At 39.3% G+C, this 857,500-nt stretch overlaps 2 protein-coding genes, 4 long non-coding RNA genes and 2 other non-coding genes across 35 annotated transcripts in view; 4 read left to right on the top strand and 4 right to left on the bottom strand.

The window, feature by feature from the left end:
* APC (APC regulator of WNT signaling pathway) overlaps positions 1 to 50,394 on the bottom strand; it is a 151,419-nt gene extending 101,025 nt beyond the window's left edge. For 6 of the 7 annotated variants that reach the window (XM_019838005.3, XM_011285189.4, XM_019838035.3 and 3 more), the window contains exon 1: positions 50,227 to 50,394. In XM_019838005.3, coding sequence (XP_019693564.3) covers positions 50,227 to 50,394 — 168 coding nt within the window. The remainder of the gene's footprint in view (positions 1 to 50,226) is intronic. The other variant, XM_019838018.3, reaches the window with a different exon arrangement.
* A 184-nt stretch (positions 50,395 to 50,578) lies between these two features.
* LOC109502682 lies at positions 50,579 to 89,817 on the top strand. 2 transcript variants are annotated; one of them, XR_002744645.2, is made up of 3 exons: positions 50,579 to 50,716; positions 52,000 to 52,187; positions 89,560 to 89,817. It is a non-coding gene; the product is annotated as an uncharacterized LOC109502682 (long non-coding RNA). The 2 variants fall into 2 exon arrangements; XR_002744646.2 differs by lacking the exon at positions 89,560 to 89,817 and adding an exon at positions 56,528 to 57,018.
* Positions 89,818 to 222,538: 132,721 nt separating this feature from the next.
* Positions 222,539 to 471,422, top strand: EPB41L4A (erythrocyte membrane protein band 4.1 like 4A). 6 transcript variants are annotated; one of them, XM_019838056.3, is made up of 23 exons: positions 222,539 to 222,956; positions 329,027 to 329,131; positions 354,854 to 354,905; positions 362,244 to 362,322; positions 370,349 to 370,446; positions 371,598 to 371,718; positions 374,167 to 374,254; positions 376,481 to 376,569; positions 377,172 to 377,235; positions 393,683 to 393,774; positions 395,167 to 395,244; positions 400,650 to 400,771; positions 421,671 to 421,761; positions 424,913 to 424,996; positions 425,750 to 425,860; positions 433,722 to 433,769; positions 434,771 to 434,848; positions 447,353 to 447,472; positions 463,073 to 463,120; positions 463,660 to 463,728; positions 464,980 to 465,090; positions 466,121 to 466,202; positions 469,309 to 471,422. In XM_019838056.3, the coding sequence occupies exons 1-23, from the start codon at positions 222,858 to 222,860 to the stop codon at positions 469,441 to 469,443; spliced, it is 2,064 nt and encodes a 687-aa protein (XP_019693615.2). In that variant the 5' UTR covers positions 222,539 to 222,857; the 3' UTR covers positions 469,444 to 471,422. The 6 variants fall into 6 exon arrangements, with proteins under 6 accessions (XP_019693615.2, XP_019693619.2, XP_019693623.2 ...); XM_045034650.1 differs by lacking the exon at positions 222,539 to 222,956 and adding an exon at positions 327,815 to 327,969; XM_019838060.3 differs by lacking the exon at positions 433,722 to 433,769.
* On the top strand, positions 280,684 to 280,787 carry LOC111557039. The gene has a single exon (XR_002736787.1). It is a non-coding gene; the product is annotated as a small nucleolar RNA U13 (small nucleolar RNA).
* A 974-nt stretch (positions 471,423 to 472,396) lies between the features above and the next one.
* Positions 472,397 to 472,530, bottom strand: LOC111557018. Its single transcript, XR_002736753.1, has one exon. It is a non-coding gene; the product is annotated as a small nucleolar RNA SNORA13 (small nucleolar RNA).
* Positions 472,531 to 473,418: 888 nt separating this feature from the next.
* On the top strand, positions 473,419 to 779,447 carry LOC109502629. The gene is made up of 12 exons (XR_002161354.3): positions 473,419 to 473,645; positions 474,059 to 474,178; positions 498,906 to 499,019; positions 513,141 to 513,273; positions 529,367 to 529,410; positions 551,264 to 551,327; positions 561,191 to 561,278; positions 615,344 to 615,489; positions 625,460 to 625,640; positions 625,898 to 625,958; positions 676,474 to 676,622; positions 779,157 to 779,447. It is a non-coding gene; the product is annotated as an uncharacterized LOC109502629 (long non-coding RNA).
* On the bottom strand, positions 672,326 to 724,477 carry LOC109502642. Its single transcript, XR_002161373.2, has 4 exons — positions 724,417 to 724,477; positions 723,799 to 723,853; positions 697,592 to 697,726; positions 672,326 to 672,431 (listed from the first exon to the last, which is right to left on the bottom strand). It is a non-coding gene; the product is annotated as an uncharacterized LOC109502642 (long non-coding RNA).
* Positions 779,448 to 811,407: 31,960 nt separating the features above from the next.
* Positions 811,408 to 857,500, bottom strand: part of LOC111561785 — a 161,053-nt gene continuing 114,960 nt past the window's right edge. For 3 of the 16 annotated variants that reach the window (XR_006583657.1, XR_006583650.1, XR_006583660.1), the window contains 5 exons: positions 852,892 to 852,956; positions 852,089 to 852,164; positions 837,090 to 837,297; positions 831,372 to 835,963; positions 821,616 to 826,532 (listed from right to left, as the gene is read on the bottom strand). This is a non-coding gene — a long non-coding RNA (uncharacterized LOC111561785). Of the gene's footprint in view, positions 817,891 to 821,615; positions 826,533 to 831,371; positions 835,964 to 837,089; positions 837,298 to 852,088; positions 852,165 to 852,891; positions 852,957 to 857,500 lie in introns of those variants that run through there. The other 13 variants (XR_006583655.1, XR_006583662.1, XR_006583669.1 and 10 more) reach the window with 10 other exon arrangements.

Here is an 857,500-nt window from a genome sequence, read left to right as displayed (position 1 = left end):
TTTAAGGATTAAATGGATAATTTTGGACAGATTTTATAAACTACAAAATACTTTTTTAAAGTAAAGGATTACTAATTGCTCTATTGGTCCAAATCAAAGTTCATCTTCAACATACATTTCCATGAAGTAATCTACCATCCCATCTTGAATCAATTCACCCTCCTCTTCTCTCCATTGTTACTACCTCTTTTATGGCACAAACGCATTTTGTACCTTTGTGTGCACATTTTCTTTCCTATTCCTGACTATAATAATCTTAAAAAAATTTGTTTAATGTTTATTTTTGAGAGAGACAGAATGCAAGCAGGGGAGGGGCAGAGAAAGAGGGAGACACAAAATCTGAAGCAGGCTCCAGTCTCTCAACTGTCAGCACAGAGCCCGACATGAGGCCTGAACACACGAGATGTGAGATCATGACCTGAGCCGAAGTCGGCCGCTTAACTGATTGAGCCACCCAGGCGCCCCATGACTATAATAATCTTGAGGGAAGAGCCATACTTGATTTTATCTAGCATGTTTCATGGTGTGTAGCACAATATTTTATGCATTATAGGTACTTATTAAATATTAGTATAAGGAATGATTCAAAATTAATCTCCAGGGGTGCCTGGGTGGCTCAGTTGGTTAAGCGTCTGACTCTTGATGTTGACTCAGGTCCTGATCTCATGGTTTCGTGAGTTCAAGTCCCACATCAGGCTCTGTGCTGACAGCGTGAAGCCTGCCTGGGATCCTCTCTCCCCTCTCTCCCTCTGCCCCTCCCCTACTGGTGCTTTCTCTCTCTCTCTCTCAAAATAAATAAACATTTAAAAATAAATAAATAAGATTGATCTCCAAAGGTATCCAATGCAGATGCTGTCATGGAATAAAAGTAGAACAAATACTGAATAATGAATATTATTGCAAAATAACTTTCTAAGAGGAAACAGAATGCTTTAAATAAAAACCCTGGGCCCTGTAGATGGGAAAAATGCGATGCAGCCTTGGGACCAAATTTTTAAGGTTAGGTGGCTGCACACTAAGAATCACTTTAGGAGCTTCAAGAAGTTTCAAACACCATTAAATCAGAATCTCTAAGAATGAAGCCCAGGCATTAGTATGTGCTGCCAGGATTAAGTACGAAGCAGTTTCCTAGCTTCAGCTGCCAAAGTTCCCACTGCACTATGGGAGGGAGGCCATTTTGAAATGCCTTTTCATTTAGAGTGCTATACAGCTTGAGGCATCTGCTTAGAGAAGAAAAAACTTCTTCCTGTCAAAAAGCTCTCTAGGCCTATATTAGCAGTTAAGATGAGAAAAAATATGTAGAACCAATAAATATACAGAAAATGTTCTACTACATTAAGGAAGCAAAGAAATAAAAGCAAGAATATCATTTTCACCTATCTTATTCAATAGGTGAAACTTAAAATAATATTGTGGGTCAGTAAGGATACATGAAAATAAGCAGCAGTTTCAAAAGTCCTTAAATACTATGTTTAAAATGCTCATACTGAAGTAAGCCCAGTTAAAAGAAATTATCCTACGTACAGATACATGCACAAAGAATTATATTCAAAGACACTCAGTATTGTTCACACTAGGGAAATGTTAACAAACAGCCTCAATGATTGAAACAAATGTTTGGTTCATTATACTTATGTTACAGTTAAAGAGAATTAAAATTATGTCGGATATACAAGTGCATAAAAAGGGATAAAATACTTAGGAATAAATTTAACCAAACAGATGAAAGATCTGTACACTGAAAACAATAAGATACTGATGAAAGATATTAAAGACACAAGCAAATGCAGACACTCCATGTTTATAGAATGGAAGAATTAATATTGTTAAAATGTCCACACTACCCAAAGCAATCTACAGATTTAACACAATCCCCATCAAAATTCCAGTGGCATTTTTCAAACAAACAGAACAAATAATCCTAATATTTGAGTAAAACCACAAAAGACCCTGAGTAGTCAAAGCAATCCTGAGACAGAACAAAGCTGGAGGCACCACACTTCCTGATTTCAAACTATGTTGCAAAGCTATAATAATGACAACAGTTTGCTTTTGGCATAAAAAAAGACACAGGGATGCCTGGCTGGCTCAGTCAGTAGAGCATACAACTCTTGATCTCAGGGTTGTGAGTTCTAGCCCCATGTTGGATATAGAGATTACCTTAAAAAAACAAAAAAACAAAACAAAACAAAGACAAAGAAAAGACACATAGATCAATGGAACAGAATAGGAAAAAATGTGTATATGGTCAGTTAATTTATAACAAAGGAGCCAAGAATATAAAATGGGAAAAGGACAGTACCTTTAACAAATGGTGCTGGCAAAACTGGACAGCCACATGCCAAAGAATGCCCTATTTTGCACCACGCACAAAAATCAACTCAAAACGGATTAAAGACTTAAATTAAGACCTTAAAGCATAAAACTCCTAGAAGGAAACATATAGGAGGTAGGTTCCCTGACACCGGTCTTAGCAATGACTTTTTGGATTTGAAACCAAAAGCAAAAAGAAACAACTGGGACTACATCACACTAACAAGCTTCTGCACAGCAAAAGCAACTATCAACAAAATGAGGGGTGTCTGGGTGGCTTAGTCAGTTAAGTGTCTGACTCTGGTTCTGGTCATGATCTCACAGTTCATGAGTTTGATTCCCGCGTTGGGCTCTGTGCTGACAGTTCAGAGCCTGAAGCCTGCTTCGAATTCTGTGTCTCCCTTTCTCTGCCCCTCCCAGACTCTCGTGCTCTGTCTCTGTCTCTCTCAAAAATAAACATTAAGGGGAACCTGGGTGGCTCAGTCGGTTAAGCATCCGACTTCGGCTCAGGTCATGATCTCGCGGTCCGTGAGTTCGAGCCCCGCGTTGGGCTCTGTGCTGACAGCACAGAGCCTGGAGCCTGTTTCAGATTCTGTGTCTCCCTCTCTCTCTGACCCTCCCCCGTCATGCTGTCTCTCCCTGTCTCAAAAATAAATAAACCTTAAAAAAAAATTTTTTTTTAAATAAAAAAAAATAAAAATAAATAAACATTAAAAAATTTAAAAATATATATTATTCAACCATGAGAAAGAAGGAAATTTTGCCATTTGCAACAATATGGATGGACCTTGAGGGCATTATGCTAAGTGAAATAATCCAGACAGAGAAAGACAATTACTGCTTGGTATCACTTATAGGTGGAGTCTAAACAAAAAGCCAAACTCATAGAAAATAAAAAATAAAATGTCACAGAAGATAATTATGTAATATATAAACACATAATTTATACAATATTAGTGAAAGTGTAGAGTATTGTATGTTTAAGATGATACCAACTAGCTTTTTTTTTTTTTTTTTAAAGAAGAATGATATATGTGCACAGATAAACCAAAATATGTCTCCTCCCTGGGTATAGGATTTAAGAAATTCTAATTTTTCTGAATTTTGTAAAATTTCCATCATGTAACACACATTTCAGTATATATTATCTGTAATTTCTTTTTAAACTTAAATACTTCTAAGTTGAACACAATTTGAAATCACATTTGAAGGAGAAAGAAATTAAATTAACATTCATTACTCATCTAACCTGTGTCCAGAAGCAAATACAGATTTTGTGGGGATCAGAAGCAAATATAAATTGTGGGGGAACCCTCCTTAAGTACAAATTAATTCAAAATTGCTAGGGCTACAGCAAAAGGGCTTAGGAAGGGCCCATGGAATTAGGGCATTAACCTTCATTAGTTTCATGATAAATTTGCTTCCAAATCAATAGCAGACATTACATTAGGCAAATACATATAATGTCATCTAATCCTAATAAAACCTCTGAAGAAATTTTTTTTTAAATCACTATTCACAAACACACAGAATTGAGGCTTAAAGCAATTTAAAGACTCATCCAAGTACACACAACACTGAAGTGGCAGTCTGACTCCTGAGCCAATGTTGATCACACTGCTCACCTTTCAGGTCTCGTGAACACTTCCCTACACTAAATTATATCTAAGTATGTTATCTCCCAGAGCAGCTTGTACTTCTTGTTTAGAACCTCATGTCTCATAAAAAGTTACTTGTTCAGGGCACCCGGGTGGCGCAGTCGGTTAAGCGTCCGACTTCAGCCAGGTCACGATCTCGCGCTCCGTGAGTTCGAGCCCCGCGTCAGGCTCTGGGCTGATGGCTCAGAGCCTGGAGCCTGTTTCTGATTCTGTGTCTCCCTCTCTCTCTGCCCCTCCCCCGTTCATGCTCTGTCTCTCTCTGTCCCAAAAATAAATAAACGTTGAAAAAAAAAATTAAAAAAAAAAGTTACTTGTTCAATTATAATCCTGATGATTATTGCAGCACCTGGCTGTGCAGAAGGTGCTCAATAAATATTTATTATATGAATACATTTTTAATAATAATCAGAATAAGTGAAAATGAGAAGACTCAAAATAGTTTTGAAAATGTCTATTTGGAATCTACAATAAATCCCCTTTGCCCATATCAGTGAGTAACCACAGATTTCTCTATTAGATACCTAGGACAAAATTTCTTTAAATGCAGAAGACATTTCTGTGTTAATTTCATTAAATAAAGAGAAACATAGTTTGGAGTTGTTTTAAGGGGGTATGGCAAATACAAGCAGTGCGTGGTAGTAGGCACATCAGTAAAGGCAAACAAACAAACAAACAAACAAACAAACAAACAAACAAACCAAGAAAGAAAAACTATGAAGAACTTAATCATGGTTACTCTGAGTTAATTCTGCTTCACTGTCCTTGTACCATTTAAAATATGTTAACTATGTATTAGGTTAAACATGCCCTGTTGTTACTCTAGTGAGTATGCTACATTACATGGTAAAAAGGACTTCGCAGATATAACTGAGGTTATTAATTGGCTGATTTTAAAATTGGGAGATGTAACTGGAATTAAAATAAAAACTGAAAAAAAATAGGGAGATTATCCCGGGTGGGTGCAACGTAAACAAATGATCCCTCAAAAGCTTCAACGTGGTTAGTGACTTCCCAAAGAAATTAGAATAGAATTTCAAATTCCTCACCTTGGTTTATAAAACTGCATAATCTAGCTTTTGTCCTCATTCCCACTCTCCTCTTCTGCTTTGCCCTTTCGTCACTCTTTCTTATGCTTTTGTACTGCCTTTCCTTTAGCCTGAAGAACTCTGCTTCCAAATCTTCAAATGACTGCTCCATCGTTATCATTCAGATCTTGGCATAAATGTCACATCTTCAAAGAGACCTTCCATGGTTACCTTATCAACATTGGTACTGTCCTTAAACTTTCTACCACATAATCCTGTTTTGTCCTCAAATCATTTTAAGATCTGAAAGGCTCTATCTATGTACCTATTTATCTATTCATTTTTGTCTCCCACATTGTTTACCAAAGTAGAATATAAATTCCATGAGGACAGGAACCTAGATTCTTGTGCACTGCTGTTTCCTTCACACCTGGAACAGTGCTTCGTGCACAGTATGCATCAATACATACTCCTGAAAGTATGAATGTAGATGATATAAAGATGAATTAGGCATTAATTTAGAATCAAGTAGGGGATCTAAAACATTTACAACAGAAGTTTTAATACAAGGCAACATCTGTATCAAAGGATGAGAGATTAGATGATTTCTGGCTAGATGATCAAGAAAAATTTCAGACAGAAAATAGCAACAGAACTAGCCTTGAAAGGTATTTAGGCATTTTTCAAGACAAAGATTTTGATTTTGTCTGTTAGGTTAAAGAATTTAGACTTCATCTTATAGGTAAATGAAAATAAAGATGTTTCAAATAAGTTAGGATACACAATTAGAGACAAGATTCACAGAAGTTAATAGGACTAGCTTCTAGTTCCTACTCAAGAGGGGAGATAATCAGAAATTATATGGATGTTACTATTAGTTTATAGTTAAATGTAATGACCAAAGACTTTTTCAATTGGAAAATATAATGGCAGGGAAAAATATTAAATTTTATATTCTGCAAGAAACCTAACTTTGCTTTATTTGGTGTTATTTTAGCAATTTTGACAACACATTTATTAATTTTATGTTGTTAATAAAACAACAACAAAAAAAACCCACAAGGTCACCTTTGGCAACCATTGTATCCAACTAACAAAATATTCAAATATTTGCATGTAAGTAGGGGATATTTTGTTTTCTAAATTCTTAACATGTCCTAATCTGGTAAAGTGTCAGAATCAGGACATCCAATGTTTTAAACTATCCCCTTGGGGGAAAAAAATCCTGATCAATTTTTTAAAATGAAATGTTTAAAACAAGACTTTATGCTTGCCTTTTTAAAATAAAAAAAAATTGTCTTGCTTAATGTTAACTTTGCTCTTCACTGAAAACCAGAAATAGCTATAAGATTGCTCCCTAAAATACAATTTACAATACAAACTTATAAACCCTATTCATTTTAACACTAACAGCTCAGGGACATAAGTCACCAAAACAGTACCAAGTGTTTATGGTATCACTGTGAACACAAGAAAAAGAAGCATGCAGAGTGAGTTTTTGAAAATAGTCTTTCTCTAAGAAAAACATAATTAAAAATTAAAATCACATTAACATTTAAATTATCATAGGGGTGCCTGGGTGGCTCAGTGGGTTAAACATCTGACTTTGGCTCAGGTCATGATCTCGTGGTTCATGAGTTCGAGCCCCATATTGGGCTCTGTGCTGACAGGTCATAGCCTGGGCCTGCTTTGGATTCTGTGTCTCCTTCTCTTTCTGTCCCTCCCCCACTCGCATTCGCTCTCTCTCTCTTTCTCAAAAAGAAACATTAAAAAATTTTTTTTTTTATTAGCATAAACTACCTAGATTACCTGAGGAATCCTTTATCAACTTATATACATCGGCCTTTGAAATACATAAGGATCAATAAGGAAAACCCCAATTTTAATTGAGGTTAAAAACAAAATTTGGTGTACATAAGAAAATAAATTATAGCCTAATAATGGCACTTACTTTATTTATTAGAACCTTAAACCAAATCTTTGAGTCAAGACTTTTATTCTCATTCCAATATCCCCAAATCCTTTACCTTAGATGAGGAAATAATCACTTTTTCAACACCCTATATACCAATTGCATTTGATATTGCCTAATGCTGTATCATTTGCTTCCTTTTTGAAAGTGTTCCCTTCTTCTTGCTTTATGCTAAATTTTAAACATAGAAGGCAAAGTATAAACTAAAATTATTTCACTTCTAGGTACTTAAGGATAAATGTTTGCTAAATAATCCGAACTTATTATTAAGTAAAATGAAAAAAGAAAATCTACCTAGCATTACTGGACTGTGTCAATCAAATCAGAAACCTCTGGTCACCTGGACTATCTCCAGTAGTACCATATAGAGTCATTTTAAGATTTAGGATAATGAGTCACCTAATAAAAGAATTCAAAATGAATACTTAATATTATGCTCTAAGAGGAAGAGGGAAATGAAAATGAAGGCAAATGAATAAATGTAATTCCCTCCTTCAATATAGATTAATGTTTTTAAAACTGAACTTCACATTTACTTTGTAATGTCTTTTTAAACTTTCTTAAAAAAATTTTTTTTTGACAATTATTCATTTTTGAGAGACAGAGAGAAACAGAGCGTGAGTGGGGGAGAGGCAGAGAGAGGGAGACACAGAATCCAAAACAGGCTCTAGGCTCTGAGCTATCAGCACAGAGCCCAAGGCAGGGCTCGAACCCACAAACTGTGAAATCAAGACCTGAGCCGAAGTTGGACACTTAACCGAATGAGCCACTCAGGCACTCCTTTTTAAACTTTCATTGTCAAGTCCTCCAAGAATGAGTAGAATTACTTGAAGTGTCACATTGCTTTTATAGAAGCACAAAGTAAGATTTCTTAAGAACTGGACAAAAATTCATTTCACATTCTAATACCTTTCTCAGTAGACACCAACAATTAATCAATAAGCATCATGGTCCCAAAGCAGTCTATACCTAATACAATATGGAAAAGGCATTTTCTTAATCTTTTCACAAAGAAGGTCCAAAATTTAACTCAAACAAATAGTTATATCTGCTCAATAAAACACTTGAGACTTTCACAGAGATCTTTGTGATATTTATTGTTTTACAAAAGAAAACACAAAGTTCTTTACAAAAAAAAAAAAGTCTCCAATGAAGTGATAAGACAACTTGACTGGATTTATCAACCATTTATTTTACACAAAAAGTCTATATAAAATATTATCTGTTGAGAAGCTTGGAGGGTTGATTCCCACCCTCTTCCCATGGTCCCTGACCACTTGCTTTGAAATAGTTTGTCTAACACTCCTATAATATTAAGAATGCTATGCTGCTTGAAAGGTTTAAAAAATAAAACAAACTTAACAGTGGTTTCCTCTGGAGAGTAGAATTGAGTGGTGCTTTAATTTTCACTGCTTAAAAAAATTTTTTTTTAAAGTAAGCTCTACACTCAATGTGGAGCTTGAACTCACAATCCTAAAATCAAGAGTTGTATGTTCTATCAACTGAGCCATCCTGACACCACCTTTACTTCTTAAATTTTTAACAGTGACCTGTATTACTTTTATATTAACAACAACAAAAATAGCACTAAGCTATACTTAACAAAAAAATAATCCTTAATTGCTGGCTTCTACAAACACCCTTCAAGATCAGTATTTTTTACCTTTCATAGAGTTCAATTGGTGACAAAATAAAAGTTCAAGCTCATTAGCAATACATGTAAGGTCCTTTATGATCTGAGCCCTTCATACCTCTAGGCTATGCAACTACTCCAGCTACATTCCAACTGTGATTCCTGTGCACTTAACCACCAAGTCATACTATTTTGTCTCCTGGAAGGTTCTCACCCCCTTCTTTTTCACCTACCTAATGCTGACCCATTTTTAGGACTCAGTTTAGATGGCATCTCCCAAAAGCCTTCTCTAACTTCTCTTGCCAGAGTCAGATCCCCTCTCCCTCAGTATGCTTCCCCAAGTCCCTGAATTTACCAACTACTTCTTTAACCATTCACTTGGGATTATTTACTTACTGATCTTTCTGACTCAACTCTTTCAGAACAAGACTCTCATCTTGTATTTCAACATTGTATTCTCAAGAGCTAGCAGCCTAGTCAAAAGTAGTTGCTTGAATGCTTGGAATATGAATGAACTACCTCTTATACAGCAAGATACAATTCTGTGAAGCTGTCTTTATTCCAAGTAGTCAGATGCTCTTACCTCTATGCTCCTGTAGTAAGTACTTAAATCATTTACCAATTGAAATTACACCTATTTCCCCCATTAGCTTCTTTTTTTTAATGTTTGCTTTTTAAAAAAAAATTTTTTTAACCTTTATTTATTTTTGAGACAGAGAGAGACAGAGCATGAACGGGGGAGGGTCAGAGAGAGGGAGACACAGAATCTGAAGCCCGACGCGGGGCTCAAACTCACGGACCCCGAGATCATGACCTGAGTCGAAGTCGGACGCTTAACAGACTAAGCCACCCAGGTGCCCCAATGTTTGCTTATTTTTGAGAGAGATAAAGAGACAGAGTGAGAGCAGGGAAGGGGCAGAGAGAGAGAGAGAGAGAGAGAGAGAGAGAGAGAGAGAGAGAATCTGAAGCAGGCTCCAGGCTCTGAGCTGTCAGCACAGAGCCTGACGCAGGGCTCAAACTCACAAACCGGAGATCATGATCTGAGCTGAAGTCAGACACTGAACCAACTGAGCCACCCGGCCACCCACCCCCCATTAGCTTCTGAACAAGAATCTCTGCCTTAATTTTCCTAACTATACAATCCCTGTCGCAGGTATCTAGTAGAAATTAAATTGTGTTGAGTAAATGAAACAAATATTCCTTAAAAAGTACAAGTGAAAAAGGAACAAGGATAGGATAGCCTGCTCATTTCTTATTTATTTCTCTATATTTACAATAGTAATATATCATAAAGTTCAAAAAACATTTTGTGTTTGTTTAGGATTAGGGACAGGCAGCCATTAAAAGAATGAACTATCCCCCAGACAGCTCCTTATCCTCTGACTTCCTAAAACTCTGCTCTCTTTTTCATCTAAATTATATTCTCATTTTAAACCATTACTCCCTTGACCCAATCAAAAGTGTATTTAATAAAACAGCAGAGAAATGTATGTAACACATATAATCAAACAATATATTTTTTTAAATGTTATTTTTTGGGAGAGCGCAAGCAGGGGAAGGGCAGAGAGAGGGGGACAGAGGATCTGAAGCAGGCTCTGTGCTGACAGGTTGACAGCAGTGAGCCCAATGTGGGGCTCTAACTCACAAACAGCAAGATCATGACCTGGGCCAAAGTCGGACACTCAACCCACTGAGCCCCCAGGTGCCCCAATCAAACAGAATATTTTAATATTACGGTATTAAAAATATGAAACTAATAAAACAATAAGTTAATCAAATACCTCCCCACCTTCAAGCTTTTCAATGAACATCCTCACCTATTTATCTTAGTTTAAGTCTGATGACACCACTTTCTTTGCTACTTTCTCAAGGGAAGTCTCCTTTCCTCTCACATCCCCTTAGGCAGGGGTCGGTGTGGAGGTGGTGATGGTCAGATAATGGAGCTGGCTGGTTTCACTTTAAATGTACAACCATAAACACACACATATTCAACACTGCCTGGCAGCACTACTGTGTTTCCTAGGAAGCCTGCATTCCCAGTCTCTGAGTTAACTTCTTGGTACCTTTTTTCTCTTCTAAAACCTACAACCCACCTATTTTCCTACCTATGCCACTTTCAGGTGAAGACCTACTTCACTCCATTGGAGAGAAATTCTCTCATATCTCCCTGTCATGCTCACACTGCTTCCCTATTAAAATGCATAAAGCACTCCTGTTCCTATCAAAGACCAATATCCCCTTTCTTGGGCAATGGATTCCAACTTCTCTTGGCTATCCAAGAAGTCATCTTTGAGCAGTCCCTCTCTCATGCATTGCCAATTTCTCCTTTGTACTTGATCATTCTCATGAACACACAAACAGGCTCTAGTATCACTCATCTTTACAAATCCCTTTCTTGACCTTAGTGTCCCCCACCATACATACACAAGATATGACTCCTTTTCTCTGTTCTACTCACACCAAAATTTCTTGATTTAGTGGCCATCATTTCCTGTCTCTATTTTCTCACCTCTGATTCACTCTTTTTAAAAAATTTATATCCAAGTTAGTTAGCATATAGTGCAACAATGATTTCAGGAGTAGATTCCTTAATGCTCCTTACCCATTTAGCCTACCCCCTCCCCCCGACAACCCCTCCAGTAACCCTCTGTTTGATCTCTATATTTAAGTCTCTTATATTTAGTCCCCCTCCCAGTTTTTACAATATTTTTGCTTCCCTTCCTGTATGTTCATTTGTTCATTTGTTTTCTATCTTAAAGTCCTCATGAGTGAAGTCATATGATATTTGTCTTTCTCTAATTTCACTTAGAATATCCTCTAGTTCCATCCATGTAGTTGCAAATGGCAAGATTTCATTCTTTTTGATTGCTGAGTAATACTCCATCATATATCTTCTTTATCAATTCATCCATCGATGGACATTTGGGCTCTTTCCATACTTTAGCTATTGTTGATAGCACTGCTATAAACACTGGGGTGCATGTGCCCCTTCAAAACAGCATACCTGTATCCCTTGGATAAATACCTAGTAGTGCAATTGCTGGGTCCTAGGGTAGTTCTATTTTTAATTTTTTGAGGAACCTCTAAACTGTTTTTCCAGAGTGGCTGCATCAGCTTGCACTCCCACCAGCAATGCAAAAGAGATCCTCTTTCTCCACATCCTTGCCAACATCTGTTGTTGCCTGAGTTGTTAATGTTAGCCATTGTGACAGGTGTGAGGTGGTATCTCATGTGGTTTTGATTTGTATTTCCCTGATGATGAGTGAACTTGAGCATCTTTTCATGTGTCGGTTGGCCATCTGTATGTCTTCTTTGGAGAAGTTTGTATTCATGTCTTTTGCCCATTTCTTCACTGGATTATTTGTTTTTTGGGTGTTGAGTCTGAGCAGTTCTTTACAGACTGTGGATACTAACCCTTTATCTGTTATGTTGCTTGCAAATATCTTCTCCCATTGTGTCGGTTGACTTTTACTTTTGCTGACTGTTTCCTTCACTGTGCAGAAGGTTTTTATTTTGACGAGGTCCCAACAGTTCATTTTTGCTTTGGTTTCCCTTGCCTCCGGAGACATGTTGAGTAAAAAGCTGCTGCGGCCAAGGTCAAAGAGGTTTTTGCCTGCTTTCTCCTCAAGCATTTTGATGGTTTCCTGTCTTACATTTAGGTCTTTCATCCACTTTGAGTTTACTTTTGTGTATGGTATAAGAAAGTGGTCCAGGTTCATCTTTCTGCACATCGCTCTCCAGTTTTCCCAGCACCACTTGCTGAAGAGACTGTCTTTATTCCATTGGATATTCTTTCCTGCTTTGTCAAAGATTAGTTGACCATAAGTTTGTGGGTCCATTTCTAGGTTCTCTATTCTGTTCCATTGATCTGAGTGTCTGTTCTTCTGCCAGTACTATACTGTCTTGACGATTACAGCTTTGTAATACAGCTTGAAGTCTGGAATTGTGATGCCTATTTTGGTTTCTTTTTTCAAGATCTCTTTGGCTATTTGGGGTCTTTTCTGGTTCCATACAAAGTTTAGGATTGTTTGTTCTAGCTCTGTGAAGAAGGCTGGTGTTATTTTGATAGGGATTGCATTGAATATGTAGGTTGCTTTGGGTAGAATTGACATTTTAACAGTATTTGTTCTTCCTATCCAGGAGCATGGAATCTTTTTCCGTTTTTTTTGTGTCCTCTTCAATTTATTTCATAATCTTTCTACAGTATTCAGTGTATACATTTTTCACCTCTTTGGTGCTATTGTAAATGGGATCAATTCCTTGATTTCTCTGTTGCTTCATTATTGGTACATAAGAATGCAACCGATCTGTGCATTGATTTTATATCCTCCAGTTTTGCTGAATTCATGTATCAGTCCTAGCAGTTTTTTTGTGGAATCTTTTGGGTTCTCCATATAGAGTATTATGTCATCTGCAAAGAGTGAAAGTTTGACCTCCTCCTGGCCAATCTGGATGACTTTTATTTTTTGTGTTATCTGATTGCTGAGGCTAAGACTCCCAATACTATGGTGAATAACAGTGGTGAGACTGGACATCCCTGTCTTGTCCCTGACCTGAGGAGGAAAGCTCTCATTTTTTTTCCCCACTGAGGAAGATATTAGCGTTGGGTCTTTCGTATATGGCTTTTATGATCTTGAGGTATGATCCTTCTACCCCTTTTTTCTTGAGGGTTTTTATCAAGAAAGGATGCTGTATTTTGTCAAATGCTTTCTCTGCATCTATTGAGAGGACCATGTGGTTCTTGTCCTTTCTTTTATTGATGTGATAAATCACATTGATTGTTTTTGCAAATATTGAACCAACCCTGCATCCCAGGCATAAATCCCCTTGGTTGTGGTGAATAATTTTTTTTAATGTACTGTTGGATCTGGTTGGCTAATATCTTGTTGAGAATTTTTGCATCCATATTCATCTGGGAAATTGGTTTACAGTTCTCCTTTTGAGTGGGGTCTTTGGTTTTGGAATCAAGGTGATGCTGGCTTCATAGAAAGAGTTTGGAAGTTTTCCTTTCATTTCTATTTTTTGGAACAGCTTCAAGAGAATAGGTGTTAAACTCTTCCTTAAATGTTTGGTAGAATTCCCTTGGAAAGCCATCTGGCCCCAGACTCTTGTTTTTTGGGAGATTTTTGATTACTAATTTGATTTCTTTACTGGTTATGGGTCTGTTCAAATTTTCTATCTCTTCCCATTTCAGTTTTGGTAGTTTCTATGTTTCTAGGAATTTGTCCATTTCTTCCAAATTGCCCACTTTACTGGCATATAATTGTACAAATTTTCTCTTATTTTGTTTTTATTTCTGCTGTGTTGGTTGTGATCTCTCCTCTTTCATTCTTGATTTTAATGATTTGGGTCTCTTCCTTTTTCATTTTGATCAAACTGGCTAGTGGTTTATCAATTTTGTTAATTCTTTCAAAGAACCAGCTTCTGGTTTCTTTGATCTGTTGGTTTTTTGTTTTTTGTTTTGTTTTGTTTTTTTTTTTTTTTGGTTTCAATACCATTGATTTCTGCTCTAATGTTTATTATTTCCTGTCTTTTGCTGGCTTTGGGTTTTATTTGCTGTTCTTTTTCCAGGTCTTTAAGGTGTAAGGTTAGGTTGTATATCTGAGACCTTTCTTCCTTCTTTAGGAAGGCTTGGATTGCTACATACTTCCCTCTTAAGACTGCTTTTGCTGCATCCCAGAGGTTTTGGGCTGTGGTGTTGTCATTTTCATTGGCTTCCATGTACTTTTTAATTTCCTCTTTAACTTCTTGGTTAGCCCACTTATTCTTTAATAGGATGTTCTTTAGTCTCCAAGTATTTGTTATCTTTCCAAACTTTTTCTTGTGGTTGATTTCGAGTTTCACAGCGTTGTGGTCTGAAAATATGCACAGTAAGATCTTGATCTTTTTGTACTTGTTGAGGGCTGATTTCTGTCCCAGTATGTAATCTATTCTGGAGAACGTTCCATGTGCACTGGAGAAGAATGTATATTCTGCTGCTTTAGGATGAAATGTACTGAATATATCTGTTAAGTCCATCTGGTCCAGTGTGTCATTCAAAGCCATTGTTTCCTTGTTGATATTCTGTTTAGGTGATCTACCCATTGCTGTAAGTGGGGTGTTGAAGTCCCCTACTATTATGTTATTATTATCAATGAGTTTACATTCGTGATTGATTTATGTATGTGGGTGCTCCCACATTTGGAGCATAAATTTCTACAATTGTTAGGTCTTCTTGGTGGATAGACCCCTTAATTATGATATAATGCCCTTCTTCATCTTGTTAGTCTTTACTTTAAAGTCTAGATTGTCTGATATAAGTATGGTTACTCCAGCTTTCTTTTGCCGACTACTAGCATGATAGATGGTTCTCCATCCCCTTACTTCCAATCTGAAGGTGTCTTTAGGTCTAAAGTGGGTCTTTGTAAACAGCATATAGAAGGATCTTGTTTTCTTATCCATTCTATTCTCTATGTCTTTTGATTAGAGCATTTAGTCCATTGACATTGTGAGTACTAAAAGATATGAATTTATTGCCATTATGTTTCTTGTACAGTTGGAGTTTCTGGTGGTGTTCCTTGGTCCTTTCTAGTCTTTGTTGCTTTTGGTATTTTTTTCTCATCTTTTCTCCCCTCAGAAAGTCTCACTTAAAATTTCTTGCAGGGCTGGTTTAGTGGTCATGAACTCCTTTAATTTTTGTTTGCAAAACTTTTAATCTCTCCTTCTATTTTGAATGACAACCTTGCTGGATAAATTTTTGGCTACGTATTTTTCTGATTCAGCACACTGAATATATCCTGCCACTCCTTTCTGACCTTCCAAGTTTCTGTAGATGGGTCTGCTGCAAACCTGATTTGTCTTCCCTTGTAGGCTAAGGACTGTTTTACCCTTGCTGCTTTCATGATTCTTTCCTTGCCTGAGTATTTTGTGAATTTGACTATGATAGGCCTTGTTGATGGTCAGTTTTTGTTGAATCTAACGGGAGTCTTCTGTGCTTCCTGGATTTTGATGTCTGTGTCTTTCCCCAGGTTAGGAAAGTTTTCCACTATGATTTGCTCACATAACCCTGTTACTCCTTTCTCTCTCTCTCCATCTTCTGTGATCCCTATGATTCTGATGTTGCCCCTTTTTAATGAGTCACTGATTTCTCTTAATTCTTAAATCGTGCTCTTTTGCCTATTCTCACTCTTTTTTTCTGCTTCATTATTCTCCATTAGTTTGTCCTCTATATTGCTGATTCACTGCTCTGCCTCATCCATCCTTACTGCCATGGCATCCATTTGAGATTGCAGCTCATTTATAGCATTTTTTATTTCATCCTGACTAGCTTATCTTTTATCTCCACAAAAAGGGATTCTAGTCTATTTTCGACACCAACTAATATTCTTGAGATTCTAAATTCTGATTCAGACATCTTGCTTGTATCTGTGTTGACTAAATGCCTGGCGGTCATTTCTTCCTGATCTTTCTTTTGGGGTGAATTTCACTTTGTCATTTCGAAGGAAGAAAAGAATTACTAAGGTAAAAAAACCCTAAAATTAAAAAATTAAAACAACACACACACACATACACAAATCAAATAAATGATGGTAGATCATAGGTGTTTTGGTCTGGTTGCTGAAAGGAGCTTGATAGATAAGAGAAAAAAGGGGGAGAAAAAAGAAAAAAAGAGAAAAAAAAGGAAAATGGAAATTTGAAAAATGAATACAATGAAATAGAATGAAATGAAATGATGGAAGTAAATCAGAATTTGAAAAATTTACAAAAAAGTAAATAATATAGTAGAAAACAAACAATATTTTTAATAAAAATTGAAAATAAAATTAATTTTTTTCTTTCTGTATTCAAGAAAAAAGAGAAAAAAAAGAAAATTGAATAGATGGACCAGCGAACAAACTAACATACAATTGAAATTACATCGTTTTCCTCTAGAAGTCAAACTGTGAAGCAATTTACAGTCTGTAAACTAAGCAGGTGGAGAGACCTGGTGTTCCTGAAGTGTGAGGCCAGCTCAGTTGGGCAGGGCTTAATGCAACAGCTCCGTTCTCCACTAGATGGTGTGGCACAGCTTACTGGGGTGGATTTTCATGGCGCTTGTAGGTGTGTATGTGCATGCGCAGGAGTGAAAATGGCATCACCCAGCTATCCATTCTCTCCTATTGGAACTCTGTTCTCCCTGATCAGCAATTCTGCACCTGTCCTTTGTCTCCGGCTTCCATCCACTCCCTGCTTTTACACTGTCCGTGACCAAGCTGTCAGGTTGCCAGGCAACATCCCCCCCCCCCGAGTTTTATCTCAGATACAGCTGTATTTCCCAACCCCTCACTCCTGATGGACTGTGGCTTTGACCTGTTCTGCCCTTCTGCGGGAGGGTCTCACTGAGCAATGACCGGGTGCCGGCCACACCCAGGTATGTCTGCAGGACCACACTGCTGTCTATGCCCAGAGACTGCGGCTGGGTGCAAGCCCACCCCAGAAAAAGTTCATGTGATTATGTGGCAACAGTGTTTCAGGGATTATGAAAAATCACAACATGCATCTGGCACCAGGGTGTACCCTTAATGACCCTATTCCAGCACAAGCGAATGTGGTTATTCTCCAGGGTCTGCTGGCACCTTTGACTGGGGTGGTGGGGGGGGGGTGGGCCACAGCGCCTCTACCAAATGTCCTCCCAGCAGGGGAACTGCCTCTCCCCGTGTGGCCCAGGGAACCCCAGACCTCACTATGCTCCTGGGGATTCACCCTTCCCACCAGAGCACTGCCAGGTATTGAGCTGCAGAGTTTCAGACTCCGCGCTCCCTGTTTATAGAGTCTTAATGGAATTTAAACCCTCTCCTTTCTCCCTTTTTAGTTCAGTCTATGCAGCTGTTTACACTTTTCCACTTTCCAGCTGATTTTGGGGGGTGTGTTTTTCCAGCACTCTCCCCCTTCCCCATCTCCATCTTCTCTCTGCAAGCAAAAACAGTTCCCTGCCCTCTGTGGCTTCTCCCTCCCCCAGTTCACCTCTCCACGCCACATATCTGCTGAGTTCTGTGGTTCAGGTTGTGCAGATTGCTGTGGTAATCCTCAAATCAGTTTTCTAGGTGTGCAGGATGGTTTAGTGTTGATGTGGCTATATTTCATGGATGCGAGACACACAAAAAACTTCCATGCTGTTCCACCATCTTGGCTCTCCCCCCCCCCCATTCATTCTTTAACCCACCTCAATCTTAAACAATTTCCTGAAACTCAACTGCCAAGGTCACCAATGACCACCATGTAGCCAAATTCCCCTGACCTTATCTTAGTACAATACTTTCTCGGTAACATGAGACAAACCTGATCTCTTATACCTGAAATAGACATCTTCTCTTGGCCTGTATAACATATTCTCCTGTTTTTCCTCTTCCCTCTAATTTCCTTTAATTGTTCTGCCTTTTCACTAGTCTTCTCAAAGATGGGAGTGTCTCAGGGGCTCTTGGGTGGCTCAGTTGGTTAAGCGGCCGACTTCACCTCAGGTCATGATCTCCCGGTTTCAGTTTGAGCCCCGCACCGGGCTCTGTGTTGACAGCTCAGAGCATGGAATGTGCTTTGGATTCTGTGTCTCCCTCTCTCTCTGCCCCTCCCCTGCTCACTCTCTGTCTCTGTCTCTCTCTCAAAAATAAACAAACATTAAAAAATAAGTAAATAAAAGATGGGAGTGCCTCAGCAAGCGTTTTAGGACTACTTTTTCTCTTCGATGTTTTCTCACCCAGTCCCAAGGTGTTTTAACCAACATTCATATGATGTTACATCTCAAATTCATATCTCTATCCTAATCCTCTCCTCTGAATACCAAAGTATCTCATATGTCATCTGGATGTCTCAAACATTTAACCTAAACAGACACATGATCCACAAATCTCCCTGCCTCCACCCTGCCACACTTAAATCTTCAAATTCTTACTCTTCTAAATATTACTCTCAAACATTACACATGGGGGATTTTTTTTCTGTTTTATATTACAGTGGCAGTCTTACTCTTCCAAACTATTCCAGCAGCATAAATATGCCAGCACCTTTAATTTCTGCAGATTATAGTCAGAATTCATTATTTTTGTGAGTGAAAGATGCCCTATATCCATTCCAATTTCTGGATGACACCTGGATTCAAAGGCTAGATTATAATAGTAACTTCTACATATGAGGTAGCAAAGACTTCAGCAATGTGTTAGGGCTAAAGGATATATCCTACAATTTCTAAGAGGAAGCTAGTGTTTGTTTCTTTAAACAGTCCCAGTTTACGTGAGTTTTCTTCTCATCAGACATCAAGCATAATAAAAAATAAATCACTGCAAAAAGCTTAGCAATCAAACATGCATTTTCTTGAGCAGCACATAAATAATAGAAAGGTGTACACCATCCTGAAAGCCTTAGGCTTTTCTGCATAAATTCCCCTTAAGATTACCACAATATCAAATGTGAGAATGCAGATCCAATCCTTATTTAAACGGGGGTGAGGTGCTAAGTTAGGAGGTACTTCAATCACACTCCAAGATTATCCCCAATAATCTTTAAAAAGTTGGTATACCAACTTTTAAAAGTTGGTAAGTGTGCAACTTCGGCTCAGGTCACAATCTCATGGTTCATGTGTTTTTGAGTTCAAGCCCCGTATGGGGCTTGCTGCTGTCAGGGCAGAGCCCCCTAAAGATCCTCTGTCTCCCTCCCTCCCTCCCCCTCCCTCTCTCTGCCCCTATTCCACTCACATTCTCTCTCTCAAAAATAAATAAACATTAAAAAAAACTGGTATTCAAGTCTTTGGATGGTACTCTCCCATGCTTAATAGACTTGACCTATAGATCAGTAAGATAGTGCAGAAGTGACTTCTGAGGCTCGGTCACAAAAGACACTGTAGCTTCCATCTTGATCTCCTGGACTGCACACCTTCAAGTTAGCCACCATGTTATGAAGATACTCAGGTAACCCTATGGAAAGGCCAACATGGGGCCCAAACCAGCACCAACTTGTCAGCCAAATGAGTAAGTGACTGACCTTGGAAGCAGATTCTCTAGCCCCAGTCAAGTGAACAAATGTTGCTCATGTAAACAGGGAAAATGCAATACAGAGAGATTCTCTCACCTACTGTAAGCCACAATGGATTCTCTCACCTACTGTAAGCATATTTATGCTGCTGGAATGGAAATTCCTCAGAACCACCTTTCCATCTTTTTGTGTGGCTAGTGAATGAGCTACTCTAGTCAGATTTTCCCAAATTAACTTTTAATCATGGGACTACTTTTGTTAAACTCCAAACAAGTAGGATTTTCACAATGAGGTATCGGATAATCAGATTTAAACAGAAAGTTGTTTATCCTCTTACAGTATCTGTTTTATACTTTTTAAAGTAAAAAACTCTTCTGGAGCTTGAATAAGAGTTCTCATTACGATTTAAAATTCTTAAGTACATCATCATGTTCCAGAATGCTAATTTTTGATGAAAACACAAATCACTTTACCATATTAGCATATGTATTTGCCTTCCTGAAGAATACCCACAGATATGTTTGTGAAATTTTGAGCTTCTGTGAACTATAGTATGAAAGGCTAAACATGAAAGTGGTAACAGAGTTTGCCTCTGTGGACAGGATGCAGGTGGCTGAAGGACAGCGCTACAAGATTTATTTTCGTTACATTCATACTCTCTTGGACTTTTGGAAATGTGTGCTACATGCATGTGATATCTGTTTATTAAAGATATCTTAAAGTCTCTTTTCTTGACAAAGCTGTATTTTTTTAAAATGAGAGATACATAAAACAACCTTAGTACTTTTCAAAACCATGCTCATTACTTTTTTTTATGTTTCCTAAGTGTGACATTATCTCAGTATCTTATTAGTGCCTATACTTAAGTTTGAAGTCAAGAAGTAAGTTATGTGTTTACAACTCTGGAAACAACCAAGATGATATGACAAGAAATAATCTGGCTTTGATAATATAAAAACAGAACATGATTATTTTAAATTTCACATGTAGATAAGCTTATCAGCTTTAGAAAGTTACCTGAGATAGTGGTTCCTTATACCACTTCAGAAAATTATTTGAAAAAAAAAGGAGTTACAACACAGTATGCACTCATTTTGTAGACATAAAAGTTAAATCACAGGAATGTTAAGTGATTTGTCTTGATCTAGCTGAAGACAGCCAAATATTTGACTCCAGGTTTCACTCTCCACTGAACCAAAGTTAATTATTTCTGATTTAGAAATCTAAATATATTTATTTTTAACAAAGAAAGATTTTTCTCTACCACTGGTTGGTCCTTAACTGAAATAAAAAATGGACAAATATAATGTGGATATATGTACTAGGTAAAAAATCATGGGGTGCCTGGGTGGCTCAGTCAGTTAAGCATCTGACTTTGGCTCAGGTCATGATCTCACAGTTTATGAGTTCAAGCCCCGCATCTGGCTCTGTCCTGACAGCTTGGAGCCTGGAGCCTGCTTCAGATTCTGTGTCTCCTTCTCTCTCTGCCCATCCCCAACTTGTGCTCTGTCTCTGTCTCTCCAAAAATAAATATAAAAAAAAAAATTTTTTTTAAATCAACAAAAACAGGTGAACACCAAGACATATCATAGTGAAATTTGCAAAACACAAAGATAAAAAGAGAATTCTTTTTAAAGCAGCCAGGGACAAACCTTAACCTATAAGGGTAGACATAAAAGGTCAGCAGCAGACATGCCCACAGAAACTTGGCAGGCCATAAGGGAGTGGCATTATATATTTACTGTGCTAAGTGGGAAAAATATACAGTCGAGAATACTTTAACTAGCAAGGTTGTCTTTCAGAAAAGAGGGAGAGATAGTTTCCAAGACAAAAATTAAAGGAGTTCAAAAACACTAAACCAGCTATGCAAAAAATAGTAAAGGGGACCCTGTGAGCAGAAAGAGAGACCAAAAGCAACAAAGACTAGAAAGGAACAGAGATTATCTACAGGAACAGCAACTTTACAGGTAATACAATGGCAATAAATTCATACCTATCAATAATTAGTCTGAATGTAAATGGACTAAATGCTCCAATCAAAATACATAGGGTATCAGAATGGATTTAAAAAACCACACCAATTGATATGCTACTTGCAAGAGACTCATTTTAGAATGAAAGATACCTCCAGATTGAAAGTAAGGTGTGGAGAACCATTTATCATACTAATAGACATCAAAAGAAAACTGGAATAGCCATAATTATATCAAACAGATTTTATTCATTTTTTTTTTTTTTTAATTTTTGAGAGAGAGACACAGTGAGAGCAAGGAAGGGGCAGAGAGAGAGAGGGAGACACAGAATCTGAAGCAGGCTCCAGGCTCTGAGCCGTCAGCTCAGAGCCCGACATGGGGCTTGAACTCACAGACTGCAAGATCACGACCTGAGCCAAAGTCGGACGCCCAACTGACTGAGCCACCCAGGTGCCCCTCAAACAGATTTTAAACCAAAGACTGTAATAAGAGATGAAGAAGAGCAATGTATCATAATAAAGAAGTCTATCCAATAAGAAGATCTAACAAGTGTAAATATGCCCCCAACTTGGAGGAAGCCAAATATATAAATCAATTAATAACAAATTTAAAGAAACTCATTGATAATAATACAAGAATAGTAGGGGACACCTCACTTACAACAATGAACAAATCACCTAAGCAGAAGATCAACAAGGAAACAATGGCTTTGAAGGACATACCGGACCAGAGGGACTTAACATACATATTCAGAACATTTTATCCTAAAACAACAGAATACACATTCTTTTCAAGTACACATGCAACATTCTCCAGAACAGATCACATACCAGGTCACAAATCAGACCTTAACCAGTACAAAAAGACTGAGATCATACCATGCATATTTTCAGACCACAATGCTATCTATGAAACCTGAAGTCAACCACAAGAAAAAATTTGGAAAGGCCACACATACATGGGAGTTTAAAGAACATCCTACTAAAAAATGAATGGGTTAACAAAGAAATTGAAGAAGAAACTAAAAAATACATGGGAGCAAATGGAAAATGAAAACATGACAGTCCAAAATCTCTGGGACATAGCAAAAGCAGTCATGAGAGGGAAGTATATAGCAATACAGGCTAATCTCAAGAAGCAAGAAAAGTCTCAAATATACAACTTAACCATACGTTAGGGGAAACGCTAAAAAAAAAAAAAAAAAAAAAAAGCTAAAAAATATCTTTAGGAAAAAGTCTAAACCAGCCAAAGGGAAGTAATAAAGATTAGAGCAGAAATAAATGATATAGGGGCACCTGGGTGATTCAGTCAGTTAAGCGTCCAACTTTTTTTTTATCTCAGCTCAGTTCATGCTCTCATGGTTGGTGAGATCGAACCCCACATTCAACTCTGTGCTGACAGCGAGGGGGCCGCTTGGGATTCCCTCTCTCCCTCTCTTTCTGCCCCTCTCCTGCTCGTGTTTTTTTTTTTCTTTCTCTCTCTCAAAATAAATAAGCTTTACAAAAAAAACAACAACAAATGATACAGAAATCAAAGAAACAGTAGAACAAATCAATGGAACCAGGGGCTGGTTCTTTGAAAGAATTAACATAAGCCCCTAACCAGACTTACCAAAAAGAAAAGAGAAAGGGCTCAAATAAATAAAATCACGAATGAAAGACAAGAGATCACAGCCAACACTGCAGAAATACAAATGATTATTAGAGAATACTATGAAAAATTATGTCAACAAACTGGACAATCTGGAAGAAATGGACAAATTCTGGAGTGCCTGGGTGGCTCAATCAGTTAAGCATCCAACTTTGCCTCAGGTCACGATCTCATGGTCCGTGGGTTCGAGACAGCTCAGAGCCTGGAGCCTGCTTCGATTCTGTCTCCCTCTCTCTTTGCCTCTCCCCAGCTCATATTCTGAATCTTTCAAAAATAAAATAAGCATAAAAAAAAGAAGAAATGGATGAATTCCTAGACACTGACACACTACCAACACTCAAATGGAAGAAGTAGAAAATCTGAACAAACCCATAACCAGCAAATAAATTGAATCAGTAATCAAAAATCTCCCATGAAACAACAGACCAGGGCCAGGGGAATTCTACCAAACATTTAAAGAAAAGTTAATACCTATTCTTTTGAAATTGTTCCAAAAAATAGAAATGGAAGGAAAACTTCCAAACTCATGCTACAAGGCCAGCACTACCTTGATTCCAAAACCAAAGACCCCACTAAAAAGGAGAATTAAAGGCCAATATCCCTGATGAACAAGGATGCAAAAATTCTCAACAAGATACTAGCAAGTCAAATCCAACAGTACATTAAAAGAATTATTCACCATGATCAAGTAGGATTTATTCCTGGCCTGCAGGAGTGGTTCAATATCTGCAAATCAATCAGCATGATTCACCACATGAATAAAAGAAAGGATAAGAAACATATGATCCTCTCAATAGATGCAGAAAAACCATTTGACAAAATACAGCATCCTTTCTTGATAAAAACTCGCAAGAGAGTAAGAATAGCAGGAACATACCTCAACATCATAAAAGTCTACGTGGCTCAGTTGGCTAAGTGTCCAATGTTGGCTCAGATCATGATCTCATGGTTCGTGGACCTATGGAAGACCCACAGCTATATTATCCTCAATGGGGAAAAACTGAGAGCTTTCCCCCTAACATCAGGAACACAAGGTGTCCACCCTCACCACTGTTGTTCAACATATTACTGAAAGTCCTAGCCTCAGCAATCAGACAACACCAAAAAAAATAGCATCCAAACCAGCAAAGAAGAAGTCAAACTGTCACCCTTTCTTTGCAAAGAACATGTTATTCTATGTAGAAAACCTGAGAGACTCCATCAAAAAATTGCGAGAATGGATACATGAATTCACCTAAAGTCACAGGATATAAAATCAATGTACAGAAACCCGTTCCATTTCTATACACTAATAATGAAGCAGCAGAAAGAAATATCAAGGAATCAGTCTCATTTACAATTGCACCAAAAACCATAAGATACCTAGGAATAAACCTAACCAAAGAGGTAAAAGATCTGTACTTTGAAAACCATAGACCACTTATGAAAAAAAAGACACAATGAAATGGAAAAACATCTCACGCTCGTGGACTGGAAGAACAAATACTGTTAAACTGTCTATACTACCCAGAGCAATCTACATGTTCAATGCAATCACTATCAAAATACCAACAGCATTTTTTACAGAGTGAGAACAAACAAATCTAAAATTTGTATGGAACCAAAAAGACCCCAAATAGCCAAAGTAATATTGAAAAGCAGAGCAAAGCAGGAGGCTACACAATTCCAGACCTTAAGCTGTATTACAAAGCTGTAATTATCAAGGGAGTATGGTACTGGCACAAAAGCAGATACAAAGATGAATAGAACAGAATAGAAAATCCAGAAATGAACCCACAATTATATGGTGAATTAATCTTCAACAGAGCAGGAAAGAATATGTAGTGGTAAAAAGACAGTCTTATCAACAAATGGTGCTGGGAAAACTAGACAGAGACATGCAGAGAATGAAACTGGACCACTTTCTTACACCACACACAAAAATAAATTCAAAACGGATGAAAGATCTAAATGTGAGATAAGAAACCACCAAAATCCTAGAGGAGAAAACAGGCAGCAACCTCTTTGACCTCGGCCACAGCAACTTCTTACTAGGCATGTCTCTGAAGGCAAGGGAAATAAAAGCAAAACTGAACTACTGGGACTTCCTCAAGATAAAAAGCTTCTGCACAGCAAAGGAAACAGTCAACAAAACTAAAAGGCAATCTAGAGACTGGGAGAAGATATTTGCAAAGGACATATTGGAAAAAGGGCTAGTATCCAAAATCTATAAAGAACTTATAAAACTCAACACCCAAAAAATAAATGACGCAGTTAAGAAATGGGCAGAAGACATGAACAGACATTTCTCTAAAAAAACCCCAAAAAACCCAAAAATATACTAATGGCTAACAGACATATGAAAAAATGCTCAACATCACTCATCATTAGGGAAATACAAATCAAAACCACAATGAGCTACCACCTCACACCTGTCAGAATGGCTAAAATTAACAACTCAGGGAACAACAGATGTTGGTGACGCTGTAGAGAAAGGGGAGCCGGGAATTGAAACTGATGCAGTCACTCAGTAAAATAGTGTGGCGGTTGATCAGAAAGTTAAAAATAGATGGGGTGCTTGGGTGGCTCAGTTGGTTGAATGTCTGACTTCAGCTCAGGTCATGATCTCATGGTTCGTGAGTTTGAGCCCCACGTCAGGCTCTGTGTTGACAGCTCAGAGCCTAGAGCCTGCTTCAGATTCTGTGTCCCCCTCTTTCTCCGCCCCACCCCTTCTTGTGCTCTGTCTCTGTCTTTCAAAAATGAATAAACATTTAAAAAAATTAAAAAAAAAAGTTAAAGATAGAGCTACCCTATGACTCAGCAACTGCACCAATAGGTATTTATCCAAAGGATACAAAAATACCGATTCAAAGGGGCACATGCACCCCAATGTTTACAGCAGCACTATCAACAAGAGCCAAATTATGGAAAGAGCCCAAAGTCCATCAACTGATAAGTGGAAAAAGAAGATGTGGTGTATAAACACACACACACACACACACACACACACACACACACACAGGAATATTACTCAGCCATCAAAAAGAACGAAATCTTGTCATTTGCAATAATGTGGATGGAATTAGAGTGGACTGTGCTAAGTGAAATAAACCAGAGAAAGACAAATACCACATGATTTCACTCATACATGGAATTTCAGAAACAAAACAGGAGAACATAGGGGAAGGGAAGGAAAAATAAAGATAAAAACAGAGAGGGAGACAAACCATAAAAGACTCTTAACTATAGAGAACAAACAGGCTTGCTGTAGGGGAGGTAGGTGGGGTAATGGGCTAAATGGGTGAGGGGCATTAAGGAGGGCACTTTTTGGGATGCACACTGGGTATTACATGAAAGTGATGAATCACTAAATTCTACTCTCGAAACTAAGACTACGCTGTATGTTAACTAACTTGAATTTAAATAAAAACTTGGAAAACAAAAAAATATATGTATCAGCTGGGATTCTAACAAGATAGCTTTTGCTATAATTGATAACTTATATGAAAGATATAAAAAATAAGTTACGTTTGGAAAAAAGTAAAACCACAAGAAACTATCAACAGTAAGAGATGTGGACATTAGGTCATTATAACTTTAAGCAAATCAAGTCACCCAGGCTTCCTCAGGCCTCTGTCTTCACACTTTTAAAATGGGAGAAGGGAGGAACAGAGGGCACATGAAAGACCTGTTATCTGGAGTCTCTTCCAATTTTAAAATTCTGTCACTTCATTTCCTTCTTTGGTTCTCTGAAGGGAAGTGAGCAATCCTAAAACAAAGAAGCTATTTAAATCTGACAGAGTAAGGAAGTTAAGGAACTGTAATTAACAAGAAACTTACTAGTTTCTTTTAGCAGAGAGAAAAAAAGAATCAAGTAAACAAATACAAGAATTCTAGGTTTCCTGAAAATAGAACTGCTTTTGTATTTTGTTGTTTTATCAACATAATCACAAAATGCCAGGTGGTATTTCATGGTAACACCTATGATTAATACCAAGTTAAATGTTTTTAAAATAAAAATATACTGGTATGTTACACCAAATTTTCAACACCCCTCCAACCACAGAATGTTAATTTATATAGATTACTACATTTTGCCTGGTAAGATTTCTAACCTGTATGTTCAACCTATTTAATAGATTTAATTTCTGAAATCAAATGCAAATTATACATATAATATTTTAAATAGATATGGGTAAAAACGTTCAAATATCATGTTCTATCCCTGAGATATACCAAAAAATATTTTGGAAAATAAAAATAGACATCACAATATCCACATGGCAAACAGAAAACTGTTACAATTACTGGAAATGAATCCTACTTTCAACAAAAATACTAAAGGACAACTGTTTGCAGTCTTCCTTCAGCTGTGTATTCTCCTTCCCTCTTGACATATCTCTGCCTCAAAAGCATTCACATTATATCTCTTTGCTCACAGGAAGAATTCCTCTCCCAATGTAACTATCTGTATGTTACAAGTATTTCTGACTTCTGTCAAAGAAAATATGTCTGTCTCCTACCCTTGAGGCTTTGCAAAGTAATGGAATAATATGGTAAATAACATATGCTGAAGTATTAAAGGGCAAACATACCTTAAATGTTTATCTTTTCCAGATATCTCATTTATAACATAAAAGAGCCCTTAACACGAAGAAATAACTACTGTAGAAATGTCAATTCCTCCCTGAACAAGTTGGTGAAAGAAGGAACCAGAAGGTGGCCCAGAAATTGGATTAAGATGGTATCATACTCCAAGGCACTTGGCAATAGCAATTGAAAATCTCTAGAGAAAATTAACTTCATCTTATGCGTCCAATTTTTTCCACAACAGACAACAGAATCAGACCCACAGAGTTGACATGTTGGAATTACAAGACACAGACTGAAAAATACTATGCACTCTAAGAGATAAAGTCAACCTTAACTATTTTTCCATGGAACTGAAAACTGTAAGAAGTGGCATGGTAAATATGAAAAAGAACCAAATAAAAATTCTAGTAACCAGTAAAAATAAAAAAAGGTAGTAACTTTGAAAAAATAAGGGGAAAAATCTGAAATGATAAAAGAGCCAGCTTATCTAAATGGCAAGAAAAGGGGCACCTGGGTGGCTCAGTCGGTTAAGCGTCTGACTTCGGCTCAGGTCCTGATCTCGCGGTCCGTGAGTTTGAGCCCCGCGTCGGGCTCTGTGCTGACAGCGCAGAGCCTGGAGCCTGTTTCAGATTCTGTGTCTCCCTCTCTCTCTCTCTGACCCTCCCCCATTCATGCTCTGTCTCTGTCTCAAAAATAAACGTTAAAAAAAATTTTTTAAAGTAGAAAATAAATGTCAAGAAAGTAGAGAAAAAGGAACAAATAGGGCAAATGTAAAGTATACAGCAAGACGGGAGAGTTAAATCCAACCATGTCACACAGCAGACACCAAAAACAGACAAAAAGGTTAGAGGTAAAAGAATAGAAAAAGGTATACCACACAAACAATAATGAAAAGAAAGCTAGTATTGCTATAGCAATCTCTGACAAACTAAACTTTAATGCAAAAAAAACATTATCCAAATAAAAGATGAAAACTTCATAACAGTCAGTAAGAATATGTAACTACTGGAGGAGTCAACATGGCGGAGAAGTAGAGGGACCTGAAGTTCCCTCCTCCCTCAAACACAACAGTACTGAGGCCAGAAGACTGGGAATTCCAGGAATCTGGGCTACAGAGTGACAGAAACATCTCCAGGGGCCAATGGGGACAACTGGGTGAATGATTGCAAACTGGGAGAGAAGAAACGGGCAGTGCAGGCATGGAAGGGGAGGGATCCCCTTGTGTTCGGAGAAACAAAAGGAAGGGGAAGAGAGGCTGTGGAGGTGTAGGATTGTATTTGGACACGATAAAAACCACAGAGCGGGGCACAGAAAAACAGAGAAAGAACCAATTTCTACCTTATTCTAGGGTTGCAGGGCTTTCTCAAGACTGGGACAGCTCTGTGCACACACCTGGGGAGGAGGGGAGCCAGCTGTGGGCTTGGTAGCCACCTCAGAGGTGCAGTCGGAGAGAGCAATCCTCTCCCTTGAGTGCTGTGGGAAGAAGGCAAATAGCCTCCAAAGACAAAAGACTCTGCAGGCTCCCACCAGCCAGAGGCCTTGTACAGGCTGGCTGGGTGGAGTGGCACTTTGCTGGAACCGGGGAGTGTGGAGCAGGATCTGGACTGCTTGCGCCGGGCAACACTATGAGGGGCCAGAGGCCCTTTGTCGGCTCCCAGGGTGGAGTGGTACTTCCCTGGAACCGGGGCACGAGGAGCAGGATCCTTTAAGACATCAGGGTTTGAATCCCAGCCGAGCACCTGGGAGGCAAGGGAGACTGTGGAAAGAAACAAACTGGTGCACTTGCACGGCACTGTGAGGACGGCCTGAACAGAGTGGTTTGGGACACTTGGTGGGGAGTGGGGAGAGACTGGGGTGTCACCATTATTCTCCCCATCACCAACAAGGTGAGGCTTCAGGGAACAGGCAGTGGGCCCACAGCGGAGGCAGATCCGCCTACACCAAACCATGCCCCTTGTACCTGGTAATTGCATATGTACCTGAGCAAGACTGACACTGACCAGACCAGACAGCCCCTCTTCCAGACCAGCACAGTCATCAGTTCCAAGGCACCATCAAATATCAGTCCAGCAGTTTTGCATTTTCTGATTTGGTTCTTGGTCAATTCTTATTTAATATGTATATATTTTTCTTCTTCCTCTTCTGCTTATTCCTTCCCTTCTCTATTCTTGTTATTATGGTTGCTGGTTTGTTTAAGCAGACATTTTTAATCCCTTCTTTTTACACCTCTTTTGTATCTCTTTCTTCATTTTTCTCTGTCTCTTTCTCTCTCTCTCCCCCTCTGGATCAAGCCGTATAGTTTCTCTGATTCTCTGCCTGGTCAAATTTTTCTTTTCCTTTTTCCCTACCCCTGTCATTTCTCTCTGCATGGGATAAAGCTTCTTCCATCACCACCCCCGCCTTGCTTTTTTTAAAATTTTTTCCAGAGTTACTTCAATGAACAAATCAAAGCACAACTGGTGGAAGGCCCAAACCACCAGTACCATCAGTATAAAGCAACCAGTCACAACAATAGAGGGCACACAACACACTCCAAAAACACCTCCTGAAGGACCAGGCCCTGGACAGTGTATGACCCGTTTTTAATATAATAGTGCTCACAGATAAAGGACACATAATAAGCTATTAAAACACAGAAGGGTCAGAAAACTAGTCAACCTGCCAAAATGGAAGAATTCTCCCCTAAAGAAATTCCAGGAAGAAATGACAGCTAGAAAATTGCTCAAAATAGATATAAACAATATATGTGAGCAAGAATTTAGGATTAATAGTCATAATAATTAATAGCTGGGCTTCAAAAAAGCATAGAAGACAGCAGACAATCTATTGTTACAGAAATCAAGGAACTAAGGAATAGTCATGACGAATTAAGAAATGTTGTAACTGGGGCGCCTGGGTGGCGCAGTCGGTTGAGCGTCCGACTTCAGCCAGGTCACGATCTTGCGGTCCGTGAGTTCGAGCCCCGCGTCGGGCTCTGGGCTGATGGCTCGGAGCCTGGAGCCTGTTTCCGATTCTGTGTCTCCCTCTCTCTCTGCCCCTTGCCCGTTCATGCTCTGTCTCTCTCTGTCCCAAAAATAAATAAACGTTGAAAAAAAAAAATTAAAAAAAAAAAAAAAAAAGAAATGTTGTAACTGACGTGCAAAATAAACTAGATGCAGTGATATCAAGGATGGAGGAAGCAGAGGAGAGAATAAGTGACAAAATAAGATAAACTTATGGAAAACAATGAAGCCGAGAAAAAGAGCGATAAGAAAATACTAGACCACGAGGAGAGAATTAGAGAACTAAGTGATTCAAGAAAACATAATATCTGTATCATAGGAGTTCCAGAAAAAGGAGAGAGAGAGACAGAGGTAGAAGAAGGTTTACTTGAACAAATTATAGCTAAGAACTTCCCTAATTTGGGGAAGGAGGTAGATATCCACATCCAGGAGGCACAGAGAACTCCCCTCAGATTTAACAAGAATAGGTCTTCTCCACAGCAAATCATACTGAAACTGGCAAAATACAAAGATAGAGAATTTTGAACACAGCCAGGAACAAATAGGCCTTACCTACAAGGGCAGACACTTAAGGGTAGTAGCCAACCTGTCCACTGAAACTTGGCAGGCCAGAAGGGAGTGGCAGTAAATATTCAATGTGCTTAATAGGAAAAATATGCAGCCAAGAATCTTTTATTCACCAAAGCTGTCATTCAGAATAGATGTAGAGATAAATGCTTTCCCAGACAAAAACTGAAGGAATTCATGACCACTAAACCAGCCCTGCAAGAGATCCTAAGGGGGATTCTGAATGGAATGCTGCAAAGACCACAAAGGACCAGAGACATCACCACAAGCATGAAACCTACAGATAACACAATGACAGTAAATCTTTATCTTTCAATAACTCTGAATGTAAATGGACTAAATGCTCCAATCAAAAGACACAGAGTATCAGAATAGATTAAAAAAAATGACAACAAGATCCATATATATGCTGTCTACAAGAGACTCATTTTAGACCTGAGGACACCTTCAGATTGAAAATGAGGGGATGGAGAACAACATATCATGCTACTGAAAGTCAAAAGAAAGCTGGAATAGCCATACTTATATCAGACAAACTACATTTTAAACGAAAGGCTATAACAAGCAATGAAAAAGGTCATTATATCATAATTATGGGGTCTACCCATCAAGAAGAGCTAACAATTGTAAATGTTTATGCCCCCAGCTTGCAGCAGCCAAATATATAAATCAATCACAAACATAAGCAATCTTATTGGTAAGAATATGGTAATTGCAGGGGACTTTAATACTCCACTTACAACAATGAACAGATCATCTAGGCAGAAAATCAATAAAAACACAATGTCCTTGAATGATATACTGGACAGATATATTCAGGACTTTTCATCCAAAAGCAGAATACACATTCTTCTCGAGTGCACACGGAACATTCTCCAAGATAGATCCCATACTGGGTCACAAACAGCCCTCAATAAATATAAAAGAACTGAGATCATACCATGTATATTTTCAGATCACAATGCTATGAAGCTTGAAATCAACCACAAGAAAAAATTTGGAAAGCTTCCAAATGCATGGAGGTTAAAGAACATCCTACTAAAGAATAAATGCATCAACCAGGCAATTAAAGAAGAAATTTAAAAATGTATGGAGGCAAACGAAATGAAAACACTACAGTCCAGACACTTTGGGATGCAGCAAAGGCAGTCCTAAGGGGAAAATACATTGCAATCCAGGCCTATCTCAAGAAACAAGAAAAACCTCAAACACAAAACCTAACTGCACACCTAAAAGAACTGGAAACAGAACAGCAAAGAAACCCCAAAGCCAGCAGAAGAAGAGAAATAATAAAGATTAGAGCAGAAATAAACAACATAGAATCAAAAAAAAAAAAACAAAACACAAAACAAAACACAAAACAAAACACAGAACAAATCAGTGAATCTAAGAGCTGTTTTTTTGAAAAAACAAACAAAACTGATCAACCAGACTTCTCAAAAAGAAAACACAGAGAAGACAAATAGATAAAATCACGAATGAAATTGGATTTATCTCAACCAACCCCTCAGAAATACAAACAATCATCAGAGAATACTATGAAAAATTATATGCCAACAAACTGGACAACCTGGAAGAAATGGACAGATTCCTAGACACCCACACACTTCTAAAACTCAAACAGGAAGAGAAAATTTGAACAGACCCATAACCAGTGAAGAAATTGAATCAGTTGTCAAAAATCTCTCAACAAATAAGAGCCCTGGGCCAGATGGCATCCCAGGGGAATTCTACCAGACATTTAAAGCAGAATTAATACCTCTCCTTCTCAAGCTGTTCCAAAAAAAATAGAAACAGAAGGAAGCTTCTGGACTCATTCTATGAAGACATCATTACTTTGATTCCCAAACCAGACAGAGACCCCACTAAAAAGGAGAATTACAGGCCAATATCACTGATGAACGTGGATGCAAAAGCTCTCAACAAGATACTAGCAAATCGAATTCAACAGTATATTAAAAAAAATATTCACGGGGCGCCTGGGTGGCACAGTCGGTTAAGCGTCCGACTTCAGCCAGGTCACGATCTCGCGGTCCGTGAGTTCGAGCCCCACGTCAGGCTCTGGGCTGATGGCTCGGAGCCTGGAGCCTGTTTCCGATTCTGTGTCTCCCTCTCTCTCTGCCCCTCCCCCGTTCATGCTCTGTCTCTCTCTGTCCCAAAAACAAAATAAAAAAAAAAAGTTGAAAAAAAAATTAAAAAAAAAAAAATTCACCATGATCAAGTGGGATTCATTCATGGACTGCAGGGCTGGTTCAATACTTGCAAATCAATGTGATACATCACATTAACAGAAGAAAGTATAAGAACCATATGACCTGACAATAGATGCAGAAACAGCATTTGACAAAATACAACATCTTCTCTTAATAACAACCCTCAAGAAAGTTGGGATGGAAGAAACATACCTTAACATCATAAAAGCCATATATGAAAAGCCCACAGGTAATATCATCCTCAATGGGGAAAAAAATGAGAGCTTTCCTCCTGAGATCAGGAACACAACAGGAATGTCCACTCTCACTGCTGTTATTTAACACAGTTTTGGAAGTCCTAGCCTCAGCAATCAGACAACAAGATGAAATAAAGAGTATCCAAATTAGCAAAGAAGCCAAACTTTCACTTTTCACAGATGACATGATACTCTACACAGAAAACCAGAAAGATTCCACCAAAAAGCTGCTAGAAGTGATACATGAATTCAGCAAAGTTGCAGGATACAAAATTAACGTACAGAAATCAGTTGCATTTCTATACACCAATAATGAAGCAACGGAAAAAGAAATCAAGACATTGATCCCATTTACAATTGCACCAAGAACCATAAAATACCTAGGAATAAACCTAACCAAATATGTAAAAGATGTATATGCTGAAAACTATAGAAAATTTATGAAATACATTGAAGACGACAAAAAGAAATGGAAAAACATTCCATGCTCATGGACTTGAAGAACAAATATTGTTAAAATGTCAATACTACCCAAAATAATCTACACATTCGATGCAATCCCAATCAAAATTGCACCAGCATTCTTCTCAAAGCTAGAACAAACAATCCTAAAATTTATATGAAACCACGTAAGACCCCGAAAGCCAAAGTAATGATGAAAAAGAAAACCAAAGCAGGAGGCATCACAATTGTGGACTTTAGCCTCTACTACAAAGCTGTAATCAAGACAGTGTGGTATTGGCACAAAAACAGACACACAGACCAATGGAATAGAGACTCTAGAATTGGACCCACAAATGGATGGCCAACTAATCTTTGACAAAGCAGGAAAGAACATCCAATGAAAAGAGACAGTCAACAACAAAATGCAGAAGAATGAAACTGAACCACTTTCTTACACCATACACAAAAATAAACTCAAAATGGATGTGAGACAGGAAACCATCAAAACCCTATAGGAGAAAACACACAACAACCTCTTTGACCTCAGCTGCAGCAACTTCTTACTCGACATGTCTCCGAAGACAAGGGAAATAAAAGCAAAAATGAACTACTGGGACCTCATCAAGATAAAAAGTTTCTGCACTGCAAAGAAAACAATCAAAACTAAAAGGCAATTGACAGAATGGGAGAAGATATTTGCAAATGACATATCGGATAAAGGGTTAGTATCCAAAATCTATAGAGAACTTATCAAACTCAGCACCCGAAAAACAAATAATCCAGTGAAGAAATGGGCAAAGGACATGAATAGACACTTTTCCAAAGAAGACATCCAAGATGGCCAAACATGAAAAGATGGGTAACATCACTCACCATGAGGGAAATATAAATCAAAACCACACTGAGAGACCACCTCATGCCAGTCAAAGTGGCTAAAATGAACAAATCAGGAAACAACAGATGGTGGCAAGGTTGTGGAAAAATGGGAACCCTCTTACACTGTTGGTGGGAATGCAAACTGGTGCAGCCACTCTGGAAAACAGTGTGGAGGTTCCTCAAAAAATTAAAAACAGAACTACCCTATGACCCAGCAATTGCACTACTAGGAATTTATCCAAAAGACACAGGAGTGCTGATTCACAGGGCACTTGTACCCCAATGTTTATAGCAGCACTTTCAACAATAGACACATCACAGAAAGAGCCCAAATGTCCATTAACTGAAAATGGATAAAGATATGGTTTATATATACAATGGAATACTACTTGGCAATGAGAAAGAATGAAATCCTGCATTTGCAACAATGTGGATGGAACTGGAGAGTATTATGCTAAGTGAAATAAGTCAGTCAGAGAAAGACAGATATCATGTTTTCACTCATATGTGGAACTTGAGAAACTTATCAGGATACCATGGGGGAGGGGAAGGGAAAGGAAAAAAACAGTTTCAAACAGAGAGGGAGGCAAGCCGATAAGAGACTCTTAAACACAGAAAACAAACTGAGGGTTGATGGGGGGAGGGGCAGAGGGGAAAATGGGTGATGGGCACTGAGGAAGCCACTTGTTGAGATGAACACTGGGTGTTGTATGTAAGCGATGAATCATGGGAATCTACCCCTGAAACCAACAGCACACTGTATACAATGTATGTTAGCTAACTCAACAAGAAATTATATTAAAAAAAAAAAAGAATATGTAACTACTATACATTTCCATACATATACTAGCACAGCCTCAAATACATAAAGCAAAAATGGAAAGAACTACGAAGGGAAACAAATCCATAATCATAACAGGATATTTTAACAGGATATTTTAACATATGCTTCTTCATAACTGATACAAGCAAAAAAAAATGATACTGAAGATATGAAATACAAGATTAACAAACATGACCTAATGAAAACATAAAGAACACTGCACTCAATAAATGTAGGGGGAAAAAAGGCAATATATTGAGCCATAATACAGATCTCAAATTTTAAAGGTCTGAAATTAGAAACTGTTGAAACAGAATATATTCTCTAATTATCTTGTACAGTTGTTAGAAATAAAATTTAAATTTAAAAATAACCAGAGTATCTCCATGTATTTAGAAATTAAAAAATATAATACTTCCAGCTAATCCAAAAGTGAAACCAATAAAACCAATAAAAATTAGAAATAATTTTAAGTGAATTATAAAAATACTGCATATCATAATTTGAGTAATATAGCTAGCTAAAACAGCGCTTATACGAAATGCTTAGCCTTAAATGCATGTAATTAAAAGGAAAAAATGGTTAAAAGTAGTGAATTATAAGAAGTGAATAAAAGAACAAAAAAGTAACCCCCAAAAAACATAAGGAAAGAAATAAAGCAGGGGCACCTGAGTGGCTCAGTCGGTTAAGTTTCTGACTTCAGCTCAGGTCATGGTCTCGCGGTTCATGGGTTTGAGCTCCGCGACAGGCTCTGTGCTGGCAGCTCAGAGCCTGGAGCCTGCTTCGGATTCTGTGTCTCCCTCTTTCTACCCCTCCCCTGCTCATTCTCTCTATCTCTCTATCTCTCCAAAACAAACAAACATGAAAAGGCAAGAAAAAAGAAGAGAAGAAAAAAAGAAAAGAGAAAAGATATCAGTTCAACAGAACACAAACATACAATAAAAAGGATCAGCAAGGGGTGCCTGGGTGGCTCAGTGGGTTAAGCTTCTGACTTCGGCTCAGGTCATGGTCTCAGGTCATGGTCTTGCGGTTCGCGGGTTTGAGCTCTGCAACAGACTCTGTGCTGGCAGCTCAGAGTCTGGAGCCTGCTTGGGATTCTGTGTCTCCCTCTCTCTACCCCTCCCCTGCTCGTTCTATCTCTCTCTCTCTCCCCAAAAGAAATAAACATGAAAAGAAAAGAGAAGAAAAAAGATTAGAAAAGAAAAGAAAAAAAGAAATCAGTTCAGCAGAACACAAACATGCAATAAAAAGGATCAGCAAGGGGCGCCTGGGTGGCTCAGTCGGGTAAGCATCCGACTCAGCATCCGGCTCAGGTCATGATCTTGCAGTCCGTCAGTTTGAGCCCCACGTCGGGCTCTGTGCTGACAGCTCAGAGCCTGGAGCCTGCTTCAATTCTGTGTCTCCCTCTCTCTCTGCCCCAACCCTGCTTGTGCTCTCTGTCTCTCATAAATGAATAAATATTAAAAAATAAAAATAAAAAAAAAATCCATCCACAAAGAAAATTCCCAGCCCAGATGGCTTCTCTGCCAGATTGTAGCAAAAATTTGAGGAAAGATAATTCCAATCAAACACAAACTTTTCTAGAATAGAAAATAAGGGTCAGTTCACTTTATGAGGCCAGCATAGCATAACGTTGATTTCAAATCTTAACAAGAATATGGCCATCTCATTTATGAACACTGATGTAAACTCCCAAACAAAATATTAATAAACTGAACCCAGCAGTAATTTAAAAAGATAATATAGTAAAACCAAATTAGGTTTATCCCAGGTATCAGATTAGGTTTAACAGTTAAATAAAATATAATTCAATATATTAAGTTCATATGGTAATGAAAAGTCACACACAAAAAAAGAAAAGCATTAAATTCAAACAAACAGAACACAAAATTGTTAGTAAACAAGACACAACAGAGAACTTTTTTTAAGTTTTAATCACCCAGTGCTTATCTTAAAAAAATTTTTTTTTCAACGTTTTTATTTATTTTTGGGACAGAGAGAGACAAAGCATGAACGGGGGAGGGGCAGAGAGAGAGGGAGACACAGAATCGGAAACAGGCTCCAGGCTCTGAGCCATCAGCCCAGAGCTTGACGCGGGGCTCGAACTCCCGGACCGCGAGATCGTGACCTGGCTGAAGTCGGATGCTCAACCGACTGTGCCACCCAGGCGCCCCCACCCAGTGCTTATCTTGACAAATGCACTTCTTAATCCCTGTCACCTATTTCATCTCCCTCCCACTCACCTCCCCTCTGGTAACCATCAGTTGGTTCTCTATAGGTAAGAGTCTGTTTCTTGGTTTATCTCTCTTTTTTTTTCCCCTTTGCCCATTTGTTTTGTTTCTTAAATTCCACATGAGTGAAATTATATGGTTATTTGTCTTTCTCTGACTTGTTTCACTTAGCATTATACTCTCTAGACCCATCCATGTCATTGCAAATGGCAAGATTTCATTCTTTATTTTATAATTTTTTTAAAGTTTATTTATTTTGAGAGAGACATAGAGCGAGCAGGGGAGGGGCACAGAGGGAGTGAAAATCACAGCAGGCTCTACACCGTCAACACAGAGCCCATGTGGGGCTCGAACTCACCAAATCATGAGATTATGATTTGAGTTGAAACTGAGAGTCGTATACGTAGCCACCCAGGTGCCCCATATTTCATTCTTTTTAAAGGCTGAATAACATTTCATTGTATATATACTACTTTCTTATCCATCAGTGGGCTGTTTCCATATCTTGGCTATTTTAAATAATGCTGCTATAAACATAGGGGTACATGTATCCCTTTGAATTAGTGTTTTTGTATTCTTTGGATAAATACCCAGCAGTGCAACTGCTGGATCGGAGGGTAGTTCTACTTTAAACTTTTTGAGGAACCTCCATACTGTCTTCCACAGTGGATGCACCAGTTTGCTTTTCCACCAACAGTGCGGGAGGGTTCCTTTTTCTCTACATTCTCACCAACAGCTATTGTTTCTTGTGATTTAACTATTGTGACAGGTGTGAGGTGATACCCCATCATAGTTTTGATTTGCATTTCCCTGATGGTAAGTGATGATGGGCATCTTTTCATGTTGGTTACCTGGATGTCTTCTTGGAGAAATATCTGTTCATGTCTTCTGCCCATTTTTTCATTGGATTATTTGGATGTTGAGTTGTATAAGTTCTTTATTTATATTGGATACTAATCCTTATCACATAGGTCATTTGCAAATATATTTTCCCATTCAGTCGGTTGTCTTTTAGTTTTGTTGATTCTTTTCTTCACTGTGCAGACACTTTTTATTTTGATGTAGTCCCAATATTTTATTTTTGCTTTTGTTTCCCTTGTGTCGGGAGACCTATCTAGAAAGAAGCTGCTATGGTTGATGGCAGAGAAATTAACTGCCTGTGCTCTTTTCTAGGATTTTACGGTTTCAGGTCTCACATTTAGGTCCTTCATCCATTTTGAATTTATTTTGTGGATGGTGTAAGAAAGTGGCTCCATTTCATTCTTTTGCATGTTGCTGTCCAGTTTTCCCAACACTATTTGTTGAAGAGACTGTCTTTTGTCTGTTGTATATTCTTTCCTGCTTTGTTGAAGAGTAATTCACCATATAATTGTGGGTTCATTTCTGGCTTTTCTATTCTGCTCCACTGATCTACATAGATATGCTTGTGCCATACTATTTTGATTACTACAGCTTTGTAATATAACTTGGAAGTCCAAATTATGATGCCTCCAGCTTTACTTTTCTTTTTCAAGATTGCTTTGGCTACTTGGGTTCTTTTGTAGTTCCATACAAATTTTAGGATTATGTGTTCTAGTTCTGTGAAAAATGCTATTGGTATTTGGATAGGGACTGCATTAAATCTGTAAATTGTTTTGGGTTGTATAGACATTTTAACAATATTTGTTCTTCCAATCTATGAGCATGGAATGCCTTTCCATTTCTTTCTTTTTTTTAATTTATACTATTTATTCAATATTTGAAAAAATAAAACATACAGGTATGTTATTTTGTTATATTTAAAAGCTCAATGAATATGATTGAACTGGAAAAATCATTATTTGTGGTTGTTATTGTTCTAGTCATTTATCCTTCTTTCCCCCTCCTTCTCTCTCCTCTTCCTCCTTTTTTTTATGTATTTCTTTTTATTTTATTTTATTTTATTTTATTTTATTTTATTTTATTCTAAAATTTACATCCAAATTAGTTAGCATATAGTGCAACACTGATTTCAGGAATAGATTCCTTAGTGCCCCTTACCCATTTAGCCCAACCCCCCCCCTCACAACCCCTCCAATAACCTTCTGTTTGTTCTCCATATTTATGAGTCTCTTCTGTTTTGTCCCCCTCTCTGTTTTTATATTATTTTTGTTTCCCTTCCCTTATGTTCATCTGTTTTGTCTCTTAAATTCCTCAGATGAATGAAGTCATATGATATTTGTCTTTCTCTGACTGACTAATTTCACTTAGCATAATACTCTCCAGTTCCATCCATGTAGTTGCAAATGGCAAGATTTCATTCTTTTTGATTGCTGAGTAATACTCCACCGTATATATATATGCCACATCTTTATCCATTCATCCATCGATGGACATTGGGGCTCTTTCCATACTTTGGCTATCATTGATAGTGCTGCTATAAACATTGGGGTGCATGTGTCCCTTTGAAACAGCACACCTGTATCCCTTGGATAAATGCCTAGTAGTGCAATTGCTGGGTCGTAGGGTAGTTATATTTTTAGTTCTTTTGAGGAACCTGCATACTGTTTTCCAGAGTGGCTGCACCAGCTTGCATTCCCATGTCTTTCCATTTCTTTGTGTTGTCTTCAATTTCTTTCATCAGTGTTTTATAGTTTTCAGTACAGGTCTTTCACCTCTTTGGATAGGTTTATTCCTAGATGTCTTGTTATTTTTGATTCAATATAAATGGTATTGTTTTCTTAATTTCCCTTTCTGCTGCTTCATTATTGGTGTATAGAAATGCAACAGATTTCTGAAGATTGATTTTGAGCAGGGAACTTCATTAGTATGATAGAAGTTTAAATAAAAACAAAATAACAAAAAACAAAGTTTTGGCCAATGTACTTGGAAGTGAAATGTTAAATGCTTTCTCTCTGAGATGAGGAACAAGACAGGGAGAGCAGCCCTACGATGATGCAGTGTTCTATTTTTTGACCTGGGTAATAACTTTGTGTATTTACAATAACACATTAAGTTCTTCATTTTATGTTTTATATATAATCTAGAATATATGTTATAGGAAAAAAAACAAAGAAATACTTGGAGATGAACAAAAGGCTGATTTAAGACAGTCACTAAAGGTCAGGAACTCTGTAGGTCCTAATTTCCCTCCCATTATGATTAATTTCCAACCAATTAACATTTATTGGGCCTATAAGACATTATACAAACTGGCAACATGCATTATTAACCTTAAAGATGTTTGCAGCCTATCATCTAGTAACTCCATTATCTATGAACTCATCTTAAGGGAAATGGCCAAGATAAAGAGAAAAAGAAATCCATAATGTGCTAAGATGTTCACTGCACACATGAAAATAAAATGGAAAATGACTAAATAACTACAGGGAACAGTTAAGAAAAAGGATTCTTGCAATGGGATTATTATGCAGTCAATAAAAATACAATTTACAAAATAGTCTAAGAAATGCAAATAACCTAATTTTTTAAAACTGGAAATATATACACACATACATTTGTACTATGACTAAACGGGGGGGTGGGGTGGGAATGTCATAGGCACAGAAAAAAAGACAAAATGAGAAGGAGGGAGAGAGGGGTTGGGGGAGACAAAAACTATACTGGTTTTCTTCATATGATGAGCTTATGGATGTTATCTTTACTTTTTAGTTTACTTCCTGAATTTCCTTTAATGACTATATAAAGCTTTAATAATGTGGTACACAAGAACTGAAGAAAATAATCACAAACCTAATGTATCCTATTTTTTAATTACTTCAAAATGTAACTAAAATTTCAATTTTAATCTCAGTATGATATTAATCAGGTAAATTATTTTCTAACAGTTAAACTGTGTAAGCGTATAATTTGCTATTTATAATAATTTCTAATTATAACTAGTGTTTTAAATCATATAACCTTAAAAATTAGATAGTCACAGATATATCATGTCCAATTTTCTGGCCATAATTCTAAACCAGTTTGCTCCTTGACAGCTAAAAAAGAAAATGATCTATTAACAGGCTTCAATCAGTCATTTCCATAAGAACAAAATAACTGTTAATCTCTGAATAAAAGATGGTCACAGCTCCTCATTTTCAACTTCAGTTTTGCCAATCCACTGGTATTTTCTGACCAGTTGTGAGGTATGTCTCAAGTAATTTGTTATCAATCATAAAATATAAATGTTTAATGCTTATCATTAGAAATAATAATAAATTGAAGCAAACGTAAGGTTAACCCTGTATCACTTAACATAGTTTGCATTCCAGCGTACTTTAACGAGAAGAAAAGAACACAGTAGATATAAATCTTTCATTTGGGAATTCCATATTCACTTTTTCAATATTTACTGAGCATCTATTAGAGGCCAGACACTAAAGGCACTGCACAAACAACAGAAACAGACTTGAAATCTGTTAGGGTTAAATATAACTGTCATTTTACAATTTAAGCTTTGAACTACCCAATCTTACTTTTCACTCTTTCCCAGAACAAACTTTCCTTCTCTAGTTCTCTGAATTTCTTTTAAAACACTTTAGGCTTCCTTGCTACCAAACCTCTGCTCCAGCTGCTCCTGAGCCTAAGTGCTTTTTGTTCATTCACCAGCATCTATAGAATGCTCACTACATGCTACTACAGTACTACAAGTACTGTACTTGGCATGAGAGAAGGAAAAAGCCTTTTCTACCCTATCCATTCTTTGAAGTCCAGGTCAAGTCCTGCCTCTTTCTCAGAGAATTTCCTCATTATCCTTTCCAGACTCTGAATGTTGTAACTATTACTATTCAACACAGTGGCTCCCAATCTTTGATACAAGAAACATTTTTAGTATTAAAAGGTTTCATAAATCTCATTCTCACTCCTTAGGTGATACCTGGTGCCAGGGCCCTAAATACCACCTATACACTGATAATTTCTACCTCTTCCTTAAACTCCTCATATACATGCCTATTCAATGTATCCACTTGAATACTATCTGATAGGTATCTCAAACATAGCCACATTCAAAACAAAATTGATTTACATCTCCAAACCTACCCCTACCCCTGCCCCATAGCCCCCATCTCAGTAAAATGTGCCACCTTTCCCCAGTTGGTCATGTTGAAAAACTTGGGAGTCGTCCTTTACTTCTCTTTCCCTCATACTCCACATCTAATCCATCAGTAAATCCTAAATACTCTACTTTTAAAAAACATTTTATTTGAGAGAGAGTACGCACATGTGTAAGCAGGGGAGAGGGGCAGAGGGGGGTGAGAGAATTCCAAACAGGCTCCATGCTCAGCACGGAACCTGACATGGGGCTTGAAACCATGACACTAGGATCACGACTTGAGCTGAAATCTAGAGTCAGACACCAACTAAATGAACCACCCAGCCCCCCTAATTACTCCGCTTTCTAAGTGTATCACAAATCTGAACGTTTCTTTGCTCCTCTACCATTAAAGGGGCTGCTTCTCCAAGCAGCGTATTTCCAACCTAAATTATTTTCCTAACTGGTTTTCCTGCTTCCATTTTGCCTCATACAATCAATTTTCACCATGTAGTCAGAGTAATCCTCCAAAATAACAAGTCAAATCTGGATATTCCCATGCTTAAACCCTTCAATGATTACCATTTCACCCAGAGTAAAATCCAGTCTTTCCAAGACCTTCAATGCCCTACCTGATCTAGCCTCTGCCTGTCCTACCACTCTCCCCTTCACTGGCTCTATTCCAGCCACACTGCTGGAATGTTGTTCTTCCAATATGCCAAACACATTTCCATTCAGAAGGTGCTTGCTGCTCCCTCTAAACATTTTCCCTCAGTTAGCTCCAAGGCTTACTCCATCACTTCCTTCAGGTCTCTTAGCTCAAAGGGCTTCTCAAAAAGCCCTTCTCTCACCAACCTATCTAAGGTAGCATCCTGTTACTCTTTAAAAAATTTTTTAATGTTTATTTATTTTTGAGAGAGAGAGAGAGCGAGCGAGCGCACACGTGACAGTGAGCGCGGGGGACGCTCAGAGAGAGAGGGAGACACAGAATCTGAAGCAGGCCCCCGGCTCTGAGCTGTCAGCACAGAGCCTGAGGCAGGGCTGGAACCCAAGAACCATGAGATCACGAACTAAGCTAAAGTCGGACACTTAACTGACTGAGATACCCAGGCGCCCCCTGTTACTCTATTATCCACTGAAACTTCTTTATTTATGTCAAAGCCTATTAACTACCTCATGTGTCTGTGTGTTCACGTGGATAATGTTTATTAACTGCATCCCTAACATTCACACTCAGAGAGAACACAGGTTAGGTTTTGTTCACCATTGTTACTACATTACATGCACATAGCAGACTTTCCAAAATATTTATGGATGAATGATAGTTACTGCTTTTAGTTTTGTTGAGAAAATAATGAAAAAACACTACTAGAATTTAGTAAGGCTTTCAAATGATTTTACACACTATTAATCACAAGAGCATTATATACCTGCTTTGGTGGTAGAAGGAGTACAATGCACGTAATTCCAGATTCAATAACAACTAAGGGATGGGGCCTTCTTATAATTCTCTGTCTCTTCCCACATCCTTCCTTCCTATGTCATTCACTGATTCTTTCCATAAACAGTTATTGTATACCTCTAAGTCAGAATATTCTAGACATTAAGAATACAAAAACAATTAACACGAGGTAATGCATGAGACATAGAAAAACAATACTTACAGAATATGACATACAATAGAGATACAAATATAGATTAAAAAATTACAGCACAACAGGGGAAATAATCAACTTTGGGGGGTTGTTTAGGGAAGGTTTTAGTAGTGATGATACTCAACAAATACTTGCAAAAAGTATTCTCCAATTTACTTTATATGTGAAATGAGGGTTTTAAGTCTGACAGTGCTCCAGTAATGTGCTGCCATGTGCTAGCCTGAGAATGAAACGAAAACAAGAGGAATGACAGAGCGGAACAAATCACAGAGAAACTGAGCCAAGTCCTTGATGGTTTCAGGCAGGATAAAGCCTTAGATAAAGTTTAATTACAAGATCTAATCATTCCCTTTATTGTTTAAGCAGTTTGAATGTGATTTTCTGTCACTTGCAATATAAGAATACAGATGAATGTTTACCAATTCTTTCAAAAAGCAAAGTATATTTCAAGGTATAAGGCCACTATTGGCATATATGAAGGGATGAATCCTGTTTTGTGGGCAACATCACAGGACTTCTAGTATATCTGATCTGTATCCACTAATTGTCAGTAGGAGTTCAAAATCATTGTGACAACCAAAAATGTCCCCATGTATTTCCAAATGCTTCCCACCCCCAAGGGGAAATACAAACCTATTTCCTAAGAGTTCTATATGTACCCATTTCTCACAGTGGTTCCACCATCTATGCATAAATGTACTTAACATCAACCTTAGAATAACTGGGATATACCACTCAAATACCTTAATTTTACATAATCAGATTTTAATCAGTTATTTATGACTATCCTACATATAGCTTATATCAACCCTTGCAGTGCTATAAGTTTCCTCCTACTATCGGAAAATTCTTATTTATTTAAACTTACTTCTCCATAAAATACTATCAAGATATGTCACCAATCTTGTTGGTTACCTTCCTAACTTCCTCTTAGACTGAAATGCCAGACAATGTATTTTCCAGCCCCCTTGCAAGTAGGGTCTAAACGTGCCAAGATGACATCTGACATAGGGTTTCTGTGAAAGGTTTACTTGCCTAATCAAGAGAGGACAAACTTCCTCCTATCTTTGGTGGCTGTGTGAGAATGTGATGTGTGGAGCAGCAAGAGCAATGTACAACAATGAGAGGACAAGGGCACAATGAGCACAAAGATGAGCACGCTAAGGATAAAAATGAAAATTACCTGGATCCTGGATATAACATCACTGTACAGCTACAGTGACTAACCAGGAATCCTCCCACTCTGGGCTTTTTATGTGAAATACTGTTTACTATTGGTCGGGTATTATGTAACCTGAGGCCAAACTAATACAAGATATATTTAAGATATGACAGATGCTGAAAGTGGGAGAAGAACCAAGGTTAGAGTGGGTTGCTGGGAGAAAGGTGTTTAGAAGAGAGAAATTAGAAGGAAGAGAAATACATATACACACATGCACACGTAAACACACTAGGTGAGGATAGGTACATGAAAATCAAATTCCATTTGACTCCCACTGGTTTGAGTTAAGCTTACAATAGTACATTTAAGAGAAATATAGCAAGCAATGTAGGTGAGAAGTCAAGTTGCAGAACTGGGGAACATTCCACATAAAAATGATTTGTGTCATTAAAAATAGGATGGGGCACCTGGGTGGCTCAGTTGGTCGAGCATCCGACTTCAGCTCAGGTCATGATCTCACTGCTCGAGAGTTCGAGCCCAGCATTGGGCTCTGTGCTAACAGCTCAGAGACTGGAGCCGGCTTCGGATTCTGCCGTCTCTCTCTTTCTCTGCCCCTCTCCTGCTTACGCTCTGTCTCTCTCTCTCTCTCTCTCTCTCTCAAAAATAAATAAACATTAAAAAAAAAAAAAAAGGTTTCAAAAACAGGATATAACCACCAAGAAAACACAGTGAAAAGCACAAAGACCCCTGAGTACACTGGTTATCTCTCCCTCATTTTAGATAAGTTTCATCCATGAGTTAGGCCAATTAGAATAATTCCACCCCTCTTGACAAAGACATTGTGACAGATTTGGCAGCATGATCCTTCTAATTTGTTCAATCAGAACAGAGCTTAGGACTTTTGGGAAAAGGCTAGTCGAAAAGAGAATCCTTCTCTTTACCTTTGGAAATAAATAAAGAAGGCTATCACATGAACATTGCTGATAGCCATTTATTTATTTTTTAGGAGGGAAGCCAGTCTGAGCATAAAGCCCAAACAGTAGGACAAAATTGAGATAATAGCAGAAAAATGGAGTTTCAGCCCCAATGACATAAGCCCATGAACAAACTACTCTTGAAGCCAATTCTATCTATGCACTTGCCAATCACATGAGCCAATACACTCTTTTTTGCTTTTAAATCCAGTTTGCATCCTAATATATGAATCACTATGTTTTGGGGGAAGAACAATGCAGGAATGTGAAAAAAAACTTTCAGATATCTAAAAGAATCAGGACATACAATGCAGAAGAACCAAGAAATCAGATAATCTTATTCCTATGGTGTATACGGTTTTAGGAAACCAAGGATGACTGAAGGAAAGCCAATAGATGCGGTGATTAGGAGGTCATAGGGGACTTTTAAAATAGCAATTTCAGTGCTGAAATGGTAAAGGAAGTGAGAGTGCAAAGGAGAATATTTTATATTTATTAGGAACTCCATAATGTACCAAACACTTGGATGGATATCTAACATGTGCTAAACTCCTTCAATTATGACTCTAAGTTTAACACTCTATTTTATAGATAAAGAATAGAGTCTGAGTAGTAACTTGCCCACAGCCACATAGCCACTAAGTGTTTTTAAGAGACTTCAAACCCAGATTCACCTCGGTCAAAAGTCAAATATTCTTGCTACTACACTAGGCTCCTGGGACTAAAGAATAAAAATACAGTGGCACAGCAGGCTCAAAATTCAGACTGGCTTTACTGAGTTACACAGCACTGTATTTGGCAGCCTTGAGAAAGATATAAGTATGTACATAGGCTAGAGAGGGAGAGACTGAAGACGAAATGATAATGGACAGTTCTACAGAAAGAAGGATGGGGGGGATGACTGTGGACACATCAGGAGGGGAGAATATTTCCTTTTGTGAGATAGGAGTAAATAAGGAAATAATACAGAGGATAGAAAAGAATATACCCCAGACAGTTGAGATTTTTCTCAAGAAAGGAAGGTATCAAGTTATTTGCTATAAAAACCTTCCGGAAATGAGACAGAAAGGTACACGACCAGCACTTAAAACCCAGGAGAGAACAGGGCACCAACTTGTATGGAAATGAACCTATATCCTCATACAACGGTCTCTTGCATCCTTTAGGATGTCAGGAATCAAACCGAAAGAGCTAGTGATAATGCTTACTCTGGACTGGGCACTAGAAAGGTAAACCTACAGAAAATAAGGCATTCTAGGGCATCAGTGAGAGCTTAGTAAAAACTGATGACAGTGAGATCCTGGTTATGTAGGGAGGCAAATGAAATCAGCAGTAAGCTAATGGGTTGGATGAATAGAGAGACAAAGAGGGGTTCATAAAGACAGTGTGAGAGACAGAAAACAGGTACCATAAGAGTGGAAGAGTGAGAGATTTTAATGACAGTTTGTGATCAGAGATGTGTTTTGACACAACCCTTCGAATTATTTTGCCAGAGGCAGAGAGGCACTGACTGGAGTTAGTCCTACTATCTCTTCAGCCAGAAGCACAGAATTGAGACATAACCCCCTTTAAAAACATGCAGTCCTTAGTTGTAGAAAAATGAAGGCCTAACACAAACAAATGAATGAACTAGCCCATACAGGAATCAAACATAAAAATATCTCCTCTTTTTTTGAACTAAACAATTCTATCTCCAAATTTAGGAAATTAAAAAAATAAAAATAAAAATAAAAATAAAAATAAAAATAAAAATAAAAATAAAAATAAATTAATTTAAAAGGAAATTCATTAAGGTCAGAGTCTACAGCAAAGGGAAAAACAGATTATGTGTCATGAGGCAGAATGAAAAGTAAACAAATCTGTCAGGCCAATTATATAACCCACATATTAAAGACTGTTAGTATAGAATTCCAATAGGGCAAGGATAGTTTGTGCTTTCATAACCTGGGAGAGCACCTAGCATAGTTTCAACAAATGATATTATGCAATTTAATGTTAATAAAAAAGGTCCACCTATTCGTAATCTCAAAGGAGAAGCTATCATTCACATCTATAATCTCAGTTTTACAATTTGGGGGCTCTTGAGAAATTATCCAATTAGTTCTCCGTATGGAAGTAAATTAAGAAGGCTATCACATGAATACTGCTGATAGCCATCTTGTTTTGCTAGGAGGGAAGCCACTTTGAGCAGGAAGCCCAAACAGGAGGACAGAGCTGAGATAACAGCAAAAAGATGGAAAATATGGGAGAAACAGCCATGGCAACTTCCTCCACTACTACTTCAATCCTGTGGTTTGCACTTATAAACTCTGGCAAGGTACCAGGTTATTCAGGACAGTTTCTTACACCATTAATTCTGAGTACCCTTGCCCCAGTAATAAAGAAAGAACTGAGAATGGCACAGCCTGAATTTTGCAAAAAATAATCAGGTCTTACAGGGACTGTTAAGTAGTAACAACAATTGAGAATCCAAGAAATTTGAGAAGTTTTTAGTTTAAAAAGCTTTTCTCCATTTTAGCCCTTTCTAAATAAAACAAAGGGCTTGTACAATACGGTATTCTAAAGCTTCACTGGGCAATTTAAGCGAACACTGGATAAAAGAATAAATCACTTAACCTTTCTTGTGCCATTACATATCTTACATTCACAAAGCCTTCCTTTTAAAAACGAACACTTCCCAATTCTTTCACTAGACCTAGAAAACTTAAGCCTCTGCCTCAAAAGTTAGGAGACCAAAGATTTAGAGATTAATTTCCATGAACAATCATTTGCATCACAGGCACCAGTCTCTCCTTTGCAGTTCAATGGGCCAAGGAATTCAACTCTTCAAACCACCTCTCCTGGGGACTGGACTCCCTCATCAAGGTGAAGCTTTTTCTTTGTAACTCTCTCTATATGAGAGGCTACCGGGTAATCTTCCCAGACAGTTAAACTTTTAAAGGAAGCCAAGAGGGTCGAAACCAGGAAGATGGGGAGGCGACTAAAATAGGAGGGGCGACGACCCACCCACCTAACGCGAAAGAGAGACCGCTTGGACGCGAGAAGCTTCACCAGGAGTCGGGAAAGATGCGGAGGGCGGCAGGCGTCGCGACCCCCACCCACTGTGTGAGAATGGAGGGCTTGCAAAGCCAGGGGCCAACTGGAGGCCTGAAAGAGGGCGCGGGGCGGGGAGAGGGTGGGACGTGGAGACAAGAGAACGGCAGACTCGGGCCGAGCACCGCTAGGGTCTGGAGCAACGGTGGGGCAAAGACGCCAATGCTCACGCTTCACTCACCTGCCAGACGTTCGCCCCGCGGCCAGAAGTACGGACGCCGCCTGGGCGCTTCCTCTCCTGCGGGACACGGCAGCCGCCGCCGCCGCCGGAGCTCCAGGACCCGAGAGTAGAGGGTGGTGCAGAAGCAGGCAAAACGGCGACCGGACCCGAGCCCAGACAGGCGTACATAGGGGGCGCCGGGGGGCCGGGAAGGCAACTGTGCTTCACCTTCCTCACCAGTAACCAACAACACTTCCCGGGTACAGCATCGTGCCAGCCTCGGCCCGCTGCTCCCCGGCCTTCTCCCGCAGCTCCCCCCAGCAGCGGCCGGGTTTCCGGCGGCCACACTCCGCCCCCTCGCTACTTGGCCTCCGCCATCTTGTTGGAGGCGGGAAGAATGTAGCGCGCTTGCGTGCGCCGAGATTGCCGGCGCTCTTCTACCCCGCAAGGAGGGGCCGAAATGCGCAGTCGCGTTGTTGCGGCGCTCAGACCCTCGCTTCTTCACGGTCCGGTACGATGTGCGTTTGCTACTTGGGAGGCCGAATCTCAGTTCACCGGACTTACTTGCCTTTTCCTGAGCTGTGCTGCAGCCGATTTAGTAGAACCCGTCTGCACACCCATAGTCAAGTTATTCTGCAAACACCTGGGTAGTGCCTACAATGTGATAGGTTCTAGGCCAGGTGCTGAGGGTAGATTAATAAAACCTATCTGTAGCCCAAAAGGAGCTCATAATCTAGTGAAAAAGACCGATGAACGAGTAATTCCCCAAATTCTTGTTTTGTAGCTGCGCACCACCTCCTCTCCCTTGCTCCCACTATTTTAATTCAAAGCATACTTCCTAGGAAGTCCTCCTAGTTTGTCTTAGACAAACTTTATCTTTCATTACCTCTCTAGCTTAATTTCATTCAACATTGATTCAACAAATAATATTTGAGTTTCTATTATATACTTAATATTGTCCTAGGCTCCAGATTTATAGCAGTAAGAAATACATTCATGGAATTTACATTCTGGTGGGAAAGAATGGGCAAAAAAGACAAATCACAGAATTAATGTTTGATAGTGATAAGGGATGGGAATGATGGGATTTTGGGGTGATGATGGGGTTTGGAGCTGAAGGTCAAGAAAGAATTCTTGATGACATCTTTGGCGCAAAAAGGTGAATTTACTTAAGCATGGGGACAGGACCCTAGGGCAGAAAGAGCCACACTGGGGTGGTGACAGGTAACTGATTAAATACCTTCAGGTTGGAGGGGGGTTGGGGATAGAGTAAGTCTCTAAGGTATTTGGAAGCAAGGTTTCCAGGACTTTGAGGGCCAGCTGCTGTTAGGAAAAAAACCTCAGTCATGAGACCCTTCACATGTAGATCAGGGGGCCATAAGCTTGGGGTATGATTGCCAGGATATACCTTGGGGGAGTTGAGATACAGGAAGTTTCCAAAGCAATTTTTATATGTTAAAGTAGACTTAGAGGATCCTGAGGGGTCAGGATAACATTAAGCCAAGGTTCCCTTTTGCCCCTAGCAAAGTGTCATCATTGAGGCAGCTGAGGTCCTAGAAGGACGTCACTCTGCCGGTTTCAAGGACTTGTCAATGGGCAGTAGGCAATAAGGGAATTTAATTTTTCGTTTGCCTTTGTTTCCCACATCACCACGGCAAGCACTTAAACCCCTTTCCTTTGCTCTTGGGTAGCCAGGGGTGTCCAAAGAATGTAACACATATCCCACCTGGCGGGGGGGGGGGGGGCCTGTTAGCCTGTACTTTGCTCTCACCTTGCCCAACATTCCCTCATCAGGCGGAGAGCAAACCACCAAAAGATGATGGCGTGAAGGACCATAATTAGCAATCTCTCTCCAGAGATGACATTTGATCTGAGGCCTGAATGACCACAGGGGCCAGGAGCCAAGAGAAGATCTGGGGCAGAGCCTTCCAGGCAGAGGAAACAGCTAAAGCAGAGGCCTGAGGTGGGAATGAGACCTGCAGGTGAGAGGGACAAAGAGAATAAGTGGCATGGACAGTGGGAGGAGATGAGGTCAGGGAGAGGCAGGGGTCAAGTTAGCAAGGGCATTGAGGGCATGGTAAGAGTTGGATTTTACTACAAGGGTCCTGTCTAGCTTGTTGACACTGCCCCAACTGGTTTTCAAATACTAATATTTCCTGACAGCCTCATTGCTTTGCACATGCTGATCCCACTGTTTTGAAGAACTTACTATTGTTTTTTATGTGTGTAGCTTGTCATCTTCCAGGTTTCAGTTGAAGTGTCACTTCAGAAAGGCCATCCTTCCTCAGCTATGTCTCCCTTCTGCTCTCTAATTAGTTTTCAGTGTTGCACCTATCATTTTTTCCATGGCACTCAACATTTTTGTTTTTCTATTTCACCTATCTCCCCACCCACCTCTCCTATGTCACCCTAGTTTGTTCTCTGTATTTAAGAATCTGTTTGTATCTTTTTTTCTTTTTTTTGTTCATTTTTTTCTTAATTCCATAAGAGTGAAATCATATAGTATTTGTCTCTGACTTTGTCATTTAGCATTATACCTTCTAGGTCCATCCGTGTTGTTGCCAATGGCAAGGTCTCATTCTTTTTTATGGCCAAGTAATATTCCATTATCTGTATCTATATCTATCTATCTATCACATCTTTATCCATTCATCTATGGATGGACATTTGGGCTGCTTGCATGTCTTGGCTATTGTAAATAATACTGCCATATACATAGGGGTGCATATATCTTTTCAAAATAGTGTTTTGCTTTCTTGAGGTAAGTAACCAGTAGTGGAATTACCGGGTCACGTGATAGTTCTATTTTTAATTTTGCGAGGAACCTCCATACTGTTTTCCAGAGTGGCTGCACCAGTTTGCATTCCCACCAACAGTGCAGGAGGGTTCCTATTTCTCCACATCCTTACCAACACGATTATCTCTTGTCCTTTTTATTTTAGCCATTCTGACAGTGTGAAGTGCTATCTCGTTGTAGTTTTGATTTATATTTCCCTGATGATTAGTGATGTTGAGCATCTTTTCATGTGTCTTTTGGGCATCTGTAGGGCTACTATGGAAAAATGTCTATTCAAGTCCTCTGCCCATTTTTAATTAGATTATTTGGGGTTTTTTGATATTGTGAAGTGTAGAAATTCTTTATATATTTTGGATATTAGCTCCTTATTGGATATATCATTTGCAAACATTTTTTCTCACTCAGTAGGTTGCTTTGTCATTTTGTTGATGGTTTCCTTCACTGTGAAAAGCAGTAGTCCCGATAGTTTAATTTTGTTTTTGTTTCCCTTGCCTGAGGAGACGCATCTAGAAAAATGTTTTTATAACCCGTGTCAAAGAAAGCACTGCCTATGTTTCCTTCTAGGATTTTTATGGTTTTAGGTCTCACATTCAGGTCTTTAATACATGTTGAGTTTATTTGTGTGTATGGTATAAGAAAGTGGTCTAATTTCATTCTTGTGCATGTAGCTGTCCAGTTTTCCCAACACCATTCATTGAAGAGACTCTTTCTGCATTATATATTCTTGCCTCCTTTGTTGTATATTAATTGACCATATATGGATTTATTTCTGGGCTCTCGCTTTTGTTCCATTGATCCATGTGTCTGTTTTTGTGCTAGTACCATACTGTTTTGATTATTGCAGCTTTGTAGTACATCTTGAAATTTGGAATTGTGATACCTCCAGTTTGTTGTTCTTTCCCAGCATTGTTTTGGCTATTCAGGCAGGGTCTTTTGTGGTCTTAGGATTCCTTGTTCCACTTTTGTGAAAAATGTTGTTGGTATTTTGATAAAGATTGCATGAAATCTGTAGATTGCTTTGGATAGTATGGACATTTTTTTTTTCAACGTTTATTTATTTTTGGGGCAGAGAGAGACAGAGCATGAACGGGGGAGGGGCAGAGAGAGAGGGAGACACAGAATCGGAAACAGGCTCCAGGCTCTGAGCCATCAGCCCAGAGCCTGACGCGGGGCTCGAACTCACGGACCGCGAGATCGTGACCTGGCTGAAGTCGGACGTTTAACCGACTGCGCCACCCAGGCGCCCCTAGTATGGACATTTTAACAATACTGGTTTTTCCAATCAATGAGCATGGAATATCTTTCCATATGTTTCTGTCATTTTCAGTTTCTTTTATCAGTGTCTTATGGTTTTGGGGGTACAGATCTTTCACCTCCTTGGTTAAGTTTATTCTTAGGTATTTTATTATTTCTGGTGCAATTGTAAAGGGATTGTTTTCTTAATTTTTCTTTTGCTACTTCATTATTAGTGTATAGAAGTGCAACAGATTTCTGTATATTAATTTTGCAACCCGTGACTTTACTGAATTCGTTTATCAATTTAAGTACTTTTTTGGTGGAGTCTTCAGAGTTTTCTGTATATACTATCATGTCATCTGCAATAGTGAAAGTTTACTTCTTGTTTACCAATGTGGATACCTTTTATTTTTTGTTGTTGCTGTCTGATTGCTGTGGCTAGGACTTCCTGTACTAGGTTGAATAGAAGTGGTGAAAGTAGACTTCTTGAAACATATAACCTTCTAAAACTGAATCAGGAAGAAATGAAAAATTTGAACAGATGAACTACCAGCAATGAAATTGAATCAATAATCAAAAATCTCCCAACAAACAGGACCAGATGGCTTCACAGGTAAATTCTACCAGACATAAAAGAAGAATTAATAGCTATTCTTGTCAAACTATTCCAAAAAATATAAGAGGAAGGAAAACTTCCAAATTCATTCTACAAGGCTAGCATTACCCTGATATCAAAATCAGATAAAGACTCTGAAAAACAACAACAACAACAACAACAACAACATCAACAACAACAGCTAACAGGCCAATATCTCTGATGAACATAGATCCAGAAGTCCTCAACAAAATATTAGCAAACCAAATCCAACAGTACATTAAAAAAATCATTCATTACGATCAAGTGGGATTTAGTCTACGGATGTAAAGGTGGTTCAATATTCACAAATCAATCAATATAATACATCACATTAACAAGAGAGAGAATAAAAGCCATGTGATCATCTCAATAGGTGCAGAAAAAGCATCTGACAGAATACAATATTCATTCATGATGAAAACCCTCAACAAAGTAGGTCTAGAGGGAACATACCTCAACATAAAAAAGGCCATATATGAAAAACCCATAGCTAACCTCTTCTCAATGGTGAAAAGTAGAGAGCTTTTCCTCTAAGATCAGAACAAGAAAATGATATCCATTTTCACCACTTCTATTTGACATATTTTTAAATTATATATTTATCGTTTCTTTTCTGTCCCATAAATTGTGAACTCCACAAGGAGTGAAGATGTTCTGTTTATCAATGAACACCCTGTGCCTAGTACCATGCCTGGCATGGGTGGTTACTTAATATTTGTTGAATTAATGAATGTGGAAGTGTGTCAGCACCTAAAGTAATCAGTGACATACACCATTGTTTTTCATTTGTTAGTTTTTAAAATTAAATGCAAGTCATTTCCTATTTATATGTCTCCTCAACTAGGTTACAAATAGGAACTTTAGAAAGAGAGAGGGGGAGAAAGAATAAGATAGAGAAGAGTAGGTAATGGTGGGGCAGTGGGCAGATTATATTGCATATGTTTGCAGGGCTGGGAGAAAGCTTCAATTTAATGGAGCACCTATTATATGTGCTGTGCACTATGCTAAGTACTTAATCCTTACCATAACCCTGCTAGGTAGTTGTCCTCATTTTTACACATAGAAAAATTCAGAAGGATTAAGTCATTTGCCCAAGGTCACATATGAAGAGATAGTGCTGACCTGGGGCACCTGGGTGGCTCAGTCAGTTAAGCATCCAACTCTTGATTTTGGCTCAGGTCATGATATCAGGGTCATGAGATTGAGCCCTGTGTCAGGCTCCACCCTAGGCATGGATCCTGCTTAAGATTCTCTCTCTCTCTCTCTCTCTCTCTCTCTCTCTCTCTCTCTCTCCCCCTCCCTCTCCCTCCCACTACCTCCCCCTCCATATATTCTCTCTCTCTCTCTCTCTCTAAAAAAAAAAAAAAAAAAGATAGTGCTGCCCCTAAAGACCATGCTCTTCCCATCTAGAGAAACTGGATTTGGAGGTGGGCCTATTTGGTGATTTGACTCTGTATCATTAGCATGCTTTTGTTGGAGACTTCAGCTACAGTCATTTACAAATCCCAGTCATATTGCTATTCTTGTATAGGCTTTCAACAAAGGGCCTGATTGGAAATTGCTGTCATTCTTTTCTTTTGGATTGAAGCAGAGCTCATTTTACCATTTCCTTTTCATGTTTTTTAAAAATTTGTATTTCTTTTTATTAATAGGTTCTATATGTTTCATCAAAGGAAAAGAAGAGATGGCGGAAAAATGGGTGTGTATCTTAAATGCTAGCTGCACCCCTTGGTTAGGCTTGTTCCTGTACAGCTAGCTCTCTCATCTAGATCCCAAATAATGCTTTATACATCAAAGACAGTTCTCTGGCAAAGAGTGACAGGCTTACCATAACAGTCACTTATCCCATTTCCTCATCAGAATTACACACCATCATTTCCCTCTAAACAGGAGAGCTGCCTCAGAATAGTTAGGGAGAACTATGAGAAAGGATGAACTTTCTCATAGGGAGAACTATGAGAAACTTATCTTATAGTAGCTACTATAAGATAGTAGCTACTATCTTATATCTGGGGCCATTCAGTCTTTATATGAGGGCAGGAATACACTATATCTCATGATAATATACACTTTCTTTTTTTTTTTTTAATTTTTTTTCAACGTTTATTTATTTTTGGGACAGAGAGAGACAGAGCATGAACGGGGGAGGGGCAGAGAGAGAGGGAGACACAGAATCGGAAACAGGCTCCAGGCTCTGGGCCATCAGCCCAGAGCCTGATGCAGGGCTCGAACTCACGGACCACGAGATCGTGACCTGGCTGAAGTCGGACGCTTAACCGACTGCGCCACCCAGGCGCCCCTATAATATACCCTTTCAACTTAACCCAGATAGTCCATGTGCAAGCCCAGTAGTAGGTGGGAATACATACCTGAGAAGTCTCACCTTCTACCCTGCTGTAGTGTAATTCTTCCTTGGAATAAATCCTGGATACAAGATGATGTCTTCAGTTTCTATGGTATTCTCTCCTCTTTCTTTTTAATTTTTTTTAACGTTTATTCATTTTTCAGAGACAAGAGTGCGAGTGGGGGAGGGGCAGAGAGAGAGGGAGACACAGAATCTGAAGCAGGCTCCAGGCTCTGAGCTATCAGCACAGAGCCTGACGTGGGACTCGAACTCACAAACTGTGAGATCATGAATGACCTGAGCCACCCAGGAGCCCTGGTATTCTCTCCTCTTATGGTGACCATCTGTTATAGGCTGAACATGCTCCCATGCCCCCCCCCCCCCCGCCAAATAAAAGATATGTTGAAGTCCTAATCTCCAATACTAAAGAATATGAACTTATTTGGGAATAGGGTCATTGCATATATAATTAAGTTGAAACAAGTTCATACTGGAGTAGGATGGAGGCCTAATCCAATAGCTAGTGTCCTCATGAGACAGCCACATGAGAGAAGAGACACACAGAGTTGGAGTTATACAGTTACAAGCCAAGGAACACCAAAGATTACTGGCAAACCATGAGAACTCCCTACAGGTTTCAGAGGGAGCATGGCCCTGCCACCTTGATTTCAGACTAATAGCCTCCAGATCTGTGAGACAATACATTCCCATTGTTTTAAGACATTGGTTTGTGGCACTTTGTTATACCAGCCCTAGAAATGAATACACCATCTTATGTATATTGCAGGGCCTGAAATACAAGAAAGGGTTGGGGATGGGCAGTGAGGAGGTCTGGGCTACTGTCTCAATTTGTCAGCACACTGGCTATGAGACCTTAGGCTAGTCACTCTACCCCACTGAGCAAGCTTCCTCCTCTGTATGAAGGGATAATGACAGCCGCTCTGCCTACCTCAGAGATCTGCAGTGATAACTAACAAGTATTCCTCTAGAAATGCTGTGACCAAGATGGCCTGACAGCTACTGAGAAACAATTATGTAAAAGTCAGGATTCCTGCCATGAGGAATTTCATTTCAGAGTCTGACTGAAAGGCATAATTTCCTATAACATAATTTGCACAGGCCAAGTGTGTGGTTTGGATCTGATAGACTATTGATGTTGAAAGGAGGAAGGATCACTGTGGACTAGGATGGAGAAGAGAACCTTCATGAAGGACCTGAGCTGAAAAGTGTTTATTAGAAGACTACTGGATACCTGCAGGATGTTCAGGGACAGTACTCAACATTAGGCCTAGAAGTGGTCTCAAGAAGCCTCCCCGGCACCCACTGCTGGGTACAGACACCAAAACTAGGACCACCAATACCACTTGCCTTGACACTGGCTGATGCCACTTCTACCTGGAAACAAGATACAGTCTTTATTGCTGCCACTGCTCTCACTAGAAAAGAGGGTCACCATGACTTCACTACACTTGCTTTCAGTCAGAAGCTTGGGGGCAAATGATTCACAGAGCCCAGTCATATGTTAACCCTCTAGCTCAAGGCTGACCAATAGAAATATAATGCAAGCCACAAACATAATTCTAAATTTTCTAGTAGCTACATTAAGAAAATCATAGAAAAAAGTGAAATTAATTTTAATACTATATTTTATTTAACCCAGTGTATCCAAAGTATTATCATTTCAACATGTGACGTTAGCTGCATTTCAAGTATTCAATAGCTATGTGGCCAATGGCTGTCAGATTTCCCAGCCCATCTCATTATGCAAATTAAGACAATGATTTCTGATAAATTTTACTTTTGTGCTCATAATTTTTCTTTAACCAATAAGAATTTTTTTTAATACATTGCCTTATGGTCACAAACATAAAATCTAATAGATTAAATTCAATTTGTTTCTAGCAGAGATGTATGATAAGATTATTAATAAGAGACTTTCAGACACTCACTTCTGGTTAAGTTGGAGTAACAAGTACCACATATACACCATGCTTTAAACCACCCCCAAACTGGGCACAATATGTGAAGCAATGTTTTTTGAGGCCCTGGACACTGGGCAATAAAGAACATTGAGTCCTAAGAGACAGGAAACAAATGTCTTAGATGCTTCTCTTGCTCATTTGTTCTGAGGAAGCCAGCTCCCATGTTGTGAGCTGCTCTATGGAGAAGCCCATGTGGCATGGAACTGAGAATGTCTCTGGCCAAAAGCCAGTGAGGTACTGAGGTTCTCATTCTAACAGTTCGCAAAGAATGCAATACTGCCAACAATCATGTGAGCGAACCTGGAAGCGGATCCTCCTCCAGTCAAGCATTTAGAGGACACCACAGCCTCAGCTAACAGCTTCATGGGAAATTTTGAGCCACAGGCGGCCACATAAACCATGCTCAACTCCCTGACATATAGACTGTGAAATAATAGCTGTTTCTTGTTTTAAGCTAAGTCTTACAATGATTTGCTATATAGCAATAGATGAATATAGGAAGACAGAAATGCAGTATGAATTCCATTTCTAACACTACTGGAATTGGTCAAAGAGCAGGCTTGAAATTCTCTCATTGCATGACCAGTTACACATTTTCAGTCTTTTCCTTCTATTTCTTGTACCTGCTTTAACTTTTCATTCATAATAGAATAAAATGCCCTTCCTCTAAGCTCCACCTATTCCTTTAAATCTTTCCAGCTAAAGTGACTGAATGTAATAAAGTAAGTAGCCAGAGATGCTGTGCTTTTCCATCTAATGACAGAAAAAAAGCAAACACTCCATCTGGGTGAAAATTGATAATTAACCATATCCAATTCCTGGACATCTGGCTTTTAAATGAAACAGAACATAGTAATGTCTGTTTCCCAGGGCATTCTTTTACCGAAAATGCTATTTATTCTTCTAGTCTTTGAAAGGACAGCACCAATGTAATTTCAAATATTAAGTTACCAAGGATTTGTCTCAATTTTTTTCATACTACCTTAGTGCTATATATTTATTGCAGAAAATTTGTAAACTACAGAAAATCACAAGAAGGAAAAAATTTTCACCATCTAAGGTAAGTGTTAACATTTTGATGACTATCTTTTCAGATTTGAGTACAAAAATAAAAGGCATTTTGGAATAACAATTTTTCTCCCTCAACAAATCCTCTTTAAAAAAAAAACCCAACAGATAATTTTAATGAGTGAAATTTGTCGAAGAACACCAAATCATTTTTTCCACTGAAATCCACCTGCATTTCCTCATGTGGTTTATGGTGTGGCTGATGACACTGATATTTCAGCCCTGATAACCAATCTGCATAGCTCAGGGAAGGATCCCATACAGTCAAAGCAGTTCTGGCAGCATATTGAGAGTAGTGGGGTCCAGGGAAACAACATATGTTTGCACTCTCCCTTCCTGTTGCCACTGCTGCCCCAGAATTTGTGGTGGAGGAGGGATTCATAAATGTGCATCCGGATCCTTAATGGGCTAGAGCCAGCTCAAAGAAGTGCTAGAGACCTGACTGTTAAATTTTAGGAATTTCCTAAACTGATTATTAAACACAGTCATTAAAAATTAAATGATATAAACTTACAATTAAATTACATTCAAAACAAAGGTAATAAATACTCAAAACTCATTGCTTTTTAATAATTTTACTACATTTGACTATTACCTATGTGCCTGGCATTGTTTCTATCAATTTATTCTGTGTGGTGGAGATACTATATAATGGTTTGACGGGGCACATCTCTTTGTTCTGTGTATCAGTAATTCATTTATTTTTATTGCAGTATTGGATTGCAGTATATAATGCTATAGTTTGTTACCATTCATGGGCCGAAGAATATTTGGGTTGCTTTTAGTTTGGAATGATTATGAACAATTACACTTGGTTTGTTTGTTTGTTTAAATACTTTCTTTAAGATCTTATTTTTGGGGCGCCTGGGTGGCTCAGTCGGTTCAGTGTCTGACTTCGGCTCAGGTCATGATCCTACAGTTGGTGGGTTTGAGCCCCATGTTGGGCTCTGTGCTGACAGCCTAGAGCCTGGAGCCTGCTTCAGATTCTGTGTCTCCCTCTCTCTTTCTGCCCCTACGCCACTCTCACTCTGTCTCTCAAAAATAAATAAACCTTAAAAAAAATTGTAAAGATTTTATTTTTAAGTATCTCTGCACCCAGTATGGGGCTTGAACCCGCAACCCTGAGATCAAGAGTTACATGCTCCACCGACTGAGCCAGGCAGGCGCCACCTAAAGACTCTTTTTTAAGAGCAGTTTTAGGCTCACCACCAAATTGAGAGTGAGGTACAGAGATTTCCCATATACTCGCTGCCCCACCGTACATGATCATATTATTATTATCAACATCAATCGCCAGAGTGGTACATTTGTTATCAGGTATGAACTTACAGTGTCATGTCACAATCTCTCAAAGTCTATAGTTTACTTTAGGGTTCACTATTGGTGTTGTACATTCTATGGGTTTGGATAAATGCATAATAACATACATCCATATTATAATACCATACAGAGTATTTTCACTGCCCTAAAAATCTTGTATGTTCTGCCTATTCATCCCTATACCCCAAGCCACTGCCACTCCACCCCTGGCAATCACTGATGTTTTATTGTCTCCATAGGTTTGCCTTTTCTAGAATGTCATATAACTGGGATCATATAGAATGTAACCTTTTCAGATTGACTACTTTCACTTAGTAATATGCATTTAAGTTTTCTCCATGTCTTTTCATGGCTTGCTAACTCATTTCAAGTTCTAAATAATTATCTGTTTGTGTTATAGTTTATTCATCCATTTACCTACTGATGTATATTTGGTTGCTTCCAAGTTTTGGCAATTATGAATAAGCTGCTGTAAACATTTGTGTGCAGGTTTTTGTGTGGATGTAAGTTTTCAATTCCTTTGAGTAAATCCAAATTGTATGATGAGAGTATGTTTAGTTTTGTGAGAAATTGCCAAAATGTCTTCCAAAGTGGCAGTGTCATTTGCATTCACATCAGCAGGAATGAGAATTCCTGTTACTCCACATCCTTGTCAGTGTTTAATGTTGTTAGTGTTTTGGATGTTAGTCTTTCTAAGATCTAAGAAATCTTGCCTAACTCAAGGGCACAAAATTCTGCTCCTATGATACCTTCTAGAAGTTTTACAGTTACAAGTTTAATATTTGTCTCTATGATCTATTTTTGCATATGATACAAAAGAGGTTCTCTCTCTCTTTTCCTTCCTTCCTTCCTTCCTTCCTTCCTTCCTTCCTTCCTCCCCCTCTCTCTTCTTTCTTTCTTTTTCTTTTTCTCTTTGTTTTTCTTTTGCATCTGTATGTCCAGTTGCTCCAGCACCATTTATTGAAAAGGTTATTGTTTCTTCATGGCATTGTCTTTGCATCTTTGTTGAAAAGTCAGTTGACCATATGTATGTATATGGGTTATGTTAGAATTTTTAAATAAGACCTTCTCTGTCAGAGACTATGAATGACTGTTTTCTGGGGGAGGAAAGGGGTAACTCAGAAGGCCATAGACACTATTCTCACCCTCCCAGGTTTTAGTAAATTCTTGAAGCAGGAAAGTTGGAGGAAGGCTCAGGCCTAGGCTTCCTTTACTGTGAACTGGAGGAGACAGGCAAGTTTTTGGTTGATTACTAAATGCCCTGCTTATTATATATCTTATATGCCTGAATACAAGGGCAATCCTAAATATAAGGAGACTCCTCATTTTTTTTCAATAAGATACTTTTAATTTTTATTTATGTTTTAGAGAGAGCGAGAGAGAGCGAGAGCAAGCATGAGTGGAACAGAGGGGCAGAGGGAGAGGGAGAGAGAATCTTAAGCAGGCTCCATGCTCAGTGCAGAGCCTGATGTGAGGCTCCCTCTCATGACTGTGAGATTATGACCTGAGCCAAAATAAAAAGTCTGAGGCTTAAATGACTGAGCCACCCCAATAAAATAATTTTTAAAGAAGTTCTTTAGGCCAACTTGAATGTAATATATACTTCTAGAGATACAGAAAAAAACAGTCAAATGTCTCTTTTTGAAAACTCTGTTATAATTAACAATTATTTAAAAAATCTATATTGTATAGTGTGATATATAAATTTAGGAATGTTGCTTTTTTTACTCTCAGTTATCAGGACATAGTTTCACTTAAGTTTTTTACATGTATATTTATCAGAATCTTTGCCAATACTATAATTAGTTCTTGTGTCATCTAACCTAGTTTTTTTCAGAGCATGTCAGCAGCTCTGTTATGTGAAACACCATACTATGTGAATCTCTGCATGAAGCTGTCTTCAGCAATTTTATCACAAGCCACAAGCACCTATTTGCATAACATTAGAGTAGTTGACATTTTTATTCATTCTATACTCATGCATTTGTGATTTCTACCTCATAATTATTTACAGTGGGTATCTTTTTAAAGAAAATATATCTAGGAATTTTATTGTGCCTCTTCCAGTCTCCCTATCAAGAAGGATGGCAATAGAAAGGGGGAGCAAACTAAGGCACTAAAAACCCTAAGACTCACAGTGCAGGGATTGTGCAAATGCGGAACTGAGGAACAGGGATTGATAAATGGGGTTGAATCAACTCCTAGGAATGCCTTCATGGGGCAGGAGAAAGGTGAAGCATTCTTGGCTGCAGGGTGATAAGGAGAGTTTGGAGTTCCTGGGGGCTTTGCTCCTTACCTGATGGGGCAAAGCTGGATTCAGAATTAAGAGTCTCACCAGTATTCCCCAGCAGTAGAACTTGTCAAAGGGCTTATGTTTTGATGGCTCATTTGTAAGTCCTGGGATTTATTCCTGAGCTCTGACTTGGAGACCTTCACATAGCCTTATGAAATGGAAAGCTGTGAGTATCTGGCTGTTTGCTTATGAATCCATGGATGGCAACTTAGTACCTCTGTTCACGTTCCTAGAGAGAACAAGAAAAGGTTTCTTGTGGACTAAAGTCACTTTGCCTTCTGAAGTTCTTCATATTTCCCTTTGGAAAATCACTTTTTTGTAAAGCTGAGCTCACATGGGTCCCCTCAGTGTCTTGTGTCCGGATTCTTGCCCTGTCCCATCTTCCCTGTGTCCTGTAGGAATGTGTCTCTGTGTGTGTCTATGTGTGTGAATGTGTTTTCCCCACTAAATCATGAGCCCCTAGATGACGAGGCCCTTCCACAGACAGACTAAACATCATGCTAGCTGGCAGAGGAGAAATATTTAGAGTCCATCTCCACTATCACAGAGTAGATGATGACTGTGAATTCAGAGCTGAGAGTGGATAAATTGGTAACTAGCACAGCATCTCATGCCTGAAAAGTTCAGGCTTCCTTCTCTACCTTCTCAACTGAAGTCAGTCTTCCTGGAGACAGGGAATTTTTTCAGTGTTCCCAGCCCTCACTGTATATACTGGGGTAGAGCCCTGTCCTAGGCCACGGGGTTGTATGTTGGGGACAACAAAGAAAGTCCCGTCACTAAAAAAAGGGAGTAGCAGTAGCATCACTAGATGCTGTGTTCTTGGTGGAGGTTGGGTGCTGGTGTGGATTCTGTTGCTGTTTGCAGACAAAAGCTCTTATGTCTGCAAAGAGATAGGGGGCCACCTCCTAGTTCTACTTTGTATGTAATGAATTCAGTCAGGTGGATGTTGAAAATTTTGTTCTTGAGCTGCTCAGCTGAGAATCATTGAGGTCACATGTAGTGGCCTCTCTCTTAGGCATGTCCAGTGATGCCACAGACATGACAGTAAAGTCCTGAGATACTGTGCATATAAACAGACCGGTGGTAAGGCAGGTGTCATTGCTATCACCGGTCATCTGCATAACATTACCCAGTGCTGGGTGGGGGATAGGTGGGCAGTGGCGAAGGTGGGAGGAAGCCCCAAGTGTTCTGTGCCTCCAGCTATGGAGACCAAAGATACTTCGTGAGACTCCCACAGAACTGCCAGTAAGTAGGTGTAGGCTGTCCCAGGATACCACTCCAGGAAACATAGCTCCCGTGACACTTGAAGGTCTTCCAGACTATACCTCTATTCCTCTAGCCTAGCTAGCTTATTCATTTTTGAGCAAAGGGGATCCTCCAGGCCTCAGTGTCCCTCGCTATCCCCCATTCTCACATACCAAAAGTACCCAGGCCTAGTTCCCAGATCATAATTTTCTATTCCAAGAGCACCTTGGGGAGAAATTGCTTGGAGAGTGATGGGTCAGAGGTGCTGAAATTATTAATGATCAAAGACGTGTCTGTTGCTGCCCCTTTGCCCATAGAAAAGAAGCTGAGATCAGCGAGAACCAATTGCTGCATGAGTCATCAGGTACTGGCGAAAATGATAGAATTTGAAGCTTCAAAGATCTGCAAGCCCAATTAAAACACACACAAGATTTCACCAGGAATACTTTTAGAATTTAGATTTTAACTATTATTACTAAGAATAAGAATAGTATTTTAAAATATGGTACTTGAGTGCAATTAGATTTTTTGTTTTATTTGTAAGCCTGCTTACAAACCTATCTGCTGCTTGTGTTTGAAGGAGTAGTTCGAAAGTTACTCGATTTTGAAATAAAGAGCAGGCTGCGTTAAGATAATATACCTTTTTAATGTCTCCAAATAGTAGAAAAGAGTCAATGAAAGAATCTGGAAAGAAGAGAGCAAGAGAGGGGCACCTGGGTGGCTCAGTCGGTTAAGTGTCTGACTTCAGCTCAGGTCATGACTCACACTTAGTGGGTTGGAGCACTATGTCGTGCTCTGTTGACAGCACAGAGCCTGGAGCCTGCTTCAAGTTCTGTGTCTCCCTCTCTCTCTGCCCCTCTCCTGCTGTTCTGTCTCTGTCTCTGTCTCTCTCAAAAATAAAATAAAACATTAAAAAAAAAAAGGAAGAGAGCAAGAGAGTTTAGCTGAGACTGTTTGCTGCCCCCCACCCCCCAGGCTTTCTTCCCACCTTCCCCCACTCCCTTCTGTCGCAACTTCCTGCTGACACCTCTCCTTTTTCTCTGTAGGGGGTAGAGACCGGTAGATAAGCTTAGTAGCCCTAAAGCAGAGGGTTTGACCCTCTTTGGAACCCAGAGTGGAAATGGGAGTATGGCAGGGGAAGCAGAGAGAAGGCTGGAAACAGTGCTCGGAGCCTGAACATGGAGCTCTCCATGGAGTTTCCAGCAGAGGGCAGGGGTCCTCTTGCCTTGGGCAAGGTGACCCTATAGTGCAGGATCTTGGGAGGGTAGCCCAAAGGATCAAGATGAGGTCCAGTCTCCACGCTTCACTAGAGACAGGAGGCACTGAATGGTGGTGGGCGTGGTAGACTTCATTACATTAAGACAACAGACTACAAATTATTCAGCTTCAAAACTGTGAAGCAAAGACAGGGGCATCTGGGGCACAATCAGACCCTTCCTTGCTGTTCTCCCCCTGCACCCAGACACAGCTTGAGGGGTAAGAGGAGAATCCTTGTGAATGGAAAACACCTCTGATGTTGAATGTGAGCTCCAAATGGATTGAGCTCAAGTCTTTTATTTGACTGAATATTTACTCCAAGAGGCTAACTTTGAAACTGCAATGAGAGTGACAAGACTGAGTCTCTCCCCCTCATTGAAACTGGAGATTTTAGAGTTAAATCTAATTCATTTATAGAGCAATAAGCTAACTTGAGTTGAGTTGTTTGTTGACTGTGAATTTGAAATCCACTCCACTATCATAGTCTCCCTTTGAAGTCCTAAGCCACGCACCTGGTATGAACAGGTATATGACTCAGGTGTGAGCTCAGTAAAACAGTATGGGCAGTGTCTGTGGGTTCTGTAGTCCACACTTGGAGCCCTTGGGCACATTTCACCCATCTGAGCATCTGGCTCAGAGGCTCCAGAACTTTTCAACTTGCCCCAGATGACAATAGTCCAATGATGACCTAGCTTCTTCAGAGGCTAGGATACATTATACTTCCCACCAATTATCTTTATATGACAAAAAAAAAAAAAAAATAAATAACACTCATTATGCACTTATGGTATGCTAAGTGCCAGTCTGTAAATAATATGTTGGAAGACAGGAACTTCCTTCAGGAAGCTCACTGAGGGAAACAAGGAGATAAGACATCAGACTTGTAAACGCATCCTAATAAAAGCATTTGCTAAATAATCCAGGCCAAATCTCTCAAATAACAAACTGCTTTTCCCTCTCCTTTGGTGACTAAGAGGACAGTGACAAAGAGCAGCAAAGGGGCAGGGTGTAAAATCAGGGGCAGGAGTGGGGCAATGAGTAAAGTTGGAGGCGTCAAAGCAGGAATGTCATAACTGTAAGGATGAAGAAACAGCTGTGTCAGCATTCGCCCTAGCAAGCTACTTGTCTGATTCCCCTTCTCCATCTGGTTTCCTCCTCTACCATCAGCCAAACTCACAGCATTGCCAATGAGAATTCTCCCCTGCTTCAAGTCTCATTTGACCTGTGGGAGAGTCCAATGGGGTGAAAGCTGTAAGGGAGAGGGGCCTGCAGGTGTAGGGCAGCGTCAATGTGGCTTAGGAGGGCAGCAGTAAGAGGTTGGAGGGGCTCGTTGAGTGGATGGGAAGGCAGGGAGGTGCTGAGAAAGAAAGGCATTATTTCCTTTCTAGTGGAAGGAACAATAGGCCTTAAGAAAATTATTATTTAAGGTAGAAGTGTCTTCTATTACAGGGCTCTGTCTTTTCTCCTGCATTAGTTCCCCCCTCCCCCTCCCCCCAACCTAGAGAGACTAATCTACTATTCTGAGGAGGAAGAGTTCAGTTATCTTCCTAAAAATACTTTATGCTGGGACATGCAATGGAGGTCATTGTAAAATACAATAGCCTCATCTCTTCATTTGTATGAAATTTCCTTTCTCGAGTAATAGGTCTTTTCAAATAGAGTTTGCTTTGGTCTAATCCTTTAAAATGTCCCTGCCACTAAGCAATAATGTGAGTACAAAGGTGAGTACCCATTAATTCTAAAATTGATTCTATTTATTAAATGTTTTACTTTTTTTTCAAATGCTTACTGTGGTAATACTTATGTTTCAAACCCCTGTACTGACTCAGGCTGTCTCAGTAAAACAGGAATAGCATAGCATTAAATTAATTTCCACAGCAACTAATATCATAAACACCAGATTATGGCTTTGTTACAAAATGTAGCAGATGGGAGAAAGAGCTGAGAAAAACAAAGCTCCCTTCAAAACATGATATTTTTAAAACAGTTTTTTAAAACTGATAGTGAAAGGAATACCAAATAGTAGCTTCAAAGTTGCATAACATTTACCTAAATTTCTTATTTACTTCCAAGAATTGTGGTTAGGACTCAAATCTTATTTCACAAATGAGCTCATAGAGGTTGTGCAAGATTGACATAGAACTTTTTGGTAAAATCTCCCCATAGGGAGTTATTCAGATGTATCGTTTCTAGGTGTATTACCCCGGATCTGTTACAGATTGTCTTTTTAGGTGTCAAATAAAGATGCTGGACTTGCCTTTAGTAAGGGAACCAAATGGCCCATTTGGGTACCAGACTTTAATTTGTCTGAGGCTGAGTTTGGAGAGATGTGATGCCCACCATTTGCTGCTGGAGGAAGGCAGAAAGGAGCAGGAGGTGGGGGGGTGGGGATTAGATGGGGCGAGGGCTATGTTACTTAGAACAACCAAATCCTGACACTAGGAATTTAAGAAAGGCCGCCCTGGAGAGCACAGAACTCCTCTGTGCTTTCTGAAACAAAGGAGAGAAGCCAGCTCTCCAATGGCCTCTTGTCCTGGACTTAAAACTTGCAGAGAGAGGGCTGCATGGAGGACAGTGGGATGGGTGGGTTTAATCTCCCAGTTCTGCCACCAGCTCCTCAGCTGGAAGCTTTTTCTTTGGACTTAGGGTCCCCAGGGTGGGGTCATCCAGAGCAGCTCTTGGCTGAAACTACAGAGCATCAGCTGGGTCAAAGTGATTCTGAAAATTGAGGCAAATGGTCTAAATAGTTCTATCAAAATTGTCCTTTTGCTCAAACATACAGCTGGCTGAAGCAAAAGTGGTCTTTTTGGCTTATCTTAGGTAACAATAAAAATTATTTGCATCATTGGTAGGTATAGATGAGAGTTAAGATAATTCTTTTGGAAAAGTATATTAATATAGATGAAGCTGATAGAATACATTTAACCATAATGTTTACTAAGAGCAAAAGACAATGTCCAAGCTGTCCAAAAGACAGCTTCTGATGGTAAAATTATAGAAGTGTGAAATGTGCACATATCTCAACCTCAAGGGTAAGAGTCATAATAGTGACTTACTCCCCTGGGTTGACAGGAGGCATGTGATATCCCGGATAAAAGGGCAGGTCTTTGAGCCAATCAGTGCCTCCAATGCCTCCAACTTACTCAGAATCTCATAGCATCTTTTTTTTTTTTCTTCAAGTTTTCTATCTTGGTTTATTTGGCTTAAAGCTAATGTCAAACAAGGTATATTCTAATCTGTAGCAAAAGAGTCAAACTCTGGGCCTATGGAGTCCATGCTAATGCAAATTACTCACATTCACATCTTGCCCTTCTATTAAGTACTAGAGTGACAAAGCCTGACATAGTTGGCAAGACAATGAAGGGCCTGCACAAAAGAATGTCCTGCTTCAGGCTCCACCAAGGACAATTCTTCAGTGGAGCATACCAGCTGCCACAGGAGAGCAGAAGCAGAGTCTGTACCAGTGAGTCTAGAACCCACACTTTCCAATTTGAAAGTACGTTGGTCTTTGTTGAGAGGTCACTGTAAAACTGTTTATTGTTAAGTTCTCATGGTAAAAGAAAAATAGAATCTCTTTTCACCAGAAAAAAAAATGTTCATAATAAATAGGATACACTTAGAAATGGTTTTTATTGTGGAAGATTGAGCAGTTTAAGGTTAGCATTATCTTAATTTAAATATCTATAAAATGAGCTTCATCATTTGTACATTCAATGACTCTAGCTGATTTTCCCAAAATACATCACATAGGCCAACATTCCCACCATGCTAAGAATAGGAACAAGCTGTTAGTAACAGAGAGGGGTTGCTGAGAACCGGAGCTGCCAAGACTGAATGATTAAAAATGATCCTGAGTTGAAAAAAGCAGAGATCTCCCCCACTCAGTTATATGATAACATCTACAACAGTAGCACAAACGCTTCTATGATTTACAATAAAAATGGCAGAGTTTCTTAGGCCCGGGGACTTACAAAATAAATTCTCCTCCCATACTGGAGCCATAGTGGGACAGGTGCAGCTCTCTTGCCCTATGGCTTTTTCAAAAGCAGCTAATTGATTTTTTAAATATGCCATGTATTTCTTGTTTCTAATAAAGTAAAATGAAACCTTATGATAAAGAGAATGTTGATTAGCTGTTCCTCATCTCTGGTGTAAATAGGAAGATGGGAATAGGGTTCAACTTCATTAGAAGGGGTTCAGAGTAGGAAGAATGTCTTGAATCCAGGAGCTGTGCAGCACAGAGCAGATGCTGATGAATATGCTTTTCCTGTCCCTGGAGAACTCACAGGGATGATAGGGGATACATCTGAGGATAGAACCCGCAGGCACAATATGGCATACATTTGGGGGAAGGGAGGAGGGGGTGCTAAGTGTAGTAATGGACTCAGGAATGCAAAATATTAGCTATGGAATAACAGGTTGTTCAGTTGCTAAGGAATCCTAAAAATAGGGATGAGTGACCAGCTGAGAGCAGTGGGAAGGAGTGAATACTTCTGTGGGTCTCACTGGGCAGCCCAGGCCTGAGCAAGGCAGTGCAGAAATGCAGCAATGAGCATGGCAGCCAAGTGCGAATCCCAGTCATCTTGTAGAGGTATTCCTGGCAGTCGCCCTGCTTCCTTGCAACTCCGGCCAGACCCAAGTACGTACAGCTCTTGGACTCACAGTAAGGGTTAGAGGCTCAGTTCCCAAGGGGAAGAATAGGGGTCTACATTTGCACAGCCCTACTCCCACCCTCATCTACCTTCCAAACTAGTTCTCCTGCTTGGGAAGAGGTTGGATAACAGACGCAACCTATCTTCCCACAGTGTGCAAATCTGACCATCAGGGAATGGATGAGAGGACGCTAAGTGGAGAGGAGCAGGATGGATGATGTTATTTGGGAGCAATGCAGTTTTTGTTTTCATTTGAATAGGTTGACCTTTCTGGTCTGATGATTTTTAGTCTGATGATACCCTCAAAATGTTTTAAATAAATTTCACTGCATAGCAAATAAATGGAGAAACTGTCTAGGGAATAACATGCCGGAAATCTGCCTGCACATTTTCTGCGTCCTCATGCTGATAGGCTATCAGTGCTGTGCTACTTGTTTTCTCTAAGGGAAGTGCCATTAGAGATTGTGGTTTTCATCTGTTGTTTCCTTGCTTGGTGAGGTTTAAAAAAATGTTCTTATGTTGTTATAACAAAGGCTTTGCTCACCAGTTTATTTTTCTTTTATTGATGATAAAACATGGTACAAATGATATTTGGTTGCTGTGTTGACACCAGGCAGATGGTGGGAAAATGGAGAGAAGGGAGGGGGAGGACATCAGCTGAGAAATGGAAACCTAGCTCTCCTCTTCTGAGTAGGTGTGGCTATAGGACACAGCAGGTTGGATTCATGTTCTCTCAATCCCTCTGATGCCTTTTTTTTTTTTTTTTTTTTAAACTGGCTCTCAGGAAGAGAGCTCAGGACTGTTTACACAGATTCCTACTTTATTATTATTAGTTTGTGGGCCTGGACACGAAGTAAGTGACTTTCTGTTAATGGAGTTTAATCACAAAGGGCATTCTAATGAAAAAATAATCTTTCTCTAAACTTTCATTAAGATTCAGTCTTTAGCTAAGTCAGTATCTTATCTTCTCCTGGAAGTTCTGTTAAATTCAAAAAGCAATAAAAGAAATACTTGGTAGGGAAGAGCTATTTTATATCATTATTAGACATTATTACCTTACAATATGATGACTAGTTGATAGGGTAGAGGACACGGAATAGGATTTTTTTTAATCTTAAAATTTAAGTATAATTTAAATGTTATCTCTTTTAGTGTAAAGTTCTGTAAGTATTGACAAATACAAATAGTCATGTAACCATCACTATAATCAGAATATAAAATAATTCCATCACACCAAAAAATTCCTTCACATCCCTTTGTGTCAAACCTTTCTCTGTTCCTTAACAGTTATTGATCCGTTTTCTGTTTCTGTATGTTTGCTTTTTTTCCAGAACATCATATAAATAGGCTCATACAGTAATATAGCCTTTTAAATCTGGTTTTAGTTGCTTAGCATAATGCATTCGAGATTCATCCATGGTATTTTATACTTCAATAATTTGTCCCTTTTTATTTCTGAGTAGTATCTCATTGTATGGATGTAATAGATTTTCTTTCTTTATTCCCTAGTTAAAGGACTGCTACAGACTGAATTGTGTCCTTCCAAAAGTCATATGTTGAAACTCTAACCCCCAATGAAACAGTATTTAGAGACAGAGCCTTTAGGAGATAATTAAGGTTACGTGAGATCATAAGGGTGGGGCCCTAATCTGATAGGGCTGTGCCTTTACAAGAAGAGGAAGAGACAGACACCAGAGCTCTCTCTCTCTCTGAGCACACGCATTGAGGAAAAGCATGTGATCACATAGACATGAGGCTGTCTGCAAACCAAGAACAGAGCCCTCACCAGAAACTGAATTGATTGGTACCTTGATCTTAGACTTTCTAGATAACACAACTATGAAAAAATAAATTTCTGTTGTTTAAGCCACCAAGTCTGTGGTATTTTGTTATAGCAGCCTGAACAAACTAATACAGGGACCCTTGGTTACTTTTATTTTTGTGATTATGAATAAGCTGTTATAAGCCAGACTCAGTAAGATTTTAATTTTTTACTTTAATTTTTAAGAACAGCTAACACAAGGACACCTGGGTAACTCAGTCAGTTGAACATCCGACTCTTGGTTTCAGTGCAGGTCATGATCCCAGGGTCGTGGGATCGAGCCCTGCCTTGGGCTCCATGCTGAGCGTGGAGCCTGTTTGAGATTCTCTTTCTCTTTCCTGCTCTCTCTCTCTCTCTCAAAAAAAAAATAAGAATAAAAAATAGTTAATGCATTTTTGTGCTTCAAAATTTAAAAAGTAATATTGTAGTAAATCCAATAGATGGGCTTGTTCAGCCTGTACGCCAACTTTCTATAAGGTACAGGCTGAAAAGTGAAAACTGTATTTAAATAGATCCTTGAAACTACAGTTTCATATACGAGTTAGATTTACCAATCAGACCGACTTTTATAAAATTTGAATTTGGAAATAAATTATTTGGGGCAAGAAATGGCATGTCAGTCATCCATTTAGCTGATGAGAGTGGTATCAGCTAAGTTGCAGCTAAGCCCAAGTTCTCCTCTAGTCAGCTGTAGTGGCTCTGACTCTGCCTTCTGATCTGTGGAATGAAACTAAGCTGGATGAACCTGGAACCAGAAGTCAAGTCCATAAATTTCTCTCCCTCACTGCCCTCACCCCGGTTTCCTGAGAGTGGAAGAGTCAGCAGTTTCCTTGAGCATTTGGTGTTTCTCTAGGAGCATTTTTTTTTTTTTGGCGAGGGGTGGGGGGGCTATTCTAAAGTCTGCTCTTCCAGCATTTCCAGTGAGTTTTGTAAGAATCTAAATTTTTGTCTTAAAGGCACTTCTGTTAAAACTAGCCAGGGGGTTTCTTTTAGTTGTAACTGAATCCTGACTGATTAAGATATACAGTGGAAAGACATCCTTTCCCAGCCACTCAGTTCCCCTTTCTGAAGGCAGTCACTATTATTAATTTCTCATGTATCTTTATTGATGCATTTTATATAATCAAATGTAAATTTGTCCTCCCCTTTTTTAAAAAGAGGAATTGCAACATATAGCATACACTCTTCTGTATCGACTTGAAAAACTTTATATCCTAGAAATCTTTTCCATATCTGCACATAGAGTTTCCTAATTCTCTTTTATAGTTGCAGAGTATTGCATTATATATATGGATGTGCCATAATTTATTTAACAAATCCCTTTTTGGTGGAAATTTGTTACTTCCAATAGTTTTCCATTACCAACAATATTGCAGTGAATCTCATTTGTATACACTTGCATGTGTACTGGTGTATCTGTAAATTCCTAGAAATGGACTTGCAAGGAACATACACATTTCTAATTTTGGTAGTATTGTCGAATTTCTCTTCATAGAGATTGTCCTAATTCTTTCTCCATGCCACCAATATAGTGTATTAGGATATTTTTATGTTGCGCCAATTGAAAAGGTGAAGAATATTATGTTATTGTAATTTTAGTAGGCTGTTCTTGAGTAAAATTGAAAATCTTTTCATATGTTTAAGAAACATCTGTATTTTCTTTTCTGGTGAATGGTTTTTCTTTTTTGTCTGTTTTTCTGTTGGGCTTTGGTTTTTCACTTAGCATTTTATTTATAACAGTTGTATTAGGTTAATTAGCTCAGTGTTTCTGATATGACTTGTAAATTCTCCTCCCCAGTTTGTTTCTTGACTTTGTTTTGGTGATTTTAGCATGCCCTTAAAATTATGTTATAATATTTTTGCATCATAGTTTAGTAAGGTCTCTGCCATTTTGAGTATTCTTTCTTTCTATGGTTCTTTTATTGTTTCCTTTTTTAAAAGACTTTATTTTTAAGTAATTTCTACACCCAACATGGGGCTCAAACTCACAACCCTAAGATCAAGATTCCCATGCTCTGCCAACTGAGCCAGCCAGGCACCCTCCTTTTTTTGTAAACGTTTAAGTTTTTGAACCATTTTGGATTTATCTTGGTAGATGAGGAAAGGTGTGGATCTGTTGCGAGTCAGTTGTCCATGGAACTCTCAAATATCTGTGCATCTTACAACAACTTTCGTTCTGAACTCTCTTTGCAGGGATGCTTATGTAGTGATCAGCCTTGGGAGATAGAAATAATATTTCTCTCCAGGTCAAAGGGCAGATTTCTTTGCTGTCAGGATAATAAAGATGTTTCCCTCTAGGTTAGATAGGTTTGCTAGCAGTCCCCTTATGAGATGGAAAGTTTCCTAAACTCAAAGTTCCTCACCCTGTGACACAACCTACTGTGTGGGGCATCCCCCGGGCCAATCTCTGCACCACTCTCAGGGTACTTAAGGAGCAAGGGGAACTGATGCCATTATGGAGCTCATGCTTCTTTTGTCTTTGACCCAGGAGTCTCTGTCTTCTGAGAGCATCTCTGAAACCCTAGCAGGCTAACTTGTTGGGTACGATCTCAGGCTTGTCACAATTCTTGACAGGATCTATTTCTATTTTCTCATAGATGGCTATATTATTACCACATCACCGTCTAAAAAAATTTAATAGTTCCACCTTTCCCAGCTGATACTAATGACAACTTTTTTGTACCTTAAATTCTTGTGTGTGTGTGTGTGTTTGTGTGTGTGTGTGTGTGTGTGTGTGTAGGCTCATTTCTAGGTTTATATTCTATTCAGTTAATCTATGTGTGTGCTAGTATATACTTTTGAAAGACAGACTTTCTAATGTTTAATATCTGCTGGAACAAATGGCCACTTACTCTCTTCTTTTCCAGAATTTCCCTGGAACTTCCTGAATGATTGTTTTTGCATATGAAATTTAGAATCAGCTTATCTAGTTAAAAATATTCCTTGCATTTTATTAGTGATAGTGACAGACTTATAAATTAACTGAGGGGGGATTAACATCTTTATGATGCTGAGTCTTCTTCTTTAGGAACATGCTATGCCTTTTTTAAAATTAAAGTTTCAGGACACCTGGGAGGCTCAGTTGGTTAAGCATCTGACTCTTGATTTTGGCTCAGGTCAGATCTTACAGTTGTTGGGATCTACACTGGGTGTGGAGCCTGCTTAAGATTCTCTCTCTCCCTTTCCTTCTGCCCCTCCCCTGCTTGCTCTCTCTTTCAAAAAAAATGAATAAAGTTTAAAATTTAATTTTTCTTCATATACATGGTGTCTATTGATTTCTGAATGTGAATTTTATACTCTACTATTTATAGAACTTTCTTATTGGTTTTTGGTAGTTTTTCAGGAGATTCTCTTAGATTTCCCAGTTTTATAATTACAGTAACTGAAAATGTAGATAATTTGATCTTTCCTTTTAATACCTCTAAATTCCCTTCTCCTATCTGTTTGGTTTGTCTACTTGTCTAGTACCTCAAAAAATAATGTTAAATAATAATGATGATAGTAAAAAGTTATTGAGTATTTATATGCCTTGTAGTGTATAAGTACTTTATACTTGTCAATCTATTTACACCTCTTAGCAAGCAGCCTTAAGAAGTAAGTCTCATCATTGTCTACATTTACAGAAAGGGAAATTCAGCACAGAAATAGTAAGTAAATTTCCCACAGTCTCATAGGTCCTAGGTGGCATTTGAACTTTGGTGGTTCAATACCAAAATCCATGAAAGTTATTTTCCTATAGTGACTTATGAGAGTTAAGAGTAAATAAATATCCTTTGTTTATCTGACTTTGGTGAAAATGTTTCTAGTAGCCCCCCATTAGGTATGATGACGGCTCTGGGGCTAAGACAGATCTACTCAATCATGTTGAGGACTGAGAGTTTTTCTGAAGAACAGATGTACATTTTTTTCAAGAGCATTTTTAGCATCAGTGGAAATGATCTTAGGTGACTCTTCTCAGATATATTAAAATGAATTAAGTTAATAGAGTTCCTAAAATTGATTTACTTTTGCATCTCTAGAATGAAGCTCACTTGGCCTGAGTGTGTTATTCCTTTGATGTGCAGCTAGATTCTGTTTGGTAACAATAAAAATTGATTTCTGCATTGATATTGATACATGAATAGTTAAAGCTTTATAGGAGAACACATTGTGATATACAGGAAGGAGGAGAAAATTTTAGCTAGAGGCCCCTTTTGAGGGGCACCCGGGTGGTAGCAAACAGAGAAACACTTAGGTCTTCTCAAGAAGAAATGGATGAGAAGGTGGGGAGTTCCAAGTCAATAAGAAAAGCATTGAAGAGGAACTTCACCTATTTTATCCAAGTTTCTTAAGATGTGGTTTCAAACAGAGAATGCCCCTATACCTCCTATTATTTCCTATTATATGCTTTCTCTTCAAAGTGTCTAGTGGTCAGAAGGGAAAAGTTAGCTAGCTAGAGTTCTAGTCCCTCACTACTAGTTACTAATAAAGGAATAATCATATGATAATTGAACTGTTGCCTAAACATAGCGGCCACGGTGGATAGCTTTCTGCTCTTTAGTGAAAAATAGTAAAATAATAACTGAGATCTAGAGCTGGAGCCAACAATTCATTTCTTCTTGGAGAAAAATTGAAGAAATACCAGAATGAGAAAAGAAGATGACTAAGTTGACATATGTCAAAATAATGCTACTAACTGCTCTTAATTCTTTTTTATGAGTAGTTCTGCCTAAAATCCTGAAGGAGTGTAGATGCTCATTTCATCCTTCCCCAAGGGGGAGAAGAGAGCTCAGGTCCTCTGAGGGGCACTTCGAGGGGGTGCTCTGCTTGCTCCTCAGGCAGTGTGCCTCAGATGAGAGGTGATGGGATCACCTGCATCAAAATTTCGTTGTTTGCGAAAATGCATGTTCCCAGGCCCTACCTGGGATGAGAATCTGAAATCTGAATAAAAAAAAAAATTTGAACACTTATTCATTTTTGAGAGACAGAGAGAGAGAGACAGAGTGTGAGCAGGGAAGGGGCAGAGAGAGAGGGGGAGACACAGGATCTGAAGCAGGGTCCAGACTTTAAGCTGTCAACACAGAGCCCAACCTGGGGCTCGAACTCATGGACCATGAGATCATGACCTGAGCTGAAATTGGACACTTAACCATCTGAGCTACTGAGGGACCCTGAGAATGTGGTAATTTATTTCAGCTTTTTTTGTGTGTGCAGAGAAAACCAGACAAGTTGATATTACTGAAACAAATTCATCGAGAGGTAGACAACTGACCTTCCAGGATCCATAGGCTTCTGTGCCTAAAATTCTCCAGTCAAATCCTAGATGTCGGTGCTGCTAAATGATGCATATCCTTTCACACCTTTTAGCGTGTTGAATGCTGAAGGGAGAAAGTTCCTGTGGGCATTACCATGGGGCATCAGAGGAAGACAGCTGTCTCCGGCTCCCAGTCAACAATCTGCAATGAAAAATGAATGTTTCAGTACTTCTGAATAGTCTGCTTAATAATTTGGAAAGCAGAACCCATCTCTCTGATGCTCACTAAGCATTTTTGGCAAGTAATTTGGATACATTTATCTTCTCTGACATTGCCTAATGGAGCTATCTACTTCCCTGGCATATGTTGAAAGTGACTAGCTAAAATGTGTGCATTCTGCACTCTACAATAAGGTGTGTGTGCCCTACAGATGGAAGCAGCCCACCTTGGGCACCCAGCCTAAAAAGTTAAACTAACCAGTTCTCCAGTAGCTGTTCATTGGGTATTTATTATTTTAACCTCTTAAGTAAGGTCTCAGATTTTTCAGGGCTGGTCTCTGGGAGTTAAGTTTTAATCCAGGACTGCAAAAATATATTCCCGTATAAAAAATATTTAATTTTAAACTGAGTGGGAAAGCAAACATTAGAAGTTAATTAAAAGGAACATTATAAGTGTTTTACCAATGTTCCAATTCTTGAACCTAGAGAAAGTGGTCACAGTAGAAAAATGTGACTTAATAGGATATTTATATAAGAAGCTTTAAAATTGCCATAAGAATTGAAGAAGAGGAAGGAGAAGGAGAAGGAGAAGGAGAAGAAGGAGGAGAAGGAGACCTATGAGGATTTTTGTTCATAATATCTTTTGTAAGTCTGACCAGAAATTAAGAAAAAAAAGAGGGAGTAGCAGGCAGCTAGAGAAAGGAAGACTCTAAGACGCATGCTTACATTTCAGCAGTCCTCAAATTCATCCAAGAAATGGCATACACTTGTAAAAGAAGAGGTGAAGCTGTGGGTTTTCATTGGTAGAGTCAAGTGTGTACAGGCTTCTTCTAACTACTTGAGGAGAGAGAATTCTAGGAGACAGATGGCTTTCACTGAAGGGGCAAGTTCATACTCTGATTATAAACTTTGGCATGGCAAGCCTTCCAAAACCTGTCTTTACAAATTCATACCTCACAATTCAACGCTCATCACCATCAACTTAGTTTTTCATTCCAAGAAAGGTGATAAAACCAAATATCACTAAAATTGCTTTTCATATAAAAAAACTTATTTGCATTCATATTCAAAACTTATATGCAGTTTCATAGAATTCCTAAGCAGCTATTGAAAACTGAGTAACTAAAAGTTACAGATGGATATGAATATTTCAATCATCTGCCATTATAAGTGTAGCAAATAAATGCTCTTGATGCTTTGGGTCTCTTGTCTTTCAAGATGGATTCCAAATGTTAAATGCTACATGTTAGAACTAGGATTAGAAAATATTCAGAGGAGGCACTAGTAAAGTCAGCCAATACCTTTTCTTGAATTGTGACTATTCTCATTTAACCACCAAAACAGCTTCTCTGGAGCAATCTTTAAAACTCTTGTTTTTGTTGTGCTTAGTAAGTATTTATTTCCACTACTTAGTGGAAGTTAAAAAAAAAAGAGGATTTCCATTTCTACTCCTATTCTAAGCCTCAGGCCACTGACTATACTTCATCCTCTGGATAGAATCCACTGTTGGTACAGCACCCTCAGCTGTTGAAGTCACTATATGACTGCATGGAAAATAAGTAGAATATAATAATTATAGAAAACAAGGTTCAAAATTGGATTCATGTGATGATTTATGATTATGTTGAAATGATATATACATGCAGATAAGACTAGAAGAATACATGGGAAAAGTTAGGCCAAATGATCTATTGGGAAGTGAGATTTGAAATGAATAACTTCTACTTTTAAATTTCTAAAACTGTTGTTATTGTATTGTTTGCAAAATAATTTCTTTAAAAAAAGAATTTGGTTGACTTAAACACTGAAAACTAGAAAACCTTGATGAAATAATTAAAGAAGACACAAATCAATGGAAGGAAACCCAGTGGTGATGGATGGGAAGATGTAATATTGTTAAGATGTCATTGGGGCACCTGGGTGGCTTGGTCGGTTAAGCATCCGACTTCGGCTCAGGTCATGATCTCACGGTCTGTGGGTTTGAACCTGCGTTGGGCTCTGTGCTGACAGCTCAGAGCCTGGAGCCTGTTTCAGATTCTGTGTCTCCCTCTCTCTGTGACCCTCCCCCGTTCATGCTCTGTCTCTCTCTGTCTCAAAAATTAAAAAAAAAAAAAAAAAAGATGTCATTACTACCCAAGGTGATCTATATATTCAATGCAATCTCTATCAAATCCCAACAACATCATTTGCATAAATAGAAAAATCCATGCTAAAATTCATGTGGCATCTCAAGGGACCCCAAATAGCCAAACAATATTGAAAAAGAAGAAAAAAATTGGACATCTCATACTTTCTGATTTCAAAACTTACTACAAAACCACAGTAATCAAAACAGTATGGCACTAGCCTAAAGACAGACATATAAGCCAATGAAATAGAATAGGGAGCTCAGAAATAAACCCTCTCATATATGGTCAAATGATTTTCAACAAGGATGCCAAGACCATGGAATGAAGGAAGGACAGTCTTTTCAATTAATTGTGTTGGGAAAACTGGATATCCACATGTAAAAGATTGAAGTTAGGCCATTACTTTACACCATATACAAAAATTCAGTCAATATGGATCAAAACCTAAATGTAAGAGCAAAAACTGCAAACTCTTGGAAGAAAACATAGAAGAAAATCTTTATGATGTTGGATTTGGCAATAATTTTTTTGGATATGATACTAAAACACAAGCAACAAAAGAAAAAATAGCTAAATTGCACTACATCAAAATTAAAACATGTGCGCATCAAAGGACACTATTAACGGAGTGAAATGGTAACCCAAGGAATGTGAGAAAATATTTGCAAATCATATAGCTGATAAAAAAGATCGATATTTATAATGTATATAGAAATCCTATAACTCAACAGCAACAAAACAAACAACCTGCTTTAAAAAAAAAAACTGGGTAGGGGCGCCTGGGTGGCTCAGTCAGTTGAGCATCTGACTTCGGCTCAGGTCATGATTTCACAGTTCGTGAGTTTGAGCCCCACATCGGGATCTGTGCTGACAGCTTGGAGCCTGGAGCCTGCTTCAGATTCTGTGTCTCCCTCTCCCTCTGCCTCTTCCTGCTCATGCTCTGTCTCTTAAAAATGAATAAACGTTAAAAAAACTGAACAAACTGGGTAAAGGACTTGAATGGACACTGCTCCAAAGAAGAAACACAGACGGCCGAGATGCTCAACATCACTAGTCATTAAGGAAATACAGATCAAAACCCCAATAGGATACCAGTTCACACTCATTAGGATAGTTGTTATTAAAACAAAACTCCCCAAAACAGAAGATAAAATGTGTTATCAAAGATGTGGGGAAATTGGAATCCTCATGCACTGTTGGTGGGAATATCAAATGGTACAGCTGCTGTGGAAAATAGTTGGTAATCTCTCAAAAAATTTGAAAATAGAATTACCAAATGATCCAGCAACTCCACTTCTGGGCATGTACTCAAAAGAAGTAAAAGCAGAGATTTGAAGAGATTTATGCACTCATGTTCACAGAGGCATTGTTCACAATAACCAAAGGTGTAAGCAACCCAAATGTCCATCGACAATGAATGGATAAACAAAAGGTGGTATATACATAGAGGGGAATATTATTCTGCCTTAAAAAAGAAGGAAATTCTGACACATGCTACAACATGGATGAACTTTGAAGACATTACACTAAGTTAAGTAACCCAGTCACAAAAGGGCAAATACTGTATGAGTCCTCTTATATGAGGTTCTTAGAATAGTCAAATTTATAGAGACAGAAAATAGAATGGTGGTTCCCAGGGGTTGGAGGAAGCGGAAAATGGGGAATTATTGTTTAGTGGGTATAGGGTTTCACTTTTATAAAATTAAAAGTGTTCTGGAGATAGATAGTGGTGATGATTACACAATAAAATGAATGTATTTAATATCATTGAACTGTATACTTAAAATAGTTAAAATGAGGAAGGCATGGGTGGCTCATTCAGTAGTGTGTGACTCTTGAACTTAGGGTTGTGAGTTCAAGCCCCACATTTATTACTTAAAAATAAAAAATCATAAAAAAATATTTAAAAGGATAAATTTTGTTATGTATATCCTACCACAATAGAAAAAAGTCTGATTAAGTGCACATTCTAACTTTCTCATTCTAGACAGTACTTCCTGTGGTTCTGTCCCTTTCTTTATCTACATTCTCATTTCTCTTAGCGTTGTTCTTTTTTTTAATTTAAAATTTTTTTAAATAAAAAAAATTTTTACATTTATTTATTTCGAGAGAGTGAGAGGCAGTGGGGGAGGAGCAGAGAGACAGAGAGAGTGAAAGAATCCTAAGCAGACTCTGTGCTGATGAGCCTGACATGGGGCTCCATCCCACAAAACGTGAGATCATGACCTGAGCTGAAATCTAGAGTCAGATGCTTAACCAGCTGACCCATCCAAGCACCCCCTCTTAGCTTTGTTCTTAATGAGATTGTTGCAGATAAAGCTTATTTATTTATTTTGAAAGAGAGAGAGAGAGGTAGCATGCACATGCAATCAGGGGAGGGGCAGAAAGGGAGAGAGAAGATCCCAAGCAGGCTCTGTGCTGTCAGCACAGAGCCCAATGTAGGGCTCAAACTCATGAGCTGTGAGATCATGACCTGAGCTGAAATCAAGAGCTGGATGCTTAAGTGACTGAGCCTCCCAGGCGCCCCTGCAACTCTGCAGTAGATCTTCTCTGACCCCTTCAACTTCCAATTTCTTGGCTAATGGGATCATCTTCTGAGTTACAAGTATTTACTAACTGGGTAACATATGGAGGGCCATGTATTTGGTGCTTTGGACAATAAAGTAGAATATAGGCTTAGTGACTTATAGCAATACCCTGACAAGGTAGGGCACATGGGACATAGAGCACTATCTCCACAGGAAAATGACACTTGATACACCCCCTGGGAGAGGTGCTTTAAGACCAAAAGTGCTTTAAGAATTTGATTAGGAGAGGCAGAGTTGAAGAAGTTTTGGAGAATGGGGAGGATTTGATTACATGTAGAGAGGCATTGAACTGACAGGGCAACTAATGAGTCAACTACTAATATGTGCATTGTTTCTCAACCTTGGTACCACTGACATTTGTACTGTAATACTTTTGTTGTGGAGAGCTGTCCTGTACATTGTAGGATACTTAGCAGCATCCTTGACTCATGTATACTAGATGACAGTAGCTCCCTTCTCCACCCCATTGATTGGGACAATCAAAAATATCTCCAGACATTTCCAGAGTCCCAAATCATTGATATAGGGAGCTTTTCCCTAAGCCAGGAAAGACACAAATTTGACCAGAGTAGAAAATATAGTCATGAAAGTGTCTTTCATCCAAGCATTCCAATGTCTCTTTTGGCCCCTGACACATAAGGAATGGTTTATAAGCCTTCTCGTTCATTCTTTTGTAGTGGTTCTGTAAGAAAGTTGATCTGAAACCTTTAAAAGAGTTTGGATAAGGAGAGCCTACAAGTAGATGGACCATTTAGGAAATGTTTTGTGATAATTCAGAAAAGAGATATAAAGATTTGAACTAAGGCTGTGATAAGTGGAATAGAAAGGTATAAGAATTTGTGTGAAGGAAGAATAAACAGAATGTGGGGGCAGCAGGCAATACATCTGGGTAAGCTGGGTAGAAGAAAGGGGGGGGGGTCTGGTCTTTATTGAGAAGCAAGAAAGTCAGTGTAGATGTAAGCAGAAGTCTCTAGAGATATGAAGGTTGAACGTGAACAGTTATTGATTATTTCAAACCTGAAAATAATTTTTATAGCAAGGAGTCAAGCCAATGTGGAGTCACTCTGCAGGTAAAGGAGGCAGGCAAATTTAGACTTTCTTTAATCTTCCCACAAAAAGGAAAAAGAAATGTAAGAAGAAGGACAAGGAGAAGAGAAAAGCAGCGCAAAATTGGTTTTTCTTTGTCGTTGTTGTTTTTTTTGATCAGTAATATAAGTTGGAGATGTAAAGATGAATAATCTCTGATTTGGGATACTAAAAATCCACATTCAAAACTCAGCACGTCCCTTTAAAAGCCCGGAAAGAATTAAAAAAACACAACTTTGTGCCTTTTTAATATTCTAAGCCATTTCCCCATTTTCACGGAGGAAATACAGACAAAGCAAGGGCAAAATTTCAGCATGAGGGCCTCCCCCTGGCTCCCAGCCTTGGACGTTGCTAAGCTGGTGAGCATCCTATTGTCATTTGAGAAAGCCAGCTGCACAGCTAGATAGAGTGAGCCTGTCTCTGCAACTCCAAGACTGTAATTATGCTAAAATGGGATCTTGCAGCAGTGAATATAAAGAGAAGCCTTGGAATATCTCTCCTACACTAAACAACTTTATGGTTGAAAGGAAGCAATTACTGAGAACAAGATGAGACTAAGAAAAAACAGCATAGCTTTCCAACTTTTCCAACTTGGATAGTGACAGTATTGTGCTGACCTCAAATAGTCTTTGCTTTTTTCTCCCTAAAGTCATAATAATTCCAGTTTTCTAGGCTGCAAACTAGAATTAAGTGGAAATAATTTTTAAAAACCATCTCCCACTCAATTTAAAACAACTTTCTAGATTAGCTTAAGAACACCAGTAATTCTACCAAAATCTTCATGTTTGGTTATCTTTCCCACCACGACTTGGAGAGGCACTAGCTATACTAATAAGTTCTTTGCTACTCACTGCAGCGGCTCTGCCTTCCTAAATGACCACTGTCCAGCCAGGAGCCGAGTTGCCTGGAGATAACATGGTTGTGAAATAGCAGAACTGGAGGGTTCCTAATTCTTTTTCTTCTCTTGTGGTAGAAGGTGGCAGAAATAGGAAATTGGGGAATAGGACAAGATTATGTCTGAGGCTGGGAGTTACAAATTAGTACTACCTACCATAGTGTGTCCACCACCTCCCCATTCTGCCTTTGCTGCTTGCAGTTAAAAATGTCCACCTTGGGGCACCTGTGTGGCTCAGTTGGTTAAGTGACCAACTCTTGATTTCAGCTCAGGTCATGATCTCACAGTTCATGAGATGGAGCCCTACATCAGGCTCTGCGCTGACAGTGCAGAGTCTGTTTGGGATTTTTTTTTCTCCCTCTTTCTCTGCCCCTCCCTGGCTCTCACTCTTTCTGTCTCTCTCTCAAAATAAATAAATAAACATTTTAAAAAATGTCCACCTTGAGGGGCACCTGAGTGGCTCAGTTGGTTAAGCATCCAACTCTTGACCTTGGCTCAGGTCATGATCTCATGGTTTGTGAGATTGAGCCTCACATTGGGCTCTGCACTGATGGCATAGAGCCTGCTTGAGACTCTCCCTCACTCCCCCTCTCTCTGCCCCTACTCAGCTGGCGCTCTCTCTCTTTCAAAAAATAAACAAAAAAAAAAAAACGTCCACCTGGAACTCTCCATCTCTAAGATACATTATCAGATTAAGAGAAAGCAAGGTGGTACTTGAGAACAAGCCCACTCAGGCCAGGTCTACATAGGTTAATTAGATAACCATCTTTCTAAATAGTTCTAGAACCCAAAAGATCAACTTTTACCTAAATTACATAGCTGGACATGCTCAGTGATACTTATTCTTCTGGAGGTCTTAGCCAAAGCATAAGACAACAGGAAGAAAAAGGATGAGAAGTATTGAGAAGATACAAAAGTGTTATGATCTCTAAATGATATGATTGTCTTCCTAGGAATTTTAAGACAATCAAAAGAAAAGCAATTAGGTCCAATGAGAGGTAGGAATCAGGAAGCCAGCTATAACTATAAGCATGTCAAATCAGTAGATTTCTTATATAATTAGCAATAATCATCAGTTATAAAATGTAACATAAGAAAGATTAAATGATAATTCTTTAAATAAATCAACATATGTCCATCCAATGTAATTTATATAGCCATTACAAAGATGAAGTGTCCATGTCTTCTTATAGAAAGATGGCTATGATATTTGGTAGAAGGTACTAGTGTGACCCAAAACAGAATGTAAAGGATTAAAGCAAATAAAATTACATATATGTGTATGTGTGTGTGTGTGTGTGTATGTGTGCATGTAACACATGTATTTCATACATGGAAATATAATCCAAAAGTATATAATCTAGTCCTTTAAAATGGTTTTCTTGGGGCGCCTGGGTGGCGCAGTCGGTTAAGCGTCGGACTTCAGCCAGGTCACGATCTCGCGGTCTGTGAGTTCGAGCCCCGCGTCAGGCTCTGGGCTGATGGCTCAGAGCCTGGAGCCTGTTTCCGATTCTGTGTCTCCCTCTCTCTCTGCCCCTCCCCCGTTCATGCTCTGTCTCTCTCTGTCCCAAAAATAAATAAACGTTGAAAAAAAAAATTAAAATGGTTTTCTTGGGGTTGGGGGAGTGGCTAATTTTCTCTTTCTATATTTTATATTTTTCTTAATATTCTTATATGAAAATTATGTATTATATTTGAAATCCAGAAAAAGCAACAACTGTTTAAAATTTAAGAAGAAAGAATCTTCTTGAGCTCTCCATTTGTTACAGCTAGACAGTACTTAGGGTTCATCAGCTAGCCAAACACAAAACACTTGAAAGCTCATCTCCTTAAACCTGAAATAGGAAATGAACAGCCCCCAAAATGGAATCAAAAGTTCTAGGGTTCAGTTCATAAATAAGAGTAACTGTGTACTGATATTGTTAAATCAGAACATATTTTAAAAGATCGACCTAGCATAGGGAAATTTTGCATTTCCCCTGGTGTTTAAATAAATTTTTTCAACATTACATATTCTTTTTATTATGTCAGTAATTTATGTTTATTCCAGAAATTTAGAAAATACCAAAAAGTATAAATAAAAATAATCTATAATACTATTTTTCAGAGAAAATAAAGATTATGTGTGTGTATGTATGTACACACACACACACACACACATTTTTTTAAGTAGGCTCCACCTGCAATGTGGGGCTTGAACTCACAACCCTGAGATTAATAGGTGACATATTCTACCAACTGAGCCAGCCAGGTGCCCCATAAAGATTAATATTCTCGTGTATATATTTCCCTTTACTCTTTTTTATCAATACATGTGTATATTTTTAAGAAGGGATCATGGCTATTTTCCTCTGACAACACATGGTGAATAGCTTCCCATGCCATTCTTTGAATATCACTGAGAATTTCCTATGGTATTTATCATAAATAATACTATAATGAATATACTGATATAAAATTTTTGAGTAAAAAAGATAAGCTCCATGAGCACAATGACTTTTTCTGTGTTGTTTATAGATTTACAGATGTGTCCCCAGTGCATAGAATTGAGCCTGATTCTTAATAGGGACTCAGTAAGCATTAATGAATGAATCTCATTTGCTCAGGTCAGTAGGGCTTAAGCTTTAGTGTATATAAGAATTATCAGGAGATCTTGTTATAGCCAAATTCTCATATCTCAGTCCGAATCAGAGATATTGATTCAGGCATCTTTAGAGAGGCCCATGTGATTCTGATGCTGGGACCCAGTGTTGGGAAACACTGCCTTAGGCTATCTATGTAGAAGCAGAATTACCAGATCAAAAGCATAGATATTTTTAAAGCCTCTGATTTATATTGTTAATTTACCTTCCTGAAAGGTTTTACCAACTTACCAATTTACAGCTTTCCAGTATCCTCCTCCCTGCTCTGTAATATATACAACTTATTTTGCTGCCTTTCATCAACACTGTATTTTCAATTTAAAAACACATTACTGATTTGGTAGAGATGAGGAAGAGAAAATCATTTCTCACTAAAAATATAAAAAGTCATAGAAGAAAATGTATACTCACACCATCTAGAATGAAATACTCTGGTTCACCTCCTAGCGTATTTGTCTGTAGTCTTTGTTTTTTAAAGAATAAAAATCATTATTGTTTTTGTAAAAATGGAAGATGCTTATTTTATAGAATGTGTACCCTGTAGAAAAGGACAAAAGTAAAGGTTAAAAACACTTCAGGTTGCACCATCTAGAGATAATTAAACTTAACATTAGAAAAGCATGATTTTAGACATCTTTTTATGCATCTCTATAGATAGGGGAATAAGAGATGGATGGTAGATGGCTGGTTGGGTGGATGGGGAGCAAGAGAAGAGTACTTTTATAAAATAGAATCATACTACAGATAATGATGAATATGTTCTCTTTGACACTACCTGGGTTCTACTCTTTCTTTTGGGATTTTATTAATTGTTCTATGCCACAGTTCATACTTTTCATCTGAGTGTATATTCTATTCTTTTCAGTGGTTCATGGTTTGTGGGTTGGGTTTCCACAAAAGCTCAACCCAAGGCAAGGAAATGAGTAGAAGTGGTTTATTTGGGAGACGACCCCAGGAAGCACTGGTAAGGAAGTGGAAAAGTGAGGGAGGGAAGGAAAGGAAGCCAGTAAGTGGAGGAAGCCAGAGCATGCTATGGAGTAGAGCACTCAGGCGGCCATCAGGAGCTCAATTCCACCAGGGAACTCTGGTAGACTGCATAGAACACATACCAGAGTTAGCATAATAAGGAGTGAAAGAATTGGATATTTATCCCACCTGTTGTCAAGTCACTGGTTGAACTTTGCTAGGAGGAGTCATTAATTCCCAAGTACTTCCTGCCTGCCTTACAAGAGGCTAAGTAAGCCTTGCTGGTCAGAAAAGCCCCCAGAGAGTTGGAGATGCTTGGAACTGGAAGCCTGAAAAGCAAACATAGTAATTATGAATGCTGGGGGTGGGGTGTGAGTGGAGCACCAACAGTGTTGATAGATACCCTTGGGTTTGGGGTTGTTTCTCCAATTCAGTCTAGAACCCTGGAGCCTTTAATACTTTCCAGAGAGAGAGTCAGTAATGTTGTTGTTTTCTGTATTTTTTCTCTCCATATCCATTCCTATTATTCCTCAGTCAGAAGATCAAAGAGAGATACATACACATTCCCTATAGATCTCTCTTCAGATTTGGGAGTATTAGTGAGAACGGTCAGGATTTTGTTGACTCTTCTCCAGTTTCTGGGGGTGGCAATGAAGTTGGGTGCAGAGCTTTCTTGTGTATCCAGCTTCTCTGCTATTCTAGAAGATGGTGTCCCTACTATACCCCCAATTCCTTAGTTTTAAAAGCTTATTGTACAGTGGTTTAAAAATGTATCCACAAAATCTTTGACAGCCTCTTCCTAAAAGGCAGAGGTGAAGTCCCCTCACTTTGAGCATGGACTGGACTCAATGACTGTCTTCTAATAAGTATAATACTGTAGAAGTGAAGGTATTTGTCCAGGTCATGAAAGTCATCCTAATTTTCTTCTTGCGCTCTTTCTCAGATCATTTACTCTGAAGGAAGCCAACTGCCCTATGGTGAGGACACAAAGCAGTCCGATGGAAGTCTCCATTTTATGATTCTGTGAACAGCCAGTGAGGAGTTAGACAATGGCTATTAGGCTAATGGGTGAGTTTGGAAGAGGATCCTCCAGCCCCAGTCAAGTCTTCAGAAGGAAAGTCCTGAGCCAGAACCACCCAACTAAGCTGCTACCAGGTTCTTGACTCACAAAAACCATGGAAATAAATATTGTTTTAAGTCACCAAGTTTTGGGGTCATTTGTTAAGCACAGTAGACAATGATACAATAGCATTAGTGTTTTCTACTTCCTAGTTTGGTTTGTTTTTTGGTAAATTTGGGGCTGGTTTTTATACTGTTTTTTGCCCTCCTTTTTAAATATGCAGTTTGGAGAGGCTGGGTGATTGAGTCAGTTAAGTGTCTGTCTCTTGGTTTCAGCTCAAGTCACAATCTCATGGCTCATGGATTTGAGTCCTGTGTCAGGCTCCCTGGTTGGGATTCTCTCTCCCCCTCTCTCTCCCCCGCCCCCCCCCCCACGCATATGTGTGTGCTTTCTCTCTCTCTCTCAAAATAAATAAACTTAAAAAAAAAAGAACCCCAGGCATCTTAAAAACAATAAAAATAAATAAATAAATAAATACACAGTTTTAATTCACCATATTAAACAATTTTGATAGTGTCTTGTCTTGAACACGGCATAATACTTAAAGCTTGGCTCTTTACTCCTTTCTGTTATGCAGAAGTCCCAGGGGACCTAGAGCATCATTTGTCATATTATTTCTTGGACAACAGTGAAGAGTAACTTGTTCAGTATTTCCTTTTTCCTACATATTTTATCTGTAAAGAGAATAAGGTGGGGAGGTTAATGCTTTTAATTGATAGAGGTAGTTTAACAAGATCTAGGCAAAAGACAGCTTTCCTGCTGTCTCCAAAAACCTCTTTATTTTACCCCTGTGCTTCTAAAAATCTCCTTGGTTTCTTTGGATTGTGAAATCCCTTAGTCACCAACACCACTGCTGACTTTCCCTCTGGTTCAAGATAATTGGAATTGATTGTTCTTCTGTACCATTGGCGTCATAGTTTCAATTTTCTCTGTTTGAAATCTATTAAGAAACATCTTTCTCCTGTAAAGTTCACATTGGCATTTCATTTTTAGAAATACTGCACGAAGGACATAGAGCAAAGGGCAATAGCAGACAACTAGGGAGATTATGACTCCATGAAGTTTCAGTAGCATCTTTTAACCCAGAAACGAAATAAAGCAGATATTCCACTTGAAGCAATACTGGGAACTCTGTTTTATAATAATTTAATCACTTTAAAATAAAAATTTTCGGGGCTCCTGGGTGGCTCAGTCGGTTGAGCGTCTGACTCTTGATTCATCTCATGTCATGACTCCAGAGTCGTGGGATTGAGCCCTGAGTCGGGCTGCGTGCTGACAGTGTGGAGCCTGTTTGGGATTCTCTCTCTCTTTCTCTGCCCCTCCCCTGTTCATGCTGTCTCTCTCTCTCAGAAAAAAAAAAATGTAGAACACAAAATTGTGCATATTCAGTGAAAGAAACATGTAAAAAGTGTGTGTGTGTGTGTGTGTGTGTGTGTGTGTGTGTGTGTGTGTAAAGATTAGGAGCACTAAAGGAATGTAAATAGTTATTTCATTTAGGCCTAGGCATGACAGGTATATTTTTTGAAACCATAAAAATAAAAATCTTTCTAGAAGAAAGAAATATAACTATGTATGCCTGAGTGGATTTCTGTAAACATACCAGGCTACAGAATTTTTAAAAGTAAATTGGGCCAGCATTACGAAGGAGAGAGAAAGAGAGACTGTTCTTTCATTCTGGCTGAAGCAGGCTTCTGAGTTAAGACTTCCCTTGTGTTGGTGAAGAAAAGTTCCCTCACTTCTTTCCCTTTTCTACTTGGCTCCATTTTGCTCATAGTCTGCTTTTCTTCTCTCTTGATAGAAAGTCTTCAAATTATTTTATGTTGAGTGTTTTGCCTGAACAAAAATAATGATAATAAAACTTCGAAAAAGTGAACTGTGGTAAGCCCCAATTTAAAACAATTTTTTCATGTTTATTTATTTTTGAGAGACAGAGACAGAGTATCAGTGGGGGAGAGGCAGAGAGAGAGAGAGAATCCAAAGCAGAATTCAAAGCAGGCTCCAGGCACTTAACTGTTAGCACTGATTCTGATGTGAGGCTCAAACCCATGAACCGTGAGATCATGACTTGAACTGAAGTTGGATGCTTAACCACTCACCCACCCAGGCATCCCAGTCCCAATTTTTTAAAAGTTTTATTTATTTAAGTAATCTCTACACCCCACATGGGGCTCAAACTCACAACCCCAAGATCAAGAATGGAGTTTTATGCTCTTCCAACTGAGCCAGCCAGGTGCCCCTGTGGTAAGCCCAATTTTAAAATTAGACTGACTGAGAGCTGAGCCTGCTGTCACTTTGGCTTCTAAGAGACGCCTGCCTCTCTCTCCTAGGTTCATGGCTCTTGTGAGTGTGGAAGTGACCTAAGGGAGGCCAGCAAAGGAGCCTGCAGAGCAGTCTTGCGACTGGAAAAAATAAGTAGGCCTGCTTATTAGGTCTCTCTATAAAACTCTGATCTGTTACGCCCCGCTCATTAAATAACATAATAAGCACCACAGGTTATATTACAGATGTGCATGTGGTTAACTTTAAAAACGTGACTATCTCCAGAAGGAATTACGTTTGGAGAAGGGCCAGTTGCAGGGTAATGTCAAACTGTTTCCATCTGCCTAGGGAACTGTCGGACACTGATCATTTATGCCAGCTCTTAGCATGGGGGTCAACAAGGCCTATTTCCTTCATTGGCAGGCAGAGAGAGGGTGGAGGTGCACATCAAGCCAGTGGTAGTAGATCTCCACACAGAAGGCCCCAGGCCTGACCTTGGTGCCTGAGTAGAGGTGAACGTGCAGAAAACTAGGTGTGTTTTTTTGTTTGTATGTATGTATGTATTTATTTATTTAGAGAGAGTGCAAATGAGTGAGGAGCAGAGAGAGAGAGAGAGAGAGAGAGAGAGAGAGAGAGACAGAGAGAGAGAGAAGTGGGGCATGAGCTCACCAGATATGGGACTCAAACTCATGAACTAAGAGATCATGACCTCAGCCAAAGTCAGATGCTTAACCGACTGAGCCACCCCCAGGCACCCCAGAAAACTAGGTTTGTTTTTTTTTTTTGATTGTTGTTTGTGTTTCATTTTTTAGCTATTTATTATCAGTTTATGTCCCTCATCCAAAATGTAGGGGAATAGAGGGTGTTCTCTGTTTTGTTCATGCTATATCCCCAGCACGAGTGTCCTATAAAATGGTTTGGTCAATGTAGCCAGGCTGGGTCACATGCCACTGGAGAAAAGGGGGCTTGAGGTCTGGATTGAAGAAATTGGATGATGTTTTCCCAAGACTGTCACGGCCTCAAGTTAGGAATCATCATCGAGAGAAGATGATCACATAGCTGAGGATCTTGTTAAAATGCAGATGATGTTGGTGTTGCCGGTCCAGGGACCACACTTTGAGCAGCAAGGTTCTGAATTCAGCTTTTCTATCAATGCCAATGGAAACCTGCCTGAAGCAGCCTGGGCACACTGGAACAGCAGTGAGACAAGAGTGAAGTGCTGGGCAGGGGGAAGGCCAGGAATGGTCTGCAGTGGCTAGCCCAGGGAGTGGCTGGTGCACAGTCTTAGCTGTGGCATTATTAACCGTGGCTTAGTATCTTTGGGAGAGGTCTTTTGTCTGTTTAGAAATCATTTGTGGCTTAGTTTCTTAGGTTCCATTTCATCCTGTGACTGACCTCCTCTTACAAGGGTCAACATCTCTGTCTTTAAAAATGAAAGTATTTTAGGGTGCCTGTGTGGCTCAGTCAGTTGAGTGTCTGACTTTGGCTCAGGTCATGATCTCACAATTTGTGGGTTCAAGCCCCACATCAGGCTCTGTGTTGACAGCTCAGAGCCTGGTGCCTGCTTCGGATTCAGTGTCTCCCTCTCTCTCTGCCCCTCTCCCATTGCACTCTGTCTCTCTCTCTCAAAAGTAAGTAAACATTAAAAAGATTTTTTTAAAAATGGAAGTATTAACTACTGGAACTCACTTAAACTATAAACCCATATCATTTTTCATCTACACTTCATTTTTTCCATTTCATTCTTAAAAGTATCAGTATCTGTATTTTATTATTTGTGTCTTTCCCAGATTTTAATTCCAGGTTTTATGACTCTCACCCCATTAGCACTAGATACTTTATTTCTTATCTCAAATGTCTCCCCACTGCAGGGTCTGTGCACATATGATCTATCCCTTCTGAAACATTGTCCAGACATTCTACAGTAGGAATCAGACTCTTGCTACCTGCAGACCAGACTTCACCTCTGTGGTCACATACAGTGGAAGACACTGGCTGCTTTTCCTGTCAACCTCAAAAAGGGAGAGATTTGAGGGCAAGACCATGGTAGGTGGCTTATATTTTCTTTGTACTTTCAAAATTTCCCTAAATGTTCGGGGCGCCTGGGTGGCGCAGTCGGTTAAGCGTCCGACTTCAGCCGGGTCACGATCTCGCGGTCCGTGAGTTCGAGCCCCGCGTCAGGCTCTGGGCTGATGGCTCAGAGCCTGGAGCCTGTTTCCGATTCTGTGTCTCCCTCTCTCTCTGCCCCTCCCCCGTTCATGCTCTGTCTCTCTCTGTCCCAAAAAATAAATAAACGTTGAAAAAAAAATTAAAAAAAAAAAAACAAAAAAACAAAATTTCCCTGAATGTTCAATAATAGGTGTTTATTACTTTTATTTACAATTTTTAAAAAAGTTTTATTTATTTATTTTTAGAGAGAGAGAGGCAGAGAGAGCAAGCATGAGTGGGGGAGGGGCAGAGAGAGGGAGAGAGAGAATCCCAAGCAGGCTCCACACTGTCAGTGCAGAGCCCAATGTGGGACTTGAACTCACAATCCATCAGATCATGACCTGAGCTGAAATCAAGAGTCAGATGCGTAACTGACTGAGGCACCCAGGTGCCCCTACAATTAAAAAAAAATTATTTTATTAAAAAAAATTTTTTTAACGTTTATTTATTTTTGAGACAGAGTGAGACAAAGCATGAACAGGGGAGGGTCAGAGTGAGAGGGAGACACAGAATCTGAAACAGGCTCCAGGCTCTGAGCTGTCAGCACAGAGCCCGACACAGGGCTCGAACCCATGGACCGCAAGATCATGACCTGAGCTGAAGTTGGATGCTTAACCAACTAAGCCACACAGGCACCCCCCAAATTATTTTATTTTAGAGAGAGAGAGCATACAGTGTTGATGGGCAGAGGGAGAGAGAGAGAATCCAAAGAAGGCTCCACACTCAGCGCAGAGCCCAATGCAGGGCTCGATCCCATGACTCTGGGATCACGACCTGAGCTGAAATCAAGAGTTGAACACTCAACTGACTGAGCCCCCAGGTACCCCTATTTACAATTTTTAAAAATGGGATATTTATCACAAATATCCTTGGCTTCCTTTCATAAGCCACTGTGGATCTATTATTTTATCTAAATTTTTTTTGAACTTCTATATTTTACCTTTTTAACTTCTGAGCTAAAGAACTTTGTAAAGAAAAAAGCCCTGTAAGTCTTTGATTTATTAATGAAAACTTTCTAAGTTTATCATTTTAGAGAATCATGTATGCTATGCCTCTTTAGTCAAACATCAAATATTAAGTTATGATCCTCATAAAAATTGCAAGTGAACATAAAATATCTAAACGCTATTCTACTTTAATTTTTGTTTCTCAGTGTAAGTGGTAAGATGAGTTACAGCAGAGAGATTGATATCCGTTTGGTGACAGCTGAGGGGCTGTCTGACTTGGTGGTTAGGAGTGCAGGCCTTATAGTCAGTGAGACCCAGATTTGTGTTCTCACCACTTCCTATATCACCTTACGCAAAATTTCCATCATTCTGGGCCATGTTTTTCTCATCTGCCAATTGTCAATGATAGCAGTACCTACCTCGTAAGATTAATCATATGATTGTTATGAGGATTACATAATACAATTGACAAAATCCAGTAGTGAGGAAACTCTGTGAGATGAGCTCAGTGACCCAGTTTCTTCAATAAATAAATGGAAAGAAAAGTAAAGAAAGATGTTTTGCTTTGGGGGAGAAAAATAAGGTGAAGTTGGGGAGAGACTGAGTTCAGGTCCTGGCAATGAAAATGTTAGCTATTATGATTTGTCTTCCAAATTAAACCATACAGCAGCTTTCTTAAATTAAGTAAATATTTATGACATCCTAGTAAGTGCACTTCTAGGTCCTACTGTAACTCCATGAACATATTGGTCTACCAGCTCATTAAGGGGTTACAAAGAAGGATAATGATAGACCTCGCTCTTGGTCCTGGCTTTGATGATTATTAGATGCGACATGTAGGACAAATCATTTCTCCATTTCTCTATCTCCTTAGCTATAAAATCTGGATGAAAATAATGATACCTGTCTCATAAGGCTGTTGCAAAGATTCATGACACCTGGTATGGAAAGCGTTTAGCACCACACCTACCACTCAGTATGTATTCAACAAAAAGTGCTTTCCATTATCATTACCACCACAGTAAATATTTTTCCTGCTCTCGGTAAGCTCATGCTCCAATAGGGGAAATAAGACATGTCCACAGAGAACCATAACCCAAGGCCCAAGGTGAGGAATGTTGCAAGAGCTGGGAAAGTGCTGTGGGAGCACAAGGGAGAGAGATGGAGGGGACTCCTGAACTCCTTCCTCTATGGCCTCACTCACTTTTGCTTTCGGAGCAGGAGGCTGGCCAGCAGGAACACAAAATCAAGATGTTTGTGTCTGGACTGTGGACATTTCTTGAAGGATCTGCCCTCAGGGCCCTCAGGCTGCAGGAGCTGCAGTGTCTGGGTGTTGAGTCCTCTCTCCAGAGAGCCACAGGGGAAGCTGCTGGGGGTACAAACTCCATATCCCCCCAGATGGTACTTTTCATGCACTGGGTGTATTGGGGCCTGACACCATTAATGCTGTCACTGTCAGTACGTTCAGGTTCCTGTTGCACAGCAACTAGTTGGTGGAAGCCTGGCAGGAGAAGGGAGCCCTGCCTGAGGTGAAGGGGGAGGGAAATCAAGGAAGTAAAGCTCACTTAGGCACCAAGAGCACTAGCATGCGGGAAAAGGTGGATGCCTATGCAGAGTGGCCAAGGGACCTGGTCAGAAACAGGGGCTTGAAGCCCCCTAGACAGTTCTCTGTCTTCCCACCCTCCTTGCCCCCATCTTTTCCTTCTCAAGCAGCCTGGTATCCTGTGTGCAGTGCCTTGGACACTAGGGCTAAGATGGAGTGAGGTGAGGCAGAGGAGTCCTGGACTTGGGTCAAGAGGTCAGGTTGAGTCCTGGATCCACTCTTTACAGAGTTGCTTTGGATAAGTTGCATAACAGCACTGGCTTGCAATTTCCTCAACTATAAAACAGGTTTAGTAAGACCTGCCCTGAGTATCTCTTGGGAGTATTGGGAGGATTGAGTGAGTTAATGTGTATGAAAGGTGAATTATTACATCAGTGGCTTTGCTCCCTTTGCCCTTGACTTTGGATATGTCTTGAGCCTCCTGAAATGAACATATCACTCAAGTAAGTATTTCTACTACTGGCCTTGGCTGTACATATAAACAGCAGGCTTCTTTCTGTAAAGGTCATTTACATTTGGCATGTTTAAAATTTTTTTTTCATTTATATCTTCCCTCAGGGAAATCTCTGTTCTCTGCATGATAGAATCCTTACTCATCTTTTTCTAATTCAACATAAATACTGTAATCGCTTTAAACTCACTGGTAGAAAAAGCAGGTTTCTTCAAGACTCCGTCATTTTCTATAAAGGGTAAAAGATGACCTTGTCTGAAATATAGGATATAATTATTTCTGGTTTTGCAAAAACTGTTCTTTGAACAGTCCATGCCTCTCCTTTGCATGTTTCTTTTAAAAGAACTGCAACTAGTGAGAAAGATGCCACAAAAATAGAATTGCCAATCTTTCAAGATCTCAAGGCACTTTCAAAATGATAAATAATTAATTCACAGCATCCCTGATATGATTTATCTTATTTTAGAGATGAAGCAAGGGAGGCCAAGAGAAGTTAGGGGACCTGCCCAAGGTTATAGGCAGCCAAACCTGGAATAGAAGCCAGGCTGGAACTTCCAACACCCAGGTGCTCAGTGTAGTACATTTACTCAGCATGATCTGTGTCCTAGGTACTGTGGGGTCTTATTGTCTAGGACTCATGATCTGGTGGGGAATGCACACACACACACACACACACACACACACACACACACACCCCTAATAGAAAGCAAACAGCAATGAATACAATAATAAGATACAAAATATAAAAAAGAGGAGAGGAGAGATTAATTATGCCCCAGGCAGAGGGGAAATCTGGAAATATTTTTTACAGATGAGCTGAGGCTTGGAGAGTGGCTTGGACATTGAAAAGAGGACAGGATGGGGAAACAAAAGGACATTACTGCAGGCAGACTATTCTGTTTTGAGTCAATAACCAGGGTTTGGAAGGCATAGGAGACACCCTTATCAGACAGCAAAGGACTGAGGTGTGCACAGAGTAGGGAACAGATTGCCAAGGATTTTGAATTTGAAATGAGGCTGGATTTTGTTGGCCATGAAGAGTTATCAGTGGCTTTTGGGTAAGGAAGATATAAGATATCTGTTCTAATAGGAAGGTTACTATGGCACTGCTATGTAGGATAAATCAGAAGGAGAAAGAGCAGACAGGAAAGCAGTAATTTATTAATTCTTTCAATCATCTGCATTTTCCTGGGACCAGTCTGTATATATATGCCTGATGAATTACTGTGCAGCAGGCCAACAGTGCAACAAGTTTAAACTAAAGTGATCATAGCAAAGGCTCAACAAAGAACCAAGGAAAGCTCAAAGGTCACATGAAAGAGGAAGCAATGAGTAGAAGACAGAAAGTCAAGAGGCAGAATTTAGAATTTGAGTAATTGTATAGATCTGAGACCCGGACACCCAGGAAGGGTAGGCCTATGGCAGTAAGATTCTTAAATTGTGGCTAGGATCTGGAAAGAAAAAATACTTGTTATGGGATTCATTGTGTCCTCCCCAAATTCATATGTTGAAGTCAGAATGCCCAGTACCTCAGAATTTCACTATTTTTGGAAACAGGGCCTTTAAAGAGGTCATTAAGGTTAAATGAGGTCATCAGGGTGGGCTATAGTCCAATATGACTGGTGTCCTTATAAGAAGCAATTAGGACATAGATACACTCACAGAGGAAGACCATGTGGGAACACAGGGAGAAGAAAGCCATTTACAAGCCAAGGAGAGAGGCCTCAGAACGAAACCAGCCTGCTGACACCTGGGCTGGGACTTCCAGCCTCCAGAGTAGTGATTTAAATTTCTAAGTAACCCAGTCTGTAGAATGTGTTATGGCAGCCCTGAAACACGAATACATTACCCTAGAAAACTAATATAATAAATAGCTTTCTTGGGGCTAGAAGAAAATCAAGGACTTGGACTGGAGCCAGAAGTACAGTCAACAAGAAAGGGAACATCAATTTAGAGAAGTACGAAGAGAGAGACCGAGGTAAATGGAGGCACTCAGACCTAAGGATTGCCAAGTAAGATGTCTCCTAAACCAGACAAAATATTTAGTTACTGCCTCTAGTCATCTGCTTGCTTTCAGGACTGGCTTTGTTGAACTTGAGACCCCTGGCCTGAGGCTGTGTACCTCTGTGATTTAATGCTGATGGGGAGAAATGAGAGATGATAGTTCTGTGTCCTCAAATTATTGCACCTCTGAGCATCATTCCAAACAGTTGACCACCCCTTCCTTCTTGAACCCCTCTCTTTTCCTGGATTGTGTGGTATCATAAGCTTCCTCTATTTCTGGCAGCTCCTTTTTAATTTCATCTACTGCCTCTTCTTTCCCTACCTAATTTTCAAATGTTGGCATTCCTCAGGGTTCCATCACAGACCCTGTTCTCTTCTCTGACTATCCAGCCTCTCCAGGTGAATTCATCCAGATGAGTTATAAACAGATGGCCCCCAAGTCTGCAGTTCTGGCCACTCCCTTGAGCTCCTGCCTCATGTATCCAAGTGTGTACTTGGTACTTTCCACTTGGATGTCACACAGACATCTCAGGTTTTAGGAATACAAAATCACACTCTGAGTTTTCCGCCCAATCTTCTTCCTTCCCTATCCTTCCATTCTCAGTTAAATATTACCACCATCCACCTAGCTGTGAAGATGAAGTACCCACTGTCAAGGCAGGGTGTGGTAGCGGGGGGCGGGGGAGATGGTGTCATGGCAGTCACAGGAACTTATAATTGGCAAAGTGATTGGAAAACAGTAAAGCCCTGGGCAATGTGAGGCCTACCTGGTTTCTAAGGAGGCTTCCAGCCTTTTGAGCTGAGGCATTCATAATCGGGGGGGGGGCAGGAGCAGGGAGGGTGTGAGGATCTGAGGGAGATTCTCAAACTCTTTAAATGCAAGAGGTGCTTAAAAATAATGTTGCTTACAACTCTCAAGTTCTGCCCAGCACTTAGGAAGATGGTTTCAGATTTAGAATGCAGCTGTGATTCTCAAGTTGGGGGGAGAATGTTGGTTCCATGCCGCTTTCTCTGTGGTAACGAGTCGTTACATAGGATTAAGTTGGACATACTTTCTTTTGTCTACACGTTCATGATTTAATCAGTTTTTCTTTGTAGTAATAGCCAAAAATGAGTCGTAACATGGAGTAAAATTTGGTGTAACTTACCTCTGGACTTGAGACTCAAAAAGTACATTTTTTACGTTAAAGATATTCTGGGGCAACATTTGCTTGAACTACAGAATCTACTAGTGCAGTATCTGAGTGTTCAAACACCCTGAGAAACAAACATCCCTCGCTCCACATCTATGAGAGACTCTCCCACACTGCTTAGTGCAGACTCTTCATTCACATCTCAAGTCTTCTTTAGAACTTCTCAGGAATTCAAAGAGACAACATTCTGAAGGCAGTGGTATGTCACTGAGGGTAGGGGCATGAGCAAGCGTGTGGGAATTGGGAGGCTGGTGTCTGGTGCCACTCTGCCACGAGCTGGCTGTGCAACAGTGAGCACAAACCCTGTGGTCCACTTGCCCAGCTGTGTTTCCTGGTTTCTCAGATCTAATTGTGCACAGAAAACACAGAGAGGCAGTACAGCGTGCTTGGTTAAGAGCTTGGGTTCTGGAGTTAGACTGTCTGGATTCAAATCTGGGCTCTACCATTTCTACCAAAATGGAGTAATGATAGTTTCTATGTCATAGAATAGTTGTGAGGATTAACTGACTTCGTACACCTGAAAAACACTTTCTAAGCACTTTATCATTTTTTGCTAGTATTGCTTATCTTAGCTTTGTTTATAACAGAAAAACCTGGATGTAACCTAAATGCCCATCACTCGGGGACCAGTTAGATAGACTGTCAAACAAAGAAGGAGGTCAGCCTCTCTATGTTCTTATTGAAGATCTCCAATTGAAAAAAGCTAGGCAGAGAGCAGGGAAGAGCCTGGTCTTGGGTGTGTGAATTCATTTTTAAAAGGCACAGATAGATTGAATTGTGCGAGTATGGACACTGCAATTTCTGAAAAGTCACATGGAAAAACCCCAAGAGTAGTTATAACTCAGGAGACTTGGGGGCGGAGCAGGTTAAGAGGGACTTAATTTTCAATTTATGTCCTTGAATTTGTTACTGTATATATGAATGTATTTTTCAAGAAATCAGCTAGTTAAAAACAAAACCAAAAATGATAATGCTTGCTGTGTCTGCCTCAGATCATTTTGAGAAGTGAATATAAGATAATGAATCTAAAAGCATTTTTAGGGGTGCCTGGGTGGCTCAGTTGGTTAAGCTTCCTACTCTTGATTTCAGCTCAGGTCATGATCCCATGGTTTGTGAGTTCGAGCCCTGCATTGGGCTCCACACTGAGAGTGGAGGGCCTGCTAGAGATTCTTTCTCTTTCTGCCCCTCCCCTGCTTGTGCTTGCTCTCTCTCAAAAATATGTAAACATTAAAAAAAGAGCATTTTTAAAAACTGGAAAATCCTATGTCAATGTAATGCATCATTAAAATGAGAGTGTTTGGCTGCAAAAATCTAGAAGTCCTGAATGTGCATGGTTGCTGAAATAAATAAGTGTGGCTCTAGAGTATTTACATACTGGTTAATAGAAACTTTACCAATAGTATTAACCATACTGTTGACTGTTGACTATTGACAGAAAGAACAATTGGGGTACGAACATGAGTATTAAAGTTGTATTAGTGGCACCCAGGGGTCCCAAGAAAACCAAAGTTTCTCTTCTAGAAATCAATGTGTTTTTTTTTCCATTTAAATAAAGAGTAGGAGTCCCTCCCCAAGAGTTTTTGCTTTGGAGTCCTCATTATTTTGCAGTTTTGGGGAAAAAAATCCAATACTAAAATTTCCAGTGTTTTAAATATTTTTTCCTTCCTTTGAAGAGGTATACCTAATTAAGATGTTTCCAAATTAAATCTCCTGCATCCTTCATTAGACACTATGTCAGTGAAAAAGATTTTTCTAAATGAACACTTTAAAAAGATTGAACTCCATAAGACGTTAAAGAGCAGGCTAATTTCAAAGGTGAAGATTATATAAATGTTTTGATATTGGGCCCAGAGAAGACAAACCTAGTAGGGAGGAAGGTGAGAACAAAGTCTCTCCTCTTCCTTATTTCCCACAAATAGGGAAATTTAGAGTCAACCTTAAGGGAACAGAGTTCCTGCCTTATGGCTCAATTCTGAAGACAGAAGTCCTGGAAGTGTGTAAAAATTTCGATTCCATGCCACACACACCAGAATGATCCTTGAGACTTGCCTGCTGCAGGGATTGTGAGCCTAGACACTCAGCTGCAAGTTACGTGCTTTCCAGGCACAGCAACTTCAGTAGCTCAGCCTCAAAAACATGGCCTAGAATGCCAAACCCCAGTGGGTTTGCAGGTCCATATACAATTCTGCACATTGGCTATCTCAGCTTTGTTTGCTCTCTCCTTGCACTTCCAGTTTCTGGTTGCTAAGCTCCCCCTGGGGCCCCTGACAGATCGGTTTCCATCTCTGCAGTCACAGCCCCTCCTTTGCCCAGAAAGCCGCAGCAGAGCTCTGTGTCCACTGCTGGCCCCAACCATCTGCTTAGTTTCGAGCCTCAGAGACCGCCACTTGGAAACGTGGAGTTCTGCCTCTTTCCTACTTCTTGCATCCTGGACAAACAGAAGAGCATCTAGGATGGCTTCTCCATCTTCCTCCCCGCTCCCAACCCTCTAATCTGGGTTGCAAAGAGCTGCTTTCCCTCAGCAGGGGATTCTGCCTGTCATCCTGATTTCTCTGGTTGTCTGGAGACAAAATACAGAAATGTTGACAGTGCATCCATTCTTTCCTGTTTCTCCCAGAAAGGCCCTCTTCCAAGCAGTGGTGGCTGGGTGCAGTGACCCTGGCCTCTCAGCTGCTCTGGGCAGCTTCTCACCTCTTCTCTCTGCCTAGGTTCTAACCATTTCTGCTTGCTGAACTGCATGTCACAGAAACGTCATCTCTCAACTGATTTGGAGAGAAACATTCAGATGCTTGTGGTAAATTTATAAAGCATTCCTTTTTCCAGTGACACAGAAATTCCACCACTTGACTCCTGTCAGGGTTTGGGAAAGGCAGCTGTAAGAGAGGAGAGCCCTTAGATAATGTTGTGTTTCTAGGCACAGATGCCTCCCTGGAGATTCAAGGGAACAAATGCCTTAGGCCACATTGCCTAACAGCCAAGAATGGCGACAAAAAAAATCTCTGCCCTGGAATAACAACTGGCCATTGAGCTCTGATTTTGACTGGGGTTCCCCCCCACCCTTTTTGCCATACCCCTGCAACACCACTCTGTATCCCTAATCCTGAGCAGACATTCTCGCAGCCTGGATAACTGGGGGAGGACACTGCCCATGAACAGGGACAGGCAGCAGCTGATAGAGGCCTAAAGCTGAGTCACTTTGTCCACTTTTGGGGTAAAAATTGTGGATCAATTATAAAAATGTATAGCAAAGTCCATATTTAGGTTTTGAGGTCATTGTGATAATAATAGCTACTTTATAGTGCCCTCTGTGTATCAGACACTGTCTTAAGAGCTCTACTTACAGTCAGTCATTTAATCATTATAATAACCCTTTGACGTGGTTGGTTTCATTATTAGCCTCGTTGTAAAACTGAGGAAACTAAAACTTGGAAAGGTTAAGTAACTTACGTAGCATTACACATTCAGTAAGTCATCCAACCATAGCTCAAATCCGAGCAATCTGCTCGTGCTGCACCACCTTTCCCAGGGGTGGCTGGTTGAGGGTTCCCTAAGGTTCCCAATCTATGTTTTTTTTAATGTTTTTATTCATTTTTGAGACAGACAAAGAGAGAGCATGAGCAGGGGAGGGGCAGAGAGAGAGGGAGACACAGAATCTGAAGCAGGCTCCAGGCTCTGAGCTGTCAGCACAGAGCCTGACACGGGGCTCAAACCCATGGACTGTGAGATCATGACCTGAGCTGAAGTTGGATGCTTAACCGACTGAGCCACCCAGGAGCCCTGCCCAATCTATGTTTTACAGAAAGACACATGAGCAGTTTGGAGACAAAGGAAGCTACCCCAGCTCAATGAAGGGTGATGACCACCACAAGAACCCAATGTGTGGAAGTGTTGAGATGAAGCTTGTTTTGGTCTGAAAATGAAATGAAATGGAGGGAAACCAGGAAACAATGAGTAGGGAAGGAAGATGACAAGAGAGAAAACAGGAGAAGGATAATTAACTACATTCATTTATTTATGTAGGTAATAAATGAGTGTCTCCTATGCATCAGGCTATGTGCTAGACATTAGAAACCAATAGCTAGCCAAAAAAAAAAAAAAAAAGACAAAATCTTTGCCATTGGGGAACTTGTAGTTCAGTGGGGGAGAGTGACCTTCATCAGATAAACCATGTATGTAAATTTCAAATGCTAACTCTTACTCAGTGCTGTGCAGGAAGACATCATGGGGCTTAAAATCACATAAGAGGAGAGACTTTGCCTAGTTTACCTCCTGGTTAAAATGTGGAGGGCAGAGGTTTAACACATTACCTCTCTCAGGGAAAAGGCATATTGATTCTGGTATCCTTGACTAAATGGATCTTGCAAACATAATGATCATCTTAGTTTTTCATCAGAGGAGGGTTTTTAAAAATTTTTTAAATATTTATTTATTTTTGACACACACATACACACACACACACACAGTGTGAATGGGGAAGGGCAGAGACAGAGGAAAACACAGAATCCGAAGCAGCTCTAGGCTCTGAGCTGTCAACACAGAGCCCAATGCTGGGCTTGAACTCAGACTGGCTTGTGAGATTATGACCTGAGCTGAAGTCAGACGTTTAACCAATTAACCTAGGCACCCCTCATTAAAGAAGGTTTGAAAAGGAAATGTAATGGGTGTGATTTTTGCCTGTAAACTACCCATGACCTGTTGTAATCTTAACTTTATTTCTCCTGGTTCTGTATTCCTTTCCCTAAATCCCTGTGCCTCTAAATCACTATCAATTCTTCTTCTGTATTAGTTTCTCATTGGGCAGTTGTCCACTGAAAGACTCATTCGTCTGTGATTCTGCTGTAACACCCTCGTTTTGGCAAAAACATCTGGGAGCCAATTGGCTGACTTCAATTTCCCTTCAATGTTTATTCCTGTTTATTCCTAGATGGTTTACCTTAACCAAAATGCTGTAATAATCTTCATTGTTTATTAGACTCACTTTCTCTTTGGCATTATCTTTTACCATATACAGAATGTATAGTTTCTTACCAAGAGAAAAGTACACAGTAAATCCTGTTTCTTCTATTCTCCCTTCACTCCATAACAGCAAAAGTTAGAACACTCAAAATAATAAGACAATGATGAAAAACAACTAATTGTATACCAGTCCAGAATAACTTATGTCCTAGGTAATATGGATTTTATTTATCAAATGCAATATTGATTTTCAAAAATTTTTTGCATGTCCAAAAAAATCTGATTAGCTCATAGTGCTTTAGCCATTAGGAGTTATATTTATTTGAGAATTGTGAGAAGGATCATTATTTTTACTGCTATGCTGTAAGTGCTCTTTGCCAAGAATATTTTTCATGTGGACATTGAGTCTAACATGGAGGGTCATTGCCACCCGACAGGGGCTTCTTGTGTTAGAATTTTGGAATTTACAACCTCCATAGGCATGAGCAGGTACCAGGAAAAAAACACATATACTCAAAACATATTCTCATTTCCCACCTTCTTATTAAAACTACAATACACAACCAGGGTATAAAAATAGACAGGAGAAGCTGAGGGTCAGTATTTCCTATTTCCTTTCAGACACACTGGAAATGCTGGCAAGACCCTTTCAACTAAGGGTGCAGAACCCAGCTTCCTCTCCAAGACACTACAGGGCATCAAATGCCTAGTTTTTGAAGGGATGTGTCTTTCTCATTCTGAAAATGTTTCCTAGTTGGAGGTGGGCTGTGAGACTCTTTCGAGAATTTCCTGTTCTAGGCACTTGAAAGGGATCTTGGCTGACTGTCCTGACCCCTTTAAACTGAGCTTTCCCTTCCTCTAATTGCCCAGCCCGCTGGTACTATCTCCCAGGATAGTCTTGTAGGAAGTTCACTATCAAAAGTGTCAAGTGGAAACTACTGTTTAGCTAGAAAATGATACTTTCCAAAGGTTGTAAGTCAAAGTAAGTAACACATATTCTGTCATTCATTCAGGCAATATCAACTGAGCAGCACCATTCGCAGTCCTGGCCTGGGCATAGGGTGGTGAGCAGATAGCCCTGGGCCCTGTCCTGGTAGAGCACACTACCTACCAGGGAAGAGAGAGAGATTGCTCAAAATAATTTCACAGATTACAGCTGTGAGATGTGCTGAGTGAAAAGGTAGGAAGCCAGGAAAGTAAAAGTGGGTCAGGTGGGTTCTTGATGAACTGAGACATGAAGGACATCACCCTCCTTATGCTTTGCATTTGGCTGGCTCCTGCTGGTGTCCATGCAGTCCGCTCTGGAACATGGACACCTACTGGGTGGGGCCTTCATGGGAAGTAACTAATTCATGGTGACCAGAACAGAGTCTTTGTTCAGCATTTGGCAGATGGTATGTGGTCCACTCTTGTATCTTCTGGAACCAAAGCCTGGGCTCTCAAAATAAGAGGGATATTCTTACAGATCTTTCTCTGCAGCATTTAAATTATTTCAGTAAGGGATTTGAATAGGATAGTCTACTATCCAAGAGATAGTAGATTTAACAAAGCATTTTAACCACATCATCTCATCTGGTCCTCATGCCAGCCTTGGAGATAGACATTCTTTTTATCATCCCCATTTTTATAGGTGGGGAAATAGACAGGTTGATGTTTCAGCTATTCATCCCTTTATCTTCCTTATCATAACACTAATCCACCCTATTGTCATGACTTATTTGATGTCAGAAGACGTTAAGCTTTATGAAGGCGTCTATTATCACCACCATGTCCCAAGCACCAAGCAAGTGTCAGTATATAAAAATAATTATTTGTTGAGAGAATAAATAAGTGAATGAATGGTTACAAAGAAAAGCTGTGTTCTGGAGGAAGAAAAAGACATTGAACTAATTTTCCAGTGGGATGTAACCAAACAAAACTACTTTGTCCCAGATGGGCTGGAATTCAAGGCAACAATAAACGTAAGGGCCAACCCAATTTTTCACATGCCTGAACTGAAAATCTGTAAGACATGTGAAAACACACAACACTCCTCTTAAGCCTCTCTTGCAAAATTACTACCTCCACCTCTGCTGTTGTTAGCCCAGCTGCCAAGAAACACAGTGAGAACCCCCTCCCTCACTTCACTTTCCTGCCTCTGCCTCAGCATAGTCTCCGAGTATAGCCATTTTACCTGTGGGAGCTGACACCAGAAGTCCTGCGTGGCTGTGTTAGAAACACGACTTCATCAGGACAGAGGTACAGGTGACTCCAGATTAGCCATGCTGTGCACTGTGCCCCTCTACACACCCCTTCTCCTTTCTCTACCATCTCCCCTCACCCTTTCAAAACCGAGGTGCTGTGTTAGAATCCAATGCCCCCCGTTTGTTAGAGCTCTCCCCTGGGTTTTCCACTGGTAGGGGAAAGACATTCAGGCAGAAGAATGTAGCAAATAGGAAGACTTCAGGGGTCATTTGGTTATACTAATTAGACTGGGGGGATGGGTATCTCCGAGTTTCATGCTGAATCCAGGCGTTCGCTATTCTAGGCTTTTGCCCCTGGATCCAAATCAGAGCACTGGTAATTCGAGAGCTGAACCCTGACCAGCTTGTGGCTAGCAGCGCAATTACCCCAGCTGTTACACCACCACCTCTGTTGTCACTATTCTGGGGTGTTGAGTTTCCCGCCCTAACAACTGTGCAAAGACCTTCATTCGAGTAAATTGTATGAAACTATTTTATAGTGGCTAAGGCAGAGAAGACTTGGAGTTAGGCCTGGGCATGATGGGCTCAACGGTGCAGTAAGACCCAGTGAGGGTAGAGCTCCAGGCCCCACCTGGAGCCCTCAAACATTGTTTTTATTTGAATGGAAGAGTTGTCAGGATAAGGCTAATGAAGCAGAGATCCACACAAAATTTACTATGAATACCTAGGGAAGAAAAGCTGAGGGTCAGCACACAGGAGGTCTTGAAAGGGAAAAATAGCAAAATGAAAATGAGTTTTTAAAGTTCATCTTCTCCAGATTATTCACTATAAAAAATTACGTTGCATTAGAAGCCATGAAAGTGCCTTAAGAGTATTTATAAATACAGTTTCAGTGATTCTGAGCCTCTGAATAGTCACAGTCAGGAAAGTTATTACTAGTCTCACTTCTAGCTTTAACTACGTGTGTAACTTCAGGTAAATCACTTCCCTCTTTCTTTTTTTAAAAATTTTTTAATGTTTTTATTCATTTTTGAGAAAGACAGAGACAGAGACAGAGACAGAATGTGAGTGGGGGGAGGGGCAGAGAGAGAGACACACACATAGAATCCAAAGCAGGCTCCAGGTTTTGAGTTGTCAGCACAGAGCCCGATGTGGGGCTCGAACTCATGAACTGTGAGATCATGACCTAAGCCTACGTTGGATGCTTAATCAACTGAACCACCCAGGTGCCCCAATCACTTCCCTCTTTTAAACCTAAATTTCCTCAATACAAATCAAAACCACACTGAGATACCACCTCACGCCAGTCAGAGTGGCTAAAATGAACAAATCAGAAAACTATAGATGCTGGCAAGGATGTGGAGAAATGGGAGCCCTCTTGCACTGTTGGTGGGAATGCAAACTGGTGCAGCCACTCTGGAAAACAGTGTGGAGGTTCCTCAAAAAATTAAAAATAGAACTACCCTATGACCCAGCAATAGCACTGCTAGGAATTTACCCAAGGGATACAGGAGTGCTGATGCATAGGGGCACATGTACCCCAATGTTTATAGCAGCACTTTCGACAATAGCCAAATTATGGCAAAAGCCTAAATGTCCATCAACTGACCAATGGATAAAGAAAATGTGGTTTATATATACAATGGAATACTACTTGGCAATGAGAAGGAATGAAATCTGGCCATTTGCAGCAACATGGATGGAACTGGAGGGTATTATGCTAAGTGAAATAAGTCAGTCAGAGAAAGATAGATACTGTATGTTTTCACTCTTAGGTGGATCTTGAGAAACTTAACAGAAGACCATGGGGGGAGGGGGAGGGGAAAAAAGTTACAGAGAGGGAGGGAGGCAAACTATAAGAGACTCTTGGATACTGAGAACAAACTGGGGGTTGATGGGGAGTAGGGGACAGGGGAAAGTGGGTGATGGGCACTGAGGAGGGCACTTGTTGGGATGAGCACTGGGTGTGGTATGGAAATCAATTTTTCAATAAATTATATTAAAAAATAAAAAATAAAACAGAAAATTTAGTAAAAGTAAAAAAAAAATAAACCTAAATTTCCTCATTTGCAAAATTATGGGGCTGGGTTGGATAATTTCTAGGGTGCTCTTTGCATATAAAAGAATTTTGTGGCTCATTGAAATATTGTAAATATCTAAAGGAAGCCAGTATACTCTTGTTGTTTTCGGTGAAGTGAAATTAGCCTCTGAGATCTCACTTAGAAGGAATTTCTTAAGCCAGAAACCAGTAAGTGGCAATTTCAGTGAAACAATCTGTAACCGAATTTAGGTTACATTAAAAAAAAAAAAAGCCCAATCCTTTTGGAGTATGTCTGAGAATGTTGAATTGCACTGAGTATTTCAACCTGACATGGGAAAAACAATAAAATCAGTGGTAATATTAAATATTACAATATTAAAAAGAGAGATAACTCTAGCAGCATTAACTGCACCACAAAGAAAATACAAAACAATACGACCCCTGTTATTAGTCGCTGTAGGGTTCAGTTATTGCCTTCTGCCATTGCAAAGCACGTGTAGCCAGGAAAAGAACGTCTACTTCAAACCCTATGAGAAGAATTAAGGCAATTGGAATGTTGAAAATACTGTCTCCAGGACTCAGAAAGAAAGGTTCTTCTATAATTTTATATAAAAGAGTATTTCTCAAGTGAGGCCCCTGGTGTGTGTGTGTCAGAATCCCCTGCGGTGTGAAAGTACATACCCCCAGGCCCCACTCAGACCTATGGAATTAGAACTCTAGAAGCCAGGTGTTTTAACAAGCACCCCTATGCAAGAAAAGACTTGAGAACTAAAGGTCTAGAAATGTACTTGGGGGATAAAAATCTTCTTTATAGAAAATACCACAATGGCTCTCAGAAGCAAAAGAATCTTCTAGGTCCTTACAAATAAGAAAAGATGCTTTGTGTTCATTTGTCAGCATCCAGTTAGGAATAAGATTCATTAGATCCCTTTCTTAGAATGAAAAGGGGCACAGGCCTGGGCATTTGCTGTGAACTTGGCGTGGTAGAAGCAGCAAAGTATGGTGTTAAGAGCGTCGGCTTGCAAGATGGCCATGCCTGGGCTTGACTCTTGTTTCTGCTTAACTCCAGGCAAGAATGCAAGCTAGAATGTTGGTGCAAGCACTTAATTTTGTCACAATTGTATATCCCAGCACTGCATGATAGGATCTTGATAAATATTTATTAATGTTTGTATTAGTTCCCTATTGCTGCTATAACAAGTTACCACAAACTTAGTATAAAAAACAACACAATTTCAAAAATGAATTATTGGGACCTCATCAAAATCAAAAGCTTCTGCACAGTGAAGGAAACAATCACCAAAGCTATAAGGCAACCGAAGGAATGGGAGAAGATATTTGCAAACAACATATCAGATAAAGGGTTAGTATCCAAAATCTATAAAGAACTTATCAAACTCAACACGCAAAAAACAAATAATCCAGTGAAGAAATGGGCAAAAGACATGAATAGACACTTCTCCAAAGAAGACATCCAGATGGCCAACCGACACATGAAAAAATGCTCAACATCACTCGTCACCAGGGAAATACAAATCAAAAACACAATGAGATACCACCTCACACCTGTCAGAGTGTCTAACATTAATAACTCAGGCAACAACAGATGTTGGTGAGGATGTGGAGAAAGAGGATCTCTTTTGCACTGCTGGTGGGAATGCAAGCTGGTGCAGCCGCTCTGAAAAACAGTATGGAGGTTCCTCAAAAATTAAAAATAGAACTACTGTACAACCCAGCAATTGCCCTACTAGGTATTTATCCAAGGGATACAGGTGTGCTGTTTCAAAGGGACACATGCACCCCAATGTTTATAGCAGCACTATCAACAATAGCCAAAGTATGGAAAGAGCCCAAATGTCCATCAATGGATGAATGGATAAAGAAGATGTGGTATATATATAAAATGGAGTATTACTCAGCAATCAAAAAGAATGAAATCTTGCCATTTGCAACCATGTGGATGGATATTATGCTAAGTGAAATTAGTCAGAGAAAGACAAAAATCATATGACTTCACTCATATGAGGACTTTAAGACACAGAACAGATGAACACAAGGGAAGGGAAACAAAAATAATATAAAAACGGGGTGGGGGGCGCCTGGGTGGCGCAGTTGGTTAAGCGTCCGACTTCAGCCAGGTCACGATCTCGCAGTCTGTGAGTTCGAGCCCCACGTCAGGCTCTGGGCTGATGGCTCAGAGCCTGGAGCCTGCTTCCAATTCTGTGTCTCCCTCTCTCTCTGCCCCTCCCCCGTTCATGCTCTGTCTCTCTCTGTCCCAAAAATAAATAAAAACGTTGAAAAAAAAATTAAAAAAAAAAAAAAACGGGGTGGGAATGAAACATAAGAGACTCTTAAATATGGAGAACAAACAGGGTTACTTGAGGGGTTGTGGGAGGGGGTATGGGCTAAATGGGTAAGGAGCATTAAGGGATCTACCCCTGAAATCATTGTTGCACTATATGCTAACTTGGATGTAAATTTAAAAAATAAAAATAAAATAAAATAAAATATGTTTTTAGGACATTGAAAAATTAAATTTATCACCTACAGAGCCCTTCATGAAGGTTTGCTTTTTAAATACATTTTTGATGCACTTTAAAAAAAAAACAACACAATTTATGCTCTTACTGTTCTAGAGGTCAGAAGTCTAAAATGGGTCAACAGGACTGCATCCCCTTTTTTTTTTAAATTTTTTAAATGTTTATTTATTTTTGAGAGAGAGAGAGTGTGTGAGAATAGGAGTGGGGGAGGGGCAGAAAGCGAGGGAGACACAGAATCTGAAATAGGCTCCACGTTCTGAGCTGTCAGCACAGAGCTGGACACGGGGCTCAAACTCACTCACCAGGAGATTATGACCTGAGCCGAAGTAAGATGCTTAACTGACTGAGCCACCTAGGCACCCCAGGACTGCATCCCTTTTGGAGGCTCTAGGGGAGAATCCATTTCCTTGTTTTTCCAGGTGTTAGAGGCCACCTGCAGTCCTTAGCTCACAGCCCCACCCTCCATCTTTGAAGCCAGCAGTGTGGTATCCTCAAACCTCTCCCTCTCTGATCTCTGATTTGGTTGTCACTTGTCCTTCTACTTTGGCCTCCTGCCTCCCTCTTATCAAGACCCTTGTGATGACATTGGACCCACCTGGATAACTCAGGACACTCTCCCCATCTCAACAGCTTTTATCAAATCACACCCACAAAGCTCCTTTTGTCAGGTAAAGCGGCATAGTAATCAGGTTCTGGGGATTAGGATGGAGGCATCTATTAGGGGATGCCATTGTTCTGTCTACTCCGATACTGTCAAACAGAAGTTCCTTAACTTCTCTAACCCTTGGGGAACACCAGGGTGGCTCAGTCAGCTAAGCCCCTGACTCTTGGTTTCAGCTCAAGTCATGATCTCACAGTTCATGGGTTTGAGCCCCACATCAGGCTCTGGGCTGACGGCACCGAGACTGCTTGGGATTCTGTCTCTCCCTCTCTATCTGTTCCTCCCTGACTCACACACATTTGTGTGCTCACTCACACTCTCTCTAAATAAATTAATTAAAAAATATATTTAACTTCTCTAACCCTTGGGGTTCTCTTCTGTAAAATGGAGTTTTCTATAAGGATTAAATAGAGTAATGACTATAAATGCATAATAAAAGTAAGCTATTATTATGCCTTCTAATTATTCTAGAATAAATTACTTATGATAATGTGACTTAAATATACTAAACATTTATTTCCTTCTTGCTAGTACTTCATTCCTAGGGGAAAAATTTAAATTCAGAGGACCTCAAAAACTTTTAAGGCTCTCCTGTATCAGTCAGGGTTTAGTACAGGAAACAGAACAACTTAGGTATTTTATTTTATTTTTTTAATGTTTATTTTTGAAAGAAAGAGAGACAGAGTGTGAGCCAGTGAGGGGCATAGAGAAAGGGAGACATAGAATCCAAAGCAGGCTCCAGGCTCTGAGCTGTCAGCACAGAGCCCAACGTGGGACTCAAACTCAAGGGCCATGAGATTATGACCTGAACCAAAGTCTGATGCTCAACTGACTGAGCCATCCAGGTATCCCAACTTTAGGTATTTTATTTTATTTTATTTTATTTTATTTTATTTTATTTTATTTTATTTTATTTATTAAGAAAATCTTTTTAAATGTTTATTTATTTTTGAGACGATGTGAGAGATAGAGTGCAAGCAGCGGAGGGGCAGACAGAGGGAGACACAGAATCTGAAGTGGGCTCCAGACTCTGAGCTATCAGCCCAGAGCTGGACGCAGGGCTCGAGCTCATGAACCATGAGATCATGACGTGAGCCGAAGTCAGACGCTTAGCCAATTGAGGCACTCAGGCGCCCCCCCAACTTTAGGTATTTTAAATAGAAAAGTAACTTAATACAGGGCATTAGATAGTTCTAAAACCATTGGATGGAAAAGCAGGGATCAGCTGTGGCTACTGGCAATATTGAGTTTAAGAACACACAGCTATAGAGGTAATATAGGGACCAAGAAGCCACCACTGTAGTGAACATTGCCTCTTCACCTCTGTAAGACCTCTCTACCCTCTTAAAGCTGGAGACTAGACATTGGAAGTCTGAGTCCAGCCACCACCTGCTGCTTGACACTGAGACCTTGTTTGTCAGTAGAAAAAGTCACAGGAAGATGTTCTTGGTTTCATTCCCATAATCTAAATCAAATGTAAGTGCAATCCCATTGCCAGAACCCATGTGACATCCAGAACTCTGGCATCAAGGGAGTCTAGAGAATGTAGATTTTACTGTATCAGGCTCTGCTGCATGGAAGCACAGAGAATGAGACTGAATGGATGCTGAGCAACAGTCAGCCATACCCAAGACAGCCCCACTCTAGCACATTCTATTTGTTATTTGAAATATGTAGCTTGGGAGGAAGTCCCCTTCCTACGATGTGTTGCACTCTACAGGGCTTGAGAACATTCTAAAACACTTTCGACTGGAGCATCTAGATCTCAGAAGAAATTATTCTCCTAAGAAATTAAAACTTCTCCTTTGGTGAAATTCCCAACTTCTCTTTGTCTAAGTGCTGTAGATTATGCAATACATTTTTTTTAAATTGAATATTTAGAGGGGCGCTTGGGTGGCTCAGTCAGTTAAGTGTCCAACTTTGGCCCAAGTCATGATCTCAGGGTTCGTGAGTTTGTGCCCAGCATCATGCTCTATGTTGACAGTTCAGAGCCTGGAGCCTGCTGCGGATTCTGTGTCTGTGTCTCTCTCTCTCTCTCCGTCCCTCCCCCGCTTGCACTGTATCTCTCTCTGTCTCAAAAAAAAAAATGAACATTAAAAAAATTTAAACTGAATATTTAGAAAAATCTATTATGTAAATTAATATGGATTCAAAATACAGAAAAGCTAAGATGGGCTAGAAATTGTCAACAGCATTCTTTTTTTATTTTATTTTTTTAACATTTATTTATTTTTGAGACAGAGACAGTGTGCAAGTGGGGGAGGAGCAGAGAGAGAGGGAGGGAGACATAGAATCTGAAGCAGGCTCCAGGCTCTGAGCCGTCAGCACAGAACCCGACATGGGTCTCGAACCCATGGACCATGCTATCATGACCTGAGCCAAAGCTGGTCACTTAACCAACTGAGTCACCTAGGCGCCCTTCAACAGCATTCTTAACACAAATCTGAAACATAGTAGGTACTCAATAAATATGTTTCCTTTCCTAAAAGGGGAGGTGGCCAGCCTACAGATTTTCCATATTGTAACTGTTAAGAGTTTGATTAATGAATTAAAATATATATGGCTAATTTAAATAGTGAGGCATAGTTCTTAAAGCAGGGTATGGTGGGGATTGATTATGATCAAATATACACCTTGCATCAAGTGGGTTCTCAACAAGAACCCTTTTCTTCTATTCCCTATATAACTTCTGCCTACCAGGGCAAAAATGCAGGGAGCCTTTGATTTGGGGCTGCCCCAAGCCCATTTAGCCATACTTCAGTTCCAATGAACCTCCCAACTCTACTATGCCACCTGGCCTCAGCCACATTAGCCACTCTTTTGGTGGCACCTTGAACATTGTGCACAATTTCTAAACCCTCTAAGAATCTTGGAAAGCATCAACACAAAACAGAACAATAACAAAAGAGCACACCACATAGGTCCCTTGCATGCATTTGTTCTTCAGGGGAAGAAGGATAATTTTGAACTATAACACTGGAATTATATGATGGGAAATGGGAAATGACTACTCTTTACAGAACCTGAAATTGCTTTTTTGGCACCTAAACACCCAACCCATCAATTTGGTAGCCTACTGACAACCAAAAGAAGGTCTATTTTTTATTTTATAAGAACATGACCATCTCTTCATTACACTAATTTACATAGATTGATGTCATCTTTAATACTATGTAAAGTGTAATTTCTATTTAATTATTTACACTGCTCCATTTCTTTATATAGGTAAAGATATCTTAACCTCAGATGTTAGAAAGATATCACACTGAACACAAAGCACTGGTTTTTATGTATGAAGTGAAGTATGAGTTTACAGCACTGCAGCAGACTGGCAGGGACCCCAGTAGAACACCTTGGGCTGGTTGGTCCGTGATGTGAACAGCCTTCGTGGCTTCTCCCCCACAGTGGTGTGTTTGAAAGGCCTAGCAAATCTGGCTCTGTGCCAAGCAATTGAGGGGCACATTTTTTCCTGGGATTCGAATGAAACACCCCTAGGCAGACCCACCCATGGAAGGCCCCAGGAACAGCTGGGTGGAATTAAATGGCATTTATTCCTATATTGGTTATGGCCAGGAGCCAGGAATCCTACACCCAAGATGCATACAGCCTCCAGCACACATGAGCCTCACTATTGATTGTGGCTGGAGCTCCACTCTCACTGTGGACAGGATGTAAATGATTGATTTTTCTATTAAAAAATTCCTGAAGGATATGGAGGGACTGTTTATTTTTTACTCTGGGTCTGGTTTCCCTGATACCCATGTAATTCTCATGTGCCTACACAAGAAAGGGGAGAATTGTGTAATTATGCCATAGATTCAAATGACTCACACAAACTAATCTAGTCAGAAATGTCCACAAGGATTTGGTCTCAGGTTCACTAAGTAATTATCTAGTGATTTCATGTGACATTTTGAGGACTGGACTTAGGGTCAGAAGAACTTGATAGTATAAAAATATCATTTTCCTCAAATTATCCTGTACGTTCTTCTGGAAGATTAAATATTCTGAAATAGCTAAGAATGTTTTGTAAAGAAAAAAAAAAGCACTATGAGGTGGTGACCAGCCTCATCAGCTGAAAAATATCTATAAAGCTATAGTAACCTAAATGTGTATTATGTGAGAAGAGATATTCACATATATAGAATAGAATAGATAAGACCTATTACCTATGGGAATTTAGAATATAATATACTTTATAATTTAAAACAATTAAGAAGGTATAGATTGTTCAGGAAGTTCTATTAGGACATTTGGGAAAATAATTAAATTACAGTCTAACCTCTCAGGATAAATCACCTTATTTCTACCCCCAACCAAATCCAAATGGGCTAAAGATTTACACATTTAAAGATATATGAGAGACTAAAAGAAAATATAGGGGAGTTTGTGTGTGTGTGTGTGTGTGTGTGTGTGTGTGTGTGTACATGTTTGTGTGTAACATGTGGAAGTAGAGAAGTCTTTCTTTTTAAAAAAAAATTTTTAATGTTTATTTTTGAAAGAAAGAGACACAGAGTGTGAGTGGGGGAAGGGAACTCGTGAACTATGAGATCATGACCTGAGCCAAAGTCGGACCCTTAACCTACCGAGCCACCCAGGTGCCCCAATAGAGAAGCCTTTCTAAACACAACTCTAAACCCTGGAGTCATAATAGAAAAGATGGCTTCATTTGACTCTACCAAACTAAAATAGATGGTTCATAGAAAAAGAAATACAAATTTGTATAAAAACATGCTAATTCTCATAATTAAGGAAATGTGAATTAAGCATAAAAAGAATACTTTTTGCCTATCAGGCAACTTTTTAAAGTTTCAAAATCAATATTGGTGACAGAGTGCAGAAGGAAGGAGTTGTTTCATATACTTGTTGAAAGCATAGCCTGATACACCCTTTGTGAAGGCAATTTGACACTATCAATCATATATATATATTAAAAAATTTTTTTTCTTAATGTTTTTATTTATTTTTGAGACAGAGAAAGACAGAGCATGAGCAGGGAAGGGGCTGAGGGAGAGGGAGACACAGAATCGGAAGCAGGCTCCAGGCTCTGAGCCATCAGCACAGAGCCCGATGCGGGGCTCAAACTCACAGACTGTGAGATCATGACCCGAGCTGAAGTCGGACGCTCAACTGACTGAGCCACCCAGGCGCCCCTATATTTTTAAAGTTTATTTATTTATTTTGAGAGAGAGAGAGTGCATGCACAAGCAGGGGAGGGGCAGAGAGAGAGGGAGGGAGGGAAAGAGAATCTCAAGCGGGCTCTGCACTGACAATGCAGATGCGGGGCTCGAACTCATGAACCATGAGATCGTGACCTGAGCTGAAATCAAGAGTGGGATGCTTAACTGACTGAACCACCCAGGAACCCCATATCAATCATATTAAAAAAATTTTTTTAATGTTTATTTTTGAGAGAGAGAGAAGAGACAGAGCACAAGCAGGGGAGGGACAAGGAGAGAGAGACACACACAATCCAAGGCAGGCTCCAGGCTCTGAGCTGTCAGCACAGAGCCTGATGCGAGGCTCTAACTCACGAACTGTGAGATCATGACCTAAGCTGAAGTCAGACTCTTTTTTTTTTTTTTATTTTTTTTTCAACGTTTTTTTATTTATTTTTGGGACAGAGAGAGACAGAGCATGAATGGGCGAGGGGCAGAGAGAGAGGGAGACACAGAATCGGAAACAGGCTCCAGGCTCTGAGCCATCAGCCCAGAGCCTGACGCGGGGCTCGAACTCACGGACCGCGAGATCGTGACCTGGCTGAAGTCGGACGCTTAACCGACTGTGCCACCCAGCCACCCCTGAAGTCAGACTCTTAACTGACTGAGCCACCCAGGCAACCCTCAATCAAATTTTTAAATGCACATAACATTTGTCTAACAATTACATTTTGATATTATGGTAAAAACATGCCAAGGTGTTTATTATACCATCACTTGTGCCAACAACTATAATAGAAACAACATAAATGTCCAGCAAGGGAAAAAGTAAGTTAAAATATGATATATCCCTGTGACAGAATATTATCTAACCATTAAAAAGCCCATATGTACTGATATATAAAAATCACAAGATATATAAATAAAAGGGAAAAGTTCATGATATGGAAAATTCTTAAAAATATGTAATACATAAAAAGATGATCACCTAGGTAAATTTTTTGAAAAGCAATGTGCATACAATATAAATGTAGGCATAAGCACATTATATTTTTTCTGAAATGAAAACTATTAACAGTAATTATCTTTAGGGAGAGGTTCCAGGGATAGCAGTGGTTGTGTATGTGTGTATCATGCATGGAGGGTAGGAGTGGGGAGCTTAGTAGGAATCAACTGTGGAAAGACTGATTCGAGCTAAATTGTAATTTTCCTTGAATGCCACGTTAAAGATTTGGAACATGAATGTAGGCAACAGTGAAGAAATGCAGATTTTTGGGTCAGCCAGGAATAAAAGAAGTAAAAAAGCACATGGAAACAAATGGATATGAAAATCTAATGGTTCAAAACCTCTGGGATGCAGCAAAAGCAATTCTAAGAGGGAATTTTATAGCAATACAGGCCAACCTCAAGAAGCAAGAAAAATATCAACTAAACAACCTATCTCACACATAAAGGAGCTAGAAAAAGAACAACAAACCAAACCTAAAACCAGCAGAAGGAATGAAATAATAAAGATTAGAGCAGAAATAAATAATATAGAAACTAAACAAACAATAGAGTAGATTAATGAAACCAGGAGCTGGTTCTTTGAAATAAATCAATGAAATTGATAAGCCTCCAGTCAGACTTATTAAGAAAAAAAAGACTCAAATAAATAAAACCATAAATGAGAGAGGAGAAATAACAACAAACACCACAGAGATACAAACAATTATAAGAGAATATTATGAAGACTTATATGACAGCAAATTGGACAACCTTGAAGAAACGGATAAATTCCTAGAAACATATAACCTACCAAAACTGACATAGGAAGAAACAAAAGATTTTAACAGACTGATAACCAGCAAAGAAATTGAATCAGTAATCTAAAAACTCCCAACAAACAAAAGTCCAGGATGAGATGGCTTCACAGGTGAATTATACCAAAAATTTAAAGACGACTGAATATCTGTTCTTCTCAAACTATTCCAAAAAATTAGAAAAGAAAGAAAAACTTCCAGATTCATTCTATGAGGTCAGCATTACCCTGATACCGACACCAAATAAAGACAACACACAAAAAAAAGAGCACTACAGGCCAATTATTCTGATGAACATCGATGCAAAAATCCTTAACAAAATACTAGCAAACTGAATCCAACAATATATTAAAAAATCATTAACCATGATCAAGTGGGATTTATTCCTGGATTGCAAGTGTGGTTCAAGATTCACAAATTAACCAACATGATACATTATATCAATAAGAGAAAGGATAAGAACCATATCATCATTTCAATACACAAAAAACATTTGACAAAGTACATCCATTCATGATAAAAACACTTCACAAAGTAGATTTAGAGGGAACATACCTCAACATAATAAAGGCCATATATGAAAAATCCATGGCTAACATCATCCTCAATGGGGCAAAACTGAGAGCTTTTCCCCTAAGGTCAAGAACAAGACAAAGATGTCTACTCTCACCATTTTTATTCAACATTGCGCTGGAAGTCTTAGCCACAGCAGTCAGACAACAAAAAGAAATAAAAGGAATCCAAATTGGTAAGGAAGAGTAAAACTTTCATTATATATATATTATTTGCAGATGACATGATACCATATATAGAAAACCCTTAAGAGTCCACCAAAAAACTGCTAGAACTGAAAATGAATTCAGTAAAGTCACAGGATACAAAATCACTGTACAGAAATTATTTATTTATTTATTTATTTATTTATTTATTTATTTTTTTAATTTTAGAGAGAGAGTGCATGAGTTGGGAGAGGGGCAGAGGGAGAGAGAGACAGAATCTTAAGCAGACTCCACACTCAGTGTGGAGCCCGATGCAGGGCTCGATCTCATGACCCTGGGATCATAACCTGAGCCGAAATGAAGAGTCAGATGTTCAACCAACTTAGCCACCCAGGCACCCCTCAGGATAGCTTTAATATTTAATTTTCTTAATAAGAAATCAGGTGAAAATGAACATTTCATGGGTGCCTGGGTGGCTCAGTCAATTAGGCCTCCAACTTTGGCTCCGGTCGTGTTCTCACGGTTCGTGAATTTGAGCCCTATATCCGGCTCTCTGCTGTCAGCACGGAGCCTGCTTTGGATCCTCTGTCTTCCTCTCTTTCTGCCCCTCCCCTGCTCGTGCTCTCTCTCTCTCTCTCTCTCTCTCTCTCAAATAAAAACTTAAAGAAAAAAAAAGTGAACATTTCATATGTTTTTTTCCCTTGTGAATTGGATATTTATATCTTTTGCCTTTTATTCTATGTTATTCTGTATGTTGCTGTTTTTTTGTCCCTTGCTGATTTCTAGGAGCTTTTATGCAATAGGGAGATTAGGTTATTATCTATGATATGAGTCACAGTCTGCCCCACCCCCAGTTAATCAATTATCTTTTGGCTTTGTTTCTGGTGTTTTTGTTCCATGCTGAAATTTTTTTCTTTATGGCTTCTTGATTTTAAGTAATAATTAGAAAGTTTTCTCCTACTCCAAGATTATAATAGAGTTCTCCAATGTGTTCATTTAATAGTAGTAAAGTTGTCTCATTTAATTCTATGATCTACTTGGAATTTCTCCTGCTGCCACCTGGGAGGTCTAACTATATTGTTGGATCTACCTGTATTGTTTCATTCAAGATTTTTGCAGTTTGCCTTGTGTGACATCATGGCCATTTCCTATACTGGTGAATGATAAACCTGACACAAAAATTAGTGATATATTTCCTACCCACTGTCTGGCCACCTATAATTGGCATTTGTAGGAGACATTGCTGGCTGCCCAGTTGACAGCTATTTCTTTCATTTTCCTTGCTACAAAGCCCTAACTACGTTTGGGTAACTATCTACACCCCCCCCCCCCCGGCCCCATGATGTGACTTAGGGTGAATCTTGATTAACCTGAGCCTATCCTTATTATCCCATTTCCCTTCTCCGGGATTGGTTTTAAAGGTGGTGTATGACCTCATTCTAGCCAATAAGACGTAGGAAAGGTCTGCTGGAAAGCTTCTAAGAAGTAGTTTCTAAACCTTTTTTTTTAATGTTTATTTTATTTTATTTTATTTTTGAGAGAGGGAGAGAAACAGAGTGCAAGTGGGGGAGGGGCAGAGAGAGAGAGGGAGACACAGAATCCAGAGCAGGCTCCAGGTTCTGAGCTGTCAGCACAGAGCCCAATGTGGGGCTTAAACTCAAGAACCGTGAGATCATGACCTGAGCTGAAGTGGATGCTTAACCGACTGAGCCACCCAGGTGCCCCAGCAGTTTCTCACTCTTAACATGAGACCAAAAGGGAAAAAAATTTCCTCTTCTCTTTTGTGAGGCCCTGTCAGATCTGTGTGGGACCTGAGGAATCGAGCCAGCCACTTTCTACCTATGAGAGGAGCCAGCCCACAATGAAGCCAACTGTTTGGCAGAGTAGGACGATGAAAAGGACCTGGATCTTGGTTGGTGCCATTGAGATGTTGAGCTCACTGTTTCTTGTAGCCCCGCTTGCTCTGGACTTTTTACTATCTGAAAGCAAATTTTTTTCATCATTAAGTAATGAAGTATGGGTTGTCTGTTAACTGTAGCACCCTAATGCAGTGGTCCACAAATGTTGTGTGTAAAATAAAATGTGGTCCCAGATTACCAGAATATCCTTGACAAGAGGTCTTAACGTGGCCTTCAGCTTGGTTTTCCAGCCTTGCATATCTTTAATATCTTTAACACGGCTGGGCTAGTTCTGTGCAATGCTATCACAGCAGAGCTCTGGACAAAACATTCATATAGATGAGAAAATATTGAAGACTGGAAAGGGAGGCATATGAAAATTCGCAATAGTATTTTAAGTTTAAACATTTGACTTCTGCCACAAACAGAATTCTTTTATAATTTTACTTTCCTGGATTTAATAGAAGCAAACTAATCAGCAATATATTCAAAATTGATTTCTAGGGGAAAAAACCTACACATTTAAAAAACCCACAAAACCATATTTGTAGGGGTATGCATTGTTCCTTTTGCCTCAGGCTCCAATATGACATGGCCTGGCATTGTTGGATCCTGTTTTTATTTAAAATGGTACTATGTTGTTTTTATAGGCTTTTGCCTTAATTTTGAGTTTTAAAAATATTACATAAAGATAGTATTTGCCTTGATCACTGAGCTTCTTTGGTGCCACCTTCTATTTTGCACCTGAGGTTAGTGTGTCACTGCACTCATTCTAGTCCTAGGCCTGCTGGGCATCGTACCCCTGGGGCAACACGATGTGTGTAAGTTTTCTAGATGCTGTGACCAAACTCTCTGCTGTCTAACTGTGGAGATACATAGCTTCCTGTTCTAAAGATGACTAGTTTTCCAGAATCTCTCTGGGTTGCTCCTCCTATTTTTCTCCTTGCTTTACTTAGCATCTTCACGTTAGGAAAAATGCCAAAAAAAAAAAAAAAAAAAAAAAAAAAAAAAGGAAAGAAAAGAAAGAAAGAAAAAAAATCCCCACTGAATAAGCCCTAACAGCAATTCTGTGTGTGGAACTTTGAAATATGATTTAGAAATGCAAAACCCAGTTGTTTATTTTGGATCAAGTCAGCAGATTGTCAGGCCCAAGGCAATACATGTACAAAGCTCCTTCGAAGTGAAATTTGTTTTATTATAATAGCAAGTGTTTTCATCTTTTCTAACCCATAGGCGACTGAAGTATTTTCTGCAGTCAGGCTGAGACAGGAGACACTTTCAGATAAATTACCTCTTACTACACTCCAGAGACCTGTTCATGCTGCTGCATAGGAACTTGTAACAAGAGGCTATTTGGTGGATCCTTAAAGGGGACATAGTAAAGGAAATTGAAAGAGTCTTTCCTGATACAGTGGTCATTTAGATAACAGGTTTGGGGGAAGTGGTTTTTACATTCAGGGCTTCGATATCTTTTTCAACCTGGGATTCAAATTGACTGGTAAATACGATGACAGAAATAAAGAATTGAAGTCGGTGGGAACATGTCAATTTCTCACTTAACCGCATTTTGAAATGTCTGTTCAGCAGGAGGCTTAAAATGTGGCCGCTCTACTGTACAGCTTGTGTAGATATAAGACAGCCCACGGGCCAGCTGAGACTTTGTGCTCCTGTATTTTAGTCTTGCTTCTGTCAGACTACCAGCTCATTAGTATTTAAATCAGCTCATAAATATTTCCTGGAAATTCACAGTTGCTTAAGCTTCACCACTATTCATCGCCCGTTCTCCTTCTTTAGCCTTACTTAACGCCTTTGTATCTTAGGCTGATAATATTGCAGGAGGGTGGATTTCATTACATATTAATCTTACTGATGTATGGTGATGAAAAAGGAATGGAGGAAGTCCCGTTAGAGGATGAAGATGAGAAATAGATAAAGGATGTAGAAGGAAATTTTACTTCATTTCCTTTGCACAAATAAAATTATCTAATGATGGACCAAGGAAGTCTGTATAAAATAAGAACAGCCCAAAAGCATATGCCAAGGCAATTCAACCTGAATGAATGTTTCTTTCACATACTCTTTAAAAGCTTTGAAACACATTTCACTGGGGGCAGGTCCTGGATGTTCCCACTGGGGAGATGGTTGCATGGTTACAAAACCTCTTCTGTTCAACAGAAGAGTTGTATTTCTAATTACAAAATAATGATGACAGAGAGGGGCCAGTTCCATCATGATATTCCGTATGGTTCTTAGCATTCTGCCAGAGTTCAACACTAATACCTACATACAATGCCAACAGCCAGCTCTTTAAATGAGAGCGAATAAAACTGAACCAGTGGCAAATGAGAAGAAAATAAATATATCATATTTCATTAAATTTAACGTGCCATTGATTGTGCCACTATTTTGTACATCCCTAAGAAAGAAAAAAGGGCTGCCAGTGACACTAGGACATACTATCGATTGTAAGTTCATCCTGATTTCAGAGATGTGAACAAATGGGACTCAGGGAAATACGTTAATTATAAAAACAGGTTGTTTTGGAAAGAATCAAGATCATTCAGTGGCTATACCTGAAAGAATGTTGATAATAGCATTAATCTCTTTAGGAGGAGCACCCACTCTAAGAAGTGATGGCTTTTCCAATATCATATACCTGAAAGATGTGAGGAGTACAGTGAAGCAAAACTTTGGGACCCTGAGAGTTTGTCTAGGATGGGAGATATTAATGGCGCTTTGTCACTGACAGTCTCATGTCATTCAAACTTGTGCTGTAAAGGTCTTCGAGAGATAAAAATTCAGCATACATGGAGAGATCTGCCATGCCCAGGCAACTGAGGTATAATTTTGGCCTAAGAAGCACCCAATCCTATTAAATATAGTTTAGACAAACTTAGCCTGCCATTCAAGACCCTACAAAATCTGGTCTGAAACTCTTTTTTGAGTTTTTTCCCCCCTTCTACTTTTCTATATGTGACCCATTCTTGCACCAAATTGAATTATTGAATTTTCTTAAGCCACAGTGTATTATCTCCATCCCCTGTCTTTGCTTATACTAGAGTTTCTCAAACTTAGCACTATTGACATTGTGGTTTGGGTCACTGGTTTGTGGAGGGATGTACTGTGCTTTGCAGGATTTTCCTCAGCATCTCTGGCTGCTGTCCACTAGGTGCCAACAGCACCTCTTCTCAGCTGTAACAACCAAAAATGTCTTTAGATTATTGCTGAGTGTCCCTGGGCACAGGGGGACAAAATAACCACTGGTTGAGAACCACTGCTTATATCATCCTGGCCTAGTTAAAGAGTACAAACTTTGGTATCAAAGCTTGAACCCCAACTCTGAGGTGGTCATTTGAATTTTATGGCCACTCAGTCCCCATTCCCCCTTTCGAACAGTGCTCCATTTTCCTTTGGGGGAATAACCTTTTCCCCACTGTATATAGACTTGATGGGAATCTAAGTCTTAGAGAAAATGTCTTGCTCTCCAAGTGGTGGGTATGTGCAACTGAGGTTGGGCAATCTTGGCCAATGCTTTTTGCTGGGACTTTGACCATCTTGATCAGAGTAATGGCAAGGATAGGGGAAAATGTTTGCATGAATTGACTCCTAAGTGAGATTATCAGGTAATCTCTACTATCTTTGCATCTGTCCTAACTCCTGGCCTTTTTTGTGCTTTGGGTTTCTAGATTCCCATCTTCTCTGTATGCCAGTATCCCTCCAGTAAATGATTTTTTTTTTTTTGTTAAATATGCCAGAATTGTATTCTGCTGCTTACCTGCAAAGATGCCAAATTAAAAGACTGTATTGACCAGCTTTGCATTTTGAACCAGTCTCTTGACATCTCCAAACCTATGTTTCTCTTTTGCAAACCAAAAATAAATGTGATTTACCTTTTGAATGTGCAAAAGGTGCCCTCTCCGTAATCTCTGCCTCTCTAAATTGAGATTCTGTGCTAAGTCCTGGAAATGAATGAAATACTACCTCTGCCCTTATGGGTTCACTTTCTTCCTCTGACAAAATTAATAGCAGGACCCAGACAACACAACAAAGCAGAAAAACAATCCTGAGTAGAAACATTACCAGCAGGTCAATTTCGGCATTGGCTGAAATTACCCTTTGTCCTCCTCTGCCTACATATCGTTTCTTTTTTGTGCTTACTCCTTGGTAATGGCCTCCCTCCCTCCAGAGGGAAGAGAAGGTTCCTGTCAAGGAGCTTTATGCATTCATTATTCTGTACCCCCAGCCTGACTAAAGCTGCTGAAGCATCTGAGATTCTGCAGTACTGCTAGGTTAGCAGCAGGAGCAAATAAAAGAATTCAGGGTCAGCATTTTTGGTTTCTCATCTGACAAACAAGATCAGGTACTTCTTTGAACAATCCAGTTCCAATGGCTGTGAAAAACAAAGAAACAAAGAAGGGAAGGTTTTCCAGAAATGGTAGTTAGGCGCAAGGTAGGTTTAAGTTTTCAGCTTTTGTTGTGGGAGAGGAAAGTTCTCCTCATCCCAGGCTTCACCTTTTCAGAGTGGGGAAAAAGAATCCAGGGTGAAAGTCTCTTTTGTACTCCTTTGCTCCCTGTGCTGAAGTGCCAGGTGCAGAACTCTGTTCCCAAGGGAATCAGAACATCATGGCCATCAAGGTTTATGGCCCTTCATCCCAAATCGTGCCATTAATCACCCTGTAAGGTGTGAGCCTTCAAAGAGAGAGAATGCTGTACCAGCAGGTGAAAGAAATGGGTGTTCTGGGTTTCAGAGCTGAGAGCTGAGGTTCCGGCCAGCTGGGAGGATTGTGAGTTCCTTTGTCTCTCCCTCAGCAATTCTCGGCCGGATAATCCCTTTAAATTGAAGGCAACCTGTGTCCCCAAACACCTCTCTGTGTACCTTCTGTTTTTAACTCTCCCAGGAGTACGTTTTTCAGTCTCTTTCCTTATGGCAAAATACACAATGTATGTTGTTCTTGTTAATGAAGCAAGAGGATAATGTTTAATAGGGAAAGCTGGCTCTAGGACAAAACCATCTCTGCTGGGCTCCCCCTCCTCCGTTAAGTTAGTAAGCACTAAACATTCTGTTGTCTGAGGACTGGCTCCTTTAAAAATGTCAATGAAATATTGGAACCTCTCCCTGGGTAGGAAAAAAAATGAGACCTTACTGCAGACCCCAGGTTTTCTGTTGGACATCTCTGCCAGGATGATCCAGAATATCCTTGAAATCAACATCTGAGGATGAGCCCATAACCTGCACCCATGAACTTCTTTTCACCTTTCCCCTCTCCAGATGACTGGCACCTGAAGTTGCCTATCCAGCTACCTGGGGTTGTCTTAGAAACCCCCTCTCCCACACCCCACCCTCCCTAACATCCATAGATAAACTGGGCCTGCATATCTCTCAAAACCATCATCTGCTCCTCATCCCTCCTGCCCCTCCCTTGTTTCAGGAGTCATCATTTCTCATCTGGGCTCTGACAACAGGCCTTTGACTGATATTTGGTTCAGCATCTTGTTTTCCTCCATTCCATCCTTCAAATGGCTGTACAAGTGGCCTTTCTAAAATGTAAACCCTATCATGTCTCTTACCTAGCTGATGTCTCTGTTAGCCAGTGAATAATGCAATTTCCTTGCACTGTGTATGAGTGGACACTTGCCTACCTTTCCAATTCATCTCCTGCCACTCCTTTTGTTCCAAGCACTGTGGTCATGCCAAATGACTTGAAGTTTCCTGATCGACCCATGGCCTCTCACAGCTCTTCATTCATTCATTCATTCATTCATTCCATAAACATGCCAACAGCCCCTCTTCATTCATTCATTTCATCAACATTTACTAAGCACCTGCTAAAAATGTGCCAGACTCTCTTCAAAGCTCTAAAGATACAGTAGTGAGCAGGATAGTCAAAGTTCTGTCCTATTGTTTTGGGATTTCTAGTGAGTGGAGAAGGGCAACCATCCTCAAATAATATAGAAAAATTCGAAATCCCTTTCTGTTATACCTCCTCTCCAAATCCCAGTCTCTTCACCAAGTTAAGCACTTACTATTTTTTAGGACTTTAGTGTGCATCCTATAACATTTCCATGCATTGTTAGACATACAAATGTATATACAGGAATATATAATTTATATGGTAAGAAGCTATTGCAGGGATCTCTGTGGGAATGATGAAGGCCTTTCCAAAATCAGTACGGACAGTGATATAAGGAAAGGATTCAAGAGATATTAAAAAAAAAAAAAAAAAGGTTATATTACTTGGTGGTGGATTACATGTGGAAGGTAAGGGAAAGCATCTTTTTGATTATATGAAGGCTTGCTGAAACCTTCCCCGATTCCCATTGTCTACGGGGGTGGTGTTCAACCAGGAATAACTTTGCCCCCAGGGAATATGATAAAGTCTGGGGACATTTCTGGCTGTCTGAAGAGAGGAGATAAAGAGGAGAAGAACACCATTAGGCCAGGGCACAAAACAGATGCACAGGACAGCCTGTGGAAAGAATTATCTGGTTAAAAATATCCATAGTGCCAAGTTTGAGAAACAGCATTAGGCAGATCTCTTACCCTGCAATGTAAGGCTCTTCAAAATATTGCCTAACTTCCTTTGCAAACTAGATTCCTGTCACCCTGCAAGTGTTGTGTGACAAACAAAAATTACTTTTTCCCGGTTTCCCAAACACATCTCTTTCTTTCTGCCTTGCCAACCTTGTTTTTACTATCATTCTCTCATCCAGCAACATTTCTCACTTCACCCTACCCCCCACTTAAAACAGAGAGAGAAGGCTACTATTTATTCACGTAAATACCACCTATACAATACTCCGCAACTTTATTTTACTCAACACTATGTCTTGAAGTTATTTCCATTTCAGCATAAATAAATCTTTTTATTTATGCTGTATAGTTTTCCAGCATGGAGGACATATTTCTTTTGCCGGTACCTTGATTTTCCTTTGGGAAACCACCTCACTCACTGTTCATGTGGCTGACCACCTCACCTTCTTTTAGGAGCAGGATAGTGATCCATATTGGGCTGAACAGTGTCGTAGGAATGGTTCAGGGGTGGATGTGAGCCCCAGTTGGGGCCAATGAAAAGTCATCTCTTGCTGTTTTCTAAACTGATGGTATCCCAGGTCTCCTTTGCCCTCATGTCTAAAACCTGTGAGCTGGAACATTCCAGAGGACACCCCCATAGTTTGTAGCAGTCTTCTTCAGTGAGTACTCTGGGTCTGATTTCATCTTATGATCTGACTCTGTGTGTCTCCCATATCTTAAGGATTCTTTATAATTCCTGGACCACAGAAAGCATTACATTTTGGTTTTTAGGTCTTTTTTAAAATTTTTAAAAGTAACTCTTCTGTACTTCTGTTATATATTAACTGGCTCATTGCCTGGTAATTATCTATGTACCTACCTGTCTCTGGACAGGATTCTTTAAAGACAAATAATTAATTATCTGCCTCCCTGGCATTTGGTAGTCATTCATTAAGTATTTGTTGAATAACTAAATTCAAAATTGTCCTTGCATTCATCTTCCCTGGATAATTCAAGAGACTTTAGTGTTTTCCAAAAAATTTTTTTAATGTTTATTTATTTTGAGAGAGAGCAAGTGGAGGAGAGGCAGAGAGAGAGAGAAGGAGAGAGAGAATCCCAAGCAGGCTCCGCACTGTCAGCACAGAGCTCGATGCCGGTCTTAAACTCACAGTGTGAACTCAAGAACCGTGAGATCGTGACCCGAGCTGATATCAAGAGTCAGACGCTTAACCGACTGAGCCACCCAGGGTCCCCAAGACTTTAGTGTTTTTCAAAGTACAAAGTTTATGTACTACCTTGTGAGGAATTAAATTAGTGTTCAGCATTAGGATGCATCCCCATTAGGATGTCCTCTCCTTTGACTTTGGTCCTGTTACCTCCTTTGGCCAGTGGGATGTGAGTGAATCAGATATGAGTGGAGGCTTGGCATGTGCTTGAGTGGAGAGCTTGCCTTCTCCCACTTCTGCTTTTCTCCAAGAGAAGAGCCCCTGCCTTAGGTAGATGCTGGTTCAAGGAGGATGAGACACATGTGGAACAGACCTGGACCTAACCAACAGCTTGGAGCCTAGTTCAGCGTGGATGAACCGTACTCCAGTTAACTTACAGATGCATGGATGAGTGAGAGGTAGATGTTTATTGTCGTCCCTGAGATGCAGGTGGTTTGTGATACAATGTTATTGTGGCAATAGCTCATGGAGACACGTGTGCAACCGAACTACTTGGGTGCTTGTTATGAATAAGATGTTTGAGCCCCACCCTAGACCTAATAATTCGTAATCCCTGGGGTGTTTTTACAAGTCTGTATTTTAACAAGATCCCCAGGAGATTCTTATTTCTGACTGCTGGGCTACACCACTTATCACCAGGCTATATTTGGTGATGTGGAAAGAACAGTAGGTTATCACCCAGAGAGCTGCGACATTTACCTACAAAAAATTATTCTGAGAAATTTGGGGCTGTAGAGAAAACAGGAAACAAGATTTTTCTCACCAAATTATTTAACTAAAGGGGTGGGAAACTTCAAGTCTTCTTGAGGTAATTTATAAATGCAGCATTTCTCAAAAAGCTATCCCTTTATGCAAGTGGCCAGTTCATACCACGTGTTTAAACTTGTATAAGTTAAAACTAATTGGGCCCTAGGGCATCAATGATAACACAATATTAATTAATTTAACACATGTAATAGGCTTATTGAATATCAGGCACTCTGGAAGACAACAGAAATCAAATATGATCAAGAGCTTCCAGCTTACTTAGCTATGTTCCTTTTGTGTGCACAGGTGGCTGTTTGAGAGTTTCAAGGAAAGTGACACAATTATTGCACTTTTCGTGGGATGCCTTCTGTCATTTCTTTAGGCACCCAATCATGCTTCTCCCCATTTGTTCTCTTTGGGACCCACCCTATGTGTTGTCTATGGAGAGAATTCTTTTCAGTAGTTGCAAGACAAAATGCTCTCTCCTTGACCCTGAATTCATCGCTGCACTCTTGCCCCAGGTTCCTTCTGCAGCGTACTGCATCATGCCAGAAAACTGCACCTGTCAGCAACCGTGCAGGTGGCCAGTGCTCCCAAATTCAGGCTCTCCAGCTCCATTCAGAGCACCGGTACTACCTGGCCCGGAGCACGGACTGTGACCAGGAAACATTATAATGGAGCACTGTTATAACCATCCTTTCAGGTCATGAAATCCATTCCTCCAGAAAGCATAGTAGCAGATGGAATGAGAATTGAAATCTGCAGGGAGTCTCACTGTGCTTAATATGCTTCAGAAACAAATACTTGTTTGTGTTATTTGCTTACCTGAAGTTCATCTGCTAACCCCAGAGAGTGGGTTACTGAAGTAACCTTTGGTACTGAAACACAGAGCATACAATGTACTTATTTTTCTCCTAACAATATAACATCATGTCCCTAGCAAATTGCCCTGCGACTTTTTTCATTATTACTCATCCAAACCACAGCTTTGCCCTGTGAGACTTAACTTCTAAAGGAGACAGCTAGACTCCTATCATCATGATGTCATCTTATCATTTTATACGGACAATTCCTAATAGCATCAAGTGTTGTAAAATGTAAGCATTTCTAGAATAAGAATTGTGCGTCTGATGTGTTATTTTCTACCTGGAGTAGCCTAAAAATATTTAATAACAGTTAAAATAGGGGAACGGAAACAGTACACTGTGGGCTGAACATTTCTGTAACTCGAGTTCTCTGATAAGTTGGTACCACTTGGCAGCTCTAATTTCATCACTGAGAATTCAATTACTGAGCATTCAAGAGCTGCTGGCATTGATCCAAGTGGCATGGCTTAAGGAAGTTCGAATTACCTTTAGGGTCTGCTCCTGGATGAAGGTCTAGCATTGGAATCACCATTGCCATTTGTCCTCTGAGGCAGATGCTATTGGTGTCCCACCCAGATCCTGTTTTTCTAGGCTGGACCTCCCTCCTCACAACACCCCACCCGCATTTGCTGTGGGTGTCGGCTGCTAATAGCAGCTCACAGCTGTCCCCTTCTTTGGGCACCTGCCCTTGGCCAATGGGAGCCCCCTTGTCCAGAGAAGCCAGGGAGGTTCTCCCTTCCTGGGAGGGTGGCCTGTGGCCGATGACTGACTAAAGGGGGTGCTATAACCACCACCCTCCCCCACCTCACCTCAAGGCAGAACAAACTGGTACAATTCATGCTCCAGAGTTCCCCATGAGATCAGGCTGAAGTGAGACTTCTGCTGAAACCACATCCTTTCCTAATGATTTTCCTTCCCTTGTTCTGCTTTCCTTACTCCCTTACAGGTTTTTCCTGAGAGTACTCTATTATTCTGCCAATAAATTGCTTATATAAAAATCCCCACCTTGGGGTGCCTGAGTGGCTCATTCAGTTAGGCGTCCAACTCTTGATTCGGCTCAGGTCATGATGTCACGGTTAGTTTGAGCCCTGTGTCGGGCTCTGTGCTGATGGCACAGAGCCTGCTTGGGATTCTCTCTCTCCCTCTCTCTTCCCTGCCTCTTCCCTGCTCGCACACACACACTCTCTCTCAAAAAAATAAATGAATATTTAAAAAAAAAATAAAAAGAACCTCCATCTCAGTTTTTGCTTCCAAGGAACTTGTCCTAAGGCATCCTCCCAAATAGGGTTAGAGAAATCCTCCCTAACACTATACTGCTATTGAGAGCAAGGTGGCTGAGTCCCAAACACTAGTTTGAAACTCTTAAGATGCACTTACCTACCACTTGAAATATAAGAGGCTGCCAATTGGTCACATACAGTTACAATAGACATTGATCTGGATATGGTATTCATAGACAGGGGTCTTCATTTGATTGGAAATATCTTAATATCCAGCAGAGTTGCAAATAGAAACTCATCCTTCACATAATAGTCACAGTTATTAACCACTGGACAATTCACCTGACATAACAGCTCATGAAGGAACGCAAGCCACAGGTCATGTTCACACATTTAAAGAACAACAGAATAGCAGAATTTTCAGAAATGAATGACAAAATGATCAAATGATAGTAATGATTGATATTTGTTATTTGTCACAGATTGGGTGCTAGGCCTTGTAACCAAACACCTCAATCTTTTCACTACATAACTCTATGGACATTAAGTTAATATAGCAAGGACCCCATTTGAATGTGATTCATCAAAGGCGTTGGTCTCTGTGGCTGCAACATAGTTGGAAGATGGTGGAAAATTGCTACATTGGCTGGAGCCTCCCACTAAGTGATAGATCAGTCTTCTTCCTTTTGAAACAATTAAGGTAATCATTACTCCCATCTTCTGAAGGCCTTTTTCCTTCTCATTTCAAGCACTTTTAGACCCTTTCTTTTATGCTTCAATTTAATGTGCCACCTGCTCACTAGAAGCTATGCTTTTAGCTGAGCTACTAAAAGCAAGAAAGCATTAATCAAACATTAGCACTTTTTTGAAGTCAAGCATAATCTCAAAGTGGCAGACAGTAAAATCCTGACACATAATTACCTCTAACCTTTTCTTTCTCTCTTTTTCTTTTTTTTGGGGGTGGGCGGGGGGAAGGGGGGAGAAACTCATTTCCCTAGAATATTTACACCCTTCAGCAGGTTTCCTTGTTTCCATAGCTGGAGTCCTGGGTTTCTAGGTATGTACTCCAGCTTCCTTTGAGAGATCGAGGATGCCTAGAAATTTACTAATTGGTGACAGGTCTCACAGCAAGACACATGTGTATATGCTGCCTTAAGAACAATGTCAAGGTGTTAGTAATGAACTTGCATGGACAGGGAGATGGCAGGGCCTTGTGTATCTGGGCACTGCCCCCTCACAGATGCTGCTTACAGATTCATAAACTTCCTCCTTTAATGGGAGAAATGTTTCTCCTATCAAACGAGAGCCCTTCTACTTGCATTCTGGATGCCCTCCCAAGGACAAGACCATAGTCATTTCCCCTGTCTCTTCAACGTTCTCTCTCTCTCCTGGATAATCTTACCACTGGACATATTGGTTTTAATATTACTCATTTTAAAACACATACATTCTCTTCCTTTGATCTCAAACCAGCAACCTATTGATTTAACTCCTCACTGCTCAGCAAAACTTTTTGAAAGAGTTGTCTCTACATAGTGTCTTACTTCCTCACTTTTACTCACTCCTCTCTCCAGGTGATGCTTCCATGCCCACGTCTCACTCAATTTCTCTTGTGCTGATAACCCTGCAAATAATAGGTTTTTCTATCCCTGTCATATTTGGCTTCTCAGTAGCATTTCATGCTGCTGAATACTCTCCCCTCTTCTCAAAACTATCTTCTCCTGGCTTCCATGCACTAGTGTGCTGGTTAACTGGTGGTGAGGGGGAGGGGCAGGACTGGTTTGTAGCATTTTCCTTTTCCAAAGTGTGAATCAGTACTCCAACTGTGGCCAACATCAAGCTACCAGCAGTTTGACAGGGCTCACATACCACTGCTTCCATGAATGGAATGTTAGCACCATTTATTCCTGGTTCTCCTTTCTTACCTTCTTGCATTGTTTGGTCCTTCCTCTGTTACCAAATTTCTAAACGTTAACCTTCTTTAGGTCTTAGATCTAGGCCCTCTTCTCTTTTCCTTTCTTTCTTCATAGAAGATCTCAACTATCCACATGGTTTTCTTTCCTTAAAAAAAAAAATTTAACTGTATTTATTTTTACCACAGCAATAACTTAAAAATTGAAATGATATAAAAATATTTTAAGACATCTCCTGTCTACTCCTGTTCCCAGCCACCTCTATCTACCCCTTTGCCTTTCAGGTAAGCACTTTATTAGTTTCTTGTGTATTTTTCCAGGGTTTCCTTTTGTAAATGTAGATGTATGTATATGGATGTGTATGTGTCTATATATACTTATTTCTCCCCTTACACAAAAGGCAGTATCATAAACACTATTTTGCATGTTTAAAAAAATTTTTACTGTATATGCTAGAACTCCTTCTATATCAGTAGAGATATTCACATGACTTTTAAAAATACCATTTAGATACTAACCACCACCATACTTCTATGTCCCATATAGACCTCTTATCTGTGTTCTAGATTTCCTGACTGCTTACTTGACCCTTGATATCTCAAATATGTCTCAGACTTACCATGTCCAAAATGAAACACTTGTTTTCACTTCCTGTGGTGTACCTTCTTTTGTTGGCCCACCCATTTCTCGTTACCGGATCAGAGCACCCTTTCCCCAGCTGCTGTGAGTGTTGGATGCTAATGGCTCACAGCTGCCCCTTCTCTGGAGAATTGCTTTCAGCTGACATGACCCGCCTTGTTCTGGAAGATATCCTCACAACCAACCACCAAATGATACTGAGGCCTCTTGCCTTCCTAGAGGACAGACAATTCCACAAGGAGGTTTATGTGGAACATAAGCTCTCCTTTGCTCCGTTCTTGCCCCTTCCCTGTCCTGCTTCCCTCACCCCTTTCATGCTTTTCCTGAATAGCGATTTTCCCAAATTTCCCAATTTTACATGTAGATACATAAAAGATCTACATATTAATAAGTCCCCAAACCCAAAGGTCAAGTGGACAAAGTATATAACAGACTGATTACAGAACGGGTAATACAAATGGCTCTTCATACTGGAAAATATACTCTCATTTGTCATAAAACAAACATAACGTTATACTAAGACAACAATTTTTTGCTGATCAGATTTTCTATATATTGTAGTGGCGACAGTATGGGGAAACAGGCATCCTCAGGTATTCCTAGAGGGAGCGTAAGTTGGTATGACACCACGGAGGATGAAAGGCACTGGAATCAAAATTGAAATGCACCTACAGTGTACCCCAGAGATGGTGTTTCCAAGTGTTCATAGTAGCAAAAGTTTGAAAACAACCTCAATGTTTGTATGTTGGGACTAGTTACATGAATTATAGTATTTCCATGTAATGGAATATAGTCAATAAAAAAAATGAGAATGTGCTTCATGTTCAGAAATGAGTTGCTCTCTAAGATAAACAACTAGATGAAAAAAGCCAGATGAAGTATAGTGTATATATATTATTATTAGTATACATTATTTTCACATTTATACTATTATATAACATGTTTTATATATGTAGATATGTAAATGTTTGTTTGTATATGATTAAATGTCTCTGGAAGGATCACAGGATGGTATAATAAAAATATATGTTTAGTCTTTGCCCCAGTTCCTGGCACAGAGCTCCTAAAACCTTTGGAATTTCCTGAATATTAGGAGTGTCTTCTGTTATCCTTAACAAGCTCCTTCCAGCCACATCTGAGTTTACGCTAATGAGGCAACTGAGGGCAGGGCCCCTTGATAGCTTCAGGATAGGGGCTGGTCACAAAAAGAAGCATGTGGTTAGAGGGTTGGAAATTTCAGCCTTCCCTTCATGGTGAGGAGGCCGGCTGGAGATTCAGATCGATCACCAATTGCTGATGATTTAATCAGTCATGCTTATGTAGCAAAACTTCCATAAAAACTCTTGAATGATGAGGTCTGGAGAGCTTTCAGGTTGAGGAACAACACATCAATGTGTTGGGAGAGTGGTGTGCCCAGAGAGGGGATGGAAGCTCTTCCTGCACCCCCGCACCCCGCGCCTTGCCCTATACAATTCTTCCATCTTGAGTTGTATCCTTTAGAGCAAACCAGTAGTCATGAGCAAAATACTTTCCTTAGTTCTGTGAGCCATTCTAGTAAATTATTATCAAACCTGAAGGGGGTAGGACCCCTGAATTTGTAGCCAAGTCAGACAGAAGACAGGAAATTCTACATCTTACTGCTTTTCTAAATTAACCTAGTGCACAATTTTTGAAATAGAAATTTTACACAGAATCAGAATTATCTGTAATTCCACAGGTAGGTAATCGTGGTTGACATTAAACAAATAATAAGCATGAAACATGGACTTGGTTAGAATATTCAAAGTGTAGAGAAATTGTTGGCAGTTCAGATTACTCCCCCAAAATATATTTTCTGTGAATACATAGCACTGATATTTACATATTACATGATATACTTTATTTGTATGAAAAGGATCATTGTACTCTTCAATTTGTCCTGCACATTATTTTTTTCAGTTAATAATATATCTTGGAGAATTTTCCATGTTAAAATATGACACATCATTTCATGTTTGTCTTAAACTGTTACATAGTATTTGATTATATTGCTGTACTATAATTTCTTTATTTGCTTTTGATAGTCCTTTTGTTTCCATTCCCATCCTGCCCCTCCTCTTTTTGGCTGTTCCCAGATAATCCCACAATGATTAGCCTTGTTCATATTATGATGTACTTTTGCAAGGGGCTCTTAGAAACATATTTAAAATTTTGATCAATTTGCCAAATCTATCCAAAAACAGCTATTCAGATTTATATTCTCAAGAACAGTGTAACATCTTTTTCTACCCCCTAACCAATTACTAAGTTTTACATATTTTTTTCACTTTGCAAAAATCTAGTAAGTAAAAACGATATATCAGTTTTTTTTGATTTGTGTTTCTGTAAAATTGAGTGAGGTTCTTTTTATGTTTTTTGCCATTTACTTTTATTTTTTTGTTAACAGGCTATCTGTATAGTTTGCCTCTTTAGCTTTTTCATGAATCCTTTCACTATCACATGTGAGAAATTGTTTTCTTTTAGTTCCGTCATTTGCCTTTTCATTTTGTTTATAGAGTGTTTTTCACCTTAAATTTTCATTGGTATCTGATTGGGTTTGTCCATTTTTTCCTTTATGCCTTTTCAGCAGAGGTTTAGTTGGATGTTTTTCAGATATTTTTACTGCAGAAATAGAAAGCAAAAAAGTTGACAGTAGAAATTTGAAAAATGTAGGAAAGGTGGTATAAGAGAAAAAAAGAGCTTCGATATTCCTACTATTGAGAAAAAGTCTGTTTTATTGTGTCTAGTTTTTTATGCAATTTTTCTTGACAATAATAAGTGAATTATAGCCAGACTTCCCAGCTTGCCAAGGTGTATGGCAGAATAATATTTTTGAAGTGTTCATATATTTTAAGTAGATTTTGTGTGTTAATAAATTTAATTTAAATTCATTACTATCTGTCCAAAGATTAGTGTTTTTTGTCCCTACTCTGTCCCCACATTGAGCCAGCATTTTTCCTGTTTACTCTGACGGCTGAAGACCCATGGGCTGGGAATGAGGGAGAAGAGGGAACACTGCTGTGTATCTCTGAGGGGCAGCCCAAGACTGGCCCCTTTCTGGGTTGATGGGAATGGGGGGCTCAATGGCTGACAAGAGCTGTTTTTTCTTTCCGAGGGAACCCAGGAAAGTAATGGAGGTCTGAGATTATCTCACCTTTTTGAGTCAGGGAGAAGAAATTTCCATAGCAGGTCAGTCCTGAGTGTCCCACAGCTCGGAGTGGCCAGAAGTACATCCATGTTTATCTGAGACAGGTACAGGAGTACCTCCTGGCAGATTAGGAGATGCTGTGAATTGGGAAGAGGGGCCCAAGAGCAGATGTCAGCACTGTCCTTATATCAGAGGCCAGATGGGAACTCAGTTGCCTCTATGGATGCCAGTGGGGAGAGATGCTGGCAATTGGCGACTCCTAGGAATAAGCACAGGGCAGAGGATGCCAGCATGGACAGATGACAACCAAAGACCAGATGAGCCCCCTCTATGTCCAGATGTTCTATCAATCTCCCCCCAAATCCTGGGGGGCAAAGGCGGGAGGGAGGAAAACCCTAAATGGATCGAGATTCCTTGGAATTGACCTTTCTAGCTCTGCCATCAAATAGTATGGGGGCTCAAGACAGAAATTGGAATCAGTTATGGAAAATATAGGGTTTTTAAAACATTTTTTAAAATTTTATTTATTTTTGATAGAGAGAGACAGTGCACAAGTGGGGGAGGGGCAGAGAGAGAGGGAGACACAGAATCCGAAGCAGGCTCCAGGTTCTGAGCTATCAGCACAGAGCCCGCCACGGGGCTTGAACTCATAAACCGCGAGATCATGACCTGAGCTGAAGTCGAATGCCCAACTGACTGAGCTACCCAGGCTCCCCAGAAAATATAGGTTTTTACCTGAGTTTTGTTGCCAGAATATTATGACCACTACAAAGTTAAGGCTGACTTGAGACACCAGTAAAGGCCTTTGATAAAAAGAATTCTGGACTGTAGAAAAATTTGTGGACAGAAGAGAGCAGTGGGATTATTTCTCTTTGTAATGTAGATGGGAGATTTGGTGATACTTGCAGTTGACAGAAAAATGTAGTGGAATGTCAATATGTCACTCAACTGACTTTATCTTGATGCTCTAGAAAGCATGGCCCCGTAGTTTGCATTCAAGATTCACAGTACCACAATTAATCTACAGGTGGAAACAGGTATCTGTAAATGTCTAATGTCCCGGTATTTCCCACCTCTGCTCAGAAATCCAGATAACTAAGTCCAACAACATATAAAGCTTAGAAGGAGGAAGGAGTGACCACATTCTTATCCTAAAACAGATGTATTCATTAAAAACTAGAGGTTCTCAACCCTCGCTACTCATTAGAGTAATCTGAAGAGCTTTAAAAAATGTTGAGCTTAGGATCTGCCATTTCCAAGGCTCTAGTTTAATCAGTCTGAATTCATTTGCAATTGTGGGATTCTAGGGAACCAGAGAGGACAAGAACCTTGACTTTGCACTAGTAGTTTGGATCCTCCTGTGGAAAATACTGCTAGTTGTTCCCTTACACTAGTAAGAGATCTTTCATTTTTTAGTTGGGTGTATGGTAACCTAAAATAAAGGCTGTATTTCACAGTGCCTTTTACATCAAGGTCTGGCCATTTGATTGAGTTATTCTGCCTCCTCTTGCCTTTTCAGTGAGAATTTAGGATGTTTTTGGCTATGAGTGGCAGAAAATCCAGTGCATGGTGATTTAACAATAGGGCTCATTTTTCTCCTATAACAATAAGTCTGGAGATTGGCAGTCCAGAGCTGAAGAAGCAGCTCAAAGATGTCATCGAGTCCATATTCTTCCTATATTTCCACTCTGCCATTCTTAGTATAGTGGCTTTCCACATCACGGTAGATAGCACAATGGTTGCCATAGCTCCAAGCATCACTTTCTTGTTTAAGGTGGGAGGGATGGCTCCAGCTTTACCTGTCCTTTGTATTACTAAGAGAAGCAATGTCTTTCACAGAATTCCCTCTAGCAGACTTCCATATTTATCCCATTGGCTAGAACCATGACCTATGGCCACCCCCAGGAACAAGAGAGGCTGTTAGAGAGTATTTACATTTTCTAGCCTCTAAGAGGGAGTGGAGGGAGGCAATGGATGTTGGGTCGGCCAACCAACAGTGTCCATCATCTTCACCTACTACATGTATTCATTCATCACTTCTGTTCATTTCACCCCACAGAGTTGCTCTTGAATCTCCACAGCCACCTCTCTAATTCAAAACCACCTCATCTTTTGCCTCCCCTTTTGCAAAAAATCTCTAAAATGGTCTCTCCTTGCAATGTGCTTTTGCTGTAGTATTTGAGGATATTCAATTCTTCTCTAAAATAGAAAACAAATGGATAGTATGGATGCATACTTAAGAAGTATGAAGCATTGGGGCGCCTGGGTGGCGCAGTCGGTTAAGCGTCCGACTTCAGCCAGGTCACGATCTCGCGGTCCGTGAGTTCGAGCCCCGCGTCGGGCTCTGGGCTGATGGCTCGGAGCCTGGAGCCTGTTTCCGATTCTGTGTCTCCCTCTCTCTCTGCCCCTCCCCCGTTCATGCTCTGTCTCTCTCTGTCCCAAAAAAAAAAAAAAACGTGGAAAAAAAGAAGTATGAAGCATTGGTAGTAAGTAAACAAAGGGCTCATGAGACATAGTCAAAACTCATGTCATGTGGTAAACATAGAGAATGATTAAACAAGTAACATGTGAGACTTAGGTAGAATTCATAAGCTGTGTTCAAAATAGATAATAACTACTAACCTATGAGACATGCAGGGGATACATGGAAAAAATAGCAAATATGATATAATAAGCAAGAGAGTTGCTGACAGATGATTGTGTTTTCACTGGGCTGACAGTGATATGTCACCCCTAATCAGTCACCCAATGGTGACACTCAGTATGATTATGATTTCCTTCTAGCTCCATGTGTGCTTTGCCCAAGAATTGCAGATAAAACTTGTAGCTGTGCAGCAGCTTATCTGAACTGCTACAACTCTGGCAGGTACTTGCTTGTGCCCCTTCAATGGGACAAGCATGCCCTAAGTCTCTGGGACTTTCCCTCTGGGGCCCCTTGCTCAAACCTCGAGTGTGGTCTTAACCACCACATCACCAGTGGGGAACACTGATGCGATGTGGGTGGGTGGAGGAGGGTATGTGAACACAACTCAGGCACCATGGTCCTTTCACCTGCTCATGCCCCATCCTAACTGTGTTGACATAGTCCATTGACTGCCCCTTGTTCTCACCACGGGTTTCAGATTGATCTAATGAACAATGTGGTTTGAGCCTTTTAACTTGTGCTGTGAGCTTTTCCATTCTGTGGGAGAGCTTTGTTTCTGGAATAGCGCTCCTGGTTGTATACTTGGGGCTTCATGGCATCAAGGTCATTTCCCACACAACACTATTCCTCTGTGTTCGCCGACTCCAAAATATCCTCCACATACTGCTGTAGAGTAAGCTTTTGAAAATGCAAATCTGATCAGGGTTAACTTGTCTACACCCTTTCAGTGTCTCACCACTGCTGACACAGAACGACTACTCTCTGCAGCATAGTGTTGTAGGTTGGGCTCTCTGAGAAGTGCAATGTGAGTTGCAGATTAGCATGAAGGAAATATAGTAGGGGGTGTTCTTGGGAACCTTTATATCTGCTGGACCCCCAACATCCACAAGTTATTCAATGTGGGTGGCTCCTGGGGAAGTGGGTGTGGCCTTGGGTGAGTGACAGCTACTGAATGTGACTCTCAGTCCCGGAGCGGGGATCAGGCAGCACAACACAGTGGTCAGTGCCTATTTCTCCATCTTATCTCTTGCTTTTTCTTCCATTAAGTGCAGAGCCACTAAAATCTAGTTGCACTGTTCAAACATACTATGCTCTTCCTTCCTCTATGCCTGATGACTCTGTTCCTCCCGTTTGCTCAGGGTATCTGCTGCTTCCACCCCTTCTGCACCCCTCCTGCCAATCCAGACACACAGCTTATCAGGTCACACCTCTCTCCCAAACCACACCCATTCCATCTGCAGGCCCTGCCCCAAACTCCTCTCTCAGTCTGCAGTTTACCTGAAGCTCCAAAGGGGCTTTGTTGAAGGAAGAATGGGGCTGATGAGCTGTGTGAGGCACAGGTGATGAGTGCTTGGACAGGAGGGATCGAAGGCCACTCATGCCCCGCATTCTAAGTTATCTTCTGTCTCTAAACATCCCCCTTCTCTCTACTTCGTGCCCCCCCCCACCATCCCAACTCCAGTAATGAGAAACCTGGATTCATTTTGTAACAGAAGACTGCACACTGTAGCTCTAAATTGTGCTTTAAAATGTTAATGGTAGGCTAAATCGAAAAACACATAGGGAGCATTTTGAAGATGTCCTGCAGCTGGATTTGTTTTATGCTAGAGCAATTTTGCTGCCTGGTTGCTTCCCGCTGAAAGCACAGAGGATGTGCTGAAATGCTGCCACTGTAAACAAAACCAGATCAGGCAGACGCCTTTCTCCTGCACCAACAGACCTACCTTATAAGCTGTTGGCAGCAATGTTGTTTGACAGGCACAGTGCTAGGAAGCAAGTGGCTTCCGAAACGAAAATTGAAAGGGAGGAATTCCTCAACACCAGCTTGAAAAATGTAAACGCTAGAAGGAACTTTAGCTATCATGTAGTCCAGATGCCATAGTTTGTAATTGAGAAAACTGAGGCCCAGGAAGATCAGGGTAACTTACCGTAAGGCACACAGTTTATGAGTGGCAGCCTGAACTAAAACCCAGGTTTCTTGGCTCCTAGTCTAATCTTCATCCTGCTACATTGTGTTCAGGTTCATTACTTTACCTTAGTGTTTTTATTGTTGCCATTGTGCATTTCAGATCATGTGCAATTCCCATGATCCAAGTACTTATAATATCTAACTACATATGGAGTGACTATGGGTTCAGTCACTGGGAGGAACAGTTAACAAATTCACTAATTGGACTTTTGTGTTCATTTCTCTCAAGGCTAATTACTTGTGTAATTAAGGCATTTTGCCTTGATCATAAATGCAATCACATAAAATATTTGATGAATCTTGACTTTGTGCTGTGAGGATCCAACATATGTATGAAGTATTTTCATTAAAACTTATTAAAACTAAACAACTAATTAGCTTTGAGGATGTTTAAAGTTTAAACAGGAGCAAATTAATAACTTTTAGAATTATTCTCTATTTTGTATATTAGCTCACGCAAGCATGAAAAACCATAAAGGAGAGTTGAACTTTTTGTGGACATCGTGATTTACTGTTCCCTTATTATTTTCTTTGTGAAGCCTCCAACATGCCACTGGGTTAAAGCAATTTGTTTGGCATTTAATGCTTCTTTGTGTTCCTGTGACACCTTTTCCTCCCTGTAGCGCAAAGTACTCAATACATATCAACTCAGTAATCCTCACCACAGTACAGCCAGAGAGAGTAGATGGCAGATATAATCCTCTTGGTACAGAAGGCCGAGAGTCTGTTTGGAAAATCCAATGTACAATTGACTTGCATGCTATAACGCATTATCAGAGTGTCTGCGCGCTGGTTGGAAACTGCTGTCCAAACTATAGGTGGCTAGTTATTTGCTTCTGGCATCCTTTCAATTGAGAAAAGAGAAAATAAGAACAATATGAGATACTGCTGGGGTTAAAAACACCAAATTGCAAGCTATATGGATTAACATAGGCTTCATGTTTTAAGGATGTCTTTGGCTGTAGTGAAAAGAAAACCAGAATGATTGAATAATAATAATGATTATCATTTATTGAACTCCTCCTCTCCATCAGGTACAGAGCGAAGTACTTTCCACATAGTTCTCTAATCCCCACAACAGCCCTGCCAGACAGGCATAATTATTCCTATTTTACTATTGAGGAAAAGTGCTGTTCTGAGAATTTAAGGCACAACATCCAAAGTGATGACACTGGTTAAGGGGACTCTGGGCCAGATCCACTGTTCAGAAACATTTCTTCCCCTCTTTTCTAGTTTTCTCCCCTGTGTACCCTCCCTCTCTTTATTCATTCAACAAACATTTATTGAGCACACACTATGCCACACAGGCACCAGGCACAGAGTACATGTTCGTGAACAAAGCCGCCAGAGTTCATGCCCTCCTGGAAGCTTGCCTCCTAGCCCAGAGTGTGTGTTTCTACAAGGAAGTGGTAAGAAACAGAATAAACATAGGTGTGAGGTGATACACCTGAGCAAAGAGAAGAAATGGCACAAATAAAAGCTGGAGATTGTCTAATCAAATCATGATTTCAGAGTTGGAAAGTGTTACACTTTTCGCTTCTTCTCGTCAGTGATTTTATTTCGGTCATTTTGGTATAAACCCAGCACCCAGCCCCTTATTGTAGAATGCAAAGGTTGTACACTTTGTAACAAAATGGCACGGCTGTAAGCCAGTCCAGCACAACATGGAATCTTGGAGAATGTTCAGTGTTTAGGTGAAATATTCCGACCCCAGTAACCTAACCAAGTGTGTTCAAGATGTTCCACGTTGCACCGCGCCCCCCCCCCCCGCCCCAGTCCATGAAGCACTTTCTTTGTCAGCTGACAGCATCTCTCCCACCCTCTACCTCATGTCCTAGTGGGTTCGATAGTCTCCTTTAAAAATTCATGTCTACCCATCACAACCCTCTACAACCTTCTGTCATTTCTCTCTTAGACACATTCTTTTCCACGTTCAATTCACATTTCACAACCCTTTAGCACCTGCTCTGTTACCCAACCTGTGGCCCCATGCTACCTACAAATAACTGTAGCTTTTGGTAGCTGGTAACATCCAGAGTGAACTATAGCTCTCTGTATCTCCACCCAGGCCAGCCATCTGAGGGCCCAAACTGGCCACCTCTAAAACTGGCTTCTGATCGTGTCTTTCCCTGACCTTGCAAATACTGCCCATGGAGATTCCTTCTCTCTTCGGAAGTAGTTCAACATGTGAAAAATCATTATAAGTGGGAGTTTGTGAATTTAGCCAGCTCCTTTACAAGCATAACGGCCTTGCCCTGGCATCTCTTGCAGGAAGGTATATTCATACTATGACTTGTCTGGTATTATTAGAGCAGGCAAGGCCATGTGGAATAGACTCTATTCAACAGAGGAAGATTCACTCACCTTTATTCCTTAATTAATTCTGGCACCAATTCCTAATCTTCTCCAGGGAAAAAAATCTCCTCACTAGCACAACCTAATAGAATGCTAGCAGGAAATTTACCATCACTCCATGTGCACACAACTCCATTTTGTCTAAAGCTTGCATAAGCTTTCAACTGAAGCTCCTTTTTCTTAGGAAAGAACACTGTCATTGTTCCCTAGGCTGTATTGTTTTGGGGTTTTTTTGTTTCTATTATACATGTATTTGGGCCTGGAGATTATAAATAAGATTCTGGTCTAGACAAGAGGGACAGGAAATAAAATTAGGAATGTCTCACGATGCCAGGAACAAAACTGTTGTAGTGATACTGGGTTGAATAGTAATTAATCAATGAAGTGATTATGTTTCTAAGAAGGACAGGGGTATAGGAGGACAGAGAAGAACTTGTTTGCAGAAAAAAAATATGTATACATATATATATACATATACATGTGTGTATATATATACATATGTGTGTGTGTGTGTGTGTATATATATATATATATATATATATATATATATATATATATATATATATATATATATATGGCTTGATTCCTAACTTGGGAATTCCTGGCAATTTTGAGGCATAGGTAGGTAGGAAAAAAGAAGAGAGAGAGAGAGAATACAAGACCTGATTCCTGATTTGGTGGTTCTTAAAATGTGAGCAATGGCACACAAGCATTAGCATCATCTCTGGGACTTGGTGGGAAATCAAATTCAGGTTCCATCTTGAACCTACTGAATCAGAAACGGAGAGTGGGTCCTCAAGTAAAGCTGTGCTTTAGCAAACCCTACAGGTGATTTTGACACATGCTAAAGTTTAACAAGCACTGGGTTAAACCTCCTCTTCTGTAGGAAGAATACTTAATTCAGGACACCTGGTGTAGGAGAACACTGGGGCAAAGAAATCAAGAGTCAATTTTGTTCCATGTGGGGAAACCCATCCCACCCAGGTCTCTGGGTCAAGGCTGAGGAGAACACAGGAGTAGAGGCCCAGGTGCCCCTGCCGATTCCTTTAGAATTCAAAGGAGGGCTTCAGAGCTGAGCTGCCAAAAACTTTGTAGCCGGACTAATTAGTCTCTAGGAATTTCCTGTAAGGGTTTGAAGGGCTGGGTTGGAAACTCACAACCAATTGCTCTGGTGAAGTGAGAAAAAAGGACCAACCACGCAGCTGAGTACCACAAAAGCCCTTCTTCCCCAAGAGGGACTGAAGGCAGTCTTGTTTCTGTGTAGTAGGCTGTGAAAAGCCATTCCTTTGCTCTGATGGGAACTGGGCTCAAGGGAGTTTCCCTTCCAGCGAGATGCTGAGAATAAACCAAATGCCGGCCAAATCTCAAGCCAGGGTCACAGGCCAGTCAGCCTGCCTGCTTGCCTGCCAGCCTGCCTGCTTTTCTTTCCATATACCCCTCCCATCTTTCCTATGCTTTTTCCTTCAGCGTGGCCAGAGGCTTTCACTGAGAGGTCATTCTGTGTTGACTGCACGGCAGGGGATGGGGGGCACCCCCGGACACAGGTCCTGAAGCTGGAGGCCATCATTGTAGCCGCTAGGGACTGAATTAGATGCTCACTAATGGCCCTTCCAGTTCTGATCTTTTTCTGCTGAAATGTTTCTCATGATCAGAAGCTTCACTCTAGTGAGAAATGCAGCTAGAGTTCTAAGACCTCTCATAAACCTTCACAAATTCACTGGTCCAGCCACTGCTTTCTGTCAGATGTCACATGTGAGTAAAATCAGCTCCTCAAGACTGTCTCAAACTTGACATCAATGCTTTACATTTCTTCTCTAGGCCCTCTCATTCCTGTATGCTTCTGTGCACTCAGCAAATGCCTTCATGCTATGCTCCAACGCTTCCCTGCAGGAGTGAGGGGAACAGTGCCCTGTGTCTTGTTCTCCACCTTTGCTTTTGTGGTTCCTCTGCCCTCTGCCAACAACTACCTTCTCCCTGTCCAGCTGGAAACTGCTTACTTCACCTTCATAGATAAGTTAAAATGCTATCTCCTCTCTCTGGCTTTCTCTGATCACCCCATGATCCCAAGTGTATGGATTGCTTTCTCCTTCGAGCCTCCATTCTGTCTGCCTGTTTGTCTATCTGGCACATCTCTATTTTAAATATTATTAGACTTTATTCAACATAGACATTTCCCCTTACCTAGATAGGCTATGAAATCTGTAAAGGCAGGAATCACGTTGTATTGGTATCCTTATGCCTAGCACAACCTCAGTAATTCCATGTGTGGATTGAAGTACACTTAATATTTATGTTTGTATACTGGTTTTCAGCATAAAGAAAAGTTGAACGTTTATTTCTTCTAACTTGTCCATAGGTATTTGTTTGTTTATTTATTTATTTATTTATTTATTTATTTATTTATTTATTTATAATTTTTTTAGCATTTATTTTTGAGAGAGAGATGGAGACAGAGCACTAATGGGGGAGGGGCAGAGAGACAGGGAGACACAGGATCTGAAGGAGGCTCCAGGCTCTGAGCTGTCAGCACAGAATGTGACGCGGGGCTCGAACTCATGAGCCATGAGATCGTGACCTGAGCTGAAGTGAGATGCTCAACTGACTGAGCCACCCAGGCGCCCTATAGGTATTTATTTTTAAGTAATTTTCCTAGAAGTGGACAATAAATACATGACTATAGTTGTTTAATAATTGTCAAAGAAGAACTGGAGCTGGAAGGCAGGTAAAGCAGTAAAAACAGATTATATTCAGGACTATTGCAATAGGGGAAAAGAGACCTCAGAGTAGAACCAGGCTCAATTCTGAATACAGCACGGGCAAGTGGCAATTCACAGCCAAGAAGCAGGGTGGGGATCAGTGGATAGAAAATCTCTAAGGGGAAACATCAGCGTTGATGGGAACGCTGGCTACCCTGACCTAAAAGGATCACTGCTGAAGACAGACCAGGGTGGTCAGACATCACCTGGAAGACAGTGGAGGATGAAGACCTTGATTAGATACTGAGGCTGATCAGATAGTGGGAATGGGGCCTCTTGTGAAACTGACTTAGCAGGGTTCTTGCTAAAATTAGATTTTACAAGGACGTGCACAGATGAACCTAGGAGAAGGTCCAGGAACCTGATTATGATTAAAGTTTGGTCAAGCAAAGAATATTTTCATAACCTAGGGGGAAAAGACCATAATGAACTCTGAGAAAGAATCCAAGGGAGTTTGAGTATCACCCTCAAAAGAAATACATGCCTTGAGCCAATAAAAATGTACAGGAAATTATTTATGGGATAGGTTGCTTTCACATATTTGGTCAGTAATACGGATGGTAAATTCTGTGGGAGGAGGGCATAGATAAAAATGTATTTCGGCCCATGAAGTTTTTGTTATTATTGACAAAGTTAGTGCACATGCGTTTCTAAAATCTGATTAAAGTCTTTGTGTACTTTAGGGCTCTGTTAATGGGATATGTTGGCAGAGAAAAGTAAAACCCAGGAAGAGAAGTTAGTATTATTTATTCTCCATAACTGGATGTTAGAGTCTCAAGCTAAGAACCGCTAATCTCTAGGCTGTTAACTAGTACATAATTTGACTTCTTTCCTACATGGTTACAGCAACTTTAAAAACTGTCAATTGAGGATATAAACTAAGTTAGCTACTGCATTAAGGTATACGTGTAGAAAAGAGTTATTTACATGCCTCTAAAGCACTGTCAGACCAGAGAGAGCACGTGAAAAGCCTTACAATGAATTGGTGCCTGTCAGAGCCTTTGAAAATGTTAAGTACCATACAAGTGCCCAGCAGGGCTCCTGCTACCATTGTTTTATTGTCCTACCAAATAACTATGGCAATATCATGCCATTCCCCCGCGGAGTTTAACATATCATTTGCATTTACAGTGTAAAGTTGTTATTAAAGGCAAGATATTTTTACAAGTGCAAATGTTGTATCTTCTGTCTTCCTTCTCTTGTAGTGAGTGGCACAGTCTTTAAGAACCTGCTGCTCAACCACCTGTTCATGTTTACTGCTGTGAGAACCATGTTCCTGTCATCAGCAAATTTCTTTTTTTTTTGGTTGCAATATTACCCCAACCTCATTTTGGATGGTGGTCTTCAGAAAGAACATAGAGTTGGGCACCAAGATCCCAGGAAATGGGTGGCACAGTTTTGCCTGACTTAAAAGGGATCCTCACCATCCCCACCCCAAGAACATACACGTTCTTCCTTTTGATAATAAAATCTCTAGGGAAGGACAACTTCTGGTTCTCATCTTTAGGGCATGAGATTTTCAACTTGCCTGTTTTCACTAAAGGTCAAGCCCTGGAGTTTTTCTTCTCTGGATCACAAATATCCATTGAGTCCAGAAAACTCTTGAGCTGGCTCGTTAGTTTGAGAGCATCCTGATGAAGATGTGAAATGTTTCCTGCAGAAGATCTTTTCCACCCATCTGTAGTCAATTCCAGTGGTAGTTTTACCTATGTGAAGGATGGTGAGAAAAGATGGTTTGTTTCATCACCAAATGATTCATTTGGGGTGACTAGGAGACTCTGTGGGATGGTCTTGGCTTTATTGCAAAAAAAAAAAAAATGTCGGTGAAAGGCTAGAATCCGGGTTACAAGTTAAACAAACAAAGTCTCCTGTTCTTGTGGTCTAATCTATATTCACACCTCTGTCATTAGCAGGAGGAAAGGACTAGAAAAAAGAGAGGAAGGAAAGGAAAAAGTAAAGAGGATAAAAACTGGACAAAGAAAAAGAGAAGAGACACATCTGTGCTGGCCTAGATATAAATAGTCATTTAATATTCAGGGCTCTAACAAATGCTAAAGACCAGTGATTAAATGTAGCAAGAATCTGAGTGTGGTACTCCTTCTAAGCAGGAGGAAAGGGATAGAGAAATGAATGTAATCTACATTTACACCTCCGCCATTCTGTGCTGACACAGAAGGGTTCTCGTTCCTGTGAAGGCTCCAAGGCCACCATGAAGGAGACATGGAGTTTATAGCCAGGGGGATTACGAAACAGGATTAAAGGAGGGGAGATAAAACTGTTCCTGGACACCAAAGCAGAGAGCATACTCCAGTGTAAAGGACTTGGTCAAGGCCAAGGGAACTTGGATATTTTAATAGTTTAAGCCAATCAAGTCTTTAATGACCAGACAGCCCCCATGCTGTTTAAACTGTTCAAGAGTGCAGAGAAGCAAAGCCTCCAAATTACTTTATAAGCATAGAATAACGCTGATGACAAAACCTGTCAAAGATATCACAACAAAAAGATATATGAATACAAGCGTCTGAGATGAAATGTTTGCAACCAGAATCCAGTGGAACTTTAAAAGAATACACTGGGGTGCCTGGCTGGCTCAGTCAGGAAAGCTGGTGAATCTTGATCTCGGGGTTGTGAGTTTGAGCCCCACGTTGGGTGTAGAGATTACTTAAATAAACAAAACTTAAAAAAAAAAAAAGAATAGACTTCATTTGGGGAAGGCAAAAGTAGTTCCACCCTAGGATATTGAGTAATACAATTCTTCATATTTCTGAAAGGAGTAAAACCATTTAGTTATTTCCATTGGTGCTAAAACAAGAATTTGATATAATGTAACATATATTCATTATTTTCTAAGGTGTCTTTAATAAAATAGAAATAGATACTTTCTTAATATGTTTAAGATATAGATGTAGATATAAAGCCAGCATCATGCTTAATGGTGAGACAGAAGAATTCCTGTTAAATTTTGGAATAAGACAAAGATGCCCCCTAAATACTCTTAGTTAACACTGTCCTATGTAAATATTAATCATACAAAGACAAAAAAAGAAATGAAGGAGTAAAATAACAGTTGCAGAAGATTTGATTCTATATTTAGAAATTCCATGACAATGAGTTGATGTGTCATTACAGAAAAGAAAATTCAGTAAAGTGGGTACTACAAATGTAATGAGAAAATTATAGGTCTCTATATACAAAGAGCTATTAGTCGAAAATATAATTTGAAAATCCCATTTGCAGTAACAGTCAACACAAACTATTAGGAAATGATCTAACAAGGAGTGGATAGGAGTGGATAGACTCACACATCTCATACTCTCTGAGAACTGATTTTATGGTTTAAAAATCAGTAAAGACTGACTGCCAGCAGGTTTAAAATTTTTTTTTTTAATTGTTTATTTTTGAGAGAGAGACCGACAGAATGTGAGCAGGGGAGGAGCAGAGAGAGGGAGACACAGAATCTGAAGCAGGCTCCAGGCTCTGAGCTGTCAGCACAGAACCCGAGGCGGGACTTTAACTCGTGACCCTCAAGATCATAACTTCAGCTGAAGTAGGACGCTGAACTGACTGAGCCACCCAGGCGCGTCTGTGCCAGTAGACTTTTTGTACCCATTAAAGTGGAAATGAGCTAAGCTGGCTTGTCTCCACAATATTTTAGAAGGGAAGGGGCACTGTACAGGGAATCCAGACCCCAAGAGGTCCTACTTATTCACTGACTGTGTGACCTGAATAAATAACAACTTTTCTGGACCTCAGTATCCTCAGAGTTTAAGAAGGAGTGGGCGCGGGTATTGAAGCGAATGTTGTAAACTGGAGTTCCCAGAGGTATTTTATTAGACCTGCTTGAAATTAGTTCTGAGTAGTAGTCATTTTGGTATATTTCACATAAAATCTCCATTCTCAGCTTCCTTTGGAAATTGCATGACCTGATGTAACAGGACTGGTTCTTGCATTGCTACGATTCGCTGCAGCTGCAGAAGCTGTTACTCCTTCTCTCAGAGCGTGGCCACAGTTTTCCGGACCCTCTCCCTCCTTCCACCACCGTGGGGTCACTGGCCTGATAATTTACCTGACTGGCTGATCCTGAGGGTATGGAGTTACAGCCTGTGGTCATTCTGTAATTCTGTCACTCTTACAGTGTAATGATTTAATGATTCTAAAATTTGGTTTAGCTGTCATTCTAGAAAAATATTCCTTTTCCATATTACTTAAGAGCCTGGGCATTTTGAGCTAATGTGGGTGCAGCAAGCTCTGGCTGATGGTTTTCTTTCTTCCTTTGCTTGTAGCAGACTACCCCTGGTTACCATGGTGATTACCATCCCTTAATGATACGCTGCTACCACACGGGAAATGTAATTTTTTTAAGCTCAGTGGAAAGCAGTGGGGGAACAGTAGTAGGCATAACAGCTTTCTCTCCCCACTCTGTCCCTAGGTACTCCTCAGTCGCCACAAAGGACGAGAGCAGGCTGCTGATCCATCTCTCCAGACGAGCCAACACGAGAGCTGCTGTCAGGATTTAAATACTTTTCTTGGTCCCAGTGCACATGTGGGAACCCTGAGAAAGACTATTTTCAACCTTTGAAAAGTGTTCTGCAGTAAGTCTCAGGGGACTTAATTAAAATAATCAGTTTTCACAGCCAAGGCTTTTGACTCTAACCTCCCACACAAAATGAGCATCCCATGTGCAAAAAGTCGTGCTCACACATATTCAGCAAGTGATAGCTCTAACTGCACACTCTCCTCCCAGTGGGGATCCCAAGGTCTGTGTCCAGCCCTTTCTGACTATATTGAGGGCAGTGCATGGTAATCTATGGCATGCCTGAACCTTCCAGGCCTCACTCAGGGGTGTCAGAGTTTCTGTATCCAGACAGATGGGAGAAGCATGTGTGCTCCACAAACCCTCAAGGATCCAGGGGCTCACTTCTCAGGATGTCACTTGGAGAGGTAGCTTCTATCGACCCAGGGATGACTTGGCTCACCAGGGCTTTGAAATATGTAACTCCTAAGCTCCACCTAAGAATCATGGCCAGGGGTACCTGGGTGGCTCAGTCAGTTGAGTGTCCCTGATTTTGGCTTAGGTCATGATTCTAGGATTGTGGGATTGAGCCCTGTGTCAGGCTTCACACTCAGTGTGGAGCCTGCTTGAGATTCTCTCTCTCTCTCTCTCTCTCTCTCTCTCTCTCTCTCTCTCTCTCCCTCTGCCCCTCTCCCCTGCTTGCATGCTCTCTCTCTCTCTCAAATAAAAAAATAAAATAAAAACAAAAAGAATAAAAATCATGGCCAAATAGAAAGCTGGATGAAAGAAGTTGAATTTTAAAATGTTATTATTATTCATTTTATTGCTGGTGAGAACACTTAAGATCTACCCTCTTAACAGATTTTTAAGTGTACAATACAGCATTGATACCTATAGGTACAATGTTGTATAGCAGATTTTCAGAACTTAACTCATTTTGTTTAGCTGAAACTTTACACCTGTTCATTAGTCATTCCCCATTTCTCCTGTCCCTGAAGTTGAATTTTAAGAAATGAGTTAATAGACTAGAGTCACCTCTGCAGGACTTTCTCTCTCCTTTCCTCTCTCCTGCTCCTTCAAATTTCCATAACAGTTAAAATTTCTTTAAAATAAGTAGCTGAATAGGGATATATGACAAAGCAACTAGAATCTAGGTTTTAGATATACAGAGGTGTCCGTTGTAAAATTATTTTGACTTCTCTACACATTTGAAATTATAATAAATATTGGAAAATAGAAGACTGGAGTTTACAAACCAGTGGTCTATAGGCCACATAAGGCCCACAGAATGGGCCTTAAAAATTTCTTTTTATTGAATCACTTGCAAACATTTTATAAATTTTTTAAAATTAAAAAATTGTTTTTAAAAATTTTTTGAGAGTGCGAGAGAGTGAGCACGCAAGGGCAGAGGGGCAGAGGGAGAGGGGGAGGGAGAGAATCTCAGGTAGGCTCCATGCTCAGTGTGAAGCCTGACGTGGGGCTTGTTCTCAATACCGTGAGATCATGACCTGAGCTGAAATCAAGAGTCGGAGGCTTAACTGAGCCACCCAGGCGCCCCAGAATCAGTTGGAAACATTTTAAAAAGCAGGAGACTTCACATTAAAATCTGGATTTCTGGTTTCTCTAGAAACATCAGGAGACCTTATAACATCAGGCTCCACATTCTTGTATGGAAACATCTGACGGGAGCTGGAGTGGAGAGTGGCTGTCCTCTCTACTTGGACATGAACCCCACTAGATAGACATTCCTCATTCCTGTTACTTGAATGGGCCAGCTTCTCAGTTCGTAATACTCAACCAGAGCAGCCTTAAAAAGCAGGGGTGGGGGAGTCGTAAAAAGGGGGCTTAACTCTATGTGAGTGTCTGTGTGCACCCATGCAGTTGGCATGAAAAGCAGTCCTGCACCTTCGTCTTTGTTCTGAGTGCTGAGGGGGCAAAGCCTCCTCCTGCCGCTTCCGCTCACAGCCACCGGAGGTAGGTGCTGCTCAGAGCTACACCTTTAGGCTAAGTGAGCAGAATAGCCCATAAAGAGGTCTCAGTGTGGCTGTATCAAAAGGAAAGGCTTGAGACCAGCCGGGCAAGGCTGCATTTATTTTAGAATGTTTGCCTTCTGGCTACAATGCCTCAGTTATTGCACTAAATAGACAATCTATCGGTTAGTTGCCATCACCGTTTATCATAAAGCTTCCTTAGGAAAAGAGAGCCGTGCTGAACTGAGGTGTCCTGGAGCCTGAATTTGATTGTGCATATCGCGATGGGAAAATTCTACCTCTTTTGTTTTTCTTTCTGGCATAAAGGAGGTTTGTGTGTTAAAATACTTTCTCAGCAGGAAATGGTTTTTTGTCACAGTGTTCAGTGTTTCCAAAAATTGAATTTTTCCCCCCTGCTTATGCCTTTTTCTTGCAGGGATCTACACTCAACAGGATGCCTTCATTGGGGTGTGCTGTGTCCTCAAAGTCTTTTCTTGGTTGGGAGGTTCTGGGGGGGAAGCCATATCTACCAAACTGCTATTTAAAAATATATATATTTATTTTGAGAGAGAGAGAGAGTGCAAGCAGAGAAGAGGCAGAAGGAGGGAGAGACAGAATCCCAAGCAGGCTCCACACTGTCAGTGCAGAGCCTGACGCGGGGCTCAAACCCATGACCTGAGCAGAGATCAAGAGTCAGGCGCTCAACTGACTGCACCATCGAGGCACCCCTACCAAGTCTGCTATCTTAATGGTCAGTCCACTGTGAGCATTGTAAGGAACTTATTACATCCTTGTGGGTGATAATGGTGAGGGTGAATTCAGGTCTCCTCACCACCTAACTCTTCCTCCAGTGTTTTCTATTGAGCTGGGAATACAATACTATCTCCTTCGTTGGCCCGCTGTCCTTATGTGGTCTGACCCCTGCTTATCGTCCAGCCTCATATCCCATTCTTTGCTCCCCTCCCCATGCTCAATCCACACTAGCTTCTTTCTAGTTCTTTCATACTTAAAGCTTGTCCCCTCCTGGGCCACTACACTGATTTTCCCTCCTCCTGAACATTGTTTCCCCAGTTCTTGGCCCCGATAACTCCATCTCTTCATTTGGACTGAGGGTCATGTACTGGCTCCTCGGAGGCCTTTCCTGACCACCATCCTTTTCCCCTCGTGCCCACTTGCTATTACACTATGACGTCATGTTTTCATTGCAGCTATTATCTACAATTATTTCTATTTGCTTGTTTAGTGTCTACCTCTTCTACTTCTGTGCAAGTTCTGCGAAAGCAAGGACCTTGCTGTCTCTTGTTCACCATGGAATTCCCCCATAGCTCATGTTGGTGACACGAAAGGCAAGGTTGCCACCTAGTGTTGAGATGTGTAGATGTGTGGCACCAGCAATGCCTTAAAAAAAAGTGTCCGAGTCAGTACAAAGTCAAATTTCCATACCCTGCTGTAACAAAGACCAGAATTTCTCAAGGGAGCACAGTTCCCCACAAAGTATCTCTTAAGAGGCCCCAAATTGGTTCTTTCCATTTTCGTGGGTTTTGGCCAAAAGCAGAGGTACTGTCTTTGTTAACTACTAAAGAAATCCAAAGCAACCAAGACAGATGTCTAACTCAGTTTCACAAGGTAGCAAGCATATTCTCCAGACTGTGTTGCCTTCAATTCCACCTGCCTTTACTGCCAAGATGTGCTACTTATACAGTCAGTGAAATCCATGTTAAAGAAAATGGCAACCCATAATCTCAATTGCTTTTTGCCCTGCTAATGGGGAAGGATGTATCTTTAATGTTCAGGAACACATGGACCCTTCAGACCCTTAAGTGGTTGTGACCAAGCATGAGACTTACCCACACTAAAAAATCTTGGTGGTCTTAGGCTGGTGATTTTCCACTCCCCAGCCATGCTGAAGACTGGCAAGACAAAGGGAAACTGTGAAAAGTGGCCAGAGGAGGGTGGTACCAAGGGAACCCATTTAATAAAGAGCCTTAGTTAGGCTCCTAAGATATCATGCTGGGAAACTGGGTTACTAGAAATGATGGAAAATGGGTGGTGAGATGAGCCAGTGGATGGGAATAACCATGGCAACCAAACTATCCATTTTCTTATTACTTCACTTTTCTTGAGACTAAAAATAGATCAAGTGTAGGTCATCGCAAATAAGACCAGCAATGGTTTCCATCTCCTACTATGGCTTTGGCTGGCTTTTTGTGGGCTTATAAGGAAATGCCTTTTTAACATAGAAAAATTATTTGTTCTACTTATCTAGTCTTTGTTCTACATACTATTTTTATTTTTATTTTAAAATATATTTTATTTTTATTTTAATGCATATTTAATGCATATTTTTATTTTAAAATATATTTTCTAGGGGCACCTGGGTGGTTCAGTCGGTTAAACATCTGACTCTTGATTTTGGTTCAGGTCATGATCTCATGGTTTATGGTTTCAAGCCCTGTGTTGGGCTCTGTGATGACAGCACAGAGTCTGCTTGGGATTCTCTCTCCCTCTCTCTCTTTGCCCCCTCAAAATACATAAATAAACATTAAAAAAGAAATTGTAAATAAATAAGTAAATAAGTAAGTAAGTAAGTAAATAAATAAATAAATAAATAAATAAATATATTTTCTAAGAGCAAGTAAGAAACAATTGTGGAATAACAAAGATGAATTACAATGTATTTTGGAAACCACCTGCTCAATGCAGGATTTTTTTCATCTTAAGAGATCTAGGTTCTATTTATTCACTCATTTTTTTTCTAAGTAGGCTTCATGCCCAGCATGGAGCCCAATGGGGGGCTTGAGCTCATGACCCTGAGATCAAGACCTGAACTGAGATCAAGAGTCACTGAGCCACTCAAGCATCCCTACGTTCTATTTAAATCTCTGCAGTGACAAGGAGATCACTGTTTCACGATGTAGCAATTCCAGTATTGAACAAATCACTGGAAAATGATTTCTCTATTTCTATTTATTTATGCATCTGATATTAATTTAGCAGCTATGCTGTGCCAAGCACTGTGCTGAACACTTCAGATCTAGTGGTGGACAAAATTAACTTGGTCCCTGAATATACAGAAGCTACAGTCTGCTTCCCTGTGACTTCCCTCTGGATATCTGCAACTAGAAGCATTATAAAACAAGACAGTGATTTTTTCCTATCTGAGAGTCCTCTAAAGTTATAGGAAATCTTAGATTTTCCCTTACCAATACAGTTTGTGGAGTCAGTGAGGATTCCTTGGCTGCAAACAAGCAAAATAATGAACAAAGGCTCTGGTAAAAAAAAACAAAAACAAAAACACAAACACATACACGCATGCACGCGCGCGCGCGCACACACACACACCCCAAACAAAAAAGGATCTATTTGAGGGAAATAGGGTAGCTCAGAAAATTGAGGGGACAGTGGAAGGATCAGGCTTGGAGAGAGCAGAACAGTGGCAGCTTTGGGCATCTAAATAGTAGGACTAATGACCTGTGTTTTCAAGGTCCTTCTATTGTTTCAGCAATAATTGTTTTCGGTTGTCCCTCTGATCAAGACTGAAATTTTGAGGAGAGAGAACCTGATCGGCTTGGCTTGGGTCTCATGTCCACCCATGCTGGGGGTGGTGGTAGAACTTCTCGATGTTCACACAGAATGTAGCCAGTGAAGTAATGGGGGTTCCTGCAAACAAAGATCAAGGAACTGCCAGAAGGAGGAGATGTCGATGCTGGTGACACAACCAACAAAGGACCACACGGTCACCATCTTAATCACCATCCTTTGGGCAGACTTGGAAACAGCGATGCAAAGGGACCCCTGGAGTTCCTCCCTTAGAAAGTAACACTTGACTGCAAGGTCTGATAGATTTATCTAATCTCTCAAGTAATAACACCCAGGTCTGCCTCGCCTTCCTCATGTGATCCTCAGGGTGATTTTGACAGCCCATCCTTATTGGCATTACTCTTTCCTGGATTCATTTTCCCTGGAGGCACAGGAGAAGCCCAGGTTGGCAGAGTGATGAAGGGCTCTTGGCTCTTCCTCTTGGAAACTGCCTGCTGGGTCCAGCCCAAACACCAACGCTGCTTCTAACCTTGCTTTATTTCAAACAAGTATGTTTATTACCCCAAATTGGGATCTGCATCCGTTCCTCATTTCACCGTTTACCCACGAACATATCATATAGCACTTTGTGAATGTAAATGAGCTTAGTTGGTTTCGCATGCTTGTTCTTGGGGATCAGGCAGTTTTGTTAAAAGTTTACACAAGACATCCTAGATATTTGCTGGAGATTAATGTGAAAACTAAATATTTATATATCTATTTCACAAAAGGGAAAAGCCATTAACTCCCCCCTCCTATTCTATTCTATTCTATTCTATTCTATTCTATTCTATTCACCCCCCTCCCCTGCCTTTTTTTCCTGGAGATTATTATAGAAGCTCACATCAGTGTTATAAAGTCTCTTAAGGCTGCCAGGTATGCTCACTCTTGTATTTATTTCCATGGCCTACCTTGGTTGAACCCAGTCTCATTTGAATACCTGTCTCCTTGCTAAAAGAGGCCAGCAAGCTATTGACTAGATCTGCCTTCACCTTGCAGAGCTCAGGAGTGTTTAAATGAGGAAGTGCTTGAGGCGCCTGGATGGCTCAGTCAGTTAAGCATCCAACTCTTGGTTTTGGCTCAGGTCATGATGTCACAGTTTCGTGAATTCAAGCCCCTGCTGGGCTCTGCGCTGGCAGCATGGAGCCTGGTTGGGATTCTCTGTCTCTCTCTCTCTCTTTGTGCCTCTCTCTCAAAATAAATATATAAACATTTAAAAAAAAAAAAGAAGAAGAAGGGCTTTACAACCAGAAAGACCTAGGTTTAAGTCCTATTCCTGTCTCATACGAGTTGTATGGCTTTGGTCCAGTTATTTACCTATTCTAGGTCTCAATTTTCTCATCCAGAAAATGGATATAACCTTATGGTGGAGGGGTTGGATTGATTACATCAGTTAGGAGACAGAAATCACCCAGTTATTTTAACAGAGAACTTCACATAAAGAATAGTCAACCAAATACTGAAGAAATGAAAAAGGCAAAAAAGGAAACACTAAGAAAGTAGCAGTTTTAGCAAGGGGCTACCACCCTAGAACTGGGGGAATGAATGGAAGATTTGGGGACTGTTAAGGTTGAGAAGTCTGAGGAGGGATCCTGCAGAGTTGAAATTCAGACCTCTCAGAATGGTCACTGCTCAGCTGTCCTGTTGCCTCAGGAGCTTGAAGGCTCACCTGTGGGGCGAGGCCCAGACCTTCCTCTGAGGAAGGATGCGGATTTGCTGGTGCTGGGGTCTGTCACTAGGGGATGTGATGGTGCTGCAGTGTTGGAAGAAATGCAAACCAGAATCAACTACACTGCTGGAGCAATCTGCTGCTGGCCCTGGAGTGCAAATCCTTTGCTAGGATGGTGCTGACAGGAATAGTAAGACAGAAAGAAACAGGAGGTACCCCGAGGGAGCAGGGAGCGTGCCTCTTTCCCTCCAGTCTCTAGTGCCGCCTATTGACGAACCCCAGCCAATAAGGGAGAACTGAGGTCTGTGGAGTCCCAGCCCTGCAATCACAAAGGATATGAAAGGCTGGAAAACAATAACTTTCTAACTGGCCACTCCTTTGGCTACTCAGCATCTTTGTTCCACACAAGAGCTTCCCTAGGGTTTCCATACACGGAAAGGAAGATGTTCTCAATCACATTGTATCTCAATTCCCAACAGTCCCCTCAAGTTCCAGCAGTCCTTGTATCTATCTCTGGGAGACAGTAACATCATCCATCTTTGAGCTGTCTTAGTTACTCTCAAATTTGAAATCTCACCAGAACATACCGTTAATGAAAGACTAAATTTTCTTATGTAAAATTAGTAAGAGGAAGGAGAAGAAGAAATACAAAATTAGTTTACATCAGGAGTTGATAAACTCCAACCCACAGGTCAAATCCAAATAAAAAAATGTTGAATTATTTATTTTGAGAGAGAGCATGGGGGAGGGGCAGACAGAGGGGGAGAGAGAGAATCTCAAGCAGGTTCAGTGCTGTCAGCACAGGGCCTGACACAGGGCTCAATCCCATGAACTATGAGATCATGATCTGAGCTGAAATCAAGAGTCAGACGCCTAACTGACTGAGCCACCCAGGTGCACCTGGGATGTTGTCTCTTAACTGGCACCATGACCTAGTTTTCAGTGAGCATCCATGATTCTGTTGGGCCAGCTGCCTCTGGATGATGGGAAACATGGTAAGACAGACAGGCATCTGGTGTGTAGTGTCTTCTATACCAACTGGTACAAAAGGCATCAGTGCCAGTGCCAGATCAGGCATTCCTCCAAGTTGGGGGGCATTTACTATGTTTACTGTGATCTCACTCAAATGAAAGAGGCCAGCTTAGCCAAACATCCATGGGATAGTCTCAATCTCTAGTTCTATCTGGATGTACTTTGTGCCCCTTGCTTTTCTTTCTTTTTCTAGAAATGGTCCTTTCATGAATTCCCTCCTCCTGAGCCTCTCATCACTGCTCTCAAAGCCTTCTCTGACCAGGACCAGCTTCCTCTGCAGGGACCTGGGAGACTTCCAAGCCACTGAGAGAGTTATTCCTGTTAAACAGCCTGGGCAATGGCTTTCTAGACCCCTTCAGACTTTATGACAGCTCCATCCTAATTGGCATAATTCTCCATGGCTGTTCAGCCAGAGTAGGTATCATGGGCCTAGATAAGGAGTTACTTTTTTCTTTGTGCACAGGCACTGGGTCAGGATGAGGCCAGCCTCATGTGTCTGAACCCCAGGCAATGTTTTACGTCCACTATGCCTGGCTCTATGGCCATTGTTCAACCCCTTCTGTAGCATTGAATGTAGTATACTTGGCATGAATTAAATTCTTATATTGCTCATTTCTGCTAAAGTCATGCTTAATGAAAGTAATTCCAAGTACATTATTATCAAAAGGAATGGCTTCATTGGCCCCAAATAATCATTACATGGTATCCTGGAAAGGAACAAAAAGCAAGATTCTAAATAACCTCAAATATTAATGACAATTAATTTGTAATTATGTAACTATGTAAATGCTTTCTAATCTAATAAGAACAATAGAGTTTATGTGTTGCAGAATTTGAATAAGTTTCCCAGTTTGTAGTTGGCCTTTTAATTTTCTTTAAAACAGTTTAATTTTTTTTTTCAACGTTTATTTATTTTTGGGACAGAGAGAGACAGAGCATGAACGGGGGAGGGGCAGAGAGAGAGGGAGACACAGAATCGGAAACAGGCTCCAGGCTCCGAGCCATCAGCCCAGAGGCCGACGTGGGGCTCGAACTCACGGACCGCGAGATCGTGACCTGGCTGAAGTCAGACGCTTAACCGACTGCGCCACCCAGGCGCCCCAAAACAGTTTAATTTTTTAAATTCGAGGCTAATTTGTCATTTGATCAGAAAAAAATTGTAAATATATCCAAAAAACATTACTTTTATTTCTTTGGATTCTTTGAGTTATTATGCTATAAAATCAGGCCAGGGCCAGCAGCAAGTCACAAGCCAGGTCCTGCTGTGCTCTCAACAGTACCTAATGTACTGTGTGTGACTCTGGGATTAATTTCTCTGGGTCTCAGTTTCCTCCTCTGTGAAATGAACTGAGTACGTGAGATGGTTTCAAGGTTTTTTTCATTTTTAAACTGTGATACAAAATGATTAAGTGATATGATTTCATACAATGTGATGGATAAAAGGATAAGGCAAGGACTAAATTAAAGACCATAATTTTCATATTTAAATTCAAACTCTTTTGAGCCTAACAAATTTTTCTTTTTTTTTTTTAATGTTGTATTTATTTATATTGAGAGAGAGAGAGAGAGAGCGAGCATGCATGAACTGGGGAGAGACAGAGAAAGACGGAGAGAGAGAATCCGAAGCAGGCTCTGTGCTATCAGTTCAGGGCCTGACGCGGGGCTTGAACTCATGAACTAAGAGATCATGACCTGAGCCGAAATCAAGGGTCAGATGCTTGACCAACTGAGCCACTCAGGTGCCCCGACCTAACAAATTTTTTAAGTGTTCAAGATAAAGCAACTATCAATTCATCTGAAATAAAAATGGCCTATTTGAGTACATCTTGTTTTTATTTCTCCAGAGAACTGGTAGAAGATCTCTCTAATATTTACTGGTAGCACAGAAATTCAATCTAGGAGCTTATAGCCAGAAGCACATGGCTGGTTACTATCAAATGCATATAGCTTTCTCAGATTACTCTGAAGGGTATTACAGTGGCTTTTGTTTGATTCTTTCTCTTGTTACGGCTGGATCTGAATGCCTCTTGTAAGAATAATCAGGGACTTCCTGTACTGTACACAGACTAACTTGAAATATGAGTTAGAGGATGGAGCTAGAGAAAGTTAAGGAGGGAAAAAAGATATAAAGAGAACGTCTTGGATGAAGGATGTCCTGTTAGTTTTGTGCATGTATTGGGATCTGGTCCAGCACTCCTCTTAGGAGCTCAGGCACTTGGAAATGTTCTGGAAAGGGAAGCAGAGACTAGCATGAGAAAAGTAAGGCTTGTTCATTTCCGGTCCTGAGGTACTTGTTCATGTTGAGTACATTTCCAGGGAAGTCAGACACACAAAATATAGCAAGAAACCCAAGGAATAACTGGACTGAGTTCTGGATTCTGGTCATGAGTTTACATTGTTTGTGAAGGACAGTGTCTGGATCAGATTCCCTCACAGAGGACCAGGGTGTTGGCTGAGAGGCCCAAATGGGGATTGCATTTTTCCCCATTCAAACGTTAGAAGGCAGGGCTCATGCACCATGAGCGCACGAGTGCTGTTGCACAGGGCCCGCTGCTCAGGAGGATCCTGTGCTTGAAGCTTAATGTTTTGCGATTGCTATCTTGAAATTTTTACTAATTTTATCTTTAAATTTATGTTCTATAAGTGAAGTTAAATGGGACCATGAAGCATGACCAGGGACTTGGGGCCTTGGCTCATAAGCAATTCTGTTTTTCACCATCTCCTGCTCCCTGGTTCTCAGCTGCCAGGGACCCCAGCAACCATTGGCACCTAGGCCCTGGTTGGGGCCTGGGTGTGAAGCAGGAAGGTTCGGGGTGAGGTATGTTCATGCTGCACATGTGCCACTTGTTGAGTTGTGGGACTGGGCCTCATTTGTTCCTCATGTATCCTGGAGCACAAGGGAGTACAACATCAAACAGCACAGAGAAAAACACCATGACAAGTCAAGAGAGACCACAAAATAAAGAAATAGATTTTTCTTTTGTTTTTTAGATGACAGGCCCCACATTTTCATTTTGCACTAGGTCCCACAAATTTTGTAGCCAACACTGGTGAGAGGGGTAGATAATGACTGCCCAAGGAGTGAGCTAGGCTGACATTAGGACACAGGAGGTAGTAAGGGTGAACCCCAAATTCATGGGTTGAGTATGGAGGCCAGAGTTGGGCAGTGGAATCAGGAGTTTGAAGCAGGGGAGATAAGAGAAACTGAACAAAGTTGAAATCAAGAAGAAAGCATGGCTAGGGTATTCTGAATATAAATTTAAACAGTGGTTGGTGTTTTAATCTTGTTTTCTGTGTGGGTGAGAGTCCATCTGACTCAAATGGCCAAAAGTGAGACCAAACAGTGTTGACTATGTTCTAAGTCCATGTTAGTCCTTCAGAGGGGAAATACAGACAGTCATATATTTTTCTGATCCTGAAAGAGTTTACAGAGGGCTCAAATGTTCTTTTAGCCCTCTTGTATAATGGAGTGAATTACCATAATAAAAATTCAGTTGTCTGTTAGGCATTTAATGTAATTCTTTTTTTTAATGTTTATTTATTTTTGAGAGAGAACACAAGTGGGGGATAGGCAGGTGGGGTGGGGGGGCAGAGAATCCCCAGTGGGATCCATGCTGACAGCACAGAGCCTGACGTGGGGCTCAAACCCACGAACCGTGAGATCATGACCTGAGCTGAAGTTGGATGTTCAACCAACTGAGCCACCCAGGTACCACTAATGTGAGTAATTCTTGAAAAGAAGACTATTATATAATGTGTGTGTGTGTGTGTGTGTGTGTGTGTGTGTGTGTGTGTTTTAACCTGTGGGGGAGAAAAGCCCTTTATAGTTTCTTAAGTTTGGCATCTTTAGCCATATATAAGAGAGACATTGATATGAACTGTTGCTCCTGATAAAGGAGACTGGAAACCAGAAAGCAAATTCTCCCCATTTGGGATACCTTGAGTAGCACCTTGCTCAGCGCCTCTGATGTTGTACTGGGTTTGGGAAAGAGGTGCAAACAATACTTACCACCTCCACTTATTTTTAACAAAATGGAATTTACACACAATTTGTACTCTTAATTTATTCTGAAGCCTTCATGGTTTCAGTTGCTAATGCTAACTACAGGCTAGTGGTATGGTTTTTCACTATATTTTGAAGCATAATTTACTTATCGGAGTGACAGGGGGAACAGAAGGAAGTCTAGAAGAAAGTAACACTTGCCTTGTCTGACACTGTACATTTTTATTTACTTAACAAACACTCAAATAGTGCCTACTATAGTGTTAGACATTGTTCCAAGTGCTTTACCAACACTGGTGAATTTAGTACTCTTGACAATAAGGGCTGGCTTATCCAGTGGGCACAGTGCCTGGCTAGGGTCCATGAAAAAAAATGCTTTAATTTCTTTCAAAGTCAGGAGACAAAAATTTAATAATATTGAATATATAATAAGGAATCCAGCCTGGATTATATGTCCTTAGACCAGTGCAGCTCTGAAAATATAATTTGTTTTATTATGTTATGGAAGAAGAGGCCCATGAAGGCAAATGTTTATAGGGCCCACAAAAATCATAATGTAGTTCTAATTATCTTAATTTTATAGATGAAAAGTATGAAGCATGATCAAGTGACTTGCCAGTGATGCACAACTAATAGCGAGAGAGCTGAGATTCTAGTCAAGCGTTGCTTCCAGAGCTCTCTAGAACGCTGTGCTGAGCTATGCTGCCATGCTCATCAATGAAGTATTTCACGTGACTTTTCCAGCTAGCTAAAAAATTATCTCTCTACAAACCAAAACTTTTTGCTTTAATAATTCTGGAAGGTCTTTGATATGTTTGTTACTTAATTCCTGCCTTATTAATTAGGTTATCCTGAACATAATCTACTCTTGTATGATAACATAGTATCCTTATCCACAGATAACTTTATTATTTTCTATGTACTTGACACTCTTCTAAGTTTTTTTTCTTTCTTTTTTTTGACAAGTGTTAACTCATTGAATCCACACTCCCCTATGTGGCAGATAGATTTTATAGGTGAGGAAACCAGAGTTAAGAGAGGTTAAGCTACTTGTCCAATTGCACCCAGCCAGTTGGTTACAGTGGAACCCAGGTGGGCCCTCTCAACCAATAAAGAGCAGCTGCTTTGCACTGTGCAGTATACAGTGATGGTCTCAGGAGCTTTACTCCTACCCCTAATATTTTTAGACCCAGATGTTATTTTATTATTTTATCATTTTTTTAATTTTTAAAAATTTTGTTTGAGAGAGATTGAGAGTGTAAGCAAGGGAGGAGGGCAGAGAGAGAGAGAGAGAGACAGAGTGAGACAGAGAGAGAATCCCAAGCAGGTTCCACACTCAGCATGGAGCCTGATGTGGGGCTCAATCCCACGACCCTGGGATCATGACCCAAGCCAAAATCAAGAGTCAACCTATTGAGTCCCCCAAGTACCCCAAGATGTTATTTTAAGTCTTGTGTCAACTTTTCAGGGTATCTGCCTTCTCTCTTCTCTCTCCCTGTTAGGCAATTGGCTAATAATTTTAGCTATGCTTTCTTTTTTTTTTTTTTAATTTTTTTTTTCAACGTTTTTTATTTTACTTTTGGGACAGAGAGAGACAGAGCATGAACGGGGGAGGGGCAGAGAGAGAGGGAGACACAGAATCGGAAACAGGTTCCAGGCTCGGAGCCAGCAGCCCAGAGCCCGACGCGGGGCTCGAACTCACGGACCGCGAGATCATGACCTGGCTGAAGTCGGACGCTTAACCGACTGCGCCACCCAGGCGCCCCGTATGCTTTCTTACTACTACTCACATTTATCCCTTAATAAAATCATGTAGTGCCTATCAAGTGCTGTGTTGTGTTTATTTGCTGCTTTAAAGTGCCAGAGACATCAACTCTTTTAAATTAAGAACCAGAGAGTCCATTTTCTCAGTATTGTGTGCCCAGTAGGATCCACATATGCTGTGTGGAGGGAGAGATGTTCCTGTAATCAGCCTTGTGATCCTTATTGCCTGGGCTTGTGAAGATGATTTTGAATGCTCTGAGGACCCTTGTTGGTTAATGTTCATTTATTTCTTGGTTTTTAGCCAACTTTTTAATAGCAAGTGCTGGTAAATCACATGGTGGATATTATTATGTATAAGGAGAAAATATTTGTCATGATACCTTAATTGAGCAAATGGGTCAAAAGAGTTCATTTGCCAGGTAACTGTACTAGCTATATGATATTAATTGAATAGTGTGACAAATGATTTAAGTGGAAAATAAGACTCCATTGGGCTATTATGGATTATCCCTTCGTTACAGCTTAATCTTGAATACTAGTTCTAAAGTTGGAAGGGACTCAATCTCCCTATTTGTCTGCTTTCCCATTGTTTATATGTAGAAAGGAATGTTTTTTATGTCTTGTCCTTTGCTTATACCCAAATATCACATTAGGCATATCCTAAATTTTGCCTTCGTGACTATTTTAGAGTTTATAATCCAATTGACCACAACTCTAAGATTTGAAGACTGCTGTCTGCCACCAATTTGATTACTTTTTTTATTAACGCCATTTCAGTTCTTGGCCTTCATGGCCCTCTCAGGAAATGCTGCTACCCTGCCCAAGACTGTATTCTTTATGACTAGCCCTAGAATGCTCAGTTAATGGCAATCAGTTTACAACCCTGCAGAAGCTTGACAGTTTCTGGGTCCTACTGCTCATTCACCATGGAAATACCCAGAGCCCTGTGTAGGCTCTAGAACATTAAATGGCATTTTATACAGGAGGAAAACAAACAAGAGATAAGCCAGTTTCCTGAAACAATCTATTTTTGAAAGAAACCAAACAACTCCAGACTACTACCGAAGTCAGAGTTTACAAATTGGTGATGGTGATTCACAGGTTAGATTTAAGCCATTGACATGATTTGTTGGGCTTTCATGTTAAACTACAGAAAATTTAAATCAATTGCTTTCATTTAAAAATCAGGAAATTTGGGGGTGCCTGGATGGCTCAGTTGGTTGGGTGTCCAATTTCAGCTCAGGTCATGATCTCATGGTTTGTGAGTTCAAGCCCTACATTGGTCTCTGTGCTGACAGCTCAGAGCCTGGAGCCTACTTTGGATTTTGTGTCTCCCTCTCTCTCTGTTCCTCCCCCATGCATGCTATGTCCCCCCACCCCCAAAAGTAAATAAACATTAAATAAGCAAACAAACAAACAAATAAGTAAAAATCAGGAAATTTTGCCCCCTAAAATCTCTGGATTTCTCACTTCTTTTGGAAACTGGGTCATCTGACAGCATTAGAGCCATATTCTTACATGGCAACAATTGGCTAGAACTGGGTAGTCTCTGGCCACTTTAGACAGAGTAGGTACTGCCTCACTTGCCACAATCCTCAGTCCAGTTTGCTTAGTTACATTACCTGCTTGTGCCCTGGAGGCATTTGATTTTGTATCCCCTACTCTGAGTCAATGAAAGACACAAGCTCAAATGTTCAGGACCACAGGGGCGCCTGGGTGGCACAGTCGGTTAAGCGTCCAACTTCAGCCAGGTCACGATCTCGCGGTCTGTGAGTTCGAGCCCCGCATCGGGCTCTGGGCTGATGGCTCGGAGCCTGGAGCCTGCTTCCGATTCTGTGTCTCCCTCTCTCTCTGCCCCTCCCCCGTTCATGCTCTCTCTCTCTCTCTGTCCCAAAAATAAATAAAAGTTGAAAAAAAAAATTAAAAAAAAAAATGTTCAGGACCACAGTACCTCTGCTTAGTTTTCTCCTTAGTTAATAAAATCTTAAAAATTGAAATGGAAAAGTAATACATGCTCATAAAAATTAAAACAGTGCATAAGTGTGTTCAGCAAAAAGTACAATTTAGTGACCTCACTGATCCTCACAGTTCCTTTTCTTCACTCCCCAGAAATAATACTGGTAATAGTATCTTTTGTATTCATTTATATATTTTCTATGAATATGATTATTTTTTATCCAACTGGGGTTACCTGCTTTTTGTGTATACAAATATTGCATTCTACACGTGTCAAGAGTGATATGGTGTATTAAGGTAACTATCCATGTAATTGACAAAAACTATTGCTGAAATGTCCAATTAGAGAAAAATGTTTTAAATTATCTGACTAGTTGCCTTCATTAGTCATCCTTCTAGCTCTTTTCTTTATGGAAGGAATCCATCCTTTCAGTAGACATTCACTGAGTTCCTATTATGGTCAAGGCACTCTGCTAGGTAAAGTGGGAAATACAAAGATAGACTGAAAACAAGATCAACAACAATAACCCAAACCCGAAAAGGTAAATAAGAAAAAGAAGTTCAGCTGAGTGGGGAGGATGTGGGTGATGCAGGGTTAGTAATCTACCACCAAGTGAGGTGAGTTACAGAGGGGAGTTCAGTGATAAAGCATGGCTTCCCAGGGTACACCTGCAGGCATTTGGTCTGTGTTCAGATAAAAACCACCCTGGCCCCATTACTGCCGTTCCTCTTCTCTCCCAAGTAGATTTCAATAACAATTTTGCTAAAGTGAAGCTGGAATAAGAGAACCACAAAGTAGAGATAGAATTAGAGATGTACCTATGGGAGATTTAAAGGAAAGCAATTTTGCCTTTGAAAGCTTAGATCTCAGTTACCTGGGAAAAGATAATTTTTGTTTGTTTGAATACTCTCTTGAATTAAAGAATGAAAAAATTCTCTAATAACCAAATAACCAAAGCCAAACCAAAAACTCCATCAGGTTACCTTAAGGGCTTTTTCCCACTATAGTTTTTTGACAGGTGGAGCCTCTTGGAAATAATAGAAAATATCCATTGTTACAGATCTGCAATCACTTGAGGACAGAGCATTATGGGGGACACAAAGCACACCCAGAGTTCTTTCTAAATAAATATCACCCTTCAAAAATCCTTTATTTTGGTCTCCAGCAACCTGATGCTTTTATATGCTCAATGTGGATGAGGAGTTTAAGAGTTATGCAACCCTGTTTTGACACATATAATGGCTATGTAAGATATTCATTAACACTGGATAAAGCTAGGTGAAGGGAACATGGGAACCTCTGAACTGTTTTTGCAATTTCTTGTGAGTCTTAAACTATTTCAAAATATAAAGTTATTTTTAAAATGATCATTCAATAAATTTTCATCTTGCTTTGGAATATCTTATCTTTTGTCTTGAATGCCTCAATTAGGAGTTCTATTTTTAAAACCTCTTGTGTAAATTATTTTGTGGATAATGCTAACTGAAACATCAATGAAATTGTCTGAATTATTCAAGCAAAAATATCTGACTTTAGAAAAGCATTTTATTCTCTCATGAGTCATTAAGGTTAGATTTCTTCAATGACAAAGTTCACAGGATAATTGGCCAATCGCAATTTCTCTTTGCTTTGTGTTAGAACTTTAGACATGAAAGAACATGTTTTATAATAATCCCATAAGTCTACATTTTTTTGCTCTTTTGTCTCAGAAGCATATGAGTTGTTTGAAATATTATGAGAACCATAATCAACAACTATTTTTTTGGTATTACTTTGCCAACAGCCTTTTCTCTCTATAATACATGTTATATCAGTCTATACATGTGTTATGTTTTATAATAAATTACATAAAACAAATAAATGCCCAGTTTTATTAATTCCACATATTAAACATATTATAAATTCACTTAGAAATACCATTAGAGCCCACTTTAAAAAATTCAATGCTATGGTCTCCGAAATAGTGCTCACATGTCTCAGGGGATGTTCAGGTTGATTCATACCAATTGTCTAAATTTGAAAAACTAAGATGGGATCCAAAGCAGTGGTAGCCAATATACTTTGCCAATGGTCTTCAAGATTCATTTAGCCAACATTTCTCCACAAAATTCTTCATAATCAATTAAAACATTTCTTGTATTCGTATTTCAAATAGGCAGTAACTATTCTTTTGGGGGGCATGTATCAGTAGTTTACATATTTCTATAATTTTCTAAAAGGCACTATGGCTTTTTTAGTGAATCATCAGAATAATTGTTCATCCTTTTCATTCAAGAAAACATATAGTTTCTGTTTAAAAGTGATCTAGATGCTTTCTAGCCCAATGACTGCCTACTGCTTAAATCTGCTTTTTTGAAATTTTCACCAAGCATTCATCTAGCTTAGAATATGCCATGATCCGGAGAGCCTCAGGCTTTCAGAGACAGTGCTTTAAGGACTACTGTGGGGAGGAGGTGAAAAAGTGAATGCTGACCTGGCATGGATCCAGTTCTCATTCACTCATTGAACAGGAGCAGCTGGGATAGCATCTGATTCACTTACTCAGCTTCTTTGTCAAATTTAATTTGCAGAAAGCATTCCATTGCTCAAGGAAGTGACCCTTGAGCTGAGTCTTAAGGATGAGTAGGATTTAGCCATCCAAAAATACAGTAATTGGATCCAATCATTTGAGTGGCAAAATATGTCACCCCCCCAAATATGCTGCTAAGGAGGGATGGCAGAGAAAATAGGAGAGTAAGGACTCCACAAATTCTTCAAAAAATTAATAAGAAAACTGGAAAAAAGTCATCAGAATCAACTTTTTTTCCCGAACTTTAGCTATTTAACCAAAGGCCTGTAGCAATCTGGGAAGTGTTTCTTCAAGAAAAAATGGCTGAATCTCAGTAAAAACAGTGAGATTTATGGCATTTTAACTTGTCCTTTTCCCATCCCTTCTCTCTAGCTCTATGATAGCTTTAAAAGTAAACAGCGCGTAATCATGTTGAAAACCGGCAACCTGGCAGCCACTGGAGGTTGCAGAATGGAGTTGGAGCTCCTTCAAAGCCTCGTTCCCAGAGAATTGTCAGTGTTTGACTGGTCTGGTAGTTCTCTGAAGTATGCTACTTGCAGAGCTGTCTTTATTTGACGTGACTCAGAGTAGAGCTCATCTGGTAGAAAAAGCCTTTTCACCAGCAGTGTTTATCAAAACAATTAGTGGCAATTGTTTAACATTTGTGGCTGCCAGGGGTGATAAAGTTAGGATAAATAATAGGCTAACCAAAAAATTTAAAGGAAAAGATGGGGAATAAGATATTATCCATAGAGACCTTGAAAAGCTCTGACATATTCCTAGGAATCTAGAAGGTCAAGTGCATGCATACGGTTATGTCTGCCCAGGAATCTGTGCATGCTGAAGAAAGACCAAAGGAGACCCTAAGCGCTCAGCTCTGGATGACCTTGAGAGTCTGTGTGAGTAGAAAGTGAAGGCTAACGCAGAATTTTAACTTTAAAAGAAAAATTTTTTTAATGTTTATTTTTGAGAGAGAGAAAGAGTGAGCACAAGTGGGGGAGGGGCAGAGAGAGAGGAAGACACAGAATCCGAAGCAGGCTCCAGGCTCTGACCTGTCAGCACAGATCCCCATGTGTAGCTGGAACCCACGAACTGTGAGATCATGACTTGAGCCAAAGTCAGACGCTTAACCAACTGAACCACCCAGGTGCCCTAGAGTTGTTAACTTTCTGACTGAGTGCTGAAGGTATGCTCCAATACACAGCACGTGGCCCCTTGAGAGACTCCTTGTCCAGGCATTTAAGGAAATCTCTGCCCAATCATTATCTGACCACTAAGCTACATGAGCAGAGACTTCAGCAGCTATGTATGACAAAGAACACAGACTTTATCATTTAGAAGTTACTAAAACAAACAAGTAAACAACAAAGAGCAACAAATCCTGAGAAGGAGTGAATCTGATTTCCAGAGTTGCCACAATTTATTATTTAAATGTCCAGTTTTCAACAAAAAAAATTTTAAGATGTGCAAAGAAATAAAATAATATGGTCCATAAACAGGGGGAAAGAGTACTGATTAATAGGAGCAGTCCCTAGTAAGGCCCAAATGATGAAATAACTAGATAAGGACTTTAAATCAGCTATTGGCCAAGAAACAATGAAAAGATGCTCAACATCATTAACCATTAGGGAAATGCAAACAAAACCACTTCATACCCAGTAGGGTGGCCATAATAAAAAAGATAGTAATAATAAATGTTGGAGAAAATGTGAAGAAATCACTGCCACAGAACACAGCAGTAGAAAAGGGTCCAATTTATCTGATAAAACTTATTTTGATGAGTGTAATCTCCTTCACTTCAGAGGCAAGAAAAATATAGGTAATAAGGCACTTTCTAGCATTTCCCAAATTGCTTCACATACCCACAAATCATATTGAGGTGTCCCCAAAGCATCTACTTGAAAGAGAAAACACTTTATGGGATAAGTTAGTGGATTAAATGCCAGAGGCATGTTCTTGAGACATGCATTCCTATTGTATATGCTTGACTTCTCTTTGTTATGAAGAACCATAGATCCTAGTTGAAGTGATTTGTCTAAAGCTCAAATGAAGTACCTAGCAGGCTAGTAATGTTATGTCTCTAGTGTTATAGGTCCAGTACAATTCAGCTGTGGAGGCAGATGCTATTTAGATTTATAAGGTTTTATTTGGATTTATAAAACTGATTAACCTCTTCAACTCCAGGCTGTTGTTCATTTAAATCTTTTCTCAACAAAAAATAGATTAGTACTTTCTGTAAAATGTATGACAAACTTGTGACTATATGGGTTAGGATAAATCAAATAAAATACTGGAAAATAAACCACATTAAATATAATTTAGTCCATTATTTAAATGATGAATATTAGTGGGGTTTCCTTATAGGCATATATTGAAAGTTAAGTGTAGTAGCTTTTGTAAACCTATTGGCCAATTTTGAATTCCCCTGAATAGCCTTATGATTCCATTATTTCATAAGATATTTCTAACTGGTAACCACAAATCACCTTGTATTATATTAAGGATTCTGGCTGTGATGAATGTGGCAGTTGCCCTCTGGGTCAGTAAAATGTATTCAGGTGTTGCCAAGTCCTGTCAGATGTTCAACTAGTTGAATGTGTCTCGTTCTGCTTTTGCTTCAGAGAGAGTAAATTTTGTTAAGTCAGACAGATTTCTTGTTTCCATCTTTCCCACTATCCGTTAAAATAGTTATTAGTAAACTTTAGTAGGAATAATCATTATTTTTATGTTTCCTTACTAATTTATGTCTCTCTCAGTAAGTTAAAGTTCTAAGGACTTGAATGGTATCTTCAAACACAAAGAGAAAAATGGGATTCAAATCGGTTTTAATCTTGTGACATTCAGAAAAGCACAAGAGCAATGTATTGGCATGGGATTAGCGTTGAATGAGGGATCTTGATAATTGTCTCCATTATCCTCTGAATTACACACCTTACAGTGGAAAAAAAACTGCAAAAGTTAAAAAAATTTTTTTTGCATTTATTTATTTTTGAGAGACAGAGAGAGACAGAGAGCAAGTGGGGGAGGGGCAGAGACAGAATGAGACAGAATCCGAAGCAGGCTCTAGGCTCTGAGCTGTTAACACAGAGCCCGACGCAGGGCTCGAACCCAAAAACTGGGAGATCGTGACCTGAGCCGAAGTCACATGGTTAACCAACTGAGCCACCCAGGCGCCCCCCAAAACCCAAAAGTTTAAAAATAGAATAAAATATTGTTTTAGCATGTGTGTCATTGAATTTTTAATACTTCTTTTTTTTTTAATTTTTTTAATGTTTAGTTATTTTTGAGAGAGAGACAGAGCACGAGCAGGGGAGGAACAGAGAGAGAAGGAGACACAGAATCTGAAACAGGCTCCAGGCTCTGAGCTGTCAGCACAGAGCCCGACGCAGGGCTCGAACTCACAAACCATGAGATCATGACCTGAGCCGAGGCCGGACGCTCAACCGACTGAGCCACCCAGGCGCCCCGAATTTTTAATACTTCTTAAGGCAGCTCTTTACATTTAGAGATTTTTCTCCTCCAACCAAACCATTTAATAAATGGTCTCAGAAAAATCCCTCATTGGCACCTTCCTTACCCTTCTTCAGGGCCAGTCTACATTGTTGGAGCCCCTGGGATGCAGAAAGCTGGCAGCCCACCCTGGCAGATGGTCAGACTGAGAATACCTCCCACAAGTCTATTCTTTATTTTTTCTCTTTCTTTTCCAAAAACTCCAATCAAAGAAACTGAAATTCAAAGCAAAATCAAGGGCACCTTGACTGAAACAAGATTAGAATAATAGCCTCCAATGTAGAGCTGTTTTTTTTTTTTTAGCAGACTCTTATCGTCCAGTATGTCAGATCATTGCAGTCATTGCAGGTTTGTATAGGGGTGGAATAATATCCTATCTTTCTGGATGTTAAAAACTAAAGAAAGTAAAAAAAGAGGTGGAGGGATAGATTAGTCAGTCTTAGAAGACCAAAAATATACCTTGAGAGGTGACCAATATTTCAAGGAGCCACTTTTTTCATAGCTATTTAATAAATAGCCTTTGGTGTTAGGCTCCAAAAGCCCCACCTGTATTGTCAGGGTTTCCCCAGCTGGGGATTTGAGGGTTTGTGTCCTTTCACTGCCATTACTGATGGTGCTCTCTAATGGTCTCTGTGGGGTCCTGCCACAGTGGTCTGCTGCTGAAGTCCCAGCAAAGATGTCAGAAATGAGTCATGAAAGCACCTAATTTGGGGTGAATCTCATTGTCAATTATACTGATATACCACTACAGTGGCGATTTTCTGATTGGAAATTTGAGTAGTACTAGACCTGCTATCCTCACCTCCAAGCTCCAAGAGTTACATTAACTACCCTGCATGTGATCCTATCCACCCTCCAAAGCGAGTCTGGGTTCTAGGTGGTGACCCAAATTACTACCATGAAATTCATCCTTATCGTTCCTCTTCCTTTCTCTAATCAGAACTTTCATTTTTTTGCACTTTACCCCCCACATTATCAGTTCTGTTTTTAATAACTAACCCTGACTGATAATTTCCTTGAAGGACAGAAAAAACTTAAGTAGAAACCTAATGACTGAAAGGGGTTAGCGTCAGCTACAACACACAAAATCACCTGCCACAGTTACAGAAACAACTTCAGATTCAAAAAGCCCAAGTCATAAAAGCAATTTTTCTGCACCTTTACTCCTCGTCTGCAAAATGAAGAGGTGGACTGCATAATTAGTTCTCTAACTTCTAATACCCCAAGCATCAGCACATTACAGAAGGTTTTAATTAAGATTTTAGGGTCTTCTATTTGCTTAAATCAGATACCTCATTTCCATCTCCATTCTTGTTGATGTCAACTGTATCAGGAAATGGCTCTTTATTAATTTGGTGGATACTTATCAAATACTTACTTATAGAATACATATAAATGTATTAATTTGGTAGATATTTATTAAATGCTAACTATGGACTCTTGTGGCTACTGAAAGTACAAAGACTCTGCCCTCAAAAAGTTTTTGGTCTAGTTAATGCATGCCCTTGTCCTTCTTTCTTCTCCCATCTCTTGTGGTAGTAAATTATTATTTACCCATCTCTCTCACCATCCTTTCTCTGTCTCCTTTAATGGCTCCCTTTTCTTCTTGCAGTTCTAATTAATCCTAAAGATTAGTCATTCCTCTGTCCTTATTTCCCTCCACTTTTCCCCTTGAGGTCTCTCCTAATGGCCAAAGAACATATACTTTCAAAAATGTTCATTTTCTTGGTTACTTTAACCTTTAGGCCTCAAGCCATTCAGTCACACCCACGTGCCAGGACAGTAACGCAAGGCACAAACACTAGTTCTATTTATCTACCAAGAAAATTAATCACTTCTGCCTAAACCTGCTCATTCTACCTCATTCCTAGATCTTAGTTTTGTCTCCAATTTTGAATCTTCTCCCATCTTTCACACTGCTCACTGAACTTGGTTTCTATATTGGTTTCCTGGGGCTGCTGTAACAAATTACCATGAACTATGTGGGTTAAAACAACAGAAATTAATTCTCTTACAGTCCTGGAAACCAAAAGTCTAAAAACAAGGTGTCAGTAGGGGCATGTTTCCTCCAAAAGCTTTTGGAAAGAATTCTTTCTTGCCTCTTTGAACTTCTGGTAGTTGCTGGCGATCTTTGGCACTCATTGGCCTTTACATGCATCATTGGAATCTCTGCCTCCATTTTCATGTGGCCTTTTTCCTTGTGTTGCTATCTCCCTCTTCTTCTTTTTTTTAATGTTTATTTATTTTTGAGAGAGAGAGAGAGAGACAGAGCATGATTGGGGAAGGGGCAGAGAGAGAGGGAGACACAGAATATGAAGCAAGCTCCAGGCTCTGAGCCATAAGTTCCCCTGCCCTCCGATGTGGGGCTTGAACTCACAAGCAGTAAGATCATGACCTGAGCCAAAGTTGGATGCTCAACCGACCGAGCCACCCAGATGCCCTCTATCTCCCTCTTTTAACAAGGACATTGGATTTAGGGCCCACCTTAATTGAGTATGACTTCATCTTAGTACATCTGCAGAGACCCTATTTTGTGTGTGTGTGTGTGTGTGTGTGTGTGTGTGTGTGTGTGTGTGTGTATCCTACCCGTTTTTTGGAGGAAAATTTACTAATACAGCATTTAATTAACATTTAGTGAATGAATGAATTAAATGCAAAAATAAACAAGTCTTCTATATGTACTGATTTCATTTTCTCAGATTAAGTATATTTTGCCTTTCACTAACAGATCAATCTTCCTTTGAGACCAATTTTATCATTTATTCATCTTCTAAGGCATTGAATTCAAACTCCTTGTGGATTTCCAGGAGCTCATAATCTGAGCATTCTACCGAGTAGAAAGATCTAGTGATTAAAAACATAGCCAAAGTGCCTAGGTGGCTCAGTTGAGCATCTGACTCTTGATTCCCGCCCAGGTCATGATCCCAGAGACGTGGGATTGAGTTCCATGTCGGGCTCCACGCTGAGCATGATTAATCCTGATTAAGATTCTTTCTCTCTCCCTCTGCCCCTCTCCCCAGCTCATGCTCTCTCTCTCTCTCTCAAATTAAACACACACACACACACACACACACACACACACACACACAACATAGTCTATGATATCAAAAAGACCTCAGTGCAGTCCAGGATTCATTATTTACTAATATGTTATCTTGAACAAATTATGTTATTCCCCTGAGCTTCAATTTCCCCATCTATAAAACACATACGTTAGTACTTACATCTAAGAACTATGAGAAGTAAATAAGACAACATATTTCAAATTATTAGCTGAAAGGTACTAAGTACAAAACAAATGGAATATTCTCTTATTATTATCTTCACTCTACTCCAAAATGAATTATTCATACTAGTCAAGCTGGTCTCTCTCAGGTCCCAATCCTATGTCCTCTTAGAAGTGCCTTCTTTTTTTAAAATATATTTTTTATGGTTTGGTCTCTTTTACTTTCTCACTCTCTTCATTTACCATTTTTCCAAGCTAGACTCAATCCTTTTTCCACCATGTCAGCACTCATTGATCCAACCTACTTTTCTGTGGGCAACATTTTATCTATATTGAAAATGTTAGTTTTACTCTAGGGTGATGGAGTGTTTTTCCATATTCTTCCTGCCAAATCCAACTAAAAATCCTGGATATGTATTTTATTCTATATATAAAATAAATAGAAGACGACTTTGGAAATTAGAAAGAAAAAGGCAGAGCAGCTAAAGACTTAGGGGCACAAAGAACACACAGTGTGAGTTCCTTGGTATTTCTTTTTGTCTCATATATCCCAAACTTGGATCTGAAGAAGGAATCGTCTCAGAAATGCCAAATAAGCAGACAAAATCCCCACACAGAAAAAATCCCCAACAAAAGCCTATATCCAAAGAACTATTTATTCAAAGGACCAAGAAAGCGGGAGGCTGGCAAGATAGAAAATTTACAGACAATAACAATTCTACTCCAGCCAAACATGACAGAAAACACTATGCCTTCACTCCCACCCATGCCAGCAAAGACCAAATGGAGAGCCTAGACTTCCACACTTGTGAGGCGTTAATGAGACACTTTCATTACTCATTCCCAGTGGGGTGTGTCAGAGAAGGCCAAGTAGGGAGCCTGGGCTTCTATCCCTCTCCCTTTCCCTGGAGCCATCTCAGAGGAGGCCTAGAAGAGAGTCAGGGCTTTCACCATCACTCATTGGTAACAAGGAATGAACACATGAAAACCAAAACTGAAAACACAATACAATTTATATTTGCTCAAAAAAAAAATACTGAGAATTGGGGCAAGATGGAAGAGTAGGAGGACCCTAAACTCACCTCATCCCACAGGTATGACCAGATAATGCCCACATCAATGTAAATAACCCAGAAAATGGCCCCCAAGACTGGCAGAACAAACTCCATAGTTAAATGTAGAGAAGAGATCACACTGAAGAGAGTAGGAAGGGTGGACCTGTAGGACTGTCCACAAGAAGGAGTGACCCAGGGGAATGGAGAGGGGAGAGAAACAGACTCTCACACTGGAAAGCCTGCATAGGCAAGATGAATCCCCATAACATTTGGCTTTGAAAACCAGAGGGGCTGAATTTTGTGAGTTCTTACAACCAGTGAGATTTAATACCTGGAATTTAAAAAATCATTGCATTCGGCTCTAGCACAGCCAGGAGGGGAGAAGAAACTGAGTCCATGCCCCTAAAGAGACAGCACAACAAACAGCCTGCAGAAATATAACACAGAAGCAGCAGTTTGAAAAATACCTGTGGCATATGGAAGGGAGAGTAGTTTACTAATCTCAGAGCATGTCCTGGAGGGACAGAGATGTTGGGAGACTCCTCTAGGATCAAAGGAGCTGTCAGGCACTATTTCCTTCCCCTGCCCTTCAAATAAACATATGGTCATCTGTGGGAGCCAGTGCAACTCCAACACTTTCTATCTAACTTGCTACCACTGTTGCCCAGCACCCTCATGCTATGGTAGATCAGCCCTCTCCAATACACTCTTGGCCAGAACCCATGCAAAGAAATGCCACAAGCCTGTCAGCATGCAAGCAACCCAACAGCAGTACAAGCAGCACTACTCCCAAGTGACTCCTGCATCAGGGAGAGAGAGAGAGATAACTACACACACCAGTCAGACTGTGTCCCTAGCAGAGGGCTGGAGGCAAACAGCTGGTCTGACTGCAGGCCCTGCCCACCAACGAAAGCTTCTCAGGGGACAACACAGGGAAAGCACCCTGCCATTTGGTGCTACTGCATCTCTGGCAAATGCCTGGTCTGACTCAAGCCCAAGGTGGCCCAGACTGGCCCACTAACACGACAGGGACCAAGCATTTGCCCATAACAGCCACTGCAGTTGACTGGACTGAAGGAAAGAGAAGCTCAGCCACAACAGCAGGGTGAATGCAACACACATAAGAGACACCCCTGAAGCGCCACTTTCCAGTGAACAGGGGACACTGAACTGCAGAGCACTACAGGACCTCTTCTTCATAATGCCACTACTTTCAAGTGCAGGAGATGTAGCTGACTTTCCTAACACACAGAAACAGACAGAGAGACAAAATGAGGAGACAGAGAGACAAAATGAGGAGACAGAGAAGTATGTCCCAAATGAAAGAACAAGAGCAAGTCATAGCAAGAGACCTAAACAAAACAGATATAAGTATTATGCCTGAAAGAGAATGTAAAGTAATGACCATTGGGGTGCCTGGGTGACTTGGTTGGTTGAGCATCCAAGTCTTGGTTTTGACTTGGGTCATGATCTGGTGGTCCGTGAGTCTGAGTGCTGCATTGGGCTCCATGCTGTCAGTGCAGAGCCTGCTTGGGATTCTCTCCCTTTCTCTCTGCCCCTCCCCCCCTTGTGCTTTCTCTCCCTCTCTCTCTCAAAATAAATAAACTTAAAAAAATAAAGTAATGAACATAAAGATACTCACTGGACTTGAGATAAGAGTGGAAGACATCAGTGAGATCCCTAACAAAGAGATAAAATAGAACCAATCAGAGATGAATAACAGATTAAATGAAATTAACAATACACTAGATGGAATAAATAGTAGAGAAGAGGAAGTAGAAGAACACATCAGCAACCTGGAGGACAGAGTAATGGAAAGTGATCAAGCTGACTGAGCACATGAGAAAAAAGAAATTATGCAAAACAAGAATAGACTTCGAGAACTCAGTGACACCATCAAGTGTAATAACATTCACCTTATAGGGATCCCAGAAAGAGAAGAGAGTGAAAAGGGGATGGAAAATTTGTTTGAAGAAAAATAGCTGAAAACTTCCTGAATTTGGAAAAGGAAATAGAAATTCAGATCCAGGAAGCACAGAAATTCCCCCAATAAAACCAACCCAAGGAGGTCCACACCAAGACATATAATAATTAAAATGGCAAAAAGTAGTGATAAAAAGAAAATTTTAAAAGCAGCAAGAGAAAAGAAATCAGTTACATATAAGGGAAACACCAGGAGGCTATCAGCAGATTTTTCAGCAAACCTCTACAGGCCAAAAGGGAGTAGTATGATATATTCCAAGTGCTGAAAGGAAAATATCTATGAATGAATACTCTATCCATCAAGGCTATCATTTAGAATAGAAGGAAAGATGAAGAGTTTCCCAGACAAACAAAAGTTAAAGGGATTCATAACCATTAAACCAGTCCTACAAGAAATGTTAAAAGGGACTCTTTGAGTAGAAAGGAAAGACCATAAGTAAAAGTAGGAAAAATGGGAAGTACAAAAATAGGTATGTCTATAAATATCAGTCGCAGCACTTACAAAATAAAAAGAATGTAAAGTATGACACCATATACCTAAAACATGGAAGTGAGAGGAATAAAGAATGGGTTCATCAACTTAAGCAATCATCAACTTAATATAGACTGCTATATGCAGAAGATGTTACATACACACCAAATGGTAGCTACAAATCAAAAACCAGTAATAGATACACAAAAAATGAACAGAAAGGAATCCAAGTATAACTAAAGAAAGCCAACTTATTATGAGAAAAGAGACCAAGGGAATAAAGGAATGGAGAACTACAAAAAAATCACAAAGAAAGTAACAAAATGGCAATAGATAGATACCAACCAATAATTACTTTGAATGTAAATGGACTCAATGTTCCAATCAAAAGACACAGGGTGATGGAGTGGTTAAAAAAAAAATCAAGACCCATCTATCTGCTGCCTACAAGAGACTCATTTCAGACCTAAATATACACTGAAAATGAAGGGATGGAGAAGTATTTATCATGCAAGTGGATGTGAAAAGAAAGCCAAGGTAGCAAAACTTATAACTGACAAAATAGACCTTAAAACAAAGACTGTCATGAGACAAAGAAGGACATTGTAGAACAATCCAACAAGAATATATAACAATTGTAAATTTTATGCACCCAACTCAGAAGCACCCAAATACATAAAACAGTTTATAACAAACATAAAGGAAGTAACTGATAGTAATACAATAATAGTAGGGTATTTCAACATCCCACTTACATCAATGCACAGATCATTCAATCAGAAAATCAAGAAGGAAACAGTGGCTTTGAATGACACATTGGAACAGATAGATTTAACAGATATATTCAGAACATTCCATCCTAAAGGAGAAGAATACACATTCTTTACAAGTGCACAAGGAACATTCTCCAGAATGGAGCACATATTAGTCCACAAAACAAGTCTTAACAAATTAAAAAAGACCAAAGTCATACCATGCATCTTTTCTGACCACAATGCTGTGAAAATAGAAATCAACCACAAGAAAAAAAGCTGGAAAGAGCACAAATATGTGGAGGTTAAATATCATGCTACTAAACAATAAATGGGTCAACCAAGAAATCAAAGAACAAATAAAAAAAAATACATGGAGACAAATGAAAATAAAAACACAGCAGTCCAAAATCTTTGGGATGCAGCAAAAGTGGTTCTAAAAGAATAGTTTATACAATATAGGCCTACCTCAAGAAGCATGAAAAATCTCAAACAACCTAAAGGAGCTAGAAAAAGAAGAACAAACAACCCAAAACCAGTAGAAGGAAGGAAACAATAAAGATTAGAGCAGAAATAAATGAAACAGAAACTAAAACAAAACAAAGCAAAACAAATGAACAAAAACATTAGAACAGATCAATGAAACCAGGAACTTGTTCTTTGAAAAGACCAACAAAATTGATAAACCTTTAGCCAGACTCATCGAGAGAGAGAAAGATAGAGAGAGATGGGACTCAAATAAAATCAGAAATGAAAGAGGAGAAATGACAACTGACACCACAGAAATACAAAGGATTGTAAGAGAATATTATGAAAAGTTATATGCCAACCAATTGAACAACATTGAAGAAATGGATAAATTCATAGAAACATATAACTTCCCCAAACTGAATCAGGAAGAAATAGAAAATTCAAAAAAGACAAATTACTAGCAATGAAACTGAATCAGTAATATATATATATATAATATATATATATAATATATATATATAATTATATATATAATATATATAATTATATATATAATATATATATATATATATAATATATATATATATATTACTGATTCAGTTTCATTGCTAGTATATATATATATAAACAACTCCTAACATTGTGTGTGTGTGTGTATGTGTGTGTGTATATATATATATATATATATATATATATATATATATATATATATAAACAACTCCTAACAAACAAAAGTCAAGGGCTAAACAGCTTCACAGGGGAATTCTATCAAACATTTAAAGAAGTGTTCATACCTATCCTTCTCAAACTATTCCAAAAAATAAAAGAGGAAGGAAAACTTCCAAATTTATTCTCTGAGTCCAGCATTACCTTGACACTAAAACCAGGTAAAGACACTACAAAAAAGAGAACTACAGGCCAATATGTCTGATGTACATAGATGCAAAAATCCTCAACAAAATATTAGCAAACCAAACAACACATTAAAAAAAATCATTCACTATGATCAAATGGGATTTATTCCTTGTATGCAAGAGTGGTTCAATATTCACAAATAAATAAATGTGATACATCTCACATCAATAAGAGAAAGGATAAAAATCATATGATCATTTCAATACATGCAGAAAAAGCATTTGACAAAGTACAATGTCCATTCATGGTAAAAAAAAAATCCTCAACAAAGTAGGTTTAGAGGGAACAGACTTCAACACCACAAAGGCCATATATAAAAAACTCACAGTGAACATAACACTCAATAGGGAAAAACTAATAGCTTTTCCCCTAAGGTCAGAAACTAGACAAGAATGTCCACTTTTACCACTTTCATCCTCATAGTAGTGGAGGTCCTAGCCATAGCAATCAAACAAGAAAAAGGAATGAAAGGCATCCAGATTGGTAAGGAAGAAGTAAAATTTTCACTATTTGCAGATGACATGATACTATATATAGAAAACTCGAAGGACTCCACCAAAAACTACTAGAACTGATAGATGAATTCAGTAAGGTCATAGGATACAAAAATCAATGTACAGAAATCCATTGAATTGCAATACACTAATAATGAAGCAGTAGAAAGAGAAATCAAGGAATCGATCCCATTTACAATTACACCAAAAATGATAAAATACCCAAAATTAACTTAAAGAAGGAAGTGAAAGACTTGTACTTTGAAAACTATAAAGCATTAATGAAAGAAATTGAAGATGACTCAACAAATGGAAAAAGATTCCATGCTCACGGATTGCAAGAACTAAAATTGTTAAAATGTTCATACTACCCAAAGTAATCTACAGATTTAATGCAATCCCTATCAAAATACCAACAGCCTTTTTCACAGAGCTAGAACAAATAATACTAACATTTGTATGGAACCACAAAAGACCCTAAATGGACAAAGCAACCTTTTAAAAATAAACTTAAAAAAATTTTTTAATGGGCTCTGTGCCCAACATAGGCTTGAATTCAAGACCCTGTGATCAGAAGTCACATTCACTACTGACGGAGCCAGCCAGGTGCCCCAGCCAAAGCAATCTTGAAAAAGAAAAACAATGCTTGAAGTATCACAATTCCAGATTTCAAGTTATACTATGAAGCTGTAGAAATCAAAACAGTATGGTACTGGCACAAAAATAGACACAGATCAATGGAACAGAAGGGAAATCCCAGAAATAAACCCATGATTACATGGTCCATTAGTCTTTGATAAAAGAGGCAAGAATATCCATTGGGAAAAAAACAAGTCTTTTCAACAATGGTGTTGAGTGCTGTTGCATGAACAGCTACATGCAAAAGAATGAAATTGGACCACTTTCTTACACCAAACACAAAAATAAACTCGAAATGGATTAAATACCTAGATGTGAAACCTGAAACCATAAAAATCCTAGAAGAGAGCATGGTCAGTAATTTCTCTGACATCAGCCATAACAATATTTTTCTAGATATGTCTTCTGAGGCAAGAGAAACAAAAGCAAAAATAAATTATTGGGACTACAATAAAAGAAAAAGTTTCAGCACAGAAAAGGAAACAATTAACAAAACTAAAAGATAACCAACTGAATTGGAGAAGATACTTGCAAATGACATATTTGATAAAGGGTTAGTATCCAAAATATGTAAAGAATTTATACAACTCAACACCAAAACAAACAAACCAAACCAAACCAATTAAAAACTATGCAGAACACTTGAGCAGACATTTCTCCAGAGAAGACACCCAGATGGCCAACAGACACATGAAAAGATGCTCAACATCACTCATCATCAGGGAAACGCAAATCAAAACCACAATGTGATATCACCTCATACCTGTCAGAATGGATAAAATAAAAAATACAAGAAACAGCAAGTGTTGGTGAAGATGTGGAAAAAAAAGGAACACTTGTGCACTGTTGGTGGGAAAACAGTATGGAGTTTCCTCAAAAAGTTAAAAACAGGAGTGCCCTAGATTCAGAAATCACACTACTGAGTATTTACCCAAAGAATATAAAAACACTTACTCAAAAATATATATGCACCCCTATGCGTACTGAAGCATTATTTACAACATCCAAATTATGGAAGCAGCCCAAGTGTTCATCAATAGGTGAATGGATAAAGATGTGGTATATTAATCAGCCATAAGAAGGAATGAAATCTTGCCATTTGCAAACACATGGATGGAGCTATGAAATATAATGCTAAATGAAATAAGTCAGACAGAGAAAGACAAATACAATATGATTTCACTCATACGTGGAATTTAAGCAACAAAGCAAACAAGTAAAGAAAGAGAGGGAAACCAAGAAACAGACACTTAAATATAGAGAACAAATTGATGTTTACCAGAGGGGAGGTTGGTGGGAGAATGGGTGAAATAGGTGATGGGGATGAAGGAGTACACTTATCATTATGAACACTGGCTGATGAATATAGCTATGCTGACAGCTCAGAGCCTGGAGCCTGCTTTGGATTCTGTGTCTCCCTCTCACTCTATGTCCCTCCCCTGCTCATGCTCTGTCTCTCTTTCTCAAAAATAAATAAACATTAGAAAAATTTTAAAAAGGCATATCATGTTCAGGATTAGAGGACTCAATATAATAAAGATGTCAATTCTATTCTGTTGATATACATGTTTAACATTCTCATCAAAATTCCAGCAAGATTTTTTTTAAGCTAAAGACAAAGTTATTCCAAAATTTATATTGACAGGTAAAGGAACTAGAATAGTTAAAACAACTCTGAAAAAGAATAAAGTGAGGGAGGGAGGCCTGGGTGGCTCAGTTGGTTGAGTGCCCAACTCTTGATTTTGGCTCAGGTCATGATCCCAGGGTCATGGGATAGAGCCCTGCATCAGGCTCCATGCTTGGCATGGAGCCTGATTAACTCGCTCGAGCATGGAGCCTGATTAACACACTCTCTCTCTCTCTCTCTCTCTCTCTCTCTCTCTCTCTCTCTCTCTCTCTACCTCTCTCCCCCAGTCACACAAACACATTCTCTCTCTCTCTCTCTCTCAAAAAAGAATAAAGTGAGGGAAACCATTTATCCAATTTCAAGACTTACTGTATTACTGTAGTAGCCAAGAATACATAATATTGGAAGTGGGATAACACATAGATTAATGGAACAGCATAGAGAACCCAAACAGACTTATAGAAACATGCCCAACTGTTTCATGGCAAAGGTACATAAACAGTTCAATGGAGGAAAGATAGTCTTTTCAAGAAACTGTGCAAAAAATAAGAAAGAAAGAAAGAAAGAAAGAAAGAAAGAAAAGAAAAGAAAGAAAAAAAGAGAGAAAGAAGACAGAAACTTGACAGGTCTCATTCCTTATACAAAAAGTAACTAAAGTAGATAATGGACTTACATGTATAATGTAAAACTAAAACTTCTAGAAAGAAAGCATAAGAGAAAATCTTTGGAATCTAGGACATGACAAAAAGTTCTCAGACTTCAAACCAAAAATATGACCTATATATAAAATTAGGGGCTCTTGGGTGGCTCAGTTGGTTGAATGTCTAACTTCAGTTCAGGTCATGATCTCACAGTTTGTGGGTTTGAGCCCTGAATCTGGCTCTGTGCTGACAGCTCAGAGCCTGGAGCCTGCTTCAGATTCTGTGTCTCCCTCTCTCTCAGCCCCTCCCCTGCTCGCGCTCTGTCTCTCTCTCCCTCTCTCAAAAATAAATTAACATTAAAACAATTAGTTATATATAAAATTAATAAAATGACTTCATCAAAATTTAAGATTTTATTCTGTGAAAGACCCTGGCAAGAGGATAAAGATACAGAGTGAGAAAAAAATATCTGCAAACCATGTATCTGAACAAAGCACTAGTTTCTAGACTATAGAAAGAGCTCTCAAAACTCAAAAGTAAAAAAGGAAATGGTCCCTTTAGAACATCAGCAAAGACGTAAGAGAATTTTCACCAAATAATAAGAAAGTGGCAAACAAGGACATGAAAAGGTATTCAGCATCATTTGCCATTAGAGAAATACAAACTACAGTGAAATATCACTACACACCTATTGGAATGACTAAGATAAAAAATAGTGACCACATCAAATACTGGTAAGAATATGGAAAAATAGGTTACCCACATATTATTGGTGAGAATGTAAAGTGGTACAGCTACTCTGGATAACAATTTGTCAGTTTCTTAAAAAAAAAAAGGTGCAGCTACCATACAACTAAGTGATGGAACTCTTGGGTATTTTACCCCAGATAAATGAAAAGAACATTTCTCAAAAAAAAAAAAAAAGCTTATGCAAGAATGTTTGTAGCAATTATATATATAATTGCCCCAAACTGGAAACAACCCAAATGTCCTTCAACAGGTGAATGGTTAAACAAACTGTGATAATCCATGCCATGGAATACTAGGTAGTAATAAAAAGAAGAAATTATTGGTATAGACAACAACTTGAATGAAGCACCAGATAATTGTATGAGTGAAAAAAGCCAATCCCAAGTTGTTACATATTATGTGATTCCATTGAAATGACATAGTTATAGAAATGGATTAATGATCAATGGTTGTCAGAGGTGAAGGAGGGTGTGGCATAAGGAGGAAAATGGGTATGTCTATAAAAGATAACTTGGGAGGATCCTTGTGTTCATGGAAATGATTGAAATGTTTTGTATCTTGACTATATCAATGTCAATATCCTGGGTGTGATACTGGACTATTTGTAAGATATTATCATTTGGAGGAAACTGTGTAAAGGGAATTTCTAACAAATGCATGTGAATCTATAATTACTTCAAAATTAAGTTTAATTTAAAAAAGTTATCACATATTATATTGTATATTGTTTACTGTTTGTTTCAGGTGAGATGGTCTTGACTTCCTAACAGATTTTTAACTGCTCAGAGTAGGGACTACTTTACTAATCTTACTTCTGCCATGGTGTTTGGCACAAATTAGGCATTAGACAGCATTCATTGAGCTAATGAATATGGTTAAATGAATTCTCCTCTGTGCCTAGGACAGATCAATATAAACCTATAGGTTGAGCTCATTTGTCAAGCCAGATGGAGGTAATCTGGGGGCTGTACTTTTAGCACTGCCCAATATCCTTGCAATTTCTCTCAAGGATAAGATGTAGGAATCAAAGCAACACAGAGTGGTCACAATAACTATGTCCAGACAAAACCCTTTTCCTTTAAAAAAAATTTTTTTAATGTTTATTTTATTTTTGAGAGAGAGACAGAGCGCAAGAAGGGGAGGGGCAGAGAGAGAGGGGGACACAGAATCCGAAGCAGGTTTCAGACTCTAAGCTGTCAGCACAGAGCCCAACTTCGGACTCAAACCCATGAACCGTGAGATCATGACTTGAGCTGAAGTTGGCGCTCAATTGACTGAGCCACCCTGGTGCTCCCAGACAAAACCCTTTTCTAACGCACCTCACCCCATTAAAATGTTGAAGGAAGAGAAAATGACATGGGGTAAATATCTCAATAATTATTTTCCTGCTTGGAGAAGCAGAGGGGAAGTGGTTGGATAGAATAATGCAGTAGAAAAGTTTGTATAAACCCAATATTCCAACGTGGAGCGGAGAGTAACCAAGTAGAAGTTTCTCTGTAATCTTTCATCACGCTGTCACTGTAGCTTCTGAATAAAGTGATCATGGACCCTGCATGCTTCCCTGATTTGGTGCAGATGCTTAAAGGGGTTAACTGAGCTGGAAATAAACCAGAACATTTTTAGGACGTAATTAATAATACACCTTCTTTTAATTTATCTTTCTAAGGTTCAATTTAGGGAAAACAGGTTTTACTTCTTTTGTTGTTATTTTTTAACATCTCTTTTTGCTTAGCTTTTAGTTTTTTATGTATGTATGCCTATATTAAATCTTAATAATTGTCTCGATACTGATAATAGTAAAAATACTAATTGGGTCCTAATATATGTAATTGCTAATGACAATAAAGCCCAAAGAAGTTAATCTACATTGTGGCTAGCTGTGTGGATGAGTAAATAAAGATATAATTAGATGGATATTTGTAGATTAGATATTAATTGGTCCTTCATTAAACGTCTCATTATAGGGCATTAATGAGGTTGAATAAGACAAATTTTTTCTTTGAAGAGCTCACAGGGCAGAAGACAGACACATAGAAACAATTACAACACTACAATAAAAGCTATAAAAGGGGTGCATTCACAGTGTTATAGAAACAGAAAAAGAAGCTAACTCAACCTGTATGTGGTAGAAAGTTTCTTAAAGTCATAGAATCCTGTGGTTTTCAAAAGATCTAAGTTTGTTTCACAGCTCCAAAGTGGTCTCCTCACTTAACCATGAGAAATTACAGGACACCATATGGTTTCAAAATTTAGGATGTGAGATTTCTAATATGTGTGCTATGCCTGAACCTGCTTGAGGTCCAACTACTTGCAGGCACTGTCTTGAGAATCAATGGGTGACATTAAGAGTTTAGGCTTTGGAGCCAGACCCTGTGAGTTCAAATCCCAGCTCTCCTGCTTAATTGTTTGACCATGGCCAAGTTACTTACCTCTCGGGACTTTTTTTTTTTTTTTACTCTCCTCAACTGTAAAATGGAAATAATAATAGAACACTTATCACTAATTTCCAAAACCACCCACGTATTTAAACCACCCATACACCTAACTGCATTCTTATTCTATTATTTTCAAACATCTACATGATCTCCAGTGGTATAGTTATAATACATTCAGCTCTATTATAATAGTAATCCATAATTGGTTTGATTCTCCCTCTACTATATAAGTTTCAAGTTTCTCAAATATCTCACACTACTTTCCATGACATTATGCAATTTTCCTGAACATACATACCTATGTACATACTTGATTAGAAGCAAATAAACTGGAAGTTGTAGCAGTTAGAATCCTGGCAAGAAATGGATAGCACACTGGATTTGGGTAATTTGAGGAGAGTTTTAAAGGGGACTATTGACAGATGTGAAGAGGGTATAGGGAAATCACAAGAGATAGGATGGCACCCCAGATGGAGTAATACCAGGGAGCCATTGCCATTATTGAACGTGAAGGGCAAGGAGAGGAAACAGTTAACATAATTCAGAGAGGGCCACTTGACAGGAGCTGTGACCTTTTGTAGTCCCATGGCAACCCAGCAGAAAGAGACATGGGGGAAAAGATACCCTAATTTCACACTGCCTTTTCCCTATGACCTCCTGCAGGTTTCTCCCATTGGCCAAACCCAACAGAAAGCTAGACGGCAGGGGAATCACTGAAGCTGTATATACAGATCAGCTTCCCAGAGCACAGAGCAGGGCTGGAATGAATAGAGAGGAGTGCGGGGGGACAAATGAAAGAAAACCAATACAGAAGCCTAGCTGTTTTATGGTGAAATTCCATTGCAAAAACAACAACAGAAACAAAACAAAGCAATGAAACAAAAACTCAAGACTGGTTGACAACTTGTCACCAACTGGCCTCTTAGACTGAATTAAAACCTGTAGCAAGATGGTGAAAAACTGAGAAGGCTTTAGAAACAGCATTCTTCTAAATGCTCATGTCAGATGTGGCCATGAGAGACAGTCAACAGGGAATATCTTCTTCCAAATATATAACCACAAGGCAAAGGAAGATAATCAAAGTGGATTTCTCCAGAAGGCAGAGCCAGTGTCTGAGGCAAGAAACTCTACTGCCTAAGCAGATGGGCCTCATCTTACTGTCTCTCAGGGTGTAATATGGGCTGTGTGTTTCACATCAACCTTTCCAAATGGGAGTCTTCATTGTAATTATCATGTTTCTCCCCCAATAATTGTACCAGGTACATTTGGAGCAGGTATCTTTACTTTCAAAATTAAGTTTGCCAGGCCACAAGGAACCATAGCTAGACCTGTTGAACAGAACTGGATATCACACAAAGATGCTGGATTTTGATCGAGATGTAGTAAATAGACTTGTATTCTTTGGGGGAGGAAGCAAATGTATTCCATATGAACATAAATATATGACAATAAGAAAATGTGTGACTGTGGTATAGCCAAAGGTGCAGACTGTGGTGGACAATATGGATGGCCTAACCAAGAGCCTTTCATTAATCTCTTTTCTTTTGCCTTGCTCTACTAACGAGACTGAAAAGCTAAAATACATACCTTTCCAGATTCCCTTGCAGCTATATATAAAACAGTCAGTGGACAGTGAGATGTTGAAATTCTCTAAGATGTGGCACAAGAACAGACACTCAGATGAATGGAACAGAATAGAGAACCCAGAAACGGACCCACAAACGTATGGCCAACTAATCTTTGACAAAGCAGGAAAAGACTATCCAATGGAATAAAGACATTCTCTTCAGCAAGTGGTGCTGGGAAAACTGGACAGCAACATGCAGAAAGATGAACCTGGACCACTTTCTTACACCATACACAAAAATAAACTCAAAGTGGATGAAAGACCTCAGTGTAAGACAGGAAGCCATCCAAATCCTCGCGGAGAAAGCAGACAAAAACCTCTTTGATCTTGGCTGCAGCAACTTCTTACTCAACACATCTCCGGAGGCAAGGGAAACAAAAGCAAAAATGAACTATTGGGACCTCATCAAAATAAAAAGCTTCTGCACAGCAAAGGAAACAATCAGCAAAACTAAAAGGCAACTGACTGAATGGGAGAAGATATTTGCAAACAACATATCAGATAAAGGGTTAGTATCCAAAATCTATAAAGAACTTATCAAACTCAACACGCAAAAAACAAATAATCCAGTGAAGAAATGGGCAAAAGACATGAATAGCCACTTATCCAAAGAAGACATCCAGATGGCTAAAAGACACATGAAAAAATGCTCAACATCACTCATCATCAGGGAAATACAAATCAAAACCACAATTAGATACTACCTCATGCCTGTCAGAATGGCTAACATTAACAATTCAGGCAACAACAGATATTGGCAAGGATGCGGAGAAAGAGGATCTCTTTTGCGCTGCTGGTGGGAATGCAAGCTGGTGCAGCCACTCTGAAAAACAGTATGGAGGTTCCTCAAAAAATTAAAAATAGAACTACCCTAGGACCCAGCAATTGCACTACTAGGTATTTATCCAAGGGATACAGGTGTGCTGTTTCGAAGGGACACATGCAGCCAATGTTTATAGCAGCACTATCAACAATGGCCAAAGTATGGAAAGAGTCCAAATGTCCATTGATGGATGAATGGATAAAGAAGATCCATTTCCTGTAATATCTGGGAAAGAAAAAAAAAAACCAAATTGTCTTTCCAGTGTAACACTGGTGCAAGAAAAAGCAGAGAGGCAAGAGCCATCATTTGGGATTCTGTGGGTCTTAGAAGAAACTTGATTCCCTGAGTGCATCCAAATGGCTTCTGTTCTGTGCAAAAGGGACAATCTTTCTCAGTGTGATTGGCTGTGGCTGCAAAGAATGGGCAGATTAGTGGTTGCTGGTCTACCTCAGTCTATTGTTTTAAGTTACCCTGAGGCAGAGTCCAACAGGGTGGTATAAAACTAGCAATGGCACCCAGGCCTTTTGGTAGGATAAAGAATTTCAAAGGCAGTTTCCATTATAGCCAGTCTATGATGCAAAGGGATCTAAGGCATTGGTTCATAGCCTATGAAACTGAAGCCTACTAAATTAGGCTTAAAACCCCTTAAGCATGGCTGTTACACTTCTTGAGCCTCCAGAATTCACACCAATAGAAAGTGTTTTCACAAAGAGGTATAGCCACCAGAACAGCCCCAATTTCTGGTAGTTCTAGGTTATTATACAGTGAGATCTTCAGAAAGCAGAATCAGTGATCATGGAAATCAGTTAGCAAAGGAGATTCACCCTCCAAGATCAGAAGCTGGGGCAGCTGGCAGGTAGACTAAGGATTGCAAGGGCATGGAGTCTTTTATATTCCTGTCCAGCAGGAGAGAATATATGGTGTGGTCCAGGGACAATTGTGTTCTCCCCTTGCCCAAATGGCAGTTGTTACTGAAGTTATTCTGTTCTCTTTCCACTCCACTAATTTTTATAGGGCTGTTTGACTCAGCTAACTATGAAGAGCTACATTGGAGGGGGACTGGATATCATGCAGACACGTGGTCTGGGAGCTGGTTCAAGTACATAGAAGACACATAGTTTAACTCCCCTTTGGTAGTTTGCCAGCAACTAGCTTTTTGATATACATCGTCCTGGAAGTCCACTGAGGCTCTACTGATGTCCTGGCCAAAGTTGCCGCCTCCTAACACCCAAAGCTGCAAATTACCAGCTGTGTTGCCGTTTTCTGAGTTCTCAGTGTTCCGAAGGCATGCTGTGGTTTGTGCCTAAGTGGGGAGAGGATCCCTCCTCCTTATCTGGGCACAGAAGCTACACTGCTTACACCTCATGCCTCATAGTGACACACAGAGCCCCTTATGAAAACAGCTCCCTCAGCCTCCAGCTGCAGTCACTCTCTCCATATACTCAACCCCAGGTCTATGGGGCTGTCCAAGTCAAGAGAACATCACTGAAATTCTGCCATGTTCCCCCACATCTCATTCCCTCCAGGACTCGGGCACCCTGCTTCTCTTCTTTTTCAACCAATGAGACAAAGCCAATTCTCTGGCAGGCCTGTCCTACCAGTTCAGCAGACAGGCCTGGTCCTGTCTGAATCCTGATTAAGAGTCACTGCAGAAAACAGACTGACCCAATCATTCATACGGTCTATTTAAGCAGAAGGACCTTGGAGTAATTGAGCAGAAAACCAAAAGTACTTGAGATCGGCTTGCCATTTGATTTTCAGGGTAATCCATTGGAATCAAGCAGAGACAGTAGAGGAGAATTATTTCCCAAGTGAGGGGTATCGTGCATAACAGCAAAATAGGATTTTTCTTACTTTCAACTGAGGCCACAAAGTCGAGAACAGTAGATGGCAAATACTCCCATAGTGACCATCACAACAGGACTTACTAAGAGGTGACTCAAAACTGGCTCTGCTCCCTCTTCTAGCTTTAGTGAAAGACTGAGAATGAAGATTTCTTCAAGTCTGGTAGGTGCTGAGCTCTGTGGTACGGCCCCTACCCTCCTGGTAGAGGAGTGAGTGCTACCCTCTCCCACTTCAGGCCAAGAAGCTATAGTGCTGGAATGGAGCCTGGTGTGGGAGTTCTTAGGAGATTTTGACACATGACTCTCAGTTTGGAGGATCTGGGGCTTGACTCTTGCCTAGAAACTTCTGAGGTTCAGGGTTCTCTGCACTTGCCCCTGAAGCAGGGCAATGTGAGCAGCTGCAAGCAATGGTGGTTGTACTTTCCTCAAGGTGCAGAAGACTCCTGGGGCCAGAGTGGCCCATGTGGGACATTCCATTGGAAACAGGATCTGGGGTGGTGGGAGGAAGTAGCCATCTGGAAAGCGACTTACCTATGTCAAAGCACATAAAGTGATGGATGTATCTGAGGACAGAGTCCCCAGAGAACTCCCAAAAGAGAAAGAGCCAGCTTTGGTGCATCTGCCATGCAGGGCTTACTAACACCAGGTTACAACAGGACTCATCAGGTCAGACCAGTTTGCCTCCTTATCTATCCTCTCCCGGCCGTCTCCTACAACAGTGGAAGAACCAAAAGGTACACAGTGAGTGGGAGAGGAAAAGCGGAGGAGCCAAGAAGGAAAATTGTGGAGATGAGAGTAGACCATGCCCCTTCCCCCGCTGTTGGCCTATGGATGGTGGCAGGGGGAAGCTGAAGAGATCAAAGTTTTCATTTACATCATATAGAATTTGTTAATACCACGCCTGAAAATACTACCTTTTGATATCTGAAAAGGACTGCGAATCTATGCAATCTGCCTAAGCTCTTGTTCAGGGGCTGAGAAGGAAGATCCAATAGAGGAGACACCTGAAGACCAACATGAGAGAGAACTGAACATGATTCCTGTCTGTACCCCATGGGGTCCAATGCATTCTAGAAGTCGGTTACATCTGCGATGCTGGAGAGAAACTGGAAGAAGTGGTTAACAAGTCTGGATTGCAAGGAAACGCTTCACTAGAGAAAATTTGAATTGATGTTTGCAGGGTTGTATTTCACTATCAAAATTATAACATTTGACCGGGAGACATCAAACACTGATTGTTCTCATAGTTTCTGTCAATGACAACCAACATTATTTTCTTCACCTCAGTAATTCATCCCATTGGGAGAAAAAAAAATCCAAGGACTTGATTTTTGATGTTAACATTCTATCATAACTATTTCCCATATATTTCTCATTTTCTTTGGATTGTAGTTTTAAATGATTTTATAACCACATCCTGTACAGATATTTAGATTACTAACAGATTTTCTCACTTATAAATAACAAATCATGTAGATAGAACTTTTTCAATATTTTTAAAGCTTATTTCCTTTGGCTATATTCCAAGAACCAATTGAACTGTTTTAAGTCTCATGATTATTTCATTTTGGATTCATGATAATTCAAAGTGTAATTGGTTCTTATTAATTATAATTGAAGTTATTTTTTTGCTTTGTGAATTTCAGGGCCCTACTGGTTCAAAAGAAAGGCAAGTTCATCTAAAGCTCATCACTGTTTTGTTGTTGGTGTTGTTTTTTCAAATCAAAAGCTCATAAATTAACAATTTATTCTATAAGTTTTCAACTTCTGGTTTTAGCAATAAACTATTTTGTGGAAATGGTTTGTGTTTATTGTTCAAACAATAGTATTTCATTTTACTCATTTCTTTATTTTATGCACTATATTAAGAATACATTGCCTTTAAAAATATTTTTTGGAACTGAGAACAAACTGAGGGTTGATGGGGGGTGGGAGGGAGGGGAGGGTGGGTGATGGGTATTAAGGAGGGCACCTTTTGGGATGAGCACTGGGTATTGTATGGAAACCAATTTGACAATAAATTTCATATATAAAAAAAATAAAATGCCATTTACTAAAGTTGTAAATTCAAAAAAAAAATTTTTTTTTCGGGGCACCTGGGTGGCTCAGTCGGTTGAGCGTCCAACTTCGGCTCAGGTCATGATCTCACAGTTTGTGGGTTCGAGCCCCACATCAGGCTCCGTGCTGACCGCTTGCTCAGAGCCTGGAGCCTGCTTCAGATTCTGTGTCTCCTTCTCTCTTTGCCCATCCCCCGCTCACGCTTTGTCTCACTCTGTTTCTCAAAAATAAATAAATGTAAAAAAATTTTTTTTTAAATATTTTTTCAGTTAAGAATTGTCACTTGGGGGGGTGCCTGGGTGGCTCAGTCGGTTGAGCGACTGACTTCAGCTCAGGTCATGATCTCACGGTCCAGGAGTTTGAGCCCCGCGTCAGGCTCTGTGCGGACAGCTCAGAGCCTGGAGCCTGTTTCAGATTCTGTGTCTCCCTCTCTCTCTGACCCTCCCCCGTTCATGCTCTGTCTCTCCCTGTCTCAAAAATAAATAAACGTTAAAAAAAATAAAAAAAAAAAAAGAATTGTCACTTGGTAGAATAGCCATTTCCTTATTGTTTCCAGTTTATGAGATTTTATCATAACAGACTTACAGTATGTTGGTTTAAGAGCTCACAGTAATTTCATTTCACTGGCTAGACAGTTCTGTGGAAAGAAAGTAGCTTATACTATATATGAGAAAGTTTGGTGAAATAATCACATTAAAATTCTCTTATACTTAATAACAAAATAATGTTAAATAAGTTGTATGTGCAGAATGAAACATGTTCTACATCATTTTGCTTATAAATGTAGTTTTATATTGGGGCGCCTGGGTGGCGCAGTCGGTTAAGCGTCCGACTTCAGCCAGGTCACGATCTCGCGGTCCGGGAGTTCGAGCCCCGCGTCGGGCTCTGGGCTGATGGCTCAGAGCCTGGAGCCTGTTTCTGATTCTGTGTCTCCCTCTCTCTCTGCCCCTCCCCCGTTCATGCTCTGTCTCTCTCTGTCCCAAAAATAAACGTTGAAAAAAAAAATTAAAAAAAAAAATAAATGTAGTTTTATAAAACAAAGAAGTTTTCAATTGTTAGAGAACAGGAAAGAAAATGGCAACAATAATAGACAATGCCTGATCTAACTCCATGATGTGTAAATATTAAACAATGTCTATACATAAGACTAATGTTTAAGGACTTGCATTTGGCTTCATTGTTTTTAATGTGTACAGTATAACACAGGTAAAGGTAACATAATTTTAAAGTTTAATTTGAATTTTTGGCACTATGTCTTTCAGCAAAGAAAACTTGACTCTCCCCAGTTGCCTTTGGCAATAAGCCCCACAGTGACTGATCTTCATGACCTCATCCTGGAATTTGGCTTGAGTGACCAGTTTTAATCAACCTGAAAATAATGCCCCTTTGTCTATTGGAAAACAAATAGCGACAGATTGGCTCTTTCTGCTATAACCATAGCTCATCTGACTAGCTTTGCCCATGAAGGTCTAAAAAAGTATGGAATACAATTTGAAGAGTCAGTTGTGTGTGAAAATCTTAATGAACTCAGTCACCTTGTAATATAATAGCCAAGAAGCAGCTGTCTGAATAGATTAGCCATTAAATCTCAGATGTGGGGCTGTTTGACCTTAATTTGCATATTTAAAAAATCTGATTTTGCAGGCTTTCTTGGCTCTCTGGAGCAAGCAAGAAGTCTCTGAACACTGCCTCACTCTGTCAGGTTATAAGGTCGCACTAAGCTGGAGCTGGACCAGTCACTAGTAGAAAAACAAAATGTGGCACTGCGTTCCTTTATTTTATTAAAATGGTTTTATATAATTAGTGTTAGCTCACTGGTCACTTTTGTTTTCTGAGATGCTAAATCAACATTCATTTACAGCAGTAGGGAGAGCTGTGGTGGGCAATAAAACATCATTTATGTTGGTCTCTATGGTATATTTCTGAATATAGATAGGACAATGGTGCTGGGATTCAGAAAACTGCAAATATAATAACAAAGACACTAAAACAGTGTTGCCAAAGGAACTGTCTAGAAGAACCAAGCACATAAAAAAGTTGGATTGTATGAGTGACTACTAATGGATCTTCAATATTAGTAATAATAGCATTCTGCTCAGAATATACACTATGCTTCCCAGTCTCCCTTGCAACTAGGTGAGGCCATATGCTATGGACTGAATTGTGCCTTCCTAAAATTCATGTTATATGAATCCCCCCCCCCCCCATACCCCATGTGACTGTATCTGGAAATAGAGTCTTCAGGAGGTAATTAAGTTTAAATGAGGTCATAAGGGTGAGGCTTTAATCTGACAGGACTGTGGCTTTTGAAGAAGAGGAAAAGATGTCTCTGTCTCTCTCTACCTGTGGGGACACAGCAGGAAGTTGGCCATCTGCAAGCCAAGAAGACAGCTCTTACCACAAACCAAACCAGCCACCACCCTGATCTTGGAGTTCCCAGACTTCAGGACTGGGAGAAATAAATTTCTGTCATTTATACCACCCAGTCTATGGTGCTTTGTTATGGCAGCTTGAACAGAGGACACCCCATGGTTAAGTCCTGCCAATGAGGTATGAACAGAAATGATAAGCACAACTTTTTTGTTGTGCCATTATAGAGAATGCACACACTCTACTCTTCTCTTTCTCATCAGTAGGAACCGGTTCATAGTGGCAGACGGCCATCTTAGACCACTCAGATGACAACAATGCCTGAGCAACAACCTAGAAGGGGCCTGGGTTCCTCCTACCATGGATCTGCATCTTAGCTCTGTACTGCTTATGCTTAAACTGTATTACATAAGCAAAAGCCAAATTCATTTCACTTAAGCCACTGTTACTCTGGGTCCTTGTTTTAGTGGCAGAATCTATTTGTGAATTAACATGGTGTATGAGACAATTAGGAGTGGTTACAATCTTAAAAGCATTAAAATCCAAACTTTAGAAAAAAATGTGCAGGCAAAACCAAAAATAAGTAAACTATAGTCTTAGGGCATACTGAATTAGTTTATAGTTGTGGCTTCCAATTTTCAGTCTTTTTCCTAAAGCCTGGACTCAAGAATCTCTGGAAAGTGCCGAATGCCATACTCCTTCCCCTCTGTTCCAGTTTGTTCAAATTGTCCCTTTAACATAACCCAATAAAGGGGACTCTGCCTGTCAGTCCTTTACAAGATCTAGACCTGGGAGTGGGGATGGATAAACATAGTTTAGGTCCTTCATTACTGACTGCTTGAGGAAATGGGAAGTTGGAAACCAACGGCCATGAGTTTATAAGGTGCCAAAACAAAACAAAACAAAATGGGAATTTATAGATGGATTGGAGAGAAAGTCCCTAGAGGGGATGGGCACAGAGTCACCCCTTACTGTTGTGCACCTTGTGTGCTGCACAACTCTAAGGGAGAATATTCATGAAGTCAGAGATTTGTATATTCTAACAACCTTCCAACAAGTGTTAGTGAAGTGCCTTGTCAAGGGGCCCTTTTCCCATTTGCACACAGTTGCGGTATGGGCTAGCACTACTGCTAGGGTGGGTGCAACTCTCTGGCTGAGCGTGAAGACCAAGAATGGGAGCCTGTCTAGGAGTAGAGAGAGAGACGATGGGGATCCACAGAAAAAGGAAACAGTTACCTTTCCCTTCAAAAAATCAGTGAGGATTCAGAGTACCAGAGGGCCCTGAGTTTCAGATATGCAAAGGGGGAGCATCTCGATCTTGAGATAGCCCCAGAGTGTGTGGTGGACAACAGGAGGCCCACTGGTGTGTAGGCAGTAAGGACACTTGGTTAGAAGGGTTCCTATACTTTCAGGAGCACCTGGGTGGCTCAGTAGGTTGTGTGTCCAGCTCTTGATTTTGGCTTAGGTCATGATCCCAGGGTCATGAGATGGAGCCCCAAGTTGGGATCTGTACTGAGCATGGAATCTGCTTAAGACTCTCTATCTCTCTCCTTCTCTCTCTCTCTCCCTCTGCCTCTCTCCTCTGCTCTCTCTCTCTTTCTTGAAAAAAAACTGGGGTACCTGGGTGGCTCAGTTGGTTAGGTGTCTGACTTTGGCTCACGTCATGATCTCACGGTTCATGAGTTCAAGCCCCGTGTTGGGCTGTGCTGACAGCTCAGAGCCTAGAGCCTGCTTGAGATTCTGTGTCTCCCTCTCTCTCTGCCCCTCCCATGCTTGCACTCTTTCTCGCTCTCTCTCTGTTTCTCAAAAATAAATAAACATTTTAAAAAATAAAATATAATTAAAAGAAAGTTTCCCATATTTTCAGTCATTGCAGAGGGAATCCTAGACACTCAAATGGTGGTGGGGGAGCGGGGTGGGGAAAGATTTATAGCATTATATTCCAGCAATTTAAAAAAGCTGGTTTTAAGTCAAACTTATCTAAAGAGTAGCTATCCACATTTCATTTACTTCTAAGAGCTGAGGGGAGAGGGAGAGGGTAATGGCAACACTGCGAAATTCATTGTTCATGTTTTAAAATACTATATACTGTTCTGCATCGGAGGTTGTAAACTTGCTGTTCAGCTCCAATTTTGCCTTGCAGTCATGTTTTGTTTTGGTGACATAACATTTTTAAAAAGTTTGTATTTTGTTGCCAATGTTTAAAAAAGGAGAAATTTCACAATAAAATTGGGATTGGAGGACTGTTTTTTTGAAAACTGGAAAGTGTGGCAAACTGAGCTCACATTCTCTTATGGAAATAATCAATGGAACTGAAAACAGGCAGCCCCTTTTTGATGGAGCCTCTACTCTTCAGTCTACCTCAGTTCACAATTCCCACCCGGCCTGACTCATTTATGTTACCGGCCTGGCTTCTGCAGGCATTTCACTTGGCCACCCTTAGTAGATTTTAAAATAGGGACCGTTCCTCCTCCTCTCCACCTCCATAATATATTACTAGAGAATGTGCCCTATAAATATTCATTGAATAATGAATGAACAAACGAATTGATCCTGTTCAAGTTTCACCAAAGTCCAATGTCAATGATCATCCTCAGGCTAGAATAAGTTATAGACAGTGTTTTGATCATCTCGTCTAGAACTCTGCTTCTGGCCAGGAGACAGGTGCACTTGGAAGCCAGATGCCATGGATCCATCTCCAGGGAAGCAGTGTTTGTAGTTATTGCTGAAGAGATCATGGAACCTGGTCTGCTCTTCATTTTTTACTAAAACCTTTACTTTCTGATTGCCTAAGCCTGGTATTTTGGTTGATTTCTAGATGGAGGCTTTTCTGTTTGTGTGTGTTTGTAAAGCTGCTTTATTTTTATTTATTTATTTATTTATTTATTTATTTATTTATTTATTTATTTAATTTATTATTATTTTTCTTTTTAAAAGCTGCTTTAGATTCTCTGTCCAAAAAAATAAAATGACTTTTGCCTGGTAACCTGATTTTGCTTATCAGCTTATTCAACAATTCTATGATTTTAGTTATTTCCTCAGGAAACTGTCTGATTCCAAATGAAACACTTAAGTGTTTTATCTGAGGATAACACACAAAGTGTCCCAAATGCACTGAGTGTAATTTCCGAGTCATTTACGAAAAAGGACTGCTAAAGAAAAACTGGGTGTGCGTATGGTGGGGGGAAGCAAGAAGGAAGCAGGGAGGTTGTTTTGTAGTCTCAGCAGCAGGAGTGGGGTGGGATCATGAAGGAATAATTTAATCTTGAATTACACTGGGGCATGCTGGTATAAATTCAAATGCAAAGCTCTTCTAAAATTAAAAGAAAACTATCCAATTCATGCTTTGGGGGTAAAATCTCTCTCATTTTGGTTTAATATTTTTCCGCCTTTCTACTTTGCCCAATTGTCATGGATTGTGCTCCTTTTTCTGGAAGCTAGAACAGGGAAGAAATCTCTCTGTAGAGTTCTGCAAGCTGGCTGGTGCTTTATAAATAAGCCAGAAAGGATTTTAAACTCCTCTCAGAAGGATACAGTGAATTAAAGAAATAACACTAAAATTTTAGTTGCCTCATTGCCAAGATCATTCACGTCCTTATGTGCTAGGCATATCATTTTCAAGTAACTAATAACTGCACCCTGCATACAATTCACAAAACAAAAACTGTTTTCTCCTCTCATTTCGAATGTGTTCCCTGAGCTCTTTTCCAAAGGCCAACATTTAAGGGAGAGAAAGGCATTGACATTCTGAAAGCATTTATTAAGTGTCTCTGGTGTACCTACTACCTGGCCAAACAAAAGGCAGAGAGTGGTGGTTGGAAGGACCTGGAAAGGAGATAAAGAGGCACAAGAGAATACAGAGGAATCTTAAGATGAAATAGCTTCTGATCAAAAACCCAGTCTTTGGGGGCAGATAAAATTTACACATTTCATTCATTCAACTTATTCATTCATTCATGCATCCACTATTCATTAAACATTTACTGATTTATACTTAGAAAAATATAACATGAACAAAATTAAAAAGATCTACTGACTGGGGAAACAGTGCATAAAAGCACTCAATAATTGTTAGCTGTTACGTTTACTAGGAAATCAAAACATGTCACAAAGAGCTTCTACACATTAATACAGTGGTAAAAACACTCTAACAGAAAATTAAGCAAGGATTATGAACAGGCAATTTATAGAGGAGGAAATCCTAATCATAAATAAGTGTATAAATACATCTGGGGTGCTTGGCCGGCTCAGTTGGTTAAGCGTCTGACTTCAGCTCAGGACATGATCTTGGAGTTCATGGGTTTGAGCTCTGCCTCAGGCTTTGTGCTGATAGCTCGGAGCCTGGAGCCTGCTTCCGATTCGGTCTCTCTCTCTCTCAAAAATAAATAAACATCAAAAAAAATTTCTAGCTACACTAAAGGTGAGGGGAATCTTATTTAAACACCAATGAGATATCACGTTTCACACATCGGGTTGGCAAAATTAAAAAGGGCTTAGGGGCACCTGGGTGGCTCAGTCAGTTAAGCAAGCATCAGACTTCGGCCAAAGTCATGATTCATAGCTCATGAGTTTGAGCTCCACATCAGGCTCTGGGCTGACAGCTCAGAGCCTGGATCCTGCTTCAGATTCTATGTCACTGTCTCTCTCTCTGCCCCTCCTCTGCTTGTGCTCTGTCTCTCAAAAATAAACATTTTTTTTAAAGGGCTAGTGAGGATGGGGAGAAATAGTTGCTACATCTTTGGGAAAAGAAATTTGGTGGAATCTGTTAAAAATAAAAGTGCACATATCCTCCTTTGGCTAGTGGTTCATTTTGGCTAGAACTCACAGGTTTGTGAGCATTTGGTAGGAAAAGTACACAGGGTGAGAATCAGCAAACGCTTGGGAGCTTGAATATGCAGGGCAAAGCCCTGGCAGAATTTTATTCTGGGAGTGGAATAAACAGGCCAACAAGGTGATGAAGATCATGTTTAGTGTTTCCGAAGGACACCCTGGCTGCACATAGAAAGGGTGGAGGATAGTCACAGGGCTGGAGGCAGGGAGATGAGGTAACTGCCTGTGAAGAGACAAGTCCAGAAGCAAGAAAATAAGGGTCGGACATTAGGGCAACAGGCCTGGGTACTGTCAGAGCACCTGGAATGTGACATCAACAGGCCACCTATGTGAAGAATACAGATTAGCATGGCTTAATGCAGATGTCTCCAAGACAGAAGTGAGAAGACCAAGAAACAAGGCTGCCCTAGATCAACTTGTGAAATAGCTCAAATTCACACTGAGTTCTTCCTTACCTTTGTGGTCTGGGCCCCATACTACCCTGGAGTACCCAGAACTCTCTACCACGGGGCCTCAGCAAAGCTGCCTCCCTCCCTCAGCAAAGCTGCTATAGGCTTCAAAGGGTGCTAGGCTCTAAGCTGTGAGCCACTAGACGGCAGCTACTGCATCCTACTAACTACTGTGATCCAGCCTCTAGCTTCGAGATTGTCATGTAGTAGATGCTCAGTAAGTATATTTTGAGCTTTCATCTGATTAAAAAGATAATTAACTAGATCACACCAAAATATATAAGACAGCAACTTAACACGTGACCTCTCTGGAGTTGGTTGTTAACCCAAAGGGATATATTAGTGATACTGAAGTTTCTTAGAGATGGAGAGCTTTGGAATCTGGGTCTTCCAGGCCTGTCACTACACAACACTGGCAATCATCTAGATAAGCCGTATTAACCTGGCTCAGCAGGAGAAGTTCCCGAATACCAAGTTCAGTATGAGAATCCAGTGAAATAACCACCCCCCCCAAAAAAAACCAGTTTAGAAGAGGGTAAAGTAAAACAGAGATTCAAAATCTATCACAATCTGATTCCTGCCCTGCACAGAATTCATTGTATGGAGCAGCAGAATCTATGTATATTTAAGGGTTTTGACTTAGTTACATCAATCCGTGGCAGCAAAATACAGAAAGTTTACATGTTAAGAGCTCTGCAGCTTGGTCTTCAATCTCAGTATTTCATACTATAGCTGCTTTGGGCTTTCCACAGCCCAGACTTGCCCTGAGTTCATGAATTACCCATTGATTCCACTGAATGTCTTTTTTCTTCACCCCTTTGCATGTTCCCAACTCCACAGGACCCAGTGATGTCCCTCATCTGTGTCTACACTGAGTGGGTGTTAGTTAGTCTCTCCCCTGGAAACCTAGAAACAACTCCTGGAGAGCAGAGGCCTGTGCTCCTCATCAATGTATCTTCCTCAAGGCTCTGTGTTTGGCATCCAGTTGGAGCTCAGTAAATGTCCAAATTTCAATTAGCATAAACCATAGGAGGGGTGCCTGGATGGCTCAGTCAGTTAAGCGTCCGACTTCGGCTCAGGTCATGATCTCGTGGTCCATGGGTTCGAGCCCCGCGTCAGGCTCTGTGCTGGCAGCTCAGAGCCTGGAGCCTGCTTCGGATTCTGTGTCTCCCTCTTTCTCTGACCCTCCCCTGTTCATGCTATCTCTCTGTCTCAAAAATAAATAAACGTTAAAAAATTTTTTTTTAAGTAAAAAATAAAAAATAAAAAAAACCATAGGAAAGGGGTGACTTTCAGTGTCCTCTAATTGGGTTGAAAGGAAGCTATGTCTAGAGATGGGAAACACATTCTGAAGTCACAAATTTATTGTTGGTTCCCAGGGAGACCAGGCTCTTGTCTGCAAGACACTCCAATTTTTTTTTTTAATGTTCATTTATTTTTGAGACAGAGACAGACAGAGCATAAATGGGGGAGGGTCAGAGAGAGAGGGAGACACAGAATCTGAAGCAGGCTCCAGGCTCTGAGCTGTCAGCACAGAGCCTGATGTGGGGCTCGAACTCACAAACTATGAGATCATGACCTGAGCTGAAGTCCAATGCTCAACTGACTGAGCCACTCAGGTGCCCCAAGACACTCCAATTTTATGTACATCATTCACATCAACTACTCAGAAATGGTGGTCAGGAACCATAACGATATCATCATGGCAGCTATTATTTATTGGGCTTTTTTTGTCAAGCAGTATGCTAGTATTCTTTGTTTTAATTCTTTTCTCACAAAAACCTGGCAAGAGGAATTATTATTCATATTTAATCATTGAAATAAGATCAGAGAGGTTAAATGACTTGCCTTATGTGACTGGGCTAGTAAGTAATAGAGTCTTCTGGTCTCTAAAATCTGTGCTTGAGGAGCTGTTTGTTTGCTTCCTCCTGTCCCCATTCCATGCTCATTTATTTCTTTTAATGTTTATTTATTTTTAAGAGAGAGAGGGTGTGAGCAGGGGAGGGGCAAAGAGAGAGAGGGGGGACAGAGGATCCGAAGCAGGCTCCATGTTGACAGCATTGAGCCCAATGTGGGGCTCAGGCTCCATGTTGACAGCATTGAGCCCAATGTGGGGCTCGAACTAACCAACCATGAGATCATGACCTGAGCTGAAGTCAGATGCTCAACTGACTGAGCCACCCAGGCATGCCCTGCCCCCGCCTGCTCATTATCAGCATGTCAGGCATTTCCCTTGATGCTGGCAAGGTAAAGAAGTGTCAGGGAATTGTTTATAGTAAAGTGTGCTTAGTGCTCTGAAAAAGGGATGTGGAAAGTGCTGGGGCAAACCAGGGCAGAGATAAAGTAGACTAGGTCAGGAGTAGGGCAGTCTTCCCAAGGGAAGAGATCCATGGATATAGTTTTGAAAAATAGTAGGAGTGTTATAGGTGGAGAAGGGAGATGAGTCTTGTTTGGAGAACTGCTAAGCATTGGGTTTATATCTTTAAATCTTGATTTATCTCCACACTAGTTGTATGACCTTGAAAACTTATTTAAACTCTTTGAGCTTCAACTTACTCATCTTAAAAACCTTAAGCAGGGCCCTGGTGAAAGACAATGGGATAACACAGGTGGAGCACCCAACTTGTTGCCTGCTTTGCAGAAGGTGCTGGTAAATGGCTGTGGTGGTGGATGGTGGTGGTGGGGTGTTTGTTATCGCCATGATTGAAGGAGGTGGCTTGAGGTAGAGCCTCTGGCACAGGCAAGACTGGTGAGTGGGCTACTGAGTAATGAGAGGCAAGGCGAATGAGGAAGCTTGGAAGGACAGGCAGGGCAGATGTGATATGGATTTCAGAGGTTGTAGGTGACATAGAAAGAATCTGGTCATTGCTTGGATAGGTTACGAATTGAAGGAGAGGGAGAAATCTTCTACCAGGCTACTGGCTCAAGTGCCAGGTGTGGTGACCCCAGAAAAGGGAGAAATGTTTCTAGCATGTCTACTGTCAAGAGCCCACAACCCTGTGGGGTCAGGAGAGACAAGAGCCCAGTCACTTAGATTTGACATAGTGACAGTGAGAAAGAGCTCTGCCTGACCATAGGTGCTGCATCTTTCTAACCCTTAACCTCATGTCCCAATTAGTTTCTGTGATCTTGAAGGAATGTGAGCATGCTCAGACAGTAACTCTAAAATTACTTGGGCTGATTTTATGTCCTTAATTTTATTTTTTAAATTATTTTAAGTTCACTTATTTATTTTGAGGGGGGAGGGAGAGAATTCTAAGCAGGCTCCATGCTGTTAGCACAGAGCCTGATGCAGGGCTCAGTCTCACAACCCTGAGATCATGTCATGAGCCAAAATCAAGAGAGTTGGACTCTTAACTGACTGAGCCACCCAGATGCCCATATGTCCTTAATTTTAAAGCATATTTTAACCTCAGGAAGATTTAGAATTAGGTATAGAAGCAAAACCCGGGAATCAATGATTTTTGTGCTAAGGGACCTGTGCATATTTGGTACTTAAGTCTTTGTAATATTTAAGGGAATTGAGTCTATTAGAATAAACAAGCAGCCTTGTTTCCAATGTAAACTTGTAAGTGAATAATTAATTTAAACTTGTGACTATAAGCTGGAAAATATAAGAATATCTTGCTAAGTTTAAAAACCATATTAGAAATCTAAAGGCATTTAAAAATATGCTTAACATCCAAAAAAAAAAAGAAAAAAAAAGAAAAATATGCTTAACATCCATGTTTAAGAGTAATTTAGGTTCTTAAAAAGGTTTTACTTGTTCTTAAGATAACTGAAATACTCCAGATAGAAAAATGTATAAATACAGTTTAAAATGTTTAAGGGTATTTTTTATTAACTAAGTTTTTATATTAATTCAATACATTAGTCAAAACTGCCTTAAAGTACTTGTTAAACTTTGTTACTTTTATGAACAGAACAATAAGATTTGTAAATGAACTAAAATCTCAAGAAAGACCTAGATTTTTCATTTTTAACTTCAATACATTACTTATTTTTTTAAAGCAATGTTCCCAAATAATCCTTTCTGTTTGCAAAAGCCTCTGTTACCAAAAAACACAAACATATTGATGTGGTGTATGCCTAATTCAAAAGAATACCATATAATGTTTCCCAAATAATATATAGGATATATTAATAATATGCTTTCAAATATGTTACATATTATATATAATAATAACATATTCCCAATCTATTTTTATGTGCATACGTGTGTGTATGTATTCCTTTTTCCTCTCATAGGGGAAGCAAATGCATGCACACATTGCACACTAAAGATTGGATGGTCTTGTCTAAAAGCTGTTTTCCATGGCTCTGATATTCAGTAACCCATGTAGAGAACAAAGGGATTTTGTTCCGTAAAGCCTAATTGCCTGCTGAATAAATAAATAAATAGATGAAGTGCTGCACACGTTTAATGAAGGTAAATATTGACCCTGACACCATATGTTTGCTGGGGTGCCAGCTGAAGTGTGCTGGCAGCTTCTATCAGTCAGGGGATCTGCCAGCCTAGCAGGCAGGGGCCTCAGTCATTCAGGAGTGTAGTCTGGGGAGAGACTGAAATATCAATAAGGCTCTCTTGCTTATGCCTTAATCTCCCCCCCCCCCCCCACACACAAACCAATTCTTCCACCAAAGGCCGTTTGCAAAATCTAAAATCCAAGAAAGGAAAAAGAGAATAGGTATTGATTACTCAACTTCAGATAGTCCCACGGGAGCCTTTGTTAAATCAGACTGAGCAGGAGAAGCACATCTTTTTTGTTTGTTTGTTTGTTTTTTCTTTTTGCTTTTACTCAAGAAAGTGGTGTGTGGACAATGATAGCATGACTTAGTGGAACAGACTTTCTCCCCCTGCAACACCATTTACTTGGGAGGTACTGTCACCTCCCCGAGCCTGGGTTTACTAAACATCAGGAAGATAATAATACTGGTCTGGTCTTTGTTGTAGAGTTTAGAAGTTCGGGTGAGGTTAATTATATAACAAGGCATGGAGAATAGGGCTGTAGATTTTAAAAAGTTAATTACAATGACTTCAGAGAAGAAGTCATTCTGCAGTATACCTTCACCCCACCTTTGCCTTCTGACCCCCTTCCTGTTTCCCAAGCCCAGAGTAGCCAAAGGAGGGGCAAAGACAGGACAGGCTGCTTTTGGAGGTGGCCACGGTGACTTTTGCAGGTGAATAAATCCCTTTTCCTCTTAATTTTTTTTGAAGAATTTTCCTCTTAACTCTTTCTGAATTAAGAAATTCATTTATAGATTTTCAAAAAATGAAGTTTAGTAATTTAAGGATACACAGAATCAGAGAAGTTAAATATTTTCATTCAGTAATAGACAAAAATTATTTCAAGAGTGGCATATAGCACATAAGCAAGTGGTTCTTAACAAGGTTATGGAGGTTATTTGGTTTCTTGCTATCTTACACAGTTGAGTATATGGGTATGGATTTCAACCGGGATTACATTTGGTCACCTATAACAAAGAGACAACAAACAAGCAACCCCCCAAAAACAAACAACAAGGATGTGAACAGATGGACATTTTTTTCTTCCATTCTCATAAAGCAGCCCAGGGCACCTGGGTGGCTCAGTCAGTTAAAGCATCCGACTTCGGCTCAGGTCATGATCTCATGGATTGTGAGTTCTAGCCTTGCGTCTGGCTCTCTGTTCTCAGCGTAGAGCCTGTTTCAGATTCTCTGTCCCCCTCTGTCTTGCCCCTCCCCTGTTCGCGCTCTTTCTCTCTCTCTCTCAAAAATAAATACACATTAAAAAGAAGAAGAAGAAGAAGAAGAAGAAGAAGAAGAAGAAGAAGAAGAAGCCGCCGCCGCCGCCGCCGCCGCCCAAAGATAGGCTGCCAACCTTGGTGTTGTGCCTTCATGCTCGCTGAGTACAGGCTCCTTTCTTCTTCCCTTACCATCATCTTTAGCTGGCTATTTATGCTCTAGTCATCATATTCAAATTCCAGCCACTAGGAGGGAGGACAGAGATATTGCATGTCTCGGTCCTTCTTTTTAAAGACTTTTGGGAAGACTTTTGAAAGACTCTCAGGAAGTATCATTTAATACTTAACACATACATTTCATTGGCCAGGTCTGACCCACATGGCCATATGTACTTGGAAGGAAATTTGGAGAAAATGCCCAAATGAAAATTGGGGTTTATTTTCAGAGGTGGATTATATGCCATATTTTGCTTAGATAATAGGAAGGAAAACTTTAACCTCAAGTTATCATAAATTGCAAAATCAACACTATCTTTTGGATACTCAGGGATTGCCTCTCTACCTCTTACCCACCCTAGCCATACACACTATTGCTTTGGAGTATAGACCAAATTAATTAATTAAAAGCTGTAGATACGTAGGGTGTGCCAGGCAGTATGCTAGGTGTTACAGATAAAAAAAGCGAATAGGGTATTGCCTCTGCCTTCAGGCAGCTTATAGTCTACTAAGAAGATGGACACATAAAATGCATTTGTATTTACAATACTGTAGTTAAAAATAAACTACTCAATAAAAAAATTCACATATTGATTTTCTAGGGTCCTATTTGTACTTCTATTTTATGTAATAGTGATGTAGCTAAAGGAAGATTAATACTTGCTGAGAGCTGGCATTCTGTTACACTGCAAACTCCATGAGATCAGAGACCACGTCTGGTTTGTTCACTGCTAAGCCTGGTACATGGTGGACTGTCAATGAGTACTGAGTAGCAAAATGAATGGAAATATGCGAGGACAAGGAGAGTCTGCATTTGAAAAATGTCTAACTTATATAACATGGAAATCTGGTGAATGGAAAGACATATTTGTCAAAAATGAAAGGCACAGAATAACTAGTTACCTTGAACACATGGTCTTCATCTTAGAGTATGACTTGTCAAACAACCCTGTGTATTTATTTTATTTCATTTTATTAAAACATTTTTAAGTTCATTTATTTATTTTGAGAGAGACAGAGACAGTGTGAGTGGGGGAGGGACACAGAAAGCAAGAGGTAGAGAATCCCAAGCAGGCTCTGTGCTGCCAGTGCAGAACCTGACACGGGGCTCACACCCATAAAACAGGCTCATGACCTGAGCCAAAGCCAAGAGTCAGATGCTCAACTGACTGAGCCACCCAGGCACCCCAGCACTGTGCATTTAAACTATGATTTGTATAATGGACATTTGTAGGTTACTTCTACTTGTTCTTATGCCTCATTGCCTAGTCATTCCTTCCCAGTGCCCCTATTTGGGGACTCATGTGATTCCACAGAAGCAAATTCTGCCTATCACTCTGGAGGTATCTTTTAACTTAGGCTAAGCCATTCAGCACAAGTCTCCTTTAGCCACTGTCATTGCTTCAGGGGTGGATGACATCATCATCATCATCTTCATCATCATCATAAACAACACTTTCATAGTGTTTACTAAGGGCAAGGCACTGTTTTCAGCATTGCATTAGTCCACTGAATCTTCACAATAGCCACATCATGTCGGTGCTAATATAACCCCTTGTCTATGATGCTCTGAGGCACAGAGTTTGTAAATAGTGAGGTGGGCTGGAGTCTAACTCAGTCTGTTTGACTCTGGAATCCATGTTCTAATGACTCCACGGAACTGCTTATGACTCAAGCTGGTCAATCAGAGTGAACCTGGGGCCTCCAACTAAGAGAGTTAGGAAGGTTGGCTCCCTTTGCTGGGTGTAGTGTGGATACCAGATGTGAGTCTTGGAACTATTCCAGCATCTGACTGCTTCAAGAGAAGCTGGGCTGAGTTCAAGACCAATACATGGAGGTGGTAGAGGTGAAAGGACAGACAGAATCAGAGTCAGTTCTTGGATGTTGTTTGAAATTTATAGTCAGTGAGGCAATAAACTCGATTTTAAAGATTGGTTTAAGTTGGATTTTTAAAAGCACCCTGATATCATTTGATTTACAAAAAAAAAATTATATACATGCATTCTTTCTTATCTGCATCTGTTACATGAAAATATTTGTACCTGTGTCCACCACTTATATTTACCAATGAACATGGTAAAAATATACAGACATTAACAATATTAAATATATTACTTTAGGAGAAAAGAATAGTATAAACGCAATCCTAACAAACACCATACTTCTTCAATTTTCAAAATGACATTTTTTTCATGTTAATATTTCTGAAATTGGGCTATTTCCTACAATTGATAGTATCTTCAATTAGCTGACAGTTTTTCTTTCTCTCCTAGCAGTAAAATAAGTTGTTAATGTAATTGGTGGCATCTTAGATTCAATGAAATACAGTAATTTAATTATTATTGGATATAAATCTCTTAAATATTACTTTATCCTACCTATGCCTGGACTAAGCATACTCAGATATACACTAGTGATACATGTATTTTACACACACACACACACACACACACACACACACACCAAAGCTTAAATTAATTTCATACTTTCCTAGAGTTCTGGCTGGGGTTATATTATAAGTAGTGGAAAGTTATAAATTTAAAAAAAATTAATTAATTAAGACTTAAGGGCAGGAGTCTTGTGGTCAAACTCAACTCTGCCAAGAGCTATATACTTCATTTCTTTGTGTTTCAGTCTTCATCTGTAAAATAATTAGTGGGTGGGATTATGTGATCATTAAAAGTTCTTCCAGATTTCATATGCTACAGGTCCTATGTAATTGTATGACTTGCTGCTGTTTCATAATGTCACCGACAATAACTATATAATATCAATAAAGCATGCTCTAAACCCAGACTGAATGAATTATTAGATAGAGATTGCTTTTCATTTTAGGCAACTCAACACAGCCTTCTAAAGGAACAGATTACTGCAACTCTTTTATCACTATATCTTGGTTATCAGCTCAAGTGCAACTTCTAATAGCATTCAGTATTTATTCACTACAACTTGAGTGCAAACTCTGGTCTATAAGTTTGCACTAAGGTCTAAAGTGTTTACTATTGCCATAATTGCTCATCCAAGTTAATTTCTACAGAAAATAAGGAACTATCTCATAACACTTCAGATATCTAAGTGCCAACCAAAGAACCCAGTGATGTACAGGGCAATGAGAACCCATTAGGCTAACATGCACATTTCAGTATATAGCAATGGTTATATGCTTATTCCAACTCTTTATTACCATATTAGCAAAAGTTGCTTTTGGTTAAGAAGATGGATAGCTGGGAAAGTAAGAGTTTTCTAGAACAGAATCAAGATAGAGCCCAGGTGACAGTGCTCAAAAGAAATGTGCATGTAGCATGCCAGAAACAAAGCCTGTACAAGTAATCTCATTCATTCAACACATATTTATTGAGAGTCTATGTCAAGCACTGTAACAGATGCTTGGGAAACAAAAGTGATCAAGCCAAACATGGTCCTGATTTCAGGAACTACAATCCGGTAAGGGGGTAGTAATAATGCAGATTGGATGGGGACCCAAAACAAACTTGGGAGTCAAGGGAGCTCCATGGAGAAGGAAGAGCAAAGTGGATGCCTCAGCAGCAAATGGATGAAAGCGGGGGAGCAGATGGGGGTTTTGAGAGAGGAGGGTTTTAGGAAGAGGGGGGCTTTAAGCTGAGAAAACAGCTCACAGTGAGAGAAGGCATGAGGATTCAGGGGCTGAAGTGAGTGATTCATAGGCCATCTACTCAGCACTTGCCTGTGTCAGGTGACATGGTTGCTAATGGAGATTTTATGGCTTCCCCTTTGTTTTGGTGTACTAATTTGTCCCCATTTTGTTCTTTAGTTTACATTTTTTATTTTATGTAATTAATGCTTAAAATAAAAAACAAAACCTTATCTGGCCATAGGAGTAATATTCATGGAAGAAAATTTATAAAAAATAAACAAAATCATAGAAAAGAAGACAAAATTCACTCACACTTTGACAGAGATAATTGCTGTTCATATTTTTTTAACTTTTTTTTTTAACATTTATTTATTTTTGAGAGACAGAGACACAGCACAAGCAGGGGAGGGGCAGAGAGAGAGAGAGAGAGAGAGAGAGAGAGAGAGAGACAGAATTTGAAGCAGGCTCTAAGCTGTTAGCACAGAGACAGATGTGGGGTTGAACCCACGAACCGTGAGATCATGATCTAAGCCAAAGTCAGAGGCTTAACCGACTGAGCCACGCAGGCACCCCTGTTGATATTTTCACATACATAAATCTAGTCCTTATTCTATGCATGCCCATATAAGGAAATGAGATCATAAACTACACTTCATTTTTTAAAAAGTTATTTAGGGGCACCTGGGTGGCTTGGTCGGTTAAGCGTCTGACTTCGGCTCAGGTCATTATCTCATGATCCGTGAGTTCAAGCCCCGTGTCGGGCTCTGGGCTGATGGCTCAGAGCGTGAAGCCTGTTTCAGATTCTGTGTCTCCCTCTCTCTCTGCCCCTCCCCTGTTCATGCTCTGTCTCTCTCTGTCTCAAAAATGAATAAACGTTAAAAAAATATTTAAAAATATTTATTTATGTACTGACTAGGTAATACATGTACAGAATAATAGGATTCAAAATTCCAAATGTACAAAGGTGAACGTAAGAAAATGGTAAGTCTCTACTCTGTTCTTGTCCACCAACCATCCATGTTCCCTCCCTGGAGTGAATGACTGTTTTCAGTTTTCCTTGGCAACTTCTTAATGTCAGAATAAGAAGGCCAGACATTGAGTTCAGAGCTCAACTTCTTCAGATTTTTTTTTTTTTTTTTTTTTTTTTTTTACCAGATGTTATACTGGGTTGTTCCTTCCCTGGGATACCACCCTCACAAGAAGGCAATGTGTTGTTTCCAGAAGAAAAGGATGGGAAAGCAGCATGCTGGGCATGAAGATCTAGAAGCACCAGAATACAAGTCCCAGGTCCTTTATAGAAGAACATTCCGAGGCATAGATGATGGGACTTCTTTAAGATCATGTGGCTAGTTAGACCTAAAATCAAAAAAATGTGGGGTAACTAAAGCTAATTTCCCCATTCTTTCCTCAAATTTCTATAGGTGGATAAATATCCATATCATTAAATTGATGTTAATGAAATTAACCTGATATGCTTTATTCAGGGTATGAACGAGAATATACGAAGCAGGTAAAATAGTCATTAGAGTCCAGGTTAGAACCTAGAAAGGTAGTTCATTTAAAAAGAATTTTTTTTAATGTTTATTTATTTTTAGAGAGACAGTGTGAACGGGGGGGAGGGGGGTAGGGCAGAGAGAGAGGGAGAGAGGGTGACGCAGAATCCAAAGCAGGCTCCAGGCCTTGAGCCGTCAACACAGAGCCTGATGTGGGGCTTGAACTCATGGACTGAGAGATCATGACCTAAGCTGAAGCAGGACGCTCAACTGACTGAGCAACTCAGGTGCCTCAAAAAAAGTACTTCATTTTTAAAAGAAGGTTAATTTTGTTAACCACTAATGACATTCTTTTACTTAATGTAAAAAAATCTATTTTCATTTAAACTAATGCTCATTGTGAAAAAATCCAAACTTTCTTTAAAAAACAAAAATGGACCTTTCTGATAAGGAGCGACGTTGAACATCTTTTCATGTGCCTATTGGCCATCCGGATGTCTTCTTTAGAGAAGTGTCTTTTCATGTTTTCTGCCCATTTCTTCACTGGGTTGTTTGTTTTTCGGGTGTGGAGTTTGGTGAGCTCTTTATAGATTTTGGATACTAGCCCTTTGTCCGATATGTCATTTGCAAATATCTTTTCCCATTCCGTTGGTTGCCTTTTAGTTTTGTTGGTTGTTTCCTTTGCTGTGCAGAAGCTTTTTATCTTCATAAGGTCCCAGTAATTCACTTTTGCTTTTAATTCCCTTGCCTTTGGGGATGTGTCGAGTAAGAGATTGCTACGGCTGAGGTCAGAGAGGTCTTTTCCTGCTTTCTCCTCTAAGATTTTGATGGTTTCCTGTCTCACATTCAGGTCCTTTATCCATTTTGAGTTTATTTTTGTGAATGGTGTGAGAAAGTGGTCTAGTTTCAACCTTCTGCATGTTGCTGTCCAGTTCTCCCAGCACCATTTGTTAAAGAGACTGTCTTTTTTCCATTGGATGTTCTTTCCTGCTTTGTCAAAGATGAGTTGGCCATACGTTTGTGGTAGTTCTGGGGTTTCTATTCTATTCCATTGGTCTATGTGTCTGTTTTTGTGCCAATACCATGCTGTCTTGATGATGACAGCTTTGTAGTAGAGGCTAAAGTCTGGGATTGTGATGCCTCCTGCTTTGGTCTTCTTCTTCAAAATTCCTTTGGCTATTCGGGGCCTTTTGTGGTTCCATATGAATTTTAGGATTGCTTGTTCTAGCTTCGAGAAGAATGCTGGTGCAATTTTGATTGGGATTGCATTGAATGTGTAGATAGCTTTGGGTAGTATTGACATTTTGACAATATTTATTCTTCCAATCCATGAGCAGGGAATGTCTTTCCATTTCTTTATATCTTCTTCAATTACCTTCATAAGCTTTCTATAGTTTTCAGCATACAGATCTTTTACATCTTTGGTTAGATTTATTCCTAGGTATTTTATGCTTCTTGGTGCAATTGTGAATGGGATCAGTTTCTTTATTTGTCTTTCTGTTGCTTCATTGTTAGTGTATAAGAATGCAACTGATTTTTGTACACTGATTTTGTATCCTGCAACTTTGCTGAATTCATGTATCAGTTCTAGCAGACTTTTGGTGGAGTCCATCGGATTTTCCATGTCAAAAATGGACCTTTCTATATGCACTATTATATAAGCTGTTCTTTTTTTTTTTTTTTTAACCTCACTGTGTACCTTGGATAACTTTCCATGTCAGTTTATATACATCCATTTCATCTTTTCTAATAGCTGCTTGGAATTTTATTAGACACATCCACTAGAATTAATATAACAACTCCCTATTATTGAGCATGTGGATTGTTTAAAGAGAGTTAATATTATAAACATGCTGTGGTAAATCTCTAAATTCCTAGATGTTGAATTTCTGGTTTAAAGTGTACACATATTTAAATTATTGTATTTATGACAGATTGCACTCCAGAGAGCCTGAATCAATTTACAACCCCACCAACAATGTATCAAAGTGCCCTTTTTACCCACTCTTGGCCATCTTGGGATCTCTCTCAATCCAATAGGCAAAGAATGTTAATCGGTTCTTTAAAAAACTAAAAAAAAGGGGTGCCTGGGTGGCGCAGTGGGTTAAGCGTCTGACTTCAGCCAGGTCACGATCTCGCGGTCCGTGAGTTCGAGCCCCACGTCAGGCTCTGGGCTGATGGCTCGGAGCCTGGAGCCTGTTTCTGATTCTGTGTCTCCCTCTCTCTCTGCCCCTCCCCCGTTCATGCTCTGTCTCTCTCTGTCCCAAAATAAGTAAAAAACGTTGAAAAAAAATTAAAAAAAAAAAAAAAGTCCCCAACGGGACTAGACTTATCAACTAGCTTTCCTGCTCCTATTTTTTTTTTTAATAGCATATATATGAACAGTGAAAGGGAAACTAGGGTATTTTCAAAGTGAAAGTTCCAAACCATTCAAACTAAATACAAACCATATCACTGCACTTACCAACAAGGATTAAAAACCACAAAATAAGGATTTTCAGTGAACCCCAAAGAACATTTATATGGAATCACAAAGATGAAGAAACAGATTAGACTGTTGTCTTAGGAGATGACTTCTCTTGAAATGTGGGTAACACCCTTGAGGCATTTCAGTAAATGGGATCTAAGGCTTTAGGAGAAGAGAATGGCTGGTTAGTGACATATATATGAAGTGAGTCAGAAGGCAGGATGGTCTTAAAAACGGGATGTGCCTGAGCACATACTATATTAGAAAGAAAAATGAGCAAGGTGTTCAAATAGAATAGGCAGTATGTCAAAAACTAAAACAGGGATTTTTATCTTCCTTAAAAACTACTCTTTCTGATATAGCCACTTGGCAGGGTCTTCAATACTCTTTTCCTTGACAGGCATTATTTTGATGAATGGGATAGATTGATAGGGAGGTACAGAATGAGACACCCCCTTTGAAAAAATTATTTATAGGTAATTAGGACCAACTTTTATTATTTACTGGAGAGATAAGCTCTAGAGCAGTGGTTCTCAAACCAGCACCATAAGCATCACCTGAGAATCCGTTAAAAATGCAGAGTTTCAGGCCCTACTTCACAGGTACTGGATCTGAAACTCTGGGGGCAGGGCCAGCAATCTGTTTTAATAAGTCTTCCTGGTGATTCTGCTGCATTGCCTTCGGGTAGTTAAGTAATTAAATTATTTACTGTCAGTGTTTTATATGGTGTTTTTTCCTTTTGCAAATCACAGTTAACTTTCTGAAGTTTGGAAAATGTAAAATTAAAAAGGATGATGAAAGACATAGACTGTTTAAAGACATCTTCCTAAAAGGAATATGGTGCTTTAAAAAGAATTCTGTCTGGCATTTTGCAGCGCATGTTTCAGCAAGGGGTGGGAGCTTGCTCCATGTAGAGTGAAATTGCTTTTTCCAGGATGGAAGTTCCTGCAGTCCTTCACAGATGGTCTACATATTTCCATAATATTATATCTACTATGAACTTGTTTGTCATTTGACTCATCTACATAGGCTTATTATGACAAAATGTCATCTTGACCAAAGAAAGTATTTTTCTTAAAAATCTCTGAAAAGAGATCAAAGGCTTTGGCACAAGGCTTTAAATTGGCTGTATTATGTTATGCACATGTTGAAAACTATACTATTTTCCTGGGGAAAAATGTGTTTGAATAGTATCTTGTTAATTTATTTCTTTGGCTAGGCAGAGAAAGTCCTCCTCCAAAATCCTGTGGAAGGTCTATGTACAACTTTTTCAGAAACTGTCAAAGTGTTACCCAGAGTGATTGTACCATCTTAATCTGTACTAGCAGTGTATGAGAATTCAAATTGTTCTGCATCCTTATTGATACTGGTATGGTGGTATGGTAGCCATTCTATAAGGTCTGTAGTGGTGCCTTATGGTGATTTTAATTTACATCTCCTTAATGACGTTGAACATCTTTTCATGTGCTCATTTGCCATTTGTAGATCTTATGATCCAACTAGTCTACTCTTTTTTATCTCAAGAGAAATAAAACCACATGTCCATACAAAGATAGGGATCCTCACTATGGTCTGAACTATGTCCCCTCCAAATATACATGTTGAAGCTCTAACCCCCAATGTGACTATATTTGGAGGTAGGACCTATAATGAAGTAATTAAGGTTAAAAGAGGTCATAAGGGTGGGGCCTTGATATAATAGGTTTAGTGTCCTTATAAGAAGAGACACTGTAGGCTTGTGCTAACTATCATGCTTCCCAACAAAGAGGAGGTCATGTGAGCACCCAGTGGGATGGCAGGCATGTATAAACCAGGAAGAAAGGTTTTATCAGTAAGCAACCATGATGGCACCCTGGTTTTGGACTGCCAGCTTCCATAACTATAAGAAAGTAAGTGTCTGTTGTCTAAGCCACCCAGCCTGTGGCAGTTTGTTATGGTGGCCTGAGCTGACTGGTACAATCCTTATAGCCCCAGGATTTGTAATACTTCTATTATTTCTAATAGTAAAAAACTGAAAAGCACACAAATGAATGGATAAACAAATTGTGGTTTATACATACTAAGGAATACTACTGAGCAATACAAATGAATGAACAGCTGATATATACAACAACAGGGATAAATCTCAATTATGCTGAATGAAAACAGACCAGATTAAAAAAAAAAGCTGGCACTATTATCCTATTTATAGAAAAGTCTAGAAAATGCAGAGAAGCTATACTGGCAGAAAGCAGATCTGTGGTTGCCTGGCAGGTGAGATGTGGTGAGGAATGAGAGAGAAAGATTATAAAGGTACAGGAGGAAACTTTAGGGGTGATGAATACTTTGCTATCTTGATTGTAGCAGTGGTTTCATGTATACATATGTCAAACTTATCAAACTATAAACTTTAAATATATGCAGTTTACTGTATGCCAATTATAGCTCAATAAGGCTGTTTTAAAAAAAGAAAACAACACGTGGGATCTTCCTATTATCTCTAGGACACTCCAATTTTGTGTTAGATTTTTTTTCTTTTCTTCAATCTCTCACAAAGAAATGGAAAAGAAAATGCCTCACTCAGAAAGGGCTGTCATATGTATGAGACTTCACAGCTTTGTACTTTCCCTCCTGAGGGGCCTGGAACAGAATCCTTGTCCCCACCTCAAACCCCCAGCCTTTCCACTACCACTGGTGGTAAAACCAGAACAAAACAAAGTCAAAGGGCATAAAACAGGTAGCAACAAAACTCTAAACTGGAAAACAAGTCATTGCAACTTGGACTTTATCTTTTGTTTTTGCAAGCACAGGTGACCCTATTGGATATTGTGGTAAAGAATGGAAGTCTGTTATGAAGCCTTTCAATCACATTTGGTAATTTATGTCAGGAACGTTCTGTTACAGAAAAGCCTCCTGAGGTAAAGACGCTAAAATTCAAAATAATGTGTTGGCTCATGTCATTGACAGTACAGCCCAAAGTTGGACACAGAATTTGATTAGGAATTCAAAACCTGCTTCAATTTCACAGAAGGCTTGGAAGATACAACAGGGCTTGGTTCTTAGCTTTAGGTAAAATTCGCATTAAACATGAGGGTTTATCTATTGCACTTTGGGGATTGTGGTAATTCATGTTTAGAAGGGGCTGAGATATCAGGAAAGGAGAAGCCTTAGAAGGTCCTTTGTGGAAAATCACTATGGAAGGAAACTCCTTCTAAAGTTGCAAATTGTTCATTTCCATTCTCGGTTTTTTTTTCTTAAAAAAAATTTTTTTTTAAGTTACTAATGTCCTAGGTTTTAAGCAAATTTTGTGAGTTTTGACCACCTAGCTTGTAAGTGGTAGAGGAGGGAACTCAAAACTATGTTTGATGCTAAAGCTCTTGCTCTAACACTCAATATATATAAAGTAGGGAAGTTTTCTGGGAGGCCTACCGTCAACCCCGGCCCACGTCCTCTCGGCTCGCATTAACTCGCTGCTGGTTCCCAGCTGGAGAGCACCGACTGCACCTGCTCCGAAGTCCAGCGGGGCCGGCCTCATCCTGCGCTCAGCCTCGGCTGCTTGTGCACGGACTCGAGGACCCACCAGGGGTCACTGCAGCCTCAGAGCTATTGTGCCCGCCACTCTTGGACACGACCCGCCGTGCGGAGGGCGTGGGACTGGGAGCGCCGAACGCCAGGGTCCGAGCAGAACTGCGCCCGGCCTTCCTAGAGCCAACCTTCCGTCTCCCCGGGAAACGGCTACAGCAATCAGAACCAGGGCTCCGAACAGCTGAGCGGCCGGGGTGGTGCGCGCGGGTTCCGGTGCGGACCTGCCCGCACCTCGTCGTTGGACCACCTCCGCTCCGCCTTCCGCTCTCAGCCGAGACCCCGCCCGGAAGGGGCGCCCCTTCCCGGCCTCTGGGCCCCAGCTTCGTTCCAGGGCTCTCTGCAGACACTCGGGCCCGGCCCAGCTGCACCTGGGCTGCTCCCGCCCCGGGCGCCACCCCTCGCGCAGCCAAGAGAACTTTCCCGGGAGCCGCCGCGGCCTGCGCGCCCAGGGCACACCCCCACCCGCCCGAGAGCGCGTTCCCAGCCTGGGCGCCCGCTTCTCCGCCTGCCGGCGCGCCCGCAAGCCCTCTGACTCCCCAGTTCTCTGAAAATCCCGGAGGAGCAGCGCTCCGCCGCCGCAGCAAAGGCGTTCTCGGAGGGCCAGCTTGAACTTAGGCACACGCAACCCCCCGTGATGAGTTCCACGGTCCCCAGACGGGAGCCGCGTCCCGCCACGAGCTGACTTGCACTCGCCGGTCTTGGTAAGGAGCCCGCTGCCCTTTCCGATACTTCTCGGGGTTCCGGGTGGCCGAGGTAGACTGAGTGACGATCCTCGCCACTGGCCCTGCCGTGGGACTGGGACGTCGCGGGTACCCCTGACACAAAGGAACAGCCGAGTGTTCCCCAGTCGGCGGACCGGACTGGGGGCTGCGGGGTGGGGTCGGAGCTGGAAGTGGGAGCCCTCCGGGGACTCCGCAGGGGAAGGAGGCCGGGTGTCTCGGTAGCACTCCGGCCGGGGACAGGCGGAGGGGGCTGCACAGCTCCCAAGGGCTTCCTCGTCTGGGGAGGGCCCCGAGCTCGCATTCCTCCCTTTTCTTGCTTCTTGCCCCCATTGCCAGACGACTTTTGTCGTCCCCAGGACTGCGGGAGGGGCCGCGGCGCCCCCGCCTTCGGAGGAGCCCGAGCCGCAGGATGCGCGGGGACGCGCCGCCGCCCTCTGTGCTCAGTTCCGCCGGCGCTTCCCCGGCGGCTCCCGGGCGCTGACTCCCGGGCTTCTCCGCCCTCCTTCCCTCCAGCCGGCGCCGGGCGGCTCGTCCGCGCGGCCCTGGACCTCGCCGGGAACCGGTCCCGTCGCCCTGGCCCCGGCGCGGACAATAAATTAATGCCTCGCGCTTGAGGGGAGGGGGCGGCTCGGCGCCTGGGTCGCAGCTTTCTCTCCTGGCTGGAGACGGCCACAGCCAACATGGGCTGCTTCTGCGCTGTTCCAGAAGAATTTTACTGCGAAGTTTTGCTTCTGAATGAATCCAAGTTAACCCTCACCACCCAGCAGCAGGGCATCAAGGTAGGCGCGGGCCGGGGGCGTGTTCCGGGGATCGGCAGCCGGGCGGGCGCGGGGGTCCTAGGCTTTGTCTGAGGGCTGTCACGGGTCTCGGCCGGCGACTGCTCTCTGCGCGGTGGGAAGGAGCCGCAGCTGCCCTGCGCTCAGGTGGAGTGTGGACGTGTCGGGGTGGATTCACTTCGAGTCCCTTCATAAAGGGAAGTAAGTTTCACGTCTCAAAGGGTGTTCGCTCATCGACTCTCAGCTGCAACCCACAGTCCTGCAACTGAGACCCAAACTCTTCCCGGGACCGGTTTCCTCCAAAAGCATCTAAGGCCCCCGTAGCTCCAAAGACGCGCAAACCTGAATATACAGGCTGAATACAGTGTTGAAGGCACGATTTCCCGTGGCTTTGTTGAGGCTTTTTTCTGTTAGTGTCATTGGGGAAGTAATCTAGTTGACTCGCAGAAACACATTTACTGGGTGGCTGTGATTGTGTTCCCTGGGTTTGTAGATGAGTAATGCTACGTTTGGACGGAAGATAATTTCCAGTTCCACAAGCGAACTGGTTTTATCCCCATATTTAAGTAAACATCTCTCAAAGCGACTCGGTAAATAACTTTGCGCCTGTCTGTAGGTCATTAAAATGGAATCACTACTATTAACCTAGAGAACCCAAATAAAAAGGCTGTGGGAGATTGCAGAGATCCACTTCCTTAATTTTGAAGAGTTCTTATGTTTATGGTTGACAACCTGACCGACGCGCCTGCGCGCTTGTTTTGCTCTTGCAACCACGTAGTTACCAAAAGGTGATCGGAATTCGGAACGTTTTGTTTCTCTTTCTCCGTATTTAAATCACGGGAGCTTTTTAAGTAACCTTAGCAGCTGAGTCTGGTGAGGGGCTACCCCCCCCCCCCCATTTTCTCCCACTCTCCATCCTGGTAATGCTGGAGGTCTGAGAAAGAAGTTCAAGCTGCCAGTATCCTCTTCTAGTCTTGTATGTCAGAAGTTAATCCTAATGGCGTAGGCCCTGGTCATTTCCTTGTGTGAATCAGTTTTTACATAGCTTTATGCACGCCAGAGTAACTGTTCCTGGCTAAAAGCTTCAGCTTTGATGTTACCATTCTTGGTGTACAGAATTCTAATTTCACAGGTGTCGTTCTTCTGCTGGAGATGGGGGCGGGGGCAAAAATGATCAATTAAAGTCACAAGATAAAGTTAACCCTTCCTTTAGGAAATTGTTTTGAGCAGTTGTTTTCCAGTAATTATAAAAAGCAAAAGTCAATCAGATTCTCGTTTGGTGTTTCCTTTAAAAGCCAGGAAAAGACTCTTGGAAAAGGGTGTTTCATATTTTATATTTTCACCTTTTGCTTTGTGTTCCACCCCCATGAAATCAGGAAAAGAACTTTCCAAGATGATGTAACATTCTTTGGTGTACTGTGCAAATAGGCAAAAATAAAAAAAAAACCCATAAATTTTTGATAATACATAGATTCTCTTTGGCTTGGGGAAAGAAACCATTAGAAAAAGATAACGGATGATCTGATACTAAACCAACAAAGAAATCTTTCTGAAGTGCAAAGTCTATAAAGTCATCTGGAGTGTGAGCTTCCTATTTAATCATGAAAGCCATATCCCTGTCAGCTGTGGAGCATGTACATTATTCTGTCAAGAGAGCAGCCAAGACTCAGGATCAAATGGAATAATTTTGTCAAAGAAACATGAATAAAAAATCCTGATCCATAATTGCTTTTTATAACCTGATGGTGCTTATCTTGTTTTACAAATATGTTGAAAATTGGTGAGTGATTCAAAGGCAATAGCAACTTTATAATGCTGTAATTTTGGATATGTGCCATTTAACTAAACAATAATTTAAGCAGGCTTTTGTTGGAAGTAATCATTTTGCAACAGGCTTGGCCTCTTTCAGTGTCACAAAAGCATGCCACAATTATTTTGATGGCCATATGTGTAACACAGATGTTGTCTGCTGAAGTTAACCACATTATCTGTAACTACCAGGCTACCATGAAATGCATGTGTTAAGCACCTATCTACTTGTGGTATGTACTAAATTAAACACATATGTGTATTTATAAATGGAATAATGTACGAACAGCATCTCACGTGTAGATGGTATTCAAACGTTGAATGGATATGTGTATATTATTATTCTGTACATCGCGTTTTCTTTTTAACTCCTTTAGTTATGAGTGAAACAGTAAACTAAAATGTAAATGAAATAGCCAATAACTATAATGGTGTTTCCCCTTGGAAAAGTACATTTGAAAACTTTTATTATCATTAAAGTCAAAATTAAGCATATGACATCAATTAGCCCATTTCCCTCCTGAAATTAAAATAGAAAAATCTTTTTGTTTTTAAAAAGTATTTTCTAACATTTTGAGATGACCCTTTTTCATGTTCTATCTCAAATGAAATAAAGACCATTAATTTTGCATTAAAATTACCAATTTCATTCCTTCATGGAAGGTATTTTACTGATTATTAAATAGTCACTTAAGAATTTGCTTGTATTGCTGTTATAATAATGTATTGTGAGTTTAAAAAAAGATTAATTATAGTAAATTTAAGTAGAAGAAATAGAGAAGCGTGGTAAAACATATTTTCTGTGTGCCATTTTGAAAAACACTTTCTGGATTTGTTTAAGCGCCACATTACAAAGTTAGTTATGAAGTGATTTTCTGCAACTTAGATCAAAGTCTTTCATCAACAAGAAAAAAAATTGATGTGTTTGTTCCCATGGAAAGGCACTTCAGCCTTGAGACGATGGTTACACGTCTTCTATGTCAAGATGAATAGCAACTAAATGGAAAATAATTTTCTATTAAAAAAACATATATTTGTATTCATATTCATACTAACATTATGGAGAAATTTGCTTCTTTTTTTTTTTTTTAGAGGCAACCTCACCTTGACAAGCTGGAAGTTTTTGGCATGCAGTTTGAGCCCTATCTAAGATTTATAAGAATCTTATAAATAAGGTTTATATAAACTGAAAGCTATTGGTGGTGTGTTGACCCCCACACAATAGCTTTTAGCTATTTGTTCTATGCTGCTATCTCTGTTGTTTATTTAAGTAAGCATTTCTGCTGTGGTTGGTCTTTTGGTTTTTTTGAGCAATGTTTGCTCAGGGAAACTTTTGTTACGTCCTTTGTTGCTCTCTGTGCTGGGGGAAGTAAGGATCTTTCTTTTTGTTGTCTGAGAGAGCAAAATTTGTGGCTCAAACTACTGGTGTAAGTTGACATTTGATTAGCAAAAGATTTTCAGGGAAAAACAAATCACAAGGTTTTATTAGAAATTTAGTCCTCAAAGTTGCTGCTACAAATATGAACTGGATTAATATTTTTGTTTCAGGGAGGCTGTTGTGCTCTAAGCAGTAATGTAATAAACACTGAGGTGCTCATTTTTCCCTTGTTGTATTTGACTAAATTAATGAAACCAATATGACAGCAAGATGGAAATTCCATTAACTTTTTAAAAGGCATTATTGAGATACACAATTTCACACATTTGAAGGGTACAGTTTACCCATTAACTTTTAAATGAAGTTACTTCCTAATCATCCTGAGGTTTCTGAGGGAATATTGTGAGTCAGTTTTGATGCTTCAATCAGAAACTTCCTAATAAACTAGAAAAACAGAAAGTGGAGACTTAAATTATATGCATCTCAGTTACCGAGAATTATAATTTTTCCTCCATTTGGACTGGTGAGGAAAACGCCTAAGAAGATTAAGGAAGACAGTGAAAAGCAGTAGTGTTTCATAAATCATATTAAGTGTATAGGTGAATACCTGTATCTTTTAACATCAGCCTCATAAGATACAGAGTCAGGGACCTGATAAACGTAAGATGAAGCAAGTCATCGTACACCAACATTACTGTTAATGTGAGATTGGCTGTGGGTCTTGATTGGTTGGTAAATTAGATGTGACTGGGTTAGATGTAGCCGTCACTGACACTGCGTCTTCATTTCTGAAATTCAAATAGAATGTCCATGTTGTGTCTGTTTAAGATGGACTCCTATATTAATCCTCCTTCACAAATTCTTTTTTGTTTTTAAAATTATTCAAACTGTTTTCAGCTTTACTAAGGTATAATTGACAAATGAAATTAAAGCGTACAACATGATTTTGTAGAATATAAGTTGTGCAAGGATTCCCACCATCCCACCACTGAGGTAATTCACATAAATTACCTTTTTGTTATTGTTGAGAGTACATAAGTTCTGCTTTCTTAGCAAATTGCATTTCTACAATACAGCCTTATCAAGATCCCCAAACTGTAAATGCTCTCGCAGCTAATGGCTGTCCTTCTCCAAGTGCTTCTAATTTCCTTGTTTTTTGGTGGACCACACTTTTTTTTTTTAGTCCTGTTAATATAATTTTTCTTGAATTCTGTAATGCTAAACTTGAACTGACTTTGAACTAAACTTCAACTAATGCAGAGCTGTTAGGGGGCGCCTGGGTGGCTCAGTTGTAGGAACATGCGACTCTTGATCTTGGGGTCATGAGTTCAAGCCCCAAGTTGGACATAGTCTACTAACAATAATGATAATGATAATGATGATGATAATAATACAGAGCTGTTGTTGCTCTTGAGCATGGGTGGTGTGTTCATCCATTTGGGCTGCTATAACCCATACTGTAGACTGGGTGGCTTATAAACAAAAGAAATTTATTTCTCATAGTCCAGCATGGTCAGGTGAGGGCCTTTTTCTGGGTGAAAACCTTCTTGTGTACCCTCGCATGGCAGAAGGTGTTGTGGAGCTTTTTTGGCCCTCTTCTGTAAGAGCAGTAATCTTGAACGCCCCAGCTCCTAATGCCTTGGGGGTTAGGTTTCCAACATAATGGATTTTAGGGGCACACAAACATTCTGACCATAGTAGGTGGTGATAAAGTTAAATCTAAATAGTAGAGACAGAGGTCCAGACTCTTCTTTTGATCAGCCAGATGGACAGTAGTTTGTTATTTTTATTAAGACACTTACAAAGAAAGTGGGAAACTCTTCTCTGATGGTTTGTGTCAAGTTGTATCTCAGTGTAGGGCTAGACAATTCTTTGTTGTGGGAGGTTTTCCTGTCCATTGTGGGATAACTGTGTTCCTAGCCTCTACCCACGAGATGCCTGTAGCACCTCTTGCCCATTTGCGACAACCAAAAATATCCCCAGCTGTTACCAAATGTCTCCTGAGGGGCAAAAGACATAAATTCCAAACTGCGTTGTTTGCGTTAGCACCCTACCTTATCTAGACCTTTAGCAGTTCTGAATGCCTACCCAAATGACTTGGTCTGTGGGTACACGGAAATGTTCCCTTTCCCAAGTGTACCAGACTCTTGTGCCTTTTTAGGCACTGGATTCCTGCTGAGTGGTGTACCCTTTTACCTTTCCCTAAGTACACACTCCTCTGGATTCATCCTTTAAGACTTGAATCAAGTGTCCTACTTGCCAGGAAGCCTTCAACCCAGGCTGACCAGGCAAACTTAAGTGCTAGTCCTGGCCTCACATACGCCCTGTAATAGCACTTAGCGCCTTGCAAGCATTATTTCTGGATACATCTGTCTCCTCCGGTAGCCTGTGAGCCCCTACCTGTGGTCCCCTAGCAGCTAGAGCTACACACCTCATGCAATAGATGCTTATTAACTGTCGTTTGAATAGAGAGTTGAAAGGAGTGATGTTACAGCTGGAACAGGGCACATTGAAAATCTTATGGATAATGAGGTTCCTTTGCCATTTTATTTCTACTAGAAAGGGTCTCAGAATAAAGTAAACCTCACTGTGAAAAGTCTGTTGCCAAGATACTCTAATTTTTATATTGATAATGGGTGGAAAATGAGATGGTGCTGTGGACTGAATGTATGCAGCACACCGAACAGCTGATGAGCGGCTTTTTCAGAAAACCCGAATCATACCTTTTTTGTATCATAGAGGTTAGTATTCCGTCTTTCCGTCTCTCTCTTTCTTTATTTCTAAAATAAAGAAACTTTCCACTTAGAACTTGAGTCTTTTGGAAGAGGGGCATGTTTCGAGAGTGGAAGATAGATTCTCACACATTAGTTACTTTTTCTTGTCTCCTATTCTGTACACCACGTGAGGACATAGTCCGTTGGTTTCACGGTGTGGGTTTACACAATCTGGGGCCATTGTGTAATTTTTAATCTTGCCATGCCACCCATTTTACTCTTGAAGCTGCGTAAACCTCATCTGACACTGCTGTAAGGCTTACTGGCACAGACAGTGTCAAAAGTTAAATATTATGTTTTTAAAATGTTTCATTTATTTGAGAGAGAGAGACAGAGAGAGAGAGAGAGAGAGAGCGAGAGAGAGAGAGAGAGAGAGAGAGAGAGAGAGAGAGTATAAGTAGGGGAGGGGCAGAGGGAGAGAGAGAGAATCCCAAGCAGGCTCCATGGGCAGAGCTCGATGCGGGGCTCAATGTCATGAACCGTGAGATCATGACCTGAGTCAAAATCAAGAGTCAGACACCCAAATGACTAAGCCTACCCAGGTGCCTCAAATACTGGGTTTTTATGACAAATAAGTTTTCAATTCCTATGCACAGTGTATTTTTCTGCAGACCAGATATAAACACGACAAGTCAGAGGTCAGATTTACCATGCCTCTCCAGCTTCTCTGGGATTGACTGCTCTGTCTGAGCTGTCTGCAATATTTCAGCCTCAGTGCTCCTCATCAGCCTGCTTTGGGTTGTAATGAGTAACTGCCATTTTCTTCTGCATCACAAGATGTGTTTCTAAGTTTCATGTATTAAGATTGACCAGGCATCACTTGTTTAGGTATAGCCTAGGTGCGTTAAGGTCAGGAACCAGCCTGTTTAGTGTATGACTTGAAAAGCCTGTTAACTACATTTTGGTGAGTCTGTACCATTCTAAAAAATGTGGATTGCATTCTTGCATCCTCTGAGCCATGTATGTAGTTCTTGTTTGTTTGTTTAAGTGGAACAGCCACTGTTCCTTAGTGCTGCCTACTGTTAATCCATTACTCTAGCTAAACATTTTGCTTAGGAGATTCCCCAAAGGCTGAGATGGCTCCCCCAGAGGCTTTCCGAATAATAATCCTGAAGACATGAAAGGGCCTAGCAGTGGCTTCCAAATGTGTGAGAAGTTTGTTTTTAAGGGTATTGAGATGCCAAGAGGAAGTTAGGACAAGGGAGATGGTGGCAGGCAAGGAAAACCAAGAGGTGCTGAGTGCTAGCCCCCATGGACAATAACCAAAAGGTCAGATAGTGGGGGAGGAATTAGCCGACCAAGACTGAAGACAGAACCAAATGTAGCAACAGACTATTTAGAAATGACATGTGTAAGAACATGAGAAAGCACAGTTTATGATGCCAGGGGTTCCCGGCATTGTGGGGATGGTGTCCCAGAATACAGCTTTCCAGACAAACAGTGGCCCGAGAGAGGGTCAGATTCCTGGGCTAGCCTAACAAAGACTGTTTGAGTTTTGGGTCCCACCTTGGTCTTCATTCAGAGCTGAGTTTGAGAGGCAGTCTTGGAGCCTCTGTCACCTTAACTATCACTTGTCAAAACTGGTTTTTCTCTACCATACTTAATGATCCCAATGTAGTCATGGCCCTCATGTGTCACACATGAATCAGGCTTCTAACCTGGATGCTGTGTGACCACCTTCAGCCTCTCCCGTCTCACCACCCCCATCCCGTGTTCAAACCCTGCTCTGCTTGACTCTTCCCTGGAACTAGGCTCTGCTTCCTCATCTGTAAGTTGGGGGGCATGATAGCTGCTGGATGACTGTAGAATTTGAGAAAAAAATTTAGGCACATAGGATTAAAAGGTGCTCAATAAATGATAGTTATTATTATGCACTATTATTTGCTAATAAATTTCTTTGTGAATTCCAGTTTGTGATATCTAACCCCTTGTTCCTGCCCAAAGTGATGCTGTCTCTCTGAGGGGGTGGGTGGGTGTTAGAAATTGGGGAATAGGGTGGTTGATATTCATATATACAAGTGATCTGTCAGATCTCTTTCGCCTCACATTGCCTCGGCTACCACTGGAAGGCTGAAACTCTACATCTGTACCCCTAGGCCAGACTTCCTTCCTCTCACCTGAATTTTACTTCTGATTGCCCACTCGGTATCACACAAGATGCTTAAGCCCATCATCACTACCCCTCTGCTCCCTCTAGTCCTGCTCCTTCTGTGCTGCCTAGTTTGATGAATGAGACCACACTTGGTCTTTACCAGTTAAAATGCTTTGGTTTATAGTTACAGAGATCCAACTGCAAACAGCTTTAATATGAGGAAGTTTGTTTGCTCACCTATCAGGGACTCTGGGGACAAGGATAGGAGTTGAGGGTGGGTTGATGACATCAAGGCCCCAGCTTCTCTCCATCTCTTCTGTGCTCTGACATCTTGGGAGGGTGTCATCAGCAGGGGGTAGCAGACGTTTGTGGAGGTGATAATCGTACGTGGCAGTATGTGAGATAGGAGTAGAGATGGCCTATTTTTTAGGAGAGAAGACCCTTCCTCCAGAAGTCCCTCAGCAGACTTCCCCTTGTGCCTTTTAGCAGAAGGAGTCTTGTGGTCATTCTTGAGCCATAATGGCAACGGGATCACCTTTGGAGTGCCGTGTCCTCCATGGGGCTGGGTAGGGGTGGAATCAGTTTCCCTGAGGCAAGTGACCTCGTGGGGGAGAGGCCCAGTCAGGAAGGAAGGAGGGAGTTGTGGGTGTTGTTGGCCATGACAGTGTTCACTCGATCCCTTGGGTCAGGATTCTGGCACACATGCTCTCCTTAAATTTCCACATCCGTCCAGGCGTTGGAATTCCCAACTCCTGAACATCTTCCGGATTTGTTTCTCCTCCTCACATTACTCCTGCCGTGGTTTAGACCTGTCTCAGGTGTCAGCTGGACAGTTGCAGTAGCCTTCTCACCACTGCCCTTGTCTCTAGCACTAACTCCTTGTGATTACCTATAGGGTGGTCTTTCTCATCTCGACCCCTACAGCTCAGGTTTAAATTCCTTCATGGTGGCCGCAGGGCGGCATTCCTGCCCTTTAGTGATCGGACTCACCTCCCTCTGTTCTTTCTCCCACCTTTTCCTTATACCTATTTTGTATTGTAGCCAGACTGAGATGCTTCCAAGTCTGAATGCTCCACATTCTCCCTTGCCTGTGTCTTTTTCTCAGCCTGTAAAGCCCCACCCAGCTTCCTCTTGTTTGATTGAAGTCCCAGCCCTCAATGAACTGTGACCTTTTCTGAAGACTTCTCCTTGGTGTAGCACAGGAGAGGCCCTCTTCTGATCCTGATCAAGCCTGCATTTCGTTGCAGCAGTTCCTCTGCTGTCCTGTCCACCTCACCCTGGGAGGAATATAGTAAGGTGAAGAGAGCATGGGCTTTGTCTAGGTAGATGTGGCTTCGGGTCTCCCTCCCATTTGTTCAAGCTATGAACTTGGCCAGTCATTTACCCTCTCTGAGTCTGCTTCCTCATCTGAAAATTAGGGTAGGCCTTCCACCTTATCCTGAGATACTGCATGTATAACCCTTAGTTCCGTGCTAAGATGAGTGGTAGCTGTTGTATTAGAGATGGAAAGCCTTGAGGGAGAGGACTAAGTCTTTTTTATGGGATATCTCCAGTCAAGCCCAGTTCCTAAGGAGTAGTAGATATCCACGAGTTAATCTGAATAAGAAAAGATACCTCTAGATTGACATAAATGAATGAACCTGAGGAAGCAAAGGCATCTTTCTACTCTTTACTGCCCAGGTTCCCTGGGTACAAATAGTGCACCTGCTTGAGTGCTTAATTTCTTAATTTAAGTTTTTAAAAACAGTTTTAAGATATAAGCCACACACTATACAATTCATCTATTTAAAGTGTGCAATTCATATATCCACAGAGTTGTGCAACCATTACCGCAATTTTAGAACATTTCATCACTCCAGAAAGAAACCTCATACCTAGTAGCAGTCCACTCCATATGTCTTTCTAACCTTCCCACCCACACCCCCCTAGCTAGGCAACCACTAATCTTTCTGTCTATATAGATTTTCACACTCTGGACATTTCATAGAAATGGGTTCATGTAGTATGTTGTCTTTTGTGACTGGCTCCTTCACTTTGCATAATGCTTTCAAGGTTCATTCCTAATGTATCAGTATTTCATGTCATTTTATTGCTGAATAATATTCTACTGTATGGATATGCTTTATTTATCCATCCAATAGTTGATGGACTTTGGCTAGTATAATAATGTTGCTGAGAAGATTCATGTTCAAGTTTTTATGTGGACATAGGTTTTAATTTCTCTCGGATGTATACCTAGGAATTGATGGGTGTAACATTTGTGAGGAACTGCCAAACTGTTTTCCATAATGGTTGTGTCATTTTACATTCCTACCAACGTGTAAGGTTCCCAATTTCTCCACATTCTCACCAACACTTGTTATAATATGTATTTTTGACTGTAACTATCCTGTTGTGTGTAAAGTGTTATCTCATTGTGGTTTTGATTTGTATTTTCCTGATAAATAATGAAGTTGGGCATCTTTTAATGTGCTTATTGACCATTTGTATATCTTCTTTGGAGAGATGTTTATTCTTTGCCAAATTTTGAAATTGGGTTGTCTTTTTAACATTGAGTATAAAAGTTTTTTTTTTTAAGGGTTGTATATGTCCTTTATACAAGTCTCTTATCAGATATTTAATTTAGAAATGTTTTCTCTCATTCTGTGGGTTTTTGTTTTGCTTTCTTCACAGTGTCCTTTCATGTACAAGAAGTTTTAATTTTGATGGAGCCCAGTTTATTTTTTCTTTTGTTCCTTGTGCTTTTGGAGTCATATCTGAGAAATTGTCACCTAACACAAGGTCATGAAGATTTACTCCTATGTTTTCTGCTAAGGGTTTTATAGCCTTGTTCTTACATTTAGGTCCATGATTCATAGATATAGATAGATCTGTGGGTATCCAGTTGTCCTAGCTTGTTTTTGGAAAGATTATTTTTTCTTACTGAATTGTCTTGGTACTATTACCAAAAAATCAATTGACAATAAACGTGGAGATTAATTTCTGGACTGTCAATTCTGTTCCATTGATTTACATGCCTATTTTTATGCATCTTTTATTAGTTCCTTGGTAAGGTAGGTGCTTGTCATTTATCAAAGAAACACTCCAGGTTAAAGCAAATTTGAGGACCGACCAGTGGGATAGAGTAGTGGAAATGCAACAACAAAGAGCACACAACACACTTCAAAAACGCTTCCTGAAGTTCCAGACCCTGGACAGTCTCTGACCCCTTTTTAATATAGTAGTACTCGAAGGTGCAGGACATGTAACAAGCTATTAAAACACGTGAAAGACAGAAACCTAGCCAAAATGATGAAATGGAAGAATTCTCCTCAAAAGAAAATCCAGGAAGAAATGACAGCCAGATAATTGCTCAAAACAGATATAAACAATATATCCAAACAAGAATTTAGAATAACAATCACAAGACTAATAGTGGGCTTGAGGAAAGCATAAAAGACAGCAAAGAATCTATTGCTGCAGAGATCAAAGACCTAAGAAATAGTCATGATGAAATAAGAAATGCTCTAAATGAGATGCAAAATAAACTAGCTACAGTGGCCGTGAGGATGGAAGAAGCAGAGGAGAGAATAGGTGAGATAGAAGATAAAATTATGGAAAATTATGAAGCTGAAAAAAAGAGGGACAGGAAATTAGACCATGAAGGGAGAATTAGAGAGCTAAGTGATTCCATGAAACAAAATAATACCCGTATCATAGGAGTTCCAGAAGAGTGAGAGAAAGGGACAGAAGGTTTATTTGAACAAATTATAGCTGAGAACTTTCCTAATCTGGGGAAGGAAGCAGCATCTAAGTCCAAGAGACACAGCGAACTCCCTTCAAAAGAAATTTGATATGTAATACTTTTGAAAAAATATCCTGTAAACTTCCTGTGGGCTGTAAAACATTGTCTGTTTTATCCACTATAAAATCCTCAAGAATCTGGAAGGGTGTCAGGCACATGGTGGTGCTCAGTAAATATTTGTCATATTTGAAGGGCTGATAGAAGGATTGTTTTAGTGAAGTTGCAGCTACTGCTTTTATAACTTGAAACCTTGGTTGAATATTTAGATTTCCAAAAACTGTTCTGTGCATCCTTTGACTGTTGCTATTTACATTGTGTATAAAGGATTTGCCTTTGATTCTTATATACTCTTTCTGTAAACCACTTGATAGAGGACTAGAAAAAGGGTATTTGCATGTTTTATGAATAATTATATTAGTTTTTCAAGTTTATTTATTTTGAGGGAGAAAAAGTGAGTGCACACGTGAGTGGTGCTGGGGAGAGGCAGAGAGAGAATCCCGAGTAGGCTCTACGCTGTCAATGAAGAGTCTGATGTGAGGCTCAAACTCACGAACCATGGGATCATGAGCTGAAATCAAGAGTCAGCAGCTTAACTGACTGAACCACCCAGGTGCCCCAATTTTGTTAGTTTTGATAGGTGAAGGTGTAGCATGTTAGATGAGCTAATATTTAAATAGGTGTGTGGATTTTATCTGTTACCTTGAAACATACCAAGAGATTGCTAGAGATTTGCCCTGAGCAGTGTTCTGTGCAAGGTTTTCCTTCTAGGAAAATGATGTAGATGGTTTCAAGACTACTTCTGAACACACATACCCTCTCCTCACCCTTGTGACGTCCTTTTGACCCTGAACTTCTAGGATTCCTAGCAGGAGTGCAGGTTCAAGCCTAGGAAGCAACTATGGCTTTATGGAATTAGACTAACATCCCCCATGACTAAGGACAATTGTAGCAAATCTTAGTGGTATTGAAACTGGCATCGGGTACGCTTTACAGTTGTGTCTGGATTGCACACTTTGAAAGTTGGTAGTATTGAAACAGTTGAAACATCCCAACAGATAAGCTGGCGATAGGCAGTTCCTTAGCGAAGAACACCTCAAGTGTCTAGAATCTAGGTAATGCCATAGCAGGACAAATTTTTCACACAAACCCGTTTCTACCTGTCATTGTTTTTTCCTGCCAGCCACTCATTCTTTTGCCCAACAGTTCAGCCGTCTGATTCTCTGCACCTAACCTGTGTGTGGTCACGTGGCCTCACTTCATGCAGCCCCAAGATGCTGCCAGAAAACACAGCAGACACCAGGGGGAGAATGTGTAAGAGATGGCGTGAATTATAGCAGACCGGATTTCACTTAGAATAGAGAGGGCTGGCATGGACGTTCGGAATTGTTCCACCCAGTCTTCTGATTCTACAGGCGAGGGAACAGAGGACCAATGAGGGGCGATTTGCCAGAGCCCAACATAGGGTCCTAGAACCCTGTCTCTTGGTTTCCCATCTGGTCATTTTCTCGGTGCTTACCCGCCCCTCATTCCTTTGCCGCATGCAAGGAGGGAAGGGCTGGGAGCTGATTATAAAGGAAGAGGTCAGAACTGATTGAAAATCACTTAGGTTTACTGCCAATCCCATCCCCTCCCATGTTCCCAAGCCCTCCCTCTTCCCTCTCTCCTTCTCTTTAAATCTTTATAGGCGTACAGTCTGGCCTGATTTCCTTCTGCAGTCTTGGCATGTGGATTTGTGGCTCTCTTTTCAGGTAGATTATAAGAAGGAGAGACCCTTTTGTCTCAAGGAATCTTTTTTTTTTTTTTTTTTCCAGTTTAGAAAAGAGTTTGCTTACATGGAATTTCTTTTCAGAGCGACACTTACTACATTGCATTTTAATTATTTTGGCTTAAAAAATGCTTATTTATCTAAAAGGTCTATAGTTCTTCCTTGGTCTTTATTTTGTAAAGCTTTGCCCTGAGTTCTTACAGCTCCGTTCTGAATATCTCCTTAGGAAGGAAAATTAAAAACTGATTAGTGACCCTTCTTTACTGCCTGAGGGCGGGTGCAAGGGAGGAGAGCAGAAAGGTAAAATTGCTCTTTCGTTGAAAGGTTTCAGATGGGCCAATCATCAGGAGGCTAATAGATCTTTTCCCTTGATAACGATTATTTCATGCATCTGCAGCTGTTTACAAGGGCACTTGGAGGATGTGCAAATTTTCCAGAATTCCACAGAGAGCCAGTTTTTTTTTTTTTCTTTCAGACACTGTTTTTACATCATGTTCTGGGACAGTTATTTAAAGATAAATAGTTTTTGAGTGTGAGAGTATGGGGAGGTGGGGTCTGGACTAATACCATGTGTCTGGAATTGTCGGTATGGCTTTGTGAACTCAATTCTACAAGAATTCATTCAGAGCTTGTTGTGTGCCCATTAGCATCCAGGATTTCTGGCGGGGATGATAAAACAGAGGGAGGACTCTTCCCTGTAAGAAGTTTAGCTTTTAGGTGGAAAGACAAACGTTAACTTATAAAACAACAGACCCAAGAAAAGAATTTGTAACCAAGTATTGAGTTATGTGGTGGAGATTCTAAGAGGTAAAGAAATTCTTATAAAAAATCATATTTCTAATATGCCAAGGTGGGGTTAATAAAAAAAGGGGTTTTAAAAAAAGTGAATACAAGTTCACAGTACCTTACCTGAAACCTTTGGGGCCAGGGGTGTGTCAAGATTTGAAAATTTTCAGATTCCAGCTAGGTGATATGGTGTATATACCATGTATTTTGTATCATCCCTGGCAGGTCTGGGGTGGCACCTCATAAAACAAGCACATTAACATTTGTGCAGCTCATCTTCTGGATATTCACGATAAGTGGATGTGTGTGTGTGGGGGGGGGAGGGGTATATAAATAGAGACTGTAAGTAGCCTTATGCCAGCGTATAACAGATTTTGTCCCTGTGTTAGTTACCTATTGCTGTGTGGCATGTTACATCCAAAAGTTAGCAGCTTAAGGAACAAACATTTATCACCTACTGACTCTGTGAATCTGGCATCCAGGAGCGGCTTAGCCAGATGATTCAGGTTCAGGGTCTCTCATGAGGTTGTACGCAAATTGTAAGTGAGGCCTCAGTCATCTTGGGATGGTGGAGCTGTTCCAGGCTTACTCACGTGCATGTTGGCAAGCCTCAGTTCCTCACCACAAGGGCCTCTTCGTTGGCTCCTGAGTGTTCTTGCAGCATGGCGGCTGGCTTCCCTTCAGAGCGAGTGATCCTAGAGAGACAGAAAGCCCAGGATAGAAGCCACAGTCTTTTTAACATCCTCCTACTTTTGCAATACTCTGTTGGTCACACCAATCAACTTTGGTGTGAATATGGTGAGGCAGGGGTCGCTGGGAGCCTTCTTGAAGGTTATCCAATGGGTTTTAGCATCAAACTTAAAATACAGAGTTTTCATAGCTTTTTGGGTTTTGGATTGTGGAAAAGAGATTGTGAACTTCTTTGTAGACTTTGGTCTCCTCAAAGTGATGACTTGTGGGGATAGACTGTGCTTCTGAAGCCAGTTTAGGGTGGCAAGTTAGCATGAACATAGAGGAATAAATTTGGTGGAGGAAGAAGGGTATCTGAGAATACTCAGACTCAGTCTACTGCATGCTAGGCACTGTACTTGATGCTGGAGATAAAAGGGTGAATTAGATATCACGAGAACCATCTGGAGCTAGAATTATGCTTTGAGAAATCTAGAATTTTAATTTTTTTTAACGTTTATTTTACTTTTGAGACAGAAACAGAGCATGAACGGGGGAGGGTCAGAGAGAGAGGGAGACACAGAATTGGAAGCAGGCTCCAGGCTCTGAGCCATCAGCCCAGAGCCCGACGCGGGGCCCGAACCCACAGACCGTGAGATCATGACCTGGGCCGAAGTCGGACGCTCAACTGACTGAGCCACCCAGGCACCCCGAGAAATCTAGAATTTTAACTTTGAAAAGTGATCAGTGCTTGATGAAAATATTTTTATTGAATATCTACAATAAAAAAAGGCAGCTTGTGTAGTAGGAGAAGGAAAGAATACAGACTCAGAAAACCTAGATTCCTGTTCCAGCTCTTTCATTTTTAGTTTGGAAAAGTCCATGTTTTGGAGCCCTAGTTTTTCATTTGTAAAATTGAAGTGATGCTATGTTATCCCATCAGTATCACAAGCATTGTGAGGTTCAAAGAGGATAATGGCTGAAAAAACTGCAAAATGCTGAAGTGTTATGGAGTGTCAATTTACTAACTAGTGGACTTTGGCAAATTATTTAATTCTGTGCCTTGGTTTCATCATCAGTGAAGTGAAGATGATAATACTACCCACTTCATAGACAGCTATGAGGTTTGAGTGAAATAATCCATGTAAGGGCTTAGAGTAGTGCCTAGCATATGATAACATGAGAAATACCAAATAAATATTAGCTGTTATTATTACGTAGCCATATAGTGCTAATCCTAATGGGAGATTAAAAAGAAGTGAAATGATGACTCAGAGTGTCTTTAGACAGTTCTAAACAATGAGTCAAATTACAGTTTCCCTGAAAAGGCTTTTTATTGTTTGTATTTGCATTTGCTGACTAGAAAACTGATTTATTGTGTTGGACAGAGATCACTTTGAAACCAACTACCAGCTTCCTCCCCACCCCCTCTCTTTTTTTGAGGTTGATCTTCATGTGCAGCTTTTCAGACTTCTGAAGGTCGTAGCTGAAAATAAATCCCTTTGCATTAATGGTAATGTAGTAGTCAGTTTGCCTACCCAAGCATAAAGAGTTAAATTCAATTTAGATAATCTTGATCACTTGATGAAGATGTGTTTCAAACACATGAGGCTTCGGTTTGGAAATCTGGCAGGATTTACTCATTAAAATTCTTTGTAGGACTAAAATTACGAGTCAAAACTGAAGCTTGCAGGGTTTTTTTTGTGTGTGTGAATTTCAGTGATGATGACAATTGAGCTTATTACAATTTAGTCTTTGTAAGGATCTTAATAGCCTTATTTTGAGGATCATGAGAACTTAAATAAATCATTATTTTCTAGAATCTTTTGTCCCATAAACCTTGAAGAACTTTTCCTTAGACTGCTTTAAGCTATTATAGACACCCGGGTAGAGAAGGCTGTGACAATGTCATGGAAACGTCAGTATTGACACGGGCATGATGGGGACTCCCAAAGAATGACTATAAAGGAAACTAGACCCTAGGCTGACAGCAGATGAGTCCCCTTAGGTCCTGTGAATTGGGGTGAAAAAACTTGGGCACCTTGTATGCTTTCAGGTTAAAAATCTTGAGTTTCTCTCCTGCTTGAAAATGCTGAACCATGTGTGTGAATATGTGCACATATATGCCCACCAGCAGGAAAAAGATAAGTGACCTAACATTTAAGTACCATTTTAATATTTGGGTCAGTTGTGTTGAAGAATAAATATATGACTAACTGCTTTAGGAAGCCGCTTATCTTCCTTTTAAATATTGTTTTCAAATGATGAACAGTATTTATGTCCTGAGACAATATATATTTTTTTAAGTATGAAGATCAGGGCAACTGAAAACTGGTGTGCATATTCAATAAGGTGTACCTTGCTTTACTCAACAAATTATTTTTCTGAAAATTTTCATTGTAAATTCATACATGTTTTAAACTGCTTCCCATCTGGTGTCGTTGACAAGTTGAAAGAGACATAAGGACTTTTCCCCCTAGGGGAAGGGTGGTGATTTTCTGTGCTGAATTGCTTACAGTTTCCTGGGTCTGCCATGTGCTTTTCCCCTTGTCACTGTCACTCCTGAGTTGACCAAAGCCATGTTCCCAACAAAGAGTGCTGTGGTTTTCAGCACAAAGCAGAAAGCAGGCATCCTTTATTTGGCTTTACAAATATACAAAGGTATTTACCAGAGGACAAATTTCTGCCTCTGTCCTCAAATGGTTAGATAATTTTGTGCTTTCTGCCTGAGTTTGGGGTCACAAAGTGACAACAAAATGACCATTTCCCCACATGTGTAATAAATGCTGCTGCTGTGAGTGGAATCCGTGGCTTATTAGACATGCTGAGTTGTTAGTTTTCTAAGCATGTTCCACCAAAAATGATGATGAGCTAAGATAGCTTAAGCTGACTGGCGTATTTTGAGTCTTGTTGCATGTATTTGTCAAAAAGCTTGGCTCTCATTTTGGTTAGTCTTTTCTCTATCGAAGATTCATTGACACTATTTGGGTCAGTTTGGCTGTATTTCTTGTGTTCGATTCCTAGTGCAGGCAGAAAAGGGAGTAAGAGCCAGTGAGAATCCAAATATTTGGAAACATCTATGATTTTTTATAATGCTTACTGATACATTTTACACTCCCCCTTAAAACTTTTGGGCTGAGAATATAGCATATACAAACTACATGCACATTTGCTATACATGCATCTGGTTATTTCTGGTTGTGTCAGTGCATGCGGAGATAACATTTAAAAAAAATTCTTCAGGGGCACCTGGGTGGCTCAGTCAGTTAAATGTCCGACTTTGGCTCAGGTCAAAATCTCACGGTTTGTGGGCTCAAGCCCCGTGTCGGGCTCTGTGATGACAACTCAGAGCCTGGAGCCTGCTTCAGATTCTGTGTCTCTCTCTCTTTCTGTCCCTCCCCTGTTCACATTCTGTCTCTCTCTGCCTCTCCAAAATAAATAAATGGTAAAAAAAATTTTAAAAATCTTCAAAAGTAATGAGACCCCCTTGTCTGAGAAATAGTTTCCTCTTATGCAGAAACTGCTAGTTCTTAACTGAGTAAGAGATAGGAAAGGATCCTGCAGATCCTGGGTAATGAGTATGTTAAATGCATGTTTGATACATGCATTTGAACATGAGGATAAATCTTTGAGTTTCCTTCTAGCTCTGAAAGACTGGTGGGTTGTGTCTGATGTGGCTGTGGTGACAGGTGCTGGTTTTCAAGCCTGTAGGTCATGTCTGTGGTGTATCTAGTCCGGAGCAACAATTAACTCTTCATTACTCAGGCTTCACAGATTACTGTTGCTTTTCCAGTTCCCCTCCTAAAGTGGACAGGGCTCGGGAAAATCAATTACATTTCTTTTTTTCAACAACTTGGATGATTGATTTAGTAGGGAAAGGAGATGGAAGCAGTTCTTTCTTGGACTCATGAGCATTTAATTTTTTTAATTACTCTTTGGGCGCCTGGGTGGCTCAGTTGGTTAAGCATCTGACTCTTGGTTTAGGCTCAGGTCATGATCTCAGGGTTCATGAGATTGAGCCCCGAATTAGGCTCTGTACTGATGGGGTGGAGCCTGCTTAGGATTCTTTGTCTCCCTTTCTCTCTGCCGCTTCCCCACTCACGTATGTGCTCTCTCTCAAAATAAATAAACTTAAAAAATAATTTTTAAAAATTTCCCTTTTTTTCTGGATTTTATTATTTTCTTCTTTAAGACTGCTTCATTAAGACCATACACAGTTAAAGGTTGTCCATAAAAAAATGTGAGTCAGTAATTGAATGAAAGTTTTAACAGTATTTACTATGTACCAGATGTTTTTAAAATTTGTTTATTCATTTTGAGCAGGGTGGGGGAGGGACAGAGAGGGAGGAGAGAGAGGATTTCAAGTAGGCCCTGGGCTGTCAATGCGGAGCCCAATGTGGGGCACGATCTCACAAACCTTGAGATCATGACCTGAGCTGAAATCAAGAGTTGGACGCTTAACTGACTGAGCCACCCAGGCGCCCCTGTACCCAGATGTTTTATATCTCATGAAATGTCTGACAGCCAGTGACATCCAGTAAAGGTTAATAACTTTCCTTTCCAGCTAGTTGTGTGGGATACAAAACGAACATATGTAAAATTATAAGAGAATAGTTAAATGTAGACAAGGCCTGGAGGTGAGATATTGCAGTGTGGAGCATGAAGGTCTCATGAAGAAGTGTGTCTTGAATTTTGAATTTTACTTTCAAGGATAAGTGGGCTTTATTTTTTTTAATTTTTTTTTAACGTTTATTTATTTTTGAGACAGAGAGAGAGACAGAGCATGAACGGGGGAGGGGCAGAGAGAGAGGGAGACACAGAATCGGAAGCAGGCTCCAGGCTCTGAGCCATCATCCCAGAGCCCGACGCGGGGCTCGAACTCACGGACCACGATATCGTGACCTGAGCTGAAGTCGGACGCTTAACCGACTGAGCCACCCAGGCGCCCCAAGTGGGCTTTAGATATACAGAAAGGGAGGAGTTGCCCAGTGGAACAGCTGAGATGATGAGGCGGCTGGCTGACTCTGGAGGCAAAGGGGAAAATCGCGTTGCATCCGTTTGGTGTTATTTGATAAGGGAAGAACCTGAAAACCAGTGAAGGGGAGTCAAGACCTGCTGTGTGATAAGTCAAAATGGGGGAGAGTCCTGGCGGGATTTTAGAGGTAAGCTGGCAGGTAACTACCACTGCAGGCTGGATTGCAGTGAGAGGAACCTGGGGTCTGGGAAAGCAATAGTGGTGAGGTGATGAGAGCTGGGCTGTGACCATGGAGTGGGATAGAAAGAAACCACACAGTTTTAGACTGTGGTGAGGATGCAGTGGTGAGGCCACCTCACATGGCCCCTCCCAGAGTGGAGCTTACAGCTTACTGGGAGAGCAGGAGTGTGAGTGCACAGGTGTGGGGAAGAAATGTTGGTGATGACACAAGACTGTGCAACAGGGACTCTGATGGAAAGACGGGGAGGCTTTCCTGAGGAAGTCATATTTGGGTTGAATGGTGGTAATGTGGAGGCAGAGGGAACAGTGTATGCAAAGGCCCTAGGGCAGAGAACCCCTAGTGTTTGGAGTGTAGTCAGGGGATAAGTGAAATTGTTGGTGGTATGTTACTGTCATAAGCAAGGAGGGTATGGAGGGGAATATTGGTGGAAGCTGGTGGTTTAGAATGTTTGATTTGATGGGGGTGGACATACCTGCTGGGGGTGGTGGGAAGATAATGGATTTAGACTTCTATTGCTTCTGTCCTCTCACCTGTATATCCATCTGCCTCTAGGTGGGACCTACATACCAAGGTTCATTACCTAGAACAGCGGATTTACTTAATTATGACTGTATCTTTAGTTGGTGTCTTGTTGAATGTGACCTACCTGAGATCAAAGTCAGGGCAGTTTTACATAGTTGTGCTCATTAAAAGGCATCCATTTTCTAGGGAAATGTGCCTTCAAAATAATACTATTTTGTTTTGGCTATCCCCTTTAAGCATGAAAAGCATCAGGTTTATCTTTTTAAGAAAATTCTTGACAGACAATAAAATGATTGATCTTAAGTATTCTGAGTTCTGAGACTTAAGATTCATGAAGTTGTCAGAAATAGTCTATTTGTTTCTCAAACTTGCAACTTATTTCTGCCTTGGGGCCTCAGCTCCTGCTGTTTCTTCTGCCTGGAATGCTCTTCCCCCAGAATTCCACATGGCTTACCCTCACCCATTCAAGTCTCCACTTAGATGTCTCCTTTCTAAGGCCCTCCCTGACCCTCTGCACTCACTTCCCCTAAGTCTTTTCTGCTGTTTCTCATCATACCTACCACCTGCTAACATACTGTATAGTTTACTTACTGTTTTTGCTTGTTGCTTGTCTTTTTCTGCTAGAATGTATGCTTTATGAGGGAAGGGATCTTCTTTTTAGGATTTGTCCAGAGGTCTCTTCAACACCTACTACAATGTCTGGCATATAGTGGGCTTGTAGTAAATATTTATTGAATGAACATCTCCTTTTAACATGGGCTAACCTTATTTTTCTGATTGGCTCTAATCAAGGTGTACTGTCATACCTCCCCTTTCCCTTCCCTCCCCTCCCCGTCCCTCCCCTTCCCTCTGCTTTCTTTTCCAGGATAGGTTCCCATTACCTTCTTTCTTCCAGAAAACATCCTGACAGTGGAGGGGTGGGTGGAGAGGTCTCTGACGCACTGGATGAGCCACCTTGAAGCCCATGCTTTAAAGCCCATATACATTTCACTTGGAACGTATGAACTGAAGTCAACAGTCTGATTTTATGAGCACTCGCACTGGTTAGTTGATCTGATTACCGAGTCTGTGGCAAAGACAGGTCTGCTGGAAGGACTGTACATGAAAGCAAGCAAGCCCAAGTTCTAAAAATGCATTTATTATGGGGCCATTAATTACAGAGGCTGATAGACCTTCTGGGTTATTAACTCCTGGGGATAGAAATTGGACAGCTTTAGGAAAAAGAAAAGGAAAAGCCATTTGTTTATAAAAGGATTCCTCTTTTGTCTCTCCATATTGGAGAAAAACAGTTTGACATTTTTTCATTCTGGATAATTATCCCTGTACAGTGAATAGGTTGGATTGGACTAAGTAATGTCTAAAACTATGCTTCCATTTTGAAACTGTATGATCCTATTCTGTCTAAATATTCTGCTCTGGCCCGTTGGTTTTATACACCATTGTATGAACATGCCACGTGCATTCCTTAGCTTAGTGGCTTAGCTTACTTTGTCTCCAGTCTGAATACTTGAGAAGGGGGATTTCTAGATCCAAATGCTTGGAGATATTTGAGGCTTTTGTTTCATAGGGCCAGGTATTTTTTAGATAGGCTGGTCTGTAGAATAATGGTTCATGCTTTGGTTATTGAATTAGGAGAGGTTTGGTCAAATACTGTATCTGCCACTTACCAGCCATGATAAGGGCTTACTTAATTCTAGTCCCTTAATTTCTTACCTGCCTTCCTTATAGAGGCATTATGAAGAGTAACTGGTGGGTGGCTGGGTGGCTCAGTCAGTTGGTTGAGCTTCTGATTTCGGCTCGGGACATGATCTTACAGTTCGTGGGTTTGAGCCCTGCATTGGGCTCTGTGCTGACAGCTCAGAGCCTGAAGCCTGCCTCAGATTGTGTGTCTCCCTCTCTCTCTGCCCCTCATCTGCTTGCTCTCTCTTTCTCCTCTCAAAAATAAATAAACATTAAATAAGAAAATTAAAAAAAAATAACTGAGACATTGTGTGAGATAACAAACATTTGTTGTTTGAACCCAGTAGATCTTGGGATAATTTGTTATACAGCAGTAGAGCCCCATAGTTGTCCTCTAGTGTCCTATAGATGTCTGAGTGTTTAAAACTAAAATAAAAACTCAATATGACTTTCTAAAACAACAAGTATATATTGGAAAGAAACTGCTTATGGAGGCAATATAGTAAAAATAAAATTAAAAATATGTAGACAATATAGTAAAAGTGTTAAATGATTTTCTAACAGTGGCCTCTTTTCATATTTAAACAGAGATGCAGAATTCACTTATCAGAGCTGAGTTACAAGGTTGGAGTCAGACAGACCTGGTTTTGCATCTTGACCCCATCCTCTCCTTACTGTGTGAAACTGGACTGGTTGCTTAGCCTCCAAGTTTCCTTCAGTTACCCCCTTTGTAAATCACTGGTGGTTTAACACCTGCTATCAATTCTAGCATTGTTATGAGGATCAAATGTGATAATATTTATGACAGTAAATGCTTATTACACAATATCAGTGGTATAGAGTTCATTAGTTTTTTTAAAAAAATATTTTAAATGCCAATGCAAATCCAGTTTTAATACAGGGAAATAACAAGGATGAACAAAATTGATTTCTCATGTTAGAAAATGTGAGAACTTTGATTTTTAAATTATTGTACTTTATTTTATTTTCCCTCCTCTCTTGTGCTCTGAACCTCCTGCTAAGCCCCAGACATTTTTCTTTTCGTGTCAAACAGTTCTCTTCTGGGGTATGAAGTTACTTTAGTATATAAGTTTATAGCTCATTAAATTAAAGAACCAACTGTTTCAGAGGCCCGCAAGCCAATAATTTACTCTTAAGTGTGTGTTTACATTTAAGAACTCATAGCAAGGGGCTAAAAGGGAAGAGTAATGAGCCTGGAGACTCCCCTAGCTGTCCCGAACTGGCAGTGTTCCACATTCCTGCTCTGTTTTCCTGGGTCCAACCATGATGCCTTTTGAATATTAAAGATGGCTGTTGTGCATAGCACGCAGTGCTGGAGAGCTAGAACACAGGGAGAGAAGAGCTCCAGAGCTGAGCCTGCACACGGTAATTGACCAGGTGGATGAGAAGGCTGGACCAGGTCTTTGAGAGAGGTGGGGCACAGAGCAGCATCTTGTGTCGGGGCAGCCGGTGGACTTGCGCTTTTCCTATACACCGCTGTCTGTTCCTCATCCTACTTCTCTTTCCTTCAGTCTAGTGGTGCTGACCCCCGAATGCACAGTGCAGTCACCTGGGGGACTTTGAAACCAACCAGAAGTTCTGATTCAAGTGGTCTGTGTGGGATCTGAGCTTGGCTAAAGTTAAAAAACCTCCCCTAGGTGATTCAGCTGCACCCCAGGACCTGAGAGCCAGGAACCCAAGCCAGGTGGGTTGGTAGATCTCTGCTTCCAGATTTAGCCTCTCCAGGCTCCTCCCCTCCACTTCACCTCCCTTAAATCTGTGTATTTAAGGCTTGACTCTGGCATCAGTTCTGCACTTTTAAACTACTGTCTTCGACAGCTTGTCCTTTTATATGGTCAGGAGGAAGGAGATTTATTTTTATGAGAATTCACAGGCTGTAACCAGATACAGTAAGGGTAAGTTGTTAGTTTGCTGCCCTGTTGAGTTTTGAATTAATTTAATGATCTGTGAATTTCTGCTGAAACAATTTGAATTTCTAAGTCTCCTTGGGGCATGGCCCCTAGAGATAAACTCTTGGGGTTTGGTATTTTAAAATTTCCCTCTGCCAGGCCTTGTGCAGTGATAAAAGATTGAGAAATTTTACTTTTCCCCCCTTTATTATTGTTGTTAAAAACTGGGTGGATAACTTTTACATTGCCTAAGTAGAGAAGGTGGAAGATTAAGAATGTATTTAATGAGTTCTGAATAAATCTCTTAGCGTTAACTGGAATTTCAAATTTTTCTCTTGAAGGTGGTCGTATCATAATGTCAGCCTTTTAGCAAAACGTACAATGTACAGAACTGCCTCATTTACAGTCTCATTCACAGATAGTGTGGAAGCTTTCTAAATATGCACTTTGGAGGACTTTGTGATAAATCTAAATGTTATTTTGCAATTTAAAGGAAAATTCACAAATTATTTAATATAGTTTCTTTAAAATATTACCACCTGGTAAGAAATTCAGTTAGTAGTCCAGTCCAGCAAAGTCTGACACTTATTTGTAGTGGCAGTTTCTTTACCTATGAGACAATTAGAGTGGTGGAAGAGCCTTGGCTCTAATGGCAGCTGGGGCATCTTGTTGGGATGGTGGTCTGGATGTGCTCGGGGAGGGTACCCGTGTTGGGCATGATCAGCATCAGGTGCCAGACATTCATGCAGCTGCCTTAATCACTGGTTGAAGCTAGACGTGGCCAAGCCAGTGCCATGAGAGTCAGCCTAGGGACCTTTCTGAGCAAAGTTATCAGGTAGAGACCAAGTGGAGACAGCGTTAATGGCACTGCACCCTGAGCATTGTAGGACCTTAAACCAGCCCCTTAGGAACATTTGCTGCTAGAGCTGAAGGGCAGACAACCTTCAGGCCTTCCTCCCAAGGCTCCTGCTCTCCTTGGTGACTGGGTGGCTTTGTCTTTGCAAAATCTCAGCCCTTTTATGACCTCTTTAGTCCCAGTGGAAAGGGAGATCTTTTCCATAGGCTTTTGATTTTCGTATCAGATGTGAGGCCAGGTGGACACATATACTCAAGGTACCCAGGTAGCAGTTGGTGCCTTCTTTTATGGTTTGTGTTTATTTTTTCCTCATCATCTTTTTAGCAAAATCCGGGACCCGCTGGTAGGCTTGGTCAAGGGTGAGGTCAATGTGGAGTGGGTAGCAGAGGGAAAGAGTCGATCATCATCTTGTTTGTTTTCCCCCTAACTCAATTGTATTTGCTTCTTGTAGAAGAATCCCTTTCCATTCCCACTGAACATAGTCTACCAATGTCCTGACCATAGTATCTTCCTTTAATCAACTACCCAGTCGATGTAACAAATCTATAACCTCAATTTTGAGATGTATCCTGTACTTATGATCCTAAAAACAGGACTAAAAACAAAGTTGATATCAACGTTTGTTTGTTTGTTTGTTTCTTTTAAAATTTACTTATTTTTGAGAGAAAGAGAGAACGATTAGGGGAAGGACAGAGAGAGAGGGGGAGAGAATCCCAAGCAGGCTCCACACTGACATGGGGCTCAAATTCATGAACCGAACTGTGAGGTCATAACCTGAGCTGAAACCAAGAGTTGAATGCTCAACTGACTGAGCCACCCAGGCACCCCAATATCAGAGATTCAGCTAAAAACTCTATTTCTGTAATATGTCCTAAAGTTAGTTGTCAGTCCAATCTCTTAAGCCTTTCACAGCTCAGAGCCTGACAGTGAAATCCAACAATCGTTTACTGTATTAAAACAACTTGGAAAACTCAATTACCCAGAAAACGTCATGCCCCAAGCATTCTTTTAAATCAATATTGTGTCATATAGATGAACTCAGAAATCTGTCTTCTTTAAAATAATTACTGTTAGATGTGTATGCCTTTTAAAATCTATTGAAATCAACATTATTAATTTTTAAGCTAATAAAATTTATTACTGAAGGTTTGTCCCATTGGGAATAACTTAGGATCAGACAGAAGTAATTTGCTGTAACAATATTTCATTTAAGGTTTGAGCATTTTTATGGGCTGGGTTTATGAGGCTAGTGCTTCAGAGGCTGTTGATTTCTTCACTGTGCATTTCCAGGATTTGACATATGGCGCCCCTTCGTGGGTGATAGTGCCTTCGTTGGGTATTAGCGCAAACAGCTGTGCTTATTAAATACCTGACTAAAGACAGGAAGGGATACAAGGCTTTGCTTCATTCCATCATGCCTTTTAAAAATGTAAAATACTGGGGTTGAATTCTTTATTAAAGTAGCTAGAAATAATTGTAATTAAAAGGACTAATTAAGCCATATTAAAAAGTTAATCATTTGGCTAACTGTGAGCTCACAACTTCAACTATTTCTGAGATAGTAGAGATCAGAAGAAGAAAGGAGTAACAACCTAGTTATAAATAAATCAATACATGTTGCCCACATTATGTTCAGAAACATTCTCCCAATTTGGAACACCCACTGGGAGCTTGTGAAATTGGAGACCTATCTCTGAGTGATATGTATTTGAAGACTTAAGAAATACAAATTTAAATATATAAAAACTTGTGAGGTTGGATATTACCCATTTCTGTTTTCCTCTTTTGAGTTTTGTGTCCTTTGACCCATTGGGTCTTCTAAAATGTGCTGGATTAGGCTATAGTTTTAATTCTTTTAGTATAGATGAGATAACTTCAGTGGATGAAAATAAAGAGACTGGTCAATGGGTTTTTTTTCTCTTTATTTCTTCCATTTTTTTAAAAATTGACTATGTTTTTGGCATTAGGTAGCAGGGTTTATTTTTCTGCCAAAATAACAAGTCTGGAGGTTGGCAGTTAAAGATTGGTTCAGAGGTTTTAATGATGCAGGGCTCTGGAGTGGCTTTTCTTTGAGTTTCTCACCCTTTTTCTCATGATTGCCTGGGGTGGATAAAAGCTTTGGATTTTGGGATTTTGCTTTGGGATTCTGTGTTACCTGTGATGGTTTTCCCTACCCTACCCATGCTTTCCTATGCCTTTGTTAGACTTTTTAAAAATTACCCAAATTTAGTCTATTATGTGTTTCTTCCTTGGGCCCTGTTACAGACATGTCTGTTTCTATCAGAGATGAGCATTCTCCCCAGAAGCCCCACATCCCAGTCAGAGTTCCTTTCCCACTGGCCAGGATTGGTCACATTCAAGTTCTAGCCTGTGGAGGGTACTGATAGTGTCTAGAGCCACGCAGCCTCTGCCGGCAAGGTTATCACCAGCTGTTTATAGAAAGTAAAACTGAAACCAAATCAAGGATTGAACGTGCTATTTCTAGCCTTTTCCCACCGAGGGAAGCCTCAGTGTGCTGAGGGGTCATGGAATCATGCAATGATGAAGACCAACCACAAAGGGAATTTCCCAGATAACACTCTAGCATATGGATAGAGCAGCTCTGTGTATTATTGAGGCCGCAACAAAAATTTATTTACTGTCCATGCTGAAATCTCTCCAAATCCAGACAAAATCCTTCATGACTTTTCTTTTTCTTCAGTAAACAAAGGTGCTTAAAACAAGGTTTTGACAGGTTACTCATTCTTCCTTAGTTTGAAAATGTAGATACCAATACTGTCTTCCAGGTAATATAAACTTTCCACTCCCATCTGTTTTCATGAGAAGGAAAAAATTCATATTTGCCTGTGACAGAAAGTTCTCAAGCCCTAAATGGGGATTTTACTGACTTTTATAAGAGGGTTATCTTTTTATTTTTAGAGTTAGCCGTGATCTACATGTTAATTGTGAACGTGTTTACCATTTTTTGCCTTTAAGCTGAGATTAAAGAAGTTCTAATTAAAAAAAATTTTTTTTAATTTTGAGATAGAGAGCGGTGCAAGAAGGAAAGGGGTGGAGAGAGGGGGAGAGAAAGAATCCCAAGCAGGCTCTGAGCTGAACCTGATGTGGGGCTCGAACTCACAAACTGTGAAATCATGACCTGAGCCAAAATCAAGAGTCAGAGGCTCAACTGACTGAGTCACCTAGGTGCCCCTATAAGTTCTAATTTTTAAACAAATTTTTAAAAATGTTTATTTAGTTTTGAGAGAGAGAGAGAGAGAGAGAGAGAGAGAGAAAGAGAGAGAGACAAAACACGAGGAGGGGAGGGTCAGAGAGCGAGGGAGACACAGAATCTGAAGCAGGACCCAGGCTCCGAGCTGGAGCTTGGAGCTTGAAGTCATGAACCACGATATCATGACCTGAGCTGAAGTCAGATGCTTAATCAACTGAGCCACCCAGGCATGCCAGGAAATTCTAATTTTTATTGAATTATATTTATGATTATTTTTCTTTTTGGATTTTTAAAATGTTTCTAAGGTAAAATCTTCTTTCGGAGCAGTCATCTACATTTTCATCTTTTTTTGTAACAGCTTTGTGATACAGTGCCCACATTATAGCATTAGAGTTGTGTGACCATCACCCTAATTCACTGTAGAACATCTTTATCACCTTGAAAAGGAACTCCTTACTCTTAAGCCATCACCCCAAATCCTCCTCCACCCCTGGTCAAGTAACCACTAATTTCCTTTCCCTATCGGTTGGCCTACACTGGACACTTACATAGGCTAAATCATACAATAAATGTTCTTTGAGAATTTCATTTAGCATAATGTTTTCAAAATTCAACCATGGTATAGCATCTATTAGGACTTCATTACTATGGCTGTCTTCATTTTTTCTTTTTTGCATTTGAGTTTTAGTCTGTCTAGAATTTATTTTGATACATGTAGATGCAAATTATATATTGACAAGTAACTATTCCAATATAATTTGTTGATTCTTTCTTCATTTACTTTGTTTAAATCAAATGTTAATGTCTTATACATAGGACTTAGTTCAGATTTTTTCCCCTTTAATGATCAGTCTGTTACTGTATCATTAATTGTCTGAGTTACTGTTGATTTAAAATATATTTTACTCTTGATTTAGTCAGCACCCACTCTCCTAACTTATTTGAATTGTTTTTAAGCAGTTCCCTCATGGTTTCTTTTTTCTGTTTTCTTTAGGCCTTAAAATACTTTGTCTTTCTTAAAATTCTCATTAGGTTTTAAATCTGGTTGTGGTAAACCTGTAATTTTGTTTTGAAAGAACTATGAAGTATTCAGACTGGGCATTCAGCAACAAGCTATGACTCTCCATTCAAATTTTCTTCTACATCTTCCAGTGAAGTTTAATAATCTTTTGTCATTGAAATCTTTCATCTTCCTTTTTAGGGTTACTCCTAAAGTCACATTTTGGTTACCTTTTGAATGCAAATTTTATTTCATTGCATTTTTTTTGAAAGCAGAGTATTGCTGGCATATATGAAAACTAGAGAAGAGTTTTAATTTTATTTCTCCATTTTTTTATTAAAAAATTTTAAGTGTTTTTATTTATTTTTGAGAGAGAGAAAGAGCACGTGTGCGTGCAGGCAGAGGGACAGAGAGGGAGACACAGAATCTGAAGCAGGCTTCAAGCTCTGAGCTGTCAGCACAGAGCCTGATGCAGGGCTCAAACTAATGCACCTCGAGATCATGACCTGAGCCACAAGTTGGATGCCTAACTGCTTAATCTACTGAGCCACCCAGATGCCCCTTATTTCGCTATTACGCCAAATTTGATTATTGGCTGCTCTAAGTCTTTAGTTGGCTCCTTTGAGTTTTCTTGAATATCCCAAGTTTTCCAGTCTTTGGAGTCCTACATTGCTTAAATATCTATATGACATGAAACTGAAGGCACCTCCTACATAAGTGAAGGGTGTTCATTTACCCTCCTACACAGTGAGGATCCTCTGAGGAGAGTGTTGACTTCCCACCGCACCTCCCCAGCTTTTACTGAGATATAATTGACGTATGATGTGTAAGTTTAAGATGTACAACATAATGATTTGATAAATTATATATTGCAAGATGATTACCACAGCAGGATTAGTTAATATCTACGTCACCTCACATAATTACTGTGTTTTTTTAGTGTATGTATGGTAAGAACATTTAAAATCCACTCTATCAAGTATATGATACAGTTTTGTTAACTGTAGTTGCCATGCTGTACATTAGATCCCTAGAGCTTACTCATCTTATAAATAGAAGTTTGTACGCTTTGACCAACATCTCTCTCTCTATTCCCCAGCCTCTGGAAACCATGATTCTACAAATGCAGTTTTTTAAAGATTCTACATATAAGTGATATACAGTATTGGTCTTTCTCTTCTCTGATTTACCTCAGTGTATTGCCCTCAGGGTCCATCCATGTTGTCACAAATGGCAGGACTTCCTTTTTTCTCATGACAGGATAATATTCTAGTGTGTGTGTGTGTGTGTGTGTGTGTGTGTGTGTGTGTAGTATGTTTGTGTGTATATATAATATATAAAAGCAGCCGCATCTTTATCCATTCATCCATCCATAGACATTTAGGTTGTTTTCATGTCTTGCCCATGATAAATATGCTGCAGTGAATATAGGAGTGCAGAGTTCTCTTTGACATCCTGATTTCATTGCCTTTAGATGGAGACTCAGAAGTGAGATCACCAGATCGTAGGGTAGTTCTATTTTTAATTTTTGGAGGCAACTTCATACTGTTTTCTATGATGGCTATACCAATATGCATTCCTACCAACAGTACACAAGGGTTCTCTTTTCTCCACCCTCTGGCCAACACTTGTTATCTTTTGTCTCTTTGATGATCGCCTTTCTAATAGCGTGAGATGACAGTGGTTTTGATTTGCATTTTCCTGATGATTAGTGATGTTGCACACTGATTCATGTACTTGTTGGCTATTTGTGTGTCTTTGGAAAAAAATGTCTATTCAGATCTTCTGCCCATTTTTAAACTTTTAAAATCAAAACTGTTTTGTTCTTCAGTTGTATGAGTTCCTTGCATATTTTGGATATTAACCCCTTAACATATAGATGGTTTGCAAATATTTTCTGTCACTGAAGTAGGTTTTCTTTTTTATTTATTTGGTGGTTTATTTCGCTGTGCACAGACAGTTTGATGTAGTCCCACTTACGTGTTTTTGCTTTTGTTGCTTGTGCTTTTGGTATCCTATCCAAAAAATTGTTGCCAACACCTATGTCAAGGAGCTTTCCCCTATGTTTTCTTCTAGGAATTTTATGGTTTCAAATCTTAGATTTAAGTCTTTTATCCATTTTAAGTTAATTTTTGTGAGTGTGTAAGATAGGGGCCCTGCTTCATTCTTCTGTAGGTGATTATCCAGTTTTCCCAGCACCATTTATTGAAGGGACTGTTCTTTCCTTATTGAGTATTCTTGGTTCCCATGTCAAATGTTAGTTGACCATGTGAGGTTTTACTTCTGTGCTTTTGATTCTGTTCCATTGATCTATGTGTCTGTTTTCATGCCATACTGTTTGAGTACTATAGATTTGTAATATAGTTTGACATCAACAAGAATTATAGCTCAGGTTTTGTTCTTCTTTCTCAAGATTGCTTTGGCTTTTCAGGGTCTTTTGTGGTTCCATCCTAATTTTAGGATTATTTTTTCTGTTTCAGTGAAAAATGCAATGGAATTTTAGTAGAGATTTCATTGAAAAGATGGCTTTGGGTAATATGAATATTTTAATAATCATTCTTCTGATCCATGAACACAGGCTATCTTTTTATTTATTTGAGTCCTCTTCAGTTTCTTTCATCAAAGTCTTATAGTTTTCAAGGTACAGATCTTTTAGCTCCTTAAATTTACTTATTAGTATTGTATTCCTTTTAATGCTACTGTGAATGTTATTGTGGGAAGTAAGGGAGATGATTCATTTTCAGAAATACAAAATAAAAACTGTGCTGTCTAGTTAACAGCAGATTACAACTTATTGGAAATATGTATGAACCCCACCCCCAATGAGTCCTAAACCCTTAGACACTTCACATCCCGGTTTTTTTCCCCCTCTCCTTCTCACGGGCTTAGTTTCTCAGGCTTTGCAATGAGCATGCGCCAAAGAACAAAGGGTGGAAGGACTGAAAGTCTCTGTATCACCTCAGGGAATGTACATTTGTTCTAATCAGGCTACTTTTTACCTTACATGGGCAGAGGCAATGTGTAGGTAAGACTGTAACCTCTGTAGTACTCAGCCAATGAGGGACTTGCATACTAGGAAGTAAATTGTCTGCTGTAACTGCCCTGAGTGTGCCTGTCCATCAGACACCCGCTCTTGCAAGAACGTTGATTAAAGCCCCACTTCACTAAGCTCTGAGTCTCTGTGTCCCACTTTTGATTGGGTTGGTGGGCTTATTTCTCACAGTTATTTTTTTTTGTTTTGTTTTTCAGATATTTTGCTGTTAGTGTATAGAAAAACAACAGATTTTTAAATATTTTCGTATCCTGCAACTTTAATTCATTAGTTCTGATGGTCATTTTGGAGTCGTTAGAATTTTATATATATATATATATATATATATATATATATATATTATATAAATACATATATATGTATATTATATATATATGTATATATAAAATATCATATGCTCTGCATACAAAGACAATTTAACTTCTTCCTTTGCAATTTGGTTGCCTTTTCTTTTTCTTGCCTGGTTGCTCTGACTAGGACTTTCAGTTCTATAGTGAGGATGTAGTGAGGGTGGCCGCTCTTACTTACCCTGTTCCTTTCAGGACAAAAGCTTTCAGCCTTGCAATGTTGATCTGTCAGGTGTAGGCTTGTCACGTATGGCCTTTATTATGTTGAAGTGTGTTCCTTCTATACCCAATTTGTTGAGGTCTTTATCCCAGAGGGATGTTGTGTTTGCTCAAAAGCTTTTTCTGCATCCGTGGAGATGGTCATAATTTTTATTGCTCATTGTGTTAATGTGGTGGTTCTTACTTTTTGTGTGTTTGTGCATTTTGAACCCTCCTTCTCCGAGATGAATCCCACTTGGTCATGCGGTATGATCCTTTTAATGTGCTATTGAATTTGGTTTGCTAATGTTTTGGGGAATTTTTGCATCTATCATCAGGGATATTGATCTATTGATCTGTAGTGTTGTTTTTTTTTTTCTCCTTGTAGTGTCCTTATCTGGCTTTGGTATCAGAGTAATGACTGGATTTGTAAAATGAGTTTGGGAGTGTTCCTTCCTTTTCAACTTTTTGGAAGAGCTTGAGGATTGGTATTAATTTTTTAAAATTGTTTGGTTGAATTCACCAGAGAAATATCTGATCCTGGAAATTAACTTCTCTTGATTGGCATTTATTGGGTCTTGTTCTAGGCTTTTCTTTCTAGCTTCTCCAGAGTCACTCCTGGCTTCTTATAACTGCTTTGTCATTGCTTCTACAAGTCTCAGCTTTGACCCAAAGCCTTCTCCCTTTTTTACTCAGTTGCTTTTAATTCAAGTCTGTGTTGAGTATAATGTGATTTTATTCAGGTTTGAGGATAATCTAAAAGAATTAGAAAGCAGGAAAGGAAAGGAGGGACGTCTGGATGTCTCAGTCAGTTGAACGTCCGACTCTTGATTTCGGCTCGGGTCATGATACCGTGGTGGTGGGATCGGGCCCTGTGTCGGGCTTTGCATTGATTGTGGAGTCTGCTTAAGATTCTTTCTCTCAGTCTGTCTCCTTCTCCCTCTTCCTCTCTGTCTGCCCTTCTTCTCTGCTCATGCTCTCTGTCTCAAAACAAAACAAAACAAAACAAAACAAACAAAACAACAAAAACAGAACACAGGAAAGGAGATTTGACAACTGTATCAGACACACATGCTTCCTATACACTCTTTATTAGCTGACTCTCAAAGCCCATGTGAGAGTCCCTTCTCCTTTCCTCTTTCACTGAATTCCTGGACACCAATCAAGTTTCTAATCCCTTCAAAAGAAACCACTCATTCAAAAGAGGTCAATTCTTCGAGAGATACTCCTGCATTATAAAATAGAATATTTGACATCAAGTCTCAATAGCTGCATTTGTATTACTCCACTGGGTCAGAATTTCTCCAAGAAAAGCCAGGTGCTTGACCTATACGTGCAGGATTCATACAGAGGCCACTCCCAAGGGTAGATTTTAGCCTCCACTCTGGGTTGTAGTCTCCATCTTCCTTATAGCTATGTAGTCATATCATCTGCTAAATAATGACAGTTTACAACCCTTATTTTCTAGCCATTGGTTAGAACCCCTTCTAATGACATGGAAAAATGGTGGTGACTAATTGAAAGGCCTTTTGCCTTGATCTTTTAAATAGGATTAGATTGAGGTGAAAAATGTCAAGTTAAGGAAAGAACTTGCTTTTCCTAAGTTACTGAGAGTTTAAAAATCAAGAATGGATGTTAAATTATATCACATATCTTTTTAAGCACCAAATGACTTCTTAAAAATGTTTTCTTGAGTAACTGATATGAATTATCATATTATAAATTTATAAAAATTTATTTCTGGAAGAAGTCATACTTTATTGCATGCCATTGAATATTTTATACAAATTTTATTTATTTATGTATTTACTTACTTACAGCATGCTGGAGGGGCAGAAGGGGAGGGGAGAGAGGGAGAATCCCAAGCAGGCACCGTGTTGCCAGCACAGAGCCCAATGTGGGGCTCCATCTTACCCACTATGAGGTCATGACCTGAGCTGAAACCAAGAGTCAGTCACTTACCCGACTGAGCTACCCAGGCACCCTGTTATACAAATACTTTATTTAGAACGCTACATTGTCACCTCCCTTATAGGTAAATTACCCAGTTCCCCAGCACCATTTCACTTTGGGAAGACCCCGCCTTTGTGTGGAATTGGTGGGACACAGTGCCTTTTTCACACTTTGTAAGCACAGAAGAATGTGGCTGCTTAACCAAAGTGCTGGGACTTTGACTCTTACAAAGACCAAGGGACGATTTAGAAAGTTTTCACTCTGTGCTTGGTTGTCAAGAGTCCAGTGGTGATGTGTATCTTGGGATAGCAGCATAAAGGCAGCAGTAGTGGAGAAGATGACAATGGAAGCATCTTGATTTGAGGACTTGGCCTTGGTCATGGCTTCTGTAGCCTTGCCTTCCTTAGCTTTTACTCATTTTGTGGACTTGTTTTCCCAGGTTGCCTTTCCATCTTGTGAGATCTCACTACACTTCCATAAAATTGCTTCTCTGCTTAGGTTTGCTAGAGTTGCTTTCTATAACTTGCAGTCAAGAACCTGAATGTATAAAGCATAGCGGATGGAGTGTGAACAGATACTGGTTCAAGTCCTGATTCTTTTAGTAACTGGCTTTGGGGAAGTCACTTAACCTCTCTGAAACTCCTTTCTAAAACCTTGCAGGGTGATAGAGTTAGAGATAATGTATGCCAAGTACATCCTGTCTCATAGGAGGCATTCAGTAATTATTTATGGAATGTTCTTTAATGGGTCAATCTGTTTTCCATAATTCTGAAATCCAAAAAGTTCTGAAAATGTAGACTTTTTTTTTTTCCATAACTCATTTGACTGTAAAACCTGCCCCGTCTTGGATATATTTGAGGAAAATTGCCTCTGATGTGAGGCAGTTTAAAGTCTTTATAACATTAGTGTATATATTCATGCATTTTTTGCTGGAGAAATATCCTAGCTGCCCAAGACTGAAGGCATGTGAAGTATACTGAAAATGCCCAGAAGTATCTTTCTGGAAAGTTTTTGAATCTGAAAATACATCTGGCCCCATGAGTTTTGGGTAAGGGATTTATGAAGGAGTGTTAATGTATTTTTCCTTCCAACCAGACAGAGTATCAGAATGGTCTGAGGGAGTTTTTCAAAACATCTGTGTCCTTTGGGTGAATGGGATCCGTGCTTCCCTCTTCTTTCCCTTTGGTTGAGTTGTGTGTTCATGTGTCTTTATATGTGTAGGGGAATGGTTTCTCTTACTGGTTTTGGTACTGAGGTTATGCTAGCATCAGAAATTAATTGGGGGCAATTTAGTCTTTTTCCTGTGCTTAGCAATAAGCTGTGTAACTGGAGACTTACTGGTTTTTGAAAGTTTGAAAGTATATACATTGAACTATCTGAAACTAGAGTCTTTTTTGTTTTTTCTCCTTTGAAAAAGTTCCTTTTTCTGGGAACTTAAATATGCCATTTATGAAGGAAGAAGTTTTTCCCACAGATTCATCCATTGGTCAAAGAATTTTCAAGTAGTAGCATATGGATGAGAAAAAGTAAGCATTCACAATCAATTCCTATCTATCAATTCCTATCTTACAGGGTATCATGAATAAGGTTATAACAACTAAGTAATTTGTTAATGAAAAACATTTTAATAGAATTAGAATTTTATTGAATAAATAGGGAGAGAGGAAGCATTGTATTTAAACATAGGTAAGTAGGTACCCTTTGATAATTTTTTTTACTGATCTTTAGTTATTTTCAGTCACTTCTTAATCTAACTGGTTTTTTCTTAGGATTCCATAGCATAGACTCATGTTGAGTTTCCTAATTTGGTATGAGACCCTCTTAGTTACTTCTGTCTGATTCTTGGCTCTTGCACTGTTCTCTGGGACTAGGACTAGGCTTTCCATTAGAGAGGACACTTTTGATGACATACCACTTCTCCTTCAGGTGATGATGGTTAGTCTGCTCAGAAGAACAGATTCAATTTTGACTCAAATTTTATGCTCCTAAGATTCTAAAATAGAGAAATTGTATGGCTTTCAATTTAAAAAACAAATAGTCTTCTTAAATTTGAGTAGGTCAGTGCTTTGAGCAAAAGGCAGCTCAATTTGCTTTCTTTGGGTCCTATAGAATTATAGTAGCAACTCCTATTTTGGTAAAAGTGATTGGTTTTAGATTGGGAAAATTTCCAGTAAGCAATTATCTTGATACTGTCATGTTAACTGCTAGAGAATTTTTCATGACTTTGGGTGGGCCTGAGATCAAAGTCTGCATTAGTTTGGGAAATGCTACACATGGTTTTTCAGAGTGGTTGGGTTTTCTCTAAGAGTAGATGGTCTACAGTTTGCTGCTGGTAAAATCTCTTCCTTTACAGATGAGGAAGTAGGAGTGGCGAGGCATGTGAACATTTCAGTGCTTCTCTGTTACTCTTTCTTATGGACAGACTCCCAGGATGGTCTCAGTGCATGTTCCAGACTCTTCTCCTGCAAACAGCTCTGCTCTTTGTTGGCACTTCTTCAGCCTGGCCTTTGTGTTCCTCACCTTTTGTTTCATTAAAGCCTGTCCTTGTGAAAGATAATTTTAGACCTTCATTTTTTTCCCAAAGCATTTGGCTATTATTTCCCAATTTATTTGTGGGAATACAGCACCTTGTTTTGTAAAAAAGAAATCCTAGGTTTTCAGAATATGTAGGGAACATATTCTGTTTTACAGGTTTATTACATAAAAGGAAGTGCTTAAATTTCTAATTTTAAGTGTAAAATTCTAAATGTTTGAGGGGAAATATGTATGTTCCTTTGCCTCTGTTACTGCCCATTGAAAGCTGGTGGGCTGTTTTGGTTTTGCCAGTTGCTAGTCCCTCAGAGAATTAGTGTCTACATAGATGAGGAAACACTGGTTTGGTGCTAGCACAATGTGCTCCGCCATCTTTGAAAAGGCGTTCATGTACATGCACTCCTATACAGTTCTGCACACATCCAATTCACAGGAGAAGGGTAAGCATTTACGGGGAGCATATCCCAGTGGAATGGTTTCCAAAGTCAGTCCCAGATGTAAAAACAGTGCTGGTCAATAATAGACTTATACCCTTTAGGAAGGCTCCACCACAGAAACTGCCCTATTAGTCATTAAACATGGCCCATGTTTACTCTTGATTTGGAACAATTACTATACATTCTATTGAGCATCAGATAAGGAAGGAGTTTGTGTTGAGAAGCTTTTGTGTTGTACAAAAATAAAATGCACTTAAACCACTATGATCAAACTCAGTGTTTCAACACATACCTAAGAGAGGCACCCAGGAACTGAGACTGAGGGAACAGGAATGGCCCATGATACTTCCTTCCCTTTGACCGTCTGTCTCTTTCTCAGATTGATCTAGCTCAGTTTGCATAAGTTAAATGTTCTACACTCTCTGACTTAGACAACCTGGCATTCTTAGGAGTGATTGAAATTTTGTATAGATCAACTCCTACAATCATGAGGGGAAACAGATGTAATTTTTACCAAGATGTGATGCAGAAGGTAGCATGAGTTGATAAATGAAGTTTGTGAAATATCAGAATAAGTATCAGAATGGATTATAGATTTTCCATCCCTGGAGACCTTTTAATTCAGGATATGTTTTCACCTTTCCATGTTGAAATAAGTTTCTTCCTGCAGATGAGGTGCCTGGATTCTCCTGTCTGAGGAAGTCTTAGGTACTATACTTATGGGTAGAAAGTGAAGATTACAATTTGTTACGTTTTTGGACCTGGTAATTGTGCATTCTGAATCCAAATGTGAATTAAGCCACGGAAGAATTCTTGTCCCAAATACACTGTAGAGTAATATCCTTTTTTTGTTTGCCTAAAGAATTGGGTGTATTGTAATATGAAAGCTGAAGAGTTGGCAGTGGTGATTTTATATCCAGTTCATGGGAAAATGTCATTCTGAAAGACAGCACTGGAAAGGTCATGGGACTAGAGAGGGGCATTTAAGTATTTTAGCATCTTTCTCTGAAGAGGTGGAAGAGAAGAAAGCAAGTAGCGGCATAGAAAGTGGTCACTTTAGGCAGTAGTGTGTGTGATGTGTGCTTGCTAGCTAATACTATGTTGAATGTCACCAACAAAATAATCAGTCTTGGCAAGGCCACAGAGTGCCCCATATTGAATAAAATTAGGTTTCTGGGCCTCATGAATTGTGTGTGAAATACTGGAACTAAAAATGGCCAGTAAATAAAAATCTGGAACGTGAAAAAAGGTCAATTCCAACTACTGACTCTGTGCTGTGGTCAGGGTTCAGTGGCCCAGTAGCATTATTTTTTATTTAAACTTTTTATTTTGAGATAATTCTCAGGTAGTATAAGAAATAATATACATAGATCCCAAGTCCATTTAACCAGTTTACCTCCAAGGTAACTTTCTGTAAAATTATAGCACAAAATCAAAACCAGGGTGCTGACATTGATGCAGTCAAGATACAGAGCATCACCACAGAGATTCCTCACATTGCCCTCTTATAGCCATATCACATCCCAGCCTCTTCACATCCCGGCCTCTTTACCCTCTTCTTAAACTGTCAACCACTAATCTTTTCTCTAGATTTCTCTATTTCGATAACTTTATCATTTCAGGAATGTTATGTCATTGGAATCACACCTTTTAGATTGGCTTTTTTGACTTAGTGTAATTTTCTAGAGAACTTCCAGATTTTTGCATGTGTTAGTATTTATTGCTGAGCTGTGTTCCGTGATCTGGAAGGACCACAGTTTGTTCAACCATTCACTTAAACTGTCCTACAGTTTTGGGCTTTATGAATAAAGCTGCCTTAAATACTCGTGTTAAATTTTATGTGTGAAAATAAAATTTCATTTTTCTGGGATAAATGCTAAAGAGTGCTGTTACTTGGTCATATGGCAGTTGCAGGTTTAATTTTTTTAAATACTGCCGAATTGTTTTCCAAATAGTCTGTATGACTTCACAGTTTTACCAGCAACGTGTGAGCCACCCAATTTCTTTGTATCTGTACCATCATTAAGCATTATCATTATTTATTTCTTTCTTTATTATTATTTTTTTTACTTTTGCTATTGTGTTTGGTACATAGTGGTGTCTCATTGTACATTGTACTTTTAATTTATGTTTCCCTAGTGGCTAATTATATGGGTTATTTATTTATTTATTTATTTATTTATTTTTGAGAGAGAGAGAGAGCAAGAGGGGGAGTGGGGAAGAGGGAGAGAGAAAATCTTAAGATGGCTCCATGCTCAGCATGGAGCCCAACATGGGGTTCCATCCCACCACCCTGGAATCATGACTTGAGCCGAAATCAAAAGTCAGATGCTCAACCTACTGAGCCACCCAGGCACTCCTGGATTATCTTTTCATGTGCTTGTTTGTGATCTATATATCCTCTTTGGTGAAATGTCTCTTTACATCTTTGCTGATGTTGTAAATGTATTTTTTTTGTTGTTGTTGCTGAGTTTTGAGAATTCTTTATATATTCTAGATACTAGGACTTTATTTGGATATGTAGCAAATATTTTCTCTCTGTCTACAGTTTTCTGTGTTTTCATTCTCTTTAGAGGATATTTTGCAGAGCAGAATTTTTGAAGAGATTAATTTTGATGAAATCCAATTTATATTTGCTTGGTTTCATAGTTTCCATGTCAAGTAAAAGCCAACCCTGGGGTCAGTCAGCTTGTCTCTTCTTCCTAACCCTACCTCTTGGGGAGACAGACACTGTTTAGTATAGCTCCCCTCTGTGGGTTTTCATCTTTAACTGGTTAAACAGTCCCATTCAGAAAGTTAGATCCATTGAGCCAAAGGTGAATTACAGTACACAGGCACTAGGAAACCAGAGGCCAGCCTACAGCTGGGTTAGTGCCCTATGGGATCCTTCACTAAACAAACTTTCCAATCTGTACAGCCCAGACCTGCATACTTCTGTCTGGGCCAGTGATGAACCTACTTCGAAGGCTTGAGGAACATGATGGCATTTCCTCTAGTTCATTTAGCATGTTCCTAAATTCTCCTCTAAGAGTTTTTATCATGGCTGCCTTAAAATTTTACTCAGATGGGACACTTTGCATGGCTCAGTTGCTTAAATGTCTGACTTTGGCTCAGGTGATGATCTCATGGTTCATGGGCTTGAGCCCTGTGTCAGGCTCTGCTCTGGGATTCTCTCTCTCCCCCTCTCTCTCTGCCCCTCCCCTGCTCATTCTCTGTCTTGTGCTCTCTCTCTCAAAATAAATAAATTTTTAAAAAATAATAAAACTTTTTTTTATTAGATAATTCTAACATCTGTCAGGTTGATCTATTGGGATCTGTTGGTTGTCTTATTTTCATTCAGTTTGAGATCTTCCTGGTTCTTGGTATGAAGAGTGATTTTTTAATTGAAACCTGGACATTTTTGTATCATGTTTTGAGACTCTGGATCTCATGTCAACCTACTGCTTTTGATACCACTGGATACAGGATGGGAGAGAGTTGTCACCTATTTACTATCTGTGTCTCCAAGGGGTTGTTAGGAAGAAAGGGCAAGCGTATTGACCCCAGGGATTGGCTTTGGTTTCCAGCATCACTCTGGGACCTTACATTTCTTTAGCATCTTCTAAGCAGTGGTTCTCACCCTCTCTGCCCATTAAAGTCACCCAGTGCAGCTAAAAGCAACAACCAAAAATGACGGTTTCTTTCTTCACCCTGAGATTTTGATTCACTTGGTCTGGAGTGGAGCTTAGTCACTGGTATTTTTTAAAAGCTTACCAGGTGATTGTAACATGCAGCTGAGAGCTGAGAGCCACTGCTCTGCAGACGAAAGAATCTGAATGTTGAATATCACGCTGTGGTTTCCAAATTTTTAAAAAAGCCTTGTTCTCAAAACCAGAGTTTTATCTATTTCCATTCTCTGTGGTGGTGGGGGGATGTGAAAAGCTGCAGGTAAGCTTGGCCCTTCTTCCTGGGTACCTGTTTTGCCTGATAGAAAAATCACTTTAAACTACCTTGCAAAAAAAAAAAAAAAAAAAGGAAAGAAAGAAAAGAAAACACATTTAAAAAAATAGAGTAGAATGTAATTTTTAAGGAAAACAGTGGGATTCTAGAGAAAGCTTACATTTGTGGTAAGTCCCAACAGCAAGGATGTGTGTTTGTAGGGCTCTCCTAGTGGGGTCACTTTGAAATTATTTTGAAATGCACCATGAAGGCCTGGGTGGCATAATACTGCTGTGTCTGAGTGATGTTTATACTTACTGTTATGTAACCTAGGTGACCTGACTAATGTGATGTTTTAGAGTATGAATCATTTTTATTTAGAAGACTATACCTTTTCATCATCTTTAACTATCAAAGTAATCATTTCACTGAATACTGCTATTTCATATATAGAAATATATATATGAGGGTGTGTGTATATATATTTATTATTATTTTTTTTGTCTGGAGCTCTGGGTGATGAGAACCCCATGGCTCTGAATTCTAAACTTAGGAAGCACTTCTGTTCATTTTTGGAAGGTTAAGCCAGAGAACTGTTGGGATAATGAAAACATTCTCAGCCCTTTTGTTTCCATTCCCAAACGCTGTCAACATAGATGAACTCCTTTCTTGAAGGCTACAATTGGTCACACCAGTTTAATAGTCTTGTTGGGGACCTGAGTTATTCCATGGGGATGCTTCTGACCTTTGAAGAATCCCATTTCTTTCTGAATTGAGCACTCCTTCCACACTAATGATTCCCTTTCTGGAATGTTCTCTCAGAAGTTGGGTGCTTCCTACCCTGCGGGGTTGCGCTCTGGCAGAGCTGACAAGTGTATACATGAGTTGCTCTCTTTTACCACATATTAAATGAAAAATGGATGTTTTCTCTTCATCGCATGGTAATCTGATTTTCTGGAGGTGATCCAAAACTTGATGCAAACAAACTCCTGTAATTTCAGCACTATGGGAACCACATAAACACTCACTGCGGCTTTTCTCCATTAAAATGTAAAAGCTGGATGCTCTCTTTGAATTGAATTGTGGACCTTTCTGTGGTGGTTGACTGCAGTTGTTTGATTTTATTCCTGAAACACAGGACTTGGAAGCCGGACTCGAGAAGCAGGGTAGCTCAAGTGGTAAAAGCGTGGGGACTGTGAGCAGACCAGACTGCCTGGGTTCTGGTCCTGGCTCTGCAGCTTGCCAGCTGGGCAAGTTACTTAACTTCTTTGTACCTTGGTTTCTCCTTGTATAAAATGGGAATAGGATTTGTATGAGGATTAAATGAGTTAATACATTGAGAGCTCTAAAACTCTTTTAATTGAGAGCCACCGTTCTGCAGACGAAAGAACCTGAATGTTGAACATCACACTGTGGTTTCCAGATTTTTAAAAAGGCTTGTTCTCAAAGTCAGAGATTTAACTATTTTCAGGAGTTTTTGGATCACCTCCAGAAAATCAGGTTAACATGGCCTATCACATCAAGTGCTCAATAAAGTAGCTATTTTTATTTTTTTTTAATTTTTTTTTCAATGTTTTTTATTTATTTTTGGGACAGAGAGAGACAGAGCATGAACGGGGGAGGGGCAGAGAGAGAGGGAGACACAGAATCGGAAACAGGCTCCAGGCTCCGAGCCATCAGCCCAGAGCCTGATGCGGGGCTCGAACTCACGGACCGCGAGATCGTGACCTGGCTGAAGTCGGACGCTTTAACCGACTGCGCCACCCAGGCGCCCCAGTAGCTATTTTTATTTTATTAATAAAACTTTTTAAGTGCATTTCCTTATTTTGAGAGAGAGAGAGAGAGAGAGAGAGAGAGAGAGAGAGCGCGCACGCACAAACAGGGGAGGGGCAAAGAGAGAGAGAATCCCAAGCAGGCTCTGCGATGGCAGAGCCTGATATGGGGCCCAAACCCAAGAACCACGGGATCATGACCTGAGCTGAAGTCGCATGCTTAACCGACTGAGCCATCCAGGCACCCTCCTATTTTTATTTTAAATGGACATAAAATATAGATGGCTGCCACTTGTGCCCACCTGACATATGAAAAGGAATTCAATTCCAGATTGGGCAACAGGGGAAAAGCAGCCACATCAAACAGCCCTTGATGGCAGTAGAAAGGGAAGCACGTGGATTGGCTCATGGGATCTCAGGAGAAAAGAAAAGGGGACTGTGGTGACAGGGAGCTGGCCCGCAGGGACCCTGGAGACACTGGTCCTATCAGCTCTCCCCTTTCACTGTCCAGGGCCTGACTAATGTTTGCCACAGGCCAAGGGTCAGGAAGTAGGAGCATCTTTGCTCCCCCTCCTTCGTTGGGCAGATGGGTGGAGTGGAGTCCCTGAGTGTCTTGCTCAGCCTGCGATGTGGGGACCTCTATGCTGGGGTGCTGAGTTTGTATCTGAATACATATTTTTGGGAAAAGACATCATTATTCCTTACCGTTAAGCTCTGTATTGCTCCAGAAAAGAGCAGCTTAGTCATATTGGTGTTATGTCAGGTATTTTAAGGGTTAGTGAGCAACTGCGGGCTGCCAAGTCCTGTCACTTCTGTCTCCTCCAAAATATCTGCCCATCTCCCACCACCTCCACTTCCACCTCTTTGTCAAATGCCATTGTCTCTGATCTTTTAAAACAAATTTTTTTTAAAAAGTTTGTTTTTGAGAGAGAGAGAGAATGCAAGTCAGGGAGGGGCAGAGAGAGAGGGAGACACAGAAGCAAAGCAGGCTCCCGGCTCCAAGCTGTCAGCACAGAGCCCGATGTGGGGCTTGAACTGACAAGCCGTGAGATCATGACTTGAGCCAAAGTCGGACACTTAACTGACTGAGCCATCAGGGCGCCCCTCGTCTCTGACCTTCTGACCTGAACTGCTGCAATAATCTCCTACCTGTCTCCCCTGCTCACCTCCTTGACCATTACAGTTCATTTCTCTACTTAGTAACCAGGGTGATTTTTTTTTCTTTTATTTCTTCTTTCTTTCTTTCTTTCTTTCTTTCTTTCTTTCTTTCTTTCTTTCTTTCTTTCTTTCTTTCTTTCTTTCATAATGTGTGAATTGGAGTCTGGCAGCTTCTTAAAATTCGTAACGTGTGAATTGGAGGCTGGCAGCTTCTTAAAATTCTTCAGTGGCTTCCATTTTACTTTGAATAAAGCCCATACTCCTTGCTATGACCTACCAAGACCTCTAAGATGCATAAGATACAGTCTGGCTCTTTCTTGTTCTTTCCAGTCCCATCTTGTGCTGCTCCCTTCTGTAAACCATCCTCAGCCACACAGGTCTTTCATTTCTCAAATGCATCCTATTCTTTTTCACTTTGGGGTCTTTGCCTTTGTAGTTTATTATGCCTGGAGAGTTCTCCTCTCATGAGCAGTGCTCAGCTCAGATACATATCCTTTCCTGAAAGGGCCTTTCCTGACCATTCTGCTGATTTCCTTCCAAATAGTTATGTGATATGACCTGATGACAGACCAGCCAGCTGTCTGTGACTTACGCAACAGAGTCTGTGAGGAGTGGAGAGACGCAGGATTGAGAGGTTCCAGATCTTGAGCAGCACATTGCAGGGGGTCAGATTTTTGGTCTCACCAGATATCTTATGTCTTCTTGCAGACAGGGAGTTTGTACAGCCTTAACCAACCTTTATCTTCATTATCTTCAACTCTGTTCCTTTCTCAAATGAAAGTTATTTTTAACAATCTCTTTGCTCAGGGCACCTGGGTGGCTCAGATGGTTAGGCATCTGACTCTTGATTTCAGCTCGGGTCATGATTCCAGGGCTGTGGGGTGGAACCCTGCACTGGGCTTCATGCTGAGTATGGAGTCCGCTTGAGATTCTCTCTTTCCCCCTCTCTCTGCCCCTCACCCCCACTTGCACATGCTCTCTCTCTCTAAAATAAATTTTAAAAAATCCCTTTGCTAATTAACAAACCTTTTGTTGTATTTTAAAATAGTGATATTTAAAGTGCTAAGCAGGAGTGTGAACTCCTGATAACAGTACTTGAAGTGCTAACGAATGACTGCTAGGGTGTCAGTAAAGTCTTACTATGTAAACACACACATAAAATATGCTTTGTTTATACCAAAGTTTTCCGAAATTACAGAAATTATAATAGATGGGGACCCTGTCTGTTTTATTGATCACAGTATCTGCATTTAAAATAGTGCTTAGACCATGATCGGTGTTGCATGAATGAATAAAACCATTTCTGACAGGGGAAAAAAAAATCTGTGTTCTAAACAACCAGCTTTTGGAACATAACTCACTTTTAAATTGAGGATTTGTAACTTGAAAACTCAATCTTCTTAAAAAATCCATGAATATTTTTATTTAATCTAGATCAGGTTGACAGCTGGATTGTTTATCATCAGTCAAATGTCTACTTTGATTAGGACATCTTATAAATATGGTAAAATGAGCACATCCGTTACCATCCATATGCTGACCAATGCTACAAAAATGACAATTTTTTAAAGAAAAAATAATCCTTAAAAATTCAAGAAAGATATATAATGCCATTAACAGATTAAAATTTTGGAGTAATTCCTGAAAGATGGACAAGTTATCAGTTTTGCAGAGAAACGAAAGTGGTTAAAGCCAGGACAGAGGCAGGAACAGTTCTGGAGACCTACAACCCAGAGCTGGCAGGGAGCCGGAGCAGGTGCCCTGGGGTGTTCATCAGAATTTAGAGGTCAGAGAGCCTTTAGCGGCAGTGGCTTTTGCTTCAGGCTAAAGTGGAGCCAAGCGATCTGTGCTCTGTGTCCTCTCCTTCTACCCTGAACACTGGGAACTCCCAGATGACAGGCATTCCTGCTGCCTCCCAGTAAATTCCAGTAGCAGGCTGGGGACCCCTCAGTATGTCTTCAGTTACACAATATTTCTTTAGCCATACAATGTAGATAAAACAACTATCTTAAGAATGTTGTAAATATTAAGTAAACGAATGAAAAAAAGATACTTAGCACAGCACACTGCTCATGATAGAAATAAGTGGTCATTGAGCCCCACACTACGTACAGTCTGCACTCAGTGCTGTGTGGATGCAAGTAAGTAGTGAGACCTTGGCTTCTCAAGTAGTGAGACACACGTAAATGAATTTAGTTAGCTTTTTCAGACATGATTTCAGGTGCTTTATTTCTTAACATTAAAGTAGGAACATGTCATAAATCGTCATTTAGTAAAAAAAAAAAATCACAAGCTCTTTCTTTCTTTGAGAGAGAGAGAGAGAGAGAGGGCACAGTGAGCAAGGGGGCAGAGAGAGAATCTCAGGAGGGGCAGAGAGAGTGAGAGGGGAGAGAGGGCAAGAGAGGGGGAAGCAGGGCTCACCCAAAGCAGGGCCCATGCTCATCTGAAGTGGGGTTTGAACTCACCCAAGGTGAGACTCGAACTCATTCACTGTGAGGTCATGACCTGAGCTGAAGTCAGTTGCCTAAAGACTGAGCCACACAGGTGCCAGGACTTACAGGTATTTTAAAAGTAACTCCCAAGTACATTCATAAGATTTTCTGATTAATTAAAGAAATACCATGTCTGGATCTGACTGTACAGCTATTTCTTCAAGAACATCTATAAGAAAAATAACCGTTCTTTGAAAAATCTATTGGAATGGAAACAATGAAACACGCTAACCTGATTTTTAGTATTGTTTTATTTGCCATGATAATAAAGGGAAAGATAATATTCCTGTGGCTCAACAAAGCTTCTAAGAATTTTTCTTTTGGTCCTCTTTATTTACCAGTAATTCAATGCAAATGTAAATGGTATTCAAAATACTCTTAAAATGTTAAAATTTTTTTTTAAATGTTTTATTTATTTTTGAGACAGAAGGAGACAGAGCATGAGCAGGGGAGGGGCAGAGAGAGAGGGAGACACAGAATCTGAAGCAGCCTCCAGGCTCTGAGCTGTCAGCACAGCAGGGCTCATACCTCTTCATGAACGCATGAACCGTGAGATCATGACCTGAGTGAAAGTCAGATGTTTAATGGACTGACCCACCCAGGCACCCCTGCCTCTAAAATGTTTCAATGCTTTTAATCTTAGTAACTTTTGCTTAAATAAGTCAAATTACTTTTATTGTGTGGTGTGGTGTTATTTGTTTTTTTGTTTTTTGTTTTTTACACAGCAAGTATTTCTTGTGTCTCTCTGCTATGCTATGCATAGAATAGGTCTGTATAGGATATGGTCTCTGCTCCCTGGCAGCTTAATCTGTTGGGACTAGCAAGTGATTTCCCTTAATGAGACCAATAAGGAAGATTCCTGGAGGAAAGTTCTCCTGAGACCAGAAGAATGACTATGATTCTCAGGGAAGAAAGTTCCAATGAGAATTCCAAGAATATCAAACAGCATGAGCAGACACAGAGGCATGAGATAGCATGGGGAAACATGCAGGTGACAATTATCAGCTCTATTTTACCAGCGAGGAAAGACCAAGTATAGAATAGGTGGGAGTGAAGTCTAGAGAAGATGGAGCCTGAAAGAGGAGAACCTGGAGCGCCTGGGTGGCGCAGTCAGTTAAGCGTCCGACTTCAGCCAGGTCACGATCTCGCGGTCCGTGAGTTCGAGCCCTGCGTCAGGCTCTGGGCTGAGCTCGGAGCCTGGAGCCTGTTTCCGATTCTGTGTCTCCCTCTCTCTCTGCCCCTCCCCCGTTCATGCTCTGTCTCTCTCTGTCCCAAAAATAAATAAACGTTGAAAAAAATTTTTTTTAAAAAAACAAATGGGGAATAGGTATCTTTTGTTTTTCTGGATATTTACCTTAATTCTTTAGCTCAGATTTATTTTACTTTAGCATGTAGTACTATATGCTCACATTAGGTACTAAAAGTTCTATGTATATAAGGATGTATGTATTAAATTATATTTAGACCTAATATACATATTGCATATTTATTTTACAGTTTATGTTCAATTTAAGAAGTGAAAATAGACTTAGAGACTCTAACCTTACATACAGATGGGAATTATGAATTGGGAAATAATACACCTTTATTTGCTGTAGTAATTAGTACAAAAAAGTGCTGAAAGTCTGGTGAGAGAATGTTTAGATATTTCTTCAGAGTCAGGATTTAGAGAGAAAGGCTTCTTAAGAAATCAGGTACCTTTTATCAGACATCCTAATTTAGGGAAAAAAAGCTGCATACCTATAGTATGATTTCCTTTTGGGAACAATACTTGTGAAAAAAGTACCCCCCGCCCCATCCCTGCTTTGAGTTTCTCAGGTTATTTGCCTTACCTTTAATAAGAATGTGCTTATATCATGGCGTATATCCAGTAGGAATTTGGCAATAATGTCAATATTATTGGTGAAAAATGAAACAGTATTAGCAGCAATTCCAGATCAATACAATAAAACTGGAAGTGAAACATTGTAAATGTAATGTAAATGTTGTAAATGTTCTACATAGAATAAATGTGCATAAAAATATTGGCACAAGTTCATTATTACCTCTCTTGGAGTCCATGCTGTTCTTTTTTAAAAGTAAATTTCATTATTGAATACTTTATGAGAGTTACACTCTGAAAATTTACAGGCACATACCACTGAAACTACTTAGGTTGTGAAGCAAATGTCTGATTTAAGTAGGGGAAAACACTAACATGCAATTTTAATAGAAACGGCTGAAATGTGCATGCAGTGGGATTATATAACAGTTTAATTTTAAACTGTAAACTTAATATTTAAAATCTTAGACTATAAGAATAATTGAATAAAGATACAGATAAAGGCATCTACCTCCTAAAGGTAACCTCCTAAGCCGTCAGATGGCTCTGAAAACCTCCTGAGCCATCAGATGAAATTTGGGATGAGCCCTCAGAGTTGGTATCATTTTACTACATTTATTATTTTAGAAATGATGAATTGTCTTAAGGAGGGTAATGTTTGGAAGAGTGGGGTAAAGACCATTGTTAATGATTACTTTAGGGAACTTTAGTTGAGTGTTGAAGACTTATCTGTTGTCCCCTAAGGTTTAATTTTGAGCAATGTTGACATTAACCTTGGCAAACTGAGGTCAATGTTTTGGTTGACTTTTAAAATTAATGGTCTGTTTGTTTTATAAATCTAAAACAGGATCCTTAGTCTAATGGTAAGCTCATCCATTTGGTTTGTTATTACCAACAAGCCCAAGAATTTAAATTAGTTTACCTTGATAGCCTGGCTTGTCAAGAAAGGAGAAAAAAATGTCAACGTAATAAAATATTTTAAGAATCAGATGCTCTTATTTTCTCTGATAATCACTTTTACAAATGTATTGGATTTCTATTGGCTCCCTAGTGTGGATAAAAGTGCTTTATTTTTTTAATGTGCATTTAAGTAATTCTAGAGTTCAAATGGATATTTTGAGATTTGAAACATGGTATGTTAAGATGGAAAGTGAAGATGCTATATCATAATCATTTAGGGTAACTTTAAAGTAGTATATGATATAGGACTTACATTTAAAATTAGCTCATCAAGGCTTTCAGGGACATTTTTCCTACTTATCCTTGAAACTGAAGCAAGAAATAAGTTGGTTCAAATTAAACACTTAAGTTATTCCAGCCATATGAATATTAGAGAGCATAGAGAGTGATTGAAATTGGCTGTATTAGATGATTGGGTACATCTGGCTATGTAGGAAGATGGAAGTTTCTCTAAGCAAGCTCTCAATTGAAAATTTGATGAATTATCTGTTTTGTTTTTGTTTTTTACCTTTGTTGGATCACTGACCATTAGAGAACTGGAAAAACCCCCACAAAAACTCCTCTAGATTCTCTCCTAACTAATCCATACATATTAATAAATCTCTTAAAAACAATTTTATTGATATATAACCTACAGTAAAATACACAGTTGTTAAATACACAACTGGATGAATTTTTGCGTGTAGATACAATTATGTAAATACCATCCAGAACAAGATACAGAATATTTTTGGTACCCCAGGAGGCTCCTTTGTGTCTCTTTGCAAACATTACCTCCCTTCCCACTCAACTCACCCACCTGGAGGGACACCACTACTTTGACCTTTAGCACTGTACATGAATTTCACCTGTTTATGACATTGTATAAATGGAATAGTACAACATGTATTCTTTTCTCTGTGACTTCTTTTGCTTAGCATAATGCGTTGGAATTCTTTCATGTTATTGCTCATAGCAGAAGTTCTCCACCCCCCCACCCTTTCCGTTTTGGTGTGATGTTCTTTTGTATAAATATAGTACAATTTATCCATTCTACTGGTGACGGACCAGGTTTAGCTATTATAAGTTATTCTGAGCATTGTTAAAGAATGCTGAGTCTTTTTGTGGACGTATGCACTCATTTCTCTTACATGTACAGCTAGAAGTAGAATTCCTGCATCATAGGGTACATGTGTGTTTAACTTTAGAAGATAATGCCAAACAGTTGTCCAAAGTGGATATACCAGTTTAGTCTCCAGTTAGCAATATATGAGAATTCCAATTGTTCCACATACTTGCCAACACTTGGTATTATCAGCCTTTAAAAATTTTGCAATTCAGGTGGCTGACTTGTTTTTTCCCCCCCATGTGATTGCAATCCATTAACTATGGACAGCAGGATCTCTGATTAAGAACTTAATTGCTGGGTAACAGTTAGTTATTTGCCTCTGGGTGAAATGATCTTCTCTAGTATATTCACAATTCCAGAGGAATAATCTGTAACCTAGAAACTAAACTGTAAAGTTAACCACCATGATCAATTCTTCTTGAAAAGGATGAAGAAAGGAAAAGTGAAGAAAAATAAATACACGGGTTATGTGTGTATCTGCATGCACGTACATTTGTGTAACTGGGATATATACAGTGAGGACAAATCATTGCCTCCTCCTTGATGGAAAGGATCCAGTGTAATCCCTCTGCCACTGAGTGGTTGTCTGGTCCTCCAGGGGAATGTTGCCATCTTGGGCACTGAGGACTGGTTTCACTGTTGGCATATTAGGTACTCATTATTGACAAGAGCCACGTTAGCCTTTGTGAGAAGTCCATGTTGTTGAATCCATACATATGCTCTGTTGCTGTCACTGTGGTCACTTCTACTTGAAGTCTACTGAGGAAGCATGGGGGTGGCTGATGAAAGGGGTTGACATCCACAGATTGGTAATTTTGTTCACCTGGTTATTAAGAGGCCCTTCTGCGTTGGAAGGCCTTTGGTATACATTCACATGGAACAAAAATATTTTTCATACACTGTGCTCATTCTGAAAGTTCTATCCATTTGCACCTTCCCTAGGTCTTCTTACACCCTTTCTTCTGAATGCAGTTTTTTCACCAAGTCCTTGAATGTCCAGATTAACCATTAGCCTTTGCACATGACTCAGTGTAGATCTGTGATCCTGGCCATTTCTCAGTATCGATGGAGTGGACAGGCACATGTACTGGTCACAGTTCTATTTGCTGGGATGATTTCTCTTCATGAAGTATATTTTAGGGACACTCTTTATTGGGGATGTAAGGCTGTAGGAGTCCACTTTTGCTTGGTGCGTGGATACCATGCAAACTGTCTCTAACCCAGGCCCAAGTTTCCTTCTCAGTCAGCTGGTCATAAGGAGCTCTTTGTGAGGCTCTAGGTGTGGTAGTACAGTAGGAGTAGATATTAGACCTATCTGAGCCATCTGCCCATGCAACTTCTTGTGCCTTGTAGTCATGCTTGAATCTGATCGCTTTCATACCGTTGTCTTTTGGTGACGGATTGCTTCTGTACATGCCCAACCTTATGACCAGGGGGGTCAGATAACATTTAGATTGCCACGGCAGCTCAGGTCACATGGTTACTTAATAACCTTTAATCAGGCCCTGACAAGACCTAGTGGCAATCCAGGAGTCATTTCTTAAAAGGACTGTTATCTGCAGAAGAGGACTTGGCTTCGTTCCAGAACCTGAGAGTTTTGTGCTGCAGTTCTCTGGATCCTACTGGATTCAGTGAATTGGATATGCTGCATGGTAAGACCCAAGTGCATAGTGGTTTGTGCTGCAGACCAGACATGCTGCATAACCATCTCTTGCTCTGGGCCCTACTCAATACTGATGGTCTTATAGGTTACATAGTAAAGGAGTGAGCAGATTATTAAATGTGGTATGCATTGTCTTTAAAATGCAAAAAAGGCCCATGAATCATGTGCCTCTTTTTTTAGTGGGAAGCAGTTCAGGGTTCAGCAACTTGCATTTCACTTCGGAGGGGATATTCCAACACGTTCCAGACCACTGGATTCCCAGACACTTTACTGAGGTTGCAGTCTTTGAATCTTCATGGTTTTGTTTTTCATCATCAAGCTTGAATGCATTTTACGAAGACATCTGAAGGATTTGTTACTTCCTGTTTATCAGGTCCTGGCAGCATGGTGTAATCAATGCAGGGGCCCAGTGTGATGGTCTGCGGGATGTGAAGACAAGCGACAGCTCTGTAGATGAGATTATAGCTGAGAGGAGAGTTGTTACAGTTCTTGACCTTGCAAAATAAAAGCAAATGGCTTCATGTGTTCTTTACATATTGATAAAGCATTTTCCAGATTAGTAGCTTCATATCAGGTATCAGGCACTAGATGTGCTCCAGAAAAGTACTTGATTTGGTAAATCAGCCACATCGGAGCCACTGCCTGAATGGATTTAGGATAATCCCTGGCCATTTTCCAAGATCTACCTGCTTTCTGCCCAGGCAAAAAAAGGTGAATTAAACAGGAATGTGATAGGAATTATCTGTTCTTAAAATGTCAAGCTTTTGGTGGTGGTATGATGGGGTTTTGGAGTGGTGGTGGGGATTCGGAGCCGACGGCTAAGAAAGAATTCTTGAAAACGTCTTTGGTGCAAAAAGGTGATCTTGTCGAAGCATGGGGATGGAACCCCTGGGCAGCAAGAGCTGCACTGAGGTTGTGAAGAGTGACTGCTTATATACTGTGGAGTTGGGGGAGATAAAAGTCAAGAGGGAGTTTCTTAAAGGGATTTCCATATGCTAAAGAAGACACAGATTACTGAAGGCCTAGCTATTGTAAAAAAAAAAACAAAACTCAGGTTGTTTTTCCCTCTACCAAAGCATTTTCATTAAGACAGTAGGGAGTTCCTGGAGATTAGGCTGTCGATAAGATCTCCTTTTTCTTGTAACATTACTAAGATATTTGTAAACTGAAGGAGACGCTATCAGTTTAACCCTTTGTTTTCTGTCCTTTCCTTTGTTCTTGGGCAGCCAGGAGTGCCACATATCCCACTTTGTTGGGGGTGGTTTGGTTTGCAGGGTATCAGCTTGCCTTATGCTTCTTCATCAGTGTTAATGTCTATAGTTTTCCCCCAGATGTGGCATTTCTATTGGTTTACTGTGCTGGTAAGGAGGGAAGTTCAGGACGTTTCACTTGGTCATTCTTACCATAATTGCCCATCTTCCATAGTCAGGAAGCCATTGTGGGAATTCTCCCAGTAGTTACATATGTTTACTCCGGTAATGCGTTGAGAAACTGCAAAATAACCATAGGGTGGGTCCACAGATTTATTGGTTCCACCATGAGATGGAAGAGGCCAAAACATCATCAATCCCCTGACCACAATAAACTTGACTTAGACTGGTTGATGGTGGTATTTAGGTCCCTGGGATTTAATGGAGCTCTAACTTAAAAGAAAAGTAAGGATTGCTTGCTGAAGGAATCAAAACAAATAGAATGTGCATTGGTTATGCTTTTGTTTCCAGCTACCGGATCTCAATATAGCTCTGAGACAAGCATCTCTAGTGGGCAGTTATGGGAGGAACAGCTGAAGGAGTGGAATTCTGCATGCCTGGTAGTCTTTTGTAAAAGGTAGTCCCTGCAGAGCTTGTAGTTGTGTTAGGATTGGGTTCGGAAGAGTGTTTTTATTTTTACATTGTCAGTGCTCTCAAACTGGCTCCTGATAAGGAACTAGAAATGAACTTCATTGTATTGGAAATTGTGTTTCAGCAGTGAAACTGCACTTGTGCTGATATATAAACCCACTTAGCAAACCCAAACCATGTGAAATGTCACTTTGAAGTGTGACACATGCTTATAGGAAAGAGGTTGTAGGTGTTTATCTTTCTCATGGCAAATAACTAGTCCATAAAGAAATTTCAGACTTAGTTTTTTTTTGTTTGTTTGGTAAAAATATAAATATAATGGATCCATTTGAAACACTTAATCTACATGCACTGTATTGCTTAACTTCAGCCAATTGAGTTGCATAGAAACTATCTTTGAAATAGCTGTTGAGCTTCTAGTAACTTGTCTACCTAGTTACCAATAACTGAATACTTTATTACTAATTTTCATTTGCAAGCTGAAGAAATAATCTGGTGGTGACATTGAAATTTGAGTAAAAATCTGTGTTCATTAAATTATGTGGAATTCTAGAGAAATAGAAAAAAAATTGCAACCTAAGACATTGACTGGTGGTTACTTTTCCCTTCCACATCCACCTGTTCTTAAAATTTTTAAAAATACTTTTAACCTTAGTCACACATAATACTCATTTTTCTTACCCGAAGGTAATAATACTGTGTTTATTAGTGGCACGAGTGTTCCCTAAGACTTAAAAAGACTTAGTTAAAAGGACAAATAAAATAGGTTTGCACATAGAGTCTGGGCATATGGTTTGCAAAGACGTGAACCCTGATGAAGCCGGGTTTGAACTGGATCAAGTATGAATCATAAAGTATTTACTCTTAAGTTGTGCAGAGGTGGCTCTTCCTGTGGAGTCCCAATTAGAAAATGGTATTTTCACCATCAGAAGTCCTTCCTGGATGTTTTCATAAATGGTGAACTGTAAGGCAGGGGGGGAAATATGAAAATCATTACTTGACTGATAATTAACTTATGTTAACATTTTGGGTGAGGAGGTAGAATTCTGTCAAATTGAACTAAACATTTTTTCCGTGTTCTTCCCTAACTAAGATTTGGCCTTCTCCTGATACATGGGTTCCCATGTTCTTTCTCCTTATGTGTAGTTTCCCATTTTGCCACAGAGTAGGGTCTGCATTTTCTTGCCTTATTTATTACTGCCTCTTCCAGGTTGTTTCTCTTCCCTTTATTTATTGTTCTCTCTTACTTTCTTCTTACCCTCTACCCTGTCATTTCCTGACTTCCAGGTACCTCCTCAACATAGATTTAGGCCTTTGGCGACTCCCATCCACTGTTTTCTCCTTGAGCTGTCAGCCTCCAACATCTGTTTGGAATAGTAATGACTAACATTTAAGGAACTAAGATGTGCCAGGCACTGTTATCAACCACTTTTATGTATGTCATGTAATCTTCAGACTAGCCCTATGAGGTAGATAGGTCATTATCCCCATTTTACAGATGAAGTTACTTGATCAAAGTCACAGAAGTCAAAATCAGCAGATTTGGCTTTGAACTCATGTCATCTGACTCTAGAATCTGTGTTCTTAACCCCTCTACCAGTGGTTCTCAAACTTGACTGCATCTGGTCAAGTTTAAAATATACTGACACTGGGGTGCCTGGGTGGCTCAGTCGGTTGAGCATCTGACTCTTGATTTTTGGCTCAGCTCATAATCCCAGGGGTGCGGGATCAAGCCCCATATTGGGTTCTGTGCTGAGCATGGAGCCTGATTAAAATTTCTCTCTCTGTCTCTCTCTTCCTCCCTCTGCCCCTCTCCCCTGCTCATGTGTATGCTTTCTCTCTCAAAAACAAAACTAAATTAGAAAAAGATATTTAAAATATACTGATGCCTAGGACCATGCCCAACTAATTAAATCAGTCTCTGGGGAGTGGGACCCAGGAAGCTGTATGTTTTAAGTCTCTCCAGGTAATTCTGTTGAACAAAGTTGAAAACCATTGTTCTACATCTTCATTAGTTGTATGGCAGCTTCTAGTCATGTGCTTATTTAAGTTTAAATGAACTCTAAGTAAATAAAAACTCACTTCATCAGTCATACTTGGGACATTTTAAGTGGTCCATTGCCACATGTGGCTGGTGGCTGCTGTGGGACCCCATAAACAGAATATTTCTATCACTACAGAAGTGAAGTTGTGTTAGGGAGCACTGCTGTATACCGTGCTATCTCCCATCCCTCACACTGCTGCCTTGACCTCATGACCCTGACCGCTATTCTTTATAGCAGCCCACAGATGAGGCTAAACCCTAGACCTTGTTATCACCTGAAACTTGTCTACTTTGCAAAATCTTAAACTCATAACTCCCTCTTTGATTGGAGCCTCCTGTCCTCTCTCCAGTTGATTTTTATATGTCAGCCTCTCTGCTTACACATTTTCCCCTTGTCAACTTCTTCTAGGCTTTCTTTCTTTTTCTGTTGAATTTTGGATCCCCTGGTCAGTCCTGTCCTGGACGTATTTCCTGCTGTGGCTTCCATTTTCTCTTTTCCTGCCATACCCAGATTGGCCAGCTCTAATGCTGGATGTGAATCTGTATACATTCTCTGCTACCCCTGCCCCAGTGTTGCTAGAGAAAAGCTTGTCTTCTAACAGATGTCAGCACAGTTTTCCAATCTCATTTGGGAACTCGTCTCTGCGTGGCAGTCCTTTGAGTCTTCTGTAGCTCTCTCTTTTTCCCCACAGTGGCTGTTGTAGACCTTCCCCCTCTCCACCCTGGGCTTCCCATCCTGCAGGCCTGAGCACAGGACCCCTGTTCACTCAGGAGAGCCTGAAGGCAGTCTGCAGAAACTCCCTGTGCTTCCCTCCTCTCTGTCTTCACACCCCGCTGCACCCATGCTTCTTTTCTCCTTCATCTCAGAGAAGGGGCCTGCCCCTTCCAAGGCTCTTCTCCCTGGTTGGCTATGCAAGCCCCGTCTTCCTATACCAGGGCTTTGTCAAGTCTCTTCCATCCTTAAAAAAACCCAGAAACCCGATCCTTTTGTAATTCTTAAGTGTGATGATTGGGTGTTCACGCTGTTGTGTGACATGTGCCACTCTTAAACCTTGTTACAACATCAGCACATTACCCGTCTGACGTGAAAAACAAAACAAAACAACAAAAAACCAAAAACCCAGAAACGCTCAGTGTTTTCTTCACTGTGCATCCCCATAAAATGGTGTCCTTATCCCCTTCTTTTCCTGTTTTGCAAACTTCAGCTCCCTTCAGTCTGGCCTCCATGCCTGCCAGTCTCCGGAACCTGTTCCCTCCATATGATGAGGGGCCTCCAGATGCCAGACTGGTTCTCTGCAGTGTCATTTGAAGCTGTGCCACTGCTGCTTCACTGAAACTTCCTTCTCTGTTGGGATTCATGACACGAGCCTGTTCTCCTCCTGGCTCTCCAGTTACTTCCCAGAATCTTCTGCATGCTCTTTCTGTCTCCCCACAGCCCTCATTACACCCAACTGAGTTATTTATGTGGATTTGGACCCTGTCTTAGTCACACCTTCGTTTAAAAATCCTCAGCATTAGGCCTGGTGTGTGGTATGAATATTGTGTTTAGGAACATTTTGAATGAGGTGACGCTCCCCAGTTATGTATAAGGGATAAATAGTTTGTCTGGGGATACCTTGAAACACATTTTTGACTTGCACATGTGTGGTTCTGAGTGGACAGATGCAATCCCTCATATATGTTTGGGAGCCCACTGTTAAGGTAGGTTTTCTGCCTCCACTCCTGAATGCTTTGTCAATGTCAGTGTCCTATCAATTACAGACGGTCTCACTGTGCAGATCTGCCTGGAACCCAGCCCCCCACCTCCACACACACACCTGCCTCCTCTAGCTGGCCTCCAACTTGCCCTACAGGGTAACTCATGGGACTTCCCAGATGTTTTAGGTTTTGTCCGTAGCCAAGAAACATTCAGATCTACTGTGTTTTTAAATCATATTTTCTAAAAAAAATGGCTTCCCATAAAGTAGGATTTGGGCACGTTATTTTTGATATCTGAAAATGATTCTTAAAGCAATTTGAGAGGACTGTCTGTTATTAGACATTGAAAGAGAAATAAAGCATGAAAGCCATGGCTTTTGAGGTGACAGTAAGGCGATGATTATAATACAGGCACAATGTGATAATGGACAGAGGCGGGATGTTGCTTGGAAGGTTTCATGAAGGAGGTGACTTGAGGAAGACCTTGAAGGCTGGGCAAGCCTTTCAGTAGGCAGAGACTAGAGTGAGGATGGCAGTTCACATGGAGGGAGGGATGTGAGTAAAGGTGGTGAAAAGTGGCATGTGTTGGCTAATATCAAATATTGCAGTTTATTGAAAATAAGGGCATATGGGGAGATAAACGTGGGAGGGTAAGTTGAGCCACAAATTGGAGAACTTCAAATGCCAGCCTACATAATGCAGATGTGATAAGTGCTGGGTGCTCTTCAGGGTTTTTGTCAGAGGACAGGTGTGATGATCAGGCCCTGGGAAGCTGCATCTTGCAGTAAGAGTTAAGTTGGGTTTGAAGGGATTGAAGCAGGGCACCTATGGCTGGGTGGCTAGCTAGCCTAGGGTGGTCGTGATCCTGGACTTCTGCCAAGTGCTGGGGGCCGGGAGGTGGAGGCTGCCCTTGGCTGTGCTCCACTCTGATTTGTGACTAAGATTGTGGCTGCTCAGCTTCTTGCACTCAGACTTTTCTCTAAATTGCAGCTACTTCAGTCTTTCTGTTGCTTACTCTATTCCACAGGTATCAATTATGTTCTGAATGGAGATCCAAAGCTTAGGTAGCAAAAGGGAAGAAGAACAGCTACTTAAAAATGAATAATTAAAAGCCATCTGAAGGTCCAAAAGCATGATGTGAACACAGCAACCACGTGTCCTTAGGTGAACCCCTGTAAGGTCCAAGATGCTAGAAGGTCATGGCTGTAGGAGAAAGAATTGGTGAGGGAGGGAAAAATCTCTAATCAAAATGTTAGTACTTACCTAAATTCCACATTTTAATAAGCAGATCAAAATTATTCACATGGCCTGAAGAATTGCCAGAGTGTTCCTCAGTTTTTAAAAATTCAGTTGATTCCTTCTGCATGTTCCTCACCCTTTTCCTAATCATTGTATTTCCTTCATCAGTGCAGATGTCAACACAGTGAAGCAGGCAAGTAACACCTTATAATTAATACAAACACAGTTTTGACCTCCTGAACCCCTTAATGGATCACACTTTGAAAATGCTTGTGTGTGTGTGTGTGTGTGTGTGTGTGTGTGTGTGTGTGTGGTGTGTATCTAATGATCCTTTGGTTATTCCAGCCCAGTTTGATGTCTAGATGATAGTAAATATTTGTAGATTTTAGTTGCTTTGCTATTCACTTAGTGTTTCTTCAGAATTATGTGTAGATCTTAGTGTTTCTATCCATGTTGTGGCTTAGGACACAGTTGGTTTACTGGTTTTGTGTCCAACTTGGATTTGGGGTTAGGGGTTAGGATCAGACATGTAGCTGGCTATTTGGACTATAACTGTCAAAATGCCAAATATTGGGTGCCCACCCTCAGATCTCCACCTTGATGTTTAGAAGGCTGGAAAGAGTACTGGGGTTTTAAGAATTCATATAGATGTAGCCTTGCTTTCGAAGTTGTAGCCTTAGAAGTCTCAGGATTTCAGTGGCTAAAACTTGTATTGGTTGATAGAACAGGGAGATGATGATTTGCAAATTTGTTTCGCCAAAATTTATTTTTGTTTATCTTCAGTTATTACTGTGAAATAACATGGTAACATTAGAAAGCATTGACAGTAACATTTCTACACTATGGTGTATATGGCTGCGATGTTTCTGTTTATGAACCTCTGGGACTAACATTTTTTATGAGAACCAGAAGGAAGTACCTTTTCTCAGTTTGACTTCTTTCAATTTCTGTTTGTTAACCTATAGGCATCTTATAAGTTCTTTCTTGTTTGGTTTCTTTTGTTAACTTTAAAGGATCTTTTCTATCAGATGTTTGAAAATACAACACCCCATATCTGTGTGGGTAAATGATGTGACATACAAAAACACTGAGAAGCTTGAAAAGAGAAAGCACAAATAATTGTGGAGTGCTATGAATTAACAGTCTTGCTCCTAGTATTTCTAGTAAACTAAGATTTCTGGGCAAATGAATTAATCTCCCTTGTCCTTATCAATCAAATCAAAGAACTGTATACCATCCTAACTCTTTAAAATAAAAGAACAAAACATCAAAACTTCTTATACATACATGTTTATACTGGAAATTTGGAAAACAGAAAGATATAAAAAGAAAATAAAAATCATCCTAGGTTGCCTGAGATGTGTGTGAACATAGTGACTCTAAAGGGGCTCTAGGGAACTTTCTGGAATGATGGAGCTGTTCTCTTTTTTATTGGGCTTTGGGTTACATGGGTATATTTGTCAAACTCATCAAACTGTATTCTTTAGATATGTATATAAATTATACTGTAGTACAGAAAAAAATTATCATACAGTCTCAGTACCCAGGGATAACCATGGTTAACATTCTGTATATTTCTCTGTAGTATAGTATGTTTTTTTTTTTAATTTGAGATCTTATTGTGTATATTGCCTACTTTTATAAAAAATTAACACTGTGTTTTCAGCATTTCCAAATGTCATTAAATATGCTTTAAGTATAACAGCCCATTCTATCTGTTAGCCCACTGTATCCAGTTTTATTTAATCAGTTCCCTATTGTTGGATATTGAGGTTGTTAAAATCCTTCACTTTTGTATATAAGACTTATAAACTTAATTGCATAAAACTTTTTCCTCAGCTCTGATATTTTGTGTATGTGTCAGTGTATTCTAATTAGGGCTGATTCCATTTAATTCAAGAGCCTGTGCAGAGCTGTGAACTGTTCCATCCATGCCCGTAAGGGAGCCTGTTGTCACGTCAGCCAGATAAAGTGAGATGGAAATGAAAATACTAATGCAGGTTGTTATAGCATGTGAGTATTTCTGTGTCTCAGGAACTACAAATTTTGGCAAAATAAGATTATGTTGGGGGGCACCTGGGTGGCTTAGTCGGTTAAGCATCCTACTCTTGTTCTCAGCTCAGGTCTTGATGTCAGGGTCGTGAGTTTAAGTGCCGCATTGAGCTTGGGCATGGAGTTGGGGTTGGGCATGGAGCCTACTTAAAAAAAAAAAGATTATGTTGACATAAATGAAGAAATAATACTGTAATAGTCAGCATTTACTGAGACTTACGTGGTAGGTACTGTGTTAAGATATTTAGAGTTGTTATTTTCACAGTATCTGTGTGAGGTAGTGTGAAAGAATCAAATGCTACAGAAGTACACTCTATCAGTTAGGGTTTCCTAGAGAAACAGAATCAGTAGGATATGTATATGAAGAGATTTGTTGCAAGGATAACTTAGGCCATCATGGGGGCTAGATAGGCAAGTCTGAGATCTTCAGAGCAGATGGCCAAGAAGGGCAGACTGGATCTCTTGGACATGAGCGGAGCTGCTGGCCACAGGTCGAACTTATTCTTGCAGGAATCCTCAGTTCTACTCAAGGTCTTATAACTGATTGATTCAGATCCATGTAGTTTATCTAGGATAATCTCTTACACTGATGATAGACTTTAATCATGTCTGCACAATACCTTCACAGTAACACCTAGATTAGTATTTGAGTAACTGAGGACTATAGCCTAGCCATATTGACTCGGGACACTTTAATGAACCCCCCACCATGTATCTCCCCTGCAACAACCATAGACCAGTTTTACTTCATTCACACCTTCATTCGTGTCTCTCCTTCCTGTTTTATTTTGAAACCAGTCTTAGTCATCATATCATTTTATCCACAAATATTTCAGTAGATATGTATCTCTAGCCCAGTGCTGTCCAACAGAATTTTCTGTGATGACAGAAATATCTTTGTCTGTAGTCACTGACCACATGAAGCTATTGAGCGCTTGGCTTCTGGATAGTAGACTGAGGAACTAAAATTTCACTTTTAATTAACATAAAGTTAAATAGCCACATGTGGGTAGTGACAATGGTACTGGAGAGCATCGCTTAAGAATATATGAGGTTTTTACGGGGCACCCTGGTGGCTCAGTCAGTTAAACATCTGCCTTCAGGTCATCTCACAGTTTGGGACTTCAGTCCCTTCATTGGGCTCTGTGCTCTTAGCTTCAGCTCCTCTCTCTTTGTCTCTCTCTGCCCCTCCCCTGCTCATGCTCTCTCTCAAAAATAAACTTTAAGGAAAAAAAGATAAGAGGTCTTTATATAACATAACCAAAATCCTATTTAGTAGTACTTAATATAAAATAGTCAATACTAACATTGCTGGCTGTTTCATAAGTGAAAATGATCAATTGTTTTATATTTTTTAATAGCTTGGATCAGAATACAAACAAGAGCTATACACTGCAGTTGGTAGCTATGAAACTGTAGCTTTGCTTTCTCTGATTTGCTGTTTGTTGAAAATACTGGGTTATTTGTTCTTCCTAGATAGTGTGTCCTACTCATTTTATAATAGATGGTTTGGTGAAGGTTCAGTTGTGTATGCTGAGCTCCAAGCCAAATCTGACTCAGAACCTGAGCTCTTAACCTTTCCTGAAATGATGTTGGGGATGCTGGTGCCGACGATGGCAACAACAGCATAGCTAACTGGGAGTGCTCGCTATGTGCCAGGCAGGGGAAGTCCTGCCCATGTGTCCACTCATTTCATCTTCACACTATAGATGTTCCCGTCTTCCAGGCGGGTCAGTTGACTTCCCCAACATCAGACAGCTAGTTAAATGTCAGAATTAGAATTCAAGCAGTCTGCACCCAAGTTTGAATTCTTCATCACTGTGCTACGTTGTCTCCATGCTGTATTTTTTCGTAAGCACAGGGGATAAGAAATTCATTTTGGCTGCCTCCTTCAACCTGAGAATGTTTGAAATTATGAAGCAAATTTTACCAAATGATTTTCCAGGGCTGTTGGGAGAATGGAATCAACAAATGGTTGAAAGCACTTGAGAACCCTTAATGTAAAAGGCTCTTATGGAAAGTGTATGTCTGTAAAGTCAACTGCCTGCTATTCCCAGATTCTTATTTGTGCTCTGTATGTCACTTGCTTTAAAATGGAATCTTGTCCTACAGGCCACATTCTGAATGTGGCATTTTTGTTTAAAATCACTTCAACATTACGGAAAACCTCTCAGAAACCTGTTTAGAAACCATCCTTGCCAAAAGTGCCTCGTGCAGTTCCTAGATGAGTCTTCTTTTCTGGGTTAGGAGAGGTTTGTTTGTGCTCACGAGATGGACTGCCAAAATGCACTCTTGGAAGTGAATGTCTCTGAAGTCTAGCAGCTTACTGCAAAACCTGAGTATCTGTGTAGCTGGAATTTTCCTACTTTGTATGCCGATCCACTAACCGGAAGCACTGAAGGTAATTGCTGTGAGTCTTGGTGGTTGCTCTTTCCTCAAGACCGCCTCTTCAGATGTGAGCTCCTCACTTCTTCAACCTAGGTGGCCATGGAGCTGGCTGCTCCCACTGCGGCCCAGCATGCTAAAAGTAGACCCTTCCAGTTCTCATTCCTTTCACAAGGATTGGGTTAAACTGATACCTAAGTCAGCAACGGGGAAATTGGCCTGGCTGATGAAACGGAGCCTAGAATATGTTCCTCTTACAACTCCATAAAATCCACTGCCAGCCCACCCACTTGGGACTGCCAGGCTTCTCAAACCCACCCGACTGGATTGGGCTGAGCACAGCTCCTATAAATCCATGGCAGTAAATGCTTTAGAAAAGTCATCAGGAAAGACCAGTGATAAGATAAGGTATATTTCATGGGTCTACAATTCAGTGGAAAGAGAGATAGGAGAAAGAATAGGGAAAAGAGACAAAGAGAGGGAAGGAAAAGAAATAGGCGAGCCAGCTGGGATAGCATTTCTTATGTCCAATAAGCACGATTGCTTATTGCACACTGTGTGTGTTTCTCTTTGTTGCCTGTATATCTAGCGAAAAAGTGTTACTTATTAACTTCTCTTTTTTTAAAAAAAGAATTTTAAATGTTTATTTTTGACAGAGAGATAGAGATAGAGCATGAGTGGGGGAGGAGCAGAGAGAGAGGGAGACACACAGAATCCGAAGCAGGCTCCAGGCTCTGAGCTGTCAGCACAAAGCCCAATGTGGGGGGTGAACTCACAAACCACGAGATGGTGACTTGAGCCAAAGTTGGATGCTTAACCAGGCACCCCAACTTCTCTTTTTATTTTATTTTAATGTTTATTTATTTTGAGAGAGAGAGAATGAGCACACACTCTTAACCAACTAAGCCACCCAGGTACCCCTAACTTTTCTTTTTAGAAAGTGAAGTTTTTAGCAGCTTTTGAGTAGATGTCTTCCAAGAATATTTCTCTGACAATTTTACAGTTTCTAGTGCAGATAATTTTTCATAGTGTTTTATGAGTTATTTTGTTCCATTCTAGAGGAATGAAGTTGGTACATGGCTTTAAATAAACCTATTTGAAAGAATTTTGCTGTTTTTAATTTGCATACATAATACTGTTACAATGTCTTCACCTAAGCTAAGATGATATACAGAATTTTGGGTTACTGTGCAAAAATATTTTCAGTATTTTTTTATTTTTATTTTTTTCGATACAGGGATCTATCCTATTTTTAAAACATGTAGTTAAGGAGGAGCAATATAGCTTTTAACATTTAAAATTACTTCCTTTTGGATTGTTGGATGTGAACCCTCAACAGAAATGTTTACAATGGTTTACATGCCTTGTTAATTTGTGAGATCATGAAATAGGTATTAGGGAATCCTATTACTGTGATATTTAGTTGGCAGCTGAAGCATCCTATACTTTAAAGCTACATTTGACTTCTATTAAAATAATTTTATATGTGCATGCACACACAGTATATTTTTGTAGACACATTCTTTGAAGAATTGGTTGTGAGGGAAGTAAGCAACATTTGTATCAGTTTCAAGTAGGAAGATTATAATCAAACACAATGAATTGCATGTGGGATTTTTGGAACTTGATAAGGATTCATTGAATAAATTGGACTAAAAGTCGTTGAGTGTCCTTGTGTCAGGCTATCCCTGTTCCAGTGAAACTTACATTCTGGTGGGAGGAGACCATTACACAAAGAAAAAATATACAGTAGATGTTAAGAAGAAAAAGTTGGATGAAGGGGACAGGAGTGTTGGGAGTGGGGAGGATGGAGCAGTGTTTGGGGACAGCCTTTCAGATGAGGACACCTTGGAACAGAAACCTGAATGAAGAAAGGTGGCAAACCACCTGACTAACTGATGGAGAGAAGGAAGTATCCTTGCAGAGTGAACAGCATGTGTGGAGACCCTCGGGTGTGTGTGTGTGTGAGTACCTGTTTATGATCAATATAGAGGATTATTTTAGGGCTGAGTGAGTGTTTGGGGCTTGCGTCTAAACGGGATCTTTATCCAAGGTGTAAAGTACTAAGATATACATTGTTTTAAGTGGATCTTTTGCAAACAAAATTCACATCACAAAATGAAATTGGCAGAAAGGTATATGTAGTTGTATCAGAACGAGTAAAGGTAGGGGCGCCTGGGTATCTTAGTGGGTTAAGTGTGTGACTCTTGATTTCAGCTCAACTCATGATCTCACGGTTTGTGAGATTGAGCCCCACGTTGGCTCTGAGCTGACAGCGTGGAGCCTGCTTGGGATTCTCCCCCCATCCTCTCTGTCCCCCCACATGCATGCTATCTTTCTCTCAAAAATAAATAAAAAATCTTTTTTAAAAAAGAACTAGCAAAGGTGAAAGGTAAAAATAAAACCTTAACATGTTATTATGTAGCATTTAAAAATTGTTATATTCAGATCAGGGATCTGTTATTACTATTTAATATTTACATGAGAACTAGAAAATCTTTTCTTATTAAAAGAGGTGATATAGGATATAGGGGCGCCTGGGTGGCTCAGTCTAATGGGCATCTGACTCTTGGTTTTGGCTCAGGTCATGATCTCATGGTTTGTGAGTTCGAGCCCCACATCAGGCTCTGTGCTGACAGCGCAGAGCCTGCTTGACATTCTCTCTCTCTCTCTCTCTCTCTCTCTCTCTCTCTCTCTGCCCCTCCCCTACTCTCTCTCTCTGTGTCTCTCTCAAAAATAAATAAACTTAAAAAATATTATTAAAAAAAGAGGTGCTCTACGACTCCCTATTAAGCATTGTAATGGGTTGAATTGTGTCCCTACAAAAGATACTGACGTCCTAACCCCAGTACCTGTGAATGTGACCTTAATTGAGAACAGGGTCTTTGCATATGACCAAGTTAAGATGAGGTCATTAGAGTGGGCCCTAGTCCAGTATGACTGGGTCCTTATAAAAGAGGGAAATTTGTACAGAGGGAGACGTGAACAGAGGGAAGACAATGTGAAGACATGGGGAAAATGCCATCTACAAGCCAAGAAAAGCCTGAGGCTACTGGAAGCTAGGAGAGAGGCATGGAACAGATTCTCCTTCATGGCCCTCAGAGGGAACCAACCTGCCAACACGTTGACCTGGGACTTTGAGCCTCCAGAACCGCGAGACCATAAGCTTCTGTTGTGTAGGCCACCCAGTGTGTGGTACTTTCTTACAGCAGCATTAGGAACCTAATACGGGCATTAAGGAATATTTTGTTTTCTTCTACAGCTGTCAAAACTGAAATGAGAAGATAAATCTTAAAATACTTTGTGTCTTGGCAACTTGGCAGTTAGGCATAGAATAGGGCAAATATAGATGCCCACATAACCTTGGGATCATAACCTTGGCACCCTCAGGGTCTCCTTCTATCCGGTGAATACTTCATATTTGGATGTTGATTTCTTTATCTAAAATGGGTAATGTGATTTTTGGCAATATGGCAGTCACATAAAATGTGCAATGGTTGAAAGATTCTCCAATGGAAGTGTAATGCATTTCCAGGAATACTGTCTCTGTATTACATTTTTTTTCTATTTTTTGCCTTTAGTACTTTATAAGGCTGCTCTCTGATAGTAACACATGATAAGAATGAACTGAATAAGCTTCCTTCTCCCTGAGGAACTAAAGCACATGATCATGTCTTCTGAAGAGGACAGTTGACTTGGGCCTTTCAGAGGGAGGGGAAAGGAGTAAGTTGAGGAAGTCTTCTTAAAAACAAAACTCAAAGATGCACTGTTACGTTTTCATACTAGGAAATAAAGGCCTGATGGTGGAGGTTTAGGGTCATCGCCAAGGAAGCATTTGCCTGGAGTGCTGTCAGGCAGTTTTAAAGTGCCTGTGATTTGGATCCTTGAAATCTGGCTGTGTGTTTGAGGATGTGTGTGGTTAGGAGAATGGGCTGTGAGTGACATGGCTTGTGTTTTAATCCTGGCTTCATGGCTTGTTGTCTATTTGACCTTGAGCAAGTTACTTCTGTGTCTCAATTTTTCCTCCTCTGAGAACTGGTATAAAAGTATTTCCAGCCTCAAAGAGTTTCTGTGGTAATGAGATGATCCTTGTAAACTGCTTTAGGATAGTGTCTGGTCACATTAAGTGCTCAGTAATTTATGGCAGTTATTAGTGGTAGGAGTAATAGAAAATCAACTTAGAAGACAAAGCATAAAATAAGCTTCATCGGCCTTGTCCTTCTATCTGTGGGGGAGAGGCAGTGGCTCAAGTACACTGGCCAGAAGGGGCTTTAGGAAGAAGATGCTTGTGTCCAGTGCTGAAGAACAGAGGCTTTACTTGGTCCTAAATCCTGTTTGGAAGAAGTAGGATTTGTGAAAGTACCCATTGACTCTTCTAGGTTTCTGGAGCTGGCTTTAGCCCTCATGATCAGAGAGGAGGGGGATGATGGAGTATCGGGTACACTCAGGCTCCAGTGGGACATTCTGACCTTGGCTGATGCATTAGTGTGATAACAATGTCAGCTCTCATGGAGGGCACCCTTACCGTGAATTAGCATGTGGCAGCCAAGCACAGAATCTTGTCATTTAATTCTTTTTTTTTTTTTAACGTTTATTTATTTTTGAGACAGAGAGAGACAGACCATGAACGGGGGAGGGTCAGAGAGAGAGGGAGACACAGAATCCGAAACAGGCTCTCAGCTGTCAGCCCAGAGCCCGACGCGGGACTCGAACTCACCGACTGCGAGATTATGACCTGAGCTGAAGTCGGACGCTTAACTGACTGAGCCACCCAGGCGCCTCGTCATTTAATTCTTAAAGCAGTCCTGTGAGGCAGTTTTTATTACCAGTTGTGTTTTTAAAGTGGGAAATTTTGAGCTTTGGAAGGTTGCTTGTCTGAAGCTACACATTCAGGAAGTAGTACAGCTGGGATTGGAATGGAATCTGGCGACAGAGCCAGGGCTTTCAGCTTTGGGGGAATCATGCTAATTTGTCTCCTTGCCAGCACCTGTTTTATCATCGAGGAGCCCTCTTCCAGGGACAGGGAGGTGATGACCTGAATTTAGAGACCCAATACTGTTGGTTTTATGGGAGGAGCATAAAGAGGAAGGTGCTGGCAGGTCAGTCTCTGTCATCTGTTCTTTACTATGTATCTTTTGTTTGGTGACTTAAACATCAATCTTACAGTTAGGAAATTGTGTGGCCAATTTTAAGAAAACATATCAGAACTGTGTATCTATGTGTATTTTTCAGCAGAATTTGTGTATAGCATAATGGTACTCCACTGTTGCTTACAGAACTTTGGGGACTTTTCTTCTAGATTTGTCTTATGAACCACTCTGAGTCATATATATAGTACGCCTTTTAAAAATCAATTACTTTAAACTTATATGTTATTTTTTTTACTAGAAAATACCGTGTTATTCAGTGTGCTCAACACCTTTATTAAACTGGTCTTCAGATAATTTTTGCATTTTTCCCAACTTACAGCTGCCCTCAAATGGCAATTTGTAAATGTTGAGGATATATAAAGAATGTGCTGCATTCTCAGAAGGCAATTCTAGACGCACTAAACTATTTTGACACATGTCAGCCCTGTTGGCAGAACAGCATAATAATCACAGGAGTTTGAGCTGGGTAGCATTCATCTTGAGATATTCATCCCGGCACACTTGTAAAGTTATTCATTCCTTGACCTCCAGAGCACTGAGCTTGTCACTACTGTCTGGATAGATTCTGTCCCCTCCTGTCTGTTGTGACGCCTGCCATCCTTTCCGTCCCCACATTTTACCATGCCCTCACCAAGAGCGGCTCTTCCTCCTGTGTGGAAGATCTCAAGTCCTTTTTTTTTTTTTTTGTAACTTCCTTGAATTTGCACCAGCCACCACTCTATTTCCCATCTCCTCTTCATCGAAGAAAACTAGAAGCCAGAGAGGGAGGTGAAGAGCCAGGTGAGAGAGTATCCAGAAAACCACAGCACAGGTCATAGTGATGGTCACTTGCTACAGCAGTGGTTCCCAAAATGTGATCTCCAGATCCATAGCATCAGTGTCCCCTGGGCCCATCCTAGACCAAACAGATTAGAAGCTCTATGGGTAGGGCCCCAGAAATTAGAAACTCTACCTGTTTAAGGAACGTTACCAGCTGACTGTGATTGCTCCCTAAATTTTAAGGACCACTGTGCCACAGAAGGGTCAAGTTAAATAAGGGCTGGAAATCCCCATTGGAGTTCCTAACTTGCCAGTTCTTTGTATCCCTCCCTGGCTCCCTCAGTCCTGGGAAGTCTTGCTCTGTCCACAGCACTTCAAGAGAGTGCTCTAGGTTGGCAGGGCCCTGACCTCTGTGCTGCTATGAGCGTTGATACCTGGGAGGAGCCCTGGGCGCCTAGTCAGGAGCTGTGGGTTCTGTTCCAGCCTCCTCCAGTCAACCACCTGGGTGGCTTGGTGTGAGTAGCTGACCAATCTGGGCCCCAGTTTCTTGTTTGTTAACCCAAAGTGAGATTTGCTAATTATTGAAGGATCTCCTCCATCAGATCTAAGGTTTTCTGTATCTTATGAATAGTTTAGCATTTGAAATTTTTAAGTTAATATGTTTGTTTGAATGTATTTATTTGTTACTATGTTGTTAGCCACTCAGACTTAAGCATGTTATCTATAGGTACCAAAACTTTGAATCCTCCAACACATATTTCAGTCATCTAGTTATAAAGCCAATTCATTCACGGGGGCTGTGCTGTCAGAAACAGTGACTCAGCTCGCTGAGAAGCCCGACCTCTTCATCTTACACCCATCAGTGGGAAGATAGCCAGCCCTGATGCGAAACTTGTATTTGTGGTTTGATGGTTAGAATCTCCTCCTTTGACCAAGGTACACAGCCACATGTAAAATGCTTCTGCCGTGTGATTCCTCCTCTTTTCTCTGGCACCCAGACCCAATCACCAGCATCTCTTGCATCCATTTTCTCCTTTCCTTTCACACTTTTCCTGCTACCTCTTACTTTGTTTAACTCATGGTTTCTCACTGCCTGCTTCATGCTAGATAATGTACTAAAAGGGCTAGAGGTAAACTGTGAGCACAGCAACAGAGGCAACAGGGATGGGGAGTTTGCTGCACATTCCAGAATTGGATTGGCTGAGCTTTTCTGGAAAGGATCAGGTAAGGCATATTTTAGGCTTTGTGGGTCATGAGGTCTCTGTGGCAACTATTCGACTGTGCTGTAGACAGTATGTGAGACAATGGTGTGGTTTTGTTCCAGTCAGAGCTTAGGCAGCAGGCCAGATTTGGGTATGCACCATAGTCTGCCAACCCTGATGAAGAGTGAGGCAGGCCATTAGCAAATACACAATGAAAAATGTGTGTGTGTGTGTGTGTGTGTGTGTGTGTGTGTGTGTGTATCAATGTGTGTGATGAGTGCCATGAAGAAAATAAAGCAGTATGAAGGAAATGAGGAAGCTGGGGAGTGTTTGTATAAGGGGGTGTTCTTTTTTAAATTGGTTGGAAGAGGAAACCCCCTCTTCGGAAGAAATTGGGGACCCAACATGGGGCATGCAGTAGAAGAGGCTTCCTGGAGTCAGGGAGCCGTAGGGAAGCCAGACTGGCTGGGCGGGGGCGGGGGTGCCAGGGTGAGAGTGGGCAGGGACTCTGAGGCGGCTGCCAAGGGACAGGTTGGTAGGAGTTCACCAGCAGAGGAAAGGATGTAGCCTGTGCAAGGGTGTGGAGGTGTGAGAGAGGACAATGTGCTTGTGGAAAGTAAGAGGTTTGGTCTGGCTGGAGAACAGGTTAGATGGGGTACGTGGCAGTGGAAGGAGCTGAAGTTGGTAAAGTAGGCTTTGAACGTCATGCCAAGGCATTTGGCTTTCTTCGTGGGAGATTTTAGAGAGAGGAACACTGACAGCTTGTTTCAGAAAAGGTGAGAAGTGGCCGTGTGGGGAGTGAGAGGCAGGGATGTGGCAGAGGAGATGGCTTGAGAGGAGACTTTACACTCGGTCCGTGGAGTCCTCTTGTGTCTCTTCACCAGCCCGGGCCTTCCTGCAGTGGTGCCTTTTGTTCCAGCCATTCCTCCAGGAATGTCTGCTCCTTCATTTGGAATGAAGGGCCCAAAGGCTTCCCCACCCTGATCACTCCCACTTGAGGGTCCACCTCCTCTTCCTTATTCTCATAGCACCTTCTTCCTGGAACTTCTCTTACAATGTGGGTCAGAAAGGGCTATTTGTTTACATGCTCTTATCACGTCTTAGGCATTTTAACCTTCTTGAGGATAAGGAATGCTTTATTGATATTGGGATTAAGATCCCAAAATGTATAGTGTGTTGGGAAATAGGTACTCAGGAGTTTTGCTGTCCCACCACTTGCTGTGTGACCTTAGGTGAGTTACTTTGTTTCTCTCAGCCTGCGTTTTCTCATCTGTGAAAGGATGTAGGAGTATTATCAGCCTCTTGAGGCTCTCATGATAGCTGAGATACTGCACGGATGCACTTAAAATCCAGTCTTCGTGTTTTATGTGTCCAATAAATTTTGTCAGTTGTTAGTGGCATTACTGTTACATTACAGTAATGCTTCATACAATGCCTGGAATATAGTAAATGTTCAAAAAACATTGGTTGATGGAGGGAATGTCGTACAGCTAGAGTAGATGGATACAGGCCAACTCAAATTTGGCATAGCTGACTATAACAGTTTGGTTCTGTAACTATCCAATTATGGGATTTCAGAAAAACTAAAATACAGCTAGATATCTTAGAATGTTATTGCAGAAGACAAGCTGATAAAATTTCATTTAGTACAAATGCATTATCAGTATTAATGATCAAATATTCTTGCATCTTACAAAATCTGCACAAGACAAGTTTGAAAGACAAATTATTGAGGGGTAATAATATCAGCAATGCATAGTGGTTCCACACTGTGTTGGGGTTCTCTGTGGCCCCAAGCACTACCTACACACAGGTGGTATGTCTTGCATTGCTCAGAAGGAGAGGACTCCAGAATGTGGGCAGACTCTGAAAGAGAAGCCTCTACTGAAAAGATGCGTTCGCTCTGGAGAGATCAGAAATAGTTTTGAGGCATGGCCTTGAAAAAGTTGAAAGGCATGTAATTGTCCCCAGAGTACCTTTAGGTTATTTGTCAACTCTAAAAGCTACCACCTACTTGTTATACCTGTAACTGAAAGTCTTTTCCGGTCTGGCCTTCAGTAATGAGAGGTTGCACTCATGGTACCTCAGTGGCACAACCACCTAGTGTTTGGACCTTGTGGTCGTCTTCTTTCTGTACTGTTGCCTCCCTGATGACTCCTAGCTCTGTGGTCTCAAAGTTTGAATCAGCACAGTGGTAAGCCCTAATCACAGGGTCCCCCCCTAACCACCAAGTGCCTGTCCTACCACTGGGCATGTTCCGTGAGCGGCTGTAATGACTACCACAGGAATGTGTGTAGTGGAAAGAAAGTCACATGACTTTGGAGTTTTTTGACCTGCATGTTTCCAAATGACAGTCCATACAGTCTCAGTTCCCTAGATAATTGACAGCTATGCCCTTCAGTGTGTGTTTTGGTTACTTAGCTTCTTAGTATACTACTATTGTTGACGAAGTTCTAGCCCAAACTCTACTTTGATTAGGATTATGCATAGATTTCTACTACCTGACTCCTATTCATTTTTGTTGTTAAAATTAACTTAAATGTGGGTCTCTGCTCTGCATAGCTCTTTGAACTACGAATGTTGTGTATATTCTAATCCTCCACTGTATCTTCATTCATGTTTTCCTTTCACCTAGAAGGCCTTTTCTTTTTTTCTGTCCACTCATCCAAATTCTCCTCTTTCATTAAGGTTTCCTCCAGGGAGCCTTTCCTTGCTGAGTGCGGGGAATCAGGAAACATAACTTTGTGGACATTTTAAGGGTGGTGCCTGATGGATTAAAAAAGACTGGGGAAGAGTCCTTTCCAGACAAAGGAAATAGCAGGTGCAAAGGATGGAAGGAAAGAAGTCAATGTGGCTGGACCTTAAGAGCAGGGAAGAGAAACACCAGCTGTGACTGATGAGGACTAGATTATGGTGACCAAGGTGAATTAATTAATTTTTTAAAAGTATATATATACACACACACACACACACACACACACACATACATATACATGTATATATATAAAATTTAATTTTTTAAATCATTTATTTATTTTTGAGAGACAGAAGGAGACAGAGCACAAGTCGGGGAGGGGCAGAGAGAGAGTGAGACACAGAATCCGAAGCAGGCTTCAGGCTCTGACCTGTCAGCATAAAGCCCGATGTGGGGCTTGAACCCACGAACCATGAGATCATGACCTGGGCTGAAGTCAGATGTTTGACTGAGTCACCCAGGCACCCCAAGGTGAAGGTGATTTATAATGTTGGCACTCCATTGAAGAATTTTAAATAAGAAGGTGTTAAGGTCAGGTTTATGTCTTCAAATACTCTGGCTGCTATGGGGAGGCCACTTGCAGTAGTTCAGAAGGCTTGGTTTAAGTGGTGGAGTTAGCCATGGACAGACTTGTGTCCACCAATCTTGTCCAGTCATCTCAATTAGTCTAGTTGGTATAATGGGGTAAAATGAACCATCTGGAAAATGCCGATTTGTGGGCCAGGGTTAATGGATTCAAAGTCTAGAAGCACCCAGACCTATTCAAGTGATTTTTCTCATATTTCTCATTTCCTTTGTATAGATCTGGCTAAAAAAAAAAAGGGTTTCAAAAACCAAATAAAGGTAATGGTGGTATTTTCTGCCTATAAATCTGTATTAAGTTTACCTTTTCTTGTTAAGACAGATTAATTCTTTCTCTTAGAAGGCTGAAAAGATTTCTGATGGTTAAGACGGATGGTCTCTCTATGAGGTCAGTGCTTGGGTGGATTCAGACTCTGGTGGCAGAGCCTTTGTTTTTTTGCCTTTTGGTGATGGAGATCTCTCCCCTTGGCCAGGTCCAAGCGAGGCATCCTGTGTCCATGGTTCCTTCTGCCCAATCAGTGCAAAGGCTCCTGGCTTCTTTCCTCTGACAGAGTGGTCATTTTTGTGCTAAAGTAACTTAATAGAAGTAAGAACAACTTTTAGGGTGAGGCTTTACCCCAGTCTAGGCCAGAGTTCAGTATTGTTTCCTAAAATTGTCACGAATGTTTTTTGTAGTTCTTTTCTCTATCAAAGTTGAATGGTTGGCTCTTACCCACTGGGGTGTCTGTGAAACTTCCGTTCCTCTCATCTTTTACTTCTCATTTTCTTAATCTCACTGTTAATCATGCACTGCAGTCCTTGAGGTGACCTGAAGTGGGTGCTGAGCAAGCTGTTTGTATATATTCACAGACGAAACTGATGCTAACAACATTGAGTGTGAACATAGAATAAGTCAATGTGATATCCCTTCTGGCTAATCAGAGGCCGTGGCAGACAGCCAGGTTGCCAGAGAAGCACTTATGCAGAAGGAGAGCTGGTGACATGTGTCCTGGAAAGGGTGGCATCAGATCTGCTGTCAGTATTTAACAGGGGGAGAGAGGGGTAGAGACCCTCACAGAACACCTAAGTGGAGGGGAGTGTGTGGAAAGAAAAGAGAACCAGAGGAAGTCGGGCAATTTTGGGAAGACACATTTCCCTTCATGGCCAAGGCATCCATTGTGAGAATAGGGACTGCAAGCATAGCATCCTGGATTGCCTCTGCTGTGTGTGTGTGTGTGTGTGTGTGTGTGTGTGTGTGTGTGTGTGTGTCATCAATACCCCATCTCCTGGGGCTTGGTGTCACAGCCATTATCCTTCCATCTGAGGCTGGCTGCAGCTTCCCCTGGAGACCAGCAGTGCATCCCCTTAATTGGCTGGTAGGGTCAGCGCATTGACATGCACATTCCTACCACTTCCCTTCCCTCCCCCTTTTCCACACCTTTCCCCCTCCCTAGTGTATTTCCTAGAGAGGAAGGCCCAGCAGAACCAGGAGGAATTAGGAGTCTTGCCTGAGAAATTAAACCTGCTCAGGGATGTGGCTCCTTAGCCAGAGGCTCGTTCCCAAACTGTGATATGCTTTAAGCCTTTGAGGGGGTACCTCTATTTTAAACTGATGGAGAAAAAAAGTCTTGCAGTTATTAGGAAGCTATTTCTCAGCAAAGTGGCTGCTGATGATGTTAGTATTTGCAGCATTTACCGGCATCAGCGACTCTGTAGTATTAAGAAAAACCATGAGTTATGCTTAAGTATGAATACCTACCATCTCCCTGCCCTCTTACACCACATACTGTGTGTGATTGGAGTCTCTGAAGCACCTTTTTCCAAACCTTGGACACTAATCTCTTGATGGGCATGTTGTGTTGCTTTTAAAACAGTAAAGGAAGAAAGACTTTGTTTCTAAACAGCCACAGAGTACATAAGCAAAGCTACAAGAAATAATAATATGCTTTTTGGAAAATGGGGTCAATCCTTAAAAGCCGTAATTCCTAATCTTAACTGTACTGTTGGTAACCGTGGTTACTCTGAGAGCTGTCAGTGGGGCATAAAGTACAACTTGGGAGTGTCAGTCAAATATAAGACTTAGGAAAGAAACCATGCTCGAAGGGAGAGGGAAATGGCAGAGAGCCAGGGATGGAGATAGAACAGTGTGCCATGGTTGAAGAGTGGAAGAGTGAGTGCAGAGACGATCAGGGTGTCATTCAGGAATACCTGTGCCCTACATCTCTTTTAGCACAGAGTTTTAGTGTCGCCCTTTAAAAATAAAAACCAATAAGCAGTTATCTCAGGACAGACCTTTCACACTCTGAAATGATCCTGGGTGGTCCCCAAGCTAGATAATGTCTCCAAATTACAACCTAAGGCTTTGTTTAAGCAAGAATGGTTAAGGGGTAGGACCAGAGAGTTTGACAAGATAGTTTGGATTAGAGAACTAAAAGCAAAAAGACCATTTTACTCTTCTCCCTGTCCTTAAGGTTTTGGAATTTGAACTTTAGAGGCAGGAGTCCTGTAATGTTGCAGCTGCCTCCATGAAGACAGAGTTGGAGGTACAAATGTCCTGTGCTTCCTTTGCTCATTCCACAGACCAGATCCATTAGGTATCTTGAGTTTCCATTCTCTGTCCACCTCTTTTGAGGAGGAGCTGCTTGGTAGCAGGCCTATTTCCTAATAAGAAACACTTGCTGTGAATCTAATGCCTGGCTGCCAAGGGCAGTGGAGGGTGGGGGTTGAGGGATCAGTATTTTGAAAAAGCAGCCCAGGTGGTTCTCACATGAGATCAGAAGTGGGCACCCCGTGGGGGCCAGCGTTCAGTTAGTATCTCTCCAGCTGCTGCCGCCGCCACCCATATTGGTTTGGGGACTGGTGGGCACTTGCTTCTGGATGCTGAGACACGCTAGTAGGACAAGTCAGCCCTCTGAAACCCCCACTTCTCCAGTGCTCAGGCATCCCCAAGGGCATGTGCTCATTGCCCAATATAAACAAGAAAGCCAGGAATCAGTGCTTAACCACCAGTTTGGGGCCATTTGGTACAGCAGGTCAACACTTCCTAGTGGTTTATGTTTAAAACCGATGTATCAGAGGTGTAATAAGGGAACTGAAGTAATGTTTTTGAGTGATAGCAGGAGACCAGTTTGGGACCAAGTTCTTAGTGTGCATAGATCTTCACTATAGGCCTGTGAGAGGGTAGCATGTTTTCCTTTTACAAGAAGATGCTGGGTTAACAGAGGGTTAAGGAACTTTACCTAATTCATATGAGTATTTAGTAGTGGGAAGTGGAATTTGGGCTTGGATTTGCTTGACACAGAGTCCGTGGCTTTCCTACCATGTTGGTTTAAGGATTTGCAAGAATAGAAAGTAGCTGCTTAACATGTTGAAAGGTGACTTCCCTTACTTGAAATAGTCTGTTAGCATAAGATGTGCAAGGTCAGAAAATTGAACCAGGATAGAAGTTTATAACATGAAGAACCTGTCTCCCTGTCCACCCCCATCAGTAATTGCTCTCAAAAAGTAATCACTATTAATAATTTCTTTCAAACCATATAAAATATACATATATTTACATATATTGATTCACAGACCCAAAAGTATTAGCTTTTTTTATTTGTACCAGGAGAGTTTATTGTACATATTAGAGGCAGGATGGCATGGTTGCAAACATGGCCTGCATAACAAGGCAGTCTGGGTTCAAATCTGGCCTCTTTTTACTATGTCTAGAGCATTAGGTTAGTTCCATTCTGTACCTCAGCTTCCTCATCTGTAACATAGGTTGTTCCGATCAAATCTGATCATGTTAGGAAATAGAACACTGCTTGGCACGGAATAAATAGCGAATGAATGTAAGCTGTTGGTTACTCTGCATCTTCCTGTTTTTTTTATTTTTATTTTTATTAAAAAAATTTTTTTTTAACGTTTATTTATTTTTGAGACAGAGAGAGACAGAGCATGAACGGGGGAAGGGCAGAGAGAGAGGGAGACACAGAATCCGAAGCAGGCTCCAGGCTCTGAGCCATCAGCCCAGAGCCCAACGCGGGGCTCGAACTCATGGACCACGAGATCGTGACCTGAGTTGAAGTCAGACGCTTAACCGACTGAGCCACTCAGGCGCCCCCCTGGTTTTTTTTTTTTTTAACTTAAAAAAATATGAGATCTACATCTACTCTTTTTTCCCCCTAAACATAAATTCATTTAGCGCATTTATCAAACGGTGCTGTTATTGTTCAGTGTTGCAGAGCCTGGTTCATGCAAACTGTGCTGTGATTGTGTGCTGGCTAGCATTTCATGATAGGTATGAGACTGTAACTGTACTTTGTGCTTTGAAAGAGAGCTTCCAGGTATGTTTTATTTGATCTTCCAAGCCAGCCTGTGATGTGTGTTAGGCAGGTATTATTAATGCCTTTTGCAAATAAGGAAACTGTGAATGTGATTCAGCAGACTTGCCCTTAGGTCCCACAGCCTTGCCTAGAGCAGTGGGGATGCCCAGAAGTCTGCCTTCCTTTGATACTGCAGATAACCCCATGGGCCACCTACTGTGGGAAAATCCTTACCTTCAGCCAGGATGGGGTTGGGAGTGTTGAGAGTGTTTCCACCCACTGTGGGATAGGCTTGCTCCTTTTCCTAAAAGGAGTGACACATGTTTCAGGACAGTCCCTAGGATTAGTACTGTGGGGTCACTGAACAGATAAAATTAGGAAGGGGTTTGCTGCAACTGTGCAGCGAGAAGAGCAATGAACTAGAAGTCAGGGAGTATAGTCTCAGTGTCTTCATTGTTTAAGCTGGTGCCTTGGTATTAGATGTTGTCCTAGTTAACAGATGAGGAATTAAGGCCGAGAGGTTAAACAACAGTTCCAGGTCACTCACCTAGTTAAGAGCAGAGCCACCACCAGATAGGGAGGGCCTGTAGTAAGGGAATTCATAATCAGGGCTATCAGAACCTTTTCTCCAACCCTGGCAACCAGCTTTCAGCAGTTGTGTTCCTTTAGCGAGAAGCATTTTAGTAGAGTGCTGTCTAATAAAAATACAATGTGAGCCACATAGGTAATTTTTAATTTTCTAGTGGCTTCATTAAAAATAAATGAAATTAAGTTGAACAACATATTTTATTAAATCCAATATATCTAAAATATTTCAATGCATAATCACTATAAAGATTATTCTGTTTTTCTTATTGTCTTCACAATCCAGTTGTGTATTTTACATTAGAGCTCATCTCAATGTGGACCAGGCACGTTTTAGGTCCACACACACGTGTGATGTGCCTGGTGGCTACTGGATTGGGCCTCATTGCTCTTAGAAGGTAGGGGCTAATTAAATGCACATTTTCCAAGTTGTTTTGAAACAAAGCCATCCCTCTTGGCCTTTGTCACTGTTTCACTGTACGTTTTGGTTAGACTCCTTTAGGATGGAGAAACTGGATGAACTGTTTTAACAAGTGCCACAGAAAAATCTGTTTTCAGAATCTGTGCATTAGGAGTTGGTGATTTATGTTATAAAAATAATTAATTGTCTAAAACTTAAAACATTTTTTTTAATGTTTGTTTATTTTTGAGAGAGAGAGACAGACAGCGTGTGAGCAGGGGAGGGGCAGAGAGAGAGTGAGACACAGAATCCGAAGCAGGCTCCAGGCTCTGAGCTGTCAGCACAGAGCCTGATGTGGGGCTCAAACCCACGAACTGTGAGATCATGACTTGAGCCGAAGTGAGATCATGACCTGAGCCGAAGTCAGAGCCTTAACCAACTCAGCCACCCAGTCTCCCCCATTGTATAGCCTTTAAGAGATAAATCACTCTAGAACATTTGTGTTTCCTTCTAATGTATTAACTATTTCACCGAAAAAAAATCCAAGGAATTAAGAAATTTTATTGGGTGCTTTGCTACTTGAGGATTAATGAATAAGTATTAAAATGTCAGGAAACAGCTAAGTCAATGTATAATATAGTTCAATTGATTAAAATTTGATTTTTCTCACAACTTTTTAGGGGAATTGATTGCTTACAAAGTGTTACCCTAATGGCATTTTAAATCAGTGAGCATGATAAACATTGAACAGTTAGGAGAATTGGATTCTAGTCTCTACTCTGGTTATAATATATTCTGGGGAAAATTGTTTAGGTTAGATCTTTTTCATTAATTACATAACAATATTGAAAGTCACTTCATTTTTTTAAATGAGGTTAGATATAACCATTAAAAAATGGTTATCAGAGGGGCGCCTGGCTGGCTCAGTTGGAAGAGCATGTGACTCTCTATTTCAGGGTTATGAGTTTGAGCCCCATGTGGGATGTACGGATTAATAAATAAAACTGAAAAGAAATGTTTTTCAAATTTACAACCTTTTTTTTTAAGGTTTTATTTTTTATTTTTGAGACAGAGAGAGACAGAGCATGAATGGGGGAGGGTCAGAGAGAGGGAGACACAGAATCTGAAACAGGCTCCAGGCTCTGAGCTGTCAGCCCAGAGCCCGACACAGGGCTCGAACTCACGGACCCCGAGATCATGACCTGAGCCGAAGTCGGCTGCTTAACCAACTGAGCCACCCAGGCGCCCCTCAAATTTACAACCTTTTTGTGCTCAGGACTACAGGTCTTTATTCATTATGTTCTTTCTTTGGAAAGTCAAATTCAACTAAGATTATTTTAATTTATAGAATCTTTCCTTCCTAATAGTTTATAGCACCTTTTTTTAAAGGACTGTAACTTGCCCAAATGTTAGAAATGAAAGGATGGTATGAACCAGAAACCAAACAAATTGTTAATGGAGACAGCCTGTAATGAAAATTTGTACATGTGTGGTGAACATGAAGCATGGAGTGGCTGGACAGCCAGACCTCACTGCAGGTCCAGTGCTTTCCTGCCCTCCTTTCTTTTCTTTCTGTTACTCAGGAGTAGTTATTGGTTGCTTACAATAGTCAAGGTGCTTCTATTTATAACTTGAGTTTGTAGTTTGCAGTTCCTGTTACAAAAGAAGGAAATGTCTTACTGAGTAGGTACATGTAGTTTTTACAGTTTACCCTTAAACATAGCTTTAGAAGATAATTAATTTTTAGGATCTTTGAATCTAAACATGAGAGTTCTTTCTTGATAAAAGTTTTGTTGGTTCACAATGAGTTGACTTTCTCCTCTTTAAGGAAGCCTTTTCTAATCTAGCCAGAAATACTATCTGCTTTTCTCTGTGTTAACATCACACTCTGGAAGGACCATGAGCATGGCAGCCCAGGGCACACACCTCAGCTTCAGCATGTACTGGTTCCATGGTTTGGCAAATCACTTAGTTTACCTCTCTGAACCTTAGTTTCACAATTGGTAAAATTGAGGCCACTCTTGTCAGACACAATTGTTGTGAGGTCTAAATGAAGTCTTAGAAGTCTTTAGCACATATATGGATGGTGGGTGCTTAGAGAATGTTTGCTTGGTGAAGAGATAAATAATTGGTTCTGTGATGACTGTTAACTACATGACTGCCTCTGAAGATTTTTGATTGAATGTAGAACTTAGTGTAGGTGTGCAATGGCTTTAGTCATATGGCTGATTCTTAAAAATGGAGGACAAGGAAAGGAGTAAAGGAAGAAGGAATGAAAGCAAAAGAGGTGGGTGGGTTGAGAAGAGCACCAGCCTTTTGCACTGTAACCTGCTGCCCATTGCATTCTTAGCAGGGGTGCTGAAATAAGGAACAGAAATGAAATAGCAGAGCACTGAAACAAGATCCTATCTAGAGAGGGGGGTGGTTATTGCCTTTCTTGTGAAATTGGGAGGGCCGGTTTGATGAACAGGCTCCGTGTCGTCCCGGTTGGTCCTCTTAATAACCCTCTGGTGGAATTTCCTCCTGGGTGCGGGGTTAGGCATGCCTTCATGGTGGATCAGGGATCCTTGCCCAGATCCTGGATAAGTTCGCAGAGAAAAAGGCAGTAAGTGGATGTTTCCAAAGGATTCAGTGTGTGTTTTTTGTGCATCTTCATTGACTGACTGAAGACAGTCAATGATGACTTCATTGACTGGCTGGGAGGGATTGTTATTTAGTCCACTTATCCCACTTCATAGGTGAAGAAATGGGGACTCTGAGTGGCTCAGCAGCCCTCCTGAGGTTGCAGGGTGAGTCAGGAACAGAGCAGAATTAAACCCAGGTCCCCACAACTCCTTAGCTGCTTCTGAACACTGATCTATGCTGTTCTTCTACCATGGAATGATCCACAACCCCCCCCCCCCACCATTTCTTTTCTTATTGTAGATGTTTTTGAAATTGAAAAATCTGAAATTTTGAAATTTGAAATCACCAAAGTAAAACATCCTGTTGTATGTAATAAGTAAAAACAACAGAAACGCCCAGAAAAAGAGATGCATAAAGAAAAAAGTTCATAATTCCTCATTGTCCATTTAAAACACTACTCTGCTTTTGGAACTAAAATACCTTATGGACATCAACTCAATACATTTATCCAACTCTTTTTATCCAGTTGTTGCATAATTTCTCACGGTGTGGATGACTATCATTTATTCAATAATTCTTCTATTGATGGCTATGCAAGTTAGGGGATTTTATTACACCACTCTCAGAAAATGCTGCAACAAACCTCCATTGCTGTCTAGCTGGTGCTTTTATTTCCATAGGATGGTTTCCCCAAAGTGGGATAGCCAGTTCTGAGAGTAAGGGTGATACTTCCTGTCCAATTACTCTTCTGAAAGATTGCTGAAGCTCCTCCACCACTCACATTTGTCATCCATCATAAAAGCTATGTTTGTTTTTATTATTTCCATCTATTTTTAATGTACTGTTCATTTTACTTTATTGCTCATTCTTCTCTTGTTTTGCTACATGGTCAAATTTCTCTACCCATCTCATCAGGGACATGGAGGTCCTTTGCTTTTCTGTCCTACCTGTGATTACTTTCTCACCAGATATTTTCAGAGCAGCTGTAATTAAACATTCTATCTTAACATATAAAAATTAAGTAATATTCTTTCACCTCGGGTTTTACTTAAGTTAGAATTTTTTGTTCTTGACTATTAAATTGCTTTTTATTGGATATCTTTTAATAAACATTTAAATGATAAATTGTTAGTTCCTAGTCATATTAATTACATCTTGTAACACTGTTCTACTTACCCCCTCTTTGTTTTCCATATCGTGAGATCTCTGTCTGGTTAGAGCACATCTTCTAAGATTTCCTCAGATTGGGTTTATTGGTTAAGTGATTTCTTCATTCTTGCGTGTTCAGAAAAGAGTGTTTGTTTTCCCTGACAGGTGAAGAACACGGTGGTTGGGCTTTTTATCTCTGTAGTTTCTGTTTATGTTCTAGATGCTAATCTGATTCTTCTTCCTCTGTTAGTCCCCTGTTCAGTTTGTTTGAATAACTATATAATCTTTAGAGTCTCTGCTGACTCACAAGACTGCAGAGTAATCTATAGATAAAGCAAAGTCAAGTTGACTGCTTACTGCAATAAGGTAGGTAATGACCTTGAACATTTCAGAGGAGGGAGGACAGAGATGAAGAATTTGCTAGGGTTTGGTTTGAGGCAGATTGTTAAGTGCAAGGACGTGGAATTAGACAAAATTTTTGACAAAATAAGATGGGTGAGCTAAGTAAGGAGTATTTACTTGAATAAGGATTAGTTGAGCTATTTATCAGATGAATGGGATTTTGGAAAGTTTTTGAAACAAAAAGTAAAATTATGTGAAACTTCATCTTCCTGGGTAAGAGTTTGCTGAAATAGTGAAGTCATGTTAATGCACATACTAGGATGTGTGGTTGCAGATGATTTTCCTTCTCTGTTTAAATATTTTACAAGTCTAGGCACATGTCTTTTGTTTCCTCATTAATGTTGTCTGAGCTTGTTTGGGAGTCCTTATCCCTTCTTTCAGCTCAGGGAGCTTTTCTTTTGTTTTGTCCCCACCGCCCTCCCCTTCTAATCATTTCTTCTCTGTTACTGTTTCTGTTTGAAGAAAACCTGTTTTGTGCATGTTCTGTCTTCTCATTATGTCTTCCATGTCACATATTTTTACTTACAATATCTGTTTGATCTTTGAGGACACTGAATGTTTTTAAAACAAAATTTTTTTAATGTTTGTTTATTTTTGAGAGAGACACACACACATAGAGTACAAGTGGGGGAGGGTCAGAGAGAGAGGGAGACACAGAATCTGAAGTGGGCTCCAGGCCCTGAGCTGTCAGCACAGAACCCGATGTGGGGCTCAAACTTAAGAACAATGAGATCAGACCTGAGCCAAAGTTGGATGCTTAACTTACTGAGCCACCCAGGCACCCTGAGGACACTGACTGTTCTTAGTAGTGGCCATGCCTTTTCCATTTGTCTATTGAAATTTTAACTTTAGAAGTCATGTTATTTGGCTTTAGAAAGCCTTTTTTTGGTGTGTGTTTATCTCTTTGAAAGTCCTCATTGTTTTCTCCCCTTCTGTTTTCTTTTGTCTTTTTCATAGATAAATAGAGACAACACTATTTCTGGTTATTCATCGTGGTTTTCCTCATTGAAGTGGCTGAGTCCCCTTACATGGGATGTTACTGTTCTTTGTCTTTTAATGAGTTCTTCTCAGCAGGCTGAGAGGACTCTTGGGCAGTGGTATATCATTAAATACTGGAAGAAATAAGAGTCTGTGTGTTATAGTGGATGAGTATAAAACATCAGACTGGGTCCCATCATCTGAAGAGTGGGAAGGAGACCACTTGGTTTTTAGGACCTGTTTAGCTCACCAGTATAGTGAGCTAAACAGAGGTCTGTTTGGTGTCGGGTTCAGATAGTCCCTCCAGGGACCAGCCACAGTGTCTTCTCAAATACTTAGATTTTTTTAGAATTTGTTTATTTTGAGAGAGAGAGAGAGAGAGAGAGAGAGAGAGAGAGAGAGAGAACAAGTGGGGGAGGACCAGAAAGAGGGAGAGAGAGAGAATCCGAAGCAGACTCCACACTGACAGCATGGAGCCCATTGTGGGGCTTGAACCCACAAACCATGAGATTATGACCTGAGCCAAAACCAAGAGTCAGATGCTTAACCAGCTGAGCCACCCAGGTGCCCCAACAAACTTAGATTTCTGACTGGGCCACTTCAGGGAGCTTTAAAATCTGTGGTTAACTCAAGTGGGTCCTTGTCTGGGAAAAGGGAAGAGTGCTTTTAAAATGCCTAGGAGTTTTGAGAGCACTCTGGCCTCATACTCATTCTTTAGCTCTCTTGGTACAGTATGAGAGCATTTTGGAGCCCAACTTCTAGATGCAGAAAGCCTGACTTTTAATCCTGACTCTGTCATTTATTGTCTGTGTTCTTGGGGAAATTACTTAACCCATGGGTTCCAATGATTTTGTCTTTAAAATGAGGAAAAGAGGGGCGCCTGTGTGGCTCAGTCGGTTAAGCAGCTGACTTTGGCTCAGGTCATGATCTCACGGTCCGTGAGTTCGAGCCCCGCATCGGGCTCTGTGCTGACAGCTCAGAGCCTGGAGCCCGTTTCAGATTCTGTGTCTCCCTCTCTCTCTGCCCCTCCTCTGTTCATGCTCTGTCTCTCTCTGTCTCAAAAATAAATAAACGTTAAAAAATAAAATAAAATGAGGAAAAGAATGACACCCATTTCCTTGAAATGATATGAGAAATAAATGAATATCACATCTATGGAAAGATGTAGTGCTCTTAGAACATTGCCTGGCACACAGAAATAATAAGTGTTAGGTATTATTACCTCCCATATCCTAGGGCTGCTGTGAGGGTTAAGTGAGTTAGTATATATAAACTACTAATGTGTACCAATGAATGTCAGCATTACCAATTTTATTATTTTATAGGATTCTGGCTTATGTGACCTTGAAATACTATGGCATAATGAAAATATTAACAAGGCCTCACTTAATTTTTTAAATTTGGAATTTCCCCCAAATTAAATAAATTTCATAAAAAATGATGTAATTTTAAAGTTGGGAAGCTGAGTGTTTATGGTACAGCCACCCCTTGAGCTGCTTTAGCTGCCAAAAAAAATATGTATGTCATCTTTATTTCATATCAGTTTAAAACCCCTGTGTGTTGGAACTTCAGTAAATTTTAGCAAATACTATGCTGTTATTTTCTTATTTGCTGTTATATTTCAAAAAGCTCTTTTTATTTTGAGAAAAAGGTGCCTCTCAAGTATTCCTTTGTCTGTGGTATGTAGGGCCATAAGAGAAATGCTCCCATAAATCAGTAACTTGAAGCAGAAGTTAGATGTGATAAACAGCAAAATAGCTAAAAATCATCATGGTAAGATGTACTGTTAATTCAGGAGGCTGCATTGTGCAAATATTATAGATAATAATGCAGTATTTTTTTCATAAACCAAAGTACTAATTTAGGCAATCATTGTAGATTTATGTGCCTTAAGAGAGCATCCCATGCTTTTCTTTTATTCCTGTGGGGAAATGAGTTTTGGATTGAGAGATTCCTTAAGGAATGTGTTCCTTGCACAAAATTCTTACCTTGGTCATTGTGTTGCTGTGGAGAAGGTGGGAAGAAAAGCAGGTCAGCAGTATGCTTTGTGGTTGTCATCTTCTCATGGTCTCTTGACTTCCATGCCCATTAGTGCCTCATGCCCATCCATCTTCTGATCCAGAAGAGCACCTCCTTCTCGTTGGTTTTCTGATTCCTCTGCTATCACCTCTCTGTTCTGTTCCCAAGCTTTTTGTTTTTTCCCTGGGGGCAGGGGAGAGAGGGGCAGAAGGAGGGAGGGGCAGAAGGAAGGAGAGAGGGAGGGGGGCGGGGAGAGAATATGAGAATCTTAAGCAGGTTCCATGGCAGCATGGAGCCCAACGTGGGCTGGATCCCACGACCCTGAGATCATGACCTGAGCCACAATCAAGAGTAAGATACTCAACTGACTGAGCCACCCAGGCGCACCCCAAGCTTTTTGAACTGTCTCTTCATCTAGCACCCTGATATAATCTAGCTTATAATTATGAATTTCATATGTATCCAAACTACTACTAGTGAGATGACAACACTCTCAAGTTTGTGTGATCTGTAATTAACTCTTGTAACTCTTCCTCTCAAAACCTCTTGGGAAACTTTAGGTCACTTAAGCTTTTCTGTTAGTGTTAATGTAGAGGTACAACTTGGGTGCCCGCACAGGCCAGGGAGTGCAGCGGATTGATAACCTGGAGAGCTCATTCCCACACAACAGGGTAGCTGAGGGGATGCCCCAGCTGATTTTTGCCTTGTGCTTGGAGCTGCTAGAGGAGGCATTTGTACCATTTCCTGACTTCTCATATCACTATCTGCTAGTGAACAAAACATGGTCTTCCAATTTATGGCCTCTATGTTAACTGCTTAGAAGGACACAAAGATTGAGCAAGCGGCTTGTTCTGTCCCTACTTGACCCTGGACTCAGACTGGTCTCCTTCAACCTCTCTGCCTCTCGGGCTCTTATGTTTCACTTCCCAAGCTATTTCCAGTGAATTGTTCAGGAGGGACAATAGACCCTTAACGGGAGGACATGCCAGCTGCTTGTTCCAAGACTGCTGCAATTGTGAATTACTCTGGTGTAGGAAAAATATCTTCGCATAAGAGAAAGAGTAAGAATAGTTGTAAATATTGAAATGACTTAAGTGAAATGTTTCTTGGGTCACTTTGAGGGCTTTTATGGGGCAGAGTTATAAAGTGTCATAAAACCCGTACTTGGGGCAGAACTCTATAGAATATGGACTACCGACGTGTAGGGCCTTCACAACTGTATCGTTCCACTTTTCCCACACATTTCTGTCTCCCTCTGATCCCTGAAGAAGAGGACCTAGAGCCAAGCAACGATGGGAAGAGGCACTGGGGGACTGAGAAGCGTTCTGTTGGGTGGAAGAGTGACTGGTCTGGTGCTTTTGGGGTGCCTCACATGGGAGAGGACAAGATATTTTCTTGAACTTTGTATTTTGAAGTAATTTCAAACTTAAAGAAGAGTTGCAAGAACAATGCAGAGAGCTCTTATGTACCATTCAACACACAAATTCAGGTGTTAACATTTTACAGTAAAGGCTTTATCATTTTCTCCTCTCATACTGAATTATTTGTAAGTTGAAAGCCTGAGACTCATCATCCCTGAATGTGTTAGTGCTTGTTACCTACAAACAAGTGCCGTCTGCTGCATAATCAGGGCCCAACTGTCTCCATGTGAGGAAATGAGGTGCACTATGGCCACTGAAACCACAGTCCCCATGTAAGTGTTGTCTCTTGTCTCTGTTTTGTCCTTTAGAGCAAAAGCATCCAATCCAGATTATTCTTTGAATTTTATTATCATGTTGTGTATCTCTCCTTCAATCTAGAGCAGTTAGTACTTTCATGACCTTATTATTTTTGAAAAGGATGAGTATTTTGTACAACGGCTCTCAGTTTGGGCTTGTCTGATGCTTCCTCATTATTAAATTCAGGTTGTTAAGTACTTTTGGCAGGAAAAATGCGAAATTAACTTTGATGGTTTGTTTAAGGCAGAAGCTGTCAGGTTTTTCCATTGTGATGTTTCTTCATCCTTTGTAGTGAATAAGTATTTTGTGGGGAGATATTCTGAGACCTGGTAACTATCCCACTCCTCTGACTTTCACCCATGTGTTTTCATATTACTGATGATTCTTCACTGAATCAGTTATACCTGTGATGATCATCATCTAATTCTGTTGTTCCTTCTGTTTATTGACATTTTACTATAAGGAAGCACCTTCTCCTCTATTTACTTATTCATTTTTATATTTATATTAATTTGGATTCTTCTTGGGGTTATAATCCAATCCTTTCCTTTATTTTGTTGCTCACATTATTCAAGATTTGACCAGAGTCCCTTCATTTTAGCTCCTGTGTTCTTTGGAAAGGTCCCCCTCATTCTTTGAGAACTCCTTTCCTTTTTTCGTACCAAAAATTATTTTGGGCTGTTTATTTTCCTGTCTCAGTCTTGAGTTCATCTGTATTCTTGGTGAAGGGCGATAATTGTATTTAGAAACCAAAGATATGGATACTAGATGTGGTCATTACTGCTGGGGTATCACTACTCCCATGCCCTCTTGGCACGCAGACCTAAAAGGCTGAAGTATATGTGTATAAATACCTGTATTTACCTAAACATATTAAATCAGGTACTCAAACCAGTACCTCCATGTCCAAAGCACATTCATTCTTGTTTTCTCCTTTCTCTTATCTAACTGGAGAAACCTGTCTTGTATTTTTCTCAATAAATGTACTTATTGCTTCATCCCTCAGTGTATAACCAATCTCCCAACTTGCACGGCCACTACCCTCCTCAGCAGCTATCCTCGCCCAGATGCTTGTTTGGCTCAATCTCCAACCCTGCCATATAACCACCTTGTTCAGCCCTGATCTGCTGTCCATCTCTAATAAGTACCGAGGAAGAGGAAGGGACCTTTGTGGCTTTTCAACTGAAATTTGCAAGTACTCAAGCAAGAAGGGAAAAAAGGCAGAAGTGATATCTTAGGCCCCTCTGTTAAAGAGATGAAAGCAAAAAAATCATTCACGTGGGGCCCTGCATTTTAAGTCTGATACCACACTTGTCATTGTACTGTGGATTCACAGCAGCATGTGTGCCTCAGTTGCCATGGAGTTATCATCTGACTGAAGAAAGGTGGCCTGCTCTACTGAACATATATTGTGTTTTGTGTGAGGGAGTTTATATTTTACAGCACTTTGTTCACTTGCTTACATTTGAAGAAAAAAGGAATGGTAAGAATTTTTGTATTATATGGGTGGATTTTATACAGGACAAAAACAAATTCCTCTTCCCAATCCTGAAAAAAATTCCAGCAAAATAAGGCCTTGATCATGATAATATATTGAAACAACACAGGAGTCTGGGAACATGTGCTGTGTCTTACTCACAGGGAGCACCACTTAGGAAAGAAAAAAACATTAGTACCAAATGGGAATTTCTAGTTAAGAAAATCAAATATTGGGGTGCCTGGGTGGCTCGGTTGGTGAAGCGTCCGACTTCGGCTCAGGTAATAATCTCATGGCTGGTGGGTTCAAGCCCAACATCAGGCTCTGCATGGGCAGCATGGAGCCTGCTTGGGATTCTCTCTCTCTCTCTCTCTCTCTCTCTCTCTCTCTCTCTCTCCCCCCCCCCTCCCCTGCTCACATGCTCCCTCTCTCAAAAAATAAATATTAAAAAAAAAAAAGAAAACCAAATATTTATTATGATAACAATGGACACTCTTAAGAGTTCCAGATAACAAGCTAATGCCATGGCACTCAGGGATAAGCTTCAAGATATGCCAGAAACAAAGGTGGAAAGAGGGGCTACAGTGCAGGCAGATTGAAGGTGGGTACACAATAGTTTTTAACCAGGAGTTTTTGAGGCTCTCCTATCTAATGTATGTGTTTTACCTATCTAACCTATAATGGGATGACACAAGTAATAGAGTGTTGGGTGTATGCTTTGACCACTCTTCATGGAGATCTGCATTTCTAGGCTGAGAACAACTGAGTTTTACCATTATTTAGTTGTATAACAGACTAACCAAAGTTGAGTGGCTTGAAGCAATAGCCACTTTATTATGTCTCATGTTTTGTAGGTCAGGACGTTGAGCAAGGCTTGGCTGGACAATTTTTCTCCTTGTGGTGTTGACTGGGGACACTTGTTGGTATTGACCAGGCAGTTGTGCTGTTCTGGATGTCTTTGTTCACAGGCCTGGGGTCTTGGCAGGACATCAAAAGGTGGGCCCAGCTGAACCCCACTCCTTCTTAGATAGTCTCAGGATCTTGCCACATGGTCTCTTGATCTGGGTGGTTAGACTTCTTTCATGGTTGTCAAGAGTTCCAAGACACCAGCGAGGAAGCAGTTTTAAAAGCTACCTTGGAACTGGCTTAGCAACACTTGCACAATACCGTATCAGTGAAAGTGGTCATAGGCTAGGCCAGAATGAAGGAGCAGAATTAGACCCGCCTCTTGATGGAAAGAGAGTCAACAAGTTGGCAGCAATCTTCACTGCACCATATTTGGAAAAAACTGAGCATGAGATGGACAGGTTTTTAAAACCTAACCTTTCTTTCTATACAAAATATTGTTAATAATTGTTAATAATGAACATAGTACATTTAAAGTTTTGAAACAGTCCTTTCATCATTCAAATTAAAGTTTAAATGATTATATCTTAAATGAGGGATTATATTTATAAAACCCAGATCTTTGGCTTAACACATGTTCTCCTGTTCTATAAAGTTTATGAGCTTAAAAGTAATCACTTAAATGTCCTAAATCAAGGTTATTAATGAATCCTCAAGGTTTTCCTTTTGAAGATATATAATCCATTTTTCTTAAAGAAAAAAAAAGACGTTGGTTGTGAAATGTCTTATATTGCCCAGTGTTTCACTGTTGAGTTTACTCTTTGACCTGTAATGAATAGACTAGATTGACAGTTTCCATTCACTTTAGGGTTCTCTTTATTAACTGTGAATTTTTTTTAGCTCAAAGGTTAAATTTCAAATCATATTTACAGAAGAACTGCGAAGAGTAAGAGATATTCTGAACACCCTTCACTCATTTTCCCCTAATGTCAGTATCTTAATCATCTTATATTTGTCAAAACCAGGAAATCATACAGTCAATACACTGTATACAGTACTAGTAACTAAACTGTGGATTGTTTTTGGATTTCAAGTTTTTCCACTAATGTCCTCTTTTTGGTGCTAGCATCTATTTCAGGATACCACAGTGTATTTAGAAAGATTAATTTTTGAAATTCATAACATTCATGAATTTGAAACCTTTAGAAGGTGTCCAAGACATAAAGGAGAAAGATAAAAATCTAACTTGTGTTACAGGCATTTCTGCTTATTGGGTCTTAATTTTTTTTTAATGCAAATTTGATGAAACTAAAGACTATGCTTTATGTTAGTTTTGAAATAGCTCTCCACTCTGGGAATTCGGATTTCTGTTGGCAAAGAATGCTGCTATCTATTATTTGATCTCTGAACTTCCTTGTGGACTGCTTGTTTTTTCTTTTGGTTTTATTACTGACAAGATTTTTGTGAACTCCTGTTCTAACAAAATTTATAAGAAACTAAGAAGCAAATGTTTGTTCAGTGGCAATTATGTGGCATTGGTTCTATTCCTAGAACTTCAGGGAGCTAGCCCTGTGACCTGTGGGCACCTCACTCATCTCTTGGGTCCCAGTTTCCTCATCTGCAAGCCTGTATCTCCCGATACATAAGAATCAAGAGCACAGTCTGTTTTACAGCACAATCTATGTGTCATCAAGAATGCATCCTTTAGTACAGTATGTACCTGTTTCCAAGATTTTTTGTCTCAGGATTTCTTTACATGCTTTATTTTTTTTTAGTTTTTATTTATTTTTAAAATTTATTTTGAGAGAGAGAGCGAGCGAGCATGCATGGGGTGGGGGGTGAGGGGAAGAGAGAGAGGAAGAGAGGGATAATCTCAAGCAGGCTTCACCTTGTCAGTGCAAAGCCCTATGAGGGGCTCCATCCCACAAACTGTGAGATCATGACCTGAGCTGAAACCAAGAGTCAGACCCTTAACTGACTGAGCCGCCCAGGTTCCCCACCTTACATGCTTTAAAATTACTGAGGACCTGAAAGAACTTTGTCTATGAGGGTTATCTCTATGTATATTTACTGTATTGTAAGTTAAAACTGATAAATTAAGAACTAATTCATTTAAAAGAAACTCATCACATGTCAGTGTAAATAATGTTTTTATGAAAATGGTTGTATTTTCCAAAACAAGACAATTTTAGGTGAGAAGAGAGTGACATTGTTCTTAGATCTTTGCATTCTTTAATATCTATTTTTAAATTTTTAAATTTATTTTTTCTTTGTTTTTAAAGCTTATTATTTTGAGAGAGAAGGAGGGAGGGAGAGAAGGAGAGGGAGAGGGAGAGGGAGAGGGAGAGAGAGAGAGAGAGAACATGAGCCAGGGAGGGGCAGAGAAAGAGGGAGAGAGATAATCCCAAGCTGTTAGCACAGAGCCCAACATGGGACTCCATCCCATGAATCATGAGATCATGACCTGAGCCTAAATCAGGAGTCTGACACTTAGCAGAGCCACCCAGGTGCCCCTATTTGCTTTTTTAAATATCTAGTTTAATAGAAGACAGCTGATTCTCATATCTGCCTTATACATTGTTGCGAGATCATATGCCATGTAATCTCTAGAAAATTGTATACTTGAGAGAGCAAAAATGATAAATAGCAAATTACTGGCCATACAGGTTTGACTCATGGACTGCTGGAAAGGTCTCTAAGTCTTTGCAGGGATCCTCAGGCCACACTTTGAGAACCTGGGGTGTAAGAGAATGAACAGAGATTTTTGAGTCTGATATTCCTGGATTGGAATCCTGCCTTTACCATTTATTTCTGTGTGAAATATAAAAAATTTCTGTGTGAAATAGCCAAACCGCTTATCCTCTCCCAACGTCTGTAATCTCATTTGTAAAATGGGAATAAACATGCCAAGTTCACACAGCTCTTGTGGAGGGAATGAGATGAAACTAAGTGTATGAAAGCATTTACCATGTTCTGTAAATGTCGATGCTCAAGATTTACTCTCTTTCCTTAAAGATGAGTTGAGCAGAAGAAAAACATCATAAAGAATATGATAGGTTTAGAGAGGAAAATCAGGGAGTGAGATGTGGTAGTTTGTCAGCAAAGACGGTAATTCTTTCAATCACTCCCTATGTGCTCATGTTACTCCTCTTATCAAGAGATGGAGTGTGGTTCTCTTCTTTCTCCATCTGGGCTGACCCTATGACTGACCCTATGACTTGACTGATAGAGTGTAGCATGAGTGATGCTTTGCTGGGTCTGGGCCTGAAGAAACTTGGCAGCTTCTGCTCTTGCTTTCTCGTTGCCCTCAGTTATTATGGAAAGTCAGACTGTACTTCTGAGGCGAGAGGCCCGAGGTTAGGAGAGACACTGAGGAGAAGGACAGAGACCAAACCAGCCTCCAGCCATTGCTCAGCCCAGCTGAGGTATCAATATGTGAATGAAGCCATCGCGGGTTCTCGAGCCCAAGTGAACCTCTCCAGCCAACACCAGATGGAACAGACACTAGCTTTCCCTTCTGAGCCCTGCCCAAATTGCAGAATCATGAGCAAATTCTTGCACGAAGCCACTAAGTTTTGAGGTGATTTGCTACACAGTAATAGATGGCTAAAATGTTAGATAAGTATGAGAAGAAGTTAATCAGTATGAACACACATATGAAAAATAGCACTTTGAAAAACAAACATTTTACTTAAAGTAAATTTTTTTAATGTTTATTTATTTTTGAGAGAGAGAGAGACAGAGCATGAGTGGGGGAAGGACACAGAATCCAAAGCAGGCTCCAGGCTTTGAGCTGTCAGCACAGAGCCCAAGGCGGGGCTCGAACCCATGAACTGTGAGTTCATGACCTGAGCCAAAGTCAGATGCTTAACTGACTGAACCACCCAGGGGCCTCAAACATTTTACTTTAAAAAAATTTTTTTTAATGTTTATATGAGAGAGAGAGAGAGAGCGAGCGTGTGTGTGTGTGTGTGTGTGTGTGTGTGTGTGTGTGAGAGTGTGTGAGTGAGTGGGGGAGGGACAGAGAGAGATGGAGACAGAACCCAAAGTAGGCTCCAGGCTGTGAGCTGTCAGCACAGAGCCTGACGCGGGGCTAGAACTCACGAGTCATGAAATCATAACCTGAGCCGAAGTCAGATGCTTAAGCAACTGAGCATCCCAGGCGTCCCCAAACATTTCACTGTTTTTTTAATGTTTACTTATTTATTTTTGAGAGAGGGAGTGCACAAGTGGGACAAGGGCAGAGAGATAGAGGGAGACACAGAATCTGAAGCAGACTCTGGGCTTTGAACTGTCAGTACAGGACCCGATCTAACTCATAAACCATGAAATCATCACCTGAGCCATGAAATCACCACCTGAGCTGAACTGACTTAACTGACTGAGCCACCCAGGTGCCCCAAATATTTTGCTTTTTTAAAAAAATGACTAAATGGTTTTTTTTTTGTTTGTTTCTTTTTAGTTGCCTGGGTGGCTCAGTCGGTTGAGTGTCCAACTCTTGGTTTCAACTCAGGTCATCACCTCATGGTTGGTGAGATTGAGCCCTGCACCAGGCTCTGTGCTGACGGCACGGAGCCTCCTTGGGATTGTCTCTCACCTTTTCCCACTTGTGCACATGCTCTCTCTCAAAAATAAATAAATAAGCTTAAAGTGTTACATATATATTCCTCACCTAGAGGATGAAGGTAATGTAGTAAAAAACAAGCAGATGATTGTTAACAATACTTGGTCTGAGAAGAAATTACCATTGGTGCCTGAGGAATCTCTATTCTGTGCCTCTATTTTGCCTTATCCTAACAGGCCTGTGCTAAAAATGTTTACCGTCATTTTTGTTTTCTCACAGAACTTGGAATCTATTTTGTTAAAGACACTAAATAAGAAATAGTGAATTTTTAAAGGCATAACATTAAAGAATTTTTTAAAGGGTTCATTCCTCCTTTGTGAAGGAGTAAACTCAAATGTAATAGTTATCATTCTGTGCAGCTGGTAAAAACCTGCCTTTCTGGTTTGTAATGTCACGTTAATCTGTAAAGGTGTTATTACTCATTCGAAGAATTCTTTGTTCTGGTTGAAAGCTTCCCTGATGGTATTTTCAAATAAACTTGTCCTATTTGGGATTCTTTCTCAAGATTATAAGTCTTTTGTAGCTCTGTTCTTGCCATAATGCTGCTAGTGTGTCAGTAATAAAAGTAATTCTATCTCTATTTGCTGAGATTTAAGTGGCATCTAATTCACAATCCAGAAATATGTCACAGGCATTTACTGTCATTTGAAAAGTAAATTGATATCTTGTAACATTAAATGAACATTTTCTGAATGAAGTTGGAAAAGTCAGATGCTTCTTTTCTTCTTACTGTCTCCTATCCAATCTCTTCTGATTTCCTTATGATAAAAAACAAAAATCCTGTCAGATTTTATCGCATAAAGAAAATTATATATCTCTATATAACTTTTATATATTACAACTTACTATAAGACCACTTTATTTTTTCAGATCTTACAGATTTCAGATATAAGACTTATTTCTTGGGGTGCATGGGTGGCTCAGTGGTTAAGCACCTGACTTTGGCTCAGGTCATGACCTCATGGTTGGTGAGTTCGAGCCTCGCAGCGGGCTCTGTGCTGACAGCTCAGAGCCTGGAGCCTGCTTTGGATTCTGTGTTTCCCTTTCCCTCTGCCCATCCCCTGCTCGGACTCTGTCTCTCTCTCAAAAATAAACATGAAAAAAAAATTTATTTTAAAGACTTATTACTTAAATGCTGTTTAGAGTCCATTGAGTTTGTTGGAATTACATAACACTGAAACAAATGTTTAAGTAAAAGTGAACTGTGTAGCTTTGACTCAGTGGGTATACTGTGGTCAGGATAAATGAATCCATCCATCTTTCTTTTTGCTTTCATCGCTCTGACTGGTCAGGAAAATGGAAATCTTGACAACGGACAGGAATCGAGACTTAATTCACAGGCTACCATATTTCCAGTATTGCATCTCTCTCTACCTTGTTTGCTGGCTCTTGGTATTCAGAGAATTTTTAGGGAGTTCTTACCATGTGTAAATTATTGAACGGCATGGAAAGGAAGTGGTGTATGCTCCTTAACACCTGCTTTCAAAATGTCTAAATATTAGTAGAAAAGTGAAGAGAAGTATAAAATAGCTTCAATAAAGAAAATAGTGTTAAGTCTCAGAGGCAGGCAAAAATAAGAGGTTGAGTGGAGGCAGAGGTCATAATGAGGTTGAGGAGATAAGGACAGGCTTCATGGAGAAGGTGGCATTTGAACTGGATCTTGAAGGATTAAGTGGGGTTTTGATGGTGTCAGAGCAAGAACGGTATCCCGTATAGAGAACAGCTCAGGCAAGCCAACGCCCGAGGAGCCCTCAGGAATTCCTTTCCTGAGAATTGTGTTGCCACACAGCTCATTCTCTCAAGTCTCACTAGTGGAGAGCCATTGTAGGCAGAAGACAACATTGTAACTTACTCATCTTTTTAAACGTTCTTGGACATATTGCTAAGTGCTATGATTGCAGTGATATCTTATTTTCTAGTCTCTTGATGATTTTCTCATTTTGGTAGAGATTTTTCCCAGAAATGGTCAGAAAAAACTGATTTTGCTAAACACAATCCCATTCTTAACCCCCCTCCTCTTTTTTTTCTTTTGCCAAGTACTGAAAGAAGTAAAGCTAAAATTTTTTTTTCCTTAAACTTAAACTAACCATCTGACTTAGAAGTGAAGTCCCCAGTGCCTCAGCATTTTAAGGACTCGGGGGCATGTAGCCTCCATGCTGGTATGTCATGGCCCGTAATGATAAGGGTTCCCTGCCCAAAGAGCTTAGGAAAAATTCAGATTAAAAAGTCTTATAGTAACTTTTTTGGGGGTAAATAGGGAGCATGAATTATTTATCTGTAAATATGGTCAACAAATTGACAGCTAAACACCATACCCCTATTTTGTCTGTGTGTATTTTCCTTAACGCCTCACAGTGCATGAACCAAATCCACAAAACAACTATCTCTGTGAACAAAAACAAGTAATGAATGACTCGTTTCTACTTGGCATATTTTTTCTTTGAAAAAATATTTTAATGCAAGTAAAATGTGTGCATCGTAACTACTCAAATATGTAAAAAAGCTGATGATGATCAAGTCCTTCCTTGTCTCACTTCCTAGAAGTTTCTATCACTCCATGTTCCCATGACTTCTTCAGGGTTCTGATAGGGCAACCAACCGCTTACCCCATGGAGGTTCTTTGTATTAAATTCTGGGTGCATCTTTTTTTCTGGCATTTGTTAGCATGCTTTTTCCATCTTCTGGAAATTAATCATTTGCCGACATGTAATGGGTACTCAGTAGATATTTGAAGTCCTATGTTTCTTTCATAATATCCTTGATGGTATGTACTCATTCTTTTCTAGTAATAAATCCTGCAACTGGCCTGTTCCTGGCCCAGTGTACTTCTAGTTCTTACTTTGGCTCTCATGTCCATTCTCTGTCAGTTCTCAGTTTCTTTATTCAAGAATGATTGCTTCTGAACTTGAAGACTACCAGTCTGAACTGCAAAATACAACCCACAGGCAATCTCTGAAGAATCCACATGAAAAGTGCAATTATCCCTAAGAGCAGGAGGAATAAATAATGGAATACAAATTGAAACAGGGTGACAGGGGACAGTGGACAGGGTGATTGGAAGGACTCAGGGCAGGACTGGCAGAAATGTGAGCTGGTGATGCATACCCCCTACCCTAGTAGCTAATTGACTGCTAGCACGCATGCTTTTTGAGTCTTGTCATATTACAGTGTGAGAGATGAGAAGTTAAGAGGTTTTCATGTACGTGTGTGCTTGAGGTAGTAACAGAAATATAATATCTTTGAGGTTCATCTGCCTCTGCTCCATGTTCACGTGTAGACATACAATATACAGAAATCTGTAGAGGGAATCTTGGGATAACGTGTTTGTTCTTAGGTCAGCTCTGGATTCATTGTGTAAAACTGCCTATTTTCCTTGTGGTTTCTCTGTAGAGGATGACAATGAGCTAAAGGATGATATTTGTAAAGAATTGTAAGCACCAGATTCTATAAATACAAAACCATTACAGTTCTGGTATTTTTGGAGTGATAGTTTTGGAAAATGGTGATTCCTTCTGTGCATGAAACTTCTGCTATTTCCATATACTTTCCGAATTGCTAAGCAGGTTTTCCAAGCATGCTTTTGTGTATATTCTTCATTAGCAGACTATTATTTATGCTTTAATAATAGATCATGTGTATGAAAAAGCTAACATTTCTCATGGAATGTTAGTTTCCATACAGGCATAAAGACAGCCTTGGTTTATATATATTTATGTATATGTACATGTATTTTCTCTAAAAACTCTGCCCCATTTCCGTGCTGTGATCTCAAGCATAATTTGTTCCTCTTCTGTTCACGAAGCCCTTCTTCACCTGCTTGGGATTGAGGATACAGGGGGAGTTGTGTGCTTCTGCTTGCTCTAGTGACTCTGTCCATGTCCAGAGAGAAGAAAGGATCCAGAGGAGAGGTTAGATCAAGATGGAACACTAGGATTGTACGTCAGCCTTCCAGAAATATTTTGAAGAGGACAGATAATGTGCGCATTTTCCACAGCAGCCTGGAAAATAAAGAAGGCGGATCTCAGCCAGAAATTACAAAACAACAAAACAAAACAACAAAATTCCCGAAGCAAAAGGCAATGTGAAACAACTGTAGATGTAAACTGGAGCCCAGAACATGGCAGGAGGACTATGGGAGGGAGATGATAATGGAAGAAAGGTTGCTCCATGCTTAGTAATTGTGGCTGTATTGGGATTAGGAGAAGAGGCAAGCAACCATGAGAGTGATGCCACAGGGGAGGTGAGATAACCAGTGTCTTTGCAGTGATTTCCTTTCCTGGTCACTTAGAGTTAACTACTACTGTTGGCAACCAGGAAACCTGCCTGTTATGCTTCTGTTCCTACAATAAACCGTTGGTGTTCACAATATTTTTAGATACCATTCGACCCAATTTTCTGTACTCTGGGGATTTTTATTGAGGGCCCTGACATGGCTCTTAGGTCCAAATGTACATAATCAATGTTCCCATGGGGCAAGGGAAGGGAAGCTGGTGGATTGCCTGGCTGCTCCTATTTAGTACCTCAAGAATGCTGGGAAACCTGGCATGGGAATCAGTCACCACTGCTCCTCATCCCATTTGATTTCACTTCCGGATGCCTCTGCTATGGGACACCCTACCACTGGGAACCATTGCCATGAATGAATTTTCAATTGTTTGTCTGTCTTTGCGTTACTTGCTCAGAAGTCAGAGTCCTTGGCTGAAACCAGGTCATGTGCTGTGGCTCAGCTGCCAGGAGTTGTGGTACGGAGTCTATTTCCTGCCTCTACCAAGACTCACATAGGGCAGGACTCTTTTCAAATAGGGAGGGGGTTTGGTATTATATACCTAGAACAAAAGAACTATACTGGGAAATTATTTATTAAGAATATTTGACATTAGAACTTCTTTTAATGTAACTCCTAGATGATTACATGATTTTTGTCCTTTCAGATTTCCATAAATGACGTGATAAAATTATCACTCATTTTTTATTAAAAATCAAGACAAAATAAAACAAAAAAAACCCCAAAAAGACCAGAAATCAGGAATAAAAGGAACCTTCTATTTGATAAAGGGTATCTACAAGGGCTATGTAGCATCAGTATACTTAGTAATGAAATTTTAGAAGCAATTACATTTAAGTCAGGAAGAAGATTGGGATTATTGTTCTCACAACTATCAGTTATCCTTCTGTTGAGGCCCCAGCTAATGCAGTAAGAAAAAGAAAGAAGTATGGAGGAGGAATTTTGAAAAGAAGGAACTAGAACACTTACTATTTGTAGTAAATGTTACCTAAAAAGATTCCACAGACAAATTCTTTTCACTGATACATGTTTAGCAAGATGGCTGTGAAATAGACCAATGAAGAAGAATTATTTGCTTGGCTACTGATTATATATTAGAAATCAGAAAGTATAATGTAACAACAATAAAACTAAAAAATAGATAAGAATACACCCATATTAGTTCCATTGCTGCATAACAAATTTCTAAAAGTAGCTTAAGTATACGCCATTTATTATCTCATGATTTTGTAGGTCATAAATCCAGGATAGCATGGCTGGGTTCTGTGCTTGATCTCAGAAGGCTAAAATCAAGGTGTTGGTTGGCTGGGCACTAGTGTGAAGGCTCTGGGGCAGAATCTGCTTCCAAACTCAGGTTATTAGCTAAAGCCAGTTCTTGTGGCTGTAATACTCAGGTTCCCATTTTATTACTTGGGGCCTACTCTAAGCAGCTTGAGGCTGCTAGCATTTCTGTCTTAGGTGCTCCCTCTATCTTTCAATTGGCAAGGACCTGTGGAGTTTTTCTTCTGCTTTGAAAAATCTTTGACTTCCCTTATGCCTTAGTCTTTTGCTGGAGAAAGTGCTTTGCTTGTTAGAGTCCATGTGGTTAGGTCAGATCCCCTCTAATGATCTCTTGATATTAAGGCCAACTGTGACCTATAACATAACACAGTTATAGTAATGACAGTTTATTTTACCAGATCCAGGGATTAGAACAGGATTTATTTTTAGGGGGAGAGGGGCACTTTATAAACTCTGTTTGCCACAGTGCCTGAGTAGAATTTTATAATACCAACATGAAAAAAAGTATAAAACTTCCTTGAAGGACATAAAAGAAAACCATATAGGTTTCACTTTTTTTCACTCCCCAAGTCATCTAGTCTGTCAATTCAATGTAATTCCATGCAAAACCCCCTACAGAATTGTTTATTAAATTAGCAAGCTGAACATCATCCTTAATGGGGAACAACTGAGAGCTTTTCCCCTAAGGTCAGGAACAAGACAAGGATGTCTACTCACACCTTTTTATTCAACATAGTACTGGAAGTCCTAGCCACAGAAATCAGACAACAAAAAGAAACCCAAATCGGTAAGGAAGAAGTGAAAGTTTCACTATTGGCAGATGATGTGATACTATATATAGAAAACCCTAGAGTCCACCAAAAAAACCTGCTAGAACGGATAAATGAATTTAGTAAAGCCATAGGACATAAAATCAGTGTACAGAAATATGTTGCATTTCTGTGCACTAATAATGAAGCAGCAGAAAGAGAAATTAAGAAAAAAAATTTAATTGCACCCAAAATAAGATATCTAGGAATAAACCTAACTAAAGAAGTAAAAGACGTGTAGTCTGAAAACTATAAAACACTGGTGAAAGAAGTTGAAGGTGACACAAGGAAATGGAAAGACATTCCATGCTCATGGATTGGAAGAACAAATATTGTTAACATGTCCATACTACCCAAAGCAGTCTACACATTTAATTCAATCCCTATCAAAATACCAACAGCATTTTTTACAGAACCAGAACAAAGAATCCTAAAATTTGTATGGAACCACAAAAGACCCTGAATACTCAAAGCAATCTTGAAAAAGCAAAGCAAGGCAAAGCTGGAGGCATCACAATTCTGGACCTCAAGTTATATTACAAAGTTATAGTAATCTAAACAGTATGGTACTGGCACAAAAATAGACACATAGATCAGTGGAACAGAATAGAAATTCCAGAAATTGACCCATAATTATATGGCCAGTTAATCTTCAGTAAAGCAGGAAAGAATATGCAATGAGCAAAAGACAGTCTCTTCAGCAAATGGTGTTGGGAAAATTAGAAGCGTGCAAATGAATGAAACTGGACCACTTTCTTAAACCATGCATAAAAGTAAACTCAAAATTGATGAAAGACCTAAATGTGAGACCAAAAACTATCAAAATCTTAGAGGAGAGCACAGGTAGTAACCTCTCTGACAACCACTGTAGCAGCTTCTTTCTAGGTACATCTTCTCAGGCAAGGAAAACAAAAGCAAAAATAACCTATTGGGACTTCATCAAAATAAAAAGCTTCTGCACAGTGAAGGAAACAGTCAACAAAACTAAAAGGCAACCTATGGAATGGGAGAAGGTATTTGCAAGTGACATATCTGATAAAGGGTTAGTATCCAAAATATATAAAGAACTTACACAACTCCAGCAAAGCAATTCAGTTAAAAAATAGGTAGAAGACATGAACAGACATTTCTCTGAAGAATACCTATAGATGGCCAACAGACACATCAGGGGAATATAAATCAAACCTACAATCAGATACCACCTCACACCTGTCAGAATGGCTAAAATAAAATACATAAGAAACAACAGGTATTGGCGAGGGTATGGAGGAAGGGGAACTCCCTTGCACTATTGGTAAAGATGCAAACTGGCACAGCCACTATGGAAAACAGTATAGAGGTTCCTCAAAAAGTTAAAAATAGAACTACTCTATGATGCAGCAATCACGCTGCTGGGTATTTACCCAAAGAATACAGAAACACTAATTCAGAGGGATACATGCACCCCTCTGTTTATAACATCATTATTTACAACAGCCAAACTATGGAAACAGCCCGTGTCCATCAATTGATGAATGGATAAGGAACACACACACACACACACACACACACACACACACACACACACACACACTGCAATATACTCAACCGCAAAAAGAATGTGATTTTGCCATTTGTAACAACATGGATGGAGCTAGATAGTATTATGCTAAGTGAAATAAGAGAAAGACAAATACTATATGATTTTACTCATGTGTGGAATCTAAGAAACAAACTAGCAAAGGAAGAAAATAAGAAAATCAAGAAATAGACTCAATCAGGAGCACCTGGGTGGCTAATCAGTCAAGTGTTTGACTCTTGTTTTTAGCTCAGGTCATGATCTCACAGTTCTGTGGGATCAAGCCCCGTGTTGGGCTCTCTGCAGATGGTGCAGAGCCTACTTGGAATTCTCTCTCTCCCTCTCTGTCTGCCCCTCCTCTGCTCACTTTTGTGCATGCTCTCTCTCTCTCAAAATAAACATTAAAAAAAAAAAAGAAACAGACTCAATTATAGAGAACTGAGGGTTATCAGAGGGGAGGTGGGGGTGGGTGGGTGAAATAGGTGATGGGGATTAAGCAGTGCACTGCTCATGATGAGCATCAGGTGATATGGAACTGTTGGATTACTATATTGTATACTTGAAAAGAGTTTAACACTGTATGTTAACTACTGGAATTAAAATAAAAACTTAAAAAATAATTAGCAATCTGGTTCTAAACTTCCTCCAGTAGAGAAAAATGTATAAGAATTTGCAAAGACAGTTTGGAAAAGAATGATGGATACCAATACATTACATTAAAATTGAAGTCATTAAAATCATTGAGGACTGGTTAAGGAATAATCCATGGGATAGAATAATGGCTACTTTAGTAGATGATGAAGTTTTTATCACATCAAAAAAGTAATCATGACCTATTCAGTAAACAGTGGTGCTGTTGTCTATCCATTTGGAAACAAAATTAGGCCCTTATCCCAAGCACAAAAATAATTTCCAGACAGAATGAAGAAATATACAAAGTAAGGAGAATTTGCTCATATACCTTGGGTTAGAGCATGCCTAACCCAAATGCTAGAAAATGCAATTGGTTAGTAAGCAGATGATGGAACACTTACTTTTGTAAGTATATGGAAAATGCAAATTAGAACAGTTACCCTCTCCCCTGTTTTGCTCAATCAGATGGGGAAAATTTTGCTCAGCCAAATGTTGGCAAAGGGGAAACATACTTCCATTGAAGAAATTGTAATGGTCTTTTTGGCAGTGTCCATTGTAATGTTAAATATGTGTATCCTTAGAAAGAGTAATTTTGCTTCCAGATTTGTACCCTAGCTAAACACCTAAGTACATGAGCACAAAGAAGCATTTACTGGATGTGGCACTGGATGTGGAGAACATGTCCCAAACCAAAGATCCATCATGGAAGTGCTTTTGTTTATAAATCATCCAATGGATTTTGAAAAAGACACCAATTAAGTTTAATGAAGGTAATTTAGAGGAAAACAAAAATACCTATGGGTTTTGTAACAAGAGCTCTTTTCTCCCAGTGGGTACTTTTATCACCTCTTATCATCCATTTTATAATACATTTAAGCAAAACATTTCCCTTACATTACAGATTCATTTTCTAAGAGCAGTGCAGTTTTGAGTACCCTCCATATATGAGCAAGCACAGAATGGTAATTCTCTGGGGAAAAATTCAACTGAACAAAGCCTTACTTCCTTAACACAATGTGTCACTTCTTGGGGATTTCTCTTAACTACCCTGTTGTACCTGCCAATGAGGGGCAAAAGAAAGGAAAAGTCTGTACAGAGAGCGCTGAAATGGATTATTTTCAAGATTAATGTCATATGTGGAGTGGTGCTTGCTGATTAAATGTTTACCTTATATGTGTGATAATTGGTATTTAATATTTTAGATCTTAATATATTAGATCTTACAAAGCAGCCAGGGGAAATGTTCTCTTTACGTCTGTGCTCATATGAAAGAGATAAAGTAAAATTTCTTCACAAGGGCTTTTCAGAACATTAACTTTGGCAGCTCTAATCTATGGGTTTAGCAGTTGAGGATTGAAAATAAAAGCTTTGGCTATTGTCATTTTAATTCTGTGTATCTTCTGTGTTAGTTGTGAGAATGATGCTGGAGGTGAAAATTGCTTTTTAAAGTGAAAGAACTGTGGGATTTTAACCAAAGTGAGTGGTGTCTGATAAATTCATTAGATGCTTTTCATATAAAAGATTATCTTTATTAAGAGAAGAATTTTGTCCTGAAGATAATTTACAGTCCCTTAAGAAAAGAAGCTTATATTAATTAAAAACCCACTACAATTTAAAAATCGTTTTACAAAGCAATTTCTTGAATACACTTTACTTGAAACCCTATTTTTCTTTGTAATCGAGGCAAACCTTAAAGAGGGAGCTGTGGGCCACTAAAATCACTTACACTGTGGGCAAAGCTAATAGAAGATGAGAGCTGTGCCCATGTCCCACTGAGAAAGAGAAGACACCTTGTTAAAAAAGTAAAACTGTGAATTATTTTTGCAGAAGTCAACGAAAGGTTCTGTTGTCCTTGACCACGTATTCCGACACATAAACCTTGTGGAGATAGATTATTTTGGGCTGCGTTACTGTGACCGAAGCCATCAGACAGTGAGTACAATGACTTCATATTAAATTTTTCTGGTTATAAATTTCACTCTCTCTCTGGCTTTTCCTGATGTGGTTTTAGGTAGGCAGTTTCTTTGTAACTGAAAATGATGTTGAAAACCTTTAACATGTTTTCCCTTGCTAATGTTTTTTTTTTGCATTTTGTTTTCTCTTCTGCCAAAAGTTTGTAGAGTTGCAGGATTCACAACTTCTTTGTGTGTGTTTCTGTTTGCAGTAGACTTTCCTGGTTTACATTTTTAGAACCATATCCTAGAGAGTACTTTTCATTTATGCTGTTAGGAGAACTGAATAAGCCATGTAATAAATATGTTAGGAGGCAAGTGGCTAGTCTTGTTTTTTTTCTTTTTTGTGGCTAGTCTTTTGAGGCCACAGATATTTACTTACTGCCTTTTACAAAAGTTAATGGTTAAAGAGAGAAAAAATGCAGTATTAAAAAGGTACTTACCTAAGTTTTAGAAGTTGGATGAGTAATTATAAAATAAATAAGTAGGGGCTTTCATTCATGAGCTTGATGGAGTAAGTAATAAAGGCAGCCAAGTTTTTGGTGTCTGATGTTAATCATTCACGAAGGTTTAACTTATCTTTCTGGCTGGTTGGATAGTAGAATTACTAAGAAACTCACTACATTGGTTAGTATAGATTCTATATGGTTATAAGGCTGAAAAGCGATTTCTTGGATGATAAATGAGGAAAGACTTTGGAGCTGGTGGTTTGGGGTATGAAAGGATATTCATTAGTGACTTCCGTTTTAGTCTGAGGAATATCTTAACCTCAGACACAGTCTTCTTGTACAAAATGCTTACCTTACCTTAAAAATCCTGTTTGGCTTTTATTTTCATGCTATTCAACTCCTGTTGGAATAAAGATTTCCTCTTCTTCCTTCCTCATTTCTCGCAGCCTCCAGTGGATCATCTGGGGTCTGTTCAGTGAGGCACATGATTGTCTGAGTGGGTTTTTTTCTGTCCTGGTCACAGGAATGTGCTAGGATGAGAAGAGACAGGCAAATGGAATGCTATTCATGGTGGTAACTTGTGATTTTTCCTGAGCTAGTTTCATAATCTGTTTTGTTTCACAGGAGGATTTCACAAAGCAGGAATAAAAAATTGGGTGTGTTGGTTAGCTTTCCATAGAGGGGAATAGCTTTCTAAAGGCAAGCAGTCATTAAGGCACACTTCAAAGAAAGGGAAATGGACATCTTCAGGAGTTGCCTGAATTCTATCCTGTATAGGACATAAGTCAATACTGCAGAACTGTAAATCCATATTGAAAGATTAAATTGAAGGCTATCGAAGCTATCTTGCATCACATTCATATTTTTGAAAGAACATTTTTCCTAGCAGAGAACACCACTGGTTCCTGATCTTATCTGGTATGTCAGACCATGCCTGGAAAGATTGACTGTCGTGCTAAAATTATATAGACTTTATCTCCCTCCTTTTTTTTAAACTTTGCAAAGGAAAAAAACATATGAAAAAAGCCAGAGATGTTCAAACAATGGCCTGTATCATTGCAAAAAGAATTAGCAGTTGATACTGATAAATAGTCAAAGTTTTCTAGGGTTTATATTAAGATCAACATTTTTTTTCTCCTACCTTTATTCCTAAGGGTTGGCATTTGTGATAGGGTTTGCGTTGCAGGTTTTAGAAGAAAATAAATTACAGTTAGAATGAGAAAGCTCTTAAGTCATGTTTTTTGATATGGTAAGAACATCAGGTGTGTAAATCACATGCAAAATCTATTTTTTGCCTCCTGAATTTAGTTCTTTGTAGTGAACAAAGATAAAGTAGAAGTGATTTGTAAATATTCCTTAATCTTTTCACATCAAAATGTATTATCTGATTGCTTTATATATATATTTTTTATTGTAGGAAGCTGTGAGAATAAGGTCATGAAAATTTGCCCCTCCTTTACGTAACCATTACATCAAAGCATACTGGAGGGCTGAAGTATATATCCAGGTAGAAATGTGATTCCATTACTGCTTCGCTTCTTTTGGGTATTGAGGCAGAACTAAGGATTTCCCTCAGGGAATAGCTCTAGCAGGCTTTTCACTCCAGAAGGGCAACCGCCCAAGGCACAGCTTTGTTTCTAGGGAAATTGTCAGTGAACCCAAATTCACATTTCTCTATCTTCTATGTTAGTAGGAGCAGCCCTACATAGCTCTTAGTTACTTAAGGTAAAAATTTAAATAATAACCATGTGTTAGAATGGCACAGGACACAGTGAAAAATTTGTCTTTAAAAATAATGATTTCTGTGAATTTGCTTGAATTACTATCCATTAGATTGGATTTTCTGCATTGCTTTGATCTTTTTCTGCACCAAAAGGTTTGCTTTTAGTAGGGAATTCTTTGCAACAATCTTGAACATAAATAAGATCTACATAGAAAAGACTTGGAGGCCCTAAGAGGGACCTTTTAGGTCAACTCTTAAGACAAATAAAAAGAGAAAGTAGGAGAAGGAGCTAGGGGTAAAAGGGAAGAAAGATGAAGATTAAGAAGTGTCTCATATCAGTGAGAAGCCCTAGGCTCCCTCCCTCCCTCCCCTTGGCAGTGGATAGTGCCTTGGGGCCATGCCTAGACTCTGGCTGGGGGCAGACTGAGAGGCATGTCTCTAAGGCACATGGACCTCACATAGCAGGGAACTTGTCTGTCCTAGAGGAGCAGGGTAACCAAAAGGCTGGACCTAGACATGTTATCATCACCACCATCCATCACCATCTTTGTCATCAGTGCACCAGAAACTGTTGAACATTTTCCACATGTGTCATTACCTGCTCAAAACAACTTTGCAATCTAAATATTATTATCATACTATCAGAGATGAAGAAATGGAAGCTGAAAAGGTTAAGCCACTTCCCCAAGATCACATAACCAGCGAGTATTAGCACCAGAATTCAGATGCAAGGCTTCGTGTGTCCAAGACCTTCAATCACACAATATCCTGACTTGCTTGCATGTAAGATGGAATGGTTTTGCAGATGTAGGATACTAAGGAATTATCTTCCCCAATTTATATACTTAGGGTTTCTTGAGAGGAGTTAAATGGTATGTTCCAACAAGTCCTCTTCTCAGATTGACCTGTGGCAAGAGGGTTTATTTAGGCCTTTGTGTATTTATGCTTTTATGTGGTCGTTCAACAGCAATTTAAAGAATGCCTAATATGTGCAGGCCCTGTGCTAGAGCTCTCTCTGTTTTTCACATAGTCTCAGGAATTCTGAAGAAAGGAAATTTGCTGCCTGGAATATTAAATGAAACACAAGTTTTATTAAACTGTACATTTCATAAAACCAAGGCCTAGGAAATTCATGTAACAAATGCATTGATTCAGGTGTCACCTATGTGTAAAGGGTAACAGGTAGGCAGAAGCAAACGTTTGTAAAGCAAACTTCTCTCCACGGAGTACAGCTGACTTGGTTTGGAAGATTGGGTACCATAATTTCTTAACTTCACTTTTGAGGTAGGGTCTATAAAAGAACCCCTAGGAAGTAAAAGCATTTCTTCATGAAGACATGCTTATTGGGACTGAATTAACACACAATGCTGTCTGCCTCAATTCAGGCTTAGTTTTATAAAACAGTCTCTTAAAGATATGCAGTGGGGTTCACATACTCGCCCTTCCTTTTCCTAACAATACACAGGAGACCACTTAGCCTGGGCATACATCCTACTTTCTGCTCTGCTTTGGCTTGTGTCATTCTGGTTCTTTCTTGATGAAGACTGACCTGTGCAAGGGATGTAGCTCTTTCATATCAGGACCTTGGTTCAACTTAACAGAAAATTCCCAGCCTCAGTTTAAGGTAGATGGAGGAATTACGAGAACACACATAACAGAAAGACCCAGATTTATTGAAGGACCCTGCCACTTACTAGCGGTAAATATTTAAAATTCTCGTATATACTGACCATTGCTCTAGAAAAGCAGAACTTCCAGAGAAGATGGCTCTCCCCAGTACATTCTAGGACTGACTGTCTTCAATTTGGTTGCTAGCCCAGCAGGAACACCTCATTCTCTGCATATGGTGTGTAGCTTGGCAGTTCAGCTTGGTGTGTCTTTGCTTTGAATGGGTTCCAGGTGTCTCTTGGCTGAGCATCCTAATCCCCAGCACCTGTAAATATCACCTTACATGGCAAAAATGACTTTGCACTTATGATTAAGGATCTTGTACAAGGACATCATCCTAAATTATCCAGGTAGGATCATGTAATTAGAAGCCCCCTTAGACATGACAGGAGAGTCAGAGAGACAGAAATATAACAGTGGAGGCAGAGGTCAAAATCATGTGATTACTGGAAGGGGGCCTTGATCCAGAGAGTGCAGGCAGCCACTAGAAGCTGAAAAATCACAGAAACGGATTCTGCCCTGGAGCCTCCAGAAGAAACAGCCCAGCGTCTTAGTTTAGGTTGGCTCTAACAAATCACCATGGACTGATGACATAAACAAGAACTGTTGATTTCTCATAGTACGGAGGCTGGAAACCTGAGATGAGAGTGCCAGCATGATTGGGTGAGAGCCCTCTTCCAGGTTGTAGACAATCCAGTTCTCCTTGTAACTTCAAGTGGCAAAAAGAGCGTTAGCTAGCTCTTCTGACCTCTTCTTGTAAGGGCACTAATCCCATTCATGAAGGCTCACCGCTTGTGACCTTAATTATCTCTCAAAGGCCCCACCTCCAAATAACAACATATTAGGATTAAGGTTTAAACATATGAATTTGGTGGCGGAGGGAGCAAACATTCAGTCCATTGTGCCCCGTGAGACCATTTTGGATTTCTGACCTTCAGAATTGTAAGATGATAAAATTTTGTTGTTTTAGGCCAAGTTTATGGTAATTTGTTACAGCTGCAAAAAAGAAACTAATACACGTGGTTACAGCGGGAAGCATTTTAATTTTGCTTGCTCAGTGGAAATATAAAGGCTTTCTTGTTTACATTCACCAATTAGGCACAAACCTGAAAGACCATTACTTTCCTGGGTCATTATAGTCTCCATCCTCCTGCAGATGCTCAGGATTTCTCTGTGATTAGGGCTTCATGTGCATCCCCAACTGTCTGTGAGCAATAGTAGTTGCTTCTTCACGATTAGCCAGGTTCCTTATTATGGGGGAGGGATGATGAGATCTATTAATGATAGGCAGCGAATTGAAATTACAGCACAGACTTCTTTAAATAATTGGATGAATTTGAAATTACTCTGAGACTAGCAGAAACTTGAGCCATCTCTTGGGTGTTCAGAAGTTGCTGTAAGTGGAATGTGATGTGGTAGAACAGATAACTAACTGCCTTTGGAGTGACAACACAAGTCTGAGTCCTGAATGCTCAAGTCACTTAATTTTTCTGAATGTTAAGAAGAATAATGCACCCTCCCAACTCTCAAGATTGTTACAGGACAAAAGTAGAGAAAATGTGAAGGCTCTTTGTAGATTATAAGGTGTGAAATGTGTAGAAAGCCTTTCATGTTGAAACTGGGACGGAGGAAAATACTACTGGTGATGTATTTTTTTTAAAAGGTAGAGTAGGGGAAGGGAGGAAACAGTCTGGAGGACAGAAGAGACAAAGTCAGATAAGCTCCATACTCTTAAAGATCTCTGGAGATTTTTGAAGATGAGTCTAATTGATATTGAAAGCAGTAGTAAGGAGAAATGTGATATCCCAATATTACTTCGGGTTTTAAAATGAACAGTTATCATGTCTTACGTTAAGGTTAGCCCTTGGATCCCCTTTACAAATTTCTCTTTCAAAGGCAGAAGTTCAATATATGGAGTTTTTCAGAGTATGGACTTCAACCTGGCTTTGAGACTGAGGATGTTGGATCTTCTGCCCTATGACTTCAGAGGTCAAAGGAGGAAAATGTGTAGCCTGGAGATACAGCCAGCATGCAAATACCCTCTTCCTTCAGTGAACTCTTCTTTTGCTTCACCAAGACAATAAAGACAATCAGATGGTAGCTTCCCAACTTCTTGACCCTCCACACACTCTTTATTTTTATTTTATTTATTTATTTATTTATTTATTTATTTATTTATTTATTTATTTATTGGGACAGAGAGAGACAGAGCATGAACGGGGGAGGGGCAGAGAGAGAGGGAGACACAGAATCGGAAACAGGCTCCAGGCTCCGAGCCATCAGCCCAGAGCCTGACGCGGGGCTCGAACTCGTGGACCGCGAAATCGTGACCTGGCTGAAGTCGGACGCTTAACCGACTGTGCCACCCAGGCGCCCCGACCCTCCACACACTCTTAGTCACTTCTTACTCATCCTTCCTTTTCCTCTCACAGTAGAAGAGCCCCAATGCCTCTGACCTGGATCTTCTCATTTTATTTTATTTTTTTTAATTATTATTATTGCTTTTTATCACTAGCCCTGGCCCTCTCCCTCCCTTTTCCATCCTTTCCTTTAGAGTTTGGGCATGCTCAAGTCTCTATCGTTTAAAACTAAGCTTACTCCATACCCATGCCCTTATCTGTCTATCGCCTTATTGACTCCCTCTGTGTCACACCTAACCTCCAGGAAGCATTGTCTAAATTCATTGTCTCCACTTCTCAAATCCTGTTTATTCCTAAACTTCTCACAGTTCAGCTTTGATACCTATCATGGCACTGAAACTGTCCTCAGGGTTTCTGGTTGCTAAATCCAAGTGATAATGTCAACCCTTGTCTTTCTTGACCTTATGGTTGAGATGACCCTAATGACTCACCCCTTGAAATCTCATTTTGTTCTTATGACAATACATTCTCCTGTTTTCTTCTTATTCAGGTTTTCTTCTGGTTATTCCTATTCAGTCTTGATGATCATTTTACCTTTGCCCCTTCCTAAAAATGTTGGTATGATTTTGTCAATGATTTTCTAATGCTCTACCTGGATACAGGCTCACCCATTTAATGCTATTACTTCTGGCACTATTTGTCTCTGAAATAACTTCATTAAAAAATATAAACTAAACTATGTATACATTTGTATGCTTCCCCTTCTCCAAATACTCTGTTACTGAGCAAAAATGATCCCTATCCATTGAGCACTAGCAGGTAGGCTCTGCCATATAAGTAAACGGTGTTCTTCTTTGCATCCTGATTTATTGTATTTTGCAGTGTGAGATTTCACTTTCTGTAACTCTGTGTTCTGACAAGTACCCATATTGACCTATAAGATGTGTAAGTGATGTGAGTCCTGTTTGTTGCAAAGAAAGACAGAAAGTTGGTCATGCTGGATTATTACAAGTTGAAACTGTTATAGCCAAGACAGGGAAACAACCTGTGTCTATCAATGAATGAATGGGGTCAAGATGTGAGATTATAGTTATATATAGATTATGTATGTGTGTGTGTGTATATATAACTATATATATATGTATATGTAATAGTAATATATATGTATATATGTGTATATAGTTATATACACACACATAATATATAATTATATATAGTTATATATATAAAATATGTATATAAAATGGAATATTATATAGCCATAAAAATAAGGAAGTCCTGTTTGTGGCAATGTTGCAGTATTTTTTACCTCAATACCCGAGGTTTGTTGTCTCGCTGCTTCAAGGAGTAAAGAGGTGGGCACAAAATGAGCGGCAGGCAAAAGTTTATTAGAGAAAGGAAGAATAGTATGAAAGTTCTCCTTACAGAGAAGGGGCATTCAAAAGTGAATATCCATGACAATAGACGAGGGTCTTTGTTTTATAAGGTTCTGGTCAGCCCTTCCCCTACCATTCCCCCTTATTCCTTCTCAGGTTCTACCCTTATTGGCTCCATAGCTCTAAGTGCTGGGCTGTTCCATTCCTGATTGACTATTTCCATTGTATGAGGGGCGGTCTACGGTCATATCATTCCTTGCGGGTCATGTGTTTTATGGTCTACTACTTACTTTTAATTAGGTCTTTAGTCCAATTCCTGAGGGAAACCCGAGGTGGTGGTGTCATTCTTATGAGGAACTTTATGCCTGAGGGGGTTTGCTGTGGTCAGACATTATTCTAAAATATGTGTTTTTTCCCCCCACCCATGGACCTCAGGTCCTAATCTTTCCCTGTCTGCTTACTGAATCCTATCTTTTCCTATCATATTACAACATGACAGACCTTAAATGCATTATGCCGAGTGATATAAGACAAAGACAATTACTGTATGATCTTATTTATATGTGGAACCTGAAAAACAGAAACAAAAACCAAGCTCATAGATACAGAGAACAGATTGGTGGTTTCCAGGGGGGTAGGGGAATGGGATGGGTGATGGTGGTCAACAAGTAAAAACTTCCAGTTATGACTTCTGAGGATTAATGTACCACGTGATGACTGTAGTTAACAATATTGTATATTTGAAAGTTGCTAAGAGAGTGGTCCTTGAAAGTTCTTATCACAAGAAAAAATAACTAAGGTGATGGTTGTTGACTTCTGTGATCATTTCACAGTATGTACATATATCAAATCATTATATTGTACACCTTAGACTAATACAATGTCATATGCCAATTATATCAGTAAAACTGGGCGGGGGTGGGGCTTGTACTATTTGAAACATCTTCAAGCATCCAGTGGGGCATAGAGGGTAAAGATCAAGAAGCGGAAAGGTTTTCTTCAGTAGCCCTTTGATGTTATAAAGAGTATCCTAAACAGTGCAGCAGCCTGGGAGGACTGTCACCAACATATGAATGAATGGTACCTGGAAAAAGAAAAACCTTGAGAAACTATGGCTGGAGGCTTTTCAAGAGTTCAGGGGCCTGCATTGGAATGCCAGAAGCATCTTCATAAAGACCCCTAACATTGAGGCTCTCATTTTCCTGCTGCTAAAAAAATGTCACTCTCCCTACCTAATCTCAAATGCTTCATGGTTTAAGTTACTATCTAAAGGCTCACGTGACCCTCAAATGTGTATTTCCAATTAGACCTCCCAAGAGGCATTATACTGTGCAAAGAATACAGACTCTTCATGCCAACTGTCTGGATTCATATATATTCTACTAGTTGGGAGAGCTGTGTGATATTGGGTGAATCTTTTAACTTCTCTGAGCCTCAGTATCCCCATTTCTAAAGTGGTGACATTAATAGTACCACTTCAAAGGGTGATAGTGAGGATTTAAGGAGTCTGTAGAAAACACCCAGCTCCATGCTTTAAACTGTGTGATAAGTAAGTTAGCTCTTACTGTGCACTTGGATGTCCCTCAGGTGGTACCCACAAATGCAACATGTTCAAAACTGAAGTCATCATCTCGCCCTCCAGACGTGTTCTTACTAAAAAAATTTCTTGACGGTGATTTTATAGAATTTTTTAAAAAACCTATGTGCCTGTGTTGAGAATTTTAAGTTGAGGATAAAAATTGTGTCATAAATTTAAACAGATACAAGTTTGGGGGTTATAAATATTGACATTATAAAGTCTGTCACATTACTCTTAAGTGTATCCACTGAATCTATATATCCTAGCAATTTTGTACTCACTAACCTTTAAAAAATATATGTGAACAAGCTCTTCATCAAAAGTCAGAAAATTTTCTTTACCCCTTTTATCTCCTTAAACTTGCATTCGATTTCACTTTCTTCATAGAATTTTGCCGTATATTTCTATTAATAAAATGTATTTATCCACAATAATATACATATACATTAAAATTTTAAAACTTCACTTCATGAGACCTTAAGGCTACAATTGTTACTGAGCCATAAGAGTAGTTATTATTACCATGGTTATCATTATATAATTAAAAGCAAAATATTATATATTCTAATAATTACTAAAAATAAAAAGTTGGAAATGCATCTCTTAATGAAATGGATGGGGCTTTTTCTTCTTGATTAGTCTGTGTACCTCCCCACCTTCCTGGATGATTATAATATATTCCTGGAGTGAGATATGGCTCAGTAACAATTTAATTTTTTTATTTTGATTTTTTACAGATATGAGCACTGAGTAACCTTGTCTACTATGGAAGGAAGATAGAAAAGGAAGGAATTATATTCAATTCTTTCAATTCCTTGAACTCCTGAATTATATGCCAAAAATCACATGATGATCCATCATCTAAAGATATTTTTATTAATCTAGTACCTCAAATGCATTGTCCCCTGTAAATTTGCTCTTATGTTCCTGAGAGCAGTGATTTCTGAGACCACTAATTGCGTTCCCTTTCAATTTAGTTGAAAGCAATGAATTCAGAACCACTTGACTTACAATTTGTTAATCATTGTAGTAATTCAACTTCACAATTTCTGGGAAATGAATTAAAAATATTTTTCTGTGAGTTGCTTGGGTGGCTCAGTCTGTTAAGTGTCTGACTTCAGCTCAGGTCACGGTCTCGCGGTTCTTGAGTTTGAGCCCCGTGTCGGGCTCTGTGCTGACTGCTCAGAGCCTGGAGCCTGCCTTGGATTCTGTGTCTCCCTCTCTCTCTGCCTCTCCCCCACTTCCTCACTCTCTCCCCCCCCCCTCAGAAATAACGTAAACATTAAGAAAATTAAAAATTTTTTACTGTGATTTATCAAAAGAGTGCTAGTTATGTTTTTTCTTCCCTTTTACTTGGAGGCACCAGATTTTATCCAATTTAGTTGGAAAGGACTAGGAAAATTAAAAATTGTTAATTTTAATGTGCATTTGCCAATGCAAGATTTTTGATAAAATGCTTTTATCTAATTATGTACTTTATATTTTCATCAGAGTCTTGGAGCTGCAGATTTAGTTCATTCAGTGTATGGAAAACATCCAACATAAAACTCTTTGGCAAACCAAAGAGTCATTGCCAAACCACCCAGCCAAACCAGTTGCTTTCTGTCATTTGTCAGTTTAAATAAAAATGTTAACATGTGCTCTGTGAAAAGTGTTTCACTTTTGAATTTTATTTGAGACAGATGGACAGATAAGACATGGTGTTTTGTCACTTAGATGAGATAGGCCTACCAGAACTTTGATTTATTTTATTCTTATGTGGATCTTCTTCATGAGCCATGCATAATAGTTTTAAGATGGAAGTTGCCAGATAATTAAACAAAAATCATCATTTCTCTGCTGCTCCCTTTTCTTTCCTTCCTCCCTCCCTCCCTCCCTCCCTCCCTTCCTTCCTTCCTTCCTTTCTTCCTTCCTTCCTTCCTTCCTTCCTGTTCATTTTTGTGAGAGTGAGTGGGGGAAGGGTAGAGAGAGGGAGACATAGAATCCAAAGCAGGCTCCAGGCTCTGAGCTGTCAGGCCAGAGCCCAACACGGGGTTTGAACTCACGAACTGAACTGTGAGACCATTAACTGAGCCAAAGTCGGACGCTTAACAACTGAGCCACCCAGGCGCCCCATGCTGCCCCCCTATTCTATATATGACATCCAAATAACTCAACTATGGGCCAAAATACCATTTTTCTATCACCTTGCCTAGTCCTTACCAGAAATATGTAGGGAAAGATATAATTAATGGTGTCTTTATTAAAGGCAGCTTCGCTAATACTGGTATTTGAAAATGTTGCCATGTTTCTTCTGGGATTTTTCACACCCTGGGGCAGTGCGCCAGAGAGAGATTCAAATGGATAAGAAGCGTGTTTCTCCGTTGTTTTGGAAAGGGGGAACTGTGCTAGGGGAGCTCAGTGGAAAGGAGAACAGGTGTGGCATCTCAATCTCAGGGCTGTTTTAGGTCAGTTCCAGGCAGGAATGTATGTGGAAGCTGAGGATCTGGGAATTCAGTCCCTAACAACTACCTGTTGCCTTTGTGCCCTTTGGGAAATCCTCAGGTGCATATCCCTGAGGGGCCTGCATCAATACCTTAACGAAAGCCACCACCATCCTCACTGCTCAGAATAGGGTCATTCCTCACTCGATCGTCTCTCCCTCCCCTCATGGCTATCCAGTCCCCAAGCCCTTTCCATTCTGCTGCTTAACAGAGTAACTATAGAGTTCACCCCCAAACCCAGGGTACTTTGGAGAGTGAAAAGGGCTACTGTGACCCCAACCCTGGGATAGCAATGGTGAACAGGATTGATGGTCACCTCTTAACCTCTCCAGAACCGATCTCCGTCTCTGAATTCTAGTTTCGGTCAGCACATGAATTTGAATTTCTGTAAAAGCTTTCCAAGCCGGCTTCCTGTCTTTACTGATGCTGCCTACAATGTTTGCCCCGCTGCAGATGCAGTTTTCTTCCAGAACATCAACTTTATTGATGTCTTTCCTCTGTGGCTTGAAATGCTCTAACAGGTTCCTAAGGGAAAATTCAGGAATTTCTTAATGTGGGTTGCAAGATATGTGGCCCTTGCATGCTCTTGAGCTGCTTCTCTTGCAGTACAGCTCTTGTCTCCACCCACCCCCTCATCCAGCACCCACACCGCAGTCCTGGTGGGGGAACCTAGGACACAGCTGCACAGAACTGCCTGCTACTCCCGACCTGTGTGTCCCAGGGTGGAGTGCTTCCCCTACCTGAACTGTCTACCTGTGCTCTTCTGCTCCTCATTTTACCTGGTTCAACCCCGTTCTTCCTCACCATCGCAGCTGAGATATCTCTGATGTTACCCTTCTTCCCGAAGCTTTCCGTTACTTTCCAGAAAAGCCTTAGGCTTACTCCTGCCTTCAAATACTGCATTGTTTTTGCCTGTTCAATAATATCCCCACTTGATGGGATACTGCTTGACAGGGATTGTGTGCTATGCTTCACTCTGTTAGCACCTTTTATCCCTGCCACCTGAGTGATCTGTCATAGTAGTAAACAAAAGAACTCTGACCTAGACAAGAGGACTTGGTGAGTACCTTCCCCTGTCTTGTCTTCCTATGTCTGCTATCTCCTTCCTCTGCTGTTCTTTGAATGTATTGCCTCGCTTCTTTTATGAAAGGCTTTTCCTGTTGTTCATTTTAACCAGATTTCATCAGTATTAAAAAAAAAAAAAGCTTTACTGAGATGTTAGGAAGTTGGGTGGGAAATGCATGGGATTATAAGGAATTATAGGTATATGATATTAGTGTGCTGGCAGCTACTGCGTGCTATGTAGAATATTCTTCTCCAGTGGTAGGTCATGTGGTAGAAGGGATGAGAATCTGAGTTCAGGTAATGTCATAGGTAGCTCTATGGTTGTGGATCCCATAATTAAAAAAAAAAAGTGCTCCTAATAAATACTATTTTTTATAAAACAGTAGCTTTTTCTGTTTAGAGTGACGAACAGTTTCTATTTAGAAAGGAAGAGATGTTTCTCTGGAATTATTTTCTGTTTAGAGTGGGTCTGATCTCTTCTGAGCACAGTCATGTGATGCATCATGAGAATTCAGGACCCAACATGCCTGAAAGAAGTGTGGGAATTGGGGAGAGGGAGCCTACCAAACTGCCAGCTGCTCTGTGTGTGCATGCTTTCCTCCCTGTAGCACCTGGGGAGAAGCAGAGCACGCTTTGATTGTTCTTTGGTTTCTTTGTTGTACGTGTCGATGTTGACCTGGTTTCAAAAATGTTTTTGAAGGACCTAGCTTTGCCTAGAGTCCACTTGATGGTGTATCTTGAACTTAATTTTAATTCTCTTCCTTTTTTTTTTTCTCCATCCTTTTCTCTTAGGTGGTTGATCACAATAGGCACAATCCATCGGTCACGTATACTATACTATTTTCTCCTGTAGCTTTCATAAGTTTGTTGTTTTTCAGGTTTAGGGAGATGGGGAATTGAATTGAATTCTGTCTTGCATAGAAAGTTGTTTCTTCATTAATGGCACCCAATGCCCTTTTCCACCAAAAAGAGATTTAAAAAAAAAAAAGGAACAGGTGAAAATGACAAGGGCACAAAATACGTTAAAACAAAACTGTCAAGAATGATGGGTAGGAACCTCAGTGCATGTGCATGTGTGTGTGTGCGTGTGTGTGTGTGCATGTGTGTATGCCCCCACATAGGCTTGTATTTAAATAAAGTATGTGGACATGCTAAGTGGTTTTGTCAATGAAAACAGGCTTTCTGTGACCCACATCTTCTTAGTTGCGTAAGTGTGTGACAAGAATATTGCTGATTTCTTTACTAAGAACATTTTATTAGGTTAGACTGTTCTTCTCCCTGGTTAAATCAAAATGAACTATACAGGATAGAATTTCAGACAGTTGATTGATTGGCTAATGAGAAAGCAGTGGTTTTAGAGTTAATGATTCTAGACATTTTCTTGATTATCATTGGAAGCTAGTTTTTTTTTTTAATTTAGAGTTTTGATACAAACCAGTGATAAATTGACCTTGAGTTGACTTTATTCTGAATCTTAAAAGGATTTTCTCCATGAATATAAAAAGATATTTGATTGGGATATGCTGGTAGCCTACTTGAAAAGATGTATTTTATGTGTTGTTCCTATATTATTTTGTCTTAAATTTTATGAAGTTTCAAATGTATTGTATGCTCTAAAAGCTAAGGTGACCAGTTTGCCTACCTTTTGTGTGACCAAGTCCAGTAAAGAGGTGCTCCAGGAATTGTTCAAAATTGGGCAGGTGCTTGTGGGAGAGGTGGAAGGCAAGACTTAGCCATTTTCTCTTTTGGACTGTGTATTTTGCTGTGAAAGTTACTTTTTGAGTCAACAAAAATAGGCCCTTTAAAAGCTGATGGTATATAGGAGCTTAGTTTTTTTCTTATAAGATACCCATGGGGTGCCTGGGTGACTCAGTTGGTTAAGCATCTGACTCTTGATTTTAGTTCAGGTCATGATCTTGTGGTTCATGGGTTCAAGCCCCACATTGGGCTCTGTGCTGACAGTGCAGAGTCTGCTTGGGATTCTCTCTCTCCCTCTATCCCTCTATGCCCCTCTCCCTCTCCCTCTGCCTGCCTCTCTCCCTCCCTCTCTCTCTCTCTCTCTCAAAATAAATAAATTTTAAAAAAACTTAAAAAAAAGATATCTATCAATTTTTGGAGTTGCAGGATATTTTACAGAGGATTTTTATTGAGGAAATTTCTTGTTTAACATTCTTTAGTGTTCTTTTTCTCTTCAGCATCCCTGATCTGGGACTGTGAGGAAAGAAGAGCATTTGCTATTTCTCATCTCCATTTCAATCATGCAATAAATATTTACTGACTAACCACTGTGTCTCAGGAACTAGAGTACAATGGGCAGCAATAGTCTTAGAGTTTATATTCTACAAACCACACATGTATGTTCAGATATCAGGTAGTGATAGGTGCTTTGGAGAAGATGATATGCCAAAGTGACTGGGATGCCATTTCTCTTGTGTCAGAAAAAGCATCTCTGAGATGACATTTAAAATGAGATTTGCATGGCAAGAAGGGAAGGTCCTAGTGGACAGAAGGAGCCAGCAGGGCAGTGGCCCTAAGGCAGGGACAAATATGAGGTGTTCCAGAACTAGAAGAAGACCAGTGATGCAAGATCGTAGCAAGAAAGAGGGTGATGAAGTGGGATTGGTAGGGTTCACATTACACAGGGCCTAGCAGCCTGGGGTGGGCCACATAGATGATACTGTTAAGAATTCCAAGCGTGGACGTGAAAGGATCTGACTGAAGAGCTGGGTTTTGGAAGGGGTGGAGGAGTCAATAGTTGTGTTTGGGATAGGTGAAGCTTAAGATGCCCAGTGGACATCCAAGAAGAGACGTTAGGTGAATAGTTTGGGCTCCTGAAAGGCTAGAGTCACATTTAGGAATCCCTAGGTTTTTAAAGTCATGAGATTTTAGGGGTTTTAAGGTTGTTAGGGAGAAATAGACTATAAATGCAGAATAAAAAGGGCAAGGCTGCCATGTGCAGCTGTGCTAGCTGTGTGAGTTGGGCATAACCATGCAGTGGCGCTGAGCAGGGAGTCTACATCCTACTTACTTTATAATCCCTGGGGTTGGCTTGGCTCCTCTGTGCCAAGTAACATGTTAGTTAAAGCTGTGTTTGGAGCACCTGGGTGGCTCAGTTTAAGCTCAGTCAGTTAAGCGTCTGACTTCAGCTCAGGTCGTGATCTCATGGTTCGTGAGTTCAAGCCCTGCATTGGGCTCTGCACTGACAGCTCGGAGCCTGGAGCCTGCTTCGGATTCTGTGTCTCATTCTCTCTCTGCCCCTCCCCAACTTGTGCTCTGTCTCTGTCTCTCAAAAATAAATAAATGTAAAAAAAATAAAATAAAGCTATGTTTGTGTTCAGTTACTAGTACAGAGTTTAACCAAACCCTAGCTAAACCACCTGTGTACTTTAATTACTACAGTTTCAGACTATGTCAGATTTAAGACTTTATTTCAAGATGAAATGATCCCTAGTCTGAACAGTGATACCTCACTTATGCAGATGCTAGGAATGTGTAGGGAGCAACTTCAGCTATCTGAAATGTCAGCAGAAATTGCTAAGAAAGAACAAGTGTCTCCTGGGCCACACAAAATCATTGTCTTAGGGCCCACTCATAGGATTCAGCCCTTTTCTCATAGGATCTGTCAGTCCTGAGACCTTGGTTATTTTCATTTTAGGAAATTGGAAAAGAAGAGAGAGTAGATTATACCATTTGATGGGAAGAGTGTCAACCAGTTTGCAGACAAGCTTTAAAACAGGAGTCTAGGGGCACCTGGGTGGCTCAGTTGATTAAATGTCCAACTTTGGCTCAGGTGATGATCTTGCAGTCTGTGAGTTCATGCCACGCGTTGGGCTCTTTGCTGACAGCTCAAAGCCTGGAGCCTTCTTCGGATTCTGTGTCTCCCTCTCTCTCTGCCCCTCCTCTGCTTGCTCTCTCTCTCTCTAAAAATAAACAAACATTAAAAAAAATTTTTTTTAAACAGGAGTCTGTCTCCTGGCCAAAAGTATTTGTATTCTTCCTGCATGTAAAATGCACCTGTCCTCCCAAGGTCTCCCCAAATCTCATTTATGATGAGATTTGGAGGTCATACTTGAGGTCCACGTTTTCATCAAATCAGGCTCTGGTATTGTTCTTCAAGTTAAAACCCTTAAGTATGGCTCCTCTCAATCTGAAGACCTGTGAATTAAAGGGGTAAGAAAGATAAATTCACACCCTCCCACACTACTATTCAACACATAGGTAGGATAACTGGAAAGACACTTTCATTTAGAATGGGGGGAGACAGGCACATAGCAGTCGCCCACCTGTAACAGTCCCCAAATCCAGCCAGGCACATGTAGCCTTTTCTTTTAATTAGAGCTTGGTCTTACTGCCTAGGAGTGTTCACGTGTTGATTGGCTTGGCTGGGCTTTTGGTTCTGTTCTCTGAATTTTTCTTCCCTTTCCATGAAAAGTGGTGTGTGTTAGCAGCTCAGTAGTGTTCTCAGCCTACTTTTTGCCTGTCGAGGATTGGAGGTCCAAAAGCGTCTTTTCAGTGTGTAGTGTCTCTGTTCCTTTAGCTGAGGCCGAACTAATTCTGTTTAAAAACACTGTGTATTTCTTATTAATTGATTTATAATCAGCTCTGTTAGACAAAGGCAACACCCACAAACCACTTTGAAATAACCTCTTCTATACCTGAAATTCCTTGTGAGGCTTTTAGCGAAGAATGCCCTTAAGATTCCTAGAAGACCTTTTGCTAGTTTGAAGGGGTCATATTTGATCTTTTTGAGAATTAATAAAATTTTAGCTACATCCATGGTTTCCTGACAGCACTCTGGATTCAGTCTTTGCCCAGAAGCCATTTCTTAATTGTAGCACACTGTTTGCCTTCTGATAAACCTAGGGATGAGAGTTTTATTTTCAAACCCAGTAAGACCTGGATCCTTTATATTTAACAGTTCTTTTCAGCTTATCTCTCTGCTCTTGGATTTCATTGGAGGCAGCAAAAGAAGTCAGTTTGCACTTTGAACAGTCTGCCTGCACATCTCCTTATCTGGATCATCCAACTCATTAGGGACATCTTTTATTTTCCATGTTGCCACAGGCAACAGCATTGCTAAATTCTTTGTCCTAGTGAGGGTCCTCTTTCTTCTTGCTTCTAACAGCTTTCTCTTTGCTTTCCTTTAGGCCCTCCCAGCAGCCTTCTTGAGGGCCCCAAGGCTTTCACTTACACTCTCCTCCAGGTCCTTCCTGCTGCCTCATGCAAAAACACGCAATGGAGAGTGAGGCCAGATCCTGCAGGGCCTTATCAGCCATCATAAGGACTTTGGATTTTACTTTGAGTGAGAAGAGAAACCACTGCAGGATGTTGAACAGAAGTGTAAAGTGATCTGATCTCTCTTTTAACAGAATTCCTTTCAATGCACAGGTAGATGGAGGGCTTACCAGTAAAGGGGTTGCCAAAGAAATCCAGGTAAACTGGGATGACCGCTTGGATCTGGGAGTGGTGAGAATTTACCAGATTCTGTTTACGTTTTCAACATAGAGCCAACAGGATTTGCAGATGGATCAAAGAGATAGAAGGTAAAGAGGTTTTGACCAGAGCCAATGGAGGACTGTTGCGTCATACATGGGGATGCGGGAGACTGCAGGAGAACTGGTTTTTCTAGGAGGGATTAGAACCATCATTTCCCTTTTGGACTTGTAAAGTTTGAGATTCTGATAGACATTTAAGTGGAGATGTCAAGTAGGCAGCTGGATTCTGGGGACAGTTCTGGTCTGGCTATGCATTTGGGAGTTGTCGGTACATAGATGGAATTTAAAGCCAGGAGCCTTGCTGTAAGTATGAGCCTGGGGCAGTCTAGCTTTCCTCCTGCTTAAAGAGATAATGAGCAACCAGTAAGGGAAATTGTGAAGGTGTATACGGCCTGTAAGGTGAGAGCAGAAGCCATATGGACAGGTGTCCTAGAAACCACATGACAAATGCCTTTCAAGGGTGAAGGCGTCCATCACTAGATTTAGAAGTAGGTGGCGGAATGTGTTCTAAAGGGAGTTCAAGAGGGAGGAGAGCAAACATAGTATAGAATAACCATTTCTTCCCCAGAGATTTAAAATGCAGAAGTGAAATGGGCAGATACTGGGGTCAAAAAGACCTTTTGTTTATTTATTTATTTTTTAATTATGGGAGAAATAAAGGCATGAATTGTGCTAGGAATGATTTTATAGAAAGGGAAACTTCAGTCCTGGAAAGGAAGCAGAAAGTTGCTAGAAAAATGTTCCTGAATAGTGGAGAAGGGATGAGGTTCAGTGGAGCAGGGACAGCTCATCTATAGTGATAGAAGACATCAGCACAGATGCAGGCAGGTTTGGTAGATGTCATGAGAAGCCATGCACATTGTCTTCCAACTGCTTCAAGTTTCTCTGTGAAATAAGCAAGGTCATCAGCTCAGAGTATGAGAAGAGGAGAGCAGAAAGTGTGGAGTTACCTAGGCAAGTGAAAGAATAAAATGTGGTAGGGTTCTCGGTTCCCCTGGGTTATTGATAATGAATTTAAAATGAGCCCATCTAGGAGTGCCTGGGTGGCTCAGTTGGTTAAACATCTGACTCCTGATTTTGGCTCAGGTCATGATCGGTTCAGTTCGTGAGCCCTGCATTGGGCACTGCCCTGATAGCGTGAGCCTGCTTGGGATTCTGTCTCCCTCTTTCTCTCTGCCCCTCCCCTGCTCATTCATTCTCATTCTCATTCTCTCTCTCTGTCTCTCTCTCTCTCTCTCTCTTTCTCTCTCTCAAAATAAATAAAAATAAACTTAAAAATAATTACAAAATGAGCACATTTGTGGCTGTACAATTTGAATCTCCGTTTATGACCAGCCTCCTAGGTGCTGGCACAGGGAAGATAGCGAGGTAGAGGGCTTTTTTCAGTGGATATTATGGAGGGAAGATTGTGCCAGGGAAATGAGGAAGACTGGAAGTGACACCTTTGCCTGGCATGTGATGCAAGTGAGGACATGGGTGTGGGCTGGGAAGGAGGGACTGTGAACAGGCAGTAGGATGACTGAATTGTGTGTCCTGATGGAATCAGAATTTTAGAGGGAGTGAGCTGAGAAAGGAGGAATTGGCAGTTGAGGGTAAGAATCTTGAAACTGAGGTTATATGTTCCTATCCAGACAGTGCCCCAGAGAGTGGCTTGACCTTAGGTTAACATGGAAGGGGGGTCAGTTTCTTGGGTCTTCTGTTCTATAATTTGGGGCAGGTTATTTAAATATTCAGTATTTCAGTTTCCTAATTTGCAAAATGACAATTATAGTAGTTCCTACTTCATACAGTTATAAGAGGATTAAATGAATAAATACATGCAACGTCTTCAACCGTGCCTGGCACATGGTAAACATTTAATAACTGTTGTATGTTACTATTACCCTTTTTTTTTTTTAACCATTATTTCTAGAACTCTTAGATTGGTGCCAGGGTCCATGGATGGGAACTGAGGAATAGTCCCTGGGGCCAATGACACCTCATGAGGAGCCAAATGAACCAATAGTGAGACATTGGAATCCACTTTCATTGAAAAATGAGGTCTAATTACGACCCACCCTCCCCCCAGTCCCATGTAGATTGTTCAGTTTCAGGCCCTTATTTCTGTTGCTGCTGTGACTTAGCTCCATTATGGTGGTTTTACCTGAGGAGCTACAGCTTCTGTGATTCATACCAAGGAGCAAATTAAAATCACATTCTGTTCATGTTGCTTAGAGGTCATGGGATCCGTCTACAGAGGCACTGGGAAAAGCACAAATAACTATCACAACAGTGCTGGATTTCTTAGAACATATGTGCAAATTATGTCGACTCCTCAAACTCCCTAGGAATGAACTGTAGTATCATTTTTTGTGGCTCTGTTGTCCCCTATGGATGGTCAATTCTTTTTATACTACTCCCTTAGATCAAGAGATTGCTTTTTTTTTTTAACTGACAAAAACTGTGTGTGCTTTTAAAACCTTTTTTGATCTCCAGGAAACATTATTAAATATCATTGTAGCATTCTTAAAATCTCCAAAGAGAATCAGCATTACAGCCAGTGTGAAATAAGATGCAGCAAAGTTTTTATTATTTTATGTTGTCCTTGCTTTATCTAAAAAATTTTAGGGCTTGTTGTACCGTTAGAACTCTAGGACTCTCTGAAAGAACAGTTGTCAGATGAAAGGTCGGACTGTGAATTTAATATATATCTTCTGAAGGTTAGGATATTGATTTACTGGATAGTGTTAGAGTTTTAAGATCTAATTCCAAGACTCTTACCTAGGAAATTGATGAAATTGAGACATTATCAGCCAAGGTGAATGAAAGACGCTCAGGGCATTTAGCCAAGACTGTCAGAGAGTAAGAAGGAACTTGGGCCTGTCTGTCATTTCTTCCCAGGTCACATAAATGCTGTTATTAGGATTGATAGGACTGAAGAGGTAAGAACACCTAACTGCTCACCTCTTGTACCCTGGCAGAGGGCCAGAGCCAAAGAGGGCTACTGTCTTGACTCCTTAGTGACTGTGTCTTGGGGCTGTAGTCTGTTCGTATTGTCTTGTGTGAGGAAGCTGACAGTAGGAATTAGAAAGAGAGATGGTTCCATTTTGGTTAACTGTTACCATTCTACAAAGGAGGATCTAATCCAGCTTGTGAGGATATACAAATTACAGGATATAAATTTGAAATAGCAGGGTAAGGGGAAAGAAGGGGAAGAAAGTGATAGATTTTTCTAGAGAACGAACTGCTTAAATGTTGAGAGAGAACGAGAGATGAGGCTGTCTCTCCTTCTGACCATTGAGGTAGGCAAGTAGGCTTTACACCAAAGTGCAATTCAGAAAAGCCACTCTCTGCAGCCCAGCCCCACAGTGGACAGTGATCTGCTCTCTGCTCCTCCCTCCCCCGAACCCAGAGCAGATGGAAAGACTGGATGCACCTTTTCTCTTAGTGGAAGTCCTCTGTGAACGTTGGTTTCTTAGCTGAGTGTTTGTTAGCTATTGGGCAGCGCTGATTTCAATGCCATGCTTAGCTGTAAAGGACTTGGAGGAATACCTTCTATGTTGTCACTTAAAAATGCTTTAAGATTTTAGGGACAGCTGGGTGGCTCAGTTGGTTAAGCGTCCAACTTCAGCTCAGGTCACGATCTCACAGTCCGTGAGTTTGAGCCCCGCATCAGGCTCTGTGCTGACAGCTCAGAGCCTAGAGCTGGCTTTGGATTCTGTGTCTCCCTCTCTCTCTGCTCCTCCCCTACTCGTGCTCTAACTCTGTCTCTCAAAAATAAATAAACGTTAAAAAAATTTTTTAAAATGCTTTTAGATTTTAAAAATGTATTTGCTTAATGAGTTGCTGAGTTGGTAGACATCATCTTTATAAAAAGTTAAGGCTCTGTTCTCCATTTCTGTATTTTGGAAAAGTTTTTTATTCATGAACTGCTATTCAAAGTTTTTCTCTTCAGTGATGCCTTCCTACACTTAACCTGCAGAACTAGTGTTTTAGTATATAATTTTGTCATCTCATACGTATTCATCTCGTATACATTATTATCTCACTTCGCATATTGTATTGTAATTCTATGTCTGTGTCTCTTGCTAGGTTGTGAGTGCCTCAGGGCTGAGTCTTTGTTACCCCAAATGCCCCAGGATAGGGTCTGATATGACATAGAGCACATATAGTGGGTATTCCATAAATGTTGAATGAATAATATCCCAGTTTTAGAGCCTACATATGTTCTGAATGTAGGCCTCAAAACTGGAGTATCGTGTTCATTGGCAAATTCTTGTGCCCTTTTTACTTTTGGGTTATGGGGTAGCTGCCTGATGTGTTTTGTGGTGATCAGACACGTGCTATGTTTGATGGCTTTTTCATAATGAGCCGTGGCAAGGGCCATTATAGTATGACTCCTTGGTTCCAAGGTCATTTCTTTCTCTTGGTTGAGTGTAAGTGGGTTTTACATTTTAAGATGTTAGCTTGTGAAACTGGTGGCTCATGTTTATTATTTATGTTTTGGTGCATTTATCATCGTCTGACCTCTGTAACCCCTGGTTTCCATTTGAATCAAATAAGATTTGTGCACGGCGAGCGCTGGATTGACGCCTAGCATATCTAATGTGCACTGAGCTGATTGAACAGCATTTGACTGTCCTGATACCCTTTTTTTTTTTTTGCTGCAGAATTGTAATTTCTAACTCATCTCAGAAGCTTCATTGTACTTTTTCACCACACAAATCTGATTGCTCTCAAAGAAAGAGATTTATTTTGAAATTATATAGATTATCATTGATGGGAGATTTTTGTCATGTTAATGAGTCTTTATTAGATTTAGTTAAAAGCTTCCTGTTTTTTGGTTTTTTTTTTTTTTTTTTTTTTTTTTTGTGACTTAAAAGCATCCTGGAAGGAAAGCAAAACCAAAAATGAATTAGTTTAAAGAATCTTTTTGTAAAGTTTGTTTTCTTGGGATGATGATGTTAGGAGGAGAGAACAGGAAGCTGTCCTCAAACTTCAGTTTCTTTTTAGTTTCAAGTTGAGATTAGACAGAAAACAGTAAGACCAGTGGCCCATCCCATCCCCTCCTTTCCTGTCCCAAGCACTTGGTAAGGCTTCATGTGTAGATGTGATGTAGGGCTGAAACTAAGGCCTCATACTATGTGTGTCTTGAAATCTAGGGAAATGGAGAGAGCTTCTAATGGCCAGTAACCCTCAACAACTTCAGGTGGCTGACACCTTGATTTTGGCTTTGGAGCAGAGAAACTTTGCTCCAAGAAATCTAGAACTTGGAGATGATAAATGGACATTGTCATAAACCTCTAAGTTTGTGATAAGTTGTTATGACAGCAATAGAAACCTAATGCAAGTGTTTATGGTTATTTGTGTGTGTTTTCCTCGGTTTTATCCTCTTTGGAAAAATCCAGGAATAGTCAAAACTTTTTATTAAACATGAATGGCAAGAAACATTCCATCCACCTGTTTCCATGTTATAGGAAGCATCCATAACTTTATATACTTAGAGGGAAAGGGTCTGCTCTGTGTTCAACACACAGCTTAACATTTGGATTGATTGCACTCTATTTGGATAAATCAGCGTTTCCCTAGGATCCATTATTATAACACCAAAACCATATCTCCTTAGTAGTCACTGTGAGCTCTGAAAGCAGTTAACAGATCCTGGCCTCTGTTCCAAATGCCTTTATTTAAAATTTTTTTTTTTCAACGTTTATTTTTTTGGGGACAGAGAGAGACAGAGCATGAACGGGGGAGGGGCAGAGAGAGAGGGAGACACAGAATCGGAAACAGGCTCCAGGCTCCGAGCCATCAGCCCAGAGCCCGACGCGGGGCTCGAACTCACGGACCGCGAGATCGTGACCTGGCTGAAGTCGGACGCTTAACCGACTGCGCCACCCAGGCGCCCCTCAAATGCCTTTATTTTAAAAGTGAGTGATTCTACACCTTTAAAAATTGAGAAATGATAAGGATCAGAATAATGAGAATTGTGTTACAAGTGACTACACTTACCTATATTGGTTACTTTACCTTTTAAAAACATGGAAAAACAGTAATTGCTGTATGAGTGGAAAATCGTGAAGATGATACATACAGGGGATAGACTTCAGTACTGTAATAAAATCATAATAATATGACTATGACATACATTTAGTGTGAATAATTGTTCTAGGAATAAGAGGTGAGGGGGTTGTATAAGATATTACAATTACACTGTATACTTACTGCTATTATTGTACAACAGATCAGGTACTTCTCCCCTCAGTGAAGGGGCAGGGAAAGGGGAACCTGGCAGGAAGATTCTCTTGGATCCTCCTGTGACCTGTGATTCCTGACCCAGAGGTGTCAGGAGAGTGTGAATGTTTTCACCATGGTAAACACAAAAGTGCTGGGAATAAAGTGGCTCAAGGTGAACCAGCTCCTACTCCCTGTTGTGAGAATTGCCTCTACATTGAGGAATGTGTGAAAATGGAAACTGGTCAGTTTGGCCCTTGGGACCTCCAACCCTTGACCCGCAGGGCACCGGAAGCCCTTCTGCTGTGCACTTCTATGGGAGACTCTGATGCTCCCCCCTGTGCTTTATTGCTTCTCCCTTGCTGTTCCCCCACATGGAGGGGCAGGGATAGAGGATTGTTCCTTTTTTTTCTTTTTTTAAAGTGATTTTATTTCAGAAAAGTAAGATTTAAGGAAGGCCTCTCACTAGGGCCAAAAATTCTCCTATTACTATCTAAATTTCTGTTCCTCAAAGATTAACTTGAATTCATAAACAAGTACCTTAGACTGGCTAAAGACATTTAATAAGAATTTGACCCTCAGACCTTAATAATAATCATCACTAGTATGTGCTGCATATTTAGTATGAACCAGGGACTATTCTAAAGACTTTAGGAATTCATGTATTTAATCCTCACAGCAAGCCTATGAAGAATGTTTGGAGAAGTCAAGTAACTTGTTCCAGGTTCCATGGTGATGATGAAGGAAGAGCCAGGACCAAATCCAGCTGGGTCTGCTCTGGGACTGGGACCCTCAGCCACTGTGCTGAGTTGCCTTTCCTGGATACTTGATAAGGATTTGATTTAATTTGTTTGCTTTCTTCCTAATATCTAGCCGTACTACCTATAAGGGATGGGGCCGCAAGTGAAGAGGGTGAGGGCATTTGAAGGAGAAATGGCTGTAGGGCGGTTGTGATGGGACTTTGGAAAGAGACTTGGGGAGCATTCTCTGCAACCATTGTTTTCCAGCTCATCAGCATCTTGAAATTACTGACCTTATAATCAGCATGAGAACTTAACCAAGAACCTACAACTACTGTTTCTCTTCTCTGCTCCTCTCTGAACATCAGCATCATTTTTCTTCTAGTGTTCTAGCCACAGAAAGCTCTTAAGTATATTTCTGTATATATGTAATAAGTTAAATATTTATTAAGCATTTAAATTTCATTTCAAATAACACTTGGCAAATATTCTTAAAGTGAAGGCCAATGAAAAACAACTAATGTCTATAATCACCCTTTTTTTCCCCCTCACAGTATTGGCTGGATCCTGCAAAAACCCTTGCTGAACACAAAGAACTAATCAACAGTAGGTATTTAATGTTAATTTTTTTAAGGGGTGCCTTGAAAATGATACAATGTCTGTGATTAGTTGGATGCAGAGATACGCTTTAGTGCTACAGGAATGAGTACTAGTACTCGAGTACCAGAATATGGAAATGAGTGTTGTGTGCATTGCCAGACTCTGACTCCAAACCCCGATTAAATTTTTGGTTACAAAGAAACTGACTGGATCTAAATATTGAATTTGGCTTGGGTATGCCTGTGCTTGACTTGTCAGTGATTTTTAAAATTTTCTTGTCTTAAAATTTCACATTAAAATGTAGAGAGGCATTGATTTGGAAGAAAAGGTGGACATCTGACCTTCTAAAGAGCTTGAGTTTCTTGGGTTAAGGAGTGGTTTTGTCATTCACACTCTTATTTGCTGAGGCAGTAATTAAGGACTGCCCTTATGTCCTGAAAGATTTCTATGACTGCAGAAAGGATCCATCTGTTTATAGGGACTACCTTTTAGTTTTAGCAATATGAATCTTATTAGGTAACTGAGAGTATAATTAAGGTTATACTCCATAACACAGATTTTTATTTATAAAAGTATATGCCCACGTGCACATACATGTGATCCTTAAGTATGTGAAAGGGTAGTTATATTTTAATTATCCTTTTAAAAATATGATAAAATATATAACATAAAATGTACCATGTTAACCACTTTTGAGTGGCATTAAATACATTCATTGTGCAACCATTACTACTTTCTCCAAAAATTTTCCATCATCCCAAACTGAAACTTTGTACTCATTAAACTATTTTGCTTTAATGTGAAAATTATTTCTAATAAGATGTAGTAGATTCATTGGGCCTGTATGACTCCCCATTCTGAATCTGTACTTCATGTGTTTATATAATGGCTTATTCATGGTGATAAAATTGGTCGCTTCACGGACCTGAAGGGCAGGAACAAAGCTGTGCCTCAGAAAGGAACTGGAAACTAGGAATTGCAAAACTATCAGGAACTCAGCAAGTACTATTTCTCTGAACATTAGCATCATTTTTGTTTCTCTCTGTTTATCCATGTCTATGGGGGAAGCCTCCACAGTTTCCAGGTTACAGCTGTAGCCACAGGCAGACTTGACTGGCTGTCTCTGAATGCAGGTCGCAGTTCTATGGGAGGGTACATCTGACTAGCCCAGTTTGAGTCAGGAACTCACCTCAGTCTATTTGGCCATGTCTGGGCTTCTTCAAGGTCAATACAAACATAGCTGCTAGGGGGCATTCTGGATTAGATTGGGCAATGGTTTCAGAAAAGGGGGCTTGGGGCCAGCCTGTGGGGGTGGGAAAGAACGCTCAAAATATATACCTTAGGTATCACCAAGTTCTGCCTACTCAGCCTACGCAGGAGTAAGTCGTAATTCATAAGGGGTTCATGACTTGCCATGGGTGAGAAGCTAGTTGGTAGCAGAAGTCTTCTGATTTTCAGTGCTTCTGTATTTCTAGTCCTCTTCCTGAATGAGCTGCCTACTAAAGGCCAAGAGGGGAGGGATGAAGATGCAAGGAGTGAGCTATGAATGCAGGCAACTTCCATGAGGTATCTGCATATAAATGGTGGGAGTGCCAATTTAAAAAGTGCCATCCTTCAGGAGGTAGAAATCTGTACTTCCCTCCAAAATTCAGGTATAGTAATAAATATAGTAAATCTATCTTTTTGAACCAAATACTTAAAATAAATACCAGTTTAAAAATTAGAAAAATGTCAGGAATGATTATTTTAAAACAAACTCACAGGGTCTTTATTAATAAGTTGAGATTTCTATCCAAGTGGTGAAGAAAAGTGTAAATTATTTAGGGTACACTATTAGTGTTCCTAAGTACATTTGAAGTATTTATTTCTTCACATGGTATGAAATATTCTTTTTAAATATCTAAATCTGTATAATTGCTTTTTAATCCTAAATAAATATCTTCCTATCAAAAATTTGATGCATAGTAAGAATAAAACACCGATAGTAAAGGAAGATGATGTAACTAAAGAATACATAATCTTTATATTTCATCTCATGAAATAATTTGATAATTAATGAAGGAAAATGGCTGTCATGCCTCAAGTAGATCAGTCAGAAAGAATGTCTGTAATAATGATGGAGTATTTGCTAATTACCAGGATTCTCATGGGTGAGTTTTGATTTTTCTTGATATTTCTTGATATTTCTCCTTCTCATTGAAGACTTACTATTATTAAAGGCCTTGAAATTAGTCACAAAAGGTATAGTAGAGGATTTCCATTTTCTTTTTTTTTTTTTTAATTTTTTTTTCAACGTTTATTTATTTTTGGGACAGAGAGAGACAGAGCATGAACGGGGGAGGGGCAGAGAGAGAGGGAGACACAGAATCGGAAACAGGCTCCAGGCTCTGAGCCATCAGCCCAGAGCCTGACACGGGGCTCGAACTCACGGACGGCGAGATCGTGACCTGGCTGAAGTCGGACGCTTAACCGACTGCTCCACCCAGGCGCCCCAAGGATTTCCATTTTCTGACTTCTGTATTTTTTGCTAAACTAAACAATATTAATTTACTTTACATGAATATTTCTTAAAGGTAGATTCTGTTGAAAGAGATTCAAGATAATAATAACTTAGGAGTTTTCTTCATCAGTGCCTAATATTTATAGTCAGTCGTAGAACAGGAAGCCAAAAAATATCTGATCAGATGTATCCTTGCTCCAGAGTTTCCATTTCTATAGCCTTAGATTGATCTATAAAACAGTGATGTGTGTGAAAGTATTTGCTTACTCTGAAGGCATTATAATTCTTTTCCCTGAGAGGCTATAAGGAATAGTGGCCATAAAGCACTGAACTCTAGGTATTAGCAAACTTGGTTCTCAACCTTGTGATCTTGGCCATGTTGTTTACCACTTTGGATATTTACCTGTCTTCCCTATGTTACCAGGTGGTTTTGCAAAATCACATGCTTACGAAATGTTTTTATACATTATCAAATGCAGTCAAATAGTAGTGATGCCTTATATTTAGAACACAAACCATTTTATATGCAAGTGGGAAATAGCTGATTTGAGCCAAAAGTCCTTAAAGAAAATTTGCCAAAACTGAATGTTTTTAATTGTGTATTTTTTGAACTTCTGCTTAACTGCTCATCATTAAGCACGTTTGAAGCGGCGAGGCTTGGTCAGTAGGGTGTAATCTGTCACGTTGCAGAGAATAAAAGCAACTCTGGAATCTGGACAGAGCCTTCTTCCCTTTGTGCACTGTCTCCACAGCATCTGTGCTCCTCCCGGCCCCTAGATCCCAGCCCCCCGTGGCCTGCAGGCACAGGCGGACCCATCTGCTCAGCAACACAGAGCTGACTGACAGAGATGGATCAGCAGACGGTGGACTTCCTGGTTCTTCTAAATATTTAATAATCTGTGCCTCCCTGACATCGATGTTCAGGGGTAAAGGTGTATTTGTCAGAAATATAAACATAGTGATTAAGTGATCATAGAAATTAAACATATGGAATCAACTCTAATGCTAAAAAATTATAACAAAAAATTTTTAAATTCAGTTTTTAAAAAAGCTCTAGCTTAAGGAACATCTTGTCCAGAAAGGCATAGATGAGGGGAGAGGAGCAAGGCCCTACTGTCGGTTAACTTCTGTATGCCAGGAACAGGGCTTCCACAGACACAGCACATGTGTGTCATGATAACAATAAATAATAACAAAATTTGTATATTAAAAATGCATTATGACTTTTTGACCTGTTCAGCTTAACTTCCTTTCCCCAGCCTCTAAATTTGTCCCTTTTTTTCTACTCAGTAAAAATGAAAATAGACTGGGGTTACTTTGTGTCAGTTACACACTGTCAGAGACTTGGGGTCACAATATGTAAGTGGAAATATTTTTACTGACATGTATACTTGACATCCTTTTTTGTGTGGGAGAGCTTTTGTTGAAGAAAAAAATTAGAAATTATGACCACTGATTAATATACCAGGTAAGAAATACATTTTAAAACAGATTTAATATAAGATCTAGTTACTACACTGCACAGAAGTTTTGGAAACAGTACAGGTTAGATTCAGACCCTCTGAAATAGAAATATGTCTAGTGAGAGCATAATATGATGTTTTTGGCACCCAGGGGGCTTGTGTTCTCTTTCACAATATGAATGCTGAATTATATTTTATGTTTCCCCATGTAAGTACAATTCCAGCTTTATTCCATATATATATATATTTGTGCACATTGTTTTTTTTTTTTTTTTTTTTTTGGTATTTGTGCACATTGTTCTTCTGTGTGTAGTAAATGATTGAGATGAGAAATGTCTTCTTAAATATATAAGAACACATTCTCAGGGGCGCCTGGGTGGGTTGGGTGTCTGACTCTTGATTTCAGCTCAGGTCTTGATCCCAGGGTCATGAGATTGAGCCCTGCATCAGGCTCCGTGCTAAGTGCGGAGCCTGCTTGAGATTCTGTCTCTCCCCCTCACTCTGCCCCTCCCTGCTTGCTCTCTCTCTCTCTCTCTCAAAAAAAAAATTTTTTAATAAATAAATAAAATTTAAAAACCCACATTCTTAGATTCAGAAAAGTTTACGAATGAGACAAATATTGCTTATAATCCTACCACATAGCCTCACTGATGATCTTTTTTTTTTTTTAAAGGTTAGAGATACATATGGAAAGAAAATTATTAGTTTTTCTAAGAGTGGAATTTAAATGTTCTCACACACAAATAAAAAAAAGTAAATATGTAAATATGTGAAGGACAAATGTGTTATAGGCGAATCCTTTCATAATGTTTACATATAGCAAATCATCACATTGCACATTTTAAATGTGTTGCAATTTAATTTGTCAGTTATACCTCATGAAAGCTGTGGAAAAAAAGTTCCCAGTTCTGCTTCTCAAAGTTTGCCAGTGTCTTTTCTTGTGTATTCTTCTAGGGTGGAATACATACTTTCCATAGATAATTTCTTCTTCACAAAAGGGATATTTCTGCCATCAGAAATAGATTAGTTGGGGCGCCTGGGTGGCGCAGTCAGTTAAGCGTCCGACTTCAGCCAGGTCACGATCTCGTGCTCCGAGAGTTCGAGCTCCGCGTCAGGCTCTGGGCTGATGGCTCGGAGCCTGGAGCCTGTTTCCGATTCTGTGTCTCCCTCTCTCTCTGCCCCTCCCCCGTTCATGCTCTGTCTCTCTCTCTCTGTCCCAAAAATTAAAAAAAAAAAAAAGAAATAGATTAGAAATCTTTCCCAGTCAGCACATGGAGTTCTCCCTCTGCCCATTTAAACAGTTGCAGGGTGCCATATATACTTCCTGGGGTTGACATAAACGGTCCACCTGCTGCTAAGCATTTAAGTTTGGATACTATATCCGTTTATTTGTATCAGCTTTTTACAGATGCATATTTTTGTACTTTTTGCAATAGTAATAGGTGGGTGGTTTAAAAACCATTTGTTTTATCATTAAATTTTCTTCATTATGAAGAAAAATACATGTATGTTGTAGAAAATGTGAAAATGGGAAAATTATGAATAAATAAAAACTGTGCATAACCTCACTAACCATAGATAAGAACTGGTAACATTCTGATATATTTGATCTTCTCTTTTTTTCCTGTGTTCATGAACACATAGATGTGTACCTACTTAAATACCAATAGTTGTCCTACTGTTACATAATTCTCAATCCTATTTTTTATTTTATATTTTCTTGGGTGTTTAAAAGTTCTTAGTATAATTTTTTAAAGTTTATTTATTTCTAGAAAGAGTGAGCAAGTGTGTGCATGGGGCAGGGGCAGAGAAAGGGAGAGAGAGAATCCCAGGCAGTCTCTGCACTGTCAGCGCAGAGCCTGGTGTGGGGCTTGATTCCAGGAACCACAAGATAATGGCTTGAGCTGAAATCAAGTCAGACGTTGAGCTGACTGAGCCCCCGGGGGGGCCCCATGAGTGTAATTTTTAAAACAACTTTATTGAGGTACCTTTAACATATAAAAATTATATAAATTTAAGGCGCACAGTTGAATGTTTCAATATATGAGCCGGGCACGGTGGCACCCGCCTGTAGTCCCAGCTACTCAGGAGGCTGAGGCAGGAGGATCGCTTGAGCCCAGGAGTTCTGGGCTATAGTGCGCTATGCCCATCGGGTGTCCGCACTAAGTTCGGCATCAATATGGTGACCTCCCGGGAGTGCGGGACCACCAGGTTGCCTAAGGAGGGGTGAACCAACCCAGGTCGGAAACAGAGCAGGTCAAAACTCCCGTGCTGATCAATGTATGTATATACCATAAAAAGATCATCACAATCAAGTTAAATAACTTATCTATCACCTCTGCATAATTGCGTGCATGCGTGTGTGTGTGTGTGTGTGTGTGTGTGTGTGTGTTTGCATGTTATCATTAACTGTAGACACATGCTGTTCATTAGATCCCCAGAACTCACTCATCTAGCATAACTGAAACTTTGTACCCTTTGGCCAACATCTCCTCATTTCTCCCTCCCAGATTCCCTGGCAACCACCATTTTACTCTCTGCATCTATGTATGTGACTATTTTAGATTCCATATATGAGTGAGATCAGGCAGTATTATTTTTTCTCTGTGTCTGGCTTATTTCACCTTGCATAGTGTTCTCCAGGTTCATCCATGTTGTCTCAAATGAGAAGATTTCTTTCTTTTTTATGGCTGAATAATATTCCTGTGTGTGTGTGTGTGTGTGTGTGTGTGTGTGTGTGTGTGATGTGATATATGTAGATAGTATCCATTAGTTCACTGATGGACACTTACGTTGCTTCTATATCTTAGCTATTATGATTAATGCTGCAATGAACATGGGAGAGCACATACATCCCCGAGATCCTCATTTCATTTCCTTTGGATAAATACACAGTAGTGGGATTGCTGGATCATGTTGTAATTCTTTTTTTAATTTTCTGAGGATTTACATACTGTTTCCATAATGGCTGAACCAATTTACATTCCTAGCAACAGTATACAAGGGTTCCCTTTTGTCCATATCCTCACCAACACTTTTGTCCTATTGCTAATTGCCATTCTCATAGGCGTCTGGTGATATCTCATGGTTTTGATTTGCATTTCCCTGATGATTAGTGATGTTGAGTATCTTTTCATGTGTCTGTTGGGCATTTGTATGTCTTCTTTAGAAAAATGTCTATTCTGGTCCTTTCCCCATTTTTAAATTGGTTTGTTTTTTGCTATTGACTTGTAGGGGTTCCTCATGTATTTTGGGTATTAGCCCCTTATTGAATATGCAGTTTGCAAATATTTTTGGTGAGTGTAATTTTTAATAGTTGTATGATATTACACTTCTACTTTGACTAATTTTTAATATGAAATTTAACTTTTCTTATTTTAGCTGGACCTCCATATACTTTGTATTTTGGTATTAAATTCTATGCTGAAGATCCATGTAAGCTTAAAGAAGAAATAACCAGGTATAGTATTGACTTTGCTTTTGAACAATTCATGTATGGCATATACAGAGGGCTTTATTTAATACAAACTGGGGTCAAACATTTGGATGTGTGTCTACCTTGTTTTGTAATGCATCTCCACTGAGAGTTAAATTTAAACTAGCATTGCATGAGGAAGATCAGTGTCTGATGATAGATGTGTGTGAACAATGGCATGAACCCGGGTGACATGATGATAGATTTTGCATCTGCTGTGATGGGATATTTCTGTATCATTATTGTGAAGACTGCATTTGGCCTTTGTAGTCAGTAGCCGTTTGAACTGTGTAAAAGAAGGATATTTTGATACTCAGTTTGCATATGTAAATACAAATTTGAAGAGCCAGTTATTTCTCTTTATTTGGTTATAGCTTAAATGTGAGTTGTCCAGGGCTTTTGTTTATCTCCACAGGAAATGAAAAGATAATTGCTTTCCGTATAAAGGAGAAAAACAACAACAACAACAGGGTTTCACAGTGTATTCTTTCACCTTCATCATCAAATATTTTATTTCAGTTATGGCAGAATTTCCAGTTGGTATTGATTATATTATTAAAAATAGTCCTTGCCAACATTTGAAAGTGGCTTATAAAGAGCAGGCAGTAGTGTTAGGTTTTCACTGAACTCCACTAGACTGTATGTGGTAGCAAGCAAAAGCATTTTCCCTGACTTAACTCTAAGTGGTCAGCTTTCTTAGTGAACCCGTATCACTGGCTCAAGGAAAGCTGAATGCGTTATTCAAAACCTTGGAAATTGTGTCTTTGATAACGAAGGTGGTCTGTGGTTTTGTTCCTATTCCATCCTTTCATGGTTTTCCTTAGATTCTTTTGTCTTGATTCTGGACTGCACTCAGAAGAGTGAGAAAAGAGGAGGCGAAGTGGACCTTTCCTGTGCTTCTCTGGAGTGCTGTAATTAGGCCTCGTTTTTAGAACTGTGCCAAGCTTCATTCACATCTTCCATCTCCACTTTATAAAGGACCACTTTTAAAGGAGGGCTGTCCTGTGAGGCCTTCCAGGAGCACACCTCTATGGGGGAAGGGCCGTTGTGTTGGGAAGGAATTAAGGAGAGGGGTCATATTTACATTAGAGCTTCGTGAATAATCTTTGCAGTTGAGGGATTTCTGAGTTATGGGCTCATGGGGAAACTGAGTCCAAGTGGTAAACACACACAAAGGCACACACACCCATGTTTGTAACTTATTAGGAAATTGCAAGGAAATAACATTTTATGAAAATACCAGGAAAGTCCTTCATTTTGAGGTTGTCAGTAACCTCTCTGTGCCTCACTTTCCTCAACTGTAAATTTGGAGATATACCTGTCTCATAAGGTTTTGTAAGCATGAAATGGTGTACTAAAAATAATGTAAAGCTTGTGTTAGTTGGCTGCATTTGGTCAGTAAGTGCTTGATAAATGGTAGCACTTACTATATCATTCTCTCCTCGCTCCAGCAGGTCAGTGGAGTTACATCTTGGGTGAGGGTTGGGTTCCAAAAGATACTCGATTTATTATTCATAAGGAGAGAAATGGGTGTTTTAGAATGCATTATTTTAAACCTGTTCACCTAATATTATGAACAGAAATTTCCCTTCAGAATCTACTACCAGCTCGTGAGCAGAATGTATAGATTTGTGGGTAACGTACAACCTCACGACATATTCCCTGCAATCTTCTTTTCCTCACATATTAGACCAGATCATGTAGCTAAGAACCAGATTACAGAGTTGGCTTCCAGCTAGTAGCCATGACCTAAAATAATTTATTTTTATTGCCCAGAGCATATAGTTGAGCTTAGGTAAGTTTAATATGACTCAATATGATATCACTACATACTGATTTTTAGAATGTCCTGAAGATTAAGTCATTAATTTGCATGAATAGGTTCCTTTAAATGGATAGGCATCATGGACCTTACAAAGGGAGTCAATTGCATGAGATGATTTTGGCAAAAGTGAAACTAAAACCCAAACCCCAAATCTCCCAATATATGCTATTAAAGGAAAAGTATACTTAGGTCAGCATTTGCAAGTTGAACATTTATCTTGCTTCAATTCTCTGGAAAACTCTTCTAGCCTACTGTGTATTGGCTCTTGGGTTGTTCGTAAGTTTTGACATGAAAATTAATGCTATCTAAAGTCTCTTCTCTTCATCGGCTCTTTAGATAATTTGTGTCCTCATGGTATCTGTTAAGCTTATTTTTAATCCTGATTCAAAATATCACAACAGCCTTCCACATATTCTGGATCATTTATAGCTCTGTATCCCCTGCACACTTGATAAGCATAACACACATTTTGGTTAAGAAGACAGGCTTTGGAGTTAGATAGGCTGAGGTGTGCATCCTTGCTCTGCCACTCACTAGCTGTGTAAATTTGAGAAAACTATGTAACCTTTTAAAGTCTCCGTTTTCTCATCTGCAAAAACGAATTAAAGTATTTTTTCAAAAAGACAATGAAAGGAATATATAAGATGATACACAGGCCAAGTACTGACCCTAACACAAAAATATAATGTTCCATAGATGATAGGGGTAGTTGAAGTAAAAATAATGATAAGTACTTTATGTTTTCAAATTATTGATTAAGAAATTAGGGAGGAAAAGACCAGCTTGGATTGGAGCCCTGAGATGGGTCTTCCAGCTTAAAGTCAGTCCACTAGTCACAACTTTCTGGGTATAGTTGTTCATTTAATTATGAATCCTCCTGCGTCTGCCCTCTTGCCTACATTTCTTGAATTTGTGTGTAAGGACAGAACTCACTCATTCAGCTACCATCATTTAATAACTACATGGAGCACTGTGTCCAGTGCCCTGAGTACCAAGTAGATTCAGTAGTGACCCAAGAGAGAATTTCAGTCTTGCAAAGAGGGAGGACAGAGAGACTGTCTACTGCTTTGCTGGACGACCCTATCTGTGATGTCGCTGGAAGCTTTCTGAACCTTCAAGGATCTAAGAACAGTTTCTAAAAAAAAACAATGTTCCAAATGACTCGTTCATAATGGACACTCTTTAACTTCTAAACATTGGTATTTGGGGGTGTCTAGGTGGCTCAGTCGGTTGAGCATCCGGCTTCGGCTCAGGTCATGATCTCATGGTCTGTGAGTTCGAGCCCCGTGTCGGGTTCTGTGCTGACAGCTCTGAGCCTGGAGCCTATTTCGGAATCTGTGTCTCTCTCTTTCTGCTCTTCCCCTGCTTGTGCTCTCTCTTTCTCTCTCTCGAAAATAAACATTAAAAAATTTTTTTAACATAGGTATTTGATTTTTTAATTTTGTTTTGTAACGTTTTAGAGCAGCCTTTGGAGACTGAAATTAAGCTTATTTTTTTTTAATTTTATTACTTTAATGTGGAAATTCCTATTTTTCACTTTGTGAAGATTAGTTTGTTTTAGCTTCTTTACCAGCTGAATGGCCTGCAGCTACATGTTCATGTCCAGAGTTTCTGTCCCCTCTAAGTGAGGATAAGGGTTTTCGATACAACACAGTTGAGACAAGGGTCACAGTCTGGGATGGATGCAAAAGAAATCTGTGAACCTTAAAGGATTATACAAATGTAAGGTGATATTATTGCTACTTGTTCCTGTATTGTAATCATGAGTTTTATACTTTGAGATGAAAGTGTTATTCCTGATTTTGCCACTTTTTCTTGAGAATCAATGTGTGCTTCCTCTACTATTTTTCTCCTTCTTAAGCAATACATGCCATTTTCCCCTGCAATGTTCAATATTTTGTGTATCATAAACATTTCCCTCTGTCCTTCACAGTGAAGTTTTATCTGAAATGATTCCTATCACATGCTAGGTTCCCTCTGTGTGGGAGGCAGAAAACAATCCTGCTTCCCTGTAGGTAGCTACTCTCCTCTTAGATTCTTCAGTGTCAAATTCACCTGGCACTGAAATCAGACTTCTCCCTGTCCCCAGATTGCGGTTTTCTCACCGGGTCCTAAGTCGCTGGAAGGTGTGCTTCAGGCGTGTTGGTGTAAGCATCTTGGGCCACTGAATTTCAGGGAACCTTGTGTTTGGGCTCTGGAAAGAATGGGGTGTCTCTGCCCCTTCTTGAAGCAAACCTCTGATACTTGCTAAGCTGTTAATGGTGCTCAACAGCTTGTACATCGTTGGTGTCAGCTCAGCTCTTTGCAGTGAATGTCAGATAAGCAGAAAACTGTGAAGCCAATATTTTAAGCCCTTCACTTGTGTTGTACTGGGAGTAGTGCGGTGACTGTGGACAGGGTGGAAGACCCAGCTTTTTTACCCCAGGGCTCATGATCTAGCTAGGAAGACAGTGTGTATACACCAAGATAATAATTTACATGAAAATATAACCAATACCTGCTTTAAGAAGCCTCTTCTTTGCACCAGAATGCCTGGAAAGCTTCCTTATTAAGTGGATCATCCTTAATGAGTGTTCCATTTTTCTCCAATAGGGGTAGAGTATAACCAGGGTCACAGTAGAGTTGATCATCAAAACCCTCACACTTTGGAGAATGGTGAGAAGAGCTGTTAATAGTTATACATGTATAACAGGCATAAAGAAGATCTGTCCTAGGCAAACTGGCATGCAGTTTCCCCCTAATTAAAACCACAGATAAAAAGGATTCAAGCATCCAATCATAGCCTTAAGCAGAGTAACAGAGGGAAAGACTCACCAACTCTAAATCTGTGATTTAAATAAAATATTAAATGTACACCAAGTCCCATAAAATCGACAAAATAAGTTATATGCAGTTAGTTAAAAATAGGCCCTGACATAATGATAAAATATTTGTTTAGTCTATGAAAATATGATTCTACTGTATCATGAATTTGTCTTATAAAAAACTGATATGATGCTTGCTGTGATAAAGATTAAGCAAATTCTTAATTAAAAATAGTTTACTTGTCTTTTGATTTTAGTGGATTTTTCTTTAATGCAATGACTTAAAGATCTCTGGTATCTTTAAAAGGCAGGCTGTCCAGAGAAGTTTGAACAGATGTCCTTTTTTCTTTTTCTTTGTGAATTTCTCAGAGACAGCAAAGAGTGTTCAGTTTTTTCCATTTCAGCCATCTGTCTACCTATTCATTTGTATATCTATCCATCAAGTCAACATTTATTGAGCAATTACTATGTGCCAGACCTATATACTGAGACTACAGTCACTGATGGGATATGGTCCATTTCTTTGTATCTGTTTGCTTTCTCTCAGTTTCAGTTCTTTGTGTTTTCATCCCCCTCTGTTTCTCTTTCCTTTTCTCTTTGAAGCAAACTCTTGTGGGATTAGGTTCCTCTGTTTCTGTATTTGGCAAGCGATTTGACTGTTCAGTCAGATGTTATAAAAGTCTTAATAGAACAAGACAAATATGCATCTGTGACCCATTTCCTTAAAAAAAAAAACACTTCAGGGAAAGAAATTCCAAGTTAACAATAGAGAGAGTGTAGCTAAATAAATGTTAATTTCCAACAAGCAGTAGTAATTCTAGCAAAATGTGTCTTCAGTGTATAAGCTTTTGTATTTAAGTTCTGCTAATAGTACTTTACTCTGCTTTTTTCCTCCTCAAGGGGAGGATAGATGATTATAACAAAGTGGATGTGATATCCAAGATGAGCATTCAAGGCATGGGGAGTAGTTAAGTAGGGCTAGAAGAGTAAACGCAAGTTAGGGAGTAGAGATAGTCATTGGTTAATGGCAAGAAATTTTGGCTCAAGAAGCACAAGTCTTCCGAGGATTTTTTTAAAACTGGTTGTAGTTTATTTTTCTCTTGGTGCAAGCCACCGAGGTGCAGAGTGTCAGGAAGGCTTGAGTGTGGCTTGGAGAGTAAAAAGTGGGGTTCTCTCAACTTCCTTTTTGCTGTTTTGCTGTAGAAGAACCCAACCACTTTTGCTGGCTGCAGCTTGCCTACTAGTGGGTAGCAGAGGGGAGGGAAGGGCTCTGATGAGCCCAGCACCTCCTGAAGCCTGCTGGCTGCTGGTGGCCACCCAGGACTGGGGCCCGATGTTGGCCGTTGGCCTTGTCAGGCTGGCCACCAGGTTGCCTCCTCCTGGCTTCCAGAGCCAGGTCACAAGTATTAGTGCCGTTGGAGGCCTGGGGGAGATTCTGAGCATTCTGGGGACTCCCAACACTGTAGCCATGGACTGGAGGGTGGACTTGGTGAAAAAGAAGCTTGCCTACCAGGATTTGGGTTGGTGTTGGGGAGACCCGGGTGGTGAGGCGTGGCTTCTCCAGGATGCCCTGCATTTCCCAGGAGCTGTTATTGGACATGGAACCTTGGTGGCACCGGAAATAATCGTGGGTGGCCAGGAGGGAGCCATTGGAGGGGATGACTGCTGTGCTGTCACTTGTGGGCCTGTGGAAACCAGTGCAGCCACCTCTTGTGGGCCTTGGTGCATGATCACCAGTGGCAGGGGTGCAGATGGGGACCCTAGGCCATAGAGCCCAATTGCAAAGGAGACTGAGGCAGGCCACTCCAAGACCGAGGCCTGCATGTCACAAACTCTCTTAAGGATCTGAATTTTATTCTGAAAGCAAAATGAAATTTTTTAAAGGTCTTATTTTTTCCAGGGAGTGATATGATCCTATTTTTCTGTTAAGAATTTCATCTACTTTTCGGGAAGGTTGTTTGGAAGGGAGGTAAGTGTGAATGTTGGCAGAGCACTGAAGGTTTCAGAAATCGGGTGGATAGTGACCTGGAGTGGATTCCAAAAGACAACAGATTTAGTGACTGAATGCACATGCCAGGGTTGCACATTGTTGGTAGGTTTCTCTTACTTGGATATATGGAGACTGTGGTGCTGTTTACTAAAATGGGAATTCAGGAAACACAAGGTGTTAAGAACATTATCTCTTAAGCTTGTGGATGCAATCAAACTTGGTCCAGTCTTCTAGAAATAATCAGAGTAGTATCTAACATTTGGATTCCCTCACTATGGCCTTTGGTTGTGAGCATTTGGAGAAAAGAAACTTAATACAGCTGACTTTTATAATTCATTTCCTTTGCCCTTTTCCTGCCCTTCCCAGTGACATCAAGAGTTGGCTTGCAAAGAAAGAGAAATTACAAAGGACACAGCCTGGTGCATGAGTGTGTGAATGCATGCTGCATTGTAGGTAATGGTGGCTGAGGATGGTGTTGATGGTTCATTGTATTGGTTCATGTATCTCTGGCTTCTCTCACCCTCACTCCACAGGCAGAAAGACTGGATGGGGGAGAGAAGGAGGGCAAGCCAGCCAAAGTTGCATAGCATCCTGATTAAGAGGTTCTAGAGTCGTATTGCCTGGGTTCCAGTTCTGGCTCTGCTGCTTAACTAGTTGTGACATCTTGGATGAGATACTTGACTTCATCTCTTTGTGTCTATTAGTTACTTCATTCTGCAAAATGGAGACAATAATAGTAGTGGCCCTATTTTAAAGTCTTAACATAAATTACTGTATGTAAAACACTTAGAATGAGTTACTATATTAACAGTATTTGGGGCACTGGGTGGCACTATTCTAACAGGTTCTTTTAGGCAAATGGAATGAACAAAGCCATAGATAATGGGCATGAGAATTGATGGAATTGCACCATAATGACCTTTTTATCCTGTACCCATGGTTTTAGACCCTGTAGGTAACACATCATAAAGGTTGTTCCTACCAGTAAGACCGTGTCATAGTTGTAGTGGCAGTGGCGTTAATGAGAATGGTGAGAGTAGCTTTTATGTAACTTCCACATTGACCTCATGAGGTGTAGATACTTTGCTGTCCCAGCTCTGCAGGTGCAGAGACTGGCTGTTGGAGAGGGTCAGTAGCTGCCCAGATGAATACTGGAGCTGGGAAGCAATCCATCCAGTCTCACTTGAGAGCCTACACTTTTGAGCCACTACCCTGTATTGCTTATGTGTGTTTAAATAGTTCCTGTTCACTCAACAGCCCCCTCATAAAAGCACAGAAGTGGCTTTATTTTCCTTCAAGGTGATTGGCTGTTGCTGTGATTATCAAAGACTGAAACTTCAGGTCTGGGTAGTGTAAGATATCATTAATCTCTTTTTTCCATTTCTCTTTTAGATATCAGTTTTTCTTGCAGGTGAAGCAAGATGTCCTTCAGGGCCGGCTGCCCTGCCCTGTCAACATCGCTGCTCAGCTGGGAGCATATGCCATCCAGTGTAGGTTCCACTAAAGCATATTGAGAAAAAAAATGTGAATGTTTCTTTTTAAGCAAGTTTAGGTACTAAAGTTCTTCTTATCAAGTGATATTTTCCTAAAAAAATATTTAGTCAAAATTCAAGTTTTAATCAGTGTTTTCTCAGAAGAGTTAAAAGTGAAACCAGTTACATATCCCTTGTAATAGGTCACATTGGAGTTTTAGTCACAGGAACAGCATTGATTCTTAATTAGGTGGAGTGTCTGAAAAGCCCTTCTAGTCTACATCCCACCTGAGTTTTATTGATCCCCTCAAGCTGTTTTGTCTCAGAGATCACATTGCTCCCAGGCAGCTGTTGTGAAGATTCCATGTGGTCAGATGCCAGTGACCGTTCAGGGTGTGGCACACATTTGTCACTCATTGCGCTTCAGCTCTTGGCATCAATATGGCAACCATGTGGGGGAAGCTCCACACTGCATTGTCATTTTGGAGGCTGAGGATGTTTCCACTTACAAATACTGAGTCCTTTCTAAGAATGAAGCCAGGGATGGGGGCAATGAGACAGCATTTTCCTTGCCTTTACGGCATTTCCAGTTCAGAGATGGTGTGGAAAAAAATGTCCTAGGAAAAATCGCACATAGTTGAACTGGATTGGACTTGGAAGGTGGATTAACATAGGGAGGAAAACTTTAATAAATGTAATATGATGAGCTTCTGGTTTGATTTTGCTTCTTTGTATAAACTAATATACAGCATTATGTTAAATTTCCCTGACTGCTGTTTGGGGCATATACATTTTGATTCGTATACTCTTGATGCCTTTTTCTGAGAGGATATGTTGACATCATCATTGTTTTTTGCCTCTAGCTTTTCTAATATATGCACAATAAATTCTATTTATGCCATTTTATTTCATGCAACCTGGTAAGAATAATTGAAATGAAAATGATAATTATAGTCTTTCCGAAAGCAAAAATATAGAACTTATGTTCTTAAGACAAGATTTTATTTATACCGCTCATATATACTCACCAGTTGTTTTTTATTAAAATTAGTTATGTATGAATTTATTAATAAGACATTTGAAGAAAATTTTTTGGCATGATAGGAATATTTTTGAGTATTTTTAGGAATATTGTTCTAAAGTGGAAAAAAATACAATTTGTTTTTTAGCTGAGCTTGGAGATTACGACCCATATAAGCATACTGCAGGTTATGTGTCAGAGTACCGGTTTGTTCCTGATCAGAAGGAAGAACTTGAAGAAGCCATAGAAAGGATTCATAAAACTTTAATGTAAGAATCACATTTTATTAACTATAGTCAACATGCTGTACATTAGATCCCCAATACTTCATTTTATAACCAAAAGTTTATATTCTTTAGTCAGCATCTCCCCATTTCCCCCATCCCCAGTCCCTGGCAACCACCATTGTAGTCTTTGTTTCTATGAGATTGCCTTTATCAGATTCCACTTCAAATGCTCTCGTAGTGTTTGTCTTTCTCTGTCTTATTTCACTTTGAGTAATGCCCTCAAGAACCATCAATATACTTGAGAGTTGCTAAGAGAGTAGATCTTAAATGTTCTTACCACACGAGAAAGAAATGTAATCATGTGACAAAATGAGGGTGTTAGCTAACCCTATGTTGGTAGTCAGTTTGCAATATATAAGTGTATCAAATCAATACATTGTACTCCTTAAAATTGCACAGTGTTGTGTATTGTATTTGATATACAACCAAAGCTAGAAAAAAAAAATCATGTCTTATGTTGCATCATCCATTAAGTATCATCTTTTGCTTTTGGTAGTCTTAAGAAAAGTTTCTAGAATGATAAATTCTTCACATATGCCTTGAACATTCTAGTATTTTTTCTTTTAAGTTTTTTTTTTAACTGCTTATAACACTAAAATGCTCATAGAAAACCCAAGTAACTTTAAAAATGTAAAGGAGAGAGTAAATTTCAAAACCTAACGTCAATGTATTTTTGATTAATGGCCTTCCAGACCTCTCTTTATGCATAAATTCACATAAAGAAAATTTATTTTGTGTAGATTTATGTATGTATGATTTAACATTAATGGAATCATTCTGTATATATTGTTATTTTGCAATTTCCTATTTTTTCAGTCATCAGTACCTTGTGAAATTTATTCTTTTAGTTATAAGTATATTTTAAAACCACAAAAGCCTTAATGTATTCTGGATTGGGTCTGTCTTAAGGATGTAAATTCTTTACAGTTATAAGCAAAGTCCTATTCAGTCTACAGCAATGAATCTGGAAATCATGATGACACCTTGGAGGGTATTATGTTAACACCACATGCACTTCTGAGAATATACACACTCCCCTAGTAGGATTTTCAATTAATGGCCTGCAGCATTGAAGTTATAATTTAATTATAGTTATTTTGGTTAAATCCTCTATACTGATTAATTTTGCTTTATTCCCTCTTATGTAACATTCCCTCTTGAATTTGCTTGGTTTCAGATCTATTATAGTTAAGAAAAAAAATGTAGAATTAATCTGGTCAACAAAAAATGTTTGCCTAAAGGATCTGTTTCAGTGAGTAGCAGAAGAAGTCAATTGCTGAATTGTAATCAGAGAAACCAGGCTTTCCATCTTGTATTAGCATGCACCAGAATGCTCTTAAGCCTGATTATAGAGTCCTTCATTTTAAGGTTTCCCTGAAGTGGATGCTAAGAAAGTGCCTCTTATAACATTATGAAGGGCAGTGTGTTTGGCACATTCTGAGAATACTAATTCCAGGAGTTTCAAAGTACAATTACATTTTTGAAATTATCAAGGAGCTTTGGGTAAAGGGCCTTACATGTTTTATGTGATGGTATTGACAGTGTGACTGTTATTTCTAAGAGAATAAAGCTTGATCAAGATTTAGTAGCTTTCTTGTGTCTAATTTGTCATGAACATTCTTTATAGATTTCAAAATTGAGGTATATTGCTGGATTTTCCAGGGTACCATGGCTGAAACATTGGATGCATCAAAGCAGGATTTATTAATTAAAAAAATTCATAGCTCCTTTTGTTAACTAAAAATCTCTCTTACACACACACACACACACACACACACACAGAGTTCCACTCATCCATGGAGATTCCAGGCAGATGCTCACACTCATTAGGAATGAATACCATTTATGTAATTATCACCAATGAAGATTTTGGGATGATTTCTATACTTTGTGTTAAGAAAATGACAAGTATTTTTACAATTTATAAATATTAATGTATTTTCAAACTACATACGTAGTCAGGAGATGCTGAGTTAGGTGTTGGGGAGAGACCCCAGTTAGGTGTTGGGGAGCCCATTCTCTTCTCCCTGCCCACTACTATTCTCCTTTTCCTCCTGATGGAGAGCTGCTGGTGCGTGGAGATGTTTTACTCTTTGTAAAGGATATATTCTTTAATTCAAGTGCTTATATTCTGAATCTCTTTGAGGGTTTCTGAAACAGAATTTTTAATATATGCTGGGACATTGGGATTGGCTATAATGAGCAAAAACAGATTTGGTAAATGAAATTAACTTAATACAAGTTTCACCTCAGAGTGTAAAATTTTGTCACCAAGAAGGCAAGGGACTTCTTCAAATACTAAGACTTAAGTTTGCATTAGGACAAAGGATTATTTATTTCTCCAGTGAATATGGTGAAGATGGTTCTCATATCCTGTAAGTGCAGTACCTATTAGTAAAGTAAGGCTCTTTGTTTTTATGCTGGGTGTAGGGGTCAGGCTCCTTCTGAAGCAGAGCTGAATTACTTGAGGACTGCTAAATCTCTGGAGATGTATGGCGTTGACCTCCATCCCGTCTATGTGAGTAACATTTAATTAACACGAGATATTTTAAGCTGATGACATTTTTCTTAAAAAGTCACCGAAACTCCCAAAGGAAAGCTGTAGTCCTGTTGTTTAGCAAGCAGATGATACTTTCTCATCTGTTTTTCGAACACAAAGCATCTCTTGCATGGATTAAACCCTAATGAGTTTTGCTTAAAAGTCTGTGATTATATTTCCATGTGTAGAAAACAATTAACTGGGCTTGAAAACACAATCTGGATAACAGCTCCATAGGGCTTAGCTAAACGTCAAAACAATTTAAAATTGGTCTATAATTGATTGTATGAGACAGAAAACAGGAGGATTTTCCAAAAATAGATTTTATGACCGAAAAGCATTCGTGAAATCACTTACCAGAAAAGTAGCCTTTAGGCACCAGTGTAGGTGCAGGTGTTGATGGTTCTATGTTGGATGTACAGGTTCTCTCAATATTAGGGTTACTGCTTACTATAGTTATCACCACTGCATTAGAAATGGTTTTGCAAATTTTCTTTAGTGGCTGATGAACACTGGCTGAATATAGACAGAGTTTATACTAAATCTGTGTTGAGTGTTTTGGAGCCATGTCTTAACCTTGAAACCATTTCTCAAAGGTTACCAATTGACAGTTCTTTGCCTGTGACATTGAAATGCCATTGCCTTTCATTTTGTAAGAGTTGAGTTAGCAATAGTCCAAATTTGATGATTTGAGAAAATGAGCCAGGTGCCTTATTCTTTACACAAAATGAATTGCTCAAGATTTTCTATAGACAAGGTCAATTAAATTATGGAATGTGATTTTTAAGGAATGCTGATTAAACTTACCATAATGCAAGTAACTCATTTATGGATTCATTTTGCAATATTCGTTTGCTCGTCAGAGTTTCCTAAACCAAGAAATCTTCTCGTTTTCTTCGTAAAAAGTAGAAGCACCTCTGGGTATACTGTTAGTATGGCAATAAAAGTTACATGTTTGGGTCAAGTAGTAGTTTCTTGATATAAAATATCCAATCTCATTACATCATTACATGCTCTATACTACTGTCATTTAAGAACACCTCTAAAACTTAGTGGAATAGTTACTGTTTTCCCTTCTAGCCACATTAATCATGTTGAGCTTTTAGTTTTTTAAGAAATATATAGGAAGTGTGTAAAACAGAGAATCTTTTGAAAAACGGCTCTGCTTTTGTGTAATGCTTATCCTAATTCATATACACTTTTTTTGTGGATGGTAGGAGTTTATGGCAAATGAACTGGATTCAGTAGAATCTTCCATACATTCCTCTGAAATTAATTTTCAGAACTGAAAGTGGGCAACAGCTGGGATTCTTCAAAAATATATGAGTTGTCTTATATTCTTGGGAGTATGACTTTACAGGCTGTTATTTGACTTTAGAGTAGAAATACAATTCATACAGACGTGTGCATGTCCTTCATTACCCACAGTGTTTGTGACTTTGTCATTTCAGAATCTCATTTTCTTAATTAGGATTTATCATCTCCTGGAAATTGAGGGTCTTCAGTCTTTACCAGAAGAGATGTATTTTTAACTCTTTTGAGTAGTAAAGTCACAAATGGAAGTAGGAGGGAGCATGATAGAAACATCAGAAAATCCAGGTGTGTGCCTGAAGGCAGCTGCCTGAACTCAACTTTCTGGAGAAGGGTGGTGGAAAGCCAGGTTTCATGATTATCTACATCTAAGAATAAGATCGAGATGAGCCAACCCTTGGGAAGGAACTCTTGATAGAAGCCAGTGGTTCTCAATCCTTGGCTGCACAGGAGAAATCACCTGGAGTATTTATGTATTTTTGATTCCTAGGCCCCTTCATTACAGATTCTGATTTGACTGGTTTTGGTAGCACCTGGGCATCAGCATGTTAAGCTGCACAGGTGATTTCAGTTAATGTGCAGCCAGGGTTGAACTGCACTGTAGGTGCAGTGTGGGGTGAGTCAGTCAGTGGCCTGATTGGTAGTCCAGGTTCTTTTAATGAACTGAAGTTCTAAGTATGAATATATTAAGAAAAATTTTCATTAAAAAATTGAAAATAAATGAGCAGCAAGCTAGCTATTACCATAGCTTAGCTAGCTTTCTAAGTTGATGTCTTTGACAAAGTAGACCCAATATTAATACAACATATTATGTTTGTATGGCCAATTACAGTTTGACAAGGAGCTGTGACATGAATAAATTCATGGGTAATAGGCATATGCTTGTTTTTGCAGGGAGAAAACAAATCTGAGTATTTCTTAGGATTAACTCCAGTTGGTGTTGTTGTCTACAAGAATAAAAAGCAAGTGGGGAAGTATTTCTGGTAAGTATAACTTGAGGGCAGAGTTAGTATTAAAATTATACGCTGTATATACTAGGCTTATGGGGCTTACTTGTCAGTGAAAACAGGTACGTTTCCAGTGGTTGATAAATAAATGAGTAAAACTGGGTATACATTTTCTCCCAGTGCATCTTGGTATGTATTTTCTCTGTAAATTTTAGGTACTGTGATTCTGGCCTCTCTTGTCCATGCAAATTATGTGTAGTAGGATTTCCTATCCATTCCAGTGTATGCTGGTGGGCTGTGGGCCCAGGACTACTTTGAGTTTTAACTCTAAATGCGGGAGGCATTTGGAGGGCCTGGGAGCCTGTAGCCCTACACTGTGTCTGGGAAGGCAGACTGCTGAGACTTTGGGGATTCCAAGCTTGTCTGTATCTACTGGAGAAGTACAGGAGAATGAAAATGGAATTTTATTTAGGAAAGTGTCCAGAGCAAATGACATACAGGGAACTCTCTACAATTACTGGAGCAGTATATACAGAAACTGAAACGAGCCAGTCTTTTCCCACTGGATACTTCTCTGAATTTCTGAAAGATTAATTCTTAAAAACTACACCACCGCTGCCATCTGCTTTGTTTTTCAGGCCACGGATTACAAAGGTTCACTTCAAGGAGACACAGTTTGAGCTCAGAGTACTGGGAAAAGATGTAAGTTTTTGTTGACTGCTCAGCTTCCCTTAACTGAGGAGAGAAGTCTTGTCTGCTCGTTGAGAACTTAAAAATCATTGTGAAATAAAACTGCCATGTTTCTTCAGCTGCAGCCACATGGAACCAGGTTAATGGACTCATGTGCACAACTTCTTCTCAAGGAAGGGAAAGGGAAGTGAGTAGAAATGAACGAGTTGATTATAGAGGAGTGTCATTTTAGTTTCAGCAAAAAGAGAAGAAAACCCTTTCTAGGGCACAAGAGAGAAGAGGAGGTGATTATCATTATTAGAGTAGTTTGCTTTGAAGTACTGTCTATGAAGGTAGGATTCATCTCATCAGAAGCGTGCAACCTGCATATAGGATAAAGAGTGTCCTAATTTTGTCCCAGGGTAAATTAAACAACCTGTAGGGAGTAACACTTCTATTTTCTCTGGCATGGTGGATAAGCTAGATGGGAAATTCTGATGCTTTCAAAGGAGAATGTAAGGCAAGGGTGCAAAAATATCTTTGCCCTGCAAGCTGGCAGTGTCCTCCAGGATTGTTTGGGTCACGGGCACAGTATTTATCAGAGTCTGGAGGTAGCTTTTAAGCAGCGGGGCCAAAAAAGGCAAGAATGTGAAAGCTTCCTTTTAATCTACCTGTGAAAAGAGTGCTCCCTTGAAGTGCGATTACTCTAATTTGTATTTATGGGATAAGTTAGTGGAAATACGATGTACGAGAACCATCCTTCTGTCTCTTTGGTAGTAATTTTATGTAGACCCAAACCCTGAGTGGATGCATTGAATGGACTTTCTGAGGAGATTCTGTTGTAAAAATGAGGCAAAGAAAACCTGTGCTTCTGCATCTACACGTTGAGACACGGGAAAGGAGTGGCCGCTGGCTCAGGTGCAGCATGGTACCAGGCAAGGCCTCACACATAGCAGGTGCCTGCTCAGGATTTGTTGAACAATCTGTGAACGGATGGACTGAGATTACATACTGTCAAATCAGAAAGCCTGATTTTTCTAGAAAAATACAGCGATCCTTCCCTGAACTGTGTGACATGCTGCCATTTATTGATAAAATTAAAATTAGATTTTGAAATGAGTTTTAACTTGTAAGGAGGGAAATTCCAGATTAGATAAAAAAAAAAAAAAATGATAGTCCCAACACCTCATCATAGTCCTTAGCAGCCTAGTTTTCTTCAGTTCCTGATTAGACACATCAGTGGTAAAAGATGTGCTGTGAGATTGAATTAAAGTCATCCCAAAAGTAGAACAGCTAATTGGATAGTAGGGCTATGTGATTTTTTTCCCTTTCCTGCCACTGGTTTCACAAGAATTAATGCAAGGAATAAAGTCTATTCAATACGTTGAAAATAATGTTTCACGTTTTTAATAAGAATATTATAATAAAATAATAAGACTTTTCTGTGGAAGCATTACTATTATTTAGAGTCATTTTTCCCCCTCATACCTGTTATTTTCGTGAGTGAGGTCCTTTGGTCAACTACTTTTATGTTATTATTAGAGTGCCTTAAAATGTCTTCTGCCTCAGGATAAACATTTGTCAGAGTGTCAGCTAACTTGAACTTCTAACTTCTTAGATTTTTTCATTATTAGGTGAAAACAAAACAACAAAATTGATAGTTTTCATGTTATTTTTTTAATGGCAGTGTCATGGTGTGACCTTGTTTCCTCCCAACCCCTCTTTGCCTCAGTCCATTCTGCAGCTTTGAAAAAGAGTGGGTGTGGGGCACCTGGGTGGCTCAGTGGGTTGAGTGTCCAACTTTGGCTCAGGTCATGATCTTGCAGTTCGTGAGTTCGAGCCCCACATCGGGCTCGTTGCTGTCAGTGCGGAGCCCACTTCAGATCCTCTGTCTCTCTCTCTGTCTGAAAAAATAAATAAACATTAAAAAAAAAAAAAAGAAAGGAAAGAAGAGGAGTGGGTGTTTGGGTGTCGCCTGAGGCACTGCGTGCTCCTGGTTCATTAGCCTAATGTCACCAATCTCTTACGGTGAAGCAGGTCACGTAACTCAGGCTTGAATCACAGGGATTTGTTTTTTTTTTAATAGGACATTAATTTAACCAAAGCACTCCTTTTCCTGAGCGTTCTTGCTTTGCAGTCTTTTTTCCCTCTCCACCTGGGTATCTGTGAGGAATGATTTACATAATGGTGGAATTAAGCTGATTATTATGGAGACCTAACTGTAATCATAGATTATATATAAAAACCCCATGAAACCCGTCACCTGGAACAGTAATCACAACCAGCTCGCAAAATGGTTGAAATGCTTATTCTGGTTTTCTGCTCCACTGGTCCAGTCAGAGAGACTTAACTCAGTATGTTCAGTGCTCTGAGGGCCAAATTCAGACATTCAGCTCCCAAAAGATCAGCAATGTCCTACAGGTAAAAGATTTTTCCTGTTGTCACACTATGCCACTAACACTGTCCAACTCCACTTTTTAATATTAGCAGTGTCTACCAAAACACCTTATCATATCTTAATAAATATAATGTGCTAACACATAGTATTTATTCATATATTTCTTTGCATCCACAAATAACAGTCTCATCTTTCTCAGATATAACCTTAGTGAGTTCACTGATTCAGATTTGAGAGAGGAACAAACACTGGTTTTGTAAAACTAAAACTAAAGTCTGGTTTTGTAAAAATTTAGTCCTCTGACAGATTCAGCAGGTAATTATAAATACTTCTGTGGATTAGTTAAGCTTCCAAATAGGTACTATGGCTTAAATAATACCTCTCAGAAAAATAAAAACTTTAAGTATAAAGGTCTTCCATGATGATTGTAGAAAACCTGGGAAATATACTGTAAGGAAGAAAATGAAAATTACCTCTTAAAATTCAGAGGTAATGATTATTATTTCAGAACAAGCCCTTTCAGATTTTGCTCTGTTAGCATGAATGTGTAATATACATATATATACACATATATATGTGTCATCCCCTACGTGGTTCTATACGTGGGTTTTATACTTAATTTCATATCATAAGCATTTTTCCTTTTATTTCATTTTTTCATATATGCCTACACAGTGTTTGATAATGTGTTTTACTGTTTTATGTGTTTGACCTTTTTTTTCTTAATGTCGCAGATCAATGTTTTCGTCCTATTGTATCTTATAAATGTGTTCTGCTGGTAGAGGTGAAAGCTGTGGAATTTTATTTTTATCTCAAATCTGGCTGTTTTGCTGAACTCTTGTGTGTTAGCCAAGAGTTCTTAATTTTATTCTCATAAATTTTTGTAGGTATATAATTTTGTTGCTTGCAAATAAAAATAATTTATTTGCTCCTTTCTGTTATTTATGTTTCATATTTTATAGTGTTGGTCATAACTTACAGAAGAGTGTTAAGTGATCTAGTAATATAAAGCACCTTTGATTGGTTTCTGATTTCAGTGAAAATACCACTGTTCCACCACTTATGTGTTAGCTCTTGGTTTGAAGAACATGTGTTTATTATGAGAAGTTTAAATTTTTTTAAGTCTATTATCAAATGGTTGCTGTTTACTGAATTCCTTGAGAGCAAAGATTGTTGCTTGTTCACCCATTGACCACCTAGTGTTTATTTTCAAAATCTAGACAAGGAGCGCCTGGCTGGCTCATTTGGTAGATCATGTGACTCTTGATCTCGAGGTTGTGAGTTTGAGCCCCACATTGGGTATAGAGATTACTTAAAATCTGAACAAAATATTATATTATATTATATTATATTATATTATATTATATTATATTATATTATATTATATTATATATAATCTAAATGAGAGAGGGTAGTGGCTCAGACCAGGGTAGCAACATTCAAGGTGCTGAGAAGCTGTTGGATTCTGGATTCAGCTACATGGTTGTGTAAATGTGAGGAGGTATAAGAGAGAGGAGTCCTGGTGACTTACAGGTGTTTGGCCTGAGAGGCAGGAAGAATGGAGCTGCCATCCACTGAAGTAAGGAGGGCTTTGCATAGAGCAGGTTTGGGGAGGAAGGTTAAGACTTCCTTTTTTAATATATTGTATCTGAGATATCTGTTAGACATCTAAGTGGAGACGTTTAATAAGTGGGTTCTATAAGTCTGGAGTTTGGGACCAAAGTTTGGGGAGAATATTAAAATTTAAGAATCATTGACATATCCTGGTATTCAGAGCCAGGAGACTATACGAGGTCACTAGGAGAATGAGCATAGAGAAGAAGAGGAGGAACCAGAAAAGGAAGCTGAGAAGGAATAACGAAGGAGATAGGAAGAACACTAATTGTATTTAGTTTTGCCAGCTAAAAATCATGTATTACATGTCAGATGATGCTGATATGTCAAATAAGATGAGGACTAAGAATTGACTGCTGAATTTAGGATGGTAGGAGGTCATTGATAAGACAATTTTCAGTGGATTGAAGAGTGAGCTTTAACTCAGCAGTTCCACTGTTAGGTCTGTGCACGCTAGAGAATCACAAGGGACGTGTATCTTTACTGTAGCACTTATATGAAAGAAAAACCCTAAGAGGAGTCCATTATTAGGGGAATGACCACCACTGATGCATGCTAATTAAGGAAAAACAAAAGAGGTAATAGGAGTAGAATTGGAGAGGGTGAGTATAGACAATTCTTTTGAGGAGTTTTGGCACAAAGAGGAACAAATAGGAAGATGGCTATCAGGGGAAGCTGGTCAAGAGGGTTGGTTTTGTTTTTTAAGTTGGGAGAAATAATAGCACATTTACACTCTGATGAGGATGAACCAATATGCAATGAACACTTGACAATGTTGCAGGGAGAGAGAGAAATGCTGGAATGATACTCCTTAAGTAGACAATAGTGGATGACAGCTAGTGTATAAATAGAGGGCTTGGTTTTAGATGGCAGCCAGGACAGTTCATCTATGGTTAGCAGGCAGGAAGATAGAGCATGGGAATGTAGATTAGGGTAGCTGGTTAGTTCTCTTAGGATCGTTCTGCTTTTTGAGGGAACTAGGTATCGAGGTCATCAGCTAAGACTGAAGTTGGGGAGGAAGTGGTGGGGGTCTGAAGGAAGCAGAGGTATGAAATAGTGATTTTGAAGAGAAAATAGACAAGAGACATGTAGTTTGATGATAACCTATGATAGCATGGTGGTACAGAGGGTCCTGAATTTAAAATGAGCCTACCACACTTGTTAGGATGAGCACTGGGTGTTGTATAGAAACCAATTTGACAATACATTACATTATTAAAAATAAATAAATAGATATTCAAAAATCAGGAAAAAAATAATAAAATGAGCCCACTCACAGTGTGCTTTTGTCCAACCACATTAGACAGTGCTGGTGCAGACACGAAGTGAGACTTGGCTTTCTCAAGAGAATAATACAAAGAGAAGGGCTAGGAATCCTGTGAGGCAGGGGAGAAAATACAGTGATTTATCATGGAATTGAAACTGAGAAAGGAAGAGAGCAAAGACCATGAAAGAGTGGTGGGTCTGTGGATGGAGGTCCTGGTGGAGTTTTTCGGGGGTGTAGAACTGGAAAGAGTAAGCTGGAGAGAGAGGGTGATGGTCAGAAAGTTGGGTGTGAGGCATTGAGATCACAGAGGAGCCTCTGTTATTGTAAATGTGAAGTTGTCGGGCATTGATTCTCACCTCTTGGCAACATCTAGAGACAGTTTTGGTTGTCACAGTGCTGGACAGGGCAGAGATGTGCCTGGCATCTAGAGGGGAGAGGTTGAATGTACTCCCATACATGTCAATAATGCGGAAGCTGAGAAACCCTGGTGTGGAGTTACATGCATGAGAGCAAGTGGTTGGGACAGGGAGGAAGACAGTATCATTGAGAAGTTCAGGGAACTGAGATGTCTGGGTGTTGGAGGGATTGTTTCTGTTTACATATGGAAATTTCCAATAGTTAACACAAGAGGAGTATTGGAGAATGTGACTATGACTGCAGTAGCATCAAAGTGTGGGTGAGGCAGGAGATTTAAAGATGGGAGTTGTAGGAGGAAGAGAAAGAAAATGGTCTCAAAGTGGCCTTGTGGAGCAAGGAGGAGTCTTCACTTTTAGGCTTGGTGATATGAGAACATGGCGGGTGGGGGGGCAAAAGGCAGAGCTACCTATCATTCAGGTGGACTGCTAAGACCATGTCCTCAGGGGAGAGCTGGGTTTTTCCTGGCACAGAAGGGTTGAGGCAGTGTAAGAGAGCAGACTGAGGGGCAAAGGCATTTTACTGATGTTAGGCCATGAATTCCAGAGGGCACGAAGGAAGGGTTTCAGGAGTTGAGTGATGGTGGGGGAAGGGGACTGACTAGGGGATGTGCTGAGCATCACTTGGGGGTGACTGAGATAGAGAGACCATAATAAGATGGGGTTCAGTGGATTCAAGGCAGATGAAGGTAGAGAAGCTGTGGATGTTGGAAGGGAGTGAGAGCTGGTTTTCCATGTCTGCTCATCTACCCTAGCAGTGGAGCTAGAAGACCTAGGGGAAGTGAGACAGTCCCAGTGCACAGGTGAGTCTCACCTCGTGTGGAAGATGGTTTCTCTTACCTGTCTGGTGGCTGGGGGACTTGAGCATAGGTGGGAAAACTAAGTTATGCCTCAAGCCCTGGGCTTTACTCACTGTGAGGAAAGTGGCTGCAGCGTGGGGCATGGAGAGGTAAGAACAGAGGCAGGCACTCGAGGAGACTGCCCAATGATCAGGAGAGGTGATGGGACAGCCATCACCACAAGGATGGAGGGAAGAGGGTGGATTTGAGAGGCACTGAGGAGGTAAGACTGCTTCTTATGGGTAGCAGATGGAATACTTTTGTGAAAAATGGAGAGGAGTTTGGATCATTCCCAAATACCTTGGTTTTATCAACAGAGCGTGCAGCCCCCAACAGTAGGCCCAGAGGTTGGCATGTACATTTGTTGAATAAATGAAACGAGGCTGTGATTACTTTTACGTATAATACATCATTAAGCTAACCTCAGCTAAACTTACCCAGCGTGACAGGATGTCGACCCAAAAGGTTCCTGGCAAGTCTGGCCACCAGTAATTAGACCCACTTGGCCGAACTCTTTGAGAAAAGTACACGGGAAGTGCTGGTGGCCAGGAGCAGTCACTTTGTCAGCAAGCCCAAGAGGTCTCACTTACATAAGCTAGGGATTCTTTCACATTTTAAGTAGAACTATAGATCTAAAAATGTTTTTTATATGAAAGTAATTTCAAATTTACAAAAAGTGGCAAAAATGAAAATATTGCAAAGAACACGGTCACCTTTTATTACTTACAATCACAGTTAACATTTTACTCCGTTTCCTTTTTCATTTTTCTCTCTCTCTCTCTCTACACACACACATACACAATTCTTTGCTGAAAGATTTGAGGGCTTCATGTGTTACATGTCTCTAAATACTTCAGTGTGTATTTCCTAAGAACTGGGATGCTCTCTGATGGAACCACAGTTATCAACTTAACACGTTTATGTCATCTACTCTCTACATTCCAGTTTTATTGGTGGTTAGGCTAATAAGGTCCCTTAAAGCATTTTCCCTATCCAGTACAGAATCCAATTAATTAGTCTTCGTTAATCTGGAACACTTTTGAGCATTTTTGGTTTTTTTTTTTTTTGACATTTACATTTTGAAAGAATACAATTCCACCTGCTTTTTAACCATAGAAAGCTTCTCATTTCATATTTGTCTGTTGTTTTCTTGTGATTGGACTGTAGATCTTTGTTCTCTGCTGGAAAGCCATATAGGTGGCTGTGCCCTCGTTAGGGCACATGATAGGGCACATCTGGAGGCACACGATGGCCATCTGTCACTTGGTGGTTATACTAAGTTTGATCACCTAGTCAGGATGTTGATTTGATTTCCCACTGTACAGTTATTGTTTTTATTCTTCCTCCTTTGCAACTAATAAGTAATCTGCGGGGGTATTTAATACAGTGCAAATACCCTGCTCCTCTTCAAGCTTTCCCTGTAGATATAGTGTTCATTGAGGATTCTTGCCTGATCTGATCTTTTACTGTGATGCTTGTAAAATGCTGATTTTCTACCTCTTCCACACTCTCCACAGTCATCCCTTGGCATTGCACTGTAAGCAAGAGCCACACCTTTTATCCCTTTTATTTATCTATCTTATCAGCATGGGCTTATTAATTCCCTTTTTTTCCCCAGTGGTTTATGGTATATTACGGTGCCTAATTTTTTGGTGCTCAAGTTGTCTTAGATTTAGTCAGTGAGGGCTCCTTTAATCTGGCTCTTGTGCCCTTTGGACCTGACCCTATCATTTTTTGGCCATTTTCTTCCTTTTTGGTACAATGTGGTGTTTCAGGTGCATTCTGTACCTACATCTGCCCTGTTATCAGCCATTTTTCCGAGGAACTTTGGTTCTGTTTAGACAGGAAGGGTTGTTAGGTGTGGTCATTGTCATTGGGGTGACTGCGTTTTGGCCTTTTCAGTGGATAAGCTAAGGAATACACACATATATACATACATACAAATATAAATACATGTATACATATGTGTGCATATAAACGTGCTCATATGCACAGTAGAAATCATGTGTTGATATCATATCTCCAATTTCCATCCATTCCCACAGGGTTCTTTCTGGCCTTTCCTCATTCCATATTTGTATGTGCTGAGAACCTTGGCTCCCAACAACAGAAATACATTTACTTGTTGGCTCAGTTCTAAAATATATCTCAAGTCGTTGCAGAATTGCTTTGTCCAAACCACTAAGATTAACAGTTGTTTGCAGTGCTTTCACTCACATACCATCCTGCCAAGACTGAGGGCATTTAGTCAGTGACTGTGTTCTGAATTTACTAGGGTTGGCCCTTCCTTCTGGCTTTCCCTAGTACTGAGGCTTTGGTCTTCATTTGAGATCTAGTTAGGTTTACTTGTCTCCATTTGCTTTCAGTTTTAGTCCCCTTTGTATTCTTACTTATTTTATTTTATTTTTGAAGACGTAGAAGATTCACATGCTTCCACAGGTCAAAACTGTACAGAAAAAGGCACAGAGAAGTACCACTAATACCATATTCTTTTGGTCCTATTTCCTCACCCTCCCTTATAGGTAACCAACTTTATTGTTTTATGGTTTATCCTTCCTGTGTTTCTGTTTGTAAAGATAAGCACATTTAGAACATTTTCCTTCTTGGGGAGCCTGGGTGGCTCAATTGGTTGAGTGTCCAAACTCTTGAGCTTGGCTCAGTTCATGATCTCACAGTTTGTGAGTTTGAGCCCCATGTTGGGCTCTGCGCTTAAGGCACAGAGCCTGCTTGAGATTGTCTCTCTCCCTCTCTTTGCCCTTCCCCAGTTTGTGTGTTTTTTTTCTCTCTCTCTCTCTCTCAAAATAAATAAACTTAAAAAATTTTTTTTACTTCTTCCTTATTTCACCTAGTAATACCTCCTAGAATTCTCTTTATACCAGTCCATTGAGAGCTTTCTTGTTCTTTTGTGCAGCTATATAGGACTCCATTGAGTGTGTACCATGGTTTACTCAACCGATCTCTTATGCTGTGACAATTTAGGTAGTTTTCAGTAGTTTGCAATTATAAATTTCCCTTCAATTAATAACTTTGTGCATATGTATTTTTATTTTGGGGTAAATTCCCAGGATTGGGATTGCATGGTCAAATTGCAAGTGCGTGTGTAGTTTTGTTAGATATTTCCACATCCCCTCCTCCATCTAGAGTTTTTGTGCCATTTTGCATTTCCATCTACAGGGTATGAGCACACCTGTAACTACAGATGGAACGTTCTCCCCCATGTGTTCCTAAGTGTGGCTCTGTTAGTAGTATTTGGATCTTGATGCCAACAGCTTGGTTTGGCATTTCTCAGATTCAGAGATGGACTGCTAGACCTGCGGTCAGAAAACATGGTTTGGGTCCAGGCCTCCCACATGTCCAACTTTGGACAATTCACTGAGTAACATGTAACCTACATTTCCTTAGCTATAAAGTGAGAATGACAAAATCTGCCTTCCAGGGTTGTGGTGAGGTTGAAGGCACCTAGTCTGAAGTTGGACTTATAATAGGCTCCAGGTTTATGTCTCTGAATCGGAGTTGTCTTGGCATCATGTCATCTAGGGCTACTGGAGCTTTGCAAAGGAAGGGCTCGGGGAGCACCTTGTCCTTGACCAGTCTCAGCTCATGAGTAGCTCGTGCCAAGGCAGGAAGGGGAGGACAGGTCTTCCAGGGCTGTGCATTTTCCTTTGCTTCACTTGCTAGTATGTGTGTTGACTTTCTCTATAATTAAAACACATGGACCACTTATTTGGAAAAAATTGTAAAATTCTGCTCTAAAACGTTTTTAAATTGAGTATCAGTAGAACTTACTAGATATGCCTTCATTGTAACAAGCTTTAATAACACTTATTACTTAAAAATCTTTAACATTTGTAAACTGGGGATAAAGGTTATCGTTAAAAAAATAACTCTGCAAGTATAAGAGGGAAATGTGAACATTTTACTGAATGCTATGGTTTCTCTAAAGAGCAAGTGAGGAAAAGATAGAGTAAAACAACAGCAAAAGCCAAGCATCTGGATTCCTGGGTTTGCATCCGTGTATTTTCTCAAGTAGGAAGCAGAATAAGCTCAACATAATCATCTTCAGTGTTTACTGAAACATGACTTAAATATTCTCTAATGTTTTGGCCCATGTTTTCTCTTTCTGAATTTTGGGGAGGAAAAGGAAAAAGAGGAGAAGCAACACAATCTGACACATCCTTTCCAACGCTGTAATTTATGTTTCTGTGAGCTAGAAAGAGTTACGTACAGTTATTCATCAAACAATTAATTTATTCATCCGTAAAAAGAGGTAAAAAGCTTTTTCACATTTATTCTGTGTTTTGGAATATTACCCACACAGCTGACAAAAGAATACTGGAATATTTTTGTTTTGTTCTTTTATTGTAAAATATATATGCAGGAGGGGCGCCTGGGTGGCGCAGTCGGTTAAGCGTCCGACTTCAGCCAGGTCACGATCTCACATTCTGGGAGTTCGAGCCCCGCGTCGGGCTCTGTGCTGATGGCTCAGAGCCTGGAGCCTGTTTCCGATTCTGTGTCTCCCTCTCTCTCTGCCCCTCCCCCGTTCATGCTTTGTCTCTCTCTGTCCCAAAAATAAATAAACGTTGAAAAAAAAATTAAAAAAAAAAATATATATGCAGGAATGGAAATTAATTTGATTCTCCAAGTGCCCTCCTGAAATGCACCGTGATTTTTAATTCAAACAATATTACGTGCATTTCAAAAGGAATTTTTAAAAAGTAACTGGGGTGTGTGTGTTAGGGGTGTGTGTGTATGTGCCACGTAATATTTTCTTTTTTTTTTTTAAATTTTTTTTTTCAACGTTTATTTATTTTTGGGACAGAGAGAGACAGAGCATGAACGGGGGAGGGGCAGAGAGAGAGGGAGACACAGAATCGGAAACAGGCTCCAGGTTCTGAGCCATCAGCCCAGAGCCTGACGCGGGGCTCGAACTCACGGACCGCGAGATCGTGACCTGGCTGAAGTCGGACGCTTAACCGACTGCGCCACCCAGGCGCCCCCTTAATATTTTCTAATCTAGAGCCCTGAAAAGACCCTTTCTTGAAAGAAAGTGCTTTGCTCATTTATATAAAACAGGGAAACAGCAAGTATTTGTGCCCAACTTCCTTTTCCAAATAAGAAGATTGTTAGTTTGTTTTGTTGCAGGGCTCACTGTGAATTCTTAACTGAACTCGGGATGCCTGGGAGAGAGAGCAGTGGCAAACACGGGGACAGGCACTGAAACAGACATTGTGCCCGCTCTCTCACTTGTACAGACATCGTTCAGCTTTTAAAACTGTAGTCAATCAGTCTCACCACTTAGAATGATAACAGTTTTCAAAACAGTTAAAATTTTGGGTTATCTCTTTGGTATCTGTTTTCATTTCCACCCCTTGCCTGCCTTTGCTTGATCAGTAATCAGGTTATTTCAGTCATTGGCTATCCACCCTCTGTTGATTTTGTTTTTCCCCCTGGTGCCTAAAGTCAGTTACAGCTCTTGTTGAGATTGCAGTTAAAAAAACCACAATACTTTAGACTTGTAATCTTGACACTTCCTTCGATCTTCTCCTCTGCTTCTGTGGATTGCTGATGATTGGAAAACTCTCTGCTGTAGGCCTTTCCAGTATTTATGTAATGATCACATGTCACTATTATGAAAGTACTAATCTTTTAAAAATATGTGCCTATACAGTGTACTTTAGATTACTTCTGTGACGCTGGAGGTGGGACAGACGTGTAATAGGATTGAGAAGATATTCGCCCCCACAGTTGTAGGGAAGCTGGGGAAGGCAGACTGTCCAGTTGTGGCTGCTTCCCAAGACAGCAACAGAGCAACCCCTAGAGCATGGGCTGGGTGTGGCGATAAGGGTCAGGCTTGGGGGAGGCAATGAGAGTCAGCAGGGCCCGGGGCGAAGAAGCTGTGTAGCGCACAGTTGACGCGAGCCCCTCCAGGACCCTGCTAGCAATCTCAGTACACTTCAGAGAAGCCAGACTGAAGTAGATTTATTTCTTGAAGCTTGCAAAGAGAAACACCCAGCAAAGGTGGGAAAAGAAACAGAGAGCTCTGAGGGAGTTAGGTTGGGAATTCATCAGTATGATACACGTCCTGAAGTCTTACAAATGATAGAACTGGGAGTTTGAGCCAAGTTTACCTAGGGCTCCAAGGTGCAGTGAAGCCCCCGCATGGTGTTTGAGATACAGGCTATTTAAATTTGCTCAGTTTTTAAAATAAAAATATGATAAAAGCCTGTGTTAAAAAGAGACTCGGCATGTAGCTTTGCTTCTGGCAGGAAGTGACAAAAGCTATGAAGGTGTTTGAGTGCTTTTGCTGAAAGCAAGCAGTTGATGCTTGGAGAAAGTATTTTAGCAGAGGGTTGGAATGGACTTCTGAAGTTAAGCATCTACTCACCTTTGAATGAATGGAAAGGTGCTAATTGTCCCAGTCTGTTTGGAAAAGGCTTAGTAGGAGAGAGAGACTTTGTGATGCCACATCAGTGCCATTCATACCAGCGGTTAAGTGGCAAAAACGCACGGAATTTATTCAGAATTCCTGGTTTCTTTTTTAGTTATGTTAACACTCCTTTTAGTATTTGGATTATTCTGCTGACAGTGGGATAAAAACCAGGCAGCTGGTGTTACAGCCCCGTACAAATGGAAAATGAGTTCATACTTGTCATTTGCACAGGACAGAAGTAATTAGGAGGCCTGTGGGAACCTCTTTTGTTCCTTTAATGTATTTGTACCCAAGGAAACTTGAGAAAACCCAATTCTGGTCGGATCTTAAATACGTTTTCTCCTTTCATTAAGTGATGGTAGTTAAAAAAAAATTATTACATATCCCGTGACTGGATCTCTATTTGAAAAGAAAAAGAATATAGATGTTAACGTGAGGAATAGAATGAAAACCAATCTAAGAAAAGTTTGAGGGGACTTAATTTGTTTATATATATTTTTCAAATGTTTTTATTTATTTTTGAGAGAGAGAGAGAGCACAAATGGGGGAAGGGCAGAAAGAGAGGGAGACACAGAATCTGAAGCAGGCTCTGAGCTTTCAGCACAGAGCCCAATGTGGGGCTCGAACCCACAAACCGGGAGATCATGACCTGAGCCCAAGTCAGATGCTTAACCAACTGAGCCACGCAGGCGCCCCGGGATTTACTATATTTTTAAGATAGAATGCTTTTTTGTTTCTCCTCTGTTTCTGTAAATTTGGATTATATGTAATTAAATAACTTATTGAAAATTTGTCTTTTGGTTTGTAAATACCACCTGATTTGTGGATGCTCTTGCTAAAATGTTCAAGTATCAGTGTCACAAAGTGGTCCTCACCAGCCACATTTCTTGTCAGTGATAATGTCTAGTATGTCCTGGCACATGTAGAGCTTTCGTTGGAAAGTTTTTTTCGTTGGAGAGTTTTTTGTTGGAAGGCACAGGAAGGTGGAGTATAGATACTGAAGAAGGTGGTGGTGGGGAGAGGACCACATGTCCTGTACTCACTTTATCCTAATCATTTATCCTGATACAATGCAATCACAAGCAAAATTATTTTAAAATAAATGACCTGTGCATTATATTTTTGGATAATGCAGTGACCTTAAAAACATGTACGGTTATATAAGAAACTCTTTTTTTTAAGTTTATTTATTTATTTGGGGGTGGGGGAGGTATGAACTGGGGAGGGGCAGAGACTGAGGGAGAGAGAATCCCAAGCAGGCTCTGAGCTGTCAGCACAGAGCACAGCATGGGGCTCAATCTCACCACCGTGAGATCATGACCTGAGCTGAAATCAAGATTTGGATGCTTAACTGACTGAGCCACCCAGGCACCACACTATAAGAAACTCTTGATAGTGGTGGCCTCTGGGGAAGGGGATTGGGAACACGATGGGAGTGAGATTTTAGTTATCAGTGTGTGTCCATTCTGGTAACTTTTGGCATTTGTACCATGTGTGTATATTATGTATGAAGAAAAGAAAAGAAAAAGGAAAAACCCTTCCCTTCTAAGCATTCCCATGTCCTGACAGGATGCTTGGTTTCCCACCCTGCCTGCAAGGATCTTCTGTGATTTCCTGGGCACCCCCTTCCCCCATTTCTTTTGCTTTTGAGGAATGCCCTTTCTGAATCCATTGACTTTGCTCCCTTATCTCTACTTGTGTAATCCCTGCCCCTTTCATGAAAGTCACCGAAGATGTCTTACCATGAAATGCAGTCCCCTCCTTTCAAACCTTGTTTGACCTTTCCCGGTCACTTGAGTCTTGTGCTCTCCTTCTAGCCTCTCTGCCACTGTTGCCTCCTGTTCCGTTTTGACACCCCCCTCCCTCCCCGCACTCCTTCTTCACAGCATTCTGGTTGTGATTTTATCTTCACCCACTTCGTTCTTTCTCCTGGAACAATTTCTTTTAGGCTCTTGAGTGAAATCATTTGTGTCAGCAGGTGTGGCCTGTCTCTTCAGCTCTGTGTCTGCATGTCTCCTGGCCCACTAGGTATGTTTAGTTCCCCATTCCATAGGCACCTCAAAATCAAAATAGCCTGAACTTACTATCTCTTCCCTTGCCATCCAAATGCCCAATTTTTTCTACTTGCTGTATTTCATTAGTTAGCATTCCCCAAGCCAGAAACCTGGGAATTGTCTTAAGTTCCTTCCTCCACTTCACAAGGTTTTGGAATTATAGGCGGCCTTGCTGTAACATGCATATATTGGCTCTGTTTTCATCACACCCTTTCATCTTACAAATAAACTTCTAAACTGGGCAGCTTCCTTCCAGATGGACTTGGAATAAATTTCATGCATATAAATGTTCTTTTCTTATTAAAAGGTGGGAAGGATCCTTTTCCATTACTCATCTGCATTGACAATTTTGTGCTTATAAATCCATAGAAACCTCATTCCAGGGGCATTTCTGCATTTGAGGCTTAAGTTTGCTAATTTAGTTGTAATTTTTTTAAACATTTATTTATTTTTGAGAGGGAGAGAGAGAGAGAGAGAGAGACAGAGCACGAGTTGGGGGAGGGGCAGAGAAAGGGGGAGACACAGAATCTGAAGCAGGCTCCAGGCTCTGAGCTGTCAGCACAGAGCCCAATGTGGGGCCCAAACCCACAGACTGTGAAATCATGACCTGAGCTGAAGTGGGATGCTCAACCGACTGAGCCACCCAGGTGCCCTATGCTAATTTAGTTTTAGATAAAACAAACAAACAAACAAAACAATTATAGAGCTTCACAGAATTTGTGGTTCATTGTTTTAGCACTTAGATTATATCTTGTGTGGTTGCCTATTCAGTCACTTAAAAAAATAAATAATATCTTCTGCACAATTAGAATGATCTCTAATATTGCCTTTATTTCTCATGTGTTAAATATAGGTAGGTAGCTACTGGATAGTTGAAATTTAATGTATATCTATTATGTACTTTACATAGGTCATATCATTTAGTTTAATTCACCCAATAACTGAATGTAGAATGTGGAAGCTCAGAGACATTATTCAGTTTGCTTAGATGACACAGCTGTGGGGGTCGCTCCTTGCATTGGCCCCTCCTGAGATGCTTTAGTCATCATTTTAAATGTAGCATGTACATCCCTGAAAATAATAGAGTTAATAACTGGGTTTATGGGTATCTCCTCTTTATTGGGAGTTGATTTCCACACAGTGTGGTCCGGTTTGGGTGCCCGTTTATGATGGAAAAGTTTGCAATACTTCCTTGCCATGGCCCTGCTTATCCATGGTCTTGGGGTGATGAAGAAGTAAGTGATAAAGGTGACGGCATTGCGATTTATGTGGAACTTAATTTCATAATTTTAATTATTGAAGGTGGTTTGAAGGCACCCCTCCAAAAATAGTTACAGAGATAATTATTTTTTGTTTTATGTGTTAATAATTTCTCTGCCTACCCAAACTTTTGAGAAAAGGTGGCTGTCATCTGAAGAATATGAATGTAATTCATATTCTCTCTTTCTCTTTTTGTTTCTCTCAGTGCAATGAAACCTCATTCTTTTTTGAAGCTCGAAGTAAAACGGCTTGCAAGCATCTTTGGAAGTGTAGTGTAGAACATCATACATTTTTCAGGTATGTTAATGTGAAAGTTTTGTGCATTGTTCTAATAAGTGAAAATTGCATTTGTTTTTATAACAAGTGTTCTTTTCTGTCTATAAGTAGAAATTTAGAAGTGTTTCTCTTCTATTAATTTTTTTCAGCCACCTAATTTTCTGGATCACATTAATACACACACACACACACACACACACACACACACACACAGATACCTTCTTTGGTCCTACTAGAAGAAAGGGTCAAGGACTTTTACATATATATAAAATTCAGCTTTGGTATTGATGGAAATTAAATGTTCTATGGACATACTAAATTTGAAATGCCTGTTAGTCACCTAAGTAGAGGTGTGGAGCAGGCAGTTGGGTGTCCAGGGCTTATTGGAAAGACCAAAGCTAGCCATGTAAATTCACTAGGTATTTAAGGCAAAGGGGACTGGATGAGGTCATCAGTGGAAAAAATGAAGAAAGAGAACAGAAAGCCAAGGACTGAGCTGTAGGACCCTCCCAGCATGTAAAGCGCAGTAGAGCTAATGAAGGAGTATAAGACGGCCTAGCCAGTAGAGTGCATGGGAAAATGGAAACTAGAGAGGAAAATGCCATGCTGAATAAGAAGCCAGCAACTGCATTGCATGCTCCCAGGGCGTCAAGTAAGAGGAGGGTAGAGAGTTGACCATTGGATTATAGTGACACTTTCTTTCACATCCTTCTAGTGTAAAGATAAAACCAAATCCTATCAGGTAATATATTAAGCTTTATGTTTTGCTTTTTAAATTTAAAGTTAGATTAATTCTTCCCCTTATTCCTATTTGATGGAAGGAGCATGGAGCACTTCTCCCCAATAGCATGATGTTGGAGAAGCATTCTTATAAAATGACCTATGTCCTTTATAGAGTTTATATTAGTTGAGGGATGTGGCCCAGCAAGCCTGAGACATTGCCTCTAGTCCCATGGGGCCTGGGCCAGGGAGCTCCACATGGAAGGTGTCTGTTGAAGGTACCCTGGAATGGGAAGTCCTGGAATATAAAGAGAAGTAAAACACTACATCAGATCTGTCGTGAAAGCCATGGCATGGATATTTCAACATAGTGACACTCTTCTTAATTTAAGTAGAGAAAGTAAGTTGATTCACAGCTGAAGCTTCCAAAGGGCAATGATCTATATAATAGCTTGCCGAAACTATGAACACTCTGATATTATACATACATAAAATCCTAGAGCATGGTTGTATTTCAAATATTAGCTTAAAATAACTGGTAATTATTTCCTGCCAATAGGTACAATAACTCAGATATTTCGACTAGCTGTGAAACAATGTTTCACTCTATTTTCTACATAGCTTTTGCTCAAGGGTTGTGTAAGTACCTGTATTTATGAATCCTTATCTAATTTTCTTTTAAATACTTATTAGAATGCCAGAAAATGAATCAAATTCATTGTCAAGAAAACTCAGCAAGTTTGGATCCATGAGTTATAAGCACCGGTATAGGTAAATGGCATTTTTTCTTTGGGGAAGGGTATATACATGTGAATAAATAAATATTTAATTCAGTTGTCCACATACACACACACACTAAAGTTTATGATTTAAAATTTTTTTTATTTTTCTGCCAGTGAATTTCAAAAGCGTAACAGTTTATTAAAACTTTCTTGACAAAAACAGCCTATTTAATATGTGTATTAGCTATGTTAAGTTTAGGACTTTTAGAATGTAGTACAGCTTATGATCTTCAGAAATTCATTTTGATACAATTATCACTTTATTGCTAATGATGTGATTATGAGACAAAAGTAGATATCCTGAATTGTAGCTGAGTGGTGTTCTTAGAACCATTCAGTCAATCACCTGTTGTAACACAATGTGTACTTTATACTGTGGATCAAAGCGTGTTTCCTACAGCATAAAGCTTAAGTGTATAATGCTACAATTATGTCTAAACTTTACTGAGCAGTTACTAAGTACCATGTATTGTGCTAAATGTTTTCCATTTATTGCTTCATTGAATAATTCCTGTCTTTTTAATATTATCCCCCTTAGTATGTGGGGAAAGTAAGGTTCAGAGACACAAGTCACTTTTCAAGGTAACCCAGCCAAGAAGCAGGAAAGTGGTCCCTTCCCTGGCAGTCTAACTCCAAAGCCCTTGCTTTGACTATTAGGCAAACCCTGAGCATGTTACAGGAAAAGCCTGATTGGGTCTTTTTCCAATACCAGCATTAAAAATGGGAACCTTCTGTGTTGTGAAAAAGAACTGTTTTGTTTCAATTCGGCTGTTAAGTGGAGAGCCTGTGATATGCGAGGCAAGATATTGGATTGGGTGCCCAGAGATATAGAGAATTGGATCTAACTACTTCTGCCTTTAGAGAGCTCCAGTGAAGCAGGTCCCAGGCCCTGTAAAACACAAGTAGGGTGCCCAAATGCCACTCTGGAAGTGGGATACTGTTCTCTCAGTTCCACTGGAGACGGCACTAAATGAAATTCTTACCTAGGAGACTTAAAGCCAAGTCATTGTTGGCAGGACAGTGGTATGCCAGATTTTAATTCCTCTTTTTCGACCCACTTTTTTTTGGTTCTGAATTTGAAACCAGAGATAATCAATAAAAGAGTGATTAATAGTGAATGTTCAGTGCGTTACCATTATGTATTACTTACTTGGGTTATTTGCTCATTTGATGCCCAAGACTTAACTGTTATTGTATTAGAGAGAGATTCTTGGTATTTGAATGAAAATTTTCATTGAAGGGCACGTGGGTGGCTCAGTCGGTTAAGCTTCTGAGTTTGGCTCAGGTCATGATCTCACAACTCATGGGTTTGAGCCCTGTGTTGGGCTCTGTGCTGACAACTCGGAGCCTGGAGCCTGCTTCAGATTCTGTGTTTCCCTCCCTGTGCCCCTCTCCCCCCCCCCCTCAAAAGAAACATTTAAAAAAAATTTTTAGGGGCGCCTGGATGGCTCAGTAGGTTAAGCGTCTGACTTCGGCTCAGGTCATGATCTTGCGGTTCGTGAGTTCAAGCCCCGCGTCGGGCTCTGGGCTGATGGCTCAGAGCCTGGAGCCTGTTTCAGATTCTGTGTCTCCCTCTCTCTCTGACCCTCCCCCGTTCATGCCCTCTCTCTGTCTCAAAAATAAATAAATGTAGAAAAAAAATAAAAAATAAAAAAAATTTTTTTAATTAAAAAAAGAAAATACTCATTGATATCTAAAAATTTAACCTTCGGGTTACCAAGGTTCTTCCTTAGATAGTGATGTAGTTAAGGAAAGACTATTTACTTTTGTATTGAGAAGAAGAGCTGATAATATTTGGGCTGTTTTTCTAGTTGGGGCATAAAACATTGTGAGGTTTATAGAGAGAATGTGTAAATCTTCTTGTCACTGAAGTAAAGCTAGTGAAAAAGCATCTGTCAGTGTTCATGCTATTAAAATTGTAATTATGCTGTTTAACATATGCTGTAGTTGGTTTCCACAAATTTACCCATACCTGATTTCTTAAATTTATTGAAATGCAAATGTTGTGGCTACTGGGGATTATTATTAGAAAGTTATTGGGTTTTGCATATTAAATATAATTTCTTCCAAGAAAGTAATTAAAGGTAACCTTTGCAGAATTGGAAGCTCCACTAAATCTGTTCTAATTTTGTGGATGGTATTAACTCCCCAGTAAGTCGTAATGAAACCCAAATCTCCGTGTCTGTACGTAAGAAGCATTAACATTACCCCATCCCTGGAAGAAAGACGTTTCATCCCACTGCCCAGAGCTAGGTTCAGGCCCAGGTGGGTCTCTGACAGCTGGGTGGTCGCCAGCACGTGGACTGTTGATTGTCAAAAGTGGAAAAACAACCAGCCTTTAACACACGTCATATGCCTACTCCTTTCTTGAGACTCCTTTCTGGAGGCCCCATGGGATACAAGCAGAGCCCTGGAAACACAGGCAGCCCCTCCTTCAGCGTTCAGGCTTTTGGGGCATGGGGGATAAGGGACAGCAGAACAGGTGGCTGTGGTTTGTGAGTGTGGGTGTCTGCCTGCTTTGTGTGTCTGCATTTCTGCTGGTGTGTGTGGGACGGAAGAAGAGTTCTTGTCTTTGCTCTCTTTCCTGCATCGTGGGGCTTACAGAACACCAAGAAGATTCCAACATCTCTTAGAAAAATGAATTACTAAGAAGGAAAAAAATTGACATTTTTAGTGATACATGACTGCCAGTTGTCTCAAAAGTTCAAAATTTGTGGGAAAACGGAGCTGAAATCAGTCTAGTTCTTTTGTTGTTGTTTTATTATCACATAGCAATAATTTAAAATAGATACTGATGAAGTATTTTGTGATACACTGGTATCTCTTTCTCTGAGCCCCTCAAAAACTTCTCGCAAAGGACAAGAGTGTGTGCGCCAGCGTGTGCGGAGGCAGGGAAGTGGTGATTATGGGGGAAGAAGCTCTTTCTGGTCACTACGGAGAGCCACTAGACATGCATCGGAACTCTTACACTTTACACTGTAAATCTCTCTCTTCATCAAGTACTTTCTGCTGCAAGGAAATAGTAAGAATACTGTACAAGAATATTTCCGCTAGGAAATACTCTGAATAAGTGTGTGTGTATGTGTGTGTGTGTATGTATAAAATTATGATATAATTTTATTATAGTCATGAGTTGGACTCTCAATCTACTGAGCCACCCAGGCGCCTCAACTAGAAATATATTTTAATTTTTTTCGTGTGTGTGTGTGGGGGGCGCCTGGGTGGCTCAGTCCGTTAAGCATCCGACTTTGGCTCAGAGTCATGATTTCGCGGTTCATGGGTTCAAGCCCCACATCAGGCCCTGTGCTGACAGCTCAGAGCCTGGAGCCTGCTTCGGATTCTGTGTCTCCCTCTCTCTCTCTCTGCCCCTCCCCTGCTTGTGCTCTCTCTCTCAAAAATAAATAAACATTAAAAAAATACATATTTTAAATGAGGAAAATGAGGCTCCAAGAGATTTTAAAAAGAATCTGCTGAAGACCACACAGTTACAGCAGAGCTGTGTTTTAAACTGGGCTGGTGGAGCACCTGGGTGGCTCAGTTGGTTAAGCATCCGACTTTGGCTTGGGTCAACATCTCACAGCTCATTGGTTTGAGCCCCACATCAGCCTCTGTGCTCACAGCTCAGAGCCTGGAGCCTGCTTCAAATTCTGTGTCTCCCTCTTTATCTGCCCCTTCCCTGCTCATTTGCTCATGTGCTCGCTCTCTCTCAAAAATAAATAAACACTAAAAAAAAATTTTTTTTTTAAATTTAAACAAATTGGGCTTATAACATCATACCAAATGGTTCAGTGTTCTTCCCTTTCTCCCAGGCCACCAGGCCATGTCACAACAACCAGCTGGAGGTCCGAAAGCTCATTCTAAGTCCTGTGTAGGCTGTGGCAGATCAGTTTATGTTTCTGGACCTTAGTTTTATTAATCTTGTAATATGATTTTCTCATTATCCTTTATTCCTGAGAGGGAAGCCATGAGGGAAAATTGAATAGTAAAGTAAAATCTCATTATAAAATGCCACAGTGGGTCCATATGCTGGGTTGTATTTTCAGGGCAAATATTTTTTCCTCTGCAATGAAGTATACAGTATCCAAGTCTTTCTGATAACAGAGTCTGTTGTAAGTAGCTCTTATCTTTATGCTTCAAATCATTTATAACAATGGAATTCTGCTCTTTATATGGAATTTTGTTTTTTAGCCTTTTAGGAGCGAGATGTTGCTGTTTGTGCTATCTTATGTACTACCTTTAAAAAAAGGTTAAATTTCAAGTAAAAGAAAACCTGGCACAGGTTTTCTCCCATTCTCTATGCTGGTTCCCATCAACTCTTGAACACGAGGCACACACAGATGGAGCCTGCCATGTTGCTCATATCAAGTGGTGTCCCTAGCTAGCCTGACGGGAGCCACTTTGATGAGTGTTTCAAGCATCTTTTTATTTCTAATAAAGGTAGATGGGGTAGTAAGAAGGGGGAACTTTCACAGAAGTGTGTAGGAGGTGAATTTTGCTTGTATAAGTCTCATCTCTTTATCCCATTTATCCTGTAAATGTAGGAGGAATAAGATTTGGGGCCATGAAATGGCCTTTTTCCTCCCATACGTGGGCTCTTTTTGTGATGAATCAAACTAGACATACAAAAATTCATTTTTCCTGTACCTAAATGATATTTTCTTGTGTGAAAGTCAGAGTCATTCACTGGCTCAAATTCAGCAGCTGTGGAGTAATTTTTCAGTAAGATGAATGTTCACTGAAATCCAGCAAACAAAATCACACCAATCCTCAGGAAAATTATGTGAAGGTTAGTCCATTCCCAGGGAAAGCTCACCTTGCATCCTCAGACTCTTTAAGGAGGCAGCACTTTGCGTGGGCTTTTGGCTTACTTTAAATCTTTCTCGGCACTCCGTCTGGCACAGGTGAGGTGAGCATTAATAAATGGTTGTGTCACAGCAGGGTTCAGGGTAAAATCATACCAAGCCATCCTGTGGGGCATGCTTTACAACTTGCTGTGTAAGTACGACCTAGTGACATGTTGATTCATGTAGAATCGTTGCTATTGTATAATTTAGCCCAACGTAATTTATTATTTAGTTGTAGAGCTGGAAGACCATCAGTATCCTCTATTTCTAGCTCATTCTACTTAAATCTAAACCTAACCTCTTTAATAAATTTCTGCCTCCGAAAGATTGTCCTTCTATCTAACCTAAGACTCTCATATTAGAATTTAATATTACTGCCTTGGTTAATATTGCAATGAGAATCAATTGAAAACCCTTATATACTTAGGGCCTCTGTGACTCTGTGTTGTTTTTCTTCTCTGCATACTGTGTAGATATTGTGAATGAGCCGTGGTTTAATTTTGTGACTGTGCGGTTTTATCTGTGTTAACCAAAATGTTGCATTTCCAAGTGGCAGGACAGCGTTGCAAATGAGTCGAGACCTTTCTATTCAACTTCCTCGGCCAGATCAGAATGTGGCACGAAGTCGAAGCAAGACTTACCCAAAGAGAATAGCACAAACACAGCCAGCTGGTGAGTCACTGATGTAACCTTGCATTTCCTTTTAGGGTGGTGGTGTAAGATAAGCTCAGGTGGTGACTATGGCCATGTAGTTTCATTTATTGTTAAGTAGGATTTTTAATTTGACCCTGAAACTGTCGAAGCAATTAGAAGTTACTATAAGTAACTTCAGGGTCAAATTAAAAATAGTAAGTTTTATATATAGTAAGTTACTATAAGTAATTGAGTAATTTCTTAGTTTGATGTATCTGAGATTGGAACTGAAACTCTTACCAAACGTCCTTTAAAAAAAGTAATAGTATTGATATAAATTAAACTATACAGAATTCAGTTGGATTTTTATTGTTGGTTTTTTATTGTGAAATATGTGTATAGACAACTGTTTACAATGTACATACATGCATATGTATGTACACTTGCACACACACACACAAAATTTAATATAGCCTGTAATCCCAAAGTCCTTCCTATTAGCCTCATTATTTATATCTTCACCATCTCCCTTCCCAACCAGAGAAAATCCCCATCTAACTTTATGATAGTTATTTCCTTAATTTTTGTTAGAATTTTAATACTGTGCAGACTTCCCCAAACAAGTTTATTTTTGCCTATTTTTAACATAATTTATATGAATGACCATGGCATACATTGTTTGTGTCTTGCTTCCATCAGTGCTGCATGTATACTAAAGTGCATTCATTTTTCTTGCTGTGAGTATTCTGTTATGACATTCTCTTTACCCATTCTGTTTTTGATGGACAGCTGGGTTATTCAAATTTTTGTTTTAAGTGAAGACTACTTCTGTAATAAAACCACCTAATCAGTTTTAATCCATGTTCAATGCTCAGAACTCACAGAATTATTTTGTAAAGTGACGTTACTGAGTTTGGTTTATGTCTTACCTATAGGTCCCCCTTGTCTAACATGCTCCATGGACTTTTCTCATACTGTTTCACTTGAGTCTCACCATAGCCCTGTGAGGTAGGGCAAGGCACAGAGTATGTTCCCATTTTACAGATGAGGAAGACATAGTTCCAGCATCTAGAGAAGTGTGGGGCTGGAATAAGAGCCTAGATCTCCTGGTTTTTGTTTTTACCATATTGTGGCAAGTGAGGGGAATTTTTAATAACAGTAATTTCTATCTGAGCATTGCATGACAATTGACATAGCATTGTGACATCTGTTGTTTCGTTTAATCCTTATGTCAAGCCTCTGAGGAAAGTGTTCTGCTCTACTGCTCCCCGTGTGAGAGTGTCACCTGACTTACTCTTTTGAAGCCCAATTAAATCTGAGTGTAGGTTCCCCCCATCACTGAGCTGGGAGGAAGTTAAATTCTTTCTGTTGGTTCTGCAGTGGCAAAATAAGACATGAATTAACTTTGCAATAGGTTACTTTGCCGCAGAAGTATTATCGTTTTCCCTGTTTGGCTGATGAGGAAACTAAGAGTTAAAAGGACAAATTTGTCCAAGATTATATAATAAATAGGTAACTTAGGATAAAAATTTTACCTGTAATATTTAATATTTTTGTCTTAATAATTTCTATTTATCTTTGTATATGAGCAGTCTGAAATTCCATTTGGATCAAATACGACGTGGTACAATTAGCAAACTTTCAAATCCTATGCTGTTTCTGAATTGCTGTGCCTCATGAAATGAGTGAGACCAACTGAGACTATCAAAAGCATGTCTTGCTTCAAATTACCATTGCATTCTACTCAAGACGTGGGAATCATACATGCTTTGTTTACAAACCTGCTCCCTTGCTCCTTTTCTTCTCATATCCTCTTACAAAGATAGTTGCCTCTGTGACACTTTTTGTATATGTGTGGGTGTGTGGCTCTCCTTGGAAGCCCAAATACTGAAGCTGATTAATTTAGGGACAAAGGTTTTTGGTTTTATTTTTGTTTTTCTCTTGGCGTATGCAGAGAACAACCCCAGGGGATGATTTTGGACTTTCACACCCCTCATTCATCTTGTGTTGTATTAAAACACACTCTCTTCTTGGTAGGGGATAAGGGTGTGGTTAATGTACCACCCAGGATTTTCAAGGACAGCCTCTCAGCATCTGGGAGACCTTTTTAAAATGCACCACATTATGCATTTATTATTATAAATGCCTGCCTGGTTCAATTGGTGGAGCATGTGACTCTTGATCTCAGGGTCCTGAGTTCAAGCCCCACGTTGGGTGTAGAGATTGCTTAAAAATACATACATGCATACACATTTGTTTTAGAAAAGTTAAGAAACTTAGAACCTTTCCTTCCAAAAGAAAAAAAATCTTTCATATTCAATTCCATTCTCCTGATAGTTAACACTTATTACGTAGCTTTCTAGTTGTTCGTATATCTTTTCTGCAAAAGCAATATAGTAGTCTTTTACAGTCTGCTTTTCTTATTTAATAATATGTCACAGATATGTTTTAATAAGTTTCTAAATGTTCTTAGCACCATTTTAGCATCTATATAATTTTCTGTTACACAGATGGATAGACATATAATTTATTCAACCAATCTTTAGTTCTTAGATGGTTTAAGCTGTTTGAAATTTTGAAGAATATAAATATAACTAAAGTGAATCTCCATGGAGTGATAGCTTTAAACATCCATGCTAATTTATTACATGTATTTTAAACAATGGTTCATTTTCATCATTTTTAACATAAAAAGGATTAAACAATGCTGTGTTTAGAGACTAAGTCAGACTTTGCTGTGTACACATTTCACTTTGATTTTGAATTACTTTTAGTCTGACTTTTCAAGTCTGGATTCCACAAAACTGCGATGTGTTCTGGGATCCAGAGATGGACCCTCCCTTTGACTGTGTGACTGTCTTGGGTAGGGAAGGATCACTTCGCAAATGCCTATGGTGAGGTGTCACAGTTGCTGTCACACATATAGGGAGAATGTGGTGGAGGCAGAGATTAATGTTTTTTTGCTTTCTCAAATCTTCCATTTTCTCTTTCCTCTAATTCAAATGTACTTTACTGGGAGCCTCAGCTGAACCCAGCTGGTAGTGACCCAGTCTCAGCCATGCCCTACTTCTCAGGTCATGGTGGGGTTCAGACTTGGAGCAGAATATTTGAAGAGGGTCCTCTTGTCTTCACCTACATTAGTCACTGCTGTGCTCCCTGTTCCAGCCAGGCCCCAAGAAGGTGGGCAGTTCTGTGCGAAGCTGGGCTGGGATGTGTGTGTGAGAGGGAGGGGTCTTTGGCTTGGCGTGCCTGAGAGCCTGCTGTGCTTAGGGTCAAGCCTGCGCAGAGACCTCACTGGCAGTCCTCCGTGAAGTTTCTGCTGCCTGGGGGAGGGGATGCTTCAGAGAGTGCCTGCAGGTCACTAGGTCAGGTCGCTGTAGCCCTCTGGCCTCTGTCCCCTTCCCCACCATCGCAGGCAGTTTCTCCAGCCTGTTACTTTTTCTTCTCACACCCCCAGCTTGCTCAGAGCACCCTCTCCCTCGGAAGCTCCCTATTCCTGAGGCCCATTCATGGATGGCTGGGCCGGAAAGGAACAATAGGTCTTGTCTTTTTTAAAATTACTTTTTACTGACCAAAGGGGAACAAAAATATTACTTTACTAAATTACGATGCCACAGTTACTTAAATTTTCATTTACAAATTTTTACCGTTAAATTTTGATCAACAGAAAACTGATTTTGAGATGTAGAAGAGATTGATTAGATTGTACTGTATTTGACAAAAAGGAGTTATGGTTTATTTATTTAAAAGTTTTATTTATTTGAGCTATATCTACATCCAACCTGGGGCTTGAACTCATGATTCTAAAATCAAGAGCCAGATGCTCTACTGACTGAGCCAGCCAGGCGTGCCTGGAGTTATGGTTTAAATAAAAGATAGATTTTTCTCTTTCTACTCTAAACAGGCCAGCTATTAATTTTCATAGATTAAATTCTGCTGATATTCTCCCTAAAACAAAATTTTAGAACTATAGTTTCAGGAGTTATTGGCATAGATTCTCACCTCATTTAACACTTACATATAATAATAATTAAAAAAAACTAATTGTGGTAGGAGGCTTTCATTTTTTGTTAGTTTATAACATTAATTGATGGTGCATGATTCGTTACTATAGAAGACATTCTTTTATTTAAGTTAAAATACTTCAGACAAACTCAGTGATTTCTCCCCTTAACTTGCATCTTGGTTATCTGGAGATTTAAAGCACTTTTTTTTTTTTTTCCCACCTCTCAGTCACAAATAATAAATGCCCTGGTAGCTAAAAAGCCATTGTGTTTAGAATCCGCCAAGATTAGGCCTTGGCACCTCTATGAGGAAGTGCATTCCGGAGTCAAGAGCCCTGCACCCAGCCTGCCTGCTGCTCCACCCCAGGAGCTCAGCGCCAGGGCAGGGAGCCAGAGCATTCCTGCAGATCTGCATGGCCTCAGAGGGAGCTTGGGGGTAAAGCAGGAGGCGAGAGGTCAGGAAGGAAAAGTGCGTATTTGTACAGCCCTTTCTCTGACAAAGTCTTGGCAACCCACATAGGTGGGTTCCTGTCAGAAGAGAATCAGCTATAGGTAGGCAGTACAGACAATATCTGGCTATAACTCATAATTAGCTGTAAGAAAAGTACTGGGTGAAGAAACATATCCATTTGCAATGGGTAAACAATGCTGTGATTGTCTGATACGGCATTTTAGGTTCTTAACGGCACCACACTGACGAACAGAGAAATAAATAGTTGCAGTGTAGCCTTCAGACGACTGAAAAGCAAGATCCGGTGACATTTTGGCATTCTCACTCAGCATCTGTGGGAAACGCTGCAAACACAATGCCTGGGGGTGATGAAAATGACTTTTGAACGAGGTTGGTTTGTGCTAGTCTGCAAGCAGACAGCTACTACTCAGGCCAAGCCACTTGTTTCTGTGCAGGGGAGTGGACCCAGAGCTGCCAAACTTCCAGTGTTTTAAGGGAAGCATAATATGTGGATATTTATGTAAACTTTCCAGAATTTTGAATAGTGGCAATTTCATTTTAAAGATAGTCTTTTGTGTGCTAAATTGGAACCTTCCTGAGAGCCAGATGTGACACGAGGGCTGCCTCTTTGGAACCTTTGATTGACAGCTGGTATGAACCCACCTGTCCCTGGAGTTCACTGCGGGTTGCTCCAGCATCCCCTGTGAGCATCACTAAATTGGATTCAACACTCCATGACTCCCAGCACAAGCACTTTGTTCTTAGTAGGTCAGTTGGCCAACACCAGGGGATGGTGGGTGCTGCACAGCTGTGGCCCCTGCAGCATAAGATTAACACATGGGTAGCTGACCAGCATCTATTGGTGACCTGACGTGGGTGCACCCCAGAGCAGGACAGATGGAGAAATGCTTTAACATAGTGAAGTGCAAGTTCATTGATACAGTATATAGCTCTGGGCTGTTGAGAAATAGTAATGTCAAGAAAGTAATAATCATTTATTAAGTACTTCCTTTGATTAGCACATTGTGTGAGACATGACATCAGCAGAAGCCCAACTTGGCTGTGGCAATCAGAAATGTATTTTAAAAGGCTTTTGTTGCTGGTTTTTTTTTGTTTTTGTTATTTGTTTTAAATTTATTTTTGAATAAACACATTTGCACATTCACGTTTCTAATAGAGTTTTGAAAAGCTTAGAGGAAGACACTGATTCCTATGCTAGGAAACATGCATCATAATTTATGGGAAAAGTAACAGAACAGTACAAGACTGATCATACAAAATTCAAATGTTAGGAATTTCTACTGTGTTGTAACAGATACAACCCAAATCTTTAAGGCAAGGACCATAAGACACATTCATTTTAATAGAATAGAGTAGGTCATTAAGTGAGAGCATACTTGGTTTCAGAGGAGGAGAGCTCATAGGAGGGCCCGGAGTCGTTGGATGAGATGAGGTGTAAGACAGTCACTTTGTGTTGTGTATAAGGAAACGCGGGCCCAAAGAGGTGAAGTCATTTCTGAGTGTCGCATGTTCTGGAACCTGGAGGTATCTGGATGAGAATCACTAGGCACTCTGAGGAATGTCTGGAAGAAGACTGTGGCACCTTCCTGCGCACCTGATGGGAATCGTGGAGTGTTTGCTTATCCTGTGAGGGTCAGCAGAAGACAGGAAGGGAAGAAATTAGTATCAATTCTCATACAAGGGAATTAGAACAAGGCATTCTGACCAGGAGTGTTATGTGGCTGGTTTTGGAGATGATTTCTTGAAAATTTAACAGTGTTAACTTTGTTTTAGAGAGTGTGTGATTGTGACATTCATTCTTCAAGGTAACAAATAAGAATTAGCTGATCAATCTACTGAGATAATGATCCAGATCTGTGATTCCTGCTTCTTTTTCACCTGGACTGGAAGAATTCCTGCTGAGTCTTAGATTATCTCTTAACTGATTATTGAAACAGCTGCATTGGGAAGTCATGTGGTACAGTGGGAGGGGAAAAAAAAAGGTGTAGTGTATCCAATTTGAGTAAATTTGAATTCCTAGTCTAACTTGGCTGTGACCTACAACCATCATTCCATATTCTGATCTTTCATCTCATTATCTATAAAGTAAAGGAACTGGTACAAAATCACTAAAGATCCCTCTTCCTAAAATTCTTTCTTCTCTCTGGCTTCTCTGTCATAGTGTTAAAAGGACCAAATATGACAAAAGATTTTGGAAAGCTTTTTTAGAGTAGTTTTTAAATTTAATCATTATTTCAGAAACCTGTAAGACGTGGAAGATATCTTACCAGATCACAAAATACATTTTTCTCCTTGGAAATATACAATGTTTTTGTATACTTTTATATACAGAAGTATAGCTGGTTCTTTAAAACTTAAGTTCAGGGGTGTCTGGGTGGCTCAGTCATTTGAGCATCTGACTTCAGCTCAGGTCATGATCTCGTGGTCTGTGAGTTTGAGCCCCATGTTGGGCTCTGTGCTCACAGCTCAGAGCCTGGAGCCTGCTTCAGATTCTGTGTTTCCTTCTCTCTCTGCCCCTCCCCCGCTCATGCTCTGTCTCTCTCTCTGTCAAAAATAAAATAAACATTAAAAAAAATTTATAAAACTTAAGTTCAAATGAAATTCATATTCCTGAATGAAGTTAATTGCAATAAGCAATTCATTAATACAGCTTTTTAAGACGTTCTTTTAGTCTGAATTGACCAGATGAATCTGGATTTTACCTCTTTGGTTAACTCATGGTTAGAAATTAGTGCTATCTTCTGTTGGTGGGAATATAAACTGGTGCAGCCATTCTGGAGAACAGTATGGAGGTTCCTCAGAAAGTTCAAAATAGAACTACCCTATGATCCAGCAATTGCACTACTAGGTTTTTACACAAAGGATGCAAAAATATAGATTCAAAGGAATACATGCACCCTGATATTTATGGCAGCATTGTCAACCATAGCCAACTATGGAGAGAGTCCAAATGTCCATTGACTGATGAGTGGATGAAGAAGATGTGGGGTGTGTGTGTGTGTGTGTGTGTGTGTGTGTGTGTTGGTGTGTGTGTGTGTGTGTGTGTGTGTGGTGTGTGTGTAGACTCAGCCATCAAAAAGAATATTACTCAGCCATCAAAAAGAATGGAATCTTACCACCTGCAATAATGTGGATGGAGCTAGAGTGTATTATGCTAAGTGATATAAGTTAGAGAAAGATAAATATATGATTTCACTCATTTGTGGAATTTAAAAAACAAAACAGATGAATATATGGGAGGAAGTCAAAAAGGAAGAGAGGAAAACAAACCATAAGAGACTCAAAGATAGAGAATAAACTGAGAGTTGATGAAGGGAAGAGGGTGGGGGATGGGCTAGGTAAGTGCTGGGTATTAAAGGGGGCACTTGCTATGATGGGCACTGGGTGTTTTGTGTAAGTGATGAATCACTGAATTGTATTCTTGAAGCCAATATTGCACTGTATGTGAGCTAACTAGAATTTAAATAAATATTTGAAAAGAAAAAAAAGTGTTATCTTACTAGGTACAAATAGAGGCCTTTCTGGACAGGTTTTTGCATGGCTTTGTCTCTGCCTTTGTCTTCTGAGAGAATATAACCAAAGACTAGTCCTTTAGTGAACCTACTTCTTCTTGTAGAAGTTAGTGTGAATTGGTTCCACCTTCGCAGTTGTTTGTGGTCACAGCTCCTAAGGCTCTGCCTTGACTTTACAAACCATTTAGGTAAATTTTTCTGCTTTTTCACCCATCTTTCTACACAGATGGAGGTTCAAGGTTTTAAGATGGTTTTGAGATAGATTTCTTAGGCAGACAACATCTGAGGATTTCACAGCTTTGTTTTACTACCAGATTCAGAATTCGCAGTGATTTCTCTGTCAGCATCTTCTTCAGACTTTGAGAAATCTGGGATTGATTTCTGTTATCTGCTCTCCTTACTTATTGGTATCAGTGTGAAAAATGGTTGGCATTAGTTCCTGGAGTTCAGGATTATTTTGGTTGGTGTAGGGAAAGCAGGGGAGGCAGGCAAAAAGGAACCATCTTTCCTGGAGCAGGTGTCCTGTTTGGCACTTTGAACAATGCGCTATGTGGATCTTGGAACCAAGTGTCCTGAGGGGTGACAGGAAATCCCTCTGTAACAATGGTCTTGCCCCTCCCCTCTCTCCAGGGGTGAGAATGGGGCACCTGAGGAAACCACCCGGTTTCCTTCTTCTGCGAAGCTGGAATCAGAGCCCAGAAGATGAGTCAGCTGTGGAGAGCCACCACTTTTGGGGCTACTGTTACAGCCCAGGTGCCAGGCACACCCATGAACAAAGAAGTGGGTTTGCAGAGAAAGAATAGAGTCACTGAGAAACACCAAAGGACCGTGCAGCTTTGAGAGGAGAATGGGGATAGGACACAGGAGCCATGAATTCCACTCTGTGAGGTCCTGCGGTGTCCTTTAAGTTGAATCCTTAATTTGGTCTGGTTTCCTTGCACCTTAACAGTGGATAACGTTACTTCTTTGGTAATCCCATGAGGAACGTGGGTGATATTCTCATTTTACTCATGAGGAAACCGAAGCTCAGAAACAATAATTACTTAAGGTCACACAGATTGTAAGAGCAGTGTTTGAATCTACGTGTTTGGTATCTTAGAGCATATATTTGGAAAGTAAATGGAAAATAAAGAAGGTGAAACTCCTTGAATTATTTGAAAATATACATCCCTGGTTTTTCCTACTATTGCATGATTTCCTTACTTCTTTAAATCTACTTGTTTCCACAGATATTCTTGAGAAGACAGTACATCCTGCTAATTTATTTATTTATTTTTTCAACGTTTATTTTATTTATTTTTTTGGGACAGAGAGAGACAGAGCATGAATGGGGGAGGGGCAGAGAGAGAGGGAGACACAGAATCGGAAACAGGCTCCAGGCTCTGAGCCATCAGCCCAGAGCCTGACGCGGGGCTCGAACTCACAGACCACGAGATCGTGACCTGGCTGAAGTTGGACGCTTAACTGACTGCGCCACCCAGGCGCCCCACATCCTGCTAATTTATAAAGAAGCAGCAAGTCAGTCTGCTTCTAAGTTCTTTGGGACATTTTGCCCAGCAAAGAGGGGAAGAGGTAGTAACAGCCTTAAGTGCAAGGCACGTCACGTAGATCATATAGTCAGGTGTATGTTCATGGCTCTTTTCCTTAGTTGGCACCCTTTTTTATTCTGCCTTGAAGCTGATGTTTATTTTCATTCTGTAAAAGATTTAATATATGGCAAGTCTGGTTAGATTTTCTCTAAAATGTTAATATTTCCACTCTTCCCATGAGTTTAGCATTCCACGCATAGCTACCCAAATTAGAAAAGCAAGCAAAACTAAAGGCCTATGGTGTATTAAATATCATAGCTCTAGTGAGTTACCATAAATGATACTTAGTTTCCCATTCCCTTTTCCTTCATCAAGAATTTATTGAGCACCTCTTTGACATAAGACCTGTGATACTGTGATTTATAATAAGAAATATGTATTTGGTGTTTATTCCCATTTCTGGCACAGAGCTCCTAAAACCATTGGAATTTCCTATATGATAAGAGCAGTAGAGGTGAAGGAACATCTTTTGTTATTCATAGCAAGCCCTTTTGAACCTACTGGTGAGGTCACCTTTGGAAAGTCCCTAAGGATGGGAGCTGGGTACAAGGGGAGCCAGCCATAATTAAGGAGTTGGGATTTTCAGCCCCAGCCCCTGACCTCTGGAGAGGAAAGAGGTGTTGGAGATTGAGTTCAATCATTGATAGCCAACAACTTCATCAATTGTGCCTATGTACTAAAGTCTCCATAAAACCCCAAAGGATGGGATTCTGAGGGGTTGGTGAATTCGTGGAGATGCAGTGAGTGTTGCTCAGAGCCCCTTTCTCATACTTTGTCTTGTGCATGTCTTCCATTTGGCCACTTTTGAGTTTTTATAATGAACTGGTGATCTCATAAGTAAACTGTTTCTCTGAGTTCTGAGAACCCCTCTAGCAAATTAATCTGATGAGGAGGCAATCTGGAGGGATTCAGCCCTTAACATGTGGGATCTGACGTTATCTCCAGGTTGATAGCATGAGAATTGAGTTAAATTGCAGGCCACCCAGTCATTGTCCTCTGAGAATTGAATTGCTTGGTTAGGTGTTGGAAAAAACATTCAGTGGAGGCTCTTTTCTGTGGAGCATAGAGAAAGGAGTAAAACCTGGCCCCTGATTTAGGGGGAACTTAGTCATATAAAAATAATAAAGCAGTTATGTCACACTTATTCAAAGCCAAGCACTGTGTTGAGTACTTTCTCTTTGTTTCATCTTTATTATTATTATTATTATTATTATTATTATTTAAATTTTTCATCTTGAGACTCCATGCCCAATGTGGAACCTGAACTCATGACCCCAGAGATCAAGAGTCTCATGCTCCACCAACTGAACCAGCCAGGCATCCCAAGCACTTTTTTAAAAATTATCTAATCTTCATATCCACTATATAAGTAGTTGGTGATACCTCTATTTTATTGTTGAGAAACCTGAGGCCCAGAGGGATTTACTAACTTGTCCAAGATCACACCATGGATAAACTGGCAGAGCTGAGACATAAATGGACTTCCACTCTTGTAGACTTAGCCATTTTGTCAGGCTAGGGAGGTAAAAGATGTACTTACATGTGGGCAGGATGTATCAAGTGTCACAGAGTGGAACTCTGAAAAAGTTTAAGTGCCCACTAGGATAATTTGCTTACGGCTGAGGGTAAAAAGTATGATGTTATTGTGAAGGAAGTGGATTTTGAAGGCTGGCTAGATTAGGGCAGTAGATTTCACGCTGAGGTATGCAGCTCCTGGTGGTGAAGAGAGTACAGGAAGATTTTATTTTTTATTTTTATTTTTTATTTTTTTAAGGGTATTTATTCATTTTTGAGAGAGGCAGGTGGAGCACACACACACCCCTGCAAGCAGGGGAGGAACAGAGTGAGACAGAGAGAAACCTAAACAGGCTCTCCATGCTGTCAGCACAGAGTCAGGTGTGGGGCTTGATGTCACAAACCCTGAGATCGATACATGAGCTGAAATCAGGAGCTGGCCACCCAACTGGCTGAGCCACCCAAGTGCCCCAGGAGGACTTTCTTGAGGGTTGTGTGAGCACAGACGGTTTTGATTCAGTCGCCTTTCAGATTCTCTTTCCTGACGGGAATCTGCCTGCCGTAGCACACTTGCTTTGCTGGCTCTTCTCTCCAGCCTGCCCTTTACCAGCGGACCATTTCCCATTGTCCGAAAGAAAGGCAGACCTTTTCCTCATCCAGAATCCATTACACTGTTTTGTCCTTAAATGTTAAAAACCTCCTGAGCTGGTGTTGGGAAACTAAATGGCCTTAATTATTAATGACTTCCTTTGCTAAGTCATTTCCTCATTTTTACTTTGGACAAAATTGGAGGAAGACCCAATTGATTTGTCACCTGATAGAGATTTGAAATAATTTTAGGTATGTATCACTACTAGACACATAACTCTTAATTTCTTTACATACAACTCTACTTATTTATGTGAACAAGATTTCTCAGCATTGAAATCTATCCAGATAAAAACAGGAATGGAATTATTGCCGACCTCTTTTATTCCAGCACAAAATAATAGTCATGAAGGCATATGATCTATGTCCTTGTTGGGAAAACAAAACTACCTTGTTTATCTCATTAAGAATTACTTTCCAACAAAAGTTTACTTTTTACTCTTAATTGTTTTTCAAAATTATTTTGGTATACTAATAATCTATTAATAATTGTAATGGCTTAGTTCAGAAGAAATTAACACCTAGAGCTTTATAAAACTTAAATTTATTTCTATTTTTTGTCACTGAGTCGTGAATAAAACTTTCAAGTGGTACAACATGTATTACTTTGGGATAAATTTTTGGGAAGAGGTCGAATTTAAATGCAAATACAAGGAGAATAAAGAATGCCATGAAATTTCCAAATGGAAACTCATTTCATGTAGTTTTAAAATGGGTGACTGTGGGTATCCAATTTCTATGGTATTTTCTTGCATTGGATACATTGAAAAGAGTTGTGACACAATTCCATTCTAAAGTGTCAGTGGTTTCTGTATCCTGCAAATGACATACTTCGGTATTGTTTCAACTTTTTTTTTTTAAATCAAGTGTACTTGACATAGACTATCCTATTAGTTTCAGGGGTACATCACAGTGATTTGGTATTTTTATACATTACTAAATGATCCCCATGATAAATCTAGTTACCATTTGTCACCATAAAAAGTTGGAACTATAAAACTTTTGATAAAAAATGTTTGATATCACCTTAGAAGCATGCACTAGGGGACAGTATTTTTTCAGATTCTTTTGTACTGGGTAAAAAGCTCAAAGAACTCCAAGTTAAGACCTCCTAGATCTGAGCTCAAACTATGAGGCAGAAAAAAATATGAATTTTCTCAATTTTACCTTAGCTAAAGAAGCCTTTTTAAAGCGGTTCTTACATATAATGATATGTACTTCGTATATATTTTATATTCTATTATACTTTGCATCAAATAAAAACCTCTAAAGCAGGGATCTAGCATATTCCTGTGAAGCAGAACCAACTTGAGAGATGGAATAGTCCACCTGCTGCACCAGGTGAAATAAATTGACAGAAAATGACTTGGAGGGGCACCTGGGTGGCTCAGTCGGTTAAGCATCTGACTTCTGCTCTGGTCATGATCTTGTGGTTTTCGAGTTCAACCCCCATGTCGGGCTCTGTGCTGACATCTCAGAGCCTGGAGCCTGCTTCAGATTCTGTTTCCCTCTCTTTTTCTGCCCCCCCCCCCCCCACCATCATGTGCACGCATGCGCTCTCTCTCTCAAATAAATAAATATTAAAAATTTAACAAAAATGACTTGGAAAAGGTTTACTGTGTGTTGCTCTAAATTGTGTGGTCCCCTTGAAGGGGTTGGGGGGAATGCAAGAGTACTGCCAGGATTGGATGTGAGCGTTTACTCAGTCTTCTTCCCTTGAATTGTGTCCTCCTATCACAAGAAGAAAACTTGGTATTTAAGAGATTTGCCACTTCTTAATTCCAGCCAGCCAGTCACAGATAGGTGTTGTCATTGAGCCCATGTGTGCTGAAAGGAAAGATGGCACCCTTCTGCTGCTACCATGTCTCACAGCCCCTCCGGCATGCACAGGTGTAGATCACAAGTTCTTTAGCTAGAACGCTTTCATTCTACTCCGAGGACCTCAGGGACCGAGCAGATGACTTCGCAGGTTCAGAAGTGCCTTTCTTGTTTTTGAACCTGCCTTTCTGACCCACGAGGAAGGATGTCTGTGACACACTGTGTCGCTCTCAGTGTGTACTTTGGTAGCTCCGCCAAAGGAGCAGAGGATGCAATGCCTTCATTTCCACCCGGCTCACACTCCCAAGTTGATCACTTTGGTGATGAGGAAAGCAGAGGGATCCAGGAGAGTACTGGGGTCAGGGAAGGAGAAATTGGAAGCAGACCAACCAGAGAAACGATCTTTCATGTGTAGACATATTTTCCTAGCATCTTTCTCCTCCACACCCAATTCTTTATAATCTAGCCTTCAGCTTTTTAGCAGAATGCCTTGTTTGATCTTGCAGTTGACATGTAGCAAAATCAGTGTCTTAAAAGTCTCTATGTTTTTGCTAAAGCAGTAACTGCTTAAATACCACCCTTGGGCTTTTTGAATGAAGAAACTCTTAAAAAAGCAGGAATCTGGCTGCCTGTTTGGGATGAATGGGCTGATGTCAGGCATTTGAACTTTAAAGAATTAGCCACTAGATGATGAAACACTTCTATTTTCCAAATTTTGTGTTTCAAGATTCAGTTTTGTTTTGCCTAATTTAATGAGTGGCTGTTTTGCCAAATTCTCCTGTTTGACCATAATTTGTGGTGTTAGAAAAAATGTCTTATTTTGCTAACTTGCTATGCTTTCTGCCATTTTTTCCATAGTACTCAGTCTAAAGTTGGTGAAACCAAGGCATAGTGACTTTGTACTGTCACTGTAACAACTATAACATTAAACTGTATCTCCAATTAAAAGCTCATTCTTAATTCATGAATATCACATTTCTTATGATAAATCGTGGGGTTAGGCAATATGAAATCAGGTGAGTTTTACTGGAACCTAATACATAATCTGTTGCATTGGGAACAGTTGTAATCTGCCCTGATTGTCTTAAGCATCAGATACAGGTTTTTTATCTTTTAATTTAGATAAGAAAATGTGAATAAATTGGATAAAATTTAACCCAAAAGTTTACAAATTTATCAGATTTGAGTGTTCTTAAAATGAAATCATTTATATATTGAAATCCTGCTTTACTAATTGGCTATTTGTCCTTCCCCTCATAATAACAGAATAAGGCATTGTCACTTGCTTAGAAAAATCTTTTTTCACTTAATGTCACACATTTATCCTCATGCCTACTCTGTAAATTAAAAGCATTGGCAACATTTAAATGACATCAAAAGTTTAATTTAGGTTGATAGGTGTCAAATTGAGCTACAAATTTTGTGAGATTCCTAATACTATTAAAATGCAAAGTGTTTTTGTAACTGAAAATCCGTGCATATCCATCACCAAATTTTGACATCACAGGAATGACTTTTAAGAATTTCCCCCAGATCAAGTAGCTAAATAGATCCTGGGAAAGTTGATTTTGTTTCTGACAGCCACTCTTCCTGAATTGAAGGCAAGGGTCACTTAAGACGAGGGCACTCAAACGTGAACAGAGCCAAACCACACAAAAGCCTGGTCATGGTCTGATGCACACAAGCTTGAAACGTTCACATATAACATGTTAAAAAACGAACAAGGAAGGTACCGTAAAGCATTGGACACTGGCATTGCAGTGTTGTGTAAACTGTAGAGAACTGTGTGGACCCATATTAACCTATAGTGACTAACAGTCCAGAGACGAAAATGATGACAGGAGCTAGATTTGGGTCCTTAAGAAACTATAGCAATCCCCTGATTAGCTTACTTTACCAAATGTGACTAGCCTCCTGAAATAAAGCCCCTTGTCCTTTTTTAAAAAAATTTTTTTTAATTTTAGAGAGAACACAAGTTGGGGAGAGGAGCAGAGAGAAAATCTTAAGCAGGCTCCACACTGAGGGTGGGGCTCAATCCCACAACCCTGGGATCATGACTTGAGCTGAAATCAGGAGTCAGACACCCAGCCAAGTGAGCCACGCAGGCACCCCAAAGCCCATTGTTTTTTTAGTGTGAACAATATATATAATGAATTGGATGCCCCTAACTGTGTAAATGGTCTTGCTAGCATTAACATTAAGAATAAAATATAGGGGCGCCTGGGTGGCTCAGTTGAGCGTCCTACTTCGGCTCAGGTCATGATCTCACAGCTCGTGAGTTCGAGCCCCACGTCAGGGTCTGTGCTGACAGCTCGGAGCCTGGAGCCTACTTCAGATTCTGTGTCTCCCTCTCTCTCTGCCCCTAACCCACTCGCATCCTGTCTCTGTCTCTCTCTCAAAAATAAAATAAACATTAAAAAAATAAAATACAGATTTACGAGGCACCTTAATAACCATATGCCAATAAGTGACCTCTTATAGATCGTCTGTAGTCATCATTTAAAAGAATAGTGAGTTATGGCAGAAGGTAGCTTTCAGAACTCTAAAAAGTAGCCTAGTCCTGTGGGATATGGCTACACGTCCCTTGTGTTGCACTTCACATACAGGTTTTTTTTGAACTTAGTTTTGACACTTCTACAAAATAGCATCATTATCCTGAATTTTCCCTTCTGGTGGAAAAAATAGAAGCGAATACATCCTTTATAGTAGACCTTGATTGATACCCCACCGTGTGTAAAGCACTGTGTTAACAGTCATGAAGCGGTACAGTGATGCATCCTTCATTTTATTAAGATTTTGATGCCTTATTAACTTTTATTAATAATTTAAAAATAATTTAAAAATATATTTTATGAAATATACACATAATTCATGTTTCTAGATATTTTGGATGGTAAACAACTGTTTGGCTTTATCTAAAAGAAAGAATTGCTCCAAATGGAGTGATTTATGCAGTGTAGGAAAATTGCCCTCAATGTTTTATTTCTTAAAGTGGATAGTGGTTAAACAGTCATTCATTTTATAATACTTTGTTAAACTGTTCATATTTCACATGTGGTGTGTGTGTGTGTGTGTGTGTGTGTGTGTGTGTGTGTGGTCCATTATAACACAGTGAAAAAGGAGTGGGAGAAAAAGATTTGTTCCAACCTGAAAATATCTCCTGGGACACTGCCTAAAATTCCATTGTGATCAATTAAGTATTTTAGTTAATATTTGGCTTTCCTTTTTCCTCTTTAAAATGGAACTGTTGGGGTGCCTGGGTGGCTCAGTTGGTTAAGCATCTGACTTGTGATTTCAGCTTAGGTCATGATTTTAGGTTCATGAGTTTGTGTGCCCTGCATTACCCCGAGTCAGGCTCTGCGCTGAGAGCAGGGAGCCTGCTTGGAATTACCTCTCTCTCCCTTTCTCTCTGCCCCTCCCCTTCTGGCATATGTGCATGCACTCTCTCTAAATAAATAAAGAAACAAACAAACATTAAAAAAATTTAATGAGATAGAACTATTGCGTGGCCAATAATACATGAAAACACTAGCCTTTTAGTGTGATGGGTCTGTCAGCTCACCTCTTCTCTGTAGTGCAAGCATCTGAGCTAATGTAGATGGGATGATTCTGAAAGGTGGTTTGATAAGGGGGGAAGAAGCTTGGGAAAGGAAAATAGTAGTGCATGTCAGCAACATGGAAAGGCAGTAAATGTCAATAACGTGTAACCTTTCTCACCTTTGCAGATTTCAGTAACCCAACACAACCTAGCTTTACTGAATTGCCTAGCTTTCTCCTCAAATCGTAGTGTGACAACATATCACTAATTTGACCTAATTAGTTAAAATACAGGGTTCTAAAAGTATAGTTATTACTTTTAAGTGCATCTTAAGCAACATAAAGAAAGCTAATAATTATTGCCTAATTAGGGCTTTTTAAAGAATGCTACATCCACAAATAGAAAAGAGTAATTTATAGTTAGCATATGAATGTTATATGAGGGGATACTTCAGAAGTGCTCCCAGTAAGTTAGTGCTTGTAAGTAGCATTTGTGTGTAGTCTGTAAGTAGCCTGTAGTCTGTTTTCCTCATGAGACTTTTAAGACCCTATTATTAAAGAGAAAGGGAATACATATCTACACGTTTTTAGTTAGTAGTCACTGTTTTGAATGTAAAAGAACCATGAATTATATTGTATTATTGCCAATACCTTATTTATTTATGCTGTGTATATGAGAGTCCTGTGACTGTTAGCAAAATAGTCCTGACAGTCACAGAATTTATTTTGAAGAAGTCTTGCTAAACTGTTTCTGAATGTCTGAGAGACAGCACGTATGTGATTTTTTCCCTGAAATTCTTTTTAAATTTTTTTTAATGTTTTATTTTTGACAGAGAGAGAGAGAGAGAGAGAGAGAGAGAAAGAGAGAGAGACAGAGCATGAGCGGGGGAGGGGCAGAGAGAGAGGGAGACACAGAATGCGAAGCAGGCTCCAGCCTCTGAGCTGTCAGCACAGAGCCCGACGCGGGGCTCGAACTCACAGACTGCGAGATCATGACCTGAGCCAAAATCAGACTGAGAGAGAGAGAGAAAGAGAGAGAGAGAGAGAGAGAGAGAGAGAGAGAGAGAGAGAGAGAGAGAGAGAATGAGCAGGTGAGGGGCATAGAGAGGGGGGAACAGAGGGTCCAAAGCAGGCTCTGTGCTGACAGCAGCAAGCCCGATGTGGGGCTCGAACTCACAAAATGTGAGATCATGACCTGAGCTGAAGTCAGATGCTTAACTGACTGAGCCACTCAGGTGCCCTGCCTGAAATTCTTTTGGAAAAACATCCATCTTGTGTTCATCTCAAAAATTATTTGGATAGTGTAGATAACCAGATATTGGTTTGTTTAGAAAGTATGTACACATACATCATTTAAAATTTAGCTATTTGAAAATATTCCTGGATTTATTTATCTACCTGTTTATTAATTTTTCAGAAGATTCAGGTAGGGGCACCTGCATGGCTCAGTCAGTTAAGCATCTGACTTCAGCTCAGGTCATGATCTCGCGTTTTGTGAGTTTGAGCCCCACATCGGGCTTGCTGCTGTCAGCACAGAGCCTGCTTTGGACCCTCTGTACCCCCCTCTCTATGCCCCTCACCCGCTCATTCTCTCTCTCTCTCTCTCTTTCTCAAATAAACATTGGGGGAAAAAGATTCAGATGGATGGAAACAGGCAAATGTGATAAGCACCTTCACTTGCTCTGAGGTGATTGGTTATTAGACTAAGAAAAGACTAATCAGTCTAAAGAGATGAGAAGTGGAGCAAACCTGGGTTTATTCTTAGGCTAGTCACACAGGACTTAGGTTCACATGATGTTCACCTTTACTTGGTGCTGCTTCCATTCGTGTTATTAACACTGGGTATTGGGCTCTCTGCTGTGTTCTGTCTCCCCCCCCCCCCCCCGCCACAGCCTGGGATACAGCCCTAGGTACATGAAGGCCCCTTCATTTATGTTATAAATTCGTAATAGCTGCTGAAACAATACCACATTTTTTAAAAGTTTATTAGGAACAATAAAAATATTAATGTTGGTGCACACCCACTGTCTAGAGCACAAATGAATCAATCCTTCCTGCCACTGTCTCAGGGCCACACCACATGGAGTTCACATTTGAGAAGCAGCTCCATCTCAGATCTGTGCCTGCAACTTAGGGAGTCTGCCCTTGGAATTTTTATTAATGGTCATGGCAAAATAGACAATGACCAGCTAGTGCCGATGTCTGATAGCACATGGGGTGATTCAGGGGAACTGGTTTTTGTCCCACTCGTCATATCTGGTGAAATTTTCTGTAGGCTCCAGACTAACTTTCTAATGCCTGGATTCTGAATGTTGCTCCGACATGAACTTACCTTTAATGTTTTTAATATATCTTCAGTCTTACCTTTCCATTTCAGAATTCCAAAATAGGAACAAAATTCAGATATTGAATCCATGTCAAATTCCTTATAGTGATTGTTTTTGGAGCTCTTAATTGAAACCACTGTTTTCTCTGTCCAAGGTGTATTCATTACTGTTTATTTTTCCTGATGAGTAGTCAAACGTGCCTCCAAGTGCTCTAAAGAGTGTGTCTTTCCCAGCAGACCCTTAATTTTGAACTGTTTGAGGGTGGGGTGCAGGTGGCACATGGAAACCTATGTAAGGTGGTTTAGAGCTAATGTCTGGCACCAGACTGCTGGTTTGCAAAGCTGGTCCCACCACTCATGAGCTGTAGGACCTTGGGAAAGGCCCATTTTTCTTATCTTTAAAAATGGGGATAATATTAACCTTTTAGAATTATTTTGAAGATTATATGAGTAAATAGACATGAAGTGCTTGGGATAGCAACTGATACATAGTAAGTGCTCAATAAATATTAGCTCTTAATAGTATTACAACCTCACTTCATGGCTCAAAAACTATCAGTGGTTAGTGGTGATTACTATTAGGATCAGAGGACTTGAACTCTGGACATACTTCTGCAAGATGCCACTTTGAAGAAAACAACCTGCATGTCACCTAGAGTTAATTGAACAAGGACTTTGGGGGTCCCCTTGCTGGTTTTTCCTGCACTTCCCAGAGTGAGGTGCATGCCACTTGAGAGGAGTCGTCATCATCAGTGCCCATGTGTCACTTCCCCTGCAGACTTAACAGCCTCCCTTCTGAGAATGGGATCCAGACTTCCTCGATGGGCCTAGACACTTCACTTACCTTTATTTGAATCATGATTTCCAACATTGTGTCTGCCGGGGGCTCCCTCTGCTGGTGCATCTAGCCTGTATGCAAATATGTGGAATAGTAGCTTTTAAACAGTCAGTTTTAGGCTTTTAGGGATGTTTGCATAAAAAAACACATTTGAAAACTTTTTTTTTCCCCATGTGAGTGATAGAAATCACATCTATATTACTCTTTTTTTTGCCATTTACATTATAAGTTGAAATATTTTTTGGTCTGATTTAGAATGGGGACTATCATGGCATGCCAAAAAACAGTAATTTCTTCACAATGTGGTTATCAGGGATTGGTTATTAGGTCTTACGTACCAGTGTATAGTGCTAAATATCTTAGAATCCTATTTTAGTAGTCTAAATATCCATGAAGTGGGGACTTAGTTAACTCTTAAAGTTTTAAAAGGGCCCATTTTAAAGTGGTGTCATATCCTAGACCCTCTTGGACACGATTATGTATTAAAGGCTCAGTACATGTCAGAAAATGGTACCTAAGCTTTACTGGGTGATTCATTATTTATTTAGAATTATAATTTATCAATAAAATGTGCCACGATGTCCCTGAAGTTGGAGTTTAAAATAACTTCTTGTCTCCTTTTGTTTTTCTCACCACTGTCTCTTTTCTTCCATCTTTCCTTCCCCCTCTTTGCTCCTAGGATCAAACAGCGTCAATCGAGTAACAGGAAACATGGAACATGGAGAAAATGAAGGAACAACTCAAATCACTGCACCTTCACCAATAAAAAGGTCAGTCAGTTAACCGAAAGAACATACTACTGTGTGCTGTCACAAAAATGCTTTTTCCTGTTGGCAAGGTTAAGAATCTCTTTCCTTTGATAGTTAATACGTTTGATCGAAGTAGTCTGCGAGAAAGAATACCTGAAAGATGCCAGTGGAATAGAAACATCAGGACCTGCCTCTCTCATTTGAAGGAAATGCTCCTGCTGGCATGGTGAACTCTCAGTCTGTGATCTGCGTTCTCGGCAGCCCAGGGAAAATTCCACGTGCTTTTTAAAATGGCATGATATAATGGACTTACTCAGAGGGACCTGTGAAATAAAGTAGATGATATTCATGTTTAATGTGCTGTGTTCATTACCGTGGTGCACTGAACTGTGGCCCTGGAAAGAGGGTTTATAGCATTTAGAGGCGCAGGGCTTCAGAAGTCAGTGATTGCATATGTATGAAGAGTTGTCATGGTCCTCTGCATCAATTTTCCCAGCAGCAATCCCCAGCAGAAAGACTTTCTCTCAATATATTACATGGATTGTTTCCATGAAAGATCAGCCTTGTTCTCTGTTAAGACGCTGTTTCCGCGTCAGTTTTTCCTATCTCCGATTATGTTCACGGACCAGCATTTGAGAAATACAATGAGCAGCTTTCATCAGCTCACTTTGTCTATAGAGATAGCTCCCTACATCATGGAGAAATCCAAGCAGTCAGAAATATGTGACCTTGACAGACTTCTTTGATCATCGACTCCATCTTTTGTTAGTAAATAATGGTGTCTTCATTCACCTAGATTGAGGAATACAGTTTATAATAATATCCTAGCAAAATAACTGTAAGATACGAGGATTCTCAGAGTTGCAGTGTTTTCCTCAGGGTTTTGCCTACAGTTTCTTTTGTTTAGTTCCAGGACACTCCCTTCATAGATTGTTTTTGGAATGACAGGTTCTTTGCCTTTGCATACGCTAGAGTTGACTGTGTTTCCCTTAGCCTCACAGCTGTGGCTAGAGCGTCAGCTTAATCTGTATGTACAGGGTACGCTTATGGTAAGTCCAACATAAGAACAGTAATCTGGCATGAAATTCAGATCCCAAGCCTTTTTAGAATGTACAGAAGGAGTTCAATCCCCTTTACAACTGCATTCTTGCCGATAGGACTGATACCTGAAGGGCGGCCAGATTTTCCCACTCAAGCTCCAGATGAGAAATGGCTTAGGGAGTGAATGCAATTAATTAGCCACCCAGGATTTCATTATTCTTTAACTTTCGCCTGCTCTCCCATTTCCCCTTTCATCTCCCAACTGAATTTCTCAATCTCCCTTTTCTCTTTTCGCTTTTGCTTTCTGATTTATTAAACACACACGCTTTCTACTGGTGTATTACGTGTCTACCATATTTATTACTTCTCCTCATTTCAAAAGTAAGATTTTACTTCAGGCATTTGATTTTCAAAAGATTACTTAATTTTGATCAAAATAATATATTGGTCAAAAACAAAACCTACATACTATATGCTAATGCAATGAGTTAAGTGCCTTTGTCAAATCTATAATTTTTTAGGTTTTTTTTAAAGTTTATTTATTTTGAGAGGGAGAGCGAGTGTGTGCATGTGTAGAGGAGGGGCAGAGAGAGAGAGAGCACAATCCGGGGAGGAGTAGAAAGGGAGAGAGAGAATCCCAAGCAGGCTCCACACTGTTAGCACAGAGCTGGATGTAGGGCTTGAACTCAAGAACTATGAAATCATGACCTGAGCTGAAATCAAGAGTCAGAAACTTAACCAACTGAGCCACTCAGGTGCCCCAGGCTTATATGAATTCCCTATGGGTATAGTATGCTAGGATACAAGTTTATTTTCCTTTTTGAAATGACCTTGTCATTTGTTGCTCTTTCTTCTTTGTTGGCTCTTACAAAGAACCCTGCTGTGACTGTTCAAGGACAGTTATGTAGAGGATTCCTCAAAAAGCCAGGGTTCAATGTAGATTGGGAGTTAAGCAGCTCTCTTTTTCTGAGGCTGAGACTCCCAGGAAATAAGAGGTAATACACCTCCCCTCTGCCACTGGTGGCCCTATGCTTTTCTCTGTGTCTGCCCATGTGTGTCTAAAAAAATTTGTTTGGATTGAGTAACAACTCAGTTATATTTACATTCTTAGGCAGAAAGACGATACTAGGTCAGGAAACAGCATTTAAAAGTCATTCTGATTTGGAAGGAGGAAGCCAAGATATGGCGGAAACGGGGGACTGGGAAAGGTCAATTTGGGTACCGTGAGCCTGTCCAGAGCTGACCAACCTGCATAGATTTAGACCCACGTGCAGAGCTGAAAAGAGGCAGTAAGCCCCATGAGCCCCAATACCCCAGCTTTCCTTCCTTTTCAGCTTTCTTCTTTTCTTGCCTTAACACTTGCCCTAGCTTCCTTCAGGTAGACTCTCCTTAAAGTTCCTTAACAGTGGGTGACCTGGCTTTTGTTGACTTAAAGCAGTAATACTAGAAAAAAAGGTGGAGGGGAGACCCAAAAGTACTTGCTGGAGACATGAATTTTTTTAGGCCGCCACTTCGTGTTCTTTTTGAAAAATATTTATTTATTTATTTATTTATTTATTTATTTATTTATTTATTTATTTATTTATTGAGACAGAATGCATGTGAGAGCGCACAGGCGGGGAGGGCAGAGAGGGAGGCACAATCTGAGGCAAGCTGTCAACACAAGGCCTGATGCAGGGCTTGAACTCACGAACCACGAGATCATGACCTGAGCCAAAGTTGGATGCTTAACTGAGTCACCCAGGCACCCCATTTTTGGAATGAGTCACGAGTATAAATAAAACACATTTTAGGGTTGTCTGGTGGACCAGTTGGTTAAGCATCCAACTTTGGCTCAAGTCATGATCTCATGGTTCATGGGTTTGAGCCCTGTGTCGGGCTCTGTGCTGACAGCTCAGAGCCTTAGAGCCTGAGCTTTGGATTCTGTGTCTCCCTCTCTCTCTATCCTTCCCTCACTTGTGCTCTGTCTCTGTCTCTCTCTTTCTCTCAAAAATAAATAAACGTTAAAATATTTTTTAAAGACTACATTTTAAAACATTTTGTTAAACAATTTCACTGAAGAAGTAAGTTAACTCCCATTTATTCTCTAGTTAATTTCTTTTCTTTTCTTTTTTTTTTTTTTAAATTAAAGCTTTAAGAAAGCAAAGAATGAGAACAGCCCTGATATCCAAAGAAACAAATCTCATCCACCATGGGAAGAAAATGGCCCCCAGAGGTAAAGAGAATCATTGTTTTTCTGAAGGAGAACAGTTGAAGTGGGATTAGCAATTGCAGCTCATTAAATAAGGGAATCCAACTGCTTTGTGGCTGGGTATTACTAGCTATGGACATGGCAGTCAGATTCCTAAATCAGCATGACTGGGAACTTCTGAAGTAAAAATCAACAGGATATATCCTAACATGAAACTTTCTCCTGGAAAGATAGGAAGAGAAAGCAGTGTGTATTAAGAAACTGCTTGAAAGGTCATTATGATGGTTTAGAATAAGAGAGTATATTTCTGAACTCCAAATGACATACTAATGACAATTTCCCCTCTTTTATTTGTATTTTACTTTATTTTATTTTATTTTATTTTATTTTATTTTATTTTATTTTATTTTATTTTATTTTATTTTATTTTATTTATTTTGAGAGAGAGCACATGCGAGAGCAGGGGAGGGGCAGAGAGAGAAGAGGGAGAGAGAGAATCTCAAGCTGGCTCTGTGCTGTCAGCAGATAACCTGACACGGGGCTCAAACTCTTGGCTGTAAGATCATGACCTGAGCCAAAGTCAGATGCTTAACGTACTGAGCCACCCAGGTGCCCCTTACCTCTCTTTTCTTTGAATAAATCTGGTCAGCAAAGAGAGCTGGATGCCCTTGATCCAGTATTCCCCTGAGAGTATGAATACTTGCGTAGATCTGGGCTGGGGTGTCTGCTCCTCCAAGCCCTCTTCGAGCATTGTTGACCATTCCTCTCCCATTCCAGCGGACTCTACAACTCTCCCAGTGACCGCATGAAATCCCCGAAGTTCCCCTCCTCGCGTCGCCGAAACCCCTCCTGTGGGAGCGATGACTCTGTACAGCCGACAAGGAGGAGGTGAGCTGAACAGTACCACTTGATTTTTAGTTTTCAACAGGAAGTCTGGGTCCCAGTTACTTTTTTTACCACAAGTTATTCTCATAATATCATGACGGTCTCCTCAGGATAACAGAAAGCTTATGTTCTATTGAGATAAAAGCATTTCTTTTTAAACAGAGTTTCAGAGAATAATTTCATAAAATACTGATAGGAACTTGCTTTCTGTATTGCTATTAAAACTGATAAGTTAAAAAAATATATATTATGTACATATTTTAACAATATATTATATGGTATGTATAAATATATAACATATATAATATATATTAATGATTATTTTAATATATAAAAGATACTAAATGTTCTGACCTGAGAGGACAAAATTACGTTTATAGGTAGATCTTAGCTGAGGCTTGGTGCTCTGTTTTCCAGACTGATGTTGTTGTGTAAATTTTAACAAAGCCCCTTTCCACACACAGAGAAAATGGATGCTGTTACATTTTACCCAGCAGGGCAGGTTGTTTTTGTGATTATATTTGTGTGTACTTCATTAAAAAAAAGAAAGTCCATATCTAGAAGTTTTGGACTCTCTGAAAAGCAGGCTGGGCAATGTAACAGGTCTGAGAAAAGACCTAGAAATGACTAACCAGTGAAATTCATTTCATTCCCACATCACAGAGACTGTGTTTCACTTTGAGTGCCTGCATACTGGTATTTTATAGGTAACTTTTATACTTACGGGAAGTTCAGGTCATGTTCTCAGATAACCATCATGATCACCGTGGATCTGGAAAGCAGAAGACCTTCTTTATTCTGTGCCCTTGTTGATACTTGTTAGTTCATCCCATTTGATTTCCTTCCACTTCTGCCAGTTTCCCAGAGTCTTGTTCCCCAGCTTTCTCAAACCAGGTCCGGCTTCAATGAAATCTTTAGGTGGTTAAGGAGACAAAGGTCAATAACACTTTCACCTACTAGGTAGGAAAGGCAGAGCTAAATCATGACCACCAGTGATTAGATAGAATAAAGGAATAATAGTTGGCATTTATCATGGTCCAAGTACTGAGCAAAATTGCTTGCTACATATTATCTGATCCTTGTAATAACCCTATAGAAATGGGCATATGTGTCAGCCACTAGGCATTGCCAGCAGAGAGGGATTAATGTGGGGAATTGCACACAAGTGTGAGAAGCATTGAAGGAACAAAAGGCAGGGAGGGTGCACCCCTGAGCTACGGATGCTATACTGCCCCTGGGCTGACAGGATTAAAGGAGAGTGGGGTATTACTTGGAGATCAAAAACTGTGTCCACCTTTGAGCTGGCCTTCATGAATCTGTGCTCGTTGCTCATGCTGTTGTGGGCACCACTACTGTAGCAACTGCTGTTGCTGCCCCTGCTAGAGGTGCCACTGCTGTAGCTAATGCTATGGGGCTCCCACTGCTCAGGAGTGCAAGCATGAATGCACAGGGATGTCAGAAGCATACCTGCCTCCAGATCTCACTTGGGTGTCTCTCTAAGTGGAACCCAGCTGGCAAAGGAGTCTGGGAAAATAGTTTTCAGGCTTCTAGTCTTTTTTTTTTTAATGTTTGTTTGTTTGTTTATTTAAATGTTTTATTTATTTTTGAGATAGAAGGAGACAGAGCATGAGCAGGGGAGGGGCAGAGAGAAAGGGAGACACAGAATCTGAAGCAGGCTCCAGGCTCTGAGCTGTCGGCACAGAGCCGGACGTGGGGCTCGAACTCACAGACTGTGAGATCATGACCTGAGCTGAAGTCAGACGCTTAACCGACTGAGCCACCCAGGTGCCCCTAATGTTTATTTATTTTTGAGAGAGAGAGACAGAGTGAGAGCAGGGGAGGGTTGGAGAGAGAGGGAGACACAGAATCCGGAGCAGGCTCCAGGCTCTGAGCTGTCAGCACAGAGCCTGATGTGGGTCTCGAACTCATGAACCATGAGATCATGCCATGAGCAGAGGCTAGATGCTTAACCAACTGAGCCACCCAGGTGCCCCTCAGGCTTCTAGTCTTGACAAAACAAGGGAGATTATTGATGGGTTTGGATGGGCTAAGTACCAATGGAAAATACCTGGCCCAGATGAGAAAACAGAGGCTAGGGAGAGGTAAGGTAGCTGTCCTTTGTGACACACCTGGGTTTGGATACAGATCTATATGTCTGAAAAAGGCAGGGATATTAATCATCATTTAAGTAAAGCAGGAGGAAAGATTTCCCTATTAAGGATTGGTTCAACATGGACAACACTTAAAACCAAGGCAATACCACTGGGAGATACTTTAGAGTGCCTCTGTGTTTTGAGAGGGTATGGGTAGTGAGAACTACTAAATATATTAAGAATTTGGCACTGCATGATTATTGTTAAAGACACAGGTTTGTATAGTTTTTCGTCCTTAATTGCTAGTGTACTTTGACAACATTCCCTGTATAAAATTATTGTACATGTTTAGCAGATGGCCATTTTGATTTTAATACACTTGGAAATGAATTTATCAAGTTTTGCTAAAATATACCAAAATTTACATTTTTTTCTCAAGCTAATTGCTTGCAATAGTCTGGAGTATATACATTCTGAAATCTAGACTTAATGACTTCTATATTGAGATACATTTTCTGTTGGCTTCCTGTGAAGTACAGACAAGTAATTGTGGTGAGTGGATACGGGGTCCTTTCATTGACACAGTCCAGGGGAAAGACTGTTTTGATTCATAGGGAAGAGAATCTTGTTGTCCGAGCGGCCGTAGCGCCTTCTGTCCAGTTATGTGTATCACTTGAAAGGTCTTTTATTGGGCATGTATGTTTTGAGACTAGCCATTGCTACATGTGGGCAAAGAAGAGCTAAAGCTCATTCTTTCTTTCTTTCCACTGTAAATGCCCTCTGAGTGTCCCTGTCCTTGTCAGTCTTGTTTTATCTTCACAGATATTTACCTTGCCCCTGGGCACAAATCCTTACATGGCTAGAGTAACTCTGGCATTTAAAACTGAGATTTGTGAAAAGCGTAGAAGAATCTCAAGAACTTAAATTTAATAACGGGATTCTGTTATTCTATTTTGTAATGGATGCCAGAATAACATGTTTTATAGAAGATATCAAAATTTTATATTTTGCCAGTTGTTTGTCATTAGATGAGTACGTCTGTCAAATTCTGGATGAGGTTAGAACACTGACCCTTAACCTTTTTTGGGTGAGAGGACTCTGAGAATCTAATGAAACGTTGGATCATTCCTTAGGGGGGAAAAGTACATAATTAGATATACGTACACACTTTCATGTAATTTTCATGGTGGAGATACTGAAGCCTGCTTTAAATGTTCCTGTTCTAGAAAAAGAAAGCCAGCCTACCTTCTGACAATACAGTTTTCACCCCTATCCATCTTTACACTCAGAAATATTTATTGAGTGCCTACTTTATGTAGGCACTGTGTTAAATATCACCCAAGAGAGTCCCTGCGCTTTGGGAGTTTACAGTTTGTTGAGAAAGAAATATGTGAATCATATAAATGCATGTGCACTTCAGACTTTTATATATTCTTGACGGAGAGTTATGTGGTGCTTTGGGGTATTTTAGAAAACTTTTTATTGAAACCTAACATGCATACGGAAAAGTACACGTGTCCCAAGAGTAACCACTTGATAACTTTGATCATCCAAATACCTGTATAACCAGGACTATTAGGGGAAGTTTTGCTGAGTTGATGAGTCAGGGAGGCCAGGGAAAGGTTCCCAGAGGCTGGATTTTTGAACTGGAATATGAGACAAGAGTAGGCAAAGAGAGCTGGAGGAGTTAGCATGCACGGAAGCTTTGGAAGCCTCTGGAAGGGAGTGGGGAACATTCATGAGAAGGCTTACTGGCTGCTAGTGTTGCTCAAGCATAAAGAGTGAACAGAAATGTGTTAGAAATGAGTCCAGAGAGAAAACACCTCCTAGGACACCTGAGCCTTGTTGAGGATGTGGGTTGTTAGACCAGTAGGTTTTAGAAGGGGGTTATAACAAGATCACTTGGTATCACGTAAAGATGAGCTTTCTTGTCCTATGGAGCAAAGGTGGACGAGGGCAGTAGTGGAAAGAGAGAGCCTGGCAGCAGGCTACTGTGCAAGCCCTGGTGAAGGCTAATGGGAACTTGGGCCAAGATGGTGATGTGAAGATTTAAGGAAGTGGGTGGTTTTGAGACCCATCGGGAGGGTTGGGAGGATCGATATGAGGGGTGAAGGAGTGATAGATGTGAGGAATGAAATCCAGACTTAAGGTGTGATGCACTGAAATAACAGTCACTGGGACATTACAGGCTTGAAAAGGACAACTGTGAGTTTGGTTTTTGATACGTAGAATTTCTGGTATTTTTGAGAAGTTTAAGTGCAGGATTCACATGGATTGTTGGGTAGAAGTCTGGAGATAGAGTGGCTGCCGGCTAAAAGGTAAATTTCTTAAAGATGTAAATTGAAATATGAAACAGAGACGAGGTTGTCTAGATAGATACTATAGATAGAATGCAAACACCAAGCCAGTGACAGAGCTGAGGGAAACTCCAGCATTTATTTGGCTTAGTTGAAGACAGTTACCTTCAAAGGAAATTGCTTTAAGAGAAAAGAGAAATTGTGGCCATAGGAAAAGTCAAAAGAGTGAAAATCTGCTTTCTAAAGAGGTACCTTCCCTCTTTATTCCCAGAATGCTAGACGCCAGGTTTGTACCTCCCAAGCATGAGATCAGAGACTCTTGCTGTATGAAAGACAGATCCAAGATCCAAAAGACCTACAGATACCAACTTTCAAGGGATCCTCCAGTGAAATGGTTGAGATTACCCACATTACTTTGCTCCACACCACAGTGAAGCCATCAGTTAACATGCTCTGCACCATCCAGAGGGTTCCAGAGTTTTTAGTGCCTAATTCTTAAATATGAGGAGAGAGCCACCATCACTTGGCATTTGAGGATTGCTTCTGTTTGGAAAGACAGAGTCAGAGTAAGGGGCATGTGTATATACTCACAGGAAATAGAGACGATTTAAGAAAGAAAATGTCTTAGAAGTATAATTATCTTTAGAAAAAAGAAAATTTTGATATGAGAAGAACAAGTGGGAATTCTTAGACTTCATATTCCTGTGGCAGAATTTAAAATAATCAGTAGAAGGTTTGGAAGGTAAAGTTAAGGAAATCATCCCCAAAGCAGAACAAAAACAAAACAGATATGTGGAAATAAGGATAAAAATGATCAAACCTAGATATCAAACATTTGACTAATGAAATTTCTAGGGAGGAAAAGAAAGAAAATGCAGGAGAGGAAACTATTAAAGAAGTAGTATAAGTATAACAAAGTATAACATATCCCAGACTGAATAATCAAACTTTATAGAGAGAAGCTACTGGACATTTGGCATAATAGATTAGAAAATTAGATCTATTCCAAGATCCATTATCATTAAATTTTAAAGCATTATAGGTTAAGAGAGGTTTTGTAAAAGTTGGAAGGAGGCAGGATTATGAGAAAAAAAGTTCATGCACAAATGTTGACAAATCAGAATGGTGACATTGGGCTCATTAACAGCAATATCAGAGAAAGAAGATAAGCATTGCCTTCAAAATGCTGAGGGGACGTTCTTTTAAATTTAGGATTTTAAGCCCAGATAAACTATAATTACATAGTCAAATAACGATATTTTGAGAAATTCCAGTTCTAAAAAAAAAAAAAATATGTACCTGACATGCAGACTTTCTTTGTTAACAACTGAAAGATATGTTCTCCAAAAACAAGACAAGGAGTCATGACAACTAGAAATAGGGGGTCCATTACAAAGAAGCAGAAAGAATTCCCTGGATTTTAGTGAAGAGAGTAATCAGAGTGATGTTTCTGCAGCAGTACTAGGGAATAGACCATCCGGATGTGAGCAGGAGGGCACAGGGGTCCAGGGAAGATGTCCTAAGTGTTCATACATCTCAGGAAGAGTTTTGTAGCTCTCAGAGTTTAGGTGAAGAATTAGTGATAAGAATAAGGAAAACTAAGGAAATGATATGTACATAGAAAACCAGGCAATTATTGTCTCTTAAAATAATTGTAAAACCAATACAAGAATGGAATTGTATTCCTTAAACACTGTATAGATAATCTGTGAACATATATATAGTTGTGTTTATACTAAATAAAAATTATTGAAAATTTTGATATAAGGACAGAGACCTCTCAACATTATGTTGTTTGATATATGTATTTTTAAGAAATGGGGGAATGTGGCATGAGCCATGTCTGCCCATCAGAGTGTGAAGGCACATGTAATAAAGGGTTAAGGAACAGAGATAAGGAGCTTAGGCACCTCTCTTAAGAAGTTTGGTGCTTTGGAGGAGAGAGGAGAGACTGGGAAAAAGATGAAGGGGGATGTGGAGTCAAGTAGATGTGTGCGTGTTTAAATAGTAGAAACTTGATAACGTGAAACCTGGTAAAAGAATTTTCCATAAGGACAAGTCAGGGATAAGACAGTTTCTGAAAGTCATTGAGAAGTTAAGAGGTGATAGGACCCACACAACACAGGTGGAGAGACTGACCTTAGTTGTGAGGACAGATCTGTAAATAACAGGAAGATGTAGGCATTTTTTATTTTTGGTAACAGGAAGATGAAAGAGTTGCCATCTGATGGCTACTTTTGCCTTTGGAAGGAGAGAACAAAGTCAACTGCCGATGCAGAGGGACCAGTGTATCAGAGGGTTACAAGGTAAAAAGGGTTTGAAACTGCTTTGCAGAGAGAGAGTATTTAGATCATAGAAAGGCGTTAGGATGTTGTGGATTCACCTGAAGTTTATGAACATGGATTTGTAGTGTAACTAATATGCCCTTTTGTGTAACTCCCTGCAGCACTGCTCAGCTAGCTGTTGAAGGCTGGCTTAGAGGACCTGGATAGTTTGATTTACCCATGAATGGGATCTTGCCCAAACGGCTGAACCAAAAACAGAGAGTTGGAGGAAGTTCTGAGTCTTGGCATACATGTTATCGAAATGAGGGAAATCTCAGTTGAGTCAGGAAGAAGGCCAAGAAAAGCTGACGGAAAGTAGCAAGGTCAATAAACAAACGGTCCTATTGAGATCAAAGAAAGGTAGAATGGAAGTAGTGGAAAAAAGCAATAATAGTAACAGCTAACATTTACTGGGTGCTTCAGTGAGTCAGGTCCTACTCTGTGCATTTTAAATGTATTAATTCATTTTATCCTCATAACAACTCTTGTGGGAGGTTCCATTAAAACTAAAGCACTTAGTAGAGAAGTAAAAATTACACAACTCCTCAGTGGAGGAGATGGGAGTCACGTTCAGGTTGTCTGGCTCCAGAGCTTGCATGTTTAACCAGGAGGCCCCATCAAAGCTGTTCAGAGGTATAAACAGGAAGGGGAAGAGATTGTGGTCACAGACCAAAGTTTGGAGGTGGTTATAGATGATAATGTCCAAAGTGTGGCCATGATGTGGATTGCTGAGTTATCGTAAAGAGATCATCCGAAAAATGGTCAAGGGACTTGGTCACGGGCCAGGGTGTTGGAAAGGACATGTAAGTGAGAGCTGACGTCATTTAGATTATGGCAGAACTTGACTGGGCAGATTACAGACCTAGGAACTGCAGACAACCCTAGCTTCAGATGAATAGAATTTAACAGACATGTTGTGCATTGTTGTTTGTAGACTGTCTGCAACCTCTGTTAGGTTGCTGGCTTTTTGAGGCCAGTGTTCTGTTCTACTTCTGGGACTGGGTGTATTGTGTGATTTAAATATTTGGTGAATGAAAGAATACAAAACTGAGATGCATTAACTGAAGTGAAACTCATTTTGCTGTGTTTTCCTTAGCCAACTGATCACTTTCTATTTTCTTTAATATCTTCATTTATTTGTTTTCTATAGGAAAGCCCATAACAGTGGTGAAGACTCAGATCTAAAGCAAAGGAGGAGGTAAAAAAGTAAAAATGGAAGGAGGGTCAGGGAGAGGGAGGAAGGATTAGCACTACTCAGAGTTGAAGCAAGAACAGGGATTTTTTTGTTGTTGTCGTTATGATTTTATTAGTGGCTACTTTAAGGCTATGATCAAAAAATTGACTTTCAAATGTCACTTTTGGCTTCAGTTGTTTCTCAGTCTTACCTTCTGTAGCATCCTTAGCAATTTCTCTTTTTTTCTGCTTCATTGTATCTCAGAGGAACTCTCTTGGTTATCTATTGCTATATTAAAACCACCCCAAAACTTAGTGGCTTAAAGCAACAACCATATGTATGTTATATGATTCTGTTGATGAACAGGTTGATTTCACTAGCCTCACATGAAGCTGCAGTCAGATGGCAGCTAGGACTGGAATATTCAAGAGACCTTTCTCTCTCATGGCTTTTGTCTTGGCGGAATGGTAGGAGGCCTGGGGCTTCTTTCTCTCTATGGTCTCTCTCCCTGGCTGGTCTAGGCTTCTTGAGATGGCGGCCGGGAGGAAGCAGGAGCTACCAGCCCTGTTAAGAGATAGTCCTGGAGCTGGCAGAGTATCCCTTCCATGTCATTCTGTTGATGAAGTCAGTCACAGGGCCAGGGCTAATTCAAAGGAAGGGGAAACAGACTCTACCTCTGTCGATGGGTGGGGGATGTGACAGGACTTTGTGTCCATAGTTAGTCTACCACAGGGACTTAGAGCTTTGCCGTGTCAGAGTTCTGTTGGAAGTGCTTGATTTTGTGGTCTTTTTGGGGAGCATGGTGACATTTGCCTTCATCTGCTTTCACATGTCTGTAGACTCATTCGGCTGTCTTTCTGAATTGAGTAACACTGACTGAGGGAGGGATGATACAGCTACTTATGTTTGGCTTAGTCATTTCACTGCAAAAGTCATTCCAAAGAACCAATATGAACCTTCCTGAAATTTTTTTATTTGTCATAAATGTGGGTTTTTTTCTTTTGTTCTTCTCATTTTGTCCTCAGGTCACGCTCACGCTGTAACACGAGCAGTGGTAGTGAATCAGAAAATTCTAATAGAGAACACCGGAAAAAGAGAAACAGGTAATATCTGAAACCGTAGTTATCTGGAACTCCAAAATCAGAGGTGGCTGCTGGTGGTAGAAGCTGTGCATCCTCTATTTTTAAGCCTGATTTTCTCCTCTGTGTTTAATAAGGAATCTGGCACTGTTTTGAAGCACTATTTTAGGAAACTGCAGCTCTTTGAACTGAGCGTCTGATCTTTATAATAAGATGATTAAATAACTTGGCAATCAGGGTCTCTTCTTGTTAATTAAAAAAAAAGATGATCTATATTTAGGTGCAATGTGTAGTGAGTTTGTTTAAGGATGGTAAGAAATTTTGCCATTTTTAGAGGAATTTCTCCCTGAAGTATCTTTTTTTTTTTAATTTTTTTTAACGTTTTATTTATTTTTGAGACAGAGAGAGACAGAGCATGAACAGGGGAGGGTCAGAGAGAGGGAGACACAGAATCTGAAACAGGCTCCAGGCTCTGAGCTGTCAGCACAGAGCCCGACGCGGGGCTCCAACTCACGGACCGGGAGATCATGACCTGAGCCGAAGTCGGCCGCTTAACCGACTGAGCCACCCAGGCGCCCCTCCCTGAAGTATCTTTTAACTGACATTACCATATTTTGCCCAGCCAAAACAGAGAGACTCATTGTTTCATAGATGTACATGAAAATATGCATTTATATTCATGTCAGGAACATACAATTAGATGGATAAATGTATTTAGTTCATATCTTTAAGACTGCTATTTAAAGGCTCATTCTTAAGAGCTTGTTAATAATATCATTTAACATGTACTCAGTATTAGTGATAGCTTAATGCCTTAATCAGTTCTCCCTATTCCCAAAGTATTTACTGAACAAAAAGTGTTCACATGGTGAAAGAGCACCATATGAGGAATGAGAGGGATTTGGTTTCTGGTTGTCTCAGCTTCTAACCCAGTGGTTCCCGACCGGGGGCAATTTTGTCCTGCCCTTCCACTCTCTGAGGACATTCAGCAATGTTTTGAGACACTTTTGATTGTCACAATTGGGTGGGGGGATTGCTATTGGCCAGGGGAGCTACTAAATATCCTGCAATGCACAGGACAGCTCTCTCCCACCCAAGACGTATCTGGTCCAAAAAATGTTAGTAGTGCCACCACTAGGAAACTCATTCCCACCTCATGGGGAGCTCTGGCCTGGTTGTTTTACTTTTCTGGGTCGTCTTTTTCCCTTGTGTAAAGTGAGGAAGTCAGAGGAGATAATCCCTAAGGTCTTTCTTTAGTACTTGAAGCCCTCATGCTTGGCACACACTGAATTGTCCTGCCTAACTCTAAAGCCTGTGTCATAATAGCCCAGACAGCATTGTAAGAGCGGATCGTTTTCTTAGGAAAGTTTTCTCTGTGGAACCTTCTTAGGGGCTGGAGTCACCCTAGATAGAGGTAAGATCTCAGTGTGTTATGACACCCTTCTCAAGGAAATGATTATGGTTTCTTCATCTGCAAAAGCCCAAGTGTGGAGGGTAGCTTTCCCTCAGGTGACTTCTTCCTACTCTGAAATTCAGTATCTGCATCAACAACACAAAACATAGCAAAAAACAAAAAAACAGATTTTCCTCCTATTTGTACTTACTGATCAAGCCAGTATCTTAACAAATTTATTTGTTTTGCTTGTTGTATTCTAAGTTATGCTCATAGATGCTCTGGTCTCAACTTCTCAGAAGGTGACCTGTAAAAAAAAATTGTCTTTTGGGGGCACCTGGGTGGCTCAATCGGTTAAGTGTCCAACTTGGGCTCAGGTCATGATCTCGCCGTTTATGAGTTCTAGCTCTGTGCTAACAGCACAGAGCCTGCTTCAGATCCTCTGTCTCCCTCTCTCTGTCTCTCTCTGCCCCTCCCTCCCCTCTCAAAAATAAATAAACATTTAAAAAAATGTCTTTTAGGGCCCAAAGTGCTCATGGTGACATTTGCTGTTACAAATGAAATACCCTGTAAAAGTTGCCAACAAGTCCTTAAATAGTCCATTCCCGATCTAGTTGGAGCAGCTTTAATATTCCTCATAGGTGTTTTCTCCCTCACAAGTTTCTCCCTTTGCCTTCCATGAGTGATTTTGTAGATTGGCTTTCTTTCTAGTGTGTTAGTAGTGTATTCTAGAGTGGTGGTGGCTCTGAATGTTGACATGCCATTATACTCTGTAAGGTATTAATGAGAAATCACTTTCAAACACACTCTGACCCAAAGCCTTTCCAACTCATTTATTTTGCCAGTAGAAGTACTGCCCCAGGGTTACGTAAGTTGCCTATTGTCTGTGTAAGATGGAGTCTAGGGTCGAGTTCTCAGGACCCTAGCAAAAACTAGGCAGAGGGGAAAATATGTCTTCTAGTTCCATTTTCTCCTGAAAGTGGTGCAGCAGGTGACAGTGTGCAGGGAGGAAGGGGGGACAGAAACATCGCATTGCCTTTGGGTGCCATTTCCTCATTATGTTATGCTATCGCTAACCCTTCTGTCCAATTATTAGCCTTTTAGATTTTGCCAGAACCCATTCATTCCACATCAGGATGCAGAGATCTGAATATTTAAACTGCAGCCCTACTGACAGTCCTGTTGAGTCTTCTGTCTGTGATGAAGGGTTGTTTCCTCGTGTCTGACTTCCTACTTGTTCAAAGACTCCTTTTTCGGGGAGAGGATGAATCTCTTCAACCTTACCCTGCCTTATCTCAGCCAGTAGTGTGACACAACCAAGCTCTCAGTAGCGTCCTTTGTGTTTTTATTAAAGGAACCTGGTAACCCTAGAAAGGGGCAAACTGAATCCTGAGCATGCTGATGTGCTACTTCCTGCCAGCAAATTCTCTAAATTCAGCCCCAATACTTCATTACCTTTGAAACCAGAGCCTGTACTTGACACACCCCACTTTCCTGTCTCCCTGGGGGAACTGTACCCTGGGACAGCCAGTCAAAGATTGTACAGATATGTTTTTTGAATGTTTTGAAGCCTCTGCTGTGTCTAGTGGAACTTTAGGCAGAGTCAGGGTTACTTTTTGGAGATGTGTATATTCTTTGTGGTTTTGGGGATGTTGTTCCCTTTGTCACTCCTTCTTGCTGGATTATTTATTTTTCTATTTTTAATTTTTTTAAATGTCTATTTATTTATTTATTTATTTTTTTTTTTTTTTTCGATGTTTATTTATTTTTGGGACAGAGAGAGACAGAGCATGAACGGGGGAGGGGCAGAGAGAGAGGGAGACACAGACTCGGAAACAGTCTCCAGGCTCTGAGCCATCAGCCCAGAGCCCGACGCGGGGCTGGAACTCACGGACCGCGAGATCGTGACCTGGCTGAAGTCGGACGCTTAACCGACTGCGCCACCCAGGCGCCCCAAATGTCTATTTATTTTTGAGAGAAAGAGAGATAGAGTGCAAGCAGGAGAGAGAGTAGGGAGAGGGAGACACAGAATCTGAAGCAGGTTCCAGGTTCTGAGCTGTCAGCACAGAGCCCGACGCGGGGCTCGAACTCATGGAGTGTGAGATCATGACCTGAACTGAAGTCAGACGCTTAACCAATGGAGCCACCTGGGCACCTCTTGCTGGATTATTTTTTTAACATAAAGAAGTCTTACCTATTAGATTTGAAGCCCCTCTATTGAAATACTGGGTGTTATTTTTTAGTTTAGTTTATCTACAATGTGTACCCACTGGAGCATAATCTGCTTTGCTGTTCCCATGGATAACAATTTAAACATCTCTGATTTTGTGTGAGGAGAACTACAAGTTAATAAACAATATTTATAAATCAGCTTTACCCAAAGCAGTACTTATGGCTTTTAACAACCATTAAAAGTAAATAATAAGGGGCACCTGGGTGGCTCAGCCTTTTGAGCTTCCAACTTTGGCTCAGGTCATGATCTCACAGTTCATGGGTTTGAGCCCACATTGGGCTTTGTGCTGATAGTACAGAACCTGCTTCAATTCTCTGTCTCCCTCTCTCTCTCTGCCCCTCCCCCTCTTGTTCTCTCTCTCTCTCTCTCTCTCTCTCTCTCCCTCCCTCCCTCCCTCCCTCTTTCCCTCTTTCCCTCCCTCTCAAAAATAAATAAATGTTAAAAAAAAGAAAAAATTTGAGGCGCCTGGGTGGCTCAGTCGGTTAAGCATCTGACTTTGTCTTGGGTCATGATCTCACCATTCGTGGGTTCGAGCCCCATGTCAGGCTCTGTGCTGACAGCTTGGAGCCTAGAGCCTGCTTCAAATTCTGTGTCTCTCTCTCTCTCTCTGCCCCTCCCCTGCTCATGCTCTGTCTCTCTCTCTCTCTCTCTCTCTCTCTCAAAAATAAACACAAAAAATTTTTTTAAAAAAGGAAAAAATAATTCGTACCAACTCTGGAAGGCTAATATTAGGAACAAAGATTGTTCCAGTTTGAGAAACACGTAGCTGTAGGGAAGCACATCCTCTCTCTCCTCTGGGTCCAGAGCTAGTCCAAAGCTACTGAGGCTAGACAGGTGAGGTTTCTGTTGTCACTTGTGTGTTAACGCTGGGCTTTCAGTCCGCGTGATTTCCTATGGCACCAGAAGGCTCTGCTTCCTCCTTTATTTTGGGGACCTGTTGATGTCTTTCTTTACACCTTTCCATCTTAGTTATTTCTTTACTATTTTTGTAATCTGGATGAGTACCCTACAGTTTTTTTCTAGGTTTTGAGATTTGAGAAGACGGTTTTTTACTCATTTGTTGGGGCACTGTTTGTTGTTATAAAATATAAGATGACAGGGGTCACTGCATGGCTCAGTTTGTTAAACGTCTGACTCTTGATTTTGGCTCAGGTCATGATCTCATAGATCATGGGATTGAGCCCCACATTGGGCTCTGCACTGACAGCTTGGAGCCTGCTTGGGATTCTCTCTCTCTGTCTCTCTCTGTCTCTCTCCCCCTCCCCCATTCATGTGCACATGTTCTCTTTCTCTAAATAAATAAGTATTAAATAACATCTAAGATGACAAAAGCCTTATTTTCCCCTTAGTGTCTCTGCTTATAGCTTCATCTCTATCCTCCTACCTCCCTTTTTAATCTATCATATTATTTTTCCTCACTCAGTTTCTTTCTTTTCTTTTCTTAGCTTCTCTCCACTCTTTCTTCCTTTCTTTTGTCTTCTCTGAGTTATGTCTCCATGTAGGAGCCAGGGACGTGTCAGAAAACAACCCAAGGATGTGGGTCAGGTCTCAGTTCTGTCTTGTACTGGTACGTGACCTTGCGCAACTCTTTAAACCAATTTAAATCTGAGTTTTCTCATCTTTATAAATTTTTTTTTTCAACGTTTATTTATTTTTGGGACAGAGAGAGACAGAGCATGAACGGGGGAGGGGCAGAGAGAGAGGGAGACACAGAATCGGAAACAGGCTCCAGGCTCTGAGCCATCAGCCCAGAGCCTGACGCGGGGCTCGAACTCACGGACCGCGAGATCGTGACCTGGCTGAAGTCGGACGCTTAACTGACTGTGCCACCCAGGCGCCCCAAGTTTTCTCATCTTTAAAGTGGGGTGTATACCAATCTTTGTCGTTGAATGGGTCACTATAAAGATAAATGAAATCAGGAAATGAGAGAATTTGATGGTGGAACCATGTAGTCTGATAGCTGACCTTTGAAATTATGGCCTCTTCTTGGCCTGTCTCTGCTCTCTTCCACCCCTTTCTCCAGCTTTTCCCATGTTTCTTTAGTCTCATATTCCTTTCTCCCACTTACCCTACCTTTACACATTTGGTTGTTTTCAGACCAGACCTTCTTATCCTCTGATTCATCAATAGGTTTTAGTAGATTTTAGGTCCCTGTGTGTTTCCAAGTATATGATTTTCTGGTGATAGGGTCTGTAGCTTTTATCAGATTCTTAAGGGGGTGTCTTTGTAACCCCAAACAGTTATAAAGTGGTCATTATGATCTAAACTATAAAGAAAAGATTGATATTAGCAAATGAAATTGGTACTTCACTTCACTGGCAGCGTTAACTAAAATGCTTAAGTTTTCTTTAAAGATTACTTACTTTGCTCTGCTGATTTATGAAACAATCAGTTGGACTAAATTTATCAAATTGGGAACCTACCAAGTACAAGGCAGTATGAAGCTAATGATCTATATGGATATTAGATTATATTTGTTTTTATGAGTTAGAATTTTGAATCTTGCACCTGAGATCAGAAGTCTCAGCCAGCCTGTCTCTATAGGTTTGAGCCTATAGGCCTTGCTCTGGACTTGCCCAGGATGTATGTTGAAGGAGAACCTCGGAAGTAGACTTACAGTGTGAAACCTTTCACAAACCAGCTTTCCCTTCAAATACCTTGAGCTTAATAAAATATCCATTACATTCAAAGAACCCAGTCTGCAAAATATCCTATGTGCTCTTGATGAAAATCAGCAGTCCTTTGCGCTTTCACTGGGGAGCATCTGTGGATTATTTAGTCATTAGCTTAGTCAAGAGGTTTGTAAAGATCCTTTCTACTTTGAAAAGTAGAAAGTGCCCTGCATACATACACAGATACTATTAGATTAATGAGAACATTCAGCACTGTTCAGTTTTATCTGAAGTCCCTGATATATACATATATATGTGTATATAATGATACCCTTTAACAAAAAAGAGAAGTTGGTGTTTCTAACAAATTGATTCTACCACAAATGTCGTTAGAATTTCTTCTTGCACTTTTAGATATCTTTAGAGTCTGTATTTGAATAATAGGGTAAAATGGTTTTAAATATTGAATACATTATTGCTTTTTTTAAAAAAAGAGGGGCCCCTCGGTAGTTCAGTCTGTTGAACTTCCGACTTTGGCTCAGGTCATGATCTTGCTCTTCCTGAGTTCGAGCCCCACATCAGGCTCTCTGCTGTCAGCACAGAGCCTGCTTCAGATCCTCTGCCCCCTCTTTCTGCTCTTTCCCCACTCATACTCTATCTCAAAAATAAACATTTTAAAAAATTTAAAAAGAAAAAAAAAGAAAGAAGAAAGAAACTGTCTTCTATGGCACTGTAACAGGGATGATACATCTGAGTAGGGAAAATCTAGAGGATGAATATTTTGGTAGGGTTTTCTTGTTGTTAGAGTCACTAAAAAAAAAAAAAAGAAACTTCATTATCTTTGTGCCCAAGGAAAAAGATGAGTTTTGAACGATAACAAGCTTAAACCAGTGGGTATTTTTTCCCCATAGCCTGAAAATAGGTTTCGTTGTAAGCATTCCCTATTGCCCTGTCCCTGATTTAGGTAAGGGCTGCAAACAAGGTAAAAATTGTGGGTATGGTGAAGGCAGTTCATGAAAAGCCAATAAAAACAATGCTCACCATGGTACAGATTGTAAGGGTTACGGATTTCCACTTTAATAAGTCATGTCAAGATTTAGGTGTTTGATAGGGACGATTTAGGGCTTCCAGGGCATAATCAAAGTTGACAGAGATGACTCTGGTAGTGCTGAGCTGTAGCAACCGAGGCATGCTATCAGATTACTGAGTGAGTGCAAAGCAGGTTGCAAAATTAGGAAAACAGAAAGAGTTTGAAAGGGAAATTGCACCAAAGGTAGCCCATTTTTGTAGGGAGAGCATAAGGAATAAGTGGAAGAGACAGAAATACCTTTAACGTCAAATCAGAATAATATATTGATGGTAGGGGGAGGTTGGGAAAAGCAAATGAATTTTTTGCTTGCTGGTCTTTGGGGAGTATGTCGGCAGATGCCTGGAACCAACAAATTTCCCAAGGGAAGAAATATTACTGAAAAAATAGATGAAGATTGGTTTATAGCAGGTGATCCAAAAATGAATGAGTTGATGAGAAACACAAGTCCACCATCACTTGGGACCTGCAGGCTTAATATTAGCAATGGAGTGGCCATATGAAGCAATTGTCTGGAGAATTGTGCTATACCTGAAGAATAGAGGTTGGTTTCAATGTGTCTGACTGGCTTGGAAATAAAACACAAATAGAGAAAACATAGAGTTTTAAAACTAGAAAGGATCTTTGCAATAATTTGGTAGGTGAAGAATCTGAGAGTTGACCAGAGATGAGCAGTTTCCCCAGAGCTGGGACGAGGCAGAGCTCAGGAGCCCATGTCTTGCTCATGTTACCTTGAAGCTTCATTCTACATTTGCTCCATGGGCTTTCTCAGGTTCAGCATTAAACGTGGCCTTTATCCCAGTGAATGAGAAATGAGTTAAGAACTGGAATAAAGGAAGGTCCTATTAGGAACAAAACTCCTCAGGTAAAGGTGGGGGGCAAAGTGAGACCCATGGGGTTTGTGTAAGAATTCATTTGGTAATGTGAGGAATTTGGTAGAAGAGGCAGAACTATAATTGGGAAGTAGGAAAGAAGAGACTAGGAATAGTCATTACCTTCATTATTTGTTATCAAGTGATTATATGGCATTTCATCTTCAAAACCTTTTGCAGACTTTAATTGTCAAGTGCAGTCATAATCAAAATTGCATAAATCATCTGGAAAAGTAGGATGTTGAAGTTTGGCGAGACATGTAGGAAATATATTAGAATTCTCTTATTCTGAAACATTGTTGGGATATACCTTATTCTAAAGCAATGGTCTCCCTTAAATATTGATTAAAAAATGAAAGCCTTGTTATGATAAGTCTTCTTAACCCAGCTGTTAACTCTCCTTACTTGTGGATGAGGAGATAGACAAAATATGACGAATGTAGTTATTACCTTGGAGAGTACATGAAAGAAACAATTAATATTTTTGAGGTTCACTTCTATTTTATTTTATTTTAATTTGTTTAATGTTTATTTTTGACAGAGACAGAGCACTAGCGGGGAGGAGGGGGACAGAGACAGAGAGGGAGACACAGAATCTGAAATAGGCTCCAGGCTCTGATGCGGGCCTCGAACTTGGAAACCGGGAACAGTGAGATCATGACCTGAGCCAAAGTTGGATGCCCACTGAGCCGCCTAGGCGCCCCTGAGGGTCACTTTTAAATGCAACATCTGAAAATGAATACATCCCTAGTATAACCCACAGTGGACTCCTTTTTCCCCCTTGAGACTTTCATGACTATCTGTCCTGTAAGAGTACATTTTGACTTTTTAAAAGGTATTATGTCAATAACAATGCTTGCAGTGTTTTTATTCTTCAAAATATGAATCTCTACATCAAAATTAAAATATAGCAGAAGAGCAAAAAAAGCAACACTGGTATATCCCATACCTAGGGATAAATGAGACAAGGCAGAATCATAGGGGATGCCTTTCACCCAAATGTCTATTTCTTTATTCTTTCATGCACAAAATAGTTCACTCCTGCCTTTTAAGGATTGAGCATTATAATATTCTTGCTTCCAAGAGCTAGGATTTTTCCTTTCCACACTGTACCTGTGTTTTCTGGAGCACTTCAGGGATGGAAGAAATGACACTTTCATTCTTGTAATGAGGCACCATTAACCAGCAACCATTTGTAAGGGTGTAATTTCAAACTTCATTACAGATTTAGGTAGCCACACAACCTCATTACTTGGGAAAATGTGCTTCTGTTGTGACTCTCCAATGAGCCTTACATTTTTAATGCACCTTGTTAGAATATTTATGAGATAGTATCACCAGTAGAGGGCATCTGTCTCTGAAACATGTGGATGTTACCTGACAGGGTTTCACTGCCCTCACTTTAGAGTCTTCTGTTAGAAAAACAGAAGTTATAGGTACATGCCATAGTCTGAAATTCTTTCCGATTTAGTTTTCATTACTAGCAAGGTATTGGAACTATGTGTGGTCATGTCTTTGTCTTATTTTTATTTTTATTTTTTAATTATCAGGGTAAAGTCTCAGTATGAAGGTAATGAGCTAAAGTCCACACTGGAAGAGAATGAGAGTATAGTAATTGTGCTTCCTTTTAAATATCTATCCTCTGGGTAAAGTATATTTGCCATGCTGGTAGGCTTGACCTCTGAAAAATATTAAAAGATGCTGACCTCCTGGTGAAAAAAATTTAACATTGTGAAATTTAGTCTTGCCCATGAACTGTGCAGCAAATTGGCTTAGAATGGAAGCTATGGTCTAAAAGACTCCAGGGTGAGGAGTTAGGAGACCTGGGTTTTATGTGTTTTTCTGGGAAGTTGAGGTGTAGGTTCCTGTGGGAGGGGTAGTAACTCCTGCCAGCCTGACATATTCCCATTGAGTGTCTCTTCCTAACTCTGGGTCCCTCATGTCGTGGGAGTGTCCAAGAATTGTTCCCCCACTGGACTGTCACATGATAACATGAGTGGTTCAGAGATTGTAGGTTCTGGCTATGAAAATACATATACGTGTGTGTGTGTGTGTGTGTGTGTGTGTGTGTGTGTGTGTGTGTGTATGTATATGCATGTGACATTTTCAAGTGGGAATGTTTGTTTCAAAGAATAATAATTATAATCTCAAGTAGTATACATTCTCATACTTTTCTTTGGATCTAATTTTTTTAAATGTTTATTTTAGTGAAAGAGAAAGAGTGGGGGAGGGGCAGAGGGGAGGGAGAGAGGATCCCAAGCAAGCTCCACACTTTTAGTGCTGAGCCCAACACAGGGCTCGAACTCACGAACTATAAGATCATTGAAATCAAGAGTCAGATGCTTAACTGACTGAGCCACCCAGGTACCCCTAGAAATTTCTAATATTAAAGTCTATAGCAATGCATATTCAATTTTAATTTCCTCTGTACATGCTGTGAGAGAGAGAACTATGTTTCTGAATCTGAAACATGGCATCACTGTATCCTGTTAATTTTCATATAACAGCCTATTAGAAATGAAAGCTTTAGTGAGGAAACACAGTTCAAAGGCTTGAAGTGTGTTACAGATGATTTTTTACCTAACACAATTTCTCTTTAATCTAGAGAGATTTAAATAGTTCCTTCTTCATAAGCTACTATAGTTTTTAACTTGAATTTGCTTTACATTGTCTTTAACTTATTTGTGAAATGAATTATTTGTCACCCATCTACTGATTTGCATTTATAAGCAAATCTAGATATCCACCCCATGGTCTGTACTAAGTGCTGTTCACAGGGCAACCAAAAGACATCTGTTAAGAGAGAGAAAATGTCTCCAGACTTGTCTGTCTGTTCTTCTCATTTTTTTTTTTTTGAAGCAGTTATTCTCATATAGTCACAGTTTTGTGATGATGACCTTACAGTTCCATGCTGCTGTCCCACACCCTGGGAGCATCAGCGTGTGAAATGAATACTCCAGAGCAACTTCCTGAAGAACTAACAAAAACTTTAAGTTAAATATTCAAATAACAGGTGTTTGATTTTTGTAGAGAATACCCATGGCTTCATAGAATCATTGCAGTGCATTTCAGACAGGATTGCTTTAACTAATACTTCTTCCCAACCTGTCCCCTGCAACACCTTACCTCTGTTATTAGAAAGACTTGGTACAGGAGCACCTGGGTGGCTCAGTTGGTTAAGTGTCTGACTTCACTCAGGTCATGATCTCACAGTTCGTGAGTTTGAGTCCCATGTCGGCGCTGTGCTGGCCACTCAGAGCCTAGAGCCTGCTTCAGATTCTGTGTCTCTCTCTCTGCCCCCACCCGCTCACACTCTGTCTCTCTCTCTCAAAAATAAATAAACATTAAACAAATTATTCAAAAAAAAAAGAAGAAGAAGAAAGAAAGACTTGATACACCAAAAAATCCAACACTTCTGCAGTGTGGTGCATGGATAGGCATTGTTAGGTTCAAACAGGATTTGAACATTCAGAATTGGTTGTCAGCACTTGAAAATTGAAAGAGTTCACTTTAAAAGCCCAAATTTGTGGATTATCCTTAAAAAAAAAAATCAGAGGATTTGGAAACACTGTCCAATCTCACATGGCGGCTGCCTGTATCTCCCAGTAGCCGCCACCCTGGGTTTTCCTTTCCCTTGTTTACATTCCCTGCCTGGCCCCTGTCTGCAGGAGTGTTGAACCTTGCCTGCCTCTTGGCCAGGTGAGGCTGCCCTCATCAGAATGGCATGTACCTGCTCAGCGGCTAACACACGGTGCCACCACTTGTGGCTTCTTGTACTTCTGGTTTTCCCATTTCTTAAAAATGGGAATTGTATCTGGCACCTTTCGTTCATGAAAAATTTGACAGTTAGTGTGAAATTTTAAGAGTACTTCAAAGTAAAATTATTTATTGCTACTTTGGTTAGTACATTTAAAAAATATTTTGTTTCATGATTTTAGAATGGCTCTATAGCAGACACTGTTTCTTTAGTCAAACCTTAAATATGTTTTAAATGAGGTTTTTGTTTGACATGCCTATTTCTTAGAAGCTTTTAAGCCAAAGATAGAAGTTTGAAACTAATATATACTTCCATATTTATGTATAAATATTCTAACAGACTTATATGTGTGTGTATACACTTATCTACTTATGGATATATTAATCCAGTTAATACATCTTAGCTTTAAGTGATTTTAATAAAACTGTTCCTTGAATAACTTTTCATTTCTTAATAAGTTTTCAATAACTTATTTGATAACTTCTTAACTTTTAAAACCAAGTTTAGGATGAACCAAAAACGAGAGCACCACATGTGTGAATATTAACTTGAGATGAATGGTCTTTCTTTTCAGAATACGTCAGGAGAATGATATGGTTGATTCAGCGCCTCAGTGGGAAGCTGTATTAAGGAGACAAAAGGAAAAAAATCAGGCGGACCCCAACAACAGACGATCCAGACATAGATCTCGCTCGTACGTGGATTCTTTTTGTAGCTTTCTTCAAAAACACTGAACTTGAAGTAGCATGCAGATTCTTGGGCAGACTGGGCTGTCTCTTTGAGGTCTAAAGTGATTGTAGTTCAACCATGATTGTCCCATTGTTTGTTTGTCATATTTACCTTCTTATGTTTGTGGCACTCATTAACTATATCTGAAGCCATAGAAGTTGGAGCAGTGCCAAAACAAAATGTCAGAAACGAGGCTATCAAAACTATGTTTTATTTTGTTTTGTTTTGTTTTTAAACAAAGCATACATTCAACCGAGTAAGTAGGCGTAGTCTTTGTTCTGGAGCCTGGCTCTTGGTGAAGTACCTGCTGTTTCTCTCAATTGGAGTCTGCAGAATTCTCTGAAGTCTTGTTTGAGATTGAACCAGATGTGAATATCTTCCTATTAAATTACCATTTGTGAGCAGTAGTCAGTGAGTGATTCATTACACCCCAATGTTGGGATTTGCCTGCTCCTTCTGTTGCTAGGCAATGCCATGTGTGAGCACAATTACCCGTAATGATGAGATTGCCAGTCCCCCAGATTAATTTTCTTTTGAGCTGATAAAATTTTTATGTTTTTTTAAATGTGTGCATCATGCAGATTTAGATATCCCCATCCCCACACCCCTTCTCAAAGCTTACCTTTTGAAAGTGAGCTGGGACTAACTACCCATCCCTTTGTGATCTTAGGTGGTTAGTTGTCTGGTGTTGCTTATTTGTGGAGGAAGGGATTAGTGTCTCAGAATGGTGGAAGGATGCCAGGGAGTGGATGCAGAGACAAGCTGTAGGTAGGTGAGGGGCTTCCAGGGAGTCAGGCAGAAGGGTGCAGCTCAAGTTAACAGAGGCCAGGAGAGGATTCTAGATGATACACCTCAGAACCCTGTGTGACTCTAAGGGATGCTTTTTAGTCTTAGATGCTTACTTTTTAATTGGAAGGTATCCTAGAGTTTGCTTTTATCGGTAGTACATCATATTGAGTGATGTCTGCTTCTTTTGTAATAAAAAATTTGCAAGTTGTCACTATGCAGTGTACCACTCCCTTACAGATTTATTCATTGCTCCATAATGTTTTTGTTGTGGAACCTAATTAAAATATTCAATTTAAAGCAGAAGTTAATAAAAAGTTTCCTTTGTCTTGGATACCACCTTCCCCCAGCTCCATTATAAAAGAGAGGTTTAGAACTGGAAGAATCAAGACCTCATTGTTGACAGTTTAACCAAAAGGCACAGAATCCCCAAGATCAGGATGCAACATACTCACGGGTAAATCTTTTGTAATCACGCTTTTACCTTTCCATGTGGAATCTTCTTCTATGAGGGACTTTCTATACACAATGTTTGGTGACTTGTTAAATCTTAAAAAACATGTTTAATTTTTCTAATAATTTCTAAAACATTCTAAATTCAATTAAATGCCAGTACTAAATTTCATTTATTAAAAAGGGAAAAGTAAAATAAAATTAGGAAAAATTTTATATATAAAATTTAAGGAGGTCAAAAAACATTACTTGAGGCAATATGTAAAATTTTTGAGTAATAGTCCATTGTGTGATTATACCACAATTTGTTTATCCATTCTTCTCTTGATGGACATATGGATGGTTTCCAGTTTTTGCTATTATGTTAAAAGTTGCTATAGACATTCATACAAGTGTATCCCTGGAGTATGTTATTTTATGCCCTGGGATAAATACCTGAGTGGAATTGCTGGATTAAGGGATATTTCTAACAATATTATATGTAATAGTAACTACCACCGTGATTTCCAGGGAGGCTGAATCATTTTATACCCCCACTAGCGATGAATGAGAGTTCTAATTCTGCCCCATTCTTGCAGATGCTTAGTTTTGTCTTATTAGTTTTAGGTAGTCTACTTGGCCTGAAGAGGTATTCCGTGATGGTTTCGATTAACATTTGCCTGATGACTAATGATGTTAACCACATTTTCCTGTGCTTTTTGGTTGTTCATATATCTTCACTTTTAGTGTTGAAGTTTTTGCCCATTTTAATTGGATTAAAATTAAGGATTAATTAAGGATTGTTTCCTTTTTATTATTTATATGTAGCATTCTTTATGTAGTCTGGATATAAGTTCTTTTTCAGATATGTGTATGGTGTCTATTTTCTTCCTGGCTGTGGTTTGCTTTATCATGTTCTTAACATTGTCTTTTGATAAGCAGACTTTCTAAATTGCAGTGAAGACCAGTGTATCATTTTGTTTTCATTTATAGTTAAGGCTTTTTTATATCTTAAGGAATATGGGCCTACCCTAAAGTTGCAAAGGTGTTCTCATATCTTTTTCTAGCAGGTTTATAGATTTTGCTTTTGTATTTAGGTCTGTCATCCATCTAGAATTAATTGTCCAGTATGTGTGAGGTAGAGCTAAAGTTTTTTCCAGTTGTTTATGCACTATTCCGGTACCATTTGTTACAAAAAAGACTATCTTTATTGAAATGCCTTGGGGCCTTGGTTGAAAATCAATTGACTGCTTATATGTGGGCCATTGATCTAGTTGTCTATCCCTAAGCCACCAAGTTGTCTTGGTTACTGTAGCTTTATAGTAAGACTTGAATCAGGCAGTGTAAATTCTCTAATTTTTTTTTCAAGATTGCTTTAGCTATTTTAGGTCTTTTCAGTTCTGTGTGAATTTTTGAATCAGCTTGTTAGCTTCTACCAAAATAAAAAACAGACTTTAGACTTACGCTGAATCTACAGGTCAGTTTGGAGAAAATTCTTAACCATCCATTTATTTAAGTCTCTTAACAACTTTCAGCAGTGTTTCTTGGATTTCAGGACAGAGTTATTGCATTTATTTTGTTACATTTAACCCTAAATGTTTAATGTTTTTAATGGTACTGAACTGTCCTTTAAAAAATGTTATTCTCCAATTGTTGGTTAGTAGATAGGAACACAAATTATTTTTTGATACTAATATTGTATCTTGCCATCCTGCAACCTTGTTAAATTGATTTCATATCTCCAGAGGCTTTTTTTTTTTAAATTTCTTAGAATTTCCCACATTTACAGTCCCATTGTTTGTGACCAGGGACTACTTCCCTTTATTTCTATTTTTTTTTCTTTTTATTTCTGTTTTTTTCCTTAATGCACTTGCTAGATCTTCCATTTTAGTGTTGTATTACAATTTTGAAAAGAAGTGTTATGAAAGGAGACCTCCTTGGCTTGTTCTTTTTCCTATAGAGGAAACATTCAATATGTTAAGTATGATGCTAGCTGTAAGACTGAGGAAGATCCATTCTGTTTCTAGTGTAAGAGGTGGTTTTTTTTTTTTTATCATGAATGAATTTTGAATTTTGTTATAAGCTTTTTCTGCATCTGAGGTGACTGTATATGGGTTTTCTTCTTTATGCTGTTAGTGGGAGAATTACAGTGATTTGCTTTGAATGATACATCCTTGCATTCCTGAGATAAGCCCTCAGGGTCATGATGTATTATCTTTTCTGTATATTGTGGGATTCTATTTGATACTATTTTGTTGAGAAACACTGGTCTATAATTTTCTTGTAGTAAGTATCTTTGTCAGGTTTCTGGCAATGGGGTTTTACTGGTCATTTAAAATAATTTGGGAAGTGTTCCCTTTTTCTTCATTTTCTGAAAGAGTAAAGTAAAAAATTAACATTATTCCTTCCTTAAATATTTGATATAATTCACCAGTAAAACCATCTCTGTCTGGAATTTCCTTAGTGGAAAGTTTCAAATTATAAACTTGATTTCTTAAACAGATAGTGATAAATTGGGCTATTCAGGTTTTTTACTTGTTTTGTGTGAGTTTGAGTAATATATGTTTTAAAAGGAGTTTGTTCATTTTATCTAACTTGTCAAATCTTTTAGCAAAAACTTGTTCATAATAATGCTTTAGTGTCTTTTTAACATCTGTTGTGTCGGGGCGCCTGGGTGGCGCAGTCGGTTAAGCGTCCGACTTCAGCCAGGTCACGATCTCGCGGTCCGTGGGTTCAAGCCCCGCGTCGGGCTCTGGGCTGATGGCTTGGAGCCTGGAGCCTGTTTCCGATTCTGTGTCTCCCTCTTTCTCTGCCCCTCCCCCGTTCATGCTCTGTCTCTCTCTGTCCCAAAAATAAATAAACGTTGAAAAAAAAAAAATTAACATCTGTTGTGATATTACCTCTTTTATTCCTGATGTTGATTGTATTTCTCTTAATTTTTCCCGTAATCTATCTTTTCAGAGAACTTTGGGTTTTTCTTTGTTGTCTATTTCATTGATTTCCACTCTTTATTATTTCTTACTGTTTATTTTGTCTTTTATTCTTTTTTCATCTTCTTAAGATGACAACGATTTTAAACCTTTTTTTTTTAATGTTTTTTATTACATTTGAGAGAGAGAGAGCACGCAAGTGGTGGAGGGGCAGAGAGAGAGGGAGACCGGAATCTAAGTCGTTGGCACAGAGCCCTATGCCAGGTTTGAACTTGTGTGAACTGCAAGATCATGACCTGATCTGAAGTTGGCTGCTTAACCAACTGAGCCACCCAGGCATTCTGCAAACCATTCTCCTTTTTAAATATAAGTACAGAGTTGCAGATTTCCCTCCAACTATATGTCACATATTTTAATAAGTGTTTTCATTATCATGTAATTCAAAATAATTTTTAATTTCTCTTGTGATTTCTTTGACGGTGGACTTTTTTTAGTAGTGTGTTGATTAATTTCCAGATATTAGGGGGTTTTCTAGATATCTCATTAGTATTGATTTTTTTTATGTTTATTTGAGAGAGAGAGAGAGAGAGAGAGAGAGAGAGAGAGAGAGAGAGAGACGGGGGAGGGGCAGAGAGAGAGGGGGACAGAGTATCTGAAGTGGGCTTTGTGCTGACAGCAGAGAGTCCGACGTGGGGCTCAAACTCATAAGCTGTGAGATCATGACCTGAGCCAAATTTGGAAGCTTAACCAACTGAGCCACCCAGGTTGTGCCTATTATTGATATCTAATTTAATTCCATTGTGATAAAATAATCTGTAAGATTTTAATCCCTTGAAATTTATTGAGACTTGTTTTATGACCTAGCATATGATGATGAATGATCTGATGGACTTGGGAAGAATGAGTATTCTCAGTCATTGGGTGTAGTCTATAAATGTCAAGTATATCTAGTTAGCTGATGGTGTTCTGATGGCCTCTGTCTTTTCCAATTTGTTTACTCTCCAGTCATTGAGTGAGAGGGATGTTAAAATTTCCAAAGATGATTATGAATTTATCTGTTTTAGTTCTGTCAGGTTTTTTAAATTCTTTTTATTTATTTTGAGAGAGAGAGAGAGAAAGAGAGAGAGAGAGGGAGAACCCAAGTGGGGGAGGGGCAGAGGGAGAGGGAGAGAGAGAGAATGCCAAGCAGGCTTTGCATTGTCAGTGTCGATGCAGGGCTCAGTCTCACCCAACCACGAGATCATGACCCCAGCCAAAATAAAGAGTAGGAAGGTTAACTGACTGAGCCACCCAAGTGCCCCAGTTCTGTCAGCTTTTGCTTAAAGTTATTTTGAAGCTCTGGTATATTTGCAATTATTTTTTGTCTTCCTGAGGAATTGACTGTTTTATTATAGTGAAATGTTTTCTTTTTGCTGGTAATATTCTTTTCCCTATGTCTACTACACACACAGGCACACAAACTCTTATGTGTGTATATATATATATAACCATTACAAATCTTTTTCATGCTCACTGTTTGAATGTTATGTACTTGTAATTCTTTTATTTTAAGCCAAAGTATGTCTTTTTTTTTTTTTTTTTTTGAGAGAGAGAGAGAGACAGAGGGAGAGAGAGGATGCAGGAGCAGAGGATGGGCAGAGGGAGAGGGAGAGAAAATGTCGGGCAGGCTCCATGCCCCGTGCGGAGTTCCTCACGCTCAATCTCATGCCTGTGAGATCATGATCTGAGCCTCAATCAGGAGTTGGTGGCTTAACTAACTGAGCCATCAGGCACCACCAAAGTATGTCTCTATATTTAGAGTCCATCTTTTGATTACTTGTAGACAGCAAATGGTTGGTCTTTTTTTTTTTTTTTAATCAAGTCTGACCATCTCTACCTTTTAAATTGAATGTTAGTATATTTACAGTTAATATAATTATTAATACATTAATAACCTCCTATCTTGCTCTTTTTCCTATTTATCTTTTTTGTTGCTTTGTTCCTCCTTTCCTATTATATTTTGTGTTAAATGGATACTTTGGTTCTCCATTTTACTTTTAATTAACATCTTCGCTATACTTATTATTTTTTTCTTTAGTGGTTTCTCCATGGCTTACAGTATGGTTCTTTAATTTATCATAATGTGTTTAGGATTAATATCATAATATTTCATGTAAAATGCATGTAAAATTTTATGTAATATTTTATGTAAAATTTAGAAAAACATAGCTCCATTTATTCCCTCTCTTTTTCCTTTGTGCTACTGGCATATAGTTTAATTTTGCATGTTAATACCCCATATTATAATGTTATTATCTTGGCTTAAACAGTTTAGTTGTTTTTTAAAGAAATTAAGAAAAGAGGGGGGAAAAGTTATAGTAATGTAGTAGGCAGAAAACAGTCCCCTAGATAGGTCCACATCTTAACCTCCATGACATGTAAGTATTTTATGTTAGATGACACAGGGAAATTAAGGTTGCAGGTAGAATTAAGATTGTTAATCAGTTGACCTTCTGCCAGGGATATTTTCCTGAGTTATCTAAATGGGCTCAAAGTAATCAGAAGGGTTCTTAAAAAGTGGAAGAAAAGACAGAAGAGGGAGTGAAAATTATTCAGTTTGAACTCAATCTGCTATAGTTGGCTTTAAAGATGGAGGAAGGGGCAATGAGCCAAAGAATGTGGGCAGCTTCTAAAGTTGGAAGAGGTAGGGGAATGGATTTTCTTCTAGAGCCTCCAGAAAGGAATGCATCCCTGTCACAGCTTGATTTTAGTCCAGTGAGACCTTGGTCAGATTTCTGATCTACAGAACTGTAAGATAAAAAAATTGTGTTGTTTTAGCATAAGAGACTCTTAAAAACTGAGAACAAACTAAGGGTTAATGTGGGGGTGGGAGGGAGAGGGGGGTGGGTGATGGGTATTGAGGAGGACACCTTTTGGGATGAGCACTGGGTGTTGTATGGAAACCAATTTGACAATAAATTTCATATTAAAAAAAATTTGTGTTGTTTTAAGCCATTAAATTTGTGGCAATTTTCTACAGCAGCAATAGAAAATGAATACAGTGGGGTGCCTGGGTGGCTCAGTCAGCTAAGCATCCAACTCTTGATTTCAGCTCAGGTCATGATCTCACAGTTTGTGGGCTCAAGCCCACAAGCCCCACATCAGGCTCTGCACTGGTAGGGTGGAACCTGCTTTGGATTCTCTCCCTCTCTCTCTGCCCCTCCCCAGCTTAGGCACATACACTCTCTTTTTCTCTCTCTCAAAGATAAATAAGCAAAAAAGAATGAATACAGTTACCCACATATTTACTATGACCAGTGTGTTTTATTTCTTCCTCTAGGTCTGACATTCCATTTTCCTTCCTTCAGCATTTCTTGTAGTACCAGTCTGCAGATGAGGAATTCTCATCGTTTATGTGAAGATGTCTTTATCTTACCCTTGTTTGGAGCAGATGTTTTCACTAGCTATATGATTCTAAGTTGATAGTTTTTTCTTTCACACTTAAAGAGATTGTTCTGTTGTGTTCTGGTTGTGTTCTTATTTCTGATAAGTCTATCTTCATTCCATAGGCACTGTATGGAATTTGTCTTTTGTTTCACCAGCTACTTTTATGATTTTTTTTCATTATCTTTTTATTTGTTTGACTATGGTATAGCTAAATGTCATCTTTATATTTATTATTTATGTTTCTGTAATTTGATGTTTTTCACCAAATTTAGGAGACTTTTGGCCATTATATTTTCCAATTCTTTTTCCTGACCCATTCAGTCTTCTGTTTCTTGGGTATCAAATTGTATATATGCTAGACCATTTAATATTGTCCCAAAAGCAACTAAGGTTTTGTTCATTTATAAAATATTTTTCCCCTTTAAATTTTGATTTCTGTTGACTTGTTTTCAGCTTAGTCCATTCTTTTTGCCCTGTGTTATCCAGTCTCCTCTTAAAGTTCTCTGACTTTTACTTTTGTTCTTCTAATAGTTTTCATTTCTCTGTTGAGATTTCCCATGTATTCATTTATTATGTCCATATTTTCCTAGAAGTTGTTATATACATATTTACAAGATGTTTTAAAGCTCTTGTTTATGAATTCCCACATTTAAAAATGTTTCTATTGACTATTTTTATTATTTTTAGATTATGATTATATTTATCTCTCTACATATATAATAATTTTTTATTGTACGCAGAAAATTTATTTTTTAAAGATTTTATTATTTTTTTTAAGTTTATTTATTTATTTTTAGAGAGAGAATGAGTGAGTAAGCAGGGGAGGGGCATGGAGAGAGAATCCCAAGCAGACATGGGTCTCAAACTCACAAACCATGAGATTGTGACCTGAGCCAAAACCAAGAGTTGGACACTTAACTGCCTGAGGCACCCAGGTGCCCCTAAAGCTTTTATTTTTAAATAATCTCTACACCAACATGGAGCTCGAACCCATAACCCTAAGATCAAGAGTTGTATGCTGTACTGATTGAGCCAGCCAGGCACCCCATATATGCTGAAAATTTTAGATGATGTCTAATTAGGAGGTCTGGATTATGCTGCCTTTCTTTAAAAAAAAATTTTTTTAACGTTTATTCACTTTTTTTTTGAGAGACAGAGACACAGCATGAGCAGGGGAGGGGCAGAGAGAGGGAGACACAGAATCTGAAGCAGGCTCCAGGCTCTGAGCTGTCAGCACATAGCCTGACGTGGAACTTGAACTCACAAACCATGAGATCATGACCTGAGCCGAAGTCAGACGCCTAACTAACCGAGCCACCCAGGCGCCCCTATGCTGTCTTTCTTTAAAGAGTCAAATTTTGTTCAGGCAGGTGGCTAAATTACTGGTGGCTACTTTCAATCTTATTTTTTATGCTTGGGTTTATGCTTTGGTAGTGTGGGACTTTTTAGACTTTTTCATTAGTTTAGGATGTTTTTTTACTTTAGGCTTCATCCCCATTCCTAAAGCTTGGCCTTTCTGGAGTCTTAATTGAAGCATACAGTGTTCAGCATGGCTTTTCCACAGCAACTGCATCAGAACTCTGTCTCCTACCACTTCACACTCTCTGGTGTCTCTGCTCGGCTCTAAGTCTTACAGCAGCTTCTCTCTGTTAGGCCTCATATAGTCTTACCCCGCTTATGTAGAGATTAAGTGCAATGAATATACTCACTATACGGGGGAAAACCCCGTACAGACTTCTGAAGTCCCCTTTCTAATTTTATCCTGCATTGTAAATTCCAGCCTGATCAGTAGCCTCACGTTCTGATCTCTGCCTCCCCAGCCACGTGAGACTGTTGCCTCTTGAGCTCCACTTTCCTGTCCCATACTGGGAAAGTCCCCCCAGAGGAAACCGAAGCAAATGAGGGGGCTTGCCTTGTGCTTCTCTTCTCTCAAACATCATAGGCTTATCTTGTCTGTTGCCCAATGTCTGAGAAACAGTTGCTTTGTATATTTTGTTTTATTTTATAGTCCTTGAGGAGGGAAGGGTCCCTCTGAAACCAGTTATTCCATTGTGTCCAGAAGCAGAGGTTCAGAATGCCCTTTTGAGGTAGAGATATGCCTTTAAACTCAGTATTGCTTTTATCAGATCAGCTGAAATCAGAGAAGAATCCAATGGTACTTTAAACTTAAAATATTATTTAAACTTTAATTTTAATCTTATTTACATGATAAAAATATCAGATCAGGTACAGGATTATCTCAGAAAAATGCAGTTGTAGGATAGAACCCCATTAAGAGTTTGATGTGCATCTTTCTGGAATTTAGGTTTAAAACAAACCATAAAAAAGATTTAGCAAATATTTGGGATGACTTTGTAACTGAACTTGGTTGATTAATTATATAGCTGATATGACCAAAATGCAGTTAAAGAAATTCCAAGTGAAAAAAAAATCTATTTGAAGAGTAGTTCATTCAGAAGTTACTCTACCTCCTTGGTAAAAAGCAGACTGAGAAGGAGAAAGGACATAGGAAGAGCAACTGGAAAACCTCTGGGGTGGGCTAGGTGTAAGAGGTGGTTTTAGCTCAGAAATGAAGAGAAGTGGATGAAAACACATTTTGGAAGCAGTGCTGGCGGATTTGGGAGTGTGACAGGTATTTTGCATGAATTTGCAATCTGGGACTGATGGGTGGAGCGGGAAGTCACGAGGTTTTACTGAGGTGGGTGAGATGGGCTGGAGATGTGTGTGGAGAGAGTGTCAAGATTTTTGTTTTGTTAGGTTTGAGAAACCAAGTGTGTAATCAAATGGAAATGTCAAGTAGGCAACTGGATAAAACTGTTACAACTCTGCAAGATGATGGAATACCTACCTTATATGGACAAACTGAGCTCTCTTTCATTTGAGCTATGACATTAAAAACCTGAGGTTTGTTAACAACTAAGAAAGTTATTTGCTGGGTGCCATTGTCAGACCTCTGCTTTCTGGGCCTCCCCAATGTTAGCTTACTGCCTAATCTCCATGAACTCCCAGTGTCATCTCTACAAACAGATAATACCATTTTCATATTGCTGAAAATTCAAGTCCTATATGACAAGTACCTGTGATATCATACTTGGGATTACAGTTACTATAATAAGTTCTCTAGGTCTTGGGCAATCTCTAGAAATGCTGTAAGGTACTGATTTTTTTCCCTTGAGATAAAGAGGAGGTGAGATGTGAAGAGAGCGGGGTGGGGCCAACTCAAATGAAGATTATAATTTGGTTCTGTGCAAATTTAGGAACCACTACTGCTTTTTTCTTAATGTTTTTTTTTTTAATTAAAAAAATTTTTTTTTTTTAATTTTAGAGAGAGAGAGACAGGGAGAAGGGGAGAGGGAGAGAGAGAGAATCCTAGGCATGCTCCACGCTCAGTGCAGAGCCCAGCCCAATGCCGGGCTTGATCCCACGACCCTGGGATAATGACCTGAGCCAAAACCAAGAATCAGATGCTCAACTGACTGAGCCACTCAGGCACCCCAAGAATCGCTACTGCTTTTTTAAAAAATGGTAACATGACTAGAGCAGGATCTGAGAAAGTAATTAAAATTGTTCTTAACATATAATTAACATTTCAGATATACAGTAAACCACTTAACTGTCAATTACTCCCATATTCTTAATTCCTACTACCGTGTCAATAAATTGCTATATGGACATATATTCACTGAGGGTTTAGAATGCTATAATACATCATTCACATGATTCATTCATTTTATTTTTCAAATTTACAATAAAAAGCTAGAAAATTTTGTGTATTATAAATGCCAGAGACATACAATAGTATAAAATACAAACCCCCTCTCTCCTAAAACACATTAAACTAAAATATCATTGGATCTCATCTAGGAAAATGTTGAGAAGTACCGTTCTTTCTAGTACATTTTGAAGCTGCATTGCCATGACATTCTTGTTTACTTATCATTAGAAACTTTTGGTGAAAATGCTTTTCTATATTAGTAAAACTTTACTCATTGGTATATTCGGAAGAGGCAATGAAGCTGAAACAATAGTTCTCATAGGTTCAACTTGTGTGTGTGAGAAGGCTCATGCTCCCTCTGGTGGTGGTAAGGTCTCACTATTTTTATTCAAAAATAATTGATGTGAAGATGGGATTGTCAGGGTGAAGTGATGTTCCCATTAAAGACAAAACAGAAGTCTGATTCCTCAGAGATTTAGCATGTAGGTTCTGGAAGTGACTCCTTGAATGATCTTCAGTAGCCAGGTTGCTGAGCCCTGTGGCTTCCTAATCCTTCTTTAATTCTGACAGAGGGAGGGAAGGAGTGGAAGATTAAGCTTTCTCTTAATCGTGTCCATTCTGACCACTCAGGAATATGATGAGGAATTAATGAGATATTTGTTAAGGGCTTTGGATTTTTAAAATAAAGATGTTTTATAAACTTACAGTTTTCTTAGTAACATTTTCAAGTCTAAATTTCCTTTTAGAACAGCGTTCAGTGGTAAGGTCACAAAAGCATGAAGTCAAATGCTACCTCGTTTATTTTTTAGTTTATTATAGTATATAAAAATATAGTGTATTGTATCCCATGGTATAACATATAGTGTTTTCTAGTTAATATAATTGTAACGTTAGGGAGATGTAAAAGACTATATGCAGTGATGGGGTTTAAACACTGTAGATTTAACAAGTGTTGTTCTTAGAGTTTTGGAAGAAAGGAGATGATGATTCTAAATGATGTCTCATCAAAGCTAATTTCTCTGAAAAATGAATATTTATATCGGGCTGTTGGTATCAGGTGTAGATGAGGGATGTTTTGTTTTTGAAAAATATGGGACTAATATTGAACTTCATGTGTATTATATATATATATGCTCTATTTCCTTAGGAACTTATTTGGAGAGTTCAAATAAAACATCTGCATAATTACGAGCCCTTTAATTAAGAAAAATGGCTGTCAAAATCCCACAGCTTTCTAAATTCACAAAATGATGTTGAGCTGCAGATAATGAAATCATCCTAAATTATTGATTAAATGTGTGCAGATGTAAGCATAAGAATAATACATTCCTCATTAGCATGTTGCCTGTATTTACATTTGTTAAATCACAGGTGGTCTAGCAATTGGAGGAAATTGTTTTTTTTGTTTTTGTTTTTGTTTTTTTTGTTTTTAGCTTTGGAACTTCTCCCTGACATAAAGCTGCTTGAAACTGCTGGGCATTTCAGAACTCAGTAACTTAAACATGACAATCGTAGATGCTTATTGTAGATGCTATAGAACTTAAACATCTAGACTAAATTCCTGAATCTTTTAGGACCAGTATTTATGGCTCCAAGGACTAATGTTCCCATTTGGGTTAAGGTAACATTTCTGCTAATTCTTACAAGATGGGAATGAAAGGTATTGCCTGTGGAATTGCAACAATAGTAATTTTTTAAACCATGGAAATATTTTTATGTTTTTCTTTTTTGATACCTAAAGTTAGAAATTCTCTTGACCATGACAGTGTGAGCCAGCTTGGGATTCCGTCTCCCTCTCTCTCTGCCCCTCTCCTGCTTGTGCTCTCTCTCTCTCAAAAATAAATAAACTTAAAAAAAATTCTCTTGACTAAAAATAAATCAGAAAAGATAGGTAAGTATGAATAATAACATTACCTGCAATTCCAGCACTCAGAAATATCCAGTTATCAAGTGTTTTGTATGTTGCTTATATTCATCATCTCTCTCTCACTAGCCTGATATGGTGGTCATGGGGGACAGGCACATCCTACTTGCCCCTCATTGCTTTTTCTTATTCTCCCTTCCTCTTTCCTCAAAGCACTCGGTTTTGAATCTCAGGCCATCAAATTATACCACTCCTTGTGTATGCGTCCCTTACCTCATTATTTGAAGATTTAGTTCCTGCTTTGCTATTATTCTCTCCGACACTGTGTCAGTAATCACATAATGGATCTCTACAGTGACCTGGCCTCACAGTTCCTCCACCCAACCATAACTACTTTACTTTCAGGTCAAACCTTTGACCAATTATTTCCAGTTTCGGGCAGTTTTGCGCCCCATGGGACATTTGGCAATGCCTGGAGACATTTTTGCTTGTCACAGTGGGGAGGTATTACTGACATCATGGGCAGAGACCATAGGGCTACTAATCATCCTACAACGCATAGGACAGCCCTCTCCAGCAAAGAATTATTTGACCCAGAATGTCAATAGTGTTGAGATTGAGAAACCCTCTTCAACTCAAAGATAGCCTTACTATTGCACCTTCAGAGATAAGAATGATTTTCAATAGAATGGCTTCCTAACCTAGATATTCTGTAATACTTAAGACTATTGGGTGACCCTCTCTGACAATTAGATGCTGATGTATAGGTAAAGCAGAACCATCTTTTCTCTGAGAATAGTATAAATAGCTTAGTGCTTTTTAGTATTAGCACCTTCTCCGGAAGTATCATTTAAAGTATTGTCTAGTGAATCACACCAGCCAAACATAGGAAAGGCAGATTCCTTACAGAAAATCCTTCCAAAGAAGCATTTCTTAAGACGTAAAAAAAAAAGTGTATAGGGGCATCTGGGTGGCTCAGTGACTCTTGATTTTGGCTCAGGTGACAATCTCATGGTTCATGGGATCGAGCCCTGCATCAGGCTCTGTGCTGACAGTGTAGAGCCTGCTTTGGATTATCTCCTTCCTCTCTCCCTGCCCCTCCCCTCTCTCTGTCTCTCATGCTCTGTCTCTCAAAATAACCTTTAAAAATTTTTTTTAAGCATATAATTTTATTATATAACAAAATCAACATTTAACAATATCACATTTTTACATTTGAGACCAAGGCTTCATCCCCTCCCCTTATCTTCCATGTTTTGACTCCTTTTGAATTGGTTAAAAGGCCTTTACAGATTTTTTTTCCATAAAGGAAAAAGCCACTTAGTCAATTTAATTGCTAGAAAGTAGCTTATTGTATTCTGTGGTCTCAGAAAGTCCTACCAGAATGCCTCAGTGGTGCCTTATTACTGAGAAAAATGAAAACAATGATAATATCATATGTTGAAAGTGATATTGAGCCCAAAAATGCTGATACAGATTATGAACGTAAAATTCCACAGGACAGAGTATTGCTGTGGCTTTGCGTAGCACCAGGCCTTTTAATTGTTAGGTTTTGCGTCCTTTCTTTGGGCCTTTATTAGGCCTTGGTTCTATTGAAAGGACTAACGAAAGCTTTTCATTTTCTCACTAGGAAAAAAAATCATTCTGTGGCAACACTTGCAGTGATAATAGATTTCTAGTATTCATTGCTATTGTGGGGAGGGTGAACACATGGATAAAGACTTGAAATTTCTCATTCTAGGAAATTAAAAGTAGTGGTATAATTTCTACTCAGGGATTTTTGGAGATTTGTGGGGTATGTAGATTCGGATGGAGAAGGGCATACAGAGGTGACAGTATAAGCCACACATAGATCCCAGCATTTCTGGGCCCATGCTCTGGCCCAGAAACACAACATGAGATGTAGTATGAAAGGTAGGTAGGTCACTGGCACAGTGTGCCAGCCTGGGCTGTCCCACCATTCCCTTTTCCCTGTGGTTGCTGCTTCTACTAGGTAATCACAGATCATGTTGGGAATCTTTCCTATTAATAGAATCAGGATGAGTTCTTTGCCTTTACTTAGAAATAGCCAGAAGGACCAGAAACAGAAGCCCTGAATCATCTTCACTGTAAAATCACCAGTGGAGGGTGTGTGGATTTGCTCTTCAAGTTCTAGGCTCTTTCATCAGATAAAGCCTTGGCTGTGGCTGGGTTTTATGTGATTTTTTTCAGTAGTACTAGCAGATAAATTATCTTGTATCTTTATGCTATCCCACATTGGCTCTCCCTGCCCAGTCTTTCGTTGTCTGGTCCCAGCTGGCAAATAAGAACTTCACAGTCTGAAAACTATTAATGTAGCTCGGCTAAAGTTAGCTGTTAGATTTTTCGATGAAGCATGTTTGCAGAGATGAGTGGTGTTTTTTCTATTTATAGGAGGAGCCCTGATATCCAAGCAAAAGAAGAGTTATGGAAGCATATTCAGTAAGTACTGATTTTTTTCTTCCTCTTCTTGTTTCAGCCTCTGGCTGAAGCCTGTCACATAGTCTTTCTTCATTGCCATCATTATGTGGAACATGGGACTCACAGCGGTGGTGCCTTCCCGTGCCAGCAGCCCCTCTACAGGTAGCCCTGACATCTTCTCTCTTAAGGCCAGTTAGCCTCACCTGTAAATGGCCTCAGGACAATGTTTTACAAATAAATACCAGGGAAAACAGATTCAGAAGGAAAAAAGATACTACGGGGGAGAGAAGCAGATCTTTTGTAAAGAAATGATGGATGGAAGAGTCGTCTACATTCCAGTTATAGAAAAACTGGAAAAAAGGTAGAAGAGCCACAGAAAAGGTTTTTCCCCCCATTTTTCCTTGAATACATACTAGGTTTTTAATCTTTGCTCCTGGCTTATATTTCTCTTAGTTTTACTAATACTGTGTTTGGGGATAAGGTTAGGAAGGAAAAACTCACCTGCCAGTTGTATTTCTATCAGCTTCATAAATTTAATTTTCTTGCTCATTCCCTTCTAGAAAGGAACTTGTGGATCCTTCTGGTTTGTCTGAAGAACAATTAAAAGAGATTCCATACACTAAAATAGAGTGAGTATGTCTTTGAAAATCTTGTCACAAAAGTTTTATTAGTACTTATAAGTGAATAGTCCATTCTTAGTTTCCGGTGGTATTCTATGAAGGGCTTTGTCTTTACATTTTAACTAAAATTAAAACTGTAGGAAAGGGGGTGCCTGAGTGGCTCAGTCTGTTAAGCATCTGACTTCGGCTCAGGTCATGATCTCACGGTTTGTGAGTTCGGTCAGGCTCTGTGCTGACAGCTCAGAGCCTGGAGCCTGCTTCAGATTGTGTGTCTCCCTCTCTCTCTCTGCCCCCTGGCTTGCTTGCATTCTGTGTCTCTCCCTCTCAAAAATAAACATTAAAAAAAAAAACTGTAGAGAAAGAGGTAGAAAATGGTGTATTAAAGCTAATTGTTATTTTGCACTACAATCACAATCATATTTTAACTGCCAGTTTGTATGAAGTGGGTACACGGGAGCTTTTGATAATTAATGTGTTCTAAAACCTAAGTTCTTTTTTTAAGGGATTCATTGATTGGTAATAATGTTTCTTTTTATTCACTACAAGATAGATGTGTTGGCCCTGAATCCTGCCACATTAGCCCATAGAACTAGCACATTGAATGTGCTCCATGGAAGCGTAACAGGATTCCCTAATCACCATTCAGTGTAGGATGCAGCAGAAGATGATCTATTTACTCTGTTTTCTGCCCTGCTGTAATTGGTAAAGAGAAAGGGTGTGTGGCAGTGGGGGGTTATTTCCTTGCTTTATTTCCGTCTGTAACCCATGCTTTCTTCCCACTCTGGTCAAACTGCAGGTTTGTACACACTCTCCCCAACTCCCCTTCCTACCACCCCCTCATCTTTGGCCAAAGATTGAATTCTTAATGACAGGCTAATTAGCTAGGATAAGGACTAGCTATTTCCTCATAGGAATGCCATTTGTCTGCGTTACAGATTTTTTTTCTTTCACACTACTGGAAAAAATTCAACTGTAGGGAATAGTTTCATTAGAATTTTTCATTAAAAAACTACACACTCATGTGCATACAAATAATAGAGCTTCATTTTCATGTAAATGAAATGGTCACGTAAACGGTCAAGAGGGCAGTTTTCTGTTAGCTCGTGAAAGTGAAGCCACTTAGGCTTTCTAAGCTCAGAGGGATCATGTTCTTTTTAAATTCTTGAAGTCATTCCTTTGTGGTTTCCATATTAAGGAAAAATTCCAAATTATCCTCTTCTGACTTCTGGTTTATTTCCATGTTTTTGGTTGCTTATTCAGGACTCAAGGTGACCCAATCCGCATCAGGCATTCCCATTCACCGCGAAGTTACCGCCAGTATCGCAGGTCTCAGTGTTCAGATGGAGAGCGATCTGTTCTCTCGGAGGTGAAGTAAGTGGGCAAGCTTGAGTACATTATTACTTGCAGGGCTCCAGTTCTGGAACAGCACAGTACAGTAGGACTTTCTGCAATGATGGAAATGTTCTGTATCTATAACTGTTAAGTATCTGAAAGATGGCTAGTGTGACCGAGAAACTGAAAATTTAATATTCTTAATTAAATGTAAGTAGCCCTGTATGGCTAGTGGCTACCATATTGGACAGCACAGATCTAGACCATACTTAGCCTGAATCATGGTACCTCTAAGCTATGCACTGAAACTTTTACAAGAAAAAAAAATGCATTAACTATTCTATTGTGAATAATGCATCCTTATTTGAGAAACGGTGTATGTTTCTTTTTGATCTGATGACATTTTCTTTTACTATAGCAAATATCGTATGTTGTAGTTATTTGTTATTCAGTTTTTCTTTTGAGGAAAGTGACTGTATTTCACAATATAGTCGCAAGAGGTGCTATATTTTAAATGAATATGTTAATGAAATAATTATGTATCATGTACTTGGTATTGCTGGGTAGGAATGTTAATCATTTAACTCTGAATTAAGGCTCAAAATTTTGATAAACATTAATAAGTTGGGACATAAGCTAGCCCAGCCGAGAGAGTTATAGGCCAGGTTTTGTTTATTTTTTGTTTGTAAAATGTAGAGCATGGCTATTTATAGCTACATAGGTTTATAGAAAAAGAATAAATGGCCACAAATGCTTCTTTGGAAACAAATCGAAAGGCCATTTATACATGTCACAGTAACTAGAGCACATGGGAACCACACTAATGTTTTACTCTTGGTTCTTCTATGATTTTGAGCAAGTCAAAACCTTGCTCAACTTAATGCAAAGCCTGCCCAACTTAATGCAAAAACATTTATTAAACATCTCTCCGTGTAAAGTATTGTGGTAGGTACTCTTAAGGAGTATAAAGGTACATCAAACATGTTTTCTATTCTGTAGTTCTCTTCCACCTCAAGTTGTGATTCTAGGTACTATCTCAATTGTTAATTCTAAAACAAATCCTCTGCAGTTCAAAAACAGATCTTGTACCTCCACTTCCTGTGACACGTTCTTCAGATGCTCAGGGTTCTGGTGGCTCCACAGTTCATCAGGTTGGTAATAATAAAGTTTTAAGGTATTGGTATTGATGAAAATTTTTGAGAAGCACTTTTCTGAAAGTTCTTTTGGGGAAATAGGGCAATGAATCTCTAACCTCATTCTGAGATTCTATAATTTAAAAAGAAATTATACAAAACGTGGAAGGAGGGTTACATGATCAAGACAAGGCACAACATGGGAAGAGTTAAGTTAGAAGTGAGAGCTAGAGCTAGTGCAAGGTCTCAAATAGTCTGATCCTTGGAGCAAAGCCAAGGATAACGAAAATAAATGGTAAGATTATTTGAAACCAGAGCAAAGAAACAATAGCTTCACTAATTAAAAAAAAAAAAAATTCTTTGATATTTTTTGAGCCAGAGAAGCGAGAAAGTGGTAGACTTAGAGCAGGCACATGTTCTATTATTGATGGCAGACAGAATTACTCAAGTCCTATTTCATTTGTCTTCTCCATCAAAGAAAATTACTTTTGTTCTGGAAATGTTTTAAATAATGTGGTTAAAAGGGAATTCAAGGACAGAGTAAAGTTATCTGTCTGCCTTAATAAAATCAATTTACTCAGCTGGATTAGATCTATCAGGGGAGCACTCTAACAAACATATTGCAGCAAGGTGTTTGACACCATCTCTTATGGTAAATCAGAGAAAAAAAGGCTGTGTGAGATCATTGGGTGGATTTAGGTCTACTTAAACCATCACTCTAAGAACAAAGTTGATGTTTATAATGGGTCATTGTCCACCCGTTGTTTGTAGTGATGTGGTGTTCATTAGATCCTCCATCCCTTTGGAACGCAATTCTAACTACTGTCTCCCATAAAAAGGCATGTAAACACAGTTTTATATGTAAATCCAGGGAGTTTATGGACAATCTAAGAAAACTGACTCCAGTGGTACAGGTTATGCACTGCCCTTTGTTACTCCAGATTCATTTTTGTCATTGACTTAAGCAGGGTCAGAAACGCCTGTACTAATTTATGTTAGATTTCCTGGGAAGAGATTCTGAGATGGAGGTTTACATGGAGGAACTTTATTGGAAAGCATAAGGACCAACACTTGTTGGGATGAGAGAGAAAGCCAAATGTTGAATGGTGTAGTATTCTCCGAATAAAGCATCAGCTGATTCCACAGGGAGCTCTAGAGCTGAGAGGGCCTATCGGATCTCTCCCACTTGGCCTTTACACATAGACACTCACCATGTAACAAGTCATTTGTTGAAGGGTGCCCTAAGGAGGGGGCTGTCTTCAGCTGAAGGTAGTTCCTGGGGGAGGGCTCAGTTTTTTAGCCTTAAATCAGCCAACACTCCCAGCAGCTGGGGGAGTGAATGCCTCAGTCCTGAATGGAGGACTGGATGATTAGTTACTACATCCAATAACATCTTCCTCATTTTTGATTAGGTAGATCTGGAAGAGCCAATAGGTTGTGCAAACAATTGTTTCAAGTCAATAGTATTTTAAAAATTTATATTCAAGATTAGGAGTTTAGGCTTTGCATTCAGATTGACCTGCATTTGTGTCTCCTTGTCTCTGCATACCACTTGTGTGACTTTGAGCAAACCGTGTAACTTGTAAACTTCAATTTCTATGCAACGTAAATAACCTGTCAGGGTTATTGTGAGGATAAACAGGCAGTGATTTTTCAGAACTTTCTGTCTTAAAATTTAAAGTTGGATTCAGCACAAAGAATTTTATTGTACTTTCGCTCTTCCAACTACCCTAGACTCCCTGATCACCATCACTAAGGAATCGCAGGAAACTTCTGCACATTGAAATAGTTCTCACTTTTCTGCATACAACAGCTCACATGCATCTACGGATCAGTGTGGCACTGATTCAAAGCTGGTCTCTGTGACATCTCTTTGAATTCAACAAATACCTAATAAGCACATTAGATAGGCACTGGTTGGGTAGTCAGTAAACTACAGCCTATGGGCTAAATCCAGCCTACCTGTTTCTGTATGGCCTAGGAGCTAATAAATTGCTTTTACATTTTTTAAGGGTTAAGGGGTGGGGGGGGGGCACAACATGCAACAGCAACCAGATGTAGTCTACAATTAGGCCCTTCTGAGAAAAATGTTCAGACTCCTGGCCTAGACATAGAACACATAAAAGTTAACAAAATCATTAGGGAAGCATTATGAAGAAACCAAGGGCTCAGTTAGAAAATCAACAGGTCAATTTGACAATAAATTTCATATACTGAAAAAAAAATAAAAGAAAATCAACAGGTGACTTTACAGAAATAGGGTGGTCCAAGAAAGTTAACTCAGAAACCGATGACAGAAATAGGGTGACCAGTGATCTCAGGAACTGATGTATAAAGCTGGAAACTTGCAGAGTAGGAGCCACCCAGGTGCAGATGGAAGAGCAAGAGAGAAGTCTGTAAAGGTCCTGGGGGTGTTTGAGCCAAGACCAGTGTGCTCAGAGTGTGGAGGAGGATGGGGACAGATTTCGCAGGGCTTTATTCTAAGTGCCAAAAGGAAACCACTGATGTGGTTGCCACATGGAGAAAGGACTTGAATGACACTGGGAAGCAGGGAAGTTGCATTTCCCAAGTTCTGTCATGGTGCCAGAGTTCTGGTAGTGGTATGGCTTGTCTACACCTCACTTCCTTTTTTCATGCAGAAGGCTGGTAAAGGTGGGATGAATCATGGACTCTCACTTTATTTTCTTAAGATATGCAGGCAGAGACCGGTTTTACTGTAAAGTGACTTACAAGGTACTGCTTGTTTTAGGTGACCTCCCAGCAACTTTTCTCTTGCCGTATTAGCTTTCCATTCTTCACATACACTGTCCTTCCCCTACCTCTCAGATTATCCAGACATCTTCCATTTCAGAGGTCTCACACTTTAAAATTATCTTGATTCAACCTGAGAGTCTGGTTTAGGAATGACTAGAAATATTTAGCTGAGTGATTTAGGACTAATTTTCATGCATTTAGTGTATTATGCATGTTAGAATCAGACTTAACTTTACAATCTTCATGTCATAACCAGGGTATTTGTTGAACAGCTTTTGATACTATGAACCTTAATTTCTGATGTATTAATAAAGTTGATTTGGCCATTTTCTTCTCTGAATCTTTATCTTTTGAATGTATTTTCTTCTAGAGAAGAAATGGATCTAAAGATAGCCTGATTGAAGAAAAATCTCAGACATCTACAAGCAATCTGACTGGAAAACACATAGCAAAAACAGTGAAAACTGTCCAAGCTTCACGCCTCAAGATGGACTTGATCCAGTGAAGGGCCGGAGAATAGGGGTGGGAAGGGTGTGTGTGTGTGCCACCTTTACTTTCAAACTGTGAATTATTCAAATATCTTGGACCTGCAGAAAGTGTTTCTTCAGAAAAAAAATGGGAGTCTGTTGCATCTTCTAAATGTTTAACAGTGTATTTGTGCTGAAGGGCCTTTTTATTTGGCAACTCAAAGAAGGGCTGAGAAAACTCATGCCTTGATGCCCTATTTTCCTTCCTGGAAACTCCAGTTATCTTGTGTCCACAACCAAGATCAGGTGGTTCTGATCAAAGGTCTGGAATCCTAGTGTGCAGCTGCCTAGCTAGGTACACGAAGTGGACAAAAAGGTTCTTCCCAACTCTAGGTGGATCTCAGCCTGTGCACAGATGTATGAAGACTGAGATCTCACTTTCAGACTGAAGTTTTTATTCATATAAATGTTCTTTGTAATACTGTATTTTGTGGCATTAAGTCCCACTGGTTATTTACAAATGTAAAAAGCTTTTTAAGTGTTGCTTTGAATTTCTAGTGTCCTTGTGTTTTCAAAAAAAAAAAAAAGAAAATGCTATGTGTAGATTTCAGTTGACCTCCGTTTATAAATTCATGAAACCCAACCTCAAATGGTCTCTCCATCCTGCCTGGCTATCTTAACTCCCACCCCCAAAGAGGAGTTCATCTGAGGATGACTTTGCCACTGATACTCCTGCAGGACATTATCTCCCTACCCACAAACTTTCCAGCTGTCATCAACACTAATCCTTCCTTTCCTCCTGTCCCTGCACCTGTGTTTTGGAACCCACTCTCCTTCAGCCTTCTTGTCCCTGTCCACTTCCTGTCAGCTAGATCCTTGCCATTTGGTTTTAAACTATTAACTCTCCCATCTAAAAAAAGGAAAATAAAAGCCAACCAACTTTTCCAACCACAAATCCCTCTCCAGCTACTATTTTCCTCTCCCATTCCAAATTTCTCAAAAGGATTATCTGCAGCTGGTGTCAATTCTTCTAATCCCGACTGTAAACTGTTAAGATCCTCCTCCACTACACACCTTACGCTAAAATCACCTGTCACCAAATCCCAAAGGTAACTTTAGGCTGCCCTGCCATATTTTTAGTGCAGTATTTCATTGTTTGCACTGTTCTGACCATCTTTTACTGCTCTTCAGTAAGATGCTATTCTACCTCATCAATTAGTTTCCCAGAGCTTAGTCCTCTTCCTCTACCCCAGGTGGATCTCATTTATGCCCATAGCCTTAAGGTTTATTTCCATAGCTTAGTCTTTCTGCCAGGCCACTTAGATTTTTCAAAGGCAATCCCAGTTCAACAGTTTAAAATGCTGCTCCCTGGATTCAGGACCACTACCATGTGAATGTGCAAAACTACACACATAGCAATCATTAGACACCTCCCCTATTACCAAGTCCTGTTAGCTCTGCTCTCTATAGCTTAATGATCTCCAAATTTTGCTACCACCCTGGTCCAAGGTGGTCCTCTCTTGCTTCAACAACTGGCCCACCTGCATCTCCTTTTTTACACATGACAACTATAAAATTTCCCCTTGCTTTAAACAGAGCCCTATGTGGTCCGTTGTTTTACCTGCTCAGGCTCATTTTGTAACACCCATGGGCTCCCGTAATAGCCACCTTCAAGCCTCATTAAGCACTCAACTCTTATCTAAATCAGGACGCTTAAGACGGAAAGTAACGACAACTGTCACAAACCTGTATCTTTCCTAGGCCAAGGCCTCTGCATATGCCATTCCCAACTTTGCCTTGCAAAAATGATAACTGCCCTTAATCTCAACTGCTTTCTCAGGTTTCCTTGGTCAACTCATGAATGAGACTTGTCTCACAAAGGCAGTTTCGTATCTGTGATGATATTTCTGCCATTCAACTCTAAGCTTCCAAAGGGAGGGACTGTGTTTTGCTCACCCTTGTGTTCCCACCTCCGAGTACGTTACTGAAAAACTCAATAAATGTTTCAATGCCCAAAGACTATTTGTTCTTTCCTACAAAGTTGAGGTGGAGGGTAAAAAAAAAAAAAAAAAAAAAAAAAAATGCAGTGACAATGTAAAACACACCTGTGACCTAAAAACCAACTACTCTAGTTCACCAGGCCAGGCACTGAAAGCAAGCACTTAGTTCTCCATAACTGGTAGCTCTGAATATCAATCTTAGCTGAGATTAAACCATTCTCAAGTTCCAGGGGCGGGGAGGATAGAAACCCTCCCTTTCCCTTTGATCTTTCAAAAGAATGCTATTTGCTGGCAGTTAATTAATACACAAACCTCCAAGAAGCACAAGGAAATATTTATTCATAGCCCCACTATTTTAAAGGTAGATTTATGGACAGTTCCAAAACAGTTGTTTTAGTACCCCCTCAGACTCCTGGGAATTTTAAATGATCCAAGCAACTCTTGTCAAGATTTCCTGTGATGGTTTTGAATTCATCAAGGACATCCTAAAAGACAAAATAAAGCACTGAATTTGACATATATTCACGTGCATCAAACATTAAAAGCTTCATAATAAAACTCAGTATATCCTTCTGAATTGCATTTTGGACTCAGCTTTAAACGTCCACATAAAACCTGAGATTTGGCAAGTGTTGGAAATTTAGTTACTACACAAAGAAACACGTATTTTAAAATTCCGAAACTAAGCTGGGAACAGGCTTTCCTATTTGCCGTTAACTTCACCTTCTTTACACGTTGCAGTACTAATTTAATACCCATTAAAGCAACCCAACCTAGAAGTTTGCATTACAAATAACTGTTTTAAGACAGCACTACAACACCATCATCCTACCTTAGGTCACCCTTGGTGCCCCAGGACAGAATTCAGCTAGCAGCAGGATATGCTTCAAGCATCCGTCTTTCACCTGAACAAAATGTAGTTAAAAACTGCTTAAGAGAAACTATACGCTTAAGACTCAAGATCACACGTGTCAACTAATGTAAAAGCATAAACTGTTACTTGTGCAGCTCCTACGCCAAAGATACCAAATTCAAGGGCAGGAAAAGGCTGCAAAGTGTTTAGTTTACGCCTTTTTTGACACCACATTCACTAGTTTCCAAAAGTGAACGGGCAACACAAAGGCTACGAGAAACCTACCCAAGGACTGCTCTATCTATGGCACAAAGTTGCTGACCCCATAATGTACTGTTCTGTGGATGAGCTCAAAGGTGATTAATACCAGCTGTAGATTTTCTTGTACAATTCAAACCCGACTAGGTTAACAAGAACTGCAGTAGAAAGCGTTTTAAGTGGTTAAAACCTTCAAAAGCTGGGATGCAACTGGTTCCTCCTTGCACTAAATGCAAACTCACCTGCGAAGCTGCTGCCGCTCATTCGCCAAGTTCTCTATCTTGAAACAAATATCGAGATGTAAACCTTAAACGGCACTTTACTCCTATGTAGACTTGATCTCAAATGGGATATGGTAGGCATACATGCAGTTACAGGGTGAGGCCTTTCTCTTTCACGAGAAATCTGTTTCTATTAAAAATTCCCTGACACACAGTACGTGTCCAATAAACTCAAATGCACTCAAGTCCATCTTCCACTTCCTGGAGTGGGAACGCAGCCTGGGGGCCGCGTTGGGGTCTTCTGAGGTCCACGGACAACGTGGCGGAGACCAGGCCGGGCCGCTTCCCTCCACTGACTCACGGCACGGGATCCTCGGGCCCGGCACAGCGGCGAACCATATCCCATCGCCCTCAGGGCGGCCGCGCGTCCCTGCTCAGCGCCTGAGCCCTTCGGAAACCGAGATACCCCGCGTCCCCCAACCCCGCCATACCGGAAAGCGCGAAACACCTCCCCTACCCCGGAGCGCAAAAGCAGAAAAGGCCGGGGTCTCCTCCCACAATGCTTTTCTACGACTGGAAGGACCCACTGTCCGGGGAGCGCGGGGGGAATGGGCTGTACCACTGGCCGCTGCGCCCTCGCGAGACGCCGCAATGTGGCGCGAGGGCTAAGTGCCCAATGATTGGCCGTGGGGCGGGGCTCCAGGAGGAAAGAGGGCGAAGGGGCTTGGGGTCGCCGCCTCGTTTCTGCGTTGTGCGACCGGTGCTACCTTCCGGAAGGCTTTTTTCCTGTCTGGTTGTGCATCCACCTCCCTCTTTCCCAGGGTCGGGAGCATGTGGTCCGCTCTGAGCCACGGGTGTAGCTCAGAGGACTTGAGATCTCGAGTTCTTTAGTCTCCAGCTGAGGAAGAGTAAGGCGTTTCCTTCAAAGACTATTTGTAGCGTACTTAGGAAGCTTCAGGCTCTGTCCTAAATGCCTGGGAATCAGGTGTGAATGAGGACAGTGTTCCTGCCTTACGTCCTGGTTGGGCGAGAAAGGTACTAAACAGATAACATGGACACTGTAGGTCCAGACAGTGTGTTAAGTAGGGAAACAAAAGAAGGTAATGTGGTAGAGCAGCACTGTCCCATAGAAATACACTGCGGACCACGAATTCATTTTAAATGTTCAAATTGCTACAAAAAATAAAAAAATAAAAAGGAACAAATTAAATTAGTTTCCATTGTAACCCAACATGTAATCAATATAAAATCATTAGTGATTAGTGATATATATTAGTGATATATTTTGCTTAAAAGTCTGGTGTATATTTTATACTTCCAGCGCATTTCAGTTGAGACTAGTCACATTTCCAGTGCTGAGTGCTGAGAAGCAGGCCTTGGCCAGTGTGGCTGCAGGTGCCTGAGGAGTACAGAGTGGCATAAGACGCAGCGGAAGATACAGGTAGGAGCAAATCATATAAGGCTTTGTACTTGCGGTAGGAGTTGGGATTTTAGGCTGAAATTCTAGAGTTGATTAATTATTACCACAGAAGTAAAGCAGAGGTTGCTAATTGGCTTTTTGCTTGATAACCATACTCATTGAAGGGATAGAGACTGCAGTAAACCCTGCTGTGTGATAGCAAGGGGGTTTCCTTGCTCCTATAAGTCCTAGCGGAGACTTATCCAGAGACCACATGCCAGCACCTTTCCTTGTTTCTTTGAATCTTCTGAGAGAGAGGGAGAGAAAAGGAGAAAAGAAAAAGAAAATTCAAGCTCACAGCCCAGTGGTCATTACATAAGTACTAGCCTGAATGGTAACATCAACTCAGACAATGGGGACATACAGAAGGAGTAATGTGTAATGATCACAAGAAAGGAAATAACTGAGACCTTCATTAGGAAGTCACTAACATCTGGGGGAGGGAAAGGTTGGGGAAGGAGGATACCTCTATAATTTCAAGACGTTGAAGGGAACAGTGTAGTGTTCATAACAAATCTCAAGCTTGCCTTCTTGCTAGGGGAAGTCAAGGAGAGAGGAACTTCCCTTGAGCTGGAGCAGCCCCCGGACCTAGGTTTACATCCAGCTCTGACATTTGTTCTCTCAAGTAAATGACCACCTCTCTGAGCCCCAAGGTTCCTCATTTACAGGATAATAACTATACCCGTGAACCACATGTTAGTTTAAAGAATTAAGAAAGGCTTGTGGAATCATCTAGCACTGCGTAATACATCGTAACACCCAACAAATGACTCTTAGGAGCTTAGCTCTTCCTCTCATTTATCACCACCCCAGGTATGGAATCTTCTTGGGTTGAGTTCTTAAGGAAAGGACAAATATGCTTATGTTTGTCTTTTAATGGCTTGACATTTTTGCTCCTGCCTTCCTCTTTCCTGTTGTCCCCTTTATATCTCTTTCCCAAACTCTGGATGGTTTCAAGAGTAGAAAGAGGGGAGGCATTTGTTCCAGTTACTGGATTAGTGTTGTCAGGAAATCAATTCTAAATTCTTCATCTTCCTGTCTGCTTCAACCTCACACAGCCTGATAAAGAAAATCCAATAATTAAGCCAAGGCCAGCAGCAAGGACACAAGAAAAATATAGAGGATGTTTTCTACCTAGTTTTCCCACCACCCTTGCCTGCTGGGGCTGAGGCATTATTATAAGGATGTACAAGCTACAGGTAGCGATAGTGCAAACATGGAAGAAGCTGGGTTTCCTTGTGGGGTAGGCAGAATCATGGTCCACCAAATGTTCCACATCCTCCTCTCCTGAACCTGTGAATATGTGATTAATGTTAGGGACCATGAGATGAGATAAAAATCAAAGAAGAAGGCAGGGGAATTAGAGATGTGGCCGAAGAGAAGGCAGGAGAGGGACTCAACCTTCCATTGCTAGCTTTGAAACTGGAGGAAGATCTTTGAGGTCAAAGAATACAGTTTCAGCTCTAGAAGCTGGTAATGGCCCTCAGGTGACAGCAAGGACCAGGGACTTCATTTCTACAACTGCAGGAAACTGACTTCTGTCAACAACCTGAATGAGCATGGAAACAGGTTCCTTCCTGGAGTCTCCAGAAAAGAGCACAACCCTGCTGATTCCTTGATTTTAGCCAATGAGGCTCATGCCAGATTTCTGTCGACAGAGGTGTGATAATAAATTTGTGTTGTTTTAAGCTGCTAAATTTGTATTAATTTGTTATGGCAGCAAAACAAACCAACCAAACAAACTCCCTGTAAGGGGCAGAGAGTGAGAAGTGAGCTGTTTTTCTTATCCCCCTCCTTGTCCCACTCCAATTTTTTCATCAGGAGCATAAGTACAGTTTTGCAGATGAACTATGCACATTTCATTCTAACGATATGAGGTTGATGTTTGTTTATGGTGGGTGCTATAGATCCAAATTAACATCCAACAGATATTAAATAATTTGAATACTTTTTATAATTTAAAGTCATTTGCATATTTCTTTGGGTTTTCTTCTAAAAAATCACATCATCTGCAAAAGCTTTATCTCTTTCTCATTATTTTTTTTTTAAAGTTTATTTTGAGAGAGAAAATAGAGTACATGAGCATGTGCACAAGTGGGGGAGGGCTAGAGAAAGAGGGAGAGAGAGAATCTCAAGCAGGCTCCACACTCAGCATGGAGCCTGATGTGGGGCTTGAACTCACAAACCTCGAAATGAGGACCTGAGCTGAAATCATGAGTCACATGCTCAACTGACTGAGCCACCTAGTGCCCCTATTTTTATTTTAAATGGTAAAATTATAATGGGTGGCTTGTTAACCCAAATCAATTTCCTAAAATATAACTAAAACATGGTAAGCAAACCTCCATTAAATAGCAAAGTATAGCATTAGGATGTAAATATTCATAACTTTGCTTCCTGAATCACTAAACAATATAGTTGTTAATAAATAGTTGCTTTGTCAGCAGTAACAGCCTCTCTTTCATTGTTACTACTTTTCTGCTTTTCTTTCTTCCTTCTCCATTAAGTTCTTTAATGCTTTGTCAACATTTTTGGTTCTTATTCTATAAAACCATGGGGAAAAGGGCAATATGAAATACAAAAGACACTGTGGGAATGTGACAGAGAATGATTCACAATGAGGATGATATTTTAATGCTTCTTTTATCACCAGTAGCATTTGTGATCCCCTTCTTTGATATTCAGTATGCTTTTGATTTGCTGACACGGTGTGGACATCTTACCAACGTTTGTAATGTAACTCAAGGCATTTCCTATACCTTTGTTGTTGTTGGTGGTGGTAAAAATGTATTGAGTTTTGGGGTGCTAAATAAAGCATTTCCTACATAAATATCAGTTGACATGTTAGTTTGAGAGATATATACGTTGTACGGCGTTGGAGAATTAAATACAGGAGGGAATTTACTGGGAAAACATCCATCAGGGAAATGTTTTGTGGAATATGCCTGTAATGGCTTTATAAATTTACTTGGAGAAATTTTCCTCTTCTCCAAAAAATTTAATATAATGTCAGGATTAACTTTTTAAACTGTTTATTTATTTATATTTTGGGGGGGGGGAGAGAGAGAAAGAGAGAGAGAGAGAGCACGCACTCTAGCAGGGGAGGGGCAGAGAGAAGGAGTGAATCCCAAACAGGTTCCACGCTGTCAGTGCAGAGGCAGATATGGGGCTTAATCTCATGAACCTCGACATCATGACCTGAGCCGAAATTAAGAGTCAGATGTTCGGGGCTCCTGGGTGGCACAGTCGGTTAAGCGTCTGACTTCAGCCAGGTCACGATCTCACGGTCCGTGAGTTCGAGCCCCGTATCAGGCTCTGGGCTGATGGCTCAGAGCCTGGAGCCTGTTTCCGATTCTGTGTCTCCCTCTCTCTCTGCCCCTCCCCCGTTCATGCTCTGTCTCTCTCTGTCCCAAAAATAAATAAACGTTGAAAAAAAAATTAAAAAAAAAGAGTCAGATGTTCAACGGACTGAGCCACCCAGATACACCCAGAATTAATTTTTTTTAATTTTAAAAATAAAAAAAAAATCTGATTCTGTGCTGGAATCAGATGCTTAATGACTGAGCCACCCAGGTGCCTTAAACATAAGCCACAGGCTTTTAAGACTATCTGGGCCTAGTATTTTCTTTATGGGAAAAATTTTAACTACTGATTGAATTTCTTTAATGGTTATAGGACCATTCAGGTTTTTTCTTCTTTAGTCATGTTTGGAATGACTTCCAAACATCTTTCCTAGGAAAATGTCTCTTTTCAAGTTTGTTAGCAGGAAGTTGTTCATTATTCTGAGTTTTTTCCCTCATACCAACCGATTCTTTGGTTGTTTGACACCAACTGGGTGTCTAATTCACTTAAACTCTGATACTAATTCCCTTGAGTTAGCATCAGACCCTACAGGTTAAGAGCTTACTCCTGCAAGACTGCCCTCATTTCATTTGCCAGCTGCAATGGGATGGTCAGGCTACTCACACTTTTGCCCAACCAAAAATATGGGGGTTAACATGACCCTTCCCCCACCTCAGGTTTGGTAATTCACTACAAGGACTCACATACTCAGGAAAACACTTTGCTTACTATTACCAGTGTATTATAGAGGCTACAACTCAGAAACAGCCAAATGGAAGAGATGCATAAGGCAAAGTATAGTGTGAGGAGGAGCATGAGCTTCTATGCCTTCCCTGGGTATGCCACGTTCCCAGCACTTTGATGTCTTAACCAACCAAGAATCTCCCTGTCTAGTAGGAGTTTTTATGGAGGTTCCACTACACAGGAATGATTGGTTAAATCACTGGCTGTTGGTGATTGAACAAAATCTCTAACCCCTCACACTTTTCCCAAGATGGGGGTTAGATGGGTAGAGCTGAAAATTCCATCTCTGTAGTCACATGGTTGATTCCTCAGGCAAGAAGTTCCACTCCTGAAGCTGCCAAAGGAGACTATCAAGAGTCACCTTAATGATATAAACATAACTGGAAGGGGCTTGTCCCGAATAATAAAAGATGCTTCTGTCATTCAGAATATCCAAAGGTTTTAGGAGCTCTGTGCCAAGAACCAGGGACAAAGACCAAAAATAGATTTATCATACCTTATTATAGTATTTGATTATCTTTTTATTTTACTTTTAATTAATTTTATTGAAATATAATTGATATATGACATTGTATTAGTTTCAGGTATACAACATAGTGATTTGACATGTGTATATGTTGTAAAATGATCACCACAGTAAGTTTAGTGAACATCTATCACCACATAGTTGAAATTTTTGTTTTGTTCACTTTTATGATTTACTCTCTTAGCAACTTTTACATGTACGGTACAGCATTGTTAACTATTGTCACCATGCTGTACATCCCATCCTCAGGACTTTTTTATCTTAGAACTGGAAGTTTGTACCTTTTGACTACCTTCACCCAATTTGCCTACTCCCTTCACCCCCATCCATGCCTTTCCTCTGGCAACTACCAATCTGCTCTCTGTATCTATAAGTTCAATTCTTTTTGAATATTCCACATATAAGTGAGAGCATACAGAATTTGTAGTTCCTCTGACTTATTTTACTTAGTGTAATATCCTTAAGGTCTATCCACCCATATTATTGCAAGTAGCAGAATTTCCTACTTTTTTAATGGCTGATCACACACACACACACATATGGATAAAGCAAACACATATGTTGTTTTAGATATAAAATTTGCTTTATCTATTCCTTCATGGATGGGCAATTAGGTTTTTTCCTTGTCTTGGCTATTGTAAATATTCAAGATGATAATTTCGTTTTCTTTGGATAAATACCCCAAAGAGAAATTGCTGGGTCATATGGTAATTCTATTTTTAATTTTTTGAGGAAACTCAGTATTGTTTTCCATAGTGCCTGCACCAATTACATTCCCACCAACAGTGCACAAGGGGTCCCTGTTCTCCACATCCTTACAGACACTTGTTATTTCTTGTCTTTTTGATAATATCCATTTTAACAAGTGTGAAGTGGCATCTCATTGTGGTTTTGATTTACATTTCTTTGATTATTAGTGATGTTGAACATTTTTTCATGTCTTTTGACCATCTGTATGTCTTTGGAAAATGTCTGTTCAAATCTTCTGCCCATTTTTAAATTGGATTATTTTTTTGCTATTGAGTTGTAGGAGTTCCTTGTATAGTTTGGATATTAGCCCCTTATCAGATTTGCACACATTTTCTTTTATTCTGTAGGTTGCCTTTACATTTTGTTGTTTTCTTTGCTCTACAGAAGCTTTTTAGTTTGAGGTAATTCTTATGTGTTTATTTTTGCTTTTGTTGCTTTTGCTTTTGTTATCAAATCCAAAAAAAAATCATTGCCAAGATTGATGTCAAGGAGCCTACTGTCCGTCTATGTTTTCTCTTAGGAGCTTTATGGTTTCAGGTGTCATGTTCAAGTCCTTCATTCATTATGAGTTGATTTTTGTATGTGGTATAAGATAGTAGTCCAGTTTCATTCTTTTGCATGTTGTTTTCCAGTTTTCCCGTCACTGTTTGTTGAAGACTGTCCTTTCCCCATTGTATAGTTTTGGTTCCTCTGCCATATATTAATTGGCCTTACATGGGTTTATTTCTGGGCTCTCTGTTCTGTTCTATTGATCTATATGTCTGTTTTTATGCTAACATTGTACTATTTTGATTACTATAGCTTTGTAATAGAGTTTAGAGACAGGAAGTGTGATGCTTCCAGATTGTTTTTTCTCAAGATTGCTTTGGCTATTTGGAATCTTCTGTGGTTTCATACAAATTTTAGGGTCATTTGTTCTATTTCTATGAAAACTACCTTTGGAGTTTTTTTTTTTTTTCATGCTTATTTATTTTGAGAGAGAGAGTGTGTGGGTATGAGCACAGGGGAAGAGAGGAGAGAGAGAATCCCAAGCAGACTCAGTGCTATCAGCACAGAGCCTGACAGGGGGATCAATCCCATGAACCGCGAGGTAATGACCTGAGCTGAAATCAAGAGTTGGACACTTAACTGACTAAGCCACCCAGGCACTCTGCCACTGGAGTTTTGATAGGGATTGCATTGAATCTGTAGATCACTTTGGGTGTTAGGGACCTTTTAGCAATGTTAATTCTTCTAATCCATGAGCACTGAATATCTTTCCATTTATTTATGTCTTCTTCAATTTCCTTTATCAGTGGCATATAGTTTTCATTGTATAGGTCTTTTACCTCATTGATTAAATTTATTCCTAAGTATTTTATTTTTTTTTGATGCAGTTGTAAATGTGATTGTTTTCTTAATTTCTCTTTCTGCCTGTTTTGTGTATAGAAACACAACTGATTTTTGTATAATGATTTTGTATCCTGCAGCTTTACTGAATTCATTTAAATTTTTTGATGGTCTTTAGGTTTTTCTGTATATAGTATGTCATCTGGAATTAGAGACACTTTTACTTCGTCTGTTCTCATTTGGATGCTTGTTTTTCCCTTTTTCTTGTCTAATAAATCTAGCTTGACTTCCACTATTTGGATGAATAAAAGTGGCAAGAGTGGGTGTCATAGTCCTTTTCCAAGAGAAAAGTCTTCAGTTTTTCACTGTTGAGTATGATGTTAGCTATGGGCTTGTCATATGTGGCATATATGGCATAAGGCATCACTGTATTGAGATATGTTCCCTCTATAGCCACTTTGAGAGTTTTATCATGAATGGATGCTAAATTCTGTCACATGCTTTTTCTGCATCTTTTGAGATGATCATATGATTTTTATCCTTCACTTTATTAATGTGGTATATCATATTGATTGATTTGCAGATATTGAGCCATCCTCACATCCCTAAAATAAATCCCACCCGATCATGGTGTATGATCCTTTTAATGTACTGTTGAATTCAGTTTGCTAATTTTTTTTTAAGGATTTTTATATGTGTGTTCATCAGGGATATTAGCTGGTAATTTTCTTTCTTATAGTGTCCTTATCTGGTTTTGGTACCAAGGAAATCTGGCCTCATAAAATGAGTTTGGGAGAGCTCCTTTATTTTCTATTTTTTGGAAGAGTCTAAGAAGGATGTATATTAATTCTTCATTTTTTAAAAATGTTTATTTTGAGAAACAGAGAATATGTGAGCAGGGGAGGGGTAGAGAGAGGGAGAGAGATTGAATCCTAAGCAGGCTTCATAATGTCTGTGAAGAGCCTAAACCATGAAATCATGACCTAAGCCAAAACCAAGAGTTGGATGCTTAACTGACTGAGCCACCCATGTACCCCTTAATTCTTTAAATGTTTGGTAGAATTCACCAGTAAAGCCATCTGACCCTGAAATTTTGTTTATTAAGAGGTTTTTGTTTACTAATTCAATCTCTTTGTTATTGGTCTGTTCAGATTTTATTTCTTCATGATTCAGCCTTGGTAGGTAGTATGTTCCTAGGAATTTATTCATTTCTTCTAGGTTGTCCAATTTGCTAGCGTATAATTGTTCATAGTAGTCTCGTATGATCCTTTGTATTTCTGTTTAGTAGTTATGCCACCATTTCCTCTTTAATTTCTAATTTTATTTGCATCTTCTCTCTTTTTTTCTTAGTGAATCTAGCTAAAGATTTACCTACTTTATTTATATTTTCAGAGAACATTTAGTTCCATTGATCTTTTCTATTGTCTTTTTAATCTCCATTTCACTTATTTTGGCTATGATCTTTATGACCTTCCTTCTGGTAAGTTTGGGCTTCATTTGTTCTTTTTTAGTTCCTTAAGGTATAAAGTTAGATTGTTTATTTGAGATCTTTTTCTTTTTTTACTATAGACACTAATTGCTGTGAACTTCACTCTAACAATTGTTTTCTGCTGAATCCCTTCAGTCTTGGTTGTTATATTTCCTTTTTCATTTGTCTGAAGATATTTTTTATTTATCTTTTAGTTTCTTCTTTGATCATTGTTATTCAGTAACATGTTTAATTTCTATATATTTGTGAATTCTCCAGTTTTCTTCTTATAATTGATTTCTAGTTTTATACCATGGGAATTGGAAAAGATGCTTGATATGATTTTAGTCTTCTAAATTTATTAAAACCTGTTTTGTGGCCTGACATATGATTGATCTATTCTGGAGAATTAGAATGTTCCACGTTTGCTCAAGATGAATATTCTACTGCTTTTTGATGGAATAGTTCTGTAAATGTCTATTAAATCCCTCTGGTATAATGTGTAGTTTAAGTCCAATGTTTCCTTATTGATTTTCTGTCTGGATTATCTACCTATTGATGAAAATGTGGTGTTGAAGTCCCCTACTATTACTGTATTGCTGTCTATTACCCCCTTTAGTTCTGTAAGTATTTGTTTTGTATATCTTGGTTCTCCTATGTTGGGTCCATAAATATTTACAATTGCCATATCCTCTTCTTGGATTCACCATTTTATCATCATGTAATGACCTTCTTTGTCTCTTATTAGTCTTTGTCTTAAAGTTTGTTTTGTCTAATATAAGTATAGCTACCCATGCTTTCTTTTTTTCCCCAGGTTGGGGAATATCTTTTTCTATTCCTTCACTTTCAGTCTATGTGTGTCCTTAAAGCTGAAGTAAGTCTTTTGTAGGCAGCATATAGTTGGGTCTTATTTATTTTATTTTATTTTATTCCATTCCATTCCATTTTTAAGTAATCTCTACACACAACATGGGGCTTGAACTTACAACCCTGAGATCAAGAATTGCATGCTCTACCAACTGAGACAGCCAGGTGCCCCAGGTCTTATATTTTTTTACTACATTGAACTACTCTTGTTCTTTTGACTAGAGAATTTAGTCCATTAATGTTTAAAGTAAATATTGATACGTATGGACTTATTGCCAGTTTGTTAATTGTTTTCTCGCTGTTTTGTAATTCTTTTGTTCTTGTTTTCTTCCTTTGTGACTTGATACTTTTCTATAATGATATGTTTAGATTCCTTTCTGTGTATCTTTTGTGTATTTACTGTAGGCTTTTGCTTTGTGGTTACCATGAAGCTTACATCAAACATTCTAGAGTTATAATAGTCTATTTTAAGCTGATAACAATTAAATTTAAATGCATTCAAAAGCTTTACATTTTTACTTCCCCTCTCATGTTTTATATTTTTAATGTCATAATTTGTCTTTTTACATGTGTATCCATTAACAAATTATTGTAGTTACAGTTACATTTACTACTTTTGTCTTTTAACTTCATGTTAGATTTATAAATGATTAACCCACCACCATTACATTAGGTTATTCTGAACTTAACTATGTTTTTACCTTTCTGGTGAGATTTATACTTTCAGATATTTTCCTGTTATTAATTAGAGCCCTTTCATGTCAGCTTAAAGAAATCACCTTAACATTTCTTATAAGGCCAGTGGGGTGGTGCTGGACTTCTTAAGCTCTTGCTTGTCTAGATAACTTTTTATCTCTCCTTCAGTTCTGAAGGACAACTTTGCCAGGTAGAGTATTCTTGATTGGCAGTTTTTTCTTTAAGCACTTTGAATATATTGTGCCACTCCTTGCTGGCCTGCAAAGTTTCTGCTGATAGTCTAATGGGGGTTCCCTTGTATATAACAAATTGTTTTTCTCTTGGTGCTTCTAAAATTCTCTTCTTACTTTCTACTTTTGATACTTAAATTATGCATCCTGGTGTAGGTCTTCTTGGGTTTATTTTATTGGAACTCTCTAGGATTCCTAGTTCTGAATGTCTTTTTTCTTCCCCAGGTTAGGGAGGTTTTCAGTCATTGTTTCTTCAAGTAAGTTTTTCACCTCTTTCTCCTCCTTCTGGATCCCCTGTCATGCAAATATTGGCCTGCTTGATAGTGTCCCAACAGTCCCTTAAGCTATCTTTTTTTCTTTTTTCTTTTGCTCTTCTGATTGGATGAATTCCACTATTCTATCTTTGAGTAACTGATCCTTTTTCCACTGCAACCAGTCTGCTATTGAACCCCTCTATTGAATTTTTCAGCTTAGATTTTGTATTCCTTAGCTCTGTGGTTTCTGTGTGGTACTTTGTTATATTTTCTATCCCTTTGTTAAAATTCTTACTTTGTTCATGCATTGTTCTCCTGGCCTCAGTGAGTATCTTTATGACCATTATTTGAACTCTTTGTCAGGTTGATCACTTATTTTTGTTTCATTAAGTCTTATTCTGATGTTTTATTCTTTCATTTGGAACATATTCCTCTATTTCTTCATTTTTCCTCTCAGTGATGATTTCTATGCATTAGATAAAATAGCCACATTTCCTAGTATTGATGGACTTGTTCTCATGTGGAAGAAGAACCATATCATTCAACCTTGCCCTAGCTATTGTTTTTCTCTCAAGTCTTTGTGATTGCCTAAGCAGTCTTTTTTGTTCTTGGTGGCTTCCAGTATTGAAAGTGTGTCAAGACCTGTCAGTGTCCCAAAGGGGAGGATCTCAGTCAACACCTAGATTCAGGCTCATTGGAAGCTTAACTTCCAGGCAACAGCTTTTAAAATATCAAATATGCCTCTTTCAGCGGAAGACTGGGAGATGGGCATTTCTGTTTGTGGCCTCAGCACTGTGTCCTGAGGGGATAAGTGGCCAAGAACTATTTCTCTGTTTGTTACAGTTTTGTGGGAGGGACCTGAAAATGTAAGCCACACTGGCCACTAGAGCCAGGTGATGAAAGGGCATCTTTTGGATGGCAGCCACAAAAACTGGGTCCCCAGATGTATACACAAGCTCCTTTCCTGGAAATATTGGCAAACTGGCATGAGGCAGCAAGAGAGCACAAAGGTGGTACCCACCAGCTCCCTGGTCTCTGGAGGGTATTGTAGTCAGCCCTTTGTTGTGTACTAAATTAGAGGCCCACTGTGCAGGCTATAGGTATTAAGATGTGTAGATAGACCTCTTTCACAGAAAGACTGGCCATGTTTAAGCTGGACCCTAAGGAGTTTGCTGTGGTAAGTCCTTGTAAGCACTTTAAGAACTGTCTCTTAGTTTTCTATAGCCTTGTTGGTCTCATGGATGCAAGCCCCATTAACTTTCAAAATCTGGCGTTTTGGTCACCCATTTCTTAGGTGGAAGTGCAAGGCTTGAAGTTGGAAGTTCCCTCCGGGTTGTGTGTTGCTGTGCCAGAGGTGGGGTTTATGGTGAGATTGTTTATTAGCCTCTTCTGCCGGGTTTTATGTGAGTCTTTTCTCATTTACCCAATGTGTGGGAGCCACTCAGATAGTTTCTGGCTTTTTTTCAGAGATACTTGGTCTGTATGTGGCTGTAGATTTGGTGTGTCCATAGGAGGAGGTGAGGTCAGGAGCCTCTTATATGAGAATATTACTCAGTGATTAAAAAGAATGAAATATTGCCATTTGCAACAACATGGATGGAACTAGAGTGTATTGTGCTAAGTGAAATAAATTAGAGAAAGACAAATATCATATGACTTCACTCATATGTGGAATTTAAGATATGAAACAGATAAACATAAAGGAAGGGAAGCAAAAGTAATAAAAACAGGGAGGGAGACAAACCATAAGAGACTCTTTGATACAGAGAACAAACAAGGTTGCTGGAGGGGTTTTGGGTTGGGGGACGGGCCCAATGGGCAAGGGGCATTAAGGAGGACACTTGTTGGGATGAGCACTGGATGTTATATGTAAGTAATGAATCACTAAATTCTATTCCTGAAATCATTATTACGCTATATGTTAACTAACTTGGATATAAATTAAAAAAAAAAAAGCCTCTTCTATTGCCATCTTGAACCAGATCCAAACATTGAGTTGCTAATATCAATTATTAGAAATTTTTCTAGGATTTTTCTTTGGTTCTTTCTCAAAGATGTAGGTTATTTGTGATATCTTTTGTTCCTTGTTATGTACCCTCTTTTATTTCTTGAAATATATTAAACACTCATCTGATATCCTATAGGTAAAAAATTTGTATAGTCTAACTCTGTTTCAACTCACTGTCACTTGTCTATTTTCTCCTAGGTTTTTTTTTTTTTGTTAAGTTGTGGTATCCATTTGGGTCTGTTCCTCTAGAAAGGGTTATGTTTGGTATTGCTGGGTACTTGGGACACTGCTAACCCATGAACACTCTCAGACTATCCTATCCACTGCACATAAGATAGGATGTACCCTATTCTATATGAGCAGAGACTGGTGCTAGTAATTTTCAAGGGAAACTTTTCCCCTCATTTTATCCTTCTTCATAATACTTAGGCTTATTGTCTCTACTGGTTGTCTCTATAGGGTTATTCCCTCTTTCCTCACCTAATTCACTTACCAAGGATGTTGCCTTTCATGGGACACAACCTTACACACGGGTCATACATGGAAAGTTCTGTTTCCCACTTCACTCAGGCCTCATGTCTTATCTCCTGACTCCCATATGGCTCTAGGAAGCCTAAACTCTAAGCCACCCGGAGAGAGGTCCCAAGCAAATGCCAGCTCCAGAACTTGCTTTGTATTCAAGTTGTCTTTTATTTGTGGCCTCTGAGGACTTCCCCTATTTTTTAACCAACTCAACCATTAATTTAGAATGATATTTAAAAATATTTTATCCAGCACTTTTAATTATTCTGAATTAGGGGGTTTTCCTGCATATCTCTCCTGCCATGTTTGCGGGCACAAAACACCTTTTGAGTTTCTTCATCAATTTGCTCCTTGAAAAATCATCCAGCTTAAGAACATCAGAAAGGCTTATCACTAAGGCTGCTTATTCTACTAATAACCTATGTGTAAAGGTAATAATTCTTCCCAAAATAATTTATAATTTAGAGAAATTCTCACCAAGTCTCTTTCTTAAAGTAACTTGGTCAAATTCTTTGGGAACCTAACAAAAATTATTCTCAAGTTCATTTGGAATAAGAAATTGATGAGAATAGCCATATCAGTTTAGAAAAAGAATAGTAATGATAGAGGACTAACTCCTTCTTTAATATTAAATGTTAAACATACTCTGTTTTTTTTTTTAAATTTTTTTTAACGTTTATTTATTTTTGAGACAGAGAGAGACAGAGCATGAACGGGGAAGGGGCAGAGAGAGAGGGAGACATACTCTATTTTTTAGAAATTTTTTAATGTTTGTTTTTGAGAGAGAGAGAGGTAGATACAGAGCATGAGCAGGGGAGGGGCAGAGAGAGAGGGAGACACAGAATCTGAAGCAGGCTCCAGGCTCAGAGTTGCCAGCACAGAGCCTAACACGGGGCTTAAACCCACGAATTGCCAAGATTATGACTTGAGCCCAAGTCAGGGCATAACTAACTGAGCCACCCAGGCACCCCAAATATTCAACATATTCTAATTCTATTCTAATATTAATATTAAGACATATTTTAAACTTTATAAGATAATTAAATCTGTATGATAATGGCACAAGTACTCATCTATCTATGGAATAGAAGATATAACTCATAACAATTCTGAGTACATGTTAAGTCTTGATATGTCTTAAAGCAAACTTCCCAAATCAGCAGAGAAAGGTGGGTTTAACCCACACATGTTGCTGGCAAGAGTGACTTGTCATGTTGAAAAAAAAAAAAGTTTTACTTGATGTAAAGCAAAATAAGGCCTATGTAGTTTACAGAATTAAATGGGAAAAAATGTTAAAAGAGCTATGTAAAAATACTTGCTTGATTATAGACAGTACTGAATAAACTTGAAAATCAATGGCTTAGAAGGTGGCAAGAAACTGGTTACAATGAATGATGAGGTAGTAGAGCGATTTATCTTACTTTTTGATCATGAGAAAGTATTACCTTTCAAAATAATAAATAAAATTTATTTTAAAAACAAAACCATTGGAGGGAGTAAGAAAATAATTGATAATCTTAATTTGGCAAAATTTTAAATTTCTTTGTCTTTAATAATTAAAGAGAAATTCCATGTATCATATTGGCCAAATTCTTATAATAAATATAATCATAACAAATACAATCTTTAATAATTAAATCATTCATGTTAATCCATGTGAACGCTGAGAACCTAGTAGAATCAAAGGCAAAAAGAGAGATTTTACAAAAGAGAAACGTGAATTCTAAAACATACCAAGAAGTGTCAAAACCTTAAGGAATTCGGTGAAAAATATTTTTGTAACCCTACTGATTTGTAATAATACTATTTGACCCCTAAATTTACAATTTACAATTTGTTTTTCTGATATTTATGTCGACTTTTTTTTTTCTAAAAGCTAGGCCTGTTTGTGTTTATAGAGGCTTTGTTTCTTTAATTTTGTACTTATTTTGGGAAAGCAATTGGGCTTAAATGTTTTTCTTAACAGATTTTTCACTGTGAATGTACTAATCATTAATGCTTAATGTGTTTGTATATAAATGGTGTGTTTGAGTAAGATGTCGTTTGTCTCTAACCTGGTTAACAAAGACTTCTGTAAAATTTTCTCTGCACCATTTTATAGAAAGTACTGACTTGTCAATGACGGTGATACTGCAAACTGAATGGTAAACGAATGCTAATTTAAAAAATTCCTTTATGGGTCTGTTTTAGTATAAGCAGGATACCACCAGGTGGCAGTACAAGCAAAGGACAAAATCTTCACTGTAATTTGTAGTTACACTTTAACTGGAATGAAATGAGTAATTGAATATCCATATTTGAGTAGAATCACCCCATCTTCCTAGGTGTTTTTAAAACCTTGTTTTATACTATTTTTTTAGAGGTTAGGTTTTGGTTTTTGTTTTGTTTTGTTTTGTTTTTGTTTTTAATCTGGTCAAGTTGTACAGGAAAGACCTGTTTTAATATGTTACTTTGAGTAACCCAAAAGAACATCTTATGGCTTCCAGTCCAGACGAGACTGACACATCTTTAAGTGGTAAGATTACCTATGCCACAGAACTGTATGTCCTAAGCCAGTCAGGAGAGTAAAGCCAGTGCTTTAGTCAGGAGCCAGCCTGCCAGAAAATATACATGGCAATTGGGGTTGAATTATTCATAGATGCTTCTTTTGTGGGTTAGACAGCTCAATCTGTCTAAGTATTTTTTTAAGTCAGGTATGACTTGATTGCAGTGCTTAGTCACATATCTGGAAATAAATAGTTGCTAGATAAAAATATGATTTTTTATTTTTATAACTAAATATATATATGGCATGTGTTTCATGTCCATATATTTCCAAGGGTATTTTTAGAGACATCTGTTTCCATATCAGTAACTTTGCTCTTTCATGGTGCTAGAGTCTTTCTTTGGGGAGCAGATAGAAGCGTTGGAGGATGTTCTGTAAGACAGGCGCTCCTCAGGTACATGGAATAGCTCAAACAGCTCAAAACCCAAAGCCTGGCTTTCTAATGAGTGGCTTTAGTTATATTAATGTTAATATTTGTTTTAGCCACTGAAAGAGAATTTCCAGCTGCTCCATTAGAGATATGAAGTCTCTCAGCTGAGTAAATTAAATCCTTTGTACTGAGGCAACTTGAAAGTGAGCATCCATGGATGTGGGGGGATCTGTGAGAAACCATAGAGAGCCCAAAAAGGCCTAAAAGACAGAAGTTTGAGGATTCTTACCCTTCAAACTTTCAAAAGGAGAAGAAGTGATTTCAGTAAATTATAATAACAAATGTCGTATCAATTCTGTAAGATAAAATAAATGATTGGTGAAACAGCATCATTTATTCACGAGAAGCCAGACTAGGTTTAACACCCATCACAGCAAACTTTCCTTTTTAAACAAAGTGTCCAGACCTCCAGAGCTGGGAAGGGTGGAAAACCTAGAAATCTGATTTGAGCAACACACTTGACAAGGTCTCTCAACACACCTTTGGCTGAAGTGAGGTGTAAGTGTCATTACGTATATTGGTAATTGATTAACTACCAAGGTGGTGCTGTTTAACAGATTGATGTCAAGTGGAGGGATGTTTCTAGGGATGTCCTTGGCCTTTATTCTTTAATACTTTTTATTAGTGATTTGGATGAAGATGTTGAAAGCATTCTTAAAAATTTGAGATGATATGAAGTTAAAGAGAATAAATTAAGTGGTCAAATAGAGTTCTAAAATCTTAGGCTAGTTGAACTTGGTGAGTGCTAGAAGAGTGATTTTAAGGAGAATATATATTAAAAAAAATAAGAGGATCTATGTAAAGGCCACTACCTGAGTCCTAAAATCAACAGCATATATACAGGGTAAGTCATATCTTAGCTGTAGCACATCTAGAAAAGACTTAAGGGAGTGTAGTTGGCAGTGAATATAGTATAAATAAGCTGTGTACCATGACTGTCAGTAAATATTAATTTAGGTTTTATTAAACAAATGTGGCATGGCAAAGGAGAGAGGAGATGTTCCCTCTTCTACTGGCTGGACCACCCTGTCTTCGATTTTGGGTGCTGTACCTCGAGTGGAGCATTGCTAGGCTAGGGACTGTTCAGGAAGGAGACAAGCAAGATGATAAGAGCTGCAAACACTGTTATGAAGGGCATGGCTGAAGACACTGAGTATTAGAAAATACTACATCAGAAGATGGAGTAACACTGGCTTCACATATTTGGAAGTCTGTATGTGAAAGAGGGATTAAACTTGTTCTGTGTTCAAATTAAAATTGAGGGGGTGGAGACCTTAGACAGTTTTGCATTTCATGCAATGACCCTCTGATGGTTGCAAGCAACCCCAGATAGGTACAGACTATTTCAAAAGATGGTGACTTCTCCATTATTAGAGTATTCAAGCATGGAAATGTCTTAGCAACTGATAGATAGTTGAATGAATTTAAAAGTCCCTTCCAATTCTGTGTTTATGGTTATTTTCTTAACCCATTATTAAGCTAAAAAAAAAATCCTTAAGAAAAGGCATCTTTGAGGGATGCCTGGGTGGCTCAGTCAGTTAAGTGTACCACTCTTGATTTCAGCTCAGGTTATGATCTCACGGTTCATGAGATTGAGCCCCTATTGGGGTCTGTGCCAAAAGCACAGAGCCTGCTTGGATTCTCTCTCTCCCTCTCTCTCTCTCTGCCTCTCCCTTGCCCACATGCCTGCTCTCGCTCTCTCTGTCTCTCAAAACAAATAAACATTTTAAAAAGAGAAAAGGTACCTTTGAACATTTCTCAATATTAATTTATCTCATTAATTCTAATATATGTTTTTTTTTCTTCTCCATGTCTTTAGTTAGCAGAGGCAGTATCAGATTTAAAATGTGACCTTTATTCCTGTTGTCTCAAAGATATGGTCAAAGCCCCAATGCCAAGATAAACATAATAGGTACCAAGTGCTTCCAAATTCTAAAGCGATTACCTAAATGGGTCATGTCAAATGATTGGGTAACCAGTTCTGCCTGTATTTAGCCCATTGCTTACCTCTGAGGTTGGAGTTGAGGAGTTGGTGATGAGGACTGTTTGAGAGACTCATTAGTGTGCCGTAAGATACCCATCTCCCCATGGGGAACTTCTGGGAGAGCTTGACATGTATGCCTTGGAATTTGGGAGACTCAAGGACAGTGATAGTAAGAGAGACTGGCTGAAGTTACCCATACCTGGCAGTAGCTCAAAAGAGAGAGAGACCTTTGGTAGAAACAATCTTCTCCACCATGAAAGGGGTGTAGCAAAGGTGTGTGTTTCCCCTAGACCAGAAGTGGGGTTATTTTTAAGGGCAAGAAAGGTAGAGTAACCTAACCCCACAGGCCTGCATCTTAGGAAGATAGCTCAGGGGAGCCAATTTAAATTCAATAAGATGTTGGAATTTTGATAGTAAACAAGAGACTTTTAGCATACGTAAGATTATTCTTGCAACTTAAAGGGATAGAGAGAGCTATTAGACCTTCCATTCAAGGGTTTAGAAAAGGAGTCCAGAAAGCAGGTTTGAAGAGACAGTGTAGAAAAGAATAAAGCTGTCTTCTGCTTGCATCCTGTGCAGACTAACCTAATAAATAGATAGTGGGAATGCCAGAGCCGTGGATTCTGGTTGTGGGCTTTCACCAAATAGCAGTGTTCATAGGTTCAAGTCACCCCACCTCTTTGGGTCCCAAGTTTCTTCACTTGTAGATGATCTCCTGCTTTGTTTTAGCTATGTAGTTCTTTTTCAATTTCACTTCACAATCAAGATACACAATATATGTCTTCTATACGTATAAAAAATTTAGTATTTATAAATATTTATACCCAGAACTTCTTTCAGAAAAAAAATTTCATTAGGGGATCTCCATTTTCTTTCAGCATACTGACTGTGTTTTGTGCCTAGATATAGTGTTAATGTTATTTTCTGCATTTCTCTAGTAGTTTTCCTCTGCTAAACTTTATATAGATAAGCTTTAGTAAGATATGGCATTTTGAGCACATATATTTTAAGAGTTTTACCCATATTAATTCTGCTGATTCAGTCTACATGTGGTTTTTACATTTTATAGCTGGAAAGTCACAGGCAAACTAAATTGAAGGAGATAAAAGGAATGTCAATTAAATACAATTAAATATTAAAGAACTCCCCAGAACTCTTGGAATTCATGAGATAGTTCTGCATGTTCTTACTCATTGTGCAACAAAAAATAGACTTAGTTTGTCTTGAATGTTAAGTCTCTTCATAATAAAACTGCTCTGTAAGGTAAGGTAATGTAACTATCTATACATTCCCGTCAGAGTCTCTGACATGCCCTGGAAAGGGTTGGCACAACTAAATCATTGCTTTAACTAGTTTAGTTATTTAAAATTATACAGTAAGGTGTGTATTGCAGTTCAAATGAAAATGAGCCACTGATTAGAATATCATAAAATAGACAAAATGAGAAGGCAACATTTATCTTAATCTGCTCAGTTCTTTGCTGGAATTCCTCATTTCTGGGTTGACCTCTTGAGCAATAGCAATAATTTGTTATAAATTAGATCGTGTACTTATTAGCTTTGAATTTTAAAGACATTCAGTCTTTGTAATGATACTGAATGGAGGATTTTTGAAGTATAGCACAATACATGGATTGCATGTTTATATATACAGCAGCATCTATGTCATACATTGAACTAGAACAGCGCAGCAAAAGCAAAAACCGTGGCACCCGTGACTCCAAAGCCTATAACTTGAGATATCTTTGCTATTTTCACCCAATTTGGATTTAAATGATCTCTAAGTTTTCTTCTATCTCCACAATCCTATGATTAGTTCACAAGAGACATCATCTTTAAAGCTTAGGTGTAAATTCAGCCATGGCAGCTTAAGGCTCTAAAATCTCAGTATCCAGAACACCAGAAACCTTGTTAGAATGCAATGAGAATAAGAGTAAGAGAATGGAAAGTCAAGTGTAATACAATGCCTTTCCTTAAAAATACATGTACATTAGTTTAATTTCCCTTATGTTCCCGGGGCTGCTCCACATCATGGTGGTTAAGAGACTTATAAGGAGTGTTTACAGAGAAAGAAGTAAACAAAGAGCACTGAATTCTGTCTCTGAGGGCAGGTTATTTTTCTTCCTTACACAGCTATAGACTTCCAAGTCCACAGATGTAGGCCAGTGGTAATAAGAGGCAACTGTACGTGTCATGAATTAGAGGGTGGCAGCAGCACATGTTATTATTCCAGGCTTCTGGCAGTATTATTTTTGCAACTCAGCACATTTCCTCTTTTTTCCTACTCTTTTAGTGCAGTCTCTACTGCTTCTCTTTACACAAGGATCTACATAAGACCTAATGGGGTCAGAGAGCCTCTTCCCCCTGGCCATTGTGATTGGTTAAGATATGACTCATGACCCAAGCTAGGCCAATAAGAGCCCTTGTCTGAGACTTTCCTATAGTGGAAAACTGCTTTTGCTTTTGAGTTCCTGGAGCTGGATGAGTAGCTGAGGATGGCTAATTTTATCATTCTGTGGAGCAGGCCTTCTGCAATTGTCAGAATGAGGCCTACACTGAGAGAGACAAAGAAGAGAGGAAAGAAATGGTGATGTTGTTTGAGGTCTGGCTCTGGTTCTGTATGATGTTAGCTCTAATAAATCACTCCTTTTTTGTTTAATGTAAGTTGATTTGGATTTCTGTCATTTGTACCCTGCCTGATACAGATTTCAAACAGAAATATTAGAAAACACCGTCTTTTGGAATGTTACTTCATAAACCTAAAAATACAGATGATTTTGGTATGATAATAAAAATAACTGCAATTTATCAAACATCTACCAGGTGCTAAACATGGCAAGGAGTACATGATGTGTTTTGTGTTATTTTCATTTAACCTTCACAACAACCTATATAGTATATGTATCAGTTAGCTATTGCTGGGTAGCTAATTGTCCCAAAACTTACTAGCCTGAAACAATAAGACTTTAGTTAACCATGTCTGTGGCTTGGTTGGGTGATTCTTCTGGTTTAGAACAGGCTCAGCTGATCTTAAACAGGCTTACTCATGCATCTTCAGTAAGTTGGCAGATTTCTGGGAACTGAGTGGTTTGGGATGACCTCATTCATAGGTCTGGAGTTTGGTGGTCTTCTCAGCTGGGCCCCATAGGAGTGACTGGACTTATGTCTCCAGGAGGCTAGCCTGGGCTTGTTAACATGCATGTCAGAGGGTTCCAGGAGAGTGAGTGATGGCAGGAAGTCCTCTCAAGGCTTAGGTGAGGTACTGCATCTTGCTACTTCTCCTGCATCCTATGGACCAAAGTACAAGGTTACCCTTATTCAGGGAATGAGGTAATAGTCTCCACTTAAAAAAAATTTTTTTTTAATGTTTATTTATTTTTGAGAGAGAGAGAGTACAAGCAGGAGAGGGAGATACATAATCTGAAGCAGGCTCCAGGCTCTGAGCTGTCAGCACAGAGCCTGATGTGGGGCTCAAACCCACAAACCATGAGATCATGACCTGAGCTGAAGTCGGATGTTTAACCGACTGAGCCACCTAGGTGCCCCCAAAATCTCCACTTTTAATGGGAGGAGCTGAAAGTCAAAGGGAATGGATATAAGGAGGCTGAAAAATGGTAGCACAACTACTTTACTAAAAAAGGTATTGGGTGCATATACTTCAAAAGTTAAGAAATTTATTCAAGGTCATATGGCTAGTAAGTAGCAGAGATAGGATTTGAGCCTTAATCTTCTGACTGAAAATCTTACTCTTTCAGCGTTTTTCTATTCTTGCTGATTGATCTATGTAGTCCAGATGTCACAACTTAATTAGTTTCTGAAGTCCTTTTCTTAGATCACTTTTGAATGACTTATCAGTTATTATGAACAATTTCTTTATTATAATAAAGGTATTAATTTTCTGTGAATAGGTTATTCTTGAGCCACTCTTATAAGTATTTTCATTCATATTTATAGCCACAATAAAGTTCATATTTTCATTCTTGTATCATGGCTATGATTCGAAATACCAGATGTTATTTTGGGAGAATAGGTAAAATAACTTGGAGTATCTTTTAAAATTTTAAACAATATTTAGATGTAGTGAGGAAACTATGTGTTCAGGCAAATGGGAAGCTGGAACATAAGGAGATCTGTAAAATGGGAAGAAGACTGACAACAAATGGAAGAAAGCAACAGTGGACTTCAACCCTGTAGGATTCTAGGGAGGGTAACAGTGGCAGGAGCTATCATTTACATTGAGGAATCTTATAGCCTGGTGTGAAAGTCTTCATGAATAGTCCAGAGTCAGCCCTCTCCAAGGATCCTCAAAATGATAGAATATGGGGAAAAGAAGCAATGTACTCAGAGCCTGCTATTGCCCTGTAAGACTTAGATGCCCTACGTTATGCCTCCCCGCAAAAAAGTTTAGCTTAATGCCCCTCTGGCATGCCTAGTTTAATAGTCTGAGTGTTATAATTGTCCCTCTAGAACAGTCCAAAGGATGTTGGTGAGGGAGGGGTGTGGTCACATAGGCAACTTTGTCTTATGAAATTCAGTGATTAAAATGGATGATCACTGTGAAGAAAGGAAGATTGGAAGAACATAGAAAGAAACAGATGGTGGGAAATTAAAGAAGATAACTGCCAGGAAATTTCTTCCTGCAATTGAAGTAAGGGCTTCTCTCAGAAGATAACACTAGGCAAGTAGAACTGAACAGTTGGGAACTTCTCAGAGATCATTTGATTTGAGGTAGGATGACTAGAACTTACATTTGGGATATAGGCGTGAGGAAAGGGAGTGTTCATAATGGTTCAAATGAGACAGGAAGAGGTAAAGAAGGACAAGTAGGAGGACATCTTTGGATTGGTAAAGAAAGCGCATGGTTTTATGATTTAAAAACTGGCTACTAGAGGAAAAAGTGATTTGTATAGTTTTTAAACATTATAATATATCTTCGCTTTCTTTTCAACATTAGTAAATATGTCACTTTAAACAGCACAATAGGTTCTAATTTTAGAATCTGATGATGAGGAAAAGATGAGGTATGAGAAGAACAGCGTGTATTTTCCTCAGAGGGAAAAAGCCAGGGATTGCACTCTCCCTAATGACTTTCCTAAGTGGTTTGTTTGTTTTTAAATGTTTATTTATTTTTGAGAGAGACAGAGCGTGAGTGGGGGAGGGGCAGGGAGAGAGGTAGACACAGAATCTGAAGCAGGCTTCAGGCTCTGAGCTGTCAGCACAGAGCCTGACGCAGGGCTCGAACCCACAAACTGCAAGATCATGACCTGAGCCGAAGCCTAATGCTTAACCAACCGACTAAGCCATCCGGGTGCCCCAAGTGTTTTATTTTAAGAGGGTTTGCATGTTCTGTGTTCAGAAGCACAGAGAAACTTGCAATGGAGAATCAATTTCCTGTTTTTTCTGTTAATCTCTATCTGACCCTGGGTGACTCTGGAAAGAAAGAGTGGTCATTCTACCAAGTCAGTGAAGTTTGGTCTGTAGTCAGGGCTAGATCCCAGGGCTGTGGAACCTGACATTCCTGTACTCCATGTCTGTGGGAATTTGTCCATATCTGACTGTCATCTAACTGCAGACTTTTCCCCCTATACCAAAAAGGTGCAGAGTTCTAACCACAAGAGTGAGAATTCTATATAAACTTGAAATCACTTTTCAACATGAACCATTTGAAACAATAGATCCCACTTTATAATATTAAGGAAAATAACCCAAGGAAATTAAAAGAAAGCACATCAATGTTCATTAGATAGGAATGTATCTCAGAAAGGAGACCAAAAAAAAAAAGTTGGGTAGGGCAACTCCACATAATAATTTTAAGCTTTTAAATCACAGGTTTGAACTGTAGGAATGCCTTTGTTGATAAATACAGAAGAAGGATGGGGCGCCTGGGTGGCGCAGTCGGTTGAGCGTCCGACTTCAGCCGGGTCACGATCTCGCGGTCCGTGAGTTCGAGCCCCGCGTCGGGCTCTGGGCTGATGGCTCAGAGCCTGGAGCCTGTTTCCGATTCTGTGCCTCCCTCTCTCTCTGCCCCTCCCCCGTTCATGCTCTGTCTCTCTCTGTCCCAAAAATAAATAAAAAACGTTGAAAAAATAGATAAATAAATAAATAAAAAGAAGGATCAACCATTGGAACTATATATCTTGCGTTTGTTTAAAGCACTGAATAAATTAGAGCAAATTTTGTAGAGTTTGGAAATGTGCTGTGATGTTGAATCTGTAAATATATATATATATATATATATATATATATATATATATATACATATTGACCCCTTTCTTCTAAATCTGTAATTAAAAAGGGTAGGAAAAGTAACCAAACATAAAAGTAAATTCACATCCTTCACTTCCAAGTTCTGGTTGAAGATATTTGAAAGAGCAGGATGGTTTTCCATCTTTGGTAACTTAGACATACTTACAAAAAACAAAATTATTTCAAGTGTCTTCTATAGTATTGTTATTAATCTAAGTGTTATTCTTTACAAAATTATAGATAACAGCTGCTGCCAGTGTTGCTGTCTGCTGTGCCAGTGTTGCTGTCCTCAAAATGATGTCTGTGGATACCTCTTTTTACTATTTCAGTCTCTGAATTTTTATGTCAAAAGCCAACTTTGCTTAAATGTTAACTATTTTTTTAAGTATTATTTATTCTGGAATAATTTTATGTGCACAGAAAATTTGCAAAGGCAATATAGCAAGTTCCTATGTGCACTTCATCCATCATCTCCTAATGTTAACATCTGTGGTAGATTGAATGGTGGCCCCCCAAAATATATGTCCACAAACTAACTCCTGGAATATGTGAATGTGACCTTATTTGGAAAAAGAGTCTTTGCAGATGTAATTAAATTAAGGATCTCAAGATGGGATTGTTCTGGATTATTTGATTGGGCTGTAAATCTAATGACAAGTGTCCTTATAAAAGACACACAGAAGAGAGACATACAGGGAGAAGTGGAGAAGGCTTATTTATTTATTTATTTATTTATTTATTTTTTACTGATATCCCTTTTTTGTTCTAGGATCCAGTCCAGGACACTACATTGCATTAGTTGTTACATCTCCACAGTCTCCACTGGTTCATGATAGTTTCCCAGTCTTGTTTTTCATGACCTTGATGGTTTTGAGCAGTACTGGTAAGATACTTTGTAGAATATCCCCTACTATGAATTTGTCTGCTATTTTTCTCATGATTAGACTGGGTTATGAGTTCTGGGGAAGAATACCACAGAGGTGTGGTGCCCCAGTGGGGAAAGGGCTATATATATCCACATGACTTATCCCTGCTGTTGTTAGTCTTGATCACTTAGATAAAGTGGAGTTTTCCAGGTTTCTCCATTGTAAAGTCACATTTCCCCTATCTATACTATATTCTTTGGAATCAAGTCTTTAAGTTCATCCCTTCATGGGAGATTAATCTACCTCCTTGTAATAGGGAGAAGCTAATATGTATTATTTGGAATTTTTCTGTAAGATACATGCCTGCCTTCCTCCTTTTTTTCAATAATTTATATATATCAGTATCAATGTATGTATACATTATAATCCAATTCCACTTTATGATCTAATGCAACATTATTTTGTTACCCAAATTGTTCTAGTTTTTATGCCTACTATTATTATTGTTATTAATTGATTATATTGTATGATATTAGTTTAAGCTTTCTTTTTGTTCTCCAGTCTACTAGGTATCTATTGCTTCATAACAAATTACAGCAAAACTTAGGGGCTTAAAACAAACATTATTATTTCACAATTTCCATGGGTCAGGAAGTCTGGGGGTTGCTGAACTGGGTGCCTCTGCTCCCTCACAAGGCTGCAGGTTAGGTGTTTGGTGGAGCTGTCATTTTCTCAAGACTTGACTGGGGAGGATCTGCTTACCCAGTCTCACACACATTATTGTTGGTAGCCCTCAGGTCCTTGTTGGCCTTTGGATGGAGACATCAGTTCCTTGCCATGTAGGACAGGAACAGTCCTAGAACAGCTCATAACATGGCAGCTGGCTTCCCTCGGAGGGTGGCCAAGAAGGAAATTACAGTCTTTTTGTAACCTAATCTTGCAAGTGACATCCTACCACTTTTGCCATAATGTATTTGTTACAAGTAATCCACTAGTCCAGCCCACACTCAGGGCAGGGATGGGGGTTATAGAATCTATTCTGAAGAGGAAGAGATGGTAATCACCGGGGCCATTTTCAAGGCTGCCCACCACACTCAGTATTCCACTGTTATATCCACTCACTTCAGTTGATTTGAATGGGAAGAGGGAGAAGAGAAGGGGGAAGCTTTGAAAAGCAAAACCACCGATGGATTAAACGTTTTGCTCGCAGTAACTTTTGACAAGGTGTCACATACTACATGGCATCTACCTCTTATTATTATTCATTTGTACATTTATCTGCGTATTTGTTTAGGAGTGTATGACATGTAATTTCAAGCCAAATGTGATATTTCTGACCCCAAGCTGTGGTCTACTTGAGATTTTTGGAAAACATTTTTTGCTTAATTAGCACCTGTGCATTTTTTAAGCTGTTTAGGCCCAGCCTCCTGAGCATCAGTCCTACCAGGTGTTATGTGAGCAGAAGTGGAACAATTAGTCATTTTAATTAAGCTAAATGTAATTACTTTCATAATCTTGAGTTGTTCATATTGAACTCCATCAAAATTGCCTTATGAAGCTGGGGAATTATGAAGAATTACTGACAAAGGATACTATCAATAATTTTTCCATTTGTATTGAACTCACTTTTAGTTTGGTCCATCTACCTTTAAATGAAATCATTTATTTGTTTCTTCTAGTAAAAAAAAAAAAAAAATTCATGCTCCCTGAAGAACACTTGAGAGTGAATAAAAGCCCAAAGGAAAACAACAAAAGAACACTCCAAATTATATAGCATAGTGTTAATATTCTTATACATACATATATATGTGTGTGTGTGTGTGTGTGTATATATATATATATATATATATATATATTTAACACCATTCATCTCAAATTTGTGGAATATTTAGAAATATATTATGCGTATTTTCCTAAATAAATTATTTTTGCAAGGACTCATTTGACTCACCATTATTATCACTGAAAGTCCAACACATGGATTTTTGCTCTGTGATCAGAGCAGTGCCATGTAGGACAGGAGTGATCTGTGATCAGAGATTATTATCACCTCTGCACTCATCCAACAAGCATATACTGACTTCTTACTATTGGCCGGTCACTGTCGTGACAACACAATGAGAGAGATCCTGGCATGGGGAGAGCACCAGCCAAGTATTTGGAAAGCTCAGTTTTCATTTCAGCTTTGCTACTAATTGGCTCATGTCCTTGGACTAATAAAAACCAACAGCTAACATATACTGAACATTCACTTAAAAAAATTTTTTTTTAAGTAAGCTCTAGGCCCAACACGGGGCTTGAACTCATGACCCTAAGATCAAGAGTTGCATCCTCTACTGACTGAGCCAGCCAGTCTCCCCTCTACTGAACATTCACTATGTGCTAAGTACTGCTCAAAGCCCTTCACTTATACTTTCATGTTTAATCACAACACCTCAGTGAGGTAGATACTATTATAATTATGCTCATTTTACAGAGGAAAAGATTGAGGCCAGAGAGATTAGGGAACTTGCCCAACGGCACATAGCTAGTAGGTAGTGGAGCCAGCATTTAACCCTGGTAGCTAATTCTGGAGCTTATATTCGTAATCACCACTCTATACTTTTGAAATGACTGTGAGCACTTGCTCTCTGGCCCTTAGTTTCCACATTGGCAGAATGAATAGAAGTTGTCCTAAAAGCAGGTGATCTCCAATGTCATTTGCTTGTTTGCAAGTGTAATAGGATTTCATCATATGCATAATTAACTTATTCAACTTCAGAATTTCTTTAAATGAAGAGTGAAAGCAAGAGAGAAAGAAATTGAAAGAAAAAGTTTAAATAATACAGAAGATTGAAGTAGTCAGCAGTCAGTGCAGGTTGGTCAAAACCTATGGAAATAATGTATGAATGATTTAATTTTAAAATTATTCTTGTCATTGACAATGGAAAGAAATGTATTGTTCTGGTGACCAGGTATATTAGTGGTGATAGATTCACCCACATTCTTGAAGAAGAAATTGAAGAATTAATTGAAGTGAATGGTGAAACACTTATAAGTGATAAATTAGGGGGGGGGCATAAAATCAACTTGTAGTTGCCAAAAAAATTGCACACTGTAATTTTTAACCAATGTATTTTTTTAAGTTTATTCATTTACTTAGAGAGAGAGAGAGAGAGAGAGAGAGAAAGAATGAATCCTAAGCAGGCTCTGCATGCAGAGCCAATGTAGAGCTCGAACCCATGAACCATGAGATCATGACCTAAGCTGAGATCAAGAATCAGCCACTTAACCAACTAAGCCACCCAGGCATCCCTAATAAGTGTATTTTAAGGATAGTTTTACTGTATGTGATTTTTAAAAAGTTACTGACTTTAAAATCAAACTTGGAAGTAAGATGTGAATCCATTTTAACAGATACCTACTCAAATTAAATTTTTTTGGAAAGATAAAAGTTTATATTAAAGAATCCAAAAGCCAAGATTCATTCTGGCCTCATGAGGAACTAGACTATGACCAAAAAACCATTAGGATCCAAGGTAGCAATTTCCTGGCTCCTTTTCTTTATTTCTCTGCTTCTCTATGGGGACCTGTTTGATTCTCTTTCCACACAAGCTTTCTTTACTTCTCCAGGCATAGGTGGAAAATGGTCATCCTACATAGTCTTTCAGGCCAGGCCCTTGGCAGGGAATGACCAGTGTTTCTGAGACTTAACTCCAAATGTTCTGGAGAATCTGCAACCTGAGATAGGTTTGTGAGACCCAAGATAGTAGGGCTCTCTGCCCACTTTCCAGGAGAAACCATGGGGAAGGATCTAAATCCAGAACAGGAACTGCTACATGGTACGTTTCAGCATACCAGCCACAAATGGCCTCACAGAGGTTCCTGAGTCACTGAAGCAGGGCTCATAAGCAGGGGAGGAAGTCACTGGACTCGCCCTGCAGACAGAAGTGAGGGAGGTCTTAATAGTGATGAGAGAAAACCAGACAGGACATCGGATGCCTTAGTAGGTGACCAGTAATAGCAGGGCGCTGTGGAATCCCTGGGGACTTAGCTACAACCCAGAAAAAGGGCAGTGGGGAAAGGAAGAATGACAAAGGACCAGATATCATTTCTGCCTCTTAGTGAAATGGAGCTTAAAACAAAAGCTAGACTGAATTATAGAAAAATAATATTGTGTTGGTAGGACACTTGCTTTGAGGGTCAAGACTTGTATGCAATACCCATGGAGACCTGTCCGGAATTGCTGTGATTCCTCATGCAGCACATCCTGAAATACAGATTACTGATACTCTCCAGAATTAGGGCCAAGCCATTTTGGGCATCTTGTGATCCCATGCCAAGACAAGGTAGGTACTCAAGATACCAGTGATTTCAGGAAAACCAGGGGACTGTATTGAAATTTAAATTGGCAATAGTTCTACAAAAAATGCTTTGAAGTTTTTGGGCAACTTGAGAGTGGTGGGGAGAAGGAAGAGGACAATTGTTAACCTTAATAAAGTTAATGGGTAGATCTGAGTTCTATGAGTACCAAGAAGGTAGTTAAAAAGGTAGGTGCATGATACGTTCTTTTCAAGGCATCTTTCTCAGACAGTGATTTTAGCCAGTGGATTCCGGAGAGGAAGGAGTGATTCCAGCAGTACCAGCTCAGGCCCTGACAGATGGCACAGATGGGCAGTTATCATAGCAGCTCTTTTGGGATCCCCTGACCCAGGCTGTTCTTAAGGTAGCTTCCAAGGCAGAAGGATCCTGATGCTCTGCCAAGTGGGTGTCCCTTTACTGTGCTATGGATTGATGCAGTGGCCAGGGCCACAGCCAGACATATCTTGGAGAAGGACTCCTTAACAAGCCTTGAGAGGACGCTGCTCTGCATTGGAAGGTGGACAGTTCTAAGACTCTGGTGAAGTACAAGAACACCCCTATTTTGTTTTGTTAGTAGGAAGAGAAGAATATTTTAATGGTGAAATTACCTTAAATGAAAACATCAGCCACTAATACTGGAGCTAAGGCCTACTCAGTGAAGGTAGGAGGAAAGTGTCTCAGAAAACTTAGAGGACAGAGAATAGAGCCATTTTGTACCTTCAAGAGTCTGGGTTCAGTAAACCTTCATATCCCTTCTCTCTCCAGACCTCTAAAGCTCAGAGATCTTAAAGATTTTAGGCATGAAGTTATGGTGGAGAGTCAGGTTGGGGAACCTGGTCATACACCTGCTGCCTTATTTAAGTCAACAAAAGCTTTCACTCCTTTTGTAAAGTGAGTCCCTCAAGGCCTCCTCTCAGTTCAGTGGAAGTGATGGGTGAATTTGGGGGGCAGGGAGCCAAGGGATTATTAACGAGGGATGGAAGAATTTCCTGGGGAACTTCAGATAGGGAGCATTATAAGGGGAAGAACTCACCCATGGTCTATTCTCACCTTTGGGAGCCTGGGGGAAATAACACTCCTGTGGTCAGGGGCTGCTTTGTGCACAGCAGTTCTCATCTGGGGTTTGGACCCAGGTCTCAACCTGTGGTACGTGTGTGTTCGGAAGGGTGCAGTTGGTGAGGGTGAGTAGTAACACCTGCAGATAGAGTACATTTACAGGGCTATAAATATTTAATTTAGGAAGAAAATATTGTGGAATAGTATCTTTGAGATTTATTATTATATATTTTTTGGCACTTCCTTTCCTCTCTCCATTTGGAGCAGATGGTCAGCTCTGAGCTCATCACCTCAGGAAGGGAAGTGACAGCATAGAAAGAACCTCTCCAGAGTTGTGTTCCAAACCCTAAGTCCTTAGGGAACTAAGAGTATTTTGGGTATGGAAAAAATATTTAGAAAGAGTAGGAGGAAGAGAATAGGGCTTCCCTCAAGATTAGAGAAAGATCCTGTAGGCTGGAGGGTGAGAAGGGGAACCAGTGGAGCCTTTGAGAGGGGCTCTAAGCTCTGGTGCCCCAGTGCCGTTCTGGGGGAATGGCTATGTGGAATGCCTGGCAAGTGGGGCCAGAAGAGCCTCTCATATATTCCTATGCTCCAGGGATCTTGAAGCAGCAGTTTCTACACTGGGATCTCTGGACTGTATGTTGTCCCACCTGGCCTGTGGTCATCCGTCCATGCTGGTCTCCACATTCTCTCTATCCTTTACATTTAGCAGTCTTCATGGCCCCTTCTGCTCAGGTAGCTCTCTCTGCTGTTTCTTCTATGCCAGGCTAGAGGAGATAGGAATGTTCTATGCCTGTGTACCATGCTAGGACACAGGCATCTGTGTGAGGCTGTCAGCGTCCCATCTGCCTACATGTACCTCAAGGTCAGTCTCTGTCTGAGGCCCTGATACATCTCTGAGGTCTCACTCTGATACCTGGTACTGGGACTTTCATATTTTTATGTTCCTATTCATCAGCTCTCCTTGACAAAAACCATAATGAGGCTCAGAGAAGCATAAGCATTGCTAAAAAGGAAAAGGAACTCTTTTATAAGAATTTAAAGGTTTATACACTCTCATATTGCAGATTCTCTCTGAGTTACCTGTCCTGTCCCCATGGACTCATGACAATCAATGATGGTCTTCTGGAGACTGAAAATCAAGCTGAGAAGTAGACAAGTTTCTCCTATAGTATGCTATCAAATGCCATATTGGGGCCCTTGGGTGGCTCAGTTGGTTGAGCATCCAACTTTGGCTCAGGTCATGATCTCACAGCTCATGAGTTCAAGCCCTGTTTCAGGCTTGCTGCTGTCAGGGCGGAATCCACTTTGGATCCTCTGTCCCCCTCTTTGTCTGCCCCTCCCCCACTTGCTCGTGCACACATGCTCTCTCTCTCTCTCTCCTCTCTCTCTCAAAAATTAAAAAAAAAAAACATAAAAAAAAGAAATGTCATATAAAGTTCCTGCTACAGACACTTAAATCACATCAATCTCTCTTTTTTATTAAAACAAAAATTTTAATTTTTATTTATTTTTGAGAGAGAGACAGAGACAGAGTATGAGCAGGGGAGGACCAGAGAGAGAGGGAGACACAGAATCCAAAATAGGCTCCTGGCTCTGAGGTGTCAGCACAGAGCCTGACACGGGGCTCAAACCCACAGACCATGAGATCATGCCCTGAGCTGAAGTCAGATGCTTAACGGACTGAGCCACCCAGGGACCCCACATCAATCTCTCTTCAGAGTTTAGTATGACTGGGGTCTGCAGTAGCCTGTCACATAAAACAGTTGCATATTATTCAGGAGCTTGTTCGTGAAATCAACTTAACACAAATATTCATAGTGAAAATTACCTTAAAACCTTCTCCTCCTCCTCCTCCTCCTCCTCCTCCTTCTCCTTCTCCTTCTCCTTCTCCTTCTCCTCCTTCTCCTCCTTCTCCTCCTTCTCCTCCTTCTCTTCCTTCTCCTTCTCCTTCTTCTTCTTTTCCTTAAAGTAATCTTTATGCCCAGCATGGAGCTCAAACTCACCAGAGATGAGTTGAACTCTCCTGAGATCAAGAGTTGCGTGCTCTACCCAGTAAGTCAGTCAGGCACTCCTCCCTTAAAATCTCATTAAATCTTCAGTTGAGCTCCATATGAAGTAGGTGCCTTGAGTTTATGGACAGTGTTGTTTTAAGGTTTCTTTAAATTCTAGAATCACATTCAGTGTGGTGAGATGCTCACACTATGAGAGGCACATTGAAGGAAGAATAGTTTACGTCTCTCAGGTTAATTTGAATTTGGGGTGTGAATGAGAATGTGGGGCAAAGATATATATACCTTTTATTATAATGTACACATTATTAGATTTATGTAATTCCTTTTTGGTAGAACAAATATAGAACTATGTTAGACATAGCTTAAGGTACCAAGAACATAGCTTAAGGTACCAAGATCTCAAGGGGTATACAATTCTACTCCTGAGATAATTAAATAGTAACGTAAGAAGTAAATGGCAGCAGTAAATAGTCTCACAGTGGTCTCACACCATCTCTTCACTCTGGATCATTCACTGTGGCTTCATTCTTGGGTTTCATGTATTGGAAATATGTCCACCAATACTACAGGTCTGTATCTTCCCAGGTTATGCCCAATAAAACAGAGTTTGTCTTTGTCAGCAGTTCTAGAACTTGTATCTCATCAGATCTGATTTGTTCACATGCCCATCCTAAACTCATCATCACCTTAAAGTAGAGATTAATGGTAAGAGAAGGGGGGTAGAAGGTAATTGTTTGATTAATATGATTTAATTCTTGCATACCCCTGGAGACAGGGCTGGAGTTAATTTCACTATAAGCACTTACACAGAATAAGGAAGAAGTTGTTTACCAGAGGAAAATTGGGAGAATGCATCTTGAAAAAGGTGAATGGATAGTGGGAAGTGAAATGATATTCTTTTTTTTAAAAATTTTTTTTAATGTTTATTTATTTCTGAGGCAGAGAGAGACAGAGCCTGAGTGGGGGAGGGTCAGAGAGAGAGGGAGACACAGAATCAGAAGCAGGCTCCAGGCTCTGAGCTGGCAGCACAGAGCCCAATGAGGGGCTCAAACTCACAAACCGTGAGATCATGACCTGAGCCGAAGTCGGTCGCTCAACCGACTGAGCCACCCAGGTGTCCCTTCTTTTTTTTTTTTTTAGTTTATTTATTTATTTTGAGAGAGAGAGAGAGAGAGACAGACAGACAGACAGAGCGTGTGAGCAAGTGAAGGGCAGAGAGAGAATCCCAAGCAGGCTCCACATGGTCAGCACGGAACCTGATGCAGACTCGAACCCATGAACTGTGAGATCATTACCTGAGCTGAAGTCAGACACTTAACTGAGACTGAGCCACCCGGATGCCCTGAGAAATGATCTTAAAAAAGTTTAAAATGTTGGAAATTTCTGGGCAGAAGAATGATATTCCAGCCTTAAACAACTGGGAAAAGGAAAGTGGGATGAGGGAGAAGTCAGATTAAAGAAGCAAGGGGCTAAATTGGAAGGAATTGAATTCAAAGGACAAGGGTCATGCTGGGAAAGACCTGAATAAAACATAGAATTCAGAGGCAGGCAATGAGGAAGCAGCTATCTTTTGGGTCCCTGTTTGAATTTTGGGGTGAAGTTGTTTTGTATTCATCTGTCGGCCCTAGGTCCTTTCCCTTCTGGGGTGTTCACAAAGGCCTGAGACTTCCAGAGCAGTTCACCAGAAGAACTGGCATCTAGATGAAAGGTTTTACTTAATATGATAAAAAAACATTTCTGGGGATTATTAATAGAGGATAGTGGTTGTACTTTGCTCTTTTACTCATTTTCTTTCTTTCTTTCTCTTTTTTTTTTTTTCTGATTAGGGTAACTATTTGAAAACCATGTAAAACAAGGGCAAAATTACGTCCCCAAAAGATCACTGGAGCTTTCTCCTATGTTTTTTGCAACACAAAAATGAGATTAATTGGAAAATGACAGAATCAAAGATATGTTTCACTTGCTTTAAGCAAAGGCCAGCTTTAATATAGAGCATTTGTATCTTTCATTCAGAAAACAATTATGAGCTGATTTATATATTACAGAATTCAGTTGCTGCTTAAAACCATTAAATTATCCCATTGAATTCCTGCATAGCTCCTTAAGAAATGTGTAAAAGACAAAAACAAGAACATTTAACATTTTAAAGCATACATTATCAGGTGAAACTGTTAATTTCTTGGCAAGGTCCAGATTATTATTTCGTTTAGAGATATATGTTATTATTGTGTTGGAATTGGCAGCAACTTGGACTGAGGCCTTTTATTAAAAAAAAAAAAATTAAGAATGGAAGCCTTTTTTCTATGAGAGTGTTGGTTAGCCTTGCATTTGTTTTGGAGATCTAATAGCTACCATATGTTAGACCTATTAAATGAATGATGTAATTTAGGCTGCCTGTTGTCCTGCCAACTGCTCTGTGCTGCCTCCTCATTTTTAGCATGTATTACTCCAATATGTTCATATATCACCCAGCAGTAGCTTCTTATACAATCATGTTAGTCCTTGGGCCTTTAACCCCATCCATCATCATATATAGGCTCTGTCTCCTTCCTTTCAGAATTGAAACTAATGAAAAATAATGGTAAACCTTGGCAAAGAGTGTGCTTCCAGGAGAATAATCAACCCAATATTCTGGCTCATGGATAGAAAACCAAGGGGAGTGTTGATGTTTAAGACAAGAGCACAATGTATGATTAAGATAATTCAGGCTTCTCCACGACATGAAAGACAGAAAAATGTTTTCTCTTTTGTGAAACATTAGATGGTACATTTCTCCACCCTAGTGAGCAGGATGATAGAATGAGAATGATCAGAGCAAAAAAGAATAACGTGTTATATATTAAATGCTCTTTGTATGTGCCACCTCTGCTGGCTCTTATCCAGGAAGATAGTAAGTTCAGTCTGGGTACCTCAAGTATTTGTGTAGCTATAACCCATGTATTTTCAATTTTATAAATGGGAAAACAGAGAGCCAAAACTGATTAATGACTTGTTTCAAGTCACCATTTATATATCATTATTTAGTAAAAGGAAGTTTGTAGATATAAAAAAATTACTTTGGGAAAAATCCATTATCGATGATTAGATAAATATAATTGAAATCTATTTCTTACCAGCCTAAATTCACTGTTCTGCAATTATCCTAGGCCTGTTTTTACTAGCGTTTTCCTGGAAGTCCATTAGTGGGACTTTTTTCAGCATTATAAAGGGATCTAGAATTGCCACTGTGCAGCTTCAAAGACTTTGTATAATGTCTTATGTATTCAAGTGTTAGGACTACTTATTTTAAGTAATAGACTTTCAATATGGCAGATTTCTTTTTTCTACCTTGTATCTTATATTTCAGTGTTCTATGGGGTTTTCTTTTTCTTTAAACCTAGGATTGGAGAGATAATTTTCTTTAATTTACACCTTCTGCATGGTCCAGCAGGACCTAAAATTAATCCTTTCCTTTATGGGGAGTGCATAACAGTTGTACTCTTATGTAACCTGTTGGCTCCCACTTGTCATCTTAATGAACTTCCCCATTTCCTACTGTTTTACAATCTGTCATTTTGGCATCTTAAAACTTCCTGTACTCTTCTTCCTTTGGTAAGTGTATTAGTTTCCTAGGGCTGCCATAACAAAGTACCACAGACTGAGTGGCTTAAGCAACAGAAATTTAATTTCTTACAGTTCTGGAGACTAGAAGTCTGAGATCAAGGTGTGAGCAGGATTGCTTCTTTGTGAGGGCCTTGAGGAAAGGATCTGTTACAGGCCTCTTTCTGTGGCTTGTGGATGATAGTCTTCTTCCTGTCTTATCATATTCTTTGTGCCTTCTTCCTGTCTTTCCTTTGTGTGCATGTTTATATCCAAATTTCCTCTTATAAGGACACCAGTCATATTGGACCAGGGCCCAAACTAATGACCTCATTTTAATGTAATTATTTATGCAAAGTAATTTTGGGGGAGGTGGGGATACAAATTTAGCCCATAACAGTGGGAAAGAAAGCACAGAAATATTTAATGCTACATGGCATTTCTGGGGTGTTGAGATTCCGTGGATCCCCGAAATACGGGTCTTAATTATCAGGCAAGAAACATGGATATGTTGCCTAGTAATATTAGTCTTCTAGCAGTCAAAATGCTAACCTGTTAAGACTTATACCCTACCCTCACTCTCTACATGTCAACAAAACAATGTGGGCTGAGTTAGCAAGTGTGAAGGGAATAGAGATCCTAAAACAGGAAGAAAGAGAACCTCCAGAGCTTGGCATGCCAAATGGCAATGGAAGTTAGATATTCTTTTCAGGGGTATTTTCATTCAGGTTACAACACATACCTGTAAACCAACACTCACCCATCCCAAAATTTTAGGATGGTATGTATTGAATATGTGCTGTTTTGTGGAAGTCAACAATGTAAATTCTCTCTAGTTTTCAAGTCCTTAAATGTAGATCTCTAAATAATTTAAAAAGATTATATAATAATTTCAAAATTGTTAAACAGTTAAGAACCTATTTCTTTGGAGTCAGTATAAAAAATAGAACTATGGAAAGAATCACATGTTACTAGAAGGCAGAACATATCAGAAGTTCTGTAAATAACTTTTGACTTTCAATGCCATTATTTTCTTCTTGGAACCATAAATTGTGATTGAATTAGAGATAAAAATGTTTTTTTCATCATGACCTAGTGAAAATGATTTAGGAGCAGGCTAGTAAGTGGTTAAATTCTAGAGATGAGAAGTTAGCCTCAGGACTTTTACCAGATTGAATATATGTCTGTCTTCTCTGATTGCCGGGCTTCAAGGTTAATTCTGGGGACAGCCCAGGGAGTAAGCACCTGTATGGGGGGAGTAAGGAGTGGAAGGGAGATGTTCCAGCCTCATCCTCCATGGAAACTGACATGGCCTCTTAAAGTGTCTTTCTGGATTAAGGATGCCAGACTAAGATCTGTTATGAGCTACCTACTTCCCCATATGAGCTACCTACTTCACATCATTCAGAGGAGGGTATAAGGAGGGAAATGGGGGCACCAAGGAGGTCCACTCAGTTGTTTCTACCAAAGGTTCTCAAAAGGTTGGCATGTCATATACTCATACTTAAAATGCCCCTTAAAAGCATACGTTTGTTTATGCTCCCCCTTTTGCTTCATTAATTCTAGATAAGGATTATTTTACATTTGAAGTGTTTTTAGCAAGGCCTTAGAATTTCCAATATTAACCCACTTGCTATTCTTTATAAAAGTCACAGTTTTAAAGTTACATTTAATATAGAGTGGGTTTACCTTAGAAACAATGGGGATTACTGTCAAGTGTTTTCTTTCTAAGTGGAGTTTTCTTGAGCTGTTGTAAAGGGCAGTCCTCACTAATATGCTTAAGTCTAGAAATTGCTGTTTTTAACTAATGGGTAAAAACTAGACGACTTATCTCTTTTCTCAGAAAGTATTAGTGACTTCCTGTGGGAGGAAAGAAGTGGGAGAAAACCCTTCCTACACTCTTTAACAGTTTCCTATGTTATTTTCTGTGGCCTAAAGAGAGATGCATCCTGTTCTCCTTTCCCAATTTATCACTTCCTCACTATACTCAATCCCCACACACCCACAGGGACCAACTCTCACTTCTACTGGTTTCGTTGTGCAGTTCATTTATTTCTATAATCCTTCCAAATGACTCAAAAAAGTGGATGTGTATGTATTCTTAGAAGTGTCATCTCACTTGTTTTTAAATTATAACACCAAATGGAATTTTAATCAACCTTCCAGGTCAGTTAAATAAAAAGTTTGGTTATAAACCAAGAGTTAAAGTTACTGTTATGTATTGAGTTTTTAGCAGTGGGAAATGATTATAAATGATAATTCTTCATCTTGCAGGTTAGGAAATAGAATGATCTGAAAGCTCTTTCCTGTTGTATCTGTGACATGAGTAGATCGATTCAATATATACATTCTACAGATTCTCAAGAGTCTTTGCTCAAGGGAAGGGCTGGGCTTGTGTGTGTGTGTGTGTGTGTGTGTGTGTGTGTGTGTGTGTGTCCTGTCAGTCCTAAGTAAAGTGGTAGTGGATATCCTGGACTCCTGTATTGACATTTCTGGTTGGGCTTTTCTTTCTCTTCTTCCTTTCTCTCTTCCTTTCTTCCTTTCTGTTTTCCTTCTTTCCTTCCTTCCTTCCTTTTTCTTTTTTCTTTCTTTCTTTCTTTCTTTCTTTCTTTCTTTCTTTCTTTCTTTCTTTCTTTCTTTCAAGTTAGGCATATGCTGGAGTCAGTGGCTCAGCTAGGTTATATAGTTTGAGAGGAGAATTGGTAGGAATTAGAAGGAATTTTTAATGAAAGCCTTAGGGGAAGTGTTTAGTTATTTTTTGGAGCAGGGACTAAAGGAATTATCCAGAAGGTAGTGGAGAAACAGGCACTTATTCCTCTAGGTGTTTATATGAGGGTAGAGGGCTGAAAGAAAAATATTTACAGGCATGTTGATTGATCTGGGAGCCAGGTGGAGAGTATTATTAAGGATAGACTGTTTTTGATAAATGGTAACCATCCTCACGATGATAAAAACATGAGAAAGATAGGAGACCAAACGTCTTTCCTTTTTATGGGACCAATAAATATTGCCTTATATTACAATGAATGAAATCATTCAAAGAGAGGATTCCAAAGACATATGCAAATACATTTCCAAAAATAAAGTGGCCGAGTGTAGAAGTAAGAACTTTTTTTTCTTATGTACTTTTTTTACTTATTAAAACAGAATCAGGTGGAGGAGGAACACCCTGACATTCATCTCCCGGGGAATGGTCTCTCTACCCTGCATCCACATGGTGAAGCACTATAGAAGATTCTCCCCATGGGTCAGATTCTCTCCAGTGCCAGACTCCTCAAAGGTAACCCTGCTGAAGTGTGGTTTCTGTCTTTGAACTTTTCTAGCTTTATGCTTGGAAATTATATATACATATGCATATATACGGATTTATAAATGTATACATAGTATGTACATGTAATCACTTATATATACAAATGATTATATATATAATTTTGCTTTGTATATATTTTTCTAAACACAAGACATTTTGCTAACTGTATTATTTTATAATTTGTATTTTTAAGTTATTAGTAGGTTGTGGAGATGTTCCCATAATAACCCATACCATTTTTTTTTATTTGTATTAATCTTGGTTTAAAAACTGCTAATTGACCCTAAGGAGACTAATAGACTACAGGAGAATGATGTTGAATGATGTGGATATATGTATGAGTGTTAGAAGCAAGAACTTTTAATGTCTGCACTGATCAAGAGGTCAGGGATGTAACCCTAAGATAACTAAATTATCAGTTAGTGCTGGGGTCTGTGTAAAATGACTTGACCTGGTAAAGAACTACTTCCTCAGAGGGATGAGGGAAAGGACATAAATAATGACTCAGAGAGGCTTTTGAAAAGTGGTGAAGCAAGTGTCATCCATTAGAAATTTATTAATAATTTATTAGACTCAATATGTATCTGTTATTTTTTCACTTTAACTGAGCAAGGATGTACTTCCTTGCTTGGACTATGGGAAGAATTTATTGAAGTCTAACATTTCAAACTAGTTTCAACACTCAAAAAGATGTTTTAGTCAAATGAAAAGTGCAGAGAAAAATGAGACTGGGGAGAGGGCTCGATCACACAGCCAGAGCCTTGGAGACCACCTGGAAGACTAAAGGAGTGAGCACAGGTCATTGCAGGGCAGCCTGGGGCCAAGGAGGGGGACTTGGAGTCTAGTGGGAGATGCTATTCCTCACTCTCCTGTTTGGATGAGGGCTAGGAGCCATAAGTCTCTACATGTGATACAAGGTCTATAAATAATGGACCAAAACTTGGGCAATCCGAATATCGGAAGGATAGAGGTTAGAGGACTAGCAAAAGAAGAACAAACTGCCGAGAAACTACACTGAAATTTTTGGCAAAAAGGGGGGACTGCGAGGCCAAAACCTGACAAGAAATAATGAAGCCAACCTACCGGATCTAATGGCTGTGCAACCTTTATGTGTGTCCAAGACTGTGAATCAGGAGGTGGGTCTGGCATCCAGTGTCACCATAATTGGGATGCAGCCATATCCCAGGCTTAGCCAAGAAGGAATCCCAGGAAGGGAGCATGGAACCTGCAGCCCTCCTTTCCCATCACACTCCCCTGGAATCTAGGGGCATGGCCATTTCGTTAGCATACTTGAAAGTGGAATTTTTCAGGATTGTATTTGTTTAGACTTGTGAAAAATTGTTGGAAAGAAAAAAGTGTCATTTGCTTGTTTCAGAGACAGGAAATGTGGGAGAAACTGGGTGGGAGAGGGTGTGTGTATTGAACTCTAGGAAGAATCAAGAGAAAGAAGTGTCTGTAGCAGTGATTCTCCATGTGGCATTGAAGCATTTTGCCCCCAGAACATTTGGCGGTATATGGAGACTTTTTTAATTGTTGGGACTGTAGGAGAGCATGCTACTGACATTTAGTGGGGAGAGGCCAGGGAGGCTCCTAAGCACCCTACAATGCACAGGAAGTCCCACCGCCACGGCAACAAAAAGTATTTGGTTCAATATGACAATAGTGCAGAAGCTGGGAAACCTTGGTTTAGAGGCAAGTAGATGGCTCAGCTGAAACAGAGGAGGTGAATGGGTCTTAACCACCACCAGGCCTGATGCAGGAAAGGGCTGAACGGAGGTCCTGTGTGTGGGAAACTGCTAGAAAGCACACAGTGTCTGCAGGGTGGGAGTGGGATGGGGTGCAATGGAGTGAGGAGTATTTGCAGAAATGTCTTTCATTCCTTAACAATGTATCTGGCAGAGACACCAACATCTGTTACTTTCGAGGGGGAGTTAATTTTGTCCCAGTTTGTTTTCTAAAGGGACCTGTGGTCAAAACATGTCTTGCCTACTTGTGCTCACTATTTACCTTCAAGCCAGAAGGAGAAAATAAGATCTACTTTCTCTTTTTGGTCTCCTCTACCATGAGAAAATTCTTCCCTTGACATCACTGCTTCCTTGAGTTATCATCCGGTTTTCTATTTCCTTTAATGGCCAGTGAGTAGATTATATTTTGTGCCTCCATCTTCTTTTTACACAGCCTATACTGCCTGTTATATTTGACTGAATCTATGCAGCGAAAGCTCATCAGTGCCCTCCATCTTACTCTACTCAGAGTCCTTATTCTGTCTGCTTCTCTCCAACTATCGGCACTGTTGTCTACACTTTTCTTGAAATTTTTCTTCTTCCTTTAGTTTTCTAGACCCTTCTGGCTCCTCTTTTTCATCCCAAAATCTTTCTCTTGCCCCTTTTCTAGCTCAGTAGCTACTCCTGGTCTTTGCAGCTATATTCTCTGTCTTACTCTTTAATATATTTTCCTGGTGATGTCACTCCATCAACTCACTGTGGATGAGTTGTAATTTTTTTCTCTTAGGTCATCAGTCTGGTTTGATCTTTTAAGTTACAGATACTTACTGTCAACCAACTAGACAATTCCACTTTACTTCTATGCTGTGATCTCAAATGTTTGAGTAAAAGTTGATCATATTCTCTGTTATCAGTTAGGAAGTTGTCTGATGCCTTTAAGATGTCCCCAGGGAAAAACTCATCTGACCTATCTCTGATTTGCTTCTTTGGTGCCTACTTTTCCCTGTATCTCCTGAATCAGCTTTTCTCAAGACTTTGGACTTCTGCTCCAGTGAGAAGATTCATTTTTCTCTGGAAATTGAACACTCATTACTCACCATGTTACTTATCTACTAAGATTCCAGTTTACTGACCCTATATCTACCTCATTTCACCCTTACCAAGTGTATTGTAGACGAAATTTCCACTTTAATTAGCTTGGATTTCAGAGTCTCCCACTGATGTGACAGGTTCACAACTCTTATACGTTCATTCTTTATCCTTCCACTTAAACCTTGCTACACTCTTTCTCATATATAATATTGGTATTTAGGTAAGAGTCTTCACTTCCTTGGGTCAATGAGTAGAAATTATGGCAATTTCTGGCTCTGAAGTAGAAGCCAGCGGGCAAAATTTGGGAGGCAGGGCAAGGAGGTCTTTTGGAACTTTTAAAATCACATGATGATGGCAGCTTCCACAGGTAAGCTTGGCCCTGGCTTACTTAATTCCTCTTCTGTTTAAAGCTTCCTGCTTCATATGGCAATTACCACCCCACAGAGCAGGAACAGTGGGGTCTTGAGAGCCTGTCAATAAGAGTGAAAGAAAAGGATACGAGAAGGGGAGAAGTAGAAGGAAATTAAACTGACTTCCAGGGTTTCCTTGTTCTAGCTATCATGCACATAATTTAATAAGCCCGATATGCTTTACTTTAAGTACAGTTTTGAAAATTTGCATGAAATGAATTTCTGCAAATAAAGTGCTATTTCAGACATACTATTTAAAATTCACTCTGGTAAATTTCATTAAGTTGGAAAGAGTGCTTAAAAAATAATCACACTTTCATTTCATAGAAGCTATGCCTTTTAATATCAGGTTTGTTTGCATTTATTCCACATTTGGTTTTGTAATCACATGTCCAGGAAAATAATTTCTTTTCTTCCACTGGTCAATAGCTATATTAAAATTGCTTACCTGAGGCTGGCCCAAAGAGAATTTTAAAAATCTGATCTTTCTTCTGCTTACTTTTCCCTGTCTTGAAAGCTAGGCTGAGCTGTGTAAGCTAAAATAGTACCCTGTTGCCCAAATCAGGCATACTACACCAAATCCTTAGCAGGTTTTCCTTTCTCTTTATGGTGTTACATTTTATTCTTTTGCCATGCAGATTTTTCTTTTCTACTCAGAGAAAATAAAATTATTGGAGGTTTTTTTTTTGTTTTTATTTTTTACATTTCTAAAGGTAAAAAGGGAGATTATTAATGTTAATGAGTAAGATGTGTTACTATATTTAGGTTACACTAGGTAGGCACTTACCTTGGTGTTTTAATTCACAAAGGAAGATATGAACAGGATCAGAAATTCCTATAATTTGGGAAGACATATAATTTCTGTTTTTCCTAGTATTTTAGCTATATTTTCTGTAATATTACTTATGGGAGAAAAATCAAGCTAGGGTTTACTAGTCATTGACAGTGTTGAGTGAGTATTCATTGAAGTTGGCAGAAAAGTTCAGTAAAGATATCTAAAACATCCATAGTCATTCATCTTAACTGAAATCTTTATAGAACTTCAGACTAGATCCTGTTGTTTCTGTGGGTTGATAGTTGGCAGGAAAAAAAAGCTCACCACATTTCATCCAACAATGCAAAAATTAGAGGGCTTTTTGTTTGATTTGTTTGTTTTCTATTTCTGTGGCACACCGCTGTTGGAGATAACATTTTATCCAACTTGAAAAGTGCTATTTATAAGGTAGGTGAAATTCTATTACTGCCAATTTATAGAAGCATGAATTTCATAATGGCAAAAGCAAAGCCGAATGTAGCCAGCAGGTAGCCCTGTTTTCTGATTGTTTCATCTTGCAGAAAATGTCACCAAAGTGTAATTTGCTATTTTGCTTAGAAATTATATGGTGTGCCTAGGTAAAGTCCACAGAGTACAACATAAGGGCTTGAAATAAATCCCCAGGGCCTGAGGAAAAAATGAAAGGAAATTCCATGTTGCATTGAAAATCATCAGGATTTGTTTATTCCTTTATTTTTAAATTAATATGATAGTAGCACATCTTCAGTTGCATAATAGAGATACCGGTTATTTTCACATGGGATTTTTTTTTTTCTGATGTAAAAAATCCAACCCCCCAGTTTCAGAACTATCCTCTTCAGGTCTGCCTGAAAACATGTGTGGGTAATTATTTGCCAAGTACTGCCAGGTTTCCACCTTTCTCTCCCATGTAGTCCATTCTCCTTACAGAACTCCAGATAATCTCTAAGAACTTAAATCAGATCATATCTTCCTGCTTAAAAATCCTTCAATGGAATTTTTATGCCATTCAACATAGAATGAGATCCATACTCCATAGCATTTGCTGCAGTACTCCACACCAGCAGTTCTTCTGCATTTTGGTCTCAGCACCTATTTACACTCCTAAACATTGTTGAGGATCCTCAAAAGACTTTGTTTATGTGAGTTATAGCTGTTTATATTTATTATATTAGAAATTTAAACAAAATTTAAACATATTCATTAATTCATTTAAAGACAATAATGCATGTTACCCGACATTTTAATTAAAACTGTATTTTTCAAAACAAAAATTATTAAAAAGAATGGCATTGCTTTATAGTTTTGCAAATTTCTTTAATGTTTGGTTTAAAAGGAGCTAGCTGGATTCTCATATCTACCTTTTCATTTAACTTATTATAATAGCACTTATACTTCGCCTCGAATGCAAAGGCCCACTTCGCTCTGGTCTCTGCAGAGAGGTCTTCCTTTTCCATTCACTTAGGCAGTCACCCTGTATCCCGTTACTTTGTTTGACTTTCTCCATAGCATTTAAAATTATGTGAAATTATATTATCTATGTCTGTGTTTATTATCCATCTCTACCCACTCAGTTGTAAGCTCTACTTAGGTAAGGACCTTGTTTGTGTTATAAACCATTGTGTAATAGTTCTCAGTTGTTGCTTAACGAATTAACCCCATATATAGCAGCTTAAAACAGCACGCATTTATTACCTTACAGTTTCTGTGGGTTCGAAATTTATGTGTAGTGTAGCTGGGTGTCTCTGGCTCAGGATCTCTCCTGAGGTTGGGCTGAAGGATCTCTCAAGCTCACTCCTGTGGTAGTTGGCAGACCTAGGTGATCTACTTCCAGGCTAATTTATAGGGGCCTGGCTGCCTCCTTACCTGGTTGGTGGCTTTCCCTAAGGTGACTGATGAGAGAGAGGGAGGGAGGGAGGGAGGGAGAGAGAGAGAGAGAGAGAGAGAGAGAAATCCAAGACAGAAGCCACAGTATCCTTATGGCCTAATCTCGGAAGTGACATCCAATCACTTTTGTCATTTCTGTTCATTAGAAGGGAGTCACTAGGTCTAGATCATACTCAAGGGGAGGGGATTACACAGGATGAATAACTGGAGGTGTAGGGATCACCAGGGGCTGAGAGGCTTTTACCATCAACTGTAGCCTCAGGGTCTAAGCATAATGTCTGGTATAGTACATAGTAGGTACTCAGTAAATACTTGTTTAACGAGCATTGTGTCCAAAAAGCACTCAGTAATATGCTTGTTGCCAGAGGTTTTAGCTTTGTTTTCCAAGCAGAAAAGGGATTGTTTACCTTATACAGCTTTAAAAATCCATGCTATTATTCATGGCTTCTCTAGTGTATTGTATTATTTAGGTAGTTGGTATAAGCCTAATAGAAAGATAAATATTAAATTTCTTCTGTGGGAAAAGAAGACTTGTTGATGGTGCCTTCTGGGGCTTAAAGTGAGAAACTGAGTGAATATATTCGTTTGGAACTGTGATGTGTTCCTGCCCATTAATACCTGTTTTGCTCATTCTTCTTACATAAAATTTTTATTATCTAGAGAGATTGTGCTCTTGTAAGGCCATTGCTCTCTTCTGGTATCTTTGTTTGGCTTCTCTAGGGTAAGGAACACACTGAATTATGTTGACCATATTTGTTCTAAGATGTAGTAATTCTAAATTCACTAACTTTGTCCATGGACAATTGTAATCATTTTCTAAATAAATGTACTATGCTTAATTAATTTATTTACCACATAGAATGGCTTTAGAATATCTTCATGTATCTCTCTACTGTACTATAGTACTATATTAGGTCTTTTGAAGGAAATTGTAGCTAGTCTTCACTTTTAGTGATGGTATAATAGCATTGTTTTTAAACTTGTTTCCAGAGCTATGTATATTGGTCATATGTTAGTATGAGTCAACCTTTAAAATTGTTTTTATGACACTCAGTTGGACCTATGACAACAAAGTTATGGTAATTTCAATGAAACGTGGGAATGGAGCAGGAGATACCTTTACAGAATTAGGAATAGGCCTGGGCTAGCTATCTGGTCAATAAAGGGGTGATCTAACAGCAGTGTAAGCCTGTAAAAGGCGAGTTTCTAAATCAGTTAAGGAGAAAGAGGCTGGAGTATTCCAGAGTCCAAATGCATCGATTTTACTATTTTGCATAGGATTTTTCAAGTGTGGATGACATCTATGGATGTCACAGATGGAGATTTTTCCCAACAGTGTTCTTGTGAGGTTGGGGCCATGTCTCAAGTTTCCTCTCAGTGCCCTAAGATGGAGTGAGATGATTAAAGGACACAGATTCTGATGTCAGACCAGTCTGGGTTTGCTCTGCCCTGTCATTCTCTATGGTAAGTGAAGGAAATAATTTCTATACCTTAGGATTGTTATAAAGATTTTGTGAGAACGGTGCCTGGGTGGCTCAGTTGATTAAGCTTCTGACTTGGGCTCAGGTCATGATCTCTTCATTCGTGAGTTCGAGCCCCACATCAGGCTGCACTGACAGCATGGAGCCTGCTCGAGATTCTCTTTCTTCCCCTCTCTCGGTCCTTCCCTGACTCGTGCTTTCTCTCTCTCTCAAAATAAATAAGTAAATAAATAAATAAATAAATAAATAAATAAATAAACTTTTAAAAAAAAGATTTTGTGGGAAAGTACATGTAAAACAAATGCCTGACATATATGTTGAGTGTTCAATATTTTTTGCTCTCTTTCTTCAGCTGAAATTTATCAGAACACTGAATATGGAAACGTATTATCCCAGTGATTTTGCTGGGTTTCACACATACTCCTCTTGCTCTCATTGTGTAACAACAAAACTTGCCCCTCGGGTATTTAGAGTCAGTTATCTCCACCAATATGGTGATTCCTTTCTTTACCTGTTTTCACAAAGTCCTCATGGTAGTCAAAGCTTCAACTTCGGTGGAACCCTTACTGCATTTCTGGAAGCAAGTGTCCAGACGAGAATAAAGTTGAGGGGACAGAAAACACAAATTCTGCAAATTGGTCACAGGAATAATGGTGAGAGAGGCCAGTCCTACTGGCACCCTGTTTCTCAGATTCCAGGTGTGGACAGCATAACCTATATAGATCAATACACATAACTACATCTGGAAGGAGAGTCCCCCAACCTCACACCGTATCTTTCTGGAACTGGCAGCTTAGCAGAGCCTTTAATAAACTATTCCATTGTTCTATTTGTCTGTGGACATGTGCCTGCTTGTGTATCTCCTTCACTGTAAGAGATTGCTTTGGATCTTATGCCAGTAAATTGGGAATTCTGTCAGCTCTCAGATGGATTGTTTTATCTTGGCCATAGCTCCAGAACACCCCATGGTGAACTGAGGAATAGGGTGCACCTGTGTGCATTACTTACCACAGCAATGACTGCAGTCAAAGCTGGGTCAAGAGAGTGTGAGGCAGGACATGGGAAGTATGGAATATATACTATATGCTGTTTTGTAACTTGCATGTTTCTTTGACTAAATTTGTTCATGGGTTATTTTATTGTTTTTATTTTGTTAACCTGATTTTTATTTATTAGTTCTACTCATTTTCTTTTTTTTTCTAATTTATTAAATTTTTTTTTCAACGTTTTTTATTTATTTTTGGGACAGAGAGAGACAGAGCATGAACGGGGGAGGGGCAGAGAGAGAGGGAGACACAGAATCGGAAACAGGCTCCAGGCTCCGAGCCATCAGCCCAGAGCCTGATGCGGGGCTCGAACTCCCGGACCGCGAGATCGTGACCTGGCTGAAGTCGGACGCTTAATCGACTGTGCCACCCAGGCGCCCCTTTTTTTTCTAATTTATTAACCACTGGTTTTATGTTTGTTATATTGCTTTCTCATGGATTTTTTTTGCTTGCCTTTTCTAATTTCTTGAATGTAATACTTAGATTTTTTTTTAATTAGCAATATAAATATTTGAGACCATAGGTTTTCTTCATTGGCTGTAATACAGTGTTTTTATTATTATTTTCTTAAAAAGACAATCTGCAATTTTGGTTTTCATTTCCTCTTTGACCCAAGAGTTGTTTAACAGAGAGGCTTTTTCTTAACCTTTTATTTTGAAGTAGTATGTAGTTTTCAAAGAAGTTATGAGAATAGCCAAAGAACCATCCTATATCCTTACCTGGTTTTACCAAATGTTAACATTTTACCACATTTGCTTTGTCATTGTCTCTGTCTCTTCAAGTGTGTGCACACATATACATGCACTATTCCTTTTTTTTTTTTTTAATTTTTTTTTCAACATTTATTTATTTTTGGGACAGAGAGAGACAGAGCATGAACGGGGGAGGGGCAGAGAGAGAGGGAGACACAGAATCGGAAACAAGCTCCAGGCTCTGAGCCATCAGCCCAGAGCCTGACGCGGGGTTCGAACTCCCGGACCGCGAGATCGTGACCTGGCTGAAGTCGGACGCTTAACCGACTGCGCCACCCAGGCGCCCCTTTGCACTATTCCTTTTTCCTGAATCAACTAAAAGTGAGTTACAGGCAAGATGTGCCATTTTCCTTATATATTTTAGTATGCAGTTTCTAAAAAAAAAAATCACAATACAACCTAGGTAATCACAATATAACCATCTTTATAAGAAAATTAACATTGACACAACTTTATCATCTAATCCAGAGACCTTATTTAAATTTTGCTAATTGGCCCAATGGATGCCCTTTCTAACAATGGATTCAGGACTCAATTCAGGATCATATGTTGCTTTTTAGTTGTCTCTTCATTTTTATTCAGTCTAGAATAGTCTCTAAACATTTTCTTGTCTTTTACGATCTTGACATTTTAGGAGAATACAGGTCAGTTTTTGTTGTTATTGTTGTTTTTGTTGGATGTCCCTCAATTTAGGAGTCTGCTGTTTCCTCATTATGCAATTCCATTTATGTGTTTTCAGCAGAAATATTATACAGGTGCTTTGTTTTGCTCAGTGTATCACATCAGGAGCCATACAATGTCAATTTTCCCCATTGTTGGTAATGTTAAATTGAATCACTTGGTTAAGGTTTCTTTATTGTAAAGGTTTAGTTTTCTTTACAGTGAAGTACCTATTTTTAATCCCTTTTTAATTAGTAAGTACTTTGTGGGGAGATGTGTTGAGATTATGTAAATGTCATGTTTCTCAGCAAACTCTCCTATTAGTTTTAGCATCTGTTGTTGATGTTTGCATGATTTAATTATTACTGCCATGGCTGCAGTTTTTAATTCCATCATTCTTTTCATATTTATTCTAAATAACTGTATTATTATAAATTGCTCTTCCTTTTTCTCTCTCTCCCTTCCTTCCTTCTTCCCTTTTTCCCCTTCCTTCCTTTCTATCAGCACTATACGTGGATTATTATCTTATTCAACAATTAAAACCCATTGCTATCATTTATTTTGATGCTCAAATTGATGCAGTTTTGGCTAATCAGAACTTATAGCTGTTCTGTATCCTTTTGACAAAAACTCATCATTTTTTAAAAATCAATTTTATTTCTTGGCATAGTATTTGGAAGATGGATCCAGAAGCCTGACCTGACTCAGGCCTAGTCCCTTTGGTAAAACTCTAATTGGTATTTGGAAAGACCATGGGGTGGTGGGGTGGGGGGGAAACTTTATGTCTGGTTGTCTCTATTTTTGTAATGGGAGTAATCTGTATCTCGTAATTCACTGAGTTCACAAAATAATGGTATAGTGCCTAATAAAAACGTAGGATATGAAATAATGAATTAGTTCCATATTAATCTCTGAAGGTGACTAATGACTACTTTTTAGTATCATTATGAATTGATGGATTCAAATATATTTGGCTGATTTCAGTCCATTGCTATTATTATCTTTAGTGAAGCTCAAATTGTCAATCTTTGGCAGATGGGAGCCTCTTTAAGTTGGTTCTTGAGTCCTCCTGACATAACCCTAATAATCTTTCATAGCTTCCTCCTCTCTGGCATGACAAAATACTCCAGATTTATTTTATGTATTTCCTCCCTAGTCCCGGAATCAACTCTTTTTCTGAGATGGTATCTATCTCTCAACCTTTTAAAAAATCATCACCACCCCCAAGAGAAAATTAAAGTTAAATTAATGTATTCTTAATTAAAGAAATAAAATATTAAGAGATGAGATTTTTTTAGGTAGAGTTGAGCTTTGGAAGACCAAAAACCACTGTATTAAAAGAGTTTTTTCATCCTCCAACAAATCAAATTTCTCTTCCTTGGTGGTGAGGGAGGTGATACCACCCTATTGAGGGCATGCTCTAAAAAGCCCTGGTTTATTTTAGTGGAAATGATCTTTCAAGACCACAAGCTGAGCACTATGGATACCTCAGTATTACTGGGTTTTTACTTAGCTTCTTTTCTACTATGCCTTCATCTCCTTTCTTCCAAGCTGAACATCCTGTAATTATCCCCTTGCTTTATTCCACATTGTACCACAACACATTCATAATAGCAGTGCTAATGCTATTACCAACAATGATTACTCCAAACAGTTAAAAATGTGCTCTGCATATGCTCTTCTTTCTCTCTCTCTCCCTTCCCTCCTTTTAAAATGATTCTACTATCTGTGTCATCTGAGCTTAGAGTCATCAGGTAGTATACTCTCTCCTTTTAATCGTCATTTAGTTGTAGTTCTACATTAAACTATTTAATGCCTAAATAAAATTTATTTAGTGTCTTATGGTAATCTCTCTCTGGCTATACAGGTTGTTTGAAACTTGTTCTCTAGTGGATCCTCAGGAGGGCTCATGGGAACACAGTCGCTAACTTTTTGCACATTGATATCAATTGTTCTTTATATTTGAAAGTCAGTTTGGGCTGGGTAAAATCCTTCGCTTACATTTTCTTTCTTAGAATGTCTTAACTATATATGTTAACAGCATTTTCTTTGTAGCATAAAACAGTGCCAAAAGATAATTAATTTGATGAATATCTAGTTTCCTTTTCTTTATAAGTCCCTTGCTCAGTTTTTAAAAAGTGCTCGAAGGGCATTTCTCTTTTTCTTCAAAGTCCAACCATTTTGCTAGCACATGTCTCGGTATTGATAATTATGAATCTCGATATGTAGTTTTAGAGAGTTTAAGGGAAGTTTTATTGAGTTTTCAATTTTTGGCAAATGTTCTCAAACCTTGCTTAGGTATTCTTTTTTTTCAGAGGCTCCTATTATCAATATTGGGTCTCTTTGTTTATGTTTAGTATTTGTCACTGTCTCTTAAATCCTTTTTAACTTTGTCGGTTCCTTTTTGATTTATGTCTTCCATTCCTTTCTAATTTTTAACATATTTCTTTTCACCTTATAATTCTGTTCAGGCATTATGCATTATGTTTATTTGCTTTTTTGCTCCTCCTGTGTTCCTCATTACTGAAATGGTTTTTGCTCCTTCTGTTTATTCCTCATTACTGAAATGGGTTTTTAAAACTTATTTTTATTTCTTGTATGAGCCCTGTCACTTTATTTCTGAGGGTTTTTTTTATGATTCTGATGTTGTTTTTTCATGTCTTTTACCATTTCTTAATGTCTATTTGCTCATTTTGAAGTAGTTTTGGTCTGATATATGGGCACATCCTTTTGGCATGCTTTCATTATTGCTACTGTTTTTCTGCTCCTTTATTCTCTTTTTTCCTTTTCATAAGGTATAAGATTTGACCTCAATCCTCATCTTTCCAAATTTTATGAGAAACCAGTTTTTCTCAACTTTTAGAAGGAGATGACTCAGGAAGTATTTCTAGCTTCTAGTTTCTTTTTCTGTTGTTTTTAGGTAGTATTAAGTAATATGGTGACTTCCTTCCTGAGGTTTCCTGGTTTCTTCCCATAAGCTTTTTCTCCTCCTTTGTCTCAGTTGTCACTATCCTGCTTAACTTGATCTCCTCCCTGTGTGGTCTCTGTCTTGGAAGAGAGCCCCAGCTGATCACTTCTGGAAGTTCATAGACTACTTGGGTCTCTTCAAAGTTTACTAGATACTTCATCCTCTCACCTGTTTTTAGCTTTAGAAACTGCCAGTTTCAGCTTCTGTTCTTAAGCTGGTCTGCAGTGCCTTCCAATGAATATTTATTGGTTTTCTGGGTGCTCCCCCACTCTTCAGGTTCATCATCTACTCTGTTATTACGTTTTACTTCTTCTCACTCAGTTGCTGATTAAAGAGCTTTTAAAGACAGAAGGAAAAAGACTTTTTAAGAGGGCAAAAATTAATTCTTGTTGGGAGTGGGGTTCATTTCTGTATCCATAGAAGGTTATCACTTAAAATTTTTCAAAGCATGGCCTAATTATATTTGTTTTAACAAAATTAGCTCATCAAAAACATAAGAGTTTTCCCTTATTTGATTTTGAAAGAAAAATGTGTTTTTAAAATGTAAAGGCCAATTTTCCATTTGCTTTTTATTCTTCTGTTTTTTGTTTGTTTGTTTTGTTTGGGGTGGGGGCGTGGAGGGAGAGAGAGAATCTCAAGCAGAATCCCATCACGTGGGCTAGATCCCATGACCCTGAGATCATGACCTGAGCTGAAATCAAAAGCCAGACACTCAAATGACTGAGCCACCCAGGTGCCCCTCTTTTCATTCTTTTTGGAGAAATATGTCTTGCTAGCTGAATTTATAAAGTTAATTACTTTATCCTTATTTCAGCAGTTGATCATTTGAGCAAGGATTTTAAACTGGACATATAAATACTTTTCATGGTTTATTTGTCCTTCCATTCTTAAATGATGCTTAATTTCCAGTTAGATTATTCTCATATTCTCTTGTTTCTCATATTATTAAGCCAAGAATGTTATGAAGGTATATTTATTAACTGGAACTGAAAGAATATATGTGCTCCAAGGACCAAAATCTTCAAGGAGAATTATGAAAACTGCTGAATGACCCAAAAAGCATCATAGATTTAGGAAAGAAGACTACACTGTAGAGAAGAATAGGGGAAGAGATAAGAGAGGAAGAAAGAAGGAAAAAAAAAATGGGAGGTGAAATTGTGGATGTAATTTTAGATCAGGTTATCACTGTTGCACTAAACCAGAATGCCATTGGTATACTTCCATATTTCTCTTCCACAATAAAGTAATACACACACACACACACACACACACACACACACACACACACCTGGAATGAAATGACCCTTAGAAATGTGAACTTAAGGTTTCTCTATGTCTTTGCACGGTTGGATAGCTCTTTTCTTTGTAGCACTGAATAATATTACATTGTCTGTATGTACCATAGTTTCCATTTACCTGCTAAAAAAATCTTGGTTGCTTCCAACTTTTGGCAATTATAAATAAAACTTCAATAAGTATCCATGTGTAGGTTTTTGTGTGGACAGAAGTTTTCAACTCCTTTGGATAAATACCGAGAAGCACAATTGTTGGATCTTGTGGTAAAAGTGTGTTTAATCTTGTAAGAAATTGCCAAACTTTCTTTCAAAGTGGCTGTACCCTTTTGCATTCCCGCCAGCAATGAATGAGAGTTCCTATTGCTCTACATCCCTGCCAGCATTTGGTGTTGTCAGTGTTCCAGATTTTGGCCATTCTAATAGATGTATAGTAGTATCTCGTTGTTGCTTTAATTTTTTTTTCCCCTGATGATATATGATGTGGAGCATTTCTTTGTAAGCTTATTTGCCATTTATATATCTTCTTTGGTGAGGTATCTGTTAAAGTCTGTGGCCATTTTTTAAACAAGTTCTATGTTTTCTTATTCTCATATTCTTCCTCTTCTTGAAAGAATAAAATCCAAAAGGCATATTGCTATGTAGTGTTTAATTGTTAGCATTTGCCCTCTCAAAATATATTGGGAGTCAAAGATAACTTTATTTTAGTCAACATGCCCTAACAAGAAGAAAGTTTTTATTTATGTAACTTCCTTTCCAAAGAAAGTTGAGAAGTTAAACCAATGAATCAGTCCCAGGTAGAAATAAGGGGATGAGAGAAAACCTCCTCTTTGTGATGTGTAGCCTAGAGGAAGTATGATCAGACCAGTAGGCCTGCTCTGTTGGAGAGGGGCCTGGTGGCACTGGGGATGGGAACTGGTAGATACCAAAAAAGGTTCAGCTCTGTCACATGCCTGGACTACTGTGTTTGGCCCTCTTTCCATCCTATTTGGGTAATTCCTCTGGCCTTTCATGAGCATATGTCTGTAGGAAGTGGCATCCATGGAAAACCCAGGAGAGAATCTACCCTTGAAAGGAATTTGCGGACCTTATGAGAAAACCATTAACAAAAATCAGATTACTTCTTATAAAATTTCTGTGAAGTCTGTAGGAGATGACTATTATCTAAATAACCACAAATGGATAAAATATTCAGTTAGTTCTACCTGTTTCTGCCTTAGTTCCAGCTGTTTGGTTTTTTTTTTTGTTGTTGTTGTTTTGTTTTTTTGTTTTACATACTGTGCTACTGCTTCATTGCTACGTTAGAGAAATAGAGAAATCTGGATCTTAACAATTTTCTCTTGTTTCCTAATGTCCATTTTTGCAAAAAGGCACAAAAATCTTTGGCTAAAAACTGAGACCCAATCACAATGTAGAGATTATTTACACCTATCTAGAAGAAAAATATTAGCACATACCTGGAGAATGAGAACTCCTTATCATGTAATTTCTCGTTTTCCCTGGGAGTAAGTACCTTGAGGAATGTACATTACTTGAGGAATGTACATTACTTAAGGAATGCATTCTGGTTACTGATTTTGTGTTCAACAAATGTTGGGCCTTCCTACTGGAGTGTGATTTCAGTTTTTCTGACTAGATAAGACAGCTATTCTGCTTATCATAGAGCAGACTCTGCTTATGTTCCAAGATCTGTGATTTGATGACTTGACCAGCCCTGTGCCATTCTGATGTTGCTAACTAGCTAGTTGCTTTACACAGTTATCATATTTTATAATGTCAAACTGGCACTGTCACGGGCCTGTCACTTATAGACTTTAAGAAGTCTATAATTCAGTGGTTTCCTTAAAATTTCTGGTGGTGCCTTTCAAAATATTCACATGTTTAAGCCTCACTGAATCAGAATCTCCTGTTAGTCGAACCCAGAAACCCATTGATCTTGTCCCTCGCTTCTCTTTCAGAAACGATACCACCCAAATCATCTTGCAAACCACATGGAAAATTGGTAAGTGTGGGAGCACTGTAATTTTATTTCTCATTTAATCAGACTGTAAATATGTAAGCAGAGAATTGTGAAAGGAGAAAATGGCCTCAAAAGAAAGTTTGCTTTTAAACGTTCTCTATTTCACAACCTGTTTCTATTTGAAGCAGAAGTTCTTGAAATACTCTGAAGCTCTACGAAGTCTTTCATGCCCAGTTGGAATAGAAGCTCCTGCCCTCATTTGTACTGTTAACATGCTATCACTCTCAGTAGGATAGAATACGGGCTGACTCTTGTGTTTGCCATGTTTAGTGGATGTTTTTGTAATGTTTAGTTTTTACCACCTATGTTGACATTTCTGGTGTCAAGAGATTGTTATTTTCTTTTAACTTTCATTGAATAAGAATTTGGTAAAATAAAGTACAGAGTGAAGATAAAGACGTTGCTAGGGCTTATTTTTAGAGAGGAAGGCTTTTTACACAGCAGAATGATCTTTAACTTTAAAAATTAAAGTTTCTTGGGGTGTCTCGGTGGCTCAGTCACTTAAGCATCCAAATCTTGATCTCAGCTCAGCTTTTGATCTCAGAGTCATGAGTTTAAGTCCTGTGTTGGGCTCCATGCTGGACATGAAGCCTACTTAAAAACAAACAAACAAATAAATAAATAAAATTAAAGTTTTTTATAATATAGACAAATTGTTAACTATAACATGGATTTTTTTTTCCCTTTAAGTGAATAATCGAGTCAAAGAAGTGTTACTTTGATTATTTTTACCTATTTGAATTCCATACATGGAATTATTCTGGGTACTTCTGTAACTTCCTCCTACTATTCAGTGATATGTTTTTGTGGTTTTTCTCTATGCTCTTACAAAGCTCACTCATTTCTACTTCTGTGGATATTGTAGGGCATGCATATTCAAGTTTATTTGTTCTATTGTTGATGATATTTAGATTATTTTCAGTTTTCTTTTGTTACAGTTTTGCTGTGAATATGCTTTTAAGAAATCTTATTGATATATGATTTATATCACTTAGAGTTCACTCATTTAAAATGTACACACAGTTTAATGTTTTTTATTGTACATAAAACATTGTGTAATATCACAAAATCTAATTTTAGAACATTTCATCATGCCAAGAATAAATCCTATAACCCATTAATAATCACTCCCCTCCCCTACCTCACATTTTCCCTCAGCTCCTGAAAACCACTAATCTACTTTTATCTCTATAAGTTTGCCTATTCTGGACATTTTATATAAATGGAATCATATAATATGTGGCCTTTTGCCTGACTTTCTTCATTAACACAATGTTTTTGAGGTTAATCCTTACTGTGTGTGTCGGTACTTCATTCTTTTTTATTGCCAAATAGTATTCCAATGCATGGATAGAGCACATTTTGTTTATCCTTTCATCAGTTGATGGACATTTGGGTTGTTTCCACTATTCATATACTTTTTTTTTTTTTTTTTTTTTTTTTTTTTTTTTTTTTTAATATGAAATTTATTGACAAATTAGTTTCCATACAACACCCCGTGCTCATCCCAAAAGGTGCCCTCCTCAATACCCATCACCCACCCTCTCCTCCCTCCCACCCCCCATCAACCCTCAGTTTGTTCTCAGTTTTTAAGAGTCTCTTATACTTTGGCTTCTCCCACTCTAACCTGTTTTTTTTTTTTTTTTTCCTTCCCCTCCCCCATGGGTTCCTGTTAAATTCTCAGGGTCCACATAAGAGTGAAACCATATGGTATCTGTCTTTCTCTGTATGGCTTATTTCACTTAGCATCACACTCTCCAGTTCCATCCACGTTGCTACAAAAGGCCATATTTCATTTTTTCTCATTGCCACGTAATATTCCATTGTGTATATAAACCACAATTTCTTTATCCATTCATCAGTTGATGGACATTTAGGCTCTTTCCATAATTTGGCTATTGTTGAGAGTGCTGCTATGAACATTGGGGTACAAGTGGCCCTATGCATCAGTACTCCTGTATCCCTTGGATAAATTCCTAGCAGTGCTATTGCTGGGTCATAGGGTAGGTCTATTTTTAATTTTCTGAGGAACCTCCACACTGCTTTCCAGAGCGGCTGCACCAATTTGCATTCCCACCAACAGTGCAAGAGGGTTCCCGTTTCTCCACATCCTCTCCAGCATCTAGAGTCTCCTGATTTGTTCATTTTGGCCACTCTGACTGGCGTGAGGTGATATCTGAGTGTGGTTTTGATTTGTATTTCCCTGATAAGGAGCGACGCTGAACATCTTTTCATGTGCCTGTTGGCCATCCGGATGTCTTCTTTAGAGAAGTGTCTATTCATGTTTTCTGCCCATTTCTTCACTGGGTTATTTGTTTTTCGGGTGTGGAGTTTGGTGAGCTCTTTATAGATTTTGGATACTAGCCCTTTGTCCGATATGTCATTTGCGAATATCTTTTCCCATTCCGTTGGTTGCCTTTTAGTTTTGTTGGTTGTTTCCTTTGCTGTGCAGAAGCTTTTTATCTTCATAAGGTCCCAGTAATTCACTTTTGCTTTTAATTCCCTTGCCTTTGGGGATGTGTCGAGTAAGAGATTGCTACGGCTGAGGTCAGAGAGGTCTTTTCCTGCTTTCTCCTCTAAGGTTTTGATGGTTTCCTGTCTCACATTTAGGTCCTTTATCCATTTTGAGTTTATTTTTGTGAATGGTGTGAGAAAGTGGTCTAGTTTCAACCTTCTGCATGTTGCTGTCCAGTTCTCCCAGCACCATTTGTTAAAGAGGCTGTCTTTTTTCCATTGGATGTTCTTTCCTGCTTTGTCAAAGATGAGTTGGCCATACGTTTGTGGGTCTAGTTCTGGGGTTTCTATTCTATTCCATTGGTCTATGTGTCTGTTTCTGTGCCAATACCATGCTGTCTTGATGATGACAGCTTTGTAGTAGAGGCTAAAGTCTGGGATTGTGATGCCTCCTGCTTTGGTCTTCTTCTTCAAAATTCCTTTGGCTATTCGGGGCCTTTTGTGGTTCCATATGAATTTTAGGATTGCTTGTTCTAGTTTCAAGAAGAATGCTGGTGCAATTTTGATTGGGATTGCATTGAATGTGTAGATAGCTTTGGGTAGTATTGACATTTTGACAATATTTATTTTTCCAATCCATGAGCAGGGAATGTCTTTCCATTTCTTTAAATCTTCTTCAATTTCCTTCATAAGCTTTCTATAGTTTTCAGCATACAGATCCTTTACATCTTTGGTTAGATTTATTCCTAGGTATTTTATGCTTCTTGGTGCAATTGTGAATGGGATCAGTTTCTTTATTTGTCTTTCTGTTGCTTCATTGTTAGTGTATAAGAATGCAACTGATTTCTGTACATTGATTTTGTATCCTGCAACTTTGCTGAATTCCTGTATCAGTTCTAGTAGACTTTTGGTGGAGTCTATCGGATTTTCCATGTATAATATCATGTCATCTGCAAAAAGCGAAAGCTTGACTTCGTCTTTGCCAATTTTGATGCCTTTGATTTCCTTTTGTTGTCTGATTGCTGATGCTAGAACTTCCAGCACTATGTTAAACAGCAGCGGTGAGAGTGGGCATCCTTGTCGTGTTCCTGATCTCAGGGAAAAAGCTCTCAGTTTTTCCCCGTTGAGGATGATGTTAGCTGTGGGCTTTTCATAGATGGCTTTTATGATCTTTAAGTATGTTCCTTCTATCCCGACTTTCTCAAGGGTTTTTATTAAGAAAGGGTGCTGGATTTTGTCAAAGGCCTTTTCTGCATCGATTGACAGGATCATATGGTTCTTCTCTTTTTTTTTGTTAATGTGATGTATCACGTTGATTGATTTGCGAATGTTGAACCAGCCCTGCATCCCAGGAATGAATCCCACTTGATCATGGTGAATAATTCTTTTTATATGCCGTTGAATTCGATTTGCTAGTATCTTATTGAGAATTTTTGCATCCATATTCATCAGGGATATTGGCCTGTAGTTCTCTTTTTTTACTGGGTCTCTGTCAGGTTTAGGAATCAAAGTAATACTGGCTTCATAGAATGAGTCTGGAAGTTTTCCTTCCCTTTCTATTTCTTGGAATAGCTTGAGAAGGATAGGTATTATCTCTGCTTTAAACGTCTGGTAGAACTCCCCTGGGAAGCCATCTGGTCCTGGACTCTTATTTGTTGGGAGATTTTTGATAACCGATTCAATTTCTTCACTGGTTATGGGTCTGTTCAAGCTTTCTATTTCCTCCTGATTGAGTTTTGGAAGAGTGTGGGTGTTCAGGAATTTGTCCATTTCTTCCAGGTTGTCCAGTTTGTTGGCATATAATTTTTCATAGTATTCCCTGATAATTGTTTGTATCTCTGAGGGATTGGTTGTAATAATTCCATTTTCATTCATGATTTTATCTATTTGGGTCATCTCCCTTTTCTTTTTGAGAAGCCTGGCTAGAGGTTTGTCAATTTTGTTTATTTTTTCAAAAAACCAACTCTTGGTTTCGTTGATCTGCTCTACAGTTTTTTTAGATTCTATATTGTTTATTTCTGCTCTGATCTTTATTATTTCTCTTCTTCTGCTGGGTTTAGGCTGCCTTTGCTGTTCTGCTTCTAGTTCCTTTAGGTGTGCTGTTAGATTTTGTATTTGGGATTTTTCTTGTTTCTTGAGATAGGCCTGGATTGCAATGTATTTTCCTCTCAGGACTGCCTTCGCTGCGTCCCAAAGCGTTTGGATTGTTGTATTTTCATTTTCGTTTGTTTCCATATATTTTTTAATTTCTTCTCTAATTGCCTGGTTGACCCACTCATTCGTTAGTAGGGTGTTCTTTAACCTCCATGCCTTTGGAGGTTTTCCAGACTTTTTCCTGTGGTTGATTTCAAGCTTCATAGCATTGTGGTCTGAAAGTATGCATGGTATAATTTCAATTCTTGTAAACTTATGAAGGGCTGTTTTGTGACCCAGTATGTGATCTATCTTGGAGAATGTTCCATGTGCACTCGAGAAGAAAGTATATTCTGTTGCTTTGGGATGCAGCGTTCTAAATATATCTGTCAAGTCCATCTGATCCAATGTCTCATTCAGGGCCCTTGTTTCTTTATTGATCGTGTGTCTAGATGATCTGTCCATTTCTGTAAGTGGGGTGTTAAAGTCCCCTGCAATTACCACATTCTTATCAATAAGATTGCTTATGTTTATGAGTAATTGTTTTATATATTTGGGGGCTCCGGTATTCGGCGCATAGACATTTATAATTGTTAGCTCTTCCTGATGGATAGACCCTGTAACTATTATATAATGTCCTTCTTCATCTCTTGTTACAGCCTTTAATTTAAAGTCTAGTTTGTCTGATATAAGTATGGCTACTCCAGCTTTCTTTTGGCTTCCAGTCGCATGATAAATAGTTCTCCATCCCCTCACTCTCAATCTAAAGGTGTCCTCAGGTCTAAAATGAGTCTCTTGTAGACAGCAAATAGATGGGTCTTGTTTTTTTATCCATTCTGATACCCTATGTCTTTTGGTTGGTGCATTTAATCCATTTACATTCAGTGTTATTATAGAAAGATACGGGTTGAGAGTCATTGTGATGTCTGTATGATTTATGCTTGTAGTGATGTCTCTGGGACTTTGTCTCACAGGGTCCCCCTTAGGATCTCTTGTAGGGCTGGTTTAGTGGTGACAAATTCCTTCAGTTTTTGTTTGTTTGGGAAAACCTTTATCTCTCCTTCTATTCTAAATGACAGACTTGCTGGGTAAAGGATTCTCGGCTGCATATTTTTTCTGTCTAGCACCCTGAAAATCTCGTGCCAATTCTTTCTGGCCTGCCAAGTTTCAAAAGAGAGATCAGTCACGAGTCTTATAGGTCTCCCTTTATATGTGAGGGCACGTTTACCCCTTGCTGCTTTCAGAATTTTCTCTTTATCCTTGTATTTTGCCAGTTTCACTATGATATGTCGTGCAGAAGATCGATTCAAGTTACGTCTGAAGGGAGTTCTCTGTGCCTCTTGGATTTCAATGCCTTTTTCCTTCCCCAGTTCAGGGAAGTTCTCAGCTATTATTTCTTCAAGTACCCCTTCAGCACCTTTCCCTCTCTCTTCCTCCTCTGGGATACCAATTATGCGTATATTATTTCTTTTTAGTGTATCACTTAGTTCTCTAATTTTCCCCTCATACTCCTGGATTTTTTTATCTCTCTTTTTCTCAGCTTCCTCTTTTTCCATAACTTTATCCTCTAGTTCACCTATTCTCTCCTCTGCCTCTTCAAGCCGAGCTGTGGTGGTTTCCATTTTGTTATGCATTTCGTTTAAAGCGTTTTTCAGCTCCTCGTGACTGTTCCTTAGTCCCTTGATCTCTGTAGCAAGAGATTCTCTGCTGTCCTGTATACTGTTTTCAAGCCCAGCGATTAATTTTATGACTATTATTCTAAATTCACTTTCTGTTAAATTATTTAAATCCTTTTTGATCAGTTCATTAGCTGTTGTTATTTCCTGGAGATTCTTCTGAGGGGAATTCTTCCGCTTGGTCATTTTGGATAGTCCCTGGCGTGGTGAGGACCTGCAGGGCACTTCCCCTGTGTTGTGGTGTATAACTGGAGTTGGTGGGCGGGGCCGCAGTCAGACCTGATGTCTGCCCCCAGCCCACCGCTGGGGCCACAGTCAGACTGGTGTGTGCCTTCTCTTCCCCTCTCCTAGGGGCGGGATTCACTGTGGGGTGGTGTGGCCCGTCTGGGCTACTTGCACACTGCCAGGCTTGTGATGCTGGGGATCTGGCGTATTAGCTGGGGTGGGTAGGCAAGGTGCACGGGGGTAGGAGGGGCAGGCTTAGATCGCTTCTCCTTAGGTGATCCTCTTCAGGAGGGGCCCTGTGGCAGCGGGAGGGAGTCAGATCCGCTGCCGGAGGTTTGGCTCCGCAGAAGCACAGAGTTGGGTGTTTGCGCGGAGCGAGCAAGTTCCCTGGCAGGAACTGGTTCTCTTTGGGATTTTGGCTGGGGGATGGGCGGGGGAGATGGCGCTGGCGAGCGCCTTTGTTCCCCACCAAGCTGAGCTCTGTCGTCAGGGGTCTCAGCAGCTCTCCCTCCCTTTGTCCTCCAGCCTTCCCGCTTTCCGAGCAGAGCTGTTAACTTATGACCTCCCAGACGCTAAGTCGCGCTTGTTGTGGGAACACAGTCCGTCAGGCCCCTCCGCTTTTGCCAGCCAGACTCGGGGGCTCTGCTTGGCCGGCGAGCCGCCCCTCCGCCCCGGCTCCCTCCCGCCAGTCCGTGGAGCGCGCACCGCCACGCCGCCCTTCCTACCCTCTTCCGTGGGCCTCTCGTCTGCGTTTGGCTCCGGCGACTCCGTTCTGCTAATCCTCTGGCGGTTTTCTGGGTTATTTAGGCAGGTGTAGGTGGAATCTAAGTGATCAGCAGGACGCGCGGTGAGCCCAGCGTCCTCCTAAGCCGCCATCTTGCCGCTTCCCTCTCATATACTTTTTAATACATCAGTTTTTATAAGTTTCATATGTAGAAATTGCTGGGTTATATAGTAACTCTATGTATAATATTTTGAGTTACTGCCAACTGTTTCCCATAGTGGCAATATTACTTTATATCCTCACTGGCAATGTGTGAGAGTTTCAATTTTTCCACATCCTCACCAACACTTGTAACTGCATGTCTTCTTGATAATAGTCATCTTAATGGTGTGAACTGATACCTCATTGTGGTTTTGATTTGCATTTCCCTCGTAACTAATGATGCTGAGTATCTTTCCGTGTACTTACTGGCTATCCATATACCTTCTTTGGAAAATGAAGGTATTTTAAATCTTTTTTTCCCCCACTTTAAAACTTGAGTATTTGCCTTTTTACTGTTGAATTGAGAGAGTTATTTTTACCCCAGTTTTATTAAGAAATAATTAATATACACCACTGTATATTAAGAAATAATTGATATACATTACTGTATAAGTTTAAGGTGTACAGCTCAATGATGGTTTGATTTTGACCTTTGAACCATGGGGAACCAATCCCCACGCAGATGAAAACCCAAGTATAACTTTTGACTTTCACCGTAAGTAACTACTAATAGCCTACTGTTGACTGGAAGCCTTACTGTTAACATAAGCAGTAGATTAACACATATTTTGTATATTACATGTAATCTATACTATATTCTTAAAGTACTAGAGAAAAAAAATGTCATTAAAATCATAAGAGAAAATACATTTATAGTACTGTACTGTATCAAAAAAAAAATACACATATAAGTGGACTAGTGCAGTTCAAACCCATGTTGTCAATTCCTTTGGGGGGTTGGGTGATAATCTACCAGGAAGGGGGCACAGTAGCACTGATGAAGATAAATCAACTGTACTGACAGTCTGGTGAAGTGTGGGGAAAACTGACAAGTAAGGTATGCTCTGAATTAATACAATAGAGGTCCAAGAGGGAGAACATAACTTAAAACAAAAATATTCCTAATTGATAAAAAGCATGGGGCACCTGGGTGGCTCAGTGGGTTAAGTGTCTGACTCTTGACTTTGCCTCAGGTCATGATCCTCATGGTTCCTGACATCGAGCCCCAGATCTGGCTCTGCCCTGACAGCGTGGAGCCTGCTTGGAATTCTCTCTCCCTCACCCTCTGCCCCCCCTCTCCTGCTAATGATCTCAAACTCTCTCTCTCTCTCTCTCTCTCTCTCTCTCTCAAAATAAATAAACTTAAAACAAAAAGCTAACACCAAGAGTCATTCTTTCTTACATATCACCCATCAGATTTATCACTGAGTCTTATGTACTGTACCTTCAAATATATCTTAAATATGTCTGCTTCTCTCCATTTATAGAGCCCTACACTAATCCTAGCTGTCATTTCAACACTACATGTCTCTTGGTGTCTGCTTTGCATACTTCTAATCCATTCTCCATGTAGTGGAAAGACCTTTTAGAAACATAAATTGAGTCACGCCATTTTTCCATTAAAAACCTTTCAATGTTTTCTTGTTGCTCTTTTATAAAAATCCTCAAAACAGTGAGGTGACTGACATGTTCAGTGAAGAATATGTGTATTTAGAAAGAGCCAGTAGAGAAATAATATAGAAATGTAAAAATGAGTATGCCAAGTAAAAAGTGAGTGAAATAGAAATTTAGCTTCATTTCTGATGTCAACTAGTTATATACCCCAGCTTACCTTTTTTAGAAGGACTAAAATATTTAGGGTCTGTTCAGTTACAACATTTTAAGAAATTGTGTTTTATATTTTTTAAAAATTTTAATTTTAATTCCAGGATAGTTAACATACAGTATTTTATTAGTTTCAGGTATACAATGTAGTGCTTCAAAAATTCTATAGATTTTTCAGTGTTCATCATAAGTGTACTCTTTAATCCCCATCACCTATTTCACCCATCTCTTCTCCCACCTCCCCTCTGGTAACCATCAGTTTGTTCTCTATATTTGAATCAGTATTTTAGTTTGTCTCTCTTTTAATTTGTTTGTTTTGTTTCTTAAATTCCCCATATGACTGAAATGATATGGTATTTGTCTTTCTCTGATTGACTTATTTCACTTAGCATTTTACCCGCTATATCCATTCATATTGTTGCTAATTACAAGATTTCATTCTTTTTTATGGATGGGTAATATTCCATTGTGTGTGTGTAGATATATATATCACATCTTTTTTTTTATTAAAAATTTTTTTTATTAGAGAGAGAGCAGGGTAGAGGGGCAGAGAGAGAGAGAGAGAGAGAGAGGGAGAAAGAATCTCAAATAGGCTCCAAGATCAGCGCAGAGCCTGACATGGGGCTCAATCCCACAACCCTGGGATCATGACCTGAGCCAAAATCAAGAGTTTGATGTTCAACTGAGCATCAACAGGTGCCTAATATCAGGTCTTTTTTATACATTCATCTATTGATGGACACTTGGGCTCCTTCCATAATTTGGCTATTGTAAATATTGCTGCAATAAACATAGTGGTGCATATATCTTTTTGAATTAGTGTTTTTGTATTCTTTGGGTAAATATCCACTAGTGAAATTGTGTGGTAATTCTATTTTTAATTTTTTAAGGAACAGCCATACTGTTTTCCACGGTGACTGCACCAGTTTACATTCCCACCAATGGTGCATGAGGATTCCTTTTTCTCCACATCCTTGCCAACAACTTGTTTCTTTTTTTATTTTAGCCATTCTGACAGGTGTGAGGTGATATTTCATTGTGGTTTTGATTTTTATTTCCCTGATGATGAGTGATGTTGAGAATCTTTTCATGTGTCTGTTGGCCATCTGTATGTCTTCTTTGGAGAAATGCCTGGGTTTTTAAAAATTAGATTATCTGTGGTTTTTTTTTTTTTTTTTTTTTTTTTTTTTTACTGTTGAGTTGTATAAGTTCTTTATATATTTTGGAGACTAACCCTTTATCAGATATGTCATTTGCAAGTATTTTCTCCCATTGAGTAGGTTGTCTTTTACTTCTGTTGATTGTTTCCTGTGCTTCGCAGAGGTTTTTATTTTGAGGTAGTCCTAATAGTTTATTTTAACTTTTGTTCCACTAGCCTGAGGACACATATCTATAAAAATGTTGCTACAACTGATATCTGAGAAATTACTGTCTGTGCTCTTTTTTAGGATTTTTATAGTTTCAGGTCTCACATTTAGGTCTTTAATCCATTTTGAGTTTTTGTGTATGATGTGAGAATGTGGTTGTTTCTTCCTCCCTTTCTTTCTTTCTTTTTCTTTTTCTTTTTCTTTTTCTTTTTCTTTTTCTTTTTCTTTTTCTTTTTCTTTTTCTTTCTCTTTTTCTTTCTCTTTTTCTTTTTCTTTTTCTTTTTGTATGTAGCTGTTCAGTTTTCCCAACACTGTTTGTTGAAAAGACTGTCTTTTTCCCTTTGGATATTCTTGCCTCCTTTTTCAAAGATTAATTGACCATATAAATCATGAGTTTATTTCTGGGATCTCTATTCTGTTTCATTGATCTATGTATCTCTTTTTGTGCCAGTACCACACTATTTTTTTTCAATTACTACAGATTTGTAGTATCTCTTGATATCTGGAATTGTAATACCTCCAATTTTATTCTTCTTTTTCAAGACTTTTTCACCATTCAGGGTCTTTTGTGGTTCCATACAAATTCTAGGATTTTTTGTTCTACTTCTGTGAGAGATGCTATTGATGTTTTGATAGAGATTGCATTAAATCTGTAGATTGCTTTGGGTAGAATGGACGTTTTAACAATATTTGTTCTTTCAATCCATGAGCATGGAATACCTTTCTGTTTGTGTCATCTTCAGTTTCTTTAATCAGTGTTTTATAGTTCTCACAGTATATTTTGTCTTTTTTGATGCTAAAAATGTGTCATTATTTCTGAATAATAATATCTTTAGTTTTCATACAGTTATACAGTTTAAAAAGTGTTTGTGCATGTGATGTATCCTGTATGATGTCCTTACCTTCTCTCTGCCTTTCCTTTTTTCAGATTAAACCGACTAGAATAGCTGAGTGTCCCAAGATTTTGTTTTCATTATTCCACTTTGCTTATTCCAAAAAAATGCCATGCAGTATGTTCAGGATAGGATAATATATCCTTTAAAAATAAAATAATTCCTATCAGTTGAATTTGGGAAATAAAAACAACTTATAGATATACCAATACTTGCTAATCAAAGTAAATGTTGAAGAATTTTGCTTTGTATAATCTAGTTTGAATAATTCTGTGAATATTTTAGTGAATATAAGTGAAAATTCTCAGTTGTATTTATTTTTATTCCTAGAATATGTAAATAATATAACTTAAAATATACCAATGATCTGAATAATAATTCTGAAAATTCTTCTAATCCAATTAACAAATTAAAATTTCTTATCATTCCTTTTTTTTTTAGTATGGCATGTCTGGCAATCTGTATGAAGGGAAATGGAAATCTACAGGGAATAAAATTGAGAAAACTCAGTAACAAATTGCCATCATGCACATGTAATATTCTGCTATGTTTCTAATAACCTCTAGGCCATAATTTTCTAATGGAATGAAATAACTCTGTCAGAGGCAAAAATCAATACTTTCAAAGTACACACTAATGTTCTGTGAAATTAGAAATTGACCTTTTTTCCTTTTAAAGAATAAATACAAGTGGGTTTAGATATCTGGAGTATATATAACATTTGAAATACAAATATCTTGAATATCTCTGCTGAAAAATAAATTGTAAGTGTTATATGTGTGTTGTTACAAGTCTTTTTCCTTACTGATAATAGATTATAAGTAAAAACTTGATTCTACAAAATATGGCTACTAATAAATTAAAACAATTTTTGTTTTAATTTTTAATGTTGCTCAAATTACAACTAGAACAGACATGATATATTTTAAAACTAAACATTTTATTTATCAACTAAAAAACACTATTCTCTTTCACTGTTCTTGAAATTCCTGATGTTATTAACTTGCAGTGAGTATGCATATGAAATCTCCTGTCTGGTAAGATTTTTTTCCCCAACAAGGAACAAATTGTTGTCAATAAATCAAACTGCTGTACTAGCTCTAGGAAGTAGCATGAACATATTTAGCTTTTAAGGTATTTTGTGTAGGTTCTTGTTGAGATTGTTGAGTAAATTCACCCAGCTAATATTGTTAGCCTCTTACTGTGTTCAAGTCATTTGGCATTTGTTGTTCCAGCTGGGGATGTTTGAAAGGAAAGGTGGATGTTCCACATAAAACTCGTGTTCCACATGAGTTTCTAACTAGTTCCCTTGATCTATCTGCAGATTGACTTGAATTGGTGCATAGTCGAGATATTTGCTACTTTGAGAGTCACTGGGTAACTCAGTCAGTGAAGCAACTGACTCTTGATTTCGGGTCAGGTCATGATCTCACTGTCATGAGATAGAGCCCCTCTTTGGCTTTGCACTGGGTGTGAAGCCTGCTTAAGATTCTCTCTCCCTATTTCTCTGCCCCTCTCCTGCTTGGGTTCTCTCTCTCTCTCTCTCTCAAAAAAAAAAAAAAGATATTTGCTACTGTGGAGTTTCTATTACTACATTCTCTTCCATATTTGCAGCCATAGAAGCAGTATAATATACAATTAAGGTCATGGGCTCTGAAGTCCACATGGGTTCAATCCTAGCTCCACCAGTTACTAGTAATGTGATCTTGGGCAAAGTGTTAAGATTTCTGGGACATAATTTTTTTGTTGGTAAGATGGAGATTTGAAGTTCCCACTGGTCTCATGAGAAGATAAAATGAGATGTTGCATAACAAGCACTATTCCCAGTGGGTGATAAAGCACAGCTCTCAGAAGGTTTTTGCCTACATTTTCTCATCTTTCTCTACTCCTAGGTGATGTCAGCTTGGGTAAAATGAAAGGAAATACTTTTTCCCTCAGATAATGGAGGTGGTGTCTGAGATCTGCCTTGACTTTAGAAACAGTAGGCTTGGCTGATCTCATGAAGTGAGTAGAAGTCAAGGGAGGGGTGGAAGACATGTATTGCAGATTTAGGAATGTGCAACCCGGAGAAGGAACTCAGTCATTACTCATGATTCAGCATGTGGATCAGTGAGGAGAGGTCTTTAGGGAACACCATCAGTGGCAGCCTGACATTTCACCTAGTCTGGTTCTTACCTGGTTTACCTTCATTTAAGATGCTCTACACTTTCATTCTACTTGGTTGTTACTGTTTTTGTTTTGTTTTGTTTTTTGCTTACCACTGAAAGTTTACACATTAGCTGGTAATTTGGGGTATTACAATTGTGAAATTTAGGCTCTCTTAATCAGGATTCTTATGTAAATGGATCTAATTGGAATGAGATTTTCTTTGGGAAATGGCAGTTCCTACAATGGTGCTTCTGTATTCCTTTATGCTATTGGCAGTGACTATCAGAGAAAGATGTTCCGGATAGATAGCATGAAATGATTACTTAACATGAAACTTAAGAAAAAAAAAGTGTGTCATTGTAGAATATTTGGTCACTTAACTACTTAGGAGAAATGCCATATAGTTTAAGAATTACAGATATTTCTAAGTACCTCAACTAGGCCACAGCAGGAAGGAGACAGTGAGATACAGACCAGTGAACGAGGTCAACCCAACAGTGCTCATAAAGAACTTTGTAAAAAAACATGATGGTATACATCCACATGTATTATCAGGATTGTCACATCTTCAACAAGATTTAGGGCTCCTTGGAGGCAGTTATATAATCTTAATTGAGTTTGGATTTCCAGTATTCAGTACATGTGTGCTAATTGAAGGAATGAATGAATACACAGATTTAGGTCAATTTGTCACTGCGTGGCTGTGTTGAAAGCTTATGCCTGTCATATGGTAAGTCACTAGTGACTAGAGTCTTACCTAGTGATCTACATTGCTCACTTGGAGAGCTCTGATATTACTTATAACTTCCATGAAACAACATTAGTTCTGTATTGACGAATAATGCCAGGATTTAATGCACAGCTATCCAAGTGACTGCTCCCTGGACAAGAATTAAGGTTTTTCATGAATTACTACTTTAAAATAAATTTTTATTTAGATTAAAGTGAAACATGTACAGAGTTTTAAAACTAAGTAATTCTAAATACCTGTGGTAAAGTAAATTATTTTAAAAAATAATTTACTTCCACCAACCCCAACGGATTCTCTCCTTACTGGAACCCACACTATGGGTGGTTTTTAATTCTAAACTCAGTGATAAGATTTGGCTATGTAACTTGCTTTGGCCAATAAGATGTGAGTGAAAGTGATATGTGCCACTTCTAAGCAGGGGCTTTAGGAGCCATATTGTGGTTCTGCCATCATTTTTTCCTTCTGCTTCAAAATTGGCATCTCTTAACAAGGATCTTTTATTTCAGCCTTGACCTTTGTAATGAAGGCAAAAAGAAGAGACACCCGTGGTGAACATGAGTGGGAAATAAACCCATTCATCTTCTTGTCAACAACTCAGATTTCAGGGTCATTTGTTACCACAGAATAATTTAGCTAAGCTGTTTGATAATACAATGACTTATAATTAAAATGACCACGTAATTTATCGTCAAATCTGGATATTTTTGAGAGTTAAAGGACGTTATATGACCAACCTGTGTAGACTGGTACTGCCCACCAGAGGTTGTGTGTTCTGGAAGACAGAGTGATGCATATGATCCTACTGGACTTTTCTTTGTCTCCTTTGTTCGAGCCACTTTGTTGGAGCCTGGAATGCATGAATTTCTCTTTGTTGACTGACTCTCTTGTTTGCTGAAGCATATCCTTCAAAAGAGTGCATAAGATGTTCATTTAAAAACCCCTTTTGTGTCAAAACTATTTTATCTTCACACTTGATTGATATTTTGGCTTGGAAAAGAATTTTAAGTAGAAAAAATATTTTCCCTTAGATCTTGAAGCATCACTCCACTGTATTTCAGCATTTAGTATTGTTATTGTGAGGTTTGGTGCCATTCTCATTTTTATTCTTTTGTATTGACAGGCATTCTCTCTCTAGAAACTTTCAGGATCTTCTCACTATCTCTGGCATTCTGAAATTTTGAAACGATGCATATCCTTTCATTGCTGTTGTCACTTGGTTGACTCTTTCACACTGGAGACTCTTGTTTTTCAGTTTTGGGGAAATGTGTTACTTCTTTAACCTATTCCTCCCTGCTCTTTCATTTTAGTACTCCTGTCATTCATTGGCCACCATAGATCAATTCTAGAGGACTTTTTTTAACCCTTCTTTTAATATTTTCTGACTCTAGTTTTTTGCTCTACTTTCTCAATGATGTCTTCTATTTCATTTTTTTTTAATTTTTTTAACGTTTATTTATTTTTGAGACAGAGAGAGACAGAGCATGAACGAGGGAGGGGCAGCGAGAGAGGGAGACACAGAATCAGAAGCAGGCTCCAGGCTCTGAGCCATCAGCCCAGAGCCTGATGCAGGGCTCGAACTCATGGACCGCGAGATCATGACCTGAGCTGAAGTCGGACGTTTAACCGACTGAGCCACCCAGGCGCCCCAATGATGTCTTCTATTTTAACTTTCGACCATTTGATTGATTTCTTTATTTTGGATGTTTTATGATGATTAGTTTTTAAGAGCTCTTTCCTATCCTCTGATCATTGTGTAGCAATATCTTTTTTTTTTTTTTTTTTGTCTTTTGCTTCATTTCTGTCCCTTCTATGTTTCTTTCAGCTCTTGGTCTTTATCTTTTTCTTTCATGTTGGAGGCAGGTTGAGCAGGAAAGGGTTAACTTAGCAGGACTGCATTAAAACCAGCCAATCTCAAACAAAGGCCTGTCTTCAAGACTGATTCTTGGTTGGCTCCTGGAAGATAAATTCTGAGCCCTTCGAATATAAGATTGATTTTGTATGTTTGAGGCCTCAGACCACACTGTACCAGTGCAATCCAACAGTTTATGCTAACAAAGTGATTCATGATGCATTCCTGGTTTTGCTCTGGAGGAAGGAGCCTGAAGTCTGAGTAGCTGAGGTCAGTCATACAGGTACTACTTGTCTACATGACTGACCTCAAATGAAAACCCTGGACACCAAAGGCTCAGGTGAGCTTCCCCATTTGACAACACTTTGCATGTGTCACATATTATTGCTGGGAGGATTATATGCATTCTTTTTTTAAAAATTTTTTAAATGTTTATTTATTTTTGAGAGAGAGAGACAGCACAGGGAGGGGCAGAGAGAGGGAGCCAGAGGATCTGAAGCAGGTTCTTCACTGACAGCAGAGAGCCAAATACGGGGCTCGAACCCATGAACCACGAGACCATGACCTGAGCTGAAGTCAGCCGCTCAACCAACTGAGCCACCCAGGTACCCTGGATTAAGTGCATTCTTATATGATTCCACTGAAAGGGGAAACCTGGAAGGTTGTGCCTGGCTTTTCTTGGACTTTACCCCATATACATTTTCCTTTTACTGATTCTAATCTGTATCCTTTTATTAATATAACCGGGAGTATAACAGCTTTACTAGTCCTGTGAGTTTTTCTAGTGAATCACTGAGCCTGAGTGGTTTTGGAGAAGTCCATCATGAACATGATTCTTAATTAACTCTTCATAATTTTACATAAGCATTAAAATGCACAATGAAGAGCAGGTTTGTTCATTTCATTGTAGGGCAGTGGTTTTCAAACCTCAGTGTTTAAGGACACTGAGGTCTCAGAGAAACTTGTCAGGAGTTCACGAGGTCAAAAGTATTTTCATATTAATACCAGGTCTCATTTGCCTTTTCATTGGTGGTGCAAAACACTGATGGATAAAACTGCTGAAACCTTTGCCATGAACAAAGGAAATGGCACCAAGCTATACCAGTATTCTTTACCACCACATGCTGTTGTAAAAATACGCTGGTTTCACTCAAGATTGACCTTAGTGAAACAGTAAAACTTATAGATTAAGTACACATCTCATAATATTTTATGTGAGAAAATGGCAAGTATGCCTAACAGCACTTGTGCCAAATACTGTAGTACAATGGCTATTTGAAGAAAAAGCATTAGTGCAATTGTTTCAGGTGAGAATTGAAGTCGCCATTTTTTTCCCCCATGGATCCATAACCATTTTTACTTGAAAGAATGACTGACAAACTATGGTTAGTCGGACTTGGGTATTTGGCAGACAGTTTTTTAACACAAAGTGAGCCTGTCACTTAAGGAGAACAACTGACAATATTTATTGCCAATGATAAAATTCAGGCTTTCAAGAAAAATCAGAAATTTGGAAAACTTGTATTGGCCACTGGGAACTTGACAGCTTACCACTAGTTACAGAATCTTCTGATGAGATCAGTGGTAATATCATAAATGTGATTTCTTTTGATATCATCTAATGAAATGTGTCAACATTTGGGAAATTTGTATAACTCAGTGAGTAAAGATTTTTGAAATGATAGAAGCATGGTGTTACCAAATCGTGCATGGCTAAAAGATACTTTCAAAGTGCAGAATAGACCAATGGACTTCAGTGTAACAGAGTACAAAAAGTTCGAGGATATGGTTTCAGATTCTGCCTTGCAGTTAACCTTTAGGAAACTTTAGCTTTTCAAGTTGTGGTATAGTCCCAGTCCATAATTAATTGAAAAGGCTATTAAAATTATTTTCCCTTTGCCAGCTATGTATTAGTGTGAAGCTGCATTTTCTTCATCTACTTCAACCAAAACAATATGTTGCAACAAATTAAATGCAGAAGTAGATATGAGAACCCACATGTATTTTGGGAGACATTAAAGAGGTTACCAAAAATACCACTCTCCCACTAAAAATTTTTTGTTTTGTGTAATTGGTTATTTTCCATAAAAATATGTTATTTATGTTATTATATAGGAGGTTTGTATTGTTATTTTGAAATGAATTAATGAGTATTTTTTACAATTCCTAATTTCATTTCTAAAGTGGCAAAATTGATAGCTATACTTTGTAAAACAAGAGCTCTTTGGAGCTTTCAATAATTTTTGGAAGTATAAGGAAGTTCTGGGACCAAAAAATTTAAGAACCTCTGCTATAGGACCTAAGGGAAGGAGCTGGTCTTTTCATTGGGATGCCCCCAAATGTTATTATTTGTAGGTGCACTTTTCTGAAATTGTTCATTTTCTTCCAGGAAAGAATCCCTCACTTCCATGACTTTGGGCTATATGGTGGAATTTTGGGAGTAAGTCAGAGGAAGGGGCTTACAAACCCTTCAGTTCACCATGGAGACTTTGAGTTTTTCCTAGTTTTCTTCCTGTGCCATATTCCTCCCCTCCATTCTCCTTGATGGCCATGACTGTGAGGCCTTCCTGACAGTTATGTCTCCAGAGAATAATCAGTGCCCTCCTGTAAGGTTGGGAGAGGGATGCTAAGTAGATGCAGCACCTAACTTTTTGTTAGTATCCCCCCCCTCCCCTGTTCTGTTACAGCAATCCTCACTGTTCCGTCTACTTTATTCTTCTAAAATATTGTGCTTTCTTGGACTGTGTTGATTACTGCCTTGGTATCTTATTAGGCTGAATAATTGCTCCCTGAAAAGACATCTATGTCCTGGGGCACCTGGGTGACTCAGTCGGTTGAGCAACCGACTCCTGATTTCGGCTCAGGTCACGATCTCCTGGTTTGTGGGTTCGAGCCCTGCATCTCTCTCCCTCTCTGCCCCTCCCTGCATCTTCTCAAAATAAATAAACAAACCTGAAAATAAAAAATACATCCATGTCCTAATCTCTGGAAACTGTGAGTGTTCCTTTATGTGGCAAAGACTTGGCAGGTGTGATTGAATTAGAGCTCTTGAAATGGGATATTATCCTGGATATCCAGATGGGCCCTAGTTGCAATCACAAGTACCCTTATAAGAGGGAGACAGAGGGAGATTTGTTACAGACAGAAGAAGAGAAGGAAATGTGGCCACAGAGGCAGAGATAAGTGATGCAGTCATGCAGTCATAAGGCAAGGGATGCCAATGGCCACCAGAAGCTGGAGGAGGCAAGGAACAGCTTTTCCTCCAGAGCCTGCAGAGGCTCTACTGACATCTTGATTTCTGCCCAGTGATACTGCTTTTAGATTTCTAGCCTCTAGAATTGCGAGGAAACTAGTTTCTTCTGTTTTAGGTCACCAAGTTTATGGTACTTTGTTATAGCAGCTTCAAGAAACTAATACAAGGCATAGGTTTTTTCTCATACCTCCATGTCATCTTAGTGGGGTGTTGAAGGGTAGGCTAGGTAAATGCATGTGGTCTGTATACACCAGGAATAACCAGAAGCTTCTCAGTGTGTTTCTAACTGCTGTGAGGATGAGGAAAGGAGGGGAGAGTGGACATTTTGCCAGAATAGAAACTTTCCTGATGCTTTGGAGTGACTCACATGTCTCCGTGGGAGGGGTGGGGGGTGCTAGATTTCAGTCCCTTCATTTTTGGATTTGCAAGGAAGGAAGCATGCCCAAATGGCTGTCACTTATCTGGAATTTTTAGAAGTAGCCAACAAAAAGCATGAATTCTTGATCCAGTCCTAGCACTTGGATGAGTTGGGGATCAGGGGTAGGGAGGATGAGTTATAGTGCCCTTGTTACATTACTGTTCTGGTGTGGGAACTTTTACAACTCTCCATTTGAGCCCTGTAATTTCTTTCTACGTTACTGTCTTTGTGAGCCTTCATGAAGTCTAAATAAAGGAAGAGGGATTGCTGCTTCCCCACCTTCTTTTGCATGTTTAATGCTAATGATGCTTCCCACTTATGTTGTCTGCTTATGAGCCAAAGAATACAGAGAGCTGAGAGAGGGAGCATGGGTTAGAGCTGGAGCATCTCAAGGGCAGCAGAGATGAAATGATGGAAGGTGTGTCTTCCTTTCACAGTTAACAAATATTTAGGTAGTCTCACAAAGAGTAAAACTCAGTACCAGAGCCTCTTTTGGAGGAAAGGGTAACCTTCACCTGGTCCCAGCTCTTCTAAGAGTAATCATGATAGACAAGAAATTATCATGCAGTAGTAAAGTATGTTTCTGAAGGAGTTATTTCCAAATTTCTTGAATTCCTGGAAATTATAAGAATTAAGGCTAAAAGTTTAACATCTAGAATTTGCAACATTAAAATCTGTAAAAAGGCTATTATTCAGATTCTCTTGATACATTATTAAAGAAATAAATCTCAGAATTTATAAAAAAATTGGGACTCAGATGTTTTGTGCAAATTTGATTTTTCTTTTCTTGGCGATGTATGTATAGGCCTTTAAAAATAATAATGGATAAGAGATGACACATAAAACCTAAATTGACAGGGTAAGCCAAACAAATAAAATTATATTAGACAGAAGCAAGAAGATGACCATTTTAGGCAGCATGCCCACTGGGCTGTAATTAGGTCTAATGCTGGTGTTTCTGGTACTTCATATGCTGCTAGTGGCCAGTGAAAGATTAAAACACAATCAGAAACATATTCTGCAGTAATAAATTTTACTCTTGCTGCACAGAGACATGAATACACAAATTACTGACCACTAATTCAAAAAACCACTTCTCCCCAAACAAATGACTCTCCTTAACCAATATATTCCAGTATCTTGCGACACTGAAAGAAGTCCCTAATATCAAGAACTGTATTTGTCGAAAATTTACTGAATGGTGGATAAGCTGATTATTGCTCATGATAAAAGTGGGAAAGAAAGGTTGGAAAATACAGGGTGTGGGGAATCATAGGTGAAAAAGATGTGTGAGTAATAATGAGGGCTTAAGTTAATAGATGGCTAGAGTACTACATCTTGTCCTTAGAGAATTCACCGTTCCTTCCCTCCACTGCCTGCCTTGTTCAGAAAGATCTTAAGTTTACAGATATTTGCCACTGTGTGTGTGCTCATACGCATGTATGTGTATGTAGGAGAGGGTGGTGTAGAATGCAAGATAATATAATTTTGAAGAAAAACAGACAAAAGCAACACAAAGACATGGATATTAAAATGGAGCAAGAAATAACATTAATTTTTAAAAATGCCAACCACAAAGACCCACCAAGGGTGTCAAGTTTGTGTCTCATGTTTTGAAGCTATTCAGAAAAGAAATATATGGGTGGATTCAGTGGTACATATTATATAATATATTTTTGGCACTGAAGCTACAGAAGTGTCACTGAGGCTGGAGACAGGCAGGTATTTTCTGGAGCCTTAATGGAAATGACATGGTGTGATGTAATGAATGATATTCTCAGCAGAGTTCTCCTATGGTGTCGTGATACATCTCTGAGGGTTGTTGATTATCTAGGCTTCAGTGTAGATCAGTGGTGTTGCACCAACAGCAATTCAGCAAAATCATTCCTACCAGGGGCCATTACACTGCAAACCATGTACACGGGCTGTGTATACAGCTGGAGGGAAGAACCAGAATTTGCTTCTGAGGCAAAAGTATCCTAGAAAGGAATCGGTAGAGCTTGCACTGCCTTTGTGGACCTTTGTGTTTCTTCAGTGTTTGAGAGTCAATAGATGACTAATTGTATTTTCTCATACAGAAAAGGAGATGACTTTCTGCATAAAAGCAAGAAAATGGAAAAGACTGAGGCTCATTATATACCTGTAAGCAACCTATCATCTACTTTCTTTATTAGTCGTATAGTCCCAGATGTAGACCTAGAATAGTTCTTTTTCTTCTGGATGAGTGGGTAAATTTTACAACCACAGGCTTAATGAGTATGGATAAAATACAAATACTCCCAAGACAATTCTCCCTGGGATCTATCCCCAGCCATCCGCAATGCACAACTCCAGAGGGTACCATTTAAATGGGATTTTATGTGATTGTCCAAGGGTGCCTGGAACTGTGTTCCCTGAAGCCCTAGGAAGACCTTTTGCCAAAGAGCTGGTGTGAGGGTTAAAGTTTTCCCCCATTTCAAGCAGGGTAGAGTGCACACTGATGTTGGAAGAGGGATGATGATGCTCGCCCAAGTCAGCTGAGTCGTTTGTCGAGAAAATGGACAGAATTTCCATGAGGTGGTAGTGGAGTTGCAACAGCAACACAGACTAGGGGCTGGCCCAGTTGCCACAGGCTCTGTTGCACTGGTGGTTGTTAGACCTGCCCATAAATATAATTTCCAAAAAGTTAAAAGCAGAACTCATATAAATCTAAATAGCTATCAATGATTTTATTCAACTCCTCAATTAATGAGGGAACCAGTAAGATGGAAAGCTGACTGCAAGAGAATTTTGAGAAACTGGGCATTTATAGGAAATTTAGTAAGAGAATGTTAGAATGAGGTTGTTAAGTTAGATTGGAAACTGGTTAATGGCCTCACATGCAATAAACTGTAACATAGGGGGTTATTAATTGGATAGAAATCATTTGGATAAAATTTCTTAATATTCCTTTTATAGGATCAATTGGCTGCACTCCTGACTCTTATCAAGAGATGCTAGGGGAGCCTGGGTGGCTCAGTCAGGCTTCCGACTTTCGCTCAGGTCATGATCTCACAGTCCTTGAGTTCGAGCCCCGCGTCGGGCTCTGTGCTGACAGCTCGGAGCCTGGAGCCTGCTCCGGATTCTGTGTCTCCATCTCTCTCTGACCCTCCCCTGCTCATGCTCTGTCCCTCTCTGTCTCAAAAATAAATAAACATTTAAAAAAAAAAGAGAGAGAGATGCTAGGCATCCTAATCACAGTAGAGCTCATTTAGCATTGGGATGCTGTTGGGTTTTTCATATTAGTTTTTATTAATTTTATCCTGAATGTGTACACAAAGTATTCTAGGTAGGAGAGAGATTTTAAAAGTGTGTCAGCTCCTCATGCCCCAGAACTCATCTCTGGGCAATGTGATAAAAGGCCAAATAATCCTACTTGAGTGGCTGGACACTTCATAGGTGAGAGACGAGGAAAATTATTTTTCTCTGCTTCTAATGGGGAAGGAGGCAGCTGTTCCCCTCCCTTCCTGTCTCCTTGGAAACATAATGGGCCTGAATCCTCGCTCCAGCCCTTTGGTTTATAAATAAAATCCCTCCAGGAGCCAGAATGCCCTGTGTGTCTTGGCTTTTACCACCAAGAGATGTCTGTAAGTTCTGGGGCTCCTTCCTCCCTGAAATGTAAATACCTAGGGAGATAACACTCCAGTCTGGGCTGTAACCATTTGGGGTCTTTCTGGATCGGAGCAATTAACTCCATCAGTAGGGAAACAAATGGTTGCAGATCTAATCCTTATGGTATGTGAAACATGTTTCTAGGAGAAAGGAAAGCAAATATTTTTTCCTAAGGTTTTTCTGTCTTTATATTGTACACATTCCTGTGTCTCAGGAAGCTATGACTTTTTGCAGGAACAAATACCGTAGGCCCGTTGTTCTTAAAATGTGGTCTCTAGACCAGCAGCATCAGCATCACTGGGAAATTTTTAGAAATGCAAACTTTCAGGCGTTATATTACACCAGACATACTGAATTAGAAGCTCTGAGGTGGGTCCAGCAAGCTGTTTAATGAGCCCCCAGGTGATTCTGGTACAGGTTACACTTTGAGAACCACTGCTGCGTGCCATGTGCTCATGAGCTAGTCCCAATATTCTTCTTCATTTCCTGCTGCTGTCTCTTTCCCACCTACCCTGCATTGGCAATTCTGTATCAGTGAACAAAGTCTGTCTGCTGCCATGATAAGTAAGTCTACCCTCATTCTAGTGGGTTTGCTAGTAACACGAGGAGTAAATTTACAGTTAGGAAGCATTTTACTAGAAGGAGAAGGTTATGAGATTCCTGTTTCTGAAGGGGCTTAAAAATTAGATGAACAACCACCTAGTTTGAACAGTTTAACTGTGGATACCTGAACAGCGGTGGGCTGGCCTAAAAGACTGTAAACATTTTTAGTTTCCTCAAGGCAAACACTGTCTGGGAGGCTAAATGATAAAACAGTTTCCTGACTGAAGAGCAACTGAGCAGACCAGTCCTTGTAGATCAACCATGCAGAAAGCACACTCAGTCTGCTCTATTTTAGATTGCATCACTACATTTAGGAAACAATAATGACTACTTTTAAATGCTTCATTGATATTTTTTGCTTTTAATTGGTTGGAATTCTAGTGTCATCAATCTCTCTAGATACTAGAATTTTTAAAGGTGTTCAGTGGTGTCTACCAGTTGACTTCTCATACCTTCACAAGGGGGGACATCAGAAATCCCTTTATCTGCAAATCATGTATTCTTTTACACAAAAGGGGGCTCAATCGGAACATTGAGAACTCTCTGATAGCAGAGAAACCACTCCTTTGCTCAGGCAATCTTTCCTTCTGGAAAATTAGTTAATGACATCAGAATACATAAAATTTCATCTCTAAAGTCCCCAAATCATCTCTTGAAATTCCCTTGCAGCTTTATGAATCTAAGCAAACGGAACATGTGGGATCAATTACAAACATTTCCAAAATTCTTGTTATATTTCCATGAACATAAATCTGATTTGCTTGGCTTTGTGACAAGGATCATAAGAATTAATCCACAACAGAGAAGAAACACATAGTAAGGAAAATACAATTACCAGCATGTGTGTTTCTGCGCAGCAGCATTCATGTTGACCCAAGAGCAAATGTGACATAAGAAAAATGTGATAAGGGAAAAAAGAGGCCTAAATTTAGATAATGCAATGTGACTTAAGATCAAAGAGGCAGTAGTCCAGTATAAATGCCAACATATGCACCATAAAGGCTTCAGAAATAGAGCATGTTTCCTTGTTACTTGTGATGCACGAGTATCACCCACTTCCGTAAGTGGGATTGTTTTTACGGATTGCTGAACCGTTCGTTGCAGTACCACACTCTTTGTTGCTTCTGAGATTGGTTTGAAAGGAGCAGTCATTACTTTAAAAATTGCCCGTGTTTATTCAGGTTTCTGTGGCCATTTTGTTGAAGCTTTCAAAAGATGTTCCAAATATGAATATCCAAATCTGTGCAAAGTACACTCATCTATTTTTTTTTTCCTTTCCTTTTGAGGGCTTGCTCTTGGGAGGAAAAACAGCTGGAACTTCCCTAGAAAGGGAACTTCTCTATATGATGACTCAGTCAGTTCTCATTCTCCTTCTACTCACTTTGCTGGTGTCTGTTTTTCTTTGGCTTTGAGACTGACTGTTCAACACACCAAATCATGGAAAGTCACTTTAGCTCTTTAGTTTAGGGGGGATTTTTGGGTTGGCTAGATGGGCCCGTAGACATTCTTTACCAAATTCTCTGCTGGGGAGAGACAGTCTGCCCATACCTCCTTCAGGTCAATTAAAAACACTTTTGTGTAACATGACCCTACTGGGTTGGGTATGCTGACTGTGGCCTGGTGCTTTGCCTAAATGCAAGCCCATCCACACTGTCTCCAAAAGGAAAATCATAGCAAGGGTTGGCAGCCATTTAGATCATGGACTTGTAACCACCGTGATGTGATATTCCCTTCACTCACTCCAGCCTCGCCCACATCTGCTCTGAGGGTCTGGTGTTCTTCCTTGAAGATTTTCCTTTTTCACCAATGATGTTGGTACACAAACTCTGTGTGTGTGTGTGTGTGTGTGTGTGTGTGTGTGTGTGTGTGTGTCTTTCCATGATTCTGGCTGAGGATTCAGATGCAACCTTTCTAGTACTCCTTTGCTTTCTGGACCCAAAACAGAACACAGGATCTATGATTTTTAATGGTTTAAAAACTAATCATCATGAGGGGAAAATAAACAGGATAATAACATGAGCAAACTCCAAAAAGGAAAAAGTGGTTTGGAAATCTGTCAAAAGACCTTAAGGCCTTTATCATCCTCCATTTTTCTTATCGCCTTCCTTGAAGACCAGTTCCGTAGCAGCAGAAGTATGTCTTTGTGTCTTATGAGCTAAGGACCCAAAAAACAAGTCCTGATACAGCAAAGGAATGAAAGTTGTTGGCTACAGAATACATTTTACAGAAAACACGCTCAGCCAAAGGGTGGAGGAGACATGGATTTGGTTATACAATTTATTTCTAAAAATTAACTTAAGTCTCTGTAGTAGGGTTTCTTAATTAAAGCAGAGCCTAGAAAATAGAAAGCAAATTCCATTTTTTTACTGAAACAGAGCAGAATGTAACCTTGCCTTGCAGCTAAAAATAAAGGGCTGAGGTGATTCCTGAGGGTGTCTTTGTAGATTCAGTACCATCATAACTAAGATTTACAAATACCACATTCTATACTGCTTCAAGAAAACCAGGGTGATCATCTTCCTGTCTGCTCCATTGTCCTTTTGACTTGTGTAATTTGTGTACTTGTGTGCTATAACTATTTATCCTTCCTTTCCACCTAGCACAGTTTCAATGACTTCTGGAAATATGTTTCTCTGTGATTGCCTGGCATTCAGTGATATGTCCCAGACCTTATATTGTGCTCTTCCTTAGGAAAGAAACTAATGCTAACTATAAAGTTAACTATAGCACAGTAAACCATCCACACTTTATGGCTCTAAGTTTTTATTCTTGGCAGTAGAAATATGCTTGGTAGTTAATTTTACATCAGGCTGCAACCCAAGAGTTTGTGTCTGACAGCTTTAAATAGAGGAAATGAGTATTTTTAAAACAACCCAGCAACTATTGGTATGAATCAAGTAATTTTGGGCTACAAATGGATAGTGAGTAAAATCTACTCTATTCTGCAATTTTGTTGCAACTACCTGCTCCTGTCATGAAAGGAAAAGTGGGCATTAAATTTAGAACACACACTTTTTTCGCTGTGAGGGTGCCTTTAAGACCTTGTCCTCACCTACACTGAAGCAGGTGAGAGGAGAGTTCTTGCACTGAGCTTCTCTTTGGCTTCCTGAGTACCAGGCTGCCCGGGATGGTGAAGCAGGAAGAAGCAGGAAAGACCCGAATTTGACTTTCTGTCTTAGGCCTAACACTAGAACCTACCTCACAGGGTACCCGTTAAGATTAAATGAGAAATGCATATAAAATTCTTAGCACAGAGCTGGCACATCCCACTCAGCAAATGTTCTACCCATCATTATTATTGGCTGTGTCCTCGGGCAATTTACATAAACTTTCTGAGTCTCAGTTTCCTCATCTGCAAGATTCAGAATGTATGAATCCTTACTTTATCATTGTTGGGTTGTAAAGACAAGGATATACACTGAGGGTACAGAGTCAGTCCTCACTATCTGTTGGTTCCTTCTCCTGAGGAATTCCAAAGAATGTAGCTTTTCTGTGCTGGACCTAGAAATGTTACTATGTAGCTATTTCATTGGTAGGATGCCAGGAGGAAGCAACTTTGTTTCATTATTTATTTTTACTTTGTCCTTGGGCCTTTTCTGTCTGATGTCCCTTCTCCATCCACTCCAGGAAGCTATCTTGGGCAGATCTCATAGACTTCCAGGCATTTTCAGGAATTAGAGACAGTCTCAAGTTCAGATGTTAGAAAGTTCTTTCTTGTTTAAATCCTTTGTCTCTTACCCAATTAAAAACTTCCCAGGCTTGGAAACCCATAGTGGGCATGGGGACCACAGTTTGCCTGTTGATTACCCCTCCTGGGATTTTCACCTCTTCATCCCTATCCTTGAAGTTGTTTGCCCTCTTCCCACCCTCACCCTGGAAGAACCACAGAGGGGGCAGGGGGCATTGGAGTATAAACTGGCCAAGCTGGTGGTGTTCCTGAATAGTGGTTGCCTAAATATTCTTTCTTCCTCTCACAGGGCACTCTAGTGTGTTCTTGGGCAGCTTTACTGTAGGGAACCTTCCATCTGCATTTCCTCGGTGCAGGTGATGTTTGCCTTACTGATGCTTTCTGATTGCTTCCAGGTCTAGCCTCTGGTGGTGCACTGCACCCTCCTTCTCGGGGAGCCAGTTCCCTGTGGATCATGCTCTTTCCTGCCATTGGTGGGTGTGTGCCTTCTCCATCAGGGCTCCCCTCACCCTCCATCAGGGCCAGCTGATGTCTTCAGGAGACAGTCGCAAGCCAAGCTCTGTGACCTCCTATTCCTGGGGGAGATGATCAGTTTCTCCCAAGATCTCCCTCCCCCATGCTCTGCTGCAGGCTTATGCTGGAGCCTGTGAGGCCTCTTGACTTAGCACTGGTGCCCTGTCTCCTTGTCCTCATCTTCTGTCATAGATACGTGAGGGTGGTCGTGGGTGGGTGTTTGATGGGTATAGAGCCAGTGTGATGGTGAATTCAGTGTAAATGGTCTCGCAGCTCAGCTTTGGTATATGAACTCTTAATACCCACTGTCTTTAGCTTTGGGCCTAAGCTGAGACTTGTAAGCAACAGGGACAGATGCACTTAAAATATGGTTACATTAAGAACAAACAAACAACAGCAACAGCAGACTGTAAACATAAAGAACACACTAGTGGTTGCCAGAAGGCAGGAAGGTGGGGATAGGCAAAATAGATGAAGGAGATTAAGAGGTACAAAGTTCCAGTTATGAAATAAGTCATAGGGATGAAAAGTACAGCATAGGGAATACAGTTAATAATAATATAACTGTGTATGATGACACATGGTAGCTATACTTATTGCGGTGAACATTTCATAATGTATATAATTGTCAAATCATTATGTTGTATACCTAATACTAATATAATATTATTTGTCAACTATATTTTAATTAAAAATTTAAAAAATGAGGGACGCCTGGGTGGCGCAGTCAGTTGAATGTCCGACTGTCTCTCTCTTTCAAATATAAATAAACATTAAAAAAGTTTAAAAAAAATAAAAAAAATTTTTTTTAATTTTTTTTTCAACGTTTATTTTTGGGACAGAGAGAGACAGAGCATGAACGGGGGAGGGGCAGAGAGAGAGGGAGACACAGAATCCTAAGCAGGCTCCAGGCTCTGAGCTGTCAGCACAGAGCCCGACGCGGGGCTCGAACTCACGGACCGCGAGATCGCGACCTGAGCTAAAGTCGGACGCTTAACCGACTGTGCCACCCAGGCGCCCCCCCAAAAAAATTTTTTTAACGTTTATTTATTTTTGGGACAGAGAGAGACAGAGCATGAATGGTGGAGGGGCAGAAAGAGAGGGAGACACAGAATCGGAAGCAGGCAACAGGCTCTGAGCCGTCAGCCAAGAGCCCAACGCGGGGCTCGAACTCACGAACCGCGAGATCGTGACCTGAGCTGAAGTTGGACGCTTAACCGACTGAACCACCCAGGCGCCCCTAAAAAATTTTTTTAAATGAAAAAGAACAACCTCAGTTTTGTTCCATTTATTTTGAGAGGGAATAAAAACCCTATCTACACATTACAATTTACACATTAAGACATAAATAAGAAAGTGATTATTCGAGTTACAAAAGCACACATCTTAAATTCTTTATAAATGCTAGTTATTAATTAAGAGTTTGTTTAAATATCATTAATTATTTCACAGAGGCTAGAGAAATCACTAAATTAAACATTTTTTTGAGGAGCCATGCCTAACAAGATAAATAAGAAACTTAAAAATTTCTGGAGTAGAAGGGACACATAAGTCAGTAGGGATACAATGCAATTCTTTTAAAAGGCCCATATTTTCAGAAAAACCCTATAGATCTTATACAGGTAGACTGGTATAATTTTTCTCCCAGGCATCATAAATGGTTAAACAAAACCCCCCACTGAACTGTACAATCTTACCTTGCCTTGCCTTACCATGCAACCTACTGTAGCCATTCATCCACTGTGCATGACATCATCACCCTTTCAAAATTCCTGCTGTAACACTTACTACTTTCTGATTTATCTGCCCATCCCTAGCCCCAATAAACTGGAAGTTTTTGTTTGATAGGGTTTTGCCAAAGCCTAGAATAGTGATTGACTCATAGAAGGAGTTCAATGAATATTTGTTAGGTGAACAAATGGAGTTAACTCTTATCCTCATTAGACTTTTGTTGATGTATCTTCAAACCTTTATTGAGTTATTACCATGTATTTGGCATTGTGCTACATGCTGAAATTTTAAGACAAATAAGTCACACTCCCTGCATGGAAGGAGTTAAACATTTAAGCAAATAATGACAATATGTTGGGATATATAATTTTGGGAAGGTCATTTTGCCTCTCTGGGCTTTAGTTTTCTCTTGTATAAAATAAAAGTATCAAACCAGATGATCTTAATAGCTGTTTTCATCTTATGAAATATGTGTTGTGTTCATGATATATGTGCACAAATATTTCTTATTCATTATTTCTCCACTGGAAGAAATGAGTGCCAGGAACCGGGAATAGGCTGGTTATTGGTTTGTGATCAGTAAATAACGTGGGCCCTAAGGGTGCGGCATTGCCATATGGCAGATATTTCAGAAAAAAACCAGTCTCTTGTTTTGGTCCCGATGTAATCCCATCCAGGTGTAAGCCAAAAGGAAAAAACCTCCATGATAAGTGCAATACAATAATAAATCCAAATAAGTATAGGAAAAGAAACTGAAGTTTATTAAAAAAATTTTTTTCAAGTAAACTCTACACAACATGTGGGGCTCAAACTCACGGTCCCGAGATGCAGGGTTGTTGCATGCTCCACCGATTGAACCAGCCAGGAACCCTGAAACTGAAGTTTACTGGGCAACATTTAAGTGGCAATTCTTGTTTGTCTTTTAAGTATACAAGAAATACATAATCCAGTCAACATAAAAAGTATAGAACAAAAAGCAAAAGAAGACCGTTTTTTTCTTTTGACTTTCGAATAGCATTTAATGGATGAAGTAGCACATTTGTTTTCTATGCTGCAAAACAATATTACCACAAGCTTAATGGCTTAAATCAACACACATCTATTTCCTCTGGGTTTCTGTGGGTCAGCAGCCCAGGCGTGGCTTAGCAGGACTGCTGCTCTGTCTCTCACAAGAATGAAATCAAGATGTGAGCTGAGACAGCGGGTATACACCAACACACAACTGATTCAGGCTTTCACGGAGCTGTAACCCTAGTGACGATAAATACATGATATACTGTCAGGGGAGGGGGGGTGCAGAGACCTGTCCCGCCAGTGAGGATGCTGGTGGCTGTGGATGTTCACGTAGAGTACAGGGCCACAGAGGACATGAAGGGCATCTGAGCTGGAACTAGGCCAGGCTCCATCTTGTCCTCTCTACATCTGTTCCCCCTCCCCTTCCTCCTTTCCCCCTCCTCCCCCTCTGCCTCCCCTTCACGTCCCCCTTTCACTTCCTCTCCACTCCCCTCCTCCTCCTTTTGCAAAAAGCCTTCTTCACTACCATCTCCTATTTCCTGTCCGAAGTTGAGGGTTTGCTGTGTCGCCTTCCAGATGTTATCTCTGTGTACATATATGTGTATGTGAAAATATGTAGGATTCTTTTGGGGGTTTTATATTGTAAATGTTTTCTGATTTTTGCTTTTTTCCTCACATAAAAAATATTTTGGGAATCCACATAGGTAAATAGATCTGCCTCATTCTTGTTATCTATTGTATTATACTCACAAAGTACTTGTATAGCTCATCATTTTCCTATTAAGGAATATTTAGGTTATTTGCTATTGTTCACTTTTTCAAACAGTGTTTCGGTGATCTTTATACATGCATCTTGTGCCTATTGCTGAAGAATGGACACCTTGAAGAGATACTTCATTTGAAGTGGTCAAATGGTAGGTACCTTTAAAATTTTAGAAGATACTGTCTTATGACCCTCCAAAAAGGCTACAGTAATTTGCATCTCCACTACTGGATCTAACAGTACCCATTTGCTCACAGTCCTGCCAACACTCAATATTATCAATCTTTTAAATTTGGGGATTAAATTTTAAAATCTTTTAAATTTTTGTTCTAATTTGTGTTTAGTTTGGAGTCTTCTGATACTTGGCAAAGTTAAACATCTTTCCATGTATTTATTGGCTATCTATATAATTATATAGATAATTCACTGAATTCTTTCATTTATCATTTCTTTTTTTTCTATTGGTCTGGCTGTGTTTTTCTTAATGAATTTTAGAAATTCTTAATATTCTATTGCTATCAATTCTTTGCATATTATATATGTTGGAAATATTTCCTTCCACTTTGTTGTTTATTTTGAATTTCAAACATATTACTTGCTACTCAAAAGTGATGAGGTGGTAGGGAAGAGTGGCCAAAATGGTCTTGCTATTTAGTATGACAAGATATTCTGAGCTCATCTTGTATATTTTTTCCCCTGGACCCAACAGAATCAACCATTTTTCTAACGCAATCTTATAAATAACAAAACTGATGCTTCTTTGTAGCTCATTCTGGCTTTTTGTATTTTTTTCTTTTCAAATCATTTTCTAGTAAAACTGAGAAAACCACATAAAATAAATACAATTCATGAATTGCATAGACACCTTTGTAACCATCATGCCAGGTCAAGAAATGAAACATGTGTCTCCCATATGCTTGGACCCTGTCACGATCACCTCTTTACAACAACAACAAAAAAGACATTATACTGACATTAACACCTTGTTGAATTTTAAAGAACAGTGTATCACTGGGGTGCCTGGGTAGCTCAGTTGGTTGAATGTCCAACTTCGGCTCAGGTCATGCTCCTGCGGTTCGTGAGTTCAAGCCCTGCATTGGGCTCTGTGCTGACAGCTTGGAGCCTGGAGCCTGCTTTGGAATCTGTGACTCTCTCTTTCCTCTGCCCCTCTTCTGTTCATGCTATGTCTTTTTCTCTTTCAAAAAATAAATAAATGTTAAAAAAATTTTTAAAGTATATCACTACTGTACATTTTTCCAGACATTATAATTTAGTCATGCCCACTTTTTAAGAAATTGGATGTGCCATTCAAATTTTTTAATCCACAAATTCCATCTTCAGTTTTTTCTGTTTTCTTACAACTTCATTTGTGGAAAGACCAGAATTGTTTGACTTGTAGAGTTTCCCACAGTCTGGATGCTGCTGATTGCACACTCATGGTGCATTTAAACACATTTTTCTATCTATGTGTTTCCTGCAAATTGACAGTTGGATCCAGAGCTTAGAAATCTGGAACTGGTCAGAAATCTGGTTTAATCCGCTTGATAGGGGCTGAATTCTGTCACTAGGAGGCTTGTAATATTTGGCTGTCTCTTTTTTCTGATGGTAATAGCCACTGGTCCTTATGCCTAGATCCATTAATAAATTGGAGGTTGCCAAATGATAATATTCAATGTTATTATTTACTTTCCATAATAAATACTGTTGAAATACTGTTATAAATACTGCTTCTCTTCATTTACTATTTGGTTATCTAGTGATGTACGTTGTACAGTGAAGAGGTCCTTAATATTTGATTCTTTCCATTTATTTAACATTTTTCCAGATAAAGATTTTACCCTCTAGCATCTTCCAAAGGTATCCAATTAATTTTTAATATTATTATGAGCTAATGAATTTAAATATTTTTGATGGGTTTCAATCTATTGTAATTATTCTCCTTATGAAGTTCAAATTTTCCTAATTGTGGCTGGTGAGAGCCTCTACAAACTGTCTTTGGTATCCTTTGATATGACCCTAGTCTTAGATCACATCCTTGTTATTTGGTATGGGCATTAATTTTCCAAGGCTGCTATAACAATTACTACAAACTTGATGGTTTAAAACAACACACGATTGTTTTTTTATAACCCCATAGGTCAGAGGTCTGAAATTTTTTTCCTGGACCAAAATCAAGGTGTCAGCAGGGCAATTCTCCTTCCAGTAGCTCTTTTGGAAAACCATGTTTTCTGGCCTTTTCCAGCTTCTAGAGGAATTCTTGTATTCCATGGCTTATGTCCCCTTCTGCCATCTTCAAAACCAGCAGCATTTCATCTTGCTTCAGTTTGCACCTTGCCTTTTCTCTTCTGCATCCAATTTCCCTCTTAAAAGGCCCTCATAGATAAACCAGGATAATCTCCCCATCTCAAACATTTTAACTTAATCCCACCTGTGAAGTCCCTTTTGCTACATGAGGTAACATTCACGGGTCCCAGGGATTAAGACTAGGTATTTTGTTTTTAACTTTTTGCGGAACTTCCATACTGTTTTCCACAGTGACTGCACCAATTTGCATTCCCACCAACAATGCAAGTGGGTTCCTTTTTCTCTTTATCCTTGCCAACACTTGTTTCTTGTGTTTTTGATTTTAGCCATTCTGACAGGTATGACATGATATCTCATTGTGGTTTTGATTTGCATATCTCTGATGATGAGTGATGTCGAGAATCTTGTCATGGGTCTGTTGGCCATCTGGAAGTCTTCTTTGGAGAAATGTCTGCTCATGCCTTCTGCCCATTTTTCCCTTGGATTATTTATTTTTTGGGTGTTGAGTTGTATATGTTTTTCATATATTTTGGATACTAACCCTTTATTAGATATGTCATTTGCAAATATCTTCTCCCATTCAATAGGTTGTCTTTTTGTTGATTGTTTCCTTTGCTATAGAAAAGCTTTTTATTTTGATGTCGTCCCAATAGTTTATTTTTGTTTTTATTTCCCTTGCTTCAGGAGACATATCTAGAAAAATGTTGCTTCAGACAGCATCAGAGAAATTACTTCTAGGATTAAAAAATTTTTTTTTTAATTTTATTTACTCCTGAGAGAGAGACAGGGGGCAACTGGGAAAGGAGCAGAGAGAGAAGGAGACACAGAATCTGAAGCAGGCTCTAGGCTCTGAGCTGTCAGCACAGAGCCTGACGTGGGTCTCAAACACATGAACTGTGAGATCATGACCTGAGCGGAAGTCAGACACTTACCGACTGAGCCACCCAGGCATCCCGACTTCTAGGACTTTTATGGTTTCAGGTCTCACATTTAGGTCTTTGATCTGTTTTGAGTTTATTTTTGTGTTTGGTGTAAGAAACATGCCTTCTACATGTCGCTGTCCAGTTTCCCAACACCATTCGTTGAAGAGACTGTCTTTTTCCCATTGCATGTTCTTTTGTCATGAGTTTGTTTCAGGGGTTTCTATCCTATTCCATTGATCAATGTGTCTATTTTTATGCTAGTACCATACTGTTTTGATTACAGTTTTGTAGTATAACTTGAAATCCGGAATTGGGATACCTCCAGCTTTGTTTTCCTTTTTCAAGATTGTTTTGGCTATTCAGGGTCTTTTGTGGTTCCATACAAATTTTAGGATTATTTTCTCTAGTTCTGTGAAGTATACTTATCATGATACGTACTAAGTAATACTATATTGTACACCTGAAGTTAATATAGTACTTTATGTTAACTGTATTGGAATTAAAATTAAAAACTTAAAAACTGCTTAGCTCAGTTGGTTGTGTCTGACTCTTGATTTTGGCTCAGGTCATGATCCCAGGGTCATGGGATCGAGCCCTACATTGGGCTCTACACTGAGCATGGAGCCTGCTTAAGATTTTCTCTTTCTCTCCCTCTGCCCCTCTCCCCAGCTTGTTCTCTCTCTCTCTCTCTAAAATAAAAAAAAATCTTTAAAAAAATATAAAAAGTAAATTAAAAACTAGTAAAAAATACTAGATATTTTGGGGAGCCATTATTCAACCTACTCCAGTATGGCAAGCTATTCCAGGGCCAACTATCTAGTACATTCCCTGCCTGGAGCTAGAATCACTGTTTCTCCATGTACCTCTAATTTCTTTTAGTAGGAGGTGTTATTTCAGGATCACAATCTGGGACCAGGGTCACTCATTGCTATCAGTTGGTCATTGTTTCCAGGACTTTTCAGGGGACAGAATTCATTCTGATATTTTCAATTCAAATTCAAGACTTAACGACTTTTACTTGACATCTTATAGAATACATCTGAATCTCCTGCCTTCCACACTGAGTTCTTAAGAACTGATTCTCATAGGCACAGATGATGATAAAATTAGAACATCTTCTATACACATTAATTTCAGAATGATGACACTAATACTACCACTACCTCCAATATGATTTCTGTTTCAGCAAATGTTCTCCCCAATCTTCCCCCATTAAAAAAAGTGGTTTTGTTATATCTACGTTGTCAGATCACATAGCCATGGCATACTTTAATTTCTCCTCCTTAATTCTTATTTAGTCATAATCCTACAAGCAAGTATATATTTAATGCCCACCCACAATCTTTATATAGATGTCTTTCTAGATTTTTAGATTATATACAATTGTTCTGTAGGATAGGGTCATGGAAATAATGTTCTCTGAATTCTTGCATGTTGATAACATCTTGTGTGTGAATTTTATACTTGAAAGTCAGTTTTACTAGATAAAATACCTAGGCTTGCACTTTCTTTCCTTGAATAACATGCATACTTTTTTTTTTTCCTTCTGGTGCAAAGGTTGCTGTTGAGAATTTGATTGTAATTTAACTTTTTCCCTTAAAAAGTTATATTCTTTTTGCTTAGATACTCAAGTCATTTTTTCCCCTCTAAAGTCTAGTAGTTTTATAAGAATGTGTCTTGCAGTTGGTCATTCTGGGTCATTATTCTCATGTAAATTGTATAGTTTTAATCTTTTTACTTCTAGTTCAGGAAAGTTTTTATGAAATATATGCTTTTGTATTTGTTGTGTTTACTTGTTTGGTTTTAATATTCAAGCAATCTGATTATCTATATGTTGGCTCTTTTTTGCTTATCTTCAGTATTTGTTACTTTATAACTTCCTTTATTTCTTTTCTCCTGTAACTTATTATCCTTAAGGTATTTTGTATTGTGTTTATTTGCTCTTACGTCTCCTCTGGCTTAGTCTTCTTTTCTAAAATGACTTTTTAAATTTTTCATCTTTTCCTTAGATCTTTTACCCTCTTTTTGAGTTTTAGAATTCTGAATTATGTTGTTCTTTTAAATCTTATATAATTTTATTAACTTCTAGTTCAGTTTCATTTAGGAGGTTGTGTTTGGACCTGTTTTGTGGTCCATATCTTCCTGGCATGTTTTCATTGTCTAGAGGATACTATTCTGTTTTTCGCTCCCTTTTTCTTCTATATTTTGTTTTGGGATTGACTTAGATATTTTCCTTTTGCTCATATTTGTGTGAAACTGATTTTCCTAAACTTTCCAAAGATGTGGCTCAAGGTAGGTTTCTTAATTTCTTGGTGCTCCCAGTTCTGTGTTTTTTGTTTTTTGTTTTTTTTTTAAGTGTTAAAACACAGATTCACTTACTTTTTTTGAGATTTCCTGGTTCTTTTTCCCTTCTCTAACTTATCTGGATCCTCTCTTTCATTTGTCTCCATTGTTCAAATTCTTGCTGATTTTTTATTTCACTCTATGAAGTTTCTGCCAAATGTAGGGCTCTCTCTTGAAAGGGAATTCTGGTTGTTTGTTTTTGACAACTCATGTGGCCCAGACTGTTTCAGTCCTTTTCAGTCTTTAGAAACTGGGCCCCTTGTGATCATCCACTATTGGACTGGGCAAATTGCTTTCCAGTTTCTGCTGCTGTTGTCAGATCAGCTGGTCTTACTTTCCAGGAATACCTGTGCACTATTGTGCTCTTTCATTTTCAGACCCATCAGACATCCCTGTGTGTTTTCTCACACAGGCCCTGATGCCATGTAGATCTTGTGGATGTTGTTGATTTATTGTTACCTGCTTCTATCTGTGGATTTGTGGGGCTATTTTGTCAACTGGTTCTGATGCAAAAGTTGTTTTGTTTTCCCATCTAGTTGATTGTTATTTTATGTAGAGCTTCAAGGAGATTCTTCAGGAAAGTATTTTAATATACAAACATGAAGATAGAGTCCCAGTGAAAAAACAAATTAGATTCTTTTATAAATAATACTTCATGTTATTCTTCTCTTTTTAAAATGAAATGTTGTGATTCAACTACAAAAATGTTTAACACGTTATTTCCCAACCCAATATATAGTAACAACCATTTCTTTTATTGAGTCTGATCTGTCATGGAATTCTATAACATATCAATTAATTTTATATATTCCAATAATTATTCTCTTCTATCACCTCTTATTTCATCTTCCCACCCTCAGAACCTAGACACAACAAGACAAATATAAAAACGTATAATTATACCACTGACTCTCTGAGGTAACATACAGTAGTCGTATTTAGTTATGTTTGATTTCTATGCATGTGTGCTATTTGGTGAAACTTGCTAGTTAATATCAGAACTATACTAAAAAAATAAGTAAAAAATTAAAGATAATTTCAGAAGAGCTTTATAAAGTTAATTTATAAAAACACCTTTTTATGAGAGACAATAAAATTTAAAGATTAAGAGTAAATGCACAACTATAGATGCTGGAGAAGATGTGGAGAAATGGGAACCCTCTTGCTCTGTTGGTGGGAATGCAAACTGGTGCAGCCACTCTGGAAAACAGTGTGGAGGTTCCTCAGAAAATTAAAAATAGACCTATCCTATGACCCAGCAGTAGCACTGTTAGGAATTTACCCAAGGGATACAGGAGTACTGATGCATAGGGGCACTTGTACCCCAATGTTTATAGCAGCACTCTCAACAATAGCTAAATTATGGAAAGAACCTAAATGTCCATCAACTGATGAATGGATAAAGAAATTGTGGTTTATATATACAATGGAATACTACGTGGCAATGAGAAGGAATTAAATATGGCCTTCTGTAGCAACGTGGCTGGAACTGGAGAGTGTTATGCTAAGTGAAATAAGTCATACAGAGAAGGACAGATTCCATATGTTTTAACTCCTATGTGAACCCTGAGAAACTTAACAGAAGACCATGGGGGAGGGGAAGGGGAAAAAATGGTTAGAGAGGGAGGGAGCCAAAACATAAGAGACTCCTAAAAGCTGAGAACAAACTGAGGGTTTATGGGGGGGTGGGAGGGAGGGGTGAGTGGGTGATGGGTATTGAGGAGGGCACCTATTGGGATGAGCACTGGGTGTTGTACGGAAACCAATTTGACAATAAATTTCATATTAAAAAAAAAGAGTAAATACACAAAATGGCCTATCTGTAGTTCAGCTTCTGGAGAATTCTGTGTACAGTATAGTCCATTTGCCACAAAATTGACATGAACAGTGGGTGTTCAGCCTCTGCAAGGGGCCTTGAGTCAATTGACAAGTTTTAAAAAAATGCATAGAGGGGTGCCCGGGTGGCTCAGTTGATTAAGCATCTGACTCTTGATTTTGGCTCGGGTCATGATCTCACTGTTTGTGAGTTTGAGCCCTGCACTGGGCTCTGCACGTACAGTGTGGAGCCTGCTTGGGATTCTCTCTTTCTGCCCCTCCACTCCTCATCCTGTCTCTCTCCCTCTCTCAAAATAAATAAATAAACTTAAAAAAATGCATAGAAATCAAACTATGACAAGTTGTGGACTTTTAGTTCATTCCTTGTTTTCTTAGAAGGTGTGGATATTAATTTGTAGTATAATGTGATACAAATAAGAAAAATCTATATTGCTGCTCTTTGTGTGAAATTTTTAGCCCCATAGTTCACTTCTTTCTGTGTCTTGGGTGACATATATATTTTAAGAACAGTGGAATAGTCATGGTAGATATTGGCCATTGTCCCAAATGTGTGCTAGAAATTGATAGTTCTCTGTTTATAGGGGATTTGTTCTTCTAAAATTATATTTTTATCTTCCTATATACACTAATCCACAGGTTAATCAATAGAGTTGAAGGTTGCAAGGTGATAAGAAATAAAAGATTATACAAATATTCAGATCTGGAAAGTTCTCAGTGTTTGCTAGAGCCCTCTTGGGAGTGCCCTGTCACCATCTCTTAAGGCTACATCTGGCAGGAGCAGCTACGTCCAACTGTATCTTGCCAGGTCCAGATTCTGGCCCTTCTAACTGCTGACCAGTCCTGATGTGTACATTGTAAATGGCTTCAGCTCTCAGCCCTGCAGTTTTTCTGAATTAGCTCAGTGATATTTCCAGCTGCTGGGAAAATGGTCCTGTCAGCAGAACATTATGTTCAGAGTGGCTTGATCTGTGTGGCCTACTTCCTTTCCCACAGGACAGTGAATTCACACTGTATACTCTTTGCCCTAGGTTTCTGCTACATGCAGAAAAGTTGGCTTGGCAACTTTATGTGAACAACCAAGTATATGTAAATATGCATGTCTATATATATATATATATATATGCGTGTCTACATATATATATGGTTATATGCATGCATATACATAAATGTATATGCATATATATGTAGTGTAAGTATTTATGTAATTTCCCATTATATAGGGAATCTCACTGCAATTCATTGCTAACTGCATCTGCGTGGCTTCTGCTTATTTCAGGCACAGTTGTTTATCCTCATTAATCTTTTGGTACAGTAAGCAACTAGCGGAATCACTTAGGGTGCCAAAAGGAAATAAATGACAAATACACTGGAAATTTGATGGGGGACTAATTATAAATTTGTGGGTGGTATATAGGGAACCCACAAGGGTGGTGAAGAAACCCAGCGCTAGGAATAGTGAAGCTGTTACTGCTAGCTGGAAGGGATGGGAGAGGGAGAGGTTACTTAAAGCCAGAAGGATGAGCTGTCTTGAGACAACCAATGACTTTCTTTTGGGGGATAAAGCCAGGTTCAGGTGACTCTCCAAGAAGAGAATTAGAGCAATAATACCCTTGCCTTGATATTTTTCCTCTTTATTTTCTACCTGAACATATCCATTGGCTGAACCCAACAAGAAGCTGAATTGCTTGAAGGCCTGTTAGGTAAGAGTAAGGTGGAAAGGAGAGAGAAGGATGCCTTAAGCAAATAGAAAATATCCAGTACATTAACTGTTTGTCTCATTAGAATAGAACTGTCTCAGGCTAAACGTGTATCCTGATGTTGTATGATACATCTTGTGGCTTATGCACATGTCATCCTGATTTAAGAATATCTCCTTCTTACTACTAAAACAGAGAAGAAGCACTCATCTTACCTATGTCTATGCTGCTCCCTAGGTAAGGATGATTTTTATTCCAATCTTCTCTCTCCTTTCAATATTACTCATTAAAAAATAAACCAATGAGTTTGGAAATAAAAGGCAAACTGAAAAAAAATCCACTATTAGTCTATGTAAATTACCTATAGAATTCTTTTTAGCCACCTATTTATTTTTATGTTCACATCTGTGTGTAATCAACTATATCATGGACTTTATTCTAGATTTAAAATGATAATACTAAGCCCCCAACTCATCTTTGCCAGCCATAATGATGAAATAAAAAGATCATTCATCTATTACCATGATGACTGATTACGTGTATGTATCAGTCAAGACAAGTTGGATTGTGCAGCTGTAACAAATCCCTGACATCTCAGTGGCTTAAAACAAGAATACACCCAATGAGTTACAGCAGCAGATCTCTGCTCTTTGTAGTCGTTCAGGGACCCAGGATGAAGTCTGCACCACCACCCTTGATGCTGCCATTTTATGATATGTTTGTATGATCAACACAGCAGGTGGAGAGCTCTGGAGAGTCTTATGCCAGTACTTAAATGTTTCAGCCTAGAAGAAACATCCCAACCTAGAAGGGGCACAGCAATTTTGCCCATAACATTGGCCATAGATAGTTATTAGGCCCTGCTCAGGCGTAGGTGTGCCAGGAGGTGCCGCCTTCTGTGTCCAGGAGGAAGAACTGAATATTAGTGAGTCCTGATAGTATCTTATGAGATTCCTTTTTGTCCTAAACTGAATGAGATCAAGATATCTTAAGAATTAACTTCATTTCTCTTTTGTACATTCTCCATTGACAGTCAGCCATGATCTGCCTCTTAATTTTAGTCCTTGAACACCTGGTACCAGGATTTCTTTCTTTCCTAGTTCAGCTGTGGTAGTTTTGCTCATAGAGGAGTCCTCATTTTAAATTTTGTATGTGTTTTTAGATGATCACATACTTCACTTGTAGCTCAGTCTACAGGCAAACTACAAAAAACAAAGATACTTTCTTCTAAAAGCATAAATGAGGTTTGAATCAAAGTGACTCTGAAGTATAATTACCTAGCACCTATGAGAGATGACATTTGGAAGATGAGAAAGGTAATGGGAAGCAAGCTGTTGCTTTTCTTCATGGAGGACACCCAGGGGCATCCAGGGTATGCATGTGTCCATCCAATAGACACATCCCTAAACGATTTCCAAGTTACAGAAGATGGGTTGGTATTGACTTCAATTTCTGTTAGTCACATCTATGCTAACAGACATGATAATAGATCTAATGCTAATAGAGTTAATAATATTAGCGGGAAGAAAAAGATCCTCAGGGAAGTTTGACTCTCTGTCTTAATTAAAATAATTTAGGGGCACCTGGGTAGCTCAGTCAGTTAAGCGTCCAACCCTTGAATCTTGGCTCAGGTCATGATCTCACGGTTCCTGGGATCAAGCCCCACATCTGACTCTGCACTGAAAGTGCAGAGCCTACTTGAGATTCTCTCTCTCCCTCTCTTCCTGCTCCTTCTCCACTGTGCTCTCTCTCTCTGTCTCAAAATAAATAAACTTAAAACAAAACAAACTAAGATAATTTATTAATTGATTGGGAGAGTTGGTTACTAAACTATATTTTCCGAAGATCCTTTCTTCATTTTATCATTGCCTGCACTGAAAATTTAAACATAGAGAAGCATACAAATGGATATGTATAAATCCATTTAATATATTGTTTATTATGTAGAAGTCAATAATAAACTGAATTTTTTGTGGCATTGAACCAGTGCTAGGGCAGATTAAAAAATTTTAGTTCAAAAGGTGAAAACCCTCCTCTTCACTCTGCCCAGCAAAGATAACAACTTCTAGGAGGCCCTTAGCTGATAAGACATTTCCAAAATATTAATAAGAGCAAGCTTGTCCAAGTAAGTTCTTTGATTTTTAGTTTTATTGGATACATCACAAACTATCTTGATATAAACAACTTTCTGTTTCTTCCCCAACAGAATTCTTAGATTGCTGACCTGGCAAAGCACATTTTCATTCCGTTCAGATCATTGTTTATGTAACTCAGTGCTAGCTTTCCAATGTGTCTTGCCTAATGGCTCTTAAAATCAACAATCTGAGTACCGCGGGGAGATAGATTGTGTCAGTGCTGGGTGTTAATGAGTAAAGCTTTGATGGAGACCATTCCATTCTCCTCTATTTTTGCAGTGTATGAACAGAGGGGATGGAATGGTCACAACTGGGATGGAAATCAAAAGTTGTATCTATGGAGTCTCTCTAGATATGTACTTGGCAGGGAAAAGAGTGGCTAAGAAACCAACTTGGGAGAAGTGCTCTTTCTAAGCTTGCTTGCCTTTTCATTTTACTTTGAAATATTTTATTATTTCAAAAGTAATATATTGTTATTAAAAAATTAAATGCCTCACAAATATTTAACAATAAGGTAAAATTCCCCTATAGCCCCACCCTTCAGAAGTAACTAACAGTTTGTGTATATTCTTCCAGAGTTTATTTTTTAATTTTTGTGGGATTCTTCCCCTCTTCCTCCTCCTCCCCCTTCTCCTCTTTCTCCTTTGGCTTTCTCTCCTCCGTCTCTTCTTCCTCTTCCCCTACTCTTCATCTTCCTTCTCCCTTTTCTTTTCTTCTTATTCCTCTTTCTCATACCCTTGTTCTCATTCTTCCACTACTATTCCTTCTGTTTTTGTACTCCAAATTAGTGCAGGTGGTATTGCTGGATCAAAGATTCTGAACTTTTATAATTTTAGTAGATTGCCAGTAACATATTTTGCCCATCAACATGTTATCAATTGCTTTGCCAAATAAAGTTGTATTAACCTACATATCCCCAGTTACTTATCAATACTGGCTAGTATCAACCATAAGTCTTTGTTAACCTTTGTTAATCCTGTTTTCATTTAAATTTATTTAATTATTAGGTTTAGCTTTTTTTTTATATGTTTATACGTTCATGGTATGTCTTCTATGACTTGTCTGTTCATGTACATTTTTTTTCTATTGGGTTATTTGCTTTATTAAACACTGAATTTAATATATATATATTAATATGCTGTATATATAATATGTTACCTATATATTAGGGATATTATGCTTTTGTCTTTTCTGTGTATTATCTATACTTTCCCCTGATTACCTCTGTTTCTTCATTTTGTTTATAGTACATTTTGCCTTGCAGAACTTTCAAATTTTCACATGAACATATATATTCATAATTTATTTTATTGCTTCTAGGTTTAATGCAATGCTTAGAATCCTTTTTGTATTCTAAGTTTATAGCAACTATTTACCATTGTTTTTTTTAAACTTCTTTGTGAATTTACGTTTTTGCTTTGTGTGTAAGTTTTTCATCCTTCTGGAATTTATTTTGTAACAAGATATAAAGCATGGATTCAATTTAATTATTTTCCAAATTGCTATCCTTTTCCAAATGGCTAGCTCATTATACAACCTGCTTATTTCAATAGTCCATTTTCCCCTCCACTGAATTGGAATACCATCCTTATCAAATAATACATTTCCATACAGTTTGTTGTATTAATTTTGGCTGTCTATTTCTGTGCTGATCCTGGATGTTTTTATAACTGTAGATTTAATATATTTGAATATTTAAGAGACCTTCTAGTTTCCTTTGTTCAAATTATGGATCCAGCTTTAAAAGTACAGTGGAGATATCAATTTTTATAACACTGATTTGATACATTAATTTGATGAAAAACAACACCTTAAAACTATTGAGTCTTTCTATCCAAAAATAGAATTAAAATAGTTTTTCAGGTATTCTTTTATGTCTCTTAGTGGATTTTGTGCTCTTTTCTTTGGGGTAATATGACTGTTTGGTTAAGTTTTTCCAGAATATTTTGTAGTTTTTGATTCAATTATAAGTATATTTTTCCATCATGTTATATAAGAAAATAGGAAATTATTGATTTTTGTATATTAATTTTGGATCCAGCTAATGCTGAATACTTTATTTTCTGCTGGTACTTTTTCAGTTGCTTACTTTGGGTTTTCCAGAAAGATAATCATATAGTCTGTAAACAGTAACGACATTGCCTTCCTTCCTTCCTTCCTTCCTTCCTTCCTTCCTTCTTTATTTATTTATTTATTTATTTATTTATTTATATTTTATTTCTAAATCTTATTCTGATACACTGTTTTCAGAGTTCTACCAGTGCAAAGTGAATCTATCATGGTACTATTAGGCATCTTCTCACCTTGTTCCTTCTTTAATCATATGTTTCAGTGTTTCAACATTAAGCAAGACACTGGCTTTTGGATTATATATGCTATTATGTTAAGTAGCTATAAAAGTTTATTTTATTGACATTTTTAGAAATTATTTATTTACCTTTTTTCCTGACTATAACCACTATATCTATCTATATATACACACACATATTTAAATTTATTAATATATTTTGAGAGACAATGTTGTGGGGGGCAGAGAGAGATGGGGAGACAGAATCCTAAGCAGGTACCACAGTGTCAGCACAGAGCCTGATGTGGGGCTTGAAGTTACAAACCATGAGATCATGACCTGAGCTGAAACCAAGGGTCAGATGGTCAACTGACTGAGCCACTCAGGCGCCCCTATTTTACTGACATTTTTGAAACCAAAAATCAATGATTTTTAAAGCCAATTCTTATAAAAGATGAAATTTTATCAAATGTATTTTTGCTATCTATTTAGGTTACTATATGGTGAACATTATTAATAGAATTCTTAATTTTGATCCATCTTTTCCTTCCTGGAATGACTAAAACCAGAAAAGTGAAATTAGCCCATATTTTCTTTTTAAAAGCTGCCTTTATGTGAGTATGATAGCTGTGATATGCTAATGTTATAAATAGTCTGAGAAATACTTCTCTCTCTTTTTTTTCATGTCCTCCAGTACAGTTTAAATAGCATGGGAATTTTATTCCTTGGGGATTTGAAACAATTTATTTTGAAATTGTTAGGGTTTAGTGATGTTTAGGGAAGAATCTTTATAAAATTAAAATAACCAGTAATCATAAACTATATTAAATAATCTGTCAATCTTTTCTTGGACTCATCTTTATGATTTTGTAATAAATTTTTAATTTGGATTGAAATTATCCAAATAATTTCACTATCCATTTTGTCCCAGTTTAAAAATGTATTAGCTTAAAATTGTGCAAATCTTTCCCTATAATTCTCTTAATTTATGGTATAGTTGTGTTTTTCTCTCATTCTTTAATTTGTGGATGTTGATTTGTATTATTTTAAAATATTTAGGTATCAATTTATTTAATTTATTATTTTAGGAATTACGTCTAGGATGATTTATCAATCTATTGTATTTCCACTTTCTAATTCATTAATCTTGTACCTGTTATTTACTATTTCATCCCCCTTTCTTTAGTTTCATTTTGTGGTTTGATTTTATCTGATTGATTACTTTGTTTTTTATTATTTTATACTTAGCAATATTGGGGTTTTATATTGTGAATATTCTTTAATATTTTCCTTTGTTTTTCTTGGGCCACTTTGGAATTTTTGCATTGATCACTTATTATGTTATCATAGTTAACATTTATATAGCCTTTCTTTTAAGAATTATAATACTATTACTCTTATTTTATTTATATTATTTATATTATTTTGAGTCGGTGTATACCAACAGTTGTTACGTGGTGGGTTTCCTTCCCTTGTGAATTTTTTTGTTTTGAATCATCTTTCAGTTGGTTCTATTAAGAATTCATGTATATTTTGTTGTCAAGAAGAGCTTTTAGTGCATTTATTTCTGAGATATCGCAAAATCAGACATTTCCTCCTACTCTGTGAATGACAGCCTGGCTGGATATGTAGTTTTTGGATGCCATTCTTTTCCCTTCATTCCTCTGTAGATGTAGTTTTTAAATCTTTTTGGCCTCTAGTGTTGCTGAAGTGGAGTCTGAGATTGTTCTATTTTTAAAAAACACTTATAGGAGATTTGATTCTTCTCCTCAAGTACTTATAAGAGTCTTTGTGTTTGAAATACAATAATATTAGTAGGAAAGATTATGATTCTTTGTTTTTTTTTTTCATGAAGCACAGATAACCTTTTAACATTAACATATAAGTTCTTTTAGAGAGAGAATTTTACTGAGGAGTAATGTTTGCACTTTGTTCTCTTCTTTATGTGTTGACTGCCTTTCAAATATATTATCTTCATTTCTCTGTTATTTTCTTGAGCTTCCTCTCCATATTACAACTGTGTTTTCACCAGTGTTGGCTCATTGTTTGCTGTTTCCAATTTGGTTTTTATTTCTGTAATGATATGCTTCCCCCTTAGCTTTGCCAGCTCCTTTTTGCATCTTCTTCACTTGAAACAGCATCTCATCTTTGTTCTCTTGCATCTCTTCTCTTTGATCTGATTACCTATTTAAGATATTTGGTCTAAAATTTTCTTCTATTTCCTGGAGTATCTCCATTTGAAAATATTTTCTTCATATGTCATCTGTTGGGTATGTTCCTTTCATTCCATTTTAAAAATACTATCAATTGCATTTTGTCTCCTATTAATTTTTGACTAATGTATCAGTCAGTTAAGTTGCAGATAAAGAAAGCTACTTTGGCTATTTTAAGCACTAGGAATTTACAGCTGGGAAGTTTATATTTACAGCATCACTTGAAGGGCAGAAGGAACAGGTTCTAGACTGGGACACCAAGAATGATTCTCAGAGCCTGCTTATGAGCTGATGTACTATGGGAGCTACTTCCTCTGCCAAAATCAGGAAGCTGCCATGGTAAAAGGTGACATATGCAAGGTTGTCAGTTGGTTAGATAGGAGACATCTCTGAATGTTGCCTTTTGATTGCTTCAATTTTCATAGTGAAGTTGGAAGCAAAATCATGATCAAGAATGAGGATGCAGGAGGAGATGATGGAAGTTTTAGAAAAAGTAAAATAATTTTCTAAAAGAGTAGAAAATGAATAGGCTAAGGATGTATACTATAATAGCCAGAGAGCATTAGGAGATTATTTGAGGTTTGTGTCCATCAATTCAAAGTGAGACCAGTCAAAGTGGTTGTGTGTGTGTGTGTGTGTGTGTGTGTGTGTGTGTGTGTGTGTTTAGCCACATCCAGCTATGAAGGTGCAGGCATGTGGAGGTTGAAAAGTTTGAATTTCATCAGGGTTAGAAATTTGCCAATGATCTATAATGATGGAGAAGAAGGACAAGGGATTTAAGGATGTATAGCAGGAGGATTATAATGACTGATTGTGAGAGTAAAGCTGGTTAAGGAAGGGAAAGAAATATCAAGAAGGTGAGGGACAGCAGAATGTTGGTAAGACTAATGATCTGGAATCCCAGTGGAGCCAAAAGATCATTGGAGTTTGGGTGCTAGAAGGAGTGACAAGAACCAAAGGAGGTGGTTATACAATAGTAGAACATATGAAATTATGACTATGGAGAGATTAAGGTTAAAATGACCAAGTCTACGATGTGACATGGGAGTAGGTGGCTAAAGTAATGTGGAAGATCACTGGAGGAGAGGAGTTAAGGGAACTGGGAAGCTAGGAAAATTGAAGGATCATCTACATGTATCTTGCAGTCTTCAAAAATTAAGAAAGGAGTAGTCATGGAGAGGAGGACAGTGAGCCAGAAGTGAAAATGTTTGAAAAATGAGGGGGAGTAACCTGGAGGAAGGTATGCGGATATAGAAGTTATAGAATAATATTGAAGAACGGGAGATAATATCATCTGATGCCATGAAATATAAAGCTGGAGGTGTGTAGGTAGATGGGAATGAAAAGGTAATGAGCAACAGAGAGGATATCCACCTCATTCCCATACTCAGTGATATGAGGACTGTGAGAAAACCAGCCTGTGTTTGAGAGGGTTGTGCAGGACCAGTGTCTTCAGGTTTCCTTTAGAGTAAGAAAATAGGGAGAGAATCAGAGAAGGGGCTAGGATGTTTGGGATTGTGCTAATAATGGGGTTTCAAATGTCTAGTGAAAGGATTTCAGGAGGGGTGGGAGAAGGGGTTAGATGAGGAACTATCAGAGCCTCATGGGGATTACAAATTAGGAGATAAGGGTGGACCTAGATATCTGGGGCTATAGAGATGAACATAAAAAGGCTAGAGGCCATAATGAGATTCATCCTGACTGATTCAACATAGAAATTAGTAGGAAAGCTGTGTTTTTGGCAGGAATGCCCAAATGCTTAAGGCTCCTTCTTGGTTCCTATTGATGGAGACAATAAGAAATGACTCAGTGAGTGGACTCCAACCTGACCCTATATTATAGTGTTAGAAAGCCTACAGGAGGCATTTCCCTGACTGGGGACACAGTCTGGGGTTTGCTCTTGACAAGAGAGGCTCTACCTTGAACCTTATGGAGTTAGGATTCTGGGTGAGCTTGCTGTTAACTTTATGTGCAAACCCCTCTACATCACTGATAATCTAGGTAGAAGGCCTTGGGGAAGATAGGTCTCAGTCTCTGTGAATAGGCCTTCTTGATGCCTGATGATTGGGGATAGGATCATAAATGTACAGGATCAGTGTATAGGATCAGTACTTGATCTGCTATTTGTCAGAGAGTGGGTGGGAAACCCATCATGTTTACATAAGCATTGTTTAAATTGATCCTTTAACACTTACGTGGAAGGTAAGATTTTTATGTCTGTGGGGTGTGTGTGTGTGTGTGTGTGTGTGTGTGTGTGTGTGTGTGTGTCAGGGGTTACAGAGATGTGTGTACTTGGATAGAGGGCAGTCTGTAGCCTGGTATAGGTGTTGTTTCTAAACATTTTCCAGATCTGATTAATCAGCTGCCTTAAGATATGTCTTGCTGTGTGTGTGTGTGTGAGTGTGTGTGTGTGAGTGTGTGTGTGTGTGTGTGTGTGTGTGTGTGTGTGTGTGTGTGTGTGGTGGGGGGATTGGGGGTAGTATATGAGAAAAGAGGACTGCCTTCTGTTTGTATTAAAGATCATAACAATGGATTATCCCAGTTAGCTTCACATAAAGTAAAGATGGCACAGTGCATGTTACTTTCTTCAACCCTGCCTCATTGTTTGTACTTGGATATGCAAATATGACTCAAGCAGGTGCTTTTTTTGTTTTTCTCCATGGTTCAATCTGGCCATTGGTTATTTTTCCTTTCTACTTAAGGGATGTTATCTTTTCTCTTAAAAAAATAATAAAAACCGCACTCTGATGAAGATTATGGAGATGGATTTAAGTTCTCAAATTTCTCCTGTGTTTGGGTCCAAATTTCATTGTATATGGAAGGTAGATATGTTGGAGTCTTTGGTATAAATTGTGGTAGTACCCTGGTTCTATAGATGAGATTTTTATATCTATATAGGCTTGTTTTATTTATTTTAATAGATTTGGTATTTTCCCTATCTATTTAAGGGATTTATATTTTCTCTTGCAAAAAAAAAAAAAAACAACAAAAACTGTACTCTGATCAAGATTATGGAGATGGATTTCAGTTCTCAACGTTCTCCTGTGGTTGGGTTTAAATTTCATTGAAATGAAAGAGTAGATGTTGCATGGTGTTATCTCCTCCCAAGTCCTTGCTTGTGTCTCCTGCTCCTAATTAGTATGTAACTGAGTGTTATGGTTTCAAAGGCTTTCCTTTATATGTTACTAGAGTATGTGCTGACTAAAGTAATTATGCTGATGTTAATAAAGAACACAAATAGCTAGGTGATATTGATACCTGCACATATCCATGCTGCTCAGGTTTTTAATGACTTAAAAGACGGTGTTCAATACCTTTTAGTGCATAGCATTGTGAATACTACAACTAATTTTAAATATTTTAAAAACACTTGGAGATTAAAATATTTTGAGACTGTATTAGTCTTCTTTGCTGTGTAACAAATGACCGCAAATTTAGTGGCTTAAAACAATGCCTGTATAGTAGTTTACCATTTTGTAGGTTAGAAGTCTGGCATGGCATGCCTGGGTTTTCTGCTCAAAATATCACACAGCTGAAATGAAGCTATTGATTGGCTTGAATGAGTTCTCATCTGGACATTCTGGAAAAAGATCTGTTTCTAAATGCATTCTTGTTGGCAAAATCCAAGTGCTTGCAGTGGTAGGACTGAGGTCCTCTTTTCCTTGCTGACTGTCACCTGGGGTTGCTTTTAGCTCCTACAGGCCACCCACATTCCTTACCATGTCACTCATTTCAACTTCAAAGCCAGTGTGGCAGGGTGAATAATGCCCTACCCCAAAAGATCCCTTTGTCCCAATCCCTGAAACCTATGAATATGTTACCTTATGCAGCAAAAAGGACTTTGCAGATGAGATTAAACTAAGGATCTTGAGATAGGGGATTATGCTGGATTATCTGGATGGGCCTGATGGCATCACAAAGGTCCTAATAGGAGAGAAGGCAATGAAAATACAGGAGCAGAGATTGGAGTAATATAGCCTGGAACCAAGAAATGCTTCTGTTTCTAGAAGCTGGAAGACCAAGGCACAAATTCTTCCTTGGAGCTTCCAGGGGGAACTGACCTGCTGACACTTTAATGTTAACCTCTTAAAGACTCAATTTGGATTTCTGACCTCCAGGACATGGAGGAATAAATTTTCACTGCTGTAAGCCACCAAATCTGTCATGATGTGCTACAGAGGCAATCAGAAATGAATAGAGCCAGCAATGGGGAATTTTTCTCTCATTGAATCTCTAACTTCCTCTTCTGCGACAAATAGGAGAAAACTCTACTTTAAAGGGTTAATGTGTTGAGGTCCTGCCCACCCATGTAATTTCCCTAATTTAAGGTCTGCTGTGTGGGGACCTTAATTACTTCTGCAAAATCCCTTCACAGCAGCACCTGGATTACTGTTCGTTTGCATAACTGGAGAAGACGTGTGCACACCAGATGCTGGGAATCTCAGGAGGCTATCTCAGAGTTCTGTCCACTACAGAAATTAAAAACTTTAAAAATGGTTTGGAATTTATTTAAACATTTCAAATAATTTAGACTTGGGGAGCCTGGGTGGCTCAGTTGGTTAAGCGTCTGACTTTGGCTCAGGTCATGATCTCGCGGTTTATGGGTTCAAGCCCTGCATCAGGGCCGACAGCTCAGAGCCTGGAGCCTTTTTCAGATTCTGTGTTTCCCCCTCTCTCTGCCCCTCCCCCACTCACACCCTGTCTCTGTCTCTCAAAAATAAATAAAGATTAAAATAATTTAGACTTGAAATTTACTTGTTCTTACAAATATTAGTAATTCATTAAAAATGTTTAGGTTTTTTTTAATGTGTTTAGTAGGAGTCTACTGCATTTCTGAATTTACACAGCACAACATTTCATCTGTCAGTTTTTTTTTAATTTTTTTTTTCAACGTTTATTTTATTTTTGGGACAGAGAGAGACAGAGCATGAACAGGGGAGGGGCAGAGAGAGAGGGAGACACAGAATCGGAAACAGGCTCCAGGCTCTGAGCCATCAGCCCAGAGCCGGACGCGGGGCTCGAACTCATGGACCATGAGATCGTGACCTGGCTGAAGTCGGACGCTTAACCAACTGCGTCACCCAGGCGCCCCTCATCTGTCAGTTTTTACAACAGTGAAACTGATAGGCCTCTCCAAATACTTTCTTCTCTTGCTTTCAGTTCTCTTTCTGATCACAACGCCTACTGCTTTACAGTGCATGAATATACAGGAGGAGGTTTCCAGGGCTCTAATGTAGTCAAGGACACATACAATGAATTTGTTCTGGAGACCTGCCTCTGGAGTGTTCCCCCTGCCCCCCCACCCCCATCCCAGAGCAGAATTCCTTGCTGTGTTTCTACTCTAGTCGGTACACTAGTTTCTCAGAGTTCCTACAACCTATAATCTCCACTTCCTTGATTTATTTAAATTTAGTCAAGTACATAGCCTATGATTGATGTTTATTGAATGAATGAATAAATACAGTTCCTGGTACACTTCCTTTTGTGGCTATTTAGGGGTGTGTTTTGGCTCTTTTCACAGTCATGTTTAACTCTCAGCCACCTCAAGGAAGTAGATGCTGTATCTCCTTGCCTCTTTCTATTACTTATCTATCTTCAAATATTTTTTCTATCACAAAGATGAATAGTTTTTTGTTTTTCTTTTTTTTAAAAAAAACTTTAATTCCTTATGCTTCATTTTTAATTAAAAAAATTTTTTTAACGTATTATTTAGTTTTGAGAGGCGTAGTGCAAGCAGGGGAGGGGCAGAGAGAGAGGGAGACACAGAATCCGAAGCAGGCTCCAGGCTTTGAGCTGTCAGCACAGAGCCTGACACCAGGCTTGAGCCCAGGCAGGGTGAGATCATGGCTTCAGCCAAAGTCAGTGGCTTAACTGATAGACCGCTCCACCCCCACCCCGGGGAGCCCATGATTGTTTATGCTTCTTAAAGTGTGTTGTTCTGGGGCGCCTGGGTGGCTGAGTCGGTTAAGCGTGGGACTTTGGCTCAGGTCATGATCACAGGGTTCATGGGTTCGAGCCCCACTGGGCTCTGTGTTGACAGCTTAGAGCCTGGAGCCTGCTTCAGTTTCTGTTTCCTGCTCTCTCTGCCCCTCCCCCGCTCGCACTCTGTCTGTTTCTCTCTCTCTCAAAAATAAATAAACATTAAAAACAATTTTTTAAGTGTTTTATTTCAGGATGCCTGTGTGACTCAGTCAGTGTGTCCAACTTCAGCTCAGGTCATGATCTCACGGTTAGTGAGTTTGAGCCCTGCATCGGGCTCCATGCTGGCGGTGCAGAGCCTGCTTGGGATTCTCTTTCCCTCTTTCTCTGCCCCTTCCCCATGTGCACTCTTTCTCTCTCCCTCTCAAAAATAAATAAACTTAAAAAAAGAGCATTGTTTCATTTTCTTCTTCTTGGTGTGTTATTTTGCATATTTTCCTATTCCAGTGAACTTCTGTGAATGACAGAGAGTATCCAGGGAGAGGAAAATTACCTTCACATGATGTTCCAACAGAGTTTGTAAAAAATGCTTATCTGATAAAGTAGCATTTTAGTAGGAAAAAACCTTATCCGCTATGAAAAATTAAAACAATTAGTTTGTTAAGAGACGCAATGTTTTGGGGCGCCTGGGTGGCGCAGTCGGTTAAGCGTCCGACTTCAGCCAGGTCACGATCTCGCGGTCCGTGAGTTCGAGCCCCGCATCGGGCTCTGGGCTGATGGCTCAGAGCCTGGAGCCTGCTTCCGATTCTGTGTCTCCCTCTCTCTCTGCCCCTCCCCCGTTCATGCTCTGTCTCTCTCTGTCCCAAAAATAAATAAATGTTGAAAAAAAAATTTAAAAAAAGAGACGCAGTGTTTTTATGAACATCTTTTTAATATTTACTGTATGGTTTTCTCAATTTTCAAATTTCCACCTAGACCAGTGGAGGAGCATAGGTAAAAGAATAACATCAAGGTTTTTCTGAATATGCCAGATGCTTTCCCTATAAACTTCTTGAATATTTCATAAGGAAAATTTTACCAAAAGGTGACATTGCTTTATGAGCCCTCTCTGGGGACTGAAAACATGAAAACTAGGATAGAAATGTCTGAAATGGAAGAATGTAGTGAGGAGATTAATTGAATTATACACCTTACTCATGCCATCAGAGGTTTTGCTTTGATGGAGTACTTAAGTGCAAACACATTTTCATTTAATGTGAAACCTAATCGTGCTAATTTGCCAAAAGAAAATGTCAAATTAGTGATTAATTCACTTTCATCAAGATGTTTACTGGAACCTGATTATATCAGCATATATACAGCAAGTGTAGTTTCTATATTTTTTAACATCCCAGTAATACATCCTTGCAAATCTTACCAGTTATACTAACAGATAAAAGTTAGATTACATAGTTTAAATTTCCATCTTATACAGTTGACAGTTTTTAATACTAAATGTATAACTGAATAAGAAAATATGGAAAGAAAAAACTAATTCATTATTGATGGTTAACTTGCTAAGTATTTTTAAAAGTCACGTTGTGAGAGAATTCTGGGTGAGTTTATTTCAATGTATCTGTTGTATTAATCAGCTATTACCACAATAACACTGCATAAGTGCTTCAAAATTTCATGACTGACAACAACAGTTTGGTTTAGTCTAGAACAACTAGGAAACTCTTCTTCAGACTGCTCTATGTGTCTTTCACCATCCTTGGACCAGTGTCTGCTCAGGACATATTCTTGTGGCAGAAAGTGGAAACACAAATACCAAACTTAACTGTACAAACACACATAAGGTCTCTATGCCCATCATCCTCTAAGGTTCCATTGGCCAAAGTCAATCATATGGCCAAGCCCCAAATCACTGGGGCAGGGAAATATATTGCACCCCTGGAGGGGTGGGAAAGTGTGGAAGGAGTATTTATTGAACAGTAATCCAAACTGTCTCATGTGTTTTATTCTTTATAAAAAATGGTATATAAGGTCAAAAGGATTTCTATCTGTGCAATCATATGCAGATACAGTATACACTATGCCTTCTTCTTTTCATGGTATCTGGTAAGGTTAAACATAAATTTAAGTGTAAATTTGCCAATCCTTATTTTTGGACTCAAGATGGACCTGTTTTATGTATTTAAGCAGCTATATGCTTCATTTTGGGTTGTTTATTTTCACATATAGATTTGGATCAATAGAGTCCAATCACTACTTTGACTCTTATTTTTCCTTTAAGAATAAATGTATCTTTGGCAGAAGAGAAGAAATGGAAGAATGGATGCTTCATGAAGTTTCATACCAGGACAGAGGCCACATCTGTCTCTGTTGCTGCTATGTCTCAGTGCCCACCCCAGTACTTGACTCTCACTAGGCTCTCAGTAAATATTCAACCGGCTGATTGCCAACTTGCAAGAGGGTCCTCTTGGGTCCCACCTCTATCTCTGCCTAATTTTGTGTTTATACATACAGTTTCTGAGACTACAAATAATTTTTTTATTGTGGCAAAATAAATATGACATAAAATTTCCTATTTTGAAGCATATGATTCAGTGGCATTAACCGCATTCATAATGTTGTGCAACTATACCACCATGTCCTTCCAGTACTTTTTCATCACCTCAAAAGGAAACGCTGTCCCCATTAGGCAGTTACTCTCCACCCCTCTTCCCCAAAGCCCCTGGCAACCATTAATCTGTCTCCTGTCCCTGTTTTGAACATTTCATACAAATGGAATCCTGCAATATGTGGCTTTTTGTGTCTAGATTCTTTCACTTAACATAACGTTTTCAAGATTTATTTATAATATGTGGCATGTGTTAGCATTTCATTCCTTTTTATCACTGAATAATATTCCATTGTATAGATATACCACATTTTGTTTATGCTATCCATCAATTACAAAATTAAGGCAAATTATTTTTCATATACATACTAATTGATTTAGATATTATATGAGGTCTAATAAATTAATCTCAGTGGTTTTATTTATTTATCCTGGTAGAATATATTAATGAGGGACTCTTTCACAGAACTTAGTTGGAAAAGGTAAGAGTAGATAACTGGAAGACTTTCCAGAAAAATGATATCAACACTGTGTATAGTGAATCCCCACTGCCCAATTTAACTGTGATAATGCATTTTTTTTTTAACTTCAGCCTAGATTACAATGATCAGATATAATAGTCACTTGACAGCAATTTGGTAGAAAACCAGGAATCGGCAGCTGGTTATTTTAATTGTAACTTTAATCTTGCATCTTTTCCTTATTTGCTGTGACACACGCCTTACTTTCCTCTTTTATAAAATAATAACATCCAAATGGTACTTTCCCACTTCTTCCCATGCTTTCTGTGCCAATGTTACATGTGCTTTCCAGCCTCCTCCTGCTCTCCAAAAATGTTTTAAATCCAAGATCATGTGAGATTCTGGTTTAAGATTTAAAAATACTTGCCTCCCTGAAGCTTTATTACCCAATTAGAGTCTGAAAGGGGCTGCACGACTATTTCATTATCCATACAGTCCAAGGGGAGTGCAGTGGAATTAATTTAAGAGCTTAGGAAAATAAGATATATGAGTAAAATGAAAGGAATTGGCATTATGTAACCTGGAGAAATGAAGGCTGAAATCTTTAATACATGAAGGACTATTATATAGAGGAGGATGAATGGTTTTTCTCTGTCTTCCATGAGAATGGAATAAGAGGAAATGGATTTAAGCTATAGCAGGAAGGATTTAGATTAGAAATAAAAAGCTTTCTAACTCTAGGGAATGTAAGGCATTTTATCGGTGTCCTTACTAAACCCCAAAAGGAATATAAGGAAAAGAAAGTGGAAGTGAAGAATTACTTTTTTGGTTAACATTGTTTATTAAGAGATGTTCCTAAATACTGTTTCTTGTGAATGTTTAGACAAGGATAGATACCTTCCCATTTGGAAGGTCTCAGCCCCTGAGGACAACAGGGAACATCACACTGTCATGTTTCTCCTCTATAGAAGTGTCTAGCCTGATGTTTTGCAGTCAGGACCCACTTAACAAAATTTAGCAAAATGAATACACCCCTCTTAAAGATGAGAAAACCAAGGTGGTATAGTATCTGAGATCAAGCAGCTAGCCACTAGTAGGGTCAAATTCACACAATTACTTGGGACAAAATGTAGATTTGAGACATAAAACAGATTTCTACCTGTAGTATACCTAGAACCCTGGATGAACAACCCAGAACTGGACTTAGGCACATGTTCTTTCTGCTATGCCCTTGATGTCTGGACTGTTTCTAGGTTAACGATTTAGCAATCTATGGGTAATTGGTTAACTGACCCAATGGCCTGGTTCTCATGAACAATATGTATCCAATAGTGAGAAGTTACTTTAAAAAAGATAAAAAATAATGTAAGTCAATTATTCATTGATTTCCTACAGCATCTCAGGTATTATGCTAGGTCCAGGTGCTAGGCAGTGCATAAGATTAAAAAGATGTCTGGTCACATAATGTGGAGATAAACTATCCCTTCTTTTTAAGTCATCTGGTACTATTAAGGCCAAATGTCAGGAAGAAATTAGATAAGAAGGAAAAATAACCAGAGTAGCTTTGTGTTTTCTTTGAAGGCATCTTGGTGCAGTCTTTTAAACTCACATCTGCTCCCTCCCTGGCATCTTTTTCTTCCCTTTTTCATCCAGTCAGGTGGACTGGCCAGCTCCCTCACTCCCTCACTGTATACTGCTTCCAGCATGTGCTTGCCATATCACCAACTCTTGGACATTTTCATTCTCTTGACTCTTCAGATGTCAGAACTTCTTAGAGGCCTGAATGGAGAGTAGTTACAATGGCATTTGAAGGCCAGCTGTGGCGCTATAGAGTGGGCGAAGCCCTGAGGGGCACAGGGGTCCTCAGAGTAGAGCTTTGGGCCTCAATTTGAGGTGCCAAGTGTAGAATCTTGTGTTAACTTCCATGAAAGGAGTAAAGTGATAAAAATTAAAATCTACCATGGAATGGAGGAAACTGTCAAGCAACACTGACAGCAGGCATTGAGATCTAAGGAAGAGAAAAAAAAATGGGTAAATAACTAGTTACAATACATAAACTAATTGTCAATTATGCATAATCACCAATAATATAAAAGAACACTAACAATGATTTATCGTGAAATATGCCAGATTAATTTTGTGTATATTTAATGTCATTTTACTCTAAATTATTCATGTAGCTCAGTTTTCAAAATTTCTTGCTTTTGTATCATGGTTGTCTGTTGAGAGAATATAAGATAATAGAGAGAACAGTACCCACCCATGGGGTACCCACCCATTTAATTATTCACACCGTTTGGTTGCTGTTTCCTAAGCAATGTTGGTTAAAAAAATTTTTTTTAATCTGTTGAAATGGAAAGAATATTCCAATGATATTTCTAAACTGCAACAATTGGCATATTGTTCTAATCGCCTTAGCTGCTTTCCCTAAAGGAAACATATTTGTTTTCAGGGCTGGCAAGTCTTGGCATAATAATAAATTGTTCCTAATATTAAGTTGAGAAGAAACCTAATCAGACTATTTTAATTTTGGCAATTTCAGGATTTCTAGTTTCTACCTCCTGCTTCCCCAGAAAAAACTGAACAGAGAATATTAGATTTTCTGTTCATCAGATACTTTTTTGCTCAAGCATTTTTTTTTTAGTAAGATTTAACCAAAAGATAATCAAAGGAAGTCTCATCCTTGATCAGGCACTTCTTTTAACCTTGATAAAAGTGATGTGAAATCTGTGTTTTGATGTTAAGATTGAAAAATTAATGTAGACCCTAAGGGAATCAAATAAAACTAAACTCGGGAATAAACTTTTACAATTAAGCAAAGGAAAAAAAAAAGCAATTAATGACTGGCTATCAAATAGGCCTGGACTGACCCATTTAATGAAATTTCTTTAACCAACTAGTCTCTATTATCTGGGTTGAGCTGTGAGTCTTTGTCACCATCAATTTAATGTTTCTGTGTTTTTTTTCCCTTCTCCCTTGAAGAAGCTATCCCAGATTCTTGGCAGCCTTTCTGAACTGCAGTGGAACCAAGGACTTTTATGTATTCAAATTCTTAATTGTAAACATTGTGACAAGCGCTGGCAAACTGGGATTTGGCAGAATTAGTGTGATGTCATAGAAAAGAATTTCCTTTGTTTTATTTAAAAGTGGTTTCCAAGTTTTTCCCCAGTAAGTCTGGCTTTTATCTTAATCTCTGAGAGGGCCCTTCACCAGATGTCAGAACCAAGACCTTATCTTTGAATTCTAAGGACTTCACCCAGGCTGACCCAGATTACTCCCCTTCATGAACTGAATGCAAACTTCTTAAGTAACACCATTTCTCCAGGCAATGTTCTGTCTTTTCATTCTGTATCTTTTGCCCTGTCTGTTTTCAGCCTTTGTCTTAGGCAGTGTTTTCCTCTCAATTCCCTTACCGTGAAAGTGATTCTCAAACACTATCATCTCCCTAAAACATTTTCAAAAAGAGATACTGATTTCCAATCTGGCTTCATCCCCTGTAAACAGGCAAGTTACAAATGATGAATCTGATGTCAGTTAGTGGCAAAATCCTAAAACAGAATGTTAAACAAGTGATTTGTTAGCAGTTGGGGAAAAAGTCAGTGATAAATTATGAGGGTCTGCATGAGTTTTCTAAGAACAAATGGCAAACCAATCTCTCCCTTAGATAGAGTCCTCACATTAGGAGATTAGAGAAACTGAGTGCATTTTGATTTCAGCAAGACTTTCGAAGTAATTGTTCAAAGAGGCTTCATGGACAAGACAGGGTAAACAGAGCTGGGTGAAATGGCCATGTGTGATAGAATAGTTATGGCTACTTAGTGATATTATATAATTTAGGAGGTGATCTTTTGGGATATGCCTCAAACGCTTAGGTTGGCCGAAACTCAGTCAGCATTTTCATTTATAATTTGGATGAGCCATGCAAGGCCCCTTTTTTATTTCTATTTGATCTTCAAAATACTGCTTCAGAATCCCCTCCAAATAGGAGTCTTCTGTTACCCTCTGGTTTAATTTGAAGGCCTCTCCTCTGTCCTGCTATAGTAGCTTTTCATTGTACTTACCACATTGTTCTGTGATTCCTCATTTATCTGTTTCCTTAGTTAGGCTGTGAAATACTTAAGATCAAACACCAATCTTATTTAACTTTATATCCCATAGCATCTGGTACTTAGTGTCCATCTGTAAAATTTTTTTGAATAGAGGAAAGAATGATTGACTTAATGCTGTATTTAACATTATTTTCATGTGACCCCCCAAGAGAATTATTTATATATATGTGTGTGTGTGTATGTGTGTGTGTATACACATGTATATATATGTATACTAATATGTATATATACATATATATTTACATATATACATATATAAATGAGAGAGCATGAGCAGGGGAGAGGGGCAGAGGGAGAGAGAGAATCTCAAGCAGGCTCCATGCAGAGCCTGATGCAGGGCTCAGTCTCACAACCCTGGGATTATGACCCAAGCTGAAATCAAGAGTTGGGCACTCAACTTACTGAGCCACCCAGGAGCCCTAAGAAGTAATAGTCTTAATAACAGAATTAAGATTGAGAAATAATTGAATGGTTGAAAAAATGGATTAAACTAAAATAATGAAGTTCAGTACTTCCACTCCATCGATCCTACCAACACCTTTTATTGTCTTTTACCCCCTCACCATTCTAAGTTGCCTCCTCACCAAGTTTAGTTTCATAGCTGATCATTATAATCACTCCCTTGCCCATCTCTGGCTTTGTCCTTTACAAACTAAAACGCTGGAAAAATCCAATTCTCTACATGCATCCATGGAAAAACATGGCTGAAGAAATGCCTCTTACCCTGCTGACTTGCTTCACTGTTAATTCATGACTACCGACCTGAAGTGGGCCCTTAATGCTGCCACCAATCACTGGAAAAAAATATAAGCAAACCGATGAGAACTTCCACATCACTCACCTCCTCTGCCCCCACATACTTTGCCTTTCTTTTTGTTTCTAGAGAGATGAACTGTTTATGACCAGACATACAGCCAACATATACACTGGATCCTGCCCCTCTAATTTACTCAAAAACATTCCAGGAATTCTGGGATTTCAGTCTTTTTTTTTTCTTTCATTCTTTCTCTCCCCTGGGTCATATTCACAAACACATAAACACTACTACTAGTTCTACCTTAAAAAACCTTGAGATTTTGCTTTCACTCCAGTTCTTTGGAACAAAACTCCTCAAAAGAGTTTATTTGATGATGTCTCTGTTCCTTTCTCACTTTCTCTTAATCCCACTATAATCAGGACTTTGCCTCCACAATTCTGTTAAAACTGATCTTAATCTTTATTTTACTTGAATTGTCAGCATCCTTTGGCACTGTTGCTATTTCTCCTTTTCTCATTGATACATTTTATTCCTTTGTGTTTTCTACTTTACTGGCTGCTCATTTTCATTCTCCTTGCTTGTTTTTCCTGTGGTCTCTCCTTGCTTGTTTTTCTGTGTGGTCTCTTCTTAGCTAGGGAGTCCTAGAAGTAAGGCTCACTCCCAATTCTCTTCTCTTCTCTTTCTGCATTCATTGACTTGATGAACATCTAGTTTCATGGCTTTAAAACTCATCGTTATACATGACTCCCAAATGTGCATGTCCATTTCAGATCTCTTCCCCAAATGCCTTTTTCTTACAAATGTTTACAAATGATCTCCACCCCAACAACTTTGCTCTATTTATAGTGTTCCCCATCCCAGTTAATACCACTCTATCTTTGCAGTTTTTTAAACCAAAAACCATAGTATTATCTCCCTTTATTTCACACTCCATATTCTGTTCATCAAGAAAGCATGGTGACACTACTTTCAAAATGTATCCAAAATCTCATCACGTCTCATCACCTCCACTGTTACCGCCGTGGTCCCCGGCGCTCTTATTTCCAGCCCGGATTACTGCAGTGAACTCCTCATGGTCTCCCTGCTTCTACTTTTGGCCCCTTCAGTCTATGCTCAAAACCCTGCCACATTTCATTTGGAGTGAAAGTCAGCCTTACAGTGGCCACAAGACTCTGTATACTTCGTTCTTCTGCTACTTCTACTTCATCTCCTCTTAGTCTCCCCTTTGCTCACTCTGGTCCAGTCACAATGGCCTTCTTGCTCTAGCTCAGATGTGCCAGTCACATTCCTGCCTTAGGGCTTGTGTTGGCTGTTTCCTCTGCCTGAAGGACTCTTCCACCAGATCTCTACATGCCTAATTCTGTCATCTTCTGCCCAAGTGTCACCTTCCCTGTATATATGCTACTGAAGCAAGCACAGGTGTCACCTTCTCAGGAGATCTACTCTGACACACAATTAAATGTTAACAATTGCATCCCATGCCTCCCAAGCCCTGCACTTTTGACCTACTCTTTTTTCTTTTTTCTTTTTCCTTTTTCCTTTTATATAGCACTTGTTATTTTCCAGTACACTATGTTATTTATCAGCTTTATTGTTTGTTGTGTTTCCCCCCCTCTAGAATGCAAGTTCCACGAGGGCAGTTTTGTATGTATGTGTTTGCTAGTGGATCTCAAATACCTAGATATGCCAGCATACTGTAGGTACCTAATAAGATTTGTTGAATGAAAAAATAATTATTAATTTTAAAACACCTCACAATTACATGATGGAAGAGTTGTGACTTAGGATTTGCTTATGAGAAAAAAGAAGATTTTTAGTGGTGTAAATACAAATATACTTTTATCCTCTCATTGCTAAACGAGTTAACCTCTCATAGATTCTGGAAATACAACAGTGAACAAGACAGATAAAAATTCTTGATTCCATTGAGTTACATTCTAATGTAATTTATTATATACTGCTGGATCTAGTGTAATGCACTGTATTCCAAATGGGCTAGGCCAGACCAGTCATAGTGCATTTCCTTTGGTCATTCATTGCTTTTTGAATAATATATCACAGTAGTAAGGAGCATGGGCTTTGGAATCTGAGAGACAAAGATTTGAATTTTGGTTCAGCCAGCTGTTATTTATTTGACCTTGGGAAAGTTATTTAACCTCTCTGAGCCCCAGTTTTTCCATTAATAAAGCATGAGTTCTAATACCTACAGTAAAAGATTATTTACTTGGACTCTTGGGGCCTGATTCATTCCAGGTTAATATTTCTTAATTTGGATATCTTAAAGGAATACAATGATTTAAAAAAGACATTTAATTGGACATTTGTGGTATATGAGATGTCAAGTGTGCTAAGAAATAAGTTTAAAATGAATAGATGTCCCACAGAAACTTTTTTTCATTTATCACTTTTAATTACTTAAAGAATTTATTGTATACCTATGGATATTTTGCATTGAATGAAAATATTTGTTTATCTGTGAAAGGAAAAAATATATCACATAAAATATAAGTATTTAATGATGTAAATATTAAATATAATTAGTATATTTTGCCTACCAAATTTTTACTGCAAAATTAGACTTTATAAACCATACTCATTTCCTAAACAATGGTTAAAAAAAGGATCTGGGGGGTGCCTGGATGGCTCTGTCGATTATCTGTCTCTTAATTTTGGCTCAGGTCGTGATCTCACAGTTTGTGCAATCGAGTCCCCTCCCCCACCCCCATCAGGCTCTGCGCTGACGGTGAAGAGCTTGCTTGGGATTCTCTCTCCCTCTCTCTCTCTGCCCCTCCTCCTTGCTTACTCTATCAAAATAAATAAACCTTTAAAAAAAGCATCTAGTAATTTTTTTAAGCCCCAAATTTATTTTAGAAACATGAAATTGGTTCTTCACCTGCAGAAAGATGTTTGGAAAGATAACTAATCATCAGCATTTGCTTTTCTGTAGCAGCCGCAGGAGAGAACGATACAGTAGGTCTTTGGAAAAGATCAGACAGGAGCCTCCGCTTGGTTGTGCCATCCTTTATTTTCAAGGCTCTCTCCCAACCTATACATCTGGAGTAACTTCACACTAGTGAATAAATTTTGTTCCAGGGGATTTATAAAATTTTCACAGCATCAAACAGCCTTGTCAGAATCAGTTTCTAACCATCCTTAATAATCCACACCACCTTGTCCACTTTGTCATCACCTGCCTGTCATTTATATCTTGGAGATCACACTGTTCCTTAGCACAGCATATTGTAGCAAACTGATCTTCTATTATTACACAATTTGAGTAAAAAATAATGAGCATAGAAAACGTTTTTTTAAGCATAAATGCATTATTTGAATGTTTACAGTATTTAAACTCAGATAAATTATCTTCTATTGTACCATACACAATTGTTATGAGGAATTCAAGAAGTAATAATGTATATAAAGAATTTAGCATAGAGCATGGCACAGAGTAATTGTTTAATGAATGACTTCAATTATTATTTTGTACAAAGAATTTAGTGTATTTTTTAGAGGAGGACTCCCAAGGTTGTGAAGGGATTCAGTATCATGTGAGGAATTTTTGAAAAAGTAATTACACTTAACTGCACATGTATAGTTGTATATTCATATTTCCTTTAGAACTCTCCCCATATATATCAATATATCCACAAGAACCAGGCCAGTTTAACTTACTTTTTTCCAATCCCTAACCACGCACCAAGAATATTGTAGACACATTCTATTTGCATTAGATAAAGCTAATTGAATATTTTTCTTTCCACTGTAGGTTACTGGTAGTTTCCAAAGATTCCTGGAAATCATTAAATTAGGATTAATAATTATCTATACAGAGAATGTACACTGCAAGGATTGATGTTAGACAAGGTCAGGGATCTACATTATTCATTCATCTATTCAGCCTGTCATTTTTAAATCATTCGATAAATATTTACTGAGCATTTCTCCCTCATTAAGTATGCTTGATGTTGGGGAATCAAAGATTAAAAAGAACTTTTTGACTCTATTATTAATGTGATATCTATTTATGCTGGAGGACTATTTAGATGTGAGACATCTGTGGGGGGGTTAGCCTACATGATCTAAAGAAGGAGACTAGATTATACTGTGTCTTGAATATACTTATACAAACTCATGATTGCATTAGTCAGGGTTTTTTAGTTCAAGCAATAGAAAATCCAATCCAAACTGGTTTAAACAACAAGATAAACCCATTGGCTCCTATATCTGAAAAGTCCAGGGTATTTCTTGTCTGCAGCATTGCTAAATCGAATATGTTGATATAATCAGAACCAAATCAGCCTGTTAATCTTGGCTCTGCATTTTTCTGAAGTTGGCTTCCCTCTCAGGTGGGCTTTCTCTTTGGGCGGTCTCCTAGCAGCTCAGACTTAATATTGCCATGTTCAAGGGTAGCAGAAAGGAAAGAATTTCTCATGTAGAGGCCTGGAACTATCTGATGTGGTCATGTTTTCTTGGCTTAACCAATTACTGTGCTTGAGGGCAGGGGACAATGTTCTGACCGGTTCCATATAATCCACCTGGTCTGAGAATTGACAAAAAGTACCACCCGGCCCATTGCTCAAGGAAGAGAGAATGCATGATGAGCAATCACAGAAAGGTTCACAGCAAAGGTCTCTGTGACAAGTGTGGGAGTGTTCAAATTGATGGGATTGGTAACAGAGAGGAAAAAGGGCTTTGATCTAACATTACTCTTATGTCTTTTATCATTTACATTGCTGATCAGACACCCTGTCTAGAAACACTGTCGCCATACTTTTACTTTCTTTAACTGTATTGTGAAACATCTTTTTTTTTTTCAGTGTTATAGGGCAAATATGTTGGTAATCCATATCATTATGGGTTGTGCTGTTTTTAAATTATTTATATTGACTCATGGTTTCCTAGATAACTCCAGATGCAAACACCTACAATGAAGAGTGTGCATCTGAAGATTCTTAGTCTCGTTGTGTTGCTAGATGTGTACCCATCCATGAATCTGCATTACAGATAAGGAATTTTCCAGTTTTTGTAGTATCCATGCCACAAACCTCCCTCTCATAATTGCTAAGGACATAATCCTTCCACTTTATTTAACAACAACAACTACAATGAGAGCAGTAGTAACACAACAAAATGCTCCTTCTGCCTTTAAAGTTGTATTGTGAAAATAAATATTTGCTTATTTTCAGAGGGGAAGAAATGTACACTTGAATTCAACATTATCCAAGAATCTAATGGATGCACTATAAGTACCTTCACTCAGTCAGACACCGTGAATTTACCAACTCCTATAATTATCACAAAGCCCATTCAGGCAGATCTGGTCTCCATCTTTCACATTTCTCAATGTCTGATCACTCTTGACTGTCTGTTTATAGTTATTTATTTTTAATTTTTGAAAATATTTATTTATTTTTGAGAGAGAGAAACAGAGTGCGAGCAGGCGAGGGGCAGAGAGAGGGAGACACAGAATCTGAAGCAGGCCCCAGGCTCTGAGCTGTCAGAGCTGTGCGGGGCTTGAACTCACAGACGGCAAGATCAAGACCTGAGCCGAAGGTAGACGCTTAACCAACTGAGCCACCCAGGTGCACTATTTATTTTTAAGAGAGAATCAGGGGTGCCTTGGGTAGCTTAGTCATGACCTTCAGCTCAGGTCATGATCTTGCGGTTCGTGGGTTTGAGCCCTGCGTCAGGCTCTGTGCTGACAGCTCAGAGCCTGGAGCCTGCCTCGGATTCTATGTCTCCCTCTCTCTCTGTTCCTCCCCTGCTTGTTCTCTGTCTCTCTGTGTCTCTCAAAAATAAATAAAACGTTAAAAAAAAAGAGAGAAGCAGCAAAATACTGATTGGAGTCTGTGTATCTGGCTGGGGCTTACAGACTGGTGGATATCAAGAAGATGGCCAGCAGGCTCTTTCTTCCAGATAGGAGTTTCTGTAGATTTTTATTTAAAACAATTCTCAGAAGGAGGATCTTCCAGTTTCCTGCCTGGCGGGTATAATGATGGCTTTTTAGCATACAAAATCTGTGCAGGCAGAGGGGCTTGGGAGTTTCACTGTCTATAATGCAGATAAAATTTAATCATCTGGGCTCAGCAAGGCACCACATCCCAGTCCTCCTCTGTGCTTGGTGTCCTAATCTAGATCTCTGGTTCTGTATTTCAGTGGTGGTGGAAGAGGTATGTTGCCTGGTTATAGAGGTGGGGACCTGAAGTGCTCGCTGCTTCGTGATAAAGACTTTTCAACCGGGGGCATCGGGGGTGTCTCAGTTGGTGAAGTGTCTGACTCTTGGTTTCAGCTCAGGTCATGATCTCATGGGTTCATGAGTTCGAGTCCCACATCAGGCTCTGTGCTGGCCGTCCAGAGCCTGCTTGGAATTCTCTCACTCTCTCTCTCTCTGCCCCTCCCCTATTCGCTCTCAGTCTCTCTCTCTCTCAAAAATAAATAAGCTTAAAAAAAAAGGACTTTTCAACTGGCTTTTGTAATGACTGCTGCCCCCATTTCCTGCAACTTCTCAGCATCTGAAGATCACAATGGCTTGCTTCTCATTTGTATCATAGTGTTGTAGATTTGATTTTCCTGTTGTTGACCAAGTAAGTCATTTACCATTTCTCCATCCACTCTCTGCTTTCAAATATTTGGTTTAGGGTTATAGAAATCTCCTAGCTGCACTGAAGTTAAAGTTTTTGTATCCATTTCTTGTTATTTATATTTTTTTGAGAGTAATTTTTAAAAGAAGACAGAAAATGTTTTTACTATTTTAAAACCAGTTGTCTAAGTTATAACCCTCTTGACCTCAGCTTCCTCATCTGCAAAATGAGCCACATGGCTTCTAAAGATGTAAATTCCATTATCGTTATTGTTTTCATATTTATATAATTGTGTATATATTCTTTTAAATTTCTATTTTATTGGTTTAGGACAAAATTTTCCTGTTGAGGAAGCCTGAAAAATGAAAACATCCTATATGTTAATTCATTTTATTTCAGGTGTGTAAGTACAAATTCAGCTGTTTCCACTATGATGTTATAGGGTGTCCCACAAAAAAGCAATTAGCTAATTGAAGCATATTTTTAAAGTGGGACATCTTCCAAGCAAACCAAATCATAAAAAAAAAGAACTGTGATTGTTTACTAACTTCTGGAGCATAAGGTCCTTGTAGCTTTGAAAAGAGTGGCTTTCTAAAATGCAATACATCTAAATCTAATCTTAGGTGATAGGGCTATTTGGCTTTAAAATAGTTTTTAAAAAACTAACCATATATGAAAACTCTAACACAGCTTTCTTTTTTTAGGTGAGCCATTTATTCTGATTCATATGCTAACTCATGATTTGGAGAACTAATGATTTTTAAAACAATTTTTAAAAGTTCTATGCTGTACCACTGTTAAGTCTTGGGTATAATAAATCCACTTTGGAAATTTACTCCTAGTAGGCCAATTATAAAAATAATAACATATAAAACAAATTTTAAACCCATATTTGGTATTTGAATATAACACATTATTCTGATACATAAGTCCAAAGGAATGTATTTTTTATTTAGTGTTTCCTCTATTCCCCCTTTCTCCTCCTTCTCTGTTTTTCTCTCCTGAATGCCTTTGGTTCTATTTTGTCACTAAGAAAAAGTTGCTACATGACTGGCCAAAGGCCAAAGGTGAATGCCAAGTAAACTCAGTGACCTCTATGAGGATTAATGATGGGATTTCTACCCAGCATGCCCTAAGTTTTCTGTGTTCCAGTTTTGCCAAGATAAATTTCTGGGCAACCCAGTACTTGTTTGGAAGACGACCTGAGAAAAGTTTAATCATTTATGGGGTTGATTTTTGACAGGTCAGCAGAAAACTGCTTTATTTAATCCAGATTAATATATTTAAGTAAGACTCAGGAAATAAAGAGTATTGACTTTGCCAACAGGTTTGGGTAACAGGCAAATACAGGGAGTTCTTGGGAGAGCTACTAATAAGCTTATGTATCTCTGGGGGAAAAAAAACCATGAACCCATAAAGAAGTCAGTTTTCTAGTTATATGGACATCAAGTATCAATTGTTTCTAGACACAGCTGGCTATAGAAGGAAACACTGGGCCCTGGCCTAGGTTCATCATATGACCATGATCTCCAATAGCAATGACAACAATATCAGTAAAACTATGGGTTCCCAGAAAATCCTTCTAGAACCTGTAGTGAAGACCTTGGAATAGAAGGGCAATTGGGAATTGAATTACCATACAATAGGGATGAAGGAATAAAAATGGAGTTCAGGTACAGAATGAATATTCCCAACAGCTGAAAAAAAAAAAAAAAATCAATGTTCTGAATGGACACGTGCTCCTGCATGCAGTGTCATTGAAAAGAGAGGCCAGCTAAATTTGGTCATCTTTTGAAGTCCCAGTGACTTGTATTTCCCAGGAGTGACTAGGCCCTGAGACTATGACTCATGCTAACCAAAATACTTGCATGACTGAGGTAGACAACAGAATGCTATTTTATTTGTTAACAAAGGAAAATATAACTACAATGTGGCCTGGGAGTGCATGTGAGAGCATGATCATCACAACCTTTTCCTGTAGACAAACCTCCATGAGAAGCTTCATCATGGTTAGAAGCCATGGAAAAAAATACAATGATTTCAGGAATGAAATTTGTATCATTAGTCTGTTCTTTCCCAAAAGTTAAACAACTTGGGAATCAGAAGCTTCATGGTGATTGTGGACTCAGAACAAGAGGGCTTTAAATAAACTCACTGTGCAATGGCACCAGTCCCGGGATATGTGATACCTCCATCTCTTGAGAGGGATGGTTTTGTCAGATGGGCCAGATAGTCAGTCTGGTGGCAGTAGCTTCCAAGAGCCAACCCAATGATAAAGCAGCTCTACAATCAGACCAGAATAAGTATAAGCAACTCTCCTTTTCAATTTACTTGGACTTTCAGAATTGCTCAAACTTCATCTTTAAATCCACTTCTTTTGATAATAGAGTGCTTTGGGAACCACTTTACTTCAGGGATTATGTTCTCCCACTATTACTCTGCAGCATCCATCCATCTCTTTCTCTGACCAACCGAGCTGGAGAATTAAGTAGTGATAAAATAGAAGTCACCATCCATATATTTCAAAGCTTTAATGATATCACATTGGCCAGTTCCCAGCATTGCAGTACAGCTTTTGGTTGGATATTTTGTTAGAAGAGGTGTTCCAGAACATTTCATTTGTTACTTATTCATATATTATTTACTCTGTGAATCAGAAAGCTATATTAAGTGAGTGAGAAGTCTATGGTTGATTAAGGATATTAGTTCTTCAGCTTCCAAGTTTGTAATGGCAGATAACCCCATAGTAGGTTCAGAGTCCTCTTGGACCCACTTATGAGGCTACCAACAACCCCTTTTTTAAAATTTTTTAAAAAATTTATTTTGAGAGAGAGATACACACACACAAAGTGTGAGTGGGAGAGGGGCAGAGTGAGAGAGAGAGGAAGAAAATCCCAAGCAGGCTCTGCACTGGCAGTGCAGAACCTGATGCAGGGCTCAAACTCACAAACTGTGAGATCATGACCTGAGCCGAAATCAAGAGTCAGATGCCCAACTGACTGAGCCACCGCAGCGCCCCACCAACAATCCATTTTTAACCCAAATTCCCTATACTCTCACTCTGATCAGTAGACTACAATGATATTCTGAATCCCAAGAATTAGTGTTAGCTCAGAATCAGAGTGCAGTATTACAAAAAGTTTGAGTTTCACATTCCCCAGTGCAAAATTATTCCAGTTAATACTGTAGGTTTCTGTGTGGATGGGTAATAAGAATAGGTAACATTTATTGAGCACTTGTTACGCAGCAGGCACTGTTCTAATACTTGTTTCTAAATATTCTGAATGCTGGTGTCTCCACCAAATACCAAAAGCTTTGGCATAGAGAATATTTTTCTGGATCCATACGGGGCACATAGTGGATGGATGAGTCATATGATGAATCTACAAACATTCCTATCTTGTGACAGAAGAATTCCCTTCAAATAAGAAATAGGTCCAAAGACTGGATAGCCAAAATCAATACAAGAAACTCACAAAGGCATGGCAAATGTCTGCTACATGCAGGTTCACCTCATTCCTTTAAGTGCTGTATAGTGCTCCTTTGCTTTGATATCCTATAGTTTATTCACTACTCCTGCATCAACAGATGTGGTTTCTCTATTGCTACTTCAAACAACACTTCATAAGTATTTTTTATATGTTTCTGAGTATACATCTATTTAGATTTTTCTAGGATTTGTACCAAAAGGAAAATTTAATTCAAGTTTGTCTGTATTTGTTTCTATGTTGAAGAGACCATGTCCTCACATCCCTTCCCATCTTAGGAGACTTCAAGTAACTATAATTACGAACTATGGTGAGCAGAGATGGAGGGATATTTAGGAAAAACCAATGCATGGGAATGGAACTCCTTCAAATAAACAAACAAATAAACAAACACATGAGCAGAAAAACAGCGACAAAAACCAAGCACTTTACCCAACAATTTTGTCCTAGTAATGAAAATCAACCTCTTTATAGATACCAGAAACCTGAAAAGAGCTAGGGTAGGCAAATTATGTCCCTTAAAACCTGAGCAGGGACAATTAAAATTTAGGCTTCAACTTTTAAAAGACAGATTTTAAAAACATTAAGCCTTCTAAGCAAAATAGATATAGCATATGGTTTTATATATCCAATGCCCTCGTCTTTTCCCCACCTCTGAGCTTACAGGAAAACACTGTGTTTATTTCTGACATTCAGTAAAGCTGTTTCAGCCCCAGTGTTGATTGATAGCAATAGATTCAAGGATTAATAAAAGAGATGTGTTTAGTGAGTCACCAGCACAAGAGCTAAAACAGGTCACATCCCAAGTTAAATCAAGCGGGCCCCGGCATCACCCCGTAGGGTTTTGAAGCTGTGATTGAAACTCAGAAGGGAGGAATATGTGTTTGCCAAGAAACATCAATGCTTTTGACTTCTTTCAACCTAGACTGCTCGGTGGCATTTCCAGACAGCTGATGAGGTCTGGAAGGGAGAGTATAAAGCTAAAGTCAAAAATCCTATTGAAGTGGATTTGCTATACCTTTTTATTTTAAATGCATGGATGTTTCATGGTGAAAATTCAGAATGGAAGATGTTAGCATGAAGTAATATGCCAGTCTTCACTCCTATCCTGGCAGGTCTGCCTGACTTTTCAGTAAGCATCGAAAAGCCAGGAGATTTTATGTTACTCGTATTCCTACTCATATCCTATTAATGATATTCCTCAAAACAAACAAACAAACAAACCTGAAAACAAAACAAAACAAGAAACAAAACAAACACCTCAATCAATAATCTTATCCTAATAATGAAAACCACCCTCTATATAGATGCTAGAAAACTGGAAGTTTGGGTAGACAACATCATTGACTTGGTATCCCATATCACAATGTCACTACCAATGGTATTATCATGTTTTCCAGTAAAGGAACTTCACACATAATTAACTCTGATCTCATCTTAAGTAATCCTAGATCAGCTGTTTACTTTGCAGTTAAAAATGTTTCTCTAATCTGTTGATGAATCTATACTTTTGGATATTATTATTCTTAATATGAATTAGTAAGGGCCAAATGCAAGAATCAATGTGTCTCTTTCAAGTTGCCACTACTTCTTTCCTAATCAAGAATATTGGAGCACCTAGGTGGCTCAGTTGGTTAAGTGTCCAATTCTTGGTTTTGGCTCAGGTCATGATCTCAAGGTTCTTGGGATCAACCCCAGGGTAGGGATCTGCACTGATAGCATGGAGCCTGCTTGGGATTCTTTATTTCCCTCTCCCTCTGCCCCTCCCCTGCTCGCTCTCTCTCTCTCTCTCTCTCAAAAATTTAGGAAAGAAAAAAAGAAAAGAAAGAATATCTAGAATTCCTTCCTTTGTATAGTGTGGGCACTTGCTTGACATTTATTTTGGTTGCTTGGGCTCTTGTGAACTTATTTACTTGAAATTAAGTGGTAATCTTTCCTTCCCATTCACTGTTGCTCTCTTAAAGAAAAAAAAACCTAGCAAAAAGATGTAGCATGTATCTCCTCAAACATTCATATATTGACGTCCTAACAGCCAGTACCTCAGAAAATGACTTGTATTTGGAGATAGAGTCTTTGGAGAGGTACTTAAGTTAAAATAAGACCATTAGGGTAGGCCCTACGAAAGCAGACCTAGAAAACTAATACAGCACAAATACTTTATTCCTCTGATTTTCCTGCCTAAAAGTCTTCACATATGTTTATATTTATTTGTCCAATACATTTCCATACACAAGTAAACACTCAAAATGCAATTATTTCTCTTTCCAAACTCAACATGACACACACTGTCTTCACTAGAAAATATTTTAAACTTTGGCCATCAAAGTTAAATTGTCTTTGCATATCATTTATGTATCATTTTAGCACTATCAGATCCCTGGCTCTCTGGGACCCAAGGCATGTTTTACCTGCATTGAATATAAATTATAGGATCTCCCACTAGCATGAATATTGCCTTTCTTTAGATTCTTTCTTTTCTACTTTAGTGGTGGCTTGCTATTAATCCATATTTGGGAGGGAAAGCTACTATGACATGGCTGATTTGAGAATGTCTATAAATTAACAGGGAAAAGAATAATCACAACTTTTGCCACTATTGATACGGCTCTGTTTTCATTGCCTGGTATTGAGAAATGCTTTTAACTTACTTTCATAGCCTTTTGGCCCACTGGTTACTTTTAAAGTTTGCTACTCTGGGCAATCTGTATAACTTACCATTTACCACAGATGCTCCTTGCTCTTCTTCCTTCATACTTTTGTCTATGGAGAATATCACCTCCATCACCCCAAGATCAAATTGAATGCATGAGTGCATGACAAACAAGTTCTTGTCATGGGTCATTTCATGCCCTATTTGCCATGTAGATGTGAATTGGAGATATGATACGGATATTCTAAAGCCCTTAGTTTTGAATTTACATCAGTTGGATGGTGTTTATACTGATGATTAATGTTACAGTGAACACATAGAATTGCTGTGTGACTTCTGAATGATTCCTGATTCTTCACTCTGGGCAGATGAGAAATGGTAAGTGCCTGGGTGATATTTACAAAGAATAAATAATGTGATTTCAAAATGCAGTCTCTAAGGGAAGCATATATGCTGATTAATAGGAAGTTGTAACCCTCTGACACTGCTTCTGTGCTTTGGCAAGAAATAATTTCCTTGTGTAGATAGTAACTGCAGATTGTCTATAATCATCCAAGAAACTGAGGATTAATGTAGATTTTCATACTACCTTGTAGGTATCATTCCTATTATAAACTTGTATAACACAATAGGCCATGATGATGGATTCACTTTAGGTTTCTCTGAAATTAAATATTTTGAAAATGATAGAAAATATATGCAGTTGAATAGCATGCTTTATCAACTCTAGCAGTATTCCTCTTAGGAAGATATCTTTTCAGATAGAGTTGCTTTTCTTGAAAAAGAAAATAAAAAAGAATGGCCAATTATAAGATAATTCATCTATTTATGCTTTCATGAAGAAACAGATGTCATTAGTTTATGAGTTGTGTGCATGTGTGTGTGTGTATTTTTTTCTTATGTATTTTAAAAGTGATGTAGTTTAATATTTGTATTTGTGCCTTTCTGTGGTTAAATATGTCAGTGGTTTAATATGGAAAGAATCAAAGAGAGGTTAATTGTAGGAGGAGATTGAACTCAACACACATCTGAATTTCCTCTTGTCCTGAATCCCTTAGGTGGCTGAAAATTCATAAAAATCCTGGAAAAGGAGAAAGAATGTCATGAGCAGGCAAAAATTAATGAGAATATTTGCAAATTAGAGAAGGATGCAATCCTGAAAACCTCCAAGCTTGGAGTAATGTAACATAGAGGAGGTGAGCGACGGGGAGAGGGTGATGGAACAGACATCAGAGTCATTAAGCAAGAGCTAAATTCTGAAAAACAGACCAGTGCAGCTTTTTCACTTCCCCTACTATATCAAATGGCAGGCACAAGTGGAATTCAATGTCAGGATAAGCCCGAAAAGTATTATCAAAAATAAATCCTTTAGGGGTCTGAGTGAGGAGAGCAGATCACGTGGGGGGGTTTGAGACACATACAGGCAGAGAAGGAGAAAAAGGGTCAGGCTGCTCTGCCAGGAGGTTGAAGCTTTGAAGCACTCCTCTGCCACAACGCACATCTTCTTAAGTTGGCAAGTGGTGGAGGGGGACAGATACCTGGCTTGCCTGCCAGCCCATGCCCAGGAGCCTTAAGACATTTGTCCCATTGACCCACCATAACCATTTATGGTTAACTAAACTGAAAGCAGTCTTACAAAGTTGAGGCCCTGTGCAATATCAGAACTGCAGAAGTCACCCTCGCCAGCTGTTAATGGATAATCAACCATCACCAGATAGTTGAGGCCAAGCAATAGAAGGATCAAACTTAACTAACAGAACCACTGACCCAAGGTTATGAAAGAAATAATTCAAGAAACAGATGAACACTTAATTTAAAAAACACTTAAAAATATCTTTAGAGAGTCAAGTGGCTATTATTCATTGAAAGAAAAGCAAACTAAGAGGAGGGAGAGGGGGAGGGGGAGGCAGAGGGGTGAAGAGGAAGGGAAAGAAAAGGCTCCTATGAAGATGAGTAGTCAGAGAGCACAAACTGTTTCTAGAAATTAAAAATCTCATGGCAAAATAGAAAAAAAAATGTGGGAGATGAATAACAGGATGAACATTGCTGCAGGCTGAATTAGTATTCTAGACAATAAAATAAAACAAAATCTGGAGAAAAAAATGAAAGAAAAATTAAAACACAATACTTAAAAAAAATTTTTTTTAGTGTCCATTTATTATTGAGAGAGAGAGAGAGCATGAGCATGGGAGGGACAGACACAGAATCCGAAGCAAGCTCCAGGCTCTGAGCTGTCAGCACAGAGTCCGATGTGGGGCTCGAACTCACAAACTGCGAGATCATGACCAGAGCCTAAGTCGGATGCCCCAAAACACAATACTTTTAATCCATGATGCTGAACATCCACTTAATAGTTCTAGAAAAACAGAACATAGGAAATGAAAGAGATGAAAAGGAAATAGAAGAATTTCTCTTGAGCTGAAGTGTTTGAGTCTTCAAACTAATAGTGTCCTTATATAGTTACATTCTAAGGGAATTTCTGGTCTCCAAATTTTAAATTTCCAGAGAGAAAATCAATCAATCAAAAAACCAAACAGATGGCCAAGAAAAGAATAAGAGTCGAATTGTAGTCAGACTTCGAGTTAGCAACACTAGATGCTGAAGAAGTAGTTTAAGGAGGCTTTTTCTGTCTCTGAGCAGATGGAGAACTCCTCCCCACTTTTATGCCCACTTAGAATAATTTTAGTTTTGGCCCTCTATTTCCCCAAACTTACTGATCATCCAATCACCTGTAAACTTTGGAGAAGTGCAGAGCCATAGACCCAATTCCAAGAGATGTGGGTGTATTAGATCCAGGGTGTGGTCTGGGAATCTGTCTTCTAAAAAACTCCTTAGTTTGGAAATGATTGGCTTAGCCCCTAGATGCTAATGACTCAACTCCATTAGCTGTTTGGTCTACGTGGGGCTCTGGTCCATGACATGAGCTCCAATCTAGGACTCATTCCTCCTCATTCTAGACCACAATGCTGACTCAGTGTGTTCTGTCTGAGGCTTTGTGTGTCTCATGTGGCCAGAACTCAGGCCACAAAAATAATGTTCATGGTCTCTACTTTATTTTAGACTAAACATATCCTAGGTGACAAACTAACAAAAGATGTAAAATATTTCTGTAAATCCAACTCAATTAGAAACTGTGACCATTCATTTCTGACCCACCAATCATTTGAAGGCTTGAATTTCACAAATAGGATAAAGAGCTTGGCCAGAGTTTTTCAGTTTAATTGCAGTTATTCCAGTCAGGAAGATTTAATTGGATTAAATTAATTTAAAAAATAAAGATTTGTCAGATAACAGCACAGAATTGTCTTATTCATAGAGAAGCCCCTAGAGTTGCCTTTTAATTCTATCGAATTTGTCATTAAGTGACAATGGCTTATACCGCTCACATTATCAGAAGTCACATTAAGAAGCAGCTTTTAGAATTTGGTACATGATGCAAGCACTGAGCAGTAAGGTCAGACACACAAGAAAATCAACAATCCATAATCTTGTTGGATCAATGCAGTCTGAGCAGACCTTATTCATGCTGCGGATGACTGAATCCATTACTCTGCTTGCGTGTTTAAAGATAGAGAATGCAGATTCTCGCAGAGAGCCCCCAAGAGAAGGTATGCCATTCCTGTGGTTGAATGTCACAGTAAGAGGTGGTGTGAAACTAATTTTTTTTTTTTTAACTGCAAAGAGCTATTGTGAGTGTTAGGAAAGAAAATGTGTGTGGGTGAAAGTGCACTGTAAATTCCAAACACCAATCAGATGGGTCAGATGGGAAGCATTTATATTAGCATTATTTTTATTGTTATTAAAAGCATCAGAGGACTTTTGAAGTCTCTCTTCTTTCCTTCCTGTTTGAACTTATTTTCTTATTACACTCTAATATGATGACATAGATCCATCAAAAACTCTGACTGCATTTTGCTCTGTGGCTCCGTTTCCACCCTCTAACTTCCCTCCAGTGTGCTTCTTTGCTCCCTTCCTCTAAGCTCCTTTTTAAGAGCCTGACTTCCTTCAATGTTAGAAGAGAAGGGGAAAAAGCACAAAAGATGAAACATTTATATAAGTCAATATTATTAGTAACTGTCATCTTTTATAGGTAAACTGAACCTCACAATTATTAGTCTATGTGGGTCTCGTCCAGATGGCAGCATTTCCCCTTAGAGATACAGACAGCCATTCAATTTCTTTGGTACACTTAATGGTTAAATATTTTTCATTTTCATTTTTTAAATCAGAAAACAGGGCTGAAATAAAATTTTTGCTCCAAGGAAATGTCTGTGTTCAGCTAAGCATGTGTTGGAATTTCCCAAAGATTATACTCCTCTTAGGCCCAATAAGTTAGAGGGAAATTTTGATTACAGTGCCTGGTACTTGTGGAGAATGTGATTAAAAACTGATTAAAGGCCTACCAAAAGATGTAGTTGAGATACTGGCTGTAATTTTAGTAGTTAATAAAAATCATGATCTCAGTGTTTCTGAATTTCTTTTGAAACTAAAGAATATATACTTGACCCGAGGAAATAAAAACAAGTAAAAACAGTTTATATAAGAACCTCAAAGACAGTCCTAGTGATCAGTTTCTAACAATCGTGTGTCTAGGGGAGGAGAGGCCCCAGCAATCCTATGTTAACCTTTATGTATTTATGGCCTTTATTTTATATATGTTAAGAGATAATTTGACATATAGTTCTTTTTCCTTTTCTTTAAACTGAAAACACATTGAATGCCGTTGATACACTATGGGAATAGAATACTAATTCTGTTAGGAAAAAGGTGACATTTACTTGGTCTTAATTTAGAGAATAATTTATGTAAATTATTTTTAAAAAGAGCAGAGGATGTCAAGTTTTCCTGATAAATTTCAAGTGAGATCAACACATTCATTGGCCCATCATTCCATATTTATTTCTTTTAAGCTTTCCGATTCTATTTTTATTATTGTTAAGCAAAAACTATTAAAAAATAGTCTGGTCACATCTTACAGGTAATGAGTGGTCACTTTGAACTCAGTCCTGAGAGTTTTGTTATTTGAGACCTTGTATTTGAATAATACCTAGAACTGGCACCTTTACTGATATGCAGCTCACTTTATGCATTTTCATTAATTTATTGGAAGTGGATGTGATGTCCACAGAAATATGTTAGAAGGGGCTTTTGAACTATAGTACCATGTTCTTTTTTGTTCCTCTTCTTGTGTAGAAACAGTTTTGAATACACTGTCACATATAATTATTTATGAGAAAATAGCAAGTTTAGACCATAGTTAAAGAAAAAGAAGTGAAGACTAAAAAATTAAAATAGACTTTGCCACATTTTCAACAAGCCTGGCACTTTTCTTTTTTGTTTCTATTTTTTTATTGTTGGAAAATGTTTGTAGGGGACCTCGAGTGAAACAGACTTAAAGACAGAATCACATTTTAGATGAATGTGGAGTAAATATAGTTCTTTTTTGTACGCCTAAGAAACAAGTCATTTTCTGCCTTGTATTATTATTGTTTTTATCCTATCATATTTTTTGTTGAGATTCCAAATCTTTTGAAAGTTTATATCCCTTACCCAAGGTGCAGCCAAATCCTTGGCATATAAGTGTGTTAATATCAGATAAATGGAGAACAACTCAGTTTTGTACTTCACATCTCTATCACCATGCCTACCATCAGTTTGTAGTCTATTGGAGGAGAAAAGCTTGAGAGCTATAGCACAAGGCAGGATGAAAGAAATACTTTTAGTAACAATACAAGCAAAATGATAGTAAATTCCAAAGTAGGAGTAATAGCATAAATTTGGGGATAGAGGAAGGAAGGGGACTGGGAACCTTCATAAAAGGAAGCCATACTAAGCCTAAATTTGTAAGGATCAGGAGTGTTTCCACAGGCTAAGAAGGTAGAGGAAACTTGTGTTTCCTGCCTAGAGGCTGGATAAAGCACTTCCCGTGTGGGGACTAGAAATCAATCCCATTAACCTGGAGCTTCTCTTCCTGGAGCAGTGGGGCCACATCACCTTTGTTCCTGGGTAGCTGTGAGGAGTTCAGACTTTGTTTTGCACAAGGAGAAGGGGCTAGTGAAAATTTCTGAGCAGAGAAATAATATGCCGTGCAATATACATATATAGGAAAATGGCTCCAGTATTAGCAGATAGGGTGGGTGGAAGCCGGGTTTGGCAGTTGAGATATGTGAGCCTCTGAGGCTGGAGTGGCAGTAAGAAAGGAAAGGAGAGCCAGATATGGGATACATTGTGGGAGCACATGGAGACTAGAAACAATCCTGGTACTGCCCTCATCATAGCTGAGCCTTTCTCTTCCCTGTAGAATGTAGTTGAAATCCCTGACATGACACACGGAAGTCCTCTTCCTTGCACTGCTCCTCTTTCCCCTTTATGGCACAGTGGGCGCTACCTGTCTAGACCTCTCTGTTCTTCATGCTCTTGCATAGCCCTTTGATTCTGAATATTATATTCCCTATGCTAGACGTATCTTTCTCTTCCTTCTAGCTTCTGAAGATCTACTCAATTTTTAAGAACCCAATTCAAATATTATCTCCTTTTTGGATGTTTTCCTACCCATACCTCTCCTGTCCTCCTTCCTGGGGATGCTGGTGGATGTAGTTGCTCTCTACCCTGCCTTCTAGAGCAATAGGCTCATCTGTCTTTTATAAAGCTATTTTAGTAGCATGCCACCATACATCTATCAGAATGGCTAAGAGAAAAAATAGAGAAAATCCCAAATGCTGGTGAGATTGCTGAGAAACTTGGCCATGCATGCGCTGCTTGTGGGAATATAACATGGTATAGTCATTCTGGGACACAGTTTGACAGCTTTTTAAAAAAAAGTCTAGGGGAGCCTGGGTGGCTCAATCTGTTGAGCATGGAACTCTTGATTTCAAAAGCTCAGTCATGGTTCCAAGGTCATGGGATCAAGCCCCATATGCGGCTTCGTGCTGAGCGTGGAGCCTGCTTAACATTCTCTCTCTCCCTCTTCTCTCTGCCCCTTTTCCCTGTTAATGCTGTCTCTCTCTTAAAAATTAAAAAAAAAAAAACAACAACCTGAACACTGAAATACCCTATGATCCAGCATTGTGCTCCTAGGCATTTATCCAAGAGAAATGACAGTGTATACTCACACAAGAACCTGTACATGAATGTTTATTGCAGCATTATTTGGAATAGCCAAAAATTGGAATAAGCCCAGATATCCTTCAGCAAGTGAATGGTTAAACACACCATGGTAAATACACACTGTGGACTACTACTCAGAACAAACTACTGATACATGCAATAATTTGGATGAATCTTTCAGGTATTGTGCTCAGAGGGAAAAAAGTCAGTACTTAAAGATTACATATTGTATGATTCTATTTGTGTAACGCTTTTGAAATGACAAAATTTTAAAAATGGAAGATAGATTAGTGGCTGCCAGAGGTTAGGGATAGAGGAGGGGGTGGGAGAGAGGTGGGTAGAGTTATAAAGGGGCAGTACAAGTCTTGTAGTATGGAATTGTTCAGTATCTTAACTGTCGTTGTAGATACAGGAACCTACATGATCGATACAATTGTGTAGAACTAACACACACACACACACACACACACACACACACACACACACACACGTGAGTACAAGTAAAACTGGTGAAATCTGAATAAGATGGGAGGATTGTATCAATGTAAATATGCCAGTTTGATACACAGCAAAACCTTGGATTGTGAGTAACTAGTTCTGCGAGTGTTCTGCAAGACAATCAAATATTTTTAATAAATTTTAACTTGATAAATGAGCGATGTCCTGTCATATGAGTGGTACATGATACTGAACATCACACGATCACAACTGAGCCAATGGTTCTTGAAATTGACTTTGATATACAAGTGCTTTGGATTACAAGCATGTTTCTGGAGAATGTTTGCATACTTTACTGTACTATAGTTTTGCAAAGTGTTACCACCGGAGGAAATGAGACAAAGTATAGAAGAGGTCTCTCTGTATTATGTCTTACAACTATATGTGAATTTATAATGGTCTCAATGAAATTAAAAACAAACAAACAAACAAATAAAAACCTGCCCTGATTATGTAAAACTGAAAATTGGTTACATAGCCTTGTACCTGAGGGCAAATACAGTGACATATATCTTTGCACTCCTAACCCCTAGTAGGTTGACAGACACATGATAGGTGCACAATACATAATTGCTAAGGTGACACTTTTAATTAAGAGACATGAATACAAGGTACAAATTTGAGTTAAGGTAGATAAGATCTCTCTCTCTCTCTCTCTGACTTTCTCACTCTTTTTTCTTGAAGTGTTGAATTTGAAATTTGAGTGGGATATCCAAATTAGAGGTATCTAGCAGTGTTTCTATTCTCTCTAGCATTCTAGCTGAACAACAAATGTTCTAGATGTGACTCTATGGTTCAAGGCTGTATGTATGTAGCTCAGTACATTTCGTGAAAAGGACTTGATAAAGCTTTCATAGTCCATTTTTCTCTAATACTGGATATTCTACCTGACCAACTGAAATTCAAACAAAATTATCACATTCTGAATTGTCTTCTCATTTTATGGATGGAACCTATATATTGATTTTGATCCTCAGTTTAAATTCTTAACTCTTCACCAAAGGGATTATTAGACGTTTTCCCTTAAATCTAAGGTGTCAGGTATAGTTTTTAATTAAAGATCAATTAAAAATGGGCAAAATAATATTTGACATGAAATCAAAACATTAGTCAATGGTCAAATATAAATTCAGTTATATGTATTATTGTTATATATCCCTTTTAATATTGCTTTGTAGGAAACTGTTGTCTGTAAAACTAGGGTACAGGTTTTAGTATCACAGATTCTAGAAAGGAGCTTTAGTAATCATTTAGTTCTGTGATCATAACAATCTTAACAATCTTGATTGTCTTCTCGAGAATCTCTAGGCATTTATATTACATATGCTCCTTCAGCCAGTTCTTGAGTTTTATCACCTAGTTGTTCACAGTTATTTCTTTTTTTTTCTTTTCTCAGAAAATTTTTTAAATTTCATTTTTAAATTTATACCCAAATTAGTTAGCAATAATGATTTCAGGAGTAGATTCCTTAATGTCCCTTACCCATTTAGCCCATCCCCCCTCCCACAACCCCTCCAGTAACCCTCTGTTTGTTCTCCATATTTAAGAGTCTCTTATGCTTTGTCCCCCTCCTGTTTTTTTTATTATTTTTGCTTCCCTTCCCTTATGTTCATCTGTTCTGTGTCTTAAAGTCCTCATATGAGTGAATTCATATGATATTTGTCTTTCTCTGACTAATTTTGCTTAGCATAATACCCTCTACTTCCATCCACGTAGTTGCAAATAGCAAGATTTCATTCTTTTGGATTGCTGAGTAATACTCCATTATATATATATATATATATATATATATATATATATATACACACACACACACATATATATATATATATGTGTATATATATATATGTGTGTGTGTATATATATATATATATATATATATATATATATATACCACTTCTTCTTTATCCATTCATCCATCAGTGGACATTTGGGCTCTTTCCATACTTTGGCTATTGTTAATAGTGCTGCTATAAACATTGGGGTGCATGTGCCCCTTCGAACAACATACCTGTACCCCTAAATACCTAGTAGTGCAATTGCTGGGTCGTAAGGTAGTTCTATTTTTAATTTTTTGAGGAACCTCCATACTGTTTTCCAGAGTGGCTGCACAAGCTTGCATTCCCACCAGCAGTGCAAAAGAGATCTTCTTTCCCCACATCCTTGCCAACATCTGTTGTTGCCTGAGTTGTTCATGTTAGCCATTCTGACAGGTGTGAGGTGGTATCTCACTGTGGTTTTGATTTGCATTTCCCTGATGATGAGTGAAGAATGTTGAGCATATTTTCATGTGTCGATTGGCCATCTGGATGTCTTCTTTGGAGAAGTGTCTATTCATGTCTTTTGCCCATTTCTTCACTGTATTATTTGTTTTTTGGGTGTTGAGTCTGAGCAGTTCTTTATAGATTTTGGATAATAACCCTTTATCTGATATGTCATTTGCAAATATCTTCTCCCATTCTGCCGGTTGCCTTTTAGTTTTGCTGGTTGTTTCCTTCACTGTGCAGAAGCTTTTTATTTTGATGAGGTCCCAGTAGTTCATTTTTGCTTTTGGTTCCTTTGCCTCTGGAAACGTGTTGAGTAAGAAGTTGCTGTGGCCAAGATCAAAGAGGTTTTTGCCTGCTTTCTCCTCGAGGATTTGGATGGCTTCCTGTATTACATTGAAGTCTTTCATCCACTTTGAGTTTATTTTTGTGTATGGTGTAAGAAAGTGGTCCAGGTTCAATCTTCTGCATGTTGCTGTCCAGTTTTCCCAGCACCACTTGCTGAAGAGACTATCTTCATTCCATTGGATATTCTTTCCTGCTTTGTCAAAGATTAGTTGGCCATACGTTTGTGGGTCCATTTCTGGGTTCTCTATTCTGTTCCATTGATCTGAGTGTCTGTTCTTGTGCCAGTATCATACTGTCTTGATGATTACAGCTTTGTGGTATAGCTTGAAGTACGGGATTGCGATATCTCCTGCTTTGGTTTTCTTTTTCAAGATTGCTTTGGCTATTTGGGATCTTTTCTGGTTCCGTACAAATTTTAGGATTATTTGTTCTAGCTCTGTGAAGAAGGCTGGTGTTATTTTGATAGGGATTGCATTGAATATGGAGGTTGCTTTGGGTAGTACTGACATTTTAACAATATTTGTTCTTCCTATCCAGGAGAATGGAATATTTTTCCATTTTTTTTGTGTGTGTCTTCTTCAATTTCTTTCATAAGCTTTCTATAGTTTTCAGTGTATAGATTTGTTACCTCTTTGGTTAGATTTATTCCTAGGTATTTTATGTTTTTTGGTGCAATTGTAAATGAGATCGATTCCTTGATATCTCTTTCTGTTGCTTCATTGTTGGTGTATAGGAATGCAACTGATTTCTGTGCATTGATTTTATATCCTGAAACTTAGCTGAATTCATGAATCAGTTCTAGCAGTTTTTTGGTGGAATCTTTTGGGTTTTCCATAGAGAGTATCATGTCATCTGCAAAGAGTGAAAGTTTGACCTCCTCCTGGCCAATTTGGATGCCTTTTGTGTGTGTGTGTTTTCTGATTGCAGAGGCTAAGACTTCCAATACTATGTTGAATAACAGTGGTGAGAGTGGACATCCCTGTCTTGTTCCTGACCTTAGGGGGAAAGCTCTCAGCTTTTCCACAGGAGTTCTTTCTTATGTCCAAATGAAATGGCTTCTATTGGCAAAGACTATGTTGTATTCATTTTTGTGCTTCTGCAATCTCTTGTGTTAGGCAACAATGCAGTACCCATATTATGTGTTTATTGACTGAATCAATGGCTAAATGAATGCTTTATTTTTATCCCATTTTCTCATGTCTCTTAAGGAAAAGAAAAGCAGACCCCCCCCCATTATGATCAAGTCAGCCCTTAGTCTTCTCTTCTGCAAGTTAAATAACTGGAATTAATTTAACCTTTTCTCATAGAGCCTAATTTCCTTTCCTAATTAATCATCCTTACCATTCTTCTTTGAATCCACTTTAGCCTTTACACATCCTTTAAAAATTTATCACCAGTTGGACCCTCCATTACAATAAGGGCCTCATTAATTTAAAATATATTAGCTTCATTACTTTGTGGCTTATGTCCATTATTTGTAACCCAGTTTTTCTTGGGCCACACAACCCTATGACTATTTCTGCCACACTGTAGGGTTTTGATAAATATTTGTGGAGTGACTGAATTTGGTCATGTTAATATTTGGTCTTGTTATATGCCTTTCTCCTTGAGAAAAGGTTACCAAGCTATGTTCTTATCTGGCCCAATATCTTACAGATGTAATGAAGACATCTCTTTTCTGCTTTTATTCAAAGGGCAAAGGAAACATCCTATTGACAGCCACAAGCTTTCATAATTGCATCCCCGTGACAATGAACACATTTCTACCAGGTCAAGCTTGCCTACCTGATCCTGTCTTCTCAATATCTTCTTTGAACAACTTCATGTGGTTGAATTCCTGGTAAGCCCATTATACCAAGCCTGTGGGTGTGATCAAGCACATTTGAATTCTAGTGGTGAATGCTGTGCTTACTCTGACACCTTTGTCCCATAATAATGTCATATTACCTTTTTTTAAAAACATAGATATTATTTAGATATTTAGATTTTTAAATTTAGTGAAAAGCAGGAACTGTGTTTCACTTACCTTGTGACTTATACAAATGACTTGGCCATAGTAGGCACTCAAGTATTTGTTAAACTAAAGGCTCAGTGAGTGAATGCCTTTTTTTAAGCTTACATTAGTTCAGTGAGGGTGGTGTATTTAGTTTTACTAAAATAGCAAACAATAAATATTTGCCAATTTATTGAAGCTGCTATTCTTATGCCTTTGATACAGGAAATTTGGCAAATGTTATTATTTTAGCATTCTTGGATTCTATTTAATTCACAGTCTGTTATTATACCAAATAGATGTTGGTACTTTCCCAGTGTTTCCTAAACTGGGAGCTGACCCATAGGGAGATCATGGGCTGTTGTCAGGAAGTCACAGAGACAGCATCTCCAGTCCCCTGAATAGCTGCTTGGAGAAGAGGCAGTGAACTGTGGGTGACCCAGCGTTCTCCACCTACTGCCTCCCCTCGGGCACTTCCTTTCAGATTTGTTGTGATACTGAGAGGGAGACCAGAGCTACTGCAGGATCTGTAAGATGACAAGTAAACTTACATTTTTGGGGACAGTTGATATGAGTCATGGAAAACCCAGGGGAGTCCACAGGATGAAAAAGTTTATGAAATCCTGGGGTGACCTCAGGCTGATGCTAATTGAATTCCCTTGACAAAGGATCTTAAATGATGTAGAGCAGTTACTGTTTTTAAATGAGTGCAGGGAAAACAGTTTTCCCAGGGTGTTTCATTGGAGACCAAAAGGTCACTCAGATTCTGCGGTTACAGTCATGTGCAAATCAGTCTTTGGATTAAGTTAGGACTTAATCCAAGGGATCTGGAATTAGAAGACTTGGGTTTGGCTTGGTAATTGTATTGTTCGTATTAGCTGAAAACAGTGTGATTTCATTTTAGCATCAAGGCTTAAAATATGTCAAGCAAAACATTTGAATTTCTATTATCTTTAGCAGAAGTTCAAAATAGTCTATACATCTACAGTCTATTAACGATTGGCAGCAGACTTGATTTATGTTTGTTGCACACCAGAGTGCAGACTTTTACCTTTCTCTGTGTTTTACACACCTCACAGAACAACCTCACTCAGACTTATGATGTCTCCCATCCCTGTAGATAGGGTTTTCTCAGGACATACATAGTTCATGTCCGTTTTCTGCGGAAATTGTTAGTAGCTCCCTGCCTATCATTCTCAAAAATGTCCTATAAAGAACTCGTTTTTGAATTCTAGACTGATGGGTCTTCTTGGACACCTCAACCTTGATATGACATCGACATTCTACCCTCTGTATGCCAATACTGAACTAAATATATCCTTGGAACTCCTTGCTTTCCTATATTCCTTGTTTCCCTTGTCACTCCCCAGCTCCTGTGATCTCCATATGCATGTTCCTCCCCCATTGAAATCCCTGACTCTCTACTCTCATTGGAATTGTTGCCCAGAAACTTTCTGGGTACTTTTTCTCTTTCATTGAGGATTCTGGGTGGATTCTTGCTCACAATCTCTTCCCCTCCTAGTCCCACTATCTATCTGAATTACTTCAGTGTTCATTACATGACTGTGGCATGTAACACCATTGGTTGCCCAAAAGCCATCAGCTGTTAGGTTTTCATCCCAGACAAAGGAAATCTGCTTTTGTTTATGTCGGAATGTGCTTAGCTCCAGGAAGAACATAAATGGTGATATTTTCTAATTTGCTGGTTACTCTGTGGGTAATTCTAATGTGCAACCAGGCATAACAGTCATGGCTCCAAACACATCACAGTAATCTCAGTTCCCTTTGTAATGGTCCAAGGCTGCTCACACAACCCAGTTAGGGAATTTCTACAAAAGTTTTCTGGGAAAGTTTTGCTTTTATTATAAAGAAAAGAATTTTATAAGAAAAAGTCTTTTTGCCCTTTACTTTCCTTCTTTTTTGGATGCTCTCCGATGATGATGCTTTTAGCTGTTGTAGCCATCTGGAAACTCTAAAGTGGTAAGTCAACCTGCTGAGGATAGCAGGATAGACAAGGGTAAAGATCCTGGGTCTCTGATGCTACTGTTTAATCTATAAACCTAGAATCTGGCTAACTCTGGAATTTAGGTTAGGATAGTGTAAATATTATTATGTTAAAATCACTCTGTCAGGTCTGACATATTTGCTAAAAGCATACTTATGATAGATTTAACCTCCTTAGAGGCCAAAACTGGAGGTCAAAGAACTTTTTCTGTAAAAGACCAGATGACAAATATTTTAGGTTTTGTGAGCCATATAGCATCTGTTGCAATTACTCAATGTTGCCATTGTAACACAAATGCAGGCAGAGACAATACATAAACAAATGAGTGTGGCTGTGTTCCAATAAATTGCTATTTACACAAATAAGCAATCAACCAGATTTGACCCGTGGGCTATAGTTTGGGGACCCCTGTCCTAAATCTTCATTAAGAAGTGAAGGAATCAGCTTCTAGAGGGCTAACTACATCTTTTGGTATTTTTTGGGTAAGATAAGATTAGCATCCTCTTCTAGGGCAGTGTAGGAAATTACTGAAGAATTGGGAATTGAGTACAGGGAATGCAAACAGACATGGATTACCTGGACTCAAAGGTAAGAGAAAGGACTATGGGGAGACAAGAACCTTAGGCAGGACTCCCATAGAGGTTTTACATAGTCATTAGTAATTCTAGAGATCTTTGTGTCATGTGAGTAGAGAGAAGGAGACATTACCTATATTACCAAAAGGTTTATGGAATTTCCTGAGGCATCAAAATCTATTTTGACTCAGAACTTCAACATTTGTTATTTGGAGAGAGCAAACTTTCCTGGGGTATATAAATGATGGTGGGAGGACAGAAGGTGTGACTGAGAATCTGATTTATCAGGTTGGGCTTCTGTGGGTCTCCTACTGAATGCACAGACGTTTCTTTCTGTAACAGTTGTATATAATGGAACAGTTTTTGCCATAATATCTGGTCTTTCTTTGATAGAGGCACCACCTGGTTTTAATTTACTAATTCATACATATTTTGGAGGGAGCCTAATGCATGCTACTTGACATCTGCAAAGAGCCTTTGCTGGAATATGGTGGAAGTGTTTAGCTCTGTGTTGTTGGTATTTCCCTTGTGAGGTTTCTAGTTGGACAATGAGACTCAGTAGGGTTCCTGGTAGAAGAAAAGGAGCCCATTCTTTAAGTCCATAAGTCCTCCACAATGGTCCAAGTAAATAGGGTAAGATTGCTTTTTTCCCCTACTTTCCCATTAAGACTATCTTTGCTTATTTAAATTTGAATCTATTTGTGTAAAAATCGTGGAAGCACCATGGTTACCTTTAGGGAAAAGAAATGGGAGGCTGGGAAAGGAGGTCAGGGAGACTTAATTTTTTATTGGGTATGTATAATATTTGAAAATTCTATCAACCTATATTACTTTATCCAAAAATTTTTTTTAATTACCTATATTTTTAAAACTGCTGGATGTATATCTGTCAGATAGGGTTGGTAGATGAAGCTAGGAAAGTACACTGTGAAATTCATTTCAGATCCTGATCCCTGCTGGGGACAACTATGTATTCTCATACATTTAGCTGTGACCAATGTTTATGATCATTTACAAAAGAGTGCATGCATCCTGGCTTGCCTATTCACACAAACTGCAACATAAACACTGATAAAATTACACACCATAGATCTATGAAGCTCATCCATTGGAACTTAATAGCTTGGTAATGTCAGTCCCAGTGCTTGCTAGAACCATAGCCCTTTGGCCCAGGCTGTCATTTTCAGGACTACAATTCCTGGCCTCCATCTGTCCATAGTTGACTAGTGAAAGTAGGAGCTGATGGTGCAGTTGAGTGGAGGCTAAAATTACACACATACAAATGTCATGAGATGGAAAAGGAGTTGTGAGGGGACTTGAACAAATAGAAGTTATAAAGGAGAATGAATCGATCAGTAGAAGTTTTGAGCTAGGTAAGTTAATGGAGTTGATGTTGAGCCATTTAGTATTGGAGGAAAATTAAGAATCTGTACTACCATAGAAATGATAATGATGTGATGTGATGGAGGTGTTAGCTAATACTATAGTGGTGATCATTTGCAACACAGGCATACCTTGAAGATATTGCAGGTTTGGTTCCAGGCCATTGCAATAAAGTGAATGTCACAATAAGAGTCAAATCTTTGGTTTCTCACTGCATATAAAAGTTATGTTTACACTATACTGTAGTCTATTAAGTGTGAAATAGGATTATATCTTAAAATGTGCACACATTAACTTAAAAATACTTTATTGCTAAAAATTTCTAATCATCATCTGTGCTTTCAACAAGTTGTAATCTTTTTGCTGGTGTAGGGTCTTGCCTTGATGTTGATGGCTGCTGAGTGCTCAGAGTGGTGATTGCTGAAGGCTGGGGTAGCTGTAGAAATTTCTTAAAATGAGACAAGAATGAAGATTGCTACCTTGATTGATTCTTCCTTTCATGAATGATTTCTCTATAGCATGTGATGCTATTTGATAACATTTTACCCACAGTAGAACTTCTTTCAAAATTGGAGCCAATCCTCTTAAACTCTGCTGCTGTTTTATCAACCAAGTTTATGTAATATCCTAAATCCTTTGTTGTTGTTTCAACAATATTCACAACATCTTCACCAGGAGTAGATTCCATCTCAAGAAATCACTTTCTTTCCTCACCCATAAGAAGCAACTCCTCATCCGTTCAAGTTTTATTGTGAGGTTGCAGCAATTCAAATATAATAATAATGAAAAACTTTGAAATATTGTGAGAATTAGCAAATTGTGACAAAGAGACATAAAGTAGGCAAATGCTACCGGAGAAATGGTGCTGATAGACTTGTTCAATGCAGAGTTGCTGGAAATCTTAATGTGTAAAAAACTCAATTATCTACAAAGTGCAGTAAAGCAAAGCACAATAGAATGAGGTATGTTGTAGATAAGTGTATCAAATCAACATGTTGTACACCTTAAAATTACACAATATTATATGTCAACTATATGTCAATTAAGCTGAAAGAAAAAAGAATCTGTACCAAAAGAAAAAGAGGTACAGAGAGTAATCGAATCCCTTCAATAGTATTGCCTTTCCAGGGAAGATGTGTGTACTTTGCTGCAGAAGTCCCTAGAATTTCCCCCAATGCAACTCCAGTCTGTGAAATTCACTTGTTTCTGTTCTTGGACTCTCATGAGGTATCTGTTTTTGTTTCTTTTTATAATTAATCTACTTTCCTTGACTTAGCCTGAGTGAGTCTGTGTTCTTTCTTTCCAAAAAACTTTATTTAAACTAATTGAAATTCCTGCTCTGGGCTTTAGTTGTTTTCTCCCAAATAAAGAGTCTCTTTAGCTAGAAAGGCTAGGATCATCTTATCGTCCTTAATGGCTACGCCATGAATCTTAAATTCATTATCTCATGTTGATGGAGAATATATAAAACAACTCCAGTAATCAAATGATATTTCAAGATCAACAAGTAAAAAGTGCAAATGATATTATAGATTGAATATAAAAGAGAGTGTATATCTGGGAGGGAGAGGTCACTGAGTATAAGAGGAGAGTACAAAGAATCAGCCAGGGTCAACCCTGAAAAAAACTGAAAATACTTTTTCTGTCTATGTTTCTCCCTACCTTCTCCAGGCACACATCTTGCATTCTATGTCTATAACTCTTAGCTCCCACAACCACTCTTGTTTGAGCTGCCATTGTTATAACCCATCTTTCTTCATGCACACCTTGTTTTCATACATCAAGAAAATTGGAAGCTCTCAAACACTCTAAGTAGAACCTAAATTTCTAGTGCTCAAGGAATTAGAAAAAGGTGAAAAGCCCAAAGTTAGCAGATGTAAGGATATAATAAAGATAAGAGGAAAAATAAATGAAGTAGAGAACAGGAAAACAATAGAAAAGATTGATAAAACTAAGAGTTTTGATTCTTAGAAAAGATGAACAAAATTAACAAATCTTTAGCTACACAGAGTATTTTATTCTAGGTTTGAGATGCCTATAGAGCCCTGTAAGGTAATGTAAATTAATGTAAACATAATGTAAACATACATTCTGTTTTAGTTAAGGCAGGGAAGATGGCTACTTGCTGTAAAAAACAACCCTCAGATTTCAGTGGCTTAACATAATACACTTCTCACTCATGTTACAGAGCAGATTAGGTGAGGGATCCAGTCCACTTCTACTTTGTGGTTCCACCATCCCCTAGTCCTCCACTCAATCATTTGCATTTGGCTAGAGGAGAATGTATGAAGAGTGTCCATTTAAAACCCTTTCAACCTTGGCTACTATGTCACTTGTTTACATTCCATTGGTTTAGATCCAACAGGGCTGGGAAAAGTAGAGCCCAGGAAGAAGAGAAGAACACAGATATTGATGAATACCAGAAATCTCTACTCTGTGCTTTCCCCTATATTTTGGAAATGCCTTACCTAGTCAGTATTTTGTTTTCCACTTTTAGATAATCATAAGAAATATTTTTCAATGATAGAAAAGCCCCTGTAAAAATGCAGTGATAAGTGGCAACTGGCATTCCTATTAGTGATAGGAACAACCAGAGGTAAGGGTAAGAACTGTGACAAATAGGAGAACACATGTCCCATCTATTAGGAGTAGCCATTACTCAGCTCTGATTATTAGCATTAGGAAATATACACTCAGTTTTTCTAGATTTTACGATTTCTCAAATGAAGAGCCTGGTTTTGTATGTGAAATATCCCATTTTCAATATACAATCTCAATTATAAAATGAAAATTGCTCGTTTTGGTTTCCTATAATTTATGAAGTAATTCTCAAGAGAAGTGGCAGATCAAAATTGTATGTGTGTGTGTGTGTGTGTGTGTTAGAACCAACTGTATTGCATATTTTTATATACTTTCTATCATCTCTGTCTTCTCCCTCTACTCCCTATTTATTGCCCTTGGCCACCATAAGGTATTAGCTGATATAAATGTAAGAGTCTTCCCCTAGGTATTTGCATCATAACAAAAGATCCTTGAAAACACACACACAAAAAAACCCTAAAGTAATGAATTTCCAACTATAAAATTTTATATATAACTAACTATTAAGAATATTTTTCAGTAGGAACTGCCCCATGACCTTCCAATCACATCTTGTGGGTGGCATCCATTTTATCTGCTTATAGGATTGTGTTGGTTGAAAAAGCCTTTAGTTCTGTAAGCATTAAGGTGTTAGATCACCATCCTCTGATGACCTGACTGACTCTGTGTTTAAAGCTCTAAAATGAGTTAGAATATCCTCACCACTCTCTGTTCAATAATCCTCGCCAATATTATTTGGCAAATGTCCGCTCTGTGAGCAGTGACTGGCACTATTATGGACTGAATTCTATTTCCCCAAAATTTGTATGTTGAAGACCTAATTTCCAATGTGACTGTATTTGGAGATAGGGCCTAGAAGGATGTAATATAGGTCAAATGAAATCACAAGAGTGGGGCCCTATTACTAAGGTGTTGGTGCCCTTATAAGATTAAGAGATGCTATAGCTCACTCACTTGTGCTCGCCCTCTCTTCATGTGTGCACAGAAAAAGTCTGTGTGAAGACAGTGAGAAGTCTTCCATAAGCCAGGAAGAGAGGTTTCACTAGAAATCAACCCTACTGTCACTTTGAACTTGGACTTCTAGCCTCCAGAACTACAAGAAAATACATTTCTGTTGTTTAAGGTGCCAATCCGTGTTATTTTGTTACATCAGCCTGAGCACATGTCACCTGTGGTCTTAGAGGGTTAACGGGCTTCCATGAACATTTAACTTACTTTGGGAAATATGTGAAGACATGTTAGAACTGAAGCACTGGAGATCTTTCAGAGGTTTCAAAGTGATGGTTCACCAGAGACATTTGGCTTATTAATTTTTCTTAGCCCAGTCCCTTTAAAATGTGAATTGGAGTGTTTTTAAAGAGGCATGCATTCTCCAGTTTCCCAAAGTTCCCAGTGCTCCTTATGTATCACTCATGACCCCCTCCACACATTTATTTTTTGCTTAGTCCCTGGAGACACTTGTATGACCTGGAATGAGCCCAAGTGTCCTTATTTTACCAGTGATGAAGAGGTATTGGGAGGAGGTGACAGAAGTGACATAAGAGGTAGAAGGCAAGAAGGTAAGAACCTGGGCCTGGAAAGAAAGAGTGTAAGGAAATAGGATATCAGGCACAAGGCTTGTGTACAGGAAGTGGCCAATCCAACCAGGGCTGAAAAGACTCCTCTGGATTGGTGGGTAAATGGCAGGGTGGCAGAGCCTTCTCTTGGCCCTTTTCTTTTTTTGATGTTGGTAGCTCCTAGTACCTGATCTTCACATTGAGACCATAAAAATGCCAGATACTTGCTTCCCTAGCATTCCTTGCAGCTAGAGATGACCCTAAAACACACTTCCAATGAAACATAAAGGGAAATGTAACTGTTTTCTTCCCTCATGTAAAGAGAAAAATATATAAGCAGTGTCCCTGTCCCTTTCTTTTTCACTTTGGGTGCAGTTGGGTCAGAGAGTACAGTTGGGGCTGTGCTGTACAGGACAGTCATGGGGCAACTGGCTGGAGGATCAAAGCCAACATGTAGAAAAGTGTAGAGCAGAAATGTGGAAAGAGACTGGGTCCCTGGGAACATTATTGATCTACTGAACAACCACTAGGTCCGCCCAGCTTCAGGCTTTCTTGTTACATGAAATGTAGAGCAAACAAAAAGACAAAACAAAATAACAAAACCCTTTCTTCAGGCTACTTTCTGTTGGGTATTTTGCTAATTGTATCCCCAAACATCCTAACCGGCATACTTAGAACGGGTCCAATGGAGCAGTTCTAACTAAACTGGGCTAAGAGAAATTACTCTGTAGGCCAAAGGTATCTGGTGAACCATCACTTTGAAACCTCTGAAAGAACTCCAGTGCTTCAGTTCTATCTAACTGGGATAGGAAGTGACAGCTGTGGTCCAATTAAACTGAAAGTGAAGGAGAGAGACAGTGGCTTGGCTGTGAAGTAAGGCAGAGAAAGAAGAGATTAAATCTACAACTTTCTTCTAAAAGGCAGTATATGTGAGGGCGAAGGGTGTAGACTCTGGATTCAGAAAGACACTGGCTTAGATCCCAGTTCTACCTTTTGTTGTTGGGAACTGGTAATTTAATCTCTCTAAGCCTCTGTTTCCTTATCTGTAAAGTGGGGATTTAAGTGTCCTTATTTTGCTGCTGATGAAGAGGTACTGGGAGGAGGTGACAAAAGATGTGACGTAAGAGATAGGAGACAAGGAAGGTAAGAACCTGGGCCTGGAAAGAAAGAGTGTAAGGAAATAGGATATTGGGCACAAGGCTCATATACAGGAAATGGATTGTGTACACACAGAGGATTGTTGTTGCAAGGCTTAAGTGAGTTCACATAGGTGAAGCTCTTAGCACAGTGGCCAGAAGCTGTTCAGTACAGTTAGCTATGAGCTAGACTATCACTGACCTTTAGCCTTTTATATCTGCTCTTGCATATCTCCATCTGGATTGCCCCATACCTACCTCAGACTCCTGGTGCCTCCTCTCCCTTCTACCATATGCTCTTCCTTTCTGCTAATTAGGAAAATGTCTTGGGTGTAGCAGAAAGACATGTGGCATGCTGTGTGAAGCTACATGTTTGGGCTTGGATAGATTTAATTCACAGAGTATGCTATGTGCTGTCTGGTTCTCCAAGAAACCCAATAGAAGCTGATCTCATCCTACTGATTGAATTTGATGACATGCTTATCATTTCCTTTTACAGTTTTTATGGTCCAGAATGACTCTGTTGCCAATATCTTCTGATAGAGGGAATTACTTTTCCAGGCAGTGCAATCATGCTATTTATCAAAAGAAACACTGGACAATCACAGTGGACTTCAGCGCTGTCTCCTGAGCCATCATCTGGCCAACTCTCGGCAAGAAACTTCTTTGTTCTTTAGAGACTGAGCTCTATCCCCAAGCACTAACAGAATCGAGATGGAAGAAGTTGGAATTCTTCATCTTGGTATGTAAAGAATAACTTACTGTTTATGCATATTAAGGGACATTTTTAAAAGAAGCAATTATAGGATGTTTTGTCCCTGTCTCGCCTGATCTCTGAGGTCACCTGACCTCTCCATTTTAACCTTGGTTTTTTTACATGAGGGGTGTTTTTACTCTATGTTTATGAATCTGTATCTATTAAAACAAACACTTTATGTGTAATTCATTCATTTATTCAATATTTACTGAATGCCTACTATGGTCCTGGCATTGTTTTAGGTGCTGTGACACAGTGAGGTTCCTGCTCCCAGGAAGCTGAACCCTGGCCTTGAGATACATGGTAGGACAGACATGGGTTGAAGGCACTGGGGTGCAGCAAAGGGGAATGTTCCAGGAAACAAATGGCAAAATTGTTCTGAAAGGAACACTGGGTGTAGAACCTACATTTCTTAAAGTGTCAAGGATGCTATAAAACAAATATCAATTTTTCTATCATGCTTCTAAATATACCATTCACTATAGCATTGAAATATTCAGAGCTCCTATTTAAATCAGAAGCTGTTACACAATCATTTCTGAATGAAGGCAGTAATGATTAGTTATAATATGGTTTATTATATGAAATTAGTAAAACCTGAGGCCTCAAAACATAATATGCACCATAAAATCCTGATATAATGTGGTTAATCTATTCTTTGGGGTTAGCTCAGTCCCCCTCAATTATCATTATAAAAAGCTTTCACTCCAACTAGAAGAAAGAGCAGCTTAATTTGTAAAAGAGTTCTATATGCTGCTGCCTTAGTTAAACAAAGACAGAAAAGCAGGAGGATGGAATGTGGATTTGGTGAAACACTGGCATAGAATACAAAGCAGCAACGAGTCCTTAATATAAATGCATTCCACTTTAATAATTACAGGTGAAATGAACTATTTTGGGGGAAGAATAATGGGAATGAATCGATTCTATTTCAGGTTAACATTTTGATGTGAGGTTTTAAGCATTTGTAATTCCAAGTTAAGAAACACAGAATGTGGCATTTTTCATTTTTGGTATGAATTTCTCTGTTTATGGATACTGTTTCTATATGCAATATGTATTTTTTTTTTAGTATAACCATTTTCCTTCTCACTTTTTTTTTAGAACCACATCCTTCCCTAAACTACCCTGCATCTCTTGCATTAATCCCTAGGCTTCCTGAGGGAGTGAGTCTCTATAGTAATCTATGGATTCTATACCCTATCCAATGTCTTTTTCAGGGATTTTAGAAATGGGAATAAAGCCCATTCTGCCTGTCTCGCTCTGAATTGCTGAGGCTGTAAGATGTGATACTGGGGGTGGTGCTAGTCTCCATATTTCTTACCATGTGGCGTGGTCTCCACAGTCCAACAGAAAATGAAGCACAAGCCCAGAGGAGCAAGAGGAAAGACAACACAAGTCCTTGTTCCAGTTGTTCCCAGGTTCAGTGCCAGATTTCTTTTCTTGAATTGTGTAAGACACTCTGCTATCCTGATTTTCTCCTTTTTGATTCAACTAGTTCAAGTTGGGTTTCTATCACATGCAACCAAGCAATCCTGACTAATGCAGTCACCCTCACTGCTGCCCTATATGAGCTCTTCAATAAATTCGGTCTCTTCATCCTACTTTCTTTTCTTTTCTTTTTTTCTTTTTAAGATTTTATTCCTAAATAATCTCTACACCCATTGTGGGGCTTGAACTTATAACCCTGAGATCAAAAGCCACATGCTCTACCAACTGAACCAGCCAGGCCTCCTCTTCAGCCTACTTTCTAAACCTCTTTTGTGTTCCTGCCTCCATACCTCTGCCTTGGGATCGTCACCGTTCCCTCCCCTTATGGAAGCTCAGTCTTTACCAGCATCCAGCCCAAGTTCCACTTTCCCTGACTACCTGGGCAATCTCTCTATCCTTAGAACTTACATAGCCTTTGTTCTCTATATATGCTCACTGGCACTTTCACTTTCCCCAAACTAGACCATAAAGTCCTTGAGCACTGAGGCAATGTATCCTACCATTGTGTCTCTCCAGAGCCTTAAACAATGTAAGTGTTTAGTTTTGATAGGATGATGTTGCCAGCTATTATTTTATAGATAGATGATAATCTTGAACTTATAATTTAAATGGAAGATTAACAAATATAATGAACTCAGTTAGCTGAGTAATTATTTTAGGATTAGGTTAAACTGAATGCCAATAGTTCTTATAGTGATGACTTCTATATAGAGATATTGTTGTATAAGATGTACACACCCTGTTTGGCAAGGAGGATGTGTTTTGAGAAATAGGACCTCTAATAACGCCACACAGGATTGTTAGAGCACAGCTGTCAAGACCATGCATTCCTGGCATCTTATGACAGTAACCTCTTCCATTCTCTTCAAATGACTTGGTCATGACATGCTTCTGGCCCAATTTTCTTCTAGGTGTTTTTCAAGCAATAGCAGGTCAATTATCCCAGGCTACAGGGATATTTATGATGCCATTCTAATGTCACAGTATTTCCACAACCCTGGGATCGTCTGCTGAGTTTCACCCTATGTTTTCACATCTATTTCTTTGAGGGTGACACCAGCTGCATTACAACTAGTATAATGATAGCATCCAGCATGACATTTTCCTTGCTTTCTTTGGGCCATGTCCAACTCTATCACTTTCAAATGTTATGTTAGCCATTAAGAATAAAAATTCCTGACCAGACCCAAAATAATTGGCAGAAATAAAGACCAAAGAAAGTAGATACCATGCAGAACATGCTTACTGTAGGAGAGCAAGGCAACATACTCAGAGGCAGTGGTTTTTGCAGTATGTGTCTCAGCTCTTATTGGCTGAGTGCCTACAAGTATAGCTAACACTCAGAACATGGGGGGAATGTTCAGTAATAGAGAACCGAAATGGATAGTATACATATATTGATACATGTGTATGTAATTTGGGAAAATACTTCAGAAAGAAATCACTTTATAAATTTTAGGGACAGAAAAACAGGGTTAAACCTGGTAACTTAGAAAATGGAGAACTTCAATATAGACATATACTCAAGTTACAAATACGGCTTCTTTGCTAACTACGAATGAAGGATTCAAAACTCAGGACTTTGATATAGATTTGTGAAAAGGAATGGAAGGAGAGAGGTCCTGAAAGGTGAAAAAGTAGATCACAAAAATAACAGACTGTAGGTCATAATACCAAGGCAGTTACAAACCAGAGGTGGGATGACCATTGTTCTAGTTAATGAAGACAACAAGATGGAGAAAGGCCTCTGGATGAGCAGCATAGGAGGAAGTGTCAGAAATGTCTGGGTCTCAGCGTTGGGCATGGACTTGTTGGGATTGCATTCCCAGGCTGCAAGACTCTGAGGAGCAAATAAAATATTCTCTCATGAAAACCCCTGACAAGCCTCCATCCTGGTCAAATGACTCTGGCCATCTGTATTATTAAAAATAGGTTGGGTTAACTCAAAAATGCAGAGAAGCAGTTTTTCCTTGAAAAAGCTAATGCCTATAAGCATTACATATGGATAAAAGTTAGCAGGCCATCGTAGGTCCACTGGATTTCATCTTAATAAGAACTTCTAACCTTAATTAAAAAAAAATTTTTTTTTGCTACTCAGGGCAAATTATAAATTAAGATTTCAGCTTCTGGCACTGCAAGATCAGAAGAAATGCTGAACACTACAGTTTTGAGAAATGAGTACAGTAAAATACAGAGGAAAGAAGTCTCTCGTCCTGTTGTGTTCTTGAGATGACAGCATAATATGGTCACATCCCATTTAATTCCTAGCTAGCTCCAAGGCTTCCCTCCCCAGTAGGGCCAACCTCATGGATCTACAAACCTTGCAGTGGTACATGGCTCTCCTCCCGGAAGGGGCCCTGTGCTTGCTTTAATGTTTTGCTGTTGCTGTTGGGACATGCTTAGCAATTTTACCTTTGAACTTGTGTTTTGTAAATAGAGCCTGAAGGGGCAAGGCGCACACTTGTGAACAGAGGGGCTACTCCAGAGGTATGTACTGGAGGGCACAGATCTTCAGGTGCCAGAGGCTGCAGGCAGCAGTGTATACATGGAGTATCACCCAGCATAGACAGAAAGCCAGGGGTGGTCCAGGATGCCAAGGGGATCCAGAGGATATGGCTGTGGCTGGACCTGGGTCTAGATTAGTGGTGGCAACAGCAGCACCAGCAGCCTTGGGAAAGGGGAGGGTGTGGTGGAGGCCAGTACTGGGACCCAGGTTGTGACACTGGCTTGGTGGTTCATCTTGGAAGCTGGGCCTAAGAGCTTCTGCACAAATATTAATTCTCTAGACTGAGCATGGGTGTAATAACTCCTGGCACCGGGGTACCTGGGTGGCTCACTTGGTTAAGCAGTTAAGCATTCAGCTTTGGCTCAGGTCATGATCTCATGGTTCGTGGGTTTGAGCCCCACATCGGGCTCTGTGCTGACAGCTCTGAGCCTGGAGCCTGCTTCAGATTCTGTCTCTCCCTCTCTCTCTGCCCCTCCCCCTCGCCCCACCTGCAATCTCTCTCTCTCTCTCTCTCTCTCTCTCTCTCTCAAAAATAAATAAAGACATTAAAAAAAAAAAAACCACTGGCACCAAGGAAGTAAACTTTTCCTACAAATAATTACAAAACAAAAGCATATCATGGATATTGCAGTAAAGCATATTAGGGAGTTATTATCACTTTTCAAAGAGTTTAGAATTTCTGGGTTTGAAAACTGCTGCAACAATGTGAAACAAATGTCCACAGGCTTATAAATAGAAATTAAATTAAAAAAATTTTTAGTTTATTTATTTTTGAGAGAGAGAGTGGGGGGGGGAGGTTCAGAGAGAGAGAGAGAGGGAGAGTGAGAATCTCAAGCAGGCTTCACACTGTCAGTGCAGAACCTGATGTGGGGCTTGAACTCATGATCCACAAGATCATGACCTGAGCCAAAAACAAGAGTCAGATGCTCAATTGACTGAGCCACCCAGGTGCCCCCTAAATAGAAATTAAATTTAAGGATTGTCCCATTAGAAGGAAAAGAACACTATTTTCACGTGAGACTTCAGACGAACCAGTTACTAATGAAGATGACAATTGTAAAATTGATTTTTCCTTTTAATTGAAAATACAATAGAGGAGTCTGGGGGAAGATGGCAGAATATGAGGACCCTGGGGTCTCCTTGTTCCACATTTACAATGAGATATCCACATTCAAGTAAAAAAAATGGGGAGAGTGATCAGAAGACTGGTAGAACAAACTCCACAACTAATTATAGAGAAGAAGCTGTATCTGAAAGGCAGGATGGGAGCTGCCTGCAGGAGGGAGGTAGCTGTGTGCATGGAAAGGACAGAGAAACAGGCCCTCACACCAGGGAGCTCACATGCGTAAGGTTAATCCCCATAATTTTTGGTTTCAGAGGGATTGAATTCCATAAGTTTGTAAAACCAGTGAGACTTGGAACCTGGAGCTTTAAAAGTCAGCTGACTCAGCACTAGGTGAGCCAGAAGGGTGAGTGATAACTGAGTCCCAGCCCTTAAAGAGACAGAAGCCTATGCAGAGAGGCAACATAAAAATCACAGTTTACACAGTGCTGGGGGCAAACAGGAGACAGATCTGTTCATACTGATTTTGGAGCATGTTGGGGGACTTTGAAAATGAGGGAGGTAGCAGGCATCATTTTCCTCCCCTGCCCCCCAGCATAAACACAGCGCCCCCTGTGGGAGATAGCGCTGCACAGACACTTGCTATATAACCAGCTAGCAGTGTGCCATGCCCACAAGTTCTCCTGAGGACTCGCCCACTCCAAGGCTGCTAGCCATTCCTGGGCTCAGGAAAATTTTGTTAGCATGCATGCCCCACCCAGCTGCTAGCCACACAGCTGCCACTGCACACCATGGCCAGCTGCATGCCCCCAGCTGCCCCAGCACACAGCCCCCAGCCACTGCAGCACTTCCGGGGATCCAGCATAAGACTAGTGACCCAGCACAAATTTTGCTAACATGCCACCCTGCTTCTGAGTTCCCCAGCAGGTACACCCCCTCAGAGCTGGCCTTCCTGGGTGCCACTAACACTACAAAGAGAAAGCACATTCCACAACAGGCAGAGAGCCAGTGCACACAACTGCACTGAAAGGAAAAGTGACTCAGACACAACGGCAGGGCATAAGCAATGAACATAAGATACTGTCCTGAAGTGCCACATCCTGGTAAACAGGAGACAGTGCCCTGCAGGACACTGAAGGACCTCTTCTTCATAAAGCCACTACTTTCAAAAGTAGAAGACATAGCTGACTTTCTTAACACACAGAAACAGACAAAAAGAGGCAGACAAAATGAGAAGACAGAAATTTATCCCAAATGAAAAAATAGGACAAGGCCACAGCCAGAGATCTAAGAAAAACAGATATAAGTAACATGCCTGATAGAGAATTTATTTATTTATTTATTTATTTATTTATTTATTTATTTATTTTTAAATGTATGAAATTTATTGTCAAATTGGTTTCCATACAACACCCAGTGCTCATCCCAAAAGGTGCCCTCCTCAATACCCATCACCCACCCTCCCCTCCCCTCCCCTCCCTCCCACCCCCCATCAACCCTCAGTTTGTTCTCAGCTTTTTATTTATTTTTTTTTTAATTTTTTTTTTCAACTTTTTTTATTTTTATTTTTGGGACAGAGAGAGACAGAGCATGAACGGGGGAGGGGCAGAGAGAGGGAGACACAGAATCGGAAACAGGCTCCAGGCTCTGAGCCATCCGCCCAGAGCCCGACGCGGGGCTCAAACTCACGGACCGCGAGATTGTGACCTGGCTGAAGTCGGACGCTTAACCGACTGCGCCACCCAGGCGCCCCATGTTCTCAGTTTTTAAGAGTCTCTTATGCTTTGGCTCTCTCCCACTCTAACCTCTTTTTTTTTTTTTCCTTCCCCTCCCCCATGGGTTTCTGTTCAGTTTCTCAGGATCCACAAAAGAGTGAAAACATACGGTATCTGTCTTTCTCTGTATGGCTTATGTCACTTAGCACATAACACTCTCCAGTTCCATCCACGTTGCTACAAAGGGCCATATTTCATTCTTTCTCATCGCCACATAGTATTCCATTGTATATATAAACCACAATTTCTTTATCCATTCATCAGTTGATGGACATTTAGGCTCTTTCCATAATTTGGCTATTGTTGAGAGTGCTGCTATAAACATTGGGGTACAAGTGCCCCTATGCATCAGTACTCCTGTATCCCTTGGGTAAATTCCTAGCAGTGCTACTGCTGGGTCATAGGGTAGGTCTATTTTTAATTTTTTGAGGAACCTCCACACTGTTTTCCAGAGTGGCTGCACCAGTTTGCATTCCCACCAACAGTGCAAGAGGGTTCCCGTTTCTCCACATCCTCTCCAGCATCTATAGTCTCCTGATTTGTTCATTTTGGCCACTCTGGCTGGCGTGAGGTGATATCTGAGTGTGGTTTTGATTTGTATTTCCCTGATGAGGAGTGACGTTGAGCATCTTTTCATGTGCCTGTTGGCCATCCGGATGTCTTCTTTAGAGAAGTGTCTATTCCTGTTTTCTGCCCATTTCTTCACTGGATTATTATACATGGAAAATCCGATAGACTCCACCAAAAGTCTGCTAGAACTGATACATGAATTCAGCAAAGTCACAGGATACAAAATAAATGTACAGAAATCAGTTGCATTCTTATACACTAACAACGAAGCAACAGAAAGACAAATAAAGAAACTGATCCCATTCACAATTGCACCAAGAAGGATAAAATACCTAGGAATAAATCTAACCAAAGATGTAAAAGATCTGTATGCTGAAAACTATAGAAAGCTTATGAAGGAAATTGAAGAAGATATAAAGAAATGGAAAAACATTCCGTGCTCCTGGGTTGGAAGAATAAATATTGTCAAAATGTCAATACTACCCAAAGCTATCTATACATTCAATGCAATCCCAACCAAAATTGCACCAGCATTCTTCTCAAAGCTAGAACAAGCAATCCTAAAATTCATGTGGAACCACAAAAGGCCCCAAATAGCCAAAGTAATTTTGAAGAGGAAGACCAAAGCGGGAGGGATCACAATCCCAGACTTTAGCCTCTACTACAAAGCTGTCATCATCAAGACAGCATGGTATTGGCACAAAAACAGACACATAGACCAATGGAATAGAATAGAAACCCCAGAACTAGACCCACAAACGTATGGCCAACTAATCTTTGACAAAGCAGGAAAGAATATCCAATGGAAAAAAAGTCTCTTTAACAAATGGTGCTGGGAGAACTGGACAGCAACATGCAGAAGGTTGAAACTAGACCACTTTCTCACACCATTCACAAAAATAAACTCAAAATGGATAAAGGACCTGAATGTGATACAGGAAACCATCAAAACCCTAGAGGAGAAAACAGGAAAAGACCTCTCTGACCTCAGCTGTAGCAATTTCTTACTTGACACATCCCCAAAGGCAAGGGAATTAAAAGCAAAAATGAACTATTGGGACCTCATGAAGATAAAAAGCTTCTGCACAGCAAAGGAAACAACCAACAAAACTAAAAGGCAACCAACGGAATGGGAAAAGATATTTGCAAATGACATATCGGACAAAGGGCTAGTATCCAAAATCTGTAAAGAGCTCACCAAACTCCACACCCAAAAAACAAATAACCCAGTGAAGAAATGGGCAGAAAACAGGAATAGACACTTCTCTAAAGAAGACATCCGGATGGCCAACAGGCACATGAAAAGATGCTCAACGTCACTCCTCATCAGGGAAATACAAATCAAAACCACACTCAGATATCACCTCACGCCAGCCAGAGTGGCCAAAATGAACAAATCAGGAGACTATAGATGCTGGAGAGGATGTGGAGAAACGGGAACCCTCTTGCACTGTTGGTGGGAATGCAAACTGGTGCAGCTACTCTGGAAAACAGTGTGGAGGTTCCTCAAAAAATTAAAAATAGACCTACCCTATGACCCAGCAGTAGCACTGCTAGGAATTTACCCAAGGGATACAGGAGTACTGATGCATAGGGGCACTTGTACCCCAATGTTTATAGCAGCACTCTCAACAATAGCCAAATTATGGAAAGAGCCTAAATGTCCATCAACTGATGAATGGATAAAGAAATTGTGGTTTATATATACAATGGAGTACTATGTGGCGATGAGAAAGAATGAAATATGGCCCTTTGTAGCAACGTGGATGGAACTGGAGAGTGTTATGTGCTAAGTGACATAAGCCATACAGAGAAAGACAGATACCGTATGTTTTCACTCTTTTGTGGATCCTGAGAAACTGAACAGAAACCCATGGGGGAGGGGAAGGAAAAAAAAAAAAAGGTTAGAGTGGGAGAGAGCCAAAGCATAAGAGACTCTTAAAAACTGAGAACAAACTGAGGGTTGATGGGGGGTGGGAGGGAGGGGAGGGTGGGTGATGGGTATTGAGGAGGGCACCTTTTGTGATGAGCACTGGGTGTTGTATGGAAACCAATCTGACAATAAATTTCATATATTGAAAAAAAAAAGAAGATGTGGTATATATACAATGGAATATTAATCAGCCACAAAAAAAGAATGAAATTTTGCCTTTTGCAATGACATAGATGGAGCTAGATAATATAATCCTAAGTGAAATAAGTCAGTCAGAGAAAGACAAATGCCATATGATTTCACTCATATGTGGAATTTAAGAAACAAAAGAAACAAGCAAAGGGAAAGGAGAGAGAGAAACCGCAAAACAGACTCCTAATTATAGAGAAAAAACTGATGGTTACCAGAGGGGAGGCAGGTAGGGGGATGAGTAAAATAGGTGATGGGGATTGAGGAGTACACTTGAAGTACTGAGCAACAGGTGATGTATGGAATTGTTGAATCACTATAATGTACACTTGAAATCAATAAAACACTGTATGTTAACTGGAATTCAAACTAAAACTTAAACAAATAATTGGTAAAAAAAAAAAAGAAAAATACAACAATAGGATATATTAGTAGGTGTTTTGAATTATTTACAAATTTATGACACCATTTTTATTTTCTTGTACAATCTCCATTTCAGAAAATGTTAGAGGAAATACTTAAATGCCACTGTACTTATTTACATTTATAATTAAATTCAAATGCATGAAACTGATTTTATGGGGAATTATTCTTTTAAAAATTTTTCTGCAAGAACCATTGGCTCCTGATCTACTAAAATTAATAAAATATTATTTATTGTATTATAAAATTAAGGACCAAAATATTTTCTATAGTTTGTCCATTTATTTTGCTACTTATGCATTGCTATTTTCCCTATTACATTTAATAGGTAAAAAGATATTTTTAAAGGAAAATGTTTATATTTTAGTAACTTTAACTGTACTTTCCCCTTCTTTTTGAACAAGAGAACTTGCATTCTTTTTTTAAGTTTATGTATTTTGAGAGAGAGGGAGAACACAAGAGAGAGGGAGCAGGGGAGGGGCAGAGGGAGAGAGGGAGAGAGAATCCCAAGCAGGCTCCACCCTGTCAGCATGGAGGCTTGATCTCACCAAGTGTGAGATCCTGACCTGAGCTGAAATCAAAAGTCTGACATTTCACCAACTGAGCCACCCAGGTGCCCTTGGACCTTGCATTGTTATTTTACACTCTGCCCCACAAATTTTGTAGTCGGACCTGCTCCCTTGAGTGGTGACCCCTCCATGAACACACTCAATATCTCCTGCCTTTAGGACAGTATTTGCCTTGAACACAAAGAATTGAAGAAACTTAGGGAGCTTGACTCTCTTAAGTGTCAGTATTAGGTCTCCTTGATGATAGTCTCTCTTTGATAATGACTTCCACTTTGTTTTCAACATCATCTTCTCTATACCTTGGTTTTAGTGCCTGGGTTTCTGCTCTTCTTTCTAGCTTCATTCCTAACCACTTTCTTACCCCTACCCCTTCACAACAAAGGAGAGACTATTGAGACACCCTCAATTGTTGGTACATGAAATGAGGCAGTTTGGAGAGGCTCAGTGTTGAACCAGAACCATCTATTTGAGTGGAACAGGTTCTGAAAGAGTTGACTATTTTGCTATAGAAATCTCAGAAAGACATGCCTTTGTATTCAGATGTATGATCCCTGGTTGTCTCCATCCCTATTTTCCCATTCTTCATCAGAATAGACATTTGAGCAGGGCATATGGCTGCCGAGTAAAAAACTACCTTTCCCAGCCTCCTTTGTAGCTAAGTGTGTCTCTAGGACTCAGCCTGATCAATGGGATGTATGCTCAGACTCTAGCAGCATTAGATGAATTTAGCAGCACTAGATAGCAGGTACATGCTTTTTTCCCCTTCTTCCAGGATTCTGCCTGAAAAATGAATATGATGTCTGGAAATCCAGCTTAGCAGAAGGACAAAGGGATGGTGGAACATAAAGTTAGAGCAAGTTTTTATGATTCAGAAAAAAGCACCCATTCTGTAAATTCTTTATTACCAGACGCAGAAAAACTTCCATAATAAATTCAGTCTGTTCTATGAGAATGGCATTGTTTTAGGACTGTGGAGTACACATTCTGCACAACAAAACACAACTTGGTCTAGAAGGAGTCTGGGCCCCTGAGGACCTCATGGAACAAGGTTTCAGTACCTGCCATAGTTACTTAAATCTGGACTTTTATATATGAGAGAATAAACTTTCTTATTCAAGCTATAGTTATTTGGGGTTATTTGAAGCCAAATCTAATCCTGATATGATGACCCATATTGCTCATCACCATTTTAATGTGCTCTAGTATAGTTGCTTCTCAAATCTTTTTTTTTAATGTTTATTTATTTTTTGGAGGGGGGAGGGCAAAAAGAGGGGGACAGAGGATCCCAAGTGGGTTCCACACTGACAGCAGTGAGCCCAATGTGGGGCTCTAACCTACAAACCAAGAGCTTGTGACCTGAGCAGAACGCTTAACAGACTGAGCCACCCAGGTGCCCTGCTTCTCAAATCTTAATGTTCATGTAAATCACCTGGATATCTTGTTATAGGGCAGGTTCTGATTCAGCAGGTCTGAGGTGGGGTATTTCTAACTAGCTCCACACAGATCACCATTTGAACAGATCATCATTTGAACAGCAGGTTTTTATGAAACCATATATACTGCTATCTCTTCTTAAGTTAGGAAGAGAGACATCTTGTTGTTGTTGCTGTTGTGTTTTTTAGTTTCTGTTTTTAGAGCAAGAGAGTGGGGGAGACGGGCAGAGAGAGAAAATGCAAGCAGTCTCAATGCCCAACATAGATCCCAGTGTGGGGAGCCCAAGGCAGGGCTCCATCCCATGACTTTGGGATCATGACTTGAGCCAAAATCAAGAGTCAGATGCTCAACGGACTGAGCCACTTAGACACCCCAGAAGAGAGACTTCTTTTAACTTTACCAGCCATTGTTGTAAAGAGGTAGATCATTATTTTTGAGGTCTGATGAGAAAAATACACATTATACATTTCTCCAATTTAGAATCCTTTTAAGATGGTTTCTCACAGTGTAACCTGTTGACCACTTGTGTAAAGAAATTGGTTAAAGAAAAACCTTTCTAGGGGGCGGGAGTTTGTTAAAAATAGTGTTGTCCTCTCAAGGCAGCTATTAAATCAGAAAACCTGAGGATGGGATCTCAAAATCCATGACTTTAACCAGCTGCCCAGGTGATTCAGATGCACTGTAAATTTGAGAACTCCTGCCTCGAGAGAAAGGAAAGGCAGGCAAATGAAACTATAAGGGCTTTGGCCAGCAAGACTTCTAAACATATCCACTGCCTCGAAGAAATGCATGATGACTTGGTGAGAATGGGAAATAAATGCAGACTAGAGCCTGGAAGTCCCTAGGAGCTGAAGAGAATAATCATGTCCATGGACTGTTGATACAAAGCCAGAACAGGTAAACCCTGAAGGAATGTTGACTAAATGTCGGTCACTAGTATTGGGAGCTAAAACACTCACACTGAAGCCATCGTTTTGATGCTGATGTAAGAAGAGGAGACCCACCTATAGGCAGCAGGTAAGTTTATTTTACTTGATGTCTTGGGAACACAAAATAAATTCAAATAAAAAAACAAATTTAGAACAACAAATTTCAGTTCCAAGGACCAGATGTTTTTTTTTTTTTTTTTTAATTTGAGAGAGCGAGCAAGTGAGTGTGAGCTGGGGAAAGGGGCAGAGGGAGAGAGAGAGAAAAAAATCTTAGCATAGAGCCTAACTCGGGGCTCAATCCCAGATTCCTGGGATCCTGACCTGAGCAGAAATCAAGAGTCAGATGCTCAACCGACTGAGCCACCCAAGGCGTCCCTGGACCAAATTTCTTTTACAGTTTATCGTTAGCCTTTTGCTTATTAAAATTGAAAAATTACTCCTGGAAAATGCCTAACAAATCTACATTTTGTGCAACTTAGAAAAAAGATCTTGCAGAGCAGGTTTTGGAAGAGGAAGTATTTTGAAGCCTTTATAAAGCATAAAATGGAAAGAGAATTTCCCCTTTAACTCTATTATTACTAGGTTTTGTACCAAATGAGTGTGGAGGTGCAATTTATCTGTAATAATACTTTGTTCAGAGACAGTCAGAACTTTGCTTCATCATTCTTGAGGATGGAACAACTCTCCTTCACTAATGCCCCCCCCTGCCCATTCCCCACTATCAACAGTTTTACCTAGTGACCCACAGCCCTCCAAATCATAGAATCTGAGATCAAAACACCCAGCATTCTGATCAACTCTCCAGGATTTGAATCTAACCTACAGCCTGTATAAAAATGGCCCAGGCTAGTAATGGAGACTTTCTTTTCTCCCATGCAGTTTTCACTTTAAGGAGGAAAACCCAAATTTATCTCCTCATATATTTTACCCCTTGTATGTCGAACTTTTGAGGGCTGCTTCTACATGACACCTCTTTAAATATTTAAAGAGAACAATCAATCTACCTTCTTTCTTCAGGCTAAATATCACCAATTTTTTTTTTTTTTTCCATTTAGGTTGTAGAGGACAGAGGAACATTTATCTCCTTTATTATAGCTACTGTATGTCTATTAATACAACTCAAGGTCATATTAGTTTCTTTTTTGGAGGGAGAGTCACATGTTGACTTATATTAAGCTTGCAATTGAATAAAATATTCATGCCTTTTCCACAAATGGTTCTGGGATATCACCGTCTCTCTGTCTTGTAGTTTTGCAGTTTGGTTTTTGAGTTGGTTGAATTTCGTCCCTTTTTGTACCATTCAGTATTCTGGGATCCTAGCTTTTCGTCTGTTTCTTCCTGTCACTGCATTTGCTTTTTCTCTCAGCATCATGATCTGCAAATATGATGACCATGAGATTGATATTTTTACCCATGTTGTTGCATAGGCAACATTCTGTGCTCCATCACTGGAAATCTTTTTAGGCTGGCAATCACCCAGTAATCAGTACTTGAGGGTCACTTTTCTAGTTATAGATTCTTCTACATGTCCTAGTATCTGGTTCACATTTTTCTAACTTGACTGCAAAGATCTTCTGGGAGATTTTGCTTAATTCCTTTATACTATCTGGATGCACTGTAACTATAACATTTCCCTAAGTCAGTCCTTTAACTCTATTAAAAAAAAAACAACAACAGGGGCGCCTGGGTGGCTCAGTCGGTTAGGTAACTGACTTCAGCTCAGGTCACGATCTCAAGGTTCTTGACTTCGAGCTCTGCATTGGGCTCTGTGCTGACAGCTCAGAGCCTGGAGCCTGCTTTGGATTCTGTGTCTCCCTCTTTCTCTGCCCCTCCCCTGCTAACTCACTCTCTCTCTCTCTCTCTCTCTCTCTCTCTCTCTCTCTCTCTCTCTCTCTCAAAAATAAATATTAAAACAATAAGTAAATCCAATCTATTTTATATCAAAGTCTTTACTTATCCACCTGGGCTGGGACAGTGAGTTGATGGTAGTGAGCAGATTGTGAAGGGCCTTGAAAATCATGATAAGGGTGATGACTGTTTTGCAAACCGTAGGGGATTCCTGCAGGGGAGCAAAGGAGCAACATAATTACATGTAAGTGTAATGTATCCAGATGGACGGCAGCTGCCCAGGTGCCTGGAGAAGCTGACATCCAGAGGTCTGAGAAACTGAGGGTGTATCAGAATAGGGCTAGCATGTGCCTAATATATCAAAGAGGGATGAAGCCAAGGCCGTTGGTTTTTGGTCAGGGCACATTTTCCTAACTGAAATGATGTTCTTGAGACATTGCTGAAGCTTTTTCAAAATCAGAGAGGTTGTAAGACTACTTGCTTATATTGAGCCACAATCTTACTCCTAGCTACTGCCTCCTATTTGTTCAGCTTCTCTCTTTATGAGCAACTTTGTAAGTTTATCTATTCCTCTTTCTGCATAAGAACTTAAATATTTTAAAACCATGCCCATTTCCTTTTACTCAGGCCAAACATTTCCAATTTCTGTACTAGAAATGTTACTGACTTAGCATTATCTGAAATAAGGGAGTTAGTCTCTTAGGCAATATACCTTATTAGAAAAATGTAAACGTAAATTCAATTTTCATATTTTATTTTAATCTTATTTTATGAACCAGTAAGTTTCAATATGTGAAAAAAATTCCCCTGAAGTATCTTTAAGATTTAAAAAACCCAGATTTTAAAAAAGATGTGAACGATACCTCCCTAATTTTCCTTGCTTCCAACCAAGATTTTCATGAAATAAAATCTCCACTAAATAGACTTTTTGGAAAATGGAAAAATTATGATTAATTGAAATTTTTTGCCTGAAAAATGTTTTTTTCATTGTTTTGGCCTTTAATGTTGAAAACAATTTCCTGACATATATATATGCTATGAAGATATACTAGAAAGAGCATAGTTAAGTTCTTTCCAGTTCATGAATTTTGTAGTAGATTCTGGTATCGTCCCACTTATTCATGGTAGAAGCAGTTAAAAAACAATCTGTTTTTTTCAGACTATTCTTTACCAAAATAGCAAGAGTCACCCAGGAGGCAAGTAGAAACAGGTGAAGGAGATAAAAGGGAGAAAGATCTCTTGATGTCTTGGCTGGAGTAAAGGAGCTAAAGGGATTTAAAGTAAGATTACAAAAGGGACAAAATAGCAGCCATTGATGGATAATGAGTTTAGTGTCAGGATGAGGACTTTAGCTTTGACATCATAGATAAAATAGAAGCCACTGCAGTTCTTAAGGTGAGAGGGAATTAATTACAGGAAAAACAACTGGTCGGCTCTGTGCCCATGAACCAAAGTGAGCCAGATCACCTGGGAGCCTGCAGTAAACTGGAAGTGAGATGTTAAAACATGCATTTTGATGGCGGTGAAGATAATGACAGAAAGGAGTTGTAGAATTTGTTGGACAAAGGAGAGAAGTCATTCTGTATATGTTAATGGTGCATTATGGGCTGGTGCCTCAGAGTTGTTCTTCATCTGTTGACACCAGATCAGGGGTTCTCGACCTGGCCCTCTTGGCATTTGGGGTTAGGTAATTCATTATGGTAGAGGGCTGTCCTGTGTCTTGTAGGATGTTTAGCAGCAGCCTTGGCCTCTACCCACTAGAAGACAATAGTACTCTGTACCCCTCAGTTGCAACAAACGAAAAAGTCTGCAGATATTGCCAAATGCCCCCTGGGGTGCGGGAGCAAAATCAACCTAGCTGAGAACCACTGCCTTAGACCCTTCATTTGGCACAGCCACCCTGCCATGTCCAGCCCCTGGAGAAGCTGTGCTGATAGTCAACATTTTTTTCTGCTCATTAAACTACTACCTTTGACTGTCAGAAGAAAAAAAAGGTTGGAAAATGGAGAAAGAGGACTGCACATGCTTTACGGTTTTATTATTTTGTAAAAATAGTAAACGTCTTATGAACTAAAGTAGGATTTACTTTACTGCAGTTAGAAGGCTTTTCTTGCCCTCGTTTTCTGTTTAATTCCTTCCTTTAGCTCATATTTTCTGCTTAATTATTCTTCTCTCATTTCTTGAATTTTGCCTTTTTACTCTGCTTTGATGTTTTTCCAATTTTCTGAAATCTCTGTATTTTATTTTGTGACTACAAATGATTTTCAGAAGCACAAGAAGTATTAATGAAGGACATCAAACAATCTTATTAGTACTATATCACTTTTAGTAGCTTAACTCCACATTAAAAAAAGAATCACAATTTCGAATTCAATACCAATCATTTCAAGTATTTATAACCTCATTTAAAAAACTAAGTGTAGATTAAAAACAAAATTGATTACAAAGAAGTGGTGAGTTGAAGCCATTATCTTTTATATGTTTTTATTTTAATCAATAGGTATCATTTTCCATGGAATTATAATTTTCAGTGTTTTACCATCTGTATTAATCTCTTGCTTATGGCTGATTTCTTTTTTTTCTTTTTTTTAATAATTTAGCTTTATTTTTTATTTTTTAAAATAAATTAATTAGTATATAGTGAAGCAATGATTTCAGGAGTAGATTCCTTAATGCCCCTTAGCCCATCCCCCCTCCCACAACTCCTCCAGCAACCCTCAGTTTGTTCTCCATATTTATAAGTCTCTTTTGTTTTGTCCCCCTCCCTGTTTTTATATTATTTTTGTTTCCCTTCCCTTATGTTCATCTGTTTTGTCTTTTAAAGTCCTCATATGAGTGAAGTCATATGATATTTGTCTTTCTCTGACTAATTTGCTAATTTTGCTTAGCATAAGCAGTTCCATCCATGTAGTTGCAAATGGCAAGATTTCATTCTTTTTCATTGCCAAGTAGTACTCCATTGTATATATATACCACTTCTTCTTTATCCATTCATCCATCAATGGACATATGGGCTCTTTCCATACGTTGGCTATTGTTGATAGTGCTGCTATAAACATGGAGGTGCATGTGCCCCTTTGAAACAGCACACTTGTATCCCTTGGATAAATGCCTAGTAGTGCAATTGCTGGGTCGTAAGGTAGTTCTATTTTTAGTTTTTTGAGGAACCTCCATACTGTTTTCCAGAGTGGCTGCACCAGCTTGCATTCCCACCAACAATGCAAAAGAGATCCTCTTTCTCCATATCCTCACCAACATCTGTTGTTGCCTGAGTTGTTCATGTTAGCCATTCTGACAGGTGTAAGGTGGTATCTCATTGTGGTTTTGATTTGTATTTCCCTGATGATGAGTGGTTTTGAGCATATTTTCATGTGTCAGTTGGCCATCTGGATGTCTTCTTTGAAGAAGTGTCTATTCATGTCTTTTGCCCCTGGATTTTACCCATGGAAAACAAATTCACTGGATTATTTGTTTTTTGGCTGTTGAGTTTGATATGTTCTTTGTAGATTTTGGATACTACCCCTTAATCTGATATGTCATTTGCAAATATCTTCTCCCATTCTGTTGGTTGCCTTTTAGTTTTGTTGATTGTTTCCTTCGCTGTGCAGAAGTTTTTATTTTGATGAGGTCCCAGTAGTTCATTTTTGCTTTTGTTTCCCTTGCCTCCGGCGACGTGTTGAGTGAGAAGTTGCTGTGGCCAAGATCAAAGAGGTTTTTGCCTGCTTTCTCCTTTAGGATTTGGATGGCTTCCTGTATTACATTGAGGTCTTTCATCCACTTTGAGTTTATTTTTGTGTATGGTGTAAGAAAGTGGTCCAGGTTCATTCTTCTGCATGTCACTGTCCAGTTTTCCCAGCACCACTTGCTGAAGAGACTGTCTTTATTCCATTAGATATTCTTTCCTGCTTTGTCAAAGATTAGTTGGCCATATGTTTGTGGGTCCATTTCTGGATTCTCTATTCTGTTCCATTGATCTGAGTGTCTGTTCTTGTGCCAGTACCATACTGTCTTGATGATTACAGCTTTGTGGTATAGCTTGAAGTCTGGGATTGCGATATCTCCTGCTTTGGTTTTCTTCTTCAAGATTGCTTTGGCTATTAGGGGTCTTTTCTGGTTCCATACAAATTTTAGGATTATTTGTTCTAGCTCTGTGAAGAGCTCATGGCTGATTTCTTAAAAATAAATTGCCTCTGTAGTGGAATTAGCATTAACTCCATGCTCTTCACAACTCAGTTTTCAATGATCCTCATTTCTTTGTGGTATGCTTTTTCCCCAAGAGATGTAAATCTTCAATATTTTTTTGCTCTTTGAGGGACAAAGGTTTGCTAGAGTGTAATGTGACTTCCCCACTACAGCATTTCCAGGTGTGGCTATTGACCATTATCATGGGGGCTGGGGGTCGGGGGGTGTTTTGGAGAGATCATCCACAGCCTGGTTGGGACCTATTAGCCTGGGAACTCTAACCTGTACTCCCATTTCCTCAACTGCCCATCCTCTGCATTTCCGGAACCCTGATTTTTTTCCCCCCAAGAGTACTTAGTCCTACTTAGGAGATCTATCAACCAATTATAATGTTTGCGACTTACTTGGATCTCAAGTCAAATAAACTTTTTAAACACACACATACATCCATGAGATAATTGGGGATATTGAATACTGCCAGGATATTTGTTGATGTTAGAGGCTGTTCTTGTTTTGTTTTAAAGGAGATAGAATTTTATTGAAAACACTGCAAGGGAGAAGTGGGCAGGACAGCAAAGGAGAGACTACCAGGAGGCAGTGGTGGAAGGCTGTAGTTAAGGGGGGAAATGTGGAGGTATGGGAACTCCTTTTTTGGTACCTATGGTGGGTTGTAAGTAGCCCATTGGTCAGCTAGGGCTTATGGATATTCTTGAAGTGAGCCACCTAATGAGCCTGTTTGCATTCAGCCTGGTGGTCACTGTGGGCCCTTTTACCCAACTCAGGTTTCCGCTGCTCAAGTCTGTTGACTAAAAGTGGCCTCTACATTCCCCCCTGACAGATCAACAATGACAGATCTTTGGCATTTGGGCAGAGGTCTCATCTTAGGAGCTGCTTCCTGCTGGACGGCAGGTGGGCAACTTGGGTGGTGTGATGCACTGTCCATCAGCTATAGACTGGAGCATGGTATTATATCAGTGCCGGTAGGCAATTTGAAATTACCTGGTAGCCAGGTGCATGGAATTTGGTGGGGGGGAGGGGGGGGAAGCAGTCCTCTGATGGTATGGACTGGAATCCTTGTGAAATCATCATTTGTATATGGAATTGTTGGATTCCCTCATATGCATAGGAACATATTTTGCCTGTTGATGAAGATGGCAGCTAAATCCATGGGAACAAAGGAAAAAATGCAGGACTTGAAAGAAGCCAGGTGGCTAAGAGTTGGCCAGCATTAGGAAAAGATCCTAACCAAGTCCATAGTGTGTGCAGATTTGCCCTGGACGAGAGGCTGCTGCCAATTGAGCTATATGTTGGGAACAGAGGCCTTGGGGGGATGGAGTGGGAGAGGAGAGAAGAGGAGAGGAGAGGGGAGGGGTCCTTTGCCCTCACAGGCCTGCATAGTCCAACCTGTTCCTCTCAGACCTTCAGACACTGGGGAGCTGCCCTGGCCTGAGACCTTCAGTTGTCTGAGGAGTACTAGGGTTAGACTGCTGAAGGCTGAAAAGAAAGGAGAAGGAGGGAAGAATACCTTTGAAGGGCAAGGGGGGGAAATCCCTCACTCTTTAGGGCAAGAGCTATCCAGTGGGTTCCCCCTGGGGCTTTGGATCCTCTTTGAGGCGTAATCTCCGCAGGAGGTAGTCAGTTCCCCAAGGAGGAGTCGGTCTACCAAGGGAGAGTCCTGAGAAATTCCTGGAGAATCTGGGGAGAGTCCTGTCCAGGCAGGCAAAGGCTGCCCATTCGGTGTTAACCAAAAGTGGTGCGACCTCATCAGGTGGAGGCCAGCAGCACAGGCAGTGAAGGAACTCCCCAAGGAAGAACAAAGGAGATGGAAGTTTATTGAATACACTGAAAGGGGGAGTGGGCAGGACAGCAAAGTAGAGACTTGTTTTTTTGAGATGTGACAACTGCATCATGGTTTTAGTTTTTAGGAATCTTTATCTTTTAAGGATATGTTACTGATATATTTATAAATGACAGCTGGATTTACTTCAAAACAATGCAGGGGTGGGGATGGGGAGATGAATGATGTAGATGAAAGGAGATGGACCATGAGTTAATTGTAGAGCTGGAAGGTGGGTACATGGGATAGGGTTATTTTCTCTCTTCTTATGTCTATGTTTAAAATTTCATTTTCCACAAAAAGTACACACCATTGTATTTAATGACAGGAAAAGTTAAGGGAAAGAAACACAGGATGCAACCACCTCCTGGTGGCTAGGTACTTAGGGAAGTGACTTCTTTCCAGCCTGTGGGGATAATCTTGATTGGCTTAAGACAAGTTTTATTTCCCTTTCCAGTGATTGACTTAGGCACAGTATGTGATGTAGTTGTTACCTGTGGGGTAAGAGAAAGTTTGTTGGAGGCTTTAGGGAAAGTTTATCTTACACCGAGGAGAGAAACATTAGTCGAGATCCCTCTTCGTCCTTTGGCTGTGGTTGTGAATGGGCATGATGTCTGGAGCTTTTTATGGCTGTTTTGTGACTCTGAGGGGTCTAGCCTGAGAACAAAATGAGAGAGACACTGAGGATGGCAGAGCAGAAAATGGAAATTTCCCAGATCCTTGATGACCTTGTTGAGCTACTGAAACAAACAATACTGGATTGTCCTTCTGTCTAGATTTATTACGTAGAATAGTAAATGTTCTTATATTTCTTAGTGTTTAAACTATTTTAAGTTAGAGTTTGATTTCTTTCCTTCAGAAAGCATTCTAAGTAGACTATGCACACTCTGTAACACAGAAATTTTACTCTCTTTAGGTATATACCCTAAAGAAACTCTTGTACATGTAAGCCTCTTGGAGACATGTTCAAGAATGTTCATAATAGTATTTTTGATAACAACAAACTGGATACATCCAGTTGTCTATTGGCAGTTGAATGGATTAATGAAATCTGATATATTCACGTAGTGGAATATGATACAGCAATAGAATGAGCAAACTGCAGCTCTGCACATCAACCTAGCTAAATCTCACAAATGTGTATTGATTTTTTTTTTGTTTTTTATTTTAATGTTTATTTTTGAGAGACAGAGAGAGAGAGAGAGAGAGAGAGAGAAACAGCACAAGTTGGGAAGGGGCAGAGAGAGAGGGAGACACAGAATGAGCTGTCAGCACAGGGCCCGACATGGGGCTCCAACTCATAAGCTGTGAGATGATGACCTGAGTGGAAGTCAGATGCTTAACTGACTGAGCCACCCAGATGCCCCTCACAAATGTATATTGAATGAAAAATGTTAGACAAGAAAGTTTATGTGTAATGGTGTGATTACATTAAATGAACAAAATTAAAAATACATTGTTTGGAAATACATATATATCTAAGTAGTAAGGGTATAAAGTAAAGAAAGTGAGCAGTTATCCCCTGAGAGAGTGTTTTCCTTTAGAGAAGGTTGTTAGTGCAATCTGGAGGAGCATGTAGGGTGTTTACAAGGTACTGGCAGTCTTATTATTCTTTACCTGCATGGTGGTTTCATAAGTGTTGCTTTGTTATCTTAAAAAAAGCACATCTGTTTAATTTGCTCTTGTATATGCATTGATGATATTTCAATAGATTTTTTTTAAGTCTTAGCCAATACAAATAGTGTTGTGTATTAGAAATGAACTGGATGTGGATTTAAAAAAATGTAAATGAAGATTGCTACTTAAATTAGTCTTGCTTTGAGCATTTCATTATCATTATTATAAACTGAGCTTTTGTTTCTGTAAATGGAAGAGCTGAGATAATGGAATCACTTCTGGACATTTTCTGTTTTTCCCATCAGATATCACTTCATTCTGCCTTTCCTTCTCTTTTTCAAGCTTACTGGCTATTGGCCTGGAGTACAAACCACGTGAAACTTGTGAATTTGAGCCTGGTGTCATAGAAACTTCTGTAGTAAATACAGCTATAAGAACAGCAGGGCCTATTTGAAAGCCCCAAAATAACATCATTAGGCAGGGCCTCAGGGAAGAAGTTCAGTCTCCTTGAGTTGACTGCCTTCAATTCTCAAATTGCCCTCTCATTCTGAACTAGGTTTCGATCCGTTTTAAAATCTCTTGTTCTTGGTGGAATGATATTTTGGTCCCAGGCTTGTAGCTTATGCTTCAGAGAGTCTCTCTGAGACATTGTCACTCTGAGAGATTCATTGAGTATTTAGGGAAACATCTATTCAAGAACAAAGGAAAAAGTACTTGACCATTACTTCTGTGATACTGATTTTTTTTTTTCTCTTGTAGATTAGTTTAGTGGAGTTTACGGTTGGAGAATGTCAGAAATGTTCTGACTACGTCAGTTTTATCACACAGATTACTTTTCTTTGGCTCACCTACTTATACATATTGTCATTTTTTCTTTTTTTAATGATAGAAGTTTAGAATAATCTCTTAGGTAAAGACAGTGAATGAAGGGGTTTTCCCAGGCAAAATAAAGTGTAGGAAAAGGACTGTAAGTGGTTTAAAAACAAGTTTTGGTCATCATTGGTCAACACTGGGCCAAAAGAGTCATGGTTTGGGGATAAAAGCACTGAGCTACTGAGACAACCTGAGCTTTATCCTTATGGAGACAATGTGGTGTGAATTGTGCCACCTTAGTGAGAATTTGACTCTACACTTGACAGGAGCCCTAAATTAAAGAATCAGGGCCTTCCATTTCTAGAGGACTATCTCAGTTTCCCTCCCCTTTTTCCTTAGGATTTTAACTAAGTGCTCACAGAACTCAAACTCCTGCTAGAATTCTACATGCTTTCAAAATCCATGTAGAATGAAAACAAAGACATGAGCTCTCCTGTTCATCAATTCCTCACCACTTTTTACAAAAAAAACTTTTTTTTTTTTTTTTTTAGTTTACTTACTTTGAGCGAGAGAGAGAGAGAGAGAGAGAGAGCGCTCACACATGCATGAGCAGTGGAGGGGCAGAGAGAGAGAGAGGGCGAGAGAATCCCAAGCAGGCTCCATGCTGTCAGCACAAGCCTGATAGGGGGCTCCATCCCACGAACTGCAATATCATGGCCTGAACCAAAACCAAGAGTCAGATGCTTAACTGACTGAGCCACTCAGGTGCCCTTACCACTTTAAATCATCATTTGGCACGTTTACATTTTTGCTTAGTCCCTAAAAAGCGTTCAAATTTGGGACTTCTAGTTGATAGAATCAGGAGAGATTAGGGAATTAGCAGTACCTGATGCTTCCTGAAGTGCAGGATTTGCAACCAGAAGAAATGATACACAGGAAATACAGGGCTACTTGAAAATCCTAAGTGTAGAGTAAATAAAACAAGTACTTATTACTGTAGAAATATGATAGAATTGGTCGTCTTAAAATCTCCTATAAACCCTTTGTATTAAGTGAACAGAAAATGTTATAGGTAAATTTAGAGTATTTTGAGCATGGTTTGCCATGTAAAGCAAACTTCAGATGTTATTTCAAATGTTGTCTCATTCTACTGTTAGGTTAGGAAAGCTTTTCTAAGTGGAACATAGTATTTATTGCTTTATCAGTAGAAATACTGATAAAAATACAGTAGTTCCTGATTATTAACGTTTGTTGTCCTTTTCAAACTTAGATTCAGTGGGCCCTGGTTGCTGACTGATGAAGTGTACTCTTCTTGAGTGGGAATAATTTCTATCCTCTTAAAAGATCATCTATGAGAAGCAAAATGGTGTAGGTAGTGCGGCGCTGGGCTGAGAGCCAGGTGGCCTTGGTTCTGGCCTAACTACCTGTGTGACTATAAAACAGGCACATACCCTCTTGGGTCTGTTGTTCACCAGCAAAGTGAGAAAGATTGAAACAAAATATCTCAAGGTTTATAACTGGAAGTTCACAGCAACATGTCAATGGGCAGAAATCTAAAATATGACCCCAAAATATGAGGACTTGTGCCATACAAATGCTTATTGTCAACATGTTAGGACTCAATAAATGTAAAAAAAAAAGTCAAAATAATCTCCAATGATATATATTATCAGTTCTTAAAAATCACTTTATATTTACATAACTGAAGGACCAGTTTTTCACCTTCTATGGTTGCTCAACTCTCAACTTTTTTTTTTTTTTTTTTTTTTTTTTTTTTTTTTTGAGAGAGAGAGGTTGCAAATGAGAGACAGGCAGAGACAGAGAATTCCACAAGGGGCAGAGAGAGAGGAAGAGAGAGAGAGAGAGAGAGAGGGAAGCAGGGCTCCATCTCACCAGATGTGGGACTTGAACTCACAAACCGTGAGGTCGTGACCCCAGCTGATGCCAGATGCTTAATAACTGAGCCACCCAGGTGCCCGACACTTTTTTTTATGTAACTTAAAAAGCATTTAAACTTTTAAACATCACACAGACATCTACTTCTAAACTATAAACTTAAATTTAGATACAATGAGAGTGAGTCAGAGTTAAGTGTAAATTCCATTTTAGAATTCAAGCTCGTTCCATTCCTGTTTGTCACAGCCACTTCGTAAGCTACTTGAAGTGGGCTCTAGACCTTTACTGATCTTCGTCTGATCTTCCGAATTCTTGCCTGGTCAGATCACTTAGTCCTGTACTCAGCTGCTATCATTCTCAAAGATGAGGTTTTTGACCCATCCCCTGAGTTGTTTTTCACAGTGATGATGGATTTATGATAATCGATCTGCATCTATTGCCATGCCCTTGGGAACAATGGCACACATTTTTTAAAGGTCTTACTGTGGAATTAAGTCAAACCGCCTGACTTCTATGCCTCAAACCAACCCTCCCCCCACTCCAGCATTCATCTATTGAATGTGTTAAAATGAATGATTGATTAGTTAAGTACTTAAGAGTGTGAAAATTCAGTCTGTAGCTGTGATCTGCTTGGAACAGCTGAGGTACAGAGTAGATTCTCAGATTTTGGGATGTCAGCGATGAGTGAAATTTCAGAAAAACAAAAATTGGGGATGCACACAGGCTTGCTGACTTGATTTTGCTAGGTGTAAATATTTAAAAACCCATATTTAAATGTTAATATCTTAACATTAAGAGAAGTCATAATTTTTATAACAGAATGAACTTTTTGTACTAAAAAGGTTGTAAGGATAATCTTGCAATATTAGTATCAACAAATTTAGGATTTTTAAAAATGTTTATTTTGAGAGAGAGAGAGAGAGAGAGAGAGCGAGCGAGCAGGGAAGGGGCAGAGAGAAAGGAAGAGAATCCCAAGTAGGCTCATGCTATACATTCAGACCTCAACGTGGGACTTGATCCCAGGTACCCATGAGATCACGACCTGAGCAGAAATGAAGAGTTGGGCACTTAACCAACTGAGCCACCCAGGAGCCCCAACAAGTTGAGCTTTATGAAAACTTGACTCAATCTTGTATTCATCTAGCTTTCCAAAGCAAATGTTGTAATCAATATGCAAATTCCTGTAGGGATTTTGATTGGAATTACATTAAATTTAATTTATAAATTTAAGGAGAGAAAGAACTTTTTTTTTAAAGTTGAATCTTATCTATGAACATGGTTTGTTTTTTCTAATAACTTAATTCTCCTTGACGCTTTCAGTATAATAACTGCATTTTTTAAGCTTAAAAATCTCTTGTGTATTTTAGGCAGTTTTAATTGCATACTTTTGAGTTTTTGTTCCTTTTTGTAAACAGAAAAATGAACAAAAGTTTAATGACATGTATACTTCCTGCATACATGAGAGAGACCCAGGAAAACTGAGTAACTTCTTTTTGTTAGTATTTTGAATGGGATTTTTCCCCCATTAACTTCTAATGAGTTATAAAGTATAAAAATAAATATTAGTGTTGGAATATCACTTTGAATCCAGCAGCTTTGCTGAATTAGCTTCTTCACTTTAAATCATTACGTTTTGTTTTTCTTGGATTTTTTTTATGTAGTAAATTATATCATCTATAAATGATAGTTTTATTTTTTCTTTTCTAATCTTTAGATCTTATTTGCTTTTCTTTTGCATTGGATAGGATAGCTATTTAAATTCTTATAGATGAGGAAAATTAGCTTTATATATGTAAATGAGAAAAATGGTAGCATTAGCATTTGTCCAATATTTTAATTCTGAACAATTTATAAGACTATATATAAAACTTAGCAAAATAGAGTATATCATATTACTATTGCTTGAGACAAGATGTTTTCTCAATTCTGCACATAAATTTTACTACATAATGAAAATTATCTCTTATTCTTAATTTCATGAGAATGCTTCTAGGGGTACCTGGGTGGCTCAGTCAGTTAAGCATCTGACTTTGGCTCAGGTCACAATCTCATGACTTGTGGACTCAAGAGCTGCGTCCGGCTCTGTGCTGACAGCTCAGAGCCTGGAACCTGCTTCGGATTCTGTGTCTCCCTCTCTCTCTGCCCCTCCCCTGCTCACTCGCGCACGCTCTCTCGCTCTCTCTCAAAAATAAACAGTAAAAATTTTTTAAAGATTAAAAAAAAAAAGGATGCTTCTAAAGTTTGTCTCTACATAAGATGTTTGCTGTTTTTTTTTTAAAGCTCTTCTTAAGGAAGTTTTCTTCTATCCCTACTTACCAGGGCTTATTTCTTTCTTTGAATCATGAATAAGTATTATTGCATTTTTATCATGTCTTACAAAAATCCATTGCAATGATCATTTTATGATCATTTGATATGGCCAAATGTATATATCTTGTCCTTTATGCTTTTCTTGTGAGTTTCTAAATCTCTATTTTCCCCTACATTTTCTAATGATGAACCATTCTTACAAGTCTATTTGGTCATGTTGTATTTTGTTATATAAAGCTACATATATTTAGATACAAAGTTAGACTTGCTTAGCTAATACTTTTTTATAATTGTTGCATTTATGTTCACAATGAGATTCGTTTCTTATTTTCTTGAACTGTCTTGATTTGGCATAAATATACTAACGTCATAAAAATCATTTTTTTTCTCTTGTTATTTTCTTGGAGAATTTATATAAGATAGGAATTATCTGTGCTTTTAAGTTTAATAAAGTTATATGGTTCTGGCTTTGGGGGAAAGGATATACTAATGTTGGATATCTTTAGTAAATATTGACCGGTTGAGGTTTTTTAAATTACTGATTGTTCAATACTGGTAGTTTGACATTTCCTAGAAGATTTTCCATTTTATCAAATTTTAATATTTGGTGACATTAAATATTCTAATACACCTGTATTATTTTGTCAAATCAAAATTATGTATAACGTTACCCCTTTTCATTACTGGTATATTTAATTTGTGTGCTTCCCCTGCCCCACCCCCCACTGTTATTCAGTGGATGCAATTTCTTTTTTTCCTCTCTGGGAAATGGAAAATTTCTTTCTAAATCTGATATTCTGCAATATCACTACATTGCACACCAATGTATTTAATTGGCATTTAAAATTTTTTTTTCAACGTTTTTTATTTATTTTTGGGACAGAGAGAGACAGAGCATGAACGGGGGAGGGGCAGAGAGAGAGGGAGACACAGAATTGGAAACAGGCTCCAGGCTCCGAGCCATCAGCCCAGAGCCTGACGCGGGGCTCGAACTCACGGACTGCGAGATCGTGACCTGGCTGAAGTCGGTCGCTTAACCGACTGCGCCACCCAGGCGCCCCAAATGGCGTTTTAAAAACGAAGACTCAAATCTTTCTTCACTTCTGGAAAATTCCCAACTCTTATCTTTGTAAATATTGAGGAGAGACTCGATTTTATTCTTTATCTGGAATGCCTCTTAGAAGTGTTTCGCACCTTCTCATACTTCCTTTCATTTCTCTTAATGAAATCAAATTTTTTTCCTATTCAATTATTTTTTTCTGTTTCATTCTGAAAAAAAAAAGTCCTTAGGTTTCTCTTCATATTCTATTTTCAATTGCTTTTAATATTTCTTCTATTGAGCTTTTTAAAAAATTTCATTTTTATATTGAGAGTGAGGGAGAGAGAGAGTGCTCTTGCATGCATGAGTGGGGGAGGTGGAGAGGGAGAAAGAGAATCTGAAGCAGGCTCCACACTCAGTGCAGAGCCCCACTCAGGGTTCAGTCTCACAAACCATAAGATCGTGACCTGAGCCAAAATCAAAAGTCTGGTGTTTAATGGACTGAGCCCCCAGGTGCCTTGTCTATTGAGTTTTTTAATATCAGTGTACCATTTTATAACTTCCTGTTTCACAAAAAAAGATTCCTTTATATCTTGGAAGACTTTAAAATTTTTTTTTTTCAACGTTTTTTTTTTTTTTTTTATTTTTGGGACAGAGAGAGACAGAGCATGAACGGGGGAGGGGCAGAGACAGAGGGAGACACAGAATCGGAAACAGGCTCCAGGCTCCGAGCCATCAGCCCGGAGCCTGATGCGGGGCTCGAACTCACGGACCGCGAGATCGTGACCTGGCTGAAGTCGGACGCTTAACCGACTGCGCCACCCAGGCACCCCTCTTGGAAGACTTTAAATGTACTCATTTAAGCATCCCTTACTCATTCTCTTATTTCTTTGCTGTGAGTTCTGTCTGTTGTCTATTATCTTGATGCAGACGTTCTCATATGTTTTACCATTCTTCTCTGTGAGCTCATTTTCCTAGGGCATTATCTTCTCTTTGAGCTCACTCACGGATACCCTGGATTGTGGAGATTTCCCTTTTTAGCTTTCCTTAGGGACTTTAAATATCCCTGAGCAAGCTCTTAAGTTTGTGTTTGACTCTGGACTTTTTGGACTTGGATAGTGTTAACTGGGCTTCTGCAATCATGTGACACATATCCAAGATTCTGGAATCACATGGCTTGAATAGATGATTTGCTTATCAAGTCCTGTTCTCTTGCTTGAAGACCAACCAGTTTTTCACCACAGGGGTAAGACAGGTAATTCTGACTCTTATCCTCAGGTTGGCGTTAACATACACACTCTATGGCTCTGTTCACTCCCAGGATCTGCCTCTTTACCATGAGTTGCCAGACTTCAGCTCAAAGTGACTACATTTCTGGCATCTGGGTATTTCTCAGTATTCCTTTCATCCATGCTATGTACATAAATATAAGTGTAGTTTAATATATTTTATTTAGTATTTCTAGTTTACTTGAGTGCAAGTGAGGATTTCAGGTATGTACTTACTATGTCCTGTTGACTTAGAAATCTCCACAGTGTTCCCATCATACAAACACAGAAAGAAATTTCTTACAGGTAATACGTAACTCATAACTCATAAGGATGAGTTATGTTTCTTACCACAAATCTTAAAACTGAATGTTTTTTTAGCCACTATGTAGTTTGGGTACAATTTTTTGCTCACTTCTAGCACCTACAGCTACAGAGTCCTGACTGAGCTGCATTTATGTGAGATTTTCCTTTTCTCTGACTCTCGACTTTTAATTTTGTACTTCAGCATTTAATGAGCTTTTGTAAACTTTCTCATTTATTTTTGTAGAATGAGGTGGCATATAAATAAAATTCTGTATTATAATTCTGTTTATTTATATCTGTTAGCCATACAAATCATGACCTCAAGAAGTACAAGAACTGGATTCCTCTTTGAATCTGTATGGGCGGTGTAGTTCCTAGATTGTAGCTGGTGCTCAATAAATGCTGGTTGAGTGAAAGAATGAAACACCGGTAGTATAACTCTTACTACAACCCTTTACTTATTCTTCCCTTTTCCTTTTGTGTGTCAGCCAGGCAAAGTTCAGGTCTGGTTGTTAAGAGTATCAGTGCATGTGGACATGTATTCTCCTTTCTAGAACAAACAAAAATCCCAGACTCACTGTCAAATATCTAGCCTTCTTCCTCATGTATTTTCTTTGGAAAATTGATTTGTTCTTTGTCATTTATTCAGAAACCATTTTTCAGAAAATTGCTACTTGTCTAAGCATTATGGTAGGCCTCAAGTAATTGAATATGAACAAGGCACAAGTCTCTGACTCAAACCTTGCAGTTTGGTAGGTAGAGGAACACTTGCTGGCAGATATTTTAAGCTCCATTGAGAAGCTGGACTGGCAGGTAAGGTCTGCTCAGAAGCCTGAGGGGGAAATACATATGGATGGGGTTGGGGAGCAAGACAACCATGCTCAAGTCACTTTGTAAGAAAGGCTCCTACTTGGGCACAAACAAGAAAGAGTTAAGGGGATGAAGTCTTTGTGTTAGAAACCAGTTGATAGAAGGTCCTTGAATAGAATTCAGAGTTCTGCAGGCAAGAGTTGAAAAGCCGAGTCTAAGTATAAAGTCAAGAAATAGTTATTTTTGACAATTCTTAAACGGCAAAAGTAGGGTTTCAGAGGTCAGCAAGATGCCACAAGGCATGCAAAGTAGAGGCTAGAGTTAAATCTTTGGAACAGTAATGCAGGTATTACTGTCTTTTGTTTGGGCCTGACGTCTTGGGTGTTAAATATTGTTATGGACTGAATTATGTCCCCCCAAAAATCCATATGTTGAAATGGGAACCCCCAATATGATTGTATTTGGAGAAAGGATGTTTAAGGAGGTAATTAAAGTTAATTAAGGCCATAAGAGTGGGGTCCTAATCCAATAGGAGTTGTGTCTTTATAAAAAGAGGGAGAGACACCAGGGATGTGTAAACACATAGGAAAGTCAATGTGAGGATATAGTGAGAAGGTAGCCATCTGCAAGCCAAAGAAAAAGGCAAGAAACCAATCCTGTCGACAACTTGGTCTTAGACTTCTAACCTTCAGAATTGTGAAAAAATAGGTTTCTGTTTTTCAAGACACTTAGAAGTATTTTGTTATGACAGTATTAGCAGACTAATATACATACTCTCTTTTTCTTAAAAGAATTCTAATCTGCTTTGGACAGTAGGTTAGTCTTTGTCATCTGCAACATTTTGCACTTACTCAGTCTTAATGGTCACCAATATCCATCAAAATGTATTTTTCAAAAAGGTATTGTACATCTTATTCTTGCCCTCTCTCTGTTCCTAGCAGGAGATGGGCACAGCATGGTCTGAGGGCAAGGCCCCAGACAATATGGGGAACCAGCTTCCCAGCTTCTAGCTCTGTGCAAACACAGGAAGCATTAATTGCTTACGGCCTCCCTGTCCTTATTGTAACATGTGTGGAACCTGTTACTTTCCATTTTGCATATTGATTATTTCTTGCTTTGCATTCCTGTTCTCAACCTTTCTTTATCTTTTGATTGTGTTTCTCCTCTTAACTCTTTAATATATATTTGTGAGCTAAGAAGAAAATGTTATTCTCCAGTCTAACACTGCTTTGAAGTATACAGAAATTGTCATTTATTAGAGCAAGTCATTTAAATAATACTAAAATGCATTATTTGGGGTTCTTAAAAAATGTCATTCTTTGAAGTTTTGTCAGGTGAGAAAAAAAATCAAACCAAAATGTATCACTACCAAGCTATGATAAAACTGAAAACTTTTGCCAAAGAACACTTGCATAATGAAACAGTTCCTTTTCCCATTAACATAATTGTTTTGCATTAATAGATTTGTTAGTAATGAATTAAATACTGCATAGACCTTTATTTTTCTTTTTTTCTGACCCAGAGCAATAGTCTGCCTTCCTGTAACTTTCATTTATTGGTTCTAGGCCTTCATCTGGATCTGGGCATAAAATGGGAAATCTCTCTTCTACCTGACAGTGCTTCCAATATCTGAAGATGATCATCATCTTCATTGATACATCAAATGTGCCATCAAAGAACCCATTTTTTTTTCATTTTGGCCAAAAACTGTCATGAGACTAAATCATGTGCTTAGCTGAAAGTTAGATGTCAATTCACTTTAATTAAATTCAAGTTAGTGAGATGTGCAGGGCTCTAGAGAATAATGTCACAGTTCCTTAGCTGGCTCATACCTCGCTCTCTGTCCCTAATCCATTCTCAACTTGCTGACATTTCCACATTACTTGTGCTTAGACTTCAAGGACATGAGGCTGAGACTTCACATCCCTTAGGAGTGATTATTTCAAAATATTTCCCCTAAACATGTCATGTGTTCCCACATTGTTGTGCATTGCATATGTTGGTCCATCTACCTAGACTGTCCTTCTTCCTCTTGACCATTCTTCAAAATTCAGCTCAAATCTAGTGAAAACTATTCCTTAACTCCCCCAGGCAGAGTTCATTGCCCCCAATTTTCTGCTCTGGACACTTGGTTCATGTCCTTCTTCTATCCATTATGTGACTTAAATGTCTGTAAGGGTTTTGAGGGCAAAGACTCTGTCTCTTTAAAATTTTGTATTCTAGGGGTGCCTGGGTGGCTCAGTCAGTTGAGTGTCTGACTCTTAATTTCAGCTTAGGTCATGACTCCAAGGTCATGGGATCAAGCCCCATCTGGGTCTCCGCACTGAGCATGGAGACTGCTTAAGATTCTCTCTGTCTCTGTCTCTGTCTCTGTCTCCCTCCCTCCCTCTCCCTCTACCCCTCTCCCCTGCTGGAGCATGCTTGCTCTCCCTCTCTCTCTAAAAAAGAAAATTATATTCTCAGTAATTTGTTTATTGAGTTGACCCTCAATAAATATTTGTGGGACACATGTTGCCTGGAGAATGAATGCATGCTCAGATAAAGCTTAAAAACTGAAAATTTTTATAAGACAACTAGTCTGATTGAAAAAAAGATAGTAATGGTGGAGGTTGCCAGTAGTGAAGGACAAAATCTTCGGGAACAAAACTAATGGCCTCAGATGATTCTGTACCCAATCATAGAGTGTTCAAAAGGAAAATCATTGAGTTAGTCCAAGGCATATCATGGCCATGGCTGTCTGCCACAGAATGGCCTCATAGCACACCAGCAACTGCTTCTGCCTTGCCTTTCTGGGAAGTTCATACTTGACAAGGTTTTGAGTTACACTGCCCTGAATTAGTCACCCCCAGGGTAGGAAGTCCCTGCTTCCTATCCTCTAAGTATCAACACATGTACCTGTATTATGACAGCCCAACTTGTAGTTTACTGTGGCTGGAATTGGGCTAATCATTTATCATATCTTTTATTAAATGACCCTCTTTTTCAACCTTTCTTCATGCTGCTTTTCTCTTCCTTCATCATGATTTCCTCTCTTCTTCCCCAAAAGACTTTTCCCTTTTCTCTTGCACTTGCCCTTTCCCCTCCTTAAAATCACTTGTATCAATAGCCTTTACTATCAAACTGAGGCATAATTTGGGATTTCAGTGCTCTGGGTTTGTTCCAATAATCATCCCATGCTACTTCCTTGTCTCATTTACCCATGCAAATTAGAGAAATATCCACAAGGAAGAGTTTTTGCTTTACCGTAGCCAACTAATTTTAAATGAAATAAAATCTATACTCTTAAATCAACTCTTGTGTTCCAGAACAATATCAGGGGCCCTGGGAAGATAACAAATAAAAAGGTAATATTTTTCCATCAAAGAACATGAACAAAATCAGATAATCCCAGAGGTGCCTAGACAAGGAGTATCACCCTTGGAGCAGACAGAGGCACAGATGAATCTTTCCTTTTTTTTTTTTTTTCCCCATATTCTTGCTTCTGCCTAGCTGGCAGGCTGCCCTTAGGTTGTGCAATGTGGAGACCAGGTGTCTCATACTGAAAACAGTAGGGCTTCTTTCCTTTCTTCTCTCCACTCAAGAGAAACCTTTGGGACTATGATTAGCAGTACAAAATGTCTGTGAAGAGAAAGAGTAGGAAATTATTTCAGCAGATAGTAAATTAGGAGCTATAGAAGAACGTGGTATACATGATCCAGACCAGATCCAGGTCTTTAGAGATGGTGTGATTTGGGTAGAGGTGTCATGAAAGAGAAGGGGATGTAGGGTTTGGGGAAGAGGAACTCTTTGGAACCAAATGGAAGGTGTCCTTTGGCACTTTTATGCCTCAGCCTGACCTTGGGATGGAATTATGTCATTGCTCTATCATTTCAATTATTACTCTGAAATGTGTTATACACAAATATAGATGTGAACCATTCTAACAACTCCAGGATATTTGAAATGGAACCACAAAATAAATGGACATAATTTGGAAATTTTTGAGATTTCAAGTATTGGTGAGGATGAGAAGCAGTAAAGATGGGGATGTTTTTATATTATTGAGGAGAGTTTAAATTGGTACATAACTTTGGGGAACATTTAGCAACATTTGGTAAAATTGAATACTCGTGTAGCCTTTGACTCAAACATGTCACTGCTAAATTTATATCCTAACGTGGAGGTGGGCAAAGTTTTTCTGTAAAAGACAAGATAATAAATATTTTCAGATTTGCAAACCATCTGACAGAAATTCAGATTCTGTCACAACTACTCAACTCTACCACTATAGTGTGAAGGCACCTATAGACAATGTATACACAAACAAAGCATGGTTGTATTCCAATAAAACTTAATTGATGAAAACAGATGGCAGGCTAGATTTGGCCCACAGGCATGGTTTCTGATCCTGCACTAAAGAAACACTCGATAATATACACAAAGGTAAATGTACAAAAATTTTCAAAATGGCACTGTTGGTAATAGAAAACAATAGAAACAACCTTAATTCCATCACTAGAGAAATGGGCAAATGAATTGTTACATATATGTTCAATGAAATGCTATAACAGAATAAACAAGAACCCTATATCATCATGGATAAATCTCACATAATGTTTATACAGGAAGGATGCAGACATAATTATACAATTTAAAGTTTTAAATATAGAAAACAATTATATTGTTTTGAGACACATGTAGTAAAAATACAAAGACATTTTTGAGAAAGACAAACACGAAATTTAGGATAATGATAAGCTATGTGGAGAAAAAGGTAGTGCTGCCAGGGTGGGACACATTGGAGACTTAAACTGAGATTTAATGTTTTATTTCTTAAGCTCATGGAGGATAAACATATGCGTAAATGAGTGCTGATTATATTATATCCTAGACTTTTTGTATGTCTCAAATATTTTATGATTGAAAAAATTTCTAGGGGTTTTAATTTTGAATGCCTTTGCATTGAGCTGCAGCTTTTGACCTGATATGCAGCTGCAATTACCTTATCTCATTCAATGGTGTGGCCCACATAGTCAGTCCGGGGTGTTTGATAGCACATGTAACATAAAAACATTTGTGCTGGACGATGAAAATGCTTTCAATAGCTCTGGTCTTTCAGCAACACTTTGATTTGTGATTGGAATAGGTTGCTATGGAAAATTGCTGGCTGAGAGGAGAAAGGGTTTTTAGGATTTTGTTTTTTCATTTATTCATTTTTGTACTTTACCATGACTTCAGTTTTCTTGACTAGATTCCATGGTTTCATTGTTGTTCTCTGTTTGTTTGGTTTTCTTTTTCTTTGAACATTCTAGTAAGAGATTCACCAACCATTTTTTGTCCTTTATTCCACATCTTAGTTGGATGAGTTTAGGTCACCAAATCTTCCAAGTTAGGTGACTTTCTTGTTCTCCAGAGAGGATGAGACAAATTGGAAGTGCCTTCTACATGGGGAATTGATTAAGTTCAGATTTTTCCCACACTGGGAAGATGCTGATTTGGATTCATAGTCATGATATGAGTCAGCCGCAGCTGGGAACATATCGTCCACTTACAGTGAGCTGTTCCATACTTGGGAAAGGTGACAGATGGACGGGGCAGGAGAGAGAAGTATTGGATTTGTTCTAGTATTTAGGAATTTTTTCCATAAATACATGCCTTGGACTACCACTCACTTTTGCATGGCCCTTAGGCACAGCTGTCTGGGAAGGACTCTTGTTTTTGTCTGTACTGGGCACAGAAGACAAATGGTCTTTGAAGTTGATGAAATTGAAATATCTAGGAGAGATTCTAGCCAACTGATTGTTGACATAGAAGTAAATACCATCAGGGCATCTCTAATGTAGCCTATATAGGCAGGATTGAGTTACAACAAAGACTAGAAGCATATAGTTTGTATGGTTGTTGTGCTAAAACAGTGAGAGTTAATTTCAGTGTGAATTGGCCTGTATTTATTCAGCACACTGCATTCTATTTTCTCCACAGCTGTTCACTGCCATACATTTCTGATCCAAAATACAAAGTTGTCCAAAAATTGTGGAACACATTGACCTGTTCTTCCCACTAGGGAAATAGCATTACAGGAAAGATGAGATTATTAGAATAAGGCTTTTGTGGGAAATTCAGTATTTCTGGATATAGGAAAGATTAGTTTCCTACCTCTCTCTGCAGCAATTTATCTTCATTATTAAAATCTGAGACTAACAAATGTGTTTTCCAACAAATGTAACTTTGATATTCAAAGAATTTAATAGGACTCTTGAAAACTGAAATGGCAGCAAATATTGAATTAGAAATTATGAGTAATGAGAATGAGGGTCATGGGTATGGAATGCAGAGTGTAAACATACTAACTGGTAGTAAATTTAGTAGAGGGGTCTAGGAAAGTCTCAGCAACTCATGACAAGATACATTTAAAAAAACTCAAGAAAGAAATGTATTTAATTACTTATAGATGTACATGATAAATAAAATGTGCTGTCAAAATATTGCTTGCTAAGATGCTTTACTTGAAGGTATGTATAAAAAAAATTACCAAATTAATGCACTCTTACAAGAAGTGATTACCTCCTAGAAGGAGAAAGAGTACAGTGTGTTGAATAAGAGCCTGGTGTTTGTAGCTAGGTTCTAACCACTATAGATACCACCTTGCTAGTTTCTCTTTGAAATTTAGTTTTTGCACCTGTAAAGAACAGATTAATTACTTACATTCATTATAAAGATTTAATAAGATACTATAAAACAGTGTAATTCCTGGCACTGCCAATCAGCACTCAATTCATATCTGTTATGATTACATTATATAATTGTCATGTCACATTTCTTATTAGAACTAAGGTAGACAATTTAGTTCTTAATTGAAAGAGCAATCTGAATTAATGAGATCTGAATTAAAGAAGTTTTTCTCTAGCAAGTTTGGCATTTTGGATCTCCAAAGACAATGCTTTAATTAATTTTAAGAAAGCATTTTATTTATGTATTTGTTTTTGAGAGAGAGAGAAAGAGAGAGAGAGAGAGAGAACCAAAGTGGGGGAGAGGCAGAGAGAGAGGGAGACACAGGATCCAAAGCAGGTGCCAGGCTCTGAGGCATCAGCACAGAGGCCGACGCGGGGCTCAAACCCATACACTGTGAGACTGTGACCTCACTGTGAGACTGTGACAGTCAACTGACTGAGCCATCCAGGTGCCCCAGGAAAACATTTTAAAGTAGCTACTGTGTATAGTCAACTATGAAATATTATGGAAGAAGAATTTAAAAAAACAGGGATTTCCATAGTTTTACATTATTTCTTTGAATTTATACCTTTTAAAATGTCAAAGTTACACTTGTTGAGAACATTAAAACTATAGAATGTGTTTCTGAATATTACAAATAGCCACTGCCAGGAGTGCCTGGGTGGCTCAGTCATTTAAGCGGCCAACTTCAGCTCAGGTCATGATCTCACGGTCTGTGAGGTCGAGCCCCGAGTCGGGCTCTGTGCTGAAGGTCAGAGCCTGGAGCCTTCTTCAGATTCTGTCTCTCTGTCTCTCTCTCTCTCTCTCTCTCTCTGCCCCTCCCCTGCTCATGCTCTGTCTCTGTCTCAAAAATAAATAAAAACATTAACAAACAAACAAAACACAAATAGCCACTGCCATAGGAGAATTAAAGTTTACTAGCTAAATTATGTTTTAGAAAAGTATTGGGAATAATAGTGCAGAGATTAGCATTTTCTTATTCTTCGTTACAAGAACTTTTATGTTTCTCAGTTGGTTGGGTTTGATTTTGGCTTCCCATTGGGTTGACTATAAAACTCAGAAGGACATATGATTGGAAGGAGAAGCAGAAATAATTTTGGAAGAAGTTGGGCTATTCTTTGGGTGGAGGTGGGATCAATGGAAATTTATTTTCTCATTGGGCAGGAGAACAAAGAGGAAATACAGTGCTCTCTGAACAATTGTCAACCCCTTAAAAAATGAGCTCTGGCAGAGGCAGTATGAGGCACCTCCATATGCCTTCTTCACAAGGAACTTTACTGGAAAGAATGAGAATAGAGCTGGAGGAAATGACCAATTTTACATGACAACTGAGAAGTTTTCAGGGGACTATCTTTTACTGTCTCCTGAGAAATGAATGCATTGTGTGTAAAATGAAAAACTGTATTTCATGGTGGTGTTATTCAGATCACCTAGGATTTAATATGATTGGCTATTGTTGATAATGCTGCTATAAACATCAGGGTGCATGTGTCCCTTCCAATCAGTATTTTTGTATCCTTTGGGCAAATCCCTAGTAGTGCAATTGCTGGATTGTAGGGTAGTTCTATTTTTAGCTTTTTGAGGAAATTCCACACTGTTTTCCAGAGTGGCTGCACCAGTTCGCATTCCCACCAATGGTGTAAGAGATTTGCCCTTTCTCCACATCCCCACCATCATCTTTTGTTTCCTGTGGTATTAATTTTAGCCATTCTGACAGGTGTGAAGTGATATCATTGTAGTTTTGATTTGTATTTCCCTGATGATGAGTAACTTTGAGCATCTTTTCATATGTCTGTTAGCCATCTGGATGTTTTCTTTGAAAAACTTGATGTCTTCTGCCCATTTTAAAACTGGATTATGTGTTTTTTGGGTGTTGAGTTTGATAAATTCTTTATATATTTGGATATTAACCCTTCATCAGATAGGTCATTTACAAGTATCTTCTTCCATTCCAAAGGTTGCCTTTTAGTTTTGTTGATTGTTTCCTTCGTTGTGCAGAAGACTTTTATCTTGATGAAGTCCAAATAGTTCATTTTTCCTTCTGTTTCCCTTGCCTCTGGAGACATATCTAGAAAGAAGTTGCTAAGGCCGATGTGAAAGAGGTTACTGCCTATGCTTTCCTCTAGGATTTTAATGGTATTCTGTGTCACATTTAGGCCTTTCATCCATTTCAAATTTACTTTTCTGTATGGTGTAGGAGAGTGGTCCAATTTTATTCTTTTGCATGTTGCTGTCCAGTTTTCCCAACACCTTTTGCTGTAGGGGCTATCTTTTTTCCATTAGATATTCTTTCCTGTTTTGTCAAAGATTAGTTGAACATATAGTTGTGGGTCCATTTCTGGGCTTTCTGTTGATCTGTGTGTCTGTTTTTGTGCTGGCACCATACTATCTTGAACACTAGAGCTTTGTAACATAGTTTGAATCATAGTTGGAATTGTGATGCTTTCAGCATTGCTTTTCTTTTTCAAGATCACTTTGGTTATTTGGGGTCTTTTGTGGTTCCATACAAATTTTAGGATTTTTTTGTCCTGGCTTCTGTGAAAAATGCTGTTGGTATTTTGATAGTAAGTGTGTTAAATGTGTAGATGTTGGGTAGTATAGACATTTTAACAATATTTGTTCTTCAAATCCATGAGCCCAAATGTCCATCAACAGATGAATGGATAAAGAGGATAGAGTATATATAGTGGAATATTACTCAACCATAAAGAACGAAATCTTGCCATTTGCAACAACATGGATGGAGCTAGAGATTATTATGCTAAGTGAAGTAAGTCAGAGAAAAACAAATACCATATGATTTCACTCATATGTGGAATTTAAGAAACCAAATAAATGAACATAGTGGGGGAAAAAGGGAGAGGGCAAACCATAAAACAGACTCTTAACTATGGAGAACAAACTGAGGGCTGCTGGAAGGGAGGTGGTGGGAGGATGGGTTAAATGGGTGATGGGTATTAAGGAGGACACTTGTGATGAGCACTGGGTGTTGTATGTAAGTGATGACATTAAATCCTACATCTGAAACTAATATTACACTGTATTTTAACTAACTGGAATTTAAATAAAAACTTGAAACTATATTTAAAAAAAAGGCCTTACATGAAAGTTACCTTTTATTTTTTTTAATTGTTTCCTTTGCTATGCACATTTTTTTTTTATTTTGATGTAGTTCCAATAGTTTATTTTTGCCCTTGTTTCTCTTGCCTCAGGAGACCTATCTAGAAAGAAGTTGTTCAGGCCGAGGTCAAAGAAGTTAGTGCCTGTGTTCTCTTCTAGGATTTTAATGGTTTCCTGTCTCACATTTAAGTCTTTCATACATTTTGAACTTATTTTTCTGTATGGTGTAAGAAAGTGGTCCAGTTTCATTCTTTTGCATGTTGCTGTATAGTTTTCCCATCACCATTTGCTAAAGAGACTGTCTTTTTTTCCATTGGTATTCTCTCCTGCTTTGTTAAAGATTAATTGACCATATAGTTGTGGGTCAATTTCTGGGTTTTCTCTTCTGTTCTATTGATCTATGTATCCGTTTTTGTGCCATTACCATACTGTCTGGATCACTAGAGCTTTGTAATATAACTTGAAGTCCGGAATTGTGATGCTTTCAGCTTTGCTTTTCTTTTTCAAGATTGCTTTGGCTGTTTGAGGTCTTCTGTGGTTCCACACAAATTTTAGGATTGTTTATTCTAGCTCTGCATAAACCTTCTGCCCAAAAGAAAAAAAGAAAGTAAAGAAAAAGAAACTGATAAGTACAAGCAATTGAAAAGTCATATAGTTTTCTCCTGAAAACATCATTGTGCTTAGAGCAACTTTCAACTAACATCGTCGTTTCATTAAGATGTAAGTTTAATAAGTAGCAACAAAGAAAAAAAAGAAAAGAAAAAAAAAGCTTTAACATGAGAGTTCTTTAAAATCCATAGCTCTATACATATATAAATTAATATTGTGGGGATCTTCAATGTAAAGCCCATACTTAACTCCATACACATTTGTCATTTGTAATTTTGGAAGTACTTTGTCAAGGTTCATTTGAGGATCTTGTTTTTTTTTTGGAGCAGCTGGTGGCATAAATTCGATGCCTATTTTGTGTTTGTTGTGTGTGTATGAGTGTGAGTGAGTGAAAGAAAGTAAAGTAAAAAGGAAACTGAATTAAGTTGACAAGATCTCACCAATGGATGATTAGTAGAATTGGCAATTCCATATTGGTAAGTATTCTCACTAACTTTTACAAATTTAGTTCTTACATACATGTGTTATGTCACATCACAATCTTTTTGAAGAGTTTCCTCTCCCCCACTCTCCATCCATTTAGTTCGGGTGGGGCTCACACTGACTAACTCTAAGGAAGAGGATATATTTCAAGTCAGATTAATGACCATATCATTTGTCCTTGGTCACTGTGATTGGCTCAGAGTTGGGGACAAGATGTAAGGTAAACCAATGCTATCTAAATAGGCTTGCTAAACTGGTTTAGATCATTTCCATCTTTTTACAGAAACCTTGACTGAGAATAAAGCAGACACCGAGGAAAACAGGGCTGTGAAATAGAAACACAGTGTACTAATGATATCATGTAGGACCCTGGATCCAACTATTCAAAAGCCAAATTCAGCTCTTACATTCCTAGTTATATGTGTCAATGATTTCATTTTTGTGGTTAATTTATTTTGAAGTTGGTGGCTGTCATTTCCAACAAAGATATTCTTTTCCATTTTCCTCTCTTCTTCCATCTTTCCTTTTACATTTTCCTTCCCTTTCCTTTTTATCCTTTCTTCTCTTCCTTTCCCTCTTACTTAAGAGGTCTTCAAAAGAAACTACAGCAAATAGGATCAGGTCATACAAGGCACTGAAAACTAAGATAAATGTTGGACTTTATGATGTATATCCTAAAGCTATTTTATTTTGGAAACACATAGCATGATAAGAGTTGTACATTAGGATGACTATTTGGGTAGAAGTGCATAGCAAACACTGATAAATGAAGAGAATACATACATGAAGAGTGATGAGGGTGTTACCTAAACTTAAAGAAAGAGTTATTGCCTTGGTGTGTTAATCTATTGGGATAGAGATGTAGGAATAGATACAAATAATAAAAAATTTTTAAGAGAGACATGGGTGGAAATTGCTAGCTAATCAAATAAGAGGGATAACGGAGAGTTGAAGATGATTCCGAGATATTGAGTATATAATGATTGGGACTTCGATGCAACAAAGGATTATTGTAAATAGAGAAATGGTAGGGAAGGTGAATTCATTGAAAGTTGAGTTTTGTTCTTGCTGAATTTGAGTAAGGACTTGAAAAAACTGGTTTGGAACTCAGAGACATCATTGTTGAAAATAGCAATTTGGAAGTCCTAATCAAAGGGATCCTTGATGTGGGCTAGAAGAGAATGTTGTAGGCAAGAGAATGCATTTCACAGAAAGAAGCGTAACTGAAACCTAGTGTATCCTGACAAATGTTAGCTATTATTGTTGAAGAGTGAGCAATAGTAGGGTGCTTTCTTAATGTGGTATTGAATTCACCAGGGGACAGAATGGAGATGCAAAAGGGGAACCAACTGTCAAAGCTGCATAGAAAGTGGAACATGCACACTTGCTGTTATTCAATGGCACAAACTGCTCTGCAGTGAATGAAAGACACCTGCAGTGTTGTAGATGTAGTACAGTGCAGCCAAGACACCAGGAAAAGCAACAGAGCCTATTTTAGAGACTGTTTTTAACCAGCATCAGGGGTCTGAGTAATGACTCCGTCACATGTGATCATGACTCTCACTTATCAGATGGGAATACAAATCTCATGAGACTTTTTTAGGTGAAAAAATTCAGAATGTCCACAATTGAAGCAAATATGAGTAATTTTTATTTTAGTGTTATCTGATGTCATTCTCAATAACAATATTAAATGATATTAAACACTTTATGGTAAGCATCAGAATTAAAATTTTATTAACAAATAGCTATCAAATACTGGCAAACACTTTTTCCTAAGATGATTACCGTAAGAAAATAAAGAAAATGTCTGTTGTGAGGATAAGTTAATAAAACGATATTTATGAGAAAAAGATAATGCCTTATGGAGTTGATCCCTGAGACAGGTACTCTTAACACAAAAGAAAAAAAAAAAAAAAAAAAAAAAAGGTAGTTTTCTAGTTTTGTTACTTTACAAAATGTTGGACCAAACATTACCAAGAGTCAAATCCTGAGTCCACACATGGTGCAGATTAATCAGTAGTAAATTATTGTGTCCATATAATAAAAGTTAAATATCTTTAGGAAAGAAAATATAGAATCTATGTAGACAATAACATAATTGAAAGATTTACTTTCCATTGATTGGATTCTCTTAGGTCAACTTCTTAAATTACTTCTAAGACATGTAAGCCATGCTCCAGGCCAGAATCACTAAGGCTTTTAGCTATTAATCCCATTCTTAGATGTCCTGTCATAAAGTTCTAATACCAGCTTTGTATTCATTAATTGTAAAAAGTATCAAGTACTAAATTGACCCCCACTTCCACCTCCAAATTTGTATGTTGAAATCTTAACCCCCAGTACCTCAGAGGGTGACGTATTTGGAGATTAGGTCTTTAAAGAGGTAATTAAGTTAAAATGAGGTCATTATAAAGGACATAAATTTAATATGATTGGTGTCCTTATGAGAAAAAGAGATTAGGACACAGACACACATAGAGGGAAGACCCTGTGAGGACATAGGGAGAAGACAGCCATCTACAAGCCAGAGAGAGGTCTCAGAAGAAACCAGCCCTGCTGGCACCTTGATCTTGGACTTTGTGTCTAGAATTGTGAGAAATAAATTTCTGTTGTTTAAGCCACCCACTCTGTGTTATTGTGTTATATATAAAAGCCCTAGAAAACTAGTACAAAAAAGTATGATTTTGAGCTTTCACTCCAAGTATTAAACTCCTGATTGTAACAAGATAATTAAACAATCAGACAATAAGCCAGATGATTTTTTATTGATTTCCTCCTTTATAATTTGCAGTTGTTTGGGAAAGGGAAGTTTGTCCATTTATTTGCTTGTAACCCAAAGGTGGCTGGGATCCCATAGTCATTCTGGTTTTTCCCAGGAACAACCTTGAGGCAGGAATCCCTTTTTTCCTTATCCAAAAAAAGAAATTGATGTCATAAAACAAAAATGTACATTCTGGTGTACTTTGGGTGGTCTTCCCTGGGTAGGCAATTCTCTGTGCTCTCTATATTGTCAGAGATGATTGCTGGGAGAAATAGGCACTGTTTGCATGATTCCACTGGCAGAGGACAACTGGAGGCTCATGCCTGGAACTCTTGACTGCTGTCCTATGTGCCTCTTTCCTTGGCTACTTTTTGACCTATAACCTTTCACTATAATAAATAATAACCATGAGTATAATGGTTTTTGCTGAGTTCCCTGGGTCTTCTAGCACTGTGTTGAACCTGAGGATGGTCTTGGGGAAACTCAAACTTGAGACTGGTGCCAGAGAGGGTCTTAAGGAGCCTCTAACCTTGCATTAGGTTTTAAAAGTGAAGGTGGTCTTAGATACTCCTAATTCTTTGCACTAGGCCACTCACCTTTTCTTTCTATCCTGGAGCCAGGGCCCATCCTGAGGTGCATTAGCTGGTGATGGGTGGTAGAGAAAGCCATACCTGTTTTTGTTCTATAAGATGAAAAGGAAGGGAGGTATATGTCTACTGAGCTCTTTTCTTGTGGGCCTGGAAGATTAGATAAACAAAGAGACTCTGATCTCCTTGTCAGTAGAACCTCATGGCTGGTGATAGTTGCCTGTCATCTCTCTGCTATCTGGTGGGCTGATGGGATAGAGGGCTTGGCATTTTTTTAAAAGTTTATCTTGAGAGAAAGAGAGAGAGCACAAGCAGGGGAGGGGCAAAGAGAGAGGGAGAGAGAGAATCCCAAGCAAGCTTGGTGCTGTCAGTGCAGAGCCTGACAAGGGGCTTGAATACATGAATAGTGAGATCACGACCTGAACCGAAATGGAGTCTGAACCTTAATTGACTTAGCCACCCAGGCACCCTCAGAGGGTGTGACATTTAAATCAGGAAGTGGAAAAGGGAGTGATAACTCCCAGTTCAATAATGGTTTTTGTTTTATTTTTTCTTTTATCTCCATTCTTAGACTAAATTTTGTTTTTGCTATCTCACAGTTCTCTTTCAGGTGAGGTATATTCAACACCTTTATTATAAAAGGGTGGATTCCTTAAATCAATTTTTCAGTTTATATAACAAGTAAATTTACTTTGGAGGAGTAGTTTTGTTATGAAAACCTACTATACTTTGCTTTTAGAGTGGCTAGCAATGGGAATTCTTGGAATGAATTAATGCAGATTTGGATATACAGTTGATTTTCATTGTTGCAGTTATAGTCTATACTGTACTCATGTTGTGTTTTATAAAGCTGCCATATACACTGAATTAGTGAATACTGAACCATTGCCCCTAGGGGAAATACATGGTTAGTTTCCTGCCAATGACTGGTCATAGCATTATATCAACTGATCAATAACCTTGTTTTATGTATGCTTCTCTGTAAAGACACCTTATTTAATATACTGTTGATTCAGTAACTTTTACCTCATGGCCAATAACACTACAACTTATGCCTGAGAGAAGCTTATCTAACACATTGTTTTTCTCCCTTAAGCACATCACAGCCTTCTTGCACTCAGGAGCACTAGAAGCACTTTGACACTACTCTTGGGCCCTTTTAAACTGTAGAATCACTGACAAAAGGCACAAAACTGTGAAAAATGTGCACTAAATAGATCATGAAAAGAATACTTACTTACAGTATGAGAGCTGAAACAAGAAGGCAGAACATTGCATTGTTTGACCTCATCTGGGAACTTGCACATGGAGCAACTCAAATTTTTTGCACTCGATGCCTACTAATGACTGCAAAAGTCCTGCGAGTATTGATTTTGGGCTTACAAATAGATTTTAGCAAGTAGGCAAATTCACAAATAATGAGGATTGACTATCATCTGAGGAAAATGATGATTGTTCTAAAATATCTTTAAAAGGAAATTGGTACTTTGGTTATGATGTTAATGTCTCTGTAAGAAATGAGAGCTTCTTATATTTTTCCCCATCATTCCAAAAGGGATAAGGCCAGAATCCCTATTCCTATGACCTACCTAATGTGTCAAATGTGTGCTATGAGAAGTCCTCAGTCTTGGTAAGGAATTTGGCTTGTTTGCTAGATGGTATTCCATGCTTGAGGATGTGAGGATCCATGGACTCTGTATCAGGAATAAAAGTTATTGTGAGGAGAGTGGTAGAAAAGGAAAGAAGAAGATGGTTTCTAGGTACTATTGATTAAAAAACAATCTGTGAGTCTACTTAGATTTATGGCTAAAGTAGTAAGATCAGAACCTCTCCAGTGATGGACTGATCCGGACTGCTTTTCCAGCTATTGTAAGGCATGACAGTAGGGCTCCACTCTTTTTTTCCCCCCAATAAAGACTTCTACATATTTGTAATAGAGATGCCATCATCTTTCTTAATTGCTTTGCCAGAAGGTTCTGCGAGTATTGTTACAGTTCATGGATGACCTCTGAGCTGCTGACTGCAGTAGATTGAGTCTTCAATCAGGAACAATAATAATGGTAGTGAGTACTCATGGAAAGCTTTTTATGCTCTAAATTCTGTTGTAAGCCCTTTACATGTTTGAAGGCATTTCAACCTTATAATAGGCCTTTGAAGTTAGAAATAGTATCATTCCCAGTTTCTGGATGAAAAAAATGAGGCATAGTTTAGGTAATTTGCTCCAGAAGACATGCATATAGTAAGTGACAGATTTAAGACTCAAACAAGACCATCTGCTTACAGAGCTCATACTCATACTGTTCTTTCTCAAGGAAGAAGCAAACTTAGAAAATTTTTAAGTTCAAATTTCACTTGTCTAGATGCTAAGATTAACTTTTTTAAATTGAACTAAAAACTGTATAATCTATTATAAAATAAAACAAAAATGAGATGCAGTTACTGACAATATCTCACAGTGTAGATTTGGGTAGTTTGGGTTTATAAAGTGTTTATCCAACTTTAGTGTTGGATAATTAGTGTTCAGTAATCTGATGACCCGTATGATAATCCTCATGTGCAGCAAGTAGAACAGGGAGAGGATGTAAGGATCCATTTGTGAAGGTCTTCATATTACAGACAAGGAATATGGACAAAGGATTGCAGTGCCCAGTGAGGTGGATAGTGAGAGACAGAAGTCTAGTGTCCTTGGGGAGGATGGCCAGGGAGGAGTGTGTTACTACAAGAACTCAAAGGCTACGGCCAGGGTGACTGGTAATCTAAGAAGGGCTGGATAGACACAAGGCCAGAGGAAATACTGAAGGAAAGCTGAGCCAGAGAGGAGTCAGAAGGCAGAGGGGCAGATAGATGTTGAGGTTAAATTACATGAGCAAGACAGGGAAGCCAGAAATGGCAGAAGTCAGCATAAGGAGCATTTCAAAAGGAAAGACTGAGAAGTCAATAGCAGGTCAAAAGTCAATGGTCAGTTTTGGACAACCTAAATCTTAAACAGGCAGGTGGATTGGAGCTGCAGAATGGTGGGCCCAGTGAACCCACAAGGGGTGTGGATAAGAGGCTGGTGTCAACCCGGATGGAGAGCTACCTGGTAGGACAGGAGGAAGGGCAGATGGGGCACAAGGATGGAAGTAGAGAAGCCAGAAAAATGTCCTTGACACATTTCTAGATAGAATCAGAGACCTGGGAAGAGGATATTCCTTTGTTTGGGGAAAATAGATGGGTCCTTTGGTTACCCAGGAGTTCTATTTTATAATTTACATAGTTGCCTTATCTTTAACCAGAGCGGTGTCTGCTAGAACTTAGTTGCTTTTGGGGGGAGGAAGGATGTTTCATGTTTCTTTCCTCTGTGTGCAGTTAAATAGCTGTGCCTTATGCTGATACTTTTTCCCCGGGTAATGTATGATTTTGTGGGGAGAAGGGAGTAAGTGTTGAGAGTTCTGTGTAGGAGCTTTGTATTTGAAAGGGAGAGTAGGAATGATCATTACTTTATGCTGGGGAGGAGATCAAAAAAAGCATTTAAAAGGCTTGTACAATTCAACTTTGATTCATTCGTTCAGTGAATTGTGGTTGAGCTCACTTATCACATGGAGGATTCTGCTGTGGGAATTACTCTAGTGAGAAAGACAGATGTGACCCCTGGACTCCTGGAAGCTACATTGAGTTGCTAAGTTAACTGAATAAGATTGTCGTCTTAATTTTTGGTGTCCTTTAAAACTGAAAACCTCAGAATGTACTGAAGTGTAACTTCTAAGCTCTGCTGTAATTATGTCATGAATGATAGTAAGACTTTCTTTCTTTCTTTCTTTCTTAATTAATTACATAAGACCACTCTCTTCTTCTGAAGGTAGAAGGTACTATTCTCCTGAAGGGACATTACTATTGCCAGTTATCTTGTTAAAAAAAAAAAAAAAATTCGTCCAAGAGTAGAAAATGAAAGGGAATTAGACCCTGGACCCTAGGGAAGGATAAACAGTTCTCTGGGGCCTCAAGTCTACTTTCCAAGACCAAAGAGTCAAGAATACTTTCATTGGTGGGAATAAGTTGGTTTCTGTCCATGGAATCCGCTCTTGGATTAGTCAAGGAGATACCTGGATGGGCCTAGAACTGCTGACGTTGAAAGGAACCATGGCTAGTAGGATTATAATTTACTTTGCTACATTTCAATGACTTTTCTATGCTCCTTTAGTAGAAAATTTGTCAAAAGTTGTCCTTTGGTCTCTGCTCTCTCTGTAGAGAATTAAGAGGATTTTAATTGTGCATTTGGGATGCAGCTGTGAAGGCAGCATGGCAATGGGTACTATACTGGATTGAACAGTGCCCCCTTCCCCAAATTCATGCTATCTCCAGAAGCTCAGAATGTGACTTTATTTGGAAATAGGGCTATTGTCGATGTAATTAGGTAAGATGACCATACCCTGTAATTCAGTATGACTGGTGTACTTAAGAGGCACAGTGACAGACATGGAAGAGAATATGTGGAAGACAGGGATGAGGCAGAGATTGGAGTGATGTGTTTATGAGCCATGGGGTACCAAGGATTGCCAACAACCACACCAGAAACTAGGAAGAGGCAAGGAAGGATTCTCTCTTTGAGCCTTCAGAGAAAGCATGGTCCTGCTGACCCCTTGATTTCTGACTTCTAGTCTATAGAACTATGAGAGAATGACTTTCTGTTGTTGAAACCACCCAGTTTGTGATCCGTGGTTATGGCAGCTACAGAAAACTACTACAGACTCTTATTCACATGTGCCTAGAACATACCATTAAAATGATAGTGGACTGTATTCCCTTCTTCTAAGAACCATAAGAGACTCTTAAAAGAGTGTTTATGCGATCTGAAGAGAAACTAGAGCACGAGAGAGAGAGACTCTTAAAAACTGAGAATAAACTAAGGGTTGATGGGGGTGGGAGGGAGGGTAAAGTGGGTGATGGGAATTGAGGAGGGCATCTGTTGGGATGAGCACTGGGTGTTGTATGGAAACCAATTTGACAACAAATTTCATATTAAAAAAAAATGTACACTTTACATTTCTGAAAAAGGGGTGGGAATTACAATTATAGCCTACATTTTTAATGTAATTGTTGCACGAATAATCTTACCTCAAATAAGACAAGACCTTATTTTCCCCCCACAGTTCAATTAATTTTTATTTTATTTCATTGACATGGCACAAACTTAAGATGTCCTCATTCCCTCATCCCCTAAGATTTATAGCTACATTTCAAAGTACATGTGTAGTAAGTACTACTGTGTGGAAGGGGGTAAAGCTGCATTTGTCTGGGCAGCATCTTTCCCTGCTGGGAATGTCCATCCTCCTCTCTAGGTATCAGTCCTTGGTCTCTGTGGGTCTGTTGAGATTCTCTTGTTCCTTTGCTCCTGGCCTTCCAGGTCTATTGGTATTCTTTGGTAAGTGCAAACCATGCTAGGGTATAGAGATCTCTAGGGTGTTGTCTAAGGTCCTATTTCCTACATTAAGTAAACAGCTTCTCTCTTTTAGTGTTTGGGGATTGGATAGAATATTTTTTTTAATCTCTACCTTTTTGCTGTCACCTCTCTTCCATGTGGTTATGTACACAGCCTGGTGGCTCTGAGTGTAAGGTAGGGAAGGGAAAAGTGGGGAAATATTGGTGGGAAATTATCAGTTAGCTTTCAAAAATGCTGTACATCTACATTTCTCTTCTAGAAAAATAATTACTAAAACTACCCCCAAAAATCCTATAAAAGTCCTCTTTCTTTTCTAGGTGGCCCTCTCAAGCTCCTCCTACTCACCCACATCACCATGCTTTGCGTCTCCATCCAGAATGTGTTCTTCGAGGACAGTAACTCCCACAGGCAAAGCAGCATCTGGCCGTGTGGGTGATCTATTCTTCAGCCTCTCAAAGTTGTGTAGGTAAGTCTCGCTAAAGTTACTGCCTCCTCCATCTTGGGTTTGCTGCTTGTTCCCCCCATGATGTTCTCTGTCCTTCCAGGACAGTCCTACTATCTCCAGGTTTCTCAGGCACCTGCACTGGCACAACAGTCCACTTGGAATAAATCTCTGTTGGGCCTCGCATAAATCAAATACTAAGTAGCTCATTGCTTAAGGCAGTCGGCAGTGTGGGCTGGTTCCCATCCTGGAACTGCAGGCACATTTTCTTTCACCTGAGAGTCCAGGAAAAGTCTCAGAGTCACTCATGTCTGGCTCAACGGAGAAGCTAGACTAAGGCAGCCAAGGTCTGTTCAGGTCCTGTGTGATGCCATTCATGGACCATCTCTGGTTTCTGACACCATCTAAGTCCTCCCTAGCTTCTAGAGTAGTAGCTGTGAGTTCTCTTTGTGAGCGCAGTCTACCATGCAATATCTGTTTTTCTCTCAAGCAAAGAAAAATGAATGGTACAGGTGCCTTGAAGCTCTTAGAGATTTTGGAACTGTGCAATAATACCCTTCATGGGTTTGCTGACCATTGGATATGCTAAGTTAAGAAAGCTGTAGATGAGAATCTCTCATGTCACAGAAAATAAGGAACTTGGATAGTTCAGGGTAATGGATGTGGGTGAGAAAGAAGATAGCCATTTTATCCTTGACTCAGATGGTAATACACTCTGTCAATAAAGGATTATAGGGAAAGGGCTAACCACTTAAGGGGTAACTAACAGAAGAAACCAGGAAGGAGTCCAAACAGATTTACTAGCCATTAGGGCCAATGTATAGCTGTAGCTTCAGAATCCCATCCTTTTGAAACTTGACCACTCAAACATTACTCCATAATTAATCAGTTTATTTTCTTTGGGGGATCCCTTTTTAGATGTCAGATACTTTCCCAAATGACAGCATATCTCCATTTGTACTAAGGGGACTAAGAAAAGGATTCATGCCCTTGCTTGAATCAATACGGTGGGCATGGTGAAACATCAGGAATCAAAGATAGAGACCTATGAGGATGGAGGGGGAAGTAGGGCTCCTCACATACCCACTTGCATACATTTCTCTTCATAAATCTCATTTTTGCTGAAGGATTAAATAATTGTGGGTTTGATTTTTAAGAGGCAAAAGAGTGTAATACTAAGAAGTTAGAGGTATTCTGGTCATGTCACATTTGGCCCAACTCCAGAGCAGAACCATCTACCTTATGTGACCATGTCTGGTTGGGGCAAGTCCTAATGAACTGCTATGTGATCTTCCTACTTATTCAGGAGTGTGGGGCTTGCTTCACTTGATTTGTGGGCTTAACAGAAGGATACAGTCCAAGGACTGGCACTACCAGTCAAGAGAGCTTGGCTTCCTTGGCTCTATTGGCTGCATTGCCTGCATCATCAGTGAATTATTTGAGTTTTAACTAGCATTGGTGTGCTCATTTGGGGTCTTACATACCAGATATCAATATTTCAAAATTCTCTTTAAGAGGTTTTTTTCCATATACCAAATATTTGAGAGGAAACATTCATCTGAAATACTAAACATTTTAAAAGGGGGAACAGATTTTTTTTTTTTTTTTTTGCATAATGGGAATGAAGAAACTAATCTTTTTGGAGAAAAGCACTTTAATTTTGAGTAAATGTGCATGAGTCCTATTTTGCTACTGATTGCACATTGGTAATTCTTGACTTGTACCATTTCTGACTTGTAATCTAAGTCTAAACTTAGATACTTTGGATTACTCAGATAGTGGATGTGACTGTGTCTCTGTAGGATGGTTATGGTATTTTGAGTATAGTGCTGGATTATTTTGATCATTCATGCTAATACATTCATTCAGTGTATTGTGATGAGCTCTTTCTCATCCACACTCATGTTTCCCTACGTTCTGAAGAAAATTTATATCCCAAGCAATGCTTATAGGTATTTTTGTTGAGGGGGAAGGAGCATGAAGGGGACAGTTTATGGTCACCTTAAACTTGAGAAATTCTGGGTTAAACAAAAGCGAAGCGGGTGTCTTTGTTGAAAAACTTTTCTGAACTGTTCAATATGCTGTGTACATATTTTGAGTCTCTAGTTTTCCTCTCCTTTTTTTTGGTAGAATATCTGTTAATATTATTCAGGATCCTTTTTATGTCAGAGAGTTTGGGAAACACTAGTCAATTCTAGGGATGCAATGAGATGCAATTGTTTAATCATGACCAGAGGGATTTTAGCCTCTCACCAGATGGTTGTGAAAGTAAAGCCCCTGGAGCAACTGTTAGCTCCTTTTTTGGAAGGCCTGATGAGAAAGATGTCTCTTTATCTCAGATAGCATTATATAGACTTTTAGAGAAGGAAAACGAACCAGAGGACCTGTAACTCTGTGGCTTTGGAATGCTGTCTTTTAGAGCATTTTATTAATTAACATACCTTTGTCAGAAAATGTTAGACCGAATTTTAAAAAGTATCCTCACTATCTACTGTTGTACAACAATTTCCCCATATGTAGTTTGTTAAAACGACAAAGGTGTCACAGTCTCTGTGAGCTGGGAATTCAGGAATGACTTAGCCGGATTGTTCTGGCTAAGAGTCTCTTAGGAAGTTGTAGTCAGGATGTAGGCAGAGACTGCAGTCATCTTGAGGCCTGGCTGGGACTGGAAGGTGTGTTTCCAAGATGGCTCACCTACATGTCTCTTGGCAGGTGACCTCAGTTCCTCACCACATGTATGTCTCCTTAGGCTGCTTGTGCATGTTCATGACATGATAGCTAGCTTCACTGAACATGAGTGATAGGGGGAGAGAGAGAGAGAGTGAAAAGGAAGCTGTGGTGCCTTTCAAGATCTTGTCTCTGAGGTTGTATACTGTCACTTGTGCTTTATTCACTTAGAAGTGAGTCACTAAGTCCAGCTCACACTCGAGGAGATTTAGGTTCCACCTCCTAGAAGGAAAAGAGTGAAAGAATTGTGGACATATGTTAAAGCTACCACAGGAGGTTTAAATAACAAGGACATGAGAAGAGGCAAAATAGGGCACTGCCTAGACTATTTAGTTCAGCACATCAATGCCATCATCAAGAATCCAAGTTGTTTCCATCTTCTGTTCTGCCATGCTTAATGACTTGGCTTTGTGTTCAGGTTAGTTCCCAACATAGTTGTGAAATGACTGCACAAATACCAGCTGTCCTGTCCAGTCACAATATCCAGAAGAACAAATGGATTGCATCTTCTTGGTGTCATGATTTTTGCATAAAGGAACCTTTGTTGGGAGCTCTCCGTGGCTTTCTGTCTTGCTAGTGGGTCAGAACTACATCATATGCTCAAGACTAAACCAATCACAGACAAGAGGAGGGAGATGGCCACGAGTGTCTTAGGTAGACTTTTGTAGACTCAGGGTCAGGACATGTGCCCTGAGGTGGTGGACCCTGAAACAGATTAGAGTTCCCTTTACAAGGAAGGGCAGGAAATGACTACTAGGTTGACAATGAACAGGTAGATTGCCATGGATCTTTCACCTCCCTCCATAACAGTCTTCCAGTCACCATGCCATGCGTGCAGGACAATGTCACCTCTTTTGTAGAATATAAAGGCTTGGGGACGCCTGGGTGGCTCAGTTGGTTGGGCGTCCAACTTCAGTTCAGGTCATGATCTCACAGTCCATGAGTTTGAGCCCCGCGTTGGGCTCTGTGCTGACAGCTCAGAGCCCGGAGCCTGCTTCAGATTCTGTGTCTCCCTCTCTCTCTGCTCCTCCCCTGCTCATGGTGTGTCTCTCTCTGTCTCAAAAATAAATAAAAAACATTTTAAAAAATTTAAAAAAAAGAATATAAAGGCTTATACTTTAGACAGAAGATCAAATCTGGGGAACCCCTCAGTTGTTGTTTATATAAAACTCATTCTAGTTAAAAGGTCTAAAAAAATGAGAAAATATAATCTCAAGACACATCTTTAATAATATTCAGTGTTGTTGGAAGAACAGGTTAGAGATGAAACTAAATTCACCACTCACAAGAGAACTATTATACCAGTGGGGGTAGGGGTAGGGCTACATTTCTTCTCATTTGGTGTTATTAACAGAGTAAAATTTGCCATTTGTCCTCATGGAAGCCTAACACTGAAAGCAAAGTCTTGAGCTGTGTATTAAATGGTCTAGTATTGAATTGGCTGTCTTATATGTTATTTCTCCTCAGTTTCAAACTTCTCAATGCTCTTGCTAAATTAGAGCCCTGCATAAGGCATTGCTCTTGCTTCTCTATGCTCCTGAGACCTGCAGAGCTATTCAGGTTTTCAGCATTGCTCACCCAAAGTGAATCTCTCCAGCATTTTGTCATGTCTCAGCTTCAATCCGTTTTAGTAATTTCATGGAGTTTTTACAACTGCTGGACAACTGCTTGAGACAAATTCAAGGGAACTGAAGGGAGAGAAAAAAGCAAAAATATCTGCCCTTCTTAGGAGAAAGGCTAAACTTGCTTACTGCAGAGGAATTTGGCTAGGTGCTTTGCATTTAGTATGTTTTTCTTACTACTTCCCTTCCTTCCTTTCCTCATTCACTCATGTACTTATTTAGCTTTGAGTCTACCTAAGGATTTCAGTTTCTAATCACTCAAGGAGCAAGTGAATGACTGGGAGTAGAAAACATTGTTTGCCACACAGGAGTTACCATGACAAATGGAGTAGCATAGGAATTCCAGTACACAGAATTAATTCCCTAAGGATTTTGTGAGCCCTGAAATTGTGTAAAAGTTGCTGTACAGATTTCTTATTTCCTATAGAATTCTGTCAGTCATGCACATGTAAAGAGAAAGAAAGATTAAAAAAAAAAATTTGACAAAATCAGGGAATCGAGCTTAAAAGTGTCTAAATATTTGTGGCCAGCACAAGCTCCTTAGAGCATGTGGTGGGGAAAGGCCCTTGACCAGAGGCCAGACCTCTGTAGACGTGGTTTGCTGTTGTTGGCTTCTGAGGCCCTGAGGCTGACCACCAGGGTAGGTGGAGGACTAAGGACTTCTTGATTCCTCAACCCATTGGCTTTTCCATTAAAGGGCTTTGGCAAAATTCCGTACTGTCTTAAAGTTTGCCTTGTGTGGATTATATATTTGCTTCAAAAGGCATAGCACTTTATAAAATATTCATATCATTTCACAAGATTATTTTGCCAAGATTGATTTGAAACTAAAGGCGTTGTAGGACCCCATAAAAAGTTAAGCTCCCACAGCTAGCTACCTGTTCATGGTCAATCCAATAGCCATTTTCCTCTCTTTCTTGCAAAGGAAACTCTAATCTGTTTCAGTATCTACCTCAGGATAGATATGCTGATCGCTCACTCAGGAATACATCTCGATCTATATAAGTCACTCATGGTAATTCTCCTCTTGCCTGCGATTGGTTTAATCTTGATCATGTGATGCAGTTATTTCTACTTGCAAGACAGCAGAAATAAGTGTATCATCTAAAATATCATTTGCTAAATGATCCTTTTCCTTTTTTTGTTGGGGGGGGTGGGATTAGGGAGAAGAGTGTTACCTACTCTACCATATTGGCCCTGATTGGCTCTAATTCTAGATACAAAACATACACATTTATTACATCTATCCTAATGGAAAACAAGTGTATAATGATTTAAAGAGTGCCATGTTAGACAATGTTCCAGAATAGGTGTGCGTGTGTGCGTGTTTTAAACTGGGACACACATAGTGCAGGGGATACATGAACATTTTCCAGACAGTATGTAAGCTAGGATTGTTTTAAGGAACAAACTTCCATTCTTTAACTTCTAAATGAATTCTTTCTTAAATTGGCCACCTAAGAATATGTCTGTAATCTATAGGTTCTCTCTTCCCATCTCTCCTTCTATAGTTACCTCCCTCCCACTTTATTCATTCTAAATTTGACTCTGATGCATTGTTCAGGACTATCAAGGTGCCCAAGGGACAATTTGAGACTTCACAGCTCATAGGGAGCATTGTGTGTGTGTGTGTGTGTGTGTGTGTGTGTGTGTGTGTGTGTGAGAGAGAGAGAGAGAGAGAGAGAGAGAGAGAGAGAGAACTTGTAATAGAAAAATCTTAAGTGAGAAACATGTTATTTCATCAGGTTTCAAACTAAAGTCAAGACTCCTTGCTTCCATTATATGTGTTAGAAGTGGAATTCAGAAGTCAGATGGTTAACCAGGAACACAGATTAATACATGCATTTCAATTAAAATACAATGTCAGATATTTTTTTTCTGACAAAAATTAAGTCTGTTTTGCCCAACAGATTTGAAAGTGAGTGCTTTAATTGCTATTTTCCCCCTAAGGACAGACAATTTCTATAAATTAAAAAAGCTAAGTCTGAGACTTCAAGATTTTGAGGAAAATCTATTTAAAGCATGTATATTATATTCCAGAAATCACAACCTTTTCAACTATTTAAATTTATGATAAAAATTCTAGATGTTAAAAATTTGTGGGGTGTAAATAGTTTGCAAAATTCTTTTAGGGGATGTAGGACTAAAAGTATTTGAAGACTTGTACTCCAAAATGCTGTATTATGTCAGATGGAGAGGGATAGGAGTAGCCCGTGGCAAAATTGTGAACTGAGGAAGCCTCTGGCATTTATCCCTCCCTCTTTCTCCACTCTAACTTTCCTCTGGAGAGTTTGTTTTCAAGATTTCTGGCAGCAGGGCTTACCCAGTCCAGAGCCTCCAAGGCTGCAGATATCTCCATAGTTCTTGCTCTTCATTCCATTCTGGGTTTCATTCCCTCAGAGCCCTGACCTCCAAGAGCATCACTTGACTCATCTTTTAAACTAGTCTACCAGGTTATATAATGGACATTGGACATTCTTTTATGACTGCCATCATGTGGTTTGGAAATTTCCCCATCATTTGGGTCTTGATTGTGTGCTAAGCCTGTCTCCCGTGATAAAATCTGAAAGCTCCAGATACTCCCTTTTCCAACTCCTCATCGTAATAGACATCATCACTTCTAAGCACTTGACACATAGTAACTCATTTAATCCTCAATAATCTTGTGAAGTAGATACTATTAACAAATTGATGCCGTTCAGGAACCTGAAGCACAGAGAGAGAAAGTAACTTGCTCATGGTCACACAGCAAGTAATTTGAAAAGCCAAGATTTGAACTCAAGGAATTTGATTCCAGAATCTAAGTTCTAAGTCACCATACAAATGTACATGGCCCAAGTTCAAACACATATAATCACTGCAGACTTTGGTTCAAGAGCTGGTATTTAAGAAAAACAGTGATAAGATAGTCCACCTAGGACTGGGAAGAGCCACTGTCCACTACCTGGACTCTCTAAGGACAGCAGTGACCATGAGTCCAGGGCTGGCTCAGGGTGCTGACCACATAGAATGCAGCTTGGAAAGCCAGCAGGGTAGTTGTGGATCACTTCTAGAATGTGCCTACGATTGTGGCTTTGGCCATGCAACTGTCTATCTGGTTCTCTCTCTCTTCTGATAGTCCTGAGAAAACTTTTCCTCTTTCTTTCTTTCTTTCTTTCTTTCTTTCTTTCTTTCTTTCTTTCTTTCTTTCTTTCTTTCTTTCTTTCTTTCTTTCTTTCTATTATCTATCTATCTATCTATCTATCTACCTATGTAACTATATAACTCTTTATAATTACATTTAGAACTAGATACTATATAGAATATATAGCTCCTATATATTATATCAGCCAGAATAGACTCCTATTGCTTACAACAAAGGACCCTGATGGTGAGCTTTTAAAGGTGGGGGGGGGGGGTTCTTTCCTTATATTCTTTTTGGCTTCCACCAACATCCCCTGCCTGGATCATGTGCTCAAAACACATTTGTTACATGAATAATGAGCTGATGGACAACAAGGTGTTCGTGGGTGATAATAACTTACAGGGGCAACTCTTCTAGGAATATTAGCATCTAGATGAAGCCCTTAATGTCCCAAGGCACTGGTTGTAACCTACTAATGGGCCTTGAAATCAATTTAGTTGGTTGCTGTTAGCATTTTAAAAAATGAAATGGATTCGTTTGTAACAGAAAACATTGGAAAATAGAGTGCAACACAGGTAGGAAGAACAAATCTTATTTTACCAAATGTTTGCTTTGATTGTGTTTATGTTTTTATTATGTATGAGCCTGTGTGTAGGCATATGTTGGGTTGTGGGGTTACTATGGGCTAAAACTGATTGAAAACCATGGCCATAGGGTTCATGTGACTAATAGTGTGTTATATCTTCTGACAGAAGAGCAGTGGGAAGGATTGAGAGATGGTGTTCTGAATTGCCTTAATGATTGTTGGTACCACAAAATACGAGGCAGGTCCAAGAAACATGTAAACTGTAGTAAGGTGGAAAGAAAAGGCCACAATTCACTTTGCCCCTCTCACTCCCCTGCCACACAAATACCTTTTTTTGGCAAGATGAATTATATCTTAATCATCTATTCTAGAATACAAAGTAATTACACCTGGGTGAAAGGCTAATAAAACTTGTAAACTGGGGTACCTAAATAGTTCTGTTCTTATACAATTTTTTTGTATATAATTACTAGTATATTTTGAAGTATAAAATATTCACAGTAATATACCAGTATATCTGTATTCCATGAATTGGCTTTCATCTACTTGCCCTCAGCTTCATCCACATGTGTACCTCACAACTTAACAGGGTGTGTGTGTGTGTGTGTGTGTGTGTGTGTGTGTGCACCTCTAATGAAAGGGTACACTTAGGTGACCAGTCTTATGTTCCTAACCTGAGTGTCCTTGGACATGGCTGCCTAAAATTTGGGAAGGCTGTCTGTAGCGAGGGGCATGCGGCAGAAAGACACACAAAAGGCATCAAACCACTTTGCGTGACATGGAAGTGTGCTGGGGAGAGAAGCACTGACTGAGACCCAAATGCTCTTGAGCCAGTTCCCAAGACAATGCTGTGCCCTTTTCCTTCGTCTGCGATTGCCTTCTTTGAAGCTTTACCCAAACCACTCCAGTCAGTTTTTATTTGGCTAGAGTCTTAGGTCAGGTTCCCTAGAGGCTGACTCTGAGAAGAGAAATCTTGGGCAAGTAATTTATTAAGGAAGTTCTCCCAAGGGAAGCAGGAAGGAAGTGGAGAGAGCACTGTAAGAAAAGAGTGTGAGGTGTGATTTCAGGCCAAGTCTACGGAGGGTAGAGCTCCCTTGACCAGAGACCAGAAAGCTGGACTTTTACCATCCTGTACCAGTCATTGGCTTAGGACTACTCTGAGGGAATGCAAACTCCCAGGCATGTCCAGCTCCCTGTGTGTGTGCATCTCAGCAGCCTGAGCAGGTCCTCAAAAGAAAAGTCATGATAAGGCCACAGAAAGCAACAGCACAACAAAACCAACACAAAGACACAGAAAAGGTCAAAGGGATCCAAGGGCTTCAGGGTGGATTTGTAACATTTACTATATCCAGTTAGATTGGCTATCTGTGCCTATACTTAAAAGAACTTTTTTTTTCATGTAGAATGATTTGATATTTGTTTAAATTTGTATATATTGTGAAAGGATCACCACAGTAAGTCTAACATCCATTACCATATATGGACTTTTATTAATGCAGATGCATAGTTGAAGAGAATAAGTGAAAGTGAAAAGCAAGATTTTTACGAAAATTAGGAAGGCTACTCCCGAGAGTGATGTTGGGCACATTCCTAGTTTATATCAGAGAAGACTACACATTTAAGCTTCTCAAGTTTAACTAACTACCTAAGATGGAAATGTTCTGCCTTAAAGATGTATTCTTTAAGCAGAAGAAGAGAGGCTGAGAACTCTATTTTTCAATAACTACTTCCGCTAAAGACCTACTGATGTCTTGCCTACATGGTTCTCTATGGTGATCCTTGGATCTGAAGTAAGAATATTTCCCTTAGCCTCGTGCCTACTTTTGCACTTGACTGCTATTTCCACTTCTATTTTTTCCTATTTATTTTCTAGGATACTTGCATTCACTTTATCCCCTAATTCAAGCTGGGAATCCTTTTAGTTTTTAAAAGTATATCTTGAATTTAAGATGCCCTCATACATCATTTGGTAACTTTAAAAGCTGGTATTATTTCAGAGTGGAATCTGTTCTACTTCTCTTATCCTCTCATACCTTGTTAATCTTGTGTAGTGATAGGACCATCCCTACTATCAGAGCAAGAGATGCTGAAAAGAGAGAACTGAGAAATTGCCCTTTTCCTTTTGTGAAGTAGAAAAACCTTTCTCAGTACCCATCATTTATCTGCCTTATTGTCCTATTAGTTTCTTCTTTTGGTTTCTGGTTCTCTCCCTTCTGGTCATTTGGTGTCATCATCTTATTCTTTGGTCATATAGGGTCCTGAAGTACAGTCTCACCTCCCTGTTAATGTGGGAAGATGCCTATTTAAATCTTAAACCTCCTTTTCTCCCATTACAGTGTACCTACCCTGACTTCTATTTATACAAGGTCATTGTTGCTGCTAGGAGATAGCTTGATGCTTTTGTCAACTAGTTTGTGGTAATGGATTAAAGACAACGTATTAGTCCCACCATCTCCCCAAAACACCTGCAGATTTAAGAGGAATACTTTAATAGGACTCTCTCAATGAGGCAGTGTAGTGTAGTAGAAGGAATGAAGTCTTGGATTTGAAATTAAAGTGACCTTGGATCAAATCAATCTCTTTCTTATTCCCTAGGAGATCATCCGTAGTTATGTAACCTCTCTGAATCTGCCTAACTTGCCTTTATAAAACTATAAAAAGGGGATCCCAACACTTACTTACCTCCCATATTTTGGGGGCTATTTAATTAAAAATTATAAAGAGTATCTAAGTTAGTGTCTGATAGGTAGTAGATGTCTTATATATTGCAACTAATACATTAAAAACACTGTAAACCAAATAATTCTGGTAATCTTCATGAACAAATATTTCTTAGGCACTTTGTACAGAAAGAAAGAAATACAAGTGGTACCTCTGAAATTAGATTCTACTTCATCTATGCACTATACCAGGTGTTTTATAGTCTATTCACCCAGTAGGCAACTCTTCATTTATTTGTTAACTTACTTATGGACTTAGTAGGTACAAAAGGCTGGGCTGGGTACTCTGAAAGATATAAAAAATGGGTACATAGTCCCATGTTGGCTTATAATTGAGTGTGGCGAATCAAGTCTTTAGGCATTTTGGATATTGGAAAGGCAAGATATTGATCCTCTTTGAAGTTTGTCTGTGAAAGTTCAGAGTCCAGGAAAAGAGACAAATCTGTATCTTTTAGGAAAATTGAGGAATAGATCATTTTCAGATACATAGAATAGATTATAAGTCAAGCTCCAATGGTAAGGTCAGTAACTGGACACAGTAGATAGGCAACAGATTAGTAGTCAAGGGCATCAGGAGAACAGGGGAATGTGCGGAGTGGATAAAGAGGCTTAACAGGTAAATCATGTTCACCTGAAATGTGGCCAGGCAGACCCTAGCCCATCTTGGGTTTAGCCACTTGTGGGAGTCACACCACACTGAATGAGGGAGCCAGAGAGAAGAGTATGATAAACGAAGAGAGGAAGGAAAAAGCTGATGAGTGTTGTCATAGCAACTTATACCAATTCATGAAATGGGAAGAAAAAGTGGACAAAAAGTGAAAAGACTGTTTTAGTTTAAAAATTGGATATTCTAGCATAAAATTTGTAATGTTAGAGAAATTAAGCTTACTAGATGTACATCTGTATAAGGTAGATGGTACAGTGCTTACCGTCTGAATTTTAGAGCAGAAAGACTGGAGATTACGTTTGTTCTTGCCACTTATCAGCTGGTTACCTTTGGAAAGTTATTTGGCCTATTCACAACTTAATTATGCCATCTATGAGATAAAAACTAGAATTTGCTCATGGGATAGTTCTGGATACTAAATGAAAGGCTGTGTACATATGTCTCAGGACAGGGTGTGGCACATAGTAGGTAGGCAATGAGTATAAGTTATTTGGGGTTTGGATTTTACATGTCTGTCTGGAGGTCTCCTCAAGCTGATGCAGCCTCTAATATGGTTGTGACTATTTTTATGTCTCTAGCTGTTCATAAAAATAACTTTCAGACACTATGACCAAAGCCAAAAAGAAGTTATGTTAAGCCTGAAGAATAGTAGCACACTTATGAGTCATTTAATCTCTTTGCCATTTCTTTTTCTTTCATATTTGTGAATTATTTATGGGATTTGTGCTTTTGGGAAAAAGTCCAAACACATCTCCAGCTCACTCAGGCTCCTGGAGGGTCCCTTCAGGACCAGAAGGATTTCTGCCACATAGGAGGTGCTTGGTCAGGATTTGTCTTAATGAATGGCATTGTAAATGTGGATGATACCAATGCAGATATTTGGTATTTATTGGATTGAACTAGCAATAGGTAACGTTCCTGGGAAAATGCATAAGTCAAAATAAGGAAAGCAAATAGGTCATTTATCCATCAATTTACTCAGAAAAATGTATTGATCAGCTGGCATGTGGCAGACACTGCTCTGTGCACTTGGGATAATCCAGAATAGTGGGTGAAGGGATGATTTCTAGAATACTTGGCAGCCAGTATCACTTGAACGCTAATGAGAACTACCACTAGTGATGGTAGAGGTGCTTTTCTCTGCCAGGTGATGCTCCCCCTGAAGCATCCCAGACCAAGAAGGGGCTGGGGTGATAGAAGACCATTTGAGGGATACACACCAGTATGTATATAAGGACGAGTCAGAAATAATAATTTTATATTTGGAAACTTGTGTTTTAGAAAGCCAGGTATACTGATGCATTCTGGCAGTGAACAAGACAGGTAAGTCCCTTCTCATGGGGTTTTCTTTTGGGCAAGTTACTCCAATGGCATTAGAGGGCTTCTCTCCTGGGAATGCCTTGTAGTCTAAGGTCTTGTAGTTTAAGGCCAAGTATCTCCATTCCACAGCCCAGGGCTGTGATAGTGACTAACAGCACCATGCCCAAACCCATACTTGGCAAGCATTTTTATCCTTAGCATCAGTCATACTGTTTAAACCTTATCTTAGAATTAAAAAAAAATTTTTTTAGAAGTGGGGGGACAGCAAAGAGAGAGAGTCTTAAGCAGGCTCTGAGCTCAGTGTGGAGCCTGATGAGGGGCTTGATCTCAAGACCCTGAGATCATGACCTGAGCTGAAATTAAGAGTTGATTGCTTAACCAACTGAGCCACCCAGGCACCCCTTAGATACAATTTATAATTTACCATAAACTTCTTCTCATGGAGGAAGCCGATTCTGAGAAGTCTGTGGGTCCTTCTGAGTTGTTCAGTTCTTAACATCTTTTTGGTTGTGAGGATACCCTCCTACCATTCCCCCATAATAAAGACAGCAGCCAATTAATTCTCACACATTGACTGTCTCTGATATTCCCTGTGAGAACTCTCATTATAGAAAAAAAGATGATTTAACTTACCCTTATAGAGAAGTGACAAGTTCTTTATTTAATCTGTATTTATAAACATTTAAAATGCTTTTATGTCAGAGACTAAAATTAATGTTATCTTTCTTTGGTACCAAGAGTGAAAATTCAGGGAGGTATATGGACAATCAGAAATGCAGATGGTTTTACCAGGGTATAATCAGGATAAATTTGGCTAGCCGAGGATAATTGAATTTAAGGAAATGGAAAATATAACATTAGTCTACGAAAAATTCAGTCATTTATATTCTCTTGTAAATGTGCATTATATGATAACAGTAAATCATATGGTGCCTGCCTGAGACTTACTAATCAAGTCAGTCTTAGATGTGGAAAGAAGGAAATCACAAAGCTGTGGCCCAGACATTTAAATTATAACTGCCTACCTAATCCACAAAAGGAGGATTTTATGTTTAGAATTGCAGGGATGATAATGCAATGATGGCAGAGCAATCTGTATCCAATTGTGGCTCACATGTTCATCACAGAACTGTCAGATGAATTGTTACTGTTAGATCTGTTATCTATCTTTGATTGGAAAGACTGAGAGAACATAGCTTGGTATTGAGGCTCTGGGTGGAATTTGTATCAGAAACTGAAAATGACATGTAGATGGGATATATTTGATGTGTCAGCCCTTACAGAAGGATAATGGGGATTTGCACAAATATACTTCTCTGCTGTAATCTCTGTTCAAGTATCTCTGTTGTCTTTTTGGTGCTTTTAGATCATAAAGACTTAGAAGCCACTTGGGCTGGAAGTGGCTTCACATGGGAAAAGCAAATTTACCACTCAGTTCATTATCCAATGATATAGCAAGCTGCTCAATTCAGTGATAGAGAAGCTGGTCATATTTCCTTTTGTAAATGCATAAAATAACTCTTTAATATATAATCCTTTAATTAAGCAATCTTCGATATAAAAATCAGTGTTGTTTAAAATACTAATAACAAAACCAAGCCCAAATGAGCACTTTGTTGTTCTGCTCTTAATCAGGGAAGAAACTCAGCTCTATCTTCTTGCACCATCTCAGTTTTTCACAAGAATTTGTCTTTCTCTCTGTGTGTATATAGAGGGGTGGGAGCTAGGAATATAACTTAAAAAAAATTGGTATTACTGACAAAGGTAAGGAAAGCAAATATTATACAGGTAAAAACAGACACAACCTCAGTAAATTTTTAAGAGCAGTTTTAAGACATATAAGAATTCTAAGTTCTTTGCTTTTAAACTATAGGCTTATATATTTCCTAAATATTAAGAGATTATTGGGGACGTGGAGGTGGGGTGGGCTAAATGAGTGATGGGCATTAAGGAGGGCACTTGGAATGAGCACTGGGTGTTATATGAATCACTGGGTTCTACTCCTGAAGCCAATCCTACACTATATGTTAACTAACTTGAATTTAAATAAATGAAAAAAATAAAAAGACTATTAGTAGATGTGTTACCCTATTTTTTTTCCCTAAGCAATAGAAGTACTTCCCTATTTGTAGAAGTAGGTAGATGAAGTGATTTTACTGTCCCCTCCTCCTCCTCCCCTCCTCCCCTCTTCTTCTCACTCCCTTCATCTCTCTCCTTCCCTTCCTTTCTTCTTCTTTTAATTTAACAGGTATTTATTGAGAACTTGTTATGTAAGATATAACAGTCTAGGTATTATGAAGTTAAAACTTTAGGATCACATGATAATAATTAATATTTACTTAAGTGCTTATTAGACTTTGGTTATTGCAATTAGAAAACATATTTCTATGAAATCACCTACAGACAGGAGGGCTAAATTACTTATTAATTTTCTTAGATTGATTTGTACTTTTGTGGCATTTTAACTTTGCAATTTAATTGATCCTTTAAGTTAAATTATGTCACTACTCTGCCTGAAATTCTCCAGTAACCTCTCTTTCACTCCAGTAAAAGGCTAAGTTTTCACAATGGCTGACAAGGCCCTACACGATCTGTCATGTTGCCTCTCTAAATTCATGTTATTCCTTTCTCTCCCAAGATTATGGAACGCAGCCAAAGTTGTGCTTGGAGTAAAATTCATAGACTTGAATCTCCTCACATTAACAAGAAAGGATTTTAAATTGTTAATTAAGTATTTAATTCAAGAAACAAGAGAAGAAATCAAGCAATCAAATTTCACTAATCTTTGATTAGTGGGAATGTGGGTAATTTAATTTTCTTCTTTGTACTTGTATGTCATTTGCTACATTTCCATAATAGCATATATTATTTTTTAAAATCAGTAAAAAATATTTTTTTCAGTGCAGAATAAAAAATTTAGGTTAGCAAAAGGGAGTCTATTAATAATGGAGAAAAAAAGGTAGAGTAAACCCACTAAGCTTGGAAAAAGAGAAGATAATTCAAGTTTCATAGTCTGTCCCACTGTTTGAGTCATAATAAGACTGTGAAGTAATCATGGAAAAGTTAGGATGCCAACAAAGAAGTCTCAGGAAGATATCAGCTAGGACAGAGATGAGCCAAGAAAGCAGAAGGAAAAACAGCATGTTTAACACAGAAGGCAGCCACATTAATTTTGTCAAGCACGGGAAAATTAGATTAGAGAGAAGGAACATAGGAAAATATGTCTGGGTTGAGAACCAGCTCAGATTCTCTTCAGGAAAAAGTCAAGCAAGAGTTCACTTTTGGTGTCATGTGGTGTGAGTTAGACTGTAGAATTCACTGGCAGAGTACTTATTTTCATTACTGGACTCGTTGTCAAAACACTTATGTTCCAATTATGTTTTTAATATTTACCAACATAGGACCATGGCCAGATCATTGACTCTAGTTGGACAACAGTTTCCTTATTTTAAAATAGATATACAAATATCTGCCTTTCCCATGTCACAAATTGTGGTGAAAATAAAATTTCATCAGCGCAGGAAGTGCTTTGAAAAATCACAGTGTGTCATTGGAACGTAAGATTTGTTTATTTTTAATAGTGGTGTATGCTGACCTCTGTTAGAGCCAGGTTTGATTCTAATGAAATGACACCTGTTCTTCAAAACCAATACTATAATCAAGAATTCAATAATACTAAATGACATGTATGATGATAAAATTTACTGAATATTGAAAGATTAGATGGTATTGGGGCACCTGGGTGGCTCAGTCGGTTAAGCCTCCAACTTCGGCTCAGGTCATGATCTTGTGGTTTACAGGTTCGAGCCCCGTGTGGGGCTCTGTGCTGACAGCTCAGAGCCTGTAGCCTGCTTTGGATTCTGTGTCTCCCTCTCTCTCTGCCCCTCCCCCCTCATGCTCTGCCTCTCTCTCTCTCCTTCAAAAATAAATAAACATCAAAAAATAAACAATAAATAAAAGAAAGAATAGATGGTATTTAATTGTGGGTTCCTGGACTCTCAAGGAGGAACAATAAGGAATTATATTGTGACCCAAACATCTGCTGTGAGTTCCTATCCCTGCCCTTTGCCCCACCCCAGTGTCTAATAGATTTGCACTGAATTTTGCATTATTAACACTTTGAACAGTACACAGGGGTATTTGCTCAAGATTTTTTGGTGGAAAACAAAGTACAAAGGTCAGTCTATTTGTTAATTGATGTTAAATGAGGCTAATCTTAGTCAAATGTAATGGGGAAATCAGAAGCTATGGGAGGCAGGACATAAAATATGTAAGTTATTCCTCAGAAAATGAGCAGATACTCTGGTTTAAGTGGTTGGTGGCCTTTCCTGTGTTGATTATCTAAGTTCACGCATAGACATCTGGATATTCGTTGTTACTATATTTGTATATGCTGGTTGATGATCAAATATACAAACTTTGTAGACCCAGGTATCCAAATGGCACTGGTACCTGTTACACAACTTCGTTTGGATGTTCCAGAGGCATCTGAAACTTAACATACCTAGAATAAAATTCTTGATTTTTCCCTCAAACATCTGTTCTTGCCCTAGTCTTCTCCATCTTAGTAAATGACCACCATTTACTCAATTGTTAAGCCAAAACCCAGTTACAATCCTTGATTCTTTGGTTGCTCTCCATCTCTAAAATGTGTTGTGATCACTTCAGTTTATCTCCACTGCTGTGACTACTCCAGCATCTTGCACACACACTTTTTCAACAGCCTCCCACTAATCTCCCTGCTTCCTCTCATGCTGCCCTGCTCGGAAATCTAGTCTCTGCTTAGCAGTGAAGATGGTATTTTTAAAAACATAAAAAGAAAACAAAAATGTTGCTCTCTTTCTTAAAATACTATGATAGCTTTAAGTCACAATTATGATAAGATCCAAAGAATTTACCATGAGCTGTAGCAGGGTTGATACTCATCCAGGATACACTGGTACAGCCATATGGATTATTTACAGACAGCGCCCAACCTGATTGGCTGATGTTCATGCCACATGAGGTGTTCTATATTTTGTCTATTACTCCTGCTTCTAAGGCCTTACATGAGCTAGTAGTTCTCAGCTGGAGAATTTCAAATGTCCTAGAGGACGTTTGGCAAAATCTGGAGACATTTTGGGTTGTCACAATTGTGGAGTGTTACTGGCATTAGGGAGGGGCCAGGAGCAATGCTGAACACCCTGCAGGACTCAACACCCCCCTGCAACACAGAATCATCTGGCCTTAAATGTCAATAATGCCCAGGATGAGCCACGCTAGGATCACTCTTATCCCGGCCAGCCTCATCTGTACTGCTCTCTCTCTCTTTCTCTTTCTCTCACTTATTATGCTCCATTGCCTTCTTGGTCTGCCTGGCAAATGAATACTCCCCCAGAAGTTCTCTATCATATTATTTGTTTAATTTTTTTTCATAACACTGAAGCTGTCTGATGTTACCTTGTTAAGTTATTTGTTGTTTTTTCTCAACCACTCTGACCTCGAGTGTAAGTTACATGATAGAAGAAAGTATTTCTCTGCCTCAGCGTGGAGAGCAGTGCCTTGATATTTGCTGTGTGTCTATCTGTCCCTTTCATACCCATCCTTCTCCCCCAGACTCACTTATTTTTCACTATTGCCAATTCCTAAGCTCCGCTCAATCCCCAGTCTCTAAAGGGTGTAGTGAGGTTTTAGGATAATATAACCATATCAGTTTCACACATCATTGGGTAATAAAAAACAGTCAAAAGTGTATCGATTAGTTTTTAGTCCCCATCAGATTGTCTCTGAATTAAAATGACTGCTTTGTCAACATCCCCAGCATTAGCAGCATAAAGCAACTTCAAAAGGCATGATAACTAAAGCCATTCCCCTGAGCCTTCTACTTGGTTGATATTCTAAGACTTGTTCACCAAGATTGTTTGCCTAAGCATCCTGTGCTTAACTTGAGTTATAACTTTCCTGGTGATTAAACATCTTACAATGCTATTACAGAAGATCTGATTTCAATTTACCCTGATAGCTGTGTAAATATTGTGATGACTCCTAACTTCATGTGAACAGCCTCCCCATCCTGACCTTGAGATAACTCCACTCTGGTCATAACCTTAAGGCACATACCCACAGGGGTATCTGCTCTTGTCCATCAACAATTATAGTCTCGGTGCCTGAAAATAAAAGACATTCAGGCAGCCTGGATCATCAGTACAGTAAAGAGCTGGCCAACATTTGAGTTGCTTTGGAATCAGTAGGTTAATTTGTCTTTGAAATTAGGAAACCAGGTTAAATCACCAAAGTACTTGTAGGGCACCTAGGTGGCTCAGTTGGCTAAGCTTCTGACTTTGGCTCAGGCAATGATCTCACATTTTGGGAGTTTGAGCCTCTCATTGGGCTCTGTGCTGATAGGTCAGAGCTTGGAGCCTGTTTGGGATTCTGTGTCTCCCTCTCTCTGCCCCTCCTTTGCTTGTGTTTTTTTTCTCTCTCTCTCATAAATAAATAAACATTTTTTTTAAAAAAGTAATTTTGCTTTTGAAAAACTGCTTGGTTTTCCATTTGGTTTATTCTAAAAGGTCAAATTTCAAGGCAAATCACAACTAAATCCCCCAATTTCACCATATTTAATTTTGCTTCAGCAGGACCTCAAACAAATGAATCAAAAAAATCAAAGCAAAACGAAACAAAAGAAAAAAAATCGCACAAGGTGTGCTGACAGAAAATGCAAACTGATTCTAAGCCTTAATCACAGAAATGTCCACTTTTCTTGAAACAATAAAATTGTTCATCATAAACAGAGCTATTTATATTGATTATATTTAATATGCTGTATTTGAAGTGAGATAAGCCAAGAGTTTTTCAAAAATTTATTATTCTATTATTATTTACAAAACTGGAGCAATTCACAAGTTGGAGTTACTGTATTTTTTAGACCTCATAAAAATTCTGCTCTTAATACCCTTTTTGTCTCATGATAACTATAAGATTGTAAAAAGAATTGTGAATGCTCAGGCACTCCCAAGATTAAATGGTAAATCAGCTACTTAAATTCAACCCTTGAGATAGATGTATCTTCAGACACCATTTGATGTGGCCTTAATTTTCCATTGTGTTATTTTTTTTAATGTTTGTTTATTTTTGAGAAAAAGTGTGAGCGGGGCAGGTGCAGAGAAAGAGGGAGACCGAGGATCCAAAGCAGGCTCTGCCCTGACAGCAGAGAACCTGTGGGGGGCTTGAACTCACTAGCGGAGCTGTGAGATCACAACCCGAGATGAAGTCAGACACTCAACCGATTAAGGCCATCCAGGCAGCCCTTAGTTTTTCATTTTCATGCTCTAAAATGACTGAATAGTTTCCTTGTAAGTTTTTGCTTTGGAAATAAGGAATAAAGTTTCAATAGAAACATTTTAAAATGATACTTGACTGTCCCCTGAGATAATGCCCAGTGATAACCTATAGAGGACAAAGAAAGTGTTCTGAGAGCTTATCCATTTTGTCTTTGATCGGTGAAACAACTGTACTGCTTCTTTTCTTAAAAGCCTCAATTATTTTCTTTACTCAACTTACAGTGTACACAGAATCTCCCAGCTGTCCGAGTATTGCCCAAGTATCATGTTTTTGTGTTATTTCCCTATTTAGTTCTGAACTTTTATATGGTAATCACAGTGAAAGCAAAGAGCCATTTTGATGACTGGACAGAAATTATTTGCAGCTGCAGGGCTTTTTAGCCTGTGTTTTGTTTTCCTGGGATTTGGATGATCTCTTCACCTAGACAGGAAGGTCTGGCTGCAACTGCCATATAACGTAGCAAACCTTCTGACTGAGCTGGACTTGCTGAGTCGTGTCATGAGACCTGCTGCTGCGATGTCAGTGGCAAACATAGGGAATCAATAAAGTTATTTTCCACTGGAGTTCTAGATTTTCTCTAATTTAGTGCTTGGTTCAGGTTTTTAGTATTTTCCTTTCATGTAGTAGAAGATGGGCTTGACTTTTTAAAAAAAAATTTTTAATTTTTAAAAAATGTTTTTATTTATTTTTGAGACAGAGACAGAACATGAGCAGGGGAGGGGCAGAGAGAGAGGCAGACACAGAATCCAAAGTAGGTTCCAGGCTCCCAGCGGTCAGCCCAGAGCCCAACGCGGGGCTCACACTCACGGACTGTGAGATCATGACCTGAGCTGAAGTCAGACGCTTAACCAACTGAGCCACCCAGGCGCCTCTGAGCTTGATTTTTATTAATAAAAGATTCACTAACCTTCACATCCTAAGAAACTCAAGTCCTCATAGGGTTGACGGAAGCCCAAACCAGTGTCATGGATGGTTGCTCTCATGGATGTTGCTCTGGGGCAGCCACTCTCCAGAGCCTCACGTCAGTCTTCTGAGTGGTTTTCTTCATATGCACAGAGGAGAAATCAAGTTTTTGAATACATAAGACTGTAGGCACTCTGCATGTTAAAGTCTTGACCTACATTTCCTTCAGGCAGTCTCACTGTGTTCTTTGCAAAAAAGGGAGGAAGTTGAATTTTTTTCAATATATCTCAACCCTCTTATTTAATTTTTAATTTTTCTTTAATTTTTTAACATTGATTTTTTTTGAGAGAGAGAGACAGAGTGTGAGTGGGGGAGGGGCAGAGAGAGAGGGAGACAGAATCTGAAGCAGGCTCCAGGCTCTGAGCTGCTAGCACAGAGCCCGACATGGGGCTTGAACCCACGAGCCATGAGATCATGACCTGAGCTGAAGTTGGATGCTTAACCAACTCAGTCATTAATTTTTATTTTTTAATCTAAGTAACGTATTCAGCATAGTGAAAAATAAAATTGTTTACACTTGCTTACAGTCAAAATTTAGAGTGCATCCTCAAGGAGATTCTCAGTGTAAATGGTGCAGGATCCTCTTCATGTTAGAGTGTACAGATTGGTTCCCTTCTAGTTCATTCTGAAATGTGGCTTCCCCCTCCCTTTGTCATCCAATCCATCTATTCAACATATTTTTCAATAGGACCCCAGGTACCATGTGCAGATCACATTGTTATTAGTAATTTAAATGAGTACGCTCTGTTATTATATTTATTTCCCTTCTTCCCTAATCCCCATTCCCATTCCTTTCCACCTGCCTTTCCCCTATTGGAAACCACAGTGATGTATTCACATGTCCTTTAAATATACAGTATGCAATTTTTATAATATGCACCACTGTGTTTTAGAGTTTTTCATTTATATAAGTGATCTTGTGCTTTTTCATTCTGTTTCTACTTTGTTCACTAAATTTTCACTTACTTTATCACTTTTCTGTTGCTACCTGGTGTATCCTGGAATGCATTCACTCCTCCTTAATTATCTATTTCCCTAAGTTTCTTCTAGCTCCCCACTACCATAATGACCACTGTGTACATATGCAAAGACTATTTGAACACACGTACCCAACAGACCTATGTGAGAAGGAAACTTACATGTATCCCAGGAGTGTAATTGCTGTGTCATAGGCCATGCACATCTTGCTATTTTCTACCTTTGATGTATTTACTGAAACCCATCAGTGTACTGATAAACATCACCCTGCTCTCCTTCTCTTTGCTGTTACACATTTAATCATTTTGTATTCCTAAATCTTTATTTCAGTGGAATCTTGAGAAGGATTGGAGGCAAATGTGTGTGCTCAATTTAACATTTGCACTGGAGGTCAACCAATCTTTTTTCCAGTGCATTATAGATAGTTGGAGTGTGGCACAAAGAGAACGACTAAGAGATGGGGTGGAAAAGACATTTCCGTTGATGTTAAGCTGTGTGCAATTGGCCATAAACTTGTCATTGAAACGCATTACCTAAGAAGTGGGACAGACTAAAAGGAAAGATTGTATCTAACTAAAGGTAGGCGTTGGCAGTCATCGTTGTTTCATAATTTAGAGGCAGTAGACTGACTTTCACCCCAAAGCATGACAATATTTCTGGAACCAAAGGCCTGTTGTCTTAGCTGACCCTCGCCAGTAGGCATAGGGATTCTATTCCAAGGTTACCGTTTCTTGAGTACTACGACAAACCATGCCATGTTAAGTCCTACAAAGTAAAACAGTTTCAGTAGTTCATTTGACAGGACTTTCCCTTTGATTTTAGGTGGTTTTGTGATTGCTCTAACAAGACACCTCTGGGAATACTGCCATGAAGTACTCAGAATTTTGTTCCCTGGGCCACTCAACTAGGTGGCTATGAGAGGGTTAAATCTGATTTGTACTTGGAAAAAAACTAGAGCAGGACTTTATAAAAAGGTGAATGCTTTGCTATCAGGTCTGCCTACATCCCAAAAGCAATGCCCATGGTCATGTCAGCACTTTTTAAAATTGGAGTTTTCTGGGTATAACCTGTCAGGGACGTCTTTGGTTGGATTTGAAGCAAGTGAAAGTGGAAAATAGCCAAGCAAACCTCAGATGACAAGGTATTCAGCTACATTTCAAGGCACTTAACCTCCCTTTTCCCATTCTTTACACTCATTAAAGTGTCCAAAGTACAGATAACGATTCCGCATTGTTCAGGGTGGTTGTCCCACTGCAGTACTACTCTGCTTTGCCCAAATTGGACTTCTGCAGCTCATAAGTATATCTCATGGGATGAGTGGAAGTGACAGCTTGTAGGTCTTGTGATCTTGGGGACTGAACACTTGATTTGGAGTCATGATTCCATTACCCACAATTGTCTTATCTGTATACTGGAGGTAATGGTAATACGAGTCTCCTTGCTATGTTAAAAGCTGCTGTGAACACCAAATAAAATAATGTAACTAAAGGTCGAAAAGGTTTGCGTTCCTGATGTTAGGGGTTGAAATGTGTCCACAGTGCCCCTCTCCTGGATTCATATGTTGAAGTTGCCAATCCCAGGACCTCAGAATGTGACTACGGTTAGAAATAAAGTTTTTAAAGAGTTGTTTAAGCTAAAATGAGGTCTTTAGAGTGGGCCCTAATCCGAGATGACTGGTATCCTTACAAGAAGAGGAAATTTGGACACATGATACACCAAGAACACCCAAAGACAGAGGCATGATCATGTGAGGACACAGCAAGAAGGTTGCCATCTGCAAGGCACTCAGTCTACAGTATTTTGTTATGGTAGCCTGAGAAGACTAATATACGCACTTGCAAGTACATTGGAATTAGTCGCTTTCATGTTATTCTCTTCATCCTTCACAATTCCAACAAATACCCATTTAGCATCTAACACACTGGACTAACTACTGGATGTACAGAGGCAACAGAGAGACAGAGACATCATACTTGCCTTCAGTTATACAGACATATATTTTCTAATAATACCATCCATTCTGTGGTTTGAATCCATCCTTACTATTGCTTACTTTTCAACATATTAAAACTTTGTGTATTTATTAACTATTTTCTCCTCTGGAGTGTAAGCTCCATAGAGCAGAGAGATTTATTTTCTTCAATGCTTTATCCAAGGTTACTAGAACAGTGTCTGGCACATAGTGAGGGGTCAAGGATATTTGCTGAATGAGTAATTACAGCTTAGGCCAAATAACATAAAACACATGAACAAGGTGTCATGATCAGGAAGAACATATGGAATATCTAAGGCTCAGAGACAGTCAGAACCTTCACAGTCACAGAGCCTGTGCATGGTAGAGGCACTCAAGTGGGAAGCCTGTGGGGTTCTAAGTCTCTTGCTGTTTTCTGCATCTGTTTGCTGTCTTGTAAAAGGTTTCTTTACTTAGGTCTTTACAAAGATTAGCTAAAACTATAAAATAAACTTATTTAGCATATTAATATTTAACATTAACAGGCAGAGCAGCAAATGATAAATAATATACAGATAACCTTGGGCTTAATGGTCAATTACTCACCGTGGCCTTTACCAGGGGACATTTTGACATGGTCTCTGGCTAAGTCTTGGCCTGGGTCTTCTTGTTCAGTTGTCCCCATTCCATATCTCCAACCAGAGTTACCCATAATTTAAACTATCCTCTTTGCTTCCAGTATCAGTGAAGTTACTCCCTGTGGTGGACACCTAAGGGACACCACTCCACTTCTCTCTCCCTTTCACATAGCCATAGCTAGGTCACCATATTCCAGTATGGCTCTGCTTGTGCCCCTGGTCACACTGGGTTGGCCAGGGGGAACTTGATCATTGACTCAGCTTGGTCTTGAGGCCATAAATCTTCTCTGAGATTTATTCAGTATCTCTTTAGAGTCTACAACTATGAGATCTAAAACTCAGGAGTTTTATCAGCCATGCTTTCCATCACGTGTAACAAGAGTGATGAATGGAGCCAAGCTGAGGAGCGGGGAGATTCCCAGCAGTGTTTAGGTCCTTGGTCCAAATTATCCCTCATCTTCAGTCCCTTTGCGTTCTTAAGGCTGAGTTTTGTTAAGTCCTCTGGTATCATTACAAATAAGATTTTCCTTTTCACTATGCTAGTTCTTTTTTTTTTTTTATTAAAAAAAAATTTTTTTTTAACGTTTATCCATTTTTGAGAGACGGAGACAGAGCATGAGCAGGGGAGGGACAAAGAGAGGAAGACACAGAATCCAAAGCAGGCTCCAGGCTCTGAGCTGTCAGCACAGAGCCCGATGCGGGGCTCAAACTCATGAACCACAAGATCATGACCTGAGCCGAAGTCGGACGCTTAACCAACTGAGCCACCCAGGCACCCCAACACTATGCTAGTTCTAGTTGGTTCCTGTCATGTATTTACAAAAGCAGCCTAATTAATACAAATTCCAGCCTCCCTGCCTTCAGTGGCTCCAAGTGCATTTCCGAAGAGCAGGCTTTCTATGCTAATTGCACAGACTTATATTTCTAACATTATTTTAATTTCTGTCTAAAATTTCTACTGCACAGAAAAAAACCTGTGATAAACACAACTTTGCCAAGAATTTCACCTTGATGGACCCTGAGTATGGCAGTGGGGAAGGTTTCATAGGCCTTTTTTGGCTTTAGGCAGGAAAAGGATGACCTGAATGTGGTCTGTGAGGATGCTTCATTTCTCGACACAAATGTCACCTCTAAAGATACCCACTCCTGCTGCTTTTGTCCTGATGTGGAGTTAGCTGTTTCATGGAACTTTGTAAACTCGAGAGAATTAATTCAGCAAGGATTGGTCAGTATCTCTGTGTTCCAGGCTCTCTGGTAGTAGTGGGGGTTAAATCCGAAAAAGAGGTTTGATCCCCCAAGGAGTTCACACTGCGGCAGGAGAGGCAGACAGGTAAACAAACAGCTACAGTGCCATCTGGAATGTGTGCTGGGGTGAATGGAGAAAGGAGGAAATGATGAATTTGCTTAATTAATAGGGTGTATTCAAGGAAGGCCTCATGGAATAGGTTATGCAGGAGACGTGCTTCAGAAGATGGCCAGAGCTCACGAGACAGAGCAGACAGGTGGCTGAATGCGCAGAGACCATGCAAAGACATAGCAGAGCCACAGCACGACTGCAGACTGCTGGGGGTTACAGTGAGCGGGACAGGGGAGAGGGGAGAATGGGCAAGGACTCAGTCATAGGAGACCTTTGTACCCTGAATTTAAGCGGTAGATCTCTAACTTCAGTGCATATGAAAGTCTTCTGAAGACATTACTAAAATTCAGACTCCTAGGCCCCATCTCCAGAAATTCTGACTCAGTAGGGCTGGGGCAGCAGCTACAAACCCTAAATTTTAAGAGATCTTTCAAGCGACGAATACGTTTGTGGGTCATAGAGAAACACTTTGAGAGTTACTGGTTCAGAGGATAGGAAGTTGGAGAGGGTTGTCATAAGCCAGAGCGGCACCATTAGGTTTTGTTTTACAGTGATTGGAGAGAATGGCTAAGATGTGGAAAACATGGCAGGGTGGCCATGGAGCCTCCTCAGGGTCCAAGAAGAGCTAATGAGGCCATAGCAGAAGAAACAGAGAAAATAGGACAGACTGAGAGATCTGAAATAAACAAAATTGATAGGGCCACCTGGGTGGCTCAGTAGGTTAAGCACAGTCAGTTAACCTCTTGATTTCTGTTTAGGTCATGATCTATGGTTTGTGAGTTCAAACCAGAGCATCGGGCTCTGTGCTAACAGTTCGGAGCCTGCTTGGGATTCTTTCTCTCTCTCTCTCTCTCCCCCTCCTGAATGCTTGCTCTCTCTCAAAATAAAATAAATAAACTTAAAAAAAAAAAACCACCCAGAATTGATAGATGATAGTATCAGATTAGGTGCAGGTAATTAAGAAGAGGGTATCTGGCTTAGCTTAGAAGGATTAGATGGGTTGTACCAGTAACCAGAATTAGCAACATGGTAGTACAAGCAAGTTCTGAGAAAAGATGGTGAATTCAGTAATTGGCATTGTACAAAATATGTCACTATTTTATTATTAGAGAATGAAAATCAACTTAGTGTAATGGTTAAGAGCACAGACTGCTTGGGTTTATATCCTGGTTCTACCACTTACCAGATTTGTGATTTTAAATAAGGTATTTAACTTTTCTGTGTGGTAGCTTCTTCATTTGTAAAATGAATTAAATAATATTTCCTTCCTCACAGGTTTCTTGTAAGGATTAACTGAGTTAATGTTTGTAAAACACTTAGAACAGTGCCTGGCAGATAGTAAGTACTATATGATGAATACATAAATAATGAAATCTGGTTAATATTATAAATTTGAACAAACTGGAGAGTCTCTGTTGTTCTTCACTCCTTACTATCATAAGCCTTGTTAACCTCACAAGTTTTATAGCTGGAGGCATATTTTAAGTGAAAGAATGATATTTACTAGTTTCTCATTGTGTTGGTGGATTGTGTTTTCTTTTGTTTTATTTGGGGAAGTGGACAGGTTTGGTACTAACCGCCCAACGGACCATGTGTGGGAATTGTATGTGGTTGGAAACCAAACACCTGCCATTCTGAAGTGCCTTGGGATTCCTGGCCAAGGGGAAGAGAGTTAATAAACAGGTACCCAGGCCTCACTCTCCGTTCAAGCCCCATCATTTCCAGTGGCCATTGAAAGTATACCTGAAAGAAGAAGTAACCAAGTGGAAATTACCTCTTCCAAATAGAAGTATAATCAGAGTTAAGATGATGGTAACATGATTTTCCTCTGAATCATAATATTTTATCTATAATGTAAGGAGATACACTGAGGGGAAAAAGGACTGGGAGTAAGCTTAAAAATCAAGGAATTTTAGCTGGCAGAGCTTGGCATCCAAAAGCCATTTGTAAGTTATTGTGGATATCCTGAGTGGTGGAATCCACAAGCTTTCCTGCTTATCTAAATTTTCTTTTTCAGATACATTTCTGAAAAGTGATTCTCTCAGCAAAATGTAATAGGGGCAATTCTTATTTTAAATGACAGCTCCTGATCTAGTGGAAAGCATTTTTTATCTCTTTTTCTATTTGTCTTATAAGGCCTATTATTAAAGGATGCTTTTAGGAAAAGTAGTACTTTAAAATGGAATAGTTAAGGGGAAGTTTAGGAAGAGAAAATTTTAAGGATTTTTATAGCAAAGAAAGTCACAAAATGAGGGAAAAATTATCCCTTGGCAAAATTTTGAAGTAGGTGAAATTTGTCTTACATACTTCTGATTTTACTTTTAAGGGAAGTGCTGCTCACCCTTACTTTTGCTTATTATCCATGATTCTCCTTATAAGCATAGACTCTGAAAAGGTTCTGATATAACCAGTGTCTTGTTCAAGAGATGAGTGACTGGTAAAGGTTAATTGTTTCCCTTTACCTGTCATATTTGCATTTAACTGAGTTGCTAGTCAAAAGTACATCTCCTTCCTTCCTTCCTAATTAAAAATAATTAAAAAAAATTTTAATTCCAGCATAGTTAACATACAGTGTTAGTTTCAGGTGTATAATGTAGTGATTCAACAATTCTATACATTACTGAGTGCTCGTCATGATAAGTGAACTCTTAATTTCTTCACCTATTTAAACTTTCCCTCTCCCACATCCCCTCTAGTAACTATCTGTTCTCTATAGTTAAGAATCTGATTTTTTTATTTGTCTCTTTTCTTTCTTTGCCCATTTGTTTTATTTATTAAATCCCACATATGAGTGAAATCATATGGTACACATTTCTCTCTGACTTATTTCACTTAGCAGTATAATCTCCAGATCCATCCATGTTGTTGCAAATAGCAAGATTTCATTTTTTTATGGCTGAATAATATTCCATTATATATGTACCATATCTTCTTTGTCCATTCATCTATTGATGGATACTTGGGTTGCTTCCATAATTCGGCTATTATAAATAATGCTGCAATAAACATAAGAGTACATGTATCTTTTCTAATTAGTGTTTTCATATTCTTTGGGTAAACACTCAGTAGTGGAATTACTGGATCATAGGGTAATTCTGTTTTTAATTTTTTGAGAAACCTCCATAATGTTTTCCACAGAGGCTGCACCAGGTTGCATTCCCACCAATAGTGCACAAGGGTTCCTTTTTCTCCATATCCTCACGAACACTTGTTGTTTCTTGTGTTTTTTATTTTAGCCACTCTGACAGATGTGAAGTGTTATCTCATTGTGGTTTTGATTTGCATTTCCCTGATGATGAGTAATGTTGAACATCTTTTCATGTGTCTGTCGGCCATCTGGATGTCTTCTTTAGAGAAATGTTTGTTCATATCTTCTGCCCATTTTTAAATTGAATTATATTGGTTTTTTGGGGGTATTGAGTTTTATTATGGTTTTTATATATTTTGGATACTAATCCTTTATCAGATATGTCATTTGCAAATATCTTCTCCCATTCCATAGGTTGTCTTTTAGTTTTATTGTTTCCTTTGCTGTGCAGAAGCTTTTTTATTTTGATGTAGTCCCAATAGTTTATTTTTGCTTTTGTTTCCCTTGCCTCAGGAGACATATCTAGAAAAATGTTGCTATGGCCAATGTCTGAGAAATTACTGCCTGTGCTCTCTGTAGGATTTTTATGGTTTTAGGTCTCATATTTAAGTATTTAATCCATTTTGAGATTATTTTTGTGTATGGTGTGAGAAAGTGGTCCAGTTTCATTCTTTTGAATGTAGCTGTCCAGTTTTCCCAGCATCATTTGTTGAAGAGACTATCTTTTTCTCCTTGCATATTCTTGCCTCTTTTGTCATAGATTAATTGATCATTTAATTGTGGGTTTATTTCTGGGCTCTCTATTCTGTTCCATTGATCTATGTGTCTATTTTTGTGCCAGTACCATACTGTCTTGATGACTACAGCTTTGTGGAATATCTTGAAAACTGGGATTGTGATACCTCCCTTTTTATTCTTCTTTTTCAGGATTGATTTGGCTATTCAGGGTCTTCTGTGGTTCCATACAAATTTTAGGATTGTTTACTCTACTTCTGTGAAAAATGCTGTTGGTATTTTGATAGGGACTGCATTAAATCTGTAGATTGCTTTGGGTAGTATGGGCATTTTAACAGTATTTCAAGTGCAGCTCTTTGAATAATGTGATTTCAAACAGTCTAGTCAACTCAAAAATAGAAAGACATTATTGTTTTAGAACTGGTGTGCTGAATCCATCTGAATCATCTGGTTTGTTTGTTTGTTTGTTTGTTTGTTTGTTTGTTTAGAGAGAGAGGAAGAGAGAGGGAGGGAGCACATGTGAGTTGGGGTGGGGCAGAGGGGGAGAGAGAGAGAGAGAGAGAGAGAGAGAGAGAGAGAGAGAACACCTTAGGCAGACTCCACACCCAGCATGGAGCCTGCCATGGGGCTCGCTTTCAAAACTACGAGACCATGACCCAAGCTGAAATCAAGAGTTGGACATTTAACCAACTGAGCCACCCAGGCACCCATGAATCATCCTTTTAAGATCAGTTTTTTAATAGAAAGTGTTGAAGAGAGCACTCTTTGAGGCACTCTGCTCTGTGACGAGTGGCCAGAAGCCAGGCTACACTGAGATAGGTCTAAAAATGGGCTCTAAGGTACCAGGTAGCCACACTTCACAAGTCACTCAGAATGGGTATTTTTGGAGGGAGAAGTGTCTCTCTCCTTAGTCCTAGCTCTGTGTAGTTCTCAGAAGTCTTTCTCTAAAGATTTGTGATCTATATAGACTTCGGGCCTATATATCTATAAGATAATAAATCTGTGTTTGTTTTAGCCGCTGAATTTGTGGTAGTTTGTTACAGTGATGATAGAAAATGAATCCATCTCTTAGTCTCTCTGTCCCTTTTATCATCATTCTCATTTATCTCTCTTCAGTTATTTTTCTTGCCTGTCAAACATCATTTAAGACTAATAATAATAATGGCAACTTGTAATAAGTGCTTAAAATGTGACAGGCATTAAAATAAATGTGTTACATGAATTATTATATCTAATTTTCACATTACTACTTGAGGTAGGTACTTTTATTTTCCCCATTTTACAAGTGACCAAACTAAGGCTTAGAAAGAGTAATAGCCCAAGGTCACATTGCAGTTAAATGAGTAACATGACCTAAATACCAGCTGGGAATGCTTTATCCCTGGAATCAAGTGAAAATGGCTGGAATGCTGACAGTTTCTCAGCCTATGTAGAGCTAAAGCCCTTCTCAGGGATTTAGTCATGTACAACTTTTACATTCTTTTTGGTAGTTACTGTGACACAGAAACGTTTGAGAATTATGAGGGTTAACCACTTTCTCCCAAAACTTGCTATCAGGATAAATGAAAATAAGTCTCACCTCAAATTCTGCCACAAAAATGAACATTTGTTAAACAGACGCTCATTAGTATAGTGGGCCAACACTGTTCATAAATGCATAATTTAGCAAGTTCTAATACTTTGTCCTTTCAGGTGCTTCAACCACACCTTGTACAAAAGGTTCACTTAGGCAGATATGACCATGTTTCAGAGACAAGATTCTATTACCTTTACAGGTGTCCCAGGTAACCATCAATCCTCCTAAACTAATGGTGGGACACCAGACTTCTTAGAGATCAAACTAGGATGCTGTGAAAGTTAACTTTATGTGTCAACTTGAATGGGCCACAAGGTGCCCAGGTATTTGGTCAGATATTATTCTGAGTGTTTCTGTGATGGTGTTTTCATATAACAGTAACATCTTAACATAGATTGGTAGATTGAGTAGAGAAGATTCCCTCCATAATGTGGGTACAACTCATCAAATCATTTGAAGGACTGAATGGAAGAAAAAGGTTGACTCTCCCCTAAGTAAGAAAGAATTATTCCTGCTTCACTGCCTTTCAAATTTAGACATTTTTTTCCCTGCCTTTGGACTAGAATGGAAACATTGACTCTTTCTGTGTTTTGTGTCTGTTAGCCTTCAGACTGGAACTACACTACGAGTTCTCATGGGTCTCCAACTTGCTGTCTCACCTTGCAGATCTTGGGACTTGCCAAACTTCACAACTCCATGAGCCAATTCCTTATAATAAAATTTTGTAACACATACATTGAGACACACACACACACACACACACACACGTCCTATTAGATTTCTTTCTCTGGAGAACCCTGACTAATATAGATTCCATCCCTAAGGGTGCAGGGTAGGATCCTCTCCAGAATCTTATATCTTGTGTATTAGTTTCAAAGTAATAAAGTATCACAAATTGGATATCTGAAATCAACAGAAATATATTGTGTCATACTTCTGGACACTAGAAGTTCAAAATCCAGATGTCAACAGGGCCGTGCTATTTGTGAGACTCTGGGTAGAATCTTTGCCTGTTCTGGTGGTAGCCTTCAAAGCATGGCATTCCTTGGTTTATAGCTGTATAATTCCAGTTTCTGCCTCCATCATCACATGGCAGACTACCTGTGTAGGATTCTCTCTCTTCTTTTTAAAGGACATCAGTCATTTTTGGCAACGGCCCTCCTAACTTGAGCATGACTTTATCTTATCTAATTACATCTGCAGCAATCCTATTTCCAAATAAGTTTACCTTCTGAAGTACTGGGGGTTAAAACATCAACATGTGCTTTTAGGGGACACAGTTTAACCAATAATACTTGTTCATGCAATATCTCAACCAATTCACATATAATGACCTTTTAATTTCACCAATGAAATCCATTTTCAAAAATTCATCATGCTATTTAAGCTTTTAATTTCACCAAAGAAAATCCATTTTTGATGTGCTAATTATCAGTGTCATGCTAAAAGCCTCCGATGTTGATGGAGATAAGGAGAGCTTTAGGAACAGGCTAGCTAACTACCCTGCATGATGCATTTTTAGGTCAATAGTTTACCTCAGAGTTGAAGTTTGAATTGACTGGCATATACACAGTATCACAGTTTCTATGCTTAAGAAGTTTAAAGTAAATCACAGATATTTTAATGTGTTCTTTTTTGTGCTACATCAACTCAGCTGCACATATATATTTCTCCATCAAGAAATTCACTCACAGGGGCATCTGGGTAGCTCAGTCACTTAAGCATCAGTCTCTTGGCTTCGGCTCAGGTCGTGATCTCATGGTTCATGGTTTTGAGCCGTCAGCACGGAGCCTGCTTGGGATTCTCTCTCACTCTCTCTCTCCCCCGCCACCCCTCCCCTGCCTCTCCTCTGCTAATGCTCTTTTTCTCTCAAAAGAAATAAATAAACTTAAAAAAAAATTCACCCACAGAAAACATTTTTTGCATTTGGTCAACTTTAGGCTGATTCTTTTGCTCTTAGGGTCTTACTCTTTGCTTCCTAGAACTTCTTAAAGTATATCCCTCCCAAACAAATCCGTTGCTCCTCCTAAGAAGAAGCCTCATGATTCAGTTTGTTCTTCCTCTCCATGTGATTATACTAGATGACCTACACTATTTAACATGAATAACATGTTTTATAGTCATAAACAATAAGACAAATTATAGCATGGCATGCAACTGCTGACAAAAACTTGGGATATTCAGTTAAAACTTGGTTAACAATTATTAACGGAAGAATAGCTATACTTTTCAGTCTTAGAAGAGAGTTGAAAGGTACATAAAATAATTTTGGTAAAGTCATTGCTTTTTTATTTAAATGGGGTGGTCAGAAATATGTGTATTTGAAATAACTTTAGAATAGTTTCCAGCAGTATGTCAACAAATGGAATTTAAGGAAATTCTAGTTACTGTCCTGCCACTGAACAGATGTGCAATTTTGATAAGCCTCTATGCTTCACTTGCTTCCTCTGATGTTGGTAAACGATCTCTCCTTAACTAATATGAGTATGTAGACTCTTTAACTGTACCTATATCTATAGTACCAGTATCTATATTTGTGTCTACATGAGAGAGACATACATATGCAAAGACACTCATTTTTGTAAACTATTTGCTATTGCTCATATTGTTCCCATCTCATGGCTCCCACATTTTTTTTTTTTTTGAATTCTAAGTGAGCTTCTGTATACCTACAATGAGACCAATATGCAATGACCAGTTGCCACTCAGGCAGAAATTTCTGTATAGCTTTCAAAATAGATTTAGTCATTGGCCCACCACTCAAAAACTTTGTACTTTGCAATCTAGTCGCTAGATCCATAGGAGTACTACCCATCATTCGTGTTGAGTATTGGAGGTTTGAGGTTGTGGTAAAAAATTGGATGATGCTTCACATCTGCCTGCCATTTAGAGGCTTGTGCTTGAAGTGTGGTTAAAAGAATGTACCTCTGCAATCTGTCTGTAGAGGCTGTTCTGCAACAGAAAAAGCAAATTCAAGTGCCATCAGGGGTTAAGAAGCTAACACCTGAAAGAAGTGGACTCAATGGGGACTGTGGTAAAGTTGGACATGCATAATACTTCTAAAAACAGCAATTGTCTCTCGCCTCTACCCAATTGTTGCCAATAGTGATAAGGGCCCAGAGTTGTCACTTAACCCAGTATTTTTAAGTGAAGCTAGAAGTCTATACACTATGTATGAAATTTGCAAGTAATATATTATTGGTTCGACTTCTTTGAAAAATAAAATCCATCTCTGATTTTGATCCATTTGTTGTGAAAAAAAAAAAAAACACGCCAGGTTGTAACTGGTGTTCTACACTGATAATTAAAACAAAAACCAAAATCTCCCTGACCACACTCTATTCATCCTGTTTGCTTGGCAAAGAAATCTGTTAACAGTTTAACTTAGAATTTCCTAAATGTATTTCAACATAAAATCTGCTTCTTTGTTGAGGAGGGTGTATGAGGACATGATATCTATAACTTTTTTTAAGCTGTTTCATGTAATATTTGGAGATAAACTGGAAACTGAGATCCTCTCTATGATCTTGGGCTCCATGTTTCTATAAAGTTGTCCTTTCCTTGATGAATTAAGACAAAGCCTCAATTTCTATGTTAAACTCTGGGTTAGTGGTAACAGTAGTTTTTTCAGTAGCATCATTATTTTTTTTTCCTCAGTGGAGAGAAGAACTAACACCTCTTCATAACTTTCTTTCCTGAACTTTAGAAGACCAGTGTCAGGGACTGGGCATAGAGGGAATGGAAAGTGACCACTTAACAGGTATAGGGTTTCTTTTTTGAGTGATAAAAATGTTCTGGGGTTAGATGGTTGCACAACCTTGTGAAAGTACTGGAAGTCACTGAATTATGCACTTAGACATGGATTAAATGGTGATTTTTGTTACGTGGATTTTACCTCAATTGGAAAAAAAAAGCCTTTGGCACAGGGCCAAGATGTATATTTACCAATAGAGGGGCATGCAGTATTAGATAAGGGTGCCATGTTTTGTTTTCTGAATAGATGGCTCCATTTTTCAAGTTCTTCTGTTGTGATTCTTAACCTCCCTAATAAGCAACCTAAAATTTGCTGATATTTATCTATTTATTTATGAGTTTATTTATAAGTTTATTTATTTTAAGTGATGGTTACACCCACCCTGAGGCTCAAACTTACAACCCCAAGATGAAGAGTCGCATGTTCTTCTGATTGAGCCAGCCAGGCCCACCTTCTTGCTGATATTTAAATATTTCTTATCTATGCTTATAGGTGCTATGGTCTGAATTGTGAAACTGCCTCCTCCCCCAAATGCACGTATTGAAACCTTAACCTCTAATTTGACTGTAATTGAAGATAGGGCTTTTAGGTGGTTAATTAAGATTAAAAGAGGGCCTAAAGGGGGACACCTGGGTGGCTCAGTTAGTTGGGTGTCCAACTTCAGCTCAGGTCATGATCTCATGGTCCTTGAGTTTGACCCCTGCATCGCGCTCTGTGCTAACAGCTCAGAGCCTGGAGCCTGCTTCAGATTCTGTGTCTCTCTCCCTGCCCATCCTCCACTCATTCTCTCATTCTCTATCACTCTCTCTCTCTCAAAAATAAATAAACATTAAAAAAATTTTAAGAGGTCATAAAGGTTAGCTAATCCAATATGATTAGGATTGGTAGTCTTACTAGAAGAGGAAGATCTCTTGCTCCCTTGCTCCCTTGCTTCCCCACTCCCTCTCTCTGAATGCACTGAGTAAAGGCCACGTGAGCACACAGCAAGAAGGCAGCCATCTGCAAGCCAGGAAGAGGGCTCTCACCAGAACTGGATCATTCTGGCCTCATCTCATCTCAGACCTCAAGGCTCCAAATTGTGAGGAAATAAATTTCTGTTGTTTAAACCATCCAATGTATGGTATTTTGTTATGGCAGCCCGCCATTCTCTTTCTAACAACTCCTAGCTGAGTGTCCATAGAGAAACCCACAAGAGAGCTCTGTATTTCAAGGCAATGGAGTGCATCCAAAGTTGGCTGGGAGTGGCTATGTATCCCCATAGTGCTTTTCAGCATTAGCTTGTATACATTGTTGAACAGAACTTACGGTTTAGGCTGCACCACATGTATTCAGTCTTTTCTAAAAGACAGTTGTGATCAGAGCTGCACATAAAGTGACCTGGGTGTAAATCTGGAAAATGATGGATGGTCTATGTGTGCTTTGTATTTTCAGGGCTTTGTGTCCATGTAGTCTCTGTGGAATTTCTATGCAATTAAGTTAGCTTCATCAGTATCAACTGGGATCTTTGGAAGAAGATAGGAACCCTGATAACAAAATAGCCACTATTTTGCAAGGCCAGTATTAGGCTAAGTCATAAGCGTTCACTGCTTCCAAATTTCTTATCATTTCACTCTGTCCTGGTGGCAACATAGCACCATGTGGCCTGTGTTGTGGGCTGCTACTTACAACACTGGGTGAGGCTGATTCCCTCGAGGACATGGTCCAGCTCCCAGTATTACATACTGCCATCCACATATCAGGGTTAAGTCTAATGTTGCTCCTTCCCTGGTGACCTTAGCAGTTGAAGAGCTACAATCCTACTGTGGATTTTCAGTGGTAAGGAGCACAGATTACAGCAAGGACATGTTTACTCAGCCAGTTTTCTATATGGGTAAGCCAAACAACAGGAAAATTGCCCAACATTCTCCATGGCCACATTCCTCTGTAGCATAAATTGTGCCATTGGTACATGTTAAAAGATTTTTTTCCCAAATCTATATGTTGCTACGGACTTTTATTATTCCTATTGTATTAACCTCTCGAGATCTTAGAGCTGCTCCTCTAATCCTGGAGTGTGAAGAAGGGAACACTTTAAAGGCGCCTGGATGGTGCAGTCAGTGAAGTATGCAACTCTTGGTCTTGGGGTTGTGAGTTTGAGCCCCACATTCAGTGTACAGGTTACTTAAAAATCTTTAAAAAAAAAAAAAAGAAGGAAACACTTCAGCATTGAGAAAACTCTAGTGGTCCCTCACACCCCTTGGATGGGAACATGCTCTCTATCCATTCACAATGAAGCAGGTACGTACACTAACCTGTCTTTCAAAACTGTTTCCCTTGAATATATAATCATAATAACTGACTTTTAAAGTTTGACATAAAGTGTCACTTTACCAGCCCCCCTTTTGAATATTCAAGATAACTAAGCGAAATTTATTAATTCCTTGCCCAGAGTAGACTTTTTAGCGTAAGATTTGTATATACTGTGATTTTTGCTAAAAGAGCTCCTATTCAGTGATATTTTACGATTAAATAAAAAGGATAACTTCCTTTTACATTTTATTTTTTAATTTAAATTTTTGTAGATATCATCTTCCCATGGTTCTAATATCAAACAATATGAAAGAGTACAACTTAAAATGCTCGTTCTCATTGCTTTCTTACTTCAGTGACCTATGTCTACCCTTTCAGACAACCATTTAGACTCATTTCTTTATATCCTAGATCAATGTTTCGCAAATTTTTTTCATCATCAACCCACCAAGCAGCCTTTGAAGACATTTTTTTTCCTGATTAAATGATGAAAAATTTTAAACCCAAAGTTATTAAATATTAAAAAATATTAAAACCCAAAGTTTAATATGCAGATATGGTGTACATCTGATTTTGCACTATGTAACTGTGCTTTATGTATAAAAATATTAAGATTTTCCCCCCACCCAACAACTAAGTTTTGCTCTGTTGGCGGTGATATAATGCTTTGAGTATGCATGTTCTGGATGTTTTATGCATATACAAGTAAGTACAAATGCATTCTATTTCCCTTCTTTTACATAAATGCTAACATACTATGCAAACTGTTCTAATCTTGCTTTTTGAACCCAATAACATCTCATACTAAAATTTCTATAATGTATTAAAAGTATCCCCATTGTTTTTTAATGGGTAGCTAGTATTTTATTTTATAAATTTAAATAAATTTACTTAACTAGGATCCTAATGATGATTGTTTAGGTTATATCCAATCTTTTCTGTTTATAAATCATGTGGTAATGAATAGATTGTATATGTCAAATATTGACGTCTATGTTAGACTAAAACTGCCATGATTTCTCTGACAATTGTCTTTCAAAAATTGCGGTCTGTGTCCCAGACCATCAAATCTTGGTGAACGATATGACTGCTTGACCAATAGAATATAGTAGACATATTGTGCCATTCTCTAAGCTCATACCCTAAGAGACTTCCTATATGTTAGAACACTTGCTGTTGGAGCAGGTTGCCATGGTGTGAAGAAACCCAAACAGTGCTCATAGAGTGGTCCTTATGGAGAAGAACTGAGGATTCCAGTGACAGTCCCAACTGAGTTTCCAGTTGAAAGCTAGCACCAGCTTGCTGGCCGTGTGTCTGAGCCATTTTAGATAGGAATAGCAGATCATTGGAAAGGTCTTTATCTTATTCAGCTTCTCATCACCAATTGACATTAATTATGATTGCTTCTTGAAATCACTGCCCCTCGATTCAGTGAGACTGCACTCTCATAGTTTCTCACTTCTCTGGCTACCATTTCTCAGACTCATTGTCTCATCCTCCTAGCCTCAAACTTTAGGTGTTAGTTTCTTAAGGTTTAGTTCTAGACTTTCTTTTTTTCTTACTAATATTCTCTCTAAGCAAAATTATCTATGCTCAAGTCTTCAATCTTCTGGAAAAGGACAATTTCCAAATGTATACTTTCAGCACAGAACTTTTTTCTGACTTCCAAGCCTGGGTATCCAGCAACTTAACTTCCTACTTCAACCTCTCCATTTGGATGTTTTATGGGGATCTCACCTTCAGCACATAAAAAACTGAACTCAGTCTCTTTTTTCCTTCTAGTGTAGTATACTTCCATGAATGGCACTACCACCAAAGAGAGACCAGGAGATCATTCTCTCTCATTCACTCTCTACATCTATTCCATCACCAAATTGCCTTGATTTTAATTCTTATTCTTTATGTTTTTCAACTTTATCTATTTCTACTACCATCATTCTGCACCTAACCACCACCACTTTCACCTGAATACCACCACAGCTTTTTTTTTTTAATGCTTTGTTGTTGTTGTTTTTTATTTTTTGAGAGAGAGACAGAGAGAGAGAGAGAGAGCAAGAGCTAGTGGGGGAGGGACAGAGAGAGCAGTGAACAATATGACTCTGAGCCAAGCAGGCTCTGTGCTGATGGCAGACAGCCCCATAAAGGGCTCAAACTCACCAAGCCTTGAGAACATGATCTGAGCTGAAGTCAGACGCTTAACCAACTGGGCCACCCAGGCACCCAACTACCACAGCTTTTTAACTGGCCTGCTAGGGTTCATTCTTGCTTCTCTTGACTCTATGTCTACCCATAACCCAGTGTGATCTTTTATAATTGAAAATAAGATCATATCAATCCCTGATTGAAAACTTTCAAGGGCCTTGCTGTTGGAATCAATATCAAGATATTTAATATGTCTTCTAATGCCTCAGATAATCTAGCCTCCTGATTACCTTAGCAAACCTACTCTGTGTTGGGATTAGATGAGCTACACTTGGTCTCTTGATTTTTGCTCTCTTCGTTGTTTACTTGTGGCAATTATAAGCAAATAATTATGCAATGGGTAGTTTTATGTCTGTCTTTAATTGATTATAAGCCATGGCTGTCCTATTAGACTAGAGTCTAAGAAAACCCAAGGAAAAGCATTTTGAGTTGTATTCTATAGCGATACAAAAGCTGCTGTGTTCTCATAGGTCTGAAATCTAATCATAAAATGGCATTTATATTTGTTATTGCCTCTTTCTGTTATCAAATATGATTCAATATAATAATTGATATAAGGGAGATCTGTAGAAGATACAAAATGGGCACAGAAAAGAATGGAGCTTAATTAGCTCCAGGTAAATCAAAGACTTCACTGAAATTATGCTTGCCTTGAGTATTCTAGGTATGTGGCATCGATTTCTCCTTGTTATTAGCACAAGCATTCCCCCTTATGTATCAAATAGCCACCAGAGTCACTGCCACATCTTTCTTACCCAAGAATCCCATGCATTAGCCTGGGGGCAAAGACCTTTGTAGCCACCACTTAGCCCACACAGAAGTTAGAGAAGGAACACGACACATTTGGCTATTTCAAAAGCAGAATCCAAAGCTACCACCAAGGCAGTTCTAACAGGAACACTTCCTAATCTCTGTACCTGAAGTCTCTGAGCTTCAGGTGCCTTTGATATTTTCCACTCTAAGAGCAGTTCTCTTCTAAATGCATTCTAGACTGTGGTTTTATCCATTATTTCTTTGTAGTTGGTTTTCTTCAGGGATTCCTAATCATTTTGTGATTTTTCTTTATTTTCAGGATTTTCAGATTCTTTTCTGTCACGTTTAGGTATTTAGGGCAAAAGTGTGTTCTCAGAGCACCATCTTGATCCAATATCTGGAGCATTCATTGTTGACATTTTTTATAAACAGTGAACCATAAAATTATGCATAAGCCTGTTACAAATGTTTCTCAAGTGTTTCTGAAAGACTTTTTTCTTTAATTCTTTACATTGGTATAATGTTTCTGAATACATAAGGATGTTTCATCTGAATTATCTCATTCCTTCCTAAGACAACAATTTTTCACTATGCTTTTTTAAAAATGATGTCTATTGTATGTTGGATGAAGAATAAGAAATACTGTTTAAAATATAAAATATGAACCTTGTTATATATTGCCCTAAAAATTGGCAAAAAAGATTTTTCCATTCTATATAGATTGGAAGCTGAATTTGTGACAGATTAAAGGAGGGAGAGGCTGGAATCTGGGAAGCTAGCTAGGAGATTTATGCAGTAATCTAAGCACTATCTGATGAGACCCAGGACTAAAGTGCAAATAGAATGGACAAGAAGGTATAAATGGAAGAAATATTTCAAGGAAACACATGATAGGTCTTGGTGAAATGTTGGATATAAGTGATGGGAAGAGGCAGTCCAAGGGGATGCCAAGGTTTTCGGTGTAGCCTGCAGAAGACAGTGGCATTATTTGTGGACACAGAGAACTCAAAGGGAGTGTCTCCTATTTCCCAAGTGCACACACTCTCACACTGGTGCCTTGAAATAGTTGCTATAAGCCTTGAATTTAGTGTAAGGCTATTTCATCTTGGACCCCATTTAAGAAAGTTTATTCCTGGAAGTCCTAGAAGGATTTCATTACAACATCATTTTTCACTTACAACATGATTATGCAACTTGCATGCAATAGGAGAATCAAAAGTAAGGCTCCAGAGTATTGGTCTGTCCTGTAAATGAGCCTAAAGGCCTGAAATCTGAAAGAAAATTTGGTGGGCCTATAGATCCAAATTGATAAGAAGTAAGAATACTAATAAAAATGTACAACATTATCCTGAATTCGTTTAGGTTTATGTTCACTGCCCCAAGAAAAATTACCAGGCACTGTTAGTAGTCGGATGACCTGATTAAAATACTGGGCAGATAAAGTTGCCTGTGGGATGGTAGATATTTTTGGACTTCTCAGCAAGATTCCTGGAACCATTCTGTTTTCAGCATGGCCGGGCTTGACCTCCTCTCGCAGTCCTTGGAAAAATAAATACCAACAGGTATGGCAGGGTGGGAGAGGGGTGAGCCAGCAGGGGAAAGGCTGTGCCTGGTTCTGGATCCCTAGCAGATCTATGGGTTCATTAGCATTGCCCTTTTAAGACCTGTCTTCCTAGCTTCATTCCCTGTGGCCTCTAAGGAGCTTCAGTTTCCTAATTTATACTAAACAGCAAGAGGAGATGCTGTGGGACACAGCTGCCTGGCATATTCTCATCTCTGACTCAAATATGCTTTTTTCCTTGGCAAAACTTTTTATTCTGAAAGCAGTTTCTCCTGTCTAAACTTGTTAGCATTTCCCTTTCTGTGGATAGATCTTAAGCTGCAACATTTCAATTGTGCCTGAGATTTTCTTTGGCTAGCCAGAACTAGTGTCTACCTAGTACTGTGGAGTCCCTTGTTTAGTCTCTAACAGCTAAAGACTAAAATCTTTGCTCAAAATGACTCTTTCTCAGATAAGGGCTTTTTTGTGGGTGAGAGATAAGGGAGATGCTTAGTATGCTATAATTTGAAGCATTCAAAATGACCTCTTTAACTACTTCTTTCAGCCCCAAGAATTCACATTCTCTGTCAGCTATGTTGTCAGAAGCATGTAGGCAGCAGAATTGACCCCCAGAGCTGCAGATGTTTAGGATATTTTGTCCAAAGTTGGTCATTTATTTTTCAAGACCAGTCCTTTGGCTGGTCATCCATATGTGGCCTTTTACTTTGTTGAAGGTTTCTTGGTGGGAAATGGGAATGAAGATGGAGTTTTTTGTGAGAAACATTATGACAAAAAAACGTTCTTCTGTGTACTCTTGTTGGTGTTGGATGCTCTAGAAATAAACATCATAAGTGTAAATATAAGGGTATGTGGGGCATTTTGCAGTAATGGTGGGGAAGGCTAATCTACATGACCAGATTGAATTCTAATCTTTTAACTGTCTTTGGTCTTGGCTAAATTATTTAGTGTCTTTGAGATTCATTTTCCTCATGTGCAAAACAAATGATTCAGAACTTAAGATTCCCAAAGTCCCTACTAGCTCCCAATTTCTTAGAAACTTTGCTAAAGCTTTTTTTCTAGAGTCCCTTTATGAGTGTTACCCTGTTCCTCACAGACAAAAGCTGGACCAGATGCTCTTGGACATAGAGAATGAGACTAGACCAGGCAACCTGGACTTGGTTGGAAAGACCTAGGTTGCAGAAAATCCAGATCATGTAGATAGACATAAAAAGGAATAAAATCGAGAGAACCTCACTTTGTGGAGACTGGTGGAGGGTCCGGGGATGGGGTTGGGAGTGGGGGCTACATAAACAAGGACCATGGACTTCTAGGTCAGTAATTCTCAAACTTTAGCATGATTGGACTCACCTGGAGAACCTATTAAAACACAGATTGCTGGAGTGCCTGAGTGGCTCAGTTATTTGAACATCTGACTCTTGATTTCAGCTCATGTCATGATCCCAGGGTTGTGGGATCAAGCCCTGTGTTGGGCTCCATGCTGGTCATGGAGCCTGCTTAAGCTTCTCTCTCTCTCTTTCTCTCTGTCTCTCTCTCTCTCCCTCCTTCCTGACCTTCCTCCCTCTGCCTCTCCCTGGTTTTTCTCTCTTTCCAAAATAATAATAATAATAATAATAATATAATAAATTATTATTGCTGGCCTACCTCCAAAATTTATGATTCAGTAGTTCTGATGTAATGCTTGAAAATGTGATTTTTAACAAGTTTTCGGTGGTGCTAATGCTGTTTCCAAGGACCTCTCTTGAGAGCCATTGCTCTAAGTCATTTTCTCATTTTTAGGTGTCGCAGCCTGAAAGGAGTGTTTTAAAATGTTCTAAAGTAGATTCAAATAGTAGAGGGTCACAAGGGTCATTTTTAATGTACTTTTCAGTTGATTTCAGGCTCGGCATTGGAAGGGCTGCTACTTCGGGCAATGGCTGTGGCCATTTCCTGTTGCTTTTCTGTGCTACCATTTCCTCTCTGCTGCCATCCAGGGGACAATGAAAAACCACACATGCATTCATTTATTTTTCCATTCAACACATATTTTATTGAGTTCTTACTATGTTCTGTTCACTTTTCTAGTAACTGGGGATATAGTGATGAACAAGACAGCCAAAAATGCATCTATTCATGGAGTTTATATTTCAGAGTGTAGTGAACAGAAACCAGCTCAAGGAAATCCTTTTGTCCCAAGAAAGACAATTTAGTAATCAGATTTTTTTTTTACATTCATTTATTTTTGAGAGACAGAGCACTAGTCGGGGAGGGATAGAGAGAGAGGGAGGCACAGAGTCAAGTAGGCTCCAGGCTCTTGAGCTGTCAGCACAGAGCCCAACCCAGGGCTCGAACTCACAAACCGTGAGATCGTGACCTGAGCTGAAGTCAGACACTTAACTGACTGAGCCACCCAGGTGCCCCAGTAATCAGATATTTTTATTGCTTGCCTGCCCTACACCCAGCCCCCTAACACCTGGCTAAGGTTAGAATAACATGTGATCCACACACTCAAGAGGCTTAAGGCTTATTTGGTTGGTAAAACCAAATCATATGAAGCTACTAGAGTTTGATTCAGGGAGTATTGAGTATATGCTCAATTTTTCACTAAATGCTAAGTTATGTGATACTGATTTTAAGGTCAAAGTTCAGAGGAAGAGAACCATAATCTGCACTGAACAACTATCCATTGTGTTAGCAACTGAGATTCGATTCTCTAGTCTGTAATGAGTGTTCCTTATGCTTTTAGTGAAGCCAGTACCACACAGCTTTGCACTCAGTGGCCCCAGTGCCTGGTCTAGTTCCTCCCCAGGTAAACTTCTGATGTAGTGACCTCTGTGTCCCACAGTGTAGGGGTGACAAGCAGTCACTTTCATCTAAAGACTTCCATGCTTACTCTTGGCACTCCCAACCCTGCTTTCCAAGAAAATGTGCAGGCCAGCTTCCATTTGGAAATCCAGCACATGCTCTTTGAATTCTGTGGAAATTTCCTGTTACATCTGTGTTTTATCAACGTGCAGCAATATTTAACTAGCATGTTTCTATAAATAGAAAAATTAGGACGAGATTAAATTGAAACATACAGAAACAAAAGAACTTAAAATTAAGAAGTATAGAAGTTGGTATCAAACTTACAAACACAATCTACCACACAGTTGACAACAGCTGTATATTGAAAGTACAGTCAATCAATCAAACAATGCCTATACTTATCATCTCCTTTTTTGTCGCAAGGAAGCTGAAAAGAAGATAAAGACTTAAGTTTAAATGTTCTTTTGATAACTCTGGACAAAATCTTTCAATCCATTTCATTTTTGTCATTTTGATGCCATAAAATAGGCAAATTTAGATGCCTTGACAATCAACATGGTGATTCTTTGGGTACCAGTAGGCACTGACAGGTCGTCAGATAGTTGAGCTAAGGGTGTACTGTGTTCCTGTTAGTAAAGGCAGTGTGGAAAGCAGTTAAGAGTGTGGGCTCTGGGATTGAGTGAAGTTGGCGATAGTCCCAATCTTTGTTCTTAATCACCCACCATACTGCTTCACAGTACTTTTTATGAAAGACCAAAGTTCAAGGCAACTGTCCAAGAATGAATTCATGCCTTAGGAGCCTCAATATAAGGTTGTGAATTTGCTTTTAGTTGTGTCTTTTATGTATGGAAAGGGCATTGGGCTGCAAAACAAGACACTTAGAGCTTATTGTGGCTTTGACACTCTCTGTGTGAACTTAACTCTTTGGACGTCAGTATATTTTTCTGTAAAGATAGGTAAAAAAAAAAAAAAACTATGTTCATATTTTATATTCACTTGAAAACAGGGACAGCACAGCTAGATCTCTGGAGGCATTGTCTATGTGGGCAGACAGGACCCTAAGTAGAAACACCCCAGATTCTCTACCTTGCTTCCTCCTCCCTCCACGGTAAGAGGACTAGCATACAACCAGAGAGAGAAAGACAGACAGACAGACAGACAGACACACAGACTGAGAGGGACCTCTCCGGCTGGTGTTCAGCAAATTAACCAAAGCTGGCTCATCTATAATCTGTTGTCATTCAGGTCTGTTTCAAAACATAGGGTGGAGGAAACAAGACTTATGTCTATTTACAAACATCTTTACAGTTGCAAATAGTTTCCTTTCACCTTTCTTTTCCCCTCCAAGCTGCCTTTGGCATTCATTATAGCCTGGTTTTACCTGCATAAAAGCACCACTGGGGAGGAGTGGTCCTGTACAATTTGTCCTCATTCATACCCCAGGGATGGCCTTGCATGTGGGGTCAGGGTGGCCTGTGTCCAAGGTGTTCTGCTTCTGTAATATTAATGAAATCAGCCTCCTCCAAGAATGTCCTCAAATCCCCTGAAGGTTCTTAGATGTTGCAGTTTGCATTTAGCTATTTACATTAGCAAAAACTGTTGTACAAACAGGCACTGGCGGCCTGTCAGTCAGGGCCCTGCTGGCTTCACTTCAGAGAAGGAATCAGAAGTGTGAGTTAAATGAGCCCAGCAGGCATTTAACCTCTGGGTCTGGAAAAATCCTGACTCATGGAGTGATTTGGGAGGTGGGAAGGCCTACCCATTCGGTAAAGAAGCTTGAAGCATCTCAAACCAAAGCTTTAGTAAAAATGATGATGGGGGTACCTGGGTGGCTCAGTCAGTTGAGCATCCGACTTTGGCTCGGGTCATGATCTCACGGTTTGTGGGTTCAAGCCCTGTGTTGGGCTCTGTGCTGACAGCTTGGAGCCTGGAGCCTGCTTCTGATTCCGTGTGTCCCTCTCTCTCTGCCCCTCCCCTGCTCATGCTCTGTCTCTCTCTGTCTCTCAAAAATAAATAAATGTAAAAAAAAATTTTTTTAAGTGATGATGATTAAAGCTAGCATGGAGTAGTTACTATGTGCCAGCAACTGTGCTAATAATCCTCAAAACCACTGGTCATGAAGATAATGCTTTGTTCCTATTTTACATACACGGAAACTGAGCTACAGAGAAATTACCTTGACCAAGGTCCTGAGCTATTAGTGGTGGTACAAGGGTGAATGCATGCAGTCTGTCTTCAGATCCTGTGCTTTTAGCCATAATTCCATATGGCACCATGAAAATGGATCCCCTATGGGTATGTTATTTGGTACAGACACTTTCTGAAACAATTTAGTTGTACATATTAAAATAAGCAGTAATTAATGAATTCAGCAATTCCATTTATTAATATCCAGCTTAGAGAAATTCACTCACTCATGTACCAGCAGGCATTGGTTGTACCATTTTTTGTATTAGTGAAAAAATGCAGTGACCTATATACCTACCAGTAAGGGGATGGATGAATAAGCAGCAGTCCTCATATTGTGGAATGACACCTAGCTATTAAAAAAGAATGAGGCATATTATGGAGAGATCTTTAAGACCTGTTATTGAGTGATAAAGCAAATTGCGGAATGAAACAAAGTGGTATGATTTATGTAAAACACCCAAAAACAATCCTGCCTATTTTTCTATGCATCTATAGGGGTGTGAAAAGTTCTGGAAGACTGCAAGCAGAGTAATAACAGTGGTTATTTCTGGGAAGGGGTGGAAAGGAAGGTAATGGAGATGGTAATCAAAAGGATTCTGGCCTTACGTGTCAAGTGAGGTGTTGTTTTTTTGTTTGTTTGTTTTTTTGTTTGTTTTTGATTTTTTTTTTTGCTTTTTTTTCCATTTTCATGTCTTATAAAATTAAAAATAGAAATTGATAGATGGATAGATAGATGATTATTAATCATTATATAATTATATATAATAATTATATAATCATTATAATTAATGATTATAAACATTTTAATGTAGTATTCCAGATTGGGAGAAACCCCCAGTAGGAATTAGGAATCAAAGGATGATGGGGCTGGAAGGCACCCTAGAGATTTTCTAGTCTAATCCGCATGCCTTACCAGTGAAGCACGTGAAGCTCATGGAGGTTATGGAGTGTGTATATGGTCCCCAGAGAGTCCTTATCACAGTGAGCCTGAGATACAAGGCCCTGACAAGGGAGCACGTAGACTTCTCACTGTGAGCTCATCAACCGGGGTTCCGTTGGCAGGTGACCCTGCAAGGGACTGCCCAGCAGAGCGCAAGCGGGGTTGGTCCCATGCTCATGCTGGGGTGAACTTGGTGTATGTGCTCCAATAGCCCAGAGCAACAAAAGCTGCTGAGCCCCTCAGATAAAACAGGCTTCGGTAAGATTTTTCACAGACTTTAGGACAATTTTTCCACATGCATATTCATCATGGAGAGTGTTTCTATATTTGAAACTATTTTTTTTGTTTGTTTTGGGTGGCTGTGTGGCTTGGATTTTTGTTTTTAATTCTTCTTTGAGAATAAAGAGAAGGAAAAATCCTACATTGCTTTCAGCTTATGCAGCCTCCCCAGAGGTGTGAGATATAAACACAGTCTGTTTCCTGTATGGCTTTCCCAAGGGCACTGAAAATGTGATGATATTTAATTGGCTGTTCCATGTCTTCAGTGCCTTGGTAAAATAGCAGACACAATCACGAAATGAGAAAGAGCATCTGTGGCTGAATCATGGAGAACATGAGCAGCTCAGGAGAAAAGAGCAGCTTCCGTGCAGTTCAGGCCTTAGACGCTCAGAGAGGAGATATTGATGAGTTTATATTCACCTTTAAAAAAATCAGTATTTACGAAGTTTGCATTGGGAGGGGCTGCTCTTTGTTGCCCATCTATGTGCTCCGTTCCCCCTGCAAGGGGTAGCCCAGGCCCAGGTGCCTTGGCATGGTTTTAAGAAAGAAATCCTTTGTTGTTGTTTTCAAAGGAAGGAATAGTAATAGTAACTAACTTAGTGCTTGTTTCCGTGAAAGACCTTTTTAAAAACAAGTTAATAGATTTTATTTTTTAGGATAGTTTCAGGTTTACAGAAAGTTTGAGTGGAAACTAAGGGGATTTCACACATGTCCGTATCGTTAACGTCTTGGATTCATGTGGTACATTTGTTATCATCAATGAACCCAACCTGACCCATTATTATTACCTAAAGTCTACAGCTTACATTAGTGTTGACTCTTTGTGTTGTACTTTCTGCAGGTTTTGAGAACCGTATAATGACCTGTATCTACTGTCACAGTATCGTACAGCATCGTTTCACTACCCTAAAAATCCCTTATGCTCCACCTATCCATCCCTGCCTCCCCATCCCCAAATCCCTGACAACAACTGATTTTTCTACTATCTCTATAGCTTTACCTTTTCCAGAATATTCTATAGTTGGAATAATACAGCAGGCCTTTATTTATAAGCTGGGGTCTTTTAAGGTAAATTCACCCTTTTTGGGTGTAGTTCTATGAATTTTAATAAATGTGTGCAGTAGTATAGCCACCACCACAAACAAGATAAAGAATGCTCCTGTCACCCCCAGGCAGCTTCTTCATGCCCCTTTGTATCAAGTTCTTTATTTGTCCTTCAGTTTTTACTACAGACCTCTGAGGGGAGGCACTCTATTATGTCTACAATGAGGGATCTAGGCACAGAGAAGTTTAGTGAGTTGCTCAGGGGCACACAATGACTAAAAAAGTGGAGCCAGTATTTGAACCTTGGTGATCTGAGTCCAGAGCACATGTTCTTGATGCCTGGTTATAATGTCTTAATGTCCTATTTGCACACCGCAAAAACAATGACACTTACTGCATCACAGAACATAGAATTTTAAAGAAGGATCTCCTAATTTACTAGTAAAGTAAATATGGCCCCCCAAATGGAAAGGGTTTTCTCAAGGTCCCAAAGGGAGTGGTAGGATAGAACCAGAACCCAGGACTCCTGACTTTATACTTTTCCAGAGCATGCTTTGCTCATAATAGGTACTTCATAAATATCTTTTTGTTTCAACTGAAGTAAATTCAAATTCCCAAGAGAGGTGATGACAAGCCAGGGTGACAGTAGGTCTGACAAACTCTAAGATGCTACACATCTCTAGCCTTTGAGTTCATGCCAATATTCACAACTGCCCCCCAGGTCAGAACGTTGTGAAGAAAGCCTGAAGGTAGCAGAAAGCCTGAGGAAGCTATAGGTCAGTCGCATAACATTATGATAAGGCGCCCTACGGGGCTTTGGCATGGCAGCAAAAGATACAGAAAAAGAGATTATACATGTGAAGGTGGAGAAATTATGCAACATTGCCTCAATTCTCTCTCTCTCACCTTCCACCCACCACTTGGAGAAAAAAAATCTGTTGACAGCCCATCCCCCAGGGTATCTCTAGAGCTCCTGTCTCCTGACTGAAAGCTCATTAGCAGATTGCCTGACTTCTCCAGAGGAAGAAATCCTTAGGAAATGGATTCATGTTTTGCAGGACATTAAGTCTTTATCACAAATATTCAGTTTGGGGGGGGAAAGGCTAAAAAGATAGTTCTAAAGTCTCTGACATACTTATGTAGCCAGGTAATAATGACTTGTATAACCCGCTAGTATGGCTGTAACTTTTTTTTTTTTAAGTTAGAGCTGAGTAATTAAAGAGATTTCCTTTATAAGCCATAGACATTAGAGTAAAATTAATTTTTTAGGCAAGAGTATTTGTCATTGATTCCTATTAGGGAAGAGATACCAAGCTGGAAATGGGAAGGGGTTTAATTAATAAATTCTCCAACACTACTAGCTTATAGACTATGCGAGGAAATGGCCAGAAAACAACTAGAGAACAACCAGGTGCAGTAGAGTTAGGACAACAGCAGTTCAGAGAGAAGAACATTCTGTTGGGGTCACCAGTGTATCTGCAGAGGCTTCATGGAACTTGACTACAACAAAAAGGATGAGTAGGATTTAAGGAAGTGGCTGAAACAATGCCTGGTACATAAAACATTATCCATAAATATTTGTGGAATTAAAATAAGGAAAATACATCTCTTATGGGTAGAACAGAGGCAAAGAGATGGGACTGAGCACAGTCAGACTAAATGAGGCAGAAAAAAAGTGGATCTTAGATGTGATGGATAGAGTAGCACTAGACTATAGTGGCTCCATAGGGAAATGACATTTAATGGCAACTTTCATGTGCCAGACATTGTAACCAAACCAATGTGAGTTTGCTCCCTGGTGAGTCTGAAACCGCACCAGGTTGAGTTGTCACACAAAGAAAACTTTTATTTGCAGCAAAAAAGGAGATCACAGTGAATGGCTTCCAAAGCCGTGACTCCCCCAGAGAGGGTGAATGGATTCCTTTTGTTTAAGGTTAGGATGAGTATCTAGATAGGAAAGCTCAAGCATCCTATGTAGAGGTGGGCAGGAGATCTCACGTGTACCTTAAGTGAAACATGTCTACACATACATTGTATGTTACATAAATGAAACTGAGATCCTCCTTGGGCAGAGATTTGAGTAATATAATAAGGTAAAGGTAATTGTAGGCCATTCATTGGTCACTCTATGGTCCATCTGTGCAGACTTGAGTCAGGTTTAGCCTGGCCTGGGTGGTCTGGGCCCAGGGAGATTTTTGTCAGGGCAGTCAGTCTCCATCGCCTGGGGGATAGTTTTGGGTTTCATTTGCCTGAGTTAAGAGGGAAGTTAGAAAGAAGATCTTAGGGGACGTGTATGACAGAAGTTAGTAAGTACAAGCAGGTGAGTAGTAAAGGCCAGCTCTTGGGGTCTTGCTGGTGACAACATCAAAATAAGGATCACTTACCCATTTGAGTCTCAATAATCTCCAGATATGGATTCTTACCATCTCTATTTTATACATGTGACTATTTAAGCTTCGAGTGGCAAATAAATTTTCTCAAGGTCACACACCCAGTGATCAATAGATTAGTAATTCACTCCCTATTCTCTTAGACACTTAAAGCTCTCGTTCATTTTATTGCATTATGCTCTTTCTCAGGACACAGGTTTGGGACCAGGGTGATAAAACCTAGACACCCTCTATCCTCCTTTCTTGAGGAAGGAAAGGGAAAAACAGTAATTTAAGAAATTGTTCAAGTGTTACCTATTCAGGACAGGATAGTAAAGGATGAGAATGGAAGTTGGAGGCCTGGCCATAAAGACCCAATTAAATAGTGGCAACAATGGTGACAAGACCAAATACAAAATTTTTTGAGACAAACCAAAGCAAAAAAGTTTAGAGACAGGTTAGAGATGAGAGATGAAGGAGAGGAGAAGCAGTTCAAGTGAGTCATAAGACTTGAGGGCTGACAGAATAGGGGAAAAAGTGACACTGCCTTGGGAAGAAATGACTGGCCTGGGAAACAGAACCATGTGGGTGAGGGGACATGTTGATTTGCAAATGGTATCTGCAGACATAAATGGAAATGTGCTGCAGGCTTCTGAAAATATTAGTGTAGCCAAAGATCAGGCTAAAATACAAAATTGGAAGTCTTTTGCACTGAATAAAATCATGAGTCCCCCGGTGGAGAAGTGTAGAACAGAACCTTAAATCCTACATACAATAGGAGGTAGAAAGACAAAGAGAATCCAAGAAAGTGACTACATGGACAGTAGTCAGAGAAGTGGAAGAACAGAGATGATAGACAGATTAGATAAATAGATAAGGATCTGCCATGAAGACGAGGCAGTAAACAGTTTATAGGAAAAATGACTAGCTCCCCAAACTGTCAGATGACATTAAGACAGTGTTATTAGTTAGGATACTGGCTGAGATTCTATAACAGAGAATTCTAAATGGCACCATGAAATGTTTCAGGGCAGGTCTGGTGATTCCACAATCATCAGAGTCCCAGGCTCATTTTGTTTAATTGCTCTGCCTCCTAACACTGGGTGAGGTAGACTGAATGTTTGTGTCTGCCCCCCTCCCACCCCAATATTGATAAGTTGAAATCCTAACCCCTCATGTGATGGTATTAGGAGGTGGGGCCTTTGGGGAGTGATTAGGTAATAGATAATTCAGGATTAGAGCCCTTATTAAGGGGACCCCAGATAGCTCTTTTGCCCCCTTTCCACCATGTGAGGTTACAACAAGAAGACAATAGTCTGCAACACGAAAAGGGCTCTCACCAGAACCCGACCGTGCTGGCACCCTGATCTGGGGCTGTCAGACTCCGGGACTGTGAGGAATAAATTTCTGTTGTTAATAAGCCACCTAGTCTGTGGTACTTCATTAGAACAGACTGACCCAAGACACTAGGCTTCCTTCTCATAGTCTCAGTGAGTTCCTGCAGTTCCTGCTGTCACATCTGTATTCAAGCCTGCAGGAAGGAAGAAAAGGGGAATGGGAAAGGCCTGCCTTGGAAGCTACACAAATCAATTTAGATTCCATGGCCACACCTGGCTACAAGGGCATCTGGGAAATTTAAATCTTCAGCTGGGCAGCCATGTGTCCTATTGAATTTTAACTATTTACTGTATAAAAGGGGAAGCATAGATACTAGGGGGCCACTTAACAGTCTTCACCATGAATAGAAAGGATAATAATTCAGAAGAGACTCTTAAATTTGACGAGCTGTTGGCTACTACAAAAGCCTATTTAATTTTTCTTCTTGCCTCCAGCCTTACTGTCTTTCCAACCCATTGTCCGTGCTGCAATTAGAAATACTTTTCTACAGTGTCACTCCTCTGCTTGAACACTTCATTGACTCCTCAGTACTTTCAGGATAAAGTCCAAAATTCTGAACATAGCTAGGCTCTCATGATTAGAACCTCACCTACCTGTGAAGATTCACCTCTCCCGACTCCCCTCCCTCACACAGCCTATTACAACCCACATTTCTCCCTCCATTTCTAGTGTTGAGTGGAATGCAGTGTTAATATCCTGTCCCCTGGGGTGTGAAGCTCCTGTTTCCTCTTCTTGGTATGCTTTTCTCCATTTTGTTTGGAATCCTCCTACCTTCCTTCAGACTAAATATTATGCACCAGGGTGCTTTCCTTGACTTTCCAGGACAGAGTTCTGTGCCATATCTACGTGTTCCAGAAGTATCCTCCATGTTACATGTCCCACTTATTCAAATCTGCCTTGGAATGCTTGGTTTCTCTGTGTTACCCACTAAACCATCAGCAACCTGAGGAAAAAGGTAGCCCCTTATCCAAATTAGTACACCCAGCGGCTAGTGCAAGGCCTGGTACAGAGTAGGAAATTTACAAGTATTGACTGAATGAACGAAAGGCACAACTCTAATGAGTGAAAGACTCCAAAGCTGTTATTTAGAGAAGCAAGTGAAAACACTTTGAATTTCCTGCCCACTTACAGTTTCTTAGACTCAGTCCCCTCTGCTACATAATGAGGAACTTGTTAATATGCTGACAAATGGCAAAGAAAATGGATTACTTTGACAAGGAACATTAGAGTGCAGCATTCATCTTATAACCTAAAACATTGTTGGATGTCATGATTCCATGTCTCAGAGTTAGGCGGATTGTTTTTGGCAATCCCCATTTCAAGGGAGGGAAAATTGCCTATTGTAAAGGAGGCATCCACAACCCACTATTTAGCAGAGTGTAAGAGCTTATTTGCTTATTACCATGGCAACCACCAGCCCAACATGGCACATCAGTATACTTGTCTAGACAGCACCAAATCTATCAGCATTTCCTCTTTTGTATGCCTGATTTTAAACAGGCAGGTGTGGTTCCAAGGTGCTACCGGGAGAGAAAAAGATTTTTCTCTCCATGTGGGCAAATGAGAGTGTTGAAAGCATCTTGGGAGCATCTAAATGGCTAGCACTGAAATCTGAACTAATTTGAAAGCTCTAGCGTTAATCTGTGTTTTTTAATAAAACCGTACTAGAAATAAAGAACTAGAAATACATCCATATGGCCTGCCAACTGAATCTAAAAATAGTTTATGTGAAACAAAGAGCTCACTAACTTTTAAATTTATGGCAAACTAAGAATTTAAAATGTCTTTTAATTGTATTTTTCTCCTTGTCATCAGTATTTGGAGTCAGATATCAAAACTGTAAGCCAAACATTTATCAGCTTATAATATTTATAATATTCTTTTCAAGGGAGGGATTTGGGCAGACCCAAACCCTCCAGACCCAGTCTCTTGAGGCTTGCTGAATCTCAGGGCCAGAGCTTTCCCCAGGCAGAACCTTCCCTAAAACTTGTTTGGTCTTAAGTCTTTGGCAATGCTGGAAGATCCACCAGCAAATGTCCTCCAGGAATGTTTTGGAATGGAGGACCTAGAAAGATACATGTATATTTCCCCTCAAAGTTGATGGAATCTGTGGTTTTGACTAGTTTATAGATATGAATAGAAACTTTGAATTGTATCTGCATACACTTAACTATATGACTGGTGACTGTGTGCAATTTATTCTAATTTAATAGTAAATAACTGGGGTTATGCAGGAATATTTGTCCCAGGCATCACATTCACAAAGGGCAGCAAATTTAGAAATTGACCTTGTCTGCAAACAAGCATATACAAAGAGTCAGGGACACAGTGACAGGATTAGAACCAGCTGGCATTCATTATATAACTTGAAACTTAGGTCCATTACTGTACCACATTGCTTTGCAGAACACTTTGAGATAGTATAGTGTATAAATCTCATCATTATTACATGCAGGGCATAATTATGTCACATTGTTTTATGTGTATAAAAAGCATTTGTTTGTTGCATATAAATATTTAACATGGAAAACAAAACATGCTTGTCATATCTTCATTTTTAAAAATATATCAGTAGCCTCATGAAACTGAAGAGACCACGTCTGTCTCATGGCTGAGAAGCCTCTGGGATCAGGTATCACACGTATTATTATTTGGTCCCCTAAGTCTTTTTGCTTGACTTTATGACATTTGGTGGATGCTTAATAAAACATTAGCTTAATTAGTGCATCAATGAATGAACCATGAATATGAATAAACACATTTTGGTTTCTAATCAGGTTCTCTTAAATTCCATACAAATAGCTTTAAATAGGCCTTAGGCTTGGTTAGCTAATGAAAGAAATGTCACCTCCGGGGAATCAACCCAGGCGATTTGTGTATCCTCTTATTGAACTGTATAGTCGAAGAGTCATAGGGAAGAACACTAAAATATCAGTTACCAGGAAGAATCAGGGGGAAGGTAAACTTGAATTAGTGAAAGAACTGTAGTGTATCTTTTAAAAGAAAGAAAGTTTTATTCTTCTCAAGTTAATGTAACTCAGAATATGAATGTGATGTAACAGAGGTCAAGCAAACTGTTTAACCAAAACATAATAACAGCAAGAAACCCTCTATTAAGTTGCCTATGGCTGCTGTAATAAGTTACCAACAATTTAGTGGCTTGAAACAACACAAATGTGTTCTCTTAAAGTTCTAGAGATCAGAAGTACAAAATTTGCTCCACAGGGCTAAGTCAAGGGCTGGTTCTTTCTGGAGGCTCTAAGGAAGAATCGGTTTCCTTGCATTTTCAATCTCCTGGAGGCTTCCTGCCTTCCTTAACTCACATCACTCCACCTTCTTGCTTCCATGATCTCATCTCCTACTTCTCTTATTCCTTTGACCTTCTTGCCTCCCTCTCATAAGGACCCTCATGATAGCACTTAGAGCCCATATGGATAGTCCAGGGTAATAGCCCCCTTTCAAGATTTTTAAATATAATGACATCGCAAATCCCATCTTACGACACGAGGCAACATTCATAGATTTTGGGGACTAGGATGTGGATATCTTTTGAGCCACCAAACATTTTACCATGCCTTTTAATCCCACAATGGTTGTACCAGGCACCTCATTTTGTCTAGGTTTCCTCACCTGTGCAGTCAAATTGTATTAAAGTAGTTATTCCCAACCTGTTCAAAAACTTTATGGTAAGAAAAATGGAGTCCTCTCTTTCTACTGCCTCTCCCCCAACATTCATCCACACCAGGGTCTGGTCAAGGACACAGATTCTACAACCAGTCTGTCTGGCACAGTACCCACTTTCCATTTACTAGGTATGCACCTGCACAGGCAAGTTACCTTACCTTTCTGCACCTCACCCTCCCCATCTGTAGAATGATGATAATAATAGCACTTCCCCCTTAGAGTGGCTTAAATTCATTAAAATGTGTAGTGTGCCTTGCTTGTTTAGTAAGTGTTAGCTGTTAATACTCTTTCTAAATCTAAGGAGTCACTCAGACTTCCACTTAACTTATGTAAATTCAAGTAGCTCAGCAAAGAGTGATGACAACAACATAAATAATTTGAATATCTACTCTTGCCCTTCTCAGTTAGTGAATGCCCAGAGAGGGAGGGTGGGAGGGATGGTGTGACTCATTGTCCCTCAGCTAATCTCAGTTCCCCTGTTCTTCTGCTTCTGTCCTCCCTTGGGTAAACATCTTGTGGCCCTCAGTGTAATTCTAGAGTTTTAACATCTGTGGTGTTTGAACAACATTGTCCTACTAATGCAAGCTAATTTGCAACTGAAAAAGAAAATGCACTCAGCTGAGGAAGAGAGAGAGGCTTCAATAAGGGTGAAGCGTGTCTGTGTTGTACCTATTGGGAGATGCTTGGAGTTCTTCCCCAGGGAAACTCAAGTAACTTTGGCTATTCCCAACTTGACTTCTAAGCTCATCCATGCACTTATATACAGCTCATTGGTGCATCTAACAGTACACCTTGTAATTCTTGGCTTGGAAAGAATGTAATATCTCCTCTAGACAACCATCTAGCACCTCAATTTCAACCATAAGTTTGGGGCATGGATATATTTTTCCCTAGAAAAAGGAAAATATTAAGACATTTCAGTAACAAGAGCATTAAGAGTTCAGTTAGGCAGAAACTAGCGCTAATGCTATCATTAACTATTACAGAAATCATGTAAAAATAAAATGAGATGATATATAGAAGTCTGCAAATGATCAGCACTTAGCAGTGATGTTTAAGAGCAACAATATGATCACACCACAGTTTTCCATTTAGAGACCCCTGTGTGTTTCAGAGATCCATCTCAGAGTGCTAACCAGAGAGGCTAAGCACATCTTTGACATTAGCCTTCTAAACTATACCTTCAAGAAGGATGAAACATTACCAATTAGAAAAAATTGAAATGTGAACTCCAACCCAATACTTTCTTATCTCTACTCTGGTTATTACTCAGTGCAGGAGTTTCTAACCTATTCTGGATAACTGAGCCCTCAGAAACTCTAAGACCTCCCGCTAAGAAAAAATGCATACCCACATTCACATAAACAATCCTCCGCATACGATTCAGTGGTGTACCCTAAGGAGGATGAAGAACTCCAGTATTAAGAACCTCCTATAAGAATTCAAGGCTTTGGGATGCCTGGCTGGTTCTGTTGGTAGAGCATGTGACTCTTCCTCTCAGGGTTGTGAATTTAATCCCCGTTGGGTGTAGAGATTACTTGAAAATAAAACATTAAAAGAATTTAAGGCCTATTCTTACCAAATCCCTGTCTAACTTTCTCTTTCTTCTCCAAACATTGTCTCTTCCACTATAACCATATCACGGAGTATCAAACTCCGTTTTGTGCCAGGCCTCAGATTCTGTTGGTGAACCTTTTATTTCAGCTGCAGAGACCAGCTTCCTATAGGTGTAACTTAACAGTATTGCATTTCAGCTATTCCTCTTATTTCTTGCTTTCCACCCCAGGACTTTTCTGGAAGGAAGGCAAGGATGCTGTTGAGAACTTTCTTGACATTAGCACATGTGTAAACTTGAAAGTACACAATAGTTAACATGGGGCAACCCTTGACCTGTGGAGGATAAGAGCTAAGGTTTAGCATTCCCATTTCCAGCCCTGGGGTAGATCATTCTGTGTATCCTCAGAGAGTCCCAGCAAAGTGGGGTCTCACTTGATAATTCACCCTTGTATTGGCTTTTCCCCTGTCTTTGCTTCATTCTTCCCAGATTCTACCCCTATTCCCTGGGTTACATCTCAGAATAAATTACATGCATGCAAGCTATGGTCTCAGACTCCACTTTTCAAGAGAAACTCAAGTTCAAGTACACAGAAACTATACAAAATAATTTCTAGCTCCACCTTTTCTTCTGTACTTTAAGCCTAAATGACACTTTTCTCCTTTCTATTTGGCACATCTCTTTATATTCAAAGTCTTGCCCAAGTATCATCTACATCAGAGGTCACAAACTGGATTTGGCCTGGTTTGGTCTACATAGTTGTTCCTATAACGTGTCTACTATCTACAGTTGTTTACATGTTTGAGACTTGGCTTGAATCAAGTGGAAGTATTGTGTCCTATTCATCTGTGTCAACTCCACACACTGGCCATTCGTAAACACTGGGCAAAGTGTTATTGACTATTGAACGAACAAGTGTTATTGACTATTGACTATTTTTGGAAAGTGTAAAGAGTAATTGCCTTAAGTTGTCTTATCTGTGCCCCTTATAGATTTTGTGACCTTGGAAATGTAATTTTTAAACATTTAGTTCTCAGTCTCAGCTAGGAATCCATTTGGCTGTATGTAACACACAATTCAGCTGTAGCCTTTTAATCACATAACAGTCTATATTTTTACACAACAAAGTCCAGAAGTAAGCTGCTGAACAAATATTTCTGGGTTCTTTTGTTTTTTGTTTTTTGGCCTTTCCTTCCTGGTCACATAATGGCTATGGCAGCTCCCGTCCTCACATCCACATGCAAGGCAGGAAGGAGAGTGGAGGACAGAGATAGCTGTGTCGGTTCCTTCAAGCAAGAACCAACAAACATGCAAACAAAGATGTCCCAGAAACCCCAGCAGATTTCTTTTTTACGAGTCATGAGTCTGAACTGTAGCACTTACCCCCAGCAGCAGGGCTGGTGGAAACAAGAACCTAGACTGAGGCAGAGCAGTTTCTCTCTCAAACACAGTCAGGCTTTTGTCAGCAATGAAGATGGGATGGCAGAATGAAGGAGTGGTGGGTAGGCACCTGGTAGTGTTTGCCACAGTCTTACTTCACAAAATGGAGTTAGTACCTAACCTTCCAACTCTCCAGAGTTGCAGGAGATTCAAATAGGGTCACTCTCGTAAAAAAGCTTTGCAGGAATGCCATGCAAACTATCAAGTAGATTAAATTGTGCGCGTAGCAGGAAGATTATTGTTCCAGCCCACACTGAACTAAGTACATAGTAGGTACACAATTATTTATTCAGCATTTAGATTGGCAAAACAAATTTGCCTTCTACTTCTGATAGAGGACCTTTATAAAATAATGTTATACACTGGACTGCTATGGTTTTCTTCTTTTGAAATGTATACAGTATCACCATAGTGATGATGGTAACTATAAGAGCAAGACCATCAACATTTCATTACAATTTAATGACAGGAAAGGAAGGAAAAATATCTTGTCATTTTAGTTGTATGGGAAAATTTTGGTAAGAACATACTGTAACTTGGCCGGGACATTTGCACTCTTAAGAAACCATACAGAAAACCAAAATACTGGTTTGATAGCTAATTTGAAAGAGTCATTCTGAGGCGTGGTGTCTCTCCCTGGATGTCAGTCATATGGACACATGGGAAAAATGGGAAAAACTCACACTTTAAATCATCCACATGGTGTCCTATGACTCTGGTCATTGGCCTCCACACTCAGGAAGTATAGTGCCTCCTGGCCCCCCAGCTCGTGAGTTAACTGCATCATGCTTTAGATTGCGTCCTATTTAATTTTTTTAAATCAATTGATCATTCCGTAAAACTCTATTAAATGTTAAGCTAAAACTTTGTTAACAAATACTTGTTATGCTACAGATAACGTAATATATGTCATTGAGGATGAGGACTAGATATATTTTCTTCATTTTACTGAAGTATATGATTTCATGTAAATTTAGTCAACAGAGTATAATGTAGAGCCATTGTCTCTGATGATATCTCATTCCTAAATACTTCAGAAAACATCTCTAAAAAATACGGACATTCTCCTCCATTGATACATTTATAATATCCCACCTCATCAAAATTGACAGTGCCTCCTTAATTATTTAAGTCCATATTCAGAATTTTCCAGTTGTCTCCAATATGTCCTTTAGAGCTCATTTGTAATATGTATAGATGTAAACATAGATTGTATATAGATATTTTATAGATATCTCTGTGTGTGTGTGTGTGTGTGTGTGTGTGTGTGTGTGTGTGTGTGTGTGTTTGTGTGTGTGTGATGCACCTCAAGGAATTGATTTGCAGAATTGTGGGGGCTGGCAGATATGAAATCTATAGGACAAGCTGGCAGGCTAGAAACTCTCAGGTGGGAGCTTCCTCCTCAAGGAAACCTCAGTTTTGATTTTCATGCCTTTCAACTGATTAGATGACGCCCACCCACGTTATCAAGAATAATCTCCTTTCCTTAAAGTCAAGTGATTGTAGATGTTAACCACATCTATCAAATATCTCCACAGCAACACCTACATTAGTTTTTGGTTGACAACTAGGTACTATGTAGCCTTGCCAAGTTGACACATAAAACTAACCATCACAGTGTTGTTTAACTTATTCCTCTAGTCCTGTGCTGTCCAGTATGGCAGCCACTAGCTATTGAGCATTTGAAATGTAGTTAGTCTGAGTTGAGGTGTGCTGCAGTGTAAAATCCACATAAATTTAGAAGATCTGGTACAAACAAAAAGAATGTAAATTATCTCATTAATTTTTATTATTATTGATAATCATTATTTTTATTATCAATTGCACATTGAAATGACAGTATTTTATATATGTTGGGCTAGATTAAATGTATTAATTACTAAAGCTAATTTTACTGTGTCATTTTACCTTTTTAAAGTATGCTTACTAGATAAAATTAAAAAGAAATATGTGACAACATTTTATTTCTTTTGGGTAGCTCTGCTCAAGGCTCTGTATTTTCTGTAATTGAGAAAGTAGGCTGCACAGATTTTATCAGGCTAAAGTTGAACCCTCCCAGCAAGATTACATTGTAGAGATACTTCATATGGAAGTAGAAATTATCATCCTGTACACTATTAGTGATTTAGAGTCTGACCACTGGATCGAGGAGATAACCCTCTGATTTTTCCATGATAAAATTACGTTTTTTCTCTTCATGACCAGAAAATAATTCACATCATGTTAATTTGCCACAGTAAGAATGTCCAGTTTCTTACCAACAATTTACCAAATGGTTTCAACAGCAATTAATAATCCTTGCTTGAGTAAATCATTTGATCAGAAATTGTAAAGTAGCTGATGTCCAATTTTGGCATTCCTTAGACATAATTGTCATTATTCTATAAAGTTTTCCTATTTAACTCAGGGCATTTGGTTACTGTGAATGCTCATTGGAAAGGTGGGCTAAATTAGCTCTTTGCTTTAATAAGCAATTTTCAAAGTAAGGAATTGATTTAATAGCCATCACAAATGATGAGAAATTACTTTTCTATGGGTTTCTCTTTCTTGAATATCATTATAAACTCATGGGTTGTATTTTCATATACAGAATATCTTTCAATCAACTCCAGCCATAATTCTTTTTGATGCTTGAATTTTCACACCTTGGGCCATGGGAGCCCCTTCAATATGGTTCCAGTGTCCTTTTGCCACAATCTCATCAATCCTAGAAAGCTCTCTTGCTTTCTGACACAGTCATATATCCCAGACTCACCTTGTACTCTCTTGCTCAGATTTTAAATCAATCATTTCTCCAAAAAGCTCTGGCTCCTTGTATTAGGAAATGTATTTAGAAACCAAGATCTTATGCTTAGAGTCATGATTTTTCTTTATTTACTTGTAATGCTAACTGAATTTCCTAGTCATAAACTTAGGGGTAAAAAAATGGAATTTTATATTCCTATAAGCAACCTGAATTTCCACTGATGTCAGAAAAGCTTTCCAGTCAAATAAACTTTGTCCCTTCTGGATTCTTCTTAGCTTTGACTGGGTTAATATACAATCAAATTTAGGCCTGTTTCCTTTCCCTCAATCCTTTCCTTTTTCCAAAGATGGTACAGACTTGGGGTTTAGGGTAGAAGGAGTGTTTCATTCCAGAAACTGATGTCTTCTTTACTCACGAGATGCCAAAGTTTTGCAAAACACGGGATGCCTTTTTTCAGTGGAACCCACAACTAACATGTCCATGCTCTGTCTGTTCCTTTGTCACCAGGTCTTTGTAGACCACTCTGTGTCCTCTCTCTCCCAGCTGCTGGGAATTTCTGGGTCTAGTGATGCATTGACAACCAATGCCAACCTCTCCTGGGACAGAAGAAAATTTAGGATGTTCTCTTCCTCAACTCTGAGGCTCTTAAAAGTTCAAGAGGTTGTCTTCCTCTTCCTCACCACACATTTCTACTCTTTCAGGTGTTTTTTCTCCTGCCCAAGGCAATAAATAACACTAATTTTGATGTAGAGTGCCAAAGGAAACGTAAAGAAAGAAAGGCTTCTGTTATTAGCTCCAAATTTTATTTTGTTGCACATTCCTAAGAATACATTTGCCATTCCCCTTGTTAGCTCCTACCTTTTCTACCTCCAGAATTTTGCTCATGTATTCCTTTTGCATAAATGACCCTTCCAACCCCCTAGCAGTCTGTGTACATTCAGATCCACCCATCCCTCAGGGCCCATACACACCTAAAAATATCCCTTTCTTTTTCTATTCTATTTCATCTCAGCCTTTTTTGTGGGATTTATTAATTTATTCATTATTCATTCTAGTCATACACTAAGAAGCTACTACCTACCATGGTTTGTGTTCTTTTATCTGAATGAGATTGTAAATTCTTGGGAAGGAGGATCAGGATCCCATCATTGTATTTCTGTATTCAGTAAATATTTTTGAATGGAGGAAGGAAGGAAGGACCGAATGAATAAGCATATGAATTGCTGACCACCCAGACTGCAGGAACCTTATCTCCTACCCACCTCTGGACCAGGATGCTTATGGTCTTGGCTTTCCACACTTCTGTATCAAATTTATTCTCATCTTTATCTATTTTCTCTTTGTGTGTCTTTCTAATGGGAAGAGACCCCTTTTTAATCTCAGACTAGCTTTACACTCATCTTCTGTCTCGAAACCATCTCCTAATTTCCCTGGGATCTTAATTCAGCAATCTCCCTTCCTTTATCTTTAGCCATTCCATTCACTCTTCTACTCAACATATAGATAAGATCAAGTGTTTCAAACCTTTAAGCCCCTCCCCCTTCCCTTCTTGTTTGCAAACTCCTAACCTGCCTTTCCATCTTCACCTCCTGTTACTTGCACCCCTAAAGCTATGTTCCAGCTGTACTGAAATATCTGAACCTCTTTTGGTTCACTTCTCTTTCTTGTTTTTATAGTTCTTTCCTTTGATTGAATATCCACTCATTTTTACCTCATCTTTTGCCTCTCAGTCTCAGCTAAAGCACTCCCTCTGGGAAGCCTTCTAAGACTCCCACAGAAGAGCTGGTCGTTCTTTCCTGCTATAATTTCATCTAGTATCAGCTGTCTTGTACCTGTCAGAGCTGCCTCCCTCAAATGATTGTGGGGTCCTTGTGGGAAGGTTCAAGATCCTATTAATAATATGTGTATCCCCAGTGGCTGGCTGTAGTAGGTCCTAAAAGCTCTAACTGAATAGACAAATGAATGAACAAATGACACTAACTATCTCATTATCTATAGCTACTGTACTATGCCCAGGAAAAACCCTATGGTAGTCCAAGCCAATGGGTGTGCTCCTCCTGTAGCAGCTCTGGCAAGGACAACATGACCTTGGCAAGGTTGTGTCATGTATTGAATAGGAAATCAACTAACTTTCCTGTTTATGTAGTATGCTGGCCAAAGGAAAGATGGCTGTGTGTGGTGAAGGCAGCAAATGAAAAGACCTTCTGTTCAAAGAATGTTCCTCTCTTTCATTTCACAGGAGGTACCTCCTTGGAATATAAACCCTAAGTCAAGGAGGGTTAAAACAGATCTTGCTCACAAGGGCAAAGACAAGTAGATGGTTGTGAAAATCGTTATTCCAGTGTCAGAACCTTTTGCTAAAACAAAAAGGAAAAAAAAAACCTAATAATTATCCATCTTGGCTACAAATTCTAGTGTTCATTGGAAATAAGAACTAGGGAAAAATTATTTAAAATTGCCTAGCAAAACCCATTCATTTTGCCCACCCCAATTCAATTTTAAAGATGAAGAATCTGAGTCCAGAGTAGTGGGAGGTAACCTGTCCAAGGTCCCATAGCCAGTAATTGGCAAAACCAGTACCTGAGCTCAGGTGTCCCGATATTTTACTCAATACCTTTTCAACTTGATTATGCTAAGTATATGCATAAATAGAAAAAGTACATGAAGAGGGAAAGGGATGACTGCAACAGCTGGAATGTATCATGGTACTATAAAATAGTTTAATAGCTTGGATATGCTTCCAGATATTCTCACATTTGTCATTTCCTTACATTGATCTATGACCTGCTGTCAATCTTTCCTGACACTTAAAATATTTTAGTTGAAAATAACTATTTTATGTCTTGGTTCTTCAACTACAGGATGCCTGGTTCTACTTTTGGAAGGATCAGGGAGATCAATGACATGATTAATGAGTGTCACAGTGTTTGGTAATGAATCTGCCAAATTGCCATGATGTAGCTGTTAAGAACTGTGAAGGGTCTGAAATTTTACCATACTTGTGATCTTATGAGTTAGCTCCATGGTTGGGTACAGAAGACATGAAACTTGTGGGTTAGGGTCAAAGAACTTATCACTGCAATAGCAGTGGCCAGAGTATCATCTCTGGCACTAATCCCACAGGTAGAAGGCCACACAGAAGACCAGGTGACATCTGCCTTCACAGAGTGTTGGTGTAATAGAGGAGGAACTCAAAGTCTAGTGAATTTAAATCTTTTTTTTTTAAAGTTTATTTATATTGAGAGAGGGAGAGAGATGGGCAGAGAAAGGGAGAGAGAGAATTCTAAGCAGGCTCCACACTGCCAGCACAGAGCCCAATCTAGGGTTTGAACCCACAAATTGTGAGATCATGACCTGAGCAGAAATCAAGAGTTTACACTTAACCCATTGAGACACCCAGGCACCCCAGGAGTTTAAATCTTTCGTAATTAGCAGTAAGGCTGCCTGCTCTTTCTCTAGAGGGAGATAGTATCTCTATCTTCCAAGGCTGTCTCCTATATAAACATATACAATTATCCTGGAAAAGATAATCTGAAGCAAAGATAGTAAATCTGCTCACAAGACATTTTGAAACCCACAGAATAGTGTCTCCCACTAATACCTAGACTGCATTTCTATACTGCCTTGGCTTCTGGTGAATTTTCCCATGAGTGTGCCACTCCATCAACTACTCTGATTAATCTGATTGAGACCGGCTGGGACCAAATTTGTCAAGTAGTTGTATAAAGCATTTAATTAGAGCTACTATCATTAGGACTTCCAGGAACAGGATGAGGATGTCCTGCAGCACTAACTTGAGTTGTGCCCCCAGGGTCTCAGACTCACCTAGCTTTATAAATCCTATAAACCACTCCTGTCTGCTATAGAAAGTCAGGTGGTTTCTCCTTAAATTGTTAAGCCTGAGGCATTAGACCAGGTACAGCAGAATGTATTAGTGATTGGACATATTTCATCTTGACCTGCAGGGAGGAAGGAAGTCTAGGACAAGTCTGTCATCCACACCAATTCTGGCCTATGATTTGAGACTGACCCAAATGCCTTCTAGTGCCAAAATGGTTTCATTGATCAGTACAGCTAAAGTCAGGTGGAACTTTTTGCATTGTCTTTTATAATTGAAAGATCCCCATTGTAGAAAAAACCATCCTGAGGCTGCCAATAAATAGCAAGTCCGTTGTCCCTCTTGAGAATTTTCCCTGAGAAACTAAAAATAACCTTATTTTGGAGAGATCTTCACAGTTGTCTGAAGGCTACATGATCTAGAGGTGGTGTTTCTTTAAACACTTTCAGGTCTCTTTTGACCATCTCTAAGGTGCAAAACATTGTGTTTTAGGGAAGTATGCAAATTTTTGCCTGGTTTCCACAAAGAAGTACATGTTGTATAAATGTTGTTTACAATCACTGGGCCCACCAAGTGAGACCTACTTTTTGTCAGGCACAGGTTGATAGTACCTCCAGTGTGCCCTCCTAGCCAGCTTAGGGTTCCAAGTGTATTTACAGTAATTGTGTCTAATCCTTGCTTTTAGAAAAACTGCCCGAGGGATTTCACCTTGGTCTATTTGTCCATGGCACCACCAATGTGGCATTTGTCCAACCCATGAAATTATTGAGTATTGGCTATGGCAATGGGAGTGGTTAAAGGATCTGAAGGTACCAGAAAGTATTTTGCTGGGACCTTCCTCTGCTGTTTTTGAGATTTCTTAGTGAGGTGAAAGGAATGGTAACTAAATCAAGGTCAGAACCATCTGGTGGGGAATGGCAGACCGAGCAGCTAGTTAAATGTAAAATGCTTCCAGCAGTCATGGTGAGCTGTACTAGGACATTTTCCTTCCTAAGGAAGGCTCCAGAGTGGTTCCGAAAGATGAAGATCACTAATGTCCCTCTTTCTCCTGTACCTACCAAGGTCTAAGGTATTCATTTTCCTGGGGTGAGGGTTGTGGCTATCCTTCCATTGCCAAAAAATGAGTATGCCTCATTCCAGTAGAAAAAAATCCAGAAATTGGTACCAGATAAGGGTACCTTCCTTACCCTTAGAATTTTCATCTAGAGGGTTTTAATGCAAGAAAGTAAAGACTTCTAAAACTTACAGAAATGCTTTATGTCCACCACTTTGGCCTGCATGGGCCACTTGACAAGCAGTGTACTCAACCAGGTGGCCATTATCCTTATGATCTAGAACCATCAAATCCAAAAGAGAATCAGATGGTGGCACCAGAATTAAGTTTGAATTTACTAGGTCTCTTTGTCTGGCTGCTGCCAAGAGGGTGTACCAACCAGGTTGCCCTGAGGTTGCCATTAGGGGAAAGAAAAGTTGTCATGTTGAGGAATAGTCAGGATGAAATCCCAAATTTTCAAAATAGATCTCCATAACAGTCTGCCCCTTTTCTTCCTGATTATTACCCAGGAAATGTCTGAAAGACGATGAATCCCTTCTGGTGACAGCCACATTTAGTGAACAAACTCTCTTGATAAAGTGCATGGAACAGGAGACGAGACAGGTAGCCATAAGTCTTTTGGGGTTGTTTTCTGAGAAGGTCATCCCAACACTTCACCATACAGAATATCTTTGGATGGTAGAGAGAGTGAAAGGCCCATCAAATACTTCGACAACTAGCTCATTGTTGAGTGTTTTTTTTTTTTCCAATAAAAGTCATGTATTGTCAGACTCTGAAAAACTGAAAACATGGCACAGATTTGTTTCAAGAACCACAGGGGTGTGACCAGAGTTGGCTGATGGGACTGGAATAGTAGTAACACAGGAATCTATAAAAGTGTCAGCAGAAGAGAGGAATCACCAAGAGCCCCAAGAGGGAATAAAAGGTCCAATGTAGTCAGTTTGCAAGGAACAGATGGAGTCCATTGTATATATGGTGTGGCTTCCTTCACCTTGACAAACAGGTCAACCTTTGTCAAGAGTCATGACTTGAGCATGCAATAGTAACCTTGGCTTCAGAATAAAATGTTCTTTTTGTTCAGTCTATGATGGTGGGCGTATTGCCATATCTAGTAAGATCACACATATACACAGAAGTAGTAGCAGTCTGTTTGGTGCAGGCTCCACTAGCAGCTTGACTCTAGTTTGTCTCATCAAAGAGCAAGCCCTTACTGTGGGTTTCTCTATGAGTGACCCAGATGTTTGACAAAACAGCTAAGTCATTGGCAATAGCCCAAGAGTGAATAAACATAAAACATGGTTCCTGAAAGGGAAGAATGGTCAAAACTGTAAGAAAAGGCTTGAGTCCTAAGCATTGAGGATAGTGACCATGTCCATTTTTGGTTCTGCATTAATGGCACTGAGATTGAAGAATCACAGCAGCATAGGGAACACCATTTGGTTTTAGCTTAGCTGAGTCATCATTGAACCAGACCCAGTCATTTAGGGGAGCCTCTGTGCATTGAAGATTCCACTGAGCTAGTGGCTTTGCTTTAGGCAGTATAGTTGGGAATAAAGTTTACCTCAGGAGGGCAGTTGCCATTTCTTTGTATGAAGCCAAAATCCTGCTTGGGCAAGGCTGGCTGTGTTCTTGAATGTACCATTATGGTTTGATATGTGAGGCTTGATGTACCATTCATATGTTCTTAGTCACTGAGTCTGTGTCAACCCACCTTCAAATGGGATAATCAGTCTGGAGAGTTATAAGACCTCTGTGGGTCAGATGTTCAGTGTCAACAAGATACCAGTAGCAAGCTAATAGCTGCTTTTCAAAAAGGATCTAGCCAGTAGCTTGTCAGGGAAATGATGAATCCAGAACCACAGGGGTGCTTCTAGGTGGAGGTACCCTTTGCCACAGGCTTCAGTAGGCAAAATCATCAGGCACAGAGACTTGCAGTTCAAATGGGCCTTTAAGGTCATTGGGCCATACTTGGGATGGGCTTGAGAGATGGTTGGATAGCAATTTATGTGTTTCACCTGCATTTCTTTACTCTTCCTGATCAGAATTCCTTCTGGCATTTGAGAAACTGGGAAGTACAAACATATAACATATCAGTTCTTATTGTAGTTTCAGATGTGGAAGCAGCAATAGCAGTACATTGAATTGGTCCAAAAGGCACCACCCATAAAGTCACATTAGTTTCCCTTCTCCACTGTGAGTCCTACCAATCCTTATTAGTAGAGTCCTAATGCCCCATTCCTCATAGGATTGGTAGGATGGTGAACTGGGTACCTATATCCAACAGAGCCATAAAAGTTTGAGTCCTTCTTCCTCCCTAAAATTTCCCAGCATACTTAAATGGATATATCTAACCATTGGAGACAAAGTGATCTTGGCCACAGCCCTGTTACTTTCTCTTAAAGTAGCTTAGGCTAGAGGGAAAAGGAGAGATCAGGGGCATGGAGGGAGAGAATGGCTCTGTGTCAGTAAATACATCTTTGTATTAACTTTCAGATTAGAGTGTTGTGGTGGTGGCTCATGGGTCAATCAAATGAACTTCTTATATTTTGGGCCTGCCTAGTGCTCGGTATCAGAAGATGAGATCCACATGAGTGACACCATCTGTTTCAGCTTCGGATACCTTTTGGCCCAGCAGTGACAGTCACATTGTTTTCTGGCATGGGATGTGAGATTACTATCCTTTGCCTGACTTGGGCTTGATTCTTTGGCACTTTTTTTTTTTTTTTTTTAAGCAGTCCATCTTGATCTGGGCATTTGATTGTCTTGATAACATCTCTTAAGTTTTCACCTGATTTTGACATAAGATTTAGTAGAGTTTTCTAAGTCTGATCATAAGAATTTATCTAGATTCTCATAAATTTCTCATCCTCTAGTGAGTTACCTTCCACAGCATTGTAAATTCAATCCAGGGCAGCAGGAGCCAATATACATAGTATCAGCAACTTACCTATGATTTCCCATGGGGGTTTGTGTAGCCTGTGGCTTAGTATGTGGGTGAGGTAGCTGAGTTTAAAGGGGCAGGAATGGGTTGGACAAATTAAGTAGATATTTAACACTCAGATCCTTTTTCCTCTAACAAAGAGGATTAGCAAGATGAATGGGGTGTTCAAGTAAGGAGTCAAGTTCAGGTAAGGTCTGGACTCACGAGGTCAGACACCAGGTAGTTACTAGGTCTTTTCTCTGAGTTTGTTCATTGTGAGGCAAGAATTTTGATGGGAGAACTAAGCTTAGAAGCCAGAAAGAATGGATGTAAAGGGACAGAATCTGGAATCAAAGGTCAAAACCCAAAGGAAACTTGATACATGTGGGTGGAAATTGGAAAGAAGACAGAAGTATCAAGAAACATTGTCTCTATGGGCCAGTGGGTGTCAGACTATCTTTGAGGAACAGGTTCAAGATAATCATCTCTCATTTGGTCTTCTGAAATAGAGTCTTAGCTAGTTTCCCTGACTCCAGGCTTTTCCCCTGCCAATTCCTCCTCCATGTGGCTGCCAGAGTTCCATTTATGAAATATAAATCTGATTATGTCACTACACTGCTTGAAAACTCTCCTTTGGGCTCCCTTTGCAAAAGGAGAGTCTGAACTCTTTTGCATGACATTTAACGTTCTTCACGAGCAGGACACAGTCTGCTTTGCAACCTCATCCCTGTGTCTCTCCAACATGTACCCAATGTTCTACACACAGAATTACATGTTTTTCCCAAAATACACCATCCCCTTTCATGCCAGTTTGCCTTTATTTCCTTGCCTTGAATGACTTTGTCTTTGCCTGGAAAACTACTTGGTTCAAGCCCAGCTGTCTTCCCCTCCATACAGCTCTCTAACCAGCAGTCTGTGCTCCCATAGTATCATATGCACATTGATTATGATGCCATATTAGAACAGTGTCTATGCCTGTATTGTCCACCAGACTGTGACCTTCTGGAGGAAACTTGTCTTATTACGGTAGCCCCACTGCCTACTACAGTCCTTGGCATATAGGAGGCACTTCTTCAATATTTGTTGAATGCATTAATATCTTTATGATACCCAATTTGTTTCCTTAAAGCAATAAGTATTTCATTTTATCATGTTATAGATTAGGGCCCAAGACTCTGGATTATTGTGAATAATAACACCAATCCATCAAGTATAATATTAATGACTTTATATTAGATATCCATTTTTCATTTCCAAAGCAATCAGCAGTAACTGCTGTTAATTAAGCACTCTAATCTTGAAGGTTATTAAGTGTGAAATTAAGCTGAAGTCATCCAAGGGACAGCAGGTGAACATTGTTTTAGGAAATTGAATGTTTGTGTATTTTTTTAAGAGATGCGTAGGTCATAGTTTATTAACTGCATTTTTTCTATAATATTCTTACTATGTGACCAAATACAGCACATCTCCCCCCACCCATACATATGTACATGTCAACTTTTCTCTTCACCTATTGTCTAAAAAATAAATATCCAAAGGAAATAGATATTTTGTGTCAAGTTACCAATAAAAACAAAATATACTTATGGAAGCACTATTTGAAATGTTTTCTGAAAGTACCTCCTTGCAAAACATACTTCTTATGAGCTTGGCACTGTACTGAATCTCTAGAAGATGCATAGTATTTGAAGGTCAACTGACATGGCCATACTCTAGAAAAGGATAGTAAATGGAAAACCTTGTCACTTTGGAGGAGTAGCTTGATTTTTCAGTATCTTAGGCATCAAGTGGCCATCTTGTAAAACATCTTTGACTCTGCCAGTGACCCTTGTCTTCATGCTAAGTATTATGGAAGTGGAATTAAGAATTTTAGCATCCCATCACACCCCTTCTGGTGGCAAACATATTGACCTTCAAGGTTCCCTGACCCTAAACTACAAATATATGTAGGAAGCAAACCAAAAGTGTTCATCTCTTACATTGATAACTATGATGCAGTAGTACCCATTTTTCCAGTAGTGAAGCTCTATTATATTCACATATTTAGAGTGGTAATGATCGTTCAATATATAAGGAAGATAATATCAATCATGACGTTTTCCCACTGAGCATGGGAAAGCCAGCTACTAACAAGCAATGAAAATCAGCTTTCAAGAAACTATACATTTTCTATTTTCATTCTAGTGCATAAGAATACATCTTAAAATAAGAAAATAAATCCTAAGTACTGTAAAAGAAATCCAACAAATACTGATTGGGTATTGGAATGTATTTTGAAGATGGACTCGTTCAGTATACATTTTAATCCTTTTCCAGCTTTTTGCCTTCCACTAAAGAGGCTGGAAAGCTAAGGGTTAGAATTCCATACTCCCTTGCAATCAGAATGTGCCCATGTGACCTAGGTGCCACCAATCAGTTGGCTCTGGAGGAGACTTGAATATTAAAATGAGAAACTTAAGAACCTGGCCTTGGAAAGAAAATAGTTTTGACATGCATCGTGGAATTAGAGGCTGGTTCTTCTGGAATTACTGTGGTAGAAGTTGTGGTGTTCATATGCAAGCATGCTCAGTGCTATGTTTCGGGCTGCAGTTGCATTGGTTTACTAGAACAGTCTATGGCATGAACTGGGCATTTTTCCTAACTTCTTTGTTCCTGGCGAGGTAATATCTGAGCCTGCTTCTCTGGCTCTCCTAGAGATTTGTGAACTACCAAAAATCCCTCTGTTTCAACAAATCAGAGTGTTCTCTATTGCTTGTTATCAAGAATGCTGCATGTGTCTCTGTATGTGAACCGATCACATACATATTTCCTATTCTTTGGCATATTCTAGAAACAGAGATATACGTTACACACGAAAAGAATAAAAAAAAATGTTGAAATTGTGGAGTTAAAATGGAAAAAACATAGGGAGATAAAGGAAATAATGGGGTCAAAGGTTGTAGCTGTGATCCTGTCCTAATCTCCTACCCCAAATACTCCTCAAACTATTTGCAACTGAGAATAAGAGGGAGAAACAAATGAGTAACTTGCTTCAATGTGAGCATTGCTGACTGGGTCTCTTGTGAAAACACACAGGAGCTCTGGGCTTTATTTTTTGTCCATTAAGTGTCAAAGGATCTAACATTAATATTCATGAGCATGTATAATAGAATAATAAAGCTGTTTAGCGCAAAGAGAAATTAGATTCTGCATGATAACTTTGTAATATACATACTTCTTACCTGTAATACAACATCATTGTCCTCAACTCTGACCAAGATAGGAAACAGTTAATGAGGAGACTTACATCTCTTTACTATTACGAATTAGCTCAAGCACAACATACATGCGAAAATAAATATTTGTAATGCATTTGTTGAACTATTCATAGCACTTTACATAAAGACTTATCTTATTCCTTGTCTATTTCATGGAATTGATTTATTTTAACTAATATATACCCTATGCACTCAAGGGTATATAACTGGAACACTGTGTGCTAAACTTACCTGGAGAAGACTGTAAATAGCAGGTGCAAAAATTATGTATAGAATTCTATACACCTTTGAAATACGAGATCCAGCTTTGATGAACTATCTGGCTATACTCAAATACGGAGTGTAACAGACTTCACATAAAAACTTTGTTAACTCCCTAAAAGGATTATATGTTCACCAATTTCAACATAAATCTTCCCATCCAGCTGTTTCTATATATAGAAAGCACAGTATACTGGAAAGAACATAGTCTTGGAAATCAAATAGAACTGTGTTTGCATTCTAGTGCTGCCATTTACTAGCTCTGTGGCTCTGATCATGTTACTTAATTTCTCTTCACATCGTTGCATAATGGAAGAAATAATACCTACTTTACAGGGTCTAGATGTTAATTATTATTTCTTTTCCCTTTATCCCTAGTTGCTACCTCCACCTGTGGCCCCTCAGAATTTCTAGAAAATGAGCATTCACTTCACTAATCTATTAGCCAATTTTAAAAAGTAAATATTTATATGTATGTATGTGTTTATTTATATGTATAGATACATGACACCCTAAAAATAAACTCATAAAATACTTAAAAATACATTTGTAACTAGAAAACATCTATTAAGGACATTATTGATTTTGTTCCTGTTTGTCATCTGACTTCACAGAGTAATGATTTTATTAGATTAAATAACAACCTGAGATTTTTTACTCAGAGAACATATTGAATTACTCCGGACTCCTCCTAGGAAATTTAAAACCATAAAATTAAGTGATATTTTGAAACTCAAAAACTTTATCTGTGACTGATAGACAAATTAGACTACAGTCTTGTAAAGAGAGCTCAGCTCAAATAAATAACATTTTTCATTAATAATGGAATTATAAATGATCTGGTTAATGAATAGTTTTATATATGTCTGATTATCAGTTTAATAACATGACACATTAAACATACATGGTATACATAATGCTTTTATTGAACTGTTTCCAGCATTCTATTTTGACAATTAAATATTCTTCTTCCTTAGAGAAAAAAATATGTTAGAGAAAAATAAAAGAAACATATACATGAGTGCTTTAATTGAAGTCAGAATTTAGGCTAATTATAATCATGAGGGGACAGAGCTAGATTAAGTAGTAGATAGAAAGATGGGGATATATGTGAACACACAATTTTCAGTGTTATGATTTTTACTTAATTCATTTTTCTCTATCCGTGATGTCCATCTTGTCATCTATTTTTTGTGCATCTTAATGGCAAGCATTTTAAAGCCTGTTTCATAACTATAATTTCTGGATGTCCTATGGATAAGTTTCCATCATCAATATTTTTTCTTTTGATTTTGATTATTTGATCTTGTCACTTGGTATGCCTGGCATGTTTTGTTTTGTTTTTTTTTAGTCATCATTATTACATGGTAGACAATGTCTATGAAAGTTGTAGAGAGAATTTCAGGCTCTGTATGATTTTATGTTCCCGTGGAGAGTATTTACTTTAGATTTTGGCAGGCAGTCAGAGTAAGGGCAGATCACCTTAATCCAGTCTGATAGGAAACAGATAGGAAGCTGTGTTTCAGTCTTTGTAAGGACTGGTTATTTCCATTGAGTCTTGCTTCTAGCATGTAGCCTTTCAGGGATCTTGACTGATAGTCTGGGAGTGTTTGCTATGGCCTTTCCTCTTTTGTAAGCCTTACTCTCGTTTTTGTCTCCCCACTTCTGTGAAACTCCTAAGCTCTAGAGTCTCAACTGCTCTGCTCCTCAATCTCAGTTCCTCTCTGTGTCTGTTACTCCCTCCAGTTTCCCAGCCTCTCAGCTGTCCACTGTAAGTTTGTGAATACATTAAGGGAAAAGTAACACCAAATGTTGGGCTTACTATTCTATCCATCCCCTCCCTCCAAAATCTTGGACTCTCAAGTCTTTACTACATTAATAGTTCTCTGTTGCCTTCAAAGAGCTCATGTCCATTTTTTCCAGATTTTCTAGTTATTTTCAATGGGGAAGTTGGTCTGAAACAAGCTAATCCATCCTAACTGGAATTTGCCTATGCTTCTATATGTGTTGATTGATACATAGGCAACTCTTGCTAATACAAAATTTGATTAACCAATTTTCAAATTAATTGAGTTTTAAAAAATAAAGGTGCATTTAAAAAATATATACAGAAAATATTCCAAGTGTTTTCATAGTAGACGAGGCTGTTGGTGCCATTTAGAAAGCATCATAATCTACATAATATTGCTGCAATGTGGGATCATTCTGCACCCTCCAAAAATGATCTCAACACCCTTTCTCCTGTAAACAGCGTCTTCTGAGTCCTAAGCCATAGCCAGGCAAGTAGTGAAGGCAAAATGTAGCTAAAGAAGCAGCTTCCAGTACCAGAGCTAGCACTATGATGCTGAATAAATTAGATGAGGAGAGAAAGGGATAAAAGGAAACATGGAACTAGAGTTACATTTCTGCCCTACTTGCTTCCTGTTTTGATATGTTTAAAAAAAAGGCTCAGCTAAGAAATACCAATAACAGACATTTAAATAGAGTAACTGTTGGCATTTGTTTTTGTCAAGAAATTTCTTTGATGTTTTCCATTCTTAAATACTTGTTCTTGATTTGTTTCACATATTTGGATTCAGATTTAGAAGTATAAGTGTATCCCTAAATATGATTACATTAGTGACTTTAACTAGGATTACATTAAATCTGTTTTAGAATACATTTGTAAGTTTTTCTTTTTTCCTATACACATGCATGATTTAAGTAACTCATTTAAGCCAAAGAAAGGAGATGACTTTTTTAAAAGAAGGGGATATGACAAAATGGAACTAAAAATGTATCTGAAGCTACACTTCATATTTCAGTCTTGAATGAGTCATTAGATCTCATAATTTCTCAGTGTCCTAATCAGGAATATAAAGATAATATAACAGAGAACGCATGCGAGTCTAACAGGACTGCCACACTGCACAACTCCAGGAGGTGCCAGTCATGGGCTGTGTGCATGGTGTTTTCTGAAGTACTGCAGGGCAGAAGTCCTGTGTCTAAGGCTACCATCTGATCTCTTGGTTCTCAGTCCTAACTGGATATCAGGATCCTCTAGAGAGCTTTCAAAAACGTGGACTCCAGACCTACTAATCGGGATCTGAAAGGTTGGGACCCAAATATATGTCTATACATATTTTTTAAAGTTACCCAGTTGTTTTTGCAGCATGGCCAAGTTTGGAAACTTGTGGTCAAATTCATTCCTACATCTATTTCTAGAATGCTGTTATAGATTTAGACTTGTCTTGTCCTCAGACGTCACCTTCAAATGACTATTTTTTTCATCTTTTCTCAATAGTCCATTTTAATCCTTGGCAACTTTTATCATAAAAAGTTTTTTACAGCTTATCTAATAACATTCAGCAGGAAATTAAGCTTTCCTATAATCTTTTAATAAAACAATGAAGGAAGATTGATCACACTCTGTAATTTATTTTTAAATAGGAAATATTTTAAGTATGTGGAAGATCACATGTGAATAAAATTTCCATCCATTATGATATATTTACCTATTCTTTTATTTCTGGTCATGTTTTTTAATAGTTTGTGGGTAGTCTTTTAATTATGTAAAGATCTAGAAATGTAATATTTTCAAGCTTAATTGATCTTTCTAAAGAATAAATTTTGTCCCTTTTATTTCTAGTAATACTATCTTAAATCTGTACTTGATATTAAAATAACTACTTCAACTATTTTTAGTGTTTTCATGGTATATCTCTTTCCACCCTTTTATTTTCAAATTTTCTGATTGTTATGGTAATATTTTACTTTTATAAAGTCTGAGAATCTTAGATGTTTAATTGGAAATATTTAGACCATTTACATTTAATGGAATTATAACACCTTCACTTTAAATCTATCACCTTACTATTCTTGAGTATTACCAGTTTTTTCTTCTTTCTTGCTTTCTTTTGGATTAGTCAACAATTTTTTTCTCTGCTTTCCTTTTGTTAGTTTACAGACTGTACATTTTTTTATTACTTTAGTGTACTGCATATATTATGAAAGACATTTTGACTTAATAGAGTCTATTATAAGTTAGTAATTTTAGCACCTCTCAGACAATAAAAGGACCTAATAGTACTTCAAATCCATTTTCCAAACTTTCACCTTTTTACTATTATTGCTATGTATTTATAGTGTATATAATTTTAATGTCACTAGACATTACTAGCATTGGTTTAAACTTGTATATTCATTTAATCAATCTTCTTTACTCTTTCTGGAGCTCTTCATTCTTTCATGCAATACTCTGCCTCCATCCAGGATTATTTTCCTGTTGCCTAAAGAAATCTTTTGGTATTTCTTTCTTTCTATGTGGGCCTGTTGGCAATGAATTCTTTCAGTTTATATTTTTTTGAAAAGTCTCTATTTTTTATTCTAAAATTCTTTTTGAAAGAAATATTTTTAAGAGATTTAAAAAATAACCTTTTTGGTGAATCTTTTTACTGATTATAGGATTCCTCTTTCTTTCAATTGTAATGAGATATAATTGACATAATTATAATTGAGCACTGTATAAATTTAAGGTGTACAACATAATGACTTATACCATGAAATAATTACCACAATAAGTGATATCCACCACCTCATATAAAAAAAAAAGTTTTTTCCTTGTGATAAAAACTTTCAGGATTTACTCTGTTAGAAATTTTCAAATATATCATATAGCAGTGTTAACTGTAGTTATCACATTGTACATGACATCCCTATAATTTATTTATCATTATTATTATTTATCTTCTAATTGGAAATTGATACCTTTTTGTCACCTTCATCTAGTTCCCCACCCGTCTGCTCTCTGCCTCTTCTGGAAACCACAAATTAGATCTCTTCTGTTTGTTTCTAGATTTCACGTATTAGTGAGATTCATACAACATTTGTCTTTCTCTGACTTATGTCAATTAGCATAATACCCTCATGGTCCTTCCATTTTGTTGCAAATGGCAGGATTTCCTTCTTTTTTACTGCTGAGTTGTATTCCATTGCATATGTATACATCATAATTTCTTTATCCATTCATTTATCAGTGAGCACTTAGGCTGTTTCTATGTCTTGGCTGTTGTAAATAATGTTGTTTGTCTTATTATTGCCCCTTTGAAGACCGTGTGTCTTTTTTCCCTCTAGCTGCTTTCAAGATTATTTTCTTTGTCTTTAATCTTCAGCAGTTTCACTCCATAGTGAGAAGATGTGGTTTTCTTGGACCTTATCTTGCTTGGGGTTTATAAATCTTGGATCTGTGGCCTGATGCATATTTTCTGTTCCTTTTTCTGTGTGTGCTTCAGTTTGGATCTTTTTTAACTGATTCATCTTGTGTGTGTGCCTGTGTGTGTGTGTGTGTGTGTGTGTGTGTGTGTGTACGTGTGTGTGTGAGAGAGAGACAGAGACAGAAAGAGAGAGAGAGAGAGAGAGAGAGAGAGAGAGAGAGAGAGAGAATTCATCTTAAGCAGGCTCCATGCTCAGTGCAGAGCCTAACGTGGGGCTCATACCCAGGACCCTGGGATCATGAATTAAGCCAAAATCAAGAGTCGGACACTCAACCAACTGAGTCATTCAGGAGTCCCTAACTGATCCATCTTCTATGTTACTATGTTCTGTCTAAACTTCTCCCAAACCCATCCTTTGCTTCCCTTATTTCAGTGGTTGTATTTTTCACTTTTAGAATTTCCATTTGGTTTTTCATACTTTCTCTGGTGAAAAATTAATTTTCCGTTTTCTTCAACATTACTTATAATAGTTTGAAAAAAATCATACAATAATCCTTGCATGCCTTGTAAATTTCTTTGAGTAACAACCAAGGCTTTTGGTAAAATTACATAGATTGTATATAGTTTTATCTCTCTACAGAGAAGATTTACTTTTCTTCTGGAGGAAAATTAGAGTAAAATGATTATTTCAATCCAATAAAATATGGAGATGACCTAAGTTTTAGACTCATCAATTTCCAAGTTTCTTTTACTACTAGATTACAGACTTAACTGGATTCTCAACTGTCAACTGAAAGCCTGGATTTCTAACCAGCCATATCTTCCTTGATAGATCCTGGGCTGAAATTCTTGTCTCTGTAGCCTATAATCTATGGTGTAACAGGTTTCTGTTTGGTTTCTTTCCAAGTTTGCTCACTGCCCCAACCCTTCCAGTTTAGATTTGGCAAATGCTCAAGGGCAAAACTGAACTGATTATTGGATTGACTTCTTTAAGTTTCCTTGATAGGTCCAAATCCCTTCCTGTAGCTTTAGTTCCTTTTGTATTCTGCACTCCATTTTTTTTTCTCACTAGTTTACCACTTTACTTCCATTCCTTTCAATAATCTCCATACTCCCTATACTGACTTCAAAGCCTCTTTATTACTCCTTTTATACTCAATATTCCCAAGTTCCTACCACATACTTACCAGCATCCTAGGGCCCACAGTCCAACCCATTTCCTCTCATTAACCCCTAGAGGAATCTGCCCTTCCAATTCTTTATACATACCACCATTTCCTTTAGTCTTTCCAAATCTCTTTGGCCATTAATCTCAGTCTTTTCCAGCAGATAATGAAGTGGTGGTTGAACACCAATACCTAAAAACTTCCTGCAAAGTAGCTAGTACTGTCTGGTACATAGTAGCTACTCAACAAATATCTGTTCTGTGGCAAGTCAATGAATGGCAGACAGTAAATTTCTAGGCCAGAGGAGCACTTTAATCCCAATATTTCTCAAAAGATGAGCAGAAATCAATTAAAAATAAAGTTACAGAAGGCAGTGGAGAGGAAAAGTATTTTTCTGTCTTTGCCTTTTGTTTAGTATTAAGCTCTTGGAATGGTAATCGTTTTTACTTTATTATATCCCATAATATATCCTGATACAAGGAAGAATAAGAAACCTTATTTGAATGTTTGTCTGTTCCTTGTGTCTTGATTAAACATTTGAAAATTTGTATAAAGAGATAAGTCAGAGAATTAATTGCCTTTGAATAATTTTTCTTTTCTTTTACTGATCATATCTGCAGGTGTTCAATGTTCCAAGTAAACATATCAAATAGCGTAAGGACATTATATTTGCATAACTGAAACTCATGCTTTTTGATTTGCACATGACTATCAGTCTTCCACAGAATCCTAACCAGAGAAAAACCACTCACTGTAACAAAGAAAAACTGACTGAAGGTGTTAAGATTCTCCCTTCTTTATCCAACATTTACAATTTAGTACTATAATTGTTAATGTGTGTTCAGAACTCTTATAAAAGTTATTTAAGGGTATACACACAAAAGCACAGGAAAGGCAGATTCCAGATCTATGGAACCTGGAATATATCAGATACCAAAAGAATTAAGAAATAGTATTTCCAATTTCCCATGCTTATGCATATCAGTTCTCTGTTTCCTGAGAGGATGGTGAGGTAAGTCAGCCAGGAAATTGTTAACATCACTCAAAACAAAACTCTGCAATACATTGTTGCAAAGTGACCTCTCTCCCTCTCTCTCTCTTCCTCTCTCTCCTTCTCTCTTACTTTCTCCCTGTGGTAACCATAACAACCAGCTCCTTTCAGAGAGGTCAATTACTAAAAAGAATATGATCCATATATCACATAATATGATCATCTATAAAGTACACTTTGGACAATGCTCATTTTTTACAGAAATTGGTTTTAAGGCTATGGATATGTTCTAAAACTGGAGGTTAAAATAAAGGAAGAAAAATATATGGGAGTATCTAGAAAATCAAATGGAGATGACACGTGAGAACATAAATGATCAGTTCTAATTTTTAACCTGTTATTACTAACTATCAGAGTTTGATGCATAATTTTTCCTCAAACAAAACTGTGAGGATGGCTAATTTTGGAAAAAAAATATTTTAAATGTTATCAAGATTATTTATTGAAATTTACAATAAGAAACTTCTTTATGCCTATAGCCATACATGCTATGTGCCTTGAAGAATGTTTGATAGAGAAGTCTATAGGTGGAATGGCCATCAGGAGGCTAATCCTACCAGCTAAATACTTTGGGAAAGTCACTTAACCTCCCTGGGCCTCAGGATTTTACTTTTTGAAATGAAGATGATAATACCTACTTCATAATGTTGACTATCAAGGTCAAAAGATACGCATTCTGCATGTGAACACAAATAGTAAAGTCCCTATGAGATGAAAGACAGTGTAGTAACTAAAAGCTAGTTTTTAGGGCTAGGCTGGCCTAGGTTAAAATCTGACTCAACAGTGTGCTAGCTATTAACTGCTGCCAAATTACTTAATGGGTCAAATCTTCAGGTTCTCACCCACAAAATGAAGATGAATCATACTCTCTCAAGAAATCGACTCACATGCAAAGTTCAAAGTAAGCTATTGTATTACTAATACTATAAGTGTGGTAATTACTCAACATCTAGTACATAAGTACATATGCATATAGTAATGATGACAATGCAGTGACCATCATTCTTGTATTAGAGCTACCACTTACATTATATAGAAATGGTAGCTTTGAGTTACACAATCTAGAAATAAGGCCCTCGAGAATGTTAAGGATCCAAAGTGCTTGGCATGGATATGACTTCTTAGAGGAGGGAGGTAAAGATGAAAGATTTGCTTTTGTTTTTGTTTTTTAGTGTTTATTTACTTTTGAGACAGAGAGAGACAGAGCATAAACGGGGGAGGGTCAGAGAGAGAAGGAGTCACAGAATCCGAAGCAGGCTCCAGGCTCTGAGCTGTCAGCACAGAGCCTGACGCAGGGCTCGAACTCACGGACCGTGAGATCGTGACCTGAGCCGAAGTCGGATGCTTAACCGACTGAGCCACCCAGGCGCCCCGAAAGATTTGTTTTACAAAACTAAAAAAATCTATCATTTTTAAGTCATTGGCTTAAATGAATTGAATATGTTGATTATAATGTAGAATTGAAGCTTGGTTTGTGTTAACAGTAATACCAAAGGAATTTTCCTTCATTTTCCCTTTTTAGCTATATTAAATGAATAAGTTAATGAATACCTATTATTTTAAAGCATTTTGATTTTCAAAGATAATATTTCATGGCCTTTGCTTAGGTCAAAGTAAATATTAAAAATAACTAAGCCATAGTATCTTACTTTACTGTAGGATTTTGCAGGAAAATTTCAGGGATCAAATTGTGATGAAATAAACTGAACCCAATTTAATCTAATTGAAGAATATTAGTCTTTCTTTTTTTTTTTAATTATATTTACCTTTTGTGAACTCATCATTTCTACTCTGGGACCAGGCATCAGGGAGGATAAGACTAAAAAAAGGATCAGATTACTGACTCTCATTCTAGTTATTCATCATTGTATAGAAAACAAAACCCTTTATGATAATCCCAGTGATTTGGAACTAATAAAAATCACAAGCAGGTCAGAGCCTCAGTTTAGCACTGGTAACTCGGAACAAAATCTTCACTAATGTCAACAGAAGAATAAATATCCCTGTAGATATTTGTCCTACTCTTAAATCCTTTTGTTTGGAAGCCCTTCCCTTCTGGATGAACTTGTACTTTGATACTTCCCAGCCTTTGAGATGGCACAGAAAGCTGAGACAGGTGCCGCTGTAGGTAACTTGCAGGAAGAATTGCGTGCCTAAAGCTTTCTATTTTGAATATACGTGTATGAAAGGGATAGCAACATCCTTGTTGAAAGAGATGAGGTCTGAGATGGAAGACTGAAAAAAAAGAATCCAATCTTGACTTCTCTGTGAGGGGAGTAAGAGTGACAATTGATCAAGCCCGTAAAGATATTACTAAGCTGAGGTTATAAACAACACATGTGCAATGGCACGTATCTTCACAGTTGTTTTATTTTCTTAGTGGTGTTCAAAATTCCAGTAATAGGTGAGGCAAAATCTAGAAGAGTTATTTTGAGTCTGGGTCTTGCAGAATAGTAAGCAAAAGTTCAGGGGAACAGAGAACTTAGGGCTGATGGCAAGCGAGCAGTTGAAGTGAGGCATTTTGAATGCATAATGGATAGAGAGGGAAATGGTACTTAGAGGGATCTGAAGTTAGGGGAGAAAAAAGCAGCAAAGGTTAAGGGGCACAGGTCCAGTGTTCATTTCACACTATTGTAATGTTTTTCTCAACAATGTATGGTTTTCTACTCTACAATTATTTCATGTTAAGGCTGCTTGGCTTTCTTTCCCCAATGAACACCAAGAATCAATTCCCTCAATTAATTTACAGAGTATTGACCAGATAAGCCAAGTAATTTTCAATAAGTATGCAGTACTTGTAACGCACTTGAAAGAATCACTTCAGTTAACATTCAATCTTACCTGTCAACGTTGAAACATAATTATAGTGCTCACACAATTCAGTAACAATTTTGTACAAAAAATAAATAAAAGACTCAATATGCATGAAACTTGTTAAGAAGAAACCATTTTTAGCAAAGCAAGATGCTCATTCATTCTTTGCAGTGATGGTGCAGCTCACAAAATTTCAGTACCAGAAACTATACAACACAGGGGCTATACTGTGTGTCTACATGTTCAACATTAATTCTTTCTTATGGAATTCCTCCAAAAGAAATTGAATTTAACTGTTTTATAAAGGCAAAATGAAACTGCAAAGTTTTCCAGAGTTTTTCAATAACAGAGATTCACTCAGGCTATATTAAATCAAGTGCATGATTGTTAGAACAGGACATGCTGACTACATATTGGGCATTATGGAAATGAAATGAGTTGTACAGTTTGATTTTGTGGAGACTGCCTTATGGGTCAGGAACTGAAAGGTGATTCACTGTCCAGTACAGCACTTGTGACCTGGTTATGCTGTTGCTCTACACCAGCAAAGGGTCGTTAATTCCTGATTTTCAACTGCTACCAACCACCTCACATTCTATTCTGTATAGTTCTTTGCTTCTTGTTATTCACAGCTTCTATTGCCTCAGAGGCTCTGCACACATGGCTTATTGCCTGCTTTTCTCCTATGGACCTGCTATTCCCTCGCTGAGTCTCTTTCTCTCTTAATCTGCTTATATCTATGTCTGGATGTTTACCTGGCTAACTAATACCTCGTTCAGATTTTGCTAGGAGATTGGTCTGATTGGTTCCTAGATCACTACTGTCCATATTATTCAGAAGTTGCCTGCCCACAGGTAGATTCATAGATTCTAGCTCATCTAGAGGCTGGCTGTTATTGTATCAGTCATGAACACACATGTATGAACACATGACCACACACCCCACCATGAACACACAGTTACAAGCATGCACACGTGCACATACACACACACACACACACACACACACACATACACACACTTGGGCCAGTCAGCAAGGTGGCAAAATTTATGCATATCAATGTTGTGACTCTTATAAATAAGACTCCTTGGAAGAGGGGCTATGGTAAAAACACCACATAGAGTGGGAACTGTGGATGTAGGAGGCATTTTTAGGGTTGGACTAAAAGTAAATCACAGAATCACAAATGAATGTACAGTTTTGTCCAGAATCCTATAAACCCTAGACTAAGGTGATTGGCCTAACTCAAGTGGAAGATAGAAGTGGAGGGACCTAGGGGCGCCTGGGTGGCTCAGTTGGTTGAGCATCCGACTTCAGCTCAGGTCATGATCTCACGGTTCGTGAGTTTGAGCCCTGCATCAGGCTCACTGCTGTCAGCAGAGCCTGCTTCGGATCATCTGTTCTGCTCTCCCTGCCCCTTTCCCACTCGTGCTTTCTCTCAAAAATAAACAGTAAAAACACACAAAGAAAAGAAGTGGAGGGACTTAAAGGGAGATGGTAGGAAGAAACCATATTAAAAAGTACTTAAACCTTTTGAGGAACCTCCATACTGTTTTCCACAGTACCTAGACCAGTTTGCAATGCCACTGACAGTGTATAAGGGTTCCCTTTTCTCCACATCCTTACCAACACTTGTTATTTCTTATGTTTTTGATTTTAGTCATTCTGCCAGGTGTGAGGTGATATCTCATTACATTAACTATACTGAAATTAAAACTTAAAAAAAAACTTTTTTAAGTGCCTTAACGTCTAGACATGCAAGTACAAGTTTCGTTATGTAGTAGACTAAGTGACATTAACAGATTTCAAACAGTACATTGATGAGGGCAGAATTTAACAAAGGCCATCCTGGCAGTGGTACAAAGCACAGAGAAAGAGAAGCTGAGGAAAAGGGAGTCATTTGTAACTGTAATTATAAAATAATCATAATAATATAATACTACTTACTCAATAAATATTTCTTAAGTGCATACTACGTGTACATTCTAGAAATATAAAGGCTAATAACGTGGTATGGCCCTTGCCATCACGGTGCTTACATTCTGATGCAAGACACAGAAAAGGGATGTGGCAATTAAAATCTGAATAGTAACACTATCACAAGAAAAGCGTAGCATGTTAGGGTAGCCCATAAGAAGGTATGAAACCCTGACCAGAAGTTCAAGGAAGGTTTCGTTTCCTAAAGGGGAATATTATCAAAATTGAGGCCTGTGGACTAAATGAAAATTATCCAAGCAAAGGAGGAGTTTGGGAGGAAAAAGGTGGGCATTCAGTTTCGGCAGAAAGACTTAACCGCTGAACAGAAAAGAACAGTGCAAAGCAGTTCTGCCTGATGAACCTGAGTGCTTGAGAAGACTGTTTTTGGTTTGGTTTTAAACACCACGTGTTCTGATCTGTGCTGGGAGCTGGAGATATGACTCTGAATGACAGACATGCCCCTCCCTAGTGGAGAATGACAGCACCCTCAGGAGGGCAGAGGAGCAATTATAAGTACAGGAAATACTCTGAATGAGAGAGGAGCTGAGATAATGGTGGCTCTTGGGGGGAGGGGGGGGGAGGCTAACAGGCTCTTGAGTGTCAGAGACGTAAAACTTTAGTGGCATTCTTCTATATAACCAAAGGCTAACCAGGTAAAGAAAAGAGAGATGATTCTTGCTCCAGGCAGCAGGAAGACTGGGTGCATATGTCCAGAGGCAAGAGTGAGTACAGAACTATTGAGAAGTGGTGAAACAGGAGAAAAAGTCTCTCTTTGCTCCAAGAGGGAAAACCGCATTTACACCTTATTTAATTGAATACTTGGGAAGAAAGAGTTTTGTTTTGTTATAAATGCAAGATGTTCCTCTTTTAAGCATTATCTCAGTGGATTAACTTCACTCATGGAACTGCTTTTTCTGTGGGAAAAATTTTTTTTAACTTATAAAATGTATGTTGTAAGGAATGTTGCAAATGTTTTCAAATTGTCCTTGAAATCTTTTTTTTTTTTTTTTTAAGAACTCTTTTATTTTCTTTGGGGCTTCTAGTCATACAAATAACTTTCACTCAGTTATTTCAGTCCTCTCAAATAAAATTTATTTCCACCTGCTATTATTTTTCTAAAAATCATCTTTAAAAATTGCTGTCTTAAAAGTGATAATTTCCTTGTTTAAAAAAAATCAGAGATTTTTAAAAGAAAATACGTTGCATAGAGTTTAAACCCGTATAACATGACAAAATTGGTTGAATTGTTTTAATCAATACACATTTACATAATATTTGGTAACTTCCAGGCAAGATTCCTTCATGTTTATTAGTCATTCCTAAGAGTCATCTGAAAGAAAGGTTAGGATTGTTATTCTCCAATGATTGAATAACCTGATGGGATGTAATAAAGTTAGTGATTTTTTCCCCATCTTATAAGAGAGTCTGTACTAAAATTGGGCCTGAAATAAAGCATCTCTGACTTTCCAGTTGTTAACATTGAGTCAACAACGAAGAGGTATGAGATTTTGTTTAGGATTTTATGTCTTTATTTTATTTTATTTTAGCTGACATCTGTAGTCAGATACGTGAAGTTATTTTTTAAGATAAATTAGGTTTAATTGTCTTACATGCAGCCTTGTAAAGACATCAAAATTTGCCAGCCCACATTTTTTTTTAAAATAGACTTTCCAAGTAGCCAGTTCCCCAGCACAGTCTGTTCCCTCTCCTCTAGCCAAAAGCCACATCAAATCTGGCTCTCCCTGGAGGTCTAGGAAGGACCAAGGCAGGCAGGTCTCTGTTTCAGGAAGCATGATCTCTGGGGGTCTTGTTCCCACACCAGACACATGTTACTAAAACACACCAACCTCCTCATGCATTTAAGTTTATGTCAGGTCTGTGACACAATCCACAGTTTGGTCCATTTCTAGGGGCAGGATCCAAAGGACCTATTCAAACTTACAATAGAGAAGAACTGGTTACTCCCTTGAAAATTTTTTTAAAAAAATTAAAAAACATAAAATAAAAAGGACAAACTTTTGGATTGGCACCAGAATCCAAATAGTCAGGGCTAGAAGGCCTGAATTAGATACTCAGTGTCCTTCCCATGTTGGACCAAGAGTTCAAGGCTAAATTGATCTCCAAGGCTGGTGGTTATAACAAATATGCTGGGTAATTTACACCTCCACCCCCCACCAATAACACTTGGTGAGAAAGTATTTTTTCCTTTCTCACTCCTCACGCTTTGCTATAGCAGAATATGGACATTATGATTGTGAATCTGTTATCCCTCAATGAAGAGCACTGGAGGTCTATGCCTTCTCTGCAGTAGGCTGATCATCCTTCTTGACGAAGCTTAGCACATGAATCTCCCTCTCTCTCCCTGTATGGAAATACTCTGGGACAACACAGAATGTAACTATGTCTTCAAGGCTATGTCAACAGAAGTAGCAGTACCCATCCATAGTGATAGTTGGATATGTGTATTCTTTGACCCAAGGGGTGGGATAGGAGTAGATTTACATAGCTATTCCTGTCCCTAATGAATAGGCCTATGCATGTTCTTCTTCCCCTACTCCCAGCTATTTATTTTGGAAAGTTTCAAACCTACAGAATGAAAAAAGCATAATACAGTAATGCTCATACACCTTCTCCTAGAATCACCAATTGTTAGCATTTGTCACATTTGCTCAGTCTCTCCTTCTCTTCTCTACCTCTGTAACAAACATGCATTTTCCATTCGATCATTAATTTGTTTATTTGCTAAAGCATTTGAGAACTCATTATAGGCCTTGTAACAGTTCATCCCAAATAGATGAATGTGTATCTGTTAAAAAAAAAAAAAGGACAAATCCTATAAAAACAAATACCAAGATATTTGGTATTTATACAATACCACTATCTAATACACAGTTCTAATTTTGATTTCATCAACTGTCCCAATAAGGAACTTTATACTTGTTTTTTTTTTTTTAATCTGGCATCCACTTAAGAGCATGTATTAGATTTCATTGTCATGTCACTTCAGTCTCCTTTTTATCTAGAACAACTCTCCTGCCTTTTACACTTTTTGAAGATCCCATACCAGTTGTTTTGCGATTGTTCTTCAATTTTGATTTGTCAGATTGTTTCTTCGTGATTGCTTTCAGGGCACATAGTTCTTCTCAGGAATACTACATGAATGATGCTGTGGCCTCACCAGTACATCTATCAGTCAGGGAGCCCATACTTCAGAAGTTACTTGATTCTTTTTTATTTCCTTCTGTGTGGTTATGTTATCTATTTGATACATAGTTAGGTTCATTTGATTCTGTTTGCATTAAATTTTGAATCCCCATAATTTATTTAACCTTATTATTTAATATATAAAATATTGGGATGCCTGGGTGGCTCATTCGGTTAAGTGGCCGACTTCAGCTCGGGTCATGATCTCGCGGTCTGTGGGTTCAAGCCCTGCATCGGGCTCTGTGCTGACAGCTCAGAGCCTGGAGCCTGCTTCAGATTCTGTGTCTCCGTTTCTCTCTGCTCCTCCCCCGCTTGCACTCTGTTTCTCTCTGTCTCTGGAAAATGAATAAACGTTACAAAATTAATATATAAAATATTAACATGGTCCAAAAATTAAAATTATATAAAATGAGATGATTAGTGAAATCCTATCCCACTTGCTATAGCTTCCAGTCTGTTCCTTACAGATTCCCTATATATAATAGATTTCTTTTTAGACTTAACAGATTACATTAGATTGATTATTCTTCCCACACATACACACACACATATTCTTTCTCTCATATATATCACATATTCTATTTTGCACCTTACTTTAGTCAGTTAACCATATGTTCTAAAAATTACTTCATACAAGTTAATATAGATCTTCCTCACTATTTTTAAACACTACATAATACTTCATCATGTGGCTGTATCGTAGTTTATCCAGCTGTCTCCAGTGTATGGGCATTTAGTTTGTTTTCAGTATCTAGCTATTACAAACATGGGATGAATAACCTCATGCATATTTTTTTTCTGTATTGTTGTAGGTATAAATTTAGGGGGAAATTCTAGATGTGGGATTGCTAGTTTGAAGAATAAATTTCTATAGAGCTTTTTTCCCTCCAGAGCAGTTGTACAATTTTGCATTCCCACCAGTGATGAGTGGGAGGGCCACTGCATCTGTATTGTTAAGCTTCTAAAGTTTTGCCAACTTGATAGGTGAAAAATGGTTTCTCCGTTTAAACTGCATTTGTCTTATTACAAGTGAAGTTGAACATTTTTCTTATGTTCATGAGCTCTTTCTATATGACTTTCATGTCTGCTCATTTTGTGTGCCCTATTTTCTAATATATATAAACATGTATAAATAATAAACATGTATAAGCATATATATATGTATAAGCATGTATAAGCATAGACATGTATAAACATGTATAAGCATATATATATACACAAATTTGTAGAAATTATCTATCTATCTATCTATCACCTATCTATCACCTATCTATCACCTATCTATCTTTGCTCTTTTTCTCCTCTACCTTTTAGAATTCGGTGCCATATTAGGGAAAGTAACTTTTTACCTGTACTACCTGATGCAAATGTTGCTTAGCAATTTGTATTTATCCTTGATTTTGCTTATGGTGTTTTTCTGCCATGGAAAAGGATTGTATTGTTGTTTAGTGTAGTCCAAAAGTGTCACTTGTTTCTTTTATTATATCTGGATTTTAAGTAATAGACAGTTTTCCCTCCACTTAGGTCATAAAAGATTTACCTGTGTTTTCTTCTAGTCCTTTTATGGTTTCATTTCATTTTATTTTGACATTTAATTATCAGTTTATTCTTGTGTAGGTGAGGTATAGTGTCTTTTTCCAGCTTGTTATCCAGTTATTCCAAATCATTTGTTAAAAAGTCTCTCTGTTCCCAACGTTTTAAGATGCCACCTTCACCATATACTACATTTCCATATGCCATCTCTTTCTGGATTTTTTTTTTTTTTTCTGATCTGTGGTTCTAACTAAGCATTCATGGGTAGTACCACGCTGCTTTAATTCTGGAGATGTCTGTTAACATTTCTTTTCTTTTTTTTTTTTTTTTTTTCAACTTTTTGGGACAGAGAGAGACAGAGCATAAACGGGGGAGGGGCAGAGAGAGAGGGAGACACAGAATCGGAAGCAGGCTCCAGGCTCTGAGCCATCAGCCCAGAGCCCGACGCGGGGCTCAAACTCACGGACCGGGAGATCGTGACCTGGCTGAAGTCGGACGCTTAACCGACTGTGCCACCCAGGCGCCCCTTAACATTTCTAATGGACTAGTCCTTCCTTCATTTCTCTTACTTTTCTCTTATCTCATCTCAAATCCTTCATTAAGCCTGTCCTGGCTACTCCAGAAAGCAAGTTTGGAATGAGTTTGTTAGTTCAAGGATGGGGGGAGTTTCCTAGTTTTATTGGGGTTACATTACATTATAAATTAATCCATGGAGAACTCATATCTTTATGATATTTATTCATCTTATTCAAGAAAAAGAAATATCTTTCTACTTATTCAAATATATTTTTGTGTTACTGAGGAAGCCTTGCACATATCTTAAGTTTATTCCTATATATTTTATCTTTTGTGTCTATGCATGATTTTGTATCTTCCCCCTTCCAAATTTTAACACTAGTCTCTGTGAGGGACACAACATAAAATGACATTGAAAAATTCTATCAGGAAATATAACTGACAATACATCAGGGGATTTTTAGATGATAGGTCTATTAATAATGCTGAATATTCTTTCTTTGTGACAATAATAAATATTAATAGGCATTTAAAATGCAACCTTGTCTTTGTACTTGCATCAACATAAATGCTTTGAGCAACAGAAGATAAACTTAATATTGCTTACAAAGGGAGAACCCCAAACATTAGAATATTATCAAAACGAGCATGTAATTAAAAGGAAGCAGATAAAGAGGATCAGGAAAGGAGATCATTGCAAAGATGTTTACAGAATTTAGAGACAGCAATTTACTGTTTAGTATGATGTGCATTTTAGACAAAATATTCCATTGGTTCCTGTGACTACATCAATCTAGACTTTTTTGAAACCTCTCTGAATTAGTTTTCTCTACCTTTGATAATCACCTCTGTCAGTTTTTATCAAGATGTGCTCCATCTAAAGCTTCTCCTCGGGAGGGTTCATCCACTATCACAACTTCATTTCCCATCCAGATAAAATAAAATCCCTATCATTAGACTTTACCATTTCCCATCCAGATAAAATAAAATCCCTATCATTAGACTTTACCATTTCCCATCCAGATAAAATAAAATCCCTATCATTAGACTTTACCCAAGTAATATTTTTACCTCTCAACGTGACTCTGTGGTTGGTGTCAGTGGCACTTGTTCATATCTGTTAACTTGCTCCACAGCTATATTGAACTCACCTTATCCAAAAGCAGAACCAATTTGAGATCCCAGTTTGTGTCTTTGGCAACACCATGTTCCCCAGTTTTGACTCCAGTGTTCCTTAGTCATTTACAATCAGTCAACAAATTCTGTGATTTTTTTTTCCCCTTCTTATTTCTTGCTTCTGTTATTTCAACTTCATTCTTAAGGTCATTGTCACAGTCTGCTGGAAGGGCCACCTATGGAGCCTAAAGTCCCTTGCAATCCACTAAATATTCTGCAGGATGTTTTGCATTTTCAGAAAACAGAATGATGAAATTATGTTTCCATACACATTAAGTAAGTTTGGATGTAAAATTCTAACTTAAAAAAATATATGATATATTTTTTAATAATCTTGGTCCTTTTACTTGTGCTGAAGGACATGCCAGTTTGCTCTGGATAATTTCCAGGAAGTGGGGTGCATTTGAGTTGACATTGTTATTTTGTACATTGTTATTTTGTACATTTGTTATTTTGTACATTTGCTAAACTGTATTTTAGAAAGTACTGTGCTGTTGTAGACCCTGTCATCTCTCTTGTAGAGAGCTCTGCAATGCCATGCTCACTCTCTTTCCTGCTTCTCATTTCTCATTTCAATACTCTTTCCTGCATAAGGCACCAAGTCCATTCCTTAGGGACATACCATGCGCTTCAATATTGTCAACAAAAAGGCTTTAACAATCTTGGGGGTCACATGCTTGATCATTCACCTATTTCTTTTGCCCAAGACAAATTTTCTCCCTGTCCTTTCTAACACTCTATTTGACACATCTTTAATGTTTTTTGTTCATTGTGTTCTTAGCCTTAATAGCATCCTACTTAAACTTACACTCAACTAAATCTTATTTTTCCTTCAAGGTTCTTTTCAAATTATTCTTCATTAAGCCTTTTCTGACTACTCCAGGCAGCACCGTCTTCTCCTTAAAGCCTATAGTAGTGGTTCTTAATCAGAGATACTCACCAGAATCCTCTATTTTACATTTAAATTAAAAAAACACAAATGTCTGGGCCCTCTGCCTGGAGATTTTGATTCCATAGGTCTGAATACATAATCAGAGAACTTTATTTTTTCAAGCTCCACCAGTGATCAGAGCTAGCTGCATGATTGGCGGGATCCCATGCAAAAGAGAAATGCAGGGCCCCTTGCTCATAAAGCAGTGGGGAAAAAAGCCTTTTCCCTCTCCTTCCATTATATCCCATTCAACTTGTCATGATATTTTGTACTTGCCATTTAGTGTTGTTATTTTTAACAGAGTAAAATTTTGAGTTTTTAGGATGAATTTTATTGTTCATCTTTATATTGTACAGTGCTGGTTTTAAGTGCATATATAAGATGATTTAAGTGCTATGTGATACCACTGAAATTATGCAATTCATACTCGTAGCTCATGCATGCTTATGTTCTTTTCTTATCAGAACAGTGGAAAACTCACAGGCTAACTGAACTGTTTTTATTTCAGTTCTGGTATGCCCACATTCTACCAACTCTACCTTCCACTTAGTCAAGAGTAAAGAAAAGTCAGAAGGAAAAGCACTTAGGAGAAGCCTTCTCTTTTTCCTTTTCTGTCATTATTTTGAGTAAGTGTTTGGTGAGTTCAGGGAAGTAACACAAGTAAGAGAGGAAATGGTATGATTCCTTGGTCACCATGGCCTTCTTTCTGCATTAAAAGCAAGTGTGGGGATGAACACAAAAGTAGTCTCTGGGGGCTTTCATCACCCTAGCACCCTCACCTCATAGTGTGAAGGCAAATGCACATGTAAAAATAGGAGGCTTGAATTTCCCTGTTGAAAATATGGAAAGAGAGTCTCCTCTCCCCTCTTTTCTTAGAGCAGTTACTTTAGAAATATTATAATTGAGAGTTCTTTCTGTCTCAAATGTATGTAAATCTTTAAAAACTAAGTAATTCTTTTGCTAGCTTAAGGACCCCAGGAATGTCTTTCTCACAGACCTGAGAACCGTCAATTGCAATGTAGTCATCAGGGAAGGTAATGCCCGTATATCCCAGTTTCTATGGGAGGGTAGGAACCCGGAATCAATCAAAAACTACCTCCTTTGGTAAGGATATGAGAAGTTTATTTTTCCTTTGGATAAAGCCATTTAGCTAGCAAAATGGTCACCCCAATTTCCAGGTGCATTTAGGATGAGCCATGTGTGACAAATGGTACTGTGAAGTCCTCTTACTTGAGGACTAGTTATCGTTAATCTTGAGAACACGTGTGATAATGAGTTATCTCTGCTTGGCTCTATAAAAGAGCGAAATTTCTGTCTTCACAATCTCTTCAGTAGATTGCCTGTGATACAGATCACATTATGGTTGAATGCTTATTCAATAATGAAAATGTTTTTTTCCTCATCTACCTTAGTGGAAAGGTTGCCTGGGTTGGAAGGAGATTTTGTCTAAATATATCTCCCCAGTAATATCTACTTTGAGCCTTCTGAACTCCCATGAACTCCAGAATTCTATGCTCTTGGGCCACCATGAACGTTGTAGGTGAAAGGGGAAGCAAGGGATGACTGTAGATATACATGTCATGCACATGCTCTGTTGTTCCATAGGACTTCATTTACAAAACACAGGTTGTAAGATGAAATTATTAAGAATTTCAAGATGGTGGGGCGCTTGGGGTGGTTCAGTCAGTTAAGCATCCGACTCTTGGTTTCAGCTCAGGTCATGATCTCATGGTTGATGAGATCGAGCCCCGTGGCAAGCTCTGCATTGACATTGCAGAGCCTACTTGGGATTCTCTGTCTCTCTCTCTCTCTCTCTTTCTCTCTCAAAATGAATAAATTAAAAAAAAAATTCAAGACGGCATCAGCAGAACATTAAACCAAGTGTGGGGCCCTTTTAAGTTCAGGTGATCCTGTGGGTCTGCAGAGGTGGTATGTCTAGGAAGCCTGCCTTGTTGGTGATTGTAATATGGACCCCTAATTAACAATCACTGGCTTACAGCAAATACTATCCAAACCATTGATCCTCAGTTCTATCCTTTTTTTTTTTTTTTTTTTTTTTTATTTTCAACGTTTATTTATTTTTGGGACAGAGAGAGACAGAGCATGAACGGGGGAGGGGCATAGAAAGAGGGAGACACAGAATCGGAAACAGGCTCCAGGCTCTGAGCCATCAGCCCAGAGCCTGACGCAGGGCTCGAACTCACGGAGTGCGAGATCGTGACCTGGCTGAAGTCGGACGCTCAACCAACTGCACCACCCAGGCGCCCCTGATCCTCAGTTCTAATAAAATACCTTAAACAATGAAAATGCCAGTAATTTTTCTGCATGCTTATTACTTTTTAAATTATATTTCATTAAATATAAAATTCCATTACCAACAAGTTCTAAGAAAAAGACAAAATTCTTCTAAATTTCATCATATCTACCTTTACCCTAGAGAAGTGGACTTCTGGCTAAGTCTTAGAAACATTTTATTTACAAATAATTTTCCAAGTAAATAACATCACCCTTTACCTGGTTCAGAGTTTATATAACCAGAGATATGTGACTATAGTCTTGGACAACCTTAAGTCAGAAATAACTGGTATTAAATCCAAGTATTTTGTTCCTTAATGGGGGAAATGGAACCAATCTCAGACTTTGTTGCAAACATTTGTATATACATTACAAGAGTAGATTAGGAGCATATGAGAAATGTAGGCCGTATAAACAGCAAGACTACAACAGAGGGAGGAAACGAAGAAAGATGTTAAAGGGATTGTATAATAGAATCAACCATCTCAGGGCAAAAAGTCTTCTTTAACACCCATCAATCCCACATGGAATTTAACAATGATAATGCCAAATCTCCCAGGAAATGTTAAAATAGCTATAGAACTCTATATTGACCAAGGTATGGAATTATATAATCCATTTTCAAAGATTTTTTATTTCATTTCTAGAAAGTCTATGGCTTAAACAATTTAATTGCCCATTTCTCTATGGTCTTAAAAAAGCAGGAGTTTACTTTAATCATGTTTGTTAAAATTAAATTTGACCTGTCACTCAAACTCCAGCTCTACCAAAGGAAGTATAGTATCCTTTTCCAATAACGATTATAATGATAATTTTTAGGTCAAAATATCCAGGTTAGGTCACTAAATTTAAGGTAGGAAATGGTATAATTATCTAATTAATTCCCAGTAATCTGTGCTTAGTATAAAGTCCCAAATAATAACAATGTGTGAGGGCTGAAATATGAATGAGTTCTTGGTTCTTGTAGACTTGGTGGTCTTTCCTAACAGTTTTTGCATTCTGTACTTTCTACACATTTGTTTTCCTCTTACTTAAAGTCTACTCTCCTTCTTCCATAAATGTGTTCTATTGAATTGTCTAAAACTTACTTCATGCTGGTACACTCAGTTTTCAAAGAAAACCAGTTTTTCTATAGAGGATAAAAACACCATCCTCATCAGGGCCTTTGCAGTTGGAAGGCTTTTCTGATTCTTTGAGGCTGCTCCCAGTTCTCACATTTCAATTATCTCATTTAGTGGACTCATTTCATTTGAAGATAAAACTGGCACACTTTTGAACTCATTTGACATGTGAGACCCTGCAACCCAGCAACCCTGTCTGCTGGCCTTCCCAGTTTAGCTCCAGAGACTCTACAAGCTCCAGCAAGATTATCAGCTTTATATTTAGTATCAGAAAGTGCATATTTAAATGATGGACTCCATAAATTCAAGGGAAGACAGCCCATGCAGAACATGATACCTGTAAGGTCTGGTCTGTTGTTCAAATTGTCTTTTCTTCTCTAAATTCTGGTATCTCTAAGCCTGATCCTAAAAGTGTTCATATTTCTTATAGGCTAGTGATGGGGCCAGTATTCCTCCATCAATTTTAAGGCATAAGCAGAAAAGGCAATTGCAAGAAAAGGAAATGCCACAGTGTAAATGCAAGCTGTAAGTTTTCAGTATTTTTTCTCCAGCACTTGCATAGTTCCTGGCACATAATAGTTACTCAATAAATAAGTATTTGTTGAATGGATGAATTGTTGAATCTCAATTTTCTTCTCTAATTTGTCCCACAGGCCACGTGTATTTTCCACTAGTAAGTTGTTTACTTTTATTTGTTTGTATTTGTGTACACTACAGTCATGTTTTATTTTCATTCCCAAGACTCTACTATTCCTCTTAGCAGTATGGGTACTATGAATTCTTCACATTTGCCTTCTATTACCCATTTTTATAGCAGGAACAGCAACCCTAAATACAATTCAGTTCTCATTTACTGGCTTGGTAGTTGTTTAATGGTTTTGTGCAAGGTAAAAGTGTCTCCACAATGTGATTTTAAGCTTCTTGAGAGCAGGAAAAATGCCACAAGTCCCTTTGTGTTACCTACAGGTTATATACAAATATTAGGTGATTAATAAATGGCCATTATATCCTGACTGTTTGATTGACTAAGTCAAGTGAGTCAGCTCTTAGCAGTTATTCATTCATTCACTAAATATTTACTGAGCCAGACTGTGACACCAGTGAAAGCTTCAAGCAGACGTTTCTTTAAAAATATTTTCCCTTTGTCATGACTGTCCTTGTAATGTCTGTTTCACAGTTTGGTGAAAAATAAGAATTATGTAAAGAAGCAGAAGACCTGAGTCTTGGCTCTTCCTTCTTGGTTCAGTGACTTTGGGATGCCAACCAATACAGCACTTGTGGTAGAATAAATGTCCCTCAAAGATGTCCATATCCTAATTCCCAGAACCTGTGAATATGTCACTTTACATGCAAAAGTAGGACTTAAGGATTTTAAGATAGGGAGATGATTCTGGGTTATCATGTGGACTCATAATAATCACATGAGTCCCCAGAAGATGAAAGAAGGAGGCAGAAGAATCTGAGAAAAGAGATGTGAGGACAAAAGCTAGAGGTGAGATCGAAGGAGGGAGAGAGAAAGAAAAACTTGAAGATACTATGCTGAGACTTTGAAGATAGAGGAAGAGGCCGTGACCCAAGGAACACAGACTTCTAAGAGCTAGAAAGGGCAGGGGCACCTGGGTGGCTCAGTCGATTAAGTGGCCGACTCTTGATTTCACCTCAGGTCATGATCTCACAGTTCTTGAGTTGGAGCCCTGCGTCAGGCTCTGTGTTGACAGCTTGGAGCCTAATTGGGATTCTCTCTCTCTCTCTCTCTCCCTCTCTCTCTCTCTCTCTCTCTCTGTCTCTCTCTGTCTCTCACTCAATAAATAAATAAACTTAAAAAAAAATAAAAGCTAGAAATGGCAGGAAAACACACTCTCCCTTACAGCCTCCAAAAGGAATGCAAGCCTTGATCTTAGCCCAGTGAAAGTCTTGTTGGGCTTCTGATTTCCAGAACTGTGAGATAATATATTTGTATGGTTTTAAGTTTGTGGTAATTTATTACAGCTGCAATAGGAAACTAACATGGTGGTTAATTCGGGCTTTCCTGTTTAAACACCTGGCTTTGCTTCAGTAGTTCTACCTCCAACATGGGAACAATGAAAGCATATTCCTCATAAGTTGTTTGCTAAGCTATGCTTGAAGATTAATAAATATCCATTTATTCTTATGTTCTACATGTTTTCAGTTGATTTTAAAATACCTGTTATGACTGTTATTTGTATATTGTTTACCTATTTGATTAGTTATTCCTGGACGAATTAGCTAAATTTTACAAAAGCAATGTATTCTCAAAGTACTTAGTATATTTTAATGCATGAATAGTTTCTTAAATACATAAGTGGCTAGATTTCAGGGTTAAAGGATATAAATTCTCTGATTTGATTATTAATAGTAATAGAAATTTTACTTCCTATGTAATTTGGGCAAATTAAATACATTTTTTTTAAATTCACAGACTATAAAAAAGAGGCAAAATCTAATCAAAAGGGTGATTCAAGCAACCGTGGAAAAATTTTGGTGTCAAGGGAAATGGTTCAGAATAATTCAGATTGATTGTCCACACAGCTTGAATTTGCCAAATGAAGGCCAAGTTTCCACTACATTCTGCCGTGCAGGGCTTCCTTGTGAAGCAGTGTCAGCAAAATCACCTTGAAGTTTCTTACAGGAATCAGCAGTCATGAATAGAATATAACCATGAGGTAGCCAGTCCACTCCCTGGCCACTGACATCTTCATTTTATTTATTTTTGTGTATTCATTTAGTAATCATCCATCTGTACTTCCCCATCTATTTATACAAAGTAGAAAGATTTAAGAAGAGCAAAATAGAGACACAACACAGTAGAATATCAGTGTCTCCTTATGGAAGTCATTATTATACTACTTTAATCAAAGATACTTAAGCTGGCTAATGAAAACATTAATTCTTTTCTGTTTATTAAAGAGGCTATAGATTACACTTAGATCTTAGAAGCTTTTTACAGTAGACATTCACTCATCAACTTTCCTTAGCATTCATTATGTATAAAGCATTACACAAAAGAATGAGGAGAGTTCCTAAAACCTGACACTTCTCAAAATAAGGAAAAAGAGAATTCATTTGGGAACCACCCATATTTTATTTGAATTCGTAGCACTCAACTTGAGTGAGTGGCTTGGGGAGAGCTCTGTCATTTCACATGCCTGGTTATAATTGTTAATCAGTACAACATGGCCCCTTTCCTTTCCAAAGACCTGTTTGTATTCTTTGTATGGTAATGTTCAACTTGGAAGAGCTAGAAAAACTAGATATAACAAGAAACATTATCACAAAGGAATGTTCACATTCTGATGTGGCTTTAATATATGCCAATTGAGTCAATTGCCATCCACTGTATAAATAACACACAGAAAACCAAGTTATGGTTGAATCACCAGTAGAACTGAATTTTGTATATTCGTTGCATTCAAATAATTTCTTCCTATTTTCTCCTTTCTTTGGTCTTTTCTCCTCTCTTCTTTCTCTTACTCGCATGCTGAAAGATTGCCAGAATGTGTTTTCTACTGGTTCTGTCACATCTAGTCATCTCTCTTTTCAGAATACGATAGACAGTATTTATATAAGTGAAGTATCTCAGAGAAAACTGCTTTGCCCTTTTTCCGTGTGGGTGCTGTAAGAGTAGAATCCAATTGTTATCTGGCCTGTGAAGACCTTTTGTGGGAAATCAGGCCATTTATTTTTTATTGTACACCCAAGTTTAATTTACACAATCTTTATAATAGTTTTCTTTTAATTCTAAGATGTTGGTAACAACATATATGTTAAACTTTTTCCAAAAATATTAAACAACTGGGTTAGTTGGTTATTTAATTATGGTCTATCTCATTCTAACAGGATATCTAGGGCAGTATATCAGACTCTAAACAAGACAATAGAAATTAAAAAATAAAAAGTTTGACTAGGAGAATGAGACTATCAGGAGGCAGGTAAGGATGCATTCATGCTGGCCATAAGAGCTTGTATAATTACAAAACCTGGGTCATAGAATGGGCTCTAAGCAATCAATTAAATGTGAATTTCTTATTGTCAATTAAAAATTAATATATTTGTCCAGAGAAACAAGTAGTTTCTTCACACCTTGGTCTAAAGCAAATTATTTGTGTAGTAATAATAATTTGTGCTCTCTGTCTCTTTGTCTCACACACACACACACACACACACACACACACACACACACACGCTATTGGGCATTGGAGCTGAAGTATATGTGTGGCTTCAGAATGTTTTTTACTAAGACCACTGAGGAATACCAGTGTCAGGTGAGGAGTGGTCGTGGGGACCTAGAGCAGAGGATACTACTGGCTGGGACTTGGGAGTAAGCCCGGTGAGGACATATCCAGCAGGGCTGAGAATATAAGACAGAGACATTTCCTAAACTGACGGGTCTAACGGCTGCTGCTGGCTCCATGTATTCCACTCTGATATGCAAAATTCTGATCATTTCCCCCTGCTAGGGAGATTAACATTTGTCAAGTCTTTAAAAATCCTAGTTCCCTGAAAGTGCCACCTTTAGATGCAATGGCATTAGTTCTGCATTATACATTGATTTTCTTTACTTCATACTGGATTTTAAGAAAGGCATTGAAACCTGACATGTATGCAGAGGGAAGTGACAAGAACAAAGAAGTTTTCCCAAATCATTGTACCTGAGGAACATGTGACAGACTTGGTGGTATTTGAGGACAACAGTAAGTTGGTACCAAGGATCTGTAAATGTTTAAGGCAATCATGTTAAAGACTTTTCTTAAAAAGTTATTTTATTTATTTATTTTTTCAATATATGAAATTTATTGTCAAATTGGTTTCCATACATTTAGGAGGCCAGGAGGGGAACAGAGCTAGAACCAATAAATGAAAGTAAGCACAGAGGACAGATAACTTAGCAAATAAGAAAGGACCCTCTAAGGATTAGAATTGTTTAAAATCAAATGAGGGGCGCCTGGGTGGCGCAGTCGGTTGAGCGTCCGACTTCAGCCAGGTCACGATCTCGCGGTCCGGGAGTTCGAGCCCCGCGTCGGGCTCTGGGCTGATGGCTCAGAGCCTGGAGCCTGTTTCCGATTCTGTGTCTCCCTCTCTCTCTGCCCCTCCCCCGTTCATGCTCTGTCTCTCTCTGTCCCAAAAATAAAAATAAACGTTGAAAAAAAAAATCAAATGAGCTGCTTTGAGAACAGTTAACATAAGCACCTTGTTGTTAGAAGTAAACAATCAGAAGCTGAATGAACATTAATGAAAGATGGGGCTGTTTTAGAGGAAATTGGACAAGGTGGCCTTTTCTGGCTCCTAGACAACTCGATGAAAAATAGTGATCTTCCTTCATTTTTCTCTCTAGCTTTTGCCCTGCCCTCACCCTCTCTCTGCATCTTCTTCCCTCTACCTATCTCCTTCTAATAGCTTATTTATAAACTATAAGGACTCAGGAAGATGTAGGACTGCTTCAAACCTCACTCCTGCCCCAGAGTTGCCTCTCTCATCCCCCTCACCTCCCATTCACTGCTGTTGATAATTGATATTTTCCCCTATCTGATAAAATGTGCTAGACAAACACAGCTTCAAGACCTCTTTCTTCTCCCACCAACTCACTACTCCAAGCCACTTCTTACATATAAATTGTGAAGTTACCATGGCATGCATGTGTTTTTTTACCAACAGTAGCTTGCAAAACTTGGAGTAATGATTATTCACTTTAAGATAGAAATGAGTCATGTCTGAGATCAACGTCTCTCTGTTTAACAATGCCATGTTTCTTGTTAATGAAGAAAATCATAATGGATATTTTGTGGTCCAAAGAATCTATATTAAAGGAAGAAATGAAACAAGGTCCCAGTGATGGATTACTAGCTGAGAACACGTCCTCTTCTTTCCCTCCAGGAAAATGGAACACAGATTCTGGTTGTAGTTCATATACAGATCTGATGTCCTCTCTAGGCAAGACACTCAGTGACTTTGTAACTCCAAACCCGATGATGGCACCAGAGGAGCCCCGTGTATACAAGCCTTCTCTTGGATGGAACAATTTCTCCTTTTCCCAGGCACACCCAGCCTGACTTTGTGGAAAGTAATTTTGTGCCAGATATCATTGTACATTCTTTATAAAAATGAGTGGAATGAGTGACAGTTAGGAATACTGAAAAATATAACTTTTTATTTTATTATCATTTATTTTATTATTATTATATACCATTGCCTTAATATTTCTCAAACCAAGTCCCATTGTCTTCATAGGTAATTTACATCCAAATAAAGTTTGGAAATGCTTCACATTCTGTGCATTCTTGGAGAGACAAAATGTAGATCAGTATATTGAAGGTTCTGAGAAGTCCTGCAGGAAGGAACTTGTTTAGACATGTTTGACTTAACATTTCCTCAACTTATTCAACCACGAAAAACCTTTCTTTCAAAGAACATCAGTGGAGCAAGACTTCACTGCCCTGTTGGACACAGTCTGAGGAATGCTACATTATAGTAAACCAAAGGTAGTGTAGTGTACAGGTATGTAGCCTGCTACCTGACCTTAAATGGGTGCTTAATAAATACAACTTTTTTTTTTTGTTTCTCAAGGCAGGAGTAACTAACTGTCCACCAAAAATTCATGCTGCTCTTCTTTACTGTAATTTTGCAGGGAAACAAACTACATTCCCAACCTCCCTTGCACCTACGTGAGCTCATATACAGAGTTCTGACCAGTGAAATATGAATAAAAATTAAACATAAGACTTATAGGCATACCTTGTAAAAAACAAACAAACACACACACACCCAATGTGACATTCTTTCCTACTTCCCCAGCCTACCGGCTGGGTATATTGCTCAGGAGAACATTGAGAGCCACATGTTGAAGATGGCAAACCCTCTATCAGTTTGAGTTCCTGAATTTTTTGTGGAGCAGAGCCCTCCCTTCTGTCATCTACCCCCCCACTGCACATATATATCAATTGGATTTTACATGAGAAAAAAAATATTGCCTTATCTTAAATTTATGTTGGCCAGGAAGATTACTGAGTTCACCGCTACTTGGATAGGAAGATTTTATCATTGTTAAGCAGAAATATAAGCCAACACCTACTTGATATGTCTAGTGTCATTAATTCATTTATTCAGCCATTCAACAAAGAATTTATTGGTCATGCACAAGGTGCTAAGTTTAAGAATATAAATATGACTAAATTACAGCCTCCATCTAAAGGTAAACAGATATTTATACAAATGAAATCACAAAATTTGGAAATTCCTCCAAGTGGTTATATTACTAGAATGAAGGAGAAAACCCATATATCAATTTAATAGATGTTTGTATGCTTGGCAAAATTCAACACCCAGTCAGCATAAAAAATGTTCAGCAAACTAGGAATAGTAAGGAATTTCCTCAAATGGATAAAGAATATCCATGAAAAAAACAAACAAATTACAGCTAATGTCATACTTAAATGTTGAAGAACTGATTGTTTCCCCCTTGACATCAGAAACAATGCAAGGGTGCCTACTTTTCATCATTTCTGTAAAGCACAGTTCTGGATGTCTTATCCAGTGAATTAAGGCAAGAAAAATACACAAAATGCATAAAGGTCAGAAAGGAAGATTTAAAAGTATCCCTATCGGTAGAAATGATTGCTACAAAAAACCCTAGGGAACCTGAAAACTGGCTAGAATTAGAACTAATTAATTCATCAAGATCCCAGGATGCAAGGTAAATATACAAAAAAATGAATTGTATTCTTATGTGCCATCTGCAAACAATAGGAAAACCAAACTTTTCAGCAGAAATTTATTTTTAGGAATAAACTAAACAAAAAAAGTCTAATATTTAAACACTGAAAACTAGAAAATGTCACTGAGAAAAATTAAAGACAACATAAATGAATGGAAAGATATACCACGTTCATGCATCAAGACTCAATTTGCAATTTAAAAAAAAAATTTTTTTCCAACGTTTATTTATTTTTTTTTTTTGGGACAGAGAGAGACAGAGCATGAACGGGGGAGGGGCAGAGAGAGAGGGAGACACAGAATCGGAAACAGGCTCCAGGCTCGAGCCACAGCCCAGAGCCTGACGCGGGGCTCGAACTCACGGACTGCGAGATCGTGACCTGGCTGAAGTCGGACGCTTAACCGACTGCGCCACCCAGGCGCCCTCAATTTGCAATTTTAACCAAATTAACGTATAGATTTAATGTAGTGAAGTGAAAATTCCAGCAGTTTAATTTTGTAGAGATAGACAAACTGATTCTAAAATTCATGTGGAAATGCAAAAGACCAGAATAACAAATGCAAATTTTTTTAAAGGTAAATTTGATGCTTAACCAACTGAGCCACCCAGGTGCCCCGTCAAATTTTTTTAAAGGTAAATTTAATAGGGCGCCTGAGTGGTTCAGTTGGTTGAGCATCTGATCTCAGCCCAGGTTATGATCTCATGGTTGGTTCATGAGTTCAAACTCCGCATCGGGCTCCCTGCTCTCAGCCCAGAGCCTGCTTTAGATCCTCTGTTCCTCTTTCTCTGACCCTCCCCGACTCATGCTCGCTCTCTCTCTCTCTCTCTCTCTCTCTCTCTCAAAAATAAATAAAGCATTAAAAAATAATAAAGGTAAAGTTGGAAGACTTATCCTACCAGATTTAAGGACTCATTCTAAAGCTATAGTAATAAAGACATTTTTGTATTGGTGAAAGTACTGACAATAGAGATAAATAGAAAGGTCCAGAGTAGACTTATATATATATATATGGTCATTGATATTTGACAAAGAAACCAAGGCAGTTTGATGAAGAAACAAATGTCCATTCAAGAAATTGTGCTTGTTAACGTTTGGGCAGTGGGTGTGGAGGCATTGATCTTTACCTTATTCTATACACAAAAATTAAAGCAAAATATAGACCAATATGTAAAACCTCAAACTATAAAACTTCTAGAAGAAAATCTTTGTGACCTTGGAGTAGGCAAAGTTTTCTTAGATTGAATCCAAAAATTGTAACCATAAATGAAAAAATATATATTGGACTTCACCAAAATAAAAACATTTTTGATCTTCTTAAGTTGAAAAGGAAAAGACTGAGAGAAAACGTTTGCCACAGATATATCAGATAAGGGACTTGCTCTATATATCTAAAGACTATTAAGCCTAAAACAAGAAAACAAACAACCTAGTAAGAAAATGGATCGAAAGATTTGATCACAAAAGAAGATATAGGAATGACCAATAAGCATATGAAAAGATGCTCAACATTATTAGCCATCAGTGAAATGCAAATACAATGGGTACCACTGCACACCCATTAGAATGGGTAAAATTTTTAAAACTTTGATCATACCAAGTGTTGACAAAGATGTGGAGCAGCTGGAGCTTTCCAGTACTCCAGGTTTAGTTTTTTTTTTTTTCTTCCAAATTCTTATTTAAATTCTAGTTAGTTAACATATAATGTAATATTGCTTTCAGGAACTGAATTTATTGATTCATCACTTACATATAACACCCAGTGTTCCTCACAACAAGTACTCTCAATGCCCATCACCCATTTAGCCCATCCCATATCCACCTCCCTTCATCAACCCTCAGTTTGTTAAAGAGTTAAACTTCCATCTACCCTACGACCAAGCACTTCTAATCCTTAGTATTTACCCAGGAAAAACAAAACCTGTGTCTACACAAAGACTTGTACACAGATATTCAAAGCAGCTCAATTTGTAATTGCCCCAAACCGGAAGCAACCCTAATGTCTACCAATAGGTAAATGAATAATCTAATTGTGTTTTATTTGCATAATGTAATATTTATTACTCAGTAATAAAAAGGAAAGAACTGTTGATGTATCTAACAATATGGATGAATCTCAAAATCATGCTGAGTGAAAGAAGGCAGGGAGAAAAGAGCACATACCCTAGGATTCCATTTAAATAGAATTCTAAACAATGCAAAATAATCCGTAGTGACAGAAAGGAGATCTGTGGTTGTTTGTGGGTAGGAGTAGAAGGAGGGAAGCTTTACAAAGGGTCACAGGTTAACTTTTAGGGGTGATGGAGATGATGATTATCCTGATTCTGGTGATGATTTCATAGGTACATACATATGCTAAGATTGTTCAAATTGTACACTTTACATATGTGCGCTTTAATGTACTTCAATTATACTAGGTAAGTTGAAACAGTTTTAAAAATGAAAAAGTTTAGCTTGACAATTTTCTACCTTAGTCAACCTCATGTGTTTCAAAACTGATTTGTTAGGCTTTGTGAAAATGTGTACGAATTTGTACACATTGAGACATTTTTTTGGCAAAACTGATTGCACCTCCAACAGACATCTTAGCTAATTCTTTAATTTTGTTGTAGCCGCCTGGCCGGTAAAGTTAAGGTAAACAACAACAAATTGGTTTGAATATTTGAGCTAAGTCATCTCCTAATGTATATTTTTCCCCAACTTGAAGAATATATAAAGTTATCTTGGAAAGATTTTTAACCTCTTAAGGAAATTGAAATTCCATATTGCAAAATAAACTAAGAATTTACACAATATAGCTGAGTTGCCTCAGGGAGCCAGTGCATCTTCTCTGCTCCATCTCAAGGGGGAACAATTAGCATGAAGATTTTAGGTGGAGAAATTATGACCAGTTATGTAGTTGGTAAGTGTGTTGAAGTGTCTGTCACCTACAGTTTGGGGGTTGTTTCCTGCTGATACTGTAGAACAATGAGGCCTTCCTACTGTGAGTTCACCCAAAGTCTGAAAAAAGGTCTCTATTAAAAAAATACCATGTGGTTCTTTGTTTTCCTACACCCACTTAGTTGAATTTTCCACTTGTTGTGTATATTATGGAAAATTTCTGGCTTTTCTCTGCTTTACTCATCAAAATGTTATTTATAGAGTTAATTTAGAACTATCAGATGCCCAGAGAAGCTATTTTCAGCTCTATTTTGCAGAAGAGTCAAAAGTTTCATATAGTTAAGCGTAAATGGAATTAACTACTCAAAATGTAAGAGTCTAATTTGAAACACAGATTCTCCAAGTTATGAATATGTTCCAAGGTTGGCACAATATATGATCACATCTCTAAGGATTGCCATTTATATTCCAACACATGTAGAGATGACTCAATGCCTTTTTAGGCTGGTAGTTAACAAACAAATTGCTTTAGGTTAGGACACTTTGAATGAGTTCAATTTTATTGTGTGCTTACTAATCATACTGGTATAGTTCATTCAATATACTATGGAACTTTCTGTCCTCTTCATATGGAAATTCCAGGGATATAGCCATGGAAATAGGAAGGCAGAATTTAGTGATATGGAGTAGCATTAGCTCCAAGTATTTGGAGTACTACAATAATTGCATCTACCATTTATTAAGCCATTACCTAGTGTTAGGTACTATGCTAAGCATATTACTAATAACAATAGCTAGTATTTATAGATTGCTTATTCTGTATCAGATGCTATGCTAAACACTGTATGCATATTCTTTAGAAATCCTTATAATTATAAACATGGATTAGCTGGATTTACAGGTGAAGAAAATGAGACAAAAACCAAAGTAGTTTTCCAGTAACATGGTTAGTAAGTAGCTGAAACTGGAGGAATTAATTCTTTAGTGTATTGAGCCACTTGTTTTCTCCTTGACCATTTTTGGAGTGTGCCTTTTTATTCCTAAAAGATGAAATAACTCCCCTCCTGTCTTAGTATGTTCAGGCTGCTATAACAAAATACCACAGACAGGGTGGCTTATACACAACAGGAATTTATTTCTCACGGTCTTGGGGGCTGAAAGTCTGAGATCAGGACGCCAGCATGGTTGGGTGAGAGCTCTCTTCTGGTTTGCAGACTTCTTGTTGCAGTGTGGTAGAAGGCGCCAGGGATCTCTCCAAAGCCTGTTGTATGAGACACTAATCCCATTTGTGATGGCTCCACCCTCATGACTTAAGTACTTCCCAAAGGCCCCACCTCCTAATACCATTAACTTTAGAGGTTAGGATTTCAAAAAAAGAATTTTGTGGGGAGTCAAACATTCAGATCATCCCTTTTATGCCCTGATATCCTTTTTATTTCAGGGTACAGGACTCTTGAAGTGCAAAGAATAGTACTTGAGATCTAGCAAGTGCTATGAAAACAGATATGACCCAATTCTTTAAGCTTCAAGTAGAATTAGTCCAAAGTTCATCACAAACTTGTAAGTTTTCTTCTGGGGATTCTGGGAGTGAGGATATATTATTTATCTAATGTAGCATAACAAATTTCCCTAAAACTTAGTGGCTTAAAACAATAATTATTGATTATTTCTTATAGCTCCCGAGTAGGATATAACAGAGATGGCTTACCACTGCTGCACAATGTATGGGCTTTAAAGCTGGAAAACTTGAAGACTGAGAACAGGAATCATCAGAGGCTTGTTTGCCTACATTTTTAGGAGTTGAAGTTGGTTGGGTGCATAGCTGAGCTGCTGGTTAGAATATACACACATGGTCTTTCTATAATGCATGGGCTTCCTCACATATGGAGGTGTGGTTCCAAGGGCAGGCATCCTGAGAGAAAGCAAGAGACAGGTGGAAGCTGCATTGCCTTCTTTGACCTAGCCTCAGAAGTCATGCAGCATCACTTCCACCTTATTTATTGATTGAGGTACTCATGAGGATCCAGCAGATTCAGGGAGAAGAATCATAGGCTCTATCCTTGATGGCGATGTGTCAGTGTCACATTGTAAAAAAAAAAAAAAAAAAAAAGGCGACACACTGGTGTGGCCTTCTTTGCAAAGTAAAGGTTCCTACAGGAAGCAATAGTGAGGTATTGAAAAGCTTTCCATCACTGACGACCCTTAGCTCTTGCTTTTACTGAGTTAGTTCCATTAATGAATAGTCTGTTTTATATGCTCTCTCCTATTCTCTACCACTTAGAAGACTTGAAATCCAGCCTCCCTCCATGATATACACACACAAAGAAATACACCCCACCAAACTCTCACAAATAAAAACACTCATAGTCTTCTCCATGTAGCTGATTTGACTGACACTTGCAGTAATGGATGGGATTTTCACTGTAGCCAAACAAATCGCTCAAAATAGAACATTGGAAACCCCTAATTTGAAAAGCTCTATGGACCCTTTGCTGTGTTCCAGGGCTTTCTCTCTCCCTATTTCCCTGTTTCTTTGTCTGCCTCTTCCCTCTCAGGAGTAAAAACTTTAAAATACCTTCCATTTTCTCACAAAAAGTAGTATTTCACCTTGGCTGCACTGAATCTCCATACCCTGCACTCAGGAGATAGACTCTGTCTGTGCAAAGACCCACTAATGTATTCTGCTAAACCACACAGGCCGTCTAAATCTCAGCCTCACCTTTTCTCCCTCCTCCACCTCCTTGTGTGAGGGGAAGGAGCAGTGAAGAGATTCAATCCTTCAGCTGTATGAATTATTCCCTATTCCCACCCCTGTCTTCTCCATGGAAAAGGCAGAAGTTGCTACATTCAGTTGTGGTTTTAAATAACATTCCCCCCTCTGCATTGCACTAGCATGCATTGAATTGCAGCCAGCACTATCCACTTAAGTTTTCCATTTCTGATTTCCAAAACATTCAGGGAGAGCTCCAGCCTCAGACATTATAAATATGCCTAAGCACAGAGCTTCTGAGGCAAAAATCATCCTACAATCTAGAAGCCTTCAAGTCTCCATTAAAATCTAAATCAAATAGGTAAATCCCACTTTTGTCCTCTCTCCTATAGCCCAATTCCAAAGCCTATCCTTAAATCCTGTGAACTTTCAGAAATAGATTGACTCAAGAGAGGCCTTTATGGAAACATCTAAATATGATAAAGATGCTCTCTGCATCGTCCCTAAATAGGCAGATTCTGGAAGAATATTGCTTCCCACATGGCAGCTATATTACAAATTGTAACTCTTTTCACCATAGTCAGGTCCTCACTGCTCCCCTGATCCTCTTAGCAAGTCTCCCTGGGCTCACTCCTCTCCACTCCCACAGCCCTGCTGAGAGGGTGGGGACCCTGTCATCCCACACACCTGCCTGCAGCTGAATGGATCATGGTGCCCACTGGCTTGGACTAATGCAATCAGATGGTTTCTGCAGAACAATGGGACAGGACTAAAAGATAATAGCTCAAAAAATCTGAGCAAGGCAGAGCAAACCTGTCAGCTGAGGCAGAAGCCCAAAGTAGATGCTAAAAGATTTGACGCGGATGCAATCTATTTGGCTTCCAGAACTAGAGAAAGAAATATGGTTCCCCAAAGCCGTCTAGTTCCTGCTTCCAGGTCCTTGAGAAGTCTGATTACTCCTCTTGCCCCTGGGCTGGCTGAGAGATACCACAACGAAACAATAAACTGACCCTATTCAACCACTTTGCAACCAAGCGAACAGAGATTATTCTACACAGAATCTGAGAAAGAAAATGGAAAGATATTCCTCTTTTCATTAATTTACTTATCTAATATTTTCTGGACATATATGCTGTAAGCAGTGAAGGATTTTAAATCAAGGAGTTTCCATATAGTGTAAATGATGCTCCTCCCTGATAGTCTAGGACCATTAAAAGGATAAAAACATATTGTAATACTGAAGGAGATGTTGCCATTGTGAACTTATCCTAGATAATCAAAGAACTTTCTCCAGAAACAATACGCTATTGAACTAGCTCTGAAGGTATTTTACATTTATTAACACTCGAACAACAAACTTTATTTGAGAGGGCTCCATCACAGGGCTTTGCAAGATGCTAAAGAATATGCTACTTGTCAGCCTTTTTCAAGAAATCTCTATCTGCTCCCGAGGATGAGTGTCACAGCAAAACAAACAAACAAATAAAAACAAATTTGTAAAGTATTTCTAAGAAATTAGTGCCCATTTCGAGAAATGGGGTCAAATGCATTAGCAAATTAAGAAATGTAATGGATTGTGGAAAAAACCTACATCATGATGAAATAAATAAGGAGTTGGGCTCTGTGTAAAGCTGCATGCGTAATTCTTGACATAAGGAACTCAGAGAACTGACTGATGCTGAGCCATGTAATACACAAACAGGATATGGCTCAGGGGAAAGGAAGTAGGTTCCACACTCAACTATTAAGCAAGCTACTTAAACTCATTGAGTCTGTTTCCTCATTTGTAGTATGAGGATAACAGCATCATTACTGCAATGGGATGCTCTGAGGGTTTAACAATATAGTGTACCTGAAGCACTTGGCACATGCCTTGATGTGCTCAATAAATCTCATAGTTCTTATTCTATAGTAGTTACTGTTATCTCCATTATTACAAATGTATCTGGGAATTCTGGTGCGACTTTCCTGGTATATCAAGAGCCTGATGTGTTGGCTGGAGACTGGAACATGACTTGCTTCTGCTCACCAAGACCACTCCCGTTTCTGGTGTATGTGAATGTATGTGCGCGCACATGCGTGTTAAATTGGTCTCTAGAAAATCCAATACTGTCTGCCATCAGGCTTCAGTTTCTTTGTCTTTCTTTGGCTTTACTTACCTTGACCCACCAGCAAACCAGGAGCTATTTTGATATTTTGCTGTCTGGCCTTTAAAATTACCAGGGAAACAGTCAAATTGCTGAGCCTCCCCTCCCCTATTTATCTCAATCATCAACTATTTCACATAAGCCATCACACAGGCCATCAGATGACAGTTGGGCTAGGTGGGAAGAAGAGACCCAAACTGCTAGTAGAATATTACTGGAACCTTGCCATACTTTAATTATGCCCCTGAAAAATTTCTTTTTTTCCTCTACATCTACAATTTCTGGAAGTTTGGAAATCTTCAATCATACACTTTGCCATCAAAATTCTTATTTTTTCTTTCTTAGATTATTCAAAGTAATAAAAACAGCATTTTGGATTTAAAACTTGAGTCTAAAACATTTTTTGCTGCAAAATGTGGCTAGCATATATTTCTTTGTTAACATACAATCATACATTTATTCCTAAGTATCCCAGCTCTCTTACACTCCAACGGCCCCATCTAATTTTTTTTTTCAACGTTTATTTATTTTTGGGACAGAGAGAGACAGAGCATGAACGGGGGAGGGGCAGAGAGAGAGAGGGAGACACAGAATCGGAAACAGGCTCCAGGCTCTGAGCCATCAGCCCAGAGCCTGACGCGGGGCTCGAACTCACGGACCGCGAGATCGTGACCTGGCTGAAGTCGGACGCTTAACCGACTGCTCCACCCAGGCGCCCACCAACGGCCCCATCTAGAAATCTGTGTGTTTACATGCACATAGTACACAATTCAAATTGTACAATTGGTCATAATAGCTAGAAATGACCTACCCAGTTCCTGCCCCAAACAATCACTATTTGTTTTTTGTGATAAACATATATTTTTTAAAAACAACACAAAATGTAGCATATGTAAACATTCTCAGCCAGGATTCCTTGAGAAAGTTAAGTTCTGGCACATGAAGGTATCCATGGCATGTAATAAATTAACATTTCTCCTAGGCCTCAGGAACAGTATTATGTACCATACTTGGGAGATTTGAGGAAAAAGTTATAAAGACTCATCTATGTGTTGTGGTTCAGATGAGGAACTCTAGTTGAGAAATGCTTTCACTTAATAATCTAGCGTATAAATTAAATACACAGATATGTCTAAGTATGCTGTCCTCTTACTCATCCTCATGTTTTTCCCTATTCTTCCTCTTTTAGGTTTTTATTGAAGTGAAACATAAATCAGAAAGTGTATAAAGTGCATCAGTCTTAAGTGTGCATCAGGAAGAATTTTATGTATACATTCATGCAACCACAATTCAGATCATGATACAGAACATTCCCATCATTTTAGAATGCTCCCCCATGCCACCAGAGGCAACTTCTACTCTATCATTACGATTAGTTTTGCCTGTTTTGAAACTTCATATACATGAAACCATATCTGTATTTTCCTTCTTTCCCTCAACATGTTGGAAAGATTTTCCATGTTGTCACATGTATCAATTTATTTTTATTGCTGAGTATTATACCATTATATGAATAGATCACTATTTATTTACTCATTCTCCTGTTGATGGACACCTGGATTGTTTTTAGTTTGGGATTATTTTGATTAAAGCTGCTATAGACAGACTTAGGCATATCTTTTAGCGGATACAGGTATTCATTTATCTTGGGTATTTATCTAAGTGCAGACTGGGTTATGAGGTTGCCCTTTCATTAGCTTTAGGAAACATAGCCAAACGGTTTTGCAAAATGGTTATTCCAAGTTTGTTCATTCTCTTTAACTGCTGTACAGTATTCAGTGGATTTTCCATGATTTATTTAAACTAGCCCACTGATAGCAGAAATGTAAGTTGTTTCCAAACATTCGCTTTTATAAAGTGTGTCCCAAATATTATCCTTGTGCATAGATCGCTTTTCACGTATACAAGTGTAAGAAGTATAAGAAGTAAAGTTGCTGGACAGAGAGATATGTGCATTATTAATGTTGGTAAATGTGAATAGGGGTGCCTAGGTGGCTCAGTTGGTTAAGTGTCCAACTTTGGCTCAGGTCATGATCTCAAGGTTCATGAGTTTGAGCCTTGCATTGGGCTCGCTGCTGTCAGCACAAAGCCCACTTGGGATCCTCTGTCTCCCTCTCTCTGTTCCTCCCCCACTTGTGCACATGCATGTGTGCTCTCTCTCTCTCTCTCTCTCTCTCTCTCTCTCTCTCTCTCTCAAATAAGTAAACATTAGAGAAATCTCTAGTGGATATGAATAAATTGTCTCCACTTGATCGTAGCCAAAAGGTCCAGAAGTGATTTGTCTCCAAAGTGTTTTCAACTAGCATGTGCACCTCTGGCAAAATCTGACACTGTTTCACCTCATACACATGGCCACAGTAAATCAGCAAATGTTTGAACATGTCTGTCCAATATGTATAAATCATGTTTCTTTGTAGTTTTAATTTGAGAGTCTTTGAGTCTCTTCTCAAAAGTTTAAAAGCATTTGTATTTCCTTTTCCAGAATTTCTCTTTTAATATACCTAATCTATTATTTTATAAAGTTGTTGGTCCTTTGTTGATTTATGGGAGCTCTTTGGATAATAAAAAAAAAATGAGACCTTTCTCTGTGATATGAGAATATTTCCCCCAGATTGTTGCTAGTCTTCTATCTCTATTAATAATTGAGAGAATAATTTGGGATGTTTTCTTTACACCAGGTTTCCAAAGCATATTTTACAAAGCCCTTGTCTACTTTTTCTTTCACCACCCACAAGATGTGTCTTGATCATTATTAGTCAATAATTTATGCTGTAAATTCACTCTCTGGATTATTAAAAATAATCTTGCCCTGGGGTGCCTGGGTGGCGCAGTCGTTAAGCGTCCGACTTCAGACAGGTCACGATCTCGCAGTCCGGGAGTTCGAGCCCCGCATCAGGCTCTGGGCTGATGGCTCAGAGCCTGGAGCCTGTTTCCGATTCTGTGTCTCCCTCTCTCTCTGCCCCTCCCCCGTTCATGCTCTGTCTCTCTCTGTCCCCCCCAAAAAATAAATAAACGTTGAAAAAAAAATTAAAAAAAAAATAATAATCTTGCCCTAATGCACACTCTAGAGAATTAAAAGGAAGCCTGCATATAAAACATAAGTATGGTTGCTATCTTAGTTTTTTCAAGAAAGCAAAAGGCAAGTTACATTCTTAGTAATATTCTATGTTAGTCATTTGTTCAACTTTGATGTGTTCAAAAAAAATTTTAATGTTTATTGATTTTTGTGAGAGAGAGAGACAGAGTGAGGGAGGGAGGGAGAGTGTGGGCGGGGGAGGGGGCAGAGAGAGAGGGAAACAGAATCTGAAGTAGGCTCTAGGCTCTGAGCTGTCAGCACAGGGCCTGATGCAGGGCTCGAACTCATGAACCATGGCATCATGACCTGATCCAAAGTCAGATGATGAACCTACTGAGCCACCCAGGCGCCCCTGAAATGTTTTATATGTGATGATCAGATTGCTCACACAACCCTAGGACAGCCTATAAGTCACAGAGAGATTGGTAGGCACTAACCACTATGCCCAAAGACTTGATCTGCTTAGAGGATCTCATAAAATGCCCTCAAAATGAGGACTGGTATATAGACAGAGACTTAAGGTGATATCACAGAGATGCTCAAAACTATTGATCTCATTCATAAGGATGATTTTGCCTTATCCACTGACCCCTTCTATTAAAATCATAGTATTATAAGCTTGACATTTACTCACTTTCTCCCCCATCAGATTCTTTGCAGCTGGGAACCATTTATTATTTGTATCAGTTTTCCATTGGTGCCATTACAAATTATCACAAATTTAGCAGTTATAAGGACACTCATTCTTTTATCTCAACGTTCTATGGGTTAGAAGTCCAGCTGAATCCTCTGATTGGATTCTTGTAAGACAGAAACCAGGATGTCAGTAGGCTGTGTTCCTTTCTGAAGGCTCTGCGGTTGAATCCATCTCCAGGCTTTCCAGGTTGTTGGCAGATTCACTTCTTTGAGTTCATAGAACTGAGGCCCTTGTTTCCTTGTTGGCTGTCAGCCGGAAGCATCTCTCAGCATCTTGAGGCCACCTGCACTCCCGCATTATTGCCCCTCCTTCTTCAAGCCTACCACAGTGCATTGACTTGTCACATTTTCAGTCTCTCAGAATGCCCCCTTCTGTGGCATCCCTTTTTGCCGCACCTGAAGGAGTTTCTTTGCTTTTATAGGCACATGTGATTAGGTGGGCACAACTGAATAATCTAGGATAATCTTCCTCTTTTAGGGTCTATAACTTTAATTACATCTGCAGAGTCCCCTTTACCATGTAAGGTCATATATTCAGAGGTTGTGGGGATAGGACATAGACATCTTTGGGGGACCATTAATCTACCCTCTGGTTTATTCTTTTCCTCTGTACTTCCTCCTCCTCCTCCTCCTCCTCCTCCTCCTCCTCCTCCTCCTCCTCCTCCTCTTCTCTCTCTCCCTCCCTCTTGTCCATAGCATCTAGCACAATTCTAGGCACGCAGTGCAAGGCAAACTAACTGAATACTGGTTAGTTGAATGATGTTTTTAGAGCTCTTCATCTTTGAGGCTTCAGAGTAAATTCCAGGAATATATACTGAATCAAGAACTTGTTTCCTAGAAGAACAGAGTAGAAAAAAACACAAGGGGCTCTTCATCACCTTTTCCCTATGGCCTAGAGGTGAAGGGCCTGCCTGGTTCAGGAGTGTGGTTCTATGTCTTTTGGTTTAAGCTCACCTTTGGGGTTGCCCCAAGCACTTCGGGGTTGCTGTGCCGTGCAGGGCTCCGTGATGACATAAGCCAAATTTGGACTCACCAGGGTTTTTAGAAAAACAGAAAAGAATATTAAGCACTCTGTAGAAGGCAACATATTTTTGAACAAAGAGATATCCTCTTGTGATAGGGGAAGAACTTTAGATCATTTCTAACCTTATCTTTGGTTATGGGTCTTCTTGGTAAAGAGCAAAGAGACATCTTGGCATGATAATTTTGATCACAGTTTACCCAGGACAAATTCTTATTGATCTTTGTTGGAAAACTGAAAAGGACAGATTCTCACCCTTTCCAAATAAATTCACTGAAGATATTATGTTAAATATTCTCAGTGGAATAAATAGTTATTCCCAAATATCTTGAGCAAAGAGCTTTTGACTAATACTTCAGCTCCCACTTCTTGATCTGAACGAAATAAAAATAACACATCATTACCGTTTTTTGTGCGGTCAAGGACTAATGAGTAACCTCCAAATACCATTTGTTACACTTTGTTTTAGAGAAGTAGATACTGACTAGTGTCTTTATGTATGTTTATAATTCTGTCCACCCGACTAGGCTGCACCTTTCTTGAGCGGAGGATTCATCTTGAATCTAAGAACATGGTACAGTGCTGGGCGTATGGTAGCTTCCTAAATTGTTTTTAAATAAATACCGATAGAATCAAATGAAAATTATACGCACTATAATTTGCCCGCTTTACTGTCTGTTGTAACCTGCAACTGAGGACATATAGATAATGTATGAACCTGCTTAATAGTTGACAGAAATTGTGTTTATATAGAGGAAAATTCTGGAATTATCAATACTATGTTGACTTTAGTTGAATACAGATGAACATAGAATCTAAAATAAATCATTTGAATATCAACATTCTGCTATTTAAGAGAAACTAAGCAGCAGTAACCATTAGTAACAAGGTAACATTACCTCATCTAAACCTTCATGCTGTGAAATTCAGCATCATTTATGCTAAGCTGATTAATAATACGTAGTAAGGAGGATTCATGAAGAGGAACATTTCAGGAAAATAACATCTTTCAGGTGCTGAATCTAAGGTGATTCCAGTTATGTTCTTTATGGAAAACATACTGCCCCACGGTCAAAGCTGCATTTCCAGTTCCCATAAAAACCCAGAAGCATCCTTGTCCCTGTGTTCAGTGAGAAGCTGGAAGAGATGACTTGGTTGCTAACACTGAGGCTTTTCACCTTTTCCTAGATGTGGAGCCAGACCAAGTAGGCTCACTCTCCATCCATCACCTCTGACTATTTACCAGGAGTGCAAAAGAGAGACCCTTGACCAAGTAGAGTGTAAGTGAGATGATAATTTTACAAGTCAGCACAGTTGGAGGGCAACTAAAGAAATGCATTTAAGCAGGAGATCCCATTTGTAAATTTTCATGCAACCATTCCATTCCAAGCTTTAAAGTCATAGGATTTTTACAATGTTAGAACCAGAAGGGATTTGGAGACACTTCTAGTCCAAACTCCTTGTCTTACAGACCATGGAATTCCTAGTAATTCCATTTCCTCTAAAACCTATCCTTTAATGGTGACATTTTACAGTGGCCTTCATAACTAAGCTATTGTAACAACAGATAGATATTTTTAAATCATTCTGTAATCCTGGTTCGTTTGCTTCAACTGTTGAGCTAAAACTGAAGTCGTGCAGCATGTTCTTAGGGACTGGGGTGTAATTTTTGGTTTACATTAGAAGGATGGGGAAATACTAAATTTTGATGGCATGATAAAACCCTGCTTCTAAATTTTCCGTTGGCAGATATAGCTATGTAAGGAATATATATTCACTTGTGCATGCATATGTATGCATGTTTGTGTGTATAAAAGTTGTGTGTCAAAGAGAATGAAGCTTCTGGCCAGTCAGTCCTGCTTTCAAATCCTGTCTCTTGTCATTTAGTAACTGTGTGTGCTCTCAGGCAAATTGTTTACTCAGGAATCCCGTATCTGTTAAAATGTATTAAAATCTGTTAGAATCAGTTAAAGAATGTCTAACTCAAAGAATTTGTGGAAGTTTAAGGGAGATTATGCAGGTGAATGTGCTAACACAGAACCTCTAAAAACATATACATTAGTAGCTGCCCCTCTTATGACTTATGTCCCCCCTCATGTGTCTTTACCTACTGCTTACGTGCAGTCTGCATCATTTCATTCTTTCTAAATGAAACATCGGTGCTATTCCCCTAACAGCTAGAGGAAAAGAAAACAAGGCATTAACATGGATGAGAGATAGACGTTTGAAGACTTTTTTGTTCTTCAAGCGAAACCAAAATTTTCCATATTGAATGTTTCTTTCCTGGGAGAAAAATGGTTCTGTGCATGAGCTTTGGAAAATATTTTGAAAGAAGTCATTCAAGTCAAGCTGTCCCACTTTTTTCTCTTGCTTGCCCAGGGAGAGGGGATTGGGAATAATTCATTATCTTTTCTTCCTGACATCCAGTCAGATTAGCATCAACTCAACTTCAACTTTGGCACTAAATCATACTTGAGTTTGGTATGGTTAAGGATTAAAAAAATAATTATAATGCCTCAAATAAATTCTAAAGTTAAGCATGCCTTGGGGTGACTGGGTGGCTCAGTTGGTTGGGCACCCACGTTTGGCTAAAATCATGATCTTCACAGTTTGTGAGTTCAAGCCCCATGTTGGGCTCTGTGCTGACAGCTCAGAGCCTGGAGCCTGCTTCGGATTCTGTGTCTCCCTCTCTCTCTGCCCCTCCCTCACTCATGGCCTGTCTGTCTGTCTCTCTCTCTCTCTCTCTCTCAAAAATAAATAAAACATTAACAAAATTTAAAGTTAAGATATGCCTTGATAACCTAAGGAGGGAAACCATAGTTTGTATAATTCTCCACAAATTCTGTGCATCTTTGAAGTTGAATATTGATGATGGAACAAACATTTAGTAAAACTTCGTTATTGTGAACTTATTAGACTCTTGAAACTCTATTTAAAAAAATTTTTTTTAATGTTTATTTCTGAGACAGAGAGAGACAGAGCGTGAGTGGGGGAGGGGCAATACAATGTGATATGTGCTAAACTAGAAGAATGCCTGCCTTTCTGATCTCATCTTCACTACTCTTTTCTCTTACTCATTACACTCCAGCCATATGATCTCAATCACACTCTTCTTATGCCTTACATACCCCATAGATTGATGCCACAGTACCTTTGCACTTGCCTTCCTCCCCTCTGATAGAATGCTCACCATCTATGTCTTTCAGTTACTGGCTCCATCTCATTTTGCAGGTCTTATAGCTCAAGTGTCAGCTCCAAGACACCTTCCCTAAATATCCTTTCCCCCACCCTGCCCCCAGCCATTCTTTGGCACATCATTTAAAACATTTTTTTCTTTATCTTATAATTTGTTGATTTGCATCATGAATTGTGATTGTGACTGTAGAATTAAGTTCCATTAGGACAGTGCCAGGGTCTGTCTTGTTCACTGTTCTAACTCCAGTGCTTAGCACTTTCCTTTGTGCCCAATAAGAAGGTGCTCAACAAATACTTAGTCAAATGAACAGTGCCATGAGGTATCACAGGCACCATCAGGGAAGCTCCACACAGGAGGTCATGTTTTACTTGAGGCTTGAAGGGTGCTGTTTAAGATAAAGGATTAACACCAACCACAGACTGATCAGAACAGTGAGTTGAAGAAGGTTTCCACCTAGAGTGAGTGAATGCATGGAGCTGTGACCATTTGCATAAACAGAGAACTGAAGCGATTCAAAGACTTTGAAGAAAATGATAATTTCAGGTTGGGATAAGGTGAGTTTATGATACCCATGGGACATTCAGGTAGGGATGCATCAGGGCCACTTAGTCAAAAGAGCTAGGTCTGTATAGGAGATGGAGATTTCTGCTACTTTTTACCTTGTGAGGCCACCAAGAGAGTTGCCAGTGTGCTAACTACTCCTAAGCATAGATCCTTCAGGGACTACTTTAATAAATAAGTTCTTTTTTTGTAATTTATAGCACATTTTATGAAAATTATGGAAAATGTGCTGAAGCTAGTCTTTAAAACAGTGAGCTAGGCTTTTGGAAGGTTAAATCTTTATCTCATTAATTTGTCTCATAAAATCTTCCTTTCATATATGTTACAAAAATACAGTTCTGTCTAATCTCTGTGTAGCCTAACTCAAGTTGAAGCATCAAAATTGTTGACTGCTTAGATTCCCAGGGATGTGATGGTATATCACCAACAGAGGCTCTGTTCCTGTGTATCCTTAAATCCCTGGAGTAGGGTAGATGTTAAAGTAAATTGCAACTTGTGGAAAATGGACAGAAAGAATTCAGGACATTTAAAACTGCAAAACTGTAAATTTGTTGACAGAGGAATGAAAAAGTTTCTGAACTTAACAACCAGTGAAGAATTACCACGCAAAGGATTTATGACAGAAAGAAATGTAACCTCTGCCCCTCATCAGACTCTTCCAGGAAAAGGCACTTATTCACCCCTTTCCTGAGCCTTTGGCTCTTGTCTCCCATTCAAACTAGAAAAGCACCCAACTCCATGGAGGAGAAATCAATGGACTGCTCATTTGAACTTGAGGTTTTGGGGAAGAAGCAACAGAAGTCCAGGGGGAGAGACAAGGCTGAAAATACCCAGTAGACAATGAGGGAGGCAGACCCAAGAAGAGAAGTTTTCAGATGTCTGTCCTGGGCGGATTCAGTGTTGGGGAGGATAACAGAGCACCACCTTGCACGCCCTTCTACACTTGTGTTCTCGATTGCCTGAAGATTTCTCTCTTTAGTGAGGAGCTGAGGTGTCTTACCCTTTCAGTTCTTCAGGGTACAGTTGAGACATTACAGTGCTTTAAGGCGCTGACCTTTTGGTGCAAACTTAGGCAAGTCCATGCAAAAGAAAACCTGGCAATTTGTCCTGGAACTGTCCTGATTTCAGCTTCTCAAGTGCACATTCTCAGAATTCTCAGGGAAGTCTCATGGGCTTTCCTAATCACAGAGTCAAATTCTCACTATTTTATTATAATGCCTTTGAGGATCTACAAAAATAAAACTTTACACGGTTTAAAAGAAATGATTAGGACACCTTTTCTAACTCCAGTAAGGTGTTGAATTTAGAATGAAAGGGCTACATACAAGGCCAAAACCAAGGTGAGCATGAAGTCATGATATGTGTGCACTTTTAAAAGGAGCTATAATAATAGGTGTGTATGTAAATGAATACATGTGTGTGGAAGGGGGGAAGAGAATCTTGGTTTTTCAGGGGTGTTTCCTGACAGTTTGTCATTACCAGTATGGAGTGGAGTAACTAGCACATGGTGTCATTCAAAACCATTTTTGAAATAAATTGATCACCTCAGAGGATCACAAGCTGTTTTAGAGACAGTTTAGGTGCCATTTCAACAAACTGTTCTGCCTGAAGAACCATCTCATTTCTGTAAATCACAAAAATGTATGGGGTAGAAGAAGGAAGACGTGTCTGTGAAAACATGAGAGAGGAAGCCAGAGAGTATGGCCAAAAAATTAGGGGAAGTCGAAGAGTGAAGGACTAACCACTGTCCATCTGATCTGGGTTCAAGTCCCAGCTGTACTATTTACACTGTGCTGAGCGGAGGGCTTACCCTCTCTCTACCTCAGTTTTTCATCTGTGAGATGAGAATGTCACAGAATCGATATAAGGACTACATAAGCCAACTGCCTGCACATGAGCTATGCTTGTTTCAAATGCTATGTTCCGTAAAACGGTGGGCTTTCAGCGAAAAGTAATGCAATCTAGTCATGATTTAGACAGGCTAATCAATGTTGCTAACTGAGCTGTGATCCTAAGTGACTCCCTTTGTTTTTGCTACCTATTCCCCAATCTTATGTATATATGTTTTAAAAGTACAACAAATATACGTGATATTATTAGTTAAGCCTAAGCACCTTCATTATTCTTTGCATGTGTATTTCTATGAATTCCAGGGGAATCTGTATCTGAAGCTTCTGACAAGGGCTTACCTTCTTGACTGCATCCACAAGGAGAAGAGGTACATTACCCCAAATTTTGAAAAGCAGAAGTTCATTCTAAAGGCAAAGAGTCTTCTGTCTTCCAATCAGCTGTTTCTCTCTTTGGTCAGTCTCCTCCTTTCGTCTCCAGTGAGTGGTCAGGTCAGGAAGGTGCCTCAGTGAGGGTGCCCTAAACTCTAATCCTGGGTATCTCAGGCTCTATTAAAGTCTGGAGAATGGGACAGAATTTTGCTCAGCTCACAAGGTGCTTGAGTTAATTTCAAAATGAGAGCTAGTATGTACAGAATGTTGTAAACACAGCACAAGATCAAGGGATATTTACATCTAGGGGCATTTTGTTACTCTACCTCTTGAATGATAAACACCACCTTCATATCATGTAATAGTATATAGTTTGTCAGTTTCTTAGAGCGCAATTCTGTTCTTCCCTAGTGCTGTGGAGAATACTCGTTGATTACTTTAATCAGTTTTAAAATTCAGAATTTCCCACGGAAAAAAAACATTCTTCTTTGTTAAGGGTAATTAGCTAACACACACACACACACACACACACACACACACACACACACACACGGGTGCACACACATTGGGATTTTAAAATAGTTTCCTTTTACTTGTTTTGGAACAGCATTCACCACCGGTATTATTTTTAAAGTTTTGCATCACCATTCAGATAACTTTTAAGGCAAGCAGAAGGCTAATTTTTAAAATGTGTTTCATATGGTCTGTTTTGCCTGGTAGGATAATCTGGATAAATCTTCCTTTGAGACATTCCTTCCATTTATCTCTTTGTTTCTGCAACAGCTAGCTTGTTCCTCACCTCCAGGAGGGCTCACTTGACTTTTCCAGGGATTTTCAATTATTTCCAGATGTTGGACAAAATACAAGATTGAGGGTGCCATGGTTTTCAGAAGATCCTCACCTCCTATGTTTGTCCTTTATTTTTTTTATTTTTTAATTGAGAGAGAGAGAGAGAGAGAGAGAGAGAGAGAGAGAGAGCGAGCTGGGGAGAGGGGCAGAGGGAGAGGGAGAGAGAGTCTCTTAAGCAGCCTCCATGCCCAGTGCAGAGCCCAATGCGGGGGTTGATCTCACGACTATGAGATCATGACTTGTGCTGAAATCAAGAGTCAGATGCTTAACTAACTCAGCCACCCAGGTGTCCTCGTCCTTTATCTTTTGAATACTATGTTCATTGTTATGTTTTATAGAGTGACATAGGTTATAAGTCATCCTGTATTCACTTTTAAGTTTGTATTTCATACTTTGCTAAATTTACACTATTTTTCCTCCTTTCATTGCCAAAGTCCCCATGTCAGTGGCTTAATTCTTGATGTTTTGTGTTCCTTCCTGAGACTTAGTGAATTCTCAAATATGAAGGCGTTTTCTGAACTATTCTCAGTGTGGGTTTCTAAGTGGTGAAGTGGAGAATCCTTCTCATCTGCGCTGCCTTCAGCAGCTGTGTAAATACAGCTGGAAACTTGCAAGCAGACAGGGTTGAAATTGTAAATAGGTTTCCTTATGCGTTTTGGAATGCTGATCTGAGAACCACGGACCCTGAATTTCAGAGGAGCCTCCACAATGGCAACTTTCAGATACCTATTTAATGTGACTTTCTAGATTTAGACACAGCCTTGCCCTTGGAGACATATTACTTCTTCAGCTTCAACATATTTCTTGGACTTTACATCTTACAATACCCTAAATCTCATAACGAATAGAAATATTATGAATCCTCTACCCTTCTGAATGTTCAGTGCAGGGAAGGTGTATTAGTTTGCTAGGGCTGCCATAGCAAAGTACTACAGAGTGGGTGGCTGAAACAACAGAAATTTATTTTCTCACAGTTCTAGAGATTAGGGTGTCAGCAAGGCTGGTTTCTTTTGAGGCCTCTCTCCCTGGCTGGTAGATGGCTGTCTTCTCCCTATGTTTTCACAGGGTCTTCCCCATGTGTGTCTATGTCCTCATCTCCTCTTCTTACAGGACACAAGTCACATTGGATTAGGGCTCCCCTTATGACTTCATTTTACCCTAACTACCTATTTCAAGACCCTGTCCCCAAATACAGTCACATTCTGAGGTGCTGGGCATTATGACTTCAACATGGAGGGGACACAATTCAACCCATCCTAGGAAGGAAGCACGAAGAAAAGGGAAATGATAAGAAAATTACTCAAGGCTTGCTGTTGGAAAATTGACTATGTGGGTTCTACATTCAGCAGATATAAAACTGAGCTCATTATCACCCCCTTCTCCTCCCAAATCCACTCTTCTTCTAGTATTTTCTGTTTTAGGAAGAAGCACGATCATCCAAGCAATCACAGAGTCAGAAGTCTGGGATCACCTTAGACTCTTTTCTCCAGTTAATCTGTAGTACTCCTTCAAGCCCCCAAGGACCCCTGCAATTCATAATGTAACCCTACCTCCATAATGTAACTTGACTCCTTCTCTCTTCTTCTTTCCCATGAGCCATTCATGATTACTCACCTAGATTACTATAATAGTCTCCTAATTGATCTCACTTCAATTCTTTACCTTCTTCATACCCAAATACATCCTCTGAATTGCTCTAAGAATAATCTTTCTAGGAAAAAAAATACCTGTTCACGTCATGTTCAGATTAAATGTGTTCAATAGTTGTATATTGCTTTAAGCATAGGATTCAAATTTCTTAGTTCAAGCATGTACTATAATTCTTTCCTTTCAGTATGATTGGTTGAACTTAGGTCACATGCTCATCTCTAGCCCATTATCAGAGCCAAACAACTTAATTCAGTAATGGGCTAAAATAATTAGGATCTACTCCTCAGGATCACCTTCCCTGGAACTTGAGGGCTCTAAGGTAGAAAGGATGGAGACTAGGACAAGACAGGATTTCATTAACAAAGAGGAAGAGGACCCAAAGAACAAATAATCTAGTTAATAAATGGACAGAAGATATGAATAGACATTTTTCCAAAGAAGGCACCTGCATGGCTAACAAACACTTGAAAAGATATTCAACATCACTCATCATCAGGGACATACAAATCAAGATTACAATGAGATAGCACCTCACACCTGTCAGAATGGCTAAAATTAACACAGGAAGCAGCAGATGTTGGTGAGGTTGTGGAGAAAGAGGAAACTTCTAACACTGTTGTTGGGAATGCAAACTGGTACAGTTACTCTGGAAAACAGTATGGAGGTTCCTCAAAAAGTTAAAAATAAACTACCCTACAACCCAGCAATTGCACTACTAGGTATTTACTCAAAGGATACAAAATACTGATTGGAAGGGACACATGCACCCCGATGTTTATAGCAGCATTATCAACAATAGCCAAACTATGGAGAGAATCCAACTGTCCATCAACTGATGCATATAAAGAAGATGTAGTATGTAGTACACACACACACACACACACACACACACACACACACACACACACACACATACCTAAAGGAATATTACTCAGCCATCAAGAAGAGTGAAATCTTGCCATTTGCAATGATATAGATGGAGCTAGAGTATATTATGGTAAGCTAGAATAAAGAGAAAGATAAATACCATATGATTTCACTCACATGTGGGATTTAAGAAACAAAATAGATAGAGATAGGGGAAGGAAGAAAAAAGAAGGAAGCAAACCATAAGAGATTCTTAACTATAGAAAACAAACAGAGGGTTGATGAAGGGAGATGGGTGGGGGATGGGTTAAATGGGTGATGAGCATTAAGGAAGGCACTTGTTGTGATGAGCACTGGGTGTCATATGTAAGTGATGAATCACTAAATTCTATTCCTAAAACCAACATTATGCTATACGTCAAGTAACTAGAATTTAAATAAAAAATTGAAAAAAAAAAAGGAGAAGGAAAGAGACAATGCATGTTAGGCAAGTAACCAAAAACGTCTACTACAGTCTGTTCCTTCATGGAATTTAAGGTCTGGTGGTGAAGACAGGAAAATAAAGCCAAAGTTACAACAGTGTGATAAAGGCCGTGGAGAGCTCTGAGCACAAAGACTCCTTTCTAAATTGGGCCAGTGGTTCCAAGCAAGTTTCCTAAAAGAAGTGATACATAACCTACATTTATGAAGAAGGAGCAGGAAATGTTGAAGAAAGGGAAAGGGGCATTGTGGTGGCAGAACAGCAAGTGAAAAAGTTCAAGAGTCATGCTGCAGAATCACTCACTGGGGAGCCACACATCATTGAGGCTGAGCAGAGGGGGACTGGAGGTGAAGCTCAGAGAAGATATGGTGCATAAGTTTTATTCTAGAAAGTTACCTATAATACCCATTACTTCCATGTGTGTAAGGCTACCTAGTACAGTATGCAGTTTCACATAACACGGCACTCTGGTACTACCATATAAATTGCAGTTGAAGAATGAAGAAACAGAGACTAAAAGGTTAAATAACTTCTTCAGGGTCACATAGAGCTGGCTCTAACCACTTGTTTTTCTAACCACTTTACATGCAGCCTTTTGCACAGAGCTCAGATTCATGGAACTTGTTACCAGAAGCAGTGAATGACACAGACTGAAAATAAAATTGCCAGAATATATATTTGACTTACATTTGAAAATATGAAGATATATTTTGTCTATCTAAGGGAGGTGGAAGAAAGACCCTGTATCTAAAGTACCTTCTCCTTTTGACCAAATCCTCTGATGGATGGACTCTTCTTTGGCATTCACATTCATGTAAGGGACAGAACACAAGGGTCAGCTTCTGACCCGGGATTCTTATTTTCTGGTATCACCTGGCTGTCACCAGGCACTGATCAAATTCCTTAGCTCACAATGTGCCCCTGCCTCTACCCCAAATGTCCCTTTCCCCCTTCTTGAGTTTGCTGGCTTTTATTCATTCTTTATAAGTTCAGTTTAAGCATCACCTCCATTACAAAACTTTCTTTTAAACCCCAGTCTGATTGAGAAAGGAGGCTTTATTCATTCTCACAGTGTACCCTGGTGCAGAGCTCTGCAATTGTCCTTATTACACTGCACTGTAAGTTTGGCTGTGGTTGTGTCTCCACCCCTCACCCCAGACCATAGATTCCATGAAGATAAGGACATTGCCTACTTCTTTTTCCTCTTTCCTAAGAGAACCTTGCTTTTGTTCAGGTCTCTGTCTCTTTTGCATGTAGTCCACGTGACTCAGGGGAGGCCACCTCTCCCATCTCAACCCATGGATTTGATCATTTGAGACAATGGTTCTCAACAAGGGGAACTTTGCCCCTTCAAGGAACATTTGACGATGTCTGGACACAAATTCGGTTGTCACACTACTGGCATCTGATTGGTGGAGGCCAGAGATGCCACTGAACATCCTACAAGGAACAGGATATCCCTACTTCCTCCACCTTGCACCTTGGCCCCATCAAAAAATTATGCAGCACCAGAAGTCAATAGCACTGAGGTGGAGACACCCTGGTTTAAGTCAGTCTTTGTGTGACTTTGCTTCCTGAATGATCTAGGGATAAATAAATGCCCTAAGTAATCAGACTGAATCAAAGGACTCCTATAACTGGGAAAGAGACAGATGAGGATGATAAAGCTAGAAAGTTGGATTGTGGTCACATTGTGGTGAGAGTTGAGTAGAAGGCTAAAGTGTGGTCTTTATCCTATAATGGAGCAAGGGGGTACGATGATTAGAAAGATATTTCAGGAGAGTGGGTCTACCCTACAACCTTTAGGGCAGATGGGAGCAGGGCAGAGGGTGCTCCCCTGGAGCACTAAGACATTTCCTGAATGCTACATTGCCTGAATGAGGTGGCATGCTGTGAGTCCCTTTATGTCCCTAGTGGTTAGTACAGTCTCCTCTACCCAGAAGGACTCAAGAATGTTTCCTGGATAGTTGGATTATAACCATTTTCTGGAACACAGTAAATAGACTATGATTCTGACCCAGTGTTCTTATTTCTTAAACAGAAAAACAAACACACACAAGAAACTATGTCACCCAAATATTTGTGGCTACAATGAAGAAAAATTAGCACATAATAAATCCCAAATTTCCCTGTGTTTTTAAAGGCCATCTTAGGGAAGCTTTGTATAAATACAAAAGTCAGTGTGTATGTATGTGTGTGTGTATATGTTTTCTTGAAGAAATAACTTTTGAACATATCTCTCTGGGATAGATTTTTGGTTGATGTGGCAGTGTCTTCTTGGATTTCTTTTTGAACCTGACTCTGAGGTCAAAGATCTCAATGTTGAGGTGCCCTTGACTAGCCTCTTGGGGCTCGGACCTACAGAAGCAGCCCCCAGGTTTCTGCCCACTCTCACCTCCCCACTTACTCTTCAGATCATTTCCCTGGTGAACACTGGTGAACACTGGCCCTGAAGGCATTTTGGGGAGTTTGTTGAGTTTTGTGTCTTGCCTTTGTTCCTAGCAATGGCTCCAAGGTAAGTTTTTTTTGCAGGAAAAATGTGACGTTTTAGATTAATTCAGGAAAACTCCTAGCTGGCCCCTTAAATGTTACACCCACTGTCAGATCAAGAAATGTTTGTTGCTGCAGTGGTTTTTGTAGTGTGAAAGGAGATCTATAGTGCTGGCAACAAGCTTATAGAGAATTTTTTCTTTATAATAGTGTAAAATATTGCTTTTTAAGGTATGCTATTTCTGTACCCCCCAAAAACTTATTTTTTTGATTTAAGACAATCTATAAACATGTTTTTGTAAATTCTCCCTCTCCCCTTCCCCCCTCACCTTTCCTGACTGCTATGATGGGAAAACATTGCTTTCAGTGATTAGAAGTAAAATGTGGATGGTAAATTTAGAAGACGTTATGATCTTTCATATCTTTTTTTCTTGGCAAAGCAATTTAATTAGGAAATAATCTTTCCCTCTAACATCTGACATTTACCATAAAATGATATCCTGTTTTGTTGGCAACAAAACCAAGTTGTAGCAAAATTTTGAGCTGTTACACTACTATGAAGACAGATTTTAAATAAACCAATTTTTTTTAAAAAAAATCAGAAACACAAAGCACTTTTTAAAAAAGCAATCTCCAATTTTAAAAAGTATAATTTTAGGGCGAGGAGCAGCGGGAATAGGCTAAATCCTGCAAGGAAAAGGGAGCAAGAGGGGAGTGTGTCTCGGGCCGATCACACCAGGTCGCAGGTCGCGGCTCACGGCTGTCCGCGCACCTATGGCCGTGTGCACACGTGTGTGTGCCCGAGTGTGCGCGCGCAGCCACTGGGGCCTCTGGGCCGGGCCTTGGGGGTGCTTCCGACCCCGGGCTTCCTGCGGGCTGGGGCGGGCACGCTGCCCTGGCGGGGCTGCGGGGTAGACCCGGGGGGCGTGCGCAAATGCATGCTGCGCCGCTGTGAGTGTGTGTGTGTGTGTGTGTGTGTGTGTGTGTGTGTGTGTGTGTGTGTGTCTGCGCGCGCGCGCCCGCGCGCGCCTCCGCGGGCACCATTTTCTGCTTCGCTCGGGACAGGCACATAAAAGGGAAGGCGGCTGCCGCCCCGTCGCCGTCCTCTTTCCCTCAGATGCCCTCTGCTGCAGGTTTATTATTACAGTACGGGCCGCGCCGCCTCTCCCCGCGGCCTGGCGGCCTGCCGGGCTGTGCAGCGCCCTGGCCGCCTTCACGCCTGGCGCGCCCCCAAACCGCCTCCTCCGCCTCCTTATTTGTCTGAAAAGCAACCGCACGTCGAGGCGGAGAAGCCCGCCGGGGGGCGGGAGAGGCTGGGCCGGGGTGTGTGTGCGCCGTGCTCCGGGGCGGGGCCGGGGCGGCGCGCCGGTCTGCGGGCCCTTTTGTCCCCCAGGGGCCCGGCAGGAGCAGTAGGGGCGGCGGGGTGCTCGGGTGCGGGGTGCCGGGGCGCGCTTGCTGGCGGCTCGCCGACGGGGCCCCGAGTCGCCGATTCCTGCAGAGTAAGCAGTCTGGCTCCGCTGCGGCCGCACAGTGGCAGCAAGGCTGGGGCGCTGGCGCAGCGCCAGCCCCATCAGAATTAGCTCATTGTTCACTAGCACACTGGCAGCGGAGAGCGGGAGAGAGAGAGAGAGAGAGGAGAGAGAGAGACTGAGACTCTTAGAGAAAGACACACACACACACACACACACACACACACACACACACACACACACACACACACTCTTGGAGAGAGAGCGCGCGAGGCAGGGAGACCTTCCCCTCCTTTTTCCACGGCTGTACTTCTTGGAAGTGAAGCCGGTCTGGGTTTTGTTTCCCTTCCCCCTCCTCTCTCCTCTTCCTCCACCCCTGTCCCCTCCCCCTCCCCTCCCCCTCCCCCTCCCAGCTGTCTTTCTAGCATGATGCCCTTTTTCATCCACATTTGTGTTTCAGGTGTAGAGAGGAGAGAGTGAACAGGGAGCGGGGCTTTTGTCTGTAAGTATATGCCTTCCCATCCCCGGCCGGGAGCGCTGCTTTCTCTTTTGTGTCGGTTTCTTGCCATTGCTCTTAGCTGGACCCTTCAACCCTGCAGAGTTCATGCTTCTTCCCTCTAAATTTTAAAGAGCTGAAGTGTGTACCTTGAAGAAATTCTGGCATTTTGGTCCTGGTGCATTAAGGCTGGAATTTAACTTGAGCTTTTTTTTTTTTTTTTTTTTTTTTTTTTTTTTTTTTTAATGCACAAGTTGAGAGGGAGAATTCTTTTGGGAAGGGGTGGGGTTTTTTGCTTGTTGGTATGGTTAATTTTTGTTCTTCTTGCTCATATAGCATTCTTAGGGACTGGTTTGTTTCTTTGCATTAGATGCACTTTGGTGCATGCACCCCCACCCCCTTTATTAAATGAATTTGTATCCCTCCATCCATACACTTTATTACTCTCAGCGCTGCTGCCGCCGCCAAGGGTCTTCTCAGGCATTCGATCTTGCAACACTTTTTCTGCATTTTCTTATAAAGCAGTTGAACTTTGGGGGAGGGAGGGTTTAAAAATACATGACTGCTTTTTGCTGGATGATGATGATAACAATCTGATTTGCATTTATGTGTATCTATAATAACATTATAGGAAAACTCTAAGAGCTTATGATAGATACCCTGTTGGAGAACTTTTAGTTTTTCCATTCATCTTAATTTTTGCCATAACTTATGTTAACAAAAGAACCGTGTTCTGACGACATAAAGGTGGAGAGGAAAATCACTGCAGCATGTACATTAATGTTTATTTGGTATAAAGAGAAGGGCATAATGGTGTATATTCCTGACTCCCCCCCCCCCCCCGAGTGTAGTTTTTTTTTTTTTTTTTTTTTTTTTAAGACACGGAAGGTTATGTAATGCAGTGCCATTTCCAAAAATACCCACTCTGAGGCATTACACTACACGGTGGAAGGCTGATTCCTATTCTGCTGTCTTGATTGCAAATATACTGCCAGTAGTATGTCTGGGAACAAAGAGCAGCCAGAAAACAATCTATTTTTATCGCTTGGTTCTACTTTTAAGTTACTAAACCTTTTGAACTCCCGCAATTTAAAGAGGAACCAAACACTAAGAATAGCCCAGGACTCTGCAGAGCCAGGTACCAGGAATTTCTTTGTCCCCTATTTAAGCCTATAGACCCTTGGAAAGCTCTCTGAGAAGCCCCAGTGGTTACAATAATTTGCATGTAACTTATCTTAACCACAGAAAATGGTTATTTGTCTGTAACCTCTAAACCGGCATTTTTCATTTCCTGACCTGCGGTGAGGCGATTTGTCTTCTGTATTTAAACATATTTTGCAGGTTGATCTCCCTGGACTGAAGAGAGGGAGGGTGCAAGGCCAAGACTGTTACGATTCTCAAAATGGTAAGAATGGGTCATCAGAGGCAATTCTCAGTAGGTTCTCGTGTCTTGATTTCATATAAATATCAACCACACGCCTTCATCCCGCCTCAACCCCTTATTGTTCCTACCCCATTTGACCTTTAAAGGGGTCTTTCTCCGTCCGGCATGTGGGAGCTTTGCAGTGCAGCAATTGATATGAATTGGATGTGGTGAATTAGATCTTTTTGATTTGCAGTCATTTTGAACAGAAACTGAAATTCCTCTTTCAGAAGCAAAGATTTATTTAACTTGAACAACAGAAACCGTTCTGTTCTTTAAGAAGAGCGGTGTGTTGTGACATGCATGGAGGGAGGTGGCAGTCGTAGGGCTCAAACAAAGCAATGGGTCCTATTTTAGAGCTCACCAGAAGTCACCCTCAGAGTAGGGGTCCATGTCCTGCTCATCAAACACCTGGACAGTCCGCTCTCCTTAAGAGCAATATATGTGAAGAGCTTGGACTTTTTTTTATCTTCATATACCCTGCCTATTGTATCTCAGATGTAATTAGCCTTGATACTTTTTGTTGATGTATAACTTCACTTCTCAGAGGCATCTGCTCCGTTTCAGAAGTCAAGCACATTACCTCTGAATGAAAGGGTGACTATTTGTGACAAGCATTGTGATACACACAGAAGGCAGTTTCATTTTGGATGACTGTGGAAAGAGTGAAACAGATGAAATACACATTAAAAACAGCTGAATAAGTATACTGATCTTCTATGAAAAATTTCCTCCTTGGAAATTTGGACTGTGAAGAAAATAATCGAAATGTCAGGCAACTTTTAAGTACATGTCCTACTGCAGATGTCTACACTGTTTAAAACACCTTTCTGCCACTCAGAATGTGTGATTTCCAAATTTAGTTTCAGGTTTTATTATTTTTTTTTAATCGAGGGTGGAATTTAATGAATCAAAATTAAATCTGATATACTTGGTGTTTTCTTTGAGAACAACCCAAGTATAAGCTTCCAGGGAGAAGAATGAATCAGAGCAATTAAATGAGTTCAGTTTGAATCCTATTAGCAAGTAAGCTCTCTATTTTTTGTGTGTGCCTCACCTGTCAGTTCAACAGGTGGGTGGCAAAGCCTTGTGGAAAGTAGCTCTTGCTCGGACTTAGCGGATAGTGACCAAATTAAGGAACTTGAGGTGGACGGGCAAAAGGGATGAACAGAAAAGTAAACTGATCAGCAGGTTTTGTGCAAATGGTTCCCAACTTCCTATTAAGTTCCAATTAGCCACTGTCATAGAGTGCTAGGATGGTAATAAAATGAACCACTGCACAGTATTTTTGTTTATTTTTCTTTTACTGATACTGGCCGCATCACTTTGTCTTGTCGCTTTTTATCCAGAGTCTTACCCTCTGTGCCACCATAGGTGGACAGACCACAAAGGTTTACATATGCTGTAATATGTCAGGTGACCAGTTTGGTTAAACATAAATTTGACCACTGACTCTGCCAAAACTAGCAGACCTGACTGTAGGTCAAAAACTGACTATAGGTCAGGCTCAAAGAGTAAATACCGTGTTTCTGTATTAGTGAGTGGAATGAGCTTCGTGAAAGGCAAGCGTGTGTGCCAAAGCCGAGAATGAAAGTTGGAACAATTTGAGTGCAGAAGAGTAAATCTGAATTATTATTACATGTTGTTAATTTCTTACAGTTGTCCTTTATGTATGGTGGCAGAATGAGAAATCACAGTGTGTTGCTCTTGGAAGGATTTTCACTCGTGGAAAAATTCTCACAACTTTTTGGTGACCCTTTCGTCAAGATGTCAGTCCCTTTTGGCACAAGCCCATTGCCTGAAATGAAACCACCGACAGTTATTGTCTGTGGGTGATTCCAAGTAACTTTCTAACAATTTGCTTATTCTGGGAAGCCTGAGCCCTTCAAAGTCTCTGCACCTATTAATGTTTAAAAAAAAAGTTTCATTATATTCTTTTAGAGGCATCTTGTACCTCCTTTTATCCTTTTTGGCAAAATGGAGTTATTTTCTTTCCTTGATTAGAACTGGAATTACTTTGCTGATCTCTGTAACTAGCTTACATGAAGACTTAGCCTACGTACAATGGAAACTTCTTCTAGGGAAGCAGCAGATTTAATACCTGGCCACCTCTACAAAATATATGAACATGCCTTTTCTGTTAAACATGTATTTCCATTTACATAATTTAAAACACTAAAGAGGATCTAATTTCAGTGTATTTATCGGGTTTAGTTAAGGGCTTATGCCAAATACAAATTTATAATCAGCTCATTCCAGGGTACAAAATTACAGGTAGACTTCAGAATTCAAAACAGAACGATTCAGTATCTGGACATTTTACATATACCCTAAAATGATGATGTTTCACAACAATAATTTCAAGACACTCAAGACTCCTAGAGTGTCTTTGCATTACCAGAAAAATACAACCACTTTGTTAACTCTCCCAGGCACTGATCACAGTGTATTCTGTGTAGGGGACTCTCTGAGGGCAATTCTGGGGGCACCATTTACATAGTTAAAATACATTGTTATACAACTCAGGAGTACTGTCAAAGGTGCAATTTTGAGTTTACTTTGCTGTGTCTTAGTTGACCAGAGTGTTCTTTTCAATAACTCCTTCCCAAACTTTTTAGGTTATCTGGTACATGTGCATTTTTTTCCAGTTGCCTGTTTTGTTTTATTTTATTTTATTTTATTTTATTTTATTTATTTATTTATTTATTTATTTATTTATTTATTTATTTATTATTGCAATTAACAAGATATTGCAAGTCTGCAGAGATTTTCAGTATTTAATTTATATTTGGCTTTTTGCTAAATTTGAATATCTAAGATTTATTTTGTATGGGTTTTTGGTATTTAGGTGTTTTATCTTAAAGGTACTTGATTCAGATACATCAATGAGAAGAAAATACTTCAGAATGAGCAGATGATCTTGAATAGCTTGAAAAAATAATGTAATCCAATGTCAAGGTTAAGTCCTGATTTACAATATGACTGCCCTCTGTGCAGTAAACTTGCCTTTGCGTATGTGTGTGCATGGACTCACAGTGGCATAAGCATGGACTCATTATGTTTTAATAGAGATCTAGGAATTGGAACTATTTAAGTTCTCTGTAAGGCTGATGCTGAGCTTTTCACAAAGATGAGTTGACTCTATTGTACTGTTCATAGAGCTCTGCTTTTTGTACAGTCTGTGAAGTGGCATTCATGGCTTACAAGGAGACTCTTTCAATAATCTCCCCATTAACATAAGGTTTTCTTATTTAAAGGAGAAAGACAAAGATTGAGGAGGAATGAGGTACTATTGGTCGCTGTGCCATTGGGCTTTGGAATGTAAATTTATAGGTTGCTCAGTTGATTGTGGAGTTGCCGAAGAGTACCTAGGAGGGTAATTTTATCTGGTGCTATTTTACACAAGGCCTTCCAGGCGCACTGTAAGGGGGAGATTGGGGATTGTTTGGGGAATTAGGACAGTAGGGATGATCTATCCGGCTTTAACCCCAGCCCAGCTTCATCTTGAGTTATATAGATAATTCAGGTAGAAGGCATTTGAGCAGAAATCTTTGAATAAACAGTTATTTAGAGTCTCACTCTATTTTAACCTGATGGAATTCTTAAAAACTTGTATGTAAAGCAGATCATCATCAAATACTAAAGACATTCATTTTATTTGAAATCCTGAAATGAGTACTTCTGAAGTAGAAAAATAAACTTCTAAAATGTGAATACTTCACTAAATTAGATGAGGAACCTCTATACAAGCGTTATACGTTAAGTATCCATCCACACTGGGGATGGGGAGCCCTGGGGTGAAATACCGGCTCCCTTGGTCTTCCACATGTTTTTCCTTAGTGCTGTTCCTGGCTGAAAAGTCTCCTAAGGTCTTATCCTCACAGCCAAAGTGAAATGGAGCACTGACATAGTTATCAGAATAATTACGCTTAAAACAAAACAAAAAGCTTGATTTCATCTGATTCATCTTGGTTATTCAGAATGTTCCTGGAGTGATGTAGGAGTGGGAAGGATTTGCCTGAATTATCTGTGTAATTCCTTTGTTCTACGGGAAAAGACTAGGGATAAGGAAATCATATCCGCAAATCCAATTTGAATATACCAGAGGAAAATGTATTGAATGTACTTGGACTATGTCATCTTGGTTGATCACGATATATTAAAAGATTCCAATTTTAAACTGTTCCTTTGCTTTGAACTGGAAAACAGATTAACCATAAATCTCAGCCCACATCTGTAGAAATCATGGTTGCTAAAAATACCATTTATTGGGTCTAAATTTATCTGAAATGGGTATTTCTAGACATATTTTGCAGGTAGGGACAGCTTCAAAGATTTCTATCTTACTGGTTTAAAAAATAGCAGTGACCCTGAAATTGATCTGTGAGGGCATGATTAGCAGCAGCTAATGGTTTAGCAGCTCTAATGGTTTGGGATTTAAGCATTAACATGGCTCTCAACTAAATTCTAAATATCAATTCAGTTATTAGTAGCCATGACATGGTGTTAACCTGGGTGTAACACTAGATTATACTCTCCTGCATTATTGGTTGGTTGGATCATACTCATTTCTTTCATTAACCAAATAAATTACAGGCTCCCAGAGGGTTTGTAAATTTCACATAGAGCGCTTAATAAAGTTTTAAATATATGTTAGAAGTTCAATAAATATTGGGTTGGACTTTTAAAAATTCATCCTTCAGACTTTATCATGTTTAGTTTTGGTGATCTGGAAGTAACTTGTACCCTTACCTTCTTAAGAGGTAGGAAGTTGAAGTGAATATAATTTTAGTTTTCACAGTCAGTCATTTTCTATTATTTACTAACAAGAGAAAAAAATTGTGGTTAGTCCAGAAAGCCACTTGCCAAAAGAGAGTGGCTTGCAATTGCTCACATTTACCAGCTTTGGAGCCACACTCTGATCAACCTGGTGATATGCTAGGTTTGATCCAGCTGTGGTAACTTAGAGCTAACAGTAACTTTTCCTGTAGCCATAAAAATCCCCTCCAGGATCCAGGAGGAGCTTTGATCCCAGTACTGGAACTTTAAATCCCCCACTTTATAATCAGATTCTGTGATATTATGGAAATGACCTCGAGAACACAAAGGTGCCATGACTAGAGAGTACTGAAGAAAATGAGAAAAGTTCTTGGTGCGATTGTGCATCTATTCCCATGTCAACTGAACAAGTATTTTTTGAGCATTTTATTTGTGCTTGGTTCTTTTCATTACAGAAGATGCACACTTGACCTGTGCCCTCAGCTTAGATTTTAGTTGTGGAAAGAAGGCTAACATGTGTGACAAATTTAATGTAATGCAATAGAATCTAGTTCTAAATTGTAAGATGCAGAAGAATGATACTATTGAACACTGGGGAATGGGGATTGTAGGGGAAATTTTTTTTTTTAGGAGGTAGAAATTAAGCCAGACCCAGAGATGGCAAGTATACGGCATGCATGCCATCACGAACTCCTGCTACCCATGTGGCAGACATTGCTAATCAAGCTTGATATACCCATTATTATTATTCAGCCTGAATCGGATTTCAGAATCCTCAGTATAGAGTTCCGTTAATAATTGGTTGGAGTTGGCACTCAACTGAAAACCTAGGAGTGGACTATTTGCTCCTTGACAGCAGGTGTGATGCCTTCTTAAGCTTTTATCCCTCGGGCTTAACACTAGTCCTTAATAATTATTAAGTGAATGAAGAACTAAGAATATTTGGATAGATTTAGATGAGAGAGAAGCATATTCCAGATGAAGGGAATACATTAGAAACATATGCTTGCAAGAGTAAGCACGATGCATTTGTACACAGTAGAGACTGTCCTGTTTAGGGCCTCTGTGCCATCAAGCACAGACCGCACAAACTAGATCTAGAAGCCAAGGACTTGATGTGCTAAGCTATAGGAAGCCACCAAGCCAGCATCTTAGAGTTGGCCCAAGGCCATCACTCGGGTTCCAACCTGTCCGCTTCTTTGCCTTTTGATTGTGCCCAACAGAAAGGAACACACACTTCTATATACTCCTGGCTAGATGGTAGCTTATTTTGTTGTTGCATCTCCCTGTCCTCAGGCTGGGGTGGAGTGGTGGAGAGAAGGCTGGCCCCTAGCTACAAGGAATTGGGAAAGAAGAAGGGAGCACTGTTAACCCCTTTCTATTGAGAAGGTAGCACCACTTCCACTGGCCAATTACAGCAGGTTCATTAGCGCCCATGAGGCCAGAGAGGGCGTTACTGCTGCCTGAGAGGAGGCACCACACTTCCCTTCATGAGGCTAACTGGGTGGAGCCACGTGCTAATCAGTTGTAACCACATGTACCCGGTTGGTTCCCTCTTTCCACTTCTTCCTGATTAGTCAGACATACTTACTCAAAATTCAAGCCAACACTGACATCATCATCATAAAATTGTTTACAGTTTGAGGCCTACAGGCTGTTACTAAGTTGGTCAATAGTCTAGTGACCATTTGAAGGGAATCTCATCACATGACACACAGAAGTTGGGGAAAGCCAAGACTGAGAAGGATTTTCCTTGAATTTCTTCTGGTTACAGCCTAGACTCGTAGCTTAGACTACATCAGCTTCAAGATTTTCAATGTGAAATGACTTCACTAACTCTTTTAGTCCCTTCAGATGAGGCTGGACTTACCTGATTCTCTTGGTAAAAGTAACATAGGTAAATGTCATTCCTTGAATTCTTTATGCCTACTCTCACCTCATACTTTTAAATAATTTATTTTTTAATTTCTGTGTTTAGACCTTCATAAATTTAGTTTCTGTCAGTGGGCAGTCATGTCAGGAACCATGTAAACGAATCTTATTTCTGGCCACAATGGAATATATTTTCCTAGAGGAACCAGGCACTTGTTACTCTAAACATACCCCAGGAGTCCCTCTGTGCCTTTGCTTACTCAATCCTAGAAAGAAGGCTCCTTCTGACAGAATAAAGCCATTCTTCAAGACTGAGTTTAAATAACAGCTCCTCTACAAAACTCACCCCTGCATATCCAATAGGAATAATCTCATGCTTTCTCTATACAGTCATCACACAACATTCTACTTGTTGGCTGGTTTATTTCTGCCCATCTGTTTTTCTACCCTCCAGGTCTGTAAACTTGAAACAAGAACACTGACCACTAGTACATGGGCATCATCACCTCTCTCTTTGGTAGCAGTTGAGACTGTGATGCCTTGTGTTTTGTTTTGTTTTGTTTCCTTTTCCTCTCTAGTCAGGATGGTGAATTCAGATGTGGAAAAGTTTCATCACTGAGAGGGAACTCTAGAACAGCTAGTGAAGTTGACTGGCATTCTCTTTCTGCACAGTGGAAGGAAACCCTAACTTTCATTGACATGTCCTAATGGGACGTTGGAACAGATCCCATGTCTCTGAACCAGTCTGATTGTTGCTTCAGTACCTATCCAGGATCTGGCACATCCTTAGTTATCAATAAATGTCTGTGGAATAAATGAATGAGTCAGTAGTTGGGGAAACATGGAGATCTGTTATTTCTGGGCAGAACCAGGCGACTCACCTTGAGATTTATAGCTAGTAACAGCCTAATACTCTGCAGAATTGTGACAGCTCAGGTTATAAAATTTATGGCCCAGGAAATGAGATGAGCACAGGTAGATTTTGAATTTACTACTGAAAAGCCCCTCGCAATAATCATTAAAGGTAGCTCGGTGGTAAGGAGGTAGGGGGATAGCTAAGTGAAACCTACACACAGTACAGGAACAACTCCTACATTTGGTGCTCCTTTCTTTTATACTTCTTTTGACGGAAGAGGTCCTAAAAGAGTCCAAAAAGTTCACTTGGAATGGCCTGCTGAAAGAGGAATCTCCTCTCAGGGTAGAGTCACCCGTCTCATCTGCAACATTGCTGTGGAGAGCCATTATGTGCTGGGTTATTAATGCTGTTTTTCTAGCAGGTCCACAGTTTGTGTCTCAGCAACCTGACTGAGGCAGTCATGATGGTAAAGCATAATCAGCTTTGGTTTCACAAGGTAATGAAATCTTCATAAATATAATCATGGCCTATTATTACCTTCGAGTGGCTCCCATTTTAACGTTGTGCCTTAAAAGTGTTAGGATTATCTAGCTGGAGATGTTTTGAAGCCCTTGACTTTAGGCTGTGCTTGTTCAGCATTCATCCTTACTTTCATAGACAAAAATACAAATGGGACTCGTGTTTGAAAAGGAGAAAGAGAAGATACATAAGAGAACGTGGCCAATGAAAGGAAGGTCTGTTTGCCCCTTTTAAGCTGAAATTGGGAACCAGAGCCATTGATTGGAAAGAAAGGGAGAATAGCTCAGCAGTCATTGCCAGTAATAATATGAGCCAAAGACTCCTACCAAAAAGTAATTAAAACAAGAGGGAGATTCATAATGTGCACAGAAGTTCTGGTGTGGTTGTCCAGTTCTAGCTCCTCTCCCTTCTCCACTCCAACCGGTACTCAGATCACCATCACACGCCACTGTCCTTTGATTACTGGGGCAGGTAACAGCCTTCCTGTCTGAACTGCGTTTGATACAAATCCAGCGGGGAAAAGTACTGCAGTCTGGTGGCTGAACAGGGAGAAATCTACAAAAGTTGTTGTGTTTAAAGTGGGTCCAGGCATTTTGAGGACGCTTTTGTTGGATAAAGTCAGTGTCGGATGGAAAACCTGTTCTTGGACAGGAAAGAAGAGAAATTAGGAGAAGATACTGCATCTTAGGCAACCGACATTCAGAACTGTCAAGGAAAAGCTAGAGTTGATAGTCAGATGGATAAAACTTACTAAGATAGTAATAAACATGACCCAAGTAAGGGATTGCTACTAAGTACTTTTCCAAGAAGTACTGTTTCATGCCCTTCATTAAATGATGGTAGTGAAAGTTACCCAGAAGGCTTACTGGGATCATGATCTGAAAGTCTGTTCTTGTTTTGCCAGGCATTTGCTGAATCTTAGCCTGTCAGTGTGCTGTGTGGGTTTGGCAGCACATGGCTGAACACTTAGCCCAGTGCCTGCTGCATTGTGGGGGACTCGGTGAATGCTGGCTGAAGGAATGAAGAGTGGGCCGGGAAAGGAACCACTCTTTGAAACATGCACTATCAGGGACTTCCAGTTGTTGTATGGTTCAGAGAATTCAGTTTTGAAAACAGGACTTAATTACAAGTCCAGTCCTTTCCTGCACAGACACCCCAGGATTTGATGGCTTAGTTCCAAGGGGAAAAAAAAACTCTTTTGAAGAAATGTGCTTGCTGCTTTGGCACTTCCAGCCCAAAGTAATGGGATGTACTCTTGGTAAGATGTTCATTCTATAGGACTGAAAGCTACCTACCAAATAGTGAATACCTCACCAAAATTAAGGACACAGCAAATATTTTTTGATTGGTTGGATAATTGAGATTATATACCCAACCAATTCAGTTAATACAGCATCAGAAATTCTGCCCACATCTTCTCTGAGTCCTCATGTTCATAATTTTGATCCTTCCTTAAGTGGATTTGACTGTTTCTGAAGCCTGGATGCTCTGGACCATAACTGAGTGTCCATTTCATGCTGCCCTATGGAGACTTGGGTCTAATCATACATCATGAAATGCCCCAGGCCCTTGCATATTTTGCTCACTTCTTGATAATAGAATCTTAAATTGTTCTGATCTTGTTATCAAGGTCTGGGAGCCAAGTCTCCACATCTTCTCATCTTTATTAAGCATACTCTTTTTCCTTTTTTTTTCATGATGACTGCTTTTAAAGTTTTAATTTTATTATATGAAGCTTAACTGTCTACACTGTCACAATCAATTCAATCAGGGATTCAATTAAATTTGTTCTTTGGCATCCTAGAGCAATTCATCTGATTATTGTGAATTTTTATCAGCTGTTCTTACACTGTTTAGACAAAGCCAGAGGGACGCTGTATTTTTGAGTGGGATGGAATACATTGCATCAGTGTAATCTGAGGATCACCTGCTTTGTTATTTGCTCTTTAGTGCTTTCATGATAATAGCTAATTGGCTTGTTACCCCGTCTCTGTTTTTCCATTTTTCTGACTTTAGGAATATCTGCATTTCTTCTGCATTAATTAAATGTTTCCAAACGGAGTCAGGTTAAATTTGTTTCTCTTTCTTGAATTACCATTCTTAGTAGTTTATACACTGTCTCTCTGGGCTAATGAGTGTTTCTTTTCTTCCTCCACTAGGATGATTTCATATTTTTATGTAGTAGAGTTGACCCTTGAACAACACAGGTTTGAACTGTGCCGGTCCACTTACATGCAGATTTTTTATAGATACAGGACAGTAAATGTATTTTCCTTGTGATTTTCTTAATAACATTTCCTTTTCTCTAGCTTCCTTTATTGCGAGAATACAGCATATAGTACATATGACATATGAAATGTGTTAATTATGGCTGTTAAGTTTGGGGGGGGGTAAAAATTGCACACAGATTTTTGCACAAGCCGTTGGTGCCTCTGAACCCCATGTTGTTAAAGGGTCAAATATATATGGTTTGTAGATTTGAAGATCATTGATAAAGATAAGGTTTTAATTCTCCTTTAAGCAGTTTGTTTTTAAATTGAAATATTGGAAAGCAAAGTTACGGTGAACATGATTTCAAATACATTTGATGAAAGAAAGATCTTCTGAATTAGACTGTGCATTGCTAGGCCCTCTGCGAAGTTGTTTGAGAGTTCATTTGGGGGTCATATTAAAACAATTTGGTTTCTCAGTAAATGCCCTTTGTAATTAGCTGCAGCCATTGCTAGATACTTGTTTTGTTCTAAACATTTCCTTCCACGGAAAATTGAAAAAAGACAAAAGTGTGATGACCAGTGTAGCTTGGGTTTAATTAGATCCAAAGTCTTAACGTAACCAAGCCAGAGTTGCTGGTCTAAAAGCAGTCTTTCCTCAAGGACTGTGGCAACACATGGATACTGGAGAGCAAACCCTCTCTGCCCTCAGACAGTGCTAATTGGTTTTTAGGTAAGTTATTTTTGAAGGGCAACACAGGCAGCAGAGCAACAAATATTTTTGAGAAAATGCCTCTTGATAGTAGGTGTCAGAAATTCAGCATTAGGGCACGAAGCAGAGATGCTCAGCGTCTCCTGTACTTGGGGTATTGAAAACCGGCCCCGGCACTCGGGGGAGCTTATGTCGGCACTCTAGGTGGCCCTGGGGAACTGGCAGAGGAGGTCCATGTCGACAGACAGTATTCTATGAGAGGAGAGGCTGGGTTTGCATCCTGCCTTCTCTACTGCTGGGTTCTGTGGGCAGGCTCCCTGATGTGTCTCCCTCAGGATTCTCATCTGTAAAATGATGAGGATGATGGAAAATGGCAGCCAGTCCAGATCCCCTTACACGTGTGCCTCAACCTGTTGCGGCACTGTGATGTATTGGTGAATTTCATCCTTGGAACCACACCGAGGATTAAATAAGCACACCTGGGAAACATGCCTAAAGACATTATAGTGAACCCGTGTGTGCATTTCCACAGAAAACTGGGGTCTCCAGATTTACATACTCTCCCTGTGTGGGTTCCAGCAACTCCTGTGTATTGTTCATAGTTCTCTTCCTTTGGAGGAGTCAAGTTTTAATGATTGGTTTACAAGGGAAGAGAGACTGAGGTGGGGGGGGGAACCCAAAAACATGAGATCAAAGTATTGTGTTGTTGGAGAATGTAGTCAGGACTTAGAATCAAGGCCTGAGTTTCTTTGTTTTATTTTTTTTGGTAATGTTTATTTTTGAGAGAGAGAGAGAGAGAGAGAGACAGAGCATGAGTTGGGGAGGGGCCGAGAGAGAAGAAGACACAGAATCTGAAACAGGCTGCAGGCTCTAAGCTGTTAGCACAGAGAATGATGCAGGACTCGAACTCACAAACCTTGAGATCATGACCTGGGCTGAAGTTGGACGCTCAACCTACTGAGCCACCCAGGCACCCCTTGAGTTTCTAATACTACCTTTTTCATGTCCATTAGAATATAAGTGAGGTAATTTTGCCTCCCAAGTTGGCATTCCTCTTCCTTTTGCAGTTACCTTCACACTCTTGATGTATGTGTGTCTTTGGTGACTCCCAGCCCTGAAACCCTACATCAATTTGGGTGGGTGGCTGCCCCTTTGGGTCTTGTTTGCTTCCCACAGTACTGCCTGACTGAGCCCTCATCCCTCCTAAATCAGACCATGCCTCCTGCCAGTGAGGTTGAAAATCCAGGTGGTGCATGGGGGCACATCCATCCTAATCTTACTCTTATCCTCTGGTACTTTTAGTTTTTTGCCAGTTTTTGCAGAGGACAGGTTATGGAAACTTCTTAGTGGCCTCTCTGTGACCTGAGCACTTACAGCATGTGGGTACAGATCTGACTGTATTTTTCCTTTTTTAAAAGCCAAACTTATAAGACAATCAGCTAGCATCTGATTTAAACTACTTTTAATTATAGCCTCTTGCAATAGAAATGACTTTTTCCCTCCAAATTTGGTGATCTGTTATGATGCTGTTGAAGAGGTAGCAGTCTTTAAATGACCAAGGCAGTGCGGGGCAAGCGTGAAGCTGCAGAGTGGCTTGGGCTGGGGGATTTATTTGCAGTTGCCAGTAGAAGAGGGCACACCGATGGGAAGAATGAGTGATTTCTTTGGGAATGAGCACTTGGGGACAACATGCACACTTTCTGGAAAACTCAGTCTTGAACTTGTCAGCAAAAGGAATGCTTTGATATTTCCACAAACTCCTCAAAAGCAACTGGCTATCTCATCATCCACCTAGAGCAAGAAAAGTCCAAAATTCTTAGGTCTAGATAAAAAAAAAAAATACTAGTCTTTGAAGCCTTTAACAAAAGAAACTGATTTTGGAGGACTTTTATGTTGGTGAAAATTTTCATAAGGTTTTCGTGAGTAGCACATACTTTGGGACAAGAGGAAAAAATGGCATTCTTGGTGAATAGAAATCAGACTTCTTATAGTTATTTGAAGGTGAAACTCAGCATACCTAACATTACTTAAACCAGCTAATAAAAGCAAGACGAGATGTTTCCCATTAACCTTGGAATGTGCTTGGAAAAAGTCCTGCTAGCTCCAGATGTCTGATATTGGAAAGCATATCAGCAGCATTACCCTCGTTTGTGACAGAAAATACCATGCAGAAATTCACAAGTGCCCTTTGTCATAGTGAGCGCAGTATAGTTTTCTTCTTTTTCTCCCTTTCTCCCCTCACCCCCGGGGCCTTCCTTCTTTTTCTTCTTCCCCTCCCTTCTCATCTTTCATCTTAAAAGTAGAAGAAACATTGCAAAATATAGTGTTTCTGATTACAAGTAAAACCCAATTTGTATGAAGGAATAAGGTGGTCCAGACTTAGAAACCCAATGTGTTAAGTAAATATTTAGTCTGGTTCCACTCCAGGGAGGTAAAAGATTTTATTAACATATTTGTTGAGGTCATGGGGTCAAGGAAAAACTTATGCTGTGCTTAAATGCCTGAGGGGCCCCCTTTTTTTTTGTTTTGCTGCTAGTTAACAAAGGCCAGTATTTTTTTTTTCTGCTGAAAAGAGCAAATATCTTGTTTTGTGGCCTTTACTTTCTTATTGTTCATTCACAAACTGCTTAATCTCAAACCAGAGCTTTAAAAAGCTGCTTTATTTTTTCCCTTTGTTTGGAAAAATCTCTCCTTAGATATCCCTTATGAGATTTGTGTCCAAGCTTTGTTCTCGTACTTACTCTTCTGGTTTACTTTGGGCTGTTATCAGCTGTTTGTACTTTGTTTTGTCTTCATCACCGAAAAGAAAAATCGTCCATTAAAAGTCAAGATTTGAAGCATTCAACTTAATTCCTTGAGTCCAGTCCACAGTTTGGCTCGGATTACTGTACCAGGCTGACCTCCAGCCCAGGGGAGGGTGCCTTGGCAGAAATCTGAGAATTCCTCGATCAGTAACTCCCTTTTTTGGATTTATGGAGTCTTTAGGTGGATTGCTTTGTGCTGAGCATGTTCCTGTTGGAAAGGAATGAGGCAGGGGTGAGAGGAGGAGTTTGCGCAACACACGTTTGCAGCTGACCTCGGTGTTCACCACGCTCAAATTAGCCAGCTGCCGCTGCAGCCTGCCTTAAACCAGGCACCATCAAAGCCTGAAAAATCACACAACAGTCTTTGCTTTGGTGGCAAAGCAAAGTTGGATCATTGTGTTAACCTTTTGTGGCTTGCTCCCGACTTGATTCGTGGCTCCTCTCGAAAGTCTTTGCTATTATTCTTAGAGATCAAAATTTTAAAGACTCAGCAGCTAAACAAGCAGCATATTATATTGTGGAACAGAGTGACTGGGAAAGCTCTTTGCGCTGACGATTAATTTCACATGTAAACACTTTCGTTTTGTTGCCAGCGAGGAGATTTCCTTTTCCTTTCTCTGCCTCCTTGAAATCTAGAAATAAAATTCCACAGCTGTCAGGTTCCCACATATTCATCAGCGGCCTCTCAAGATGGCTTCATGACGAGCAGAGTGAATTTAAAGAATTCTACTATGAAAGTCTACACAGCTTGTCTCAGACACCCCAACTCACAAAGTAAAGAATTCTAAATCTCTCGCCTGCCTGTAACAGGTAGTAACACGCTGCATGGGAATAAAACGTGGACGTTTTCCGTGCCCATAGTGGACACACGCACCCAAAGCAAAGCTCATGCCAGTGGGCTTAGCCAGTGTGAACTCTCATCATCTTGTTCCTTGAGACCCAGTTGTCTCCTCTACCCCTGTTTCTACAGGTTAAGAACTTGTCAGGCCACAGAAAAGCTGAGAGTGTCAGCAGGTGCTGTAATACAGCAGTGCCCTAAAAGGTCCTGGTTTCCTTTCTAGCAGGACGGCACTTATGGCTGAGTGCAATAGTCAGGTGTTTGCAATGCTTTCTCTGTAATTACCCATTGTTACCGCAGCCAGCTTCTGTGTGTGTGTGGCATTTAGGTGGCTGCATGTTTCATTTAGTTCCCAAACAAGAATGTTTGCCAACTTGGGCACCAACTAACACTTACTCTGCTTTCCAGAGTGCGCACAGGTGACATATGTTATCTGAATGGCCCAGTGTTCTGTCTTTTTATCTGTCTTCTGGTTGCAGGGCATTTCCTCCATGGTGTGCTCCATCTCCAGACAGCACTCGCGGGGTTAGGCGGATCGCTAAGACTAGGTCTCTAGAGAGAGGGAGCTGAGTGCATCATCTTTTGGCACCATCTGATCTTTGCTGTAATGCTGTTCAGAGAAAATGATCCTTGTAACTCATTTATGGTTTCAGTTTACATCCTGCCCTCTCACATGGCCAACAACACCTGGGAGCAGACTAGCTTTTGAGGGAGATTCTTAACAGCACCACTTCAAAAGGTATCTGCAGAAATGAAGTACATGTATATGCATATAAATTCTCCTTGTAATACAGTACCCGCTTTCATGACCTCCCAGCCAATTAGTCGGAACAGAACATGTACACACGCAGACACACACACATACTGTTTAGTTGGCAGAGATTACGAAATATGCTACTTTGCTGTTTGAAGAATTAATTATGCAGGTTGGACACCTGCTGCCCTGGTCTGTTTTCCTAATTGCAGCGGGTGGGCACCTGTCCTTGTTAAGTCATAAAAGGGCCATGTGTGTGCATTCCTTAAGCACACAGAACTCCACCAAGGATAGAATAATTGTGGTCATTAACAACCAAGCCATGCAACATCTTCATAGCAGGTTGCTAAGAAGGTATGTTAACCAGTTAATAAGCTCCATATACATATGTGATGTTCAGGCTCTGAAATGGCCATGAACCTTCCTTTGAGGGTCATTCTCCTATAACAGGCTCTTCAAAGAGCTACTGCTAAAGAGAGAAGTGAAGAGAGGAAAATACAAATTTAGAACCAGGAAACATGTCAATTTGTTTGATTCTGCGTGTGGACCATACTATTGGAAAACATGCTGCAAGATTTTAAATGAAAAGCTTAGGATAGGTTTAAAGAATTTAAATGATAATCTAGTTTGTGTGGTTTTAGGACCTTGCAGGAGTTGTCTCTGACTCCCCCCACATTTTATTTTTCTAATCTGGATACCAAGTAATAATATATTCAGTGACAAGCATGAACACTCAGCCTTTCCCAGAATTCAAGCAAAACTTTTGTATGTTCTCCAGTTTAAAACAGTAAAATTTTCCTTGCCTCTGTATTTTCTCAAACACTCAGGTTTTCTTAATTGTTGAGGATATGGCTTGTTTCTCTGGTTCCTGACTTCTGGAAGAATAGTATTCCAGAGGGTTTTGAGGATTTTGCTTGAGCAAGAGCAAACAACTATTTTATATATGGAATATATAGAATAATTTAAAAGAATAGGTATGGAATATATAGAATAATTTAAAAGAATATGTATCTTCTTGATAAAAGAACACAGTCTTCTATTGGGAAGATTATGGCAAACTTTGGTTTACTAGTTTAATAAAACAATAGTTTTGTACTGCCATGTGTATTACTCAGAACGCTTACATTTCTGAGATGTAAACCACTACCAACAACAGAGAACTCAATGAAGTTTAAAAAAGAAAAAATTCGATTAATTGGCCTTCATGAAAAACATGAACTTGAATTCAGAAAACTGAATGAATAGAATGAGTTGGAGCCATGTGTCCACCTTTGGAGCATCAGCTGACCAGGACCAAAAAAGAATGAACAGGGTTAGGGTCCAGCAGGAACAGATGGACTTCAGGAAGACAGATCAACTTACCTCTGTTTTCTGACCCATATATTACCAGCACCTGATATTCAGAACCAGGTAAAAGACTGGGTACAGCAGCCTGTGGGGTTGCATTTGTGCTATTGCTATTATGGCCACTGAGAGTTGCAGTGAGACCTCCTGGCCATCGGGTGCTTTCCCACATGGACCTCATTACATCCTTACCCTGAACCCACTATCTTCCTTGGCTTGCGTCTGGTAACCGTTGGATCTCCTCCCAGATCTGCTCACTGCCATCCCCATTTCCTCTGATGACAGCACAACTGGATGGCTTGCTGAGTGTTGGTTTTGTTTCTTTAGCCTGTGGAGACGGGTTCCAACAACTATTGTATTTGACATAACCTATACGTTTTTGTTAATTGCACTTAAAGCACACTATTAATTTGCTAGGGCTGTCAAGACAGAGTACCAAGGATTAGGTGGCTTAACCAACAGAAGTTTGTTTTCCCACAGTTCTGGAGTCTGGAACTCTGAGGTCAACCTGTCGGCAAGGCTGGTTTCTTCTGAGGCTGTTTCCTTGGCTTGTCGATGGTCACCATCTCCCTGTGTCCTCACATGGTCTTTCCTCTATGTGTGTCCGTGTCCTCATTTCCTCCTGATAAAGACACCAGTTTTATTGGGTTAGGGCCCACCCTGATGAACTCATTTTAACTTAACTGCCTCTTTAAAAACCCTATCTCCAAACATACCCACATTCCAACTGGGGGGTAGGTTTCTGACAGGAATTTTGTATGTGAGGGATGCACAATTCGGCCCGTAGAACACCCTTCTATGAAATGATCTTTTTTGAAGGTCTGTCATCAAGCCCCCCCACCCACCCACCCCCCACCGCTGGCACAACTAGATTTGCGCTCCTAAGAGGCAGGAACTGTATTTCTCTTCTTGCAATCCCTAGACTCTAGCAGTATCCTGGCACACTGCAGGTGCTTCCCATACTTGAAGTGAATGCATGCATGGGCAAAGGCATTCTGAGGTGTTCTGAGGTAATGGTCGTCCTAGATCTTTTCCCTTAAGTCCTTTGTTTTAGAGTCTCAAAACACCACTAGTATGAAAAAGAACCAAGCTGTAATGTAGGTAGTGTATTTCCAGTAATCTACCAACTTTTTCCAAATCCAAAAAAGGTTAAATATCCACTTTAGATGCTATAGCCAGGGGTATGCTGAGTTCTTAGAGACCAACCAAGCAAGTTTTAAGAATGTAACTAAGATTTCTCTATCCCTGCCATTTTTGGCTTGAAGTTCTGAGTCTCAAGGAGACTGGAAGAATTTACCACAAGGCCAAAGTGACATTTCTTTTTCCTAAAGAATACAATGATTACTTTATGATTCAAACACTAAAAAATGCCCTTGGTCAATTTGTGGCTAAATTAAATATGTTTCAAAAGGACCAATTTGGGTTAGGGGAGGAAGTTTCCTTAGTTGTGGGTTTTACTATCAGATACTCATGTTCCTGAGTTCTTTGGCAAAAAAAAAAAAAAAAAAAAAAAAAAAAATAATTGTTTTTATTTAAAAAAAAAAAAGGAAAGTTCTTAGAAAAAACAAATTGTAAAAGTAACAAGCAAAATGATTTATGAGGCAAGCTATTTATCCCTGCAGATTGGACTTGAGCAGCTTTCATAGTGATGCTTTGAACCTGGGAAGTTAAATGCGGAAGCAGTGTCATTTTGTTAAGATGGAGTGTCACAGAAAAGCTCAAGAACAGAGACATAACATTTACTTGATATTACTTCTCATGGTGTCCGTGTGCCTAAGTTTTCACATGTATTTGTGTCAACATTTTTGGTTTGCAATGGAACTTCATTTCTCGCTATATGTGTAATATTTGAAATTGTACTTAAAGCCTGTTTTTAAAGGTAGTAGTAATGTAAAAATGTAATCATTTTATATTTATATTAAGTGAATCTACAGTTGATTCCAGTTGGGAATCTCCTTAAATTAAGCACTAATTGGTACTTTGTATGCTGTGACATTGTTTTAAACCCTAAAAAAAGCTTATATATTTTAGATTGCAATTTTGTGGTCTTCCCCCATTCCCGGTTAGAGGGAGTGTCAGGGGTGACTTGTCTGTCCCAAATGAGGCAGGTGGTAGAATTCTCCCAGAAGGATCTGAGCACAGGAGGGGAAAGCTGAACAAAAGAAAGGAGGTTCAGGCTGGGGGAACCACGTGGCCCAGAAAGCAGACCTGTCCAAAGTACGAAAATAGGTCCAGTTCTTGCAGGATGAGCTCTCAAATATTTAAGATGCAAGAGAGGTGATAGGCAATTTGCATTCTGGGGTGATTTGAGGGCATCGGGGTAGTGGGAAGAACTGACGTTTAGAATCTGGAAGTCTAGTTTTAGTTCATGTCCTATCCTCCACTCACTTGTGGCTTTGGGCAAGTGGATGACCTTTTTGAGTTTTTGTTTTCTCCTCTCTGAAATGAGAAGACCTATTTACAGGTTTATTGTCAGGATATATTAGGGTGATATATGCAAAACTAACTGGGATGTGCCATAAACGTTACTGGAGTATGGCAAAGATGGGTACTGTTAAACTACCCCCAAAGAATCAACACAGCCATCCACTGCTCCTACCTCAGGCCCCCTGACCAAGCGGATTACCTGGGACACTGAAAACATTACACTTAGCCCAGTGACTAGGCTACCACATCTCTGCTTCCAAAACCAAAGATGTTACCTCTGCTTGTTAACCTAGTAGTGAGATGTGATTCTCAATATTATTTGTTAAATGTGAGGCTTATTTAGAGCATTTAGTGAATCAGATCTGGAGGGAATCTTATCTAATTTTCTCCCGTCCTCTCCCCTCCCTTCAAGCCAGGCTATATCAAATGTGAATTAACTCTGGCAGATGGCTGTTAGATTCTGTTTCTAAATTTCTTGAAGGAAATTTCACAGTTTTTCTTCTTTAAATTCTTTCAGTAATTTAACAATTCTTATGCCAAGTCCTTCCTTATAGCTGACCTAAATCCATGTTGTAATTTAATTCCTAACCCCCTACTCCTGTCTTTCCCAGAGATGGAGAACAGCTGGTCAGCAACCTTCTTATGATAATACCCTCTGTATATTTAGAGAAGAATTACTCAGTTTGACTCACGCTCTCCACCTTGTCCCAGCTCTGCCCCCACCCCCAGATTCATCAGCTGCTATACTCTGAGTCATTCATGGCGATGCTGCCCATCTCCCTGCCTCTCTCTTGGACACTTTGCTACTTTCAGGCACGGGACAGTGTTGCCAGGGGCCACATGGACCTGGGGAGAATGCAGGCCACTTGTTCCTGCCCTCATGCTTTGTGCATAATGTTGAACTTTATAATCAATTATCAGAATAACCCCTAACAGTGTTTTATGGGTGTGTGGCACATTTATCTCACGGAGTTTTGCAAGCATACTTATCATAGGTTGCTTTGAAAGTTAGGCCTCCCCAGTACCTTAGTTTGCTCAGCCAGTCATGTCATAAGGCTGCCATTTAGCATGCTAAAGGTAACACTGATTGACATCTTTGTTCTGTTGGGACTTAGTCCTGAGAGACACTGAGCCAGAACTCTCCTGAGTGCAGTATACATTTGGAAGCACACAACAGTCTGAAAGAGGTGATGGGCTTCCCCAGTGCTCCAAGTTGCCATCAGGAAATAAGTGACACTGAGGGGGATTGAGCTCATGAAGTTGATCCCGTGTGGTTTCAGAGTAGATGCTGTTTTTAATTTGAATGTGTGTGCTTTTATGTCTCTGTAGGTTTATTACCCAGAGCTCTCTGTCTGGGTCAGTCAAGAACCATTTCCAAATAAGGAAATGGAGGGAAGGCTTCCTAAGGTAAGATCCCTACCTACCATTTTGTTAATTTTTTTTTTCAATTTCAAGGCAATTAAAAAAAATCAGTGTCTTTTTTAATATCCATCTAGTCTACAATAATAATCCATTGACATGATACTGTTATAACTTTGGAAATAAAATATACGAATATGTATGTATATGTATTATGTGTGTGTGTGTGTATATATATATATATATATATATATATATATATATGGTTCTTATATATATCATATAAGAATCGTGGAATCAATTTATCCAATGTACATTTTACAGGTTTTCAATTTGTTCCATACTTGGGTAGATAAACTCCTGTATGGTGATTAAACTGAAAAATATCTTAAAGGTAGAAGATGATGACACTTTTGTCTGGTAATAGTGCCCAAATGTCTGATGAAATTCCCCAAGAAACAAAACAGAAGGAACGTAAAAAACTATTATTTTTCTTTCTTCTAATTGTTAGGCCTAAAAATATTTTCTACAAACATGCTTTCATTGTTCTGACATCTTAGGTATGACAGTTTTCTGCCTTAAGAAAATCTGTCAAATTTACATTTTGGATTTTAGCACCATTTCCAACAGCAACAGTTTTTAGGGTAGATACCTTTGGACTTTCCTGTTAAGGTAAATAACAATTTGACCTTAAGGAGGAGGACTGTACTTTTTACCACTGACCTGTTGATTTTGCAATTAAGAAAGAAAAAGTGCACTGAAAATAAAATTTCCATTTAAAAGTTTCATAAGTGTAATTGACAAATGGTGAGGCCTTCCCAGATCTTATTGACTTTTTAATGTTTGAGAAATTCTTACTTACACTAAATGGTTTCAGCAGTTCCCTTTTACTGAGAGGCAGAACTTGAAGAGATTGTGTCAACTGGCAGTTTGCATTAAGAGAAAACAGTTCTAAATCACTTTTAGTCTTTCAGAGAACTTCTGACGGTGCAGAGTGAAACCACTATTAGGAAAGTGGGTGAACAAAATGATTCTGGCCGTGCTCTAGCTACACTTGTGCTGTCTTATAGAGCTGGGATGGAGGTGAGCTAGTGTACTGGAGCTTTACTTATGACACACACACACCCCACCTCACCAGACTACCTCCCCACCACCACCTACCACTCAACCACCCCCCTAGCACAGCCCCTGCACCATACCGCCTCAACGCAACCCTACCACACTGCCACACCGTCACCTTACCAACAGCAGTAGTGTAACTCTCGACATCCTTTACTGAGAAGCTCAGGGCATAATTCGTCCGAGCAGCTGAGGGTAAGACATGATAATGGAAGGGGTAAAGAGAGTATAGTGTTTTCACTATTTCTGTCCCATTCAGCCATCCAGAAGTCCTTGATACTGGTGACATCAACCAGAGTGACAAGACTAGGCAGGTTCTTCAACGAGGTCAACAATGCCTCCCTTTTTCTTAGAAGGCCCATCCAGGTCATCGGCCTTGCCTCCATTGAGGCATCCTCCAGGAGGTTGGCACAATGAATCCTGAGATTCAGGTCTTCTGTTACTCTCTTTCCTCTCTTCATATGTGAAGAGTACTTTAAGCATATTTGTCCTTCCCAAGCCTTTCTTTGTAGAAAAGCATATCTTTGCATAATAGAGAAAAATAATTTTGACTTACTCGATCCGAGCCACATGACTTAGTAATTGGGGGATTCATACACTAACAGTCCTCAGCAGAGAGGGACCACCCGGCTTGAGGTAGATGAGCCACAGGAGCATCCAGGAGCACCGGTCTGTGGAAGTCACTGGACGCATCTGTTCCTGCTTCTCCAGCCTTCTAGATTGCTGAAGATCCTCAGTCCTTGGGAGCCATTATGTGCTGGATAATGGAGGAAGATAGGATTAGTTTTGCCTGAATTCTTACAAGGCCTAACTTCTGGAGAAATAAGACTACATTGTAGTCTTCCCTTGCTGCAGAAGCCTACAGTTGCTTCAGTGGGTGCAGACTTTATTCTTTTTTTTCAAAAAATGAGGGACAGGGATTAAGGGCTAAAATCTAGTAAATTCCAGCCTCCAAAGGGAGGATGTGCAGAACTTTTTCTCCCCAGGAGCTTCTCTCCCCCTAGGCTTGTTGGGTTGTGGTCCCTCAGGGTGCTTTGCTAGCACACCTGCCTGCATGGCTTACCGCCACTTCCTTGCAATGTCCAGTCACTTGGGTATCTCCTATACAGCAAGTTGCCGAAGGGCAGGATGGACAGGGACTGTTTCTGCCTCTGTTTTAATCTTGGTAGCCTTAAAATCTGAGTACTCAAGCCACAGTAGGCACTCAGAACATGAAAAATTAAAGAGGACATAAATGTTTGGGGGGGGCTCAGAAGAGAAAAAAACAGTAAAAATGGTACTTTCAAATCTGAAATAATCTCCTTCGTATTTTTTGGTCTGGAAAGACCTCTCCCCAAATTACCCAGAATCCCACCCAACTCTTCATTTGGTTTTGCTGTGTATTTTCCACAGAGGTAAAAGATCAGTAAGACAGACACTTACGTAGAGACAAATGTTCTATATATTCACTCTATATTAACGAACGAAGTATGAACTAAAGTAAGCAACTTTAAGGCCAGTCACGTATAGAGTGCAGTTGAGTGAAATAACACTTAAGAACTTTTGATTTCCCTTCCTGGCCTGTGATAATTAGCAGCCATTGAATTCTTCATTTATCCAAAACCTAAGTCTTCCATATCTTGAAACGTGCTGATGGCTGATAGAGGAGCAAGAACACACATTTTAAAAGCACCAGGATTATAGTGGGTTTTTAAAAAAAATCTTGGGGTTGTATGCCAAAACATCATGATTAAATTTATTTTCACAACTGTAAAAGACTGCCCAATATAATGATTTTGGAAACTTACCTAGATCCTTAATTGTGTGTGAGTGGTAATTATATTTTAATTCAATTTTCTGATTTTGTCCTATTGCTATTTAGTTGTGCCAAAACAACTTCTAAATCACAGTCTAAGACTGGAACACTGAAGTACATACTGAGTGGATTTTCTCTACATCCGGAAATGTAGTATGCTCGCAGAGTCTGAAATTTTTAAACCCAAATTTAGGCATACCAGATGTTTAACATGAAAAATCTATACAGTAAATAAGACTTATTAAAGCTAAGTTATCTATTACATTTAGTTCATCCTGGGGCTGCTGAAAACATTTATTCAATTTCAAGTTGTTTTAAAGTCCCTGACTTCTGAATTCTTCTTAAAAAGAAATTCAAATGCCATAATTTACAGACCTCAGAGCAAGATTATTACTTTACTCATATCCAGTCAAAATAGCTTGTTATAAATGTCCTATTGGAATATGTCACCTGAGCAAAAAGGGAAAAAAAAATCTCTTAAAACCATATTGGATAATGTACCTGAGACAACTACAGCAATTAATGGTTTGGCTGACAGACTGTTGTCAAATCACTATTTTCGTATCTGATTGGGGCATACAGGGTTAGCCCTGTATTTTTCAATTACACCTTGGGCAAACGGGCTTCCTTGACCTGCCCTCTTGCTGTTTGGTTATGATGGAGAGCTTCTCCTCGCGGGTGCTTGATGGAGCATCAGTCACATTGCAGTTGGATTATTCTAGACAGAAGCACAAACACCTCACTTATCAGGCTTGTGAGGACAGACTTAGAATAGCCCCAGGCCAAACTCGCTGATCTCACTCTCTCCTGGCCTGGGTTTCACACTGTCTCCCTCTTTCCCACTCCCACCTTTGGTACCGCTTGTGATTCTGATTATCAGACCCACATGGACTGGGCCAGGTGTTCAGAGAATGAACCATACATAAATTACATCTGTACAAGCTGTGATATTCTTTTAAACATTTTTTTATTATATGTTGTCAAACAGGCAATTACCCACCTCCACAGCCATTGAATGCTTTAAGCAAAATGTATTAATGCTCATGAGCACCTCTTACCCAACCTCATGTTGGGCCCTGTCTGATACTAGAAACTGTCCTCGGAAACCTGACTCTGGGGAATGCTGCCTCCCACATGGCTGGGCACAGCCATCAGAGAAGCACTTGATTCTACTGAAGCCAAGGCAGCTAGTGTTTAATTACTTCATGCCCCCACAGACCTAATATTTACATTCAGGTGAACTGTGTTTAATATGTAAACTCTGCAAAACATCGGGAGTTCAAGGATAAAAGGCGGGAGGGAGAGGCAAAAAATTTCAAATGGTTTCACAAGCATGACTAAGTGCCTTTTGTGTGTGTGTGTGTCCATCTGTTTGTGTGTGGGTCCACCTGCTTTTCAGGGAAGCCTTCCTGTCCCCAAGGAGGTGAACCGCAAGAAGGATGACAAGATTGAGGCTGCCTCCCTGACTCCACTTGGCAGCAGTGAACTCCACTCCCCAGGCATCAGTTACCTCCACTCTTTTTAATCGTTAACACCTCCATTTGTATTACATATGGTGTATGGGTATTGATGAGGTCATGGTATCATATATGGGATTTTTTTCTGTGTAAATCATCAAGTATAAGAAGAAACTATGGGACTCTGAGCCTTGCTTTAGAGAATTTACAGTGGACAAATAGGTATCATCAAACCAGTTTTTAATCATTCTGACTCAAGTGAAAACGCTCAGAATTTCACACTGTGAATCCACGTTTACAACCCTTACAGGTGGGCCTTCAGGCCTGGTTCTCGATGACGATGTCTTCCACAACTCAGACTCCCTCTGCTGTCACACAACCGGTCCACTCCTGCCTTTACTCACACAGCTCCCTACTGCTTCTTGCAGAGGCTGAGAGTCCCCATTTTTTTTTTCATTTAGATGTAACAAGCCTAGTAGTTTATGTTCATCAATTGTCTGTATATCTCTATATTTTATCCATGTACCCTTTTGATGTATAGAAGTAGTTTGAAACTCATTGTTTCCTTGTGGTAAGTGACCGAGATGCTGCCACAGGACCTGAGACACTGATGAATGGTGCTATTTTGGACTTTCAACATGCTCCTTGGCGAGGTAGCTCTGACGGAGTTATATTTTATTTCCATGTTCTAAGAAGGTGTTGGTACTCTGTTTCCCTGAATGTTGTTCTCTAGACCGGATTGACTTGTTTTCCTCGTGTCTTCAGTGTGGCTTTCTTCTTCAGCGTGGTAGGTTGGCGAATGCTACCAGAGAGAGTAAGAGACTCACGTCTCATTGGCTGGCGCTCATGGACATGCAGTCAGTGGAGCGGGAGCAATCACAAAACTGTAACTTACTTACCAAATCTCTTCTTTCCGGTAGCCTCGCCTGCCTAGCTTAGAGAAAGACAAGCAATAATTTGACAGGCATTTTTAGGTGTCTCTTTTGGTTCTTTTTGTTTGAAAGGATATGGGGGGGGATGGGGGGGGGGAAGGGCAAACTTTTAAAATACATGCCCTCCAGAAAAAAATCCAAAACACTGGCATCTGAGTAGGTATATGCAAATTACACCATTCCCAAAAGTCAAGTTGGAAAACCTATCTATAAAAAAATTTTTTTTTTAAAAGGCAGAGCACTCTTTTCCGGCAGTTTTGAGAAGCAAGGTGTAGATTTTACATTTTTGTCCTTGCTCCCAATGAAAGGATAAACAAAAATAAAATCAGACAATACCATCTTCTCATGGATTGTTGTTGTGTTAGCCAGTCTGAAAGCCCACCTTAATTTTTATATAACTGTCTTGTAGCTCTTCCTTTGACAAGGCAGGCTCTGTCCCGCCCTGTCATGCTTCTGACTGTTAACACAGATGATGCATGTAACTTCTTCTTTCTCTTCTTGCTCCCCCACTGGCCTGAGTTTCTTGTGCATTTTCCTCCTCCCTCCTTTGTTAGAATAGGTATATCAGCTGTGTAAATAGAGCAAGAAAACAGTATTCTGCATCTGTGGCATTTATGTAGAGTTGCAGTTGTGCGCTGCTGAAAATGCAGGCTTTTGTAACAATGTGATCTTTACTGATGCACTCACAAGTACCCAGTGTATTTTAGCTATTTTAGTAGTCTTTGTTCAATAAATATGCAAGCTGTAAGGTAACTGGCTTGGCTCATCATTGGAGAGGCCTACTTTTGAATGCTTTCCCTGGTTCATGTTAATTCATGTGTTCTCAGAGCCCCAAAAGTAGACCGAAGGGCAAATCTGGAAAGAGATAGAATCTGCTCTGCCTTTCATGTGCGTTCCCTTCTGAAGGTTTTACGAGATGAGGGGTGAGGCAGTGGCTTGTCGGGATGGTTTTGGAGAGCTGCCTCTGGATAGAAAGAAGAATTAAACCAAGACCCTTTTTATTTCTACACTTTTTCTTTCCCCTTTCAGGGTACTCCCACACACCTCAAAACTTACTCTTTCTTACTCCTTGCCATTAAGACCTACCTTATGGCATTCTTTATCCCAAAGATACCAGCCCTCACGTCTTCATGGCATATTTGCACTTAATACACAGATAAAAGGCTTATGCTTGGAAGAAGATACAAATTTGAGACACGATTTTAAGTCACTAATTCATAGGGGTCCAGCTACCTGGAATCTAGCACATGGTAAAATGGCATCACAACTCCTGGAGGTCTCCTGTGACCCTGAAACCCAGAAATTCAGGGGGTTCATCCTCTCCCTGTATGAGAAACACAGCTGCTCTCTTCTCCTTCCAATGACAATGAAACTTCATTGCCTTACCACAAGGTGCAAAAGTGGCTGGCTGGGTTCAGACACTTGAGTTTCACCTGAACAGAGGCTAAGGAACAGGCCTCTGAGATAAAGGCCAGAGAGAAGGGAGAGGGGCAGAAGGTGACCTTGCCCCAAACTGGGCGATCAGTTTCTGGAGAGGCAATCCGATGCTCTCTGAGAAATCTCGAGTCTTGACATGTGTGTGTCAGGAAGGACTTTTACACAGGGGAGTTACTTTTGAAATTAATGCACATCTCAGATTTTGGTGAAGTGTCCTATTTACCCTCAACTTTTATTAAGATAAAGGAGCCTTAGGGCAGAACTAAATCCCAGCTGCCTTCCATGTACTCAGGATTTGTCCAATCTGAAAGAAAAGTCTTAAAACGGAGCTACCACTACCTTTTTTGGTAATTCCATCCAGAGGTTCCTATTTCTGAACATAAGAGAAGTCCTCCTTAAACTTAATTACCTTCCACCTTATAAACAACTGCCATTTTCCTTGCCCAACAGCTTCCCATCACCTGTATGTTATCACAGCTGGGAGGGGATCCATCTTGTCTCCCTGCCCTTGCTAAAGGGGAAACAGAAGTGATGAGGCCGGCCATGGAGGGGGTACGGCCCAGGCTGCTTTATGCCCATCTCTATTAGTTATCTATTGCCACGTAACACATGACATCCACACCCTGCATCCTGGAACAACAAACTTTTCTCACCTCACAGATTCTAGTCTAGTCAGGAACAATTTAGCCAGTGCTTCCGGCTCAGGATCTCATGAGCTTGCCGTCAAGATGTTACCAAGCTGCAGTCGTCTGAAGGCTTGACTAGGGCTGGAGAATCCTCTGTTGGCAGGAGAACTCTGTTCCTCCACTCACGGGCCTCCACACAAGGCTACTTAAGTGTCCTCATGACCTCTGGCTTCCCCTAGAGCAAGTAATTCGAGAGCTGGGAGCGAGCCACAATGCCTGTGACCTATTCTCAGAAGTCACTATCATCTATCATATTCTATTCATTAGAAGCAAGTCACTAAATATAGCCCACAATCACAGGGAGGAAATTATGCTCTACCTCCTAAGGAGAAAAATATTAAAGAGTTTATGGCCACATTTTAAAAGCAGCATACCATCTGAAGTTAAAGCACTCAGGGTAATTGTAAGCCAGGGGCTGCAAGTGAGAAGGTTGAAATAGAATCATAGCTACTTTCACTGAAGAGGTTTTTACAGTCTTCAGAGTTCCAGAGAGAAGTTTCAACTTTCCAGATTGAAGGTGTCTAAGGATAGCATCCAAGAACTGTAATATTGGGGTTGCATAGCCTCCATTTATTAAGACTAGTATTGTCACCCCCGAAGGGAAGATTTGGAGAATGTATTGGAAACTGTAAAAACAGGAAAGCTAGAATAAATGACGTCTAAAGCTCTATTCAACTCAGTGGACTTCAGTTTGCTGATGACAACTCCCTCAGCCTCCAGGAAGCTTGAAAGATTCGCTTCACTTGAAACCTTCGGGACCCAGCTATGACTTGCTAAGCTAAGGGTTAATAACTGCTGAGGCAGAGGTAAAAAAACTAGTGCGCTAGCTGGAGTCCATGTGGGAAACACAAACTCTGATTAGGAACCACTCTGTTCTCTCTTTGGAGGCAAACAACCATGTCACCTTTGGGCAGAGATAGCTAACCAACAGCCATGGATCAGATAGGACCTGTAGACTTGTTTTGCCTGCTGGGTGTTTTATAAAAACGTTAAATTGCCAGCATTTACAAATTGGAAGATTTTATGTGAAAATGCAGCTTTTTGTCTTCCCTTGAAAACTGGAAGATCTGGCAACAGAGGGGTTGGAAGGCCACCTCTGGCCCTCTTGGCCACTACCCCTCCAAGATCCAGTGCTCATAACCTCTTCTTTTCTTATACTACGTGCCTGCCACCGTTGGCTTGTGGGTTTGCAACACAAATCCCTGGTTTCAGGGAACGGTGATGTGCTTATTCACCAACAAAGGGCCAGGGAACCTTCCGAGACCTTTTAGTTTGGTAGCTGAGGAGCATGCAGTTCTATATGAACACCAGACTGGGAACAGGCTTCCCTTTACTGTTCCCAGAACAGGGGCTGCCATCCCATCTGCACTCCCAGGTCCTCTTTTAAACTTCTGATGACCCTGCCTCAGTGACTGAGAAGACCATGGTAAAAAAAAAAAAAAAAAAAAAAAATCTTGGACTGGGTCAGGTTAGACGACACAGAGGTCTGATAAGTTCGTGATTTTTAAACTAGGGTATGTGTGCTTCAGGGCATGTGAAGTGTTTCCAAGGAGTATATGCTCATGGATAGTTCTAAGGGAATTAATTTCCAAATCCCCTAAACCTATCATGCTTTTTACTAAAATTGATCTACTGAGAATCAGTCTGTATTCATATTAGCCCTTTCCCCACATTCTAAAAATGAAGATATAAGTTTCACCTATTCCAAATCTTAATATAACACATTGCCCTTAATATGACCACAAATCTCCAGATGTGGCAAAGAGAACATTTCCTTTAATGGAATCTTTGTGGTCCTTTAAATGTTCCTTTAATCACAAATCCATAGAACTTTTGGCTTCCCCTTCTTAAACACATGTTAAAAGTGATACATTAGAAAAACAGAAATAAGGTGTTTGGATGCTTATATGGTTTTTTAGAATTCAGATACATATGGTAAAGTGGAGTGATAGAAATAGTAACAATTTTTATATCATCCCATTTCCTCTTCCACATCCTTACTCTCTTGTCAAAGAACCCCTTGCTTTTGAGGGAGAGCCCTGAGAGAATGAAGCATGGAGAAAATCAGTCAGAGACATGGAATACCAAAAATGGCCTCTTCACGTACTCGTAAACAATTATTTTCCACAGTTCTCCTTACTCATCCCTAGGATATATCTTAACTGGGAAGAAAAGCAACTTAGGGCAGCTAAAGCAACATAGCTTTGCAATGCTGACTATTTTCAATGTAACTAGAGAGGCTTTAGGGAATACCATTGGTTTTTACAAGATAAAGTGGATAAAACCAAGGATAAACTTTCCTGTGCGTCTTCAGGTTTGATGCGTGTTAGTTAATACAGTTGTCAAAACCTGTTGCGTCAAACCATAACATAAAGTATTCATTTCAGTTATAGTCCATTCTCATCAGATTCTATCTTATTAAATGTTTAATATTTTTTTCATAACAAAAAAATTATGTGCTGCCAGACTGATTAGTAGCCTAGGACCTTTCTACATCATTGTGGTAGTTCTGATTTTTATACTAGTTCTTCTCCAAAGCCAGTCAGCAGTATCTAATATACGGTTTTACCAGAGATCTACCGTGCCTTTTATCACTGTTCTTTCTATGAAAAAGAGTCTTTTGATTGTCTTATTTTAATAACTTGAACATGGAATAATTATATTAGATCTTTATAATTTTAATATTTGTCTTCAGTGATCAGTTTCACAAGATATGCTTTTAATCTTCACTGATTTGTATAATAATCTTCAAAATGGCCATGTGAATTGAAAAGCCAAGTCAAAGTTTTTTCTGACAGAAAGCATATCTGAGTTGGCTACTTGGTTTGGCAACAAAGCCTCGTTCTGCCAATAAGGTTTGTGACAGACATTTTCTGTGAAGGAGCTGAATTTGCAGCCCTCGAGTAATAGTAACATGCTTAAAGCAAAAAATAGGTCGAAGCATTTTATCAAAAGGCATTATTTTGGCAAAAGTGTAATGAAATGAATAATGTACCTGTTTTTCCTATCTTTTCTGAAGACACAGAATTTTAAAAGGTGAGTCTAAGTGAAAGTGTTAACGGCATAAAAACAGTGATAAGTCTTAGCAGAGCTCTTTTGGTGCTCTTCCCATAAATTAAGAAAGTGAATTATGCTAATGACAAGAACAAAGCTCTTTGCAAGTCACGTGCTTTCCAATTCACCGCTTGTAAGAAAAACGAAGAAGAACCTAATCAAGTTGTCAGGTGACGGAAGATTAAAAATATGTTTTGCAGTAGATGAATTTTGGCATCTGACACAGAAATTAAAATTATTGAATTGCATTGCTATAATAAAATACTTTAAATTCCTGCAGTTTACATCTATAAACACCAAAAAATAGAAATAGAATTGAAGTTGACCAATCTCCTTCTAGCAAGAAATACTATTCCTCTACAGATACATGAACTAACTGAAGAAAGTTCATCTCATCAAGTGATGCATTTGCAATAGATCAAGCGATGCATTTGCTTTTTTTGTATTTATTAATTAGTATAATGTATTCATGTTGTTTTAATCAGTAGTGTATTGCTAATCGTGATAATTCAATCACACAGATTTTTTTTTTAATGTCTATTTTTGAAAGAGAGAGACAGAGCATGATCAGGGGAGGGGCAGAGAGAGAGGGACACACAGAATTTGAAGCTGGATCCAGGCTCTGAACTGTCAGCACAGAGCCCTATGTGGGGCTTGAACTCACGAACCATAAGATCATGACCGGAGCCAAAGTCAGACACTTAACCAACTGAGCCACCCAGGTACCCCAGTCACACAGATTTTTTTTTTTAATGCTTAGAGTTTTATGGTCACAGAACATAAAAGTTAAAAATTTTAATTTAGATACATTTTTATTAAAGGTAAATGTGTAATTAATAAAACCTTTTAAACAAAAATTATATTAAAGTAAAATTTTGGAGGACAAATGGAATGAAAATTTGAGTTCAAGGAGAAAAGAAGTCAAATTTCTGCAAGTTAAGTAAGTTTCTTTTTAAAAATAGAATGATAGATTATCAATTGCCTTGTTTAGATTTGATTATATACACTTACCAAAAAAAATACAACTTTTATTTTAAAATGTTAACATTTATAATATGCTCCCAATTATACCCTTTGAAAATATTTAAACTTATGAAGAAAAACTTTATTAACTTAAAATTGCATGATGATACAGACTTTACTAAGATTCTCTTAGTATAAGAACCAAAAAGTTTGAAAACCTCTGAGCTAGAAAACTACCTATTCACTGTTATTTTGAGGAACTCACTCTTGGCCAGAAATTCTTCCCACCCCGCCACAATGCCTGAATTCCCCCACTGTTCTGATGGAAGCCTTTAAAGTAGCTGGCCATGAACTTAAGGCACTGCAGAGGGTAAAACCCTGATAAGACATAGCACCAAAAATTTTTGACGGGGAAGCAAAAGATTCAGATTGCCTATCGATGGATGGTCTACTGAGGCACTAACCAACCACATGGGGGAGAGCCTAGACATCAACCTTCCTGAGCTGCAAATTCCATGAGTCTGTAGAGACTGGCAATTCTTCTTAGAGCCTTTATTTAATTCCCTCACAAGGTCAAATCTCTTTAGTGGTAAAATCCTATTCCCCCAGATTCTTCCAAACATGTCATTCTATCTCTATCCAGGATATCCAAAAGAGCTGGGTTAACAGTCACAGGAGGAGGGGGTGGGATGGTAAGAGAAGTGGGCTTGTAGAGCAGACTCCCAGCCTTTTAGTCCCAGAGACCCCAGCACTCCTGGGGGAAAGCCCAAAGAGCAGCAAGCAGCTCTGGAATCAGGGCAGAAAAAGGGGGTCACCGTTTATTTTATTGTGTGTGTCCATTAGGCTCACCCCTGAGCATAGCTACTGGAAGCAGTACGAAATTAATCTCTTCCCTCACACAATGCACAGTCCCATTAATGCACAGCTTAGCTATGTCACCGAGAGACCCATGTGGCTACGTGAAAGCCTCATGGAATAGAGAATTTTAAGAATGCATTAATTTGCTGATTCCTTCGAGTTGGGCAGCTTTAATTATTAGTTGGAACCTTTCTGAGCCCAACGCCTTCCATTACTTTCCACCCACCCTTTGGTCCTAGCTGGGCTCTCAGAGCTGCACAGACTAAGTGGGCTCCTCCTTCAGCACAGCAGCCTCTCACGTCCTGCTCCCCTTCCCTGTTTCTCCTCCAGGCCAAACTGCCTCAGTTCCTTCAGCCAGCATCCCTGTGATCCATTTTCTGGATCTCTCACCACCCCTAATGCCCTCGGGCCAAGAACGCTTGTTCATAGCTGACCCAGCTTCTTTTCAGAAATGATAGGGTCCGTGGCAGAGACTTCCCCTATGACACAGCTAAGCTGAGAAAGTGGGAGTCCTGGTTCCTGCCTAACAGCTGTAGGGAGCCACCCAGTCCTGCACAGAGTTTCCACTATGCTCCTCACCACAGTGCTGTTCCCATCGCCCCTGAGATGGAGGGAGTCAGCCCCTTCTTTTTCAGAGGCCCTAGACCACCTCCTGCTCTTTGCTTGAGCTGTTTGTGCCTAAGGGGCTGGCTTTCTGGGAGAAGGTAGCAAGCAAGAGAGCCTCCTCAGGCCCCTGCAGGGGTGATCTCCCTACTGGCTCACGCCTTAAAATGCCAACACTAGTTTCTGAAAAGCAGATGTTCCCTACAGAACTGAGGGGCACTGCTTTCTAGGAGAGAGGGGTGACTAGAACTCTTTAATTTGTCATTAACAGCTAGGATCTGCTTTGTCAGATGTGATAATGAGGGAGTATTTGATGGGAGTTCTCCTGAAGGAGGATGATTAGCTCAGAGGGACATGTGAAAATTGCAGTGGCAGACTCTGGGAAAGGGTATGAAAGAGTCCTTGCTCATTGTGTGCGTAGGACGCCTGAGGGGCTATAATTTATATCACTAAACATATGGACCCTCTGCAGCACTGCGCGGTCAAGATCAGTAGTTCAGCTGAGGGATAATTCACTGCCCAGAAAGAAATGTTTTATCTAAGATGGCAGAGCCTTTTCCTGAAATCGTTACATTTCCTACACACTCATACACCATTGGGGGAACGTCAAGTGGGGCAGCAGCTTTGGAAAACAGTTTGGCAGTTTCTTTAAAAAGTTAAAACGTGGATTTAGCATATGACTCAGCAATTCCACTCCTAGAAATATGCCCAAAGAATTGAAAATAGGTGCGCATAAAAACTTGGATACAAACATACATAGCAGCACTATTCATATTAGCCCCAAAGTGGAAGCAACTTAAATGTCCCTCAACTGATAAATAGCTAAAAAAATGTGGTTTATCCACACAGTGTAATATTATGCAGCCATAAAAAGGAATGAAGCACTGATACATGCTACAAAAAGGTTGAACCTTGAAAACATTATGTCCAGTAGGGGTGCCTGGGTGGCTCAGTCGGGTAAGCATCCAACTTCGGCTCAGGTCATGACTTCCTGGTTCACAAGTTCAAGCCTCATGTCGGTCCCGTGCTGACAGCTCAGACCCTGGGGCCTGCTTTGGATTCTGTGTCTCCCTCTCTCTGTGCCCCTCCCCCACTCACACTCTGTTTCTCTCTCTCTCTCTCTCTCTCTCTCTCTCAAAAGTAAACAAACATTTAAAAAATGCTAAAAAAATAAAACAATATGTCAAGTAAAAGAAGCCAGTCACAAAAGGCCACATATTGTATGATTCCGTTTGTTATTAAATGTCCGGAGTGGACAAATCTATAGAAATAGAAAGTAGATTAGAAGTTGTCAGGAACCAAGGAAGGAGAGAATGGAGATTGATTGCTAACAGATGTGGGCTTTCTTTTTAGGGTGATTAACATAAAATGTGATGGTTACACAATCTTTTGAATTACACACCTTAAAGAGATGAGTTTCATTCATTAATTATATCTCAAGTTTTAAAAAATTTAATGGTAAAAAAACAATCCAATTAGAAAATGGCACAAGGCACAAAGAGACATTTCAATGTGGAAAATATACAGACAGCAAATAAGACACAAAGGTACTCGACATCATTAGCCATTAGGGAAATGCACATGAAAACCACAGTGAGACTTCACTAGACACTATCAGAATATAAACTAAAAAATAGTCACACGGCGGCTAACGAAGATGAGGAAGAACTGGCTCACTCATGCTTCATTGGCAGGAACGCAAAAATGTACACTCCTCCGAAAAACAGTTTGGCAGTTTCTTAAAAAACTAAACACGCAACTGACATAGGACCTAGCAATTGCATTCCTGGGTATTTACCCCAGAGAAACAAAAAGTTATGTTCATGTGAAAGCCTACGTGTGAATGTTTACAGCAGCTTGACTTATAACAGCCCCAAACTACAAACACCCCAGATGTCTTTCGATGGCTTAGCTATAACCAGACTGTGTATATCCCTATCATGGAATACTACTCAGCAATAAAAAGACATGCATTATTGATGCATGCAACAACCCAGATGAACCTCCAGAGAACTCTGCTCAGTGCAAAAATGCCAAACATATACAAACAGGACAGATTAGTGGTTGCTAGGGGCTGAAGAGGGGGTGTGGGCAGGAGGGAGGGTATGAAAACTCCACATGAATGATCCTTGCAGTGACAGAGATATTCTGCATCTTGGCTGTATCAATGCCAATATCCTGACTGTGATATTGTGCTAGAGTTTTACAAGATATCACTGGAAAAACTGGGTAAAGTAAGTGTAAATGGGAACTCTCTGTTTTATTTCTGACAACTGCACGTGAATCTACCATGATTTCAGAATTGAATGTCTGCAAAACACTCAGTTGTGACAAACCTTACCTATTACCTACATTGGACATTAATATTGTTTCTTATTTTTCACACTCTAAATAATGCTGTGACGAACCTTTACGCTCCAAAAGCTCTGTATGTATCTGTCGTGTTTCCTTTTATATTTTGCCAAAGTGCTTTCCCAAGAGTCTGTACCAAATCACCCTTGATCAATAGGATAGTCTGTCTGCCCTAGGACACCCCCATCAGGCTTGCAGCGCATACCTAGTTTGCAATCTCTGATTTCATAGGTGAGAAGTAGTACCTCATTGCCTCTATTTTCTATTTTACAATAGTGTGGGTGAACATTTTTTAAATTATTTAAATCCCAGTTAGTTAACATATAGTATAATAATGATTTCAGGAGAATTTAGTGATTCATCACTTACATATAACACCCAGTGCTTGTCCCAACAAGTGTCCAGTGAGGGTGAACATTTTTAATGTTTATAAATTATTTATATCATTTTATGATTAGTCTATTCATCAAGGACCAAGGGATGCCTCTGACTCTTCATGCATGAAGCAATGGGCACAGGAAACATTATGAGCTGGTTAAAAATTGATTCTAATTTTTTAAAAGTTACAGTAAAAGCGACAGAAGTTTAAAAGTTTAAAAGTTTAAAAGTTACAGTTAAAGTTACACCCAAAGCGACAGCTTTGGGTGTTAGGGGAATCCTGAGGTGAAATACAACCAAGGAATGGACAGGATGAGCAGGCACAGCTAGAGGTCAGAGGTAAGGCCCAGACAAGGCAGAATTTAAGTCTGAGTGAAGTCAGCAAACAATTTCTGTACAGAAAGCAATAGTACAGGGATGGGGGTGGGGGTGGAGGTGGAGGGGCTCAAGAATAAAGAGCTGCATGTAGCCTTTACTGGTGGAAAAAAAGAGCACGGGGGGCCGATAAATACACAAAAATTATGCAAAATCAAATGGCATAAAAATACAAATGACAGAAAGCTAGAGCTAGAGAGATAGCCCAGGGTGCAATTTTAATTCCAGAACCAAGGTCCTATTGTTTCAACAGAGACCTATCTTTTAGAACAAATATGGGGCTAGGGTTGTTTGAAGATGTTTATGACTATGGACGTAAATCAAGAAATGGGAAATGTCCGACTGGTGAAATGTGTATGAGCCTGAAGAAATGTGAAAGCAGAAAATGATTTATGCTACTTGTAACGAATACAGATGCTGTGAAGGGCTCCTGACTGGTTTTCAGGACAAGGGCACAGAGTTAGAAATGAAGAAAAAGTGGTCGCTACAGACAAGCCTTCTCAATCTGTAAAAGACAAGAGAACCCTCCTGTGACTACACATGGATAATCACATCTAAACCATACCTACGAGGAAAGAAAATGGGCCAATATTATAGGATCTGTGTATTGCAGAGAAGTGAAGAGAACTCCCTACATCCAGTCTTCTACCCTGAGCAGGAAACGCTCCCGAAGCCTTAGATAAATAAATCTCTGATAAGACCTCAGATAGTTTCTTCTTGGATACTGCCCTTGATGGGAATTTCTTTCTTTTTTTTTTTTAATTATTTTTTTCAACGTTTATTTATTTTTGGGACAGAGAGAGACAGAGCATGAACGGGGGAGGGGCAGAGAGAGAGGGAGACACAGAATCGGAAACAGGCTCCAGGCTCTGGGCCATCAGCCCAGAGCCTGACGCGGGGCTCGAACTCACGGACCGCGAGATCGTGACCTGGCTGAAGTCGGACGCTTAACCGACTGCGCCACCCAGGCGCCCCGATGGGAATTTATTTCTGCAAAAGATAGCTTAATCTATTTTTATAATACTTATAATTGCCAGAAAACTTTTTTTGAGTTGACTCACTATTTTCCTATTTCTGATTCTCACCGATAAATTCTAGTTCTCCCCCTGGAACCACACAAAACAATGACAACAATTGTTTATATTTAATGAATGTTGTCTATTGGCTACTGTGTACAGTTATATGCATTATTTCCTTTAATCCCAATAGCATGTTTTTTTTATTACCTTGCCTTACAGATAAATAAGTGGAAGCAAAAAGTGAATATGTAACATACCAAAATTAGTATATGGAGACAGCCAATATTTGAACCCAGGCATGTCTGTGTCTCCAGCTTTTTTCTCTTCAGTGTTTTGTTAGGTTCTGCTAAGCTGCTTTGAAACTCTAAGCCTTTGCCCTTGTGACAGTCCTGTAAGTCTTGGGAGCCAGCTCTTCCTTCAGAGCTACAGATTTCTGCCACTAAAATATTGTCCTATCTAGAGATTTCTCCACAAAAAGTATGGTCAGATTACACGAAAGACAGAGAGCTGGCATTTCAGACTGTATGAACTGTTGGCAGTGACTTTGTCAGGAGGTAACTAATCTCACCCACTTCTAAATATTACCTACCAAAATTATCTATCATTATTCACAAAGCAAATAAACAAATAAACAAACATACTAAGAAAAACCTCAGATTCAAGTGAATGATCGAACTGGTATAGGACAGTTAGCAATTCAGTAACAATACTGAATTCTCCCTCCTCATCCTGGGAATTCTGGAAGATCTCCTTAAGCTTATTGTCGAGCTGCAGAAACACTGAAAAGGGTCAGATGTAGAGAGTAGTAGAATTGTGACATCCTAATGTCACTAAGAAACATTTTTATGTGACTACTGTCACATTGTAGAGGAGACAGAAAATGTAAAGCAGTTGATTTCAGGAAATTTAACAAGGGGTACCACCTCCTTCTTGGCTTTCCATTTCCTCTGGGAAAAAAAAAATGCCTTGGTCTCTAACCAACTGCCCATTACTGACCTCTCTCATTTGCAGGATTCACGTAGCATCTGTTGCTGTATTTTTTCAGAAATAGGTTTCTTTCCCTTTTTCTAACAATAGAAGCAAACCGTAACTGTAAAATCATGTTCAAATACTCAGAGAAGGTGAAAACGTTCCAAAATCACAGACCCAAGAGATAACGTCTTTATCTTCCAGATATTTCTATTATATATATATTATTGTATGTATATTATGATTTTGTTTTCAAAAGCCAAACAGTTATAGATGTACTGTATGCAACTTGTTTTTTTTTTAATTTAACAACATGTTGTGAACATTTTCCATGCTAGTTTATGAACCTCCCTCTTGTCTGAATGTCTGCTTACTACCCCCTTTTTGTTACTATACCATAATTTAATAACTAGTACCATACTGATAGACTTTTACATTGTTTCCAATTATCCATTGCTACAGATACTTCTACAATGAACATAATTGTGTAAATAATCTTTGTGCCCATGTGTGGGCATCACCGTGGGAGAGAAAGGTTGGAATGTTCCTTGAAATGAAATCATAAGGAAAAAGGATATGCACAATTAAAATGTTCAAATCTGTTGCCAAACCACTCCCTAGAAAAACTGCAATAATTTATATAGCTACCAACAGAAAACATGAGAGTTCAGGTGTATTTTAGTAGGTTTTCTCTGTGTAGATACATCATGCTAAGCCACTCTATGTGCTAAGATGCTACATCACACCTCATGAATACATCACACCATGTGCAGCTGTAAGCCTGGAATTCACAGGGCCCAGAGTTCACAGGGCCTCATGTACAGCCCAACTGTTCTGGAACACGAGTCAGTCAGCTGCAAAGAAGGCAAATATCTCTATGGCCTGGCTTTCAAGCCAAAGAAGCACTTCTCAGTAGTAGAGCTTTACTGGCTGAGCTTGGGGCTCTGATTCAGAATATAAAGAAAAGACACAGTCTTTGCTCTCAAAGAGTTTATCCTAACCTAAATAGGATTACTTTACATGGTAAAAGGGACCTTGAAGATGTGATGAATTCGGGGACATTGTGGTGGGTTTCTTGGAATATCCAGGTGGTCCCAATGTCATCACAAAGGTACTCAGAAGAGGGAAGCAGGAAGTTCAGACAGGGAATGCAGTGTCATTCCAGAAGCAGAGAGGTATTTCAAGATGCTACTCTGCTGGCTTTGAAGATGGAAAAGGGGGCCACAAGGCAAGGGATGCCACGAGTTTCTAGAAGATGAAAAAGGCAAAGAAATGGATTCTCCTCTAGAGCCTCTGGAAAACACACAGACCTGATACTTTGATTGTGAAAGCCATTTCAGATTCTTGACTTCCAGAATTATAAATTTGTGTTGTTTTAAGCCACTAAGTTTGTGGTAATTTGTTACAGCAGCCTTAGAATACAAAATATTAGAGAACGTTTCATGGAGGTTGGTATTTCAGCTCAACTTTGATATGCACATAAGATTCTAGTAGGCAAAAATGAGAAATAGAATTCCAAGCAAGAGAACAGTGTGGGCAAAGGTGCAGAGGTAAGAAGGGCGAGGCAAGGTGTGTTCAGTAGGCATGAAAAAGCATGAGAGCCTTTAAGAAAGGGGAAACCTGGGTGATGTGCATACAAAAGACAATACCAGACCTTATGTACTCTGGGTTCAGGGAGTGCTTACACGATGTCAGAGAGGATGTGGAAGGGATCCCTCTTGAGCAAAACCTGGCAAAAAGAATTTGGGTCTTTGAGGTTCAGCTAGAATTCAGTGAAGAATAGCGTAGGATGGGCACTTTGGTCAAGGGGAACAGGAGAGTGGGGGGTGGGGGGAGGGCAAGAATACAGCAATGACAGGGACAAACAGGGTGAGGAGTGAGTGAGCAGAAAGGAAGTCGGGAGGTTTAGGGCAGGCTAAGGGCCGCCTCTGGTACTGAGGCAAGGGGTTTGAACTCCTGTAGGGAAACACTGAAGGAATTTGACGAGACCAGTAGTATGGTTTGGTGTTTATATTCTTTTGTTCTCTGTAGAATGAGGGTGCAAAGTCACCAGCGCTGGCTGGTGAGGAAATGGACGATTCTTGAGTGGAGAGGAGATTATACTCAGGTTTTTTGGCTCCACAGCTCAAACATGTACTCAGACATGTTATTTTATTTGGCATGCAGCAAGCTGACTTGGACAGTTTTGAGGTTTAGGGTGGCACTGTAGGTGAAGGATGGTGAAAAAGCCCTTGACAGCCACACAGTATAGTGTCATAAACAATGAGCTGGAAGTCAGGGGACCCAAGTTATAGACACAACTTTCCAACAGTGACCTACATGAACTCCGGCAAATGACCACATGTCTCTGGGACTCGGTTTCCTCACCTACACAATAAGGGTCTGAGCTGGGCTAGGTGTGGCAGTGGCGGGGGATATAGTTTAACTGTGCCAATGGCTCTGAAAGCATTTCTACTTTCTGTGCCCAGAAACCCAGGGTTTTAACATGCAATATTGTATAGCCCAAGTCCTTCCTTGGCCACTTGTCACTATGCCGTGGTTTCTTTTTTGCAAACAGCAGATCACGGAACAAACTGCACTTCCCATTTGGCCAAAAGCACAGGCTGGGTTGCAGAACCAGAACTGGCTGATACCATTGCTAAGCTGCCACTTGGGTGGGTGGAATCCTTAAAAATATTGGTCTTTGTTGAAGACGTAAAGAAAGCAAAATGGGAGACCACAGAAAGAAAGGAACATAACAAAGTATGGTTTGATCATCAACACAAAGACATAACAAAGTGATAAGCAAATAGCCCAAATAAGCAACAGCCAAATTTCTAACACGAAAGAAAAACAACTGGGCTTCAAAATAATTGCAAAGGGTTTCCCTGGAAATTCACACTTATGACCACCAGCATTAATCTCCAGATTTCAAGGGATTGACCATATGAGTCATTGATTAAGCAAGAACTTTTAGATCAGCCATAGGCTAAATGCCCTTCTAACATGGCCATGACTAATGCTGGAAATCAAGATTTCAAGGGTAACGCAGGGTCACCGTTCAGAGTTCAGTTTGTGTATTTTCTGGCAAAATGTTGGAACACCAGGCCTTTTCCTGAGACTGGATATCAGTCAGGAGACATGGTGGGAGTTAGAGTTAATTCAAGTTCAGACACTGGCAAGGGAGTGACTGACACAGGAAACCTTTCTGACAGCAAAATATACAGGAAACACCCCCTTTCTGCCCTGGAAAACTCTGATGGTTTGGTTGCATTGAAGCTTTCCTGGAAGATTTAACTGAACAGTTTCTTGGGCTCCTGTCTAACTTTATGATTTGATTAATCAGATAAGTCTCCTTAGATGTCATCTTCAGTCATGGAAACCAAAGGAGAACCTGGGGCGATGCCACGTCGTATTACCAGGTAAGGGTGAGAGCTAAGGGAGGGAACTCAACAGGAACATGCTCATATTTGCACTTCATTGTTGCTATTGTCATTGTTGACTCAGGGAATTGGAGAAACAAGCCTGTGCCAACTAAACTTATTACTACATGGCCATTAGTTGCTAATTGCTAAAACACAGATTGCTCCTGACCTGAAAATCCAGAACTTGTTTACCACAACCATTAAGAATAATTGCATGGGCATGCTTGATGTCTATGCCAGTAATATTTGTTCTAGAAAGTAAAATTCAGAAAACTCTGAGGGAACTTTCAAGTAAACTGTGAGGCAAGTAGCAAATCAAACATCATGGATACCTGGTGTAATTTTCTGTCACCATTAACAAGAAGGATGAAGCTCTGGAAACCTGCGAGAGAAATGTTCAGCAAGCATTTGAGTGCTTCGTCTTGAGTGTGTTTGAATCAAGTACTGGACACCCCAGAGGTGGCTGGGAAGTCAAATGCAGAAAGCAGATTTGCACACCACAGTTTTTCTGTTAGCCAAGGTCTTACTGCTGGGCCTGGAGACCGGAGGCCTTGTTCATTTCATGAGTTTAGCCCTGTGGTCCTTTCCACCACACCATTTCACTGATCCCTGATGGAGAGCTGTCCGTTAAAACCTTCTAGAAAGTTAGCATTTAGGACACAGCCTAGGGTTCTCAGAAAAACCACCAGTTAAAAATGATGCCACGCTTTGCAGACAAGAGAGGGGATCAGAGTAAAGAGAAGGAAGGCTATTACCCTGACACTGATGTCAACTGCATCTCCTTGTTTTATTTTTCTAGACTGTAGGACCTAGATGTTATTGCATTTTGACATACGTGTTAACCCCTGAATTGTGTCCCTCCCAAATTCCTATATTGAGGCCTTAGCTCCCAGCACACCAGCAGAATAGGACTGCGTTTGGAGACAAGGTCTTAGAGAGTGATTATGAGGCCATTAGGCTGGGCCCTAATTCAAAGGACTGACGTACTTACAAGAAAAGCAGGAGACGCCACATACGTTGGTGTGCAGAAAAAAGGCCATGTGAGAACACAGGGAGAAGGCAGACATCTGCAAGCCAAGGAGAGAGGCCTCAGGAAAAACGAGTCCTGCCCACACCTTGATCTCAGACTTCTAGCATCCAAAATTGGGAGCAAATAAACTGTCCTTTAGGCCACCCAGTCTGTAGTGTTTTGTTATGGCAGCCCTAGCAAACTAATGTAACTCCAATGTTGGCAAACTCTCTAGCTTTTTGGGCAATTCTTTCATTTAAAAAAAACAATGACCATAAACAAACACATCGATAGTCTAGAATCCCATTCTGTGTTATGTGGAGGTCTGGTATTACCAGATTCTTATCCACCCTACCGCCCCTACTAAATTTTTGAGAATTCACTTAGGAATGTTTTCATGTTTCATTAAACAATTTGGTGATCCCTGTACCCCTCGGCCAGTTTTCTTGCTCTGAATGACATTCCTTGTTTATTAGCCATTCATCTTTTACCATCTCCTAACTTGCTTCCTCCCTAAGTAGGAACATTGGATCCTCCCACATGGATACTGGCTATTCCTCCAAGTACCAGCTAAGACTGTGTAGCAACGTTTAACAAAGGATTATCAAAGTATAAGCTGTTAGGCAATAATTATGCAAAAAACACAAAGATTCAAAACTAGCTTCTAGACAGAATATCTATTAGACTCCCATCCTAGGGACTTCCAACTGGGCTCTTCCATAGGTTATCTTGGCCCTGAGCTGCCATGAAGGGACCACCGTACCTCTATGCACAAGAAGACTGACCTTGTTCTCCTTCAGCCAGCACCGAGGCCTCCAACGTCATCTCATTCCTAAGAAAAGGGAATCGCCTTGGAGACAGGATAAAGGAATGACTTTTAATATGCCCTGGATGGCTGGCAGGGGGAAATCTCCACCCTCCAGAGTACACACCCGTTGCCACTGACAGAGTGTGGGCTCACCCACAATAAGACAACCTCAGGGGCGCCTGGGTGGCGCAGTCGGTTAAGCGTCCGACTTCAGCCAGGTCACGATCTCGCAGTCCGTGAGTTCGAGCCCCGCGTCGGGCTCTGGGCTGATGGCTCAGAGCCTGGAGCCTGTTTCCGATTCTGTGTCTCCCTCTCTCTGCCCCTCCCCCGTTCATGCTCTGTCTCTCTCTGTCCCAGAAATAAATAAACGTTGAAAAAAAAATTTTTAAATAAAAAAAAAAAAAGACAACCTCACAGTCCTTGTTTTTCATTTTTCAAAATCTGGTAAACAGTTGTGTAACTAAAAGGAGCAGTTACACAGGAGATGGTTCGTTAAATTAATTAATTTAAAATTAGCTTTTAAAAGATCACAAAACGTCTTTGGTATGCAAGAGACTCCATTCCTTGATTTGGTAGAGAGCTAAAGAATCATGCCTCTGGTTACTGCTTTCTCAAACACTTTCTTCACGGTGGTTGTAGTTGTGAACTAGTAAGAAAAAAATCTTTCTGCATGAAAGAAGAACATTTAGGGTAAGGAGAGACTTCACTCAAGAGTACGTGCTTTTCTAATATTCTTCTTTCCCAACTATCATCTCACAATACCCCTACCACAGGTGACAACCATAGATAAATTTCCGGACCCAGACTGGTAACTGCACTGCACCGTAAGAACAACAGCAACAGTAACAATAGAGGCGCCACCTATCTGGGTCTCACGATGTGACAGACATGGCATTATTGCTTTACAAACATTTTTTTTAAATTTTTTTTAACGTTTATTTATTTTTGAGACAGAGAGAGACAGAGCATGAACGGGGGAGGGTCAGAGAGAGAGAGGGAGACACAGAATCTGAAACAGGCTCCAGGCTCTGAGCGGTCAGCACAGAGCCCGATGCAGGGCTCCAACTCACAAACCATGAGATCATGACCTGAGCCAAAGTCGGACGCTTAACCGACCGAGCCACCCAGGCACCCCAACAAACATTATCTTGAGTATCTTCATCACAACCTACTCTGAAGTAAGTAATATTACCCCATTTTGTAGATGAAGAAACTAGGTTTAGACGGTGAAGCATTTTGCCCATTAATCTCGCTTCTCAGAAAGCTTTTTTTCTTTTGAACCTTTACTCTCTTTACTTTTTTCGTTTTAAGCTGATTCCAGGGACACCCTTTTGTCTAGGAGACCATGATGCTAATGATATTTAATTGGTTATTGGCATTGCTCTTAGCCAAGATCGTAAGTACTGACAGTTTGTTTTTCCCAGGAAAACCTAATATCCTCCATCGGTTTTGGAAATGTAAAATGGTTTTAGGGTCAACTTCTCTTAGGTCGGTAATTTAATTCATTTGGACTGGGATTCGGTGAGAGACTAGAGCGGCCACTCTGTACATTGTGCTGTGGAGATACCAAGTAGAATAAGATACTGTCTCTGCTTCCAGGGTTCTAGTATTGTTAACTAAAGCCTCCTCTTTGGGGACAGGTTACATGGTAGGTGCTCTCTGGACAATGTTTCGGGCACGGAACTTTGAGGTGCTAAGAGAACAGAAATGACATTCAACCACACGATCCATTTTAAATATCATTTGGAAACCATTAAGGACCGGCAGCTCTTCCAAACGGCTCATAAGTGGTACTTCTGGCAGCTGGCAGCCAAATGTTTGCGGAGAAGAAAAACCCATTCTTTTGTAACCACAAATGAAAATACAGGAATCACTAGCCTGACTCCTTCTTAAATGGTCTTTCGGGGAAGGGCCAAGGTGGCAGACTGTGCAGGTACACAGGTAATTGGGAAGCATATACCCTGTGGCAGTCGCTGGTCTAAGCAATACCCAGTTGACTGGCAAAACATTAAGAAAAGGAATTTGCAGATCGGCCAATGATAAACAACAGGCAACCAAAGGTTGAAGCTACTAAGACTCTTGGGTCGGAAAATGATGTCAAGAAATTTCATGTTGCACAGCAGCATCTTATTTCAAAGGAAAACATGTTCTCATAGGCCATTCAGAAAAACTCACCAACACTAAAGGATATTTCTAGTGGCTGATATCTATCTGGTAGACACAGCGTAATTATTTTTATCATTTATGTGTATTGGTTTTTTAATGCTCATAATCTTAAGAGGCCTGGTTTCAAGGTGAGGGAACAAAGACATTCCAGTGCTGGGGCGGCATCATTCCAGTCTGGAATACAACGTGATTATCCCAATCTGAGCCATATACAACTGTCACAGTCCTTAGGGGCTGTTGCCTTTGTGGCCCCCTTCTCCACTGAAAAACTAAAACTAAAACTCTCTTACAACTGCATTGGTATGGAGACAAATACAATCCAGACTGGATTTATTATTATTCATATTTATTACATTCTTTTTTACTTCGGATTCTAAAAGGAAGTGAAACTAAGATTTTTTTAGGCTCCTAAAAATATGGTGGGCTCAAGGTACCATGCCAAAGGGGTAAATTGGCCCCATGCCCAAATAAAAATACTCTTTATGTGACTCTCTTGCAGCCCTGGGGAGCCTTGTAACATCAGCTCAGTTTCTTGCAAATTATGGAAAGGAATGATGCCTCCCTCTTCCTTATTCTTTCTGTCTAGAATTAAGGACATGAACCACACAGCTGTAGCATTCATTCTGGAACCAGGAAACCATAATGTCTTCTTATTAAGGAGAGTAGAGCAGAAAATAAAAGGGGACTTGCTCCTAATGGTATTTTGAGTTGCAGCATTAGCAAAGTCTTGTTAGATGAGGAAAAACAAGATAAATCCTACTTGTTTAAGTGGGAATTTGGTTTTCTGTTATGAGCAGCTAACTTCTCTCCTAACTCATGCATTGCCGCAGGGCCTCAGCACCGTTCTTGGGTTAGGTACAGTGATGGGACTTCCAACAAATCTGTTTGGAACATTAGGAAGCAGCCTGAGGACCTGGAACTCACTGCAGTCGCCATGAGCACAGAGGGTGAGTATAAGACTTACTAGCTCTCTGAGAATAAATGCAGTGTGAAGAAGAAACTCTGCCCTTTCCAGATGGGACTATAGAGCCACTGGACTGTAAGAAACCATGCTTGTTGTCACAAACCCACAGAAGTGGTCACTCTATCACAAGACACAGGACCTTGAGACGTGGGTTTCAGCTGCCTACCCTTGGCTGACTCAGCTACATTTGCAGCTGCTGAGAGGTCTGGAAGGGAAGAATGCGATAGCAAAGAAAAGTGAGCCCGTCTTTTCTAGACCCTGGAGGAGCTCCCTCAGCAAGGGCGGGAAGGCCACACCCTAATGCTCCAGGTCCCGTGCATATGAAGAAAGGAGCTCCCCTGTGGGAAAGGTTCAGTGCACATGTTAGGGGTGGTCCCTGCACCCGCTTTTAGAGCCCCAGGAGCTGGCAGGCATATGTCCCTGGATCCCGCATTGTGCAAGTGAACAAAGTCATTGGGCAAGATTCCTTGCCCATGGTAGCAAGTGAAAAAAATCAACTGTAAAATAAAACCTGTGTCGGAGAAGTTTCTTGATGGAATTCATAAGGCAAAAGGTCAGAAAGTTGAACATGTAAAGAGAAGCAGTTCCTATAAGCCTATTCTGAGAAAAATCAGACAAATTACTTTAGATAAAGGGTTTTTTGAGAGATCCTACTCTACTGAGGGCCGGTGGCCTGGGTAATGTCTTAGACATATTCATTTTGATTTTGATTTTTGTCATTTGTTTGTTTATTCAACAAACACTAATCACTAGTGCATGTAAAACACTGTGAGGGAAACAAAGACTCCATCCCTCCCTTCGGGGGGTTAATGAGCTGGCAGGGCAGATTAGACAAAAGCAAAGACAAAAATAAGCAAACAGAGAGGACCTATAATGAAAATATCATGGAGGCATGGGAGGTACCTTGAGTGTTTAGAGCAGTGGCTCCTCAGCTTATTTACATATTAGAGCCACTTGGGGATCTTTAAAAATCCCAAAGCCCAGGCCATACATCAGATCAACCGCAATCTCTGCGATGGGATACAGGCACCAGGAAGCACCAGAGTTCTCCCAAGTTGTCTGAGTTCAGTGTGCAGACAAGTTTGGGAACCACCGACATGGAGAAGGAAAGTGGGCCCTCTGCCTCCCAAAACAACTAGGGCTAATCTGAGCTGAGCCTCACAATCATGATGCTCAAAGTGGGGACCCTGGGAGCTTGTTATAAAAGCAGAACCTCAGGATTCACCCCAGACCTCCTGAACTAGGCCCTGCACTTAACAAGACACTTGATGATTACAGACACAACACTGGAGAAGCCCTGCAGAGCAGTGCTTCCAGGCGTGATCCCCGGATCAGCATCTCCTGGGAATGTGTTAGAAATGCAAATTTTTCATCCCTCCTGCAGACCTACTGCATCAGAAACTCCAGGAGTGCAGCCCTGCCCGCCTACGGTTTAACGAATCAGAATCTGGGTGAT

This window comes from Felis catus, chromosome A1 (assembly GCF_018350175.1).
Source record: "Felis catus isolate Fca126 chromosome A1, F.catus_Fca126_mat1.0, whole genome shotgun sequence".
Lineage (NCBI taxonomy): Eukaryota > Metazoa > Chordata > Mammalia > Carnivora > Felidae > Felis > Felis catus.
This window is presented reverse-complemented; position numbering and strand designations above follow the sequence as displayed.

Bases quoted from the DNA above. Each gene is read 5' to 3' on its own strand.
- EPB41L4A (XM_019838056.3), top strand. From the start codon at position 222,858: ATGGGCTGCTTCTGCGCTGTTCCAGAAGAATTTTACTGCGAAGTTTTG. The intron at 425,861-433,721 runs GTGAGCTGAACA...TGTTTTCTATAG, and splicing joins GTACAGCCGACAAGGAGGAG to GAAAGCCCATAACAGTGGTG. The intron at 463,729-464,979 runs GTGAGTATGTCT...TTGCTTATTCAG, and splicing joins ATTCCATACACTAAAATAGA to GACTCAAGGTGACCCAATCC.